Source organism: Meles meles, chromosome 5 (genome assembly GCF_922984935.1).
Source record: "Meles meles chromosome 5, mMelMel3.1 paternal haplotype, whole genome shotgun sequence".
Lineage (NCBI taxonomy): Eukaryota > Metazoa > Chordata > Mammalia > Carnivora > Mustelidae > Meles > Meles meles.
Window position 1 is genome coordinate 11,942,666 of NC_060070.1, and position 1,068,954 is coordinate 13,011,619.

A 1,068,954-nucleotide genomic window follows, 5' to 3' on the forward strand; every position below is an offset into this window, starting at 1 on the left:
AGAAAGAATAAAAAGATTAAGATGCAAAAATCCGTTACAGGGTACCTGGGTTGCTCAGTTGGTTAGGCATCTACTTTTAGCTTGGGTTGTGATCCCGGGGTCTTGGGATAAAGCCCCGCATCAGGCTCCAGTCCCTCATCACTCTCCCTGCTGAGGGGGGAATCTCTCAAATAAATAACCTTTTTTAAAAAGTCACTTACATTTCTATACACTAGCAATGAACTATCCAATAAATAAATATGTAAGTAAACAATCTCTTTGACAATAGCATCAAAAAAAAAAATACTAAGAATAAATTTAACAACAAAGGCCAAAAAGCTGTACACTGAAAACTGGAAAACTTTAATGAAAGAAATTGAAGAAGACACAAATAAATGAAAAAGTTTTCTGTGTTCAGGGACTGGAAGAATTAATATTGCTAAAACATCCATATTATCCAAAGTGATCTACACATTAAATGCAATCTCAATCAAAAGTCTAATGGCTCTTTTCACAGAAATAGAGCAAACAGTCCTAAAATCATATGGAACCATAAGAGATCCTAAGTAGCCAAAAACAATCTTGAGGAAGAACAAAGCTAGAGGCGTCACACTTCCTTACTCCAAAATATACTGCAAAGCTATAGTAAAGAAAACAGCATGGTACTAACGTGAAAACATATAGACCAATGGAACAGAATAGAAAACTCACAGATAAACCCATGCATTTATGTTCAGTTGATCCTCAACAAAGGTGTCAAAAACACATGACAAGGAAATGACAGTTTTTTCAATAAATGATATTGGGAAAACTGATTTTTCATATGCAGAAGAATGAATTGGACCCTGTATCACTCCACATCAAAAAACCAATTCAATGTTTATAGCAGCAATGTCTACAATAGCCAAACTATGGAAAGAACCTAGATGTCCGTCAACAGATGAATGGATAAAGAAGATGTGGTATATATACACAATGGAATACTATGCAGCCATCAAAAGAAATGAAATCTTGCCATTTGTGACGTCGTGGATGGAACTAGAGGGTATCATGCTTAGTGAAATAAGTCAATCGGAGAAAGACAACTATCATATGATCTCCCTGATATGAGGAAGTGGAGATGCAACATGGGGGATTAGGGGAGTAGGAGAAGAATAAATGAAACAAGATGGGATTGGGAGGGAGACAAACCATAAGTGACTCTAAATCTCACAAAACAAACTGAGAGTTGCTGGGGGGAGGGGGTGGGGTTATGGACACTGGGGAGGGTATGTGCTGTGGTGAGCGCTGTGAAGTGTGTAAACCTAGCGATTCACAGACCTGTACCCCTGGGGATAAAATTACATTATATGTTTATTTAAAAAAAAAGTCACAGAAATAAATATCCAAAATTAAATTAAACCAAAAAAAAAAAAAAAACAACAACCAATTCAAAATGGATTAAAGAGTTTAGTGTAAGATCTGAAAACAAAACTATCAGTAGTAATCTTTTCACTATTTAAGTGTATCAAATCATCGTGTTGTAAAAATATGTGCAATTTTTGGGAACGCCTGGGTGGCTCAGTTGGTTAAGTGGATGCCTTTGTCTCAGGTCATGATCCCAGCATCCTGGGATTGAGTCCTACATCAGGCTCCTTGCTTCTCCCTCTGCCTCTACCTGCCACTCTACCTGTGCTCTCTCGCTCTCTCTCTCTCTCTCTCTCTCTCTCAATCTGACACATTAAAAAAAAAAGTATGTACAATTTTTGTTTGAAATATGTAAATAAATTAAGAATGATAAAATTTAAAAGAAGCATAAATGTGAGCAGAAAAATGGGCCTACATGAAAAAAAGTATAAGGAAACTTCTAAAAATAAATTTATGTTTATGGAAGGCCTTATTTAGTAACAAAATCCTCCTTTTCTTTAACAGATTACCTATTCCAAAAGGGAGAACAAAAAAGAAATATCTTGGGTACTCATGTGTCACAAGAAAAGTGGAGACAATGCTTTTTCTTTTCACAAAACATGTAAGAGACAAAATTTCCTAGTGATAAAGGAAATGGACCAGGAGACAAATGATGGAAACCTCATTCTGTCACATCTCAAGACTTGTTGAATTACAGTTGCAATTCACATTGATGGTCACTAGTCTTTTAGCTAGGTGAGCATGCAACTTACCATCCAAACTATGGCACTCTGGAGCATGAAAGGAAGTGCTTAATAATTATGGAGAAGCAGGCATAAACTAGGCTATCCTCAGCAAACTGGAGCATAAGATTATCCTTCCTATGCTCACCCCCACAATGGGAAGTTCTGGGGGGCAGGGGAGGGCACTGGTGCTACAGGGTAGCCAGTTTCTGGGGCTGAGCTAAATAGACAAGGTGTGGGCTCCACATGTTTCAGCAAACTTGAGTCACAGTTCAGGAAAACTTTTGGTATAGGGACCCAAAAAATTGCAAAGTTAAGAGATGGAAAGAAGGGATAAATGTGTATCATTATAGTAGTGAGATTACCCTTGGGATCAGGGATCCTGGCTCTGGCCCAAAACTCAAGAAGTGGAAACATCAGAAAAATGTCTCCAGTCCCATCAGTGGAGTGGGAAATCTCTATCTCTATCTCAGCTTCTCCCTTTCTGTCCATATAGATAGATATAGATATAGATATAGATATAGATATAGATATAGATATAGATATTGGTATTGATATTGATATATAGATATAGATTGGAGAGAGGAACTCCCATTTATTTAAAGTGATGGCTTAGCAGCTCCAGGTCAGCTACCAGCTGACAGATGTCAAGCAAGTCGTCTTCTTTCTTTCTCACCTCTTCAAAGGTGGGAGTCTGATGAGATCATTTGAGGAGAACATTGAGAGACATTCGAGTCATCAGAGCATATTTACAGTGGTTTCTCTGAAAAGCTCAAATGTAAGAGTGTCATACTGTCAGAAATATGGAATTTCATTGCTGAAGGACCTTCAAGACCCTCTGGTCTCATCTGCATGTTTGATAAATGAGAACACTGAGTCTTGGAGGTGGTGACAAGGGTCAGGTTCCACTCTCATTCTTGGGCCTCATCATTTCTGATGTCATCAGAAATCATTCTACAGCACCTCTGCTGAAGCCCATAATAGCTGCAGGAAACCTTACCCCAAAATGAGCTGAGCTTTTTATAAGGTAAAAAAAAAAAAAAATGTCTTTCAGAGCTGTTTCAAAATCACAGAGTGAAATACGGACAGAAGACTGGTGATGAAAGGGGATGATGGATATTTGTAAGGTTTTCCTACTCAGCATCCCTTTTGTCCCCTTTTCTGACAGCAGCATCCTGATTTTTTTTTAAACCATCCCCTCCTACCATTAATCCATGTGGTGCAGATAAAGCTGCCTTGACTTCTTGCCTCAGAGTTTTCACTGCAGAGGCAGACATTATAATGTTAATAGATAAATAGTAGGCAGATTTATTTAGCTTATAATTTGCTTACTTTCATGTCAGTATTTCTTTGTTCATTCAACATTGGTTATCTTTCTATTTCATCAAGAATTCTCTTCATCTGGGGTACCTGGGTGGCTCAGTCAGTTAAGTGTCTGCCGTCAGCTCAGGTATCAGGTCATGATCCTGGGGTCCTGGGATGGAGCCTAGCATGGGGCTCCCTGCTCAGCCTGGAGTCTACTTCTCCCACTTTATCACTCACCCCACTTGTGCTCCCTTTCTCTCTCAAATAAATAAATAAAATCTTAAAGGGAAAAGAATTCTCTTCATCCAAAAAAAGATAAAATAAATATGTTTACCAGGAAGTTGAGGTCCAGATTAAGAGACCAGGAATCATAAGGTAAGGAGGATCTGAACGGCATCTGCCACCTGTTGGCAACCTGCCGTTGATTCTGCTGGACTGGATGGACTAACAGTGCTCTGTTGGACCTCACCACTCTATTTTACTACTCCCATAGTGAGATGTTTAGTCCAGGAGGAAAGGCCTTTTCCAGATAGGGGAAGATCATTCTTCAAGCAAGATTATGGGAAAGAAGCTCAAGGCCTGACAAATTAAAGCTGTCGGCTACTGAAAGAAGTACCAGCTCAATCATGCAATCTCTAAGGGGAACCTTCCGAGAGAAAACTTCCAAGAGAAACTTTTCAAGGGGAAGCTTATGAGAGGAGGCTCTACTGGGTAATCTTCCATGAAGAACCTTCTGTAGGAAACCTTCTGTGGCAGACTTTTTGAGGAGAACCTTCTGGGGAAATCTTTTGAGGTGAACTTTCTGAGGGAGACTTCTGAGGGAATCCTCTGGGGGGATCTTTGAAGGGAAACTTCGAGGTAAACCTTCTGATGGGGGACCTTCTGGGGGAATTTCTTTTGGGAACATTTTTGTGGTAGGTTCTTTGGTAAACTTTTCAGTGGGAATCTTATGTGGGCAACTTTTCAGAATCACAGACAATGAGCTATGGACAAAAGAGTGGTGATGAAAGGGAATGGTGGACATTTTAAGGTTTTCCTGCTCAGCATCCAGTTCCCTTTTCTGATGACAGCATCCCGAAGTTATTTTTTTCCCTTTGGAAACTATCCCTTCTACCTTTGATCTATGTGGTACAGATGAAGCTGTATTGATTTCTTGCCTCTAGGAGTAGACACTGAACTCAGACTTGACCAAGCAGGCGATTCTACCTCACTGGCCAGAGCAATTATTGCAGAGGTAGGCAAGTGAATCTCAGACATGCCAACAAAACTCAATTCTGGGACATTTTTTGAGTTGTTGGCATTAAAAAAAAATCCTTTTTTATTGCACTGACCTTGATGCAGGTAGAATATTGACCTGGAACTGCTGGAGATCACCATATGGAGATATTCAGCCTGGGCTCCAGGTCCATGGAGTCAAAGTAGAGCTGAAAGAGAGAATGAATAAATATCAGGTATTTCTATGTCATGTGTCCACATCCCACCATCTGTGAAATAAATCCCTAAACTAAAAGAATTACATTTTTGTTTCTGTTTGCTTAAGCCAGCTTGAAATGCATTTCTAACTGAAAGAAAACAGCAAAATAAAGAGAACCAAATTGAAAATAGGAGATAAATTGGAAGTTATCAAGACTGAACTTGTCATCTACACTTAATAGAAATCTAGCATACTGTATTCAGGCCAGGGCTGTTAAACATTTTTTTTTTTTAATTTACTTACAGAGAAAGAAGGAGATATGGAAAGTTAACATTTACTAAATGTCTACTGAACAGGGATTTTTTTAAAACCCATGACAACACAGTTGTACAAAGTTAAAAAGTTTATCTTATTTGTAACTGTGATCTTTATGAGCCTCTGTCTACTGAGAAGTAGCGAAAAAATGTAACTAGGGATCCAACTCTGTTTGAACTTAGTGCATCGTGTTAATAATATAAGCTGTCCCTTTTTAAGGAAACACTCTTTCATTTTGAAATGGTCACTTACTCTTGTCTCCCTAAGCAAGCTCTGACTAGAAGGTATGGAGGGTTTATGCACCCTCTCAGTAGTGTGGATTCCTCAGGGGAGGGGACTTCTCTTTTCTCTGGACTGATATTGAAAGTCGAAATACCAAGCTGAAGTGACTTTTGAGGTCGCCACTCTTGGCCTGGTCAGTGAGTGCTCAGTGGCACTCCTGCTGGCTCAGGGCCATCCGGGCTCCCCTGTCACTGTTGGAGCACCTGGGGTCAACATATGTCACCCATTCCCTCCCAGCTCGAGTAGTCTATTTTGGAGCCCTAAGTCACAGTCACTCTGCATCCAGTCTCTGTTGTGGAAACTCACATAGATAAAAGCCGAGGTAGAATTTCAACATGACTTTTGGGTCATGCCCTTGCCCATCCAGAAACAAGGACAGTGTGAGGGCACCAAATACAAGGGCTTTCACTTACCTGACCACATAAAGCTACATTAGTATAAGAGGGTCTATAAGTTACTTTCTGCCGACATCTCAAATGAGTACAAGGAAGAGATTCCTTGCTTATTTTATTTACACCATCTCCCCTCTAGCCCAAAGCTCCAAGAATGGAAATCAAAGAACATGTATCTGACTATTGTACTGTTTTTACTTCTTCCCATAAACCCTAGGGCTGGAAAGAAGGCAGGATTTTTGTTTGTTTAAACTTACTTCTGTCATATCTTCTTTCTAATTTCAGGTGGTTCCTGATGGCAGACAAGGTCTACAGGAGAATGCCAATGAGTCTTCCAGTAAGCTAAAGAAGGAGAAAAAAAAATGTGGGAGAGCAAATCATTTTCTCAAGGCAATAGCTTGCCTGGGAAAATGGCTGCCTTGCCGCATAATCTTCTTTTGATTGGCTTTTCCCTCTGTCTTTGAGCTGTAACAAACCCCTCTGTCACTTAAAGGCAGGTAGAAGCTGAGGTGAGCCAGGGCAAAGGTCTCACCCTCCTTAAGGTACAAAAGGAAAGCACGTTCTATGGTTGAAATGAGGTCTCAAAAAATAAAAATAAAATAAAATAAAATGATGTCTCCATTACACTACAGAGTTTCTATTGTTAAGGTGTTTTCACATACGCTATCTTCACTAGTTCGCTCTATGCTTAAAGTTTTTGAAAATAAGGAACAATAGCCCTACAGGACAGATAGCATTTCTTTTCTGTGAATGGCAAGAGGAATCTAAGAAAAGTTAAGAACTTATTTACATTGTGGGAGGCAGAACCAAATTTGAATTTGAGTTTATTTGAACCAAAGTCCACATGAATAAAGACTGTATGTGACTCAAGGCCAGGAAAAGGAACTAATACGTTTCATGACAAAATCAAATTTACATAGTTTGCAGTAGGAATAGATGTTCCAAGATTTGAATCAAGATTAAATATAATAGGCATACCTGTACAGTGATAGCTTAGATTTAAAAGTAATTTATGTATAAAATATTAAAAGTAAAAGTAATTTATACAATAAAGGAGACCTGGATTAATATCAATTCATGTGAAATGGGGTGGGCAGTAGTGGTTTGTACACTACAAACTTTATATGGATCATCAATCTGATATGGGTGCCAAGATAAAAAAAAAGAGAGAGAGAGAGAGAGAGGAAGAGAGGGGAGACATTGAGAAAATAAAGAAGACATGAGAGCATCTTCTGAATTTTGAAGGCCTGTCCTCAAAGGGGACAGAAAAGATCTAATACAGAAAAGATCTAGGACTGGGTGTTTCAAAAAGGCAAATTCTACTCAATATAAAGAGAACCTCCACATCAAGTATGAAATGGATACTGATAAAGCAGTGAGATTCTCACACAGAAATAGGCCAGGCAGAAGCTTGAGAAACATCTCTATATGTAAAACACCAAGAAATCACTAGAACGAATGCAATCAATCTAGTAGACGAACAGTACTTTGACTGGAGACTTCATTTTGCCCCTCCACATCTATTTTCCACCTCTCCCGTCCTGCCCTGGGCCTGTATGACCACAGAAATAGGCCTTCTGCTACCCTGTTGCTTGCTGGAGTAGGAACAGGGGTCAGGTTCTAATGATGGAATCATCAGTTGGAAAGGAGGGGAGGGTGGAGAAGGAGGGAAGAGAGTTTGTTTCCCCCTCTCCCAACACACACACATCTTCCCTTCTGGGGCTGCCCAAGGCTGTTGCATCCTCCACAGAGGGTCCCATTCCTACCCTGGGTGATCCCTCCCTTCACAGCTTTAGGCCTAAAAGTGTAAGTAGTAACAACAGTATCACTTGCCTGGGATCTTGTCCACACATTTGCAAATGATCCTTTTATCAGAATCTCCTCAAATGGCCCAGGCTGGGTGCCATCTGTCTCCTTCTGGAACCCTGACTGAAGGAGTCAATGACTTAAAGAGGCCCCTCAAGTTCCAGAAAACCCACGAGGCCAGCAGACACATGGAAAGATGCTGAACCGCGTGATGAATCATGAAAGTGACAAATGAAACCAAAGGGATTTCATTTTACACCCCTCGGTTTGGCAAAACTCAATATTTAAGAGTAAAACACTCTGGCAAGAATGGGGAAGAGTGGGAATGTCCCTAAACGAAACTGAGTTGAGACAGCCACTTCAGAAAATAATTTGACACGTTCTAGGAAAGTGAAAAACGTGTATATCCTGTGATCCAACTCTTCTACTTGTAGGCATAGACAAGAACATACATTCTTGCAATGTTTATCATAACAATCTTAAAAAACCCTTGAAATAAACAACCCGAATGTCCATGAACAAAAACATGGATAACTACATCCGCACAAAATGAAGAACTTTCCTGCAATGGAAAAAAAGAACTAATAGTCTAAAGCTACACACATCAACACGATATTGTTGCTCAAAACATGGTATTGAACAATGAAAGCAATTTTCAGAATACCTGCAGCTTGATTCATTCGTATAAAGTACAAAGGAACGTAAAACAGAATGACACCTTGTTTAGAGGATCTACACATAGATAACAAATCTCAAAAGATGAGCAAAAGAGTAATAGACAAAAAAGCAAGATATTGTTTATTTCTGGTCAGTGGGAGATTGTGGAGGTGTGTGTTTGGGGACTGGTCATGACAATCTCTTCAGCTGGGAGGTATTCGATTATTGTTTTACTTTCTATACTTTACATACAATTTAAATATTCATTTATATGGATAAAAATTTTAACAAAAGAGCTAAGAAGAAAGTCAAAAGAGCCCATAATAAAACATTTATGTAAAATAGTTATTAACAGATTATAAGAAAACCATGACACTGTATTCGTTTTATATGGCTGCGTAACAAATTACCACAGTTTACTGGCTTAAAGCAAGACAAATGGGTTATCTCACAGTTTCTATGGTGTAGGAGCCCCGGCATATCTTAGCTGCTCCTTTCTCATGAGGCTGCAGTCAGAAAGAGGACCTCCGTGACCTCCCAGTTTGTATTGGGCTATATCTATTATTATCTGTTGTTATTGCTCATTGTCCTCATGTACCTGTCATTATTTGCCATTACTTATTTGTGAACTTATTAGTTATCTGCATCTTCCCAACCCACTGACTAAAGGCCCCAGGAGGACAGAATTACGGTAGAGAGTTCTGCTCACCAGCCTCCCCGTGAGTTAGTGAGGGACACATGAATGGTCTGGCTAATGGAATGGGAGCAGAAGTGACCTGCGACATTTCTAGATCCAACAGTGAAGAGCCAGGGTGTGTCCTTTGTCCCAAACTTCTCAGCCATCACAACTGTTTGAATACTTACTTTTCAGTTTGCATAACCATGTGTAGAAAGAAGGCTTCTAAACTCACCAGACTTCCATGAGCAATACATAAACTTCTGTTGTGTGATCGACAACTCAGTTGGATTCCATAGTATGCCATATACTAGTCTGACTTTCTTTTTTCTTTTCTTCATCATTGTACCTTCAATATTTGCAAGAATGTCTAGGACATTTAAATCCTCATTAATGCTTGTTTACAGAAAGGGAGGATAAAAGAATAAAGGGATAGAGAGAGGAAGGGAGGAAAGGAAGAAACAAATTATCTTTGAGTAAATTTAACACTCAAGGAGATGCATATGTTTACACAGTGGCTTCCCATTCTCTAGATGCATTGTGATGTATCCCCGCACACACACACACTCTCCTCCCACAGTTTGGAGCCCTTAGACCTAACTACTTACTCTACCACTTATTAGCCATGTGACCTTAGGCAAGTTACTCACCTCTCTGATTTCCCTCTATAAAATGGGCATAATAGCATTTGTCTTACCCTCTTGGCAAATTTGTTGTGGTAATAAATGTGTAAACATTTTCCAAATGCTTTATAAACTATAAAACAATATAAATTGGAAGCATTACTCCAGCTCAGTTTTCATGGGCTTTGCCTTAGGCTGAATCAAGCAAAAAATTACATGATAACATTGTGAGTAAATTTACAAAGGAATGAGAAAAGGTGGAACATTGATAGTGGTCACAACAGGTTCATTTCTATACAAAAATACATATTTGTTCCAATCACAACTCATCAAGACCACTTCTTATGTGCTTAGTAATAATAAAATTATAGTTACCATTATTTATATGTGGCTATGATGTGGAAGGAAGAATCATGTATCTAATAAGAGCTTCTATTTTTCTTCATGTCCCTGTGTTGTCATCCCCAAGAAGGGGTAGTGGAATCAATCAGGCAAAAGAGCAGCAGCCTGTGAACATACCCTTGGTAGAACATGGCTGGCACAATGCCTAGTCATAGCATCTGGCTTCTCCTCATATTATTAGTAATTATTACTACTCCTGAAATAAGTTGATCAATGCACAAACACCCTTTTGTATATTTAATCTAGCTGCCCAGCATGGGCGTAGTAACTGAAGGGTTGACATCTTCCTGAATTCGGAATGATGTGTCCTAAGTTTTGAGGTAATGATAGGTTGAATAATCAAAACTTTTTTATACATATTTGTCAAGTCTTGCTTCATATGTATTTATTCAGTACTCATTGGTGAACAAATCAGACACAAACAGAAATCATAAATTTACATACACTCTCTAAGCTTCCTTATTCATGGAGTGGAATAACTGGCTTGAACAGTTTCTCTTGGCATGAGGTACAAACAGATATCTTTTTTTTTAATTTTTTATTTTTAAAATTTCTTTTCAGTGTACCAGAATTCATTGTTTATGCACCACACCCAGTGCTCCATGCAATACGTGCCCTCCATAATACCCACCACCAGGCTCACCCAACTCCCCACCCCCTGCCCCTCCAAACCCCTCAGATTGTTTTTCAGAGTCCATAGTCTCTCATGGTTCATCTCCCCCTCCAATTTCCCTCAACTCCCTTCTCCTCTCCATTCTTAACAGGATAAGCAAGATCGGTTTTTCTCATTATTTTCATGCACAAACACATTTTGCATTTTTGAGTCACTTGACTTCTGATCGTCATTTTGTAACTATTTCAATAGGGTTCTTGACCAAGCACAGGAGTGCTAGATTTTTTTTTTGACAAAATGCTCTCGTTTTATTTACCTTATTGTTAAATTTATTCATCATTTTATTATGAAGTGCTATAGCATGGTGTGTGTGTGTGTGTGTGTGTGTGTGTGTGTGTGTCTAGTGCTCACAATTCATTTTTAGGATCTGAAATTTTAAGTTGACCCCTGACTCTGGAAATAGGGATGGTAATGTCAGGTGGTTTTGACATCCAGGTATGGACAGTAAATTCTTCCAATTTCTAAGTAGAATCAAGAAGGGTAGTAAACTTGAAAAAAAAAAATGGAATGGACTTCATACCCAAATTACTGTATTTAATTTATTTGATGATAAAACAGGATCTAAATTTATGATGCAAACTCCAACTTGAGAATTAGGTCACATGAGGATTAAGAAACTGTTGCTGATGCATTTGCCATTTGCTGGTCTAAACCAATACCTAGGCCTACTCTCACAGGTGCTTAGGTAACTTGAGTTATCGGTGTTGCTTGCCTGGAGAATGTCTACATTACTTTAGCATCTTCAATAGCCACAAATAGCTCTCTATCATTTCCTGAATTAAAAGTCACGTACTATTTTGTGGCTGCCCACCAGAGTCCAGGGTCTTCCTGAAATGACTCTAGCTGCAGCATTGGCAAACTACAGGTAGATGAAAGGTCAGAGTTCAGCTCATTAAGCCTTTCCAAGTTTAGATGAATTCCTCCCACTTTTCTGGGGTTCCCGTTAATAATTCAACTCTTATGTGCCCCACAGGAAGTGCCTTCCAGAATCCTATTATAGCATTTTTATAACATCAAAAAGTTTTTATATACAAGTATAACTTCTATCAAGGGAGAAAAAGCCATCAAGTTTCTTGGAAATTTTATTGAGAGTTCTAGTTATTATAGCAATAATTTTTAGATATAATAACCTTTATTAACAGATTTTTGTTTTATTTACAGAGCCATCTTAATAGTAATAAAAATGTATTTTAAAATTTAGATTACAGTAAATGAATTCACTTCTCTGAGCTGAGATAATTTGTTTAGCCAAATAGATACTTAGTTGTGTCTTATAATTCATCACTTCTTCACCAGCCTCATTATCCCAGAGCGAATGCTTCCATCAGGGAGGCTCTTAGTGGGCGTACTGGGATGGAGGTGGGGAAGGGAAATAAACCCTATGTGTTAAACAAAGAGTCATACCATCCTCCAACACTTTCAGGAACCTCTTTCAGACCTGAACTGTTGAGTACTGAATAAATACATACAAAACAAAATTTCATATATGCCAACCTGATATATAACGCATTTTTTTTAAAGATTTTATTTATTTATTTGACAGAGAGAGAGATCACAAGTAGGCAGAGAGGCAGGCAGAGAGAGAGGAGGAAGCAGGCTCCCTGCAGAGCAGAGAGCCCGATGCGGGGCTCGATCCCAGGACCCTGAGATCATGACCTGAGCCGAAGACAGCGGCTTAATCCACTGAGCCACCCAGGCGCCCCTATATAACGCATTTTTGAGAAATCGTTTATATTTGCTCTGAAAAGCATGAGTGCATCCAGTTTCTAAAGTAACAAAGCTAGGTCTATCCAACACTAAGTAAGGACCTCGCTGGTGACTATATGCACTATTTGGGCAGTTTAGATTATCAAACTTGACTTCCAGGACCGCAGAAGGAAATGAGATTTGGCTGTCCACACATCTTGAATTAACCAAATCATCTTGTGGACTACTTGACTGAGTGCTTTGCAAAAGCAACATCCAAGAACAATGATAAAGGGCAACATAATGCAGCAGCAAGTGCTTAATCTCTGACCCTAATTTCTATCATCTTAAAACTGGGTTAATACCCATCTTGTCAGGTTATTAAACAATATTTTTGTATCATTTTGGCTTGCAGTAAGCACTCGTTGAATATTTGCCAAATAAATAACCCCATCATACTTCAAAGTACATTCTTGAAGTTCCCCATGGAAACCTGAATGCTGGGGCTCAGGGAGGCCAATATATTAAGTCATTCACACAAGGGTAGCCCATTAAATTGGCTGGGCAAGCCCTGGGTATCCATGTTCTCTCGCAGAATCTCTGAGGTTGCTGAGAAGAGGTATTTGCTCTGAGTAGCCCTTCAACTGGGATAAGTAAAGAGAAGGGATATGGAGAATGGAGAAAGAGCAAGTTTAAAAAGAATTGAGAGGTGGAGCCCAAACTTCGTCCAGATAATTTGTTCTATAGCATGAGCCACACAAAACATTCTCATGATGAGTGTCTTGATTAGAAACATTACAATCCAAGGGAAAACACAGTCTTCCTATGCACAACTGTGAGCCTCGTGAGCTTTAATCTATCCGATAGGAAAATTGCCTTACAATATGTTTTATACCTTTAGAGTTAATAGAGAGTTAATAGATATTAATAGAGAGTTAATAGCTATTGCCTTCTTTAAGTTGTATTAAAATTATTTTAACATCTATTTTATTGTTGTATATAGTGGAAACTTCTGCTTTGTTTAAATACTAAGTTGACTTCTTGTGATTTAGAATAAGAAAAAAAAAATGCCTTTGCTCGTATTCAGTTCTGTACTTTTCCCCTGGACTAACAAGGAGAAGATGGCCGGAAAGTAAGGCTGTGCTAGTTCAATTATTTACTAGGACGCATTTACATCACATGTCAGCGAGAAGTTTATGCTGTCTACATAAATCTCTCTATTTTGTGCTGTGTATCAAAAAATATTAGACCAATTACTTACACTTATGAAGCTGTTCATTTTCCATATCTCCTCAGTTCTGTGGGATGAGAGGGGGCTGCATCTCTAATTCCAGGGTAAGCTTATTGGTATAAATTAGATAAAAATTGGTGGTCGCATGGCAAATTACCTGCCATAAGGAGCAATCCTATCATAGTTCTTTCCATATGTACCATTCTCTTGACTGCCTTTCATATCATGATGTGTTTTATTTAAAAAAGTTTCATAGTTGTATTTGTTTTGTAATTAGGAAAAAAAGAAGGTCTAGTTATCTCGGTCACCTAGGCATCTCCCTAGCCTGACTTTGATTGTGAGTCCAACATGCCCTCTTATGCACTGAAAACCACACCAGGTAATGGAGACAATGTCACCTGCAGTGACTACCAGGAAGCGTCACGTAGCTATAAACAGCCCTTACCGAACCTTTGTTTTTGCACAGCATCTGGAGTCAAGAGCACACGGAGGGTACAGAGCTAATGAGTGTCAACGTCAACAGCCATGAAATAAACTAAACACCTCGTTCTCCCAACAGTGTGGTCTTAGCACAATTGGGCTATATTTTATTCTCCAGAATTTAAAGTTTTGTTTTAAATTCTGCACATCACAGCCATACTAAATATCCCCTTAGACAAGACGCAGCGCTGCTGAGTAAGCCCCCTGCAAATCAGCAATGCTTTTTCATAAGACCAACATCCATAATTTATATCTGCATACAATTAGCCTGTTTACATTTATACATTTTCTGCTTCCTTTTATGTGAAATATTCCACAGGATACTTGGTAATGCATTCAGAATAACCTTTTTAAAATAAAGACTCCAGGACCAAACAGTTTATAAAATCCAATACCTAATAAATACTTTATATGAATAAAAAAGTGTTTTCTTAATCAGAAACAGTATATTTGTATTTGAGCTAGCCTTTCGCCTCCCAGGCCAATGGCCTGGCACCATATGGATCTTTATTTTTTTAATGTATTCAGGAAAAAAAAATACTACTGCACTTCTTGATGGTTTCATTTGCACACAAATATCACATCCTTTCTCTTCTCCATTATTAGATCACTATCAGGATAATTTTTACAACTTTAGCCAAGGTAATCCCTTACACTGACACGATGATAAGAGAAAAAATTCAGCCAGTTATCCAGAAATTTAGTACACATGGTTCCAAATTCTGAATTCCCTCAGTATATTTTGCTTGATAAATGGATTTCACTATTGGAAAATGTATGCAGCAGAGAGGGAATTTCATATAATCGTGTACATTTGGCAGTCTACTTGCAGTGGTCTCGATGGCTTGAAATTTGTCCATGTGGGTGCCCAGTGGGTGGACTAATAAGCAAGACCTTCTAGCAAAAACTTCAATGGTATCATCCCTTCTTTTTGCTGGGCAACTCGTATGGTATGGGCCTGAGATGAAAGGAGCCACCTGAGCAGAGGCCAGGATCTTTAGCAGCTCCCATGCCCTTTTTGGGGTAGAGTGAGACCCTACCAAAGAAAAGCCTGCCCCAGAGTTGACCTTGACAATGTTGAATCTTACCTGAGCCCTGTGATCAGGGAAGGTTAAAGGAATCCCTCCTCTTCTTTGTTCTGGGAAACAGCTTACTGCAAAGAGGTACGCTTCCCCATATGACTTAGATAGTACTCACAAATGCCTGACCCCTTGTTTATCCATAATGAGGCTAGACAGGTACTCAGAATTCCCTTTCTTTACCTCATAAGTGATCAGCTGAACTGTTAATCGTTCTAAACAGAATACTAACTGGCCAACCTTTGGGTAAATGTCTTTCCTTCACCCCAATGCCTGAACTTTAGCCCAGCTGCAGTGGGATCCAGCAGAAAACCCCTCCAAGGAAAGATGGCCTTGGGGTAAAACATTCTCTCTACTGTCCTGTCACATCACCCTATCCCTCACCCACTTGCCATGCTCAATTCTTTCTAGCTTTGTCTATTCCTCTCTGTAAAAGAAAATCCTTTTACCCAGCTCATGAGACACTTGCAGACATTAGATCACAGCATTCTCCCTGATAAAATAATCTCCCTCTCCCTATTGCTATAGTCCTCTTCCCTATGCACTAATCTCCCTCCCTGTTGCAAAGTCACTTTCCTTTACTTGCAATAATCCTTTTGAATAAGTCCCTCCTTACTAGGTTCAGATTTGTGGAGGGTTGTTTGTTTGTTTTTTGACAAGATCCTACTCACCTGAACACTGAACTAGGGAGGATCTTGAAGAAAAATATTGTTTTTGTAAGAAGGAGAGCCTTGGGTTTTCAACTGGTGCATTTACACATATTTAGAGTTTCTTTAAAAATAGATGAGATTCTCAGAACCAAGAGTTGGTGCTAACTTCTTGATGGACTGACTTTGTCAGCCCTTGCCTTTCTCAAACTTCAGCTGTAGTGGCTGGTGTCCTTTCCCTAGAGGTCAGGCTTTGCTGGTCCCTGAACCATCTAGAATCCAGCAGGATGCAGATTGAGACACTCACCTCCTCCATGTGAAGTGCAAAGTTAGTCTTGCCATCTGGAATTAAGCTCAGCATTATAGAGCTGGTGTAGGGCAGACCTTAAATTTCTCCTTGATACCTACGTGTCTCCTTTAAATTGTAGCCTGCTGCTTGACTGTGTCATATTGATCCAGGTAGAAATATAAGTCCCAAGACTGATGACTTGTTATGAGGTCAGCTTTCATCTTGAAACATCCTACCTAGGTCCCAGCCTAGGTAGGGACATAACAATCACCTGTGCAATTTTGAGCATATTGGGTTGCCAAAATTATATCATTCGTTTCTGTTCCTGTCCACATCAAGCCTGAGCTCCCTAAGTGGCTTGGGACAAATCCATTGACTTCTGGTGGCCAGCTCCAGAACCAGGCACATTTCCCAGACCCCTGTCCCTTCCAATTCAGGGTTTTCAGTCATCCTTGAATTATGTAGCATGATTTAAGAACTTCTAGATTAATGGTACAGACTGCACCTTACTTACCAACAACTAACCTTTAATATCAGGTCAGTTCCATTGCTAACAGGTTGTCATTCCATGTCCAAGTGAAACATGAATTTTTACAGAGCTGTTGCACAAAAGCCTTAGTTGACCATGGCCATGACAAAACTGAGGAGAGAAAAAGGGGCTCTCTAATAAAAGAATAATAACAGTATGCAAGTGAGTTTTGAAAACTTGATATCAAGAACATATACACATATACAAATAGACATTAAAGAAGTCATTGGAAGCCTTAACTGGAAATACCTCCTAGAATTTTCATTAATTAACTCATTTACTTATTTATTCAAATAATTACTCTTAACTGATCTGTAGAGACTAGGTATTGTGCCAATAACTTGGAACTCAACAGTGAACAGAGTAGACCAAATACTTGCCCTCGCAGAGTTTGAACAGAAAGGATTTAAAGCGAGTTTTAAATAGGAATCAACATATAGAGATTCAATATGCACAGAGATTATAAGGTGAGTTGCATCTGTCTGTGCAAGGAATAATAGTTACAACCATAATGGGATAGAACGTGTGTTTAGTCAGCAGGCTTCCAACTGCTGAAGAGCTCTCAGGCTTTTTCTTCCTCGTCAGGAAACCCATGCATCTCTGCATTTTCTTCTTTTAATCTAAAATCTGGAACTCTCTTCTTTTTAATTTGAGGAAAGGGGAATTGATGCCAACACTCAATATTAGAAAAACGAATGAGTGGGCATGCATGAGACATCAGTGAAGGAACACAAGCTTTTTTCCTGAACACAGTGTTGGTTTCAGTGTATAATATATGTCAGTAGGAAGGCACTTTACATTCTTTGACATGTATTGGAGAGTTTCCCTTCTGGAAGTTAGAGATCTCATTTTGAGAATGTCAATGAGGTATAAAATTCTGCATAAATAAATATAGTTACAATTGATTACATTTTCCATTGGGAAGAATAAGTTACAGGGAGATGGTTTCACTTATTTTTCAGAATGAAAAATGTGTACATAAAGGAATCAAAAAGAGTCTGTTGCACTACCCAGAAGACAAGGCTACTTTCGTGCTTATTTATTTGTTGTTTGTTTGTTTACATATCCTCAGACTATTCTAGGAAGGATTTAAGGCAGCTGCTTCTCATTTCATAGCTTTCAACATACACATACTTTATTTGTTTTGTGATCAGTAATTAAAATTATTATATTCCAGACTATAGCATATGATTGTGTAGCCATTTTTAGTTCTGCTTTTTGAATTCATCAAAACTTAGACGGAGAATGTGTGTGTGTGATTCTTTATTCATACGCACAGCAACTGTACAAAGTCACTGTGTAAGAGCAGAAAGGAAAATCTGCAGAGATTAGAGAACCCTGAAACAGAAAAAAGAGGCATATTTTCAAGAGAAAACTAGAAATAAAATCTACTTGAAACTCTAAAATACTGCTCCAAACCTAAACGGATCCAAATGTACCAGATGCGATATGAGCATAAATATTGATGCATCCTGATATTGTCAGGATGTCCCTGCGGCAGAGATGTCATTGAAGGTTGGAGTGAAAGGATATCTGGACCATCCTCCTAGATGCTGTAAATAAAAGTTTGCACACTACTTTAGAAGGTACGCAGATTCCTCAAATCTTCCCATGAATCAGAGACTAAGAGAAAATGACTTTGTGTCACTTCTGAACAGACAAGTAAGATGAAAATTGATTTGATTGATATCATCTACCCATTTTAAGATAGTTCTGAAAAGGCCCTATTTTTTTCCCTTGGAAAGAAATACAATTCTAAGTCTCTCAATGGAAGAAAAAGAATTTCAAAGTAGTTACGAATAGAAACTGTATGTTCTCCATATAGGTAGGTAAGTAGGTAGATAGGTAGACGGACAAATACCCTCCTTTTTTATATAGCTTATCATTATCTTCACAACTATCTAATTACAAGGTAAAATTATTTTGCTCATAATATGTTTTCAATTTAAAGTCTTTCTCTACCAGAATATATGCTCCCTGTAAGAGAATTTTTCTTATTTACTACAATGCCTAGAAGATAGTCTACCATAAAGTACATATTTTAATAAATTTTTCTGGAATGAAACAAGTATGTATACTGAAGGGATGACATTGATTGTCTTTGAGTAAATGGGTGACAGATGATATCCCATTTGATATAGTTTATTTTAGTGCTCTTTAAAATATATATATTTAGGGGCGCCTGGGTGGCTCAGTGGGTTAAAGCCTCTGACTTCGGCTCAGGTCATGATCCCTGGGTCCTGGGATTGAGCCCCACATCTCTGCTGAGCAGAGAGCCTGCTTCTCTGCCTACTTGTGATCTCCGTCTGTCAAATAAATAAATAAAATCTTTTAAAAAAATAAAATATATATATTTCTTTGTGTTTTTTTTTATTTTTCATAATGTGTATGTACTTCTTTTTAAAATAAGAAAAAAGGGATGTCAGGGTGATCTGGTGGTGACGTCTGTCATCCCATTGATCGCCAGTGTTGATTTGGCTGATCTGGTTAGCTAGGTACTTGCCGCCTCCCTCCATCACTGTTCCATGTGTGTCCATGCAGAAACTGTTTGTAGGACCAAGAGGATGACCTTCCCAGATAGAGGAGGACCTGTTCTTCAGTCAAGGGGAATGAGTGACTACACTTCCTTCCTAGAACATCAAGACAAGCTCTCAAGGTCCATTTGTAGAAGAATGTCCAATAGTCAAGCTTCTAAGACTCCAGACACATCCAAATGAGGTCCTGCATGTGGCAGTCTGCCTTTCTTTAGAGCAAAAAATAAAGACCTCTGGCAGTGGTCGTTCGAGCAGCCGAAGCAAGATGGGTCAGAGTCAGAGTGGTGGTCATGCCCCTGTAGGTGGCAAGAAGGATGACAAAGACAAGAAAAAGAAATATGAACCTCCTGCACCAACCAGAGTAGGGAAAAAGAAGAAGAAAACAAAGGAACCAGATGCTACCAGCAAGCTGCCACAGGAGACACATCACACTCAGCACCACTTAAAATTATTGAAGTTAGGGAGAATTAAAGACTGTCTTCTCACAGAGGAAGAATTCATTAGAAATCAGGAACAAATGAAGCCTTTAGAAGAAAAGCAAGAGGAGGAAAGATTTATGGTGGATGATCTGAGGGGGAACCCCAAAGTCAATAGGAAACTTGGAAGAGATCCCTGTTTGCAATCATGCTATCCCGTCTACATCTGTAGGCTCAGAACACTGCATAAGCTTGCTTTCCTTTGTAGACAAGGATCTACTGGAACCAGGCTCCTCCATCCTGATTAACTACAAGGTGCATGTCATCATAGGGGTGCTCATGGGTGACACAGATCCCTTGGTCACAGTGATGAAGGTAGAAAAGTCACTCCAAGAAACGTATGCTGATATTGGGGGGGGGGGGCGTGGAGGGGGCTGGACAACCAAATCCAGGAAATTAAGGAATCTGTGGAGCTTCCTTTCACTCATCCTGAATATTATGAAGAGATGGGTATAAAGCCCCCAAATGGGGTTATTCTCTATGGTCCATCTGGCACAGGTAAAACCACTCTTGAGAGTGGTTGACTCTGAACTTATTCAGAAGTTCCTAGGTCACAGGCCCAAACTCGTTCAGAAATTGTTTCCAGTTGTGGAAGAACATGCACCATCCATCGTGTTTATTGATGGAATTCATGCCATTGGAACAAAAAGATACAAGTCAAATTCTGGTGGTGAGAGAGAATTTCAGCAAACAATGTTGGAACTGCTGAACCAATTGGACGGAGTTGATTTGAGGGGTGATATGAAAGTTATCACAGCCACAGACCAAATAGAGACTCTGGATCTGGCCTTTATCAGACCAGGCTGCATCAACAGGAAACCTGAGTTCCCTCGGCCTGACAAAAAGGCTAAGAAGTGCATCTTTCAGATTCACACAAGCAGGGTGACGCTAGCAGATGATGGGACCCCAGACGACTTGATCATGGCTAAAGATGACCTCTTGGGTGCCCACATCAAGGCACTTTGTACAGAAACTGGTGTGATGGCCTTGAGAGAACGTAGAATGAAAGTAACGAATGAAGACTTCAAAAAATCTAAAGAAATTGTTCTTTATAAAAAGCAAGAAGGCACTCCTGAGGAACTGTATCTCTAAGGGACCACAGCTGTCTTCAAGAAAATGGTCGGGATTGTCACAGCACCTTGAAGGGATGAGGTTGGAGAAGTTGCCCAGTGGAACCCATGTTCCAGTTGATTTTTCTTATTAACAAAACCTCCTGTGTACCTTTTTTTAAATAAAGATTTTATTTATTTATTGGACAGAGATCACAAGTAAGCAGAGAGTCAGGCAGAGAGAGAAGGGGGAAGCAGGCTCCCTGCTGAGCAGAGAGCCCAATGCGGGGCTCGATCCCAGGACCCTGAGATCATGACCTGAGCTGAGCCAAAGGCAGAGGTTTTAAACCACTGAGCCACCCAGGAGCCCCCTCCTGTGTACCTTTTTGAGTGCAATGTGGAGGATGCTTCCCAGGTTGCCTTCATCTGTTTGTCACATGCAGTGCTCTGTCCCCAGTAGAGAGTGCTCCATCTCAAAAAACAAAAAACAAAAATAAATAAATAAATAAATAAATAAATAGCAAACAAATTAATCAATTTAATACAAATAATTCAGATCACTTAGAATTCCAAATACTGGGACACCTGCATGGCTCAGTCAGTTAAGCTTCTGCCTTGGGCTCAGGTCATGAACCCAGGGTCCTGGGATCGAGCCCCACATCAGGCTCCTTGCTCAGTGTGGGGCCTGCTTCTCCCTCTCTCTCTGCCTGCTTGTGTTCGCTCTCTCTCTTATTTACTTATTTATAAATAAATAAAATCTTTAAAAAAAAAGAATTCAAATACTATTGAGCTCTGATTTCACCTTTGTGGCACACTGAAAGGAATACTCAACTAACAATACCTCACCCTGGACCAGGAAAAGAAGAAAAAAAAAAACTAACAAACAAACATAACAAAAACTCTCTTGCCATTCATAAATTTTAGAAGTTATTTTCCATTTTTTTCAGTGTTCCTTTTCTCTCATGGGTCTTTTGATGGATGGATAGTGGAAGAAATGCCGAGAGGTGGCATAATCACAGAACTGGGATGATGGGTTAAGAAGCAGAAAACGTGACCCTTTTAGTTTTATTTTTGTAACACAAATCTATGCACAGCACTTTTCGAGAAAATACTTTTTTATATATTATAAGCTTGGGAGGAAAACTTAGAAGAACATGAACAAAAATGTTAATAGTAGTTAAACCCAGATGACTTTTCCCTTTCTCCTGTCTCGCAGTACTTGTCAGGATGTTCCTCCAGGTTTTCTGTGATTTAAAAATAGTACTTTTCAAATAGGAAAAACTATAAAAATTGAATTTAAAAATCAAGTAAAAGTTACAGTTATGAAATAAGATATTAATTTGAAATTTTTAGAAAAAAAATCTGAAAAACACACAAAGAATGGGAAGTGTGAAAATGCCATAATTCTGAGTTAATAGAAAATGTTAGATGAAGATTGGTCAATGAAAAACAAAGAGGAAGTAGAAGGTGTTGAGTAAAAATTTTAATGGAAGGCTAAGAAATGCATTCACATCTCATGGCAGGAGATTATAAGGTGTTAAAAAAGCATTGAGAAGGATTTTCTGGAAATCTTGACGATGGCTTTCTGCCTACTGTGGAATACATTTTATATTTATTTTGGAGATCTCTGTGGTTAAAATGCTCGCTTCTGGAGCTGGGGAAATTGTGAGAAATGTGTTCTTCCCTGATGTCGCAAAAAAGTAAGATCTATAACATGTCACACTATCAAAAACAAAGGCAGTTCAAATGGAAGGGTAGATAGCTTCTTCATTGAGTTTATTCTTTAAACCAGACCGATCAGGAATTGCATCTGAGAAATCAAATACAGTGTTGTCAAATAGCACTGTGTCAATGATAGAGCTTTAGATCTTTAGGAGTCAACCAGAAATAGTTAACTTAAAGGCTCTAGAATGACTGAAACCTTTAATTAACCTAAAAATTACTAACCTAATAATATACAAATGAGCTAACATTAAGTAACCTAATAACATACAAATATTAACTAACCAAAGAATATGCAAATATTATGACCTCACCTCTGCTTAATGTTGACTCCCTTTCTAGGATGCCATGAGAGTTTGGGGATGAAGTGTTCTATTAAATGTGAGTATGGCATTATACCTAGGCTGGATTCTTGCTTTTGTCCTTAGAAGAGGAAGGCATGGTGCCTGCAAGTCAGATGGCAGCAATCTGCACCTGCACAGGTCTGACTGAGGCAGAGAAGCAGCACTTTCTCCATGCAGCAGAATTTCTAGACTGAAGAGCCCTTGGAGCTGTTGCTATGGAATTCAGCCTGTCACCCTGACCAAGAAAAAGAGCACCTCATCCTCTTTTGATGTTTCCTTCCCACGCGGGAAAAGCCACCAGCTTAATGTTCCTGGCCAATCCATGCTTGCCCTCCTCCCCATCTCCAAGGAAAGAGCAAGGAAGGAAAGAGAAGTAAGAAGAATTTAGGGCAAGCTTCTCAGGAAAACCAAGAGAAAAATGAGAAGGGCAGTTCTCCCAGACACCTAGGAAAAACATTTCACTCCCTAATGTCATTCTGTGTTATGCACTCTGGCCGAGAGGAAAAAGAAAAAAGAAAAGAAAAACAAAAAACAAAGATTCACTTGGTACACATAAAAGACCATTTATTACTGAAACAAATTCTGGGATGACCAGAGCCAGTATTTTCTCTAACCTAGTGTGTATTATATTTTATGCATAATCACAGTTGAATTGCTTCCCCTGCCCAATGTCATGCGTCTTATTCCTTTTTATTACTGCCCTATCCAACTCTATGCTCTATTATAGACTATATGTTAATGGCTGAATTCTGAAGGCAAATAGCACTTTGTGAATATGTAAGACTATAGAAGCTGCTGGTGCCTATTCAGTAAATCAGAACTGCTGTGCCAAGCAGCAACCGTGCTTCTCAGCATCATATCAATTCTGTCGCGTAAAGACTAAGCCAAAATGGCCAAGTCATTTAGAGTAAGTAGATATTGAAAGAGTTGACATTTTAATATATTTAATAATGAAATAGTAGCTAATTTTGATATTTAGTATAAAAATAGTAGAGACTACAAGATGTTGAACATTATGGCCATAATCTTATACATCTTTATGCACTCTGCAATGTAGCATACTGACCTGAAAACTCTCTGCAGTCCGTAAGTGTTTATTAAATTCATTTGTAAAGATGTTGGGAGAATTTGATGTGAGATGTTTTATAAAAACGTTATGTTGATATTATAATACTGGACTGTAGCACAATCTACTCTTTTAAAATCACATTCACTGGTATTTCATTTTAATAATCAAAAAAGTAACACCTGCTCAGTTTGTCAAAGTAGGAAATCTATGTTAAAGGGTAATTTTCCAAAAAGGTATGATCACAACTTTCATACAGATATAAAATGAATACTTGTCAGATATTTTATTTAACCTACTAATTAAATGAAAGAACCAGGAAAGATGTTACAATCAGTTCAAAGGAGAAGTTTAAGCTGCCCAAGTTTATATGAAATAAGGGAATGTTTAAATGAATTTACAAAGGAGCACCAAACTTTATTGACAGAAAGAAGGAGTGACAAGGGCAGCTCCACTGGACAGAAGTATTAATGTGCGCGTCTAAAGACAACACAGTGTTTGCATTGCTTTCGGTTACCTGCAAATTATCGAGTCATAATCACAGGCAATGAAAAGCTAAAATCAGATATCATGGAGAATGGTGCTCTAAACAATGCATTGTTTTCCTCTAGAGACACCTAGCAATCTTTTTTTTTTTCCATTTTATTTATTTTTTCAGCGTAACAGTATTCATTCTTTTTGCACAACACCCAGTGCTCCATGCAAAACGTGCCCTCCCCATTACCCACCACCTGTTCCCCCAACCTCCCACCCCTGACCCTTCAAAACCCTCAGGTTGTTTTTCAGAGTCCATAGTCTCTTATGGTTCGCCTCCCCTTCCAAATTTTTTTTTTTAATAAACATATAATGTATTTTTATCCCCAGGGGTACAGTGCTGTGAAGTGTGTAAACCTGGCGAGACACCTAGCAATCTTTTTATTTCCACGTTCCTCATAATAAAAATTAGAAAGGAAGAATAACAAGAAGAGAGGAAAGAAGGTAGGAAGAAAGAAAGAAAAAGAGAGGAAGGAAGGAAGGAAGGAGGAGGTAGGAAGGATGGAAGGAAGGAACGAAGGAGAGAAAGAGAGAGAGAAAAGGAACTACACAGATAAAACCACTGATGACATTTTTGTGTATTTTTTTCCCCAGCAATAGATCTTAATAGGGTTGGACTGCATAACACTGGGTATGTTCTATGGACTCCTTTCACTTAAAAAATATATGTATTTAATTTTTAATAATAATTTTATATTTTATTTAATATTTTTATTTTATTTAATATTTTAATATTAAATATTTATATAACATTTTATAATAATATATAATGTATATTTATATATTATATATATATAAAATAGTGAACATTTTCTCATATCCAGCACTCTAATGCAACATGATTTTTTCATGATGTACCACAGTGTGCTTAACTAATCTACTGTTGTTGCATATTTTTGTGAGTTTTCTTATTGTAAATAACTGCACAAGAAAAAGCCCTGGACAAATTTCTTTATAACATGTCTCTGATACTTTTCTTAAGAATTCCTAGAAGTGGAGTTTCTGGGTCAAAAGATGGGTGCATTTTGATATATTTTGACAGATGTTGCTAAATTGCTGTACAGACATGCTGTACCAGTTCTCAGATCCTGCCAGCTGTGTGTAATTATGCCCATTCCTCCACACCCTTGCCGACACAGAGCATCATCATTCCTCTTAAGCTTTGCCAATTCAATGGGCTAAGACTGGTGTTTCTTCATTGTTTCAAATTTGCATTTTAAAAACTATTGAGGTTAAATTCTTGAATCAATTAAAGTAAACGCTTTATGAGACTTTGTGGGAATGTGGATGGAAGGAATAAAAGATAAAATTATTGCTTCCCTCTCTTTGTCTTCATTTTGGAAGAACTAAGGACTTTTGACAAGCAAATGAACAGGAATTCCTGGTGGTGGGTATTCAGGAGGGCACAGATCGCATGGCGCACTGGGTGTTATACGTAAACAGTGAATCTTGGAACACTACATCAAAAACTAATGATGTATTGTATGGTGACTAACATAACACAAAAATTAAAAAACAAAACAAAAACCCCGGAAATTCTCATTCTGAAAGGAAAGGACCAGACTAAAAGTATAATGCAGAAATTTGTTTTTAAGAAACTTTGAAGAAAAAAAAAATCAGCCATACTCAAAATGCATCCAGGAAAATAATTTCTAAACTGTGGAACTGAGAAGTAGCATCAGCATTTAATTGGGGGAAGAGGTGCATTTGGTTAATAATGAAGCTTTAACACTTCTTATTGAATTCTGATTTAGTGAGATAAAAAGCATCTGTGTACTGAATTATACATAAAGGGAACAGTTTGTAGATTATTCTTGCCTGCGTCTACTTGTGCGTACTGTATAATTTAGGCCTTAATATATTTGGAGTCCTTTTTCTTTTATTGTTCAGAAGTTGAATGAATACCTTCCTCCCCAGTGATATTTGTTCAATTTTATTTAGATGTGAAAACTGAAATATGGAAGGTTAGTTTCCAGTTCCGTGTCCCCAAGAAATATACACGAATGTATTTTGGATCTTCCAATGTTCTGCATAGTTTCAGCAAGATGAAGGAGAGTGATATAAAAATATATGATTTTATTGTCAGAGTGAAAAAATCTCTAAAATGGATCCAAAGGGAACATTGGCATGGATTGAAGGAAACTGACTTTATTTCCATTACTCCTGCTGCTTGTATTTTCCTTTTACTTGGCTGAGTCAAGGGTTGGGATTAGGGACCAAAGCCATAGTCTCAGGTCCTTGGTGAGGGCAGAAGCCAGACTTACAGAGGAAATGAGCAGGGGAAAAAGCAAGGGAGCTAAAAACTCATTCTGCCGCCTAGAATTCCTTCCAGTGATACCCACTGGTGACCTTGTGCAACTCATTTAATGTATCAGAGACACCAATTCTTCTCTGTAAAATGGAGTTTACAACTACCATTTATTTTTAAAGATGTTATTTATTTATTTGTTAGAGGGAGAAAGAGCGCACAAGGAGGGGGAACAGCAGTCAGCAGGCTCCCCGTGAGCAGGAAGCCAGATACAGATGTGGGACTGGATCCCAGGACCCTGGGATCATGACCTGAGCTGAAGGCAGCAGACGTTTAACCCACTGAGCCACCCAGGCAGGCGTTCCCCATAACTACCATTCAATGATGGCTGTGATTGGAGCGCCTGAGTGGTTCAGTCAGTTGAGTGTCAGGCTCTTCTTTTTGGGTCAGGTCATGATTTGGAGGTCATGAGATCGATCCCCACAGTGGCGAGTCTGCTTGAGGATTCTCTCTCTCCCTCTACGCACCCCCACCCCCACTCATGCTCTTTCTTTCTCTAAAATAAAAAAATAAATCTTTAAAAAAGAAATAAAAATGGCTGTGATAGTGGATATAGAGGTCCTTAGCAAATTGACACACTAATGAAACTAAATTATGAGACATCTGTTTGGCACCACTGTATCAGCCAGAAATGGAGCAATTCCTCATTGAGTTTGTTGGAAACACAGAACTTTCTCTGCTCAAATGATGGAAAAATGTAGAGTTCAATGCGTTCTCAACTGGAAAAGAAGAAGTGCTTCTAAGAATTGATCAAAACACAGCTTCTTAAAGCAGTGTTAAAAGATGCTGTGTTTGTTTCAAAAGGCAGTATTAAAACCTTTTGCTAGAAATGAATTCCTGAGAAAAAGAAAAAAATTATGTCAATAGTCTCTTATTTGGAGGGGGCTGAAATCCTCACACTGTACTATTATTAATTTTAGGTTAATAGGGTTTGTTAACTTAAGTTTCTACTATTACATGTGCTTTGTGGATTTTTGAGTTGAGGGATTAGCTCTAGCCTATGGCCCCTAATTGGATATTGTCTAATTATTAATATTCATTTTTCCAGAGAGATTTGCTTCACAGAATTAAAAAAGTTGATGAGTCAACAGTAGCTTCTATTCCCCACTGATTTATAAGCATGAAAGAGTATGTAATTCAAACATGACCCCATAAACAACCCTAGTATCATTATTAGAAAACAAAGCTCAGTGTTCTGCTTACATTCTTACTTTTCAGAATATTGAATGAAATGGGAATTACTGACTCAGTAAATCTCATGAACTCTTTTGGAAAGTGTGTGGCTTACTATGGATTCAATGGTCTATCAGTAGATCTATGTTAAAATTTTTCTATATTAAAATTTGAGTGAGAAGGAAAGGAGCTGTTTTTCTTTGCTTAATGGAAAAGGCAATTTTATTGAAGAAAAATTATCCCTTCATAACCAAAATATAAGTGGCCTATCCTCAGTGAAGAAGAAATACTTCCTCAAAAAAGGCCAGCTCTATGGAAATTCACAGCCTTTTGTCAGAACTTATTAAGAAAAGAACATGAAACAAAAAATTGGTAGTTTGGGCAGAAATCTTCAGAGTAGACAGGACAGAAAGAAATGGGATGAGGAAAATCAACGAGAAGAAAATAAAAATTGTCAAGATGAATGATGAACAAATATTAGTAAGAATTTTATCCATGGATAGGCAAAGGTACATGTCCTTATATATTGATATACCTCATTATCCATGGTCAAATACAGTAAAAAAAACAAAATGTAGGAAGAGAGGTATCTCTCTTGATAGAAATACTGTGCCTGGTTTTTATTTTCACATGGTTTGAGTAAAGGTCTGTGAATTTCTGAGAGAAAGAAAATCGCCTCATAAATTCTAGCTGATAAGATGAAAAGAAGACAGGTCTTTACAAATTTTTTGCAGTCCAGTTTCAATATAATTTTCAAATAACTTTTAAAAAACTAGAAAAAAATCAAATAAATGATGGAGAAAGTGAACTTATAAATTGAAATATAAATATATAGAGGAATTATTGATGAGGCCTTCTATTAAATACATGTTAAAAAATTACCTTTCCCCATCAATTGTTTTACTCTTTATGGGAAAACTAACAGGTGTCATATCCAAATATATCTGCAGCCTTCCTCAAATGTGTACCAACAGCTACCTGCCATCTGTGAGAGACCAAGAGCAAATGACAACAAATCTGGGACTCAGGGTCTGGGATTATGACCTTCTTCCAACAGAAGGACTGAAATTCCCCCAAATATCTGAGAGCGTGATTAAGTCTTTCAACAATGTGTCCATCAACTGTGTAGTGATGCATCTCCAGACTTACACATTTAAAGAGACCATAATCTGGGGCGCCTGGGTGGCTCAGTGGGTTAAAGCCTCTGCCTTTGGCTCAGGTCATGATCCCAGGGTCCTGGGAACGAGCCCCGCATCGGGCTCTCTGCTCAGCAGGGAGCCTGCTTCCCCCTCTCTCTCTCACTCTCTCAGCCTGCCTCTCTGCCTACTTGTGATCTCTGTCTGTCAAATAAATAAATAAAATCTTTTAAAAAGACCAATATAGGTTCTGTTAATCTCTCAGTAATAATCCAGTTTTTCTCACTTATACCGGCACCCCTCATGTCCTAGAAAGGCCTTTTATGATCATCGTGTACTCTACAAAGATCAGTTCAAAAATAATGATCCAAACATTAACATGACAGACAGTAGTGTTTTCTTTTTATTATTAAATGTTTTTTAAAAGCCTATGAGTCTAATAACAGAACAAAACATATGTATATTGTCTCTGGTGACTTGTTTTGAAAATGTGTACAGCAATATGAGATTGTAAAAACAAATATTAACTAATAAAATATTTCTGTTTTACATTTTAAAATTGCAGATAACTCATTTAATTTTTTGAAAACCGAATAACCATGCTGCCTGTAATTAATGCTTTTGATTAATAGGACACTGCAGTACCTGTAAGCTAATTTTGTCTGTAAATGTCTTGAGATACACAAAAAGTCAGGTAAAAATATTTGATTTTTTTAGAGAATTATTTCAAGACTTTGCCCAGATTCAGAGATATTAGATTATGAAAGTCCATGGATTCCAGTTGATTTAATTTGTGTATTAGTTTACTTGTTACAAATCTACCCTCAAGGCTGGTCCATTGAGTTACATTTTTAATCCATGGTTATGTCCCATAGACTCCTCTTTATCACAAATACCTTTTATTTTTTTTTAAAGATTTTATTTATTTATTGGACAGACAGAGATCACAAGTAGGCAGAGAGGCAGGCAGAGAGAGAGGGGGAAGCAGGCTTCCTGCTGAGCAGAGAGCCGGATGCGGGGCTCAGTCCCAGGACCCTGAGATCATGACGTGAACCGAAGGCAGAGGCTTAACCCACTGAACCACCCAGGGGCCCCAAATGCTTTATTCTTGAGGAGATTTAAAAATGTTTAGAATATTGAAGCAAACTTTTTCAGTACAAACTACTTTCTAGCAGGTCTTTCCAGGTGCTTTCTTTTTTTTTTTTTTCCCAGTGTTTCAAGATTCATTGTTTATGCACCATACCCAGTGCTTTTAGAGGGCATCCTTTGTCCCCAAGCGGACAGCTGATACTCTCCCATTGCACTGTGAGAAGTGTTCTGCACGTCTGTCCGCCACCTATTTAGTGCAAGGCTGCATACCAAAGGGATTCAGAGCAAAACCATGGAAACAGTTTGCAGTTTCCTCACTGCCACAATAGGGGTAATAATAGAATCCATCTTGAAGTATTGTTTTGAAGATTAAATGAATTAAAATAATCAGAGCTTTAGAACAGTGTCTGGCAAATAGAAAATACTTTGTAACTCTTTACGATTATCATTATTTTCTAGTAGCAGAGGACCTATTTTCCAGATTCCCTTTACTTAGAAGGTTCACATGTAATGATTAAGAATCAGAACTTTGGGGGGCTCTTGGGGGCTCAGTTGGCTAAGCATCCAACTTTTGGTTTCGGCTCAAGTCCTGATCTCATGGCTCATGAGATGGAGCCCAGTGGCAGACTCTTCACTCAGCGGGAGTCTGCTTGGATATTGTTTCCCTCTGCCCCTTCCCCATTCTTTCTCTCTAAAATAAATAAATCTGAAAAAAAAGGGGGGGGAGAAAAAGAAAAAGAAACTTTGCAGCTAAACTGTGTTGATCCAAATCTACTTCCTCCCTTATGAGCTGTGTGACCTTGGGGAAGTTACTTAGTCTTTCTGAGGAAGTGCCTCAGTTTACCTTTTGTAAAATGACACCAACTACAAGGCTCACCTTACAGAGTTGTTAAGAGAATTAAGTAAATGGTTATATATTTTTTAGTAAATTGTTACATTTGAACAGTGCCCAAAATATATAATAAAATCTGAGTAAATATTACCAGCTACACCAGAAACATTAACATTACTATTATTATTATTATCTTTAATTTTTAACAACTCTGCATCTCTCACTCAAACCCTTCAATGACCAGGTGAGCTCTCTCGAACCTCTGCCTACACTTACCACCGCTCTGTTTTACATTTCTGTCTATAATACTCTGATAAGTCTCTCATGAAGCTCCATGAAGGCAGGAGCCTTAGGGCTGGTCTTCGCACACCATGTTTTCCCCAGACTCTGAGGGAATGGCTTACGGTCAACCCTCAATAAATCTCACAGAATGAATTCTACCGAAAGCTCTGATTTCAGCGATTCGTCTTGCTAACTCAAATACAGAGCTTGTAAAATAAAGGGAGTGGTGCTGAGCAGGGTGTGGGGATTACAAAATCAGAATTTGTCCTTGGGTTGAAGATTGCGCAGCCTTTATTCTCCTAATATGGTTTATCTTTGTACACTACAGGCCCTGAACTAGCCACACCTCATTGTCTTCTGTGCCCAGTTCAAAGAATGGCAGTCTTCTTACTAAGGCGGGACTCACCCTCTCCTCCCTTTCAAAGTCCACACCACCCCATGCGTGGTCCAGCTTCAGTTCTGCTCAGGTACCTCCTGACTCTAATCCCATATCATTTTCCCTCAGGCTACAGGTTGGGTAACTCCAGGGTCCATCTACCGTTTCTCTCTACTCAGCTGTATGAGCTCTTCCGTCTCCAGCGGGCTGCCCTGTTTCTAGGATCTCACTGCAGCCAGCAGGGGCAGACCAACAGATGAGAAAATCCAGCTTAATTGAAATTGTGAAGCTTGTCAAATTCAAATAACAGAGGTAGGCAGAAATGCTAGCTTCTTTCCATCCAGCAAAATAAACCGAGGTTAAGTAATTAAGCTAAAAGGTGTTTTTTTTTTTTTTAATAAAACCACAATAGAGAGAAAGGGAAAGAAAATATTTATTGAAATACTGTTCAGCAGAGGAGCAAGGGGAACAGACACCTCATTTTCATGAGCATCCAATGTGCAGTAGGCATAAAATCATACAGTTAAATTACAGAATACCAACACTTTAAATCATGCATACATACATACAAACAAGATGTTTAAAAAATAAATGTAACCTTATTTCAAATCGTCAGTGCTTCCCTCCAGAATAAATTTAACAATTTAGTCCTTAAAACCTTGGCACAGTTTCTACAAAAGCACAAGCAATTTGAGTCTGGATTTTAGATACTAAATATATAAACGATACTTAAAATGTCTATACAGCTCCTCCTCAACTTATCCGCGGTTACACCCCGATAAACCGGTCCTAAGTGGAAAATATCCTAAGTGGAAAAGGCATTTAATACACCCAGCCTCCCAAACATCACATCACTGCCCCTGCTTTAAGGTGCTCGTGAGGCTTACATTAGCCTGCAGTTGGGCACAACCATCAAACACAAAACCTATTTTACAGTGAAGTGTTGACTCTCTCATGTAACTTACTGAACACTCTACTGAAAGTGAGAAACCGAGTGGAGGTCCCAGTGCAGAATGGCTGTCAGATTGTCCGTTGTTTCCTCCCATGGTTGCCAGCTGACCGGGAGCTGCGGCTGCCCAGCATCAAGAGAGAATCCGACCCCATGTCGCCAGCCTGGGACAAGATCCAAATTCAAAATTCCAAGTACGGTTTCTACCGTACGCGTGTCGTTTTCACACCATCATAAAGTCAAAAGATCATAAGTGAAACCATCCTAAGTGGGGGACGGTCTGTGTTTTAAACATCACAGCATGCTCATTCTCACAAATAAAACAAATGGGACATTATAACTCAACACAGGCTAGTTTGAGTGCATTGGTCGTGCTTGTTTGTTTGGCCACATTTAACACATCTGATACTCCTATAAAACTAAGTCTTTTGGGTTTTTTTTGTTTTTTTTAAAGAGATTTTATTTACTTATTTGACAGAGAGAGAGAGCACAAGCAGGCAGAGAGGCAGGCAGAGAGAGAGGAGGAAGCAGGCTCCCCGCTGAGCCGAGAGCCTGATGTGGGGCTCCATCCCAGGACCCTGAGCTCATGACCGAGCTGAAGGCAGAGGTTTAACCCACTGAGCCAACCAGGTGCCCCCTATAAAACTAAGTTTTAAACAAATATCAGGACAATTTGAAATATCTGCAACAACCTGGCCAACTGAGCAAAGAAACTCACTTTTGCCTGGTAATTCTAAGTTGTTATAGAGATTCTTTCATTGTTTGTTTGTTTTCACAAATGTTTCTTCTTGCTTTCGTCTAAGACATGAGTCTCACCATTGTCCCCCATTCTAGGCTATGGGTGACAATCTTGCCTAACATATCAAGATAAGGAATCTATGACGGGAACTCTATGATGAATAATAGTTAAAGGTAAAAATCAAACCCATTGCAACCCTTCCTCTTAACAATAATTAATTGAAATAGTTTAAACAGATACTGACATAGAAAAGGAAGTAAATTCTGGAGTATGTATTAAAAACGTAGATTACTGGGGGCACCTGGGTGGCTCAGTGGGTTAAGCCGCTGCCTTCGGCTCAGGTCATGATCTCAGGGTCCTGGGATCGAGTCCCACATCGGGCTCTCTGCTCAGCAGGGAGCCTGCTTCCCTCTCTCTCTCTCTCTGCCTGCCTCTCTGCCTACTTGTGATCTCTCTCTCTCAAATAAATAAATAAAATCTTAAAAAAAAAAACATAGATTACTGACTCAGGAGACCATAAGGAGGCCCTTTCATTATCTTGAGGAGTTATTGTATGAAAACACTTTTGGAAAGTTTTTTAAATGAATATTATTGACCTGATAGACCACAATAGTTCCAAAGAGGGCATTAGTATCCATCTTCAAGCAAGTATTTATATTGTTTAAAACCATTATTGGCATTTGTGCAAAAATCTCTTTCAACTCTAGTGCAGAGGCTGCCTGAGAGAGTGGCCCAGTAATATCCATTTAGGAAAAAAAAAGTCAAACTCACTCTTCCTTATCTCTTCAAAGCAATGAAACTATATACTGTAATAGATTTATTTCTCATTAAATTATATCGGATGCTTTGTTTCCTTTGATTTAGATCTCTTCTAATATAATCAAATGCCCAAAATAATGTAGAGTAGGCTTTTTTGGTAAGAAAATTAAATTGACCTGTCCATTAACTTGTTGAGTGGTTAGATTTGGTCTTTGTGGTAGCAGATTACATCTCCCATCAATTACTTAGAGCTAGAGGAGATTGAAAGTTATTTTTAATATCAGCGCTGGCCACTACTATGTGGGCCAAACCATATCTGCTTCATGTTTTACCCGTTGCAAGCCCACTCCCCTGAAGTCGCAGAGCAAGTCAGATATCCACTGCTGGGTTCCTACTGAGTTGTATAAATGGGGACTGTGTGAACTCCTGGTATTTGACAAGTGTAGTGCTGGTGGCTTGAAAAACAGAATGCTGAAAGGGACATGATATCCCCGTCACTCAAACGTAGTCCGATCTTAAGATCTATTACGTGCTTACTAGACTGTGAGCCCCTCAGATTCAGGTTTATGTCTTTATTAGCTTGGATTATTTGACTTCAAGCATCAGCAATGAACTCTGGCTAAAGGAAAGGAAAAAGAGAAGTTACTGGAAGGATAAGAAGGCACTAACAGAGAAGACAAAACAGAAGGCTGAAAGAGCAGGTTGACAACAATCAGGAATCAAGAAATACCAGCAGGTTTCAGAGATGGGACCTACTCAGGGACTGTCCCCTCTTCCCTCCCTGCCACCAACATTGGAATGAAGGACCAGTTCAAACCAATTTGTGATCAAATTGTGATCAAATTCCTTTCCTCAAAGCTTATCACTCCAGGAAAGAGTGTCCAGCTCTCTACCTCTAGGTATGATGTTGACTCATTGCATACTCCAGGATGATGAAAGGGAAGGCCCTCTGCATAGCCTTTGGCTTCTGGAGAGGGATAGAGGGTCTTTAATTTATCACCCAGCCAAGGTTTCCAACAGAGGAGGGAAGTAAATATCCCAAAGGGAAATCAGGGGTCTCTTACAAAGGGGAATGGATCTTCGGTGACTAGAAATGTCCACACATAGTAGACAGTCAATAAATATTTTCTGAATGAATGAACAGGAGAGAGGATGGAAAGTATGAACAGTTGTGAGGGAGACAAAACAACCCTTACTTCCTTCTATTATTGTCAAAAGCAAGTCAGATAATGGTGATCACAATCACAACAGGCGTTCAAATATGCCTCGCAGTGGGCAAGGAGGCATTCCAATAGTTTTCAGCAAAGCAAATTTTGAATGGACCCTATCTTCAAATTTTCTTGCATTATGAAATCAGAGAAAATTGTCAGCTTATAATATTGATTCCTGGATGTATTATATATATTTCTTGTAATGGTAACATGTTTAAAAGAAGGCCGATACGGTTATTTTGTTGAAAATGTTAACCTCATAATATTAGAACTGTGTTTTCCCATCACGTTCATATAAAGTGAGCTAACATTTTTTCTTTCTTTTTTTAATAAATGATAGTAAAATGAAACCTGGCATTTACTGTTACTGTTGTTATTAAAATTATACTTATGGGAGCACCTGGGTGACTCAGTTGGTTATGCGACCGACTCTTGATGTTGGCTCAGGTCGTGAATTCAGGGTCATGAGATCAAGTCCCACATCAGGCTCACGCTCAACATGGAGTGTGCTGGAGATTCTCTTTCTCTTCTATCTCTCAAACAAATAAATAGATCTTTAAAAATAAAAGAAAGTTACACTTATGAAAAAGCACATCTTTCAAAATCTTCATATTTCCTCATTGCTACAATGTCCTTTTCTCATCCTGAGTGTAATATCTGTGTTTAGGAATCACAGAAAGACTGGTGCCTACATCATACAAGGCAGGGACAATGCTCAAACTGCTGCCCAACAACTAGGGTGTGGTGGAACTATTTAGAATGTACAGTAGCAGGCAGAAAATCTGCATCTTCGTATGTAAGGTACTTATGTGCCAGCTTATTTAATAGAATTTCTATGTGCTCAATACTTCTTCAGGAAAACAAGATGTAAGTTAAAACACAAAAGAAAAAGAGAAAGAGAGAGAGAAATTTTAAATATGTGATAGGAAAGCTAGAAAGATCATGGGATAGGAATGAATATAGAGGACATCAGGATTTTACTAACCACCCACCACATCTCCACAGAGGACACCAGGGAAGTGAGGTCTAGCCCCCTAACTCTAAGAAGTTCCTCTTCTGAGATTTTTTTTTTCTTCCCCTTTTCGGGGTGATGAAATTCTATTCCTATTGTAATGTGTTCATTCCGCTCCCATGGAAGGATCTTGGATATCATAGTCCCCTGCACCCGTTCAAGTCCTCCTTGATTCCACTCTGACCTCACTACTTAGCACCCCGTTTCCATTTTGGCTTATTTTTGCATTCTTAGAACATTTCTTTTTCTCATTTCTTCCCCAGCTTGTGCTCTCCAAATCTCACTCTGTACTGCTGCATCCTCTCTCTATCTTCAGTCTCCTTCCCTCACTGTTCCTTGCAAATGCAAGTTTGCTGACGTCACTCTCTTGTTTTAAACATGTCAGTGGGGTTCCAGGGCCCCTACCATCAAGTCCAAGTTGCCAGGATGCCTTCGGCCTATCTCCTGTTGCCCATCCTCACCTACACTCACTCCATACTCAGGGCCCACTGGAGGACTTTCAGAGTTCCCAACATTCGTTCCTGAGCCTGGTGCCTTCTCAGTGTTCCCCTTGAGGATTTTTATGAGATGGGAGTTGGTCAAACAGATGCTGTGACAAGTAAAAGCCATAGTCAAACTCTTTGCACTCAAGGAATCTGTGCACAAGACCATTCTCGTTGACTCCCTTCCATTCTGTTGTTCATCGGGCACCACACTGTTTGCCTTGATTTGAGGATCCTAAAGGCTTGCTGCTGGGTGCTCACGGAGGTGCTCCTGATTCTCTTCAATTCTAGAACCTAAATTAACGTGAGTTCCTAGTAGGAGTAATGTGTCACTTTCTTATGGCATTTTCTTCATATAACAAGTTGAATCAGCAATTGAGCAACAGTGTTAGATGCTGTGGGGGCCAAGGGAGTGGACATGGTAAGATCCCTTATGTTAAAGACTTTAGACCTCACTTACAGGACTACTTTGGAAGCGCAGAGTTATCTAGATTATTTCATTCTATAAATCTTTTGATTCTATCTATAAGCAAACAGGATGTGGGAAATAAAAGAAGTGAAATACCTAGGATCCACCAAGCAGAAGTTCTTAATATTTAGGCAGTTATAAGAAGCACGTCTCCATTTGTGTAAATGGTCATCTGTTTATTCCACGCCCACATGTAGAGAGGTCTTGAGGGTGAACTTTAAGAAAATGATAGTTTAATATCTGGGCACTTGGAACACTTGGGTGTCTCAGTCAGTTAACCGTAGCCTTTGGCTCAGGTCATGATCCTGGAGACCCCAAGATTGAGCTCTGAGTTGGGCTCCCCCTGCTCAGCGGGGAGTCTGCTTCTCCCTCTGCCTTCGTCTCCCCCTGTTTGTGGGTGCACTCTCTCCCTCCGAGAAATAAACAAAATCTTAAAAAATAATAAAATAAAATTTGAGCACTTACTCCTCTGATATAGGACCTGGTTTTTATTTTCTCCTAATTCAACAAGTTTTTCAAAAACAGAGAAAATGTAATTTCTAAGAAATTTTGCTGAACTTTTTGAGTTATATGCAAAGACAAGAACAAAAAACAAAAAAAAAAAAAAAAAAAAAAATCTGACAGATCTATCTGGGTTTAAAAACATAATAGCAGCTTTTTGCTCAGCCAAACTGTTAGAAGACCTTATTGCTAGAAGTCTCTTTCATGCTGAATAAGTACATGCATTTTCACAGATTTTCAGGTTTCTTTCAATAAAACTGTTCGAGAATTGAAAAATAGAGCTTCTTAGTTGTGGTTCAGAATTAATTGTTCACACAAACCTTGGATTAATTTGCATGAATTTCTTTTTACTTGGGGCCCAGTGTAGTTACTGTCCATTTCCAAAAAATAATATTTCCCCATCATGTAAAATACAAAAACAGGTTTAATCAGAAACTTCAATTTTGTAGAATAATAACAATCTTCATTGATTAATTTCCCCCAAACTGACAAAAACAGTTCAGTGTTTTCTGTCAATGCAGCAAAGTGTGGATTTTGATAGGATATGGAGGAAACAGTTCTATTTCAAGAAGATCTCATTAAAAGCCACCTGCTGCCTTAATAATGATGGCATAATTAAAATGCTCTCCCCAAATTTGGTATTGCTTAGACATTATGGACAGAAAGAGAAAGCTGATTGAAACTACCTAATTTGAGACTAAGGTAGCAATTTGTAGGAAGGGTGTCCTGAATGAGTTTGATGAATGCAATAGGAAAATACCAAAGATGCACTGGATTTGGAAAGGAAATGGAAGTAGTTATCCAGCCCATGAGCCCCAGCCCTGGTGTCACCCACCAAAACACTGGTCTATTTGCCCTGCTTCAACCACCCTTTGAACAGGAGGTTTACCTTAATTTTTTTTGTTGTTGTGGTTGTTCTAAAGCTACTAATAAATTTCTAGAAAGGATTTTTCTTAGAAGAACCAAATTGGCAATGTCCCAAGATAATCATTTCAATAACAAAGCTGTGGAGCTGTGGAATGCGAATAAATTCAGAATTAAATAGGGGAATCGTGGGAGAACTTATCCCAAATGAACAACTGCTGAAAACTTCAATGAAGCCAACACTTCCTCTTGTATGAAAGTGACAGACCTGATAAATAACGCAGAAACAATAATCAACAGATTGACAAATCAACGAATGTGATGTTTATTAAGTGCAAGGAACTGTTTGGAAAGCGGTGAGTGTGCAGAGATTACTTTTCCCAACTATCTTGAAGTCTTCCTGCCTTCTCAGGTGACAGCTCTCAACCCATGGATGATTCAAGGCTATAGCTGGGGATCTCTCGGATTTCCTTGGCTCACGTTGTCCTGCCATTTACTCTTTGGTCATTTGGGTTCTTCTGTTTCTGATGATCTTTATGTCCCATAAAGACAAAAATCCACCAAACAACAAAGCAAGCCCTCCCATGTAGCCCACAGTGGGCCTCCACCTGCTCTCTCTCCCTCTCCCTCCCCCACAGTCCCACTCCCTCTTTCTCTTTCTCCTCCTCTGTATTCTTCAAGGAGAACTTGGCCTCCACTCTTCCACACTGGACCACTGTGACGATTTCCATGACTGTCCTTCTAATTGACCACTAACATAGTCTTTATGTTATAAAACCAAATAATGCATGCCAACAATTCCTTTTGCTTCTGAGACATGTCTCTGACCACTCATTCTTGGCTTTCTTTGAGAATTTCTCTTCAGAATGTTGTCTTCCATCCATTGCTCTTCTCCCTACTCACACAACCTAGTCTCATGGCTTTAATTTTTACTTGTAAGTCCCTACCCCAAACAGGATACCTCCCAGAGCTTCTGACCCCTGACATTAGGTCCTGACATTGGGCTGTCCCACAGGTCCACATCCAGTCTCATGTTCAAATTCACATTCTTCCTCCCCACCCTTCCTACTCTCTATTCACCATTCCTTAACAACATTGTCTCCCCAGAAATCAAAACTATGGTGTCATTTAAAACACACCATTCTCTCTATGTCACATTTAATTAATTTCTAAATCAACCAATTTTACCTTTTAAACATATCTCAAATTATAAACTCATCCTTCCCCCACCCCCACACAAACTTTAAATGTTGATGTTGAACAAATTCAGAGGTAGGCTTTATCTCATGCAATACCGTCTTCCTGAGAACATTATCCCAGTCCACAACTGTAAATTTAATGACTTTTTTAAAAAAGATTTTATTTATTTGACAGAGAGAGCAATCACAAGTAGGCAGAGAGGCAGGCGGGCGGGGGGGGGAGGTTGGAGAGTAGGTTCCCTGCTGAGCAGAGAGCCTGATGTGGGGCTTGATCCCAGGACCCTGACCTGAGCTGAAGGCAGAGGCCTAACCCACTGTAAATTTATATACAACTTGGAGATGGCCAGATTTATTTCCTCATCACAATTCTCTTCTTCAGTGTTTCAGATCCAAATTTCAAGCATTTCCAACCTGTTCAAGCTCACTTTTAAAAAGTTAGTTATGGCGAAGACTGACAGCTGTCCCCAAGTACCCTACATCTTCTGCTCTTGCACAATAACTCCCTTGAACCATAACAGGCTACTGGACCACCAGAATTAACACCATATTTCTCAGCCATCCTTACATCTACACAGGCATGTGCCTAACTCAGGTCCCATGGAACAATGGTAGTCAGTGTTTTCCACAAAACAGTTGTGTATATGTGTATGTACATAGATGATAGAAAGAAAGATAGATAGATACATAGATAATTTGAAGATAGAAAGACTGATTTTAAGGCATTGGCTCACATGATTGTGCAGACTGATCACTCTAAAAACTGGCAGGTTGAAAAGCCAAGAAAGAGTTGATGTTACAGTCCAAGTCCAAAAGCAGAATTTCCTTGTCCTTGGGGGGCATTTGTCTTTTTTAAATTAAGGGTTTCAATTGATTGGATGAGGCTCACCTGCATTATGGAGGGTAATCTGCTTTGCTTAAAGTATAGTGACTTAAATGTAAAAAACAAAAAAAATTTCACAGCAACATATAGACAAATGTTTGGCCAAATATCTGGGTATTATGCTCTAACCAAGTTGACACATAAAATAAACCATCATAGGATTATAAGCAGAAGTTATATGTACAACTTAAGGTGTATGTCCTTAAAGGGAAGGATGCTCCTTTCTCCCCTCACTTTTTCCTTCCAGCTGATGGGAGTGTGGATGTAATAGCATAGTTCTAGCCCCCAACTAGTCCATGAGGTGACACTGGGAACAAAAGCCACACATGTGATATAATGAGATAGAAAGAATGTGGTTTCTGTACACTGTGGAGGGCCACACCAGCTCACATCAGCCTGCAAGTGTTTTGAATGTGAAGAATAAACTTATTTCTTGCTAAGAGGGTCTTTTGCTATTTCCAGCCAAAACTAATCCTAATCTATAATTTCCCTAACCTACTTCTCCTCCATTGTCTTTCTTTGGTCAAGTCAAAACATCAACATCTATCCAAGAGGTAGGAGCAAGAAAATATGGACATCCTTAGTACCAATCTCGTCACTCCCTTCGAAGCCACCATTGACTCATGATATTAATAAAATAACCTTCTTATTAGCCCCCCAACAATTACTCTCCTTCCCACTTCATTCTGCATATGTAACCAGAGTTCTCTTTCCAAAACATAATTTGAACCTTTCTAGGTTCAAATTAAAAAAAAAACTTTCTAGGTTTGTTTTTTTTGTTTGTTTGTTTGTTTGTTTTTTGTTTTTTGTTTTTTCCTGGAGCAAATACCCAGTTTTTATTTCTGCATTCCCACAGAATGTCTGAGGCTCTGGCCCCACAGGGCCGGGACATGGGCTCCTACTTCCCCCCCTACTCCAAGCAAGTCTTCCACAGGCTTCCAACAGGGAACCAGAATAGTGCCTCTCCAGGATTGGGGGGATCCTGGCCTGTAAGCACCCCCCCCCCAGACTTTCTTCACTCCTGAAATAACCTTCACCCAGCAACAGGAGGTAAGGACAGGGCTTTGCTGAAGGAAGGAAAACAGGTTGACCACACACACACACACACTCCACCCCAGTCCCTTCCCAGCTGCCAGAGACTTCCCAACTTGACTCTATGATCAAGTCCCTGGCTGGTGAGGGGAATGGGGGAGGGTTCATGGGAATGTCAAAGCAGGGTGGAGAGGAGGTTTGAGTCCTAGGTCCAGGGCCTCCCATTCTTGCTGAGCCCCCCACTGTGCAGTGCTGGAGGCCTCCACCCCTGCCTCCTCACCCCTGGGATAACATTCCTGTCACTGGAGCCTCCCTGCACTGCAGGGGAACAAGCTGAAATCCCCTGGGGGGCGGAGCTGGAGGCTACAGATTCAGAGAACTCAAACACCAGGGATGTAAGGCTATTCCCAGGGTTCCAGCCACAGGGTCCCCGAGTCCTGGCCTGAAAGAGAGGGGCAGAACCTGAGCATGCTGGGGGAGCTGCAACTCACCTACAGGAGGACTCCCAGGGTTCTGGAGCCCTGGAGAATATCCTCTCCCCTTTCCAGCAGCCTCCAGGGCTAGGGCAGAAGCCGAGAGCAGACAGAGCCAAGGCATCTCTTGACAGGCCTGTCTTCCCCCAATAGACTTAGAAAGTTTCTTGCTTGAAACTCCTCAATGGCTTCTCAAGAATTCTAAATCCTTCCAAATCCTTAATTGACAGAGATCTGTGTGATCTACCTGTTTACTTTCATCCTGTAGTTTTGCTCATTTACTAAACTCCAGTAAAGCACAGGTTAGTGGTCCCCTCCTCTTCACATTCTTGCACTTGGTGTGTGCTGTTGCCTCTGAATGACTTCCTTTCCTCCTCCTCCTCCTCTGGACATTAAATTCTTCAAGACTCAACACAAGTTGTCTTCTCCAGGGCCTCCAGTCAGTTTGGAAAAAGTGACTCTCCTGTGTGCTCCCACAGAAGTCTGCGTGCAATCCTGTCATTATGATATTATACTAATAATGCCATCTAATATTCACCAAGTGTTTATTATGTGCGAGGCACTGTTCTAAGTGCTTTATATATGTTTACTCATTTTCAAGAAGAGGAAACTGAGGCATAAAGAGTGTAAGTGACTGCCCAAGTCTACCTAGGCAGCCTGACCCCAGACTCCATCCTGTCAATGGCCAGTCTGTACAAAACACATTACTGGATGCAGACTGACTCTCTACAATTTTGTGGCTCTGTTATTTGCTCTCTCCCTCCATATTACTAGAAACTCCTTTAGGGCAGAGACCATGTCTAATATATCTTTATATCTCTAACACCTGTGGAACAGTGGTAGGTCATAATAGGTACTTAATAAACATTTCTTGAACTAAATGGAAAACCAAGTCCCTTGACTCAAGCAAAGAGCAAGATATCCATTTATGAAAGATGAAAAAGTTATTATGTGCCTAATTCTCAGTACAGCTTTTTCTTTTCTTCTTTATGACAGTCTCATGCATATGTTATCAAAATATGGTCCAAACCTCATCCCAGTGAGGCAGATGCCAAATGACTAGCCTTTGGTATTCCTGGAAGCAGCATTTTGCTTTGATAATCTGCAGTCGTTTTTTCAGGCAACTGATGTTGAGTGGGAATGTGTTGGGGCAGAGGTGGTCTTCGCCATTTCAATCACTGTCAGAAGGGAAATTCAGGGCAACTAACAGATATATATCCCTTGTCTTCTGCTGGTGCTGTGAAAATTGATCTCTGAAATGCTTCGACTCCAGGTGAAAGTAGCTGTATGTCATAAAAGCAGCCTCACAGAGATCTTTGCGTCCAGCTTAAGTGACAATTTTCGATGGGCCAGTAGAAAGAAAACTTATCCTTATTTTACGATCTTTGGGCATTGAGGTAGAAAGCAGGCTGGAGAAATTTTTATTTATGTTGTGATCACGCACTCACCTGGATTACTTCTTTATCTTGTACGTATTTCTATGATTTCAAGCATCATCAATTCACGCATTTTCCTCCTTCACAACTTTAAGGAGCTCCATGGGAACGGGGATGATGCTCAGGAAAGCTCCTGGCATGTTGAAGGTTCTTAATACACACCTGAAAGGAGACGGAAGGATTGGATACATCCAGTTACTCAGAATCAGCCTGAGGGGCTCTGTTTTGTTTTAGATAATAAACAGTTTTCTCAACCACTGAGATTATACAGGGCGGAGGGGAGGCGGGGAGACATTGAATTAGGAATACTGATAACAAATCTGAGTCTTAGAGTAAAATTCATACACCCAGGTTCTAGAATTCATTCTAGACTAAATCTGGAAGTAGATGAAGTAGAATCTGGTGAGCAGCATCTACCCCGGGTAAGACCTTGTGCCAAACTTTAGGTATCAAAAGAGAATAATAAATCATCCTCATGAGTCAAGAAACACACTATGCTTGGGCACAAAATTGAGGGGGGGGGATACCAAAAAATCCTCTGTAATCATGCTAAGTAAGGATTTAATACAGTATTTTAAAAAATCAAAACTCATGTTCAAATCAATGATTAACAAACTACCAACATTTTAAATAAAGATAAGGTCAGTTACAGGGTTGTACCAAGTCGTATTGGTTCCTGAGGCAAAAAGAAAAATCAGTAATGCATATCTTGTGTTTATTTTAAAATGTTGGTGTTTTGCTCATGGATTTTTTGCACTAATTTTTAATTTTTTAAATATTGCATTAATATGTTTCTTTTGATTACGGAGGGGTTTTGGTGTCCCTTAAATGTTGTGCCCGAGATTATTGCCTCACTTTCCTCACCCCAGGCCTCGTCTACCACATGAGACTCTCTAGTGAAGTTGGGACTGGAAGAAATGTGGAGAGTAAATGGAATTATTAAAATTAAATGCTCTTGTGGGGGAGCATTAGAGATGCCACAGGTGCTGAGTCCCTGGCCCATCAGGATTCCAGTTACTGATAACTCTGGGGACTGTTAGAGAATGAGTCGGGGCTAGCTAAGTGTTACATAGCATGGCAGGTGGGAGAGAATGAGCAAAACATGAGAAACTGAGGTGAAACATCTTGGTGTGTCCTGGGAAGCACAGGCACACGGTATCAATAGAAAGGGCTTATGCAACCAGGTGACAAGGAGGGGTGGGACTGGAAGAAAAGGTGAGGCTAACTCCTAGTTGCCTAGTTTTCCATACTGAGGTGCTTAGACCATCCTTTCTCCCATTGTCCCACTTAGGGTCCCACCTGCAAGATCATGGAGCCATAACCCAGTAGGCTCTTTGATCCACATTCGAAGATAGCCAGTTCACCTGACAAAAAGTTCCATACTAAGGGATCCAATATTTTGGCCAGCTACATGCTCTTCCTTTCCACTGCAGAGCATATTTTCTCTGTAGCTTTCTAAAAATAATGCTTTAATCCAGAACTGTGATTCCAGAAGTGGTAAATTTTCTGAATGTAACAAACCTGGGGACAAGTGGGGATTCTTTGTATCCACCACCAGACAATGCCCAGACTGCGTATGCAAAGGACGTGTGGTGGCATCCAGTACTCTAGAGACCAGGACACCTCAGAATTAATTCTTTCAAATCACTATGTGTTGAATAAAGAGCAAATTGTCAGCGTGGTGTCAAGTTCAAGAGAAGAATAGAAAAGAAATATAAAGTACGGAATTTTCTCTTCATTTTGTGGTATGTTAGACATAGTAAAGGGGTGAGACTGTTTAAATGACAATATTACTCCTATGGATAATGAGGACTCTTGTATTGTAGAAAAATAGTGTCATTAGAAAAAAAAATGTCAGTGATGATACATAATTTATCTCTCTAAAACTCAGAGCTGGTCATCCAAAGCCTTTCTTAAGTGGTCCCCAACAATCCCTTACCAACATCATTTCTTAAAATATCCTATAGTGCAGCCTTTCACCAGCTCTTCAGGGGCCTCAGCACTCCCCAGTCCCCACCTGGCTCATCCATGATTCAGCTCACGCTTTTCCTTCTGCCTGGAAAGCCCTTCTCTGTGCCCCTCCGGGGGAATTTCACTCCTCCCCCATACCCATGGTCACTGGCCCTTCCCTGGGAAGTTTTTCAGTCACCTCTCCTCCAATGCAGCCAAACTGTGCTTGAGAATATTATTTTAGTATGATTTTTTATATCAGGAACATAGCACCATTTGTCATCTGTGTAACTCCCGATTTCTGAATGCCTGTGATGACACAGGACTTCATAAAAGTTGTTTGGTTAATCTGTAGAGTTTAGCAAAGGAAATGAAAAATATTTAACGTGCTACCCATTTAAAAGGGTGAGAAGGGGTTAAATCAGTTGGAACGTTTTCATCCAGAGGAGACAAGGCTAACTAATTTACTAATAACTGTTTTCAGAATGTTGAGTGGAAAATCATGATCGGTTTGAAATCTCTCACAAAAACAGCAAACTCTTCATAAATAATGTTTCTCTCAAAGACCCGAGTTAGCTTCATGGAAAATATGTCAATATATATCCTAAAATTTATTTTCAACCATCCAACAAAGTCCTGAGAAAGCTCACAATGGAAAAAAAAAAAAAAAGTTAGAAATGTTATGGTATGAACACAAGTCAGGAAACAAAAAACAAACAGAAAAAAAAGAGTTAACAATCTAAAAACCACATTTTAGGTCATATCTTACTTCTTCTCCCAAACGTCACAAGCCAAGGGCAAAATGTGAGTCTTTACTTGAAATTTTCAGTCATTTGTCACTGTTTTAAATATTAGCATTATTTAAAACACCGATGTATTTTTTTTTTTTTTTTTGGCCATGAAAATGGATGTGTAAGTGCAGAAAGACCGTGCATATGATTAGCATAATAATGGGAAACACGCACAAAGCATTGACTCGTCTTGACCTCTCTGACCTTCAGCACTTTAGCAGGAGTTAGAAATGGCTCTGGGTTTTTAGACTTAGTATGCAAAGGTGGGTGGAGATGGCATAATTTCTTAAAATCATTGCCCTCAGAGAGTGACAAGGTGTAAATTTCCAAAATGTTTGAAATTTCCATCCACTGGTTCTGATGTGTTGCAATGCAGAGAGCCAAGCTCTAGTTAAGGATTTATCTCAGGCTCCGAAGCCCCAGGCCAATGAAAGCCTTGTGCGCTGTGAAGGTGAACCGCACAGTCTCCAAAGCTAAAGAGCCATCCACATCAATTTGCAGCCAGCTAAGTGGCATCAGCAGTGGGAGACCTATTTACACTCCCTTCCCGGCCAAGAATTATGGTTCTGTAACCAGGAGGAAAGCGAGGGGAATTGAAGGGGCTGCTCAGAAATATAATGGTCATTTATGACTAAAGTAGCTCCATAACAGTAGGCCCCTAGCTCTCCTCTGCAGCGTGCTTGAGGAATTTGCAATGAAACACATAGGCACAGAAAACACAGCCCCCCCAGAGACCTGCTGTGACATGCCCATTCATATTGTTAAAAAACAAAATTCAACCAAGTAAATTTTAAAAGTCTTATTGGCTTTATTCAACGATTCGTGAATTGGGCAACATCCCTTCCAGCAGACAGAAGGGAGCTCCCAGGGCCTGTACAAAATGGGAGACCTTTATGGGCAGAAGGCGGCAGGAACAAGCAAAGATTAGATTGTTTCCGGCAAGGTCACCTTTCTTTGGGGAATGGCAGGGATCTATCAGGCAGATTACCTCACTAGTGCTGACCAGAAAATTCCAGACTGACTGAGATTACATTTTTGAGAGACGCTGAAACTGCGATTATCTTAGGTATTAAGCCTTGGCTTGGTGATGTGGGCTTCACACAAGTGACTCCATTTTGACACTGTGGTCTCTTTTTTTAACAGCGTTAAAGCACAAGATGGCATCTGCTTTGCTTATCCAATGGGACAAAGCTAGAACTTCCTGAATTTTATCCTCAGATGCTGGTTGAGAAATCTCAACCCACCAACGCCAACTGAACTCCTATCATCTAATAAGCAAAACAAATGAAGAAGGAGAGGGTCGGGAGAAAAAAATAATTAGACAACATTTATCACGTAATTCGTAAAAGTACCGTATTTTGCAGCCATGTAAATTACAATATTGCATTATCAAGATAATAATTTGTTTTTGTGACAAGAAATCACACCATTATGTGTTGCGTCTGTATTATTTTTTAAATTAGGCTTTTTAATTACAGAAATAAATTATGCATGTAAGAATCCCACTTTGAAAATTTTATACAACATGTCATCTAAGATCCCATTTAATGTTGGAAACTATTCCTCTCACATCTAAATGTTCCATAGTTGTAAGAGTTAACTCTTTCCTAGGGAACAAGGGAGCCCCTTATGCAGCCCGACCGACCTGAATCCAGGTCACCCAGCGGCAGCCCTGTTCAGGTACCTGAACCCTGCTCAGGATTGATGATTCTTGTGGGCCAACCCTGCAGCTCTGGTCCAGGCAGTCATTCAAACTGGGAATAGGTTTGGTAAGGCTGCCCCTTTGGCCTCATTTTGCACGCCCTGGACAAAAGCTGCTTTTCTCTTCCAGTTAAAATTGCCTGAAGGCTCACAGATGCCACAGAGCTCAAAAAACAACAAACAAACAAAAAACAAAAAAGCAAAGAAACAAAACAAAGTCAATGTGAAGTAAAGGTTACCAGTATAAATGGTCCTTGCAGCCATATTTGGGAGCCCATCACATGTTTGAGTCCTGGCAGGGTAAATGACCTCAGTGGGTATCATCTTCTTCATCTGCAGTCAGAAGGACAGCAGTAATTCATGTAAAGAAGGTGAAATATTGAATGAAACAATGTATGTGAAGGACGAGTGCAGGGCCTTGTGCATGATTAGTGCTTATAACATGGACACAATTACTATTAATATCATTTTTTCGAAGCAGTGATTTGGGACTTAATTCAATCAGAAGCTCTTCTTTGGAGTTCTTTGGTTTCCACATGGCTTCTATCAGAATCGTATCACTACTCGATGCTATTTATCAGCAAAGAATGAGATGAGGGCCGCCCAGGTGGCTCAGTGACCAGCTCTCGATTTCCGCTCCTCATGATCTCAGGGTTGTGGGATCAAGCCCCGTGTCGGGCTCTGTGCTGGGCCTGGAGTCTGCTTGGGATTCTCATTCCCTCGTGCTCTGCCCCTTGTCCCCCATCCCACCTCCACTTATTCTCTCTCTTTCGAAAGTAAATGAATAAATCTTCAAAAAAAGAACAAGATGAATATGGCCCTCTTTTTTAAGTCAAGCAAGAGGAAGAGTTAACTTGGGAAAAGTGCAAGCTTAGTGGCCAGTCGGGCATCCTGAGCCATTCCAGTTGCAGGCAAAGGAGACGCCAATTCCATCCCCATTTATCATCCACTATTTGTTTGCCACTGTAGCTGGGTGGTCAGTGTCCTGTCATCAGAAGGAGTGGACCAAAGGAAAGGTATCTCTGGAAAGCAACTGAAGAGGAGAGAGAGAATACCTAAAAAGGGAGGTCGTAGACTTCCCATTTGTTTGCCCAATTTCTCACAGGGTTTCTGGCCAACCCCACCTTTGAAGTCTTCTCTTGAACTTTTCACAATGTATGGTCCACTTTAAGTGGAGAACTAGATAAGTCGTGGCATGATGAAATGTTCTGTATCCCTGCCAAATAGTCCAGCTAACCAAGGAATCTGCATTCTTTCTCCATCATGCTTTTTGTAGTAAATGTAATCCCTCCACATTCATAAAGTACACTTGCATTTCCTCCCCACAAAAGGAGAGGAAAAGGAAAGCAGCACTGAGAAAAAGAATAAGCAGAGGAAGCACACATTTTCTAAAACAGAGAGTGGCTTTGGACCTGCGTATGTGTGTATAAGAGAGGAACGTAGGTCACGAGAACCGACATTCAAACAAAAATGTAATTACACGAAGAAGTGGGTAGGAGGTGAGAGGCAGAATGTACAAAAATCCCCACACTTGGTTTTCCTACAAGAAGAGCAAAACCGGAAATAGTGATTTTGAATGAAGAATGAGAAGAGAACGATGATCTTTGTTTTGCTTCTCATGCTGGAAGTTCATTACTATGGAAGAAGGTAGACAGCAGCATCTTTAATGAGCAGAATTATTCTGAATCAAGAACCAGAGTTAAAATGGAGCTCATGCACCTGGAGAAAAGGCTTGAAGGGCAGGGTCAGATTTTGCCACAGAATTACAAAGAAGAGAGAAAAATTGGCTGAGTGAAGTGAGAAAATAGAGCTAATCGTGTTATGCCTGAGGAGAGTCCCCCGTTCCGGAAGAACCGTTAAGCTAAGAAGAAACTTTGCAATTAAGCTAATTTGCTGTTATAGGCTCAAGGAGAAGACATCAAACAAAATCTGTGTCAGTACAAATTATTGGAGAAAAGACGGGAATCTGATAGCCCTGGTACAGTTTTGTAAACTTCTGCGGTCTGACACGTTTCTGACACGTCTTCCTCCCCATCTCTGCTGAAGTTCTAGAGCTCACAGGTCAAATCTGGCCTGCCACCTGTTTTTGCATTCCTTATGCTTAAAGAAAGGTTTTATATTTTCAGATGGTTGAGAAAAACCCAAAACGAGAATACTACTTTCCTTTGTGACTCATGAAAATTATATGAAATTCAAATTTCAGTGTCCATAAATTTGTTAAATTGGAACACAGCCATGCCCATTTACTGCTGTCTGTGACTGCTTTAGCGCAAAGGCAGCGGAATCAAGTACTGGTGACAGAGACCATATGGCCCACAAAACTTCGGCAACCCCTGACCTAGAAAAAAAAAAAAAAAAACCAAAAACAAACACAGGATTTAGAATCCGGAGCAACAGATCCCATTTCCAGCCCCCTGCCCACCCTACCATTGTCAGATCTTGGGCAAACTCACCTGTCGGTGCCTCGGTGTTCTAGTCTGCATGCAAGAGTGATGACGCCTACTGCTCTGGTCCCAGTCCACAGTGATTCTCACCAAGGCATTCAGTATTCTTTCCTTTCACCCTTTCTCTCTCCAGGTGCCTTTCTTCTTCCCACTGGTAAAATGACTGTTCCCTCAACTTCTACCACAGCATTCTGCTCTAGGATGGCTCCTAGCGCTCTCTCATCGTTTCTCTCCATTGCAGGTCTTCACCAGTACAGACGATTCCTCTGCCTACATTTTAGTCCCTCTTCTCTTAGTTCTGTTTGGAATTTCCCCACTGCCTCTGGGAAATCTCCACCTGGTTATCTGCTGTAGACGGAGTGTGTCCCCAGCCCCATTCTTACGGGAAGTTCTAATGCCCATTGTTGTAGTATCTACAGGTAGGGCCTTGGGAAATGCAGAACCTTCACATTCGGAATCAGTGCCCTTATAAAAGAGACCCCCGAGAGCTCTCTGGCTCCTTCTCCCATGTGGGAACCCAACAGGAAGGAAACTGTCCTTGAAAAAGGAAGTGGGCCCCCACCAGACAGCAAATCACCAAATCTGCTGGTGTGTTGGTCTTACACTTCCAGCCTCTGGAACTATGAGTAATAAATGTATTTTTTACAAGCTGCCCAGTCTATGGCATCTTGTTATAGCAGACTGAATGGACTAAGGCAATGCCCTACGGCCTACTCAACTTCACCTTCTACCAAAGAAAATAAACTTATTCTCCAAAACCAAATAAACATAAAAAGCCAAAATTTTGTCCTACTGATATCATTATTTATTTGTCACAGAATTCTTAGTCATTTGGATACTAGAATCTTGAAGATACGTTTCACTCCTCTCTCTCTTTTGTTCTATGGCATATCTGCCCTCATCTTTCCAGACCTACTCCTTGGAACTCACCCATAGGCTCATGACCCCACTGGCCCCTAGCGTCTATTACCTCGATCCCAGATGCATCTGGCAAAACCCAAGCTGAAGTCATGACCTTCTCCTACTCGAAAACTCTCTAGAGCTCTCTGTTGTGTCTCAAACGAAGCACGAACTCCTTCACCGGGAACCAAAGGCCACCAGTTTCATCCAATCTGCTTTTTCAAACACACCTCCTACTCTCCTTCGTATATACCATACTCCAGCCAAACTTGACTATTCATTCACTTTTCCAAATATGCCTTTCCCTTCCCCCAATGCCTTTTCTTTACCTAAGCTATTCCAACCACCTAGAATGCCTTTTACGCCAAAATAGCTCAAACCTACCTATCCTATAAAATTCTGATTAAATACCACCACTTCAGTGAAATTTCCCTGATGATTTGGAGTCACAAGTAATGTTTCCTTCCTCTGAATTTCTCTTGAGTATTGATTTTCTCTTCTCTTAAGACATTTATTATCTTCTTTCTTGGATTATAACCCTGTGTCTGCATGTTTTATGTATAGACAGGGGAGATATATGACTGTAAGTCAGAGAGACTTCAATCTCATTCCTGCCAATCCCTAGATGTATGACCCCAGGCAAGGCATTTAGCATACCCGCCTGAGTTTCCTTACCCATAAAATGGGGATAGTCATGCCTAGCACATAAACATTGGGGAGATTAATGAGATCATGTTTATAAGACACTTGGCACAGACACTACCATAAGAAGGTTTTTATATTCTACCCTTTTTATTCTGGGTGCACCCGACCCCATTTAAAAGGTAATATGTCTTTACCTCACGGAGTGAAGAATCAAGCAACTGAGGGCAGGCCTATGTTTTAATCAAATGGTGGAATCTTCCCTGAAAATGGCCACAAAAACATTTGTTCTAATCAACTGATATAATAATGAGCTTACAATCAAATAAAAAATGGTGTTTATACAAACTTTGACATATAGGTTGAAAATAAAATTGAATAGCTGTAGATTATAATATTGAAAATTACCCAGGAGTGTTGTGAGCATAAAGGTAATAATATTAATTCTTTCTAATTTCATGAGCTCACTAATTAACAAAGGAAGTTACTAGACAGTAAATTAATGAAATACAATATGACCTTGGCAAAAAATTGACTATTAAATTGATCAAAACAATTCTTCCTTTGTAGGACTCAGAAAAGAGCCACAAGTAGATTGTTGAACTTTAAATGGCCATGTGGCACTTTCAAGATCAATATATGTCTTGGATTCAATGGGGAGGCTTGACAGACACTGTCAGGCACAAAGTGCATCCCTGCCTAGCCTAAAGGGTTTCCTCACACAAAACCGGGCTCATATTGCCTATGTTTTCTTTGGTTTATTCTCCTACTTGCCAGAGAAAGTGAGACTGATTGTATAACTTGACACAGACTGATTAAGAAGCATTGCTTTTTAATTAAAAAGACAGAGTATTATTTATTTACTTATGGTTGCATAAAAGCCTCACATCCAACATTAGCCTGAGGGGCTGTCTAAAGACTGATGCATTAGGCACTCAAAGAGCAAAAAACATAATCCAGAGTTCTAAATATACATTCACTGGTGTAATTGTGCCTTTCTTGTAGTTGACCTTGTAAATTAAAATCTCATACATCCAAGTCAAAATTTTCTGATATTTGGGTTTACAGGAAATATTCCATGGTTCGTGTTTTTAACTATTTGCCAGCTAGTATCCTATTGGTAAGTAAAGATGAAGGAGCCTGAAAAGAATGTCATTATTATCCATAGAAAAATCTGGAATGGACATAAACTTCAAACGGGATCTGTGGTTGCTTAAACCTTTAAGATTTTAGCATTCCACGATGTTTTAATGTCTAGTGGGTAAAAGTAATTGCAAAAAGAATGAATACTGTTACGCTGAAAAAATTAATAAAAGGGGGAAAAAAAAAAAAAACCTCAAAAAAAAAAAAAAAAAAAAAAAAAAAAAAAGACTTCCTTTGTGCCCGATCTTTGTTAGTCTCATGGAAAAGTAGGATTTTTATATGTCTGGCTTTTTCTTGGTGTTACCATGTGAATAAAGGTCTTTCATGTTTTTCTACATTCTAACTTAACATAGAAGTTAGAATCAAACTTTTGAATTTAATAAAATAAAACCATAAAAAAAAAAAAAAAAAAAAAAAGTAATTGTCTTTCAGTTTAGGGAAGGAGAGGAAAGGATGCTGTATTTTGGAAATAGCAAGAGCCAAGTCGGGACACCTGATTAGTAGAGCCAACTCAGACAGATGAAGCAGATGACTGCAAGCAAGTTCCTAAGTCCCAAGGAGACTTTTCAGATCATGTGAGAGAAAATGTCATTATTTTCAGGAATATTTAAAAGTCAAGGGGCGCCTGGGTGGCTCAGTGGGTTAAAGCCTCTGCCTTCAGCTCAGGTCATGATCCCAGGGTCCTGGGATCAAGCCCCGCATTGGGCTCTCTGCTCAGCAGGGAGCCTGTTTCCTTCTCTCTCTCTCTGCCTGCCTCTCTGCCTACTTGTAATTTCTGTCTGTCAAATAAATAAATAAAATCTTTAAAAAAATAAAAGTCAAAGTGTACTTGATTAAGGAAAAAAGAAAATAAAAGAATAACTGGTTTTTTAATTAGTTACAGGTGTAGAATTTAGTGATTCAACAATTCCATACAATACCCAGCACTCATCATAAGTGCCCTCTTTAATCCCTATTAACCCACCTTCCCACCCATCTCCCCTGTGGTAACCCTCAGTTTGTCCTCTATGGTTAGGAGTCTGTTTCTTGGTTTACCTCTCTTTTTTTTTCCTCCCTATGTTCCTTTGTTTTGTTTCTTAAATTCCACATAAAGTGAAATCATATGGTATTTGTCTTTCTCTGACTGACTTATTTCATTTAGCATAATACTCTCTAGTTCCACCCATGTCGTTACAAATGGCAAGATGTCATTTTTAATGCTAAATAACATTCCATGATAGATAGGTAGATAGATAGGTAATAGCTAGCTAGATAGCCTGACCACATCTTCTTTATCTATTCATCAGTTAATGGACACTCGGGCTCTTTCCATAATTTGACTATTGTTGATAATGTTGCTATAAACATCTAGGTGTATGTATCCTTTTGAATTAGTATTTTTATATACTTCGGGTAAATACCTAGTAGTGCAGTTGCTGGATTATAATACACCAAGAGCTCTTTCCACAGAGTTAGAACAAACAATCCTAAAATATGTATGGAACCACCAAGGACCCCAAATAGCCAAAGCAATCTTGAAAAAGAAAAACAAAGATGGAGGCAACATTTCAAGTTCTATTACAAAGCTGTAGTGATCAAGACGGTATGGTACTGGCACGAAAAGAGACATATAGATCAATAGAACAGAATAGAAAACCCAGAAAAGAACCCACAACTATATGGTCAATTAATTTTCAACAAAGCTGGAAAGAATATCTAATGGAAAAAAAGGCAGTATTTTCAACAAACGGTATTGGGAAAACTGGATAGCTACATGCTATCCATATTTTGCTACATGCTATCCATATTTTGCTACATGCAAAAACTGGACCACTTCCTTACACCATATACAAAAACAAATTCAAAAGGAAGAATACCCAACTTTTGTATCAACGTGGATGGGACTGGAAGAGATTATGTTGAGTGAAATAAGTCAAGCAGAGAGAGTCAGTTATCATACGGTTTCATTTATTTGTGGAGCATAAGGAATAACACGGAGGACATTGGGAGATGGAGAGGAGAAGGGGGAAATTGGAGAGGGAGACAAAGCATGAGAGACTGTGGACTCTGAAAAACAAACAGGGTTTTGGAGGGGAGGGGGATGGGGTTGGGTGAACCTGGTGGTGGGTATTATGGAGGGTACAGATTGCATGGAACACTGGATTTGGTGAATAATCAATGAATTTTGGAACACTGAAAATAAATAAATAAATAAATGTATGTATGTATGTATGTATGTATGTTTAGGAAAGGAAAAAAAAAATGGATGAAAGACCTAAACGTGAGGCAGGAAACCATCAATTCCTACAGAAGAACACAGGCAGTAACTCTTTGACATTAGCTGTAGCAACTTCTTACTAGACACCAGAAGCAAGGAAAACAAAAGCAAAAATGAACTATTGGGATTTCATAAATATAAAAAGCTTCTGCATGGCAAAGGAAACAATCAACAAAACTAAAAGACAACCTAAAGGATGTGAGAAGATATTTGCAAATGACATATCTGATTAAAGGTTAGTATCCAAAATATATAAAGAACATATAAAATTCAACACCCACAAAACAAATAATCCCAGTTAAAAAGTGGACAGAAGAGGGGTGCCTGGATGGCTCAGTGGGTTATACCTCTGCCTTCAGCTCAGGTCATGATCTCAGGGTCCTGGAATAGAGTCCCTACATCAGGCTCTCTGCTCAGTGGGGATCCTGCTTCCCTGTCTCTCTCTGCCTGCCTCTCTGCCTACTTGTGATATCTCTGTTAAATAAATAAATTAAATCTTTTAAAAAAATGGACAGAAGATATGAATAGACATTTTTCCAAAGAAGACATCCAGATGAGCAACAGGCACATGAACATATGCTCAACATCATTCTTCGTCAGTGCACGCCTGTCAGAGTAACTGATTTTTTAAAATAAAGCTCTTATTTTCATTCCAGTATAGTTAACATACAGTGCGATATTAGTTTCAGGTGTACGATATACGGATTCAACATTTCCACACACCACCTGGTGCTCATCATGACAAGTGTCCATCACCTATTTCCCCCAGTCCTCCATCCCCCTTCTGTAACTATCAGTTTGTCCTCTATAGTTAAGAGTCTGTTTCTTGGTTTCCTTCTCTCTGTCTCTGTCTCTCTCTTTTTTCCCTTCCCTCATTTGGTTTGTTTCTTAAATAAGAATAACTGATTTCTTTGTATCTTTGAGGAGCTTTCAGTAGTTCACTGTGCCAAGGACCATGCCAATATTAGAGGAAATGAAGGATAAGAAATGTGCTATGATAATAACAAATGAAGTAATTAAGCACTCACTAAGCCTGGCTCCATACTAAGTGTTTTATATATAATGATCATTTAATCTTCAGAGCCTTGACTGCAGCCCCCTTTTACAGATGGAGAAACAGGCTCAGAAGAGTTATTTCCCCAAGGTCACAGTAGCAAAGCATAGATTCAAATCTAGATGTAATGGCCACACAACATTACCTTGTTTTCAATGAATATGTGACATTTGGAAACCCTAAGTTTTATATATATATATATATCTCCAAAGCTATGTCCTGAGACTTTACCAGATGAAAGGGGACTGGAAATAAATGAGAACATCATTTACATCTGAAGGTCTTTCCTGAGTCATAGAAACCCAAATGTGAGGAATTGTTACCAATTTTAGGGACAAAACGTATTTTTGAGATTCAGCTTGCTTTTGTATAACTGAAAATATGATCATTTATTCAGTTGTACCAAAATATAAAATAATAGTATCCTTAAAATCTTTCTCAACCCAAAGGGAAAAAGAGAAGGTCCGTTTCAGGGTAGTCTAAATTGGATTGAAACCCAGTATCATGGTGCTTAACAAACTCTGAAAGTCATCACGCACAGGACTTTCATCTTAATCATGCATCCTTGTGTCTAAAAATACTTGCTGATGATTCTTAGAACTGTTAGAGATGCCTCTCGAAAGAAGACTGAGGATGCTTATTAAGAATTCACGCATCTTAATCAATGCTTACTCCATTAATAAATGAGATTCCTGTTTATCAGAAATGGCCTTATGAGGAGATAGATTCTATCCCTTTTCCTGTTAGAGGCTCTGAAAATATGAACACTTTCTTCCTCGGTATTTAAAAAGCAGACAAGCAAATGTTTTAAATGCAGCTAAAGTGATCTCTCTTTCCACATTCTATGCAGATAACAATACCTTCATAATTAAAGTACTATTATTACTATTTAATTGTCTGCTTCATTGTTTAATGAATAGCATCTAGTTAATTATGGTGATGGGGGAAGACAAAGGACAGTTTTCTAATGGGGGATGCAGAGCTCTAGTTTTTACAATGTGGGCTGCAAATTGCTTTATTTATACTTCTGAACGTCAGAACCTAGACTCACACATCCTTGTCAAATTATGGATCTCTTTCAACATGGTTAGAAAATGTGTTTCACAATTTTTTTTTCTAATTTTGCATAGTTAAATAATCTCACATTTATGTCTTGATGGATGAGAGTGGCTGTTCTGGATTCATTCGTCAAACAATTCTGAGCATCAAGGTCGCACGTCAGGGCCACTGCATCTTTTTAACTATTTCTCAGTAAGGGCCATTTTCAGGTACCTGAGGTCAAGGACTCACAAAATACACTGAAAGGCCCAGGCAGATCTAGCACTGACCCAACTCACCTGGCTGGCTGCCCACACTGGGGCTTAAACCTCGCTGTTGCTTTCTGATAAGATCTGTGTGTACACACACACACACACACACACACACACACATACACTCACCAGGTGTCACAGAATCTCCTGCACGAGTAAATGCCAAAACAGGGTGGGGAAAGAGTTTGGAACAAATCCAGTACTATGACATGTACTTATTAAGCTGGATTTTCTTTAACGAGAGACTCTTGACCATCGTCACTGTCACTAATACAGATTTCTTCATTTCACAGCAATCTCACAAAGAAAATATGTGAAATTTTTGGTCCCCCGTATTGATCTCCACAGGTTTTTCATCTGACATTTTCTTTGGGCTGATACATACTTCTACTTAATATTGATTTTAATATGTTTCTGTGCTGCCAAAAAGTTTGGTATTGTGTTTTTATGTGTAATGGTATTGAACTAAAGGTTTCATATTGATTGTCCTCCACTCCTGCCAAATATTATCTGTAGAAAGTATGTTTCTATCAATTTTTGTTCCCTCTGCAATGACCTCAGCCTATTCAACAGTAGGAATTCAGAGACGGTGTTTTCAGAAATCTCTAAGATAAAACTGAGTTGTATGACTTTCTTGAGAGATTTGAGGATTAAAATATGATTTTGATGACTTATTGGCCAACCATGACACTACTCGAAACCAATTTTAGTGGCACTATTATAAATTTTCTTATGCTGTACAATTTACTGTATTCTGCAAAGAAGTTAGGCAAATAAAATGAGTTAACATAGTAGAGCTACATTAGGCTATGCAAGTGTTGGACATTATTTAATATTTTTGTTTAATGACACCATTTTGTGTCTACAATATAAGCTCCCTAAAAATTTATATTTCTAATTATGCCCTACTTGTAATAGTCATATGACCCATTTCCTGACACATTCTCTTTGTTGCCCAAAGCATAGGGATATGGACTTTATCAACTCAAGGTTTAGAAGCAGAGGTGGAAATTATCTGTCTCCAATTATTGTTAACTGCAGCAACTTGATTTTCTTTTCTTGACTATTCTAAAAGTTTTGGTAACCAACTTGGTGATAATTGGTCTTCAAAAAGCAGCAGCATATATGAATACTCTGGGAATCCCCAAAACAAGTAAAGTCAGATGACAGGTGGATATTCAGGTGTGGAGCAAGCTGTCAGAGGAGAACCAAACTCCTAGCTAAAGGGGAAGGCAAGAAAGATAGACATTAGGGAGAATCAGCAACAGGATACCACATGCACAAAACCCGGCCTAAAAAAATAAGGGCTTCAAGCCATCTGTGTGTTAAGTCAGGGAACACAGTCATGAGAGGAAAGAAAGAAAGAAAATACTGAAGTTGCTTAAATTCACATACAAAACAACATAAAAAAGGTACCGGGTACAAAGGCATTCTTGATGCCATACCAGTGGAATGTAGACGAGAGCTCTGTAAATGTTCACACTCAGGGTTAGTGAGTGTGTAAAGTGTAAAACATTTAGTTGGGAGTGAAATGACACCAGAGGCTGCAGGAGTAGAAAAGCAAGTTATTAGCATTACAGATTGGTGCCTGATTTTATGAAGGCTATTCCTCTTTTCCTTTAATGATTTTCTTTTAAAAGAAAAGCATTAGTTAACCTGTATGATCCCGAGGAAGAGTCAAGAATGATGAAAGTCAGACATTTGAGATGAAAGACATTTCATCTGTGTTTCAGTTAAATTTCATGTTGATTTGTGACCAAGATACTTGCTGCCCCCAAGGATTATTGTTTTCAAAGGGATGAAATTGGAGATAGAGCAGATGAGGGTCAGAAAAATAGGAACTGGAATCAGGAGTGAAGCAGAAGCAGCCTACAGAAAGAAAGACCAAGTTAGCAAGCCAAACCTAAGATCTCTGCAACACAAGGAAATGTTGTTGCAGATACTCGCAGCGTGGTCCAAGGATTGGCAGAGATGGGCCACCTGTCAACTGGCAAATTCTTCCTACATGCTTACTTTATCCAGCATATTGTAAAGATAAGGGATGTACAACTATAAAGACATAGTCTCTGACTTTTGAAAGTTATGCTTTGATTATAAAGAAAGATATGTATGTATATCCTAAAAAAATAAAAATAAAAAACAATAGAAACTCATTAGAATTGGAAGAAGTACATTATTAGCAGTATAATCAATAAGTAGTATTGGCGTTGAAAGAGTATTATATCTGGGATATATATTATAATCTGGGATAATGATGGAGATTTCCAAAAATCGGTGCATGAGAAAAGTAGCCCAAATTATCTTGCTGGGTGCTTTTCTACAATATTGTAATGTTATATTCTCTTAGGGTACAGATTAATTTGGGGAGTGGAAAGAAAGAAGAAATAAAAGAAGATAGAGATGGGAAATTTCTGCACAGCATTATGACAACTGTCTCAGTAAAAAATGAAAATTTGGGATCCCAGTGCTTTTTGCAGATTATTTAGGTATGGCATAGCTAGGGTTTTGATAGAGCTCCAATAGTCTCCTCCTCCAAACCTCTTTATTGCCAGATTGGTTCAGTGACCTCTATAAGGTACTGACCAACCTGAACTGGTTAATGAGATTAAAAAAGAAGAAGAAGAAAAGAAAAGAAAAGACAGAAAGAAAAAACATCTGGAGTTTAAAAGTAGTTTAGGATGGCACAGAGCTGTAGATGCTTCAGGCACTTTGCACCAACAAATATAAAGCTTCTTGGGAGGAATGCTCCCTCCAGCCAAGCCTCAAATAATTCCCATAATGAAGTTCTAATAAAAACAGTTTATTACTTAAAAATTACTGGGGGGGAGTGGCTCAGTGGGTTAAGCCTCTGCCTTCAGCTCAGGTCATGATCTCAGAGTCCTGGGATCGAGCCCCGCATCGGGCTCTCTGCTCAGCAGGGAGCCTGCTTCACCCTCTCTCTCTGCCTGCCTCTCTGCCTACTTGTGATCTCTCTCTGTCAAATAAATAAATAAAATCTTAAAAAAAAATTACTGGGGTGCTTGGGTGGCTCAGTCAGTTAAGCATCTGACTCTTGGCTCAGGTCCTCATCTCAGGGTCATGAGACAGAGCCCTGCATCGGGCTCCATGCTGGGTGTGAAGCCTGCTTAAAACTCTTCCTCTCCCTCTGCCCCTCCCCACCTCCAGGTCCCAGTTGCACACAAACTCTCCTTCTCTCTCTAAAAAAAAAGAATTAAAAATTAAAAAGTACAACGCACGTGAAAGACAAAGCACTTAACCAAGAGCCAGAAGAAAAACCTCAGTAGCAGAATCAAACCTGACGCGACATCGAATGTTGGAATTGTCGGACAAAGAACATAAAACATGTATGTCATATGTTTTAAGAAATATAAGACATAATTTAAAACACAAGAAGAGACTATAAACTTAACCTATGAGATTTGAAAAATAACCAAACAAAATTTTTAGAAATGAAAAAATGAAATGCAAATGAAAATAACATAATAAACTATAAATATTAGTATATAAGTGAAAATACAACATAAAAATAAATGAATATTACAAAATACATAATTTATGTACTATGAATATAAAAATTGAAATTAAACCATCTACTAACTGTTAAACTATGCTAGACCCAACTGAAGAGATAATTAATGAACTCTAAGATAGATCTGAAGGAATTACTTGGGATATTGTGGCTCAGACATCCAAAATGGAAATGCATACATAGAAAAACTTGTGGGATGCGTCTGGCCATCAAGAGACATGTACAAGAGGGGCACCTGGGTGGCTCAGTGGGTTAAAGCCTCTGCCTTCAGCTCATGTCATGATCCCAGGGTCCTGGGATCGAGCCCCGCATCGGGTTCTCTGCTCCACAGGGAGCCTGCTTCCTCCTCTCTCTCTGCCTGCCTCTCTGCCTAGTTGTGATTTCTCTCTGTCAAATAAATAAAATATTTTTAAAAAATTTTTTAAAAAGAGACATGTACAAGAATTTCTTACCAGTTTTATTCATGATACACAAATCCTGGGGAAAAAAAACCCAAAGGCTCATTAACATTAGAAAGGATAAGGTATGTTATATTCATAGCAGGAAAAAATGATGAGTCTCTGATATACACAATAAGGATAAATATCACAAACATGGTTTGGGGCCAATGCAGCTAGACACAAAAGAAAATGCATTGCATTATTCCATAAGAAAGTAAAGAAAGCAAAACGAATCCGTAGCAATAGAAATCATGTAACTAGTTATCTCGGGCTGGCGTGTTACTGACTGGGTTGAGATATGAGGGGACTTTTGAGTGCCTGAAATGCTGCACACCTTGATCTGAGGGTAGTCACGGGTGTATGAGCCTTTAAGTTCTTCTAACTGCAGGCTTAAGATCAGTGCACTTAATTCACTTTCCCACATGCATTTTGATCATCAGTAAAAATGGAAAAAATTTATTGGACATAATATATATATAAGTGTGTGTGTGTGTATACACATATGTATATATACACATAACCCTCAAAAACATTATGTTTAGAAAAGACAAAAGGAAACATTTAATGAGCTAAACCTACTGCATAAGAGGACAGAAAAAAGCAGGTGGAGAAAAGTAGAAAAAATATATTAAAAATCAAAGCAAAACTTAATGAATCAGAAAAAGACAGTATAGAAGAATCAGAATTTTTTTTAAAAAGATGCTTTATAGGATGAGTAAAATCCAGAGTTCTGGCAAGTTTTTTTTTTTTTTAAGATTTTATTTATTTATTTGGCAGAGATTACCAGTAGGCAGAGAGGCAGGCAGAGAGAGATAGGAGGAAGCAGGCTCCCCGCCAAGCAGAGAGCCCGATGCGGGGCTCGATCCCAGGACCCTGGGATCATGACCTGAACCGAAGGCAGAGGCTTTAACCCACTGAGCCACCTTGGTGCCCTGAGTTCTGGCAAGTTTGAACAAGAAAAAGAAGGATGAGATAAATGAATGTCAGAAGGGAAGAATGAGCTAGAATTACAAATAGGACAGACATTTAAAAGGTAATAATAGTAGTGCTAATTAGCTAACACATATTGAATATCTGATGTGTATCAGGCTTATGCTAGGTGTTTTATGTAGTTATTACTTCATTTAATCCTCATGGCAACTCCTTGAGGTAGATATTTTGTTATACCCATCCTTTTTTTTTTTAAAGAATTAATTTATTTATTTGACAGACAGAGATCACAAGTAGGCAGAGAGGCAGGAAGAGAGAGAGGGGGTGAAGCAGGCTCCCTGCTGAGCAGAGAGCCCTATGCGGGCCTCCATCCCAGGACCTTGGAATCATGACCTGAGCAGAAAGCAGAGGCTTTAACCCACTGAGCCACCCAGGTGCCCCCCCATCCTTTGTTTAAATAGATTTACGCCAATACTTCTTAAAACAGAGACAAAATCAGTCAATTGTTAGAAAAACATAATTAGTAAAACTGTCTCAAGAAGCAATTTTAAACAAGATGAAAATAGAGCTACACTGTGACTCATTGTACTACTGGGCACTTAACCCAAAGATACAAATGTAGTGACCCAAAGGTCACAAAGCACCCCAATGTTTACAGCAGCAATGTCCACAATAGCCAAACTATGGAAAGAGCCCAGATGTCCATCCACGCATGAATGGATAAAGAAGATGTGGTTACTACTCAGTCATCAAAAAATGACAAAAAAGTGAAAAAAAAAATGAAAGGAAGGAAGGAAAGGAAAGAAAACAATTTTAAGACTTTATTTATTTATTTGACAGAGAGGGAGAAATCACAAGTAGGCAGAGAGGCAGGCAGAGAGAGAGGGGAAAGCAGGCTCGCCCCTGAGCAGAGAGCCTGATGTGGGGCTCGATCCCAGGACCCCAAGACCATGACCTGAGCGGAAGACAGAGGCTTAACCCACTGAGCCACCCAGGTGCCCAAGAAAGAAAACAATTTTTGAAACCTAAAAAGTTAAGTAACAGATAAGTTGAGTAATTAGCTACAATATATTACCATACAATTAAGAAATGAGGGGCGCCTGGGTGGCTCAGTGGGTTGAAGCCTCTGCCTTCGGCTCGGGTCATGATCCCAGGGTCCTGGGATCGAGCCCCACGTCAGGATCTCTGCTCCGCGGGGAGCCTGCTTCCTCCTCTCTCTCTGCCTGACTTTCTGTCTGGTGTGATTTCTCTCTGTCAAATAAATAAAATAAAACAAAAAGAAATGAGTCATTTCATTTTTAAATAAACTCTCCCATATAGTAGACAAAAATAGAAAACTCACCAATATATTTCAAGTTTTTAAATACCAAAACAGATATACAATATGAGAGAGAAAACCTAGGGGTGAAATGCATTCATAAATTGAGCTACGAAGATTCTAAACAAAATACAAGCAAGCTAAATCTACTAAGGTACGAAAAGATAATTCAGCACACCCAAACTGGATTTATACCAGGAATGAAGGTTGAGTAACTATTGGCAAACCCACTGATTAATGTTAATTCCCCACATTAACAGGTTGAAGGTGAAAACACCATATAATCACCTAAATAAATGTAGGAAATGCATACTATTTATGTGAATAACCCTTCTAAAACCAATGAAACATAGATACTATCCTCACTTTATCAATAAGTAAATCAATAATAATAAAAATAGATGTTTTATTAAGTGCTTTTGTGCTATGTAATTTGCCACTAGTATTTTATTCCTCATCATAATCCTAAAAGCTACGCACTATCATGATATGTATTCTATAGCCCCATTTTTTTTGGTACTGAATTTTTACAAGCTTGGGTGTGAAACACTATTGTTCTTGTATCTTCCCAGCCCAGCGATGGATAATAACTAAATCACTTAATTAAAATAGTTTGCTTTAGTTCTATCTAATACAGAGTTACTAAGGGTATAATTTTTTTCATCGGCTATAGATCCAATTTAAAACTGTTCCTAATTATGAAGAAAGCTGAACGTATGTATTTGTCTGTATGTGTATACTGTGTTACACTTGAAAGTTGGAGGTCTTTTTTTTTTTTAATTTATTTGACAGAGAGAGAGATAACAAGTAGGCAGAGAGGCAGGCAGAGTTGGGGGGGGGAGCAGGCTCCCTGCTAAGCAGAGAGCCGGATGCGAGGCTCGATTCCCGGACCCTGAGATCATGATCTGAGCTGAAGGCAGAGGCTTAACCCACTGAGCCACCCAGGTGCCCCAAGATGAAGGTCTTTTGCTATTCCTGTTAGCCTTTAAGTATTTCTGCACAGTACACTGTTGATTTCCTTTCACAAAAACAAAAAGGGAGACCCTTGAATTATGCACAAATATATGTGTGAATTTCATCTCCTTTACTTGTATCATCCTATTATAATCTTTCAGTCCATAAAGTGAATGCTTTCGAATGCAGAATATAGAAGTATTTCACGTAGATTATTACTTCAACAATGATATATTAATATGAATTACAAAAGCTAAGTAATAAAACTAACATCCATAAAGCTTAGAGAATAGAAGATCTCGAGGAATTTATCTAGGTTTGAAATTTAAGACTTTATTTTAGAGCAAAACCATAAGGACATTTCATATCCATAAAAAGTAATATGAACGGAGAAACAATGATGATACTATATTTTTAGAAGTACAACTCAAATCGCTATTTCCATATCTGATAATATTCCCACGTCACAGAAAAAGCTGGACATTTTACAAAATTCTTTTGAGTGTGCTAGAGCTCACCGACTCTTACAAAAGCAAACCCGAAACCTTTCTGAAATCATTTCCTTTGTGTGTGCACATGTGTGCATGTGTGTGCTTGCACACGTATTTTCCAAAGTGGTGACTAATCTTAACCCATTTACTCTACCTTCTGTGTCAAGTGAATGCGTTTACGCTTTTCTTGCTCCTGGATGTTACCAAGCTTTCAAAATCTCACTCAGGTGATGTGAAGAATTAAAAAAAAAAAAAAAAAAGTTATATATATCCTTTCATGGCTGCCCTCGTAATGTGCAACACAGAACATCACTTAGGATTTAAGGGCCCATAAAATAGAAAGCTTGCTTAACCCCTTGACTGCTCGGTGCCTGCCAGTTCCAGCACCCTGTGAGATTGGAATTTTATGGGAGTTGAAAGCTGAGGTGTTTGAAGGCTCAGTAGCAAATATTCATTCCGTTATGGTCACCCGGCCAAAAGCAGCAGCAGATTTTCTTCACACTATTTTCTGTCTTTGAAACCGTTGGTGGAAATTCCAAATTTGAAAAATCAGAATGCCTGAAAATAAGTGAGTAAATTAGTAATAAGAAATGCAAAGTATATATTTTGCTTCATGGAACAAAAATAAGAAGGGATATATTTCCAAACAAGTCAGAAATGTCAGAAATAGTGTCCTGTTTCTTTCTAAACTGGCAGGAGCAAAGTAAAACGTTTAGAACTGAAAAAGGAACAGAAATCAGTATTCTTGCAAGCATCGTATTGTGGGAATCTAACAAAGCATCCTTGGCCAGAAGAGGACCCGAATAGGGTCATGCCAGGAATGTCAGTGCTTTAGGACCACGTGTGATGTCTTAACAGGGAAAGGGAGCTGAAGTGGGCTGACTGTGTAGACAGGAATTCTAAGGGGGTGGGGGAATGAAGCTGGGAACAGGACCAGCTCCTAAAGCTGGGACTTTCAGAACTCCCCCTTGAAATGTTTTGGCCTCTTCTCTGAACTTAAATTTGATTATACAAGGGCCTTCATGACCCAAATTTGTTTTATTATTATTTAATATAGTATTTAAAAACTACTGCTCTACCCTACACAAACCATAGTGCCAAGTGCATTTTTTGGTGTTTTTCTTTTGTTTTGTTTTTGTTTTTGTGATGAGTAAGAAGTAACAATTATCCCCAACAAATCTGGACATTCTGATAGGAGGTAAATGAAAACTATAGAAACAATATGAGGCAAAACTCAAACATGAAATGTAGTTATAGCTGCATTTGGATTATGCCCGTTTATGGTTTAAGAACTACTCTAACATACATCATTTTATTTGTGCTTCGCAGCAATCCCTTACAGTAGATTAGGCATCTTGGAAAACTGAAGCTCAGTGGGGTGCCTGGGTGGCTCAGTGGTTTAAGCCGCTGCCTTCGGCTCAGGTCATGATCTCGGGGTCCTGGGATTGAGTCCCGCGTCGGGCTCTCTGCTTGGCGGGGAGCCTGCTTCCCTCTCACTCTCTCTGCCTGCCTTTCTGCCTACTTGTGATCTCTCTCTGTCAAATAAATAAATAAAATCTTAAAAAAAAACAAAAAACTGAAGCTCAGAGAGGTTGAGTGAACTTTTCCATAGTCACATAGCTTGTAGGCTGAAGAGCTGGACGTAAATACGATTCTTCTCAAGTCCAGTTTCTGTCCCTCACACTGAGGAGTCTTCCTGCCCTCATTACATTTCTGGCACTCCACTCTCCCTGCATCAAAGCCATGACCAGACTGCAGAATGGGCAAGAGATGACGGAGGAGTGGGGAGAGAAGGCATGAGGATACAGAGGTGGGGAGGAGAAGAAAGAAATCTGAAAATCTGAGTGTAGGACAGGAAAGGAGTTTCTCCCCATAAGCCCCATAAAGCCCCATAAGCTCCACCTACCAAAGTTCCTGGGGCCCCTCCAGTTCTACAAGACTTCTTAATCTGTTTAATTTCATGTTCATTTCCTCCTGGAAAAATTCTTCCCTGGTGCCTGAGATTTCAGAATTTTTAGATGAAGCATTCTTTGTTGTTTGTCTTGGACCAGCTAAGGATTGAATAAGCCTTCCATCTTATCTCCCTCTCTATCTTTCTAAACACAAATGAATTCTTTTTATCCTCCAGAGTTTATGTCCTGTGCTGGAATTAAGTTGCTGAGGGAAAACATATCAACTCCTCCAGGCAGTTAAGAATCCATATCCTTATTTTGAAATTATGAAGTCTCACAGTCTAAATTCCCATGTTTTCGAAGGAAACAATCAATTGTTAAAAAGTTATGATAGTCATGGTTTGTTTATAAGATCAGAAGCTTTGATCACATGAAGTAATTGAGGGTGATGAAAATTGAGTAATTTACTTTTATAAGCCTTTTATTTAATAATCCATGTCTAAAATTAGAAACTATACAATATTAATGCTTGCAACTTCTAAAGATAATAATAAATAAAACAATGAAACCTCATTTTAATTCTTAAACAACTTAATGAAGGGAACACGCATGCCCCAGTTTTTATTAAACAGATAACAACTTGCTATGAAAATTGGAATCCATATTATAGAAAGTAAATTAAATTCCGAGTCGCAAATTCTCTTTCTGGAAAGTGGTTTTTTGGTTTTTTGTTGTTGTTTTTTTTGTTTGTTTGTTTTTTTAGGATGCCACATAGACCACCGAAGATGCCACTTCCGAGTGATATCTTTGGGTTAGGTGTGTGATGCCATGACCTCAAGTCTGAAATCCATCTTTAGGAATAACCTGTCACTGTCTGGTAGGCATCTTCAACTTCTTGAGCTTGTGGAACAGAACAGAAGGGAATTATCCTTGGTTCCTGGATCACCTTTGAATAAGAAGTAGCTAACTTCTTCTGGGAATCAATATCTCAACCAGGGATTCGAGAACAGTTTAATTAGTCTTCATGGTTCTACTTCATGGTTTCATAGAATAGAGCTTCAGAAGTCACATCAGTGTCTCTCAGTTTACTGCCTGGGTCAGCGTTTTTTGACTTCTAGATCACCATTCATCAGTGCCACTCCTTAAGCTGTGTGGCATTCAATACTACTGAGAAGACAATATGACTGGTGTAGTAATGCAAGATTCTGAAGGACAGGCACGTTCACACAGAGGATAGCGATGATAAAACCAGAAGCCTCCTACAATGGTGGGCTCTTGTAGATGGTATTGGTTTGGCTAAGGTTTGCAATCTTTTGCAAATCATCAGCAGGAATGCTCTAAACATGACAGCCAAGTTAGAACATAGAAAGGCAAAGCCTTCCTCATTTGCGCTTGTGAACAGGGCAGTAGGATTTTCCTTTCTGTATTTCCTGTTGCTCTTGCTCAGCTAATACACATGCGAAGTCATTGCTGGAACATAACAGACATCGTTCCACTAGATCGAAAAGTGAACTAAAAAATTGTGAATGATAATTTGTTGTCCCTTGTACCCAAGATAAGGAAGGGTTTACAACTAAGTTTGCATTTTTTCAGTTTTTTCAGGAAATATGTCTGGACCCAACACAAAATCTAGTCCAAGTCTGAATAATGATGTTGCTAGACCAACCAAAGATGTGTCCCTAAACGAGTAAGCATGTTTCTAGAGCAAACCTGTCAACCAATGCTCAGTGGGGGAAAAAAGAGCATAATCTAGGAAATAAGTTCCCTGACGTGATTGTATAAATTGACTTGAAAATAAAACCACACAAATCAGAGGCACGTTGTAAGATAAAGTTAAGTTCTAATTACTATTATTTTTAATTTGCAGAGCAAATTAAAATAAATCAATTGTTATTTCTTAAGATTCTGCCAATATAATTAATATCCCATAAATCTTTTGACAACACACCCAAAACAGACAAACACAAAAGAAAACACTAAAAGTGTCTGAACACTCATCAAGCAGATTTATTAAAAAAATAATAATAATCTGAATAAATGACTGTACTTTTGAGTCTCATGAAATGTTTGACACCCTGTGTTTGAAACCTTTGTTTCTGGCTTATTGCGTGTGCTGCATGCTTCTTTCAAATCATACAGGTTATTTTCTGGATGGGTGACTTGCAGACGAGAATATACATGTACTTTTACCTTTTAATGTTTGACTTGATTACTAACGTTCTCGTGCTGAGACAATGTTACAAACCAGAGAAGTTTAAGTGCATCAGGTAGGTTGTAGCAGAGTAATACAGAACAAAGATCACCAGATCAGTCACTCACTGCATTCTAAGTGACTGTATTATGCTGTACCAGAGTATATTATTGTGCTCTTAGGCTGTTAATAGTCGGCTACCATTTCAGTGACAAAGAAAAGCATGAAAGAAAAAGAAAGCAGCTAATTAAAATATCAATACCATTCTCTTTATGAATTTGTTACATATAACATGGTAGAATACAGCAGACATATCAGACTCGACATCCAGGTATTTTGTCAATACTTTCTGGAAAGCACACCAAAGAATGGGGTATTGTTTGGGTGACTCATTTTTGACTTGATTTACCCAATGTTTTCATTGGCTTGACAAGACTCTCAAATCAAAATTGTCCAGAGAGAGTAACAGTGTGTCTACGGGCTCTACAGTCTTCAGATTTGGATTGTCAGATATCAAAAGGGTCTAGGCAGTCCCTGCTGTTCTATGGGGCTCTTTTCTCCCACTCTGCTCATTCGAAGTGTCTAATTAGCAGCTACACTTATTTCTCATTGCCTTTAGCTCCTCAATCAAGGATTTCTGCTGAAGGAACCCTGCTGCTGGTGCTAGAGTTAAAAAAAAAATCACGAAACTCATATTCATGTAATCAGCCTATAAACACCACCCCTTCATCACCAAGGGGAAAAGTATGATCATCTCTCTTCCCTTCCCCGTGCACTACTAAGAGCATCCTTTATTTATGTTGCTTTCCCCTTTTATGTCTGATCTTGGCAATTCTTGTGTCAGGATAGACATATGGAAGAGGACAGAAGAAAGAAAGAAATGGAAATTCTTTAGGGCCAAGTGTGTTTTCTTTAATGCCTGCAAAGACAGACAAATATCCATCTTGTTGCCAAGGACATTTTCAGTCTGTAAACATATAAAATGTGTCCAAAAGAGTCATCCTGTAGACTTAAAACTCTAAACAAATTTTGATACCAGAAAAATTATATTTGTTGGATAATTAATTGGTTATTTCCGCTACTGCATTTGTAAAACAAGTTAAGATGGATTGGTTCATTCACCAATGGTAGGGTCCAATTTACCTTGTACTTTCTTAGGTGCTGGAGATAAAAGAACAAGTAGGACATGATCTTTGCTTCTAGAAGTTTCTGGAAGAGATGGATATGAAATGGTCAATTGAGAAACACATGTAAAAAGTACAGGTATTCTGGGAGGTATAGGAGAGACACAAACCAAGAAACTTCCTACAGGAATTGACAACAAATGTGTGCCCTGAATGGTAAATAAAACATAGGAAGACAGAAGCAGCAGCACTTGTGGAATGGTGGAGCAAGAAACTCTGAAAACCTACTCCCCCACTAAATCAAAAGGAACACTTGTTTAAAAAAAAAATAGTCAAGGAGCACCTGGGTGGCTCAGTGGGTTAAGCCTCTGCCTTCGGCTCAGGTCGTGATCTCAGGGTCCTGGGATCGAGCCCCGTATCGGGCTCTCTGCTTGGCAGGGAGCCTGCTTCCTCCCCTCTCTGGCTGCTGCTCTGCCTACTTGTAATCTCTCTCTCTCTCTCTCTCTCTCTCAATCTGTAAAAAAGAAAAAAAAATAGTCAAAACTTACTTTTTCAGAACTCTGGAAATGAACCAAAAGCTTGCAACAATCTGAAGAGCACTATACAAGAAAAAAAAAACAGCTGGATCTTGGTATAAACAATAGCTGTTGTGGTGTTTTAACATGGGATACCCCATCCCCTCTCCCCCCACCTCTGGGGCACCCTTGAAAACCAACAGCCTCACAACCATTCTTGCTGGGATAGTCTAGCAGTCATTGGTTAGAGCAGAATGGGTGTGTAGTTCAGAGCTCACTTTGTAAAAACATTTGTGAAAGATAATCATCAGCCATTGTTTAACATCACAGCTTCCTGAGTCAGTGATACCAGTTGGAGCCAACAAGAAGCTGGCCAAAACATTTAAAAGGAGAAAACAGTAATGGGATGTTTCTAGAGGGCTTTTAAAACTTCCAACATATTCTTAGATATTTGGAAGTCCAGGCATCTATGCAGTACTGTACATATACCCAGGAAAGATCTCAGAAGGTCCTGATTTCTCATCTCCGACTGACCATAATGCTTTTTGAAGCTAATTCAGGAGCATCAAAGGTATGCCTTAACACATATGAAGAACTTCTCTGCAAAGTCTGGGAGATTTATTGGTTCTGTTGACTAACTGACAACTAGGCTAACCGAGCAGAAACAACAATAGCCACAAATAACAAAGAATTCAGATTATACAAAATTAGTCCTGGAAAATCACTAAACAAAGAAAGAGACACTAAAGAAACAGACAAAAACCTTGTAGAGGGGTGCCTGGGTGGCTCAGTGGGTTAAAGTCTCTGCCTTCGGCTCAGGTCATGATCCTGGGGTCCTGGGATCGAGCCCCACATCGGGCTCTCTGCTCGGCGGGGAGCCTGCTTCCCCCTCTCTCTCTCTGCCTGCCTCTCTGCCTACTTGTGATCTCTCTGTCAAGTAAATAAATAAAATCTTAAAAAAGAAAACCTTGTAGAATGAAGGATAGAGAGAAATCAGATTTCCAGACTTGCCATATTGTATTATTTAAAATACTGAATTTTCAACAAAAACAATTATGAGAAACAGGAAATTATGACACGTGAGCAGGAAAAACAAAAAAGATCAGTCAAAAAATGTTCCTGAGGAAGTCCAAATTTTGGACTTACTAAACGAAGAGTTTAAAACAGGTATTAAAAATACAGTTAAAGAATCAAAGCAATCCATGTGTAAAAAAAGTAAAGAAAGTATACAAATTATTTCTCACCAAACAGGGGACATCATTAAGTACATGGAAAGTATAAAAATAACCAGTTAAACTTCTGGATTTGAAGATTATAACAACTGAAAAAAATTCACTAGAGATGTTGACAGATTTGAAATGCCAGAAGAAAAAATTAGCCAAGTTGACTATATTTCAATTGAAATTATGAAGTTGGAAGAACATAAAGAATAAAGAATGGGGAAAAATGAACAGAGCTTCATAGAGGTGTGGGACATATCAGACCTACCAACCCATGTATAATGAGAGGTAAAAGAACAACAACAACAACAAAAATTGAAGAAAGACCAGTAACTTCTGAAATATGATGGAAAACTTTAATCTTATCACTTAAAAATCTCAATATATTCTAAGTAGTATAAGCTCAAAAGCTTCCATACTTTATATCTCATTGTTGTCACAATGAGTTGTCACAAGACAAAGAGAGAATCTTGTAAGCAGCAGTGAAAAAAGATTCTTCATGTACAAGAGACTTCTCATCAGAAATAATGGTGGCCAGGAGGAAGTGGGGATACAAAATTAAAAGTGCTGGCTGTTAACCAAGCAAAATTATCCTTCAAAAATAAAGGAGGAATTTAAAAACTACCAAGTAAACAAAAATTAAGAAAATTCATCATTAGTTGACAAAAAATACTAATCAGAATCCTTCAAGCCAAAATGAAAAAACAAACAAAAGACAAAACAAACAAAGAAACAAACAAAATACTAGAATCTACACAAAGAAATGGAGATCACCAATAAAGTAACCACATAGGTGATTATAAAGACAGTAAAAATATATTTTTGTTTATAACTCTTTTCATCTACCCAATTCAAAAGAAAAGTGTATAAAGTAATAATCCATGCCCTGTGTTAATGGACACAAAATGTATAAGTTTGTAATTTGTATGACAATAAAAGCACAAAGAAGCAGGTAGTGAACAGAAGTATATAGCAACAAAGAAAACAGTTTCTGTATACTACGGAAACAAAGAAAACAGAGTTTCTGTATACTATGGAAATAAAGCTTAAATCAATCCAAGTTAGATTGTTTTAATTAAAATATTAATTTTGATCCCTTAAGTACCAACTTATAAAACAACTAAAGACAGTATAATTTTTTCAAAAAAAAGGAAATTAAAATAGTACACTAGAAAATATGTAATTAACACAAAGAGAGTAATAATAAAGATATATCTATTTATATGTTTTACAACCACATTGGAATGACATTAGAAATAAATACCACAATGAATGTTGGGAAATACACAGATAGAAATTAACCAACACACGTAACAGTGAGGGGACAACTGAGAACCCGAAAGGTGGATGATTCCAGAATGCAGACGATTATTCCCAAACCTTGAAATCTTCTGAGTTTGCCTAGCTGTATTTCTAAATTACTTGAGACTGGTGACTTTCTTTCTCTTTCCATTTTCTTCTTTATTGAACCAGAATGTCTATAACTATTATCCCATCCTGTCCCAGCATTGTATCTTGGAAGTAAATAATCCTTATTCTTTGGTTTCACCAGCCCACAGATTGAGAGGAATTGTTTGCAGAGTGGATTTCATGCAGAGTCTCATCTATGCTGAAGGTAAATGGTTTAGATGATAAGATCTGGGACTTTTAAACTGATGATAGTTAGATGAGATTTGGGGCTTGAGTTGATTTTGTAATGGTTTGAGATTTTCAGGAATATTGGGGTGGCATAAATGTATTTTGCGTTTGGGATGAATACCACCTTCGGAGTGGTATGGATGGAGGGACTGGTCGGCAAAATGATGACCCCACATAGTTTTCCATCCCCACAACCTGTGAAAAGAGACTTTGTAGATGTGATTAAGGATACAGTATATGTTCTATTTGCCTTTCCCAGTAAGCTGAGTTTCTATGTAATCAGTATGGATAATATATGTATATCATTTTATAGGACTTTGAGAATAATTTTGCTAATAATTGCTAATAAATTGAGGTCCTTAGTTTTTACCTTTGACCCGTGTTTTTAAAACAAATTTCTATAATTTATTTGAGGCTAAATTCTTGATCAAAAGCACAGTTAACAATAAACTGCTGGGTTTGAGGAAAGTCGGAGGGTTACCTTCTTAGTAAACACAGTATTCTACATGCTGACTCAATCATCAGAGAACGGCAGCTAAAAATTACAGTCAATTTTTAGTACTGTTGCTCATGTAAATGTTTCTACCATATCTTTTTTGAAGTAGATTAACAGATGTTTATTATTAGAGAGGTTACTTGGTCCTAGGAAGATAGAATTCTGGATTTTGTAAAGGAGATGAATATTGCTTAAGTACACAGTCAAGAGAAAGAACTCTACCAATCGTGAATGGGATGTGTGTCTTCACAATTTCCCTTCCTAAAACCATACTATCAGAAACTTCAAAGTTTCTGAGATTTTGTCTTGTTTTCAAGCTAGCAAATTATCCTGCTACAGTCTCATTGATGCTAGCAGAAGACAAAAATCTCCTGGGTCCCAGACAAGCAACCGTATTCCTCATAGCAATAGTAGTAGCCAGAGGGTCAGCCTTTGCATCAGTTCCTGGAGCCCTGACTACCAGAAGGTGATATGGAGATGTCCAAATCATGCCTACGCACACCCTGGGTCACATTACAGAAGATCCCAGAGTCTAACCCATTACAGAAGAACCTAAATCTTCTCTAATGGACAATAAGTATGCTTGCCCTTTATTGCAAGAGAAATATTCTCTCTTCCAAGGTTGTAAATAAGTCTACTTGCTCTAGAGAGAGACACTGGCTCTATCTTCTGAGTCTGTTCACTATACAAGCATCATCTAAATGATAATCGAGAACAAAAGTAACCACTACCTCCTAACATGCTGGTCTCATGACATGCAGGCCATGAGAGACCCATCCTAACACACAGTAAGTGAAATTTGGTCTCTAAATTTACACTTATTGCTTTCACCCTAACATCAAGTATAGAGGTTTCCTGTAAAATCTATCATTATATGGCTTACACTTATAAAATTGTTTAGTAAGTTCTGGTTGCTTCTGAGCCCTGCTTCCAAACATACCATCATTGATCTGAGCATATGTTACTTATGGAGCAGCAATGCTAGTGGTCACTGTAGCCAAAGGTGACTGCTTCAGGCTCTACTTTAAATTTTCCCTCCTATGACAAATAAGGGCTAACTCTTAATTAAAATAGTGTTTTCAAGGACGCCACCCTCAAGATGGACTCTGTTTAAATGTCTCTCTCTTCCTCCTTCTTATCCTCCCACTCATGCTCTCTCTCTCTCTTTCTCAAATAAGTAAGTAAATTTTTATAAAAAAAAAAACAAAACAATATAGTGTTTTATTCCCTCAAAAGACCACCATCTTTTCCGTGTCTCTGAGTGGTCATAGAACAATATTAAGTTGTTGTTACAAATGTATTTGTGTGTATTTCCTCCCCTTTGATGAAGTTATCTTCCCTAGACATGGGTAGTCAGGAAATGATGATCTTCCCAGTGTATTAGTCTCCTGCAGCTGCTGTAACAAATTACCACAGACAATGCTGGCTTAAAACAATAAAAACTTATTCTCGTATTGTTCCCATTTTGAGGAGGTAGAAGTCCCAGGTCATTTTCTCTAGGCTGAAATCAAGGTGCTCACAGGGTCCTGCTCTCTCTGGCATCTCTAAGGGTATCCTTCCTTGCCTCCTCCAGCTTCTTATGGCCACTGGCATTCCTTGGATTGTCAGCACGTCGTAACATTCTTACATCCATAAAGCTTCACAGAACCCCACCCAATACACAGTTTAAAAGAACCTTCAATTTCTTATTCTTTTTTTTTCTTATTCTGTACATACTTAGTGTTTCTGAAATTTGAATCAGGCCATTACATAACCACATTTACCTTGATAGTGGAGTTGTCAACAAAATACACCTGATTTCCATGAATCAATTCCAACAATTAATTAATTAACTGGAAAATAAAAGATGAATAATTATTTTCACATGTAGCATCTTCTACTCTGATATCATAACTTTAGTGACCGTGACTCAACCTGAAAACCCCATGAGCAAAGAGCTTCAGAAAATACTTTAGCAAGATATTTTAATGGCTAGACCACACATCAGCATCAGTAGGAACAGTCATGAAGTGGTTCTCAGAATGTTTTGACCCTAAAAATCACTGAGGCCACAGAGCTTATTAGAATACAAATTCATACACTTCCCAGCAGATAGTCTAACCCAGCAGATAGGGTCAACTATTACGAAGCTGTATTTGAAAGGGTACCACCTGGAAATTCTGATGCAGTTTGTCTGACTATGGTTTGAAAATCAGCAATGAAGTGAGTTTGGATCCTAAGTGAGACTTCCCATTCACTGGAGATGATGTTAGGGGTACAAGAACTCAGGCTACAGCAAGATGAGAATTGCTTAAGTTCGGATAACTTGCAAAGCAAGTTCTTCCTTACCGTGCTCAAGACCCGGCTACAACTTCACTGCATTTCACACGTGGTAGAAGCACAGGAAGATCATGAAGGCTTCATTCTTGTGTTCATCAGTCCTGCAGTATCATTTTATATCATCAGTAGTTTGGGACGTTGGAGCTATTAAGCAAGGTTAGCTTCCTAGAGAAATTCAACAAAGCTACTCTCTGTTGGTAAGGTTGGTTAGGTCAGAGTTTTATGTAGCTCTGCTGAGGACACAAGAACCCCAGCAGCTAGTGAGAAAATTCTGACTACTTTGAGGAACGTCCATGCACGTGGGCTATGAACATCAAGAACCTCTCAGGGTACTGATCGGGATAAATCACAATATAACTGTGAAGTGGCTGGGGGAGGGGAGCTGCACAGTGAGGGTCAGCACTTCGCTCTCTAGGTTTACACCAGTCCTAGTCTGTGCTCACATGGAGCTAGGAGTAGGTAGCACAGTTTGGAGTGTTTTGAAATGTCTTTCCAATGACCACAGGGTCACATGGCTTTGCCACTCTCCCTATGTACTACACCAATAAACAGGGCTCTCTCCTGCTGAAAACCCTTCAGTTATCTTTCCCCTGAAAAGAAGTCTAAACTCTTTTGGCATGGCAGACAAAAATCCATAGGATTTGGTCCCTACTAACCTTATTAATCACATATTTCTCCTACCACTACTCTCCCTGGGCCCCACCTACAGCTCACAGACATAGTCTTCCTAGCACCATAATAAAGCCTTTGGAAGACGGGCCAACACCAGCGTATCTGACAAACCCAGTTTCCCTTACCCCTCTTCAGGTTGAGTAGACTGCACTGAACATCTTCAGAAGCATCATTCACTTATTATGGAATGTGAACAGTGCCCCCTGGAGGTGGGCAGTGTGGCCCCTTGCTGCTCTCCCACTGTGATATAGGAATGTCTCCTCTGCGATCTCTGGCCCATTGTTCTTTTCTCTCTCCCCACCCCCGCAGACTTTATTGTAATCTTCATCTTATTGGTCTGTCTTCCTCTCACATCTGTGACCCTCTTGAATACAAGTACTGCATATCAGACAGTAAAGATTCCCATAGATATTTGATGGGTGGGTAGGTAGGTGAAACAATCAATCACCAGGCTTCTCATTTGCTGAGAACTGAGGCCTCAAGACACTTAAAATTAGTCAAAATGTATTACAAGGGAGCAATAATAGACCCGAAGAAAGCTTATATCATCATGTAATATCATGGCCCAAGGAAACCTTATACTGAGCTAACAACTATCTTCTTTGGCAGTAAGAGTGGGAAAGCTGTCACTGGACCCTGTTCCTGCCAAGAATTAGCAGAACTGAGTTTCCAGCAATTGGCAAGGTTGAGAACTGGATAAACAAGCCCACCGTGTTCTCCAGGAGGCTGGCAGAAAGAGCATGAGTGAGAACGTCAAGCTGAAGAACGAGCTAGTCTTGTGGCCATGTCTTGTCTCCAACACGGCATGGATCCCTAGGTCAGTCGGGCATGTCATACCTGGTTCTAAGACTGGAGCTTTTTAGATGCTCACCATGAAGTCCTAAGCTGGGCCTAAGCCCTTTGTCTTTGAATTTGCACCACCTAGCAGATTTGGGACCTGGTTTTTGCAGGGTGCCTGAATGGGTGGATGTTGAGATGGCTCAGCAAGGCTGAGCTACTCTATGGTTAGGACCTATCATAATATCAGCGCTTGGCTAAAGGCAGGCTGAAAACCACGTACAAGAATTTCCTGGAAGAATACCCCTAGGAAGGGGCCCTCTTTCCAAAGACTTGCAAGTTCTTCTGCACAACGCCACCTTCCGTGCATTCTTTGAAAAAGTAGTAACTCAGAGACACCCTCTTCCTCACCTCCAAGAACCTCTTACTGAAAAATGTAAGAATTGAGTTCAAAAAAAAAATCCAAAAAAACCCTCCCTCTTCCCGACCCTCTCTTTCTTCCATTTGACTTTAAAACGTGAGCCAGAATGTGCTCTGCAGTATTATACGTGAAAATACACAGCTTGAAAACAGCATAGAAATGCACAGTTCAAAGCAAAAGGAGCTAATTAATAAGCTGCCTTCTTTTCTCTTTTCTGTCTTTTCTTCCCACTGAGCAGCTCTAAATACTTGATGTGGAGTTGGATTTTTATTTTTATTTTTTTAAATTACAGCCTATGCATCATGCAGACCTCTCTCTGAGATATATTGGCCTGGTACATAAACAGCTTGTGTGCTTCAGGGGCAGTATATATTTTATTCTGGATGGAACCCATGATAAGAAACTGAATTTAGAAAGCATTTTTGTAGGAAACGAAAGTCAGCTACTGAATAAAATACAAAGAAAGGGCTTTAAAATGTGTTCTTATTCATTAGAATTTAATGCCTCAAAAGTTATTTTATGTCTAAAGTGAGAAGGACAAGAGTAAAAGAATAGGCTTCACAAAACTCAATCCCCTAAAGACATTTATATTTTTCTTCCGGAATAAAGTAAATTCTAAGAGATAAATAATTTCACACGAAGTAAGTGCACTGCATGTTCAAAGAATAAACACGATGTGTTCTCCGTGCCTGTTCCCTCCAACCCACGGTGGCGTCTGTTAGCTTCCTCTTAGAAATATAGCCCTACAAAGTTTTATGTTGGGAAGGAAAATTGAACTTTCACTGATTGGAACTGCCGCTTTATTATACACTTTACCCTGCGGTCCCCTAACAAAGGATACATAGCTACATAAATGTCTAAGTAAATGTTACCTTCCCAGATTTGAACTCCAGAGATCACAGCTTTCCACTTTGCCCAGCACTCTGGGTCTGGGGTGAATTAATACATGAAGGTTAAGAGGAGGTTAATCAATACAGTATAATCCATTAGGAAAATATCTGCATGCTTCTTGTTTATGTGGGAAAGGTGAGCAAGAAAAGGCGATGGTTTCAACCAAGAAGGCCTGTCCCTGTGCCTAACACCAGGTCCATGCAGCGGCAGCACGAGCAGGCTTGGAAGTTGGCTGGAAATGCAGAATCTGGTCCCACCCCCACCCCCGATTTGGAGCAACTGAATCAAAACTCAGACTTAACAAGAGCCCCAGGGGGAGCCTGCACTCATTCGATTTGAAAAGCCTTGATCTATGATTCTGTGTTTCCTAGAGGAACCCAGAGATTCTGGAATGGCAAGGGGCGAGGTGTGTAAGGAGAAAGTTAGAGTGGGAATGTGAGGCCACGTGTTTACTACCTTGAATGGGTGACGAAGATCTTACATGTTTTTGAGATTCAGAAGGAAGAGAGGTCACAGTCAAGGACAAGAAGTTGCAAATACGGACAAAGGTGAGCTTTCATGTGGAAGCTTGAAACGGGGCAGATTTGGCAGCCAGAGGTAAAGAGGAGAGGACATTGCCAGAGAGGATTAAGCCGGCTCTATGTGAGTGCACAACAGAAGCAAAGTCACAGAGGGAACAGGTAAGACCTGTTCGGGGAGCTGTGAGTTTGAGAAAGACCTTTCCCTCATCTGTTACCACTGGAGGTGTCTATTGTAATCTTTTTATGTGCTGAGCTTAGCACAGAGCTTTCCCTCCATACGCTTAGACTTATGCATAGAAATAGTGAGTTATAGACTGAATTGTACTCCTCCTAAATTCCTGTGTTGATGCCATATTGATGAGTAAGTTTGAACTTGAGCCTTTGGTCCATGAATAACGTTTAGAGATAATAACCCAAGCAGGATGGACTGAGATTAGGTTGGAAATAGGTAAGAAAAAAACCTCACCGTCTAGTATTTAGGCATTACCAAACCGGTGAGGCAGGAAGGGAGCATCGAGACCGTGAGGCAGGAGCTGATGCAGAGAAAGCAAGCTGAGAATTACCAAATTTTAGAGCAAAATGGGACGCTACCTACAACAGCACTTAGGTCAACCTGTTTGTTTAGCTGGTAGGCAATCTGTGGCCCAGGAGGATAAAGAGCAAGGCTGGCATCATGGGTTTGTGCCTGGCAAAGCCACACAGAGCCCGTGCTTAGATGTACCCCGCATTTGACTTAACACTTTGCTGTGGCCACCTTTGAAATTCTTAATAACTTTTGGGGAAGGGGCTAAATTTTCATTTTGCACTGGATACCAGAAATTACCTAGCCGTTTCTGATCAATAGTTGGGTCGCAGTCATATCCAAAGTCTTCATCTTCAGAACTCTACCCAGCAAGCCTGACTACTAGTCCAATTCTCTTGCCTTCTTGGGTGGCCTCAGAGGCCTCTCCAGCACGAGGAGAAAGTGGGAGGGAGGAGCCAAACACCACCTCTGTGTGAAGCCTAATAGACTAAGGAATTACCAAGAACAATATCACAAATATGTTAACCTGAAGTGGATAGGCTCGTTTTGAAGGAAGGGTCATAAATTTTGTGGAGGGCTTTGCAGGGTGGGGTTGTTTGCTTTTATTTTGTTTTGCCTTAAGTCTTTGTTTGCTTGTTTGTTTTGTTTTGTTTGCTTCTTGATTTTATTTTTGTTTTGCTTTTTGGACTAAAAACAGGCCCTACCCATAAAATAATCCCAAAAGAAGAAGCGAGTTCAGAAGGAAGGCCAGGAGATACTATGAAAGTATGTATAATAACTTATAATCCATCCTCAGAACGGCTGGTGAATCCTAAAACACAAAACCCTGGAAATGGGGCCGAGATGCTGGGATGAAGAAATTAATAGTACAAGTGGCCGCATGTCAGGGCCCCGAGTAGGAGAAGGGGAGAAGGAAATGCACGGAGTAAGAGCTAAGAGGGAAATCAACATAAAACCATGTGGAACTCAACAGTGAAGAATAAGAAAGACGGTCAGTAGGCGCCACTGCAAAGAAAAGAGGAGTGAGAAAAATATCAGAATTGACCAGTAAGAGGTTGTTGGCAAACTTGGCTGCATCTTCCATATTATCAGACAGTTTAGACTAACTTGTATGGGATTAAAGTCAAAATTGGACAGTTCAAAAAAAAAAGCTTAGGCAGCTTCTGCGGGTCAGCTGAAATAGTCAGAAGAGTCAAGGGAAGATGGAAGAAAAACTGTTTTCTAGATGGGGGCCAGTTTGTAATTTGAAGGAAGAGAAGAAATAGGCAGTAAGAAAGGAGATTCAAACCATTGGAAGGGAAATGTTCCTGCTAGAACATGGGAGCTCAGAAGAGAAAGAACGCCGGACCCAGACTCACAGCACAGTGCTGGCTTTGGAAAGAAGAAATATTTGTTCTTTCTCTGTGAAAAAACTGAGAAGGAGAAAAGGGTAGATATATAAAAAAAATCATTTTGAAGGACAATGAGGAAGTTTATACCTAAAAGTCTTCATCCGAGCAAAATAGAAATGAAAGCCACTTGCTGACATGTTTGGTTGTAATCTACAATTTAATGGTTTTCTACAAATATCGGGGGCTGAATGGGCAGTCTATGAGAGACATGTTATGAAAATGGAATTTTTAATCATCCCACATAAACCCCTTTCCTAGAAACAATGTTATGCAGCATTCTTGCCAGGGGAGCATAAACAAACTGCTTATTCAGCAGTATGAAATATAGCATCTTTTGAATATTTCATGACAAGGCTTCAGGTATAAAATTTCAGGAGTTGAAATCTGTAGAGTAATAAGAAACTGAAAAAAGAAAAGAAAATTATCAGCAAAAAAATATTGTAGAGGGAGACTAAAACTACTGAACTGACCAAATTATGGAAGGAGAATAGAATCATTTATTATGAGCCCTTGGAGTTAGAGGCTCCAAGGACAGACACGTATGGTCACATGGGACTCTCTCTCTCTCTCTGTCTCACACACACACACACACACACACACACACACACACACACCACCCCCTGACATTTCTACTTCTACATAAAGTACCTCATACAGTGTATTTGTTTTGAGAAACACAGATAATCTAGTGTGACTTAAAGTCAATCACTTGCCATTCTCATCGGATACTGAGAATTCAATATATCCTTTCAGAGATGGGTTTTAAGTAAAGAAGTTAAAGTGTTTTCTTAAAATTTCTGATTCATTTATTTAGTCATCTAAGATGTTTACTCTTTAATGTAAAAAAATAAATAAATAAAAAGTTCAGACTGTTCAGCAACGTTCTCTAACCTCACCCTAAAACAGCTACACAGACGTTGAAAATTTCATGATCTCATAGTATCACAGAGCATCAAGCCCTGACGAAAATCTGTTGTCAGAATCTTGGAGGAATTTTCAATGGCTGCGAGGCCAAGAGGGCTAGATTGAGAAAACCGTTCAGTGATCTTCATTCACCATATGAAAGGAAGCAGCCCGCTCAGGAAAAACAAAATGCGGTGTGCCCTCTATGATACTCACTACTCAGATCCCCAGGGTCCGGGTTTGTAGGTTAGCCACATGCCTTCCCCCAGGGGGAGCTCTAAGCTGACTCGTGTCTCATCCACTTTCCTCCCACCTCCCCACCCCCTCCCCAGCCCCCCAGTCTACAACTAACATCTTCACCTCCAAGAAAGGTAATAGGTCTGGTGTGTGTCCGTGGGATTTCAGGTGAAGAATCAAGGTGAGAGGACACAGGGCTTTTAATGGAAGTAGGGTCGAGTTTGAAACTCCTTGCAAGAGATCTTCTTTGGGTTCTTTCTCTGCCTGCTAAATTATTTCACACCTTTTTCCTCCTCTATCCTCTGAAACATGTTAGGGAGCTTTCTAAAAGATCAGTGCCAACCTGGGCAGAGTTCTGCAGAGAGAGGGCATGGAGCAGAGTGCTTAAATCTGCTTTACTTGTAGTGCTTTACCACAAAGGCAAAATGAGGTCTCTATACATCTCAGCTGTACAGTTTATATTTCTAAGAAAGCTGTGGAATTCACTTCCCACTTCCCACATGGCCTTTTCGTGATTCCTCTAAATTCCTATTAGTTTTAATTATTTACATTTAATATGTTAGAGATTTGATAATTAATTTTGAAAGGACACAAATGGAAGCACTTAAATGAATAATAATATATGTTCATAAGATTATAAAAATATATAAGCTAAATTTTAGGAGATAGATATGCTCTACCATTTAAAAAGAGTATCACATGAAACTGTACACTTTAACGGTCTTATTCTTTCTTTTCCGATGTCAAAGTCTGACAATTATTTGGCACTCGTAAAAAAGGATGGGTAGAAAGGGTTAGAACCTCACCGCCTCCACTGCCCCAAACTCGGGAAATTGTGGGAGATAGTGACATGGTTGAACTACCAATTACCAAAATAGTAGAATGCATGTATAACAGTGTGTCAAATTCTTTATGTTCCTCTCTCCTAAAATCTCTCCAATTAAAAAGAAAGAAGAGGGAAGAAGTTGTACAACTTAAGATAGATGTCCGTAGAAAATATGATCTTCTACAATACAGACAGGTCGAAGAAGCATAAACAAAGATGGTTGATTTCATTTGAACGTGGAAGTTCATGAGTATAACTTTGACTATATCCTCAATCAGTGTAATTACAAATGAAGTTCAGGAAAGTCATTCCAGCTGCATAATTTTTAAAAAATTATTCTGGTATGATGGCTAGACTTAGTTCCACAGATTAACCCTACTCCTAGGACTCTAGCAAGGCAGGAGATGGTCCTGGGAGAACCTGGACACTGTAAAGACCATGGACACAAATGTCGGGCAGAGCTGGGTTTGAGGCTTGTGCCGCTTATGAGTTGTGTAATCTTGGAGAAGTGAAATATCTTCTCCAATCCTCTCATGCATCTGACCCTCCTGATATGTCAAATGAAACTCATATCATGCCTGTCTCATCCTATGAGTACGAGAATTAAATAGAAAAATGAATGCTTAGCCAGTACGTGACACAGAGCGGGTTTTTGGTTAGTGTGGACCATGACCTATGGACTCCTCTTTAGAAGCATTCATGATGCAGACTCAGTCACAAATCTCAGGTCAAAGAAGAGCCATACTCACCAGGACATCCACATGGAGTAGAGTCTTGGTGAAAAGACAGGAACTGGACATCACAAAAAGGACAGGCACAGCCCAGAGATTCTGAAGAAATGGCATGGATTGGTGCTGGGCCAGCAAAGAGGGAAATTTCAGCACCCTCCTGATTGCTAAAGCAGTAGCTTTTTTTTTTTTTAATTTTTAATTTATTTATTTGACAGAGAGAGATCACAAGTAGGCAGAGAGGCCGGCAGAGGGAGAGGAGGAAGCAGGCTCCCCTCTGAGCAGAGAGCCCGATGCGGGGCTCGATCCCAGGACCCTGAGATCATGACCTGAGCCGAAGGCAGAGGCTTTAACCCACTGAGCCACCCAGGCGCCCCAGCAGTAGCTTTTTTTGATGTCCAGTTTCTGTAAGAAAAATACCATTGCCCTGCACTGCTGACTGCATAGGTGCTTAGGGATAAAGCTGTAATCAACAATTTAAAATAGTAAATATTTGTGCAGTTATCTTCCTGAAACTCTTCTTATTCCTAACCAGATACTTCAATCATGATCGACAAATATCAACAAAAGGGCACCTATAAATCAGCTATAGAGGGTCATCTTATAGGCCTCAATACTTTTATTGAGTCCCCCTTCCAGCCAACCATAACCATTTTTCTATATCCTTCAGCTACTCCCAGAAACAATATGATAAGTGGGGGTCCTGGAGAGGGGTTAATGATAAGTTACTGTTTCTTGGGATATGTAGACCCCAAAGCATATGGATTGGGTAAGTTGGCAGGGGAATGTGGAGCTAGAAAGAATCCTGTGAGAGGAATATGCAGGCTGGCAGGTTTTTCATAGATTTATTCAACTCAGAAGATTGTAGAGAAACACTGAGCTGTGGAAGGACATGACTGAGGCCCTGGAGCAGAACACAATGAAGAGAGAGGAGATCCAGATAAAAAGGAGGATGAGATTCTAAGGAGAGATTCCAGTGAAACTAATGATGAGCTACAACATGGTAAAACCCCCGTAACTCAATGTCATAAGATGCATATTTATGTAATGTAATGTAATGTAATGTTACATTATGTTACGTTACATTACGTTACGTTATGATGTTATGTTGTTCTGTTATGTTATTACAAGGGGTTCAAAATGCAGAATCCAAATCGACGCCTCTTAGGTGCTGTTTGGTACAACCTGCTTAGACATGGACTGAGATGATTCTAGATCTGGTAGCTGGCTGAATTCCAAAACCCTGGCAGCAATTCCAGGAGTCTCCTGGGTGGGTAGTACTTGTTTTATCTACCCAGTTCAGCAAAATGGAGCTGAGATAATCCTCAGAACAGGAAACTGCCTCTCTTCCTCCGCCCTTCCCAGAAAGCCTGGGATTTTTCCATTGGTCTTGCTTTTCTGTCATCCCAAGAAGAGAAGAACTTGAATTATTCCTACTTGAGAATTTGGCTGTACAAAGGGAAAGTTGAATGTTGTACGAGGATTAGCATTATCATGGATCAAATTGTTGTTGGGTTTGTATTCAAATGAGAGATAGGAAATAGAAAGATCCATCTACAGAAAACTGAATTAGTGATATCGAATAAGGTCCAAAACTCTCCTAGATTTGAAAGCAAGGAAAAGGACAAAAAGACAGGACCAAGGAGGGAAAAACTGGTGGAAAAATTAATAGACAAAATTGCAGAGGTTCAGAAGTAAGTTAGAATTATGGTTGTTTCTGAGGATTACAGAGCAATCAGAACATAAGAGAAAATAGAAGATGTATTTAACATACTTATCTTACTAGCGCAATAAACAATTGTACACAGATTGAAAGAATTCACCATACTTAACACAGAATCAAAGAATCCCAGTCTTGAAGACCAACTAGAAAAAAAATTTTATTCAAAGGAGAAGGTAGAAATACATCCTTCTTGTATTCAGCTAATGAATACAATTTAGAAAGGTGATAAGTTCTGCATGGATTATCTAAAATTAGACACTTTTAAACCATCTCGACAATACTATATTTTAGGAAAAAAATGGAAGAATTACAGAATTTTGAAAAAAAAAATGTGAAAATTCAAGAATGTTATGCCCAGTCAAGGTTTTTCATTTTGTATGTGTGTTCATAAGTGAAAGCAATAGAAATACACTTCAGATATGTATGGCTCATAAAATATGCCACTCATTCATTCCTCTAAAAAAATACTTAAAGATGTTTTCCATCTGACCAACGTTTGATGTACAAAAGTGGGAAAGTTGTTCTATATAAAGACTGTTGGAAAGAAGTTGATAACCAGTTAAATATAGATTTATGTCTAGGAAATTGTAGCAAATTAGGTTATAAAACTGAATTCACATGACAATAATTATACTAGAGGAGAAATAACTTAGTAAAAATACACATTTGTAAAGCTGGGTTTATATATAAAGTAAAACATGCAAAATTTGAGAGAGAGCTTATGGGAGCTTTTGCACGTGTGTGCAAAATTCCTATGCAAAGAAGTTACTCCAAAGACACCCGTTTATTCCTGAATGTCATAAAGAAAAATGGGAGGAGGAAAAATAAGAAGGTAATTCTTAGTAGAATTAAAAGCTAAAAAAAGATAAAAGCATTAAAAATAAAAGTCCATACATCAAAATATAGAAAACAAAGCTAACATTAGAAGCATAAAAAACAGAAAGCAGGAAACAAAGTGACAGATGAACTTAAAATACAAGTTTTGATATGATAAATGATTTAAGCTCCCCATTAAACAGCAAAGACTCAGATTAGGCTATAAAATAGGATCTGACAATATTTTCCATATGAGTAAAATTCAAAAAGCAGGAAAACACATCAGATTAAAAATATGATTGCTAAATATTTGTAAGAGAAATGCAAATATGAGATAAGAGGGCTTGATATTATTGATTTCAGACCAGGTGAAATTCAAAGTTTAAAAAAAGACAAGTGTGTAAAAGAGAATCTCAGATTGACAAATACGAAATCTTTAGTGAAAATACAAAAGTGGATATGTGTGTACTGTATATCATTTCATCAAGCTATTTTTTAAAAGATTTTGTTTTTAAGTAATCTCTACACCCGATGCAGAGTTGAAACTCACAGCCCTGAGATCAAGGATAACACATTCCCTGAACTGAGCCATCCAGGTGCCCCTCATCAAACTATTTGAAGCAAAAGTTTTAGAAATACAGAATTATAAGTATACTTTAAATTGTATTGGTTATATAATAAAATATCAAACTATACTTACTACAAACAGACATAAATTATATAAGTAAATAAATTGTGTGATGCACAGAGGAACAAAGGGAGAAACTCCATAAGCTTTTGATGCGATAAAACGAATTAAAAGGGGCGCCTGGGTGGCTCAGTGGGTTAAGCCTCTGCCTTCGGCTCGGGTCATGATCTCAGGGTCCTGGGATCGAGCCCCACATCAGGTTCTCCACTCAGTGGGGAGCCTGCTTCCCTGCCTCTCTCTCTGCTTGCCTCTCTGCCTGCTTGTGATTTCTCTCTGTCAAATAAATAAATAAAATCTTTAAAAAAAAAAAAAAAAAAAAACGAATTAAAAGATTAACAATAAAAATTTGGGTGTTTCTTTAAATCTCCAAAATAACTCTGTAAATCAGGTGGAAAAAAACAAAACTGTGGTAATAGACTACTTAGAAAATATCTTGGGGTGTCTGGGTGGTTCAGTAGTTTAAGCAGCTGCCTTCAGCCCAGGTCATTATCCCGGGGTCCTGGGACTGAGCGCTGCGTTGGGCTCCTTGCTCCAAGGGGAGCCTGCTTCTCCCTCTACCTGCTGCTCTTCCTGCTTGTGCTCTCGCTCTGTGTCTAATAAATAAATAAAATCTTTAAAAAAAAGTATCTCAAGGATGTATACTTTGTATTTCCTCTCAGTGTATATCTCTAAATATCTACAGCCATATATAGAGAGAGATTAGACAGGGAAAAAAAGATGATAGGTAGTTAGATTTTTAAAAAGCACAGATCTGGGGTTATCCTTACCTCACGCTTATTTTCTGGTTGGAACATAGTAAATGTAGTAATGTAGCAAACTACATTAGTAAGTGAAATGATAAAAAACAAGAGATAATCTGCAAATGACTTTAGATCAAATTAACACTCATTCCTAAATTAAATAAAGAAAAATATACTTCTTAGAAAGTCTTTCTTAACATGGTAAAAAGTAACTATTTTAAGCAACAGCCAACATTGTATGTAATGGGGGGAACACTAGACACATTCTTATTAAAGTGAGAAGAAAGATAAAGACATCTTCAAGCATTGTGATGACTTTCCATCTGTATAGACAACGCGTTTGCACACAGCATAAAAATAGAAGCTATCCCACGAGAAAAAAACACACGTATATAAAATATATAAAACATATATTCTTTATTATGTATTCTTTATTATATAATTTATTGTAATAAAATATAATGTATTTTATATATAAATATATATCTGATTTAGAAAATATACAAGAATCAAATGAAAACTATTATAAACAACATAAAATGAATCTTGGGTGACTGAGAAGAAAACAAATATATTTAAAAATCAATAATTGTCCTATATACTAGCAAGTTCACATGTAAGAAAATGTAATGTTGAAATAGAGCTCGTTTATAATAGTAAGTTCACAGTAAACACACAATGCAATGAGGTGTGTCAACATTACTGATAGACATAAGAAAATGTATGAATAAATGGAAAAATGATCCATATTCCTTTATTGGATAGCTGAATGTTTTAAATCTATTCAAATTGCTTATGGAAATTATGTACTTCTAATTGCTTTCCTGATGGCATATTAGGGGAGGATCTGTAGTTCTAACATTCACCTAAAAAATCTGAATGCCAAGAATAACTGAAGAAAGAAAGAAAAACAGGGAATAATAAGGTGAAACATAACAACATATATTAAAAAGTATATAAAGCAGTGATATTCAAAACAGGACAAGAATAGATAGTAATGTATTGATGCTTGAATAAACAATAAAATGACGATGATAGTACAACCCAGAAAGACCATATCAATAAATTATTCTGGAACAATTGATTAACTGAAAATCAAAGTACATGAACAAAACCAAAATAAACCTCAGAATGTTTATTTATAATAAAAACCTAGAAGACATTACAGGAACACAGCTATCTGATCTTGCTCAAAAGCAAATGGGATAGATAACCTAGGGAGAAAAATCAGTAGATTTTCCTATGGAAAATTTTAAAACTTTTCTATCTCAAAATACTAACACCAGGAGCCTACTTCTAGAATTATCTCTTTTGGCTTGTCTGCTTTTGAGTTTTGCATAAATGGAATGAGGCAGCATGCACCGTCCTACATGAGGCGTCTTTGGTTCGATGTTGTGTCTATGAGATCATGACGTAGTGTCATGGACAGTTGCAGTCCCTTAAGCTTATTGCTGTGTCATATCCCATGGTGACTGGAAGGAGATGCAGGGGGATCCTCTGGAGAGATGGTGATGAATAGTCTCTCCATCCAGTGCTGATAGAGATGTGTTCAATTTGTAAAATTATATCATGCTATACACTTACAACTCGCTCCCTTTTCGTTTATATATTATTCTTCAATAAAAGATACAAAAGTGGAGCATCTGGGTGGCTTAGTCAGTTGAGTGACTGACTCTTGTTTGCAGCTCAGGTCATAATCTCAGAGTTGAGAGACAGACCCACAGGTTGGGCTCTGTGCTGGGCGGAGCCTGCTTAAGATTCTCTTCCTCGCTCTCCCTCTGCCTTCTCCCCATTCCTGCCCCACCCCAAACTCATGCACAATTCTTTCTCTAAAAACAAAACAAAACAAAAAAGATACAAAAGTAAGCTTTAAAAATGATTCTTTGAAAACAAGTTTAAGATGTAATAAAGTAAATAATTAGAAGTGAGAAGTGAATAAGAAAAATTCCACCAGGACCCAAGATGCCCTAGGGAATCTGCCAGTTCCTGTGGCTCACAGCCTGGGTTTTAAAAGGTCACATTAGCAAGGTGGGGCGGGGGGCGGGGGGGGGGGACAAAACCTGGAGGCAGAGCAGGGAATGAGGTGTGGATCAGAAACCTTATAAATCCAACACCACTGCAAAGCGATACCTTCAACCCTGGAAATAGGCTTGGTAATTTCACCCCAGCTCAGAATCAAGGTAAAAAAAGGATGCATGTCCCCCAAGAATTCCTAATTCTAAGCTTGTGTTTGGGGCCAGAATTCACACTACTTTTGCGGCCTGAAAAATCCAAATCAAAAAACTGATTTTAGAGTGGTTTCAAGGCACTAGACAAAGCAAATGTAAAGCATTACTAGTGCAATACTTATTAGAATTCAGTTTTTAAGACATTCTACACATAAAGTTCCAACAACCATAATCTCACAACTAGGGGTACCTGAGTGGCTCAGTGGGTTAAGCCTCTGCCTTTGCTCAGGTCATGATCTCAGGGTCCTGGGACCGAGTCCCATATCGGGCTCTCTGCTCAGCAGGGAGCCTGCTTCCCCTTCTCTCTGCCTGCCTCTCTGACTACTTGTCATCTCTCTCTCTCACTCTCTCTCTCTGTCAAATAAATAAGTAAATAAAAATAATCTCACAACTAAAAAGATAAATAAATGAGGAAACAAATCACCAGGATTAAAAAATCCAGAGAAAAACATCCTACAGAATCGCGGCCACATGGGTAAAAGATACTGGAATTAGCAGAGACAGAACCTGAGTGGATTAACATGTTCAAAGAAATAAGAGAGGCTTGACAGTACAGTTAAGGAAGAAGATACTTGATCGAACTTGACCAGGGGGTATTATAAAGAAATGAGTAGAACACTGAGACATTAAACTATTACTGGAATCAGAAAAATCACTGACTGAAAAAAATAAGCACATTAGACTCAGCAGATGAGAGAATTGATGAACTAGAAGAGAGAGGAATATATAGAATGCAGCACAGAGACAGTCAGAAAGTATAAAAGAAAGCTTAGGGAATATGGAGAGATTAAGAAAGTCAAAAACACTTTATTCTTTCCAAGAAGAAAAAAAAAAAAATTCAAAATTCAAAAATGCAGGTGGTCAAGAATATTCCAGAATTGGTAAAAGATATCTATGAAATTCAGAAATCCCAGTGAAATACAGACAAAATGAATAATACAAAAGCCACCCCTAGAAATATTTCCATGAAATCACAGAACTCCAAAGACAAAGGGAAAAATATTACACCATTACTCATATCAAAAGAATTCAAATTACAATTACTCTGAGATATTATTTCTTATATATCAGATTTTCAAACCCCAAATGTTTGAGAAAGCATTGGGGAAGTTGGGGAAGCTGTGGGGAGACAGACCTTCTCATATATTGCTGGAGAGATACAAAATGATACAGAATGTATGGAGGGAATTTGGCCATATCAAACAAAATTATAAATGCACATGTTATTTCACCTAGCAAATGCAACTGTAAGAAACAGCCCTCGAAGATGCACTTGCAAAAATGATAAAAGGTTTTACACAAAGGTATTCATTAAAAAACTAATAACAGAGACTGAGTAGCTCAGTTGGTTAAACATCTGCCTTCAGCTTGGGTCCTGATCCCAGAGTTCTGGGATCCAGCCCCACGTAGGGCTCCCTGCTCAGGGAGAGGATCCTGCTTCTCCCGCCCTGTCCCCTACTCATGCTGTCTCTCAAATAAATAAACAAAATCTTTTAAAAAATTAATTAGTAGGCAAAAAAATTCAAATATCCATCCATAGGAGACTAGTTAAATAAACTATGATACATACACACAGTGGAAGGTTGTACAGCTGCTTAAAAGAATAAGGGGCATCTGTGTGCTCCTATAGAATGATCTCCAGGATATTTTGTTAAGAAAAAATAGCAAGATGTAGAAAAGTGAATATGGTATGTTATCATTTAGCTAAGAATATAAGAATTTTTTAAAATAGAAAGATAAACTAAAAGGCATATTTGTGGACAGAAGAAGGACATAGATTTCTCCAAATATTCCTTGTTTTGGAGACTAAACTGGACCTAGGTATATGTCTTAAACAATTAAAAATTATAATTAAAATTATAATTAAATTTAAAAAGTAATTCTGCAAAGTTGAAAGTATTATGTGTAGGTGATGAAAAGCCCCCAAGTAGCTCAGATAATGGAATTAATAAGAAACTTTGGTAAATTTGCCAAAACATAAGGTCAATAGACATAAGCAACAAAAAGAAAAGGACATCTAAAAAAATGAGATTTATAGTAGCAACAAAATAAAGCAAGCCATCTAGGAATAAATCTGACCCAGAATTTTATGAGACCTTAAGGCAGAAAACAGGAGACTTAAAGAAAACATAAATGGAAATCAACACATTGTTCATGGGTAAGAAGAGTTACAGTCCATTTTTCCTAAATTGAGCCAAAGGTTCAGCAATTCAAATTAAAATTCCTACAGGGGTGCACCTGGGTGCCTTAATCTGTCGAGCTTCTGCCTTCGGCTCTAGTCGCGATCCCGAGGTCTTGGGATCTTGCCCCATGACAGGCTTGCTTCTCCCTCTCCCTCTCCCTGTCACTCCCCCTCCCTGTGCTTGCTCTCTCATCCTCTCTCTCTCTCTGTCAAATAAATAAATAAATAAAATCTTTTTTTTTTAAATAAATAGAATAAATAAAATTCCTATAGATTTGGGTGTTTTCGTTTTTTGGAAATTTGACAAGACGATTTATAAATTCATATGGAAGAGTAAAAAAAAAAGCCAAGGAAGCGCGAGTTGTCCGACCAAATAGCAAAATGAGTTATAAGGTTGAAACGGTAAACCACGTGGAATTGGAGGGGCTGTGAACGAATAGGCAACAGGAGTGGAACACGGTGCCCGGAAGTAGACATATCCATATATACATATAGAAATCCAAACTATGCTTGAAAAATATGGCAGAAACGTTGATCAGTGGAGAGACTCCTCAGTCAACTGTGTTGGAGCAAATGTTCATCATTGAAAATTTTTTAAATGGATCTCTTCTTCAAACCATACACAAAAATAAGTTCCAGGTGGACTAAAGACTTAACTGTGCAGATCAAAACTATAATATTTTCAGAAGATGATATGGGAAGATATAGTTATAATCTTAGAATAAAGAAAGATATTGTAAGCCAAACACAACCGGCATGAATCCTAACAACTGTAATCACAAGGATGGAGAGACTCAACTATATGAAAATTAAGATTTTCTATTCAGAAAAGACACATAAAAACAAAAAAGACATATAGAAAAAGTAAAAAGAGAAGGCTTAAGCTGGAAGAAGATATTTGCAAAACATGTAACAATTAATTAGTTGTGATTATTCAGAATCAGTAGAAATCTTATAGGAACGGATAAGAAAATGTACACAACAGAAGATACTCAAAGGACATGAACACAGAAGAGGAAACATGGATGTCCAACATCTACAGATTGAAATCATATCAGTAAATCAATAAATAATAAATAAATCAATAAATAAAATAAAAATAAATCAATAAAATATCATTGCAAACCCATTACTCTGACAAAAATGAAATAGTTGGGCCACAGCTCTATAGCAAAGATGCAGAGCAACTTAAATCCTTAGACATTGCTGAAAGGAAGCTAAATCGGTATGATTTGCTTGAAAAACAATGTTTTTCAACTGCTGAATAGAACTGTACGCAAACATATACAGAAGCCCCCACAATAGCCCATGTTTTGTCATATCCCTAGAAAGATGCCTGGGCGTGAACCCCAGAGGAACGGCACAAGGATGGCCTGTGTTGACAGCACTGTTTGTAATAACATAACAATGTAAATATTCCAAATGTGTGTCAATGAAATAATAAGACGCAATGGAAATAAATGAACCTCAGCTCCATGTATTAGCATGGCTGAATCTTAGAAAAAGATAGTGAAAACTAAATTAATAATAAGCCACAGTACATACAGTGTTATCTCATGCATATAAAGCATGAACGCAGGCAAAAGGAAACAATATGATGTTTAACATCCAAATATTTTTAAGTTATCAAAAGGCAAGGGAACAAAGTATATAAATTCCAGGTTAACAGATACCTGTGGGGTGGGGAGAAAGGAAAAGTGATATGGAAAGAACCATAAACAGAGCTTTAAGATACTGGCCACTTACTATATTTTAAGGCTGAGTTTGGGAATCATGATGTTCATTGTATTATTTTTCTTTAAGTGGCATACATGCGCATATATATACTATATATATACAGATATATATACTATATATATACTGTGCTATATATATACAATATATATACTATATATACTATGCTATATATATACAAATATATATACTATACTATATATATACAAATATATATACTATATATATACTGTGCTATATATATACAAATATATATATACTATATGTGTATACTATATACATATATATTACTGTTTTTGAGTATAACACACATAACAAAAACATTTGTAATGTATAAAACAAATAGTTAATATCTTCAACATATTAAATCCTACAGATCATTTGGAGAAACTCTAAATTGTCATTAGAAAAAGGTGAAAATAATTCATCTTTAACACTCCTCTAAAATACAAATTAAAACAAATAACAAGGTGGCATTTTTCATTTGTGAAATCAAAGTTTGTTTGGTATTTATTGTTAACAACACTGCCGATGGTTGTTGGGGGAACTGTGTAATACTTTTCTCTCACTATTCACGAGAAAATAAATTGGTACAAACTTTCCAAAAATAATGTATTTCTATGGTTATACTTATTTATTTCTAGGATTATATTCATATATTCAAGAGTGTTTGTTATTATTCTTACAGCATTATTTATAACATTTATAAGAGCAAAATATTGGAAACAGTGGAAAGTCTAGAATATATTGGGAAGATTAAATAAATTATGATACAGCAATATGATGGCATCACAAATAACACATAAAAGTCATGACTTTGCAGAATAAAGTAATAGGAAATTCTAATGATATATTAAATTAGAAAAGTCAGATGTCAAACTATTTTTACAACAATATACAGTTAAAAAATAATTCTCCAACAGTTAACTGTGTTTGTAGGTATGTATTAAGTATATAGAGGAAAAAATGGCCAAAAGAAGTATCTGTCATAAAATAATCACAGTAGTTTTCTCTGGGTGGTTAAATCGTGAGTCTTTTTATTATTGTCCATTAAAATTTCTGTACTTTCTTTTTCTACAAAAGCAGGTATTATTTTTATAATTGGAATTTTTTTTGTTTTTTTAATATTTTATTTATTTGAGAAAGAGACAGAGCTAGTGAGAGAGAGTACAGGAGGGGAGGAAAGGGAGGAGGAGAAGCAGGCTCCCCGCTGAGCAGGGAGTGTGATGCCAGGCTTGATCCCAGGACCTGACCTGAGCCGAAGGCAGATGCTTAACCAACTGAGCAATGCAGGCGCCCAGAAAAAAATTAATTTACTGAGCTTTAAAGGTTTATGAATGATTCCCATGTGCAAAGGGCCTTTTAAAATGTGATGAGGGACACGAATATGTTTCAGACCATCTCAAGAAGCCCACAGGCGAGTTGAGAACAAGCATAGTTCCAGGCTAAGCACACCACATACCTCAAGAGAGGCAAGTGTGGAAATGTTGGGAAGGGAGAAAGCTCACTTCTGGCTGAGGAGGCTCAAGAAGGGTGAGGAAGACCTGCTCTGTAGACATTTAGGCAGGTAGCATTTATAACTGGGAATTCATGTCCTCTAATACCTCCTGCGATCAAACATGGAGTGAGGTTTCCTGGAAAAAGTAAATAATTATACTGAAAAGCTCCCTTTCCATTAGTGTGGGTCTCACATTTCATCCATCTAGAGTACTTAACTTTAAATTAACCCTTCAATCAGAATCTTGTGTTGTTGTTTTTTTAATTGGTAGCCAAATGAACCATTTTTCCTTGAAAAAACTAAACATTCTACTCTGAGAAACTGCTACTTCAAGTTTAAAACACTATATGCAGTATTTTTGCACATTAACTATAAAAATCATGTCTTAATTAAATGTGCTAATCAGTCCTGGTGGCTCTGAGAAGTCTAACATATCTTCACAATCTATATTATAGGGAAAACCCAACTCTGAGGTGACAACAAATACCCTTAGATTAAACATAGAATCACCTGCCGTCCTTATTTTTAGGAATACAATGGAATACTAAATAAATGGAAGACCGCTCCATCGAATGTCAATGACAACGAACATCAGTATGTTACTTAACCCCTATAAGGTTGGTCCACAGCCAACCTTATACATTGATCTGCTGTGTTAAGCACAGTGTGCTAGCGTCAGGGCAGGGAAGGAGTTGGGGTCAGATGTTTTAGAGATGGGGGTGGGGAAGGTCAGTTTCTCAGAGGAGGACTCTTGAGCAAGTGATTTGCTAAGAAAAAGCTCCCAGAAAAATAACAACAACAGTGAAGGGATAGGACACAGAGAGAGTAAGCAAATGCATATCCTAGTCTTGACACAGAGTGAATGCTGCCTGAGCCTTCAGGGGGGCTCTGGGATGTAAAGAATCATCCCAATCTGAAGCAACAGTGCTGTTCATCTCCTTCCAAGGAGTTCGACTCCCTGGTACTTCTGGCCTTTCCTCCTAGGGCAGAGCTGTTGCAGCAGCTCCAAGCTATGGGTGAAAAATAGCATTCACAGGGAGCTATTGGAAGCCAAAGGGCACTGGTATAGGATCTTGGTGAAGGCCAAGCAGGGTGCACTCCAGAAAACACTTCCTCCAGAAAGGGGAGACAGGAGGAAGAGACAGAGAACTAAATGCACCCTTCTTCCTCAGGTGGATTCCAGTGAGTGGTGACAGGCAGTGAGAGGGAAGGCAGCAGCTAAGACTGGAATGATCCCAGCAACAGCACAAGACAGAGTTCATGCTTCTGGCCCCGAGGTTCCAGCTAGACTGCTCCCTTAAACTTTCTCTCTTCTGCACAACAAGGACTGTAAGGATGCCTACCTGAGAATTTAGACCCGTTTCCAGGTCAATTTGGAAAATAAATCTATCGTGCTAGCTTTCAGTGAGATCTTGTTCTTCATGATTTCGGATCTAAAATCATCTAAAATTATACTAAGTGTGCAACTATTAAACTTATGAAAAGTATCTGTAAACTTAAATATGAAATATGATGACACTTCTCAAATTAAGATAACTTAGATTTAGTGTAACGAGGCATATTTTATGTTTAAGTAGATTGTATATATGACACACACACAACTAAAGCTCATGAGCTGTTTAGGATCCCGAGTAGTGGGTATTACAAAAATGTAAAGAATATTGCACATAAACATTTTCAATTACAAAGTTATTCAGTTATGGAAATAACGGATACTTGCTTATAAGGATGATGAACATTTGATTAGCACCATGCAAAAGACCTATCTCGTGATTTAACCCTCAATACAGTCCTGGAGGTATTTATTACCATAAGGAAACTGACGTGCAGGGCATTCCAATAAAGTGCCCAAGCTTGGGCAGCTAAGTTATGCCAAAGTCAGAACATAAACCAAAATCGTCAGATCCCCCCGTCCACCCTGAGCTTCTCAGACCAGGTCATACTGTGCCATTTATAGAAGTTACTTTCAAATATACATCCATCTCCTAGCAGCTTTGTTGATAGTCCATAACCTAAAACAGGGAAGGCAAAAATCAGACAGAACTCTAGAAAGCTGTAACCCTCATGTCCTGTGCTATGTCGGAAGAGAGACCACTTTCTTCTATGACACCCTTCATCCTTGACTATCTGCCTCAACATTCTTCATTAGGCCAGTCATCTATGTCAGACACAGGCCTGCTCACCTGTGGTCAGCAACCACTCAGACATGCCTCACATCACAGCATGACTCAAGATTGTCAATGATTTACTCATCGCCTATTTGTCTAGAATTTACAAGAACTGAAGTGGAGGTCTCACGACATTTGTTATGCACTATGGCTCTGACACTGCCAAAGTTTCCATCCTGATGCCTGATAAAAGACAGATATGTCCCCTCGTTCTCCACCCTCAAATATGCACAAAGTTAGGGGAGGGGAAGGGGTGAAAAAGCAAATTCAGATAATTATTGGTTACTAATCACCTCTTCTATACCAGTAAATATTTATTAATGGTTTTGCTTATGTTATCTCATTTCAATCATCAAAATAATCCCATGTATTAAATTTCATTATCTTTATTTTACAGGGAGGGAATTTGTAACAAATTTGTGAACCCAGCCCTGTACAAAGCCAATGTTAATAATCTCTCCTCTAGAGTGTGGATTTGGCTTTAAGTTTAAAGTTGTTATGTTTTTCATTTGTCCCTTCCTCTATTCTTCAATAAATATTAGGTATCACTGATAAATGAGGCCAGTACCAAAATCATAATAACTACAGAACAATTTTGAACTCTGAAGATTGAAAAAAATGTATTGGGAAAAAAATAGATAAGGTCTTCTCAAAGAAATAGAATGAATTACCAGATTTGTAAAACTTAATTTAACATGATTAAATAGTTTAACATAAAAAAATGTACCAACCAAAAGGGGAGCTGCTTTGCAAGTCTAGAAAAGTGCTTTCAGTATCCCTGAGTCCTATCCAAGAAGGGGAGTGCTTGGCCAAAACAAATATCTAGTCTCATTCCAACCCTGCTAGCAATCATATTTCTCTTGTGGAAAAGAATATGTTAATCTGCCTAACCTTATGCTATTAAATATTTGAATTGTCTAATTCCTTGTCCTGATTTCTTGTTCAATAAGCAAACTTTTGATTCTTAGGTAGATGTATCAATACAAAGAGAATATGCTGGCCATGCCAATGCACGTGTTTTCATTTCCATGATAGGTGTAGTTGAAGTTCTCAAGCTTTGGCATTCCCATTTAACTCTCAGTCATACGAGATACTGTGAATCTTATTTTGAAAGGCAGACACCTCTCAAAGGGTTAACAAGATCGGGTTCCTAAATCTTATGGGATGAAGACAAAGCCATTGCCTGGGACTGAATTCACCAAGATTGTCTCTTGAAATAGTCTTCAGGCAAACCTCTAGGGGCTTACAATGATGGTTCATTCTACCCATCGACTTAGCTAGGGTGCAATACCTAGATGTTTGATCAAACACCGTCTGCCTGTGGCTAGAAAGGTGTGATTAACATTTGGTGTGTGTGATTAGGTGTGATTAACAGTTCAATCAGTAGACTTTGAAGAAAGCAGATTATCTTTGATAAGACAGCGAGTCAGTGGGTTTCCTTTGACCAGCTGAAGTCCTTAAGAGCAACGATCAAAGGCTCCTGAACAAGGAAGAACTTGGCTTCAAAATTGCAATATCAACTCTTACCCAAATTTCCAGCCTGGCAGCTCTCATATTTGCATGAGCCAATTCACTACACTAATACTCTCTAAATGTGTATTTGTATGTATGCATTATATATAATACAAAATAATATAAATATCTATATTATACATACATAATATGTATACATATATATTTGTATATCATACACATGTAATATTTATATATGATATATATTGGATATAGCTACATAAGATGTAGTCCTAGACATAAAAATTGATTGTTTCTCCGGAGAACCCTACCTGCCACCCTCAGTCTCCCAAAGTAGCCATCTACATTGTCCACTGGAAATGTCTAAGCAAGTTTATTTTTCTCTCGGCTGCTTCATGGAGCCATAGAATTTAGGACAAGCATGTACTTTCAGCCCCAGCAGACAAAGTGCCTTCCTTCAATTTCAATTAAGCGTGAATATAACTCATGTCTCTGGACTCCCCAGTCTAGTGGACTTGTAATGATTTTCTTGTTAATCAGCTATCTCCAGTCATATAATTTTTGTTGTTCTTCAAACCATTAATTCTTAGGCCTAAATAAACAATGGTTTTAATATTAACTTGTCCATTTGGGATCTTGCGGTCACCAGTCTTTTGGTTGTTGATTTGAACATGAAATTTAATGACCCCTTAGGTACATATGCCCTGATGGGGTGTTTTTACTCAATAGTGCATCTTACCTTTAAAAGAAATGCAGGTGGCATTTAAAATATTTTCTTAAATGCCTTTAGGATGCTTCAGGAAGGAATCTACTGCCAGGCCACTGGCTGTGCTCTCTGGTAACTCTCCATTCAGTGTGGAATCTTTTTCAGGCAGTGGGGTTTGCTAACTAATCTGCTAATTGGGCTGGATAAAAAAAGGAGAAAGTTTAAAAGCCTTCAAATTTTAGGAGTGCCCTGTGAGGGGATCCAATAGGGTCAGGATTTTCTCCAGCCTCTGTTGACATATCAATGGTTAGTCACACATCCTTCATTAGGCCGTGATCTTTTCCAGCTGTCTCCATTAAACCAAATCAAATGATGTTTCACCGCCCTCTGTGTTTGCTGCTATGAGGTTGCCACAATCATATGGAGTCCAGACTTATAGACCCTTGAACACAACTTGTGCTTCAAAACTGGATTTTGAAATAATTTAATTGATAATCTTTCTTTGAAAGGGAATCAAAAAGAGAAATAGTGACTCTTCCTAGAACCAGGATCTCACACTTCCTTGCCAAGTCCATGTCCTAACCGCAAATGTTTATTTCAGAAACAAAACATCCTGCAACCTATGTCATGTGACCTGGGCGTCACTTGGCTTTGTTTACTTTCAGGGGCTATGAGCAAGTGACATGGAACTTCTCCCCCTACTCTCATCAAATGTTCATATCAGCAGAAGTAACTTTGGCTTGGAATCTGATAATACTTATAAGGAGATTGGGCACTGTTAATTTATTCACTCACTCACTCATCCGACTTTTGGGGATGATACCAAGCAATCTATGTCCATTGAATAAATGCTAGCTTCTTGGAGCTAAAGGTCTATCTGATGATGTCAATGACATTCTGCCTGAGAGATACAAAGGACCGAAGTTAAAATCCAGACCACCCTGTCAGTCACTAACAACACTTTCATTCGGATGAAGATAAAATTTCTAAAGAAGCAGAGGAAATTTGAATTAGGCTTGTTGTCAAGCATTCATTACTAGTTTGAGACTACATTATGTTTTACCTTTTCAGTAGAAAAATAGTCTCTTGGCTACGTTCAGTGAAGTCTGACCCAAACTCATTTCTCAATGGACAATAGACACTTCATTGAAAACAACTATCCTGTGTTCGGTGAACATTTATAAGTTATTAATAATGTGTTCGATAACATTTACCATGCATGGCTGCATAAAAAATATAACATAACTATATGGTGCTCCCCCAAAGATTTCACAATCAAGATTTCATTCAGACATATAGCACAGGCTCCATTCATGTAAGAGGGGATAAAAGGTTGATTAAATGCATTCCCAGAAGCCATCTCTGAGATATCCTCTGACACAAGACAGTACTTAAAACCACACAATTCCCTAGTCAGTTTCCTAGATTTAGCTGGGGCTGCTCCTATAGTTCACTTGTGTTTACAGGAGAGTTAACCTGAATTCACAATTTCCTGGATGTCTCCTACACTGGGGCAAACTTGAGCATTTGAGAGGTCAAGGCTTACCAATACAATCGGGGCTCATTAGAGCTGTATGAAAAATGTTGGCTTGCACAAGGCTCTTCACTCAGGTTTAATGCTAATCTGTATGTTTAACAGCTGGTGAACCCAGACTGTTTGAGCCTCTTTTTCCCAATACAGGGAAAATCAGCTTCTGGCCATGCACATGTGAGTTGTCTGTAGTATTACAGGCGGATGTAGACAGGATCTTTCACCAAGAAAATTTTAAGAGTTTCACTCAGCAAAAATGTTCCTGGAGATGTTGCTGTAAGTGACTCCGCTTCTCCCTGTAAGGTCTTGATGGCCGGGGGACAGACCTCATCCCATTCGGTGATCCCAGCCAAGGTTTAAGAAATATGTGGTAGTCAGCAAGGTAGAGTAAGAAATCTCATTTTTACTGTATATTAATCTCATTCTCTCTATATATTAATAAGCCAAATTAAAATACAACATTATTTGGAAGATAAAAACAAATACTGCAACTCTTCAAAAATAAAAAATCTCTAGGGCAGCACTTAGTAAAATAACACCACATCTCAAAGTCAAATGGTGTTGTTCAAATCACTTAATATATATTGACCCAGCCACACTGCCTTCAGCGCTACATGGATAAAAGAAAGGCATCCTTACCAATCTTCTATTAAAAAGTCAGTTTCTGTATTCATTGCTTCAAGAAGTCCTACACCACTCCACTTTGTGTCTTGACATAGAAAGGGAATAAAATACCAATATATACGCCATTTCAAGTCATATATATGCCATTTTCAATTCTCATTTTATTTGGAACAAAATGGATGAATACCAACGGGACATCTTTTTCTCTTTTTTGCTTGTATATTATATGGTGTCTAAGAGCCTTATTCTGAGTATAAATGGATAGAAATTTCCTTATACCTTCCAAAGTCTTTTAATCTATCTCTAGAAGATCATATTCTCATAAATGAAAAGGAAATATGTCATCATTTACATTATTTATCTGGAAATAATTTAACTGTGGAATTTCTGATGAGACTATCACAATATTTTTGCTTATGACTGTGCACTGTTATATTTAAAAAAAATAAATAATGATGCAACAGTAGGCATTAAATCCAATACCATTAAAAAACCCTCCAAAGGCTCCTGGAAATAACCCCTTTTCAAATTAGTAGGATATTCTTTCGTGATAGGGAATTAATGAAAAAAGGTAGAGAATTTTAACTCACTAATATTTATCTGGGTAGAACAAATCTTAATGCCTGGTAGTCCCAGCAAACCTTAAAGTGTAAGTCATCAAAACAATGATTCAAATGAAGCCAGGTGCTGAGTTTTTGCACTGCTTGCATATAAATTGCTGTCACTGGGACAATAGCAAAGGTCTCTGGGGCAGGACAATCTTACTATGCCCTTGGAGATCTCTAGAATGTTAACAAGATCACTATTGTCCTCTTTTCAATGAATGTTCTGGTCTTTTGTGTGTCAGGGCCAGAAAATCCCATGACATTTTGTGAAGGTTGCTGGGTGTATGTGTGTGTGTGTGTGTGTGTGCACGCGCGTTCATTTACCACTAACTTTATTTAGACAGGTGACTGCCATTACCTGTAGACACTATTGACATATATAGAAATTTAGGAGAAGCATACCACAAAGAATGAATTTTGCTGTGTATAAATTTAAAGTACATTGATTTAAAAGACCAGGAGAATCAAGTTAACATTTTTATAAACATCTGCATCCTCTTTCAAAGCATTTTCTGAAGTCTATTCCTTGTTGCCTTTCTACACCAGCTTCTCTCTGCCAGTATCTGTTTATTGAGCCTTTATTAGGTGATGATGCGGCTTCCTCCATTCTCTTCCTTTGTCTCCTTGCTCTGTATAACTGCTTTACGCATTGTGTCTTCACTTAAAAATCTCTTCCTCAGCCCACTCCTTGCTTGAGACTTTGATGCTTACCTTCTCACTCTCATTGGGTCTTGTTTGCACTAAATAGGCCCCAAGGTACTTCTTCAAAGGAAAAAAGAAATCTCTATCACAAACATTACAGTGGCCTTGGTTAAAGGAGGGAAAATTAAAATTATGTAAACCTTTCGTTAATGGAGGAAACTGAAATTCTTTGAAATTTTGCTTTTTGTTTAGCATTTGAGTTTGAATTTTTACAAGATCAACAATGAGTTTGTTCCAATTCTGTATCTCATTCTGCCTCTAGCCTGATGTGGAACAGCAACAAGTTTAGAATGCAGCATGAAAGTATTGATATCTAAAGCTTTTATAAACACTTGGAACTTTCTCTGTTGTTAGGGACTTTGATCATCAAAGGCATTGGGAATCTATTTCATGTATTACCTACATTAGGCATAATGTGAGTTTACAGACCATAGGAAATGTGGATTTGTGGCCCTTCAGGAATTAGTAATCTAAAAAGAATATTAGATAACCTGGCAAATATTCATAAAGTAGGTTTGTAAGGATGCTAAACAGAGTATTAAAATCAAGCATTTTTTTAACCATAAGGCTGATAAGACGTGTGTGGAAGAAGGTGTGTGTGTGTGAATGAGCTTAAATTATTGGTTACCAAAATTTCTTTCATTTCATAGTTATGCCGCAGTTACTTGCACACATTTCTAGTTTCATAATTTTGTAGGTATATTATAGTGGAATAACTTCGCATCAAAAAGAATATCAAAAAATCCTGAGTCAACAATGTAAAACATAGGGATTTTACTTTAAATTGGAAGAGAAGAGCACGAAAGCAAATTTGTAAAAATCCTTTGAACTAGAGAAGCTCAGGTACATCTCGTGCATCGGAGAAGCAATAAAATGTGTTCTGTCAATCGGGGCACCTGGGTAGCTCCATGGGTTAAGCTTCTGCCTTCAGCTCAGGTCATGATCTCAGGGTCCTAGGATTGAGTCCCACATCAGGCTCTCTGCTCAGCAGGGAACCTGCTTCCCCCTCTCTCTCTCTGCCTCTCTGCCTACTTGTGGTCTCTGTCTGTCAAATAAATAAATAAAATCTTAAAAAAAAATGTGTTCTGTCAAGAATGTCGAAATTCTGTCTGCTCTTCCCATAACCTCCTACTAAGCCACGGTGCTTTCTGTAGGAGTTTAGTGCTTTAATATGGAGCGTGGTTTTTGAGATTTCACATATCTAAGACCATATGTATGGTACACATAAAAATCAACCTCTGGCCACCTTAGAAAATGAGAGTCATTGCTACTGCATGACAAATGTCAGTGTTACTCTTTTGCAAGATGTTGGCCACTGTGTTCTTCACTTTAGCCATTATTAGTGCTCTAAACATTCACGTTTCAGATGAGGTGAAAAATACCAGCTGCCCTTCTGAATATGTGTGAGTTCTACCAGCTCTCTAATTAGGTGCTAGTAGTCTGGAGTCAAATATATGTTGGCAAGCATATCTCGTCATCCCTCCCCTGCTTTAGACACTGCAACAGCCCTCTAGCCACTTTGCTTGAGAAGGTTTTATAACTGAACAAACACGAGTTTACTCCTTGGTGAATTGTAGATAGGAGCTACACCGCATGGAGTTGTCACAATTTGCAACAAATAAGGAGATTCCAAGGGATAACTTCCAAAACTGTCACTTCCTGAGCAAGGGTGAATGGGTTCCTTTTATTTAGGTTGAGGATGAATATTCAGAAAAGGGAGCCTTGTCATTATAGGTAGAGGCGGGCATAAGGTCACTCATGTACCTTAAGGAAACATGCTTATACATATATTGTATGTAATGTAAATGAGGCTTGTGCTCCTCCTTAGGCAGAGATTTTAGCATTATAATGAGGTAAACTTGTGTCAGTCGCTCCGTGGTCCATCTGCACGGGTGTGAGTTGGAGGTTGAGCTCAAACTGGTCTGGGTAGTTGGTTCGGCCCAGCCAGGACTCTTTATCAGGAGGCTCATTGTCTTTTGGTTTCCATCACAGGACGCTGTGCCTGCTAAAACATAAGCTAGAAAGAAGAGTTTATGGGAAACGTGGGACAAAGACCAGTGGATACAGTGCAGATGGGCTTTCAAGGTCAGGTTTTGGTATCTAGCTGGTGGTAGTTTCATCTAGTGTCACGGCGTTTCCTCCAATATTGGCATGCTTTGCTCTTCTCTTTCTCTCAGATGATGGTTACATGTAGTAATTTACTAATACGTGCTGCAACAACAACAATAATAAAATATTTAGAAATAAATGAAACAGGGGCACCAGGGTGGCTCAGTGGGTTAAGTGCCTGACTCTTGGTTTTGGCTCAGGTCATGATCTTGGGGTCCTGGGATCAAGTCCTGCATTCAGCTCCCTGCTCAGCGGGGAGTCTGCTTCTTCCTCTCCCTCTGTCCCTGTACCCCTCTCATCTCCCTCTCTTTCTCTCTGTCTCTCAAATAAATAAATAAATAATCTTTTTAAAAAGGGTAGTAAAACTATCAAATATTTACCATAACTTTATGACATTACAGTAGAAATTATTTCTTAAGCAAGGCATAAAATGTATCTAATGAAGACCCTTATGTTAAATAAGACTTCACTGAAATTAAAATCTCGAATTTGTAAAATGATAACCAATGAAAAGGAAAGTCTTTTATGAAAAAAAGGTATTTTAACAAGTATAATTAGTGAACCATTTGAATATAGAAGGTAAAAGAATACCACTAATTATTAAGAAAAGTGCTGAGATCTGTAGGAAAATTAACAAGGGAATTGGTAAGCAATGGACAGAACAAGAAATCTGGGTGGAAATTTAAAATGTTAGCAAAATTTGGGACACATGGCTGACTCAGTCAGTAGAGCATGTGACTCTTGATCTCAGGGTTGTTAAGTTTGAGCACCACATTGGGTATAGAGATTACTTAAAAATTAGATCTTTAAAAAAAAGTTAGCAAAATTTAGAGAGACAACATTGGATGCTGGTTAGAGTACAAGATAATGGGAATTGCTGGTGGAAGTATAAACTGATAAAACTTCTTGAGGAAAATTTCACGACATTGAATACATTTTAATTTAGAAATATTCTATTATCAAACAATTTTATCTTAAACAACTTTCTTAGTGAATATCTTTAAATCTGCATTTAAGAGCATAAAAAGGATGTTTATTATCATACAATTCATAAAAACATATTTAGAAACAACCTGTCATGTAGTAAAAAATTCAGTGCTTTAATGATACAACTGAGTAGTGCTACATAGCAGTTTGAATAAACAAACTAGTTCCACGAGTATGAATTGATATACAAAAATTTTTTATATATTATAAAATGCTACATACAAGACAAATCTAAAAATGTTTATATTAAATGAAAAAATTAGACATAATAATATTAACTACATGACAAAATTTTGAAAACTAAAATACAAAATAATAGTACATTTGATTACAGCTACATAAAAGTATTAAAAATACATAGAATGATTCACATCTACCCAAGAGAAAGGTGATAATAAAAGATGAGTTTGCCTTTATCTACTGTTTCAGTTCTTTAAAAATTAAAAGCAAAATGAAAATATGACAAAATTCTGATCTCTCTCTTAGCACTTAAATTTTGTTGTAAGCATATAGATAAACCTATCATTTTCAGTATTTTTCTGGATGTGTAAGCATTTCACATTTTTATAAATTTACACCACAAAAAGAGGATGGCAAAAATATTTATTTAGAACTAAATGACAACGAAAATCTTAAATCTCAGAATCTGTGAGACACTGACTACACAGCATTCAGAGAAAAATGAAGTTGTAATGCACAGACTTAAAAATTGAGTGATAATAAATGAAATAAATATTCAATTAGAGATGACAGAAAGTGAACAATAACTTAAATTCAAAGGAATTAAATAATAATAAAAGCAGAAAAGAATTACATGCAAAGGCGAAGAAAAGCAGACTTTCCTAACAACACTAAAAGTTTTATTTCAAAACTCGAAAGAAAAATACAATAATCCAAACTCTGGCAAATGTAACCAGGAGAAAAAAAGAGTTTAAAAAAGGGAAAAAAAGGGGGCGGGTGCCTGGGTGGGTTAAGCCTCTGCCTTCAGCTTAGGTCATGGTCTCATGGTCCTGGGATCAAGCCCCACATCCGGCTCTCTGCTCAGTGGGGAGCCTGCTTCCCCTGCTTTCTCTGCCTACTTATGATCTCTCTCTCTCTCTCTATCAAATAAGTAAATAAAATCTTAGAAAAAAAAAAGAAGTACACATTCACACAATAAGAGTGAGGAAAGACTGGAAGGATTGGGGAAAACTTTTTTTAATTCAAAATTCAATAAACAACTTTATAAAAATAAGTTGTTAAATAATGCAATTGGATAGAAAGAAGATTGTCACATTCCAGAACATAGAAACATGTACAGTATTCTGCAGATCCTGCAGATCTTGAACTTATTCTGCAGATCCTGAAAAGCATAGAGCATAGCCTAATTACCAGAAGTCAGCAAAGTGAACAATCGCAAATATACACACACCAATTCCACCTTACGTAGTATAGAAACCAAAATCCTAAATAAAATATAAATGAAATATATCCAGCAATGTATTGAAAGAATATTTATTACATCATAGCCAGCACAATTTATCTCAGGACAGAAGGGCATCCATCATTTGCCCATTTGCTCTCAGCTATGTCCTTCCCCTCCCTTGATCTGTTGTACATCCCACACCATCCCTTTCAGCTCTCCCAAAACATTTGTAACCAGTTACCCATTTAAATTCTCACTTTTGAATTCGGAATGCATTTCCCAACTCTAGTCTGATTGATACGAAAAGAAAGTGTAAATCAGATGATCTCTATTATTTTAATTTACTTGTTCATTGACTGTAGGAGTAAATCTTCATGACAATCTTATTAGAGATCTAAAGCATATTTGACAAAACTGAACATTTGCTTCTGATGAAATAAAAGTAAAACCAACACTTAGAAATAAAGTCTAAAGAAGGAAAAAAAAAAACCTGTAAATATTTTTTAAATGATTGAAGTGCTTCTGGCAGGAGTAAAAATTTACACTGAGCAGCTGTGAAAGAGAGGTCTGCTCCTTATAGTCTCAGGACTAGAATATGTTATCAAACATAGGTGTTTAAAGTGCTCTAATAGGAAAAAAAGAAAACAACAGCAATAACACAGTAGTGTAGTTTGATTCCTATTTCCTTATTAAGATTGACACTGAAATCTTGTCATATGTTGATAAGGCTTCTTTGTAAACTGATTCTATGTATTTTCTTTTTTCTCTTGATTCATGAGAGTTTTCTATATCCCTCATTGTTATATAAGCTGAAAATGGGTTTTTCCCTGAGTCATTTGTCTTTTAGCTTTACTTACATTCATTTTTCAGCAATGTACAGTGTCTTTTATTTTTATGCAAGTTTATCAATAGTTTCTGTTTTAGCTCCTAAATTTTGAGTTATAGTTAGGAGAATTTCTCCCACTCCATTTTCAAGGAATTATTCTGGGTTTTCTTCTGGAACTTTTATGTTTTAATTTTTCACATGTAATTATTTCATATATTTTAAAGTTATCCTAATTAAAAATCTGAAATATAGGTTCATTCTCATTTTTTTCCCCCAGATGACCACTCAGTGGTCACAAGTCCTTATGTTGAAAAATATATAAAGTCACTGGTTTGTGACGCCATTCTCTGTTATTTACTGCATACCCTATGTATTTGGTGCCTACGTCTTGACTATTCCATTCTTCTTTCTGTTCTATATGATCTAATTATGGAGGCATTATAATACACTTTTATGCTTTTGTACTGCTGCTCAGGTCTAGAATCAAATATTCTTATGGAAAAATCTGAAACCAGAATGATAATTTTCCCTTAAAATCAGGTTGTACAGAGGTTTCTTTTATCATCTTAAAGATCAACAACTTTAGGCCCTATCTCAGTGTTGACCATTCTGCTGGGATTCTTTCACTTGGCATGGATAATGTCTTTACATATATATAAGACATACACAAGTCTCTTTGAATTATATTTTTAAATATTTGTTCCACTCTGTCATCCTTTTCTTTTTTCAGACTCCAACTATGTATATGTTGCACCTCCTTTGCTTTATATTATATTTAGAGACTTTTTTCCCCAATCTTTTTTTAATTTTCTATTTTATTTTATTTTGGAGCCCTTAGGTAGGTCTCTCTGTACTTAAGTGCAGTGTATGCTCTCCTTTGGTCTCCTTACTATTTCCTGTCTGAACGTCTAGCAGTTTATTTTTATTCTACTGTTTTTGCTCTATGTTCTGCCAGATCATGTTTCAACTCTCCCTTCTCCCCATTTTTCTCACTGTCTTTTCTTTCAGTTATCGTGTTTCTTCTTTGTGGTGAGTGGTTTGTTTTTTTTTCCAGTCCTTTTTTTAAGGTTTTTATGTTATTTTTGTTTTTGTTTGTTTTTTATTTTTTTTATATGGCAAAATCTCAGTATTTTAATCTGGCCCATGACAATACTTTCTAGGGAGTGTTCCTTGGTGGTAAGTGATGCTGTCCTTTTCCACCTGCTTCCTTACAGTATCTGTGGATCCATGCTGTGACAACTCCTTTTCAGAAATCTTGCCCCAGCTTTATCCTAGTATGTTCTTAGACCTGCCATCTCATGATACTGTGAACTTCCTCCCCGGTACACCTTCTGCTCCATCTCCTTGTGATTCTTTTCAGGTTGTGCTCCTTTTTTATATATGCAAATGACATTGTCTTAGGGTTTTAAAGTGATGCGTCTGCTCACTCACAGGAAATATATTTTTTGCGATTGGTTCTTTTTTTCAAGTCTACCATCATTGCAAGATCTCACACTGTACTTCCTCTGGAATGATTTAAGAAGCACTTCACTTCCTGTGATTTCTGTACTAGTTTTGATTACTTTTGGTAACTTAAGATTACTTTTGGTAACCTTTGTGCAGTTTAAAATGATATATTATAGCTTGACATAAAATGTAATAATATAATACTATTCTATCTCTTAGTTTTGATGGAGATAGAATTTACAGATGTGTTTATTATTATTATTACTAACCTTCTGCTTTTGTGTAATACCCATGACAGAAATTGATGCATCGAGCTGTCATACTCGTACAGGAGTTTAATCAGGACTCTAGAGTCAAACTGCATGGTTTGAATCCAAGCTCTGACATTTATTAGATACGTGATCTTCTTTGTTACTGATTCTCTCTTTGCCCTAGTATTTTCCTTTGTAAAGTATCTTTCTTTATAAACTGATGATAATACTACTATTTATCTTGTTAAGGCCTGTAATACTACCATTTGTAGGTAGCTCATTCCACTAGAGCTAGTGTCAGCAGAAATGGGGGTCACTACTGTCACTCCCTTGTACTAATACTGTACATCCACACACTTACCATGGTATCATGGAAGACAGTGTATACTTTCCTACCCCATGACTTTGGTCTTAGCCATTTGATTTGCTTTGGTAAGTAAGAAGTTAGTGACACGACAGAGCAGAGGATTAGATGTAGTGATACCTATGAACGTTCTCCATTTGGCTCTATTGCTTCTATGAAAACATACACCAGACAGTTAATATAATTTCTACATGAGCTTCAACACAAACCATAACCAAACCAGATTTAGAGCATGACACTTCCCTCACCAACTTACAGACCTGCAGTCACCCCAGCCCACTGAGGGAAAGAAAGGAAAATGCGAATTTCTAAATTTCCACTATTTTAGCTTCTTAGCCACAAAAATCCCATGTGGGGTATCAGGACTTGATATATGTAATTTAGCATACCTCTCCCATTATTAAATTTTATGTATTTTATGATAAAATATAAATAGTGATAATGCATTAAAAGAAGGTTCATGTTTCAAGAGTCAGATTCGTGATGGATTTGGAATAATTTGGAAACTTTTGTCAGTTAGTTCTGGTTTGGATTTAGAGATAAGATTAACCCACTTTCATAATTCTTTTGGAAACTAAAAAATGAATTATAATGAAAAAAATCAAGGGATGTCCTCTAAGATATGTGAAAGCTGAGGATGGAATCTCCCCCAAAATGTCTTCAAGTTCTTCGTTCAACCTCTAATTACCACAAAAAGGAGGGGAGGGGTAATATTTGTAAAGGTTTTGATAATTTGAAAATAGGAAGAATGAATAACTTAGAGCTACCTGCTGACCGCTGCTTGCCTTGTCAACTATTTCTGTATCTGAATCTTTGGGAGATTAGAAAAGTATACAGAGCAAAACATTTGTATCCTACAGTGACTTAGTAGAGCTAGTCAAACGAATAAAAATATAAAATAAAAGTATAGCTTTTGTTCAATAAACTAAATTTTATGAGTTGCATCGTTTAAAAAATGGTTTCTTTTCCTTAAGGAAACCATAAAGCAGACCGTGAATCTGAAAGCTTAGAGTTGTAACAACACTTATCTTCAGCGTCCTGTACTATTCTGTCTTTACACATGCACGATGCAGCAAGACTTCTTGACACCCACACAGCATTGTTAACTGTCAGTGTCATCAGCATGGAAGAAAAGAGAAGAGCAATCTGTCTGACCAAGAACCCAAATAGACAAGTATGCTCAAATTTTAAAAAGATTACTACGGTATGAATATACAAGACCTGTGTGCATCTTAACTTGAAAAGAACGGTGATCAGCCATAACTCATAGTCTCTACAAAACGGAGTTGCCTTGTAGCATTTTCATTTCATGTAGGAAAGAGCATGCAAGTGCGAGCTGAGTTAAGGTCAGACCCTGCCTTCACACAGCAACACAAGACCCCATGGGCATCCGATAGAAGTTTCACATTTGGAACAATGGTGGGTTCAAGACAATGCAGGGAGTATAATGCACTTTTCCTGTGGAAAGCACACAACCTCTTACTCTGTCAGTGTTCAGGGCTACACTAAAGGTTGTGTTTGCTGCTGCTCTCTGTTGTCCTTAACCACTGACATTTTAAAAAGTCTAAATGCACTGTGCCTTGGGACTCCTTTGTAAAGGGGGCTTTATAAGTGTAAATGGTTGTTGGTACAACCTCTGTTTGACTTCTGACTATCACCTCCATTTCCAAGCGGAGCCAGTTTTGCTGCCTTTGCAGAGTCCTTCGCAGCCCTCGCATTTCCTTGGGGAGTCTATATTCCATCTGGCAAAACCATCATTGTAATTGGTCAAAGGAAGAATTGTGCCACAAAAGCACGTGTTCTAAAGAAAGAGTATTTTCTGCCTGCCCTCTCTTGCATAAGCACATTCCAAAGCCTTCAGTAAATGAATGATCAGCTGGACACAGATAATGGTTTGGGTTAAATATGAACTTGTTGTATTGTAGGAGGATCCATTAGAACTGGAAACGGACGGGGCTCTTGCCAAGAGACGTGTTTCATGAAGCATCATCCGTGCAGGCAGTGGAGGACTGTCTAACTCAGGATGGGAGTATGTGCTGATAAGGCAAGGGTCAAGGAGCCTCATCTGCAGCACTAATTTGAACCTTTTCTTTATATGAGTCACAATGAAGGAGCAACATAGTCACAGTAACTCAAACTGCTGAAGTGAACAGGGCTCTGTGCATTTCTTTTTTTTTTTTAATATTTTATTTATTTGACAGACAGAGATCACAAGTAGGCAGAGAGGCAGGCAGAGAGAGAGGGAAGCAGGCTCCTTGCTGAGCAGAGAGGCCGATGCAGGGCTCGATCCTAGGACCCTGGGACCGTGACCTGAGCCGAAAGCAGAGGCTTTAACCCACTGAGCCACCCAGGCGCCCCGGTTCTGTGCATTTCTACGCCCTTGATACAATCCAGCAAGTTGATCTGTTTCCAAAGAGATAGAATGTGATCTCTTTTTGCAGTTGAGAATTCTCAATGAATAACCCCAGAGATAATATCTGAGGAAGTTCCAGGTAGCAGCTCTCGGCCACTAACATCACTATGCTGTCAACTTTGGTGACAGATCAGTCCAGATGTTAGTCCTGGTTCTGCTACTTACAGGCTCTCTGGGCCTTGGGTGAACTCTGTATCCTTTCTAAGTCTACATTCTCTCATCTGAAAAATGCCCTCTGTAACACACATCAATATTTAGCCCTTAAACATTTAGAACTTAGTGTGCTTCCAATAAATGCTAGTGGTTACTACATTTATTCACATCCCTTGAGAGAACTGGAGATCCTGTATAATGAAAAAACATACAGGCAACAAAAATAAAAGGATAAATATCTTATAAAGCAGAGGAAGAAATAAGTATACCAGAAATATAGTAAAAAGATAGTTTCTGCCAGCAAGGGCAAAGCAAAGTGGGGTAAGTTATGCAGTTCTCTGCGCCTCTATAAGGCAAGGTGCCTGTCTTGGCCACAGGGACTCCCTGACCTCCCTGCCACTCTACCCCCACTGTCACTCCCATCCCAGCAGCTACTGAAACTTCATGGCGCCTTGCTGTTAACACTTCTCTTGATATCAAAAGACAAATTGATCACCCAGGATCAATATGGCAGCACCAAAATGTAATTTTGCTTTTCTTGGAAAGCTTGAAGGAAAAAATAGTACACTTCGGGGTAAAGAAGAAGATGTTAAGCCTTTTCTTTGCATATACAACCTGAAAAAGAAAAACAGGAATTCTTTCAGGAAAATTTCAATATAATTTTCATGGTAGACTGATACTCTTAACTATAGAAAATTATTAGTCTCTTTTTATACAATTTCTCAAAACTCTAGCTTTAGAGTCTACACTCTTGACTCTGGCTTGTTCTTGCCTTCTGGCCACTGAATCAAGACCTACAGCTCCTGAGTTTAAAATTACATAACTGTCCCCCACAACAACAAATAGGTCTGTTCTGTCTAGACCTATGTGCTGAGCAGGTGGGAGGGCTTTATACACGTCTGGTGGATTGTAGGAGCAACCTTTTATCAAAGTCCTGCTCAGTGATTACTTTCTACATTGCACACACCACTATCCACAGTGAAGAGAATTTTCTGTCATTGAAAATTTATTTATACGATTCTATACAAAGATGATACATTAAACTAACTGGCCATGGAGGGTAACAGATCAGAAGTTTACATCACAGGACAGTCATGTTAGAGTGTGTTCAGGAAGCATAAGACAGACCACAACAAATCATTAAGTTCTAAGTCTAGAAATAATATATTTTTTCTCTCTCTCTCACTATATATATATATATATATATATATATATATATATATCAGTCTGTTTAAGCTGCCATTACAAAATATCATAGAATGGGTGGTTTAAACACAGAAATTTATTTTCTCACAGTTCTAGAAGGTGGGAAGTCTAAGATTAAGGTGCCAGTCCATTTGGTTCCTGGCGAGAACCTTCTTCCTGCCCTGCAGATGGCTGCCTTCTTGCTGTGTCCTCACATGGGGAGGAGTAGGGACATGGAGAGAAGTGACAGAGAGAGAGAGAGAGAGCAGTCTGGTGTCTCTTCTTGTGGGTATCCTAATCCCATTGAATCAGGGTCCTGCCCTTATGCCCAAATTTAATCTTTATCAACTTCTTATAGGCCCCATCTCCATATATAGTCACACTGGGTGTTAGAGTTTCAATATATGAATTTGTTGGGGGGAAGACAAGACTCAGTCCATAGCATTCCCCTGACTCAAAAGAGAAAACTACCCAATTGAGTCTGATCCCCTTTTGTGGCAGGTAAGACCATCAACTGAACTGTAAATTGGCCTAGCGGGTCAGTTTAGCTGTAACAAAGGAAAGTCAGAGGACCCAGAGCTGGGAGTCTCTTATCTGAAGTTAAACTGTCAGCCAGTCCATATCAGATGGCACCCAAAAGGAAATCCTGTCCATCATACTCAGAGAAATCCAAGGACACTGGAACACGTATTTTCAGATAAATTACAATTCAGAATGGAAGTCCAAGCCTCTTGGAAGAGCAAGTGCGTTGAGGGGGGGGGGGGGGCAGGGAAGGTTGTAGGACCAACAGATTAAATAGAAAGTGACCCAGATGGATTCCAAAGACCAGGCAGTTCCCTCAGCTAGAGTTACACACATTTCTCTGTTAGAGCAGCCTCAGGGCACCAGACAGAAGCAGGCACCGAGAGAGATTGCTGTTACTTTCAGGGTTAAAGTCAATTCCAGCACGGAAAGGCAATTCTGTGGAATCCTCCTTAAAACGTCTTAGGTAAATAAGATCATGTGCATTTAAAGCAGAAGAAACCTCCCAACTTTTCTGTTTAAGGGGACAGTGTATTTATGGGGTGAACGTTGCCCTTCACAGAGTTGGTGCAAAATAGTTCTGCACTGCATTAAAGGTAAATAGGGAGCCCAAATGATAGCAGTTGAAAGCAAGAACAAAACACATTTATTTTGGCAAAATAAAATTTCCACAGCACCAACCACATTTTCATAATATAACATTTAACTTTCACCACATTAGAAGAATCCCAAGAGAGGGACTAATTTCTAAGAAAAATAAAAAATTTAAAAACGAGGGGCGCCTGGGTGGCTCAGTGGATTAAGCCGCTGCCTTCGGCTCAGGTCATGATCTCAGGGTCCTGGGATCGAGCCCCGCATCGGGCTCTCTGCTCCGCAGGGAGCCTGCTTCCTCCTCTCTCTCTGCCTGCCTCTCTGCCTACTTGTGGTCTCTCTGTCAAATAAATAAATAAAATCTTTAAAAAAAAAAAAATTAAAAACGAAACATTTCCCATCCTTTTCCAATTCCCCCTTTGCCATCTTAATGGTTTAATAAATGCATATTTATAGGAATAATGAAACCCATTTCAAATTTTGGGAGTAGTACATTCCTTCCCCATTAAGTTTTTTCTTCCCCTCAAGTTTTCTGTATTCATGTTCTACATTGCTCTTTTTTAAATACAAATATCAGTGGAGGACTTTTCTACTAAGACTCGGCCTAGAATTTGTCAGTGTCATCGATGAAAGTTAAAACTGCCACCTTTGGTGATTAATCAAATTTGCTCTAAATGGGATTAATTCGGGTGTACGTATGAAAAAATTGTGAGGGTACATGTCCCTCTACTTGTCTGTCCCCGGGTCTTTTTTTTTCCCTTGCTGAATTGGAAATGAGGCTGAGCTATAATCTTGTGTGGCAGATACTGGATCCCTCCTTTGATAAACATCTAAAATGCTAATGAATGTGGGCTGCATTCTAAAGGAGCAAGCAAACGAATTTGACAAGAATCTGGAGGGTAAAAAAATGAACTTTCTGACTTAAAAGAACTCTTTTTGTTCACATTTGGTATTGTTTCCTGGAGAAAAAAAATTTGCTCCACAGAAAAACAGAAAAAATCCTGCTACATCAAAATGCGGAAGCATGAAAAACTGATGAGCTTTCAGATTGTCCTCTTTTGCATGCAAATCATATCAGAAGTTCTCATTAGCATAAATGCATGAGCAACTCTAAATGCTTTTAATTTCCAATCTCAGCCAGCAGAGGAGTAATTTGTCACTGTCAGGGTGGAAATCTAAAAAGAAAAAAAGAGAGAAAGAAGGACTCCATGCTAAATTGGAATCATATAAATTTTTGATTTGCTAATTGCTTGATGCTACAGTTCAATCAGCTGCCTTGAAGGTGTAAATAATTCAATGTACAGTCAGAAATAAAAGCATAATGTGCCTCTACGGCAGGTATATTAGTATTCAGTGCAGCAGGACATACCTGACCATGTCTTTTTCAGATACCCCCTTTAGTCAAATTAGAAATCTTCTGAAAGCAACTGCACTTGTACAAACCAATAAAAACACCTCTCCTGTCCCCCAAGCATTTCAAGGAAGAGACATTAGGACCCCCGCAACAGAGCTCAGCAATCTTTTAACTGGGAGTATCCCAGCAGGTTACAACCAAGGCTGCATGGACCACTCAGTTGGTAGCTCCCTAATGCAATCATAAAGAGAAAAGAGAAAAAGTGCCAAATAAAAATCTTATCTCTGTTCCTGCTAACTTTCCATCTTTCTTTTCCTTTAATCAACTGCTTTAAATGTCACATGCAAAATGTATTTATTACAAAAATATCTCATTAGTGCTGGTCTGATATGGATATTTTAAAAGCTGCTCTCCGTGTCTTATTTTTATCTTGTAGTTTTCTAATATTAATGTCCCTACCTTGAGATGTTTAAATTTGATCATCCAAAAGTTCGTTTATAAATATTTTAGGAAATATAGCTTAATTTCAAGTCAAAGGGAATAAATTCGATTACAGTTCCAACTTATTGGAACTATATTTTATCTAGTAATCTGTATTTTATTTAGTCATAATCTTAAAACAGGAAGATCAAGGAAATATGCTATAAACATGCTCAGTCACTTTCATTACAAAAAGGAAACCTGATGCTAAAATAAAAATGCCAGAGCCCTGTGAGAATTGCAAGTAGAAATTAACTTCAGACTAATCACCCTGATGAGAAATTACAGAGGGTTATGTACCGACATTCAAGTAAATTAATTCGAACTATTTTTCAGTTTTAGAATACAGATACCAGCCTTAATTAATGTACACACTCAAGGATCTATAACAAATACCAGAGCTATTGGAAAACTGGCCTGTACATCCTGACAAGTATACCTAGAAAGAAAAAAGATACAAAACTAAGTTAAGTCAGCAATTAACTTCTGGCATTAAAAAGAGAGAAAAGACAATCTTCACCTCCTCCCATTTATCTCCAGGCCTCATGTCAGACTCTGCCCCAAATCCTCCCTCAAAAAGCTCGTTCTTCCATAATCCTTTCACACAGACATTCTGGGTTTGTTGGGGAGTCCAGAGAAAACAGCTCAATATGGGATAATGCAATTATCATAAGTCTTACATAATATGCATTATAGGATTTTCTTTCTTCATAAAGAATCTCCTGATTCTTTCTGGTTATCTCTAGAAAGATGGAATAAGGTGAACAAGAGAGTTCGATTCTAAGCTTTTGAATTTAGAGTCTTAAGACCCAGGTGTCAAAATACTTAGCACTTTACATGATAAAACTTCTGTCAGAATCAATAAACTTGAATGAATACATCATCAATTCAAACCAGGATTTTTCTGTCCCCAGACCTGACAGAATAATTAGAGCTTTGAAAGGAAGAGATGACCAAACGAAAAGCAAAATAAGAAACTGATCTGAAGGTACAAAAGGACAACAGCCAGACCACACATAAAAGTAGATCCTGATCTGCAGCTACAGCTACCTGCTCAAGAGATGAGCCCCTTCTCTACAATAAACCACCCAGAAAGCCAGCCTCCTCCAGGCCAGATTTCTAGGAACCCATCCATATTGCTCTCCTTAGGAGCAATTCAAGAAGCTAATCAAAAATGTCTGTAATATTGGCCCAAGATGTCTAGGACTCAATAAATATCGGACAGCTTCTCTAGTATTTGTTCCTGCTTCCAACTTAAGACCAACCATAGAAAGTCAAATATTCACCCCTAAACTAACATATGGAAGTCCCCTTCCAGTCAGCTACCTACAGCTTCCTGTGCCAACAACCTCCATTAGGGGCCACCTGAAGCCTCCCCCGCCTCTACCAGCCTTGGAGCCTTTGCCAAATCAAGTGGTGGTAGCTGACTCCCCTGATAGGCAAGCTCTGAACAAAAAGCCTTTGTTTCTCCCATTTGTTTTGTCTTCATTTATTTCCACAAAAAAGAGCCAGGGTGCCCAAGGGGGTGCAGCTGAGGTTCTAGGTCAGTTCATGAAATCCAAGAGCATAGAAGACTTCGGCCTTTTTTCCTAATGGTTTCTGGAGGTGGGAACTTTACAGAGAGTCTGCCTAGGATGGGAGAAGTACACTATGACACCAACAAAAGCATTTATTGGGCACGTTCTATATACCAGTGAAAGAGCTCCCCAGAGGACTAGATAACTTCTTTCCTGGCCCTCAGGGGACCCCACCCCAGCACCTTCTCCTCCCTCTTGCTTTTGATAAAACCTGAATTGCCCAGCCAACCACTGCCAGTCCAAAAAAGCAACTCCTTCCTCCTCTGAGGACCTCTTTTGAGAACTAGTCTCTGAACTCACTGAACTTCGGCTGACCTCTCTTTGCGAAAGCTCTATAAAAATTCTGCCCCTCTTCCCCAAGGCAGAACGTTCCTTCAGTGCCTCCTCTTGATGTGGCATTTTTGAATAAAGGCTCACTCTTCACAGAGCTCTACTCGATTTTCTTCCACACTGGTCTAAGTGCTTTACATGTTTTATTTAATCTAATTTTCATAACAACTCTCCAGGTAGATGCTATTACTATTCCCATTTTATAGAGAGGGAAACTCTGGCATGAAAAATTTACTTGGCAATTTCCAGGACACATGGTATGCAGAGAAATATGTTGAATATGTAAATACGATGTGGGGCGTTCTTAACCTCAGGACTGTTGACATTTTGGGTGGATAATTCTTTGTTGTGAGGGGGCCAAAAACAAGAAAGGATTAGCATTACCCTTCTCCACCCTTTTAAAATTTTATTTTGGTTTCAGTTTTTAAAACAAGCATTTATTAGTTTTGTAATTTGAAAAGCATCAGGAAGGAAATTTTTCCTTTTTCCAGAGAAAAGAAAGATCAGCTTTGTTTTCAAAGCAGCCACATCACATTACCGGTTTATACTGAGCTCATGATTAATTAAACTCTACAAGCCTTCTTTTACATAAATCGTTTTGTCTCCTCCAACCTGTACTCACAAAATTGATTTTTCAAACAAAATTCAGAGCTTTATATTTAATCTGTGATAAATTCCCCATTCTTTGTTTTGGTCTTTCATGACAAACTGGCAATTATTTAATTTTGATTCCTTCCTCCAGCTTACAAGCTACCTCTCCCAGTTATTTTTCACCTGCAATTTTGGTCTCTGCATTTCAGTGCTAAAACAATGCTGCCAAGGACAGAACCAGGAGCTTCACCAAGACGCTCCTGGCTCATAAATATTATTCTAAATTGCTCCACCAGCCCACTGTCTCTGCACCAAACCATGTAATCTGTGGGGGCCTAGGACTGTGTGACAGGGGCTCTCTGGAGTGGGGTACTCTTCATAAGGCCAAGGGACATGGTGCAGATCACCCAGCTCACAATCCTCTAAGCATATCCCCCAGAATCGATAAATGCCATAAAGCAATTCCATCCAGAGAGAGACAAATTCTGAACCTAGAAACATCCTTACCTAGAACCAAATGTGGAGAAATAAGGAGATGCATGACTGGGAACTCTTCCTTCTTAGTTAGTACCCATCCGGTAAAGAGGCCTCTCTTTTTCACCTAAGTAACATCTGGTATAATGAAGATTAAATCAAATCCATATGGATGAGTAAAACAGTTGAGATTTGGAGCAGTTATATCCTACATGACCCTAATTTTAAAAATCAAGTTTTTATCATCTCCAGCTTCGTGGAACATCTTCCTTTCACCATGGTTTCTCAAAAATTGCCCACAGTGGGGGATGGCCACACCAGGAGATCCCCTCAGGAGCCCATAACATAATTGTTGGCTCTTGAGCATGCACTTTCCTGCTTTTCCAGACCTAGTGTTCTTTTTTCCACCTTGTAAAAACCTCCTCACTGTTCAGGACTCTGAGAAGTCTGGATCCTAAGCCCTCCCCCACCCTGGCTTCTTCACCTCAAGTTAGGTCCTCACTGAATTGCATATGTGGCCCTAACATGGTACATGGAATCCTAGCTGCACACAGTCTGCTGAATTTCATGTAATCCCACTAAAGGATCGAGTCCTTAAATGCAGGAACTGAGAATGACCACTTTTTCCTTGCTCAGCCCAGGGTGTGGCATGTGTTAGACTCCCAGCTAATATTTGACAGATGAACATAGAGATAAAACCATTAAACATTTAAAACAGGTGCTTTGCAGCTTCTTCAACTTCTTGTACTTTGATTTCTTTCAAAATATTTGCTCTAAAATATCTTTCCCTTTGGAACACAATTTTCCTTGATGGAGTAGGCTTAGCAGAATCGAAGCTGAAGAGCTGCACATCCCTCTGTCATCTGTTAGCATGGTACCATCTGCTCCAAGCAGAGGGCCTCTCTGTTTCTTTCTTGCTCCCAACATAGCTTTAAAGGGTCTTTTTGTTGTCTTTGGCATTTTTTTGCAAGCCTCAGCTTATTCTGGGAATCACCCTCCAGAAATCATTTTTATAAATTTGCACCATGCATCATCATTCAGGTTCAATTCCTTCCCATCTTCTGGGTGTTCTTTTCCAACAGGAGCTCATCAGAGAGATCCTGGGCAGTTACACAGTCACATGAAGCTGTGTAGACAATCCCTTTTCCTTGCCATCAGGATCCTTTGCAATCATGTTGTTAGAATTTTGTTAATGGAAAAAAACTGAGCTTTATTTTCTTTTATATGGTCTTTGGCCAAAAAATAATATCCATCTTTCTAGTAAATGTTTAAAATTGATTTCTGACAACCTGTGGTCAATGTTGTTCTAGGCTATTAACAATTTTTTCTCCCAAAGTTTGTGTCACTTCTAGACCCCAAAATGTTTTTATCTGTTTGTCCAATTTTAGAATTATTTGTAAAACCAAGAAGACATGAGTGATGATCCTGCTTTGACTACTTGAATGGTGTCTACCTGAGTAATTTTTTACTGAGTGCCTCAGTTTCTCCATCTGTAAAAGAGATCACAGTTATACCTATTTAAGTGTTGGTTTCTCTCATACATAACAGGTGTTTATAACAGGGATTCTCAACCAGGTCAATTTTGTTCCACAAGGGACATTTGGCTATGTCTGGAGACACTTTTCATTTTCACAACTGGGGGGAGTAGCTACTGACATCTAGTGGATAGAGGCCAGGGATGCGGCTAGCCATCCCACAACAAAGAAATGTCAGTCCAAACTGTCAATAGTACCAAGGTTGAGAACCTCCGGAGATGTAAATCCTACGAAGACAAGAGTCATGTTGATCATAATCACTATTGCCCCCCTGACTATTAACACAGCACCTGGCACATTGTGCGTGTGCAGTAAATGTGAAATGAATATTAGTGCTAAACAAAGGTCTGTAGGTTGCCTGAATTCAAATCTTAGCAAGAGAGTTATAAACGGCAAAAAAAAAAAAAAAAAAGAGGAAGAGGAGGAGGAGGAGGAGAGGGAGGGGGTGGGGGGGGAGAAAGAAGAGGTAGAGGAAGAAGAAAAAGAAGAAGAAGAAGGGGAAGGGAGGAAGAAGAGGAAGAAAAGGAAGGGGAAGGAGAAGGAGAGGGGGGATGAGGAGGAAGAAGAAGACTCATAGATTAAATCATATATTCATCAACCAATCACTGTTCAGTTCCCTGTGCATTAAAAACAGAGAAGCAACAAGGTAACTTCCAACACACTTACCCAGGGTCTGCTGGTAAAGGCTTCATAGTATCTCTTGGACTGGTTGCGGGGGAAGGGTGGAAGAAACCCTGATCTGCAGTGTCTTCCATGTCATCTAGTATAAATACTTCCAACATGGATGTTTTCAAGTTACCAGTGTGATATCACTAAAGTGGGAGTTGGGAAAATTTGCTCACAATGAGCTCATGTGAGCAAGTTCAAGTCATTTCCAGTATCCACTGTATTTATCCGGAGTTTTCCCTCTTCCCTCTTGTCAGCGTCATACCCACATTTACACTATGACTTACATTCTTCCTTCAGATGCCTTCACCACTTCCTTGGGTCCTCTGTAAGTCTGATGTTAATGGTACCAAAATAATTATACTTGACCCACAGGTTTTTTGTGGACACAGAATTCCATGATGTTTTCCCACCTGACTTAAAAGAAAACCATGCATACGCTCTGGGTCCTTTGACATTCTGAAATTTCAAAAGTGTTTTTCAACCAACAAGAATATGTTTAAACCATTCCTTAAAGCCATGTTAAACCTGTAAATATCAACCATTAAAAGTAAAATTATAATAATGGATTAAATAATAAGTCAGTGCATTAAAAGAACCAACATGGTTCATACAGTTCCTCCATTTCCTTTCCATGGTGACTAGTTCAAATCCACACAATAAGAGAATTTGATTTGAGGAGTCAGTGGATGGAAATTCAGGAAAATATGAAATTCACGCCTTGATGAACCACATACATAAACATCTCCTTGTCCTTGACACACACTACAACTTATCAAATAAAACCTCAATTATCGAACACCATGAGAAATAAGCTAAATATCTTTTGTTAAAATAAAGATAAACACAGGGGATTATTTTACTCAAGTATCTCTAAATTTCTAAAAGCTTTTAAGTTTTAGACCTGAAATAATTTCAGAAACTATCAAGTTTGTCTCCTAGATTTTACAAATATCTATGTACATTTCACTAGCCCTTCTCAGGAAATAGAATTTAACCAATAGAACATGGATGTCATGGCTTTGCACCATCTCAGTTGAGTGAAATGACACACAAATCCTTCTCTTCATTGCTTGGAGTAAGGAGTGACCACAAGAGAGATTTTCCTGAGATCTGGAATGCAGAAGACAAGCACCACCATCATTCTGAAGGGAACTGGGCACGGCTGATTTACCCACTTCGTCACTGATCTTCTGCCCTACCTCACTGGCAGGATCCAATGGTTATGCCCAAAGGTCCCTGAACGTTGGCCATCACTCCTTTAGGTTATCTGATCTGGGGCCAGATAGGTGTGCTGCTCTTTGGCAAAGACTGCCAGCTTCTTCCACAGATCGCCTTTGTTGTCGACTTTGGAAGCAGAGTTCCCAATTTGTCCTCATGGATTCCAATGTGTCCTTGACATTTCTGACTTGCCCTTTCTCACCCCCACTTTATGTTTAGATTTTCTTCCTGCTTACCATCCCTGCTAACCTACAGCAAACTCAAGTTCTCCACCACAGAATCTTCCATATTTTTCCCCAGTGTTCCCTTTTCCACACAATGCATAATGGTGTGTCTTCCTGAGTGAGCCATAACCTATACAATAAATTGAGATGATTATTACTTCATAGATGTTATCTCCCTCTAATAATGCATAGCAATCCATACCTGGGGGTGTCTTACCCATATCCCTTCACCTTATGCCAGAGCTAACTCGCACACAGTTCTTGTACATACCATGGCTTTATGCCTCCGTTTACCAGAATGGTTTCTTTGGCCACAGAAGTATGCTTGGATCACAGCTGGGGAAGCGTGGAAGTGTTAGCAAGTCAGCATCACCCACAGGAGTAACTCTCAAACATACAGAGTTGGAACTTGATAGATAATCCTCCAGCTTCCTTGCCCTATCACAGTATAACTCTGAGATGTGTTCCTCGGCTTTTATGAGAGTCCCCACAGAATTTATGCCCCAGCTGCCCACCACAGTGATGTGCTCACTTTGAAGTCCTGCCTCACCTCTCCACTAGTACACAGCACTTTTGCATCACTTCCCAAACTATCCACTCCCAAATCTTTCCTTCAGGGTCTGATTTTGGTGAAACTCAAACTCATACAACATCCAAATTTCTTTGTATTCTGCTTTAAAAGGGGGAATACTCCCTTGTGAAATGAAGAAATGACAGAGCCATCTTTCAGTATCTCAAGGTCATCATTTTATTATAACTCCTTATGGAAAAGGTAAGGCAAAGTTCCCAACATTTTCCAAAGCAGAGCTCCTTTTTTTTTCTCCCAAGGCTCATCGTCAATGCATTTCCCTCTTATGCAGATGCTAGAGTTACAGGGAATGAAGGTGTAGGCACCACACCCTCTTACATGTGTGGAATAATCAAGTTACAAAATCAGCTTGTGGACAAGGTGGTGAAACTCAGCTTCACAACTAAGCCATACATGTCCAGGTCTCCTGCTCCATCAGAACCAAATCGTGAAAAGGCTAAGTAGACAAAAACACCCTGAATTTCTACTTTCCCCATAACACCCTATACAATGATTTTATAAATACATTTACTTGCTTTTCCTACCTTTTTTTTTTTTTTCAAAACAAAACAAAACAAACAAAAAAACACCAGGTATCATGGAAATCTATGTTGCGTCTCCAAGTAGCTGAGGTATTGTTCTAAATATATAACAGAAACCAGAATTATTTTAACTTAGTTATTTCAAATATAAAATATTACCAGGTGCAGGCTAGGTTTGAGAGAAACACTTAACAATAGCCAAGTTAGATACTTAAATTATTGTTATGTATTCTTATTTTCTTCCTGGTTTCTCTTTTCGAGCCCATGATAATCCTAACAATTTTGTTAAGCCAATAAAGGGTGACTGAGAGGAAAGCAGCCAGTGGTAGCCGATGACCCAGAAAATATGCAGGACAAGGCTTTTGGCCCAGCACTGCAGAATCCTCTGTTTCGGTGGACATGTAACATCCTGGCCCAAATAAGACAGACTTTTGAGCCAACACTCAATTATACAAAAAAGATGGAAGTTGTCGTTTAATAACCCATCACACTTCCCAAGTAATTTCTATAGAAGTAAAAGAAAAGTGTTTTTATTTTATTTTAATTTTGTTTTATTTTTTAAAGATCTTATTTACTTAGTGGCAGGCAATGGAAGAGGCAGCCTCCTGATGAGCAAGGAACCCAATGGACTCATTCCCAGGATGCTGGGATCATGACCTGAGCTGAAGGCAGACACTTAACCAAGGTGTCTCAGAAAGTGTTTTTATAATCACATTCCAGCAGACTCAAAGCAAGTTTGGATTGGAAAGTTGAAATTCATAAGAACTATCAATATGTTTGTTTCTCTGTTAAAAAAAAAAAAAAGTGATTGCAAAAATTTTGTTCCACTTCCCAAGAGAGCGTCTAACATTACTTAAGCAAATTCCCCCATGGGTAAATAATTTGACAGAAGAGTTCAGAAAATATAAGTTTTCATTATTGAAGCTGTATATGCCATATTGAACATCTACAAAGACTGAGTAAATATGTGTTAATATTCATGGCCAAGAGTCATCTAAATGTGTTTAGATTAAATGAACTGATACTTTTTTGATAACTATACAGGTGTTTCACACTTCTCTGACTTCTTTTTTAACAAACAATGTAACAATTATATCCTTTCCCTCTATGAAATCCAACTATACTTTCTTACCACAGCAAGAATAGGATAAATGTCATAATGAGTCTAGGGTTAAGTGTATCACTGGAAAGTCATTTGAATGTACAAAAAGAGAGCTGTGTATAATAAAAGAAATTCAGCTTTATTGTATTAGATTGTGTCATATTAGGAATATTCAGATTTCTCTACTTTACAAAGGATTTAGAATCTTAATTCAACAGCCTGTTATAATTATACACATCAAAAATATTTTCCTTAATTTAGACAGTGAAATTTGTTTTGCAAAACAAAAAAGAGAACTTCCAGTATAACTGGAATGCACTGCACACAGACAAATTATTTTGGGATGCCCCCTTGTAATTGCACCAGTTTTAATTTATAGTATCCATTTATTATTTCCACTCTTTTGATTTCTCAGAAAAGTTTTATGCTCTGAAGAATTCCAGTGCAATGAGGCAGGTCTAGTATTATATTCTGTTGTTACTATGTTACATCCAATCTTTTTTATTTATGTTAAACTATTGTTTTAGATGAGTCTTAGTTTTCTTCGATACTATGGCTCACTCTTGCAGAAGTGTATGCAAATTTTTTTTATTTTGTGAAAAATGGAAGGCAAAATTATGCATTGTGCTGCTCTTGCAAAAAAAAAATCATTAGCTCTTGCCAAAAGCAAAGCAGTTGATCTCTTGCCATGCTACTGTGTATGATTACTAATTTTCTATCAAGCACTGTCCTATGATAAACAAAATGATCCTTCAGTGGTGCCAAAAGGCAGACAATGCTTTGATAACTCAGCAAGACTACCTCTAACTACTTCCCAAAAGGGTCTTTTCAAGGAAACCACATCTATGGCTTTCTCAGAAATGCCAAGGATATAAGCATACCTCAGGCAGATTTAATTGTAACATTAATTAAATGATCCTCTCAATCACTAATTAATTATAGAATTGTAGAATGAAAGGGCTGAAAGGGACCTTGAGAGATCAACAGAGTCAGCACATCCAGCCTCTGTAGGGACCACATATAAACTATTCTAGACCCAAGGAAACTATCATTTTTCAAATCTTAGCGAGAAGATTGTGTCTGCAGCCTCCTTTCATGATCTAGTCCAGGGATGAATGCACATGTCATGAGAAAATCCTTCTGGTACATCTTTTAGTTGCCATTTTCAGAGTCGTCTGAGCACACAACTGGGGTCCATCCTCTCGGTCAGCCAGTATTGTTTGCTTCCCCAGGAACTGTCCCCTGTCAGGGCTCACATGCCCATTGACTCTAACTTGTAAGAAGCACATTCTTTGTCAAACTTCTCAATCATCACTGGTTAGTCTAAATTCTCTTAAAATTTTGCATGGTTTTCTTTATTTCTGGAACTTTTACTGGGAAAATGTTAAGATCTGACCAATGCAGGCTGAAAGAACCAAACTTGCTCTAGGCCCAATTTTGCAGCAAAAGGAATTCATTTTAATGGTCCATTCTGCTTACCATGAACAGTGGAGAAGAGTAGCTGTACATGCTACTTTCATCTCAAAAGAAGAGAGGAAAGAAAAAATGCGACAGAAAAAAGTTTTAATTTTAATTTGTCAAACAATTCCCAAAGTGTGTGAATGTTCTGAATTTACAAATTTAGGAAAGTTAAAAAAAAATCCTCCAAAAGGGAAAATTCAGAGAAAATAATATCTACATCATAGAATGTTGGAACAACCATACCAACCACATTCATCTAGTTGACATTTATAAAACACTATATTCTAATAATCCTTTTACTGCAGAATATAATCTTTTCAAGCTTACATGGCATATTTACCAAGATTGGCCATAAAACAATTCTCAATAAATTTTACAGGATGGAGATGATATAGTTGAGGTTTTCTGGACAGAATGGAATTAAATTAGAAATCAATAATAATAAAATCCTAGGAAAACCTCAAATATTTGAAAAGCAAACACCATCTCCTAAATAATTCATGGATTAATAAAGAAATCACAGCCTGCATGGCTCAGTCCATTGAGCATCTGGCCCTTGATCTCAGCTCAGGTCTTGATCTCAGGGTTGTGAGGTCAAGCCCCATGTTGGGCATGGAGCCTATTTAAAAAGAAACCAAAAATAAAATCTTAATCTGTGTTAAACCGAATAACAAAAATATAGCAGACCAAAATATGTGGGTTAGAACTAAAGCAAGGTAGAGAGGGAAACATATTGCTTTAAATGTTTATACTTGAAAAGAAAAAAGACCTACATCAATAACCTAAGATTTTAATAAAAAGTTTAGAAAAAAATAAGGAAAATAAAAGACAAAGTATGTAGAAAGAATAAAATAAAGATAGGATTAAAAGCAGTACAACAGAAAATAGGCAACAGAAGCGGAAAAAAACTAGTTTCTGAAAAAAATAAACAAAATAAACAAAGTCTTGGATTGATCAAGAAGTGAAAGAATACAAACTATTAATATTGGGAACTAAAAATGAATTATCAATACAGATCTTGCAAATATTAAAAAGAATTTTTAATGTGCAGTCAAATGTTCTACCACTGAGATATATTCCCCCAAGAATTTTTTTAATGTGAATAAATTTGACAACTTAGATGAAATGGAAAAATGACTTGGAAAAAATAAATATTTGAATAAATTCAACAACTTAGATGAAATGGAAAAATAACTTGGAAAAAATAAATACTTATAAAATATTAAATGTGTCTTATAGTACTTATTATACTTATAAGACATTTATAAAATGATACTTACAAAAATGACCAAAAAATACAGAAAATCTGAATATCCCTGTGTCAATTAAAGTAATTGAATTCATTACAAGAGCACTTCAACAACCAGAAAAAGAAAGGCAAAAGTTTTTTTACTGGTGAATCCTATCAAACATCAAGGAAGAAAAATAATACCTATCTTACACATTTTCAAAAAACAAGAGGAAAAAAACGCTGACAAACTCATTTTCTGGGGCTATAAACCTAAAATATTGCAGACCAATATCCTCTATGAATAGAGAGACAAATATCCTTTGCAAAATATTAGCAAGTAGAACCCAATAGTATATAAAAATTATAATATATTATTGCAAGTAGGCTTATCTCAGGAATTCAAGGCTGGTTGAATATTTTTTTAAAATGTGACTTACTCTACTGAATAACAAAGGGGAAAATTCATTATCATTCCAGTAAATGCAGAAAAACAATGAACAGAATTCAACGCAATTAAAAGTTTTAGCAAGATGGGAATACAAAGGTATTCTATCAATCTGATTTTTTTAAAAAGCAGACATAGCTAATATCATATTTAACAGCAAAAATACTGAACATTTTCCCCACTCAGATTCACCACTTCTATTCAATATCATAGTTGAAGTCTTAGCCATTGCAGTTAGTCAAGAAACAGATATAGAAGGCATAAAAATTTGAAAGGAAGAAGTGAAATTGTTCCTATTTGCAAAAATCCAAATGAAACTAAGAAAACACTTACAGACCTAAGTGGAAAGATATAACATGTTTATGGATTAGAAAACTCAGTATCACCAAGATGTCAGTTATAACTAAAATCATCTATGAATTTAATACAATTTTGATCAATACTCCATTTTTCTAGAAATTTTCAAGCTAATTCAAAAATATATATGGAAATAAAAGAACCTAGAATAGCCTGGGATATTATTTATAGGAAGAACAAAATTGGGGTGCCTGAGTGGCTCAGTTGGTTAAGCAACTGACTCTTGATTTTGGCCCAGGTTATGAGGTCAGGATCTAACTCCAAGTTGGGCTCTGTGCTCAGCAGGGAGTCTGCCTAGGATTCTCTCTCTTCCTCTGCCTCTCTGTCCACTCACAAGCACTCTTATTCACTCACTCACTCACTCACTCACTCAATCAATCAATAAAATCTTAAAAAAAAAAGAAAGAAAGAAAGAAATGGGGTGCCTGCGTGGCTCAGTCATTGGGCATCTGCTTTCAGCTCAGGTCATGATCCCAGGGTCTTCGAATCCCAGGTCCCTCTCCCACTCCCCTTGCTTGTGTTCTCTCTCTTGCTGTCTCTCTCTCTGTTAAATAAACAAAATCTTTTTAAAAAATTTAAAAATAAAAATAAAATTTTTAAAATGAAAGAGCAAAATTGGAAGACTTACTCAATATGATAAGAAAAGTTTTTTATAAAGCTACAATAATCGAGGCAGTTTGGAATTAGTAAACAGATGAATGTAGAGATGATAAAATATAACAGAGTGTATAGGTATATCCAGAGATATACTGTCATTAATTTTTGTAAAGGTGCCAGGGCAATTCAGCAGAGAAAGGAGAATCTTTTTATTAAATGGTGTTGGAACAACTGGATAATCCATATTTTAAAAACAAACATTGAACTTTGCTTTCCACAATGCATAAAAATCCATTTAAAATGGTTCATAGACTTAAATGTAAAACCTAATAGTATGAAACGTCTACAAAACACATGGGAGAAGATCTTTGTGACCTTAGGAGAGATAAAAATGTCTTAGGTCACAAACTCCACAATCCATAAAAAATTTTTGAAACTTTTTAACTCATCAAACTAAAAGCTTTTGATCTTTGAATGAATGATACTATCAACCAAACAAAAAGGTAAGCCACGGTTTGGGAGAAAATACTTTGAAAACAGATTGAAGACAAGGCACTGTTCTTATGTTTAGAGCACTGTACAGAAAGAACACTTACAATCAATAATAAATCATACAACCCAGTCAAAAAATAAAATGAGAAAAGGATTTGAAAACATTCTCCAAAAATAATATAGGAATGGCCAAGAAGCACATGAAAAGATATATAAAATCATTAGTAATGAGGGAAATTTGAATTAAAATCAAAATGTGAGATATTCTATAACTGAAGAGACTGACAGTGCAAAATGAAGGCAGGTTTGCAGAAAGACTGGAAGTTGCACAATTTAAATATGTAAAGTTCTGTGCACCTGGGTGGCTCAGTCCGTTAAGTGTCTGCCATTGGCTCAGGTCATGATCCTGCCGTCCTAGGATTGAGCCCCACCCCCAACTGTGTTGGGCTCCCAGCTCAGTGGAGAGTCTGCTTCTCCCTCTCTTGCTCCCTCTGCTTGTCCTTTCTCTCTCCATCAAGTAAATAATAAAATCATAAATAAATAAGTAAATAAAGGTCAGAGGCTTCTGGGTGGCTCAGTCGGTTAAGCATCAGACTCTCGATTTCAGCACAGGTCACGATTTCAGGTGAGATGGAACCGTGTCTGGCTTTGTGCTGGGCATGGAGCCTGCTTAAGATTCCCTCCCTCTCCCTCTGCACTCTCACCCCTCTCTTACTCCCTCTGGTGGGGGATATTATATTTATATAGATGTGTGTGTGTGTGTGTGTGTGTGTGTGTGTGTGTGTGTGTGTATGAAGTTCATTGCATGTGAATTATCTTTCAACTAATTGCCATTATCTTTCAATTATCTTAACACCCGTAAGCCACCTTGTCCTGGGCAAATAATAATCCAGTATAACCAAGATTACAAAATATATACTTAGGAGCCTAAAAAAATAACCAAAACAAATCACTGTAAACAGGAAGTATTCTAACTTTACTCGGCTATTCAAACAAAATAAAGCTACAGGGCTGAAACATTCACATCAGTAGTTACACTGTTTTGGCTCAGAAGGTCCATTCCCTTTACATTTCCAATAGGAACACTACAAACCATGACTCATTCTGCTGTCAGGATCCTCAGTGTGACTGTAATAAAGCTGAAGGCCTTGGGATCACTCTCCTGCAGGAAAAGTCTCTGACAAAAACAGCTCTTCTTTTTATTGTACAGATATTAACTTCATTATTCTGAAAACATTCTCCTCCCTCTTCACATTTTGTGAGCAGCACTTTAGCCCTAATAAATGACATATTTGATACTTGCAACCAGACAATTATATGGATCAAAAACCTGTAATAACATAAAAATTATGATGGCGAATTCCAGCTCCCTTTGGTGTTTTTTTTTAAAGAATTCTTAATTTCTCCTCTTTGCCTCACAGATACAAAATTGTTTCATATAAACAAAATACATTCATACAAAATATTTTAACCCATATTAATGAAGATAAAAGGCCTCCTGAGAAAACAGTGGCCAAGGATCAAGCAACTTGGAATTTATTTTAATTTATATTCTTCTGGAAAAGACAGAAGAAAGGTTTTCTCATTTCCGTATCAGTTAAGATTCAGCATTCACTGGTCAGACAAACAAATTACTCTATATTGATATGCTAATTAAGTCCTCAGTACATATTACTCACACCTAGTGTGATATATAAATCTTATTAATGAAGAGGACAGAAAGAGCTTAAAGACTGAGAATAAAGAAAACAAAAATATTTTGACAGTGAGTTTGCCATAGTAAAATACATCATGCGGATCTAAAGCCATTAGCTAGCTGCTTTCCTACCTCTAATGTCATCTACCAATAATCACCATGGTCCTCCCAGATATGGCTTCAAGATGTTTTCATCTGACTTTGTAATTTGAGCAAACGCTGCATTACAGGAACAGTGGGAATGAAATCAGAGCAACAGACATGCCACACAGTGACAGTAGATACGGTCACACAAGCCTGGGGTGGTGGCACAGATATGCAGGAGACAAAATAAGAAAAAACCTATGCCCTTCAAATCAGAGAATCTTTACTCAGGTGTGCGAGTACATGAAAGTGAACAGAAGAAACACCACTAGGTCCTAGTCACTGAGCCTAGACCTCAGCCCTACACAGCCAGCAAAGACTCCTCTTAAAACCCAGTTTTAGTACAGCAATAATTCAGAGCCAAGAAGAAGGCAATTTACAGAAAATGCAGTCTTCCAAAGTGCTTGATATTTGGAATTTCTTTAGCTAGAACATTGTTTTTATTCCACAGTTAGAATTTTAAAGCATTGGACAGAGACTCCTAATTCTCTCCCAATATCTGATTTTCTTTATCTTCTGTTATAATACAAAGTCCCTGGTTTTCGGCAGGCAAACCTCCCTTACAGTTAGGTGTGTCCATTAAACTACGTTCTGGGACAGATGGAAAGTGTGTGTAACTTCAGTAAGCTCCTGGAAGAAATAAGTGTGTTCTTCTCTTCGCCTTTCTTTTTTCCTGCTGGCTGGAATGGACACGTGACAGCTGGACACGGAACAGCGGTCTTGCACAGCACATGCCCTTGGAAATGGCCACATGCAGCCGCAGAGTGAGTACAAGGGAACCTGTGTGCCTGCGGCTTCTGTGGAGCAGAACCATTGAAGCAGCCCTCGTGCCTACATCTAGCCTTACACCTAGCCTCGTGCCTTCATCTAGCCTAGTTCTAAATCTGGGGCGGGAGGGAAGCCCAGAAGGTCAAATTACTCTAATGAGTTAAGAGTGGGAATAAGTTTCAGAAAATAACAGTTGATATGTTTACTCTTTGGGCTGGAAGAGGGCATGAGAAGAAAGAAGGGCACTGGGCATTATAATGAAAATTCGAATGACAAGGAGAGAAAAGGAAGAATATAAAAGGAAAGGTAAAAATTTTCAAGACAAATTTCTGGGCTCTTAAAATATGTTGAGACAAGAAGTAGCTAAGAACCCATGTCCATTCTCGTGCCCCTTCCTTCTTTCCTGAGGGTGCTTTAAACATTTTTCTGACGAGGTTGTGTTCATTCAATTTAGTACCAATGACGACCACAGGTATGAATGACTATGGACGATTGTAAATTCTCATCAACACAGTTGTATATGTTATGGAAGTGGCATGATATTGGAATTAAGTATCTAGATTCTGTGGTCAGACTGGCAAAGTTTGAATCATGGCTCTATCATGCACATCTCTGTGATCCTGGCAAGTTACCTACCCTCTCTGATCCTTGGTTTCCTTACTGTAGATGAGGTTAATAATAGTACCAGCTATTAACTAAATAAGACAAACTGTTATCTATTACATGCTTTAGAAATATCTGGTATAAAGTGTTTTTAAAATGTCTCAACATTATTTGTTGAAAATGGTATAGAGTTACCAGTACATTTCTGAGCTTTCAGGGAAGAATTAAATTCCTAGAACCCAATTTTTCCTCAATTAAATAAAACTTTTCTCCCTTTCACCATACTTCTCTCCCAGCCACAGCCATGTGGCTACAGAGGACCCGGGAAAAGACTCAAGGTCCTATACACTGGGGAAGCCGTAGGATGGGGACAATCTGAATAAATCTGGGTCTCTGACTGTGTGGAAGCCTGTCCACCAAAGTCACTGGATTCTGCATGAACAAGAAACAACCATTCTTTGTGTTTATCTTGAGCTTTGGAAGAATGCTTATTATACCAGATGACCTTACCTGCTTTAACTAATTGCATTAATTTTCTAGGGCTGCTGGCACAAAGTATCCAAGTGGCTTATCAACAAGAATGTATTTGCTTACAGTTCTGGAGGCTGGAAGTCCAAGGTCAAGATGACGGCAGGGCCATGTTTCCTCTGAACTCTCCAGGGAAGGATATGTTCCAGACATGTCTCCCAGTGTCTGATAGTTTTTGGCTTATGGCAACATCACTCCAATCTTCCCACAAACTCTTAGCTTCACAGTGCTAGAACTGTGTGTTCCTGTCTCAAGTTTACATGTTTATAAGGACACCAATCATATTACAGTAGAAGTTACCTTGATAACCTCATTTGTACTTCATTACCTCTTAAGGACCCTATCTCCAAATAAGGTCAGATTCTGAGATACTAAGCGTTATGACTCCAACTTTTCTTTTCTAGGGGACACAATTCAATCCATAAAACTATTATAAATAGCTAATTTTGCATTCTCATCGGTCCCCTACAAATCAGCAGAATTGAGGCACCAGTGGTGAAACCTATCACATTCTTCCCAGGTTATTGTTAAACGAAAGAAAATCTAAAACTAATTGCTCTCCTACCAAAGTCACTATTCAGCTATGTTTTATTCTACACATTGATACATATGCATAGTTTCTCTTCACTCTACAGATATATGTAATGCTATGAGTCTTTCAGTGGTATGGACCAGTCATTTACTGGTCACTCTAAGCTCAAAGAATTATAATAAGGCTCTGAGAAATAGCTCAGGAAGTAGTTTTATAACCATAATTAGAATGTCTTTTAGATCTGTTTCAGGAAAGAAGTCAGACAACTAGCAATTTCTGTATAAAAATAATATCAAATGTGTACAGTCCTAATAAAAATATTTCATGTCATAAGAATAAAAGTAAATTTTCGAATGGATAAAATCTGAGTCAACATAATCACTCAAAATCAAGGAGGCCACAATGATAAGTGGCATTGGCTAACTTTCGTATCCATACCATGTGTCATCTCCAATATACATTGTAAGGAGTGGGGATAAATAGAGTGTCTGGAGAATAGGCACATATGTTTATGTACTTACTCTCTCTTGCTTTCACCAATAACTTTAGAGCCAACTTTCTTCTCCAGGAGCTTGTCTTTCTTACAATCTGCTCATAGTCTTATGATAGTTTACTGTTCGAATGTTCATATTTGAAATATTTAATACTCCCCAGAAAGCTTTATTTTGTCTTTATCTTAACATATAATGAAAATCAAAATAGCTCAAATAACTACTTTACCTACCCGCAAACCAAAGAGGCTGACAGCCAACTTATTCCTATAATTCATTTTAGAAAAGACCAAGTGAAGAAAATTCAGGCCTTAGGCAGGCTATTGCATGGATCCCTCACATTTTAAGTCTAATAACTTTTTCAGAAGCACAATAAAAGAATAGCAAACCGTTTTTATTTGAATAAAATCTACTTCCACAAAACATGGTATTACCAAACTACTTCAAAGGCCATTCACTAAATACCCCAAGGATGGTTTTAAGTTAAGAATTTGAGAAAGACTTGAATCAATGGTTCAGAAAGAAAAGCAAAGAGAATTTTACTTACAATGAGAAACATGTTGAAGAAAGGAAGGAAAAAATAATCATCTTCCCCATTTCCGGAAAGGAGGTCAGAGAACCCGGGGCACCACATAGATGAAAATTTGCTGAATTTACATGTTGAGGAGATAAAGGCACAACACATTTAAAATCCTCTCCTTGTTCCACAGATTTCTTGAGTGTAAATTAACTTTTAATATATTAAGGCAACTACTAATTAGCACCTCTCTTGATCAAAGATCTGGGTTGGTTACCACAATGGTCACTCAGATTGGGTTAGAAGTTTGGAGAGAACAGTGTGATGGGGGGACATCACTGTGTTCAGACACAGAGTGGGCCAGATAAAATGAGAGGAAATATGAAAATGTTGCTAGCTGTGGGAAATCTCCCCCTCTGGGTACAATGACTCATTGTGTCATCCTGCTGCCATATATTTTAGTTCCTAGAACATATAAGAGAAGATATTATTTTGAGAATGAACACAGGATAGCCCTAATATAAATAACAACAAAAGGTTCAAGGATATATCACTTGAAATTTTTCAAGGTCATTTTTTCGTGCAAGAGGGGAAAACATTTCAGAAGCTGAATGGATGCAGAGATAAAAATGAGAATTGTTCAGATATTTACAACTATTTTTCATACAACACAAATAAGGACTTGAAAAAGCAAAACTATTAATACACAGAACTGCTTTTGTTTGTAAGATGTGTCTTTAGATTCTCTCTATATACTTACTGCCTCCTTCCTTTGTACATACAGCCCTCCTAATCTTTTCTATTCTAAACATATCTTCCCTCTTCAATGAGAGTACTTTGGTTTTCATACAAGCTTTCACTCTGTTTATTGCCATTTCCAAATGAGATGGCCACACTTGCTTGATCCACATCCGATTCTGCCTTCATCATTTGTGAGCAAATCTTTGCTACGACTCTAATCTTGGCAACCTCAAAGATAGCCACCATTCCCATCAGTGCTCCTTTGGAGGGGACACCCTCTCCTTGACTCCTTGACTTTGAAGCATTTTACTCAGTAGCTCTATTCCTCTCATCTTCTTCCCCCTTCCTCTCTGCTTTTAAAATTTCCCATTCTCTCAATATAATCTCTGATTATACTCTTTCAGCTTCCCCCACTGGCACATCTTTATCTTCTTATTCTCTTAATGCAGCCATTTCTTCCTGCCCTTTACACGTATCTTCTTCCAGTCTCTCCAAGATGATGACAAGCTTTCCCAGATCTTTATCTCTGGCTTCTAGGATTCAAACTCCTCTTTATCAACTGCTGGCTGCACACGTACCTCCATGTAAATATTCTGCCAACCCTCAAACTTGTTATGAAAGCAGCCGTATCTCATTGAACACCATCTTTGCCAATGCTTCCATAAAATCTTGTAGTTTCTGCAGTTGGTTTTCTTTTCCCCAACCAGTAGGTGCCAGCTTTGGTTTACTAGCTCCCTAGATAGACACTACCTTCCTCAGCAGGTTACTGTGCAGTGTCTACCATGAACCAAGTACTCCAAGCATTGCATTACAATGTGAAAAACACCAGGCATGGTCTTTTTCATGATCTCGTGATTGTTTAAAGTCTGGAAGGAGTTTAAAAATAAGGTTTATAACTGTGATGTTTATAGTAGAGGATATGCTCTGTGATGCTGTTAGAATAATTAAGATATTGATCTCATCCAGAAAGTCAAGGAAGGTATCCCTGAGAGATGACTGAAGGAAAAGCAGATCACGAGGTAGATGCTGAAGAAAGGGGAAGTACAGGTAGACTTGCTGAATTCCTACACCCACAGAAGCCTTAAACATGACTCAGGGGATTTTTGCTCCTCTGATAGTAACATTTAGGGTGAAAAGATTAGAACTGCCTTCATTTTCTCTTTCAGTTCTCTGAAAGTTAACAATCAGTAGGTTATTGTGTGCTGGGCCACATATTTGGTCCAACATTATTCTGGGTGGCTTCTGGAAGGGTATTTTTGGATCAGGCTAACATTTAAATCAGTGGGCTGAGTATAGCAGATTGCCCTTCCTAATGTGGGTTGACCTCATTCAATTAAAGGGCTGAATATAATGAGTAAGGCTGACCCTCTCGAAGAGAATTCTTTCTGACAGACTTTAAACTGGGACACCAGTTTTTCTTGCCTTCAGACTCGAAACATGAGCTCTTCCTGAGTCTCAAGCCAGTTGGCCTTTGGACTGGAACCCTACACCATTAGCTGTCCTGGGTTTCCAACTTGCCAGCTCAGCCTGCAGATCATGGAAATTGCCTGCCCCCATAATCGTGTAAGCCAAATCCTTAGAAGAAATCAAGAGAGCCAATTCCTTATGTATATATGGTTCTGTTTCCATGGAGAACCCTGACTAACACAGTTACAAAGATTTCTAATGAAATTTCCTAATGAAAATTCTCATTCATTTTTATGTTAACCCACTGTGTATAGAATGAGAAAAGTGAATTGCTGTACTGACTTACACTGATTACACTTTCCGGAAGCATTGTTTTTGTTTGGGAAAACACCTTGATGAATTTCCAATGCTAGAAAGCGAGACCCTGTAGGAAAATAGCTAGGTAACAAGTCATTATGGGTAAACTGCTTCACACGAAAAGAGATTATTTTTCCTTCTCAGAAGGAATGGTAGGAAAGAAGCAGAAAAAGGAAGAGGAGGAGAGAAGAATCAATGATGAGGGTAGGGAGGCTAGGCACCATGAGAAATGAAGAGACTAGGAAGAGTCTGGACCAGGAACTGGAGAGATTTTAAGAACCATATGTCCAGGGTTCACTATTAAGTATTTATGTGAATTCATGGCTAACCCTGGGATATTTCCTTCTTTTCCCAATAGAGCCCCATTTTGTTCTTATATCCACTAATAGAGCCCTGCATCTCACGGGCCACTCCCAAGGCTCACACAGGGAACACTGATCAGCCTAAGCCAGTCACTGTAATTATTTCTTTGTTCCTGACGAAGTTAGGCTGGACAGGTGCAAAAGCCAGGGCCCCTGAAAAAGTAGGTTCTTAAAGAGAGGCTTCCCACAGGGCTTTCCCCCTTCTTGCCTCAGTGGAGTTTGGACTTTGACAGCCCTAGCGGAAAATTCACCAATCCTGGAACTACTCTGCCGCAGGCTTCATTATGTGAGAAAAGAATTTCTTCCAGTTTTTCATTTTCATTCAGCTTTCCTGTTATTTGTGCCAAAGAGAACATAACTGAATCAGGTACTTAATGAAAGATAAGTTTAAGAATTTATGAAAATAAACTCATTTACTATATCCTAGACTGAAACTTTTATGACTCATAACACATTTTTACAAACAACTCTCATGTTATCCATCAAGACATAATTTGTTAATCTATTTAAATATCCATTAGATAGTAAAATTCAAGATGCTTATTATGTCTATTTTTTAATGTCCCTAAAAAGTAAATAGCTAATGGTATAAAAACCATCTTATATTGGCAACATATGATATTCTGTATAATGCTAGCTAATAAAATCTGTAGGCCATAAGACCCGTCTAACCCATTTTACTCCTAAAACTGAGTAGTCTGTAAGACTTCCCAGAATTCCCAAAGTACTCAATCATTTTATACCTCTAAATACTATTTCTCATTTTCTTTATTAGGAGCACAGTATTATTCACATTCTATTAACAATGCATATTTTCAAGTTTTATTGGGTCTTATAAAGGTATAATTAGACAAATTATAACATCACTGTGTTGTAGATACTAAGCTAAATAACCTCCTTACACTATTTCATGTCAACCTTGGACCTTCCAGTTTTTCAGATGGAAAACCGAGGTTCAAATTTAGAGTACCTATTCCCAGATTCTGAAAGTACAACCGAGATCTATCTGTGCAGAGTTAGTAGTTATTAAAATGTTAAAAGCCTCATAACACCAGTATCACTCATTTTCTTCCAAATTGTTTTAGGAGGGAAGAAGGCTGGGCACATTATTTTCACTTATTTTAGAAAAATAATAATTTAAAAAATATACCTTTGTAAATCTGTGTTACTAACATTGATATGGTTGTAGAATAAATGTAGAACAAAAATATTTGAAACGTTATTTAATAACACAATTAAGATAGAAAAATACTATTGAACTATGAGGTAAGTTTGTTTTATTTATAGTAACAAAACACTATTTAGTTCCTCTGTATATAAGAAAATTCCATAATGCTCAAATTTGGTATTGGTATATAGAACTTCAGTAAGTGTTTGGTTTACCATTCATTCATAAGTTTTCCACATTTTCTATGAAATCTTTAGAGACTTAACTATGCTCTTCCAAATAAGAAGACTCTTACGTAGAATAAAAAAAGAAAGAAAAAACTCTCAGCCATCATGTGAATTCTTAAGACAACATATTACTGAGCTGTTTTAATGCATGCCACACCTATTGTCTTCTACTGAGATTTTCCTCTAATTATCAAACTGATGATAACAAAATTGAATTCTGCAGGAACATATGTATTACAAAGTCTGTAGCTCTTACATCGATGGGTTCTGAACTATTTGTGTTGATGAAGTATGAATGTTCCATATGTAAGAATTGTCTCTCTCTGCAGTAGCAAAACCTATTCTGTTCATCAAATTCAAAATAGTTTTATAGCAAATGCATAAAATCCAAAGTCAAAATTAAGGAGCCTCTAATTCTTAGTTCAATATTTTTAATAAAAGGAGCAGTGCAATCTTAGTAGAAATAGAAAAAATGTGACCTGTCCAAAAAAAAAGGCTATGAAATTGGTTTGATATGATTTGCATTTAGTATGTGCATGCAGGTTATTAAAGATCACTCTTTCCTTGCTAGGTTCTCATATTTTATGCCTTTACTTACTTTGAATGTAAAATCTTGCCCATATATAACTGCTGATTAAAAAAATTACGAGAAACTATAGCATATAATGTATAAATTAACAAAAAGAAATTTGAAAATGGAGAGAAAATAGAAAGAAAAACTGATGATATCAAAATAATTGACCCAAGACTAGAAAACTAACATCCATATTTTGGAAGAATATCTGGGACTCCACACTTCCAACTCTTCTTCCTCACACAAACTCAGTAATATGACAGTCAAAGGCATAAAAATACTATAAAACTATAAGAACTAAGAGAACAAGAGAAGACACAACAGTAAATAAAACTGCCATTTGGAAAGTGAAAAGCAGATGACTAAGTAAAATCTAGGAATCTGTAACCTAAAAGCTTAAAGAAAAGATGGGGCACCTGGGCAGTTCAGTTGTTTGAGCATCTGGCTCTTGATTTCAGCTCAGGTCATGATCTCAGGCTCTTGAGATGGAGCCCTTTGTCAGCTCTGTTCCCAGTTTGGTATCTGCTTGAGATTCTCTCTCTCCTTCTCCCTCTGCTCCTCCCCTCAATCATGCTCTTGTCCTCTCTTGCTCTTTCTCTCTCTCTAAAATAAATAAATAAAATCCTTTTTTTAAAAATGAACTTACAGGGGTGCCTGGGTGGCTCAGTTGTTAAGTGTCTGCCTTTGGCTCAGGTCATGATTCCAGGGTCCTGGGATGGAGCCACACATCGGGCTCCCTGCTTGGTGGGAAGCCTGCTTCTACCTCTCCCACTCCCCTTGCTTGTGTTCCCTCCCTTGCTGTGTCTCTCTCTATCAAATAAATAAACAGAATCTTTTTTAAAAATGAGCTTATTAAATAGAGTACCAATGACAAGTGTGCCAATATGCCTCATAGGAACCCGGAAAATCTCAGGGTGTGGAAGAACCGGAAATTGTAAAAAGTAAAGATGCCTGTTTATTAAAACAAGAGCATTAGTGAAAAGTGTGTATATAGAACAGTTAGACCCCCACCAGGTATAGCCCCTTTTCTCTACACACACATAGGAACAGAGGAAACTAAAATTAAATTAAGTTTGATGTAGAAAAAAAATTTTGAGGGAAATGATCTCTGTATACCATATAGGCACAGAAAAACAAACAAACAAACAAAAAAAAACAAGAGTGAGGAGTAGAGAGCAAAATAGGAAGATTAAGTAAAATTCAAAACATAAGATGGTAGAAATTTAATCCCTATCTCCCACACTACTCCAGGAAATAAGACAAGAAAGAACACTTGGAAATTAAAAAATATACTGAAAATAAGTTTGATAGAATAAAAAGTAAAGTTTTGAGAATCTTCCATAAAGAAAAACAAAAAGGCATAGCTAAAAATTGGAGGATTAAACCAAAGAGTTAAAACATCTGATCAGTAAATGTTCTAAAAATAAACAGCAGAGAAAATGCAAAGGTTGAAATTATTAAAAAAAAAAAATACAAGAAAGTTTCTTAGGCCCACACAGTTGAAGGAAATAACTGCCTAATATAAAGAAAATTAAGAAGCCTACCCTGAAGACACTTCATAAAATTATATAACACTGAAGTAAAAAAACAAATATCCTAGAAGTTTCCAGAGAGTGAAACAAAGATACAATGAATCAAGAATTTTAAAATGTGCACAAAAATGTTCGTAACATCTATATTCATAACATAACAGCAAAGAAACTACAAACAGTTCTAATGCCCATTATGTCCAACAATAGTATTAAATAGTATTAAATCCAGCAAATAAAAAATTGAGTTACAAACAGTTCTAATGCCCATTATGTCCAACAATAGTATTAAATCTAGCAAATAAAAAATTGAGTTACTGCTACATATAACATAGATGGATCTCAGAGACATAATGAGCTTAGTAGGCCAAATAGAGAAGACTGTGCACTGTATTATTCCATTTATGTGATAGTCAAACAGGCAAAAGTCAGAATAGCAGTTAGGTTTAGGGGTCAAGAATGTTTTACTATTAAAAACACAGACATCCGGGGCACCTGGGTGGCTCAGTGGGTTAAGCCGCTGCCTTTGGCTCAGCTCATGATCTCGGGGTCCTGGGATCAAGTCCCACATCGGGCTCTTTGCTCAGCAGGGAGCCTGCTTCCGTCTCTCTCTCTCTCTCTCTGCCTGGCTCTCTATCTACTTGTGATCTCTCTCTGTCAAATAAATAAATAAAATCTTAAAAAAAAAAACACACACACAGACATCCTTCTGTGGGGGACTAGAAATGTTCTGTGTAAATTTGATCTTTGTAGGTGGTTCTTCTCATATGTAAAAATCCATCAAGTTCTATGTTTAAGTATGTTAGATATAGAATATACCTCCATAAATTTTGTTTTAAAAATGAACAAAACAATAAGAATGGCATTGAACTTCTTGACAACATCACCAAAAACAAGAACATGGACCGATGTAGTCAAAACCCTGAGAGAAAATGATTTCCAACTTAGAATTCTATACTCATCAAGACTATCAATATAAATTAAGGAAAGCCTCAAAGATTACCTCCTATGTATCCTCGCTTAGAAAAATTCAGGAGGATGTGCCTTGGAAAAATTAAGTAATGAACCAAAAAAGAGAAAGACTAAGGATCCAAGAAAGAGGATCAACATAGAAAAAAGTTAAGGGATTTCTCAAAACGAAAGAAAAGTAAAGTATCAAGATGATAGCCATGTTGCAGGTCCAAGTTATGCTATGGCCCTGGTTGGAAGAGGAAAATATGGAACTTTCCAAAGAAAGGAAATTTAAAAAAAAAATTATGGGCATGATGATCACAGTGCATTAGAGAATTAGCAGTAGGTAAACAGAAAATTATGCAAAAAAAATTCATTTCAATGAGGCAATCATTATAATCTCCTTCCCTCTTCACAAGAACCTGAAAAGGAAAAGGGGAAAATAAACTATACAACTGGCTTAGGAGTGAAAAACATTTAAATCATCATAATATAAATATTAAAGAGTGATTTTTTAAAAAAGAGCTATAAATACATTGGTAAGATAAGCAATTAAAGATTAGAGAAAGTCTGAGAGTTAAATCCTCATATACCCATTGACTGCACACAAACTAAATCAATGAGTAAAAGTAGCAGTTTAGACATATTATTTTGAAATATTAGCATAAAATAGAAAAATCAAAAGTAGTCACCTTAGGGAACATGCTTTAAAATTATGTAAAGAATTGCTGTTTTTGGTTATTGGTATTGTTTGACTCTATTAAAATATGTTAATATAATAATTAGAAAATAAAAATAGAAGATGAAAAGTTAAAACCAATTTTTTGAAAGAGATAAAGAGTTTCACTAGATGGTTTTATGGCTGAATCATATATAACTTACTTGGGACAAAACTTTTTTTATTTGAACTATTTCAAATACAGTAAACTTTTTAATTCATCATGATAACAAAACCTCCAAAAGAAAATTATAGAAAATTTCGCTTATTAAGAGATACAAATTTGAAATAAAATATTAACAAATTAAATCCAGAACTATATAACAATAGAAGAAAATAGAATAAAGGATTAATTCCAAGATGATTCAACAACAGCATTTGATGCTGTTTATTACATTCAGAACCGTAAAGAAAAACTAGTATAATTAGAACATGAAGAAAATGTGTTCGATAAAATTTAGCCACCCCTTCTCAATAAAAAACAAGTAAAATAAATATTGAAGAATACTTTCTAAACACAATAAAATATATTCTCCAGAAATAATAATAAATCTATTTTAAAAAAAGCACACGACTGTGAAATCAGAAATCAGAACAGCAAAACCCATTAACCAACATTATGATTTAACATTGACCTAGGAGTGCTAGCTAATTCAATAAGTGAGAAAAAGAAAATCCCCATAAATATAGCTAGAGGAAAGAAATCATTATTTGCAGTGATGACTATATCTAGGAAATCTAAAAACCTCAAAATCTATTAAATTTTTTTAAAGTATTTTTTTTTAATTAATTTTTTTATTTGACAGAGAGATCACAAGTAAGTAGACAGAGAGGCAGGCAGAGGGAGAGAGAGAGGGAAACAGGCTCGCCGCTGAGCAGAGAGCCCGATGCGGGACTCGATCTCAAGACCCTGAGATCATGACCTGAGCTGAAGGCAGCGGCTTAACCCACTGAGCCACCCAGGCGCCCCAAAATCTATTAAATTTTTAAAGATTTACTTATTTGAGAGAAAGAGAGTGGGTGGAAGGACAGAAGGAAAGCATCTCAAGCAGACTCGTTGTAGAATGTGGAGCTCTATATGGATTGATCCCACCACTGACATGAGCTCAAACCAACAATCCGACACTCAACCGACTGAACTACCCAGGTGCCCCGAAAATCTATTACTATTAATGATATGACTAATACAGTGGTCGTGGGAGACATGTCTTCACAGGTCTTATGTTTCTGCATGACTTGCAAACAGAGGTACTGACAGCTTTTGTTCCAGACTAGCTTTTCAAGGATGGGTGAGTCGCAAACAACTTTGGAAGGTGGAAATGGTATCTCTCTCTGGAGCAGATAAGCAAGCAGGTTTGCTTACTCTCCAGTAAAATAAAAATAACATCTCTCTCCAGAGCAAAGGTCAGGCAGGTTTGCTTTCTGCTCATTACAAAAGCTCAGGCTGGCTCAGCTCGGATGCAAACCCACTACGTGCAGCACACACCCGGGCTACTCCAGGTCTCCCCTGGGGCACTTGGGGAGAAAGGAGAACAGATGCGAATGGGAAGTTCATGCTGCTCGCTGTGCTGTGAATGATAAAGTCCTCACCTCTGATCCAGGAGCTAAAGTTGGAGAAATAATTAGTGTCTGCAGTAGTGGTGATACCTGAAACAGGGACCACCCATGACTAGTCATCAAGACCTCCAGGAAGTCACCTTTTTCTCCCTCCTTCTGAAGATGTTTCAGCAAAACTCAATACACTGCCCTGCCAGCCAGCAGTGTGTGAAAAGTGATAGAGCAAAGGTGGCTGGCAGGGACTCTCCAAAAAGATGAGCAAGTAGCAAGATCACCAAACAATTTATAAAAACCAGCTCCATTACAGGAGACATCAATTTCAAGAAAATGAAAAAATATGGCCAGAAAACATTTTGTAAGGCAAACAGAATAGGCCTTTAGAACAAGGGTACTGAAAAGCCTCATATTTGTGAGATTGTTTTTTTAAAAATGAAGTCATGTGAATTAAATTTAAAATTCAATCATGAAGAGATAAAATTCATTTGAGCTCAATAGTTAAACAATCAGTTGAAAAGGAAAAGTATTAAGTTGGGAGACTGGGACAACAAATTATTTAAGGACGCCAAACATAAGGATTAAGGGATTGAAATTATGAAGTAAGAGGCAAGAGACATGGAAAATAGCCCAGAAGGCCTAACTGATAGCTCATAGGACTTCTGAAAGGGAAGGATAGAAAGAGCAGAGAACAAATATTCTAAGAAATAATGAAGAAAATTCCTAGTTCTGAAGGAAAACATAAATCTTCAGATTAAAATAATGCATCCAATCTTGAGTAGAATTTAAGCATACCCACATATGCTCATACCCTAGACACACTGTCATTGAATTCATGGTATTATGCATGAATAGAAAATCTTAAGTGCTCTAAGAAAAACAAAACTTTTTTTTAAAAAATCAGACTGACAACGTCTTCTCATCAGCACTGTAGGAAAATAGTAAAATATCTTCAAACTCTTAAGGAAAAATAACTTAGAAACTAGGAATCTACATCAGACAGGCTAGGAATCGTATGAAGGAAGGGATAAAGATAAAAATTTACAATATAGCCAAAAATAAAAATCGTTCAAGAAAGCTCAAATCTGGATGGAAGATATAGTATTTAGCATAGGTTTGGTTTTTTGTATATCCCCAAATCACCATGAAAACAGAACAAAACCAAAGATGCTTAAAGCTAGGTGGCAAGTTATCCCACAAACCCCCTGAAATTTAAAGTGAAAGGGACAAGACTCTGGCAGCTACAAGACCACAGGTTTATGTGAAAGGAAGCAGTGGGACGATGACTGGGCTTTCTTTTCACAGACCTCAAAAGCCAAAAGACACTTCCTGTGTAGCTCCACAGCAACAACAGAAACAGAAGAGAACAGCAACAGAAAGTAGATGACCTGCTGGACCTAAGGCATGCAAGCAACCATTTTGCAAGAGGTCCAATGGTGCTGGGACCATTTGGACCTTAAAACCAGCAAATAGGAGCTCCATTCCAAGACCAAGCCTTCTGTTGGAGAGAAAGGACTGGGAGTGAGATTCAAATGAGCAAGGCAAGGATAATAGAAACAAAGGAAAATGAGAGTCCATGTAAAAGTTGGGGAGGCAAACACTGACAACACATCTCAAAAAGTGTGAGCCTTTTCTTTCCTTCAGCATTTTTAGAAGACAAAAGATTTCCAGAGCTGCACAGCTAAAGCACACAAAAAACAAAAACAACAACAACAAAAACAAAAATGAATCCTGTCCTGACTCATTTCTCCATTTCCCTTCTATAAGGAAAGGAATACTTAATGTTTGTTTGTTTTGTCTGTTTTGCTTAGTTTTGTTCTAGGAATACTTATGTTTTATAAAAAGTGAGGAACAGAAAATAATCGGTCAAATGCCATATGAAGTTACTATAAGCAAAAAAAGAAAAAAGGAAGGAAAGCACACAGGGTAGTATCTTTATAAGCAATGCAATCATGTCAGAAAGACAACCCCTACAAATAAAACCATAACCTCATAATTTAACACAAGCTACATCAAAAACTAGGAAAGACTATTATAAATCCCAATTAGGGAAAAAAAACTCAGCAGTAAAATATTTAAGAAAATAGCATTGCAAAGAAGTGATATAGTTCATGAGGGAATCTTTTTTTAATTTCTTTAAATTATATCCAAACTGAAGAACAAACTGAAAAGAACATAAGAGCTAGTGAACATAATAGACAAGGCTTAAGAGAAAATAGATGGAAAGAAGGAAATTCTTTAAATCTAAAAGATGTGATGAGAGAGATCAATAGGAGTTGAAAGAAATGAATAGATTTGGACTATGGGTAAAGAAAATGTAACATACACATAGTAAGAATCCCCAGAGATTAAAACTCACACTAAAATGAATTCAGGAAAAGTTTTCTGAAATATAAGAGGACTTGAAACTATACATTAAAGAACCACCACAGGTCTTTGAAGACTGGCCCAGAATGGCCAATATCAAGACATGTTCTAGTAAAACCATCATATTAAAAAAAAAAAGCTGCCCTCAGAGCATCACAGCAAAAAGGCCACATCATTGATATGAAAAGATGTCAGACTTTTCACATTATCTATTTATCTGTAGAACTAAGGCTGAATAATGCTTATAAAGAATATAGTTTAGCACATACTGGCTTTACTTCTTTTAATATACCTTTTTTTAGTTCTGATGTTGAAACCACCTGTTTAAATTTTAACTTCAAAGTATCATTACAAACTTCTAATGAGAATACATTTAAAATTTTGTTTTCTTAGCTTTTTTCGCTGAGAAGGTGTAGAAATAATCACCATCTCAGTAGCAAAGAGCATCCTTAACACCAAACTGACTTCGGTATGCATTTCTCATAAAAACAAAAACAAAACCAAAAACAACAGGATTCCCTGGACAAACGGCTGATTCCAGGTCAGGGGCAGGAAATATACAAGATGAGTGATCCTTGTCATACTGGAGAGAACAGTATCAACGGCCACAAGGGTCATGCCAAGAGGATTTAGACTTTGACCTGCATGAGCTCCCTCCAGCTAAAGGTGGGACAATTAGAGTATTAATAATGACAACTACAATCCACTGAACACAAATATGCTTAAATCTATAAACATAAAATGATATTTTTAAGTGCATTGTTCGCTTTCACAAATTCATTATTTTGAAAACTGATAAAGAGAAAATATCAAATATTTATCTTGCTTTTCCTATGAGATCTAACCTAAGGGCAGTTATATGGCACCACTCATCAGCAACTGGAAAGGACATATAAAGAGAAGAGGCAGGAGCAGCAGAAGAATACACTAATCTAAAGTAGGCTTGCTGAAGCTTTAAAAAAAGGGGAGTGGGGGGTGGAGACAAAACCAGCTTGGTCAATTCAAGCTCCTAGATCTCACTACTACTTATAGGATATAAAAGGGACAGAGAAATGTTAAATGGGAAAGTAATCAAAATCCAAAACATGATAAACAAATCTTTGTAGGCATATAATGGACAAATTGGAGAGAGAGAGAGAGAGAAGCAAAGAATCTGCAGATTAAAGATTTAAGGAATATGTCAAGCAATTGTACTGATGAATTTATTCAGATTCTGTTGAATCAAACTGTGTGTGTGTTTGTGTGTGTGTGCACGCAAGTGTGCATGTACACATACATGGGCATGTGAAATGCTCTAAAAACATGAACACTGTTAGTATTTCTTAGCAATGAATCTTCTTACCAACATTTGGATGTGATAGCATTGTTGCTGTTCATTTTTTAATGTAACTACTATTTAAGAATATAAACTAAAATATTTATATTGAATATTTATATTTGAAATAACAGAATGTCTAAAATTTGCTTAAAATAACCTGGGGAGTATGGTAAGGGGACATGGGTAGATATATGAATTAAATAAGACTGTCCATTTGATAATTTTTGAAGCTGGATGCTGGGTACACTGGATTCATTAACTGTTCTCTCGACATTTATATTATATATTTGAAAATTTTTCCCCAATAAAAAAATTATATAAAATTGCTTTTTGGAAAACCTAGTAAACATAATGAAGAGCACTTTTTTCAAAAACACAAAGAGAACAAATTAAAAATGGAAAATATGTATATAACAGAGACTTTTAAAACTGTAAGAACAAATGAATATTTTAAAAATTTGTAAATAGCTTACATGAAATCAATTTCTCAACAATGGTCAAGAATTAAATCTCGGGCGCCTGGGTGGCTCAGTGGGTTAAAGCCTCTGCCTTCGGCTCAGGTCATGATCCCAGGGTCCTGGGATCGAGCCCCGCATCGGGCTCTCTGCTCAGCAGGGAGCCTGCTTCCTCCTCTCTCTCTCTGCCTGCCTCTCCGCCTACTTGTAATTTCTGTCTTTCAAATAAATAAATAAATAAAAATCTTTAAAAAAAAAAAAAGAATTAAATCTCAAGTGGGCTATTTCTATTGAAGGGATTAAAACCATAGATAAAGATATAATTCCTGGAACATAAATAACTTTATGGTAGAATTCTAACAAATTTTCAAGAAACAGAAGTTCCCCATCTTATAAAATCTCTCCTAAAGCAAAGACACACGTAGACAATTTCTCAAATCAGTACCTTTCCTACCATAAATGTGCTTCATTATAAAACACTGAAACTCAAATTAAATCAAAGATGAGACTTAGTTGTCCCAACATTGCTACTATTTAGCTGCAGGTTGAAGTTTTTGCAAGTAAAAAAAAAAAAAAAAAAAAAACCCTCAAGGCATGAATATCAAAAAGTAGAACAAATGTCACCATTTGACAATGATATGAAAATCTTATCAAATTAACTCTCAATTAGAATAAAACATTCAGAAGTATAGACAACTGAAAATCTGCATGGCAAAATAAACGTCTTCTCACTGTGGGGTAAAATTGGAGAGATGGGGGAAACACCTACTTTCAACAGTTCACATTGAATATTGTTCACAGAGTACGTGTTTTTTACTAATACAAAAAATCTGAATTTTTTATTTAAAGAATAAAGCATCCAGTGATGTCAAAAATGAAAACTAAGAAGTCCAGAGCAGAAGAAGAAGAAAAATAAAAAGAAACTTAGGTGACATTGATAAGATCAATGGTATATATTTATGGCATATGCTCCCACCCGGCGTTGAAAATCAGAGCTATAGTTAACCACAGCTACTTAACTACTTTAAAAATTTCCCCCAAAAAAACAATATAAAGGACCACTGAGATGTGTCACATTAACCCTGTAGCTTTCTGTAACCCATTTGCAAACCCAGGGTGGGAAGCCCTGTTTTTCTTCCTAGAGCTGAACCTCTTTTATCAAACAGCATATCCTGTTTCCTTCCACAGTCTCCCATTTCCAATCTTCTCTCTCTCAATGTTTTTTTAAATTGGTGTTAAATAAATGTTGGGTTTAATTTAGCAGAATTTCTTTTCCTTGCTTTTAGTGCTCCCAACAGCCTAATTATCCCAGCCTGTAAGAAACTGAGAAAGTATATTTAGTCTGATTTTTAATGATTTTTAATTTTTTGATTTAAATTTAAATTTTTGATTAAAATTAAAAATTTTAATTTTTCTGATTTTTAATGTTTTGGGGGAGGGTTACCCCCATCCTTGAAATGGCCTCATTGATCGTTAATTAAATGGTATGCCAAGGCTAGAATCCAGATCTTCTAACTTCCAGTCTAGTACACAGAATGGCCTCCAAAACCATTTTAAAAGGGTCAGAGCATGACTTGGTAGAAAAGAGCAATTTCTTTGAGCACCTCTGGATAAGTCAAGCAAAGAGAATTATTAGAAGGACATTAAGAGCTCACAGAATTGACAGGAAGGATGAGGGTCCATGCTTGAAAATGAGAAGGGTAAGGGAAGCACCTGGGTGTTGGATGTGAGAACCCCAGCCCTAACTCAGGGTGCCAATAGAGTGACAGGTCTTTGCCTGAGTGAACAGGCATGGCAACTGCTTTTGGTCAGCATGCTTCAGAGAGGGAGCACAGCTGGTCTGGCGGTGTCAAATGTTTACTTGCTTAGCCATGGCCAGTGCACCTGATTCAGGGTCATAACTCACAGTATCCGATAGGGAAAAGGGCAATTTCCCACAAAGAAATCAAAGTGCTGGTAACAAGATAGAGACTTGAAAGTGCTGTAAAGAAAAAAAATTTCACCCCGTCTGTCTCACAGAATTACTGTGATGAGGGAGTTAGGTAATGTATGTAAAAATGCCTTGTAAACTAGGACAAGCTCTACAAAGGCATTATGATTAAGTGTTACTTCTTCAAGGTAACATTCTAACAACTCCATTTAATACTTCCTCTCTCAAGGGGAAATTTTCAGGCAGGTGAATGAAAGAAATGTTTTCCTAGGAAGAGGAAAATTCCATTCTGCTCTTCTCAGATCATGCTACATGCATAGTTTAACTTCTGGTCATCTCACTGCGGAGACAGACTTTGAATACCACCCCCTGAAGAGTGTTGCACAAATAGTGAATTACAAATGTGTTCTACAGGTGAGACTTCCATCAAGATAAGGTCTTATCAGTCTTTTAGTTCAGAAGTCTTTCTAAATAGCATTGAAAGTCTACTTGAATTTTAAGCCAAATTTTCTCTATAACAGAGCGTATCAGAGCAAAGCTTGGATGAGTCATCCACAGAGCACCATAAATGTCAGCATGGTGCCTGGAAGGGCCCAACATGAAAGGAGTTAATGTTTCCCCTAGAGAAAAGAAAGATTAAAACAACCCTTGTTTGTCTTTGATATGTGTATTAGTATTCTATTGCCACTGGAAAAATTACCACAAATTGAGCAGCTTAAAATAACACCCATTTATTATTTCTTGGTTCTATGCTCAGGCAGCCAGTTTGCAGTAACTGGTGGGTCCACTCCTGGCTTCACAAGATCAAATCAAGGTGTCAACTGTCCAGAATCTTACCAGGATTCTCTGGAAAGAATCTGCTTCCGCACTGATCCAGGCAGTGGACAGAATCCAGTTCCTTGGGTTGTAGGACTGAAGATCCCGCTTCCTTGTGGATTGTGAGTGGGGAGTCCCTCTTAGCTTCTAGATGTCCATCTCAGAAGCAGAAACAGCAGGTAGAATCCTTCTCCTGCTTGGAATCCTCCAGATTTCCTCTCCTGCCTTATCTCTCTGGCCTTATCTCCCTTCTGCCTTCCTCTTCTAGTTTTAAAAGTGCAGGTGATTACCTTGGGCCCACCTGGGGAATCCAAGATCCTCTTTCCTAAGCTCAGCAGATTTGTAACCTTAATTACACCTAAAAAGGGCCTTCACAAGAGCACCTAGTAAATGATTGAATAGCCAGAGACAGGAATCATGGGGGCACATTTTTAGAATTCTACCCACCACAATGTATCTTCAGGGAGTGAACAGAGAATTTTTTTAAAAATTGGAATGATAAAAGCCATTAAATTTCTGCAAAACATCATGAGCAACTCAGGGTGATGATTTTATGAATCAGAATCAACCAAAGTCGTTTATAACTTTCAAAGGCCATCATGAGACCAATGTCATAATTTAAAGTCCCTAGCTATGTCAAAAATTCGTGTGACCAGTGAGGAAAAGTTCCAAATATTTCTTTATATTTCTAATACATCAGATACTCCTTAAGGATTGCAAATAGACATATCAGACATAACTCATACCTATTTCTTAGATCCTAACTTATATCTAAATTCCCTTCCATCAGGTTTTTTTTTTAAATATTTTATTTATTTGACAGAGAGAAATCACAACTAGGCAGAGAGGCACGCAGAGAGAGAGAGGAGGAAGCAGGCTCACCACAAAACAGAGAGCCTGATGCGGGGCTCTATCCCAGGACCCTGGGATCATGACCTGAGCCGAAGGCAGAGGCTTTAACCCACTGAGCCACCCAGGCGCCCCTCCATCAGGTTTTTTAAGATGTAGTTTCTAAGGGTCTGAGTAGACTCAAAATATTTGTAACACAAATCCAATTACATTTGCATTCTAGTCATAAACAACAATTAGCACATAGGGCAGAGTCTAAACTCCTCACTGTCCCCACGTGGAATCCCCAATACAGTTACAAACACACAGATTAATCACTAAATCACTAAATATTTACTGGAGACCCATAGAGAAACACTATCATTTCTCAGTGCATAGTGCATAGAAACAGAGAAATTATTTCTGCCCTAAAGCAGGAAAACCTATGATCAATATGAATAGTGTGTTCAAATAAGTATCATAATTTCGAAATCAAGTAAGAAGGGTGTTGGGTGTTGAGGAGTGTTACTGTAGGTTGCAAAAGAAAAATGTTTAATAGGAAAAATTTCATTGAGAAGGTTAAGTCCACAAATGCTTCTGAAACAGATGACTTCTGGCATTGTTAATCTGAAGCTGTTTTTGATACGTTGAGGACTTACTAAGAAGAAGAGAACCAGGGAGAGGTAGACAGTCACAGCTGATTTACAGCTCTACAAATGCTGGCCTGGAGAAGGAGCCTTGATGGAAAACTTTCAAGGCTATTATTAGAAGATTGTATTTGATTCAAAAGACAGTAGGACACTCCGACAGAGTTGGAAGAAACAAGGAGTTGTAATCAAGGCAGCAGGCCTGAAATAGAGATTTATCACACAGTGCAAAATAGTTTTAAAAACTGGACTCTGAAAGTGAGCAAGGAGGAAGATAGAATACTCCAGTAATAGTTTATCCGTGGTCGAGAGATTCTGCTATAATGATGGTGGCAAGTAATTTGATGGTTCTATGTGGAAACAGTCAAGGCAAATAGACTTCAAAAGGTAACAATGGAATTTGAATGCAACGCTAGCAAAATGTCTTGATTTTGTGGTTCCAGGGATGTTTATTCCGTAAGACGGTCAACAACTTATACTAACTCTGAGATAAGTTCCATTTGCTTATTTAATAGGTCAGACATATAAAGGGCTTTAGCATCGCATTCCTCCTATGCACAATCCACATTTTCATGTTTAAAAAAAAAAAAAAACACCTCTTTCCACATAGAAGTCACACTTTTATATCCAACCCACAAGGAATCAGACAAATCTCGAAGTTAAGTGATTGCCAATCCGAGACGGAAGCAGAGATAGAAAGCATTGCCTCTTTGAGGAAGGACATAATCAGGTCTGTGTTTTAGAGTAATCCTCTAGACTGAATAGTGGACAGAAATGAAGAAACCCAGATTGGTAGCTGCCTGACCTATTCAGAATAATCAAGAAAAAGAGAGGTAGCAGCTTGGACTATGGTGGCAGCCATGAGAATGGGGAGAGGGCACTGAATTGGGCGATGTTCAGGGGAGAGTAGAATAAATAGAACTCGATGACTGGCTGGAATTGCAGGACGAGTGAGAAGAAGGAACGAACGAGAATAAGCCTCAGGTTTCTCGATTTCGTGACTGAAGTCTGTTTTGTTGAAGAGGAACTTTGGGGGAATTAAAGAATGAGCTTGAGAAATGTTGAATTTGAGAGGCCTGTGAGACATGCAAGTGAAGCTGTCTTAATTGGATATGTGGTGGGCAGTTGGCAGGAATTCCAGAGAGAGGCCCAGAGCCCTGAGCTTAGAGACTATGACTGATGCCAAAGGAGTAGATGCAGTCACGCAGGAGACCATCACAAGCAAGAGGACATGAAAACCCAAGGGACTAGTGCTTACATATGCCAGCTCTGTCTGGACAAGAAGAGCAACAGGATGGATAATGGTTCTCTCAGAGCAGAGTCATTGGCTTCCTCAGACGACTTTCCCTGGAGTTCCCAGCAAATGGAATTAATTAACGAATTCATTCAATATCTACTTTTGTTCCAGATACCATATGAGGCCCTGAGGGACAGGCTCAGAACCCCTAAACTGAAGAGGAGCCTCCAGACAGTTGCCCTCAAGTTCCATTTTATGAAACTATAGGTTAATCACACAGCAATCCTAAATCAGAAGTTCTGTTTGGGACAGATATTCTTCAAAGCCATTCTGAATAATAAAGCACCTCCATTGTGGACATAAATTTGCCATGTACTTCAAGGTATATTTTGTAGCTAATTTATGAGGAGATAGTATCTTTAAAAATTAATTATTCTGCGGAGGATTCTTTGCAGCTGAGGGAAACTACCGGTAAAATTTCATCCTAAAAATGTCCAGGCCACTTTGGCTCTTTTTATTTTAATTTAATTTAATTTTTTAAATTATTTTTTTTAAATTTCAGTATACCAGAATTCATTGTTTATGTTCCACACCCAGTGCTCCATGCAATATGTGCCCTCCTTAATACCCACTACCAGGCTCACCCAACCTCCCACCCCTGCCCCTTCAAAACCCTCAGATTGTTTTTCAGAGTCCATAGTCTCTCATGGTTCATCTTCCCCTCCAATTTCCCTCAATTCCCTTCACCTCTCCATTTCTCCATATCTTCCGTGTTATTTCTTACACTTCACAAATAACTGAAACTATATGATATGATAATTGACTCTCTCTGCTTGACTTATTTCACTCAGCATAATCTTCCAGTCCCATCCATGTTGATACAAAAGTTGGGTATTCATCCTTTCTGATGGAGACATAATACTCCATAGTGTATATGGACCACATCTTCCTTATCCATTCGTCCGTTGAAGGGCATCTTGGTTCTTTCCACAGTTTAGTGGCTGTGTCTGTTGCTGCTATGAACACTGGGGTACAGATGGCCTTTCTTTTCACTCCATCTGTATCTTTGCACCCAGTGGTGCAATTGCAGGGTCATAGGGAAGCTCCATTTTTAATTTCTTAAGGAATCTTCACACTGTTTTCCAAAGTGGCTGTACCAACTTGCATTCCCACCAACAGTGTAAAAGTGTTCTCCTTTATCCACATCCTCTCCAACACATGGTATTTACTGTCTTGTTAATTTTGGCCATTCAAACTGGTATCTCAATGTGGCTTTGATTTGAATCTCTCTGATGGCTAGTGATGATGAACATTTTTTCATGTGTCTGTTAGCCATTTGTATGTCTTCATTGGAGAAGTGTCTGTTCATGTCTTCTGCCCATTTTTTGATGTGGTTATCTGTTTTGTGTGTGTTGAGTTTGAGAAGTTCTTTATAGATCCTGGATATCAGCCTTTTTTTGTGTACCGTCATTTGCAAATATCTTCTCCGAATCCGTGGATTGTCTCTTTGTTTTGTGGACTGTTTCCTTTGCTGTGCAGAAGCTTTTGATCTTGATGAAGTCACTTTGACTCTTTTACGTCCTGTAGCACTGAATTTTGGAGTTTCAGCCAAATATTTACCAATTTTTTGTTGTTGTTGTTAGGACAACTGAACATAGGCACCCCTGCAGTCTGCCTGGGAACAATTCCTTTATGACTACAGTTGAGGGGAAATATGAGTTAACCTCTTCATAATTAAATACCAATTTTATTACCCACGTATTTAATATGACTAACATATGGATGTTGTCTCCCTCATAGTGATATCTCAGATGTTCATAGTGTCTTTACAGAACATGTACATGTACAAAAGTTCTTTTAATCCTCACAGTGACATACTAATATCTACCTCTACTTTACAGTGAGAAAATTGAAACCCTAGAAAGGTGATGGTCAAGGCCCACACAGCTAGTATATGGCAGAGATGGAAACTGACTCTTGGTATTTAGATCTCAAACCAATTATTTTTCTAACTAAATAAATATTTTAGGCACCCAACATATGGCAATCAACAATTTCACTTTCCACCATAACCATACTCTTCTAATTTGGGTTATAGATCTTTTCCTTACCTTTTATGTGTTTCTAATCCTTCTTCCTGGTCTTATTATTAATCTTTTATGTGACTTAATTATGTTTGCTTTAAGTCACTTTTTGAAAAAAGTGGGGTATCATAAATAAATGAATAAATAGATACATAAATAGATTTTAAATCCAAGGCTTGAGGATTCCCCTGGCAATAACACAATTTAGATCATATTTAGGTGACAAGAAAAGAAAGCAAAAATATAGACATGAACCATATTTCCACATATTTCCAATCAGATGCTTGCTAATTTCTACTAAGGAGGATAATTCCCCAGTTACAATTAATCTTACTCAAGAAAACAGTCCCAGGGGGCCTGGGTGGCTCAGCCAGTTAAGTGGCTGCCTTCTGCTGGGGTCATGATCCCAGGGACCTGGGATGAAGCCTCACATCAGGCTCCCTGCTCCATAGGGAGTCTGCTTCTCCCTCTCCCTCTGCCCCCGCGTCCTACTTATGCACCTTCTCTCTCTCTCTTTCTCTCTTTCTCCCTCTCTCTCAAATAAATAAATATAATCTTAAAAAGGAAGAAAGGGAGGAAGGAAGGAAAGGATGGAGGGAGGGAGAGAGGGAGAAAAAAAGAAAGAGGAAGAAAGAAAGAAAAGAAGGAAGGAAGGAAGGAAGGAGGAGGAAAGAAGAAATGATGGAAGGAAGTTAAGAAAGGAAGAAAGAGAGAAAGAGAGAGGGAGGGAGGGAGGGAAGAAGGAGGGAAGGAAGGAAGGAAGGAAGGAAGGAAGGAAGGAAGAAAGAAAGAAAGAAAGAAAGAAAGAAAGAAAGAAAGAAAGAAAGAAAACAGTCCCTAAGGCTCCTGCTTATAACCCCAGGCCCAAAGGATCCATCCATCTACTTTCTCTATTCAGAAACAATTTGGAGAGTCTAGTAAACCTGTAATTTCAAGAGACAAGAAGATGGTATGAAAGCAGAGACAAGATCCCAGTGATAACACCCACCCTCCCATTAATAAAACAAATTATTTTCTTGTCCAGAATCATCTTTCTAAATATACTGTATGTCTTGTTCTATGTCCTTTGCTGTCTCACTTGCTTTCGCTATCTAAAATTCTACCACTTAACAGATATTTGTATTAGTTAAAACCTCTTTATTATAAATGTAAATGTTTCTGGGATTTATTCATTCAATGAATACTGATTGAAATCCACTATATACCAGGGGCTGTGCTATTAACTGGCAATACTGAACAACAACAACAACAATAAAGCCAGACACGTTTGGGGATGATGGTTGTGATAAGTCATTCACAATTAGTAAAAATTAATTCAACTTATCTGTTTTTCTTTGCTGGCATTTATATGAAATTATTTTCACTGAGAAAAAAGACTGTTGTATGGATGGATGAAGTGGCAAATAGGTGGTTTGGGAACATGATTTTCCACCCTAATGATTGGAAGTGAGCTGCTTAGCAATTTACTGCTTCTCAGCTCCAGATTCACCCTGCACTACCCACGTGGTAGTAATAAGCTGGGTTCTAAACATTTCTCCTCTGCAGTGGACATGATGTTAAGCTTTGTCAGTAGACGGCATTGCAGGGATGTTGAAGAATGAGATTCCTGTTCTAATTCAGTGTGCTGTGCTTGCCATTACTATTATTATTGTTGTTTCCACAGTGTTATGGGAATGTGTGTGACAGATGGAGCTGGCCCTGTGCTGATCTCACAGGCCTTCAGTGACCTCCCAGCCCTGACCTGGGGCTAGCAACTATCTTCCTGCAGTCCTTCCAATGCAAACCCCACATACTTCTGGCCCTATGCCTATAACAGCGCTCCACCTACCAGCTTTGGCTCACCTAAACTCAGAGTTACAGAGCCCTGCTTGCCTTTATCCACACAAGGTTGCTTCCTGGCTTTCCAATGAATGCACAGGCTCTGGCCTGGACAATCCAACAAACTTCTCCACCATCCAGCAGCTTCAACCATACCTTTTCTGACAAGATCTAAACCTCAGCCTGGCGGAGGGGACATCTCTTTCCAAGTTTGCGCTTTGCTATTATTCTCCTGCCATCCTGGACACCTTTTAGAGTTTTCTCTACATATTTATCATTACTTTCATATCATAGCTTTATAATATTTTAAATTAAATTTTGCTTTTTAAATGACTGTTGGTTTCTGTGTCCTGGCTGGACCCAGACTGATACAAAGGGCTTTTGAGACAAGACACTAGGAAGAGTGGCCTATGGAAAAAGAAGAAAATAAAAATGCCAACAAAAAGCTTCACTTTACACTGAGCTAAGTTCAACCTCAGGAAATGAAAAAAGAACTCAGTTATTGTCTTCTTTTTTTTCCTTTTCCAGTGGTAGATATTCTATTTTTTAAATTTAATTTAATTTAATTTAATTTTTCTCAGTGTTCCAGAATTCATTGTTTATGCACACACCCAGTGTTCCATGTAATACATGCCCTCCATACTACCCACCACCAGGATCACCCAGCCCCCCAATCTCCTCCCCTCCAAAACCCTCAATTTGTTTCTTAGAGTCCACAGCCTCTCATGGTTCATCTTCCCCTCTGATTTCCCCCAACTCATGTCTCCTCTCCATCTCCCAATGTCCTTTGTGTTATTCCTCATGCTCCACAAGTAAGTGAAACCGTATAATAATTGACTCTCTCTGTTTGACTTATTTCACTCAGCATAATCTCTTCCAGTTCCAGCCACGTTGATACAAAAGTTGGCTATTCATCCTTTCTGATGGAGGCATAATACTCCTTAGTGTATATGGACCACATCTTCCTTATTCATTCGTCCATTGAAGGGCATCTTGGTTCTTTCCACAGTTTGGCGACTGTGGCCATTGCTGCTATGAACATTGGGGTACACATGGCCCTTCTTTTCACCCTATCTGTATCTTTGGGGTAAATACCCAGTAGTGCAATTGCAGGGTCATAGGGAAGCTCTATTTTTAATTTCTTTTTTTTTTTTATTTCTTTTCAGCGTAACAGTGTTCATTGTTTTTGCACCACACCCAGTGCTCCATGCAACACGTGCTCTCACTAATACCCACCACCTTGTTCCCCCAACCTCCCACCCCCCACCCCTTCTAGACCTTCAGGTTGTTTTTCAGAGTCCATAGTCTCTCATGGTTCACCTCCGCTTCCAATTTCCCTCAACTCCCTTCTCCTCTCCATCTCCCCATGTCCTCCATGTTATTTGTTATGCTCCACAAATAAGTGAAACCATATGATACTTGACTCTCTCTGCTTGACTTATTTCACTCAGCATAATCTCTTCCAGTCCCATCCATGTTGCTACAAAAGTTGGGTATTCATCCTTTCTGATAGAGGCATAATACTCCATAGTGTATATGGACCACATCTTCCTTATCCATTCGTCCGTTGAAGGGCATCTTGGTTCTTTCCACAGTTTGGCGACCATGGCCATTGCTGCTATAAACATTGGGGTACAGATGGTCCTTCTTTCCACTACATCTGTATCTTTGGGGTGAATACCCAGTAGTGCAATTGCAGGGTCATAGGGAAGCTCTAGTTTTAATTTCTTGAGGAATCTCCACACTGCTTTCCAAAGTGGCTGCACCAACTTGCATTCCCACCAACAGTGTAAGAGGGTTCCCCTTTCTCCACATCCTCTCCAACACACGTTGTTTACTGTATTGTTGATATTGGCCATTCTAACTGGTGTAAGGTGGTATCTCAATGTGGTTTTGATTTGAATGTCCCTGATGGCTAATGAACTTTTAGAAGGGAAGAGACATTAAAATGTGGACATTCTGTTTCCATGACCACATTTTGAAAATTAAGATGATATATTAAATCCCTAAAAAAATCAAAGCAAAAGAAAATTGACAGGACAGTATTGGCCAGTAAAAAGAACGTGGGTTTTGCAACCAGTCAAAAGTTTTGAATCCCGATTGCACTGCTTACCAGCATTTCCAGCAATTCCTGCACTGACCCCTGGGAATCTCAGTTCCCTCAACTGTAAAAAGGGAAGAATACCATCCATCATATGGGTTTGTCATGGGAATTACATAATATCGTGTATACAAAGTGCATCACACACAGCAGGTGCTACTCAGTAAACATTATTTGCCTTTTCTCTTTTTCTTTCTTTTTTTTTAAATGAAATTCATTGTTTTCGATCCAAAAGAGGATATTTCTTTTCGCTGGGATCTACCAAAACACAGTGGCTGCTTGAGACAGGATTTCCACCTTTGCAAGTCTGCCCTGTGAGGTTCCCTCTTGAGGAGCAGTGAGTTAAAAGAGGAAAGCCGCTTTCATGTGGCCTCTTCAGTCCCATCCTGAGCCAGGAATGCTGCAGGTGCGGGTTCTCTGAGCACCTAAAAGGCTTGTATTAAGGTCCCTCTTCCACAGGGTTTTTGATCTGATATTATTTCAGTGCTCTAATCACAGCATTATATATGTTTTCTTTAATTGTTCTGAGTTTAATAAAATGTTCATTGCATAGGGGATTATGTAAATTATGTAGGTGATAACGAGATTCTGGGCTTTCCTATAGGAAATCTATCTATCTATTTATTTATTTATTTATTTTAAAGATTTTATTTATTTATTTGACAGACAGAGATCACAAGCAGGCAGAGAAAGAAGCAGGCTGAGAGAAAGGAGGAAGCAGGCTCCCTGCTGAGCAGAGAACCCAATGCGAGCCTGGATCCCAGGACCTGAGACCATGACCTGAGCCAAAGGCAGAGGCTTTAACCCACTGAGCCACCTAGGCACCCCAGGAAATCTATTTAAAGGAGAGCTCTTTCTTTTAGGGTAGAAAGAAAAGCAGGGAAAAGTTACAGTGAAGTGGCAATAAAAAATACGTCAGAAATGCTAGTCAAGCAATGCTCAGAGACCTGGCTCAGAGCCCAATTACGATGGAACAAAGATATATGTACAACCTAGTTAAGCTAAAGAATCTTTAATTAAGCTCGTGGAAAGCCAAGTGTTTTAAACTTCAAAGAATATGTAGACTTCTGTCAAATTCCTTTCAGAGAAGGGGACAAGAGAACTTTGTAGTGCTCACAGACAGTGACAGACGTAAATAAAGTTCTGAAGGAAACTTAAACATAACTAGATGAGGGAAAAAAAGAATAGTGTTTTGTAGGATATTCTTCTGTGTTTGCACATTACACTGAAAGAGGCTGCACTAGATATTTCTGCTTTAAAAGCACACAGGGATATTACTTATTAATTGTAATGTTTAGGGACGCCTGTGTGGCTCAGTTGGTTAAGCGTCTGCCTTTGGCTCAAGTCATGATCCCAGGGTCCTGGGATTGAGTCCCAGGTTGGGCTCCCTGCTCAACGGGAAGCTTTCTTCTTCCTCTCCCTCTGCCTGTTGTTCCCCCTGCTTATGTGCTCTGTCTGACAAATAAATAAATAAAATCTCAAAAAAAAATAGTGATGTTTAGGCTTGAGGAGCACTGAATAATTACATTTCTGAATGACAATAGTCCATAATTGATCCAAGCTCTTTCAGAAACTCGGCATCCCTTGGAATACCCAAGCACCAAGACTGTCCTGATATGGTCGAAACTGCTCCTGGTTTCCATTCACAGACTCAAATCCGGTTTGGGCTAAGGCTTTGTGCCTTGCTTATGGGTTTTTGCTTTTTTTACAATAAATAAAAAATAACGGTAATAAAACAAACACTTCCTGTATCTATCTGGTCACCAAGATCTGTAACCGCTGACTTCTCTCCAACCTCGGGTCCATCCCTGCACTTCCACAACCACTGACTGATTTCAGGTTCTCATTCTCCAGCTCCTGGGCTATTTCAAAAGCCTCTGATACTACTTCCTCACTTCCAACCTGCTTAATCTACTAATGTCAGCCTGAGCTTCTGTCCCACCAATGGCTATCCATTGCCTAAAGGATCAAACCTAGACTCTCCAATAGGTGCCTGAGGCCCTTCCCCTGTGACCCTGTCCATCTTCCCATCATCCCCTCCTCCTGCTCTTCTTCCCCCACACTGGCTTGAGCTTCCCAGCCATATCGAGGCTCCTCACTGCCCAGGATAACCATATAAGCCTACTTCAGGGCAAGCTAGCAACTGGCACTGTGTCAAATGATATTAATCTGGGGAAAAGATTGAAAGCTTTGTGGGGTAAGAGTTCATCCAAATAACCATGGAGCCATTACGCAGACATTCTCCTAGGAAGCCACTTAGTGACCATCTGTTGTTACATGAGCATCGCCCATGGGACTCCCTCTCATCCACTCTGATCAGTTTTCATAGCATTCCTTAGAACTACAATCAGTGTTCTCCCTGGGAGGAACTCTAATAAATACAATTGCACCATCTTTTAATTGTCAAGTAATGTTATAGCACCCCATCTAGAGTGGCACCCTCGAAAGTCACCCATCTGATCAACCCCCTTATGTACAATGACAAATCTCCACCCATCCTTCAAGATTCAATTAACACATCACCTCTGGGAAAATCTCCCTACATAACCCCCAACTCCAGCAGAATTAATAAAGCAGACACTTTATTTTTTTTTAAAGATTTTTTATTTATTTATTTGACAGAGAGAGATCACAAGTAGGCAGAGAGGCAGGCAGAGAGAGAGAGAGGGAAGCAGGCTCCCCGCTGAGCAGAGAGCCCGATGCGGGACTCGATCCCAGGACCCCGAGATCATGACCCGAGCCGAAGGCAGCGGCCTAACCCACTGAGCCACAGAGTACCACCAAGGCTTTATGATTTCCATCCTAAGGTGCTTTTTAAATATTATCTCACTTTTTCCTTGCAACAATCCCTCTACAAGTTCTATGCCATTTCTTTGTGCCTTATTTATAGGGTAAATGGCAGGTAAATGGTACCATTATAGGTAAATGATAGGTAAATGGTAGAGCTGAGATTCAGAGCCCAGCAGACTGGCTCCAGAGTCTTTGCACTTAGCCTGGGGCTTAGCTGTATGCTTAGTTATTTTTAAACTCCACTGACAATGTCTCTTGTGATTATCTCTACTATAGCAGGCGTGTAATTGTACATTAAGTATTTGCTTGCATGTCGGTGTTCCCTCTAGATTTTGAGATCCCAACAATTAGGGCTCTTACTCATATATACATCTCTAAGAACTTGCTTAGACTTAGCAAATACTAGGCAGTTTCTGAGTATTTGTCAAATAACTAATCAATCAGTTGTCATAAGCAAAGCCTGTGTTGGATCTCTGTTAAGAGATCCAAGAAATGAGGACGCCTGGGTGGCTCCGTAGGTTAAAGCCTCTGCCTTCAGCTCAGGTCATGATCCCAGGGTCCTGGGATGGAGCCCGGCATGGAGCCTGCTTCCTCCTCTCTCTTTCTCTGCCTGCCTCTCTGCCTGCTTGTGATCTCTGTCTGTCAAATAAATAAACAAAATATTTAAAAAAGAGAGAGAGAGAGAACCCAAGAAATGAAACCCCAAATATTCTAAAAGACTTGCATTTCACACGGGGTACTTGAGAAGAACATAGTATTTGGTCACTTACCTCCTCAAAATCGATGCAAATGGAGAAATTATACTTGCTAATGATAAATTCATTTACCAAGTTGCCTGTGCAATAATAGGACATTTTCAAAAGCAACTTTTATAATGTAGCCTAAAAGCATATTAGTAAAAAATGTTTTGGTGTCATCGATATAATGAAAAAAATTAAGATGATTTTCTGATAATCGCTTCTAAAAGAATTACTATAATGCAAGGATAATTAAGGCCAACCAGGGAGATGAAAACCTTCAGATTCAAGATGTGAAGAAATGTCAGAGGGTGTGAAACAATTGTTCTCATTTTTTCTCATTTGTAAATTCATTTTATGCCTCCGAGTGCAATATAAATTATTTACCAAAATTAGCTGTAATCACTTACAGGGACAAGTACAAGCAGATTCACACATAAACCTGTATAGTTGCTTTATTTGCATGTAAACTGTGCTAATGTCTAATTAGAAAGGTAACTATAGAAGTAAACAATGCTTAATGTTGTAAAAAAAATCTCTACTCCCCCTTCTTCTGATTTAAGGAAGAAATAACAAAGAAAAGAACCAGTGGCACAAGGGAAAAAATATATTCTTGTTTGAAAATCTCTCCGGAAACTGTATTTTGAGATACACTGTCTTTTTATCCAGTTCCTAATTCTCTGCACCAATTATCATACACATTATGAAATGTGCTAGAAATATTCTTTTAACTTTGAATACACACTCTGAAACGTCTGGCCACAGGCACACACACTTTAACTGAGGTTGAGGTCTTCCCTTTTCCTCTGCCTGAACTGTTGGCCCCAAGTCTCCCCTTCAATGTTAGGCATGGTCTCAGACCTTATGTGATGCTCTTGGACAAGGACAACTTGAAAGCTAGCCGATAAGGTACCATGAAAAGCATCTGAAATTAACCAGCTGAGCACACCACTCAGTTATTTGCTAATCATTATCTTTCCTGTTCTATCTGCTTCCAAAGCAGCCTTCCCCTTTTTCTCAACCCAGGGCAGGTAGGAACAGTACCCTGAGGGTACTTCAGCATCCAGATCAGTCCCTATTTAATTGTTAGTGCATGTTGTACATGAACATAAATGCAAGGGACTTAGAGTCATGGAGCATTGTCCATATGGTGTTGGAGGCAGATCTATGACAAGACGGTGCTTTCTGAAATCAAACTGGCATCTGAATGCCTCACTCCATGGCCACATCTATAAATGGCCCTGAGAAACAAGACCCAGGTACTGTGGTCAAACCATGGAAGTCTCCTATTATAACAGAAGCAACTCCTTTGCCTTTTTCTCAGGGCAATGCCCTACCAGAAGGGAATCAGTCGGGATGGCCGGCGTCGGAAATATTTCAGCACACCCACTGCACTTCTGCGGAGGAGAAACTGAAGGTGTCCAATGTAGTCTTGGCAAAGCCTAATTTCTAATCTCAGCTGCAAATACAGAAATCTGACCCTTATCCTACATTATATATGCCTCACACGCTCCAGAATTTGGTAAAGATTGCGTTCAATGAGACAATTAATAGAACTATGGTTATTTTTCATTTGTACCCTTGCATGTTCCTTTTCTGTAGCCATCACATCTTCGTGTGGACGCATGTAGACACACACACATAAACATGTACTTGGGATATATATAAAGGCACAGTTTATGTTGGTGATCTTTTGGTTGTTAAGCTGCTCCTGGTGACTCTCATTCTCTGTATAACCTCAAGTTCAGCAAACCACCTACACGCAAGGAAGGTAGACCCGGCATGCAGCCAGTGTTAAAACCCAAGTCAATTTATAAGCACTGCCATGCCTGCGTCTTTAACTTTGCCTGTAGCTGTAGGCTAGACTGCATTTCAATCAGTTCAAGTTCAGCTGTCTGTTTTATTACACCCAGGCCAGGAACACTGTGGGGATTTTTAGTCCCTTCAATGACAAATGTATATTCAACTACTGCTGTGAGCAGCAGCCCACAATGCAGGTCACCAAAGGACAACCACCTGAGTAGGTATGTCAGAGAAATGTTCAGAAAACGGTCTCCATAGGTGTCTGCAATTGCCTTACCTTCAATCTTTTCAATATTTCAGAAGCATGTAAAGTTGTTTTTCTGAGGCTTATACCAAAAGAGTCTGTGTCTTTTAAAAAAAGAAATATCTAGATTGCCTAAGACATTTCGAGTAAAACTTTATACAAATTTATCTCAGTCAGACGACAGACAAAGACAAGATTTTTATGCTACCTAATGCGGCAGTTGGTTGGGTGTTACTTTTTTTTTTTAATTTCATTTAATTTTATTTTTTTTAATTTTTATTTATTTATTTTTGGGGTGTTACGTTTTTTAATACAAATCAAGAAAGCCCATTCACGCATGCCAATCCGAGACTCTGACTTCACAAAGCTGAGATAAATGTCCTTAAGCGGTACGATGCATCAGCTATGAAGAGTGAGCCACTAAGAGAAATTCTCCTCCACTGTGTTGTCACTTAGCGGGCTCGGTTGGGAGAGAAAAACCCCTTCCTGCGGGAGAAATGGCAGCTGTGCTGATTCAGAGGAGACATCGACGTGGCCCGAATATACTTGTACCTTGATGCCTGCGCCCGCTGTGAAGGCCTGAGCTGTGCCGATGGACCCGAATCATCTTTGTGAAGTTCTTTTCGTATATAAAGGAGGTAGGAAATGTTCATGAAGTCTCATCAATCAACTGAAACTTTCTTTCTGCTGACCCTAGATCTGGCTCCATCTGTTATAAGATTCCAATTAATTTGAGCAAGATGCCAATTGTATTTAACTGGAAGAAACTCTGTGAAATTTTAATTGTTGGGCTTCACTTATGATCCTCCCACCACAGAATTCCACCTACAAATACATCCTTTGAGAGAGTTTAGCCTCGTAATAACTTTTGACTTACTTGTCTTCATTCTTATGCCTATAACACCAGGAGATAATCACTTGACAACTGAGGTCACATCAAAGAATAAATGTTTTTAATGTATGAAGACTTTTTTTTTTAAGTAGTTTGTGACATGCATACTTTTTCTTGCTCTATATTGTCTATGGAGCCTAAGCAATAAAGCAGAGTATTTTCCATATGAGGTTTACCTTTAGGACCACTTGGCCAAAGCCAGGTAACCAGATTTGTCTTAATCAAACCCAGATAAGGATCAGCCTCCTCAGAGAACAATCAAAGATGCTTTGATTTCCTAACATAAAATCCACAATGGGCAGTAAGATCATATCCAAATCAATACTCTTTAATATCACATTTGTTCCCAGCAATAAATATTAAAAGAGGCACTGAGTGCTAATGTCAGAGTCCACAACGAATTTGTGCATACCTGGAGGTGTTATAAATATGTATACTGTTCCTGTTCCTTAGTCCTTCTCTCGCATGTTGTTTTTGCCAAAACTTGGCAACACTTCAAACAATTAGGGAAAGAAAAAAAAAAATACCCTTAGGGAATATCCTTCAATAATGTTGTGTTTGAAGGTGAGGCAATTCTGTTACATGATTTTCCCTTCTTAAAACCTCTGCAGGACACAGTGCTCGAAGCTGTAGAGATGGATCTCCCTGTTCACATAGTGCCCTATCCTTTAAAATATCCCTCTTTCTTGTAAATTGTTCATTGTTTTCTAAAGAAGACTGTGGACCTACGGCCTTAAAAAGCATGATCAAACCTCTGGAAATGCTTTACGGTTTCCATTTTGGGGTGAAAACTACCCCTCCCCCACAACATGTGAATTCTCATAAATAACACATGAAGAGCCTAAATTATACTTTTTTACATCATTGCATTACTCCTGCCCCGTCTCCCCCAAACTACTACCTTAATCCTTAGAAAATACCTCTCTCTCTCTCTCAGCTACATCTTGTGAGGGAAAGAACTTATCTAATAAATTCATTTGTTTCATATGTTAGTTATTAATATGTCACCTCGGACAAGGATGTTTGCCTGGTTCACGCAGGCAATGTTACTGCAAAACCCCTTTTGCGGGGAATCTGGCTGCTCGTGGAAAACACAGCCCTGAGCAAGATACATGAAAGTGACCTTCTACCAAAGCTATACTTACAACCCAAATACTTTGGGTTTTATTTTTCACCTTCTCTTTATTTTCCCTTGATCTTCCTTGACAGGGATTTTTTATGTTGTTAGTCTTTTAAAAGAAACTGTTTTTATTTCCATCCATGCTATCCATTTACTTTTTCTTTCTATTTTATTAATTTTCAAACATCAGACTTTCCTTCCTTCTGCTTTTTTTTTGTGTGTGTGACCTGCTGTTCCTTTCTCTAACTTCTTAGGTTCCCTGGTTGTTTCTTCAATTTTCAGTCTTTCTAAGAGGCTTATTTGGAGCTTGTACATTTCCTTGTAAGAACTGATTGACTTACATTCCGCAAGTTTTGATGTGTAGAATTTTTATTTAATTTTTTGTTTTTTTAAAGTAATTTAGAAGGGCATGTTTAATTATCTAGCCATTCGAGTTCCAACTGTATCAGTCAGAGAATGTGGCCCATATGATACTGATTCTTTGGCATTTGATGGTACTGTTGTGTGGCCCCATGAAGGATGCTCTCATGCAGGTTTCGTGTATGCTTGGAAGTACACTCTGTAACTGTCCACTACAAGGTTCTTCTCACATCCATTACATGAGGCTTGGCTGTTGGTTGGTTTCCTTTTAACTTCTATGGCTTTTTGAAGTTTGGCCTTACATGTTAAAACACCCCACATACATTCATCCCAGTAGGATTGCGGATTTGTACATTTCCCTGGAAATTCTGACAATTCTACTTCATAAAATTTGAGGTTGTGCAGCTAGCAATGCACAGAATCATTATATTTTATACAAGCATCCTCCTCTTGGGGCACCTGGGTAACTCAGTCTGTAGAGTGTCTAACTCCTGATTTCAGCTCAGGTCATGATCTCGGGGTCATGAGATCAAGTCCCAAGTCGGGCTTCACACTCAGCAGAGCGTCTGTTGGATTTTCTTTCTCTTCCCCTCCCTCTGTCCCTCCCACACATGCTCACGAGCTCTCTCTCTCTCTCAATAAATAAATAAATTTTAAAAAAAGAAAAAGAATTTCCCTCTTACCATTCTGGAAGGGTCATCCTCATTCTTAATAAAGTCTTTGCCTTACCATCTGTTTTGATTCAGTATCAGCACAGCCACTCTACCTCTCTTCTGCTTAGTGTTTCCCTGAACATGTTCTCTAGTTGCCTTTAGTCTCATTCATTGCAATGACATGTTTGATGTGCTGCTTACAAACAACCTACCTGTGACTTTTGGAGAGAATCTCTATGTTGCAACCGGCACACAGGGTTTGCGGATGGTTACTGATACAGTAAGGGATATGGGTGGCTGGAGAACTTAAATTTGACAACAGAGAAGTAGCAGAATGAAGGGAGACAACACGAGAAAAGTGCAGGGAAAAAAGTGAAGAGGTGAAACAAGTTTGCTGACCGCCTCATACTGTCCACTCAGAGGGTTTAGGAGGATGGTTGCCACAGCACTGGGAAGTTTCCTTTAAAGTAAGGATTCTCATCTTTAATATAATTCATGACTAAAAGAAACAAGGACCCTTGAGGAAATGGCTGAGTGCAGGTAAGAGTAAAGAGGGTACAGTGTGCGCCTGGAATATCTTGTGCTTGCAAAAAGCAAAAACATTTTCAAGATTAATGGGGTCTGTCAGAAGGACACAGGAGCCAACTTGAAGGGGCTCTTCAGTGGCCAGAATTATGTCAATTGGAGCATCAAAAAGAATAATGAGTGTAGTTGATTGAAGCACTTGGCGTCGATGAAATTCCATGTGTCTATAATAACTCCAAAAAAAAAGAGAAAACCAAAGCTAAAAGCAAAACAAAACAAAAAAACCCATTTGTTACCCATTGAGGCCACTCTTCAAGCAGCTTCTTACTTTGAAAAGCGCTAAATAAAGGGAAGAAACTCAGCATTTACTCTGCCTTTCAAGCAAGAATTTTACTTTAGGCTAACAAAATAGTCTCAACTGATGAAACAAAGAAGACTATTTGAGAGAAGACTGCCAGATAATATATTTAGAAGGAATGAGATGAGGAAATCACCCCTTTACAACTAATTGATTCAAAACAAGATTATCAATTGTTGGTAACATTAAGTAAATAGTTGGTGGGAAAGAGAACATCTTTTTGATCCCAAATTAACACAACAGAGTCGCGAAGAAAAACAACTTTGGATTCTATTGGGGGGGATCAACTCTAAAGGGCCTTTTGTGACAAGTAAGCAAAATGAGTATCAAGAGATATTAAGGAACCATTACTACACGTGATCACTTTATTTGGATATATAAGGGAAAGTTTCCACTTTTTAAGAAGTACAAAACAAAACAAAACAAAATAATGACTGTATAAATGAAATGCAGGATATCCATCATGTCCTTAAATTTCTGTGTGATATCAGTTTGTTCTGTTACAGGAGTAACTTTCAAATCTTTAGGGGAAAAAATGGTTATTTATGCAAATATGTACATGCACATCTATTTCTTTTCTACTATTAGCTCTTAAAATTTTAACATTCATAATAAAATGTGTTAAATAAATAAACATAATAAAGTCTAAAATTAGTTTATCTATACTCCTCACAAACAATGCAAGACCCCAGCAGAAGTTTTAACACTAATTCTATCCCTCTATCTTGTCATTGTTGCTCTGTATTTCTAGTTAAACTTCATGATTAAACCCAGTAAATCAACCATCATCATCGTCATCCCCATATTAGATTTCCCACATGTTTACATTATGCTGGTTTATCAATGCTTCTTGTATCCCACACAAGAGTGAATTTGCCATTCTTTCCACAGTTCATCTTTTGATAATTCTTTCAGTTTTAGTCCATGAGTAGTAGTAAATTTTCCCAATTCTTTTGTCCAAAAATTTCTTTATCTAACGCTCATGCTTAAATCATAACTGAGCTGGGTATAGAAATATAGTGTAATATTATTTCTCAAAACTCTTTGAAATCTTCATTCTTTGTATCCTCCTTACTCTGGTTGAGACTGGAAAGTATGCGGACAACCTAGTTGTTATTAATTTGGAGGTATTATATTTTGGTGTGCTGGCTTTTTCACTAGATATTTCTAGATCTGAAACTTCCTTTATTCTGCCATGAATTCATTGTGGTCATTGAATCTAAAAATGTATGCCTTTCAAAGATTCTGGAAAACCTTCCATGTGGTACCTTTGAGCATTACCTCTCCCCAATTCTTACTAGTTTGTCTTTCCACATCTGCCATTTATTATGTTGAAATTTGCCGTTCTGATCTCCATGTCTCTTCACTTTTCTTCATATTTCCACCTTTTTATCTCTGTGCTGAACATTGTACATTTCCTTCAAATACATCTTTTAGTTCATTAATCCTATGTTCAACTGTTTAACCTGTCTACTATGTTCTTCATTTCAAAGATTGTATTTTTAATTTCATGAGACTCTATTAGTTCCCTTCTCTAGCAGGACCATTCTTCATACCCACTGAACATATTTGCTTTATATTTCATCATATTCCATGTTGCCACCCTATTATTTCAAGTTTTTAATGTTTAATATTCTTGTTTATCTTATATGCTGACTTTCACCCATTGTGGACCATTGGATCTAGAGTTTTGAAATATGGTATGTGAGTTTATTATTTGGCAGATGGGGCCTTTAGCAATAAAAGCTCTCACGATCCACATTATAAAGGTATTCCTAGTGATTTTTTTTTTTTTCTCTGCTAGGAGCCTTTGGGCTCTCACTAGTTTAGAACCATTTTATGTTAATTTCTCAGTTTAAGAATTTCCAGGCAATTCAGGCAAATAAATTCAGTCACCAAGTTAAATTGAGGCAATCTCTGTATTTATCAATTCTCAGAATCTACGCGAAGACACACAACCATTTTGTCATCTTTCCCAACTGGTATGCAGAAATTTTCTAAGCTGTCCTTTCACTGCATTTACGCCTCTGGAAGTCAGCTTTATGAAGCTGTAAGCTGTATAAACCTCCAACTCTTTCTTCTAAGCCCCTCTTTCTCTGAGTGTTTCCATGACAGTCAAAAACTCTGGGATTGTGCAGTTTTAGCTCACACACTTACAACAGTGATTTTCATTTTACTCTTCCTTTTTGTCTCCTGTATCATGCTCCCTTTGCAGTTCAGCTCTACACTTCAGTTAATTTTTTATTATATTTCATCCCACATTCCTATATGTTAGCTGCTGGCAAGTTTTAGATTGCCTAGTTTACCAAACTACCACAAATGGAAGTAGATCTTTTTTTCTTTTAAACTTATGTGATATAAATTGCCTTTTAACATTTTTACTTAAATTCCAACAGAAGAAAAAAATGAATTTATGCATACTAACATTTGAGTCTTCTTTCATGAATGTCTCTCAGGATAAGCTATGTTCCTCTGAAGTTCCTAGTATATGAACCTTCAAATCTTCTACTGTTATTTCATTGACCTACATTTGGCCAATAAATTTATTCCTGAAGAAAGAAATTAGGCAAGGGAAGCACTGTCTTCCATTTGATATGCTCCTGGTTTTCCTATGTTCATCTTTATTATTGTCAGCTTTAATACATTTGATATTGCTGTCTTTTCTGTTCCTGGGGAATTATACTTGACTTGTCTCTTAATTCTCAGAGAGCTTCTCTTATACCTATATGTTCTCCTATTCTTCCCTATCCCACTGAAAGTTAGACCTTCTGCTCTCTTTTTAAATCAATGACCCAGGAAGCTCTTTTCCTCTCCTGATCCTACTGGTGTACCTAAATGATCGGGTCTCTTATTCGAGCTTTTGTTATTGTTCCTAATCCATATCTATTGGACTTACTGCCTCAGACTCAATATTTTTATCTTCTACAGCACGCATTGCACTTTTTGTTCATCACAATATGTTCAAAATCCTACTATTTCTTTCTACAGAATAGGATATGTGCCTCACCTTTCCACTTCATGGTACCAGTGAAGTGTCTTTTGGAGACAAAGACTCTTTTAATACTTGAGGCCCTGATGTCCCTACTCTCTTCTCTTCAATCTCTGCCTCTTGCGTGTACCAGTGTATGTGATTACTACTTTTAGATTAAATTTACAGAATTCTGAATTCAAGGTTTCCCATTAATTACAACTTCTTCCTTTCCTTTTTCCTTTCCCTCAAATTCAGAATTATAGAATACCTTAACACAATGGTTACTTTACTTTGATATTGCCAAAAAAAAAAAAAAAAACCCTAAAGTTGCTTATTGGTACTATATTTAGGAAATATCTCCAGTATCAATCAACACCGTCTCAGAGCTAAATGGGAAGGAATAATATATATATAATAATCGTCTCTTCTTCCGTACACCCTGTCATAATTATAGATCCCTGTACTTCTCATCCCTGCCCTATGTATAAAATTACTTGTGTTACCTTTTTACTTTATCAGATGATCATTGTCTAGAATAAAAGCAATCTTCATTTCCTTAGTTATACCAGGGGTATTTGTGAAAGCCTCAGTAAGAAGAGATCCAGAAGATGAATCAATTAATATATATAAATTATAATTAATGTTTGACCAGCACCATGTTACCAAGGGCATAATTTCTACCCTAAAGGGTCCTACAATTCTTAAGAGAGGAACAAGTGATGAGAGAAAAGAAAATGAATTATTGCAGGTGTGTGGACAATCAGAAACATTTTCAGAAATTTAAAATAAGGAGGTACATAAGACAAACACCATAGGATTCCACTCATATGTGGAATTTAAGAAACGAAACAGATGAACATAGGAGAGAAAGAAGTGAGAGGCAAACCGAAAAACAGATTCTTAACTACAGTGAACAAACTGAGGGTTGCCAGAGGGGAGGTAAGTGGGGTGGATGGGGGATGGGGGATGGGAATTAAGGCGGGTACTTGCTCTGATGAGCACTGGGCGTTACTTGCCACTGATGAATCATAAATTCTACTCCTGCAACTAATATTACACTGTATGTTAACTAACTGGAATTTAAATAAAACCTTGAAAAAGCAAACAAAACAAGGTACAGAAAAAAGCAGTTTTATTTTGATTCAAGAATCCTGAAAACTTTCTGAATACTTTCTCGTATATCCTTTGTCATGATACTTTAAAGAGGTAAAATAGGACATTGGGTAACTGTTTTAATGGTTTATTGTTGTGGAAATGGAGCAAAACAGGAGCCAACTTTCGTTTAGCTCAGTCTCATTGTTACTGAATTCAGGTAGTTGCTCACTCTATCTCAGTCATTCAAGGCTAAAAGATGATTTATTTTTCATAAAATTGATTTTTGTCATGTGGGTATTCTTTGAGGCTCTGCGACTATAATTCATCCTCCCACATTCAAAAGATGTAATTGAAAGGCTATTGTGAGCTTGGCCTCAACCTCACAGCTTACTAAGGAGTAGTCTGGGAGCCTGAACATGTTCCGTTATCCAGAATCCACAAGATGGCAGTAGTGCTCACTTTTTTTTTTCTTTAAGAACCTTAATTTTATGACTCACTTAACTTTTTTTTTAAGAAAAGAATTTTTCTTCTGAGATATTTCTTAACATGACTAATAGTGATTAATCTTATATTTCTGAAAACCCTGCAAGTAACAGAAAATTACGTGCCAACATCTTATTCTTTGCATCATTGTTTTTAAAGTTGATCACCTCCTTCCTCTAACTGCTCTCTCTTCTACGATCAGACTCTGATACCGTGCGATACAGTACAGTAGTCCCTAGTAGCCATATGAGAAATTTAAATTTAGATTAATTAAAATTAAATAAAACTTAAAATCCGTTCTTCAATTGCACCAGCCATATTCTATGTGCTCAAGAGTCACGTGAGCCTAGTGGCTGCCATATTGCACAAGACAGATACCGGGCATTGCCTTCACTACAGGAAGTTCTACTGGACAGCCCTGCCTGAAGGATAATGGCTCAAAAACCCGAATGTATTTTCAGGAACTGATATATACAAATCGTATCCCCTGTCCATGTCTTTCCCTGTGATCCATTCTGAAATAGAAAAGAAGGGGAAGAGAAAATTGAGTTAAAATGAAAGCTTTCACACACAATTGTGTACAGCACAATCTAAGAATATTACCTCATCGTTTGAAATATTCACATGTGGACCATGTGTTTAGAGGGCATAATTGTGGACATCTTCAGAGTACCCATTCGCATCCTTTTCCTTTCAGAAATACAAAAATAAAATAGTTGAGCTGGAAAGGAACCTGGAGATCATCTGATCCAGACTCCTTGTGTGATTTAACAAGACACAGGACCATAGAATGAAGCAAGTTGTTCACAGGCAGTCCCTAGTGCAGGAGACCAGAAACAAATTCTATTCTGGGTAATCTTGGTTGAATTTTTCTTTACCTGACTTGCATTACACGGGAAACGAAGGAAGGACTGGGAAAGGTCATATCCAAGTTTCCCTTCAGTTCTAAATTTCTCTTTAGTAACACACTTAGTATTAAGAATTAAAGGGGTATCAAAGTCACAGGATAAAGATAGTACATCTACATTGAGTATTAATTTTATTCAAAGATTTGAGGAAAAAGTGTTTAATATTTTGGCTGGTAAGTGATTTAAAAATCTTTTTTTCTCTTTAGAAAATGCAGGTATTATGGAAGAGAGAAATCTACAAAGGAATATGATGCCTATAGTGGGCCATTTGAGATACACTCCCAAATCCCTTCGGGCTTCTTATTCATTCTTTCTGCCTTTAAGGACAGTTTTCCCGTCCCCGCAAAGATTTTTTTTTAATTAATTAACCAATTTTCCAGAGAGAGAGCACAAGCAGAGGGAGCAGCAGAGAGAGAGAGAGAGAGAACAGGTTTCCCACTGAGCAGATTCAGGGCTGATCCCAGGACTCTGGGATCATGATCTGAGCCAAAGGCAGATGCTTAACCGTCTGAGCCACCCAGATGTCCTTAAGGACAGGTTTTATACATTTGAGAAATGCGTCATGAGTGAAAGCTTCCTTATGACAAGTTTGGAGACCTGGCCATAGTTTGATAAGGTCTACAAGTCCAGAAATTTCATTTTGTTAAATTCAAGATAAGGTTAAAGTTAGTTCATAATAAAATATGAAGTAAAAATGTAATGCTTAATGGTGGTGATGATGATGGTGATTATGTCAGAAAACAAAAACTAAAAGATTATAAAACATTACAAAAACATAATCTGAGCTTCCTGAAAGCTAAGTAAAAAGTAAATAGAATGAAAGGCGTTATTCTCATTCTATAATAAATGAAGAAAAATATTGTATAAGGAAAGTAGACAAACCAATCCAAATTCAGAAAAATTGGAGGGATGAAATGCAGGCTTTTTAAAATCAGGAACATCTGGATTATATAACAAACATTGTGTTCAATAACAATTTTACAAATGTTGGAAAAGTACTCTTCATAAAGTAATTTCTTAGGTAGGTTGACTTTAAATAAAGGTGAAAAACATGTTATTTTGGAAATTTGTCAACCACTTTTACAGAAGGTTAGACACCAATATGTTTCAGGTAGATCACATTTAAGGGACCTAACTTGATACAAGGTAGATCTTAGAGAATATGGACAGATGAATATCTTTAATTTGTTTTAGTGGCAAATGCTTTATTTTCTTTTTTTTTTTTTAATATTTTATTTATTTGACAGAGAGAAATCACAACTAGGCAGAGAGGCAGGCAGAGAGAGAGGAGGAAGCAGGCTCCCTGCGGAGCAGAGAGCCTGATGTGGGGCTCGATCCCAGGACCCTGGGATCATGACCCGAGCCGAAGGTAGAGGCTTTAACCCACTGAGCCACCCAGGTGCCCCCAAATGCTTTATTTTCTTATCCTGCACAGTATCCATTCATCCACCAATGGATATTTGTGTTGCTTCAACCTCTTGACTATTGTGAATAATATTGTAATAAACATGAGTATGTAAATACATCTCTAAAATCCTGCTTTCAGTTGTTTTGAAAATATACCTACCCAGAAGTGGGATGGCTATGTCATACGGTAATTTTTAATTTACCTATTTATAATTTTTAGAGAAAACTTCATTCTGTTTTTCACAATAACTATACCATCTTACATTCCCACCAACAGTGCACAAGGGTTTCAATTTCTTCACATCTTCATCAACACTTGACATTTTCTTTTGATAGTGGCCTCCTAATAGACAATGGTCACTTACATGTTGCCCCATCAAATATCAACTGTGACAACTGGGTTTTTAACAAGAATATTATATAATAAGCAATTTAAGACAGAGGGTTGTTTGGATGACCTGAGTTACAGAATTGTAAGAGATGCAACAGTCTTCCATCTGTACATTTAGTTAATTTGAAATGTTGTAATAATGGTGAGTAGCCCAGTAGCAGTGCCCATGGTATATACCAATAGTTTTTTGTTTGTTTGTTTTGGTTTTTTTTGTTTTCATTATGTTATGTTAGTCACCATACAGTACATCATAAGTTTTTGATGTAGTGTTCCAAGATTCATTGTTTACATTTAACACCCAGTGCTCCATACAATACGTGACCTCCTTAATCCCCACCACCAGGAATTTCTGTTCATTTGCTTGGGTTCATTGCAAACCCATCCCTCCACCCCCTTCTCCTCTAAAACCCTCAATTTGTTTCTTGGAGTCCACAGTCTCTCATGGTTTTTGCTGATGTAGTATAGTGCTATCACAAGAAGACAACTTGGTTTCCAAGTTCTACTCCTGTCAATAATAGGTTGTGAATCATAGGGAAATAACTACTCTGAGCTCATTTTCCACATCTGTGAATCAGGAATAACAATATCTACCCACTGTCCATTACTGGCATGAGGATTAAATGAAAGGATGTACATAAAGTACTTGGCACATAAATACGTTACCAAGAAATGTTAGCTTCTTTTCCCTTAATCCCCAAATCTATTTCTCATGCAAGTTAATATATGGAGAGATCAAGACCTGAATTTTTTTAAAAGATTTTATTTATCTATTTGACAGAGAGATCACAGTAGGCAGAGAGGCAAGCAGAGAGAGAGGGGGAAGCAGGCTTCCTGCTGAGCAGAGCCTGACGTGGGGCTTGATCCCAGGACCCTGAGACCACGACCCAAGCTGAAGGCAGAGGCTTAACCCACTGAGCCACTCAGGCGCCCCAAGACCTGAATTTTTAACAAAAGTCTCATGGGAAGTTCCAGGAGACATTGAGCAGCTACACTAATTTTTAGGAAGACTTTTTTTACAGTAGTCTGCACCAGACCTTCACCCTGATACTATCCTACCTGAAGAGGAATCTACTATTCAAAATAAAATTTAAGCAATCCTTTCTGGAGAACAGTTTTCTTGTCTTTAACTTTAATAGAAGATGTTAAATCTGAAGAATTATCATGAGTGAATGGTTCTGCAGACTTAAGTAAATAGATCTTAAAATTTATATTCAAAAGCCTAGATGTAAGTGTAGAGGAGGCCTTACACTGATGTCTTTGGTAGTCCATCAAACCATTCCATTTAACAAATGCAATCTCTTTTCAACAGAGCAGCCAGAGGGATATTCCTGAACAATAAGCTAAGTCACATCATACCTCCACTCAAAACCCTCCAATGGTTTCCTACCAAAAGCTGTTAAGCCATAGATGGCAGTTACATTTGTCCACTTTGATCATTGCTATAAACTCAGTACATAGAATAGTGCTAAACAGATAACAAACCCTTACTAACTACCTACTGAATAAATACATAAATGAGTTAAGGAATATGTAAAGTCATCAATTTGAAGAAATTTCCATATGGTATTCTTGGGTTCTGTTTATGGGTCTTACTTATTTTTCTAAAACGTCCTTGACTTCCAACCAATGTCCCTGAAATGGAGTCAGGAGACCAGTCAGTCCCTAGTAATAGAAGTTGTCACTCCCCCTCTGAGATTTGGATCTAGAGTCAGTACAGATGGCCATTCCAATACTTAAACTCTTTTTCCTTTCTCCCCTGGAAAAGACACCTCACTCCAGTTCAGCCTCCATGTCAGTAAAAAAACTCACAACTCATACAATCTTGGACATACTTAGTATTTTCAAACCCATCTAAAGCACCCCTCTCACAAATAGAGGCAAATAAGGATTATCAATAATGTTTTTCTCTTTCTATATAAATAAAGGTTATCCTGAGACTTTTCTTGGGGGTTTCACTTAACTGTTGAGTTTTAGTTGTGAGTTTGATCCAACATTTCTCTCTTTGGATGAGTTATCATTGCAAGAACAATGGCCTGTTAAGAAACAATTTTCCTAAACCAGGTAATCTAGCAATAGAATTTCATTAGAACCACTTCTATTCTTTAAAAAAAATTAAAAATAAATACAAATTAATTAAATTTTTAAAAAAAAAGAACCACTTCTATTCTTCCATTTGGGATCCTAAAATTACAGTGTCATTTAAAGTGTGCCTCAAGCATAATGAATGTTTAACCAGCCTTTTACTTAGAACTAGAAAACTGAGCTTTCCCATGCCCAGTGGCAGGGTGTGTGTGTATGAGTTTGTGTGTGTGTGTGTGTGTGTGTGATAGATAGATAGATAGATAGATAGATAGATAGATAGATAGAGATAGAGAGGGGGGAAGTCATGATTTACCAAATAGTCAACTAAGGATTTAGAAATAGATTCTCATTGGTTTGCATTCAGATATTTTCAACGTGGTCTGACTGGTACTCATTCTAATCAGTGTGACCCAAGAAGTCCCGAACTCAACTAAATGTATGTGGTTAAGTGATATTTTCTCAAAGACTCAGAAAGAAAAAAACATATAAGGAGAGAAGAAACATTACTAAATTAAAGTATCAATGAATGAAATTTAGAATAATAGACTTTATACCTTAAAATATTGTTTAGTAGTACATTCGTATCACCTGAGAATCCTGTTAAAAATGCAAGTTTTGTTCATTAGTCCTGGACTAATGAACTAATCCTCCAAGCCCCTGGACTGGGATTGAGACTCTGCATTTCTAACAAGTCCAAAGTGATGCTGAAGCTGCTGGTCCACAGTTCACACTGAGTAACAGCATTTTCAAACATGCTAACAAAAAACCTGGTTCTTCAAATTGATAAAGAAGCCATCTACCCCATGTAAGTCAATGCCAACAGTGATTTTTAGAAGGTCCTCGAATCATTGTGAGTTCACTGATGGGATCATGATCACATTATGGGAAGGCATCATTATTTCATTAGTCTACTATAATTCAAGCTCCCTTCATCTCACAGTGCGAATCACTGATGCTTACTCTGCGGTTGTTGCCATGAGTCTTTATTGCTTGAATTCAAAAGATACAGGATGAGTCTTGTCTTAGCCACCTTCCACATTTACAGGAAAATGAAACAGAACCATATGCAACAACACTATAAAACTCGGTGATCAGAATGGTTGACATAAAAAGGGAGAAGCTGAGACCCAATAGAAGAATAAAAGCTCTGTTAAAAGACTTTATGGGAGGGCACCTGGGTGTCATTAAGCGTCTGCCTTCAGCTCAGGTCATGATCCTGGAGTCCTGGGATCGAGTCCCACATCGGACTCCCGGCCAACAGGAAGCTGGCTTCTCCCTCTCCCACTGCCCTGCTTGTGCTAGCATGCACTCTCTCTCTCTGTGTCAAATAAATAAAATCTTTAAAAATAAAAAAAAAAAAAAGTTCATCTGTGGACAAGATTTTTCTGCTTAGCTTTGAACTTTAGGAAAAGCCCTGAAGAGTGAGGAGGCACACAGAAAGACCTGGAGATGCTGTGTACCACTCGGAGGCTAGCAGCTTGCTGCTTACTTGTCTCCTCGGGCTCTGTAGTCCCTCTGCCTCCTCCAAGCCCCAGTGCCAAGAACCATCACTGTGAGCATCCCCATCTCTCTGCAGGGCACACTCAGCTTCAGAGGCTATGCATTAACAACACAGAACAAAAGAAAGGAGATATTACATGAAAGAGCCAGAGTGGAAACACCAAATAAAACCATTCAGTATGTGAATAAAGTTCATTTACTTTCGAGCCTTCCCTACAGAGTTCTCTGGCATGCCCTGTTGTGCTGCATCAAGAAACAAAGCAAAATCGGAGTCATTTCCCTAGCTGACCGAACCAAAATATAAGTGGAGTAGATGTGAGCATATCCAAAAACAGCAGATTCATCCACTTACTGCAAAGAGAAGACTCACAGACCTTTGAATTTGGCAGTTTCATGGTTTGACTTATTTGTTTAAATAACAAAACATAACTTACATGCTTTAGAATGTCATAGTTCAAAACAAAATGATTCTGGCTATGACACATCAAATTGAATACTAGGGAGAAAAAACGACTTATTCTTTATTCCACAGTGGTCTAGGTCAGTACGACTCACCTAAATATGGAAGCACATGCTTAGTAAGCAGAGTGGACACACTGTGATAGGTTGAGCTTTATCAATATTGGAGTGAAATGGGTGTGAGATAGAGAGCTTACCTATGTAGTTACGGAAGAAAGTATAAAGAAAGGAAGATAGAGAGCCAATGAGTTCACCGTAGGCAAATTTTACACTTAGAGGCAGGTGGGGAGAGACGAGCCACAAAAGGTCTATCAAAGGAGTCACGGCCAAATGTCTTAGCACAGAAGCCAAAGACAAGTGAACGGTTCAGAAAGAGACAGAGGTATCCAATCACACTAAATATTCAATAAAGTTTAAGAAGTATGAACACTGACAAAAAGCCAACTGGATCTCACAAGTAGCTGACCATTATTTTATCTTGAGTATAACATAGAGTCAATGAAAATGAGATGAGAAAGTGTTAAATTGAAAGGGTAAAGTGTTGGTAGGGAAATGGAGAAGTTTAACCTTGTATGAAAGAAGATTAAGAAGAAATAACAAAATTGGGAGTTTTGAGAGAAGGATGGAGCGAATACATCTATGTCTATGTAACATGGGAGATCTGTGTCTGGCTTCAGTCTCCTACTCATAGTAGATGATGGCAGTATCAATTCTGAGAAGGGCTAGTACAGTCATTCTGAAACAACTGGAGAATTATCATGAGCAGAATACAAATACTGCTGAGAATAACATAAGCACATTTAAAGTGGGTGTAATTTAGTACTACAATGGTCTTAAAACTCACTTTTTAAAACACACTGCCCATTTCTTTAATTACTTTAAGTTCCTCATTTCGGTCCTTGGAATCCATAGGGAAGCCAATTTTGCCCCTCCAAGGTAGGCCTTTTGGGCATATTGACTATTCTAAACTGGGTATTTTTAAGAAATTGCAGACACAGGAGCAGCTCTGAAAATTGAGTAGAAGTTACCCTTTTGTAAGAGATATTTGCATATATAGGGAAATCTCTATTTATAAGGTTGTCTCCCTCAATACCAGGAAAAGGGGGGTGACTCTAAATCTCTAGAAACTGTTCCCAGTGGAAAAGGCCTAAACTTAAGTCTGCATTACCTTTGTTTACCGTACTTTTCCTGGTAACCTCCAATAACTTACTCTATACCGCCAGCTTCTTATTTTTGTCTTTAGCTGGAGATGGTACTTAAGGTGATGGTTTCAGTTATTTTGAGGACTTACCCAGTTTTACTGGGGTGTCGTCCATGGATTCAAGAAGTATATGTACTATTAAACTTGTTTGATTTTGTCCTGTTAATTTGTCTCATGTCAACTTAAAATCTTAGACCAGCTAGAAGAACTTAAAGGGTAGAGTAAATTTTATTTTTCCTCCCCAACACCAGTCAGCAAATTACTGAGTCTCAGCATCCAAGTGATTAGGCCAGCTTTGTTTCCGCTGGTTGGGGGTGCCTGGGTGGCTCAGTGGGTTAAAGCCTCTGCCTTCGGCTCAGGTCATGATCCCAGGGTCCTGGGATCGAGCCCCACGTCCGGCTCTCTAATCCGCAGGGAGCCTGCTTCCTCCTCTCTCTCTGCCTGCCTCTCTGCCTAGTTGTGATTTCTCTCTGTCAAATAAATAAAATATTAAAAAAAAAAAAGTTGAATGTTTCCGCTGGTTGATCACTCAAGGTAAAGCAATGAGGAAACTGCACAGGGAAAAATTAAGACAATAAGAGAGAAGCTTACCTACTTCAAAAGTAGCAAAGGGGAAACTGTTACTGAGATTAAGCTCCACCAGAGCTGGGAAGTTACACCTAGGGAGAGCGTCACTTTGCTGCAAACAAACCACCTTAGAAATGAATGGTTTAAAAAAAAAAAAAAAAAATGAATGGTTTGGGCGCATGGGTGGCTCAGTTGGTTGGACAGTTGCCTTTGGCTCAGGTCATGATCCCGGAGTCCCTGGATTGAGTCCCGCATGGGGCTCCCAGCTCCACAGGGAGTCTGCTTCTCCCTCTGACCTTCTCCCCTCTGGTGCTCTCTCTCACTGTCTCTCAAATAAATAAATAAAAATCTTAAAAAAAAAAAAAGAAATTCATGGCTTAAGGCAATATCCACTTATGTATCATGAGTATGTGGGTTCATTGAGCAGTTATTTCTGATGACCTGAGCCGGGCTCAGTCAATCTTGGCTGAGCTCCCTCTTGCATCTGTGCTCAGCTTGTGTGTTATCTGGTGGGGTGGCTGTTCCTTGGACAGTCTCACCTCAGAAGACTCAGCTCTTCTCCAAATAGGTTATCTTATCTATCCAGGTAGTCTTATCTTGCCAGCATGTTAAGCTGGGCCTGTACTCACCGTGAGATACCAGAAAAGAGGATATGCAAGCAATTTTTCAAGTCTTGGCTCACATTTAGCTGACTATTGTCCCAATGGCCAAAGCAAATCACATGGTTAAGCCCAGAGCCAGTGTGGGAGGGCTCAACCAAAAAAGATGGTGCAAATTGAAACCATTAATATAATCAATATACCACAGAAGAGCTGATATCAAGGCATTGGCAGTTTGGAGCTAAGTGACAAGAACAGGTAAGTGCATATATCTTCTGATAAAGAAAAGCCTATGAACTGAAACATAGAAAGGAAACATTTGGCCTCTAAATACTTGTTCAAAAGTAGTTAAAGAAATAAAAACCATTTAAATCCTGGCTGCACGTTTCTACCTGCTAAGGTTTAAGAATGCAATGTGGGAGCTTTAGGCTAGATATAAAGGAAATCTTGCTGACAAGGAGAGTTGTTAAACACTAGAATGGATTACCAAAGGAAACTATAATTTTCTTTCCTTTTATATACTTAAAATCAGACTAGCTACCTAGTTATCTGGTATGTGTTCTTGGACAGAAGCAGAAAAATGAACTAATTGACCTTTTAGAGTCCCTCCAGACCTATTATTGTCATGCTGAACCCATTCACGCAGTGGAAGAAAGAGTAACAGCCTGTCTTTTATTCCTCCACTTAACACACATTTATTACAGACCCTCTCTGTGCTTGGCGCTCTGCTTGGTGCTAGGGATGTGATCCCAACCTTTAAGGAGATCGTAGTCTTTGGCCAAAAGGTGGAGCAAAAATGTTCTACCTGCAGAATTGTTAACACAAAGGACTGAAGAAGATGCTACTTAAAACAATGCATGTCTTCAAAGGGCAGAGGCTACTGTGAAAGGGAATATCTCTTGCCCTGGGTCTCTGCCTTTCTTTTGATCTGCGGGAGAGAACAGAAGCCTCTTTTATTCAACTGAGCCAATGATGGGCTTAAGAGAAACAAAGAAACTTAGAGCAGAGTTACAGGTTAGGGGCCAGAGACAGCAGAGTTCTCTGCATAAGTAAGTGAGAATTCATGATTCTCTAGTAAACCTAGGTGAGGGGCACCTGGGAGGCTCAGTCGGTTAAGCAGCTCCCTTGGGCTCAGGTCAAGCCCCACCTTGGACTCTCTGCTTAGTGGGGAGTCGGCTTCTCCCTCTCCCTCTGCCTGCTGCTCCACTTGCTTGTGCTGCTTCTATCTCTATCAAATAAATAAAAAAATTTTTTTTAATTGAAAAAAGAAAAAGCCAGATGTAACAAACAATATAATGTTGGGGTATCTTACAACCTACTGCCCAACGCAATAACTGCATTGGCAGTTCAGGCCTGGCCTCTTCCAACCCCCAAAACTAACAACAGAACATGGCCCAGGAGTTATAATAACAATGGAATCTAATGGGAGTTCTGTCCACAGAACTACCACAGGGGATAGATCTGAAGTCCAGGGAAAAATAGGTCATAAGGAGAAACTCTGCTTCTCTGTGGGTCCCAGGACTCCTCTTCTACACAGAGACATGACCTGGTGGGGACCTACAAAGAAGGTTTTACCACAACACGCAAGTGCACAGGAAGAGCTCTCCATCCCACAGCCAGAGACTCCGTCCCCTCACCTACAGGATTACATGAGCCCACGGCCTGGGTACATTCCTCCCAACCCTTCAAGCAGCACCATCAAGGAACTGTTGCAGTCCAGTGACTTACCTTAACAAAAATGGTTAAGGGAAGTTTCTGTTTCACTTCAAACAGAAATGAATTTTTAAAAAAATGTATCCATGCCATGAAGAAGGAAGAAAATAATAGTAAAGAAAGCAATACAATAGACTATCCTTCTCCTCATGAGTTTTTGAAAATACATGTTATGGTAGAAATAAAAATTATAACATCATCTAATACTTAAGACAATGATATTTAAAAGTTGTGGAGGTAAAGGGAAGTGGCGGTGAGGTTTAACTTGAAGTGGTACAATATTGATATCAGCAGTCTGCGATAAAGCAGTATGTACGTTATAATATGCAGAGCAACCATTAGGAAACTACACTGTGATATACTGCAATATACTATACATATATCAGGGTAGAGTCCTTAAAAAAATGTTTAAGCAACCCACAGAAAAGCAAGGAAAGAAAAAGAGAACAAGAAACAGAAGAAATAAACAGAAAAAATAATAATGCAATGTTAGATTTAAGCTCCTACATATCAGTAATTACTTTAAGGGACGGGAATAAATGTGCCAACTGGAAGGCAGAAATTGGCAGACTGAGTTTAAAAAACAAAAAGTGATCCAACTACATACTGCTTACAAGAAATTTACTTCGAATTTAATGGCATAGGTAGGTTGAAAGAGGAAGGATAAAACAGAGATGCGTTATTTTATTTACAAGAAGGAGTTCACATATATACACAATCTTGTATATGTATTAAAATGTTACAGAAGATGACAAAAAAAAAAGTATTAACAGTAGATACTTCTGATGAGGGCAATTGGGGATCTGGTATGAAAATAATTTTTGTTGTATACCCTTCCATGCTGTTTTAAAAATTGAACACATGCACTCATTAGTTTTTTAAGTTTATATAAAAGTAAAATGAGGAAAATAACTTCGGTTATAAAAAGTCAGGACTACCTAAAATGCAATTTTATGTTATTTACTATAATAGTAGGATGACAAGCCCTCTCACCAAGGCAAACCACAAGCCATTAGTAAAAGTCCTACCGTATATGATCAGTCTACATTAATGTTGCTCTAGAGAAGAAGGAAGATCAAGGGAAAGGATTCGTGTTCTCTCTTTGTGTCAACACCAGGACAGAGATGTGGGAATAGCCCTAAGGGAAAGAATGAAGAACAGTAGTTTAGCAGAGGTAAAAATAAAGCCAAAGTTGGACAAAAAATGTGCCCCTCTCACTCTCCTGCCCCCACCCACCAGAGTCAGACATGCTGGTGAAGTTACTGGAATTCTACACAACCTTGTGTGGTTGCTCAAGCTCACTTCATGTGCATCTCAAAGAACATCCTTCCTTACCTGCCCACTGGGCGACAGCAGCATGACCTCCATCTTGGCCTATGCCATTTGTGTCGCAAGGTGAAATGGTTTGGCCAGAAATCACATATCCAGGGTCCTCAACATTTTTAATGATAATGCCTATTGACAAGTTATTATTCTAATTATTTAAGTGCTATTTCTAAATTATAACAAAAGAATCATGTTTCTCAGATAAAAATTGCTTAAAGTACCTATACATGTTTGAAACACAGCTTCAAATTCAGAAAGGGAATGCCACATGAAATGAATCCCCGGTGACAAATTCTGTTCCTTTTCTCATGACAGTAGCAGTGGGTGAGACAGATGACTCAGAGCTTTCATACATTAAGATTTTCCCCATTAGCTATTTATAGGGAAATCTTTTAAAAATGTATATGCTTAAAAGTTTAAAGTGTACTTACTCAGGATGTTACATTGACAAATGGATATGCTGTAGGTTACTCAGTTCTCCCACTCCAGATTTAATTTTATTGCCAAAAGAAACAGAAAATGTAGAATGTTTCAAGTTCCTGATCAAAACTCTAAAGTAAAATAAAAAATTCTAGATAAAATATAATAATGTCCAAAATCTTTAAATAAAAAGACAGATTTCCCCCCCCTCTGGTAATAGTAAAACAGTACAAGAAAATACATGTATAAGGGTGATTCAGACCTTGTAAAAGAGTGGTGTTTGGAGATAAAGGAAGAATATTTACATTAAATGGAAGAAATGACAAGAAAAACTCCAAAAGAAAAGTCTTATGGACCCTGTTACTTATCTTTGTCATCTGGTCTCTTTCTGCCTAGTGGTCTTAGAAATGGCAAAATAGTGAAGAAATACTGTAATATTAGAATTCTATCTGTATCACTATTAAATGAAGTTCATTTGATTCTTGTGAATAAGTAAGATGTGTTGGTCAGCACATGGAGATGGAAAGGGGTTTTCTATACAATCAAATGACCTATTAATTACCAAATCATTATTTTACCCTAGACAAAGTACTTATAGCCTATACATGTCTAACAAGAAAAAAGCAGACCAGACTTTGTACTTTCACCAGAAGCCTTAAGCTTCTTAGGACTGACTCAGTTTTCTTGAAGCCAAGAATGCCATCTTCCACTTGGCTTCTAACCAGAAAAGCCCAAACTCATTGCCTAACGCAACAATTTATTTTAAGTGACAGCCTTCTTCTTATTTCACCTTTAAATTCTTGTACCAAAGTAGAACCAGGAAGCAGTTGGGAATATTTCTACTTCTGTGGGTCATATTACTTAAACCTAAAAAACAAAATATCTTAAGTTAATGCATGCAAAATACACATAAGTATTTGAAAATTCAAATTTTTAAGTCGATTTATTATTTCCTTTTGTTATGCTTCTACTGTAGCAGTACTAAGGAAATCTGGGGAACACCAGTCTAAAAGATTTCAGAAGAGCAGCACATAATAAGACCACCTTTAATCCAAAAGTTATTAGGAAAGTCTAAAGATCTGTTCCAGAAATTTTTATACATCCAAAACCTAATTCAGTCAACTCCCCAAAATATTGTCCCTGTCTTCAAGGAATTTGTAACTGAATAGTGTAACCAGCATAACAAATTGCACAGTAATGCAAAAGATTATAATGAGAAGAAAGGAGGGAAAGAAGAGTAAGGAACAAGAATTACCATTGAAGAAAATGGCAATGATTTATAAGGGATCTTTGGCATGGGAATGTTTTACTTTGTAAGACTGGCCATGAACTAGAAAATCCTTTTAGAAACTGTGGACTATATTATGGAGACTGAGTCTTATGAAAACAAATAGTGGAGTAAGAGTAATAAGACAAAGGTTCTAATGTCAGTTGACACTAAATGTGTGACCTTGGGCAAGTCACTTGCTTTTGGATGTTTTAATTTCCTCATCTCCACAATGAAGGCCTTTGGCTAGAATTATTTCTAAGTTCTACACAATAAGAAATATCTTTTACGTATTAAAAGTCAAAAGATTTTAAGTATACATTTTGGAAGAAGTAGCACATTGACTAAATATTGTTTTCTTTGAAAATATTTTTACCTTGATATTTTGCAAAAATAACCTTTATAAAAAATAAGACATCTATGATTTCTCTTTTGGTAAGATTTTTGCATTATTAAAGTTGGAAAGGCAGGTGAGACTTTTCTGCATAATGACTATCTTTGAGGATTTTTTTTTTATTTTCCAGTCTTCAAACAAGCAGACGATATTTTAAAAGTATCTTGAGATGTAGACATAATACCCATGAAGATCTCTCTTCAACTGTAAAGCAATCCAAAATAAAAACCACACTATTGTTATTATTGTTAGTGCTAGAAAATTTTACACATGCTACCATTGAGTTCTTAGGTTTATGGCTTATTCCTTTTCATTTTAGTGATAACAAAAATCTAGATGTTAAATTGTAAGCAAGTTCTAAGACGAACAATTCATGTGAATGTTCTTTCTTCCTAGCTTTTAGAATATTTGGTAAACCCAGATCCTATTTTTGATTCTCCAACAGTTTTATTCAAATACAGGACTAGTACTGATTTTAACTGAAGAAGCTATCTATTGTCACTCATGTAGCTCTGGATGAATGAGTTTTAATTTGACCCTCAAGAGTCAATCTAGCCAAATAATAACAATGAAAATGCATGAGAACAGCAATTTCAACCTGGCTATTTCACAGACAAGCTTATTTTATGCATCAATAGCAAATAAATCAAGAAATTGGATGGACTTGCTGAATGTCTTTCACTGCTCTAAGTAAATCCATCTAGCTAGCGTAACAAGCAGTTCTGAAGATTGGAGTGTAAGCAGAGAAGAAATATTGATTGATTGCTTTATTTAGAGTAGAACTGTAACACCACCTATGCAAGGAATTCAGCATATATAGCTAGGCAGTACCATCTTGTTGCTATAAACCTAACTGCAAGACAGATTAGACACTGGTGTGTGGAGCCTGGTCCCATAACTTACAGCCATCTCTAATAGCAAAACAGCTCCTACTAAAGGCATTAACTTTTGGAAGATGCAAGTGACTGCGAGCTCGCACATTAGATTTCCATAATGCCACTCTACAGGGTAGCTGAGCGTCTGTGGGAATGTCAAAATTCACGTGTTGGAGCGAGTTGTTTCCAGTCGACCTTGTAGATGGTTTAAAGAGGAGGAAAGCTCTACATCAAGGAACTAAATTCCAAATTCATGCTCCATTTTGGAGGTTCGGATATTGTTATGTACACACCACAAAGCACCCTCTGGAAAATAAACCTCACTTTCCCTACCAGCAACTCTTACTGTTCTTGTAATTATTATTTCAAATAGGAATAATACAGATAAGCCATGGCCCACAGTGTGAGACCTAACAGATGTCCTACTGAGACTAAAAGAACACAAAAGAATTAAAAGAAGAGTAAACCCTTGTGTCAGCAATTACCTGTCCTGGTAGAAAACCGTGCGTATATTTGGTGCATTATCAGCATTTCAGTGACAACACCAGGCCTGAAAACACTGGGGAAATATTAACCAACCACATGAATTTCTAGACTAATCTGCAAGATTATCCAGATCACCCAAGTTCTCCATTTGACATTCCTCTGGGATTTACTGACATTTTTTTTTTGCAGCTTTGTTTGACCAGCTTCCAGCCAGTGATCCACTCAAGGGGTTTTGAAATGCGGCCCACGCCTGTGATTCCAGTGTTCCCGTCATGCTGCAAGCACGGTTTCCTGCATGTGCAGAACTGATGCGGACACTCACACCGCAGAGAACCTCGAATGTAAGGAAACAAACACGAAGAGAAGACCATCTGAAATTCAAACAACTGGTAACTTGATGCCGAAAAACCAAATTGACCTAAGTAATAGAGTGATTCTTGACATTCGGGGAGAGCTAACTCCCAAGATCTGTGTATCTACAAATTAGCATACAGCACTATAGCTTATAAATTCTTCTACGTAATGAAGCGTGTCATACCTGAAAAAAAATTAACTGAAATGAAACCCTCAATCCCTCCAAAGAGAGTTAATTTGAATATGAAAACCAGTAGAGAAGAACATAACTGTTTCAAAGTGGTCAGCTAGACTCCCTCCCAAGCAAGGCCACCTGACTGCAGAGGTAAGAATACATTGGATTCAGCTGCCTTTTTTTTTAGAAAAAATTACAAAAATTGCTATGGATCCCAGGCCTTGTGGAGTGTCACTTATAAATGTGGCTGCTCAAACTTATTTTACTCCTATGTAAAAATCTCTTGAGTGTTTTTATCAGAAGAAAGTTCTCTATTGTCACAAATAACCTGATAAAATCAATTGTAATGTGATTTAGAAGTAGAACCATTCATTACATTTGATATAAAAATCAAGGAAACATGTTCAAGTATGCTTGAACAATAAAGGCTCTTTATTGAACAATAAAGAAACAATAAAGGCTCATGGGTTGGAAGAGTCAATGTTGTTAGAATGTTCATACTACCCAAAGCAAACTGCAGATTCAATGCAATCCCGATCAAAGTTCCAAAAACAGTTTTCAAAGAACAAATAATTCTAAAATTTGTATGGAACCTCAAAAAAGAGCCTTATATAGCCAAAGCAATCTTGAGAAAGAGGAATAAACTTAGAGGCATCACCATCTTGCACCACACACAAAAATTAACCCAAACTTATTAAAGACTTAAATGTACCTGAAGCCATAAAACAAAAAGAAAGCACAGGTAGTAAGCTCCTTGGTATCAGTCTTCGCAGTGATTTTTTAAAATCTGACACCAAAAGCAAAACAACAAAAGCAAAATCAATAAGTGGGACCATATCATACTAAAAAGCTTTTGAACAACAAATGAAACCATCAACAAAATGAAAAAGTAACCTACTGAATGGAAGAAAATATTTGCAACTCATATATCTGATAAGGAGCAAATATCCTAAATGGCAAACTTAATAGAAAAAAAACAAAGCAAACAAACAAACAAACAAAATTCAATTTTTTAAAAGGACAGAAGATCTAAATAGACATTTTTCCAAAGAAGACATTCATTTGGCCAGCAAGTACATGAAAAAATGTTCATCATTAATCATCAGAGAAATGCAGATCAAAACCACAGTGAGATACCACCTCACACCTGTTGGAAAGGCTATGATAGAAAAAAAAAAGATAAAAAATAACAAGCGTTGGTAAAGATGTGGACAAAAGCGAGCCCTTGTGCACTGTTGGTGGGAATGTAAATTGGTGCAGACAGTATGGGGGTTCCTCAAAAATTAAAAATATAATGATGATCCAGCATTATGATCCAGCAATTCCTCTTTTGAGCATTTATCTGGAAAAAAACAAAAACACTCACTTGAAAAGGTCCATTCACCTCCATGTTTATTGCAGCATTATTTACAACAGCCAAAAAATGGAAACAACCTAAGTGCCCATTGATGAATGGATGGATAAAGAAGTTGTGGTATATATACATATATATATATATATATATATATGTATACACACACACACACACAATGACATATTATTCAACAGCAAAAAGAAAGAAATTTTGCCATTTGCCACAGTGTTGATAGAACTCAAGCGTATGATGCTAAGTGAAATAAGTCAGACAGAAATACAAAGACCACATGATCTCTCTTATTTGTGGAATGCAAGAAAAACCACTCATAGATACAGACAACAGACTGGTGGTTGCCAGAGGTTAAAAGATGGGAGGGAGATACAGGTAAAGGGAGTGTAAATTTATTAAGTAGAAACAAAAACATAAAGTCTTGGTTTGTAAATATTTTGCCCAATATCCTTCAGAGACCCTCCCATGAAACTATATTTGTCCACCTTTTTCTCCACGGTAATAGTGCCACAGCAAATCCATCACTGCCCGCCTTCTTTAAACCCCACAAGTCTTTCACTGGAGGCTTGCAGAAATAAGTGATGCATTCTACTTCCGAATTTCACAGCTTTCACCCGGCTTCAGTATCAAAGGATGCAAGAATTCTTTTTATGGATATTGTGGAGCTGTCTGGAGCATCTCCTTGCTCTGTGAGAATGTGCCTCTCCCCATGCTTTTGCCATTCCCTTGACCTGTATCCCAGCACACAGCCCAGTGTACTGGTATTATCTGACTACCAGGTGAATGGAGAATAAGTTCCACAAGAGTAGGAGTTTTCTATTATTCATCTTTGTGTCCCTGACCTCAAGCAATAGTGCATGTCACATAGAAGTTCATACATGTGTTTAACTAGTTAAGCTGAACAGCGACCAAGCATTTGATTATGTTCAATTTCCATTTCCAATGATAGCCTCCCACATTTTTTTCTCATTTTTTCCTCATTTGGTGAGAAGTAACTAACTCCTTGGCAGCAGCTCCAAAGAGTCTTTGGTTCTCCAGTGACAGAAGAGAAAGCCTAAACGGAAGATTTTAGCAGAGAAGCCAGTATAGCTCTACACCACAATGCCTACGGCCAATCTAAGAGCATCTCTGTGAGATGTTGAAATGAGAATAGTTTATCACCTCGTATAAACAGAAAAATGAACACAATTACTCTCATTTCTTACAGTACAGTATGAAAAGAAATTGAATAAATACCCTTGATGCCCAAATCACTAGGTTTCATACTTGAAGTGATTGAGTGAAAAGAGAGAGTCTCAGAAAAGGCTTCCTAAAATGGGCTTGCTTAAGCAGCTTATTTCCTCAAGCAAAACTACAAATTTTGATTTATAAAGTGCAAATCATTGTGAAAGCAACTTTGAAAAAGATACTTATACTCTTCAAGGAAGGAATTCGATTATACCAGTCGGTTATTTTTCCGGAGAAAATGCTATCTCCAACCTGTTGAGCTTGTACTGCCCTGTGGGAAACTACTTCTTTCCCCATCAGTGAGAATCTCTCCGCTGAGTGAAAAGGAAAGAGAATTCAATTTTCTCACACCTTCCTTCTTCTGATTTCAGAGAAGAGATACCTAGAAGGCTGCACAAAGCTGGTCTGCGGAGGATTAAGTTGCAACATTGTGAGAAGACTGGCAACCTCCCCACTCCTCCCTGTGGTCCTGGTGATGTTAACTATTGACAACTATTGACTCCAGAGGCACAGGGTGTCCCATGGCCTGCTGAATCATCCATGGTTTCTGGATGGATGAGATAGAGCAAACCCTCTTATCTGTTCTAGATTTCTCTAGTAGTGATTTTCCTGTCCCTGTGCTATATGGATTGACCTCTTTCTTCACAAAACATGTCACAGGTTCAACATTTTCAAGGCCAAAGAAAAGAGTAAGCTGTTAATATCAAATGATGACCTCGATGGTTCAACGATTTCCCCATTTTATACTCCACTCTGTTTTATGAATTTTCCAGTCCCGATAAAGGACCGAGTGAGCACTTTTGGTTTTTTTAACTACATTTTGTAAATGGAAAAAAAAATGGTTTTAAAATCTCTAAAGTTGGCAAGAACATAGAATTAAAATCCTTTTAAGACAGTAAACCCAAAAATAAATTGAGATTTCAGGAAACTTTTTTCTAGTTCCTTAAACAGTTCCAGATAAGAAAAATACAGATTCAACTTTATTCTCTGAAAATTCTTTCATGAGAAATAATTAAGGTTTGGAGAGTGAAGTTTGGGAAAAGAAGAGAGAGACATTTTCCACTGTGGGGACTAATTTCCAAGGTGGACATCCTTCACTTACATACTTACTTCACTTACACACTTACTAAAAATTTATCTGGACAACTTCTTTTTTTTTAATTTTTTTTAAGATTTATTTATTTATTTATTTGACAGAGAGCGCAAGTAGGCAGAGAGGCAGGCAGAGAGAGAGGAGGAAGCAGGCTCCCTGCTGAGCAGAGAGCCCCGATGCGGGGCTCAATCCCAGGACCCTGGGATTATGACCTGAGCTGAAGGCAGAGGCTTAAACCGCTGAGCCACCCAAGCGCCCCTGGACAACTTCTATATCTACAGAATCAAGAAAGCATCTGCAAATCTTCCATTCATGAAGGATTAACTGCCATGGTAATTGCCAGTTGTTATACACAACTGGAAAATCAGACAAAATATAGAAAGCAAATGTTTCCAGACAGTGAAAAACAGGGGAATGGAATGTCAGGAATTCTTGAGTGAATTGAGGTACATCCTACAATTACCTTAGTTTACCACCTGGGGGCAGTTTCTAGGACCAAAAGCAGTGAGGCAGAAAACAAAAAGAGAAGTTCTCCTTGAGCTGAAAATGGGGTTTGTAGTTGGGAGAAGTCAAAGTGTCTAAAATTTACAAGACAGGATATTAGACAAGGGGGAACTACACAGAAACAGCTCCAGAGATCTGCAGATGTATCCACTTAAACTGTTTCCTGAATACTGATGTGTATATTCATATGGTTAAACTCCAGAATGCCTGGGGAAAAAAAAAAATAGAAAGCAGTAAGATGAAAAATTGGTCTAAGAGAAAGCAGGAAAAAGCAAGAGAAAAAAAAAAGATGAGACAAATAGATAATAATTAGCAAGATGGTAGATTTAACCTAACCCCAAACATATCAATAATTACATTTAATATACGTGGTCTAAAGACTAGTTAAGAAACAAATTGTCAGATTTAATAAAAATGAAAAACGCAGCCATATGTTGTCTCCAGAAAAGAATGTTTAAATATAAACTCTAAGATCAATTAAAGGTAAAAGGATGAGAAAAGATATATTATGAAAAATAATCAGAAGAAAGCTAGAGTGGCTATATTAACACCAGAAAGACTAGATGTCAGAATAAGGAATATTACCAGGGATTGAGAGGGGCATTTCATGATGATAAAGAAGTCAATTTATCACAGTCCTAAAGGTGTATGTACTTGATAAAAACTTTCAAAATATATGAAGCAAATATTGGTGGAACTGAAGGGAGATACAGATAAATCCAAAATTATTGTTAGATATGTCAATAATATTTTTTCAGCAATTGAAAAAATAAGTAGAGAGAAAAATCATTAAAATATTGAAGACCTGAGGAACCACACTATCAATCAACTTGAACAAATTGACATTTATGGCGTGCTCCACCCCAAAACGGAAGAATACATATTCTTTTCAACTCTATATGGAACATTCACCAAGACAGACCATACATCACGTCTCAATAAATTTAAATAGACTGAAATCATACAAAGTATGTTCTTTGACCATGACAGCATTAAACTAAAAATCTTTTAAAAAGATATCCAGAAAAATCCCTAACTTTTTGAAAATTTAATAACACACTTCTAAATAAGCCATAGGTCCAAAAAAATTACAAAGGAAATGAGAAAATATTTTAAACTAAACGATAATGCAAATATAACATATCCATGTTTGTAGGTTGCAGCAAAAATTGTGCTTAGAGGGAAATTTATAGCTTTAAATACTTACATTAAGAAAGAAAAATAATCTAAAAATAATGCTACTAAGAAATTAAACTCAAAGTTAGTGGAAGGAAATAACAAGAAAGGCGACTACAAAATAGAAACTGGATAAACAATAGAGAAAAATCAATATAACCAAAAACTGATTTTCTGGGGGGAAAAAAAAGAGGATAAAAATTACCATTATTAGGAATAAAAGAAGTGACATCACTACTGATTCAAAACACAGTGAAAGACTAGTAAGAAAATATTATAAATATATTTAAAACATTTAATTTGGCAGCTTAAGTAAAATGGAAAAACTCCATGAAAGACAAAAACAAAAAACAAATGAAACAAAAAGTTCACTCAAGAAGAGACAATCTTAAAGACCTAAATCTGCAGAAGAAACTGAATTTATGGCTTAAAAACCATCCCACAAAGAAAATCCCAGGCTTCAGAGGTCTTATTGGTAGATTCAACCAAACATGTAAGGAAATATAACAACAATGCACCCAGAAAATAGAAGAGAAAAACCGGAATTATTCTGATCCCAAGTCAAAAAATATTATAAGAAAACTACAGCTGAAGAGCTTTTATAAACATAGAAGAAAAGTCTTAACAATATTAGCAAATATAATCCAATCATACTTAAAAAGACAATGCATCGTGACGAAGTGGGACTTATCTCAGGAATGCAACATTCAAAAATCAGTGTGGTTCACCATATGAAGAAGAAAAGAGAGAAGAAAAGTTGCATGATCATTGCAATGGATGTAGAAAAGATATTTGAAAAATTTCAACAACCACTCATAATAAAAACTCTCAGTGATCTACCAAAAGAAAAGAAACTTCTTCAAACTTCTTCAACTTGATAAAGGATATACAAAAAAGTCTACAATTACTGTCATAATTAATGGTGAAAAATGGAATGATTTCCTCCTAAGATTGAGAATAAAACAAAGATATCTTCCCCTACCACTCCTACTCGACATTGTACTGGATTCCTAGTTGGTGCAATAAGGCAAGAAAAAGAAAAGAAAAGAAATACAGATAAGAAAGGAAAAAAATAAAATTGTTTTTATTTTCTAACAATGTGATCATCAACGTAGAAAATTCCAAGGAATCTAAGAAAGCTAAGGAACAGTTTTACCAAGGTTAGAAGAGAAAAGGTTAGGATGAAAACATCAATTGTATGTCTATATATGAGCAACAGACAATTGGAAATTGATTTTCCAAAAGAAAAAAAAAATGACACCACTATACTACCATTAAAATTGAAAATCTGAGGATAAACTTAACATAATTTATGTAAGACCTGTACGGTGAAAACTACAAAACATTGCTGACAGAAATTAAAGAAAAATTAGATTACGGAAGGGCACCTCAAGTTAGTGGATTAAAGACTTAATATTATTAAGGTAGATCCATGGATTCAACACAATAAAAATGAGATCCCAAAAGGCTTTTAAGTAGAAATTGGCAAGCTGATTCTAAAATGTATATAGAATTGCAAAATCTTTAGAATAGTAGAGCCGATTTTGAAAAAGAATAACAAACAGAAAACGTACTGATTCCAAAAGGTGATATAAATCTACAGTAATCAAGACAGTGTGGTGTGGGTGTAAGGATAGACATACAGAAATATTGAACAGAATAGACAGTCCATAAATAGACAGTTGCCTTTCATCATAAATAGCAAGGTGATTCAATAAGGAAATGACACACTTTTCAACAAATAGTGCTACAATTAGATATCCATATGCCAAAAAATCTTTCTTTTTACACCATATAAAAAATTAACTCAAAGTGAATTAATTCTATAAGTCTATATGAACTGCAATAAAGCATAGAAGAAAATCTTTGTGACCCTGGGCTAAGCAAAGATTTCTCAGGACCCAAAAAATACACAAACCATAAGAAAAAATATGTAAATTGGATTTCATGATATTTAGGGGGAAAATTGCTCTTCAAAAGATACTGTTAAGAAAATAAAAAGACAAGACATAGACTTGGAGGAAATATTTTCAAAACCTATATCAGATAGAGGACTTCTATCCAAAACATCCAAAGAATTCATAATTTAATACTAACTCAAATAGCTCAAAAAAAAAAAAAAAACCCTAGGCAAAATATGTAGGCACTTGTTTAAAAAAGATATAGAAATGGGGTGCCTTGGGGGGCTCAGTCAGTTAGGCGTCTGCCTTTGGCTCAGGTCCTGATCCCAGAGTCCTGGGATGGAGCCCCACGATGGGCTCCCTGCTCCGTGGAGAGCCTGCTTCTTCTCACTCTTCCTGCCACTCCCTCTGCTTGTGCACACACAAGGGATATCTGGGCAGTATGGTAAATGTACTTTTAGCATTATAGAAACTGGCCAAACTTTTTTGCAAAGTGGCTATGGCAATTTTTAATTTATTTATATATTGAAGCAATGAATGAAAGTCAGTTAATCCATATCTTCTCCAATACTAGGTAGAGTTCCTCTTTTTAATTCTAGCCCATTTAGTGATCTGTCATAGTACTTGCATTTCCTGAATAACTAATGATTTTGAGTAACTATTTATGTGCTTTTGTGCCATTTGTAGACCTTTTTTTAAGATTTTATTTATTTGATAGAGAGAGAGATATCCCATGCCTAGATATTTAATTAAGATAAATGAAAATAAATGTCATGCAAAGACATGAATCTGAAGGTTCATAGCAGTTTTACTCATAATAGCCCCAAACTGAAAACAAACCCAAGGTGCCTCAGGTGGTGAATGAACACACAAATGGGCAGAGCCATATAAGGGAATACTACTCAGTCATGAAAAGAAAAGCACTACATAGACTCAAAGCATAGATGATTCACAAATGAATTTTACAAGTGAAAGAACCCAGACACAGAGAACTACATACTATACCACAAGGATACAACTACAGTAATGGAAAGCTCAGTAGTTGTCAGGGGCCAGGAAAAGGAACAGAAAAACTAAAGGGTCACAGGGGAGTTTTTAGGGCTGATAAAAATATTTCACATTTTGCTTGTGGTGACACTCACTTAGCTGTAGGCATTTGTCAAAATTATACATCAAAATGGATGAATTTTAATGTATAATTAAATATATCAATATTATATAACTATATCAACACATCACTAATGTATAATTAAAAACATCAATAAAGATTATCTTTCAAAAAGATAGGAAATAAATATACAAAAGGAAATTATCATCATTTTTTGGAAATTCTGCACTGGGGCTCCTGGGTGGCTCAGTTGGTTGAGCGGCTGCCTTCAGCTCAGGTCATGATCCCAGAGTCCTGGGATCGAGCCCACATTGGACTCCCTGCTGGGCAGGGAGCCTGCTTTTCCTTCTCCCTCTGCCTGCTGCTCTGCCTACTTGTATTCTTTATCTCTGTCAAATAAATAAATAAAATCTTTTAAAAAAAAAAAGAAATTCTGCATTAAAAAAAATTGTTTTTGCTTCTTATTACTCAGTGTCCTGATGTGTGTTTCATCTTCCACTGAGCAGGGAAAAATCAAGCTATTAAAACTGAGGTTAACTATGTGAAAAGATCATCAAATGATATAAATAAATTTATATTAAACTTAGAGGACTTTATAGTAACTGGTAGGTTTTTAAGATATATTTCGGAATGCAAAGGGTACACATGGACAATTCATTGTGATCTATTAAGTAGTTTGTTGTATCTACACCAAGTCAGTATTTGCTACTTTTCAGTACTTCATTTGAATGATAGTTCCATTTACAGAATTCTAATTTTTACAACAATAAGTCATTGCTTCTTACACACAATTATAATAAAAGAGCATTGGGATAATATCATATTTACCCATTTGCAGTTTTACTTCTGGACTGTTTTGTCAAAATTTGAGAAACAAATTCATTGATGAGAATAGATTCTCTATGAGAATAGATTTTCCCTACTTGGCTTTCAAATTCATTTTAATCTATCCTGTAACATTAAGCACATTTCCTCATCAATATGAAAATTAAACTTCGGGGACTGACCTTATAAATAGATCAGAGAAAGCAGAAGGACATTGAGAATAAGCTAACGACATTTCCAGATAATCAAGCCCAATAAAAATGTTGTGTTTAAATGTGCAATGTGCAGAATAAATCAAATTTAAAGGTACATTCTAAGACTTTAAATAGCCTGTGTGAATGAGAAAAAAAACAACCTGGTAAATCTTGTTCACCTTAAATTGATAACATCTTGAGTGTGCTCTGCTGAAGGTGTAAGTGTTGAATACACACACACTCATACACACAAGTTCATTATCAGAGCAATTAGAATAATATTGAATTAAACAAAATAAAACCAGTTTCCTCATATTGGGACTTCTCAGGACATTTAATATGCTAACCTACATTGGGATTCTCATTGGAGAAAAGTACATATCCCCAAATTATTTGGACATGAGTTATTTTTATTAAGAATGACTACTGGAAACTCTGTTTGAAAAACAAACTTTGGGAAAGCTGTCTTAAAGTGGTATTTATTTTTCCCAGAGAAACCCTTGCTTAAATACGTGAGCACAGTTCTCTAATGGACATTTCAGTTGATCTTTTAATAGGTATGTTGTTTCATTTGTTCTGCTTAGTAAGCGTCAGAAGTAGTTTGTTGCTTTTTTTTTTTAAGTAATCTCTTAAAAAAGTGTTTATTTGTATAGATGTGTGTACTTCTACAACTTATTTTCAATAAGTAAATAATTATAAAGTGTATGTATATAATTTAGATCATTGTAAGTGGTGCTAACTTATTTTCTAAACTTAGGCAAAGCTAGTTTGGTTTATATCAGAAAGGAACACTTATCTGCAAAGGGACCCCTTTTAAACAGGAAGCAGTTGTTAGAAAAATTTCTCCATGGGTCTCTTACATTTTTGCATGCCTTATGACCAGATGCACTGGCAGCTTTTTTCCAGCACTGTCTTTTGAATGACACTTGTAAACAGCCTTAGACATAGTTTCCTTCTGGAGCACAGGGCTCCAGACAAAGGTTGGGCAGCTTTGCTAGCAAAGCTAGCAAGCCCCCTTAAAAGTCGAGTTCCTAAGCTACCTTTAAAAGTTCAGGACTGCTCAGTCATGAGACAAACCCACTCCTCAACATCGCACTCATGGGTCTCAGGATGCAAAGGAAATACTGTAAACATGAAATTCATTCTTCCTGCTATGCCATGAGTAATAACATCCTTTGTCTCTGACCCGAGAGTCTCATATCTTCTGCAAGCATCCATAAAACTGTAACAGGCTAAACTTATTAGCTTGCAAATAGGATAAGATCTCTGACTTTTCATAGTTCTTGGCAGCTGTAACATTTACAGTGAGGTGACATCTTCAGATAAATATCTTCTCGTGTAATAGTCGGAAAGGCTTGAAGATGTCAGTGGAAGACTGAATGACACAAGTGGAGAGGGAATGTGGAGGCTCTGTCTTTTTGAAGGGACCAAATTCACAGCATTGGTTTCCAGAGACTGTCAGTGTGAGACACAATGACAATGTCAGAAAGAATGTGAGAGCAGCAGAATTTCATGGTCCAGCTGCACCCTCTACACAGTTTATCGGGGTTACAAACAGGAAGTGTTGGCAGGGAGCCAGAATCTGGGAGGGTCCAGATAAGTATATTTTAAAGATATGAAAAAAAATTATATATATGTATACGTATGTTTATATATATTCATATATATATCCATATATATATATGAAGCTAAAATAGTTCTACATGTAAACTATAGTTCACCTTTATTTTGGTTGTCCTGGTATGATCAGAATATATATTTCATACTTGCAATCCTAGAATGGAAGAAAGGATTAAAAAGGGACAAACTGGGGCACCTGGATGGCTCTGTGGGTTAAAGCCTCTGCCTTCTGCTCAGGTCATGATCTCAGGGTCCTGGGATCGAGCCCCGCATCGGGCTCTCTGCTCGGCAGGAAGCCTGCTTCCTCCTCTCTCTCTCTACCTGCCTCTCTGCCTACTTGTGATCTCTGTCTGTCAAATAAATAAATAAAATCTTTTAAAAAATAAAAATAATAAAAAGGGACAAACTGCAGAGACAAACTGCAAAGCACTGTATTCCAGAAAAATAAATGCTCTGAAATTAAAAAGATAAGTTGCACTGTCTACACTCATGATTAGCACCTAACAGGGTATTCCTGTACCATTTCGTTCATTTTATTCTTCTAGGACAAAAAAAATTACCAAGGTTTTGGATTATGAGACTCTCTGTCTTGTATTCAATACTATGGTAGGCAGAATAACAGCCCCATAAGATATCCATGCCTTAATCCCCAGAACCTTAAATAAGCTTTAATTCATGGCAAAAGAAACCTTGCAGATACAATCAAGATTTCAAACTTTTAAAGGGGGAGGATTATTTGGGTGGACCTAATTGCACCAGCAGCTAAAAGCAGAGAACATTTTGGAGGCAGGAAAGATGCAGCAGAGCGAAGTCAAGGAGATATGAAGCACGAAAAGGACTCCACCGTTATTGCTGGAAGGGTACCACATGGAATGTACAAGAAGCAATGTGGGCAGCCTCTAGGAGAAAAGACCAGCCAGGAGCAAAGACCCTGGCTGACAGCCAGCAAGAAAATAAAGACCTCAGTCCCACACTACATGGAACCAAATTCAGCCATTAGTGAAATGAATTCAGATGTGGATTCATCTCCAGGACCTCCAGGAAAGAGTACAACCCTGCCTTTATGTTGATATCTGCTTTACAATATTCTAAGCAGAGGACCCAGCTAAACTAAACTGTACTGGGACTTCTGACCTACAGAACTGTGAGACAATAAATAGGTGTCGTTTTCAGTGCTAAATCTGTGGTCATTTGTCACAGGAGAAATAGAAACTAATACAAATAGCAAACTCCCTCTACAACCGTTGATGGATAATTGGTACAAAGCTTCTGTATTTGAGGATTCAAGCAGCGATGACCCAATAAGCAAACCCATGGACATGTTGCCAGTTTTTTTTTAAGATTTTTTATTTATTTATTTGACAGAGAGAGATCACAAGTAGGCAGAGAGGCAGGCAGAAAGAGTGAGAGGGAAGCAGGCTCCCTGCTGAGCAGAGAGCCCGATGCGGGGCTCGATCCCAGGACCCTGAGATCATGACCTGAGCCAAAGGCAGCAGCTTAAACCACTGAGCCACCCAGGTGCCCCCATGTTGCCAGTTTTTAATTCCAGTGTCATTTATTTGCCTACAGACATTTGTATAGTAAATGAAATAACTTGATGAATAATTGAAACTTTGCTATTTGATACCTTTTCAATTATTCAATAACAAAAGAGAGTAAGAGTATCATTGCCAGAGAGTTTAAATAAATACTTCTCTCCTGAATTTATTTAGTTTTTACACTGTGACCACAATGTCAAGGCTACTACACTGGCAGTGAAGATTGGAGACTTCCTTTGAATTACTTTTTAAGGCATTGAACATGAGGTCATCGTAGGTTACTGAAGCCCATAGGTTAGTATTTGCATATTATCCAGTAAATGACCTCATCCTTCCAAAAGGATCTTGTTACTTTGAGCTAAGGAAATTCACTTTCCCTTGAGAAGAATATTCTTTGACAATCTAAATAGCAGCAGGACCCGAGTATTATAATCCGCGCTATGGGGGGATGATAATTTAACTGATCATTAGTTCACTCACAGCAAGACTATCTTTATTAACAAACCCCAACTATAGTATTGAAGATCTGCAAAGAGAGGAGGTGTGTCTCTGGGGTAGAGTGAGTTGTTTGGAAAGATCACATTTATGTATTTTGTCACTGAGTCAATACTCCAGAGGAAGGAATACATTGCAGGATCATTAACAAGGTCTTAGCTCTTTACATGGCTTCTTCCCAGACTTTGATTCAATATGCAGGTAGAGTGGCTAATAATAACAGATTACTAATTCCTTCCTTCCACGTGTAAATATTTCAGAAGCAGGAGAGACTCAGTCCATTTTCAGTCTTTTGATACCAACCTACCAAACTAGAATAGAGAACATTTGGTACTTCCCTAGAGAGCATCTTGGCATGGCAGAACTCATTGGAGAGCATTGCACCTCTGCAATGGAATCCAATAAAGGAATATCAGAGAAATGTAAGGGTAAATTTTCTTACTGAATCAACGTTTTTTTATAAAATTGCATGTGGACATTGGTAAAGGGCGAACTCAAAGTGGAGCTTAAGGACAGGAGCCATGTAATCCTTCTTCCCGATCCTTCTTCCCTTCTTCCCATAACACCAAAACCACCTCAGGCAGATAAAAACTTTCCCGATTTGAAAAAGTCCTCCAGAAAGAGGCATTTCACAGTGTCCTATGATAACTCATATCAATGTAGCATTTTCAGAATATTTATTTTCCTATATACCTCATCCGTTGAAGTCTGCTTCTTTTTGAAAAGTCACGAAATAAATATTTATTAAGTACCCACCATGGCCTCATTCTTTCTTTCTTTTATTTTAAAAATAACTTTATTGAACTATAATTCATACACTAAAAAAAATCACCCATTTGAATGTTTTTAAAGTGGTTTCAGTACATTCAGAGCTGTACAGCCATTACCCACAGTCTGTTTAGAACATCTCATCATTCCAAAAAGAAACACGCTAACAGTCACTCCATCACTCTTCCCTCCCTCCAGCCCCTGACAACAATTAATGTGCTTTCTGTATCTATCGATTTGCTTAATTTGGATATTTGATAGATATATGAAAGCACACAAGATGTGGCCTTTTTTAACTGTTCTTTTCCACTTAGCCTGATGTTTCAAGGTTCATCTGTGTTATGCTACATATCAGTACCACATTCATTTTTTTTTAATTAATTTATTTATTTGACAGACAGAGATCACAAGTAGGCAGAGAGGCAGGCAGAGAGAGAGGAGGAAGCAGGCTCCCACCAGGCAGAGAGCCCGATGTGGGGCTCGATTCCAGGACCCTGAGACCATGACCTGAGCCGAAGGTGGAGGCTTTAACCCACTGAGCCACCCAGGCGCCCCCACATTCGTTTTTATATCCGAATAGCATTCTATTATATGAATATACTACATTTTATTTACCTATTTATCAATTGATAGACATCGGATTAATTTCCTTTCCTGGTCATTATGAATAACACAGCCGTAATCATTCACGTACAAGTTTTTGTGTAGATATATGTTTTCATTTCTCTTAGGTATATACCAGGAGTGGAATAATAGATCATATGGTATGGTCCCCCATGTTGGAGACCATTACACTGCTTACTAAGGGGACTGCATCATGTAACATTCCCACCAGCAATGTCCTACACGTCTTCATCACACCTGGTATTACCTTTTTTATTATAGACATGCTAGTCAATATGAAATGATATCTCATCATGGCTTTAATTTCCATTTTTGCAGTTAATAATTATGTTGATCATCTCTTCATGTGCTAATTGCCTTTCATAGATCTTCCTTGGAGAACTGTCATTCAAATATTTTGCCCACTTATTAATCAGTTTGGCTTTTCCATTATTGAGTCATAATAGTTCTTTATATATTCCGGATATAAATATCTTATCAGATGTATGATTTATCTTGTATTTCCTCCCATTCTGTGAGTTGTCTTTTCACTTTCCTGATGGTGTTGTCTATCAAAAACACTACTATTTCTCTGTTTAGTTGTCTTGACATCTTTGCCAAAAATTAATTCACTAAAAATATATGGGTTTATTTCTGGAGTCTTAATTCTGTTCCATTGATCTATGTTTACATTTTTTACAGTACCAGCCTGTCTTGACCACTGTATCTTTGTAGTAAGTTTCAAAATTAGTAAGTATGAATCCTTTCATTTTTTTTTTTTTTTCAAGACAGTTTCTGCTATTCTGAGTTCCTTGAGATTCCATATGGGTTTTAGGATTACCTTCTCAACTTCTAGAAAATAAAAAGGCAGTTCGGATTTTGATAGAGACTATGTTGAATCAGTAGATCTGTTTGGAGAGTATCACCATTTTAACAATATTAAGTCTTCTGATCCATGAATATGGGATATCTTTTTCATTCATTTAGATCTTCTTTCATTTCTTTCAACAATGTTTTGTGGTCTTCCGTGCACAACTTTTACATTTCTATTGTTAATTCGTCTTACTTTAATTTCCCTAATCATTTTAAAGCTATTTATTATTTTACATAATAACCTTTTAAGTGATTTATGTAATAACCCCATGAGTTAATAGCCACTATGCTGACTAACCAGGCAGTTTGAGTTGTTATATATAAAAGCATATATAAAAGCTCTTTAAAGACATGAATTCTCTTTTCTGTTGACTTTGAATCTCTCTCCCACAGTATCTAAAGTAAAAGGTACTCTACAGGAAGCTAATTTGTAAGAGCTGAATGAATAACTTTTACTGAAGTTTAATTTATTATAAGTTGCGAGGACTGAATGACTTGACTATGAACATGAAAATTCAGATAACATGCCAAGACATACTGGGGAAAGTCACCCCACAAATGGTTGCTGAAGATTTAAAATACGCAGTCTCTGACTTACAAATGACCTTTGGCTGTATAGCAAATTCTTTAGTTTGTGTATCTGTTTTTCTCCTCCAAACATACATGTCCTGTTGCCAGAGGCTTAGGCACAAGGAAGGCCCTTCAGTATACAATAGTGGTCAGCATTTTTTTCCTATAAAGGATCAGATAGCAAATATTTTAGGCATTGTGGCTATCTGTACTCTGTGACAACTTCTCAGCTCTGCCATTGTAGCCCAAAAGCAGCCATAGACAATGAGTGTGGCTGTGTTGTAATAAAACTTTGTTTATAAAAACAGGCAACAGCGCAGATTCGGGCAGCAAGCTGTAATTAGTCAACCCCTGGTCTCTCATGATGTACTTATAACACAATATTGTCCTTACAAACTTGTAGAACTAAATGCCATGTGCAGAGGGTGGCATTTCAGAAAAAAAGTTTCATTCTTACAACATAGAGTATTAGAAGTACATGTCTACCAGGCATTCAGGTGATCCAGAGGGAGACAGATTCTGCCAACTCTAGACCTTTGGTGATGACCAACTCCTAATAGGGGACCAGGGTTCATGCAACTAAAGAATGAGGGGGTACAACTGCCCAAGGCTTCTGGATTAGTCGGCTAAGCCTGTCATAACAAAGTGCCACAGACTAGGGGGCTTAAACAACAAAAATTTGTTTTCTCATGATTTTGGAAGTTCAAGATCAAGGTATTGGCAGTTGCTGGTTTCTTCTGGGGCCTCTTTCCTTGGCTTATAGGTGATCCTGTTTTCTCTGAGACTTCATATGGTTTTCCTTCTGTGCATGTCTGCATCCAAATTTTCTCTTCTTATAAGAACACTAGTCATAACAGGTTAGGGCTGACATTAAGGGCTTCATTTTTACTTAATCACCTTTTTAAAGACCCTGTCTCAAAATATAGTCACATTCAGAGGTACAAGAGGTTAGGACTTCAATACATAAGTTTTGAAGCAGACACAGTTCAGCCTCTAACAACTTTCTTTTAGAGGGAACCCAAAAATGCTTAAGTCTGAAGTCAGCCCCTAAACTCTCCCTTTTTCTTTTGTTTCACCTGTCACTGGACCTATACTGCCCACTTCCCTTTGCATGACCACCACCAGCTGCATAGGATCTAAATTTCTTCCTGCTCTGCTCTACCAAAGACAGATACACCCTCTAGATTCTCCCTGGGCTAGCTTCTCTGGCCCATAAAGCACACTTGAAGCCATCTAAAGATGTATATAGGTTTAAAGTAGCAGGTAATAAATATTCTTTGCCTCTTTCAGAACCTAGGTCTTCTTAGGAGAGACATAATCATACCAAAGAGGTCATTATATATACAATAGACCAAAGAAAGAATTGCTTATTTTACTGTTAATAACACTAATTCACATGAACATAGAACTTTACTACCAAAATGTGTGTGTGTGTGTGTGTGTGTGTGTGTGTGTGTGTGTGTGATCGCTTTTAATCCTCTCAACCTGAAAATTAAAAGCCACAGTGAGAAACAAACAAGCATTTATTTGGGATCCAAACAGTGTCTCACTCGTAGGTGAAAGCAGGGAGTTTTACAACCAAAGGGAGGAGGCAATCACATGAGTTGAAGAAAGGAAAGGAAAAAAGTTCTCTGTGGGTGTTAACAAGTTAAGCTACTTAGTTATACATTGATTGACTGCTGATTTTATCTTCAGAAAGTCCCCAACTATCAGTCCTGTGATCAGAATGTCCATTCTCCTGCTGACTACTCAAGCAATTCCTTAAAACAATTAATTGCCCCTTGGCCCAGTCCAGAGATTTTGGCCCAGTTCAAACAAAGGCAGGGCAGGTTTTCTGCTGTGGCCTCCTGGACTCTACTGTAAAATGTCTCCATGCAGGTCAATTTTTCTCAATTCCCATGGCAGCCAGGAGGAAAGTAGGACTTCCTCAATTACAAATGAAAAATCTGAGCTTTAGAGAATTTCAGTGATTTGCCTGAGGATATACAACTAGGTTAGACAACCGGAAAGATCGAGGGCTCTGACTCAGATTTGCGGTTATTGGCTCCTGCTGTTGCTTTATATTGTAAGCTGCCACCTCCTTCTTATAAATGAAAGTGAAGGGGTGGCTTTTCTAATTGCAGTAAAGGAAGTGAGGATGGAGGGTGAATGTGCCTAAGGAGGGAGGAGCAGATTCAGTCCTAGGAGAAGGGGGAGAGTTAAGGAAAGCAGGCCGCAATATTCAGATAGTGCCAAAGCCCAGCCATGAGAAGGAAACGTGTACTTCCTCTCCCTCCCCATCTGCTAGGCTGATGGTCACCAGACAAAGTCTGAAGTCCTAGCTTAGAGGAAAAGGTGGGAGAGAAAATTTACAGAGCTGCCTGGGTTTCCCCAAAACCATTCCGGAAGAGGAAAGAGGGCAGAAGACTATCCCAAGAGGTAGCTGCCCCCCTACCTACAGGAGAGCAGGCTTGGAGACCCATTTCAGACATTCCCAACTGATGCTTCATAGCAGCCTTCAGAGGCACAAGTAAGCCTGGGTCTGCCTGCAGCCTGTTTACAGAAGACATGGTCTGTCGGGGACAAAACCTAAGGAGAGATCCTCACATCTGAATAAGTTATGTTGAAAAGAAATTGTACAATCCTTCCCTCCCTGTCTTCCAGAAAAGTTTTTTTTTTTTTTTAATTTTCTAAGGGGCATGATGCTTAAATCGTTCCAACCAAGACTGTGCAGAGCTGTTCAAAGGGGTTTCTCTGCCTGCCCTTGGAAGTTGGTGCCAAAACACATTAGATTGTGAAGCTCTAATTTGAAAAAATGTTTGTAATTCAGATCCTACAGTTTCCTTTAGTAAATTTTGTGGTATTATTTCTCATTATACTCCCTCCTGGCACTATATATAATCCTACCCTTCTTCGTACCCTTCAGATGGCAGTCAAGAGTTATTGCCTCTCTCCAACTCATCACTTAGCTAAGACATAGGAAGCATATTGAGCTATTTTAACCACCTTCTTCAGGCTTAAGTCCTTAGTATGATCTTTTTATCATCCCCAGCATTCTTTTGGCAGAAATTTCAAAAATTGGGAGGGATTTAAAGATCACCTTAGTCCAGCCACACAACTAATATCCAAATCCCATTCCAGCTGACCCATAAAAAGAACCCTGAATGGCTATTCAGCCTCGAAATCTTGTGAGTCAACCCTTTCTCTCTTTGGATGGTAGAAATCTATTTTCTTGGGGGTGTTTTTGTTGTCGTCACTTTTGTTCTAGTGGCAGAAACTCTAGCTTCCGACTATTGTCTTGTTTTTGCTCTCCGAGCAAAACAGAAACCTACTTTTCACACATGAAGGCAATGAAATATTGAAAATAACTTTCAAGCCCATTGAAATCCCCAGGACTCCAGCTACACTCAGGTAATAAGGGTGTACATTCGGTTTAACTATGAATTAAACAAGTTGTTTACCTACCTACTCATCAGCTTGACCAGAAAATACAAAGAAAGCATCAGAGTGCTATTCCCCAGAATTTCCATTCTTCCCATGCCTTCTTTTGGTAGCTGACCTGCTTGTTTCTCCAGAAGAGCCTTTACTTTACATATTTCCCCCATTGTTTATGGTATCCAGTGAGTCCCTACTAGGTGACTGGTGAGAAATCTAACATGTAAATTTAGACCCAAAGTGAGTCTTCAGGGAAAGACTTAGCCTTGTCTGGTAACATCGTTATATTTTCTGGAAGCCGTCAGCATTTCACATGAGTAAGTACACGATGTTGCAAACATCAGATGACCTAGCGGTTTGAAAGGAGTGAGACCTTGAGATCTGGAAAGCACTTTGGACCCTTTTAAAAGTCAAATTTCTTTGTATAGCCTAGGGTCCCAGGGCTGGAGAATAAGAGTAATATGTCTCGGAGTCTAGAGTAATCCTACATTTCCGTGTTGAAAGAATTGCTTATGTAATTTGTTTTGGAGAGATGACTCAACACCCCTAGCATAAGCGGCAAATCAGCTCAGCTGAGCTGCATTTCCATCTGGGAAGTAAGACGCCTACCGTACGTGTTCTCCTGTGATTACTCATATATTCAAGGGAAAAAAATTCTTTACCCTCATTTCTAGAAATCCCTTCATTCTATGGACGGAGAGGCCCGTTCGCTCCGCTGTCTACTGTCTATCAAGGCGGAACTCCTAAACCTTGGCTGACTGATGTCTCCCAGGAAGGAAATGCCACTGCTTCCTGTGGTTACTTTGGCCAATGTGACCTTTAAATAAGACTCTCTGTTCCCCTGTCATTCTCACCCTGATTCCAAATTCTCTGAGACTCCCTGCGTTCTTTTGTTCTTCCAATAAGGGCATTTTCACTCTCCTGGATCTGCCAAGCCAGCACTGACCTGTTTAAAGAACTCCAGTGGTCACATCTGCTTCCGAATTAAAGCCAAAATCAAAACAGGAAATCCAGATTCTTTATGAGTCACCTGACTCCTACCTACATTTCTGGGCTGACCTCTCACATTCCTTTCATAAACCCTCTGAGCTATGCAAAGCTAACCATTGCACGCACTCACCTCCACAAAGATACACAAACATTTTCACACCGGCTCTTGCTGTCCTTTCAGCCTAATACTCTTTGCTACTGTTTCTTTCTTTTTTTTTTTTTTTAATATTTTATTTATTTATTTAACAGAGAGAGAGAGATCGCAAGTGGGCAGAGAGGCAGGCAGGCAAAATAGGGGAGAAAGCAGGCTCCCCGCTGAGCAGAGAGCCCGATGCAGGGCTTGATCCCAGGACCCTGAGATCATGACCTGAACTGAAGGCAGAAGCTTAACCCACTGAGCCACCCAGGCGCCCCTCTTTGCTACTGTTTCTGAACAAATATGTTCTACCTTCCTTCAGAACCTAACATGGAAGCTTCCATAGAGTTCTTTGAAACTGCTCATAACGCCCCCTTCTGAACTCTCTGGGAATTGCTCTGATCTCTTTCTTGCGGTATTTATATAGTCTAACAACCTATGTTATCATCTTCCTTCCTGACTCTGATAACCGCCCACTCCAGAGCCTAGTACCGTGTCTGACGCCGGTAGTTCTCACCAGGTGCTTATCAGATGCCATCAAACTTAGGCCAGTCACTTGAGTTTATTCATCAACTCAAATTCTACCAAAAAGGAAACCAAGAGAGAAAAGATATATAAATTAAGGCCCAAGCCAACTTTTTGGAATACTGACCTTGGGTACTTGATCTGTGGTTATCTCACTGAAGATTTTGTGACACACATCTTTTACTATTGGGAGAAAATTTAAAAAAAAAAAAGCTCATAACTTGCTCTTGTCGAGTTTTGGTACTGATGAACCATCCTGGAGGCTATTTTGCATTTCACTCACTGCTGGCAACTTCACAGGGTTTATTCCACTGGCACTCTTGCATTCCTCTTAACATTTCTGTGTTGTTCCCTTAAAGTCTTTGGAGTTGTTGCAGAATATCATTATGTCCTGTAATCACGGAGAAAAATGGAACAATTCAATTTCCTACTAACATAACTGGGTAATCCTCCTTTGCTGCTAATGCTGAAAAGGACCGGAAAACACAAAGAAACCATCAAAGTGCTATTTCCTGAAATAATTTTCTTCTCCCCAATGTCTTCTCAAAAGTGACAGCAGAAGCAGAAGAAACAAGGTGCAGGTTCCAGAAGCTAATGATAGTGCCGCTATCCAGCCAGGACTGCAATAATTGAGTTTTAATGTCCTGAGCTGTTGCTTGTCATAAATCCTCTCTATGTAAAACTCAAGCCTCCGCTAGGCAAGATGAATAGTTAGCAGTGTATATAATATTTATTAAACCTCTTTTTATGTTGCTTGGCAATCTGTGCTACCATCAAACAAGTTGAAATAATTGACATTTAGCACATCAACCTGCTTTTGACTGAGAAGCATGACATTCATGTAGATAGTAAACATTTGGCAATTTGCTGTAAATGTCTCCAAATTTAACGTCATGACCTTTTCTCAGGTAAATGTTTTTGGATAAAATGTAAATAATGCTTCACTGTGTGTCAAATACCACAGTATGTCAAATACTGTGCAATGTCAAGTTTACTGTCTTCTTACCCTCCAGAGGTTCATAGATTGGCTGACCTGTTGCATCTTTCAGTGAGTTCTATATTAGAACTCACTATTATTTATTATAATTCATTGGCTTTCCAAACTTTCTCCTCACAATATTTCTGATTAAGAAGTGTGGTTTGGTTTCATTGTTTAATTAAATGAAAGTTGGCATTTTAAAAATCCATACTGTAGCACGAAAAAATTAATTCTGTACAGAGGCCTCTAAGCTCAAAGATAACATGTATGCATCAGAATCTCTGAAGTTGGGGAGGGCCCGGGTGGCTCAGTGGGTTAAAATCTCTGCCTTCGGGGGCACCTGGGAGGCTCAGTGGGTTAAAGCCTCTGCCTTTGGCTCAGGTCATGATCCCAGGATTCTGGGATCAAGCCCCACATCGGGCTCTCTGCTCAGTGGGGAGCCTGCTTCCTTCTCTCTCTGCCTGCCTGTCTGCCTCCTTGTGATCTCTGTCTGTCGAATAAATAAATAAAATCTTTAAAAAAAAAAAAAGAATCTCTGAAGTTGGGACTTCAAATCATCCAGTAGAAAGTGAGATTAAAGAATTCAAGGGGCCCATCCTTTTACCTCCCAACACCGCTAGGCTCTTCTCCAATCACATAGCAAATGTTAACGTTCTCAAAACATAATGTAACTCTATCTAATTGTACCATTGTATAAAAATTCATCCTCACTCATCAGTGTGGAAAGGATCACTCTAGGGGTACCTGGGTGGTGCAGTAGGTGTTGAGTCTTCTACTCTTGGCTTCAGCTCAGGTTGTGATTGCAGGGTGGTGAGATCCAGCCCTGAGCTGGGCTCCACGCTGAGCAGGGAATCTATTTAAGACTCTTTCTCCCTCTCCCTCTTCCCCACCCTTGCTCACACACTCTCTCTCTTTCTGTCTCTATCTCTCTCTCTCTCTAAAATACATAAATCTTAAAAAAAAAAATAGGATCACTCTATATAATTGTCCAAAAGTTCCTTCCAGTTACACTACTGCATGTATATGGTTTCCCCAGGAGGAACTAGACATTTCCAATGATGTTCACTGGGCATACACCAAGGGCAGATGGAAGTTTCTCAAGCTCTTCCATTCTTTACTTTCACAAAGTACTCTAGACAGAGTATTTTGCTACTGTTGAAGTGGTTCCATTAAAGTATCTTAACCTGACAATAGAAATAGATATGCATTGCTGTGCTAAGAATAAAATTAATTCTATTTACATTTTTTCTGATGCTGAAAGATTACATGGGCATTCGGGCCAGATTTCTAGAGAGGTTCCTACACAGGAACTCAGCTGATCGGTTTAAAAAAAAAATAGGTGTGAAGACCCGCTTTGTGCCTGGTTTTCACACTGCCTTTTGAACTTTCTCTTTAAACATTTTTTTAAATATTTTATTTATTTATTTATTTGAGAGAGAGGAAAGCAAGAGAGATCACAGAGCGAGGGAGAAGCAGACTCACCGCTGACTGAGCAGAATGCCCGATACGGGACTCGATCCCAGGACCTTGAGCCGAAAGCATCCACTTAAGTGACTAAGCCACCTAGATGCCCCTCATTAAACATTTTTTCACAGTTTTATTTAGTTCCTACTCTGAGCAAAAAGGCACACTCTAGACATTGTGGCTCTAGCTCTGAATAAGGCATTGAGATATCTTCCCTCCTAAAGCCTATATGCTAGGGAAACTTTATATTATATATACCTTCTCTTTTTTTCCACAATATTCAGTCACAGTCAAAGCTATTGGAAACTTAGAGACCATTTCTTCCAACATCCTCATTCTATGCATAGAGAACTAAAGTCCCAAGATTTCTTTATGATTTGTCCAAAGCTGTACTCTTCAAAGACAGAGTGAAATAAGACCCGAGTTCTGCCTTCTAGGGGGCTTGTGGTCCTCCCTAGCTCCACTTAATTCATTCTCCAGTTCATTTAAAATTAAATTCCCAATGTCATCTCATACCAAATCTTGAAAAAAATCATCTGATTCTCATGGAATTACCACTGCATGAAAACATAAAAAACTCTGTGTACTCATATCTCTTAGGACTACTGTCAGACTGTGCTTAAAAATAAAAATGATGGTAATAATAATATCAAACTTTTTTATAATGCCTATTAGCTTCCAGACATATTTCTAAAATCTTTATGTATATTAACACCTTTAATCCTCAAGACAACATGATTATGCAAGCACTCTTATCATCCTTCGTTTACAAATGAAAAAAATGGAGGCAAAGAGAAATAAAGAAACTCGCTTGTAAATAAACTGTCCATCAAGTTAATGAGTCATTGCAGCCATTAAAAAGAATGAGCTTCCCATGTGTATTGATGCTATAAACTTTCCAGAGTACGCATATACTGTGAAATGAAAAATATTCATTTATATATGTGTAAGTATATTATATAAATATATATAATATATGCGTATATATTATGTGTGTATATGCATATACATATATATATATATATATACCTGTGTACATATATATGTGCATGTGCATTGCTATTGTTTGCTTTGTTTTAATCACCAGAGAACTTTGTCAAAAAATACTTTCCATGTTCCTAACCCTAAACTACCAAATCAGAATATCTCTGCCTGGGGTCTATGCCATGGGTTACAAATAGATGATTTATGCGAGCACTCTTAAGACTGACTGCCTACAGCACCGGAATTCAGCAAGAAAGTAGAGTTCTAATTAACTGATTAGAATAAGTTATATGAAGTTGGGAAATCCAAAAACCTTACAGTCTCAAGATATTTATATTTTTATAGAGGAACAAATAGATCCCACAACATGAGCTAGCAAAATACATTTGAGCAGGAACGAGAGCCTGCAGCCTTGGCTACCATTAAGCATCTATGAAATCTCTCCCGTCACCAATATGCCAGAAAAACAGGGTTCAGAATTTTAATTGTTAATCCCTGATTTAGACCATTGAAATGCAATGCCCTTTAATAAGGCTAAACCAAATTTTAAATTGAATTCACTTGAAAGAGTTCATTGGTGACCTTTGAGAAATCAATTGGGTAGTATCCCAGGAAAATAGATGATTTAACTTCCCTATAAATTGATGACCTTAAAAGACATGTGTTATCCCTACAAAATGTGGGAAAGTGCTTTTCACGGTTCAAGTTCAATGCAGCCTGTGTTGTCCTAATGGGAAAATTTCAGTCTCCATGAAAAAAGAGGGTGAAGGGACGGACACTTCTGAATTCGGTCATTGGAAGAGAGATTTACTTTGTAATTTTTCTAAGCACTTATTTGGGCCTTACCCACTCATTGTTTTGATTACTTGAATAAAAATTAAAGTCGCCTTTTTGTGTTCTTATTTTAATTCCAGTTAATTAACATACAGTGTAATATTAGTTTCAGGTGTACAATATGGTGATTCGACTCTTCCATTCATCACCTTGTGCTCATTACTTGTGCCCTCCCCAGCCCCCACCACCTATTTCACCCATCCCCCCCACCTGCCTCCCCTCCGATAACTACCAGTTTGTTCCCTATAAAGTCCCTTTTTGATTAAAATCTTTATTTTAAAAGCAATACATTCTCTTTTCTAAGAAAGATGAAAGTTTGTATATAGACTAACTTTTAGAGGTAGTCAGGGAAATGAAATGTTCAGAATATAGATACAAAATATAATAGCTATCACCATGAATTTTCATAACTATCCAGTGAATACATTTCCCATAAGCGGCCCTTACCTGACCCTGTGCTCTCTCTGTCAGGGGCCTAGAATCTCTGAAAATCCAAGTTCAAGGGCGCCTGGGTGGCTCAGTTGGTTAAGCGGCTGACTCGGTTTAGGATCCAGTTGTGATCTCAGGATCCTGGGATCCAGGCCTGGTGGAACCCTGTCTTGGGCTCTGCACTCTCTGGGAAGTCTGCTTCAGGATTCCATCTCTCTCCCTCTGCCCCTACCCACCCCTTGCCGCTTCTCTGCTCTCTAAAATAAATAAATAAATCTTTAGAAAGAAAGAAAGAGAGAGAGAAAGAAAGAAAGAAAGAAAGAAAGAAAGAAAGAAAGAAAAAAGGAAAAAAGGAAGGAAGGAAGAAAATCCAGATTCAAGAGTTGCTTTCATGTGGCTGAACCTTATTTTTGTTATATTTCTCATCGATACCAATGGACCTTCCTAAGTGCTTTAAAACGTATTGCCGAGAACCCCCATCTCTAGAGACACATCCCAAGCCACTCTAGACCCATGGAAACCCAAACCAGGCTCCAGTGTTTTAGCTAGAGGCAGCACAAGTCCTTTCAGTTACCCCGTGATTGACTGCAACCACCGGTTCCTCTTTTTCATGACATTTATTAGTTTAATATATTTACCAATAACTTAACAAGTGAGTACAAAGTATAGACAGAGCAGTGAGATGAGTCATGCTCCGGGAGATCAACAGAATCTTAGAGGCAAACTGAGAACTTGTCCAGAAAACACTGACAAAGGTACTAAGATGTCCCACATTTCCTCTGTTTTCAAGAAGTGTCTGGCAGTTACAGTCTGACTCTCAGTAAACAAAGACTCAGGTCCCAACTCCTATCTGCCTACCCAGCAGAGTTAAGTACTGCTTCTCAGGACAGCCTTATATAAATAAGTTATGGGCAATATATTGCCAGCTTCCACCACCTAATAACATCATGTATTTTTTATGTATAGTTGGGATTGGTGAGTTGGAGGCATATCCATTGAGATGGATAATGGTTGTGTTCTTTTATGCACTTAGCCTTCTTATTGAGAACTGCATTAATCTTGTGTTTTATAATGGTGAATGCCAAAGAGGTGTCTCTCCCCCTCTGTTAAAAAAAAAAAAAAATCCTGTTTTGGCTTCTAAAGTACTTGCTACTTCTGTTTATCCCCTGCTTAGACATTTTTATTAGTATAATTGTTTTTGGAACCATAAACCAAAAGCTGGAATCTAAGGAGACCAAATTCCCGTGGAGCAGATTTATGATCCAATATGGAAAAACTCTTGTACTTTGAAATGCAGTCCCCAAAGTCAAGAAGGATTTGATGTCAGAATGTTTTTAAATCATTTCCTAGAGGAGATCTAATGCAAGTGCCTGGAGATTGCAAGGTTCCAACAAATGGAGTTAAATTTCAGATTAATTTGCATTGATATCAAGGAGTATTAGGTGATTTAACCATCATTAGTTTCAAATTGTTATACAGACTAAGTAGCTGTTTCATTCCAAATGCAAACACAATGACAAAACATGGAACTATTATTTAATTGTTTTAAATAGATTGTAAGTTTGAATAGTTCTAGTATGACAGATGTCCCCCACCCCTCTGAAATAAGCAATGCTGCCAATGTGAGAACAGGCGCCAGTCAGCGTAAATACCCCATTACACCGGAGAAAAGACGAGCAGATACGGGAGTTTTCGCAACTGCAAATCTACATAGACGTTCTAACAAATTTCCCAGCTTACAGAACTTCAGCGGTAGAAGGGACCCTTAAAAATGATCTAGACCAGCAGCTTTATTTTATACCGGACAAGTGCATGGGCAACCGGTTTATCACACAGCTGTTTAGAGGAAGAGATTAGGTAACAACACAGGACTCGGTCTTCTACAGTGTTCCTTCCCCCAGACCATACCAGGTCTATATGACCTTAGAAAACCAAAGCAGGAGTATGTGCATGAAATTATTTGCCATCCTTCAATGACAATTTGAAGGACCCCATGATCACTACTGGGGAATCTGATGTTAATATTTTGTAAAAATGAAACTAGGTAATAAACAGATTTTTTTGTCTGTCACCTACAATACTAACCACTTTTTTCCTATTTTTTGATCTTTCATTTTTATGGATGGTTCTTGCAACTTATTTTTATTGTTTCTCTAACCTGGAAACCATCTTATTTTGTTTAAGTTTTTATTTTCATTCCAGTTAGTTAACATACAGTGTTATATTAGTTTCAGGTGCACGATATAGTGATTCAACACTTCCACACACCACCCGGCGCTCATCCCCTATTTCTCCCCAACCCCCCAACCCTCTCCCCTCTGGTAGCCATCAGTTTGTTCTCCATAATTAAGAGTCTGTTTCCTGGTTTGCCTCTCTCTCTCTTCCTCTTTTTTTCCCCTTGCTCATTTGTTTTGTTTCTTAAATGCCACAAAGAAGTCAAACCATATAGTACTTGTCGTTCTTTAAACCAACTTTGAGAAGTGGTTGTTTTCTGATCTTTGCCCCTTGTTTTCACTTAAGGTGTAGTAATTGTGACTACTGTGTTAAAATTTGAAAAGAAACATCTTCATCATTGTGATGAGGCTATGAAGAGCTGTTACATGTCTACCATCAACTACTCTATTGATGGACACATTTTCATGTTAAGCCTAAGAATGTAACTAAGATCATCAGAATAAAGCTCAGAGAAGACAAAACGGATGTTTATACGCTGGCATGCGTGTATCAGTATTAAAACTGAAATGTTGCACTGTTGGTGGGAATGTGAACTGGTACAGCCACTATGGAAAATGGTATAGTGGCTTCTCAAAATTAAAAAATTAAATTATATTCAAGATCACATTGCTAGCCAAAGACAGAATGAGATTCTGATCTTTACAATCTGATTCCAGAGCCACTTCTAATTGACCGCGCTGATCTAACTGCCGTGGCGTACTTCCTACCTTAGATTCTGCTACTAAGTGGCAACCTAAACTTGATCAAAATAGTGACCTTAGCAAACTTGACTCCAAAAACAGCATACTCAGAAAACAACAACTGCAACAACATGGTTTCACTGTAGGGGTCCAAAGGCAACTCATTCAGGGCTTCCTTGGAGCAGATTTAGGACCTTTCCATCTTTAACTGCGCAGATAACAACTTCACAAGATTTGAAAGCACTTTTTCCAATAGCCTCAATCAAATTGCTTTCAATTCCTCATGCAAATTAATTTACAGACATGTAAATGCCAACTCACAGCCAAAACACAAACCTGATAAATCTGTAATGAATGCAACCCTTATTAACAGTCTATGGTTCCAATGAGAAATCTTGTAATTTACAGCCGCGGCATAATTATTCTATTTCCTGTAAGTAGTTACTGTAGTGATACCCAGTTTGTAGCTTGTCACATGGGTGATAGCACAAGTACATATAGAGCTGTTGGCTTTAATAAGGCAGATACATTGATGGGTGTTCTCCCGCAATAACATTATGGAGTATATTTATGAATGTGCAGGAACATTTACTTAATGGAACAAATTAAAACATTAAATAAGAAGTAAATGTGATAGACAAGGAGCTGCAGCATACAAATAAACGAAATGTTCTGTGTGTTTTATAATATTTACCTTGGTACCTCTATGTTGACCCATTTGTGCCACGCTTTTAGTTAATCTCAGAGTGACCACAATCACGTCTCACGTGAGGAGAAGAAATTGTATCAATGTAGTTACAAAATGATGAACCTAAAATCAATCAGCGTACGTAAGCACATGTAGAAATACTCTGGAGTCCTGTTTCTGAAATACTGCTATTAAATACCAAAGAATGACTTAATTATCTGATGTCACTGCTTTGAGGAAACTTTCCATTATTTTACTTCAAAGTCTAAAATATTGATAATGAGATGATTCATAGAGAGTGATGACAGTAACCTTTTACCTTTGTTATCTCTTGAAAGGTCACTTGGTTTTATGGACTTTCATAGGCACTTGTTTCAAGTAACTTTGTACTATCTATCAGTGAAATCAGATGTATAATGTCAGAAAAGAAAAAGATGCTCCAGCCTATTTTTACTCCACATTTTCTAGACTGAAGGTCACAATGATGCGTTTTCGCATTAACTTAGTCAGCTCAAAGAAATACATCTTGGATAGCTCCAGGACAACAGAAAATGATGTAATGGATCTTAAGTTAGCGATCATCATGCTTTTCCCATAACACCATGTGCTTTGTTCTATCTTCCTCCTCTGTAATTGTCTGTTTACTGGTCTATCCTCTACCCTAAATTATAAACTCCTTGAGATGGAAGATTGTGACTTCTTCTCCACTGAATCTTCATGTTCCTCTTTGGATCCTCCTCAATGCTGGCACAATAGGCATGTGATATCCAGTTTTTGAATTGAGAAAGAAGGGAATTGAGGAGAGAAAACAAGGATGGAGGGAAGGGGAGGGGAGGGGAGGGGAGAGGAGGGGAAGAGGAAGGAAGGGAAGGAAGGAAGGAAGGGAAAGGAGGGAGGATGGAAAGGAATTGGGAGGGCAAAGAAAGGAAAGAAAGGAGGAAGGAAGGTAAGAGAGAGGAAGAAATTCTGCTCCATCCTCTTCATAAACTAAGACTCCACCCCTGTAGTCCTAGCAATGGCATATATGTGAAGAAAAAAGGAATTTCCTGATGAAGATATTCATGCCAATACTAATGATACCAAGAAAAGGCAACAACACAATGCTCTACTGCTTGTAATTTATAGAAAATTCCTCTGGTTACAATGTACTTGGAGTTCCATTCAATTAGGTTAATCAAGCATGAGATCATACTGATCATTGTTTTTTAATAATAATTTAAAAACACTCGAGTAGTGTTTATTAAGTGTCTGGTAAGGGTCCGATATTATGTTCACCACTGAAAGAAAAGCAAAAGAAGTTGTGCAATCATCCATTCATTCAGCATTTATTGAGTATTTAGTAATTTGCCAGATGTGCTGAACACTTTCTCTGCCCTTGAGATAATTACATTCTTTCTGGGAAGCCAAAGCATGCAAGTGTAAAATAGAACACTGTGAGAACACTGAGATAAATATAAGCATTTAATAAAAAAGGTAGTTTTAGCCAACATTTAGAAAGCACTTGCTACATGTCAGTCAAGGTGCTAAGCATTGCACATGTATTATTTTATTTATTGCTCACTGTACTGTATACTCATTGTCATTGAAATCCACATTTTGCAGCTGAGAAAGCTCAGCTCAAATCAGTTAAATAATTTGCCAAAGTCATTGGCTACTCAATTTTCTTTCTGGCTCCCAAGTTCACGTATTCAAAAACCATAGTCTACAACCACTGATCACCTGCCTAAATTTTGGGATGTAGGTAATATATTTTAGGGAATAGAAATTCTGCTTTGGCTAAAATTATTTTTTAATATTTTATTTATTTATTTGAGAAAGAGACAAAGATAGTGACAAAGAGCAGGAACAGAGAGGAGAGGGAAAAGCAGGCTCCCCACTGAGCAGGGAACCCAATGCAGACTAAATCCCAGGATCCCAGGATCATGACCTGAGCCAAAGGCAGATGCTTAACCGACTGAGCCACCCGTGTGCCTCTAAAATTATTTTTCTTAAAAAAGTTTCATGGGGGTGCCTAGGAGGCTCAGTGGACAAGTGGTAGACTCAATTTTGGCTCAGGTCATGATCTCAATGTCCTGAGATCAACCCCCACATGGGACTCTATGCTGAGCATGGAGCCTGCTTGAGATTCTCTATTTCTCTCCCTGTGCCCCTCCCTCGACTCATGCTCTCTTTCGCTCTCAAAAAGAAACAAAAAATTCATGGAAGAGATAAAACTTGAGTGCTTCAAGGATGAAAGCCAAACTGCTTACTCTGGTAGTGGCCTTATAAGCCACTCATTCATTGGTAGATTAATTTAATTTTAAAAATAAGGAAGCCCCTTCTATGTGCCAGAAACTATTCTATATATACAACAACAACAGAGAAAACACACTTCGTGATTCAAAGTCTAGAATTCCAGATGATGTTCTGATATAGAAATCGAGATTTGGGCTCATCATCATTACGGTGAAACCATGGGTATGGCTGAGGTCTCGGTGGAGAATATGAAGAGTGAAAAGGAAAAAAAGGGTCAAGAATAAAACCTTTGAAACCTCCAACAGTTAAGGGACAAAGGAAGAAAAGTCTGTAAAGGAGACTAAGAAGGAGCAATGGGGAGAAATGGAATAGGAACCAGATGAGGCTGTCATTAAAGTCAAGGGAGGAGGAAGTGAGGGAGGGAGTGGTCAACCACAGAGGTAAATAGATCCTGAGCTTAGAAAGCCATCCATAATGTGGATGTACCATAACAAGGGTGGAAACAGAAACCCAACCACAATAGCTTGAAAAGAGAATAGGTAAGAAAAGGAAAGCAGGATTATAGGCTATATTTTTAGGTGCCTTTTGGTAAAGTGAAAACAGTACATCACTCCACTCCCACCCCTGCATCCCCACACAGCCAAGGGCTGAATTTTCTTTAAGGGGGAGATTTCAGCGGCCAATAGTTTTCAACTGTGGCTGCTTATTAGAATTACTTCAAGAAACTTTAAGAAGTAATGAAGTCCAGGACAAATGCAAACCTTCTTACCCAACTGATGTCAAAATAGATATGATATCTATATTGTTTTAAAGTTTCAAAAGTGATTTGAATTTGCAGCCAGCTTTGAGGAGCATTATCATAGGTAACATAGGGAAGAAAAGAAGCACAAGCCTCCTGGGTATCTCACAGAAGAAACTTGTAGATTCCTGTTGCATGAGAGGGACTATCTTAAATAATAACCAACATGATTTATGCATTTATGCTGCACTGTGCCCTGAAATTGATGTATACCTTCCCAATGTATCTTTGCAATTGCCCAGTAAGTAAGTATTACAATCATCTCCCTTGCATGGCTATGCAAACTGAGGGTCAGGAAGATTAGTACTTCAGCAAAAGTCAACTAGCTGGCAAAAGCAAAGACAGGAGTCACAGGAACCCAAATGTGTGCCTTAATCTACTGCCTGCCATGTTTAAATTGCCAGTCCTACCACAAAAATGCCATGGCTAGCAGTACAGAACAACCAGATCATTATCACGGGTACCCACAGGTACATAGACCAAAGGAAAAAGGCAGAAGTGAAACTTTAAGACTAACACAAAATGAAAGATATTGTGGGTTCTACTGGAATATTCAGGAACATCATGTTGTCAGTTTCCAAAATTATCCTTACATCATTTACTTGGCTAACTATATACTGTGCAAATTTAATTAGCAGATCCAGCACAATCCAGAGAAACCACTAGACAGATAATTAATTTTGCTTAAACCTAACACCGAACCTGAATGGCATTTCTATTCTACCTTCCTAAGTGACCCAAAACTGAATGGATACAATGACATACACCTAAATAATGATTAAGTAGAGCAATTACCAAACGTTTAAAAATTTTTCCCTAAATTATCTTCGTGATAAAGAGTACTAAATTTGCACCTAAGTGGAAGTTTGTAAATTACTCAAGACAGGTGAGCAGAAGAGTATCAGCAGCTGCCCTAAGTCGTAACTCATTGCAACTAAAATTCATTTCCGTGCACACGCAAATAAATCACTCCTGTCCTCAAGGAGTAGACATAAATATGTTCACGTGTGTTCATGGGTGCAATATTCACATGTTCCCTAACACGGAAGAGCCTAGATCAATCACAGCATCTGCCGTCTCCCTGACAGCAGCAGCACTGCAGGATTTAAATAAACAATGGATACTTTTTTAATTTGTAAGTGACAGAATGAAGAATATTGTGGTGTTTCCTCACCAGACTGTAACAATATTAAGGTAAATCAAATTTTGCACCTCATTTATTTAACAATGTCGTTTTTCAGTTGCTATAGGGTTTTTTAGCTTCTCAGAATACAAGACTGCACAAATTTCCCAGAACTTATTTTTGAAAAGAAAAAAAAAAAAAACCTGTTAGCTCTTGAACACTTAATTATAATTGGCTACGCTTCTTTTCTTTTATTAAGTGATAATTTATGAAAGACTACTTCAAGATCGTCTAAAATGCCTGCTCTGGAAAGACTGAAGCAGGGGAATATGTAATCACTGTGTAATGTAATCAGAATATTTAATTAACATGTAATCATAAAAGAAGAAAATAGTCTCATAGCATTTGTGCCCCAAAGTCAACAACGGGACTGTATTTAAAGGGCTATATATGCCTTTAAAAATATTTTTAATGGCGATAACATGGTTTTTTAATAAAATATTTGCTCAATAATTCTCTTACTTTAAGCAGAAAATAAAGCACTTGACCAAGGACAGTACTGAAAGGATACTCCCTCTGGTTCTCAAATCAGTTCACACACCCTTTCATAGTCCCCAGGAGACCCAGAGCTCCTGATCGCTCTCCATTGCAAATGCTCCCCTGGTCCCATTCTCCTCCAAACACCCCATGAATTTCTTCTTTCTCTTGAGTCTTGGGTTACTACTTAGGGTTATCCTTCAAAACCAAGGCTTTCTTTGTTTTTTTCATTTCTGGTCAATTTTTTTTCCTATTTCAGGAAACAAAAGAACATAAAAAATGCAATCATAGAAAATCACTAAGGAAGGAGGGGGCTACATAATTTTGTATACCAAATCAATGGCAAAAGACAGGTCAAGAGATGAGTTTGATTAAGAATTATAAAGGTAATACAATTATAGCCCAGAATCAAGTGTCTTTTATACATTCTCCTATTTGTGGACACTAGGTGGTTTAAAACTTATTACTTTTTTGGGAAAGCTGCAACAAATGTTTTGTATACATCTCCTTGGATACGTGTGTGAAAGTTTCTTCAAGGCAGGTACCTAGAAGACTTGCTAGGCGGCAAGGAGTACAAGTATTCAAGACATCTACCTATTACAAAACAGCTTTCCAAAGTGGTTATAACAATTAATACATCCAAACACAGTGTGGAAGATTTCCTTTTCCCTTATCTTCACCAACTCATTAGAGTATGACATTTTAATTTTTGCCAATCAAGGAAGTTAAAAAGGATACTTGATTTCTTCAGTTTGTATACCTCTGATTATTAATAAAGTTAAATTTCCCTTTACATGTAGATTAACCAATTTGATTTCCTCTTCTTACTGAAACTCATTGTCCAGTTTCATTTGCCTGGTTTTCTGGTGAGTCCTCGTTTTTACGGGTTTCAAGTATTTTCTTACATCTTCCTTATATTAAAGATATAAATTCTGTACCAGTTATATATGTTAAAAGATTTTCTTCGTTTTTACATTTCTTTAAGTATATATTTCATCCATTATATCAATTAGAACCTTAATTATGATGTAGTCAAACTTACAAATCTTCTTTAAAGTTGTGGTTTTTGTACCTTGCTTGAGACCTCCTTTTCTGTTCCCAGATAATAAATTTATCTCCTGCATTTTTTTAAATTCACATAGAAGTGATTTGTGTACGATGTGAGAAAAGGGACCAGATGATATCTTTCCTGCATTTAAAATCATTTTATCATCTTATGCATTAACAGTCCATCTCCTGCCCACTTGCAGAGGTCAACCCTCATATAAGTTCTCACATAAGCTGAACCTGCTTCTAGATATTATATTCTGTATCACTCAGCAATTTGTTCTTAAATGTTCTTTTTGCAGAACCTCATCATTTTAATATTGCTCTTGTTAGGTGATACAATAATTGTCTTTTTTTTGCCTATTTCTTCTGTTTATTTTGTTTTCACAATTGTCTTAGATATTTGGGGAACTTATTTTCCATTTTCATTTTTGAATCCATCTCTCAAATTCCAAAAACTTAGTGATGGGATTTTAATTGTAATTACATTGAACTTAAAAACTGATTTTGGAGGAAAATGGCATCTTCATTATTTTGAGTCTTCCCATTCACATTCATGAAAATGGTATATGTTTTTATTACTTCAAGAATCCTTCAATATTTTTCAACAAAGTTCTGTAACTTTCCCCATGAGAATCTAACCTGTCTTCTGTTAAATTTGCTCCTGCCTACCTTAGAAATTGTATTGCCAATGTGAAGAGTATTTTCTAACTGATTATATTTTAGAAATGGGAAATCTATTAATTTGTGTTTGTTAGCCTTATATATATTAATTTTCCTATAATCCTTAAGTAGCTATATTTTGTCAATTGATTCTCTCAGATTATGTCTGTAGATGATCATTTGCAGTCTACTTTTTCTTCACAGTTCTATAAATTGTAGTTCTATTTCTTGTCTTACCTTGTCAGGTTCATGAGAATAAGTTTGCATGATTATAATGAACATCTTTGCCTTATAAAGTGTATTAATGGAAATGCTTTTTAAGTTTTATCAGTAAGCATGAGGTTTATATAACTTTCTGTTAGCTGCCCTTCTTTAGCTTAAAAACTCCTTCCATTCCTAGCTTAATATAAGATTTCATTGAAGAAGAATATTGAAGTTCATAGAATGATTTTTCTCAACCTTTGAGATGATTATACGGATTTTGATCTGAATTTGTCAATATAATGAATTTGTCAATATAATAATATAGTGAATAGCATTTAGAGATTGCCTAATCTTTAAAAAAAAACTTGAATTTCTCAAATAAAACTCTAGTTGGTCCTAACAAGATTTTTTGTATGCCCTTATATTCAATCTGCTGATATTTTACTTATGATTTTACATCCTGTTTCAAAACAAAACTTGGTTATAATTTTCTTATAATTTCCTCTTCTAGTTTGATTATCAAGCCTATATTAGCATATAACTGTTTTTATTGAGATAGAGATCTCTTTTAAATGTTCCATAAAACTTTCTCCTAAAACTTCTTGGACCCATTGTCTTATCACTGCTTTGGGAAAAGACAAGGTAGGATTTACTACTCACTTCTTTGATCATTACTGTTCTACTCAAGTCTTTTATTTTTTCCTTGAGTACATTACATACACTAATTTATGTTTTCTTGAAAACCAAATATTTCATCTATTTTTTTCAAAATTTTACAGTTGTCCATAGTAACTCTGATGTTTAAAAATATATATCTCTTTTGGGGGGGGTTAGTTGCTTCAGTTTTATCTTTGTTATTTTGTTGTGCTTGCTTTTTATCATTTCATCTATTAATGAACTAGAACTCTTTGTTGTGTTACATATCAGAGAGGATAATACTATGAACCCCCCATGCCTCTGTCCCAGAACCAAAATAACAAACTTGGGGCACCTGGGTGGCTCAATCAGTTAAGCGTCTGCCTTCAGCTCAGGTCATAATCCCAGGGTCCTGGGATCGAACTCCTCTGTTGGGCTCCTGCTCAAGAGGGAGTCTGCTTCTCCCTCTCCCTCTGCCTGCCACGTCCCCTGCTTATGCTCTCTCTCAAATAAATAAATAAAATATATAAGCATAGTAATAATAATAATAAACAACTCTTGGCCAGTCATTATGCATTTGTTACCCCAACCCCTCAGTTATTTTGAAACAAATCTCAGATATTACATCATTACATCAATACGCATTTCTTTTTTTATGCACAAATATATTTATTACAGTCATTTATTTTTTCCCTAAATTGACAATAGCAATCCCAATAAGAAAATGGTTAAATAAAATACAGTGTATAAAATGAATACATTTTATATGACCATGAAAAATTCTGAAAAGTTTCAACAATCTGAGAATCTAATCACCTTAATTGAATAATATAAAAGCAAAATAAAAATCACATGTACATAATGATTATATATAGAGAGAGAAAGAGAAAAATCTGTCAGAATATATGCTAAACTAATAATAGTAATTATTCCTGAAGTGGTAATATGTACTCCTTTACATGTTTAAAATTTTCTAAATTTGTAAATATGAACCAATATTGTTTTTATAGGGATTTTAAAAATATGATGCCAGGAAACACTATTCCTTTTAGCTCAAAAACTTTTAAATGTGTCTTACTTCAGCATTCAAGGCCAGTCACAATATGTTACCAAGTATTTTTTTTTATGCAATTCTACTTCCTTTCCACATATTGCAGATAGTTCACACTTCCTTATTTTTATTTTCCAGCCCATATCTTTGTTCTGTTTACCTAAAACACTTCACCTGTTTCTCCCAATTTGTCTCCTTCCTTTTTTTAAAATCCCCTTTGTAGTGCAGATTTTCTCTGACTTATAATGAGGTTACATCCCAATAAATCCATCAAAAGTGGAAAATATCCTAAGTTAAAATGTTTAGCCTAGCCTATCTTAAATGTGTTCAAAGCACTTATGTTAGCCTCCAATTGATAAGATCACTTAACACAAAGCCTATTTTATAATAAAATTTTAAATATCTCATGTAGTTTCCTGAATACTGCACTGAAAATGAAATACATATTTCAATACATCTGTCTAAAGATAAGGATCCTTTTAAAAACATAACCGAAGTAGCACTGCCATACCTGGAGATTGAAATATGTTTGGTATCACCTAATCCACACAGTGTTCAATTCCCCTTAGTGTCTCATCATTTTTTATAATTTTATTTTCCAGTCGGATGCTTATTAAGGTCCATACACTGCAACTGCTTAATGGATCTTAAGTCTCTTTTGATGTACAGATTTCCTCCAACTTTCGCACTGTTGTTTGAAGAAACAAAGTAGATTGTCCTATAGAGCATCTTTGAATCTGGAATTTGCTAAACACATCAAGGTATTACTTTAAATAGTCCTCCCTTTACTCTCCATAATTCCTGAAAATTGGTGGTTATATATAGAAAGGTAATCAAATAAAAGTTTAATATTTTATTTGGTAAATACTTCATAATGTTATGTACCATAAAGAGATTCATAATGTCTGGTTGAATTTCTCTTTTCTTCTTCTTTTTTTTTTAATGTTACCAGCTAGTGGCAAAATTTGCCTAAACCCACTCCAGCTGGAATTAGTATTAGAGTTAGGGAAAGGGTACAAAATGGTAATTTTAAAATTGTATGGTAATTTTAAAATTGTATTATTCCCATTGGAATCAAAAGCTTTCAGTACTCTGAAAAAGAGAATTTTTTTTTCATAAATTATTTGGTTACCCTAAGCAGAGTTCAAACAGAAATATAGGATTAAAGTGTAAGCCTGTTTTATTTTTTTTCCCCCTCTATCAGTTTTCTAATAAACGAACTGGATCCCAACTGTTTCCAAAGGTGATAGAAAGTTGATTCTTTTTTTAGTAACCTTATGAAGCCATGCATTTAAACATACTTGACATATTGTTATTTTTAATTGTCCTCAAATTGTCTCTGGCCACTGGGATCTTTTTCAGTTTGGCTCAACATGTTACTCATGCTACTGGGAGTCTGATAGATAACTCCCTTCCTTTCTGGTAGGACAAGAAATTCCAGGCTCTCATAACTTTCCTCTTCAACAGGAATCAACACTTTCCTGGACTCAACAATTCTCCATGGAATTGTGGTGTCTCTTATTGAAAATGGTATCTAGAAACCACACTCTGAGCCAAGAGATGATCATTGTCCCTTGCCATTTCATTGTTCTGTTTTTTCTCCCCCTAGCCTTTTTTATTAACAAATTAGAAGATAATCTTTTAGATAAATATGTATTATGACTTTATACTAATACCTCTAGTTCAAACCTATAATTACAGAGTTTCTTTTTAGCCTCATTGGTCTCACAGCTGTGTCATTCTTTCCCTAACATGGAAAGCCTTTGTTTTCAATGGTGTCAATATAAACATTCATTTTCTTAATCCTTTAATACACACAACAGTCTCATATTAATAATAATATCATTATATATTATATATTATAATTATAAAAATATAATTAATAATATTATTAACTAATAATATTAGTTAAGTATATATTTCAGTTCGCTTTGTCCTTACAGTATACACCTCAAAATGTAGTCCAATTACCTTTTAAAAATACTTGGAGTAAATCCTCTTTGTGTAGCTATTGTTCTTTCATCGCTAATAATTTAGATGGTAATTATTCCATTTATTGTCTCTGGACTGTCTTGCATTGAACCTAACCTTGTACATATTAAAGTTTCTATAGGTCGTAAGAGAAACTCAATAGTTGAGTCCAAACTTCCATGGGACATTTTCCAGTGCTTCTGCCAAGACCCTAAAACTTTCACTGGCTATGAACTATTTTTACATTGGTTTGTGGCTCCAAGCTTCATTATCTTTTAGTAGAAACTTAAGGTTCCTCCACTCAAGGTGATTCTGTTTCCTTCCACAGCACAGTATGAATGCTTGTCTTTCTGGCTTATGAGCAAAGATTTTTCAGTTCCTGTTGATGGATTAGGGAGTGATTTCACAGCTATTTCCAAAGAACAGGAATGCTGATATCATCTCTCAGATAGGCCTGGGACATCTTCTTTAACCTATAGGTCCAGAGGTGAGTTTTCATACTGGAAATCCCTATCACTTTTACCACTATCGCTTTTCACACCCTCTTTATTTGGTTACCTGGAGTTTTCTGTTTTTGTCACAAATGTAGCTGTCTGTTCCTTAATATTTAAATAGTTTGGCCTATTGCTCGTTACAGCAGCACGTAGTATAAAAATCGTTTACCTGGCATGTCTATGCATTATAAGAAATGACAGGATCCCCAACATCTATTAAGGTCACAGCCTTGACCAGAAGTCTCAGATATTAAAATCATATAGATAGGTTCACATGGTCTATAAAACCCAGGTGACATTTGGAAGATTTCTTCATCCTAGATATTTTGATATTTGTAAACATCTGAATAATTGACTGATTTTTTACCTGAACACTTGAGTTCATGCAGATGCCCAGCCAGTTTAATTTCTGGTATTTATTTCAAAAAGTTTTCAAACATTTAATCTATGTTCTGTAATAGTTTGACCTTGAGCGTGACACTGAAGTGCACAGGAGCTCAGTGGGATGTTCCGTGGCATTCCAGATCACGTGACTTGAACAGAGTTGTGGATGCCCTGAAGATAGCCTAATAGATCCTGCAAGTTTGAAAGCTTCTTCTCTGGGTGTGTATCAAGTGACTTTGCGGGGCATTATCTTTCCCAGTTCATTATTCAGTCAATTGTTGTTCTGAAGGAGACTTCATAGCTCCTCAAATGCATCATTTCCATTTTCGTTATTGGGTTCCTCAAACTTAGCCCCATCTCTTCTTAAAACATTTAATTTTTTAAGGGAGAAAGAGTCATATATTCCAGCACGTTCTTCTGCTGTGTCTTAAACATATCTTAACACGATTTTAAAAAGATATTTAAAAATTAAATTTATCCCTGGGCAATTTGATTTGTGAGCTAAGGAGAGCCAAGTTTTACAAATGGAATACTTTTAAATAAATCATAATTAATTAACTATGCAAATATATCAAATAAATTTGGATACATAGTTAGATGCCTAATTACAGTTCAGAAAGGTTAGAAATTGTAATACTATTTTTTAGCTTGGTTAATGTAATATTATAATTGGGGTTGCTTTGATCATGGGGAATGTCAGAGACAATAATTTTTCAAGCTTGGCTGATTTTTAAATCATATGGTTATGAGTATTAGCAGCTTAATATAAAACGTGGTGCTGTCCACAAAGTTAAAAGAAATTATTTTGTCATAATAAGCTATATTAATTTAATTAGTTGTGTATACAGTTACATTTTTCACTTGAAAATGAAAGCAGAACGTTAGTTGATAGATCTAGTTTCTAAAAGAAATGGGAAATTTTTTATATATTTAGTCCATAGGAGAACATTTCTGCCTCCTCTGGTTTTATATTTCATATGTCCTGGAATTTGTAAATGACCATTAATTCCTGTATTCCTTCAGTGAGCGTTCCCATAGGGCTTGGCAATGCATTAAGGGTTTCCCTCCTTGGTTAAACTTTCAAGCACATTCTCCTGGGCTATTGCAACGGCTTCCTCCTTTGCCTTCTGGTTTCCAGGCTCAGGCCCTCTACTCCATTCTTCGGCCGGATGCCAAAGTCATCTTCAGATACAGCAATCCGGGACCTGTCTCCTCAAAACTTTGGCATGACTCATCGTCCCCTAAGTCCTGTTTTTTGTTTTAATTTAAACTTGTTTCCAAATTTCAGAGTAAGGAGATTTCATATATGATTCTAGAAATCTCAGTTTTCTCCAAAAATTAAAAGATATGGTCATGTCGACCCCATTGCTTCTGGAGCTAGGCAGAGCTACCCATTTCAGATGAGGTAGGCAGGGGCCGACACCTTGAGTCCTGGCCTCACTGACATTAGCGACCCGGAATCCGGTATGTGATCCCTGAATGGAGACTCAGACCCAAGTCCATTATTTTTCCTACAAGGCTGTAGTGGGTTGAATTGTGGCCTCCAAAAGATGTGTCCCCCTGGCATGTCAGAATGCGACTTTACTTGGAATAAATGTCTTTGCGGGTATAATACTGTAAGTAATATAATAAAGGTAAATAATTTCAAGATGAGAACATTCTGGTTTAGGACAGGCCTTAAATATGATGACCAGTGTTCTTATAAGAGACGGAAAAGGAGAAAACTCAGAGACACACAAGGGAAAGGAGGTCCCTGAGGCCGGAGACAGAGGTTGGGATTATGCAGCCCAAAGCTGAGGAATGCCCAGGGTGCCCATAACCACCAGAAGCCATGAGAGAGAGGCACAGAAGGAACCCCCCTTCAGAGCGTCCAGAGAGAACCAACCGTAGGAAACTTATAAGGGCCCTTAGTGATCTGGCCCTGACCTACATCCCCAGTCTCTGCTCTGGCCCGTCCTGTCCTCACCTTTACCTGTGTCTACATGCAATTCCCTCGCATCCATGTGGTCTTGTGACTCTGCTTTACACCTGCTGCCCAACCGCCCCACTCCACCCCTGAAAACTCTTGCGTCTCTTTCTGTCTGGTTAAATTCCAATTTGTTGCTCAAGGCTCATAACACAGGACCGACTCCTTAAGGAACTCCTCCTCCTCATCCCGCACACTGAGCAGACGGCTGTGGCTCCTGGCAGTACTGTACCTGGATCTACAACTCCTCCTTTCAGCACTCACCACAGCTGGCCGAAAACCTTTCCAAGAGAAGAAACCTGCCAGAGGAGGCCAGATTGGAACTAATGACTGAAGGGGGCTAAGGTTATGAAGCTTGTGACAGTTGATTTCATGGGCCAACTTGACTAAGCTATGGCACCCAGCTCCAGTCTAGATGTTGCTGTGAAGGTATTTTTAAAATGCATTTAATATTTAAACCAGGAAACCTGGAGTAAAGCAGATTACTCTCCATCATGCAGTCAGGCCTCATTCAATCAGCTGAAAGCATTAAGAGCAAAGACTGAGGATCCTCACAGGAGAAGGAATTCTCCTCAAAACTACAATGTTTCCAGTGGTAGAAATCTTACTACAGGGGCACCTGGATGGCTCAGTATGTTAAGCCTCTGCCTTCAGCTCAGGTCATGATCCCAAGGTCCTGGGATCAAGCCCCTCATCAGGCTCCCTGCTCAGCAAGGAGTCTGCCTCTTTCTCTCCCTCTGCCCCTCGCCCTAGGCTCATGCTCACTCTCTCGCTCATTCGCTCTCTCACTCTCAAATAAATAAATAAAATATTGAGAGGAAGGAAGGAAGGGAGAAACCCTGCTGCCCTCTGTAACTTGGACTTAAGATTAGACATCAACTCTTGCCTGATTTGCCAGGTTACTCAACAAATTTTAAACTTGTTAGCCCCCATGGTCATGATCCCATGAGATAGTTCCTTAAAATAAATACATGTATGTGTCCACTTGTTCTGTCTCTCTGGGAACCCTGACTCATTGAAGGCAGAAAAGGGAAGGAAGAATGTTCCAGAAAGCACAAGCAAAATACTGGCATCCTCATGAGTTCACATGTGGCTGGCTCATGGGGTGTGTTGAGTAATGAAAGAGTCAAAGCTGGATTGGGGGCTTGGGGCCAGGCTTTCACTGGAGTCATCACGGACACAGATGCACAGTTAGAACATGCTACATACTGGGCTTTAGAAAGGTAAGCACTATGTTGCAGAGACGGGATGAAAGCAAAATGACTCTAGATGGACATTTCAGTCCGTGGGCCGCCGCAGAAGTCCGAGGGAAGTATAAGCAAGCATACAGGGAGGCACTTGGAATACACGGGAGGGGACAGGTTGAGATACAGAGGAAGAGCCAAGGAACACCAAATGATGGCTGGCTTGCTACATGGTAGCATCTGGAAATCAGCCTCTGTTTATTCATCAGGGCACCCCAGGGCCCACCACCCCTGAGACACAGCCCTCCATAATGTTTGTCAAGTGAGGAACAAAGGGAGGTGCATACTGAAGAGATGACAGGGATGAAAGACAGTCTGATGCTGCTCTCCGAATGGCCATGTTTTTCCTTTCTGCAGCCGTTTAAAGCTCTACTTCTCGTTGCCCATCTTCAAACCCTGTGTGGTCTAAAAATAATCAGGAACAGTGGAGATCTAGCTCCCCACAAAACTCATTCTCCCTCGAGCTTTTCCTCCAATTTCATGGTACATCCAGTCTCTTCCCTTTTCCATCTTCCAGTTTTCCTCTGTGTCATGTTGAGCCATGAGTGCCTGAGACATGATGGATGGGCGTCGGGCCATGGCGATCAGCGAGGAGATCTAGCCCAGCAAAGTAAAATCAAGGTTGGTTTGAAAAATTATTAAGTTACCAAACACAAATGGGGGGAGGCAGAAAATAAAGAAGGTGTTAAGAATATCGGGGGGTATTTGGCAGTCATCTGACAAAATCATCTGAACAAAGTTGGGATTTCACCAACGGGTTCTAAGAAAAGCCAAATTGCACATTTTATCACCTTCATCACCTTGACAACACAGCCTCTTTCTTATGATAATAATATCATACCAAGAAAAGCCTTTGGAAATGAGGGAATATTAATTATAAGTGGAATAGGAAGACGCTAAGCTAGCTCTGTCTAGGGAAATATGGGGTGAGGTATCTTCAAGGAGTTTGTACCACTAACACAGAAGGAGACAAGGAGGGAAAATTGAAGTTATGTGAAAAGGGGATAAAATGCAAAGGACAGATGGGTTTATTCACAACTGCTGTCGATCAGTCAAATAATGTGCAGCCATGATTTGGGTTGCGTTGGCCTCACCTGCTGGAAGGGACTTTGAACCGAAAAATAGGTGAGTTGCAGCTGGAGACTATAGCTGTTGGAACTTGCACCCACACCTCCACTGGCGGGGCGGGTGGATGGAGAGGGATGTAGGAGTCGAACCAGCATCAAAAACAAGAGGATAGGGACGCTTGGGTGGCTCAGTGGATTAAGCTGCTGCCTTCGGCTAAGGTCATGATCCTGGGGTCCTGGGATCAAGTCCCGCATCGGGCTCCTTGTGCAGCAGGGAGCCTGCTTCCTCCTCTCTGCCTGCCTCTCTGCCTGCTTGTGTGTACTCTCTCTCTCTGACAAGTAAAATCTTTAAACAAAAAAAACAAGAGGATATACAGATTTTCAACTTACTTACAGGAGGTCACTCTTCTTGAAGAGCCATCTCCCATAAAGCCCTCTAAGGTGGATCCTGTATAATTATTTTCTCTTCATGGGCAAAGATATTAATAAAATATTGCCATTAGGAAAATACATTTTACTGTGAGTTATCTACAGGGCATTCCTTCGGGACAATTGTCCTCTTAAATTGTAGTCTTCCACTGGGAAAATCTATACTTTAAGTATCAACTTTTAAAATTCGACTTAAAATCCAGGGCAGAGTAAGCACTACATGACTGATCCTCTCTCTCTTTTTTTTTTTTAGATTTTATTGATTCATTTGACAGACAGAGATCACAAGCAGGCAGAGAGCCAGGTAGAGAGAGAGGAAGGGAAGCAGGCTCCCCGCTGAGCAGAGAGCCCGATGCGGGGCTCGATCCTAGGACCCTGGGACCATAACCTGAGCCGAAGGCAGAGGCTTTAACCCACTGAGCCACCCAGGCGCCCCGACTGGTCCTCTCTTTACCTTTGGCAGAAACAACAGCGTAATGGCTCCAGTCGTCCTGAATCACATTTTTTTCTTTATTGGTTCAAGTTAATCAGCCCCGCCATCCATCACAAAATGCCTTCTAGCTCTGGACACCCATCAAAGCAGAAGCATTCATACATGTAGGGGAAGTTGTCATTGTTGCTTTGGGAAATGACTCCGTGTGTCTGTCTTCAAAACAACGTGGTCAGACAGACCATGGGACGGAGGAGTGGGCACAGTGGGCTTGCAGCTTAGCTCAGCCAGGATGAGTGCTAACTAGGAGATCTTTGACTAGTTCCCGAGTCTCTGCCTCTCCACATCCTCCTCATCTATAAAATGCATCTTATCATACCTTCCACAGAGGTCTGTGGGGATTATGTATCACCATGTATGAAATGCCTGGCACCTGGGAGGCCCTCTGGAAATATGCATTCCTTAGGCTTCTGGAGAGTGATTAAACCCCCCTTGTTTGCACTTCCAGGCCCCAACTTCTAGGATCCGGCCTTCTGAAGAGAGCTTTTAGGAGATGCTTTTCACTAACTCTTTTAGCGCCCTCCTATAAACTGCAAAGGTGTGAAAACAAGAGATGGAGTCGGGATGTAAGGAAATAGCCAGTGGTCGGGAACATCCCGGGCTCTAGACCTGTTTCTCCACTAAGCAGCAAGATGCCGTTAGACTCGTGCCTAACCTCCCTGTAGACACAGAGTTTTCTTCTTTGTAAAATGAGAATACTGCTCTAAATGAGATTCAAAATATGAGACTCTGCAAACCATCTCTAAAAAATGTCACTCAGCAGAGGCACCTGGGTGGCTCTGTCTGTTGAGAGTCCAACTCTGGATTTCAACTCAGGTTGTGATCTCCTGGGTCATGAGATCGAGCCCCTGCTTCAGCTCTGCACTTAGAAGGATGTCTGCTTGAGGATTCTCTCCCTCTGCTTCCTCCCACTCACTCGTGCTCTCTCTCTGTCTTTCTCTCGTAAATAAATCAATCTTTTTAAAAATAGATCACTTGGGATCCCTGAGTGACTCAGTCATTTCACCATCTGTCTTTGGCTCGGGTCACGATCCAAGGTCCTGGAATCGTGTGCCACATGGACCACATGGTCCTTGCTCAGCAGGGAGTCTTCTTCCCCCTCTGCTTGCTTCTCCCCCTGCTTGTATGCTTTCTCTTTCTCTCTCTCAGATAATAAATAATTTTAAAAATATATATCACTCAGTCTTTGTGTGTGCACGTCCGGTATGTTGGATGATCGTGACGACAAGGATGGTAGACAGGTTTCTCTCGTTGTGTCAGTTTCTTGTTTGGTGCTTATTGAATACCCAGAGAAATTTTGTCATGGTACCAAGCAAACACACCTCCTTTCTTTTTTTTTTTTCAGTTTTCCTTTTTAAAAATTCCTGTTTCTAGCTTAGCCTCCTAATGGTTCTTTATGAACAAAGTGAGTCTTCAAAATTGTAATCACGCAACGATTGACAGGCAAGCAGAATGATAAGAAATGGCGCAGGAGAAGACGAATGAAGAGAAAACCATTTGGGCCCAGCTCAGAGGCACCACTGAACCTTTTGCAGGTCGTTGGCATCCTTCAACGAAAATGTGCAAGGCTTTCTCCAGCTTCATTTTCACATCTGCTGGTTTTATTTTATTTTTTTTTTGAAGTCACCAAACCTTTATTTGATCTCCCCACTCTTTTCTGAACTTGGATCAAACGTGCCCACATTTGGGCCAACTACCTTCTCAAGGACCAGAAGGCTTGAAAGTAAACTTTCCAGCTTATCTAAATGGATCAAGGAAACAGAATATTTCAATAGATGTTCATTTGCTTTCTTATTTGCTACCAGAAAATTCATGGCTGTTACAAGAAATATTTATTTATAGGAAGTTTGTTTTATGTGACTTCCCCCCTTCCCTGCCTATTAAATCAAATGGATGTAATTCATCGTGTGACTCCTCAGAACCTGCCCTGCTGTGCACAACGGATCGGCAAGCATGCGACGCGGGAGAGCAGCGGGGACGTGGTTTGGAAGTGCTCTCCTCATCACAAATATGTGGCTTCAATATTTAGTTGTTGTGGCAGAAAAACGGCAACAAATACATGAACTGTAAACCATCTGCCTTGAAATATGTTCAAAGATGAATGTTCATCTTGAAAAATGAAATCTATGGAATTCTGGCATCCACTTTGACTTCTGAGAGATGAACAGCTTGAATATGCAAAGAACGGATTTCTAGACTAGCCTTCTTAAACTTTAAATTTTCGTGAACTCCAAAGTTAAATGATTCACGGTCGGGACTGGAAAACTTCCTTCTTGCTTTTCAACTCTAAGGAAAAACCCTGACTGCTTGAAAATCCTGGGACTGTAACCGTAGCGGGGTTTGTACAGAAGTCTCTTCCGTGTTAAGAAATAGAGACATGAATGTGACTCCGTGTTGATGCAACATCTGCTCTGTTCCGGTGTATGCTGGCCACATGTGTAAAAAGCATGAGAATTCTGGCTTTCACCAGATTCCTAAAACAGAACGTTAAAACCGGCAAAACTGGAGACTTTGAACTGTGCCTCTTAGTTTGGGGTGAGAAATGAGTCATTCCCTCTGCTCTCTTTTGACCCACAATCCAAAGGCGATACAGCATCCGTGCCCAGTGAGCAGGAGCTCTCCAAATGGCTCTGAGAGGGGTTTCAGGCAACATGATAAATATAAAGAAGAGAGGTGTCATAAATGCACGTGAGCAGTAAGGAAGACGAAGTCAGGAGAATGGAAATCAAGCAAAGCACGGAAGCCCTCTGGGTTTAGCAGACCAGACCAGAAGTGACCACAAGAAGAGGACTGGGGGCAGGAGTATTTTCTGTTTGCTGTTTGAGGTTTGGGGAGCTTATTAGACCGATCTTTTGGTTGACACAGAAACTTAAACTTATTTTCTTCCTTCTCTTCTTCACACCATATACTTTTGACCTTGATCTGCCTCTAGAGAGTGTTCTCTCTAGGATAAATCTTCACCTAGATTTCTCTGGGCTCTCGGGGTCCCCGGGTGTGGAGTCTCTCCCACTCCCAGATGCACCACTTTCAATGGTTCTGCCATTGTTGCACGTGCACCTGCTGCCTTCCCACTACGGTGGAAGCAGCTCAGTAAAGGAATCCAGACCTCTTCTGCCCACTGTGTCCAACATTGTGTGATACGTGCAGTGTCCTCAGTAACTATTCATCTGAAATTATGAAAGTTGCGTAAAGAAAGAATGACGCCATTGGTAGGGGGAAAAGCCTGAACTGGATAAGGTTGACTAAATTTGTGATACAAAGCATTTTATTATTTTTTAATTAATTTTATTTATCAGAGAGAGAGAGAAAGAGAAGGAAAGACAGCAACAGGAAGAGGGAGAAGCAGGCTCCACAGTGAGCAAGGAGCCCTATGAGGGACTTGATCCCAGGACCCCAAGATCACGACCTAAGCCAAAGGCACACGCCCAACTGACTGAGTCACCCAGGTGTCCCACAAGGCATTTTAAAATGGTGCTAAGAGAGCACCAGTGTTTCCCGAAATAAAAATATATGCTTACTGTAGTAAAAGGTAGGGTATTGGTGATATTCTTAATTAAACTTTATTTTAAAATAGATATATTTTAATGTTTGAACTTTCATTTTTCTTTGATTCTGTTTTTCCTTTAAAAAATGGAATTTGTCTCACATGGAATTTGTCTCATATCATTACACAATTATCATAACAAACGTTCCTCAAAACAACCATGTAAGAATTTGAGATGATAGGTGTTTGTCTTTTATTCCTTATTTTGTTCATCTTTTTCACTCTAATACTTACATGTTTACCTTGCTTGAAGGAAGAGGCAAAACATGTTTAGCACTTAGAAGAGGAAAATTTGGCAATGCTATTTTCATACTACAAGTGCTCTGCTATATCTACAGGGAGCTTAGATTTTAGTATCCAACAGCAAAAGTTACTAGATGATCAGTCTTACCCTGGAAGATCAAAGTGGTTTTTTTGTTGGTTGGGTCAACTGTTTAACTAAGAAACTAAGAAGGAATAAAAATATTATAGAGCAAATCCAGTCCTGGACCATAGTGTAGGCAATGTAAAGTTTGTGTCCATACATACAAGCAACTAACCTGCCTTTGTAAACATATTTGCTTTGTTCCCCTCCTACTTTTCCATTAAAAATAGTTTGTTATTGATGATCTTTACAAGAGAAAAAAAACCCACATCATCTTTTGTGGTGAACTAGAAAAGCCAATGAGTGTAGTCATTTCATTAGAGAGACTGTATCTGCCTTGGAAATGAACAATGCAAACTTTACTTTGTTTGTTCTGAGAAGATTCCAAGAAATGAAATGGGCACGACTTATCAGCAATGAAAACAACGAGGTGAAACTAGTTCTGAGCGTTTATATAATTTTAGTAGATTTTGTATCATTCCCTATCTCTTTATATGCAACTTTATTAACTTGGCCTTGATTCTGGGGAAGTGATTCCAATAGTCTTGACTTAAATTCTAATTTGTACAGATTCCTTCATTGAAGTAAAAACTGAAGCAGACTTTTGGGGCATGATCGGTATCCCCAAACTTGCCCCAGGTAAATTAAGAATAATGAGAACAAACACAACAGCTTACTTATCCAAGCTGAGAGCTTCCGGGAAGGAGCCCAGAGGCTGAATGGAACTGGACTTAGGTGTGTGATGTAAGATATCTTGAGTCTTATGAAATCTGATTCCAATATTGTAAACCAACCAGTGGTACCATCAGATTATTCTTAAATGTGAAAATAGAAAAGTTGAGATGAAAAGATATATACATCAGTTGCACAAAAGTGTTGAGCTCTGAATGAATTTGAATATAATTTGAAGTTAACATATTTTTATATGAGTAAACTAAATACCATTGCAAGTTCTAAAAAAATAAAATGTCTGAAGAAAAACACTGAAGTAAAGTTATGAGTTATACCCTTATAATACAACTGTGAACCATTTTTGTGGGCTATAAATGAATAATAGCTACACTTGAACACAACGTGTCTTTACATATTCAAATGAGGAATAAAACACATGGCACTTTACAAATAAGAATGGAGTAGGGAAAGATGTGTTTTTAAACCTAAACCTTTACATTTTATTTTTACTGTGGCACCAGCAACATCCTCAGCAATTAACCAAAAATGTGACTACACATTATTATTCAGCAAAACATGCATCTCATTTGTAATGGTGTGTGAACAGTACAGAAGGCTGGAAGGTTCCAGTCTTCCTCACACTTATTATTGAATCTAAAATAAACAAGATAGTATAAAATTCTAGATGCATTCTCTCTGAATTAATTTTTATAACCCAATTGAATAAGGCCTCTAAGATATGTAAATCCTAAACACTTCAGAAATAACAAATCATTTCATCATGGAAGATTATTGGCTTAAAGAAATCAACATGAAGACTTTACATCTTTATATTGCTCCCTATTAAACAGGCTACTGAAAATATTTCACTAAGTGCACGCTAACCTCAGGTTAATGCTGTCAAAATACCTGTACTTTTATATACTTCTAGAGGGGAAAATTCTTTAAGAATTATGTCTTTTTCTAAAGAGAAGCAAATTTGCTAGATTGTTACAGGTAAATCTAAGACTTCTCCCGGACAGGCATCATCTCCAGGAAGTGTGAGCGTGTTTGTGAGTGTGGGTGTCTAAGTGTCAGTTAGGGGAACTGGAGAGAAGCAACAGGATTAGCTCTATGCGGTAGATATTATAATCAGCCCTAGCTGAAAAATGGAGAAACAGACTTAAAAGACGTAACAGAGTCAGAGCCGGATGACACGTAGAAAATGCGTCCGTTCTTCAAAATCCTTAATCCGTGACTCCAAAGTTCAAGATGCTTAGGAATACAGGTGTTTTAAAATGTACCTGGGATTGGTTACAATCGAGTATCGTAAGCAAGTTGTTTCAATCCAGTATTTGTTTCAATCAATCAAGGCAGACATCTGCCTTGGAAGAAGAGTTTATCACTTCTAGTTCCTGAGTCATACCACGCAGGGCCACAAGGGGAAGAAGCAGGGTAGGTCAGGAGGAGAAGGAGCAAGACAGAGAGTGTGGGCCAGAGCAGCTATTGTACTGTTTTTTCAGGAAGACATGGGCAATGCAGCGTGAGCAAGCTGAACAAGCTTAGGATTGGGTCATCTGAAGAATTTCAATAGGCTCTGAACTGGAGGGGTGGTCCCTAGTTACAGTCCCTTGTCCTGGAATGATGTAGGGCAGAGACAACATCAGGTTGGTATGCAAGAGAGAGTTTGGTAAAGGAGATAATTGGGGGGCATGCCCTCTGGATGGGTTGTTTGCACATCAAAGATGAGTCCCTGTGTAAATTGTTTGCTCTCACTAGGAATTAGCCAAGCGAAGGACAATCCCTTCCCTGCATCTGAAGACCCCAAGATTCCAAAAGCATCTTTTTACAGAGAAGATAAAAAACATGGTTCATACAATAAGATAGCCTATGTATTAATTTTTTTAATCTTTCTTATTGAAGGACAGTTAGCAGACCGTGTTACATTGGTTTCAGGTGCACAACTTAGTGATTTAACAACTGCATTAAATGCTCACCATGGTAAGTATAGTTACTATTTGTCACCATACAAAGTTACTACGATATTATTGACCATATTCCCTATTCCTTACTTTTCATTCCCATGATTTCTTTATTCTATAACTGAAAGTTTGTATCCCTTAATCTCCTTTATCTGTTTCACTCATCCCCTATCCACAGCACCCCTCTAACCACTAGTTTGTTCTGTGTATTTATGAGTCTGTTTTTGTCTGTTGGTTTGTTTTGCTTTTTAGATTTCACATATCCATGAAATTATACATTATTTGTCTTTCTTTGTCTGGCCTATTTCACTTAGCACAATACTCTCTAACCCTATCCATTTGTCACAAAGGGAAGATAACATTCTTTTTTATGACTGACTAATATTCCATTGTGTGTGAGTATATGTATTGGGGGTGTGTACTATATCTTCTTTATCCATGCTTCCACAGACAGACACTTGCATTGCTTCTATATCTTGCCTATTTTAAATAATGTTGCAGTAAACATAGGTGTGCGTATTTCCTTCCAAATTAATGTTCTTATTTTCTTTGAGTAAATACACAGCAATAGGATTACTGGATCATATGGGTCATTTCCATTTTCATAATTCATTATCATTACATTAAAATAGACAAGAAAGTTAATCACATAAAATAACTTATTTATTTGTAATTAACAAATTAAATTAGAGGAATTCCTATAGCTTAGATAGGTCCAATTTATAGGAATGAGATTAATATCTGTACTTAAGTAGGTTTGATGCACAAATCCATATATTAGTATTTAATTAAAAAACACAGTGTAAGGTAGCAGTTAACAATAAAGATGCTCGGGGCGCCTGGGTGGCTCAGTGGATTAAGCCGCTGCCTTCGGCTCAGGTCATGATCTCAGGGTCCTGGGATCGAGCACCGCATCGGGCTCTCTGCTCCGCAGGGAGCCTGCTTCCTCCTCTCTCTCTGCCTGCCTCTCTGCCTACTTGTGATCTCTCTCTCTCTGTCAAATAAATGAATAAAATCTTTAAAAAAAATAAAAAAATTAAAAAATAAAGATGCTCAATTCAGAGAGAACCAAACTCAAGTCCCAGAATCTCCTACTGCAAGTTACTTCATTGGGCCTCTCTCTACATGTGTGTAATGGAGCTTTTAATATGTACCCCATAGCGTTAATGCATGACTTAATTGGACAATATCAAAAAGTTCTTAACCTAGTGCCTTGATTACTTATTTAAAATTTAGGATTAATACTATTATTATTATTATTATTATCATTGCTATCATTATTTAGGTCATTGAATATCAAATTACTGTTCCTATCAACATAAAATATTAAAAAAAAATTCTTGTAGGACCACTAAATGGCTTCACCACATAAAGACACAGAAGCTTAGGCAATTGTTTAAATGGTGCAACTCTCCTCTTATTTCCATCTTAATTATCTGAAATTTTTAAATGAAATACTTGGGTCAGGAGTAACAAGCAAATTGCTTCAACTGGAGCAACTTTGTCTACCAAAATAGTCATAGTTCTTGTAAGGAACACAAAAGCATAAAATGGCTGGACTTATGCACAGCTCATTTTTTCTTTTCTTTTCTTTTTTCTTTTTTTTTTTCTGGATTCACTATGATAATCTTATCTATCTCATGGGTTCACCAAGTTCGAATAGGGGGGGAAATAACATTCATTCCATCAATCCCACAAATATCATCGACTTCAATCTTTAGAGTCATACTCCAAGATCTTTTTCTCTTTTCTTCACCATCTTCTGAAAAACTGTTCAATTCATGTTTATTTACCATCATTCTGTATCTTCTATAAAGGAATTTTTTAAAAAGAGGGGGGGAGTAAAAAAGTGGAGGAAATAAAGTAGAAAAAGTTCAAGTGAAGTATTTTGCTGCACCCGACCTTCATCAGTGAGGTTATTTCTCAAATTTACATAAAGACTTATTATCATCTTGACTGCAATCATGTAGAAAATGAATGGGGTATAAAGTACATGAGGATAATTTAATAAAACGAGCTTTCTTTTCTTATGAAATCTTTGAAGACGAGAATCATTAGACAGAGACTTGCCTTGTATTCACCCAGGTCATGAGGCATGTCAGCCTGGTGATGTGCCTTTGGCAAGAAGTCCTTAATTAGAAATTCCTCGAGAGCTGCTCCCAGTAGGTGCTTCCTAAGACAAAAAGACAAAATAATTTAGGAGGGAAGCCCTTACTAAGGATACAGCAGCCAGGCTCAGGTGAATGAAAGAAATAATTTGCTGACAGCAACAGAGCAAAGCTGTCAGAATGGGGTGCTGGATTTTGAATGAGAGTCTCTCCATCATATTAGTAGTAAGTATCACTTTTGTTATTCAAGTTTAAATATATATATTAGACAGTCTTTGACTTTTAATATGATTTGTACAGGAATGCTAAATAGCTTGAAGTATTACTTTGGTAAAAGACTAAAACTTGTTAGAAAACATTCAGTAGATATATTTAATTTATCCTTACAGAATCATGTAAAGTTGTTTTTCGACTGAGTTCATTTTTAATTATTTTTAAAGTCAAGTAGTTTGTTTTTGCATAATGTATGAATGTTTCTGTAAATCAAATGAAGTCTTTGAATTAGACTATGAAATTGGAAATTTTCTAGAGTACTTTCTGAGTTGTTTTTAAAGATTTCCTCCTTTTGCCATCATTGATTTAAAACACTAGAGTGATGTTGATTAGGAAGGTTTTGTACTTTTCATTAAATTCCTTAAAGTACACCATATGTGTTTAAAACCTTTTTTATAAAGTTAGCAATTTATTAACATTGTAATCACTGTTAAAAACTGATCTACGAGAAATAAGTGTGGAGTAAGTCTGATTAACACAGAGAAGCTCTTCATTTCACTTTAAAAGAAGAACCCCAAGTGATTTTGAACAGAAGAAAAGATTGAAGATAGTATTGATTGGTCTCTTTTCATTCAACACTAGCTCTCATGGCTGGGAGTGAATTTATATCTGTTTATTGACACATTCTGTTGGTATGAAGAGGAAGAATCTTTCCTTTACACGCGCGTTATTCTGGGTGTAAGTAGAGTTGGTGACTACACATTATCATTTCGGAAAACGTTCTATTTTCCCCAGCTTCCTTACTCTCACTGCATCTCTCTCCTGTGTCTTTACATATGGACAGTCAGCGTTGGCTTGGGCACGAGCATCTGCAATGTGTCTGAATTTTAACTGCATGCTGATTCTATTACCAATCTGTCGAAACCTTATTTCATTCATGAGAGGGACAAGTACTGTAAGTACTAAAACATTTGAAATAATTTCCATTGTCTTAATGTCCTAATATAAGCACCAAGGAAGATAAAGATGTATTTTACTGTGAAATTCCTAATCATCCTGTTTGAATTAAAGTTGGTTTCTTTGTAAGAGAGAATTAGTGGCTAAAACTGAAAATCAGGAATCAGTACATCTGGTGTGACTTCTGCTCTTGCCTTTCCCTCCCTGCATGACATTGGAGTCATTGCTCAGCCTTTCCCTGATGCATTTGCTCCTTCAGAAAAAGATGGGCAATAGAATTGACCTGACTCGCAAAGATGGAAGTATTGTAACAGTTTGAACTGTTACCATTTCTAATTGAAAGGAGAAAAATAAGCAGTTGAGCCAAATGCCAGGAAGGACGCATCTTTCTGAGCTCTCTGCCCAGGAAGGCACAATTTCAGTATGTAGATTTCAGTATGTAGACGTTAACCCCTACTAGACATAACAGGACATTTCCTAATTATATTGACTTCAATGTGTTGCGTACCGTGTTTCCTGCTGAAGAGAGTAAGCTGCTATAGAGAAAAATGAGAATGTCAATAACTAGATGAGATAATTTATTATATAATCATCATTTTATGAATATTTAGAGATAGATGAATATAGTGCTATTCTTTGTGTAATAAGGAATACTTTAGAGACTGCTTACACCACATCCATGAGAATGACGGTTCCCATCTTCATTTCCTAAAACTAGTTGGCGCATGGAGATTAGCAGGTTTATTCCAGAATTTAGACTTATAGTCAGGGAACTATACTACCTCATTCACTTTTATTGAGTTGAAATGTCAGCGAGGTCAGTAATAACCATTTGGTTTTACCTCTTGGACGAATTACTGGCCACTCACTTCTGAGCCCCATTGCCGCACCTTCAGGAATATAGACAGAGGGAATGCCTGAGTCCTGCTCTCTTAGCTCTCAGCGTGCTGTCATCCCTGATTCTTCTCCAAACAAGACTTGTATTTTCTGTCAATCCAGTGCTGCAGAGGCCCATGGATGAGGCAATTAGATAAAAATCTCAAATTCCACAAACTGGTCGCCTATGGGATTGCTGTTAATGGAGGTAAGAGCTTCTTACTCATCGCCCAGTGCATTTTAGAAAACCTAATGTTTAACTTCTAAGTTTTGCTTTAGTTCCTCCTCCGCCAAAGGCTCACCCTTAAATAAATCTTTGCCTTCCATTTGACCACATAAACCTTATGCCAATGGATTTTTTAATTTCTAGTTTAAACTCATGCCGTCTTCCCTACCAAGCCTTCAGTTTGTCGGGGAAAAGTTAATGAAGCTCCCTTGTCATTTGTGAATAATTAAGCTTGTTGAGAAGACAACAATAAATACCTATTTGCAAAATGAATACTGTGCTATTCAATATAATTCACATTGGAAATAAAACTGACCTATACTCAATATCTCATTCACAGACGTAGGAAAATGCTATCATAGGCAGCAAAAGAAAAAAGAAAAGGAAGAGCAGGTGAAGAGGGTTTGGGATAATATTGAGCTAGTGGATAATAAAGGACCTTGAAAAGATACAAGGCTTTAGAGCATATACAGTGTTATTGTTGTTTCTTGAATAAGAAGACAAGAGAATTCAAGAAAAATACAATAAAAATTAGCATCCAGGGCCAAGGTTAAACTCTGCTAAGGAAGAAAAGAAACCAAGCAATAACCAACTCATTTGTGGTTTTGTTGGACAACAAATACACAGAAATGAAAGGCTATTTGCACAATAAGGACTTATGGTTCAGGAATGTTTCCCCCAAACTAATTTAACTATAAAATGTTCTCCTCATTTGTTTCTGTCCTCTCATGCATAAAAAACAGCAGAGGAAGAAGAACACTCAAAACAAATGTGGATTTAATTAAGCAACAAGACATGACAGACAGTGCCCGAGTGCCAATTAACACAACTTTGGGTGTGCGGTGAGACATGTGGGGAGATTTCCCCATCGATTGTCCTCAATGCCAGATTAAACCAACCCAGGAAATGCTTGCAAATGGTCTTTGTAGTTTGTTAAGAAATAAGGGTAAAGAGACATCATGTCCCAGAGAAAACCAGGCAAGGGATGGAGGGCAAAGTACAAACTAATGCATCTTAATGTCCAAGGCCACTTGGGCTACCGTCTACAGAGGTGCCGAAAACCTTTGATGTATGAGTTGAACGCATAATGGAATGAAGACTCAGGGAAGCAGATTTCAGCTCAGATATGGAATCATCCAGACCTTAAAATTGGAATGAGGGTCCCTGAGAATACAGAGTTCCCTCTCATGGGTGTTGTCAGGACAAGGTCCAGACCACTCCTTGGAAGGCTCTTCAGAAAAGGAATTTAAGGATTCTCTAGGTTTCCTTTAAAATCTTAAGAATCTTGAATTCCTGTATTAAAAGAGCAGATAAAAGACAGTAAAATGGCAGGAAGGATATTACGACTATGCAATAGGCTTAAGGCAGAACTAAACTCTAAGAGAAAGAGAGAAGGAACCAAAAAAACCCACAGCATTGAAGCACATTATAAAAAGAAGCAAAAAAAAAAAAAAATAAAGGAAAATATGTTCTGTAATAATTTTGTCCTTAAACCCTTGGGTATGTACATTTCTTTCTGTATAATCATATATCAATAGGATAAATGCATCAGTGATGTGTACTGAATGTCCCCCATGTGCAAGATACCCTAAGAGAAGCTATAACCCGAAAGTAGCGTAGGCACTAATAATTTAGCAGGGACAGCAGTTAACTAGAAGCAGGCAACCAAATTATTTTATTCCTCTGCTACTGGTCGGTCCTGTGATCTCAGATAAGTTTTTTTAAAAGTCTTTTCTTCTATGAAATGAAAAGAACAAGAATACCATCTATCCATCTCTAGATGTTCAGACTAGTTGTCAGGTTGTCTCTTGGAAACCGGAGACCAAGAGAGGCCATCGGCTTGCAACTATTGCCAAGAGAATCACCTCCAAGTCTAGCATGGCCAGAGGGTTCCGTTCAGTGAGCGCTGCTCCCTCCTCCACTCTCATCTCTCTCCATACCCCCTTGCTTCCCCCCCCCCCCCCCCCCCCCCGCAAGGCCCAGCCACTGGGTCCCTGAGTAGTGTGTGCTTTTGCTCCTGTTACCCCTACCCCCTTCATGTTAAATGCTCTTCCTTTCCTTCCTCAGTAGATACGGTGTTGCCATATCTGGGACTCCCTGCCTGGCTTGTCTTCCCCTGACCCTCCGGGTCTGAGCTGTCAGGCCACCTCTCCTCCCTGTCATGCCTCCTACTACAGAGTAAAATTTCTCTGGACTCTGATCTCCTCAGGGGCTAAGATGGGCCTTACCTGGCTTGGTTTTTCCAGCCCCTGTCACATACATCCTCAAGAAATTTGGTCAAACCTGAGGATGAGCAGGAGTCAGCCAGCTGGCAAAAAGGATTGGGGGAATTTGCAGGAAAGGTACAAGACCATGCAGAAGTTGTTCAGGGACCCAGAGGCAGCTTGGGGGTGGGGGGCAGGGGAGGAAACAGGATTTAGGCAGGGAAGAGATTCAAAATGATGCTGGTCGTCCAAAATAAATTCACATTCTGCAGCAACAAGAAGCAGCACGCTCTTTCTCCCTCCTTCCCTCACAAATCCCTGGAGAGAATCAAATACCACTCGGGGGTGTCTCTTCTGCTTGAATCTCCACTGCTTTGCAGGGATCCCAAGCATCCCTGGGCTCTAAACAGCCCCCCACACCCCCGCAGGGTCAGACTGCTTCTGAGAGCAAAGCACTTGTCCCCCACCACCTTCCCGCACCACCATGGCAACCAGCAGGGCAGGGCTGTTTCCATTCCCAGCAGAGGCAGGAGGGTGGGGAGGAGAGAGCTCTCTGCTTCTCCGAGCCCTGACATAGCAATTATTACATTTCACACTAACTAAGAAATGCGGCTGGCAACTGCGCTTTTAGAGAAAAAAAAAATGCTATGCCCTGGTTTCATAGATATCCCTTTGCTTTTCACATTTCGTCCTTCTGGTGTATTCACTTGGGAGCCGCTGAAAATGTCCCCGTGCTTATTTTATTAGCATCGCCCATTATGCCGGCTTTTCAAATAGCCGACTGGCTTAATAGAGGTGTGTAACCTTGGAAGAAGAGCATCCACATCGAAGTTTGCGTGCCAGCCCCTAATTTCTCATCCTCTATAAGTTGAACTGCAGGCTTTAATTGGTCAAATCATTAAAGGATGTAATTAGAGCCTGGTGGAAGTAGGCTGGGAAGGAGGAGCGAGAAAAACAATGGTATCTATAATCAAGGGCATCACCGAAAATGCAGTGACAGAAACTCTTCTCCTGGCTTCCTGCCTTCCCACTTGCCTGCCTATGATAAGAGTCGCTGGAGCATTTTTCAACCGCTAATAAATCATTTTCAGGGACCTATAACCCCAGTGGCATAAAAATTCCTGCTTCACAGCCCCTTCGTTCTTATGAATGTGGATCCTTCTGGACTCCGTGGTCCAGAATGGACCTTAAAGATCTTCCAACTGAATAGCAGTTCTGTAAGCAAAATCGTTCTTCAGAGGGAGCTGTGAATAGTGACCCAAATGGCTTACAACTGCTCGGCTGGGGGAGGGACGTGTGGGGGCATAACAACTACCCACAGGCAGCTCCTGATGAGCTGCTAAAATTAGTTTACAAAGCTCAATAAACATGAGAGACAGGTTGATAGCAGTGCGCTCAGAGGAAAGGTACTGAATAGAAAGACTTGGAGACCCCAGGATAGAGGCCCAAATTCTTCAGGACCAGATCTCCAAAGAATTGTTACTAATCCAGTTCCGCAAGAAGCATTGGGGCCTCCAAGGAGGCTGTCTCCCCTGTCCTGTCCAGCATAACTGAACTTGACTTACAAATGAGTGGCGTACAGTAGTCTAGGGTGCCAGAGTCCATGTGCATTCCTGCGGAAATCAGACTGCAGTCTTAAAAGTTGGAGGGCCAGGCTCTGGCTGTAGATACACAGCCAGGATTTGTCCCTGGGTCCTTATTTCTGACGGCTGCTTAATTAGGAGGTGACTAACTCCAAAATGACTGTTATCACTGACAGGCAGGCAGAAAGATAGCAAGAACTGACCGCCCTTCCAAGATTCTCCCTCAATTATGTTTCCTTTGATCTCCTGAAAAATAAAAAGAAGGCAAGAAAGAAGGAAAAGAAACTTTCTCAGGGCAACTGGCTCTAATTGTAGCCTTTATGATTTTTTTTTGTTCACTCTTCAATAAAAGCTCCTTATTTGAACTCAGAAGTTCACACACCAATTAAATGTGCATTTGTGGTTTGTCCAAGACTGCTGCTCTCTTTTAACTGTAAAAGTACTTTGGTGAGAAAATAGGATTGTGAAAAGACCCAGTTATAGCAACTTTTAGCCCTAGCGTTTGGGTGGATTCTGGAGATGTGTATCTCGGACTTTTCTAGGGGCTGGGCAGAAAATCCTCAGGGGCATGGGGAAGACCCCACCGGCATAATTGATGGCATGGGATTTGCCACAAAATTAAAAAGCCTGCTTAAGCCAGTGTTGCTTTTGAAAACATTAAAACAGTGTTCCATATTTGCATCACTTTTCTATTAGTCTCCAGACCCCTTTGGATGATAAATGTCCCTAGTTAATTTCGAAGGAGACACAGGAACCTGAACTGCTGGAAAGGAACCAAGATAGCATCTCATTTCATTCAGTCCACCCATTTTACAGATAAGAAAGATAAGAAAGTGGTCTGAAAGTAAAGAAGTAACTGAGAGGTATCCTTCTCAGTGTCCTTCCGGCTACATTCTAACAACTCTAGTAACAGGATAGGATTCTGATGAGTGAGAGAGAAGAAAGTCCAACCCTATCACCGTTGGATCACAGGCTTGGAGAAAGGGGCACCGTGAGCGTAGATAGCATGGCTAGTCATAGCAAAATTACCGAAGCGGGGTGCCTGGGTGGCTCAGTCGGTTGAGCTCCTGGCTCTCGTTTTTGGCTCAGGTCATGATTTCAGGGGTCATGAGATCGAGCCCCATGTCCAGCTCTCCGCTCAGCAAGAAGTTAGCTCTTTCCTTCTGCCTCTCTCTCAAATAAATGAATCTTTAAAAATAATAAAATAAAATAACTAAAGTGTGCAAAGGGAAGAATGGAACATATAATGTCTGAAAAACAGCAAAATCAGTATCTCCCTGGCCATCTACCAAGTCCCAGCAGCCATGGAGTTGGTGGGAGGGGTACTGTTCATTTGAAACCAAGATCACAATAAAATTAGGGTCCGACATCAGAGGAAATAAAATGTTTAGACAAACCAAATGGGCACAAGTAGTTTTCCTTCTGAGAATTCCTGAGATGAATGAAACAAGATATTCTACTTGTTATCTTATTACCTGTAAAAAAGAAAACAAAATGGAGGCTGTTGGAGCAAAGGAATATTTCAGACATGAATTTTAAAGTAATGAAAAAAAGCTGGGAAGAGTAGTTCTCAACAGATTCCCTCAGGAGCTACCTCCTAAAAATTATCCTGGGTTTTCTTATACTACTTCATTAGCTTCCTCAGCTCTGTTATAGGAGACAGGCAATAAGAATAAACAAATAGTTCAGTATCTTTTCTCATTCAATAAATGTACTTAAATCTAGTTTAACAGTGTCAAATTCTCATGTGGAAATCAATCTAATAGGAAATAGATTGTGATCAACAACTCCTTACATAGGAGGAGAATGCTATGGGATGCAGAATATAAAAGACACAGAATCTGTCCTGTACTTCCTTTCTGGATGTCACAGATTATGGAATCAGTAAATGTCGGCACTTGATTTGGCTTGAAGCTCAGTACCCGCTTCTGTAAAATGGGAACAGCTCCACTCTGTCTGGTGTGCTTTAGTCTGTGGAGGAGAACTGAGGACAGCCACAGGCAGAAGGGTGAGGGTAAAGGGCAGAAAGTGAAAGGAGAGTTTCCACCCACCTGCAAAGAGGACTCCAAGGGTTACAGTCCGTCTTAGGAGCTGTTTGACTCGAAAGACACCAAGTGAGCCATTCAAAGAGTTTTACCAAAGCCACAGGAGAAACTGGTTTTCAATATTTCAATGATTAAAGTGAGAAGAAGCACTGTAACTTAAAGGTCAAAAATGGGGGTCTGGAGGCAGGCAAGCAGGGTTTATCCCACCTTTGCCTTTAGTGAACTACAAGGGCCATAACTTTTTGAATCCTGGTCTGTCAAATGGCAGTAAGACTAATACCTGAATATTAAGTGAGATAATATGCCCAAAGCATTTATAATGGTGTTTAGAGTATAGTAAGTATTCAGTGTCTGTTAGCTATGAGAAATAGGACCTGTTAAAAAAAATTATGCTGATTGTCAGAAAACAGTAATTAGGAATACTGCTGATCATGTTTGCATTCAATTTACCCCATAGTTTTCATTTCATATACAGTATACGAAATGTATATGAATTAATATCGGGAGAGATGAGTCCTAGACAAGTGTTTCTAGCTTTGTGGACACTGAGACTACACAAGGCAGTCCTGCATAGACACCACCACATTAATTGACAAATGGAACATAAGGAAGAAGTACAATGCCTTTTCGGTGCTACTCATACCATACCCATAAGGAGACAGTCAACATCATGGACTCAGAAATACCACCGTGCTTTGCCTTCTTAGCTGAGCTTCAGCAAGGTGCATATTTGAAGTGATTCCCAACGTTAAGCCAGCAAGAAAATGTGCAAAAAAAGGAAAAATTATTAGCAGGGAAAACAGTACTCCAGTAATGTTGCAGCTACAGACAACCTGCTGACCCTTTCTCCCTTCCTGTAAACTCATTGTCACTCAGCAAATTCTTATTCAGTACATACTGGTAGTAAGCAAGCCAAGTGTTAAGGTTACAAGATGAGGACGTCTTGAGGCACGAGAGTCCCTTGGGCAAGATAGATGTAAATAAATACTCATAACAGGAATGTCTAGGAAGTGTTACAATTAAATCATTGCTGTATCATTGGCATCGTTGGTGCTGTGAAATTGAAAGATACTTGATAGAAAACAACTTTTGAGTTGGGTCATAAAGCACAAAAACAACTTTGCAGGTCAGAAAAGGGAATGGCTCTGATCAAAGAAACTCAGGGAACAGAGAGTAAAGCTAAATAGCAGATGGTATTTCTAAATACATCTGCTCTTAGGACCACAGGGACCAAAATGCCACCAGTATTCTCGGAAGTCTCTGCTGTTCCTTTTTCCTCCACTCCCCACACACCTCAACCCACAATGTACAGCCATGGAGGATTCCAGAATTTGCCTACAACGTGTAGTGACTGTATGAAATTAGCAGTCACCACTCTTTTTCATGGTGGGGCGGGGGGAGGTATCAACTGGGAAGTTATCTACACCCTGGGTAATGAATTCTCATTTCACACTTGAATCTGATCCCAATGGCTGGTATCAACGGGTCACCCAACAGGGTTTTCATTTGCAGGAAAAGCATCAGGAGGAAGTCCTTGTCTGGATGTTGTGACTGCTAGCTTCCCCACAGATTTTACAAGACAGAAAAGAGTGGCATTGGGCACAGACTCCTCAGGCTAAATTATGCTGTGTTCCTGAGCATGTTCTCTCCATTTAGAATTTAGACATCACCAATTCTCAGAATTAGAAAGCTGAGTTTTCTTCTTAAGAATATACCGAGAGGATTAGTTCTATAAATACTAACTTATTTCAATCCTCTAGGAATAACACATGCAAAGATAGTGTGTATATGTGTATGTGTCAGAGTGAATATACATATACACTGAAATATATAAAGGAAGAAAAGAAAATATAATGTCTGAAAGAGAACAAAAACTCTTCCCTGGTATCTATCCTATCTGTCAGATGCACAGATGTCCATGGCTATGATACACAGTACTCTAGAATAATGCTCTGTGATTGCTTGGAAAACATATTACATAAGATATGAAATATGGAATCCATAGACATATGTATAAAACAGAATGTGCTCTATATATAATATGGAATTTTATATATAATGGAGCATATATATATATAATTATGTTGTGATATCCCAATACCTATTCCACTTGCAGAATGAGCATATGTTTATAATTAAATTATGGGGAATTGAGATTTACTTTATTTCTTCCTATAATTAAAATGGATGTGGCAAGTCACAGCATCCCTTTAGAACAATTCAATCCACTCTATTCAAGACGCTGGGAAAGACACACAAATAAATCACTCTTTGGAGATGACACAAGCCAGAACAGAGAAACTTGACCACAGAGGCATTGCATTTCTGAGTAGCCACAAAGGAAGAAATCCCGCATGGCACATGTCTGATGTCATCTCCTCAACCGTAGCCATCCACATCGTCGCCCATTTGTGCAACCTACAGCGATACCACTGGAGCCAGTCAGCTCAAGCAGAGGGACTTCCTGCCGCGCTTTCCAAACTTGGCAACGCCCCAAATGAGAGCTACCTCAACCCCATCCGGACCTTCCACACAGTGAGTCCTTGCACGCTACCTAGTTTCTCATCTGAAAAGTCCTTCCTTTTCCCGTGGCATTATCAGAAACACTGTGTTTCAAAAGCTATTAATAAGAGAGCTGGAGAGAAGTTTCTGCCAAATGTTAACATCAACTTCACCATTTTTTAAAAAAGCGATTTTTTTCATAAATGTTGCTAAGAGGTTATGCGCAAGAAGAAAAACTGATGCCACTTTATTAGTTTATAGAAAAACATAATAAATACACCTGAACAGAAAATGCAGTAACCTGTTAAAACCCTGATATTTTAAATTTTAAAGCAGCTCATGATTAGATACTTTTTGTTGGTGGTGGTGGTGGAATCATAAAGAGTGTGAAGTGCCATCTACATCCTGGCATTAAAAACTGGATGTCTCCATCTTCAACTTACAAATTGTGTTTGGATCTCTTCTCCCATACCATATTTTGGCACACATGTGGCTGGCTGACCTGCCGAATCAGATACTGGGCAGAGTAGCTAATTTCATAATCAGACCTGCGTGGCTAGTGACATCATTCATGCTAATTACCTGTGTGCATGGAGTGGCAGCCCATGTGGGAAACAAAACCACAAATGTAGCTCCAGAAATCCACCGGTGGAGATAAAGATATTCCTCTCCTTTCCTCCACTCTTACCCCTTTTGTCCTGGTTGATCGAAATATCGGGTCACGAATTACCCCACTGGACTAGGCATTCAGCGTGTTGAACAGGCTGAAAAAAATCAGTATTGTTCAAGAAGAATCCAAGACAATGCACTCCAGCCGTGGAAATATCTCTTTCATGACCGTTTTGCCTGTGCAGCCTTTTTTGAAGAAGCAAAATTCAGTCTCTTTGGGGGAAAATTCTTCCACGGTATGTCCCTAATTATCCTAAGATGATTTCCAATATCAGGCCATTAATCAAGGAGAACTATATTTTCTTAGCAGACAACAATCAGAAGCCCAAGTTTCAAAGTTATAAGTCGAAAACACAGATGCCGTAAGCCTGTGGGAAGGCATTTGGGGTCCCTCGTTTGAGCCACAGTATTTATGTTGACTCCTACTTGGGTGAACACTTTTCCCCACTAAGTGTTCCGGGGTGGACGCTTTTCCCCACTGGTGCTCATTGTTACAGACAACCAAGAATAAACCTCAGTATTTTGAAAAGATGATACAGTGAATAATATTTATTAGAAGGACTTTGAAAGCAATTTAACAAGATAATTAAGTTATTCCCAATATAGTTTTCTCAAAATTTTAGAAGCAATATACTATGTAAGTGTTAATTAAGTTCAAGAAACCCTCTACTTCAGGGTATTTGGAGAAAGATCAATAATACAAATTGGTACATTTGGAAAAAGTACCCATAACACCAAGTGTGCATTATGAAGTATTTTTAAAGAGATGCAGTGGGATTACTTTAGAGGGTACATGGCTACGCAAACCAGTCTACAAAAATATGTTGCAAGAAAAGGGAAGTGGGGACTTGCCTTAATAAGCAAAGAAGGATGATTTGAAATTAGCATAGCCTATGGTATAAATGGATTTCTAAAATGCTTGAGTACACTTGCAAAAAAAAAAGTCTTTTAAATGTTTTAGACATACCCCTTTCCATTTTATTTCAACTATTTGCTCTATGAAGGAAAAAAATAAATAAACAAGGAGAAGTCCCTACCCAAATTACCTTGAGATCTCAAAGCAGCCCAGATTAATGAGATTTTACTGACAAAAGATACAGTGTGAGTTTATTGAGCTCACGGTTGGTCGTCTCAATGATAGTAACACAACGTATGAATACTAATGACTTGGCAAGGGTATGGAAAACGCACAGTAAATACAAAGTGCTTTGTGATTCATATTCTAGAAGGCTCTTTAACCATCCCTTGCACTCACAGGTCAGAATGCCAGTCTTTTGGCAGTGTCTACCAGATAAGAATAGCTGTATCTTTATTGATCACCTAGGATTTACAAAGCTTTATTCCAAGCCTCCTGAGGTGGCATGAAAGAAATGCAAGTCATGGTCCTTCCAATTAAAAAGCAAGAGCAAGGAATAACTACCAGGGGAACAGAATGTGCAGCTGCTTTATTAGGAATGCCCCTGAGGGATTTCTCCAAAAAAAAGTGTTTATTAATGTTAAAATGCAATTAGGCATAGCAAGCCACATTTTTATTTTAAAGATTCAAAACTTGAGATTTGGATTTATTTTACGGTATTTTATCTTAAAATGCATTTTCATATATTGTCTTCATTTCAATTCAACGTAATATCTTTGACAGAAAGGTTGATTTATACAGATGGAAAACATGTAAATGATTCAATTGCGTTTGATGGAATTAGAGCAAAGCAAATGTCTGCCATCAAACAGGGCAAAGGAAAGGACAAGGAAGCTCCCATCTTAAGTCATATGGGGACCCCCTTTGAGGCTAATATGCTCCTGATATGAACACCTTGAACTACCCCCTGCATGGACTCTCAAGTAATCACCCTAAAATGGAAAGGTAGAACAAAGATGTCAATGTCATGGTGCCTGTTTCTTTTAGAACACCATCACTGAATCGCTAACAACAATCGCGGGTGTTACTGGCCTGATCCTCTCTCTGGCTTTAATCTTGATCATGACCTCTTCCACCGAGTTCATCAGACAGGTCTCCTACGAGTTGTTCTGGTACACACACCATGTGTTCATCATCTTCTTTATCAGTCTGGCATTCCATGGAGCTGGGTAAGTCCATAGTGTGCTCAGAGTATAAGATTTTACGTCTGTGAACCTCAAAATCATCCTAGAAAGCCCTTTGGATGGAGGAACATGACTGGCAGGTACTAAAGGACACACAGAAGGTATGGAAAAGAGCATTCACTGGGGCAAACACCTTTTTTTTTAGTAACTGAAAATAAGCAACGTAGATGATGAAGTAATATCTTTATTTTTCTTGCTAACTCTGTTGGGGAGTCTTGACATGTTTATAAGATGCAGAAATTTTAATGAATGCTGGAGAACAATAAATCTGTGTTTCATTCAGAACGTATTTTTGCAATCCAAATTACATTAGTCAGGATATGTATTTCGGACACCCAGATGTCATTTCTGCTTAACCAAAACCACCTACTGGGAAAACCAGTGCGGGGGAGGGAGCAGCGTGCCAGATGGCAGCCAGACCAAGGCTCTGCCACTAGTCATCAGGGTGGCCATGTACAACTCCTTTCAATTTTATGGACCTCAGTTTCCCCATCTGACTTCTAGGATTCCTTCTTGCCCGAACATCTCATACAATGCCATTCCGGTATTCAATACTTGCCTGGTGCTATTAATCTCTCCATCAAGAAGCTAGAGTAGCAGCTCAAATACAATGTTTCAGTTCTTTCAATAGTCTCAAAATGACTCTGGACCAAAAAACCAACTGATGCCTGCTCACTAGTTTGTCCCCCATTAATTATTTCATAAACTGATGCCTTTTTTTCCATTTCACAATTTTCAGAGCACATTCATGTGCATGATCTGTTTGATCCTAACAACTGTCCTGTCCTGTCCCATAAAGAGGGTGAAATTATCCCTATTTTGTAAGGAGGACGCAGGTCCGGGGATTAAGTGAGTCCCTCCAGGTACCAGGACGAATAAATGCCGCAGTCAGACTCCCAGCACCAGTCTTCAGACAACCCAACCTTCTCTGGCGACAAGCCCTGCAGAACAGCTCTTCACTGGCTCTCTGGGGAAGCATTCCTTACACCTGCAGGAATGTGCACCAGCCCATCTCCTCTTGCACATTTTTCTCCCACCATTGCAGCTGCTGAGCCTGAACTCGGCTTCTGCCCTGACTTGGAAGAGCCTGGCCACGGAGACCTCAGGGCCTGGCCAGGCACACAGGACACAGTGACGGTGGGGCCCACGACAGGGCGGGCGAGGGGTGGGGGGAGGGTGGTGCATAGGGAAGCTCTGTGTGATTCACCTCCACCACCCCCTCCCGCTAACTGCTCCCTCAAGCTCAACCCTCCACTTCTGATGAAGGTCCCTTCTGTTGCCATGGCCTAAGCCTGACTAAGAGCTCCCCACCATCCACCAGCTCGTCTGACCCCCAGACACTGCAGAGGAAGCACTGCCCCCCCTCCCCGCTAGGGTATATGTTACCCTGGGGAAAAACTACCAATTCATCTGTTCATCCTTAGAATCCTAGTCAGTCAACGGTCCTATGTATGCTGCTGCCTGGCTGACAGCTTTCTAGTCTTTAAAATTGGCAGTTGGCTCTCCTGATGCTTGATTCCTCACCCTGACTCTTTGTATTTTGTGGAGCCGGATGGATGGTCCCAAAGTAACCAGCCCAAAAACTGCCAGACCCCCCTTTCTCTGTGAATTCTTCTGCTGATGCTGGGGCATTAACCCTTGTAGCACCATTTGAGAGGCTCTTCATAGTCCACATGGGTCTAGAACTCCTCGTCGCAAAAATCATGCACGTGTCACCCCGGATCCTGCCTCCACGCATTCACACAAGAGGACTTCGATGGGCCAGTGTTGCATTGGAGATATTTTTTAATATCCAAATAACATTTCATAAGATGAAATATTTTAGTCATTTTAACTTAGTTGAAAGGCTTATTTTGGGATAAGGGCTTCATTTAATCTTCTCAGCTTGAAGTATTCCACAGCCACTGTTTACAGCAAAAAGTAATTTGCAAATTCTATACAAAATGCCAAGTAAAGGAGGATTATTGGAATGTGTTAAAGCCCACTAATCTTTCTATTATGGGATAGCATAGATGAAGACATAACTTTTTTTTAAATTTTTAAAAAGATACTGCATTTGTGAAATGTTCTGAAGTTTAGATAATATAGAGAATGTTGCCTAGAGCTTGAGAATGATGGTGTTAAAATGTATAGAATCTTTTCATCTGGTTCCTATCTATTATTTGCCTTTCCCATGTCTGGGCTTCAACTGCTCATGGGAGATTCACAGATAGCTATATTCATCTAACTCAAAGGGATATTTTGGATGCCTTCCACATCACAGACTGGGACAAAGGACAAATTGTCAATTCTCCAGGCTGAGGTCTGAGGTCCCCAGGGTCATTGCCACTCCCTCCCCCAATGCCCAACGATGCAAAAGGGGACATGTTGCTTCATAGGTTACAGGACATGAACCTGGATGATGCTAAAGTTTTTCAGTCTGTGAGTATGTAAGTCAATGTTTTTATTCATAAACACCTAAGAACTGAGCAACTCCCAGACTGCATGACCTCAATTCTTAGGCTTTGCAGCCCGGTGCACCGATGGGTAAACCGAGGAACTTATACCAGAGCAACTTGTCAAAGGTCAGTTAGTGCTGCATTTGTGGCAAATATAATATAGCAGGATTACAGGACTCTTGATCCAGTGCTCCATTCACGAAGGCAGTCTTCTTTTTTGCTCTCAAATTCATCATGTAGTCCTGAAGACATACTTCCCACTGACCTATTTTGACCCTGTCAAACACTACGCCTGCTAGTGGTCACTGGGGAAAAAATATCATTATTCAGGGCACTTCTTCTGACTCCTTCACTTGAAAACTTCGAGGTACTCAGAAACAAACCAAAAAGGGTAGAAGTTAAATAAATCTGCAAAAGACCCAAATAGTACAAAGTTAGCCAATTAGCCCAAATCAGCAATCAGGACGAGATGTAACCTAATTAAATTCAACAGTCTACAAAAGGATGTGTTCAAACAATTTCCCTTCATTATGAATTCTCTAATATAGACACTTTCAATTTAACACAGGATACCGCAGAGGGGCACTTCTTTTCTGGGATCTTCAAAGTTACTTGAAGCTTCTTAAATTCCTATTTTTAAAGATGCTGAGAGAAATGAGTGACAGCCCGAGTTTCAAGACCCTTGAAGTGTTATTCCAGAGCCCATTGTAGAATATATTGTAGAATATATATCTGTGGTATCACCAGACTGCACAAAATCAATTTTAAATATTTAAGGTTTCATTTTGTTTTGTTTTGTTTTAATGGCAAGTCGGATTGTTCGAGGCCAGACTCCCGAGAGTCAACAGCAGCACAACGTCACCTTCTGTAGAGATCACTATGCTCAGTGGCAGAAGGCGGCCCCATGCCCCGTGCCTCAATTTTCTGGCAAGGAGCCCTCGGTAAGAGTGAACCCAAGAGCTTTTAAAAAATAGCTGTCTCCATAGTTAAAAGAACTGGAGCTTTATCTGCTTGAGAGAAAGAACAGCCCATGTCACCACTAGACAAAGCCAACTTTATTAAGTGTGCTAATGGAAAAATCTAGTTATGGATCATTTTAAAAGAGGTTCACTGCCAAAAGTGTTCTGTCCACTTTGAAATGTGCTCCTGCACTCGCATTGAACTGCGGATGTCTGTTATGGCGGAATGCACAGCACCGAAACTGCCAACGACCCCGTCTCTGGCTTGCCACCCTCTGCTCTGCAAGGTCAGCTCCCCATTCCCCTGCAGAACTGCCTCCACCATTCTGGAAATTAATAGCACCACTTCTCCAGCGGACGTTAAGCAACAGCCAAATGAGGAGAAGCCTGCCCTCTTTATTAAGCTTGCCTTCTTGCTTCCGACAACTTTGGGGATCAAACAAATGGGGATATTAAATGCATTTATTTCCTGTTCTCATTAAGCTCCCATGACTGAAATAATGATGGTAGACAAAAGGAGACCTAATTCATTAGAGTGGACGATAGCGTCCACAAGTTCTCAAAAGTAAGATTTCCTGGACCTGCTGTCATCATTACAGTCGGTAGCATAGGTAAATAGAAATAATGACCCTATTTGGTCTCCTCGGGATTCTTCGAGCAATGCAAGCCGTGGGGCAGCTGGGTGATGCATAAAAGCGAATCAATGAAGCTAGCAGATTAAAACTAGAAGGAAACAGTGCTCCCAAAATATGTGTCATTAAAAATGGAATAACAGCATGTAAATGGCGGGGGATTCAGGAAATGAAGTCATCAGCTTACGAGGACTCAAAGGATGGACTTTTTCTAAAATCCTCGAATATATTAAATTAAGCACTGGATTTTAAAAGTGAAAACTGCTAGGAGGAATGTTTAAAACCGAGAGTACTGGAATAGATGTGCCCATTAGACTGTGGTTCTTTTAATGGTCAGTATAGATTGTCTCTGTCTTAAACTCAACTATTGGTAGCCACGACCCAGCCTGCATATTAATGAGGAACACGAATGCCTCTCTAAAATCTTCAGCTACCTCGTCTCCATTAAAAAAAAAAAAAAAAATCAATACTCTCCCACACCTAATGAATACAGACCAGATCCCGCTCCGCAGCGGATGCTGACATTAATTATTATTAAAAGGGGGGAACTTACCCATCTCTCTGTTAACTCTCCCCTGCTACACCTCCTTGCACACCCAAACTCATGTTGTCACTCTTTCTCATTATTTTTAATGGATCCTGATTCAAAGCATGTGTGGGCTGTGTAATTACTGCTTGGCTGAATGTACAATATTCTCTCTGATGTCTTATAGACACTGAATCCAGAAGGCATCCCAAGGACAAGGGCGGGCTCCTGCGCTCCGCTGCACCGCATCTCTCCGTATCTTCCTCTTTGCCTCTCCTGACTTTTCACAGTACTTTCATCGATAGAACATTTATCCGTCCACCTTCGGTGGTGCACTACCGTCCATGTTAGGAGGGAGAATGCTTTTTGTACATCACCGCGGAGATACCGCACTGATCGAGGGAACCAATTGTTCCTTTAACCCCCTTCTGCGTCTGACAAGGCTCCAGAGTCCAGAGCTGTTCATGGAACGTGTTCTCAAAAGAAGCCTGGTCTTCCTTAGTCAAAGAAGCGCCTTATTTTACTTAATTACATCAACAAGTGACAATAATAATAATAATAAGGTTAACGCTTTTTAACTTACCAGGTCATGATGTCAACAGTAGGGGAGGAAGCTTTAACTGAGTAAACGTCAGTGTAGTAAACTTTTTCTAAATGGCTGTCATGTGCTTGGAGTTGCGGTAGACGCAGGATCCACAGACATGACTCTTTCCCCCGGAAATCTTATTGTCTAGAAAAAGAGGCCGTTTATAAATGTAAAATAAAATTAGAGCCAGCGTGTTCTTATTTTCTGGTAGGAATGAAAAACCAGGAGTGAAAGTGGAAGAAACAAGTTTCATTATGGCAGCTTTTAAATCAATGTAACTTTATTTCCATCGTAAAATATTCACTGTACCATGACTCTTTGAGTATTTTTGGAGAAGAAAAACTAAAGCAAAGAAGCCATAGCGTGTTTGAGCATGAAAGAAACCTCGATGCTAAATAGCCCCGCCACCTTACATAACAGGTGGAGAGCCTGTGGCCCAAGTTTTCGTGTCTTCCCTGCGGTCACAAAGGACATTCCCAGGAAAGCCACATCAAGAACCCAGAGCTTCTATGGCCACGAACTTTCATCTCTCCTCTCTTTGGCTTTCATTCTGGAACTCCAGGCTTCTCCCACCCCTCATTTTTTCCACTCTCTGCGGCTCTCCATGAGAACAAGCCCTTGACACTCTATTTATCTCTGTGAATAAAGCTAAAACATGTAAGAGCCTGGAGGAAACCCAACCAATAATGTTCTCCAACTCTCTCATTTTACAAAGCAGAAAATTTGAACATAAAAGACCCAAGATTTTCCACAAGTCATACGTGGAGGGACGGTAACTCCAAGACCAGAAACCAGGTCTTCTGAGACTCAGTTCAGGCGCCCCTCCTGCTCTGCGCTCTGGCCTCCTTCTGTCTTTGCTCACGCTTCCTATCCCAGTCATTGTGCAGGATAACCTAAGACTCACCTCTGGCCACTGCTGTCCCTCACTCCCTAACTCCCAGAGGCTCCAGGATTATCACGGTATACCCAAACTGCGCTTTCTCCTCCTGGAGCAATTTATATACTAGAGCAGACACAGAACCGAGGACTCATAGCTCACATTTTCTTTCCTGACTAACCACACGAAGAAAAATAACCCATCCCATCTTTTTTTTTTAAGATTTTATTTATTTATTTGACAGACAGAGATCACAAGTAGGCAGAGAAGCAGGCAGAGAGAGACAGGAGGAAGCAGGCTCCCTGCTGAGCAGAGGGCCCGATGTGGGGCTTGATCCCAGGACCCCGAGATCATGACCTGAGTGGAAGGCAGAGGCTTTAACCCACTGAGCCACCGAGGCACTCCAATCCATCCCATCTTTATCAATATGGAAGAATCCAAGACCGTGACTGATTTGACACCTTCAAAATGAAGTGATGTCTGAAACTTTCTAAAATGGGCGTGGAATATTATTTATAAAAGCACATAGATACTATGTGAGCGTTTTTGCAAATATCTCTCTAAGCTCTCATAGAAAGAATTGCATTCTTGTTATCCTTTCTGTAAATATCCAAACCAATTCTCAAAACACTTTGTGGTTCATTCAAGCATATGAGACTGAAGAATTCATTCCCGTGGTCTAACCCCATCCTTCGTGTCTACCCCTTCCCGACTTCTCCCATCCTCTGCTCATCACACCGGCTCACCCACCGCATACGTGGACAAAAGGTTTTATTCTCTCTGCTATTCTGAACACGTCGCTGAGCCCCACTGAGGCAGAAAAGAATAAGTGGGTCAAATTGCTTTGTGTTGTACGCATAAATCGAGCCTTTCTCAGGCCAATAAGAGGCCCCCAAGGAAAAAGCAAGGAGGGTTAATGTAGGTGAACAGAGGTGCCAGGCACACAGACCCAGCAGTAAACAGAAGAGAAATACACAAGCGAGATAACAGAAGCAAAAATAACACTGAAGGGCTTGTGACCCATCCCCAGAACAGACAAAACGAGAATGGGTAAGACTAACTAGCATCAAAAATGGTGCGTCAGCTAGAAAGGGTTTAGGGAACATGAGTTCAAAAGGATGAGATAGCCTTCCTGCTCCTAACGTAATGTGCTAGTAGGAAGGTTGAGGTACACTTAGAATCCCAAGCAGAGAATTTGGGGAAGTTATGAAAGGCTTGAGTTCCAGTCCCAGCTCCCTAGGATCGAGTTCTGTCTCCCTACACCATGCCACCCATTCCCACAAAGGAAGGATTTTTTTCTTCTTTAAATGAAGAATTAGATGAGATTTCAGAGAACTCTTAACATTCTAAAATTCAATGAATGACTGAGTCTCTAATGTTTTACAAAACAAGGCTCAGCAGCAATGTCTGCACACGGGACAGAAAGAAGCATGATTCCGTGATAAGTGCACAGGCCAGGCAGTCAGACCCCTCTGGGGTCATGTTTTGCGGGTGCACCTTTGGGACCTGGACAATCTGTTTGATCTAGCTTTGCCTCAGTGTCTTCTTCCGAAAACCAAGAGAATACCATACACCTCATAGGGTCCTTGGTATCAGACCTAGTGTAAGTCTTCAAACATCAGAAGTTCCCAGTCCCTCCCTTCCAGGGGAAGGGGACACCTTACGTTTGTGCACAACACTCGCCCAAGACTAGCCTCCTGGCAAACTGATCATCAGTAATACAGATTAGTCTCATAAAAGCTTAACGTAGGAAAGGATTTACTCAGAATGGAAATGTACGTTGTCACAATCGTCCAGAAGACTGTGGAGGATACTGTTCTGATTCTGGAAACCTGCATTTAAAGTTCTGAGACACAGCCTTTATGTCTTATTCCTGATAACAGTGGATATGCATACTTGTGTGAGTGTGTGTGGGGGGGGGGGGGTATGGGCATGTGGGGGTGGGTGTGGGTGCTTTTTCAGGCAGAGCCCCCAATTGTGACACATTGTTGGCCCAAAAAATTACTGTTGAAAATGTTTTTATTTAATTTTCCATGTCCTACTTTGGCTCAGGAATGTAGCTCTGTAAGCCTTTGACTTTGGCTGAGTTGGGAGCATTTATGACCCTATCATACGTAACATAAACATCAATCTGCTTTCCTATTTCTTTGCAAATTCAATTATTTCTAATTACATAAAGGCAACATTGATCAAGTAAGCATAAAAACCAATACAGAAGAGTTTAATCTCTTAAATAAGCTTGTAGGCTTCAAGGAATAATTGAATCTTATAGTATTTAATACAAGGAGATATCTTTATTGTTGATAACTGGCCCAAAGTTAAAGGAAAATGTCTGAATCCCATCATGTTATGTATTGATTTGGTTCAAATTGAAAATATTTGGTTTCTATTTTCATTTCCTTTTCCCCTCTCTCTCTCTCTGCTGTTCTCTACAGGCTTGGAAATGGGTTTTAGGCCCTGTGGTCCTATATGTGTGTGAAAGAATAATGAGGTTGTGGCGGTTTCAACAAGAAGTTGTCATTACCAAGGTATGCGTGTAGCTTTATGTCTGAATAAAAGCCTGAGTGTAGATGAAAATTTTTTATTAGCCCAAGTTTTTAATTTGCCATTTTTATTGCAGAACTGTCTGTAATTTAGAGGCCCATCTTCTGTTCTAATGATTGCTTGTATCCCGCGCATCTTTTAGTGTGACTAATTTTACTGAAGACAGAGATCAGGGCTCCAGACCGAGACACAGAATTCTGATAAAGGTTATGGAGCCGCCCAGGAATCATCCATTCTGCTTTTAATTTCAGTTTCTCACTGGGGGTTGGGGAGGATGGGCGGGGGGACAGAGTCAACTTGACATTGCCCATGGTCACTTCTAGTACAATCACTTCCTTCGACACGTAAAGATGGTGATTTTGCAAACACACAAATAATAGACAGACATTTTCAAAGGCACACACTTCCACTCGGAAGTACTGAGCAGAGGACAGAGAACAGTCTTCCTCAGGTTCAGAGACAGAGGGAGAGCAAGGGTGGGGGGAGCCTAGTGAGTGAGAGCCCCAGGAAGTGTTTTCCAATTTGCCCCCACCTCCTCACAGCTCTCCAATTTTCACCACATGCTGGAGGAAGATGTGAGTAGCTAGACCAGGAAAAGATGCGTAGGACCCTGAAAAGTACCAAAGACCCTGCCCCCAGTGTTTTAAATGCTCCGCTAACCAAACCTGTATTGCTAATACAATATTAACAGAACCTCTATCTCCTTAACTGTCTCCATGAAAGGAGATGCATAGAAATTGCTTCATATTTCTGTTTTAAGCTGTTTCCGTGTTGCTGCTTTTAAGTTAAGCACCAAAGGATATCAGGCCACGTCAAAAGCCAGACAGTAAAACTTCTGGAAACCCACTAGAGCTGTTACTAGGGAGACAATTTAACAGCAGAATCAGAACAAATATCAGTAGGGAGATGGGAAACAGAACCAATGATTAAAATGCTGTGAGGTTCTCTTCCGAATGGAAAAATACTGTCACAGGATCTAGATATTTGCTTTTGCTCCCTTTCGTCTCCAGCCACAAAAGAAGACATCGGAGCCTAGAGAGATTTCTTTTCAGGAAACAAGACGGAAATCAGTTCCTTCCTTCCCATAAGCAGCACGTGGCCAGTCTCTTTAGCGATGAGAGTCTGCCTGCTGCTTCCTACACCTCAAACTCAGAGCCTGAGCAGGACAGGGGATGAGACCTGACTAAAAACAAAACAAAATGAAACATTTCACCGTGAATTTGGAGACAGTTTTCCACTTAGAATGAGACAACAACAGGCTTAATCAACCAGAGATTGAGAAAAGAAACAGATCGTTGAAAACAGTACCAAACAGGGCCTACGTTTTAAAACCATGGAGACAGCTCAGTAGGTCTTTTAATAACTCTAAGCATCATTAAGTGCAGGATCTGATATGCTGAATCCTATTGTCTTGATCCCGGCTAACGGAGCTAGTGAGAGCTTGGCCCTTGGAGACGTAAAGTCACGTGTCGGACAGCACGTGGCACCTGGGTGCAGCTACCCAAATTTGGGATGGCACTCTAAAGGAGATAAGCTTCATGCTTGCTGGAGCTGCCAAGTCCAATATAAAAGGCATGGCAAAGATCCCTGGAAGGAAATAGCAAATGGCAGATGTAAAAGGATACCTCAAAAAAGCAGATTCTAAAATTTAAAAAACCTCTGGTGGAACAAAAGCCATTGTCTTCGCCCTTCACCTGAGAAAAAAGAGAAAACGACTGTCTTGCTCTGATTTAGGTGGTGAGCCACCCGTCTGGAGTTCTAGAACTTCACATGAAAAAGCGTAACTTTAAAATGGCGCCGGGACAGTACATCCTGATCCAGTGCCCATCCATATCCCGGCTGGAATGGCACCCCTTCACCCTTACCTCGGCTCCTCAGGAGAACTTCTTCAGTGTCCACATCCGGGTAGCGGGAGACTGGACGGAAGCTTTATGTAAGGCCTTTGGGGCAGAGGGACAGGCCTCGAAGGAGCTCTGGAGCCTGCCAAGGTAGGAGCCTGTTTCTTTTTTACATATAACTTAGAATAGTATAACAAATAAGGCATTTTTGTGCATCAACAGGCTTCCCAAATCCAGCAATATCTTTATTCTAGATGGCAAATGTTAATCTATTTTTTTTAATTTAAGGACCTATATAAAGAGGATAATTTAGTGGATTTCCAGTAGAAGCAAGTACATTTCTTAAAAAAAAAAAAAAAAAAAAAAAAACAACACAATATTGGACAAAGGCAGGCAACGATCCAGGAAGAAGGAGTATTGTGCTTTCTCAGCTCCAAAACAACACTTGGCTAGTTATATGCAGCCCGCGGTGATTAAGACAGCCCTGTGAACTTTTTGCTGGTACAGTCTGAGGTCTTTATGTTTGTTATTTTGGTCTTCCTAAGGAGGAGGCTTTCCAGGCAGAGTGAGGCTGGAGAAAGAGCTGAAAAATTGCAGACCGAAGCTCACAGAGTGATAAAATGAGTGGATGGCGAAGGAGGTTGTGCCGTTCGGTCCGTCGGTGCTGCCTGTGTGTATGCCACAAGCACCGGTGACCCACATTAGACGCCAGAAATAGAGATGGCAAAACACTGCCTCCTTTCTCTAGAACTTCGAGAGGCCAAATGCGATCATCAACCTGCAGGCGGAGGATGTAATGTCGCCGTAAGGTCGATGTGCAGAGGGTCGGCCTGGGAGGTGGAGAGGCACGCATGACATCCATATTCATTTCCTAAGGTTGTGGTAACATACTGGGCGGCCAGCAACAACAGAAATGTATTCTCTGCCAGTTCTGGAGCTCTGGGGCTGGATCTAAAGGACCACAGGGCTGTGCTCCATGTGCAACCTCTATGGGAGACGCTTGCCCTCCCTTCTCCCCATTCCCGGGGTTTTGCCAGCAATCCGTGGCATTCCTTGGCTTGCACCTGAAGCAGTGACTATCCTTGTCATCCCATGATATTCTCCCCTCTCATGTCTGTGTGGCCTCTTCTTGGAAATCTGAGTCCTGTTGGATTAAGGGCCCACCTGCCTCCTATATGACCTCATCTTAACACCCCTATTTCCAAAGCAACTCACATTCTGAGGTACTGGGGTTAGGACTTCAACCTGGCAACAGGGGACTTGATTCAGACAAGCCTGGGCTCCAGGGTCGATTACCACTCCTTGCCCGCCTTTGGCAAACAATGTTTGAAGTTGGTTCCCATTCTCCCAGCAGGATAACTCAAGTAGCAGGCCACACCCGTGTTTAAATCCCCAGGAAAATGGACACACATAAAAAGGGTTAAGAAAAACATTTTGAAAAAATTTGATATTTCAAAAGGAGCATCAAGAGACTCCTTCTCCTGCCGTCCTTGGAGGGTGTCAGGAACTACCGAACAGTGGCCACAACCATAAGAAATCAGGTGGTGCACGCTATCAGGACGCACTTAGAAGGAGCTTCCTGGGGCAGGGTACTGCCTGCCCTCCCGTCTATGTTCGGTGCCTGGAACAGTGTTGGACATATATTGCACGTGGAGGAAATATTTAATGAAGAAATTGGTGAATACCTAGACTCCGTGTGGATGTTTTAGCTCATCTTTAACGAATATTTACAGGTGGGAGACTAGGCACTAGAATAAATGTAAGGTGCGGAATCTAGTCAACGTACTGTCCCTCATAGGACACTGAACTCTGACTGTAGAGCTCTGGGCTTGCTTGTGTTTACTGGCTAGGAAGAGTCACATGCCTTCGTTTCAAACGTTGAAACTAAAGAGTGGTATGACAACGAACCAAGTGTAAACATCATCTGGTCAGACCAGAGCTCCAAGTCAGATGGCAACACCCAACTGCTCCTCCATTTAAGACCTTCTCTTTTTAATCATGGAACGGAAGCAATGTCACAACAGTCTAAGATTCAGAATGCAATGCAAATGCTTAAAATCAGGAGTAAAATTAGACACACACACACACACACACACACACACACACACATCCCTGCCCTCCTTTTGGCATTGCCAAGATCAATACTTTCATCCTGTTGCTAGCCTCGTCTCTACTCTTAGTGTATACAGTTATCTGGTCTGTCAACCAACCTAGCCTTTCACAAACTGGCTAGCATTTCAGCCAATACCCCAATGAGAACTTGGAACATGCTTCTCAGGAGTCAATAGGCTTACCATCTGTGAGGAGCCTTGTCAGCTCACAGCCTGACACGGTAGGACCTCTCCCCCTCCCCCAGGCCTCCCTGGGCTCCCCTGCCCCAACTCTTGCTCCCTCCTTGAACTCAGCCATTCTTGCAGCCTTCTTGACTTTCTCCTACACTGAGCACACTCTCCTAAGCACCTTTATCACTGCTGTTCCTTCCACCTGGAACATTCTTCCCCAGATTTCTGCTAGGTTGCTCCCTCACACTCCCCACCCCAGGTATTTGCTCAAATGTCTCCTCGTGAAGTCTTTCCTTCCTGACTCATTTGAGACAATGACCCCCAGTGGACTCTCAGTAATCACTTTGTCTTGAGCCCTACTTTATTCTTCTGCATAGTACTTATCACCACCTGACATACTAAATAAATATCTGCTCATTTATCTGTTTACCGTATATCTTCCCACACTAGAATAGAAGTTCCATAAGACAAAGGACATCATCCATGTGTTTCACTTTGTTGTCTTGTCTTTAGTGCCTAGAATAGGCCCGAACTCTTAGCTGGTGCTCAATAAATATTTATTGAATGAATAAAACTGAGTTGTTGGAAACAGTGCAGTTTCCCTTCGTTTGTTAAATTCATTTGATCTCTGCTTCTATACATGTGTAGGCATAGGTATTAACAGTAGAACCAAAAGAAACCCTACAATTTCTTCAATTCTTCAATATATGAAGAATCAGAACGTTATTGGACTTCCTTGAATGATTTTATCTCTTAGAGTTGATTCAATTTTGAATTGAATCAAACATATGGGAGAGAGCACTATAATTTTTCACTGTTTTGAACCCAGAAGGGATTTAAACCAGCCCCAGGAAAAAGCGGCGCGTGGGTGGCTCAGTTAGTGAAGCGTCTGACTCTTGGTTTCAGTTCAGGGTATGGTCTCAGGTTTGTGGGATCAAGCCCTGTGTGGGCCTCTGCACTCAACAGGGAATCTGCTTGAGGATTCTCTCTCTCCTTTTCCCTCTGCCTCACCCCATTCTCCAATAAATAAATAAATCTTAAAAAAAATTTTTAAACAAAAAAATACAAGATTTTGTCTTCTGAGGTAAAAGGGAGGAATTTCTCAGAAATGATGCTGGAGTTTTCAGTGGTATAAACTGCTGCCTAGAACAAGGACACCAGTATCCAACAGCCTGGGGCAAAAGCCCAGTTTTGGGTGTGATCTTAGAGGGTGTATGTAACTGACAACCTCGGTTTCCTTATCTGTGAAATAAAGATGATAATCCTACCTAAGCCTTTGTTTAGGATTAAATGTGATGGTCTTTAGAAAGCCCTTCACATACTGCATAGTTAAAAAAAAAAAGGTTAGTTGTTATTATGAGCAAACTAAGAAAGAGCACCTGCTGCAGAGAGGTCAACGACAGTGATGATCGACAGGGAGAACATGCAGATGAGCAAAGGCATTGGGTTCAGAGAGTCGGGGTTGGAGGTCGATGAGGTGGGTGGGTGTGCGCCTGACTTTAAGCGAGTAACTGTGCCATGTGGATGCTGGAAAGTCTACTCATTTTCTCAGCTGCATCATTAAGCTCTGTGTGCAAATCAAAGAGGAAGTAGCTGAGTGTCATAAGCAAGAATTTGTGCAAAAGAAGCCAATTCAGGATTGTGAGAGGTCTTGAGAAATGGAGACATCTTTGTCCAAAAAAAAAAAAAAAAAAAAAAAACCAATCGGGGAGTTGTGATAGCCACAATCAACCATTTAAAGTCCTGAGACAAGAAAGGGAAGAGACCTGGTATGTGTTTCTCAGGAAGGCGAATGATGCGAGTCCTCAGAAAACAGATTTCAGTGAGACATGAGAAAAACCATCTCCTGCTTTGAACTCCCCCTGCACAGAACAAGGTGCCCCTCAATTTAACATCAGAATGGGATGAGCTCTAGGGGTAGTGGAAGGAAGGATTACTATATTAGCAGGGAAGTTGGACTAAATATTTTCTCCTGCCTTTTCCAGCTTAGATTCTCAATTCTAATTATCTGCAAATGTGTTTATTATGTATTTCTGTGGATTATATGACACAATTCTTCTTTGGGTTTCATTGTTATCTTTTCAAATCAATGTCAAATAAATCCCAAATACAACTAATTATAAAAACAATTAACAGTAAGACATTTTAATCCTTGGACAGTTCGTTTTTTCTCTCTCGATTCCCCTTATCTAATTATTTATAAACTAATCTACGGTGGGCTGAGATACTAACCCTTTCTGGCTAATGACCTTTTATTTTTATTCTTCCATTTCCATATATCAATATGTAATAAAGCCTTATTAATTAAGATTAACTTGAGGAGAGTTAATTTGAATTATTAGGAGGTCTGGCATATGGAATATTTAAAAATAAAACCCAATTGAACTTTCATGAACACATAGTAAGCCCAAATGGGCCAACCTCGGGTGCCTTCAACAGACACCCCTTAGGGAATGGTTATGAATAACTTAGAAGCCTTTTAATTAGCATATCTTTGTTCGTATGTAAATGTGTGCTTTTGGAATAGTTGAGGTTATTTAATACATTCTGCTGACTGAAATATTTTAAACATTCCCTTTACAATTTATTCAACGAATTGTTATTGAACAGCTCCATGCCAGAGAGCATGCATGGACCTGGGATGTTGAGGGGAGCAAAGACAGACCTGGCTCCTCCCTCCGGAGAACTTGTGGTCCAGTGATCAAGACAGATGCAAATCAAATCATGCACACATGCCCAAAAAACTGTAAAATTATGAATGCGATGAGGACTCCAGAGGATAGGCACATGAGGCTATAAATTATATAAGAGGGGATTTGGCCTAGTCTAAGAGGCCCAGGAAGCTTCCCCAGGGAAATGATGATTCAGATAAGACCTAATGAAATGATAACTGTTAACCAAGTCAGGAGAGCAGGGAGAAATTAGGACAGAGTATTTTCTGGTTACTTGGGTTTTTCCATGCAAAGGCCCCGGGGCAGAAGGCTGGTACTGTGTATTTTAGGAAATGAAAGAAAAGCCAGCGTGGAGAACTGGTGTTGAGAAAGGGAGCAGAATCCAGGGGCTGGTTTATTCTGGACCACATTCAAGATAATCGTATTCATTCAGTAAATATGCTTCACTCTTACAAAGAAAGATTTGCTAAGCAAAGACAAAACATCAGTGCCATTCCAGGCAGAAACCCAGATTTTGAGTTCGCATCATCCGAAATAACAAGTTTTAGAAATTCCATATAACTGACAAGTTATCTCAAAATCACATTTATTCCCAATGAACGGCTTCTAGACTAAAATTATATGGATGAATAAAAAAAGAATAAAAAATAAAACTATATGAATATACTAAGAGGTGGAAATGACTAAAAACAGGAGAAGCACAGTAGCGACAGGATAGATAAGCCTTTAAGGCACTCTCTGCTTCTGCTTTATTCCTCTGATAGCAGCTGCAGAAAAAAAAAAAGGAAAAGAAAAGAAAAAGCCATGGCCTCTTCTACCAGGCTTCATGATGCTTGGATCCAAAACAAGCATCTGAGAATTGTGAGAGCTTGCCACGTGGGAAAGGCATGAGCCCAAGCCAGAGAAGCAGGCTTTGTCCTTCCGTGAATGGCACCTGGATTGGCCCATGTGGTCATCCCCCATCCCTATCCCTAGGAGATAGGCCCCCATTTTCCTCTGCTAAGTCCGTGCTCCCCAAACAGAGCACCCTCAAGCACAGAGCCAACGCCCTGCACACCCTTGCGAACACATCCTATAAAAGGCACCGGTTGAGGATGGCTTTGTTTTCCGGAGCAGAGCGTTCTGAGTGTCACAGGACCACACTTTGTGATTGCAGGTTGGCAGTGGACGGGCCGTTCGGAACCCCACTGACGGATGTGTTCCACTACCCAGTGAGCGTGTGCATCGCCGCGGGAATAGGGGTCACTCCCTTCGCCTCTCTTCTGAAATCTATATGGTATAAATGTGAGTCACAAACCCAGCTGAAGCTGAGCAAGGTATGGAAAAAATCATTAGTTCACACTCACATGGATTAAAAGTTTCACTATCCTTCTATCTATCATCTGCCAGTTCTTGGGGAGGATTTTAATTAACTATGAGGGATAAACTCAAGGATCCTTCACTATACTTATGTTCTTAAAAATCTCCATTTGGTATTACATTTATGAGAAGGGTTGTGTCTAATCTTGTTAAAGATGACAAGACATAAATTTTATTGCTTCATTGCCATTACAAGACACGTAATTGCTCATGTCAGTAAAATATGGACGGGCTGCAAATGGCTTTGTGACCGGGCTACTCTTAGCGATATTAACAGGCGGACTTTTCCTTAGTCTCTTTAGTCTGAGACTATGACACCAAGTGTGCAATTCAGCGTCTTCCTCTCATGGCCTCAGGGTCTTAACAGGAAGCAGAAATGCCTCAGTTGAGATTCATTGGCCTGCTTGCTTGGTGTTGCCAAGCTCCCAATCTTTTTTCTCATTTCTTGAATGTTCTCTGACAAGACACCTCCACAGTTGCCTGCCTTCCTTTGTTCTACCCATAGACAGTCCATACTTTAACCCTCTGAGGAGCCGCAGGAGAAAGGGAGCCATGTTAACACCGAGTGGTGTCCATTCAGGAGGACTCCAGTTGCCAAGCAAGCCTGGTTCTGGGCCTGATTCTGCCACTTCTCTGGTTCACACTTTGGTTCTAATTTCCTCCTCTAGCAAAAGAGTTTGCTTGATTAGATTTGTGTGTCTCTCTAACATGAGTTAGATGTGAACATTAGTCACGTGCTATGGTCCACTAAAGAGAATTCTGTGGTCCAAAGAAGCTACTACCAATCCCATTCTAGAAGAGTAACATCATCTAGTGCCTATTAAATAAGTTCTGTAGGAAAGAACCTCCTTCAGTTTTGCTTCAGCCATCCCTCCCAAGCTTAGTGAGCCACAGAAAATTTCTCCACCCAGAAGTTATTAAGGAAGAGCATTCTTTGAAGCACTGTGGGCAATACCAGATCTCTAAAGTTGGGGCTCTTCCAACGAAGAAATAAGAGAAAAATCAGCTATCACTTCCTGAGTTTCCAAGTGACAGGTGCTTGACATACATTTTCTCATTTGATTGTTATAACTCCCAACAACCTTATATAGTAGACAATAGCAAGCCTGCTTTTCACACACACAAAAAAAACCCCTGAAACTTAACAAACCAAAGTGACTGTCCTAAAAATACATGGGTAATAAAAGGCAGAATAAGGATTCAAACTTAGATCCATCTGGCTCTTTCCATGACATAACAAACATATGGTAGATATGACTGCCACCATTGTATTGTAGGCAGACTGAGGGATCCCTGGCCAGAGAATCCATCCCAGCCTGATTCTACCCTCTCTAGAAGCATCATCCTGAGCGGCTCAGGTCACCTCTCTGAGCTAGGTCTCCTGATCTGCACAACAGAGAAAGAAGAGTCCATATCTAACAAGGAGTTTTAATACCAAAGAGGACAAATCAATAATATGATGTGTAAATAATGTAATGTAAATGTGTATAAAATGATATAAAAGTTCATTATAGCTGCCAAAGATGTAGATAGATCACTAGTACTCCTGCTACTAATAGCTTAGATTCATCAAGTCTTGACTTCCTAGCAGGCAGGATGTTAGGCATTTTATACATACTGTCTCACATCATCTTTTTAAGGAACTCACCATTTTTAGTCCCATTTACAGATGAGAAAACTAAATCTGATCACAAAGCTCATAGGAATGATAGCATCATAGTATCAAATTATCATAATTGTTCTATGGGATAAGTAACATCCTCAGTTTACTACTGAGGAACTCAAAACAGCCAGCCAATAAATCGTAGAACGAGAGAGTTCGAATCCACTCCTTGAATGCTGACTCATCGTATTTCCTCTATACTGCGATAAGGTCAACAAAGTGTATTAGTCTGTTTGGACTGCTTTAGCACAATACCATAGACTTGGGTCACTTACAAACAACAGAAACGGGATTTCTCACAGTTGCAATGCTGGGAAGTCTAAGATCAATGGACTGGCTGACTTGGTGTCTGAGGAGAGCCTGCTTCCTGGTGGACAAGTGACAGTCTTCTGGCTCTAACTTCCCATAGCAGAAAGGGGTGAGGTAGCTCTTGGTAGTTTTGGTTTGGGGGTGGGATTTGTTTTGTTTTGTTTTATTTTTGGTCAGCAAGAGTCAAATTTGTTGACTCGCAGTTTGCAACTCAATGAAGAAAAAGTAGATACATAGGTTTAGAAGTCTGCAGTCTTTTTTTATAAGGGCACTAATCCCATTCATGATGGTTCCTCCTGTATGAACAAATCACCTCCCACATATGCCACTTTCGAATAGTATTGCGTCAGGGATTGAATTTCAAAATAGGAATTTGGGGGGACACAGACATTCAGTCTATGGTACAAAACCAGCACAACAGCTACTCTTTTGTTCACTCGGATCCCCCCTCCTGGCAATGCTTTGTTACAGTTTATGAGGATTTCTCAGTCCCCTAAGCATTTTCTTTCCTCTCACTGTCTGCCACGTAAAACCTACCCACAGAGGCAATTTCTCGTTCATGGTTGTCACAGCACTAAAGGTCACATTACGTTTCACACATGATGGATTGCTGTCTCACTTCCGTTCACTTATTCACTCCGTGAATATCTGCTGAGCACCTACTATGTTCCAGACCTTTTGATACTGACATGACAAGCCTTTCACTCTCCTCACACCAGACTGATACCAACTCATCTTTCTCTCAATAACTGTTATTAGTGTGCTTTTATGTCATTTCCCCTCATAGATTCTAGGCTCCTTGCGTATGACTTCTTTGCATATCTTTATAAGGAGATATACAAACGCACACACACACACATACATATGCACACATTGCAATTTTGGAATAAATCAATGAGTGAATAAATGTCTACGTGCCAAAATGAACAAATGGCTTCTATGTAATTTTTTATAAAAGGCTAGATTACTAAGATTAATTCATCTTTTATTTAACCAAAAAGACTACTTGTTCAATAATTTTGTAATTCAAAGAATAGGTTCCAATTATTTTACTACAAATAGGAAAAATTCTTGTAAGAACCCGCAAAATCATAAAGCCCGTATAGGAACCCACAAGATCCTGATATCACTTCCTCCTTCACTGTTTCATTGTTATTTCTGGGCTCTGTTCATGGGGTTTCTCAAGGCTGTTCCAGTGGGAGGGTTAAGCAGTTACCACAAAACTATAAAACAGGGACATTGATCTCTATCGCCCCTCCGAAAACCCAAAGAATTAGAAATTTAAAAGCCCATGTTTTTATAACTTGCCGAAATCGGGGACAATATTGAGTCAATATTCCACTGAAAATAGAGGTCAGAATAATGCTATATGGAAGAAAGAAAGCTAAAAGCTTAGAATCACAAAATAATTTGAGAGGTCTTAACCTTCCAGCTTTGCATATGACCCTGAACGTCAGCGTCTGTACTTAGACTGCGAAGTGATTTGTCCAAAGTCATCTAGTTGGTTAGCTACTGAGTCACATTGGAAGCATGCGTTTCTAATTTCCACTTTCCAGCCTTTTTATGCGAAAAGTGAGATTTCATGCTATTGAGAGTTTACGCTGAAAATTTCAGTTAAGACCACCTGGTTAGAGTCTGCGTGCGGGAGAAAAAGTTTAAGAAGTTTTTCTGTTTCAAAGCCACATTGTGTTTATTTGACTACAGCTATTATTAGGCTTAGTAACTAATATTTGTCAGGACCACCTACATGTACTTGAGATATAAATACTCTTTCCATGAAACTGTCAGCATCTATATAATTTTTAAAGTCCAGGAGAGCACAGCAATACATATTCATCCAACTAGTCCACACAATTATGGATCTGGGCTATAGTTTCAGATTGTTCTGTTCTGTAACAGACAAAGGGTGGAATGCAGCCTAGGGGTTCAGAGGTGGAAATTTAAGCCTAAAGGGCTAACTGAAATCAGGTGGGATTTTCTCCCTCCATGCTAGACCAGTTCACATAAAGGAATACATTTTTTACATACAAACCCGATGTTGTAAGTCCACAATTTAAAAAAAAAAAAAAAACTGCAAAGATTTCTTGGTTGCTACCATTGCGAGCTACATCTCCTTACCCTTCTCCTCTGCCATGTTTTTCTAGAACACTTCTAAGTAAAATGCAGGAGAATAGCCAATAGGATGCCTGCTGCTTCTCTAGGATCATGTGTAGCACTTTCTATTTGAATCTGGTGTTTAAAATTTCTTCCTAACTATCTTTTATTTTTAAAGATGGCGGGGAGGAGGGGGACAAGTGGTTAGGAGGAAATTTCCCAAGAAGACAAAGTGAAAATAAGTAGAATGATGGCTTATGGGGGGGGGGGGGGAAGTGGGGAAAAGCTGTAATATGTGAAAGGGGTATTTTCAACACAAGAGTATGAGCCAAACTTCACTTACTTGGAGGCAGAGGAGCACCGGTCGCTCACTCCTTCCGGATGAGGGAAGGGGGTATGAGTGGTTGAGGAGTCTCTATGATGCAATTCAAAGGACGCTGATTGCTGGAGGTGCAAATGCCCCATAGCAATGAACAACCTCCAACGCCTGCCTAACGGGATGATTAATTCCACATCACACTCAATTTGTGAAAAGAGCTCTTGAAAAAAAATTAGGACAGTTTGCTTGTGCAAACTGTCAAAATGATGAATGAAATAAGTGTGTGCAAATGGGGAGGGGGGAATGGCAGGCATAAATATATTGGCTTATACATTTTAGATCCCCAAATATCACAGCCGTGTAGATAGGGTGGAGAGAACGGCCAACTAGAAGATTTGGTTCCTTTTCCTAACTGCATATGTAATCTTCAGACTATAATAAGATAGATTATAGAAAAACCAAGATAATCTCATTTCTCCATAAATTGTCTTCCTTCATCACCCCAATAATACATAACCATGATAATGGGTATTTATAGTGTGTCCCATGCAAGATAGCCTTGGGTCCTTAACCTAATATAATAAACAGATAATTCAAATAAAAAGACAGCTCAGGCCAGTGGGAACAAGGCAAAGAGGCCAAGAAAGGCAAAAATCCATACTCTACTTAAATATATTAATAAAACAAAGGAGAGCCTGTTCTCTTTTCTAATGAATGAAAAATGCACTTAATTTAATCTGTTTAGTTTGAGAAATTATTTGTTTTCCCTTTCCCTCACACTGGAGCTCTGGCTACTCCCGGAATTGATCATCTCCGCTAACCACTGACAGTGTTGTAATAAATTGAACTGGGGAACACAAGGCCACGTGTGCCCCTCCAGAAGACACCTGTGCCCCCTCATCTTTCACTAGACACCCTCAAAAGAATTCAGGCCTCACTACTGCCCTGTGGGGAGGTGACCAGTATTAATAGTTTTAATACTTTGGTTTATTAACCACACAAGCCATGCAAGACCATAATGTCCTTGTAAAAGACTCAAATAAAAAATAAAATAGTCAAAGGTCTCCCTTCCTTAGCCTTCCTCCCCAAACTAACTACCGCCACCACTTTGCTCTCCATTAAACATTGGAAGATGTCTCATTCCATTCTTTCTCCATGCATTTACACCCATACGCATATACAGGGTGTTGCTTTATTTGTACCTGGAGATGTGGGCCAGGGAAGAGAGAAAGAGAGAGGCACTTTGTTTTCGTTGCCCTTTGTAATATGGCTTAGAGCACCTTCAGCGTCAATACCCACTGACTGACTCCGTTTTGTTTGGTGTCATCAGAGTATCCCAAAGTATGGCTATCCCCTTCTTGATGTAATGATTTTATTATTAATGAACATTTTGGTTGCTCATGAAGTCTTACTAACTATAATTAGAACAAACTGAGGCACCAACAAGGTCAGTCCTCCCTCATTGGGCCAAGCGGTAATATAGCCATGAAATAATTCACTATAAAAATCTTCTAAAGAAGAAGTCTTAGAGACTAAAAATGACTGACAAAGATTGGTCTCAGTCTTATAGTGGTTTACCAGAAAAATTATTTTATAATTATATTTCCTTAAAATGGGACATGGAAGCCACATTAAAGAAGTTTCTCAATAAGAAGGAAAAGTTGCTTCAAAATTTGTTTGCCATTTTATCCATCCAGGAAGACCTTCGCAATAACAACAAAATAAAAACCAGGATGATAATAGCTACCATTTATTGAGGATAATAAACATTCATTTATGTTTTCTAATCAGTCACAGTCTTTATCTTTTTAGAGAGAAAAATTCCTTTTTTTGGAAAATGGTCACAATCCCCTCAGGGGAAGTCTCCATCACCCTACTTGTTTCTGTCAGTTCCGTGTTGTTTTGTACAGCATGGATATCTTAGCGTACAGCATATAGTTCAAGATGCTATAACAGAAATACTATAGACTGGGTGGTTTACACAACAAATGTTTATTTTTCACAGTTCTTGAGGCTGGAGGTCTGAGATCAGGGAGACAGCATGGTTGGGTTTTGATGAGGCTTCTCTTTCTGGCTTGCAGATGGCCACCTTCTTGCTATGTGCTTCCTCATGTGATAGAGACAGAAAGAGCTCTGGTCTCTTTTTATTCTCAGAAGGACACTAATCCCATCATTGGAGGCCCCGTTCTCATGACCTCATCTAAATCTAACCACCTCTCAAAGGCCCACCTCCCAATGCCATCACATTGGGTTTCAACATATAAATTTGGAGATGATACAAATACTCAGTTCCTAACAGTGGGGAACAGAAGGCGCTGTCCAGAAGAAGGCAAGGTCACAGTGCAACTCCATTGGCCTTCTCTTGGGTGGAGGCATTGGTCAAGGTCAGGGTTAACCTTGGCACCCCATAAATTGCATCTTGTTTAGTACACACATAGCATGGAGTGTGCTTTACTAGTGAAGGGGTTCCTCAGTTGGGACCACATCCTTATCAATGTTAGGGTTCCCAGACTGGTGCTGGGAAAAAAAAAGTTGGGCTTCACCTCTTCTCAGTGATCACCACCTCTATAATTCACAAGTGCCCAGTGGGAACACAGGCCCCCAAGTAAGTCAAAGATTCCCTTTGCTGTCTCTAATATAAACGTGTGTATTCATTCTGTAAGCTCCTCCAAATGACAGTGAGGAGAGCAGCATTCAAAACTAACAGCTCTGAGCACTTAATGCCTGTGTCAGACCTTGGGCCAAATGCTCCCATGAACATACTTTTCATTCTCACTCATAGGTTGCTTGTTCTAGAGGGTTGTTATCTTTGTTTGTTTATATATGTGGTGATCTAGGTTCAAGTTAAAAAAAAACTTCCCCCAGTTACCCAGCTTGTAGATGGTGAAGGTGGGAGTCTAGGACAGTTTAGAGGATTCAAGGGCTCACAATGTCTAATTACTCTGCCACACAGCATCATAAAACTATGTCCTCATGTACAGTTTCCTTCTTTGGAGAGATTCTGGGCCATAAATTAATAGATATATAAATAAATAGTTTTTTGCTTCCATTCCATTCTCAGGAAATGTATTTGGGATCAAAGAAACACAGGTTGTACTGTGTTTGGGGATGCCTATCCAGGCCATGAGACAGGGAACATCTGTGGACTCTGCTAGTAAAATAGATAAGTAGCTTTTCTAACTTCATTTTCTGAAATTATTTCTCAAAAAGTAGCACAGGTCCATTTCCTTCTGGCCTCAGATCTCCTTGACCTTGTCCATGTGCAAGTCTGCAGAATTCTTAGAGCTGTAAGGAACATGGGGAGGTGGTGGCTGTCAGAGAACAGAGCACTGTGCGGGGCTCACACCCAGGCCCTCCGAAGTGGAGGTGGCTGAGTTTGGGATGGGTGGTCCACGCCAGGAAGCATGTGACCCGAAGGCCTGCGACAGGCCACATGCACACAGCACTCCCTAAAACCATTGTCCACTCCTGGAGTCATCTCCTAAAACATCTGGGACTCCATTAGATCTACAGAAACATGTGGGATGAGTCCTGTTAGAAGCAGTAACTTTGTTCCAATGAAAGTTCAGAACTTTCATCTCTTGAAGGAGGATGGCTTTCTGTTAAACAAACCTTATTCAAGTAACCTTAAGTTATTTGGGTCCTCTGATATCAGCTACAGAATTCTGGAAGCCAAGCTTTAAATAGGTAACTGATTTGGGGTTTTTTATTTTTGGACACCGAGGAGGGGCGAGTATTGGGCAGATCACAGAGGTGTAGCCTGTTGTCTGGGGTATTTGTTCTACCAGGGACCAGGTCTTTCCTACTGGACGAAATGCGGAAGTGGAACTGCCCTGTCCCTTCACAGTGAGTGTCCCTCACCGTTAGGATGAAAGAGAGTCAAAGTAAATAGCCTCTTTCTCTGTTCAAAGCCTTTTTTCTTCTTTTTCTGCCTGAAGCACTTCTGAGCCTATTCAGTGTTCCTTCATTGCCTCTTGCACCAAAGCTGCCCAGTGTCACCTCTAAGTCAATTACAGAGGGAAAAACACACAAAGCCATTACAAGGAAGTAAAAAGTATAAAAGGCTTGGCAAACCCTAAGAAGGCTGACACACTGCTAAGCCACAAGAAAGCAAGGACAGGCATGATTTCTATTTGAAAGGATCAGGGTCAATGTGAGCAGGAAGCTAAGATGTGGGCATTTTTCAAGGAAGGATGATTGAGACTAGATCTGAAATTGACAAGTTTTCTAAAAAGTAAGTGGGGTATTGTTCCTGTATGAATGTATCTGAAGCACATCCCTTAAGGAGTGGAAATAAAAGAAAATAAATCAATGATGTTTGTTCTCATCCAAATGCCACCATCAATGTTTCTAGGTAAAACAACTACCACCGAGAGCAGGAAGGAAGGGGAGGTGCATCGGTAAGAATGGTATTAAATTCAGTCAATAGATCTTGTTTCCACCGGGAGCAAAGCAAGTCAAAGGGAGGGCTCAGGTTTTCAAAGAATAATTTAGATTAGGCATGATGCAAAGTGAAAAGCAAGAAGATAGCGGTGATAATCAGCAACATTGGTTATAAGTCAGCCTCCTGGCCTCCAGTCTCCCAGGGACTCTTCCTCCTGATCCTTCCTCAGACCCTGTCGCTCCCCTGCTCAACTCCATGCAGTGCCTTCCCAGCTCACTCAGAGTAGAAGTCAAGATGGCCCCAAACCCCATGTCTGTACCTCCCAGCCTTCCCCTCAGACCTCATCTCTCACTGCCCTCCCCTCCTTCACAACTTCAGCCACAATGGCCCCCTGAGTCTTCCCCCTAGATGTCCCACTCCTTCTGTAAGTCTCCTGCCCCAACCATGATTCCTCTGCTTCCTTTTGTCTTTGCTTAAGTGTTTCCATCCCTTGACCACTTGACTCAGGATTACAACCCTTTCCAGACTGCTCTGTGTTTCTCCATAGTACTTATCACTCTCTGATGTACTCTATGTTTTGCTTATTACCGTCTTCCTTCTCCCTCTACATGCAGCCTCTAGGAGAACAGCAGATTTTTGCCTCTTCTGTTTGCTCTTGAAGTTCCAGAGAGGAGAACAGTCTTGACATAGAGTAAGCACTATGCTTGCTCATAGAGTAAGTGTTTGCTGAGTCAATGAGTGGGTGAACACAATCACTATACTTGTGGGGGCCCATGGAGCCTTCAATGGAAGGAATCATTAGCTCAGATTTATGACTTCGAAGAGAAAGACACTCCTTTTGGGGGTTAACACACTTAGAGATTATAATTTGAGCTGGGCATAGTATTGAAAGTGCCTTCTGAGTCATAGCTGTCCAACAAATATTAGACTCTAATTCTTTTTTTTCCAAATTTTTATTTAAATTCTAGTTAGTTTACATAGAGTGTAATATTGGTTTTGGGAATAGAATTTAGTGATTCATCACTTACTACAACACCAGGTACTCAACACAACCAGGGCCCTCCTTCATGCCCTTCACCTGTTTAGCACATCCACCACTCCCCCACTTCCAGGAAATCTGCTTGTTCTCTGTCGTTAAGAGACTCTTATGGTTTGCTTCCCTCTATTTTCCCCCCTTCTCCTATGTTTATCTGTTTTCTTAAGAGAAAAGGTCTTATTCTCACTTGCTTTTGCTCTTTATGACTGTTAATATTATAAATTCCTATACAAACCTGGAGAAAATAGGCAAGGTGTTTACCTTGAAATATATTCTGTGAATTTTTTCTCCTCATGAACTTGATCTGTTAATTAAATTTCATATATAACTTTCATCATGATTGTGAACTTGCAGGCTGGCTGGTGGAGAGGGGAGGCAGGAGTATTCACCATCTATTGGAGGAGTTATTTCCCATTGGAGGTCAAGGTCAGCCCCCTGGTAAATCTTGTTAAGCAATAGAGAAGTCTCTTTGGGGAAGGGGTGCAGGAAAGAGTAGTGAGCAGAAAGGAATAGGAGTGTGAGAAAAATCAGGAGAATTAATAGATCTTTCTCCTGTGGTTTCTTCTAGATACAATTACCTAAAACTCAAAGCACAAAAACTAAGCCTTTATTTCAGCAAACCCAGACTACTTCTTGTCACATGTCATTTGCTAAACACAGAAAGTTAAAAAAAGATGTTCCTAGACGTAATTTCATTATAGTAGTTGACACACAACCATAACCAACACCCGCCAGCCTTATTGGACACTGATATGTCTGGCTGAGGGAAACTTCTGGCCTGTGTGTCTTGGTTCAGCAATTGCCATAATCTCCACCCTTCAGAAGCCAAAAGTCGTGATGGTGAAGTGGATTAGTGCACAAGCCTTTCAGGTCTCTGGAGAAGAGAGTTCAAATCCCAAGCTTAGGTCATGAGTAAAGATGAAGGGGGTTGGTCTAATGGTTTATCCCCCTTTGGGAGCTGTGAAAGGCACAGCTAGTTATGATTATTAACCTCGTTCAAAAGAAGCACAGCCAGGAATGTGGTGAATTGATCCTCATCCAGTGAAACTGGCAACAGCCCACAGACTCCTGACTCTGAATTCACTCTGGACTTTTTCAAACACAATGTGAAATTTTTCAAAAGAAATCACAGTGTGACTGTTCCCTGGCAGAGAGAAGCATGTCATTTTACAGAAGTGCCCATTTGAGCTCAAATAATTTAATGGAGATAAAGTAGTCTGTGATTATCAGCACATTATGAAAAGAGGGACAAATCCGTTCTCTTGTCTTCTCTCTTGACAGGTGTATTTCTACTGGATTTGCCGGGATCCAAAGGCTTTTGAGTGGTTTGCTGATCTCTTACTCTCACTGGAAACACTTATGAGTGAGCAGGGGAAAGCTCATTTTCTGAGTTATCATATATTTCTTACTGGCTGGGATGAAAATCAGGTATTGATAAAACTCTTAGAATAATCAGTATTATGTAAGTCATCTAATAATGGAGCAAAAAGCAGAGAACAGTGTCAATAATGAGCTATATAGTTATCTGGTGGCATGAAAGAACTGTTTGCATGTTCTTAAAAAGAAAAGAAGAATAAAATAAACCAGGTTAGAAAGAGCTATTCAAATCATAGCAATAAAAAAAATCGACAGTTCACTTGTTGAGGAATAGGAAAGAAGATTGGGAAAGAAATGGTTAATGGAAGGAAGACAATCCTAAGCGTGGAAATCCGAGAAGAATTGGGTCATTTAACGTTGCATTTGTCATTTTAGTAACATCAAGCGAATATTCCCTTCCAGATGTATTGTTTTGTTCGGCTCCTGATTGGTTCTAATTCTACACTTTGAGCTATTCAGAGTTAGCAGAAAAAAATACCCAAGTGTTTACGTTCGACATTTTGTGTTACGAAGTATGTGAGCATCTACAGAAAATAATCATTATGAATACATGAGTTATCTAGAGACTTCTTTCTCTTAAGACATTCTTGAAAGTGTGTGCACATATGTTCATTCACCCAAGATCAAGAGGATCGTCTGTTGTGGCACATGTTCTGCACCATATTGTATCAGTGAAATAGTAAGGTTGCGTTTACCAAAAATAATGTATATCAAAATATTGCACTAGGGTAGAATTTCAGGGTTGACAATATTGAATGATAACGATAACTACCAAGTTTTAAATCTTATTTAACTCCTGGGGCGCCTGGGTGGCTCAGTGGGTTAAAGTCTCTGCCTTCGCCTCAGGTCATGAGTCCTGGGATTGAGCCCCGCATCAGGCTCTCTGCTCAGCGGGGAGCTTGCTTCCTCCTCTCTCTCTCTCTCTTTGCCTGCCTCTCTGCCTACTTGTGATCTCTGTCTGTCAAATAAATAAATAAAATCTTTTAAAAAAATAAATAAATCTTATTTAACTCCTCAAATATGGAAACGAACAATGAAGTGATCACTAGATTTATGAAATGTACGTCGATCCTGTTGATATTTACTTAAGGAAAGTATGTCTGAGCCAAGATTTGCATTAATCACTAAATTCACAAATGAAAGTGTTCCTGAGCATGGTTACTCCTGCTCTCTCCCTGCCTCTCATAAACACACACACACATAGGCCTGTGGGACATAGCTGAAATTTGACTCAGTACCTTTGGGTAAGACTTAGCTTAAAATTCAGTAGCTAAATGAATTTTTAGGGTCTTATTTGCCATTGGTCTTAAATATGTATTCCTTTGGGATAATTTCCTTTGGGAAATACAGATTCCTTGGGAAAGAGGCTTAAAACATCTTAATGAATTAAATAGTGCTAAGTATGTTTTCCAAACAAACATTTCCCTTATTCAAACAGGATTTTTGACTAATGATCCATTGGATGAAGTGCAAATACAGCCTTTGTTTGTTTTTTTGTTTGTTTGTTTTGGGTTTTTTTTGGGGGGGGGGTTGCCTTCAAGTACTGTGCTTGCTCTTCCTTGTGCCCATCTCTGAACTCCCAGTCATTTGGGAGTTTTGAGACCTGAGGCCTTGTTTGATTTCATGACAATACAACTCTGCCCCATCATATCTCTGCCCCTTCACAAAGTATGTTTTAAGATAGACTTCTTTACTGAATAGAAATAAATTAAAATAGACGTGTTCTTAAATTTTTGTCGTGACACGTTGAAACTCTTTAGATGCTCAAATTCCAGGAAAAAATAATTGGTGCGTTCTGTCAGCAAGGAATCAAAAGTCTGTTTTAGAAATAGCCAATTGTTAAACTGAATTCAATAATCTCGACGTGGCAGAATGACAAGAACAGAAGGGACAGATGGAAAAGGTATTATGAAGGGCAAATCAACAGGGTTTGGAGATTAATTGAACACTGGGCTGAGAAATATGGAACGAATATAATTCCAAATGTTTGAATATCACTGATGGGTAGTTCGACAGTACCACTAACATAAGTAGAAAAGGGCCCTTTTTTTCTGTTAAATAATGCCCAAACTTCTCCTCAGGGACTTTAAGGCCCTTCCTGACTGACCGCAACCAACTCATTTGGTTGTGTTCCCTCATGCCCCTCTCGTTCAAGGGCCACCAGACAAGCCTTGTGTTTGCATCCCTCCATGTCTTCCCTCTCTGTTCCCTCTCCCTGACAACCACTTAACATCCTCTGTCCTCCCCACTGTCTAGACAGGGATGGTTCTTCGAAGACCTGGCCATCCCCAATTCCCTTAATCAAAAGTACTTGGGGCTTCTGTGGGGTAATTTGTCTCATTCTCCAAGAGCACTTTCTTTCCCTTTCTAGTCAAGAAGGATTCTGGTCTGACTTATGTCATTGACATCGTGCACATGGGCTTCCTCTCCCTCTGATGACCAGTTCCTCACAAAGCAGAGGCCTTCTCTCTTTCTTTTTGTACTGCTCACCTATAGTACCCTGCCTGCATTTAGGAATTGCTCAATAGTTGTACGTGGAAGGAAGTTGAATCACACGTTACTTGAAGATTCATTTGAACTATGAGGATCAATTTGAAGAAACAGAAAAAAAATATGTAAAAATATGCTCGGGGAGTTCAAGACCCAGGATTCTACTCGGGCAGGAAGATGAGGGCAGGGGGAGAAAGTTGGTAGTCATCTTTGTAGGTGATGCTCATTGGAACCATGAAAATGGGGACTAATAGCCCAAAAGGGACTAGAGACTGGGAAAGCAGCTGCATTGTGAGACAGGAGAAGATCATAGGAAAACAAATCTGACATTTCATCCTTGAATGAGGAGTCAGAGAAAGAAGTAGAAGAAACAGGATTTTATAATGCATCAAAAATTAGGGAGAAGCAATGTTCAGCCATGTGATTGGTGGAGAAACCAAGGAGAATAGGCCTGAGCGGTCATTAGGTTTGGTACTTAGTCAAAAGTAAATTGGCTGCCTCTGCCTTCTTCTTTGCCCACAGCTGAAACCAGCAGACTGTATGGCACCAGTCAATCCTACTGTTAAGCAAGAGGCGTTGTGGGGTTGCAAAAGGGCTGCTCTAATCTGGAGGCTGACACAACGCTGACCTTGACTTCCAGTTCTGATAACAGCTTCTACCACTTTTCAAGGCTCAATCCTCAACTACCACCTCACTTCCTATTCCTGAGCTCTTGTTTCCTACTTCATGCTTCCTTCTCTGTCTTGATAAACCTGCCCAAGAAGAGGATCCTGCCATCCTCTTACTGTTGCTCCCTGTCCTGGAATCCCCTACTCCCAAACTCCATTCCAGTAGGATCCTGACACCTGGGATCAGGCCTGCCTGCTGGCAACTTCCTGCAGCCCAGGCTTCTGCAACTCCACCACTCTCCACCATCACCGACTGGTCTGTTGGGATCTCACCTGGGGTAACGGTTGGCCCAGCAGGGTTATTAGCCAAACTGCTCAGGAGCAGGATGAGTCAGAGGACATGAGCAAAGGGAGCACCAAAGAACGTGAAACACATGAACACAAGAGCTGTGTGGGTGTCAAGGAGATGAACACAGAAGACACAAATCCCAGGAGGTAAGAAGGAAAGTAGCTACCAGGATTCAGCAACTTGAAATATCATCAGTAGGCAGTACTATGCCCCAGGTTCTTATTTATTGGCCACTACTTACCTGATGCCTGTGCACTCTTATATAATTTGATGGCAAATGGTTGGTCATGAAGCTCCAACCTTGCCCCTCTCTTTGCTTGGCCACCAGAGTCTGTCCACCAGACTCCACCTCCTCCCAACGTTAGAACCTGGACAGTACACTTCAAATTGTTTCGGCCCACTAGGCAGAACTGATTATAAGACCCAGCTGCTTCCTGAACATTTCCTATCATTCTAATCTGTCAGTGCCCTTCTCAAATCGCTAAGGTTTAATAGTAAGTGAATGGGGACAGAGGCAGAGATTAATTTCTAAGACGTTTGGCAGAAGAAAAGGTAGTAGCTTAATGCTTGCTTTCCCTTAACCATACTTAGGGTACTATGTTCATCCTTGTCAAGAAAATTCCTCCCAGGTTCACGTTATTGTACCTTACCCAGGCATACATCAAACCCTTTGTTTCAGTAGTGCCCAAGGTGGAATACAAAGATGAATGAGATGGGATGTCTATCCCAAAATGCAAAATCAGTGATTTCTGATACTGATGATAACCATCTCTAGCCTCATGAAGAAATTTTTTTGAGTATTCAATCTACAAATGAACATAAGTACTTGATCTTTTATGGAGAAGGAGTTTCCTGGTGTTTTTTTCTAAATATCACCTGATGTCACAATTTTATTTTAGGCTGTTCACATTGCTTTACACTGGGATGAAAGTACCGATGTGATCACGGGATTAAAGCAGAAAACGTTCTATGGAAGACCTAACTGGAACAACGAGTTCCGACAGATGGCCTATGCTCATCCCGGGTAAGGCACTCTCTTCCCTCTGCCTGTGAGAGCCTCCCTGGAGGTTGGTGCTGAGGTGGAAAAGTCTAGGGCATGAGTTCCTCAGTTTGTAGTAGGCGGCACCTTGTTCAGGGAGAAAATATCAACCTTAGAAAGGGTGGTCATGGGGTTTTCCAAAAACCACAGACCTCTGCTTGACTGGATTTCAACATCTGACAATGAGCAGTTGTGCTAAAATGTTTCACACTTAAATTCAATCGAAGATGGTATCTCCTTTTTTATTTTTTTTAAGATGGTATTTCTTAAACTACCTAGGTCTTGAAGAAATGTTCAGTGAATACAGTTGAGCACAACTTATCCGGTGGAGAATTCACTTATGTCCAACTGTAAATTGTATCTAGCCTGTTCAGCAAAGCACAAGAAAAGTGCTGTAAGACCAAGCAGAGACTTAATGTGGTGGTTAAAGACCCAGGATCTGGAGCCCGAGTGCCTGGGTGTAAATCCTGGTTCTACCATAACTACCTGCTTGCTTTGGACAGGTTATGTTCCCTGCCACTGACTTAGTCTCTTTCTCTGTAAACTGCATTTTAAATAACAGTGCTCCCCTCCCAGGCTTCTGTGAGGATGAACTGTGTGAATACATGGAAAGTGCTTAAAACAGTGTTTTGAATCCGTAAAGGTTAGCTGCTGTCATTATTATTATTATTATTATATCACTTGTTATTATATCATTATCATGATACAATAAACTTTGATGCAGAGGAGGAAGAGCATTTGCTCTGGGACCACAAGACAGGAGTGAAGGCTGTGCTTTCTAATTCTAGAAGTTACTGGCTATGTGACCCAGACAGGGTAGCTTGTTTGAGATTTGGGGCCCTGTTTTAAAACATGAATGATACCTTGTGGCCACAGTGTTGATTTCATAATTCAAAAAATACATAACTTGGTCAAGTGCAAAGCACTAATGCCAATATTTATCACTATTATTCTATGTCTCCTAACTCTGCCTCTGTTTTGATTCCCATCATCTATGGCTCTTAAAAGTCGATAGGTCCTAATACTGTCCTTACTTAAAGAATAGTTTCCATATTTGAGGAAAGACCAAGGAAATGAGGAAGTATGCCACATAGATAACTGGAAAGAGCAGAAGGACAGCATGTGCCAAGATCCTGAGGCAGCAGACACTGTTCCTTGCATGCCAGGAGGCCAGTGAGGTTGGAACAGAGTGGGTAAGAGGAAGAGTGGCAGAAGACATATAGGAGAGATAACTTAGGGGACTGTTACAGACCATTCTAAGGCTTTTGATTTTATTCTAAGAGAGGAATCCACTCAAACTCAAAGGTCTAAGCATAAAGGTGACATGACCTGTCTTATATTTAATAAGATTACCTCTGGCTGTCATGAGAGAATAAATTAAAAGTGCCCTAGGACAGAAATGGAGAGGCCCAGAAGAGGTGAACCGTGTTGTGGCTTGGATCAGGAGCAGCGCAGGTGCTGAGAGGCAGCTGGATGCCAGTGTTTTGTGAAGGTAGAGCTGACATGGCTTGTTGCTGGATTAGATGGGAGACTGGCATGACCCAAGCTAGAATGGACTTATGCTTACTAATTTGGAGATGACTAAGAGGAGCAGATTTGCAGGCACAGGATATCTAGAATTCGGTTTTTTGACATGTTTATTGTGATGCCTATTATACATTCAAGCAGAGGCGTCAAGCAATTGGGTAAATGTGAGTCAGGAGTCAGAGGAGTTCAGGCTGGAGATGCACACCTGGGAGGTGGTAGATGTGAGCTGTATTAGAATGAGGAAACTGGACGAGATAGGCAAAGAAGCCAATTCAGATGGACAGAAGTTCAAAGGACCACCCTATCTGGAGGAGAGGACAACATACTCTCTGTTCCCAGGTCACAGAGTTTAATATAAATTACTTGTAGCTATCAGATTAATCATGTCATTTACATCTTTTCTTCTGACTTTTCTGTCTTTTCTTCTGCCCAACTTAAATCAGTACTGAACCATTACAAGTAAATTAAAATCTACTAGGGTCTTTCTAATTCCCTGTTCCCATCGCTCCCAGAAGTTCTGGTGCTGCTGCTTTGTGGACCCTCATCAGGGTTCTTGCACCCTGAAACCTTCCATCATTCCCTCGCATGCTTTTTGCCCTATGGGATACTCTTCTGGTAAATACTAATCATCTTTTGATCAGTTTGGTTGCCTTTTTCCTCCATTTGTCTAATACTCTTTTTGTGCTATAACTATTCCATTTTCTTTTTTATTAATCGTCACTAAATTTTTGAGACCTCCCTAGACCAGCTGTTCGAAGGAGGTATGGTGAGAGGGACATGTGGAAGGAGTGGACAAGTCCAAGCTTTATAACCTGTGCAGTTCCAGCCCTGTGAGACCCTCAGCCAACCCTGTATGCCCTGTGCTGTGGCAGCCTGCCTGAGAACCCCCAGGCCCAAACCGAGAGCACTCACTGCAGAGGCTCTGGATTCCTGAGCACACCATGCCTGCATCAGCTCAGGAATGAATCTGCTGGAAGCAGTGGAGACCTTCTCTTGACCTTGAATTGTCCTGAGAGTAAAGAATTTCCAGTGAGAGAGGCCACGAAAAGCTTAACCTTTAACTTCAGGGATAAGGGAGGGAGGGAGTGGACCAACTGTGCCGTTACTTCTATCCCCGGGCTCAGCTCAGGCTCGGATGACCTATGAGAGCTGGACCAGCCCATGGCAAGTGGCCTTGGGACTCTCCAAGAGCACCATTTCTGAAACCCACTGACTCCACTTTGTTTCTTGCCTTGTTTCTTACTGATTCTTGGCCTAGAATCCAATTCCAGTGTCCCATCTTCTCCCTAAATGTGGTGCTTTGAACCCATCCAACTACCAGAGCCTCAGAATCTGGTTCCCTTGTGTTGCCTGTTCAACATCCAGTCCCGACTTCTAGAGCCCTAGCCTTCTCTGAACTCTGAAGTCACCAATCTTCATCTCCTACGCATGGGGTACTTATCCAGGGGCAAAGGCTGGATCATTTTATTGGTGAGTTCCTTAAAAAGATGGTGGGTGGAGAACTAACAAAATGTTACAAGCTCATATGTTACAACCATGATTAGGATTTTCTTTGTTTGTATGTTCTTCTTTTGGGGAAAAAAAAAGCTACTCATCTGATTAATATTTTCACACTTGTTTTCAGTTATAGCATGAATGTTCTCACTTGCAGGCTTTTGACAGGGACACATACATCTTTACTTTGAGTTCCTATAGGTAAGACCATTCTTTGTTAAGAATTGCACCTTATTAATGAATCACATTATATTTGTTTATTTCTGTTATACGTGAAGTTTGTGGCCCTGTGGGGAAGGTCTTTTAAGCCAAACCACTTAATGATCTTTTCCTCGGAAAGCTGTGAACCAGAAACAGCACCAGGAGACCAAGAGCAGAGCTGAGTTTGCATTAACATTGCCGGAGCCATTGTTTTGGGTAGTGGCTTGGAAGTGTGTGTCTAAGCATGCCCAGAATGAGGAGTAGGAAACGGTTTGAAGGCAGGAAAACCACAGAGCTGTCACTTTTCTCGTTGCCCTGGTGAAGAGTGTTCTCATTCCTGTTCAGAAGCTGTAATCAAAATTTAGTATGTAAATGGTACTTAAAACCCAATTGAGCTTTTCAGCACATTAACTATGTAAACTCTTCCTGATGGATGACTTCATCTCCCCCAGAGTTAAAGACACCCCCTAAGGTTGTCAACAAATCAAGCCTCTACAGCATGCTTCCTAACCCTTAAATTTTAAAAATAGCTCATTTGTAACAGCCTTAGACACTGGAACATAACTTATTATATAGCTCAACTATCAATGTAATTAATATAAGATACATGTATGCAAAGATCAATGATCATTTCTTCCCTGGAATGCCCAATTTTTGGTAAGACAAGTCACCAGGAGAGCTTAGCACCTCCCCTTCCAAAAGACTTTTAAAATGACCTCCTTAAAATAATTTTGTTTTCTGCTGTGTAAAAGAAGATTTATGTTTAATGAAGCTTTTAATGAAGAAATCTCAGAAAGAGAATGCCAATAAAATCTAATCTTTAAACAAGAAAATCTAATTTTGAGAAGTATTTCAATATCCTGGCCTTTGTCCAGATACAAATGAAACACACAATCCAATTATTGTTCCGCACAAAGGACAAAGTAACATTAATTTTCCTCAAGATGGTTATTAAAGAGATAAACAGTATGTTTTTCCTTAATTATGTCAAGGATATGTTTGTTCCCAAGCCTACTTGGCTATTCTTACAAGACAGGTCTTTCCTGTCATTAGCTCATATCTTTTGGCAAAGATGGGTCAGAAAGAATTGGTGGATTTGTTAGTGGTCTCAGAAAAGGTTCTTTGTTCTTGAGGGCCTTTGAAGTATGCTCTCAACCATTTCTATTCATCAGCACGAAGCCAAGGATTCTTAGGGCTTACTCTTTTAAAAACATTTACCTGTTCACTCAAAGCTGGAGTTTGTTCTTGTTCTAAGAAGAAGGAGTTAAAAGAATAAAGGGAAGAGGGACAAAATATTTTTTTTTTACAGAACATGAAAAATAGCACCAAAAATAAAGCTCGAAGGGAAGCAGATCAAAGAGAATAGTGCAAGCTCCAAAGGAACCAGAAAATTGCAAAAATAACAGTAATAGAGAAACAAATTGATGGGCATCAAAATGAATACAAATAAGAAAGGGGAGGAAAAAATTAAAAAGAGATCAAAGACTGAAAGTAGAAAAATGGGAAAGGGTACTCAATTGTTTTTATTTTGCAATTAATTTTTGTAATTTATCAGCTATATTACAAAACACAAGTCTAGTTTTAAAAGAAGATCACTGAGTAGTGAGTGAATATATAGAAAGTAAGCCTTTGATTGGCCCCAAATCACAGGCATGTGACATTGGCTGTACGTTGCTTATGTTGGACGAGCCCAGAAAAGTACTTCAAACACAAAACAATGAAAACCATTCTCCCAACTAAAATACGGTAGGTTAATTACAGGCACTGACAGTCATGTCTTCCTAATCTATAGAAGTGTGTGTCTTTCCCAAAAATGGAAGCTGTATTTCATTTTTTGTAAAGAGTCTCAACCTGTTAGCAAGCTTTCACAAGATAATCAGAAAATCGGGGATCATTTCCAAGAAGGTACACAGAATGAAAAAATGTGTACCTTTGTAACATCGAGCTACTCTTTGGATGGACACACATCATGCATATACTCAACCAACTGGATCTGTAGATCGGTTATTCTTAATTAATTGAGTAAAATGATTTTCCATAGGACTTCGGTCTTTGATCTTATGTTTCACCACGTATTTATAATTTGCTGCTCTTGACTTATCTGCTAATAACTTCCTTATGCTGTGTAGATCTAAAACTTTATGTAATTAATGACCATAAAAACTTTGAAGAGTTGGCCATTTCTTCACAATTTGGGTAGAAGTGTTTCTCTTATCTCGAAAGAACAACTAAAGACTTCAGAAGAGTACCACCATTTGTTAGAACTGTTTAATCCAACCCAACGATGAAGAAAGGTGCCGACTTACCATATGATTGGGAAATTCTATTCCATATTGCAGGAATGTATTTTAGACCACACATTGTTTTCAGAAATGTAAAAATACCTTTATACTAAATCGAGTAAATGTGTCCATCTGGAACCACATTTGCTTGTGTGCACACTCTCCAATTCTCATTTGTACATGCATATGTGCAAATGTTTTTAAATGATATTTTTGACAAATTCACATTCTGATGATAGCATACAGGGCCTCTCTCTAATAGGATAGTCTTAACATTCATTATAAGACTGAAGTGTTCAGAATACCAAAAGAGACAGACCTAAGTGGAAACCCCACACATGATAAATTATAACTTTAGGAGAAAAATAAAGCCACCATTAAGTTATGACGGAGATATTGTCAGCATATTTCAATAGTGCCTTTCCACCAGAGGACATCCAGCTCTCCATTTAGAGTCAGGTGAAGATTCAGTGAGAATTACTGGCTTTATTCTAATTGTCGGAGGTTGGGTGAGCACAAGTGGATTTGTCTTTATTTTGCTGTGTCTTTGATGGTTTTACCTAGAAAATTATTAGATATGGCAACTGTATTAGCATATTTCTGGATGAAGAAATATGTTTTACCAGAAAGAGGATGGAGAAAAGATGGGCAGAAAAATGGCCCTACCGTTCCCTGGCATCCAATGCTGCAATTCACCTACTTCTCTTTCTCTCTTGTTTCATTTTCTGTTGGACCATGACCATCCTCAAAGGCGGGAACTTTGTCTGTGCCCCATGGAGCTAAGCACCATGGCCAGCATCAGCAAGTGAAGGGACCACGAGACGGATATGGAAGCTGGGACCAGATTCCTAATTCTTCCCAAAGAAAATGGAGTTGGTGGGAATAGCAAGTTAATTCTCAGTGGTGAGCAAGCACTGTTAGGAACGTTTGTAGCTCCTAATGAACCACTGAGTAATTAGGATGCAGAGAAAAGTCACAGAGCAGGCTGCTACAAATCAGCCTGCTGATTTAAAAAAAAAAAAAAAAAAGCTGGCCAACGCAATTATCATCTGTGGTTGTGAGAAGAAGGTGTTGTACAAAATATAATTGTACAATGAATCATTTGGAGGAATTTCTAATGAAAAACATTCGCTAGGAAAGATTAACTGGAAGTTGTGTCTACTGTCTGATACCAAGTTCACAGCCCTCCTTGTCTTCTTTCTAAGCCTCCATAAATCCATGGGAAGCTTCTCTTTATCGATTTTATTTGCAGAATGCACTCAGGGTATAAAGTAATTTGATTTTTTTTAAATGGGGTTTAGGGTCTGCCCCTACAGGGTTATAACTTACCAAGCATAAAAGCCAACACATAAAAACAAACGTACAATTTAAAGAGAGAAGGGCTCAAGGCAGCAGAACCTGGGAATCCAGGAAGATGGTGGAATTACTCTCGGGCACACCCCCTCTCCCATATATCTGCTGAGCAGAAATCTCCTGGTGGGTGACATTTTGGATGCCTTTCATGCATAGCATCGCTGAACTGTTTTGAAAAAAATGCATCAACCCCATAGAAAAGAGGACAATAGTTATTTAGCAAATAAGTAGGGGAACAAGAGGATTCTCTCTATTGTTTATAAGAGTTAAAAATAATACTGTTAATGTTAGAACCATCTTTGCAGTTCACGTAAAATTTGTCCTTTTCTCATCAAAGTCAGCAGCCCAGACTGATCGATGCCGTTAATGTTGTCCTGGATCCAAGTCCTCGTTCATGTGCAAGCTCTGCAGCTTGTAGGCTGTAAACTGGAGAATAATGCCTTGTGTTTTTATACTTCTTTTACAGGGAATCTTTTTTTTTAAATTCTAAGCAATCGTGGGTAATTAAACTTTATAGAAGAATTTTTTTCTCTACCAACCCCATTAGGGTTCTGTTGCACTTGTCCATTGCCTCATAAAAAGAAAAAAAAAATGCTGCCACATCTGTGCCTTACCACTTTGTGCAGAATCTCGGCTCTGTGAGTCACACAGTATGCATTCGTTACAAGAAATCTCCACACTCGAAACCACAACTGCCGAGGAGGGCAAGCAAGGCAAGCGATTGGCTGCCCTGTGCAGGGACAGGAAGGCACAGAGTGCTAGGGAAGGTAGAAAATGAATGGCCTTTGTGAGACTTTTTGGTGCCCGCATAATCGTGACAGTTACATGAATACAGCAAAGTGTGTACTTCGTTGTGCAGCGGAATAGCCACAACTTCAAAAGAGGCAGGGTTGCTGTGAACGGCTGGGAACACCAGTGGTTCACCTGGCCGCTAGCAGTCAGAACCCTTTGAAATGGAGTCTTAAAGGCAGAGCATCAAAAGGTATCCTCAGGACCTGCAAACAGTCACTATGACTGCAAACGAAAGGGCAACTCTAGCCTGTTGGGAATGGGCCAGTGGGCTATCTCTTTGGTGACACCTACGCGAATGGAAAAATAACACCACCCATAAGGGCATCTTTGAACACGGATGCAGGGATACCTCTGGGCCTCAGACACAAAGCCAAGCTGCCGCTCTTCTCTGGGAAGGGTTTTGCCTGACCCATCTATCATTCAAAATGTTTCACTTCAGAATTCCAACAACCCAGTGCTGGGATGCTGGTCCCGGGGAGACTGTTATCATTGTTGTGTTAAGAGCCCACGTCACAGCCTCTGCTCAGCTCTGTGGAGCAGACAGACATCCCGTGGGTCAGCATGTGGGCTGCTACTGAGGCTCACCGTGCACCAAGCACTGGATGGGGGCTGTACCCGCAATGTCCTGGCTAATCCTATCAGAGCTTCTAGGAGCCCTATAATGCACCCCATCATAGACAAGGAAGTGGGGGGCTTTGAGGAGATAATAAACGTACCCAAAACTCCTCAGCAACAGAGTGGTGGAACCCACCACATTCTTAATCAGCACCTTCTGTTTCTATAAACACCTTAAAGTTGCTTCATTAAATCATAAACTCGTATTTTTTCGTGAAAAATACTTTCTAAAAAAGTACTTTCTCAAATTTTGCCATGCGAATAATATCTTCCAAAATAGTACTTATATATTTTAAACCTATTGTCATTTACAAATGAGTCCACTTGATAAGTTCCTTTGAAGCTAGAGTTTGAAATGTAATTGAACCATCAATTTTTACCATGGTTATTATGGGCCTGGAACACATAATTAAAATGTGGATTGGATACATGGCAGAGAACCATGTTAACATATAAGCTAAGAAGAACGAGGCCATAGAAGAATTTCCCAACTACAGTCAGCTATCAGGGAGCAGAGATGCTGGATGGGCCAGTCCTAGAGTCCCAGGAATTTTCCCAAGACAGTGTTTCTCAAAGTATGGCTCATAGCACCATGTGCTTCAGTATCGTCTGGGGGCCTTGCTAACAAATGCAGTCCTTGGATTCAAGCCTGCGAATCTAGGTTTTAACAATCTGCCTAGGTGATTTTATGCACAACGAAGTAGGAGAGCTTGTGCTCTAGACTAGACTAACTAACTCAACTTGTGGCAGAGATTGGAAAAATGCTATAGGAACAGAACATCGCAAGACAAGAGAAGTATGGTCCGTAAGTCCCTATAGAGACTGGCTGCTCCAGACTTCCAGAGACAACCTGCATCCTTGTACCAGTGTCTTGTGCACATACAAGAGCTAGCAGCTGGGGTCCCAGGGGATCTGAGCCGCCGGGGAACAGTCACTATATGCAACAAGACCTCTTCCACACAATTTTCTGAAACCCCCTGACTAGAGAAGACAGCTTTTGGGTGACTCCATTTTCAGTGATGTCTTTCTCTTTCCAATTCTTCTTTTTGGCCTTCTTTGAAAACCAAAGGTATTCCAACAGAAAAAATAAAGCTGCTATCACTTTAGTATAAATTTTATTATCTGTAAAAAGGCAGGGCTTAACAAGATATTAATAATAACTCTTTTTAAACCTCGTTGAGTGCATTATCTCATTTTGCTCCAATAAAACATATAATGTAGTCATGAGTCTCTTGTTGCACATGCGGAGATTGAGATCCGCCCCAAGATCGTGCAGATAATAATCAACGGAACCATTTATTCTTTCCTTCAAAAAATGTGGTTTTTTTGTTGGTTTTTGTTTTGTTTTGTTTTGTTTTTTTGCTGTGTGCCAAGCCCTATTCCAGGGCCTGGAATAGTGATGAGTAAAGCAGAGCAGTGACATTCTAGTCACCAACCCAGGAGGACATGAATCAGGGTCACTGGACCAGAAATCCAAGTGCTATGACCTCTGTCATTGAAACTCCCTCCCCAGTCATCACAATCCTGTCACCCCTGATCTCCTGGGCTCCACCCACCTGTGTGTTTTAGGATCTAACAAAATTCTGGGAGCCTGTGTGGGAGCATGACAGTGAGAGTAGGAGAAAGAATCTAAGGACAAGGAAGTGAGTAGAGAAAAATAAGTCAAGTCACAACTCCAACCACCTCACTAATTTTATGACTCTGTCTTGGTTTCTGGCTAGCCTTGCTCCTGCGTAACACATTCTTTCCTTGTCTTATCCTTCTGCAGCAGCAGCATCGGCGTGTTCTTCTGTGGACCCAAAGCTCTCTCAAAGGTGCTTCAAAGGATGTGCTGCTTATACTCCTCAGCTGACCCCATGGGGGTCCATTTTTACTACAACAAAGAAAGCTTCTAAACCTTGGAGAAAAAATCCCATGTGTTATGTAAGTGGCTACAATCATGTAGGTCAGCAGTCAGGAAACGTTTCCTGTAAAGGGCCACAGAATAATTTTTTTCGGTTCCATGGGCCATATGATCTCAGTCACAACTATTCTACTGTTTTAATGCATCGAAGTAGCCACAAACAATAAATACGTCAAGGTATGGGCATGGCTGTGTGCCAATAAAACTTTATTTATGGACATTGAAATCATACTTCATGTAATTTTGTCATGGAACACTCTTTTGATTTGTTCCTAATGATTTAAAAATGTACAAGTCATTCTTAGCTCATGGGCTATCCAAAAATCAGATGGTGGCCCAGATTTGGCCTGCAGGAAGTACTTTGCTGACCCCTGATAGACGCCATTTTTCTCAAACTTGTTTTCGTGCTCAACATTGCATCCAACATGGAGACTGATATGGCTGCCTGGCTCAGAGTCTCCTTTAGAAGTCATTTCAAATTTCATCACCCTCGTGGCAGAGACATCGGCTTCCTAGCCAAACCTGATCTTTTCTGCTTAAACTTAAGCTCCTTTGTTCTTTCTTTTCATCCTCTATAGACCTGAGAAATCACCAATGGGGGTTATCTTTCACAAAAATCCTTTATATCTTGAAAGTGATAAAATCATCTCTTACCTCTCTCTTTTCTAGTCCAAACAATGCTAGATTCTTAACCTTTCAGCCTAGGGTATATATTCTAGCCCTTCAATCATTCTTGTTGCTCTTCTTCAAATCCATTTCCATTTCTTCACATCCTTTTAAAATGTGTGGACTAAAATGAGACATAATGGGGCGCCTGGGTAGCTCAGTGTGTTAAGCCTCTGTCTTCGGCTCAGGTCATGATCTCAGGGTCCTGGGATCAAGCCCCACATTGGGCTCTCTGCTCAGTGGGGAGCCTTCTTCCCCCTCTCTCTGCCTGCCTCTCTGCTTGCCTCTCTTCCTACTTGTGATCTCGCTCTCTGTCAAATAAATAAATAATAATATTTTTAAAAATAAAATAAGACATAACATTCTCATAGATGCATGGCTAGTATTGGGGAGAAAAGTGATTTTTTAGATATTGTGTGCCATGTTTTTCAATACAGCTAAACTCTGTATTTGCCTCTCTTTCTTTCCTTCCTTCCACATTTTTTTCTTACTCTTTTTTAATGCATACTTCTTATTACTACCACATTTTATTTTCTGTTTCTTTTTTTTAGTAAGCTCCACACCCATTGTGAGACTTGAACTCACAACCCAAGATCAAGAGTCACATGCTCTACCAACTGAGCCAGCCAGGGGGCCCTACAATCACATTTTGATCTATGATCATCTTGACACTTATACCCCAACTCAGCTTGTGCCCCACAAATACAATGGGAATTTTTTTTTAATTTTATACTCCAGTTGACCCCTTTTTTTTTTTTTTTTTTTACCATCAGCTACTCGATCCCCAGAATGTTCCTAAGGTATTTCCTACATCTTACAGTTTTCTCAAATAGTATTGATTAATCTTTTAGAATTCTTCTTTCTATTATTTCAAGATTGTTCTGACGTTTAGCCCCAGATAATAATACTAGTATTTAGCTTCATAATATTCATAGATTTAATGATATCTCAAATCTTTTGTTTAGGTCTTCAACCAAATTATTGAATCCAAAGAGCTCCACCATGAATTCTTGCAACTGCCTGTTAAAATGAGCTCCCAGTCGGGAACAAGTTGATGAAAACTAGCCATTGAGAATCGTACACAACATCATACTCCCTTAGCTGATAACTTACATGACATGTGCAACAGAACAAAAACATTTCTTGAAGTTAAAATAGATTATGTTTTACAAATGCTTCTTATCTTTGTAGACCATAATTATGCCATGAAAGAGAATTAAATTGGTCTGACATGATGTGTTTTTACAAAGTCAGGCAGCCACTTAAGCTCTTTCGGAGATTTCTGAATTATAAATTGATCATTTCTTTTACTTTATCCTCGGATATTGACTTTGATTCTATGATTCCCAGGGTCTGTTTTAAAATACACACTAGGAAAAAAGGTGGGCATATTCCCTCATGTCTCTAAAATTATTTCTACTTTTCTGAATTGGAATTTCTTAGTATCTTTAAGTGTTGTTTGATAGATATCACTCAAGCTCTACTAATTCTAATATATGCAGTCTTTCAGTGTATTCATTTCCCCACTTAAGTTTGATTCAGCTTTTATAAGAACTTTCTGCAATGTATATAACTAATCTTTAGCAGGAAAATTAAATGTATTGAAAAGTTTTCCTCGGTTGTACTCAATTATTAGTTTTAATTCCCTAATTGAAAATAAATGCACTTTTAAGCCATTGGATTTTTGTCTAATAAATTAAAGGATACTTGTTCTTAAAAACAGATTTCCTTTTTTAAAAAGAACAGATTTCAGTCTTTCTACATTTCTCTCAATTTTGTGGAAACCTAAAACTGTTCTTTAAAAAATAAAATCTTTAAAAAAACTGATTTTGCTGCATTTTTAAAAAAAACTACTTAAGAGAGAGAGCTCGAACAGGAAGGAGAGGCCGAAGCAGACCCCTGCTCAGCAGGGAAGTCCTACATGGGGCTCAATTCTGAGACTCCGGGATCATGACCTCATCTGAAGTCAGACCTTAATTGACTGAGCCACCCTTATGCCCCTTGCTGTAGTTTTTAAAAAATTTCTGCTCTTTGCATCCCCTTTTTAGTTTTGACCTTTATGCTACTTCCCTAGATACTGTGTAGAAACTGACATATCTTGACAGGAAAAATTTTTTAAAAATCCGTAGATTTCTTTAATGCAGCAATAACCAACAGAAATGTGGGTTTTGTTTAAAAAGGAAATGATCCATTCAAAATAGAAATAAAAATGTAGCAAACTTATAAATTTATTTAATACAAATTATGCAAGATGATTTGATAAATGATCAAACATTTATAGAGAGACGTTTTCAAATGGGAAGAAATAGCATGTTTCTAAATGGGAATATCAATATCAAAGTGTCAAATAGTTCCAAATTAATTAATATGTTACACAAAATTCCAATCAAAATTTGACTTCTTGTTACGATTTTTTGAAATGCTAGATATTCTAAAGTTCATCTGGAAGAGTATATGAGAAAGACAGAAGCAAAATACATGTGAAAAAGATAAAGGAAGAAAAGAGGAGAGAAAAGAAAGAACACAAAAAAAAGAAAAAGGAAGGGAAGAGAAAGGAAAAGAAAATTCAACATCCAGGGACATCATTGGGAAGAAGACCCTACAATAACTAGAGAGAAAAACGTCAAATTATCTACAAATGAACAATAAATCTGCCAGCTGCCTTCTTAAAAGCATAAACAGAGACCAGATGATAATGAAATAATACCTTCAAAGTGCTAAAGGAACATGACTATCAGTGGAGAATTTTGCACTCAGTGAAATTATTACCCAAAGTGAAGGCAAAATACAGATATTTTCAAACAAAAGAAAACTGAAAATTTATCTCCCTCACTGAAACAACTACAGAAAGATATATTTAAGGAAGGAGGAAATTCAATTAATGGGACACAAGAAGTGTGATGAGCAAAAACATTGAAAGACATTTTGTCAAAATCTTTAAGCATTGACTGTAAAAGAAAATGAATGATTATTTCAGAAGGAATGTTTTTAGAAGTAAAATGGAGATGCTAGAAAACAATGGTATGGAAGATGGGAGCATGACATTGGAATCAAGGTATTCCAATGTCCATCTATGTTCGGGGGATAAAAGAAATATTGATTAAATATTGCCTTTGTAATGCTCTATAAAATAATTTAAAGGGATAACTCAAAATAGATTCCCTGCTCACCATCATTCCTTTGAACCTAACTTCTCCATTCTTGAGTTTTGTCCAGCCTAAACTACTAATTTTTTGGATTTTCAACCAGTATGCTTTAAGAAGGACTCATGAGTGTTATATTCCCTGATTTAATTCATATTTGAGAATGTTGTCTGTTGCTTTTTCACTCACCTGTTAGTTAGCTGGATGTAGTGTTCTTGGACCATATTTTTTTCTTCTCAGAACTTTTTAGAAATTACTCCAATGTTTGCTGTCATTGGGCATTGCTGTGGTGATGTATGAGGCCAAATTCATTATCTCCCCCTTATAAGTAAATCATCTTTTTAATGTTTTTTTCAATGAAAAGTATAATTATTAATATTCAAATTAGGTGGGATAAGCAAAGATTATAAATTACCTCACAGCTGTTCAGAACAGATCATGCTACCACGTTGGTTAACAAGAAACCCTCTAACTTTTCTTGGTTTTTTGGATTTTGGAATTCAGCTTAGGGAGAGATTATGGACTTGAAATTCAGCTGTCAGTAATGTCTCTTTTATTCCTTACTAAGGTTTACAATTTTTTAATTAGTTCTATAAGGATATTGTTTGTCACCCCAACTTTTTACAAAATTATGAAACAATAGAATGAGATCTGCAATATCCTTTTTTATCTCATTCTGTTGTTTCATAATTTTTTTCTTTTTTCTCTGTCTTATTGACTTACTATTCTCATTCAGTTCAGCATTATATGAAGCAATATTGAGAAATTACCTGAGTTATAATTTCTACTAGATTGGGTTTCTTTTTTCCTTATGCTCCATTGGTTATTTTCCCTTTTCTTTTCACCTATAATACTTTTACACTGTTTCTATGCTGTGTGTGTGTGTGTGTGTGTGTGTGTGTTACCTTGCTTATGTTAGCTAACTCTGCCCAGACATTTTAATGATTCTTACATATTGTGAATAATTGTGGAGGGTTTTTCTCTGTGCCTTCTCTAAGACCATGTTCTCACTCTCACTCTTGCTTTCTTTTTTTTACTATATAAAAGCTTTATTGAAGGGCACCTGGGTGGCTCAGTGAGTTAAGCATCTGCCTTTGGCTCAGGTCATGATCCCAGGGTCCTGGGATCTGGCCCTTCATTGGGGCTCAGCGAGGTATTTGCTTCTCTCTCTACCCCTGCCCCTCCCATGCTCATGCTCTCTCTCCCTCTCTCAAATAAATAAATACTATCTTTTAAATATATATACATAATACATATATAAAATCTTTGTTGAGATACAATTTACATACCATAACATTAACTGTTTAAAGTACATTATTCAAAGTTCTTTGTATATTTATAGACCTGGGTAATGTTACCACAATCTATTTCAGAGCATTTCTACATTACCAGAATGGAACCCATACCAATCTAACAGTCATTCTCCCATTTTCCTTCAATCTGCTCCCAGCCCTAGGCAACAAATAATGTATTTTTTGCGTCTATAAATTTGCCTATTCTGAACATAAAAATGGATTCCATTTCATATAAATGGGACCATATAATATGAGGTCTTTTGTGGCTAGCTTCTTCCATTCAGCATAATGTTTTCAAGGTTTATCCACATTGTAGCATGTATCAGTACTTCATTTCACTTATTTATGCCCAATAATGTACTATTGTATACAACATTAGATTGTTTCCACTTTGGGAGGCCATTATAATAATGCTGCTATGAACATTTAAGTGCATGTTTTGGTGTGGATCATGTTTTCTCTTCTAAAGCTTTGTTTGCTCTAGCCTGGATATTTCATGTTTTATCCACTTTTTGTGGTCTGAGAAAACAGCAGCTGGCATGGAGCAGTACGCAAGAGAGAAAGGAAGCTCAGCTTGGGTTGCGTGCAGACTAAGTCAGATTTCCTGGGCTCTATTTTATCTTCTAAGATAATTGACTGTCCCGTATCTTGATTCACTCTAGCTTATGGAAGCAACAGAAAAAGGATATAATGCATTTTATTAAGTAGATACCCCCAGAGTTCAAACTCTATCCCCCAATTAAGTGTGAACTTGGAGCTCTCCCTTTCAACAAGGAATGTCAGCTCTGTTTATTTTTTTTCCGTATTCATTCACAACTTCCCATCAGAAGATTAAAAAGGGGGAGGGGAATGATCTTCCCTCCTTTCCAAAACCAAGAGTATTTAGTGAAATGTCTCGGGAATTTTTTGACTCATGAATGGAACTGCAGATCAGTAGGGTGAGATAGGAGCCAAGTCACACTGTAGGTCTCCATTCTGTTCCAGAATCCTCTGTTCCTTTTCTTGTGCAGAGAAGTTTTGAAAATTTATTAAGTTGGGTTTGTCCTTTGGTCTATTTGTGAATGTGTATGTTTGTTACATCAATCAACTCTCCATAGTTGAATATCCACAACATTCTCTCTTTAACACAATCCAATAAGAATATTATCTCCACAGCTATAACTATCTTCAAGGTTCAACATAACTGCCAAGATGTGAAATCCAACTCCTTTTCATTTTTAGCAGCAACTGAAACAGTTGACCATTTCTTCCTCCTTAAAACACTTCCCTCTTTTTGACTGGGTGACGTAACAAGTCTGTTTTCTTCCCAGCTTCTTCTGTCCAACTTTAAAATGTTGGAATGTCCTAGGACTTGGTCAGAGTCCTTCTTTTTTGTCTACTTTCTTCCCTCGAATAATATCACACATTCCTATGGCTTCAAACACCATCTGTTTGCTGAGGAGTCCCAAAGTTAAAACTCCAGCAAAGACTTGTCTAAATTCCAATCCAATGTATCCAATTACATACACCACTACTGGATGTATAATAGGCATCTCAAATTTTACATATCCAAAACCAAATTTCATTTTTCTCTTCACAATTCTGTTCTTCCTCCATTTTTTCTTGTTTCAGTTAATGGCACCATCATCTACCAAAATGCCTTGACTAAAAACACAAAATACCTCCAAATCATCTTTAATTTTCTCTTGCTTTCAGCATGACTTCCAACACCTATTCCAAACTGCTACATCATCATCTTATTTGTTCCACCTTTTCCTATAAATGTTTCAAGAAAATGTAAGTTGTGCTTTTATGACCTCCAATACATACAATAGAAATTCCAAGTTAATGGCACCATTTATGTATATTCCAACACGGGCATCTGTCCATACTTATTGGCAAAGCTGGTCCACATGACTTGCACAAAAAAGCCCTATGTATCCGGTCAATTAGTCTTTCCCTTCTCTAAGAAGTGGCTGGCATCCTAGTTCTCATCTACATAGGTTGTCTTGTTACCAAATAATCTAAAGGGTCTTCCCAGACATCTACCAGCCATATCATGTTGGACTTTGTTCTCTTCTCTTTTTCTTTTTTTTCTCTTCTTCAATTCTTGAACTGTTCTTCCTTTCAATTTTCAGAAGAAGATCTGCAACCTTCAAAGTTATTTTCCCCCAGTTCTTTCCCTCAGACTGAGCAAAAGAAGAGCTGCTTTAAGAATTCTTTATCAGTTCCAAATGCCTTCAAATTATTATCAAAATTCCTGACTGATCTGGAAGGACAACAGCTTGATAATGATCCAGTCTCAATGTATTGATCCAGTCAAGTAATCCCCTAAGGAAGAACCATCACTATTATCCTATTTGTGTGAAAATTTTGTTCCATGCCCTCCAAATTTCCCCAAAATTTTACCCTCCAACTTACCTCAAAATTAAAATTTACTTTTTAGTAGCTGGCCGGTTAGCTCAGTTGGTTAGAGCGTGGTGCTGATAAAATTTACTTTTTAAAAATGTTTGGAAGTGGATGAAGAGCACCAAACAGTATAAGGTGTCAATAAATAATTCTAACAAGATACATGAAACCTCTACAAAGAAAATTATAAAACTCTACCCATCATAACTACCCTGAACTAACATGAACACTAGTCATTATTCCCTCGCTGCTCCCACCACCACCCCCCACCACACCCTGAGACTGTGGGATGGAGACGTGCCAAACATTCCTGTCTTGCATTCAACAAACATCTAGCAGAGGTTTGGAAAAGGAGAGGGTGTGGCCATTACAGAAAGAAGAGAAGTGTGAATATGAGGTCCTGGGAAAATTCTCCAGAGACCAATGTGTGGAACCAATCTGAATCAACACACCAAATGATTTGAGATTTGGACTCTGGTGAGGACTACTACCCAGGTTGTGGATTGGTCTCCAGGTTACAGCCCCGTGTAGCATCCCTGAAGAGCAACACAAGGTTTTGAAAAACTAAATTCATATTGGAACCACAAACCACAGAAAGTGGGCCAGGATGTATGTTCTAAACCTAAACCTGCTAACTATCAGCTAAAATTAAAGATCTAAATAAGACCCAGAGTGTCATAACATTATACTTAAAATGTACAGGATACAATCCAAAAATTTTGTCATACAAAGAACTAGGAAAATCTCAAATAAGAAAAGAAAATCAACAGATGCCAACAGATGACATGAATGTTGGAATTATCTAACAAGAATTTTAAAGCAGCTCTCATGAAAATGTTCCAAGCAGCAACTGCAGTCACTCGTGAAACAAATGGAAAAAGAGACAGTCTCAGCAAAGGACAGGATATACAAAGAACAAAATGCAAGTTGTAAAACTTAGAAACATAATTACTGAGAGGAAAAAACTCACTAGATGGGCCTGTGGTAAGTAGACTAAAGCCCCACAGATGTCCACATTCCAATCTCTGGAACCCGCGAATATGGGAAGTCTTATAGCAAAGGGGAATGAAGTTTCCAGATGAAATTATGGTTGCTTTGAGATGATTCCCCTGAGATGGGAAGATTTCTCTACATTATCTGGGCGGGCCCAATGGTTATCACGAGGGTCTTTAGAAGTAGCAGTAGAAGAGGGAGGCAAAAGAGCCAGCCATCATCAAAGAAGACATGATGGCCAAAGCAGAGGCTGGAGTGAGGTCATGGATGGTTCTGAAGGTGGAAGGGGCTAGAAGCCCAGAAATGCAGGCAGCCTCTAGAAGCTGGGAAAGACACAGAAACAGTGTCCACTAGAGCCTTTGGAAAAGGCCCCAAACCACCTTGATTTTAGTCTGGTGAGATGCGTACTGGAGTTGGATCTTAAAAAAATAATAATAGGATAATCAATGTGTGTTGCCTCAAGCTGCTGACTTTGAGATAATTTGTATAGTAGCAATAGACAACCAATACAGATGGAAAGGAACAATATCATAAGTGCCTCAGTTCCCTTCAAAACAATCTATAAATTCAGAGTAATTTCATTCAGAATCCTGAAAAGGTTTTTCATGAAATTTGGCAGTCTAATTTTTAAAATGCATTTTAGAAGAATATAGGGATAAGAATAACCCAGACAAAGCTAAAGAACAAAAAATCATCAGACTTTTCCTGTGAAGGGCCAGATAATACATATTGTAGGCGTTGTTGGCCACAGATGGCCTCTGTCATGTCTGCTGCTTTGATTTTGTTTATTATTTAATCCTTTATCAATACAAAAACCAGTCTTAGCTCAAGGAGTATATAAAGACAGAGCACCAGCTGGATTTGGCCTGTGGGCCATAGTTTGCAGATCCCAGAATTAGAACAGTATGAATAAGCCTCATAATCATATTGAGAAAAAAAAGTTGTAGAAGAATATACATAGAGTAGAACTGCTCAAGATTGAGAAATGCAAAATAATACTATTCAAACAAACATACACATCACCGCATGCATGGAAGTAAACACAAATGCACAAAAATTAAGTGATAATCCCCAAATTCAGAACAATGGCTTTTTCTGATGAGAAGATGGAATGGGAATGGGCACAGCACCTTAATAGTCTCCGTAATATTTCTTTCTTATATTGGATTTTTAATTGTGTTACTTAAGGTGTCATTTTGCATGCATCTGATAAATTTCACAGTATTCACACATTCTTCGCAGAGCTTTGCCCTGCTGGACAGGGGATGACTCCTCCAGTTATTTTGGCACGAATGGATTTTCCTTGCTGGATGGAGTGTCCCAAGTTCATCCTTGGGGAGGGTTCTGTACGCATCTTCCAAATTACAGGTGTGATCATGGGACTCTCGGTTTTCTGGAACTGAGGAAAGCTTATGCAGCTCCTCATTGTATCTGTGACAAGGAAACTTGGCTTATCTTCCAATGACAGATGTCTAGAAATTTTCCAGAAGTCTGTGTTTAAAAAAAAAAAGAAAAGAAAAGACCCAGGATCTCCATTGCTACCATCCCTCAACACACAGATCCACTTGTCTCAGTCACTTTAGGTTTCTGGGTTTTAGGAAATATGCCAAATCCTCCAATCCACGAGGAGGTCCCATTCTAGTGCCCAGTGTCTTTGGCCACAGACCCACTATCTGAAGTTCTAGGAACCTCTGCTTCACGTCTATTCATTTGTTTTCTCCAGACTTCGGAGTGAGGAGCAGAGTGTGGTGGAAACACAGAACGGAAAGAAAATATGAAACGGAATCTGGCACAAACATTCCAAACCACAGGAGGTTAGGGGCTGGGAGGCAGATCCAGCCCAGGAGCAGGCATAACAAAGCACAGTGCCCAAAGAAGAGCTGTGGGTCACACAACAGTGGGCATTAAGATTTTCCAGAAGAGACAGGCATATGCCATGAAGGAAAGTAGATCAGGATCGAGCAGAAATCGCAGGTGGGCTGCATATTGGATTGGGGATGGCAAGTCTCATCACCAGGAAGCTTCAGACCCAGGAATCAGGTTACTAGCTGCACGGCTGGGTATCTGCGGCCTTGCTCTAGGCCTGCAGAGTAGCAAGACACAAACCCAGGCTGAGTTCTGAGAATCAGAGCATACAGGAGTCACAGGGTTCTGGGTCTGGGAAGCCGGCACATTAAATTCCCTGGGCTGAAGCGATGGAGCTGCTTAAATACTCCCATCTGTTGTTTGAATCAGTCCAGGAACCAGGGCAGAGCTAAGCCCAGCGGTGAATGGGAAGACTGGCCCAGCTCCTGGGATCGGGGGAAGGTCCTGGAAAGAGAGAGGAGAGGGCAGCGGCTGTTCCTCTTGGCCTTAGGCTCGTCTATTTCCTCCTGCCGCTCCCTCCTGTCACCACCCAGGCATTAATTAATTATTTGTACTAACATCTGCAGCACATTTTTCGGGTTCACTGCTGGCACAAAGAAAGCATCACAAAATAAAGTTACGTTATTGTATTTTTTAAATGGTGCATCTTGGTTTGAAAATTGCTTAAGTTTTGAAATGTCTCCCTATCCAGCATGATTAATGTGATACATAGAACGGAGCGGCAGAGTGAGCGGAGAATTAGTCAGCGCCGGTTCACCTAGAGGCATTTATCTCTGCTTTTTTTCCCTGGTGCCTGCGCTGAGCCTGAGGGTAAGCTGACACTTTTTTTTTCCTTTTTTAACAAATTAAGCCTCATTTTCTTTTTTGCGTGTGTGTTAAGAACCTTGAAGGGAATGAGCAACGTCTGCAGCCTCCAATACCAGCTGCCGTGGCAGGAAAGAACAAGGTGACAATTTCCCGCAGATTCAGAATGATTGTTTTAATGGGGCTGTGGCGGAGGTAACAGGCACAAAGACCTCGCGCAGCTAGGAAAAAGCAGGCTCTCTCCTTCCCCAGCCTGGCGCTTACATGATGTAACATTTAGCTTCTGGCTGAAGGTGCATCTCTTCTCTGCTTTGATTTATTCCCACTTTTGCAAATCACAGAGGTAGGTTACGGGAGATACATTTAGAGCTGCTGTTACAGTTCACGGAGGAGCAAGGCTGTTATTCCCACCAGAGAAAAATCTCATGTGTGCCGGGGTGAGTGACCTAGAATAAAGGGAAAGAAAGGAAAAAAAAAAAAGATAGAAAGAGAGAGAAATGAGAACAGGAATGTAGATGTTACACCGGGATGAAATTGTATTTACCTTGATTGAAAACTCTTTTATTATGAACATAATTTAGATCAGAATGGAAAAATAGAACTTGTGGGCTCCTTGCCTGGCCTGGAGTGCCACTCCTGTAATGTAAGCGCATATGTGATGACTGTGTATTGTGTTTAGATACGAAAGCATTAGGCTCCATCAAAGGAAATGAAAAATATCCTCAAGAGTTTGCTCAGTCAGCTCCTTTAGCAAAAAATGCTTGGAGGTGTGGAATGGTAACAGTGGCCGAAACACAGAGTATCAAAGAACTATGCGGGCTTCTGCAGACGTCATCTATCGATCTGGGGGACTGAAATGCTGACCAGACCCTAGCATTCTCAGAAGAGTTCGTGCAAAAAAAAAAAAAGAAGAGTTCATGCAGGGGCCTGGATTGTGATTCTGGCTTATATACTCCTTGAGCACAGATTATGCCCACAGCCACTGGGTCGAGTAAGATGTTGCATCAGACAGAGCTGCTGTCTGCAAGGACCCACCAGTCCAACTGGACAGGGAAAACCAATGTATCCTGAGAGACTATTAGCAATGCAAGAGCGGGGGGATTTCAGATGAGTAGCTTCAATGATCCAGATTCAAAGGAAAGTGTCCTAGCAATTTAGCCACTCTCTCTGCACAATGTGTATGTGTGTTTACATACCTATATTTATATATACACATTTCTATCAATATGTATGATTATGATGTCTATGTTGACATTTTTTCCTAACACAGTTAGGAAGGCTCGGTTTGCTTCTTTCTAACCTAAGAGTTAGAATGTAAACAAACACAAAATTTAAATCGATGATACAGGTTTATAAAAAAAAAAAAATTCTGATTCTGCTCTTGTAAATTTCTATCAGATGAATGGGGAAAACCCAGATTGGTTCCCTGTCATTTTCTGCTTTTCTCACACGGGTGAGCTCACTGTGGGACTATGTATCACTTATAAAAGGCCAGGCCTCCCTCCCCCCACCCCGAGCTGGGTTAAAAGTACTGCTGACAGGAAGCTGGGTGAGGAAGTGCTCAAGCACATAGAATCTGAGGTCAGATGTTGCAGCCAGATGCCAGTGAAAATGTGCAAAATAACCAGGGTTGTGAGGCTTAGATGATATAATGCAACAGGGGGAGATCAGGCTATCACCCCCTTAGCCAGTAATCAATTTTAGTATCATTAAGTGAGACAACCAGAAATTAATGACCCCCCAATACATTGCAAGAGAAAATGCACAGCAAGGCCTATGAAGTATTCTTGACAAATGTTTAACCTCAATCTAAGCACGACTTTTAAGTACTGGAGATAGAAGAATAGGTTAAATGACACCATAAGGAAACAATTCAATAAATACAGATGAAGGACATTAAAGAGGACAACAGTCCTGGTCCCTTCAACAAGAAAAAAATGAAAAAACAAAAAGGCAATGTTGGACTATTAAAAAAAATGGAAGGGAGGACTATTCTAGATCAAAAGATATTTGAGAGATATAATCAATGTGACAATTTGATTCTGGCTTAAATAAATGAGCTATAAAAGACATTTATGGGGCAAAATTGGGGGAAATTTGAGTAGAGACTGAGTATTAGATGGTATTAGAGAACTATCATTAATTTTGTCAAGGATGCTGTTATGGTTATGTAAAAAAATGTCCTGATTTTTGGAAGTGCATACTGAAATATTTAGAAGTATATTATCGTGATATTTGTGACTTAGTTTAAGTACTTACACTCTCCCCCAAAATAGACACAGATGCAAAAAATATGAATAATTACTAAATGTGGATGATGGGGTTATGGATAGCTCTTATTTACAATATCTGATTTTCTGTGTATACATTTTCATAATAAGAAAATTTTAAATGATGATATAATGTCTGTGAATTATTTAACAAAATTCCTGGCACATAGCAAATGCATATGAATATTAGCTTTTATCATGATTATTGTTTTTATTATTTCTGGGCTACCGCTGCTGCTACTGATGCCTGCCAGTATTACCACAAAGACCGCTGCCTGCCAAAGGCCAGAGCATATGTTCAGTGTGGGCTGCTGTCCCCATTCCCTGCCTAAGCTGCTAACGCCAGTGTTGCTGGGGCCTGTGGTCTCAATAACCAAGGTTTTGTTCTGTTTTGTTTTTGTTTTTAACTTTTGGTCATGCTTAATGCAACCTCCTTCCCGGGACCTGGACCAGAGAAGAGCTTGACTCAGAAATTCAGCTCTGGATATACTGATGAGCAAGCTGTGTTGTAGTAGGGAGAGGGATGGAGAGGGAAGGCTCCTGACCTTGGCTTTTGTAAAGGGACAACAGTGAGAGGACACTCTTAGACATGGTTGACTCCTCACTCATTCTTCTCTAAGGGAGGATTGCTTTATCTCATTGGCAAATTGGGGAGAAGCGCTGGGCATGAACAGCTCAGCCCCTGCTGTGCGGGACATGGGATATGGTACACTTTCCACATGCCAAAGCCCTGTGCTCCAGGATCATCATCAAATTGGCCTTTTATCCTTCATCTCTTTATTCCATTATCTCCTTTGGTTTTGAACTTAGGTGGAAGAAAAGGACAGTATTATGTGTCTGCCTCCTTGGATCTCAACTTCTAGGACTAAACATGTGAGCCTTTAATTTTCCTATTGAAATAAGTTCTTTCTTGGGTCCTTCACCTAATGAGATCCATGTCCTGCCCCCAGAGTCATAGAGAAAAGCCTAGAAATTCCTGGATTTTAGGACAACATGCTTGTTTTGGGATGTCCATTCTCTGCATTTAAATAAACTCAATAGACTAGATATTACTAGATGTCAAACTTAACTTGGCAAAAGGTTTATGTAATTCTTATATTTAGGAAATTTTCAGGTGGGAAAACATTCTGAATGAAGCTAAGTGAAATATGAAATTGCCACCAGCTCTCCTAGCTATTCTAATTTTTCAAATTAAAAAGAGAAAGAGAACAAAGCTCCATATGTTATAAGCGTGGAATTCGTAGGTCCTTTAGTAATTAATTTTTTCCATGGTTTGGACAAATGCTAAAGTCAATCTTGGAGTTGAAATGTCGAAGGCATACTGGAAGCCCTTCCAGTGACCATCTTGACCTCTTCCTTGCCTAATAATTTCAACCCTCAGAAGATGAATTTCCTAGGAGGCTACATCACTAAATTCGCAAGGCACAGTAACGGATACAGTGGATTTTGATGAGGGCACAAAACCTCTGCACATGAGCCAAATAAAGCCAGGTATTTTAAAATGTTTTTCAATTGTAGTAAAACGTGCATAACATTTACCATCTTCACTAATTTTTTTTTAAAGATTTTTTAATTTATTTATTCGACAGCAGTGGGGGGGGCGGGGATCACAAGTAGTCAGAGAGGCAGGCAGAGAGAGAGAGAGGGAAGCAAGCTCCTGGCTGAGCAGAGGGCCCTACGTTGGACTCAATCCAAGGACCCTGAGATCATGACCCGAGCCAAAGGGAGAGACCCAACCCACTGAGCCACCCAGGTGCCCTCCATCTTCACTAATTTTAAGGGCACAACGCAATGGCATTAAGTACAGTGACATTATCATGTGATCATCACCACCATCCAACTCCAGAACTCTTTCATCTTGCAAAACTGAAACTCAGTAGCCACGAAACAGTAATCACCCGCCTTTCTCCTCACCCCAAGCACCTGGCAGCCACTACTCCACATTCTCTCCTTATGAATTTGATTGCTCCTAGGCACCTCCTATAAGGCGAATAGTACAGAATTCGTCTCTTTGCAATTGAAGACAATGATTTTTAAGTGGCTTCTTTCATATCCTCTGCCTGTCACTCAATGTGGGTCTTACCACGGGCCTATTTGCCTGAGAAGCCACCGAAGCAACGGCACCAACATATAAGCCAGGCTGTTTTACATTCAGAAGACATCGTTCCACTTGACTTTTGAATCTAGCAGTCACCACGCACAAGAATCCTCTGTGCCGTAGCCTGTTGGCTTTGTTTGAAGTTAAATTCATAAGGTCAGAACACTTGCAAATTGGCCTGGTGCGAAGAGTTCCCTCTATACCAACCTCTGGGAGTCTCCTACGTGGCATATCTGCCTGGACCAGGGGCAGCAGATGCCAAAAGGAGGGGCCAAAGCTGGACCCAGAGCCAAAATTAGGTGTCAGGAAAATAGAGGCAGGGCCTCCAAAAAAAGATAAATGTCATCACAAAGAAGTCAAAACTAAAATAAGTGCCACTGTGCATTTTCAACAGTGTCACTGGAGCTCAGCAACCTGCCACATAGGCAGCTGCTGACCTCCACCCACAACCAGCAACGTGTGTCCCGTGTATGAGACGTATTGGGAAAATACTTCATATGTTCTACTTTTATTGTTTAATATTAATAAACTATTTAAATCATATTTCCTAATCAATCATCTCATCTCTACCTACAGAGATACCCAATCCAAAATCTGAATGGAGTCTTTCTTAAGGGTTATATTATTTCTTTTACATAAACACCTTATTCTCTTATTTAAAAAACAACAATAACAACAACAACAACAACAACAACAACAAACCTTGGTCTGAGGACCCAGAAGAAAGAGAAATCTTTTATCTTGGATAGTCGTTACTCTTTTTTGAAAAGTGACTTTGGGAAAAAGAAGGCAAAACTAGTTTGAACTTGGGATCTGAAACAGCATACATTGACTATCATGAAACTGTCTTTAGAAATAATATTCAGGAACAGTAATGTATTTCTCAAACTAACACTACTGTATCAGTAGTGTGTGGACTTAATTCTGGAACCCGGCACTTTTTTCCCATTTGGGAAGACTCTGCCTTTCTGTACCTTAGAATCTTCATATACATAGTCAAGCCAGTATTTTTCAAAGTTCTGTGAGGTCCTGACACAGTTATTTCCATCATCACTGAAAAAAAAAACTTATATTAAAGAGTTGAGCAATGAAAACTTACGACTTCACATGGAAGTGTCATGCTCCTGGAAATCATGTCTCCATGTGTCAGTTACCAGGCCACGTGGGTAGTTTTTGTTCCCAGTATGCAATCCACTACAGAGCCTCACTATGTTGGAGATAGAGTCTTGGAGGTCAACTACATCAAATTCTTTGTTTGTCCATTGAGAAAACTGAGGTCCAGACTATTTTAACTCACTTAATTAAGGTTTGTATAACTAGAAGCAAAATTCGAATCTCCTGAACTTATTTCTATGCTATTTTAATCACACCAACTAAAAATATCTAAAGAGTGAAAAAAGAAATTGATCTCTATTTGGAAGTCAACCCTTAGGAGACTTCAGAGTCATCTCACCCTGACTGAACTTCTCTAAGATGAGGGATGGTTGGACAGAGAGAGGCTAGGTTCGTGAGTGGATTTGATGACTGGCTCATAAACAAATCGTGTTGGCCGATGATCCGTGTACTGAACTGCCCGTCATAACATCCCTAGTGACCTTCACGAAACAGTGAATAAATGGTTAACAATCATAAGGACTGAATGTGAATCACATCTGGGTTCAATTTAAGTTATAACAAGCAGCTTCAGTTCAAGCTCCCGAAGTATTGTCAATTCTATCGAGACATTTAGATTTTTTTTTTTTTTTATTTGAGAGAGAGACAGTGAGAGAGAGCATGAGAGGGGAGAAAGTCAGAGGGAGAAGCAGACTCTCCAAGGAGCAGGGAGCCTGATGCGGGACTCGATCCCAGGACTCTGGGATCATGACCTGAGCCGAAGGCAGTCGCTCAACCAACTGAGCCACCCAGGCGCCCCCTATCGAGACATTTAAAGATAAGCAGATTCCCAGAGTCTGAAACGATAGACACGATCATGGGAGAGGAAAGCATGCAGAAAGTCACCCAGAACCAGGATAGCTTTTGGATAAGTAGGGTCTCTCTAGGAAAAACTGTCTGAGGTAAAATAGTCACGGATGACTTTCAAGTTTCAGAAAGTTTAAAATTAAGAAATGGGGAGGGAAACGGATGAATACATACTATCTGAGTTATCCAAGCTTCAAGTAAAGCAATCAGGGAGGAAGTGAAGAACATTATCTGAGAAAAATAAAAAAGATAAAGTAAGGATGCCCTAACTAAGAACTAATGAATGGGAGAAGTGGCGAAAGACCAATCCAGTATGCAAAACTGTTTCAAACATTAAAGACTCACCAGACCAAATGGCCAGATGGGAGTACTTAGCAACAAATGAGGACTCTGATATAATTAGCATGTAAGGAACCAGATAGCCTCTTGCTGCCAAACAAAAACTCTGTATGGGAAGGATATGGTATAGGCACACAGGAGGGGATGTAGCTTTGTATTTTAGGACATCTTAAAGCAAGTTGCAGAACTTTATGGGAAAAGGAAATAAAATAGAATCACCGGGAGTAAAAATGCCATACTTAAATATCTAGATCAGAGGTTGGCAGAGTACAGCCTATTTCTATATAGCCTGCAAACCACATGAAGTTGAAGAAGAAAAGATACTATTTTGAAAGACATCATATTAAAAATAACTGTGCCCAAGTAGAAAAATATAAGGAGTGTCATACATAGCAGAAAAGATGCAAATTTAAAAAAAAAAATGTTAAAGCTAAAAGAGAATTGGGGGACATTTCTGAGGAACCAACCCCAGTATTGAAATCTTTGTTAGAAACATGGGAGGCAGAAAGACAGCAAGAGAATCAATGAGACCAATTGATTGATGATCACAATATAAAAAGACCATGCTGGTCTGAAAAGGAGATAACAGAATGAATCAGTTTATAAAGGAAGGCATTAGTGACGTTCCCACTCCTAAATTCACTTTTGAAGCATATCGGTCACAGATACAAAATCAAATAGCAATAAATAAACTAGATGTTCTTGGCTGAATCAATAATGCATTTTGTCACAATTTTCTTTCCCAAACTTGAGTAATCACTGGAAATAAATGGGCTCTACCCGAGAGTTTAGAAGAAACTCGAGGGTGAAATTTTGGATCCATTGAAACTTGTGTAGACAGGTCAATTTAATGGAGCAGTGCCAAAGTGCTAATGTGACAGGCATTCATGAATAAAGACCAAAGGATATGATTCCCCGTACATTTAAGAGTAAGATCATCTAAGTAAGAAAGGCAAGGTAGCTTCTGAAAGGGAGATTATAACCCCTTCATATTTTTAAGCAAGTATGTGGGAAAGACAAAACAGTAGATGTCCTCTATTTAAATACTTAGTAACACTGGGATAAGATTCCAAGGCAAACCATGCATATTTAATAACATTTCTTATTACAAAAGCTATATATATTCTTTGCAAAAAATGAGGAAAATCCAGAGAACCAAAATGAATAAAATTAAACTCATCTATAATCCAGCTAACCGGGGATGTCCACTGTTACTATTTTGCCATATATTTTTGGGGACCAAACATGGAATTTAATTAACTATTTTATCTTCAAAGAGAACTGACAGTGGCTCCAGAAAGAGGAGAGAAGAGCAAGGATAAATATTTTTAAAACTGTTCCAACTCACAAGTGGATGCTAAGATGTAACAAGAGACTATTTACAATAAAATCCTCGGGTTTGCCCATGACACTAAGTTCTTTTTAATAATGAAATATTATGCCATTTAGGTAGAGGAAACTGTGAAAATTTCACCAGGCTGCCTATGGGAGCAGAAAACTGGCAGATGAAATTCCTTACAGGCAAGTGCAAGAGAATACATTCAGGAGACTGTAAGACCAATTACCATGGAAAAGGATGGATTCCAAAGTTCCAGTCACTATCTAGAACACGGAGCAGGCCATCATTACACACCATACCTTAAAGACAATGTACTGATCTGAGGAAGGATTAAAAATGATGCAGAAACCAATATTCTACTCTCTAAAATAATTGTCTGTCCACCGTGAGAATGCCCTGTGCATTGAGAGGGGCCAGAATATTTCAGAGATCAGAGCTCAAAGAAGCGAAGACACTCACCAATGAGAATCAGTGTTAGTAATTGGCATTCTTAGGTCTGCAAAATCTAATTGTGATATATTGAAATATCAACAAGACAAAGTCTATAAATTAGTGATATTTTGAAATTAGATGATTCTCCTCAACCTGGGGTGCATGCACTTCAGAAGGTCCATAACCTCCTTAAAATGGTATTTACACATATATGAATGTATATATTTACATATCTCTGTACATAAATATATATGAGTTGAAATATATATAATTATAATATATAAATTTCTTCTGTTGTGTGGGTACATAGTTATCAACAGATTCCTAACAGGGTTTTTTTTTGTTTGTTTGTTTGTTTTTAAATATTTTATTTATTTATTTGACAGACAGAGATCACACGCAGGCAGAGAGGCAGGCAGAGGGGGGGGGGAAGCAGGTTCCCACGGAGCAGAGAGCCCGATGCGGGGCTCGATCCCAGGACCCTAGGATCATGACCTGAGCCGAAGGCAGAGGCGTTAACCCACTGAGCCACCCAGGCGCCCCGCTAACAGGGTTTATGACTCAAAATCTCAAGAACTTGTGGTCTAGACGGTAAGGATGCAGATTTGGTCACTAACTCCTGGGAGCGGATCTTGAGGCTTGAACGAGAAAGGCTGAGAACTAATTAAGTTGTCTTTACCCCCATGAAAAACAAACATGAGGAACTCATTTCCTTGAGAAATGCTGTAGAAAAGAAGACATCAAGTTTATGAGAATGTTTTAGGGAGATGTTTGAAGTCGATCTCTAAACCTCTAACACTGAAGCTCCATGAGAGCAAAGACCGAGGTCTGTTTTTTTTTTTTTTTTTTTCATTTTTTTAAAGATTTTATTTATTTATTTGACAGAGAGAGAGAGATCACAAGTAGGCAGAGAGGCAGGCAGAGAGAGAGGAGGAAGCAGGCTCCCTGCGGAGCAGAGAGCCCGATGCGGGGCTCGATCCCAGGACCCTGAGATCATGACCTGAGCCGAAGGCAGCAGCTTAATCCACTGAGCCACCCAGGCGCCCCGACCGAGGTCTGTTTTGTTCACTGTTCCATCCCTCGTGTTCAGAACAGTGCCTGGCACATAGTTGGCACTTGGTGATACTTGTTGCTCACCCCACAGTTAGACTGGTCTTGGCAGGGCTATCAAAGGCAGTGGCTGCATGAATGCGGGGTCTGTCCCTAGCCCCATTTCCAGTGTTTACAGGGTAGGGCCTGTTCCCCTCCTTCTCTTCTTCCCACATCCACATCTCATTTTCTTTCTCGAGGACATTCTCTGTCATTAACTGTGAGAGCCCCTGGACTATGGGGAAGAACATGGCATCATGTCAGAAAAAACTACTCTAATCTGCACTAGAAGAACACAGAAGGAAAGCTAGAAATGAGATATAAAACCAATAAAAGTTTGTAAGCGTTTGTGAACATAAAACATGTATAACTGTTAAATGGAACACTGTCAAGCAGATTAATTTGTTAACATTTGGAAGGTGCATTGAAGATGAAAATTGCCAAATAAGGGTTTGTACATTGAACCAATTTCTCACTATTATAACTGGATGGCCTAAGAAACCAGTCCACTGGTAGCTGAGAAAACTGTCTGCCCAATTTGGGATGTGGAGGGTCTTTGGCCTTTGGGAGGCTGAGCCCAGCATGACCTTTCTCTGGGATTTTTTTTTTTTAAGATTTTTATTTATTTATTTGACAGAGAGAGATCACAAGCAGGCAGAGAGGCAGGCAGAGAGAGAGGAGGAAGCAGGCTCCCCGCCTGAGCAGAGAGCCCGATGTGGGGCTCGATCCCAAGACCCTGAGACAATGACCTGAGCAGAAGGCAGAGGCTCCAACCCACTGAGCCACCCAGGCGCCCCTTTCTCTGGGATTTTGAATAACATGTATTCCCCAAGTATCCAGGGGTTACAGCTGTGGAGTCCCTGTCCCCTGGGGTTCTCTGCTTTTGTCTGCCAATCCTCTGACTCTCTGTAGGCCCACTGCTGGAGACCTTTGAGGGCCAACTGAACACTTTAAAAATAGCCATGTTATTAGATGTTCCCAACTTGAATTTAGATTTGGTAAAAGAGGATTTTAGTCACTATTTCCTGAATAAGTGGTATTCCATTCTTGAACAATATTGAAATATTGAGTTCTCCAGACATTCTTTTTTTTTTTTTTAATAATATTTATTTATTTGACAGAGAGAGAGGTCACAAGTAGGCAGAGAAACAGGCAGAGAGAGAGGGGGAAGCAGGTTCCCTGCTGAGCAGAGAGCCCGACGCGGGGCTCAATCCCAGGACCCCGAGATCATGACCCGAGCCGAAGGCAGAGGCTTTAACCCACTGAGCCACCCAGGCACCCCTCCAGACATTCTTGAAACCCAACCTGACAAGGGCCAGAGCTCAGTAGTCAGGGCTGTCTCTGGCTTGTGCAGTCAGAACAGATACTCTCCCTAGAAGCGGGAGTTAATGAAGGGAGGATCCTGATTCAGAAATCATCTGGGCTGGGTAGGCAATAGCACATGAAGCCAGATTCTACTAGTATGTGTGCAACTGTCTCTGGAAAAAGGAAAAAAAAAAAAAAACCTACCCATTTGATGTAGTTTTACCTGTCCATCTATCTAACATCTTTATTTTGACCAACATGTGTTTCTATTTATTTAAGCTTTAAGATCCCCCCCACTTGCAAAGCTGAATTGGAAAACTGTCTGCCCAGTTTGGGCAGCTGATAGAGTAAAATGAAGTGCAAAAAACTAAAGCATCTAGGGATAAAATAGGACAGATAATGCATTCCTATGCTGGAATTCATAAGATGCAGTATACGCTAGGAGAAAAAGTATTAGAACTGATGTTTAAAAAATCCTGGACTCTAGCCATAACTCTGTCTCTACTGAACTGTGTGGTCTTATGCAATCTTTATTCCACCGGCAAAACAAAGTCTCTGGAAATTTTTCAGCATGATTTTTTTTTAAGTGTTTAAAAAATAGGATTGTGGCCTTCCTGTGTCAGGCCAAACAGAGTGGGTGAAGTTGTAGAGGGAACAGTTAAGAGAATGAAATGTAACCCAGACATGGTGGACGAGGGTAGTAACAGTAGAAATGGAAAGAAAAGGAAGGAAAAAATGCTTTTTAAGGGTAACCTGACAGAACTTGGAAATTGACCAGATACAAGAATGAGCAAGATGACACAAAGATGACCTTGAGTCTTTGCGGCTGGAAGCATGACGTCATTGTGAATAGAAAAAGGAAAAAATGTTTCTGGAAAAGGAGGGAAGAGGAGGGGAGGCCAGGACTGAGGAGGGCAGACTGAGTGTGGTGTTTGCAATGACTGGAAACCACCCAAGTGAAATATCACGTGGTCCTGTCTGGTCAGAGCTCAACCTAAGAAGGAGGTCAAAGCTGTGAAGGCATTAGCATTTCAGTAAAGGAGTAAATGAGGACATGCAGGAGGCTTGAGGGGGAGTGGAGGGCTGAAGGCTGAGGGCTGAGTTAGCAGCCAAAAGTAAGGCCTGAGACCAGGTTGCTCAGGACCAAAGGTTTATCTCTGTCATTAACTAGTATTTGCCCCAACTCTTAAGGTAAACTCAGTGTGTCCCATGTGTTTTATTTACGTTTCCCCAAACCTGCCCCGGGCCATTCCAAGCTTCTGTGCTTCTGAGGGTCATCTTTTGTGCTGTGCTCACATATATATATTGTATTACATTGTATATCATATTATATATTACTTAAAATTATGTAATCATTTATATTACATATAATTACTATTACAATTATATTATTAATATATTATGGTGGAATATCTACCATCATAATGTGTGTTATAACATGTATGTCTTAGTGATTGGAAAACTTGATGTCACTCAGATCTACAACATTTTTAAATAACAGCTATAGATGATCTTATCAATGTAGTATATGCTAACATTTGCTAAACCAACGTTCTTAATGATATTCATTTATGACACAAAGACAACAATAGTAAGACCAGCTGTAGGAAGAAATGAGGTGTATAATACAAAGGAAAGGGGCACCTAAGGATAGAAATTGGCCGTGACTTTGAATTTCATGGAAAACTGTAGATAGCCCTCAGGGTCTATGAATAAGATTCTCCCAATCCTTCCCCTCCGTGGCTCTCAGCTGTTGCTGAAGTAATGCCAGTCTCAGACTGAAGCAAGTGAAGGCTTAGGGATAGCTGAAATACAGACCAGCAATGGAGAGATGGTCTTCCCTCTGCAAAATCAGATGTATCGGTCTAAGGGCAGAAGAGAATGGTACAGAACCTTGTTGATGAGAGAAGAGAAAGAGAAGAGAGAAGAGAAAAAGTGTGTTTGAGATGAAAAAAGAACAAAGTTGTAGAGGTTTCCAATAGGAGATGTTAACCTTCAAAAAAATGAGATCTCTGCATTTCCTACTGCAAAGAATTATTTGTACCAGCTCTGCCCTGATAAATCATCAAATATTTATTTTGAATGTAAGCATAAATTCTGAAGGCATATAGGACAACTGCTAGAATTCGAATCAGAGCGTCATGTTGTCACTACACTTCTTCCTAGCTGTGGGACATTAAGACAACTTATTTAACCTCTCTGAGCCTGTTTTTTTAATCTGAAAAATGGGAATGGTAATTATAATGGTTCCCTTGTGAAGATGTAGGAATTAATAAGATTACATAGCTAAAAAGAGTTTTATAAAATTTTCGTGGTAGGCAAATGCCAGTTATTAGCAATTCTCAAAGCTCAACACCACATATTTATCTATTTGTCATATTGAGGATGAGTTCAGTTCACTTGGGATTGAACAAGCTCAGAAGACACTCAGGCAGTTGTGGGGGTGATCTAAGAAGAGTTCTCCTCAGTGATTGGGGAGGTGAAGTGTGCAGAAGGTAGCGATTTTGACTGCATGAGGCCACCACAGAGGGGATCCATTCTGTCCAAACTGCCTCACTGGGATTCCACGGGCCTTCCAAGAGTTACAGAGTTGTAAGGTTGGTGCCTGTTCCAAATGCACCTGGTGGGTGGCTTCATTGCCAGAGACACAGGGGGAGAAATCTCACTGGTCAAGTTCCAGCTCCTACGCTCAGCCTGGCCCACACCTGGGGCGCAGGGACATTGTGGAACTATGTCCCAGAGAATGACTACCTGAGTTGTTCCCACCCCAGACCTTCAGGGCATTAGCCTCACAGCCCTGGAAGCCCTGAGCACAGCAGTTCTTGGGGAATCATTATCTAGCTCAAAGAGCTTTGGACAATAACAATGGGAACAGTGAGCAAAAGGTCTTAGGTTTAGTTGGTTTACTTCATTCCAACGTCTCAACCCTTCTCTTGCCTTTTATATCATTCCTGTCCCTTTCCCTTTCAATGGTCATAGTAGTAAAGCCAAGACATGTTAATATCCCTTACGTGATGAAGAAGTTGTTAGATTCTCTTTGCTCTTAAAGCATAGAAACTAAAATAATTTACAAATCTTTCTGTGTCAATATAGCAAAACAAAAAAGAAATTCCATTGGCTTATTGAATGTAGCAGTAAACCTTATTTTCTTCCCTCTTGGGGAAGCTTGATAGTAGTCGTGAGTAGTCCACAGCTGTTACCATAATGAGTTTCTGAAAACCTTCATCATAACGTGCCACTGTAAGGCAGATTGTACTTTCCCATAGAAACCAGTTTGTAATTAGGAGTGGTGTTCCTGGTCAAGGACTCAAGTCCAAGAAATCACAGATATGACCAAAAATATGTCATGAAGATGCAATTATAAAATTTGATTCTCATTTAAAATAGTAAAATTAGGCCTCAGGTCTTCTAAAATGAGCAAAAATTGGACACACACAATGATTATGAAAGGGCTCTAACCTACCAGTAAGAACATTGATTGCATAAACATACAACTCTACCTTGTTATGAATTTGCCTAAAATTAATATGTTATCTGCAACAAATATTAAACCTGAGTTCACGATAGCATTATTTGCTGTCCTCAATTTTACAAAAACTTTCTAGAGAAGCTTTGAATGAGTTGAGCCTCCTTTCAAAACCAGCTGGTGAACAGGGACTGGGACAGAAGACAAAGGTCAGCCCCCAAAGGAGTTCTATTATACACTTTTATTATCACTTAGATAAATGAATTGAGAACATGCTAATTAAATTTGGAGAGAACGTTCCACAATTTTTAGATCTTGGTTAAAATGAGTAAGGATCACAAGGTGGAAAATAGAGACAGACATAAACAGAATGAAACTGAACAAGGATTCACAAGAGGGAGTCATTGTCCAAGTGGAAGAGAAACAAACTGTCTACAATTACTCTCAAGAAAGTATTTCCTGAAGACTCCTCAAGCTAGGGGAGCTATATGTATGGTGTGAGAGATTTAAAAGTACAAAAAGGGCTGATCATCATGGAAGATTTAATACGCTACATTAAAAGCAAGAAAAGAGAGACCAGTGTTACAAAATGGGCACATTTTTTAAGTATAACTGCTATGAACTAGCCAATAAAAGCAGAAATTGTAGGGTTTCCAAGGTTCCCCGGTCCTTCCGTCGATTCCAGCAGAGCTCGCAGCACCTGTGGTGTGACCGGGAAGTCACACTCTACTGAGTGGCATGGCTGTCTTCCTATTTGGCATGTGTCCCTTGTGTCTTTCCACCTTTTTTTTTTTTTTTTTAGATTTGATTTATTTATTTGACAGAGAGAGAGAGAGAGAGAACAAGCAGGGAGAGCAGCAGAGGGAGAGGGAGACGCAGGTTCCTTGCTGAGCAGGGAGCCCAACACGAGGCTTAATCCCAGGACCCCGGGATCATGACCTGAGCCAAAGGCAGATGCTTAACCAACTGAGCAACCCAGGCTCCCCGTGTCTTTCCATTTCCTCTCCAATTCATTATAGGCACTCAGTAATGGTTTGTTGAATGAAAAAGCAAATCAATGTTCTATTTTGCAGTGAGAAGCACTTGGATAAAAGTCAAAATTCTTGAGTTTTAACCTTGCCCCAGCCACTTCCAGCATTTGGATCTGGAATAAGTTCTGATGAGGCATCTCTTACCTTTTGAACACAAAGGATCACATTTATTACCTCTTCCCCATGTAGGGCTCACGCTGGGAAAATTTTGGACCATAAAATCCCCTTTATAAGGTTGTTGTTTTTTTCCCTTGAGACAACCAGGGTTAATACACTAAGTTGATATGATTATTACCAAGAGCTGAAATATCACATTTTTTATAGTCTATACAACGTATCACTGGTAAATATTCCCCTTTTTAAAACTGAAAATAGATCATTGCTACCCTTGCATTACTACTGTCATAGTCCAGCCCCCAAGTTGAAAGCAAGTCTTGATCCTCTCTATGGGTCTTTCTCGTTCCAACAGTCTTGAAATCTGTATAATTTGGGGTTATGCCCTAGAGAAGAAAAGGCTGGTACTTGATAACAGTCTACATCCAAAAATATGTGATTATGAATAATTATTTGTGAAATACAGGGAAAGTGAAAACAGGAAAAGAAAATATGAAAGGCATTATCAATTTAAATAGAAGCAAGAGGAGTGTACATTTGCTTTTTAAAGCCATCTTCGCAACCAACATTTCCTCACACAACATAGAGTTACCAGAGACTCTGGTGAATCGCCTGGCCCTCTCTCACCAGCCAGATTCAGGAACCCATTTCACAGCACACGAGACCTAGCGCAACGCCTCCCCAAGCAGATGATGTACAGGTGGAGAACTATGTTATTTATTAACCATGCTCCCAGAGAATGGGGGTTGGGGGGGCAGGAATATACGGAAACACCGCCTTGCCGGGGGACAGATGAGAGCGAATAGTGAGATGCCCATCTGGTATGGAGAGCAGGAAGCCTGGTCCAGCACCAAGTCTATGCCATTGGCAGGTACCGCGTGGCTGCTACAGGGTGCTGAAGATACCCTCATCCTCGCTTTGCCTCAGCTACCCGGTGCCTCCAGTGGAGAAGGTCATCTTGCCGCGTTCAGCGTGCTGGGGGTAAAGTTGGGTTGAGGTACTCTGACAAGTTGAGAAACTTATGAAACTATAGAGTCATTTTGAGTGTTTTTAGGAAAAGAATAAGCAGGGGGATGGAGGGGATAGGGGAAATAGGTGATGGGGATTAAGGAACCCAACACTTGTGATGAGCATGATGTATGATGTATCAAATTACAGAACAGCCGTATCGTACCCCTGAAACTAATAAAACCCCATATGTTAACTAACCGGAATTATAACAAAAGCTCAGAAGAAAGAGATCAAAACCTAAAGCCTAAGAAGAACAAAGATGCCACATTTAAAAAAAAAAAAAAGCAAACTGAGAAAGGACTTGCCTCAACTCCTACTGGAGCGTATAAAAATCTAGTGGTCAAATAAAAGAACGGCAATGGAGAAAACAAGTCTTCTGCTTCATATAAAATGTGCACACCTTCTCTTCTACTTTCTATATTTCCATTAGTGTCTTATTGGTTTATTCCTTTTCTAAGGGAATATTCATCTGTCAGGTGTTACAAACAACATAAAGACATCACTTTTTCTGTCAAACAGTGCATCGGGGCTGAGAGAGGACTCCTGCGTAGAGGCTGAGTGTGGGCTCTCGGCTGCCTCTCCAGCCCCCGATGCTCTGATCACCGGGCTGGGGAGGGCAGGTTCTCAAACTCAGTGCCTCCTGGGTTGTGCTTAGGAGGCAAGCCCCGACGATGTGCCCTTTCCTGACAATAGCTTAAAAAAAAAAGTTTCCAATCTCTTTTCCCTTAAAGTACTAAGTAAGAATAAAAGAACTGGGAAAAGGAAGAAGGAAATCACAAAAGAAAAAAAATGAGGATGTATTGGGAAATCTGAAACGTGAGGGAAGAGAATAAGAAGTGGAGAGAGAAAAAGATCAGAGGGGGTGAAAAAGATTTCTTGAGAAGAAAAAAAAAGAGAAACGGAGAGCGGATACAGGCCAACTTGAAAAGAAATGGTAGAATGTGTAAAAACACTGACTTCACTGAGCACGGGAATGAAAGCGATGCCAAATAAAAGGCAAAAGAAAAAAGCACTAAAATGAAAGAGCTATCAGAAAAAGAAAAATGTCATGTAGAGATAAAAGAGATGAAAAAAAATGGGGTAAAAAATTCTCCAAGCATTTTTATTTAGTTATCTAAGAAAGAATATGAATTCAAGAGGATAGGGGAGCTAGGAATGACAAACAGTCGTCTGAGAACTTACATGATCCTAAAGAATGAGGAAGAAAGGAGACAAATGATTTGGGCAAAGGAAAACTCTTATATAAGAAATTTTCAGCAGCTAAATTAGGTTAAAAGCCTGTTGTAAACATCATCATCAATAAAAAGAGTTTATTGAACTCACTTTGTACCTGGCAAACACAGGTTGTGAGAACAGAGAGCCCTTTTAGAGAAGAACCAGGACAAATTAGAAAACAAACTACCTACCCTGAAGTTAAAGCCCCAGGGCACACAGGTGTCTTTCTTCCCGCCACCTGACACAGTCAAGGCATTCTGAAAATATCTGCGGAATGAATGAACGAATGAATGAATGAACGAACGAACATATGAATAAATCTATGGAGCTTCAGGAGCCTTCCGTATACCTGTGGCCCCCCATGATATAGAAACATTCTCTGTTCCCCAACACGTATTCCCACCTCAGGTGGAAATTCCTTTTCTTCCCTTTGTTCTGCCAGTAAAAAGGAAAAAATTCCTCTGATCCAAGGTCACCCCAGCCTCATTTCCCATAAGCAGGGAAGAAGGGAAATGGTGAGAATTTTCAACTTTTTAAAGCATTCATAAAATACCTCGCTTGATCCCCAGCAAGTTGAGCAAGGCAACATAATTACCTTTAGTTAAAATCAACACGGAGATGTTGAGTAGTCATTTTAATGACCCCAGGAAAGGAGAACAATAGAGGTAGGAATGGCTAAGTAAGAAAGCCCCCTGACACCTGATTCAGAACGATTTTGTAACTGCTCTGGATGGTGTCAACAGAGCTTCATTCAGAATGTCTTTGAAGAAGTGATATGTTAGCTGAGTTTTAAAATTGGAAAATAATATGGCTTGAAGGTATTAGACTAGGGAACTGAACACACACAGATGCACACAGAGATACACACACACGCACGCACACACACACACACACAATTACACTACACTTAAAGCAGTCAAAATCAACACTGAGAATTCCAGTGTTATTTAAGTGGCCCTGACCAAGGACCTGAACACTCTTCCAGTTACCTTGATTGCTTTTAGAATAGAATCTCCTTCCTACCTGTCCAAGCCTATTACTAAATTTTAAGGCATTTTTTCCTTTAAGGGGTATCTCTTTTTAAGGCAACTACTGTGATAAATCTAAGGGGACACTAGGCAATAATTTAAAATAATTAAATGTATGTCAATCTCAGTCTTGAAAGTATACAGCTACAAAGGATAGTTTCAGGATAGAGTTCTTATTATAGAAAGTGATCCTAAGACCTGGGGAATTTTCCTTCAGTTCCCTGTGAGCCAGAGAAGCGAGACTAAGAAGTATGGCCAGGCTTCAGAAGAGCAAATCAGAGTTAGAGAAATATGTGTTCATGTCAGCCCAGAGATTTTCAAGTTGCATATTCAGTATGGCACACTTAAATAAATGTATTTAAAATCATAGCATAGTGAGCCATGTTTCATTTTAAATTGTCAAGAAGCCATTAGATAAACAGCATGGATTTGTCCTTTTAAAAAATACAACATTTAACTGGGGAGTTTATTTTAAACAGTATTTTTAAAGATTTTATTTATTTATTTATTTATTTGAGAGAGAGAGCAAGGGAGAGAGCACAAGTATGGGGGGCAGGCAGAGGGAGAGGGACAAGCAGACGCCCTGCAGTGCGGAGAGCCTGACGTGGGGCGTGGCTTGATCCCAGAACCCTGGGATCATGACCCGAGCCAAAGGTAGACGTTTAACCCACTGAGCCACCCAGGCACCCCTTAAATACTATTTAAAAGAGTCGTACATATTAATGGGATTATCAAAGGTTGTCATGTACACTATGAAGTTTCTTCTGTATTTGAGAACTGACTTTCTTTCATGTCTGCTTTCTTCAGATCTGAAGTAACCCAGGTATTCAGAGAGCTATTACTACACTCAGCTCTAAAAAATCAAAATATTAACGTCCACTTCTAAAGTGAAAACAATTATTTAATTTATGTAATATGACTCATTATTATCTTAGCTTGTGCTACTAGAATTGGGTGTTATTCTCTTCAATCGAGCAGAACTTAAACTCAGACTCATATAAATCAGGGTCACAGAATCAGAAATTAAAATGGTTTACATAAGAAGAGAATAATAGAATTTTCTTGGAATTAGAAGGAACCTTGGCAATCATCGTAGTCACTTAATAAATACATGTCAACTTGAAATTTTTACCAATAATGAAAAGATTGGATCTTGAAAGAAAGTGCCAGTTATATATGAATCCATCCTAATCACTGACTATTTTCAGTAATTTCTATTTAAATGGTTAAGCACTTTTTTTTTTTTGCAGTACAAGACAAAGAGGAACTAAGTAATGACATACCCATGCGTCAGAATAAATTTTTGCTCTTGAGTTCATTGCCAGAAGTCACTTTTTTAGTGGTCATGGTCTCCTTGGGGAGCCTTTTAATGACATGTAGGAAGGAAAAAGATCAGAAGATGACCATAATAAATGATAATGCAAATGGAAAGTAGTTAGGCTGAAATGGACCAGGAACAATGATCCACTGACCCACCTGAAAAGTAAAACATTCCCTAGAACAAAGTGGACCTCTTCTCATCAACTTTTAAAGAGCGCCTGGTGGCACCATTTAATGCCATTTAAAAGGTGTTTGCCCAAGGAACCCTGGTATACTAGAAAGCCATAACTGAAGACCTAATTCTCAGAAGAGATATTGATTACATTGGATCACCATAGGATCAAGTAAGGAATACAGCACAACCTCAGAGCTCTCTCCCTTCTGAAATTAACCCATTCACTCAGTCATTCAGCTGATGTTACAGTACCAATGGCCACAGCAGTGAATTTGGTGAGCAATACTTAGACCTCAATGAGTATTCTTTTTTTTTTTTTTTTAATGGAAACAGAAGTAAGTAAGGTGGAACATTCATTCCACACCAGTAGCCAAACCATTTTTATTTATTTTATTATATTTTTTAACTTTTATTTTTTGGCCTAGGTGACCACGTCTGATTCCTGTTTGGGTAGTGACTGGAACAGACTGACAGATGTGGAAACATGATTCAAAACTCAACCAGGGCAACTTTTCCAAAAAATAATTGAAGACTGCATTCAAGCCTTGCATATACATAGACACCTGCTATATTTGCATAGCCCAAGCTTGCAGAAAGCTTTAATCAATCATTTTCTGTGTGGAATTATCCAACCAGAAAACCATTACTTATTTCACCAGAAAAAAAAATTTTTTTGTTTTTCCTCACTGCTAGATCAGTTGCATCTCATCTTCCACTCACCTCCCTCCAAAGTTTATGCCAAAATATATGGGTCAGTGTCCCAGTTTATAAACAATCTTGGCTTATGTTTAAATCTCCAAAAAGGCATATTTTGTCACTTCGTTTGCCAATAGGCATAAAAATTCTACCTTCTCTCACACACCTCTCCATTTCTATTTATTGAGTGTTCCTTACCATGACAGGTGTTAGGAAACCAGTAAACAAAAGAAGGAGACAAATATTGGTTAAATAATCATAAAAAGTATGCAATTACAAATCATGATGACTGTAGAGCATGCTACATGAAAGGATAAAACAGGGGAATCTGATGTAGTTTTAGGACTGGGGAGGTGGTGGGTCAAGAAAGAAGGAGTTTGTGAGCTGAGATTTGAATAAATAGGGTTGAGAGGGAGGAATCACAAGGGGGAAGAGAACCTTGCAGGCAAGAAAAAAAACAGCATCTGCAAAAGCCCTGGGGCAGAAGGGAGACTGCTTACTGAAGAACTGAAAGGCTTTGGGGAATGTAACAGAAAAAGAATGGGAGGATGGAATGAGATAAGGCTGGAGAGAATGGTCCCAAAGCATGTGAGGCTTTGCAGACCTCACAAGGGGTTCAGTCTTCAAGAGCAATTACAAGCTCTTCAAAGGTTTTCAGATACACATTTTTAAAACCTTGTCCTGGGTACAGTGTAGGAGACATACTTGGGTGAAGAGGCCTTTCGGTGGACCCAGGTTAGATGCCAGTGGTGCCTGCTATAGGGATACATGAGAGTTGGAAGGAAGCACATGCATCCGGGAACTCTTAGGATGAAAAAACCCAAAGGACCTGGCTTTGTTAAACAAACGCATGAAAGTTATTAGGGAATCAGCTCTCAAAATAATTCACACTTATGTTTTCTTCCCATTTACCATACCAAGTGAATTTTAGAAAAATTCTCAGTAACAAATGGCAATTTATAAAAAGAGACAGTATAAAGCTCCATCCAATATTAGTGTTTTACAAAACAAGGCCTGTGAGCCCTTACTTCTTATGGGCCTTATTTCATGTTATAAATGAACAGTCTATAATTCAGTTATTTTTTTCCCCTTTGAAGATTTTTGCAAGAGACTCTTCCGGGTTTCTGATTTATTCTCTACATTTATTAATATGTAGACATTAATAGCCTTCAACTTAGAGCCAAGCCACAGGTCTGTATTTCTTAAAGTGTGTTCCCCAGAAGTAGCCCTTTCAGAGGCAGTAGATATTACTTAAAACAGTATTTTTTAGTAAAGAAACAATGATCAGCAATATTTAACGAGTTTCCTTCCTGAAGGCTTTTCGGAGCCTTTGTTATGTCAATATGTGTTATGAATTTCCAAGGGAGAAATACGTAGCCTAACTCATGTGTCCGAGGAATGCTTTCCACTAAAGCTTCTCAGAGGACTGACATTCCATAGATCCTTTAGATTAGCAGAGCCACAAACATGATGGCTTAGCAGCTTGAACAGGCTTTTGCATAAACAGGTCTTTATAATCTGTTGAATGAATGAAGATACAGATTAAGAAATCTAACCAAAGTCTCATAGATGAGAGAAGGCCGCTGTCAAATAAAAAGGACAGCCACTCACCACTCAGCTTCCAGCCAACTTGTTGACATGAAATACTGCAATTTTTTGAGAAACCAGAAATCTATGTTTCTACATGAAATTTCATCATTTTTTAATAACTGCAGGTCAAACAGAACATTAGGGCTACTGGTTTTCAGCTTTAGGGGCATTCTAATACAGATTATTTTCACCACGTTGAAACAAAATTACAGCGAACCGTGCGGGCAAGTGCTCTAGTAGAAGAGCCAAGAACCCTCCTGTGAAATCCATAAGAGCTTTCCTCCCTTTTAAGGAAACTCACACTGTCCATTTGAGGGAAATTAACTCCTTCGTGGCCTGGAGGCATCATCAGAAGCCTGAAAATAAATACCTTACCAAATAACACTGTCAGGCCTTGAAAGAAATAATTATTTCATTAAGATAAGCACATTTTCTCCTTATTTAGAAAAGATCAGGTCATTCAGGAATAAAGAGCAATAGAAAAGCAATCCCACTTGAACAGGTGCATTATTACACCAGAGGCAACACTTAAGAGTCAGAACACAATCAGACCAGAGTTTAATTACAGATGGGGTTGCTTGTTTTGCTAAAGAGAAGAAATGTCATTGCTTCAAAGACAGTGAACTCTCAGTCATGCAGGATGTGGTCCAACATCTTATTGGCTGTCCGGGTCTACATGATCTCCTTTCTAGCTTAGGATATTTGTCCATTTTAATATGAAAAGGTACAGGGAAATGTGCACTTACAAGTTTACATTTCTTAAATTGAGTCAGAACAACTACTACACACACACACACACACACACACACACAGGGTTAGGCATTCTGCGTTCCGGTTTTCCACTCATGTGTACTATCACTATGAGTGCTTTGTGGCTTCTCCTTTACTTAAAATTCTACTTGTAGAACTTTTTCTTTGTTTTATCATTCCGAAGTCTAGCATGAATAGTGGAGAAAAATTATAGTGGTAGCATGTTTCTATTTTGTAAAAATCAATCGTATTTTTAAATGAAGTGTTAACTTGAAAAAATGAGATTTTTGTACTGCTAAGGGAACCGTATATAGATCTAATAACACCTCTCTAATCTGGAGATAACTTGTTTCACGACCTCGACAATCTAAAACATATCCAAGAAAATATAATTGAACTAATAAGTCTATGAAAGCCAAAATAGATCATAACAACAAAAAATAATACGGCTACTTCATGCTGCCAGGCAGCTTTTCCTTTAAGCCATTTTTCCCCTTTCTTCCCTTTTCTAAATCTTATGTTATTTACATTCAATTAATCGACATACCGCATATCTTTAGTTTCAGAGATAGAGTCAGTGATTCGTCAGTTGCATGTAACACCCAGTGCTCATTACATCACGTGCCCTCCTCAGTGCCCATCACCCAGTTAACCCATCCCCCCTTTAAATCCTTCTAAAACACTTTCCTATACATAATCACATTTGGTCCTCTCACCAACATTATAAGAAAGAAAGGGTTGGCAGTATTATCCCCATTTTTCAAGTGAGAAGTGTAGGTTTACCATATAAGATTTCACCCAAATCAGGACAATAATTGGGGCCCATTCATTACAATGCCAGGACAGCTAATGTAAACTGGGATGATCCCAGGCAAACCAGAGCATACAGTTGCTCTAGAAAAATGATGGCTCAAAGCCGTGCCCTTACCTAAGGAAGCCCTTCTGGTCTTCTCTCAGAGATCATTTGCTTCTTGTATTAGCTGATGTGCTCCTCTGGGAGGCAAGATGGTACCTGTAGCTGGCAGGTGAGGGGCACAGAGTCAGCCTAAAAAGACAGGGTTGAGGGGCGCCTGGGTGGCTCAGTGGGTTAAAGCCTCTGCCTTCGGCTCAGGTCATGATCCCGGGGTCCTGGGATCAAGCCCCACATCGGGCTTTCTGCTTGGTGGGGAGCCTTCTTCCCCCTCTCTCTCTGCATGTCTCTCTGCCTACTTGTGATCTCTCCGTCTGTCAAATAAATAAATAAATAAAGTCTTTAAAAAAAAAAAAAAAAAACAGGGTTGATCCTGATAGTCTCATACAGATGGATTAAGCCAATGGTCAAAATCACAATGATTAGGGCATTTCATGAACTTGTGGCTAATGCCCCATTCCAATGTCAAATCAGTGCTAAGGACACATGCAGTGTCCAGACTCTCTGTCTGCTAATGGAAGAGTCTTGGTCTCAGGGGCTTTGTCCCCTTTGTCCTTGGAAATTCCAAGGAGTACTTGAGCAACGGGATTGGTCAGGATGGGGTAAAACGAGATGAAGGAGCAAAGGACAGCAAAAGGCAAGAAGGTAAGTCTGGGGAAAGGGAGCTAAAACTCAGCGCAGTCCCCAGTTCCATCAGAGGACAGAGCTAGATAGGGGTCACAGCAGTTGGGGCTCTAGACCAGGCATGTGTGTCAGGAGCCTCTAGAGCAGCAGAAGCTCCTGGGGCATTCACACAGGAGGGAACTGAGGACCCAATATCAGATTTAGGGTATCAATACCAAACACAGGAATAAGGCTTCTAATTTCTGCTAGGCTAGTGGCTAGGAGAAGGTCTTCACGGGCGGCAGCTAGGCAGGAAGAAGGGAAGAACAGAGAGTCTCAGGGAACCCCAGTTCTGACAAGCTGCATCATCTGATCATCTCAGTTACCGACTGTGGGTGGGGAGTGGGATACTGCTGGGCATAAGCCCTCTCACAGCCAGAGAACTGATCAGCCCCCAAAAGACACAGATGCCCTTGAATGAGTCAACACGGACCCGCACAGGTGGAGCAGGATTCTGAGTCCCCGTAGTTCCCGAGGGTGCTTGGTTGGATGATACCTTATGGGCTACTTAGCTCTCAAATTGATAATAAATTACAAACATGAGTCTTCTTTTTCACAAAGGTTAAATGAGATGCAGTTTTAAAAGGTGTGGTCAAACTGAAGGGACCTTAGAAAGATGATCCGTCCAAAACAATTAACTTGGAAAGACTTGGTTGCTTTAAGAGTTAAGTCCTCTGAGCTATTCAGAAGCCTCAATGAGCCAGAGTGAAGCATTCAAAAAATGTCTGAGAATCTGAATTTCAGGGCAACTGAGTTTCATTTAGATAAGCGCCCTCTAAAATTAGCATACACCCAAACACTTATTCTCCAATTCATGTTTCCCTCTCCTGAGTTGTGATGTTTGGGGTAGCTGACTGAAATGCTCTGGATCTCCTGTTTGCATCTGGAAATGTGGGGATTCAATTCCTAAGATCAGGCGTCAGTACACTATAACCCACAAGACAAACCCAGCCTGACATCCGTTTTTTGTAAATAAAGGTTTATTGGAACAGACACTCTCATCCATCTTTATACCGTCCATGGCTGTCTCTCCTCTGCAGTAGCAGAACAGAGGCTGCATGGCCCTCAAAGACTGAAATATTTATTACATAACGGACTCTTGAGTACTTTGCGGAAAAAGTTTGCCCTCACATGACTTAGTTATTCTTGATTTTATAAGTATAAAGATACACAAGTACAGAAGTCCATGTATGTATAATAGAAAATCTGTCGCTATTATGAATGATTTCCCTTCATCAGAGCTCAGACTTCTCATTTCTTGGCTCACTCTCTGATTTTCTCTAGTAGGTTTCTCACTGATCACCTTTGTGAAAGATGCTCCCTTCTCCTGGTGCTCCCTTTTTCTCTCCTCTTCTGTCTCTCTCTTCTTAATGTCCACCTTTCAGAAATTTTGTCCTCAATTAAGCCCATATAACTGTCGATGCTTTGAACTGATAATGGTATTTTTCTTTTTAAAAAACAAAGGCATTCCAAAACAGTGCAACATGGTGGTAAAGACGAAAGACTTTTCAAGAAATAAAACTAACAAAAAGAAAATTGAGGTTATCCCCCCACAACCAGTTCTCCTCTGGACTTGCTGCAGAAATGACCATGGAGCCCCTGAATCTCTGCTCACCCCAGCTCAGCATGCAGGAATGCCATGCTTGGCTTCAATATTCTGCTGGCTCTCTGCTGTCCTCTCATGCCCTTGCTTTCAACCTTACATTTTGATGTGAAGTTTTCACCTTTCTCTGTGCACTGCTTACCAAGCCAGTGCCCCTGACTTCCCACACCACTTCCTCTGTTTCCTCTTCTTCACACTGTCATGCTTTTCTGATCATAATGGAAGCATTTTGGCTAAATATCATCTTCTCTCTATGAAAACATCACCCATATCTTTTTCCTCTGTCCTCCTAAATCATCTTAAATCACATCGTAAGTTCCTCTTGTTCACCTCTTTTTTTTAAATATGCTAACCACTGAGCATTAAATGACCCCCATTTCTTTCTCTTGAATATCCCAATACGGAATACTTACTGGGATCAGTAGTCATTTGTACTTTAGCAATCAACATTGGGCTTCCTTTCCAAGTCTGCTCCCATGAACAAAATCAAAACACTAAAACAAACCATAATATGGACTTCTGTCTGCAGTGAATCTGAGAACGAGCAATCAACTTCAACTGATAACCAAGCACCGTGCATCCTGTAATTATAGTTATACCTGCGGAAGTGTGGTGCTTAAGAGAGGAGTTCACTGAAAAAAGCATTTGTACAATTTAGTTGAGCATCACTCTTTAAAGTGCATTATTCACACTGACAATATACATTCAGTACTAATTGAAAAAAGAACTAGGACTGGGGTGAGAGCATTTTTATCCTACAGTGCATCTATTATTGTGTAGGTTTAATAACTAAAAGTAAAAAGCTAACATTTATGACCACTCAGTGTCTGACAGTTCCCACGTACACTAAGTACTTTATAGAATTATCTCTTGTAATCCTGTGGAACCACGGCATTCAGTGGTTTAGGTTGTACACTGCACAAAAGTAGCACATCTAAGGAGACTCTCATCATGTCTTGGCCATTTTACAGTTTTGAGATTTTTTTTTAATTTTTTACTATAAGTTCAAATTTAGCTTCAAAAATGAGCAAGCTACATATTTATTAATATAGTTTTGTGGCAGGTGACTATAAACTGTCTTTTTCAATAGGTTTGATATGTATCCCTTCCCAATCGAACTTACAAAGGAAGAATGTATTTAATTAATAAAGTCGCTTGATGATCCAACAACATTCAGAATAACTTCTGTTTCTAAATAAGAAGCTGCTTTCTTACTGAAGTACTGATTGGTTAGTATCTTAAAACTAAGAAAAAAGGGACGCCTGGGTGGCTCAGTTGGTTGGGCAGCTGCCTTCAGCTCAGGTCATGATCCCAGCGTCCTGGGATCTCGAGTCCCACATCGGGCTCCTTGCTCCGCGGGGAGCCTGCTTCTCCCTCTGCCACTCTGTCTGCCTGTGCTTGCTCTTTTTCTCTCTCTCTCTCTGACAAATAAATAAATAAAATCTTTTTTTAAAAAAATTAAGAAAAAAAAGACAACTCTATCAGTATCACTATGCTGTAATGCATACACTGCTACTTGTTTTCTGTACTGCATGGGATAGTAGAGTTCCCATCTTAAATATACAAGCACTTTCTTTATGAAACAAATAACTAGATAATAACCAATATTAATTTAGCATTAATAATACACAAAGTAAGTATTAAATTGACAAATTAGAGGTTACTATATAACGAGCCGCTAATTATATTAGAGCACTTGTTGATTTGTTGCTATGGAAATTTCATAATTAACTGCTATTAAAATTTTTAGCTTGTTATGTATCTATTATTTTTAAATTTGATTTTCTAATTATTGTGATTAAAAATTCAAATTGGATATTATTTTATGTTTAATAATTTGATTTGTATTATTTATTCAAGATGATTTTATGTTTGTGTAATTGAAATTAATTAAAAATATATCATATATTAACCTCAAAAAGACTTCTTATTTGTGAATAGGAGCCTTTCCCTAATTCATTCAAATGTGTCCTATGAGCAATAGTCCTGATTCTTCCACCAACCCGACAATGGAGAAGATACTATTATAATTCTTTCTTCACAGAGGAGGAACAAGAGGCCTTAAAATGTTAAATAATTTGCCTGATGTCACAGAGACATCTGGGGACAAGATGTGAAACCCTTACACTTTGAGCGCAAGCCTTCCTCCCTAACTGCTGAACAGGACAATTGGTGGAATTACAGGTCTCCTTCCCAGAAGGGACCTCCCTTGTGTTCCTGCCAGGCTGGACATTTCTACTGCTGATGTCACTACAGACTAGACAACAAAGGTGAAGTGCATTTCTTCCAGAAGATCACAGGGATGGTGGTGGAAGCTGATCGCAATTAGCAAACTGGAAGTACAATTCAATACTAGATTTCCAAAACAGGTATGTGGTATGGCGATAGAGTATATTTTGATGAGAAACAAAGCTAGATTCCAATTCTACCTCTGCCCCTTAAGAAATTGCCCCCAACCCTTGGTTCCTCCTGTACAATTCCCAGCCATTCATTTGTCCAAGCCAAACACCTGGAAATCAGCCTTGACACCTGCCTTTTCCTCCTGCACTCCATGTCCTTACGCCTATCACCAAAAACTCTGCAACTGACTTTCCAAATAAGTTCACAACCCAGCATGTTTCTCACCATCTCTGGCTTTTCTTCAATTTATTCTCCCCATGGTATGCAGATTGACTTTTCATCTGATCAAGGCACACATTTATTAAAATCCTTGAATACCTATTGTTTCTAAACATCAAATTCTACCCTAGGCTACAAGGTCCTACAAGAACAGACTCTACCTCCTTCCCCAGTTGTCTTCCCACCTTGCCTCATCTCCCTCCTCTTCTGCACAGCAGACCTGCGTTCAGACACTCAAACACTCCCAGCTCCTTCCTACATTAAGGCCTTCACATGTGCTGTTCACCTTGGTCCATTATTTTTCAAGACTCAGCTTCAGGTACATCGTCTTTGACCTTGACCTTTCCTCCATATTTGTCCCCACCTTGCTAGTCTAGATCAGGTTACCATGTTTGAGCTTCTCCATATTATAACTTTCCCTTTCCCATCATGGACTTCCTTATAGGTTATAATTCTATGTGGATATGTAGTTATTATCTGATTAATGTTTGTCTTTCCCCAGGGCCTCTAAGCTAAAAATAGGGAGTGACCGTGTCTGTCTTGCTCACCATTTGGATCTCTGTGCTTAGCACAAAGCATAGGTCACCAAATTCCTTTTAAATGTCTGAAAGAATGTGGCCTTGCGCAAATTACTTAAACATTCCAGTCCTTCTTTCCTCAACTCTAAAAAGGGTGATACACAGCTGCCTCCAAGTTTGTTGTGAAGCTTAGCCAAGACCAGGATGGCAAAGCACGTGACAGAGCCAGGCAGGCGTACAACGCATGGTGGCTGCTCCTGCCATGATTCCTACAGTAGCCGTGTGCAGCCGGAATCAGCACCTCTTTCCAAACTGCTTCTATTCCCATAAAAAAGGAAGACATCCCAGAAATAATTAAAACATTACAAAATACGAGTTTGTCATATTAGCCAATAGAGGGCCTGGCCTCGGGCAAAAATGTGAAGTAGCCAGCATTCAGGGCACCTTACTCTTATCTCCTCCGCCCGGGGTCTCTAGGAGCCCAACTGCTGGACTCTCAGGCATTGATCACCTCCTCAGGGCCGTCCCTCACAGGGAGACTCTGCTCCTTCCTCCTTCCGCGTCCTCTGCGAGGTTGTGCCCTGGTGTATCTGCTACAAAGGAAAAGTTCCTCAACACAGAAATCATTTGAGAATCGGGTGTTTTTTTTTTTCCCTTTCTACATTCCTGCCCAAATCAGCAACAGTAAGTACTCATTTGAGATTCATAGAATGAATGAATGAATGAATGAATGAATGGAAAGGGAATGAAGTGACACAGAAAAGCCTGGATAGGTAGAAAAGACGATTAGAGTAAGAGGAATGTGGGTGCAGGGGTTGGGGTTGGGGGCGGCTCACGAGTCCAGAACCCAGTTCTGGGCAGAGGGTTTTCAAAAGGCAGATCAAAGGAAATGGAACCTCAGACGGGATGGCTTCCTTCTGCTTAGCCTCAGCAGCTTCACAATTTACCTGCAATCCTCACCCCTGGGTCTGCTTTGACCCAAGATGTTTCAGCGGTGGCGGTGTGCGGAAACTTCTAACTGCTATCCGATTCTTCATCAGCAAAACAGAGCTAAAGACACTGACCTTCCTCATAGAGCTATTGTGCGGGATAATTAATAATTGCGGAATCCTTTGAGAGAATAAAGTGCGACGTAAATGCTAAGCATTATTTCCATACAGTCTCCGGAGCTCTTCTAAAGTACGTCCTGGTCCTGGTGCCTTTGATCTGCTGTTATCACCTGAAATGGAGCAAACAATGCCTTTGTATCATTAAGCAAATGCATAATGAGTGCTATTCATTGTTAAAGGTTACTTAGCAATATAACTTTTTTCTTTTGAATGGGGACATCCTCCTGTGAGAGGATTATGTAAGCTAATAGCTAATGTATCAAAGGGATGGGGAGAAAAGCAGGAGCCATGGCAACCGGAAACCAGAGGCCCACACTTTGGCCTTCAGAAAAACCCGTGCACACCCTCCGAGGGAGGATAAGGAGTAACTGGGAGGAAACTAGAGGGGAAGCGATCAGAGGAATGTGCAGTGGAAAATGGCAGGCTGGAGGCTGGAGCCATCTCCGGCCACGGGCTCTCAGCTTACTGTACAAGACGTGATTTGCAATATTTGGGAGAGCAAAGGCTGCATGCCAGAGTCTAGTTCCCCAGCGTTGCCCTCTTCCTCAAGCCCTTGGGTCTTCCTCTTCATGTTCACTGATGCTTTATTGGGGAGATTATGTTTTTCTTTTGACTATAACCTTTCCTAGAGATAGAGGTGGGCAGCGCTGTGATCAGAAAGCCTTTATCCTCCCCTGCATTCCTGCTGATTCTCGTTTATCTCCACAGAAACGGACCTCGTCTCAAAGCCCTGCAGGGACCAATATAGATCATTAACTCTAGGAGCAAGCATTCCAAAATCCTAAAGGTAAGCTTAATAGCTTGACAGAGACCCAGTTCTCCTATAAAATGTGTAAAAGCTCGAAACTTGTGGATTGGTTCATTCTATTTACTATTAAAATATTGGAACAGGATTACAGTTCCCTTTTGTGTTTCCTTTGGATTTAGACAAAATAAATATGTTTGTTGATTTGGTTTAGATTTTGTAGGTTTAGGCGTTTATACTCCAACAGTTGTAAGGTACTTGGTTATTCTACAAGTTAAATCTTTAAATGTTAGAGTTAACTTTTAAATCATGTTTTGTAAAACTATATAACTTTACAGTGTACTCCTCTCCCTATATCCCTTTAAATAATACCCAAAACACAACTCTCATATACCCCTCTATGTTTTACTGCGTTCACTATCGGGATTTTATGTCTCCTATTTGGCATTGCTATTTATTGTCATTCCACCATAATTCTGGGTTTTTGCTGACCTGATTTTATCTCAGTATCTTTTCGAAAATCTTTCTTCACTATGCTTAGTTAATGCAAACTTTGGCTCTATTGGTAAAAGCTATAAAAATCTTTCTTAAATAGAACAAGATCGCCACCCAGTGGTCAGGCTGGTCTTCCCTCTGTGCATCCTTCCAGATTTCCTGCCCCTATATTTTCATTCCATTGGATTATATATAGCAGAGGTGTCCTTAAGGAATATCTAACCTATCCCCTTCGTTTTTCAGATGAGAAAACTGAAGGTCAAAAAGGTTAACCTATCTGGCCAAGGGCATAGTGTCACAGTGAGACCCATGCCTCGCGACATGCTATGCCCTTAATTTTTCCAATAACAGTATCTCAGAGACAGAAGTGAATTTCAGGGTCAACCAAACCAAGCCTTCTATGATATATGATGAGGGAACTGAGGTACAGAGAAAGGAAATGGCTTCTCAAGGTTCATGGCGTTGATTGAATTTGGACAAGAACCCAGCTTCTTTAGCACAGTCTGGCCTTCATTCTCCTACAAAACCAATCCTATTCTCCAATGTTTTATTTCTCTCCCTTGAATTACCATAATTCCAATCTTCAAATAGGAGACCATCATACTGAGAATAAAGTGGTCAAGTTTTTCTCCTTCCTTAAAATATAAAAGACCACACACCACACAGGAGCCCTTAGAAAGGCAAAATTTATCCTCATGAATGAATGGTTCCTTATTGGTGTATACAAAAATATTTCACCACTTTTCTTTATACCTAGAAGGCAATGAATTTAAGTAAAGAGAATTAGAAATTCTAACTGTCCTCCCTTTGAGCTTAAAGGAAGTACTTATCTCTAGCCCAAAATGTCTTGATTCTGTAATTTAATTACAGGGAATAGAGAACTTTCCTTGGCAAATTGGGATGATTCCACATTGTCTTTCAACCCCTTCTCGTCTAATTTCAGTCATCATAATGAAATAAGAAAGGTCCATAGCGCTGAAGAGTTCTGAAATTCTCAGGTGGAGAAAGGTTCACACAGAGAAGCAGGTGCGACGCATTCTTGCCCTGTCTCTCCCCGTCCTCCTGACTTCACCTGCTGCAGACCTGCAGGTGCACAGACGAAGAGCCTCCCCCTGCCCTCCTGTCTTCCATTCTCAGGGTTTGGGGGTCTCCCCAGCTCCCAGTGGGTGAACTCAGAGTTGGTTTTTACAAAGTTTTCAAAGCGTCTCTGGTGGGATTGGGCCTTCGCTGTTCTAGACCCCTACCATTCATTAAACTTTTTTTTTTTAAGATTTTACTTATTTATTTGAGAGAGAGAGAAAGAAAGAGTGCAAGCAGGAGTAGGGACAAGCAGATTCTGAGCTGAGCACAGAGCCTGACTTAGGACTCTATCTTATGACTCTGAAATCATGACCTGAGCTGAAATCAAGAGTCGGACACTCAACCGACAGAACGACGCAGGCGCCCCTAAACTACTTTTTACCTATACTAATTGGTTTTTCTCCCTTTCCTACCCCGTTGTTTCCCTTATCGTCATCTGTGCTTCCCGGGCTCACATGCCAGATAAACGACCTGCCTGTATCCATGTCCTTGCCCTAGACTCTGACTTGGAGGAGGTAGAAACTATGACGCTCCTATTGTAAAGACGGTCTTGTTTTGCCTTCGGGGCATGATTAGTCCTCCCTAATGGTGTCCCTGGAGGTCATTCAGTCTGGCCCTTATTTCTGCACGCAGCAGATGGACCCTAAAGCTTGGGAAATGTTCCGGCTTTTCACTTGAGCTAGACTATTTCGAGACCCTGGGAAGGCCCTGGAAATGTACTCATGTGGTAGTATATTTTTGTAAAACTTGCAGAAGTAAGACACTTTAACCACAGTTAAAACCATCATCACTTTCTGGGTGGTATTCTGGTGCTAGAACGTCCCTTGAAAATCCAGCAAAAGGGAAAATTGAGTTAGGAAAATACATTTTAATTGAAGTGTGGAATGATATTTTAGAACATCTCAACAAAGCAAATGCAAAATTATAGACACCTGATTTGTGTGAATTTGGAACATGTTTTCTGTTATCTTTAAATTTATGTACTAAAAGAACTGAGAGAAAATTTAGATTAAAAAAAGTAATGGGGTAAGACACAAAAGAAGTAGAATGATAAATAGAGCAATAAAATCAGTAGAAATTATTCCTATATCAAGAAGTGAATTGCAACAAAAAAAATCATCATATCAAATGCAGTAATTTATTAAGAAGAATAAATAAATTAAGGAGAAGAAATGAATAGGCTCCTGGATTGTTTGATAACCCAATTAATAAAGAGGAGTGAATTATATAAATACACTGGAAAAAATTAAATATCTTGATTACTTGACACCAAATACTGACATCAATGAATATAACATAAACTTACATCACTACAGTGAGGATGTTACAGCAAATTGGTTAATGAGTGTCGTTAATTCAAAGTGCTTAAAATTAGACACTGTATAAAAAAATTCAAAATGCTCTAAAAACCTAAAGATCATATATACAAAAAACTTAATAGAAGGTTTTCCAAATTTGACAACAATCCTAACAATTTATATGGCATTGCCAATAATAATTTGTAAAGCTGCAAGAAATATTTCTTAAACATGAAAAACAGAAACCAAATTTTAATAAATCATGATAGAGCAAAAACTAAGTTATCTTTCTATTCCTTTTTTTTTTTTTAATCTTTCTATTCTTTCTATGGAAAATATTCCCTAAACCTCATCATATGAAGAGGTAACCAAAGAATTTGCTTCCAAAAATATAAGGGGAAGATTATCAAAGAAGTATGAGAGTAGTTAATAATAAAAAATAATCTTTAAAAGGGGGGGGCACCTGGGTGGCTCAGTCGTTAAGCATCTGCCTTGGGCTCAGGTCATGATGCCAAGGTCCTGGGATTGATCCCCGCACATGGCTCCCTGCTCAGAGGGGAGTCTGCTTCTCCCTCTCCCACTCCCCCTGCTTGTGGTCCCTCTCTCGCTGTGTCTCTCTCTCTGTCAAATAAATACATACAATCTTTAAAAATAATAATAATTATTATTATTATTATTATGTTACCTTTCTGGACATTGTGATGTTTGTGTTCTTTGTCATTAAATATTTGCTGTGTCTTATGATGTCTTTCCTCATTCCAAACTATTGACTTTCATTTCTAATTGTGGGTTTATACTTTTGTATTCTTTTTCTTAAAGAGAGTCTCCCAAATTGTATAAGCCTCTGAGCCCATCTCTTCCCAAAGCTTCCTCCGTGAAAGTACTCATCAGCTGCATTCCATCTGAAAAGAAGCAAAATGCTCTATGTTCTGCTTATGTTCTAGAAATGGATATATGCCATAAGAACCCCCCTTCAAAAGCAATGAATATAAGAGGGTGAGAAAACGGTATATGATCTCCTGATGTGACATAAGTCACTATACTTTTATAATAAATGCGGAGTGTGTATATTTATTCAAGAAAAAAAATTACCCACCTACTTCACTTACTAATGATCTGCCCTGCTAGCACTTTAAAATTTAAAAAACAAAATAAATATGTCGTATGAAATAAAGAACAGTCATCGCAAACAAATGAAGGAAGAATGGTAGAGATCTTGGCAGGTCATTATCCATCACTGAGTGGTAAAAATTAGTATAATGTATTGTAACAATCATTTTTTAGAGAAAAAAATGATGAAAACAAAATGGAAAAGTTTAGAAAATAGAATGTATCACACATAGTTAGGTTGTTTTATGAAACTTTGTGTATGTGGATGTGAGGCTGTGTACAGGGTTAGAATATAAGTGGTGTTTTTACTCTGAGTCACAGTCTAAAAGTTGGAAAAATACGTGTGAGGAATATAAAGTGGCTACAGACTGAAATGCAGGAGAATAAGAATAACTGGGATAGTTTCCAGAATGCAGTGTGGCAATTTGTAGCAGTTTGCATGTCTGTATGCTTGTTTTAGAGAGGGATGGGGGGGGCACCTGGGTGGCTCAGTGGGTTGAGACGCTGCCTTCGACTCAGGTTATGATCTCGGGGTCCTGGGATTGAGTCCCGTATCGGGGTCTCTGCTCAGCAGGGAGCTTGCTTCCCTCTTTCTCTCTCTCTGCCTGCCTCTCTGTCTACTTGTGATCTCTCTCTGTCAAATAAATAAATAAAATCTTTAAAAAAATAAAAAAAAAACAGAGGGATGGGGGGAGGGGCAGAGGGAGAGAGAGAATCTCAAGGCTCCAGGCTTGATATCATGACCCTGAGATTGTGACCTGAGCCAACATCAAGAGTCAGACTCTTAACTGACCAAGCCACCTAGGCATCCCTGTAGCAGGTTATTTGTAATATTACTGGAATTTGGAAGGCATTTTCCCTAAGGAATTACTAGTTCGTCATGATCAGATATCTAGCTGAAACCACAAAAGCTTATTTAATTCATAGGTAATATACAAATTATACAGTGATACATGGTACAATGGGATAGATAACTAATATAATGACGTGATGTAATACAGTGAACACAATACAATATAAATTCACTATTGTAGTTTCTATACACCTAAGTCAGCACTTCCCTCCCCATAGTCTCCTCTCCCATTCTTATGACTTCTGAGCAAACGGTTTTAAAGCCTAAAATTATAGGATTTCGGTCACGACATCATGAACCTGCATTTCCCAACAAAATTTAAGATTTCGGAATGCTAATTTAATATTTTATGTTTTGTATTGCTACCGAATTTGGTATAACTGTTACCTAAACTTTCCTGCCGAATTAGAACCACTTACCCTTCCTCAGCTTCCCCTCCCAAAAACAACAAGAGAAGTATTGAATAGACTAAAACGATGGTAGTTTTCAAACTAGGTAATAATAAGGTCAAATGATACATTTTTTTAAAGTATAACATTTATAAATCTATCCTTTAGATAATTCTCTATCATTAAAATTTCAGTGTCTCTAAAAAATGAAAAAAAATAAAGAGTTAATATTCAACTGCCATGCTCAATAAAGATCTGCAGAAAGGAAAGTCATCTTTCACGAGAGCCACAGAGTAAGAAATGGGCAGGTAATCGTCTGAGCTTACTTTATCATATGTTACAACAGTCAAGGAAAAATATTCTAATGGTTATTTGATTTAAATCCCATAAGAGCATTAACAATTCGATGTTGATTATATAGAGCTAGATTTATATCTACCTGCTAGACCAGTGTGTTCAGACAGGAAGAGAAAAGGAGAAAAGCATTAACATTTATGAAATATCTTCAGTGTGTTGGCATAGTAATGGTCTCTCATATGCATTATCTTATGAGATATAATGATACATAGCATTTTGTGATATTTTAATATTAAACAATTTTTATAATATGTTATCTGTTACTATTCTCACATTATAGTTGAAGAAACTATGTTAGTTTCCTATGGCTGCTGTAACAAATTACCACCAACTGGCTGGCTGGAAACAACATAAATTTATCTTAGAATCCTATGCTTCAGAATGTGAAGTGGGTCTCGCTGGGCTAAAATCAAGATGTCGGCAGGTCTGTGTTATTTTCTGGAGTCTCTGTGGGAGGATTCATTTCCTTGTCGTTCCATCTTCTAGAAGCTCCCATCTTCTAGAGACTCACACCTTGAAGGTTTTATCCTCTCAGCTCTTGACCCTCTTCTTCCATTTTCAGAGTCATCAACAGTGGGCCTTGTCCTTTTCATGCTGCCATGTCTTTGGGTCTCTTTTGCAATCCTGTCTTCCAGTTTTAGGGACCCTGGTGATTACAATGGGCTCACCCAGATAATCCAGGATAATCTATCTTAAAACCAGACAGTTGGCGAACTGAATTTCATCTGCAACCTTAATTCCCCTTTGTTATGGAATCTAAGATATTCACGGGTTCTGGGAATGAGAATGTGGAAACCTTCAGGAGTTGTTATTTTTTCTACCACAGAAACTGGATTTCAGAAAGCTTAAGTACCTTACCCAAGGTCACATAAGGAGAAGGAGAGTGGAGCCTGGATTCTGACTCAAATTTGCCTGACTTCAGCAACCCTGCTGCTCTATTCGGTGCACCTTTCTGGACAGTTTATTTGTCTAAAATCAAGGGGAAAAAAATCTCCACAATTTGGGTCTGATCAAGACACATACCTTGAGTCCCTGTTGCACTGTGCTAATGTAAAATACACAAAGAAGAATGAAAGCATTGTTCCCTTTGAAAAACTGAGACTCTGACAAAGGAGACTCCACATTGTATGACTATAATGCAATATATTATGATGCGTGTTATATTGAGATACAATATGTACTCTGTTGGCTTTATAAATGCAGTGTTGTAGAAATTCAAAGTGAGAGGGATCAGGACCAAAGCAGGAAGTGCCATGAGGGTAGTCAATATCAAGAAGGTTCTCGGGGCGCCTGGGTGGCTCAGTGGGTTAAGCCGCTGCCTTCGGCTCAGGTCATGATCTCAGGGTCCTGGGATCGAGTCCCACATCGGGCTCTCTGCTCAGCGGAGAGCCTGCTTCCCTTCCTCTCTCTCTGCCTGCCTCTCTTGTGATTTCTCTCTGTCAAATAAATAAATCTTTAAAAAAAAAAAAAAAGAAGGTTCTCTGAGGTGGTCACACTGTGTTGGGTTCAGAAAGATGAATAGAATTTCACTCAGAAGAGGAAGCAAATTAAGTGGCAGGGGCATTCTTGTGGAACAGCAAGTTTCACGATACATTGGAGGGAAAGAAAGAGGATATAACAGAAGTAACAGTAGAGAGGAGTTTGGGACCACACTGTTTTGGACCTTGAATGGGACCAGAAGTTTAAATTATTTTCCTCTAAGTTGGAAATAGGCACCAGGAAAAACTTTAAGCTATAGACAGGGCATGAGCAGATATGGTTTGGAAAGGAAAGTCTGGAGAAAGAGAGACTGTCGGAAAGGCTGATGTGGTCATTTCATTATATGTGCACTTGAGAAAAAATGCCAGGCATTCACAAAAAGTCTATCCATACTTTTAAGGTTTAAGAACAACTTGAATTTTTGGAGTTTCGCATTTCTATAGAAAATAAAGTCTATTCTAATCAGAAGGAGTCATTTTCATTCATTTATTTAGCAAATATGTATTAAAGAATTGACTGTGTTTCAAGCTGTATGCTAGGTGAAAAATCATTTCACATTAGTAAACAAATGGATACTACCCTGTTGTCATGGGTCCCACACTTTAGTAGGGCAGACAGCAAAAAACGAAAACAAAAACAACAAAAAAACAAATCCTAAACAACAAAAATAATAACTAAAATAAAGTGTAGTTGTACCAAAGGAGACAAACAAGGACTAAGATGGAGTCACAGAGGTCATCCCTTGGGTAGAACCAGAATTGACTGATACTTACCCTGAGCACACTGTATTTGTTGAAATATTACAATAGGGTACAGCCACACCTGCTGTATTCTATTTTAATAGATGCTCTCAGGCTCCCTGAGTACCTTCCCTTTGTACTAGAGTCACATTGGATTTGCCCACAAAACTCTCTAGAATTCCTCACTGTCCAGCAACCAAAGAATTGTGCTTGGACTGAGAGGAGCCTCTAGGATTCTGCTCAAGTTCTAAGACCTCTGCCATCCTTTCTGATTGTTAGACACTGACTCCTGGTAGGTGAATTAACAGAAACATAGAAAGGAAAGGGAGCAGTTGCTTACTCTGAGTCTGTTCTACCAAAATGGAACCTTTGGGGGAAATGTGTTTATATGACAGTTATTAAGACGATCCATTAAAAAAAAAAAAAAAACTAGGGCACCTGGGTGGCTCAGTGGGTTAAGCCTCTGCTTTCGGCTCAGGTCATGGTCTCAGGGTCCTGGGATCGAGTCCTGCATTAGGCTCTCTGCTCAGCTGGGAGCCTGCTTTGCCCTCTCCCTCTGCCTGCCTCTCTGCCTACTTGTGATCTCTCTCTCTCTCTCTCTCTGTCTGTCAAATAAATAAATAAAACCTTTAAAAAAAATAACTATTCTAAAGAAGAAGGAGAAGAAGAAGAGGAGGAGGAAGAGGAAGAGGAAGAAGAAAAGAAAAGATTGGAGGTAGCAATGTAAAAGCAAAGTAATCAAAGGTCAAATTAGCCTTGTTTCCTGATAGAATTTAACAAGCAGAGTTCTGAGAAGGTAGCCTCCATGGTAAGACATGGAAAAAGAGAAAGCAACCAAAAAACAGAAAGTGATGATTCCGGGCAGGGAAATCTACACGTGCTGGAAAGGAGAGGAAGCAAGGACCTGGTATGGCTGAGGAGCAGAGAAGACCAGCACGCCTGTAGTTTATTGGAAAGAGGCTGGAGACAGGCAGGGGTCCAATTAGGCTCTTTAAGGCCATAGCGAGCAATTGGATTTTTATCTTAAATGCAATTGGCGTCCCCTGAAGGGTTGAATGCAGATGACTGAAGTGATCCAATTCACATTTTTAAAATCATTTTGCTGCTGCATATAAATGGATTGATTGCAAGAAGATGGAGGTTCTTGTAAGAATGTATGTGAAAAATGTTGGCTTCACAAATGGAGAGCGGAAGTCCTGTGTGAGATCTGTTCTCGGTGTCAGTGATGGTGGGATATGGCGTTCAGGGGAGGGAGAGACAGACTGAAGTTTCTGGAATTACTGTACGGCGAAGTTGGTGGAGAGACAATGTTTCATGGAGAAAAGCAGGCATTCTATTTGAACATACCATGTTTGAGCTATCTGAGACCTCCCAGTGGTGCATACAGCAGGCAGTTAGAGAGGCAGGATTAGAGCTGGAAATATATTTGAGAAGCATCCATATAGAAATGGCATTAAACCCATGAAAGTTAATGAGACCATCTAGGAAGAAGCAGGAGAGAGAAAAACAGAGATCTAGCACTGAGCCCTGAGAAATCATATGCTTGAGAGTTTGGGTAGAAGAGAAGGCAGGATCTGAGAAAGAGAAAGACACAGGCTGCGGTAGAAGTTGAGAGAACAGAGTACTCCAAAGAGAGGTTAACTGCCAGCCGGGGCAAGAGGACTCATGACCCAAAGCTGCAGTCACATTGTCCAAGCTCTCTCAGTAAAGAGTTGGGGGAACTTGGGCACTCAACATCTCTGTGCTCCGTGTGCCTTATTAAATGCAAACGTGTTCTTACTCACAGTTTTATTTATTCTTAAGCTTTTTTCCCAGTTAAACGTTGAGGTTTGGACTAAAAAACGATTAATATAATAAAGGCTAATTATTTTTACAATGCCTTTAGCTTGTGTTGGTTTTTTTCTTCCTTCACAAAAAGATTTCGCTTTATTGTTTAGGAAAAAAAGAAACCCTACCCACAGCTCTCTGAACCATCCTGAGTCGAAGGAGTTGTCTGTCCTCATCACCTCATTAAGATACTTGATAATAATTCACAGATCGTTGGGGATAATCTGCACGTTTTCAAATACTGCCTGGAATAGTAATAAACAGTGTATTTTTTAAAATAGCGTCACTGTTACATGGTTCCCTCAGGCAATTAGCCTGTGTTGCTTGCCACAAGTTGCTCCGCTTCTATCCCCAGAGAGCAAACACTTGGTCTGTCTGTTCAGAATTATCATGTATTTCCTTCTTACCTCTAGGTGGGTCACTAGATTCTTTTGTGAACAGTGGGCATCAAACAACCATTGTTTAAAAATCCTCAATATGTGCAAAATACAGCTGTTACTATTTCTCAAGAGCACTGAGTCATATTGAGTCATATTATGTGAAATTATAAAATACTATCAGAAAAGGGCACTTTACATACCATACAGTCATTTTATAAAGTTCAATTTGGCAATTCCAAGCCACATTTAATTTTCTTTGAAAAGTCCCACACGGCAGAAAGATATTGCTCTTCGTGGCTTTCCAGTCTATTTCAGAGAACTGTAAAATGACAACCTTTCGGAATTAGCCCTTTTTCTATAAACAGACGCTAAATCACTTCACCAAATAAAGTCACATATGCATTTTCATTAAAATAAATACTAAACTAATAAGTAATTTTGCTATATAACCATTCTGGGATCTATGAAAATTAAAAATCTGCATTACAGCACAGTATGAATCATTTGTAGTTCTTCATCTTCACTGATAGGTGGGGCTAGTCATTTCTGTATTAATTATAATATTTTAGCATGTTAAAATCTGTATCTAGATGAAGCAGATACTTCAAAGCTTCAAAACTGATGAAACCGCATACTTCTCTTTTAAGGGATAAAACTCTTTGCATTAATATGTGAAATACACTACTAAAATACCCCCTGCTGATTTCATAGGCTTTGTAGGGAGTTATGCATAATTTTCTGAAAATTAAAGGACTGAGGATCAGTATTTATGATGATAAAAATTAGATCTCAAGAACTATTTTAAAAACTTGGATGATTCTTCTAAAACTTCAGCTCAACAATTATTTAACACATGTCCGAGGTAAAAGACCAGAGCAGACTCAGAAGACCAGAATTTGAGAGCACTTACCAGCACCATAACAGGGCACACCTGATAGCTTTGTAAACCTATATCACAGAATTGAAATGAGAATTAAATGAAGTAGCCTGGGAAACTTTGTAAATAATAGGTTGTAACCTCACAAATGTTGGTTGTTGATGTAGCATGGTATAAGAATAATTCTCCTATTTGATTTAAGGATAAAGTCTCAGGAGTCTCCTTTTAATTTTTTTTTTATTTTGGTGCTAATCTTTTTTTTTTTTTTTAATTTATTTATTTGAGAAAGAGATAGAAAGCCTATGAGCTGGAGGGGAGGGGAAGAGGGAGAGAATTTCAAGCAGACTCCCCACTGAGTGCAGAGCCCCATGGTGGGCTCGATCTCAGGAACCTGAGATCAGGACCAGAGCCAAAACCCAAGAGTTGGATGCTTAACCGACTGAGCCACCCAGGCAACCTGATGATTGTTGCTGCTAATGTTTTAAAAAAGCTTATGTGAGCACATTCTAGATGATCTGACTATCCTCCTTATAACTGCCATGCAACATTTATATTCAGGATAGTACTAGTGCCAAGTAATTCACCTTCATTTGTCTCCAAGTTAATGAATACTGATAGATACAAGCCGACTTTAATAGGTAGCTTCCATGTTCCTCCAAAGGAAAGGCAAGTTACAATGGCAAAAATTCTGAGCAAAGATTTGGTGGTAATTTGGATCCCCAAAATTGATGAGAAAATCATTACATAGCACACTATAACCTTAGTAAGCTGAACTCTAAGAAAACAAAATCCTGTCAGTCTGCATCAAGAGCAGTAATTTAACCCCTTGAATCATTTATGTTGATTGTGTAGTTTTGCATCTATTTATTGTGATTGTTTTAGTAAATAGCCATAGGAAAACTGTAAACTTAAGCTTTATACTCAGATTCATATTCCATTTATTTAAATAAGCTTATAAAATTAACATTCAATAGTTAACTTAAAAATAATTTACCGCGAGGGCTGGTGGCCCATGAGATCAGAACTCAGGAAAGAAAAAACTTAAAATCTTCTTTCTGTACTTTGCTAAGTGATCATAGGGTAAGTAAAATGACCTCCTTCACAGTAAAACAGTAACAATCTCATTCACATAAGAACACTATGAGGAATAAATGAAATAATTAATATAACCATGAATGAACACCTTTCCCAGTATGCTGTGGAATATAAGGACTCTGAATCAAGAGTTTAGACTTTCAAACTACACTTCGATGCTATGTAGGGCAAATCACCTTACCTCTTTGGGAGTCACTTTCCAATTTTCTAAAGCTAGAAGCTATGTCAGATTATCTCACAGTTCTTTTTAATATAGCTATAACAGAAGGTGTTTGGGTTTTCCATTGAGATTTCTATGAAAAATTCATTCATTCTATTTCATTCATATCATATCTGCAGTTATTTGGTTTTCTGTTAGCTTTATTTTAAACTTACTACTCTGAGAAATCAAAAAATGTTATGATTCAGTTGTGATCAAGGCAACAATCTGAAAAAAGAACAGGGACAGAAAAAGCTAAATTCTCCTACATAGCAGAGTAATTTCAATCTTTGTTTTGTTGTTTGTTGTTTCCTCTGTTGTAATAGACAGAATTCATATTTGAGTCTTTGTACTTAGATGTAACCACCCAAGGCAAGTCAAATGACCTCTCAACATAGACTGTACTGCTTAATGCAGGTTCTGGACGCAGGCTTGTGGATTGAAATCCTAATTCCACTACTTTATAGCTATGCAGCCTAGGACAAATTACTGACCCTCTCTGAGCCTTTATCTTTGTAACAATTAATGAGACAATAGCTGTAAATCACTCAACTGTGAAGCCTGGTACTTTGGGAAAAGCTCAATGAATGTTAGCTATTATTAGTATTATCATGTTTATTTCCCTTCCTTTTCATCCTTTCCTTTCCAGGCACTGCAAGAATTGGCTACAACAACTGGAGCATGGAGAGGCAGTAAGAAAACTCTGGGAAGGCCAACAAGAAGTGGCAAATAACACTTCCAGGGCAGGGGACCAGGAAGAGCAGCTACCATACATGTCCAGAAACTTAGATTGGATCTGGGTTCCACAATTTTCTAGCTTTGTGAATACCAATTAATTTATATCACCTCTCTAAGTTTTTGTTTTCTCCATTCTGAGACTAGTAATATTTATATGGTAAAACTGTTAGTGAAAGGCTCAAAAACAAATATTCGCTATATGCGAAAACACTTCCCGAACTCTAAACAAGGCGGTTTTTCTCATTGATTGACTGGATACGTGTAGGGGGGGGGGGGGCAGAAGAACTGGATTTGCTCTGGCCTCCTCACTGCAAACTGTGCGCCTATCCTTTAACCCCACTGGCTGCGTTCATCGGCTAGATCATTACGGTAGTAACAACCACCATTGATTACGAGCCTAATGTGTGCCGTGCATTGCACTGTGTTCTGAGTCTGTACACCAGGCGACTTTTAGCATTTAGTTCCTGCAATTCTACGTTCCTGCAGTAAATATCTCCTTTTTTTTTAAGATTTTATTTATTTATTTACTTGACAGACAGAGATCATAAGTAGGCAGAAAGGCAGGCAGAGAGAGAAGAGGAAGCAGGCTCCCCGCTGAGCAGAGAGCCCGATGTGGGGCTCGATCCCAGGACACTGGGATCATGACCCGAGCCGAAGGCAGAGGCTTTAACCCACTGAGCCACCCAGGTGCCCCTAAATATCTCCTTTTAACAGATGAAAAATTAAGGTTGAAAGAAGGTAGAAACCTGCCATCCGGCACCTACAATGCTAACGTTCTAAAAACATCTATCCTGAGAAAATCGTTAGCAACCAATAGTTTTGCCTCTAATCATTGGCTTTCCCGCAATTATCCACAGAGGGGAATTAGGCACGTCCATCTGCGAGGAGAATTCACCTCCGAGCATTCGGGGGCTCCAAGATCCTCTGACTCGCCCCTCCTCGTTCTGGTCCAGGCCCCGCCTCGTTCCCGCCCACCGGGCCGCTCTGGCCACCGCCCACCCAGGAGAGGCCCCGCCCTCCTCGCGCCTTCACCCCATCAAGGACGAAAAGCCCGCACACCCAGCCTGCACCGCGCTCAGCGAGACTCGACGCATGCGCTCTGTGTGCGCCCAGATTTCCTTTCTGTCCCCAACGCTTCCGGCGAAGTACATCCAACCAATAAGGTGGGCTCGGAGGCGGGCCTTAATGCTCCCCGCTCCCGCCCCCCTTCTTCCTTTTCCGCGGATGATTTAAGAGCAGCGCCAAAAGTCCGTGGTAGGACTGGGGTTGCTGTGTGGGGCCGCATGGCTGGTTCTGGGACGGTGAGCGCCTTCCGTCTCCCGCCGTTGCCCACGATTCGGGAAATCATTAAGCTATTCAGACTGCAAGCAGCGAAGCAGCTATCCCAGAATTTTCTCCTGGACTTGAGGCTGACAGGTGGCTGTCCTCTCAGTGCTCCTCCGCATCCCCGGGGACGTGGGCCGGAAGTTTCGCGCGGACTCTGCGGGCGGGTGTCTGGGGTCATGCAGTGTGCAGGGGGCCTTAGGTCAGGTCCTTCTACCGCTTTGTGCTGAAAGGACCGCAGGAGACGCGTGGAATGTCTTGTTCGCCTACATAATGGCGTGCTCGCGGGCGTTCGCCGTGGGCTAGTGAAGGCGAGTTGTGCAGACGCCGAGCAGACACTAGGGGAGGCAGGGGTCGCGTAGCGTGAAAGACCGTTGTGGAAATTCGAATCTCGGTGTGTTAACACTAATGAAAGAATACTTACTGCAGGTGTGGCTAGTTTGGTTTCTCTTACAATGTAAAGTTATCAGAGCGAGGAGTTTTTCAATAACGTTGAAAAAGTATGACTCGTGGGATTACGTTATTTAAACGTTTACTTGTTGAATCCAAAACCCTCGAGGGCGCAATGTTCAGTAAATATGTCAGAGAAGCTACTGTGTGCTAGTGGTGGAGATGCAGTTTGTAAGTGAACAAGGCAAAAGTCTGTCCTCAGGGAGCTTACATTTGTAGCAAGTTTATATTCCCACCCATATTTTAAGTCACTTTTTATAAGGTAAAATTTGCATGCAATAAAATTAACCAGTTCGAAGTGTAGGGTTTGATGAGCTGTGACAGACGTATACCCCCATTTAACCGCCACCCCCATTTCTTGGTGATACTTTCTTCTGAAACGTGAGGTTGCAAGAATAAATAATATGTGTTACAGGGGGCACTTGGGTGGCTCAGTTGTTAAGTGTTTGCCTTTGGCTCAGGTCATGACCTCCAGGTCCGGGGATCCAGCCCCATGTCAGGCTCACAACTCCGGGGAGCCTGTCAGGCTCACAACTCGGGGGAGCCTGCTTCTCCCTCCCGCTGCTTGTGCTTTCTCTCCCTCTCTCTCTCTAATGAATAAATAAAAATTTAAAAAAAATAAAAATGTGTTAAAAACATGTCCACTAGTTCACTGTTGGAATATTTACCGTATTTGAGGTCTTGGTTCCATTTTGGCACCTCTCGAGACGCTGAAAGATAGGAGAGGTCATACACAAATAGTTCATTTTCAGTTAAGTATAGTCCACAAGCCATCACTAAGATGTCTCATTTCTTGGATGTGGAGTCTTTATTCTGCTAGTAGAAATACAACTTTGGGTAAAATAGCTTAGCGAAGCTTCAGTTTCTCATCTGTTCATTGGAGGAAGGTCCCTACTACAAGATCTTTAAAGGGTTACCCACCTCTAAAATTCTTTAGTTGTAGTAGTAATTAGAACCAGCCTTGTCTGCCAGTCATTAGTCACATTCTGTAGGTATAAAGTACCATTCTGAAGATGGAAAATATAGGTCTTTATATTTTTAATGTAGAAAAAAAAGTCCTTTGTTTACAGATTCTGAAGTCTGGGTACTATTCCCTTTTCTCTGGGAACCAAAGTGAAGGGAGATGAAAGTACTTGGTTTGAGGTGAGAAGCTCAGGTGGGAGCAGATGCTTCCTGAATCGACAGTGCCGCTTTGATATTCATTTGTATATGACTGTGCCTGAAAAGTTTGAGGGCAGAGCTCCTGACCTCTCGACTATACTAGCTCTCCATTTAAGAGAATGAGAATGTTGGGGCACCTGGGTGGCTCAGTGGGTTAAAGCCTCTGCCTTCGGCTCAGGTCATGATTCCAGGGTCCTGGGATTGAACCCCGCGTCAGGCTCTCTGCTCAGCAGGGAGCCTGCTTCCTCCCTCTCTCTCTCTGCCTGCCTCTCTGCCTACTTGTGATCTCTATCAAATAAATAAAATCTTTAAAAAAATAAAAAATAAAAGAATGAGAATGTTAAATTCATAATGCCTGTGCTTAATGTATCAGTTGTGTTCCTTCTAAAAGGCATTGGTCTGTAGTGGAGGAAGGATTGCTTTAGAATTTACACTTGAGCTGGAGTCAGCTCTCTTCCATTTGCTTTCTAGATGACCTTGCACAATGAAACAATAAGAAGGAAATAGAAAAGTTCAGAGAAGTTAAATTGGGATAGTAGTTCTAGTAGTGTTGGAAGGATTGTGAGATGCAAGTGAGAAAGCATGTAAAGCACCTAAGATAAATGGTTGGTGAGCATATGCTAATTCCCTCTGAGCACCAGTTAAAAGACAAAACTATTTTGGGGTGCCTGGGTGGCTCAGTCAGTTTAGTGTTCCTCTCTTGATTTCCACTCAGGTCATGATCTTGAGGTGGTGAGTCTGCTTGAGACCCTCTCCCTCACTCTTTCTCTAAATAAATTAAATAAATCTTAAAAAAAAACAAACCATTTTTACTTTCTATTTTGGGTTTTAAGCCTACAAAAATGGTACTATACAGTCTCAGTGAACACTGCAAGGAAGTGCTGGTATGTTTTCAGTGGCTAAATTTCCACCATCCCAGGAGGCCCAGTTACTTGGATTTCAGTATCTCAGTCAATAAGACCAGCCCATCATCTTTTTTCAGAAGTGATAGTTGGTTGCAGTGAATCCTCAGTAATCTTTTTCATTCATTCTTTCTTTTTTTATAGGTTTTATTTATTTGTCAGACAGAGTTCACAAGTAGGCAGAGAGGCAGTCAGAGGAAGAAGCAGGCTCCCTGCTGAGCAGAGAGCCTGACTCCGGGCTCAATCCCAGGACCCTGGGATCATGACCTGAGCTGAAGGCAGAGGCTTTAACCCACTGAGCCACCCAGGCGCCTCCTTTTTCATTATTTCTTAAGGTCAGCTAAGTTAAAGAGGTTAATTTAAAACGTTAACTTTTCCTTATTAATTTGCATATTTGCAAAGCTTACAACAACTCCACTAAGAAGTTTTAACTTTTTCCTAAAAATGACCAAGAATCTATATTTCTGCTAGTCCAGTGATCTAGGGACTTGTTGCTGTGGCCATATGGACCAGCTAGATGTCTACAGGTAAAAGTGAGACTGCCAGCACTTTTTGCTTGGGGATTTCAAACTGGCAGCATTGGAAATTCTGAATGTAAAACTCGTCTTACTTATTCAAATATTCAGTATTTGGCAACTGTAGAGAGATGGTGCGTGCTTACCTGGTCGGTTCTTAGGAGCTGATTGATTGGTTTGGTGGAGGAAGAGATAGAAAATACAGTATTAACTATACTGAAGTTAGGAAGTTTGTCATGATAATCCTATTTTTGTTAAGGGACTGATAATACAGTTCAACTGTGTTGTGATCGCATAGTGAATGGCCACTATATGTTGGTTTAGGATGAGTTAAATAATCAGACCAGTATGATATAGAGGATTCCTTGAATAAATGTTCATAAGAATCTGTAGAGAGTATTGTTAAATTTTGTACACTGAAATTTATCAAGATAATTAAAACGTTCTTTTTCCTAGATAAAATTGTGAGGAAAGCTGGGAATCTGACAGATGCTTACGTGTATGAAGTGGGCCCTGGGCCAGGGGGAATCACAAGATCCATTCTCAATGCCAATGTTGCTGAACTTTTGGTGGTTGAAAAGGATAGTCGATTTATTCCTGGATTACAGGTAAGATACTTAAAATACCTTTATTAGGAGGCCAAAAAAACCCTGACTTCAGTCTTCAGGCCATGATGCTTAAACCTCAGGATATCCAAGGATCTCCTTGGTTGCTCTTCAAACTGCAGATTTCCAGGCCCCATTCCAGAGATTTTGATTCCATAGTCCCGAGAGGTCTAGGAATTGTGTTTCTAACAATCATCCCAGTGTGTTGGTCAACAGACCACTTCTTGAATAAACCTGCGTTAATGCATCAATACTAGACAAACTGCTTGCTTTGTGTGATCTTTTTTTTTTTAATCTAATAGTGGTACATGTTCTGGCCCATTCCTTCAAAAATAAGTAAATAATGCCAGTAATGACTTAGTTATTGGCATGACTTATGAGAACTTCATTTAGAGTCAGGAAATCATTCTACAAGCAAAAGATGGAGAAAACATATACTTTTTAAAGAGATTAATTGTGAAGCTTAAGCATTTGGTAAGAACTAAGTGAAGAAATGAAGTGCCACGGTACACAGAGATTTAAGATGAAGTTTGAACAAAGTGTTACATGCATCTTTAAAACAGAAGGTGCCATTGTTGTATGAGAAATATTGGAGGGAACTGGGCATGTTTCAGTTGGAGAAGAGGAGCCTTGGGTGCTCATTTTGATTCCTGAAAAAAGACTAATACAAATAGGTGGGAATCGAGGGAGGCAGGTGTGGATTTAAAATAAGGAGGGACTTATATTTTTTAAATGGTGGCAAACAGTGAAACCCATTTTATCAGGGATTTTGTAAAGGGAATTCTTCATAGGGGGCACTTAATGGCTGAAGGGCCTTTGTTTGATTCCTCTGTAATTCTAAAACTTTAGAAGAGCCCTTAGCCTTTGGCTTAGATGAGTAGCAATTTGTTAAGTGACTCCAACAGAATAATAGAGTTATCTGTATTATTACTTTCACACAAGAGACAAATTGGCTTAAAATTGGTACAGTGTAATGCTTGTATGTGCAATAATTGAAAAATGTTTCATTTCTACCAGAACAGTTTGAGGAAATTTGTTTGAAAAATCTAGGGGCTTTGTGTGCACACGACTGACTTTTTTGTTTAGAAACCTAGTGATTTCTTATTATTGCTACATTTTGTTTTATACTTTAAAAATATATTTAGTTTTATCTAACTTTACTACTCTATTGACAATTAGTTTCAGATTTATAACTTTGTTTTGCGATTCTCATATGGTACATATTCCTTGATGTAGAATGTTAATAGCGATTTTTGCTTTGAACTACCTTCTTCTTTGAAGAACTGTAACTCAATTAGAGGTGAAAGTGGGAATATCTTATTTTTGGTGAGATCATGAGGTACTGGAAAGAAGCTGAATAACACTGTGATTCCATTTAGGTTTTAGCATCTAGCCCTTTTTGGACATTGGGAATACTCATCTGACTTTTAGGCACTGGAAGAGACTTCCTAACCCTCAATCTTACCATCTGTTATACGTGATTCTTTCTTATGAGGCAAGGAGGTGAATCAAATTTCTATTCATCCCCACCTTAATTTACATATTCTTCCTTCCTGAGCTCAACTAAAGATCTTTGAAGACAGACTATTTAAAAGGCAACTACATGCTTCTCTTTTCAGCTGCCCCACCAACACCCTGCACTATTAATCCCTGTCTTGTTTTGTCTTATTAAATTGACCGTCTGATACACTATATTTTTTTATTTGTTACCTACCTTACCTTATCCCTCTGGAATGTCAGTACCAAGAGCATGGAGATTTTTGTGTGTTTTGTTCTGTGCTCTACTGCATGTAACCGTGGCCAGCATATAGCAGGTGTTCAGTAATGTCTTATATGGGAAAATAAAAGATCGACTATATGCATAATATATCTAATCAACCAACTAAATGTGTCATTTAATAGTGAAAATAAATAATTGTGCAGCATTGATTATTAAAAAGTTTTGTGCTCTTTTTTTAAATATAAATTTATTTCAAGGTAAATTGCTCTGGAAGAAATATGTATTTGTCTTATCTGTTTCTGTAGTAGAAGCAAAATTAATTCTTAGCGTCTTACATTGCAGGAAAGGACTTTGCCTTAAAAAGAAATGTTGGGTATTAAAATATCAAATAGATTTCTTTTTCCTATAAAGAATGTTTCAATATGTAAAACCACTTTCATCTAGAGGGACTAAATTAATCATAAAACTGAATAAAGGCAGAAGGAGTGATCTATTTTAAGGATTCCATTTTAGTGGTTTCTAAGCTAATAGAATTAGGTTTTAAAGAAATTGTAATAATTTATAAAATGTCTTCTAGCTGAAAATATATCATTTGTATTCTAACCCAATTCTCAAGATATCGTCATGAGGCATCTTAGGGTGTTAGGGCAAAGAACATAGTGCTAACATACGAGTTTCACCATCAGCATGTTGTAAAGTAAAAAAACATGTCTCCTCATATGTGAACATATTGTAGGATAATTTTGTGGTGAAGAACACAGACTTCAGCGTCAGATTGCCTGACTTTGACTTCGGGCTCTATCATTTACTGGTTATATGTCTTGGGGCAGGTAACTATGTCCTCTGTGCCTCAATTTGCTCCTAGGATTGTAATGAGGATTAAATGAATGCCTTATACTTACTTAGTTAAGCACTCAATATAATTTTCAATATAAATAAATTATTGTCCCTCTGCCTTGGAGATCTGTTAATTAAGGATTGGTCAGGAGACTGCTTATCTGGAAAGAGGTATGGGAGAACAGTAAAGTTATTCCTTTGGAACACTATAGAGTATAAATCCCCAGTGCTGTGGGAACACTGGAGCTTTCGCCCAACTCTTCAAGTTACCATTAGACATCTAGGGTTTCTTTCTCTTAATGTTGTAGCATTCTCTTGTGATTGTGCATTTTTAGGGGTTTTTGTTGTTGTTGTTAATTATTTTTTAGTTGCTTATTGTTGTTACATTTTTATGGCTGGGTGGATTCTCTGCTTTGGAGCACAGTGAGATTTTTTTTTGGTACCCCAGGGACTTGAGGTTTCATTAAGTTCTTCCCCCATTTCTGGACTGGAGAGAACAACATAAGTAATCCACTCTCCTTGAAGTAAGCAATCTGGGTTCTTCTTTTTTTTTTTCCTGTCTGTTATAAATGTGTAAACTCTTTAAAACAATCATATTTATGGAGGGCTTATTGCACTAAGTACTTTGTTTCACAGCTTCACCAAGTATTATTGATATGCAGTAAACTGCTCATGTTTAAAGTGTACAGATTACCAAATTTTGACACATGTAGTGTCCTGAAACCATCACCACAGTCAAGATAATGAACATCCGTCACCTTCAGGATTCTTCATTTTCCTTTACAATCCAACCCTTCTTCCTCCCCTTCCCTGTCGTCAGACAGCCGTGCTTCTGTTTTGTCACTATAGGATATTTTCCATTTTTTAGAATTTCATATGAATGGAATCGTACAATGTATGCTCTCTTTCGTCTTCTGTCTTTTACCGAGCATAAGTATTTTGAGATTCATCCATGTTGGGGTGTTTATCGATAGTTCGGTTTATTTATCGCTGACTAGTATTCCATTGTTTGGATATGCCACATTTATAAATCCATTCACTAGTTGATGGACTTTGGGTTGTTTTCATTCTTTGGCAATTATGTAAGAGCTGTCATTAACGCTCACATGCAAGTCTTTGTGTGAATATATTCTTTTATTTCTCTTGGGAAAGAGTTAGATGCAGAGTGTCTGAGTTTATGGTAGGTGTATATTAAACTTTTTATGAAACTATCAAAACATTTTACAAAGTAGCTATACCATTTTAATATTCCCCCCAGCCGTGCATGAGAGTTATCTTTACGTCACATGTTCTCACATTTGGTATGATTAATCTTTTTAATTGTAACATCCAAACGAGCGTATAGTGGTATCTTAATATGATTTTCCTAATCAGCAATATTGCACATATTTTCTTAAGATTTAATTATGTTTATAAAGAGATGTGGGTTGGGGTGGCAGAGGGAGAGGAAAAGAGAAAATCCTCAAGCATACTCCTCCCTGAGTGCAGAGCCCAATGTGGGGCTTGAACCCAGGACCCTGAGATCGAAAGTAAGAGTTAGCTGCTTAACTGACTGAGCTGTCCAGGTGCCTCTGGACATGTTTTCATGTGTTTATTTGCCATCTGTATATCTTCTCTGGAGAATTATGCAAATATTTTGAGCATTTCTTGTTTTGTCTTCATATTATTGTATTATAAGAAATCTGTGTAGATTAGATGCAAGTATTTTGTCAGATACACGTTTTGTAGTGCTTTCTACTCAGATGGGACTTACCTTTCTATTTTTGACATTTAATGGTGTCTTTCAGAGAGTAAAACTTAGTTTTAATGAAGTACAGTTTATCAATTTTTTTCTTTTTGAATTTGATGCTTTTTGCATCTTATATTAAAAAATAATTGTCAAAACCAGAACTAAGAATTCCCACGTTTTCTTTTAGATGTTTTATAGCTTTATTAAGTTTTTCATGTAGGTTTATGATACATTTTTGAGTTATCTTTTGTGTATAGTGTGAGGTGTAGGAGTAGAGGTTCATTATTTTGCACCATTGTTGAAAATTTTATCTTTTCTTCATCGAATTGCCTTGATCCTGTTGTCAAAAATCAACTGATCTTATATATGATGGTCTGTTTCTGTACTTCCAGTTCTTTACTGTTGATATATAGGTCTGTTTTTTTTCACTGTGACTAATCTGTGTTGATTCCCATAGCTTTGTAGTAAGACTGGAGAGCAGGTAATGTAAGTCTTCCAACCTTACCTTTCTTTTCCAATTGTTTTGGCTCTCTATAAGTCCTTAGCATTTCCATATAGTTTTAAAATTAGATCATCAATTTCCTTTTTTTTTAAAAGCCTGATGGGACTTTGATTGGGTTTGGATTAAAACTGCAGTATACTGTGAGAACTAGCATCTTAATGGCATAAGCTTCTGATCTGTAAACATGGTATGTCTCCCTGTAGGTTTCCTTCAGTTTCTCTCAACAGTGTTTTTTAGTTCTAAGTATACAAGTCTTGCACATCTTTTGTCAAATTTACCCCATGTTCTTCTTTTTGATGCCACTGTACTTGGTATTGGTTTTTAATTTCCATTTCCATTTGTTTGTCGCTACTGTGTGGAAACACCATCTGTTTTGGCATGGACTTTGTATCCTGCAGCCTTCTTGTGCTCACTTCTTTGTGGCTATTTTGTAGATTTCTTAGGATTTTCTGCATGTGTTATCATTTCATCTGCAGTAAAGACTGTTTTACCTTCTCCATTTCAGTATCTTTGCCTCTATTTCTTCTTGTCTTGGCTAGAATCTCCAGTACAGTGTGAATAGAACTAGGAGTACACCTCCTTGCCTGTCCCTGACCTCATGGAAAGCATTCAGACTTTCTCCATTGAATATGATGTTAGTTGTAGGTTCTTCCTGGATCTCCTTTTTCAGACTGAGGAAGGTTCCTCTGTTCCTAGTTTGCTGAGAGATCATGGTGCTTTGTTTGGTTTTTGTTTTTGTTTTAAATAATGGATGTTGAGTTTGCAGAAATACTTTTCCTGAGTTTAATGAGATATTGGCTTTTTTTTTTTTTTAGTTAATATGAATATTATTGTTTTTTGGATTTTTTTTCCCTAATGGTAAACCAGCCATCTGTAAAATCTTCAGTGATACCTTTCTCTCTCATTCAATATTGGTAATTTGTTTGTCTCTTTTTTTCCTGATCAGTCTCACTGTATATTGGTGAACTTTATTGATCTCAAAAAAGAACACCAAAAAAGCTCTCGATTTCATTGATAATTTTGGGTTCTGTTTTCTATTTGATTTCTGCCCTGAAATCCTCATGTTATGCTGTTTCCCTGAAGTTTACTTTGTTCTTTCTCTAGTTTTTTAAGGTGGAAGCTGAAGTGGTTTCTTTGAAGCCTTTATTTTCTTATAGGTGTTTAGTGCTGTAAATATCCCTCTCAGTAAAACCTGAGCAGAATCCCACAAATTTTGGTAGGTTGTGTTTTCATTTTCACTCATTCATAATGAATGAAATATACCAATTTACTTAAAATTTTTTTTGCAATATTAGACCTAAAGAAAGACTTCTGAAAGAAGTTAGAATTCCTATATAAACCTTCAGCTCTAATTTCCCTTTCAATTTCTTATTTGACTTGTTGGGTTCCTTTCCTTTTTCAGATTCTGGAGGCCACCTGCATTCATTAGCCCCTGGACTCCTTGCTTTTATATCTACTATTGACTTTAATCCTTCTGCCTCACTCTTATTAAGGCCCTTGTGATTGATTATGTTGGGTCTACCCAGATAATCTGGGATAATCTCCCCATATTGGGATCTTTAATCACATCTGCAAAGTCCTTTTTACCATGTAAGGTAACATAGTCACAGGGATTAAGACACCTTTTGGGGCCAGTAGTCAGCCTGCTGCAATTTTTATCTGTAACTCTGTTTTACTATTTTAGTAATTTATTGATGGTGTATGGTTATACATCTTTAACATATCCCAGTTTATCTTCAAGTAATAAAATACCACTTTACGTATAGCATACAAATCTTAAGATAGTGTGTTTGTATTTATCCTTGTAGGCCTTTGTACTGTTGTCATACGCTTTACTTCTCTGTATCTTTTAAAGTTCACAGTACAATGTTATTTTTGCTTTAAAAGTCAATTCTGTATTAAAAGAGATTTCAATACAGTTGACTTTTGAACAATGTGGGGGCAGGGGTGCTGATCCCCACATAGATGAAAATCCACATATAACTTTGGATCCCCCAGAAACTTAACTATTAAAGTCTGCTGTTAACTAGAAGCCTTACCAATAGCCAGTCAATTAATGCATACTTTGTATGTTACAAGTGTTATGTGCTGTATTCTTAAATTAAGCTAGAGAAAGGAAAACGTTCCTAAGAAAATCATAAGGAAAGGCATCTGGGGGCTCACTCAGGCATCTTAATCTTGGTTTCAGCTCAGGTCCTGATCTCAGGGTCCTGAGATCAAGCCCCACATCAGGCTCCACACTTAGCATGGAGTTTGCTTGTCGCTCTCCTTCTGATTCTTCCCCCGTGTGCGCACACACTCACTCTCTCAAAATCTTTAAAAAAAAAAAAAAAAGAGGGAGAGAATATATTTACAGTACTGTAAGAAATCTGCATGTAAGTGGACCAACCAGTGCTGTTCAAATTCTGTTAAAGGGTCAACTATAATAAGAAACACTGTTACATATTTACACATTTGGTTACTTTTTTTCTTTTCTTTCTTTTTTTTTTTTTTTTTTTTTTTTTGGTATTAAGTAGATTCCATGTGCAGCCTGGAGCCCAGCACAGGGCTTGAACTCAGAACCTTGAGATCAAGAGTTCGACACTAACCAACTGAACCATCCTGGTGCCCCCATATGGTTACTATTTTGAGTGCTCCTCATTCATATTTACTTTTAGTATTATTTTCTTTCTACCTGAAAGATTTTCTTTAGCATTTTTTTGTAGCTGTGTATCTGTTGGTGACAGAACTTTCAGTGTTTGTATGTCTAAAAAAGTGTTTTATTTCGCCTTTGTTTTTGAAAAACATACTCACCGTTTTTTTTTGTTTGTTTTTTCAGTAGTCGAAAAATGTTGCTCAGCCATCTTCTCATTTGCATTGTTTCTCACGGGAAATCTGTTGTCATTCTTATCTTTGCCCCTCTGACTTTTTTCTCTGGCTTCTTCTAAGATGTACTCTCTATCACTGGTTTTGAGCAGTTTCATCATGGTGCACCTTCGTGTCCTTTTCTTCATGTTTCTCTTGTGTGGGGCACCTTGAGCTTTTTGGATCTGCAGGTTTCCCTGCATCTCCTGCTGTCCAGCATCTGAAAACTTGTTTCATCTACGTTGTTCATTTTTTTATCTGTTTAAGCGGGAAGAGACTACCTGGTCTTTTATACTCCATCTTACCCAGAGTAAGCTCTAGGATTCTTCTTAGTTATTATGTGCTGCTTTCATGGAATTTTGGAGACAGTAAGTCATGATTATTGTTAGTATCGCCTCTGGGGTTTGTAACAGGTAAACAGTGATTATTTCTACTTAACAGGCAGGATGGAAAGCTCACAGGATTGAGATCAAATAGGCTGGTGTCAGATCTCAGAAACAGCACATACTAGCTTTGTGATCTTGAGCTTGCTGTTGAAGCAGTTTCAGCTTCAGCTTTCTCATCTGCAGCATGGGAATAACCGCTATTAGTTGTGATCCTTGGAGGAAAGATGGAGATTTATGTGAAGAGATTGGCATCTAAAGAGCCTGGCATACTGCCAGTAGCCAGTAAATGGTTGCTATTATAATGATGCCCCTTCCCTGTCATCTTATAAGGGGTATATAAAGTAATTTAGTCATCCTGGCAAAAGGAACTGTTTTTCAACAGAGACAATAAAACTTTGAAATTCTTTCATCTCTACCAAATTTTACAGAAGAAAAGATGGCCTGACTTTGTGTTGTGACATGATTACATACTTCACACATGTAACTCACTTGATACAGCTACAGTTAATCAAAACTGGACAAATAAGTCGATGGTGGCCTACAGCCAAAGTGATTTCCTAGTCTGCTACAGATTAGAAGTACAGAGATCAGTGCTAGAAGCAGACCCACTGACAACAGCAAGAAAACGGATATTACTGTGGCAGATAAGGTATAACAAGCAAACATAAAAACTAAAAGAAAAACCAAAAAGCAGCTCAGTAATAAGGGATCCTAACCGTTGAAGCCATTACTCTACAGGCAACAGTGACCCTAGTCATCAAGAAAAGGGTGATATAGGGTGTATTGTTCTCAGCTTAAGGAAGACGATTGTGTGATATTGTATGGAAGGATTTCTACCTATAAGTTTTTCATTCTTCTTTTATTTTCACAAGTGTTTTTTATTGACGTATAGTTAACATTCCATGTTGTATTAGCTTCAGGTGAACAATATCATGGTCAACACTTCCGTACATTTCCCAGAGCTCCTCAAGATAAATGTACTCTTAATTCTCTTGATTGTTTTCACCTCTTATTCCACTCAGCTCCCCTCTGCAATGACTACTTAGTTCTCTGTATTTAAGATTCTCTTTTTCTATTTGTCTCTTTTCTGTTTGTTCTGTTCTTTAAATTCCACATATACGTGAAATCATATGGTACTTGTCTTTCTCTGACAGACTGACTTTACTTAGCATTGTATCCTCTAGGTCCATCTGTGTTGCTGCAGATGTGAAGATTTCATTCTTTTTTATGCCGAAGTAATATTTCGTTGTATGTATACACCACATCTTCTGTATCCATTCACCTATCCATGGACACCTGGGCTGCTTCTATACCTTGGCTATCGTAAACAATGCTGCAGTAAACAAGGGGCTCATATATCTTTTCAAATTAGAGTTTTAGTTTTTTGGAGGTAAATACCCAGTAGTGGAATTACTGGATTTTATGGTAATCGTATTTTTAATATTTGAGAAATCTCCATACTGTTTTTCACAGTGGCTATACCAATTTTCTTTCCCACCAATAGTACACAAAGATTCCTTTCTCTCCATATCCTCACCAACACTTGTTATTTCTTGTGTTTTTTATTTTATCCATTCTGATGGGCATAAAGTGATATCTCACTGTGGTTTTGATGCGCATTTCTCTGATTAGTGATGTTGAGAATCGTTTCATGTCTGTTGATCATCTGTATGTCTTACTTAGAAAATGTTTACTCAGGGGGCGCCTGGGTGACTCAGTGGGTTAAGCCGCTGCCTTTGGCTCAGGTCATGATCTCAGGGTCCTGGGATCGAGTCCCGCATCGGGCTCTCTGCTCAGCGGAGAGCCTGCTTCCCTTCCTCTCTCCCTGCCTCTCTCGTGATTTCTCTCTGTCAAATAAATAAAATCTTTAAAAAAAAGAAAATGTTTACTTGGGTCCTCTGCCTGTTTTTTAATAGAATTATTTGGGGGTTTTTGGTGCTGAGTTGTATAAGTTCTTTATATATTTTGGATACTGTTTGGTTGATGTTTTCTTTCACTCTGCAGAAGCTTTTTATTTCGGTTAGTCCCAGTAGTTTAATATTGCCTTGGTTTCCCTTGCCTGACGAGACATATCTAGAAAAAAAATTTTTATGCCCAGTTTCAAAGGAATTACTGCCTGTGTTTTCTCCTAGGAGTTTTGTGGTTTCAGGTCTCACATTTAGATCTTTAATGCATTTTAAGTTTGTTGTTGGTTTGTTTTTTTTTTAATGTTCAATATAAGAAAGTAGTAGAGTTTCATTCTTTTGCATGTAGCTGTCCAGTTTTCCCAACACCATTTGTTGAAGAGACCATCTTTTTCTCCATTATATGTTCTTGTCTCCTTTGTCAAAGATTAATTGACCAAAGAAGCGTGGTTTTATTTCTGGGCTCTCTATGCTCCTCCACTGCTCTATGTACCTGTTTTTTTGCGGGTACCATACTATTTTGATTTCTATAACTTTGCAAGTATATCTGGAAATCTGGGGTTGTGATACCTCCAGCTTTGTTCTTTTTCAAGTTTACCTTAGCTATTTGGGGTCTTTTGTGGTTCCATATAAATTTTAGGGTAATTTATACTAGTTTTGTGGAAATTGTTGGTATTTTGACAGGGATTCCATTGAACCTATAGATTGCTTTGGGTAGTATGGACATTTAGCAGTGTTGGCTCTTCTGGTCCATGAGTATGGAATATCTTTCCACTTGTGTCATTTTCAATTTTTTTCATAAATGTTTCATAGTTTTCAGAGTGTGGGTCCTTTACCTCCTTGGTTAAGTTTATTCCTAGGTATTTTGTTATTTTGGGTGTAATTATAAATGGGATTATTTCCTTAATTTTTCTTTCTGCTACTTCATTGTTATTCATTAAAAAAATCATTCACCATAGTCGAGTGGAATTTATTCCAGGAATGCAGGGGTGGTTCAGTATTTGCTAATCAATCACAGTTAATGTGATATATCACATTAATATGAGAAAGAATAAAAACCATATGATCATCTCAATAGATAAAGAAAAAGCATTTGACAAAGTCCAACATCCATTCATGATAAAAACTCAGTAAAATAGGTTTAGAGAGAACCTACCTCGACATAATACTATGAAAAAAACTCACAGCTAATGTCATACTCAATAGTGGAAAACTAAGAGCTTTTCCTATAAGATCAGGTAGAAGACAAGGGTGTCCACTTTCCCCATTTTTATTCAACATAGTACTGGAAGTCCTAGCCACAGCTACTGGACAAGAAAAAGATAAGACATGATACTATGTAAGTTTCTTTCTAAGAAATGTTAACCACTGGTTAAATAGAAAGTTTACTAAATCAAATCTCCAAATCCATGATGAGGCTGGGTAAATGAATTTCTGTTATACATGTTTGGGTCCTATTTAAAAAACAAAACAATTTGACTTTTTGAAATTATGCCATAATCTTCACCCTAAAGAAAAGTCTATTTTTTTTTAAAGATTTTATTTATTTATTTTGACAGAGAGAAATCACAAGAGAGGCAGGCAGAGAGAGAGGAAGGGAAGCAGGCTCTCTGCTCAGCAGAGAGCCCGATGTGGGACTCCATCCCAGGACCCTGAGATCATGACCTGAGCTAAAGGCAGCGGCTTAACCCACTGAGCCACCCAGGCGCCGAAGAAAAGTCTATTTTAACACTATCTTAAATTCCTTTTGAATAATACCATTAGTCTTTTTTAATGTGTTTTATAGAAGTTTTTCACCTTTCATATTCTATATTATAGATCATTCTCATATAGTTTACCTAACACTTTTGCCCAGCACTTCAAAATGTTTGGGTTCCTGCTATGTAGCAAGTCAGGAAGAAGGTAATATCTCTAGGCTGTGTAATTAATGCTTTAGCTCATTGTACAGTGCTGGTTGCCATAAGCCCTTTATGATGAGAAGGTGGAATGAAACATACAAAATGACCAGTCAGTATAGTTCTTTGTTCTGAAGGAATTTCTGGTTGCTTCTAGTTCCAAGAGTTGCATAAATTATTTCCTCATCAAATTAGACCACCGGGGCGCCTGGGTGGCTCAGTGGGTTAAAGCCTCTGCCTTCGGCTCAGGTTGTGATTCCAGGGTCCTGGGATTGAGCCCTGCGTCGGGCTCTCTGCTCGGCAGGGAGCCTGCTTGCTCCTCTCTCTGCCTGCCTCTCTAACTACTTGTGATCTCTCTCTGTCTGTCAAATAAATAAATAAAATCTTTAAAAAAAAAAAATTAGACCACCAACAAATTACCTAGATGTACCATAGTTACTCGCCTCCTGTAGAAAAGTTATCTCTAAGATCTTGACTTAGAAGAGAGATTTTTTTTTAAGTCACCAAATTAAGAATTCTCCTGCATTGGTTTCTTCATTTTTATTAAAGGCATTCTCCATTATTTTGTTCCCTGTATCCTTTATAAAACTTAATACTAGAAAAAAGCAATTTTCTCTCTAGGGGATTTAGTATAATTATTTCCAGTAGAGACTAAGAATTCTATAATTCGGTACATATATTGTGATTTACATACATGCCTCTCCTTTTCATGGTTTGGCTTTCTGTTTCTTCTTTTACAGCCTTATCTAATGAATGCCTTTTACTCTAAGTGGACTTAAATCTCATTTTGGAAGGATATAAGATTGAAAATGAAAATGAAAATGATAGAACAGTTTAAGAGTATCTGTAAAAATACTCATTTGACTGTAATCAAGTGCTTGCATTCATAGTAGGCTGTGCCTTTGAGCACATTATGAGCTAACACCATCAGGATTTTAAAGTGTGATGTTAGCAGCGTTCTTCCTGAAGAGCTATAATAGTGATCTTTCCCACCTCTCTGCCATCCCCCAAATATTGTCATGGTAATAAAAACATCTTTCTCTATTAGTGGTTGGTTAGAAAGTGTTTGTGTGTCATTGCTGAAAATCATTAGGTATTTAAATAGCCATTTTCTGTAGTCATACTATGATTTCAGTTTGTATAGTGTTCCCCCGCCTCCCATAATTGCTTCAAGGCCTTCATTTAAAACGGTGGTCACCAGTATTCATTCCTTCTACAGTGGCGTGTCTGAGAGGGGAAGATCACGCTACAAAGTGGTCTTAGAAGAGGTACACCTTTTAAAGAATGGGAGTATTTGCTTTCCCGTTGCTGAGACTTAAGTCTGAAGGGGAATCCAAAAGAAATGAGGTAGAAATGCAACTTTAACTAGGAAAGAAAGGTTAATGTGTGTTAATATCAGTTTTCTGGTATGCTGCTGTGTGTGTCATTGTGGGAAAAAAATGAACGTTTCAAACGTGGTTATCAGAGCATGTATATTAATGCCAAAGAGCCAAGTTTACATTGTTTTGTTGTAATCTTAATAATTACTTTATTACTTTCTATATGTTGGTATCCTGAAGCATAAGCTTTCAGTTCTTCTGCCTGTTTCTTTTTGGTATGCTAATTTGTTTTAATTTATGTGAAGCATAATTATAGAAAAAAACTAAAATTCTTCATTGATAGTAAATGCTATCATTAAATACAGTTTTTATTCAGTAAGAGCCTGTCCGACAGAGAGCTAACTGCTTTGTTATTCATAGTGTATTGAAGTTTATGTTTTTGATGATTTATTTTCTAGAACTCATCAGATTAAGTCTTAGCAAATCTTGGTAATTTAAAATAATCCATCAGTACATTAATAGCAGAGGTGTGCAGGTATGTTTACTAAGCTGCCATGACAAAACATAACAAACTAGGTGATTCCCAAATTGAAAATGTTTAGCTTCTTACCAATATAAGCATTTCAGCTCTGTATTTCTGAAATGTTACTTGTATAATTTTACCTGATTTATCAGTGAAATAAATCTTTGCAAGTTTCTTGATCTTACAGATTTTGGAAGCCTCAAATCTCAGTCTGGGAGATTTGAGATTTGAGATTTCCCCTGGGAGGGGAAGTTTCCAGTTTTACAGTTGGTCATTCACCCCAAAATGTGAAGCACCTACTGTGTGCTGTTGTAGCTGCAAGGGACATTAAAGTAGATGAGAAACAGGTACTACCCTTAAGGAGCACGTGTTACTCCATGGGAAAGAAGTATACACAATTGGACAGTACACAATACTACACAAGTATAGTATGTTATAAAATGCTATAAAGAAGTACATATGAGGTATAGCATTAACCCAAACGCAGGAGTAATCTACAAACTGGGTGCCTTGGTCCAGGGTCTCCTCTCTGGCTTCTGTGATGTTTCTTTCATCCTTCTGTCAGTTGCCAGAATTAGGCAAGAAAAGGGTTCAGAGAGAAAATCAGCTTTAACTGAGCTAGAGAAGCAGGACCAAGGGGTGCTCAGGGCCAAAGTTCCCTCATTTGGAGCCAAGGGTGTCTGAGCTTCTTAAGGTGAGACTTGATGTCTAAAGAGGGTCTCCTCTTCCTTGTAATCTACTTGAGCAAGGATGTTTGTTCTCATTGATGCATTCACTCCTGCATTTTAAACTTTGTAAGCATTGGGAACTGTATTGGGGTTGGGTTTTTTGGTTGTTGTTTTTAAACCGAGGACTTCAAGAATCAAGTTTTGTGTTGGGTACAAGGGCCCTTAATGCAATACAAATGTGTAGATGGCTTAGCTTCGAGGCTCTTTTTAACTGGGTGTGAACACTTCAGTACTGTGAGAGCATATCTCGAGGTATGGTGCTAAGGTGGATGAAATGAAGAAAAATGAGAAAGAAAAGGGTACTCCCCCCCTTTTTTTCTTTTTATATTTAGACTAAAGGAAAAGGAAGGAATGCAAATGGTTGGAAAGTAGAAATAGGCTGGGAGGTAGCTATGGGTAAAACACAAAGGATAATTAATACATTGGGTTTCAAGTGCCTGGATCAAGAAATAGTAAGATTAGGAATATAAGGGGAGTATCTCAGGGTGCCGCATGTGGGTTGGCAATGACAAATGACTTTCTACTTGGTTTAAGTCTCCTGGTAGATTGGGTTTTAGCTCTTGGTAGTATGTAAAATTCTTTGTATATATTTAGGTTATTAAGATTTATTGAATTAAGTTCATCTTTATGATTTATTCCTAAATAGTTCTCAACATTATTATGTCCTTAGTCTTTAATTTAAAAACTTGGAGATGGAGGGGGTGCTTTGGTGGCTCAGTCGGTTGAGCATCTGCCTTTGGCTCAGATCGTAATCTCCAGGTCCTGGGACCAAGCTCTGCATTGGGCTCCCTGCTTAGCGGGGAGTCATCTCTCTCTCCCACACACACAAATAAATAAGTAAAGACCTTTAAAAAAAAAAAACAAACTTGCAGATAAAAGTTGAGTTTTTGCTAAATCAGTACAGAAATGCAAGTCATTCTGGGGGGTCAGAATTAAGTTAATATATTATTTGTGAAATTATAAGCTATTGCTCTACTATAATCTGTTACTATCACTGAACATTCATATGTGTTAGAAATGAAACACTATGATTATCTATTGCAGTAGGCATGGTGTACTCTTAGTTCATTTAGTGACCACTCTTAGTCTCTGGCTTTTCAGATTGACTCGATGATGCACAGATCTGAAATAAAATGTATAGGGAGAAAGAGAGAGAAAGAGTATGTGTGTTTCATTATTCTCTGAAGTATGAGCTCATTTTATTGATCTTTTGTAAATTAGATGCTTTCTGATGCAGCACCTGGGAAACTGAGAATTGTCCACGGAGATGTGTTGACCTTTAAGATAGAAAGGGCTTTTCCGGAAAGTCTTAAAAGACAGTGGGAGGATGGTAAGTGATTTTGGATTGTTTTCTTATTTTCTCTTAGAATTATTTATATTACAAATATTTATATTATATATTACAAATATGATATATATTTATATTAAATATTATCAGGACAGAATTAAATAGGTGATATGCATTGTAATTTTTTCTACTTTTCTACTTTTTTCCAAAATAATAAAACTAATTCCTTTTTCTTAATTCTAATTTACTTGGCATGTTTTTCAAATGTTTAGAATTCTCTTCAAATAAACGTGCTCTTTTTATGAAACCATATAAGGATGGGATAAACTATGAAGTGTTAACTTTTTCCAAATGGTGAAAAGAGAAATGTTTTAGTAAACTATGACCCACCTTACTTCCAAGTCTCACCTTCAGTGACCTCTGCAGACTGTTGATTGGGCACCTGCTGTGTGCCAGCTCTTTGGGATACACTGAGAGGCGGGCTGTATTACTTGCCTGTGAAAGCCTTCAGAGCAAATGGAGGCGCTGCTGGGGGGCCTCCATCTAACTGCTTCCTGTCTTCGTCTTCCAACCCGCCATTCTCTTCTAAGCGCACTGCCTCCAGATTTCCAGCCTTGCCCCAGCCAAGCTCTCATTTCCTTTTTGAAACCTTATCTGACTGAGCTCTCAGGCATTTATGTGACTATTACCGACTCTCTTCCAGAAGCTCTCTGTGCTTCTGTCTTCCCTGATACCAGGTTCTCCTGTTCTTCCTTTTACATGGTGTGAGCTTTCTCTAGCTATTCTTTGCTGGTGGTTATTTCCCCCCCCCCCCCCGCACCCCTTAGATGTTGTTTCTGAGGTTTTTATTTTTGGAGCATCTTCTCTTGTGCTGCAGATTGGCCTGGACTCTGCTCCTGTGGTCTCATTGACCACGCATGTACCGTAGACACTTCCATCTTGGTGCGCGGCCTGTATCCCCTTCCTGGGCATCTGACCCTTTTGACAGCTACATCTGGGTGTAGGCACTTCAACCATATCATGTCTAGATCAAATTGCCTTTTCCCTCAAACCAAGTTTTTTTCATATTTTTCTTAAGCCAAAAAACCTGAGGACGTTGAGCACTAATTAAGGTAAACTTTTTTTTTTTCTTAATAATTCAAAGCTAAGGAGCGCCTGGGTGGCTCAGTGGGTTAAAGCCTCTGCCTTTGGCTCAGGTCGTGATCTCAGGGTCCTGGGATCGATACCGCATAGGGCTCTCTGCTCAGCAGGGAGCCTGCTTCCCCCCGCTCTCTCTGCCTGCCTCTCTACCTACTTGTGATCTCTGTCTGTCAAATAAGTAAATAAAAATCTTTTTTTTTTTTTTTTAACATAAAGAGCTCTACACCAAATGTTCCTTTGCTGGGCACCCCCCCCTTTTTTTTTTAAGATTTTTATTTATTTCTTTCACAGAGAGAGATCACAAGTAGCCAGAGAGCAGAGAGAGAGAGGGGGAAGCAGACTCCCTGCTGAACAGAGAGCCCGATGCGGGGCTCGATCCCAGGGCCCTGAAATCATGACCTGAGCCGAAGGCAGAGGCTTAACCCGCTGAGCCACCCAGGCACCCCAAGTAAATAAAAATCTTAAAAAAAAATTCAAAGCTAATAATGAGAAAAACATTACCTTTGAAAAATACTTAGCAGTGTCTTTTCATATATTTTTGTTTATTACTATTAGTATCCAGTTTGATTTAACTTAACTAAAATTGTATTCAGAATCCATTAATAAAATCTTTAAAGTTGTTTTTTCTCCTACTAACCAGATCCTCCAAATGTACACATTATTGGAAATCTGCCTTTTAATGTATCAACTCCACTGATTATCAAGTGGCTTGAAAATGTTTCTTATAGAGATGGACCTTTCATTTATGGCAGAACCCAGATGATGTTGACTTTTCAAAAGGAAGTGGCAGAGGTGAGTTTTAACTTTTTTGGGCTATTTTATCACATGATCGAGTTCTAAAATGGAATAATACTGAATTTTTTTCATAGACTGTGTTTTCTAAGTTAATACTGCCATTAACACACACAAACCAATAAGAGCTCAACCAAAAGTGAAGCATGTATTGATGATGACAGGCAGAAGTGCTCTAAGCTCTCCATGGAGAACATGAAAGCTGTGCTTCCCGCCAAAAAGACAATGTAGTCCATGCAGGGACTCAGTAGGGCCATAGAACAATTAGAAACAGATAAAACCCGTGGGATTGGTGGTGATACAGGAATACGATGATAGTTAAAGATTTATGTGGTAATCGGTTTGGGGAGGGGGAAGGAGGTTGGTGTCTCCTTATGCTGTACATAAGTTTGGCCCAATCCCTTCCTTCAGCTGTGCCTTCTGCACCTGCATTCCCATGGCAGGAATGTTCCAGGTTCACTCTAGCAAATAATCCTACAAGGTAGGCAAGGGCAGTTTGTGAGCTGCAGAGGATTAATGAGGGGATCTGCAGACCGTTAAGTGTTTTTGAAAAAATTTTTCTTATGACCTACAAAAGAGAAGAGGATCTGACATACTTGTGTGGCTTAATAAGAAGAAGCCCGAGTCCGCATCACTGATTATATTCCCAGCATCTTTGACACTCCCTTGTACGCCCATTGTGATGGGATTGTATCTCCTGTTCTCCACCTGCCACTGAGGTAATCATACTGTGAATTCCGGACTTACTGTTCCCTGCTTAGTTTATCCCATAGATTCTTAGCTGTATAATTAATATACGTTAGTTTTCTCCATTTTTGAACTTACGCAGATGGATTCATACAGCATATATATTTTTTTATCCTGATTCACTCAATGCTGCTCATAGCTATAATATACTTGTGTAGCTAGATACTACCCACTCTTCGACTAGCTCATAATTTGTCTGTCCCTTGCCCTGTTTTGGAACCCCGAATTGGTCTCAATGTTTGTTATTACAAAGAAAACAGTCATGAAGATTCTTTTTTTAAAAAGATTTTTATCTATTTATTTGACAGACAGAGATCACAAGTAGGCAGAGAGGCAGGCAGAGAGAGAGGAAGAAGCAGGCTCCCCGCTGAGCGGAGAGCCCGATGCGGCGCTCGATCCCAGGACCCTGGGATCATGACCTGAGCCAAAGGCAGAGGCCCTAACCCACTGAGCCACCCAGGTGCCCCAGGAAGAATCTTTATTTATGTCAGCTGGAGCACACAGGCAAGCTTTCCCTAGAGTATAAATCCAGGAGTAGCAGTGCTGGATCCTAAGTTCTGCGCATCTTCACTTTCACTAGATAGTGCTAACCTGTTCCCTGAAGTCATTATGCCTGTTTATATTCCCACCAAAGATAAGCTCATTTTGCTCCACATCCTTGCCAGTACTTACAGTTGCCAGACTTGTGCATTTCGGTTCATCAGAACTGAGTGTTGTGTCATTGTGGTTTTATTTTGTTGTTTGCTGATTTTTTTAATCCAATTGAGCACCATATGCATGTTTATTGACCTTTTAGATAACCTCTTTTTTATGAAGTGCTTGCCTTGTGTCCGTTTTTCTGTTGGATTGCTTGTCTTTTTCTCATGCTTTGGAGGTGTTCTAACATATTTTTCATACTTGTCTTGTATTAGTTAAATGTATTGCAAATTTCTTCCACTCTTTGGCATGTTATTGTCTTTACAGTGTCTTTTGAAGAGCAGATGTTTGTTTTTTTGTTGTTTTTTGTTGTTTTTTTGTTGTTTTTTAAAGATTTTATTTATCTGTAGAGAGTGTGCAAGCAAGAGCAGTGGGTTGGGGCAGAGGGAGAAGTCGACTCAACCCTTGGGCTGGTTGACCAACTGAGCCACCCAGGCAGCCTGAAGAGCAGATGTTTTTTTTGTTTGTTTGTTTGTTTTTAAAGATTTTATTTATTTATTTGACAGAGAGAAATCACAATTGTAAATTTATGGTTAGTGCTTTTTGTGTCTTATTGAGAAACTCCCTTTATATCCTGTATCATGAAGATATTCTTCTGTGTTATCTTTAGAATTTTTTTTTTTTTTTTTTTTTTTTTTTACCTTTCACATTTACATCTATAATCCACTTGGGATTGATTTTTGTGTGTGGTTGAAAAAGAAGCCAGTTTTACTGTTTTTAATATATGATCCCAATGAATCTAGCACCAGTTACTGGAAAGTCTTTTTCATGGATCTCTGTCAACACCTTTGATATAATGATAAAGCCTATATAAGCACTGGTCTAACTGGAGACACTAAGAAGAAAGATTGTGTGAAAAATAGGAAACAGAAGGCCCAGCACAGAAGATACAGCAGGGAATTCTAAGAGAACATTCAGTTCACATCAGAGCAGAGCAAGAATTTGGTAAAATACTTACGTTTGCATATACTGAGAGAATAGTTACTTAAATTGGAGAGAATGTAGGATTGAATTAGTGATAAATGAACAGAAAAATAAGTACAATAGCGATTGAAGCAAATAAAGTATATCACTATTAGAGGAGTAAAAATATTTTGGGGAAAAAATCAATTGTTTATTTTGGGAACTTAAGGAAAAAAGAGGGACCTATATAAAAATAATCACAAAACTTTACTGAGAATCTCAAAAGACCACTTGAGACAAATCAAGAGAAAAAGAGCCCTGGAAGAAAAAATGAGTATCATAAAGATGCTTCATTTTTTCCAAATTAGGTTTTTTCAATAACATCCTGAAATATAGTGAAGTTCCCGGGATCATCTTGAGGAGCGGACCTGCAAGAATGGATGAGAAATTTTGAAAAAGAACATTAATGAAAGAAGGCTTACCTATCAGATGTTAAAATGTATTTTAAAGCTCTAATAATGAGAAGCACTGTGACAGATGATGAGACAGAGTGGCTACATTCGAAGAACCAGATTGAGGCAAATGATTGGTTCATACATTGGCAGAAACAAAAGGAAGAAAAAGATTATTTAACAAATGCTTAGATATTTGGTTAACTTCCATGAAATCATTTAATAATTCAGCATATATAAAAAATGAATAAAAAATAAAAATAATTCACCATACATAAAAATTCCGGTTACTGGAGCCTGGCAGACGCAGGTCCAGCGTGAGCTAAGCTTCTGCCACACACTAGAAGTTCGAGCAGCTCTGGAGGCACTTGAGGAGGTTGGGGAGGGGGCGGGGGGTGGTGCTGGACACACCAACTGAGAAGGTATTGTGGTAGCCTTACATGAAGAACCAGGAAAACCTAATAGTGCTTTGGACTTTTTAAAGCCTCAGTTAGAAGCTGCTAACTCAGAAAATCCAGAAATGGAGCTGCTTCACCTAGAATTGAGCAGAAAATGGGAGAGAAATATAAAGCTATTAGTAGAAGAAGATAAAAAATTGAACATAAAGCTTGCTCAGTATAAACCACCTAAGGAGGGGAAGCATGCTGAATAGGATTCTTCTCAGTTGAAAAGACACCGAAAAGTGGTTTTGTATGACTTGAATAGTTTGTATAATACATAATCTTTTATGAACAGGTGCCATACAACTCTCTTGATATATTGAATTTACCTGTATCATCACACTTTACTCGAAACACATCTACTGAGAAGCACTGATAACTCAATATTTAAAAAAAAAAAACAAAAACAAAAACAAAAAAAAACCTCCAGTTACTGTGTCTTCAGATTCGTTCTTCTTTTCTGCAGTGTCTAAGCTGTTGTACTTAATTTATTTTTCATTTCAGGTATTTTATTTTTACTTCTAGAAGTTCCATTTGGGTCTTATATTTTCCCTTAACTCATTATGTTCATGCTTTCCTTGGCATCTTTGTGCATATGTCTATATTTATAATAGCTGTCTAAAGGTCTTTGACTATTAATTTCACTGCCTCTGTTATTTCTGTACTATTTTACTGTTTGCTTTTTTCCCCCTCCTCTTTCTATGGGTCCTATTTTTCTGCTTCTTTGTAAGCCTGGAAATTTTTGACAAGATACTAGATTTTGTGAGGTTTTGTTTTGTTTTACCCTTGTTGAGGGCTTGGGTTGAGTGGTGGGTTTTACTCCGGCACATTGCTAAGTCACTTGCAGATTGGCTTGAAGGTTGCTTTTAAGCTTTGTTATGACAGGTTCTTAGCAGCCTAAGAGGCTAATTAAGTCCCAGGACTAAGTTAAAACCTTTCAGAGGAATCCATCTAGTGCCCTGTGTGCTTCAAGAGCTCTTCACTTGGTTGCTGGGAATGCAAACTATTTCTAGCCGTCTGTGAGCTCCATTTTGTCCTACTTTCTGATAGTACTTGCTCCAGCCTCCCACCTCATGCACTTACAGATTAAGCCTCAGCCAAAGACTTGAAAGGATCCCTCTGAAAATCTCAGGAACTCCCTCCTTCCCATTCCCCCATCTCTCTCTCTGTTCTCGTATCCAGTAGTCTGCCTCACAAATTCTGGCTGCCTTGGGCTCCCAGAGCTCTGGCCTCTGTCCTCTCACATCAAGGAGACCTCTGGGCTGTGTTTATGCTCCTGTCCGTGCTGTAGCCAGAGTATAGTTTCCAGACTGCAAGCTAGGCAGTCATAAGGTTCACCTTGTTTTTTATTTGCCTATGTGGTAATGACAATGATAATAGCAACTATTACTTATGGAATACCTACTAATAGCCACTTTACATATGTTTTTATATTTAAGGCTCAAAATCACCTTGTGAAATAGCTATTTTTTTAATTGATGTTGATATACAATGTTACCTTAGTTTCAGGTGTAACATAGTGATTCAACGACTCTGTGCTTTATGCTATTCCCTCCACCCCCACAAATGTAACTACCATCTCTCAGAATACAACACTATTACAGTACCACTGACTGTATTCCCTGTGCTGTACCTTTCATCCTTGTGACTTACTAACTTTTGATAGGAAAGAACACAGAGGTGGCTCAGTTGGTTAAGTGGACTCTGATTTCAGATTATGATCTCAGAGTTGTGAGATTGAGCCCTGCATCCAGTTCCACACTGGGTATGGAACCTGCTTAAGATTCTCACTCTCCCTCTACCCCTCCATCCTCCCACTCCCTCTCTTTAAAAAAACAAAACAAAACAAAACAAAAAAACAGGGATTTTAATTGTCAATTTTGCTCATCTTTTCAAAGAACCAGCTCTTGGTTTCATTGATAATTTCTACTGTTTTATTAGGCTCTGTTTCATTTACTTCTGTTCTGATCTTCATTACTTACTTCCTTCTGTTAGTTCTGGGCTTTGTTCTTTTTCTAGCTCCTTTAAGTGTGAGGTTAAATATGAGATTTTTCATATTTCTTGAGGTAGGTCTGTTTCTCTATAAACTTTTCTTTAGAACTGCTTTTGTTATATCCCAGACATTATGGGATGTTGTATTTCCATTTTCATTTGTCTCAAGGTATTTTTTAAAAATTTCCCTTTGATTTCTTTATTGACCCATTGGGTGTTTAATAGTATGTTTTTTAGCCTCCATAGGTTTACATTTTTTCCAGGTTTTTTTTTTTTTTTTTTTTTTTTTTTTTTTTAAGATTCTATTTATTTGAGATAGCACAAACACAGCAGTGGGAAGGGGCAGAGCTAGAGAGAGAATCTCAAGCAGACTCCTCCCTGAGCATGGAGCCCAATGTGGGGCTTGATCTCAGGACCCTGAGATCATGACCTCAGCCAAAATCAAGAGTCAGACCCTTAACCAACTGAGCCACCCCAGCACCCCTCCAGTTTTATTTTGATTTGTTTTTTTAATTGTAGTTGATTTTTTTTCTCTCATATCAATTGTGGTTAGAAACTGCTTGATAGGATTTCAGTCTTAAATTTATTGAGACTTATTTTGTGGATCAACAGATCTGTCTTGGAGGATGTTCTGTGTGCACTTGAAAAGAATGTGTGTTCTCTTGTTTTTAGATGGAATGTTCTGTGTGTATCTGTTGAAGTCCATTTGGTCTAATGCATCCTCTAAAGCCACTGTTTCCTTGTTGATTTTCTGTCTGGGTGAAATATCAATTGATATAAGAGAGGTATTAGTCTCCTACTATTATTATATTACATTTTGTCCCTTTGTGTCTGTTAATATTTGCTCTATATATTTATATACTTAGGCACTACTATGTTGGGTGCATAGATATTTATAGTTGTTCAGCCTTCCTGGAATGGATCCCTTTATTACTAACATCCTTCTTTTCTTTTGTTAGTCTTTGTTTTAAAGCTCATTTTGTCCAGTGTTAAGTACTGCTACATGACTTTTTTTCTTTCTCTTTCATTTGCATGGAATATCTTCTATCCCTTCACATTAAGTCTGTGTCTTTGGATCCAAAACAGTTCTCTTATAGACAACATAGAAATGGGTCTTCTTATTCTGTCTGCTTGTCACCTGGTGTCTTTTGACTGGAGAATTTAGTCCGTTCACATTTAAAGTAATTATTGAAAGATAAGTACTTACTGTGGTTTTATTCATTGTTTTCTGGTTTTCTTTCTAGTTCTTCTCTTGCCCTCTTCCTTCTGATTTGATGACTTTCCTCAGTGTTGATCTTCTGTTCCTTTTCTCTTGATTTTTTTGTTTTGTGGTTACTAAGAGGTTGATATAAAACAACCTATGTATATAGTCATCTGTTTAAATTGGTGGTTGTGGAGCACCTGGGTGGCTCAGTGGGTTAAGCCTCTGCTTTAGGTTCAGGTCATGGTCTCAGGGTCCTGGGATCAAGCCCTTGCATCTGGCTTTCTGCTCAGTGGGGAGCCTGCTTTCCCCTCTCTCTCTGCCTGCCTCTCTGCCTACTTGTGATCTCTCTTTCTGTGTCAGATAAATAAGTAAAATCCCAAAAAAAAAAAAAAAATTGGTGGTTGCTTAAGTTTGAACATATTCTAAAAGTGTTACTATTTTATCCCCCTGCCCATGTTCTATGTATTTGATGTCATATTTTACATCTTTTTATGTTGTGTATTCCTAATTATTATAGATATAGATTTGATAGATAATCAAATTATTGATTTGACTACCTTTTTTTTTTTTTTTTTTTTTTTTTTTTTTTTTTAAAGATTTTATTTATTTATTTGACAGAGAGAGAGATCACAAGTAGTCAGAGAGGTAGGCAGAGAGAGAGGAGGAAGCAGGCTCCCGGCGGAGCAGAGAGCCCGATGCGGGGCCCGATCCCAGGACCCTGAGATCATGACCTGAGCCGAAGGCAGCGGCCCAATCCACTGAGCCACCCAGGCGCCCCACGTCTTAACCTTCATACTACCTTTATAAGGGATTGATCTACTACCGTCAATGTATAATATTTACTTTACTAGTGAAATTTTTTCTTTTATGATTTTGTTCTAGTTTTGGTATTTTGTTTTCTGCTTAAAGAATTCCCTTTAAGGGGCGCCTGAGTGGCTCAGTGGGTTAAGCCGCTGCCTTCGGCCCAGGTCATGATCTCAGGGTCCTGAGATCAAGCCCCGCATCGGGCTCTCTGCTCAGCAGGGAGCCTGCTTCCCTCTCTCTCTCTCTCTGCCTGCCTCTCTATCTACTTGTGATCTCTCTCTGTCAAATAAATAAATAAAATATTAAAAAAAAAAAAAGAATTCCCTTTAACATTTCTTCAAGGCTGTTTTAGTGGTGATAAACTCCTCTAACTCTTGTTTGTTTGGGAAACTCTTTATCTCACCTTCAATTCTGAAAGATAGTCTTTCTTGCTGGGTGAGATTCTTGCTTATAGGATTATTTGGTTTTGTTCTTTTTTTTTTTTTTTCCTTTTAGCACTTTGAACATATGTCTTCTGGCCTTCAAATTTTCTGCTGAGAAATCAGCTCTTAACAGTTGTTTCCTTGTGCATAACTAGTTGCTTTTCTTTCGCTGCTTTTAAGATTCTCTTTGTCTTCAGTTTTTGAGATTTTAATAATGTGTCTCCATGTGTACCTCTTTGGGTTCATCTTGTTCAAGGATATCTGTGCTTCCTAGACCTGGATATCTGTTTTCTTTCCCAGATTAGGTAATCTTTCAGTTATTATTTCCTAAAATTAACTTTTCTTCCTCTTTTGCTCTTCTTTTTGTAATATCCCTTATGATATGAATGTTAGTATGCTTGATGTTGTCCCAGAGGTCTCTTAACCTGTCCTCATTTTTTTCATTCTTTTTTCTTTTTGCTTTTCAGCTTGAAGGATTTCTATTACCCTGTCCTCCAGATCACTGTTCTGCTCTTTTGCATCCTCTAATCTGCTGTTGATTCCCTCTGTTGTGCTTTTCATTTTGGTTATTGTATTCTTCAGCTCTGATTTGTTCTTTTTTTTATATTTTCTGTCTCTTTGTTGAAATCCCCTCTGAGTTCATCCACTCCTCTCCCATGTTTGATGTGCATCTGTATAACCATTATTTTGTACTCTTAATTTAGGTAGATTGCTTATCTCTTTTTCATTTAGTTCTTTTCTGAGATTTTGTCTTGTCCTTTTGTTTGGAACCTATTCCTCTTTCTGCTCACATCGTCTGTGTTTGTTTCTATATTTATTAGGTAGGTCAGCTATGACTCCTGGCATTGACGGTAGTGGCCTTATATGGAAAGTGTGCTGTGGGGCCTAGCAATGCGGTCACCAGAACCAGGTGCATTAAGGGTGTCCCCTGTGTTGACTGTGTGCACCCTTCTGCTGTGACTGGCCCATGAGTCCAGCAGGTGCACTAGCGTGCAGGAGTGCCCTCCCCCCCCCTTTCCCAGCAGGAGTTTTTAGGGGCAACAGTCTCCACTGAGGCTATCTGCCAGGTGTGCAGACAGGAGCCAAAGAATGCCTGTTAGGAAGGCAGTGTGGCCAGGCAGGTCTGCAGGAGAACTCTGGGTTAGGGCAAGCAGTGCTAGCTAGGTATCTGAATAGTGTCAGACTGGTGCCTGCCAGCATCAGATGTCTAGTCTGAAGGATGGCAAGAAGAATAGTGCCTGCCGGCATTTCTGTTATTGGGTGGAGTTCTTACAGAACCCTGCCCCTTTGGCATGCTCCCTGAAACCACTCTGTAAATTTCCTTTATGTATGGCCCAGGCACTTTTCAAACTGCTGCCTCTGCGGTGGGTCTCGGAGCAAGTAAGATGGTGTGTGGTCCCTTTAAGTGTGGAGTCCAGTTTCCTCTAACTCTCCAGTTCTCTGGAAGTTAAGCCCAGCGATTTTTCAAAAATGGGTTATGGGAGCTTATCTTCCTGTGCAGATCCCCAGGGTGGGGGGCTGTCTGGTGTGGGGCTGTAACCTCTCACTCTTCAGGGAGGACCTTTGCACCTGTGAAATCCCCTCCCACTTAGGGGTCTGAGTTCCAGGGCTTGGTTTCTGACCTGACCACATCTTTGTCCTTTTCTCTTCTTGTTGTGGCTTCGTCTTCATACTTACAGCTTTCTGAGAGCTGTTGTGAAAGTCTCAGGGCATTCTTAGGGAGAGTTCCTCCACATGCAGCTGCAGTTGTGGTGTGTGCGTGGGAGGAGGTATGCTCAGCGTCCTCCTTCTCAGCCATACTCTTACTTGCTGCCTGTCTGGAAATAGTTTTGGTTGTCACAACTGAGGGGTTCTTTTTGGTGTCTAGTGGATAGAGGTTAGGGATGCTGGTAAACATCCTTCAGTCCACAAGATAGCCCCCCAGAGCAGAAAATAACTCCACATTTACCAGCCCAAAATGTCAGTAATGCCAAGGATAAGAAACTTTGCTTTAGAGTATTTAGCCATAAAATCTTCTTCTTAGTAGTCTTAGAATTTTTCATTACATGGGGTGCCTGGGTGGCTCAGTTGTTAGCATCTGCCTTCGGCTCAGATCCCAGGGTACTGGGATGGAGCCCCTCATCGGGCTCCCTGCTCGGCCAGTAGCCTGCTTCTCCCTCTCCCACTCCCCTGCTTGTGTTCCATCTCTTGCTGTGTCTCTCTCTGTCAAGTAAATAAATTTTTTTTTTTTAATGTTTAAAAATTTCCCATCATAAAAATGCAGGACCCTTTTGTGTTTGTTAGGATGCTGCATCACCACCACTCTCCCAGGGTCAGTGTCATTTCCTGCTCGTGAATCTGTTAACTGTTTTCTGTATGTTTGAGTTGAGCCCGTGTTAGTTTTCTTTGTGGTTTTCTCAGCCTTTTGATTTGTCCTTGGACTTTTATTTTCTCAGATTACATAATTATTATGGTATTTCTATTCTTGAGTAACACAATAGAGATGCAAAACACTATGTAGTCTAATTCTTCTGGGGGAAAATGCAAAGGAACAGGCTGAAGAGGTGGAGTAATATTTTCAGTGACTCAGAGTGTCAGTTGTGGTTATTAATAATAGTGTTGCTTTAACTCCACCATATGCAGTTATTGTTCTTTAACGAAAAAAAAATTTTGATTTTAGTTAAATTCTAGTATGAATATTGAGAAGAGTTTATATTGAGTGTATAATTTATGGAATGCTTTAGAAGTTAACACTGGTCCTCCGACCAGTTTTCATATTTTGCAAGTGAAAGTTTCAACAGGATAATATATAGCAGCATTTTCTTCTATAACCTTTGTTTACTCTTGACACTTAACATATTTGTAATTTTACATTCCACAGATAGCATTCTTAAACATTCAGTTTGCTTGGCTTTGTGAGTTCCAGAACAGAAGTAAATGAACGCGGTCTTCTTCCGTTCTCTCTAGGTCTGCAGGGTCTAAGTAGAAGAATTCAGCTCACACACACTAAAGAACATATAGACGGTATAAAGTTACAGCTCATAAAATAGAATCACAGTGTGTAGCAGGAAATGAGACCTTAACAAATCTCATCTAACCTCATTTTATAGATGATGAAACTGAGGCTCAGAGTAGTTTAATGTCTTCCAGAAGGTCATGGAGCTAGTTACAGGGAAAGCTGAACCTGAAAACAGGTCATAGGTTTTCTGCTGAAGTCATGATGTTCAAGTTCTTTACGTGACTGGACCTTTGGTATTTTCTTTCTGGGTCCAGGATTAGCCTGTTTATGTCCTCCCATCTTCAGGGGACCTTGGCTATTTAATGGTCACATCTGTAACGGAGGGGGGGAGAGAGTCACCTTGCCAGTAATTTATATAGTTTTCATTGTCCCTGATACTCGGTTGTGTGGCTTCTCAAGAATCAGCCTAATTTTCTACTTGTAGTTAAAATTATTTTAGAAGAATAAGGATGAAAATAACACTGTCCTTGTGGAGTCTTTGACCCTTTGTTTTTCTTATACTCAGAATGCTTTTAAAATCTCAAGGGTTAGAGGTTTCCTTTTACTGAAAAATTAACCGGTTTGGTTTCCTGGCCTTTTGTTTTTTGTTAAACTCCTCTATCTTGTCCTGGAGTTTGAATTTTCGTAGCTTTACATATAACCTAACTATCACAAATATTAACTCATGTTTGAATGGTTGATTGACCATTTAACTCTTGTGTTAGTTTTTAATGAAGCCTTTTGCAGAGCTTTCTGCTCTGTGGCTTGAATTATTCTACAGTGAGTTCAGGATGGGTATGTGTATGCTGTTCAGTTATATGTTTCATCTAAATTCAGTTATATGATTCACACATTTTCATCTCACAGCCTGGGTGCATTTGCTGCAGTTTGGATGGGTCAGGCTTCCCTGGCAGGAATGGATGCCAGCCTCGAAGTGAAATTGTGTCCAGAGTGTTTACCCTGCATTGCCTCCCTTGTTTGCTTTTGGGTTAAAGTGGTTTTTAAAAATCAGTGAAAACACCTTTGATATGTAAAGTAGAATATTGAAAGAGAATTCAGCATGGAATAATAATTTTCAAGTGCAGACTTTTTTGGTTTTTATTTTAATTTTGTGATTATGTTCATGCGGGTTTTAGTTGTACACAACTGCTTTGAAGTATGCCAGTTGTACAATGCACTTTGAATTTTTTATTTTCATGCCAGTTAAGCTCCAAAAATAATTTATGTAGAGCTAGAAATATTTTTTAGCATTTGATCCATAAGTTTATTCTTTAAATATGTTTCTAGTGTTTGTCTTTGTTTTGATTTTTGTTTGAGAATATGTATGTTTCTTGGTTTTACAGTTTAGTAAAGAAGAATTTATTTTGTCATTTATACTAAAGCAATCACTTGTCCTGAACTCAGCCTCCCAATAATTTTAGATGTCTAAATATAGACAAGAGCCAGGTAATTTGAAAAGAGGGATGAGAAGGAGAGATGGCTTCTGAGTAGCAAAATAAATGTTACAAAATCTACAGCTTTGCCCATAGGAAATTTTCTGAGCATCACAGTTTAAAACCTATCTTTTTAATCTTACTTAAGGCAGAGCTCTTACAAGCCAAATTATGTGGTGTATAATGTTTGTAATGTTGACCCTGTATCATTTACAAGAGGTTTAGAATACCCAGTGAATTCTAAGAACACAAGAGAAGCAGGATACATTTTTTTAAGAACTCAGTGCATCTAATTTTTTAACCCAATTTTAACATATTGCCATATTTTTGTCTTTTTTAAGAAATAAAATACAGTAGATACACGTGGCACCGCCTTTTATCCCATTTCTTTCTCTCCTGTGAGTGTACTCTTAAAATGGATACTCATCAGTCCCATGCATTGATAGATAAATGCACATACGGAGGGAGCCATAAGAAATAATGTTTTGAAGTTTTTATATAAATGAAATCATGGTCTACATATTTTCTGCCACTTCATCATTTTCTATTTGGGTATCTATGTTAGTAATACCATTTACTTATTCCTGTTGATGGCCTTTGTTTTCTACCTTTTTGGAATCTATGCATGCGCAATGTCGTGGTGATTGTTCTTACACAGTATTTTCTTGTGTAGGTGTATAAACTGTTCCGTAGAATATATTCCTAAAGGTAAAGTTATGACGGTGCACTCAACTTCAGCTTTCCTGTATAAATTGCCAAATAGTCCAGAGTGCTTGTACCAGCTGCCCTTCTCACTAGTGGTCAATGGGAGTTCCTCTGGCTCCGTATTATTCTCCAGTTCTAGGTTCTGCCAGGTTCTTTTTTATTGTTTAAATTTTGTTCATTTCGCAGATATGAGATTGTTATCTCATTAGAGTTTAAATTTGCTTGTCCCTAATTTGTAACATAGTGGAGGATAGTTTATGGTTATGGGTCATTTGGGTGCTTTTATCATATTTCTTAATAGATTTTCTATTGTTTATTTTTTGGCAATTAACGTGTAGGGGTTTCTTCCATGTTCTGAACACTAATCCTTTGTCAGATAGGAGTTTCAGATACCTTTTCTCAGTCTGCGACATACGTTTTTACTGTGTTTTTTTTTTATAAGACATTTTAAATTTTAATAGAGCAAAAATATCAGTCTCTTATGGCTTCCACTTTTTCATCTTTTCAGAAATTTTGCCCTACCATGGGGTCATAAATGCTTACTTTATAAAAAATTTTAAAGTTTGGCTTTTTATTTATTGTTAATTCACTTGGAGTTTATTTTTGGTTATGGTATGAGATAGGGAGTTCTTCCTGCTCTAGATAGATCTACTTAATACCAGTATCTCTTACTGAGTGGTCCATCCTTTTCCCATTAGTGTTGTTACATCACATCTGTCACACAGCAAATATCCATATGCGCTTGGGTCTGTTTTTAAGGCTTTTGTTCGGTTGGTGTGTTTGTCTGTGCGCGTAGCAGTACCGTACTGCCTTAATTTTGATACCTCCCATGGTGAGTCTGCCTCAACCCTCCTCGTGTTATTGACGTTCTTCAGGAGCTTCCTGGCTATTCCGGGCCTTTGGCTTTTCCATAGGAAATTTTATGGAATTTAAAGGTCTTAAAAGAAATCCTTTCAAGATTTTGGTTGAAATTGCATTGCATTTATGAGTTAATTTAGATATACATGATTTTAAAATTAAAGTGTTTGTGTTCCTAAAAGAATGAATTCCTGGTTTTTGCAAAAATCAGTTCTCCAGGAGTTCTGAATATTCAAGGTTTTATTACTTTTAAATAAAGAAAAGTGCACCATTGAAAATGTTCCTTCATAGATTTTTGGTAATTCATAAAATGAAATACACATCTTTAGTTCTTAATCGTGCTTGCTAATTTCTTCTCTCATCAAATATATATTGATCACTTGTTTCATATAGGACCTTCTACAGAATATAACAGGGGTTTAAAATCTCCAAATTCCAAGGGTAGGGAAGTTTTCTTATTTGGTTTCTGAGTGCATTATATAGGATATAATTCACACTTCTTAAGTGTACTTCAGTTGATATTGGAGGAAAATGTTCACCGTGCTGTTTATGTATCATGTATCAGAAAGCCTGTGCTTTTAAAGTTTATCTCAAAACTCCACCTAGTGTCCATAGATAATAGAATATTGGGTGCATTCTATCTGATCAGATTGGATTAATTGCCAGAATTCCTTTTGTCCTTCCGTAGAGACTGACAGCCAATCCAGGAAGCAAACAGCGGAGTCGCCTTTCTGTTATGGCGCAGTACCTCTGCAGTGTTCAGCACATCTTGACAATTCCGGGTCAGGCTTTTGTGCCTAAACCAGAGGTGAGTGTCTGTTTATTTGTAAATCTTTGTTCATCTGGTGATGAGTCCTAGGAAATTATCTCTAGAATTTGATTTTCATTTATATGCAAATGATACTTTTTATCTCTCCAGAGCAAGAAAAATCACAATATGTGAATAGTTCTTGTCCTGATTTTTCTCCCCTTAATAGTGACCAAATGTCTAGCTAGGTTTATTCATGTTGCCCTGGTGGTGAAAACATTATCACTTGTACTCTTCAAAGTTTTCCAGTATGGAAGATAAATTATATGGTCACCTAATCCTCAAAAAGAGAAATCGGTATTTGTTCTGTGATTTCTTAATAGACCTCTAAATCAAGTTACATCAGACATTTTTTATTATGAATTTTTTTCTGCCTTTTTAATTGAAGTACAATTTAACATCCAGTGTTATATTAGTTTCAGGTGTGCAGCATACTGATTCAGCAGTTTTATACATTACTCAATGCTCACACCTTCAGTGTGGTCACTATCGTCATACAATATGAATACAGTATTTAATATATAATATTTAATATATAATATATTTAATATATAGTATAATAACACAGTATTTAATATATTCTATATGTAATATATTATATATGTATAATTACAATAGTATATAAATTATATAACATAATATATATACAATTTATTCCCTATATTGTAGTTTTCATCTTTATGACTTATTTTGTAACTAGAAGTTTATACCTCTTAATGTTATTTATTTTACTCATCTTCCCATCCACTTTCCCTCTGGCAACCACTAGTTTGTTCTCTAGTTAAATCTGGTTTTAGGTTTATTCATTTCTTTGTGTCTTGTTTGTTCATTTGTTTTGTTTTTTAGATTCCATTTATAATTGAAATCATGGTTTTTGTCTTTCTCTGTTTGATATATTTCACTTAGCATATACACTCTAGGTCCGTCCATGTTACTGCAGAAGGCAAGATCTCATTCTTTTTTATGGCTGAGTAATATTCCTGTGTGTGTGTGTGTGTGTGTGTGTGTGTGTGTGTGTGTGTGTGTGTGTGAGAGAGAGAGAGAGAGACATACATCCCACGTCTTCTTTATCCATTCATCTATAAATGGACACTTGGATTGCTTCCATATCTTGACTTGTAAATAATGCTGCTATAAATAGGGGTGCATATATCTTTTCAAATTAGTTTTTTTGTGTGTTTTGGGGGTAAATACCCAGTTGTGGGATTACTGAATCATATAGTATTTCTATTTTTAATTTTTTGAGAAACGTCCAAAGTGCTTTCCATAGTCGTTGGTCAATTTACATTTCCACCAACAGTGCACAAGGGTTCCTTATTCTCCACATTCTTATCAATATTTGTTATTTCATGTCTTTTTGATTCTACCCATTTCAGTAGGTTGCCTTTTTGTTTCATTGATGGTTTCCTTGGCTGTGCAAAAGCTTTTTATTTTGGTATAGTCCCAATAGTTTATTTTTGCTTTTGCTTCTCTTTGCCTCTGGAGACATAGCCAGAAACATACTGCTATGGTGATGTCAGAGAGATTACTTGCCTGTGTTATCTTCTAGGAGTTTTTCAGTTTTGGTCTCACATTTAGGTCTTTAATCCATTTTAAGTTTGTATTTGAGTTGTTGAGTTTAATTCTTTAGCATGTAGCTGTCTGGTTTTTCCAGCACCATTTATTGAAGAGACTGTCTTTTCCCCATTGTATGTTCTTGCCTCCTTTGTCAAAGATTAGTTGAGTGTATAATGGTGGGTTTATTTCTGGGTTCTCTGTCCTGTTCTCTTAACCTACGTGTTTGTTTTTGTGCCAGTACCATACTGTTTTGTTGTCGTAGCTTTGTAGTATACCTCGAAATCTAGGATTGTGATACCTCCCACTTTACTCTTCTTTCTCAAGATTGCCCTGGCTATTGGGGTCTTTTGTGGGTGCATACAAATTTTAGTATTATTTTTTCTAGTTCTATGAAATAGTGCTGGTATTTTGATACGGATTGCATTGAATCTGTAGATTGCTTTGGACATTAGAACAATGTTGGTTCTTCCAGTCCATGAACAGAGACTCTTCCTATTTGTGTCCTCATCAATTTCTTTCATCAGTGTTTCATAGTTTTCAGAATACAGGTGTTCACCTCCTTGTTAAGCTCATTCCTAGGTATGTTATTCTCTTGGGTGTTTCTTAATTTCTTTCTGCTACTGTGGTATTAGTATACAGAAATGCAATAGATTTCTATATATTAATTTTGTATCCTGTTACTTTACTGAATTCATTTATCAGTTCTGATAGTTTTTTGGTGGAACCTTTAGGTTTTTCCATATATAATGTCATGTCATCTGCAAATAGTGACAGTTTTACTTCTTCCATACCATTTTGGATGCTTTTTATTTCTTTTACTTGTCTGATTACTGCACCTAGGATTTCCAGTACTATGTTGAATAAAAGAGATGAGAGTGGACATCCTTGTGTTCCTAATCTTAGAGGAAAAGTTCTGTCTTTCACCATGATGTTAGCTGTGAGTTTTTCAAGTATGACCTTTATTATGTTGAGGTATGTTCCCTCTACACCCACTTTGTTGAGAGTTTTTACCATGAATGGATGTATTTTACCAAGTGCTTTTCCTGCATTTATTGATCATATGGCTTTTAACCTATAGCTTATTAATGTGCTGTATTGTACTGACTGACTTGCAAATATTGACCTACCTTTGCCATTTCTGGAATAAGTCATACTTGATTGAGGTGAATTTTTTAAATGTATTGTTGAATTTGGTTTGCTGATACTTTGTAAGGATTTTTGCATCTTTGTTCATCAGAGATATTAGCCTATGGTTTTCTTTTTTTGTAGTGGTATCAGGGTAATGTTGGCCTTGTAAAATGAATGTGGAAGTTTTTCGTTCCTCTTCTGTTTTTTGGAATGATTTAAGAATACTAAGTGTTAACTTTTAAAATGTTTGGTAGGGTTCATTCACTTGTAGTGACATCTGGTCCTGGACTTTTGTTCTTTGTTGAGTTTTTTGATTACTGATTCAATTGTGTTATATCTGTTACATCTGTGTAATGTGTCTGTCCAAAAAAATAGCTTCCTGATTCAGTTTTGGAAGAGTATATGTTCTCTAAGAATTTGTCCACTCCCCCTAAGTTGTCTAAGTTTTTGGCATGTAATTTTTCATAATAATCTCTTGTAACTCTTTGTAGTGTTGTATTTTTTTCTCCATTTCTGATTTTATCTGAGTTTGTTTGGTCTTTGTTGTTGTTTTTTTGGGTGGGCAGGTTTGTTTGTTTGTTTGTTTTTAATGAATCTGGCTAAAGGTTTATCAGTTTGATCTTTTCAGAGTATTAGTTCTTGTTTTTGTGGATCTCTTTTAATTTTTTTTAAGCCTCTGTTTTAATTTCTGCTCTAATTTTTATTCTTTCCTTCCTTCTAGCTCTGGGCTTTGTTCTTCTTCCATTTTAGGTGTATGATTAGTTTGGGTTTTTTGAAATTTTTCTTGTTTCTTAAAGTAGGCCTGCGTTGCTATAAGCCATTCTTAGTACTGCTTTTGTTGCATCCCCAGGATTTTGAACTGTTGGTTGACTCATTGTTTCGTAGCTTGTTGTTTTGCCTCTGTATACTTGGCGTTCTTTCTACATATTTTACTGTAATTGATTTCTAGTTTTATACTGTTGTGGTCAAAAAACATGGTCATTATGATTTCACTCTTAAATTTAATGGGATTTGTTTTGTGGCCCAACATATGATCTGTCTTGAGGAATGTTTTATGTATGCTTGAAAATATTGTGTGTTCTGCTATTTTGGGATGGAATGTTCTTGGATGGAATATATCTATAAGGTTCTCTGGTCTATTGTGTTGTTCAGAGGCACCATTTCCTTGTTGATTTTCTGTCTGGATGATTTATCCATTTATGTACATCAGGTGTTAAAGTCTCCTATTACGTATTAAAGTCAGTTTCTCCCTTTTTGTTTATTAATAATTGTTTGGGTGCTCCTGTATTGGGTGCATAGCTGTTTACAATAGATATATCCTCTTGTTGGATTTTTCCACTTATCATTATGTAGTGCCCTTCTTTGTCATTGGTTACAGTCTGTTTTACAAAGTCTTTTCTGCCTAATGTAAGTATTGCTACCCTGACGCATTTTTCTTTCACTTCCATTTGAATGGTCTATGGTTTTACAGCCCTTTGCCTTCAGTCTGTATATGTCTTTAGATCTGAAGTGAGTCTCTTATAGGCAACATATAGTTGGATCTTGTTTTTTGTTTTTGTTTTTTTAAAGATTTGATTTATTTACTTGACAGAGATCACAGTAGGCAGAGAGGCAGGCAGAGAGAGAGGGGGAAGCGCTCATAAAGTCATAGCTTTATGGGGTTTCCCCGCTGAGCAGAGAGCCCGACGCAGGTCTGGATCCCAAGACCCTGAGATTATGACCTGAGTGGAAGGCAGAGACCTAATCCACTGAGCCACCCAGGCGCCCCTTGTTTTTCTTTTTTGTTTTTTTTTTTTTTTTAATCCATTCAGTCACTCTTTGTCTTTTAACTGGAGGTTTTAGTCCATATACATTTAAAGTAATTATTGATAGGTATGTATTTATTGCCATTTTGTTCATTTTTTTCCAGTTGTTTTTATAGTTCTCTATTCCTTTCTTCTTCTCTTGCTCTCTTCCCTTGTGGTTTGATGGCTTTCTTCAGTGTTGTATTTTGATTTTTTGCTTTATTTTTTTTTGTATATTTATTACAGGTTTTGATTTTTGGTTACTAATAGACTCATATACACCTTATATGTCTAGTGGTCTGTATTAAGTTGATGGTTACTTAAATTTGAACACATTCTAAAAGCGCTAAATTTTTACTCACCCTCTGTATTTTATGTATATGATATCGTATTTTACATCTTTTTATTTTGTAAAAAGCAGAACCCTTGGCTGAGTTTTGTAGATACAATTGATTTAACTACTTTTGTGTTTTAATCTCCATACTGGCTTAATAAGTGATATATTTTTTAAAGATTTTATTAAGTTATTTGACAGAGAGAGAGAGATCATAAATAGGCAGAGAGGCAGGCAGAGAGAGAGGGGGAAGCAGGCTCCTGGCTGAGCAGAGAGCCTAATGTGGGACTCAATCCCAGGACCCTGAGATCATAACCTGAGCCAAAGGCAGAGGCTTAACCCATTGAGCCACCCAGGCACCCCATAAGTGATTTAATCTACTGGATTTATCAGAAGTTTGCTTTCATCTGTGAAGGTTTTTTCTTTCATAATTTTCTTCTAGTTATGACCTTTTCTTTTCACTCAAGTCCCTTTTAACACTTAACACTTCTTTTAAGTCTTTTTCAGTGGTAATGATCTCCCTTAATATTTGTTTATCTAGGAAACTATCTAACCTTCAATTCTGAATAGTAACCCTGCTGAGTAGAGTATTCCTGATTGCCTGGGTTTTTTTGGAGGTTTGGGGTGTTGTTGTTATTGTTGTTTTTCCTTTCAGCACTTCAAAGGTATCACGCCACTCTCTCTGGCCTGCAAAGTTTTTGCTGAAAAATCAGCTGATAGCTTTATGGGGTTTCCCCTGTATGTAACTTTTTTTTTTTATGGTACTTTTAACATTCTCTCTTTATTATTACTTTTTTACATTTTAATTATTTTGTGCCTTGGTGTGAACTTTCTTGGGTTAATCTTGTTAGGGGCTTTCTGTGCTGTCTGATTTAGATACCTCCTTTCCCAGATTAGGGAAGGCTTCAGCTATTATTTCTTCACAAACAAGTTTACTTCCTTTTTATATTTTCTCCTCCTAGGATCTGTGTAATGCAAATGTTACTACATTTGATGTCACTGAGATCCCTTTACCTGTTCTCATTTTTTGTTCTTTTTCTTTCTGCTGTTCAGCTTGATTGCTTCCGTTACTGTCTTCCAGATCACTGATCCACTCTTCTGCCTCCCCTAATCTGCTGCTGATTCCCAGTGTTGGACCTTTTATTTCAGTTACTGAATTCTCCATCTCTGACTGGTTCCATTTTTAATTTTCTCTCTCTTCGATGCGGCTCTAACTGAATTCACCCATTTTTTTTTTCATCAAGTCCAATATCTTTATGACTATTATTCTTATTTTTTATCAGGCATTTTGCTTATCCTCCTTTCATTGAACTCTTTTGTTGTCATCCTGTTCTTTCATTTGGGACATATTCCTGTCTCTTCATTTTTGTCTAGCTTTCCTGTTTTTTGTTTTTTTTTTTTTTTTGGAGTAGGGGAGGTCAGCCAAGTCTCCTGGTCTTGAAAGTAATGGCCTATGTAGGAGAAGTCCTGTGGTGCCCTGGCACACCCTGGTCACAAGAAGCAGGTGCTCCAGGGAGGTCTCCTGTACAGACTGCCTGTGCCCTCCTGTTGTGACTGAGCCACATTTGTCTTCAGCCCAGTCAGCTGCAGTGATCCACTTTGCATGCTCTGGGTGCACTGGACAAGGTTGAGTCCCTGCACTGTCTGAAGACTATGTGGGCTTGTAGGTGGGCAAGGGAGGCAGTCAGACTAGGTGTCTGCAGTCCGCCTCTGCCCCAGCTGTGAACACAGTGAATGGCAGGACTTTGTCCCTGTGTAGCCAGCTAAAATTCTCAACTAGTGGAACTGGTTAGCTCTCCCTCTCCTCACTGCTGTGTGGGGTTAGCTCTCCCTCTCCTCAGGGCAGAAGTCACTCTGGAGGGGTCCCACTCCCTGCCAGGGCTGTTTGCAGTGTATGGCAGGGCAAGAGCCACTCTGGAGGGACGCCTGCCAGAACAGGCAGGTTAGATGGGGCCAGTCCACAGGCGATCATGGGGGAGGGATGTGCAGTGCTAGCTAGACAGGTGGAGAGTGTTAGTGCCGGTTCCCACAAACGTGCAGCTAACCTAGGCTGAGAGAGAGGAAGAGAAATGTTGCCTGCCAGCCCTTTTGTTTTCTGAGAGGTCTTCTAAAGACCCCTGCCCTGTTAGTGCACTTTTGAGATTAGTAAGTAAACGTCCTTCATGTATGTCGCAGTCACTTCTTTTACTGCTGGTTCCGTACTGTGTCTTGGGTGGAGTTTTTAAGGGTGGGGACTCAGTTTCCTGTGCCCTCTTGCTCTCCCGGAATCAATCCCCCTAATTTTTAAAGTACTGTTAAGCCTCCCTGGCTTTCAAAGCCCGTCATAATGGGTACTTGTCTTCCCACTGCCCGTTGTTGGGTCCGATCCTCTCACTTCTCTGTGCTTGTGTTGTCCCTCTCGTTGTGCTTAGTCTCACTGGGGGTTTGGTTCCCAACTGTGTCTCTGAGCCTCCTCCCCTTTCCAGTGTTGCAGCCTCTCTGTGATTGACTGGAGGGTCTGTCCTGCTGGTCTTCTGGTCCTCTGTAGATGTCAGTTTGCACCGATGCAGCTGTTATCTTGGTGTGTGCATGGGAGGAGGTGAGCTCAGGATCCTCCTGCTCCTCCCTCTTCTTGCAGTCTTCCTTTTTCCACTTTTTTGAAAGACCATTTTGGCAGTGTTACTTGTGACTCATCATCTGTGCAAAATAGTTGGGTATTAAACTAGGCTGTTACTCTTATATGCTAATTACAGAAGAGTGTTAATTACAAAGTTTCTCTGCCAAAAATAAAAATCAATACAGTGGTGTCTATCTTAGCATAACTACTACTGAATGACTCACTTCTGGACATACATTATAAGATTTTTGTTTGTTTGTTTGTTTGTTTGTTTGTCAGATGCGTGTTGAGTAGCTATTGCATGTAAAGGCCTGGGCTCAGGTAGACGGAACTAGGGGGATCCAGTCTGACGTGGAGTCTGCCTTCAGGGAGTTTATAGCTGGTGAGGAACAGATGCCTCCTTGCTTGCTGAAACTCTCCAGAATAGAGTCATGTAAAGTTTCCCTTATGTTACTTGAGATTTATTAAGGAAAATAAATAGCATGAAATAAAAACTGTATAATGTGGCTTTTAGATTTAGATAGCTACAGATAATATATTTAGAATGGGATCCCAAACGGTAGTGTTAGACCTACTTGGACGTCTTAAAGCATGGTCTGCGGAGTCCCCATATTCCCTGCTACCGCCTTCCACTTCCTCCGCCATGTTGTCCACTGCAACTAGCCGAGCTCTTGGGTGACTGTAGGAATCCAGGCCATCTTCCACTTACATAACAGTTTTCAGCTCTTTCTGAGTCAGGCTCAGAGAACTCATTCTCAGTACCAGCTCCCTTTAGCATCTCCAGTTTTCAGACATTTTGAATGACTTCTTCCAAAATAATAGACTCTGTTAGATCCTAGACTGAATTCAGTGACAGGAGATGTCTTGGAGGCCATCATCAGATTTAAAAATATTTGTGGTTTCAGGTATTTTCTGTCTTAGAACAGGTGGCCATTGTAATGAAGAAAACTGACCATATTAGCTTGTTTTTTTCTTGTAATGCACATATGTGTGTATATAACATCTTGAATAGTGTCAAACCCAAATATACCAAAATCTTAACTTCCAGGCTTTTATAGTTAGGGTTATTACCATAATCCGGAGTCTTTAAACTATTTAAATTTTACCAAGGGTTTCTTAAGTTGGATTTTTGGAATATTTTTGGTGGAAAGTTTCTCTTTGTTTTCATTACCTACTTGAGATCATTTGATGGTGTTTAGAGATTGTTACCAACCTTATCTTTGATTTGGGGATAAGATACACACGTAGTCAGTTGATTAAATATTCTATCCTCTAGAATTAAGGCCTCATGAAAATACTTGTTATTTGGAAAAAAAGCTAGCTATATTTTTGGTTCACTTTCCTGAGGGATGTTTGATTTTTGGCAAATTAAACATATTCGCAGCAATTTTCTTTACATGCTTTTTATCATGTTTTAAATATTACATGCAGGGGATTTATTTGTAATCTAGGAGCACAGTTATCAGGGAGAGAGAATGTATTATAATAAAGCAAAACAGTAAATCAAATGATTAAATTTTGGTTCTAAAAGAATTCTCTGCTGCTCTGAAGTAGTTTTACCATATTAGAGCAGATCAGGAGTACTCTGAGGAAAGCCAGAGAATATTTGACTGATAATTGTATTGGCCAAGTTTTTAAAGTTTTTATTTTCGTAAGAAAGAGGAAGAATTTTATAGAGAAGATAAAATAACAGTATAAGGCTGTCCCTTTGTCCAAAGCTTTCTGAACACAAGAGGAGAAAGTCATAAACACAAATAACCACAATACAAGTAAAATATGCTTAGAAGTACAAGCAGGTTCATTGGGTAATTGAGAGAGGGAGGTTACTTCTCTATAGATGCTCAAAGAAACTTACTAAAATTCAGGACTTATTCTCAACCAATCCTGAGAATTAGATATGAGCAATGCTTTTGTGGTATTTCAAGAACTTATTTATAATCACCTGGGCTTTTTCCTGTGAAAATCTGTAATCCCCTCTCTTTATTGGTCTTTAGAGTAATTTATAATCAAGCTTTAATGGCAGAACTTTTATTTCCATGGAACTGTAACAATCCTGTCCTGGCTAGTCGACCTAAATTCTTGCTATACTTGTTACTCTCATTAATTTCTGTAGTGCTGTCCCCAGTACTATACCAAAATTTGAACCCCAAATTCTTTTATATCTACAGAAAATACAACCTCTTAGAGTCATAAAATTATTATCTGTTGGCTTACTCTAGTGTGCCTTAATCTCCTAGAGTTTGTAGTATATAGAGTTTAACTTAGAATTTTAAAGTTTTGTATTCCATTTCACTTTTGAGTTATTTTACCAATGACAAGACAAAATACTTCTTTTTTTATATATATATTTTATTTATTTATTTGACAGAGATCACAAGGGCAGAGAGGCAGGCAGAGAGAGAGGGAAGCAGGCTCCCTGCTGAGCAGAGAGTCCGATGAGGGTCTCAATCCCAGAACCCTGGGATCATGACCTGAGCCGAAGGCAGAAACTTAACCCACTGAGCCACCCAGGCGCCCAAGACAAAATACTTCTTTTGCAGTGCAAATTCATGACTAAAAATGCTTCCGTGAGCAAAATAACACTAGTTTCAAGCTGGCATCTCTAGTCTCCTGAGAATCCACATATTTCTGGGGTTCTACGGTAATTTTTTACTGATCTACTGATGAAGCTGTTCTTCATATCACTCAAGTTTGAGGATTACTAAGCTGTTAGCTAGAACCTTAAAATTCTTGTCATTTTTCTCTTTTAAAATTGTGATCATGGGGCTCATAACCTAACATACTTCCAACAGGGGCACCTGAGTGGCACAGTAAGTTAAGCATCTGCCTCTTGGTTTTGACTCAGGTGGTGATCTCAGGAGATGGTGATCTCAGGGTCCTTATCTCAGAGTTGTGAGATCGAGCCCTGGGTCAGGCTCCATGCTGAGCACAGATTCTCCTTGGGAATCTAAATCTCTTATTGTCCCTCTGCCACTCCCTACTGTGTGCTCTCTTTCTCCCTCAAATAAAATAAATCCTTTCTATTTTTATTTCTGTAGGAAATACTTCCAACAGAATGGATAGGCTTTAGGTCTAACCACTACACTGTAGTTGGACCTACTAGGTAAGTCACTATAAAAGGAGAATTGCAACAGGCTCTGTTGGTTGGCATGATGGGAGCAGTGCACTCTAGTGGAAGACGGGCAGTATTTTAAAGGAAGCTAGACCTGCTGGAATTCGAATGTTCCTGATTAGGAGAATTGGTTAGGTTAATAGGCTCAACTTTAATATATCCTGAATTGGGACAGTATTGTCACCCTTGAAGGATTATTTTGAGAAGTAGAGATAATCACTGTGAAGTAATGAGAGTATCTAGCATTTGGAGGCAGTTAGGGGAAGGTAGCCATTATGACTATAAGCAAATATTTATGGACTAAGTTGTTATATTTTGATATAGTTGTATGGATTTTAATTTTTAAGAGCTTCATATAGTTTATATCTAATTTTGCATATTAGGAGCACTGCGTATGGAGCAAGTTATCCCTACACATGGTACAGATTTAAATAGATGCTCAATACAATTTTAGATGAATTAATGATGATATACCCATGACATTATAAAGAAAAGGTCAGGACTTGAGGCATCCACACCTGACCTTTGAGGATCACATTTCAGAAGCTTTCAGCTATCCTTGCTGACAGCCCTCAAGGCCTTGACTTCTTTGTGAAATAATCTCGAGCTTAGTAAAATGGGTGGATTCACGTAAGAAAGCCATTTTCATGCCTTCGTGTTTTTCAGAATCTGATACTGAGGATATTTCTGTTGTATGTTATCCTGCGTTTGAGAATCCTTTGGACATAAGGTCAGAAGACTTAACGTTCTTCTGCTTAAATAATATTCTTCTGTGTTAGGTCTGGTGTTGTGGATTCAGAGATTGTGGTAAGAATTTTTGTGAAAGGGGTGTATTGAGTGCTCTCTGAACAGTGTTCAGAGAGGATAAAGCAAAGGGGGAAAAGCTAAGCCAGGAATATTGTTCTGCCTGGAGACTTCTTCAACCTGATTCCACCGGGTTATAGGGTGGCAGGGAGAAGGGGAGCTCTGGGGCCCAAATTGTCCCACAGAGTCAGTCAGGGAAGGAGCCTGTTGTAGACCTGTGTGGCCAGTCTTTGGTTCTGGCTACCTCCTAGAAGCAGTGGTTCCCTAACCTACCCAGGGAGGCAATTCCAGATCTGTGAGCCGTTAGCACCGTGTGCTCCCAGCAGCTGGGGATGGTTGCGCAGCCTGGCGGGAGCTTGGGGAAAGCCCAGAGCGGCCTCGCTGGGCCCCCACCCCTAGACGGAGCCGTCAGATTTTTTGTGCGGCTTTTTGTGCTTTGGTTGCTTAGAATTGCTTAGAAATATGCTTAGAAGTTCTAGACTGTTTCATGTTTAAATCCTTTGGTAGCCTTTAGTAAGGATTATTTAATAGCACTTTTTCTTTCTTTTCTTTGTAACTTTAGTCTTTCACCTTTATCATGTTCTTTGTACTTACTGTGCCAGAAATATTATTGTAAGTAACCTCAAATTCTTTTTGAAAGTGGGCAAGTCTAAAATAAAAATGTGTGAATGAAAACCAGTTTTATAAGTAGAAAATTACCAGTCTTTTTAAGAAATCAAGTAAGTGTTGAATAGAAACAGAATATTTACTATTACAATTTACCTTAATACTAGTTATATTTTAATAACTACTCAAGAATAAATAAATACTCTAAATCCAAGGAAGGAAGGAACAAAATTGCATTTTGCAGGTGATACTTTATGTATGTACAAAGTGCAGTGAAGTGAAGAAAAAAGTTATTGGAGGTGATGAAGAGACATACAACAGGTTCTGCGTGATTGTAGGCTAGGATCGAAATCCTCAGAAGTCAATAAAGTTAATTTATGGTAAAGCCATGTAGCTAAAAATATGGTAATAAAAGGAATGTAATGAGAAAACACTAACTCCAGAATTGAACGTCTGTCTACGTACCCCAGGCTGCTCCTGCCTGTATGTACGCATGTGTGCTGACTAATGACCTCACCTGCCCACGTCGGGCAGGTATTCCGGAGGGGGTGGGGGGGTATCTCAGGGGACCCCTTTCACCGTTACTCGCATGAATCACTAGTTACCACCTTCTGATATCACTTAGGGTTCTCTTAAATCTATCCATTCCTGTACCCAGTTCTCCTGACTTAACCTGTGTCTACATTTTTGCCGGAACTGTTAGCTGATTTCTTCAGTCAGAGACACACACACACACATATGTCTGGTCCTAGGTAAAACAAGCATGCGATTCTGGGGCTTTCTGGTGTTTTCTTCTTTTGGTTTTGTTTTGGTAACTTATTTAAAAAAAAAGAAAGAAAGAAAGAAATGAATGTTTAAGTATATTCAAATATGTTAGACCAGAGCTTCTCAACCTTATCACTATTGACATTTTTGGCCAGAAAATTCTTTGTTGCCTGGGCTGTCTTGCGCACTGTAGGATATTTAATAGCATTTCTGTCCCCCCCGCCCACTGTATTCCAATACCATTACCCCAGTTGTGACAACCAGAAATGTCTCCAGGTGCTGCCACGTGTCCTATGCAGGCTCGACCCACCCCCAGTTGGAAACCACTGGGTTAGACCAGGAACCACTGGGCAGCGTCCATTGCGTGCTTATCCCCCCACACATGCTGTGTGCATATCGTCTCATTGGATCCTCACAGCCCCTCTGTGAGTAGGTGCTGCTTTATCCTCCTTTTCACATGGGCAAACCCAAGACTTAGATTCAGTAATATGTACTGTGTAGCCGTGTGCCCTGGGTGACCTTGTACTCACCTGCTCTGACTCTAGAGCAGGTTCCCTCAGGTTGAGTGCCGTCTCTCCATTTACTAGCTGAAGACCTTGGGCAAGTTAGGTAGTGATATTTTTCTCTGCATCAGTTCCCCCAGGTACTAAGAATACTACCTGCCACCTAGAGTCTTTGTGGGGTTTAAACCAGTCAGTGTACATACATGAAGGACTGAAATAGGACTGGCCTACCCTTGTAAGCTTTTGCAAGTCACTGAGAATACAATGGTAAAAAACAAAACAAAACAAAACAAAAAAAACCACTTGTCTCCCAGGCTAGTTGGAAATGCAGTCGTGTAAACTAGTAATTTGTGATAGAGCGTTCTGTGAGAGTACAGAGATGGAAACAGCAAACTTCTTCAGGAGTCAGGATTGTGTTCACAAAGGAGACCCCACTGACCCTGAAGGATGTCGGAGCTTAGGCAGGCACGGGGTGAGTGTGGGAGGATCCGTGTGGAGCAGTGCAGCAGGGGGATCCCGTAGGGATGGAGGGATTCCAAGCCACGTTATCACTGATATGTCCGGTCTGGATAGAATTAGGCCTTACTTGTATGAAATGGCTGCTTTTCTGGAGTTCAAGACATTCCTGCATCTCTTTAAGAAAATATTCCAGAGCTAAGTAAAAATTATTTTTTGAAGTATATATTTCATAGAATATATACACTAAACTTTTAGTATAGGACTATACGATACGTAAACTGTGAATGAAGCCGGTCACATTGAGCCAAATGAGAAAGCCATATAGGTGTCATAGCAATCCTGTCACGTTAATTTGCTTAAAACTGTTCTTTTCATCGGGTATTTTTAGTATGACATTTGTTTAGGAAATATTTTGATTCCTAAGGGGATCAAATTTTTTTTAAAGATTTTACTTATTTGTCAGAGAGAGAGCACAAGCAAGAGCAGCAGCAGGCAGAGGGAGAAGCAGGCTCCCCGCTGACCAAGGAGCCTGAGGTGGGACTCGATCCCGGGACCCTGGGATCATGACCTGAGCCAATGGCAGCTGATTAACTGGCTGAGCCACCCACGTGTCTCAGCAATCCATACTTTAAACGATCATTTAAACTTCTGTTTAAATAAGTCTTTTTTCCTAATTCCCATAAGAAATAGTACCTTTTCACTTTAGCTATTCTGTTAACAGCTAATGACATTGTTGCAGAAGAGAAATGTGTGAACTAGGTATAAAATACTTTAGTCTCTACTTGTATAGACACAAATGAAAAATATGTAATCACATAAAAGATATTCTTGCCACTTCCTGAGTTACTAAAGTACAAAGAAATAATCTTTTTCTCCTTTTACCATTATATGGTGAACAATGACTAAGTGTAAATTACCCGAATTACTAGAAACTGTGCATTGTCCCCATTGCACGTTAGAAAACCCAGTTTTTATTTTCTTGTTATTTGAATTACATCTCCTAATTTAACTTATATTTTTAAAAAACATTCTTTATACTTTGTTTTTCTATTAACTTACTGAAGCAATTCATGTATAAGAGAATAGCAATGTTCTGCTAACATGAATCAAACTTGAGAACAAAAATGACAACTTAAAAGTAACTTCTATCATCCAAATAGTAACCAGTGAGAGGGGATTGGAGGGGTCTGAGTTGTTGGAGGATTAATGGACTTTACCTGGAACATCCTCTTGCCTGCAGCGGAAGTGGTGCTGCTTGAGCATTCTCCATCAGACTGTTGTCATTCTCACTTACTTTGGACCTAAGGCTTTCAAGTCCCAGAGATTTCAGTGTGCGTTTAGTTTGGTTTGGTTTTGCTTTGCTATGGTAGCATTTACCAACTTTGAATATCCTATTGTTGGCTCTCACACATGTACATGATGTTTCTAAAATGAAAAAAGAAGCAGGAGGGTCATAGTAGGTGGGAACTTGGGGAGGCTGGTTTGGGCAGCATTGAAGACAGGTGGACATCTTTTTTTTTTTTTTTTTTTTTTTTTTTTTAAGATTTTATTTATTTATTTGACACACAGAGAGAGATCCCAAGTAGGCAGAGAGGCAGGCAGAGAGAGAGAGGAGGAAGCAGGCTCCCTGCCAAGCAGAGAGCCCAATGTGGGACTCGATCCCATGACCCTGGGATCGTGACCCGAGCCGAAGACAGAGGCCTAACCCACAGAGTCACCCAGGTGCCCCGACAGGTGGACATCTCTTCTTTCCCTTAGGTTCCAACAGTGGGGCTTGAAAACAGAAGCAGGTCACTGTGGTGTTGCAGACAGACACCAAAAGCAGATGGTACCCTAGATCAACACCAGAGAAAGGTGCTTTGTATATTTGGCAGTTCAGTCCTTTAATAAGATCCAATTAGTAACAACCCAGAAAATACATCAACGGTTTATCTTAAAAGGGGGAAAAAAGCCATCAGTTAATGGCCTAATACAACAGAACCTCTCTCAATTATAGACCCCTCAATAAAACATGAAAATAGTAATGGAAAAGTAATCTTAAAACAATTATGCACAGTAGTTTGTCGGCATTTTAAGTGACCTCATTTAGATTTTTTTCTCTAGAGCAAAAAGACAGAAGTCACAGCAGGCATCTAAAAAGTCCATGTTCATTACACAGTTATTTACACATAATCTTTCAGGTTGTATGCTGAATTGCCCTCTGGTTGTGTGGTGGAGATGTGCTGCTGCTTGGGTGGATAGAGCCAAGCTTCTGGATTCTTTTCAATGCAGGAAGTGCAGAAAATCATGCCAGAGATCAAGAGTAGTACGGCCGAAATGAATCCAATATAGACGGCTCCTCCAGGTTCCTGTTTGTTGCTTTCTGGAACTGTCAGATCCAGAAAGTCTGCCACAATCTCCTTCGTGTACCACACGGTTGGTATCAAACCAGAGACCCCCGCAGACATGAAACAGACTCCTCCAGCAAAAGAAGCGTGACTCTTTGTTTCTCTGCCCCTTCCTAAGCGAGTGCATTTCATCCCTACTGTAGAAGCGCAGATCCCCAAAGCAGACAGAACACATGCCAGGACCATGGTGGCCCGTGCGGCCTGCACGTGGACGGGGAGGGACAGGATGGAGTACTTCAGGGTGCAGCTGAACATCCCGGTGCTGTACCACGTGCAGTCCATCCACAGCCCTTGCAGCTGCACGATGGCCGTTATGATGTTGGAGCCCGAGTCCACGTTCACCTTCCAGTTAGGCAGCAGGGTGGCTGTGAGTACTCCAGACACTCCGGATAAGGCCAGGACGAAAGCGAGGAGCTGGAGCCCAGCTGACACCATGACGTCCCCTTTATCTTTGCCCACCGTTACCCCGTATTTGATCAAGATTGTAGCTTTCTCCCTGCAGCAGAGAACCAAGTGACAAAGGCTAAGGAAAGAAGACAAAATCAAGATTGAAAGAAAGCATAAGCAAAGGGCTTCCATTTCCACGTCCAGTGGGAGCAAAGAACACATTTGAATAGACCCCACAGTAGGTGAGGACATGGCAGTCCAGGAGAAAAGCTCACACTAGGCTCTCATAGGCTGCCGTTCTCCTGAGTGCCGGTGGATGGGTGGTGCATGATACATGGCATAAGGGAAAGAGCTGTCCACTTGTTCTTTTTAAAACTTAAACTTTGCTGAAGTTGTCTATAACATGGGCAGCGTGCCTTGGGAAATTCTGACATCAGATTCCAGCTGGAGGATCTAATAAGAATTTTAATAGCATTAGAGGTTTTTAAAACTATTTCTTCCTTATTATCTATGGAGTATTTTAATTAGAAACAGTGTTTAAGCCCAGTTCTTAAAAATGATTTATAAATACATAGTGGAAAAGTTTCAAGTATTCAAAAAGATGGTTTTATTAAAAAAAAAAAAAAATTAAGTACCCACCATGTGACCCAAGTGAACTGTTTAAGGAGGAAAGGAAATTCGCAGAAAGAAGGTAAAACCATGGGCATGATTATCCCTGATTTCCAGTTAAGAAACTTTTGCAAAATCCTTATCTAGGTTAACACTCGTTTCACGTCAGGTACAGGATACTCAAAACTGGAACAATTAAGCCTCTTGTCTCCTGCTCATGAGAATGTGTGATCCTGTCTAGTCGGGACCAGAATCATTCCCTGACCCAAATGAAATCGTCTGCTGCGAAACCAGTTATCCTGACGGACTCAGTAGTGACACTGAATCTTGAAATTACACGCCAGAAATAACCACATCATTAGTAGTACATGAAGGGATACCAAAAATAATTTAACTTTCTTTTTCTTTTTTTTCCTTTTTTTCTTTCCTTTCAAGGAGAGAAAAGATAGCCCTGAATTTGTGGCTTGGCTATGCTTTAATCTGGAACGCTTCCTGCCTTGGAAGAAATACAGTGGTTTCTGAAATATAGTAATAACAGCTTTTTTGTGTTTCTGCATTAATTTTTGAATGATGTATTAAGACATCGTGGCTCTACCACAATTCACGTATATTTCACAAAAGGCAGTATGGACTCTGAACCCAAAACACTGGGGTCAACTCTTAGCTTTCCAGAACCTCCCTGTGCCTCAGTATCCTCTTCTGGAAAGGGGGGAGGATTACTGTATGTATATCAAAAAGTTAAATGCATTTTAAGGGCTTAGAACAATATCTAACACATAGAAGTATTCCACAAATTAAAATCGACTGTTATTATAGTATGTTTATTTGTTTTATGTCATGTGACAATTGATATTTAATGGCATTTGAAATTTTTCTCTTCCTTCATTGAGCTGATTTACATAGAATCTTAGAGCTGAAATAAACTGCAGATAAAACTTTCTGCGTCATCATTTTTTCCGATTAGGAAGGACAGCGAGGCAGTAAATCACCCTGTGTCCCACAGGTCTCAGCAGCGGTATCCTGCTCTTCCTGCCTCTCCCCACCTCTCCCCGCCCCTCCCCGGTTACCCCGGTACACCCTGGTGAGAGCCTCTCCGTGTGCTCCCCAGGAGCAGAGAAAAATGCCACATCTGGAGACAGAAAGCACCATTGACTATCAACTGCATTCACTCCCTGTCCCACCTAGAAAGAAAAGCACTTGAGAGAGCAGTCATAGGACACATGGCTCAGCCTCACACTCGCCCAAGAAGGCTGATGCCGGGCTTCTGTGTAATATCTGAAGTAATACTAATCCGCACCGGTATTAAGAGTACATACTTCACAGAGTTAGAATGCTGCTTCTCTAAGAAGTTAAATCCTGGACTGTCGAAATTCCTTTGTTCTATTTTTGTTCGCAGTCTTAAAATGTGACAATTGTAGGGAAGTATTTTCCTGAAATTTTAAATTCTTAAATATCAGACTTAAATACACATCAGAGTAGTTAGGCTTTGTGTGGAACCGTACGGTTCATTTCTTTCTGTTTTCCAAATTTCTTTTCATATCTGAGACCAAAATAGAACAGAAGTTAAAGATTCTAGAAGAAAATGAAACAACATTTATAGTTTTATAATAGCTGTTTTCAGCTCTGGGTTTTAACATCTCAGACTCCAGCCAGTTCGTTAAATTACTGCCTTCCCAGACCATTTTCAGCATAGGGTTTCCTCAGCGTCGAGATTGCTGTTACCATTCTCTAAGAGCAGCTCATTTCTCTCTTTTTACTTTGGTTGAGTAACCTTTATGTGTTGATCCGTCTGTGCTCAGCTTCCCAATTATAACCTTTTTCTTCCCATTAACCAATACATTTCATAAATTTCAGTGTAATTCAGGCTTGCAGACAGCTTGTTCATCTTAATTAACAAGTACCGGCCGTGATGAATTACAGACAGACACAGTCAGTGTCAACAATTTGACACCGCATTCAGTTACCGGAGTGCTCGCTTGCTGTTGAATACTGGATTTTAAATGCTTTCTTCTGCAGAGAACTTTTGCAGAAAGAATTTGTTCTCTACAATGAAGGTCACTATTCTGTTCCTTTGTAAAAATGTACTGGCATGTTAGCCATATTGCTCTGAAGTCTTTTTTCTTTTCTTTCTTTTTTTTTTTTCCTTCTCCAGCCACAAGTATGATACAGTTTGTGGCCTGTTCTCTCAAATTTCTATCTGGTACAGAATAAAAGCACACTTTGTTTCACTGGTGGCAGTGTGGTGAAATGCTGTGAAAGTAAAGAGGAGCAGTGGGGTCGCAGGTACAAACTTAGTTCTAAATAGAGAAGGCTCGCATGGTTCCAGAACGTCCTGCATACAGAACCCACAAATGTTAATTATAAGGCTATTTGCCAGCAGAAAATCTGGAGTGGATTTCATTAAGATGTAAAGTCAGTTTTCCAGACAAGATTTATTCATAACAAAACGAACATTTAAAAAACAGATTTACAACTTAAAATTCAAGCTATATGATACTTAAAGGTCTATGTTTCTGACCATCCCTGAAGCTCCTCATTTTCCATACCTTTTGTCAGGAGCCGTCAGTGTCTTAACTCCACTCTGTCAGTGTCTTCCAGTGAAAGTGTGTGAAGAGGAGAAGCCACACACGGGAGGCTCATCTCCCAGCTTCCGAGTATTAGTGATGAAGCTCCAACAAGTTAACTTGCAGATAAAGGGCAACATGGAAATCTGAGGTGGAAACTGCTGATGGTGCTGGAAGATAAATACCAGGTTCTCTATCTCATTTTTTGAGCTGTGGGAGAATTAAGAAAGGAGAGGCGGGGAAGGGAGGGAGTTGTTGTTACAACAGGATTTGTCGAAACCTGAAAGCTGAAAATGCTTTTGTGTCACTGTATACAGAGGAGGGATTATTTGGGTGCTCACAAAAAAGGCTTTCTTTTCCTTTAATATTATGTTTTAATCCACAGTTATAATTTATTTTTGAATTTTTATCTGTGTTGGAAGATCTCTTTTATTCTTTTATGTCCCCAATTGAAGAATGTGGTCTGAAATATTTTTAACTCGATTGTGCTTTGCAAGTGATAGTTGAGACTGTCTTTTTATTCAAGTGCTTGTGACTTGCTTGAAATCAAGAGTCACAAAATCAGTAACTTTGAAAAAAATTCAGAAGTTTTAAAAAATATATATATGCTTTTTTTTTAAATAAAAGGAAAAAGAAAACTCAACGACAACTGCTGACTACAATCTGACCAGTAAACCTACAAGTACTTTTTAGGGGGGTGGGCGAGTCCTTAAATTTCTTCTGTTATTTATTCCACTGAGAAAGGTTTCTGAAGTGTAACTTAATAAATTAGAACTTCTAGATAACGTTGTGAGGAAATTACCCCAAAATGATGTGAGGGAGCATATTAAGTGAAACAGGGAAATCAGATATTGAGGTCCTAGTGGCATGAATAATGATACAGACATATTTCATGTCCATCTATTTTGAGCTTGCATATTCTTTTTCTTCACTAATTTTAATTCTACAAGCTATAAATTCATAGCTGCTACAAAGAAAGAAGATAATTTTAAATTGGATTTTTTTTTTTGATTTTCCAAATGTTGATATTTCTTTTCTTTTAAAGCAGTGAATAAAATACACATTTGCCCTGAGAACCAACTAGCCCAGTGCCTCAAATGGTACCCAGCACACAGGAAGCAGTTTTATAAACAGTACGTATTATTATTAGGCCAAAACGACAAAAACCCAAGAGTTACAAAATGACTTAAAATTGCAGTCTCCTTTAGAAAGGACAAAATTATACTTTTAAATCATACAAAGTTAATGTATAGTTTCATGTTATTTTATATGCTCAAAATCAGTATCTGAGTGCATTCAACAAGCATCTGTTGTACCCTCCCATGTGCCTGCACCATTCCTGGCCCAGGAGACTCAGTTAACGAACAGGTCATACAGGAGTCCGTGCCCTCACGGGGTTGCTCGGGCCATTTCTCAGCCATTTCTTTTAAAGCAGTGAATAAAATACACATTTCAATTATCTGGATTTTTTTCTAGATTTTTTTTGGTTTGTTTTTGTTGCTTTTTTTTCATCTTTTTTTTTTTCCAAGATTTTATTTATTTCTTTGACAGACAGAGATCACAAGTAGGCAGAGAAGCAGGCAGAGAGAGAGGAGGAAGCAGGCTCCCTGCCGAGCAGAGAGCCCGATGTGGGGCTCGATCCCAGGACCCTGAGATCATCACCTGAGCTGAAGGCAGAGGCTTAACCCACTGAGCCACCCAGGTGCCCCTGTTTTCATCTTTTCTAAGTCTGGCATTTAGCGATGTATTTTCTTCTCTTAGAAATCTAAAGCCTGTGGATTTTTTAGCCATATGTTACGATTTTAATATATAAACTTTTCTTTCATGGACACATATTTAAACAATTCTTTGTGTAAATCCTGGACGAAGTAGAGTTGAATTTCAGGCACTAACAGAAACAGCATTGTTGTTTCTTCCGTAGCAGAAGAAACCCGCCAGATCCCTTTAGCGCCTCGCCTTGCTTTGCTCTCCGTGGCGGTCAGTACAGATTCACCTGTGCCGAGGCTTCCTGATGGCAGGTGGAAGGGCCAGCCTGCTGCCAGCTCTGGCCTCCAGAATAAGGGGGCCTCATGTCTGTTTTCAAAACATTTGTGATCATTCTCCTGCTTGATGGGAACACTCACCCAATAAAATATTAACGCCTCTTCTAGAAGAGCAGACTTCCGAATGCAAATAGCTTCCATAAATTACAGACCTTTAATCAAGGTAGAATGCCTTGTATAGAAAAGGAGATGGAAAAGTAGGGGTTGCTAGAGAAATCTAACTCACTGACCTCATCTGCTTTCACTGTGGACATTAAAGAGAATTAAATCTTTTTTAAGTCTGAAGATTTTTGTAGATAAATCTTAGCTTTACCTTAGTTTCTGCCTCTTCCCAGGCCCTCTGCCCCCGCACACCCGAGTTCTATATCCAGCAGCCAGTGCGGCGTCGCTGATAGACGTGGCAGACCCGTCCTGGACAAGGCGACCTCCTGACCTTCCCCACACCGGTCCTTGTTTTCCCCACGTCCATTCATGGCGAACTCCTCCTTGGATTTGGCAGGTCCCAGATGTTAAAAACCTCCATACCCGATACCTAAATCATCTTGTTCTAAACTTCAAAATAGATCGAGAATCCTACCACCTCTGAGCCCCACTGCTGCTAACTCCCTGGCCGAGCAACCCCGTGAGGGCACGGACTCCTGTATGACCTGTTCGTTAACTGAGTCTCCTGGGCCAGGAATGGTGCAGGCACATGGGAGGGTACAACAGATGCTTGTTGAATGCACTCAGATACTGATTTTGAGCATATAAAATAACATGAAACTATACATTAACTTTGTATGATTTAAAAGTATAATTTTGTCCTTTCTAAAGGAGACTGCAATTTTAAGTCATTTTGTAACTCTTGGGTTTTTGTCGTTTTGGCCTAATAATAATATGTACTGTTTATAAAACTGCTTCCTGTGTGCTGGGTACCATTTGAGGCACTGGGCTAGTTGGTTCTCAGGGCAAGCCTGGGAAATAATAGGGATCCTCATTTTACACGTGAGAAACTGAGCTCCGGAGAAGTGACTGGACTAAGGCTGTGAAATGAGTGAGTAGCAGGAATGGCATCCAGGCCCAGGATATTGTGACTTTTGAAGCCCTTATACACTCATAGTACTTCCCTGCCTCTACTTAGAAAAGATGTATTTCTTTTTCTTTTTCTCTTCTTTAGATAGAGAGCACAAGCAGGGCAGGGAAGGGCAGAAGGAGAGGGAAAGAGAACCTTCATCAGGTTCCATGTGGGGCATGGAGCTGGACGCAGGACTCGATCTCTCGACCCTGAGATAATGACCTGAGCCGACATCAAGAGTCAGACACTTAACTGACGGAGCCACCCCCGTGCCCTGAAAAGAATGTATTTCTAGGTCTTATTATAACGAGTCATTTCTTTCTGTGGTGGTCCGGATAACTGCAAAAAAACATAACCCTAACATCTCTGTGGCTTTACATAAAACACTTCCCATGCAGAGTCCGTGACCAACTCTGCAGAGCAGCTGGCCCATGACTCAGCAGTCCATCTATTTTCTTCAAAATGTTTTCATGTAGCTATTTTAAAGAAAAAATCATGTGTGATTTCCTTAGTGTGTTTTTCTGAGTAATGATAATCTGAAATTCAGACAGGCTTTTCTCTTTTCTCTGAAAGACCTAATAATTTAACTGAAAATTTTAGAAATCATAACAATACATACTTTTGTATGAGCTTGTTCACCAGACATAGGTTCCTCACTCCTGCCCACACATAACATCATCTGGCTTTCAAAAAGCCCGAGGCCCAGGCCGGGCCCCATGGCTCTTACATCATTGGTCTGGGATGATGCCCACTCACGGTATGTTTAAAATGCTGCCCACTTAATGCCAGTGCAAAGCTGAGGTTCTGATTTTTTTAAAAACGTGTCTTCTCTTATTTGCTTTCTCTTTAGCCTTAAAAATAATGAATGTACAGGGACGCCTAGGTGGCTCAGTTGGTTTAAGCATCTGCCTTCAGCTCAGGTCATGATCCCGGAGTCCCAGGATCAAGCCCCGAATAGGGCTGCCTCTCAGCAGGGAGTCTGCTTCTCCCTCTCCCTCTGTTGCTCCCCCTACTTGTGCTCACTTTCCCTCTGTCAAATAATAAATAAATAAAATCTTTAAAAAAATAATAATGAATGTGTAGAGTAAGGTTAAAGTAGTCACCTATTCTAGTCCCACAAATTTAAAGTGATTGACTTAGTCGTAAAATAATGTTCTCTTCTGACCCAGTCTTGGGAAATTTATAGTATCAGCTGTGAGCACGATCAGTTCATTATTTTCCTTCATCTTTATGGTCATTTTAAAGTGATGCTTTAGGCTAGCCTGGAGACAATTAACTATTATAATTAGTAGGTTATAGATTAGTTGGTTATAGTGAGGACTTTGTTAAAAAATGTTAATTCAGGGGACACCTGGGTGGCTCAGTAAGTTAAGCATCCAACTCTTGATTTCGGCTCAGGTCATGATCTCAGGGTCGTGAGATCGAGCCCCACATCAGGCTTCACACTGGCCATGGACCTGCTTAAGATTCTCTCTGCGTCTCCCTCTGCCCTCTCCCCAACCTTGCGTGTGTGTTCACATTCTCTCTGGGAAAAAAAAAAAATGAAGATGAATATTCTTTAGTTGTTCTCAGATGTCTGAGAGGCGATCGTCATTCTGTTGATTTTTATCGGTCTGGAACGTGTTTCTTCAGAGTATTCCCCACCCCTCCACCCTTACCGCAGGGGAGGTGTTCTGAGACCCCCAGTGGATGCCTACAAGTGCAGCTAGGACTGAGCCCTCTATACACCATGCTTTTTTCTATATATACGTACCTTGTTTAATTTATAAGTCGGGCACAGTAGCGAAGAATGACTAATGATAGAGTAGAACACTGAGCCACAGTTACACTGTAATGGAAGTTATGTGTGGTCTCAAATACCTTCCTGTCCTGCACTCACTCTGATGATGATGATGACGACGATGGTGGTGGGAGAAAATGAAATGTATGATGAGCGGAAGGGAGGGGAGAGACATCGGCGCAGTGACACAGCATAAGGCTACTGGGGACCTTCTGACACTGGACCCGGGAGGAGGATCATCTGCCTCCAGACCGTGTGACCGCGGGAAACCGCCGCCACACGAAGCCAGCTCTGGGTAAGGGGGCACTCACGTTCGTTTAGTATCGGTTACCTTAGTTTGAGGCTTGGTTTCTCTTTTTTATGTCTTTCTGAGAAAGGATCTTGGGACTTGTTTTCTGCCTTCCTCACATTATTTTAGAATATTAAGACTCCTCACATAATTTTAGAATATTAAGGTTTTGTGGCGACATTTGCAGATCAGTCTGATTTTGTCAGTCTCACATGTGGTATAAATACGTGTTTGTCGGGCCTCACTGTTGCACCCTCCTTGCACATTACTTCGAAGAGCAGGACATGGTGGGTTCCTTTTTAAACATCCTCATTTAGTAGCAGTATCTGAGACAGTGTGCTGAGGATCCCTGTTTAGGTCTGACCTTCCTCTTTCCTTGTTCCTCTTTGGCTTCCTTGCATGACTCTCTCTCCTACGCAGCTAGGTCTCCTGCCTCCAGCCCCAGCCCATGCTCCAGGGCACTGCGTGCGATGCGTTCCTGAGGACTTTGTGGTCTTGCCAAATTATAAAGCTTGCATCAGTTTTATTTATGTTTCTTATTTATTTTTTTCAGAGGAAGCAACGTTTTATTATTTTTTTATTAACTTATAATGTATTATTTGCCCCAGGGGTACAGGTCTGTGAACGACCAGGCTTACACACTTCACAGCACTCACCATAGCACATACCCTCCCCAGTGTCCATCATCCAGCCACCCCATTCCTCCCTCCCACCCCCAGCAACCCTCCGTTTGTTTCCTGAGATTAAGAGTCTCTTATGGTTTGTCTCCCTCCCGATCCCATCTTGTTTCATTTTTTCCTTCCCTACCCCCCACAGCCTCCCACCCTGCCTCTCTAATTCCTCATATCAGAGAGATGATATGATAATTGTCTTTCTCTGATTGACTTATTTCACTCAGCGTAATACCCTTTAGTTCCATCCACGTCATTGCAAATGGCAAGATTTCGTTTCCTTTGATGGCTGTATAGTATTCCATTGCATATATGTACCGCACCTTCTTTATCCATTCATCTGTTGATGGGCATCTAGGTTCTTTCCATAGTTTGGCTGTTGTAGACATTGCTGCCATAAACATTCAGGTGCACGTGCCCCTTCGGATCACTACATTAATATCTTTAGGGTAAATACCCAGAAGTGCAATTGCTGGGTCGTAGGGTAGCTCTGTTTTCAAGTTTTTGAGGAACCTCCATACTGTTTTCCAGAGTGGCTGCACCAGTTTGTATTACCACCAACAGTGTAGGAGGGTTCCCCTTTTTCTGCATCTTTGCCAACATCTCTCATTTCCTGACTGGTGTGAGGTGGTATCTTCCTGGTGGTTTTGATTTGTATTTCCCTGATGCCGAGTGATGTTGAGCACTTCTTCATGAGTCTGTTGGCCATCTGGATGTCTTCTTTGCAGAACTGTCTGTTCATGTCTTCTGCCCATTTCTTGATTGGATTATTTGTTCTTTGGGTGTTGAGTTTGATAAGTTCTTTCTAGATTTTGGATACTAGCCCTTTATCTGATATGTCGTTGGCAAATATCTTCTCCCATTCTGTCAGTTGTCTTTTGGTTTTGTTAACTGTTTCCTTTGCTGTGCAAAAGCTTTTGATCTTGATGAGGTCCCAGTAGTTCATTTTTGCCCTTGCTTCCCTTGCCTTTAGTGATGTTTCTAGGATGAAGTTGCTGCAGCTGAGGTCAAGGAGGTTGGTGCCTCTGTTTTCCTCAAGGATTTTGATGGATTCCTGTCTTACATTGAGGTCTTTTATCCCTTTTGAGTCTATTTTTCTGTGTGGTGTAAGGAAATGGTCCGGTTTCACTCTTCTGCATGTGGCTGTCCAGTTTTCACAACACCCATCTGTTGAAGAGACTCTTTTTTTCCATTGGACATTCTTTCCTGCTTTGTCGAAGATTAGTTGACCATAGAGTTGAGGGTCCACTTCTGGGCACTCTATTTTGTTCCATTGATCTATGTGTCTGTTTTTCAGCCAGTACCATGCTGTCTTCATGATTGCCGCTCTGTAGCTTGAAGTCTGGAATTGTGATGCCACCACCTTTGATCTTCTTTTTCACCATTCTCTGGCTATTCAGGTCTTTTCTGGTACCATATAAATTTTAGGATTATATGTTCCACTGCTTTGAAAAAAATGTATGGTATTTTGGTAGGGATTGCATTAAATGTGTAGATTGCTTTAGGTAGCATAGACATCTTCACAATATTTTTTCTTCCAATCCATGAGCATGGAATATTTTTCCATTTCTTTGTGTCTTCTTCAATTTCTTTCATGAGTACTTTATAGTTTTATGAGTACAGATTCTTTGCCTCTTTGGTTAGGTTTATTCCTAGGTATCTTATGGTTTGGGGTGCAGTTGTAAATGGAATCTACTCCTTAATTTCTGCTGGTGTATAGAAATGCAACTGATTTCTGTGCATTGATTTTATATGCTGACACTTTATGGAATTTCTGTATGAGTTCTAGCAGTTTTGGAGTGGAGTCTTGGGTTTTCCACATAAAGTATCATATCATCTGCAAAGAGTGAGAGTTTGACTACTTCTTTGCCAATTCAGATGCCTTTTATTTCTTTTGGTTGTCTGATTGCTGAGGCTAGAATTTCTAGTACTATGTTGAATAGGAGTGGTGATAGTGGACATTGCTGCTGTGTTCCTGACTAAGGGGGAAAGCTTTCAGTTTTTTCCCATTGAGAATATTTCCTGTGGGTTTTTCATAGATGGCTTTTATGATATTGAGGTATGTATCCTCTATGCCTACACTGTAAAGAGTTTTGATCAAGAAAGGATGCTGTACTTTGTCAAATGCCTTTTCAGCATCTGTTGAGAATAAGTATATGCTTCTTTTTCTTTCTTTTATTAATGTATTGTATCACGTTGATTGATTTGCGGATGTTGAACCAACCTTGCAGCTCAGGAATAAATCCACTTGGACATGGTGAATAATCCTTTTAATGTACTGTTGGATCCTATTGGCTAGGATTTTGCTGAGAATTTTTGCATCCATGTTCATCAAGGTTATTGATCTGTAATTCTCCTTTTTGATGGGGGTCTTTGTCTGGTTTTGGGATCAGGATTAAGCTGGCCTCATAAAATGAGTTTGGAAGTTTTCCTCTTCTATTTTTTGGAACAGTTTCAGGAGAATGGGTATTAATTCTTCTTCAAATGTTTGGTAGGGTTCCTCTGGGAAGCTGTCTGGCCCTGGCATCTTGTTTGTTGGGAGATCTTTGATGACTGCTTCAATCGCCTTACAGGTTATGGGTCTGTCAGGTTTTCTATTTCTTCCTGGTTCAGTTTTGGTAGTTTATATGCCTCTAGGAATGCATCCATTTCTTACAAATTGTCAAATTTGCTGGCGTATATTTGCTTATATTATGTTCTTATAATTGTTTGTATTGCTTTGGTGTTGGTTGTGATGACTCTCCTCTTTTATTCATGATTTTATTAATTTGGGTCCTTTCTCTTTTCTTTTTAATAAGTCTGTCCAGGGGTTTATCAGTCTTATTAATTCTTTCAAAGAACCAGCTCTTAGTTTTGTTGATTTGTTCTACTCTTCTTTTGGTTTCTATTTCATTGATTTCTGCTCTGATATTTATTATTTCTCTTCTCCTGCTGGGTTTAGGCTTTCTTTGCTGTTCTTTCTCCAGCTCCTTTAGGTGTAAGGTTAGGCTATGTATTTGAGACCTTTCTTGTTTCTTGAGAAAGGCTTGTTATTGCAAAAACTTTCTCTCAGGACCGCCTTTGCTGTGGCCCAAAGATTTTGAACAGTTCTGTTTTTATTTTCATCTGTTTCCTTGAATTTTTTTGATTCGTCTTTAATTTCTTGGTTGACCCATTCATTCTTTAGTAGGATGTTCCTTAGCCTCCACGTATTTGAGTTCTTTCCATCTTTCCTCTTGTGATTGACTTCTAGCTTCAGAGCATTGAAATATTCTGAAAATATGCAGGGAATGATCCCAATCTTTTGGACCAGTTGAGACCTGATTTGTGACCTAGGATGTGACCTATTCTGGAGAATGTTTCATATGCACTAGAGAAGAATGTGTATTCTGTTTTGGGATGGAATGTTCTGAATATATCTGTGATGTCTGTCTACTCCAGTGTGTCATTTAAAGCCTTGATTTCCTTGTTGATCTTTTGCTGATCTTTTGCTGTCCATTTCAGTAAGAGGGGTGTTAAAGTCCCTTACTATCTGTTGTATTATTGTTGATGTGTTTCTTTGATTTTGTTGTTAATTGGTTTATATAATTGGCTGCTCCCATGTTAGGGGCATAGATGTTTAAAATTGTTAGATCTTCTTGTTGGACAGACCCTTATATAGTGTCCTTCCTCATCTGTTATTATAGTCTTTGTCTTCAAATCTAATTGATCTGATATGAGGATTGCCACCCCAGCTTTCTTATGTTCATTAGCATGGTAAATGGTTTTCCACCTCCTCGCTTTAAATCTGGAGGTGTCTTTGGGTCTAAAATGAGTTTCTTGTAGACAGAATATCAGTGGGGTCTTGTTTATCCATTCTGATACCCTGTGTCTTTTGATTGGGGCATTTAGCGCATTAACATTCAGGGTAACTATTGAGAGATACGAATTTAGTGCCATTGTATTGCCTGTAAGGTGACTGTTACTGTATATTGTCTCTGTTCCTTTATGGTCTGTCACCTTTAGGCTCTCTCTTTGCTTAGAGGACCCCTTTCAATATTTCCTGTATGGCTGGTTTGGTGTTTGCAAATTCTTTTAAATTTTGTTTGTCGTGGAAGCTTTTTATCTCTCCTTCTATTTTCAGTGACAGTCGAGCTGGAGATAGTATTCTTGGCTGCATATTTTCCTCATTTAGTACTCTGAATATATTATGCCAGGTGTCTGTGGATAGGCCTGCTGCCAATCTAATATTTCTACCGTTGTATGTTACAGACCTCTTGTTCTGAGCTGCTTTCAGGATTTTCTCTTTGTCACTGAGACTTGTAAGATTTAGTATTAAATGATAGGGTGTGGACCTATTTTTATTGATCTTGAGGGGGATTCTCTGTGCCTCCTGGATTTTGATGCTTGTTCCCGTCACCAAATTAAGGGGAAATTTCTACTGTAATTTACCCCAATATACCTTCTGCCCCTCTCTCTCTTTCTTCTTCTTCTAGGACCCCAATTATTCTAATACTGTTTTGTCATTTTTTTATCTTTGGTGATACATAGGGAAGACCCTGAGGCACCCCCAGACTTCCATGAGTTAAAAAGTAAAATAAGCATGTAGAGGGTTTAATCCCGGAGCTTTAGAATCCACCTTTAAAAGGACAGAATATCTTTCAAGTCAGAAACAAGAAGAGCAGGACAGGGGCACCTGGGCGGCTCAGTGGGTTAAGCCTCTGCCTTCGGCTCAGGTCATGATCTCAGGGTCCTGGGATCAAGCCCCACGTTGGGCTCTGTGCTCAGTGGAAAGCCTGCTTCTCCCTCTCTTTCTGCCTGCCTCTCTGCCTACTTGTGATCTCTGTCTGTCAAATAAATAAAATCTTAAAAAAAAAAAAAAAAAAAGGACAGCATGAGTACATTTAAAGAACAAGTACCTCAGCCCAAGGAATGCCGGTCTGGGTGCTTTATTTGCAGCACGTGGTTGAGAATCCAGCAGTGCCGTGCCAGCGGGTAGTCAGGCCCTCGGGCTGGTGTCCGTGCCCGTTGCGACCGCAGTCTGTGCATGCCTGCTCCCATTCCATGGTGCTGCGCCGCCTTCTAATCCTAATGGAGCTCCCTTTGTAGGTAGTTTGCCTGTAGGAAAGGAAGGGACTGACAAGGCAACTGGAGTTTGCGTCTAGTCTCTTTGGCATTTATGGCTCCTTATGAGTAATATGTTTGCATCCATGTTCATTTATGAGTCTTTAAATATTAGTATCTTTCATAGCAGCAGTATTTATTAAGTGCTTGTGAGTCGGCCGAGATTGAAAGTCTCCCCGGGGACGGACCATTCTGAGGTGCTGCAGTCTCTGGGCCTGCGGAAGCAGAGGCTGGGCCTCCTGATTGTGTGGGGTGCTACCACCTGTGGCCCCAGCAGGAGCAGGACACCTCCACCTGCTGCCCTTTCACAAACACCAAAGTCAGGGCTTCTGGGGAGGGTCATGGTTTTAGTGATCATCCAGGAACTCCAGGTTAAAAAGACCAGAGAACTCTAATCTGACGTTGGATAGTTCTGTCCCTCTTGTGCTTGGTTTAGCATTAAGCATTTACCTCCCTGAAATTGTTTCCTTATCTTGGGACGAAGGGACCCTGACTCACCTTGCTGCTGCTGCTGCTGTTACTAATAGGCACAATTTGTAGCATGTACTTACATGCATACGTTTACATGTGTAATGTACACCATAAAATGCTTTCTCTCTCCTTCTGCTCCCCTCCTGTGGGCCTCTCGGGCTCGTTCCTCATCGTGCTCTCAGCTCGCTGCCATGGTCTAGTCTTTACATACTTAGGCTCGGAGGGGGACGTACTGTGACTATTTTGTGATTCTGAGGAAAGAGAAAAACCATTCAGAAATCTATAGGAGGGAGAAAAGGTGGGGAAGAACTTACGGAGAAATTAATATTGCTATAGGAAATACAAATTCTAAGCTTTAAAGAAAGATGTGTTGGATGAACCATGCTTTAGCCCATGTTGAGTACACACAGGATGCTGTCAAAGTGTTTGCATTTTAAGGTTTTAAAACGGAAATTCTGTCCTTAAGTTGGGTTTAGGACAAAGATTACAGGCAGAATAAAACAGTTATAGGAAATTTGATGTACATTCATATTTGTGATGTTTTTTCTACAAAACATGTAACGCGAGGATCCCAGACATCAGTGACTTGCCGCTGTTACTCGTGTCCGGGGCAGTGGTAACTGGAGGCTGTCATTAGCTTGGTGTTGGCACCTGAAGAGTCAGACTCTGGCGGGTGCAGGACCCCGGCTTCCGCGAGGGCACCCACCTTGCTCTCGTCATTTCACCGGACCCCGAATGTGCTTCTCCCAAGCCTCAGGTGCTCCCGGGCGTCGCAGATGCAGCCACATCCTTCCCAGTCCCATCCAAACGAGTCCGAGACTGTGCCACCTTGAGCTTTGAAAATTCTTCTCTTCCTGCTCCTGAAGGCTTATCGATTATTCTCTGTTGTCCTCCTCCTCACCCTTCTACCTCTCCCAGTTATGATTTCGGTTCAGCTAATTATAAACTGTAGCTTCCTAAGGATTTTTCCTTCCACGGGATTGTCCTTCAGTGGTTGTGAATGCCAGGGGAGGTGTCGAAGACCCTTTCTTAGCGTGTGGCCCCTGTTGTGCCTGTGTCTTTTCACGCGGGTGGTTATTTAGCTCTTGGGCATATTACGGTTCTCTGTCAGGAACTGACTACCCATTCTTCAGCGTTCTCGTTTCTCTCATTGACTCGATCTGAGTTGGCAGTATCTAAGGCTGGAGATTTAACAGCTTCTTATCCCAGGTCTCTTATGAGTCCAAAGTGCTGCTCTGAGCCGCAAGCAGTCATGCCCTTGACACGCTGGCCTGGAAAATGGAACTGCTGCCTGACGCCTTTTGTAGCCACGGCTGCCAGTGTTGGGAAGCATATAATCTCAGCATGGTCCAGTGTTGATATTAGAGTGGATTTGAGGCAAATATTTAAATTCGCTATAAGTCCTTTAATTTGAGGTTTTAGAAGGTCATGTGAGTATACCAGTAGACTTCAGTTTGGAAGGGGGCTGACAACATTAAAATAGAATTTTTAAGTGCATCTGGTGCCTATATCCTGATTTCTCTTTTGGTAAGGGAACCCTTTAAGAGAGTTAAAATTCAGGGAAGCAAAAATAATGGTTGCAAGTTTTAAATAAGCATTCAATTATAAGTAAAAAGCATTTTTTTTTAAATCTGTTACCCTAGTTACCAAGCAGCTTTCCTGTGTTTCAGGAGAAAATGGGCTCCATCATTCAAAAGCACCGAAAAGTGCTTTTGGAGTCAGGAGTAGAGAAGAGTACAGGAGGTTTCCCAGAGAAGCAGGACACACTGTGGGAGTAGTCGTTTTCACACTGAGTTTCTCAGGGTCCTCCACTAAATAGGAACTATATTGGATTGTGAGTGTGAGTGGGTATTTTCTTGGAGCTGGGATATACTGTAGCCAACCTACCTGGGTAACCAAATTACATCCCAACTTCAGGAGGCTGCTGCAGTGAACATAGGGTGCTGCTATATTCGTACAGGGCTTAAAGAACTTTATCTAAAGCAAATGTGAGACAGTTCCTGTGTTTGCAAACACCAACCTTATCTCAAAGGAATAAAATCAGGCAAATAAAGCAGCAGCCAAATTTTTAAATCCAGAAAAGCTGAAGTGGCAGTGTCTGAAGGAGACTGTGTCTCACCCTGTATTTGAGCCTTTATCCGGGACACTATTTGAACAGTAGGTAGTTTTTATATTTCATGGGCTGGGGTGGGTTGGGGTTAGCTGGGGCTCAAATTGTATCCTATTTCGCTAAAAGAGTACTTTCCTTGGAGAATGGGAGGCTTGTTGGATCACACCGGGTGCCTGTGAAGATTCCGTTGTAAAGGGGAAGAATGGGCGGAGAGTTGTCATGGAGGGCGGCAGAGTAGGGGACAGGGACGGGATGCCAGTAGACTGATGGGGGAAGGCATGGAGAGGTGTAGAGTGATGGGGCAGGGCGAGGCCTAGAACCTTCCTGGACAGCTGGGTTCCCGTCTGTGTTCCAGATCAATAGGAGGAAAGGTGGAGATGGATGTTTCAGAGTTTAGCAGAGTCTTTGACATTTAAAGTCATTATCGTTGATCTGGGGCGGCTTCTTCCTCCGTCCTCCATACACACGAGCTCTTTTCCTGTCACAGAAATGCTTTCAGAGGAAGCCGGATTTTCTTCCTGTTCACTGTCGTGCTCCTGTCCACTCCACCGAAACCCCGAGGCCATCTTAGCCTCCTCAGTGCCTCTCCCCGACCCCTGGAGCCTGGTGCCTGGTGGTGGCTTGTGCCAGTCCACAGAAGGTCCTGGCCTGTTAACCGAGCACCTCACTTCCTGTGGGAGTGCTCGTTACTGAATTCGGAGAAACTGATGAAGCAACACACAGAACACAGTTGGAAAAACTGTTAAAATTTAATGAGAACATTTAATGTTCCAGATAGTCACTCTCTGAAGTGTAATAACTACTATTCCACTAAAGCAGCCTGGAGGCTAATGGATATTTCGGGGAGTCGGTGTGGAAGGGCCTCTCTGCTGGCCGTTTTCACTCTGTGGCCGAGGCCGTCCTCAGCACGCCTCCCACGGGCCTCCTCTAGGTAGCCCGCAGGTGCGCCATAGCTAATCCGAGACATTAGGGACTGGATCAGTGATTGTTCGAGGAAAGGGTAAGTCAAGGCAGCAGGAGAAACACCACTGGCTCCTCTTCAAAAAGCCTGTCCAGGCCCCCTGGGGCCGGGCATGTCTTCATTTTCTTTTCTTGTCCACACATCACACACAAGTACTTTTCCAGCACCCTGAAGTCAAGAAACTGAACACACTCCCGTTCTTGTGTATTACAGGCTGATTTGAGGAGTTGGATAGCCCCAGGATTTTTAGAAGCAAGAGAACAAGATAACCCCTGTGGAATTTAAAAAATGGAGTGAATTCCTTGTGAAAAGCAGTGGTGCGACCCCTACTGCACCAGCTGCTGTACGTACTTAGCCTTTGTAGAGTCTGTGTGATGTTCTAAGTAGCAAATTTCACAACTCCTTAGAGACTGAGGCTTTTGTAAATTATGAACAGACTTCCCATTTGGTAGCCCATAGGCTCTGTCCAGCATTTTGTGTATGGTAACTGCTCTGACTCCGTTTCTCCTTTGTCTTTACTTGCAGTACTGTTCCTTTGTTATTCTGAATATAGACTTGTGACTTACCATGAGTCCATTTTTAGACTAAGGGTATATAAATCTCTTAACAGATATGCCTGAAAAGTTTTATTTTCCAGTGATTAAAGAATCTCAACCGCTGGTGCTTGTTCACCACCCACACAGTGACACTGGGGCGAGGGGTCCCCTTTCTGTTTGATCCTGCCTGGGCCTCCCGGGACATTTCAGGTCGCTCCCAGAAAGTGACGTGGCCATGCCGACGACAGGCATGAATTCGGGCCGGCTGATTAATCAGTGTCTCTACCCAAAATAAGTGGTGTCCTAATTGGTTCCCTTTCTGGGGAGTTTAGCACTAAGTGCTCCCTGGGGGGCCATCTGCCGTCCCTTCGGGGTCGGAAGCCCTGCCGTTTAGCCAGAACTGCTGCCGCAGCTTATTTTTTCCGCATTCCAAAGCTAAGCAAAGTACGCGAATGCTCTCCCAGCTGCCTGCTGACTTTAATGATGACTTGGTTTGATCTTAAAGGCCATTGTAAACACATTATAAAATTCAGTGATCAACGAGCACAGGACTATGGAGGTCATTACAGAGCAGACACAACTGGGATGACTGAGTCAGCTCAAGGCCAAGTGCGGCAGCTTACCGGCCCGCAGGGGATGAAGCCAGAGTCCATGTAAGGGTTTATGAGAACCACGCGGTCCACAACCAACTGCCTGTTTGACAAAGACGAATTGTTTAGTCACGTTCTGCCACGCCACAAAGTGATGCATGTTTGTTCGCCACGAAGGTGGACGTGGGCGTGGTGCACTTCATCCCGCTGGTGCGGCCCAGGATCGAGCAGCCCTTCAAGCTGGTGGAGAAGGTCGTTCAGAATGCATTTCAGTTCCGGAGGAAGTACTGCTACCGAGGGCTTGCGTAAGAACACCTTCTCTGCCTTTCTCTGGCACCCTTCCTAAAATCCTTAAGCACTTTTAAAGATTAGAAACCTTGTTTTTAGGATTCTTCACGCTATCTGTAAATGTCGTTTGCCATTCAGATCCTGAGTGAACAAACCTTGAGTGCCCCAGAGGGGAAGGTGATGCCCTGCTTTAAGCTCTGAGGCCGCCGGCAGGTTTCGCTTTAGCATCAGTACAAGCTAAAAACACTCGCGCAGTTGAGAATGACCTTGAGTTCTCAGGGCAGACCATTCGAGCTGTTCTTACGCTCAGCACTTCTGACCCCGTTGTGTGGTGGTTTTTCCGGCACCAACAATTCCTCCAGGTCTTTAGGCACCAACTAGTCCTACAGTTGAAGTCTGGCGTGAACTACCTGGAATGGCACACAGCCCATAGGTTAAGGGCTCAGGGGCCACAAGACTGCTCCCACTTCAGGAGCTAGTCACAACTGTTACTGCTTACGTGTCTGAGCCACGGGTCACGAAATGGGCATTTCTCTGACACCCCATGCCACTTCAGGTTCACTCTTTTGCTAGAATATCTCACAGAACTCAAGAAAACACTTCCATTTATTGAGTTATTATAAAGAATCTAGCTCAGGAACAGCCACATGGAAGAGGTGTAGGGCTTCTGTGCCCTCTCTGGGCTCCTCACCCTCCCAGCACGGAGCTCTCTGAACCCATCATTTAAGGGTCTCTATGGAGGGTCCGTTAGGCAGTTGATTAAATTACTGGCCACTTCCCACCAAGTTGCTGTATGTCTTTCAAGGACACACTTAGAACTAGGAAGCAGGTAGGATGTTGCAACAGCCAGCATGACGTCACGAGGTGTTCCTGCAAGCGTGTTTGTATGTGGCGGGGGCTCCCGCACTCCGCCGCGCTTCCTGCTCCGTGCACAGCCACCGTCCGGAAACCCAGACGGAAGGCGGTGCGTCAGGGCCCACGCACGTCCAGAGGCCCTGAAATGACCTTAGTGATATTTTCAGCCAAGAAAATGTTTAATTAGGCCCAAGTAAGGCAGGAAGCCGTGTGTGATACGTGTTTTTAAAAGGCTGCCTTCTAATAATAGCCAAACTTTAGCTGTTAAAGGCACCTGGCTTCCGAGGCACACGTTTCTCATCTTCTGATCCCACCTCCCCTTTGTACAAAAGCCCCATCTCTTCGCTCTCCCTCTGGTTCCAGGAAGTGTCCTCTTAGCCCGTGGAATGACTTCAGGTTCAGGCGGGCAGCCGCATCCTGAAACCCCCGCAGCCCACACAAGTCACTGGAGGATTTGAGCTGACTGATGTTAAATCCTTGTCTTGCCATTTCCTGGCTCTAATTAGGCCAGGATTTACACTGGAGCAGAGTCCGTGACGGATGCCACCGGCTGTCTGGGTGCCGGCTGGAAGGATGGCATCACGTAACCGCCCCTGGTAAGCTGCAGGCGCCAGCGGGATGTGTGTTACTGGACGAGTAGAACCCGAGCTGGATTTCGGCTCACACTCACCCTGCACGCAGCGTGGGACTTGCACAGCTGTATACGATGGCCCTGATCCGTGGAGGGGGAGAAAGTACATTCTACTTTTGAAAGTCCTGGAATGGGCCTCACAGCTGGCCCCGGTGTTTCCACCTTAAGTGGTGGGCCCCCTAGTCTCATATGCACAGTTCTTTGTGCAGAGGGACCCCAAATAGGGTGCCCTGCTTTGACCTGTTGGTGTCCTTCCGTCACACGCATCCACACAGTGCTCCCCCCTTTTGCCATGAACCTGAACTCCGAGATCACAGCTCACCCGACACCACCGGGAACGTGCAGTGCAGTTACTGAGAGGTCAGCAGCCTGTACGACAAACTCCATCTCCACTGGCCATGACCTGTGCGCCCCGTAGAGCCATCAACTGTTGAGAAAAGAAAGAAAATCCAGGTGTAGCTTTGCAGCCTTTCAGTCATTATTTTGTTATTCGCTTTAAAACCATCATCTGCTTGGTTCGATGAAATTTAAAATATATACTTCAAATCAGTTGCAAAAATGCTGCAAGGTAAATCTAAAAAAGGCAACTGTTTGCATTTTCATGTCACCCGTTTCTAAACTTGGCAGAGAAAAGTCACTCGTAGGGGGTGACCAGTCACAGAAGCTAAGAGAATCAAGAACTAAGACAAGTTTCTTATTAAAATACAAAGCAAATCTAACATTTCTATAAGAATACAACTGAGTAGACGTTTCTTTTAACTTACCTTAAAGGTACTTGAATTGAATGAGCTTTGGAAGATATTTTTCCTCGTGGATACACCTCACAGGTCAGATGAGTTCTGCCTTCAGTGGTCCTTTGTACCCGCTGGCTGGTGCCACGATCAGATTCCTTCTCTGTTGGCTTGGGGCCCCGAGGTCACTCCACCTGCCGCCTCCACTTGTCAGTTGTTGAAACAATGTCATTTTCAAATGAGAGTAGAAGGAAGCATTCTGATTTACAGAATTCCTTAGTAAAATTTTGATTATTTTCTTTCCTCAGAATGTTATTCCCTGAGGTTGAGCGCGTGGAAAGCACTGGAAAACTGTTAGAGTTGGCAGATGTGGACCCTACCCTTCGACCCACCCAGCTCTCGGTTTCACATTTTAAGAGCCTGTGTGACGTTTACCGAAAAATGTGTGATGAAGACCCACTCCTTTTCGCTTATAATTTCAGAGAAGAACTCAAACAAAATAAAAGCAGAAATAAGGAAAAAGAGGATGACAAGGAGAAACACAGACTCTAACCGCAAACCAAATGTTGCTTTCCACAGTGTTGAGCTGCTCAGGTGTGTACTCTCTTGTCTTCTACAGAAGGACAATAAAAATGCAATTACCAGATGTGACTTCCTTCCCTTTTACTGTACAGCTTGGTAGAGAAAATAAATATAATCAAATAAGATACAGTACAAGCTCTCTTTTAATATATATACTGCATAGATATAACATGTTCAGTATAAACAGCATCTGTTACCAGCTTACAAAAATGAAATATCTGCACATTGTGCCCCTCACCCCCATTAAAATAAATATGCTTTAAATAAAGCAAAAACTAACAGTTTAAAGGAAATGCCCAGAGGATTGGAAAAAAACAATGACCTTTTAAAAACTATTAATCACAACTCCCCCATCTTACTTTTTCCACATAAATTAAAATAGATTGCCATTTTAAGGATCCTAAGTCATTTTGATACCTGCTCAAAAGGGATATAAACTAAGTAATTTACAGATTCTTACAGATTCTGATCATTTAATCTAGTTTTCTGATCTACAATAAATTAAAATAACTTAAATCTTTACAACTATTTTGTGGGTAAATATATGCTGCACAAAACCCAATAATGAGTAGTTTTTTTGCAGTTTCCACTTGGCCACCAGTTTAAAAGTGAAACAAGCAGCCGAGCCCACGTCTGGCCGGAGACTGGACTACAACTGTCCGTGGCCCTCTGTCTCATAAAAACACTCCTCGTTGACCACTGAGGTTAAACTCTGGACACTGAACTCTCGCTGCAGCACAGAACCGAAATCAAGGTTGGCATTTTCAGACTGGCTGTCGAGGGACTGATGACGAATCTGTGCCTTCAGCAAAGCTCCCCTGTCCCGTTTGGTGCTGTTGGCTTTCCGTTTAATGGCGCAGAAGTGCCCCCGCACCAGCTTGGGCTGCTCCCCCTTGGGCCGGCCCTCCATGCCGGGCTGGTCGGCTGGCTTGGCGTCCGGAGCGTCGGAGATCCGCAGTCTCTGGAACTGAATTTCAATGTCTTTGGTAGGGCTGCCCTGTTGGAGAGTCTGATGGTAGTCCTCGTCGTCACTCAGAATGTCACTCTCTTTGATGAGACTGTCCGACAGATCAGCCAGACCTGGCTGGGGCTGCTGCAGGGAGTCCTGCCTGCTCCCAGCCGGGGGGCATCCGCTGCTCTGCGTGCCGCTGCTCAGGCTGCCCTCGTCGGAGTCCAGCGAGCTGCTGCCCTTGCCCGGCTCACCGGGCCACTCGCTGCTGGAGGAATTCTTGAGGACTTTTAAGGATCTGGAGGAGGCTGCAATGAGAGAAGGGCGTTTCCCCTCATGATCGAGAAACGGACTCTACAATGCCTAATACTTGCAATGTACATTGTAAGATGTATCACCTTAATTACTTAAGATTTCATCATCATCTCACTTCTGTTACCAATATCCTGGTACTTGGGGGGAAAAAAAAGCCTCGCAGATACTCCAAGTGTGGAAATTTTTTACTTAGGTTTATCTGAAATTTGACGTTGGATGATTTGGAGTTTCTAGATGGCCTTTTACCAGAGCTCAATTGTTTAGATAGGACAACAAGCTATAAGCTATTACAAAGGCTAGGATTCTTAGTTACTAATAAAATCTAGGTCCCTTTCTTTCACTAAAGTACTTTGAAATTGGACAGCAAAGATTATACCGTATTTCTACACCTACCTTCTCACCTTGTCTATTTGCCTTGCTGCTCCATTAAAAGTAGAAAATGCCCTTCATCACTCATAAGAACGGTCTCTGCTAGAATTTCTAGCCAACTTTCAGAGATTTAATAGGAATGATTTAATCATTCATGTGTGTTTAATTCTTTTTCTTGGGTTGAAGGGAAAAGGGGAGCTCTCTGCTGTGGTGTGTGTGTGTAATAACAGTATAGTTTCAATGGCTACAACTTATTTCAGCAAAAGAGAAAAAAATAGAAAATTTACAGTGAATTTGAAGAGGTCACACTGTGACCAATAAAGAGAAAAGAAATAATTTAAAGACTACAAACAAGATCAAAGATTAACAAAACAGTTAATACAGAAAGAGAGTTCAAGCTGAAATTTTAAAAGCAGAAAATTTTAAATTTTAACTGAAATTTTAAAAGCAGGCAGAAAGTTTAAGGCAAGTATGATTTGGTGACTTCATTGGCTGGGTCAGAATGAATATAAGGTTTCTTGATCTTAAGTCATCAAGTATTGGCTTTCTAGATGCCTTGAGCTGTTCCGAGCTCTGGGAGAACTGCGGTAAGCCAAGCGAAGCCCCGGGAGTCCTGCACATCCCAGTGGAAGAAAGAGCTAAGATAGTGAAGAGATTCTGTTGGCTGCTGGTAAGATGAGGACTTGGGGCTGGGAGTGGTTATAGTTTATACAAGGTGTGGGAGCAAGAGGCATTTTAAGTTTCTTTTTTTTTTAAGAGTTTGTTTATTTGTCAGCGAGAGGGGGCAGAGAGCACAAGTAGGGCGAGCAGGAGAGGGAGAAGCAGGCTCCCCACTGAGCAGGGAACCTGACATGGGGCTCAATCCCAGGACCTGGGGATCATGACCTGAGCTGAAGGCAGACACTTAACCAGATGAGCCACCGAGGTGTCCCGTAAGTTTCTTAAATAAAATCGCCACCACCTTCACACACCACTCTGTGGATCTGGGTGTCTGGTTCAGGGCTTACAGAGCCCCCCTGCCCGGTACTCTACAAAGTGATGACTCACTGCTGTGTCACAAGCACATACATCCTTACGGAGCAGCCCATGATTTCCTGCATAAACACGAAGTTCTCACCTAACTTGGCTGAAACAGGAACTCGGTTCTTAAGGGGGACCAGGCGGTCCTTACAGGTCTTCTCCAGCGGTAATTCACACTTGATATGACGCCTGAAGTTTTCCCTCAGAATAGAGCGAATCACCTTGACGATGTTGGTTTTGCTTTCACTGTCACTGGTGAGGAGGGAAGAGAAAACAGCAGTCATGTCCCAAGTCACTGTGCTTCGTGTCCACATTCCACAGTGTGGACCTGACACGTCCCGACAGCGAGTCACCCAGCCTCTGTGACCGTGGTCTCCTCACTTACAAAAGAAGTGATCATTTCTGAAGTGCCTTTGAGCACTAAGATGTGGCTATATATTTGCTCATGTGTTCTACTACAGACATAGCTGCCATTTGGGGGGAAGCTGGATGTGACCCCAAAGTCATCAAAATTCAGGAGAGCACTAAAAATAAACTCGCATTTTTAAGAAAGCGTAATCCTTTTTCCCATTGGCTCTAATTTTGGGAGGCAGTAGTACCTGCAGCACAGCTGGAAGACGGTTTCTGGCCGTCCTTCTATTTCTGATTTCGTATGGATCAGCTCCCATACAGAATTATTTTCTGTCCCTGTGGGAAAGGAAACAAGGGTCTATAATTTTGCCAAAGATGTCAAGTTCAGAAGTCAGATACTCCCCACCCTGAGTCTCATCATTTTCTTCTGTGTCTCATTCTATGTATGACTTTTACAAATAGTTATCAAAATACTTCTTAGTTACTTTCTACATTTCCTGGTAGTTTTCCAGCCATCTCAAGTTTGCTTTCTCCCTAGCCCTGGATTCCAGCTCTCTGGGAAAGAGAGTAAATGGATCCTGTTGGTCAACCCCATTCCATTCACTGCATTCTTTGAAAGGAACAGTAGGATGTGCTCAGGTCCTTGAGGTAAAACAGGCCAGCCCAAAGTCGGTCCCGGTTTAAGGAACGTAAGCACTTCAAACAAAAATGAAACGGACCCAGAACATCACTGCATGCCTTAGACTGTTGGTCCTTTCTTCCACCAGAGGCATCGTCTCCAGAACATGGTTATTCTAGAAGGACCTCTGAACAATTTTCCAAGGTTGAAGTTTTGTTTTCGAATATCACATATAATATTGTTTAATCTTAAGGAATTTTCTGGGGTATCAGAATTTTTTAAATTTAGGTTTATGGTCCTTTGTTTAACAAATTCTAGGGTATCAGGATATTAGGAAGAAAGTGCTGAAAACCATTGATAGCAACAATAAGGACACAAGAGATACTTGGCAAAGGAAAGCCAAATTTGGCATTTACTTTCTCTAAAAGTCTGTTTGGGGGGGGGGGAACCACCTCTCTTCTCCTTTTCTTTGCCTATAAAATAAAACTCAAAAATTATCCCCAAGGTTCTTTCCTAGTTTTTCATTCCACAGTGCAAGTAAGTACCATTATAATGTGTGTTCCTGGGGATGCCTGGGGGGCTCAGTTAAAAGCATCTGCCTTTAGCTCCGGTCATGATCCCAGGGTCCTGGGATCAAGTCCTACATCAGGCTCCATGCTCTGGGGAGCCCGCTTTAAAAAAAGTTTTTTCCTGACATCCTGCCACACGAAACAATTACCTGCTGTATTTCCCAGTCTGACTTGAAGTGCGGATATGGGGATCAACCAGCGAAATTTAAACGGGTCCAAGTCGGCAGAGCTGTGTGCAGGCCGGGAATTCGAGGGCTGTAACAGGAAAGCCCCCAGAGAAAAGTGTTAGAGGAAGCTCACCCAGAGAGATGTGCAGGGAATCAAAACTTGAAGCTCTTTACAGCTGTGTGAGTGGTCAGGGTGCAGGCGTGCTCCTGGTTCTCGGAGAGCTCAGACTGGGGGCGGGGGGGGGGGGGCAGGCAGCAGAGCTGTGGTCTGGGGAGCACAGATGGCTAGACACGAAGCAAGAATGACAACCAACCCTTCTGTGTCCTCATTCCTTCTGAACAGTAATCACTGTTGATGGCTTGTGGTATCCACAGCTAAGCTAAGCTTTTTTTTGGACTAAGGTAAAAGTCGTTTGAAAACAAACCAAAGTTACATAGTCTCTTACATGTATGGCGCAAACATGGGCCATTTTCAGGGATATGGAAGCTGATTTTCTGTGTAGGCCCCAGCGCGGGTATTTGTATAAATCTTTTAAAACGGACATTGTTTGTGGGGAGAATAAGAAATAGCCCGAGGGTCTGGTTTGGTTAGTCACCCCAGGAGTAAGTCCCTTCAGTCCAGTGAAGCCCTGCTGCTGAGCGTGCTTTTCACGTCAATACTGACAGGACAGAGCCATGAAGAGGCAGCTTTCATGAAATACACTTCTTGTCTTACCAATTTCTTTTTCAGTTTGCAGTTTTCTTTATAAACCAGTATGACAGCTCTCTTAAAAACTAAAGAAAGGAAAAGAAAAAGTCTTTCATTATTTGTACAAACTTTCTTCCAAGGTTGAACTAAGACTTAGAATGTTTTAATAGAACAAAGCTCTTCAAACTTATGATGCTCCAAGATCCCCCTGTACCAACACAGGAGGGAATAAATGCTGCTCTCCCTCCGATCAGATTGCCAACGATGCAGAAATATCTACTTATTTAAAAGTGATCATCTGAAGGAGGTCTTGGCAATTTTTTAAAAATCCCTGTTTTGTTTTATTGAAATTTGAAGACATGGTGTTCATCTCAGTGAGCACACATGATCTATAATTGGTCTTAGTGAGAATTAAGACATTTTGAAATGCAGCAAACAATTAAGATAACAGGTTTCAAAACAGCCTTAGGAGATCTGTTTCTGTAACACTTGGCCAGAACCACTAAGCCAAGCAGAAGGGAGAACAAGATAATGAGTATGCAGAGCGACAGCATTTTAAATAGTTGGAGGCTGGCTCTGCTAAGTCAAAAGCCATTACAGCAATGATTCTAACTCCTTCTGAAAACCAAGAGTTAGCTAGACTGGTGGGTCTAGAAAGCTCTTCATTTTCACCAGCCTTTTTTAAGTTTACATTCTTTCAAAATGGGATACTAACCAAACACTGTGAGTTCAAGGTCCTTTCTGGCTTTTCCTAGAGACAGAAACGGATTCAACCAGGAAACTGCAGAGTGCATCAGAAGCTCCCCCATGGAAAGTTCCGTTACCTGTATCATAAAAACGGGAGATGAAGACACAGAGACCCCAGGGTACGCTGTCTCATGTTTGACACTGAATCACATACGTATATATGAGGATTCCAAGTACATTCAATGTGATTTTTATGCCCCCCATAAACATAGGGCCTTTAAATAGTATATAGGTTTTGAAAATATGAGCAAAGCATCGAACTTTGAATAAAATCATAAATAGAACAGCATTTTGGTTCAGTGTACATATTATATGTAAATGGACATTGAGGTCCATCCAAAGTGTCTTCATTAATATTGACCTCAGGCTCTAGCACATTCACTCTCCTGATCCATAGACTATCCTACGCCCACAAAGAAAAAAGGACCAACACTGAAACTGTAACAAAAAATTAAACTCCAGTTCTTTTCTGTTCTTGCCTTCTCTACGGAAACTGTTTCCTTATACGTAGACTTTAAAAGCTTGAGATTCTAGTTTAGTAATCAACCAGAAAAGAAAAATACAGAAATTGTCAAATTCCACTTCAACTAGTTCTGTAAGTAAGGACGTAGCCGCCGATGTTAGATACCAGGTTCTCTCTACCTGCTGGCTCCCACTGCCTCCCCTGTCAGCTCGAGTTCACCATGTATGAGCTCACCTCTGGGATGAGTCCTGCCTCACGCCCCATGGAAAGGGAGGAGGAGGTAGGGATATAAGCTTAGTGATATTTCTTGTTTACTTTCATACAATGTTAGGTGACGTATGGTTACATCTTAAACCAGTACAATGAATTTTATGTTCCACTGATACTTAAATGGTATGGTTTATTGCAGGCACTAAGATTTAAAAAACAGGGTGGGGCATGTTCTGCTGTAGGAGAGCCTGAACACAGTGGCCTAGTTTGGAGACCACCTATAGATGCAGTGAACAAATGCCTCCCAGATTCCAGAAGTCCCACTGACCTCCTTCTCTGTTCCACTCTGCTCTGCCACTAGCTGGTCAAACACGGTCCCATAATCCTCGTAGATCTTTTGCATCTCATTGATGTGGCTCGCTACTTTTTCCATTGCCTTTAGTGCTTCTGAAAAATAGGAAATCATTTTTATAAATTTTGTTTAAGTCCTACCAAAAGCAGTAATGAAAAAGCTCAAGATTCAAGCCAGGATTCAAAACCAGTTCTTACTAACAGAAGCATGACTCAGGGGTGGCTCAAACAGCCCACTGTGAGTAGAATGATCTCCCACCTCAGTTCTCTTTGAAATGAGCACAGGTAAAAATTATCACTAATAGTAACAGCTAATGCTGATCGAGCACCTTCAGTTTGGCAGGTACTGTAACAAGTGGTTGATGTTAATCATCTCATTTCATCCCCACAGCAACTCAGTGGTTGGAGGAGCTATAATTAATCCCACTTCACAGATGAGGAAACTGGGGTGCAGAGGGATTAAGTATTTTCCCAGACTTCTAAAGAGAGAAATGAGGAATAGAGCCAGAACTGAAACCTAAGACTGACTGGCTATGTGCCTCCCCTAAATGCTGCCTCTCCTCCCAGGCCAATGACTGAACTGTGAACTACAACAGTCTGTTAGCAAGAACTTACTCTTGTCTCTCTAAATGCCCCTAATGGCCAGAGCAGCTGTTTGCATTATACACGGTGCTTATTAGTAACTTTCTACTTGGGCATGTGAGGGACAAAAGGACTCTGTCAAAGTCAAAAAGCGAAACTTCAGGTTACCTGTAAATTTAGTATTTTTCATATTTTGTTCTCCTGATTCAGTATTTTAATTCAGTTTGGAGACAAGTTTGGAAGGCAATTTTTAACCACTTAAATAAACATCATCTTGGTGAAAAAGGATCTTTTCACATTATTTGAATACTCTTCATAATTTGTACCATTTACTTGTAGAATTTAACTCGCATGTAAAAAAAAATTTTGTCTTTGTTACTTATGACACAAAAGTATGCTTGTTGGAGAAAAAGAGCCAATTTAACACTCTTTTCAGGGTTTATTATTCAGTACTACTAAGCATCCCTTTAAGGGATACTCTGCGATCAATCTGAAGGGCTCTGTGTATCTGACGAACTGTATCTCGGGGCAGCAGTTTCTGAGGGCGCGGACACAGACACGCCAGCCGCCACTGTCGCTGGGGCCCGGCTGCGGAGCTGGGCTCTGCTCTGAAGTCCCCACAAGGTGGAGCCTCACCTAGCAGATCCCGCAGCGGCACGGGCAGCCGGCAATACAAAACCTTCCGAGGGGGGCAGGAAGATGGGCCCCATTCTGGGCAGCGTTGTTTTGCTAACCAAGAGACCCAAAGCAACGGATTTCACCTCTCTGAGCGCAAATACGTTCTTTGAAAAATGAAAACGGAATCATCCCTCCAGAGGGGAACGGGGCTCCTCTGATGACATAATTTTGCTCAAGTATAATGTCATCTAAAGGCTATTTTCACATAGATTCTACCTAAGCTTAAGAACTGCAGGACAGAGGCGGGTCTGAGGCTGGGAAACGAAGCAGGGAAGAGAAGCCGGGCCTCCCAGGCTCCGCGGTGGCGGTGGCCACAGCCCCCACTCTTACCGGTCAGGTGATAGTGCTCCTCGCTTTCGTGGTCCGTCAGCGACACGAGCTCCTTGAGCAGCAGAGGGTACTTGAGCACCCTCTGCACCGGCTTGATGAGGTAGGACTCCAGGGTGGAGGAATGCTGCTTCGTGGGGTTCCGGGCATCCAGAAAAGCCTTGAAGGCTTTATCAGTTTTAGCTACAAGCAGGGGGATACAAGACCCTTAGGAGAGCACAGCAGGATAAATGAAACCCTACTTCAGTTCGTGTTTAATGGAGTCCTAGCTCGTCCACTTCTGCAGCCCTCCTAATGGCAGTTTTTATAAAAACGCAAATGCTTCAGAGGGTCAGGCGCCCAGCTGTCAGCGCTGATTCAGCATCACAGCTCGGGCGGGGGGGGGGGGGGTAAGTCCCATGGAAAAGGGGAGTTTACCAGGCTCTCTAAATAGCACAGTCTCTACACCAAAGAGGAACACCAAGGTGAAATGTAGGAATGTCTGACTTTCAGGGCATATTCACATGCAAACCCCTGAGAGACTCTTAGAGGAGCCTAAAAAGTGAGTTTCAACCAATTCATAAAACCATAAAACAGTATCATCCAGACCCTACACCTACCCTGCAAAAGAATCCTATAGCAAAATAAACTAGTAATTTGCCCCCACTGTCCTCGCACGGACTGTTAATTTTCTATACGGTAGGGACTATCTTGTTTTCTTTTAAAATAAACTGATAAGCACTGCAGCCTTCTCCGAGGCTTCAGGGCCTCCACAGCTCTGACCGGTCTATTCCACCGGGTGGGACCTTCAGACCGCTACGGGCAGGGAGAGCCAGCCGTGTCCAGCATCTGACATTATGACAGGGACACCTGGGAACCCAACCTCGTTCAGTTTTGAGAATGTCAATGGATGTATCAGTCACTGCTTTGGAGTCCCTGCTGACACTGGTTGACCATCTGCTTGGAATTCAGCCAATTTGAATGAAATTACACCCATATTTGGGGTTTTGTCACAAAGGCAAAATTCTACACCTTCTAGGAGATGTGGTGCCATTTTGAACGTGACCAACAAAGCGGATGGTGGGATGATCCTTCAGAACGGAGCAAAGCGCAGTGTGCCTTAATTCTACTGTCAGTAAGAAGGTGTTTCTTGAGGAAGTGCTGACGGGAGTCAGATCTCTGTCTAAGCAAGTAGGGAGACAGATTTTGGCTGGTACTTGTTCCCCTGAAGCACTGCAAGACTCCATTTCTTAACCTTGAGCCTGTTCTTCTATGATACTGTAAGGATCGTGATTGAAACCAAATGGCAGAGTTGCCTCAGTGGAACCGACTAAACGCTCTGAGTGCTGGGATAAACCTCTACATGCCTTCTGTGATGCTGTGGAGAACCTGCTGCCTGGTTTTGAGACAGAAACACTGAAGGGTGACCTTCAGGTCCTATTCGTGCCACCTGGAACCGTGTAATGACAGAGGAAGGGGTCTGGAATTCAACTCGGCTGCTACCACCCTGCTGATGCAACTAAAAAAGTTCAAGTACAGACCTCTCCCTACACATTGGCCACTGTCACTGTCACAGGAGAGAGCCCGGGTTCCTTGGCTTCCAGAGAGCCGGCAAATCAAAACGGGAGAGGACGCATGAGGCCCGCTGTCATTCTAAAGAAGGCACTCAAGTCCCAGGGGAAGTCCTTTTTATCCCGTGTTTGTGTCCAGGGCCCCGCTGAATGTGGGGGTGGCCAGGAGTGGGCACGCAGACTTCCGTCACTCTGAATGCTTCCGAGAGTTCCAAATGGAATGGCCTCCTTCTGGGTGGCAGGCTGAGACCACGGGTATTCCTCAAGGCTCCCCAGTCCCTGGGGCTTTAGATCTAGGCTCTTGGGGACGGACCCCTCAGAACCCAACCCCAGCTTAGGGTTAAGGACTAGGGGTATGGCAGGCCCCCATCTGCCGGCTTTGATTTGACCTTTATGGAGAGCAGCGTTGAGGGCTTGGATAAGAGTGAGTGCCCGGCTCTGGGTTGTCATCTACGGGGCTGCTGAATGTTGGGGTGGCTTCAAGGGGGCTTCCAGATTCCTCCTACTCTGAATCCTTTCCGGAGTTCCAAAGACCAGGGTTTCCTTCTGGGTGGCAGGCTGCGTCCTCTGCTATTGCTCAAGATCTCCAAACCCGGGGCCTTTGGATCCAGGCTTTTGGGGGCGCACTCCTCAGAACCCAACACAGGGTTAGGGTTAGGGCCTAGGGGCACGGCAGGACCAATGTGAAGGCGCAGTGGAGAGCTGCGGTGGGGGCTGGGGTGCTGGGATAAGGGCGGGGATCCGGGTGAGCATCAGGCTCTGGGTTTCCAGCAGGGGCCGCTGAGTGTGGGGGTGGCCTCGGGTGGGCCTGCGGATTTCTCCTGCTCTGAAACCTTTCCGAAGAGCCAAATGGCGCGGTTTCCTTCCGGCTGGCAGGCTGCGCCACCCAGTATGGCTCAGTGTCCGCAATCCCCGGGGAACTGAAGCAAGGCCCTTGGGAAAAGTCCTCTCAGAACCCAGCCAGGGACTAGGAGCCCGGCAGGACTGATCTGCAGAACCGTATGACATCACCCCGGCGGAGGCTGCGGCAGGCTCGCGTCTGGCTCCCCGCTCCCGTGAGAGAATGAGACAAGGCGGCGGCCCGGTGACCTTCTCCGGGGCCGGGTCAGGCTGACGTAAGGTGCCATCGGGTGTGGAAGCCGCACCCGCGCCAGGGGCCCCGCGCCCCACGGCCCGTGCCGGCACCCCTCACCTTCCCTCCTGTCCCCGCCACCAGAAATGAGAGATGCCGAAGAAGTCGCCAGAAAAGCTCCTGACAGAGCCAGACTGGAGAGCTTTCCTCTCAGGCGTGTGGCTGCCGAAAGCGGACTCAGCCGGAGGACGGCTTCAGGTGAGGCAGCTTTCCTGATCCGGTGCGACAGGAGCACACGGAGCCACTTGAGCAGCGGATGGTGACAATGGTGACAGTGACACAAAGCTCCCTACTGAACAAGGTCACGGCTGTCATCAGATCCTCAAATATACCGCCCGGGCTGGGCCGGCTGACTGGCCCGGACTGAAAGCCCGGGCACTTAGTGCGCTCGCCAACGCACGCCTCCGGCCCTCCTGCTGCAGTCCCGCGCATGCGCAACCTCTCCCACCCACCCCGCAACGTCTCCCGTGGCCTCGCCCGCTGCAGTCCCGCGCATGCGCAGCCTCTCCCGTGCCCTCTCCCTCTGTGGGCTGGCGCATGCGCAGCCTCTCCTGTCCCACAGCCTCTCCCGTGGCCCCCAGAGCGGGGTCAACAGTCCGCATGGAGGCAAGAGGGCTGAGGTCCACCCAACGAGTCTATCTGGGCTTCAAGAAAACGAAAGAAGACGCTGAAAACGTGGAGAGATGAAGGGTGCTTCAGGGACAGGATGTGGGCTGCTAACTGCCTGGTTCCATCAAAAAGGCTTTAACTTTAGCTACCACACTGCTAGGGAGTGCGGTGGTGGCGTCTGCAGTGGTTGCTCGGGCCGAAGACGGTTGAGGAGAAGGAAGAAAACAGCACACGTTCTTTCCTATCCCCATCCAGCAGCTTAGGGTTCCCGGTTTTCAGATCAGGGAATTTGGGGGGGAAAAAAAAAATCCAGAGTGACACATGGCTGAGAAACATCTCTGCGCTTAGGACGTGTGTTCATTGCTACCAATAAACTGAAATAAACCGGCATTTTTTTTCCTCTAATGTCTGTCAATTTAAAGGTCAAGAACAGAGTATGATCCATTAAAACTGCACTTATTTCTACTTATTAAATGCAAATTTACTCTTAATAACTGAAAAAAAAAAGGCACAACTATGAGCAACTTACCTCGCTCCAGAACCTTCTGTACTTTAATATGATTAGCACAGAATCCACTGTAGAGTTTAAAATGGTCCGCGTAATAAAGGAAAGAGCCTCCAAGGGAAAAGAGCAGTTTCTAGAAGGGGAGGGAAAAGTCACATTGGACATGGTTGAATCAGTGTCTGCTGGCTCTGACGCGGCATCTGACTACTTTGGTGCATCCATGGCACCTGTCTCTCAGCAGGGCACTAATGCCACAGAGAAACCACCAAATGAAATAAACTCAGGACTACCCCATTTTCACAGCAGACTGAGGACGGCCTGGCACTCCCCTAGCAGACCTTTAGTTTGACTGAACGCTTTCTGGTAGCAGAGCCTACTGACACCATGGGCACAGGACAAGAAAGTTCTACAAAAAGACATCTGACAAAGTGGGCTATGAATGATCTGGGAGGATCATCAATCCAGCCACCTCTGCATTACTCAGGACAGAGGCTTTTGTCTGCATCCTGCCCTGTCCCCCTTCTCCTGTCTTGCATCTTTCCTTCCCTGGAGGGGCTCCTCACCACTCACTGATGCCCACATTGGAGACAGGGTTTCATCAAAGAACCGCTGACCTATGCTTTTCATCCCAGCATCACATGACCATGAAGATGTGAGATTAGAGGCAGGGTAGGGGCTCCTGCATCGAGCGAACTCCCTACATATGGTTCACTAGATCTGAGCAAACAGTGTGGTGGACATGCTCAGCCACCAGGCCAACTCCGCGTAAGTTGGGCCACCCAGACTTCTGACTACCAGAACCACTCAAGATGACAACGTGGCCTGCTTTTACTCCCTGCCAGAGGAAAACAGCACAATGAAAGCACTAAGTTTACCTTGTCAATGGGCAAGGGACAGCGATTTCTTTTTCAAGGGAGAGTTCTGCACACCACCCATTTATTCCTGCTTTAAACCGAAGTCCAAAATACTTACTCTGAACTGTGAGGGAGTCTCAAGGCTGTTAAAGTCCGAGGATGCTGAAATCCCATCCTCCAGAGTTTCCAGAAACACCTTTTGAAATTCAAGCATCTCTGGCAAACTTCCAAAAAGTGACTCCATCTAATATGAAGGCCGGGATCAGAAAGAGGGTATTAGCAATGAGGATCCAGAGACCACTCTAACCCCGAGACACAGGCAAATCCCAGGCTGTTCACCAAGAAGCAGACAGAAGAAAGTCCTTCAAAGAAGGCAGCATATTCACTCCGTGACCTAGTTTATACACAGAATTTTTACAGCTCTGGTTCTAGTAATTCTAAAATAACCTTGTAAATCAATGTAACAATGGATTCAAATGAATGTAAATGGATTCAAACCAGCAAAAAATGGAAGCCAGTAGAAAAGAACTAATTGCTGAGATTTAACATTAACAAGTCATGAATTAAAGAGCAACTTTTGGCCACACCTTCTTTCCAAAAAGGACACTGGCTGTCCTGCACAGGTAAACTCTTCTCACATGGCAGAGGCTACATAAAAGGCTTTGGAGGAGGCCTGCCTGGGTCCCTCTGATGACCCTTTAGTCCTGGGTGTTCTTTGGGGATCAGCAGACAGAACCTCCGGGGAGGTCCACTAATGGGCAAACAGACTAACCTGTGTGTCAGGGGACCGGGGGAGGGGACTGATTACCTCATCTTGGGTGAGAAAGGTCTCATTTTGAAGTGGCTCCAAGTATAATTCAAAGAGGCAGCTCAGATCCTGAAAGACAGAAGGAGAGAATCTTTATCACACGTGTCTCCGAAAAAACCCAAGAGTTTCCAGCAACCCTGACCACAGCTCCAGACTCCCACCGGCAATGATGGATTTCAAGTCTTGTTGAAATTCATGACCCTAAAGGCGGCTACTATTATTTCTGGCCTAATTCACAGACGCTAGTAGTCAGTGCACTCAGCAGCTGGAACACCCCTCCTGCTTGGTTAGACAGCCTGGTGGCCGAGCCAGGCTCTGTCCGTGACCGAGTGCAGCATCGTTCATCTCCCTGCAGAGAAGGTGAGCTCTGGCAAGGCACCTCTGTCAGGAGTGACCACACCGGCCAGCTCACCCTGCCTCCTCCTCTGTCTCAGGGAGCATGGCAACAGCCCCACCGTTGGGACGGGACAAGATCTGGGAAGCTCTTCAACTTTGGAGTTGACATATTAGCAGAATTTCAAGCTCCCGTATTCAAATGCAAGAAAAAGTTTCCAGAGGTTAAGTGCGGTCATGATGTGTACAGTCTAGGCCATGTTTGAGTCTCCAGTAAACTGGGCTCCAGCAGTACAGAACAGCGGGAGTGGACGGTGTTCACAAAACTCTTTAGATAATAGGTTTATTTAATGATTTGAAGCCAAGACCAGGATAAAATTTTGTAACAGAAAAGATTTTTTTTTCTTATTTCATTTATTCTAAAGAATTGATTACAAAGCCCATGACTTTGCTTCCTCATTTTACAGTGGAGAAATCTAGACCGGAAGAGCTTTGCCAGAGCCCGAAATCTCCAGGACTTTACGACACAGGTCCTGGGAGCAAGTGGACAGGCCTGTGATGCCTTTTCCTATGCAACAATGAGAAGCTCCCTGGCCTTCCCTCCCTCACCATCCTCCACGGTGGCTGCTTCGGAGCAGGGCGATGTGAGGAGTTACTGAACCGTATCTCCGCGAACACACCAGTGCTGCGAATTCCAAGTTGCATGCAGGGACCAAGGTTAGATGAACAGGAAGTAAAATCCCGTGTTCAATGTCAGCCCCAAAGAGAAATGACAAAATAAAAGTGGTGTGTGTGTGTGAATCACAAGAGGCCCCCGGTGCTGGTTATTTGGTCAGAGACAGTGACGGGCTGCCCTCCTTCCTCGTGCCGGCCGGGGCCGCCCCGGAGGACTTACACACCGGGAGCCGGGGGCACGGAGCCGCGGAGCCAGCCAGCTGCAGCCCTACGAAAACAAAGCAGAGCGAAGGGTCCTTTCTGTCCAGCTCGCCCAGAACATCCATCTCAGTCCTCTGCCGGCATCTCGGCGAAATAGCCCTCCCGGTGCGGCGTGGCCGAACGGGGAAGCAGAGGCACGTGGTGGGCGGCAATAGAAACTCTGAATTCCGCCCTCGCCTCTGTGGTGGAAGCTCGTGACCACCGTCCCCGGGGGGCCAGAGGGTCTCGGAAGCCTCAAACCACCCAGCGCAGGCAGCTGCTTTGGAAAGGCTGTCACGTCCACGGCACGACCCAGAATCCGGGTCTGAGCCCCCCACCCCGCGCGCACGTCATCTCCCCACGTGAGACACTGGACAGGACGTAATGGGATAAAGAAAGTAAATGGCCAACTCGACAGCTTTTCTCTCTCCCCGCGGGGCCAGAAGGAGCAGCTCTGGGTAGCTCTACCCGCGCGAGCAGACCTTCTGTTGCGTCCGGATGAAATGACAGTGACAGTGATGAAGGGGAAGCTCAGATTTGCCTTGTGGAGGGAGAAGTGACAGCCGGGCACGGCCCTCTGAGAGCGGCTGGAGGGGACCACCCGAGGCCATGCCGCCACCCCGAGGCAGAGCCTGGGGGGACGGGCAGCCGCTGCCCGGTGCCATGCCGCTTCCAGCACACACAGAAGGCAGCAGACCCTTGTCTTCCCAGGTTCCAGTGTCCTTCAGAAACTGTTTCCCAAACTACTGACTGGGGTTCTCAGAAAAAAAACATGAATTCTTCGGGTACTGAAGATCCTCGGCACCGACCCCTCTGTGCCAGGTTGGGAGTGGCCCCGTGATGACCGCGGCTCTGTCGTGGGACCTGTCCCGCATGGCGGCCACCACCAGGCAGGTCTGGGGGCTGCCCCAACAGCCGCTTGTGAGCAAGTCGTTCCCTAGTTCCTCAGCCCCTGAAGTCATCTCCAGCCCTCTCCCGCCACCAGCACAGATGCTGTTCCCACAGACTGCAGATGACAAGCCAGAACATCTGTTTCCATAGCGAAAGCTACCTTGGTAACGAAACGAGCCGAGAATCTAATTCTCCCAAGTCCTCCCAGCTCGCCGGCCCCTCACCCACCGCTCCGGACAGCGACCCGCTGCTTCCAGGAGCAGGCAGCTCCGTCGGGACTGCTGGGGTCTGGGCACATGTGACCCGGGGACCCCCACCAACAGACAGCCCGCCACCCCGGGGGCTGGTGGGGGGGTGGGGGGACCGAGCAGGGAAGAACACACGGCCCCTTCCGTTACCTTCACGTAGGACTTCTCCGTGTCCATCAGCTCCTGGATGACTTTTCGGAGGCGATCCGCATCGGAGAGGTGACGAGCCAGCGGCCGCGGAGGTGGGTCCCGAGTCCCCTTCGGCCCTTCCATGCCGTTGCTCTGCGCGTCGCTGAAGCTCCTACACAGTGCGGCGATCTGTTCTGCGCTCTGAGAGGGGGCGAGACGGGGACAGTCATGAACGGGACACGCTCCGTGAGGACCGGCTTCCCAGCAAGCACGCGAACAGCATTTATCTCCGCCCGGGGTGCTCTGGGTGACCTCATGAGGGCAAACATCTGGGTCAAGTGGTCTCCATCTCAAATGAGCCTGGCTATCATTTCAGAAAATGGTAGTCAAGATAGGAGTTCAGTGTTGACACATGATGCTTTTTTGTTGTCCTAATAGCTGTCTGACAGATGGCTCTTTTGTACTGAAACTAGCAAACAGGGCACAGGACTAGCCGTCGCTGTAATAGACTTGGACGTGCTCTCAAACCAAGCTGGTGGCTTTCTAAGGACATGGTGGGGAGCCTCCGGAATGGCAAGGACTTTAGGATGGCTTGGCCACAGGACGCCCGCAGCGCTGCCCTCAAATCCAACCGGGAGCCCCGCACTCTCACGCCAAGTAGCAGAATACAAGTCAAAAGGTCAGAGGTGCTGCACGTGCTGGGGACGGGTGTAAGGTAGGGACCGGACCTCCCCTACGCTGCCAGTTGCACAGCCCCCCTCCCCAGAAGGGCCCAGAGGCGTGCACGTGATACAGCAGAACCCAGTGAGTGCCAGAGAAGAGGGACGAACCGGCTTTGCGGGAACCATTCTGGTGATAGTGGGAATGGAATCGTCCAGACGGAGGGACAAGAGGGGTGGCTGTCAGTACCCCCTCCCCCGCGACAGTGTAAGTTCCTACTTGAATTTAAGCACAGTAACGAAAAAGCCTTCTTAAGGGGAGCCCGTCTGTATGGTCCTGCCTGAGGCCGGGGGTTGAGGTCTCAAAAGTGTCTCCTCCCGCGTGTTTCCACGTGCCTGCACTGCCATCGGATTACACTCGGTGTCTTTCTTCTCACCTCTTTCTCCTTGCGTCTCACCCCATCCAAGCTCCAGCCCGTCCTACCACCCACCGGTGTGGAAGCCTGTCCAGGGCAGGGGCCTCTCCCTGGCACTGCCCTGAGCGCCCAGCTCAGTGGCCAGGGCCCGGCCGACACTCCGCTCGCCTCCCTACACTGCCGTTGTTCCGAGACACAAGGCAACGCGCCCAGTACAGTGACTACCCGCCACCCAGCTTGGGCAACCGTCTCCCAGCTGAAACTCTCCCTTCTTCAGTTGAAGTGCCTTCAGGCCTGACCTCTCGCACTCTGGCTGGGGTCAAAAGCTCAACTCGGCACAACCACCTCTTAATGCTCCGTTCCCTTTCTTGGGGACGTTTCGAGCATGAACAGCTCACACGAGCACGAGGGTCGACCACAGCGGCCCGAGGCACCCCTGCTACAAACGCTGACACCTGCCAAATGAGAGTGCTCGACGCAAAACCGGGACGCTCTTGCCCTCCCTCCTTGCCTCCCTCCCTGCCCTACCGTCCACACTGATCTTCTGGCCAGTCTTTTAATTCAGTGGGTCTCAACTGAGGGCCTTCTCTGTCTCCAGAAAGAACACTGGTCCTGCATGAGCAGCCAATATCCTTGCCAAGGTGAGAAGCACCGAAGCACAGCCCAGGGCTCACCGGAAGCCAACCCGGGCTCGTGCGGAACCAACCGGAGAGAAGAGTCCATAAACCAATGGGAGCCACTCCGCTGTGTGTGCGCGGGGGGCTTCGGGAAGAGGAGCGCTGACACGGCCCCGGAAAGCACACGTGTCCCAAGGGAGAACCATGAAATGAGCCAGAAGGACAAGGGGAATGAGCACTGCAACACAGAGCCCGACTCAAGAGAGTGAAAGTGAGCCTCCTCTCCCAGCCAGGTGTCTGGGACCAGAACACCCAGACTCTGGGGCTCTTGAAATATCATCATTTCTCTCGTTTTCACATGAATCTTGGTGCAGAAGTTAGACCAACCATATAACAGGCACTAAGCATCCAACTAGACACAGACCTATATATATACAATACAAAATAATTTACTTCTCAAACAGTTCAAAGCTTGTGTAAGTACTAATAACTCTCCTTTGATATATGCGTTATCCACGGTTTTGTTCATCAACTGTGAACACAAGCATTTTTCTGGTAACGCCCGTCAGAAGACATTCATTCTGGTTAAACTTAAAAAAAAAAAAGAAAAGAAAAGAAAAGAAAACAGATGTGGCTCTTCAGGCACCAATCAAAATGCATCTTGATTTATCAAAATGTCTCGTTTCATGTTTAAGACAACCAAATCTTATGACTCATTACTGAAGGAATTCCAACACTGTTCAGCCATGCCCTAAAAGCCTAATGACGAATAAAAGCCAAACGGAACAGCAGCCAAAAGGCGGCTGTTCTCTCCCCCAAGCCTGTAAGCATCATGAAGGAGCAGCACTAGGGAACACAACCAGACCACTCCAAACCCTGTGCTCCTCCTTTCTAGTGGCTCTTAAACCTGGCTGCATATTACGCACTTCTGGGAGCTTTAAAAAATACCCAAGGCTGGACCGACCGACTCAGACTCTGTGGGGGGCCCAAGCTATGATTATTTTTTAAAAGCATCCCACGTGAGGCTGGCTGCTGCTCCACCCGGCCGTCCAGCGAGCAGCCTCTACTTCGGCTTCCCAGGAGTGGCGCTGCCTTCAGCCTGATCATGCTGTCCCACAGTCTACAGGGAAAGCCACATAAAAGGTACGTGACCAGAGCTCATGGGACAGAGGAAATAGACGGAATCATACCCATGGCCCTGGTAGTCGGGGTCCGGCCCTCTGCGAACTGAGCTAAACCACCCAGATAATACTACCACTGAGACTCCCAAACTCACTTAATGGGAAATCTCTATACTGGTATTTGCACCACAAGCTCAGACAATGTAATTTTGCAATTCTGAAAAATAACAGCTTCCAGGGCTATAGAATCTATATTAAGCTCACATATACAGCACAAAATAAGATCCGACAAAATGCACCATAAGTTAATGGCAGCTGGTGAGCTTACAGCTTTTTCTTGCTGGGATGTCAAAAATCACACCTAACAATGCAGTGTTAAAATAACGAGACTTTAAAAATAAAGTATCTTGCCATTTTAGAAAATCTGAATTCATTTGAAGAACGCTTCTGGTAAGATTAACTGGGGAAAGTGAAGGTTCGTGGAGACTGTGATAGCAAATGCACTTTTTAAGGTGCCATGACGAAGTGCTCAGACGCGACCAAGTCACCTTTCTCAGGCGGAGCAGTTTAGCTACTGTCTGGGGGAGGCGGTGACCATTCCTCGGGATCAGGAGGCAGGAACTCTAAAAGAAGACGAATTCTAAAGGTGTTCTGACATCGTACCCCCAAGATTCGCCTGCGTGGTTACATTTCAGTTTCTCTGTTCGTAGTGACAGTCGTCCGCACCAGCTGTTAAAGGTAGAATTCTGGGGACGCCTGGTTGGCTCAGTGGGTTAAACCTTCAGCTCAGGTCATGATCCCTGGTCCTGGGATCAAGTCCACATCGGGCTCCTTGCTCAGCGGGAAGCCTGCTTCTCTGCCTCTGCCCTTCCCCCTGCTTATGCACTCTCTCTCTCTAGCAAATAAATAAAATCTTTAAAAAAAAAAATAGAATTCTGGGTGTGTCTGATGAACAATTTCTAGTAACAGTGACTACTTTGGTTGGCCCGTTTTCAAACCAACAGTGACGGGGGTGAAAAGCACAGGCCAGGTGCAGAGGACCAGCATTCTATGCCAGCCCTGCCCCCTGTCCTCCACACGATCCTGGGTGAGGCTCATGTTTGAGTCGATTTCCTTATTGCTGGAAGAGAAGCGGCATTACCTATCCCATCAAGTCACCCCTTGAACTGCCAACTTGGTCCTGGAGAAAAGGGAGCTCACATTTGCGGAGTCTCTACTGGATGCCAGACAGACACAGCTGGCAAGGGTCCTCCCCGACCTGCAGACATGCAATCCTTATTGGGACTGAGACGACACACAGGGGTCAAGAGACGAGGGGTGTGGGACTGTGACAGTACAGGACCAGCTCCTGGCTAGCTCTCTGCAGGGCGCCCGCCCCTCCAGGATACCTCCTGGGCTTCTGCCCCTGCCGTTGTGGCTTCCTGGCCCCCGCGGGCTGCCTCTGCTCGGAGAACACCTGCAGCTCCCACCCAGCCACAGACGACCTCCACGTCTTTCAGGCTGATCCCCTGCACTGCGTCCCCCAGCCCCACTGCAGGATAATGCTTATAAAGCAACAGACAGATGTTTACTTGTCAGGGCTAGGGGGCCCATCTGGATTCGGAAGCCCAGTGGCGTGTGCCTCTGCAGGAGAAGGAACGCCCCCCCGCCTCCTCCGACGCACACCGCAGCTTCCTGGCTTCTAGTCTGTGGGCTCAGTGCTGGGAATCGTGGGCTCACTGCAAGCTTCAGTTTTTATAGCCGAGCGCGAAACAAGTGTTTTCTTTATGGCTTCCTTTTAAAACTTAAATGAAGAAACCGTTGTCCCTAAAACTATGGTGGAAGGATACAGCGGTGATACTGACCAAAACACATTTTTGTCAGGTTTTGAGCTTACACCAAGGCTGATCCCAGCTTGGAAATGATTTTATCTTATTTACAGCTGAGGAACTCCCTGAAGACTTGGGCATGGAGGTGCTTACGTGCTCTCGCCACACACACGCACACACACGCATGTAGCCGTGTGAGGTGACGGATGTGTTCATTAACTTGACCGTGATAATGGCGGCTCAGTGTCTGTGTAGAGCAAATCATCAAGTTGTACCCTTTAAAGATCGTTTTATCAACCATACCTTGAAAAAACTGGGAGAGAAAAGGTATCCGAAAGTTACTTTTGGTTTCGGTGTTTTCAATGTGCGGCTAAGGAGGCCTGCTGCTCCCTTAAACCAGGGCTGAAACATGTCTCCGCTCCAGGCGGCCCATCTCTCAGCAGGAGCAACAACATAGCGTAGGACGAAGGATACCCAGCGCCTCGCCCTGGGTCTCTCGGGAGGAACACAGGGGCAGAGCCTCAGTGCCCCTTCCAACCTCGACTCAGTGCAACGCCCTTGCAAAGAAAGGTGTCGTGCCCCCTTCCTCCTGGTTTCAGATTAATAAAATCTCATCCCCTGGGCGTAACAACTTCGACGTGTACTCTGCTCTGATTTGGACACGTGGCTACTGGAGGCTTTTGACCTTACGCTAGGATTTGGATCGTAAAAGAAAAAAATCACGTGGGATGAGTACATCACATTGTCTAGAAGTCACTCCATGGAATATCGGAGCCATCGGGAGCCCGCGGCTCAGCAGCCAAGTGTGGCCTGGGCTTTCCCACCTGTCAGCAGCCCCATGGTCACAGAGGGACGGCAGGCGCCGCGGACTCCTCGTCAGAGGCGGCTGTTTGTAACACTTGGGCTCTGAATACTTCCAGCCCAAGAGAAAGGGCTGAAAAGTGCTGCGTAACTTGGAATCCTATTTCACAGGGAAAAGGTAAATGACAGCATTTGCAGCGTGGGCTCCTTTCAGTCCCTGTTGAGAAGAAACGGTTGTTAACTTGGAGGGAAGAGCCTTACGGACTTAGCTGACAGGCAGACCTCGCAGGAAAGATACCCTTGTCCCACTTGGGTACATGGTCCTACGACAACACAGGGTCCGTTTGGGAGCTCCCTAGCTGCCGCCACGTCCCCCTCCCTCCGCCAGGCACACCAGCTGAGACTGAGCCATCGCTGGGGACCGAGCCCTGTCTGGATCGCGGTCACAGAGTTTCATTACCCCAGCATACGAAGAAGAAGAGCTGGGTTTCCACTACTTCTGTTACCCCTAAAAAGAACGTTAGAAAAAAATTAAAAAACAAGCTTTAGACTCTGGGCAAATGACCAGTTATGCTCAAGGATAGTCCAGCCCTGGGAAGGTGCAGTCTGCACGCTCCGTGTGCTCTTAGCATCTGGAAGCTGCGAGAAGCCTGCAGGACCCAACGATCTGAGTGCAACTACTGTGTCGGCTGTCACATCCTAGCAAGTTGTCAAAAAAGTTCCTCTTAGTTTAAAAAAAAAAAACCAACAAAAAAAGGAATATCTAAAAATTGTACAAAGGACTTTTCAATTTACTCTGCACTACATTAAAGTCACTGACGAACTTACAGAAAGATCTAATATTATCCCCAAATGGCCCCAGCAGCAGGAATCCAGAAGGAGCACGAAGGGCCAAACGACTTCCCGGGAAGGCGAGCGGAGATGGGCTTCATCCCACAGGGAGCAAGGTGGCCCCCCAACCCCGCGCCAGGTCAGACTTCAGCGGCTGCAGGACCCATGGCTGAGGGCATGCCTGCCCCCCGCCCCTCCAGGGGTTCTCGGGAGGGGAGGGGGGAGGAGGGGGCAGTGCTCAGCACCTTGGCAGGCTGGGGTGGGGGTCAAAAAGCATTCAAGGTGATCAATGAAATTCATATTTGGGCAGGGGAGGGAGGGCACTGGTCTTAGTGAAAGAATCCCTGGATGGAAAACTCTAGAGAAACAGGTTTTTAGATTTATCAAAATGGTACCAAAACGATGAGGAAACACTCATGCTCTGTTTTTCAGACCAAAGAGTTCTATTTCCAAAAGCAGAAGAGAAACAGACACCGTAAAAGTGAACATGAGCTGATGTCACAGGAGAGCCCTTATTTTATACTGAAACATAAAGATGAACCCAATAAATTGGGGCACGGAAATGCACTCAGGTGTCAGGACAGTTCTCAGCGACGGGACAGATGCGTGGCTGCTGACCCAAGAAGGCCACGACTTCCCGGAAGGGCAGAAAAGAGGTGTGCGTCTTGTGTGTCTCTAGCACACACGAACATACAGGCACGGATTTTCTAAAAATGGAATGATATATATTACATATGCAGTGTCAACCAAGGTATTTTTATCCTTTGGCTCATTTGAATTTTCTCTTTTACCGTGGTTTAATTTTTAAGTATTTTTAATAAATGCACTCCTTTCCTGTCACTTAAAAAAAAATGATTTGAGGCTGAAAAGGCTCAAAGTGTTCTGTTTCTATGGACACAGAGATGAACAGACTGACACGGTTCCTCCGCTCATGGTGTGTGGCTGGGAAGACACGCTCTGCGCAAGTTAATTCAAGATGATCAGTGCCCGAAGTGTGGGGTCCCGTGGACACAGAACCGAGACCCACCATGGTCTGAGCTGCGAACACGGACGCCAGGCACTCAGGATAAATGAGTTCTTTACACGATGCCAGGTCTGGGGCCAGGAGGGAGCACGGGGTGCGCCTGGACCTAGGGGCCACAGCAGCTGCCGTGGTCAGGGGGTCAGGCAGAGCAGGGAGTGGGTGGGAGACAGAGGCAGGGACCTGGGCTACAGGGGAGAGCAGGGGTGGGTGGCAGAGATGGATGACCCTGATGTGGCACGGCGACAATCCCTGCCAGCTGTCAGGTACACACCTGACAGAGGATGACAAGGCGAGCATCAGGGTGGCATGAAAGACAGGGGCATGTGCATCCCGAGGGGGACAGCGCATCACCTGAGCCCTCTCTCATTACCCTGGTGTCCGTGCAAAGCTCATGCCAAGGGCCTCAGAGCAGGTGCTGGGCCAAGATTTCTGAAACACTTACTTTTCCCAAGACAGGGGACTCACGCACACAGGCTGCTGACCACGGCGGTTCCCTGCTGTGTGGCCTTGACTGATCCCACCCCCCCACCCCCGACTCCATGTGCCCACCTGGAAAGCAGGGATCATGTCTTATAGGGTCCTTGCGATGGGTCAATGAGGTAAAACGTAAAAATGCTTATCACAGTACAAGGGATCGATAAAAGTCAACATTTGTCCAGGGAGTTCAGCTTGCCAAGTTCTGCCATTTTTTTGAAGTATAGAAGAAGAAATTTCCTCCGAATTCCCTGAAGGCTGGGCCAGAAAATCACACTTCACGATTTCGGCATTCCCTCACGGAGCCCCTCCTCTATGCCAGGCTCTGCGCTGGGTGCTGCGGATGAAGCACTGAGCCCCGCATGGAGACCCTGCCCTCCTGGGAGAGTGTGGGGGAGGGCCACGGGGAGGGCCACGGGGAGGGGCGCACAGAGGGCATGGCCGGGGGCTGCAGCCTCCACAGCGGCTGGAAGAGAAGCCAAGTTTGTGCAAACTTGGGAGGGCAGCAGCGCATTCGGGTGGCACCTGTGTGTCCCAACAGTAGAAACTCCCTGCTCAGGAGGCCTCCCCGTGAGGGCAGGGAAGTGCCCACGGGAGGCTCTGGGGCTCCCAGAGCCAGAGTCACTCCCCCCCACCACCCCCCACCCCGGCCCCAGAGGGGAGCAGCGGATCCAGGGCCTGCTGCCTGCCTTCTTTATTTAACTGGAGTTGGGTCAGAACTCAGAAATGAGTCAGACGAGCGGTCTCTGCCAAGGCTGTCTCAAGGGCTCGGGCAGCATTTCTGCACCACCGGGCACTTCCTTTGCAGCAAAGACTGGGTGTTTCGGGATCACGCTTACACAGTTTACACAAAACGGCTCATCCCATCTAATACAGCCCATGCCGGGTCCTGTGTCTTTGCTTTCCCTTTTTCACCCAGAAAGCAAGCTGTGGGTTCCTTCCAATGTCCTCTTAAACCTGCACATCAAGAGAGATGCATGTGGCGCAGAGCCTCCCCTTGACCTCTGACTGCACAAATACGCGGCCCACGGAGTAAGAGAGACTTTAATGACCCCCCCCCTCCCCCGGAAAACAGAGTAGAGGCAAGGGTGCATCCGCAGAACGAGGATCAGCCAACAAAGGCCTTGGGGCCAGTGGAACCCTCCACCTGCTGCCTTAGGTCAAGCTTCATGAGCCCTTGGTGGCCACGTCACTCAGCTGCCCGGAGTCCCTTCCGCCCCGGAAGGCAGAGCTGAAGGCTTGCCGAGAGCCTAAAACATTAACTGTCCCCTCAGAGGAAAAGTGTGCCAACTCCTGGTAACAGAGCGATGACCCCAAATCAATAAAGAGTCTTCTTCTGAAATTAGTCTTAATTAAAAAACCTAACCTATAAACGTTATTCTGAGAATTTCTAGTGAAGTGGAAACTTAAAAGAGGACTTTAACGTTATTTTTCTAGAAACTACAAATGGCATCTTAAGTCACATGAGGCATAAACCCTTTTATGTCCTACGCTTTCAACTGCGTCCACAACAAAACAAAACACCTGCCTGCTCAGCGGGCAGATGCAGGGCTCCGGGACGGGACTCCGAGTCTCGGACTGGGTTGGCCTTTATTTCGTGTTGCTTGTTGATGGCTGAGATGATTCTGTTTGTCCTGCGATCGGGGCATTTAAACCCAAATTTAAATCCTTTCTAAGCTTACTTTATATCACTTAACATTCATACCAAATATGTTTATCTGGCGAAATACGTCTCTAAACCAGTATCTTTCAACTGAATTGTTTTTGTAAAATACGAGCTTAACTCTGACTTTTCCATCAACACTACTCTCAGCCCCTCTTCCATGCAGAGGCGCTGATTTCTGGCCTAAGGTCCACTTCCCTTCTCTTCCTTCAGTAGTCTCTCAGTGCCGACGTTCACTCTGGCAATCAAATAAATGAAACCTGTGTGGTTACGGTAACCCTTCCTCCAGCGGTTAATGTCTTCACTGAACGTTCTAGTCGGTTTCAGTGTTTACTGCCAGTTTTCCCAAACACAGCATTTCTATTTGGTCTCGGGCACCTGGGTGGCTCAGTGGGTTAAGCCTCCGCCTACGGCTCAGGTCATGATCCCAGGGTCCTGGGATCGAGCCCCGCATCAGGCTCTCCGCTCAGCAGGGAACCTGCTTCCTCCTCTCTCTGCCTGCCTCTCTGCCTACTTGTGATCTCTGTCAAATAAACAAATAAAATATTAAAAAAAAAAAAGAGGTTTCTGACTTTATTCCTGGCAACTGATAATAGATTACTGAAGTAGGTCTTGCAGGAAAGGTCTTGAAGTATTACCTGTTCTGAAGATTTAGTAGCCTTTTTTTCCTATCTTTGTCACTGTATTTGAGGGAAAACGATGCATCCGTATCAACGCCAGCTGCAATCATATTCTGGACCAGTGAGAGCTCTGATCAATCTGACAGCCACCAATTTTCGGGGCAAATCAAGTGTGCATGAAAAATAAAAGAGGACAAGACAGCGGATCCCGGAAGGGGGCAATCGCACACACTTGGCTTTAACGGTTCAGGCTGTGTCCACCTTTGCCCGGGACAGCACTGTCCCGTGACCTAAGCCCAGCCTCCCCCACAGCCGAGTCCTCTCCCCTTTCCTGCAGTTCCCTAAGAAGCATATTTTCTTTCTAGTTGTCCTCCATGTGGGCTCCTGATTGCCTTACCTAGAACAAAAAAAAATAGGGTGGCACCCGGTTCCCAGCTGCAGACCACGCACCCAGCTCTGAGAGCGGTTCTACGATGCTCAGAAAACCGTAAGACGGCTGCACCCACTCCAGTCCCTTGATGGGCTCTTAGCCTCCAGACTGCCTAGACTTGCATCCCCTGGTCAGCTTGGTCCATCTTTCCATCCTGGTCTAACAGAAGCCTTGGGTCTGCCTGTCTCACAGAGTCATCTCCGTGAGGGTGTCCACTGCCACACGGACTAACTGAGCCTACGGCAGTCCCCCTCGCCACCCTGGCTTGGTGCCCCTGGCAGTTTCCAAAGCTGTTCCTCACACGTGGCTCTTCTCTGATTTCACCTCCTTGAAACTATGATGGAAATACAGTCCTATTCTTTTTGATAAGGATATAGGGATTCAGAGGATGAGGAGACTCTTCTAAAGCCAACCAGGCAGCGAGAGGCTCCAACACTCGGTCCCATTGTCTTTCCTCTCCCCACCTGCTCTAGCAACAGCAAATTAAGAGACAAACATCTATTTGCTTTTCCCCCGCAGTATAGGAAGGGATGAAATCCTTCTTGTGAATCTTCTCTCTTCTATATCCCACTCTCCAAATATAAACTGCAAATACGCTGTTTGGGATAGCCTGGGCCACAGGGACCATCAGAGTCAAGGCCAGGTGACGGCAGCACACGGCCACCCGTGAGGGAGGCACAGAACAGTCAGCAAGCTTGCAGCGGCCCTCCAACAGTCTCCAGAAGGAACCGAGCCATCGTCTCTCTCTCTGGGACAGAAGGACCAGAGTATACGCTCTGACGTGGGGAGCGAAGGGGGGGCTCTTTCCCTGCCCGAATTTGAGGCAAATTATGAATCCTTTAAAAACTTCCCTGAGCATTTAAACTTCCCCATCTATGATCGCTTGCTGCACAGCAATCCAAGGCGGCTGGCAGCCCTGCCTGACCCCAGTGGAGCTGCAGGAGGACGGGAGCCAGCTCTCCTCACCCCCTCTGGTGCCTCATACCTTTGGGACCCTTTAATAACTACTTTTTATTTTTTATTTGAGAAAGAGCAAGAGAGGAGAGAGAGAGAGAGAGCATGTGAGCATGAGCAGCGGGGTAGAGAGAAACAGAAGTAGACTCTTCACTCCTTGGGAGCCCAAAACAGGTCTCCATCCCAGGACCCTGAGATCATGGCCTGAACCAAAGGCAGACGCTTAATGGACTGAGCCATCCAGATGCCCATAACTACACTGACTTCTACCGATTGCTGTTCCAGTAGGTTGCATGGGTCAAGGATGGCTCTCAGTCACTTAGGAAAAATGGTGCTGGGGTAGGGAGAGAAGGGCTAGGCCCTATAAACTGTCTGAAACCTACCACATCCCCTTTGGACTTAAAAACCCTTAGACTGTTTGTTCTCATGTTTGGCTGAAAATAATACCTGGAATCTGCTATCTAAAAACTGTAGCATTGGAAGAAAAAAAATCACAAAACCATGAAATGTAAATTACTTGTTAATATCCTGACCACCTTTCCTAGGCTTGGATACTGCCAAGTGCTACTGGAGTGAGCACAGATACAACCTGCAGGCCCCTTTACTTCTAGTTGTAGTTAATTTTTTTTTTTTTTTGCTAGATTTAAGCAGTGTTATTTTCTTAAAGATTTATTGGAGAGAGAGAGGGGCAGAGGGAGAGAGAGAATCCCAAGCAGACTTCGTGCTGAGAGCAGAGCCTGACACAGGGCTCGATCTCATGACCCTGAGATCATGACCTGAGCAAGACCAAGAGTCAGATGCTTAACTGACTGAGCCCCCTGGGTGCCCCATTTAAGCAGTGTTACAGTCAAGTCTGTTCCATTACTCTGGATTGTATCTTTTTGGCAGGGCCTCAAACCAGTCACCTCATACAGAACAATGTCTGCCTTCACCCCCAATCTAACAAAGACTCAATAATAGAAATGAGGGCATAAAATTTAAACTAGGACAACAATTATTTTTGATAAAGTGGCAATTTGATCAACCTTCCAGAAAATGCAAGTCGATAAATCCAAAGTAATCAAAGTCACGTTTCCCTGGGAGCGCAGAGCACAGTGGGCAGCTATGGAAACACACGCAGACAGGCAGGAGCTCAAGCAAAACCAAAAGACATCAGAGACCACCATGACCATGACAGAATACCAAAAAAGTTTAAAAAACTTTTTTAAAGCCTCAGACACAGAAAGCTGATTTTAAATCTCACCTGAGATTATTGGTTTGATTTACAGTCTCTCCATCGCAGAAACTCATCTATAAAACCACCGTATTCAAGACCTTGATAGGCAGACACCCTGCCTCATCTTGGTGTCTGGGAACAGCAGGCTGATGCTGCCCAGGCCAGTCTTCTCATCTCATCATCCTTTATGTCATGGCTGAAGAACCATGAAGGTACTAGATTCTAGAACACTGCAAAGCCAACTTGAAGCCAACTCAAAAGTCAACTCAGCCAACTTGAAGCCCCTTGGCAGGACTCCTTGAGTGTTCAACATTTGTGGAGCCCCCAGACTGTGCAATTCCAAGGCAGAAACTTCTAAGCAACTGCACATCTAAGAGCTTCCTCATCTGACAGCTGTTTTCTGAAAAACACAAGAGAACTTAGGCAGCGGCAAAGAATCAGAGAGTGTGAAGGAAGGCAAGTCACAGAGGACGAGGGATGCTTGGAGGCTGAACAAACAAAAGAAGGGATAGGGAGGCATGACAACAAGGAGAAAAGACAGAACTGGGGGTGTTGAAAACCATGCCTTCAGTTTTCCCATATTAGTGACAAATATATTTTGTGTTGCCTGGTCCTCCGTGCTATTATTGAGAACAGCGGGAGAATGAATTATGAAACTAATAATCCAACCTCTACCCTGGGGAGTTAGAAGCTAGTACTGGAAGGAGGTGAAGTGTTCCCTGCGTGGTCCCCAAACCCCTACTCCCTCAGCGCCTGCCACCCCCACCCCCCCGCAGTGGCACAGAGTCGGCTCCGAGCAGACACGACAGAGGAAATTGCAAAATGACTCAGACCAACTTCTCAGAACTTTTTCAGCAAGTGAAAGCAGCTGCCATGTGGGGCTGGGACATTATGAAAAGGTGAGAATCTGCTGGGAGTGACGAGAGGTGTGAAGACAATGCACAGAGGCTCGGATACATCTGTGCTCATGCAGGACAAGCGAAGTCTTCCTGGGGCTGCAATCTCTGGCGTATAGGATCTTCACCGGAGGCATCGACGGACTGTCTCAGGCCTCCTACCAACAGCTAACATCTGGGAATGCCTTTATGGGGGAGGTCCCGATGACTGAAGGAACAAAGATGACCCTACACCACCCCCCACTGTTGGTATATATTGAAGGTGAGACAGATAAGGAGTCAGGGCACCCAAAGAGTGGCCCGCCAAAATGAGATCACAACTGTGGCTGTTATTCCTTCAAAAGACAAGGAGAGGAGCGAGCAGCAGAGCCTTCGCTGGCTTGCTGACGTGACGGGGCCGGGGTGAAGTTCCCTCCTTGGCCCCAGGGGAAGCATGGGATCGTCTGCTGCGTACTCATCCCCTGAACTGGGCACACAACCACCCTCTGGTCCCGCAGACAGCTGCTGATTTTACCGAAGGGAGTTCTACGAAATGTTGGCTTGGGGTCAAGATCAAAATTTATGCCCCGCCTCCCCAGAAACCACCTTTTTTCACTAATTACCAAAAATAAAACTCTGAAAATGCCAGAACACCAGTGCATAACGCTTTAATTGGTGTCAACTAGGCAGGAATTTCTAACCACCACCACCAATATTCTCCTTGGTCTCAACCTAATGGTTTATGCCATCTAGGGTGGAGTTCTTATTACGTAATGTTCCTCAATGTCTCTTAACACATTAAAATAAGACCTTAATCCTGGCAAGCCCACCACACTAATCGGACCTGAAGATAAAGACAAAGTTGAAAACGTCACTTGGCTAAAGGAACATAGGGCTAGGGTGGCCTGGAGGGGAGCTCAGCTGGTTAAGCATCCGACTCTTGATCTCTGCTCAGGTCTTGATCTCAGGGTCCAAAAAGGAAAAGGAAGGAAACATAATGGTTTTCATTCTGTAAGTACCTGATATTGAAGTCTGTAATGTTAATAATACTAAGTCGAGACAGACGCTAGCCTACCGTACTCGATGTTGGAATCATGAACGTACAGCTCACGGACTCCTGAGGAGGAAACCTGCGAGCGAATGTCCTGGGCAGAACTAGAAGTGCGGTGACTTCTCACGTACAGGCGCCGTTTCCTGAGGACGCCTCCCTTTCACCAGATGCTCAACGGTCCGCTCGAATTTTTCTCAAGCAGGTAAGAGTAAGAGGCTGGCGCGGACACGGGAACAGAGCACCTAACCACCCCCCTTCACTTCCCACGGCCCTCAGCCCCCATAAATCCTACAGGTGTCAATGTCAGTAACCATGTGAAGGACAACAACCAGGGCTAATTCTAAATGGTTTCTTCTAGAATTTATTTCCCTTTTCTGCAGCTCTCTGTATTCACAAGGAAAGGCCACATCAGGCAAAAGACGGCTTCAGGTCGGGTGTTGGGGCAGAGAGCGAGGCCGGCCGAGGTGTCAGGGCAGCACAGACAGAGCGAGGACGGGCCCCCGCGACCGGCAGACGCACCCCTCCATGCGCGGATGCACACATCTGAGGACTTCGCCAAGGACAAAGGATTTCGGTGTCAGACTTGGGGCCCACCCCCTCGTGATCTTCCCCAGCGGCCACCCACGTCCAGCGGCTTCCCCCGAGAACATGCGCAAGTGGGGTTTCCTGAAAGGGGGGGGTCTGGCCCGAGACTCCCCACTCAGACTCGCTTCTTTCTCCTCCACCGAAAAGGGAGAGGATTCTGAGATTATTCTGTCTCCAACCCAGGAAGCCTAGAGAGAAAATAAACATGGAGCCCCAGAGGGCCGAACGCCATGGAGGAGGATGACGATGACGGAAGGGGGCAGCCTCGCCTCCACGACCACATCCAGAAGCGCAGGGCCTGCTCAGCAACCAACACAGACCACAGGCAACTTGCCCGCACCCCTGCCGCCCCCCAGCACTTGCCCGCCAGGAGGCAACAGGGGAGGTGTCCCAAGGAGCAAGCTGGGGTCCCTCTTTGCCTCCCACGACCGGACAGGCAGGTGGCTGGCAGGCTGCTCTGAGAGGCAAGCGGGCCTCTGCTTGGCCTCGGAGAGGACAAACGTACCCTCTTCCAGTCTCATCTCGGAGACGCTGGGAGCAAAGTCATGGCCCCGCTGTTTCAAAGGAGAGGATGGGCAGGGAGAGGCCCACACCCGAAATCAATGTGGGAAGAGAGTCCTCGTGTCCAGAGAGCATCTCTGCACCGCGGGGCAAAGCCTTCGTGGGGCCGGGCTCCGGGGCAGCTCACGCACTTTCCGGTGAGTCACGGTCCCCACAGCCTGAGGAGGGGGTCGAATCACCCCCCTCAGCACTGCCGGTGGATTCCAGAGCCCCATCTAGCGACAAGGCCACCCGCCCTCCCGCTGATTCACGCCGCGGTACCAGCCCGGCCTCCTGACGCCCTCCTGCTTCTTCCCTGCTCCCTGAGGGACTCCCAGGACGACTCCCCGTGACAACTCGGTCTTGCTCCCAGGAAAGCAGGGTGAAGGGCAAAGTTCCGAGGAGAATGAGGCAGCAGGGGCCAGAGGGAGGCAGGTCGGAAAGGGCTGCTGGGGCTGGGGGAGGCCAAACAGGAGGAAGGAAGAGGCCAGCAGGGAAACCAGCCCCATGAACAAGAAGGGAAGGGGAAGCAGCCAGGGACTGAGGGGCTCCTGAAGGCGTCCAGCCTCCCTGAGCTGGTACTGTCGCGCCCCGTGCACAGATGAGGGGGGAGAAGAGCGAGCGGGGCCCGGCCGGCATCAGCCAGCGCCCCGGGGACGAACTCCCAACAGCCCGGCTTCCAGACCAGCCTCGTTGGGCTCCACTCACTCTGCTGCCTCAACACACGTACTCGCGGCCACACAGGGCGCACAAGCACGGCTCCCTGCGGCCCCCACACCCCGGCCAAGTCTCACCCGACAGGCAGCCCCAGCCTCTGAGCTTCTAGAGACTCCCTGGCAAAGGCACAGACGGCTGAGCGCTCCTCGGGCACCGCCATGTTGTTGGCAATGGCTGTGTCTCTGGGCTCTGGAGAGCTCACAGCTCGGCCCGTGGCAGCAACCCCCTTCCCACTTTCTAGTTTGCTTGTGCCCAGGGACACACCGGCCCAGCACAAGCCCCTTTAGGACCCAGCCCCATGGCCATGTTGGTAGGGTGGCATCCGGGAGAGAAAGTGAAGAGAAGTCAACCCCAGCAGCATTTCTCCGCGTTGCCAGCTCCATGGTCTGTCCCCCTTCCCTTGGACAGGCTCTCCCTGCCCAAACTGCTTGCCATGTAGCTCCTGGCTCAGAGGGTTCCCCAGTTCTCAATGCCAACCCCCTTGCAGCCAGCCCTGCCCACACCCTGCAAGGAGATTTGCTTCTCCTCCTCTTCCTGCCTGCCTTCCTCCCTCTCTCTCTCTCTCTCTCTCCCTGCTCTCTCCTCTCTCCCCTCTTTTTCTCTCTCTCGCATCTGACACTGTGGGTACCGTCTCTAACCCCGCAGAACAGAGTATGTGAGGGATCCTTGGCGACAGAGAGGATAGGGCTCTGCGTGCTTCATGAAGCAGCGATGTCCGTTCCTGCCACACGCACCAAACAGTCGGCATCTTCCTGACACATCAGCCCTAAAGATCAGGACAGACCACACGCTGGGCCCTAACCCCTGGAGCTAGGAGACTAGTAATTAAAAAAGAAAAAAATTCCAATCAGCTCCGAAGAGATCAAATGGACTTCTAGACTCCCACAGAAACTAAGCACAGCTGCTACCAACAAATCCACAAACTTGCCGCCAAGTCCCTGCCGCATGGGCGTACCACGGTGTTAGCAACGCAGAACATCTGAGAGCGAGGCAGAAACTCAGCTCAGCAGGGTCCATGTTAGCCTGAGCTTGTGGCCCTGAAGAGACGCTGCTCTTGCAAAAGGCGCGAGTCTGTAAGACCTCCTAAGGGGCCACGTCTCAGGCTTCACCAAGCTTCTCAATGTTCACAGCCCACTCCTGCTGAAGGGGAGGGCAGACCGACAGACACTACCCCGTGAATCACTGGAAGCAGCTCTGAAGAAAAGGGTGTCCGTCCACGGCACTCTGCGCAAGACAGACTAGCTCCAAGGGTGGGCGGGTTGGTCTTCGTAACCGTGACCAACACCTAAGAGGACCCAACCGCCAGGGCCTTCATTCCCAATTCTTTTTTGTGTCCCGGGACAGCTCTGCAGGATCTGACCACTGGATTCCCCCTTCAGGAAGACCAGGCAGGCAGCAAAGGCGGGTAAGCCGTGTATTAGGGGTGCGGAAGGAGAAAGAACCCGGAGCGCTGTCCGTGCGGGAGACACATTGGGAAGAAGATCGTCTCTGCCTGACACCTCTCATGGGCGTGTGCGTAACCGTGCACAATCCTCTGAGCAGTACAGGGCTGCTGGCACTGTTATTTTCCCTCACAACTGAGGACAGACGCTTAGGCTGTCTGGGTGCCTTGCCCCGGGGCATGCCATGTAGAGCCCGGTGGGCTGGGATACAGGCTCAGGTTCCCAACCGTGAGGCTGAGACCTCACCTCATTATACAGCTGCCACCTGGATTCATTCACTGAGAAGGAGGATCGTCTCACCCCTGGAGAAGGTCAGACGCCACGACATTCCCTGCTAAGGGGATGCTATGTCTCTGTTCATTCACATGTCAGGGATCCTGTCAATGACATGCATCTACTACAGGTCTGTTTAGCTCTTTAAGACAGATCATGATCATATTAACCTACGGAACAGCAGCCATGCAGAAAGACCACGATTTATAAAGAAATTCTATTTTAATTTCACTTTCTAGCCAGAGTAACTTACGACCGAACAGATCTTGAAACAATGCAGGAGATTCAAAGATAAGGTAGAAAGATGTACAACATGAGCGTGCTGGAAAACAGATCGTATGTCCAATAATCTCTTCCTTTCGCTTCTTAGATAATGCAAGCTCTTAAAAGGAATTCATTTAAAAAACTCAGAATGTTAAGATAAGTGGGTGAGCAGGCATTAAATATTAAATGCAAGTTATGTTCATTATGTGTTCTAAAACCTAACCATTGGTGCATGTCCCTTTTTTCCACCTTGCACAAATGAAAGGGCAACATAGATCTTAAGCATTATTAAATTGCAAAGAGCACAACACACACAGTCGTCATGCTGTGTATCTCCAGACTCCCATGCTCTCTGTTCTAGCAACACAACGCCTACAAACTATAAAAATAATCACTGCCAAAGCTACACTAGGTGATTACATAAAATTCTTCTAAAAAAGCTGAAAAAATATTTAACCAGGAATAACTAAAGTAAAAACTCTGCTTGCCTCACAGAAAACGGTTTCACTTTGGGGGATTTTCTTTTACAGCATGAAGTCTGATACTAGCATGTGCTATGCTCCAGTGAAATGGCACAAAGCTGAAAATTATTTACTGCCTTCGAATTAACCCCTCTTTTCAAGCCGATTTTACAGAGTAAATATCTGTAATTTTCCGGGCTTTCCGATATATTTCAAAAGGACAAAAGTATTGCAGAGAACCACTGAAAAACCCTCGCAAGGTAGGAAGGAGAAAGGAAAAGTAGGCAGTGCTACAGAGAAACTAGAATCCTAAAGAAATTCTCGCATCCTTAGCTGTAGAGAGTGTTTAAAGATTACAGTCAGGATTCCCTCCTGGAAAGAAGGCATATCTTCCCCTCTGCATAACAACCTATAGACATTTCAGAGCAAAATCAACTTTCAGGACAGTGAAAAAGGAAACCATGCAAGCATGCCTACGTTTGGATCAGAATCCGCACCCCTGAGATCAAAGCCCCCGCTTACTTACATGCTGTACATAGAAAGGAAAAGTTCAAAGGAACCTGCTCCCTCTGGGAGAAAGGATTACATCTACGGCCGGCTGTTGGGAAATGAGTAGGATGCACGCTCTCTCGCTCTCATCCCCAGGCAATGAAAAAAATCCCAAACTGGTGTTCCAAGTCACATTCGCGAGGACGTCCTAGCGCCACCAAGCTCTTCCTCCGAGGCAGCGCCAGTGGGTGGGGGAAACGCACCCCCTTCCTCTGGATTTCCACCCCATGCCGAGCCTGCTGGCTCTGGGGAGACACTAGGTCAGGGCACACACAGGGACGACAAAGCCACAGAGTGCCCCAGCTTCGGAGCCAGCTGGGAGACCGGAGAGTGGATTGCAAACCAAATTTCTGCAGAGCCTGCTCAGCCCACCTCAAGTTCCCTGAACAACCCAGAAACTCCTTCAGCCCCCTCACCCAAAGAGAAACTGTTTATTCCTTTCAAAATCTGAACTGTTACAATCGTGCCAGCTAATTGCTAACAACACTGGGGGGGGGGGGGGGGGGGGAGGAAAGAACCGGCACACAGGAGAGGTTGACAGGGGCATACAAAGAGCTGTGACAGTAATAGGCACCCTTGAGGAGCAAGAAGGCAATCAATTATGAGCCATTTGCAGAAATTGCGGGGCTGTCAAAAGCCCCACTTACAGCTGCGCTTCATCAAGCCAGGCTGCATGTGATTTTCAAGGGAAATTATTCCTTATTTCAAAGTCTAGAATATTATTAGTAAAATATCCCAAACAACTCAGGTTCAACCGGGGTCTAATCTGAAAAGAAGTTAATGACCCCTGAGAAGGCCAGATGTGCCAGAGTGAGAAGCCCGGGAGACAGAGGCGGGTCTTCTCTCCGGAGCAGCGACCACCTCCCATGGGCACGGTGGGGCAGCGCCCAGGCGGAGCTCGAAAGATCCATGCCCAGCCCCGCAACACACATCGTCCAACTCTCTAAACCACCATCGGAAAACAGAAAAGGATGGCTTTTAGATACACCCTGATGTTTCCAGGGGGCTGAAAATAATAATACAAGACAAAATATTTTTGTTTTTTTTTAAAGAGCAGAAGAGTGAACAAGCACGAATTAGGGGCGGGGGGGGCGGGGAGAATATCTCAAGCAGGCTCCACACCCAGTGCAGAGCCCAGTGTGGGGCCGGATCTCACCACCCTGAGATCACGACCTGGGCCAAAATCAAGAGTCAGATGCTTAACCATTGGAGCCACCCAGGTGCCCTTGTCTTATAATTCTCAAATTCAAAACTTTGTTTTCACTAACATACTTACCAATTATTACTTCTGATGGTCAGAAGTAATTACTTCTGATTCCCCTTTCCCAAGGAACAAAGAATGTGTGAACTAAGTACCTTCCAGGCATTACACTGGGATTGTTGAGAAATGCCCTGAAGTCTGTTATTACGGACAGACGACCTTCGGGTGTGGAAAACGATGACGGCCAGTCTGGACTTAAGAGGGAATGACAGCAATGTTCACCAGGATGATATTCTCTTTCAATATTTTTGTCTTCTGTGTTCTTCGGTATTTATCTTTTTTAAAAAATTTATTGTTTTGAGAGAGAGTGAGCACACATGAGCAGGCAGTGGGGGAGAAGGAGAGAGACTCGCAAGCAGCCCCCACACCCAGCACAGAGCCCGACGTGGGGCTCGATCTCACAACCCTGAGATCACGACCTGAGCCAAAATCAAGAGTCACATACCCGACTGGTATTTGCTTTCTCCTCTAAGCATTTTAGCAATGAAAACAAAGCTCCAATTTCAAGTCAGCTCCAATTTCAAGCCCAACTGCAGCCTTTCCTCCTTCAATTTCTAACTGATGCTCCAACGTTCATTTGGTAAATGCTTTGTGTCATTATGACAGGAATTGTTAAATGACAGAGTTGAGAATAGCCTCAACACAGTAACTTCTTGCCTATTTATTTTATTGAATGCTATTAAAATAAAACCTGGAAAAAGAATTTCCTTTCCTCCGTAAGAACTTTAAAGTGGAACTCAAACAGATTACAACGGAGAGGAGCTCATCACCCCTAGTGGCTTTTTTTTTTTTTAAGATTTTATTTATTTATTTGAAAGACAGAAATTACAAGTAGGCGGAGAGGCAGGCAGAGAGAGAGGAGGAAGCAGGCTCCCTGCTGAGCAGAGAACCTGATGTGGGGCTCGATCCCAGGACCCTGGGATCATGACCTGAGCCGAAGGCAGAGGCTTTAACCCACTGAGCCACCCAGGTGCCCCACCCTTAGTGGCTTTAAGTGATCTCTCCTGAGCACCGGCACCGTGCAGGAGCCTCTCAGACACGCTGACCTTAAACAGACAGCCGGGCTTCTAAAGTGGGTCAGAAACCGTTACCTTTTTTCCAAAAAGTTAAGACAAAGCAATCAAAACACATCCAGTTGATACTCTAGGACACATTTCTTAAAAAAATAATAATCACTATCAGCTATGATGTCGGGGTCCCAAAAGTAACTAATCCCCCAGAGATCGAACAGAGGCACAAGGCTAAAACTGTGGACAATTTCAGTTCCATAAAAGATGCTGCATCCTGGGGCACAGCCAGACCAAGTGTTTCATCTGAGGAGTCGGAAAGATGAGAGGAGAGACTGTGGAGGAGGTGGATCAGGAATGGGGGAGCAACGCAGGGAGGGGTGAGGAAGAGGAGGAAAGAGGTCAGGGGCCACCAGAACCTGCTCCGCAGCGGGCAGGCTCCAACCCGATCCCCTTCTCACCAGGACCATCACCCACGGCTGTGCCACACGGCTGCTCCCCAAAGCGACTGGCCCCTGGTGGTAGCCTCTAACCCAGCAGACTGTAAGTTGTCTTTTTTTTTTTTTTTTTTTTTAAGATTTCATTAATTTGACAGAGAGACCACAAGCAGGGGGAGCTGCAGAGGTAGATGGAGACGCAGACTCCCCACTGAGCAGGGACTCCCCCCCATTCAAGGCTCAACCCCAGAACCCTAGGATTGTGACTTGAGCCAAAGGCAGATGGTCAACCGAATGAGCCACCCAAGCACCCCTGTAAGCTGCCTTAAAATACTTGTCAGAGCTTATATGTCTCCATTCTTGTATTTAAGACAAAAGCAAGGAATTGAAAACAGTTATAATGTCAAAATCAACTAAAACCTGCATATTAAAACAGGTCAAGTGGGTTAGACCATTTTTGAAAGGATGTTTGATGAGCGATTAAAAATGCAGGCAAGGCACAGACTATCACCAAGAGCGAGGACACGGAGGAATGAGGACCCTCACCCACCCTGATGGGAGCGGACGATGGCGCGAGCCCTGCGGGACACAGGGAAAAAGCTACACGTAGAATGGCCACGTGACCTAGCAGTTCCACTCCCAGATGCGTACCCAACAGAACTGGAAACAAAGATGCACACGGATACTCGCATGCCCGTCTCCACTGCGGCGTCACTCCCAACAATGCGGAAACAAGCCAAGTGCCCGTCAGCAGACGAACGGGTGAGCAAAACGCAGCACACACAACGGGACGGTATCCAGCCTTCCGAAGAAGGGAAGGCCTGACACACGCCTCAACGTGATGAACTCTGAAAACCTTACACCATGAGAAATAAGCCAGACACAAAAGGACAAATATCGGCAGGACCACCCAGGAGGGACGTGAAGCAGGCGAGCCGGGGTCGGGGTGGGTGAGGGGCTGTGAATGGACAGAGACCGTCTATCGGGTACAGAGTTTCTGCTTGGCACGATGAGAAAGTTCTGACACGGGTCGATGGCCGCACGGCATTGTGAATGTCCTTGACACCACTGTGGTGTGCCTTTAAAAATGGTAAAAATACCAAATTTTATGTTTTAGACATTTTTACCACAACAAAGTGACAACATTCCAAAACTAATTTATCTGTGAGCAAAAAAAAAAAAAAAAAAAAGGAAAGCAACAGAGTCATGGAACATGACTTTCAGAACCCCTGAGCATAGACTGTCCTCATCAAATGGTCCTAACACACTTCTCTTCAAGTAAATAAGGGAACTATCTCCATTAAGGGGGGAAAAAAGTCTGTTTCAGCAGACAGACCCAGGGACTGGCTAACCCCATCTCTTTTCCCCACTTCGGGTGAAGCGGGGGGTGGGGTGGGGGGGATTCATGTCAGCCCGGTCCTTCTTTTGGACTTGGGACAGCATCTTACCCCAAATGTCTGCCCCGTTTTCTCCCCGTGGGGGACCTGGGCCAGCGCGCCATCGGTCTGACTCCTTTTCAGGCCAGTGGTGACATCAGGGACGTTGCTGAAATCTGCATAAAAAGTAACAAAAACACACATAAAAGTGAGTTTGGTCCTTTGCCGAGAATCATGATGACTGGTTTAAGCGTTCGGATAAAGAGAGGGAGGGAAAGACAACACGGAACGGCGTGGAGGCAGTTCGCAAGCACAGTCCTTATGGCCACAAAAAGGGTCTCCTCCAACAGACCCCGGCTCTCGCTAACAAAGAAGCCACGTCTCCTGCCGCTCTCAAAGGTGACCAGGGACCAGTCAAGACTGTGACTTCAATGCCTTGTGACTGTGCCTGTTGCTGTGCAAACTATACTTCACTAAGCTCTGATCGTCAAGGATTTATTTGGACCAAGACTCAAACGGCAGTGACCACCGTCGGTACTTCCCGATTTTAGGCAAAAATCAAGGAAATCTTGGACACCCAGGGATGCAACAGCAGGGGCTCTTAGTACAACCCACAACTTGGTCATTTGAAAGCTTAACTTTTCATTTTCTGACATCAACCACAATTTCATCCTAAACTGAAAGTCCCACGAGGAATAGCAAACCTTTAACTTCCAGAGTAAAGGTTAAGAAGTAAGATCAAAGGCAAGTAGAGCTTCTGTCCACCCCCCCCCACCCCACCTACAACCATGCACACCTGCCAAGCCCAGTTCTCCCCAGTGGCTCTCAAATTAACAAATCCAAGAAAGATGGAAAGACTAGCCTGTATCATAATATAATGTAGGTTTACATTCTAACTCTTTATTTATATTCTAACTCTTTATCAACCAGCTGAAACCAGATGGTTTCTGATCCCCTTAGCTACAAGAAGTCATCATTGATCTTGAACCTGTCCAAGTGGATCTAGGCTGACCCAGCAGACATAGAGGTTAATCAAACATGGTGGGGGCCAGGACACTGGTTTCTAGGAGACCTTTAGAAGCTATGGAAGCCCTAGGAAGTTGGTGAAACCCACGTTTAGGAATGCTGGTCCATGATCATTGCTGATATAACCAACCACAACACAGACACTTGATTCTAAGAGAAGACTTAATGAAAATATATGAATGATCTACAGAATTCCGGAGCTCTAATTTCTTCTTCCTTTTGCCTCTTGCAAAACCCTCTCACCCTATCCAAAAAAGGACTGGAAAGTCCAAGTCACACTTGTGGTTGGAGTAAGTTAGCTTGGATAAGGCAGTGCTGATCACAGATGTGTGAGACATCCCTGGGAAAACTTCAGATAGCAGTGACAGGAGGGAATACTTGGGTTCACCTTTCCTAGGCCCCAAACGCTACACCACAGAGGCAGTCCCGGTCACCACCAGGCCAACCGCATGGGAAGCAAGATTAGTTCCTGAGCCAAGATCAATCCACCACTGTGCCTCCATCTCGACCACCTCCTTAGCCTGCTGCGTGGACCTGTGCTTAAGGGAGACCAACCAACAGGATCCACAAAAGAAAACACCCCATGTTCCTACTGTGCTCAGCACAAACTTTTTTCATCAATTTGACATTCACTTTTTGAGCAAAAAAAAAACCAGCTGTTTTCTAGGCGTGATGCTAGGGATACAAAAATGAGTGAGACATGGTTACTGCTCTCAAGGTGAGGTTCTAGTCTTGGAGGAGGAGAAGTGTCCGATATGATATAAGAAAAGTGCACGCAGTAGGGACCGTCAGGAAGGAAGTTAGTTCTGCAAAGGACCTTAAAAGACTTAATAGCAAAGGAAGCATTTGAGCAAAGTTTTAAATCTTGGAGGTATCCATTTGTCTTTAAAGCTAACAATGACTGGTGGGCAGTGGGGAGGGAGGATTCTAGGAGCAGGAGGCAGGAGCCAGGCCACTCAGTGAAGGCAAATCACAGGAAGAGCCCAGCACCTTCTGGAAATGCACTGAGCGTGGCCGTGGCAGTAAAGGGAGGGAAGGTGCCCTGTGTCAGAGGCATCTATTAATAAAGGGCATGACCTTGGGAGAAAAACAAGTCAGAAAGTCACAGCCACACTGCAGGTATGAGGGGGAAAGACCCAAATGAACTCAGTGTAAAAGAGCAAAGAAATGAAGTGAACGCAGAAACGGAGGCAAGTGGACCCTCCAGGCATCCTCTTCGCTGCCTGGTTCGTAGAAGAAGACATGGAAAGGAGGCGTCAAGGCAGAGGACCGAGTTTTACGCCTTGGTGACGGGGCAGATGAGAAACGGGAAGAGCTGGAGGGGAACTCATAAGCTTGGCGGTTCTAGCTTTGGTGTTTCGGAGCCCGGAACACGTATGTGTCCAATGGGAGACGCTCAGGCGTCAGGCCGTCCAGGAAAGTCTATGTGGGAAGGTGGATCTGCAGGGAAGCAGCCTCAGGAAGAACGTGCAGAGTGAGACCACAGAGAGAACCCCAGAAACGCCGACGATGGTGTACGGGAAGAAAAAGAGGTCCTCAGAGGACATACCTGTCTTCACCCAGCATGCCAGAGGAGCAGAAGGAAATCACGAAGGAGCAGGGTCATGGGCGCCCTACAGTGTGGCCGCCCCTCCCCCAGGCAACAGAATAGCTTTGCATTGCTGCTGGTTACCGTCAATAAAGAGCATCCGTATTCCCAGAGAGTTGTATCGAGTACAAGAATTCGGACACAACCATCATATTCATGATGAGGATTTCCACAGCACCTGCCGCATGTCAGATATGCCCGAGTCCTGGGGATACAAAGATGGCAGAGACCTGAAGTCCCCTGAGGCTCTCGGAGAAGGCGCACGGGCATGAGGAGCTCTGGAGCTGGGAAGAGCCAGATGGATGGTGGTGAAAATAACACGGCTGATGTCAAAAGTGGGAGCCAAGTGAGTTCTGAGTCATCTATTCAACATATTCACAAAACTTTGGAAGCGAAACACTGAAAACTCCCCAAACTTTTTAACTCTTACAAAGGCAGAATATTTACCTGGGATGACTCAGACTCTCCTTTCTGGGTCAAAGCCCCGCCCACTCCAGGAAACAAGGCTTTGCTACGCTTCGGGAAGGCCCCATCACCTTTGCTACCCCCTTGAACTTTAGAGAGACTTTGGGTGCAGCTTAGATCATGTCCTGGAGACATGAGCTTGGACAGGATGGCTCTCGGAACCAGCTCCCACTTTGCCGGCCCCAGGGATCTGAGAGGCATAAGTGGTTCTGGACAGTTCCTGAGTTCTGCCAGAAAGGAAATCTCAGAGCTCTTCCGCCACCCAATTTCACAGAGGCGGAATGGTATCTGGGCACAGACAGAGTCTCCACAGCCGAGGACTCCTTGTCCAACCCACTAGCAATGCACAACGCTGTCCTAGACACGACAAAGCACCAGGGAAGCCAAGCTTGAGGGGCCCCAGCTTCTGACCCCAGCTCCGGGAGCCTCAAATTTCACCAGGACCTGTAGCCCCAAAGAAAGGAGTGTGCCTGTAGGATTCTAGAAGAGAAAGGAGAATAAAGTAGGCCCTTGGAGAAGAGCAGATTAGCTCTTCAAAAAAAGAAAGAAAGAAAAAGAAAAAAAAGAGAAGAACGTATAGGCCAGTGAGATTTGAATGCTGACTTACAAAGCGGTTTTAAACAGGGACTGCACGGATGTCCTGTCCCGGGTGTGGAAGCCCACATCAAGCCCCGCTTACACTCTGCCCACATCCTGAGCACCGGCGGCTGACGGGAGTCCATCTGTCCTTCCGCTGCCAACAAAAAAGCTGGCCTCTCACCTTGGGATGGCCTCCCGGAATGGTCATATGCACCAGGACACGAGCCAGGGCACTTTTCCAACTGGGAGAGCCCTAAGCACGCGCTTCCCACCCAGCCGGTGCACGGCGGGCTCTGGTAAGGAAACTGACTCACTCCAGAAACCTTAGGCCAATATGATTGTAAAAGATGAAAAATAAAAGTCCGGGTCAAGGTATCGATTTGCATCGGGTAAATACACCCCCGTGTGTCTCTCATCTCACTCACGGTGGAAATTAACAACTCGGGGTGAGGTGCAGCCCCTGAGACACGGCCCTTGGCCAGCCCGAGCCTCTACTCGGCGGGTGGCCTGACAGAGCTCCCACACGTGGCCTTGCTCACCCTGTCCACACAGCCCCCGGTCAGGCAGGTGCTGAGCGTGGCACACCCACTAGGGACCAGGTACTAGGTCAGGGGCTGCACCTGAGACCAGGCTCAGCCATCTCTCTCCTTCAAAAACAAACCTATTTCAAGAGTGACGGCACACGAGGCAGGTGCTCCTGGAAGGCGATGCCCCCCGCCCTCCCACAGCTCCCCCGCAGATGACCAGGGACACGGGAGGCTCCAGGTAGGAGACGCCTCGTACTTCAGTGTCCTCCTGTCCTAGGCGTCAATACAGGCTGATACCACTGTCAGCCAAGCCACCGCAATCCCCAATCCTTTACGACAAAAGAGATAAACCTGTGTTCAAGTGACATCCTGGGGCTCCACTTAAAAACAGAAACATCAGGAAACACTAACGTTCAGGTTGCCTCGCCCACGCAGCCGGTAGTGTGAATTCAAGTTTACGCTGACGGCGCTCCCGAATCCAACTTAGCACAGCTAATATGCGGCGCCCGGGCTCTGCCATTTATTCGTCCCCATCCCGTAAGAAGCTCCGGGCTACGCGGGTGCTAACGTGGATATGCCGGTGCAGGGGAACCCTCTGGGAATGGGGGGCAACTGGGAAGTCTGGGAAGGGCTTGGGTGCACGTTGGTAACCCTGCCGGTCTGCTGCCTGCCGCTCGTTTGCAGGAGCTCTGGGTCTGCTCAGCGGGTAGCCACAGCGAACACAGAGCTCCCAGAGCGGGGCCTTTACCCAAGCCTGGTTTGGCTGGCCACATCCTCCTCCTCCTCCTCACTCAACCAGGTTCCAAGGAGAAGGCAAGAAGTTCTTCCCAGTCCCTGGCCAGCCACCCAGCTGGCCTCCAGCAGAGCCCAAGACAGCGGGCAGCTGCTGCCTGTGAGGAGGGTAGACAAGGCGCTCTGCCCGTACAGAGGAGAGGCCTCCAGAGAGATCCAGAACCCCCTCGGGCCAAGTCTGGGAAGACCTCCTGCATTCTCAGAAACAGCAACTATCTGAGGGATGGAGTTAAAGCCGCAAGATGGTATCAAACCCCGAGGCCCAGAAGAAGAAACTAGAATGTTTTCCCCTATGAGCTAGCGACCTGAAGACCTTTTTGGGAAATGGATGGTGACAGTCATAGCATTGGGGATAACTGCAGTCTGTGGGTTGGACTCATGCGAAGTACACTAAAAGGAGAGGCAGTGAGAATGGAAATTATTTTCTTTTAAGTTTACTTAAGTAATCTCTACACACAACATGGGGCTCGAATCCACGACCCCAAGATCAAGAGTCGCACGCTGTTCCGACAGAGCCAGCCAGCCCCAGGAGAATGATTTTTAAGCTATGCTTTTCATGCTTCAAAGCAACACTATAGTACAGACTTTCAATATCACCACATCCAAAGCCCCCCTTTTCAACTATTCTGAAACAAAATTCATACACAGTTTCACAAGAAGCAATATAATGCCCTACAAGTAACACAAGGAGAAAAATGAAAGTAATTTGCAACGTTTAAAAATGTGGGTTTCGATATGCAAATGCCTGGCTGCATCTACTGTAGAAGCCCGTTCAACATGTGCACTGCAAAGAATCACACTCAGCGTCTCAGTGTCATCACAGACCCGGGCCAGGGGTCTTGGTGTGGATTCAAATGCATTTGGGGCGCTGCCATCAATGATTCTAAATGGCCAAAATCTTCTGACAAAGCCCTGAGCAAAATAAAGCACAAACTTCCCTTGGTTTACTGGCCTGCTGCTTTCCTAGAAAATTCAAAGTAGCCTGTAGCTATGGGGGGAAAAAATAATTTGTGTTCATTTGCAAAATGAAGCCAGTTCTTGGCTCAGATAATTACACATGTTTTTCACCTAAGTGAAAGTCCAGTGGAACAACCCTGCACTGTGAGAAATGAACTTGGACATGCAGGACATCCAGCAACCATGTCCCGGAACACTAAGTGCTGAATTTCTCCAATTTATTATGAAAACCAAAACAAACACATGAACTTCCAAAACATCACTGGAGGGCAGGCCCCCCCCCACCCCCACCCGGCCCCATGCAGAACCACCCCTGCCTCTCTCTCCGTAGCTGGTCTACAACTCCACCTCCGTGAAGGTTAGTGACATCAGAGGAGGCAAAATGCACCACAAACCCAGAGCCAAGAGCAGGTGCAATGCGAACATTAGCTCCCTCGCTTCCTGAAGAAAAGTGAAATATGCTAATAAAGAGGGCAGTTAAAAAGATAGTGTTCAGATAAATAATGTAGGCTATTTAATTGGGACTCTCATCTTAGGCTCAAAAAAATGTTTTAGTTGATTAATCATTAACCCGCAGGCTCCCCTCTGAGGTGTAAACTATAGAACGATGATTTTCTATGAGGACGACTGAAGAAAAAAATCTAAATGATAATTTCAAAAAATTTACAAGTAAATAATAAATGGTTTCATTAGGTTTTCAACGACATACTCCCCTGTGGCATTAGAGGTGTACATCTTTGACTTTTAATAATTTTTTATCTACTTATATTGAGAGAACATGGTTTGTGGGATTTATATTCTTAATCTACTCGATTTATTCAATTTCTGTTTAATTTCTCAGAATTTCTATTCTGTAATTCCATAAATGAACAGCCTGTAGAGAATCTATAAATTTTAGACCTAAAAAGAGTCTTAGAAATTATCCAACTGAACTCCTTCACCTCATGCATCTTTTGTTCTTTAAAAAAGTGCAATTTTAAGGAAAGATAAAGATTTTAGTAAATCAATGCTGCCAGTGGAAGGACACAGCATTCTGTGGATACTAAATCACATTATTTTTTTCAGTTCTCCAAGCTTCACCCACTGTGGTAAAATTCTGCATTAGTAACCACCACACACGGTTCATCATAGTGCCAAGAGCACGCCGAACACTGAGTTATCTGCACATAAAAGCTTAAAATCTCTCAACTTTTAAGGTTAAATGTGCAGACCTTGTATAGCATTATTTTGAATTAACTCAGATTCCCCTACATCTTGCTCATTCTTTTTGTGTAAGACGCAGTGATTTGACACCTTTCATTAATGGCATTTGCTATACTCTGTGATCTAGGCAAATATTACTCATCATTGGTCACTGAAACAGAATGAAAATAAATAGATGGACTGTTCAACGAGAGATACAGTAACTCTTGAGTTGACCGCATACAAAGACCGGTCAAGTCCTATTACATTAACAAAGACATCACCCACTGATACCACATACTTCTGATAAAAACCGATCAACTTTTCTGAAGATATCCAGGACTCTTCATTTCATTATTGTTACTATTCTTGCATCAAGAAAAATCAAGGCATCTGTCTGAATGTCACCGTTAAGCTTGCTGAGAAGTATATTCTATCACAGCAGAAATACCGTGCCAGAGAAATGTAAATTTCACAAATCTTCCAAATCCGTTTCACTGGAGGTCACATTCCAATTGGTGATGTTCCCGACAATGCAAGCTCTCTGGTGACAAACAGAGAGAAGCAAAGACTGGTAGTAAAGGTTTCTTACCGGCAGGCTGCCATGATTTGAGTCAATTATCTTGTGATAACTATCCTCGGCATCTGAAAGAACCTTCAGAGGAAGAGGAAGATGGCGGGTGTTCTCAGGGGAGGAATGGGCTGCAGGCCACCACTGGGCTGATTACAACATAAAAGAGAAGAGGCCTTCTGAGAAGCAGGGAGAAGGGAATTCTCGTCTTCCAGACGGGCTATGGTTGTGGCAGAGGTGTGCACTTAGCCCAAAGAAAGAAGGCAAAGGGCCTCCCTTACCAGATCCCTGATGAAACAAGTCAATGGTCAAAGGGATCTCCAGCCAAGGTTTCGGACGTAGTAGAAACTGGTCTGCACCAGAGCTGGAAGAAGCCCAGGTAACACACACTTCATTAACATGTGGGGGCACAGAAGAGACAATACTGTATTTCAGACACTTAAGAACTTTAACAAAGTTTCAGAATTGAAGTTCAAAACCCCTACAAAAACTTAGATGATTTATGACCCTGAGAGGAAACCTAAAACAGGAGCACACACAGGTTCTGTGTCAGGGGAGGGGTGCTACAGGAGAAAGCACACCGGGGTAACACTTTCCAGGAAGGCTAATGCTGGGCAGGACTGAAAGAGGGCAGAATGGAGTCTCACGTAGCCATGAAGAGGAGTCCATGACTGATGTCTGCCACAACACGCATGAACCTAGGAAACATGATGCTAACTGGGAGCGGTCAGGCAATAGGCTACATGGCCTATGATTCATGTGCAACATCCAGGACAGGGACATCCACAGAAACGGAGACTAGATTAGCGGCTGTTGGAGACTGGGGGTAGGGGCAGCGGGGAGGTGACAGCTGCTGGGCACACACTATCTTCTAGAGCTGAAGAATACATTCTGGAACCAGACAGTGGTAATGGCTGCACAGCTCCACGAATATACTGAAAACCACTGATTTGAACACTCGAAAGGTAAAGTTTATGGTACATGAATTATATTTATTTCTTAAAACCGAAGGTAAGAATGTTCGTGTGGCTCTTACAGGAAAGACATCAGAGTTCAAGTCCACCATAAGGTGATTCCAAAGAACCAAATCACACAAAATGTACGGTCATGTTACGCAAGGTTAACAAAAATCAGTGTGAAATATCAAAAATATCCAAAAATGGCGTAAGAATGATGACAGTAAAATTATTTCTCAACAACAGATCTTCCCCTGAACTGAGAAAGCCCCAATCAGAAGGTGATCGGCTACCAATCACCATCCCCAGCCTCCAGATAAGAACCCAGGGAAGACAGAGCCCATTATCAATCCAGTTAGATCTAAATTTGTTTTCTTTTGTTTCTTTTTTTAAGACTTATTTGAGAGAGAGCACACATGCATGAGCCGAAGGGTGGGAGGGTGCAGAGGGAGGGAGAGAGAGAATCTCAAGCTGACTCCCCACTGAGCACAAAGCTGGAGGTGGGGATCATGACTTGAACCAAAACCAAGAGTCTGATGCCCAACCGAATGAGCCACCCAGGCACCCCACATCTGAATTCGTTTTACTGCAGAGGCATATCCTCAATGGGTTGCACTCTACAGATGTTAACAAATATTTAAAAGGAAGAAAGTAAGTAAAATCCAGACATTTTCCGTACCTGGAGGAAGAAGCCAGAAGCTACAGTTCTCTCCCTCTCTACCACTGACCATGACCCTGTCCAAGTTACCAGCAATTTAATGTGTCTCTGTGCCTTGATTTACCCAGCTGTGAAAGTAAAATGATAATAACACATCTCTGCTCCATCCTGTGATGTAAGGGGTAATTAATGTCTTTAAGGTTCTTTGTGATCTTTAGATTTGACTCAGCCTATCATTACGAAGCTTTAACAAACACCTTCTCTGCAGCAGTCAAGACCTGATGCTATTTAAAGGGGTAATGAGATTTGTCGCAAAACCAAAAATGAACGCTTCATCCATTACTTTGCTCTTTTCACTTTGCGAACTTTTGTACGAAAGGCACATAGTCCTTACCATTAGTGCTTTAAGCCTATTAAATAACTGAATTTCAGAGGAAAAATAAAAAGCTAAACTGTTTAGTCAGATCCTTCATTTCCAGAGCTGAGGAAACAGGAGTCAGAGTAATGTACCCAAGGTCAGGCACAGCGGGAGCTAGAATCCAGACCCCTTTCTTGCACATCCAGGCCGGTATAAATGTTACCACCCTCAAATTAAACTTCAAACACTTCTCACTATCAGCACTGACCGACAGTGGGTAATACAGACTGTTCCTTTTTAGTTGCGGTTTTGGTTTTTATCTGCCAAAAGCATCCCATGTCGCAGGCACCAATCAGCCCATGGAAGTTACAGAGCAGCACTGACTGGGATGTGAGCTGTTCTAGGATGAGCAGTCACTGGCTGGAGCTGGGCCTATGGTTTGGCAGGCAGCATCCTGGGCCATCCCAGAAGCACCCCTACACACACACGTGTGCAGATGCGCAGTCTTCAGCTCTGAGAAAGTCTCAGCACAAGTCCCCAGTAGTCAGATTTATAAAGAAGAAAATTGGGAAGCTTCTAGGTGTGCTCCAGGATTCTGATCCAACAGTACCTTAAAAAGATTATCCACCGTGGCCAGGTGGGGTTTATCCGTGGGACGCAAGGGTGGCTCAACATTCGCAAATCAGTGTGATAGAACAAATCAATAAGAGGAGAGAGAAGAACCACATGGTCCTCTCAATTGATGCAGAAAAAGCATTTGACAAGATACAGCATCCATTCCTGATTAAAACAATTCAAAGTATAGGGACAGAGGGAACATTCCTCGACTTCATAAAAATCTATCTATGAAAAACCCACAGTGAACATCATCCTCAATGGAAAAAGCTTACAGCCTTCCCGTTGAGATCAGGAACACAACGAGGATGTCTACTCTAGCCACTCTTCTTCAACATAGTACTAGAAGTCCTAGAAACAGCAATCAGACAACAAAGAGAAATAAAAGGTATCCAAATTGGCAAAGAAGAAGTCAAACTCTCTCTCTTCGTAGATGACATGATACTTTATATGGAAAACTCAAAAGACTCCACCCCCAAACTACTAGAACTCCTACAGCAATTCAGTAATGTGGCAGGATACAAAGTCAATGTACAGAAATCAGTTGCTTTCTTATACACTAACAATGAAAATACAGAAAGGGAAATTAGAGAATCGATTCCATTTACTATAGCACCAAGAACGATAGATACCTGGGAATAAACCTAACCAAAGAGGTAAAGGATCTGTACTTGAGAACTACAGAACACTCATGACAGAAACTGAAGAAGACACAAAAAGATGGAAGACCATTCCATGCTCTTGGATCGGAAGAATAAACATTGTTAAAATGTCTATACTGCCTAGAGCAATCTGTACTTTCAATGTCATCCCGATCATCCTGGCATTTTTCAAAGAGCTGGAACAAACAATCCTAAAATTTGTATGGAACCAGAAGAGACCCCGAATTGCCAAGGAAATGTTGAAAAACAAAACCGGGGGTATCACTCTGCCTGATTTCAAGCTTTACTACAAAGCTGTGATCACCAAGACAGCATGGTACTGGCACAAAAACAGACACATAGACCAGTGGAACAGAGTGGAGAGCCCAGATATGGACCCTCAACTGTATGGTCAAATAATCTTTGACAAAGCAGGAAAAAATATACAGTGGAGAAAAGACAGTCTCTTCAATAAATGGTGCTGGGAAAATTGGACAGCTATGCGTAGAAGAATGAAACTCGACCATTCTCTTACACCAGACACAAAGATAAACTCGAAATGGATAAAAGAACTCAACGTGAGGCAGGAATCCATCAGAATCCTAGAGGAGAACACAGGCTGCAACCTCTTCGACATCGGCCACAGCAACTTCTTTCAAGACATGTCCCCAAAGGCAAAGGAAACAAAAGCGAAAATGAACTTTTGGACTTCATCAAGATCAAAAGTTTTTTATCCCCCAGAATCCACTCTCAGGAACACCACCTTAACTTCACATTAAGAGACTCCTATGAACCACCCTTTCACTTAATATGATACTTGAAGGAACACGTGCTATTCCCAAGAACGGCACTAGGCTGCCCAGTCTTAAAAATCTTGGTATTCCTCGGGATGCCTGGGTGGCTCAGTCCATTAAGCATCGGACTCTTCATTTTGGCTCAGCTCATGACCACAGGATCATGGGATCAAGTCCCACATTGGGCTCTGCGTTCAGTGCAGAATCTGCTTGTCCCTCTCCTTCTCCCTCTGCCTCTCCCCACTGTTGTGCTCTCATGCTCTAACAAATAAATCTTAAAAACAAAACAAAACAAAAAAAAACTTAAGTATTCCTCAAGGCCCCTGGTTTTTTGTTAAGATTTTATTTGAGAAAGAGAGAGACAGATAGGCCAAAGAGGGTGGGGAGTGGCAGAGGGCAAGGGAGAAACAGACTCCCCACTGAGCAGGGAGCCGGACATGGGACTTGATCCCAGGACTCGGGAATCATGATCTGAGCCAGAGGCAGACGCTTAACCAACTAAGCCACCCAAGCACCTCAAGGTCTCTTTCCTCAAGAGATCTTTCAGTCTAGTAGGTAAATTATGATAAGTTCACAGTAATACTGCAAGGCAATAAATCTTAACTTCCTTATCAGATTTAGAGGCAAAATGCTTTCAGAGTTCAAAAGACGCAGAGTCCAAGATGCCCTCGAGGTGACATGGAGGCAGCCGTACTTCTCACAGACCATAATCCCAAAGTCTGCAAATTGAGTTTATAAATTCTGTGCAGACTTCTGTTCCCAGGGATCCAAACAAATTATAAAAGGTCTACTTATAGTCACTTGACACATAACCTGAATCTTCTCCCTCTCCTTCCTCACTGAACACATACTGGCCTACTGGAGATCAAAGAACATCCACACGGGGCTACAGGCTCGCTGGCCGGTGCATACATGATGACTGGCATTTTGGGGTCATATGAATTAAGCTTATGAAACCTAGGCTTCTTATCAACATTTCTCAGCCTTTTCTCCTTGACTGTTTTTGGGACATAATAATGACACAATTCAGCAGACATCCAAATAATTCTGCTAACACCACCGTGCAAAGATGCCTCAGCTTCACAGAAGTGTGATGTGGTCATTCATCAACCAAAACATTAAAGTCAGAATCAACTCACAAATGGCAATTTCGGAGTAATTAGTGTTGGGAAGGTAAAGGTAGAAAAGCTGAGAATAGCAAGCTTAGAAGCTTCTAAGGACGTCCCTGGAAATTCCAGATTCTGTAGGAAGACTGTTGGGAGATTTGGGAGGAAGAGGGATTCTGTACACTGTGTCACGTGGGACTGTGCCCATTTTCCAGGGGCAGCCGGCCAGGGATCTGCACAAAAGACACAAACTAATTTTGTGAACAATTTCGTATGTCTCTTTGCAAATGAATTCTCCCAGAGCAATTAGCAAGTAATAAAACTGAATAATTTGAATTTGGTCACAGCTTCCCATAACACGTTAAAGATGTTAATGACAAAAGGAGAGGGAAGGAAAAAAGGATTTATATGGGGCACCTGGGTGGCTCAGTCGTCTTAAGTTTAGGTCAGGACATGATCTCAGGGTCATGAGATCGAGTCCCCCATTGGGCTCTGCTCTGGGAATGGAAGCTGCGTGAGATTTTCTCTCCCTCTGCCTCTTCCTCTCCCCCAGCTTCAGTGCACATGCATGCTCTCTTTCTTTCTCTCTCATTCTCTCAAAAAAAAAAGGGGGGGGGTGGAGTTCATATGGGAATAATTTATAAATAGATCATCAGAGCTGAGAACTGGAGAATCAGAAATAAATGTATAAGATGCAATAAATCATAACTCAATTGACTGAAATGAAAGGAATTAATTTGTTACACTATTTCAAACATCATCATTTTCTCATAAAGATGTTTTTGCCCATATACTGGGAGTGAAAACCTTTCAAGTAGGCAAGTTGTCATTCAAATCTCCTTCCCTTCCCTTTAATTTTTTTTTAAGATTTTATTTATTTACCTGCCAGAGAGAGAGCGAGCACAAGCAGGCAGAGTGGCAGGCAAAGGCAGAGAGAGAAACAGGCTCCCCGCTGAGCAAGGAGCCCGACATGGGACATGATCCCAGGACCCCGGGATCATGACCTGAGCCAAAGGCAGCAGCTTAACCAACTGAGCCACCCAGGGGTCCCTTTGCGTTGTTAATTGTGATGAGTTTTGTGGATTATGTATGGGCTTTCAGTATAAGTAATTTTAAAACCATTTTGGAAGCAGGTGGAATATTCGCTATAAACATAGAGGCTTAACACAAGGTCTTCCAAAGTCAACTCCTGGTCTTCCCGCAAAACTACTCCATCGACAGCTTCCCCATCTCAGATGATGGCAATTCCTTCCTACAGCTCCTCAAAGCCAAACCTCGGAGTCATCCTTGCCTGCTCTCCTTCCCTGACACCCAACACCCGATCTCTGAGCAAGCTCTGTGGGCTGTACACCCCCCAGCTACCACAGAAGGCAAAGGCACCATCGTGCCCCACTTCAGAAGCCTCAACGCACCCTCGGCCTCCTACAGCCTCTTGTCAGCAGTTGGTGATCCTTTGAAAACCGCAGTCAGATCACGTCACTTCTCTGCTCCAAAACATGGGACGGTGCCTCATTTTCTGCAGACCTGGAACTGCCTTATCCAGTCCTCCTGATGCTGCCTCACGTGTCCTCCTGGGCCTCACCTCCCATTGGTCCCCAGCCCCTCGCTCTCCCCCAGGCACGCAGGGCTCTTTGCTGGTCCTGACACACGCCACTTACATCCCCATCTCAGGGCACCTGCGGCTGTTCCCTCTGCCGGGCTGTCCGCAAGGCTCCATGCCTCATCTCCAAGCTTACACCAATGCCTCGGTCTTACCCACAGTGCTGCTGCCCTAGTTACAACGGCCAGCTGCACCCGGCTCCACCCCTGGTCCCTCCTGCCCAGGTGCACTTGTCTTCCGTCACACTTATCACCTGCTGGCATGCTCTATTATTTCCTTATTATGTTTATTGCTTAAATGGATTTCCATGCACTGAAATGTAAGGCCCATGTGTTCAGGGAGTTTTGACCTGTCGTGTTCACTGCTCTATCTCCAGCACTTCTAAAAACAGTGCCTCGTGCGGAACAGGCAGCCACTAAATATTTGTTTAATGAGTAAATTAAAGTAAAAAAAGAGAGAGAAAGAGAGAGATCCCCTAGTCTCTCTGCTTGGCCTCAGGCACTCTTCATGGGTAAGGAGTACTCACCGTCGGGGCTGGGGCAGGGGGCAGGTAAGAACATGGCCTGTCTCACGTCATAGACAACTTCAGGGGTTCAGTTCAGGATTAAGAATCAAAATTAAGCTTCATAGTTCATTTGCCAACTTCATGGAAAAAAGAATTCTCAAAGTCAAATTTCTTTAACGCGCCATAAATTCAGCCTCCTAAACAAAGCCATGATTCCCTTCTTAGCCATAAGCTGTACCTTTTATATTTGAAGCAAACCACATTTTAGATACGAGGTAAGCATTAGCATCTTTTTGAAAAATAAAGTTAATATCGGAAACACAAGACCATGGAGGGTTTTTTTTTTAATTCTTTTTAAAAGCTTAAGCTTGTCATTCCCATATCCTTGATTCATTCATGCCTACATTTGAGCAAATCTTTATTGAATGGCCCCACCGATGTGTCTGGTGACTTACTTGTGATAAAGCAAAAAGAGACCCTATGCTGAGGAAGGACAGTTGCCCTGCCCAACCTCAGGGCTCTGGTGAGAGCTCAGGGATGTGCCCGCACCACAGCACCCCCCCCCCATCCCAGCCTGGCCCACAACTGTATCACTTCGGGGGGGGGGGGTGGATCAGCAGCTTCAGGTCCCCTCCCCCTCGGCTCCTCGCCACCTGGCTTCCCCGCCTGGCACACGAGACCCTTTGTGACCTGGCCCTTGCTCACCAGTCCAGCCTTATCTTCTCCATCTCCCCCGTCTGCACCTTACCTTTCAAAAACCCTGGATTACTCACACACATCTCCCCTCAGCAAGACCCTGACCCTGGACCCTCCACAACTTCTCTGTGCCCAGAAGGCACTCTGCTTTCTTCAGGGTTTAACGCAAGTGAGACTGTCCCTCAGAGGTGGCCCTGAGAACGTGGAACACACATTCTCGCTGACCCTATACCGTCACGGCCCTTCTCAGAGTGCGGTCTGTCGACTTCAGGGGCCACTGGGACCCTCTCAAATGGCCTACAAGTTCAAAAGTATTTTCAATAATAATGCTAGATGTCATGGGCCATTTTCGCTCTGAGGACACCCGCCGTGGTGGTGCAAGGCAGTCATGGGTAGATCCGTTCGTGACGTCGCACACATCAGAGCAGCGGCACCGACCGTCCTAGTCACTGCTGACTCCATCACCGCACAGTGCCATCGAGAACGTGCCGGCATGCACTAACAACGTCCTCGGTGAAGCAGCGAAAACGGCTGACTCTACTAAACTCAGCCCTTGCGAACATGGTTGAGAAGGATCCATACAGCTCTTATGCAATGGTTGTTGCAAGAAAACGCACTTACACCATTGTGTTGCAAGCTAACTTCTTTTTTCCCCACAAAACAATTTTTACTCAAAAAAAATTGACAAAATATTTTCTTTAAAATGGACAAAGTGTGGGGTACTTGGGTGGCTCAGTTGGTAAAGCATGCAACTCTTGATCTCAGGGTCATGAGCTCAAGTCCCACAGTGGGCATAGAGCCTACTTAAATTTTTTTTTTTAAACGAAAACATAAAATGAACGAAGTGAGCCTGTCACTTCCAAGGAAAAAAATGGACAGTATTGTAGATATAATTCAAACTTTCTGGCAAAAATTCAAATCCTAGAAAATGTGTGTGTACCATTGTGAGCTTCATAGCTTCCCAAAACATCAAGACTTTTCCACATGAAACTGGTGAAGATATTAATGAATGTGATTTTAATGTTGCATAATGAAACATCCATATTTGAAAGATTGGCATAACCCAGCAACCTAATATTTTCCAAATAACCACAGCACATTACAAAATCACATGACTAAAAGATCCATTCAAAGTGTACGACAGGCCAATGGACTTTAATCGGAGCAAGTAGGAAGGTCTACAAACAGTGTTTCAGAACCCACATGCAACTCACGTTGAAGGAACTACCACTTGTTGAGTTTTGGTGTAATAGTAAAGAAGGATATCCACAATTATTTGAAAGATCATTAAAATACTCCTCCCTTTGCCAACTATATTATCTGTGTGAGGATGAATTTTCTTCAAATCACTTTCACAAAAACAAGCATTTGCAATAGGCTGAACGCAGATGCTGACATAAAACCCAGCTGTCTTCTACTAAGACACACACTGAAGAGATTACAAAAATGTAAAACAATGCTATTCTCACTGACTTTTTTTTTTTTTTTTTGGAGAACTAGTTCATTAGACTAGTTCATCGTCATTTTTACATTAAAATAAATTTTAATAAATATTTTTTAAATTTTTTGGTTTACATTTTTTTAAAGATTTTATTTACTTACTGTACCCCTGAAGCAAATAATACTTTATGTTAATTTTTTAAAAAGATTTTATTTATTTTAGAGAGAGAGTATGTCTGTGTAAGTGGGGAGAAGGGCCGGGAGAGAGGGAGAGCGACTCTGCGCCAAGCACAGACCCCAACACAGGGCTCCATCTCACGACCCCAAGATCATGACCTGAGCCGAAACCAAGAGCTGGACACCCAACCACCTGGGCCACCCAGGAGCCTCTCAGGTTAAATTTCTAATATAGTAAACCTTGACATATATAACCCACATAACAAAAGCCCTTTGGGGTCCCTGATAATTTTTCACAGTAAAGGACGTGGAGACCCACAAGTTTAGAACTGTGGGACTAGATGAAGGTGAGGCTATGTTTGTTTTTCTTTTTAATTCTGTTTTGGTTTTTTTTCAGTGTTCCAGAATTCATTGTTTATGTACCATACCCAGTGCTCCACGTAATACGTTCCCTCCTTAATACCCACCACCAGGCTCACCCAACCCCCCACCTCCCTCCCGTCCAAAAGCCTCAGTTTGTTTCTCGGAGTCCACAGTCTCTCACGGTTTGTCTCCCCCTCCAATTTGCCCCAACTCACTTCTCTTCTTCATCTCCCCATGTTCTCCGTGTTATTCCTTATGCTCGCAGAGAGAGTCAATGATCATATGGTTTCACTTACTTGGGGCAATGGTTCTTTATTTCTGCAGCTCAGCCATCAAACACAGTGCTTGACACATAAACACAAATTTATTATCTTACACTTCTGCAGGTCAGAAGACTGAAATGGGTCCGCCTGGGCCATGGTCCATCTGGAGGCTCCAGGGGAGAATCTGTTCCCATGTCTCTGCAACTTCTAAAAGCTGCACCCATTACCGCACTCATAGGCCCGCATCACTCCAATCTCCTTACGTCCCTACATCTCTGATTTGGACTCTCCAGTCTCTGTTTTACAGTGGGCCCACTGGATAACCCAGGAGAATCTCTCCATCTCAAGGTCCTTGATCCAATGACATCACTGAAGTTCCTTCTGCCACCTAACTTCTTTTGCCAAATTCACAGATTCTGGGGATTAGCATGTGGACATTCTTGGCTATGGTATGGCATTATCTGCCTACCATAGCCATGGACAAAAACAATTCAATAAAACAGAGCAGAAAATGCCCTACCATTTTCACCACATTTCAGAGTCTCCAGACTGGAATGAGAAAGAAACTAAGAACAATGATTACCTCTGGGTGAGAAAGTGGGTGGCTAAGTACAGAGTGGGAGAAATTCATCTATTTTATTCAGTTAAATGCTTTTGTGGTTTTTGCTATGTGCCACTATCTAGTCTTCCCAAATTATTAGCTCATTAATCCCATAAAAACCCTAGACTAGTTTATGGCTGCAAAAACCAAGCACAAACAGATTAAGAGGCGTGCCCAACCAACGTCCCACAGCTAGTCCAAACCTGGAGCAAGACTGACCCCAAGTTACATGAGCAGTAGCCATGTTCTTAACCACTTCCCTGCACAGCTTTCACTGTTGAACCCTTCGCACCACTGGGATGTCACACCAGGCATGTGTATTACCAATCCACATAATGAAAGACACAGTCACAACATAGCTGTCTCTAGAAGGGGAAGCTCAAGAAGAGATACCCCCACCTGGTCCTTCCGGATGGTCTCAATTGCTTCACAAGGAAGGAGAAAGTCAGCAGTATAATTCATTTCTAAGCCCATTACAAAGAACAAACATGGAGATGCAGACAAGCGCCATTCAGCAATCAGTACTCATGACAGCTGCAGAAGAGTCAGAGGTTTATTTTCTTTCAGGTAAAAGCCTGTAAAGCTTTCTCTTTCAACCATAACTAACAGTTCTAGGCGGTTCACTCAGCCAGCACGGGAGACAAGATTTGACCCAGTCCTCCCAAACTCTCAAAGGGCTAGTAAAAGGGACATCACCCACGGAAATTTCATACAGTGTTCTTCAGAGAAATTCTGTAGATTTTTACCTGACAGATAAATTTCCATTTACTATTGGGAGAGATAATACAGGACTGGTTTTTAACTCAACTGCGGGCCAACTTTATCTACCAGTTTCCCCCTCAGTTCCAACAATGTCTCATCCTCCTTGCTATGGCACCCCCTACCACAAGCCAGCAGGGTCGCCCCCTAACCACCACTGTGAGGACCACACCCTTCCTGGCCATGGCTTCACATTTGGAGGAGCACTTTGGTTTTATAGAACACTTTCAGTAATTCATTTATTCCTTCTTTCCCAAGGTGGAGGGGGGGGATTTATTTGAGTATTTCTTTTTGCAAGGTCTTCTGGTCATTAAAAACAATGACCAAAGATTTGGGTGGCTCATTTGGTTAAGCATCTGCCTTCGGCTCAGGTCATGATCCCAGAGTCCTGGGATGAGCCCCCCATAGGGTGTTGGGGGGGAGGGTCCCTGCTCACCGGAGTCTGCTCCTTCCTCTGCCTCTGCCCCCTACACTCATGTGCACACTCTCTCACACTCTCTAATAAATAAATAAAATCTTAAAAAAAATAAGTGACCAATAAATCCTCTGCATTTTGCACAAGGCAGGAGAATAATGCAATACTCACCAATTTTTCAGGGTTTTGTTTTTTGTTTTCGTTTTTTTAGATACAGGCCAGGACATGTTACAGATTCCTGCAAATGTGGGTTTTCTACAGTCTGGCCCCAACAGGCTTTCCAATTTTATTTCCCATTCACACACTAGCCTGGTGAGCTCTATATGCTGTATGTGAAATGCCCTCCAGACCCCACACTACACACACACCCACAGGTAACTGCCAAGCTGCAGTGCTCAAGGCAAATGCTAATCACCTTTCCCCCATTTCTCACGTCTCTCTTTTGGACCTTTTGCTCAAAATAAACAGAAAAATCAGTGGGAATTCTACCTCTGAGCTGAACTTCTTCTAACTCTCTTTATTGAAAAGGATTTTTTAATAGTGAATTATTGTTTACAAGCGTTTTACTTTTCCCACTCAACGAAAGCTTCTTGAGGACAGAAAACAACGTCGAATTCATCTTTATGTATCTGCAACATTAAGCAGAATGTTATTGCTTGTCTGTTAAATAAACAAGTGAATAAATGAAGGGTGGAGAATGAGAAAAGGGGACAAAATGCTCCAACAACACCAAGCTAGGTAAGAGAGTCTGTGTCCAAGGTCTGTAACTCCCTGTTCAGCTCGAGAAAACCACACACTCACGTGGATGGAAGAGATGAAACGGACAAGGACCTTCAACACCATTATTCGCAATGAAGATTCTAAGACCATCATTCTCTGTGTCCTGGTAAAGCAGTCTATTTCTCACTCTTATTTTCTTTTAATTTTATTAAATTTTTAAGAATGATTTATTTATTAGACAGAGAGAGAGAGCACAAGCAGGAGCAGCAGCAGGCAGAGGGTGAGGGAGAAGCAGGCTCCCCGCTGAGCAGGGAGCCCGTTGCAGGGCTTGATCCCGGGACACTGGGATCATGACCTGAGCTGAACGCAGACGCTCAACCAACTGACCCACCCAGGTGCCCCTTCTTTTAAATTTTTTAATGCACCAGTCAGACTTAGGAACTCCTACATTTTTATATCTGGGCATCTGGGGCATCCGCAGGCCAGCCGCCGTAGCAGCCACCACACCCACAAACGGCACTCCCTGAGCTAACTGCTGTTCGTCATGCTACACCAGGCTGTGGAAGCCAAAATGCCCTCATCCTCACCAACAGGAAACCAGTGGGTTTGCCACAGCAGAGCCAGCTATGCAGTTCCACCCCCGTGCCCCCCGCCCCTGGTGACAAGCTGTATAAGGGATGCGTACAATTCCCAGGAGCAATTCCTTCCAAAGAGCAAATCTGCATCTCAGTGGCTTCTGGTAGCTTCAGGACCTACACTCCTCATACATCCATTCAGAAGGAGAGTGACTCAGCACCGGGCGGGGGAATTAAAAAAAGAACCTCAGGCTGCAATTACCTTCCTCCTCCGGTAAGCACTGCTGGGCTGATGCCGTCTGAGTACGGGCAGGAACCTAAATCCCGTCTCTTCTGTCTGTGGAGCGTAGCCCGACTCGCCCAGCACAGTGTTAATCGCTATTTATCGATGGAGACGACGTTACTGTTACAACAAGCTCCACGCTGACAGAAAGACTTTGTTCAGAAACTCTAGGCCCAACAGGACGCTCTCAAAAATCTGTTGGAATTTCTCAAAAGATGGCATACCCCAGGAAAAGGGATTTTCAATCTAAACCACAAAAAAAAAAAAAAGGCAGGAAGAGGAATCCAGGATCATCAGGGGCCTGGCACACCCAAGCCCTCCCCTGGCGGCCTTGGTGGCTCGAAACCAACACCAGCCTCTTTGCGGGATTCCAGCTGCACCATGACCCTCTCCATAATAAGGCCTTACAGACGGGCTTCCTGCACCCGTCAAATACACTCTTTCCACGGCGGATAACTGGAACAGAAAGCCAGACTCTTAGAGGCAAGAATCAAATGGGTCACTCATGTCCAAGGAAACCCAGGAACTTAACACATCTAGATGGGCTCCCCTCTGCTCCGCTCTTCACAGAGGACCACAGGAAGGTCACAGGGAGCCCATGACTGCTTGGCGAACTCGATCTGCTGAACGGGCCTGTGTCTCCGGAGGGCGGGCTGCGGCGCAAATGAGCTGAGCTCACCGGTCAGCTGGCTGCATTCTGAGCTACTCAGGACAATGGTAGTGGTCTGGGGCACGTAATCCCCCCACCAGGAGAGGAACAACACGCAAACACAACAGCTGTCACTTGCTGAGAACTTCACACAGATGATCTCATGTAATCCTCAAACCCTTGGCCCACAAGGGTTCAAGAAAGGGTAGGTCCTACCTCTCAGGGTCAGACTAATGCCCCTCCCCACCCAGGCCCAGGAGAGAAAGCCCCGGTTAACAACGGAGCCTGCACTACCCCAGACCTCCTGCAGGAGGCTCTCTTATGCCCATTTTCCCAAGCTCAGCGGGAGAGTCTTCAATGGTTCTCAAACCATTTCCCCAGCCAGGGCATGTATCAATGAGTCTCAAATGCCAGTAGCATGCTTCTTTTCTAGAAAGGCAAAGATGCTGAACAGCAAGCTACCATCCTTGCCCGGGCTCCTCAGAACCTGCTACTCTTGCCGGCACTTTTTTTCAGTCAGATACGTAAATAAGGGTGTTTTGTTTTGCTCTAACCTGAGCAAAAGACTAAAGTTAACAAATATAAATGTCTGGATAGCTGACCAAAACCACAAGTAGACCAAAAGCCCTAAGCCCAACGCAGCTTATTCCCAGAGCCTCACACGTTTTAAGCACGAAATGCGGGATCGGGAAATGCTCGTCACAGACAGTCAAGATGTGCCCAAAACTCCCCTGCAGCTTCTTCCTTGACCTTCTCATATTCTTACGTTTCTGTTTAAACAAAACGAAACAAAACACGGGTCTTCCCTTCCAGACCACCAGCTGTTTGGTTTTTATTAACAGACAGAGGACTGGCTTCTCCGGAAAACAAAATGGGAAAACCGTCCTTCTTTCCAAGTCCTGGGCTGGGGCTGCCTCAGGGAATGCAGAGGGAAACACGAAATTGAGGGGAAGGCAGACTCTGAGTATAACTCAAAGTTGAATGAAAACTTGTTTATCAAAGTCATTTAAGTTCTTTCCTTTGTGTAATTTTTAACCTTCTTAGCAAGAAAATGGGACTGCCGTTTTCTGATTCATTGCCAAAGTAAAGCAAGATAATTTTTCATATGACATTAAGCCGCAGAGGAGAGGGAGGAGGAGAATCCCGTTTTCGGAACTCCTGACGCAGAAGGAGCTGGGCCAGACACACAGAGATGTCGGCTCCCTCGGAGGGACCTATTTGGGTGAGGGGCGAAACCATATCTTCCAGATGAGAAATCAAGGCTCAATGTCTTCATATGGGCTCCCACATAAGCAGAGTTCATGCCAAGGACGTGAGTTTACAAGTTTACTGGGAAGGTGATCCCAAGAGGTCCAAGGGAGAGCACAGGGAAGGTGAGACCAAGAAGGGAGGAAGCCCATAAAAGGCACGAAAACGAGGTTGCTACATACATGAGGGGCTCAGTTTTACCACAACCCCTTGCTGAATCATGGTACACACCACAGAACTGTCCCCGCAGTGGGTAAGGAAGCTCGGAGACCCCCCCAACGCCCCTGGTTCCCCGGCTGAGGGCTGCCCTGAGGTCGCACCCATGCAAGCCCAGTCAGGACCCGAATCCAGGTGGGACTCGCCGGCCTGCACGCCGGTCACCTCACCTCGTGTGCCAGCTGGTGCCACCTTCCCTCTTTCACCCACGCAAGGCCCTCGGGCACAGTCTTGATACTGCGCGCAAATGAGGGACTCGCTCCCTTCATCTTTTCCGCCCTGGCCCCTTATTTTCCTTTCCCCCAACCTTAAAGACACATAGACGTCCTTCTGAGACGTTCACTCATAGGTGCTTTCTTCCTTCACAAGCATCACTTCAAAAAGAAAACGAATCCTGTATTTGCAGAGAGTGTGGGGGGAAGCCGCCCATCGTGGCCGTTCCGTTTTCCACGGGAGCACGTTACTAGGGAACAGTGAGGGGGGCAGAGAGCAGAACTGCAGGCAGAAGGGTGGCAGGGCGCTCCTGGGGAGCGCAGTTCAGCCCCACCAGCCCCACCAGCCGCGGGGCCTCGCCAGCTAAGCCATCTGTATCCACAGACAGCAGCAGCTCTCCATAAGTTACAAAGGTTTCCACCATGAGGATGGCTCCCTGGGGTGAGTGAGAGAATGGCTATCTATGTTTATTTTTTTAAGATTTTATTTACTTATTTGAAAGAAAGAGAGGGAGCATGAGAGAGAGAGAGAGACAGAGACAGAGAGCATGCACGAGCAAGGAGGAGGGGGAAAGGGAGAGGGAGAAGCAGACTCCCTGCTCAGCAAGGAGCCCGATGCGGAACTTGATCCCAGGACCCTGAGATCAGAAACTGAGCTGAAGGCAGATGCTTAACCCACTGAGCCACCCAGGTACCCCACAGAATGGCGATGTGACCCGGGGCCTCTTTGAATTGTTTCCGTGGAAAACAAATGAAAAGGGGAGAACGGGCTTAGCTTCATCATTACTATTTAAAAAAAAAGTAAATTTGCCACTTTGGCTGCTTTCTGTAGAAATTCATTCCTGCGGTACCAAAAGTGCTACAGACTCTGCAGGAATCTCTTATTCCGACAAAATACAGAGAGATATAATGGGCAGGGAAGGTATCCCTCATGAATAATGAATCCAGCGAATGGACACACACAGGTATTACGTGGAATGCCCAGGCCCGTACCAGAGCCCAGGGTGAGTGATGGCCCTAATCTAACCAAGTAATTCATTAATTCCATCACGAGTTTTGCTTTACGATATCTGCTTTTAGATGCCAATAGTCAATTTAATGGCTTTTTAAAAATTGGAGTGAAGCCCCAAGAGAGGAAAGCACTATACACCTTATTGAACCACAAATCTTATATCTGATTTTTAATTCCAAAGATGACCTAATAAACTCACTTTATAATGCAATCTGTCCAAACAACTCCTCTTTTCGTGTGTTTCACTCATTTCTAGTAATCATGCAGAGATTTCAATCGGAAATCCATTATCGCTGCAATTAAGTATAAAAGTTCCTTTGCCTGGGGGCTGCCTTGGTGGCTCAGCCCGCTGAGCGTCCAACTCTTGGATTCGGCTCAGGTCGTGATCGCAGGGTGGTGAGATCAAGTCCCGCGTCAGGCTCTGCGCTCAAGTGCAGAAGTCTGCTTGAGACTCTCTCCTTGCCCTCTGTCCCTCCCTCTGCTCGAGCTGGCTAAATTAATTAATTAATTAATTAAAATCTAAATCTTAAAAAAAAATTTCCTGTGTGTCCACATAACATGAAGACCCTATGCTCTGTCTCATGTGGGGGCTTGACCACCACCTTCCAGGGACACGGAGGGAACCTGCAGGCTTGCAGCAGTAGCTGGAGCCTCTGATTTCCACGGCTGCAGCATATGGACTATGCAAGAATTAATAAGCTCGGAAATCCAGACCTTCAGATTATTTCCTCATCTGGAAATTTTACCTCTAGAGAAATAAGCTGGCATACAACTTTTCCTTTTTTTATCTTCTTTTATTTTATTTTGTTGAAGATTTTACTTATTTAGTTGTCAGGGAGAGAGGGAGAGAGCACAAGCAGGGGTAAGGGCAGAGGCAGGGGGAGAAGCAGGCTCCCCGCTGAGCAAGGAGCCCCATGCGGGACTCGATCCCAGGGCCCTGAGATCATGACCTGAGCTGAAGGCAGCGGCTTAACCGACCGAGCCACCCAGGTGTCCCACAACTTTTCATTTTTAAGCCTTGCCAGAATTTTAAAATTTATGAACAACATGAAAAGCTTGCAGTTTATTGAAAGAGTAGGCACTTAACAAAAGAGGTAAAGAATTACGAGACTAAGCGGTACCTAGGTGGCACCGTTGGTTAAGCGTCTGCCTTCAGTTCAGGTCATGATCACGGGGTCCTGGGATGGACTCCTGCTCTGCGGGGAGCCTGCCTCTCCCTCTGCCTGCCGCTCCCTCTGCTTGTGCTCTCTCTCTCTGTCCAGTAAATAACAAATAAATAGAATCTTTTAAAAAAAAATTGTAAGACTGATGCGCTACCTACGGAAGAGGTAAAGAACGAAACTGTACCCAATCTTCTAAGAACCCAAAAGGTTGCTGCAAAATGGTTTTTTGCCTTAGATTCGACTGAATTAAAAAAAAAATCAAACTTTGTCACTTTCGTTGGCCTTCATCTACCTTCAATCACAAAGCAATTACAATACAAAATTATCCTGGATGATTTTTTTTTTTTGAAAGATTCTTTGATTTTAAAGAATATTCTCTTGGGCATTTATTTTCTACGTCCATGGAAGTGTTATAATTTCTACAGTGCATGAAATTTTGATTAAATCTACTTGGTTGGCATCTGTGATCTTCTCCTAATAAATGAGAAAGCATTCCTTGAACAGCCTAAATAATCTAAGTTTGCAAGCAAAAGTACAGCCTAAAAATATCAGCTGTCGACACCAGAAGGAAGAAAGAACACAGCCTTACCATTGGTTGTATTCTTTTTAAAGTTGTCCAGGAACTCCTCCAGAAGCTGGGACTGGTTCGGAGGGGGCAGCAGATGCTTCTGGTCCCTTGAGAACAGGTCACTGTCTGACCAGGACGAGCACAAGGTGCCTTTTGTCTCTGGTGGCCGGGCAATCAGAGTGAGCCCGACACTCTGCTCGGAAAACAAGGCCTCCATCTGCTTCAGGTCAAGATCAGACACAGCTTCCCCATTTAAGGTCATGATTTCATTGCCCTTTCTCAACCCTGAGAACAAGGAAGAGGAAACAAAAGGAAGAGAAGGGAGATGACTGAGGGAAGTTATTTTAACGTGAAGGTGAAGGATGGCTAGGAACTCAAACCATGGATTCACAGGGACCATCCCACAGCTGTCTTCGAAGAAAGGCCAGAACGCACAGATTGGGAGGCCGTGGACAATACATGACAGGTCTCTTCAAGCTGGGATTAAAAGGGACAGTTTGGGGGTTTGGGTTTTTGTTTTAAGTAAGCTTTCTGCCCAACGTGGGGCTTAAACTCACGGCAAGAGTTCTGTGCTCTATGGACTGAGCCAGCCCAGTGCCCCCAGAAGGAACAGTTTAAAAAAGAAAACCAGGAGTGAGTGGGTGGCTCAGACAGTTGAGGGTCCCCCTCTTGATTTCAGCTCAGGTCGCATCTCAGGGACTTGAGCCAAGGGCTCCGAGCTCAGCAGGGCCTCCGCTGCAGTCTTTCCCTCTGCCCCTCCCCCTGATCATGCATGTTCCCTCTAAAGTAAATCAAGAAATCTTAAAAAAAAAAGGGGGGGGGAGGAGGGGATACCTCATTTAAATTCATTGTTCCTCTATTTACCTGATGTTTTGACCCTCATTTGACCCTCATTCAAATTCATTGTTCCTCTATTTACCTGATGTTAAATGCCATGAAAAATAACATTTACCTGTGTCTGTCTGGCTTTCTGTTTCCTTTCTGCCTGTCTGCATACCGCCTGTGTGTATACATGCTCTCCTTCAAAACAGCCCCCCCCCGCAAATTCTCTCTCTCTCTCCACATATATATGCATATATAAAAATATATGCGCATAAGCATTTTCAATTAAACTATCGAGTGCACTTTTTGCTAACTCTAGGAGAAACCATTCTCCGACAGAACTGTAACAAGAGACTCTCCCCAGGCTGACTGCATCCCACAGTGTTGAACTGAGAGAGCAGAGACACTCTGTGCCGCACGGACCTTCTCCATACGCCAAGCCGTCAGGGAGAACGTCGCTTATAAGTATGCGGCTGAGATGCTGATGCTCGTCCACCTGCGCTGTCACTGCAAACCCTGCGAGCGGCAGTAAGAGAAGAAAACAGGTCTACATTCAGCACGCTGGTTAATTTCTCCAACTCCGCCAGCAGCACCCCCCCCCGCCCCACCCCCATCCCCCCCCCCGCCGCCGAGCATCTTTTCTCCTAAGCATGCAGTGTCCGGGAAGTCCCGTTACAGGTCTTGAGAAAGTACAGTGCTCCGGCAGGGGCAGAGAAACAGGAACGTGTCCGATCTAAGGTTCAAGGAGGGCACGACCTTGTTGGAGAGCAGAGATGCTGCAGCCATGTCTTGAGCTGCGTTATTTACAGCAACGGAAGGTGGGAGCAAGCAGACCATCCCCGGACAGATGGACGCATAAACACAAAGCAGTACGCAGACACACAAGGGAACGGCGCCCTCCTAAAAAGGAAAGATCCGACCCATGCTGTCGCACGGACCAACCCTGAGGACGTTACGCTCGGTGACAGAAGCCAGTCTCAACAGAACAAATCCCGTAGGATTCCACTTGTCTCAGAGACTGACAGCCGCCAAACCCAGAGAGGCAGAAAGCAGAATGGTGGTTGGTGAGGGCTGGGAGGAGGAACTGGGAGTGACGGTTTACAAGCTACAGAGTTCTAGTTTGGCAGCGGGAAATAGTTCTGAACATGGACCCTGTTCATGGCTGCACGGCAAAGGAACGTATTTCATGTCCCTGAACTGTCACTTTTAACCATTTTTAATGGTTATGATGGTAAACTCTGTTACAGGTGTCTTACGACAATTTAAATTTTTTTTTGCATTTTTTTTCGAAGTTGAAACCAAAATGTACTCTTATTGAAATAAATTAAATTGGGTTCAATACAAAGTAATTTGTTACAAAACAACTCCGTATGGGGTTAGGCATTTTAAGGAGGTGGAAAACCACTTGGATGCATACCGTAGCTGCTCCTAAATGCGTCTCCCTCACCGGGGTGTGCCCTTCCCTCTGATTCCACAGTTGACGGCACTTGTTCCCCTGCCTTGGTTCCATAATACTGGGAGTTCTTTGACAGAAAGAAGAACAACGTGTCCCCTCACCCTTTTCCTCTGTGCCTCAGGCAGACTCTGATCACCACAAAGCATCTTTGCAAATATCTCCCTTCAGTCCTTCAGGCATTTCAATACAAAGAAGATTCCCAAACACCCATCAAGGAAAGTAGAGTGAAGGTCAACAGAATACAGACAAAATGCTAAGAAGACTTCAGAGGGAAAACCAACATAACACCGGGTCAAAATAGACTAAATTAGGGGCGCCTGGGTGGTTCAGTGGGTTAAAGCCTCTGCCTTCGCCTCAGGTCATTTTCCCAGGGTCCTGGGGTCATTGTCCCGGGGTCCTGGGATCTGCTCAGCAGGGAGCCTGCTTCCTCCTCTCTCTCTGCCTGCCTCTCTGCCTATTTGTGATCTCTGTCTGTCAAATAAATAAATAAAATCATTTTTAAAAAAACTAAATTAAAAAACAAAGAACTTGTCAATTGTATCAATTAAAAAATAAAGACACGAACAACTCCCAAGAAAACTAACATATTACAATAACTGGAATTTGATCAGCTGGATTCATTTTAAGGGGAAAAAAATTACATCGATGTATTCAACAAGATAATAGTCTTTTATGGAGCTATGTATTGATCATTGTCTAATTACTGAGTTCCCATGGTCAAAGACAGAATAAAATACTGAAATGAACTGTAGGACATGAGCACAGTCCAAAAGGAGCTCAAAGTCAAGTTTAAAGACAAATGGAAACGCAAAAATCAAGTATCACAAAGTGATTTGGATAATATTGACCCTTAATTTTTAAATTGAGGGTAAAGCAATTAGATAAGCCCTCTTTAAGAAAGTTAGACCTTTAGTTAGTTCCTGGGGGCCAGGTGGTTTCCACAGAGAGGAGGGAGCGGGGCAGGGGAAGCCATGAACGGCGCCATTCCTGGTGGGTAAAAAGCTGAGAGCAAAGACGCCGAGGAGAATCAGGACTTACTCAGCTGAGAAAAGCACCCAGCACACAGTAAATTCATTGTGTTACTCGCACCACCATACTTGCAAACTCACCAATTTTTATACTTAATTCCTTTTATTTACTTTGGCATTTCCCCCTCATATTAATAAGTATCTTTTGAGCCTAATATAAATACATAGACCTGGACGAAGGGAGAGAAAGTTCAGAAACTACTGTCATGGTTGACACTGAAAATGTAAATGTAAAGAAAAAACATATTAGGTCCAAAGATAATGGAGCAAAGTAGACACGGACGGACAACGCGGCTCTCCGACTGGGTTCCTGTGCTCACCAAAGTCAGACACGCTTCCCGTCTTCGTGAGCTGCACGTCATAAACATTCAGCGGGAAGATTTCTATTTCGTCATAAACCTATAAAAGGAAAAACAACAAAATCAAGACATTTGATGTCATGATATCTTGGAATTTTTTTTTTTTAAGATTTTATTTATTTATTTGACAGAGAGAGATCACAAGTAGGCAGAGAGGCAGGCAGAGTGAGAGGGAAGCAGGCTCCCTGCCGAGCAGAGAGCCCGATGCGGGACTCGATCCCAGGACCCTGAGATCATGACCTGAGCCGAAGGCAGCAGCTTAAACCACTGAGCCACCCAGGCGCCCTCTTGGAAATTTTTTAAAAGATTTTATTTATTTTTTTGAGAGAACAGTCATTTATGAGATAGAGAGAGAGAGGCAGGGAGAGAGCGTGCACGAGTCGGGAGGAGCAGATAGAGAAGGAGAGGCAGACGGCTTGCTGAGCAATGAGCCAGAAACGGGGCTCAATCCCAGGACCCTGAAATCATGACCTGAGCTGAAACCAAGAGTCAGACGCTCAACAGACTAAACCACCCAGGCACCCCTTTGGAAATTTATTTTAATGATGTCCAAACTAGATGCCAAATTAACACAGAATTCCTCCCTCCCCTACAAATTAGATACTTTTTTTTTTTTTTTTTAAGTGGGCCTCCACACCCAGGATGGAGCTCAACGAGGGGCTTGAACTCACAGCCCTGAGATCAAGACCTGAGCCAAGATCGAGTGGGACACATAACCAACTGAGCCCCCCAGGCCTCCCTGCCCCCGACAAATTAGAGTCTTTTAAAATCAAGAGGCCATGGATGTGGTTCAAATCACTTGCCTGTTCTTGCATGAATTCATACAGCCCAGGGACACAGTACTCAATGTTTTCATCCACTACTTTTCGGAGTTGCAGGCCATAGTGGCTGGGTTCCAGCTGCCTCATCTGTAAAGAAAAGATAGCTATTTAGATTTTCAATGTTCTTTCTAAATTCATCATTATCCATTAAAAATCAAAGCAGAAATTTCTGAAGGAAATACTACATATGGTGAGTGGAGTTTAAACCCGAATCTGAGAGCTAAAATTTAAATGTGTAAAATAAAAATAAATAAATAAAAAGAAAGACAGGGCACAAATAATTATTTTTAATTAGGTTTTCTCTAAATGACACTGCTTATCACTAAAAGCAAGAGATGTATTTTTAAGAACTTACGGGAGTATATTATCCAATAGACTAGACTAGATCTTACCATCTCCGCAAATGTCATTTTATACGCTGGTTTTACCGAAGTTGTCTCTCATTAATGAAGAAGAGAAATTGTGTGAAATGGGAACACTCTCCTATTCTACAGACTTTAGAATTAGGAATTTCCTACCCCAGAAATGTTTCAAAAGGAAAATGTCGACACACACACACTCATTCATTCATAGTAACTGGATGTAACTGACCCACTCCGATTTCCGGCATCCTCTATCACTTATAAAACTTATGAACCTCATAACTCGTGCTGTTGGTAGAAAACAAAACTGTTGGTTGTCTGAATAAAAACATTATATAACGGAGTAAAAGGATATGAGATTCATAAGAATGGAAGCTGCATGTATAAATGTCTGGTATCTTAAGGCTTAATTCAAAGTGGGAATACTAAAAGAAAAAAGTAAAGATTATTCATATCTAGTAAGTATACATGGTAAAGAGTTACCAAAGTCCACACGCCTTTTCTCACCATTCCAGGTGTTTGATGGCATTTTTTCTGAAAACTTAAAAAGCGGTCAGCTCTACTGCGCCACCTGGTGGATGAAAAACCTCTGCTCTGATGTTTAGTCTATGACCTCAGCAGGTTCTCTTGAAGACTTCGTAAACGTTCTTCTCAGAAATAAAACCCAGTGTGAATAACGAGTAAAACACCACTAACAATCCCCACAAAGCAACTGTGAAGAGTGTCAAGTTACTCATTTAATCTAGAGAAACCCGATAAAACTGCTCAGGAGTAACCAAACTACTTTGAAGTTTCCGCCACTTTCTTAACAGAGCCCTGTCTCTAAGGAACTTAAACAACAAGCCTTCAGAATTATTCTAGCTATAAAGGTCTACAAAGAATTTCAGTAAAACAGCTCAGGTTCTTCATGAAGGCGAGAGGCCATAACCTAACAACTCCCTCTTCTAAAAGATGGAGGAGACTGCTAATTAAAGTAATACATATGTCCATTAATAAGCATGTTGATTAACAGATGCTCATTTTTTCCCCTAGTACAGAAAGTGAGGTCTTAAGAACCACAGATTTACAAGGCACAGGGAGGCAACATTAATGATTCTTTCTACTGAGACCTATTTCCACAGCAAAATACATTACCTTGCATGCAAGAGTCAAAATATCTTCTACTCTATGTTCTGGCTTGACCATTACAGTAACCCCTTGATTATCCTGAAAATGAACGTAGGTCTGGACCTCCCATGTGCTGTCTCGGGGAACACCATCGGCTGCTGAACCGTATATATGCAGAAGTTCATCCACCTGTTTTCAGACACCACAAGAAAATACAGAGAGTTTTGATACACAAAGCACAGACACTAGGAAGAAAATGTCCCCTTGACTCATGGCATATTTTATAGTAAGCCTTTCCACATTCCTTGCATCTGGCTTCTCACAACCCTCAGGGGCAGACAAGCCAGTGTCTCCTCAACCATTTAGCCCACACGAAACTGAAACCCTCCAGGGAGGCGGACAGAAGGCAACGGACTCCTCGTCCAATGTTCTGGCCACGTGCCATTTGTGGCCTAGCCCAAGTTTGAACACCACACAGTGCTCAGTTTCGACTCTCCCGGCTCCAGAATTGCTGGCTGATAAGCGCCCTGTGAAATCTGCATTCCTGATTGCCATGAACTTGAATATGGGCTCATTTACAGCCACTGATTGCCCGTGGCATCCTAACCCGAATAGCACTGCATCTGAGCAACGCAGTTCTCTTATTTCTACTTGGTTCGTAAAATCAGTCTCTAATCCTAGGAACATTTTTTTTTTCCTTTCAGTCAGCTATTTCATATCTAGACACTCTTAGAAATCACCCCCAAACATACCACCTTTAAAAGGAAGCTCTTCCCAAAGATGTTTAATTCCCTGGACCCCATTATCATAGTAATTCAATGATCTCATCTTAGCATGAACTTCCATGATTTATAAACATAAATAGTTAATATGTATCAAGCAACTCAGAAACGTTATCCCCTGGTTAGACTCTTGCATTGGTCTGGTGGCAAAAGAAAGACAGACCCAGGGATCTGAAATCAAAAAAACCACGTGTTCAAGTTATACACTCTGCCATTTAATCAGCAGGACAGGACGTTCACTTTGCTGAGCCTGGTCTCCTACTCTGTAAAAGGAGATATTAGTAATATAATTACTTAAGTTTATTAATTAATACAGATTTTGCCAGCAAAAAAATAGAGATGTGAAAATACCTTACACACTAGAAAATGGTACTTTGAGTACTATCACATTATTCTATCCTGCTTACCATAAAGTTATCATCAATGGATTTTACTTTGAATTCCATGCATTAAAAAAAAAAAACCCACAAAGCAAAAAATCCTCCCATGCTGGATTTAAAAACTAGAATAGAGGGGCACCTGAGTGGCTCAGTCAGTTAAGCGTCTACCTTGGGCTCAGGTCATGATTCTGGGGTCCTGGGACCAAGACCCAGGTTGTGCTCCCTGCTCAGCTCTGTTTCCCTCTCTCAAATAAATAAACTCTTAAAAGGAAAAAAAGAAAGAAAGAAAAGAAAAAGAACTAAAATATATATTGAAGATTCCAAAAGAACAGGCTCAGGGAAAGCAAGAGAAGAACCCGTTTTTCTGTGCTGTCTTTTTAAAAACGTGGTGCTCATCTTTAAAGGGATGTTTCTGGATCTGTCATGGGTCTGTCACTTTCTGTGCATTTTCCTGGAAGATGATCATAGCCCAGAATGAATATCAACCTCATGTGCCAAACCAAAAGAAAGAAAAGGAATGGACACCTGGAGTGGAGAAGCAAGGGGCCAGCATGAACCCACTTTCTCCCGAAGGACCCTCTCTCATACAGATCACTCTTCTCTGATTCAACCTCCGGGTACTTTTCCTCTGGGGAATTATTTCAACCGGGTGCATTAGCAACAAGCAGGTACTGCCTTAGGAGTACAGAATCCACCGGCCACCACCCCCCCCCCCCACACACACACCGCCACCCCCAACCAGGCTTGCTCAGCATCGAACTAAAACCCCAGCAGAGGTCACTGTGGAGAAAGAAACCACACAGGAAGCAGGCCGAGAGGTCAACGAGTGGGTTACTCCTGCAAAGCAATTTAATCGTGCACTTTCAGAGCAGACCAGGAACAACGGGACTGAAGATGGAAGGTGGGAGAGGGACAGGACAAACATAAGCTCACAACTATCCTTCCCTTTCCTCCTGCTCCCATCCTTTACTCTCCACCATAGAGAGACAGACTTCATGGGGCCAGATGGAAGAGCTCCCCACCCCCCGCCCGCCCCAGGTAGGCTCCACACCCATTCTGGGGCTTGAACTACCACCCTGAGATGAAGAGTGGAACACCCTCCTGGCAGCCAGCCAGGCCGTCAGGTGCCCCTGGATGGAATAAGCTTTCCGCGGGTTGTCCGTTCACTGACTACTAACAACTCGTTATGCACTGTCCTGACCCCATAGGTAATAAGTGAGAAAAATGGGGCTCAGAAAACTCTAGAAATTTGCCCAAGCACACAGAGTGAGCCGTGATGGTGGTACTAAGGGAATTTGAGCCCTAAAAACCCGGCTTCGGCCTATGCTCACCACCACTGCACTACAGAAATATCGAGCGCCAATCACCTCCCCACAAAATGGATACAACCTGACTTTCTCGAATATTTTCTGTTACTCGACAGCACACACCAAGTTCCGGTGGAACAAAACGGCTCACCTGACATTCCCCAGAAAGCAGCAGCTCTCTCATTTCACTTTCCCTTGCCTGCTCTACCTACCTCACAGCTCCAATGCTAAAACCACGTACATCCTCCAACCTTACTTCCATTGCTACCCTCTCCCTCTCTAATGAAGTCTCTCCTGCTCTCTTCCCTCTCACCCCAAATTTGCTCAATTACGTGAGGCTACTGTCCTCTATCCCTGCTGCAGGACTTGATGACGTCCAGCTTACGGGACAGTCATTTTTAGGTGCTCTCACGCACACACACCCCTCCTCCCTCCCTGGGGCTAAGACAAATGAGAGCAGAAGCTCTTTTCTGGCTCTGAGTCTTCTTCGGACCTTGACACAATGCATTTTGCACCCAGAACATAACCAGCACAGGGGCGTGGAATTGGATGCAACCAAAAATTCAGTCATACATAGGCCGGAAAGGTAAAAGCTGCCCTATCCATACAGTGACAAATTCTTAATCTTCCCTAAGTTTTAAGAAGAGAAATCAATAGATTCTTGAAGGAGTAAGAAGTTTTAGACAAGAGAAAAGGATGCAGACAAATGCCAAAGGACAGAATATTCATATTCTACTCAATATTACAAGGCTTTGGCTGCTCTGTGGAATCATTTCCTGAGCCTACCTGTTGACCCAAGATCGAGGATCGGAGAGAAGACGCCTATCAAAGTCAAGGCTATGGAAGACTCAGCGCCTCTCCAGAGATCCTGCAGTGAAAATGTACACGGAAGCTTTTCCTGTGCCTTAACACATCATCTCAGACGTCCGCAATTAAAGAAAGGGAAAACCTGGTTATTCCAAGGAGACATCAAGAATATGGAAAGGACTAATTAATTAGAACAAGAAAAAGAGAAGGCTGTACGTTTATAGATCTCCTAGGTGGTTGTAAGCTTTGCCCACTTGGATCAAAAACTAGACTGATCCCCTCAAGGGTCAATGCTGTCCCTGCTGAGAACACACATATGTGGCTTTATTCTCAATACGCCAGATAAAAGCCATTCTTTTTCATTCGAGGAAAAGAGAATCTTGAAAACAATCAAACAAACTAAGCCATCTGGAAAGCTCTTTTCCCAGCCAGCCCTTTTCTGAGGTGTTTCCTTCATCTTTTTACCACTTACCCAGGAGCCAGCGGTTAGCCACGCCCCCAAGGCTGTGCAAACCCAACCTGCCTCCCACTCTACCTCTCCCCAAGCCCCCCTCCCCCTCCCGCTAAAAACTAGCTTCCAGGGGCACCTGGGTGGCTCAGTCTGTTAATCGCCTGCCTTCAGCTCGGGTCATGATCTTAGGGTCCTGAGATGGAGCCCCAAGTCGGGCTCCCTGTTCAGCGGGGAGCCTGCTTCTCCCTCTTCCTCTGCCCTTCCCCCACTGGTGTGCTTGCTTGTTCACTTCCTCTCTCAAACAAATAAAATCTTTTTAAAAAATTGATAAAAGAACAAACAAATCACAAAACAAAATAAAAAAACCTGGTTTCCAATTAGCCTGCTCAAGGTTCCCAGTTCCTGCAGAAAACGCAGATAAGAGCGAAAATATAACAGACCATCTGGTCAAATCCCAGTCTCAAATCCCAGCCAGGGCTGGTTATCTAATGTCTCTGGGCTTCAGTTTCTTCGCCTTTAAGGGGGGCTGAACCCCACAGCTCCACAGGGCAGTTAGGAGCCCTAAGTGGGAGGAATGGCATCTGAAGGCATTATCCTGTAAAGGGCCCTAACAATGTCCAAGAACTTTTGTGAAGTTCAGTCTGGACTGCAGAATTAAGCCCCGAAATTCAACAATGGCCAGTATAAAGAGGTGTGGGAGGACAGTCCTTGTCTCAAAACCCCGGGGAGCTACAGGTGCCGAGGTCACCGCGTGGTCGGCCGTGACTGGCCATCCGCAGGAACCAGGGGCCTGGCACGCACACCTGGCTCGGGCGTGCCCTCCTCGTGGGCCCCTTCTACAGAGGCATCAATGATTACACTATTCCATCAATGGCCGTGTCACTCACGCTCAGTGTGCCTGCAGGAGAGAAAACTGAAACTCCGCATGTTCTCACAGCAGATGCTTCTGGATCAAATGGCTTCTAATTACTACTTGATCACTGAAGGGAAGTGAGGAGCAAAATCACAATCTGGCTGTCACCAATGGGCCCTCCACCACAGTCGCTGATAAAAGGAAAGTCTATTAGCAAGTGAGATGAGGAGAAAACACAAAAGGACGTACATGCTCTGGGTTTTCTTAATAACAGCAAAATGTCATGGAAGACAAAGTGTTTATCTCCTTCCTGGGCTGCTGCCCAAACATCAGTTGATATGAAGGGAAAACAAAAACCTATCTATGCACCTCTGTGTGTGTGTGTGTGTCTGTGTGTGTCTGTGTGCAGATTACGCAGGGTCCCACTTAAACAGATTACTACGCTATGGTCAAGAGTAAGTGATTTCATTCCTATTTTCCATTTAAAAAACCAACATTAGCATTTTTTTTTCCAGTTTGAAGCTAATGACTCATGGGACAATGCTTCATTCACTCGCAGCCACAGAAAGTTGGGACACCCCAAGCCAATTTTCCAGGAGAAAGAGCCAAGGCCCAGGGGCTCCACAGTTTCTGCAATGAAGCTGCTGGGGGAGCTGCCTTCCAGAGCCTCAGCGGGGGATGTGCTATCACAATCCCAGTAACAAACACCTCCCTTCAAACTCTGCTTGAGACTCATTATTACTCATCAAGAAGCATGCTATGAAAAGCTTTCATTTTGGGCTCGCCAAAATGTCCTTTCAAAAATGCTCAAATAAGACTGGCTTTACTCCAGTCTTAACAGATTTTGAATTAGGATGACTCACTGTTGGGACTGTTACATGGTGCCCCAATTAGAGTGGAATAGTTAAAAGATGCCTGGGGCCCCCTCCCTCCCAACGCTCAGGAATGGCTGCCTTTCTGTATCACGAATGGACGTCATACACTGGTTATACGCGAGAAGATGGTCTGTGCAAATTATCAACCTACTCCAACAATGATCAGCAGAGGAAAACTAGTAATATATGATTCAACCAGCAACAGGCAGAATTTTAAGTCCCAGAGATACAAAAAACAAACACCCTTCATTCCGCCTGCAATTCAATTTAAACCTCGTTTTCTGAGTTCTGCAGTCCAAAAATGACAAACACACAATTAAAGAAGCCCTACATGTCAAAAGAATGTATTCCGTGTCCCTGTATCAGCGACAATTCTTAGTTAAAATAGGAATAAATGTTTAAGTGTATATGCTTTCAAAAACAGATGCAATATTTTCCTCTTACTGATTATAGTGCCGCTGGGACTTGTCAATTAAATCACAAGAAGATCACTTGGCAATTTCAGCACAATTTAAATAAGCACTAAGCTTAATTCTGACCATCAACAGCTTTTTTAGCAAAATTTCTCTCCAAAGCCTGATGTAACTTCAGTTAAAAAAAAAAAAAATGCTTTTGTGAAAGAATCTCTTAACATTCAAAGTAAGAATTTTAAATTATTTAGCGACGGAAGAGATACAACCTTCACACTGTTTTTTATTGCACAACAAACATGACTTCTCAACGCCTATTAAAGGACGGCATCTAATATAGACAACGGGCAGATGTAGTAACTGATACTCTATCCTTGGTGTGCTATGGACTGAGAATACATAATCACAAAATATAAACTAATACAGAGCAAGAGTCCCAGTTACAAGCCTGGCGGGGCGACACAACATCGTTGCCTCACCGAGCGTAAGAGGAAGCAGACCAAAGGAGTAGACGTGTCCCCGCTTTTCTGTAGTTCCCCTTGTGTCACTTTGCTTTCCTGAAAGATCTGTTTGTGCCTGTTACAGCTAAGGGAAAAAAATCCGCAGAAGATTTTCACTTTGATGAAATCAGGTGAAAAGCAAACACATATTCAGCATCTGTTTTGCAGCAGCAAGCCCTTGTAGGGACAGCATGCACACCCCAGCAGCAAGAGGGCACGGCCAAGGTCCTTCCCTGGGGCTACACCTGCATGTGAGATCCAGCCACGGAGCCGGAAACTGGGTCCCTGAGCATCTGAGCTTTGCATCTCGACTTATTCTGTGTATCCTTTCGTGAGATGTGCCCTCAGGTATCAGAAAAACCCAAGAGGTTATTTTTTGGCTCTGGGAATGCTCAAAATTTTTCCAGCTAAATTAATCGTATTTGCCCCTTTGGCTTCTGAAAGGTTTCACAGGAATGCCCTACTTCCGATTCGTGGGGAAACCTGTAATCGTGATACATTTTTTTTAATCAAGTTTTTTTAAAAAGATGGTAATTTGATCTGGATTTTGAAATAGGATCCACATGTGTGTAGAAATAAAGGGGCAGGGGACTGAAATTATTATATTCACTTATAAGTTTGCTGGTATGATTTATAAATAGGGAGGTTTGAGGGGTTTCTGGGTGGCTCAGTCGGTCAAGCATCTGACTCTCAATTTCAGCTCAGGTCATGACCTCAGGGTTGTGAGACTGAGCCCCACATGGGGCTCTCAGTGGGGGAGGGGTGAGTGTCTACTTGAGATTCCCTCTTTCCCTCTACCCTCTCCTGCCCCTGCTCACATTCTAAATAAGTAAATAAAATCTTAAAAAAAAAAAAAAAGGAAGGTTTGGATTTGGATTCCTTGTGGCCCCATGGTTGGTCCGATCTAAGACGAGGAGAGCACCAAGAACAAAGAGGAGCAACACAGCTACATGGTCCCGGCACAAGCCATTCTGTCTCATACCCAAGCTCTTGCAGCCCCGGACCTCTGAGAAGGGAAGGTAAAAGGGGATGGGGTTTTGAGTGGAGATTTTCTACCCCACCTAAGGACACCGTAGGCAGAGCAGCCCACCAGGAGCAGGGTCGACAATAACACAGCATACTGGACAGCTCTGGGGCCCACAGTCTGGGCCAAGCTCACAGGAAGGCAGAAGAGGTAGCTGTCTGTGTTGTATAATTTTAGGATCACCAGAAATTACCTCCCTTACCCTTCTTTCAGGATCTGTCAACAACGTAATACTCAACTGTTCCTCAGTGTTTCCCCAACTAAATTGTCAAGTGGCCAAATTATCCCAATTAATTAAATAATACTGCCTACTTCTGCAAAAGCATATTAAATTTGTCCAGGCCTAATAAAAATCAGGTTTCAACTTCTACAAATAGTTGAGAGGTTTACTGGACATACGACTCAAGACAAAATGATTTGGGGAAGACAGAGAAATCGCTCAGTAACATGAAACAGAGCTGCAGGGGAAGGGGCGGGTTTGAAAAAGAACCCGAAAGGAAAAGCATAGCTACATCCAGATGACCTCTGGCCTACTCTCATCATTCCATGCAGAAACGGTTCTGAGTCGTTTAGTCAGAAAGTTTGGGCGTCTAGACAAGGACCCTGTGCTCCACTCCACTGAGGGCACTTGGTGATGCAAAGGCTACTGACTCACAACCTGGAGGGACTGTCTGTGTGAAGATCCCCAACCGCCCTGAGAGGAAATGCAATTTTGGATTCACCAAACTCTCAAAGGAGGGTAAGTATTGCTGAGCAACAGGGGAAGTATAAACAAAAGTTGCTCTTTTGATCTTAGACTAGCCGTGCCGCTTTTAAGACAGGGTTACCATGAACTTAAGGTATCTTCAAAACTGCTTGGCATTCTGAGAATCTCACTTATTTGCCAACGAGGGACCATATGAATCCTCAATGGGGAAAAGCTCACAGACTTCCCTTTGAGATCAGGAACACAACGAGGATGTCCACTCTCGCCACTCTTGTTCAACATAGTACTAGAAGTCCTAGCAACAGCAATCAGACAACAAAGAGAAATAAAAGGTATCCAAATTGGCAAAGAAGAAGTCAAACTCTCTCTCTTCGCAGATGACATGATACTTTATATGGAAAACCCAAAAGACTCCACCCCCAAACTACTAGAACTCATACGAGCAATTCAGTAATGTGGCAGGATACAAAATCAACACACAGAAATCAGTGGCTTTTTTATACACTAACAATGAATTCTAAATGTAATGTTGTATATTATTCCAGCAATCCTACATCTTCTTGATATTGTTTTTAACCAAGAAGTACAGAAAATCAAGTTCCAGATGTGACCCTCTAACACTGGAAGCCTATTCAGAACAACATGTTAAAAGTACAACCAAGCATTTCTTCAGACTTATCACATTTTTCCTTCCCATTTAAAGGATCAGATAAAAAAAAAAAATCAGATTAACACATGAAGAATTCAACTTTTCAACAGTCTTTGGAAAAACAATAATCCTAAAACATATCAGTCTGCAACATAAAAATCATTATCATTTACTAATGTCATTTACTAATTATCATTTACTAATCATTTAGTAAATTTAGTAAGTTATCATTTACTAATGTCATTAGGAAATACTTCAGATAGAAGTATTCAAAATGTTCTGAAGACAATTCACTATATATGAGCCCCATTTCAGCGATGAGTGCTCAGATTATTTTCAAAATATTAAAACAGGGGCACCTGGGTGGCTCTGTCGGTTAAGCATCTGCCTTTGGCTCAGGTCATGATCCTGGGGTCCTGGGATCCAGCTCTGCATGGGGAAATCCCTGCTCAGCGGGGAGTCTGCCTCTTCCTCTCCCTCTGCCCCTCCCCCTGCTCGTGTTCTCTCTCTTTCAATTAAATAAAATCTTTTTAAAATTAATTACTTAAAATAAAATATTGAAACAGGTGTCCTTCCTCTAGGACAATTAGCGCTGCAACAGCCCAGTGTAGCAGAGCCTTGGGTCCAGGGAAGTCAAAGCCAGCCCCGTCCCATGGGCGCCATGGGAACAAGAGTGAGGAAGGGACGTAACCTCGCCATGTCTCAGGCTTCTCATCTCTAAAATCTGATGACCAAATGCCTCCGGTGAGTCATAAAGTTTAAGTGAGAAAAGTGTCCACCACTATCAATAGAATTTGGTTGCCATTATTCTATTATTAATTTTACATGTTTATTTTAATATCAAATCTTAGGGGAAAAACCATTCTGAAGGCAATGATTCTATGTTTGTGTGCCCAGAGCTGCAGCTGTGAGGAGGGTGTGAATGCATTTTCAGAAGTGCCAACAGGAAGCTGGGCGACCTGTGTGTTCCCCTTTGGGAAAAACCCATGCCAAGACTGCATTCCTTTGAATCAACTTCTATCTCATTCTTAACGGTTGCTGAACATTTGTGATCTGCTGACTGTCCAGGATTTCCCACTAAGTCTGCTGTCCCTCCTGTCCTGAGGAACTTGCCTGAGTTATAGAAGGTCTTTTCTCCTTCCCTTTTCTTGCCAGTGTGTCCAGCCCTTTTAATGAAGAAAATATACCCTTCTTGTTTCTTCCTCGCTGCGTCAGTGAGAGTGTTCTTTTCCGGAGGGCAGAGTCATCTCTAGAACATACCTAATTAAAAACACAGGTTTCAGTATCTTAAAGCATATTATCTGGGTGACAGAATTCATTGTTGCCTGAACAGAAGTCAGTCCTGCTTTCTGCAGTCATCACTTCTGCCCAAAAGCTACTGCGTGTCTGACATACCAGATACGCATGCGCCATATGGCTACCTCTTATCTGGATAACGCCAGCCGAGTTTCAATGTTCTGATCTCTCCAGGGTGAGCAGTGGGGTCAGCAAAATGACCCACAGACCCCCCGGGCTGGAGCTCATGGTCGCCACGGAAGCCAGCCACCCAGGAGCCGCGGTGGAAAACTCAACAGGGCTCTTTGTAATACGGACAAAACCCCTTTCGCTCAGCCTTTCCATTCTTCATACCCTTGTTGCCCCTCTTCAGGGATTTCCACCCTCCCGACGGAAAGAAGTGAAACGGACAGAATAGCAAGTGCAGAGGTGAATATTTAATAACTGCCTATGAGTGGCTGGGTTCCTAGAAGCAGCAGCAGAGAACTAGAAAGTCCTGGAAAAGGGCTGCCTCCCACCCCCCATCCCCGCAGTGTCCAGCCCTGGGGACCCCCTGGGCAGGACTGGGCTAAGTCACAGGATACCTGAGAGGCGACCCGCTGGGAAAAGGGGAGCATCTGCAATCCTTCCTGAATGCCACACACAGCCTTTCCCAGGAACTTACCAGAGCATGGAAAGAAGAAACCGACAAGATGCCCAGCCTGCCGAGGGCCAGCTTGGAGGGGCGGCTGGCGGCGGCCAGGAGGCTCTTGGGGTTTGGCAGCTCCCCGCCTTGTAGGCTGGCCAGATAGCAACGCATCCTAAACAGATCCATGTGAAACTTCTCCAGGTTCTGCTCCCACTGCTGGATCTGTTTAAGAACAAACAGGGATGACTGAAATGAAAATGAGGTTTCATGAGTCCAACCGAAAATATGGTCCCTTTCACAAACTTCAAGGAACAATTTGTTTCAGCCGGTGCTGCATGGTGGAAATGAACCTTCCCTACTCACCCCCTCTCAAGCCCTCCTGCCCAGACACAGTGGGTCAGACAGCACCAGACTTCATCAGGATGGCCCGAAACAGAACAAAGCCGGTGGTCCCAATCCAAACCCAGGCCACAACACCATGACCTCTGGAGAACTCCAGCACGCCAAGCCATGCCAACTGAAGGATAACAACTGTAAGTAGTTGTCTCACTTTGTTTAATTTCCCTTCACACTGCCAGCCTCTGATCTTACACCAGATTTACTAACCTGCACACAGACAGATGCTGGATGACGGACACGGTGTCTTTTACGTGAATGCTGTGCATTCTGGGTAAATGACTCAATAAGAAGCAAATGGACTTCAGGGGTAAAGGCAAATAGAGCGTCTACTCCAATTTTAAGTATATTAGAGAATAATCACCGTCTCTACATCTGAATGAAATTAAAACGCATTTTCACACCAATGAAAAGTCAGTGAGCTGCTTCTTCAGAACTTATCAATTCAGAAAGTTACCAATTGGTAAAGAAAGACGGTCAAATTCTGAGGGCCACTTTCCCTCCTGCCAAGGATCAAAACACGTTTACCTTTATTTAAAGAGAAAGCAGAAGGTGAAAAAGGCTCTAGTAACTTGCCAACACAGGGATTCAGCGGCAGAGCGGAGAGCTGCCCTCTCAAGGGCGGTCCGAGCTCCTCCACGTCCAGGACAGGGTCCGCAGTGAAGGTTTGTCATGAGGGTGCACATGTCACTTCACCCGCACCAGCTGCATCGCTGCTTTGGCCAGGGTTAGCCTCCAGGCAGGTTCTAACTCTTCACAGCAAACTTTCTAGGTCAATCGTTAATTCTGGATAAATGATATTTTGACGGGTCTCCAACATTTAACACTCTGATCACTTCAGTCTCTCCCAAAAGAAAAGCAACACAAACTGGCTACTCTCACACAGCCCCCACTCCAAGTCCTCCGGATCAAGTTCGTCGGAAGGTCACCGTGCACCTTCTCTACATGGAAGAAATACAATGGCTACCAGATCTAAAATGATCTGTTGATTCATCATGGTCTGTCAGCAAAGCTACAAAGTCCCAGATTCTCAATCTCCATAGCAAATTTAACTTTGTGGAAGCTTCTGTACACCCATGTTAGCAACGTGGTAGCCGCCTGGTGTCAGCCTTTCATGAATACTAGAAGGACCTGTTGGGTTTTCTCAATGAACATGCCCAGTCCAGACATGTGAGGAATCTACCCCATAAGTGGAAAGTCTAGGAAACCACCTCTAGCAATTCTGGTTCATAGCCTTAGTGAGGACACAGCTCTGAACTAAGAAGCCAGTCCAAACTGTCTCTTCTTCATCTTGCCACATTAGAGAAGTCTAGATTCTAAAAGGAACAAATGGTTATTACACAACCATAAACTGACACCTACCAGAAGCTGTAAGCCACGGGAAAAACTACACCCCAGTTCTGCCTCTCAAATACCTTCTCTAGCTGATTTTCTGAAAAATCCACAATTACAGACACCTTCTTTTGTCTTCTAATAATATGTAGACATTTCCAGATTGGGCAGTGTATTAAAGTGTATCCCTCCTTTCTACCTTCATGTGAAAACATTTACAAGATAATTTCTAGGGGCTGTGTTGGGGATGGAAGCATCAGAGGACAGAAAACCCATCAGGCGTTAGATAACATAAGAGAAAGAAGCTCATGCCACCCATGGCAGAGTAAAAAGACAAAAAACGTAAAACAAAATCCGGGTCTATGCCAATCACAAGAGAACAAGGAAGATGACACACTTATATTTTCAGTGAATTCTGCAGTTCACAAAGCATTTTTAAAGGCATCACCTAATGTATTTATGTGACTATGCATCAAAACATCACTGGAAAGTGATGACCATTCCCTACCAACGATACACAGGCAGTCTTAAAATCTTGCCAGGAACACTGTGATCATCTTCAGTGTGGCTGAACATCTCCACCCAAAAGTTGGGATAAAATGCAGGTAAATCCATGAGAAGGAAGCAGATTCAAATGCTAACGTCATTTGGAAGGAAGAAGAGCTTAGGGGACCCAGAGAGCCTAAAGCAGACCTTATAGAGATGAATAAGTCCATTAACATATGTGACTATGTTTCAAGAGAACTGGTGTCTCAATCAATATTGTACATGGCAGAGGACATTTTTAAAATTAAATTTCGTGAAAAATGCAAACAAGAAAGGATTTTATGACTTCTCCATTTCAGTGATGCTTCCCATGTTCATCCTGACCCATGGGCGCTTCTATGAGGGTGTTTCTGGAAGACAGTAACATTTAGATGGGTGGGCTGAGTAAAACAGATGACCCTCCCCAGTGCGGGCAGGCCACTTCAACCAGCTGGAGGCCTGAACACAGACCAGAAAGGCCGAGTCTTCCCCCAAGGAAAAGAGAATTCCTCCTGCTTAGTGGCCTTCCAACTGGGACACTGGCTTTTTTTTCTGACTTTGGACTTGGAACTGAAACATCAGCCCGCCCTGGCCCAGAGGCTGCCAGTCTTGGAATGAGAAGGGTTCCATTCTTGAGTCTCGCTGACACTGCCGATCTCGGGACCTACATGTCTCCACAGTCGTGTGACTGTGTTCGTTATAATAAATCTCCTTATGCATATCCTCTCATGTATCCTGTTGGTTCTGTTTCTCTGGAGAAGCCTGACGGACCCAATCTTCACTTCCACAGATTTCTACAGCAGAGCCCGTCATCACCAGCCACACAGCTGTTCTATACTTCAAGACGATTTCTCCCGTTTTGAAGGCCACGGTTCTTTTAGAGAAGATCTGCCATGGAGGGTAAATGAACATTTGTGGTTGGGTAAGAAACAACGAAGTGTCCAATGTTTCTTTCGACAGACTCACTGAAGTTGAGAAAAGGACCGTGGAGAACACCGGGTGAGAGTGCGGTGAAGACACGGATTCAGATGCTTCGGTTACTTGGAGGGAAGGGGGGAAGCAACAAGGCAGATTCATAAGCTCAGACAGACTCGTGACATTGAGAAAGTCTGGGACCATACGCAATGAGCTTGTGGGCAACGGCATTACCACACCTTTGTTTCTCAGCAGAAGAAACGAAGCCCCCAGAAGGGGGATGACTCACCTTCCCAGAGTAGCAAAGGCCTCGAGCAGACCCTAAGGGGAGCAGCTTGGGGGAATCAGCCTCTATCAAGCACTCACAATGCAGCCCCTGAATCGCAGGCCTCCTCGCTCGTAAAGCAGGTGACCGTGCACTTCTGAGACCTACCGCAGCAACTCTCGTGCACATTTTCATCTAACTGCCACCTTCATGTCTCCCCACAAGTCCCCAGGTGTTCAACAGGGAAGGATGTAAGACTATCTACCCTCTCACTTGGGTGCTCTATTCCTACTGAACATTTTGCGTTTCAGCCTTCTACAACCTTGATGTGCAAAGCTCAGCCCAGGTTTTAAGCAATTTTTTTAAAAATTTCATTTGAGAGACGGAGTGTGTGTGCACAGGCATCAGCAGGGGCTAGTGTAGACGGAGAGGGGGAAGCAGGCTCCTCACTGAGCAGGGAGCCCGACGCCGGACTCAATCCCAGGACCCCAAGATTACGACCTGAGCCGAAGGCAGACGCTTAACCAACTGAGCCATCCAGGCACCCCCAAATTTTAAGCATTAACAAAAAAGATAAACATATTTTATAATTATCAAAATTATGAGATAAAATAGGAGATAAAGATACATTTTTACAAATGTAATGGAAGAAACAGAAGACAGCTTTGTAGCTATTACAACTTTACGTTGGGAAATCTCCATCACCATCATCACTAACACAGTAACATTATCTGACATGTTAATCAGGGAATTTCTGGAGATTTTTTTCTGTTATCAAACACTAAAATGCCTAAAATCAATCCCCTTAAACCAAGACTGTTTTTCCCCCTTTGTTTCTAAATTCCTTAAATACTGATCCTTGTCCCTAGACATTTCTTTATTTTCTAAGATAAATATCAGGACACGAAAATAAACATTCAACTTCTATGTAGACTGAGCTTTCATTTCTTCTAACGTCTTGCACAAAACAGAAAAATGACACGAAGAGAACTCACTCTAAGGAACTGCCTTCCACTGCAAAAGAAAAAGGTACTAAGAACAAAATTAAGGAGGAAAACTCCCACTTTTAAGCTCTGTCACAAACACAATGCAAAAGCTCCCCTTCTATTGCTAATACGGCTATAGTCATCTAATGAGGTCAGAGAGGTTATGGTACACTGTAGGCGTGGGGAGCGGGGAGGGGGGGGAGCCTAATGCTAAAAATAACAGATGAATAAGTGATACATAAAAACGATGACAAGTACGTTCCTTCCACACCCAAAACCCCTAGAAAAATATTTTCTATCATTTAGTCATTTGATCATAGTATTTGGTCATTTGTCCCTTACAAGATCTGTCCCAAAAGATCATTAGTTTTTCCCTTTTGGCAAATAGGATGAGAACCTCCCATGCAGTATTTCCCAAGCACTGCAACCTACCGTTCTCAGCAGAATCCATCTAGTGACACGATCACACTGACGTGAACGAGTGGTTAGAACAACCAACTAAGATTTAGAGAATGTGTTCTGTTTTATCCTGAGATAGAATTCACATACCATAAAATTCACTCCATTTTAAAATAAACACACTTCCCATCAAATCGAGCCCAAAAATCCAAGTTATAGAAATCATTTAAAAACGAATTTTGGGGGGCAACTGGGTGGCGCAGTCGGTGAAGCGTGTGACTCTTGGTTCTGGCGCAAGTCGTGATCTCACGTCGTGAGATCGAGCCCCATGTCGGTCTCCAGGCTCAGTGTGGAGTCTGTTTAAGATCCTCCCCCTCTCCCTCTGCTCCTCCCGACCACGCTCTCTCTCACTCTAAAATCAATAAATAAATCTTAAATTTTAAAAAAGCTAATTCTGGGGCACCTGCCTGGCTCAGTCCGTAGGGCATGTGACTCTTGATCTCGGGGTTGCGAGTTTGAGCCCCAAGTTAGATGTAGAGATCACTTAAAAATAAATATATATGCATATACATATTTATATTATACACACACACAACAAAAATAAAAACTAATTTCAATTTTATGCAAAACTATTCATCACATGACTAATCAGCAAGAAAAACACAATCTGATTCCTTACTGAGAGGCAATACAGCCCAGTGGTTAGGAATGCACATCTGTGGTCAAATCCTAGCTCCACCACATGCCAGCCCTGCGACATTAGAAAATGTATTTAACTTCTCTCAGGGTCTATTCAGTCATCCATCAAATGAGTGACGCATACAGCTTTACCTCACGTGGCTGCCATGAAATCACACACGATCATGGCCCGAGATCGGAGCCTTGACAAAGAAGCTCAGGGGCCGTGAGGATGGGGAGTGAGGCCAGAGAGAGGATACCTTAGCCGGGGATGAAAGAGGGAAGGCCTGAGGGAAGGAAGCCCAGAGCGGCGTTGAGCTGAGGCGGGGCCCACAGAGAGGAGACTCAGCGAGTCAGAGTAGAGAGGAGACACACGTCCACTCCCACACTACTTCGGGCAAAGCTCCGGGGATACAGAAATGGAAAAGTTACAGATCCTTTAAGAGCTCAATTTTCAGACCAGGAGCAGCCTTAAACACAAGGGGATAATTAGAAAACAATGAGATGAGGGCAAGGAGAGGGACCCCAAGAATTATGGGGTATAAAAGAAGTCCCTAGAGGAGTGGGCAGGAAGGTGGGAGGAAGTAACCCCTGAACCCTTCCTCACAGATGAGGAGGGATGAGCCCCGTGAAGGCCTATACGGGTCTTCTCTGCCTGAGGAAAAGCCCCCGAAGAAAGGGGCGGAACCTGCAGGAAAGCCGTCACTGCTAGATAAAGGCAGGACAGGCTGGCAAGGGCTTTATCTCACAAGCAGTAGAAGCCACTTAAAGGGTTTTTTAACCCGGCAATCACAGGATCACATCTGCTTTACAGATGCAAACACTCCGGGTCCCTATGGAAGACGCATCCCGCATCCGAGGAAGGGAAACCGGACAGCCTCCACAGCGGTCCAGGGAAGGGAGAAGACAGTCCGACGTACCCTCCATCCCTCACCCACACAGTGCGTGCCTGGGAAATCAAACCACCAGCCTGCACCATGGCGTTACACTCTGCCTTCGCTCACGCTGACTCTTGGCCTGGCATTCCCTTCTCCATTCCTTATTAACTCCTCACTTTTCAAGAAACAATCCAGGCATCCCTCCTGCAGGAAGTCTTCCATGATTCCAGGAAGTCTTCCATGATTAGCCTCCTGATTACACAGGAGGCTAAACTTCTGGTTTGTCTTCCACAACGCTCTGGAATATCATTTGCTCTAGAGCCACCAAATTATGTTGCAATAACATGCTTCGCTGACCGGCACCCCGCTAGATGGAGAGCCCCAGAGGGCAAAACAGCATCTTCTTTGACTGCCCAGTGTGTGCACACTTGCTGGACTCAGAGAGGCACTTAATACACGTTCACGGAGCTAAACGCAATGTCCAGAACCTCCACCATCCGGCCTCGTCTCCTCAGACCTCTTTCACCAACACCTCCCTCTCTGATGTTTTATTCCCCAAATGGCTTCACACACACACACACACACACACACACACACACACACACACACACACACACTCCATACCATATTTTCCTCAAGGCTTCATTCACTTTGTTCCCTCCCCCTCGCCACAGTTTCCAATTGCCTGGATTCCATCCATCCTCTTTACCAGGTTGAAAGTAAATATTTAAAAGGAAGCCCACGTTTCACAAAGCCCAGAGCAGCCCTGAGCCCTCTGCCCCAGCCTCCTGCTCCTGCTGCATCCTCTGCCCCATTCTGACTGCCTCCCGCCATCGGGGCCTCATGAACTGTCGCCGGGGGCAGGGGGATGATGAACACCAGAAATGCATCAGGATGCTGGAAAGTCATCTGAGCGGGGGCGGGGGGGGGGGGAAGACCACCAAAGGGCAGTGAGGTTTTGTCCCTGTTTACTTGTTTAAAATAATGAACGGGAAGGAAAATAAAGTTCTAACTGGACTTAATTTACAGCTCTTCCTCCCTCAGGACTTCAAAAGGAATCCGACATGTGGCTGGCCGCACGGTCTGCTCCACATTGGATATGCTCGAGTGAAAGCTGCGTCACCCTGCCCGCCTCCCAGCATCTCCAAAAGGCCCCGGGACAAGCCCGTGGGATGGTCTCTTTCAAGCAGAGCACGTCACCATGCCACGCTATGAAGCCCAGCCGTTACTACTAGGACAGTGTCGTTTTATCTTTTTATTTGGAAAGGGTGCACGCAACGATCTTCTCCACCCAAACACTGCAGAGAAAATCTGTTCCAGAGACTTTACCGTGCATGATGTAACGTACTCCATAAGTTCTGCTCTTATCAGGCTATAAATGACTCTATCTGAGGTTCTTGGGGTCTCTGGGGCAAAGCACTACATATTTTCTTTTATGTAAAATAAAATATAGGGACGTTGAGAGTTTTAAGTGGTAAGTGGAGAAAGCACTACTGCTCTGTTAAAGATGTTTTTAAAAAGGTCGTTTGGAAAAAAAAGTATAGTCACGGGATATTTGAGAGATCGTGTTCTTACTGCTCTTGATTTGAAAATACCTTTGCCTTTGTAGCTTCGCATAACATTCTCGAGTCAAAGATCATCTCATAAAAATAAATCTAAGCATGTGCCTTTTTATCTCCCTTTACGTTTCATACTCGCTGCGTCAGCAAGTAAAGAGCTAATAACTCTCTTTACAACCATCTGGAAAATGAGCAAAGGACAGTGAGCCCAGCAAACGTAATTCGTGACGGCCACCGCAAAGACCTCTGGGAAAACAGGACTCAAAGACAACCTCAGAAACTGCCACTACGATGGGGAGAATATTTTCAGGTGGAATTCCTAAAGATCCTTCCAGTGGTTTCGTACCAGAAACGTACCAGTACAGTATGAGAGGATAGCTGCGTGCATAGGGGGAAGGGGGTGGGGGGGGGGCATGGAAAACTGACATGGAAACTTAGCCGTGTCAGGACAGTGTGCCTAAAATAACTAGTCATGCTTCTGACAACGGATGTATAACGTGCTGCGAGTCATGACTGAAAGAGCTTCTCTGGGCCGTCCAACCGTCAGAGCCTCTAGGGTGTGAGTCCAGTTTGTGTGAAAGTAATTCCCCTCCCACAGACATCGTAAATTGTTTGCCAACTATAAACTACAGTTAATGAAACTGCATTAATGGAATAAAATTATATTTAATGAAAATGCGTTTTTTTAAGGTTGCTTGAACTTCCTGTGGCTGTAAAAAGGAAAAGGGAAGCAAAAGAGGTGGAGGGAGATGGGGGTGGGCAGGCCAGGAGCCTCTGAATGTTGCCTGATTTCCCGTTTCTCTCCCTGGATCTACATGTTTGAGATTAAATAAGGACCTACAGACTCCAAGGTGGATGTCCCTTCAGAGGAAGAAAGTATGGCTTCAGAGGTGAATTTCAGTGAGCTGAAGTAGAAGTTATAACCACATTTTCCCCATATGGTCATCCCGAGACTGTTTTATTGGGGCACCCTGAACACTCTGAGACATGGAAATCCACAAGTTTCACCTCTGAGGACAGACAGACTATTGTGGCTCCCGGATCCTCGAAATTCAAGACTACACATGAGCTGTGCTACACGGAAAACTGAGATGACCATTTCTCCCCCCCGCAAGCTTTCTGATTTGCCAGGTAACCCTGACGTAGCATCACATCTCTCCACACCACAGAGACTGAAAGCTGGGTGATGGGGACCAGCCTCAGCACCTCCCTCTTCCGCGACAGGTGCAGGCAGAGGGCAGAGGGGACCCAGGGTGAGCTCCTGGAGGCGGCACTTCCTCCGCCGTGGTGCTCCTGCCAAACTCCCCAACCCCTGCCACCTCCCCACCTTCTGCCTGGCAACCCTCTTCTCAGGTCCTGTTGATATAGTTGGACTGTGTTCCTAGGTACTCTTTAGATAAAGGGCATATTCTCAGAACAGTTCAGTTCGGGAGTGTAGGATATGCTCACTGAGGTTCTACAGAATTATAGAAATTACATACTCCGAAATAGGTTTTCCATTTAAACTGTGAAACTTCGGTGGGGTCCCTGTGCACCAGGCCCTGATAGCTACACATCCAGACCAGTGCTATCCCACCAACCAGCGGCTCTCCCCGTGTCCCCCGTGTCCCCCTGTCCTCCAAGCCACTGCCACATTAACCGTCTAAAGAGACAACGCTCATCCTGCATCTAGGAAGAGAGAGATGCGAGAACCTTCATGGCCATGTGTCTGGAGGCTTAGGGTGCATGAGCCAAGGAAAAGAGATATTCAAAAGCTGCTTCTCCTCCTCCAAAGCAAACAACACAAAAACAAGCTATTTAATTCTGATAATGAAAGTGGAACTAGACCAGAGAAAGCATTCTCCTTAACACCTTATGTGTTATAAACAGAAAAAAATATATATATACTGGTGTTTTGGAACCCAAGGACAGAAATAGCTGCGTCACACTAAACCATACTTCCCAAAGCCACCCTGTTAGAATCTTCTCCATCTAATATTCTAGTGGTTTTATTATAAAAATTTTTGATCTGAAAGGGACAATATATGAGAAAATCAGCCAGGCAAGAAGGAACTAAACAGAATTATGAAAAACGACCTGGTTGCAAATATTCCGCTGGATATACACAACAACCAAAGGTTGTAAATAAAGCCTATCACATCACTGATGTCACAAAAGTTGCCGATAAGTTCTTGCAAGAAGAATCCACAGAAACAATCTCCCCCAGAGGGGTAAGGAACATTGCCGCCATTTGCATCCCAACTCCGATTTTTGTGGTGAGTGACATGAGCAAGGAAAGAAAACACAAATAAGTAGTACCTGGTTTTCTATGGCCTTCCTGTTCTTTGGGTCGCTAACAACGGACAGCTGCAATTCTGCCATCTTTTTCATCTTGCTGTCCATATCTATCTTCTGAATGAGGTTTTTGGTCTGGTTCTTGAGTAGCCGAACCGTGTCCTCTTTCCCATGCTTCTTTGCAAAAAGGGATGCACAAGCTGAATGTATGGCAGTGATCCAATTTTCGAGATCTGTCTGGCTAGTGGCCTAAACACAGGGGGAACATTAAAATGGTTGTCTTTCAGCACCGGGAATACACATAAGGGTTCTTCTTTCTCTGATCTTCAGTTAACTTCAGACACAGTGACTGTACGCATTTTTTCACATAAGAAAAACATTTTAGGGCGCCCGGGTGGCTCAGTTGGTTAAGCAACTGCCTTCAGCTCAGGTCATGATCCTGGAGTCCTGGGATCGAGCCCCACATCGGGCTCCCAGCTCCATGGGGAGTCTGCTTCTCCCTCTGACCTCCCCTCTCATGCTCTCTCATTCTCTCTCTCTCTCTCTCTCAAATAAATAAAAATCTGAAAAAAAAAAGAAAAATATTTTAAAAATAAAGCGAGTCTCAATAAAGCAGAATAAGTAAATTACTATGATCCTTAGCAGGCTAAAAACCCCTTCTGCTCCCTCAATGTCCAGAAAAACTACATACATTCAAGCTGTGGGTTGATCATCCAGTGATCTCTGGGATCATACAATAGGACCTACTGGGAAAATTTCTTAGAACTAAGGATATTTTGCCTGAATCACAAAATACTCATCGCATACTTGCCCCTGAGAAGTTCATGCAGATTTTTAAATTTTTTTTTCAAATACTTTATTTATTTGAGGGAGCGAGAGAGAGAGAGAGTGCACACAAGCAGGGGGAGGGCCACAGGGAGAGGGAGAAGCAGACTCCCCACTGAGCCGGAAACCCAATTCAGGGCTCAAACCCAGGACCCTGGGATTATGACCTGAGCCAAAAGTAGATGCTTAACAACTGAGCCACCCAGGCATCCCAGTCCATGCAGATTTATCTTACCTTCCCTACAATTCAGATTAACGGCAATTCCTTACTTGGCTTTAAAACATAAGTGAGGAGAAGGAAAATCAAACCTCAGGCCCTGGATCTTGTAAGTCAAGTTGTGGAGAGCAAGAAGACTAGAGGCCCAGTGAGTTCACCTGGTACCGGCAACAGGAAATCCTGTCTGTGCAGAGAATTCTAGATTCCCAAAGTCAGCAGAGAGAACACTAGGCAATTCTGCAGGGCTCCTGAGACTGTCCAGGACCAATGTCATTGAGACTCCTGAAGCAAGGACCTATGAGGTCTTCCATGAGCTTTTATGGTCAGATAGGACCTGCAGTACTGGGTCTACACGCCGCACTGGATTTAGCCTGGCAATCACTTCAGAAATACACTTCACCTCCTTCACCTCCACCCCTTGTGAGTTCATCAATAACAGCACCAATAGTTAGAATTTCTTGAGTACTTAACACATACACATTATTGATCCTTAACGCGATCCCATAAGCTACTGTTACCCTACCGACTAACAGAACCATAGCTCAGAGAAGTTCAGTAGTTCTCCAAGATGGTGCACACACCCAACGGCAGCACCAGGATCTCGCCCCTAAGGCTGACACCAACACCGCAGGCTTGGCATCCCACCATGCTCATCAACATTGCATCTGCTAGAAAACTGCTAAACATCGTGATGGGAGACAACTCGAAACTTAACATCCTGAGTCCACTTCCACTGAAAAATGAGACCTTACAGCATTTGTCCTTAAGGCTTTCCTGAAAAGCTCCTTTTTCACTTCTCTTGGGATCCTAGGGAAAAATCTAAAGCTCTCCTAGCTGTATTCTGTAGGCTTCCTTGAGAGCCTCCACTCAGAATTTCAGACCTTGCACCACTAGACCGTGAGCTACGCCAGAACGAGGACCATGGTTTTTCTCTCTTCAAATCCTCAAGACCATTCCAGGGGGCACGGCTTGGAACTTGAAGAGCGTTCCAAGAAATGCTTGCTGTATGAATGACTGGATGAACACGGGCCCCATGCCACCTGACGGTAAGCAGGGGCTGGTTCTCTCAAGCCCCAACCCAAAGCCTGACCAGGCGTGTATTCTATTGCATTGGTAAACTATGCCTCTTCATTCTGTTCCTTCTCGTCCTCCTAGCACACAAGCCATCGCCTCGACCCTCCGTCCAGAAAGTTCAGCAGTACCTGGAAAAGGTAGACGTCTCCAAAGGAGTTGCTGAGGCAGAACACATTTTCCTTCTTGGGATGTTCTGGGACCGACTGCACTATGCTGTCTTCTGCAAACAGCGCACACCGAGGGGCGCTGCTCTGGTCCATGGAATTCTTCCCATAGGTCTCATAGAACAGCAGGGTGCAACCTACGAGACAGAGAAGCAAATTACATCTCTGTCACAGTCTTGAGGATCTGGGAAGGCAGGGAGAAGGTAAGGGACACATGAAGGAAAGAAAGGAAGGAAGGAGGGAGGAGGGAGAGAGGTGGGGGGGGGAATAGAATGAGAAAACCAACCATGTCATACAAAAGGAAATTGTGGTATCCAAAGTATGCCTTGCTTTATTAGCATAACTCGGGTGAAAAGGAGAGGTTTTTGTAAACATGATATCATAGTAATAACAATACCAAGCATTTATTGTTGCTTACTCTGTCAGAAACTATTCTAAGTTCTCCAATGCCTCATTTAGTCCCCACAGCAGCCCCAGAAGGCAGGTGTGGTTATTAACCCCATTTTACAAATGAGAAACCCAAGGGCTTATACCACTGTGCAGGTCCCACCGCTGGACTGTGGCAGAGCAGGGACCTGAACCCAGGCACTGGCCCCAGAGCCCTCCTTCTCGACCACAGCCCTGCATTATTTAAGAAATCTGAATGCAGAGAGAACAACAATGTTCATTAAATGAGGGAGCTTCTATACTTACAACTGATGGTAACAAGAAAACGAGTTTACCTGCAGAACTTTGCCATTTATGAGAAAACACCCAGTTAATTCTCCAAATGCCACATAAAATAATTCAACATTAGTGTCTTCTTTTACTGCACAGTAAGAGGAAATAACACCACGAATTTTGCTAGTTTAGATGAAGAGGGGAAAATGAAACTAAATATGCCTTGATTTTAAAACATGACATAAAAATGCGTGCAAATACCTAGCTTTCCCCTATAAGCTAATGAATTATTGTAGGTAGAAGTTATGAAGGATCTACTTTGATAATTAGGAGCGTCTTATAATTATTAGACACAGTTTTCAAGCAAATTCTAAAATGTTCACAAGCACGTTCTCTTGTTGAAAACCTTCATCTGATAAACACTTCTGAGCACTTCTCATGTGCTGAGCCCTGGCATCCAAATACGGCGGATGAGGTCCCCGTCCCCCTGCTTTGCACAGCCCCTCCTGCTGATGTGAAGCAGCAGCAGCTGCTCTCAGCCGCACAGCCAACGAACGAGGTCCAGTGCGTGACTGTTTGCCCCTCTGAGTTAGAACTCCTCACTCATCTAAGTCTAAATGTTAAAAAAACAAAAGAAAACAGGGGCGCCTGGGTGGCTCAGTGGATTAAGCCGCTGCCTTCGGCTCAGGTCATGATCTCAGGGTCCTGGGATCGAGCCCCGCATCGGGCTTTCTGCTCCTCAGGGAGCCTGCTTCCTCCTCTCTCTCTGCCTGCCTCTCTGCCTACTTGTGATCTCTCTCTCTGTCAAATAAATAAATAAAATCTTTAAAAAAAAAAAAGAAAAAGAAAAGAAAACAAAAACCCATTTCTTGCCAGCCAGCGTCACTTCCTCCTTCGAAAACCCACATCTGAATCCGGACACATAAGCTCAGATCGTGGAACCCAGTGCAGCGCAGAAGCAGGAGAAGAAGATGCTGGCAGGTAGCTCTGCCCTCGGAAAGAGCATCGTGACACTTTCCCCCTCCCTGGTGCTTAACGATCTCAAGAAGCTCTAGCAACCTTTCTTCCTGCAAACAAAAGGCACCCACACTAAGGCTAGGAGAGACTTCCAGAAGAACGGAAAGCAGGAGGCAGTCTCCGACCAGGGCTGTTCCTGCAGGGCTAAGCCGGTCTTTTTCCAGCCACTGATGCACTTAGAAACAATGTTCCCAAATCTTTCCATCAGGAAAGGCCTGTCTGACTGCTGCTGTGTATGCAACCTGCCATGACCTGGGCACCCGAGGGCCAGGGTCAAAGTGAGAGACCCACGCCAGTTCTGCCCAGTCCAAATTCTTTCCGATGGGTGAACATTCACTTCCCAGCTTCCCCACCATTGTACGCCCAGCGGCTGTGGTTTGAGTCATGACATCTAGAGGAAATGAACACAACCTTGGGCAGATGCCAACATGCCGCCAACTCGAACGCCCCATCTACCGCGGCAGCGTGAAACCAAAACAGGACGTGTCATGTTAGACCCAGGCCAGGAGGTAAAACAGTATGCGCGATTGCATTGCTATTGAACTTAAAGAACAGGAAATCAGTGGTAAATCTATTACATCAAAGTTAACCTCATCTGTGTCTCCCATGCTGGGGCGATAAGGCTGAGGGAAAGCGGGGCACCCCTGTCTGCGGCATCTCGTGTCCCGGTGGCTCCCACCCAGGGCTGTGGCCAGCAGCCCTGCCCGGTCCCTGCCAGGAGCTGGGGTTGGCCTGGAGGGCTGCCAGGAGGGGTTCTTCTCGCCACTGTAGCAGGAAGAGAAAACAGACCAGAACAGCAGCAGAAGTACGAGAACAGATGAGGTGCCAGCAGAAGTATCGGCAGTGCAAAAAGGGAGTTCGTCTCATCTTCCCTGAAACCCACCTTTTCTCGACACCCTCTCAAGCCTCACTCATCACACCACCCCCTCATACAGGGCAGAACCACCGGGATCCCCGAAGTATGGCAGGAACCCCTCTCCTGACTCACTGGAAGACGTATGGAAAGCAGCATTGCCTTTGTTAAAAATGTTATGACATCGTCCAAGCCCTAGAAAACATTTATGCCCTTAGCACACTAGACACATGACACGGGTATACAACTAGCGCTTACAGCTGCTCTCTCCAGAGCACCATAAATACTTCAAGAATTTGTAATTCTGCTCAAACGTACATGCTTGCATATATACATATATATACACGTGTGTGTGCGTGTGTGTGCGACTAAGATCAAACCAAACAGTTAAGTCCAAACATTACAACTTGGATTCTAAGCCAAGAAAGTTCAACTCAGCCGCGTGAATTCCCAGAGGAAAGAGGTATAGAAAGCCACATGGAAAAGGTTATGCTGGAAAAAAAACATCTTTATCGCATAACGTTCTTTGGCTGCAAAGGGAAGGAAGGAATGTGTGCTTGATAACATTCACACTTACAAAGCACCCTTTCTCCGTGGGTCTTAAAGGGTTTTATGAGCAAGCACCAAGGCATCGGAGTGCAGGCAAGAGCGTAGACCCTGGGGCAGTCAGACAACTCAGGTCAGCAGCAGGAGCCCCCGTGGTAGCCCTCAGGATGGAAAATCCTGAAGGTGGGCTCTTCCAGCTCTAAGAGAAACCTGCCTAAATCTCCTCCCCCAGGAAGCCTCCCATGATCCGGCTCCGCATGAATGTCTGCCGAAGCAGGGAAATCAGGAAGAGAGCCTCCTTCCACTTGCTCATGGCTCTGGTCACTGCTGTACTTCTAATTCAGAATCAGCGTGCCATCCTAACCCCTGGGGAACCAGAATAAATTCAGCGCCCCTTCCACAAGACTGCTGCTCACTGCCCCCCCCCCCCACTCCTGGCCTTCTCCAAGCTAAATGTTCCTAAATATACATCATATAGCATGGCTCTAACCCCCTGCTGTCAACCCCTGCTGGGGTTAGGTCATGGACATACAAACACACACCATCACCAGCCTCCACCACTACTGGAGTGGGAGTTGGGGGAGGGGGGTGTTTCAGAGCCATTAAAACAGGCAGGGAGTGACTTCCCAAAGCATTCATTTTAACAAACAAATTTTACATTAAAAAAATAAATACAATAAATAAATACAATTTTTTATAAAGCAAAACAAAACAGATACCCGTCTCATACGGAGTCAAGTGCATCTCTCTCAAACAACATGCCGGGAGGAGGCAGCTTCAGACTGTGATTCATAATCAATCCCAGATGCTCGCTCTCCTGAGAAGACATTTTCCCTCCCCCTCTCCAATCAGGGATACTTCAGGTCGAACCTATTCAAGAATCCCCATCTTGCTCACTAACAGGGCTCCTGCACTATCGTGCCCCCAAGGACAGCAATGGCCAGCTCCACCCAGGGCAGAGGGAGGAGAGACCGCTGCAGCTATAGAACCCAGCACAGCTGGAAGAAGGTAGCCAAAGATCACATTCACTCTTTTAAATCACATTTCCTTCTATCTTGACTTCATCACATTGGAAACTCATTCAAGGAATGGTCTACAGGGGCACCTGGGTAACTCAGTGGGTTAAGCCTCTGACTTTGGCTCACGCCACGATCTCAGGGTCCTGGGATCGAGCCCTGCATCGGGCTCCCTGCTCAGCAGGAAGCCTGCTTCCTCCTCTCTCTCTGCCTGCCTCTATGCCTACTTGTGATCTCTCTCTCTGTCAAATAAATAAATAAAATCTTTTAAAAAATAAAGAAAAGAAAAAAGAAACGGCCTACAGCTCAACCCCCGCCCCCCAAATCTCCTTGTAATGCTCGACAGCCACAGCTCCCTATCCTGTACTTGGATGGTTATTTGATTATTAAACCTGAGAGCATAACGTATCCCTTCAAACTGTATCTTGGTAGGTTCAGTCCCTTATTCCAACTCTCCAAATCTCACCCGTCATTTGGCGTAAGAACCTGTCTCCCCAGGACACCCAAATGAGAGGTGAGCTCTTGGGCCTTCCTCGGCCACAATGTATCACAAGCTGGAAAAAAAAAGACTGGGACTTGGGTATTAGAAACCATCCAGTTTGCTAGGGAAAAGCATCACTTAAAGGCAAAATGCCTTCCAAGGTGCATCCTTCCCAGACAGGCTTCTGGGTGACTATGAAATGGCACCAGCTCCCCAAGGCTGGGGTGGGGGCATTTCCCAATTTCTACAAGGTGGGAAGGGGGCGGGGGGGTTGCAAGAAAGGAGCCCTGTGGGATGGCTCAGCCCTTCCACACATAGTGTCTGCAGATAGGATTCCCATTTCTGCTTTCCCCCAGGACGGGGAAGGCGGTCGCCCGATAATGAGGTCTGGCTTTGAACACCATACTCAGTGCCTCTGACAGAGTCACAGGATGACTGTGCACACGTGACTGTGAGGCTGCCCTTCCTGCTCGCATCTGTGTAAACCGTCTTCACATCCGTGTAGATCCACACCGTACTGACTCAAAGTCTCGCTCCTCCACAGGACACTAAGATCGCTTCCAGTCTACGCAACCGCAGTGAGCAGGCAATTATCATTCTCAAATGGCAATGCTTCCAAGAAACTTTCATAATCTTAACAAAACCAATCCTTACTCCTATTTCCTTTACACTTAAAAAAAAAAAGGCATTTGTTTGGGATGAGGACAATTAGACTTCCTTAGTTTATAAAGGTCAGAGGACACCCAGATGGTCTGTCGTTTAAGCTGAGGATCCTCGTGAAGAACAGGGTACTCACGATCTGCATTTGGTTACTTTTTTGGAATATTTTTACCCCCAGATGCAGAAAAACTATTAAAGAATGATACGAAAATACCTATAAAATAATAAGCTATAACTATGAAATTCAATCACCATGTATTAGAATCTTACATAAGCCATATTCTCCAGATGTGAGAAAGTGTAGCAAAGCATGCTGGGAGTCATTGTATCAAATCCCTTCACATTGACACAAAGTAACCGTGGACTGACTGGTGCTTCCTGGGAGAGGGCACAGCTGGAAGAAATGATTCCAGTGGCCCCCTTGAGTCAACAATGCACTTACCTTTCAGTGTTACCCAGTACTGTTTCCACTTCCTCCGGGCGACCAACTCCAGCTTCCTTTCCTTCTGCAAAGTGACGAGGGGTTTGAAGAACAGCCATCCAGCTTTTCGGACCACCCCTTGCTCCTTCTCAAAGAGCAGATCAAGTTGCTCCAAAGAGCTGAGGGACCCGCTGCTGGAGTCTGCAGTTTCTGTGGACGTTTCTACATTCTCTGTGTTGGTCCTGCTCATTTCCAGCTCCCGCATGAAATTCTCATAAATGTTCTGTTGGAGGGGATCGCTGCCAATTGCATGAGCGGATTCGCTTCTGTGGGACAGGATCTGAGCTGAGCCCCCAGACCACAGTGAAGCAGACATCTGGAAGGGCCCCTGCACGTCTGCATTCAGTCCATCTGAGCGGCTGTCAAAGTAGTCACTGCCTTCCTTGGACCTCGGCTCCTGTGAGCAATGCAGACGACCACCCATCAGAGGTTACATACATCCAAAGCATCCCTTCCCCAACACCAGAAACAGGTCATACTGCTGTTTTCTAATGGTGCTGCCACAAAGCAAGACGCTTAACAAAAATTCATCTTCGAACATTAAGTCACCAAACCAGAAAGAACTGTAGAAATAATGTTGTCCAACCCAATCCCGAGCCAGTGGAGTCAATGCTTAAAGATAGGAACTGACTAAGGGCTCCTGACTATCCTACCTCTAACCGATGCTGAGCATCAAGAAACTAATTAGTGTATTTGTAACACATCAGTGAAGATTTCTAGGCTGACATTTCTTTGCTGACTGAATTGGTGTCTTCCTGGAAGGAATTCGCACTCCTCATCCAGGTCTTCCTCCTGGATCCTTTTAAAGGTAGAAAATCTCCAGTTCCAGGTTTAGGGAATAAGTACTCAGGTGTTGTCAGGTATTGTTAGACAAACTTCTCTTCCTCTGCCCGAAACAGTCAGTCAGTCCCCAGCTTCTCCCTACCCCTACCCACCTTAAGACTTGAGGATGTCTATCATCTTATTTTCCTTCTTCAGATATTAAAAACCACGCACGTGGGATTCTTCATCTACAAAAAGTATTTCCTCGTAATGCTGTTTTTCATAAACAGCATTTTTTTTTTTTTACTTAATTTGGGAATTTCTTCCATGAAAGAAATATTCACTCACATCCTTTCATTTGAACATCATTTTTTTTATTCGAGCCACTGGGGATACCAAAGACATGATTCTTAACCTCAACATGCACTGCAACATAAAATCAGACACTGGCAGCTCTAAATAGAACTAATATTTATAAAATAATGGCTGCCCCCATGAGACTGCCATGCACTGACAATCAGGGGCCATGCAGAGCTGACAACACGGAATGTTTCCTCGCTTCGAGAAATCCGGTTATTTAAGAAGAATAACTTTCAGACAGGCCATTCACTGGGAAACATCAGTAAGTACATTTTTCAGCAGAAGGTAAGCCTAATTTAAGACTTAACATTCCAAATTTAGAGCCTAGATTAAGTCTGCAGAGCAGTGCTCAGTGTACACATCTACTCAGCCACTAGAAGGCTGTCCATTATATTGCCTTACCCATTAAGATAAAAAGAAAATTAAATAAATAATAAATATATAATAATTCAAAATAAAAATGAGTCAAGGCCACCGACCAAAGGCCTTATTCTGAATATTCCACTGTGTGGAGGGGTTACTCTTTCCGACACTCTATCCGGAAATCCAGTAGCAAGCACATTTTGTAGGAAACTCCTCAGCTGGAGAGTGCTTCCAAATACCCAGGGGCTATAAACAACGGAGCCCTAATCGCAGCTATTACTAACAAAAATATTATTTTCCACTTGTGTTTACACCATGTCCCACAGTCATATTTATTTATACACAGATGCTTATGCAAGAATAGAGCAAGTAAGCCAGCTGCAGTGAGTCACTTAGGGAAGAAACTTTCAAAATAGTTTAAGATTTTTTTTTAATTGTCACTTTGTTGCTGTGCAAAAACTCCTAAGAGGTGAAGGAATACTTCTCATTTAGCTAGCGTTAACATCATGTCAGCTACGAACGTGACTCTGACTCACCGCCCCCAAACACCGGGATGCCTCGGATACCCAGCAAGAGCTCTAATGGGGTGTTTCAAAACAAGCCAAAGTCTGCCAGAGGAAAGACACTCAGGTGCCAAATTGAAATGTGACCCTATAAAACATTGTTGACAGTGTTTTTCGCAAGAGAGTCTTCAGTTGGTAGTTGTAGCCCTCACTTTTAAATGTTCCACCACAGCAAAGCGTGACAAATTTTCCTAAGAAACGGGAAAATATAGCATTTCAGCATTTATAACTGATTCTTAGACATGAACTTTCCCAGTTTCTAACACATTTCTAAAGCTTTCTGTCGAGAATCCTATTAGCCAGTGACTGATTTTCAGGCTAACAGGAACGTATGAGTGGACGTCCGTCCCTAAGTCAGCTCAGCTGCATTTCCCTATCACCGTGCTATGCGTATGAAACCAAGGAGTCGTGTTATACTGTACACAAGGCAGTCTGATTTCCATTTCTCTGCATGCAACTGGATCATCCTAAGCAATGGAAAATGTAACTTCATGACCAGGGCATTACCGAAAAGAGGAGAGAGGGGCTCGACAGAGTTCAGTCTCTCTCGGGAGGTAAAAGAAACCTCCTGATCATCATTCCTCACTTTCTAGGAAAATGTATTCAAATTCACACCTGGTCATTCTTCACATGTCTTTTTCCTTCATCCCACAGTAGAGACCACTAGCTCTCTGTGACTACGCAGCCCTCAAAGGGCTAAAGAGGGCCTAAAGGCCAGGGTCTCTGCCCCCTGAATGTCCGCTGTCACTGCTGCCCACCAAATACGCCTGACCCTCCTCCCAGGGCCCAGGGCAGGGTCATTCCTTCTCCTTCCCCCTCCCTCTGAGTTGGCCATGACCCTGTGACTAGCTTGGGCCAATAAAAGCATACAGAAGTGACACATGGAAACTGCAAAAGCCAACACACAATTTTCTTTCTCCTTCTGCTGTCACGGCTTGCAGTTTTCCAGCTGGAACTACTCTGTGGACCCAGGGTCCCAGAGAGGGACAGTGCAGACCAGAGTGACAGCACGGGAAAGAAAGAAACTTGGCCTGTACTAACCTCGGAGTTCTGAGAGCTTTCTGTTATCTCCGCATAACCCAGCCCACCCTGACTGACAGAACTAAAAGTTCACCCAGGACAGGAACAAGGACCCACAGTACAGCTCCATTGATATGAAGGTTTGTTGGCACCAAACACATACTCCTCTCTAGCACATTCTCTCTGATTGCTGTGGTATTCTTTTCCAGTTGTGGATGCCTTTTCACTAACTCACCCTACTGGTTAAAAACCCTAAGAAAGGGTTCCTCTTTTATACTACTTCTTTAAAAAGTCAAAACAAGTCTCTCCATCATGGTAAGGGTTTCTGGACCTTAGCCCTGCTGGCAGACAGAAGTTTCTGTGATGTGAGAATAGGCATTCATTTGGTGCCATCTGCCACACCGTCAGGAATTTTGCTCCCACGCACTGACTACATTTTTAAGGATCTAAACCTGATCTCTGCCATAAATCATGAAAGGAAAACAAAGGAGGAAAAAAAAAATGACCAACAAAAGCGGCACACTTTCGTCTTGTCGTTAACAAGACAAAAAATTCGGCTTGCTTACCTTCACGGATTATCGATTGTGGGAACATAAGCAAAACTAAAAAGCTGGCTTCACAGGATATTTCTTAAAAATCCAAAGCGGTTTACTTTAACATTCAATAAGCCCAAAGCAACTACCAGTGGCTGTCAACAGTACCTTGGCCATGTGTCTCATCGGAAAGAGCTCTTATATGAGGCTTAGTAGAAATGGCTTTGGCCCTGGCTTCTCCACCAACTTGCCGTGTCTCTTTCAGGGAAGACCCTCAAACTCCTTAAGCCTTGTTTTCTTCATTTTAAAGTGAGGTGGAAGCCCTTTCCAACTTTCAAATTCGGACTTTTTGATTATCTAACCAGTCTGTTCTTAACTCCATTGGCTAACAAACCATTCAGAACGAAATCTCTGGATGACCCAGACTTGAAGGAGGTCACCTCCTGAATGGGACAGAACGTGGTCAGTACACAGTGGCAAGTGGTCGTCCTTTAGCTGAACTAAACCTGAATTAGACTCAGTACAGTGGTGTGTGAGCCAGGCCACACACATGGACAGATGAGAACCATACTCTATGCAAACACGAGATGGGGAGTAACAGGCTCGAGGCCAGGATCAATTAGGGGTCCCAGTAAATGACAGCTAAACCTCAGTCAGCCACAGAACACCTGAATCAAAAAGACACAAAAGTTGCCCGTGCGGGATTACAGCCCCAGAGAAAGCAGGACCTACTTCCCTCATCAGGCTCAACTTCTGTCAGCCGTTCAGGACATGGGACCTGAGAGAAAAGTCTAATCTCTACTAGGCAGTGGTTGAGTGTAAAGAAGTGAGGAGTAAGGCGTTAGCAAATTACTACATTTGGGGATATGAAGAGTTCCGTGGCGGGACGGTGGTCATCTGTTCTTTACCTGTGGGTAAAGGGGGATCTAGGGGCAACAAAGCACAACACAGGAGGGGTGCTGGTGGTGTGCCTCATGCATGAAAAGGAAATAACTAATAGTAAGTTTTACAGATCTGACACCATCTACTCAGGGAAGGCATAGTCTTGGTCACCCATAAGGCTCTGTAAAATTTTATAATTCCGTCTCTATCTAGGATGGATAAAATGCAGTTTTACTAGAGGCAAATTACCCGCTCAAATTCTCTTCAACAATGCGGCTTAGATTGTGTAAGCGAAGAAAAAAAAAAAGAAAAAAGGAAAAGCTTTCTTCCTTCTACAAATAACTAGAAGTAGAAACACACAAAACAGAAAAGTCAAGAGCAAAAGAACTAAAAACCTAGCGGCGCCTGAGTGGCTCAGTCAGTTGGGCATCAGCTTTCGGGTCAGGTCAGGACCCCAGGGGTCCTGGGATCGAGCCCAAGGTCTAGCTCCCCGCTCTGCAGAGGAGTCTGCATCTCTCTTCCCCTCCCTCCCTGCTAGTTCTTTCTCTCTCTCTCACTATGTATCTTAAATAAATAAAATCTTTAAAAGAAAAAAAAGAAGAAGAAGAACTAAAAACCTAGCAGTTACCACTAGTTACCTAAAAAGGCAACCTATTACTTTCCTTCCTGGTGGCTAAGCCACTTTGTTTCCCCGTTACAACTTTATACATCATAATAAGTATTATCATCATCACAATTCTTTTATCAGGCATTATATTTTTGATATTACGTGTTCTTGGGTACAAGATGTTTTCAAAAACTGTTTGCTATCCCCCTTAGAAGGCAGTGAGATTATACAGATAATTTTTTTTATGTATCCCCAAAAATATTAATTTCCCCAAAGTAATGTCAAGTTTAGGAAAGCGACTCATTCCCAAATAACAATGATCTAGCTCTCCTTTTTGTTTCGGCTTCAAGAATGAGCTCTAGCAAAATTCTCAGATGACCAGTTCACTGGGGAATTCTCTGGAATGCTGTACTTTCTAAGGACAGTTTGGCCACGCCTTGGGACGAGGCCTGTGTCCTGTGGCGTTCCCAGCAGAGCACAGGAGACGAGCTTGCGCGGAATCAGAGAGCCTGAGGTTGTGGGTTAAGAGAAAATGCACATATCTGAAGCGAACCCCGGCAAACAAGAGGCGCCCAGTCCCAGACTAAACTCTTCACTTTCCCAAGCTCCGTAAGCCTCAGCCCAGCGCTCTGGGGCAGCTCCTGCAACACTCCTGCTGCTGGAGAAGGGAAGGGAACCTCCCCCTCCACCCTAAAGTGTACTCACCTGAAGCTTCCTTTTCTTTCGGGAGAGGCTTCCCGTCCAGTCGCTGATGCGGCGCATGCGGGCTTTGAGCGTGTCCTTCTTGGAGGCGTCCTCGGTCAAGGCCTTGGACTTGCGGCAGGGGAGGGTGAAGGACGAGTACGGGCCGGGGTCCCTGCGCTCCACCCGGGAGGGCACGTCCATGTCCGAGGCGAAGGACACGCGGTGGCTGAGGCTGGCGTGCGTGCCCACGAACTCATCGGACAGCCGCAGGCCCGAGGGCGCCGGGCTGCGGTCGGGGTAGAGCTCCCGGAGCGAGGACAGGGACGAGCTTTGGTTGAACGGCTTGGGGGCCGCGGGCGGCGGGAAGTCGGCGGCGCAGAGGCGGGGGGCGGGCGTGCTGGGCACCGGGAAGGAGCCCTCGGCCTCGCTGGCCTCGCTGGCCTCGCCCACGGGGCCCCAGGGCGAGTCGTACCAGGACGACTCGGAGCTCAGGGAGCTGCCCTTGCTGGAGCGCGGCCGCGAGTCCGGGGGCGAGTCGGGCCCGGGGCCCAAGGTGGGCGAGTAGCGCAGCAGCCGCACCGGGCCGCCCGCGTCCCCCCGGGGCCCCCTGCCCTGCTGGCCCCCGTTGTGGAACTCGACCCGCAGACAACCGTCCAGCTTCCCCAGCGTCTTGATGAGCACCCGGGGGCTCTTGCGGTCCTCGCCGGGCGGCGTGGCTGCCGCGCTCTCGTTCCGCCCGTAGCAGTTGAGAAGGTGCCCACTGCAGTCCCTCGAGACCGCGAGGTCAGCCGCCCGCTCGTGCCCGACGTGGTGGAAGCCGTTCTCCGCGGAGAAGGCCGCGCTGCCGCTCTGGAGCTCGGTTCCCGAGGCGCTCGTCCTGCGCTTGGGGTAGGCGCTGCTTTTGGGGGCTTTGCATGTGGGTCCGCCCAGTCGGGATGCGTAAGGCTGATTGCTCTTAAAGTGAGAAAGGCAGCTTCGGGCCAGGGACCGGGACTTGTAACCCGCTCCGCTGCCTCCGTGACCCCATCCGTGGGACTTGTCGTCCTTCCCATGAATGCTGCGTATCTTCAGGGAGCAAGGCTTTTGCTCAGCACCAGAGTTCGAACTGCTATGATTTTTAGATCCTTGAAGGGTGTACTGACTCTCAGAGTTCCCCATTTTAACCTAAATTAAGAACGGTAGCAGCAGTAAAAAATATGACCTAAGTTACTGTGACAGAATTTGCTTAAAAAAAAAGTTCCAGGGGCGCCTGGGTGGCTCAGTGGGTTAAAGCCTCTGCCTTCAGCTCAGGTCATGATCCCAGAATCCTGGGATCGAGCCCCGCATCGGGCTCTCTGCTTGGCAGGGAGCGTGCTTCCTCCTCTCTCTCTGTCTGCCTCTCTGCCTACTTGTGATCTCTGTCTGTCGGATGGATAAATAAAATCTTTAGGGAAAAAAAAAAAAAAGCTCCACACATTACAAAACAACAACTCCTTTTCTTTGGTGTCCCACACAAGTCGGAGAAGTAGAGACAAATGTTACCTACTGAATTGATTCTCTCTGTGCCATGCAGGTCATCAACCAAGTAGACAACACTGCACACCCGTGTACTAGTTACTTTAAACACATACATTTTTTGTATGATATTAATTCAGACATCGAATAGGCATAAAAGTCAACTTAAAGCAGAGGCCTCCTTTAGGCGTGGCACTGAGAGGTTCTGCATAAATGACTCTTGAACAGAAACATGAAGGAAAGCATCTTAGCTCAGGCACTCCAGCTCCTCAGTGACCAGAGACACCGACTTCTACCACACGCCAACTGCTAGAAGAGCAACTACCCCCCCAGCAGAAGAGACTACTGCTCCTTTTTAATAACGTGAGTCTGGGGACCACACCCTGCTGGAGCTTTGACAGATCACACAGACTAGGAACACCACAAAAGGAGTCCCCCAAAACTAGGCTGCGATGAAAACAGGGGTGGGGTAAAGAATAAAAGTTCTCATTTGGGGCAGAAAAACACTTTAATAAAAACGAATCGCTAGTGCTTGTCTAAAGCCTTTGAGGGTCCTCACTTCAGAACATGATGAGGAAAAGAAGTCGGAAGCTGACTTATCAGAATATGGATGTCTGAAAAAAATTTAGATTCTTCTCATTCCCTGTAAAACCCCGATGTGTTCGATTCGTCTGTTACTTAAGCCAAACACGCAAGTCGAAATTTGAGCCAAACCTTCCCCTTGGGTTTTTCACGCTAACTGGTATATCACTATTTGAGGCAAGTTAGAAATCATGTTTCCAGTTCCATTTCAAAATATATTTAGTAGGTTTTTACTTTTAATTCTTTTACACCTAAGAATGTACACCTACAAAAGTCAAATGGACTGACTTTTCTTTGGTGGGAGTTAGCAAACACAATTAAAAATAAAATTAACCAGACTGAACGATGAAACTTACTTATTACCTTGATCACAGTCTTGCCACTGGACGTGAACCACAACTCATGCGTGCTGGCTTTACCTGAAGTCTAGTCTGTGCTCTGAGGGAGAGTAAGAGTCAGAAGGCTTTACCGGGTCCTAGAAAAAGGCAGCATGGTTAAGTACGGCAACCGAATCCATGAGACGATCCTGAAAAACAGAAATACAAGAAACCTGTCAAGCGTTTTACACTGAGCTCCCAGAAGGTAAAAGCAAAGGTTTCTTGTAAATTATGTGAAGAAACCACCCAGTGTCCACAATCACTGTCAGAATAAAAAATGGAATGTCTGTGAACTGCTTGATTCATCAGAGGTGTTGGAAGATATAAACGGAGCTAGAACTGCCCCTCCAGTCTTGTAGAAGCCATTAACTCAGCACAGTCTGTAGTCCAATGCGTGCCTTTGTTTCAGGGGAGGGCAGGTGAAAGCAATGGTATGAGTCACGGCTCGTCTGTCACCACCATTAGGAAAACAACTTGCAGACTCTGCGCACCGACGGGACGGCAGGAGCATCACCCTGATCGGACAACAGTGCATTGTTCTCTCTTTGACTCAGTAGTAACAACAAAACCCCAAATGCAGAATCCCAGTGAAGTAACTTCCCCTTTGGAGGTTGACCCCACAAAGGAGATTAAAAGTTGATCTCCAGCGTATTTCGGGTCTTTCCACACAAGAAGCAGGAGCAGGAGGCCCACCTTGGAAGGTAAGATGACAGCCCGGGGGAGCTGCCATCTGGCGGGGCTCACTCCCGGAACACAAAGCCTGAATGTTCTCGAAACACAGAGCAGAGCCGTGTGGGTTCAAGCACAACTTGCTCCCTATTCAAAAAAAAAAAAAATTATTTGTAATTGTGTTAAAATACACATAGAATAAAACTGACCATCTTACCCATTTTCAACTGTACCGTTAGTTGTGTTAAGTGCATTTGTATTCTCATGCGGCCTGTCTCCAGAACTCTCACCTCACAAACCTGAACCTCCCCACCCGGGTCCCCGGAGCCCCGGCTCCCACCATTCTCGACGTATCTCATGGAACTAGAATCACACAGCAGCATTTGTCTCTTCGGGACGGGCCTATCTCCCTTAGCAGAATGGCTTCCAGGTTCCTCCATGTCACAGCTTACGTCAGAATCCCCTTCCTGGATGAAGCTGAGGCACGTTCCGCTGCATGTGTGCACCCCACCTGCCTCACCTACTTCTCCATCAGTGGACACTCGGACCGCCTTCCACCTGCTGGCCCTTGTGAATGATGCTGCCTCAAACGTGGGTAGACAGACTCCTCTCTGAGACCCTGCTTTCAGTCCTTCGGGGTACCTCCCCAGGACAGGAACTGCTGCCTCCTCTGGTAATCCTGTTTAACTTTTTAAGGAACCACCATCCAGTTTCCACAGCAGCGGCACCGCTGCGACACCCCCACCGACCACGTCGGTGGAGTCCAGTTCCTCCACACGCTCACCAGCCCTGCGGTTGTCTGGGTGTTTGACCGGGGCCGCCGGCAGGTATGAGAGGTATTGTAGTGCAGCTCCAGTGTGCGTGGTCTCTAATGACTGGCGATGCTGCCCAGCCTTTTATGTGTTTGCTGGCCCTTCGTACAGCTTCACTGGAGGGCTCCACGGTGACTTTTTTTTTTTTTTTAAGATTTTGTTTATTTGGCAGACAGAGATCACAAGAAGACAGAGAGGCAGGCAGAAAGGGGGGGGGGATGCAGGCTCCCCGCTGAGCAGAGAGACCGATGCGGGCTCTATCCCAGGACCCTGGGATCATGACCTGAGCCAAAGGCAGAGGCTTTAACCCACAGAGCCACCCAGGCGCCCCTCCACAGTAACTTTTAAAGTTAATGAAGCACCAGCCCTAAGTTCCTCCAATAAGGCCAAAGACACAAGTCTGCTGACACTACTGTATAGTCTCACGTGTCCACTTTAAATTGGGGAGCTGGGGGGAATATCAAAAAGATCTTTCGCTTTGGCAGTAGGAGGACCATCTACGAGCATCTCACTCATGTGGTCAGAAACAGCACCTGCTACGCAACTAACCACTCCTCTCTTGAGTGGGCGCTCTCACACATCTGAAAGAGGCAACAGCCGCTGGTTGAGATGCCGCTGAAACACGGCCCCCGTGACCACTTCGCCACCAGAGCTGGATCACAAGAACTCCACCTTTTTTTCTTAGAAGGGGAGAGGGGAGAGCGAGAAGGAGAAAGACAATCCTAAGCAGGCTCCACGCCCAGGGCAGAGCTCGACACGGGGCTCCATCACAACCCTGAGATCACGACCGGAGCCAAAACCAAGAGTCGGGCACTTAACCGACTGAGCCACCCTGGCATCCCAAGAACCCTACCTTTTAAAAGCTCAAAATCTGAGTTGTCAGTATTTTCTCCACTACATCTTAACTCAAGGAACTCGAAGCGGCACAGTCACCCCTGGCTGCCGCCACGGAGACCTCTCCCACGAACTGATTGCAGGGAGCCTCTGAGCTTGTTTACTTTGCTCAAGACCAAGGCCCGGTGATGACCCCAAAGGTGAAGGGCTCCAAGGTCACTCACCCACAGCCGCCTGTTTCGTCAGTCCCTTCTGCTCTGAAGGTCACGTGCCTGAAGACCAGCACACACAGCCCTGGCGTCAAGCCCTCCAACATCAGTGGCACAAAACTGCCGCTGAGAGGCTCCCTTTGTCAGCTGCTCAAGGACACACAGAGGCCAGGAGTCAAAGCCACAGAGCGGCTCCAGGGCGGAAGCTCAGTCCCCAACAGCAGGTTATAACCTCAACGCTTCATATCACTTTTGAAATTAAGTAGCTTAATTTTTATGTCATGTTATGTTTCAAAAACATAGCCCTGGGCCCTGTCCCTTACAGGGACACTGTCCACACGAGGCCTGCCATTTGGGGGACCCATTCAGTACACACCTGTTGAACTAAATGAACCAACTTCACGTGGCGGAAGGTTGAGCAGGAATGAGCAGGAATCATTCGCCAAGGGTCTGGCCAAAAGACTGACACGTATGCCCACGAGGGCATGTTTCCATACTGAACACAACACTCCCTAGAGAAAAGCAAAAGGGGGTTGATGGAGACGGGGAACAACATGCATTGTTGCCTGCGGAAATGCCTACCAGCTGTTCAACATTTTCAGCCAATCCTGGCAGAAGAAAACCAGCCTTCAACTAGAATGAGAAGAATTTATTCAATATTTATGAGGAATTTATTGACAGGAAGGGTCATCTCTGAGGGAAACAATTACCCTGAGGAGTTTGGCAAAATTGAACAGATACTAACGGTCATGCTTCCACTGTGATTTTTGTCTAGAAAAAAGAGAATAAATAGGTCAAATGTTCAGCACCCCTGACTCCTTTACTAAAGGAATTTTGTGGTAGTTAAAAACTTTTTTGTTGGGCGCCTGGCTCAGTTGGTTAAGCCACTGCCTTCGGCTCAGGTAGTGATCCCGGAGTCCCAGAATCGAGTGCCGCATCGGGCTCCCAGCTCTGTGGGAAGTCTGTTTCTCCCTCTGACCTTCCCCCCTCTCATGCTCACTCATGCTCTCTCTGTCTCAAATAAATAAATAAAATCTTAAAAAAAATTTTTTTGTTGATAGAGAGGGGGCTGAAAATACAGAAACAACAGATTCCCCCCCCCCTTTTTTTAAGAGAAGAAACAGTTCAAAGACCCCAGTGTCTCTAAGCAGTAAAAATAGATATTAGGTACACTAACCTGTAATAATCCGTATTGGGAATGCCTCCGTGTAGTAACACGTATTAGGTATGCTAACCTACAACTGATGTTAATGGGTATATAAATGTGCATCCAGGCCCACAGCTGACCGAGAGAGAATTCAGTGAAGTCATTCTGGAATAAATGATATGCTGCAAAGACTGTGTGTACTGAGCAAATACTGTGTGTTGGATAAACACTTTTTTATAATAATTCTTTTATTTATTGTATAATAAAATATCACAATTTTTAAAAATAGACCACAATCTCATGAACCTAAAAGAAAGACAAAAAAGTCCTTGTCTTTTGTTTTTTGCATTCCCTTCCAATCTCCAATTACATAAGTGTGCTTTTCAAGCTAAAATCACAAATAAGAATGATGTTGGTTCTTATTAAAACTGTAATCAATGACCACCTCCCAGAAATGTCCAGCAATGTGAAGGAATTCACAAATACATCACCACAATCCCAACAGCCACTGGGACCTACTGAAATCCACAGAAAACCTCTTTCAGGAGGAAATGCAAGATTTACCTTTTCTTCATTTGCCTTGAACTCATGTGTTAAGATTCCCAAAGACTCCATTTCTAGGCAGTATAGAGTTTACAGCAGAGGAAAGACTGCTTTGTCTCTGGCCTGGGCCAGCTATCAGAAAGAGCAACTAAAGGGGAGTGAGAAGCAACCCCCCGGGGGCCAGATGGCTCTGTGAGGAGGACCGGGGCTGAACGGGGACAGCAAGCACAACAGAGGTGTGGGGACACTGCATAAAAGCAGGTTTATGGCTGGGCAAGGCAGTGAGGGAAACTCAGGTTCTACCACCATGAGACACCAACAAGGCTTCTCATGGAATTCCAGAGAGATTTTCGTACTGAAATAGGAGCTTCATCCTTGTCCAAGGCCAACATTCCAGATGGTGATCAGAACTAAGAAAAAAGATGAGAATACGACTAGCCGTCATTAACCATAACAGTATCTACTTGGTGTCCTTTATTTGGGGGTGGGAGGCTGGAGAGGGGGTACTTCAATTATTAAAAAGACAAATCTCGGGTTCCTACTCTAGTTTGTGTCAGAGAACTTGAGTTTAAAACCTGTTTCCATCTCTTAAATAGCACTAGTCTTTGGGAAAATTACTTACACTCTCTGAATCTCATTTCCCCCACTTACAATTTGAAGATAAAAATATCTACCCTACTTACCTCACAGAGTGAGACTAGTAGAAATATACATGAAACCACCAAAAAAAAAACTGGAAAACAGGGCACACATCCATAGTACTATTACTAGCTTTAGTTTTAAGTCTAATTTTGTGTACTATGATATCAAATCTTAGGATAGTTTGTTGTTCCATTTTATTAACTATCAATTATGTTAATTATTATATATTTATATATTTGTAATCTTCCAAGTTCTGTTAGCACGTTCTGATTTTTTTATCGATTCTCCAAATGTAAAGCATGTAAAACTACTTTGTGGGTCAGAGGTCTGCCAAATGTCAACAAAAACAGTCACATAAGCTACGTACTTATGTTATTAGACAGTTGTGATAAAAAAAAATGAGGGGCGCCTGGGTGGCTCAGTGGGTTAAGCCTCCGCCTTCAGCTCAGGTCATGATCCCAGGGTCCTGGGATCAAGCCCCGCATCGGGCTCTCTGCTCAGCCGGGAGCCTGCTTCCTCCTCTCTCTGCCTGCCTCTCTGCCTACTTGTGATCTCGCTGTCAAATTAATAAATAAAATCTTTTTTAAAAAAATGGACGAAAATAACCTAACCGCTCAATGAACAACTGGTATGACTTTAAAGCAGTCATTCTCAACACCACATCAATTTTGGCCCCATGGGGACAATTGGTAGCATCTGGAGACATTTCCAATTGTCACAACTGAGGTCAGGGCATCTGGTGGGTGGAATTCCGTCCATGGCCAACAGGATGGCTCCCATGTGTTCCCTGACCCAATATGTCAATGGTGTTGAGGCCTGCCTTCAAGTTTTACTGCCTGTCTTATTAAAACGGCTATAACACAAGAATATGCTGAAAAATCGGAAACAAATGCATTCATCACTGCCAGGATCCAAACTTAGTAACAAACGCTATAAATATTGACCAAACCTGCTTCTCTCACTCTGAGTCAGTGAACTAGTCAGAATGCAAGAACTAAATGCCATGACTCAAAGAGGCTCGTTGCTCATCACAAGAGGACTTAAACCCCATTTGTAAAGGAGGCAGGCGAGAGGAGCATCTGGTCTCCCCAGGAATAGTGCTTAGGAAGAGGGATCCTTACCAATCCAGTGCGCAGACAGCAAGCTGCTGCCAGGGCCTCAAAAGCTGAACATGCCCTGCGGAGCCCTATCAGTGCTGCCCGATCCAGCAGGACTCCTTCCAAAGGCATATTCACAGATGAACGGACAAACCAACCCGCACGTCGGAAAGCCCAGGACACGCCGGCTGGGGTCGGGCGGGGAGGGGTAGTAAATTCCACAGGAACCACAGCCCGGCTTTTGCAGCACTCATCACCTGAGGAAACCAATGTATCGCAAGGAGGGTCTCCACACTCACCCCCGTTTCATTACAAATTCCATCTGCAGCACCACTTTGGAAATGCTTGTCCAACCACGGGTTGTGAAACTCGTTTAATGAATCGGTGATCGGTATTTTTCTAAGAACAGAATAGAGTTAGAGCAGAGTACAGAATAAAATCAGACAGAAAGCCGAGAAGGGCCTCCCAGTAAAGGTAAAAACGGTTTTATGAACTGAAATTCTGTGTGTGCTTGTCTGTTTGCCTGGATACTGAGCAATCCTGAAGAACAATCATATCTTCGTGACCAAAAAAAAAGTGTGAAAAACAATGAAACAGTGACTTACAAAACCTCAACGAGCCGTTGCATGGCACATCCGTTTTAGTAAGACCCAAGGACAAACAGAGTCCAGGGAGTCTCAAAAGATTTGCTCGCTCACAGCCCCTGGCAAACGCTTGAGCTAAAGACAGGAAGAGACAAAGTGCCGCCAGGGTCAGAGTGCAATCCCGGCCCGGCAAGCTGGGCACAAGGTCCTCGCTCTCCTTCATTCTACATCTTAAAAGAAACTTTCACTGGATGTTTAAATTCTTCAGAGCAAAGTTAAAAACTATCCCCTAGGGGCATGTGGGTGGCTCAGTCGGTTAAGCATCTGCCTTCAGCTCATGTTGGGATCCCTCCTGGGAGCAAACCCTGTTCAGCGGGGAGTCTGTGTCTCCCTCTCTCTCTGCCGCTCCCCACACTCATGCTCTCTCACACTTTCTCTCAAATAAAGCAATTTTTTTAAGTTTTTTTTAAGATTTTATTTATTTGACAGAGAGAGAGATCACAAGTAGGCAGAGAGGCAGGCAGAGAGAGAGGGGAAAGCAGGCTCCCACCCTCGCAGAGATCCCAAAGCAGGACTCGATCTCAGTACTCCGAGATCATGACCTGAGCCAAAGGCAGAGACTTAACCCACTGAGCCACCCAGGTGGCCCTCAAATAAAGCAATCTTTAAAAAAAAAAAAAATTACTCCCCCAAAAAGTTAACTGAAGACCTGAGTCTTGAAGGATGAGTGGGATCCTGTTAGGTGAAAACAGAAAAGAAGGGCCTTCCAAGGAACAGAAAAGCAGTTTCTGAGACATGGGCACTCTGTGACAGTGTGCGGAGTCCCTGACTGAATGCAGAAAGACCCTGGCTTGTTCAGGAAAAACTCATCAAGGGCAACAGGGCCTGACCACTGGTGTCAGGGACAAAGTTTAGAGAAGGGGGATGTGGGAAAGGAGGAGAGGCTAGGGAGATGTTGACTCTCAGTAACCCATCACCCCTCCCCATCTCCCCGCTGTCCCAGAAGCACCACGGTGTGCCACCTCCCAGGGACACCTGAGCATACCGTCTGGAAAAGGAGCCCACAGTCATCCATACCTCAAAGATCAGTGTGGGGGCCGCACTGGCAAAGGAGGGAAGTGTTCTTAGTGCTGGCAGAACCTTGGAAGTTGAATGGCACGGAGTCCCACTCACCATGAACATGAATGAGGAGACCCTCCTGCTTATCTGGCCCTCTGTCCTGAGACCGTGAGGGAAATAAAAGGGATGCAGGATCTGATCCCGTCCCCAAAAGGGCTTCCCAGATGGCGTGGGGAAGGGCTCATTACCAATATAAACCATTGGTAGAACCAATAAGGGATTTATGACAATTTTAACAGCATGGAGTTCACGAGCAAGGTGGTGAGACCAACAATCCCACAAATATTATCGGTATGTCGCTGGAATGCCAGGGAGCTGAGAGGCCCAGCTTCATCTGCGCCATCACAGAAACTGAAAATAATTCAGGGTTTGGTTTTTGTTGGTTTTTTTAAACCACCTTTTCAAGCAAAACTATAGAATTTAGTTTTAAATAAAATAATCCTAGTGAAAATAATGATTTTCCTTATTTTTCTTTTAGAAATGATCAGAATGCCTTTCATACATTTTCATCCTTGTTTTTCCCAGTTTTCCTTTTTTTTAAATATATCAAATGTTCAGTCCCACCCTTTTCTGCAAAGTCTACTTCAAATCTCGTCCAAAATTTGGCCAACATCCTTGCCTCCACAGACCTTGTGCAGTAAGCACATTCGGTAGCGGCCAAAGATTTACAAGACTCAGGTTTGCTAGCGTGACTTTTTAATAACCTCTCATGTTCAACTTTTAAAAACAGGAACCCTTCCACAAAAATGGGAGTTCAGGCTTGGGTGAGTACTTCCCAAGCTTTGTATGGAAACAGAAGCCCCTGCATGGGGACGTGCGCGGGCTGTGAACCACAGGGCTTCTCACGGACTCGGGCACCAGCAGGTAAGGCATGTGCTTCAGTAAATCAGGAGCAGGCATCGCAGTTCTGAACCTCAATCACATTCAGTGACCAAAATACACCATGGTAACTGTACCTAGTGACCAAAATACACCATGGTAACTGCACCTAGTGACCAAAATACACCTTGGTAACTGTACCTAGTGACCAAAATACACCATGGTAACTGTACCTAGGGATTCCTGGCAAAATCTTGCTTCATTATACACTGTTCAAGTTAAAAAATGAACAGGCTTAAACCACACATTTTCTTTCCCCTCATTTGAGCAGGCGCTTTCCTCGCGCTTGTAAACGTGTGACTCTTCCATCCCAGCCCAGCGTGCAGCCTGATCCAAGAGCTCATTTCTCCAAGCCAAAGGCTTACGGCTACCAACAGAAGTTGTTCTGGGGTCCACAGGTAAAATTAAACCAGTTGTTGCTGAACTTTTCCTTAAATTATATGATTATTCACAACAAACCTAGTCTGATTGTAGCTGGCAAATTTACAGAAATTTTCAGGGGAAAAAATGAATAGATTAGGTATAGCTTAAATTGCATAATTTAGGGGCGCCTGGGTGGCTCAGTGGGTTAAGCATCTGCCTTCAGCTCAGGTCATGATCTCAGCGTCCTGGGACTGAGCCCCGAATCAGGCTCCCTGCTCACTGGGGAGCCTGCTTCTCTCTCTCTCTCTCTCTCCCTCTGCCACTCCCCCTGCTTGTGCTCTCTTGCTTGTGCTCTCTCTCAAATAGGTAAAATCTTTTAAAAAATAATAAAATAAAATAAATTGCATCATCTACAGGAATTTGCAATTTTGGGGTACCTAAAGTAGCGGCACACACAGAGGAAAGGAAAGATCTAATGCGCCCTGAACTGGTGTGTTTCAAGGCCACCTGGGGCACAAGAACCCCAAATGCTTTTAGGATCAGCCCCGTCACCTCCAAGGATTAAATAATGTCACCAAGATCATTAAGGGGTCAAGGCAGGAATCCAACCTGGAAATTTTTTAGTATTGTTTTAACACAGGCATTACATCAAAATAATTGTAAATGTTTCTGTACTTTTCAACCTGAAATTATCCCTTTTTTTTTTTTAAAGATTTTATTTATTTATTTGACAGAGAGAAATCACAAGTAGGCAGAGAGGTAGGCAGAGAGAGACGGGGGAAGCAGGCTCCCCGCTGAGCAGAGAGCCCGATGTGGGGATTGATCCCAGGACCCTGAGATCATGACCTGAGCCAAACAGAGGCATAACCTCTGAGGTTAGGCAGAGGCATAACCCACTGAGCCGCCCAGGTGCCCTTTTTTTTTTTTTTTTAAACAAAGTACAATTTAACTTTCAGGCTTGCCTTCTAGAAGAACATTTGTGATCCATGCCCCTTTCTTAAAGAAAGCACTAAGAAAGTCTGTCTCTGGTAGTATCCTTTTTCCAGGCGGCAAAGGCTTACACAGCTGGGAATGGCCAGAAGAGAGAAATGAAAAACTGAACTTTTAAGTTAATGGAGGAGATTTAAGGTTACAATGTAGTTTGTCCATTTCACTACTTTACAAAAAAACATCACACAAAAGAAAAATCGGTTTTCTTGGTGGCGTACACTTCACGGTCTCTTAAATATCCACTGGAATTTAGAATATACTTCCTGGGGCACCTGGGTGGCTCAATCAGTTAAGCCTCCAGCTGTTGGTTTTGGCTCTGGTCATGATCTTGTGGGTCATGAAACTGAGCCCCACGATAGGCACCACACTCAGGGGGAGTTGGCTTGATGATGCCCCCCCTCTTCCTGTCTCCTTGCTCACATGCATGCACTCTAATAAATAAATAAATCTTTAAAAAAAACAAAAAACCAATATACTTCCCCAAAGCTGTGAGGGTGAGACATGGTGACCAAGACCCCGGTGGTGGAGAGAGGGAAGGGATGCAGAGGGAAAGGGGAACTCAAGACCACAGAACGGCCAAGTGGCATCTTCCCGACGCTTTAATTTCACCGAATGTAAAGTAATTTTAGAATTGCTTCAATAAAGAAATATATCATGAAGGAAAATAGAAAATGTACATGTTTGAGGTGAAATATAGGAGTCTGACAATATTTAGGATTCGTATTGGGCTGCTGTAGGAACCTCATCAGGCATCCTAGGTAAGAAACTCTTTGACTGATTAATACAATATTTGTTTACTGAATAACTACTTTGTGTTGGACACTGTTCCAAGGCCTTGAGGATATAACAATAAATAGACCCCCCCAAAAAAATTCCTGCTTTCATGGAGCTTTTATTATAGAAGGGGAGGGATGAACAACAAATGAGGAAAGTAAGTAAATTACTATAAGGTGACAAGAATTTTAGCGAAAAAGGAGGAGGAAGTGGTGGAGGGATACTGTCACTTTAGAAAGGGTGGAAGGGGAAGGCCTCACCGAATGTGGCATTTAAGTAGACTAGCAGGACAGAAGCCACGTGAATTCTGGGGAAAAGACACTCGAAGCAGAGGGCAGAAAGTACAAATGCTCAAAGAGGTAGAATAGGCAGGCAGGCCAGTGTGGCTGGCACGGAAGGGGTCAAAGAAGGGACAAGGAGCCAGAGAGTGCAGCCCAAAGGGACATTTGCAGGCCACTGGCTTTCGCCTCGAGATTGAATGTCAAGATTAGAGGGTGGTGACTACAGAAGGCTCACCAAGAGGTATATTTCAAGAGGACCACTGTGGCTGCCCTGTGTTGGGCTGTTGGCGGTTTTGTAGAAGCTGGGAGGCAATTAGGCTGCTTCAGGTGAGAGAGGGTGTGGGCTGGACTTGGTTGGTGAGACTGATGAGGAGAGGTCCGAGTCTGGATACGGTGGAAGGGAGGAGAGAGGGCCAAGAGGATTCCCAGATGGACGGGCATGAGTGGTGACAGGTCAAGAAGGCCACCATGATCTTCCTTCTGGAAGAATGGGGAAGGCAACAGCAGAGGCGGCTTAGAAGGAGACAAAGAGTTGGGTTTGAGATGTCTGTTGGACCTGAAAGAGGGAATACTGAGCTCACATGAATGGATGAGCTCTCCAACGGAGTAAATAAACAAAGGGAAGAGAAGAGGCCTGGGGCACTCCCATGTGAAGAGGTCAAGTAAATAAGGAGATGAGCACATGAAGGAAACAGAAGATACAGTCCGTGAATCTAATTAAGAGGAAACCAAGAGAATATGCTCCCCGTAAAGCCAATCAAAAACTGTGTTTCAGGGAGGAGACTGTGAGGAAGTGCCAATGTTTCTGAGAGTCCAAATAACAAGGACTGGGAGGTAACGGAGCACTGAACCCAGCAACCGGGAGGTTTATCCATGAACCTGACCGGAGTGGAGCGGGAGTGGAGAACGCTGGGTTGGAGTGAGCGTGAGACAAGGTCATTAAAACGGAAGACGGTGAAGGGCAAGGACTTGCTCCAGCTGTCCTGTGATGGGGAACAGAGCAACCGACTGGTAGCTAGAAGGACAGAGGAATCCAAAAAAGGGAGGTGGTCCCTAGTGAGTCTATCTCTCTGTCTGTCTGCGTGTCTGTCCTCAGGAGAAATCACAGCATGTGAATGGAAGTGACTGGAGGGAAAATGTGCTGTGTGACAGGAGAGAGGTTACTGCCGAAATGTTGTCCTTTAAGTAGACAAAGCGGAAGGACTCTCACGCACAAGACAGGACTCAGCCCAAGAGCAACCGTCCCATGCCAGGAGAGAAACTCTAGAAAAACACTTGAAAACAGCGATACAGAAGATGTGGTAGGGCGCCAGGACAAAAGGGCATTAACTCCAGGGCAGAACTCTTTGGGAAGCTGCTTATTGCTGTGTGTTCTTGTAATTTCCATTTTTCCCTTAGAAGTCGCGTGGCGGCGGGGGCAAGGGAAGGTCTTTGCTAGGTGACACTTATTTCCAGGGTGTGTTAGTGTTATTTTGTATTTCACTTGTCTGACTGTTTTTGATGCCTTTGTCCTTCCCATCAGTGTTGAACAGAAGACATCTGCACCTACACACCCCTACGCTACCCTCGAGTTTATGTACATTTTCATGAAGATCTTTACTCCCTGTTAACGTTTACTATCCTGAGTCTTCCTGGTTTAGGACTGTGTATAACGAGTCCTTTTACTTGTCCCTCCACCTTCCAGGAGTGGCCGCAGGGCACTTGAAAACAGTTTCGTTCTCTCTGCCCACAGCTCCTTTCCATCCCCTTCAATCACCGGGATGCTCAGCTTCTGTCTCTCCCCGGCCATCGACGCTGCATCCCTTAAGCCCTTCCCCACATCTCCATTTCAGAATGCAGATTCTCACAATTCTGCCACTACAGAGATGTGTCAGGGTCCAGGACAAAAACAGGATAAAGGAGTGTTTTCACTTTCCAATGTTGTCCTAAAGATAGCCAGGATTTGCAAACCTTTATTTAAGTCTTCGGAACGCCCTGGACCAGGTCCTTCCTGACATTATCTGCAGCACCAACTCCATCCCTTTCCTACAGTGAAATGATAACTCAGTCCATCACTTTACTTGTGACGTTTATTTTTCCAAAAGTGCCTTCCATTACCTTGGCACTAAAGTAAAGCCCATCTGCTCTTTGGCTGTTCCCTTCCATGCCTCCTTCTATTGAGACCTCTTTCTAAACAGTCTTCTACTGGAATGGGACTGGGGGAGGGGAGGGAACTCTTCACACCTTCATCCCAGGCTGAACCAGGAAGATTGGCAGGTGAAGTCTAATCATCAGAGGTTAGCACAGCACACGTGCACTTAAAATTCTCTCCGGTGATACGTCAACGGGAAATATGAGCCCCAATTGAGTGTATGGCTTTGGATCTCATTAGGATATAAGACAGACAACTCTTGTCTCCCACCATGGCTTTAAGTCTATCTGGTCTGGCAAGTAGATAGGTAAGTAAATGAAAGAAGGAACAGATAGAGGGAGAGAAATGGACAGGGGTGGGTGTGTAAACATAGATATACATATATGTACATATGTATACACAGACATGTCTCTAATACTTCCAAAGAAAAAGCAGTACATACCAACGCATTTCCCAATTCAAGAAACAGCCAGTCTCCGGAAGGGGCTAACGAGATACCTGGTATCCCATCCCAGCACAGCGACTAACCATCTCATGCACTTTGGACAAGCCACGTCAGTGCTGTGGTTTTCCAGTTTTCCTACTTGAAAGTTGTCTAAGATCCCTTTGCAGCCTGACAATACTATGGGCTTTAAGCAGCTGACAACAGTGTATAACATGTTCCTGGGACACTCACGTTATAGCCTCCCGCCACTTATAAGCCTATTGAGATAGACGGAGTCATAAAGACACCGCCATTATCAGAATTCGAACTATTATGAACACAATGTTGTGTACTTGCAGGTGTCAACAGTCAGAAATTGAGGATTATCTCCTACATCATTAGTGCCTTTCCCCATCTTTAATATTGTTGCTATTATTTTTGATTCCATGCCTTTTTTTTTTTTTTTAGTCCTCCTAAGAAAGCCATTTTTATCTTGGCCTTTACCTAAGGTATACTTAATGTTAAATAAAAAAATGCAGGGTATCACTTAATTTTTTTTAATGTCCAAAAAGATATTGTTCTGAATGTTCCATTAAAAATGAGGTTTTTTTAAATCTCACAGTGGCATTAAGGGGTCTCACTAACCCAGTTTATCATCTCCATGTAAATTAATCTTAAAAAGTGGGCCAAACCGGGGGTATGTGCAGGCATAAAAAAAGTGTCCCATTCGGGGCGCCTGGGTGGCTCAGTTGGCTGAGTGTCTGCCTTCAGCTCAGGTCATGATGCCAGGATCCTGGGATTGAGTCCCACATCCAGCTCCCTGCCCAGGGGGGAGCCGGCTTCTCCCTCTCCCTCTGTCTGCCAGTCCCCCTGATTATGCTCTCTCTTGCTCTGTCAAACAAATAAATAAAATCTTAAGAAGAAAGAGAGAGAGAGAAAGTCCGTCCCATCCAACATTTAAGGAGCACGTGTTTCCTTTTCAGACTTCCCCGTGTTCTTCCCACATCCTCCCCGTATCGATGACAAAAAGAGGTCTTAGCGAGCCTGCACTAACTTTAAGTCTCTAAAAAAGGGAATATGTTTCTCCTCAAACACAAATGTAGACCACCAAGACAGAAATATCTACTCTACTTAGTAGTTAAGTGAAGGACCACTTTGGAAGGATAATCTCTTGGCAAGTGGACCAACCCTTATCTTGCTTTTCCAGGCATCCCTGAAGGGCCTGGTCTGAGGAGAGGCCTTTGCAAGGGACTCCCTCTGCACTGAAATACTGAAGAAAGGTGTTATCTACTTGCATTCAAAACACTAAATTTACAGTCTGGTTGGTCTGGACTGGAGTCCTAAGGTTCTTCAACAGACTTCAGTTTCTGACCACACGCTCTGGTAAAAATCAAAGTGGTTGACAAGTGTTAATCTGACTAGAGGAGAAGACAGTGCCCTGTCAGAGCAGCCCTTTCCAGGTCCAAAGGAGAAGTAATAAATAAAATGTTCCCAATGTTTCTATTAATTCTAACCTACATGAATAGTCCTCACCATGGCCTCATCCCGAAAAGACATTTCAGTAAAGGAAGTGAAGGAATGGACAACGCACCCTATAGCCACAGAGAAGAGACACAGTGAAAGACACGCATTGCCTTTCCTAAAATAACTCATAACCCCATTACACGGAAAGTAAGTAAAAACTGTTGGATCCCTGGGTGTGACAGAGGGCCACAGTGAAATACTTAAAACGTGTGAGGAAAAAACCCTCACGGCTCTTCAGTGGTACCCCTACTTTCCAGAAATTCTATAAATAATCTTCCAAGTTACAATGACTTCAAAAAAGCTTCCTATTTCTGTCTCTCCACCTACCAATTTTCTGAGAATTACATGCTTGCCCAAATGAACTTAAAGCTGAGGAAGTCCTATCCCAAGCCAGGGTTCCTCGACCCCTGCTGATAAGCTCAGGGTCCAGACAAATGCCTAATGAATGAGCAGCTTCTGAGGGAACTATGACATGAAACAGCCATTCTACTTGAACGAGGTACCCCCACCACCAAACACAAAGATTACAAGGGGATTTCATTTCTTTTTCAGAAAATTCAAGACAAAACTTAAGGACAAACAGTAATAAGCAGTGAACATGAAATCATAAACTTGAAAAAGAAACTCTTAAACCAAACAACTCACTCAGCTCAAAAACTAAGCCGTGATGAAGTTATATAATAACCAGGAAACTACAAAACACAATCTCTGCCATATTTTAATTTCCCTTCGTGCCGTAAAAGAAGTAACTGGTAAAGATAAATTAATAGTCATTAAGGCTTTAACATGACCAGACTGAGAAACGGTACTTCCTTGAGCTACCAGGGAAAAATAAACCCAAACCACACAAGCCATTAGCGTCTGGAGAATTAATTAGTAAAACGGGGTGGGCAACTGTATGAAATCACCAGTAGACGTTGGAAAGTATGTACACACTCAGATTTGAGGGTAACCCAGCCTTATACAGCCTAAGTACAAAATAACGTTAAACAAAAGAAATATTCCCAAAAGGAGTGTTTCAGGAAACACTGAAATCTCACATATAAAATTAAGTCTCAACTCCAGAAGGGGGAAAATAAACATTTTTAACCTTACCTTTGCCAAAACTTTGGATGTAGCCAGGGTTCCTCAGGCTCTTTTAATTAGCAGAAAAAGTTTTACCAAGTCAGGGTCTATATACAAATCCACAAACTCTCTCTTCTTTCTGCCCATGGTAAGGCAGGAAACAGCGCTGAACACTTCAAATGCTCGGCCGTTAAGAGCTAAAAACAGATCCTGTGCAAGGCTGGATATATTTTTGTCTGCTAGCTACACACCCTCATCATGTTCAATTTTTTCCATCGGTGGAAGAGTATGATGCACACTTAACCAGAAAGTGGTTTTCCATGGGCTGCCTGGAGCGATTAGGCAGGACAGCCTCGGAGCCGCCAGGCTCACCCATGACTGGGCTGCTGTTGGTCCCACATTCCAGAATTACCACCAAAGTTCCATAGGAACGCGGCCCCAAGTTTGCTGAATAAAGGTTTACTCACTTGAAGGGAGCCTCCGCTGCTTTTTTAAGCCTTTCGGCAGTAAGAACACACACCTACCATCCTTGTGTTTAGAGCAGTAGTAAACATTCTGTCTCCGAAACCACAGCTGGAATGTTACGGTCATAAAAACCCTGCCTCAAGAGCAGCCCTTCAAAATAATTTTGCGATTTGCAAAATATCGGGTGTACACTTACTCCCATGTTCCTTGCCGGAGTTATTTCATTTTTACGTTAGCTGAGCTGTGGTGCTCACTGGGGTTGCCTCTTGTCCCAACTGGTCACTCTTTTATGGGAAATCAGCATGAAACTGCCTTTTTAAAAAAGCGACAGGCCAGACATGCAAGGGTTTGAGGTCTTCCTGGATCTTTTGATGAAAGACCTTCAATTTAAAGTACAACCCCCAGGTGAAGTGACAGTTCCAAATCATTTCATATTAATTCTTGGGAAAGGTGTGCTGAAAGGGAGAACAGGATTAGGTCTGTGTCGTTTCTAAAATTTTGAAATTATATTCTACAGAGGAAAACAGCTTAAGCAGAAGTGTTCGAGTTATCCTGGACAAACGACGACAGCAGCTTTTTGAGGCAGTATTTTCGTTACTTTTCAAATGTGAGTGAATCGATGCATGCAACTGCCAAGATTCTTAATTAATATTCAGACCGGACTGGACTACAGACATAGAAGCTTCCGACTCCCTGTCTTGCGTGAAAACGCATCGCCAACATAACCATACGCACACCTACACACAAGAGAACAAGCGTGAACACGTAACTTTTTCCCCCACATAGGTTCCGTGTAGTTAATACCTGCTTGAAGATACACTTTCTAATCTTTATTAGCAAATAACAAGAGCTATTACATACAGTCATCTGTCTGGTAGTTACTAAAACTACTCTAACCTCTACAGACCTTTACTCATGAACACGAACAACTGTTAGTGCTGGTGGGGCACATCTGGAGAATTTGCCGATTCCAATGCCCTCATTTCACAGATAAGAAATGGAGGTCTTACATGACTTTTCAAGGTCATGGAGCTGGTCAGCAGTAACGCGCAGAGCCAGGACATGCCACTCAAGTAACCACAACCCCCAGGACCGAAGTCAGAAGGTTGCCACGGAAGCCAAGTCACATAACAGAAAACATGGGGATTCCCCAAATGTTAATTTGATGTGTGTGTGTGTGTGCATGCCCATGTGCATGCTTGTGTGTGCACGTGTGTGTGTGTGTGTTTAAAAAATACCCCAGGCTGGGCACTTGGCTGGCTCAGTTGATAAAACATGCAACTCTGAATCCCAGGGTCATGAGTTCAAGCCCCACGTTGGGCACGGAGCCTACCCAGGGGAAAAAAAGAAAAAAACACTCTGGGTAAATACAGAAGAAGAAAGAACGCTAAGTCATCAAGCAGCATCATTTCTGTTACTAAGATAAAAGTAAAATGAAGTTTCAGCCAGTGTAAAAGAAGTAATTTCTTGAGACAGAAGAACTACTCCTGAATATAAAGGGGGAGAGGGGGAATTAGGAAAGATGGAAGAAGGAAATTTAAGAGGCTATGCTTCTCAATGTGAAATATATTAGAAAAACAAAAATTGTGTGGAAATATTTGCAGGACTCTATTCTAGTCCTGCCTCTAGACTTTTTTTTAAAGACTTATTTATTTGAGAGAGAGAGAGTATGAGCAGGGGGAAGACGCAGATGGAGAGGAAGAAGCAGACTTGCTGCTGAATAGGGAGAGCCTGACGCAGGGCTGGATCCCAGGACCCTGAGTTCATGACCTCAGCCAAAGACAGATGCTTAACTGACTGCATCATCCAACATCCCCAGATTTTTTTTTAAGATTTTATTTATTTGAGAGAGAGAGAGCACACAGAGCACACATGGGGTGGGGAGGGACAGAGGAAAAAGAAGAAACAGGCTCCCCGCTAAGCAGGGAACCCCATATGGGGCTCGATCCTAGGACCCCAAGATCATGACCTGAGCCGAAATCAAAAGTCGGATGTTTAACCAACTGAGCTACCCAGGCACCCCCCACCTATAGATTTTAAGACAATTTTGACCCTCTGAGGCATATTACATGTAGATCCACTAATGCCAGAAATGACGGTAAGGCTGAATCATCTCCAGTATCCCGCAGACATTTCCAGTGGGTCTGCACAGTCTCGTTCCATTTTTTAATTATGGAGGTCACCCAAATAACTATAGTTCTATGGGTATAAAAAGTCCCTTAGGGTTTCAAACTAAGATTTTTTAAATTCTTTAAATTCTGCCCAACTACAACAAAACAATCTCAATTTAGTACTCCATCCTAAAATTACAAAAGCCAGCGTATCTCCAAATCATAAAACCAGACTTTATCTTTCTAATGCTTCATTCTGAGATAGTAACGTAACAGAATATACATGTTAACAGGCACCTAAAATTAAGTTCCTTGGCAAAGATCTCTAAGAATTATTTAAATTACACCTTAAGAAGTATTCTATCCTCAAACATACAATGTAGAAGGACACATATAAAAACATATGGAAACATGCTAAAATTATAGAATTCTAGTGGTGGTGGTGTCCACTGCACAATTCTTTCAACAAACAGTATTTTGGCAATTTCTCTTAATAAAAAGTTAGGGGAATGACATATGTACACACACGCATACAAACTCCTATAAATAGAAAATAGAAAAGTGGTTGCCAAGGGCTCAGGGAAAGGAGGAGAGGCTGGTAAAAACTTTTGTTACAGAAGCGCTTGGGGGACTTGGTCAGTTGGGTGCCTGACTCTTGATTCCGACTCAGGTCATGATCTCAGGGTCCTGGGATGGAGCCCTTTGCTGGGCTCCACACTCCGAAGGGAGTCTGCTTCTTTCCCTCTCTGAGCTGTCACTCCCCCTGCTCCCACTCTCTCTCTCTCAAATAAATCTTAAAAAAAAAAAAAAAAAAAAAAAACTTTTGTTACAGATGAGTTATGTCTGAGGATCTAATGTGAAACATAGTGACTACAGCTGCTGACACTGTATTGCACAACCGAAATTTGCTACAAGAAGAACGTAAATCTCACACAGGATAAACAATGAGGGGACAGATGTTCTTAATTAACTGGATGGAGAGAATCCTTTCACACTGTACACATACATCGAATCACAATGTACACTTTAAATAACCTACAATTTTATATGTCAACTAGACCTCAAAAAGGTGAAAAGTTTTAAAAACTATCATGTTTTTAGTAAAATGTAGTCTTAGTCAAGACTAAGCAAAAGTTGTTACTAACCTGCTGATGACCATGGACATGAATATCTTATATTTGACTATCACGTGACGAATCGTAATTCATTAAAAAAAAAAAAAATGGCCACAAAGTAGAGTGGACCTATCTCGGGCTTCAATATCAGTAGATTGTGTTAGCAATTCATCCTAGTGACTTTAGAAGTCTTCTGAATCCCAGTACCTTCATCACAAGATGGGGTTTGGCAATACTAATGCTTATCTCCAATAACAGATAAGGATGAACTAATCTAGAGTTACAAGAAAGACCGACATTAAAATACATTTTTTAAAGTAACCTGAGAGGGGCGCCTGGGTGGCTCAGTGGTTTAAACCTCTGCCTTTGGCTCAGGTCATGATCTCAGGGTCCTGGGATCGAGCCCCGCATCGGGCTCTCTGCTCAGTGAGGAGCCTGTTTCTCCCTCTCTCTCTGCCTGCCTCTCTGCCTACTTGTGACTTCTCTCTCTGTCAAATAAATAAATAAAATATTAAAAAAAATAAAATAAAGTAACCTGAGAGAAATAACACCACTGCTTAAAATTCAAGAAACTCCCCTCCTTCCATATTCTTCACCTTTGAGGAAAAACACACAATGATATGAACAAAAATCCTACCAAGCATTATTCCTTACTAACAATCTTCAGTCAATTCTAAGGATTTCATCTGGTAAAAAAAATTAATGGAGTTTGTTAAATAATTTATTGCTAATAATGATTAAATATGTATATTTATCACTAAATATATTAGTCATTGTTAAATAATGAAAGTTAAAAATATAAATTGCCTCTATCCAAAAGATTCCAAAATATTAAATAACCTCCCACAAATATGAACATCCACCTTCAGTGAAATTAACAAATGAACAAAAGACCTTCACAACACACTCATGTGCCTGAAAAGAACTGTAGTCTGCTGTTTCTGATGGGAAAAGCAATACTTCAAATCATGTGGACTAAAAAACCATGGAACAGAAGTAACGCCATTGCAAAAATGTCCTAGATGAAGGCAGTACTAGAAGAAAAGGAAGCATGTGAAAAATCACAAAATCCATAGAAATATTACTGGGGAGGTGAATTTTCCTCCCAGTTCATCAAAAGCGGATTATTTTACAAGTCTTCCAAACCAAATGCTTCCAAATGAGCCCAGAGAACATGGCGAGTGCCTGTGTAGCCAGCTTTCATATCTAAAACTGCCGTGGTTGGAAGGTTTTACCTCCCGTGTGCCAGACTGAAAACCCACACATGTGAACAACTGGCAGGTGTGATTCTTTCGCCACCTAGCTGTTCCCAGCCCAGGGCCCAGGCTTCCAAGCTCCCCTGCCTTGACCTCGGCCCCTGCTGTGTGATACTGGATCCCTCACTTAGCTTCTCAGCTTCTTAATCTGTAAAATGGGGATAGTATTACCTGCCCCACAGGGTTGTTTTAAGGATTAAGCAAATATAATACATGCAGATTGCTTGACACAAGGCTTGCCTGAGAACGCAAACTCCATAAAGCGGAGATTTTGTAAAAAGTGTTTACTGTTAAGTCTATGACTCTAGGGGCGCCTGGGTGGCTCAGTCAGTTGAGTGTCTGCCTTCCGCTCAGGTCATGATCTCAGGGTCCTGAGATCAGCTCTGCATCAGGCTCCCTGCTAAGCAGGGAGCCGGCTTCTCCTTCTCCCTCTCCCCCTGCTCATACTTACTCTAATAAATAAACAAAATTTAAGAATCTACTACTTTAAAAAGTGCCTGGCACCTGGTGAGTACCCAAAAAAATAATCCAGTGAGTGAGAGCAGGGAAGGAGGAGAGAGGACAGTGACGGCAAATACAAAAGGAGAAAAGTGTCTGCTGCACTTTTTTTTGTCAGAGCCTCTAAAATCCCTTTATCAAAAATCAGCCAGCCCATGTGTCATCAACACCCATCAAGCAAAACTTTCAGAAAGCTTCTGTTTGAAATTCCCCAGCCATTCTCCTGCAGCATTTCACTTTCCAAGCTGTTTTGGCCTCAAGAATATGCCTGAACAGCACGAACCATGCATCCTTAAAATCCAGAGTCAATCTGAAGATAATTCAAATGCTTTCCTAGCACAGTGTATATTGCTTTAAGGCCACAGCCTCACGAGTGTTGATTAACAAGGAAACAGAGGGGTGCCTGGGTGGCTCAGTGAGTGAAGAGTCTGCCTTTGGCCCTGGCTTCTCCCTCTCCTTCTGCCCCTCCCCCTGCTTGCATGGGTACATGCTCTCTCGGGCATGCTCTCCCTCAAATAAATAATATCCTTAAAAAGAAAAAAAGGAAGAAAATAGAGCCCAGTAGGATCAATGAAAAACTTGATATTTACTAAGTAAAAATAAAAAGCAAAATAAAATTTTAACTTTATTAAAAATGATTTCATTTATTTATTTGACAGATAGAGGTCACAAGTAGGCAGAGAGGCAGGCAGATGGAGAGAGAGGAGGAACAGGCTCCCCACTGAGCAAAGAGCCTGATGTGAGGCTCCATCCCAGGACCCTGGGATCATGACCCAAGCGGAAGGCAGAGGCTTTAAGCCACTGAGCCACCCAGGCACCCCTAAAATTTTAACTTTTTTTAAAAGTAAACCAGAGATGCCTATAAAACCAATAGTTGATCTTAAGCTAATTCAAAATGTAATACTAGCATGGTATGTACTGTTTTAAAACGACAGCAAACCTAAATTTCATAATATAAGCTTTTTCTAAGTGTATCAAAGGCACCAACTGTGTAAAAAAAAAAAAATTTAATGGAGTCGATTGTCGTGAAAATGAGAATTTATGGAAAAAGTACTCATAAAGTCCTGGTGGGTACCTTACATTACATAATAAGCAAGTCCCAAGAATTTAACCAAATGACCTGTTAATTAGTGTTTCAAGAATGAGCAAATATGAATTGACATAAAAACTAAGATTTAAAACAAATTCTTAATAAAAGTTTTCCTTTTTTTTTTTTTTTTTGAGAGACAGAGAAAGACAATACTCACCAACATGCCAACATGAGAAGGGGGAGAGGCGGAAGGAGACGAAGAACCTAAAGCAGGTCCCATGCTCAGCAGGGAGCCCAACCCAGGGCTCAAATCTCAGGGCCCTGAGATCACGACCCGAGCCAAAATTAAGAGTCGGATGCTTAACTGACTGAGCCACCTCCGTGCCACAGTAAAGTTTTCCTTTAAATGGACTTTTTTCCTGTAGGTCATTATATCCATAATAAACACACTTTGACTATTGACAATTATTGATAATGTATAAACTCCTGACTTTTGAAATAGATAAGATGTAACATTTCTACATAATGCTACATAAATGATAGAACATAATATATAAACATAACAAACATAAATGATAGAAATTTGTATTTAAAAACCATGCTACCAAAAATAAAACTATAAAATGAGTTTCCACCAAGGTAAAATTAAAATTTTCTGTAGAAAAAAATCATTTCACTGTGGTGAGTGCTGTGAAGTGTGTAAACCTGGCGATTCACAGACCTGTACCCCTGGAACTAAAAATACATTATATGTTTATTAAAAAAATTAAAAAACTTTTTAAAAAATCATTTCAAAAATATAAGTACTAGCTACTAGACACCTCAGTTTACATTTTTTTTTTAAGATTTTACTCATTTATTTGACAGAGAGATAGAGAGCACAAGTAGGCAGAGCAGCAGGCAGGGGGAGAGGGAAAAGCAGGCTCTCCTCTGAGCAGGGAGCCCGATGTGGGGCTGGGATCATGACCTGAGCTGAAGGCAGCTGCTTGACCAACGGAGCCAACCAGGTGCCCCTTACAACATTTTTGAAGGGCTCCTTTGGAACATTTAAGAAAGTGTAAGTAATCTGTCCAGAATTAAATGTAATCAGTTAAAAAGTATTCTATTCAGCCTTCCCATTCCACACCCAATATCTTCTTTTTATGGACTGAAGTGAAATCGTTTAAGCTAAAAGGTTCCTAATCAGTTTAATTCAGAGAATAATTGAATTCGAGTTTTCTAAGAGACGATAGAGGTCATCCAGCTAGCCCTATCTTGCTTCTAATTTGAGAACCTCCTACAGTTTCCTGACAGATGGGCCACTCTCTTCCACCCAAATCCACTGAGTGATGGGAAGTTCACAGCTCCATTAGGGAGCACATTCCGTTGTCTAAAAACCAACTGATGGATGAGAACTCCTTCCAAGGGACTCTAAACCGGTCATCCTCAAAATTCCACTAATTAAATTAGCCTTTCTGTCATTATCAACACACACCCTACTCCCCTCTTCCTCCCTACCACCCGACACACAACAGAAGTCCAGTTTCAGGGCTCTTCCCCTGCTCTCTTTCTTCTAGTTTATCAGCACAATGAAGGAAGAACCACCAGAATAAATAAGCAAAACCAGACGATAGCTTCTCACTGAAAATCAAATGTACAAAGAGCCCTAAGATTTCAGTCTGTGCCTCAGTGGGCCAGGAGTACAATGTTCTTGGTAAACCCCCCCACCCACCTACCCACCCACCCAGAGTCAATGAGTTTATGGGACCTCATCTGTTTGGTTCCACAAAGTCTAGAGGGTATTAGGGGATCCACTGGAGAAGACAGAATGGAACCTTGTTCCACAGCCCACATGTGTGTGCAAATTACAGAGTGCTCCCATTTCACCCATCCAGGAGCCCCAACAACTGATCTTGGAGAAGACGAATGAGTTTCCTGCTGAGAAAGAGGAAATGACCTAAAAGAGAAGCAAAAAGTTTGTGTCTGAACACAGAGGGGAAAATTTACTGCCCAGGTTCAAGATCACACACACGCTGTCAGGGCTGTTGAAAAGCATGAAATGATAGAGGCCAGAGTACTACAGTCTTAAGAAACAGAAGCCATTTGTTTGCAAACTAGTCTTGTACAAATATTCAACACACACGCGAAAAATGTTCTGTTCTATTTTTCTGGAAACATGAAACTCTACAAAAATATCTTCAGTTTTTCCACTATGAATACAGAAGTAGACAGAACTGTTCCAGTGTTCTCCTAATTTTACTATAAGTAAAACAACCTAAGTAAATGAAACATGGTACCTGACACTCAGTGTTGGGGAGACACAAAGGGGTAAATACCGTGGTGGACCAGCCTGTGCCTGCCCCATCTGCTGGGGCCAGCAGCTTCCCAGGCCCCCTGCCCACTGCCACCCGGGAATGCAGAACCCTATCTTGCCAGATGAAATGAACGTGGGGCGCCTGGGTGGCTCAGTGGGTTAAAGCCTCTGCCTTCAGCTCAGGTCATGATCCCAGGGTACTGGGATCAAGCCCCGCAGATCCCAGGGTACTGGGATCGAGCCCCGCATGGGGCTCTCTGCTCCACAGGGAGCCAGCTTTCTCCTCACTCTCTGCCTGCCTCTCTGCCTGCCTCTCTGCCTGCTTGTGATTTCTCTCTGTCAAATTAAAAAAAAAAAAAAGAAGGAATCACTGAACGTGCTGCTTTTATAGAAAATGTTCATTTTTCAAAGGTAGGCAACTAATTTAAATATCCTTAAAAGACTTGTCAAGGACACATTCTGCAGGCCCAACAAAGTTTATCCACAGCCCAGACCCACCAGGGTGCACTGTCTGATTGAAATGGTAAAACACAAACAGGAAGACTGTAAATCCTGAAAAAGTTTTATTTAAAGGCAACCAATCAGCAATCCCAACTCCCTGACTTCAGAAAGCTAAATCCTGGGTCTCTAGGGACATACATCTCCACACAATTTGGCCAAGACAACCAGAGCTGCACACAGGAATTCAGACAGGGGGTTGCTTTTGCAAAAGAGGGGTTGTAACGGGCCACACAGGCCATGGCAGCACCCTTCCTGGGGAGCAGAGAAATCCCTTCTCCAGGAATTTGCATCTGCAGCCCAGCAGCCTCTGGACCTACATCTGTGCAGGGACCCCCCCACCCCACCCCCGTTTCCCCCCAGCTCCTAGGTTTCGTTCTACTCATTGCTCCTCGCATCTCATCACCCCTGCTCCCTGCTTGCAGGACACACTCGCAAGAACAGCATCACGCTCCCCACTAAGCTTTCTACTTTCTACGCTAAATATTCCATCCCCTTCATCATTCCAAATGGGACACTATTTCCAAACACTCCTAACCACGGTCATTGTTGCCCAGACGTTAATATTCTTCTTAGATCTAAGATCTAGAAAGACGGAAACCAAAAATCATGAAGCCCTGTGCCAGGAGTGTTACGTGTATTTTCCTATTTAATTCTCACAGTAACCCTCTTTGATTTGTATTATCAGCACTACTTTGCAGATGGAGAAACTGAGGCTAAGAAAGCCAGATAATGTGCTGATGGTCACAAAACGAGCACACCTAGAAAGTTCAAACCAAGTCCGTCTGACACCAAAGAGACAACAATACTGCCATACATACAGAAAACAGCATATCTGTGTTTTATCACTATGACAGCTAATTAAAATTATTAATAACTATAAGCAAGGCTTTCCTTTGTGGTGACCTTGGGGAATGGCCTGTTTTCATCCATGGAAGGCAAAAGCAAATGCTCAAAATCCTGTCCCCACTTTACAAACAGTATCCAAATATATTACTCTTAAACCTAGCAGATGTATTTAATATATAAAATTCTGAGTATATAATAAATAAAATAGCAGAAGTTTATATAACACGTATACTAACATCCTTGCTCCATGAGGAAAATGATCTCACTACCCTCATTTTACAGAAGAAGAAAATCAGGCACCAAAGCTTAAATAACCCGCCCCAGGTCACAGAGCCAGCAAATGTCAGAGACAGGATTCAAACAACTCAGGCAATCTGACTCCAAAAAAAAAAATCTGAACTTCAGACTTTTCAGATCGGTGTGTTTCGGTCATGGCACCTGAACTTCATTAAAGCATAAATGAAACAGTCACTGAGGCTAATCAGAAATTCCTTTTAAGGGCGCCTGGGTGGCTCAGTGGGTTAAGCCGCTGCCTTCGGCTCAGGTCATGATCTCAGGGTCCTGGGATCGAGTCCCGCATCGGGCTCTCTGCTCAGCAGCGAGCCTGCTTCCCTCTCTCTCTCTCTCTGCCTGCCTGTCTACTTGTGATCTCTCTCTGTCAAATAAATAAATAAAATCTTTAAAAAAAAATTCCTTTTAAATATTCTAATGTAGACGACGTAAAGGTCAACCAACATACAAGTTACCAATTATCATCAGAATTTCTAACTTTAACAAGGGCTCTACTTGCAAATAAACCCAAAATGTTACAAAACTTCCTTTTTACACGGAAGATCATGTGAAACTTGAGAATTCTGTGAGAGAATAATTCACATTTAAACACCGCTACTAAATAGACAAACTGCACCTTCAAAATCTCCTCCAGTGACAACACAGTTCTCACCACGTGCCACGGAGCAACTGAGGCCGGGAGTTACACTTCCCCGCTGAACTCCTATCTACTCAGTCCAAAAATACCCACTGGGCACTAGACACTGCTCTGGGCTGTGGAGCTCTGGGAGGACAGACAGACATTAGAACTTCTGACCGCACAGAACTTCTGCTCCGGGGCCAGTAAGCTGAACAGCAGGCTGATAAATCTACAAGGGAGAAAACGATCAGGTAGGACCAGCACTTGGCAGAGAATTAAAATGGGCAGCCACTTTGGGTTGGGTGGACAGAGACGGTCTCTCAGAGGCAGCACCCTGAACTGAGATCCAGCGGGCGTCAAGCGGCACAGCAAAGATGGGACAAATGGCCACTGGGAAAGCTTACGCTGGTGTCTGCAAGGCTGGGCGTCGCAAGCACGAATTGCAGACACGGCAGATGTTTCCAGAGAGCGACTTGCAACCATTCCAAACACTGCCCAGGAACTCCACCACTCTGCTTTAGTGCTTTAACTGAAACACGGACACACCGACTAGTAGAACACCTCAGTCAGAAGGAAACAGCCTTAACATAATCCGAACCTTACCTTTCCTCGGGGGCTTCTTAATGTCCAAGTCTCCAGAGCTCACCCGATCTTACGACCCCAACTAGAAATGACATACTCTGGATCTGTCCTTCAGCAGGATGTACTGTCTGGACTTCGAGTGTGTGCTATACCAGTACTTGGTACGTAAGAGACGGAAATGAATGCCTGCCAGGCTGTGACTTCCCCAGGTGAGTTCCCAGAGAGGATGGGCGTACCATATCCCACAGAGAGAGAATTACCCAGCACATCAAATTACAGTGCATTTATAATTAGCCACTCAGATTTGGTGCCGAACTGCCCGAAAGGAAATTCAATTTCCAGCCCCAGCCTGAGGAATCCACTTTGGCTTTCTCCGCCCAGGTCTACATACAAAGCGCAGTTAACAGAGTTACACGGGAAACAGACACACAACTGACATACATTAACACCTCTGAGACCTTGAGTGCCTCAAACTTACCCCTAGAGGGAGTGGGAACAACACTTAGTGTTAATAATCATTCATTTATCCAGAATGAGCTGGCTGAAGAGGTAATTCAAGCACACAGCCCTGGAAAGAGAAAACAAAAAGGTGAAAAGAAACCATTTTTTATCACAATTTTGTAATTAAAGCTCAGTTTCTCAACATTGTGCTGTATCTTGAGCTTGATTCGAAAATGGAGCAACTTAAAAAAAAATCAAAGGTTAAGTGATTAACTATAAAGGAAATAGGAGGGTCCTCCCCACATTCTAATCGGAGAAGCAGATTTACTCTAACTCCTCATGGCCAAGCCGATTTATAGATAGATAGAGGAAGGGAGGGAAGAAAGGAAGGAGAAAGAGCAGACAGGGGGAAGAAATAGACAAACAGATGGATGATTAAATAGCCAGACAAAGTCTACTGTGATCAAGCCACAACTCCAGGGTTGCGAGTAGAAGACTAGAGAGAAGGTCTCTACTCCCAATGAAATGAACATCATTCAAGCGGGAGAAAGCAGTCAAAACAACACAAATAAATAAACACACACAAATATCCTAGAGCCATATGTGCAGGGCAGACACCTCCACGGGGATGATGAGACAGTCGGTGACAAGTAGCTACTTTAAATTGGAAGGTCAGGAAATGGCGCTCAGAGATGGCCAACGAGGCTGAGATCCTGGTGCTACTTCAAAGTTAAGGAAACGAACTGCCAGGCAGAGGGACCAGCCAAGACCCTCTTAAGAACCAGAGTCAGAGATAGTTATCACAGACTGTGGGGCAGATTCCAAATGCAAGTGGGTTGAGCCAAAAGAACGAGCTGCATTACTTATGAAGCAGGTGGTTTTTGGGTCCTCTCGTATTCTGGAGAGTAACACCTTCTTCCATTGTGTGACGCGTTGCCCAGTGACATCAAAATTCATGGCCCCATCAGTCAACATACCAGAAAGTACCTCCTTTTTCTTTCATTTTTAAAAATGTTAAACAGATTGCTTTCAGAGAGTGAGACTTGTCTTTTTCTAAGACATTTCACCTCGGCTATGTACATAAAACATTACTTTATGGTAATAATTGTGTACTGTGGGTTATAGCCTTGATAGAGAATACAGCCTTCGGAGCCAAAAGATTGGGGTTCAGCACCCCCCAGCTTCCCCATCACCACCTGAGTGAGCCCAGCCTGGTTATTTAAATTGTCTGAGCCTAAGGTTTCTTCAACTATAAAGTAGAAATAATATCTGCTTTGCAGGAATATTCCAAGTATTTAATGGGATAATGCACATAAAATACTCTATTAGCTGGCTGAAACATGAAATGCTCGATCATAATGGCAATAAAATACTTTCATTGTAAATAGCTGCTATTGGGAAAGGTGTGATGATCACAATGATTCATGCTATAGAAATACACCTATATAACTTGACACAGAAAGATAATAATTTTCATTTATAGGTTCACAGAATATTCTATGGGTGGACCTTTAAAAACCAGCCCAAGCTCTCTCTCTTTAGGTGAGAACTTAAAACTAAAAGAGGTGAGCTGACTTGCCCAAAGTGACATAATTGGTCCAGAGAAAATTTTTAGAATCCTGATATATTTGGTCATGAACACAGGCTTGCCTCATTTGGGCACCTGGGTGGCTCAGTTGGTTAAGTGGCTGACTCTTGATTTTGGCTCAGGTCACGATCCCAGGGTCCTGGGATGGAGCCCTGGGTCAGGCTCTGTGCTCGGCACGGAGCCTGCTCAAGGATTCTCTTCCCTCTCTCCACCCCTGCTTAAAATAAATTTAAGATGTTAAATAAATCTTAAAAAAAAAATTTAAAAAAAAGAATGCCTGTTTCCTTAGATATATTCTATATAGATACAATTTTCTTTAATTTTTATTTTCTTTTTAAGTAATTCCTATGCCCATCGTGAAGCTCAAACTCACAACCCTGAGATCAAGAGTCACACACTCGGGGCGCCTGGGTGGCTCAGTGGGTTAAAGCTCTGCCTTCGGCTCAGGTCATGATCCTGGGGTCCTGGGATCGAGCCCCATGTCAGGCTCCCTTCTCAAAGGACAGTCTGCTTCCCTCTTTCTCTCCCCCTCTGCCTCCCCCCTGCTCATGCTCACTCTTTCAGAACAATAAATAAAATCTTTTTTAAAATGACCCAGCTTAAGTCTATCCTCTTCCATGAAGTCTTCCCCAACCTCCAACCCACTCCCCCCCAGCCTCCACGGAGCCATAAGGCTCCATCCCTCCCTCGTTCAGCTCACCGCTCCATCAAATTTAAGCACCGGCGTGTTGTGATTGCTTTGGCACTTGTCTGTGTCCTTAAACTGATTTTGATTTGCTTTCCGAGTGCAGAGCTCATCTTACCTTTGGTTCCTGACATCGAGCACAATGCCTTACACACGGGTGCTTAATAAATGTATGACATATAGACCAACTAATGCCTCACACTATTAATACAATATGATTTAATGTTTAAACCAGCCTGCTTTTCTACTGCATCGCCTTGACTTCAATTGCAAAAAAGGGGGGGAGTGGCAGCTTAACTACGGTGACAGTGAATGTTCTGTCTGCCTGGCTACAGCGCACAGTCCTGTGTTCAAATGTCAGTCTAGCTATTGCTGTAAAGGCACTGTTTCAGATGTGATTCACATTCAATTGGGAGACTTTGAGTGAAGCAGACTTCCCTCCATGTGCATGGGCCCCATCCGATCAGTTGAAGGTCTACAGAGCCAAGGCTGACGTTTCCTGAGGAAGCAATTCTGCCTCCGGCCTACAACAGAGAAAATTTGCCTGGGTGTCCAGCCTTCCACCACGCAGAATTTAGATTCAAGACCACACTGTTGACTGCAGCCCGAATTTCCACTCTGCAGGCTGGCCCTATGGATTTGGGACCTGCTAACCGCCACAATCACATTCCACAACCTCCACAACAATTCCTTAAAATCTCTCCATGGGGAGGAAGGTGGGTAGGTAGGAAGATAGGCAGGCTCCTATCGATTCTGCTTCTCTGGGGAATCCTGGCTGCTAGAACTCCTAATCATTTTGGATTAAAATAATTTTAGGCAGGGTTACAGAAGGTTTGAGGCACATTGAACTTCAACCTTGTCCGTTCTACAGATGCAGAATGTGAGGCCCACGAGGACAAATGAGAGCTGTCACACAGACAATGGGCAAGAATTAGGACCCAAACTCAGATCACCAAATTCGCTCAGCTGTGTTCCTAGAGCAGATGACACGGTTTTGTCACAGTGACAAATTAGAGGTTGCCAACATTTCTTGGATCCCCCGTGTCTTCTTTGTGGCCTTTTCCACTTTCATATGAATTCCAAGGCCACGTGAACAATTAATTTCCATCTGGTAACATGGACTGCAGGCCACTTTCAACAAGTGGCTGTTTTCTTAATAGTATAGATGGATTTGGGGCACCTAGAGGGCTCAGGCAGCAGAGCATGAGACTCTTAATCACGGGGTCATGGGTTCAAGCCCCATGTTTGGTATAGAGGTTACTTAAATAAAAACTTTAAGAAAAATTAGTGTAAACGGATTTCAGCCACTAACTGATGTCATATTTTAAGGTGAGTTAACAATGGGACAGGTCCCGCAATACCCCACGACTACAGAAGATCTAACAGGGCCCTTTGTGCCGTTAAGTGTACAAGATGCAAGGCAGTGGTAGGTCGCCTACGTGTACAATAAAGCTCTAGCAAGTTGACGTTTTCAGTGACACAAAGTGTGTGTTGTACCTGTAACAGCACACAGGCACCACATGTGGACAGAGGCATCAATCAACTGCTTTTACTCACGAAAGGCAGCCAGTCCTGGAGCCCACGCGCTGCCTGCCGACTTGTCACCACGACATCGTTTTAATTGAACATGAACCGATCTTACATTTTTCTCCCAGGAGATCTGTGATGAAAAGCCTTTTGGTTTTACAATGCTGAAGATGCTATCCCACGCCCTCCTAAAAGCTGAATATCATTGGACCTTCGGCCAGGTCATTGTTAAAAATAAAAGAAGGCCATGCCTCAAGAAAGCTACCACCTTAATTAAAATAAGTCACAACATCCAGTGTTTACAAAACTTTCGCTGCTGAGCTACAGGAGTATGAGAGCCTGCAGCCATCAGCGCAATGACCAACACGGGTCACCCAGAAACTGGTGGGGCAGAGACAGTTACTACTCCTTAACCCATGTCCTGAAAATAGGCTCGCCTACCCAGTTATGTAAAAAGAATGCATTTCTTGCTGAGAAATTTCCACAATTCACACCTTCTTCAAATTAAACCCCCTTTATAACCACCATCTCTCTTAATTTAAAAAAAATGTTTTAAAATTTCTGGGTTTAGGGGCGCCTGGGTAGCTCAGTGGGTTAAGCCTCTGCCTTCGGCTTGGGTCGTGATCCCAGGGTCCTGGGATCGAGCCCCCCCATCGGGCTCTCTGCTCTGCTGAGAGCCTGCTTCCTCCTCTCTCTCTGCCTGCTTCTCTGCCTACTTGTGATCTCTGTCTGTCAAATAAATAAATAAAATCTTAAAAAAAAATTTCTGGGTTTACTTTAGCCTAGCTATTAGCAAGGCAACTTATCAATTCAGAGATTCAATGTTTGTAGTAAAACAAGATCCTGGGAAGAAACTCCATCAGCCCCTCACAGGAGCCGGGTCTGTGCCACCTGACGGAGCCCCCTGCCTCCCGCCCTGGACCTCCCCTCACAGGAGGCTCATTATCGCAGTCGCTCAGCCCACAGAGACTTCTGAGACATAATGGACAAACCCCTCTGTGGCTCTCACTCGGAGGCAGGAGGTAAGATGGGCTTCACGACAGGACGAGTGCACCTGCCTCTCCTGCCGACACACGCACCTTGTTCCTGCACTGAGCCCTCTACTGGAATCAGACGCTGCCCTTAACAAAAAGAGACCGGACAGTCCCCAGGCAGCGGATAGAATGTTACAGAATCCACCACTCATGACAAAGGGATGACTAATTAAAATGAAAATAGAAGTTTCGGTCTATCCTCCCCAAATGGCAGACTTCTATCCACACACAGTATACATTTACCGCTTACCATGAGCCAAACTCCAGCAAGGTCTTTGTTGTTTACAAAGCCAGGTCATGTGAAACACAAGGGGATTAAAAAAAAAAAAACCCAGAAAACAAAAAACCCTCAATGAAGAGCTGGGAGCAGGACAGGGCGTATCCATTTGGGCCACTGTATTCCCTAGGCGGCCTTCTGTTTAGAATAAGCCTTCCCTAGGATTCTCACCAAGTTCATGTATCCAGGGACAAAATTCAAGGGTGCAAAAGTTGACCTGAGCGACAGATATGCAGGACATTTACTAAGTTAATTCAATTCAAGGAGTATTTATTGAATATCTATTATGTTCGAGGCACTAGGCTAAGTGTTGGGAATAGGATACTGACCGAGAGTCTGACATTCTCGCGCAGACTATAAACAAATAAACCAGAGGTCACAGAACATTGTGGGGACAATGGGTTCCAGAGGGGTGAGGTACTGCGGAAGCCCAGAGGAGTGGCCCCGAACCCAGCCATGAAGACAAACCCAAATTCAATAATAATAATGGCCACAGACTCACTGTCCCTGGTACAGCAGAATGGATCTTTCTCCACTGGGATTCCATCAATGTTTTAAAACATGCCCACATATGGACTTTGCTCCCTTGGAGGACGGTGGACCAGTCTATGCCCCCTCCCTTGAACCTGCTTCAACCTATAAGAGGATAGCAGGCTAGACACAACAGGATTTCCATAGGCAGGTCAGAAAAGGCCACAGATTTCCATCTGGTTTGCTCAGAGTCCTTCACCTGAAGCCCTGAGGGATCATACATCTGGCATCGTATTTGGTTTCCTCAATCCCTCTACTGACCTGACACTCATCGCCATGTTTTCCAACACAAGCAAAGACACTAAGGATCCTAGTCCATCCCGTGCCAAGACAAAAGAAACTGATTCAGCCTTGGTATGCTAAAGCCATCACTGAATTTTGGCTTCCACCCTGAGGACGACTCTCCTCCAGCTGATGGACAGAGCCCCATGAATGGTGGGCAGGACCTTCTTCAGTACATTACAGCAGTACGAGAATTCCCAGCTCTTCCAAAACCACAGCATCTACGCACCAAGGTCACACGTGTAGCACTAGGGGAAGCTTGCACCCCCTTTAAAACACAGCGCTAGGCCCACAGAAAACAGATGTGAGTCAGGCAATCTCCCCATACGTAAGACACTTAAAATTACTGTGTGTGACCAGGAGACCACCTATACGATGATGGCGGGAAATACCTGCTTTCCTCCTCTTCTCCCCTGTGAGATGACTGTCCTGCCCATCCCCACCTTCTCCTCCAGCCCTGTCAACACCCAGAACCAGCCCATCAGCATACCTAGCACCTGTTTAAAGAGAGGTGCCCGACTGGGTGGCACAGTCGGTTAAGTGTCAGATTCTTGGTTTCAGCTCAGGTCATGATCTCAGGGCGGTGGGATCCAACGCCATGTTGGGCCCAGAGCTCAGCGTGGAGTTTCTCCCTCTTCCTTGACCCCTTCCCTCTGCACTCTCGTTCTCATTGAAATAAATAAATAAATAAGACTGAACTAACTAACTAACTAAATAAATAAAATTTTAAAAAGGAGAGAAAGAAGGATTCATGGGATTCCTGGTCAGCTCTGTCAGAAGAGCGTGTAACTCTTGATACTGGGGCCCTGAGTTTGAGCCCCACATTGAGTGTAGAGATTCACTTAAATAAAAACTTTAATTAAAAAAAGGAAGATTCATAAACAAACCTAACAGGATTTGGGGGGAGGCGGGGCTTGTTAAAAACGAAGCAGTACCTCCCACAGGTAACTTCTCTCTCTCCACCTATCACATTCTTGGACCTGCTTAGTCTGACCGACACAAGCTCTAAGCAAAACAGGCAAAATGTCCCACATGAACAGCTAAAGAAATTAGTGAAGGAAATTCTATCCATTTATTCGTTCGACAAATAGCTTCCATGGGTGGAATATTATCATTTCCTCTACCCTCACCCTGAGAGTCAGGGCAGTCTTCCTTTTCATTCAGTAACTGAAGCAGCATAGGGATAAAAGAATAAATGCAATCCAAGGAGGTACCACGGAACAACTACTAAACTGCCTCTAAAAATGGCAAGCAGCAGCACACAAGCAGAAGGCACCCTACCTACAATATGGATTCAAGTGCTCCTTTAGCAAAAGGGGGGAAACGGAAAGGGCCTACTGACCCTAAACTAGGAAACATTTGTACACCCTGGAAAGGGCAGGGACCCGAAATGCACCTATAGAACTGCTTCATCAACCACTTGTCTATCAACAAGCGTGCTCAGATCAGTTCCAGGTTCTAAGCCATCCCCAGGGAACCGCTCATCAAACAGCCTTCACCAAATCCCTGTGGAATAAATGCCCCAGGAAAGCCAAAAAGCTCCAGGGCAAGGCTGATGGCAAGGCCTCTCAGGCAGTATGAGTGGACCCCAGGAAATAATGGATCGGGGAGCTCCTACCTTTGCCACAGAGCTCAAATGAGCCAGCACTTTGCCTCATTCCAAGGCCAGACAGAACTGCTGAAAAGGGGCATTTTATACAAAAGATATTTGTGGGGTTTTTTTCCAGAAGATTTGTTTCTAAAGCCAGTGTAACCAATGATCCCTTTCATAGTGCCTGGAAAGTAAATAACTGCTGAATGACTGGGGGAGAAGGAAGGAAGGAAGGAAGGAAGGAAGGAAGGAAGGAAGGACGGACGGACGGATCCAATAATGATCAAGTGATTTCAGCCTTCAGTGGCAGGTGATTCAAAGAATCCTTGCATTTAAGTAAACTTGGAAAGATTCGTTCCCACGTGCGCTCTAACACTCCACACTGCCACATCGGCTCCTGCAGATGACTGAAATATTTCATCCTCCTAAATGTTCCGCAGCTGCCACACTTTTCCTCCCTGGAGAGAGAGCACGGGCTAATGCTTCAGTGGACAAAGAAGTGTTTTCAGACTCGCCCCGTCCCTGTACACCTCCAGGAAACAACGATTTCAAAGTCACGAGCTTCGTGGAGAAAGTTCATTCTACAGAACTCACCAGAAAAAGCATCAAGTTCTCCCCAGGCAAGACTCATTTTGCTTGCTTTAACTGTTACCCCGGTGACAGCTCACAGGTTCCTCCCGAGGCTGGGAGATGTTGGTCGGGGTGTGAAACATTATTTCAGATGCTATTTTTATAGCAACATAATTCACAGCACTTGATGTCACTGTAGCTCAAAGGAAACATACTTGACACTTGAGGAGACCGTGTTGTTTTTACCTAACATTTCTGCTCTAAGTCAAATATTTAGGAAAGAAAACACCGGTGCCTCTACACCCTTGCCTGCAAAGTACATTCTTTTACTTCTGCAAATAATTTGTGGGGTTTGTAGTCAATTCTCCTTTAAACACCCTTCACAGATGTTCTAATGCCTCCCACTGACAAACAATACAAGTGAGATAAAAGGTACCAGCTCACCGAGAAGGCCCCTGTGGTTCCCAAGTCAGTGGTATGGAAATCAGAGATAAGGTTTTGAACAATGCTAACAAATACAAACCTGATAGCCATAGTACAGATAATGATGTCTTTCTGGAAGGTGAAGGAAACACTGGCCAGAACACTGTTTTGGTTTTTGATTCAATTAATTTTACAGAAAGGAGCCCATGTTGGCTTTCCAGTGCTCACATGGCTACCGCTGCCTCGCTTTATGCCGTAGGGCCCACCAAAACGACCCAAGGAACAAACCTGCATCAGGATCTTTTTAAACCAAGCAACCTAGGATCCATAAAAATTCAACCTACAGCTTGACCCGGGGTGCACCTGAACCTTCAGCTGGACGAACTGTAGCTGACAAAGAGCCCATTTGACACTTAGTAACACGTAAGTCCCCGTTAACAGCAAGGTGTTACGCCGGGCACTGGGAACGTATGATGTAAGAATGAATCGGACCCAGCACCACTTCTCAAGGGGCCTCAGGCTAGGAAGAGAAGAAAGATAGCAAAGACATTATAAATTACATAAAGAGGCAAGACAATCAGCCATCTGGGGTGAGAGAAAGATGGTGCTGTGAAAAATGCCAGAAACGTCTCTTGGTTTAAGAAAAAAATGGCTCAGTGGTTTGGGCCACTGCCTTCGGCTCGGGTCGTGGTCTCAGGGTCCTGGGATCGAGTCCCGCATCGGGCTCTCTGCTCGGCGGGGTGCCTGCTTCCCTCTCACTCTCTCTGCTTGCCTCTCTGCCTACTTGTGATCTCTCTCTGTCAAATAAATAAATAAAACCTTTAAAAAAAAATTAAAAAAAAAATAAATAAATAAATAAAAAATTGAATCCATCCAAAACAGACATTTTCAACACCATTGCCACAAGATTATCAACCCAAACTAGAGGAGGATGTAGTTTGTATCCAGCTTAAAAAGAAAACAAAACAAAACATACTTATAAGAGAATATCAATCTCTACAATGAAACAAACTACAGAATTTTTTTTTAATATTTTATTTATTTGGGGCGCCTGGGTGGCTCAGTGGGTTAAGCCTCTGCCTTCAGCTCAGGTGATGATCTCAGGGTCCTGGGATCGAGCCCCACATTGGGGGCTCTCTGCTCAGCAGGGAGGCTGCTTCCCCCTCTCTCTCTCTCTGCCTGCCTCTCTGCCTACTTGTGATCTCTCTCTCTCTCTGTCAAATAAATAAATAAAATCTTTAAAAAATATATATATATATTTTATTTATTTGACAGAGAGAGAGATCACAAGTAGGCAGAGAGGCAGGCAGAGAGAGAGAGAGAAACAGGCTCCTCACTGAGCAGAGAGCCTGATGTGGGGCTCGATCCCAGGACCCTGAGATCATGACCTGAGCCGAAGGCAGAGGCTTAAACCACTGAGCCACCCAGGCGCCCCCAAACTACAGAATTTTTTTAAAGGGTTTGCAGGAGGGGCACCTGGGTGGCTCAGTCAGTTAAGTATCTGCCTTCGGCTTGGGTCATGATCCTGGGATCCTGGGATCCTGGGACGGACCCCCACTTTGAACTCCCTTCTCAGCAGGGGAGCCTGATTCTCTTTCTCCCCATTCATGCTCTCTCTTGCTCTCTCTCAAATAAATAAAAATCTTTAAAACTAAATAAATAAAGGATTTGGAGGGTGCAGGGAATCCATTTCCTGAGATGAAGGCAGATCCTATATCCATAGAGAAGAGCAGACTGGCACCAGGAAGGACCGTCCAGGGCAACAGCCTCCAGAGCGTAGAGAGCACCAGGCAGCGATGGGCTGGGACCTCAGACCAGGACAACATTAACCTGGGGGCAGAGCGGGGGGCTTTGCTGTGGGCCGGGACTTGACGTGAAGGAGCGGGGAGACCATGCATTCTTGTAAGGAGAGGAGGCAGCACAGATGAAGGACAGACCTGAGCCCCAGAGGACACGGACAAGCACGGGGCGTGATGTTGCACCAGGTGAAGGGAGTGCAGACAGAGGAGCAGATTAGGACGGCCCACGACGGACACCCCTCAAGTCTGAGCTGTCACCTAGGCTTTAGTCATTAGAAGACAACTTCGAGAGAAGTCACGTGCCTGCACTGGTGGGACGGACCCTCCTGCTGACACCAGACCAGCACCATCCATCCTCCTGAATGAGCATTCATTGAAAGGAGTTCACGATGATGCAAATAAATTGGAAATCCCAGAACATGCTTGCAAAATAGAAAAGAGCTCAGTCGTCAGAATGCCAGAGTGCCTGGTGAGGTGTTAGGGACAAAGCCAGGACCTACCCTTAGTCATTCACCCACGTCTCTAAACCTCATCTCCCTCCACGCAAAACGGAAAGGATTACATCCACCTTCCAGGCTGTTGGGAAAACAAAACGAGAAAAAAAATCTTTAAATTACCTGACGCAGGGCCTGGTCCAAGTTAATACAGGTTAGATAGTAAATGCTAGTTCTCTATTCTTGTCCTGGTTTCTGTAAAGCAGAACAAATACAGGCTTTCTTCCGCAGTGAGCAGTCCTAATAAAAACTCTGAATTATTTTTAACTAGCACAAGGCTACCAAGATGACTCAGTAATGCCAAGGCCAGGCCTAAATGTCCGTTACTAACAAATACTGTAAAACATTTTTCAAAAAAATATTTCTCTAGGAATGGAGTAGGTAGGTAAATTATAAGCTAAAAGGAAAATGTAAATTGAGAAACCCACACAGTCAGACTCAAAAACTGTTGTTTCCGTATCTATCATAATATTCTAGAAGTATCCTCATAATATTCTAAAATAACAATAATTAGGTCACTGAAGCCTTCTCCAATCACAAATAAGCAAAGGAGACTTCTGAAAGGGCAGGCTATCTAGCACAGGGCTATTTCTGAATTAAGTGTAAGGCTGAGCCTTTAGGATTGTTGTGGGATTTTTTAAAAAATTTTAATGTAATCTCTGCACCCAACCTGGGTCAAACCCATGACGCTGAGATCAAGAGTCACACTGTCTACCAAATGAGCCAGCCAGGCACTCCGGGATTGTTGTTCTTTAAAAATAAATTATCTGTCACTAAGAAAGTTACTCAGCATGCTTTATGAGTTTGTAGAATAAATAGCTTCTTGTTCTTTGAGCCCAATTTAGTATGGGAAATACTGAGAAAAAAAATTATGGCAAATGTATTAAATGTGATCTCTGTGCATGCAAAATTAAAAGAATTGGGGGGGGTGTTTAAATACTCAGTAGCTGGATATAACTGAAGGTGTTGCTATGTTACGTGTTCTGGAGCTTGCTCTCCCCATGGCCGTCCATCCAGCATTCAAGCCCCACCCTCTCTTGGGACCAAACCAGAGCCCACACCAACTAGCCTCAAATTACTTACTGCATCTAACCTTCCTGCACCTCCCTAAACAACTATAACCACAGAATTTCCCCAGATTGAAATTATTCCAGACTTTCATTGTAACGACTTCAGCATGGAATTAGCAACGTATTTCCCAGGGTTATTTTAGTACATACTTCATAAGGATGAAAAAAACCTAAATCTTCAATTGGAAAGTGGCTGGAAAGGGAGAGGAGGTGGGAAAGGACAGTAGCATATGCGTTTCAGGGCCCAAAATTAATGTTCGACTTCCCTCAGCCTCTTCAACCACTGCAGGAATTCAACTCCCCATGCCTCATACCCCAAATCTATTACTGTTAGCGACTGCTGCACCCCACCATCTTCACCCAGAGCTGCTCCAAGACCCAATTCTCTCTCACCACTCTACCAGCATCCCCCTCCTTACTCTCGAATTCCTCAAGGCCCTAGTCATGAGATAAACACTGATGCCATCTCCAGCTCTATGGACAACTGTCTGAGAACCTCATACTTTTTTTTTTTAATTTTATTTATTTGACAGAGAGAAATCACAACTAGGCAGAGAGGCAGGCAGAGAGAAAGGAGGAAGTAGGCTCCCCGCAGAGCAGAGAGCCTGATGTAGGGCTCGATCCCAGGACCCTGGGATCATGACCTGAGCTGAAGGCAGAGGCTTTAACCCACTGAGCCACCCAGGCACCCCTGAGAACCTCATACTATTTTAAATACGTACTGGGATTTGTTCTCAAGACAGAAAGTACATCAGTCATAGTTTAAGCACTAATAGCATCTTCATCCCTTAGGAAGAACTTAATAAACATGTAAGAGAAAGGCTTATTGGTAATAATTTGAAAAGCTCTCATCCTCAAAAGAATAGTTTAAATAATGTTAAATATTAACATAAAATAAAAATAGCATTGCGTTCAATTTATTAGATAAGATTAATAAGATTAGATAAGATTAATATGCTTAAACCATATCCGGACATTTTAAAATCACAGTACAGTCTTTTACCAAGAGACTAACGTTCTAAGTAAATCAGTTCTGATATAGAAAGGAACTCATGACTACATTCGTCGATATTGTCTTTTGGTTGGAACCCCGTACCCACATCAGCAAATCAACAATAATATCAGCTATGCATCAAGCATAGATTACTACAACTTCTGTAGAAGTCGGGACCACAAAAACATCATCGGTATGGTATTATACGTGCTGAATTGGATCACAAACGCAGCATCTCAGTGCTAGGGCTGGTCTACCGCTACACGAACGCTTTGGGAAAAGCACCTTCCGGTCTCCCTCCATCCAGACTCACTCTCCTAGTGTGAATTCTCCACCTCCCAGACTCAAAGAGATTTTGTGGGGATTACTGATGTCTGAAAGATCTTTCATCTTTGGGGATGAAAGGGGCTAATGAGTATTTGTGGGAAAGCCCTCCCACTCTGCCCTATGGGAAGGTTCAGAATTCTCTTCTGAGGCTGTCTGCTGCAGGTAGGAAAATGTTACGTTTGAAGTGGGAACCGTGATAGACTTTTAATTACGGGGAGGTGGGGTAGCTAGCTGCTCCACAGAGACAAGGAGCCCTTCAATACTAATTTTTCCTCGGCTGCGGCAGTGGGCGTGAACTTGAGCCTCAGCCTCTGTAAATCCAGGTTAAGCACACAGAGCCCCCTCTGAGAAGCAGACTTCTAATCAGAGGAAACCAACTAAAGTGGAAACATCTGTAGTACATATTGCAATCCTATAAAGTCCCACTTGGCTATAGTCTCAGGGCCTTCTGTAACAAGACTTAGTCAATAAGAAATTAGAAGAAAAAAAAAAAAACATGGACAACGAAAAATGAATAATCATGCAATCTCCTACAGGGTTTTTATAAAGTCCTGTGATTTTTAAACTTGAACAGCAAACTTTAGGCGTGATAAATACCTACTTACAAGTGGCATCTAGAAGAAAACCAATTTAGGTCCTAATAAGAAACATGGAGTTTAATTCTGTCGACTATCGTTTCTCCAGAAACACTTTTCATTTGTCACAAAAAGCTCAGAAATGCTCCCTGCACAACTTCTTGCTCTTTGCTCTCTACCGGGTTCCTTCCCTTCCCCACCCCTCTCACTCCCCGCCTCCCCTCCCAAGCTCCCCCACACCTCCACGCACCCCCACGATGCTGCTCAGCTGAGCTTGGTCCGCATCTGTCCACATTTAACATCCTCCCTTCTGGGCGGCTTTGTGGCTTCCACCAATGCTCACGACAGATAAGGTTCCATCTCCAGCTTCCATGGCCCTCCCAGACGGACCAGCTGTGCCCCCTCAAAATCAAGAAGACCCAAACTAAAGTTATTATTTCCAACTCTACCCTGCCCCCAAATAACCCACTTCTGGGTACCCAAACCAGGATACTGCCCCTCCCCTCCGGCCACTGTCACGAGACAGAAGCCCATCAGTTACCCCAGGCTGGCGGCCGCCTCACCTTCAAGTTCAGGTGCCAGTAAATCTCTGGGCTCCTTCTTCCTCACTTTCTCCTTCACATGTGCCCCCCTGTCCTGCAGCATCCTGCAGGAGCGGTCCCTAGCCCTGCCTCTCCTGTTCCCTGCTGCCTATTTCGCATCCCTCCTCTGTCCACACGTCTCCCCTCCACACAGCAGCCAGAGGAAAATTCTAAGGCACGAGTCTGATCCTGTTACATGCCAGTTTGAAGCATTTCGATAGGATTACAAGTCCCAGACTTCTTCTCATAGCGTAGGAAACTCCACTGAGCTTTCCAGCTCCTGTCCTGCGGCCCCTGATGCAGCTCCCCGTAGCCCACAGCACACGGTGTATTCCAGTGTCTCCGCGCCTTCCTTCCCCACTAAAACGCCCCCCTCCCCTTCAACAGCAAATGTCTCTTCGCTCTCAAGACCAATTTACACGGCTCTCCCGAGACAGCCTCCCTGACATCACATATGAGGGACAATCAGTCTTAACTTTCAGATGTAATACTGCTCTGGGGTCAAATCTCTATCAGAGCACTTTCCACACTTTGCGGCAACTCTGTGCCCACCTGCTTCACTAGGGCACAGACTCTTCTTCAGTATTCCTAACATGGGGCCTGGAAAAGCCTGCATGTGCAATGACTGCTGGACGAGTGAATGGCGTAATAAACAAATCCGTGTTCTGGAACACAGCAGTTTAATAAAACCATTCTAAAATGCTCCTTCCACTTTCTTCTGGTTCAAGAGTTTCCATATCTTGATGAAGATCGCACAGACATGTGCCCCAAAGTTGTCTGGGAAGCCAAAATGCACCAGTTCGTTTCTAGAATGTGCAAAAACATTTTATATATATATATATATATATATATTTCCTACACATCCAACAACCAAAGCCGAACCAGAGGCTCAGCGGTTAAGACCCACCTAAATAAAGGCACTTTCTTAGGACCGGAGACCACTCCCACCTCAGGGCATCATCGTTCCAACATAAATTGTCCTTTAAAAGACTACGACAATTCACCTCATGTTTTTAAGCCCCTTTTCCCTGGGTTGTTTATCATTTCCCTGTTCAAGTCATCATAAAGAAATTCCTGCAGAACAGCCTTAAAGATGGGAAGAATATACTCGCCAGAAACCTTTCTTGATGAATACAGACCACAGAATAGAAGATTTTTTTTAAAAAATAGCCAAAGTAAACCAAATTTCAACTTTAAAAAGCAATAGCTGTCCAGCGAGCACAGTGCAGTTGAGATGCAGGATGGCCGAATTCATTGCACAGGTGAAAACCAATCTGTGCCTTCAATGTCCCTTTATTTCAATTACCTTTGGTTACATAACAGTGGGAAGCTACATCATTGGCTCCAAACTGTGGGCACAGCAAATCATCTAAACTTATTTTTATTCTTCTTACATATTTCATGATACATCATACACATATCTTACATATTTGAGTTGCGATACACGAGCACTACAACTCAGGGTCTCTCTTCCATGCTGAAAATACTATATACAACCCCACAGCCCGTTGACTTCTTCCAAGCATTTACAACGTAATTCCTTTCGCGCATCTATTTCTTACTTTCTTTTGGCCTCTAACTTCAAACGGGTACAGATGACTCCACGTTACCAAGACCACATGCAAGTACATGCTGCTTTGCTCTGACAGGTGTCCTCAAAGGGGCGCTGTTATTTGCTTCCAGCGAATGGAGCACAAGTCATTCTAGGATTCTCTTGAATCGAACAATGGAAAACCAGGCTGACATGTTTACTAACAGCTCCCAGAGGCCATAAAGGACTATAAGTCACCAGGCAGGTTCTCCTCACCCACAGAACATCCTGAAGAAGGAAACTGAACCAGAATAGAGTAGCTGATAGTTTAGAAGTCAACAGAGCGAGGAAGTGCTCTCTGAGGGAAGGGCAGTCCCGGATGTAAGTCTGCCTCCACTCCTGTCTTCTTTTTTTTTTAAGATTTTTATTTATTTATTTGACAGACAGAGATTACAAATAGGCAGAGGAGAAAGGCAGAGAGAGAGGAGGAAGCAGGCTCCCCGTCGAGCAGAGAGCCTGATGCGGGGCTCAATCCCAAGACCCTGGGACCATGACCTGAGCCGAAGGCAGAGGCTTTAACCCACTGAGCCACCCAGGTGCCCCTGCCTCCACTCCTGTCTTAGGGTTGCTGTGGTCATATGCTTCATGTGTCGTAAAGCGCCCAGCACACATCTCTCTCCTCCACGCACCAGGCTGCCTACCTATTATTTCCACCCGCGGGTCTGAGGGCAATGGAAAGGCAACCTACTCAGCCCAGCCTGCCCCCAACCTCCAACCAAGGCCTGCCGATGGCTCCTCCTCAGTATTTGCCCAGTGCATCCAGCTCTCTCCATCACCTCCGTGGCCACCCAGCCATGCCACCATTGTTCTCCTAGGCTAACACAACAGCACCCCAACTGGCTTCCCTGAATCCCCTTGTAAGACCCCTTTGGGATCTCCCCAGTGCTCTTGGATGAAGACTAAGATCTTAAGAAGACAGACAAAGTCTTACATGGTTAACTCATAACTCTGGCCTCACCTTCTTCACTCTCCTCCTCCCTCCTCACACGACAGCCATATTCTTTCTTGCCACAGGACTTTCGCACACACTATTCCTTTGCTTGAAGTGGAACAATCTTCTCTCTTCCTGCCCTGACTCCAGCCTAATCATTACCTGTCCTGATCCTCAGTGCTAGGTCAGGTCCACTTCTCATAGAAATAGGCACCTCCTCCTTCAAAGAACTTTTCAAGGGGGAGACGGCGTATTTTTACCATGTGACTCATCAATGTCTACCTCTTCTACTTCACTCTAAACTCAAACGATGGCAAGGAACAAAGTCTACTACCATCTTAGTTGGGGTAATTCCTGAAATGGAGCCTGAAATGAGGACATGGGTACAGACGGTTCAGGTGGGAGGAGGAAGGAAGGAGAAAGAACAGGGAGAGTGAAACGGAAGAAGGGAAAGCCAGTCCAAGCGCACGTCACCAATACTGTGCACGATGGCATCAATCCCACCACGATCTCCTGGGAGCCAGGCAGATGCCACTTGGAACCCTTGGGGGAAGTAGGCAGAAGCATGTGTCGACTGGCTTCTGTCCCCTCCTACTTTCAGGCTGTGCCCAGCGGTGTTAACTCTCCCATCTTGATCTGTGTGTGCACCACATGGGCTCCCACAGCACCAGAACGAAGGCAGAGAGCAGGCTGTCAGGTGTACAAGGCTGTCACCACCAAGTGCATCTGAAACCACACGGACATGACCTCAAGGATGTGTCTGAAAATGGAAGTGGGTCACAATGATGTGGCTCAGAGCCTGGGTATCTGCTACACCGTGTGTCCCATGCCCAACACAGAGCCTGATACACCACAGAACGTCATAAGTGGTCCGTCCTAGTGGGGGCGGTTCTCAATGTCCTTATCTTTTTTCACATAAATATAACTTCTCTCCAATAACACTGGTAGAATAGTTTTTAAAAATTGGGAAAAGAAAGTTAATTCCAGGGGTGCCTGCTGGCTTAGAAGAGCATGCGACTTGATCTCAGGGTTTGGAGTCTGACCCCACCTTGAGCACAAAGACTACTGTTACAATGAGAAGAGCAACTACATGTTTCATAATGTATGTTGCTATCCTTAATATCTTGAGCATGGGTCCCCAAGCAACTATTTTTGTCTCTAGAAGACTAATAAAAATATTTGTTAGACACTGTAAGCAAATACTGCATTACATCCAAAATAAGTGGAGACCCTGAGGTGAAAATAACCTCATGACATTACCTAAGTGATACAGAGTATCTTCCTAAAGTATCTTCCTAAAGTATCTATAAACACCCTAAGTATCTTCCTAACGTATCTATAGTATCTATAAATTCTTCCTAAAGTATCTATAAATTCCTAAAGATTATGGATGACTAGCAGAAACCCACAAAGTGTTGCAAAATGGGGCATTTACATACAAAGCTCAGTTCTGTCAAATTTCTTCAATTTAAGGACATTATCTGCTTAAGATTCAAGAATAAAAGATTTGGGGAATGTTTATGGTGCATAAGGACACCACTAATATTACAGGCATTAAAATGGAATGCAGATTCAGTTCTGGTCATCAAACCAGATCTAGTGCAATGTAGGACAGGAAGATGGACCTACATATAAATAAAAATGGCAGAGTGGAAAAAAGCAAAATGTTATTTAAAACCCAAACGAACTGCCACCACTTCTGTCTCCTTAAGAGAAAGCACGATTCGTATGTGTGGAGAGATAGCGCTATTATTTCCTCTTTTCATCTAGAGAGACTAATGAAGGAAGGAGAAAGAAAGAGAAATGGCAAAGCCTCTTCCAGTCTCCGTAAGTTTCAAAGGTGGACAGAGACCTATGCCTTGAGCAGTTATTAATGGGGAAGGGGAGGTCCAGAAATGAAGGAAGTCAGGAGATCCCTGCCAAGTCTCTTCTTCCCTGCCAAGTTTAATGAAGAGAGAGTTCAAGCTACATGGCAAGAGACAGGAAATTTCGGGTGTCCGTGGCAGTGAAACCTCAGCAGTGGGATGGCCGGAGATCTTTCATAACTGAGGGGTGCAACCTCCAATATCCGGGTGCGACCCTGCTGCATGTAAACTCTGTGTCTCGAGCCAGCTCCCCACAACCGGACTGGTCTCCAGAGTCCTGCAAAAGGAGCCCCAAGCTGCTGAAACCTCACTGGAAGAGATTTGCAGGGCCTTGCTGATAACCCTGCAAATCCAGCACGTGGGGAAGACCATAAATAGAAACGCTTGTAAAGAACTAATCAAAAAGTCTTTATGTCCATGTAAGAGACATCAGGAAGGTATCAAAAAAGAATTTCACCAAATATCTTTCAGTTTGTTGTTAAAAGCTGGGCATACTTCCCATTTCTGAAATCAACGTCTATTATGGGGGGGGGGGGGGGGAGCCAGACCAAACAGTAAGACACACCAGAAATATGTTGCAGAACATCCCAGAACACTGACGTCCCCCCACTGCAAGCCTCCCTGCCGGGCCCCGCAGAAAGTCTGAGAGCGCGCACGACCTCGCCCTCCTCGAAGCAGCCCCCACAGGCCGCGACACCGCACCAGCAGAACCACGCAGAACGGACTTCTGCCCACTCTCTTAACCCTTCACGGTCTCGCGCGTGAAGTGATGTAAACAATAAACAACAAATATGAAACGTGATGTAAATAGAACAAGAATCTGACAAGTCTGGGCGTAGAAACAGCGAGGTGTCTTCATGCGGAGGCTGAAAGTGGCGTGTGGGGGCGCGGGCGGGGGCAGCAGACGGCAGGAGGGTGGAGGGGGAAGGCCAGAGCCGCAGTGCAGTGTGGGGCAGCCCAGGACCACTTTGCAGGGCCCATTACTCGGGGAAGGCTACACAGTGCAGCCGGCTTTCCAAAGTCAAATGCTACCCAGTCTGAAGACCAGCATCAGCTCTTTCAGGAATGCATAAATACCCTGTCTCCAGATTACCAGGACTGGGCCGCCTTACAACCAGGGGTTATTAACAGAGATTAGCAGCATGACTGGCTGCCAAACTGGCTTGAGGGCCCAGACCTGCCCAGAGCTGGAATCAGAGTAGCATGCCAAAAAGGCACCATTCCTCCTTTGTATAATGTCATTATTGTCCTTCACATACAAATTCACACTTAAAAAATAACATAAAAAGATAAAAACATAAAAAGAATGCTCTGCTTTTGTACTAAAACACAAAAATTAAAATTTTAATTTAAAAATAAGAAGGTCATTGGAACGCCTGGGTGGCTCAGTAGGCTAAGCATCTACCTTCAGCTCAAGTCATGATCCCAGAGTCCTGGGATCAAGTCCCCCAGCAGGCTCCTTGCTCAGTAGGGAGCCTGCTTCTCCCTCTGCTGCCGCTCACCCTGCTTTGTGTTCTCTCTCCCTCTCTAGCAAATAAATAAATAGAACCTTAAAAAAAAAAAAAGGTCACATAGGGACACGAAGAAAAGAAACACACAGTGATTTCCACAGGCTTATTTATAGAATTCACATTGCTATAATATAAAGCAAAACTAGAAAGAAATGGTTTAGCAGTGTGTTTATATGAACAAAATTAATTTTTCCAATATCCTACTCTGGAGAGGAAGGGGGGAAGGCCGGTGGAAAGGAGAGAGAGAAAAAGGGTGGGGGGAATGAAATGAGACATTTATCTTCACCCCAGTAGTAACTAGAGCTCAGGATAAATGTGAAACCTAAAAGAAGGAGGTCTTGTTTATTTTCAATATGCTTGCACACAAGTTACTAATCACATGGGCCATGGCGTGTAATTATGTAACCCAGTTTTAATGTTCAAACCCTGTCAAGCCTCCACCTGGAATTACTCAAAAGCATTTTGCCCCCATTGAGAAAGAAAGAAACAAAGTCTCCGCCAAGGTAATAAAATTCCGCAGTGAGACGCTCCCCTGGAGCGTCTGCCAGCTCTTAGACTACACTTGGTTCTGGGCCAAACCAAAAGTTCTGAGGAGGTCAAATATTCAAATTCCAGCCCAAAATATAGTCACAATCACAATTAAGGCACAGGCAAGCCAGATACATAAACTTACCAGGGTTTTATGCTTTTAGCAATGTTTATGAGAGCATTCCCTTTTACACAGACTATGAAGTTTGCACATCCCAGCACCTTAAAAGCTGGACTACATGTTTCAGGTTCGGTTCTGAGAAGGAAGGTACTGAACTCCACATTAACTTATTGCAATACTTACCATTAACATCCACATTCGGACGCTGGCAAAGGAACTCTTTTGGGTAATTACCAAATCAGCACAAAGTGAAGGAAGCTTAAAAGAAATTTACAGATAATTTTGTAGATGGTTAACAAAACTCTGCAACTATGACTCTAGGCTACTTACTCATTCATAGTCATCAGGAGAAAACTGTCCATTTTCAAAGGTATGAGGTATATAGTCTTCTGCATGAGGCATACATTGGTCTAGTATTTTTCTTCTAAACTTACATGGGATAATCATAAGGGATTCCGCATAAATATTTTGCCATATGTATTCATCCATTCTTTCTACATAAGTTCTGCTTTCTTCTGTTCATTACTTTTAACCAATGCTTCACCACCTTATATCCACATATACATTGCTTTTTATTCAGGTAGAAAATGCATGCAATAAAGTGCACACATTTTAGCTGCACCGTTCCATAACTTTTTACATATATACATACTTCATACAACTGCCACTCAGATCAAGATAATACCGCAGGAAATGTATGCATAACTGTTCGTGTCCATACACACATGCATACACCCACACACACTCCATCCTTGGGATCACAGTAAGACTGTGGTACAAACAAACAGGAAAGAGATCGACCACAGTATGATCAACCGCTCAAACACTGCTTTTTAGTTGATTGTGGAAAAAATAAAGTATCATTTACAATTTGATGCAGAGATCTTGTTACGGCATTGCTAAGGCTTGAATCATGACCCTTTTATTAAATCATGTTGCCTTGCCACTAAATCTGAACCAGTTATTTTCTTTTTTAAAAAAAAGGTTTAAGTCATACACAGACTGGGAGAAAATATTTGCAAATCACATATCCAATAAAGGACTTGTATCCAAAATATATACTTAAAACTATCGAAACTCAACAATAAGAAAATAACCCAGTTTTTCAAGGAGACAAAGGTCTGAATACACAATCTTCAGATGGCAAATAAGCGCATGAAAGCGGCTCACCATTGGTAGTCATTAGGGAAATGCAAATTAAAACCACAAGGAGGTATCATTACACATGTTAGAATAGCTTAATTCTTTTTTAAAATAAATTGATAACATCAAATGCTGGTGAGGTTATGAAGCAACAGGTGGGAATGCAAGATGAAACAGTTTCACAGTTTCCTACGAAGTTAAATATATACCTATCATATAACCCAGCAATCCCACTCCAAGGTATTTACTGATGAATTAACTTATGTTCAAAACGCTGTATGTTTATCCATGATCTCCAACAACTGGAAACAACCAAAATGTCCATTGAGAATGCAATGATTAAAAAACAGTAGTTCATCCATACCATGGAAAACTACTCAGCAATAAAAAGGAATAATCTGTTGTTGATTCACCCAACAAACCGAATGTATCCTACATGAACTTTGCTAAGTGAAAGAAGCCAGCCCCCTCCCCAAAAGGCTGCATATTTTATAACCTCATTTATAGGACAATCTGGAAAAGGTTAAAAAAAAAAAAAACTCTCAGGAGAAAATCAGTGATTTCCAGGGAGTAGGGGACCACACAGAGAAGGTGAAGATAATGGAACTGTTTGGGATACACTAGGGTGGCAAAGATATGACTCTATGCACTTATCAAAACCCACAGAACTGTACACCACAAGCAGTAAACTAAACTGTTATGTAATGTTTTTAAAAATCAATGAGGTGTCAGGGGATCTCAGGATAAAACAGAGATTACAAAAAAGGAATGCAACGTTATATAAGTGGATGACATCACCTCCCTGCAGTGAGGGGCAGGGGGAAGCTGACCTAAATAACTTTGGAACTCAGAGCTCTAATACTATAAGCTAATGAGAGAAAACAAAAATTATATGAAGACTATGCAGTAGCTGGTAAATCTATTGCTCTCAGGAGTACCCACTGGCAATTCTGAAACTACTTTATATACTAGGATTGAAAATTTTACAAATGAATTATAGATAATGGGATCCAAGATTTCCACAGGAAGAAAAAGGAAAGGACAGAATGAACCATGTCGTTCTGGATAGTTTTCTTTATACGTGTGTGTGTGTGTGTATGTGTAATCAAGTACATCAGTATAAACTATGTATAAGCTTATGTTTAACACATATACAGATACAGAAACATAGACATATACAGTCAGAAACACCAGTATGAACTCATGTTTATTTTAATAGAGATAGAGAAATGCAGATGTGTGTATATGTAGGTCAGTATATATACAAACATTTCCTAGCTCTGTTCACTGAGTGAGCCTAGAAGCCGCAGCAATCCTCCATGAGCAATGAGCACACCCAACTCACGGATCTTGGTTTCTAAATACCATTTCAACTCAAAGGTACCAAAGCTTTTTGCAGAAATGGCTAACTCCAAAGCTGAAGCAGCGATAAACCAAAGATGAACCAGGAATATCCTGTACTTCCACAATGCCCAAAGGACACAGAAGCAAAACTGAAAGAGTTTTCAATAATCAAATCTGGAAAAATGTAAGCCTAATAATGATAACCCAAAAACTAAAATAAATGACCATGAGTCCACACTGATAAAAATAACCAAACAAGTAAGTGGAAGGTACTAATCTTTCTACAAACAACTGCAATTATTAAATGTTGAATGAATGAGGAACATAGGAAATTATCATTAGAACAGCAGTTATATTGCTCTGATAAATACTAACTCAGTGCGCAAAACTACAGAGAAATAGAGTATCTGCAGTGCCTCAAAGTACTTCCCCCCAAATTTGTAAACACCATGCTGGTTTTCAGATATGACTACAGATTACATGATACTCCTCCCTCCAGAAGGTGGAGCTAAATCCCCTCCCACTGAGTGTGAGCTGGGCTTGGCAACTTGTTTCTAAGTACAGATAGTGAAAAATAAGAGTTGTACTATGAAGAAAGCTGGCTGACACCACTTTAAGCAAGTCATCATGGTTAACATCACCAATAATAAGTCATGTTGATACCATGAGCCCCTAATATAGTACAAAGAGAAGGATATATCACCTTTATGATATTCTGCCCAAAATCAGTAACTTCAATCTAATATGAGAAAACATCAGGTAAACACAAAGGGACATTCTACAGAACTCCAAATCATTACTCACCAAAAATGTCAAGATCATAAAAAACAAATGGTCACAGATTGGATACTAAAGAGATGACAACTAAATGCAATGTAGAATCATGAAACAAACTTTGGAACAGAAAACATACATTAGTGGAAAAACTGAGGAAGCCCAAATAAGTCTGTTAACAGTATTAAACCAATTTTAATTTCCTAGCATTGATCCCTAAAATATCTTCTCCATATTGCATAGCCAGCTCCTAATAACCTTTCAAAGCACAGGTCAAATGCCCTCTCTTCCAGGAAGTCTTCCTTGATTACACACTCTCTGATTTGTTAGATACCATTCCTCTGTGCTTCTATCGAAACACTTATCATTCAGTACTGTACTGTTTTTCCCCAGTCAGCATCCTATAAGGGCTTGAGGAAGACAGGACAGTGGGGGATTTTGATCATGGGCTTTGGAGATCTGACAGATCTCAGTTCAAACACCAGCTCCACAACTGTGATCCATGTGATCTTGGGTAAAGAACTTAAATCTTTCATACCTTCAATTTTGCTCATTGGGAAAACGGACCCAAGACAAGGAGTTCTTCAAAGATTTAATGAAGGAACATACGGGGATTAGCTCAGTGTTTACAAATAGTATCCTTTCAATAATGGTAACGAATGTTACCAATCGATTTTTTATTAACATATAATGTATTATTTGTTTCAGGGGTACAGGTCTGTGACTCATCAATCTTACACAATACATAGCACTCACCACAACAAACGCCCTCCCCAATGTCCATCACCCAGCTACCCAATTCCCCACGCCCCTTCTCTCCAGCAACCTTCAGTTTGTTTCCTAAGATTAAGAGTCTCTTATGTTTGTCTCCCTCTCTGGTTTCATCTTGTTTCATTTTTTCCTCTCTTCCCTTATGATCCTCTGCCTTGTTTCTTAAATTTCACATATTAGTGAGATCATATGATAATTATCTTTCTCTGACTGATTATTTTGCTTAGCTTCATACTCTCTAGTTCCATCCACATCACTGCAAATGGCAAGATTTTGTTTCCTTTGATGGCTGCACAGTATTCCATTGTATATATATACACCACATCTTCTTTATCCATTCATCTGTTAATGGACATCTGGGCTCTTTCCATAGTTTGGCTATTGTGGACATTGCTGCTATAAACATTGGGGTGCAGGTGCCCCTTCAGATCACTACATTTGTATCTTTAGGGTAAATACCCAGCAGTGCATGTTACCAATCACTTTTATCATTGTCAAGGGCTAAGTCTTTTCTAGTGATTTGTACAGTACCTGGCAGGTGATGAGGACTCAAAAAATGTTTGCTAAATGAATGAATGAATGACTAATCTTAACACTGACAAATATTTATCTAGTATCTACTTCACATATTAGCAATCTTTATCCTTAAAGGTATAGGACTAGACCTGTTTCTTTGGCTGTACATTAAAATCACCTAGGGAATTTTAACAATCTACTAATGCCCAAATGCCACCCTTAGAAATTCTAACTGGTCTGAGATGGAGCAGGCTGAGCCACTAATCTACTTGGAAGAAAATGAAATATACATATAACAACATCCCAGTAGCAATGAGCACACCTAGCACCCAGTTCTTGGTTTCTAATACAAAGAGCCCTCAGGGAGATTCAAATTAAAACCACATTGAGATACCACCTTACACCAGTTAGAATGGCCAAAATTAGCAAGACAGGAAACAACATGTGTTGGAGAGGATGTGGGGAAAAGGGAACCCTCTTATACTGTTGGTGGGAATGCAAGTTGGTGCAGCCGCTTTGGAGAACAGTGTGGAGATTCCTCAAGAAATTAAAAATAGAGCTTCCCTATGACCCTGCAATTGCACTACTGGGTATTTACCCCAAAGATACAGATGTAGTGAAAAGAAGGGCCATCTGTACCCCAATGTTTATAGCAGCAATGGCCACGGTCGCCAAACTGTGGAAAGAACCAAGATGCCCTTCAATGGATGAATGGATAAGGAAGATGTGGTCCATATACACGATGGAGTATTATGCCTCCATCAGAAAGGATGAATACCCAACTTTTGTAGCAACATGGACGGGACTGGAAGAGATTATGTTGAGTGAAATAAGTCAAGCAGAGAGAGTCAAGTATCATATGGTTTCACTTATTTGTGGAGCATACAAATGACATGGAGGACATTGGGAGATGGAGAGGAGAAGGAAGTTGAGGGAATTTGGAGGCAGAGGTGAACCATGAGAGACTATGCACTCTGAAAAAGAACCTGAGGGTTTTGAAGGGGCGGGGGGTGGGAGGTTGGGGGAGCCAGGTGGTGGGTAATAGGGAGGGCACGTATTGCATGGAGCACTGGGTGTGGTGCAAAAACAATAAATACTGTTACACTGTTACACTAAAAAAAATAAATTAAAAAAAAAAAATAAAAAAAAAAACAAAGAGCCCAAGGCTCCTTGAAGAAGTAGCTGATTCTAGGGCTGGGGCAGGAGAAACCACCTTGATGAAGTACATCAAAGGGAGACAAGAGCCAACTGAAAGAACTCCCAATGGCCAACAATGAAACAATCTGAGCAATAAGGTAATACTGGATTATAGACTGAAGTACAAGATAAATATTATCCATGAATCCATATTGATATAAATGGGTAAATAAGTAAACATGAGAGAGAACAGCTAAATCTCCTGACAGAACTATAAATACTTTATGTAGATCTTTTAACTTCAAGGAGGTAGGGAATAATTCCCATTCTTTAAGCAAGGACTGTGCATAGGACTTTCTTCCAAAGGGTACAAAATGAAAAGAAAGAGAGAAAAAGAGTAGCTTTATAGTAGAAAAACCTGGCAAATACTATCTCAAGTCAGGTAATCAAGGTTAATATCAACAGTGATTGGTCATATCAATAGTATATACCCCTGATATATGATAACGGCTCTTCACTTTCTGAGGTCTTCCTCCTAAAAACATATTGATCCAATCTGATCAGAAAATTCAGGGACACCTACAGAATATCTGACCAATACTCCTCAAACTGTCAAGGTCATCAAAAACAAGAAAAGTCTGAAAAATTGTCAGCTAAGAGGAGGTTAATAATACATGATAACTATAAGCAATGCAGTGTTGGGGTGTTTGGGTGGCTAAGTCGTTTGACCTGCCAAATCTTGATCTCATCTCAAGGTCGTGAGCTCAAGTCCTACAGTGGGCTCCATGCTGGGCGTTGGACCTACTTTAAAACAAAAACAACAACAACAACAACAAAAAGTAATGCACTGTCCTGGCACAGAAAAAGAACACTATGGGGGGGGGAGGGGTGGTGACAAAGAAAATCTGAATAGAAAGGGCTTTAGTTCATAATAATGTATCAATATCAGTGCATTGTAACAAATGTACATAATAATGTAAAATGTTAGAATCAGGGGAAACTGGGTATGGTAAGTTATACAAGACAATTCTCTATATGATCTTTGCAGTAATTCCATAAATCTAAAATTGTTTAACAACAATAAATTTACTGAAAGGTAAAGAAAGTTGTCAAAAAAAGTTAGCAAGACAGGAAACAACGTGTGTTGGAGAGGATGTGGAGAAAGGGGAACCCTCTTACACTGTTGGTGGGAATGCAAGTTAGTGCAGCCACTTTGGAGAACAGTGTAGAGACTCCTGAAGAAATTAAGAATAGAGCTTCCCTATGACCCTGCAATTGCACTGCTGGGTATTTACCCCAAAGAGACAGATGTAGTGAAAAGAAGGGCTATCTGTACCCCAATGTTTATTGCAGCAATGGCCACGGTCGCCAAACTGTGGAAAGAACCAAGATGCCCTTCAATGGATGAATGGATAAGGAAGATGTGGTCCATATACAGGATGGAGTATTATGCCTCCATCAGAAAGGATGAATACCCAACGTTTGTATCAACATGACTGGAACTGGAGGAGATTATGCTGAGTGAAATAAGTCAAGCAGAGAGAGTCAAGTATCATATGGTTTCACTTACTTGTGGAGCATAAGGAATAACACAGAAGACATGGGGAGATGGAGAGGAGGAGGGAGTTGGGGAAATTGGAAGGGGAGATGAACCATGAGAAACTATGCACTCTGAAAAACAATCTGAGGGGCGGGAGGGAGGAGGTTGTGTGAGCCTTGTAGTGGGTATTATGGAGGGCACGTATTGCATGGAGCACTGGGTGTGGAGCATAAACAATGAATTCTGGAGAACATTGAAAAGAAATTTTAAAAAAATAAAAATTAAAAAAAAAAGAAAGAAAGTTGGCCGAGAGATAAATGTGTGGCATCATTACACTGTCGGTCAGAGTAAAAAGAAATTGCTGAAGAGTCATGGAAATTTTCAATAAGGAGAAGACTCAGATATGGGAAGTTAGGAAGTAGGCAAGTGTGGGTAAAAAGTCAGAATTCTCAAGACCCAAGAAAGGAACAACAAGGGGATCCATTAGAACCAGTGAAACAGGAGCACAGAACATGCAGAGAAAAAATAATAATAATAAGTAAATAATAAATGATAATAAAAGCATAATTTGAACTGTGAACCAAAGACACTGAAAGAAAATGGTTAATTTTGATTGATTTTTCAGGCCACAGGAGCTCGTTTCTTCACCACTTTTCTAATGTTTCTTTAACACCCCAAAATCTTCTTTTTCCTTATACAAAATATCTTTTCAAATAATGTATGTGTGTTAAGGGAGAGAGGATTTCATATGATGGATCCCAAACTTTCAGATTTCATATGATGGATCCCAAACTTGAGAAGTCAGTACTTTACTTTGTTTTCATCCCTGAAGATAAAAATACTAAAATATATTAATTCAATCTTCTATCACACCTTGCTTCCTAAAACTGACCCCTCAGGAACTTTACAGGTCACCGGCATGTCCTTGTGAGTTTTCTTTGGAAAACCCTGGCACAGAAATACAGGTCTTCTGAAGATTTCTGAAATGGTACTTTACAGCGTTAGACTGAATCTCAAGTACTTCATTGACCATTACCTCAGCAGATCCTTTCTATCACAATTCCAATATTATATTTTAAAAATTTTGTTGTTATGGAGAATCAAAACCCCTTTTATACCACGAATAATATGACAGCACGCGACTACCAAATAATTTCCCAATTTTCTTTTTCACCCTGACCCCACCCACCTTCCATTCTAAGAATGTTTCTAAGCGTTATTTAGCATGAGCTAACAGTAACAGCTTTTTAAAAAGGCAAAACACAGGAACAATGTACTTTAATTTATGGACTCTTATGGCTGAAAGGGGCTCTGAACACTTCCAGACCAGACCTGGCTCATGTTTAACAGACACTCCCACATCATGTCCAGACAGACATCCACAATCATCATTTTCCCCTACTTTCCAGTATTCTAACTGCTGAGATACAGGAACCTGACAGGAAAACCGACACCCAAACATGAGCTAAATCAGAGTGATTACTCACATTATAGCTGGATTTATTTACTACTTATAGGCAAATTTTCATTGGGTGACATATTTCAAATGATACTTCATTTTAATATTGATTTACAAATATCTTAAAAGCCACATACACCAAATTCACTTAGTGGAGCTAACGTACTTAGTATTCCACAGAAAAAGAATTTGGGAAGTCACTATTTTGAAAATATTTTGACACACTTTTACTTGATTTAAAGCAGAAAAGTGATCAATACCTTTATCTTCCTCTAAACAATACACGGACCTTAAAACCCTTCTGCTCCAGTATCCTCATTCCCGTCTTCAATGTTACTATTGTCTATTGTTTCAGATCTACCTTTATCACCCTAAGAATCCATTATTTTCAATCTGATGCTTGTAAAAATGTGTACATGTTCCCCCAAAGTCTTGTCAAGGCATTCTACATTCCATTTCCTCCTTTTAATTCCATTAAATTTAATCTGATTTGTGTGTGTGTGTGGTAAGCCTGCTCTTTCTCCATGAATCTGAAGATGTCCTGCCCTCCCTCTCAAGTGACAATCTGAGTATAGATATCCATGTGGAAGTTGAAAGTATTATTCCATTAATTTCTCTCCTCTCTTATTGCTAGTGAGAAGCCTACTGTCTAGAACTGCTATCTTTGTAAATATTCTATTTTTTTCTACACGATTCTCTTAAGATATTTCCCTTCAACCCTGGAGTTCCACAGTTTTGTATAACTTTTTGTTCATTTGCTTTGTATTTCCTGCCCATGTTTCAATGCGATTCTCCCAATATTAGAATGTGCCCTTCATCCATTCTGAAAACATTATCTGCTATTATTTTTTTGAATATTGGCTCCTTCCAATTTTATTCTAGTCTTCTAGACTCTTATTAGACATCTTTGGCTATCTCACTCTGTCCGCAAATCTCTCAATCACTTGCATGTTTCCAATCTCCTTCTCACTCTATGCTACATTCTACGTAATTATCTCAGATCTCTCTTCCATTTTGCCTCATCTGCTATTTATGGACTATGGTGGTGTTTTTGTTGTTTTGGTTTTTTGTTTGTTTTGGGGGGTTTGTTTTGTTTTGTTTTGTTTTGAGCAAAGGGAGAGGGAAGGAGAGAGAATCCTAAGCTAATCACATGCTCCATGCTCAGTATGGAGCTCTACACAAGGCTCGATCCCATGACCTTGAGATCATGACCTGAGCCAAAATCAAGTGTCAGACATTCAACCAACTGAGCCATCCAGGCACCCCTGGACTACTGAGTTTTTAATGGCAGTAAGTACATAATATTTCTACAAGTTTTATTTGGTTCCTTTTCAAATATTTCTATTCTCATTTCATAATGTACTTTTTTTTTTTTTTTTTTTTTTTAGAAAGAGAAAGCACATATAGAGGGGGAAAGAGGCAGAGAGAGGGGGAGAGAGGAAATCACAACCCTGCGCCACATTCAGTGCGGAGCCCAACATGGGGCTCGACCTCACAGCCCGAGCCAAATGAGATCATGACCTGGGCCAAAATCAAGAGTCGGATGCCTAACCGACTAAGCCACCACGTGCCTATGATTCTTTTTTTTTTTATGATTTTTATTTTTAACAATTAGTTCTAACTTAATTCATATTTCCTTGAAGACTTTCCTAGTATCTTAAATTCTTAGAGTACAAATACTCCTGATTGTTACGTGTTTTTGTCTCTTCAGAGTGGATTCTTTCTTCACATTGTTTGCAATGTATGACCACATGCTCATCTTCAGAGAAAACCGTTTCTCTGTGTGCATCTCATTGCTTCTGTGTGTACCTGTGATTACACCTGTCCAAGACTGGTCTTAATTTATGAGCTTTCTAATACCCAGAGCTGATGAAAAGAAAGAAATCGGTGGACATGAATACTATCCACATTCATTACTCAGCTTTTAATTCTTCTTTGCTTCTTGAATGTTAAGTCTTGGCTGAAAAAATCGAAAGGAATAAGTGAAAAAAATCAGAGTATCGCTGGGAGAGGCCAAATGGATTTCACTACGAGGCCTCCTTGGACCTGATCATCTTAGTGAATTCCCCACACACCGGAGTATGACTGCGGCTCAGAAGGTGAGAACATCAAATCTCACCAGTACAGAGAAAGTGGGAGTGTCTCCCATAGGAGGAAGCACATAACTGAGCTCAAAAACCAAAAGCCTTTTAACTGACGATGAGGAATTTCTCTTTCCAGCACACCAGGATATCTGGAGCAGCCGGACGGGCACAGCAGATAAGCAGGGGTGATAAATCACAATCAGGAGAGTGTTTGCTGAACATGGACACAAAAGAAGGGGGGTTAGCTGGATAAAGAGAAATTTTAATGCTATCAGGCTACACGGCCGGGCATTTCCAACCTCACAAACAATTCCTGGCCCATGAAACAAATGTCCAAAGATCACCAGACATATTACTAGTGTGAGGTTAATACTCAGATCTTACAGACCTTGCTGTCTCTACCAAGTCATTCTGTACATCTCTGCTCTAATCTACCATAAGCTGTTTTACAGTTAAACGTTAAAAAAGAAATGAATTCTCCTTGTTTCTAAGTCACTGAGCAGGGCAATCATATTTTATCTGTAAATACTGTCAAAGTTGTTCGTGTTCCACTAAAGACAAAATATGTAGTAATATGTTCTTGTAGTAACTATTCTGAAATGGTTTCACATCTACATGAAAGTTTCAAGAATAAAGAACTCCCATCGCCCTCTCATCCAAATATCCAGTTTCCCCCAGTATCGGCAACTCACCATATCTGCTTCCTCTTTCCTCTCTCTCTCTCTCCAGCTCTCCCTTTCTCCCCCACTTTTCTCTCCCCCATTATACACAGAGGCTTTAGAGTAATATCTGTACAACTATACAGTATTCTTGTCATCTGAACTTCCTAAGTGTAAATAACATCTCCTTAACCTTTCAGTAGTTTGGATGCCCCATGTCGTGATAACAACCCATTTTTATTCTATTATGCCATAAAAGATACAGAAGATCAAGATGGATTTGCAATATTAGGATATATTCTGGCTTTTACTTTTCCAAAATAAATTTCTATAACTCATTTATATACATAGATGTTAATAGTTCAACAAATATTAATAACACCCAGTCTGCTAGCTGCTAAATTTACAGGAGTCAATGAAACAAACACTATCCCAACACTTGGAGAACTTATACAGTATCTCCTACAGTTTACTTCCGTCATAGAGTTTATGGTTAATCAGATCATGGAGAACAGAGATTTTCCTAGGTTACGCATCACACTATCAATTCCATGATTCATAAAAACTTTGTTGTTTATTAAGTGCAATCAGGAGATAATTAGAATATTTAAAAGTTCTATGACCAATCAATAGATCAAGTTAACATACATCACTGTAAATGGCATATTAATGTGAAATATTGTCTTGCCATCTGAAATATAAATCACTAGTATTATTTTTTATGGTACAGGTAAAATAATACAAGTAAAAGTCAAATCTCAGCAGACAGATTTAAATTATATTCTACATTTTTTTGGCATCTTAATTTATTCTGAATAGGACCACTAAATAGTTAATCACACATTGTCTCCCATGCCACTCCTCCCCACACAAACCACAGGTAACAAGTTAAAAGAATAAATCTACTTTAAAAAAAAACAAAACAGTAAGTCTACTTTCCACCGTGGCAAGTGCTAAGTGAGGTGTGAGAGGTACATCTTTAACTAGAACAGTACGGCGGAAATTGCTACCTCATTTTAAATCTGTTTGCTGAAGTCTCTGAAAGAGATGACATTTCAGAAATCATTCCATCGAAAAGAATCATAGCTGAAAAAGAGGGCATTTTGGGCCAAAAATATCTTGCCAACAGATTTATAGGAAACACAATGGTTTTGGTAGGAAGAATGCATGCTTTGGAACCAGGTGCACTTGGGTCTGGATTCTGGCTTACTCATTATTAATACTGCATTTTTGCCCTTGGGCGAGATTCTTCCCTTCTCTAAGGAAAACAACTGCGGAGAACAAAAGCTAACTTGAATTGTAAAAAGGATTAGAAAGAACAAAGCGGCACATAGCACGGGCTCCATCACTGGCACGGATGGAGAGTCTAAGTGGGGACTACTTCCTGCAGTACAGGACCCCCCCCAGGGTCCCTCTTTCCACCATGGACCTATAGCTTCACGGGGATCGTCTGCCCAGACACTGTCTTTGGCACCAGACTTTCCAGTCTTCGTATTCTCTACTGGAGACCATTTGCTTCAGAGAAAGTCTAAGCAGTCAGTTGAGAATGTGTTACTGCTAAAACCATCAGTAACTACTTTGCTTTTACCTCCAATAAAACATTCTGGTAGTGCTATTTCCCTTATTGTGACATATTTTTGAAAAAACAGTTTTGGGACACCTGGGTGGCCAGTACAATGAGCATCTGTCTGCCGTGGGCTCAGATCATGATCCCAGGGTCCTGGGATCGAGTCCCACATCAGGCTGCTTGCCCAGCAGGGAGCCTGTTGCTCTCTCTGCCTAAAGCTCTCTCTGCCTAAAGCTCTCCCTGCCTGTGCTATCTCTGACAAATGCAAAAATAAAATCTTTTTAAAAATAAATAAATAATATAAAAAATTTTCCCTATAACTGCCACATTCTTTTCCTGACACACTGGATTTTTTTGTCACTTAAAAAAGAAAGTCTTAAATGAAAGTATCTTGCTTGCCCTTAAGTCAACGGTTCTAATTTCCTTTCCAACCAAACACTTACACCAATTTTTTTAATTAATGCTCTCTGTCTACAGACTGCTATTATTTGAGATTAGAGCTACTCTGATACAAGGTGAACCGATTACAAAACTGGAGGTTCGAACAGCTGTTAAAAATGTACACTCAGGGGCGCCTGGGTGGCTCAGTGGATTAAGCCGCTGCCTTTGGCTCAAGTCATGATCTCAGGGTCCTGGGATCGAGCCCCACATCGGGCTCTCTGCTCCGCAGGGAGCCTGCTTCCTCCTCTCTCTCTGCCTGCCTCTCTGCCTACTTGTGATCTCTCTCTCTGTCAAATAAATAAATAAAATCTTTAAAAAAAAAAAAAAAAAAAAAAAATGTACACTCAGAACAAGGTTAGCTGCTGCTAATGCAACAGACATGCCAAGACTCCACTGTAAGTGAAGTCAGTCGAATTTTCCAGCCCCAGCCAAACCCAACAACAGTCCCAGCACTAATCACTAACAAGCAAGCCTGGCAGCTAAGTAGGCAAAAATTCAGAAGACACAAAGATTAAACCATATTCCATTACCTAATTTTTCTTTTAAGACTTCAACAAAGTCCAGGTATGAGACGAACTAGCTGTAGAAGCCACCCATTGCGAAGAGCACCCCATCCCAGGCCCCCTCCCGCCTCCAGGTGGGAGACTGCCCCACTGCAGATCTCCAGGCCAGCAGAGGACGGGAGCCCCGGCCTGGCGGCACTCCCAGCCAAGAGCCTCCGGAGGTCAAGGCCTTGCCCCGAGTTCACAGATGTGTCTGTGATAGTAGCCAGGATAGTAACGTAGCCTCCAGTTTTGTGCTCAAACAAGGAGCCAAGTTGGATGGAAGATTTCGAGATCTTTCTGTTCAAGCATGCTGAGTTTATGTGTCTGTTGCACCATTTACGGGACTATAAAAACATCCTGCGGCATCTCGGCCAAACTCTCCCACAGTCTTTGCGCACCTTCCCAAAGACACCAGGACCTCCGGAGTCACCCCAACCAGCTCCCTTGCCCCCAGCAATACAAGCCCATTTCTAGCAAAACCGAACCTTGCCTCCCCTCTTACTCCCTTCCTCGCCCTTCACAGCCATGACCATGGCCATGCTATTCCTTTTCTTCTGCCCTTTTCTTTTCTGCGTGTCATCTGCTCCAAATCTCTCACTGCTAAGGACAGCAGTAAGTCTCAAATCGCAATTCTGAAACTACAGCGGCTCAGCCACCCTACCACTGGTGTGAGCGGGAGCCCGACCCAGTGAGTGTTGCCGGCACTGTGCACCGGTCCCTCACTCCTGCCTCGCTGCAACCTAAGTGGGGAAGCTCGGCCTACGTGCTTCTCTGCTTGGCCTCAGTAGGGACAGTGCCCTCTCTAACGCCTCCAAACTCTGCTTCCCATCTCAGGGGCATCTCAGGAGGTCTGTGGACAGACGGACGGAAGAAGGGGACAAGGGCCAGACTGTATGGTGGGGGGACTTCTCCTCCTCCCTGGGCTCAGGTTTGGGGCATGAAGGCCTGTGGGTGCTGGACAGCCTGGATGCTGGATGAGCCCCAGACAAGGAGCTAAGCGGGGACAAGCAGCACCTGCGAAGGTGGCCGGCACAAAAGCAAGAGGTGAAGATGCTGGACACCAGCCCCAGGCCGGATCTGAAACGTGGAGCACCCCCTCTGTACTTCCCCCCACTTCTCCTTGCCCACACAAGCAATGGCCTCACAACGCTGACCGGAAAACATCTCCGCAGACGCGCCCTTGGCATTCCTCCCTCCACGGCCCCTCTCAGCCTGCATCTCCAACAGAAATGGCTCCGTAACAAATCTCAAACCCAGGGGCAGAGGCAAGCCACCCAGGTCAGCAGCTACCACTGAGAAGAGGGGACTGTCCTGCAGGACCCCACCCTGCAGGGGCGCGGGGACATCAAGGGGCCACTTGAGCAGATGCCCTACACTCCGGGCCTCTGCCTGGCTTCCAACTCCAGGGGGCAGGAGGAGCGAAGGCTGCCTCTCTCCAAGTCAGCGCAAGAAAGACAGGAACAAAACTTCTTTTAAAGAAAGCCAGTCCAACAAACAGCAGTGCTGAAAACAGGAAAAGCAGAGATCCATGCTTCTGGAGGTACGCACTATCCTTCCAGGGAGTTCTGGGGAGGAAGCAAAGATAACCGGCAGGCCTGGGCACTGGGTAGGGGAGAGCACATGGAACAGAGAACAGAATGCATTAGGGTTGAATCCTCCACGCCCCCCTGCCATTGCCTTCCCGTTTTCCTTCCCACAAAAATAGACCCTTCAGGGCTGGGAGCCACAGCAGAAGATCGAACCCATTGATTAAAACCAAGAAAATGGGCCCTACGTCTGGGGGAAATCCCAGTGTACATATGGGAGTGGAGTTAAAGGCAGGTTGGAACCTCCACATCAGAAAAGGCAGCCCCCCCACCCTGAGGTTAGACACACTTACAGGCACCACCACCCCCCTTCTCTGACAATTATGGAGGGAAGCAGGGTCTGCCTGCTACTTACAAGAGGCCTGTTTTGAAAACTGTCTCTACACCTGCAGAGAAGATCAAAGCCAACTTCTCAGCTTATCAATGGAGGGTATTCATCAGAACCCACCACCAGCAAGTGAAGATCACAAGTCATCTGAGGAAAAGCCAGGACATGAAAGGAAGGGCTGTAATGAACAAACAGAACTGGCCCCAGAAGAAACCTGATTTGTTGGACAGAAGAAAACTTTTTAAAAATTCAGATCTGAAACAATAACGGGTCCAAAAGCTATGGGAAAGGAGCCATCAGAGGAAAAGAGTTCTCATCAGGAGGATAAAGAAAGAAGTTTAAAACTTCTGAAAAGAAACCTCAATGGATTTGAGAAATAAAATGAACCAAGCTAAATCCCAAGGCCGTGAACCAGAAGAAAATATCGAGAAACATCACGGAACAAAAAGAGCTAGGGAAAATTTATCCCGAGGTCCCACATCCAGTCAAGAGGAGTTTCAGCAGAACATCAGAGAACGAAGACAGCCCCCTGCCTGCAGCTGATAAAGTCCCGAGCCCCCAAGCTGACACGGCCACTTCCAGTCACACTGCCCCGTGTCCTCCTCACACCAAAGGGGGCTCTGCAACACGGCCCCCTCATGCTCTCCCAAACCCGAAGATGAAGTGAGCCTCTCCCGTGTGTTCTGTACCAGCCCCACTATTGTCAGGATCTGGAATGCAAACAGGAAGAGACCAAAGGGCTGCCAGAAGATCTTGGGTCAAGTCCCGGCTTGTAACTAACGAGCTGACTGACCCACTAGGGGTTGCTGGGTTTCATTAAGACTCCCTGAAAGCCGAGGGAGTGCGATGCACCCCCTTCCTCTGGCCTCCCTGGACGGTCCTGCCTTCTGCACAGCAGAATCAGCAGGCCTGGGCCCCACCCCCAGAAGTTCAGAGGAGCCAGCTGAGATGAGACCAAGGAAATCGTGGTCTTAAATTCCCCAGATGACTCGCATATCCAGTGCTGAAAACCAGACAGGAAGATCTCTAAAAGTCCCCGGGCTCTGTGGAAGGCTCAGAGGGCACGGGAAGGCGGGCCCCAGAATCTGTGTGTGAAACCCCGTCCTGCCTCTTCCCATCCACGTGATTCTCTTATCTTGCCAGAGTCTGGCCTTCCTTACCTGTATAATGGAAAGGATGATGCTTCCCCCCAATAAGGCTGAAACAAAATTATGCAAGACTGGCTGGCTCAGTCAGTAGAGCATGCCAGCCTTGATCTCAGGGTGGTGAGTTCAAGCCCCTCACGGGGTGTGGAGGCCACATGAAAAAAAATTACACAAAAACCTGGACACAGCAACCAGCACCCCGTAGGTCATATAACTATTACAACTCTATAATTCAGGTAACGAAGGGATAATGAGCTAAAAAGGTCAGTGACATCCTTCCCTGCTGAATTAGGTTAACCAATGAGCTCCTGCCTGCAGTATAAACATGCCCAGGAGGCCGCAGCTAAGAGGGTCCCAAGTGCAAAGTGTGGCTTGCGCTAGGGTGATGGAGGCCTGAAACAGGATGAGGGGGCAGGAGCCTACACCCTCTGCGAGGTCCCAGGAAAGGCTTTCCTCCCCCAGTGAATAAGCACTGTAGATAGCAGCAATGTCCACAGTAGTCAAACTACGGAAAGAACCTAGATGCCCATCAGAAGATGAGGCATATATATACAATGGACAACTATGCAGCCATCAAAAAATAAACCACAAAATCTTGCCATTTGCAACAACGTGGATGGAACTAGAGGGTATTCTGCTGAGCGATATAAGTCAATCAGAGAAAGACAATTATCGTATGGTCTCCCTGATATGAGGAATTTGAGAGGCTGAGTGGGGGGGTTGGGAGGGGTAGAGAAGGAAAAAATGAAAAAAGATGGGATCAGGAGGGAGACAAACTGTAAGAGACTCCTAATCTCACAAAACAAACTGAGGGTTGCTGGGGGTGGGAAGGGAAGGAGAGGGTGGCTGGGTGATGGACATTGGGGAGGGTATGTGCTATGGTGAGTGCTGTGAAGTGTGTAAGACTGATGATTCACAGACCTGTTCCCCTGAAGCAAATAATACATTATATGTTAATTAAAAAAAAAAAGTCTAGGGAAAAGTAGAAGAAAGCCATAACACTGGCTCCTGGCCAATCTGCCAACAAATTCCAATATAAAATTGTTCCAACCGAGATGATTTATTCATTTGAAAGCTATTTTCCTCTCGTGCTAAAAGTAACAATTTCCAAACTGACCGAATTAGGACTCACATTACACCAACAGCATGAATCTTCAGATGAAGAATGAAAATGTACAGAGCAGTTCATTTTAAAACAAACCTTGTTGTTCATGTTTTAATTGAAGTGGTTTAAGAATTTAAACTAAAGGGTGTCTATCTACCAAGCAGCCCCTGGTAATAAAGTTTAGAACCTTAAGGCGTGGATTTGAAAAGATTTAACGGACCAAATCAAAGCTGTGAAATGAACAGGCAAAGTTTTTTTTTTTTTTAAAGTCTTCCACTGACCAGAAACTCAGAACAATACAAAATTTCTCCTTGTTTTACTCATTCTCAGTATCATTTTTTTCCACCACACCCTTTTTCTTTGGAGTGCAGATCAAGCCAAAAATAATTTGGCTAAATTCAATCCAATGGAAATGGTTACTACATGTAAGAGAACAGATTTTGAACTCTTTTCAATCTCATCTTTCCAGAGTCTAAAATAAGCAGAGGAGACCTCAATTCACCACAAACACAAATGAGTTTTATAAAGTCTCCCCAAAATCTCAGGGGGGGGGAGCTAATTTTTTTCAATCATTTTCTATCATTCAAATAGCCCAATAAAGTGTAAAAATCCCTACATGAGTGATAATAGCGTTTAATTGGCTTAGAAGACCTTGTTCTTCACCTTTAATTTAGGATCCAGATTCTAGTTTTGTCCAAGAAGTGAAAATGAGTTTGGCAAATACACGCCAGTGTCCAACTGGCATCTAAACAATAGGCAATCTGGCTGCTCAAATCTACATTAAAACTAAGGGATTTGGCTGAGTTCAAGTCTGAACAGCAGCTGCCCTGACTCCGTTAGGCATCACAAGGACAGCGTTCCTTCCTCATCATGAACCCTGCTGCAAAAAAAAGAACACGGTCTATTCTTTGATTTTTCCATTTTTGTTAGGAAGTAAATACACGTTTTTTCTGAAAGCTCTATTTTTCATGCAAAAAAAAAAAAGTATGCTATTATTGGAAGTAAAACAAAGCAACAAGAAAACCAGAATTGTACTACTATTGCTTACTCAGCACGTGTCACGGCTCATTAAATGTCTTCCTGCCTGACATTCTGCAAGTTGCTCCCAGTGAGTCCATCTGGTCACTAAGCAATGCTTTCAATGACAAAGGCTCCATAACAGCTCCATCAAAGGCCAGACTGACACTGAGGAATTCCCATAGGTAATGAGATTATTCTAATCTCTGATTGATGAAGTATTTTTCTAAGTAAGGAAATAGATACGAAGGCAAATGGAGGTGGGGGGGGGAGTAATTACCAGACCAAGAAGAGAAGATGACGCATCTTCTTTGACACAAGAATACCTCAAGGTCATAATTATCATGGAAATTTTATACAATTTCTCAGAAGATGCCTCTACAATTTTATAAAGCAACACTCCAGGCGAGAAATTCAAAATTAATTGGTTTGGGTCAAGGTGACTTCTTAATGCTAAATTACAGTACAAATGATTGCCAAATTGAAGTTTGGAAAAAGGGTTAAATTAAACATGGACTAGAGTGAGATTCAACTGCATAAACCATTTTCCATGGCCCTGAGCTTCCCAACTATCTGTCAGTCTTCTGAACGTAACACATTTTTCCAGATCTTTTTGCTTCTGAGAATAAAGCTCAGAGGAAGGAAGCAGTTTGCTACAGGCAGTTCCTTTATTCTGCCTCTCCGTTTGGAACAGAGACAAGATACGTTAAACTAAGGAAGCTTAAGCTTCAGGGATCCTTTGAGGCCCTGAGAAGGGCCCCCAAGTGTGTTCACAACAGGCATAAGATTAGAAATTAGAGAAAAAAGTGTTCTTCTTTTTAAGAGAACCCCAAATTGTATGAGCTTGAGTCCCAACAGAATCTGGATCCTCCTAGACCTACACTCCACTTCTCATATCCTTTACATCACTACCCAACAGCTTCTGGAAATGTCAGGGGAGGCAAAGAAAGTAACGCAATCCTCAAAATGCCACCATGGCCATCAGGATTTTGTCTTCAAAGACATGGCCCAGCAAGACTTCAAGTAGTTTCTTATTTCTCAGGTTGGGGGGGGCGCAGTGCAGGTAGGTAGAGCGACGGTCGGGGAGGCACGTCATTATTGCTAAAGAGGATGGAAACAATTCTGGCAATCAAACTATTTTGGAAGACTGACCAAAACATTACTCTTGAGTTGACAACACATTATATATTAACTCCCCACAATAAAACTGTACAGGAGAAATGGCTCTTTTAAAAAAAAAAAAAAATGTATTTTTCACAGATTTGAGAGAATGAGTGCACCCCACGCACATGAGCAGGGAGGAGAGAAGCTCCGTAAGGTAGGGAGAAACACCTCGAAGCAGGCTCCCCGCTGAGCAGGGAGCCCAACACGGGGCTCCCTCCCAGGACCCCAAGATCATGACCTGAGCAGAAGGCAGATGCTTAACCAACTGAGCCACCTAGGCACCATAAAATTTATATTTTTAATTATGGTAAAATATACGTAACAAAATTTGCCATTTTAACCATTAAGTGCACAACTCAGTAGCATTAAGGACATTCACACCCGTGTACGGTCATCAGCACCATCTGTCTCCAGAACATTTTCATGTCACAAAACTGAAACTCCATGCTCATTAAACACTAACTCTCCCTTCTCCTCCACCCCCAGCCCCAGGCAACTACCATTCTGCTTTCTGTCTCTATGAATTTGACTACTCCAAATATCTCTTAGAAATGGTGTTAAGTGGTAACACACAGTTTTGTGACTGGCTTGTTTCACTTAGCATGAGGTCCTCAAGGTTCATTCATGCTGAAGCATATGTCAGAATCCCTTCCTTTTTAAGGCTGAATAATCTTCCATTGTCTGTACATACCGCCTCCTGTTTACACATTTTATTTACTCATTCATCTGTCCATGGACAGTTGCACAGCTTCCACATTTTGGCCACCGTGAACAATGCTGTTCTAAATATGCTACAAACACCTGTTTGAATCCCTGCTCTCAGTTCTCTTAGAGTATACACCCAGAAGTGGGACTGCTTCCCCACTTCCCTTCCGGAAGTGGTTATCCTATTCTTAATTTTTTGAGAAACCACCATAATGTTTTTCTTAGCGACTGCACCATTCCACAGTACAACCAACAGTGCAGCAGGACAGTTCCAATGTCTCCACATCTTTGCCAACATTTATTATTTCTGGGTTTTTTTTCTGTTTGTTTGGGTAAACTGTTTGAGTAAACTTTTTGGAAATAGCCATTCTGATGAGTGTGAACAGGTACTTCATTATGGTTTTGATTAGCGATACTGAGGATCATTTTACCCGCTTACTGGCCATTTGTATGTTTTCTAGTCCTTTGCCTAGGGGGACAGAAGTCTCTTGCTTAATGTTTTGGGAGTCCCCTGCTTGCTAGTGCATTCCAGCTTGCCGAGTCCACTTACGGTAAACATGCAGCAAGAGAGGGAGAAACACCTAGAAGTGGAGAAGCAGAAACCACCTTGTTTTAAACAGTAACTGGGTTTGACTTTATTCTTAAAGAACAGGTCTTTGGTTCTCTGTGCCAAGAATTAACACATACTGGGGCACCTGGGTGGCTCAGTGGGTTAAAGCCTCTGCCTTCCACTCAGGTCATGATCCCAGGGTCCTGGGATGGAGCCCCGCATAGGGCTCTCTGCTCGGCAGGGAGCCTGCTTCCTCCTCTCTCTCTGCCTGCCTCTCTGCCTACTTGTGATCTCTGTCTGTCCAATACATAAATAAAATCTTTAAAAAAAAAAAAAAAGGAACTAACACATACTGGGATTTCGCTGAGTTCTAAGCATTGTACTCAAGGCTTTACGTACACTCATTTTTTAATTCTTACAATAATGCTATGGACACAATTAGTAGCCCCTGTTTAAGGATGAGAAAACCTGAGATTTGACATAGCTGAAGTACTTGGCGGCAAATCACAGAAATGGGGAACTAATGAGTTGGGATTCACACCACAGTGTAGAATTTAGGGAACCAAGTTCTCAGCCATTACACTCTGCTGTCCTAGTGCATAACCCAAGAACGTGAGTGCTAAGCAAACAGCAACACTTTAGGGTAAAAAGTAGAACTCAAAGGCCCTTGAGGAGCATCTGTTAGGGGCTGAATGTTGGTGTCCCCCTCCCCTCATTTGTATGTTGAAATCTTAACCCCTAATGTGATGGTATTAGGAGGTGGTGTTTGGGTAGGCAGAAAGTATAGGAAGGTGGAGGCCTCATGAATGGGATTAGTGCTCTTTATAAAAGAGGCCCCAGGGAGCTCCCTTTCCCCTCTTGCCGTGTAAGGACACAGCGAGAAGACAGTTGCCTACAAAGCAGGAAGCAGACTCTCCCAGAATCCTCTGGGGCTTTGATCTTGAATTTCCAGCCTCCAGAACTATGAGAAATAAATGTTTGTGCCATGCCTGAACAAAGAATTTAACAAAATTATAAATCATACAGTTTAACAATTGTAACCAAAAATTTACAGTATTTTTGCTACAGCAGCCTGAACAGACTAAGAAACAGATATGGAGACGTGGGGTGCTGCTGTTACAAATACTTTTGGAACTGGGTAACAAGGTAGGGGCTGGAAAAGTTTGGAGGTACATGCTAGAAGAATCCCATACCACCACACTGGACCTTTAAGGATGATTCTGGGGAGGACTCAGAAAAGAGCTATACAGAAAGTGGTGCGGTCTCAATGTTTGTGTCTCCCCAAAATTCATACCCTGAAACCCCAAACTGCCATGATGGTAGTAGTAGGTGGGACTTTGAGAAGGTGATTAGGTCACCAGGGTAGAGCCCTCACGCATGAGCTTAGTGCCCTTACAGACGACAGCACAGAGAGCTCTCTAGGCCCTTCTGCCAAGTAAAGATATAAGAACTTAGCCACCTGGAAGAGGGCCCTCACCTGATCATGCAGGCACCCTAATCCTGGAGGTCCAGCCTCCAGAACTCTGAGAAATAAATTTCCGTTGTTTCTGAGTTACTCGGTCTGTGGTATTCTGTTATAACCAGACTGAAAGGACCACAACAGTAAGTTTCCATTTTCTTCAAGAATACGTAAGTCACCGCGAGCAGAGCGTGTGTAGGACTATGGATGGTAACCGTCATTGGGATGAGGTCTCAGATGGAAATGAAGTGACCGGCAACATGAGGAAAGGCAATCCTTGCCATAGAGTGTCAACGACCTTGGCTGACTTGCGGTAGTGTTCCAGTTCATCCAGTGATGAAACTGGGCAGTTAGCTGAAGTAATTTCTAACAAAGTATTGAAGATGCAGACTGGACCTTGTTTGCTTTCTCAGGTTCAGGGCTGGAGAGAAATTTGCCTCAGGACCAACAATACACCTGAAGTCCCACTCACACTTCATTTAGATAAGGTTCAGATGAGACTCTGGACTTTTAAAGCTGATGTTGGAATGACTTCAGACTTTTGAGGCGGTTCAGATGAATGAATGTGTTTTGCATTTGACAAGGACATGAATTTGGGGGGTGGGGGGACAGGGCAAATGTTATGGACTGAATGCTGGTGGCTCCCCAGATTGCTATGTTGAAATCCCAACCCCCCAGTGGGATGTTATTAGGATGCACGGCCTTTGGGAGGGGACTAGGTGATGCGGGTGGAGCGCTCATGAAAGGCACTAGTCTTTCTGACTGAGAACCACTCACCCTTCGTCCGCGTGCGGATGCGGTGACAAGATGGCCGTCTCCGAATCAGGAAGCAGGCTCTCACCAGACACCACTTTCACCTGGGCTTTGACGTTGGACTTCCAGCCTCCAGAACTAGGAGAAACAGATGTTTGCTGTTTAAGACACACAGTTATAGTAATTCCATTATAGCCGCCAAATGAAGACATTATCTACTATGGCTCCCTTCATCTCGTTCTTTCCAAAAGTTTTTCTTTTTGAACCTGATTGTCCTGAGCGCCACGCTCAGCCTGAACAACCTCTACCTGAGCTCAAAGACCCCGGGAAGATGCCAAGAATCACCATTATCCCCGCTAAGGAGCAGCATTATGTAGTGTTTCTGTAGAAAACAGAAGAAAAACTTCAAAATAATCAAGACAGCTTGGGCACCAAAATCAAGACCTTTTTCATAAAGGGAAAAAACTATACCAACTACAGAAATGCTGATAATGGTGCTTCACTCCAACTCATTACAGTCAAGGGGAAGGGGCACTTCTGATGAGGGCATGCCAGGAGGGCCTCACCTCCAGAACCAAGCCCCAGGAGAGACCGGAAGCTGGTTGCCATGCAAGAGCCAAAAATGTTCCGGTCGCCTCACACAGCACACTCACATCACGCACCAGACTCCTCTAGCATGAGGGCGAGAGGAATTCAGGAGAAGCAAGTGGGATATGTGAGCAGTGTCCCTGGGGGTGTGCAACATAGAGGCCTGGAATTCAAAGATGTGGCGATTCGGAACACATCGCAGCCCTGCTTCTCCTAAATGTCACTAATCCCAGGGCAGTCTGCATCTGTTTTTTTGTTTTGTTTTGTTTTTAAAGATTTTATTTATTTATTTGACAGAGAGAGATCACAAGTAGGCAGAGAGGCAGGCAGAGAGAGAGGGGGGACGGAAGCAGGCTCCCTGCTGAGCAAAGAGCCCGATATGAGGCTCGATCCCAGAACCCTGGGATCATGACCTGAGCCGAAGGCAGAGGCTTTAACCCACTGAGCCACCCAGGCGCCCCTACATCTGTTTTTCTACCCACAACCTGTGGCTGCGAAATACAACCTTCACCAAAGGAATCAGTGCAGTCAAACCTCCAAGCATTTGCTGAGGACGTACTATGAACCTTAACTACACCAGGTACTACCAAGTGTGAAAGTGACTTATGACATCTGCTCCTCATGAGCTTGTATCTCAGACTGGAATATATACATATACACACAGAATAGGAGATTACATATATATATATATATGTATATATATATATATACATACATATATATATACATATATATTGGAGTATATGTGTATATATATATATATAGGTTACATGTTACAGATCTAAAGTATATATGTAACAGAAAATTATATATAAGAGAAATATGTATTATTAAGAGAGATTATATATGTAATTAAATTTTATACAGTCTGTAACAGAGGAGAATATGTATATTCTACACATAATAAAGATTATGCACATTGTTTTTTCTTTTATTTATTTACTTGAGAGAATGAGGGAGGGCATGCACAAGCAGGGGGAAGGGACAGAGGGAGAAGAAGCAGGCTCCCCACTAAGCAGGGATCCCAACACAGTGCTTGATCCCAGGACCCCAGGATCATGACCTGAGTTGAAGGCTGACATTTAACCAACTGAGCCACCCCAGGTGCCCCCAACTTATGCATATTGTAAATAGATTATTTTGCATGTTACATATATAATAGAAGATTGTGTGTGTGTGTGTGTGTATATATATATATATATATATATATATATATATATCTTTGTAAATTAAACTCATAAATAGAGTACGGAACCGTGAAACACCCACAGTAAGTGTCTGAGAGAGAGAAAAACACCCTGTTCCACTTGACTGGCACTGACCAGCTCTCTGGAGAAGTACAGTTTCAGGATCCTTGCTCTATCGATCAAAGTTCACCAATTTTGGGCGCCTGGGTGGCTCAGTCAGTTAAGCATCTGCCTTAGGCTCAGGTCATGATCCCAGAGTCACTGGATGGAGTCCCACGCCAGGCTCCCTACTTAGGGGGAGTCTGCTTCTCCCTTGACCCTCCCCTCCCTCGTGCCTTCTCTCTCAAATAAATAAAATCTTAAAAAAAAAAAAAAAGCTCATATTTTTTTTCAAATATTTAACATAAATGTAAAATGTTTAGGAATTAAGTTAAGCCATACGAAATTCTTCAGTTAAGAAAACGCTCTGGTATCATAGAAGGCTATATGATCACATGACAGTAAGTGGTTGCAAACAAAGCTTTTCTTTCTCATTGGCTTCAGTAAGATCAGAATTCAAATCGTATTTTTAAGTATATCCATAGACCTCAATGAAGATGTTTTTTAAAAAAGCATATCCATCTTTGAGCAAATCCCAGTATTAAACCGCAGACTTACAGAAGATTATAAATTAGTACCCGGTTTATAACAAGATCTCTAAACAGAGACAGATTTCCCGCATCAGGTAAAGCAAGGTTCTAATTGGCAGCAACCCCGTGGGTGAGCTTGGAAGCAGGTCCTCCCGCCGCAACTTCACAGTGACAGCAGCCTGGGGCACAGACCCTGAGTCCCAGGCTCCCAGCTGTGCCGAGCCCAGATTCCTGCCCCACAGAAGCTGTGGGAGAGTAACTGTTGCTGCAAGCCTTTAACTGATGGGGGTAATTGCTTACAGGACAATAGGTAACTCACACAGCTACCCTTCTCAAAATTATCCTAACAATGATGAAGGACAGAGCACGTATCCTTCTTCCAGTTTCTAAATTTCCATTTTAGACTGAAATATTCTCTATTATACAGAATTGATTTTTTTTGGTGTACAGATGTCATAAAAAACTGAACTGAATTTAATAGAATTTGAAGCAGCTTTTTAAAAACAAGAAGAAAAAAGAAGAGATCGGGCCACACAGAGCGACACCAGGGCTGGGCCTATATGGCAGGGTGACAGAGTAAAGGGGCAAGAAGGTGACGTGGCAGGCCACGAAGAGTGGCCTGTGATGAAACCAAACCTTCCAGCACCTTGATCCTGGATCCCAGTCTCCGAAACGGAGAGAATAATTTTACATTGTTAAAGCCAACAACAACAACAAAATAGGATTCTGTTACATGGCACATTTTGAGACACGAGAAGAGATAAGATCATCAAAAACTTATCTGATAAGCTACCTAGGCAGAAGCAACTTGTTCTGGCGACAAGGCAAAGATCCCCACAACTGATACTGCCCAGGGACCAAAGGCCAAAAGAGGCCCAGCAGCACCAGGGTCGGACCTCCTGAAGGTAGCAACCAAGGCAGGATCTCAGGCCCACATCACCACTCCCAATTCAGAGGAGGAAGCAGAATGGAGGTCAACCATCCGCTCCTGGAGCCAGTACAGAGATGAGTATGATCTTGTCCTGTCCTGAGGCAGGGCTCTGGCCATGCAGACAGTGAGAGGCCTGTGGAATTTCTGCCCTTTCTAAGGGGATCAGGATACTGCTTAGTGCAGGAGTAGCAAGGCGCTCAGCCCAACCCAGTGCCCTGCCCCATACCCCCCACCACAGCTGGACTGACTTTGTTTCCCAGTTTTGCCTTTTACCTCCAGCATCCCCTCCTAAATCTGTAGTTTCTCAAAAAGCTTCTTCTCAAATAATGCGAAACCTTCCCACCTTTCAGGATTTCCCCCTTCATCTCAACCAGCATCACCTACCAAGAGAGACAGCACTGAAAACTAGAACAAACAACAGAATACAAACAAGGTAATTCTACCCAATGGCCCCAAGTAACCGAGAGACATGGAGGTCTGGAAGCGAGAGAAGGTAGAGAAGATGTGAGCTCAACACACTAGTAGAAATGCCACGGGAAGTGTAACAGCTTACCCTGGTACATGACATCTCACAATTTATAAAGCCCTTCATATATCTTACCTCCCCCCAACAATCGTCCTCCCGACAATCCTTTATTTGTGGTCCCACAACTACTAAGTAGGAGCACTGCGATGCCTTTGGTCTGAAAAAATTGAGCGTTAGCACTACTCAAAAATCTTATAATTTATACCAGAATGTCTGTATAATCCATCCCTTCCCATTAAATGAATGGCAGTAAAAAAAAAAAACAACAACAAAAAAAAAACCCTGGTATCTTTCATCACATTTAGGAAATTACATAATGATGAAAGAATTGTAATTAAGGCAAGATCAACTCCAACCTCTGACTGTGGCTACTGTAAACACACCACCCCAACTATCCAGGAGATCGATAAGCAACCCATACATTCCAATATTCCAGAGCCCTCTCCAACAGGAAATCACAAGGTAGCCTCCACCCTTCTGCCTCGATTTAAGTCCATTTCCTCCAGACCTCTGCCTGACACACCATAGAAAACTATCCACCATTCATAACACCCTCGCTTACGCCTCATTTTAAAGATGATTTTTTTTAAGATTTTATTAATTTATTTGACAGACAGAGATCACAAGTAGGCAGAGAGGCAGGCAGAGAGAGAGGGGGAAGCAGGCTCCCCGCTCAGCAGAGAGCCCGATGCGGGGCTCGATCCCAGGACCCTGAGATTATGACACGAGCCGAAGGCAGAGGCTTAACCCACTGAGCCACCCAGGCGCCCCACGACTCATTTGAAAAAGTCTAAGTTTAGTTTTTTTTATTCTTAATCATAAACACAGTGTTTTTCACACTAGCTTCTTAAATCAGCACTGTTGGACTCAACATCTCCAACGCTTTGTTGAACAGACCAGAAACAGCAAAGGAAAAAAGGCTGTCAGTTCTCCCTCAGCATTTCCTCTGCATTTCGCATCCCATCTGCAGCTGGCCACAAGGGACGACTGGTTAAGGGAAAGTGGAAGTGCAGCATGCCCTCTTCATGACATCTCCTCGAAGGCAGGAGGCATCAAGAACAAAGCGTCCGTCTCTTTAACCCCACACTTCCCATCTCAGAGAAAAGAGAGGGAGGGCAGGGCAGGTGAAACCCAGTCCACACAAAGCCAGCTAGCAGATGGTGGGTCAGAGGGCACCGGGGGCTGAAATGCTTCCCACAACAGGTGGGTAATCTGAAGGATGACAAGGGCAAGAAAGCTTAATCAAGCTCAGAACACTTAGAGACTTTCCTTAAATTTACTACCATCTTATCACGCAGGTGTGCTCACTTTGGGAAAATTCACCAAGAACCCAACATGATTTGTGCTCTTTATACTTCGGCAAAAAGATTTTTTTTTTTTTTAATACTCCTTACTCAGCAGATCTCAAAAGGGGAAAATGCTCCAAATCAAGCTCTACTTTCTCCTATTACAGGAGAAAAAGAACGCATCTTTACTTCTTAACAGTGGAAATGGAGACAAAGTCTTCCTTATGGTTGGTTAGATAGTACAAAAACAGAATAGAGAACAAAGATCCAGCCAACCACAGCTGCGGACGGGGATAAGGAATGGCAGTGGAGACCGAAAACACTAGGGACTCCGAAACAGACCCTGAAGAACACATGGAAAACTCTTTGTGCTGACCTACAACATCAGGGGAAAAGCATATGGAGTTGTGGGCAATAGGAGTGAGCTGTGACTTTTCTTTTTCTCAGGACAATAAAGAAAGATTTTAATTTTAAAGTCTTAATCACTTGAAAGATAATCGAGCAGCTGTCAGAATAGGGGGAAGGGTGTGGAAATGGTTAACAGTTTAAGACCTGACATATGCCAGGTACGGTGCCAAGCTTTTCACAGCGTTTCAGGCTCACGACTAAATTGGAGGTGGAGATTTTACTGCCCCCAGTTTATACAGGAGAAAGCGGAGGTTCAGAAATTTTACGAAAGAGCATACATACAATAAACAGCTGATGGAGAAAAGATCTGAATCGGATTGAATTCCAACGATGATGCTCCTCCCAGTACACTACCCTGGACCGTCAGGCAGCTTGGAAAAAAAGTTCTCGAATAACAGGACAGAAAAACTCTGCAGTAACAATTAGGTGAAAAGGAATAGAGTTATACAGCGGCTTGCCTAAGGAAGAAGGCAAGTGTCTCAGAATGAAGCCCTGAACCTAACAACTAATAATTTTAGATTTTTTTAAAAGATTTTATTTATTTGACAGACAGAGATCATAAGCAGGCAAAGAGGCAGGCAGAGAGAGAGGGGAAAGCAGGCTCCCCGCTGAGCAGAGAGCCCAATGTGGGGCTGGATCCTATGACCCTGAGATCATGACCTGAGCCGAAGGCAGAGGCTTAACCCACTGAGGCACTCAGGCACTCCATAATTTTAAATTTTTGAACTCTAAGAGCTAATAGAGACCTTGAGGATGCACTCACTTTTCATGGAAAAAAAAACAAAAAGGAATAAATAACATTTCAACACATTTCCCTCCAACCTCTTTCTGTCAAGAAATGGTTGCTGGGTGCCTACTCTGTGTTAGGGCATCTTTAAAATTCTAACCAGTCATGTCCTTTAACTTTCCACCTAAAAGACAAAGAATGCACAGGGGTGCACTGTTATTCTCTCTTCCTTCAATCCGTCCAGATAGATGTACCAAAAAGTGTATCAGCTATTGTTAATGAAGCATCAAATAAAAACTCCAAGTCCTAAGAAAAGTAAAAATTCTATATAAATTTTCACCCTGGGGCACCTGGGTGGCTCGGCTGGAAGAACGTGTGACCAAGATCTCAAGATCAGGAGATTGAGCCCCATCATGGGTGCAGAGACTCCTTAAATAAATAAAACTCAAAAAAAAAAAAAATTTTTTTTTTCAGGGCACCTGGGTGGCTTAGTCAGTTGAATGACTGACTCTTGGTTTTGGCTCAGGTTATGATCTCAGGGTCATGAGACTGAGCCCCATATCGGGCTCCAGGCTTAGCACAGAGTTTGCTTGAGATTCTCATTCTCTCCCTCTCCCTCTGCCCTTCCCACCACTCACACACTCTCTCTCTAAATAATAAAATCTTAAAAATAAAAAATAGAATAAAAGAAATTTTCATAGTAAAAAAAAAAAAAAAAACCCTGTACCACCATAGCCTTTCAAGAGTCTTTTGCTTCAGTCAAGCAAGAACTGGGTGTATGACCCAGTCCCAGAATTAATCACGGTGCACTGATGGTCATTTGTATTAACAAGATTCATAACGTTTTAACATATGATTCTGATGAGAACAAGAATTTCCAGGCTTTTCCAGAGGCCTCCTTAGGGATTAAACCGGGTTTTTAATTTTCTTAATTATGGAAAAAAGGAATTAAATTCAATTCCAAATTGCTTAGACTTTATAGTTCCAGGGAGGATGATCATGTCTCTCTCTCTCTCTCTCTTGCTCACACACACACACACACACCATGATATTTACAAAACTCCAAAATTATTCTGAGTCTCCTGATTTAAAAACAGGAAAATAGGTTTAATGTCCCAACATGAAAAAGTAGCAAAATTAAATTTGCCACTTCCACATCCATCCAGCAAATAAAAAATTAGCACCAACCATCATTAAACTAAGTAACAGGCTCATTTCCTCCAAACCATATCTCGACTATCTTTTTCTCTTCAGTTGTGGAAGCGTCTTTGACCCTGACAATTTCATTGATAATACAAATTTTATATGTCCCTAAATTTATTTAAGGTAGGAATACCTGACTGGCTCAGTCAGTAGAGCATCAAACTCTTGATCTCAGGGTCATGAGTTTAAGCCCCATGTCAGGTGTAGAGATCATTTTTAAAAATTAATAAAACACAGGGTGCCTAGGTGACTCGGTTGGTTAAGCATCCGATTCTTGATTTTGCCTCAGATCATGATCCCAGCGTCATGAGATCAAGCCCAGCATGGTAATCCATGCTCAGTCTGGAGTCTGCTTGAGACTCTCTCTCTCTCCCTCTGCCTTTCTCCCTGCTGGCACACTCTCTCACTCTCTAAAACTAAATTTTAAACTAAACAAACCAAAATCTTTTCAAAGTTTAAGGTGGATTTTTGTGTTTTTTTTTCCAGTAGAAATCCTCTAAACATTAAAAATACTTATAGTTAGCTAATGAAAATGTTTTTAAACTTTATTCTTAAAATCTTCATAATAAAGAGTATCTACAAAAACATTTACAACTAACAATACGCTTACTGGTGAAGATTGAATAATTTCTATCTAAGTCCAGGAACAAGCCAACATTGGCTTAGAGGTACTAGTCAATGTGACAAGGCAAGAAAAATTGATTGGGTAACCTAGCCAATATTCAAACATGGACTCACAGACTGTCATATGCTCTGAGGCAGAAGCTCCATGAAGAAGCAACTGTAAAAAAGGCTTCTTTCATTTTTTCTATTCACTCAGTTGCAGGGTCATAGCAAACATCCAAATGAAAATATCCAGTTGGAAGTTAACAAACTGGACCCACAAGAGAAGTCCCAGATAGAGGTGTATTACTTGGGCAGACATGAAGGTATACAAATGGTAGTTGAAGGCAGGGGCCAAAATATGATCATCCTAAAAGGATAAAAAGGACCAGGGATGGTCCCCTAAGGAGAACATCATCTTATGATAGTGGGAAGAAGATGAAGAATCCAAAGGGCGACAGGAAAGGAATGACAAAGAAGCAAGAAAGCCAAGAGAAAGGGGTTAGGCCTGAAGCCAAAGGCAGCAGATGCTTCAAGGAAGAGAAAAGAGACAAGGGTGTTCAAGGAAACAGAGCTGCTCCAAGAAAGATGTACATGAGAATAATCTCTTGGGCAAAATTTCTTTTTCTGAGTATAACTCATATCTGGCATAGTTCTTTTTTTAAAGAAGCTAAGTCTTTCTATTCTTAACTTCTTTGTTAGCTTTAAACCTGAAACACTTGCTTTGTTTCTACTCTGGATTTCAGAACCAAAGGGCTATACCAATTATGAGATGAGGGAATATCATAAAATAAAACAGATATTTTAAGCCACTGATATTACAGATCACAGATAAAATACAGTCTTACGCTTTTGAGCAACATTATCTTTTTCACTGATGCCCTGGAAGAGAAGCCAGCTGCCCTCCAGGAATTTAGAGTATAAAATCTAGGGACACCTCAGTTGGTTAAGCATCTGACTCTTGATCTCGGGTCAGGTCTTATCTTAGGGTCGTAAGTTCAAGCCTCATGTTGGGCTCCTTGCTGGGAACGGAGCCTACTTAGTAAAAATAATTTTTTTTTAAAGTTTATTTAAAAAAAAAATAAATAAACCATGGCTCCTAAAAGATCATAGAAGTGGCCCAGAGGTAACAACACAATATTTGTTTCTCTGTGGGCTGCCTTCCAACAAGGCTTAGGCACAGCTGCAGAGGTCCTGAGGCCATCACCGCAGCAATGAATAGACATGTACTCAAAATGGGACCAGCTGTATTCGCCTATTCCCAATACCCAGGAAAGGAACCATTAGACCTAGGAACAAGGAAAATCAAAACTGGTTTAACCAGATGTGTTTAATATACAACACAGCAGTCACACATGCAAGGCAGTATCAGGGCAAATACAGAGAGGAAATGCAAATGAGCTATGGCCCTGGAATTTCAAACTACAATAACTTAACACATAGTTGTTTTCTGCGTAAAGCCAGGAAATATTAGACCAAAATTATTTTAGTCTACATACAACACAAATGTTTAAAAAAAAAAAAAAAGTCTCCTGGCTCACTGCTCCTTCCCATCTGACAGACAGCTGCATCTTCCGGTCCAGTGCCAGCCACATCCCCAAGATGTGATCGTGAAGGCTGGAATAAACGATCAGGCTGCTTTCAACTCTGGCAAAGTAGATGTTGTTGCCATCAATGACCCCTTTGTTGACATAGTCTACACGTTCCAGTATGATTCTACCCACAGCAAATTCAACAGCACAGTCAAGGCTAAGAACAGAAAACTTGCCATCAATGGAAAGCCCATCTCCACCTTCCAGAAGCGAGATTCCTGCAACATCAAATGGGGTGATGCTGGTGCTATGTTGTGGAGTCCACTGAGGGCTTCACCACCAGGGAGAAGGCTAAGGCTCACCTGAAGGGTGAGACCAAGAGGGTCATCATCTCTGCCCCTTCTGCTAATGCAGAACCATGAGAAGTATGACAACCCCCTCAAGATTGTCAGCAAGGGCTCCTGCACCACCAAGGGCTTGGTCCCTCTGGCCACAGTCATCTATGACAACTCTGGCACTGCCAAGGGACTCATGACCACAGTCTATGCCATTGCTGCCACCCATAAGACTGTGGACAGCCCTCTGGGAAGCTGCGGCATGATGGCTGAGGGGCTGCCCAGAATATCATCCTTGCTTCTACTGGCACCCCCAAGGCTGTAGACAAGGCCGTCCCTTGAATGGGAAGCTCCCCGGCATGGCCTTCAGTGTCCCCACCAACACGTCAATCATGGAACTGACCTGCCCTTGGGAGAAAGCTGCCAAATACGATGACATCAAGAAGGTGGTGAAGCAGGCACTAGAGGGCCCATTTAAGGGCATCCTGGGCTACAGTGGGGACCACGTTGTCTCCTGCGACTTTAACAGTGATACCCACGCTTCCACCTCTGACGCTGGGGCTGGGGCTGGCACTGCCCTCAATGACCACTTTGTCAAGCTCATTTTCTGGTATGCCAATGAATTTGGCTATAGCAACCCGGTGGTAGACCTTATAATCCACGTAACCTCCAAGGAGTAAAAGTCTCCTAGACCACAAGCCCCAGTGAGAGCAAGAGGAAGAGAAAGGCCCTCCGATGCTGCTAGGGGGTCCTTGCCCCTGCTCATCCCCAACACACTGAGAATCTCCTGACCTCCACCCTGATATCCCAGACCTCCTGAACAGGGAGGGGCTTGGGGAGTCCTACCTTGTCCAGTACCATCAATAAAGTATAAATAAAGTCTCCTGCATCCTCAAGAGATGCAGAGTGCAGAGACGAAGAAAACAAATCCTAACTGCCTCAATTCTCTATTTTTCTTGTGTGTGGACAGGGATTTAATGATTAATACCACACAGGACATAAATCACTATTAGCACCTGTATTTTTCAAATGTAAACCCTCTGAGTGGTCTGTTCCAGGTACACACAGTGAGTGGTGGTGGGGAAAGGGTCACCATGTCATCCTTCTAAACTGTAATTCCTGTTCACAGAATGATAGGCTCACACAGGACTAAGACGTGTACATACAAGGTGAAAACACACAGAAATGAGGAAAACATTCTGGCAAAATGGCTCATACTGTTCAACCTAAACACTTCCCTTCTCTCGGTGTAAGTAAGCTCTGTCACTGAATTACTTATTCTTCCCTACAGATCTTCTATATGTGGTAAAGTGTATTTTATATTTTGAGAGGCTCTTCTATCTTCTCCAGTATTTACAGGAGCAGTGAATTTTCTACCTCAATTAATTGCCCCTGGTTTCACTCTACACACCTTCCAAATATGAAGTTAAAAAGTTAACTTTTCACAGATTCCCTCATATTAAAGATACAATATGATATTAATCCCCAGAAATTTTCTTTACTCCCGATTCCACCCAAAAGTGAGAAAAATTAATAAAGTTACTGAAATTAGTGATATGTTAAATGTTAATCTTTAAGTCTCTAACACAGAAATCTGATACATTCAGTTCCTTTTATTTAAATACAGGCTCTGCAGTCGGTACAGCTTTCAAGGAAAGCCACAAGAATATCCAGATGAACCACCTCTTCATTTTCAAAAGCAAAAAACTCTTGTAGGAGCGCCTGGGTGGCTCAGTGGGTTAAAGCCTCTGCCTTCAGCTCAGGTCATGATCTCAGGGTCCTGGGATCGAGCCCTGCATCGGGCTCTCTGCTCAGCAGTGCCTGCTTCCCCCTCTCTCTCTGCCTGCCTCTCTTCCTTCTTGTGATCTCTGTCTGTCAAATAAATAAATAAAATATTTTAAAAATAAATTAATTAAAATTAAAATTTAAAAAAAAAAACAATTGATAGGAGGCACCTGGGTGACTCAGTGGGTTGACCATCCCACTCTTGATTTCAGCTCAAGTCATGACCCCAGGGTCATGGGACCAAGGCCTACTTTGGCTCCTCTGTTCTCAATGGAAGACTGCTTGAGATTCTCTCTCTCCCTCTGGCCCTCCCCGCCCATTCCCACCCCATGCCCACGGGTGCTCACGCTCTCTCTCTCTCTCTCTCTTTCAAAGTAAATCTTTAAAAAACAACAACAACTGAGAGGACAATTAAGTCATACCTTTAAGCAGCTAATTTAATTAGCAGGGAGAAGTATTTATGAAAGTGCATTTTCACACTGGGATTTTGGGCACACTGTCAAAGGGCTGAATATACTAGGAAGGCATCCTGTGAATACCAGTTGTGTAGCATTTCACGAAAATTCTTAGCCATATATAACAAAGAAATAACCATACTCAGGGAGGACAAAGACCTTGCTGGGAACTCATTCTACCAAAATCATGAACGCATTCTCCAATTTTAAATTTTATGGCTATTAGGCACCATTACCATGCAAGAAATTTCCTGACCTACTATTCCCCAGGTCTTCTAACAAGAGGAAGTAGAGACCTCAGTCCAAACACAAGAAACTCTCTAAAATGAAAGGTTTAATCTCATCTGGAACTCCAGAATCTCCCCTGTTGAGGCATAAACTCAGGGCAGGGCACTTAACAAAAATATATATAGTGAACAACAGAATCCAAAAGTCTAATGTCCACCCTTATAGAACAATAGCTTTCTTCCAAGATTTACTCCATGTAAAGTGAGGGAAATGAGCAAACACAGTCTTCCACAATCACATGAAGGCCAGCTAATTCTTTCTAGCAGCCAGCCATGGTCACAACCTTAGCACAGCCTGCCAGCATTAATCTCCAGGTCACAGCAATAAAATGTAAGCGGCCATCACAAGACACTCAAAATCAAGTTTACCAAAAGGAAGAAGTTCGATTCTAATTTTAACACCCTAAACCACTTCCCTTGTTTCCCAGGGAAAAGGCCCTAAGATTCATCACAACTTGGCCGGGAAATAGCTGAGGCATAAAGTGTTTTCCCTCTTACGTGAAATAATGATATTTCAGAAAGGTCTTGCACCAGGGGTGGGGCGATGTCACTCTCCTCTTACCCCTGGATCATCGTCTCTTCCTGTGCACCCCAGCTATCTTGCCAGCCTCACCTCCCAAGTTTGATCATTCATCCCTCCAGCTGTCAGCCTATCAGCCTACCTTCCTCTGCCTCAAGCACATTAGTTTTAGAAAGCTATCATAAAGAAATATGGAAATCACTTCAAGTCCACTTGCTTCCATGGGTGATAAACTATGAAACTTTCAAAGAACAGCAAATCCTTGTTTCACACAGTTCCCGAGTACAGAAAAAGCTAGACAGCCTACCAATTCATTTCAGAAATCCTAATGCAACAAACAAGAAATGAGGAATGACTATTGCTCATCCTTAAATGGATAGGATATCAACTTATAAAATCAAAGACAGTCAACTAAAAATCCATTAGAATCATTAAGCAAGTTCAATAAGGGCACTATATAATGAATATACAATAATGAGTAAGCGTCTACATATTAGTGATAACCATTTAAAAATTGAGGGGAAAAATCCTTTTCTATTACCCGCAAAAATCACTTAAAAACTAGGAAGAAAATAACAATGTATAATATTTATATTTAAAAACTATAAAACTTTTATTGAAAGGCATAAACCTAAAAAAATTCTGAGATATTCTATGTTCCTTAGTAGGAAGAGTCGAATCAACAGGTCAGTTTTCCTTAAACTGCTACCCGTTCGGGGCAATCCCAAATAGATTTTTAGAACAACGTGACTGGCTGATTCTAAAGTTCATGTAGGAGAATAACTTTTTAGAGTGTCCAAGAGGAAGTATTCTGAGGGGAAAAAAAATTAATAAGGAAGTATTTGTCCCATTACCAAAATATTCTGTAAAGTTACAGCAAGTTTAAGAATCTGCTGCTGAACAGAAATATTCAAAGTCTACGCAGAGATGCAAGTTACGTGGAGATTTAGAATATGATAAAGGTGGCACTCCAGGGGCGCCTGGGTGGCTCAGTGGGTTAAAGCCTCTGCCATCGGCTCAGATCATGATTCCAGGGTCCTGGGATCGAGCCCCGCATCGGGCTCTCTGCTCAGTGGGGAACCTGCTTCCCCCCGACCCTCTCTCTCTCTCTCTGCCTGCCTCTCTACCTACTTGTGATCTCTATGTGTCAAATAAATAAATAAAAATCTTTAAAAAACAAAAAAAAAAAAAGTGGCATTCCAAGCCGGCAGAGGAAAGATCAGCGCTGTCGCAACTGATGTTTGATCAAGACTTCTTCCTTCCCAACCCACCGCTCTGAGGTAGGGCTTCCCAGTGAGTAACAGCAGCAGAACAAGAGTGTCTCCTAACTCAACACAAGCTGCCAAAGCCCAAAAGCGTGCGTGAGCTTCCTAGAGCTTCTCACTAAGTCCCTAACGAAGGGGGAGCCCACACTTGAACCAAGCCAGAGCCAGAGTTCCCATGGGAGAGCCGAGATACCGCCTTCTCTGCGTCCCGAGGTTGGCACCAGGGCCAAGGGGGCCCCACAGGCTGTCCTGTGAGTCACAGATGAGTCAGTTCCTCAGAGCCTGCCAGCCCCTGCTCAAACACATCAACCTCCAGCGTGCATCCTCTTTGTTACAAAAACATTCCCAATCCCCACTCCTATTCCGTGGTGGTCCATTCCCTTCAGAACGCGACCAGTAACCAAAGTGAATCTTGCAAAGAAAAGGAACCACAGAGCATGAAACGTTCTACCCCCACAGTGATGGGGGGGGAGGGGGAGAAGTGAGAAACTCAATTCCTGAGGCAGAAGGATGATTCTTAATGAGAACCTTGGGAAGAACTTGGAGAAAGCATGTCAGAAATGATGGCAAGATCATTTGCATTTACTGAGCGGTAAATGAAGGTTTTTATCATGGGACATTCTGAACATGTCCCCGAGGGGAATACTGTTTAGCGGTTCCTGATGTGACAGCTTACCCAGGTCTTAAATATTCTTCTCATTAGCAGGCCTTTTTTAATCCCGTATCTAGCCAAGGTCATGGAGCACTTCCAGTAGACAGAACAAAATGCCTGGATAGAAGCTGTTTTGTGTTTCCAATCTATCGTTATCAGAGCTCCAGCAGGGTGACAAGACACCTCTGAGCAAGAAAGAACAGTCAAAGAGGACTACTGCATTCTGAGACGGGATTCCTGAGACAGACACAGAGACCAATTAATGCTCGATGCTGGAGTTCTCAGAACCGCCACAAGAGGCTTGCATCCAGCCTCTCCACACCAAAAGATCCAAGTAGGATCTTTTCAGAAGGCTCCCAATGTCTTCCTCCCTTGCTTCTGGGCTTTGGGAATGGGGGGGCGGGGGGGTGGGAAGAGGCAGAGGGGAGGGAAGGTGCTCACAGCAATTGTGTATGTGTATTGAAAATACCTTTTTTAATAGGACTGGCAACACCAGCAGGTCCTAGTCTGACTTCGAGGGTCAAAGGCACATATTTTCAAGTAAACTGATTTCAACTTTGATGAAAAAATATGATGGGTATGAGTACACATGAAATTAAAAAAAAAATAAACTTCGCACAAAACGACACAGGTTCTACGGGATACTAGATACAGAAGACACTGGAAGTATAAGCTGAGTGTCTGAACACTTCACGCTGTCAGAGCTGTCTCTCAGTCCACGGACGACAAGTGCTGAGACCTGCAAACGTCTACAATCCTCACTTGGAGACATCTGCACTCCCCACTGACACCACAGGACACAAAAGCACAAAGAAAGGCAGGGCCATTTGCTTAGTAGAATGAAATCCCATCCTGGCTCTCCTGTGATTTCATTTGCTTTTTATAGCTTGGCTTTCGAACACAGTAATTGCTTTCTTTTTTTAAAGACATGGATTTATACCACATTTGAGTGTCCCTATACATAGGTTTCAGTCTACTATAACAACAACTTCTCAAGATCCACCCTCGAAGACCTAAATATAACAGCAATTTAGGAATAGGGCCTGGTTTTCCTTCCTATAAAGCAAAAATATTAAAATCATCAAAGACAACTTGCCCAACTGCCACCAAAAGACAATTCCTAAAACCAGTTGTTATGACAACCTCAGAAAAAAACGCACAATTTCTTCCAGGAAATTTGTGGTCAGTGAATTCTATAAGATTAAAAAAAAACAAACAAACAAGTTACATCATGTTTCGTTTCTGTTAGCTCTTTTAATCTCAGGATCAAATGCTGGTACGTGAACCTTACAGTTAGAAGAGCAGTTATCCTAGACTGATTCGAATTCTCAGAATGCACTTCTGTTCTTCACTTACTTACGTCCTACGAAAGTGACAATAAGTACTTCACCCCAAACCATGGAGTTCCAGGTAACAATGTGGTACAAAAACACAAGTGCTTTGCAATCAGACCAGGTCAAAACCCAGCTCTAAGGCTTACCTGCTCACCACCCCAAGCCCATGCCCTTCTCTCCAGACTGGGAGGGAATCCCTTTGGCAGCGCTCAGAGTTAAAGGACACTGGGATAGGAGGTACTCGCGAGGAGCCCTGGCATCAGCAGGCTCCTAGTGACGATGTCCCTGACAATGACGCAGGTTTTGGAATACTCTCTTCCCTCTCTTCATCTCTCAGAGGAACACAAGTAAAGGCCAGAGACATTATGTCCAAACCAACAACGCGCCGCTCAGTAAGGGGGGTAGGGAGCAGGCAATGGAGGTTTCTAATACGAGCAGGAGGTCTAGGCGCGAGGAACAAAAGCATAAAAACATTCAGGTCCACCAGGGCCTCGACCTCCAGGGACGGCTGGCTAAGTCTCACGATTGCTGGATGTGGACAGAAATATGAACATTCCCCCTCCAAAAGGCGGCCTCCAAAAGATGATGGGGGTCATCTACTTCAGGCAACTTCCCAGTATCTCCTCATCCTTGCCTGGCCACCAAAGACCATTCACTGAAATGGCTGCCCTCAGGCCGGGACGTCCCCCAACAACCCCCAGTTGCAAAAGCAGCAGAGAACACCCCAACCTGCACTAGATCCCATTCACGAAACATGCAGGAGCAGCTGAACAGGACAGAGGCTGACAGAGGAATGACAGGCTCTTGGCTGTTGGAAGGCAAATTGTCCTAAAAACTCATCTGCTTTGAATCAAAGGGGCCCCTTTGACCAGGACAAGTCCTATGATACATGGTCAAGTCACTTAACCTAGCAGGAAATGTTTCATTATCTATTTAAATGAGACCAACTGAATGGATGATATCAAATGATACTTCTTAGATCCCATAAATTTTTATTAGGTGAAGTCTGCATCTTGACAGGGTTCACACCTCAGATTTCTCTTCAGGCGGAGATGTGGCTTCAAGACTCAGGTGCCGGGGGGCCCCTGGGTGGCTCAGTGGGTTAAGCCGCTGCCTTCGGCTCAGGTCATGATCTCAGGGTCTGGGATCGAGTCCCGCATCGGGCTCTCTGCTCAGCGGGGAGCCTGCTTCCCCTCCTCTCTCTCTGCCTGCCTCTCTGTCTACTTGTGATCTCTCTCTGTCAAATAAATAAATAAAATCTTAAAAAAAAAAAAAAAAAGACTCAGGTGCCGGGCACAGGCAGGCCCTGTCACTGAGATGCCCTCCACCCCCTCACTCCGGGCTCAGATTTTCCTCCACCATCCATTTCCTAAAGTGGCTGGAAGTAAATCCAAGTCAAATTCAGACACCTTGAACAAAGAGGAAAGGATTACAGATTTCAAAATGAAGTAAAATGCATTTGCCAGGAAAAAAAAAAAAAAAAAAAACCCAGAAGGGAACCGGCTTCCTCCTTCTCTCTTGGTGCCCCAGTTTGAAAAACCGCTTCGTCAAAAGAGAAGCCAGAAATGAGGAAACCTAAGATGGATATGAAAAGGAATTCACTCTATACACATCCGCAGCTGCAAAGCCAAAACCAAACCCAGGACACAACGCAAGCAAGCCCGTAACACTGTCCTCAACACCATCATCCGTCCGAACATTCTCTAACGAGAGCCTGCATTTAAGCAGTAACCATACTCCCGACTTCAGTAAGCTTTAGCCTCTTGTAACTCAAGGATTTGACAACAGACATCGTACGGCTTCTGCAACAGCCCAAGCAATGTTCTCTCCAAGGTGGGAGCTGTAGTAACACAACTCAGGCGTCCTGGTTGTTTATGAGTCTCTCATTAGCATTAAATGCCTCCGAGATGATATCAAGGAGCTCTCTGCGAATGAGACAGGCAGGCGTGTATGCACAGCATGCCCAACGCTGTTTAAATACGCTCAGCTTTCTACAGCGGCTGCTAGCGAGCTCAACACCACTGCCCCTGTCCCCTGTATCTCATTTTCTTCTCAAATGATTTTGTGGAAAATTATCAAGTTTTGAGAGCCACACAGATAAAAACAGAGAGGGAGGCAAACCATAAGAGACTCTTAACCACAGGAAACAAACTGAGGGTTGCTGGAGAGGAAGTGAAGTGGGGGATGGGGTACCTGGGTGATGGGCATTAGGAGGGCACGTGATCTGATGAGCACTGGGTGTTGTATATAAGTGATGAGTCAGTGACCTCTACCTCTGAAACTAGTAATACACTACCTGTTAACTAAATTGCATTTAAATAAAATAAATGGTAGAATTTAAAAAAATAAAACAAGACTAGGGAGATCATTTTCATAAGCTCCTCCAGAATGATACAACAACAGGGGAGGAAAGTAAAAGCAAGAGTTATCAGGCATGATTCTGCAGATTCTACTAGCCAGTCATCAAACTGCTGAACAGCTGAACAGTCCTGAGCAGCGCTGGGGGCAGCGGCAGCTGGGCGGGTGCTGAGGGATGCGTCTTCTGCTGAGTCTTCGTCAATTCCTGACACAGTACTGATGTGTTACGTATTAGATAAGGAAATAAGCGAATGACCAGACTGCATCAGTCATGCAAGAATGAGTGTGGAAAGACTTGAATTCCAGTCCTACCTTTGACCAGGACACGTTCTATGACAAGATACATGGTCAAGTCACTTCACCTAGCAAGAAATGTTTCATTATCTATTTAAATGAGATTAACTGAATGGATGATATCAAATGATACTCCTTAGATCCCATAAATTTTTATTATCTGAAGTCTGGTTATATAATCACCGCACACCTATGAGGATCACTAAAAAAAGTGTTGGTGAGGTTGTAAATAAATTGGAACCCTTGCGCACTGCTCGTGAGAATGGAAAATGGCGCAGCCGCTGCGGAAAACAATATGGCAATTCCGCGAAAACTTGAAAACAGAATTACCATATGATGTAGCAATTCCTCTTTTGAGCATATATATGCAAAGAACTAAAGGCAGCATCGCAAAGACCTGGGTACACTCATGTTCATGGCAGCCTTGTTCACAACAGCCAAAAGTTGGAAAAATCCAAGTGTCTATTTACGGATGAGTGGATACACAAGATGTGGTAGAATATTCTCCAACCCTAAAAAGAAAGAAAATTCTGACCCATGCTATACAACACAGATGAATCTTGAGGACATTACACTAAGTGAAAGGAACAAGTCACAAACAGACAAAAGCTGCATTGATTCCACTTATATGAAACACCTACAACCATCAGACTCTGAGACAGAAAAGAGAAGGGTGGCTGCCAGGGGCTGAGGGAGGGGAATGGAGAGTTATCTAACGGGCACAGAGTTTTAATTTAAAATGAAATCAGGAGGCACCTGGGTGGCTCAGTCAGTCAAGTTTCTGACTCTTGATTTTGGCTCAAGTCATGATCTCAGGGTGGTGAGATGGAGTCCCACATTGGGCTCTGTGCTGGGTTTGGAGCCTGCTTTAGATTCTCTCTCTCCCACCGACCCCTACCCCACCCCTGGCTTGCTCTCTCCTGCCCTTAAAAATAAAAAAAATTTTTAAGTTAAAAAAAAAGATAACAATGGCATATAAACTATCCCTCAATGTACCTGATTTTACAACAAAAACATTTTCAAAAGTTCCCCTGACAGCCTCTCATTCTTCACATCAACAAACGTTCAATCACCCACTAATACGCAGACGATTCAGGAGCTTCTCTATCAGGAATAGGAGACACCCTTTTGCTCTCACTCTTGAAAAGTGTCAAAGAAATCGGGGAACACGGGAAGGACCGCAGAGCCGGGAAGTGAGAAAGCCAGCACGGAGAAGCCAGCGAGGTCGTGTGCTACCTACCACCTTGCTGCCTTTTCTGATCTGTCCCCCTTGCTCTGCAAACAAGCTGAGGCTCAGAAAGGTTAGGTGACTTCCCCAAGATCCCGCATCTGGTGGGTAAGCCATGAGCAAGGAATCAGGCCAACCAGTTACCAGTCTCATGTTCTTTCCTGTATCACAGAAAAATGTGTTTGGGGAGAAAAGGAAATTCTGGGGTCTCACTGCTGTCTCCATGGCGGTCCATGCCCACCATTTTCAACCTTCTCCCCAGGAGCAACTTTCATCATTCGTTTCATTTCTTTCCATTCACCTAATTTTTAATTTCATTTAATTCATTTTTCACTTCACCATTCATTCAACGAATCCTTTCTAAGAACTTCATTTTTCTTAAAAATGTCCTCTGGGCACATGTTCTCCCTTACAGCTAGCCTCATTGTTTAATCAGCAGATATTTATTAATTGCCTACTACTATGGATGCCAGTAACATGTGTTTCTTCGAGGACTCTTCTAGCAGAGACGGAGGGAACTATGAATTACTAATTAACTACTAAATAGTGGCAAACACTGTCCCTAGTAAGAATGATCACAAAGCAATATTAAAAATATATATATATCATCAGAACATAAGCAAGGGCCAAAATGCGTAGTACCACCGATGAGTTCTCCAGCAGTCCAGAGGAGAAAGACTCCCCTGTAAATTCACCGTCGGCTTCCATGCAGTCTTAACATTCCAAACAAACTTTCCTACTTGTAAAAGGGACCTGGCAGTTAGTGAACATTTATGGAGCACAACACCAGGGCTTTTCCTCAAGGCAACATTAAGAAGTATCCGTATTTCAATTTCAAACAAGGTCACTAAGGTGCCAAGAATCAAATAACCAGCCCAAGGTCAGAAAGCAAAAATGATCTTTCTAGAACTGAGACCAGTCCTGTTCAAATTTAAATACAATACTTACCCTAAAATTCAATGATGTCTATGAAACTAATAAAAAAAATACAAGTAGTGTTATAGCACTGATATCAAGAGACCAGTGGAAATGTAAATACATTAGCTATTCATTCAAAAACCTTGGAGCTTCTCTTAGGGACAGAGCCCAGGACTACAGATGTTGCCAGAAGCTAAGACAGAACACACCTATTTTATCTGTCCTGCTTTCAAGGGGAGGACTGTCTACTAAAGGCAATGCCAATCTTAGATTCTGATAAGGGAGATAAGAAATGGATGCAAACGGATTTCAAATAAAAATACAAACCAGAAACTCTGGACATTCCCAACAGGAGCTAGGAATAAGTGATAAGAGACAAGACAGTGAGTGTCACAGACAGGGGAAGAGAGACTACCATTGCTCTTGCTGCATGGATAAGAAGCTATGGCCAAGTGGATAGACACTGGGAAGGCATCCAGCAGAGACAAAGGGCACCAAAGGTGTCGAGCAGAGCTACCCAACTGAAATAAAATGGGAGCCACATGATTTAAATTTTCTAGTAACTATGTTTAAAAAGGTAAAAAGAGAGGTGCCTGGGTGGCTCAGTTGGTCAAGTGTCTGCCTTCAGCCCAGGTCACTATCCCTGAGTCCCGAGATCAAGCCCTGCCTCAGGCTCCCTGCTCAGCAGACAGCCTGCTTCTCCCTCTGCCCCTCGCCCTGCTAATGTGCACATGCTCTCTCTCTCTCTGATAAATAAAATCTTAAAAAAATAAAAGAAAAAGATAAAAAGAAACAGTTGAGATTAATTTTAATATTCTTTAGCCATGTATCCAAATTATTATTTTACCACTAAACAGTTATTCATGAGGTAGTTCTGTTTTTTTTCCACGCTGAGTTTTCAGAACCCAGCTCGGGTTTTGCATTTCCAGCACCCTTTGGTGACCCTGGCCACACTTCAAGTGCTCAGCAGGCACACGGGGCTCGTGGCTACCGATGTGGACGTACAACCAAACCAAATGGGATGGGGGGAGAGGTGTTATTTTTGAGGGGCAGTGACTAAACCAACTAAGCCAAAGCCACGACTTTATGAGAAATCCTAAACACAGGGTTTAAAATTCAGCTGAATTTAGACAACAGGAAGTTGGTAACGTTGTAGGACAGATAACATGAGGGATCAATGATCCAACAAGCTACTGTTCTACCCCCAAGACCTCAGACCCCCAGGGACGGCAACCCTCGATTCCATCCCATCGGCCCATCCGTGTCCCTCAGTGGGTCCTGACCCCCTCAGTCCCGAGGGGCCCTCTGACCTGCCTAGCTCCCTCTATCAGTTCCACAATGATGTCATTACCCATCTGAAGCCTCTGACCCCTTCGTTTTCTCCGATAAACAGTATTCATCCCTACTGGAAGTCAGTTCTGAGGGTCTCCTATTTCTACCCTCCACTCCTGGACTAGCCAGTCCCCCTGCAGTTTGCCTTCAAGTGCCACTGGATAGTGGGGGTGGCCGCGAGGCCTTCCGGTTCTCTAACTTGAACCTCTGCCGCTTCCTACTTTTCCCCGCCGTATTCTCAAGTCTCCGTCGTCCACACAGAGACCGCTCCAAATGTCTGTACTTACCCAGGTAACTTCCGCCACCCTAAAGCCCCTAACGGTTGGTTAGCCTACGATTCTGCCTCCCATATTATTTTAAAAGCACATTCCCTCAACTTCTGTCCAAACCTCAAAATCTTTCTGTCCCTTCACTGGCCCACGTGCCCACCTCAGAAGACAAGAGGCTCTCACCTCCCAGGCCACCTGCTGAGGCTCCAGGCCTGGATGAGCCCCACCACCAGGCCAGCCCACCCCACCGCAGGGCATCTGCAGCTCAGCCTCTCCAGCGCCAATGCGCTGCATTGCAGCACCCATTTCCTGCCCGCACCTCCACACTTGCCCTTTTAACCCTGCGCCGAGTAAATCTTGCCTCTGCCCTGTGCCTTTCCCTTTCTCTTTTGCCACTAAAGATACTCCTTCAAAATCTCTTCTCTGCTTTCTTTTACTTTATTTACTTCCTACTTTTCAACTCTCTGCCGCTGTTCCTAACCGTGACAAATGGTCCTTCCATTCCCAAACGCTCTTGGAATGGTTTCCAATGATTTCTAAACTCCAAATCCAATGGCTTCTGCTCACTGATTTGCAACCAACAAAGAAAAGTCATGAGGAAAGAAGTAAAAACTCCGCTATGTCTCCACACCCTGAGACACTGACCCGTACCACCCTTCTGCCGTCTGTCTATATGGACACACAAGTCCTTTTCCATTTTGCAGGCCATCTTTTTTATTATTTATCTCCCGCCCACCTCCTCGCATAGTGCCAACCTCCTCCTTCCAAGCACCATGAACACACATGCAAGCCTGCCTTTTAGGATCTTATATTCCACAAAAACGAGATCCTGTTATACACGGTTCTTTGCCTCTTCACTTCTTGTGGGAAACCTTCCGGGTCAGGAGGGACGGAAATCCGAGGCATGGCCGTGCCACCTTCCACCCAACTGTGCCCCTGCTGAAAGCATCAACTTACTTTCCAGCTCTCTGCCACCACAAACAATGTTGCAATAAATATTATTGTACAAACAAATTACATACCGCTGCTTTTTATTTCTACGGGATAAAGTCCCAGGAGAGGAACCACTCGGTCAAAGGCTATGCGCATTCTAAATTTTCATAGACTATGCCAGAACTCTCTGCAGTGGCTGCTCCTGCCAGCATTGCTGGAAGACTGCCTTTTCCAGGAGATACTGTCCCTTCTTAAATTCTATCTGATGACCAAAGTCTAAAACTCACCCCCACCTCCTCCCTCCACTCCGTGGCATTCAAGAGTTTAACTCCCTCCTCTGTGTCCTAGTCTCATTTTACTTCCGGAAACTGAGCAGACAACAAGGTTGTGCCCTGGTCCCTTTCCCCTCTCCACACCTGCTCTTCTCTGACAAGACCATCCCTTCACAGGGTTTTAGTCATCGTTTCTAGAGGCAGAATCCAAACTGACATATCCAGCCAAAACCCCTCTCGGGAGCTCCAGACTTCTGTTCGTGGGACATTTCTCACAGAGACTGCTGACCCCTCAGACATCGAGAGGCCCACAACCAAATTCCCCTTGACTTGCTCCAAATCCCCCTCACCACCATGTCTGTAACAGGACCCAGGCTCTAACGGCCAGGGTCCCCTTCTACTCTTCCCTACGCACTCCCCACAGGCAGCCAGCTGCCCGGTCTGAGCAGTTCTCCACCCCCTCCTCTGTCCATGACATACGGGTCCCTCCCGCGTCACCAGGACTCCTGCAAGGGCCTGCTCGAGCCCAGCATGCACCCACCCTGTGAGCGTGACCCTCCCACCACCTTCCCAGTGGCCAGTGAATTTGACCCCAGACACCCTCAACCACACTCGTAAGATCTTCCAAGCTCTGTTCCCATCTACCTTCCAGCCTTTTGGTGGGCAACTCCCTCCAACCCCAAACTCCGCACAGGCATGTCTGGTTGCCCGAGCTGCAAGGAGATTCTTTTCTGCTGGGAGAGAAAACTGTGAGAAGGACAGAGAAGGTAAATGGATGCTTCCTGGAATTCCCTCTGCCACTGCAGCCCTGCCAAGGAAATATCTTTCTTAGCTTTAAAGAGGAAAACTGTGAGATAAAAGAAACCGGGTAAGTAAACGAATCATCTAAGATAAAGGGATGAGAAACTACAATAGGGTGTAGTGCATACTCCAAAATGACCAAAATCTGAAGAGGGAAGAACAGAAAGACCGCCCTCCCCAAAATCAACCTCCATTTATACAAACGGCAGAGAGCAGTTTCACGATCACGTCTGTCTCCTGATAGAGTTTCCTGCATCAGACAGTCATAACCGGCTGCCATTAAAACTCAGCAAGAGAGCCCTATCCCATTATAATAGAAAAAAATCACTAGGGTGAAGTGAACAAAACTTACTAAATAAAACTAAAGGAGACAAAGCTTGAAAACCATTTGGCATAATAATTCAAACTCGTCATTTGAAATACAGTGAAAATGACTTAATAAGCATTTACTTGATGCCTGAGTTAAACTTTGTCCTGAGTAATTGAGGAAGGACAAGAAATAAGAGATAAGCTCAGCAAGAGTATACACACAGGGGCACCTGGGTGGCTCAGTCCGTTGAGCTTCTGACTCTTGACTGGGGCTCAAGTCATTCTCTCTCTCCCTCTGCCCCTTTACTCCCTTCCCTGCTCTCCAGAGCATACAAGTGTGTGCTCTCTCGCTCAAAAAAAAAAAAAAAAAAAAAAAGTATACATACCAGCTAGAGAGATGAAACCCACACCCATGAAGGGAGATAAGGATGAAGAAATAGATTTTCGGCTATCAGACACATGAAAAAATGTTCATCATCACTAGCCATCAGGGAGATTCAAATTAAAACAACATTGAGATACCACCTGACACCAGTCAGAATGGCCAAAATTAGCAAGACAGGAAACAACGTGTGTTGGAGAGGATGTGGAGAAAGGGGAACCCTCTTCCACTGTTGGTGGGAATGCAAGTTGGTGCAGCCACTTTGGAGAACAGTGTGGAGACTCCTGAAGAAATTAAGAATAGAGCTTCCCTATGACCCTGCAATTGCACTGCTGGGTATTTACCCCAAAGATACAGATGTAGTGAAAAGAAGGGCCATCTGTACCCCAATGTTTATAGCAGCAATGGCTATGGTCGCCAAACTGTGGAAAGAACCAAGATACCCTTCAACGGATGAATGGATAAGGAAGATGTGGTCCATATACACAATGGAGTATTATGCCTCCATCAGAAAGGATGAATACCCAATTTTTGTAGCAACATGGACGGGACTGGAAGAGATTATGCTGAGCGAAATAAGTCAAGCAGAGAGAGTCAAGTATCATATGGTCTCACTTATTTGTGGAGCATAACAAAGAACATGGAGGACATGGGGAGATGGAGAGGAGAGGGAGTTGAGGGAAACTGGAAGGGGAGATGAACCATGAGAGACTATGGACTCTGAAAAACAACCAGAGGGTTTTGAAGGGGCGGGGGGTGGGAGGTTGAGGAACCAGGTGGTGGGTAATAGGGAGGTCACGTACTGCATGGAGCACTGGGTGGGATGCCAAAACAATGAACACTGTTATGCTGTAAATAAACAAATAAAAAAAATTAAAAAAAAAATAGATTTTCAAGGGCATAAAGTCAATACACATAGAAAATTAATACATAGCATGAGATAATTCAAAATACTTTTTCTGAGCTCTGGTATGTGGAAAAGATCCCTGTATTTTTTTTTGTCAAAACAAACAGAATAATGATCTGCCCTACCTAAGTTGTTAAAAAAAAAAAAAATCCGCCTCACAGTATCTTAAATGTTTTCTAGCCTCACAGTAATGATTTGAATCCAAGTTTCAATCACGCTTCACATTTCGGAAAGACTGTGAGCTCTGCTCCACCAACCTGGGCTCCAGCCTCTTCTGATGGGAACTGTCAACAATCCATCACCCATTCTAATGGCGGGACGCAGTGTCACAGATAATTTAAACAGCTGTCAGAGCTGAGCAGCTCTTCAGAATTCCATCTGGCTTGTAAAACACACACATGCTCTCCACCCTGCCCCCTCTCAAGAAAGAACCAGGAGGAAGGATATGAAATCAGACAAACTGGGATCCAGTCCCAGCTGTATGCCTCACAGTATCCTCAGCTACAATATGGATTCCCAAAATCCTTCTCCCTTAGTGGAGGGGAGCATTCATTTTAAGAGCCATGTGAGAGGACCCAGCCCGGCGCCTGATGCACAAGAGAGATCCGTGAGTCAAACACCCTGCCTTTCCCCTGACTTCCCTTGAGCCCCTCAACCTTTCGCAGCATGTCCTTTCCAAAGTGCAGCTCTGGACAGCACAGTTTCAAAGCAAAAGAGACAAAATTCTATGCCCAACTCTGAACGTGGGGATTTATAGAACATCAAACATGTAACAGGCAGAGACATATTTTGTAGTCGCTTTCCAGATTACCTGCAGCAGGTGCACTTTCTGTGGCCCAGGTATTCGGAACAAGCTGCTGCATCCAAAAGCCCCAGCAGCACTACAGGAGCCATGAGAGCTTCTCTTTATGGTGCAGAAAGCCGGGGGCCTCCAGCCCATCGAGGGGGGAAGAGGAAGTGAGGAGGAGGAAACTCAGGAACCGCAGCCTGATGCCCCCCACTTACCTGGGAGGAGAAGGTGGGCAAGTCATTTCCCTCACCTGTCCTCTAAAGTGAATCTGCAATGACTCTAAGGTCTCTCCTGGTATTTTAAGATTCGAATGATTCAGGGGCTCCAAATGCTGCCCTGTAAGATTTTAAGGTGGGGTGGGGTGCGTGGATATATTATGTATTTCTGTGATAGCTTCACAAACTCTCCTGTGGCTAGTTCTATGAACTACTATCATATATGATAGAATCATGACTTAAAGGGTTTAGTGGATGGGCTTGCTTTTGCTTTTAACAACCCCACCCACGCACTCAGCATAGAGGTAGGAAAAAAAATAGGGTGTTTTGTTTTGCAAAACTACATTCAATCAAAAGCTCAAATGGAGGATAAAACAAGATACGTAAGGGTTATCTTTCTCTTCCTCCTCTGTGAACTCCTTTTTTTTTCTCAGCAAACTCTCATAGCAAAAAAAAAAAAAAAAAAAAGGATGAAAATGTGAAGAGACATACAGAAAATGGACCAGAACAATGGAGGGAGTGGGTAGAGGGAATCAGGACTTCATCATAAAAGGTTTGTAATAAACTGGCCAGAACAGAAGACAGTCTCTTTCAATTTGAGCTCTACTCAAACGCTACATTTTATTAACCACTCCTTTTTTCTTTCTATAAAGAAATTCAGCACAGTATCAGCTTTGATATATTTATAATACTTCTCTTGGAGAAAGTCCAGAGTCTACATTTGGTTTTAAAAGAAGGTTCTTCCTGCATAGAAGCTATCTCAAAAAGCCAAAACACACATTCAGAAAAGCTGAGCCTCTTGTTAACATTTCTCAAGCAGACAGTAGCTATGCACCATTTGGTACCCACCAGAATCCCTCCAAAAGTATCCAAAGGCTGCCAACTTCTCTATGCATTTATAAGAATAATCCTGAAGAAGTGTTTGTTTGCAGAAGAATTCCATTTTGACTGGTATGCCCATCAAAAGTTAACTGTCTCCCCAGGGAGAGCTCACTGGTTTTAGTCACTTGGAAAATACTAAAATAGCTGTAATTTAATGGGTTTTGGAGAGCCAGGTAAGGTATAAAAACTGAGGACAATCCCAAAGGAACTAAAATTGTGTTTTGTGCATGTTTAAATTATATACTACTCATAAGGTCACTGTCAGACCCACTTCTGAGGAGAAAAACCAGATCAAGAGGACTGAAGGAAGTATGGCCTGAGACAGCCCCATTTCATAGTTCAGTACTGAGAATGGCTCAAGTAACTGTGCTGTTGAAAATAAGTATTTCATGCCCAATTATCTTAATATGATAAGAAAAATCTGAGAAGCCAAACAATCTCAATTCAGTTCATCTAAATAAAGGGAGATATTCAGGAAAACTGCAACATGAGGTCAAGACCAAGGGAGAAAGCTTCTAATTTTCAAAAGATCATTACCTTTCCCGAAGTTTCCTTTTGGACAACTCTTTTTGGAATAGAACAGCATCCCTGGCCCATAAAATGACAACTGTGTTTTCAAATTGAGCGGCTACCTACCATATCTGAGAAGTCATTTTGTAACATCACTCTGCGTCATAGAGCGCTCACCCAACGTTAATAAGACCCGAAAAGAACTGTTCTTTCATTTTGTTTTTATCAACTTCCCAGGCTTAAGAAGAGGAGCAGCCTATTAATTTATGTTTCTACCCAGCAATAGCTGCCAGGTCTCCCCAAAACCCTCACCTCCAGGGAAACCAACCAGAATAAAACTGGTAACCTGTGATTCAAAGGGTAGGACTGTCATGTTTTCAAAGATCTGTTGTAATAACACAATTATAAAACTTTAAAGATGGTTCATGCCACAAGTATATGGCACCAGCCGATACACACCGTAGGCATTATTACCACATACACTCTCACTGACCACGAACACTGGCGCCTGGGTGCAGGGCAGAGGGCAGGTAAGGCAACGGTCGTTTCCACATAGTTAAGGAGAAGCAAACACCTGAGTGTCTGTTAGCTTCCAGGAGCCTCAGGTACTGTACCACTACAGGAGCAGGGGGATCTCCTGGGGGCCTCAGCGAGGCTCACTGCCCCCAAGGGCCCATTATCACCCAACTGCTGGCTGATGCCAAAAACCCACCCTCAGAGCTGCGGTCTCCTCCTCTCTTCAGTCCTGCCAAGCTCCACCAGAAAATATTTTGCTACTCTCGGGGCACCTGGGTGGCTCAGTGGGTTAAGCCACTGCCTTTGGCTCAGGTCATGATCTCAGGGTCCTGGGATCGAGCCCCACATCGGGCTCTCTGCTCAGCAGGGAGCCTGCTTCCCCCTCTCTCTCAGCCTGCCTCTCTGTCTACTTGTGATCTCTCTCTCTCTCTAAAAAAAGAAAAAAATATTTTGCTACTTTCTATCCACCTCCCCCTCCCCATTTTAAAACTCATTCTTTTTTTTTTTTTTTTAAGATTTTATTTACTTTTTTGTCAGAGACAGAGAACACAAGCAGGGGGAGCAGCAGGCAGAGCAGGCAGAGGGAGAAGCAGGCACTCAGCAAGGAGCCCTATGCGGGACTTGATTCTAGGACCCTAGGATCATGACCTGAGCTGAAGGCAGCGGCTTAACCGACTGAGCCACCCAAGTATTCCAAAAACTCACTCTTGCGGGAAAGGCACAAAAGTGTAAGGAAGACCTGACCCAGACATACATAGTTCAGAAAAGCTCCCAAGGTGATTAAGTACCCTTTCCCCCAGACTGAGAACTTCTGCTCTAAGACTCTGACATGTTTTGTGAATCCTGCAGAGAGAGTTCATGGTATCTACCTATCTATGGCATTCATTAATATGCATACACACACACACACACATATATGTATACACACATAGCCCTCTGTAAATATATGTTCATATATAACCCTGTATAGAGATATACCCACATATATAAGACCTATTTTGCTTTATACCTTAATATACCTGTATATGATAATTATTTTGTCAACTTAAAGGATGTTTTGGGGATGCGATCACCATTTTAAATCCATGAACTTGGAATAAAACAGGCTGCCCTTCACGTAAGTAGGCCTCATCCAATCAGTGGAAGGCCTGACTAGAACAAAAAGACCTGCCTGAAAAACAGAAGAGAAAGGAAAACTTCCAAATTCATTCCATGAGGCCAGAATTACCCTGATACCAAAATGAGATAAAGACACCACAAAACAAGAGAACTACAAGCCAACATCTCTGGTGAACAGAGACTCAAAAATACTCAACAAAATACTTGCAAAACAAATCCAACAATACGTTTTAAAAAAAATCATTCACCGCAATCCAGTGGGATTTGTTTCTGGCTGCAAGGATGATTCAATATTGGCAAATCAATGTCATACAGCACATCAATAAGAGAAAGGATAAGAATCATATAATCACCTCAAAAGATGCAGAAAAAGCATTTGACAAATACAACATCCTCTCATGATAAAAACCCTCAACAAAGTAGGTTTAGAGGGAACACACCTCAGTATAATAAAGATCATACATGAAAAACCCACAGTGAACATAATCCTCAGTGGTGAAGTACTGAGAGCTTTTCCCTAAGGCCAGTAACAAAACAAGGATGCCCACTCTCATCACTTTTACTCAACGTAGTACTGGAAGTCCCAGCCACAGCAGTCAGATAAGAAAAAGAAATAAAAGACATCCAGATTAGTAAGGAAGAAGTAAAACTTTCCCTATTTGCAGATGACATGATACTATACATAGAAAACATGAAAGACTCCACCAAAAAAACTGCTGAAACTGATAAATGAATTCAGTAAAGTTGCAGAATACAAAATCAATGTACAGAAATCTGTTGCATTTCTAAACACCAATAATGAAGAAAGAGAAATTAAGAAAACAATCCCACTTCCAGTTGCACCAAAAACAGTAAGATATCTAGAAATCAACCTAACAAAAGAGGTGAAAGACCTCTACTCTCACAACTATAAAACACTGGTGAAAGAAAGTGTGGATGACACAAACGGAAAAATATTCAATGCTCACGGATGAGAAGGTCAGATACTCTTAAAATGTCCATACTACCACAGCAGTCTATAGCAATTCCCATCAAAATACCAATAGCATTTTTCACAGAGCTAGAACAAGTCTAAAGTAAGTATAGATCCACAAAAGACCCCAAAGCAATCTTGAGAAAGAGAAAGCTGAGGCATCACAATCCTGGACTTCAAGTATATTACAAAGCTGTACTAATATGGCGTGCACAAATATCATAGAAAAAAAGCACAGACAGTAATTTCTTTGATGTTGGCCACAGCAACTTTTTTTTTTTTTTAAAGATTTTATTTTATTTATTTGACAGAGAGAGATCACAAGTAGATAGAGAGGCAGGCAGATAGAGAGAGAGAGGGAAGCAGGCTCCCCGCTGAGCAGAGAGCCCGATGCGGAACTCGATCCCAGGACCCTGAGATCATGACCTGAGCCGAAGGCAGCGGCATAACCCACTGAGCCACCCAGGCGCCCCCACAGCAACTTTTTTCTAGGCAGATGCCCCGAGGCAAGGAAAACAAAAGTGAAAATAAACTGTTGGGACCACATCAAAATAAAAAGCTTCTGCGTAGCGAAGAAAAAAATCAACAAGCCTAAAAGGCAACTTATGGAATGAGAGAAGATATCTGCAAACGATGTATTCGCTAAACGGTCAGTAACCAAAATATATAATGAACTTATAAAACCCAACACCCAAAAAACATAAAATCCAATTTAAAAATGGGCAAAAGGCATGAACAGACCTTCCTCCACCAACATACAGACATGTGAAAAGATGTTCACCATCACTTATCAAGGAAATGCAAATCAAAATCATAATATCACCTCACACCTCTCAGTGGCTGAAATCCACAACACAAGAAACAACAGTTTTTGGCAAGGATGTGGAGAAAAAGGAACCCTCTTGCAAACTGGTGCAGCCACTGAGGAAAACGGAATGGAGGTTCCCCAAAAAGTTAAAAATAGAACTACCCTACAATCCAACAATTGCACTACTGGGTATTTACCTATAGAATACAAAACAACACTAATTCAAAGAGGTACATGCACCCCTATATTCACAGCAGCATTACTTACAATAGCCAAGACATGGAAGCAACCCAAGTGTCCATCAACTGATGAATGGATAAAGATGATGTGGTATAGATATACAATGGAATATTACTCAGCCATAAAAAAGAATGAAATCTTGCCATTTGCAAAGACATGGATGGAGTTAGAAAGTATCAGGCTAAGAGAAATAAGTCAGTCAGATAAAGAAAAATCCCATATGATTTCACTCATATGTAGAACTTAAGAAACAAAACAAATGAGCAAAAGGGGAAAAAAGAGAGAGAGAAACAAAGCAAAACAGACTCCTAAATACAGAGAACAAACTGACGGTTACAAGGGGAAGTGGGGGGGGGATCAGGAAGCGGGATTAAGGAGTGCACTTAGGATGAGCAACCGGTGATTAAAATAAAAAAACTTAAAAAAAAATTTTTTTTAAAGACCTGACTGAACAAGACTCCCTCAGACTTCATCTGCACCACTGGCTCTCCTAGGTCTCCAGGCTGCCTGCCCACACTGCAGATTCTGGATTTACCAGCCTCCAAAATCATGTGACTCACTTCCATATAATAAAACTCTTTTGATATAGCAACATTATCAACAACAGCCAAATCATGCGAAGAGCCCAAATGTCCATCAACTGATTAATGGATAAAGAAGATGTGGTCCATCGAGCTCCTGGGTGTTCAGTGGGTTAAGCAACTGCCTTGGCTCAGGTCATGATCCCAGGGTCCTGGGATGGAGCCCCATGGCAAGCTCCCTGCTCTATGGGATGCGGAGCCTGCTTCTCCCTTTCCCTCCCTGTCCTTCCACTTACTTGTGCTATCAAATAAATCTTAAAAAAAAAAAAAGATGTAGTACATATATACAATGAAATATTAGTCACCAAAGAATGAAATCTTGATATTTGCAATGACATGGATGGAGCTCGAGTGTATTATGCTAAGCAAAATAAGTCAATCAGAGAAAGCCAAATGCCATATTTCACTCATATTTGGAATTCGAGAAATAAAACAGATGAATATAGGGAAAGGGAAGGAAAAAAGAAGAGAGGGAACCAAACCATAAGCGACTTTTAACAGCAAAGAACAAACTAAGGGTTGACAGAAGGAGGTGAGCCGGGGATGAGCTAGATGGGTGACGGCGATTAAAGATGGCACTTGTCTTTACCTGACTGACTTATTTTTCTTAGCTTTGCAATGAGCACTGGGTGTTATATGGAAGTGATGAATCACTGAATTCCACTCCTGAAAGCAGTATTACACTGTATATTAACTAAAATTTAAATAAAAATTAGAAAAAATAAAATTGTAAAAATCCACAAAAACCAAAACTCTTCTTGGATACTTAGGATACATACAGCACCCTAATATACTCTACAGAACCCTAATATACCATGTACAATACACTTAAGACACATGCACACATCTGTATGTGTATAAATATATTAAACTAAAAAGTTTCAAGTAATAGTTACCCTTACTACATGCAATATACGTAGATGCTTTCTATTCCATATTATGCTTTGTTATTCTACCTCCTGTGTGTTAATATGGGTGCTGGTCAGAAAAAGAAAAGTCAGAAAGCCACTGGAATAAAAAAAAAAAGCCTATCCCTATGATTAAAAAAAATTTAAAGAAAACAACCTGACCCACTAAACTGATGTCCTTGCCTGTGACAGTTTGAAAAATACTCTTTTATTCAAAAGGCTGCATACTGTATAGTGTTCTGTCCCTAAATGTCTTCATGTAACAGACCACAGAAATTATTCCATATTTATGGATAGCTATTTTGTAGGCCTTTCCTTTTTTTTTTTTAAGATTTTATTTATTTATTTGACAGACAGAGATGACAAGTAGGCAGAGAGGCAGGCGAGACAGAGAGGAGGAAGCAGGCTTCTCGCCAAGCAGAAGCCCCAATGCAGGGCTCGATCCCAGGACCCTGGGATCATGACCTGAGCCGAAGGCAGAGGCTTTAACCCACTGAGCCACCCAGGCACCCCTTTGTAGGTCTTTTCTTATAATGACAGTGAGATAAGGAAGAAGAATGAATACAAGGGTTTCCTAAAGCCCCAAGCAGAATCACTGAGTACCAAAATCAAGTTTAACCTAAGTTACAATTTACCTTAAGGCTGATTTTAGGGTTTCCATAAAGTGGACAACAAAAGGAACCGAGAGCAGGAGGTACACATCCTCTCTGGACACTTGTGACCTATGAGATCTTTATTCCTTTTATTGAGACATTAGTACTGCGGCTCTCCCTCTCATCTATTTTCCAGCAAAGACTCCACTCAAGAGTAGGAAATTCAAACTCAGGCTTAACCATCAGATTTGCAAGAACAGGTTAAATTATATGACTTCAATCACACATACTAATACAAAGGCAGGAAGGCACATCCCTGATACTCAAATCATACTCTCTCCCTTGCCCCCGTTTCCTTTCTAATAATTTCCCCATTTGTACCTGAAATGAGCTGGAAATCTTCTGTCACCATGAAAGTCTCAAACTCGCGGCGCCTGGGTGGCTCAGTGGGTTAAAGCCTCTGCCTTCGGCTCAGGTCATGATCCCAGGGTCCTGGGATCGAGCCCCACATCGGGCTCTCTGCTTGGCAGGGAGCCTGCCTCCCCCTCTCTCTGTACCTGTCTCTCTGCCTACTTGTGATTTCTGTCTGTCAAATAAATAAAAATCTTTTAAAAAAAATAAAGTCTCAAACTCATTTACTTCCCACCTATTCACATATCCTAAACACAGTTTCTTATATTAAAACGCACAAATTAGTTTCTTCCAACTTTTTGAGTAGCAGTCTACAGCACCAAGAGCATGCAGAATCAAAGAGAAAAGGTACCGATGCTTGGGGCCGCAGAGAGTCTCCTCCATGGGATTCACGACTACATTCAGTTCTGCGGAGGGGCCCCAGGGACCTTCCCCATCCCCATCTCAGGGGAGTAAGAAAGCCAAAAGGACACATGAATTCTTTTGTCCTCCGCCCCTGCGGTAACTCACATAATTCCACTTCATCTCTTTTGTATTTTGGAGATTCACAAAAGATGTAGTTTGGAACAAAAGATTCCTCTGATTTCAAAGGTGTGAAAAACCAGTAATATTGTACATTTCACAAATAGGAAAACAGAAACCCGGAGAAGCTGAATGCTGTCTATGGATCTACAACCCCATTCAGAGCAGACCAGCGCCGCACCTTCAGAGCGGCAGTCCTCCAGGGGTGGCCAGGATCGACTGAAGCAGCATCTCTGGAAACTTTTCAGAAATGAAAATTCTCAGGCCAATCCCAGATCCTAATCAGATAGGGAGAGGGTGGGAGGGCAGGGTCCAGCCAGTTGTGTTTTAACAGACACTCCAGGTGATTTGGACACCCTGAAGTTGGAGAGCCTCTGTTTTGGAGCAAAGCCCATTCCTTCCATTACTCTCTTCCTCTTTCTCTTCCGATCCCACATCTCCACTAGAAGCACACATGAAGTAAATGTCCCCAAAATACTGAACCAAACTGCGGATTCACCCCCTGGAAAGGTGGAAAACATCACGAGGAGGAATTCAAACAAAGCTATCACACAGTCTGTGATTTTTTTTTTTCTTTTCTCCCAATGGGAACATCCACAACCCAAAGAGTCAAATAAACAAAAGGACCACAGTTCTCAAAGAATAATTCAAGAGGGCAGGATTCACTAATATTTCAGAAATTAAAGCTCGATGGAGCACCTGGGTAGCTCAGCTGGTTAAGGGTTTGACTCTCAGTTTTGGCCCAGGTCACAATCTCTGAGTTGTGGGATCAAGCCCCACACTGGACTCCCCGCTCAGCAGAGAATCTGCTTGAGATTCTCTCCCTCTCCGTCTACCCCTCACCTGCTTGCTCCCGCTCTCAAATAAATAAATAAATCTTAAAGAAAGAAAGAAATTAAACCTCAAAAGGTCATTATCTCAGAGATGTGGGATCAAGTCCCAAATCCAGGCGAGGCATGGAACCTGCCTGGGATTCTCTCTCTCTCCCCATCTTCCTTTGCCCCTCCCCCCACCTTTCTCCCCCTCTTTATAAATAAATACTTTGTGCAGTATTGTTAACAATACTAAGGAACTTATTTTCAGAAAACCAGAATCATGGTACCCTAGACTGCTGTGACCAATAATATCTAAGGAAAGCACCAAAAACAGAGCTAAACGATTTTAAATTAAGGGTAGAATATTAAACTATAAAACAGCTCCTTTTAGAAAAACCTAGTTCAGACACCTGTTAATAAGTAGAAACACAACTCTTTCTTACCCCCAGCCTGAGGTGATTAACTCCGCCAGGACTAACCATTTGTAAGATCTGAGGTAGAAATCCATCATCTACACAGGTGAATTTGCTGACCTTCTGCAGAGTAAACATACAAGAGGCACTATGCAGAGTAGCTGTTGTGAGCCATGTGTCAATTTCATGCTATGCTAACAAATTTCAAGAGCGTCAAATGAGAAATTATAACATAAAGCTTGAACATCTAAAATTAAGGGAAAAAGTGAGAGTCATACTATTCAAACCCTTGATCATCTTGTTCCTTTAGGAAATACAGTCTTTCAAACTACTTCCTATTAAGCACTCGGTGGGTGAACTTTCACCTTGGAAAGTAAATACCGTATATACCAAAGTGGAGAGGCTTGCGGGGAGAAGTGATAAGAGGGAGAAGCTTTTAGCTAATTTCCTGAATTAATGTGAATAGTATGATTGGCTCACAAAGAACATTAATATTAACATAGCCTCTGCTCATTTATTCACTTCAGATTAATTAGTATAAAGGAATGCACTGCAATATTGACGATCTGATAGGTAAAGCTCTCCTCAGCAATGTTCCCGTACCCCGACCCCACACAAACTCCTGTTTGCTGACCTGCAAAAACCTACAAAACACCTCAATAGCAAAGACACAAAATGTGAAAACCAGACTTCAGACCATGATAATTAGCACAGGCTGATAGAATTTAAAGTATCAGTTGTTGCTTTTCAAAACAATTAACAAAAATATCACAGCTATTTATAAACATAAAGGCAAGACAAAACCATGTATCTTCTTACACAAAATAAAGGGGTGAACTAGAGGTACCCCAGCTGGCTTAGTCATGAGAGCATGCAACTTTTGACTTCAGGGTTGTGAATTCAAACCCCACCTTGGGTGTAGAGATTACTTAAAAAAATAAAATCTTTTAAAAGGTCGGGGTGGGGGTGGAGTGAACCAGATTGCTTCTAAAATTCCTTTCCCCTCCAATAATGTATATAGTACCCTCAAATCCCCTACTCACAAATTATTAGAAAAATGTCTATTTCTCCTTGTGCAGATGACACAATCTGCTTGAAACAACATACTAAGCTCCAGCTGTAGGCCGTCCTTTGTAAAGTTGTGCCTTCCTTTGGGCCACCTCTAAAGTACACAAGCTAAGAACCTGTTATTGCCTTTCGCGGATTCAAAAAATCCTATAAAGTCATAGGTTTCATTTCCATTCCCAAAGAAAATCTAAAACATTTCCTGGTTCTTTGATGCAGTCCTTGTAACTGGTCCTCCTCACTGTTAAGCAGAGAAAAAAAAAGTCTCGACAATCCTAGGATCTATGCCTCGCTCTGCTTGCCACTAACTTATGATAGAGAATTAAAGCAGATCATTTAACTTCCCTCAAACATCAAGCCTCTCTTCTGAGAAATGGGTTAAATTATAAGATTTCTAAAAGTTACTCTGTTCTAAAATGCTGACTGAGTGGCACCTAGGTGGCTCAGTCTGTTAAGCAGCCACTCTTGATTTCGGCTGGGGTCATTATCTCAGAGATGTGGGATCAAGTCCCAAATCCAGGCTAGGCATGGAGCCTGCCTGGGATTCTCTCTCTCTCCCCATCTTCCTTTGCCCCTCCCCCCACCTTTCTCCCCCTCTTTATAAATAAATAAATAAATAATAAAATGCTGATACATGACAATTCTTTTTTTTTAAAGATTTTATTTATTTATTTGACAGAGAGAGAAAGATTACAAGTAAGCAGAGAGGCAGGCAGAAAAAGAGGGAGAAGCAGGCTCCCCGCTGAGCAGAGAGCCCGATGTGGGGCTCAATCCCAGAACCCTGGGACCATGACCTGAGCCAAAGGCAGAGGCCCAACCCACTGAGCCACCCAGATGCCCCAATACATGACAATTCTTAAAGTAATACTGCACAGTTTGAAATTTGAGACATTTTTAATGTGTATTTGAATATAAATCCTGTCTTTTAAAGTCTGTCATATCTTCTGCACACAGAAATATAAGTGTACTGAAATTATTCAAGAATTTCTAATGCATTCTAGGAGCAACTGGGTGGCTAAGTCAGTTAGGCATCTGCCTTTGGCTCAGGTCATGATCCTGGAGTCCCAGGATGGAGCCCCATGTCGGGCTCCCTCCTCTGCCCTTATTCCGCTTGTGCTCTGTCTCAATTATTCTGTCCCTTATTCCGCTTGTGCTCTCTCTCTCTCTCAAATAAATAAAATTAAGTTAAAAAAAAAAAGAATTTCTAAAGCATTCTATAAATGTTTAAAAATTTTCCTTTAGACAACACAAAAATTCTGAGGTGTTATTTCACATTGACAATAAAATGGGTATGTGCTCATTTATTTTCAGAACTACTCATTTATTATCTGCTGAAAATTCCCAGTGTTGTCTGCCAACTGTGTATACACCATTCAAGTTTGAGTCAATTCTATAACTAATGAGATTTATCAAGCTATCAAAATGTAGCTCCTGTGACAGACAGCTTCTCGGAAAATGCCATCTTGCAATGACATTCCCATAACGCACACCGAGGCTCCAGAGATGTCAACCATCCTTCTGGACTCAAGTTCCTCACACAGTTAGACTAATGGCCAAGGTGGAACTTATAAAAGTTGGATTTAGTGCCAACCCCCAGTTTCTAGACAGGTAATTTTAAAATCTAAATTACACAGAAACCTGAAATAGAACTAAGCAAAATGCTGCCTGTTAGGGTTTGAATTTCAGGAAATGATCTTGATTGAAGATAGAAATGCTTTTTCATTAAGTTATTACAAAATACATGTTCCTAAATACACTGAAATTGTCTCTACTAGTTTTCACTATTAATATGCTTAGAATTCATATACTTAACAAATCTTTTCTTTAATGACCAAATGTTTAAGATTTTTATTTAGAGAGAGTGCACGCACACCCCCCCCCCATGAGGTGGGGGAAGCAGAATCCCAAACAGACTCCCTGCTGAGCACGGGCTGAAGGGGGGCTCGATCCTTGATCTCAAGACCTAGAGATCATGACCAAAGCTGAAATCAAGAGTCCCACACTCAACCACCTGAGCCACGCAGGCACCACCCACCCAAATGTTTCTTTTTAAAGATAGTGCCAAATCACAGATCAGTCAGAAAATAAAGAAAACTACATTTGTAGGTGGATAACCTCCGAGTCTCTTGTCCCTTTCTGGCAAATTAACTAACATGGTGAGGTCCTCCCAATCCTAGACAAGACACTTCAGACAAGCACCAGGCAGGGGACAGACACAGGAAAGTGTGCATGGATTCCACTGGCACAACCCTACCTCCTCTCCAGGCCGAGTGTCCTAGAGGGCAAACGTCACCCAAAGGGCAGAGTTTCTCAAACTACAGCCACCAGCAACACCTAATGTGCTTGATAAAATGCACCCCAGATCTCCAGAATCATCATCACGGGTAAGTTCCAGAAATCTGCACTTTCATCTGCCGTCAAAGTACTGGGTTATGGGCATGAAGGAGGGCACATGATGTGATGAGCCCTGGGTGTTATACACAACTGGTAAGTTACTGAACACCACATCTGAAACTAATGATGTATTCTATGTTAGCTAATTGAATTTAAATTTAAAAAAATAATAATAATAAAGCTAACTTTAACTTCCAAACTGCTAGGCAAAGTCAAGTTTGAGAACTGCCATCACTGGCCTCGGTTTCTCCACCCGTAAGAGAAGGTAGCAAGACCTGACCACCACCTAAATCCTCCTCTGACTGGTCATCTTCACAGTCCGTCACACTGAGGCTCAACAATGCCATCATCTTACCACATTTTTAGGGCAACTCCATCTGGAACCCACGACAGCTACCTTCTACACGTACTCCACATGGCTACTGTGTTTATACACATTCTGTGCCCGCCCTGCTCTCCAGAAAGCCACCTTCATCACCTCCACGAAGGCACTGATCTAATCTCAGGTTCTTCCCCAGCCCTTCTTCTAGCTCAACACAGAATTCCCCTACACCCAGAGGCCGGCCCCCAAGACCACCGATAACTACCTCCTAGCCATGCCTAATTACTCACTCTGGATTTACCAAGACCCAACATGCTCCCGGCCCTGCCCTCTTTACTAGTGTTGGGTGATGGCGACCAGTCCCCCAGTAATGTTCAAACACCAGTGCGCATAATAATAGAGAACAAATACGCTACTTATAAATTCTCCTAACATTTTTTCTTCTGTTTTCTTGTACTCAATAATGCACAGAACCATTGAGTTTTATAGCTTAAAAGTCATTTAGTCCAATGTGATTAACCTGACCATCAACACTGCAAATTAAGAAATGGAAACACAGGGAGAAGGTCATGTTTTGTTCAAGATCACACACCTATTTCTGGCAAAACTACCCAAAACCCAGGCTCTTAAATCTATCCAAAACCCACAGCTCCAGTCTTCTGTCAGTACAGTATGCTGATTGCCTGGGCAAGGACCAAGAACAATACAATTAAACACATAGAAGTATCTTTGAACTAGTCCATCCTTTGCTGTCCATCAGAGTGGAGAAAAATGAGGGTACTGATAAAAGTCATATGGGTCCCAAAACATCACAAATAGCAGATGATCACTACTGAGCAGCTCATAAGGAATCCAGCTGGGAGAGGGGAAGGACACAGACATACATACAACCTCTATGGGGGCAATACCATCATTTAGCAGATGGACTCTAAGAGTTCAGAGGATAGAGTATACTCTCCGAGAGAAAAGAAGGGGGTAAGAAAGTATGAGAGAGCTTCAGAAGGAGAACTGAGCTGAGAGGGCTGCATGCTCTCCAGATAAAACAAAATTCTGACGCAGGACAAAATGAAAAGGAGTAAGCCACTAGTGGGGTTGGATGTGTATATAATGAGTGCATCCAGAAAGTGTTTCTGATTCAAGTCTTATGGAAAACGAAGTTATCTGCCCACATGACATGCGGTGCCCTTCCCAACAAGAAGATCAGCAGACAGCTGTGAAAGGAGAGTTATTAGAGAGAACTACGGTTTCATGGGGTCATTATGGTTTTTCCAGAGGCAAAGTTCAAAATGGAAGTTAAATGGGAAAATATTTCAGTCTCTGATTTGGCAAATGTTCATCAAGGGTTCATGTCTACATACAGTATTAATCCCAGACGTTTCAAACACCACCAACACAAATGATAACTTAATTCATTTTAATGTACTCCAGATGTGTTCTTCCTCAGTTTCTGTTCCTATGTACAAATGCCTTCTTTTGAAAGAACAAAAATGTCCATTTCAAACCAGCTTCATGGTTATCCAGGGTGGTAAGGGCAAATATGACAATTATCCTGTCAACTACCACCCTAGTGTGAGGCCTGAAGAGGAAAACTGATGAGGACTTGATGCCTCAGCGAACAGAAGGCAGTAGATGAACCGCTTGAACACAATCCCATTTTCTTCCTGAGAAATCCAAGGTCTCCTATGTTTAGGGGAGTTGCCAAATGAGTAAAAGGTGTATTCCAGGCCAAAAGCTAGATATTAATACCCAGTAGAATGACATTGTTACCACCCCCACACTTAGGAAAGATAGAGCAACATCTTTAACCCTTTGTTACTGATAAAGTCCACTTAGAGAGTCAACTACCTGGCAAAGGGACACTCGACTTTATCATCATGGTATCACCTTCGGAAACATTTTCAACGACCACTTCACACACTATCAACACCACCTGGGAGTGTCCGCGGCTTACCATGCTGGACCGGGAAGGGGTACAGAGACTAAGTCCAGCACTCCCTGTGTCTTGGCGATACCCCATGATGAACGCAACGACCCATATGGACCACATGCCCACAAAGTGCCTGGAAACCCAAGAGAGGCAGGAAGGCTCGGCATAGTCTCAACCGTGTGCAAAGAAATGGGAAAACGAAGGAGTCAGCCTGTACTTGGCCATACCACCCCACAGCTCCGTCCCGCAGAACATCCATATTTTACACAACGTGAGACAGCCACACGGCAAGGACGGGGGAATGAACACTTCCGGAACTCTTTCCCTGGGGCAGGCAAGATTCTAATGAGCACATTATGTAAATTCATTCATTCATTTCTCAATTCTCAAGACGATCTTCTACAAGGAATGCACGGCTGTCACCCTCCTTTTGGAGATGAAAATCCTGAGGCATAAAACCTCTTTACTAGACAAAAACCACTTAGAAACCCGATGGTCACCAGGGGGTAAGTGGAAAGGTGGGGTGTGAAATAGATGGTGGGCATTAAAAGTACTCATCGTGACAGCTCCGAGTGCCGCACAGAATTGTTGAATCACTGTAGTGTACACCTGAAACGAGCAACACTGTATGTTAACTATACCAGAATTAAAAAAAATTTTTTTTAAATCTTGAATTTCAAAATAAAAAAATACTGCATCAAACCCATCCGCACACTTTAAAGGCAATGGGAATATGTACCTTTTATCAATTTAGGGGGAGATCTGCAAGCTTATTCACTATGCCGTTTCCCAAACCACTAATGACAAGAGAACCTTCAAAATTCCAGTTTTGCATCTTGTTCCCAGCGCAAAGGAATCCGTAATGGGAACTCCTGAAGAACGACGTCCAAGAGACACAGTCAGAAATCTAACCATGAATTTAAAAGAAACCTTGTAACCCAGCCCCATGAAAACACAATGAAAGCTGCAGTCCAGATTCTGTTACTCAATCTACAAACCTCATAAATGGAAACAAAGCAGACCCACTTCCAGCTGGATGGAATGCCTGGAGAGGATCAGGCTGGATCCCAGGGCGGGCAAAATCCACAACAGGAAACGCACCACACACCCCTGGCGGGGAACCCTGTCCGGCCACCAGCCTGTATCTACCAGCCCTCATCTGTGGGAGGGCTTCAGACTGGGAACGTCTTCATAAAAATAAAAGCTTTCGAATTCTAGGTCGTCATTAAAATCCTTGATTCACTTACAATTACAGACATGCCAACAGCTGACAGGATAAGAGGGGAACGTGGAAGCAGACAGAGGTGGGTCCGATCTCAGCTGTTGTGACTGCATTACTAGATGAACTTGGGTGAGAGCCCCCCACAGGTCCCCAACCTTCTCCTTCCGTGTCACTGAGATCAGTGAACATCCGTAACTGGACACAATCCTCCCTGCCCTCCACACGCTTGTCACTCACCAAGCCCATTTCACCAGCTAGTTCAGGAAATCTTTCCTAGTCAATCCCCAGCCCTATGAACCACACAGCCTTTCAGCCTCCGCCCTATTACAACAGCTCCTCCTCCCACCAACCCCGCCTTCCCAAATCCAAGCAGCGCAAACCTTGAAGGGGGCATGGCCTAAAATGCAAATCTCCTCTGCCTAAAAGGCGATTCGCTAAAGTGATTTGTTCTCCTATCGCAAAGTCACTTGCCTTTCTTCTCTCCTAGAAGTTCTCTTACTTCAAAGATTTAAGGGACTTAAAACAACTTAGGAGCTCAGTAAATGCCTGTTCTGTATTGAGGGGCAGTGCAGGCCTCAGTTTCTTCCTCATTCCACAAACAGAGCCCCTGGTGCTCTCTCTGGAGGCATAAATGGGACCATGCACACAAAGAGCCCAGTACAGTGCCTCATAGGCACTTCCTGCCACAGATTCTCTCCTTTTGTTACTATTCAGTGTTCCAAAGTGTGCGAAGCCTTTTCACACATGCGAGCTCATCTGACCCTTGGAATAACTCTGGGACTTAGTAGGTTATATGAAGAAACTCGAGCTGGTGAGATTTAAGGCCCCGGAATCAAGGCTAGTTTTTGGCCAGATCTACTGATTCCAAATCCTGAGTTTTTCTATGATCCGTTGTCAGGAGTTCTGGCACTCTTTAGAGAAAACCATTCCTGCCCGTATCTTCCACGAAATTTATCCAACAGAAGGTGTTATTTTACTGCACTTAAGGAACACAAACACATGGGCCAAATGCCACTATAATGGACTCAAAGGACTTTGGTTTGTGTTGTATCAAATAATTCAAGTAAACTATCAACTGGCTCATTCATTCACGCCTTCATTCAGCGAATATTTATCACATGCCACTTTGACAACAGGCACCGTGTTTTGTGCTGGGAATCTTCCCTTTCCCTGAGAAATTATAATTACCCTGTACAAGGTTTTCCAACTGAAGCCAACAACGGAAGGGATAGAATGCAGGTACCTGAACAAACATAGCAACAAACAAAGAGCCAGAGAATCTGAGAGTTCATCCCGGCCATGCTCCTACATAAGCTCTGTGACCTTAGATAAGTCCCTAGTACTAGAGTTCCTTACCAATAAAATGGAAACATTGGTCCACATTATCTTTAAAGTTATTCTGTGCTATGAATTCCAGAGATTCCAGGATTCCACACAAGTTCTTTTGACATTTACAAGTACTATTTTATACCACAATTTTATAAAATTGTGTAATTTTTAGGATGACTTAAGTTCTCATATGAAATGGCACTTTGGTTCAGTTTATTAACAGATGTTAATGTAACCAAATCTCTTTATGGCCTTACTTTGAAGATTCTTGCACCCTTCTCTCAGCGAATCACGATTAGACGTGTAAACCTTAGTGCCTTGGAAAGTAGCTAAGGAGGCCCATTACATGTTGGCACACATCTCTGAGGCCCACCTATAAAGTCATACTCCCAGGTTCTTCCCTATAATCAAGCAGAAGACATCTGTTTAAGAATCACCCTGAACAGCCAGACCTAAGATAGAGCGAACCAAAGCACATTCCTACATGCTGACTGATAGGAGAAATCTTCTCCCAAACACTTGCTTCAGAATTGTCTAGAGTCCCATAGAAATAATCCTTTCTTTTGTCACTTATTCCAGGAAACTTAACTGAGCTCCTGCTCTGTCAGCCTCTGGGATGGGTGCAGAGAGGCTGAAGCAGGGTCATCACTGGCCCATACTGTGTTTTTGGATGAATTACAAGGGATGCCCTGTACCAGTGGAGATGAGGGGTTTGGTAAGACGGGTGCAAACTGGATTTCTACCTCTGCTTGTCCACTGGACGGATAACCCTGTGCGTTAACAAGCTGCGCAACTGTACAAGGTAGCATACCAGTAGGGGCACTGCCTACTAAAGAGAAGGAGCTTAAACGCCTAGGGATAACCAGGAAGAAAAGCCTCCTAGAGAAGGTATTTGACTGACACATGAAGGATGTGTGGGTAAACAGCAGATGGAAATCGGAGTGAGAACAGTGTAAGCGGAATGTTCATTCATTCCAGATAGTGGTCTAGAAATGACAACTTGGAAGGAGTATGATGTGTCTGGCAGTGTGTAGTGCATGTGTGTAAGGAGGGGAGGGAGGAGAGACTCTGGGAACAGTCCCTGCACAAGACTGAAAAGGCAGGCAGGAGCCAGATGACAAAGCACCTTATATGGCATGACATGTTAAGGTGTGGAAACCTGATTCTGAGATCACTAGGGGCTTGTTTTGGCACTGAAAACAAACTCTTCCTCGGTTACACCCTGCCATATATTTCACATTTGCCAATCACAAAAATCTCTGAAACCCTAAAGCAACAAGTCTTATAAGCCAAGCAGGCAAAATCCAACGGAAAACAAATTTGCTTTTAGAACTGCACCAATTTTGTTTGGTATTTCATTTTTAGAATTTAAAAACCTTAAGGAATATCAGGAAACATCTTTAAATGTGTATATACACCAGTTCTACTGGTTACGCTCAAATTATTAGCCCAGTAATTGACACTTTTTATTCAGAGCCTCGGCCTGAAATATTTACAGCATGTGGTCTGCACCTGTAAGAACCTTGTAACACTTATTTTAAGAACTTCTAGGGATAACCCAGCTTAAACTATTGGAGAGGGAATTGGAGATAGCCAGGTGCTATCCATTAAAATAATTATGTCAGCAGCCCTTGAGAAACAGGAGGTAGAATGGGTGAGCAACCCTAAGATGAGAACCCCAAGACCTTCACTACGTTGAAATAAACACCTTATCAGGACCCAAAGTTGTCTGGAAGATTTCGAGGGAATCCAGGCTGCCTCTCACAGAGCCAGGGCAGAGGCGACGCAGAAAAACCTCCCCCTGAATAGCATATCTGCAGAGCCAAGCAGCCTCCTCTCTGCCCCCTCCCCAATTAAACAAAGTTACCCCATTTTGCTGTTTTAAAAACAAGGGGGAGAAGCCCATCAATATTAAGTTTCACCGCTTCTTAAAGATAAACTACCCTGTGCAATCTTACTCCATACCTTCGCGGCGGCTGTCAGCCGTCAAGTGTGGGAAGAAAGGGCTCTTTTCTTCCTTAACTGGTTTTGGTAAATATGATCCATTTGGGACACAACGTGTCGGCTTTCCCAGAAACTTGGCACCTCGGCCGCCCCCAGGAGCAGGGCCCGTCGGGGCCAGTCGGCGGGGCGGGCGGGGCGGCCGCGGCGGGACTCGTCCCCCCCGCCACCCCCCGCCTGGTCCTCCCCGTCGCGCCGGGGCTCCCGCAGCCCGAGGGCCCGAGCGCTCCGCGGGGGCCGCGCGCGCCTCTGGAAGCTGAGCCGCCGCGGGCCGCGATCCGCTCTCCAGCCCCCGCCCCGGGCTCCGCTCCCGGCCCCCACGACGGCTCAGCGCGGCGACACGCTGAACGCGAGGTCCGGGCCGGCCGCGGCGGGAGTGACCCCGCGTGCCCGCGCCGCCCGGGCACCTCGTGGAAGCGAGTTCTGGCGAGTGCCGCGGCCGTCGCCCGTCCCGCGGCGCCGAGAGTGGAAGCGCCCAGCGCGCTGCCGCCGTCCGCGGGGTCCGCGTCCGGCCCTGCGCTCCAGGAGCCCCAGCCAGCTCCCAGTCAGCTCCCTCCCGGGGAAGAGGGAGGCCGGCGCCGGGAACAAAGCAGAGGGGAGGTGGGACGGCGGGGCGGGCGCCGGGGCCTCCCGCAGGGGTGGCGGCCGCCGGGAGCCGCGCGCGGGGAAGGGGGCCCCGGGCGCGCCGGCCGCCGCCCGCTCCGCCCGCCCGGCGCCCCTTACCTCAGCTGGAGCGCCCGGCCCCGCGCGCCCGCCGCCCTGCCCGCAGCTCTGCTGCTCCCGCCGCGGGCCCCGTGGGGACGCCGTCTGCGCCGGGCGCGAGAAGTTGTTGGCGGGGGAGGGTCCCTCGGTCCTCCTGCGCGGCCGCGGGCACCGCCGGCCCTCGCCCTGCGCGCAGCGCCTGTGGCGGCGAGAGCGGCCGCACCCCCTCCCCGGCCGCTCGGCCCGCCTCCCTCCCCGCCCGCCGCGCAGCCCTCCCCTCCGCCCCGGCCCCTCCCCAGCCCCGTTCCTCCCTCACCCCGGCCCGCGCAGATCCCCCGCCGCCCGGCCCCGACCGTCGCCTCCGGGACTTTCTTCGGGGCGCGCCCGCTAACGAACACCCAGAACTCACAAAGTCCGAGTGGGCGCCTACCCAGGGCGAGGAGTCCTGCCCGCCTTCGAGGCTCGAGTGAGCTCCGGTTCCTTCGGCAGGAGAGCGGATCGCGGAGAAGGCGGTTCCTCGGGTGCCGCCGAGAACAGTAGCGGGCGGAATCCCGGGTCTCGTGGGGCAGGCGGGAGAGATGGGGGTGACGCCCGCGTGGAGACCCGAGGGTGCAGGAGAATGCGGGCGTTGGAGCTGCAGAAGCTGCGGGCTTCAGGGGAGACACCTGGGTGCTCCCGGGGGCCGGGATGATGGGGGCGGGCGGGCGTGCTCCTGCGATCCCAGTCTTTGCCTTTGCAGAGTCCTTCCCTGAGGAGGACGAGGAAGGGGAGGAAGATGTAGTCCCAGTGGGGTCGTCCAAGAAGAAGGCGGCGACACAGGACCAGCCGTGGAAGAATTTTTTAGGGGGAATGGCTGTGGGGTTACATGGAAGAAGGAGAGAGCTTGCTGTAAGCACACCAGATCCCAGGGAAGGACAGAGGGAAGCAAGCCCCCTGGCCTCCCTGCCCGCAGTCTAAGGAGGACCATCGTGAGTCCCACATTCCGAATTCTTGGGACCCAGCTGCCTCGTAGCCTTTCTACCAGTCACTGGCTACAAAGTGTGGCTTCCGAACAAACCCAGAGGTGAATTTCAGAGTACGAAAGCCAGGGCCTTTGGTCAACTGAGCTCCCAGACAGCTGAAAGAAGGTTCTCACAGTTGCCCACAGTCTAGAAGACAAACAGAATCAGCTCTCCCACACACACCTACACATTTTAGATGAAGCCCCAGGGGTTGGCTGGGATCAGATCAGTTGGCTGTCCCTCCACCTCCCGCTGAGTCAGGCTCTGTTCACTGAACTGGTAACTGACTTCCCCGGGCCCTGTCTCCGCACCTGTGCAGGTGGTTCTACCTAGGAAAATGCCTCCTCACTCCGCTCACCCTGCAATACTCAGTTCAAGCATCACCGCCTCTCAGGAGCTTTTCCCACTTGACACATGACTTAATTCTACCACCGACTTACCACACTGCGGTTGGGATGTTTTGGTTGGTGGGGTTTTTTGTTGTTTTTATATTTTTTACCCTTTATTATATTGCAATTTTTCACACTTTTATAAAAAATTTTTTTCTCAGTTATACAAGTAATACGTTGACTGCACAAACTTGGAAAAATACACACAACCCAAATACCTCCAACTCCCCTAATCTTCTAGGGATGGCTTCCCTTGAGAGCCAATTAATCAGTGTGAACCCCCATTCCATGTGTTATCAGTCTGGGTCCAGTCAGGAGAGCGAAGCCACCCAGCAAAATAGTTTAAAGAATCTTTAACTACAACAGGATTTGGAGCAATGAGGGATGGGCAAGTAAGAAGCAGAGAAAAGAGAAAAGAGGTGTGGCAGATAAAAGGATCTAGGCACAGCCACTTCTGGTAGGGCTGAGACAGAGCACCAAAGGATGAGCCTCCTGCTTCCCCAGACTGAGCCCACACCCTGCTGGGGGAGAGCATGGCCATGGCTCACAGGACAGCAGAGAAGTCACTGTGGTATCGTGCCGGGAAATTTGCTGAAAATCCACCCTCTGCAGTTTGCTAATAATCTACCCCAAGGTTGTGAGGAAAGGTGCTCACAGAGCAGTGTCTCCCGGAAGCGCTTCACTGCAAAATCACCCAGAGAGGAAGGGGCTGGGAGACGCTGCTGGCTGCGTCCACTGCAAGGTCCTGGCGCCAGAGACAATGCCCAAAAGGCGGGAGCCGCCCAAGCAAGGGCATGGCAGCCCTGGGCAGAGCTCTGTCCTCCTGCAATATCTCCCCCACACTGCATAGTGTCAGGCAGAGGAAATTATATAAAAGGTCCTGATCCACTTTTACGGAGAAGGCAAAAAGGATGAGTTTGGAACTGAGGGGCAACCAGAGGAGGTAAACAGCACACTAGGCAACCTCAAAAAGTCCAGGCGTAGTCACTGCCCCTCCCCAAACACACCTGCACGTCCCAGATGAACACTGTTAACGTCTATGAATCTTGTCCCCCAGCTGGCCATTTTGTTCCTGATGACCAGGCCGCCCCTGCAAGCGGCCTCAGCCTTTCCCCCCTACAGCTTTGCCCCACCTGGAGGCAGGGACGCCTCCTCCCCGAGTTCCTCCCAGCACAGCTCTGACCAAGTTGTTAGGCTCAACACGACTGAATAGAAGCCTTGAAGAAACCAAATGGGATTACAGAAAGGAAAAGAAAAAAGTTAAAACCTAACAATTGTCCCCCACATATGAAACCATCCACAGAGCTCCGTGCTGCATGTCTCTCTCCTTAGCCAGAGCCCCCCATAGGCAAGCAGCATGTGCCCCCCACCAGAGTCCAGCCTGCCAGCCTGCAGTGCCAAGAGGGCCTAGTGAGGGAGAGACAACTTTCTCTTCACCTTCATCTAATCCCGCTCCATTAAATACAGGATAATCCACAGAGATGCAACTTGGTCTACAGTAAAGATGAACGTACATGTTATGTTAGGAAGAGAAACTTAGTCCCATAGTACCTAACCTCACTTATTAATCCACCTAACAGAGCATCTCCTCAGCACCTGGCACCGAACTGGGCGGCAGAGATATAATCTGTGTAATTGTTACAATCTGAGGGAGAGCAATAGTAGACAAATCACTTTACAGATAGTTCTTTTTTATATCTCTGCTTAAGATGCAAAGCATATCATAATGAGTTAACCGAGCACTAAGGAATTAGAGAGGGGTCCCTGGAGAAAGCAACATTTAGCTGAGCTCTAAAGGACTGAATTGGAACATTCTAGAAAAGGGGGATGGTGAATTTGAGGCTCTTCGGTGGGGAAGAGCTGGGCGGTTCCGAAGAAAGGGTTTAAGGACAAAGCACCAGGAGATGAGACCAAAAGGACAAATAAGAGGCAGTCATGCATGCTCATGTAGGCATGTTAAGAATTTTGGATTTTATCCGTCCAACAATGAGAACCCACTGGAGGGTTTTAAGCACCAACCAGTCTAGCTAGGGGTGGAGAACAGACTGGAAAGTACATCTGGGAAGGACCTGGGGAGAACGCATGAGATGAGTGCTCAGAGAGAGGTTGGGCCTGGAGATAGAGACTGAGAAGTAACTTGTCGGTAGAAATAAAGCATAGCCCTGGGTGTGGTCGAGGTGGCCCCGGTAAAGACTGTGGACAGAAGAGGCAGAACTCTTTCAAAGTGGGGTTGGGTGAGCAAAGAGAACTGAGAAGGAAGAGCCCATGGGATGGCGGACAATCGGGAAATTACACATCATCTTCATTATGTGGCAAGATCAGCTTCCCTGTAGAAGAACCAAAGGCCCAATCAAACCAAATCTACTCCCAAAGGTAAATTCAAATTTCCAGGCTTGGCAACGACAAGAACAGCATGAAGGATTTAAAAAGGCAGTCCCACTCTCCTCGCCATGCACTCACTTCAGAGCCATCAAAACTGATCAGCCAGTTTCCTATTTTCTGGAAGGTCGAAAATAATAATAGCTACAATCCTACTTCCTAGAAATACCCATTTTGTTATATCCTCTGGCAGAATCTTTACTTAAATTACCCATATCTAAACTCAAAGTAAAAGATCATCCCTAATTCACCTTTTCCCCCGAATTTTCTGGCATCTACAAGGTGCCTAGCTGTGTTTACAGAATTGAATTTTGTGTGTAAATTCTTTCCGGTGTTGTGCAGTATTTCTGATAGAAGGACAGTGAGCTAATGGTGTCAACCAGCAAATCACCCTTCCCGAGTTCAACGTCAGCAAAGGTTTTCTTAAAACACCTTCACTTGGGGAAGATTCTTCTTCTTCTTCTTCTTCTTCTTTTTTTTTTTTTTTTCTTTTTTAAGCTGTGGCTTTTTGCTCCTTTTTCACCCTTTCCTGGCACCTGAGGAAAGAGTCTTCCTGCCGTGTAGAGTCTCTGCTACAGCCCAGACCCTGCAGGTTATAGAACCGACGTCCCACATGCACACACACACCCAACAATGCTCAAGAATGGTTGTATTTAATCCATAGCTCCATGGAGCCCAAAAGCAGTATTACAGCCCGTGGGCAAGAATGAGGGTTCCTGTACTTGCGCTAAGTGCTCTTCTGTTCTTCATGCCCTTAACATGAACGGGCCACCCACACTCTTCCTCCCAGCAACCCCGGGATCTAGTAGGGAGCCAAAGAGCACCGTGCCTCTAGTCCAGCTGTCCCTCCAGCAGAGGCAGGCCACTCCGCCCTGTGTCAGGCTACTTTTGGAAAAGTCGAGAGTTCTAGAAGATAGCCTTTTCAAGGAAGGGCACATCTCTCTTTTCTGAAGATACCTTAGTCCTTCATAAATGGGTCTTTCCTCGGGCTGTTTGGGAACTTGCATGATTTACTTCACTGCCTTTTTCTAACCCCTGAAAGAAAGAAAGCAGAGGCTTGACTACAATTCCAAAAAGTCGTCTTTAACCCCAAACTCCAGATCCATCCTCTAGATCCATCACCTTAAACCATTCGCCTGTGTGTATGGTATGCATTTGAGAGGTAGAGCCCTGCAGTGGGCGCCCCGCACACATGGATGATGGGTCTTCTTTCTCCTGGATCCATTTGACCAGTTTTCCTTCCCACTGCCAAGTTCATTTTTTTTTTTAAAGATTTTATTTATTTATTTGACAGAGATCACAAGTAGGGAGAGAGGCAGGCAGAGAGAGAGAGGAGGAAGCAGGCTCCCTGCCAAGCAGAGAGCCCGATGCGGGGCTCGATCCCAGGACTCTGGGATCATGACCTGAGCCGAAGGCAGAGGCTTTAACCCACTGAGCCACCCAGGCGCCCCCCCAAGTTCATTTTTTAAAATCTTTTTTTTTTTTTATTTGAATCCAGTGTGCCTAACATACTGTTACATTAGAGTGATTCAACCACCCTGTACATTACTCATTGCTCATCGTAAGTGTGCTCTTAATCCCCTTCACCAATTTCACCCATCCCCCGCCCATCTCCCCTCTGGTGACCATCAGTTTGTTCGCTGTAGTTAATAGTCTGTTTTTTATGGGTCTCTTTTTTTGTTTGCTTTTTGATTCTTAAATTCCACATATTAGTGAAATCATACGGTATTTGTTTTTCTCTAGCTTATTCCACTGAGTATTATACCCTCTAGTTCCACCCATGCTGTTGCAAATGGCAAGATCTCAACCTTTTCAGGGTTGAGTAATATTCCTTTGTATACATATACCACATCTTTATCCATTCACCTATCGATGGACACTTGGGCTGCTTTTATATCTTGGCTATTATAAATAATGCTGCAATAAACACAGGGGTACATATATCTTAGCGAATTAGTGTTTTTGTTTTCTTTGCATAAATACCCAGCAGTGGAATTACTGGATCATATGGTAATTCTATTTTTAATTTTTTTAATATTTTTAATTTTTGAGGAACCTCTATACTATTTTACAGAGTGGCTGCACCAGTTTGCATTGCCATGAACAATGTACAGGGGTTCTTTTTCCCACATCTTCATCAACACCAGTTGTTTCCTCTGTTTTTTATTTTCGCCATTCTGACAAGGGGGAGGTGGTATCTCATTCTGGTTTTGATTTGCATTTTCCTGATGATGAGTGTTATAGAACATCTTTTCATGTGTCTGTTGGCCATCTGGATGTCGTCTTTGGAGAACTTCTGTTCATGTCTTCTACCCATTTTCTAATTGGATTATTTGTTTTTTGGGTGTTGAGTTGTAGATGTTCTTTATATATTTTGGATATTAACCTTTTATCAGAGATGTCTTTATAAATATCTTCTCCCATTCAGTAGATTGCCTTTTAGTTTAGTTTTTTAAAAATTTTAAAAATTTTTAGACTTTTATTTTCTAAAACACGGATTACTTTTGTAAACAAGGGAAAAAATTAGAAACAACCCTAAATATCATACTGAGACAAGCTTAACAGCATTTTTTATTCTTTTTTTTTAAATAAAATCTAATAATAAAATAAAATAAAATCTTCAGCAGAGAGCCCGATGTGGGACTCGATCCCAGGACCCTGAGATCATGACCTGAGCTGAAGGCAGCAGCTTAACCCACTGAGCCACCCAGGCTCCCTATTCTTTTATTTTTAAGACTTTTCTTTTTTAAATTTATTTAAAAATTTTTTTAAGATTTTATTTATTTATTTATTTGACAGACAGAGATCACAAGTAGGCAGAGAGGCAGGCAGAGAGAGAGACGGGGAAGAAGGCTCCCTGCTGAGCAGAGAGCCTGATGCAGGGCTTGATTCCAGGACCCCGGGATCTTGACCTGAGCTAAAAGCAGAGGCTTTAACCCACTAAGCCACCCAGGCTCCCCTAAGTTTATTTAAATTTTTGATAGTTAACATACAGTGCAGTATTGGTTTCTGGAGTAGAATTCAGCAATTCATCACTTACATACAACACCCAGTGCTCATCGTAACAAATGCCCTCCTTGATTCCCATTCTCCATATAGCCCATTACCCACCCACCTCCTCCATCAACCCTTGGTGCTCTTATGACTTGTTTCTCTCCTTTTTTAATTTTCCCCCTTCCCATGTGTTCTTTCTTAAGTTCTACATATGAGTGAAATATATGGGATTTGTCTTCCTCTGACTTATTTCACTTAGCATAATACCCTCTAGCTCCAACTATGTCATTGCAAATGACAAGATTTCATTCTTTTTGATAGCTGAGTGATATTCCATTGTGTATATATATATATATATATATATATATATATATATATCTTCTTTATTCATTCTCTGTTAATGGACATTTGGGCTCTCTCCACATTTTGGCTGTTGTAGATAATGCTGCTATAAACTTCAGGGTACATGTACCCCTTTGAATCAGTATTTTTGTAAACTTTGGGTAAATACATGTAGCACAATTGCTGAGTCATAGGGTAGTTCTATTTTTGAGGAACATCCGTACTGTTCTCCAGAGTGGCTATAAGAGGTTGCCTTCCCACCAAGATTATAAGAGCATTCCCCTTTCTCCACATCCTCATCAAAATCTGTTGTCTCTTGTGTTGTTAATTTCAGCCATTCTGACAGATGTGAGTGATATCTCATAGTTTAGTTTGTTGATTCTTTCCCTCACAGTGCAGAAGTTTTTGGGGTTTTTTTTGAATGCCAGTAATTCATTTTTGTTTTGTTTCCCTTGCCTGTGGTGACATGTCTAGTAAGAAGTTGCTAAGGCTGAGGTCACAGAGGTTTCTGCCTGTATTCTCCAGGATGTTGATGGTTTCCTGTCTCACACTAAGGTTTTTCATCCATTTTGAATTTATTTTTGTTTATGGTGTAAGTGGTCTAATTTTCCCAATACCTTTCCTTGAAGAGACTGCTTTTTTTAAATTATTATTATATGTGCTGCAGAAGCAAGCACATGATTGCCTTTTTTTAAAAAAAAGGATTTTATTTATTTGAGAGAGAAAGTGACTGCATGAATGGAAGTGGGAGAGGAGCAGAGGGAGAAGGAGAAGGAGACTCCCCGCTGAGCAGGGAATCCCCACACAGGGGCTTGATACCAGGACCCTGAAATCATGACCTGAGCCAAAGGCACATGCTTAACTAAGTCACCCAGGTACCCAAAGAGATTGTCTTTTTTCCACTGGGTATTCATTCCTGCTTTGTTGAAGATCAGTTGCCATATAGTTGTGGGTGCCTTTTGGTTTTGTTAATTGTTTCCTTTGCTGTGCAGAAGATTTTATTGTGATATAGTCCCACTAGTTTATTTTTGCTTTTGTTTCCCTTGCCTCAGGACACATAGACAGAAAAAAGTTGCTATGGCTGATGCCAGAGACATTACCACCTGTGATTTATTCTAGGATTTTTATGGTTTCAGTTCTCACATTTAGGTCCTTAATCCATTTTAAATTTATTTTTGTTTATGGCATCATAAGAAAGTGGTCCATTTTCCCAAAACCATTTGTTGAAAAGACTTCTTTCCCATTGCATATTCTTTCTACCTTTGTCTAAGATTAATTGACTATATAATCGCAGGTTTATTTCTGGGTTTTCTATTCTGTTCCATTGATCTGTGTATTTATTGTTGTGCCAGTACCATACTATTTTGAATACTACAGTTATATATTATATATCTTTATGTCTGGCATTGTGATACTTCCAATTTTGTTCTTCCTTTCCAAGATTGTTCTGGCTATTCTGGGTCTTTTGTAGTTCCATACAAATTTTAGGATTGTTAATGCTAGTTCTGTGAAAGATGCTATTGGTGTTTTGATGGGGATTGCTACAGACTGCTATCAGTACTATGGACATTTTCACAATATTTATCCTTCCAATCCATGAGCACAAAATGTCTTTCCATTTGTGTCCTCTTCACTTTCTCTCATCAGTGTTTTATAGTTGTCAGAGTACAGGCCTTTCTTTGGTTAGGTTGATTCCTAGGCATTTTATTATTTTTGGTGTAATTATAAATGGGTTTATTTCCTTAGTTTCCCTTTTTGCCATTTCATTGTTAGTGTTTAGAAATGAGATGGATTTCTGTGCATTGATTTTGTATACCATGACCTTATTGAATTCATTTACCAGTTCTAGTAATTTTTTTGGTGGAATCTTTAGGGTTTTCTTTTTTTTTTTTTAAGATTTTATTTATTTATTTGCCAGAGAGAGAGATCACAAGTAGGCAGAGAGGCAGGCAGAGATAGAGGAGGAAGCAGGCGCCCTGCGGAGCAGAGAGCCCGATGTGGGGCTCGATCCCAGGACCCTGAGATCATGACCTGAGCCGAAGGCAGCGGCTTAATCCACTGAGCCACCCAGGCGCCCTATATATAGTACCATGTCATATGCAAATAGTGAAAGTCTTACTTCTTCCTTACCAACTTGGATGCCTTTTGGTTCTTTTTCTTGTCCGATTGCTGTGGCTGGGACTTCCAGTACTATGTTGAATAAAAGTGGTGGGAGTGGGCATCCTTGGCTTGTTCCTGACCTTAGGGAAATGCTCTGGTCTTCACCATTAAGTATGATGATAGCTGTGAGTTTTTCATAAATGGCCTTTATTATGTTGATGTATGTTCCCTTCAAAACTACTGTGTTGAAGGTTTTTATCATGAATGGATGTTGTACTTGGTGAAATACTTTTTCTGCATCTATCAAAATGATCATATGGTTTTTATCCTTTCTCTTATTGATATGGGGTATCACACTGATTGATTTGAAAATATTGAACCATCCATACATCCCAGGAATAAATTCCACTGATCATGGTGAGTGATTTTTTAAATATATTGTTAGAGTCATTTTGCTGAGTTTGTTAAGGATGTTTACATCTATGTTCATCCAAGTTATCGGCCTACAGTTCTCTTTTTTGGTAGTATATTTATCTGGCTTTGATATCAGGGTAGTACTGGCCTCATAAAATAAATTTGGAAGCTTTCCTTCCTCTTCTATTTTTTGGAATAGTTTGAGAAGAGTAGGTATTAAGTCTTCTTTAAACATTTGGTAGAATTCACCTGTGAAGCTGGACTTTTGTTTGTTGGGGAGTTTTTTTATTATTATTACCGATTCAATTTTTTTCCTGGTAATTGGTCTGTTCAAACTTTCTATTTCTTCCTGATTCAGTTTTGGGAGATTATATGTTTCTAGGAATTTATCCTCCTCTTCTACGTTGTCCAATTTGTTGGTACATAACTTTTTCATAATATTCTCTTAAAATCTTTGTATTTCTGTGGTGTTGGTTGTTATGTATCCTCTTTCATTTCTGGTTTTGAGTCTTCTCTCTCTCTTTAAGGAGTCTAGCTAAAGGTGTATCAGTTTTGTTGATCTTTTCTGAGAACCAGCTGGTGGTTTCATTGATCTATTCTTTTTTTTTTTTTTTTAGTTTCTTTTTTATTTCTCTTCCAGTTTTTATTATTTCCTTCCTTCTACTGTTTTTAGGTTTGGGGGTTATTCTTCTTTTTCTAGCTCCTTTAGGTGTAAGGTTGGGTTGTTTGAGATGTTTCTTTATTCTTGAGGTAGGCCTGTATTGCTATAAACCTCCCTCTTAAAACAACTTTTGTTGCATCCCAAAGATTTTTGGACCATTGTGTTTTCATTTTCATTGGTCTTCATGTATTTTAAATTTCCTCTTTGATTTCTTGGTTGACATATTCACTGCTTAGTAGCATGTTATTTAACTTCCATGTATTTGTGTTCTTTCTAAATTTTTTCTTGTGATTGATTTCTAATTTTATAGTGCAGTGATGAGAAAAGATGCATGGTATGACTTTTTTTTTTTTAACTGGCTGAAATATATTTTGTAGCCTAATATGTGATCTATTCTGGAGAATGTCCCACATGCACTTGAAAAGAATATGTATTGTCCTGTTTTAGGATGGAATGTTCTGAACTATCTGTTAGATCCATCTGGTTCAATGTGTCATTCAAAGCCCATATGTCCTTGATTTTCTGTTTGGGTGATCTATCTATGGATATAAGTGAGGAGTTAACATCACTTACCGTTATTATACCACAATTGATTAGTTCCTTTATGTTTGTTATCAACTGCTTTTTGGATTTGGGTGCATAAATATTTACAATTGTTATATCTTCTTGTTGGATTGCCCCCTTATGATTATATAGTGTCCTTCTTTGTCCCTTATTATAATTTGTTTTAAAGTTTATTTTGTCTGATATAAGTATTGCTATTCCAGCTTTCTTTTCACTTCCATTTGCATAATAAATGCTCTTCTATCCCTTCACTTTCAATCTCCATGTGTCTTTAGGTCTAAAATGAATCTCTTGTAGGTAGCACATAGATGGGCCTTCCTTTTTTATCCATTCCATCACCCTGTGTCTTTTGATTAGAGAATTTAATACATTTACATTCAAGGTAGTTATTAATAGATATGTACTTGTTGCCATTTTATTACTTGTTTTATGGTTGTTTTTATAGTTCTTCTCTGTTGCTATCTTCTCTCATAGTTCATTGGCTTTTTCTTTTTAAGATTTATTTATTTATTTATTTATTTATTTATTCATTTTTGGAAAGAGAGTATGAGTCAAGGGGAGGGCAGAGGGATTGGGAGAGGAAGAGGGAGAAGCGGACTCCCTGCTGAGCAGGGAACCTGTGCCAGGGCTTGATCCTAGGCCCCTGAGATCGTGACCTGAGCCAAAAGGCAGATGCTTAACTGGCTGAGCCACCCAGGTGCCCAGGGCCTGCAAAGTTTCTGCTAAAAAATCAGCTAATAGCCTTATGGGGTTTCCCTTGTATGTAACTGTTTTCTTTTCTCTTGGTGCTTTGAAAATTCTCTCCTTATCACTACTTTTTGCCATTTTAATTATTATGTGTATTGGTGTGGACCTCCTTAGCTTGATTTTGTTTGGGGCTCTCTGTATCTCCTGCATCTGGATTTTTGTTTCCTTCTCCAGATTTGGGAAGTTTTCAGCTATTATTACTGCAAATAAATTTTTTACCCCCTTTTCTCTCTCTTCTCTTTCTAGAACCTCTGTAATGCAAATGTCATTATACTTGTTGGTGTCACTGAGCTCCCTAAAACTTGTTTCATTTTTTTTTTTCCTCTCTCCTCTTCAGGTTGATTACTTTCCATTACTATGTCCTCCAGGTCTGATTCATTCTTCTGCTTCTTCTAGTCTACTACTTATTCCATCCAGTGTATTTTTTGTAAAAGATTTATTTAGGGGCACCAGGGTGGCTCAGCTGGTTAAGTGTCTGCCTTGGCTCTGGTTGTGATCCCAGGGTCCTGGATTGGAGCCTCATGTTGGGCTCCCCTTCTCCCTCTCCTGCTCCCCCTGCTTGTGCTTTCTCTCTACCAAATAAATAAATAAAATCTTAAAAAAAACAAAGATTTATTTATTTATTTGAGAGAGAGAAAGCACGCATACAAGCTCGGGGAGGGGCAGAGGGGAGAGAGAAAGAATCTTCAAGCAGACTCCCTGCTGGACATAGAGCCCAACATGGCGCTCGATCCCAGGACCCTAAGATCATGACCTGGGCCAAAATCAAGAGCTGGCCAATCAACTGACTGACCCACCCAGGCACCCCTCCCCAATCCAGTGTATTTTTAATTTCAGTTATTTATCTCTTCATCTCTGATTGGTTCTTTTTTATGTTTAGGTTTTTTATGTTTATGTTCTGTCTCTTTGTTAAGGGTCCCATTGAGGTTCTCCACTGTTTTCTCAAGTCCAGTGAGTATCTTTGTGACCATTACTTTATATTCTCTATTGGGCACATTACTTATCTCCATTTCATTTAGGTCTCTTGCTGTCATTTTGTCTTGTTCTTTCATGTGGGACATATTCCTCTGTCTCATTTTGTCTAACTCTCTGTGCCTGTTTCTATGTGTTGGGAAACTCAGCTACATCTCCTGTTCTTGCAAGTAGTTTTGTAGAAGAGCTTCTGTAGTGCCCTGTGGCACAGTGTCCCCTGTTCACCAGCACCTGGCACATCAGGGGTGACTCTTTTGTGTGTTGTGTGTGCCCTACTGTCGGGTCTTAGCTGCTTTTGCCTTCAGACCAGTTGTCTGCAATGGCTCTCTTTGTCTATTGTGGGCAGAAGTGTGTCCCTGTGGTTGTTAGTGAGCCAGTCTGGGACTATCTTGTGTTTGAATTGAGTCAGACTAGACATTTGCCTGAGATGTGCTAACACTGAACTTCAGGGCTCTTTCTCCATGTTGTGACAAGAAGTGAGTAGGGCCTGCGATCTGACCATATGTCTGCTCCCAGCCCACTGTTGGGACTGGGTGTACATGGTCATCTTTCCCTCTTCTCAGGGTGGGAATCACCTTACAGTGGTGCTGGCCGCTGTCAGGGCTGCCTGCACACTGCTGGGCCTGTGGCCCCACTTTGGATGTGCTCCAGACAAGTGTGTACTGGAGGGGGGTGGGTCCACAGAAGAGTGCAGCAGCTGGGCTTGTAGTGCCAGCAAGGTCCTTTGCTCCCGGAGAAGACCCCCAGCGATCCCTTCTGTGCAGCATACACTCTGAGATTAGTAAACACATCTCCTGCTCGTATACCTCAGGCAACATTTTTCAAACTGTTCTACACTGTATCTCCACGGGGCGATTTGCTGTGCTGTCTCTTTAAGTTAACTATTTTCTGTATCCAATAAAGTGCCTATTATAATGCTATACACCTTAAGGACGTCCAGTCAATTCTTGCTCACCAGATGGTTGTATAGCCAGCATTTCTTTTCACTGGAGCTTTCAGCATAGGAAATGTGTTTGCTGAACCCATAAAATTTCTGTGAAATGCAAAACTTACAAAACACAAGCACAGCTTTTCTCTTGAGTTTCCCTTTATGGCCCCGAGCTCCACTTTCTTAATCCCCTCATCCTGTGACACTTGCTCTTGGACACCATCACAGCTTCTCTGGTTGGACTCTTCCCGAATTCCTTTTACTTCTTCCCAACCCTGTTCACTATGTTCAGACATTTCCACTCTCCCTTGAGCAGCATTTTCTTCCTAACCTTCTATTAGGTTCATACTACTGCTGCTTCTTATCCAAAGCATTTGCACGTGGCATTTGGATGCCACAGTTCTAAGTGGGCCAGAAGAAAGGAGAAATAGATACACTTCTGCTTGCTGGCAAAGATAGCTTATGCCACATGTGGAGTGGAGGGTTGCTGGCATGGAGTCAACTGATTATGGATTGGGATCTTTAGACGGGAAGTGATTTTTTTGAAACTGAACTACCTAGAGAATGGACTTGGCCCGGATATTAGACTAGCAGCTTTCTCTTCATAAGCAGAGGTATGAAATCTGTTCAGGTGCACTGGTATATAGTTGAAGAGGCATGCATGAACTATTTTGTACCTCCTTAGAAAGTTATAATTTGGTGATGATATAGTACTTGGGTTGGGGTGCAAACTAGGGTATTCAAAACAAGGGTATTAAATGAGCTAAAACCTGACCTGGAGCTCAGATTTTTATGCTTGTCAATTTTTTTAAAGTCCAGTATATCTCAAAAGAAAGAAAAAGTCTTAGGGTACCCTATAACTATTATAGTGGACATTCATCAAATGTGTCATATATATCAACTATTTATGTATATATGGGATATATATATTTGCATGTCAGTACATATAGACTTACCTGATTCACTTAATGGCCTTACCCTATTGCATTTTTTAAAAGGAGTTTACAAACATTAGTAATAGGATGAGGAAATGATGTCATACAGAAAAAAATCTGGTTCTTAAACTTCATGTCTCGAATATAACCTAAATACTTATTGAATTAACAGATACAGAATTAATGAATCTTTTTTGTCTTAAGTTAGAGCAATAATACCTTAAATGTGTAGCTATTTTTTCCCTTTTTTAAACCAAACTTTCTAATTATAAGCTTTAAATAAGCCACGATCTTTAAAATCCAAACTTCAGACTTTAAAATTAGATATAGTTTTCGATAGGACTACTTATAACCTTTCTATAAGAGATTAGATTTATATCTTCACACTGTAAGGAATAGGTTTCCATTAAAAAATTAAAAACACATTTGACATTAACAGTTTCTCTTCTAGATTATTTTAAAATTACCATCAGTGTTTGCAGTGATCTCTCAAAGGTACAGGACTGATGACATCTTTCTGCCGTGAATTTTTCTCCAATATTGAATTTTTAAAATACTGGCATTTTACCATTTTTCTAAAAAGAAAAGAAAGAAAGCAAATAGACCTGTTGCCTCTTCTTTATGCCTCTGGAATAGTTTACTTCCTTCTGTATCCCACCCGTTTTACCCCCACTCCCAAGAAAGTATGGGGAACTACATTTGTGTATTTTATTATTCGGTCATTGGAATGAGTCTCTGAAAACATGTTTTCCCTTGTGGAATTCCCTAATAAAAACAGACATTCTGTTTTAAACAAGCAGCCATGAGATCGGAAGATGACACAGAAGCTCAGTGCGGGGGCTGCTGAACTTTCTCCTCTCACCTCCCAGCCTGGCTGTCTCTATCATCTGCAAATCTCTACTCCTTGCCAGCAATGCCACAAGAGAATTTATCAAACAATTTCGGTTCCTTCTACTGAGGTAGACCCAATTTATCACACGTTTTAGAAAACTTCTTTGTTAAAGCACCATCTTCTATCACAAGATCTTGTTAATTTATGCGGAGTCCTAACAACCTGGAATCTAACTGAGAAATGCGCCCCCCTCCAATATTACGATGAGCCCGCAGCGCTCCTGTCCCTACCTGCTCCCACAGAAACCTGAAGGCGGTCCGGGTTTGCCTACTGGAGAAGGAAGTGGCTGAGAAATCTGCCTTTTGTCATCACAATGAGGTCATGAGAAACAAGCTGTTCTGAGAGGAGCACTCTCCTGTCTTCCCAGCACTGTCCCGAGGGCCAGCTGAGCAGCGGGGGTGGGGGGGGGGCACTGACCCCAGGGATGCAGTGCTGACCCTACCCGCGTCCAGCTCCTACGAGGAGTAACTGAACAAGCAGTGCGTCACAGGGTCACCCAGACTGTCTAGGGACCACCGGCCTCATCTTTTCCTCCTAAAAGTTACATTTTACTCCCATTTTATTCCCGTCCAACACAATTTCAGCAGAACAAAGACTTACAAGTGGAGAAGGACAAAAAGAAAGTTCCAGAGAATGATGCCTTGCTACCTAACTCCCAGCCCCTGCCCTGTCCACACCCACCTCGCCCTTCTGCCACCTCCCCAGACTCCCTCCTCCTCTATCTTGCTCCCTACCTCACTCAGTAGTGTCCCTAATTCCCACACAGCTCGGAGCTGCCTCTGACCTTTCCTGACCTTCACGCCCACAACAATTTGGTCCTCCGGCCTTCTCCTGGTCACCTCCTAAAAAGCATCCAAACCTCTCCTCCTCTCCACCATTCCCACTGAAATGGGAATGGGCAGAAGCCCAGACAATCACAAGGTCCTGGTAACTCTCTGATGCTTTGGGACCTGGCAAAGTGGCATCCGTCCGAGAACACCTCCCAGTGTCTGTCTGGGTGGCACCAGCTCTGTCCTTTCACTGCATTTTGAGGATTTGTTCCCCTCCCTAACTGGCCCGTGGACTCTAGGATGGGGGTATACTCCTCCTCTGGGAAGTGGGACAATAACATTACCTGTCGCCTTAGGCGGTGACAAGATACAAATGAAATACGTTATCTGCAGCACCGAGCTCAGTGCTCATCAGAGGAAACATTCAAGAATCTCCTCTCCCTGGGTGAGTAGACAGGGAGGGTTTCGCCGTTCCCAGACCAGGACTCAGAGCATCCTAGGGACTTGAGGGCCGCTTGCCACATGAGCAGGCAGTTCCCTTGATGGAGCTGGTCCGTCTCTTGCTGGACACACGCATGTTGCAAAGTCCCGCTCAGTGACGTGGCCGCCGGCTGCTCAGCCCCCATGGGCGGGAGTCTCTTACTTCTTCCTGGTCCATCACATTAACTGCCTCTACTCATTACCATAACTAGGTTCTGAAAAATCTCTTTTCCTTTTCCCCTTTCATCAGGAGCTGCTCGTGTGTAACTCTTCTCTGCAGGCTCGAGTTCACCTTCTCGGAGAGCGGAGATAAGGAATGTTGTCGGAGCTTTTAGAGATGCCAACTCTCCCCTAACGCTCTCTGCCCCCACAAGTTACATGGTTGGCAGAGGCTCCCCTTTGGTAAAAACCCAGTGTCCTTCCTTTCCTGGGTATATCATGCTGCCTCATGCCAGATGTGATTACATGAGGAGATGTCTGTAAAGCACCGACCGTCCTATGTTTTCAGGGAAAGAATGCGTGTGTGTGTGCACGTGTGCGTGCATGCGTGTGTGTGCGCACGTGTGCACCCATGTGTGTGTTCGTGCACTCTTGTGGCACAGTGTAACAGCGAACGGCCCCTACTGGAGTCAGAATGTCTGGTTGAATCCTGGCTCCGTGTCTTGCACTCGTTTTGTGACCCCTCCAAGCCTGTTTCCTCGTGTGTCGATGGCAATAATAATAGAGTGCGCCCGATGGGATCGGCTGGGGACTAAATGAGTTCCTACCTTGTAAAGCACACAGTAAGCACCATGGGTCGTACAAGCTACAAACAATTACAGAATTCTTTTATGCTGATGCTTGCTTTTCAACATATTTTCAAACACGAAAAATACATAATAGGTGGCACAATGTGGGCTTTGTCCAATGCAGCGAGTCTTTATGGCTCTTTGACAGACTGATATCTGAATTCACATTCACGACACAGTCCTGGATCACTCCGTGGAACAACGCAGATGATTTTAGCACAAAGTCAGTGTTGCGTAAAGAAACTCAACTGTCTACTAGCCTAGGGAGAGGAAATTCAGAGACTGATGATATACTAACATTTATTGAGCGTTTACTCTGTGCCAAGCCCTGAGCTCCGTGATCCAGATAACGTATTTCATTTGCACCTTGTAACTGCCTCAGGAGGTAGGTGACACTATTGTCCCATTTCACAGACAAGGAGATACTGGGTCATAAGAAGGGTAAGCAACTTGCCCGCAGTCATAGAGCTGTCTCCCAGCTGACCCAGAGTGGATGGCTCAGGTCACTAACTGCATGGGGAAGACGGACTCTTCATTTTATTAATGAACTCCTTTCCACTTGGAAAACAAAGTTCCAGATTTCCATGTTAATTATCATTGTTACCACATGGATGTTTATTAAATATTAGCTGTTGATTACAATGACCGAGCCCTAGACCACATTGGGAAGCTGGCCATGGCCTTCTGGTTCCCCTTCCCCAATATCTCCTCTAGGTCCCAGGATAGAAATCACACAAGAAACAATCACTGGCTGTTGCTAAGAGCTCACGCCATGAACGTTCTCAGGGGACATTGGTGTTTAATTGAAAAACTGACGATGCCTTTGAGAATGAAAGGAATGATGAGACATTGTGGACTCTCAGACATTCATATGAGCAATGAGGGCAATTTAATAGAGGAAGCCTCCCTGCAGCCCGTCAATCACTCCGACAGATCAACTCTAATGGTACACATTTATATGAGAAAATATTGAGACGGCATTGAGTACTTTCTGTAATTCCCTTCCTGGTGAGACCTTGGCCCGAGTTATCTCTTATTGCAAAGTTCACATGGTTGTAAACGGTATCTATTTCCTCAATCGGTGTCAGTCCTGACTCAAGCAAGTTTAGGCTAGTCATGAAACAAGAACCAGAAAAGCAAAAGGCCCCTGAGCCTTGCCATGCTGGTGTGCTTAAGGTAGATACAAACTTGAGAGCTCCTACGTGGAGAGAGGCAGATCTGCACACTGAGGACAAGGGGTCACCTGAATCCCCCGCGCAAGGAAAACATGGGCTCAGATACTGAGTTGGATATAAAATGTGGGGACAGGTACAGAAATCTAATTATCTTTCTTCTTCCCTTCTTGAACTCAATTCAGTCCACCAGCCCCCATTTCTAGTTAGTAGTCGTGTTACTTTGCTAGGAGGTGGTAACAAGTCACCGTGCACTGGTGTCTTTAAACAACAGAAATCTATTCTCGCACAGTTCTGGGGAATAGAAATCTGAGATCAAGGTGTCAGCAGGGCCATGATCTCTGTTAAGGTTCTAGGGGACAATCTGTCCCATGCCTTTCTTTTAGCTTCTCGTAGTTGCCTGAAATCCTTGGCATTCCTGGGCTTGTGAACACATCACTCCAACCTCTGCTGTCCCACGGGGTCTCTCTGTCTCTTCTCTTCTAGGGACACCAGTCATACTGAATTGGAGCCCTCTCTAATGACCTTAACTTAACACGGTTGCATCACTAAGACCCTATTTCCAGATAAGGTCACATTCACAAATGCCAAGAGTCAGGACTTGAGCATATCTTCTGAGGAACCATGACTCAAGCCACAACAGGAGAAGGATACTAAATGGCATCACCAAAGAAATTCAGTCCCTTCCAGTGTAGAAATCTGGTCTCTTTCAGACACTTATTTTGTTAATTTCGGATGCCCCCCAACCCCCCCCCCCCCCGCAGTTCTCTGCTCCTTTTCTCCTTTCTGGATATGAAATAAGCTCCAGGAGGAGGCCAGGGGGTGTGGGCAGGTGAGGAAATCCTACGAATGAGAGCAGAGCTGGCCTGGCATGAGGGATGTGTGATTGGCACACGCACACACGCCTCAGGGTTCTGAGTCTATCTAGCCTGGACCTGGCATCACACTTGGCCTTTATGGTAAACAGCACCGCACAAACCCCGCACAGGATCCCAACAGCAGGACTCAGGAGGGTGTGTTCCTGCTTCAACCTGGAGGCCTCCTCCAGTCTGCTGGGCCATTTTTGGCCCAGCTCTGTGCCTTTCATTGGGGAACAGACAGGTTTGGGAAGTCCCCCTCCCACAGCACTTGGGGCCTTTGGGATACGCAGGACTTAAAAGCTGTCCTCTGGCTCTCAGTCTAAAGCTGTTTAGGGTTTTGTTTTGTTTTTTTCAATTCACTGCTCTACTGGATGGGGGCTTCTCAAGAGGCCCCAATTTCCTGGTGGCTGACCCCCAGGGACACTGCTTTGGGATCTCCAGATCTTCTCTAGGTTATTTTATCCCCATCCCCAGGGACAAGGGCACAGCGTCACACAGCAACCAGCTAAACTCTCAGATCGTCTCTGTACCCCAGCTCCCCCGGCCCTGTGCCCCAGCCCAGGACAGGTGTTTCTCTCCAATCTCAGACCACGTTTGCGCATGGGGTCAACGGTCATTGTCCTCAGGATATCACACATGCTTCTCTATTCTACGGTTTTCCTTTGAGATGCCCAAAAGTTCTTAAGTTCATGCTTCTAGAGATGGAAGAAGAGCTTATAATAGACCAACCCTTCGGAAGTGAAAAACTAGCAGTAAATCTGGATAAACCATCAGGCACACAAACTCAGGTTTGGAGACATGAAAGAGCTGCCCAGAAACTGAGGTCTAGGACCAAAATCTCTGAGAAAAGAGAATTTTGGAGAGAGGAGCCCACGATTCAACTTCTTTTTCTCCTAGAGATGTTTGCCGATCACTAAGCTATCAAGACAGCCAAAGAGAATGTATCCGCAAGAATTGGGTCCCATAAAAGTCTAGCATCCAAGTGATGCATATAACTTAGACAAATCAATTAACTAAAAAAAATCAGTCATTGCAATTAAAAATGGGCAAAAGATTGGAAAACTTACTATACAAAAAAGATACCCAAATAGCTCATTAACATGTGAAAAAATATTCTATATCAGTCATCAGGGAACTAAAAACTAAGACAACAAAGAGACCCTAGAGTATGCCTTCTAAATGGCTAAAACTAAAAAGACAATCATCTCAAGTGTCAGCAAAGCTGTGTATAAGGCTCAGAATTCCTGTGCGAGTATAAATTCATACAGTCACTCTGGAAAAACTTTATGACAGCAACTACAGAAATTGAATCGATGCAGAATTTAGGATCCTGAAATTCTACTCCCGTGCATATACCCAACAGAAACACACTTAAATGTGCTCAGTGTAGGTATAAGAACATTTATAGCAACATTACTTGTATGTGATAGTCCAAAGAAGACACAATCCAAGTGTCCCTCGATAGCAGAATGGAGCAAGTGTGACATATTCATATTATGGGATACTGCGCAGTATAGTAAATAAGTCAACTCTTGAATGAATCTTACCAACGTAAGGTTGAGAGAAAGGAGCCAGACATAACTTAATGGGTACTAGGTAGCTCCATTTCTAGAAAGTTAGAAACAGGTGAAACTAATGTCTGGTGTAGGCATTGGATAGCGGTGGCCTCTGGTGACTGGGAAGGGACCACGGAAGGGAGATGCGCTGGTAGTGTTCTATTTGTTGAACCAGGATGTGGTTACACAGGTGTGATCATCGGAGTAGATCTGCCAAGCTGTATCTGAGAATCAATGCCTTTTTCTGTGTTGATGTAATTTTAATTAAAATGTTAGAAAACCAGAGTTCATCACACAGACTCTTGACATCAAACGTCAGAGCTATAGCTTTTAGTGTACTTGGTCTTTATGTAAAAAAGGACAGAAACATCATTAGGACTGGAATGACTTTTTGGATCTCAGCATTAAGCCTGATCGCATTTGCCTGTTGGCCAGGCCTGTTCACGCTCCCACCTTCAAACTCAAGTTCTCGAGGTGAAATACCACTCCACCTTCATGGATGGGCTCACCTCCAGATTTTGCTTGTTTCAGTTGGCTATTGAATCTTCATGAAGTCCCACCAGAGTCCATCAACCCAAGGACTCCTTCTGCCCCCTAAAGCAAACTTGCTCTCAGTGTCCTGCCTCTGGCACAGAGGACACAAAGACAGCAAGCTCCTCGAGACCAAGGACCCCCACTGCCAGACCTGACCTCTCTAGCCACCTTGATCTTCCCTTATTTTCCTTTGTACCACGCTGTCGCTACATAAAACATCCCTGGGGTGGTCAGCTGCCTTCTGATACTGTAGCCCGTCTCAGTGACAGGACTGTAGGGTTCTAAAGGGCAGGACAGTGCTTCACACTCTGTTTTAAATGCCGCAGCTTTGGCGGTTTCTGAGCAAAGCCGCTGCTCAGAAGTCTTTGTTTTTCTCCATCCTGGCCCCCTGAGGGGTGCCGTTGGGGGGGAAGGAAGAGTAGGAACATCCTGAGATCAGCTTAAACCTTTTGATACAAGAACCTGCCACACTCACGTGACTCAAGGCGTCATGGTACAAACGCGTCTGCAGGTCCCACGTGGAGAAGTGGCAGAGTGGGGTGATGCCGTGGAGAAGCTGCCATCCAGAAGCAACGGGGCACCCAGAGAAGGACCTCGGGCTTCAGCAGCGCTGGCAGAGCTGGGCTGCGAGCAGATCCGCAGAGCTCCTCCCTGATGAGGAAAGAGCCAGGGTCAAACCTTGGTTTGACTCAAGAGTATCATTACTGATGACAGAGGGCACTCCTCGGTGGTTACGGCACACCAGGCGTCCCGCTATCCCAGCTCATGTTCAAGTCAACCCAAAAGGGTAGAAACTGTTTTGCAGATGAGGCAACTGAAGCCAAGACAGAAGAAACAACTTGTCCAAGTTTTCGTGGCTTGTAGAAGTCGTAAAGCCGGGGTTCAAATCCAAGGTTCCTGTGCTCCAAAGCAAGGGTAAAGGGAAACATGAACATATGGATTTAGTAACTAGTGAAAGCAGCCCAAGATGTGACACGAGGTGCACACAAATAAATCACTGTCTACCAGACAGACCCAGTGCCACAGGAAGAGAACAAGCGTCATGACCGTTTTTTGGCTGCAGGGGACTCCATCAGGAATACTAAGGTGAGTAGGAAAATTTTATCTCCATGTTACAATATTACGAAAGACTGAATTTTCCAAACTGGAGGCCTTTTCTATAATGACACAGTGGTGCTGAGCTGAGCAGACACTTTCAGAATTCTTCCCTGCAGAGGAAAAATCTTGGATTTAAATATCAGTGGAGTATAATTGAAAAGCTAGAGTGGCCTCGAGGATGTCCCCTCCTGGCCACGCCCCGGCCAGGTCCCTCCCAGCACCACAGGCAAGACCGAAAATACCTTGAGGGCCTCAGTGCTCTCCAAGTGCCCTTCCGGCCATGGAATGTTCGTGAATTTTTATTGCACTATAGACAACCTCTTATCTGTTCGAAAGGACAGCAACATGGGAAACACTGCTTCCATAAAGGATTGCGGGTTCTATTATCTATAGACGACAGTAATTTTCTTTTTTAAAAAAAGTAATGATTTCACTGTCATTGCGTATGTTTACTACAATATACGATTTGTGGAAGCTGCTACAAGCTGCCCCCCAAAACGTCAATATTTGCATTCAGCCATTTATATTCATACTTAGGCACTGTGGTTTACCCCAGAATGGCTCTTGTTTGGAACTTCCCATTTTAGAGGAAGGCCTATAGATTTAGCGCCAGCTTAAAGTACCAAAATTTGGTCATGGGAAGACATGAGGAAGATTCCTATCCAAGCAATATTTACAATTTATTTGTGCAGAGCACTTTTTTCTCAGAAGTCTTTTGAGTTTCCAGTTCTTTTATTGAGGCTTTATTTGAACATCTGGCCCCATGGATTCCCAACCTGGGAGCTGAAACATTCTTCTACTACCACATTTCCACAAAATAAGTGTGATAACAAGAAGCAGAACCCATTGCATTTCCCATTTGCTCAAACAGGGCTCCTTTATTTATGTATTCCTTATCCATCAACTAAGGATGTCCTCTGTGCCAGGCACAGCATGAGGCCCTGAAAATAGAAAGACATGGCTGCCACTCTAGAGGACGTTCGAGAGCATGACAAGTAAGGCTTATCCCACTCCTAGACATTTTGGGGGCCAAGGAAGTGGGGGCAGTGACACCTAATACCTAACATGCTGTCATTCAAGAGGGAAGTGAAGAAGCCCAGCCCAGGGAACGGGAGTCATGTGTCCGTCATCAGCCTGGAGGCTCACGGACAGTTATGGCCTTAGCTTAATGCCCAATGCAGCATCTCTACCTGAAGGCCTGTTGGAGTTGCCATTAGAAAGGACATGGGGATACTTTGCAAAATATGAAAGTCTTACCCCAGAGCCTGAATCAAAGGGAAAATCCAAGATTACGTAGCGTTTCAAAGTTTAGTTCTTCAACACAATCTCCAAGGTAATGCGGTCTTCCTTGTTCTTCCAGTGGTTTTGTTTTCGGTTACTCCCCAAAATACATAGATATTCTTTTCTTTTTAAGATTTATTTATTTATTTGAGCGAGAGAGAAAGAGAGCACACGAGCAGGGGGAGGGGCAGAGGAAGAGGGAGAGACTCCCAAGCAGACTCCACGCTGAGCACGGAGCCTGACGCGGGACTCAATCTCAGGAGCCTGGAAACGTGCCCTGAGGTGAAATCAAGAGTTGGACCCTCAACCAACTGAGCCACCCAGGCGCCCCCTCGACATTATTAAAATGAAAGGGACAATGTGGCTATTGATCCAGTGGCTGTGAAAAATGGTGACAACAAAACTAGACAAAAGGAGTAGAAAATATTCCGGATAATAAGAGAATGAGCGAACAGCCTGCACAGCTTCTCTGCTCACGTCCTTGCTGAGGAAATGAGGAACCGCTGGATATGGTCCCCAGTCAAAATAAACACGTGGGCTCTAACCCTGCTTCCATTAGTTTCTAGCTGCTTGACTTCAGATACATTCCTTCATTTTCCATAGGCTTCTTCAGTTTCCCCATATGTAAAGTGGGGACAGTCCTACATCACTGGGTTGTCGTGATGTAGTTAAGTGTGGTGTTCAGGGCATGGCCCCACCAAGGACTCGCATACGTGTATATTTTAATCCATTAACATCGTTAGTATTTAAATATCAGGTTTTTCAAAATTATAACTGGTATTATATGTAATTTATTATATATATGGAATTTTGAGAATTCTCAGATGTTTTGAAGGAGGTGACTTTTCAATATAAAATTTTTAAAAAGCTGGGCACCTGGGTGGCTCAGTGCATTAAGCGTGGGACTCTTGATTTTGGCTCAGGTCATGGAGATCGAGCCCCCAGAGGGCTCAGTGCAGGGCATGGAGCCTGTTTAAGATTCTCTCTCTGCCCACCTCCCAGCTTCACTTACACTCTGTTTCTCTATCTCTCTCTCATAAAAAAATAAAAAATAAAACAAGCTAGCCTGTACCTGCTTTTAAATATCGCACTGCATGGTCCTGCGTGTTGGAGTCTCTGCATCTCTCCGCGGAAGTGTGAAGCATTCATAAAAAGCAAACGCAGCCGTGCCTCAAATTACCGCCCCACCTCCCACACGCACATATGTTTTTCTACTTTCTCCAGCAGCATGAGTCTAGTTTTAGTCTTTGGAAAAAGCTTCCCCAATTATATGAAATCAGTCATTTACTGCGTAGTAAGAAGGCACCAGAAAAGAGCATTCAGGATTTCTATTTCATGAGCAATGCTGGGAAAGGTCTGGAATCGGAAGCAGGAACCCTGTGTCACCGCGAGTCCCAGAACCACCCGCACCTGTTTCCCACCCAGGGCGGTGCACAGCCCCTCTGATTCCCGCCGTGGCATTTCTTCCTCACCCGCATGACAATTTGCACGATGAAGGAGGCACGAGCTCCCATTTCTGCCAATCTTCTGGGGAAAAAACTTCTGGTCACTTCCCTGCCTCTCATGGTCCCGTGGGAGGGTCAGCTCACCATTGAACTCGACTGCGGAACTTTGGGTATTGCTTTACATACACAATGAAGGAAAAACAATTTTTGGAGTTGTTTTAACTTAGTAATCACAGAGGAGGTTCTCTGTGATGGGGAAATGCACGTTTCTAAACGGAGGCAGAGGGATGGCACAGACTGTTTCATATCTCAGGATGCAGAGGGAGGGAGACTTCTAGGGCTCACTCACCGGCTCTTCCTACAGAACAAGGGCAGAGTCTGTCCATGTCTTGGCGGGGGGGCGGGGAAGGGGGGAGAGTTTGCATAATTTATATGGTGACTTGCCTCTAAACCTTAATCAAAAATCTGCTCAGGTTGTGTGAAATGAACAACAGCTGAGTAAAACAGCTTCATGGTTGAGTTCTCTCCTGAATATAAAATTGATCAGGAAGATAAATCCAAATACCATTTTTCCACCTTGAATGCAAGATATATATAGAAACCTGTAAGTCCAGGCAGTCCCCTTGTTTAAAACACTCAAGTGGTATCAACTAAGCAAGAATAATTTTGGAAACACAGTAGCCCTTTCATGAATTTTGTCATTAAAAACATTCCAATATAATTAAGAGAAAATCAGTTTGAAAAAAAATTTTTTGAGAGAGAATGCGCATGTGTGCTCTTGTGAGGGTGAGGGAGGGGCAGAGGGAGAGAGAATTTTAGTCAAGCTCAGCACCCAGCCACTATCCCTATGCAGTGCTTGATCTCACGACCCTGAGATCATGACCTGAGCCAAAATCAAGAGTCAGGCACTTAACTGACTGAGCTACCCAGGGCCCCAAGATGTTTTTATTTTATTTTTATTTTTCTAAAAAATTTTATTTATTTATTTGATAGAGATCTCAAGTAGGGGCAGAGGCAGGCAGAGAAAGAAGAGGAAGCAAGCTCCCCACTGAGCAGAGAGCCCGATGTGGGGCTGGATCCCAGGACCCTGGGATCATGACCTGAGTCGAAGGCAGAGGCTTTAACTCACTGAGCCACCCAGGCGCCCCAAGGTATTTTTAAAGGAGGGTTCTTAGGGGTTCCTGCAGTAGCTCAGTTGGTTAAGCATCTGACTCTTGATTTTAGCTCAGGTCATGACTTCAGGGCCATGAGATCGAGTCCTGAGTTGGCTCCATGCTGGGCATGGAGCCTGCTTGAGATTCTCTCACCCTCTGCCCTTCCCCAACTTGTCTTTTTTTTTTTTCTTTTGTTGTCTTTATGTTTTAAAAATATTTTCTACACCACTCCTTCAGGAGAAGGAACCTAGGAATGAAAAGGGTGTCGATAGACTATGGCTGAAATATACCAGTGTTAAGAGGGAGAAGACCATATGAGGTCCATCCAACTATTTGTGCATTTCTACATCCTCAACATATGGCCCTGTCCTGGAATATACTGGACACTCTTAAGTGTTCAATAAATGGATTAATACATGAATTAATCCCTTAAAATGATGAACTCAGTCATTAACAGAACAAAGGATGTTGTTCATGAGAAAGAAGAAGACAAGAAAAAATAATTAGAATTAGAGTCTGAAGGCATAATTTACTTAAGACGTGCTTCTGTTGTGCTAATCCTATTCTTTCTCTCTGCCTTAATCTCCTAGTGGCCAATGTTTGTGTCAGATGTGGGAAGGTGGTGTAGACAGGAAGGGATAAAAGTACTGGCCATCATTGCAGGTACCTGCTTCGCGTCTTCATGTGAACAGAGAAGGTGCATACAGATCATTAAGTCCAAGCCTTCACTCTGCAGATAAAGAAAGTGAGAAAGCAAATGACCTGATGCAGGTCCGTCCTTGGCCCAACCAGCTGAACATAAGCAATATTATATCATGATTTATTGCTTTGGGAGGGGAAGGGTTATGTGTTGCCAAAGGAAACTTATCACAGACCTAGCTGATATCAGCTCCCCACCCCAAAGGCTAGGTTGGGTTTGTTTAGTTTGACCCAATTAATGGATTGCTTTTGCATTGATTTTAATGAGAAAAGCTCAAAAATAATACTCTCTCTCTCTCTCTTCTTTTTAGAGAGAGTGTGTGCATGCGTGTGCACAAGCAGGGGGCAAGAACAGAGGGAGAGAGAAAGAGAGAGAGAGAGAATTCCAAGCAGGCTCCGTGCCTGGCACAGAGCCTTACGTGGGGCTCCATCTCACGACGCCAAGATCATGAGCTGAGCCAAAATCAAGGGTGGGACACCTAATGGACTGAGCCACCCAGATGCCCCTCAAAAACAACACTCTTCAATTTTACTCTGAACAATAATGCGTGGGGGCGTTCTTGCTGGAAAGGCGGGTGTCTGATCCTAACGCCCGAGATTCTATTCTGTGGACCTGCATTGAGACCAAAAAAAAAAAAAAAAAATGGGAACTTTTACAAACACACACAGTTGATTTGGATGCAGAAGCTGTATGCTGGGACACTGTCCCGAAGCGCCTTAGCTCAGCCAACAACTGAAGCAACGCTTGCGGGAAGCTGTGCTGACTGATTCACGGAGCTGGAAGTAACATGTGTACATCATGCTTTGCAGGATACTGCTGTCTCATCACTGTTAGAGAGACATGTTCAATGATATGTAATTATATGCTGGTAACAAGTGCTGTATTCAAAACCATTTATTTTTCTTAACTATCTGACAGTTTGTGAAAGTCAAGTTCACTTCCCAAGTGCTGTGCTCTTAACATGATGGAAAGACCAAGAGACACCACCAAGACTTCAGAGAGAAGATCCTTGAGGAAAGCAGCCCAGCTGGTCTAGCTCGGCTCAAAACGGCATCCCTGGCACCCCACATTTGCTGAACACATAGTAGGGGCATGAAAAAAATATGTGTTTGTAAGTTAATGCAATACGAAGGAATATGAAATAGTAGAACATTTGGATAATGCCTCTGTGTATGTAAATACCAAATACTTGTAATCATAAAATCGATTCGTTCTTTGTTAGAAAAATAACGGATACATTTGAGAAGGAATGAACACAGAGTCTGGGAGGAAATGGAAGGCGAGAAATCCAGTGCTGGAGGGGAAATTTGACCTTTCTTCCTGGGATCTGTCTATGTTTCTGATTCCCTAAACTTTCCATTACTCTAAACCACAAGTTTCTGCAAGGCTCAGTGTATTTTAATTAAGCCCCAGTGATGAACAGACTTGCCAGCCTTCATGCTGGTTTGTGGCACAGGGCTTCAAAGCGGGGTCTAAGGTAAACAGTGAGGAAGGGACCCAGGCTCGCCCCCTCATTAGCAGTTTGCATGACCCTCCCACAAAACAGAAGCACAGAATAATGGGGTTAAGAATTACCCTGAGTGGGTATCATGGTACGGAACAGTGATCCTTCCCCTGCCTTCCAGGATCAGCATTCTGCTCTTTATTTGCCTGTTTTGTGTTCACGGACGAAAGGTCTGTCTGTGTGACTCAGGCTACGAAAATGCTTCACTTGGCAGCCAACGTGGGTATTCCCCACTTGGGCCTCTGCACAAGTCCAGGAGAAATAAGAAGGCCGGCACAGCCCCCCTCCCCTGGTGCCATCTGTAATGGTCCAGTGGCCTGTGCCAATAGCCACAGTGGAAGATGGAGGCTGGACGGGAAAGTGTGACCTGAGCTAAACTCTTCTTGGAGAGGCGGCGTTTTAAAAGTGGGTGGGCTTGACTGCAAGACAGGCTTTCTTTTTCTTTTCTTTTCTCTTCTCTTCTCTTTTTTCTTTTTCCCTCCTTTTCCCTTTCCTTTCTCTGTTCCTTTCCTTCCCTTCCCTTCCCTTTCCTTTCATACTCTCTCCATTTCTGTCTTCCTCCCTCCCATCTTCCCCCCCTCCACTTTCCCTTCCTTCCTTTCTTCCTTCTTTTCATTCTCTATCCTTTCTTTTCTTTTTCCATGGATCCCTCCCTCTGCCATCCTCCTTCTTCCCTTCCTTTCCTTCTTTTTGGGTCTCTTGGGAAAATAAAATGTCAAAAATCTCAAAGAAATATTCAACTGGGCCAAAAAAAAAAAAAAATCAACTGGCGGAGATTTCTGTGAACAGTGTTGGCCTTTCCCCAAATCTGCCACTCTCACCAACTCAGCCCTTTCCTGTCAGTGTGAGAGACACATGGGTGGCTACCGTGAAGAAGTACGGAGAAACGAAGAGAAAATTCGATAACTAACCCTTACGGGATTGCTGCACATACACTCTCATCCGCAAAGCGTCACCTGATGGGAACCCACGAGGTCCGGCCATGTCACGCACGTGACCCTTCTATACCGGTTACCATCCTTGGCTGCCACAAAGCACTCAAAGGCATTGGCAAGATAACCTTGGTTCAGGACATTGAACCATATTATGCCTGAAATATACTCTGTGAAATGATTTTTGGACTCTGGACACAATTATGACAGTCGCCAACTCTGCCAAGTTTACCAGGTAAATAAGGAAAAAATAGGTAGTTTAAATATTAAACCCTTCAGGTTTGGGGACAATCACCTCCTAAAATGGGTCCAGAAACTAATTTTCCACTTGCACATATTCATGTCCCAAAGAAGGGTGGGTTTCAGTGACCAGGTCTCCAAGGCCGTCCATCCCGGGACTGACAGTCCCCAGGGAACCTGCAGGGCTGCAGTGCAGCGGGGCGGCCGTAAAGTTCAAGTCCAGGGGGGCGCCTGGGTGGCTCAGTGGGTTAAAGCCTCTGCCTTCGGCTCAGGTCATGATCCCAGGGTCCTAGGATCAAGCCCCACGTCACGCTCTCTGCTTAGCGGCGAGCCTGTTTCCCTTCCTCTCTCTGCCTGCCTCTCTGCCTACTTGTGATCTGTCTGTCAAATAAAATCTTAAAAAAAAAAAAAAAAAGTTCAAGTCCAGGGGGTAAGTTGATGTCTTCATGTTAGTCCAGGTCGGCATTTGCTGATGTGTTTTAAAGGGGAATTCAAGAAGATCTGGAGACAGCTCCAAGCTTGCGTTTCGATTTTTGGAAGTCATTTTGCTCCTGAGTTGGCCGTCGTCTCAAATCATCCTCAGTGTCCCAGCGCTGTCATCTGGGAACAGGTGCGCTGAGTTGTGGCAGGGAAACGCCGAGCACCAGCCCAGAAAACTGTCATCTGAATGATTTACGTGCCCGTCTTGAGCCCCATCAGGCACTAGAGATGGATGCTTTGCTAATACATCTCCCATTTGTCAACACTAATTTAAGGCACTTGGAGTTGGCAGCCAAGAGCTTACTTTTCAAATAAGCAGCCAACTTTTCTTCTATTAAATCTTTAGGAGAATATATTACCAACTTCTGGGAAATACCATGTGCAAGAAGCCGAGCTGGAGTGGGTTGAGGAATTGGGAGTAACACACTGCGGACCTGGGTACACGTGTGACTGGCAAGTCAGATGGTCCCTACAAGGCTTCCATCGTCGTCTCTGCCCAACCACCACCCCTGGGACCGCTCGGGCTGCCCCGTGGATGGTGCCGCTCTGGAAGGAGGACCGAGAAGCACCGCAGCAACAGAGAAAGGTTCAGAGTCTGTGCTCAGAGAAGGATATGAAATGAAGAAGAAATTCCTGGGCCATGAGCTCTTGGAACTCATAATCCAGCTGAAAAACAAGACGGTGCCCATGAGAGTATGAGCAACACGGCTGAGCAGCAGGTAACCATGTACCAAGAGGTGGGACAGAACTTCAAGGAGGGAGGGAGAGCATGTTGGAGGAACAGGCGAGGTGGTGCTGAGGCCAGCTAGAGGCCCACGACCTGCAGAGGAGGGGGAAGGGCCCCAAGTGGGTCATTAAGAAGGACAATGGTCATGGTGGGACACCGAGTGCCCTGAGGGTCAAGCTGGCAATGGGCTTGTCCTCTGGACACCCTGGGGCACCAACATTTTCTGAAGAAGGGAAAAGAAGGAACCAAAGTTTTATAAAGATTACTACAGAGGCTGGGCTGTATCAGAAGGCAAGCAGACAGAGCCGTCAGGACGTTGTCGTCATCACCACGGCCCACGGGGTCGAGTGACAGGCGTGCACACCGACGTGCACTCAAGGCGATCCACTAAGAGAGTGGGAAGAAAATATTGGCCTTCTTATTTGCATTTACCTTTAAAAGCCCCATGTGTTTTAGTGTATATTTTATGTATTTTAAATAGTTTAATAGAACCTGCGTAGGTTACCAACAGACATGTGTCCCTGCCGAATTCATGTACGGAAGTTCCGACCTCTAACGTGACTGTATTTGAAGACAGGAGGTCGGATCTCTCCTCTTTCCCCTGCACTCCAGCCTCCCCTGCCCCCCGTGCACGCATAGAGAAGAGCCCATGTGAGGACACAGTGAGAAGGAAGCTGTCTATAAGCCGGGAAGAGAGCTCTCACCAGACACCAGCCCTGAAGATGCTTTGATCTCAGACTTCTGGCCTCTAGAACTGTGCAAAAACAAATGTCTGTTCCTTAAGCCATGCTGTCTGTGGCCATGCCAGCAAACTAATACGCTAGATAACACGTAAACAATTTAAATCTGGGAGAGTGAGTTATATCTCAATCAAAAAAAACTTTTAAAATCTGAGGTCCATATATGAATATATTTTGCTAATGTGCATGACCTGAAAGTTCGGTGGAAAAATGCTCTAGAGGCAAGGGGCCCGGGTTGAGATGGCCCTGAGTGCTGAGAGCTACTTCGGAGGGAAAATAGAATCTCAGTAAAGCACCGGCTGTAGGAAATGAAGGGAAAGGAAGTGCGAATAGAAGCTCTCAGTTTTCAGTCCAGGAGACAGGGAGAGCTTCTGTATCCCTGTCAGAGGGGGGAGGGCAAGACTTGATCCCACAGGAGGGTCGGAGAATTCGACCACAAGGACCACAAGGGCTCATGGAATTCATTGTGGAATGCCCTCCGAATGAGAAAGAGAAATCACCAGAAGGGTCAAAGGAAAGTGAGAGTTTCAGGGCCACAGAACTCAAAGGAAGAGAGACTCTCAAGGAGGAGGACAGTTTGGACAACGGCATCAGGGAGGTCAAGCAGAATGACCTGAGAAATACCTTTCGGAATTGCACAGAGTCACTGAAGACTTTCGGAAAGGGAATTCGTTGGAGGGGAGAGAGGGGACATTGGATGGTAGGGGATTAAGAAGGGACAAATGGAGAGGAAATTAAGGCAGCAAGTAGTGTTTGGATTTCAGCCATGAAGATGTCGGTATCAGAGTCAGAAGTGTGTGGGGAGGTTGGAATGTGTGAGTTTTCCCCTTTATCTCAGACCCCAGAGGCATTCCCCGTGGCTACTGAAACAGTGCTAATGGGATGGGAAGAGGAATAGGAGGTCAGGCTGGCGAGGCAACAGCAAAGTGTTCCATCCTGACCCAGAACCTTCCAGACGGCTCTGGTTTTGTGTGTGAGTTTGTGTATGTGCCAGAATATAAGGCAGTTCCAATTTTGTAAAGCCAGAAGGGAAACACAGTTCTTAAATCTACACACTGATTGGAAATCTGGAAATAGCTCCCAGACTTCACATCCTCCTTGAGAGTTTAATGTCAGAGGAAGATCTGACGGAAATGGCGGGAAGAGCTTGGAGTTCATCTGGGTGTGAGTACCAGGTCTCATCCACCAGCACTCACACACCCAGGAGACCATCCATTTCAGTATTCTGGCTTTGCCTGGGTGGAAAAATATTTACCACCTATTTCACGAGTGTGCAAAAGAATTCGAAGTGACACGTGAGAACTAAATGATATTTATAAAATTCTTTGAGATCCACAGATGAAAGTTGCCATTAAGTACAGAGTGTTAGCAGCCAATGACCGGGTACCCTGAGCAAATCAGGTTCTCCCAGAAGATAAACATGTCCTGGGAATAAATTCAGTAATTCTGGGACCTGTATTAAACATTTTAGCTGAAAAGCAATAATAACTGATAGTGCTTCAGTAGCCAATCTTTCCGACGCTACAATTATCTTCATCATTCACATTCTTGGACATTTGTGGACCTCTTAGAGAACATTGACATCTGTCTGCTAGAATCATCGACTGCCAGGGCTACAGCGATCTCCTAGTCCGGCCCCCCCTTTGCTCATTTAATCCCCTCTGTGATCCCCATTCTCAGCCTCGTCTGTCTAAAGATAGTTTGGAAGTCCTTTTAACCATCCTTTGCATCTTTGCAAGCCAAGGCTCACTTACGGTTTCTCCTGCCTTAAATCTCTTATTTATCCCTGCTTATTTATTCTTCTCTTTCTGTGTTTTTTGCTCATTCTTTAAAATCAGATCCCACTGGCGGGGCCCCAGATTTCTTGCAATAATGGTTTTTTGTGCACAGCAACTTGCCTGAACTTGACCAATAAAACCTGACACGACCCCAGGGTCGTGGGGCTTGTATATATCCTCAGAGAGCGGTTCAGCCCGCCACTGGGTGTTAGGTGATGCGGTCCTCTTTAGCTCTGTGAGCTCTTCTATTACAAGATCAGTCCCTGGCTGAGGCTCCTCCTGAACTACCAGTGTCGGAGCACGACTGGTTAGAACAAACTGACGATGGGGCTCAGGGCTGGCTCCCCGTCCTGGGCTTAGCCCGCTCTTGCCCAGATGGTTCAATGGACTTGCCAGTGGCCTTGGTTAGAAGAGGGAGGGGCAGAGTGTGGATGGCTCAGGATAATCACCGGAAAAACAGATCGCAGCAGCACCCCCATGACGGACAGCTCAGGCTGGAGCCTTACCAGGAAAAGAAGACAGTGACAGGAGAGACAGGAGCCTCGAGAGAGAAGGTCTCGCGGAAACATGTCTTGGTGAAGGGAAGCGTGGAAGGGTGACGTGCAAAGAGAAAAGAGGGGAATTCAGAGATTACTCAAGCTGTGCCTCTAGCCGATCTCCTTCCATACTTGGATTCTGCATGCAGATCTCCCATGCGTGTTCGACAGGACCTTTTAGAAACCCTGAAGTATGTGAGTGCAAGCTTGGGGGCAGAGGGTGGCAGGCAAGTGCGTACATGTTGCTTGTGGGCGTGCATGTGTGTATGTGTTTGTAAGGTAGGGCTGCCCATAGGGCAGGGTGGGTGGCCCTTGCCTGTTTCTTCTCCCCTGGCTCAGACATTCAGGTGAGAAGAAAGAGCAGGCGGGGCTGGAATGGGGAACGGGCCCAACGCAAAGACAGGGATCTGCCCCTCCTTGCGCACCCTTGAAATCTCAAGAAGTTCAAAGAGGTAACAAAAGGCGTGTGTGCCCAGTGTGAGTTTGATACACGTGAAAATATACACACAACTGTTTACCTTCCAGAATTTTACAGCGCAAATGAGGAAGCTGGTCCTAACACCGTGACAACAGAGAATGTCAAAAGGTTGAGCTCCGGTCCCTCCGCGGGCATGGGAAAATGGTTTATCTTGGAGCCCTGGGCAGCCATTAATGCAATGAGGAAGTCATAGAGGAGGAGTCATCCAAAACAAAAGTTTCAAGGTCACAGAGAATTTTTCTCCTCATCCAAGCACAACAGAATCTCATGAATGTCAGACCATGAGCGCAGGCTGGAAAATTCCACAGAAATGGAATTTTCTTGATGTGAGATCGTCGTTCCAGAGCTTCAGTTTCCAGAGGTTTTCACCTCAAATTTATCTGTGAGGATCGCACAAGCTGCTGAGGGGCGCTCTTAAAATTAGAGTACTTCACAGAAAGAGAACACAATTGACTGTCAATCGCACCTTACCTGAAACCAGCCTTTTTTTATGCATTTGGTGGGGGGGGGAGGAAGCTAATCTCCAAGAAGACCATTTTCATTTCAGCCCAGTATTTGACTTTGATATTCATATAAAAAATTCAGTAGCAATACGTGTTAAAAGAACTTATTCAAAAATAGAAATTCAGGCAAAGGGTAGCCCCACAAATTAGTGACAAGGAGGCATACCCTTCTCAATCTACCTTAAAAATGATGCTTATGGGGGCGCCTGGGTGGCTCAGTGGGTTAAAGCCTCTGGCTTTGGCTCAGGTCATGATCCCGGGGTCCTGGGATGGAGCCTCACGTCAGGCTCTCTGCTCAGCGGGGAGCCTGCTTCCCTCTCTCTTCCCTCTCTCTTCCCTCTCTCTGCCAGTCTCTCTGCCTACTTGTGATCTCTGTCTGTCAAATAAATAAATAAAATCTTTAAAAAAAAATTACCCTTATGTTTTTTCTATAGGAGCGGGAGGTGCTTTGGTCTGAATGTTTGTATCTCCCCTCCCCAAAGTCATATATTAAAATCCTAACTTCAAGATATTAGGAGAAGAAGCCACTGGGAGGTGACTGGGTTATGTGGGTGGCGCCCTCCTGATTAGGATTAGTGGCCTTACAAAAGAGACCCTGGAGAGCTAGCTTGCCTCTTGCACCACGCGGGGAACGCTGGGAAGGCAATGTTGCGAGGAAGCAGGCTCTCACCAGATGCCAAATCTGTGCGGCCATGACCTGGGACTTCTCAGCCTCTAGAATTGTGAGAAATAAGTGTATTGCTCGTAAGCCATTGAGTTTAAGCATTTTTGTTAGAGCAGCCCGAACAAACGTACACAGGCTTTAAAGGAACCTAAAATGGACTTCAGAGACCTCTAAAGGGCCTATACACTTAGAAGCATCTAGAATCAAAGCAGTGGGGATGCCTTCCCAGCCTGCGATCCTACTACTTAATGAAGAGTGACGGAGGAAACCCCTAACATTTCACAAAATACTATATTTCCATTTAGCTTCCTTCCTTCAGCCAAACGTTCTAAAATTTCCAGAAAAGACCCACTACCTACAGATCACTGTTGTATTTGCCTGGCACTCATCTTCAAGGCAAAACACCCAGTTTCATTGAACTTAGTCTTTCGTGAGCACTAGTAATAGATAGAACGTACACGGCTCGTACCATTACCTGCTTCTGTCTCTGGTACTTAACATACCTTACTGCTCTTGACACACACAAACCCTGCCATGTATGAAATTTTATGACCCTCATTTTATAGAGGAGGGAAGTAAGATGGGAGGTGGTCTAACCCAGTCAGAAGCGATAGAACTGAGATCCTGGGTAGGGAGGCCCCAGGGCCTGTGCCCTTGACCACTATGCTCTACCACCTCAAGAGTAAGGGAGTCCTTGACTAGATGAGCACCCAGTCCGGCAGGAGGACGAGAAAAGTAAAAGGGCAACATGGCCGTGATGTGGTGAGTGTAGGACGGAGGTGTGTGCAAGGGCTTCGGGCACACATGGGAGGCAGCACCCTGGTATGGTGGGTTCCAGAAAGGCTGCCCAGAGGCACTGTCACGTGAGGGCATCTTGCGAGGTAGGGGGAAGAAGGGGCTGGAGATCACGCCAGATAAAGACGGGTAAGAGCAAAGACACGGAGGGACCCAACGCATGACGGATCCAAGGGTGAGAAAGGGATGTGAGCGATGAGGCTGAGGAGGGCTGGGGACGGGGTCACAGAGCCCTTGAAAGTCAGGTTGGGAAGCTGGGTTTAATCTTGGGGGAGATGGGAGCCATTCAGGGCCATTCTCAGGGGAGGGCCGTGGTGGGACAAGCATCTGTTTTACAGGAAAGGTAAAGCAGGCCACGGAAACTGATCAGAATGTCAACGCAATGGGCGAGAGGAGCCCGGGAGAAATGAGCTAGGAGAGGACCACTGCTGATGTCACCTTCTTTTGTTTTCTACACCAGCACCCACGTGACAGCCCCTGAATTGTATGGAAGCTGAATACATGTTCATTTTGAAAACAACGAAGGTAAGGGAGTCCTTTCTGACATTTGCGGGGGAGGGGAGAGCTTAGCTTTCAAGCTGAACCACTGATTATCTGATTTTCTTCTCCATCAGAATCTCTGTAGGGGGCAAAGCCTGGAGAGAGCATGCAAGAAGCTTCTGATATCCTCTCCACACCAAGCATTTGACTTTTCCTACACATCGGAAAAAATTGCAAATTTAATGCCAAGGCAGGTCAGATGTTCTCTATCACCGGCTAACTTCAGGACAGTCTGCACACTAGGAACTGGTGGCCAATGGAATTCACTACTGACCTTCTTAAACTTCATCCAGACAGCCAGAGGGGAGACACTTCATATCCTGCGAGGCTTTGAAGCTCCATGATCCTCTGAGCCACTCTGTCCTGGAAAGAAACAAGTCGGTTCGTTAAATCACCTGCATGTGAATTATAAATTCACACCACATGAAATCAACGGCTCACATTTCGTGGGCAAGATGAAGTACAATTCCAAAACAAATTACTGTGACGATTCATGCAAAAACTTGATTTCTGAGGCTTCACTGATATCACTCACAACCTGACTTGTTGGCCCTCAGGCCAGTGAAACACTGGTTAAGAGCTTCTACATGAGAGTAGCAAGAAACTGTTAGAGAAAAGGGTTCAGGCACCGAACTTGATTCAGACTCTGCAAATGCAATAGGTTTTCATTGGAATGTTACCTCTTCAATGGCCAATGCATTCCTGGGAGTAAAATGAAGGACTCCAAGGTTCGTGTTTGGGATCACAGAATTTTGAGGACGGGTGAGATTCTCCTTTTCATGGATGAAGAAATGATACCCTCAGAGGCTGCCCCGCCCCCAGTTACTACTGGAATCAGAGGTTCACCAACCAGTGTCCTTCTGCTGCGATAGAATTTAGTACCTCTGAAGTGAGAGCTCTCATAAGGACTTTTGAGTCACAAAGCCATCCATGTTCACGTTAAGTTTAAACTTACTTTATAATCTTTTTAAAACATGGAAGTAATTTTCATTTTAGAAATTTTAATAAGCTCAAGTCTTTACTTTTCATGGAGAAATGAGTCCCAGGCCAGGGTAGGACAAAAAGCATTCTCCCCTGTGACCTTCCCATAGTTTCAACCTGTTCCTGGAGGGCACTTTGTCCCTGGCTCCATGGCAACTCAGAAAACCTTAAAGTACTCGGGCTGGCTGAGGCCTTAGGCTAATGGACTTCAAACCCTCATTACCTTTAAAACACACACACACACACACACACACAAACACACCCCAAAAAACTGCAGCGCAATCAGATGGTGAATTAAAGGGATAGCTAGTCTAGAAAGTCCTAAACAAACAGATGTTAGTTGAACATCTGTTGGAGCTCAGCCCTGTGTTCCCTCCCCTAAATACATGATCTCACTCAGTTCTTACAATTGCCAGGCAAGGTAGATAGACCTGGGCGTAAAGACTCAGGCTGAGTTCTTCCCCCCAACAAATATTTCCCTGAGCATCTGCTCCACGCCAGGCACCAAAGTATACAAAGGAGATATAGACATACATTGTTTCCTGCCTGCAGTGAGGTCACCGTCTAACAGGGATGGGGGAGAGGGAGTCAGGTGCATTAACTAGCATTGTGTTGTTCAAACAGCAGCTTGCGACTTGTTAGACGATCATGAAATCAATGTAGTGGGTCTTGATCAGCATAAAAAGAACAAATGAATGAACCAATAAATAAAATAGAACAGAAGAGCACAGAGTAAGGAATGTCAGCACGCACGAGGTAAGGAAGCTCACGTAGATGGACATCGTGTATCTGTATCGATTGTGTATGTGTCTGTGTGCACTGGTTTGCAATGTAAGACAGATTTCCTGTTGTGGGTCATGGTGAGAAAAAGTGTGAAAGCTCTCCGGTTACAGAACAAAGTGACAAGTGCTCTATGAGAAGTTCATGGGCAAAGAGGAGTCAGCAAGTGTCCTGTCGGTGGGTAGAGTTATTAGCACCTGGCTAAGGGAGAACTTCTCCTAAAAGAGAAGTTCTTTTAAGGATGGGATGTCCAAACCTAACAATACACAGCATTAGGTCATGCTCGGCAAAGACTGGTATGAAGCTTCAGGGACCTTCTTCCGCAACCCTGGAAAGAAGGTGGTACCTCTGAAGCCAAGAGGAGGCACAATATTAGTTCTGTGTTTGCACCATGCAGCCAGGCTCAAGAAGAGGGAATTAATCCTCAAGAAGATGGAGCCCATATCTAGCCCTGATTGCTGGATGTGTGCGAGCTGCTGAAGGTCCACCAGCACCAGCTAGGTCGGGAATGAATCCCCATCAGCCCACTGTGGAGAGAGAGCAGGAGAGAGCCTCTGGAGTCTGGAAGGAGATGCGAAGTCCGTGGTGAGGCCCTTTATGTGATCTTACACTCAAGAGCAGTGCCCCCTTTGGGATGCCAGCTTACTGCAATCTCCCTTATCAGGATAGAATCATTAAGTTTTCTCTTCTTTTAATAAAGCTACCTTCAGATATTCTAGGTACCATGTTATTGTTTGAGGATCGGTGCCAGTCCATTAGGCTGCCATGCAGAGATAGCTTCACCAGGTTCCGAGCGAGGATTCGGGGCAAGAGAACTAAAGACCTTCCTGTAGAATATGATGAGTCACTTGTGTTGGGAGGCTCTCTGACATGGGAGTTAAGTGACTGCAACAAGCTCGGGGGCTACCCTACGACTCAGCAATCACACTACTGGGTATTTATCCTAGCGATCTGAAGGGGCACGTGCATCCGAACGTTTATAGCAGTAATGTCCACAATAGCCAAACTATGGAAAGAGCCTAGATCTCCATCAACAGATGAATGGATAAAGAAGAAGTGGGAGAGAGATATATATATATATTTATATATGATGGAATACTATGCAGCCATCAAAAAAGAAATCTTGTCATTTGCAATGACATGGGTGGAACTAGAGGGTACTCTGCTGAGTGAAATAAGTCAATCAGAGAAAGACAATTATCGTATGATCTCACTGATATGAGGAATTTGAGAAACAAGACAGAGGATCATAGGGGAAGGGAGGAGTAAATGAAACAAGATGAAACCAGAGAGCGAGACAAACCATAAGAGACTTGTAATCTCTAGAAACAAACTGAGGGTTGCTGGAGGGGAGGGGGATAGGAGGGATGGGGTAGTGGGTTATGGACATTGGCGAGGGTGTGTGCTATGGTGAGTGCTGTGAATTGTGTAAGACTGATGAATCACAGACCTGTACCCCTGAAACAAACAATTATTATATGTTAATTTTTTAAAAAAGTAGCTCAAATCTACTAAAAAGTAGCAGTCAAATCCATTATTTATTTTGATGATTTGGTTTTTGCATATTTATCATTCCATAAGCAATGACGTGGGTTGATGTCAAGATTAATTATTATGTATATTATCTAATCCACATTTCCCTTGTACAGTCTTGTGATAATAAAGATGATAAAGTGGTTTTTTTTTTAATAATCTCTCTACCCAGCATGGGGCTCGAACTTACAACCCCCAGATCAAAAAGTCACATTCTCTACCAACATTCCCTACCAGCCAGATGTCCCCAGACTTACAGCAAGAACTGGGTACTACAGAAAATAAGCAGCCCCCCAAAATATATAGAAAAATAACAACTAGATGTCTATGTTTTTGTTTCCTCACCATGTGTGACAGAACCATATAAAAACAAGGTATTTCCTAAGCCCCCCTTTGCTATAGGTGATGGTTAAAAAAAGAACACTAGCATATATTGAAAGCAGAATAAATAATTAGGGTATGAAGATTTATTCTATTAAAAGCAAATTAAATAGTTGATGTCAAAGTGCTTCATGAATTACATGGTATTCTGCAAGTCCTAACCATTTTCAGTTATTAGCAATGCCAATAAATTAATGCCACATAAAACATTAAAAGCATTAGTGCCCACAAGTAAGTAAAATTGTATTTGATGCTTCCCAAGTACGTTGTTTTCATACATCTTTAGTTTTAAACCAAGGACTCAGGTGTCACTAACATTTTCAAGGGTTAACAATAAAAAGGCGGAAAGTTTAATAAATAATTGTTCCTCTTTAAGAGAAGTACAGATCGACTTTGATTAGTAACAATGATCTTCATTGTACAGATGGAGAAGTAGAGTGATTTGTCTGGCATCACACAGAATCAGAATAAAAGTCAGACCCCTGGGAGACTGCTTCCTCCTCTCTCTCTGCCTGCCTCTCTGCCTACTTGTGATCTCTCTCTCTGTCAAATAAATAAATAAAATCTTAAAAAAAAAAAAAAGTCAGACCCCTGTGCCACCAGAGTCCTTGCATCTTTTTTTTAAAGATTTTATTTATTTATTTGACAGAGATCACAAGTAGGCAGAGAGAGGCAGGTAGAGAGAAGGGGAAGCAGGCTCCCTGCTGAGCAGAGAGCCTGATGCGGGGCTTGATCCCAGGACCCCGAGATCACAACCTGAGCCAAAGGCAGAGGCTTAACCCACTGAGCCACCCAGGTGCCCCCAGAGTCCTTGCATCTTAACTTCTAACCTCGCTCATGATCTTGGTTGTTGGTTTCCTTTTTCATACACAGCTAGGAGCTGTTTTCTATTCTTTGTCCAGAATATAGACGATCACATGTAATGTAACAATTATACGTCATAATCACACACATCACAGAATCAACAGTATCATAGAATGAAAAGCTCTCCCTGAACATCAGCAAGACAAATTCATCTTTTCTGTTGCTAAGTCTAGATTAAAAAGTTTTGGGCTCCTTAGCTTTTTAAATTTTGTTTGGTTTTGGTTTTGGTTTTGCCATGTTTCAACTAAAATTAGGTGTCACAACCTTGTGTTTGGGGGGGAAGTCTCAAAATAGTATCTCACACAAGAAAGGTAACTAAAATGGGTGTGTTGCTGGTATTATTTAACTTAAATATGTTAAGTTCTACTTAAAGGTTGTTCAACAGATAAGTTATATGGGGATGGAGGAAGTATCTACAGTTTTAAAAAGTAAAAGATATATTCAATGATTTTAAATGTGTGAGATTGAACTTTCTAATCTAGAGATGTACATTTGGGTGGTAAAACTATTAAAAGTTAAATCGGGGCACCTGGGTGGCTCAGTTGGTTAAGCAGCTGCCTTCAGCTCAGGTCATGATCCCAGGGTCCTGGGATTGAGCCCCGCATCAGGCTCCCTGCCCAGTGGAGAGCCTGCTTCCTCCCTCTGCCTCTGCCTACTTGTGCTCTCTCTGTATCTCTCTGTCAAATAAATAAATAAAGTCTTTAAAAAAAAAAAGAAAAAAAGCTAAGCCCAAGGAAATATTACCATAGAAGTTCAGCCAAAGAATTACTTATAGGAGAGGAGGGGGCCTGTGATTGGGGTGGAATACACAGAAGGGACTTGCAGGGTAGTAGCAAAGTTCTATTTCTTGACTTGGGTGGTGTACCCTTACAGTAATTCATAAACCCACGCACTTGATCTGTGGGGTTTTCTGTATTGGCAGGGTTTTTTGTTTTTGTTTATTTATTTTTTTTCTTTCTAAACCAAAGGGATTTCCATAAATAAAGCATTTGTTTTAAAATTTGGAACTAACAATTCATTGATCAATTACTTGTTTTCAGGTCTGGTAGGACAGAGAGAAAGTGAAAGCACATGTTCCCTTTTAGGTTTTAATCAAGTTCGGAGCAGCTCAGAACTTCCTCTCTCAGTGGGCATGGTCAAGATAAACCCCAGGCAAATTCTACGGAACAACAAACCAGGGCCGGCAGTCCATTTACAGCAGAATACCTAGGTCTGGGCTCGCAGCCAGCGCGGCAAAGGCCTCTGTGGTACCTCCTGGCCTGCGTCCATGGACAAGAAAAGCAAGCACATTACAGAGGACGCAAGCCGTGGTATTGCGATTCTAGTCCTCTGGAGTCTAACTTCGCTCCTGTTTTTGTGGCTGAATAAAATGCTTCTCCCTCTTCTGTTTATTTGCACAGAGGGCTGTTCAACAGAGGGGCACAAAGGGTGGGGGAAAGACATAGCCATGCGGAGGAGAACGACTTCCAATCACAATAAACACGCCCAAAGAGGGAGGAAGATGGCAAGTGATATATTTCCTTTCTAACATTCTTTAAAATAAATGCAGGGCCCTGGAGGGGGCAGCCTGACATGTTTCCACTAGATGAGTTAAGCGCGGAGAAGCACGACGCTTGGTGCTCCATCTGCGCTATGCCCAGGCCCCTTTCCAGACCCCAGGATGGCAACTGGCTCCCAAGGGCCTGAGTATCTGGACCCCGTCTACAATGCCAAGCCGCCTGGGCTGCTGGGAAATTCACAAGGCTCCCATCTCCCCCATCGGCCCTTGGCAGTTTGACATCAGGGGAGATGCTCCTCTCTGACACATTCTGCCAAACCTCCCTCATCTGCCAATGGAGTCGCAGGCCACTGAGCAGTGCTGTGATGGCTTCGACGCCCCAGCCACGCCAGGCCACAGCTGGGACCGAGCCAAACCTACATTCTGGTCCGTGGTCACATTTTGAAGCAATTTCCCCAGAAACATGTGAGCAAAATCCACACAAATTTTAAGTAATATATAATTGTTGGGAAAGAATATAGGGGATTATCTTTTCTTCGTCGGCTTCTATGAATTTCTCCCCTCGAATGGCTAAGTCCATGTGTCATTCCACATTACTCACTTTGAACAACACGCGGAAACGCAGAGCACCAAGGCACAGGACACATTACGTGCTGTGAAGCCATAAAACATAAACACCAACAGGAAGCTGAATTCTCCCATTGCTGTTGGAACAGAGTATAAGAGCATAATCCCTTAAGTCCCATAAAAAGAGAAAAACTTCTCTCATTTTTAACATGAAAAGACACTCTCCCCCACCCACCTACCACATATCCAATACTAATGACCTGGCCATGGAAGGGCAAGTCTATCAAATTCCCATCTTAGACAGCTTATTTATTTGTTGTTCAAAGCAACTCTATCAATATGTTGTGCTGAAGCGTAAGAGGGATACAATAGCTTTACACAGTGGCCTATTGTTATTATTAATGTCCCCTAGAGTTGTGCAGTGCACAACCTGTGAGACTACATATGGCAGCCCTGATTATTCTTACAGCATCAGAATATAGTCTTTACTTGTATATTTGCAAATTATGTGTACTATAACAGTAATATTTATAGTTCTTATGCTATATAAATCTGTTGTATAAATCCATGTATAAATCCATGTAAATCCTATTTGTTTATCAACTCTTATACACTAAGTTTCATTATTCTAAACCAACAATAATAAGCTAATTATGTTTAGAGCCTAAGTGTGAGGTTCTTTCTCTTTTTAATCTTTGAATTATAAATCTCCTTGAAAGTCAGACTTAATTTCACCTGAGTTCACTGTGATCATGATTTTTCCCTCCTTCCCATTCCATTGGTCACCCAAATTGGAGCTGGATTTTAATTCTACCTTATAAATTTCTCTCAAGTCTCTCCCCTCTCAAGCCTTCTTGTATCTCCTCTAGACCATTATAGTATATATATATATATATATAACTGGTCTTCCAACTTCCAGTCTCTTGCAAATCAGTCTGTTGCATTATAGCAATAATTTCTTTCTCAAACACAGATAGTTTTAGGTCACTCCTCTGCTCTAGAACATTCAAGGGCTCTATGTTCCCTAAGAGATGAAGTCCAAACAAGTCTCTGTAGTATATGACCAGTCAAAAGTCCAATCAGCTCCTCAGTCTGGGTTACGATGACTTCCAAAAGCAACCAACATCCAATCATGCATTCATTCAGTGGAAATCCATTCGGTCCTCTAAACAACTCAGCGGGATGCAGATGTTACTAGTGTCACATTTGTGATCATTTCACAATATACGAAGGTATCAAAGCAAAACACCTTAAACTTACAGGATGTTATGTATCAATTATCTCAACAAAGTTGGAAAACAAAGTTATAAATAAAGATGTCTTAAACACACCCACACACACAGTGGGACTCAGAAGAACTGAAGAAAAGTGATAAGACCCATTCCCAGACCTCGGGGTGTAAATACTTTGGTCGGAGAGACCAACATGTAAATAAGCAATTCTAATCGACCACCGTGAGTGCAGTGTGGCCCCAAGCTGCCGTGCCAGTCTCAGATCCAGCGATGTTCCTGGCCATAAGTATTTGCTTGTTTTTTAGGGTTGCTTGTTTTTGACTTTTACCCCTACTCTAGCAGATTCTTACACTTTGCTGCAATCATTTGTTTTAGTGTCTCTGCTCCCCGCTACACTGAGGGCAACGCCTCTATTTTAAGGAGCTGTGACTTCTCCAGCTCCTCTCCTAGGACTTGGCCCACAATGCAGAATGGTCCATTTCAGCAAGGGAAAACCCGGCCCCCAGGGCTGGAGCCACTTCCCATCCAAAGCAGGCACTCATTTGGTCGTGCCTCAGCCCCTGTTTCACTCCTATAAGCCTGTCTACTCCTCAGTGTGGGGGAAGATGTTCTCTGGGTGGCTGAGCCCAGCTCAGGCCCCAGAGGGCTGCAGTCTCAGTGATGCAGAGGTGGCGGGAAGCACCAGGAAGGGACGCCAAACTCCTCACAAAGTGGGTTCGGTGGGCTGCCCTGCACAGCAAAAGATCGCCGGCCGCTAACTCCAGTATCTCTTGCTTCTTGAGGTTGGTAACTAAGGATCTGGGTTCCATGGTTTCTAGAGGTGGTTACCTTTGCCCGAGGCCAATATGTTAAGGCAACTGGCATAAATATGAAAGAAGAAATGAGGAATCATACCTGAAATTAAGTACAAATGATTTCCTTCTTTCCTTCCTAAAGATGGAGAAACTAACTTGCATGACTGATAGATGTCATTTTTTTATACCTGAATATATTATTAAACAGTCCATTTAAAAAGCCATTTCAACTAAGTGAAATTAATTTGTCATCCATTTCATCTTGTTTATCCCACAAAGAGGGTAAGATATGGAAGCTGCCCTCAAGAAATTCATAATCTAGGGTGCCTGGGTGGCTCAGTGGGTTAAGCCTCTGCCTTCCGCTCAGGTCATGATCTCAGGATCCTGGGATGAGTTCCCCCACCGGGCTCTCTGCTCAGCAGGGAAGCTGCTTCCTCCTCTCTCTCTCTGCCTGCCTCTGTCTACTTGTGATCTCTCTCTCTGTCAAATGAATAAATAAATAAAATTTTTTAAAAAAGAAAGAAAGAAATTCATAATCTAGTGGCGACATTAAGTTCATTGATGGTTCTGTCATTTCCCCCAAAGTGAGACACTTCAATCCACAGACGTTTATTCCGGGGGCACGTGTGGGCGGGGAACGCAACTCCCCCGAGGCTTAAACTGGTGACTTCTTCAAGAAAAATGACTGAACCAAAGCCCAAGCAACTGAAAGACAGACTGGAGTGTGTGTGTTTGCAGAACAGTGTCTGCACATAAATATCTACAAATACAAAGAGAAGTGGGCAAACACAGATGGAGACGCTTGCCCTTGAGATTCGTGTGGAGGGCGGGGCGGGGTGGGGCGGGGGTGGAGGGCTTTGGGGCGAGGCGGTCATCCCTGGTGCTTGCCCCGGCCAAGGGGGCAGCAGTGGGAGGTATGGTTTCTTGCCCAACAGCTGGGATTCCGAGGCTCATCGCTACATGACTGTGAAAGCTCCCAGTGTGCTCAGCTGCCTTCCCATGGAAAGGGGTTGAAGAACCTTACATGCCGGGTTGGCCTCTGCCTGCTCCTCGAGGCGTGTACTCCCTGAGACACCGATCTCACTGGCAAAGGAAGGATTAGGAGTCTGCTCCTTCCTTGAAAGATCTGATGTGCTCCTAAGACAGGATTCCTCCTTACTACCCCAGCTCTGTCTCTTCTCCTGCAGGGGTTGGGGCGTGGGGGTGTCAGGCTGCCTCTGCCTGCAGGGCCTGGGATTGGCCAGGTCCGAGTCCTAAGAATCCAGGGAAACCTCACTAAGTCAGGATCTTCATCTCAGAAAAGAGAAAACTGGGATTCAGAGTGGCTTACCCAAAAGATGTTCAGTAAGTAAAAGCCATAATGGTAAGTTATGGAGAAAACCAAAAGAAATGCTGTTCCAGTCTGAGAAAGGCACATTTCAGAACCGTGGTTTCCCCTCTGCCTAGCCGAGGCCCATCCGAAGCAAAACTGGCTTTCCGTTCCTTTTCTTAAATGAAGTAAACAGCCTCTCTTTTAAACTCATTACGTAAAATCAGCTCCAGAGAAACAAGGAGCAGGGCCTACTAAAGTCTGGGGGAGGGAGGGAGTTTCCAATCTACCAATCTGGCATCTCTAAAACCCACAGCCTTTCAAAAAATTCAAGGCGATGTGTGCCCAGAGAGCAATTTCATCTTGGAGAGAAAACCCTGTAGTTGGGCAGGAAGAATGTAACAAGGTGCAAGGATCAGCATAAATTTTAACTTCAAAAGGAGAATCATCCCCATTTCTGTAAACGCTCCCCTTCCAGATAAACAACTGGGTACCCCAGATTGGAGATGAGTCATGTCCATCCCCAGAGCTCTCCCCTGCCCCCAAACCACACATTCCTCTTCTGTCCTCCGCGGTCATTTGCATACATCCTAACCTAAACCAGGGCCACTTACAAAAGGGCTTGTGTTTAACTTTATTCTATTTAATTCCAGTGCTTTCTTCCAGCTACCCAATCTGTATTTAATTAAAATCATATGGCAGCAAACGTTGAATGGTATGAAAAGTTTTACCATATGTATACAATTGACTAGCTGTAGCATTTGGCATGTCTGCAGTGATCCCATTAAGTGGGGCGAGCCGGGCTTATTTTGGAGTATACGGTATATGTTTTGGATCAGTTCTGTTTTTCGCTTCTACTCATGCTGTCTGTGATGCTTAACCCTTTGTCAACAGGTTTGTCAGCTTGGTTCCTGCCTCTCCACAATGAGGGTCACTGCCCCCTAGCTCTAGAACGATTTGCTTCCTTGGAGGAAGGCTCCTTTGAAAATTTTCCATTTTCAGAAGCAAAATTAGCTTTCTCTGTCTTGACAAAGGCCGAGCAGATACCATCAAAGCCTCCGGGATCAAGTGGAACTGAATAGAGAAATTGCAGATGGAATCATTGCTTCCAAATCCTAAAGGCACACTCCTTGAAACTTGAAAGAAGTAATTTTAAGACAAAAAGAGGAAATGCTGGACTACTGTAGATAATAAAAATATGAAACTTATGTCCCAAGAGGTAGCAGATACAATATAAAGGATTGAAGCAGGAGTTAGCAAAGGGCATGCTGACCGTTCCATTCTTGACATTCTGAGACTGACACGAGGGAGGGAAACCATATCTTTCCAAACTGATCACACGCTTCCCCCTCTACCCCCCTTCCCTGCCCAACAAAACAGCCTGGATGCCTTTATCAAAAGAAGAATTCTAGGTTAGATGGGCCTCCAACCTGACTCTCTTGGTCACTCTGCTGTGACTTGATAGAATTTATAGTTAATATAGCTACACAGTTTTAATTTTGCTTTAAGACATTCTTCAAAATAGATTTCAGAATGAGTTGAAGTCTCTTTTAACATGTGACATCAAGAGAGAGACACATGTTCTTAATCTGTGCATTTAAAATTGTTTTAGAATTACATCAATGAAACATGGCCTCATAAGAAAAGCTGGGCCACCAATCCTCAACTGTGAGAGCGTAAGAGGAACGCAGAAGAAGAGCTCCCAGGTTGGCGACTATGTGGAGATGTGGGGACAGTGGCATGGCCTGGAACCTTGGTACCTCTCCCCATATGTCACCTTCTGCATCTCTGCCTCTGGCTGGGGCCTCGTGCTTCCAAGAGCAAAGCCTCTATTCCTGAGGCCACTCCTGCTTTGGGGACCTGCCCAGATGCAACAGAAGAAGCTGCAAACCCAAGTGGCCTCACCTCGGAGCCATTTTCATAAGATACAACGATGGACTGGGTAGTGATTGATGACTGGATGAGATTTAGTCACGCGCCGGGACCTTTTGACTTTTATGACTGTTCTGCTACAAGGGATCCATGTTCAAAGACCAGGGGGTGGACTGTAATACTGTGATTTGTAAGTGTGAAAAAGAAAACCACAGGCTAAAATGGTGTCACTTAGGATCTGTCACCAAACTGGGGCTTCATACGTAATCTAATGCAGTTTCAGTATTCCCCGGAAATGAAGAATTGACTGACCACTCAGGAAGTTTCTGGTCAACATCAGTGAGGGCATTTGTCCAATGGGCCCTCTCCATCCCTCAAAGGAAGATGAGGTCATCCGCATGAAAAGACCTGTTGCTCTTCTCCCTCAGGGAAGGTGACCTTGCCTGAAAGGATCTTTTCTTTTACTAATAACTTCCTTGCCCCACCCTTCTTCCTATAAAAACCTTCCATTTTTTGTAGCATTCTCAGAATTCTCCTCTACTTGCTAGATGAAATGTTGCCCAATTGGTGAATCATTTAATAAAGCCAATTAGATCTTTGAACTAAAAAATTTTAAAAAGACAATGTGGGATAAAACACTTTCTAGCTGAATGTCTTACAACAAATCAGTTGTTAAAAAATCTTTAAAAAGGGACTTTTATCTGGAGCTAAAAAAAAAATGCAAGAAAAAAGAAAAAAAAGAATAGAAAAAAAAAAAGGAGCATTGGAAAACATGAGTTTGTGGCTAGAGGTGGGAGTCCTGCTAAGCGGCTGTAAGGAGAGGAAGAAGGCAAAGGTGCCCAGCATTCTGGGAAAGGGAGTCACAGACAAAAATGTCCTCGATTCTTTCATCAGATCAAGTTCCCCAACCAGAACTCAAATCCTGGGGCTCAGCATAGAATACGAAGGTACAGACCTCTGAGATTAGAAAAATAAACCTGAAGAATTAATCCCTTAAAACGTGAAAGTATTTCACGTTTTAGTGAAAGATCGTTTTGGAGGGGTGCCTGGGTGACTCAGTCATTAAGCGTCTGCATTCGGCTCAGGTCATGATCCCAGGGGCCTGGAATCAAGCCTCCCATCGGGCTCTCCACTCAGCAGGAAGCCTGCTTCTCCCTCTCCCACTCCTCCTGCTTGTGTTCCCTCTCTTGCTGTGTCTCTCTGCGTCAAATAAATAAAATTAGGAAGAAAAAAAAGGATTGTTTTGGAGACAGAAATGTCATATTTGCAGCTTTGGGCTCCTGGTAAATAATGAAAAACATGAGAGTTGACCAGTGGAGTGAAAGAGCAAATAGAAAAAAGAAAAGTAGGAAGACGTTACAGTGGGAATAATGGCCTGAGCTTAGGGAAAGGAAAAATGGGTAATGAGAAGGCCTCACTAGCTGGAGAGAGGAGCTCCAGATGGTAATGAAGACTGGTCAGTGGGACTTCCTGACAAGTACGTCGTGTCCATGAAGACCATCACCTGCGTGCGCCTCTTGCCTACAGCATGGCCCTCTCACGCACGTACGAGATGCAGGGAGGAAAGGGCTGAACTTCTCAATCTACAGATGAAGAAACCGAGGCTCAGAGGAGCCCCAAAGTCACCACATTAGTAAGGGACCTCTTTGACTTGAGTCTTGTGCTCTTTTTCCAGCAAAGTGCCATGATTTGTGTTTGTGTGTGTGTGTGTGTGTGTTTTTGTTTTGTTTTGTTTTTGAGAGAGAAAGAGAGCATGAGTTGGGGAAAAGGGGAGACGGAGAAGGAGAGAGAGAATCTCAAACAGACTCTCCACTGAGCCTGGGCTCCATCTCACGACCCTGACATGATGACCTGAGCTGAAACTGAGAGTCAGACATTTAATCAACAGAGCCACGCAGGCACCCCCAGTGCCATGATTCTTGACACATTAAACAATTTGAAGAAAAAAAGTTTAAAAAATGTTTTTTCACCATTTTCTCCTTTCTTACATCCATTACAGAAAAATAAATGGGCTCCAAATGTCTTTCTCTACTTTGGAAGATGTAATTAAATCATTAGAATAGAAGTAACTAATTTAGGTGATTGATCAGATTATTTCTGAAATGATACCATCATCTCCCCCACCCCATCCCTCATTCATTATCTCGGTAGTACTAAAAGTTTGGGGGAGATGGTAGTGTCTTTCAGGAGGCTAGAGTGAAAAGTCTTTCTTTCATGTTCTATTTCTTTCACTGAAGGCAAAATGGGGAAATGTCATATTCCATCTGGGGACTCACCACTGGGATCAGTAAGGATTTAAGGGGCACACAAAGGCTTTCTTTGGCATCAGGTAGAGTTACGAACCTATCTGAGGAAACCAGATGGAAAGAACAGTAGATGCCAAATGTACTGTACAAAAGAAACAAATACTGCATTTATCACAATCTCGATTCTAAAAATAAAAGAATCAACTTGGGCACCCAAGTGTCTCAGGGCAGGGTAGGTGAAATGATCCCATAGATTAGCCTGAGTACTTAGTCTTATCTCTTCTCCATGGATTAGTCCCTAATGTTTTTCTGACTTTCTCCTGCTCTCACTGTTACTGTAGTATGTGTTAGTGGTCTACAGATGAGAAAGCCCATTACAAATCAGTTCCCTGTTAATTCAATATATTTTAGGACTTTTTTCCCTCGCCTAATAAAATATAGTATTTTGATCTTGAATATTTCCTCCCAAATAACCAAATAGGTGCAATTTCTTCCATAACTTCTTAGTTCAACTTGAGCTTGTGTGCCCTTATTTCCACCGATTCCAAAGAGTTGAATAATAGGAGATCTTGCATTTTCCAGCTCCCTTTAAGTTAGAACATAAGAAAACAAGGCTTAAATTGAACTAAGAAAGTATTAATTCAGAAATAAGAATTATTTCCAGACCATTCCAAATGGTTCAGTCTCCATGACCACGAGTGCCTTAACTGATACAGAAGCATAAGATGCTTTAACCTAAATAACTACTCTGTATTATCCTGAGAGAGTATCTAACATTTTTGAATCCATAATCTCTGCAGGCTGGGAAAAATGTTCCGCCGATCACTACCGGTGACGGCTAAACTGAGCATGGGTATGACCCGCGAGGGGCAGCAGAATCTGCCTGAAGCCACAAGCGTGAGGCTGTTCTTTGTGTGTGGTAATCCCATTAAGCAGCTCCTCCAACAACAGTCTAGTCTTGAAGTGAGTGGCTGAAAGATGGTCGGTGATCCTAAGTGTCACTTCACTATATAAGTAAAACTCCCGTCTCAACTCAAGGGCTCATTCGCATAGTCAAACATTGAGCATGGAGGGCCCTCCAAGGAGCCCACTTTCCTGACAGCCTGGATTCGAGTAGTTACAGAGTGCTCCTCAGAGAAAGGGCGCTTGGCCTTATTTGGGCAGAAGCAATTTACTCTGGTCACTAGAAACTCCCTCTGTCTAGACTACGGGGTTGATCCCAAGTGTGGGGATGAAGAGGAAATCTTCTGCGACTTGCTTGCTAAGGTAAAGACCTCAGGTTCACTCTCATAGCAATTATAATCAGTCCCAAGACATCTTTTGCATAACAGGGGATGCTGAGACAGCTGCTACTTCATTAGTCAAGAAAATGGAACAGAAACCTCTTGTGAGTAGAGCATCCCGTGGCTGACACTGACTCAGTCCCCCAGTGGAGGGCCCATTTAGATGAATGGAAATGCTTTTTTGTCCAGTTATTCTAGCAATTACTGTCAGAAAGATGTTCAAATCCCCAACTACAGTTGTAGGCTTTTCACTCCCTTAAATTCTGTCAGTGCTTTCTTCATGTATTTTAAGCTCTATTCCTAGATACAGACTTATGATTGCGATGGGTTCCTGGAAAATTGTCCCTTTTATCCCTGATAATATTTACCATTCTGAAGTCTATTATCTTGTATTAGCATGGCCACTCCAGTTTTCTAAACTATAACATTTGTAGGATGTACTTACTCCATCTTTTCCCCTTTAACCTACCTGTATTTATATTTAAAAGACAGCATATCTTTGGATCTTTTTTCCCCCCAATCTGACAATCTCTGCCTTTAAATTGGAGTATTTAGTCCACTTACATTTAATGTTGATTATTGATGTGATTGGATTTAAATCTGCTATTCTGATTTGTTTTCTATTTGTCCCAACTGTTATTTTTTTTTTTTAAATTCCTCTGCTCCTCTTTTCATACATTTTTCTGGAATAATTAATTTTTTTTTTCTTAGAATTCCATTCTCATGTCTCTCCTGCTTTTTTAGCTGTGCCTCTGCATTTTCTTCAGAAGAGCTAATGTGATTTTTATAAAGCACAAAAACAAATGCCCTCACACCCCCTGCCTTGGGATACCTAATCAGTATATATATATATATATATATATATATATATATATATATATATTTATATTTTTTTATTTATTTCACAGAGAGAAATCACAACTAGGCAGAGAGGCAGGCAGAGAGAGAGGAGGAAGCAGGCTCCCCGCAGAGCAGAGAACCCGATGTGGGGCTCGATCCCAGGACCCCAGGATCATGACCTGAGCCGAAGGCAGAGGCTTTAACCCACTGAGCCACCCAGGCGCCCCCCTAATCAGTATATTAAACTATGTGTACTGTTCCTGAGGAGAGCTGAGAATCCTGCCTCCCACCTCCCTGCTGTATCCTCCCCAAAGTACTTAACAATACAGAAATGTGTGGGGATTCTCCTTGCCTTCCTGGGAGGTTGTCTAGTACTGTGACTCTACATGCTAAAAGAATTACAGAAGTTTTTTCTTCAAGTTGTTTTTATAGTAATTTTATAGATTTTAAATCCCTGGATCTTCATGGCCTCCATCCTAAGAATTCAAATTCTTGGACTTCTATTTTGTTTCCTCATGCCTCTTCCACGAACTTCCTACAGGATTGAAATCCAGTCGCTTAAAAAAAATTTCTTTTAATTGATAAATAATTGACACACAATATTCTGTTTCGTGTGTATTACATAATGAATCGATATTTATATACATTGCAAACTGATCACCACAATAGTCTAGTCACCATCTGTCACTATACAAAGTTAATACAATGTTACTGATTGTAGCATTGCCCAGGCTGTACATTACACCCCCAAGACTTATTTATTTTATAACTGGGAGCTTACACTTCTTGATCCTCTTCGCCCATTTTGGCCCCCTCTCAATCCTTCTGGCAAACAGTACCCTGTTCTCTCTCTCTAAGTCTGAAAATATGTTTAAAACCAAGTTTCAGGCCTGAGAAAACCAAATACATCTCAGGCTTGCAAGGAGCGCCCTCTTGAGGTAGCTTTCAGAAAGATGTTGAAAGCTGCCTTCTTAGGACTTGGCTGTAGCCTTGGGCAGCTTTCAGGAACTAACAAAATTAACCCAGAAGATATCCTGGCTAAATTATAGATGTAAATATCTCCTTATCAGAAATAATTCTAACTGCTAAGAGACAAGATAACCTCTAGCAGAAAAATAAACACAGGGCCTCACTAAATGCATTCCCTAAATATAAAATAACAAAAACGCTGGAAATACACTACCAACCACAAAGAGAAACGTGATTCCAGAGTTCTGGCACCCTTGTTAGTTTTAGATACTGTTTCTTATCGTGAAGAAAAGCAAGCTTTCTGCAGAGAAAGAAGTGGGTGTGGGTTCAGTGGGGCTTCTGAGTCAGAGGCACCAGGATTTGGATATTAACTCCACTGCTTTGAAGCAAAGTGATTTTGGGGACTTTTTAAGTCCCCTTAAGCCATCTGTAAAATGGGGGTGGGGGTCCTAAGAATTTACTTCAGAAGGTGTAAGGAGTACTAAGTATGTAGGCGGACCCTTAGCACAGGGCCCAATGGTTACAGGAAGTGTTTGTGAGTGCTTAGTACTCCCACTACTGTCTACATTTATAAGACTCTTACACGACAGGCAGGACACCATTTTTTTTTTTAAAGTCACCAAGATGCTTCTTGCATCCCTGATTACTGCACATTTTCTACTTTAGCTAAGAAGAGTTTCTTCCCTACATTTTTCACATCATCTGCTAAATCACAACATTAGCAACCACAGGCTCCTTTAAGAGTCTGCGCATCCACGACTTGAACAAAGCCAGTTTCGGAAGAGTCGGTTAAATCATGGGTATCAGGCCTCATCTCCTCCATGAGCCCGTGGAGGCTGCCTTCCAGGCCTGCTGCCGGAGAGGCAGAAGGAACAATGTCTATGTGGGGTTGATGCTGTTGTTCTGAATTCCCTCTAGCTCCAGCCGGGTCTGGGAACAGAGGTGACGTCTGCTCCTTTAGAAATGTAGCCACGGAAATGCCCTGTTTGTGTTTGTTTGTTGACTTGTTTGTTTTAGGTCCCCAGTTCTGCCCACACATTCAAACAGCAGACAAAGCTGGGAAACTGGCAGGAAAGTCTGCCAGATCTGACCAGTCTTGGAGAAACAAGAAGGAAAAAGGGGCAGAGAGATAAGGATCTCACTTTCCCATAGACTCAGCAGTGGGAGCTGGGGAAACACCCAGGTAGTTGAGGCGAGCTCATTGCAGAATGATAAGGTGGGAGGAAGCCAGACTGGGGGTGGCCCAAGAGCGAGGAGTCTGGAGGGCCCAGGGTACAGTGTGCAAACAACGCTGCGAGCTGCCAGGGGCCCTTATGCTGTGGGGAGGGGGTCAGATGCAGCCAGGGAGGGCTCAGGGCCACCCGGGTACACCAAGAGCCCTTCCAACGAACACTGAACACGCTTCCAGAGCCTCAGGAGAGGAACGGCAGGCAGGGGGTTCCGCGGTTTGACAGAGCCCAAACTAGGACTGGTGGATGGAAACAGAGCTGTCGGAAGGGAGCGCCTTTGCCCATGTTCTGACCATCTTGCTGGAATTTTGTGATAAAACAGCTATTTCAGGGCTTGTGACTAACCCCTGCTGTGCCCTCAGCCCCTAGAGGGCAGCAATTTATTTTGCTTCTTTGCCATCGAGGGTCCCTGGTGGGGAACCAGTGAGCTGTCCTACCCTAAGAGTGTTAGGAAAAGGCCCCCAGCCCAGGGAAGATTTTGTGAAACCTCCCTCAGGCTCACCCTGTCGGCCACGTGGAGTGCGCCTCTAATGAACAAGTCTTGACATGGGAAATGGGTGCGCAGGAAGGAAGCACAGAACCTTCAGGAAGGCTCCAGATGTCACCCTCCTAGGGCAGAGTGTGACGCCCCTGATGTCCCTCCTCCTGCCCAGCCTGGTTCCCCGGGCTTTAAAGGGAGGAGAATTCAGGGAGGGGCGGGAGGCGTGGGCCGCGGACTCAGGCACAGGCGACTCTTGCCTTCCCAGGATGAGCACGAGAGGGGGCAAGCTCGGTGCTTTCCCACCTTTCTCTTGGGGCCTGGGAAGACCTGGGAAGGTCCCAAACATGAGAACAGAAGCCACGCTTCGTATTTCCCAGAGGCTTCTCCATGAGATCTTCTCAGATCTTGCTACGCCCGAGATGACAAACTGAAAATGGAAGGTGATAGGGAGAACACCTTACTTAACGCTTGCAACATGGGCCTTTATTTCTGTGACATCCCGCCCCCATCAGCCATTTTCGTCAGGATGGTGAGGGAACCTTGTGGAAATATTTGCGGTCTCATGAGAAGGGGTGATGGCGTGCCTATGCACGCGTGTGTCTGCGTGTGTTAGGAGGGGTCAATCGCCTGTAGCTAGAAAGCACCCACAGAAATGCACACTGGTGAGAACGTTATGGAGGTTCCTCAGAAACTTAAAGAGAACTACCCTATCGTACAGTAATTTTACTACTAGGCATTTACCCAGACAACACAAAATGCGGATTCGAAGGAGCACACGCACCCCAAAGTTTATAGCAACACTATCAGCAATGCCCAAGTATGGAAAGAGCCCAAAAGCCCTTCAACATATGAGCGGATAAAGAAGATGTGCTGTATATATTTATACACACAATGGAATATTACTCAGCCGTCAAAAAACAAAGTCCTGCCATTTGCAATGCCATGGATGGAGCTGGGATATATTATGCTGTGAGAAATAAGTCAGTCAGAGAAAAACAAATACCATATGATCTCACTCATGTGGAACGTAAGAAACCAAACAAATGAACATATGGGAAGGGAGAAAAAAGAGAAGGAAAAAACTATCAGAGACTCTTAACAACAGAGAAAAACAGGTTGATGGAAGTAGGTGGGGGATGGGCTGGATGGGGGATGGGGATCAGGGAGGGCAACTAGTGATGAGCACGGGGTGTTGAATTCACTGAAACCAATATCGCACTGTATGTTAACTAAAATTTAAATAAAAAATTAAAATTAAAAAGTACCCACTGGGAAAACTCAAGTCCTGTTTTTTAAAAACATTGGCTTTCAGGGGCGCCTGCGTGGTTCTGTTGTTAAGCATCTGCCTTCGGCTCAGGTCGTGATCCAGGGTCCTGGGATTGAGCCCCACTTGGGGCTCCCTGCTCAGCAGGAAGCCTGCTTCTCCCCCTCCCACTCTCCCTGCTTGTGCTCCCTCTCTTGCTGTCTTTCTGTCAAATACATAAATTAAATCTAAAAAAAAAAAAGTTAGCTTTCAATAATTACAGCTTGCCCATTCTATGAAATGAATAACTGTGATTGTCCCCATTTTCTGGTAAGAAGACAGGTGCTCCTGATGACTAATACCAGCTCCTCATGATGATGTCTGACTGCACTGGGCTTATTCAGGTCAAATACCTGTTTAAAGTCAGCGAAAATCTACTTTGAGACTAAAGATTTCAGCTCAAGTTCCACGTTCAATTTAGAAGCTTTAAAAAGCACATGTTTTAAAAGAAGTGTGTATTTTGCTACAGAAAGAATTTGGGATCACAGAGGAACATCTGGGCCCCAGCTGTCATTTGTTTATCATCTCACTGCTGTGTCCTCACCACGCTGTGTCTGTGTGGACCGGCGGAACTGGGCAGCGCAGAGGGGCTGGGGACCCAGCAGGGCGCAGAGCCCCAGGAGCCACTGGAGGCTGGTGACCTCCTCTCCCCCAGGGACTGGAGAGCAGACACGGTGCAGTGTGAGGGCAACTGCCCTCTGAGGGCGTCGGAGCCAGGCTAGGCGCCGTGTTTGAATGCTGCTGCAGTCAAGAGTCAGAGATCTAGAAGCTTCCAGCCCATGCCCGGAGCCTGGAGGGCAACATGAACCTCTGAGGATAGACTGACAGCTCATCTGTGTCTCACCAGCAGGTTGTCAGAGATGGAAACCCTGTCCTTCCTTACACTGCTTTCAAGTTTTCCTCTGGTGACCCCAAGGGACATCCAGCATTTATAGGGCCCTCCAGCCTTGCCCTGCAGGCCTCACCTGTCCTTTCCTGTTCTGTCTGTCCTCTTCTGGCTCTTAGAAGGGACCTGGCCTGTTCCTAATGCAATAACAGCTCCCGTTCAGGAGTCATCACGGTGCTCCCAGCATCGTGCCAAGGGCTTTATCTCACACCCTCATCTGATTAATTCTTACAAGAACTCCCACCTCTGCTTTTCCCCCACATCGCCCCTGACCAGTGGACCCGCCAGCGTTCCCTGCTCTCTCTTCCCCTGGCTCTTTAGGACCCATACAAGCACCACAGAGCCCCTTTGCTTTGACACCTACTTTCTCCATCTAGAAAATGTCCGTCCGGTCAGAAATCCCTGAGTGGTCACTGACTCTGTCCTCCCACCTTCTCGTACCCAGCCCCCCACAACATCCTGCTAAGCCTCTCTCCATAAACATACACACTCTTCTCTCATTTCCACTTCTCCCATCTTTGTGCAGCAACCTCGACCTAGGAAGGATCGCCTCCGAGCTGGGCTTCCCGCCACCACACACGGTCCACTTCAGTCTTTCCAGAAGTCGTGTCATAGAACGGTGACATCCTCTCGCCTGCCATGCCTCACACCCACGGCGCATGCAGCCTTCGGTCTCAGCCAGAACGTCCCGTCTCTAGGGAGAGGTCTTCCTTGGCAACACGTTTCTTTCTCTCCCACTCCCCCCAAATTCTCTCTTTCAGACTCTCGCCCTCATCCTTGCACTTATCACAGCTGAAACGCTGGAACCCCTTTGCTGTGGCTTTGTGTCTTAGGACATCTAGATCATGCCTGTCACCAGCGCATCAGAACATAGTCCTACGCAGACGCTGGCATCGCAGAGCCGCAGTAAGGATTTGTTGAAGGCTGAATAAATGACCCATCTGGCAATTGGATTTTTTCCTTTCCCTTCACTCAACCCTACCTACCTCGTTCCGCTCTCAACTTTTCAGCCCTCTTGGTCTTGGGGGCATAAACGCTCACGGATGGCCTCCCAGACAGAGGCATGAGATCAGACATCCCACAGGGGAATTTAGTTCCTGGCTTCCCTCCCCCCCCCCCCCCCCCAGGGCCCTGCAGGAACGGCAGCATCGAGAGCCTGAGCTGGAGTGTATGGGCTACATTTTGTCCAGCCAGAGTCAGCTTCGAGATGCAGGACAAGCTATCAGCAGTCCTGAAGCTGGGGGCCCCAGAATGATAAAGGACTTCCAATGATTCGTTAGCTTTGACCTTTTCTGTCTCTCTTTCTTTTTCATTCATCACTTTCTTTCGCAGGCTGCCAAACGCTATGGCATCTCAGGAAAGACAAGAGAGTTAATCCTGACTGCGAGCTTGCCCGCACACGTGGCGGCCCTGCTTGCTTTCACCCAACTCCGGGCTCTGGGCAGGGAACCTGAAACCTTCATGCGTTTGCCCGTCCTTCTCTCAGTCTCCGTCTGGGGGATCCTGGTAGGTGGCTAGCTAGGTAGGTAGGTCAGTGTCCTACCTTTCTAAATCCCATCACACAGATGAGAGAGAACCCTTGGTAGATCCGTTGTGAGGATTAAGTGGGTGCTGCCCGGCCCATAGAAAGTACCCCACAAAGAAGGTCTGTTCCTTGTGTGTGTGTGTGGGTGGGTATGTGTGTGTCCCTAGTTGGGTGTGCATGAGGGATGGAGCAGGAGAGGGGTGCATCCTTTCACAGGAAAGCCTCAGTACTAGGATTTCTACCCTTGAATCGAGTTCTGCAAGGGGCTGGTCTCTGTTGAGGCCACTTACCCTAAGTGGTCCCACAGCCGCTTCTAGCTGGCTTGTGCTCCATTCTCTCACTTGGGATGGTAGCAGGGGGGACTGTTTCCAAGCGACTGACTACCCGGCATCTGCCCCAAGGAACTCATTCTGGTTTTGTGGGAACACTTGATAAGTTGAGGCCATTTAGATTTTTACTGAGGTCTCGAGTACGGAGGATCAGTGGTCTCACGGAGCTGGGGTCCTGTGAACCAGATGAGCACACCTCACTTGCCCCCTCCAGAGGTCCCTGGTAAAGATACGGAAAAGAACATGGACAAAGCAGGTTTGACGAGGGTGACCTCTCTGGGCAGTTTGGCTCCACAAGAATAATAGCATTAAGGCGTGTCTGAGTGGCTCGGTTGGTTAAGGGACTGCCTTTGGCTTGGGTCATGATCCTGGAGTCCTGGGATAGAGCCCGGTGTCAGGCTCCCTGCTCAGCAGGGAGTCGGCTTCTCCCTTTGACCCGCCCTCTCTCATGGTCTCTCTCTCTCTCTGTCTCAAAAGAAAAAAAAAAAAAAAGAATAATAGCATTAAATTGCCCCGACCAGCATGTTGGTTCTCTAAAGATGGTGGAACTTTTTTTTTTTTTTAAGATTTTATTTATTCATTTGAGGGTGGGGGTGTGGAAGGAGCGGAGGGAGAGGGACAGCAGACTCTGCCCTGAGCATGGAGCCCAAGGTGAGGTTCAGTCTCCCCACCCTGAGATCATGACCTAAAATCAAGAGCCAGATGCTTAATGGACTGAGCCACCCCAGCGCCCCCAAGATGGGGGAACTTCTTAAAGCAGTCAGGAGGCCAATGCATGAAAAGAAAACACTGCACTCCGACTGCCACCATGTGGCTGACTGTGACGATTCCGACAACCACGAAGGAGGGCCATTTACATCCCCTCTCCTCCCACTTCCAATTCCCCAACATCTCTGCAAACCAGGATGACTGGATCCAAAAAGAAAATGTGAAATTCAATCCGCATTTTTCCTTGATGTTGACTAAAAGCCAGCTTTGCCACCTGCTGGAAGGAGTCTAAATCCCCGTGTTCTCCTCAGCTCCCTGATACACTAACAGGCTTTGCTCAGTGAAAGGGGAAGGACGGCCCACGGCCTTTCTGGGAAAGGGGAGCCGCCGCGTGCACACATCCCACGCGTGCACTCGTCCCATGCGTGCACTCATGGGCTAACTGGCGCGTGCAAACCACAAGTGCACTGCAGGAAGGATGATGGCAAAACAGAGCGTGCCGCCTTCACTCAGCATCTTGTATAAACGTTCTGATGGTTCAGAAGTGAGCTGCAGCTCTCTCACCATAAGTCAGAGCCCTGTCAGAGTTGTGGTTCACATACGACTGTGATCAGTCTGGCTCCGGGGAAAAGATCATGATGGCCCTTTGGCTGGTGAGATCCTAGGATATTCAGCCACTGGCTTGAAACAGCCCCTCGGATTCCCTAGAGGCTGCCCTCCAGAGGCAGTCATGGCACCTGGCATGTCTGTGCAATCAGGTCCCCCTCCCACTGTTTCCAGCTGGGGTCTGTGGGCCCCGAGGCAGCCTCTGTCCCCTTTGGGTCACTGCCCTTGCGCTGGACTCGGGGTTTACAATCATAACCATAGGGTACCTTGAGCTCCCATGCCCCCCTCACCTCAGAGCTCCTTGTATGTAAGGGGGAACTGTAAAACCCTCCAAGGGGAGACAGGTTCATGGTCCTGCCCCACATCTCCTCACTCAGGCCAGGGACAGGTGGCGTGGCAGACTGGAGGCTGTCAGTTGGAAAGAGGCACTTTGTCCCTGGCCTCCCCAATTCTGCCACATTGCATATTTTGGTTAAATACACTAGACCCTACAAGCGAGGCACATTTCACTCCTGAAACCCAGAGCTACACATTTAAAAAAAAAAAAAATTGATTATCCTTGATCTCTGTAATGCTGCTATGATTATTACAAGAATGGGATTTAGAAGCAATGATGAAGAATTTCATGAAACAGATTGGACAAAAAGAAACTCATTTCCTGAGACTTGATGAGACATTTTCCTCTACTGGACAACTCGCTTCACTCCAGTCCCTTCCAGTGGGATTACAGTTCAGGATTCAGTTCGCCATCAAATACCAGGGAGCCTTACTATGGATGGAGCCAGCATCCGCCTCCTATTTTGTCCTCGTGAGTACCTCGGGCTGGTCCAGGAAAGAGGCCCTAGAGCGCCAGGGAGGGGGGACGGGGCGGGGCCCAGTCACAGGGTCCCGGGACCCAAACTAGGACCGCACATCCTCCGCTCACCGCTCCCACTGGGCGACCACAGGGGCTACTGGCCATGGGCACCGCCAACGTGGTTTGCGGGAGGCGCTGTGCGGGGGGCGGGGGGGGGGCTTCCTGCGGGTCCACCTGGCTGAGCTCCCCATCAGCGCCAAGAAAATGCACCCAGCGAGGTCCCCTCCTTGAGCAGCGTCCCAGGGCTCATGGAGGTGGCGGTGGAGCAGAGACCACAACTGGATGACCCCGAAGTCGGGCCCCCCACCTGCTTACTCACAGGCGCACACGCCGGCGGGCGGCCCCGCTCCCAGACAGGCCCGCGTCCTGGGCCGGCCGCTCGGCCCCCTCAGCGCAGCCTCCAGCAGAGCTGGACTCCGAGGGCTGTAATTATGACATTCTCGGGGCGCGGGGAGAGACGGCCCGCACACCGTAAACCACGGAAACAGACGCACTGGGGGCCGACAGCAAACGTCACTCATTTCCCCTTAACGTTTTCTTTCTTCTTAAGATTTTACTTTTAAGGAATCTGGACACTCAACCTGGGCCTCGAGCCACGGCCTCCCCATTCCTTCCCTACCTGCTCCACTCTCTTTGTAGCACCCAGAGCCACCGGGAGATCACAACAGTGGGTCTCTTGCCACTAGATTAAAAGCTCTATGAAGTCAAGACTTTGTTCTGCACATAGTTGCATTTCTGGTGCCAGACGGTGCCTGATCTATATTAAATATGATTTTCCTATTTTAAGATTGAGAGAGAGAGCACGTGCCTGCGCAAGCGGGGGGAGGGGCCGAGGGAGAGAGAGAGAGAGAGAGAGAGAATCTGAAGCAGACTCCACCCTGAGCCCGACTTAGGGCTCCATCACGCTCTGAGCAGAAACCAAGAGGGCGATGCTTAACCGACTGAGCCACCCGGGCCCCCCTCGATATGACCTTTTAAATGAATCAAAACCTTTGCTGAAAACTTAAGATGAACAAAATGCTGTCCTCCAGGTCGGGGGAGAAGACAGAAGGTATAGAGCATCATCCTCCTCAGGATGCGCTCAGACCACCAGCCCTCTGACTCCACGGGTGGAGTGGAGTGGACTCCGCCCTCTCACCCGGGGCTCCTTACGGCTCCCTGCTCTGCCTGCCCCCCTCTCCCTGCTTTTGCTCTGGTGTTTCCTTACCTGGGGACCCTATTCTACCTCTAGCCACCTGCAAAGCTCAGCTCAAATGGCAACTCTTCCACAAAACCCGCTCCATCCCTCTCCTTTGCCTTTGAAATACTGACTCTCCTCTGCGTGGACTTTCCTGTTCCCCACTGACTTCGTCTTCCCTTGTAGAAGTTGGTCCTCCCAACCATCTCCAGGCCTCTTAGTAGGAACTTAACAAATGTTTCTAGAATGAGCGAGATGCAGAGAGCACGTGACACCAGCTTCTGCAGGGGAGGACCAGCAAGCCGAACTTAGAGGAATGCGCAGAATGCTCTTACAGTGGGACCTTCAAAGTCCGATAATGGTTACCTAACCAAATCACTTTTAAGTCTTGTCTTTTTCCTAGAAACAGTCAAAATGATCAATTTGGCCTATGCCTGAACATTATTTTTTTATGGGGCCCGAGTCCAGATTACAAATCAAAAGCTGAACAGGCATTCTGAGCTCCCATCATTTATCTGAGCAACACAGACCCTGAGGTAGCAAGTGACATGAGTAATGAGTATATTTGGGAATAATATCAGGTACTCTTGGACTATACCAGTATTCCCACAGTCTCAGTACTAACTGCCCGACAGCTACGAGATCTGAAAACAATGCAGTGTCCTCAAGATATGAAAAAAAGAACCCTACAAAGTTAAAATTACTGTTTAATAAAAGACAAACAAAACAAAACACCCTGTCACCTTTTGGGTTAGAATCTAGTGGTCATAAATATTTTACTGCATTTTCTTAAATAAGCGCAAGTTAAGATGATATCCCTTCGTAAGACTTCTCAAGCACACAGAGGTTGTCCTCTTCAAGGATTCACTCACAGTCAAATAATTTCAAAAGCTGAAATAAGAAAACCTTTTAAATATCTTTGCACCAAAAAAATATTTAATGAGGCTGGTGAATGCCTTCTAATATGTTTGATATGCTATGAACTGAGAGCCTTCAAAATAAAACTAGGGGATTCCAAAGCTTGGAAACAGCCCTTGGGGCAGGGCATCTCCACTGGACCCAGAGCTCACCAATGGCTTGAGGTCTGAGAGCCAGGGGTTGTATGGAAGGGAAGGTGGACAAGGTGGACAGAACCAGATCACCACAGGCCTGTATGGGTTTCCTTGGGGATCTGGGTTCGATTCTCAAGCACAATGGGAACAGGTGTGTGGGTATCGCCCTATGTACTTGCACACTGAGATTCACATTCTGGAATGCTCCCTTTGTGGTGTGGAAAGGAGACTGAAGGAGGCCTATGAGGAAGGTATTGGAATAATTAAGGAAAGAAAGGATGGTCGTTTGGATTAGGAAACATGATGAAAGTAAAGAGGAAAGCACAGATTAAAGGATCTTTGGGTCTTTCCTGAGTACATGTCTTGGGCATGAGCTTGGACCCTTTTATGGAATTCTGTTTCACAGTCAACCGTATCACAACATTGTTCGTGTGATATTTCAGGGTGTTTCATAGTCTACTCAGGGCGGCCATGAAGGCACTGGCGGAGACCCCAAGGAGAAAAGATAAAATTCCATTAGGACACAATTCAGGCTCAGCATTATGGCGTGTCGTGGGTTGAATGGTGGTGCCCAAAAGATATGTTCATGTCCTCACCTCTGAAATCTGTGAACGGGATCTTACTTGGAAAAGGGGTCTTTGCGGATATACTTTATGATTTCTGGATGGGATCATCCTGGATTATCCATGTGGGTTCTAAACCTAACGGCAAGTGTCCTAGTAAGAGACAGAAGGGGGGACGATGCGGAGAGAAGAAGGGGTGGCATAAGGGGACAGAGGCAGCCCTGGGAAACTAACACCTGGGGCCTAGAGAGCAAGACACGGACAGGGGTGCTCCGAGAGACCCCAAACTCCCTTCCTCGGCTGCATTCATTCCTCACATACCAGAGGCCCCCCCAACATGAGGCTGGGAGCCTGTGCCCTGAGATTTGGTGTTCCCCTGTGCCAGGCTCTACACGAGCCTCTTCCAACCCCACCCACAGAGAGGTCACTCTGTGGCCCTTGGAAGCGATGTCACTCACACTTGTAGCGGTTAGGGTAGGAAGGGCAAGTTAAAGGCCTTTGAATGAGGAAGTGAACAGATCCTGTCTTGGGGAAGACTTTGAAAGAACAAAACCCTGGATAAGCGTGAAGGAGATGCTTTCCATGACTTGAAAAGGAAATGTCCTTAATCTCTCCGTCTCCCCAGTATCCTCTCCTCCATCTCCTTATGTGTCCAAAACCTGGGCCTAAGTGAGCAGGATCCTGGCTTTTTGGTCTCATCCTTGTTCTTCCTGGCTAGGGTGGAATGGCTGAACACCCAGGTCTATCCTGGGGTTGCCGAGTACAGCTGTACAAATTGCATACTGCCCAAGTGCACCTGTGAGGGGGTGAGCAGGAGCTGAAACCCAGCTGTGCTGCTCCTCTTACCATGCCGTGCACACTAGGAGCAAAGAGGGCCCCCTCTGTAATTAGCCAAAAGGCATAGACTGTACTAGCAGAGGCCTGCCCTCTCTGGGGTCAGCCTGGCCTTAGTCCCCACTGCCATACCCTCAACAGCCCATTGGTGTCCAGCAACAGCAGCACCAAATTCTCTGCCTTCCTAATGAAACTCTGTCCCCAGAATAGTCTCTATCTCCCCTCTCCTTCCTTCTACGTCTTTTCCTGCCAGAGTCAGTCTCTTGTGCCCAACGCTGCTGGAGCAGCAAGGATACTTTCTGAAGGAGAAGACACCTCTGTCGAAATGCTGTTCCTCGAGTGCAACATTCCTCAAACCCTCGTCACAAGGAAACCCGGATGTTAGGCCAATAGGCAGGTGAAACCCACAATTGCATATCAAAGACATTTTCTAGGCTTTGCCACATGCGGGCTCTGCCAGAGCAGCTTACCTAGAAGGGTTATTAGCAGCTGTTTTAGAAAAACATGGACACGTTACCTTTTACTCTCTAAACTTCTGTGCTTCTTAGGATCGTTTAGAACAAGATTGGATTCCTTCCTTACTCAAGTAATTAAAAAACGAACAAATCGAGAAAAGCTGAAGGTCAGCCATAGGACACAGCAGCCGATGTGGAAGGTAAAGAAAAGGCAATCATTCCAGATCTTTTGTTTTCATCCGAGACACAGGACTTGAACGATCAGGCCTGATGCCCTCCTTCCCGAGGACATTAACTGCAATTTAAAGTGACATGATTTCACGATGCCGAATGCATTCAACACGGCACAGGTGGGATCCATTAGACCCAGAAACCACTTTCAATTATTTTCTCATTTTGTCCTCAAACAATCCCACTAAGGAGGCACAGCTGTCCCCATTTTATGGCGGCGGGGGAGGGGGGGATCTAAGGCTCAAGGAGGCCAAGGTTCGATACCAGCTCAAGGCAGAGCAGGCTCGTTGATTCGGGAGACCCAGCTGCTTGGCACTAGCTCGTACCCTCTCCTGGGGAGGCCGGAGGGGCGTGTTTTGCCCCTCCAAGCCTCCCGCATACAGTGCTCTCAGTGCACCCCACGATCTCCCCCCTCCTCCAGCTTAACCACAACAAGCGAGCCCTGCATGGTTATGTTTTCTCTCTCATTGTTAAGGTGGTCCGGTTGGTGTCAGGGTTTAAGAGAGACAGTTGTCAAAACCTTTCAGCCTGCCAGACCTCTCTCTGGCCCAATGAGCCCATGCGGAAAACTAAATCATGTAAAACAAAGACAAAGATAAACCATCCTTCTTCCTCTAGGCCTTTGCTTAAGGCTCTACACAGTGTTTGTGTTCCCCTCCTCCCCCACCAAATTCATAAATTGAAAACCAAATCCCCCATCCTTTGGGAGGTGGTCAGGAGGGCAGGGCAGGGCAGGGCCCTGGGGAATGCGATTAGCGTCTTTGTAACAGAGACCCCAAGAGCTGCCTGCAGTCTCCCTGCCCCCGAGGGAGGAGGTCGCAGCGAGAAGTTGGCCCTTACCAGACCCCAGATCTGCCAGCGCCTTGATTTTGGACTTTCCAGGCTCCAGAACGGAGAAGACATCCACTTCTGGGGTTCATAAGCCGCCCCCCTATGCCCCCGTTGATGGTGTTCTGCTGCAGCCGCCAGAACGAAGGCACCTACTTTCCACAGTGAGTGGCCAAAATGCCTTTGGGCCCGCCCAGATCCCTGCTAGGACCCGGAGCCAGATTGGTTCTTCCTTGCGGGACAAAATAATTTTCCGCAGCTACAACACTTCCCCCTTCCTCCTCGTGCTTTCAGGGGACATGGCATCCTCAGGGAAAGGGAGAGGGGCGCTGCCGTCCACACACGCTCAGCACCCCGGGACTCAGGCTGGGATCCGGGTGGGATGAGTGGAGCCGGTGGTTCCAACAGTCCCTCCCGCCGATGGAGCTGGGGGCTGGGGGCGCAGCCCAGGAACTCTCCCCACGGGGCTCTTAGCTGCCATGTGGCTTTCAAGCTTCCTTCATCCAGGTCCCCTTACTAATAAATTCAGTCTTTAATCCTGGGGGTTACCAAGCTCTGTGCCCTCGTTAATACACCTATGAGCTTGCATTTAATTTCCACGTGTTCATTGTTCGGAACCTCTGGGATTCAGGTGACTGATCAGGTTGCTTTTAGCTCCGACGCTCCACCTTGCCAGGATTCTATGCTGAGGGAATGAAGGCCACTACCCTCCCCTCTCCTCCGCCACAAAGGACGCTTCCCCGGGTCACAAGGCAAGATGAGATGGGCTTCCTCTCCTCCCCCAAAGTCAGAGTGCAGGAACTGCCTTCATCCCAACAGGCATGGTGTTCGTGGTTATTTTTTAAATGGAGTTAATTTTTGCTGGGGCGCCTGGGTGGCTCAGTCGGTTAAATGTTTGCCTTCGGCTCAGGTCACGATCTCGGGGTCTTGGGATCGGGCTCCCCGCTTAGTGGGGAGCCTGCTTCTCCCTCTGCACCCCCTTCATGCTCTTGCAATTTCTGTCTCTCAAATAAATAAAATCTTTTAAAAACAGAATAAATGAAGTTAATTTTGGCTTATTTCAAAATACAAAGCAGTAAGTAAGAAGGACTGGAGGAGAGGAGACTTACGAGGTTAAAAATACAATCAAGTGGCAGAACCCTAATGGACGAGAGCCTAGGACAGGGGAGGAGCGGGGAGCCCATCCCGGCCCCCTCCCACTTCCCTTCACATCTGTCCCCGTGGATGTGCCTCGGGCTGTGGCCAGGCGCCATCAGCAAATATGCCACTGACTCATGGAGTCAAGCTGGCCTTTCAAAGGTGTCCACTTCCCTGATTTTCTCTGATCTGCCAGGCAGATCCTGTTCCCAAAGCCCTGGGCAGACTCACCCCATCCTGGGAAAACAGATGAACACAAGAGCCTTATCTCTGAGTATAAGGTTCTATCATTCTTTCCAGCAGGCTCGCAATAGATGAACAATTCAATTGTCGGTGGCTGGCGGTGGGGGGCGGGGGGGAAAGTGTCCCCTGTGGCAGCTTGAGCCTGGCTGTCATCCTACCCGTTTTCACTTTCATTAAGCTGACATCACTTCATCATCCACGGTGTGTGTCCAAGTCTTGGGAAAGGATGAAACTTGATTCTGCCCTCGGGATAAATAATGCCAGCCACCATTTCCTGTGCCAAGTGCATGACACGGACTGTCACTAATCAGTTCACGTAAACGGTGTTTTCCCTATGCAGCCGAGGAAACCGCCAGCATGATTATCTCCACTCTGCAGATGAGAAAACCAGGGCTCAGCCAGGTTAAGTAACTTGCCCCCCGTCGCACAACTAACGGGAGAGGACTGGGATTACCAAGTCTTTCCTTTCTTTCCTCGAGCCCGGCAGTCCCCAAACTCGTCTGCGCCTTAGAATCCTCCCAGGGATCTTCTAAAACTCCCAACACGCAGGACACCCCCAGAAATCACAATCTTTAGGGAAGGGACATACACGTCTGATCTGTATTTTTCAGCTGGCCAAGGGGATTCTAATGTGCGGACCAGTTTGGGAAACTCTGTGAAGGGCCTGGACACATGTTCAACTGCAAGCACTTAGCAAATAACCCAAGTGCAAATCAAGAGAAGGGAATGAAAAAGAAGCAAACCGAAGACTGGGCTACGAGTGGCTAGAGATGCACGCGAGGGAAAGACTCTGCTTTCTCTATGGGCCATGAAAGAAGTCGGATGAGAAGTAGCTTCCCGGAGGTGCATGCAGACAACTGAAATGGGGTGCTGGTACTTAGCAACTCCGTGTTTACGGGGTGAACTGAGATCCCCTGAGCACGGTGCTTCTATTAAATGGGGTTCCTCTCTGCCCTGCTCTTGGGGAGAGAGTGGCTGTTCGTCCGTGTCTATACTAGCTAGAAGCTGGTTCAGTAGGCACGGGGCTCCACAGCTGGCACTGCCCTCTGCCCCTAGACCAGCCTGGGGAGCCTTCCGAGGGCCTTTTGCAACAGCAAAGACTGGGGGGCTTACAGCCAGTAGAACACTTGCTTTTGAGCCTTTAAGAGATATATTCAAATTCCTTAAAAACCAGAAGTTGGTTGAAGAAGCCTCAATCCTCCGCTATGCCAGAAATAAGAGTTTATTGTGATGTTACCTTGTGGAAACTGGATTTGAAAATTTTGATGGTCAAGGATGCTGAGGAATTACTGCTTTAATTGGAGCGCAGATAGAATTTTGGCTGAAAGGAACATGACTGCTATGTCTTGGCTGAAGTCCAAGAAAGGATAATTAGCAAATGACTTAGTGGTAGCGCACTTGCTTTAGTTAACACTTTGCTTTATTTTAAGTAACACGAGTCGTCTGCATGGGCCTAGTGTTCATCCCTGAATGGAAACACTTAAATTTCCAAAGCAAATCCACATGTCACGAGTCTAATATCCCAGGTAAATTCCTGTACTTCGAGCTAATGGCTCTTTCTGCTTCAGATAAAGATACAAGCCAATGACGCATGACATCCATAATTCACTGGTGTTCTCTCAGCTTTGTTTTCCTCTTTTATGTTTCATGGTACTATATCTAAGCATCATATAACTGGACCAGAAACACCGAGTCAACCCTCCCGCTAGAGTTCATCTCTTTACTGTTATAAGAATCTAGGGAAACCTACCTTGTTGTTTGGGAACGGCTAAGATGAACCCAGAAAATTCAAACTCACTTCGGAAAAAATGTGGACCAAGAATAACTTTCTAGTTATTCCTTCCCACTCTCACTATAGCCTATCCTTGTTCCATTAACTGTCATTTTTTAAATACAAGAAACTCACATGAAACTCTGAATTCTATTGGTTCGATAGTAGAAATAGCGTCTGGTGTTCTATTTATAATTTCCCAAAGACTGCGAGAGAGCTAGGGTGTGCTTGAGGGTAGTCTGAGGTTTTCTTTCCGCTCACTACATTTGAGGCTTGTCACCTCTCATGCTGATTTCACTGCAGGATTCACGGATGGTGGTGCTTGCTTCCTCGATCTTGTTTACAGATTTAGAAAAAGAGGGGTCCTGCTTAGAATCTGCTGGGAGAAATGCTCACTGAGAACATATTTGTGAAATCTTGCCCCAAGGTTGCTGCTAGGCTGCTGAAAATCAGGTGAGTCCTTGGAAATACTATCCTTTTGCATAGGAGTGGCCCATGGCTGTACGTAAATATAATCCTAAAATTCTGAAAACCAAATAAGTAATAAACTTGTTACTGGCTAGAAAATGGCAGAAAAGAGAAACAGAACTGTTTTCTTTTTTTCTGTAGTGGAAATTTGAGCTAAAGAACTAGTCCTTTTTAGGGAAACATGTGGTTTCTATCTGCCTGTGGGAGCTCCTCTGCGTTCCCCCTCTGTTTAATGTATGACACACATCTGTCTTCCCTTTCAGCATGCAGATCGTGCTGATATACACAGGCATCATTTAACTCCCGGCCCCGCCCGTGATCTCCACACAGCACCCAGCATTTACAAAGGATCCAATAAGTATGTGTTGGATGCACAAAGGAATATTGGTATTTGAAGACAAAAGCACAACATTCTAATAAAAAGCCAGACTCGTGGGCTGGGGTCAGAGGGCGTGAAAGAGACGGGGCCTTGGCTGTGGCCAGGCCTCTCACACAAAGAAGAGATGGTCTTGACCTGGGGCTGCTGGTCCCCTTTTGGGCGGGAGCTCCCCGGGCTCTTGCAGCCGAAGCCCAGGCTGGCCTCTCCTTCCCCACGGTCTCCCCGGCTGGCCACGTCCTTGGAAGTTATGCTTCTCCGCGACCTGAGTGGATTTTGGTCGCCCTTCTACGGGGGCTACGAGGGCCTCCAGTCCCACGAAGTGTGCGCACGTCTGTGTGCTTATGTCTACACAGACAAAACGGAACTCTTATAACGTGGACATTTCTGGCAAAAATGGCTTCCTCTTCTTCATCACTCTTTTTCCTTTGTCAGTAATAAAAGGATGGGAATGATGTCATGAGAGAGGTTAGTGCCCATGGGTATGTTAGCCGTGGCCCTTTACTCAACTTGCTTGACATGGAGGGCACGGACTTTTACATATGAATGTAACTCTTCAGGAAGCGCCCTTTAAGAGCATATAAATAAGAATTTGGCTCAGTCTTCGTAAGAACTTTTTTATCTTAAAAATCTTCTGAATAGCAATTACTTCCATTCACTAACAGGCCTGCCCTCATCCATGATCACCCAGGCAAAATTTACAAAAGGTGCCTTCAAGTTCCTTCTCAGCTGGGTATACTGAGAGTCTCCGCCATCTGAAAGCCACAGGTATTTCTAGAACTATGGATCCTTTGGTGGGTTTTAAAATTTGTATTAATATTGTATCTAATATCCTTTTAGAAAATATATTTGAGCACAGTGTCCGAGCTTGTATATAAAAAAGTTTAGTTAATATCATGTGTCTGTATTTTCTGTTACTTTATAATCTTCTTTCCCAAGTGGTCTCTATTAAGAGTTATTTGATGTTTGTATATTTTTGGATTAAAAAATAATTTATTTTTGCAGTCACACAAGAATGTGTGAAAATGCGCTTTATTTCCTTATAGCCCACAGATAAAGTCTTTGTTTATGAGATTAAAAAAAAAAAAAAAACGCTTTGGGGAGGGCGGGTGCCTGGGTGGCTCATTCGGTTCAGTGTCTGCCTTTAGCTCAGGTCATGATCTCAGGGTCCTGGGATCGAGCCCCGAGTTGGGCTTCCTGCTCAGTGGGGAGTCTGCTCCCTCTCCCTCTGCTCTCTCTCTCAAATAAATACATAAAACTTTAAAAAAAATGCTTTGAAAGAGATTTGTGTCTCAGAGAAGAAATAAGAGAAATCAACCTAGGGTTTCTCACAGATACTAAAAGGTACAGTGAGTATCTATAAAACAATAAGTATGACACGGCCTAAACAGAGAGGAGGCTCCTTTCCCCGTAATCCTTGAGCAGAGCCTCTGAAAGCAGCCGCAAAAATCATGTGACCAATGCCAGCCACTATAGAGTGGAATATTCCCCAATTTAAAAAAATTGGATCAAGAAACAGTGGATTTCGGAAAATTACTAATAATGAGTGGAAAGAGGCTTTCTTCTAAAGCATCAAACTCGACCACTTTCTTAACTGTTTGTATGCTTAAATCATCTAACACACAAATTGCTTTTGATGAAAGGAATCATCTATGTGCGATTCCTGAGCAGAGAGCGTCCTGAAGCAGATGTTTCGGGGTTTTTTTTTTTCCTCTCTGAAGAATTTATTAACTGCGAAGGAATTGCTTGAGATCATCTCATTTGAATGAGCTCTCGGTATTAGAATTCAAGGGAGAGGCTGGCATTTACTTATAAACCAAACAACCCACACCGACCGATTCTTTCTAATTGTGTAAACACCAAATCGTTTGTCAAGTCACCTAATACTATTTAAAAATCGAGCTCGATACAGACATACATATGTATATGAAAGCGTTCCTTTGCTGCAGACAGAAGGGAGGGAGGGAGAGTGGACTATTAAATATTCACGCTCATTCACCAAGAGAGCTTTGCCCAGATGCTCAGGCAGAGGGTGATAGAGAGACTTTAGAAAAGGGAATTCATCCAGGGAACACAACCATAGCCTCTGCCCTTATTAAGGTGCCTCCTGGGACTTGAGAAGGATTGGCTTGGTCGGACGGACACCTCCAGCTGAGAGCGGGGACTGCGCATGACCTCAGTTCTGAAGGAATGATCCTAATCTTAAGTTTGTTCACTCTTCTACTTTTTCTTCTCCTGCCCCATCCACACAGAAGACCCCCAGAATCTTCTGTCGGCTGGCCTTTTTTCTCTAATTTAAGAATTCCAAAATCATTTGCTTATAGATGCACAGATTCATTCCAAAATCATTTGCTTATAGATGCACAGATTTACTTGGCCAAAGGAAATCCCAAATCCATGCTGTTCCTTTGGTTGGGGGGGGGGGTCGGGGGGTAGGAGCAGGGAGCGAGCTGAACGGCACATCTACCACTTACAGCTTAACTTACAAAAGAAGAGAAGGAAAGGGACCTTCTCTTATTTCCCTATCAAATTTAGTGCCAAGCAAGGTCTAAGTTTTCCGAATAGGCTCACAGGTTTATATTTCTTTGGAGTTTTAAAGTTTCATACTAGAATATTGTGGAATACACAAAAATAGACTCCAAAACCCCGGCAGGGAGTCAAACAAAAAAGCGTGTAGCTGTGGCTAAGTTACCCACAGCCTTCTCCAATTTACAACTTATGTACTAGAAAATAGAATCAAAATATGTTCTAATTCTATGATAATCCATTTAACAGGAAATACAGTATAGTCAGAAACCGGAGAGCGCAAAGATGTAATATTTCTGGGGAGGAAACCATCTTTGATCCACGTGGTAGAATGCATAATCGAAAGGACCTTGGCCCTCGTAAAGAGCTCAGCCTTTCAACAAACAACAAAGGCTGGTTGTGCAGATCCAGACATCGGCAGCCATTCAGGGCAAGAGACGGAAAGACCCAAACCACGTATGCGGCTCTGTCTAGATCCAGGGCCACAGAAACGGCTTGGCCACGAGGCAGAGACGAAACACGGAAGACACGCTGAGCTCCAAGACCAAGTAAATGACTAACAACCCAAATTAGTTTCAGTTTTTATTATGAATTCCAAAGTGACAGCATTCTGTGAAAGTGTCAGGTTCTCACTGATTCGATTTCGAGAGACCACAGACTACCGCATTCCAAGTACTTTAATCTGGGACAGAGCCAAAACAAAGAATGATAAGAAATATTCTTTTAGGTGTCAAGAGTGCTCTTATTTGCGTTTCTGCCATTATTTTGTTCTGTTTTCCCTTCAGGTCTCGTGAACACTGATAATTTCCAAAACACAAAATCCTGGTCTGGATACTTGCAGCAAACTTGTTATACTCTCTGCCTGAACAGGAAGCTAATAAGAAATGTACTTATAAAGTATGTGTACAATACAATGGAATATGCCCGTCCATTGTCATTTCCTTCCTCTCCCACTAGGCTTCTCACCTACCACCTGGGTACCTGCTGTTTTTAATTAACAGGACACTGAAGGCTGGAACGAAATACCCAGAAGGCTATCTTGAACCCTGGATTTTCTCAAAGCTGCATTGTCTTTTCAACAAAAGCTCAAGACTTTCAATGTCTGAGAGGTCCAAGGAGATGACTCATGATGGATCAAAGTCACCAGTCAAGAACTACAGTCTATGCGTGATGTGTTCGAGAAAAAAGCCGTAGTTTACTAAAGCTATGGTTCTAATAATCTGTAGTTCCAACACAATGTGACTTTTTCCCCCTCCGCAGGGTTTCCTCGCCATCTGCCCTTTCCATCACTGGTACTGGATGATGGAGTTTGTCGCCATTTATATTCCAATCAGCTCGGGTCCTGCGGAAGTGCATATCTCTTACAGATGGGATACTGTTCCTCTGAGTGCATCCTCAAAAAGAACAATTATGAACTGGAAACTCATAGAGTTTGTGTTTAAAATTTATAAAATTAAACCTGCTCCAACAGGTAATACAGGGAGGCATGCTTGCAACCTCTGGATTCAATCAGAGACAATGCCTGAGAGCACAGAGCCTTCTTAATAGGTAACGGCGGGTTCCTTTTAATGCTTCCTTAAACAAGATCCGATGTGCTGCACATTAGAACTTTGAAGCACGTCTCATTTATTTCTACAAGGCTTGGGACACAGGAAGCTGCCAGACCTTCATTCGTCACCTTGCCTGTTGACAAAAGGAACAATAACTGGTCATCACCGGTCAACGGAATAAGTTTTCCTAGTTTTTTTTTTTTTTTCCCCAAGATAATTCCTAAAGAAGGGATGGTGTCCATGCAACAGCAAATGTTTCAATGTTTGATCCATTTCTGTGCTCTAAAATCCCGTGTCTTCTTCCAGGACAGCGGGAAGAACCAGAGTATGCAGTGTTCATCTCTCTCCTGGGGCTGGAATTATTCAGGAGAGACCCCTGTCTTGGAAGTCAGCATGCCCAGGCTCCAGATGTGATCCCACCAGGAATTAACAACATCACCTAACCCTTCTGGTTCTTCATCCCTTCACCTACAGACTGAGAAGCCCTCAGTGGATGAGTTCTAAAATGAAGCCCAATCCAACTACCTGCATGGCTCCATGGGGATGCCTGCACGCATCTACACAGAGCACAGCCAGGTGTAACCATTCCAGTCCTGGGCAATGGTGAGGCTTCCAAAATACCCAAACCTGGGCTGCTCTGGTCCTAACGTCTGCTTGGAGTTTTGAACTAGTTGAACGTTCAGAGAAGCAGCAAAATATCTGTTAGTATAGGAAGTCAATTAAAATCTCGAGTGACGATGTGATTAAGCTATATGGGTGCAAACTTCTGAAAATACACATTTCCACATCTTCTGCTGTCTTAAGATCTAAGAAGTGTCTTTGGTGGGGGAGGGGGAGGTACATGCTGGTTTTCTTAAATTAAGGATTAATTATGGGGCGCCTGAGTGGCTCAGTGGGTTAAAGCCTCTGCCTTCAGCTCAGGTCATGATCCCGGGGTCCTGGGATCGAGCCTCCCATTGGGCTCTCTGCTCAGTGCGGAGCCTGCTTCCCCCTCTCTGCCTGCCTCTCTGCCTACTTGTGATTTCTGTCAAATAAATAAATAAAATCTAAAAAAAAAATCATATCAGAGTTGGAGAACACATTAAAAAAGGAGAGGAGCATGGAAGCCTTCTATAAGAACATACTACATGGCCATGACTTTCTTTAAACTAGCTGGATGCGGGCAAGTAATGATAACTAGTAACTTTGCCACGGTACACGTGGTAGAGGTGAGGTCTGGACTCTGGAAGTCTGGCCCTAAACCCATGCTTTCAACCATGATGCCAAATTACCTCACCACCCTCATTCAAACGATAATGAACTGAAAAGTTTAATGGCACTTTCACAGATGCCACAGGTACAACCAGGAATTAGGTTGAATATTTGGAAATTTCGGGCAACCGGTTCGCATTAGTAACAAAATGATCAGTTTCAGCAACTGAAAAACTATATGTAGTCTTTTGACTTGATCTTTATGCCTCTGTGGCTGGTAAAACCTAGATATGCCAAAACAACTGTTTATTTATAGAATATATTATTTATTTCTGAGGGCATCCCAGCTGTGACGTGTGGTAAGAAAAATGCGGACTAAGGTTTTCATCTTTCTACCGTGTGGGTGGTGTAAGGAGACACACAGCTCTGAACTGTGTGAACGAGCCACATAAAACAAAACGGGCACCAAATGTCATCTGCGACTTAGGATTACTCTAAGCGTCTTCCTAATGTGTTTATCCTTCAAACGCTGACTTACACTCTATTCAAGAGAAAACAACAATGAAAATAAGCTTATCTTCAGGATCGGCAGCTGCAACCCAAAAGTAACAAAGAGCCGTTTCCCTAAATCTGGATGAGATTGCTAGGTTGTAAGAGGACAGGGTTGATGTCCAGAGCAAATCAGCATCTGTGTGGTAAAAGGCACCAAGACCACACTGGGGAACAAAACAAAAAGACACAAATTTACTTGAAGTGTAAGGTGGGGACATCTGAGCGTGATCTAACACACACACACCAACGCAGACTCCGTTTCTGTGGGTTTTGTTGCCAAGTAAGAGAATAGTTCTGCCTTGGCAAATAAACTTGAAATAAGCAAACAGTACATCTTTTATGGAATCCTGGCAAGTATTTTTATGCCTGTGCGTTTTGGGGAGGCGGACACCTGAAGCACCCAGCGGAGTGCTATCAGAGCATGGAAAATGACCCACCATTGAAAAAGGTGGGCATTCAAAAGGGACCGTCCGGTACTCGGGCAGGAACAATTCAGAGGTGGGGGCAATGGTCCCAGAGCTTCTGCTTGGAGACTGCCTTCCTTAGCAAAGTGCCTCACATCTCTGAACGCTCTGGCTCTGATAAGGGGGCCCAGCCTGCAAGTGGAGATGTGAGCCTGCCGCGGAGATGTGAGCGCTCAGGCGACCTGCCCCATGTCACCTGGAATGCAAGTGGCCGAGCCAACAAGCGGGAACGAGAACCAGGTCCCGAGTCCCTGGCCAGGGTTGGCTCTTCTCCATGCAGTGTCTCTGGCTAATAACACTGAGTATCAATGAATTCATTATTGGTTACGACGATTCGGCTCTTCTGCCCAGTTTCGGTGCTACCATCACGCCTCACCGATTAAGGGGCTTGTGAAGCCCGTCTCGCAGAACAGATCCAGCCGTCTCCACGACGAAACTGAGGTTTGGACAAATGTCTTGCCCTGTGTCACATGGCAAAGAGCCATGCGGGGGGTCCCGAGCCATGCCGGCGTGGATGCCACAGCTCCTGCTCTTTTCACGCGCCGCAGGGGCCGTTCCGGTGTGTTCTGGACCACGCGGCCCGAGTGTCTGGACAGGCCACGGAGCTCTGTCTTCAGGTGCAGAGCCCAACACAAGCTGCTCTATCTGAAGCCTCGTCACTAACAAAGGACACCCAGCGGTTCTGCAGTCCCCGGCTGAGCAGACATTCCTCACGGGGAGCCTGCTCCCAACTCCTTCCAGAGCCGGCTCAGTCTGTTTGCAGCTACCAGTGGGCTTCACTCTCCTCCTTAATAATGGCTATAGGGGCGCCTGGGTGGCTCAGTGGGTTAAAGCCTCTGTCTTCGGCTCAGGTCATGATCACGGGGTCCTGGGATCGAGCCCCGCATCAGGCTCTCTGCTCAGCCGGGAGCCTGCCTCCCCCCAATCCCGTCTGCCTCTCTGCCTACTTGTGATCTCTCTTTCTCTGTGTCAAATAAATAAATAAAATCTTTTTTAAAAAAATGGCTATAATTTCATAGTAAAGAGCAGGAGGCCAAAACCCCCACCTGTCAACGACAACATGGCACAAAATACGACTTTTCTTTTAAATAAACTGAGACATGTAGTGTCTGGAGGTGAGTAATAGTGGAAGGCAATTGGTAGAGTTCTAAAACGAGTTTTCTGCAGCTCAAGTTGCCATTAATGATGTATTTGCTGCAACTTAATTTTGAACTGCAGTCATTCTTTAAAAAATTTTTTAAAAAATTTTAAATTTAAAAAAAAAATTCTTTAAATTAAGGCAAATGGACAAGGAGGTGTCCTTCTCCAGCTGTAACTGACTGGTGGGGGGCAGCGGCTGCTGGTTCCTGGTAACTTACAGACATGCCTCCCTGACGACTCAAACAGCCCTACAAAGCAGAGTTTCATTTATCCCACGTTGCAAACCAGAAAACAGGTTCAAAGAGGTTAAGTGACCAAAGTGACACTAGGTGGCAGAGATGCACTTCAAGCAAAATGTGCCTGATCCCAAGCGTCCTGTGCCTTTCCTGTGACAGGCTGCTTCCCCCCAGATGTCTGGGCTACAAGACATGCGAATGGCCACCCCATATTGTGACCCACATCTGGGACCGCTGAGAAGGGGCAGTCGGTGACCGGGACAGCAGGGGAGGCCACCTGTTCCCAGAACAGCTGTACCCTTTCTTACTTGCAGAAACCCTGCTCTAGACAGAGTGGTCAGGCCTCCAGGTCTATTATAAGGTGGCAAAAGAGGGAAGGAGTAAGGACGAGGCAGAGGGTCTCCTCAGAGAACCCACCACAGGCAGGCGAGCTGCATGCAGAAACGGAAATGAACTTAACTTCAATCACATCGTAAAGGCTTTGTGGTCTATTTTGCACTTTACCCCCTTCGAGTAAATGCCTTCTGATTTCCAAATGACCCATCAGCTGGCTGGAAACTGCCGAAAGCCTCAAGAATCGTTCCTAAATTACAGTTAAGAAAGAGAATCTAGGGAGAGGCTCTGACCCCTTTTTAATTAATTGCCTTCATTTCTTCTGCAGCAAAACCCTCATCAGAGCTGTGAGGAATCAGCAAAGCTGACCGACCAGAATTCACTGCCCTCGTCTGTCTCTCTGGTTCCCCCCAAAAGGAGGAGGCGTGAGATTACCAAGCCAGCCACAGAAAACCTACCCAGAGAGTGATCTGTTCCTGCACGAATCCACTGGATTCATCACCAATGGGCTAACCGAAGGGGGATGGAGCAACACCAAGAAAACCATGCCCTTGCAAACAGACTTTCAGATCCTCGCCTCAACCGGTCTGCCCTGCCACATCGGAAGGAAAGTGCCAGAGTTATTCATGGATGCCAGACCCCAATCTGCCCGTCCAGCTGATCCGTCTGGCCAGCCCATATGGGAGCAGGATGGCTGGCACAGATCTCAAAGTATCAGTGTGTGCAGACATGTTCTAACATCGCTGGCTAATGTTTCATTGTTCTGTAGTTAAAAACCTATTTAAAATGTGTGGAGTGACGTCCCATTAAGTTAGAGCAGTATGAAGTCAACTCTTTCCAAGTACCAAGTGTTAGAATAATTAAAATAAAATAAAAGCAATTATTCCCTATTAGGGAAGTTTATCTCTATGATGAGGGACTCAGGGCTCCTTCATTAAACTGAGATCACGTTTTCTTTCGTATATCATATCCACACATATATTGTGCACAAAATCCTTGTGCATACATAATCCCAACATAACAGAATGGTCATATTAGTGCTAAAGCAGACCTAAGGAATCGCGGGGCACAAAATTCTCATTCTAAACTTTAAAACAAATGGAAGCTCAGATGTGTGCCATTTGCCCAAGGGCACACAAAGACTGGAAATCTAGATGACATTCTGATCTCTTGTCCAACAAAACACTGTATGTCCTAGAATGTTCCTTTTTCATTTAATTCTAATATCTCAGATATTATATCCTGGAAAATTATGCCATTTGGCATGAATGAGCCAAATAGAACACTGACTTTTGAATGACGCAAAGATAACAGACTTCCGGACCATCACAGACTGGGCTGTTTCCGTAAGCGGTGAAGTCCGGTCTCCTGTGAACCAGTGGACGGGTGTAGACACGGGGTGTGGCAGAACACTCCCGGGGAGCTTGTCTATGGGAGACACAGTTCAGCACGCTGGTTAAAGGGTGTACCCCAGAACTGACTCGGCAGGCAATTCTTGGGTGACTGTAAAATGGGGATCAGTATCCACCATGAGGCTAACTGTAGGGATTAAGTTAGGCGCCGTGTGCAGAGTGTCCATCACACAGGATGCACGAAGGATATGGATTCTTCCTTGTCACCCAGGTTCTCAGGGAGCCCTGGCAATAGAAGGCAGAGCACTAATGCTCACCCACTCTTCGGTTATAGGAGGGAGGCTGAAGGTTTCTATTCCCCCGGCCCGGCATGCTAGTCCCTCTCTTGTCTACCTTGAGATTGCTCAGTCCGCCACCAAGACACTGTACACAACAGCTGCCTCGTCTGCGAGGCCTTCTCAAGGGGCGAGGGCCCAGTCACTGGCCTCCCTTGGTCTGTACGCCTGGGAGAGCTTGGCTCCCATCAGCATCTTCTCCCTCCTATCCTTGACTCTGAGCTCCTCTGTGATCGACGGAGCCTCTCACCTCCCAGGGATCAGGCATCACCATTTATGGGGCCAGGATCCTTCCCTTCACCCCACCCCAACAGCCAGCCTGCCCTCCTCCTTCCTTCCCAGTATTCTCTCTCTGGGCCATTCCTATTTACAGGAGAGAATCACCGCAAGTCACTAGGAATCCGTGTGCATTTTTCTTTTTTTTTTTTTAAAGGCTTCACACCCATTGTGGAGCCCAACACAGGGCTTGAAATTACAACCCTGAGTACGCCTATATGAAAAAAAAAAAAATCAATGTATGCCCTTGTTGAGCTAAAAGGAAAACAAAGGATCTCTGTTAACAATTCACATATGACCTGTAAGTCTTCACCTTGACACCCTGAAGCTTTGAACTTGGGTGGAGGCTGGGGAGACAGCAGAAGCAGAAAGCAAGAGGAAAAGAGCAAGTTATCAAAGGCACCATTCTATGCCCTTAAGACAGGCTCCCACGTTTGCAGGATGGGAAAGCAGACAGCAGGCTCCATGCGATCCAAGGCAAGGTCTGTCTCTGCTGTTGTCGGAGCCACACTCCTTGGCACGGGGCTTCTCAACGGCTACTCAGTGGAAGGGCAGAAGGAATGGGAGTGAAATGAGCTGAGTGCTGTCCCGGAAGTCTAACAGTCTACTCGCTGCACCTCCAATCGCCCAGACCTTCTGGAGTAAGAAACAGGCCTGTGACACTTGTTCCCTTGGCAGGAGACTCATCTCAACTGCACAGAGGCTCTAGGCTCCGGGCTGTTGCTAAGTGCGAATGAATTTTCCGTGGGAGCTTGCTTTAGGCAGCTCTCCTTCTAGCTTAAAGGTTAACACGTTTGACTTTGGGTTTCCAAGAACAGACACTGTAAGATCAATGAGGGGCAGGTCCCAGGATCTACTGCCCTTGGTTTTAATTTGGCACATGCAAATGGTCACGGGTAAGATGTACTTTTTCCTCCACTAGTAGGCGGGAGCAAAAACTATTAATACTTATTTAGTAAACTTGAAGCCATCAGATAACAAATTTTTAACACATTTCAAAGTTAGGGACTCCTGGGTGGCTCGGTGGTTAAGCGTCTGCCTTTGGGTCAGGTCAGGATCCCACAGTCTGGGATCGAGTCCTGCCTTGGGATCCCTGCTCAGCAGGAAGCCTGCTTCTCCCTCCCCCTGCTTGTGCACTCTCTCGCTCTCTCTTTTTTGGACAAATAAATAAAATCCTAAAAAAAAAAAAGAAAAAGAAACCAACTTAAAAGTTAACTTATAAGACCTTTAATATTTTTTATAGACATGCCACCTTCCTGCATAAAGTAAACTCCGAAACCCAGGACAGTGATTCAATTTCATTTTTAGAGTACTAGAAAAACTTGGTATTTAAAGAAATTGTATTGTGGGGGTGGCTCAGTTAATCATCTGCCTTCGGCTCAGGTCATGATCCCGGGGTCCTGGGATCGCGTCCCACAAGGACTCCCTGCTTAGTAAAAAGTCTGCTTCTCTCTCTCTGTTTCCCTCTGTCCCTCCCCACTGCTCATTCTCTCTCTTAAACAAATAAATAAAATCTTTTTTAAAAGAAATCCTATTATAATCTTTTTAATAAGACAAAGGAACCTTTCGAAAAGTGAACAATCATCCTTTTTTTTAAATTTCAATTTTCATATATCAGTTTGCTTAAAGCAAATTCAATCTGGTGTCCTCAGCTGTCATCACAACTGAACTGGAGAGACTATATGGCTACCCAGTTGAGCAGATGCTTTTTTCTTTTCTTTCTTTTTTTTTTAATAGCTGCAGAAACTAATTTGCAAACTGAATTAGTGGCAAGGAATTGACATGAATTAGTCAAGGAAATGACAAGCCACTCACGTTTCTTGGATGCCAGAAAATGCAACCCCAGGAAAGGGGACCACTGGAGTTTCTCCAGACACCGAGCCCTGAAGGGCGGGAGGGACAGGTGGCAGGAAAGTAAGTGCAGAGACCCCACTTGCCACATCCACGGGCTGTCCCTTGGAGTGGACTCAGCTATGGCTGCATCCGATCTCTTCCTTCCATGTCTACACTTTACCTCCTTATCTAGAATAAATAGTTAAAATCAGGAATTTGCTATTTAAAGGAACCCCCAGAAGGCTGCCTGAGTGAAACTGAAAGGAAAGAGAAGGGAAAGAGACTAGGATCCTTCATGTGCATCTGGAAAGGCATAACCAGGAAATGCATTCATGCCTGTTTGGTAAATTACTGGAGTCCAGTGCGTTTGTCTTCATATCCCGGTCTTTCTCTTGTGTGCACATAAGACAACTAGGATGGGCACAGGGGCGCCTGGCGGGGGGGGGTCAGTCAGCTCGGCATCTGGCTCTTGGTTTCAGCTCGGGTAGCAATCTCGCAGTCGTGAGATCGAACCCTGCCTCCGGATCTGCGCTGGAAAATCTGCTGGAGATTCCTTCTCCCCTCCCCCTTTGCCCCTTCTAGCAAATGCAACAAGTGGGGTCGTCTTTACACCTAGACCATAGCGCAGAGAGGACCAGCTTTTCCACAGAAAACGTCCGCCATCAGCCTGGGCTTTAACCGAGGCCCCCAGGGCACCCTGAGTAGTAACTCTGACATCAGGGAGAAACACTACACCTGAATTGCATGTCTTTTTAAACAGAAGAATGGCTTTCAGGAAGGCACAGTGTCTTACTTAACAAGCTCACAGAGAACTCCAAACACGACCCAAGTGAACGGACCACCAGGAGACACTCTTTTTCTACAAGCAGCACAGTTTCAGGCACGTGTATCTTGGACAAATGTGAAAGCACAGAATAGAATGGGCTATGACTTTTTAAAAAAAAATATGGATTGCGACTGCTTTCTGCTGTCCTGTTTCTCAGGAGCACTGACCAGGAATTGGGATAAGAAAATCTCTTCATCTGCACTATTTGAGAGCTGACATGTACCGAGCCTGTTTCCTGCCCAGAACTCCCTCACGGGCTCACAAGGTGATAGGGCATGGAACATCCCAGAACACATCTCATACCTCGCTTGGCCTACGGCACCTGCATCCCATCCAGCGTCCAGGCTCCTGAGACTTTTCACAGAAGACTTCAACATCAGAGAAGGGTCCTTCTCAGATGTTACCAGACCTCCAAATTACAAATCCCATGACAGTATGCAATTTGCCCCTAAAACAGGTCTGTGATAATGAGTAGAAAAAGGCCAGGTGGAGACCCAGATGTGGAGGGGCTCACCTGAGCCACAGCTCACCTGCAAAGTGACACGTGGCTGCCCACTTGCTCTGCAGTGAAGTTTAATTCATATCTGTGCCTTAGCAGAATTACAGATTATCACATGCCATGAGTCAGCTTGGAATTGCTAACGTCATACGTGTTAGGGCCAGGAACACTAAAAGGTATAAGCATTAGTTCATCATCAGTTTCCTAGTTCCAAGCCGTGAGCGCTCAGCGTGTCAGACACACAAATGCCAAGCAGCTTGGGCAGAAGCCGGCCACCAGTCCCCTGGAGGGGTCACAGACCCTGGCATACGGTTTGAAAGCCACTGATCTAACATACATATAACTTCTGTCTGGACAGATTTGTCCTACAGTGATTTTAAGCAGTCATGATGAATCAGGTCCAGTGAGGGGCCACCAAGGCAGCCTCTCTCGGACCCATGCAGGCACTCCTGGGCAGTCCCTGCACTTAAACTCCTTACTTAGGAAATCAGGGGCTATTTTCTTCATTGCTATCTAGTGCTCTTCGTTTGGGATCATATTTTGGAAAACAGAACCCCTCTCTGAAATTATCATGTGTACGGGAAAGCTTGATCCACTTTATAAATACTAATTCAAGAGGAAACCACCTCTTCCATCTGGCGTTGGGGTTCTAAAAATGTCAGGAACAAAAGTGATTCTAAATAGTTTCTTCCTCTTCCCCCCCATCAAATATATACTGAGAAATAGGACCCCCCCCAAAACCCTCTCAGTTGTTTGTACATTATCACTTGTATAGGATTGGTAAGTTAGCTGTTAAAGTAGACAGACTTCTTGGGGTCCAGCAGAAGGATGGGCCAGCAGAGTCTACACCCAAGGCTAGGAAGCAGGGTGAATCTGGATTGAAGGCAAGGACAGGGGTAGGTACTCTTGGCATGAGTGGCTTGGCTGGGAGACAGGGGGAGCTAAGGAAACAAAATTCCAAAAGGTCCTAGAAGAAATTGAGCATAGCCCTGCCTGTAAACTATTTATGACAAAGTATTGCACAACAAGAAAAAATATATCCATTTTGAGACACGGACAATTGATTAAAAGTTGGCAATTCAGTTGTCTTGTTAAAAAAAAAAATTTTTTTTTTAAAGTAACCTCTGTGCCCAAACGGGGCTCAAACTCATGACCCTAACATCAAGAGTTGCATGCTGTATGGACTGGGCCAGCGGGGAGTCCCTCGGGTGTCTTTTTATAACTTCAAAAAAACCTGTTCCTTACTTTTCCAACCACCTGCCACTAAACACAGTCAAAAGCTTGTGTCCTTTTTGGCTATTGCGAAGAAAATACTCCTGCTTCTTCAGACAACCTTGCTCTTAACTCTCTATCCTTTTCCTTAAATGACTGCCTGAACTGAGCCAGCCTTGGCAAATCCTGGCAAGGGGCCCACCAGGAGACTGAAGACCTTTCACTGCAGTGTGGCGGTGCGGGGAGGGATGAGGACCTCAGCCCCCTTCCTGACCTTCATGCGGGCATCACAGATGAGCACACCAGCTCCTTGAGGGTAGGACCCTCTCGACTCCTACTGCTCCTGCAAAGTAAGGCCTACATTGGAACCCCAAGTCTGTCCTCATTTTGGTGATGTTTCCTCAACTCAGGAAACATTTCATCCCCCAACGAGGGTCTCTGGTGCGGTGCAGGTGGGGGGACAGGAAATGCCTGCGAGGCCGTAAGAGAAACTCAGTCTGACAAAAGCCCCTCTGCCTCCAGAACCCACGGTTGGGTTTGGCCATGCGCACGTGAGCGGATCATCTCTGGAGAATCTGGTTGCCAAGAATATGGTCAAAATTTCTGGCTTGCTTTCTCTCTGGAATGATGACAAGTTGCACATCTATTTACTTGCTCTAGCTTCCTCCTTGGAACATCTCCCAGGGTGCTCAACAGGGTGCCACTCGGGAGGAGCTGTCCCAAGTTTACATAGCATCGCTGGACTTACAGCAACATACCCTGCAGCAGCGAGGGCCCAGGGCACCTAGTCCCAACACAGGAGAGAAGGCAACCCATGGCTGTTAGTTCTAATACATTCCCCAGGAGGTCCCAGGTGAAAGCAAGATGGGCGTTCATGTCCCTCTTCCATTTGCATTATACTCCACTCAACCATGCATCAGGGACGTCAGACGTGTGGACAACAGATCCCTGACTACCACCAAAGGAGTCGAGGAAATCGTATGTCTCTTCATTTATTTCGTAGGTAGGGAAAAGAAATGAAAACTCAAGCTATAATTTAGATGTGGTAGTATGTTAGAGTTTCTCTTAAAAATTTTTTTTGTATCAGGGTGCCCTGGGTGGCTCGGTCGGTTGAGCGACTGGCTCTTGATTTTGGCTCAGGCCATGATCTCAGGGTCATGAGATCAAGCCCCATGTCGGGTTCTGCACTGGGTGTGGAGCCTGCTTGGGATTCTCTCTCTCTCTCTCTCTTAAAAAAAAAAAATTATATCAATCCTCAATTACATTTCAAAGTAATAATCTAAAAATTATCTCTGTAGAGGGGCCCTCGGCTGGCTCAGTTGGTAGAACATACAACTCTTGATCTTTGGGTTGTGAGTTTGAGCCCCATGTTGGGTGTAGAGCTTAAAAAATAGTGTAAAAAAAGTATTTCAGTGGATATTGGTTTATTCCGATTGTGATTTAGTCCACTGACGTATCTCTGATATTTCTTGTATCTCTGATATTTCTTAAAATGCCTAGGCCATTTTTATAGTTAAATAACTAGACATATGGTGGGGGATATTCTGGTATACCTCACTCTCTTGCTCTCCGAAGATCCTGCGTTCTGTACAAAACGAAGGTCTGGGGCAACCAAGGGTCAAGCCATTCTACTGGTGCAAATTTTCCAACAGCAGTTCCTCACTTCCTGTCTTTGTGCCTTATTTCAGTAATCCTCACGATATTTCAAATTTTTTCATTATTATTATATTTGTTCCTGTGACCCATGATCAGTGATTATGACTTGCTTAGAGCTCGGATAGTGGTTAGCATTTTTTAGCAATAAAGTATTTAAAAATTAGGTATACGCTATTTTTTTAAACGGATGCTATTTTGCATACGTGATACACTACAGTATAGCAATAACGTAACTTTTATATGCATGAGGAGACAAAAGCCTGAATGTGACTCACTTTATTGTGGTATCTGCTTTACCGTGGTGGTCTAGAGCTGAGCCCACAACACTTGCGAGATGTGCCTGTACTCATTTCTCACTAATACAGTTCTTTGTATTCTCAAAAAGCTTTTAACTACAACTATTTAAATGACCCTGTCAGTGGGGTTCAATTTTGTTTTGTTATGTGCAAAAATGAAACTGTCAACTGACTATTAACAATGTCTGTGCTTGGGGGGGGTGTTTCTAGTAGGGAGGTAAGCTTCTCACTCTGCTGTCTCTTTAGAAAGGCCTTCTTGGGTCTAAGACACCTTTTCTCTTGCAAACAAAGCAATACATCTCTGGAGTGAAATAAAACCCATAATTCTCATGTTTTACCACTAAATTCGAGCCATTCACCCACAATCTCAAAGTCCATCTGCAGTTTGCTGAGAGGTGACTCAAGTCATTTCTAGGGTTAGTGACACTAGTAAAGGACAAATCTGAAAACTATTTATTTTAAATAATAAGTCAAAAGGATTCAAGGTTATTCCTAAAATTGTCCCTAGCATTTAGAGTCAACGTTTCCTTGAGTAGGAGAAATGGAGAAGGAGTTAAGGGGGATTCATACGTAAACCTCGTTCATCATACGTATTTCATTTCAAGGAAGGTTCTGAATGAACCATGGCTCTACTCAGCGGTGCCATATTTGGGGGGAAAGGCTGACATCAGAGCTGATTTCTTTTGGGAACACTGTAGAGAACACGGACACATCCCAAAAGATGACAATTCAATATATATCAGGGAACTTGAGGTAGGGGTTGCCAAATATAGCAAATGAAAATACACAAGAAGTAATTTTTAGCATAAGTATGTCCCCAAAATTACACGGGACATACTTGTACTAAAAAGTATTTGTTGTGTGTCTGAAATTTAATTTAATTGGCCATCTTCCATTTTATTTAGCACCCGACTAGGGAGTCAGAAGTGTGGGTACCTCAGGAACACGGAGCTAACAGAACAGGTTGTGTTCATTTCCACAGAAACATGGTTAATCTAGAACCAAAGATGTTTTTCAGAATACGTGTCCTTTATTACTTATTCCTGACGATAAGAATGCTCCCTTTCCAAGTTTGCTCCTTCTTCTCCTCCAAAGAATTACTATGAGCTCACCACATGCCCGGGATGTTCTAAGAGCTGGACACAAAGAGGTGAATAAAGCACAGACTCTGTCCTCCGGCAGCCGAAACACCCGGAGAGAGAGAATGAGAGCAAGTGGACGGAGTACGTGAGAGACCGTCACAGAGGCTGGAGATGCGCACTGCTTTAGACAAGGTGCTCCTCAAAGCTTTCTCTAAATAAACACAGAGAGAATGTGTGGGAGTGTGAGGAGTGTGGAAAAGTGAGAGGGTACGTGGGTCTGTGACAGAGAGCGAAATTAAGAGAGACAGAAAGAGAGAGAAAGGAAAAGAGACTAGGGGAGGGAAGGACTGGTCGCTTGACATTCTCAAAGCAAATCCTCGGGAGCCACTTAGCGTCAACAACAACGAGTCTTTTGGGGCCAACCCCGCAGCACAGGAAACCAGCATCCTCAGCAATGAAGCCTCGTGTAGGAACTGGGCCCAACTACAGTGTATTTGGGGGAAGCCTGTAGTTAACACCGTTTACACGCTGTGTTTAGAAGGTACACCTGTGACCAGGAAAACCGCTCTCTCAGTACCTGCCAGCAAGCCCGCCCGGAGCCAGGAGGAGTATGGACCCCCACAGCAACCCCCTCTCGGAGCAGCCAGGGGACTGTGGTCTCCACATGGGCACACAGTGCAAATAAAGTTCCCAGGATTCTTGAATCCCTTCGCCTGTTCAAAAGGACAAGGGCAAGTATCTGATCTTAGGTCATGGCCATGGCAGAACGGACCAGAACCAGGAAACTTGCCATCCCTTGTCAGTGGTAGTCAATGACATTGTGCCTTTGTCTGGCACTAGGGTTCTAAGGAAGGACGAGGCAGCCCGACTCTTACCCCTCTGGTGTCACCCGAGAGAAGCCCAATCTTGGGGGCCAGAAGACCTGCACAAATGTTCTCCAGGGTGAGCACACTCATCCTCGTCTGACTTGCACAGACTCCCCCAAATCTGGACCATTCTTCTATGGACACATTTGAAACATGTCCTTTAATGTATGCAAACTGGGGCGCCTGGGTGGCTCAGTAGGTTAAGCCTCTGACTTTGGCTCAGGTCATGATCTCAGGGTCCTGGGATCGAGTCCCGCATCGGGCTCTCTGCTTAGAGGGGAGCCTGCTTCCCCTCTCTCTGCCTGCTGCTCTGCCTACTTGTGATCTCTCTGTCAAATAAATAAATAAATAAATAAATAAATAAATAAATAAAATCTCTAATGTATGCAAACTGGAACCGAATTAAAAACTTCAGCTGTGGGCTGATCTGTGTGGAGCAGGTCCGCGCCATCAAGGATCACCACCCATCTTGGCTTGAACCACATTCTGCCGCTGCAGGCATCCGAGCATCTCTTGTGTCTGACCCTAAACCTCTGCTTCCTCCCCATGGTTTTTTGTTTTTGTTTTTAGTTTTCTTGTTTTATATATATATATTTTATATATTTTAGCAATCTCTACATCCAATGTAGGGCTTGAACTCATGACGCTGAGGTCCAGGGTCGAGCGCTCCCCAGACTGAGCCAGCCACGTGACCCCTCCGGGGTTCCTCCTAAGCAGGATCACTTTATCTCACACTCGTGACAGCTGAGTTTTCTGAAAGCAGGTACAGAACTCATACAACAGTGTAGTTCTCTCTTCCACCGTCACATAACCTATTGGTTTAACTCAACGAACATACATGATATCCATTCCCTCATTCAAGTCAGTAATAAATCAGTGCACAAGGGCAAATTTGAGGTTAGAAATCTGTTTCCCGGGGGCACCTGGGTGGCTCAGTCGGTTAAGCATCTGCCTTTGGCTCGGGTCATGGTCCCAGGCTCCTGGGATGGAGCCCTGCATAGTTGGGCTCGCTGCTCAGCGGGGAGCCTGCTTCTCCCTGTCCCTCTGCTCCTCCCCCTGCGTGCCCTTTCTGTCTCTCTCTCAAATTAATGAATAAAATCGTAAAAAAAAAAAAAAATCTGTCTTCCACTTTGGACTCTTTCAATGGGCCAGCGCCAGTCTGTGAGCGCGCCCCGCGAATGAAGACGTCGCTGCCATGGCAAGGATACCTCCTTGGAGACCCTCTACGGCCGCCCCGCTCCTCCTCGTTCCCAGGTATCCTTGTCCCTTGCTCCCCTCATTTTGGTCCTGGTGCTTCTTTCTGCATCCAGTTGGGTTTGCTTTCCTCCCTCTGCGCCAAGATGTGGCTTCTGATCTCTGCTCCACGCTGCTCGGCAACGGCAAGGAGAGGGTTTCCCTCCCCAACCCCACCCAGAGCTCTAACGTGAGATCGGGGGCCACCATCAAGCAGGCCCACCCCCAGGGTTGACGCCAGTCCAGGAGCCAGTGCTCTGAGTCGGGCGGTATGAGCCAGCCAGGCTGCTCTCCACCCTGGCCATAAATAGATTTTTACTGACTTTCTCAGACACCTCACTCACTTCCTGACACAGATCATCCAGAACATTTTCCACCTGCCAATCAGACGACCCTCTTTAAAAGCCGCGATCTTATTTCTGGCAGGAATTATTCTTAGTGAACCTACGCCAGTGCCTTTGGGACACAGAATCCGCCCCCCACCCCCTTTTTTTAACAGCTGACAAACCTTTTAATGATTTCTTTTCGGCATGATGCTGGGAATGATACAAGTTCACTGGCCTGTAGATCTAGGAAAACTTCCTTTCTTCTGCTTGAAAATCAAAACATTTGCCTCGTTCTGAGCACAGGAATCCCTTCCTGTCCCCCACAATTTCTGGGTCTTGCAGCAATTTTGAGGTCAACCTTTAAATTCTTCTTGTTCCCAGGGATGCAATTTTTCAAGGGCAGGGCGACTCTGAGAAGAACTAGGGCCTTCTCGTTGTCCTCTGACCTTCCTTAGAACTTCCCTCTGGCGTCGACACTGAGCTTTGTCTAGCAAGACACCACCTGCGCTGTGCGCCGGCCTCTCCCTTCCTCACTGTTTCCACTCTGAGCCACACTGAAGACACAACGTGGCTGTCTGCAGTGTTTGACAAAAGCCACATCTCAAGCCAACCGGCAGCCTCCTGCCTGGCTTTCTGGAGTGTTGTCCTACCCTTTCATGGTCACCAGGGACCCTGCGTCTTCTCCTCCAAAGTGTCCTCTGCACAAAGACCTTGATTCTTTTTCATCGGGAAGAGGCTCAGTCTGCGAACATGAGCAGGATCCCATTGTTGACTTTATTGTCCCTCCCATGCCAGCCTCCCTCTCTGAGAGTCTAGCCACTGAACTGACCTCCGAACCCTTTGAAAGCTTTTCCCGAAACTGTCACAGTGTGAGCGGCAGGCCTGCCACGCGGGCTCGGGGCCAGTGTCGTGCCTGCCCACACACTTCAGAACAATGACAGCTGCCCACTAACGTCCCACGGTGCCTCCAGCATAAACCGCCATCGGCGCCCTGGACACACCGCATCCGCATCCCCGTGTCTGCGGCGAGACTCAGGGAGATGCTGCGCGTGGCCCAAAGAAACCCAGCGAGTGCTGGCAAGATCCAGAGCGCGCCGCTTGGGGGGGGCGGGGGCCGCCAGGGCTCGGATGCTTCCTCCAGCCAACACGGTCTTATGCTCGCTAAAAAGTTTATCTTTTTAAAAATGTTTTACATTTATTATTTTCTTAAAAGATTTATTTATTTTCAGAGCGAGAACACAGGTGGGTGGGGCAGAGGGAGCGGGAGAGAATCTCAAGCAGATTCTGCCCAACGAGGGGCTGGACGCGGGGCTCGATCCCACCACCCGGAGACCACGACCCCAGCTGAAATCAAGAGTTGGATGCCTAACCGTCTGTACCACTCAGGTGCGCCTTTTCTTTCTTTCTCTTTTTTTTTATTAAGAGGATAATTTAACAACTGCTTTTCCAATATTTATACATTATTTCATCCTTTTCTCCAATTACACTTTTCAAGTTGACCTCTCTCTCTGTATATATTTTTGAGGTACAGTTCACATAAGATTTTATTAGTTTCAGGGGAAAACCTTTTTCTTTTTGCAGGGGTTTGTTCTATACATTCCTGTATTCTATATGGCAAACAAACATCTATACTTTCAGGAATAAAAAAATATGCCCAGATTCAGGACTACAGGTGATTTTATTTTTTTCCATACTTGCCTCTACTTTATACTTGTTTCTACCATATGCATTACTTGTACGATTTTTAAAGTATTTTAAGACAGAATCTGCATATTCTGAGACCCAATTTTATCTATAATTACCTACACAGTGGAACAGATACTCTTTTAATATTTAGCAAAAGTTTAAAAATTACAAAAGGGAAGTTTTGCAACATTATGAGGTCCATGATTAGAATTTATTATAAAAAATTTTATTATAAAAATAGGAGAAAGATACATTTGCTTATTTTTTAGAGAGGCCCCTGGTCAGCTGGATTGAGTGCGGGGGTGGGGGGTGGGAGGATGGCAGGTGTGTCTTACCTCAGGCCGCCCAACTCTCCACCACCGCCGGTACAGGGAGTAAATGTGAATGTCTCCCCTTGAGCTCCCATTTTGGGTTGCCCGGCAGCAGTATATGGAAGTGGAGTCTGGCTCCTGAAGGCCTTCTCTGTGCTTCCCCTACCCTATTTAACTCTACATGGGAGCAAATATGGTTCATGTAAGTGGGCGTAGAGTGGGCCTGGCCCCATATGCCTCGATAAATTCATGAATTAACTGATGTGACTAGTTGGGGAGTTTTCCTCAATATTCTGACAACATATGGATGATATGTTCATGGTACAAATCTCAAGCTCAGGCTGGAGGCAGGCCCTTACCGGAACCTGGGCATTTCTGAGGCAGGCTAAGGAACCCGCCCAAGGTCACACAGGTAGTTAATGACTGAAGAAGTCAAGGACTAAAATTTAAATGCTGGTTTTTAAAAAACTTGCTGTAAATTGCTTTTAGATAAACTCCTGACTTAATTTAAATAGCTAAATTCTAGTCAAAGCCAAGCTCAGCTTGGAAATCAGATGTTTACGGTAGATAGTACGGAGAGGAACACTTTTCCTCAGTCGGACAGTTATGTAGATTTGTACGCATATTTCCTAGTTTTAAAAAGTTACATGGATCAATGGTTTGGTAGCTGGCTGAAATAATTCCATATTTTAAAAATCTGTAGGAGGCATCTGTTAGCAGTTTTGAGTTTCTACCGCGGACTAACAAGTTGGTGATAGCAAGCTGTCTTCCAATTAATGTTCCAGAAAACATTTTATTTCAAGATTTTCAGAACCAGAGCCAAGATTTTCTGGGATATCATTGTAGTTTTTTCCTCTTATAAATCTTTCACAGCTAGAGTTAATAAGCAGTATGTCTTGGAAAGTTTTCTGATTTCCTAAGAAAACGTAACTGAGACTCATAGATGACCTGCCTTTAATCTTTCCTAACCTAATGGATGAAGTCAAACAAACATGGAGCACCGCCCTTGCGTTATAGTTACATCATTCCTTTCTCAAAATTACGCAATTTCCCTTGTGTTGTCCCCCCTCCCCCTTAGCAAACTTGGAAGCAAACTTAACAACGGTTCACCCTCCCAAAGAGGTTCATTTGGTTTTCTGAGGCTTGCGTCCCTGCCCCCACCGCCTTCTTTCTGTGAAATCACACCCCCGCCCCGTCTTCCAAAACTGTGAGACTAACCTTCCTTACGAAGCCTTTCAGAGGACTTCCTGTTAGCCGCCAGAGCCGGAGCCCACGGAGTCACATGCAACACACCGGGCACACATGGTTTCCATGCTTTCCTGCCTTCTGTTACTATTACGCTCAGAGCTTCTAAATGGATGGCGGCCTTTGACTTCTCTAGCACCCAACACAGTGCCTGGCCACTCACTTATCTGTTGGGTGAACAAATAAAACAAAACCTAAAGCCAAACTGATGACCAATGTGTGCTTATTCTTTATAGCTACAACTTTTCCTGTACTTTTTCTTTTTCTCAAGATTTTACTTATTCATTTCATTGACAGAGAGAGAGAGAACGTGTGTACAGGCATGAGTTGGGGGAGGGGCAGAGGGAGAGGAACAGACTCTGCTGAGCTCGGAGAAAGCCCAACGTGGGGCAAGACAAGGATTAAGGCAGCCTCGTGAATGAGACACGGGCTCAGGTGTGATAATGGTGTAAGGCAGGTGGTGGGACCAGGACTTGAACCCCAGTCTTCCAATGCTCTTCCCACTCTCCCCCAGCTACCTGTGAAAATCTAGGCCCTGGGTGTGACGTCTATTATAGGAGACGGCCACTTCCCACCTTAGGTTTCTGGGAAACTGTTTTTGTTTTTTTTTTGAAGATTTTATTTATTCATTTGACACAGAGAGAGAGAGCACACAAGCAGGGGGGAGAGGGAGAGGGAGAGGAAGAAGCAGGCTCCCCGCTGAGCAGGGAGCCTGATGCGGGACTTGATTCCAGGACCCCGGGATCATGACCTGAGCCGAAGGCTTATGTTTAACCGACTGAGCCACCCAGGTGCCCCTGGTTGTTAGGAAACTATTAATGAAAATAACACACTACCTCCTTGCCCCAAACTAGAGAGATCATAGCTAAAATGCTAATATTTGGAAAGCATGGGAGAGAGTAATACGAATTTCCACAGACAACTCACCACTCCTTGCCTTCCCTGAGGGGCTGTTTCCCTCTAGAAGCATACGAAGAGAAGACCGCCACACGCGCATCTGCCAGCCGACACGCAACAAAGCCACAGCCCGCGCCCTGCTCATCCTCCAGCGCTCAGCTTCAGGGCTGTATCATACCGTGTTTACTCTCTACCAGTGAGTCCTCCCGAGGACCGGCCCTTCCGTCCACAGGGGGCTCTTGGCCCCGCCTGCCCCCTGCGGGGACGGGGAGCTCCTGGCAGAGGCTTCCTGGCCTCCCCCACCAACACCTGCCCCTTGTTCTGCTCCCTCCTTGTCTCCAACCTGGCTCCCTGCCCCTCTGGGCCCTGGTTCTGCATTCCACAAGGAAGGCACAACAGCATTTAAAAAAAAATAGAAAGAGAGAAAGAACGAGAGAGAAGAAAAATGCCCACCACAAACATGATGCACAATCCTACCACTGATTCCACAGCTGAGTGGTTCTTCCTGGAGGGGGAGGAGGACGTTTACTTAGTGCTCCCTTACGCTTCATAAATACAGCCACGGCTAAGTTTTAATGTATATATAAATAATCAGCCTAATTGAGCACTTATGAGGCTATGTGATGAATATTTTTAGCTAAGTATAATAAAGAGTGGAAATTTTAAATAGAATTTCCTTGGAGAGTAAAAGGAATGTTCAGGGCTTTCCAAAAATGACTTTCATCAACTGCTTGCTGCCAAGTGTGGGCCTCCCCCCTCCCCCGCCCCGTGCAGGGACGCCGCTCAGCTGGACTGGAGAGCAACGGGGATCACCAATGGCCCGTGGGGCTTCGGCAGTAAGTCTGAATGCGACTCACTTAGCTTGCAATCCAGTTCCCACTTAGACTCTGGAAGAGCAGATCCAATATATTTAAGATGCCTTCTGTTCGCTCCTCAGATACGAACATATAAACATAAACACACGAACTACAGGCTGACACAAAATGAAAAGTGAAATATCCACCCAAGTAATTGTCATCTAGAGCAATGCAGAGACCTAAGGGGGTGGGGGAGGGGGGAGCGATTGCTTCCAGACAGGGTTACTGAAGGTCAGCAGTGATCTTTTAAGGGAAAATTCAAGTTTGCTATGGTATTTTTCATCTTTTGAAGTGAAAGCCAGGCTCTTTCCCTTTAAGAGGTCATGTAGAATGTACGTTTTCTCTGTCAGCCGTTGACCTCTCCTGAATATTCCACGGCTTTCCCTAGGGGCCCAAGGGCCCCCGAATGATTCTCTGTCTCCTGTCCTCCCTCAAGTCAAGGCCAGGTCTGGCTCGGCGGCTCGGCAGGTGTGGTCAGGCGCACAGTGAGCAGGGGCCTGGGAGGGAGGAAGGGGGGCTCCAGAATGTTCCTCACAGAGACTGAAGTCTATAGCATGGAGGAGCCCTTGAAGAAACAGTCTGGTTCCCTCTCCCCGAATGCTGTTCCGTGGGAGACACTGGATTTGAATGCCGTCGGCCTCAAAGGCTCATGCTCTTCCTGGGACCTAATAACCTCCTGTTTGACACGAAACCATCTTTGCACTTCCTTTCAAGGAAAACAGGCTTGCGACTCTTTTTGTTCAACAAAAATAAACTTTCTTCATTACACTGGAAGATTTTCAAAGTGTTTTCAAATGAAAAACACAATTAAGCAGTGCCCATTCAGAAAGCCCCTTGGTGTTGAGAGGGCAAATAATGGTACTCAATGTTCTATGTATGCAAGCAGCCGCCAAGGCCAAAGCCAACATCCCTCTTCTGCCTCAACTTAGAAAGTTGGTCTCTTGAAAATCAACCAGGAAAGAAAAGAAAAAAGAAATGAAAAGAAAAAGAAAAGAACAGGCTTCAGAGTTAAATCCGAATTTCTGGCTGCTTGAAGTAACTTGTAAAGAGCACAGATGACTTCTAGCCTACGACAAACATTAAATCTCAGCTATCTACAGTGTTGAGAAATGGGCTGCTCTACAGAAGTAAGGGCTCAGAGCTACAAATGTCCACACAGAACATAAACCCTACTCAGTCTAAGAGGCGTATCTGGACACTACACAATGCACCGCCGCTGGCTGGTTTCTGCGCTTCCTAACCACATTTCAGAGCTCCCGGCAGGTATGGCTCGCAGCTGTCGCCAGGAATCACTAGGTGCGGGCTGGTCTAGCTGCTGGTCTAGATGGGCGAGATCTCCTGCCCCACCAGGACAGCTCACAGCTTCACCTCTGTACTAACTGTGGACCCGAAGATCAAGGATCTCAGAGCAGCATCTGATACGAACATGAATTCATTCTCTGAGGCACACACGGGCTTCAGAAGAGCCCTGTCTGCCTTCATGTAGACCAGGAGGAAGCTGGACCCATAGGCCTTGTCCTGCAATCTGCCTTAAAACACACACATACTCTCCACCAGCTCCCAGGTGCCCTGACACCCCCTAACAACAAGACCCCGGCCCATATCCACCTTGACCGATTGTCCTGGCCACGACCTCCTGGCCTGCCCAAACCTGTCCTACTGGGCCTAGGCCCCCCCAGCCCCATGTGCCTCTCTAAAGCAGACCTTGTGGCAGCTTCTTTGGCCATTCAGGAGCCTCTGGAACCTACTTCCTGGTTTTTACTGGCTGAGTGTCAGAACCACGGGTCATCCTGGGCAGGTGCCTTTAAATCACTCAGGATTTCTGTTCATTTTTTTTTTAATTTAAAAAAATTCTTGGGGCGCCTGGGTGGCTCAGTGGGTTAAAGCCTCTGCCTTCGGCTCAGGTCATGATCCCAGGGTCCTGGGATCAAGCCCCTGCATCGGGCTCTCTGCTCAGCTGGGAGCCTGCTTCCCCTGCCTCTGCCTGCCTCTCTGCCTACTTGTGACCTCTGTCTGTCAAATAAATAAATAAAATCTTAAAAAAAAATTCTTAAATGAAAGCCTTTTTAAAATGATACAGGTAATGCGTTACAATTGTGCAAATACTACCGCGGGAGAGGAAAGTCCCTCTGTTCCCTCCCGCCATTTAGCTCCTGAGACTTTCTCATATACACATGCAAACGCACCCTTTCTGCTGGTTTTTCAAAAATCTACATACAGGATAACACTGTCCTGTAATTTGCTTTTTTTCCACTCAGTGTATGAACCTTCGGGTTCAGCATCTACAGACCTATCTCATGTTTAGCACCTGGAGAGAGCATCCCGATTCAGGTGCTGTATATAAAATGCGAATAATGCATATTACGATGCATTTGCTTGCACTTTGCAAGTATTTCCTTGGGCTTGATTCCTGGATAAAACGGAGAGCAGTACCCTTCCAGCCTTTTCTACAGAACCAAATCAGTCAGGATTTCTTATAAGTACTTGACCATTCAAATGGTTTGGGATGTGAACCAGCTTGTTTCTGTTCTCAGGTGTTCATCACAGCGGCCACTCCGACAGCCCCTGGGCAGGGACTGCGTGGTGGCCACACAGCAGGTACCGGGCATGCCAGACGCGTAACTGATTTTGTGAGGTTCAAGTTCTTCCAGGTGTTTCCTCACCGAGTTTATGATCCAATAAAGCAGCATGCTAAGGCTATGAGGTTAGCGTGCAAACTACAAACTGCCAGCCCTTCGCTTCACCAAGTAAGGTTTTACCGTGACCTGTTCACCAGGTTGGACAGGGCCAGATGGGACGACTCCCGTCAGCACCTTGAGGGCAAGGCCAGCTCCTCCATGCTCCCTGCGGCATCACCGTCGCCGCCAGCCCTGACACCGGGCGGACGGCAGGCACTCCTCAATCGTTTGTTGAGATAAATGTCCACCTCCAGGTTCAAAGCCATTCCGGGGCCTCGGCTATCTGCCGTCAATCCTCCCAGACACCAGCCGGCTGCTATTTCTGCCTTTCCCTTCACAGTCGGGAGATTAACCTGCCGCGTTCTGACAACTTCCATTCTCCTAAGTCATTCAAACTTCATGTGTTGTTGTCTGCCTTGTGACTACTGCAGCCATCGGATTTCACAGTTCAAAGTACGAGGACCATAAAATCCACTGCGCGTGGAAGAGCATTTCAAGATGGAAAAGAAGAACGGGGACGTACCGGTCATCCTCACTTTAAGTAGGGTGATAAAGGACCTCGGCTTAGCCAAAGTGAATTCCAATATGACATGCCCTGGACCAAAATCGAAGAAGGCTGCGGCAGTTCCGAGAAGTTAGGTGGGCCCTGTTCTATTTCGGTTTTGCCACCAGAGGCACAAATGCTAAAGGTACCGAGATTGGCAGATTCTAAGGGAAGTGCGACAAGACTGCTTAAAAAATAAGACTGTTTGCATCGACTGGATGTATAAAATTGTTTTTAGAGAATTAAGTTACAAGAGCCCCTCCTCCCCTAAACTGTAACTTGAGACTTCTCTCAGTAACCAAGCGAGATTCCTGCGCCTGAACCTTTCAGCCACAAAATTCCCCGTACAGTCCCCTCCCTGTAGTTAAATTAATAGGAGGATTTAAAAGTCCGCAGAACTGGACTCATCATTGTTAGTTACAATTTAACTAACTTTGGGGTAGAAATACCTTTTCCAAACTGCTTTTCTATTTCTACTCGTGGGTCTATTCTTTTTACCAGTCGTATCGCTCTGTAGGCAGGATTTTTACTTAAGGGAAGAAATTCCAGCAAAACCCATTACACCTCAAATTCTTATTTATTCTTCATCACTGATTTCAGTGACAAAGGTGAGATTTCTCCTACTGGAAAAATACTGTTCTCCTCGTGGGACAAGGGGAATCTAGTGGATGGTTCTTTGCCAGATGATTTTTATCTATTATTTATTTGGATGAACACCGTTTTATTGTTACGTCACTGGGCACAGGATATAACTTGTGTCTGTAACCCAGGATAGAGATGTTCACTGTTATCAATAATAACGCCTGCAGAGAAGTTTGAATACAAAGTCAATGCTATTCTGTAACACCTACTCTTAAGAGCGAATTTTTAATGATAGGAAGTTTTGACTTCTGGGGAGGATACTTATCATTCTATTGTTAAAAAAACTATCTAGAGAATGCTACCATACTTGGTTTGGAAAACCAGAGCATCGGGGAAAAAACAGGTAAATGATGTAAAAGATGCTGATAAAAATATACATACGTATTTTATGAATAAAGAATACAATACATGCTAACTTCATACGTCTATTGTACCAGCATCTCTTGCATTGCTTTCTCATTTTCTGGGTGTCTGTGTGTGAAGAAGTATAGTTATGGGCTTCTTGAGAAAAAGCCTCTTATAAAGGATTTTATTAGTATGTCTAAAATGTTATCTATCTTTGTTGTTCCCTGAAATAGTTTAGAACCTCAAATTTTCTATTCCTACATTCCTTGACAATCAGGGGAGCATGTCAACTGAAATGGAGAAAAGATCTTTTTATTTCTCTGTTAGAGATAATAAATACAAAACCCACCAGCCAGGACATGTCATTTCAATTCAACAAATATTTACTGAGAACTAGGCATGGCCTGGCACTTTGCTAAGCACACAGAGATAGAAAGTTGCATACCAGCAATATCTAAAAATTAGCTCATGGATATCGACAGCCATGTGCATTATCACTATTGACATATACATGCGCAGAACTCCCACACTTGCCTACTAGCATTAGTGTGCAGAATCTCTCTCCCGATCACTTCTGTCTTGAATGATTATCAATTCTACTTAAGAACCCCCATATTCAGAGTTTCCGCAGAAGATGATATCAAATATGTATCTTAACTAGATTTCGAAATGCAAATGTATGGCTATGCATGGCTGTAGTATCAGCTTATACTGGTGAACCGTATGGAATCGCATTTGAGGATTTCCTATGCCCCTTAGCCCAAAATGTTCTCGAAAGATACTTAAAACTGGGACTGTTTTGTCGCTGTTCGTTCATTTTATTCCTTATTTAAGAGATACTGAATGCAAATGCCTTCGGCTTAAAATTTTAAGAGATGTAGTTTTCGTATGTATTTAAATCAGCTACTAAAATCCAAATGCAATTTTGAAAGCAATTTCCCAAATGTCACATACAGCTGTCAAACGCAGCTTAAGGAGATGAGGAAGACGACAAAGACAGGGCTTTGCAGGACACAGCCCGCACGGAAGCTCTCAGAGGCTTTTAACTGGGTTGAAGGGACAAAATGATCTGAGAAGTGAGCACACAGAGGAAGCTGGTCAGGGTACACAGCCATTTTAAATTCCTGTAACTAAAATCGCCCCACAAGTTCAATTAGGCCAAAACTTAATCTTTAATCACTAGAGAACTGGAACACTTTCTAGACTGGAAGAACTTACTGGGTAGGTACTAATCCCAGAAACGAATAGAACACGACATTCCTTTAATCTGTCAAACTTAAATCAATGATCCTGCATAAAAATAGATCCTCCGTTTCATAGTCGACCACCTGTCATCTTTCTAAAATCCTTGCAGCTAAGAACACAGCAGAAGTGAAATCAGATGGAGAAGATGGTTGTGTGTCATGGGGGCTGAAAGAAAATAAAAATAACTTCAAACATAATTTGGTTGGTAAAATATTTTTCAACAATGGAGTCCATTCTTTCTCCACGCAGCTCATTTTACAAGCCGTGTGTCGTGACTAGATCAATGGTGAGCGCAGACCCGCTTCTGGGGACCCCTGCACGTCTTTCTCCAAGTTGTCACATGTGTGAGGCGGACATGAGCTCATTTATCTCATGCTGAGATCTACAGATGTGAGGAGGGGACCTAAACATTTCTGAAGGGATCAAAGTGTGCTATTTTAATTAGCAAGATCAAATGTTGTTTTAGGCAAACAAAGCGAACAAAGGCTAAATCCGAAAAGAAAAGTGACAGGGTATGCACTCTGAGGAGCTCTGGGTTCTGAAGAGCGATTCCTGTCACGGACAGTGAAGGAAGAGGAGACGAGCTCTCAGGGACTTTCTGGCATGGTGTTGGTCACAAGCCATCCACATCCAAGACATAGAGAGTGGACGTTACAAACACAGGATTTATCATCAGACACTCTTGAGTCAGAACCCATCTTTCACCCAAATGAGCTGTATAACTTGGGCTAGAGTGGATGTTTCATCTGTGAAGGGAGATCAGTAATAGGATAAATAATTGATGTAAAAGGTCTAGTATATCAGGTGGTCAGAACAGAATAATCATCACTGTTATTCGATGATTACAGTGACAATCACACAATGCTCTATTATGCCAAAACTCCACGATTCTGAGAGTAAGCAGGAAGGAGAAAGAAAAGTGCAACAACATTTCCAGGTTATCTAAAATAGTCCAAGGAGACCAAGGCCACTGGTGAAACCCCTACACCTTCTAGGACATCAAGCCATCATCAGTCAATGTCTTTGGCTCTACCACAATTCTGGGTCTCTAACCCATTAGGGATGCGGGATAAAACACAGGATGCCCAGGTGAGTCTGAATTTCAGACATACTTACACTAAAAAATCACTCATTGTTTCTCTGAAATTCAAAGTCAACCAGGTGTCTCGTCCTTTACTTGGCAAAACCTGGCAACTCCGTCTCTACTGCCTTTCCCCTTTGCTTAATTCACATTCATGGGGCCCGAGGAAGTTCTCTTTTGTTTTCAATTTCCAGACACGGAGAATGGGGTTTCTAGAAGTGCGAAAAACGGCACCATTCGTTTACGGAACTTCTTCACGCTTCCCCAAACTTCCAAGGAATTTTACTGTAGGGTCACCTGATGCTCATTCTAAGCAGCTGAGACCCGCACTCCCGCCTTACAGACTTGCAGACGGAGAAACCGAGGCAGAGGTGGGCGCCGTCACCTGGTACGTGCAGCTGCCGCAACCTACTAGACTCTTCTGCCCATAATCAGACTCCACATATCTCCCCTCTACCCGGAGGACACGAGACAGCTTGAATTTGGCAACCTAAGAGTCCACAGATGAGTGAACGGAGAAAGATGTGGTACACACACAAGGGGGTATTACTCAGCCATAGGGAAAAAAAAGAAACCTTACCATTTGCAACAACATGGATGGACCTAGAGGGGGTTATGCTAAGTGAAAACAAGTCAGACAAAGACAAATATCTTAGGATTTCATTTGGATGTGGGATCTAAACAGCAAACAAACAAAACACTACAGAAACAGACTCAGAGGTACAGGAGACACACTGTTGGTTATCAGAATGGGCTGTGGTTGGGAGGGAAGGCAAAAAGGGGATTAAGAGGTACAGATTTCCAATTATAAAACAAGCCATGGGATGTATGGACAGCACAAGGAATATAGTCAGTAACTTTATAATAACTGTAGGGTGAGAGGCGGTAACTAGACCTCCTGTGGGGATCATCTCATAATAATGAAAATACAGAATCACTATGACGTACACCTGAAACAGGACAGGTTGTGTCAATACACTTCCAGAAAAGAAAGCTTTACTCTGCATTCTGGAACAAAGTACACTAACCATGCTTTTCAAATTCCCTCCTTCTCTACAGTTTGACACACTGGAGTTCTTACTCACGGACTAGACAATCTGTCCAAGGCCTTCCAGCTCTAATTTTCTTTGATTGATGACCCATAAAGGTTGCTACGTCCCAAGGCCAATTTTTTCAAGAATCTCCAACAGAACCCGTACTCCAAACTCAGCCTCACGGCCTGCTCTCCCTCACACTTCATCGTGCAGGACACACTCTACCAATTTAGGGCTGCAGAGCCCCGTGCCCCTGGTCAGTGGTGTTGCAACAACCGTGGGGTTGGTCCCTGCAAGACCACAGCGCGTTCGGCCTCAGACTCCAGGTCACCCGGGGACGGCGGAGAGCTGGCTCCGCTCACTGAACGCCCCCGGCCACTCCCCACCAGAACCAGATCTTCGAAGGGCCTCCCGGCTTCCCTCTGCACAAAGCAGCCTCCCTTTCCTCCAGAGCCTTGTCTCTGCTGCGGACGCTTCAGACAGACTGAGAATGCATGAACCGTGAGCCGCGATGCCCTCAAAGAATGTTCTTGCCCCTATGTCCTTCGGGTCCCTGATGCTGCATTATTTCTTGAATGGCTGCCTTTTTGCTCTATACTTTCCTACAGGTTTATGTACAATAATAAGACAATAAGAAGGCAGAAGGGGAGTTGGGCAAAATGCGTGAAGAGGAAAGAGGGACACAGGCCCCCAGTTACGGAATAAGGAAGTCATGGGAATAAAAGGCAGGGGTAGGAATACAATGATATTGTCATAGCCATGCAGTAGGACACATGAGAGCTATACTGTGCTGAACATAGTTTAGCATATAAACTTGCCAAATCACTAGTTACGCACCTGAAATGAATGTAACTTTGTGTGTCAGCTAGACTCAAATTAAATAAACAGCTATCATTGCAGAGGCAGTAGCTTTTCCTGGCTTTAACTCCTAGCCAGCACATTATCTTAGACGTATCTTGGAAAATGTATGCTTTTCTGAAAGTCAAGTCCTGCTAAAAAGAGACTTTAGGGGCGCCTGGGTGGCTCAAAGCCTCTGCCTTCGGCTCAGGTCACGATCCCAGGGTCCTGGGATCAAGCCTCACATTGGGTTCTCTGCTTAGCAGGAAGCCTGCTTCCTTCTCTCTCTGCCTACTTGCTATCTCTGTCAAATAAATAAATAAATTAAAATCTTAAAAAAAAAAAAGAACTCTCAGATTTAAAGAAAAAAATCCAAAGATACCTCCCCATTCCATTTCCCTCGATATTTTAGGTCACTTTCTCTGAAGAATGAATATTAACAAGTAGGACCAGGGGCTCCTGATGTCTATGGTCCTAACATCTTTTTCTCTAGAATCGAGATAATCATGGAAATAATAATCACTAGCACATGCTAGTCTGATTCTAAACGTCAGGTCACACTATCAAGTGCCGTTAAAAATCCTCTTAAACAGATGAAGAGTAACTAAGTGACATGCCCAAGGTCTCACGACTAGGGACTTGCCAATGTCAGAAGAAACAGGGCAACCGAGGAACTTGTCCAATGTCCTTGATGAGCCTGGTTTCAAAGCTATTCTCTTCACCTACACATTATTCTCATGCCCTAATTTAGAATAAAACTCTTTAAAGTCTTACATGAAGTATATACATCTGGACAGAAGGGAGAGGGTATAACGGGAAAAAAAAGTGCTCACTAGTGATCTAACTAATAGTCTCAGCTATTTCTTAAGCATCCAGAACAGAATTATCAACAAAACCTGTCTTGATACAGTGTCATTCTGGAAAACTAAAATAAGCTAGGAAACTAATGTTTCATCTCTGAGAGTCTTATTTATTAAACTTGTAAAATGCATAGAACACACTGAAAAGTCATGAAAATTGTATTACATAAAAAGAAAACCCTGTAACTTAAGACTTACAAAATAGACTGTGTATTCCAGCAAATGTTTCCTGTCTCCTAGCCATTGGGCCACGTGGACAAATTTGTTTATTTATTTTTTATATTTTATATATTTTTAAAGATTTTAATTATTTGTGAGAGAGAGAGAGAGCAAGAGAGAGCACAAGCAGGGGGAGCAGCAAAGGGAGAAGCAGGTTCCCTGCTGAGCAAGGAGCCCGATGTGGGACTCGATCCCAGGACCCTGGAATCATGACCTGAGCTGAAGGCAGAGGCTTAACCCACTGAGCCACCCAGGTGTCCTGACAAATTGATTTAATTCAATGTTCTGAATTCACCACTCATAATAGATTTTGATATAACAGAGAGATGCACAGAACGAAGGCCTGCCTCCTTCTCTGATGGCTGGCTCACTGAACAGTTAAAATACAGTTGTTTGGGAGAAATATCTAGCATCGTACTGTACCATGTGACGTTCTGTATCAGGACGGGGGTGTGTGTGTGTGTGTGTGTGTGTGTGTGTGTGTGTGTGTGTGTGTGTAGGGAGGAGTATTCACATACAGGACTAGTTTAAAACTGCGAGTGCAGATATCTGGTCATTAATAAAGCATGTTCTTTCAAGAATACCTCAGTAAACACTGCATTTAACACCCTTGACTCGAGAAATACACGGCTCTCTAGTTAATGGCCTTTTACCTTTCTACAGAATCTCTCCACCCCTCCCCTAAAGAAATGCCAGATGTTAGACAACACACTGGATAATAATTCCCAGCCCTCCAAGTTCACATATCTGTAACACATTGTGGCAAGCTGGTGCCAAAATGTCTTATTATAATTGATTTATCCCATCTACTAAGAGACAATGAATATCTGGATAATTGCTTAGGGGCATAGAATAAAAGTATATAATGAAAATAAAATTTTCAAATATTTATGTGGTCTTACTTTTCAACACCAAATCCATACCTATAAAAAAGTCTACGTATTTATGTGTCAGATATTGTTTCTCTCACTCAGAATTGGTATGTGGGTAATAAATTTGTACTATATAGAATTTGAAAGTTAATAGAGAGCTCTTTTACATAAATGACCAGGTGATTGCTTTAAATTTTTTAACTGGGTTGAATTTAAATGCCTTAGAAATGACCTAATAGATTTTTGAATGAAACGCTATAATAAATTAGAATGTTATAGAGAAATTCTGTTTTTTAAAAAAAAACACATTATGTCTTGTGATTTTCACTAAAACTAGGTCATTTAAGTGCAAAAAAAAAAGGTGTCAATATGAGTCATTAAAAACAGCAACTGAAATACGATTATATACTCCACAGGAAAAATTCCAGAGCAAAGTATTACATCAAAAGAAGGAAACTCATTGAATTAATATGAGAACTTCAAAGAAAAAAATGAAGAAAGCTTAGATCGTTAAAAATGATACACATATCTGGTTTCTTGATAGAGATGTCTGTAAGTGAGGGTTAGAGAAAAGACAGAATAAACCACTCTGATCCTCAGAGAACAGTCAAGAACAGAATAAAGTCTAAGAAGTCAGCTACCACAGCCCAGCATGGGTTCTAGAAAAACGAGTGTGTGTAGTAACAGCAGCCTGAGAACTGACCATGTTCCAGGTTCTGTTCTAGGTATTTCACACGTGCTAACGTAATTACTGCATCCTGCCCGTGCTGTTCTCAACCCAATCCTACAGAAGAAGCGTGGGTAACTGTAAGGTAACCTCAAAATTAGCATGTGGCAGAACCAGGACTCCAATCCAGGCCACCTCCCTGCAGGATCCGGGTGGTTGGGCAGCAGCCCGCGCTGAGAGCCAAGGACTAAGAATGCTGGCCCCGCGTGCAATATTCTCCTTCTACAACCGGAGGTCCAGGCACGCTGTCTACGGAAGAGTTCCTGGAGTCCTAGCGGCTGGCTCCGTTTACAACATTCCTCATCGCCGTTTACAACCACCTTCCAAGTACCCTGCACCATGGGGCAAGGCCAGCTAAAGGTGCACAGATGGGCTCGGGCTCTGCGGCCGCGGCGCCAAGACAGTTTTAAGACAGACATGCATTCGTTCGGCTCGCAAACCCCCCCATTGTCATTAGCAGGCACAACCACAGTGGTCACTTCATGAAACAATGTTCTCCTATGAAATATTTTGTTGAGATGCTCAGAGAAGGAAACACTTGGAAATACGGACACCACAGTGTTAGGGCAGAAGCCATTTTAACAAGTTAAACTTCCTCTGGGACTATTTTGGGGTAGTAAATTAAGAGTTAAAATAATGTTGAATCTAATGAATCTTAAAGTTCCTTCAAACACCGAGAGTCTGTGATTGTGTGTGTGTGTGTGTGTGTGTATGAAAACAGAATTTCTGGTGCTTTAGCTGGTGTGTGTCCTATGGGAAGTGTCCTAAGTGTCCTATGGGAAGTGTCCTAAGTGTCCTATGGGAAGGGGTGCCATGACACTACTAAATACCGGGGTATCTTCCACTAGTGCAAAAACGGCAAGTGAGTATCTCTTAGATGATGACAGGCAGGCAACTTGTTAAGGCAGGGGAAGGAATGTGGTTCAATTCCCAGAAATACCAATAATGAATACTAGCTCTAGGACAACCTGAGGATCATCAGGAACACTAGTTTCTTTTCATAGGTGCACAGCGCCCTCTACTGGTATACAGGTAGCATCCCAAACGCAAAAATTTTCTCTGTAAGTGAATTTTCAGAGGCGCGACTAAGAATATCTACTCTTTTGGAGCCTTAAAAAAATCTTTAATTGAAAAAATTCCTTCCTCTGCTAGTATTAAATATTCCAATTAAAATGGTCCACATATAAGGGTTCCTGGGTGGCTCAGTCGGTTAAGCGTCTGCCTTGGGCTCAGATCATAATCACAGGGTCCTGGGATGGAGCCCCGCATCGGGCTCCTGCTCAGTGGGGAGCCTGCTTCTCCCTCTCTCTGCCTGCCTCTCTGCCTACTTGTGATCTCTGTCTTTGAAATAAATAAATAAAATCTTAAAAAATAAAAGTAATAGTGGTCTAAATATATATTATCATAGAGTAGAACTGAACTGAGCAGTACTTTAATTAAAAAAATTAATCCCACTGGTGATAGCAAGAATAAAAGTATCAGGGCATTAAAGCTATTATTAAAACAAACCAAAAACAGGGGCGCCTGGGTGGCTCAGTGGGTAAAGCCGCTGCCTTCGGCTCAGGTCATGATCTCGGGGTCCTGGGATCGAGTCCTGCATCGGGCTCTCTGCTCAGCAGGGAGCCTGCTTCCCTCTCTCTTTCTCTCTGCCTACCTCTCTATCTACTTGTGATCTCGCTCTGTCAAATAAATAAAATCTTAAAAAAAAAAAACAAAAAACAAAACCAAAACCAACCTTTTTGGGAATACCTCTAATATGCTCAGAAAGTTACCAAAGGCACCAATTATAGAACAATAATTATATATTTAAAATTCTCGAATGCTTTGAAACTTTCAGTTGTCAAATATCACATGGCCCATTTTCTCATGAATATTTTGCTTTCTCGTTTTCAAAGTAATACTTAAAGCTTTTTTTTCCTTTTAAGTCTCAAAGGTTATCAGAATTAAAATTAGTCGTAAGTACATTTATTAAACTTTCAGTGGATGAATTCTGCCTACATGCGAAGAAATGGCAAAGACGGCCTCACAGGCTTCATTATGTAACAGGCATGCACACAACAGTATGACTGGAATACTGAGCATGACTTCAAAGGAAAGCATGAGTTTTAAAAAAAAAAACAACAGGAATATTTTTGATTCTTGTAAGCTGAAATAATTCCTTTGAAATTTCATTTTCATAACTTTCCACTGCAGAAAATGAAGTTAAGAATGAACCCAAAATGATACCCCGGATTTTATTACAATGGCGGGGAAATAAGAGCCTCTCTTCTTCTTGTTCATATTCTTTCTTTTTATGTATTAGATTTTAAAATTTATTTGAGAGAGAGAGGGAATACAAGCAGAGGGAGAGAGAGAAGCAGGCTCCCCAATGGGCAAGTAGCCCACTGTGGGACTCAATCCCAGGACACTGGGATCATGACCCGAGCCGAAGGCAGATGCTTAACCAACAGAGCCACCCAGGTGCCCCCATATTCTATCTTTTTAAACAAGCACAATAAAAATATCTGAGGATTAGTGAGTTAGTTGGGTTTTGCACAGAATATATACACAGATTAAATGCAGATTTGGAGAAATATTTTATTGCCTGAATAAGAGTGGATTGGGAGGGGGCACCTGGGTGGCTCAGTCAATAAAACCACCAATTCTGGCTCAGGTCATGAGACCCAAAGGTCATGAGCTTGAGCCCTGTGTCCGCTTCTGTGCTGGCTGTGCAGCCTGCTTGAGACTCTCTCCCTCTCCCTCTGCCCCTCCCCCCACTTCCTCTCTTAAAAGAGTGACGGATTAGGAAAAATGAAGACATTTCTATTTAACTCTGATAACTAGGATACAAATGTTTCTACACTTTTTTTGAAGAGAATTTGAAAGTTATGATTTATTCATTAAATCAGTAATTATTTATTGCCCTTCTACAAGGTACAAGAAATAAAATTAATAATAGGCCACTCACATTTAATTAAGATCTTGTACATGCTAGACACTCTATCACTCACTTTACATGTCTCATTTCATTTAATCCCTACAGTGACCCTCTGAGGTAGTTTCTACACTTTCTTTTCATTATTTTCTTTTATTAATTTATCAGTTGATATGTTACACTACCTGTAGGCACCACCAGGAATGAAAGGGTGAATAAGGCATTATATCCTTGCTCCTGAGGAATTAAACACCTGGAATGGGAAATACAAATGATTTGCTATACAAATAATTATAAGGACATATCGTAAATAACTTTGATACGCAGCTTTCACTAAAAAGCTACTTCTCTACTTTCATCCCCCACAACCCTATCTGCAGCCCCTGGGAGGGCCTTGTGTCTGCAGACCTGCACATTTCTTCTCTCTCCCCACCCTTCTGCAGGGCGGGGGGAGCGGGGAAAGTGCCACTTCTGGCTCAAGGCCTATCCATATTGTCATTAAAGCGACTATCATCACAGAGCTCTCCTATCCAACAGTCATACCCACAATCGCATAGTGACCAGACATGCAGCTTTTAATAAGGAAAGACGAAGTAGAAAGTGAAAGCCCACCGAGTCTACCACAGTCCCGCCTGCATGTTCAGACCCCCTCCCCTGGCCTACAGGATGAGGCTTGACTCATGTCAGGATAACATGCCATTATAAAGGCAAGAGCCACAAGAACTAATAGCTTTTAAATGATAAAGATTAAGTCAAGAAATTCTGTGTAAATACTGAATGTAATACTGAATAATAATAATACTGAATACTGAATTCAGTATTATGTATATAGCAATGTACATAATATGTATCATATATATACTGAATACTACTGAATAATAGTAATGCTGAATAAATACTGAATGTAAAATGTGTAAATACTGAAGCCTTGACCATACTCAAAAATAACATGTCCAAAAAGGCAATAACATCATTTAAAACACTGCCAGGACTGTGTGTAAGAGAGAGAAACAGGAAACACCTGAAATATTCTTCAGTAGAAGATTAGTTAACTACACTGTCGTTCACCAACCACTGGAATATTATGCAAGCATGAAAAGAAATGATAGGCTTATACACACTGGAGGTCTCTAGAAGGTCACATGGGGACATATCAGGGGTTGCCTCTGCACAAGAACTGGCTGGCTGGCTAATTTTGAATTTTTTACTTTATAACCTTCAGAGCTTGTTGAATTTTTCATGATGAACATGTACTATCTAAAAAATAAAACAGAAAAAAATCATAAAAAATACTATTTTTTAAAAGATTTGAGAGAGAGAGAGACAGAGAGTACGCACACGTGTGAGTGTGAGTGGCGGGGAGGGGCAGAGGGAGAAGGAGAGAAAGATTCTCAAGCAGAATCCATGCTGGGCGTGGAGCCCAAATGTGGGGCTCAATCCCAGGACCCCAGCATCATGACCTGAGCCAACATCAAGAGTCGGGTGCTTAACTGACTGAGCCACCCAGGTGCCCCGAAATAAATACTATTTTGAATGACAAAAAACCCAGCTGCTCTGTGGAGAAGAGAAAGAAAACAGGGATATTGCTAGGTCAGTGTGAGAGTTTTTCACAACAACAAAAAATAAACAGGATAGAGTATAGAGTACCTAACTTTTCTTTTTTGGCCAAATGAGTATTTTGACAAATTCATTTGTCAAAATAAACTAAATGGATTTTTAAAAATAAGCAATGACTGAACTGGGCTAAGTGACAGTATTCCTAAAAGGAAATAAACCTTTACACAAGAGTTATTTGCTGTGGGAGTGCTACAACAGTTTATAAAATATTTTCTATCTCCACAGTAATCCTCACAAATTCCTATTTGTTTTATTTAGTGCTTTGCTCTAAATGTTAACACTCCAAGAATTATTTCTGAGTAACATTCTGCTCTCCTCCACCCGTGGAATCTTCTGTTGTATAAACAATGTGATAACAGAGGATGAACTATCCACACACGTCCTCAAGACCCTCAGAGGACAAAGTCTGTGCTTAGGACAGAATTCGCCATGGGACTAAGAATGCAGTAAAAACAATTCTGAAAACAACCTCAGTTCAGAAACACAGACTTTTTTTTTTTTATTTATTTTTTCAGCGTAACAGTATTCATTGTCTTTGCACAGAAACACAGCTTTTTAAAGCAGATCAAATCTTAAGGCCCCACAATGCTATAACTGACAGGTGCTTTTTTTTTTTTTTTTAAATAATCGCGACACCTGATGTGGGGCTCAAACTCACGACCCTGAGATCAAGATTCATATGCTCTACCAACAGAGCCAGGCAGGCACCCCAGCTTTTCTTTTTTTTACTTTTTGAAAGTATTATAGGAAAAAAAAAATCCAAAACGGCAAAAGCAACTATATGATCTAAGATGAAGTTCTGCAATATAAAATTTCAATTTTGTAACTAGTATAGGTAGAGATCAACCGGAACAGAGCAAAAGGCAGAGAAAACAAAACCAAGGTGGAGTTGTGGCTGAAGACCGCGTACTGCTCAGCTGTCCGAAGGGGGAAAGTAGAGAGTGAAGGTCTGGAAGATCAGGAATTCAGTGGGCACTTGTGAACTGATCATTTTTTAGTCGTGCATTTCAGTTAAAGGCAGATTTTGTTCTGTATAAAAACGTATGTGCTGGAGAGTGATGGTGCACGTGGGGGGTGTTTAACCTTGAATCTGAAATGTGCTGGGGTAGATGAATTTTAAAATGGGCAGAGAAAGGCAGAAAAGAAAGCTAGGCAAAGGGAAACACTTATTTTACAGTATCACATGAGGTGACAATGTATTTTCAGATTCAGACTGTGCTCCCAAAGTACCTGTGTATGTGTGTGTGTGTGTGTGAATATACCTTATAAATCATATAAAAACCTGTGCATGTAAAGAAAGCAAAAACAACCTTCCACTGAGTCTGACTGACCTTCATGTGTAATTAAGCAGTGAGAATAATTTTACAGTGCAGATGTTTTTGTGGCTGTAATTATGATCGACTCCATTCATCTGTCCATTTTCAAAGACTTATCATTTTAGGACACCCCAACAATAACATTCCTCCACCGTCATCAAATGATTAGTAAAGAATTTGCCCCTCATCACTATTCATCAGAGTCAAAATCCTGCACCAGTGAAGCCACTTAGCAGTGGCAAAATCCTGGTGGAGATCACCAAATGAGAAGAATGCGGTAACTCTCCACACCTAAGTCCCTTACAAAACTTTGAATGAAAAATTACAGAATACTCCAAAGGGGATGCATCTAGCACCACACAGGTGGAAAAATGAACTGACAATCCTGAAGACATCAGGATTAGCCTTTAAAAGAGTTAAAAATGTTTTATATTCAGGTAAAAGCTTTCGTACTATTAGGTCCAGATTTAAATGGTGACATCTTCTTTTCTGAGCTCCACAGCAGAAACTGTAGGTCTTCTGGGCTTTTTTTTTTTTTTTTAATTTTTAATTTTATTTGTCAGAGAGTGAGAGCCAGCGAGCAACTAGCAGGGGGAGCAGCAGGCAGAGGGAGAAGCAGGCTCCCCGCTGAGCAAGGAGCTCAATGTGGGACTCGATCCCAACACCTGAGGATCACAACCCGAGCCGAAGGCAGACGCTTAACTGACTGAGACACCCAGGCATCCCCAGATCCTCTGTTTTAATAACGAAAAGCACAGTGCAACTTTACGGTAGATTTGAAATGATCTTTGGAAAACTGAGAACTAGAACAACGGAGGGTTACTTTCTTGCTATGGCTAAGAACGATTTACTTTGTTTTTTTTTTGTTTGTTTTTTTTTTTTTTAAAGATTTTTTATTTATTTATTTATTTGACAGAGAGAGAGATCACAAGTAGGCAGAGAGGCAGGCAGAGAGAGAGGAGGAAGCAGGCTCCCCGCGGAGCAGAGAACCCGATGCGGGGCTCGATCCCAGGACCCTGAGATCATGACCTGAGCCGAAGGCAGCGGCTTAATCCACTGAGCCACCCAGGCGCCCCAAGAACGATTTACTTTGTAGTAATGCTGTATCATGAGCATTTTATTTTTGACAATGAAAATTTCAAAATCTTACTTTCTCCTTAGAAACTTACCAATTAAGCCTTTACCAAGAGTCTCTAACACCACCTTGATGGGATCTAATTAGCTACTTAATCCCTCATTTAAATACACAACTAAATTAAATTGCACACTAAAATGCTATACGGTCCCCATCACTGTACTGTACTGTATAGTTTCTTGAATAATGAGTCTGTTATGATGGGAGTCTTGAAACACCATTAAGTACAAAATTATTTTCCTTTTGAAAAACATACGTTTTTGGGTCATTAGAAAACAACCCGAATTAGAAAAAAAAGTAAAAATCAGAAACAAATCTGCCTTGTTAAATGCTTTTCTTAGGAAAGAAGACAGAATGCACATTTGCATCTTAGGTGGAGAACTAATCCACCTAAAAAGCGAAGTGCACTATTGCTACTTATATGTATCTCCTTAAACAATTACAACTCTTGGGTTTTACAGGTTAACGAGAATATGGATAAATAAACTGCTTCCTTCCTACTGTTGCTCTTCTCATATCATAAACAAGAGGTCCTAATTTTAATACGATTATCAGCATGGGCACATGAAAAAGGAATATTTTGGGGGCGCCTGGGTGGCTCAGCTGGTAGAGCGTCTGCCTCTTGATATCGGCTCAGGTCATGATCTCAGGTCTTGAGATCAAGCCCTGCATCAGGCTCTGCTCTGGGCAAGGAGACTGCTTGAGATTTTCTCTCTCTCCCTGTGCCTCTGCCCTCCCCGCCCCCCCACCCCATCTCTAAGAAAGAAAGGAAGGGAAGGAAGAAAAGAAAGAACAGAAAAAAGGAAAGGAAAGAAAAAAAAAAGGAAAGGAAAAGAAAGGAAAGGAAGATAGATTTCAAGGTTAACCAGGAAGCTAGAACAAAAAGTAGCATGCTACATGCTATAGTTGTAAGAAGTAAATACTTCTGAATTCCATTGCTAACTCCACCTAATATGAATATAAAGAAATCCTTTATCTGTTCAGTATTTAATATTCTTATCAGTCAAGTGAGTAATAAAACAGTAATATTAACCAAAGGTCAGTAAAACTAAAGGAGAGCCAGGTGCAGTAAAAGAAAGGGAAACCACAAGGTCAGCAAGAAGTAAACTATACATAATAATATCCCCCTTACTCCCCTCAACAGTAGCCTACTTTCACTTACTTGTCTAGCTTCTGAGTGTTCTAGAATTCCTGTTTTAACTTTTTTTTTCAAAGTTTACTAGAATTAAAAAATATAGGTTCAGTGTTCATTATAACATTCTCTAAGGACAAGCCTAATAATTACAAGAGTTTGAAATAAGCAGTCCAACAGCAGAACAGGAATCATTCAACTCCAGACATTGGTAATACTGACATTTTTATAGAAAAGGAATTTAATTTAATGAGATTTGACAGATTAAACACAAACAACACAGGATGGGCTGCTGATGTTGACAGTATTCAACACTTTGAGGGGGAAACTGTTGACTTTATCACACAACAAGAAGTCAATTTCATTATAAGAAAAAGGGCAGGGGTGCCTGAGTGGCTCAGTTGGTTAAGCATCTGCCTTCAGCCTGTCATGATCCCAGGGTCCTGGGATGGAGTCCCACATCTGGCTCATTGCTCAGTGGGGAGTCTGCTTCTCCCTCTCTCTATACCTACCCCCCTGCCCCCTTCCTGCTCACTCTCTCTCTCTAATAAATAAAATCTTAAAAGAGAGAAAGAGAGAGACAAAGGAAGGAAGAAAGGAAGGAGGAAGGAAGGAAGGGAGGGACAGAGGGAGGGAGAGAGGGAGGAAGATGGCAACACTAGGGAAAAAAATATATCAGTAGATTATGTAGTATTCCTCGTTTCCACCTGAGAATGTTACCTCTAATACCCTGCAAGGAAAAGACATAATACACAGGAAATGGAATCTGAGAAGACCACTTGCTAGAATAATTCCATAGAAAATGACAATGCCTTAATCAGTGGTTCTCAAAATTCGGTATGTGTGTAAGTGACCTGATGCAGGTTCAAAGAGGCAGGTTTCCTCAACTACTCCAGAGCTTTTAGCGTCACTTGGTCTTGAGAAGGGCTCAGCTGGCATTTGAACAAAACTTCTGGGTACTCTAATTCAGGTTACCCATGGCCCACACTTTGAGAGACACTTAATCTTACAAAGGGAGATACCCTTATCGGTGGTCCCACCCACAGAGCGATCCCACCAAGCAGTATGTCCTGCCAAAAACTTTGAATTCCCTGCCATTTCATCATTAACCTCTAATGAAAAGCCAACATGAAAAGCTCTGTTTACAAAAATCACTTATTAAAGTGAGTTTTCACAAAAAGGGACTGTATCTAAAATCACAAACTCAGTAAGAGGTAACTGCCTAGCATCTATTACGAGGCAATGAAGAAAAAACAGGAGAGGAAAAAGTGAAAAAAAAAATGAACAGAAGGAAGGTAACAACTTACTTAGAGTAACTCTGCTTAGGGCTGGTCTTATATGTCACAAAAAACATAGGCTACCAAAAGGGGACTACAAGCAAACCCACCTGTCTCTCCCTTGCACTCTCCTAGCCTACACAGAACTGCCAGATCAATCTCTCCGGAAAAACCAATCCATCAAATCACAGCCTCCCCCACTGCCTAACTGGCAAAATGTGAACTTCTCAGCTCCTGATGCTCAAGGTTCTGTGGAATCCAGTTTCAACCCAACCAACCCGACCACATGTCACGTTACTCCTAACGGAGGTCCCGAGGATGGGTCTTAGATCCCATCAGCCTCTGAATGGCTGACGCTCAGGCTTAAACCTTTGTCCTAGCTGCGTCAGTAGTCTTACCTGGAATACCATTCACCCTTTCTTCGTCTAATGGCAGTCCTTCTAGGCCTGCCCTAAATATCATTTCCACCATAACTGCCAACACCACTTTCTCATTTCATTCATAGCTTCACCCAAAACTGAAGCATGGGACTATATTCTACCTTGTTCTATTACACCATCCGTCATCGTGCTCCATACCCTCTCCTCCCTCCATGACCCTCCCCGTTCCTGGAAGGCAATCACATTTAGAGAATTTCTTGGTATCTCCACTCAAACTAAAAGCCAGTCATACTGAATCGACTTGATAATGGCTACCACAATTTATTAACAAATCATATCCCAGTAAACATTTATAAATTAACACACTGAATGAATATTTGAGTAAACATTTTACGTTACACATCCCGTGTGATCAGCAGCCGTTGAAGCTATACTTAGTAACTGTCTTTGTCCTCAACTATTTCTCATGTCTTAAGTACCCTTGAAACGAGCCAATCATTTTCTGCTACCAGCATTACACGAAGCTGTATAGTACCTCTTTATTGCAGATTCTGAAACTCAGAGTTTCCTATTTGTGTGCGTTACTGACACTGATATTATAGCTGAGATGAGAAGCTGATGCATCACTTTCTCCCCAAGACAAAATCGCTGAATCTTTTACTATACTGACATCTTAAGACAAATTTCAGGCACGGAATTTATTTCCTGTGTGCCCTGTTTAGCACCTGGTATATATGAATGTGAAATATTAACCGTTATGATTTAAAAGCTCCAAACTGAATATATATCAATCTGCCACAGAGATGTTTATCTCTGTGATTATCTGAATTAACTAAAAAAAAAAAACCAAGACTGTAACATGGCAAATAGCTCAGGATAAACAACTTTCTTTAGACTTAGTATTTAATTATCATCTTTTAAATTGTGGCAAAATATACACAACATAATATTTACCATTTGAATGGCACGTATTTTTACATTAAGAAAACCGTTGAAAGGATATTGCAAAACTGACTAAAACATGGGATTCTTTCCTGCAAAAAGACTGCTACAGTTAACATCTGAATTTGGAAACTCGTGTTGGCAAATATCTTTTTTACATCGTAAACACTGCGACTGATGACAAAAATAATAAAATTAAAGCTATTGGTGTTTAAACCACCTGTAAGGATTTCAGGCAGAGAAATAAAATACAAAATATCACACTTCCTAGATTTTTATTTTCTTAAAATTCATAAATGGGCCTCTGTAGCAGGAGCAGCTAATCTTTACAGAGAGCTAATTACGTGCTGGATAACTGCTTAGGGGTTGATATGCATTACCGGCTTTTGTTTTCTCATTGAGGATTAACTGACATACCATAACATTCACCCTTCTGAGTGTACAATTCAGTAGTTTTAAGTATTTTCACAAAGTTGCACAATCATCACCACTACCTAATTTCAGAGCATTATCATCGTCTGAGAAGAAACTGTTCCCATTAGCAGCCTGCCTCCATCTCCCTCTCCCCTCAGCCCCTGGCAGTCACTCATCTACTTTCTGACTCTACTGATTTGCCTATTCTGGACATTTCATATAAATAAGGCAACAATATATGTGGTCTTTTGTGTTTGGCTTCTTTCCTTTAGTATAATACTTTCCAAGTTCCACCATATTGTAGCATTTCTGAGCACCTTACGTTACTTTTTTAAAAAGATTTTATTTATTCCTTTGAGAGAGAGAGAGAGAGACAGACAGAGCACACAAGTAGCGGGGAGAGGCAGAAGGAGAGGGAGAAGCAGTCTCCCGGGTGAGCAGGGAGCCCAACATGGGGCTCAATCCCAGGATCCCGAGATCATGACCGAAGGCAGAACCGCAACCAAGTCACCCAGGATTTGAATCATAAAACTGCTAATATGGTAAACAGTCACTTCTTGGGTCTTACACTATCAGCAACCAATGTTCTACAGCAGTGCTAGAAAGTAGAACTTTCGACTTTCTAACTTTCTGCATCTACACCATCCAATTTGTAAGCTACAAGCCACATGTGGCTGAGCATTTAAAAGTGTACGTAGTGTGACTAAGGGCATTTTTTTTTTTTTTAAGTAAATGCTATGCCTAACGGAGGGCTTGAACTCACAACTCTGAGATCAAGAGCTGAATGCTCTCCTGACTGAGCCAGCCAAGTGCCCCAAGAAAATGAATTTTTGGTTTCTTTAAAAATTTACTTATTTAAGTAATCTCTATACCCCACGTGGGACTCATACTCACGACTGTGAGATCAAGAGTCCATGCTCTTCTGACTGAGCTCGTCAGACGCCCCCTGAATTTTTAATTTTTAATAGAGTGAAATAGTCACAGGTGACTAAGGGGGTCCTTACAGGACAATGCAGGTGTTGAATGATGAGAGGCAACATCCTATAACAGAACCACACCATGTTCTGGAAACTTTCAAAAGAAGAGAGAGACTTGGGTTATTGATACTGAGAGGGGAGCAATAAGAGAAAATAAACTTCCAAAGAAGTCTAGATTTGACCTCCAAAATTTGAGAGCCTCCTTCAAATCCATGTCCTAGGGCTAGGAATATAAAAAGGAAAAAGAAGGGAGGCAGAAAGCACTACACTTGAAGTAAGGGTTCGCCAGTTACATGGTCACGTCTCTGAGCGGCCGCTAACATTTATGAATCAGTCTGGGTATTGTACATAGCACTGTACGTTTTTCATTTAATCCTCGAATAAGCCTTCCAGATAGATGTATTTATCTCCGTTTTATAATAGGGATATTGAGACTTGGGGAATTAATTTGCTGAAATAAAAATGCAACTTTTGGGGTGTCTGGGTGGGTTAGATCATGATCTCAGGATCGTAGGACAGAGCCCTGAGCTGGGCTCAGCGCTGGGCTTCAATGAAGCCTGCTTGAGATTCTCTTTTTCCTTCAGCCCCTGCCCCACCCCACAGTCTCTCTCTTTAAAAAAAAAAAAAAAAAAGCAACTTCTAACTGAAATCTAACAACTAGTGCCCTTTCTCTATGTTCCAGGGGACCCTGCATATGCTTCTGCTGCGACCATCAACACATTACATTGACAGAGTTTGGCTCCCATTTGAAGGGTGAACTCCTTGACGTCAAGGACTGTGCTCTCTCAGTCCCCTGCTATCTTTCCCCATCACCTGCTACTACCAACTTTCACCTATCGAAGTACTAAAGAGACACATTCTTCAGTATTTGCTGAGTTTGCTGTGGATTTGTTTCTCTATTTCAATGATAAACCCATGAGGTAACATGCCTTCTCCAACTCTCACCCCTGAAGCATTTATATTTGAGTTTAAAGTTTAGCATTTAAAATAAACTTCTCAGGGTGCCTGGGTGGCTCAGTTGGTTAAGCATCTGACTTCATCTGCCCCTCCCCCTGCTTGTGCTCTCTCTCCCTCTCTGTCAAATAAAGAAAATTTTAAAAAAACAAAATAAAATAATAATAATAATATAAAGTAAAATAAAATAATATAAAATTAAATAATTTAAAATAAAACTAACTTCTCTGGGGCACCTGGCTGACTCAGTCAGTAAAGCAGTAAAACATGCAACTCCTGATCTCGGGGTCGTGAGTTTGAGTCCCATGTTGAGTATGTAGAGATTATTTAAAAATAAAAAATTCAGGGGTGCCTGACTGGCACAGTGGGTTAAGCATCTGACTCTTGCTCTCAGTTCATGTCTTGATCTCAGGGTTGTGAGTTCAGGCCCTGTGTTGGGCTCCACAGTGGTCACAGAGCCTACTCTGAACGAATGAATGAATGAATGAATGAATGAGTAAATTATACTTATTTTCTTTAAAGATTTTATTTATTTGACAGACAGAGATCACAGGTAGGCAGAGAGGCAGGCAGAGAGAGGAGGAAGAAGCAGGCTCCCTGCTGAGCAGAGAGCCCAATGCGGGGCTCGTAATCCCAGGATTATGACCTGAGCCGAAGGCAGAGGCTCTAACCCACTGAGCCACCCAGGTGCCCCTGAATTATATTTCTTTAAACTGTTTCAAAAAATTTGCCAAGAAACTCAGAACATTAAATGTCTGATCAAAACATCTTTGAGCTGTCATTTTTTCAAAATCATTAATAAAAAAAAAATCAGATTTCCTGTATCTTTAGAAATTACGCTATAGAAATTTTAATAGTACAACTGAAACCCTACATTTATACACAAATGCCGTGCCATGTAACAGCATTCACCATGTTCATCTTACAAAGCTTCGACAGTTTCCAACTTTTACATCTCATTTTTCAATGACTTTTTTTAAGTTTTTCATACTTTATTAAATTATATTCAGTCCATACAGGCACAAGGCCAGTATCTCCAGGTAAAGGAGGACCTACCTCTGCCTCCAAATCATAAAGGACTAAAAGAAGTCACACACATTTATCTCCTTAATCTAAACTCATAACACCTATTCCAAGATTTAACGAAATTTAATCTAGAGACAAAATAATATTCACATGAGAAGTACACTCAAAGCTCATTACAAACATTAGCAGGGGTATCAAATAAAACTCTTAAATATACCAAAAAGCACTTCTAGTTAAAAAATGATCTCCCCTTCCTTGTTAGAAATAAGTATCCTATAGGGCTTCTGCTAACTGCAGATCAGAAATATGATTATGAAAGTACTAACTGTACTGATCTTTACAAACACCACAAATATTGTATGCATTCCTTTTGAACATATGGAAAACCCACATTTATTGGGGAAAGAAAAATGAACTGGATCCCTGTTTCTCAAATATTATCATTCCTACAAATTACCAGAGGAACTTTTTTAAAAAATGCAGATCTTGATTCAGTAGGTCTGAGATGGAGCCTGAGACTCTGATGTTCTAACAAGTTTCTAAGTGTGATGCTAAACTTCTGTGTAGTCTAAGGCTTTGAATTGCTAAGGACAGATTTTTCCAGGTCTCAGTGATCTTTCTGGCCTCTTCTGATTTCTTTTTAACGTTTATTTACTCTTTAAAAATTTTTAAAAATTTTTGGGGTGAGCGGGTGGCTCAGTTGGTTAAGCATCTGACTTGGTTTCGGCTCATATCTTGATCTCAGGATTTTGAGTTCAAGCCCTCTACTGGGCTCTGTGCTAGGCATGAGCCTGCTGAAGATTTTCTTTCTCCCTCTCCCTATGCCCCTCCCCCTGCTCCCATTCATACAAGTTCTCTAAAAATAATAATAATAATAATAATAATTTATTAAAACTTGGAGCTAGTAGGTGGTGCAGTTTGTTGGGCAACCAAATCTTGGTTTCAGCTTGGGTCATGTTCTCAGGGTCATGAGACAGCCCCAAGTTGGGGTCTGAGCTCAGCATGGAGTTGGTTTGGTATATGTGCTGCTGAAGCGAGCACATGGAGTTGGTTTGGGATTTTCTCTTTCCCTCTGCCCCTCCTCCTACCATGGGCATGCACATATGTACTCTCTCTCAAATAAATAAATCTTAAAAAAAATTTTTTTTTAATTCTTTTAATGAATTTTAGTACTAAGTGTGTACTGATTCAGACATTTCAGCAGGAGCATAAATAAGATCTGATCTGGGCCTTGGAAGAGCAATTATGTCAAGAAGTAATTACATTATAACCACAGAACACTGTAATAAAGACACGCAGTGATTAGAGGTTGGCTACTTTTCCAGGGGAGAGCAGCGAAGGTTAAGATGCAGCTCTTGACCTGAGTATTGAAGATGAACAGGAGTCCGCACAGCAGAGAAGAGGAAGACCCCTCCTCAGGCGGAAGAAACGCAAGACAAGCAGCAGCGACCCACTCTGGACTGCAGATTCTATCAAATTGCTGCAACACGCTGTGGATGGTAGAGATCAACAGGGGACCAGGAAGAGGTAAACAGATCGGAGTCCAGCATGTCTGTGAGGACTTCAGAAAGAACAAGGGCAGTGGATTGGTGAGGTCAAAAGCAGACGACAGCGCACTGGAGAATGAAAGGAAGAAGAAACTGAGACACAGGGGGTGGTGGGGTGGCTCAATAGGTTGAGCATCCAACTCTTGGTTTCAGCTCAGGTCCTAATCTCAGGGTCCTGAGATCCAGCTGGTGTCTGGCTCCATAGTCCGTGCAGGGTCTGCTGGAGATTCTCTCTTTCCCTCCTCCTGTCCCTCCCCGACACGCGTGCACGCTCTCTCATAAATCTTAAAAAATAAATAAATAAATAGAGACAAACGATACACTCTTTCCAAAGATCTTCCTATAAAGGAATAAGGAGAACAACAACTAGAAAAGAACAAAAGGTCAAGGGCACACTTACTTTTTTTAAGTGTGAGAGACAAGCGCATTAACAGGAGAGCTTGGGGTAAGTGAAGAGGGAAAGGTTAAGAATACAGGAAAGAGGTCAGGAGTGACCCCTGCTCCTAAGACTACAGTAAGGTTTCTAGCCCCAGCACTTTTACCATTTGGAGAGAATTATCGGGTACTCACTGGCTACAGTAGTACAGTAGTACTCCCAACCCCATCCCAGTTATGAACCAAAAGTGTCTCCAGACATTGCGAAATGTCTCCTGGGAGGAAAAGGAGGGCAAAACCTTCCACGTTGAGAACGAATGTTCTAGAGGCAAAGACCAGATAATTTTAAGTAAGCTTAGAGAAGGCCGACTGGAACAGAGAGACTCCCATCTACCAGTTATACCACTGGAAGAGGAAGGTCCTCTGCTGAGTGGAAATAGGTACGTTTTATGGGGAGTGGAAAAGTTTGGGGATGATTCCGTGGCGAAATGGGAGAGACATGTAACCAGAGAAAGCAAATTTAAGAAATTGGATCAGCTTAAAAAGTGTTCTGACTCTTAAAAGAACCTTCTTCTTGTTTGCCAGAACAAAAATTTAGGGGTAAAAACTTATCTTCTCCACCCCCCGAATATGCAATTTTTTAAATTTTTTTTTTAAGATTTTATTTATTTGACAGACAGAGATCACAAGTAGGCAGAGAGGCAGACAGAGAGGAGGAAGCAGGCACCCCACCGAGCAGAGAGCCCGCCGATGTGGGGCTCGATCCCCGGACCCTGAGACCATGACCCAAGCCTAAGGCAGAGGCTTTAACCCACTGAGCCGCCCAGGCGCCCCAAGAAGACTTTTTAAAATAATCTTTAGACCCAAAGTGGAACTTGAACCCGCAAACCTAAGATCAAGAGTTGTATCCTCTATGGACCGAGCCAGTCAGACATCCCCCGGAATAATGCAATTTTATCATAATTTTGTGAAGTCTTTAGTAGGAAAGTTTCTATATTTTATTTGCCCCAAGTCCTACCCATTAAAATCAACACATTTTTGTTATAAGACACAAAAGTAAAACAATATAATCTGGGATTTTAAATTAGTCATCACATTTGAAAGAGTGTCGTATTAGTTGTCATATGCTTCTGGATATTAGTCCACATTATAGTTATCTTAGTGTAGAGAAAAAATTAGTATTTATATCGGGGTCCCAAAAGCTTCACTGCTGCATACTGTCAGAAGTGACTGGTCAGAAGACGCTGGAACTAGCCACCTCACCTAAATTTTATCTTCTAAATACAGTCTTCACAACTTGAAAATCTGGTTTATATCTTTTTTTTTTTTTTTAAGATTTTATTTATTTATTTGACAGAGAGAGGGCCATAGAACACAAGTGGGGGAAACAGTACAGGGAGAGGGAGAAGCACGCTTCCCACTGAGCAAGGAGCCTGATGCGGGGCTTGTTCCCAGGACCCTGGGTTCATGACCTGAGCCGAAGGCAGCCGTTTAACCGACTGAGCCACCAGGTGCCCCGAAAATCTGGTTTATATCTTAATAACCTTGTAATTTCCTGAAATGTCAAAAGTGTACTTGTTCACAATATAAACAGCTGACCTCATACCAAGGAAAAGAGACCATATGTACAATACATCCAATGTTTGTCAACATTACTGAAGCACCTTCATGTGTAGCTAACAAAACTGGACTTGCATTAAGCAAGATCTTCCTCAACAGACCAAACACATCTCAACACAAACATCTCACACTAAAATATATTAAAACAATAATCCTAGATATAGTAGGCAAAGATTCTTGTCTGTACTAAATAAACCTCAACATAAACACATATTCAAGTGTATGAGAGAAACTGCTAGAGAGAAACCACAGTGTTGGTTATAATCTGGCTATGATTATCTAAACGGGACTCCTTTAGGCTCTGCAACCATCTGATATTGATATTAATATTGAATAAGTACGTTGGATCTGTTATCCATTCTCTTCCAAAGAAAGAAAATTCAAGTTAGATTCACTTTCGGATCTGCTATATAGACTGATCAAAGGATGAAAAATTAAGCTGAAATTCCATGTTCTAAAGACCAAAGTGAATGTCATTCAAGTGTATCTCTAAATGCAGTTTTATCTCTACACTTGAAGCCTGTGATATGATGATTTTTGATAGTGGGAATGTTAGGAAAATCCCATGCACTTTATCCAAAATCTACCTACAGAATGGTATCTAGGATTATAACCAAGCAAGTAAAAGAATTTACTTAAGGAAAACTTGTTCATACAGCAATCAGGGTTATCCCTAAGGCTGTTAGATTATCTCTATTCCTCCCAAAAGACATGGAAATTCCATGTGCTTTGGAAACATGCTAAGAAGCATAAGAATTAAGAAAGAGAATATAAGTATAGTTAAAGAGCAGACTAGACATAATTTAATTCAATTATAGTTATTAGCAAACCTAAGGATTTCAGTATCTGGCTCAAGTCTTAAGCTACACTCATAGAAAAACAACTCTTTATCTATGTATGGTTGCACGTTACTAAATCGAATGACTTCACAGCTAATATTAGGCAAATCAGATTACTAGACACTTCAATCAATGCAGAGTACAGAGTCTGGCCAAGTACCAAAGCAGACAAATTTCTGAAACTACTTTTATTTTTCTTGATATAAACAAAATAGCTCATTTCTGAGGGTACTCAGCATTAAAAAGTCAACAAGGCCATATGCACTGATTTCCATGATCACCCATAATCTTAAAATATTTTATTCTAACATATTTGGATTACCTAAACATGAAAACTTGATGTAAAATTTCACATTTTCATTTCAGAAAGAAATCTGGGTTAGCGAGGTGCAAAATGATTCCTGCCCCTTTCTTAAACAATCTTTGTACTGGACTCTCACTAGCTTTACATTCTCTGGGAAATAATGCAATAATATACTAATCCCAATTCCATTCTGAGTTCTTTTCAATTCGGTTTCCTTATAAAACTTCTTCCTCTAATGTAATTAAAGAACTGTCTCCTTAACATTTTTAAAAAATAAAACTTAATATCTGAAACAAAAATTAACTGGGTCCAAAGGTTCAAAAAAGTCTTAGCCTGTTTCTAGTAACAACTGAAAAAGTTTTATTGACAAGGTTCAAGTCAACCTAAATCAAATGGCAAAAGATAGAATTATTCCATTTAACATTTTCACTGAGGATTCTCTTTCCTATAAAGAGTTCAAATAAGGCCAAAATATAATTAGGGCATTATGATGTCTGTAAAATTAAAAGCTAATAAATAATTTTATCTTACTCCTGTTTTTGTTTTAAAAATACTTTAAGAATTCACAACAAAATATTTACTAACTTATGCAAAATGAGACTGCATCTCAAGGCCAGTGAGAGGGTAGAGGCAGAGACAGGGTAATATCCCTACAGTGTTCATGTAAAATAACACAGAATATCCCCTTAAGAAGTGAAAAACTGTACACTGCCAAGTCAGAGGAAGACATTAGAACCACTGCTTAAGAAAGGCATACAATTTTAAATGGTCAAATCCTTCAGGACCAGGACGAAGAGGTTTCAGGTCTAATGTTAACAACTGGCTGTCTGGAGAAATGTGGAAAATCTGGGACATAGCCAGGGTCTGGGATAGTTTAATTACGTATCTGTCATGGTTGTGGTAAAAGTATACGTCTCTCTCAGGGGGAGGGAAATGTTGGTACACCCTCTACATTTTTACCTTGCTCTAGATAGAAAACAGACAAATAACTAGAGTAATGTGGGATAAGAAGAAAACAAATGCCATTACTATGGGTATTACAATGTTAATTCTTCTTAGGCTCCAGGTTCTTTCTATTGTGCAAGTTATAGTTAAAAAGGCATCCTAAAATATGTGAGTCCCTCTCCTATGGCTTCAAAGACTTTTAATTACAGATGAAAGCTGTAAGATCAAAAAGATAAGAGAAAACTGGAAGCAACGGTGCTAAGGCTTCAACAATTCTGTTACAGAAGTAAATTCCAGATTATATTATGCTTAGCCAGCAAGGCTGTAGGAATAATTACGGTGGCACAGAGGCATTGGGAATGCTACTAATTCTCATTTACTAGAAGGCTCAAGGGTGCACATCAGGCTGTCTGAGCAGAAGTACCTGAGGGGTTTTCTTTCCTGGGCTAAATTCCAAAACCAGATAAATGTCTGCATTTTTGTTTGTTTTTTTGATCATCATCCCAAGAGGTCTACTGCTTGGCATTTCAAAGATGTACTCTTAGCGCATGATGAGACAAACATTCTATCTTTATTCCCATGAATCAATCCCAGGCACTTTGGCTCAATGAAATAAAGTACTTCACTTTGAATTTATCAATTTGATAAGAAGATTAGAATAGTGGTTCATAAATTAGAACCGTCAAGAGTACGCCCGTAAGGGAGAAAGAGAAAACAGAAGAACAAAGGTCTCTGAACTTGAACAGAAAGCATCTGGTCAAAGGCCAGCAGGGCCACCCACCTGCCCTCCCTACTGCACTCTCACCATTCACACCTCTGGCTCCTCCCTCAAGTCCTACTCAGCCTTAACTGACTTTTGGCAGCTTTGGACTCACCTGGTCCAAGAAAGCAGCTGAAGCAAATTCACAAGGTGAATCATAATACTGATGACACTAAGAGCACTGGTGGTAAATGAGTACTTTTAGGCTGTAATAAATCAGAAGATGAATCAGAAATGATTTAGTGCTAGTACTTTTTTTATTGTTTTTTAGCCAGCTGTCAAGCTGTCAGAAATACTATTGCTTTTTTTTTTTTTTTTAATAGTAATCTCTACACCCAACGATGGGGCTCAAACTGACGACCCCAAGATCAAGAGTCACATGCTCACCCAACTGAGCCAGCCAGGTGCCCTAATACTATTGCTTTAAAACCTATATAGGTGGCTCTGTTGCTTGCTCTCATTCTGAGAATTTATTTAGTACTGAATATACATTCAGTATTAGTTCCTGGCTACTGGAGAATTTAAAGAAGTCATATTTCTAATGAAGACTGAGTAGGCCCTGATAAGAAAACGTCAGGCATCAAAGATCTAATTCCTAAAGAAACACAAGTTTGGTAAACAGATGTGACTCAAAGCAGAGAAAGAAAAGATGGTTTTAAGTTGTCTGATTCCTGGGACGCCTGTGGGGCTTAGTCAGTTAAACACTGGCCTTCGGCTCAGGTCATGATCCCAGGATCCTGGAATGGAGTCCCACATTGAGCAGGGAGCCTGCTTCTCCCCTGCCTACCATTCCCCCTGCTTGTGCTTGCTCGCTCTCCCTCTCTCGCTCACTGTGTCAGATAAATAAAAAATCTTAAAAAAAAAAGTTCTGATTCCTGAGAGGATAGTCAAATGTGATCACAAAAGATCAAAAGAAAAACTACATTTGCTGAAGGTTCTTTGAGAAGGTATCTGATATATATGTGTGTGCGTGTGTCTAATACGTAAGTGCATACACACATGATGTATTTCCAATTATGAGCTGTATTAGGTTAGAAACGATTCAAAATATCAAATTAAAAAGGTAAACAGCCGAGAGAGAAACAAAAGTAAAGTCAGACTACTCACTGAACAACAAAAATATTTATGAAGAAAAGTCCTGCCCAAGTAAGTGCTCTGTTTAAGGTGCCTGAGTAGAATACTTGATGACAAACCCAACAAAAGACACTGCTCTACAGTCACTTTGTTTTCCCATCAGACAAAAAGACACTTAGAGGTACAGAAAGAAATGGAGGGAAAAGTAGCAAAGAATTCCTTTGGAAAAACAAAATTATACCTCAAAGGACTTAATGGCTCATCACAAATTATCAGCCTCATTTAATTCTCTGAACCTAGATTATCACGACTGTTTTCAGGATCTAGTTACACTATTCCTATAACTCTTAAAAATCTTTCCATCTGATGTTTAGTGGTTTAGAAAGAGTCAAGGCCATAACCTTTTCTATAACACTTACATAGCTAGAGGCTCATGAGATCTAAATGCTAGTGCCTTTAGTTTCTCAGGTGAACCCTCCATCAACATTTTTCCTTCATGCATGACCATTTCCAGATTCCCTACTTTTACTCTCAGGTAAATAGAATTGCTTTTGGAGTTGAGGGAAGCTGTTTTTTCACCCTCTGAAAACTAATACTAATTTAGAAATTAATCTTAGCTTCCAACTCATTAAAACAAACTACTGATTTCACCTGCCCATAGTATAAAAGTCGTATCATGAAGAAAAGTTCAAATACACAGCTTCAATAAAACAAAGACTCTGAATTGTGAATTTAGGGGCAGGTATATTATGTACTTAGATCCTTCCATGTCAAGTCCTACATCATAGCTTTGGTCCAACAAATAAAATAACCAAGGTGGCAAAGAAATATCAGAGCTATGACATTTTAAGGGATTGCCCCATTCCAAAATCAGCTTTCTGGATCAAGGTAACAATTAAATTTTACATTATCCCCTAAAGGGTCCAGCTGTTATTTTTTAAAGCTCTAATTAAAAAAAATTACTGTTTCACATTTGAAAGAACAGATAATCACAGTTACTGTGGCATTTTGTGATTGCCAATGGAACCAAGATCCTTACTGTATCTTCTTGAATTGGCTACTATGGGTGACTGGAGGTTCCAGAATTGGCAATAGTTAAATAACTTTACTTCTCTCCCCAATAGGTAATTTCCTGGATCTCAAATTTTATTTGACAGACTTAATTTGGGATAAAATGTTTTCAAGTTCTGTCATATAGGGAGATCTAGTAACAAATTTGAAAATTGTTTATCTAAATGTGGTTTCCCAAACAATGGATTGAGGCAGACACAATTTTAAGGAAGTATTTAGTTTATTTTCAATGATTAACAACATTTTTAGATGAATATATTCATGGGAAAAAGTGTAGATTTTTTTTTTTTTTCATTTCAAACGAGTCAGCATTTCTCAAGTCCCATGGAAAAAAATCTACTCTTAAAATGTGAATTCCTACTTGATTGAATTTAAAAAATCAGGAATACGATTTTTAACCACTAAATTATTACTATCTGGACATATTTAAACAATGAACTGAAGGTAGGAAGCTTTCTGATTGTTCTTCCTGAAACTAGATCACAGCCTTCTCTCCACGACTGGCAAGCCACTTGGGCCAGCAGGACACTTGCCACTAGCCTAATGCATCAGACAAATACAAGTGGAGGAGAGTTTAAAAAAAAAAAAAAGCCTATATAGCTCTAAAACCACACAAACTCCATTCCCTGTCCTATCCTCTCCTCCCCCATTTTGAATAGCCATATCTGTACAAAGAGTCTCTTACTTGCAACTGACACATGTCCCAAAGTCTCTACTGGCCATTACTGACAATTTTAACAGTGAACACCTGTGTAGTGTGACATACCAGGCAGTGTTTTAAGTGTTTTGGTGTTTTTCAAATAAAAATCAAGAGAACTGCCCAAATTTCTGAGAAGTTACAGGGGCCTTTGTTAAGACATCTGTTTGGTAAAGATCTATATGTTCCTATGATTTGGAGGTCAGTCAATACAAAGTTGATTTTACATGATCAAATACAAAGTCGGCTGGCTAATTCTATGAAAAAATAGAGAAATGTATTAAGGTTGTAATACTATATAAATAAAAATAGTGACCAAACTGGTCATTTATTTAGCAAATAAAAACCTAATCTCTAAAAAACTCACCGAAATGGCAAAGAGTTAGTCATATCACTTAAGGGAAAATATTAATGAGTACACAAAGCAGAAAATGCTAATACTATTTTTAAAAAGATATAAATAGTAAAAGTGAAATGGAAAGAAATAGCAATTTTCAGGGTAGCTGTATATAATAAAGTTTTTTAAAAACCTCCAATTTTTAAAGTCAATTTCTTTAATGCAAGGATAATTCGCAGTAAATAGATTCTTTGCTATCTAACAGTATTGGATTTTCTTTGCAAATTCTTTTAGTTCAATATTACTAAAGAAATTAACTTTTATATTACAGGCATTACAAATTCATCTAAAAAGCTAGGCAGTGCTGTGTTTAGTGGCTTGCAAAACTTGTATTAGGGATTTATATATGACTGTTATGACTACCAAATAATGTAAAAGTGGAATTCTATGAAGAATTCTATCTATAAAGAATTCTATGAAGACTTTCTCACTCTAAAATGTGACTACCTTTCCTATTGTGTGTATTCTAAAATTTCCAAGGTTTATTTAGATCTTAGATAGTTACAGAATTCAGTCATAGGCTGTTGTATGAATTGTGTCCTCCAAAAATACATGCTGAAGTATGTAACTTCATACTTCATACTTCATACTTAACTCCTACCTAACTCCCAATACCTCAGAATGTGACCTTATTTGGGAACAGGGTCACTGCAGACGTATTAGTTAAGAAGACACACTGAAGTAGGGTGGGTTCCTAGTCCAATATAACTGATGTCCCTTTGAGAGGAAAATTGAGACACACACAGAGAGATGATATGAAGACACATGATGGAAGACCACTCGTCATTTGACAATAGAGGCAGAGACTGAAGTGATGCACCTACAAGTTAAGAACACCAAGGACTGCTGAGAACTGCCAAAAATTTGGAGGAGGAAAGGAAGGATTCTCCTCTAGAGCCTTGAGAGAGACAGCATGACTCTGCCGACACCTTGATTTGGACTTCTAGCCTCTGGAACTGTGAGAGGTTAAGTTTCTGCTGTCCTAAGCCCCATGATTTTCAGTAATGTTGTTACAGCAGGACACTAATTACACCAATCATGAACTAAAATCTACCTTTCCAAAACAGCATCTTTTAAAGTAAAGCATAGCTTCAGAGTCAGCAAAACCTGAGGTCAAACACCTGTGCAAATAAAACCTGTGTAACCATGGACTTGAGTTTGCTTCTTCATTTGTTTAAAAAAAAAAGAGGGAACAAATCCCACTAAACAGTATATTTCTGAATATAAATTATGTACGATGTCCACAACACACAAGTCAAAAATGTTAAGTCTCACCACCCCAAGCCCTTCTCTCCCTGTAATGAAAATGCATTTTAATCTGTGGTCATTTGGCTAACAACTCGGAATATAGTATGATAAAAACAGAGGGTTATAATTAAAATATCATTAAGTAAATTTATCAAAAACACTGTCCTAAATTAAGTCCTGATGGTTTAACTACTTAGAAATCTCTAAATCCTTATCCTGGGTAAGACCACAATATCTAAGATGTCATGCTTTTCAGAACTTCTTGATATGGTTCAAAGTAATTTCAATTACCACAGAAAGATCAATTCTTAACAGTTTATCCTTTATACTTTCAAAGGTTAATTTCATTCAACACAGGTCTTCTGACTTACTAATATTCTTATTAATATGCAAACTGACCCAAGTTCAGTAATAAACACAAGACTCCTGTTATTAAAAAGTCATTGTTCAAATACAGTAATTTTTTATTTCATATAACATAAGCAAAATAATAATTACCTTTGACAAGATTAGTAGAAATTGAAGTATAACTCAATATTAATAAGCATGTTCTCCTGACATGTGAATTAGCTAGTAATATGGCCAGAATGTTTAGAGTCATCTGAGGCCAGCACCATGACATGCTACGGATTAAACCTTATATGAACCTAAGTTTAATGATATGAACAGAAGACTTTGAAGAGAAAGAAAACCTAGAATCAGATAATATGGTCAAGTAAAGTAAAATCACTGCAAATTATCTACTGCCACCAAAGACAACAGAGCTAGGCTCTCAAAACTACTTGAATTCAAGTGGTTAATAAAGACTAACACTGAATGCTTACTATGTTTTAAAGACAATTTTGCATATTTAACTTCATTCAAGCCATGGAATATTCCTAATGTGGGAGTTTTATACACAAGAAAACTGAGTACTGAGTTTGGGCTAATACATACAGTGTATAAATGCCAAATTTTAGAAAAGAGCTGCCAAAGCCACAACCTAAAATAAAAATTTGCAAGCAATCACTGACTCTGCTTTACATGTATGAAAACATTATAAAAAATAAGTTTTGATATTTTATTTGTGGGGAAAGCTGTAATCAAAAACAAAACTTATTTATCAATGCAAACCTGCCTCCAAAATAGCATGTTATTAGGAAAGTTAACAATGATTATCATGGTATAACCGTAAGAAAAACCTAAATCCTGAAAAACAGAATCTAAGAAAATGAAGCTGATTGTTTAGTTCTAGGAAAAGAAGACAGCCGCATATACTCTTACAATAGTGAAAACACAAGTTCAGTTTAGTGTTTACATGCAGCCTTACCCTACAAGGATAAGACTGACTGGCTGTTCAAGTTTATGTTTCTCTGCACAAATTTATTTGCCTTTTAAAAAGAAGAGGAATTAATAGCTTCTGAGCCGCTGCCATGTAGGTAGTACACACTAATTTTTCAAAGTAATAAACCTGGGTTTCAATCTTTGCTCAAGTATTTACAAGCTGTGTGACCTTGGGAAGTGGCTTAAATCTGTGACAGGTTTCTTGTTAGTAAAATAGGTATTAAAAAAGTAATACTACAAGATTGTCATGAGGCTTATACAGATAATATAATTATCCCAGTTCTTGTCACATAGCACGTTATTAAATATTAGCTAATATTATCAGTAATTTAAAAAGTGTAACCCTGCACATTAGTTATTAAGATTGGACAAATAGTAACATGTCTAGATATATCCAGGAAATGTCAAAGATAGTTTTGAAAACCTAATGATAATGAAATCTGTGGTCTCTTTTAAAGCTCCAATGTTTTTAGACTTTCCCTTTCCTGCTTCCTCAACTGGTCTTTTACAGAGAAGAAAATCTGTTTCATAGACTCAAGGTGTTTAAATGTTAAAAATGACCTTAGAAATCACTAATCCAAGGGCCAGCAAACTGCTTTCAACAAAGTTCTATCCAACTGATAGTCCTCGCCTGAAATGAAGAGTCAAAAAAGGAGGCTGGAGTGCTATGATGAGAAGGATTTGAGAATTCTGAGAAAGGCAGAAAAATAAGACAAAATAGCGATAGCTGCCCATGGAGGTTAGAGAGGGACAAACAACACAGGTCAACCAAACACTACACATCTGCCACTGCCACACAAATGCAACAGACTCATTAAACTCAACTAGTTCTCATTAATCCTGGGCTCAAAGACACAAGTTCCAAGTTTACTTTCTACCATCTAGTGAGCTCTGTGCGTAAGAGCTCCCTCCATTTACGTCACTATAGGTCTTTCTACTATCCGAAGCACCTAACACTTCTACCACATAAAGTTAGCCCGTTAGCACAATTCTACGCCTTGACTTACTATGTATGGTTCACAAATTACTTAGAATATTCGTTCTATAGTGTGACCAGAACAAGTCTGAGTAATTCAAGTGTACATACAGAATGAGAAGACCACCCTGAAAGAGGGGACATTTAAGCAGAGGGGAAGAAAAATGTCTGAGCAAAGCTCACGCAAAATAAACCACTGATCAGCTTTAGTTTTTGATGTGCAACCCACACCTAAGTCATCCTACTAGTAACATTACTAGTCCTCGATAAATTTAATGCTCACAATTTTGTCCCAAAAGGGCCCTTTCTATAATCAAAGCACTTAATTCCATGATATCGAGTCAATTTTTCTTTAAGGTATCCTATAACAAAGTTTCACTTGAGTCAAAAATACTTCCTATAAAACCATCTCATATGCTTCCTTCCATCCCTTTGCTTTCATTTTTAGATTTATGCTAAATGCCTTAATGAGTTTAAAACATCTGTGGTAATGACTTCCCTATTTTTTTTTCATACTCCAACACCAATTGCCACAAATTAAGTATATACACTTTATTGAAACACTAAACGTAATTTTTGGATCACCAAAGTATTTTACTTAAAAATTTCTTTAAAGACTCTTAGTACACGGTGTATTAAGCATTTACACGTTTTAAATTATCTGAAGTGGTGGTATGTGGGGATCTAAAAAGTATGTGTACACCCAAGGAGGGGTGTGTGTATGGATGTACATGTGTATAAAAATATGTATCTCCCCAGGGGATTCTGTCTTCATCTGTAGTGACATTCCCCCACCTCCTGATACTTTCAAATCGCTCCAACAGGTGATTCTGTTATACATTTCTTGGTTGAGAATCACAGACATAGAGTATTTAAAATTGCTTTCAATATGTATGCCCCTTTAAAGTAATCCCTCCCCAAGAAAACAATCTGGGCCATTAATTTTGAATTCTATTTCCAGAAAGCTTTGCTAAACCAAGGTTTAGCAAGTTTTTAAATCTCCCATTAAAAAGTAATAGTCTTTTTTACTTCAGTAGTGGAAAACAAAAATTATAGTGCCTAAAACTTATAGTTTAAAAGATGTTTTATATAAAACCACAGCATCCTCAATTAAGGAAACATTTATAATTCTCTGCCACACTGCAGTATTTATGACTATTTACAAATATTTAGTTTTTAATTTTGCCTATCTTAAAAATGAATATAAAGGTACTTTGCTTCTCCTCTTCTACATCATGTAAAATATTTAAAGAGAAAAATGTTAATGCTTTCTTTCGCTGAAAGAGTTAAAAGCCCTTAGACATTTTATTAATATAGCACCCAATAAAGTAACAATAATAAAGGCACATAAGGTATAGCAAAATTATTTTTAATTGAATACTAAAATTTTTTCTGTAAAGTTGTGCCCATCTAAAATATATACAATGACAAAAAAACACCAAAATGTTCTTTAAACTTACTGAATAAGGAATTATGTATATAAAATTCATAATGAATACCGTATTTCTTTGATTCTAAGACACTTTACATTTTGACATTTCTGAATTAGAATGGGTCTTAAAATCATTGGCATGTCATGCTGGAAACATTTTTTATTCCTGAATGGTGCTTCTCACAATCAATGGCACCTTAGACCTAATGAACTACGGTGTTTATAAAAAAATACTTTTCCAAATTAAAAGAGGTAACTTTTTCTTTTTAAATGTAGTAAAACTGACCCACCCCCCCAAAAAACCTTAAATGTGTATCTCCATAAACTATAATCTTTTATATGTCTGAAAATGGCCAATAAATTTAATGAAGCAACTAAATTATCAGGACAAAAAAACTCTATTAAGAATATAGGAGCTTAAATAATGAACAAATTTTATCAATTAAATATTATATGAGGTCATTTTCAGAGTTTAAAAGCGAGTAATTTTTACTATTCCACTTTCCAATTTTAAGCATTTGTCCATCCCATATATTGAAATAAACCTGGCATACCACCTATACATTGCTACAAATACTGATTGCTGTGCTGTAAAATAAATTTCTAACTGCAATATAAACGATCAAAGTGCATATTTATGCTATAAAGCCAATGTTTAATGAAATGTTTAAAGACAAAAAAAATTTAAAAAGTAGTATCTACTAAAACTATACGAATATCTCAGAGAGTCGTATCGTTCTCTAACATATCACAAATCAAAACATTATTAATTTGGTGGCTAATGGAGATACTGCCTGCAGCACGTTGAACAATTTTATTGAAGTGGTTAGGTTACTCCTTGCATATTTCTAATGGCTAGCATTCTAGTGACTGTACTGGGATCAAAAGCATTAAAAACATGATCGGTCTTGTGTAGAACTTTAAATAAGATAATTAACTTCTCTCCGTTATTTTAAAGAATGGGGAATGTAAATATCAACTTTGGAAATTCAGTATGAGGATGAATAATATCCTTTCACTTAAATACTATACTACAAAATAAGAACTAAGTGAGAAAAAGTAATGTAAATTTTTTCAACTATTTTCAGTGTCACACACTCCCAAAATGGGATTCTACAGTACTGACAACTGATTAGGTTAACTTTTACCACCAGAATCTTCAAAGCAGTGCAATACTTGGATATATTTTGTTTTCAAGTTTGCACATGAAGGCCCAACAGTGATAAAAAACTTGGGATCAAAGGTCATTAAAAAGTCTTACATTTTTATTGCTACTTAATCCAAGTGAATGTCAAGTGAATGTCACTTAATTTTAATAATGGTAAATGCAACTAAAGTAGTTTGAAATCCCAGTCAATACAAGCTCCTTAAGGACAAAGCTAATCATTCCTGAACATTAATACTTTGTACCAACATCACAGTTTTTCCCGTTTTCCTAAGGAAAAGACTGAAACCAATTCAAATTACTGGACTGAATTACCATAGAAATAAACACCCAATTTCCACTCGTACCCACTTTTTCATGTAACAAAACAAATAATGTACTATTTCTGTTCAGAACCTATAAGAAGAAATGACTTGATTTTTTGGCCAGGAACCATCCATAAAGCTCTCACAGCTCTTTACATCAAGAGGTAAGCAAAAGCAATCCAATTTTAAATAGCTGGTGTGTTCTATCATTACTCTGGGCAGGCTTGACAAACGTAGCTTAGGAATTTTAGAGAAACAGAGCAAAAGATGAATAGTTGGGAATGCATAGGGAACAAAAATGTCTATTCGTAGGACCAAATAAAAGTCTTCATTAGGAACCAAAAAAATACCAATGGTTTTACATATATAAATATATATGTAAAACCCAAAGGAAAAACAAACAGCAAATAAATGAAAATTAAAAGCAAAAATAAATAAATAAATAGAAAACCAATCCCCAATTTTTCTGCTACTCAGTTTACCTTGGAGGCTAATCTTAACAGTATTACCCAGAGCCCACAAAACACATGGTGGACTCTGCTCCTGATATATATAATATTTTTAAATCCACCAACACCTGTATACATTCTTTGCAATTAAGAAATTCACTTCAGGCAAGTGACCAGTAAGTACTTTAGTACTAGCACTATCTATGCAGAATAGCAAATATAATGTGAAACAAAGCAATGCAAGCATTCATGTGAATATTGGCTCCATGCTAACTCTGGCTTCATGCCTAACTACATTAAAACTACTCCATTGCCAAACGGCCAATGCATTTCTTTACAATCATTCTTATTTTACCTTCATAAAGGCTAAGAGTTTTGACTACAAGCATTGGCAACTAGCCAAATTTCTCTAATTTTCTATCTGATTTTGAAGAATATTTTATTATCTAAACTATCAACTGTTTTTCTCTGTATGTACATGAAGACACACAGAGAAACAGAAAAATCTACGTATGACTTACACAATAAATATATACAGATATTACATACATACTAATGAGACTGCATGATTTTTGTATCAAAGTACATGTTTTTCCACCACACAGTTCTTCATTGTTGTTATTAAGAGTAATAAAAAACTTCTGCAACTACTAAGCACATGCTGCTAATGATCCAGGGTTTTAAGAATTTGTAGATTAAAAAAATACAATTCCTAGAACACTGTTATCAAACAAGTAAGTTTTATTGGCATCTAAAAACAAAATTCACCCAACAATGAAACGTACTTTAATATTTATGTTGTTTTCTTTTTTTTTTTTCTTTTTTCTTTTTTACTCACTGCAGTATGAGGAACAAATCACAAACACTTACTTTGGAGAAACAGAGACCATAGTGTAGATTTTACAAAATCACTTTTTAAAATCTCTGTATTGTGCTCCTCAAATACCTAGAGCCAGTCTTTGCATAAAATATCACAGCTTTGTCTATTACCTTAAAATTCTGCAGCAGCCTAAAGATATGGATAAGATATACCACCACTTGCTATTTTGAAATATATCTATTACCATATCCAACCTAATGGTAGTATCTAAAAAATTCTTTCTTCCATAGGAAGTCTCTGACAAGCTGTTATTCATTTCCTTGAAGTTAAAAGAATCTGGGGGGCAACATTTATATTTTATCAGAAAAATAAAAAAATGTTTACCTACCATGTTCATATTAAGAACAATGTCTATACAAGTCAGTTGTACAATTATTTAAGAGAAAGGTGAACATGAACATCAGATTAACTTAATTCTGGCAGACAAAAGTGAACAACTATGGTCCAGTCAGCCATTAATCTATTACAGAGAGATGACAACTTTACAAAAGGTATCTTTTACCTACTGAGTGATGATTATGTCCCCTCAGTTTCTGTGCTTTCTACCACTGGTTCACTTTCTATATCAGCAACTGTGTCACTCTTCTCCTTGTTTATTTCACTTGAAGATGTCAGTTTTTCATAAAGTTCAGGATCATTCTGTACTGGTAAAGGTGGTGGCTGGGCATGTCTCTCAGTATTTTCACCATTAACCTGAGGCACGTTATCACCTTTTCGTTGAGAAGTGGCCCCTTCAAAAAAATCAAAAACCCGAGGATGAGGAGGGGGGACCCAGGTATTTTGAATTCTATCTCGTCCAAGACGGTTTCCATTAATTTCTCTGCAGAAATCAAAATCTCTGTCATCCCTATCCCTTTGCCTCTCCCAGGGTCTTCTGCGGTCATCAAAATCTCTGTGAACTTCTTGTCCAAATCCTCTGTTCCAAGGACCACTTCTAGGATCAAATCGATAGCTTCCAGACCGAAATCTACCTCTTTCTTCATGTAAGCCTTTTGGACCACCATAGACAGGTAGAACCCGATGTTCTCTCTCATCAAAATCTCTATGCCCCCAGGGCTTCTCTGGATTAAAGCCAAAGTGGTCTCTTCGACCAAGATGATCTATGCCTGGCCTCACAAGATTCTCTCTAATATCGACTGGAGGTCTTCCAAAATGATCCCTACCATCTAATGGAGGCCTTCCAGGACCTTCTCTTGGATCTATAGGCCGTCCAACAACTTCCCTAACATCCACCGGGGGAGGTCTACTAATGCTTTCCCTGGCTTCAATGGGAGGAAACCGGTAATCTCTATCTCCTTCCTGTTGAATGTTATCATTCCCAAGTGGTATCCTTTTTTCTGGATTAGTAACATTGTCTACACTTTGTCTTCCAGGAACTAGAAAAGGTCTTTCTGGCTGACTAAAAATATCTCCTGGAGGAAAAGGACCACGGGGTGGTGGATGAAGAGGTGAATCCAGTACCGATGGGGGAGGGATTCCCCGTTGGGGTGGAATTCCAGGCTGTATTAAAGGGAATCTTGGTCCAGGTGTCTGTGGTATTAGTCCTGGACGAATGTCTAACATTGGCATTGCAGGCATCCTTTGACTAGAGAGATTTAAAGGGGGTAAGTTTTGAGGCCCAGCTGGTGGTTGTGCTCCCAAAAGTCCAGCGGCATTTGGAACATTTGGTGGCTGTACTCCTATAAGTCCAGAATTATTAGGGATATTCGGGGGGAGCACTCCCAAAAGTCCAGAACTATTTGACACAGTTGGTGGCTGTAGTCCCAAAATTCCAGAGTTATTTAGAATATTTGGTGGCTGGGCTCCAATAATCCCAGAACTACTGGAAACATTAGATGGCCGGATTCCAATAATTTCAGAATTACTCGATACATTTGGTCTTTGGACTCCCAGAATTCCAGAATTGCTTGTCACATTTGGTGGCTGTCCTCCTAACATTGCAGGGCTACTTGGAATATCATTTGGAATCACTAAAACAGAAAAAGAAAAAATAACACACAAAAAATCATTCTGGTATAAAAGGAAACTATATTTGTAGTTACTAATGCTATAATTAGTTAGCCTAGAGTTAATCAACGACTTGTATCCCAGAAGAATCAAGACACATTAGATATTAAACTAAAGTTAAAATTATTAATACCATGCATTATAAAATTTAAATATTAAAACATAAGTGGGATGTTACCTAAAAATCTTTACATGGAACATTTAAAGTTAAGGAAAAATGTCAGATATTACAGTAATTCTCCACCTTTCACAAAGATATTTCTAAAGCACAAACAAATTTTAATATACTAACAGTGGTGCCATGAAGGAGGACACGCTACTTTCAAATACATTTATCTTTTAGACCTAGTTGGAGAACATCGGGTAGAAGTTATTCAGATTTCATTCTTATCTTTCATTCTTATCTTTAAGCATACATATTTCTTGTACTTGTATTTTCATACCAAAACATTAAAGCAGTCACAATAGATGCAAAAAGGAAGGGGTACAGGTAAAAGAAAGGTGCCAAAATCTATTGCTATTCTGAACAAAATGCCAACTTTTTTTGAGGACAAATTCTAGGAAATAGTGAGTGATCTCTTTTTAAACACTGCAACATTTCAATACTGGTGCAGTGGTTATAGTTCATCTCAGAATTAAACACCAATATAAAGAGGCAGTGCTTATGATTTAACTATGTATTTCTGGGGAATTTATTTGTTTTACCTGATCTGGTATTTTCCCCAGAAGGAATCTGGTGCTCTATAAGATGAGGTACTTTTTCTTCAGGCTCTCCTTGTTTAGTTGGAGGATTAAAAACATTTCCAGCTGGCAGAGTGGAAGCAGCAAGATTGCTGGCAACAGAACCACCTGGTAAAACAAGACCACCAAATGCAACATCTTTCACAGCTTCTGGAGTCATGGATAATGGCGGCTGCACTAAAGCTGTTTAAAGAGGGAGAAAATATATTTCAGATTTAATTAGGCAAGCAATTCATGTACTAAGTTAAAAATATTAACCAGGACCAACAATGGCCTTGCCAAAGTTTTAATGCCTTCCTGTCCTCTCTCTCCAATTGTCTGGTAAGACTACTCAGTTAACCTGACATGCATGAATTCTCTCTGGTATCTCTATTTTATTTATAATGAAAACTAACTTCTTACAGTTTGTTTCATTTACTGGCATCTATTACCTAGCACAGTATATAATAAATGATGCTCAAAATGACAAGTCATCAGAAGAGGCTAAAGTACATCTAGAGAGCTTTATTTTTTAGCTTTATTTTTTTTAAATAAGGGAAAACAGTAATTTTGGAAATATTTTCATAAAAAACGTTTGGTAAAATAAAGACCACAAATATTTATTCCACAAATAAAGACCACAAATTTATTTTGGTAAAATAAAGAACAAAAATTCCAATAATACAAAAAAATCATAATTTACAAAAATGTCAGTACATGAAATTCTGAATATACAGAAATGATTCATGCAGACTGACAAACACATACAATAATACAAATCTACTCAAATCCCCTGAAATTATAATGTACTAGGATCCTTACATTCACTACTTGTGAAATGAGGTTAGAAACCCATCACATTAAGAAGAAGAGGTAAAGTGGACTACAAATAAAGAAGTATAACCCTTCCATTTTAAAGAAATGAGCAGAAAACCCAGTTGTTAAAAAAATAACCAGAGGAATATAAAATCACAATTAAACCATCAGAATTTTTAGTTCAGTTTATGTCACAATACAGTCACATCATGTACTTGGGAATTTTAAGAACTGTTTTATCCTCATATTTAACTCCAACTTACCTGAACACAGTTAGCACATGACAGAGCTATAAAATAGGAGTAAAGCCATCTGAGATCATGCATGGGAATTATGAGAATTAAACAAGACCGTGGAAGCACCTAGGAGAGTACCTGACACATGGCTGCATTTCTCTTTCTCCATTCAACTGATCCCAGATTTTCTAAAATGAATAAACTAAAGAAATAATTGGGAGGTAAATTCTAGGATGAATCTCTGTGAATGCTGAATTCAGAAATGGCGTCTGAAATTTTTTCTGATTTTTAGGAAGAATAAAGAATTCTTCCTAATGAACCAAAAACAACAAAGGAGAAGGTTCCTAATCCCATCTGAACGAGAAAGTAGAGAAGAATTTACAAGGAACATGGATTACACTGTCAAGAGGTAAGTTCTCTGTTACACACACTGTCCTTACAATAAAGTCCTTTGAACCAATATTGGGACAGAAAGCTACTAAGTTCTCCAAAAACTGATGTAGTCATCTCAAAAGGATAGAGAAGCAACTATGAAAGGTCTTGCTGTCTAGAGATAAAACAACCAACTTCAAAAAGAAAAGTGAATGCAACTGCTCTAAAGTGAAACTCTATTACTCCATAAACACTAAAGAAAACAAAGGAGAAAGAGATGAAGAAGAAAGGACGAGAAAGAGGAAGAGAAATAAGAAAAAGCCTCTTCTCCTTGGGTCACCAGATATCACTGGAAATACCTACAGAATTAAACTCATTATGCTAAAAAATGGCAGAGACAAGAACTTAGCATCTACCATGGTTCTCCTGTACAAAAGTACCTCAAGATAACTAAATACTACTAGTTGGTAAGAGAAAGTTTTTTCTTAACAGAAAAATTCTAGGTAAGAAATGTGGAAAAATCAAAAACCAAAAAGTGAAAAATCAAAAATCAAATAGACAGCAATCAGAAGACTGGCACTTTGCAACTAAAGGAAAGTAGATTAAAAAGCAACAACGATCAATGGATGGAACCATCAGATGAAAATTTGAAGGGAAACTTTTTTAATGACCAGGTTCTGTTAACTGAATGCTCTGATCCATCTTAACACCATTGTTGCTAAAAATGTTGAAGCACATTCTAAGCAAACCTTTGATACGAAAGAACTTACTCTGTACAGAAAAATCAGAAGACAGAGGAACAAATCTGATGCCACAAAGGAAAAAACCAAATTGACTGTTTGGAATCTTGCATACAGAAGTGACTGTTTCTTCACAAATCAAAGACATAAAAGATGAAAAAAGAAAGGGACGTTTCAGCAACACTGCTCTACACTATGACATTTAATACACAAAACAAACCAACCACACAGCTCTTTGGGGACTCTGAATTCTGACTAAAACCAATTGTAAATGCCATTTTGAGACAACATAGCAAATCTGAATACAGAATGACTGTCTTATAATAAGGTTAATTTTTTCGAAATCCCTTAATAAAAAAAGTATTTGTCTAAAATCTTCATAATACAAAAAGTAATAATTCATAAGAATGAGGGTCAATAGGTTACCACTACCACGAATAAAGAAAATTCCCCAAGTAGAGACTCACATGTTGGTACTACTGGTGGAATGGTGGGTGGTGGTACAACAGGTGGTGGAACTGGAGGTGGCATGAAACCTACGTGGGGAAAAGAAAGACCAAAAATAAAATAGCAGGAGTTACTTCTTTCAACTCAAAGATTTCAACAGCTATAAATGAAATTCTACATTCTTAAAAAGTCTTCCATTACTATGACCTTACATTTGTGAATGTATTTTCCATCTAAAAAATCACTTTTAGGGGTGCCTGGGTGGCTCAGCTGGTTTGGGCAGCTGACTTGATTTTGGCTGGGGTCATGTTCTTGGGGTGGAGGGATCAAGCCCTGCATCTGGCTCTGTGCTCAGCAGCAAGTCTGCTTAAGATTCTCTCACCCTCTCCTTCTGCCCCACACTCATGCGCACACTTCTCTCTAAAATAAATCAATCTTTTTTAAAAAGTCACTTTTACAAACACTACCTTATATTTGACCCTAAGTAAGCCAAGTGAAGCACAGAGATCCTTATCATGATCATGTCCTATTTATCTACTTCTGTGTGTAAGTCCTGTCACACACACTATGATGCTATTAAGTCAAAGTTTAGTATGAGTCAGGCAACTTGTTTTGTATGTTAGGCACAATGATTGCAGGGGGAGTTAAATACTATATGTCATGCTGTTGATAACACTATATGCAATAATGTCATCTGTAAAACGTGCTATTGTATTTCTTTGATTTATATGCTATCTACTAGATCAAAATATTTTCATTAACCTTGGATGTTACTATATTATTTTTTGAGCACTGAAATAAACCTTCAATTTAATACTGTTTAATAATTTTAAATGTCAAATGATGAAACTATAAACCTGTTTCCTTGCATTTTTAAGATACAGAGCTACCATTAAATTTAATTTAAAAACAGTGGCTAAAGGGGCACCTGCGTGGCTCAGTCAGTTAAGCATCTGACTTCTGGTCTTGGTGCAAGTCATGTTCTCATGGGTTTTATAAGACCAAGCCCCATGTCAGGCTCCACGCTCTGCAGGGAGTCTGCAGTCTGCTTGAATATTCTCTCCCTCTGCTTGAATATTCTCCCCTCCCCTGGGCTCACTCCTCCCCCACCAAATAAAACTTTGAAGAAAAATAACAACAACAAAAAAAACCCCACAACCAACCAGTGACTAAAAATAACAGAAAAATAAAGATAATTCAACAAATGAATGCTAGGCGATGACTTTACAAAGTCCATGTGGTATGGTTTTTGAAATAATCCTTTAAAAATGATCTTCTGAACGAGTGCCTGGGTGGTGGAGTTAGTTAAGCACCTGACCCCTGGTTCTGGCTCAGATCATGATCTCAAGGTTATAAGATCACCACATCCAGTTTTGCACTCCATGCGCAGTATCCTTGAGTCTTTCTCCCCCACTCCCTCTACCCCTCCCCCAGCTCTCTTTCTGAAATTAATCTTAAAAATTATCTTCTGAAAATTTTAATTCAGATCCCACATTTTAATTGATTCCATATCTGACAAGAGTAAGTTTCCAATCTTTAACATATAAGATAAAATAAGTTCTGCATCAATTTCAAGTTATGTATTTAATTACAATGTGAAAATTTTGTTGTAAGACAAATAAATTACAACCATTCTGAGATAATGTTGACAGTCTTTAGGAATTCTGTTTAATTGGTAAGAACTTAAATTACAGAAATCAAAGTACTTCTTTTCTTACAATATGTGACGAGTTCATGAAGTTCAAAGAAAGATAAATATAGCTTTGGAAAAACAATGTCTATTATTTGATCCCTGTGCCTCTCCCTCATTCTTCTAAACTCCCATGGTCTAAAACCATCCCTAAGTTAGAGTTCCATCCCTAAGTTATATAAGCTATTATTTATATTTAATTGATGTGTGTTGAGTAATCTATAGCTTCTAAACTAGAAATGCTGACTCAATTAACTTTTATCAAAAATTTATAAGGTCAGAAAAGGTATTACAAATTCAATCAGCATTTTTAGATAGATTATAATTTCTTATGTCAAAATGAAAACATGATTTTTAGGAGGAACAGTCTATATATAAATTTAATGCGTACTTCCTGATGAATGGGTGATAACCACAGAGAATTCCGATAAGAAAAATTCAACATAAATTTTAAATTATTTTAAAAATATTTCAATGCTTATACAGGATTCCATTTTTTTCTCTGTCAGTGCTGATCCTTCAACCATCTGCATCACCTGGGAACTCGTCAGAAATACAACTGTCTTGCCCCACCTCAGGTCAGTGAAGCAAAAGGAGGCCAGGCCCAGCACACTTTGTTTTTATACTATGCCCTCCAAGTCATCCCTATGCATATTAAGATTTGAGAATTGATGATCTATAGCATCTTAACCTGGAAACATAACAATTTGGATGACATTGTGGAGCACCTGGCTGGCTCAGTCGACAGAACATGTGACTTGATCTTGTGGTTATGAGTTCAAGCCCCACACTGGGTGTAAGGTTTACTTAAGGAAAATAAATTTAAAAATTTTTTTTTCTAAATGAATGAATGAATGATATTCTAAGTAGAGCACACATAAGATGAAAATTCCTGGGGTGTCTAGGTGGCCCAGTCAGTTAAGCATCTGCCTTCAGCTCAGGCCAACATCTCAGAGGCCTGGGATCGAGCCCCATGTTGGGTTCCCCGATCAGTGGGGAGTCTGCTTCTCTCCGTTTTCACTGCTCCCACCCCCACTGCTCATGTTTTTTCTCTCTCTCAAGTAAATAAAATAAAATAAAAAGATGAAAATTCCTTACCAGGAGGTGGCTGTGAAGGGTTGAAACTCGCTCGCAGAAAAGGTGGTGGAGGGATTGGACTAAATCCAGGAGGAGGAACCGGCATTGAGACAGGAAATGCTGGTGGGACTAGACTAACCGCAGGCACGGCTGGTGCTACTGGGATCTTTTATGGATAGAAAATTCAAAGTCCATAATCACTTTATCCATCGGCAATGATTACATCTTGGAACAACTAAAGATAAACAATTTCTATTCCTTTCTAAGAGAGATAACAAATACCATTATATTAAGTTGTTTTGTTATTTTCTTTCTTGCATACTTATAAGTGACTCTAACATGGGGTAGAAGCAAGGCAGTATTCTTCAACAGACAGTATACATGGAGACTGAACTCTATCTTATATTAAAATGATGTAAAGTAATGGGCATCTGCCTGAATAGTGAGTATCATGATCAATTTAAACTGTCACTTCCCACTAAGTTTATAATGCCCAGCTATGGTATGTAACCTAACCATTAGGAAACATGTCAGTAACAGTTTTAAAATGATGGGAATTTCTCCTAAGTTTATTTTCTACTCCTAGCAAAGGTATTTTCTACTCATCCTAGGGACAATAATTCCTAAATATTTACTTTTACTATGGGTGTACCTCTTCCTTAAATTTCATATTATCAATGGTCTATTCAACTTCATTGTCTGAAAAACACTCCAAACGTCACTTATACAAAACTGAACTCCCAAATGTCTTTCCCATTCTCAGGTAAGGATAGCTTTATCTTTCCAATTTCTCAAACCAAAAACCTTACCTCTTCTCTTTCTCACAAAAGTCTCACCATGCCACAAAATCAACACACCATCACATAACCCCTAATTATCTGACCATTTCCCATTCTCTCCAATGCCATCAGTCTACGGATCGGTCCACCAACAGCTCTCATCTGGACTGCTGCAACTGTCTCTTCACTGGTCTCCCTACTTTTATTAATGCCCACTAGTCTACTCTCAAAATAGCAGCCAGTGCAATCCTTTAAAACCAGATCTTTTAAAACCTTTAAAGCCAGATCAAGTCACTCCTTTCCTTGAATTCCTCCAAAAATGCTCCATCTCAGAGTGAAAACCAAAGTCCTTCTAGAATTCTCCCTCCCACTAAGCTGCCTCTCATTCACTACACTTCTAGCCTACTTGCTATTCCTGGAACACACCAAATACCCTCCTGGCCTAGGGCCACCTTTGCACTGGCTGTTCCCTCTGCACAGAGCACTCTTCCGCAGGCAGCCACATGGTTAATTCCCTCAGCAACTTTGAGTCGTCACCCAAATGTCACATTCTCGAGTCTGCTCTGACCATTTTATTCACAATCATAAGCACTTATCCAGGAACTCCTAATAACCCTCATAGTCTCTTTTCCTTCCACAGTATCTCACAAAATTACTTCTTTTACATTTTCTATCTCCCCTATTGAAAACAAAAGCTGCATAAGGACAGAGGTTTGCATGGTTTTATTTCCACTAATGTAGCCTTATCCCAGGTGCCTCGAACAGTGAATGCCATAGAAGATGACCATGGATAAATACTTGTACAATAAATAAACATTTACATATAAATGACACCATTTAAAAAAAAATTTTCCCCAAAATTATTTGACAAAACTAATTTATTCTATTTTGGACAACGTCCTTCAAGTTTTATAAAGTAAATACAGGAGTAAAAACAGAAATGTAAGACAACACATTAATAATAACAAAACACCCAGCACTAACCTGTAACATAGCAACAGGAGGAGGAAAAACCTCTGCCTGGGTTGTGACCACTGTCTCCTTTTCAACTGGAGTTGGGCTCTGAGTTGTCTGGACCGTCTCTTTAACGGATTCTGAGCTTTTCACAGTTTCCCACTCTAAACAAAATATTTGGAAATTGATTTCCTCTGGATAGGTGCAAAGTGCAAAATTTTCATTTTATTTCTACATATACATTTATTTCATCTCCACATCCTTCATCTACCTTGGCATATCTTTAAGATGTGTCCACAACTATAGGTGCCAGGTAAGTCTGATGAGAATACTAAGGAGTCCAAAGAAGCACGACACAAGATACAAATGAAAGATACTAAAATAATTAGAAGATATCATAGATATTATCTCAAAGGGAGACCAAATCTTACTCTATATTGTGTCACAAGGTACAAGGGGAGACCGACAAGGAAAAGTATTAACCCAATAAAGAAAAATCTTTCTGAAAACACAACTATGCAAAAATAGAACAAAGAAGCTCATGGTTCTTCCAATGGTTCTCCACTGCCCTCAGAATAAAGATAGAAGTCATTATAATGACCAATAAGAGTTTAATAAGACTGCCTTCTGTACACCTGACTTTATCTCCTACTCCTCATTCCTCGCTAACTTCGCTCAAATCATACTGGTCTCATAAATTTTGAACAGACTTTGCACATACTCTTCCCTCTCTACAGAATGCTTTCTCCAGAGAGCTGTACGTCTCACTCCTTCAAATATCACTCTCTTCATTACATCTTCTTCACGTAAAACTGCAACAGCTCCACACCCATACTACCCTCTTTTCCCTGATTCTTCTTCTTAGAACTTAGCAACCTAGAGTTTATCTATTTTGTTTATTGTCTGTTTCTTTCCACTGGAAACAAAGGTTGGCAAATTTTCCCTATACTAAGTATTTTAGCTTTCCGGGCACATGTTCTCTGTTGCAACTATTCAACTGCTGTTGGAAAAAAAAGTCATATAAAATATAAACACAACTGAGTATGGTTTCAATGAAATTCTACAGAAGAGCATGCAGGCAGGATTTGGCCCATGGGCTATTGACTGTCAACCTCTGTACTACAATGTGCATTCCAGGAGAGGAGGAATTTTTGTCTGTCTCACTGATATAATCCCAGTTCCTAAGATCATGGCTGGCAAACAATAGGAACTAAAATATTTACTGAATGAGTAAGTGTTTAAGAGAAATACCCATCAAAAAAAAAAAAAAAAAAAGACTGACAAGAAGAAAAGCACTGAGGGGCGCCTGGGTGGCTCAGTGGGTTAAAGCCTCTGCCTTCAGCTCAGGTCATGATCCCAGGGTCCTGGGATCGAGCCCCGCATCGGGCTCTCTGCTTGGCAGGGAGCCTGCTTCCTCCTCTCTCTCTCTCTCTGCCTGCCTCTCTCCCTACTTGTGATCTCTATCTGTCAAATAAATAAATAAAATCTTGGAAAAAAAAAAAAAAAAAAGAAAAGCACTGAAAAAATGTTTGAAAATATTTGTACACGGGGCACCTGGGTGGCTCAGTGGATTAAAGCCCCTGCCTTCGGCTCAGGTCACGATCCCAGGGTCCTGGGATCAAGCCACACGTCTGGCTCTCTGCTCAGCAGGGAACCTGCTTCCCTTCCTCTCTCTCTGCCTGCCTCTCTGACTACTTGTGATCTCTGTCTGTCAAATAAATAAATAAAATCTAAAAAAAAAAAAAAAAAATATTTGTACTGGCCTAAGAATGAAAATATACTGAAAATTAGCTAGCTTACTTTGGTAAAAGAGCTAAGATGTGAAGAAAGAAGCTATATACCACCTTTCAATTATTTCCAAGTATCCATTTTAAGATTTCTTACTGGTTATAAATGCTAACTATTTTGTCAATTTATAACTGGTATTTTTATTTTATTTTTTTTGTCAGAAAGAGTGAGCACAGGCAGACAGAGTGGCAGGCAGAGGCAGAGGGAGAAGCAGGCTCCCCGTGGAGCAAGGAGCCTGATGTGGGACTCGATCCCAGGACGCCGGGATCATGACCCGAGCCGAAGGCAGCCGCTCAACCAAGTGAGCCACCCAGGCGTCCCTATAACTGGTATTTTTAAAAATAAAAACACAAATTTAAAAAAATAGGCCAGATGATCATTTGGTTCTAAGCATTCTAGAACTGCATGAACCGGAAGTACAGCCCTCTAAACTAATATTCTATTCCTGCCATTCACAACATGGATACTAACCAAAATAATCTAGAAGTCCTTCAAAGAAACTTCTTACGTTCCCAGTTATTTAAACTCAAGTAACTGAAATATTTAATTTAAAAGTCTCCACAGGAGCGCCTGAGTGGCTCAGTCATTAAGCATGAGCCCAGAGTCCTGGGACTGAGCCTGTATCCGGCTCCCTGCTTAGCAGGAAGCCTGCTTCTCCCTCTCCCACTCCCCCTGCTTGTGTTCCCTCTCTTGCTCTCTCTGTCAAATTAAAAAAAAAAGTCTCATGTTACATAAGTCTTTCTCTGAAACAGCAGAACTTTTTAAAAGACATACAGGAAAAATGCTACATTTATAGACTTCTAAAACACTATACTTTGACATTTAGGAAATAAGACACATTAAGCATATATACTGGAAATGGCAGTGTTTTGTTTTTCTTTTCCTCCTTTTGGGGCATAGAATCCAGGAAATAAAATAAGCACAGTTCACCTTATCATGCACAACTCTTATCAATTACAACTTTTTAAGCATAGTTTTTTTAAACAATAAACTACCCTTAGTGTTCTTACCAGTATTTACAGTTTCCTGGTCAATCATGCCTCCTTCTGCAAAACCTTCCAAGTCATCCACTTTAACTTTCTCCCATGGTATATATGTAACTCCAAGATCCACATCCCAGAATTGTTTATATTCTGTTTTTACACCTTTGTTTAAAGCCCAAGCAATCTATAAGGAATGAAGAGAAGAAAACAGAAAGTTCAGGTATACAGTAAAAGCCAGATAAAATGTTCAAAATTATATGCAAACAATGTAAATACAAATAAAATTATTTGGACAGGGATGCCTGGGTGGCTCATCGGTTAAGCGGCTGCCTTTGCTTTGGGTCATGATCCTAGTGTCCCAGGATCGAGCTCCACATCAGGCTCCTTGCTCAGCAGGGAGCCTGCTTCTCCCTCTCCCTCTGCCTCTGCCTGCCACTTTGCCTGCCTGTGCACTCTCTCTCTGACAAATAAATAAATAAAATCTTTAAAAAAATAAAAAAGTAATTAGCTAGACAAGCAAAGCATTACTTGATGCTAGAAAAATAAGAGTAGCCAAGTTTTTCCATGTATCTCCTGTTTTTGTTTTTAAAATAAAGCCTGCATTAGAAAGCAACACCATTTATAACATGGGATTTATTTCCACTTTTTACTAAAACTAAAAAACACACTTCCAGAACAATCCAAATCTACTTTTCACCATAAAAATGTCAACCTATATTAGCAATAATTAGAGTAGTTATCATAATTTAAACAGTATCTTGGTAATCTAGGAAAGGAGATACTTCACAGACAGGAAACTCTCTGCCATGAAATGACAAAACACTGTCTACCTTGGAAGTATTTTTTTTTTTAAGTTTTTAACTCAGTTGCAGAAACTGACGGAATAAATTATCTTCAAATGCAGAAATAAAATGTAAATTAGTCACAAGAAGTAAAAATAAACAATAAATATACAATATACAAATAAACATATATAGTATGTTTGAAATGTTTGAAAAATACAATAATATATTTATATACAATAATATGTTTGAAATATACAATAAACATTCAGTTTAAAGATTAAGAGGAAAAAATATATACTTATTACTAAACCCTTCACAGTGGCCTGGGTTGTACAACATAAGATATTAAAGAGGAGGAAATAATAATATACGTAAGAGGTATAAATTAGGAAGCATTAGGAGAAAGTAGTGAATAAAAGATAAGCTTATTGGGGTGTCTGGCTGGCTCAGCTGGTGGAGCATGCAACTCTTGATCTCAGGGTTATAGGTTTGCCATACATTGGGTGTGGAGGTCACTTAAAAATGAAAGAAAGAAAGGAAAAGAAAAGAGAGAAGGAAGGAAAGAGAAAGAAGAGAAAAGAAAAAAAGAAAAGGAAAAAGAATTTGTAAAGAAAATTCCACTCATAAAATGGTGCCCTGGTTGAACAAGAGAACTGTAAGTGTGATTTCAAAGAATCATCTGCTAAAGTTTTAGTTACTATTTTACCTATTTCTAATTCTATAACTCAACAATATTGAAATAATAAGCTTTTCTAGAGGTTTTTCCTTAACATTAAAAAAGAAGATGTATCAAATACAGGAACATTCTAATAATCCAATGCAAGAAGAGCATGGGTCCTTCCCCTCCAATCTCACCTTAATGACCTTGGACCCAATTTTGTATGATCCGGAACTAAGTTTCTGAAGAGCCCGAAAAGCATCTTGTCGATGAACCATGCAGACGTAAGCACAGCCCCTGGGAGGAATCATCTATTAAAAAAATTTTTTTCTTTAGAAACAGTAAACATGAAGGCATTCATTCTGACATTATTTTATGGTTTTAATGAAACAGATCACTTAGACGATTAAGACTCAATGGTTTTTCCCTTTTCCTTTTTTGGCTGTTTATTGGTATTATCCAAGTACAACTAATTACTTAGTTTAAAAAGAATTCAAAATTTGGTTGGGTCTCATTCTACGTCCTAACATAAGCAAAATCATGAATATCATATGTCAATCAAAGTTTGTCTGATACACAATAAATACTAAAACAAAAAATGTAAAAAAGACATGTATACAATACAATCAGATAAAAAGAAACCAATACTGCATGGCCAACATATTTGAAAGCATGTAAATTTATTCAAATAATTGAAAGCATTACAATTTTGCCAAGTGTCATACTGAGTAACGTGAGAAAGATTTTTGTTTGGGGGAAGTATCTTATCCTTAATATAAAATCTATAATCTACAAGGAATGGTGACACTAAAGCTTCACTATAAAAACTTAATTTTGCCCAAGTGCTTCTGGACAAAGCTTTTAACACAAATAGGAAAACAGCCTTAGTGTTTTCACTTTCACTCAGAGTTCACTTCAAGCTAGTTTCCAAAATTTGAATACCAAACTTCTCAAAAAAGAAGTCTAACCCCCTACACATTTCTTTCTCTTCTGCAATACAGACCCAACTCTTTATCAATGCACTGAAAAATTGTCTTCCAGCTTACTAATGACCCCTTAAGTGCTAAATCGAATGGACTTTTTACTCAGTCCTCAAACTCTCCCCAAACCAAGTGAAAGGTTTATACATTTTCCATCAAATTTTCAAATTCTGGATTTTATCATTAGCCATTCAACACATTTCAGTTCACAAAATAACTCAGTACCTACTATGCTCTTAAAAGGTAATACAGAAGAGGCAAACTAAACTAATGCCCAAATGACTACAGAACAAAGGCCAAAAATGTCACAAGTAATAGGACAATCCAAATGCTGCTTGGATTCAGGATCCATCCTGAGCAGTGATTCCTGATTTTGCATTAGAATCACCTTGTAAATTGTGGCACTTTCATAAGAATCTAAAGACACTGATCTTGGGCATCCCTATTCTTTCAACTGTCAACACATTTCTGACGTCTCAGGTAGGGGAAAATAAAAAAAATTCAGAGGTTATATGATCAATCAAGGACTCTGGCAAATAGTTTATGTTTTGACAGATGAAATTTTAAAAGACGAGTAAGAAAAGCCCACAGCATACTCATAGTGTAGGGAGAGGAATATAAAACTCCCAAGTTGAAACACTCAACCAATCAACTATTTATTGTCTATGCAACTCAGGCAAATCACTGAGTTTCCTCACTGGTAAAAAAGCAATGGGAATTACTTAAGCAGCTTCTTGTGAGGTTCCAATGAGATCATGTATGGTTGAAGGTAGTATACAAAATGGTCAAACAATTCAATGAAGAGGGGCGCCTGGGTGGCTCAGTGGTTTAAGTCTCTGCCTTCGGCTCAGGTCATGATCTCAGGGTCCTGGGATCGAGCCCCGCATCAGGCTCTCTGCTCAGTGGGGAGCCTGTTTCTCCTTCTCTCTCTGCCTGCCTCTCTGCCTACTTGTGACCTCTCTGTCAAATAAATAAATAAAATATTAAAAAAAAAAAAAAACAATTCAATGAAGAGTGCTCTTATTAATAAGGAAAAGTCAAGTTTGGTCATGTAAGGATCTAAGATTAGAAAGGAAAAGCAGCCAATTTCCTGGTAAAAAATAATGAAAGTCCAACAGACAGTAAAGTATAACAACAGTGAATAAAATCATAGGGTTAATGAATTAGGCTTCTGAAACAAATTTCTATAAAACATTCCACGGGGGGGGGGGGGGGGGGGGGGGGGGGAACAGACCTTCAGGAAGAAGAAAATGCTCAAAGGAGATTGGATGGAGCAAAAGTGCTGAAAAAAATCAAGCTGAGGAGTGAAAAGAGTTGCGCTCAAGTTCAAAGTCAAAAGTCAAAGACAGATTTTCTTGTCACAGTTTTTCTCTCTCCTCTTTACAGAGGGAGAGATGGCGAGAGGAGCAAGGGGACTGATAAAAAGACTGGGACCCCAAGTCCTCTTGTGTTTCCACTACTATCTACATACTCATGTGTAGGTGATTACAATTCTCTGGGACTCAGTTTCCTCATTTTCATTACGAAAAAAGGGAGGGGGGTGTAATTAAAATAGGTCACAGATAGGGTTTCTGCTAACCCGAACACTAGATGCCTTTAGGAACCAAGTGCTAGCTATACTGCTATAACACCCCTGAGAACATTTCGTTAGAATTCCACTAAAAAAGAAAAATTAAGGAGAATAACAGGAGCAGAAATAAACATAGGAATGATTAAAGTCAAAAATCCTTATAAGGATGTGCATTATTAAAGGCAGATACTCTACTGGGCTCATTAGGAACCAAAATGACTCTCTGACTGATAATCCTCTGTATGTGTATTTTTAACCTTAAACTATCGTGTAAGAGGTGATACTTACATTAATGGATTCAATTTGTCCAAACTCTTCAAACAGATTGGTTAAATCTTGCTGGGTCGCCTTCTTATCCACCTGACCAACCCACAAAGTAGTACTACATACTGTCAAGACATTAAAGAGACAAATGACCTAAATCACACAGACACAGCTATTTCTTTGAAGCAGTTGAAGAAAAAGCACTAATAAATAAGATTCAAGCTGGATATTTAAAACAGGTGACATTTTTATCTGTTATGCTAAAAATGAACTAAAATCTCAGATGTTCATCTACACCGACTGCAAATCAACCTCTTGTGTGTTACCTGATCTCAAACTTGGCTGCATACTTTAATCACCTATGGATACCTGGGTCTTACCCTAAAAGATGAAGGGCTATGGGGTACAACAGGTTGGAAATTGGGAATTTAAAATTCTGTAGGTAATTCTAATACGCAACAAAGTCACAAAAACACTTTTCACTACAATCCTATCTCTGCAACTTTAATACTCTGTGATGGAATGATTAAGTGGATGTTTCTTCCTAATCAACAGTTAAATCTGAAAACAGCACCTTATCCTTAGATAATGTGCACAGAGATACACGGGGGAAAAGGCTAAATTTGAACTCCTTAACTTGTTTTCATGAAAAACTTAAAAGATATTTTAATTGCAGGAAGTACTTCCCTTTAACAAACAGACCTACACACAAGACCTGTCGCCTACTTTAAGCTGTACAGTTCATGACTCCATGAACATTTTCTTTTCCCGAAAACACTTGCAAAATATTAACAACAGCAGATACATTTGTGGAGTTTAATAAGTCTAGATTTACATCAATGTCATTTTTAAAGACAAAGTTTCCATCCTTTTGATGATTTTTTATCTATTATGGGGCAGGCCTCCAGCAGGTTTTTTTCTAGAGCTAATTTAACCCCACACTAGTGACTACTGCAAGATCTCTACAGAACGAAGGTTTTTTCAACCAGGTTTCTCTACTCCAGCTGGTTTTAACTCAAAGGTCTTCCAGACCTGTGTTAGTTTTAAGAATCATTCAACCGGGGCGCCTGGGTGGCTCAGTGGGTTAAAGCCTCTGCCTTTGGCTTGGGCCATGATTCCAGGGTCCTGGGATCCAGCCCCACATGAGGCTCTCTGCTCAGTAGGGAGCCTGCTTCCTCCTCTCTCTCTCTGCCTACTTGTGATCTCTGTCTGCCAAGTAAATAAATAAAATCTTAAAAAAAAAAAAATCATTCAACCAACAGAGTCGCTGGTAATGTTCTTACCCTATTTGTCTTTGCCTCACACAGTCTCACCCTATGTACATATAATTTAATATTCAACCAAAGTCTCAAGGCACAATATATTAGTTTTACTCTATTGCTGTAACAAAATACCACAAACTTAGTAGCTTAGAACAAAAAAACATTCTCTTACAGTTAGGGAGGTCTAAAATGGACCAACAAGCTTGCATTCTTTCTGGACACTGTTAGGGGAGAATTTGTTTCCTTGGCAAACTGCCTACATTCCTTGGCTCATGACCCCAACTTCAATCTTCAAAGCCAACAGTGGAGCATTTACCTATCTTCGTCTTTCTTCCATCTTCACATCACCTTTTCCCTCTGACCCTCTTGCTTCCCTCTTATAAGGAAGGACCCCTGGATTACACTGAGCTGTTCTGGATAACCCAAGTTAATCTTCCCACACCAAAATCCTGATTAATCACACCATGTGATGTAACATATTTACAAGTTCCAATAATTTGGCTATGAACATCTTTGGTCCTGAGGACCACTATTCAACCTACCACAAACCCTCAGCACATTTTTAGACCTCTTTCACAATAGGTCCCACCACTTCATTATTCTTTCTACCACATCACAGCTGCTTTAATTTTCCTGAAATATGTTCCCTGTTTCCTCTACTGTTTCAAGGTAGTCTCTCCACAGTTTTTCTCACAGAGAACTTTTTTTTTTTTTTAAACTCAGAAAGTAATAATGAATCTCCCCCATTCCACGGCCGGTGGTGGGGGGAGGGGAGGTGCACACGACGATGATGACAGGCGGACACTGATTCCTAGAATATTACTGCTTGTTGATGTTTCACACCCACTGCACTATTCATGTATACTCTTGTGTTCAAAGGACCAATGGTAGGGAAATACTACCTTATGTGTTTAAAATGCACTGGGGCCACATGAAATTGCTTTGGAGTAAGGAGAGTTTTGAGGCAAATACTGAGGGATATACTTTCACTGTATTTTCTTACGTGCTTTCTGAATTTTCTTTTTATGGTGTTTGACTCATGAAAGAAAACACAGCAACAGGAAATTAACTCCATGGTGGGTAACTATGGTGGCAGCTATAATATGGTAAGTAAAGTGAGGAACTAAATGGAAGAGACTCCACATAAAAGCCCTATCCTAAAACGGGTGAATCTGATTGTCCTAATGGTATCATGAGAAGGGAGGCACAGCATAGATTTTATGGTCAGATCTTTGATATTACTTCTTTATCAGATAGCACTACAATGTTTGAATTTGGTCTCTCACCCTAAGGAGATAAACAAATTTTCAGACTTAGGAATATCAACATTATCAAATTAGCACTTGCTCTCACAATCAGGTAAGATTCTGGCAAGACAGCCACAGCTTGCTGAAAATGCCAGAACGTAGGAAGAGGCTGGATGTTGCCTTTAATTATAAGCCTGGGTTTCCAGGATGATTCAGTAGTATAAATTATAACAATTATTTATCTATCTCCACAGCAGAAAGAGTTTATTAAGAGACTTTCAGAAATTAGACAACCCCATCAGTGTTCAGCTCTTGGCAAAGAATGACATTTCACCCCATTTTACACATTGTGCTCATCTGCAGTATGTCTGTTCACCTTAGAAATCATAACTCACTAGGAATCCTTCAGAAATAATCTGGTACTACTTACATTCCTGCAGAGTAAACTCTCCTTCAAACTCTCACTATTAAGAAATTCGTTCTAATTATGCATTATGAATTAACATATAAAGGAGGGAAAGTTTGTACAATGGGAATCTCTCCCTTGGTGCCAATCCAGTAAATTTACAATTAGCTTTAAAATCTATATGCTTCCTTCAATAATTATTCCCCAGACCTGGTGCTTAAACTTGGCTATGACACTCTGAATAGAAACCACAGTGTCTATGTAAGAGACAGTAGGCCTAGTCCACTTAATATGTTATGAGTCAAGTTCTATATTTTCCAATTTGCGTTTAAAAAAAAAATCAACTCTCAATGATCTTAGTGTTTCATAAGAACCTGTTCTTCCTTTTTCTTTTCTCCTCTGTCACTTAACAAAAACCAAGGATAAAATTATTCATTTACTAAAGTACTTTTCAATTTCTTGGTCTAAAAATACAGTTGACTTTAGCAGTTAATCATTTTAACATCTGTTGAAACCAAAGCTTTGTAAAATTATGTCACTTACCACTTAATGTTTTAGATCTAATTGGAGGTAATCCCTTCTTCTGTCGTTCTTTCTCCCTTTCTCTCGCTCTCCTTTCACTTGAGTATGAACGTGATGACTTCCTCTTTCTTTCTCTTGAGCGTGAGCGTGATCGCTTTCTGTGTTTACGTTTTCGAGAACCAGACCGTGACCGAGACCTTCGTTTTCTGGGTGATCTACAAAAAAAAAATCTTACTTTACTTCTAATGACAATATTATTCTTCTGTCAAACTTCTCACTTATAGGTAAGGGCGGAGGGGGGCCACACACATACACACACACACAAAAGGTTGTTTTATATTTAACTACCTCTTAAAAAATGTTTAAGTAGAATGAAATATCAAACATGCATTTTCTCAAACCTATGTATTGCTCAAGCCCATACTGTAATAGATGTTTGTTTGCAATGATTCGTACTAATACCAGGAAGAAGAGAATCAGATTCTATCCACTAAGAATCCAGTAAGATTCTATCCAATAATCCTTACTTTCTTTTCTTCAGTGTCCTCCAACTCATTTTTCAAGAAAGAGTCAAGAATAAGAATGAAAGACTAAAGAAAATTTTAAAATCCTTAGGTGATAAAATTATATTCTTAAAATTAGGAAACAGAGAATATTTCCAACAGGGCATTAGGTCACTAAAGAATTCTACTTGTAAGTTTTCAGCTTCTAAAATTTCAAAGTGCTTGACTTTAAATACAGGTGTTACTGAAAGTTTCTTCTTTTCCTGTCAACCACACATCACTGTACTGCTTCAAAATGCTTAATAAGGAGGTTTGTTAAGACAAAGAAGCTGTTAAGATTTTAGCTCTAACACTGCATTTGCTTTGGTTAGATTACTCACTGAGCTGAGATGGGTTTACAGAGAGTAGAACTCACAGGCTCTCATTTACGAGACGTAAATACAAATAACTTCTTGAAACAAGTAAGAAATGACTAATAAGTCATCAAAGATACTGCCCTTCTTCCAGCATATATTGCTCAGATTTTCAGGGATATTCACGTGCAGAAAATAGGTTATATTCATATTAAAGACTAATGACTTAAAGTTTTAAGACAATTTGTAGCAAAAACAATATATATAAACTACATGAGAATTACCAGGTTAAGGAAATCTCAAATCAAATTTGAATAAGCACGTACATTAATGAGATTTAGCCATGTTGAAAAGTTAATAAAGAAAACCGTTAGATATACTTTATAATAATCTGATACTATGCTTAATATTTATAAAAATAATTCTTGTAGTTTGTTTTATGATTACTTTTGGTATTATTATAAGATGAAATAAAATCCAAGAAATACAATAGAATTTCTAACACTGTTCCTCTACAGCTTGACTGAACAGTACTGAATAGTACCCTAAGCTGCATATAATCATAATATTATTAACTAAAATCAGGTATAATCCCAAATTCAAGTCTTATGATATGGCTAATTGGCTACAATTAATGTATATTATTCAAATAATGGCCACAGATATGCCCAATTAAAAGAGGACAAAGAATTCTTCTGTTTTTGAAATTCTGAATTACTTCTTTCTGGACAGTATGTCACCTTAAGAAAAACATTCCTTTAATCTTGATACAAAGAAAAAGAGCCCACTTTTAAAAGTTCACACACAGCTACTCTTAAATATTATTGTAGAACCTTGAACGAGATCGTGAATGTGTTCTTGATCTTGAGCGAACAGCCACTTTCTTTGCTTCTTGTTCGATGATCTCCTCTTCCACTCCATCTTGCCCTTCATCAATATCCATATCCTTGAAAGTCAAAAGAACAGCAAACAAAATGGCTTATTGAGATGCAATATATACTTAAAATTGTGCCTTAAAAATATTCACCATAGCAGCATTAATGCCTAATATTAAGTAACATGGTTAGTATAGAGCTTAAGTGTGAGGAAAAATTTAGGACATTACCATTATTTTGCATAAAAATAAAGTATTTTACATAAAATAAAAACATTTACCATATTTTATAATAATATTTTCCTCTAATTAATTTAGAAATTTATGACCTAGAAAAACATTAACTTTTTACCTGTTGCTGAATATCTATAGAATCATCCAAATTCGCTTCAGGTTCAAGGAAGTGCTGCTGACTGCTCCCTTGTGATGGTGAGGCGGAATGCTCTGATCCAAATGTTCCCTCCTGACTATCCTGAGGGGTTGCCTATTGAGAATGTATACAGACGCACAAACATTAAGAAACCATGCACATTATTACAACAGAATTTAAACATGCAAACGTCACAATTAAAGTTTTAAAAAGGAGCCCAACACACATAGAAATCCCACATTAAATCATCTATAGTCAATCTAAAATCACACTTTTGTACAACTCTAAGTTTACTTAAGAGCATGGGACACCTCTATAAGAGGGAGAAGACTCTATTAGAATGGTAAGATCAAATAGCTCTTCAAATAAATTTTTTTAATTGTGGAAAATATAATCATTATACTTCTAAGAATAAAGGTATTACATCATAAAAATATGTAACAGCACTAAGTTGAATAAATCTAGAATTTCAACGGCAATTAGCATTTTTTATATTAGCATTTTTATAAAGGCTGACCTTCCTAGTACTAGAACTGAAGAAAAATCACCATGCTTGAGAAAAACCACTTTATAGAAAGTAGATAGCAATAACTCTGTAAATGCTATAAATTAAAATGCTGTACTACTTTTAATGTGAAAGTACTTTACATTAAAGAACTAAGTCACATATTAATGTGTAGAGGCAAAACAAAGCTCAAGTATCATCATCAAATTAACTGATCTAGTAAAACAGTTCTCAATTTGGGCTTTCTCAACCTATATTAGGATGTACTTTGAAATATGTAATATATTTCAGAAACTAATAAGAGGTAGGCAATGAAGACTAATTAAAGGAACATTTAAAATTTGAATCTCCCCCCTTTTTTTTTGCTGGGACTAGATGTATAGCAACTTAATATAGTCATACTACTTATTGATACTTAATAGTATGAATCCAATTTAGCAACTGCATATACTACGGTGTTAACTAAAAGTAAGAATACTAATTATGAAAACATCTTTCCACATAAACTTTTCTAAAACATCTTTGCAGGTGTTCAAGATTAATAAAAATAATTACTGGTAGTACACAAGCTGGGAGATATTAAAATAATTAACAAAGAAGAGTAACTCAAAAATACTAGTCCCTCATTACAAACTCTGTGATTGTGAACAAGTTACTTGAACTGTGAAATTCAGTCTCTTTATCTGTAAAGCACAGTGACTACGGACAACAGTATTATAAACTTCAAAGTTGTTAAGAGACTAGATCTAACTGTTCCCACCACAAAAAAAACTATAGTTTTAGGACATGAGAGAAGTGTTAGCTTATTGCAATATATAAATGTATCAAATCACAATGTTGTACACATTAGTTACGTATCTCAGTAAGATTTTTAAATTCTTATTCTAATGACATCTATCTGAAAGAAAAAGCATAAAAATTTAGAGCCAAAAAGGACATTTAAAGAACTGTTCCAAGTTTCTCACTTTATAAAGGAACAGGTTCTCTAAGAACAAGTAACATTTTCAAGGTTTAGAAATAAATGAAAGCTAAAGTAGAAGAGACTTCTGTGAAACACCTATTACATGCCACAGTACCGGCCAAAACATCAATAAGCAACCACTCTTCCCAAACAAACCAAACACATTTTAAGCAAAGTCCTGGCTTACCTCTTTAAAAGTATAGTAACAACAGAATTCTTAACACAGAAAGGGAATTTTCAGCTCCATCCGAAATCTAACTGGTCCTCAATTTAGTATGCATATATTCTTCACATCATTTATCTTACTTCTCCATTTATCTTAAGCTTCATATTCCCCCCACCCTTGTTTTTTACCCTTATTTTCCTATTTAATGGTTACTTACCATTTTCTTACTTCTCCATTTATCTTAAGCTTCATATTCCCCCCACCCTTGTTTTTTACCCTTATTTTCCTATTTAATGGTTAATTCTTGGTATAACCAACCAAGATCCACTGCAATTAACTTTAGTATTTGAGTTTTACCCATTTGGAAAGACTGTAATTTCATGACCTTTATCCTTCGTCCTTTTTTTTTATATTTATTCTTTCTTAGAGATCTTCTGAAGAACAAAGAGAAAATGTACTTCAAAATTCAACTAAGAGATGCCGGGGCGGCACACTTAGTTAAGCAACCAACTCCTGATTTCTGCTTAGGTCATGATCTCAGGGTTTTGAGGTAAGCCCCCACTTTGGGCTCTGCACAAGTGCAAAGTCTGCTTAGGAGTTTCTCCCGCTCTCCCTCTGTGCAGTCACGTGCATGGGCGCTCTCTCAAAAAAATAACTATTAAAATAAAAATAAAAATTCAACTAAAAATTATCCTAGTAACTTGGAATTAGCATTAGGTCCATTGGACCCTTTGCTGTATCTAAGACACGTTGTGGGATTTTAGATATTGAAACATTTTGCTATTTCATCATCCCAAGAATTATTCTATTATCCATCTATTATTCCCAATTATTTCAAGAAAGACTAAAATAATACAAAAAAGAAAAAGCAATGTAATTGCCAAGAAGGGTGATTCAATAGTGAAGTAAAATCATAATCACCCAGTTGTACTGCATTACCAAAAATACTGTTTATTTCAAGAAGATAAAAATAAGGCCAGAGACACTATCTTTGTAGTCTGCTTTATGCTTTCCTGGAAATAGAGTTGAATAGATTTTTCCATTTCTGTACGTAATGGTAAGGAGAAGAAAACTGATAGAGGAATATATTTCATAATTAGTAAACAAAATAGTAGAACATGATACAAAAAGGAACAGCATTCTAGATTCTAGTGATTAGGTATTAGTTTAATACCTAAGTGAACTATGAGTTTTCAGATGGTCATAACCTAAATGTATTTCTCAAACTCCCAAAACTGATGGCAGAAAAATGTGTCTCTAGGGACAAAAACAGGGTCTTTCCATCCACTTAGTTAGTTAATAGGAAGGACTTTACTTGCAGTATTTTGCAATAAGAACCTGGACTGTTCTATTTTGCTAAAAGAATGTGTGACATTTGAATTTAATGGACACAAAAATGTGGACTACATTTCAATTATGTAAACTAAAACTGCTCATCAAGTATTTCCCCCTATCCCTTTTAGTCTCACTTCTGTAAACTATCTGTGAGATAACTTCACATATATTTTAAAAGGATCCATTGGACCCAGGTGGCAAGTGACAGCTTTACTGATACACTGATATACATCCTTAGTATATATCCTGGGATACACTTCTAGTTTCTTCAATGATGTCCTCATGTAAAGCATCAATACTGAAAAAATAGAAGATAGAATACTAAATACTGAAAAAATAGAAGGGTAACAGCAGCTAGCAGAGACTTCAAAGCTGGATTAATACTCATGAAGTGTCACGTTTTGATCAGTTATAGACACATGTTCCTCCATTTTTTTCTGTATAAGTGACAAGAATCACTGTTGAAAGCCTTACTGAAATCCACACATGCTAGGCTTAATCCTACAATTGCAGTACCATGAAATGCAATTTATGTGAGCCGAGACATCACATCACTTAAAGCAACTCAAGACTCTTAATATTATCACCCATCTTAGGTTTTATCATGTTCAATTCTACTCTTTCCATTACATACTCCTATATATAAAAAAAAAAAAATCGAATCAAAGTAAGTTACATATGATAGCTCTTCATTATTAAGTGACTGTACCTTCCACAATCTTTCTATTCCTAACATTCTTTCAAAAGCCCTTTTCATCAGTCCTACCATTTTCACTATAAGTATTTTGAGCTATAGCTTTCCTGACATCTTTTGAATATCCTGATAAAACAATTATCAATATCATGAACTAGAACTTACTTCAGAAAAGGGCAATCATTCTCCTTCCAATAGGACTATTACTCCCTTCATAATTCAGCCACTCCTTGAAGTGCTCCATTTTCAGTGGTTTTCTATTGTTAGGGATACTAGGTATCAACTCACATGCAGGTGTGGTCAGGGCTCCAATGAGTAGGGTGCCACTGGCAATCCCATTCCTATCTTTAAGACACCCTAAGAACTTTTAGGTGGCCATAAGGAGCTCACTGGTAAACAAAAATGTTTCATTTTTCTGCATTATTTCACCTTATCTTCATCATATGAAAGCAATCAATAAATTACACAATTTATTAAATTTAATGGTTACCCTGCTGATACACTACTTTCCAATTGGAAATTTGTCACAGGTTTTGAACACCATCTACCTGATTCATTAGGAAAGTTGCTTTTCTTTCACCACTCCCTTTCTTCAACACTCACTTTTGAACAACAAAAGCTTTTAACAACATCTAATTCTTTGAAAAGGATCTAATTTTCTTAAAATTTTGAGATTATGTATTAACTAAGCCCAGAGCTCTGTTTTTCTTTGGTTGGTGAGATTCTTAAGACAGAATAGCCCTGAAAAATGGAATGGGAAGAAATGAGAGATCCAAACAAACCATGAGCAATTCCTAATTATGGAAAAGAAACTGAGGGTTGCTGGAGGGGGGATGGGTGAAGGGATGGGGTAACTGAGTGACAGGCATTAAGGAGGGCACATGATGAGATGAGCAATGGGTGCTAGGTGTAACTGACAAATTCCTGAACTCTACATCTGAAACTAATACTGTATTATATCTTGGCTAACTGATTTTAAAGAACAAAAAAGAACAAAAAGAAAAATGTTCTCTCAAGTTCCTAGGAATTTTCACTTCAATAATTTGGTGTTAATTTTAAGAATACTACTTTGATTTTACTGCTTCTTCTACAACTCTTGAAGAGAAACTGGAACTAAGACAATTAACACTGCCACACTTACAGATAGACAAATCTGCCGTTGGGTAACCTCTTCCATCACAACTGCCCCTTGCCCCTCTAACAGCTCTGTGGTGTTTTAATTACATGACTGACAACTTGTTTCTTTTCATTGATTTACAATTTGTGTTTTTCTTTAAACAACATCCAAATGTTCTACATTGTGCTCTACCTTTAAAGTTCCTGAATTCTCAGGCAGATATATCTGCCTGACATGAAATAGTGTAGTAGATGTATCTACTCCAACCATTTCTATCAAAATTATTCCTTCAAAACAAGATGCAGAATTCCATTCTCATAATCCAAGTATATGTTCCAACCTCAGCAAATACCATTAATATCATTTTAGGCTTACTATTTGATTTAAAAGGGTAAGTTCAGACCCCAGCAGCGTCCAAGGTTTGTTATCCCTTTAAACTAAAATAACTTTCTCTCTCCTTTACTTCCACTGTTCTTCACCTGTACCTCTATTACAGAAACTAGAATTCTGCCCTGTGTTCATACAGATGTACATGCTCCAGCAGAGAAGAGATTATTTGAGGCCAGATGCTTTTTTGTTCACCTGTGTTCATCTGTGTATGTATCATTTGCCTAACAACGCATTGCTCATATTTTAAAAAATGTTTGGAGTATGACTTAGTAAAGTTGTGGATATTAGGAAGAAGTGTGATTGGGTGGAATTTGAAAACACTCATGTTCTAAACAGCTTATATATGCAAGTATTTCTCAAATGGAGGAAAAACAGGCTTTGTAATGGATTAACCCTGCCTTTGAAGTTTGACAAATTTTATCAATTCTAAAGTATGATTCTTCTTCACACATTATCATCCCTGTAATTTATTAAGGTTCTTTTAACTCTGTAAGATGTACTTTTGAAGTGATTAAAAATTCTTAGCTGTACATAAAATAACAGTGTGTCTTGGGGCACCTGGGTGGCTCAGTGGGTTAAGCCTCTGCCTTCGGCTCAGGTCATGATCTCAGGGTCCTGGGATCAAGCCCTGCATCGGGCTCTCTGCTCAGGAGGGAGCCTGCTTTCCCACCTACTTGTGATCTCTCTCTCTCTCTCTGTCAAATAAATAAATCTTTAAAAAAAAAATTATAAAAAAAATAAATAACAGTGTGTCTTAAGACTAATGATACATCTGATTATCTATACAGTTTTGCAATGGATGTTTAATTTCACTACAGTACAATGGAAGTCAAAATGCTATCTCATAGCATTAAATGTAATGCATGCCTCCTAAACTTCCTGCACACAGCAGTAGCCTAATTAAAGGAGTAATCTATTTTGCCATCATCACTCTCAAGAAAAGCAAAATCGTCATGACCTTGCTTGACAGGGAACTGAGTAGAGAAAAACACATGGAGTTTTAAGTTGTATATACCGAAACACCACCTCTGTTTTCTGTTCTCCACTGCTAGCGTACCAAGCACATGTATATATCCAGAACACATTCTGGTAACAGAAAGACTATAAATGTTCTGAAAAGGCTGACCTTCCTAGTACTAGAACTGAAGAAAAATCACCATGCTTGAGAAACACCACTTTATAGAATGTAGATAGCAATAACTCTAAAGACCACAAGATGGAGTTATAAACCTTTTGAGGCTGTTGCTGTTCTAGGAGCTGCTGTCTGAGATGTTCAAGGTTTTGCTGCTGTAGTTGTTCAGCTATCTGATGAAAAATGGAATTGTTCACAGATTCTGAAACATGAGAACTAGAAAGAAAAACAAGTAGAAATATATTTTAAAACACAGTAAAGATAATACAAAAATAACTGATTTTTAACCTCCCCCATGCCAATTAAACAAAACAGACTCCACTACAATGTTTACTTTTGAAATATTAACAGAAAATGGAATACCTCAGAACATTAATATGTTAAAAGAGAAAGATACTCTCCAATAATCTTTCAACAGGTGGATAACATGTTAAAGATACTCTGATGGAAGATCTGTTATTATGGTCTCACACTATTAAATACATATAAATTAGTATTTTTTACATTAGAGCACTTTAAGAAAATTTCAATGAAACATAAAAACAGTTAAAAGTATTTAAACATTGTCACTTTAACTCCTTCTCTAACTATAAGATAGTGGGAGAAATGGTCTATCATCAGTACATGTGAAATCAACAATTGTAATTGACCATAAACTTTACAAAACTAATCTGCTTTCTTTAGAAAAGCATTCACATTATTAGGTATGTTAACAGAAACAGTACTTAGATAAGAGGAAATAATAATTTAACTATACTCTGGGAAATTCACACCTGGAATACACCTGGAATTCTGGGTGCCACAAGGTAAGACATGAACAAAAAAGAGGGCATCCCAAAAGGGGCAATCAGGATGGTGAGAAGTCTTGAAACAGTTGAAAAAAAGTGTACTTCATCTGGAGCAAATAAACCTAAGGGGAAGAATGATACCTAACTTCAAATATTGTAAAGGCTAGGTCTCAAAAGATAATGGAGCAAATTTGTTTCCTTGCTTCAGAATGCAAAACGGATCAGTGTGTATAAAGTAAATCAAACAGGATTCAGTAACAAAGATTATTTAACTTGTCATCAAGAAGGCATTAAAACATTATAAAAATTCCCTATCAGAACCATTAAAGAAGATTCTTACGTTGTTCAGGACACTGATCTACACAATCTCAAATGTTTCTCCTCTAACTTCGTAATTCATAATCTAAAGTATTAGATTTTAAGTTTTCAAGTAAAATCTCTTTACCAAAAGGACATATGTATTTTTTGTATTATATAAATATATTTTAAGACATATTATCCCAATATATAAAATTAATGGGCTCTGCTTGAAACAAGATTCCCAGAGGCATTCCCTCCATTCATCATCCTCCATCCTCCCTCCTGCCACGCCCCCACTCTCCAACATCCTCTCCCCCACTGGTCCTTTCTCAAACCTGCAAGAACCTAAGGCTAGACAGAATTGCTTGAGAAAAGAAAATCACTGATCTAAATAAAAATGTACAATCCATTATCTTTAAAAAAAAAAAACAAAATCCCTATAGTCCCAATCCTTATTTCTGATTAGTAAGATTCACTCCCAGAATTCGGGAGAATTCCTAGAAGTGGACACTAACACTAGAAGCAAGCCTCTTTGCTATTATTTCAAAAATTCTTACAATTGAATAAAATGCCTAATACAGATATAGAAAATATCACAACTATATCAACTTCTATCAATTCTCCTATAAAAAATGTTGACATATCCCAAATATTTGCAAAGATCTGAGAAAGGAGGCAAAATAAATAGGGAGGCAACAAGACAGCAACTCTACCATCTTTCTGTAATGTTAGAACTCAACAGCCTGAAATTTTATCCCAACTTATTCAAAGTATACTTGGTAGTTCAGACAGCAATGTCCCATCCAATGTTTATAATAACAATGGAAAAAATTATGGAAATAAAGAAAAAAAACAATTCTTACAGTTGAGAGGCTGAAATTTCCTTTTTGGGTTCTTCACTATGCTCAGAATCTTCTCCAAAATCAAACCTATCCATCAACTTCTAAGTCGGGGGGGGGGGGACAGGGGGCGCGGTGGGAGAGGGGAGGAGAAAAAGACAAATTAAAAGGGGCTTCACACAAAAATAAGTAACAAACGCTATTCTGAATGTCAATGTCATCCCATTAATTTACCCCTATCACATTAATACATAAATGTTTTATGTAATTTTATGCTATGCTATAATAAAGCATTTGAGTGAATCTTTAAAGTACTTTGATGTACACTGCCTTATATAACAAAACAAATCACAATACAGGATTAAATACTAATGCTCTACAGAAGATAAGATGGGATTAAAATAATTAAATGGCTTGCCAATAGTAATAAAGCTTGATTTAAAAAAAACATCTAGGTCTGTAATCAGTGGATCTATTCCTAGTATATTTCTCTTCTTAGGATGGTCAACTGTCTTCCCAAGGATCAATTTGAAGGTTTTTTATGTGGTTTAGCTAATTTTTTTTAAGTAGGCTCCATGCCCAGTGGGGAGCCCAATGTAAGGTTTGAACTCATAACCCTGAGATCAAGACCTGAGCTGAGATCAAAAGTCTGAGGCTTAACTGACTGAGTCACCCAGGTGACCCCTATGTGGTTTAGCTATTAAATTTTCAATTAAGCTAACAGATAAAAATGTCTAAGTAGTATAATAAATCAGTATTTATTTTCCTAAAAAAATATAGTAGCAGAAACAAAAATAATGTGTAACACTTCCAAGGTATTTTAATGTTCTCCTAATTAATAAGAACATCGAGATAATCCTACTACAAATTATACATGAAAGATTTTCAACTTTAAAACCACTATCCTTTATAGTTAGGCCTAACTTATAAAGCACAGTGGTTTTAAAGTTAAAAATATATATATTATACAGTATAGTGCATACTGTGATAGTTCTATAATAAAATATAATGTACAGAATTAGAATCCACATGATAGCATATAGACTTTAATACTTCTTATAGAACAAATCTGGTAACTTAATTTCTACCTTGTTGAAAGCCACTCCCTGTTCCAAGGGGTTCAGGGTGTTGGCTGCAGCAGCTGCAGCCGTGAGCTGTGCCGTGAGAGCCTGCAATTGCACAACCAGACCAGCATCCAGGGCCTGCAGAATTGAAGGCTGAGGCTTCTGCTGCTGTAGCTGTAAAGTTTGTATTAACTGCTGAAGCTGAAGGAGAAGAAAGGAAAATTATTACAAACAGATGCTGGGTTTTATCTGTAAGAATGCCAATCTTAGTCAAAAAGATTCACTGTTACACAGTCTTTGGAGATCAAGAGAAAACAGATACTAATTCAAAATAAGGTAGTTTTTTAAAAAAAAATTTCGTTGTGTGTGCCATCTTTAACAGTCCTTAATAAGTTTGTCTTCCATCTGGAAAGCCAGAGAACTTTAAGCCAAAAAAAATGGTCATACAATGACCAAGAATTCACTACATACAAACTGATTTTTTTTCACTAAGCTTTTCTTTTAAAGATTTTATTTATTTATTTAGAGTGCGGGCGCAAGCCGGGAGTGGGCCAATGGAAGAGAGAATCCCAAGCAGAATGCATGCTGAGCATGGAACCCAAAGCAGGGCTCCTGAAGGGGGCTTCCACATAGGGCTTGAACCCCTGACCCTGAGATCACAAGCTGAGCCAAAATCAAGGGCTGGAAGCTCAACTGACTGAGGCACCCAGGTGCTCCGTCACTAAGCTTTCATTCCTTCTTCAATTAACTCCTTAATCTCTGTAAAAAACAAAACAAAACAATAACAACAACAAAAAAAGCACCGACAACAATTGCTTTTGCTAGCTTTCAGATTTACCATCAGATAACACATTTCCTGAAAGCAGGAAAGGCAAATAAGAAATTTGCCTCTTGGAGTACTCTGAAACTAAGGAAATTAAAAGTGAATAGTGCCAGTAAGAGTTGAAATCAAATCCCTGTTCCTTCTATTCATCCACTCTCTTAAAAACCAGAAACAACAGTAAGATCCTGAAGATATTTCACAGTTAAGTAAACCCTATATACATCTTAGAAGTAATTAATACTTTCCTAATCAAGATCTAAATCTGACTTGAATCTGAAAATGATCAATTTACAATAGTAATAAGATATGTGTACTGTTTAGGTGAAGATTAACTTACAGTGGGAGAAGGTACAAAAGCCATCCCAGATGAAAGTAATTTCCTGCCCTCTAAAACAGCTACATTAAGAAACAAACTAGAGTCATTTGGCTACCAAATAAACTGTAACTACAAACTACTAATATGATAGCAAAGAAAATAATACCAAAATATATGATAGCTTAGTTACTGCACTGAAGAAGCTCCAGAACAGACAGGATGGTGAGAGGGAGGAGGAAAAGGAGGAAAAAAGGGAGGGAGAGGAAGAAGGAGCGGAGGGGCAAAGAGAGAAGAGGGTTACTGCCATATTTTCTCCTTTACACATTTTAACTACTCCTTTTGACATCAGCATTTTTCCAGACAGCACTGTTACTGTTTCAGTCAGGTTCAAACCAGTGCGGCATCCTACTTTCCTTCTACTCTTGACATAATAGTAGTCTATCAATTACTAGGTCTTCTTAACTCTCTCTGCACCATTTCTTCTGGAAAAGTCACTTCTCCTGCCAAAAGTATTTATTTTAATAAGTATCTTTTAAAATGAGAACATTTGCTTTATGAATTATTTTCAAAATATCATTAATCACAAGATTAAAATTAATAATTTGATAATTTAATCTAATATCCAATTCAGTTTCCCAATTGACCCCCAAAATGGATCTAACCTAAGACAATAACTAAATTAGGTTTTACATTTAAAACTCTAGAATGGTCCCTTTTTTCTGAAGAGTGTACTTTTAAGAGGGTCTGCTACCCTACTATTTCTCACATACCTATTACTTCCCTTTTATCATTCTTACCAAAATAAAAATACTTCCTATCCCTAGGCTTCTTGCCTCTCCCACCCACTAAAGTACTGTTCAGATCGATGACTTCAATATGAAAAAGTTCCTCACTGCTTAGCGTATGAACTCCTTGTTTTTCAGCCCATCATTTCCATCTTTTGAAATCAGATCCACATTTAGGTCTACCATGTCAACTTTGTCATCATTAACTTACATGCACAGGCCCTCTAACCTTCCAAACATATCAACTCTGAAACAGCTTTGCATATCCAACACTGTTATGCCTCCATACATCATTCACTCATTCTACAAAAATGTACCAAACATCTGCTACAATCTAAACACTGGACAAAACAAATGAAAAAAATTCTCATCCTTGTAGAGTATATATTCTAGTGGGAAGAGATAGAGAATAAATTAAAAAGTTGCATAATGTAACAGAAAGAAAGTAGGTGATATAAAAAAGGAGCATAGGGGATGAAAAAATGTGCAGTTTTAAGTCACTTTTTGAAGGCTTTACTTAAGGTGACACAAACAAAAACTCGAAGTAGCTGAAACCTCATGAATATCTGGGAAAAGAGTTCGGGGGAAAGAGGGGTCTTATTGCACAGATCACAATTAATTTGGTTTTTAAAGGACAGGTAAAGAAAAGAGATGCGAAGAATGGGCTATCCTCAAACCCTACCATGAGAGTTCCATTTTAAGTCTCACTTCAAATGGCACTTCCTCAAAAACACCTTCTCTTGGCAAACCTCTCTAATTCTGACACCTTTTCCCAAACCCAGTCACTTTAAATAAAAATTCTCCTGTTTTAAGTCATGTATCACCATCTAAACAAAGTTTTATACTTTATTTTTTCTCCCCTAACATAGAAAGACATCTTTCCTAGGAGAGAGGACATCCCTGTCTAATTACTGGAGTAACACCTAATAATTTTTGCACAAATTATGTACTGAGTCAGTATTTTGGTATGAAATGAAGTTTTTATAAAACAGCACATAGGAGCGCCTGGGTGGCTCAGTGGGTTAAGCCTCTGCCTTTGGCTCAGGTCATGATCTCAGGGTCCTGGGGTCGAGCCCCGTGTCGGGCTCTCTGCTCAGCAGGGAGTCTGCTTCCCCCGCCCTCCGCCTGCCTACTTGTGATGTCTCTGTGAAATAAATAAATAAAATCTTAAAAAAAAAAAAAAAGTGCATAGAACAATGCCTTACTAAACGAAAAAGCAAGTTACAGAGTAGTATCCATAGTGTGATCTCCTTTTTACAGAAATAACATACTCTTAAGGTGGTACAGTATAAAAAAATATATTAAGAAAATAATGAGTTCTAAATCACTGTTGATTTAACCAAAAAAACTGCTCACCTGTTGGCCTTGAGGACTTTGTAAGATCTGAGCTACTGCTGCAAGTGTATCTGTGTTTGTTATCTGAGACACCCACGGATCCGGCAGACCTTGGACCACATTGGCTGGAGTAACAGGTGTCACAGGAGTTCCTTTTAATAAGACATCACACCCACCCAAATAAATATTTAAGTAAATAAAAGTAAGACTTGGAAAGGTAGAGATATTTGCTTTGACACTTTCATCAAATATATACAAATTTAGATGTTTTTATTTTATTGTCTAATTACAGAATTAGGCAGATTGGGGGGGGGGGGGGACCAAAAGGATCTGTCCACACTTGTCTCATTAACTAAACTACTACTTTAAAGAAGGCTACAATACTTAGAAATCTTTAAAAATCTTATTACAGAATAAAATTCAAGGACATGAGGAAATGTTAAAAATATAATCAAAACATTAGAAAACAATATGTATAATATAAAACTCTTTTTCTTTAAAAATGGATGTGTATATGTACAGACACAGACTAACACAACAAAAACTAAATATATACCAAATGTTAATTCCTGAACTATGGTAACAAATTCTAAAATGTCATTTAAATACACTTTAAAAAACAAGATTTTGAGATTATTACTAAAGCATTCTTGGCTCCATTGATAATTTTTTTCAGGGTTCCTTATAAATATTAAGTTTCACTACTATACTACAACTTGATTTACATGCAAGTTTATGGACAGCCTAAACCAGGAAAAAACTTAAGTGACATACCATTTTCCCAAAGGTCACTAGATTTATGCTTCTAGGATTTCAAATATTCAGCTTTTTAATTTTTAGAAAAGAACTATACACAAATATAAATTCTCAGTTTATTTTTCCTTCAAATTACATTTCCTTTCAATTACTTAGTGCTAGATAAATTCTCCTACACTGTCAAATTGTTACTTTATAAATGAATAATCACCGGGGGGGGGGGAATATTTAAAAAACAAATCTCTATCAAGGTAACATACCTGGGGTGTTGCTCATAGCAGCAGTAGTACTGGCCAAAACAGGTGTGACAACCGGGGGAGGAATCCCTGCTGCCATGTCCAAAAGAGGCTGAATAATCTCACTCTTAAACACGTTATTCTTCTGCCATAAGTTTAATACTCTCACTATTTTACTCTAGAAGAAAAAAGAAAAATGACACTTTGATTTTTTACTTGCAAAACAGCACAGTCATTTCACACAGACTACTCAAACAGTGGATGGAAAGGCTAAATTAAAATACTTCTGTAGTACTTCCCGCCTCTGAAATCATGTTTCTGTAATTGTGATTTGCTAATCTTAATACACTTGAAAGAAAAATGTTCATTTTAATAAATACACAAGGTAAATGAGAGCTACATTTTGTAGAAGAAAGGAACGGCAACTAGGTTCAGCTTCTATGTGAGGTCTAATGAGATCGATGGAGAGGTTCGCCTGCAGACTATATAAGTTGCTGAGGTGATCAGGATTTACCTCAGCACCAAAGCTATACTGTCAGGTGATTTTAACTTCATGTTTTAAACAAATAACAAACTTCAAGACAAAGTCTTTATCTAATATGACCTTTTTTTTTTAAGATTTTATTTTATTTATTTGACAGAGAGAGAGATCACAAGTAGGCAGAGAGGCAGGCAGAGAGAGAGGAGGAAGCAGGCCCCCCGCAGAGCAGAGAGCCCGACGCGGGGCTCGATCCCAGGACCCTGAGACCATGACCCGAGCCGAAGGCAGCGGCTTAATCCACTGAGCCACCCAGGTGCCCCGATTTTATTTATTTATTAGAGAGATAGAGAGCCCAAGTAGGCAGAGCACCAGGCAGAGGGAGAGGGAGAAAAGAGGCTCTCCACTGAGAAGGGAACCTGATGCAGGGCTCGATGCCAGGACCCGGGGATCAAAACTGAACTAAATGAAGGCAGCTGCTTCAGTTTAGCTGACTGAGCCACCCAGGCGGCCCCTAACATGACTTTTTAAAACTTTATTACTGCAATCAATCCTATGAGAAAAATAAACTAAATTTCCAAATCAGTATCCCAAAATATATAAACTTCGAATACCCTTGAGCATATATAAAGAACCCTTTTTTATTCTCTCTCAGGGTCCAGAGTCTTTTTACATGGTACAGAATATTTATTCATTCAGATCTAGAAGACTTACTAGTGTGGGTACCCTCACTACTAAAACTCTACCACAATAAAAGAATTTTAAAATGCAGAAACTCATTTTAGACCCAAAGGCACCTCCAGATTTAAAGTGAGGGGGTGGAAAACAATTTACCATGCTAATGGACATCAAAAGAAAGCTGAGGTGGCAATCCTTGTATCAGATAAATTGGATTTTAAGCCAAAGCCTATAATAAGAGATGAGGAAGGACACTATATCTCCTTTAAAGTCTGTCCAAAAAGAAGTTCTAACAATTTTAAATATCTATGCCCCTAACATGATAGCAGCCTATTATATAAACCAATTAATAACAAAAATCAAAGAAACACATTAACAATAATACAATAATAGTAGGGGACTTTAACCCCCTCCCTCACTGAAATGGACAGATCATTTAAGAAAAGATAAACAAGGAAATAAAGGCTTTAAATGACACACTGGACCAGATGGACATCAGAGATATATTCAGAATATTCCATCCCAAACCAACAGAATACACATTCTTCTCTAGTGTACATGGAACATTCTCCAAACAGATCACATCCTGGGTCACAAATCAGGTCTCAAACGGTACCAGAAGACTGGGATCATTCCCTGCATATTTTCAGACCACAATGCTTTAAAACTAGAACTCAACCACAAGAGGAAAGTTGGAAAGAACTCAAATACATAGAGGCTAAAGAGCATCCTAGTAAAGAATGAATGGATCAACCAGGAAATTAAAGAAGAATTTAAAATATTCATGGAAACAAATGAAAATGAGAACACAACTGTTCAAAATCTTTGGGATACAGCAAAGACGGTCCTGAGAGAATAGTATATAGCAATACAAGCCTTTCTCAAGAAACAAGAAAGGTCTCAAATACATAATCTAACCCTACACCTAAAGGAGCTAGAGAAAGAACAGCAAATAAAACCTAAATGCAGCAGAAGAAGAAAAACATTAAGTATCAGAGCAGAAATCAATGAAACAGAAATAAAAAGAATAGTAGAACAGATCAACAAAACTAGGAGCTGGTTCTCTAAAAGAATTAGTAAGACTGATAACCCCCTGGCCAGACTTACCAAAAAGAAAAGAGAAAGGACCTAAATTAACAAAATCATGAATGAAAGAGGAGAGATCACAACCAACACCAAAGAAATACCAACAATTATAAGAACATATGACAAGCCAACTATACACCAGCAAATTTGACAATCTGGAAGGAATGGATGCATTCCTAGAGACATATAAACTACCAAAACTGAACCAGGAAGAAATAAAAAACCTGAACAGACCCATAACCAGTAAGGAGATTGAAGCAGTCATCAAAAATCTCCCAACAAACAAGAGACCAGGGCCAGATGGGCTTCCCAGAGGAATTTTTAAAGAAGAATTAATACCTATTCTCCTGAAACTATTCCAAAAAAGTTAAAATGGAAGGAAAACTTCCAAACTTATTTTATGAGGCCAGGATTACCTTGATCCCAAAGCCAGACAAAGACCCCATCAAAAAGGAGAATTACAGAGCAATATCCTTGATGAACGTGGATGCAAAAATTCTCACCAAAATGCTAGCCAAGAGGATCCAACAGTACATTAAAAGGATTATGCACCACGACCAAGAAGGATTTATTCCTGGGCTGCAAGGTTGGTTCAACATCCACAAATCAATCAATGTGATACTATACAAAGGAAAGAACAAAAACCATATGATACTCTCAATAGATGCTGAAAAGCATCTGACAAAGTACAGCATCCTTTCTTGATCAGAACTCTTCAAAGTGCAGGGATAGATACATTCCTCAATATCAACAAAGCCATCTATGAAAAATCCACAGTGAATATCACTATCAATGGGGAAAAACTGAGAGCTTTTCCCCTAAGGTCAGGAACATGGCAGGGATGTCCACTATCACCACTGCTATTCAACACAATATTAGAAGTCCTAGCCTCAGCAATCAGACAACAAAAAGAAATAAAAGGCATCTGAATTGGCAACAAAGAAGCCAAACTCTCACTTTGCAGATGATATGATAATCTGTGTGGAAAACCCAGAAGACTCCACTCCAAAACTGCTAAAACTCTTACAGAAATTCAGTAAAGTGTAAGGATATAAAATCAATGCACAGAAATCAGTTATATTTCTGTATACCAACAGCAAGAGAGAAGATAGAGAAATTAAGGAGTCAGTCCCATTTATAACTGCACTCCAAACCATAAGATACCTAGGGATAAACTTAACCAAAGAGGCAAAGACTCTGTACTCAGAAAACTGTAAAGTACTCATGAAAGAAATTGAGGAAGACACAAAGAAATGGAAAAATGTTCCATGCTCATGGCTTAGAAGAAAAAATATTGTGAAAATGTCTATGCTTACCCAGAGCAATCTACACATTTAATGCAATCCCTATCAAAATACCATCAACTTTTTTCAAGGAAATGGAACAAATAATCCTAAAATTTATATGGAACCAGAAGAGACCCCAAGTAGCCAGAGGAATGTTGAAAGAGAAAGCCAAAGTTGGTGGCATCACAGTTCCAGACTTCAAGCTCTATTACAAAGCTACAATCACCAAGACAGTATGATATTGGCAGAAAAACAGACACATGGATCAACGGATCAGAACAGAGCCCAAAAATATACCTTCAATTCTATGGTCAACTAATCTTCGACAAAGCAGGAAATAATGTCCAATGGAAAAAAACAACAACAACAACAAAAAAACAGTCTCTTCAACAAATGGTGTTGGGAAAACTGGACAGCCACATGCAGAAGAGTGAAACTGGACCATTTCCTTACACCACATGCAAATACAGACTGAAAATGATGCAAGACCTCAATGTAAGACAGGAATCTATCAAAAACCTTGAGAAGAACAGGGGCGGCAATCTCTTTGACCTCAGCCGCAGCAACTTCTTCCTAGAAACATCGCCAAAGGCAAGGGAAGCAAGGGCAAAAATAACTATTGGGACTTCATCAAGAGCAAAAGCTTTTGCACATCAAAGCAAACTGTCAACAAAACCAAGACAACTGACAGAATGGGAAAAAGTATTTGCAAATGACATATCAGATAAAGGGCCAGTATCCAAAATCGATAAAGAACTTATCAGACTCAATACCCAAAGAACAAATAATCCAATCAAGAAATGGGCAGAAGACATGAACAGACATTTCTGCAAAGAACACATCCAAATGGCCAACAGACACATGAAAAAGTGCTCAACATCACTCGACATCAGGGAAACACAAATCAAAAAACCAGAGTGAGATACCACTTCACACCAGTCAGAATGGCTAAAATTAACCAGTCAGGAAATGACAAGTGTTGGCAAGGATACAGAGAAAGGGGTACCCTCCTACATTGTTGGGTGGGATGCAAGCTGGTGCAGCCACTCTAGTAAACAGCATGGAGGTTCCTCAAAAACTTGAAAATAGAGCTACCCTATGACCCAGCAATTGCATTACTGGGTATTTACCCTAAAGATACAAATGTAGTGATCCAAAGGGGCACATGCACCTGAATGTTTATAGCTGCAATGTTTACAATAGCCAAACTATGGAAAGAACCTAGATGTCTATCAACAGATGAATGGATAAAGCAGATATTGTGTGTATATATGTGTGTGTGCGCACAGGCACACACACACACACACACATACAGGAAAACTATGCAGCCATCAAAACCCCCAAATCTTACCGTTTGCTATAATGTGGATGGAACTAGAGGGTATTATGCTAAGCGAAATAAGTCAATCAGTGAAAGACAATTATCATGATCTTTCTTATATGAGGAATTTGAGAGGCAGGATGGGGGTCAATGGGAAGAAGGGAAGGAAAAATGAAACAAGATGGGACCGGGGAGGGAGACAAACCATAAGAGACTCTTAATCTCAGGAAACAAACTAAGGGTTGCCTAGGATGGCTGGGTGATGGACACTGGTGAGGGTATATGGTGAGTGCTGTGAATTGTGTAAGACCGATGATTCACAGACCTATGACCCTGTAACATTATATGTTAATTAAAAAAAAAATTTACTGTGTGACTATGAATTCCTTTAAAGAATGCCTATTATACAGAAGGAGTTCACTAAATGCATGTTGTAAAAAAAAATGAAATAAAGGTTAGAATTTAAAAAATTAAAAAATGAAATAAAATGCAGTTATTTTCTGCTAACTGCTTAGCAAATCCATTTTCCATAGACACTAAACAGGTAAATATCAGTTCAAATAATCAAAACACGAAATTAGTTGCATGTGAGAATAAATAAGCTTTCAGTCTAATTCCAAAAGCTTATTTATAGCCAATTTCTTTATCACCAATTGCTTCAATAAATTAAAAAAATAGCCAAACCAACTACATCTCTCCATTTTTTGTTTAAGATGCTAAGAATCTCAGAATGTGGATAGTGTAATAACTAAATATTCAAATTCAGAATTACTAGGAGGAAAGAGTAACATAAAATCAGAGTTAAGATAAACTAGTCTTATTAAGAGCAAAGGGTAATATATCGACTTAAGAAAAAAAAAAAAAGCCAGCATACCTTGTCATCCCCAGGGCAACGATATAAATTCTGGAAAGTGCTAATGATGTTATTACTAAATCTGGGTGCAAAGACATCCTTTTCTTGACCAAACTGATGTCGAGATTGTCGTACAATGGAGTCAATAACATAAAGTCCAGGTACCTTGTATTCTGGTTTACACTGATGGAAAAAAGAATAGGAAGGGAAGGAATGAGAAGGCAGCATTTATTATAAATCCTATACAAATACAAAAACAATGATTATGTAGACGTAATGAATGTTCAGACATAGACTATTCCACACCATCTGTCTCTGGAATGGCATTTTTTTTTTATTTTTTTTTTTTAAAGATTTTTTTTTTTTTTTTTTTTTTTTTTTTTATTTATTTGACAGAGAGAGAGATTTCAAGTAGGCACAGAGGCAGGCAGAGAGAGTGAGAGGGAAGCAGGCTCCCTGCCGAGCAGAGAGCCCGATGCGGGACTCGATCCCAGGACCCTGAGATCATGACCTGAGCCGAAGGCAGCGGCTTAAACCACTGAGCCACCCAGGCGCCCTGGAATGGCATTTTAATCTACTTTGGCTATTCCATTCACCCAATTCAACTGCCAATCACCTACGTTCCAAAACAGTATTGCATAACTGGCTTGTGTGACAAAAGCCAAAAGGATAATTAAGTACTGTTTATAACCACCCCCTCCCCCAAAAAACTGTTTAATGACTTTGAAAAGCCACACACAAGGAAAACAACAAATTCAGGAAAGAGCTCTAGAAAAAGCATTGCCAACATACTCATTAGAAATCATCTGAAAACCTTTTACAAAAAGTTTTCTGTACTAATGAAGAACACTATAACATTCTAAATACACCGAGCTCAAAGTTTCAAAAGTTTCCTCAAATACCACATCTATAAGAAAGGTAAGACACAGGGCACCTGGGTGGCTCAGTGGGTTAAAGCCTCTGCCTTCGGCTCAGGTCATGATCCCAGAGTCCTGGGATCGAGCCCCACATCAGGCTCTCTGCTCAGCAGGGAGCCTGCTTCCCTTCCTTTCTCTCTGTCTGCCTCTCTGCCTACTTGTGATCTCTGTCTGTCAAATAAATAAAATGAAAAAAAAAACACAAAACTTTAAAAAAGTCAATTTAAAAAAAAAAAGATAAGGCAAAACCAATATGATTCCAGGAATCTATCCTATTTTTTTGGCTACTCCACTGACAAATGTTTCTCAACCTTCTTATCCACCACTCAAACTGAGGAAAATACCTCCTACTTTCTTGCCACAAGTTTTTCTTCTAGCCTATCTGGTTAGGAAGCACAATGAAGAATCTTTTTAGTATCAAGGTTACTGCTCCTGGTTTGTCACCATATCCAGAAGTGTAAGAAAACCTGCTTTCCAAGCTTATGTTAATTAACATGAATTATAGCTGCAAAAAGCAGCTTCAATTTTGGGGTGTAATTAGCTAAGTATCTCACCCAAAGTAATTTCCTAGAAATCACATATGGCACTAAAGCACAATTATATTCTTGAAAAATCCTTGGAAATCCGAGTACCAGTGAGAACACAATCCTCAACCCACCCCTAACACACACATACATGTTTCTCATGGCATTTTTGGCTGAGACAATGAGTGATTTCATTCTGCAAAAAGACAAGATGATGTTCATCTACTATACTTCATCTTTTCTTCAAATACTTAAGAACCTTATCCTTAGATTCTTACTTAAATCAAGAAAATAAGGGGCGCCTGGGTGGCTCAGTGGATTAAGCCGCTGCCTTCGGCTCAGGTCATGATCTCAGGGTCCTGGGATCAAGCCCCGCATCAGGCTCTCTGCTCCACAGGGAGCCTGCTTCCTCCTCTCTCTCTGCCTGCCTCTCTGCCTGCTTGTGATCTCTCTCTCCGTCAAATAAATAAATAAAATCTTTAAAAAAAAAAAGAAAGAAAGAAAATAAAAAGACCTTTAGCATCAATTCACAAGTATCTATTATAACACTCTGACTGTTAAAAACCTGAAATATTTCGTAAGAGGGCAGTTTGGATACTGAAGTTTTAAGTTTAACCTACCTAAAGGTTAAAAATATCTGCTCTAAGTTATGGTTTTTGAATGCCTGAAATAGTTTTCCCTCATGTTCCTAAAACATCTAGCATATTCGTCCTTCAGTTCATGTATCTGGGCAAGGCTATTTTCCTTTGACTACCATACATTCAAAGAAATATCAACCTAACTGAGCAAATAATTTATCTCAGTAAAGAAAACTTAAAATTTGGGGCGCCTGGGTGGCTCTGTGGGTTAGGTCTCTGCCTTCCGCTGCAGGTCATGATCTCAGGGTCCTGGGATCGAGTCCCGCATCAGGCTCTCTGCTCTGCAGGGAGCCTGCTTCCCCCTCTCTCTCTGCCTGCCTCTCTGCCTACTTGTGATCTCTGTCTGTCAAATAAATAAATAAAATCTTTAAAAAAAAAAAAAAAAACCAAAATTTAATGAAAAGCAGGACATCAACTTTGTTAAAATTTATCTAGTCCCTGATGCCACAAATATAGATAAGTGATTAATATTTATTGATTGACCTGATTTACTGGCATCTTAATTTTGCTGAGGACAAAAAAATTTGACATAAATTATTTCATATACATGATTACCTTGAGAGTGAGATTCAACAGAATATTTAAGTTGCTTGTAAGAGCTTTCAAAATTAATACTGAGGGGCGCCTGGGTGGCACAGTCAATTAAGTGTCCAACTCTTGATTTCAGCTGAGGTTGTGACCTAGGGTTCTGATATTAAGCTCTGGGTGGGGCTCTGCACTCAGCAGGGTGTCTGCCTGAGGTTCTCTCTCCCTTTCCCTCTGCCCACCCCCCCCCCCATGCTTTCTCACTTTCAAATCTTTTGAAAAATACTGAATGGTAAGTAATGAATGTACTAAATTTTTTAAAAATACATCTTTTTCACTGATTTATAACAGAAACTCAGGCTACAACTCACAACACAGAAGAATCATGAATGCACAAGATAATAAATGGAACTTTTGGGGCCTACTGTGAAGATTCTGAAAGCTTCAAACATATATTAGCAGTTTAGTGATAAACTCTAAGGCCTAAGGGGAAAAAAAAACATTTCTTCATCCACAGTATCTTTAGATATACCTATATTAAGATGTGTAGAACGATTTTCCCTCACTTGCAGAGTAGGCATTTTTGCCACATAAAATGGGGGGAAAAATCTTAAGTATGACTTGATGTTTTAAAATAACTTAGTAATTGGTAAACTTAGCTGAGTCACCAACTAGAAACCTAAGGAAAAATTAAGACCAAGAACCTGAAATTTCTTTAATTTCCTCTTCAAGTTCTATCAGTACTGAATATACAAGAATCCCTAAGACTCTGCACTGGTATGAGGAATTTTTACTCTTTAAATAATAATAATAAAGTCATGTGATGTTAAGTTTTCAGTTATATCATCTTGAAACTCATCCTAGTAATTTTTAATTTCTTCTGCTGCAGAAATAGTTTTGTAGAAAGTCAATAACATAGGGAGAATCCACTTTTAAACACATTATGTGATTTCCATTCTAAGGTTATTCAAGCTGTTACATGAACACCATTAGAAGTCAAGAGTTTTTTTCCAAAAATCCTCTCTAGGTGACATGGACCACATACTTTGCAATATATAAACACACCTTATATAATGATTTTATTAGAATTTTTGCTGCCACTTTCTGCTCTGAAAGTTAACATTAGGGACACCTGGGTGGCTCAGTTGGTTGGGCATCCAACTCTTGATTTCAGCTCAAGTCATGATCTCAGGGTTGTGAGATCGAGGCGCTCGGCACTGGGCACAGAGCCTGCTTAAGATTCTCTTTCTCCCTCTCCTTCTGTCCCTACACCCCTGCTCGTGCATTCTGGAGTGCTTGTTCTTGCTCCCTCTCTCTCTCAAAAAATAAAAAAGTTAACATTAAAGAAAGTAGAGCTACAATGGTAAATACAGGAGCATGTGGCTGTACTTGCAAAGCAGTGAATGATACTGACAATAGCTTTTAAGTAAGGGCTATTCCCAGGACACAGTCATACCTAATACTATATGAGTTCTCAAAGTGAATACTGGAGAAGCATCTTCTCCTGTTTCGGGGAGGAGGTAGAGAAAAGGAACCATTGTGAGACAGCCAGCAGCATTCTGTTCTTAACAAGGTATGACCTTAGGAGAACTACTTAACCAAAGCCTAAACTGCAGGGGTTTAACCAGAGCCTCACTGACCTAGTGTAAAGAAAATACAGCCATCCTGTCCTGCCTAAGAAGGATTAAGAAAAACTGAGAAGCATGTGTTAAGGCCATGGTCCAGAGGTACAGGCTCTATAAAAAACCTAACTCATACTCACTGATGACAAACTTAAAGTTTTCCCACTAAGTATGGGTGACAACCAGGAACGGATACCCCCCTAACCACTGCTTTTCAACATCATACTGTAAGTCCTAGATAATGCAACAAGACAAGAAAAGGAAATAAAGGTATACAGATCAGGAAGGAAGGTTCAACAAGAACTAAACACATAAAATACTCTTAATTGAGCCTTCGAGAACTTCCCTGCTAACTCTGAACCTGTATCTACGTGTTACTTAAGGAAATAACATTTAACTATAGAACTTAGAGATACAAAATAAGTGGAAAGACTAAGTGGTATTTCTCTTTTAAGATGGCAAACATACTGTTTTTGTGTTGTTTTCAAGACTTCTGATGATTCAAGTTTTCCTAAAAGTGTGAAGCTGGACGGGATGATAGGGAATCACTAATTCCTTCCCTCTTTATACTTAGAGGGCACCCAAGCAAGGAAGCAAGAGGTGGACAGGGCTTTGATACCTCACTGACATAAAGTATAATCATATAACTACAGGAGAAGGGAGATGACAAGGAAGAAAAAAAAGTATTATCCCAGTTCCTAATGAAACAAATCTAAACAAATCCACATTTAATGTACAGCTTAGTAAAATATTTCAGATTAACCTTGATGTGATAATACTGAAACTGAAGAAAAGTAGTAACAGTTTATAACTAATAATAACCTATTATTTTTCGGTTTGATAAAAGGACATTTTGCTCTTTGACTATAGAAATTCATTCTATTTGATGAGTCCTTAAGAATCTAAAAAACATTCTGACAAAGAAGATATAAAGCTGGCTGGAATTTAACTCCTTAAGTAAAGGTGAAATGAGGGTAGTATTTTTTAAAAATAATCTTTAAGACTTACTAGATTAGAAGAATTTAAGTCTAACAATACTAAGTGTGGGTAAAGATGGGAGCAACACAAACACACATGAGTGAGAGTGGGAGTATGATTAGTACAACCATTATGAAATTTATTTGGAATTATCTAGCCAAGTTAAAGAAATACATATCCTACTACCCAGCAATTCCACTCCACAGAAATAGAAACCACACCAGGACAAATACGAAAGTGTATTCTTAGCACTATATTGTTCATAACTCCAAAAACTGGAAAACATACAAAAAGACACACACACACACACAATGTCCATCAACAGAACAGATAAGCAGCAGTCATTCACATAACAGAATATATAACAATGAAAAGAAACAAATACTTTTATAATCAACAAGAATGAATCCTAAACATACAGTACTGAGTAAAAACAACTGTACACTAAAGAATATGTAACACAGGATTCCATTTATGCAAAACTGAAAAGCAGGTTGAACTGCTTTAAGAATGCAGACTTAAAGAGTAATACTATGTCAAACAAGAATGCAACTAACATAAAACTCAGACTGTGTATTACTTGGGGAGGGGTATGATCAAGAAGAGGTACTTGCAGACTTCAGTCAAAGTTCCATGTCTTGCACTGAGTGGTGGTTATACAGGTAACTTTAAAAAATTAAGCTATGCATATTATGTCTTCTGCACTTTTCTGTATATGTGTACAAACATTTCATATAAAAAGAAACATTTATATAAACTTCCTTGAGTTCTTAAAACACAACAGACAAAACCTTCTCTTAATGCCTAACAATGATAAGCTCAAGATATATTTAAAATGCCAGTTTAAGGTGTATGGGATGAAGAACTGATCAAAAATACCTCAGAGCAGAGTTTAGTAAGAAGAACATAAGGCAAGTGAGAATCTGAAAATTTACTGTTTTTAAACTATCTATGGCCAACTGCCCAAATCTTTGCATACCCCACACCAGAGGAAAGAAGCCAGAGTAACCTTTCAAGCAATTTTCCTGGCCAATGGGAAATCATCTTCCACTATTAATTTACCTTTTCATTTATTACTCTCATTCATTCCTCTATAAATCTCTCATGCTAAACACAGACTCACAAATAACACAGTAACAAAGTGCTGCAATATTTCTCCTCTTTTTGCACTATTTGTCTATGATGGGTGAAGGAAAAGTATAGACAAGCTAATATATGGTGTTCTGGGACTAGAGGATACCAAAAATTATAAGCCAACACCATTAAATAATCCTTCACATTTTTTCTTAGATCTTTCAATTGACTACATATTATGTACACGACAAACAGACTTTTTCATAAACTTGTTAAAACAGTATTTCCTACTTTAAACAATACTCTAATTCAGGGGTTTTACAAATTAGGTTCCACAGAAACAAAGCCTCTATGCAAGGGTGTCAAGGGCTATGGGGCAGAAAACAAAATAGGTGGAGTGGGCTTCTGGCTCCCTACCATCATTAGTACTGCAGCATTTTTACTGGTGTTTTATCTGTCTCCCCTCCCCCCCCCCCCCCCCCCCCCCCCGCCAATAGTAAAGTTCCAATGAGACTAGGAAAGAGGGAAAAAAAGGTTTCCTCTTGTATTAAAAAAACTATATACAATCTGGAACTTCATCAAAACTAAAATAAAATCTTCGTTCTGCAAAAGACCTTGGATCTTGTGTTAAGAGAATGAAAGGACAAGCTACCAACTAAGAAAAAAATATTTACAAACCATCTCTCTGACAAAGGACTTACATCTAGAATATTATTCAGAACTCTGAAAACTTGACAGTAAAAAACCACCCAATTAGAAAATGAACAAAAATATGAAGAGATATTTCACTGAAAATGCCAAAGAAGCATGTGAAAACATGTTCAGCATCATCAGCCATTAGGTTAATGAAAATTAAAACCAATGAGACACTAATATACGTTTATCAGAATAGCTAAAGTGGTAACACCAAATGATGGCAAAGAATGTGGAAACTGGATCAATCATATACTGTTGGTGGCAATGTAAAATGGTACAACCATTCTAGGAAAGAGTGGCAGTTTCTTATGAAACAACACGCCCTTACTTTCCCAGAGAAATGGAAACTTATATTCACACAAAAATCCACAGACAAATGTTCCTAGCAGCTTTATTAATAAAAGCCCCCCAAATGGAAATGATTTAGATGGCTTTCAATGGGTGAATGGCTAACCAAACTGTGGTACATCCGTACCAATGGAATGTCACTTAAAAAAGAAGGAGCCATTAGACACATACACAATTTGGATGGATCTAAATAAAATTATACTGAGCAAAACAAGCCAATTTCAAAAGTCTATATTTACATAACACTCTTGAAACGGCAAATTAGAGAACAGACTAATGCCCTCAGGAGTTGGTGGGGGGGTGGGTAGAGTAGAGGGTCGCTCTATAAAAAGGAGAAGGAACATGATGGCTCCTTGGGGCGACGAACTATGTTATATCCTGACTACAGTGCTGGTTTTATGAATCAATACACGTGATTAAATTGCACAGAACTAAATATACATACACACAAATGAGTGCATGTAAAACTGGTAAAATCTGAGTTTGGTGGACTGTATGAATGTCCTGGTTGTAGTACTTATGTTATCAAGACATTACCATTGGGGGAACCTGGGTGAAGAGTATAAGGGATCTCTCTTTCCTATAATCTAATGCAAGCATCATCTATTGATTAAATGACACATGAATCTGTAATTTTCACAAAATAGCTTAAAAATGCACTCACGCAACTCAATTTACCATTAACTAACCCACTGCTGAACTTCTGTTTTAAATAGGGTAGGGCTAAAGTATTCAAATTCCTGCCCAGACACTGACTGGCAATGTCATTCTTCTTTGGTTCTAAGTCAGGCTGTAAGATAAAAAAAGTCTCATGCTCTACTGACTGAGCCAGCAAGGTATCCCTCTAAGGCAGATTTTAAGGTGCAACAGTAAGCTGCGGGACTATGACCAACTGTTCAAGTGATGGAAGAGTTGTACACATCGTTTACCTCATTCACTATGACATAACAGAAATGCGGACGAACCTCTTAACTATGAAAGATACCATTTCAAACCTCTTTCAGGTGTATGGGATGTTCTAACTAGGTGGACAAACTAGGTGAAGCTTAGAACTCAGTATATTAATGACCGAAGAATGTGGAAGGCTAGACAAAACTGAAGCTCCATAAAAGCATGAAAACGAGACTCTATACAAAGCTTCTCTAAACCTGACTGAGAAGTATTTCTCTTAAGAGAAAGACCAAAATATTGTGTCAGAAATTACCTCTGAAGGTTATACATTCTAAATGGAGGACGGCATGTCTAGGACTTTCAGACTGCATGGGTGAAGCATAAAGTTGTTCATACTATGTTAGGTTTAAGTTTGTCCTACTGTCTCTACTAAGAACTCTTTTTAAAATGTGGCCACTGGAGCACTTCGTATAACGACTGTATTTGAACAGTTCCAAACTGTACATACTGTATGAGGCTTCTCCTCTCAATAGGTTTCTTATTTCTATGTGGAATGTTATACCTTGGAATGTCTTATAAAGAGAGAAGAAATTCCACCTTTTTTTTTTTTTAACTTCATCCCCTGATCCCCGCAATACTGATTTGCTTTTCCAGACTGATTCTATAATTATCTCACAATGGAGACAATTCTGCTCACCCAAGGTTTAAGATTCTGAAATATCTTATTAAAAGTACCCCTGCTCTAAATAAAAATCAGTAAAAGACATTTATTGGTAAATTCATGTTTATCCCTTAAACCCTTACTATTCAAATTGTGGTTTCTAAACTAACAGCTGAAGTATCCTCTAAGAACAGGTAGAAATGCAGACTCTCAGCCCCTTGCCACACTTAGTGAATTCAGAATCTGAGTTTTAACAAGATCCCTAGGTAACTCCAATGCACAAAAAGTTTAAGATGCACTGCTTTAGACATTCGAAACTTTTAAAAATAACTTTTAAAAGTTTTAGAACAATGAAAATTTCCAATCACCAACATTTCTATTGTACTGTGATTTACTAGAACAGCATACTTATTGTTTTTACTTTACTTTGCATCTCAGCCTCAGTTCACTAGTTATTCAACTCAAAGTATGTTTTAACTAATACTCTAAGTACTGAGAAACCAAGACTTCACAAAAAAGCTGAATCACAGAAAGATTTACAAAACTGATTTACTCAAGGTTATCGACATGACACAGTCAACTGACTGATTCACATACCCTTCTCCTTGTCAACATTTTTTTTAAAGATTTTATTTATTTGTTTGATAGAGATCACAAGTAGTCAGGCAGAGAGAGAGGAGGAAGCAAGTTCCCCGCTGAGCAGAGAGCCCGATGCGGGGCTCGATCCTAGGACCCTGAGACCATGACCTGAGCACCCGGGCACCCCCCCCTTTCAACTATTTTTAAGAAACACTGCAATCTTCCTGAATCCTTAAATGCCATATACCACTGATTCTCAAACCGGTACTGGTTACATCCAGGAACATGAACATGGTCAGAGTCCAAAACCTAAATTCAATTACAATAAAGTACAAATATAGTATCATTTTCTAAGTTTTAAGACATGTGCACTCCTGCCAAAAACTGTGGCATGAATAGGGCACTGATCACCAGGAGAGCAAGAAACTATAATCTAGTCACCTTGGACTCTGCTTACAAAAAGTATTATAAAATGTGTATGAGACAGCTAGCTGTTTTCAACTTCATTACCCTCTGCTTACCCTAGACAATGGAACTTCAGGTCTATAAAATAAGATGCTGAGATATATAATGTCTTAATGGATGAGACAAAATGAATCAGCAGAAGAGAGGTAGCGGGTAGGCAATGTCTTATCCACACTTTATCTAAAAGAAGAGCTGCTCTCTAGGCATTCTGCTTGAAATGACAAGTGAGAATTAACATACTTTAAAAATCATATGTACACCATTTTTTCCAGGGGACAGATGCTCACTATGGCACTACAAATTAACAAGAACATCTACCTGAATGAAAGCTATTGTTTTTAGAATTATCCAAAAAGCACTATCACTTTGTTTATTTACTTATTTATTTATTTATTTAAGTAGGTTCCACACTGGTGGAGCCTAGTGTGAGAGGCCTAAGCCCTGACATCAAGACCTGAGCTAAGATCAAGAGTTAGACCCTTAACCGACCGAGTGACCCAGGCCCTCTTATTTCTTAATTAGAAAATAAAATAAATGGAATCACTTTTGAACAGTCCATCAAAAACAAAACCTGAGTAGCTGATTTAAAAGAACAGAGCACAAGGCATTTATCTATAATTATAGTACATTTAGTGTACATATTGAAAATTATACTTACTTTCTGAATGAATTTCTCAACGCTCTGTACCACATGTTTATAGAACTAAAAAAAAAAACAAACATGAAGTGTAGTTTTAAAATCTGTTCAATTAGGTCTAAATTTTTCCGTTAAGCATAGGTTTAACATAGTTTCAAAGGTCTATCAAAACAATGAATTTAATCATGAATTTTGAGACCAACAGGTCACTCACCTTCATAAGCAATTAACTATGATACTAATTAGTAAAGGTTTCTTGAAGTGCATACACAGTCAGTACAACTGAGCACTGAACACAGGTTTGAACCGTGTGGGTCCACTGACATGCTGACTTTTTTCAATAAACACAGTACAATACTGTAAATGTATTTTCTCTTCCTTATGATATTCTTAATAACATTATTTTCTCTGACTCACTTGATTATAAGAATGCCGTATATATTACAAAAACATACAAACTAGGTGTTAATCAACTGTTTATGTTATTGGTAAGGTTTCTGGACAACAGTAGGCTATCAGTAGTTAAGTTTTAGGGGAGTCCAAAGTTATACAGACTCCTGACTGCACAGAGATCAGCACCCCAAACAACACGATGTTCAAGGGCAAACTGTATATCCAAAGTGTGTTAGGAGATACAAAAGAATTTTATCACAGTCCTTGTAAAACCATACTTTCACATACTATTAGGCTGACAGCAAAGTACCTGTAATAAGCACTCTGGCAGATGTACATTCTTCCTTTCATAGAAGGAAAAGATTTCCAATGGTATCATTAAATTAGGGTAATACTAGAAACATCAAATAACTCAAAAAATCGCATTAATAAACACATGCAAGGGAGTTGTTTTGAACTTCATTATCTCGTTTCTGCTGGAAAGTGGAACAAGAATATAAAGTAAGATACTGAGATGTATAAAGTTCTCATGGATTAGCTAAAACAAATCAACAGAAGTGAAGTGAATATACAGATTAAAAATGAGTAACAGGCTGTTATCGATTATAAGAAAACAGGTGTAAGTTTTAGAAACAACAGGATGAATAAACCTAAAAAGGGACAAATCAGAAATTACAGAATAAAAAAATTATAGATTAAACAAAAGATATCTAAAATTTGTGCTTAATATATTTTAATATCTTAATGGCAACTGCATAATTAGCATATTTGTTTAAAGAACTTAAATTGTGCTTCTACTTATACTTTTGATCCCAGGAATTATACTTTTTAAGGGATATCCCCTTAGACTGAAGTGAAGAGACACATGAACATTCTTTGAACTGCATCAAGAAATCCAAAAATCAAAAAGAAAGGAAAATCTCATTACTCATAGTCATCAAGTCAAAATGTACAAGTTTAAGCTTGGGTATAATTTTCATACTATAAAAGAACAGTTTACTCAACAGTGTAAGTCACTTAAATAAAAAAGCCACAACAACTACTTAAAAGTAAGCATTACCTTAAACATTTGAAAGCAACATACAAAATATTAATTACACCTTGAGTGATTGTACTAAATAATAAATTCTTCTGGAAAACATTTTGACAGTGCTCTTTGCTTCTAGCTACTTTACTATACGTAATTCTGAGTAAAACTGCTTACTAAACTTTAATTCAAAGTTTACCAATTCACATAGGCCTTCTTCCCCAACAGCTATTTTGTGAGATTTTGCTGACAGTGTGCACTGTTAACAAGCACCCATTAAAATAAGCATGTCTCTAATCACTGATAAAAAAAATTAGTGACTTACCTCAATATAAAACAGTATCACTTAAAACTGATTTTAAAAAGCAGCTCAAATCTCAATTTACACATGTGCTAAATGAAGTTTAAAATAACACAATACTGCAAAAACAATTGGTATGAACTCTTCAAAAATATCAATGGTATGAGAAACAAAACAAAGGCTGAGTATGGCTGCGTGACAAGACAAATAAATGTATTATATGATCCTACTGGATCCTGAAATTTCTTGCATGTGGTCAGTGTACAATATAGTTACTTAGGAAATGTCTTTGTTCTTAAGAGATTCAAATTCAAGTATCTAGGGATTAAGAGCTATTATGAATGAAATCTGAAACTATCAAATGATTCAGACAAAAAGTGTGTGTGTGTGTGTGTGTGTGTGTGTGTGTGTTTGTAGAAATAAACCAAATTGTAGCAAAATGTTAACTGGCAAACCTGAGGAAGACTATGTGTTGTTATTGTAATATTTTGCAACACGTCTAAATTTTCAAAATTAAAAAATGTAAAGCAGTAACAAATCAAAATAGTACAGTATATCATAATGTTCAGGCTCTTGATTGAAGCTTGGATTCAAATTTAGCTGTATTTATTCTGACAACTGCAAATTACTTATTTTCTCTTAGACCCTTCCCACATCTGAAAAATAGGAGTAATGTTGCTGCTAACTTTACAGAGCATTTTAATTAGAAAATATTCTGCTCAGAGGGAAAGGGGGCAGTGGAGAGATGGGGAAAATAGGTTAAGGGGAGGAGTTACAGGCTTCCACTTATGAAATGAATAGTCATGGGAACAAAAGGTACAGCACTGGGAATATAATCAATGATACTGTAATAGCAACGTATGGTGACAGATGACAGCTACCCTCGCGGTGTGCACAGCATAACGAATAGAGACGCTGAATCACTAATATTGTACACTTAAATCTAGAACACCGTGTATCAACTATAATAAAAAAAAAATTCTTAGAAATATTCTCAAGTTATATAAAATGCATCAATTATTTTCACAGACTAAAAATGGTAATACACATGTTTGCACACTCTCAGAATCACGATCAATAAAAATCAGATCACAATGTAAAATAGGATAAAGAAAGCACAAAAGACTAAATAAACATTCTATACTAAGCCTATCAGACACCCGAAATTCACTTTTTTAAAGAATTCTCTTGCTTGAATGCTTACTGGTCACTGTACTTTTCACTTACCACCTCTTTGATTTTCTGATAAATACAGGAATTTTAACTATAATGCTGTAAGAAATTAACTACATGTCTGACAAATAAGCTTTGGCCACTACAACACTGAAAAATCAACTATCGGAATTTTCTCCTAGTGGCAATTCTTTCCGTGAGTAAGAATTTGTTAAATCTAATAGATAATGTTATTATTTAAGGACCATTTATTTAAATAATTGGTGCTTCTGGTTATGGCTGATGCTCTTATTTACAGTAGGGAAACATATTACCAAATATCCACAGGTTAAAATCTATTTAATATAAGCACTCATTCATTCTTGATTCCAACAGCCCTACTAAAGCAGGGAGCCTTAGCTTTAGAGACAAGGACCACTTAGAAAGAGGTATCTATGGTTGAACTTCAAAAAAGATCCTTAAAGTCAAGAAATTTTAGGCAAAACTGTGCATGTGTATTTCTCTACAGAAAAGTCCAAGCTTTCTCTGAGATTTTCGGAAGGATCAGAGTCAACATAGATTAGTTCAAAACCTCTGTATCAAAGCAATGGCTAAAGACCTATGGCCTCTACCCACAGCTTCAATGTCCTATATACAATGAGATTCAATTGTTTTTCATAATGGCTCATTTTTAAATCTATCATAGAATCAATAAGGAAAAAAACTATTAATTTTTATTTAGAAACATTTACCAAGATTCTGTAAAGTCAGTGTGACAACACATTCTCTACAACGTGGCTCTATCTAAAACCTTGCCTAAGTAAAGAAAAATGATAGCTTCAAAGCTTATGGAAGTATATTTACCAAAAGTGTTAAATGTTTAGAGTGCTGTGAAGTGTGTAAACCTGGCAATTCACAGACCTGTACCCTTGGGGATAAAAATACATTATATGTTTATAAAAAAAATAAGAAATAAATAAAAAATTTTAAAAAAATGTTTATCTCGGGGCGCCTGGGTGGCTCAGTGGATTAAGCCGCTGCCTTCGGCTCAGGTCATGATCTCAGGGTCCTGGGATCGAGCCCCGCATCAGGCTCTCTGCTCCGCCGGGAGCCTGCTTCCTCCTCTCTGCCTGCCTCTCTGCCTACTTGTGACCTCTCTCTCTGTCAAATAAATAAATAAAATCTTTAAAAAGAAAAAAAAATGTTTATCTCTAGATGAGAGAGTTCACAGGTGATAATTAATTTTCATTTTTGTTTTTCCCCATAAATATGTATTAACTTTGCAAAGAGGAAGAGAATACACAGTTTACCCTTAAACAACCAATTCCCTGCACAGTTGAAAATCCACATTTAACTTCTGACAATCCCCCAAAAATCAGCCACTATTGACTGGAAGCCATACTGATAAGTTAATTAACACATATTTTCTATGTTATTTGTATTAAATACTGCATTCCTACAACAAAGTAAGCTAGAGACAATAATACATTAAGAAAATCATAAGGAAGAAAAAATATATTCACAGTAATGCACTGAATTTATCCAAAAAAATTCATGTGTAAGTGGACCCATGCAGACCAAATCTGGAATGTTCAATGGTCAACTGTATAGCCTGTAATAATCATCCTTCTTCTAAAATATTAATATAGTATTTTCTTCTGAAAACAAGTGTAAAATGTATTACTCACCTTAATAGCTTTGATGGCTGCCTTAGTAATTTGGGTCATTTTCGCTTTAGAAATGGGAGGTTTGTAGTCGTTCAGGGAATACAACTGATAAAAAGAAGAACAAATTTTAAATACAGCAAAACTAATGGTCTCTAAGCAAGTGCATGAAATTACCAAACATTTCCATTTTTATATTCTCAATAAAATCAAAGTGCTGCTTTCTTTTAAAAATCAAGTTCAACATCATTAGCCCTCAGGGAAATGCAAATCAAAACCACAACGAGTTACAATTTCACACTTAGTTGTTTATAATCAAGAAGATAGATAGTAACAAGTGTGAACAAGAATGTGGAGAAACTGGAAACCCTTATATATTGCTAGTGGGAATACAAAATGGTACAGCAACTTAGGAAAATGGCTTGGCAATTCCTCAAAAAGTGAAACACAATAATATGTAATATGACCCAGCAATTCCACTCCCAGGTATATACTTAGATGAACTGAAAATACATATTCACATTAAAACCTGTACACAAATGGTCACTGCAACATTATTTATAAAAGTCCTTTAAGAAGTGGAAACCACCCAAATGTTCATCAAATGAATGGATAAGGGGTGCCTGGGTGGCTCAGTGGGTTAAAGCCTCTGCCTTCCGCTCAGGTCACGATCCCAGAGTCCTGGGATTGAGCCCCGCATCGGGCTCTCTGCTGGGCAGGGAGCCTGCTTCCTCCTCTCTCTCTCTCTCTCTCTCTGCCTACTTGTGATCTCTGTCAAATAAATAAAATCTTTTTTTTTTTAAAGATTTTATTTATTTATTTGACAGAGAGAGGTCACAAGTAGGCAGAGAGGCAAGCAGAGAGAGAGAGAGAGAGGAGGAAGCAGGCTCCACGCCAAGCAAAGAGCCTGATATGGGACTCGATCCCAGGACCCTGGAATCATGACCTGAGTCGAAGGCAGAGGCTTAAACCACTGAGCCACCCAGGCGCCCCATAAATAAAATCTTTAAAAAAAAAAAAATGAATGGTTAAACAAAATGTGTTATAATCATTCAAAATATTAGCCATAAAAAGGAATGAAGTACTGATACATGCTACAAAACAGATGAACCTTGAAACCATTATGCTGAGTTTTAAAAGCCATATTAAAAAGGACCAGATATTATAAGATTCCATTTATATGATATGTTCAAAAAAGGCAAATCTATTTGTGACTGCCTACAACTGGGGGAATTGGGAAGAAACGATGAATAACTACTTATGAGTACATTTCTTTTGGGGGGGGTGATAAAAATATTCTAAAATCAGACAAGTAAACACCACTGAATTATACACTTCAAATTGGTTAATTGTATGGTATATGAATTATATCTCAAAACTTTTTAGAAATGAAGGGATTCAGGTTTAACAGTAATCTCCACCAAAAAATAATTTTGTTTTGAAATTTCTCATATAAGTAAAGGATAATAAAACTGCTTAAAGAGAAAACAGTTAAGGGGGGAGAATCAGGCAATGAACAAATAAAGCTTAAATGAATACTAATTAAAACATGCACTGTACTCAGAGATGACAAGTTTTACCTATAATGCTGTAAGATATTAACTTCAAGTCTGGAAACTAAGCTTTGGCCATTACAACACTGCAAAACACCTGAACAGACTTAAAAGTAACTAAAGCAGAATGCGTTGGTTAGTCAACTAGCAACTTAGGGAGTCCTCCCTCTATAACTTTTGCTCTGGCACCCCTTATAACCTATCAATGAATTCTACTGATTCTATCCAGTTTTCCCCATATTTTCTCCTCTTTCTCCTTTAACCACCACCACAACCAAAGCCCCAAACACTTTCATCTCTCACCCAGAGGACAATCCAAATGGATGTGCATGTCTATCTTTTCAAAAACTAATCTAATCAAGTGACTAATATCCCCTTAAAAAGGTCAATTCACTTCCCATGCTTTGGATAAACACGTATGGAAACTCCTCTCCACCTTTCCAGCTCGTCGTACTCTATGCTTCCCTGCTGAGCCCTTTGCTCCAGGCACAATGATCTTTTTTCAGTTTCCTGCCACCGAGGATTGAAAATGGGCTTGTTCCCTCTACTTGGAATGCTCTTCACCAGGGTCTCCTCACTAGTTAATGTGTACTCATTCATCTCAGTTGGAGCAACACTTAATGAGGAAACCTTCCCTACCTTCCCAGCCAGATCACTGTACTGTCATTGACCTTTGAAGCTCTCATCATAGTACTTTGACATTTACTTGTCTGATCATTTAACTAATACTTGATTTTTAAACCGACTGTCACAAAGAGTGACAGTATCATCAAAGGTCAAAGGATATAAGTTCCTTTAATACAGTTAAGATGCTAATGCTACAAGAGCTGTTCAAGCTGAAATCATTTGTGGAAGAAGTACAAATGTCCTTTCCTTTAAGTTCCCAAAGAAGTGCCCACCTGTTGATACTGCCAACCATTAGGTCAAGATGCCATCAGATCATTTAAGAAGCTACGTCTGCTAAAGTCACAGGAAATTTTAATACACTTGTGGCTTCAATTACTACCTGTATGCCAGTCCACTCACCAGGTACAAAATAACATCAACACATTCTATAGTGCTTACAACAAGCTGTATGTATAAAATAATGATCAATTTCTCAAAATTTCTCACTAGGCCTTGGCTGCTGCCCATGTGAAATCCGCTCCTGCTCTCTCCTACAAGAGATTAAGCTCTAAGGATAGACACCATGTCTTTTTTGTTTAGATTTTTTTCCCTTTTCTCCAAACTGTATCTTCAGTATCTGGGAGAAAACAGGTATTTGTTAGGAATAAGTTAAAATGAACCCAGAGAAGACAAAGCACTGCACAAGCTCTGCACAGAAGACACGGGTATGAGTTCAACTACATCATCTTATCACAAGCTGCTAAACCTCTGAATCTTAGCTTTCTCATTCACAGAACAGACTCATTTCACAGAAACATCACATAAAAATAAAGCTTTTAGAACACATTAAAGTTGTTCAACAGGGTTAGCCATTATTAAAATTAAAATCCTACTCGGTAGGCGTTCTCCATTTAAATGAATAACATTAAAGGATCCATCAAGCACTTATTCACTCAGCAACTTGCAAGTCCATTCTATAATAATTTATATTATTAGGGCAATGAGGATACATCATCTTTTTCCCACAGGTGACTACATATACTTTCATTTTGTATAGTAAAAGCCTTTTTTTTGTATAGTAAAAGCCTTTTTTTTGTATAGTAAAGCCTTTTAGTTTCGGTCAAGCATTAGTTCACAGTCTAGCAGACCAAAGCTCTGTTTATTGTATGTGTGTATGTGATGGGGGTAGGGGATGAGGTAGGGGAAATACAATTAAGATTCATTAAACATTTTCAACAGTCTGAAAAGTCAGCTTTTACCTGAGATACCCCGAATTTTTAAATGCACATACTGCAGAAATTTAAGGTAAATTAAGTATTTAGCTACCAAGTAGCTAAATACTCTTCCCAAGGCTCACTTTATATGCTTCCAACTAACCATTACTCTAGATTCTCTAAAATCTCATTTCTTTATTAAATCTGATCATCAGAAAATAGGCACAGATCATTTCATCTAACTCTTCAATGAATGCCTTAACTAAGTCCTCAGCTTACAAAGACTGATGAAGGACTTGCTCTAGAAACATTGTGTTTTACCCATCTGTTAAAGAAATAATTATCTTTAACAAAAAAAAAAAAAAAAAACCTCTTATGCAATAATTCCCGAAGTATATTCTCCTTGAGTGCAGAACAGAAGAATGACTCAGCCAGTTTCCATGTGCTTACTTTTTTAATCAAGAAAAGATGATTTAATATGTTTCTCCCATCTAGTACTTTGGCTTCCACGTGAGCTTGCTCAAGTTTATTTTACTTGTCAGAACATAAATCTCAAATGTCTGTTGACATCTACTTCTCTGCTGTATTTAACTATTAGTTTTACTGTATCCAAATATAAAATATATTTTCACCAGTGTCTAACTTTGATACAAGGTTCTCTTTGAAGTAGGTGGAATATAAATTTATACATTTAACGAACTAATGTGAACCCAGCACCTGACTGCAGAGACAGCTTATCATCATCTAGCTTCTATTTCTCTTTCTTTGGGCAGGGGAGGCAGCGGGCTGTGAGGGAGAGGGAAAATCCCAAGCAGGCCCCACACAACCCTGAAATCATGACTCCAGCCGAAATCACAGTCAGACTCTTAATCCAGGTACCCCTTTTTTCTCCCATTCAATTTTATCTCTAAATTTAAGTGTTCTTATACTTTCCCCTGTTGTCAACCCTCAACATCAAACTCTGTCCTTTAGGACCTCCCTCAAAGACCATTTGTTGAGACGGGTATGATATCACTATAACAGTCAAGATTTTAGAAAAAGAAAACAGTGCTGAAATATCAGACCATTCAAAGCTTTTTAAGAACTTCTATAAGTAATCCAATGTATATCAGGAGAGAATATTTAATCTTTAGATCTATAGGATAAGACAGTGTCTGATATACAGTAATACACCTGTCTTACCCAGCTGATAACAATTCTGCTACAACACTGCCATTAGGAAGTGCCAAGTTTCGTTCCGACCCTCATTCTAATTAGATGTATCAACTCCTCACCAAAAATTGGGAACGTAATTCTCCCAGTATTCTCAAAATCTGATCTGGTTTTACACTGGAAAATGTTGGAGAAGAATCAAAATTTATCCTGTGACCTCCTTTTCCATTTCCCTAATGATTCCCATCTCTATACTTGGGTCAGAAGATCAGGGCTGCATGCACTCTAAATTTGGGCTCTCTAGATACCAAGTTTTCTCATGTTTAGGCTTTTTTTTTTTTAAAGATTATTAATTTGACAGAGTGCGCAGGCGTGTGCAGGGAGGGGCAAAGGAGAGAGAATCTCAAGCAGACTCCCCACTGAATTTGGAATCGCTGAGCAGGGAGTCATCATGGAGCTTGATCCCATGACCCTGAGGTCATGACCTGAGCCAAAGTCAAGAGACAGGTGTTTACCTGACTGAGCCACCCAGGCACCCCTCATATATAGGTTTTGATCCCACCAATCCATTTCTTGGGCCTGGCTCCCTCCTACCTCGTTTTCTAAAGTTTAAATGGCTGCTGATTCCTGTCAGTCTGTTCCATCAAATTATTCCCTCACTTAAGATAGTTTTCACTTTTCTAGATCTACTGAAAACTGCTAGGTCTGAACTCCTCTTCCCAAATCTAAGCTTCTTCCCCTCAAATGCTCTGTTCTAATGTTATCTACTCTCATCTGACAACGCTTTATTTATACAAACTCTCCAGGTCCCTCTGACCTCAGTGATTGAAATGAAGTCCCAGTCTTGACCTGCCCCTTCCTATGGCTACTCAAGACTTACCAATATAAAACAAAGCCACTGAACAATAGCCTGGCTTTCAGTCAAACTCCTTTATGTTTCAGCTCCCCTCAGGAACTTGCATTCTTTTGACATCTGAAAACAACTTCTAATGAATCATTTTCTAGAGACTTTAATCAAGGTTTGAGGATTTTTTTTTTAATCTAAACTGAAATATCTTAGTTCCTGCTGACTATTCCAACAAAAAACTCATTTTTGATAAAATTCTGCTATTGACTGGGCCAAGGACCAGTCAACACAGCCAAGTACTTTAAGCTCTAGAAGCCACATGGTCTCTGTGCTCGCTTCGGCAGCACATATACTAGAAGCCACATGGTCTCTATCACACTACTTAGCTCTACTCCTGCAGCAAGAAAGTAATCAAGGACCAAGGATCAATTCACACATGAATGGGCAGGGTATGTTCCAACAGAACTTACTTACAAAAGCAAGTCAACCTTGAATTTGGGAAGTATTTCTCAGTCCTAGAAATGTACACTTCTTTTTTGCATTTAGAGAAACATATTCATGACCTCCCTCATCTGCCCTCTTCCACACACTGTGACTCATTACCCAAAACTTAACAAAATGTTGTGCTTCATGCTCTTATTTTAAGCAAACTCACTTCAAAAATGTTAATGTGGGGCGCAGGTCATGATCCCAGGGTCCTGGAATTGAGCCCCCCCCACCCCCGCATCCGGCTCCCTGCTCAGCTTCCCCCCTCTCTTCCTGCCTCTCTGCCTACTTGTGATTTCTTTCTCCATCAAAAATGTTAATGCCTTTCCCAATTTGAGCACAGTTATTATATGAATTCTATCATTACCTTGGAAGAGCCCAATGAAAAACTCATTATCTGACATTCCCCCAAAGAACATCCAAATGTTGGTAAAATCTTGCTCATTTACAGATTAATGTTAGCCTTCAAGTTTGTGGTTCTATGATCAATGGAAATAACCCAGTATATGAACCTAAGATAACTAAAACAGCCATCAACCCAATCTATCTTTCCTAACAACAGTCCTCTACTGCCTTTAAAGTGCTAGTTAGGGGACACATGGGGGGGCTCAGTCAGTTAAGCCTTTATTTAGCTCAGGTCATAATCTCAGCATCCTGGGATCCAGCCCCATGTTGGGCTCCCTTCTTCCTCTCCCTCTGCTTGTGCTCTAATAAATTAAAAAAAAAATAAAAATAAAAAATAAGAAAGGAAGAAAGAACAAACGGACTAGTTAGGATCCCTCAAATCTCAAAAATCAGAAATTAAAAAAGATACTGGAACAAACACCATCTTGATACCTTCAATTTAAGATAGCATGCTGACTACAGACATTTTTCTTCTCTTCCTCCTACTGGAAGAATAAAGGAATAAAATTTTAAAAAGGTAAAAAGAACTCAAAATCTAAGCAGAATAGGGAAGGGAGTAAATCAGCAGACAAGATGTCACAAATTAAAAAAAAACCAAATATGATTAAGAGGATTAGTAAATGATGTCACAAAGAGGAAATCACAAGCCACAGTAAACACAGAAGATACAGCCAGAGGAAAATAATTTGGCCTATCTAATTCCAGAGTCCCACCACTCAAAATTAAGGTATTAAAGACAGCAAGGGCAGCACAAGTGAACTAACGTCTCATCAATTCTTGCAAAAAGTCAATAAATATCTAAAACAGACAATTCAAGAAACAGTGTTACAAAAATACTGCTTAGATATATGAAATTAATATCATCATCAGAACTGAAGTGTTAAGAACTTAACATTTTCTTCTTTGGGGGAATCCAGCATGGTGTGAGAAGGAAGAACTTCCAATAAAATCTCTTTTGCACTTAAAAAAAATTGCATGCATAGGTTACTCTGAAAAATACAGTAACTGTATTCCAATACAATGTTGCTCTACTTGCCACAATGGTCCTCCACAGTAACTCCTTCCAAAATTCATACACTAAATCCCCAATCCCTAATGCGACTATCTTTGGAAATAGAGACTTCATGCAGGTAATTAAAGTTAAATGAGATTGTAAGAATGCAGTTCTGACTCAACAGGATTAGTGTCCTTATCAGAAGAGACACCAAAGAGCTAGGTCTCTCTCATTGCCACAGGACTACTAAGACCTGAAGTGGTTGTAGGAACTGAGAGCAACCCCCGGACCATAGCCAGCAAACTAAACAGGGCCCTCAGCCCTGTAATAGCAAGGAACTGTATTCAGTCAACAACCTACAGAAGAGAAATTCATGTCTCAAATAAGAGCACACAGCATGGCTGACACCTTGATTTCCGCCTGGTGAGCCCATCTGCAAAGGAAGCCAACTAGTGCTTAGGTTGTGACCCATGGAATTTATAAAATAAATCTGTGGTGCTTTAAATCATAAGCTAAGTTTGTGGCAATGTGATGCAAAGCAACAGAAAACTAATACAATAGGAAAAGCTGTAAATGATTGTATAGATTTAATTTTTGCAAATATTTTTTGAAAATTATTTTTATAATTCAAAGTCAAAATTAAAATTTTTCTAAATTTCTATTTTTCCTAAATAACTTAAAAAAAGAAAGTCAGTATTTTGCATATAGGAATAAAAAGTAAATAAGATAATTGTTTCACTGATAGTCATTTTAAAGAGATTATTCTCCAACTCTAATTCCCAAAAACCAATATACTTTATTACAAATTTTACTTCAACAACTCAAAACCTAAGTATTCCCTTATCTAAAATTTGTCACTCTCTAATATACAAGTTCTCCTTTTCTGTATAGCAAGACCTTTCCTGATATTTTGGGGTTGGGATACAATACACAATATTAAATACTGTAACATAAAATCAGATACACTTGACAGAATGTGACCAGAGAACAGTAACAGAGTTAACAGTAGCAGATTCAACACTAAAAGCAACATTAAGAAAAAGCATGTTCTAAAAGAATAATATGACCAACAGTGACTTTATATTAAAGTAAATTTTTTTGTTAAAAAATGTTTGAATTAATAAATATATAAGTGTGGGTTACTTCTACTGAAGTAGCCGTATTCTCGAACACACGGAATTTTTTAAAAAGCAAAAGCCAAAAAGATATGTTACCGATATTCTGCCAGGACTCCCAGATCACACTCTTAAAGAAGGCACAGCTCCTGACTTTACACTAAATAATGTGAGAGTATAAAAACTTGAAAACAAAGTTTCAAATGCATCTTTGAAATAAACCATATGTAACTGGGAACACTAAAGCACATAAAATCTGAAATGCTGTAACACCTAAAAATCAGTGAGCAAAATTAAGTTTTTTTTAAACTTTTTAAAATATCCTTAAAACCTTTTTAAAATATCCTTAAAAACTTTTCCTGTGTTACAGTTTAGTACAGAAAAATTGGAAAACACTAAAAAAGCACCCAAAAAAAGCCAAAAATGACACAAAATGTAAATTATCTATAATCTAATAATTCATCACTCATTCCAAATATACTCATTAGTACCAGGCACCATGGATCTAATAGAAGAGGCAAACAACTCTGCCTTCATGGAACTGTGTGCTTTTGCAGATAGGGAATATTCTAATAAACAGTTTGCAGAGTATAGTTAAGTACAATGAAAGTACATATTATTTGGTGAAGGTTAACGCAAAACTGGCATCTTTCTCAAGATCTCAAATCCCAAACCCTTTTAAAAAAAAAGTTGGCCACCTGCGTGGCTTAGTCAGGAAAGTGTTTGCCTTCAGCTCAGGTCATGATCGCAGGGTCCTGGGATCCAGCCCCACTTTGGGCTCGCTGCTCAACGAGGAGTCTGCTTCTCCCTCTTCCCCTACCCCAATTGTGCATGCCCGCTCTCTCTCTCTCAAATAAACAAAATCTTAAAAAAAAAAAAAAAAGTATAAGATATTACCAGGAAAAATGATGCCCATTTCCTTAATTATAAATCTAAGTAATAATCACCTGTCTAGTAAGATCAAACCTATACACTAAACTTTTGGTGGGTCAGGCGGGATGGGGTAGGATCCTCTAGTTTAAAAAGAAAGAAAAGAAAGCCAGAATTTGATATATAAAAGTGCTAACAAAATTGTTATGACAAATATAAATATTTACATGGTTTTGTTTTTTTTTTTTTTACTATTCACTCCTATGGGCTAAAGTATTTTCACATAAATAGTCTTTTATATTACTAAGCAAAACATTCTATTTCTCAACTGTGACAAGTGTCTAAGCTTAATATTGCAGTTTTGGTTAAACTTATAAAAAGGAACCCATTTACTTTAGAATCTAACTTACTGTTAGTAACAAAAGAAACTTTAAAACTGTTAGTAACAAAGAAAAACTACCATCAGCTCTCCCTCAAGAATTAAATTTAGGCTACAAAAACTTATTTACATGGTCTTTAATTCAATACAAAAATTTATGTATCCCTTCCAAATTCTTGGAATAAAGTGGATAAAAAAGTACTCTTAAAACAGTATATAGGAGTTACAGTGAGCCAAGATGGAGTAAGCCAACTACAGCCTCTCTCCCCGCACTGATTACAACTAAAAGCACCAGACTACAAAAAAAGCTGCAGACTGTGAAAAGAAAAACAGAAGCCAACAGGAAACAAGTAGAGTAACTAAGCAGTGATGGGGGGGTGAGGAGTACTGTGTGCAGGTACTGAGGTAAATTTCATAGTGTTTTGTGCTCTTCTATGATAGGTTTTGATTTCAGAGAATGCAGAATCAAACTCTGCAGCCAGTGCTAGAAGCAAAAACACTAGAGGAAACAAACCCCTTTTGTCTAGCCAGAAGACTAAGTAAAAGGACTCCTCCATGCTACTGTGGTAGGCACCAGGAAGAATCTCCTTTTCTTCCTCCTCTCCCATTTCTCCCACGCCCTGCTTAGGGTTGGAGGGCAAACCACTGCCAGCACCTAAAAAGCCCCCCAAAACAGCAATTTCCAGACAGAGGAACTAGGAAAAGAGGTCCCTGCTATCCAAAAAGTATGGTGAGGATTCCCCATTTTTTCCCCACTTCAACTCTAAAAGGTTAAAAATGGAGAGAAACCTGACTTTTTGTCCACAACAGAGAAAAGGATGCCATGGGATCTAGAAAAATTATGGGAATCCCACAGAGAGCTGAGAGGAGGATCTCCTAATTCTGTGTAAGAACTAACTTAAGTCTTGGGCTCATTCTGGAATTGTGCCCACGTGAAACAGACCCAAAGAAATCCAGCAAAGAGACTTTGAGAACTAAAATTTATGTAAACCACTAGTTCCTGATTGGCACATGTGCTGGGCACATATAAAACAGCAAAACAACAATGAATACTGTTACGCTGAAAAGAAATTAAAAAAAAAAAAAAAAAAAAAACCGGCAAAACAAACGCTTGTAAAAGTGAACTGCCATTGGAACCAACACAAAAAGGAAAGACAGAACTTGCATCCTGAACCCAACCAAGATGAATGTCTGCTAAATAAATCAACATTCTTAATAAGATTTTAATGAAATCCTACAATACTGAAAAACTCCAATATACAAGCTAAACTTACTTGACATACCAAAACACACGCGCACACGCGCACACACACACACACACACACACACACACACACACCCCCTCCCAAACCAGGAAGATCTACCCACACTGCTCAAGTAAAAGGAGAATCAACAGATGCCAGCCCCAAGATAATGCTGATATTGGAATTATCACAAACTTCTAAGGAAATCATAATGATCCTCAATAAGGTAAAGGAACAAATTCTTGTAATAAATGCAAAAAATAGAAGTTTTCATCAGAGAAAGGAAAACTACAAAAAAAAACAACTAGAAATTTTAGAACTGAAAAATACAGTATCTGGAAGGAAAAGGTAGCATGTTACTCAAGACAAGAGCTATTAAATTATTATGAGTGACTTTTATATATTTTAAGAAGCAAAAAGCCATAATCATGGAATTTTTACAACATTTCATGCAACAGTTAAAAAAAAGTCCAAGAAGAGAGATTTAGTAAGGTATACTAAGAGAAAGAAACTTAATCTGATACATATATTACTAATGTAGAACTATGGAAATCTCTAATATGTTACATGACAAATATAAAATATTTACAATAATACGATTTATAAATATAAGAATTAAATGCAAAGACCAAGAAAAATGTTCAGAAAAACATCTGTTGTAACAACTTAATGTAATCAGGCACAGATAACTTTCTTATAATTAAAAAAAGTTCTACCCATTTCTCTATTTCATGCAATATTTTTTCAAACCATAATCTAATTAGTCAACTGAAAAATTTTCAAGGCAATCCTAGTCCAATTAAAATAGAAAAAAATAGAAAATAATGAAGCATATACTGACTAATCTTGAGTGGAGCTTTTGTTCCTGTTATATTTACATCGGTAACTACTAGATCATGACACAAATCATTTTTTTTAAAAGGACTTTTTTTTTAAGATTTTATTTGTCAGAGAGAGAGAGAGACAGAGCGCGCACAAGCAGAGGGAAGGGCAGACAGAGCAGGCAGAGCAGAGGGAGAAGCAGGCTCCCCACTGAGCAAGGAGTCCAATATGGAACTTGATTCCAAGACCCTGGGATCATCACCCAAGCTGAAGGTGGATAGTTGACCCAACTGACCCACCCAGGCGTCCACAAAAATTATATTTCTTACTGTGGGTTGCAAAGTTTTTCTGAGACACTGCTGTAGCCTACAGTCTTAAGAAGATAATACTAAAATTAATTATAAGGAAAATAAAACATGATTAAATTTTCTCTGGATAATTCTTGTCAAAGGCTGAGTCTAAAGGGCAATCTTTGCTTTGTTCATTTTTTTAAAGACAATTAGCAAATATCTAGAAATATAAAAGACATAGTGTTATAAAACTCGAGATTTTTTTCCCAGTTGCAATCAGAAAAATGGGAAAAGGGAATGAACTGCCACATCTGAAATCACATCCTGCCCCTACTGATATACACCTACATCCTCCTGCAACTTCATAGCAGTCTTACCACAAGGTAAAATTATGTCATAATTTGTTTTCTATGCTGTCTATTTCTCTACCTACCTACCTACCTAGCTATCCATTGCTCCATCCACCCACCCACTTTGGAAAACACTGTCCTCACATACTGTGAACCCTCAGTAAGTACCATATCAGTATCCTTTTATTTATATCGTCCACAATGCCCAAAACAGTTCCCTGCACGTTATGTATTCGAATAAATGCTGATTCAAACTTTGATAAAGTAGCCAAATTCAACCAATTAATAGGTCACAGTTAAACAATCATTTAAATCTAATCAAACCAACATTCACTGACTACCTACAGTAGATATGCACAGTATTAAGCCCTTCAGAAAGCAAACAAAAAATCATGAAGAACTTCATCTAGATATTTAACAATCTACTGAGGTAGAAGGGGAGGGTAGTGACATACCATTATTATAATATAGTAGATTCTTAGCATTCTGAGATTTACCATTGTCAGCTTTGACAATTCACTAATGATCCCAAAGGTCTCACAGGTAATTCTGCAGAGACACTAATTTGAGGTGTGTATTTGTTTCTCTTCTCTCATATTCTCCTTTGCATTTAACAGAGGAATGATATACTAACATGGTATTTAAAATCTGGGGGATCCATAAGAACCTGAAGATTCTGCCTCATGAAAACAAAAACGCATGGCACAATTTAGTGCCAGAATAAAAAATGCTACATTCAAACAAATGAAATGTACATCCAGTTGGTAACAGAGAAAAGGTTTAATAAAGAAAACAGAAGTGAAATGGGCTGACTGAAAAAAGAGCATTCCTGTTACAGCTGTGATTCTACTTCCACACTACTTACACTCGTAACACACTCGTCAATGAATCTCTCTTTACAAAACCAGCAATTTTTTTTTTTTAAGATTTTATTTATTTATTTGACAGAGAGAGAGATCACAAGTAGGCAGAGAGGCAGGCAGAGAGAGAGGAGGAAGCAGGCTCCCTGCAGAGCAGAGAGCCCTATGCGGGACTCGATCCCAGAACCCTGAGATCATGACCCGAGCCGAAGGCAGCGGCTTAATCCACTGAGGCCTGGAGAAGAGGGTTATTTCCTAATGGGAATACATTAGAATCTCAAAAGAATGCTGTGCTTTCCTACTGGAGAATCACTGAGTACCAAAAAATACACACAAACACACACACACAAGCCAAGATCCATAGATGAGAATATGTAATACATAGTTTCATGTATATAGTAAATGTTCCCATTTCATACGTTGTACAGACACAATGTACACGACAAGCACACTTTTATATTTACTTCTAAACACAAATAACTTTATTTCTAACACAGTCTTGTATTAAAAGGTTTAAGTTCATAGCTAAGAAATCTGCAGTTGAAGAAAAAGATAATCTAAAATGTTTTTCAAAGTATAAAGTGGTTCAAGTAAAACACTTGTTTGAAGAGACTGAGTAAAAACTAGCAATCTAAAAGACTTAGTTCTACTGTATAAACTTGAGAGAACAGAGAATAGTAAAATAAAAGCCAAGTCAAAACTAACTATAACAAACCAAGAAGGAAGTGATGAGGACCTGGACTAAAGTCTCAATACTTTATTTTTATTATTTAATACTGAGAATAAAAGAGAAGGGAAGGATGCAAAACACATTAAAAAAAAAAAAACCAACAACCAAAAACCCTCACTGGATTTCATGACTGAAAAGATGTAAATGAAAGAAGACCCAGGAAAATTCTAAGTTTTCAAGTCTGAGGGTTTGGGAGTATGATTTTACTGTTGATATAAAGAGGAAGTCTAGGTTTGGGCTACAGCATCCAAGAAAGACCAAAGATTAGACCGGAGAAAAAGCAAGTTTCGAAAACCTGGATTACATGTTTCCATCATTTTGTAAGACTGAGTCTGAAATAGCTAGCAGCTTGGCTGTTGAGAGATCTCTGAATCGTGTGTTACTGGGTCAGGACCCCCATCATGAGACTGGTGGAAGGGAAAAACCCTGTCACAGTACTTTCTCTAGCAATGAATGAAAGTGAAAATGTACCAAATGGGTGATGTCAGTCGAAAAACAACATACAGAATATTAGTATTCCGACCAGGCCTCAGAGATGTGGCACACCAGTAAGTGAAAAAGGGGTCCTGGATTTATGTGAAGGGAAAGCAGACTACGGTGAATACACACAAAATAATGTGAGGCGAAAAGAAAAAAGAATCATAGCTGATAACATTATATTTCTGGTGACCAGACCAAAGACCAGACATAGAGTGGATGATTCTTCTTTGGCCATTATTTGGCACGGTCTCATTTCTAAATCCTAAATAGTCTGTATAGTCTCTAAGGACGAGAATTAAAATATCCTTTTATATAAAATGAGGGGGGGGGGAGAGTCTAAAAGAAGTTTGTGGAAGAAAGACAAGTTAGATTCCGGTGACAATATAATTTCATATGGACACAAAGTACCTAAAAACTTAGAAGACTGAGTCCCAGAAGAGAAAACCAAAAATACATATCATTCCTGAAGAGATAGTTGAAGAGATAAAGAATAAATACTGAAGACTAAGTATCAGAGAATAAAAAGAACAAAAGCCTACCAGACTTTGGGGTAAAACCATTCCAGAAATAAGAGCAACAAACAGATTTTTTTAAAAAAGGGAAAAAGAGTAACATGATAAAGGAGAAGGATTACTTTCATCTCTTTGTCAATTATTAAGTACTATCGTAAGTGCTGTATCACTTTTGTCTTCAGAATGGCCCAATAATATTAAAATTCACTATACTCATTTTATAGATGTATAAACTTAGGGCAAGTGAACTAACTAAATTCAAACTACAGAACCATGTCTCAAACCCAGTTCTGCCACCTACCCAGCCACTGTTTCCAAAAACAAATCAAAAAAGCCCACCAGCTAGCAACCATATATACAACTGAGTCAGAGTAAGATGGCAGATGATTGTGGAAACATAGCCTTTAACAGCATCAACCTAACTAATAACCAAGAAGAAGACTTTAATCAAAAGAAAAAACATTATCAAGCTTATACATCCACTGACCAAATAAGAGCTAAAAATTCTTTTAAAAATTAATTTTAAGCGGGATGCCTGGATGGCTCAGTTGGTTGAGCGGCTGCCTTCGGCTCAGGTCGTGATCCTAGTGTCCTGGGATCGAGTCCCACATCGGGCTCCTTGCTCGGCATGGAACCTGCTTTGCCCTCTGCCTCTGCCTGCCACTCTGTCTGCCTGTGCTCTCTCTCTCTCTCTCTCTCTAATAAAATCTTTAAAAAAAAATTAATTTTAAGCAATCCTCAATGAGGTTTAAGAGCCTCCCAAACTTTAACAAGGAAGCTCACTTTCTCTAAAAATATTTAATTCAAATACTATTAAAATAGACCAGCTCCATCTTTCTCCCAAAGCTAAGAAACACAGTTATTTCAGTGTGAAGGAAATGACCCAAAAAATTTAAAAAAAAAAGGTAATAAATGTGAAAAATTCCAAATACTGAAAGCTCTCATTCACTGCACACTATCCACCTATGGCTTTCTTAAGAAATGACCACTGTTAGGGGCGCCTGGGTGGCTCAGTGGGTTAAAGCCTCTGCCTTCCGCTCAGGTCATGATCCCAGAGTCCTGGGATGGAGCCCCCGCATCGGGCTCTCTGCTCAGCGGGGAGTCTCCTTCCTCCTCTCTCTCTGCCTGCTTCTCTGCCTACTTGTGATCTCTGTCTGTCAGATGAATAAATAAAAAAAAAATCTTAAAAAAAAAAAGAAATGACCACTGTTAGACTGGGAGGCTGCCTTCCAGAATTTTCTATACACACCTATGTATGCATATGTAAAATAAACTATTTTTTAAAAAGTATTATAAGTATATATATCTATGTAAAATAAATACTTAACACATTTCAGTGTAAAATTATACTCCTAATAACTGTTTAAAATTTATTTTCTTGCTAGATTCAGTGAAACACTGAAATTCTTACATGGAGCAATAATGATACTGGTCCAAAATCTATCAAATATATCATGGTATTTTGTTACCATATATTCAAAAGTTTTGTTCAACAATTTCTCCAACTTAGGGAATATTCTCCAGCGGAGAATATATCTAGTACTTTCTTTATAATTCAAAATCTCCTTTTTATCCATTATTGAAGTATATAATATGAATGTACTTTCCCAGGGGGATAGAGAGGATCCACAATGACACTAAGTGTTCTCAGCCGCAGCTTTTTTTCTTTTAAACGACCTTTCTTGGGTGGCTCAGTTGGTTAAGCGTCTGCCTTGGACTCAGGTCATGATCTTGGGGTCCTAGGATGGAGCCCATGTTGGGATCCCCCAACAGCGGGGATCTGCTTCTCCCTCTCCCTGGCCCTCCCTCTTCTCCTGCTCTCTCTCAAATAAAATCTTAAAAAAAAAAAAATTAGAAAACTTGTTCATTAAGGTTAATATTTAAGAGACCCTGAAGGTTACCTTGTGTAATCCCATTTTACAAATGATAAAACTATTTCCTTGTCACCTATAATCTCTCACATCTTACTTCAGCAGCAACTATATTGATTTTGCAGCCCTGCCATGCTTTAAAATATATGAACCAGAAGCCGTGTAAAGAGCAGTCTGAGACAATCAAAAGGAAGTAGTTACAAAGCAGCCATTATTACTAAAATGTGAAAATTAGAAACATGCTAAGGATACAGGCTAGCAGAGTAACTGCACTCCTCTCCCACAAAGAAGGGGCAAGATATGTGAACTTTGTACTTAATGGCTTTTTTCACTTTTCTGAGGAGGGCTGAATTGCTAGAAAACTGCCAGCTAAGTGCGGGGGTGGGGGGGGGGGGTGCTGCTGTACAATACTTCTTTGCCAAGGGGTGCACATTTTCCCATGGTACCTTATTTTATGGGCAGGGGAACAGGAGTATATATAGTAACTTGCTCCTATCCTGACCCAGGTATAGCATGAAATGATAATAATCAACTAAGAATCACCTATTTCCATTCCCCCTCTACCTCCAACACACATACTACCAAAATCTCACTGAAAACATAAAAACAACATTAAACTGAGACACAAAGGGCAGAATTTTCTTTTCTTTTTTAGATTTTATTTATTTATTTGACAGAGAGAGATCACAAGTACACAGAGAGGCAGGCAGAGAGAGAGAGAGGGAAGCAGGCTCCCTGCTGCGCTGAGAGCCGGACGCGGATCCCAGGACCCTGAGATCATGACCTGAGCCGAAGGCAGCGAGCGTCTCAACCCACTGAGCCACCCAGGCTGGTTGCTATGTGACTTTGATACTAACCAAGTTTCATCACCTCTCAGTCTTAATTCCTCATCCATAAAAATCAGTCTGTTAAATGATATACTACACAGGTCTTATAGGTCTAAAATTTGTAATTTCTGGAAATCGAGTTTAAGCATGAAAGCTAACAAGAAACCCAATCACAGAACCATACACTTTAGTTATGCCTATAGCTACAAATGTATAACATGACTGTAACACTCTTATTCTGAAGAGAAAAGAAATGATTCTCCAACCAAGAAAACAAAATCTATAAACAAACATACATATATATAAAAATAACTCTTCGGTTTAAATTTTCCCTGGGATCCAAACAATCCAACTTCTTTTAATTTCAGTTCTTCCCTATGTCTTCTGTAAAACATTAAAATTAAATATGAATTTTACATACTTTTAACTTCAGAAGTATTATTAATAATGAAATGGCCAAAATGAAAATAAGGAACAACAATTCATTTCTAAGTCCTCTCTATAACAAATCCCCGTATATCACATTAGCTGAAATTTCTCAAATAGAGTTTCTAATTCTAAATGATATAGTCTTTACATTCACAATTCCATGTTCACAATAAGTTGTTTATTATAGGCAAAATTATGGTAAAAAATTACGTGACTAGGAGGAGCCAATAAAATGTTGAAACATATGTGTAGGCTTAACGTTAAATTCTAAAATCTCAAACAACATTTAAATCTTTAATTTTATCCATAGATCATTCCATTTACAACTTAAATTTTAATTGCACAGAACAGTAATTGTATAAGCAGAATTTATCAAGAATATTCCATGCAGAGCTGTTTTTTAAATGTCCTCAAATTCACAAAACAGAAAGCGTCAAAGCTTTATCCTTCCACATACACACAAAATGAGGAACATAAGTATTCTACAAGGTTTTGTCCTAAGCCTGCTTCTCTTCTTTCTCTATATCATCTCCCTAGACAACTATATCCTATCCTAAATCTTCATCTTTTATCTATTCTCCTTAGGTGCCTATATATCCAGTTGGGTATTTCCCACCTTGATGTTCCACAGACACTAAAGCCTCAAGATGTACAAAATCACTACTGTATTCAGCAAAACAGTAAAAGTAAGTATCTTTGGGTAGTTGAGATATGGGTACTTCAGTTCTTCCATACTAATGAACTTTCCTTTATACCAGGTTATTAAAAATGATCCCACTCCAACCAACCCACCAAATTATCTTTCTAAAGTTTTTAGCTCTTTTGGATTTGCCCACCTTAGTAATTAATACCATACCATTTAATTTACCTCATCACTTAACCAAAGCCCTGGCACCACCCTCAACTTCATATCCAGCTCCCTATTACTAATAAATTTCTCTTGCATTCATCCCTTCTCCCTATTATTACACTAGCTGAACCCCTCATCTTCTCTGTGCTAATTTAACTCCCCTTCCCCCAATCTCATCCCCTCATTGCCCTGCCCTGCTCCAAAGATACTACTCATTTTCCTAAAACACAATTTTAAAACCCTTCAGAATCTTCATTCTCTTCTGACTAAAAATGAGGTCTTACACATAGTGTATAAAGGCCTTTCATCAAAAGATCCTTGGCCAATTCTCCATCATCCCTCCCAACCTCATTCCCTTCCCAAAGTTACCATTTCCTCTAAATGACCTTTACTCTCTGCCTCACATAACATCTCCCTCCCCATTCTGTGTACATCATGATATATATGAAGAGCTTACATGTAGTATACACAGCTGTATCACTACTTCTTGTATCATACTACTCATCACTCTATCTTCTAACTCTTGTAGTAAAACATTCCCATTCCCACCCCTATTAAGAGTATGAGGGAAGAAAACAATACAGGTATCTAATTAACGCCAGTAACCATTCTGCAGAATATAATGCCTGATAGATGGCAAATATGCATAAAAAATAAAGCACAAACAACCAGCAACTACTTCCCAGCAGCATTCTTTCCAACCACTAGTTGCTATTACATGAAAACCTTCAGGGACTATCATTACACTCTAGGAACTGGAAAATTGTTGTAAAATTGAGTAAGTTATCTAACAATCCTGAAAGACTAGCAACATAAAGGAAGCCCTCCCAGAATTATCAGGAATCTTCAACTATTACAGCTCTAAGAGGCTTAAAACATCTTAATCCTCTGGTTTTGTAAATGAATAAAAGCACTGATTGGTGAATTTTCTATAAAGAATGATAATGCAGGCCTCTGGCCAACTCCTTTAAAATGTCAATACCTTTCAGTTAAGTTGGTTACAACCCTTGTTCTTATAATTGCCACCAAAGCAGACAGGCCTCTAAAAAAAAGTTGTGAGTTCTCTGACAGAATAGAGACAAGAATCTGGGGAAACTCTGCTCATTAAGAGGAGTTTCTATATAAATAAAAACCATTTTTCTTGGATGTAAAAAAATTCAAAGATGTTAATCCTTACAAAAGTAGTTAGTCATATCTCAATAAATTTTTTTAAAAAGGCACTTACTGGTTTATTAAAAGCTTGCAGAAAAACTACTCATAGAAGTCCTTTCTTTCTGCAACAAACATAACATAATAGAAACTCATTCCGATGATTTTTATTCAATATTTAGCCAGGGACATTACTGAATAAAAATCAAAATAGATAACCTGTATACCGTTCTGGAGCTTTTATTAAATAAATAGTAGCCCTATCAGGAGACATTCCCTCCCCACTTTTTTTTTTAAGATTTTATTCATTTATTTAACAGAGAGAAAGACAGCACACATGCAAAAGCAAAGGGAGCTGCAGGCAGAGGGAGAGGGAAAAGCAGGCTCCCCCGCCCCCCCCCAGAAAAGGGAACCCAATGTGGGGCTTGACCCCAGGACTTTGGGATCATGACCTGAGCTGAAGGCAGACACGTAATCAACTGAGCCACCCAGGTGCCCCAACTTTTTCCCTGTTTCAGGAAAACTACATTAAGAACTGCTTTCACCACAGTCCTCAACTTTGTGGAGAGTATTGTAAGAATCACTCTCCTTCTATTATTCATTAAAGCCTTAAAGAAAAAACTAGCTCAATCACTGTTATGTATCTGAATAACATTTTTTTTAAAGATTCTGTAACATACATGTATTTTCCACCAAATTAAGTCTAGGTTCTCTGTCCCAATAATGAAGTTTAACTTGTCATCATCTAGTGAGTTAGTTGAAAGCATCATGATTAAGAATTATTTTCAAATAAAAATCACACTTGACAAAAAAGAGATGGGAAGCAATGAGTCAAACTTTTTAAAATTTGCCCCTTTGCTGCATTTTTTTACCAAGTCTTCAAGAAAACGTTTGTTTTGCAATAACATGAAAACAATTTTTAAATAGTTAAAATGTCACTAAATGAGGAAAAACAAGAAATATGAATTTCCCATACACATCCATACACAAAAATTGAATGTAAACTCCATGAGGGCAGAGGTTGTTTTTGGTGGGATTGTATTTTCTTTTGGAATCTATTTTGTACAGTTAAATTTCTAGCGCCTAGAATAATGTCTTAACTTGGTGGTTAAGTGCTCAAAATTTTGAATAAATTATTTTCACTAAGGCAGGTTTTAAATAGTTTCTGTTTTGGACATTCAGGTAAGCTTATTATAAAGCCTGTAAGGAATATATTTCCTTGCTCAATTATAATTTTGACTTATAAGCAGCATGTTATTAATCAAATTCTCAGGTTTCAAAGTATGCAGCAGGAGCCAGCAAAAAATGGCCCATGGCCTATTTTCATAAGTTCTCAAGCCAAGAACATTTTTTATATTTTAAAAGAACTGTGAAAGGCCAACAAGAATATGTGAAAGAGACCTTAAGTAGCTAACAAAACCTATAATATTCACTATCTGATCCTCTACAGAAACAGATTACTGCCCCCTGTGAATGGAGATTCCATTCACAAGAGAATAAAAGTTTTGCACACTTCCTTTCACCTATGAATTGAATATACGCTATTAGAAACAGATCTTTCACCTAAAACCCTCTCCATAGCTAAATTTCTGAATTCTGGCTTGTTATCAGATTTGAACAATGTTAAGAAAAAAAATTTAGCATAAGTGGTTATGAATGCTAAAGCTAATAAAAAGGGAAGATTAAAGTTATGCTTAATGTTTTACATAACAAAAATGAAGAAAAAAACAAAATGGAATACAAACAGAAAAAAAACCTGAATCTAATTATATTTCAAAGAAATAGCAGAACTATGTTGAGGGGGAAAAACTCACCAAGCCATGTTTGAACACAGCATTTCGACTATATACACTGTCAGGTCAAAAACAAAAACAAAAACAAAAACGAACTATAAACAGATATTAAATTCTAGTTAATAGGTTTGTTTTCAGAGACATCGGGTTTAGCAATTCCGAAACTACTTTCTGTGTGTTTTAGGTTTGAGCAAGTAATATGCAAACACACTGTTGGTAACAAAAACTAGTTTTCTCACTATCAGAGAAAAGAATTACATACAGAATTGGAAAGAGGAAAGGCTAGAATGAAACCTACAGTTGTTGAAATGGAATTGGGAGACATCAGGGCGAACCCATGGTTTTTAAGATTGGCAGACAGTTAAAAAACAAAAATTACATGTATATATATGTGTATACATATATAAATTCTACTTCAATCCATTAATAAATATCCACAAGAAGAAACCAGATCAGAGCTCCTTGAAGAAATGATTGATTCCAAGGCTAGGGTGGGAATGTCTTACCACATAAGAGAATATTCAAAAGATAAAGAACACATATCAAAAGGACACAAAAGACAGCGTGAAGTAGCTCTGACTGGTCAAAACTGAGACACTCTGCATCAAAAACCTCCAATGAATAAAAAAGAATCCATGACTTCATACTGATATGCATGCATACATACATACATAAAAGGGAAGAAGGAAAAGCTCTTACAGAACGCCAATAATAAATGACAAAGAACATCACCTTTTGGCAATCATCCTAGTACTAATTCAGGCAAGAACTAAATGGATACTTAAACTGGTGAAAGTTTGATAAGCAACAAGGTACCTGCTTAGTTTCAAAATACCTCCCCGAATTATACTTGTTACAAAGGGAAAAGTAGTACTTTACAATGGAGAAACCTAGCAAAAAAATAGTTAACATCCCTACTAATGGGATTAATAGACATCATGTGCATCCTGGGAACACAGTATTACTTCTGGAGTATTCCTGCCAAAAACACATAACCTGAATCTAATCATGAAGCAACAGCAGGCAAATCCATACTGAAAGAATTCTAAAAATAACTGACCTATTATCATGAAACATAATCAAAGGTCATAAAAGGTAAAGAAAGAGTTATAACCAACTATTTCAGATTAAAGGATACTAAAGAGAGAAGAATGAATGTGAGATGTGGTGTAAGATCTACTCTATTAAAGGACATTAATGATGTAATTAATGAAATCTGAATAAGATCTGCAGACAATTGCATTATACCAATGTTAATTTCCTGATTTTGATCACTGTACCATAACTAGGTATAAGAGTATCACTGTAGAAAAGTCATTTAAAAGTAAAAATAGGGGCACCTGGGTGGCTCAGTGGATTAAGCCGCTGCCTTCGGCTCAGGTCATGATCTCAGGGTCCTGGGATCGAGCCCCGCATCGGGCTCTCTGCTCCGCAGGGAGCCTGCGTCCTCCTCTCTCTCTGCCTGCCTCTCTGCCTACTTGTGATCTCTGTCTGTCAAATAAATAAATAAAATCTTTAAAAAATAAAAAAAATAAAAGTAAAAATAAAAGGCATCATGAATGTATTTCCCATCATAATGCCAGAAAAAGTTTTCATGTGTTCATGTTTAGGTGGAGTGAACAAGCAAAAAAACAAAAATGGCTAATCAACATAATTAGGTAGAGAAATCAGGATGAAGTGTACATAAAATTCTTTATCATTCTCCTAACCTCTATAAATCTGAAGTTTTAAAGTTCAAAAGTGTGAAAAAATAAAGCTAATTTATAATTAAGACACTATGCCAGTAAAAAGGATTTGTGAAAAATGAGTGATAGTTCTCCTTTACACAGAAGAGTAAGAAAAACAACCAGAGGTTGAGACCTGGAGTCCCTTCGAGTCTCAACTCTGATACTTAAAAGTAGAATTTTATTGGTAAAATCAAAGTGGTGGCCTGTTTTCTAGTCAGGAAAGAGAGGGTAGCACCTATCCTATCTTTCTCACAAGCTTATCCTAAAATTCTACCGAAACATGATGAGTGGGGAAAAGAGGGTCAGAATATAAAACACTATATTATAAAGTGGCTCACTTTTAACAGTGTTTGGTATTTCAAAAATATAAGCCAGACATTTTTCATCACAGAAAGCTATTACAGAAAGTAGACATCCATTATATGTTTTAGTTTGTAGAAATTTTAACTTATTCAACATTTTTTTACTTCAAATATTTCAATAAATTCAAATACCCCATCTATTTTTTTACTGTAAAATTTTATAGTGTAAGAATCTTACTAAATTTTAAAAAGCCATTAACTAGGGCTTGGTCAACTTATTTTTTATTTTTTTAATTAAAATATAACTGACAGAGCAGTGTATCAGTTTCAGGTGTACCAGTAAACCTTTTAGGTGCTGTGATCCAGTATAAAAAGATCATTAAACCATTTCCCAAATTCTACACACTAATATAAGATACATGATCCAAAGTGTTTCATCTTTCACTCACAAGCTACTCAAATTAGCCCTCAGGAGTCCAGTCAAATTTATAAAGTGTTTATAAGAAAGAAACCAAATTTATAATGCGCTTTAGCAAAAGTTCATTTTAAAAATAAAAATATTTATATTCTTTCAAATTCATAAAGGCTTGGTCACCACTTAAGAAAAGCTTTTTTAAAATCATTTGCACCTGGAGACTAATTAGTATCTCACTGACAAAAGGAAACATTCTTAAAGCTGTTACCTTTTAGTAACAGTTATGATACCAAAATAAATAGGATTTTTTTAAAAATACAGGACAAAAAATTTGGTTTAAAGTAAAACTTTATGTAGCTCATCTTATTTTGCCATATTTGAAAACATAAGATCACATTCTTGCTTAAATAAGTCTACTTGCTCAATCTCTATTTTGGGTAGTAGAGAGCTTCCAGACTCTAAGGCAGAATGCTGAGAGAAGAGCAGGCAGAACTGCTCCTGTAGAGAAGGGCTGCAAGCAGCCCAAACCCTAGCAAAGCAACTCCAGTCAGTAATGCCCGCACAGCCTGGCAGCAAGGTCACTCCCTGCACACAAAGCTGATAAAGTGGAAAAAAGAAAAAAAAAAAGAAAAGAAAAAGATTACAAGAGCATTAGCTCCAAGAGAGTATGCTTCCGTCTTGTCTTGTTTCCCACTGTATACCAGCAGAAAGAAAAATTTCTGGTATATGGTAAGCACTGCAGTATTGGTGAAATGAATAAAGAAATGAATGAAAGAATGAAATCCTGGGTCTTTCAAATCAACCTATATAAATTATAATGAGTTGCAGAAGTATTTTAAAAACAAATTTGGCATACAATAACTTCACAGCCATAACTACCTTTAAAAAACATTAATATTTTTTATTTCCCATTCTGACTAAATGTAGTGATGTCAAAGTTACTAAGGTAATTCCTGACCCACAGCAGATACCAGAATGCATTTACATATCCTTCCCTGAGTTTCAAATATGGTGTATCAGAAATTCTTGTAAAGCAGATTTAGAAGACCAAATAAATGCATAAAATTAAAATCAAAGCACAAATGTATCATTTACCATCAAACTTGAGATAGCATTAACTCAGGTAAGAAATCACAGGCTATAGTAACAGTTCTCATTGGCACTTATTTCTCCTAACAGTAGCACTATCAAAATCTGCTCCTCTATAATTAGAAAACCAAAAATTTGATTTAGTCTTTTTTTGTTTCTCCATCCCTACAACGTATCTGTCAATGATCTGTCATCTTATAGTTTGAAGAACTTCCTCAAAATATAAGATGTATTTTCTTTCCAACCATAAATTAATAGGCTTGCAATTTATTCACATTAAATAGGTAATGTTATATTCCTTCCACAACAGAGGAAAATTATGTGGAGCAGAACGCAAGTAAACGCAACAAGAGTATATGACTAACGTTCAGTATTAAGCACAGTAACTTTTGGTTAACCTATTTTTTATGAAAAATTCAACTATTCCCTACATGTTCTCTATAAGATTACTAATATATTCGAAGTGACAAACTTTAGTCTGCTTCCCAATTACTATCCATATAATCAAGACATCATTTCACTACCAGTTTAAACCTATTATTTTCCAAAGGGCCTGCCTTATGTGCGTTATAATCATCTTACTATGCTTCTTGTGTCCATGCTGCTGGAAAAGCAGTCTGTACAAGCAGGAGTAGAGGCACAATCCTGAGAGAGAGGAGTAGAGAAAGATGTTGAGAAAACAAACCAGATAAAATGAGCTCACTCAAGTTCGGGAGCTCAGCCAGTGTTCAAGGTCAAGGTTGATTACATTCTCTCATACCATTCTGAGTTAGAAGTTGTCCAATAACAGGAAAACTGGCCCTAGAAAGAGATATCTGAAATTCCATGTACAAGAAGTAATATCATCACTAATTCTAAGCCAACTACACTTCTAAAAAAAGAAGTGATCATAAAATATGACTATTTAGGAAAGTGGGGAATACAGATGTCCCCTAAATGTCAATCAAAATTACTCAACGCTAGCCTAGAATAAAATGATAGAGCTATTTCAGTCTTGCCAAAAAATTTTTTGTATTTATCTTGAATGATTAAGACTATAACACTCTCAGAGTCTAAAAAATCATTATCATCAATCTCAACTATCCTTATTTTCTAAATTTTTAAAATACTGTAAGAAAAAAAACCATAACTTTTGGTTTTAAACTGAAAAACAGTAAATAAAAAAAATCTGAGAATAGCATAATTACAAAATGCAGCTTAGGATGGATTTAATCTAACTGGAACCTTTAAATGCAATACTTCCCTCCCAACTCTCCCTCCTTAGTAAGTGAAAATTACAAAAAGAACAGAGTTTTGATTTAAAAATTTCCACCTGAGGGGCGCCTGGGTGGCTCAGTGGGTTAAAGCCTCTGCCTTCGGCTCGGGTCATGATCCCAGAGTCCTGGGATAGAGCCCCGCATCGGGCTCTCTGCTCTGCGGGGAGCCTGCTTCCTCCTCTCTCTCTGCCTGCCTCTCTGCCTAGTTGTGATTTCTCTCTGTCAAATAAATAAAAAATAAAAAAAAAATAAAAAAAAAAATTTCCACCTGATCTCCTAGATTCCTATAGTGCCATAAAATGACTTTCAAAAAAAAAAAATCCTTATATGTACTAAGTCCTCCCCAAAATTAATTTTATATTTAATCAAAGAATCTCCTAACAGGGAACCTAAATATAAACTCAAATCAATCATCTGCTTTACATAGAGGAAGCCAAATGTCCAGATATGTTAACTACTTTGGTCCAAGTCACTCAATCCCAAGTACATCATCCATTTATTTGTTCAAGAAATCTTTGGGGCACCTGGGTGGCTCAGTGGGGTAAGCCTCTGCCTTCAGCTCAAGTCACGATCTCAGGGTCCTGGGATCGAGCCCCGCATCAGGCTCTCTGCTCGGCAGCAAGCCTGCTTCCCCCTCTGCCTCTCTGCCTACTTGTAATTTCTGTCAAATAAATAAAATCTTTAAAATAAAAAAGAAATCTTTATTTGACTCATAGTATATATTAAGGTACTGAGCTATGCACTGAGGATATGAAGCAATGAAAATATATAGTCACTATCCTCATGAAACTAACAGTCTGGTGGGAAAAACTATTACTATATTACTTCCAGTAATCACTAGAAGAGAAAGTACAATTTTTTTAAAGACCATGTAATGGGAACTAAATTAGTGATTCTAAACCAAGGTCTATTTTGTTCCCCACAGGACATCTGATAGTCTGAAGACATTTCTGGTTGTCACAATAGTGGCACCTTGTGGGTAGAGGCCAGGATTACTGCTAAACATCATATAATGCACAGGACAGCTCCTCACAGCAAACAATTATCCAGACCAAAATATCAATATACTGAGGTTGAGAAATTCTCACCTTAATCACTGGCACAGGGAGGGGTTAGTGAAGGGTTCCTTCCTTTACAACACTAAGTATGCTTTATCTTTAAGGAAGTTTCACAAGGTAGAAACAAAAAAAGGTAGTTTGATGGATACAATTAACCAAAACACCCACTAGAAAGTTAAAACAGGAAAGGCTAAGGAAAGGAAAAGGAGACAGATTCCCTGATGGATGAAAATGAAACAAACAACAAAAAAATGCAATGTTTTATAGCTGCTTCACATAAAATCCCTTTCCTGAACCAGAAACAAAAGGAAAACATACAAATAAAAAAACAAATTTCACAGACTTTTATTATGCCCTCTACCTTTTCTACTGTTCACCATCCCATGTCTACAAGACACTTTCGGGAAGATCATAAAAAGCCCTGTAGTTAGACAAATATACATTCTGGAAACAAGAGTGGAAATGGAGTAAAGAAGAGATGGGATTTCACTTTTAACGAGAGGCAAGACACGGGAGGAAAATGTCCTGGGTGTTAAAGGGACTTTGGAAAGTATGCATCCTGGAACAGTTTAAAGACTAAGCTATCTGACTGACTGAGAAGTCCTAAGGACAACCCCTCTCCCCCGCCAAAAAACCACACACTAAGAATTTAGGCATCCTAAAGATGATAAAAGGTACTAGAATCATCTCAGAATTTATGAACCAAGGTAAATCCAAAATTTAAATTGTGATAATCTTCCTGACACATCTCACACCTACATATCTGATCGTTTAGCTACCCACTCTGCCTTTTCTGAGCAGCGAAAGAAATGGATCATGATGGGGGGAAAAAAACATAGTAATGCGACAAGTTATACAAAGAACTTGGGGTGGGGGAGAAATCTGATCACTAATATTTGATTATTTATTTGATTATCTGAAAGTGTTAATTTGTTGAGGTATAGTAATGGTACTGACACTATTTTTTACAGTCCTTAAAAATTAAAAGAATCCAATATACATGTAAAATTCATCTCCTCCAGTTACTTTGCCTAAGCATAACCAATGCGTAACAGTCCTCTATTCGCCATGTATTAAGAGTTCATATATTATCAAAGTGCCCCCTCCAATTAAATTATAATTTTCTAAGGAGTCATGCATTGCTATTCTTTTCCCTCTTTTCAAAAACAAAAACAATACCCTTACCATAATGACCACCATACAGTGGCATTCTTAAGGACAGAGCACAGATATGCAGCTCACATAATACTGCTGCATTCAGCTGGGGTCCTAAAAACATAATTTAAGCAGACCAATATGAAACCCTTTGCACTGAAGTGAGAACATAACAAGGATATGCCACCATCTTAAAACAGCAACAACTATGGCACTTGTAATGATAATAATTATTTTTAGAGTTAACTGCTCAGGTCAAGCATAGACTCTTAGGGAGTCTTATATTCCAATTTGGACAAATCTTCTTTCATCATTTCAGAAATGACATTATTACTCATGGGATTAACTCATCACAATGATGATGCTTAACTGTAAATTATGGCTTTCTCACAAAACTAGCACAGTGGGCACTTAAATATCAATTCTCAGACCTCAATCTCATTGAACTCATGGTAAGAGAAATTTATCACATAAAGGATCTTCTGACAACGACTTTGAATACAGGGAAGGACAGGCCACAGTCATCTTTGAGATTATAATAGGTGGGAGTGGGGCAGCTGCATATGTTGACCATGACTCATAAATATCCTACAGAAGGTCATGGATTATCAGACTGAAACTGTGCTTTGCAAATTAAAAATCTATATTCTTAACTTAGGGTGCTTGACTGGCTCAGTTGGTAGAGCATGCAACTCCAGATTCGTTGGGTGTTAAGATAACTTTAAAATAAAATCTTAAAATTTTAATTTAATTTAATTTAAAATTTAATTTAATTTAAATTTAATTTAATTTAAAAAAAATCTTAAAAAATAACAACTATATCCTCAACATTAACATCTCTGGCATGTTCCTATTTTCAAACCAACGCTAGAAGCAGGGATGGTCTTTAAAAACCTGAGAATTAGCAAGCCATACAACCTAAGCATTTCATATTTTAAACAGGCCTTTAAAAGCCAAATTCACTCTAAGTAAACATTCTAATTGTTCCTAATATTCTAATTCAAAATTCCTTTATTTTTGCATTTTGCAATACATGATTTAATGGAAAATATTCATTACTGAATTATTCCCTATTATATGCTTACTTGCAACAACATTTGTGTATCAGCAAGCATTACATTCACAGAAACTATATTCAAAAATCAGGAAAAAAATTATGTATTTTATGTTTAAAACAAAAAGACTATTCTTCTGAATCTTCTTTGAATACCTTTCCCCAACTCTGTGATTATATTGCTACTATTATTAAGCTAATTCCACATTCAAACATGATGAAGTTTGGGCCTGCTAATAAATAAAGGAGTTAAAAGATTTTCTAAGTTCTCTGAAATCCATAGGGAGAAAGAAGAGAGTGCTACGTACACTAAAATGGGACTGCTACTGCCAATCTTAAATTCCTGTAAAGTTTAGATGTGAAAAGAGGTGAAATATCTAGCTAGCCATGTAGATGCTACACCCCCTACTCTTAATGGAAATACTAAAGGGAAAACCAATATATCATTTCTACTCCACTGTGCTCTATTGTGACAACCACCGTGTAGTAACATCTTTTTCCTATCCACCACATGAGAGATCCTATTCAGAATTTCATGGCAGGAGTTTGGGGGGGGGGGGGGGGTTGTGCTGGGATTAAGGGAGGATACATATTAGGAACCGCCTAGACAAACAGGAGAGACAATTAAAAGGTGTGGGGTGGGGAACCTGGGTGGCTCAGTGGTATAGAACCTCTGCCTTTGGCTCAGGTCATGATCCCAGGGTTCTGGGATTGAGCCCCATGTCAGGCTCTCTGCTCAGAGGGGAGCCTGCATCCTTTTCTCTCTGCCTGCCTACTTGTGATCGCTATCCAATAAATAAGCAAAATCTTAAAAAAAAAAAAAAGAAAGAAAAAAGTGTGGGGTAGGAGCACCTGGCTGCTCATTAGGAAGGGCATGCAACTCCTGATCTCCAGGTCATGAGTTCCAGGCCCATGGTAGGTACAGAGATTACTAAAAAAGTAAATAAATTTTAAAAAAACAAGGGGTGGGGGGATATAAAATCAAAGAACTGCAATGGAAATAAGAGAAAGAAATTTTTTATATAAAATTTTTAAAAGTTTAACATTCTATAGTGCTGTACCACTACATGTAGCAAATAAAAGGTTAGAGAGAGCTGTTTTCTTTCCTGCAGTTGTGAAACTATTAACAATAAACTGGAACATAGAGTACTGTTAAAAACGTTTTCTTCTAGAATTTAAGCACCATCAAGTATTGCTGGGAGAACCAAACTTTCTAATTATCATCTACAAATTCATAAATAAAATGAAAAAAAGATTCCCAAGTCTATTGCACTATATATCAAGAAGGGGTTAAAAAAGAGAAAGAAAATCCAATATCAGAAAAGAAAACCCTTTACAAAGTGTTTGCTTTCATGTAACTGTGTCACTACTATGTACTCTAATATGGAGAGTCCAACTCATATGAATGTTATTTTACTCTCAGCCCTTTCCTAGCCTTCCCAAATGCCAATTCTTTAAAAAAAGAAAAGAAGAAATAAAAGAAAATTGCAAAACAGCTTCTAAAAGTACTGTCCTGTTCGGATTATCATAGCAGTATGTCTGGTATTTTAAGAGATGAGTATTTAAGATTTTGTTAATCATACTATCGAATACAGCATGAGCACTTCACACCAAAAGTTCATAAAATTGCGACTTTGGTTAATATCACATTAATAATTTTTCCTCAAGGCATACAGATAAAATAATTCTGGTTGTGTAGATAGGTACTTGTTATGTTTAATGTCTGCACTACGGTCTACTTAAGAGTTTTAGAAAATTAACATACTTAATCGAAACCTGTCTCTTTTCAGACTAGTAAATTCAATTAAGTAGTGAAAACTGGACACCTGCTTCTTTTCTAGTGTTAGATTCTACATATGCTGAGCCCGTGGGAAATGCTTCCCCAGCATCTTTCCCTCTCGAAGCACAGACTCCTTTCCCTACCATTTGTCTGTATGTCCTATGATGAGAGAAGGGGGAAGTAAGGTATAATAAACCGCAGAAAAACCTTGCCTCCCACTCGGCCATTCTCTTAGCATTAGGTCCCTAGTTGGCACGTTACCTAGCCGACAGTGTATCAAATACAAACAGTATGTACAACGTGACCACAGAGCATCACCCCTGTAGGTTCCCTTCCTTTCTGTCCCCATCGGTCCCTGCCTCATTAAGGACCAAGGAGAGGTCTGTGCAGTGACGTCCGGTGAGCAGTTAAAATCCCGCAGGCCCAGGAAAGAGGTGGGCGGGCCAGGCCTCGGCGGAACTGACCCCCAGAGACCCGCCCGGAGCCTCCGGGGGAGGGCCCAAAAGGGCCTTCCCTCCAAACCCTCAGCCACTCAACAGGGCGCTGAAGACACCGGAACCTCCCTCCGCCCCGGGGCGGCCCTCCCCCAGTCCTCCCCTCGGACCCGGGGGAGGGGCGCGGGGCAGAGAAACACCCCTCCCCCTCCCCCCGACACAGCTAGGCCGCCTCTCGCCCCACCCTGGGAAACCCTGCAGGCCCGCACCCACCCTGCTCGCGTGGGCCTCAGTCCGGGTGGGAGACGTGGGTAGGAGGGGAGGCTAGACTGCAATACCAACCTCGCTATTGAAGGTTTTCACAGCCTCCATGTTGTCGATGCGGAGGCCCCGAGCCCGGCGGCGGAAGAGGCGGCGGCCACTGCACTGGGTGGGGAGAGCGAGACGGGGGCGGCGGCACGGCCGCGAGGAGGGGCGCCGGCGGGAGACCCGGCCGCTGCGACCCGGGACGGGAGTGGAAGGGCAAGCACTGGCAGGGAAGGACTCCCTCAGGGGCAGCGAGGCCCCGGCATGGCCGCTAGGGCGGGCGGAGCGCCGGTCTGGGGAACACAGGCGCTGCCGGGGCGGGTCGGCAGCGGGCGGGGGAGGGGCTGGGCCGCGGCGCCTTCTCTTCTCCGCCCCGCTCGGTCTCGGTCCTCCGCCCTCTAGCCCAGTCCCCTACACTCTCCACCCCCTCCTTCTTCTTCCTTCGTCAGACTCCTGTTTCACCTCCCCGCCGCTCGGGCCGCAGGAACCAGCAGCGCACAGCGAAGACGGAGGAGGAAGCGCTGGCAGCAGCGGCTGCGGCATCCAATATGGCGGACGCTAGTCGGGCCGCGCAGCTCGGAGATCCGCGGCGCCGGCCAGCGCGCCCCCTGGTGACTGGACCGCGCGGGCTCGCGCGGAAACCATCGAGCGAGCGCGGGCCAGAGCGTCGTCGCCTGGAGGTCCCGCTCCGCTCGGCCCGGGGCAGCCCGCGCCTTGCCCCCTCCCCGCGCCTTGCAGACGCGGGAGCGAGCGCTGCGGCCCGCCCTTGAAAGCCCCTCCGAAGCGTTACTCTGAGGAATGCCTAAGTGTCCCCGTAACGCGACAAGTTTGGGAAATAATGCCCACGTTTCCGTTGTTTCCGAGTAGATTGGTCTCTTTACGTGAGCTCTTGCGTTCAGTTGCCTTTGAGAACTTTGCTGGACAGTGGCCTAAAGGTTAACAGCCGAAAGAAAAGTTCCTAGTCGTTCCTCTATTTAGGAACGATGTGTCCATGCACGTTAATAGCGTCTGCAGGAGATGTGAGAAACAAAAGCTTCCAATCCGGGTGGGGGCAGGGGGACGGGAGAAGCACGCACACAGCCAGCCAGCCGCTCAGAGCAGGAAATGCACGCTGCATAGAATCCGTGGGGACTGGTGCGCAGACAATGAGCGCGTTTGTCTGTGCGGCGGGAATCGAGTCCCCGGCCACAAGATTTGGATAGGTGAAAGGGAACTCATGTTTAATGGGAGATGAATTATTCTAGAGGAATTTTGCCCTGGGTTGTTTAGAGTTAAGACGGTGAATACAGTATTCCTAGATGGAATAAGAGATGCTGCTCGCAAAATGCCTCTCTCACTTCGTGCCGTGTAAAATAACCAATAACCAAATTAAAAGCAAACGTTAATTGAAATGAAAAGTTAGGGTGTACCACTGAACTGCAAAGGCCGCTGTCCTCTTGCTGAGAGTCTGTCTTTCAGCGGTTCACTCAAAGGGAAGGGAGGAAAATGGCAGAATCTTATGCTGGGGGATTGTTGGATCCAAGGTACTTTGGTAAAAACTGAGCCCCGAGCCTATGACACCGAGAAAGGGAGGCCCTTCTTGACTTCTTGGGGTCCAGTCTACTTCATTAACAACTTTAATATAGGGGCTGACTTAAAAAGGATAACTTCTTCATCAATAAGAGCTTATATTTCCACCTTCAGTATCTCAAATGTAGTCATTAAGTTTGCCATCACCATTGGCCTCCTCATAGGCCAAGCTGTTACCATCTCTGGCCAACAATTGCTGTAGCCTCCTCATCATTCTCCTGCTTGTCTTCCTATAATTCATTCTCCAGACTCGCCAGAGGGACTTCTTTTTTTTTTTTTTTTTTTTTTTAAGACACTAGTCAGATGATTTAAATCCCTTTAGGATTTTCCCATTGCTCAGATAATGTCCTAACCTCCTACTAGGGCCTGAAGACCCTGTCTACCATGACTCACCGTACCCTGCTTTACTCTTTTCCTTCCTGTCATGCTGGCCTCCTTTCTGTTGGCAACACAAAGGATTTTCCCACTTAGAACACTTGTATGTGCCCCTTCCCTCTGGGATGCTGATGCTAGTGTTCTTGTCTTGGCTGACTCTTCATCCTGTCCTCCTCCCACAAGAGGTCTCCTCCAGTCAGTCCATCTAAAGGAACATGCCATCACTTGCATAAGCACCCCACTCAGTACGATTCATGCCAGATTCTAAAACTCAACATTCACTGCTTTGGCCTGTCAGGGATTATTTATTCAGTCATTCATTAATGAATGTTGACTGAATCATTTAGGCCTGAGAGAGTAAAATGCAATACAAGCTGAAGAATCATTTGTTAATATGTTACATGATTTGATTTTATAAAAACTTCCACACCCAGAAATATAGCAGATGGCACTCTTTGATCAAGGGAAGGAAAAGAGAGGGGGAAAGGGGAGACAAAGAGGACAGCCTAAGCCCTTAAGATGAGAAGGCAGTAAAGCAAGAGGAAAAGTAGGGATAGATCAGAGAGGCTACAAGGAGTCTGGAGGCCCAGTACAATGACTAAGTACAAAGTTTATGAACAACCACACATACCACAATGTGAAAATCTCAATACCCGTATCTATAATATATGTATGTATGTATATTAGTTAGAATTCCAATTCCCAATATACCAAACCATTCAAGCTAGCTTATGCATACAAGAATTCACTATTAGGATGAGGTAGGTTTTATTCGATTCCAAAGTCAAGAGTGCCAATGGGCCTAAGAAACCAGAGTATAGAAAGCCTGAAAGGCAGACTAATTTCTGCTTACCTGTATTAGTTTCCTTTCTGTTGCTATATCCAACTCTGTTTTGCTAGTGAGATTGACTTGTGCTCTGGTTTTTTAATCCTAGATACCTAGAAGACTTGACTGAAAATTTCACCTTCTTGCTTCCAAATTCCTAAGGGAAGAAGAAGGAATTTGGCTGACCCAGCTTGAATTAGGTAACCATTACCAAAAAAACCTGAAGAACACTAATTCATAGTTTGAGGAAGAATTATATGGGAAATAGCATGCAGTATTCCTGTCCCTGGAAGAGATATGCCCAATTATAAATTATGAAATTCATATTTTAGAGCTTATGACATTCTCTTCTGAATGTGGTTATCATTGGCCTGTCCTCTAGGACTAAATCATTTCTGGAAATAACTCATAAGCTGTAATTCAGCCACAGCCTAAAGGTCAGAATCAAAAACAGAGTCTGGAGCAGCACTCACCATAGAACCTTCTGGGATCATGGAAATGTCCTGTATCTGTGCTACCCAATTCAGTCGTACCAGCTTTGTGTGGTTATTGTGTTCTCAAAATACGGCTAGTGCAACAGAGGGAATGAACTTTTTATTTTTATTTCACTCTCGTTGACTCAAGTTTGAATATGTGCTAGTGACAACCTGATTGGAAAGCAGAGGGCTAGCTAGAGAGGACTTATTCCTGTGGATAGGTCACTTCTTAGATATTGGGAAGTAATTATAAGGTGTACTGACCAAAAATCAAGTTGATTATTAGCCAGCAAAAGTAACAATGTATGTATATGAGTTTCTTTAAACTGGGGCAAAAACCTGAAGCATTGTCTAACCTCAAACTAAGTCCCATCCAGCAGAGGAAAAAAAAAAAAAAAAAAAAAAAAAAAAACTTGAGCATCTTTAGGGAACATTCTAGAGTGGTTTAGGAAATTGGAGCAAAGACACAAATGGAATATTATACAGCCAATAAAAATGATTAGGCTGTGGGAGAGGGTATAGTGGTTTCTCAAAAATTAAATGCAGAATTACCATATGATCTAGCAATTCTACTTCAGGGTATATGTCCAAAAGAACTGAAAGAAAGGACTTGAGCAGATATTTGTACACCCATGTTCATAGCAGCACCATTCACAATAACTAAAATGTGGCAATTACCCAAGTATCCATTGATTGATGAATGGGTAAACAAAATGTGGTATATTCACATATAATGGAATATTATTCATCTTTAAAATGGGAGGAAATTGACACATACCGCAACACGCATGAACCTTGAAGACATTATGCTAAGTGAAATAAACCAGACATAAACAGACAAATACATGATTCCATTCCATAAGATACCTAGAATAGTTGGATTCATGGAGACAGCGAGCAGATGACAGTTGCCAGGAGAGGGTGGGGATGGGGGGAGTTAATGAGTATAGAGTTTAATGAGTATAGAGTTCATTTGGGGAAGATGAAAACATCTAGAGACAAATGGTGATGGTAGTTTCACAACAATGTGAATGTTCTTTATGCTACAGAAATGTACATTTTAAAATAGATTGGTAAATTTTATGTCAGGTATATGTAATCACAATAATTTTTTTAATGGTTAGAATAAGACTAGAAATATGGGAAATGCATTTGAGAGACTATAAAGTACATAGGAGTAAGATAAACTGTTAATGTATTTTAGCTCTTAAAGTATATATGCAAAAAGTGAAAAATTGTATTCAAAAAACATATTAGTACAACAGGATTGTGAGGGCTTTTTTTTTTTTTTTAAGATTTTACTTTTAAGTAATCTCTACACCCAACATTGGGCTTGAATTCAACAATCCTGAGATCAAGAGTCACATGCCCTACCAAGTTATCCTGGCAGGCACCCCTGTGGATTGGTTTTTTTTTTTTCTTTTTCTTTTTTTTTTTTAATTTATTTATTTATTTTCAGTGTAACAGTACTCATTGTTTTTGCACCACACCCAGTGCTCCATGTAATACGTGCCCTCTCTATTACCCTCCACCTGGTTCTCCAACCTCCCACCCCCTGCCCCGTCAAAACCCTCAGGTTGTTTTTCAGAGTCCATAGTCTCTCATGGTTCATCTCCCCTTCCAGTTTCCCTCAACTTCCTTCTCCTCTCCATCTCCCCATGTCCACCATTTTCTTTGATATGCTCCTGTGGATTGTTTTTAATAAGAATTTTGCCTCTTTTCAGTAAGTTAGTATTTTAAAAATTTTTTTTTTTTAAGATTTATTTATTTCGGGGTATCTGGGTGATTCAGTGCATTAAGCCTCTGCCTTCGGCTCAGGTCATGATCCCAGGGTCCTGGTATCGAGCCCCACATCGGGCTCTATGCTCAGCAGGGAGCCTGCTTCCTCCTCTCTCTCTCTCTCTCTCTCTCTCTGTGATCTCTGTCAAATAAATAAATTTTTTTAAAGATTTTATTTATTTATTTGACAGATAGAGATCACAAGTAGGTAGAGAGGCAGGCAGAGAGAGAGGAGGAAGCAGGCTCCCCGCGGAGCATAGAGCCCGATGTGGGGCTCGATCCCAGGACCCTGAGATCATGACCTGAGCCGAAGGCAGAGGTTTTAACCCACTGAGCCACCCAGGTGCCCAAATAAATAAATTTTTTTAAAAAGATTTATTTATTTTGTGTCCCTTCTTTCGTAGTATTATTATATGCACATACATATGGAAGGGGAGAGGCAGAGGGACAGGGAGAGAGAATCTTAAGCAGACCCCACACAGAACACGGAGCCCCATGCAGGAAGGACACCATGACCCCAAGATCACGAGCTGAGCCAAAATCAAGAGTCAGACGTCCAACAGACTACACCACCCAGGTGCCCGTCTCACTTCTTTAAATGGGCACACTATAATTCACCAAACTTGGTACTGAACCTAAGTTTTATTCCCTGAGAGAATCATTAGATACTGAAGATACAATGTAAATATTTTGCTTTTACTAGCTTAAATTAAGTAAGAATTTTGAATTTGGTAGGTGCGTTCTATTTTCTGTTAAAGAAGTATTTCTTTAGGGTGCACCTGGGTGGCTCAGTGGGTTAAAGCCTCTGCCTTCGGCTCAGGTCATGATCTCAGGGTCCTGGGATTGAGCCCCGCATCAGGCTCTCTGCTCAGCAGAGCGCCTGTTTCCTTCTTTCTCTCTCTGCCTGCCTCTCTGCCTGCTTGTGATCTCTCCCTCTGCCAAATAAATGAATAAAATCTTAAAAAAAAAAAAAAGAAATATTTCTTTAAATGGCTAAAGGTAAAACAGAAGGCATCGTCATTAGTAGTAGTACAAATAAATAGTAGTGCTGGGAGTCAAAAATCAAGAAAAATTTCTAAATGTCTAGGCTCCATCATCAAAATATTGATTTAAGCTCAGCATTTGCACCCCCCACCCCTGTAATGAATAAGCCAGCAGATTCATGTTTTCCCCTTCACAATGAAACTTTCCTTACTTCTAACACACACACTCCTGATCCAAATTATTTGCCCAGCCCATAGACACAACCTTCACTTGTTCCCCCAGACTTTCCAAAAGAACACTGCTACAAGTTGCCTATGAGAAGGGGCTGTTTTGCCTTCCTTAAAGTTTTATTTCACTGCTTTGAAATGATAGAGTTTGTGCTGACTACACAAATTTCTGTTCATTTCAGATCACTGAAGAAATCACCAAATTATTTTGCTGTTATAGAGTGAGAGAAGGCTCAGATTGTGATAAAAGAGATTAAATTGCCCCAAAACCCTATTCTTATATCTCTAGACTTTGTCCGACTTTCTGCTACAAACACTTGTTATAAGAGGGCACAATGATGACTGGCCTCACAAGGTTACAATAAATTGTGATCATTGTGTTCCTCCTATGTTGGCAGATTAGTAAGTTAATGTGCCCAGAGTAGTTTCATGCCTTGTAGACAAACTAAAAATAATCAAATGGGGGCCTGGCTGGCTCAGTCAAAGACCATGCAACTCTTAATCTCAGGGTTGTGAGTTCAAGCCCCACACTGGGCACAGAGCTTACTTAAAAAACAAAAATAAATAAAAATAACTAAACATACTGGAGTCTGATATATACCCCCAGAATGCAAGTCTGTTAATTTACTATATCACTTTTAAGTGACTGAAATTCCCCTGTCTACTATTCATGATAAAGTTTTTTGTATCAAGATAACTGGAGAACTAATAATCTGAAGGTTGTTTTGAATTATTAAATGGTAAAAAGGAACTTTAGTTAGTAGAACTTTTATATCCCTCCCCACAACATAGACCCAAGCTTTAGTGTTCCTTCTCCCTAGACAATACTGAATAGTACAGTATCTCTTTTGTTTTTAGGCTGACATCTCTTGGCTGAATTTAATGCCTATAGTAAGACTAGCTGAATCATGATCTTCTGAAGAACTATCTTTATCCATTATGTCTTAATTTGTATGGATTTAATCTAAATGTGAAAGTTCTCAAGGTAGTTTTTTGGTTTTTGTTTTTTGTTTTTAACCAGCTTTGAGTGATGTTATGGGGTAAATTGTGTCTCCCAAAATGTATAAGCAGAAGTCCAAATACTAAAGTACTTCAGAATGTGACTGCATTTGGAGATTAGAGTATTTCCCTCTGCCAGCTTTACTGAGGCACAATTGACAAAGAAAAGTTGTATATATTTAAGTAACAAAATGTGATGTTTAGATATATGTATACATTGTGAAATGATTACCACAATCAAGCTAAGGAAAATATCCATTATCTCACATAGTTACCACTTTTGTGTGTGTGTGGCAAGAACACTTGAAATTCACTCCCTTAGCAAATTTCTTTCTTTTTTTTAAAGTTTGTTTGTTTAAGTAATCTCTACACCCAACATTGGACTCGAACTCATAACCCTGAGACTGAGAATCACATGCTCTTCTGACCAAGCCAGCCAGGCACCCCTCTTAGCAAATTTGAAGTGTACTTTATAGTATTGTTAACTGTACTCATCATGTTGTACTTAGACCTCTAGAACTTATTCCTCTCATAACTGAAAGTTTATACCCTTTGATTAATACCTATACCCCCTTGCTCCCCAGTTTCTAGAAACCACCATTCTCTCTGTACTATGAGATCAACTAACTTTTATTTATTTATAAAGTTTGATTTATTTACGTAATCTCTACACTCCAATGGGTGTAGCTCATGGGTGAGCTTATGACCCCAAGATCAAGAGTTGCACACTCCTCCAACTGAGCCAGTCAGGTGCCCCTGCTATGAGTTCAACTTTCTTTTAGATTCCACATGTAAGTGAGATCATGCCATATCTATCTTTCTGTGTCTGGCTCATTTCACTTAGCATAATGTCCTCTAGGTCCATCCATGTTGTTAAAAAGGCAAGGTTTCCTTCTTTCTTATGGCTGAAAAAAATTTCATTATGATAAATCATATATATATATATCATCTTATTCATCCATTTTGGCAACACTTAGGTTGTTTCCCTATCTTGGCTCCTGTGATTAATGCTGTAAAGAACATAGCAGTACAGATATTTCTTCTAGATGGTGATCTTATTTCCTTTGGACATATACCCAGAAGTGAAATTCCTAGATCATATGGTAATTCTTTCTTAGCTTTTTTGAGGAAGCTCCATACTGTCTTCCATAGTGGCTGCACCAACAGAGCACGAGCCTTCCTTCTTCTCTACATCCTCACCAACACTTCTTATTTGTTGTCTTTTTGGTAGTAGCCAATCTGACCAGGGTGAGGGGCTATCTCACTGTGGTTTTGATTCGCATTTCCTGGATGATTAATGATATTGTGCTTCTTCTCATGTGTTTGTTGGCCAGCTATATGTCTTCTTTGGAAAAATGCCTATTCAAGTCCTCTGCCCATTTTTAAATTAAATTACTTGTTTGTTTGTTTTTTTCAAATTAAGTTGTATAAATTCCTTACATATTTTCAATATTAACCTTTTATGAAATGATTCGCAAGTATCTTCTTCCATTCAGTGGGTTGCCTTTTTGTTTTGTTGATGGTTTCCTTTGCTGTGCAAAAGCTTTTTAGTTTAATGTAATCTCACTTGTTTATTTTAGCTTTTGTTGCCCTTTCTTGAGGACACTGGTGCAAAAAAAAATATTGTTAAGACCAATGTCTATGTTTTCTTCTAGGAATTTGACAGTTTCAGGTCTTACATTCAAGTTTTTAATCCATTTTGAATTTAAATGGATTAAAAGGTAAACTTAACTGTGGGGTCAGGGAGGGCTTCCTGGAGGCAGGACACATTGGTGCATAGTTTAGGAACCCCAGCCTTAGCCCCTTTGCCCTTTAGCCCCTTAAATTCCTTCAGCAGTTGACACTTTAAAATGATGAATTTCAGTAGAATGGCACACCAGATTCCCTAAACATTTTTGTTGCATAACAGCTACTAATGATGGTTAAAATACTTAAATTTTCTTTGCAACTGCATTGCTGAGATGATATAAAGTAAAGCAGTTGATATAGAGTAAGCAGTCCTCAGAAGCTAAAACAAGTAGAAAAAGGAATGCCAAGAAATAAGATAGCACTGAAATGCCAGTCCCTAATTTTACGAAGCTTTGACTTTGGTGGCTATACAAGATACGTACACAGGACATCAGATGACCACATTATGGAGTCTTATAAGAGAACCTTGAATAACGCCAAATGTCAAGGGCAACATCATCAGTGAAGTGGTTGAAGATGTAAAGAAAGGAAAAAACACAAACAAACACAAACTTTTCCAAAGATGGGGGTGGAGTGCGGGAGGAGGGAGTTGCAGGGATATTTACCTGGATCAACATTGGAGCAGAGGGAAGAGAGGGAAAATCTTCCCTGAGAATTTACAGCCATATGTCAGACTTCATGCATGTTTGTGGTCCAATTCATAATACCCAGGTGATATACAAAACTTCAAGCAAATTATTTTAAATTGGTTCTAGGGTGACATTCTCCCAGGCAATGGAGAAAGTAACTGCAAGTTCTTTCTGGAGGAAAGCGACTTTAGCCTAACCAAAAGAAGTTTGACAAATAAAGGTTTGTTGAAAATAAAATTATAATTGAACAAATAAACAAAACAGGAAAACAAAGGATCAAGAGTGGGAGCCAACAGAAACACAAGACAGCAGGATCAGACCAACATGAAGTTTAGATTATTACTAGATTATTCAGACCAGTCCCATTATTGAAAATCACAACAAATACTGTCTAAAAGAAAAAATAATAATAAAAGAAGCTTTAAAGCACTGAAAACAAGGCAAAACATAAATAGAGAACCAGGGAGGACCTTGAAATGGCTTTTGCTTTGAGGACATCTGCTTTCCTGACAAACTTGAACTTTGGGTTTTGACAACCTCCTGGTGTAAGGGGGACAGAAGTCAAAGCCTAGGGCCACCTAGGTTGAGAAGTCATCACATTATAGTGGACCCCCAAAGGTTAGGGGGAGCCAGGATTAGGGGGAGATTGAAGTAACCTCACTTCTCTTCCTCACCCCAGGGGACTATGAGAAAATTGTCCTTGTTTAACAGAGCAAGTTGGGAGGGGACAGTAAAAAGCACACACGTCCTACCTTAACATGGATTTGTACTTCAAGAGTCCACTACCTGCGGCCCCTAAGTAACCCTAGGCTAACTGTGCCCCTAGACAACTAGGAGAATTAAATATGATTTCTCTCTAGAAGATTGCTCCTTCATCTAAGGTTTTAAGGAGATCCTACAAGTAAATTCTCAAGAATAATGAGAGTATTCATTTTCCATTGCGGCTGTGACAAGTTACTACAGACTTAGTGGCTTAAAACAACACAAATTTATTACCTTATAGTTCCGAGAGTCAGGAGTTGACAAGGGGTCCCCCTGGGCTAAAATCGAGATGTCAGCAGGGCTGTATTTCTTTTGGCAGGAGACTCTCGGGGCAGGGAAATGTATACATTTCCTCATCCTTCTCCAGTTTCTAGATGCTGTCTCCATTCTCTGGCTGGTGGGTCCTTCTTTCATCTCCAAAGCCAGCAAGGACAAATCCAGTCCTTCTCACATCAAACCACTGACGCTGCTTCCCTTGGTACACATTCCCTTGCATCTCCTGCCCCCTTCCATCACTGCTAAGGCTTCCAGTGATCACATGACAGGATAATCTCCCTCTCTCCAGACCCTTAATTTAACTATATCTTTAAAGTCCCTTTGGGCACAGAAGGGTATATATCCATGCAGATGTAGTTAAATATCCATTGGGTGGGGACATTATTCAGCCTCCCAAAATAAGTATCACACAATCAAAAAACAGTTCAAGTCACAAGGAAATAATATACCATGAATGAGAGTCAACAGGAAGGGCAGATGAAACATACATAACACATCAGGAACAAGCTGGGTTTGTCTCAGGAATGTAGGCTTACTTTGGGGCACCTGGGTGGCTCAGTCATTCAGCTTCTGCCTTTGGCTCAGGTCAAGATCCCAGGATCCTGTGATCCAGCCCCACATTGGGCTCCCTGCTTTGTGAGAAGCCTGCTTCTCCTTCTCCCTCTGCCTGCTTCTCCCCCTGCTTGGTTCTCTCTCTCTCTCTAATAAATAAATAAATAAATAAATAAAATGTTTTTTAAAAAAAGGGAATGTAGGGTTACTTTAAAATTTAAAAATTCATTAATATAATCCAGTTATTAAGAGAGTAAAAGAGAAAAACTATATGATTACTTCAGGAAATATGAAAACACATCTGATAGTATTTAGCATCATCTTAAAAAATAGAAATAATATACATTTCCTGTTGCTGCTGTAACAATTTACCATAAAGTTGGCAGCTTAAAACAACAGAAATTTATTCTCTTACCATTCTGAAGGCTAGATGTTAAAAAAAAAAAAAAAATCAAGGACTTGCAGAGCCAGGACCACCTTGAAGGCAGTAATGGAGAATCTGTTCCTGTCTTCTCCCAGCTTTTGCCAGAGTTCCCTGACGGGTAGCCATGCCCCTCCAGTCTCTGTCCCTGTCTTCGCGCAGCCATCCCCCACGTCTGTGTGAAATCTCCCTCTGCCTCTCTCATAAGAAACCATATAACTCTACTTAGAGCCCACCCTGAACAGGACAGACTCCTCTCAATGTCCTTACCTTAATCACATCTTTTGCCATCTAAACTAATTTTCACTCTTGAATTGTATACAGTAGTAGGTACCACTTCCAGAGATTAAGAAGTAAATACAACTTTTGGGAGGGGATACTTTTTTCAATTTGCCATAAAAACAATCCACAAAGTATAAAAGACAATTTCCTTAACTTGTATTTCTTTTTTTTTAAGATTTATTTATTTATTTAAGATTTTATTTATTTATTTGACACAGAGAGAGAGAGCCCAAACACGGGGAGCAGCAGGCAGAGGGAGAGGAAGAAGCAGGCTCCTTGCTAAGCTGGGAGCCTCATGTGGGACTAGATCCCAGCACCCCATGATCATGACCTGAGCTAAAGGCAGATGCTTAACCAACTGAACCATCCAGCCTCCCCTTATTTGTTTATTTTAGAGAGTGAGAGAGCACACACAGATGCACACACATGAACCAGGGTGAAGGGAGGGAGAGGGAGAGAGAGAATCCTCAAGTCAACTCCCCACTGAACACAGAGCCCCACACAAGACTATCTCACGACCCTGAGATCGTGATCTGAGCCAAAATCAAGAGTCGGATGCTTAACTGACTGAGTCATCCAGGACTCCCCTCTCCCTTAACTTGTATTTCTTTTTTTTTTTTTTTTAAAGATTTTATTTATTTATTTGACAGATAGAGATCACAAGTAGGGAGAGAGGCAGGCAGAGAGAGAGAGAGAGGAGGAAGCAGGCTCCCTGCCAAGCAGAGAGCCCGATGCGGGACTCGATCCCAGGACCCTGAGATCATGACCTGAGCCGAAGGCAGCGGCTTAAACCACTGAGCCACCCAGGCGCCCCCTTAACTTGTATTTCAATCAGGCTCTAAAAAACTAGTGTTAACTAGACTTATTGTGGTGATCATTTCACAAATATACAATATACAAATACTGAATCATTATGTTGTACACCTGAAAGTAAAATAATGTTATATGTCACTTATATCTCAATAGACAAATAAAAAATAAACAGCTATAGCAAATATCAAACACTCCTTTCAAAATAAGGGATAAGAATGGATGTCAGTTATTACCACTTCTATTCTACATTATCTTGAAAGCTCAAACCAATGCAGCAGAAGAAAGAAACAAAGATTCCAAGAATTGAAAAGAAAAATGCAGAAAATATTATTTTAATTGACATTATTATCTATATAGAAAACTTAAAAAACATCCAGAGATAAATTACGGAATTGATAACAGTTGAAGACATCCTATATCCCCATATATGGAAATTATATTAGAAAACCCTAATGAACTATAAAAATATATGCCATGTAAAGTAACAACCAAAACAATAAAGAGTATTGAACTTCTTGCTATGATGAAATACTGGTGCCACTCTTGATCTTTTAATATTAACCACCAGAAAATGTGCAAAGTATATGAACAACTGTTTTCAGACATTGGACAACAGACCCAGAAGGATATAAAAATGTTCTCCTGGGGTACCAGGGTGGCTCAGTCGGTTGGGCTTCCAACTCTTGGCTTTGGCTCAGGTCATGATCTTGGGGTGATGAGATGGAGCCCTTCATTGGACTTCCTGCTCAGCAGGGAGTCTGCTTCCCCTCTCCCTTTCCTTCTGCCCCTACCCCCTGCTCAGGCAGGCACATGCTCTCTCTCTCTCTCTCAAATAAATAAGTAAATCATTAAAAAAAAAGTTCTTCCGGGTGCCTGGGTGGCTCAGCAGGTTAAAGCCTCTGCCTTTGGCTCAGGTCATGATCTCAGGGTCCTGGGATCAAGTCCCGCATCAGGCTTTCTGCTCAGCAGGGAGCCTGCTTCCCTCCCCCCCACCGGCCGCCTGCCTCTCTGCCTACTTATAAAATAAATAAAATATTTAAAAAAAAAAAATTCTCCCAATAATACCTCTACTTTCTGGCTGGCAGCTCTTTCAGGACCACAATTCAGGGAGGGAAACTCTAACTGAGCATGGAAATTTTGCTGAGTTGAAGAGACAGAGGTCAGAGTTTTGGGAAGATGGTGGCATTTGCAGAACAGCGTATTATGCAGATAGGAGGAATCTATGTGAAGAAAGGACTCTAGAAATTGGCAGAGAGGTCAGCTTAAGTTTTGGCTAGACCCAAAGCAGCACATGCACAGAGTAAAACAACACAAGGCCAGGCAAAGAAAAGCACTTGGGGGTGGGGAGGACACGCCTCGGTGGCTCAGTCAGTTCAGAGTCTGCTTCGGCTCAGGTCATGATCCCAGGATCCTGGAATGGAGCCCAGCACAGGGCTCCCTGCTTGGCAGGGAGCCTGCTTCTCTCTCTCCCTTTGCCTGCCACTCCCCCTGCTTGTGCTCACGGTCTCTCTTTCTCTGTCGAATAAATAAATAACTAAAAACCTTAAAAAGAAAGAAAGAGAGAGAGAGAAAGGAAGGAAGGAAGGAAGGAAAAAAAAGAGGAAGGAAGGCAGTCAGGCAGGCAAGCACTTAGGAGCTGAAAACTGAACAATTCTCAGAACTGGGGGATATTCAATTTCTCCTCAGCCAGAGTGGGAGAACGTTACTGATGACCTGGAAAGTGACGCACATACACACCCATGCACAGATGTGCATCGATGTGTAAGCCAAAGCAACCCAAGAACCAGATGAAAGAGTTCCTAGTGGTCAAAGCAGAAACAGTGTGTAGAAAATAAACTACTATCGAATTATAATCCAAACAAAAATGATATGTACATTCAGGGAAGGAAGACTCAATATTGCTAAGATGACAATTCTTCTCAAAATGAGTTAAAGGCTCAATGCAAGTTTTAAAAAGTAGATTTCCCTGGAAATGTACAGACTGATTCCACATTTTCTATGAAGATGAAAAAGATTTAGAATACCTAAAATAATTTTAAACAATCAGGAGAGTGGCACCTGGGTGGCTTAGTCACTAAGTGTCCACCTCCAGCTCGGGCCATGATCCCAGGGTCCTGGGACCAAGCCCCTCATCACCAGCAGAATCTGTGCTCAGCGGGAAGTCTGCTTCTTCCTCTCCCACTCCCCCTGCTTGTGTTCCCTCTCTTCTGTGTCTCTCTCTGTCAAATAAATAAATAAAATCTTAAAAAAATAAAAAAACAAAATCAGGAGAACTTACACTGACTGATCTAAAACATTATTATAAAACTACAACTTGAGGACAATGTAGTGGTAGGGTATCAATAAGCCCATAGATGAAAAAAGGAGAATAGAAAATCCACAAATGCATAAACACATACATGAGATACATTCATACCTACTTGCACACTGATATAGGTTAGTAATTTTCAACTAAGGCACCAAGGTAATTCATAGTCTTTTCAGTAAAGGGTAATTGAGAAAAATGGCAATCCATATAGAAAAATAAGCACATGCCTCAATCCCTGCTGTGCACCCTAGAGGAAAATTAAGAGAAGAAGGAGCAGTACATGGAGGCAGATGGGATTGGGGGTAATGAAGACCACAGGGATCACAACCATCGCTCCTCCTGATTAATTCTCCAGTTTCACTGTTTCCTCTAATTCTCCTGTCCATAGTTTCAGTTTCATGAATGGAATATTCTATGGTTCGATGCTAGACATTGCCATGCTATTTCATTTTACTGGTATACCTTTTACACATCTTTATTTGGGTAACTCTTATTCATTTCTCCTTTCCTCTTCCTTTTGATGAACTGGTAAATACATACAATTTAAATAACACATGAAAGATACAGAAATTTTAAAATGAACACCTACACAACCCACTCTGGAAAGGAATTCCTAAGGCCAATGAACTCAAGATTCGATATTATTCAGGAACACTCACAGATTCAAAACCTAGTAAACTTCACGGTATGATTTATTACAATGAAAGGATACAAAGCAAAATCAGTAAAGGGAAAAGGCATAAGGAAACCAGTTTCAAGCTTCCAAGAATCCTCTCCAGGGGGAGGCACATGAGATGTGTTTAATTCTTCCAGCAAAGCGATAACACGTGTTGTTGCCTATCATGAAATACTGCCTATCAGGGAAGCTCATTAGATACTCAGAGCCCAGAGTTTTTACTGGAGGCTGGACACATAGGCTCTACAGCTTGTGAAAGAAAAGCAGGTGTTTGGTATAAATCACATTGTTTGCAGTTAGGCACAGTGAGCCACTCTTATCAGGCAATGGTGGGAACTCTCCCAAGATGAAATCCAAGCTCCCAGACACCAGCCAAGGTCTAAACTTGCAAGCAGATTTTTCTAAGGATAGTAGTCTCAGACCTGCTGTTAATGTATCCTGCCACCCACTTCCTGTTTATCCCTATCCCAAAACCCATCACACTTCATCCCAAACACTCCCCTTCATTCACCAAGTAACTACCACATTAAATGTGTATTTATTCTCTGGCCTTTTTCTACAGATTTGTTAAATATGTACACATACCTATACAATTTGTTTATTTTGAAAAGTTTTGAACTTCATAAAAGTGCGATAATATACTTTTCAAGTTTTCATTAATATAATGCTTGTGCATTTTATCCATGTTTATACTAGTGTATCTAGTGTGTGTATGTATATATACTTTGTTTAAACTTTATTATATGAATGATTCTATGTTTCTGTATATACATATATATATACATATATATACATACATTTGTTGAAGGTAGAATATAATTTTCAACTTGATAAAGTATTATTTTAAAATTTGTTTATTGATATATTATTTATATTAATGGAAACTCAAATTCCATTAATAAAGTAAAGAATGATTAACTGATAAGGCAGAAGATAATTTAAAGATGTTCCTTTACTCAATTGAACATTGTATTTTATCTTCGACAAACATGAGTAGAGAATACATTAATTTCTTGGAAGGGATGAACATGAATGCAGATACACTTGCCTTCATGTGCCATAATTTTTAGTTACCCTAGATTTATATCATGTTAATATCTGATAATGTCAGTTCCCCTAATTAATAGTCTTACTTTTCCAAATTTCTTGGCAATTCTAACTCATCTAATTTCCTATTTGGAATTTAGAAACATATTTCATAGTGGTAACCATCAAAATTGCTTTTAGGGATTCTCATTAAATTTACATATTGCTTTGGAGTTGACATCATTTTTTTTCCCAGATGGCCACTAAATTGTCCCAAATCATTTACTGAAAAGTTCATGGTTTTCCCAGTGATTTGAGAACCAATCTTTCTTGTATTGAAGTTCTCGTATATTGCCCTATTCTTTTCTCTATTTTGTTCATTAAAATGCCTACTATGGTTTTAATATTTTAGCCTTTTATAACATATTTTATTACATGGTATGGTTGGTTCCTCCTTTTTCTTTTATTTCAGGGATTTCCTGTCTATCATTCCTTGATTCTTTTCCCATATGAAACTTTAGAATCCACTTGCCTACTACCATACATATCCCTAGGTATTTTTATTGGTATCCTACTAATCTACAGATGAATTCGGGAGAACTGACATCTTTGTGAAGTTGAGTCTTCTGTGGAAAGATAGACAATAACCAAAATAAACAAGCCAGATATATGATATGTTATGTGATGATAAGTGCTAAATAAAGCAGGGAAGGAGCCTAGAAGGTGGGGTTAGAGGTTGCTATTTTGAACAGAGAGACTTACTGATAATTTAGTATAGACCCCAACAAGCTAAAGGAGGGAGTCATGCTCCAGACAGAGGGAGTGGCAAGTTCAAAGGCCCTCAAAGGTTGACCTTTGCTAGGAGCACAAACAGCTCATCCACAGTAACAGGAGAACATGCAGAGCCTCCAAGCTGAGATGCAGTTTGATGGGCAGACGTGGTGGCTGGCTGGTACAGAAAGGCTCCTGTTTTCTTTGTGAAATAGGAAGCTGTGTAGAGTGAGGATTTGGAAGGCTGTGTAAGAGGAGAAGGGGACCATGGTATTAAGGGCAGGAAGCATTAAGGGGCTATTCAAGAATAGTGACTGCAAATTCCAAGTGGGAACTGACAATGGGGTTGTGCATCTTTCCCTAAACACATTCAGCCATGTGGGTAGACGCACAGTAAAAGCAAGAGTTGGACTTATGTGGGTTGTGACTTAACCAAGCAGGAACCACAAAGAAAGAGAAGGAAAAGGTAATGGAGGATGACAGATTCAGGGATGACGATGGTGACCATGAAATTTCAGCTGGATACAGAGAGAAATGTGGACAGGAGGGGGCACGTTGCCCCTCCAGCTTCCATAAAACTTGCACAAGTCACTTCATTCTGTTAAGGATGAAATGTCTATATCTTGAGTATATCAAAAGAAATAAAGGTAAAAGTATTAATAAAAAAATTAATTCATGTAACAAAAAAGAAACACTTAACATTTTTTGTGAAATATATCCCAGGGTCTTTTAAACTAGAATATCAGAATTATTTTATAAAATTTATTATAAAACTAGCCTTCAAACTATCAAGCAGCAAAGAAACCACTTAATTGTTTTAATTAATTAAAAGAAACTAATTACTAGTATTCTTATAAACCCGAACATTTTTATATCCCTAGAAGTTATCATGAAGCCAAAAATGCTGCAATGGTTAAAGACTCTTATTAAATTTCAACATCAATCATAAAAGAAGTTCAGCCCTTGTAGCATTCAAATAATTCTTGATAATCTGTGATGTTAAAGACAGGAATGGCATGAATAATTGAAATTCACAGAAAATGGAGAAAGTTTAGCTAACAGTTAAGATAATTGTTCCATCAGAAGCCCAAGACTCTTCAGTTTTTGTTATCCCAGAATAGCAAATCTTATTAATCACCATTTTATATTCTCTTTCTTCCCATGCAAAGGATATGAGAAGTAAAATGGTAGGCTATAAGACATATCCTAGGCCTTGTTGAAATCAAAGCCACAATTTTTAGAGCCCTGATTAGTTCTCTGGAAATAGAAAGTTGACTTTTTTTTTTCATTTATAACTTAATAAAACATCAAACACATATTTCCTTTTAAAATCTCAAAGTTAAAAAGACTATAAACCTATTAACATAGGTTAATATAACATAGGTTCATTAACAAGTGAATTTTTGACAAGGGGCCATTTAGTTTTCTGTTTTGGGGATGCAAGTGATGGGGAAGTCCAACTTCTTATTCAATTTGTTCTAGCTCTGTTTGCCATAGAGTTGTATCTCGAACTGAGCACTAATCTGTTTCTATATTATTTTTACCAGCTTATCTCAGTCCTGTAGCCCAGAGTCGCTCTGCATAGGTTTGGCTTCTCTTTCATGGTATCATCTTTAAAGAACATTTTTAAAAACTGTCTTGTTTTTTCTCAACATAAACAACTACACTTTCTTCCATTTCTTTTAGCATCTCACCAACTAAACCACTGTCTTCAGATCTCCTTCGAGGGATAATTTTCCTCCTAAATAGTGGCTCCCCAAACTGAACACAACACTACGAATAAGGACTGCCCGATACAAGGAGAACCAGGCCTAAGAAGAGCACTATTTTACATCTATTGGGATGACTTAAAATTCCATTTGTTATTTTTAGCATCTATATTACATCACACTTGTGCTTGTAAGCAATGCTCCTGTGTGCTTCGTTTCTGGGACAAAGTCCTGGATGTTACCGTTGCCCATGTATTTTTTTAAATGATTTTATTTATTTATCTGAGAGAGAGAGGGGGGCAGACAGGGAGGAAGACGCAGGCTCCCTGCTGATCCCAGGACCCTAACACCATGACCTGAGCCACTCAGGTGCCCAACACTTGCCCATATTCAACTTTGTTCATTTAGGTTAAATGCATCATTCCAACCTACTACTACCTTTTTAAAAATTCTGTCTCTGTCAAGTCTATTGGTCTTCTAGTTTTACCTCATTTGAAGAGGTGAAATTTGTCATTATATCAATTGCTGTAAAAACAGTCTGATTACTAAGGACTCTGTTCTTCACCTCCCCCAGCTTGAATCAAAGAGCACTATTTCAGCCTTTTCTGATTACTCCATTGAATACAAATCCACCCACGTGGCATCATCTTGTCTATAAAAGCATAATGTAATGCTGATACATTTGTTTGAAATGCTAGTATTCCTTTCATGAATCATCTTTAGGTGATGGGACTCCATGGTGGTGTCACAGCTCTAAGACTTCAGCTAAAGACCAGCCCTTTGTGATTTAAATATAGTCCCACAAAATGCCTGGAAGGCCTCTGAGAAGAGAATGGACCCAGCACATACATTTGCCTCCTGTCCTTTCCAAGACTCCACTGATATGATACTATGGAAATGTACCAAATTGTATAAACACTGAAGAGGGAAGATCAGAGGACTCATCAGCAGGTAAGAAAGTTCAATCAAATTCTGAGAGAAAAACTGGGTGCCACAGAGCTCAACCTATGGTACAGTGGGGGTAGCAGAATAGTTGGAAGACCAGCAGAACCTACAAATTAGGAGCAATGGTGTGCGAAGTGGGAATGAAAATACAGAAGGGCTGTGCCAGTTAACTCCCTACTTTCCTACCTTACCCCCTGGAGAGGCTGCATCACACAAAAAAAAGAAAAAAATCCAGTTCCTAAGGAAGATATGCAAAGGTGTAAGTTTTCCAAGGGGAGACCTGAGTTTGACTCCTTGGGTAACAATGAAATACAGCATGCTCCCTCACATGTTCTTCTGACATACAATGACTTCCCATTTAGGGGAAAAGGCTCATCATTATTTTTTTTTTAAGTATTTATTTATTTATTTATTTTAGAGAGAACGAGCTGGGGAGGGACAGAGGTAGCAAGAGAGAGAATCCTGAGCAGATACCTCACTGACTGTGGAGCTGGTTTGGGATGGGAAGCTGGATCCCATGACCTGGAGATCATGACCTGAGCCAAAACCAAGAGCTGGGTGCTCAACCAACTGAGCCACCCTGGTGCCCCCACTTATCACTCTTATGTCGCAGGAGGAAAAACCCATAGCAACTATATGAAACAACCCTCACATCTTTTATACTTAAATATAAGGAAACTATCAAGGATCAACAGAAGTATGAGGAAGAAAAAGGCAACATAAAAGAGCTAGACCAAGATACCACCACCCCCCCCCCAAAAAAAAACCTGGAGGAAAGAGATAATTCATGAAACAGAGAGAGCTTCAAATAAAACTAACTAGTTTCAAGAAAATATTATATACATAAAACAGAATAAAATACCTTGAAAAATGAATGGTACAAGAAAGGGCTACCAGAAACAAACAAAGAAAGAAATATGAATGCCACAGTTAAAATATTTCAATAGAAATGGAGGGTAACAGTGAAAAAACAAACCCACAATACCTCTCAAACTTAAATGTGCATAAGAAACACCTGGGGATCTCATTAAACTGCAGAGACTAATTCAATGGTTTTGAGGTGGGACCCGAAGTTCTACATTTCTAATGAGCTCCCAGGTGAGGCCAGTACTGTTGGGTTATGCACACACTTTGAGTAGAAAAATCAGAAAAAAAAAAAAAAAAAAAGGAAAAAAGAGAGTCTAAAATTATAAAACAAAAAATAGCAGAGAAAGACAATCAAGGAGGGCCAACATATGCAAACTAACTGGAGTCTCAATAAGAGAAAATATTGTCAAAGAAATAATAGAAGAAAACTTCTAGAATTGGAAAGGGATTATTCAAGTCTTTGGATTAAAAGGGCTCAATGAGTGCTGAGTAAGTGAATTTTAAACAGATCCACTCCTACGGGCTCCTGGGTGACTCAGTTGGTTAGGCATTCAGCTCTTGATCTCTGCCCAGGTCTTGATCTCAGGGTTGTGAGTTCAAGGCCCACCTTGTACTCCATGCAGGGATGGAGTCTACTTAAAAACAAAACAAAACAAAACAAAACAAAAACCCTCTCCTAGGTTCATTTCACATATAATTTCAGAACATTATAATAGAACCAAATATAAAGATCCTAAAAACCTTTAGAAAATAATAATTAGAATACAAAGAAACTTGGAAGAGACAGCTGTAAAATCTTAGATGCATTAGATGCCAGCCGGCAATGCCTTTGACATTCTGACCAAAAAACTTGGGACTTGAATTTTTTAGCGGTTGCTCTTGATCATTCAAGTTAGGGCAGAATAACGATGCAACCAAGATATGGTAAATACTGAAGGTTGACTGATCCATTTCTATTCCCAACATCCTTCACCCCTACCTGCCTCTCCAATAGAGGCTGATGAACCCAAACACTTGTTTACAAGCTTTGTGCATCTAACAGGGGCCATGAAACATAGGTCTAGAGAGCAAGAGGCAGGCAAAAGTCTGCAGAGGGTGTTTTGGGGAATTTTTGTCCAGTTTCCATGTATGGAAAATCAAAAATATATTTGTTGGTTATCTAGCTATTTACATGAATTTATGAATCCCGTTACTTAGAGCATCTGTAATTCACTATTTTTAATATGCTTTATCAACAAATTTCAGTGACCATCTTTTAAAGGCTACATTTGTCCACTTAACTATCTGATTCTTCTGGAATTCTACTAGTTGCTGTTTCTCTCTCTGAAGGCATTAGAAATTGTATCTTGATTACTTTATTAGTCTTAATGCTCCATTTTTTCTTTAGAGTTGAAGACAAAAAGTATTATCAGTGTGGGAGTGCAGATGGCTGTGTGCCAGAGGGCACGGAACTAGAGTTCTATCTGAGGCAACTCAAAGTCTGGAAAAGCAAATAAATCTTCCTTCCTCCTATCTTCAGTCATGTAGTAAAGGTGTTTATTGTTTAAAAAAAATTATACTTTGCCACGTTGAATTAATCTCCTGGGTTTGTTTAATTAACATCTAATACATATCTGCATCCACCCCTTCATCTGCAAACTTCTTGCATATTTTTTTCTTAGAGACAGTTTGTTGTACTTTGATTTTTATCCAGTTTTTAGAATCTTTTGTCTTTTTAATTTATTTACATTAGTTAAATGTAATATTATATTGGGACCTTATACCATCTTATTTTCCATATTTTCTATTATTTCTCTTTTTCTGTTTTTTACTGAAGAGATCCAGAATTTGAGAGGAGACATCAGATTGAAAGATATGTGATATGATATTCTAAATTTTTAGGTGGCTGTCACTAAATCATCAAGATCAATACTTGTTTATTTTTCTCCATCAATTTCTTTTTTTTTTAAGGATTTTTTTTTCTTTTTTAATTCAAGTAACTACAAAAAGGAAACCAGATTGGAGGGAGCAGGCTGGGACAAATAACGGCTACTTCCTCCCCAGCAGAACAGGGGGAGAGGGTGGCCCCTACACCCTCCATGGCCAGCACAGGCCCCCTTCCTCACTCTGCCACAGCATCCTAAGGGCAGGGCCCACTTTCCCTGGGACTGGGGTGGTTGGTAACCTGGATTACCTTGTATCAGGCATCTTGGAGGAGGGGCACGTACAGGAGGAGACAACGAGGATGAACATTTGGAGTCGGTTACAGTAGCAGTAACAGATGTCAGAATAGAAACACCGAGTAAAACCAACACAACTGTCCAGAGGTAATTTGTGAACGGAGAAAAGAAGGAACCAGACCCTTGGCCGACCTCACCTGGATAAAGGCTGGACTACATTTTCATTACTGGAACAGCTTCCAGGATGGGAGTTCATTCAGAGAGGGGAGTGGGCTCCAACTCCTCCTGCCTGCCTTCCTGAGCCCTCAAGGCAGCTGTCCAAACTAAAGCAAGGACTAGACAATGTGGGAAGAAAGACAAGTGTGTGAGAGCAGCATCTGGTGAAGCACAGGTTAGTCGGAGGCATCTTGGGGCCCGCGTCCCTCCCCACTGACCATACACCTGCCGCCGCCAATGCTGCGGAGTGAGCGGAACAGATCAGAATGAGATGGAGTCCGGGCCTCTTGGAAGGCTGGGGAGCCCCTACCCCAGCCCCACAAGGCCTCTTAGTGGGAAGCCAGAGGGAAGAGTGAGGAAGCAGAAGGGACCCCTAAACCCAGGCAGACACGTCCTCACCAGGAGCAGGGTATGGCGAGGTGGGAGGTCAGCTTTGTCTGGGAGGGCAAGTGCGTGGGTGAGAGGGTCGCTGGAAACTCAGACCAAAGGACAACGGCTCCGCATTCGGCTCAGCGCCCTGCAGCAGCTGGGTGGCCGTGGTGTGTGGGCAGCGGGGTGGGGTCGGAGGGACAGTGGCCGCGAGTGGAGCTGGAGCTGTGCCGTCCCAGAAGGAAACTGCTCCTTCGGGAAGCAGCAGGCAACTGGACAATCACTGCTCCTCCTCTGAGGACTCCTGCAAGGTGCCCTCTTCCTCCTCCTCCTCCAGTGTTTTGGGGGGGTCTTCCCCTTGGTTTCCTCCCTGGAGCCGTGGTAGTTTTCCAGGTCCTGGCAGCATCTTGTTTTTGCTCCCCTTTGGTCTGCATGAGGTCTCTTTGGTGTTGGCATTCCCCTGGGTTCCCTGCTCCTGACCAGCTCCATGCGGGGGGGAGACCAGGGACCGAAGCTGCTGGAGCCGTCTGCCCCAGCCCTGCTTCTCGGTGCTTCGGGGGCCAAGGGCTGGCTGGACTTCAGCTCCGCTCGCTCATCCTCCCTTCTTTCCGGAGCAGGTGGTGGAGCCATGGCTGGGATGGGGGCGCAGGGCGGGCGGTGGCTGGTAGCCGCACCAGCGCGGGAAACAGCCCAAGCTCAGAGTCCCAACTGCGGGACTCTGTCCATTTCTCGGACTTACCAACATCTGTCTTCCCGCAGACTTTCATCTCTTTTATCATTCCAGTTCCTCCCACATCACGCCACCCCTGCCCTCACTACGTTGATATTTACAATTTATTTCTCGATTATTATAGATGCACTTTTTCGTTCCTCTTTTAGACCATAGAATAGGTCACTAAGTCACTTCCGTATATCCTATGCTATTCTCATTTTGTTCCCTTGCTGAACTACTTCCTCCAAGAGTGCTTTCTGAGGGACCCTCTATATCCTGTACATGCTTATAGATGCACGACAGTTTAGCTGAATGCAAAATTCTGTTTGAAGTTCATCTCTTCCAATACCTTCAAAATGTTTGCCATCGTCCTTTCTATATCCAACGTTACTTTTGAGAAGTTTCGTTATTAATCTGATGCTTGTTCTTTTGTGGGTATTTTGCTCTTTTTCTGTGTGCTCTTATAATTTTCTCTCTTTGGTGTTTAACATAAACATGTCATCCCCTTTGACAGTTTAGAACCCTTTGGATCTTAGGTTTTTCAGCTTGAATTCCAGAAAATTTCTCAGTTATTATTTCTTTATAATTAAAGAATTGTAATTCCTTCAGGATCTCCTATTACTTGAACATTGACAGTTTTACTTGATAATGGTTAAAACTTTTTCAAACGTATTTCTACATGAAGTCTTTTAAAGGACTGTCGTTTTCTAAAGATGGGACCAAGCCCTAGTTGGCTCAGGCATTTTCTGGTTTTAGTTCGGACAGTGAAACTTTTCAGTGCTTGGTAAAACAGGATGGTTGGTCACTCGGCTTCCAGATAAGATGGGTTGAACCCATTTTTGTGACTTAATGACGCATACTGAGCTCCTTTTTTCAACTATTCTTTTTCATTTTTATCCTATACTTTTACTCTTTTATTTATACTGTTCTTCCTCACTTCTGTTCTCACTACATGTTGCTAAAATCCTTTGCTCTTTCTCTGAGAGAGGCTTATTTTGAAATAGTAATCTATATATTCCATGAATTCTACTTCAAGCCATAAGGTTTTCTTAAATTGCTGTTGTGTCTTCCTCTCCTATGTTTGGTGTAGTCCTGAGAACATCAGCTACTTTGGGAATGTGGTCCAGTGTAAGGAGCAGAAGCCCTAGTTTTGCTTCCTACTCATCTAGGTTAGTTAAAGATACAACGGTATGTGTGTGTGTGTGTGTGTGTGTGTGTGTGTGTGTGTGTGTCTCTGTGGGTGTGCATGTGTGTGACTATATCTTGGGATGAGGAGCCGCTGGGGTCATAGTCTACGCCTGACCACTCCCTCCCCTCCTCTTCTCCCCCCAGCTAGGGCAAGCATGTCTCAAGAACCCTCCTTTGATCTCTGCCCAGGCACTGCTCTTTTCAGGAGTACTTCCCACCTGGATCATAACCCTCTACACCAAACACACCTGAGAGTACTACCTCATGGTTAGGGGGAAGGAGGAGAGGAACTCAAGGGCCACAGGTTGGTCAACACTGTTTGAACTTTTCCCTGAACTCAAATGACTGCCCCTCCCATGTCTTCTACCAACCTGGCCAGTGTGACGTTTCCATTCCTTCCTTGCCTTGTAGAGTGAGGATGTGAGCAGGAGAGTTCTAGGGCAATGTAGTGGAGAGAACAGAGTTCAGGTCAAATTCTCCCCCAGTTATTCTCTGAGCCTCACACTCCTGCTTGCAGCCTGTATCTGCCCTAAATTGTTGTTTCTTCTCAAACTGTATCCCTAACTGCTTTCTGCCTCTCCAAGGGTTTCTCCAGTTTTTCAGACCAATACAATTCTTTCCTCCTTCCAAAGCATCTTCTGGATTGGGCTGGGGAAAATAAACTAGTATGCCATTGTTCTCTGGCTCTGGAAGCTTGGCCTATACAGTGAGAGTCTCTTTATGGTCTAATATAAAAAATCTTATAAATTTTTAAAAATTTCATTTTAGGTAGTTAACATATAATGCAATATTGGTTTCAGGAGTAGAATTCAATGATTCATCACTTACATACAACACCCAGTGTTTATCATACAAAGTGCCCTCCTTAATGCCCATCACCCATCTAGCCCATCCCCCAGCCACATACCTCCATCAACCCTCAGTTTGTTCTTATTAAGATTTTTTTGTTTTGTTTTGTTTTTTAAGTAGGCTCCGTGCTGAGCATGGAGCCCAGTGACGTTCTTGAATGCATGACCCTGAGATCAAGAACTGAGCTTAGATCAAGAGTCGATGCTTAACACACTGAGCTCCCCAGGCACCCCCATAAATATTTCAAAGATACTTAAAATTTGCTGTTAAAGGATACTTCTTTTTTTTTTTCTTAATTAATCTATAGGCCTTTTCCAGGTCTCCTTAATTACTGATTCCCTTGTCTATTTTTCATCCATCACATATCAGGGAGGAAGGCAGTTAAATTCTCCCAACACTACTGTGTGTGTTAGACTTTCCAGTATTTCTAACCATTTTGCTGTGCAGGTAGGTAGACACTGTGCCTGTCAGTTCAATGCTCTTTAGCAAAGCTTCATGGAAGTTCCAATTTATTGTGAAATATAACTTTGTTGGCATAAATTTTTTTTCTTTAAGTTGATTTTCATAATACATTAAATAAATAGTATAATTTGATAATATGTCAATTTAGGGAAAAATGCTCGCGTTTGGATGCCCTGTTTTGGGAGCACCATGTTTGGTATTAATGTAGTGGGAACAGCTTTTTCTCTTCACTTGACTAATGTTTTTTCCATATCCTGTGACTTTTAATCATTTTCTGTCATTTCATCTTTGGTATTTATCAATAAATAGCATAGAGTTAAAATCCATCTTTCAGCCCTATATGACTTTTTTATTTTAACATGGCCATTTTACCCAAATACACTTATTAAAATAAGTGATTTACCATACCTTCTTTTTGTCATTCTTTTCCATTCCCTGTAACTTTGCATGCAAACTATACTTTCTCTGTTGTATCTTGTCTAATGTTTTGGGAAGCCGTAGGATATAGCTTGGGTAATAATGAGCTCATGTTCTAGAATCAGGCAGATCTGGCTTCTAATTCCTGTTCTACAAATAATATACTGCATTGACTTCATGAGTATCACATACACTAAGGTGTAATTTCCTCATCTGTTAAATGGGATAACAGCAGTTCCTAGTTCATAAAGCAATTATGGGGACTTTATTTTTTTTTTTAAGATTTTTTAAATTTATTTATTTGACAGAGAGAGATCACAAGTAGATAGAGAGGCAGGCAGAGAGAGAGAGAGAGAGGGAAGCAGGCTCCCTGCTGAGCAGAGAGCCCAATGCGGGACTCGATCCCAGGACCCCGAGATCATGACCTGAGCCGAAGGCAGCGGCTTAACCCACTGAGCCACCCAGGCGCCCAATTATGGGGACTTTAAAAATGATGCATGTCAGGTTACTTTGTTGCTTTGTAAACCATTCACGATCAATTTTTAGCAGTTATTATTGAAATATCTGTATTATGTTTTGAAATTTGTAGTGTTGACCATTAATTTTTTCAAAGCTGTCTTTAGTCCAGACTTCTTGTAATAGCATCAACAGTGACACAAAATCTTTAATTACTCTCATTTTTGCAAAGAGTTTTAGTATGTTATTCTATCTTGTCTCCCTTCCCTCCTTCCTTTTTTTTTTTTTTTCTTTTTCTAACCTGATCTTAAATGAATTCAGATACAATGTAAGTTAATTTTAAGATTATCTGATCTTGGGGCGCCTGGGTGGCTCAGTGGGTTAAAGCCTCTACCTTACCCTCTGGTCATGATCCCAGGGTCCTGGGATTGAGCCCTGTGTCCTCTCATCATCCCATCACTGGGCTCTCTGCTCACCAGGGAGCCTGTTTCCCTCTCTCTCTACCTGCCTCTCTGCATACCTGTGACCTCTGTCTGTCAAATAAATAAATAAAATCTTTAAAAAAAAAGATTATCTGATCTCATTTTGAGAGCAATCTTTAACGTTTGCTTTGTTTTATAATTAATGTAAAGTCTGTATTTTTGTGTATTTTAACTTGTTTCAGCTCTCACCACTCATTACTGAACTCTTAAATCAGCCTCATCTGGGCACGAGGCAAAAAAAACTGCTTTAAGCCTTACTGAAATATGAGGGCAGGTATGGCTATAGGCTATGAAAAGAGGGATTTGGTACAGGTTTGTGTGTTACATGTGCATTCTCTTTGACCCCAATTAATGAAGAGCAAAATCAGGAAAATCCTTTTGCCTGCCCTGGGCTACTTTTATACCCTTCCCATAGAAGAGTAGAGTTCGCTGGCTACAGTGCTGATTTTATTTCTGATCTTTGGCAAAGGATTCCAAGTAATTTCAGTTATAGATGCTATAATTTCTTACTAGCCATACCTGAAATCTTGGGGGTGAAGTTCTTGAGGTCCAACCCCACGTCCAGTGTAATGATCTCCATGGTCCTAGCATTGAAAAACTATTAATGAGACACATGGACCCCCACCTCATTTAATGCAAAATATGCCCCCCAACCTATAAAGTAGGTATTAGAAAATTCAGTACAAGTCTGGTATTTCTAACAGTCACTTCGATGTTTTAAAAGCATGAAGATTTCGAAACTAAGTCTCACGTTTTGATGGCCTTGTTTTCAGAACAGCCTCAATACAGGCTTCATTAGCCTATTGGGTTATTAGCACGGGTCACATTTCCCCCTCAAAACCCAGTGGGCAAATCAAATGCCTCGGGGGCAGGAGGTAACACAAAGTGACTGAAGCCATTGTGTGTATGATCAAAAGGGTTGGTTGGGGATTGTGGCAACTAAGAGTAGATACTCTTCCTAAGAGCGCCAGGGGCTGTTTGGCTCCAGACAATTGTTGCCAAGAATTAAGGTAGACTAAATAGTGCTGATTTTGTAATAGAAGCTTGAGATGTGAATTTTACATGAATGCCTAAACAATTTCTTAGTTTAGTTTAGTAGCTGCGCATTTTATTTATTTGTCATATACAAATTGTTTAGTAGTTGCGCATTTTATTTATTTGTAATATACACTTTGTGGGTCAATAAGACACAGCAACAAGCTCAATCCAGGCCGATGGCTACCACTTTGTGACCTCTCACGTCCATGGCCTTAATGTCTTCTGACACGTAACAGGGAGGATAATTCAGAATATGTTTCCCATCATTTGGTGGGAGGGGGTTTGTCAAAAGAGATTTCAGCTGATTTAAAGAAGATGGAGTGGGTCGCTAATCTCTTACAGGCTGGAATGTGTGATACAATAACTGAGAACATAAATAATGGTTTGGAGTCTGACGGTGCCTCTTCTTCCTCAGAGTTCAAAACTTCCGTGGTGAAGTAGATGACAATAGATCCATCACTGCCCCAGAGACCAAGCCTGCGATCAGGATATAATAAAGCATACTTCTAAATTTAAGTCTTTTCCGTAATCATTATTATGTGTACTGATTGATTCCTCTCTGTTGGGATAAACGCATTCCCATTAAGCCAGTTTCCTTAACTCTTCTCTGTATTTCCAGCCCTGGCTACCTATCCATAGGACTTAAATTTTTTACCCCCTCTTAGAGTCTGAAGTATATTTTGGAGGGAGCAAAATTGTTTTTCATCTCACAGAGTAGTTTTTCTAACAACCACGGAGAACATTTTAATTGCAAATGCAGTGACTCCAAATAGCTAGGCAAATTAGCGTAAATACAGAACTGAAAGCTGTTAGGAGAGTCCTGAATTAAGTCAGGCTACAAGAGGAAATTTTAGTGAACAGAAAAGCTTAAACAGAGACGACTCACAGACTCGGTACTGTCGTTCTAGCTGTTGGTACTTACAGCTGTGCGTTTTTCCTCCTTCACACAGGGCATTCACTTAATTTGGGTGTTCCATGTATACTTGCTCAGTGAATGAATGTATGCGTAGGTTACGGCTCCTGGCTTTCACTGCACATTTATCCTAAATGTCTCTGCCGGATTAATAGTGCTAAAAAGCTGATTTCATCATGTGATTCTTCAGCTCAAAATACCGTAGCATTGTCTACAAAGCAAACATATTCTTGGCCAGAATAACATCTTGTTTTACTTTTCAATCTTGCTACTTCTAAAATAAGACTTCTTGCCTCAGCCAAACACATCATTTAGCACACTCCTTTTTTTTTTTTAACAGATTTTATTTATTTATTTGACCGAGAGACACAGCAAGAAAGGGAACACAAGCAAGGGGAGTGAGAGAGGGAGAAGCAGGCTGCGTGCCGAGCAGAGAGCCTGATACCGGGCTCGATCCGAGGACCCCAGGATCATGACCCGAGCCAAAGGCAGACGTTTAACAACTGAGCCACCCTGGTGCCCCTAGCACACTTCTTAAAATACGCACATACAACCTTCCTCTGTCTCTGCATCCTAATGATATCCTCTCCATCCTGTTAGGTTTAGCTGGGTGCTCATTTCCTTAATGACATACTCCTTGGGCACACCAGCTTACTTTGCTTTTATTTTAATAATAATCAACATCTGGCCCTTGTAAATTCCTAGTCCTTTGGCTGTTCCCCAGACCTAATCAATAAACTCTCAAGGAGGAGGCTGGGAATCTCTTCCAGGGTACTTTTTGCTGTTGTTGTTAAGATTTATTTATCTTAGAGAGAGGTGTGCCTGAGCAGGGAGAGGGGCAGAGAGAGAGGGCAGGAGAATCAGAAGCAGGCACCCTGCTAAGCTGGGAGCTGGAGTGAGGCTCGATCTCACAACCCTAAGATCCTGACCAGAACTGAAATCAAGAGTTCATCACTTAACTGACTGAGCCACCCAGGCGCCCCAACCTCCAGGGTTACTTTTGGTAGAAAAGTATAGGAGAGATGATGGCCATATTGCACACTTTTTGGTCATGTAATAGTTGTAGCCTTTTGTCGCTACCTTTTCCTCTGTATTTCTCCGGGGTAAAATGATGCGCTCCTGATGTATGGGGACTGTATTTATAGCTACTCTGTGCCTAATGTCATTCCGAGAGTAAATGATTTAAAAATTCCATCTACATAAATGGATTCTCTGCTAAGAATTTTGCTCAGGCAAACCTTTTTTTAAAAAAATGTGATTTGCAATCTTGGTGCCTAGTAGAAGTATTTGTGAAGAACAAATGTTTCCAGTTTATAATGTTCCTTTTTATTTGGTTAGGGAAGGCATACAAAAATATATCACACAGCTTCAATGTTAAAAGGGAAAGGGGCATATGGGATTGTTTAGGAGTAAATTCTGGTTAAGTGCTTACTCATCAGAGATTCTATATTTAAATGCTAATATTGGAACGCATGCAAGAATAGACAATTCTCCATTAATATTTAAATAAGTCAGAAATGTGAAATGAAAAAATGAGACATATGAAACTGGAACCAAACATCTTAAATTCCATAATCAATTTTGATTTTTTTAAAAACGGTTGGTGGATGGAACATTTATTTGCTACTAACGTGTCTTCTTCAATTTGAGTTCTAAGGTGAGTAATCCATTTTATTTTGAAAGCTTTTCCTATTGGGTGTCTTTTAGTGAATTTGTTAACCTTCAAAATCCATACAGGTAATGAGAAAATAGAAGCAACTTCTGGTTTCTTAAACTGTGAAAGGAGCATTTTCCAACTTGAAACTCCTGTTTTTCCAAGTTGAAATAGGATAAATGAAGTTTTCTGTTCAAATACTCTCTATTCCATTGATCTAACTGAAATGATAAAATAAATGGCTGTTTAGAGATTTACAGGAACATATCCTTGACTGTCTGATACAGGATGGGTGTATGAGAAGTTCATTTTCCTTTCAATGTGTGTTCTTGGGGAAGAAGAAAATGCCATTTCTGGAGGAAGAAACCCTGACCTGACCAGAGTAGTCTGTTAGAAGAAACTAAGAGATAACCTAACAAGATTTTAAAGAAGCTGAAATAGGGGTTTGGCTTAAAAGGAAATGCCACAGTTTCTGTACTATTTTCAAAGTATTTTTGCACATTTGATAACAACCTTCTTTTTTTTTTTAAGATTTTATTTATTTGACAGACAGAGATCACAAGTAGGCAGAGAGGCAGGCAGAGAGAGAGAGGAGGAAGCAGGCTGTCCGCAGAGCAGAGAGACCGATGCGGGGCTCGATCCCAGAACCCTGGGATCATGACCTGAGCCGAAGGCAGAGACTTTAACCCACTGAGCCACCCAGGCGCCCCGAAGGTTGTATAAAGAACAACCTTCTTTATACCTTCGTGACCGCAGCGGTCTATGTCACGCTGATTTGCATCTGCTCTAAGTAGTGCCGGCTTAAGAGATCTTCTCTTATTACACTTCATGCTCCGGAAATATCAAAACACTTGTTGGTCTCTGGGTGTACCATGCTCTCTGAACACTTTGTGTTTCTCAAATGCTGTTTGGAATGTCCTTCCCAGCTCACGCATTGCAAACTCCTGATTTCCTAAGTATGGGCTAAAACATCATTGTTTCCATGGTAATTACCCTGTCTCAAGATAAACTTAGAAGTTCCTTCCTCTTTGGTCCCATGGTGTCTCACGGGTCCCCTGTGTCTCTTTATCTCTCCATTTTACCATGAGATTGTAAACAATTTGAGGTTCAGCATGTGAGGGTTTTGGAATTTTGTTTTTTTTTTTTTTTTTTTTTTTGGTCTCATTCTTTTCAGTGCCCAGAGCAGTTGTTCTTGCCCTATAGTAAGAAGTCACCTATAAATATATCACAAATGAAAAAAAATTACAAATGAGTGGAAATTAGACAATGAGTAGTGATCAATAAATCTGCTAGTAACTGAGGGCATCTATAGTATTTTTCATATCAAAAAGAGCCCCTCCCAAATCTTGTAAAACTGATTTTTCCTCAGTGTGTCCTCATAACAGGATTGAAAACTGGTGAGGCCAAATTTAAGGAGTTGTTGGACAATTTGTCTTTTCTTCCCAACCTTCATTTTCTGAGCAGTTCCCCAGTGTCTTTGTGGGCTCCTCTCCTTAAGGCACTATTCTCCTTTCATTTTTAAATATTATTCTCCACAAAAAGTCAGAAGAAGTTTAGATACTATTCATTTGTGCTTGTTAAATGATAGATTATAATTTAGCAAGGTCCAATACTTTACCTTAATTATGTGTAAGTAATGTAGTCTAATTCATTTGTTTGGGGTACAAAGTTCCTTTCAATATTCAAGTTGATTGTGAGACTTCTGGTTCATAGTAGTGAATAGACCTCATGCTTTTTTGCCTTTCCCTCCTGAGTCCCTACAAATACTTAAAACGAAAAAATATATATAATCATCACAACAAAGAAATGGAAGATGGGCAAGGATTTTAACTTGTTTGGAAAAGATGGAAAAATAGATGAAACAATAACTAAAAAAGCAGAATAGGTGCTCTATTGCCTAGAAATAATGCGTAGCAGATGCTGCTGAAGAGAGAACCCTCCATGGGCTCCACTGGGTGGCCCAGTAGGCTAAGCACCCAACTCTTGATCTGGCTCAGGTTGTGAGCTTAGGGTCAAGAGATCAATTGGGCTCTGTGCACAGCACAGAGTCTGCTTAAGACTCTCTCTCCTTCTGCCTGCCTCTAAAATCAATCAATCAATCAATATTTTTTTAAAAAAAGAGAGAGCACTCTGCTGTGCAACACCTGGGGACACTCAAAATTTGCAGATACCAGGCACAGGGCATGGTGCTTAAAAACACTGAAATTAATCATGAAAGTTCCTTTTTTCTTTTTTCTTCTAAGCAAATTAAATAAAGGGGACAGAATCTGGAGGTTAGGATGAAATCTGGGCAAAACCTGGGCAGCTTTGTCCTCTGTCATATGGCAGGCTACTCTCGGACATGTGTCCTAAAAGAATGCCTGCTAATTGAAAAACTCACCCCATAGACACAGAACTTCCAATCTGCCTTTCCAATTCTTCAGTCACAAATATGAAGAACAAAAATCATAGAAATGACTGAGGAAGAACAAAATAGAAGGAGGAAACTGACCTGAGAGGGAACAGATGACTTAGGTAACAGAAGAGAACCTAGATTTGTTTTTCTCTGAATATTTGCCTCTTTAAAACTCTATGTGTGTAATACAAAGGGTATTTCAAAGATACCCTGAAAAGAGAACACTCAGATAAGAAGAGATTTTCCTAACCAAAATGCTATGGAATATTTGGGGGGTGAGGTGGGGAGGGGGATTGAAAAGAGATCTCAGGAAGTTGAGCAAAAAAAGATGGCAAAATAAGGCCAGAATCAGAAAGGTTCATTTCAGCGGGTCCAACAACAGGTAAGTTGTTTGTCATTATGGGGTAGTGCAATTCACAGTTTGTAAAAGCTGAACAAAACTGGTCTGGAGAGAGATATTAGAAATAACAGAGAAGAGGAAATGAGAATTTTCTAGAGTTGAAAGATATGCATCTTCAGATGTGAATACCAGAACCTGGAAGCTAAAGAGATTATTTTCTGCTACTGCCCCTCTGAACAATTTGTTGCTTAAACTATAGCCCCTGGAGGATTTTACTAGTTGCCAAGCACATTTAGATATGGCCTTAAGAAAAACATGTATTGGCAACAGGTCTTTGGGGAGAAGGACGATATATGACCGTGAAGCTGGGTGGCTGGGGATGCCCGGCTCGCTCAGGGCCCAAGGCCGCTCCTTCACAGAAGCCGGGCACCCGGGAACGCCCAGTCAGCTCAGGGTGGACCAATTTATCCTCCTCCTTGCTTGTTGTCCACAAGACGTGTGACTAGCGTTTGACCTTCATCGATTCTTCTGTTGGCTATTGTTTCCATCTAATAAAAGTGAGACTGTGGAGTTGTTTGTGGCCACAGTCTTTTCAACTGTTGCCCCCTGCTCCCAATCTCTTGAAGCTGACTTGTTTGTGCCTAATTCTTCTCCCCTCGTCACAGACGGAAGTGGCAAGTGGCGCCCAACATGGGGCACGAACCCACGACCCTGGGATTAAGAGTCTCATGCTCTATCGACTGAGCGAGCCGGGCATCCCCAGCTGCCCAGCTTCACGGTCTTATATCGTCCTTCTCCCCAAAGACCTGTTGCCAATACATGTTTTTCTTAAGGCCATATCTAAATGTGCTTGACAACTAGTAAAATCCTCCAGGGGCTATAGTTTAAGCAAGAAATTGTTCAGAGGGGCAGTAGCAATTTTCGTTTCCATTGTTCAGTTAATGGGTTTTGCCTCCCAAATGTGAAAGTCTAAAGATACAAGTGAGCATGTGAAGAAATGGGAACCACAATACACTACGCTGTTGGTGGAAGTGTAAACTGGGATGATTGCTTTGAAGAGCGTTTTATCCGTGTTAAGCTGAAGCACAGGAATTGTGACGAAAATTCGACTTATGGATCTATTCTCTGGAGAAACTGGGACCTTTCCTTAAAGAAACATAAGTAAGATTCTTTGCAACACTGTTTGCAATAGAAAAAACAGATTGTTGTATAATAGTTAAAATTACTATGTATCAACATAGGTAAGTCTCAAAACCATTATGTTGAGGGGAAAAAAAAGAAAAGAAAAAGCAGGTTGCAAAATGATACATTCAGAAGATACTATTTAAGCATATTTAACAATCCAACATATGATACTATATATTTTTTAATAATGAAAATAGGAAAAATTCCAGAGATTCAAAGAAGCAAAGAAACAATCTAGGTCATTCAGAAAGAACATGAATCAGGGGCACCTGGGTGGCTCAGTGGGTTACGTGTCTGCCTTCAGCTCAGGTCATGATTTCAGGGTCCTGGGATGGAGCTCCTGCATGGGGCTCCCTGCTCAGTGGGAAGCCTGCTTCTTCTTCTTCTCCCTTGGCCCCTCCCACTGCTTGTGCAGGCAAATGCTCTCTCTCTCTCTTTTGCTCATTTCCTTTCTCACTCATTCTCAAATAATACAGCAAGTTTTAAAATAAAAAGAGTATGAATCACACCAGCATAAACTTCTAACAGCAATATTGAGTATTAGAAAATATAGAGTGATACATTAAAAATTCGGAAGCTTTATGAAATTATTGCTTTATTGAACTTTATTGAGGTGGAATTTCCATACCATAAAACTCATCCATATTAAGGGCAAATATCAATAATCTTTAGTAAATCTATTAAGTTGTGAAGCTATGCTCAAAATCTAGTTCTAGAACATTTCCATCACTTCAAAAAAAAAAAAATTCCCCATAACCATAGTCAATTCTCAGTCACACCCCAGCTCCAGGTAACCACTAATTGGCTTCTCTTCCCATACATTTGCCTTTTCTATACATTTTATATAAATGAAGTCATACAATAAATAATCTTTTGCATCTGGTTTCTTTCACTTAGCTTAATGTGTTTGGGGGTTATCCATATTGTAACAAGTTTCAGGAACAAGTTGCTGTTTCTGTTTATACTTAAGTTTTAAAGAAACTTTCAAACTTTTAAACAAGTTTTCCAAAGTTGCTGTATTATTTAACATTTTCACCAGCAAGGTACAAGAGTTTCAGCTTTTCCACATCCTCACCAACACTTGTTATTGTCTTTTTTATGACAGTCATGAAAATTAGTATCTCATTGTGGTTTTAATTGTATTTACCTAGTGATTAATAAAGTTGAGTATCTTCAGGTGTGTATTAGCCAATTGTATAGCTTCTTTGATAAAATATCTAATAAAATATTTGGTCCATTTGAAAAAAATTAGGTTGTTTATCTTTTTATTATTGAGTTGTGTCCTGTATATTATAGATACTAGTCCTTTAGCAGATGTATGGTTTGAAAACATGTTCTTCTAAGCTGTGGCTTATTTTACCATCTTCTTAAGGGTATCTTTTGAGGTACAAAAGTTTTTAATTCTGATGAAGTTCACTTTATCAATCTTATCTTTAAAGATCATATTTTTGTTATCATACTTAAGAACTCTCCGTCTAACCAAGGGGATCCTTGGTTGCTCATTGAGTTGAGTGTCCAACTCTTGACTGAGGCTTGGGTCATGATCTTGGGGCTGTGGGATCAAGCCCTGCATCAGGCTCTCCTCTCAGTGGGGAGTTGGCTTAAGATTCTTCCCTTCTGCCCCTTCTCATACTCTCTCTCTCTCTAAAACAAATGAATAAATATTAAAAAAAAAAAAAAAGAACCCTGTGTTGCCAAGTCATAAAGGTTTTCTCCTGTGTACTCCTCCTAAGTTTTTATAGTTGTAGCTGTTACACTTAGGTGTTTGATCTATTTAGAGTTAATTTTTGTGTATGCTATGAGCTAAGAGTCTAAATTAGTCCCTTTGAACCTGGCAATTATTCCAGGATAATTTGTTAATAAGTCCGTGTTATGGGTTAAATTGTACTCCCTGCTCCCTACCCACCCATTTCATGCATTGCCATCTTAACCTGAGTACCTCGGAATGCGGCTATATTTGATATAGGGTCATGGAAGATGTCATTAGTTAAGATGAGGTCATCCCGGAATAGAGTGAACCCTTGACCCAGTGCAACTGGTTTCCTTATAACAAGAGGAAATTTGGACACAAACATGCACACAGGAAGAATACCATATGTAGATGAAGGCAAATATTGGAGTGATGGTTCCACAAGCCAAAGAACACAAACCTTGTCATTAAAGTCCTAGAAGCTAAGCTAGAGGCATGGAACAATTCCTCCTTCACGGCCTCAGAAGAAGCTACCCCTGCTGATACCTGGAGTTCAGACTGTGAGCCTCCAGAACGCTGAGAAAATGAATATCTGGGGAAGCTACCCATTTTGCTCTATTTTGTGACAGCAGCCCTAGCAAACAGATGCAGACTGGCTGTATGATGTTTAACCTAAAATTCTAATCTTTGCTCCAACCAGTAACCAAGGAAGAAGGCTGCATGACGGCAATTCTTTCTGACATGCAAGGACTCAGAAAGTTTATGTCCAGTACGCCATTTCCTAGGAAGTTGCTTTAGGATATGCTGTAGTAAAAGGAGGGAGAAACGAGGAAGAAGAAGAAATGGGATCTGGAAAGTGTGGAGCTAAGAGAGGAAGAAAAGAAGTCCCCGATGACAGCTGGGTAGCAGGTCTTTAGAGCAATTGCTCTGGATTACGGTGGGAATATGGAGAGTCTTAGGGGGGATTCCATAGTTTTGCTTATGCTTTTGATGTTGGAAAAATGTAGCTTTATGATAAAAATGGGGAAAAAATGCACAAGAATCTTTTATTCATTTTCTAGGGCTGTCATAACAATGTACCACAGACTGAATGGCTTAAATAACAGAAATTTATTTTCTCACAGTTCTGGAGGCTAGAAGCCTGAGATCAAGGTATCTGTTGAGTTGATTTCTTTTGAAAGTCTCTCTCTCCTTAGCTTGGAAATAGATGGTCTTTTCTGTGTGTCTGTACCCTAATCACTTCTTTTTATAAGGACATTGGTCATATTGGGTGAAAGCCCACCCACTGGACCTCATTTTATCATAATTACCTCTTTAAAGGCCTATCTTTAAATACAGTCACATTCTTAAGTAGGGAAGGTTAGGACTTGAACAAATTTTGGGATGGGAGTGGAGGACACAACTCAACCCATAACCAAACTGAAGAAAACAATACAGATCCTGTGGTCTAGTTTTTCAGCTTTCTTCGCAGCAAGAAACACTGTGAAATTTTCCTTCTCTCCCCGAGTATGCAGTGACTCTTTACATTGCGGGGGAGCTAGTGGGTAGAAAACTCTCTCCCAGATTTCTTTCCCAGAGGCACTCCACCTTACCAGAGTAGGTGTGGGTTCCCCATGTTATAGTTAATTGGGAATACAACCCTTTCAGTTCACCTCATATGTCTGCTGATGTTCTCCCCGTTATAGTAGTGGAGGCATCAATGCAACTCAGTTGGGAGAGACTAAATCAGTTGATCTGAGTATCAGGGAAACAACAGGAAAGTGAGGGCCATGTAGAATGGGAGATGTGTGCTGTCTAGAGGAATAGCCTCCTCTCATGTCAGCCAACTTTTGCAACATGAGTGTGTTTCCCCATCGGTGCTGTATCTATTTTCAGTGGAAAGCTGGAAATCTGAACTTTTATGTAGTATTTTCCAAATTCTAAATGTGATCAACAGATTCAAAGTTGAAACACTGTGTATCCAATGCCTTCTCAGCCAAACTAAACATTTCTACGGGTGAAATTTGGCTAGTTTGTAATCTTGGTGCTGACTTTACCTCGTCCTCTCCTAAACACCGTGTAAATATTTCATCATTGCCAGTTCTGTTCTACAAAGGCCATCAGGCATGAGGCCACAGTTTGATTGAAGCACCGTGGGAGGGCAGGTTTGGCTAAGGTCCCGATACTGGTTAAGGTCACAAAGCTAGTTAGTAAGAAAGCCTGGTCTAGAAGACAGGTCTCCTGACTCCTTGGTCACTGATCTTGCCTACACATTCTCTCATTTTCCAGTTGATTTCTGATAAATTGAGCTATGGTTATTCCCTAAAGTTTTCTTTCTCTTTTAATCATTCAATTTGTACCACCATCTGCTCTTTTTAATGAGTTTATAGTTTCCTCTGAGACTGGGTATAGTCAGTCTAGTGGGGAGTCATATATGACCCTGAAATGGAAACTTCTTGATTTTCAGCCTGATAAATCACAGAGATTTTGTGAAACTTTTGGTCTCTGACAACTTCGCTAACTGGTGGAAAGATTATAGTGACTGACTAAGAAATGGTTATTCAAAATGTTACTGTATTATTAGGCTATTAAAATGTGATTATTTAAAAAGAAAATTTCTTGATTGAAATCTGAGAAAAATAAAGTCACCTAAATGCATTAGATTTCCTTTTTGAAACATGAAATATTTTGTTTAAGTAAAATTTCATCTCTTGCCATGAGAAGAAAATAAAGGTATTTCAGATGACACCTAAAAATTTTTTTTAAAGATTTTATTTATTTATTTGACAGACAGAGATCACAAGTAGTCAGAGAGGCAGGCAGAGAGAGAGAGAGAGAGAGAGAGAGGAGGAGGAAGCAGGCTCCCTGCAGAGCAGAGAGCCCGATGCGGGACTCGATCCCAGGACCCTGAGATCATGACCTGAGCCGAAGGCAGAGGCTTAACCCACTGAGCCACCCAGGCACCCAGATGACACCTAAAAATTTGAAGATTGTTATAAATCTACAGCTTGCATTTATTAAGTACGATGTGGACTTAATATTATATAAGTACATTCTTATTCTTCTTCCCTAAAAGGAAGTAAAACAGATTCTGCCTCACTTTGATCCCCAAACATTAAATTACAGTAATTCAAATTATTTTCAGTAAGCCATGCCCCACAAATATCGTTGGTCAACATTTTCGGCAAGTTGATCTTAAAGTTGTAACCGCTGTTTCAGGCTGCTCATTTGGCAAGAATTTCTGGGGTCATTTTAAATCAACCTTTGCACGTACCCTCACCTTCACGGCCCTCAGTCTGTCATGGCTTTGACGATTTAAACCTTATCTACAAGCTCATAGCATTATCTTTAGGACCAGTGCTCTCCCTAACTATGATATATTAAAGCATGTTAGGCAGTCTTTCTAGAATTCAGCAGAACCTTCCTTATCTTGCTAATGATCCAGCTTTGACCTTATCTCCAGGTCTAATATTTAGGCATTTATCTTTTCTCTCAGACATTTTTTTTTTTTTTTTTTTGGTATCACACACAGAGGATGATATTCATGAAAAAGAGTGCACCAATCATAAGTGCTCAATTATCTCGAAGTGAATACAATTACCACCACCTGGGTAAGGACTAGAACATGAACAGCACCCCCTAAGCCCCGTGTTCCCTGCCAATCACTCTCTGCTACCCTCTTCCCGAAGTTTATACTAGTCTTCCTTCCAATGTCTGATTTTGAACTTTATGTACAGAGAATGATGTGGTAGATATTCACTCGTGACCGGCTTCTTCACACCCCACACTGTGTTTGAGAGATCCGGCCAAGTTACAAATAGCAGTAGTTTATTCTTTCTCACTGTTGTATAAAATTCCATTGTATAAATGACTGTAATTTGTTTAGCTTATCTACTAATGTTGCACATCCTCCCCACCCCTCAGATTTTTGCTCCTGTGAGTAATGCTGTTCTGGAAATTCTCAGATGTATCTTCTGGATACATAAGCATGGATATCTGTGGAGTATACACGTAGAAGTCAGACTGTGGGGTCACAGAGTATTCGCAGAATATTAGATTTGCTGATGTTTTCCAACGCAGTTGTGCTCATTCATACTCATTTACAGTGTAGGAGATTTATCATTTGTTCCTAGCCTCACCAAAGATCTCTCTTTTAAATTTTATCTCCTGGGAATGTTGTGTTACCTCATTGCCATTATAATTTGCATTGCTCTGGTACCTGATGAATTGGGCTCCTTTTCAAATGTGTGTTGGCCATTAAATTATTATCTCCCTTTTTTCAAGATTTCATTTATTCACTTGAGAAAGAGAGAGCTCAAGAGAGAACACGAGGGGCAGAAGGAGAGAGAGAAGCAGGCTCCTCACTGACCAGGGAGCCCAAGGGAGGCCTCCATCCCAGGACTCTGAGATCATGACCTGAGCTGAAAGCAGATGCTCAACTGACTGAGCCACCCAGGTGCCCCCCACTAAGTTATTCTCTTATGAAGTGTTGGTTCAAGTCTCTTGTCTGCTTTCCTATTAAGTTGTGTATTTTTACTCATGTGTAGGTTCTATATATATAATGGATAGAAATCTTGAGTCAATTATATTGGTTAAAAATATCCTTTCCTACTCTTTGGTTTGCCTTTTCACAGTCTTAATGGTGTTTTGTTGAAAAGCAGAAAGCTGGGGCACCTGGGTGGCTCAGTGGGTTAAGCCTCTGCCTTTGGCTCAGGTCATGATCTCAGGGTCCTGGGATGGAGTCCCGCATTGGGCTCTCTGCTCGACAGGGACCCTGCTTCCTCCTCTCTCTCTCTGCCTGCCTCTCTGCCTACTTGTGATCTCTCTCTGTCAAATAAATAAATAAAAATCTAAAAAAAAAAAAAGAAAGAAAGGCAGAAAGCTAATGAAGTTTAATCTTCCTAACACTTCCTTTATTGAGACTGCTTTTTGTATCCTTTTAAAGAAAAATGTCTGTATCCCAAAATTTGAAACTTTTCCTGTGCTATCTTCTAGAAGCTTTTTTGCTTTGTTTTTCATAATTAGATCTATAATCAACCTGGAATTAATTTTTGTGAATGGCGTGAGGTATGGAAAAGTTATATATTTTTTCTGTGTGGCTACCTAATGACCTAGCACCATTTATTGGAAAGACTGAACTTTCCCCCTTTGCTGCCCGTGTGTATGTTTGTGTATGTGTTTAAAGACTACTATTACAAGTGGAAATCCTTTTTCATAAGATTCTCTAAGACTTTATCATTATTAATGGTCACAAGTAGATGCAAACACATTTGAAATTTTATTTGTAAATTACAATGTGTCATCTCTCATAAGAAATGTCGAGGAAAAGAAGAGGCAGGTAGGGTTCAAGAAATCAGGAACGACAGATTCTACAATGAGGAGGTGAGTCAGAGCCCCTGCAGATCTGTTCTCAGAAAATTAAAAAGGAAGATATGTGGTCTACATGAGCGCCTATGTCATGGTAGCAAGGGGAATTTTCCAAGTTTGCACACACCCATATCTCAAGATTAGTGAGGTGCATGGCAGGAATTTAAGTACAATTTAAACTTGAGACTGATGAAGAATCCATAGGTATCTAGAGGAGACAAGAGGGAGGCTTCCTCTAGTTGTAAGTTACTGAAGAAGTGAGAACAACAATGGGCAATGAGGGTGGTTTAGGTTTGAACAAAATGCTTCATTTCTGAGTAACTGTATTATGTTGCCTTAATCTTAACTGTGGAGGGGCGCCTGGGTGGCTCAGTGGGTTAAAGCCTCTGCCTTTGGCTCAGGTCATGGTCTCAGGGTCCTGGGATCGAGCCCTGCATTGGGCTCTCTGCTCAGCGGGGAGCCTGCTTCCACCTCTCTCTCTGCCTGCCTCTCTGCCTACTTGTGATCTCTGTCCGTCAAATGGATAAATAAAATCTTTAAAAAAATTTTTCTTAACTGTGGAATTCCTCCCCATAATGACTGAAGAGAAGTTGTGCCATCAGAGATTTAGAGATTCCAGAAGCTTACACTTGGGAAGGAAACAGAAAGACGTTGAAGAATGAGAGTATCATGAGTTTCACTGGCTGCTTTTCACTTTCAAAAAGGGAAGTTTCAAGTTTCTGCCTGTGGCCGGTGATTGTGTAGTGAGAATGAAGAGGTACGCAAAAAGGCACCCACAAGAATGGGCCGGGGAGGTGGCTGGTACATGTCTCAGGGTGGAGAGTGAAGGAGCTTTGGCTTTTATTCCATTACGGACAATAGCCGTTATCTAGTTCTGTTTATTAAGTATAATCATTCACTCAGTTCATTTACAGTCATCTGATTTATCCATGAAGATCACTTGGTGGGCATATATATGGCTGGTTGTTAGTAGAACTTGGACTAATGTGAGGGGGAAGAAAAAACAACTATGGCCTTTGGTGTCCCTACTGGAAATGTGTTTCCGGGCCCATAATACATGGTATTTGATTTGAGATGTTCTAAAATACCCTCAGTGTCAAGCCAAAGAAACTGCAGTGTAAGCACAAAGTACCGAATGCATTATCTCAGCTTCCTCAAGCTCTGGTTAATAGTTGAACCAGTTTGTATTTGAATTATTGGAATTATGAACCACTTGAGAGCTTGTATCATGTATGTGATGCAATCTCTGAAGCATCTAGTACAGTGCTTGAGTATATAGGACTTAATAAATGCTTTTTGATTGATTGCAACAAAAATCTTCAGCAGAATTCTTTAACACTCCCTGAAACTGAGCTATATAGAATTGAGGATAGTCAGGTGAAAGAACTCTGAAAAATGGCAAAGTGTTTGAAAATGTTGTCTCCTCAGTGGTTACAATAATCACTGGAAAGCAGACGTACAAAGAAGAGGACCTAACAATAGCTTCTCACTCCAACAGTCCAGATCTGTATCTTTTCGGTTTGCACAATTCCTAGCACCGAGCCTTTCTGAAGTAACGTAAAAATTCCCCTGCGATCCCATATAGTTTTAAAAATATTTTATTTATTTATTTGACAGAGAGAGAGGTCACAAGCAGGCAGAGAGGCAGGCAGAGAGAGAGGGAGAAACAGGCTCGCCACTGAGCAGAGAGCCCGATGCGGGGCTCGATCCCAGGACCCTGAGATCATGACCTGAGCCGAAGGCAGAGGCTTAAACCACTGAGCCACCCAGGCGCCCCAGATCCCATATAGTTTTAACAACCTCTAAATTCCTGAGAGAAAACTCCAGCTTACTTCGTTTTCAGGTCCTGAAATCCCTATCCTTTGTCTTTCCATTATCTCTCATGGTTCAGCATTATCCTGTCAAACTAGTTCAGTGTTATTAGCCACAGTGCATCTCGCTACAGTATGTTCTGCTTCTTTGGAGCGCTGCCAATCCTGGTACGAGAAGCAGGAAATGATGAGTAAATGGTTTTGTTTAAGACTGGACAGTGCTCTTTAATACGTTGAAGATATTTTCTTGATCCTTCCCTATGAGGGCTTAACTTCACTTTACTGTTGTTGATATTCTATCCCTATGAATTCTGGGTCTCCGTGAAAAACTTTGCTGCTGACCCAAGTTTTTCTACCATCTCTTATTCCCCAAATGTCCTTGATGTACTCTGGTAAGCCTTCAGCTCCTGGGTACGGGTGTGTAATCTTGGGAATTAGCTATACCTAAAACCATCTTTAGATCTTACGAAGTGCTTTGAAGATTTGCTTTGATTTTATGTCCTGCTGGATCTTCTCACATCAGTTCAGTTCAACAAATATAATTAAATTCTCCCATATGTTAGCCCAAATTATAAGGATACAAAGATGAATATTTACTTTGTCAAAGGGGTGAAAATCTAACGCAATGATCCTCAACACTCGAGCAGTCGCCTCCCTTGGGAAGCCTTGAAACATATTAATATATGGGGAGAAACACCAGAATCTTCTAAAATAGGTCTTGGGTGGGTCTTGGCGTCAGAATTAAAAAAAAAAATCTCCCAGATGATCGTAACATATAGTGAAGAGCAATCAATCTAATAAGGCTAGTTAATAAAACTTAACATTTATTAAGAACTGCTTTATGCCAATTGTTTTTCTTTTCTCATATTTTATATTATCTAATTCTTCTAATAACCCAATAAGATAAATGTATTGTTACCTCCATTTTTTTTTTAAAGAGAATGGCTTGGGGCGCCTGGGTAGCTCAGTGGGTTAAAGCCTCTGCCTTTGGCTCAGGTCATAATCTCAGGTCCTGGGATCGAGACTTGCATTGGACTCTCTGCTCAGCGGGGAACCTGTTTCCTCCTCTCTCTCTGCCTGCCTCTCTGCCTACTTGTGATCTCTGTCTCTCAAATAAATAAAATCTTAAAAAAAAAAGAGAGAGAGAATGGCTCTATTTGTTTATTTTTTGTATTTTTTGAAGGCTCAATGCCCAGCATGGGCTTTGGCCTCCTGACCCTGAGATCAAGAGTCACATGCTTGAGACTGAGCCAGCCAGACATCCCTCTTACCTCCATTTTATGGATGATGAAACTAGCCAGGGTAAAGTTTAATGACATATCTAAGGCCACACAGTTAGTACCTGGGAGAAAGAAGAGTCAATGTCACAATCTGCAGGAGCCTGGGTTCCTCACCACTACCTAGATTGCCTCAGGTTCGCTGCCTGAGTGATTTAACCCGATAAGCTCCTCAATGGTGGCGCTTTGTAAAATGTCCTGAGGGAAGAGAGTTTGGAACTGTTGCTGCCGACCATGATTAAGGAGGCTGGGGAATATCTTATAAGAAGGAACTATTTGGACATAACCTTAAGTGATGAATAGGATCTATAGGGAGAGAAGACAGTTCAAACAGAAAAGATGTCCTCTGCGAAGGCACTCAAAAGTTATGCGTGGAAAATTCCAGAAATGTCTTTTGCCTTTTGAGTTGAGTTCTCTGGTCATTTTTCAACCTTTTGTCTGTGAATGATCTCTCCTCAGTATCCCAGCCTGCCTACAAAGCATACTTCTTCTCAGTGCTTTTAACACTTTCATTGGATATTTCAAGATATAAAGATAACTTTTAATACAGATTTAGACATTTTAAGCTGAAATGGATAAAAGTACAAGTGGGAGTCATGTCATTCAAGCACGTGACAGTTGTTCTCAGCACGTGGGTCTTCTGAGCAGGTACCACTTAGCACTCTCTATAGCCTTGATAAAGCGGGGTAGGCTTTACCATAGGTAAATAGAATTTTCCTAACTGGAACTACGAGTTTTTACTTATTTCAGCCGAGTCATAATGATGAAAATGTTTCTAAAAATGTTCATGTTTATCTCTTTACTTATTAGAGAGCCTTTTGCCCTGGGAGCGTGGTATTTATGACGTAGGCAGGAAGCAGAATTGGATGCCACACACCAGACTTGGAGGGTCGTTGATGAGAGGACTCCATGGATGTCTCATAGAGCCCGCATCTGTCTGTAAAGTGCTAAATTAATGCAGCTTTCTTGATAAATCAAGCAACGTCCTGGAGCTAAGGTGTGGGGGTGGGGTCGCTGTACCTAGGCTGAGAGCACAGGAACTAGAGCTCGGGAGGGAGGCTCAGCAGCAAGGTCACTGTAAGGTAATAGGGTGGACCCTCAGGGTTTGACAGGGCCTCCAGGGCCTAACATGGGATAAAAGGCCGTGAGCCTGTGGTCCAGGTTCCTCTGACGTAGCCATGTCCTCATGTCACGCTGTATGGACCCCCTCTATTGACCATTAAACTTGATGCTGTGGACTGACTTGTCTGCCTTCCCCTGCCCCCCCAATTCAAATATGGAAGCCCCAACCCCTAGCGTGGTGGTATTTGGAGAGAGGGCCCCTTGGAGATAACTAGGTTTAGGTGAGGTAAGAGGGTGGAGACTTCTTGATGGGATTGAAGCCCTTGTAAGAAGCCACTCCAGAGAGCTGGTTTCCTCTCTTCCGTCCTGTGAGAATACACTGAGAAGGTGGCTCTCCATAGGCCCAAAAGAGAGCCCTCACCGGGGAACCAGTTGACCTGCACCTTGATCTTGGACTCCCAGCTCCCAGAACTGTGAGAATATAAACTCTGCTGTTTAAAAAGGCCCCCGGTCTTTGGCATTTGGCTATGGCAGCCTGGGTGGACTAAGACCCTTGGGAGCACCTTGACAAGGAACAATGGAAGCCCTGGAAGTGACGGGCACTCATTTGTGTCCCTGACCTTAGGCGCAGTATGGCTTTTGGTGAAAGCTGTTGTGAAAACTACATCAAACCCAGTCTGAGTTACCATTCCTGTCAATCGACCCTCTGTTTTTCTTCAGTTACCCTGTTATTTCAAGCAAGCTATTTTGTTTCGTTTTCTTTGCCCAGAAGTTGAGTGAACTGTGTGTGTTTTAAGGGACTATCTTGACAACCAAATAGCTTTGTATGTTAAATTTTATTAAAATAAACTTAGCATAACCTGCATTGACAGAGTGAGATGCTTGTATTAGTGAGTCGTAGCTGGTTAGCTAAGAAGCAACTGGAGGATCCATGGGATTCTAGTGACATCTGCTGGACACATGAATGGCAGCCATCATCCGTTGCCTAGTTCTGCCCTCTTGCCTGGTAAGAAAAGACCAACCAGGCGGCACAGTTAGGAGAGTGACCTCTAGCGAACAAGTCTTAGAAAGTTCCTTTTTATTTGAAATTTTTATAAAAACTTAGAATGCCATCTCGACAATTGGTAATTAAGGGGAAGAAAGGTTAGAGTGTAAGTGTTGAGCATATTCAAACTTGATGATGTTCAATTCTTTTCCCTACGAAGGGAGATGGTCTATATGAAGCAGAATTAAATTTTGATGACTATCGCCTGTTTTATGGATTTACCATTTTGCATTTAGGTGTCATTTTATACTGAAAGGTTTTCTAATTTAGTAGTTTAGAGCACAGGCTTTGGAGTCAGAGCCAGGATCAAAGTGCAGGCTTTGCCACTCAGAAAATTTTTGCCTGGAGCAGGTTACCCACCTTTCTTTCCTGTGCCTCATTTTCCTTGGCTTAAAATGGGGATAACAGTGCTTATGTCATAGAGAGTAGAACAGTATCTGATACAAAGTGAAACACAAGGTTGGCTATTTTTATTAAAAGAAAATTAATAAAATCCTTGTTATTTCTACCACTCTGGGATAAGATTAATCTCTTGGTCATTTTTTTGTTGGTAGTAAGCTGCAGACCAATAACTCATCCCAAGGATAGGGGAGAGATTCTACAGTAGAGAGGATACAAATTTGTGCCCGTGGCCTCATAAAGAGATTCCACGAAGACAAAGATATTCTAGTGGTGTGAATGGGGTGGTTGTGGTTCCTGCAGGAAGTATCATTTTTGTGAGTGGATATATAGTCGAGAGGATGGCATTGGATTAACGCCACGGGGTAGTGGCGGGGAGGTAGGAATCTCAGTGATAAAAGGCTATGTAGGGGCACCTGGGTGGCTCAGTGGGTTAAGCCGCTGCCTTCGGCTCAGGTCATGATCTCAGGGTCCTGGGATCGAGCCCCACATTGGGTTCTCTACTCAGCAGGGAGCCTGCATCCTCCTCTCTCTCTGCCTGCCTCTCTACTTGTGATCTCTCTCTCTCTCTCTCTCTGTCAAATAAATAAATAAAACCTTAAAAAAAAAAAAAGGCTATGTAGTCGGGGCACCTGGGTGGCTCAGTGGTTAAAGCCTCTGCCTTCAGCTCGGGTCATGATCCCAGGGTCGTGGGATCGAGCCCCACATCGGGATCTCTGCTCCGCAGGGAGCCTGCTTCCTCCTCTCTCTCTGCCTGCCTACTTGTGATCTCTGTCTGTCAAATAAATAAATAAGATCTTTAAAAAAAAAAAAAAAGGCCATGTAGTCATTGGATATTGGAGGGGGGCTGGGGACGTCTTCAGGCTGCTGAGCTTGGTCCTTGGATTGGGCACACACTCTCCAGATCCTCAGACATTGCCCTTGTTCCTCCAGCAAGAATTCTACTCAGCGTATGCACAGAGAATAAGATCTCAGGCAAGCTCGTGTGGGAGAGGAAGGTATAGATACACGAGCTGGGCACAGAGCTCGGTGAACCCTTGCAGAGTGAACATTTCTGCAAAGCAGTAGCAAGCACTAGTGGAATCAGTTGCTTAATTTTTCTGAAGAAAATATATTTTCCAGCCAGGGAAGTCAAATCAGAGCTGGGATTTTGTCAAGGGATTTTAAAATTCCTTCTTATTTAAAATTTTTTTTATCAACGTAATACAGGCAAAACATTTAAAAACCAAAATAGTATAGATTAATGTTATTCTAAGGACAGTTTAGAACCCCCTCCCTGCCCTGGGGGTTTTAACCCATTTAGCTTTTTTATTTCCTTAGTTACCTTCTTAGGTCTAGAGCATGCACTAAAGTCACTATTCATAAATATATCCACTTAAGAAACAATTTACTGACTTTCTCCTCGGATCCATGAGGTTTCAGTTCTTTCTTTTTAGTGTCTTGCGAGGGGTTATGGACCAGCAGTCTGTATTTGGCCTACACAGTGTTTAAAGAAAAGTTTGAGCCAAAATGTAAGGGATCAGGTAAAATGATAACATAAAAGCACAGATTTTTCTGCTTCTCTTGAAGCAGAAAAAGTTCAAAACTGGGCTTCCTTGTTTTATGGAAACATAAAACAACGGCCTGAGCTGAGTCATGACTGTCAGTCACTCAGATTTCCAGTGTTCCCTCAGATTTTAGCATTCCTCATTGGTCTTTAGTACTGAGGCAGAATAGATATTGCCATTAGCATCATTTGGCTCTATTTTTTTTTCTTATAGTAGTAAAATATTTCTTCATGCCTGTGTGGGACAATTAAAAATTGACAAAGCAGGCCAAATAATCTTTCTTAACTCAAGCCCGTTTTTTTTGCTTTAGCTGTCTGCCCCATATGCACCTGTATTTGTGATCATTGACTGCTCTATTGACCATCCTTATAATGTTAAACGGTGTAGTAGAAACAGTACATGAAAATGGGATGTGTCTTGTCTTCATTCGGACCAAAGTTCTAATAGGATATATACTGTAATAGATGTGAAACAAACTCTGTTAGGCAGAACTATGAAGGGGCAGTGGTCGAGAGCCAGCTTATAGACTCTAGAGCTTTTCTTTACCTACCACGGCTTCAAGCACATAAAAAAGCTGACATGCAGATGGAGAGAGAGCATTGTATGAGGAAGATTTTTTTTTTTTAAGAAGATTCTGCTGTGAGCCTCAGACACATATCCCAGCAAGGGGTTGGGTCAGAGATTGCCTATCTCACTGCCTCAAAACAAGCATGAGGGGGCTTTATGTGGACCAAATGGGGTGTCCAATATGGATGTCTGAGATTTGGGATACAGAGTGGACTGGTGTCTAATTTTCATTCTAGGAAACCTGGAGGACAAAAAATGTGAGATTGTTGGCCACAGAGCAGCCTATATGATACAATACAAGGAGCTGCTGTTACAACTGGGGAATTACCAGACTCCTGCCTGGTGGCCAGTCCAAAGGGGCATGAGTGTTTCCAATGGACCAGATGGGGACCACATCTGGATGGTGTGAGAGGCTCTGGAGCTGTTGGAAGTCCTGCAGAAAGGTGGTAGGAGGCAGTCAGCCAGCCAGCATCCTTTTCAGTGGATTCCTGGAGAACCAATGGGGATGGGGGAGAGGCCAACTAGAAGGGCTGCATAACCTATAAAACAAGTACTTCAGGGGCGCCTGGGTGGCTCAGTGGGTTAAAGCCTCTGCCTTCAGCTCAGGTCATAATCCCGGAGTCCTGGGATCGAGCCCCATATCGGGCTCTCTGTTCCGCGGGGAGCCTGCTTCCTCCTCTCTCTCTGCCTGCCTCTCTGCCTACTTGTGATCTCTGTCTGTCAAATAAATAAATAAAAATCTTTAAAACAAACAAACAAACACAAAACCAGGTACTTCAGCCAGAGTGACCCAGTAGGTAAGCCTCTGCCAGTGCTCACAAGAGAGACAGTTCTTGACATCTAGGACAGAAGAGTGTGAGCCTCCCTCTCAGTTTAAGTAAGCAATCTCCCTGTCTCCATTCCCCTCCTTCCTGTGCTCCAACCTTGGAGAGGCAAGAAGCCCTTGCTCCCGCAAAAAGCTGCAAGACCCTCTCCTTCCGCAGCACTCAGCCCACAGTGGGACTGGCAAATGGGGAGAGGAAGATCTGATGTTAAGTCACTGGAAAATTTTGATTGTTGTGGAGGACTGGATTTTAGATTTCTGATTTAAGACTGCGACTTGAAGTGGCAGGGTACCCCTATTACCTGGCAGTTGGCAGAAATGTCATGGGATCTGGCCAAGATTTTAGAAGAGGGAGAGAAAGGTGAGCATCACTGGCCACATCGGTGAGCACCAATGGAAAACTAAAGTAAAGCTGCATTTTGATCCTAGGCCGTGAGCTGGGCTGGTTAGCATATCGGTATTTATACCTTTATTTCTGGAACCATCACAACCGCTTCATAAGATAGGGCTGTTAGTGCTTTTATCCCTCCCGTCAATACTCTTCTCACCCTCTCAACTGCTGTCATCTCTATTTAACTCCTGAAATGCCAATGTTCAAAACACAACTCTCAGGGTTCCTTAGGTGCCTCTCTGGGTTGATGATCCGATTCTTGTTTGCTGCTCAGGTCGTGATCTCAGGCTGGGGCTCTGTGCTGAGTGTGGAGCCTGCTTGGGATTGTCTCTCTCCCCCGGCCCCTCCCTCCCAAGAACACTTGGAAAAGTTCAATGCCGAAAACCTGTTTGAAGGCATCTGAGGTAGTATGGACTTGAGGTACCCATATATTGGAAAGAAAGACACGTTACTGAAGAGGAGCCCTCATTCTGCCTACAGTTTGATCCCTCAGGGCACTTGCCAGTTCCGGGTGTGGGGAGAGAAATTGGGTAGAAGGTAAAGGCTGAGAAGAATCAGGACTGGCAGAAATTTCTGCAATCTTGCAAGTCTGAGGAGGTGAGTATTGGAGCGTGGGGATCGCCAAGACAGCAAGGCTTGAGGGAAGAAAATCCTGGAAAGAGAAAGGGAGTGCAGAGAAGTAAACCCAATGCGTGGCTACAGTTTTCTCCTTGGGACACTGACTATTCTTTTTTTTTTTTTTAAAGATTTTATTTATTTATTTGACAGAGAGAGATCACAAGTAGGCAGAGAGGCAAGCAGAGAGAGTGAGAGGGAAGCAGGCTCCCTGCCGAGCAGAGAGCCCGACGCGGGACTCGATCCCAGGACCCTGAGATCATGACCTGAGCCGAAGGCAGTGGCCTAAACCACTGAGCCACCCAGGCGCCCCGACACTGACTATTCTTAAGCTGAAAAGAGACATTGAGCCAAAAGTGGTTGAAAAGCCAAGTGGGAATCTTTGGCAGCTTCACTGTGCCAGGTAAGGAGATAAAAATTGGAGCCCTAGGAGAAGGTACTCTAGTAAACGTCCCAGGCTTTGTTTGGAGACCTGAAGTCTAGCAGTGGGCACAACTGAGAAAAGTCAGACCCCGAAAAGATTGTAACACAGCCTCAAATCAAAACACGCTGAGTGCACTGAGGTGGTCTATGTCCGTATCTGCTGTCTGCCGGAGACTATGGTGAATCCTCCGGGCGAAGGTAATGTGACCCACGGCCTCTGCGGGTTTTCATACACAATGCCTAGTATTCATTAAAAAGTCCCTACTTGTATCAAGAACAGGATTAAGAGAGAGAATAGACCAGCAAACGACTCAGATGTCAGAATTACCAGTAACAGACTATAAATTAATTATTCAGACATCCCCCATTTCTAAGAACTAATTTTGGCAAGGCTTCTTTTGCTGGAATTTCATCCATTTTTATTGAAATCCTCAACTTTATGGGCATGAAGTTGTTCATAACATCCTCTGATTTTTTTTTTTAAGATTTATTTATTTATTTGACAGAGAGAAAGTGAGAGAGCACAAGCAGGGGGAGCAGCCTGCAGAAGGAGAAGCAGTTTCTCTGCTGAGCAGGAAGCCTGATCTGGGGCTCGATCCTTGGACCCTGGGATTATGACCTGAGCTGAAGGCAGAAGCTTAACTAACTGAGCCACCCAGGTGCCCCTGATAGTTACATTTTTCTTGCAATCTTTGCATTGATTTGTGCCTTCTTTGTATTCCCCCTTATCAGTTTCCACAAGTGTTTCTCAATTTTCTTAATCTTTCCTGAGAACAATCTCTTGATTCTCTATTACATATTATTTATTAGTCTTTTATATTTATTATTAACTTTCTTTTATTTTTTAAAGACTTTTTTCCTGTTCTTTTTCCAGTTTCTTGCGACTGGTGGTCAGTTTGTTGCTTTTCAACTTAATTCCTTTCTAAGAATAAAGATCATACGTGTCCCTTTAAATACTAAACATTTTATATGTATTTGATATGCTTTTTTAAAGAAAGATTTTATTTATTTATTTGACAGAGAGAGAGCGAGAGAGAGCGAGAGCAGGAACAGAAGCAGGGGGAGTGGGAGAGGGAGAAGCAGGCTTCCCACCAGGCAGGGAGTCTGATGCAGGGCTTGATCCCAGGACCTGGGATTATGACCTGAGCCGAGGGCAGGCACTTAACAACTGAGGCATCCAGGTGCCCCTGATATGCTTTTATTATCACAGTTAAAAATACTAATTTCCCTTGCAATTTCTTTTTTGAGTCATATGTTATTTTGAAACATATTTCTTAATTTTAAATAGACGGTAAACTTTCACATAAGGCTTGTTACTAATTTTCATCTTAATTCCATTTTGGTCAGAGGATGTAGTCTGGATGGTTTCAGTCTTTTGAAATTTGGACTTGCTATAAGGCTAGATATATGATCCTTCTCTATTTTTTTGATTAAATATTTTCTATATGCTATGTGATTTGTTGATTAAACCCCCTCCCCCCTGCCAGCACTACCACTTTTCGTGGGTTTCATTGACGTAGTCAGTTTCATTGATAGGCTTTGCTATGAAGAACTTGTAAGTCTTGGAAGTGTTGTGTCATCCCTCTGTGACTTGCTTCCTTGTCAGTATAGTATGGTAGCCTGACTCCATAATCCACGTCGGGATCCTTGCTATATTGTTCTAATTTTACATGAACTTACATGGGCCCAGGAGCGGGGCAAATTCCGTTTTGTTATAAGGCGCTAGTCCTCCTGACATCAGTCATTCAGTATGGCCTCATTGCAACTAGATTACATCTGCAAAGACCCTATTTCTAAATAACGTTGCCTATTTCTAACTAAAGTACTTTGGGTTAGAGTTTCAATGTATCTTTTCGGGGGGACGAAATTCAATCCATAACAGGGACAATGATATTCTCTGTTCACACGGGGGAGTCCAAACTGAGGGCAAGATTTCCTTATTGAAAAATTTGCCCTTCCCCATTATTACTCACTTAAAATTCTCCACGTTGTAAAAGGAATTCAAAACTACTTTTAAAGATACACACAATTTAGCAAGATCAACTAAAAATAAATACAGTATAGACAAAGTTGATATCCAGGATCTATAAAGAACTCCTCAAACTCAACACACACAAAACAGATAATCATATCAAAAAATGGGCAGAAGATATGAACAGACATTTCTCCAATGAGGACATACAAATGGCTATCAGACACATGAAAAAATGCTCATCATCACTAGCCATCAGGGAGATTCAAATTAAAACCACATTGAGATACCACCTGACACCAGTTAGAATGACCAAAATTAGCAAGACAGGAAACAACGTGTGTTGGAGAGGTTGTGGAGAAAGGGGAACCCTCTTACACTGTTGGTGGGAATGCAAGTTGGTGCAGCCACTCTGGAGAACAGTGTGGAGATTCCTCAAGAAATTAAGAATAGAGCTTCCCTATGACCCTGCAATTGCACTGCTGGGTATTTACCCCAAAGATACAGATGTAGTGAAAAGAAGGGCCATCTGTACCCCAATGTTTATAGCAGCAATGGCCACGGTCGTCAAACTGTGGAAAGAACCAAGATGCCCTTCAACGGACGAATGGATAAGGAAGATGTGGTCCATATACACGATGGAGTATTATGCCTCCATCAGAAAGGATGAATACCCAACTTTTGTAGCAACATGGACGGGACTGGAAGAGATTGTGTTGAGTGAAATAAGCCAAGCAGAGAGAGTCAAGTATCATATGGTTTCACTTATTTGTGGAGCATAACAAAGAACATGGAGGACATGGGGTGATGGAGAGGAGAGGGAGTTGAGGGAAACTGGATGGGAGATGAACCATGAGAGACTATGGTCTCTGAAAAACAACCTGAGGGTTTTGAAGGGGCGGGGGGGGGGGGTGGGAGGTTGAGGAACCAGGTGGTGGGTAATAGAGAGGGCACATATTGCATGGAGCACTGGGTGTGGTGCAAAAGCAATGAGTACTGTTATGCTGAAAATAAATAAATTAATTAAAAAAATAAATACGGAAAATGGGGCAAATGGAAAACGTGGGCAGAAAAGTAAGGCAGGGCCAGGGGTGTCTACCCACGGTGTCCAGGCCACGTCCATGCGTGACGCATACCCTATGTCACCATGACAGACATGGGTCCCAAACCTGGCCCAAGTGTTTTGATTGAAAAAGAAACATGACTTTGAAAAAGAAACATGACCACTAATAAGATTTTCAGTGAACTAGAATCTCAGAGGATAAGACTCATGTGTGTTTAAAAATAGCTCTTCATGTTGTTCTAATGTGTGTTCTTCATTTAAACTCAGGTTCTTAAAGGCTTATATTTTCTCTTTCCTCTACGCTCTCTCATCAATGTCTTGCCTGCCAGTCATTCCTACATAGTGCGGTTTAGAGGCAACGTCATGATGTACATTCCAGGTAAAGGACAGGAAAAGCATTTTGAATAGAATAAAATGTTTAGGAAATTGCTTTCTTTGAGAGCAATCAGGTGGTTCATGTTATATAAGGGGAAAAAAGTTTTGAGAATACAGGATAGAATATTATTATTTCCCCTACTTCTAAGAGTTAAATAATTTAAAATTAAAAGCTTAACATATATAATAGAGGGGCCTATGAATTTTAATGGTCAAGTAATAAAGTAATTCTTTCATATGGTGAAGTTCTCAGCTCTTAAGGAAAAAGTGTTTGATTTGTTAATTATTTAGGACAAATCTCAGTGAGGTCATTCTGACTCGCATGATTTAAGAACGCTAACTTGGTGACTCAAATTTCATAATTGCTTAATGAAGCCTGCTGTTTCCTTCTCTAGACTATATGCATTTGCTGGTGTTCTCAAAATGTAGCATTTTTAAAGAAAATGAGATAAGGCTTGTCTATTCTTCCTCTTTGTGTGTGCCTGTGCATATGATTTCCGACTGTGTCCGAATGTGAGGTATGCACTGATTTTCATGCATTGATTCACATGAATCATGAAGACATTCCTATTCCTATGAATAGGAATACACTTGAATTTATAGTAAATGCTCTTGGCTGCTGTCTCTGATGTTACTGTAACTGAAGTAACTCAAAAGCACAAAAGGTCATGTCAGGCTTTATGTAAAATTTACTAGAGCTGTTTATAAAGGCACCTTGTGTATTGTTGCTTTGTTCACGCACTTCACAGGAAATCCTGTCATCCCGTTGCTTCCTTCCATGTTTCAACTGTTTCTCATTATAAATAAGAGCGTTTATTGCTAATGTCCCCTGAGCCACATGGGGAAAGTGGCATGGACTTCTGTTAAGTCTCACTCGCTCTTCAAAGTGATAGCTTCACACAGTCATGAGTATGACAAGTCCGGGTAGAATTTTATTGTCTGGTCATGTCCAAAATGTAAGGCATCGTCCATAGACAATCTTCCAAAGGAAATATTTTATATACTGAGTCACAAGTATACCCACTCACCCACTGTTAGTCTGAATTTTCCTTAGTTACCAAATATAATTCTATCTCTTAGATGATAATGGCCATTTGTACAGAAATTTCTTAGATAGACCTTTAACAGAGGACTCACTTAGGAAATTGTTCAAAAACCTCCTTCTTGTTGGCAGAGTTACCTTTATCCCCACTTCCCCTCAGCAACCTGTAGATATACCAGTCATATTTGAGACTTGTCTGTCTCATGGGTCTGCTTCACGTGCAAGATCTGAGCTCTAACTCCTCTCTCTGATCATCACTTGACTGATAAAACCCAAGTGGGTAGGATGCAGGACTGGATAGACTGCACTATGGAGTCAAATAAACTCTGAAATCTGGAGACTTCAATGCAACAAAAGTTTATTTCTCACCTGTGGGCCTACTCTGCTGCTGGTTACACAACTCTCTTCCAAGGCGTGAATCAGATGTACATATTCTAGACACGTGAATGGTTGCAGGGTGTTCCACAACCACCACAAACAGTTCTGCATTTTCCAGAAGGAGAAGGGGCAATAGGAGAGGAGGAAGACAATGCAAGTCAAATGTTCCTGGGTAATTATTTGAAACCACAGCTGGCAGTCTTTGAAGAGTTTGGGAATGGTTTGCCCCAGAGATGGTCTATTCCTCAAAGCTTTTTAAAAATAAACAAAGAGCAGTGCCTGGGTGGCTCAGTCAGTTAAGCCTCTGACTCTTGATTTTGGGTTAGGTCATGATCTCAAGGTCGTGACCTTGAGCCCTAAGTCAGGCTCTGCAGTGGGCATAGAGCCTGCTTTGAGATTCTCTCTCTCCCTCTGCCTCTCCCCTAACGCCCCCCTCACTCTTGCTCTCTAAAACCAACCAACAAACAAAACAAACAAACCTGGGAAATAAGCTTACTCTTGTTTTATCTATCTCAGGCAAACACGAATTGGAACATGAATTGCCTCTTGTTGGCTAATAAACAAAACAGCAATGAGTTTGAGTGTTCCAAAGCACTTTCAAACTTCAGTTTCCATCTTCACAACAACCCTGTGAAGTAAGTAGCAGGTGCTTTTTCATCTTTGTTTTACAGGTAAGATAACTGAGGCTCCAAGAGGTAAGTGAGTTATATAAAGGTAACAGTTTATAAGTGGAAGCTTTGGGATTAGAGTTTACATCTTCAATTTCTACAACTTGATCTCTTTACCTACATTCATTTCAGTACATGGATTCACTGCTGGGGCAGAGATAGAACTTGGGAAATGGGGCGTATCCTTTTGTTAGCATACACAATCAGAGGAATGGCAGGGTTAATAACCTCCCCTTTTTTTAAAAAATAAGAATTAGGTCTTCCAGGGATGGGATTGAAGGAAGCAGGTAATTCATCCTGTCTTTGTCATTCATTTTCAGGTAGGTATGCATTCCAAACCCTCCGTGCTCTCAAACACTTGCAAAATTGTCATATTTCTTGCATCTCTTTAATCTAAGAGAGAATTACATGTGTGTGTGTGTGTGTGTGTGTGTGTGTATGTGTGTGTGTGAGAGAGAGAGAGAGAGAGAGATATTGAGTCTTCCTACCCGTGAACATGGTCTGCCTTTCTGATTTCAATCTTTCTTTTAATCTCTTATAGTATTTTAAGATTTCTTCATATAGGTCTTGCACACATCATCATTGATTCCTAAATACTTTATTTTTTGTTTGTTATTTTAATGGAACCATTTATTCCATTATAGCTTCTAAAGGGTTGTTTGTATATAAAAGGACTATTGATTTCTGCATATTAATTTTTGTATCTAGTCAACCTATTGCCTTCACTTAAATAGCTTTATAGTTGATACACGCAGGTTTTATGGGTCAAGAATCATATAGTCTTCAAATAACAATTTTATATTTGTCTTTCAAGGTTTTATGATGTTTTCCTCTTGTCTAATTGGACTGTTTAGTACCTCCAGTACTGTGTTAAATAATTATTGTGATAAAGGACACCCTTGTCCTTTTCCTGTTTTTAATGGAAATGTTTTTAGTGTTTTTCTATTAAGGTAAATCTTGGCTTTGGGGTTGAGCTAGAAATAGTATCATGCTAGGGAAGCATCCATATTGTTACATGTATCTCCTACTTTATTATAGTTATGTGTTTCGATCGGATGGCATTTGTCTGTGCATGAGCTCATCAGATTACTTTGACCAGGAATCTGGACGTGGTCTATGTAATGGAGTACAGTTTTTTGAAAAAATCTAGAGCTGCTCTAATATGGTAGTTGGTAAACATGTGAAGCTATTGAACATTTAATGTGGTTGGCTGGTCTGAATTGAGATGTGCTATAAGTATAAAACATACATTAGATTCTGAAGACATCATATGAAAAATAATGTAAAAGATCTCAATAATTTTTTATTGATTATATGTTGAAATACTAATACATTGGAAATCTGTATTAAATAAGTTATTAAAATCAATTCTACCATTTTCTTTTTACTTATTCAAACATGGCTACTAGAAAATTTGAAATTACATGCAGGGTTTCATTTGTGGCTTGCATTATGGTTCATGTATATTTGCAGTATTGTATATATATTAGCTAGTGCTTGTCTAGGGTATCTACCGACTATGCTCTATACATTCAGGAAGAAAAGGCCCTTATGAGAACTTTTCTGTCCTTTGGTCTTGGATAGGTCCTCATATCGTTGCCTTTGTAACACTACAGTTAGACCATAGTGTGTCATTAGGCACATTTCAATATTCTATTGGGGCTTAGCAAAGCCTGCCTTTCCTCTTGGTGTGTAGTTCTCTGGGGAGCAGTTAGAATTATTTGCTTAAAGAGTTCAGAGACTCCCCACCCACCCAACCTGCTTCCTAAAATTTAAACTTAAGAGGAGACTATGGATGAACGAGGGTCAGGGTAGGGCAAGAAGGTGACTGAAATAAAATGATTTTGAGGACAGTGGTGATCTGCACTCGTGACCCATTCTCAAGAGAGAATCTAGGAGTTCAGAGAGAGAAAGCTGGTGTTTGGCACAGAGCGTGGCTAGTGCTAAGTCCTCTAGGCTCACCTACAGTGGTGCAGTGATTCTGTTGCGGGATTTAATGTCTGAGTATAGGAGTCACTGTTACAAATAAAATGAGGTGCTAGCACTCGGTGTCAGGCACAAGGCAGCCCGTATTGGTGCCTGGCCCAGTGCAGGTACTTAGGGGCGGTGGGTAAGTTCATGAAGCCTGAGACAGACCCTTCATACCCTCTTCAGGTACTCATGCCAGTTCCCACGGAGGTCGTATTTGCATTAAAGTAAGTCAGGGCGCCTGGATGGCTCAGTTGGTTGGGCGTCTGCCTTCAGCTCAGGTCATGATCCCAGGATGCTGGGATCCAGTGCCTCGGCTGGCTCTGCTCAGCGGGGAGTCTGCTTCTCCCTCTGCCCCTCCCTCCCTGCCCATGCTCACTCTCTCTCTTGCAAAAATAAAGAAAGAAATAAAGTCAGACCTGATAGATACTTAGTGTAGTTAAGATATTGAAAAATAGGTGTAACAACCTTCCTAAAAGCAGCAGAGAAACAGCTGCAAAAATTGCCAAAGCCATTTTTACAAAAGGTGGTTTTCTACTCCTTTTCCACAGGATCACTGTTATAACCACCACCAGCAGCAGCAGGCAGCAGCTAGCTGTAATTTACCTGTGCTTGTCAGGGAGGAGTAATTTATCTATTCTCTAAAGCAGTAGCAGTTCTGATCCTAGATAGAGTTAAAAGGTAGGCAAAAAATGGTTTGTTTCGGGTGCCTGGGAGGCTCAGTTGGTTAAGTGCCTGCCTTAGGCTCAGGTAAGATCCCTGGGTCCTGGGACTGAGTCCATCGGCGTCATCTGGCTCCGTGCTCAGTGTGGAGTCTGCTTCTCCCTCTACTGCCCCCCACCGATGGTGATCTCTCTCATTCTCTCTCTCTCTCAAATAAACAAATAACATCTTAAAACAACAACAACAAAAAGATGGTTTGTTTTGTTCTGAGGCTCTCTCACCTTCCTAGTCCTGCGTATGTTCTACTTCTAGCCAACATTGCCTTCCTCTTCCCTTCTCCCTAGAAAATTTTTCATTTATTCCTTCAGGCATCAGACAACTATAGAGCACCTTTTATACCATGCATCAGGAATAGAAAAATGAATAAGATGTAGTTCTTGCTGTCCAGGATGGTCTAGCAAAATGGGAAGATTAGGAGAATAAGGGCAAAAATCACAAGAGAGAAATCTTTGCCAAAGGCATTCCATCTTTGAGCGGTTATAGTACCAATATTCTGGATAACAGCTGAAGGTGGTAATTAATTTCCCCAGAGAGGCAATCAACTTCCGGATCATAAGAATTTAGGTGTTACTCAACTTTATAGTACTTACACCACTACATTTTTTTTTAAAGATTTTATTTATTTGACAGACAGAGATCACAAGTAGGCAGAGAGGCAGGCAGAGAGAGAGAAGGAAAGAGGCTGCTTGCGGAGCAGAGAGCCTGATGCGGGGCTCGATCCCAGGACTCTGGGACCATGACCTGAGCCAAAGGCAGAGGCTTTAACCAACTGAGCCACCCAGGCGCCCCACACCACTACATTTTGAAAAGAAAGTAAGGAAATAATATGTACCAAGTTCCTATTACCTCACTGCTTTCACGGATATTATTCCCATTTAAAGAACGTGGAATTAAGGGTTCACAAAACAAGTGACTTGCTTAAGGTCCGAAGTTTGCAGAGGAGCTGAGACTTGAACTCCGGTCTTCCTGACATACAAGTCCAAGCTCTGTCTATTTTCTCATACTGTCTACACAGGAAAAATTCTCCAATTATAGAAACTCAGATTCCGTAACAAGCGAGGGGCCTATATTTTTGGATATGGAGCTCTCTGACATCCATTTTGTCATCTAAGCAGGTCAATGCATGTAAGGCTGGTCTTGGGTAGTTGACAGCTGAAGTACATTCATGCCCTTCTTTGCCTGGAAAGCAAACCAGAGGATCAGCAGACACAGTGGACAGGTTCAGGGGGTCTGGCTTCTGATAGCCTTTGTCATTCCATGGAGGCTGAAAAGAGAAAGTTAGATCCAGGGCCTTTCCTTATGGTTCTCTGCCCAATGGCCACACCACCACTCTCAGATCCCACACTTACCAGAAGATCATCCAAAAGCTCTTTCAGGGCAGTAGACATGCACTGTACTAATTTGTACCCCCTTCAGTACCTAACACACTGCATTTGTATAATAGGTACCACAGATTAATAAGTGGCTTTGTTTTGATAAAGTGAATCATTCGAATATCAAAATTTAAAACCTCTTCAAAAATCTTTCGGTCAACTCTGTACATGGTAATCTCCCAGAACGTTGCTTGACTGCATTAAAGAGTTGAAAACTGGTATTTCATGACTAAGACAGGTTTTCTCACGAACTCCACCCTGAATGCACTCTTGACTCCGACAGGAAGCGCTGTTGTGATCACGGAGAAACACATGACTCACGGGAAAGCCTGCCTTGATCCCTGCTCTGCCTCTGTGTGTTTTGAGATGCTTGAACATTTAGGGGAGTTTCCATTCTTGTTTTGATTCCTCTTCCGTGAATCTCCCTCCTATCTCAGGCTCTCCTCCCTGAAAATGTCACGTTTTCCACGTAGTTAAAAAACAAAACCAGAAAATGACAACAAGACAACCCATCCCCAAACCGGAAACTCTTCAGTAGCTCATAGTGATCTTTGTGTCCGTGTGCACGTGTTCAATTCAGATTTTACTCTTAAACTGAGAACACATTGAATCTTCTTAGCCTATGCTTTCAAACTCGAGTTCCTGCAAGGGCCCGCCGCCCGCCCGCCGCCCACATGGCCTTGTCTCCTTGACAGCTGCGTCCCCAGGGCTCCCGGGCAGAGCATGAAGGTGCCACACAGTCGGTGCGATCTCCTGCACCATCGGCCTCAATTCTCGGTCCATAAGTTCATTCTGCAGCTCTGGAGCCCCGAAGCCCACGTCGCCCCTTTGCGGCACGATGATGTCACGGTCCGTGAGCTTCTCCCCGTTCCTGGGGTCCAGCATGTCCTTCCAAGTCCGTTTCTCCACGCCCTCGAGCGTGATTCCGGCTCCAGACGGCTGCAGCACAGAGCAAGACGCGTCGCGGGACAAGCTGCGGTGGCTCGCCGTGCCGCTCCCTCTGTGCCGGAAGTGCCGCGCGGTCCCAGAGCCCGGCGGAGGCGTGAGGCCTTGCGCGTCGGGTCCGACATGCGCAGTGGCTGGTCTGACATGCGCAGTGGCTTCTCCGACGGGCAGCAGGTCTGCGTGCGCGACGGCTTCTACACTTTGGGGACGTCAGCCTCGAGGGTCGGGCACGGGATCCAGAAGCGGGGCAGCGCCTTGTCCTTGTCCTAGTCCTTGCTTGCGGGGCCTGCAGGGATCCTGGGTCGGGCATCCTCCGGGCCGTTCCCTGAGGCGGCCTTGGGCAAGAAGGGCTGGAGGGGGCTGCCTCACGGTGACTACCTCCTCTCCAGGAAGCCCGGCCCCGGCTGCTGCCCCGCGGCCGCCGCAGCTCTTTCTGCTGCTCACGCCCAGGGAACTATTCTGCTTCTCAGGTGCCTTCGTCTGCGGAGCCATCTCCTTCTCCTGGCACGAGGAGTATCCAGGATTGCCTCACGCTCATACAGTAGCCAATGGGGAGACGATGGGGCTGCGGCCGGGCTGCAGACAGAGGCAGCAGCCGTCGGAGCCCTTGACATCATCCCTGGCTCAGCTGGATGTTCTGGGTCCTGTAGCCTGAGGTCTTGCCGTATCTTCTCGCGGTAAGTATAGGCTCCCTGCCTTGCAATTCTTGCGGAAGTGTGTCATCCTCGCAAACGCCTCATTTCTTTGTCGCCTCTTCAGCTGTGCTCCAGCGGGGATCCTTTAACTATCAAACACAAGTGCGCACCTGCCCCCTGGTTGCGTTCCTTTCACTGCCTTGGACAGGTTGAAGCTCAAGGCTACCAACATGAATTTCAAAGTTACCTTTGGTAGGCAGACATTAAACGTATATTTTCCAGCCCTTACAGAAAAAACAAACATTTTTTTTTTCTTTGCTGAGAGTTGTTGGGGTTATTCTTTCGTTTTCACCTGTAATCACTGCAGAATTTTTTTTCTCAGCCCTGGTTCCCGGACAGGTTCTGTCTTTGGTCCTCAGTTATGGTACATGAAGGCAGTGGTTTGCAGAATGTGATTCAAATTTGTTTGCTTTTCCCAAAATACCGTTCTCCCTTTTTATCTGTTCAAAAACCTGTACTAACCAGAATTCTGGTTAGTCACGTCGGAGACAGAAAGCCACCATGACGGCGGCAATATAGGCCCTTAATTCGTGCCCACATGCGATTGACTGGCAAGTTGGCTAATACAAAAAGCTATATCCTAAGGTGTAAAGATAACGGATAGTAGTGGAAGAAACAACAAATTGCACGTGACTGCAGGTGCCTGAAATTGAATCAAAGGAAAGGAAGGCATCCAGAGGAAGAGGAAATTGCGGTTGAGTGGAAGAAGCTTACAACTTTGTTTTGGCTTTTCCTATTTTGTGGCATGAACTTGAGCCTCTGGTTCTGTAAATGGAGATGAGAAAAATTAGAAAGAGGAAATAAAAACCAGAAACCATAGAGCAATGTCAAAAATAATTTATCTAAAAATGTTATGAGAAGGCAGTGAATCAGTGTTGATTCGTAAATATGCATAAACAGATTTTCCTTCCAATAATGGAACTCAGCTGTTGAATTCTTTTTAGATGTCATGTTTCTTTAGAACTGACAAGCCTCAGAGAGGCAAGGCCACTATTATTCTCATTTTGCAGGTGAAGAAACAGGCTGACAGAGGTTAGCTACTTGCTCGGTCATATGGCTGGTTGGTGACAGAGGTGTGACTTGAACATGGAGGGTTTTTTGTTTGTTTGTTTGTTTTTTAAAAGATTTTATTTATTTATTTGACAGACAGATCACAAGTAGGCAGAGAGGCAGGCAGAGAGAGAGAGATGGGGAAGCAGGCTCCCCGCTGAGCAAGGAGCCGGATCCGGGGCTCAATCCTAGGACCCAGGGATCATGACCTGAGCTGAAGATAGAGGCCCTAACCCACTGAGCCACCCAGGCGCCCCGAACACAGAAGTTTTAAGTTCAGTTCCCATGCACTGAATCAACTGCCTCCTGTGCCTGAGAGAGGCTTTTGGGAATAGCTCAGAGTAGATCTTTTGCTTTCTACTGGGGTGAAAATATCATAGTCACTTGGGAGGAAAATAAAACAGTATGAGAACATATTTGAACACTACTCCTTTATGAAATATAGATGGGTTTGGGAAGAATTGATTATATCAGAATAATTCTCCATTGACTTAAAGTGAAATTAAAGAAAAATTGGAAGAATAACTGGTTTGGCCAGTCTCACCAGCTATCACCTTGAGAGGCGAGTTCTCAAGGTGGAAAATTCCAAGTCAAGGTAGAAGAGAACTGTTTTCTGTTTTTTGCCCCTTGAGCAGACCAACATGGCACCTAATGGCAAAGTCTCCTTTTTGAAATTTCAAAGGCTGAAATTCCCTTTTCAAACTACAGGAATAGGTAGGACCAACTTGTCTTTTGAGGGGAATTTATTAATAGAGAACTTGCTGTAGTTTTTATATTCAGGTTGGATTTCCTGTGATATACAAAAACTTAATAGCCAAAACTTTGAGTTATGGCTTGTTGGGTTTTGAGTGGAATTTCGGTTATTCCTCAAAACATCATTTGGGACAAATCAGATCATGACCGGGTAGCGACCAACCCCCAAATCTCAGTGGTTTAAAACAACAAAGATTTATTTCTTTGTCATGCTCTGTATCCTAGCAGGTTGGCAGAGGGACTTTGGTCTTAGTGGTCATTCAGATATTCAGGTTGACTGGGAACCTGTCAGGCTAGAGGAGGAAAAAGGAGAACCGTGGAAGATCTCACACTAAATCAAATGCTCCAGAAAAGAAGTGACATTGCCCCAACTCCACTGGCTGGCTTAGTCATATGCCTGCCCCCCCTTACTAGGAAGTATAGTCCTACCTTATGCTCAGAAGACAGAGAACTGGAAGTATTTGGTAAATTACACCAAAGGCTACCAAAATTAATATATAAATAGAGGAGACACTGGTAAATAAAATCCTGTAAATCAAATTTTTTTCTAGTAATGTTGATGATATAATTTAAAGGATGAAGCATTCCAAAATGCCTATTCACAGGAATAGTCACAAAATGAGAAGTGTGGTTCAAAGTTGAGAGAAAACCAGAATTTTAATGTAGTCATTATTATATTGGTCATGAATATAGGGATAAAGAAGCTCTTCTTTTTGACCAGGAGTATAGTAAATCAAGTATTTTTTGTCCATTGTTTGTCTGTTTTGCGTGGAAGATGCAGTATATTAGAGAAATTCTAGAATAGTGATAGCAATCAGATTTTATCTCCTATCACAATTCCAATTTTTTGTAAAATAGTGGACTCTAACCTTCTTTGATTGGTTAAATTGGTAGAACATACAATTTATTTGCTTTTATCTCCATTTATATATATTTATTTGGTTATCAATTACTATCATAATTTATTGCATATACTGGAAAACTTATACAAACATAGAAATTAGAACTGCAAATAAGCAGTCTGTACTTTCTTCCCACCCCACAAAGAACTGTCTTATTTGTCCCGTTTGGAGATGAATATCCTTGAGCACTTGTTGAACTGGATTTTCAGGTGAGGTCAAGCCTCAGTTCTTAGTGAGTAACAATGTCATCCAAGCAAAGAGAGAAGGATGTCATATGTCCCGGATGGTTAAAGTCTCTGATTCAAGTTGGCAAGGGTTGGATACTCTACATCCACTCTTGCTTCTTTTCTATTGCTACAAGACATCCTGTCTGAGGTTTCCTTTTTTAGATCATGGGACGTTATAGCTCTGACAAGTCTTCCAGTAACTCTTTCAAATGAGTCCTTCCTAAGCTGAATTAAGTGGATAATTGAACAGAGGAAACTACAGTGCATCTGAAAGTTCACAACCGCAAGTAGTTAGCAGTGGTTGGCAAGCTGGATCCAGAAACTGCATAGCATTTCAGAAGGCTTTCATATGGTATGCTCCTTTAATATGAAAGATGCCAGCTTCTTTGTGGTGTATGAACTATGACGCTCCTACAAGATTTTTTTTCAAAACTAATTATCAATTCAGTACTCATAAATTCGAAAGATAGGAGTTACTAGTTTTGAAAGTGCTACATGCTAGACATATTTTAAAAAATACCTTGTTCTGGGCGCCTGGGTGGCTCAGTGGGTTAAGCTGCTGCCTTCCGCTCAGGTCATGATCTCAGGGTCCTGGGATCGAGTCCCGCATCGGGCTCTCTGCTCGGCAGAGAGCCTGCTTCCCCCCCCCCCCCCCGCCTGCCTCTCTGTCTGCTTGTGATCTCTCTGTCAAATAAATAAATAAAATCTTTAAAAAAAAATAAAATAAAAAATACCTTGTTTTGAATGGTAGATGCTATCTTCCAAGGAAAGACTGGAGAACTTTCTGTGCCCATAAAAATGCATGTTTTATCTGTGTTAGCACAGAAAATGATTTTAGATGTATTGAGTTTTTAGGAAACTTGAAAAGTTGAGGAAGAATACATTATACCTATTGACTTTAGTAGGAGTACCAGATATTCTAATACTTTGATGTTTATGCATTGTAATCCGCTAAGAATTTTACTCAGAACACAAAATAAATATAACATCTTTTCCAAGGATTAGTATTACAATGGGGTTGTCTACTTATTTATGTTTTATTTGTTTTGGATAGGGGATTTTAATATACTGTATAAAATCTATAGACCTGGTAATGGTCTGTTGGAGTATAATAATTGCCAAGATCAGAAACTTGCAGGAATTCATGAGAACAGATTCTGTGTGGCTATGTGTCATTGTTTCAGAGGTTAGAGTAGTGGCAGGAAGGTGGTGACATTTGAATGGTATCTATAGGGCTGCAAACATTAATGCAGATTTTTGTATTTTGTGTTTAACGTATGTCTATGAAATCATATAAATTTCTTGTGTGTGTGTATAAAACAGCCCAACCCCCAAAAAACCTGTGGAGATAACGATGAATAAACACAATTTGGTACTTGTTCCAGTGATCTTGCAGCTTCTAATTCTAACAAGATTCCTTATCAAGCACTTTGGAAAGACTTAAATATTTTTTTCTTGTATCAAAAATGTTTTATTGGTGATTGACATTTCTTCTTTCCAACAGATGGTGCTATCTTACTGCCGACTATCCCATGGCAAACCCTCTAGATAGGTCCCTTTCTCCAGTTATCAACTACTGGTTTTGGTGTATCCGTCCTGTGAGCCAGCTGGGTATCATAATATTGTAAAAACAAAGCCCTAAAAATTCTAATAATAAATGTGTTTAATTTCTCAGTAATTTTTCTTCCTTAACCGCTTTTTATTAAAAGCTAGACATAAAATTAATTAATTAATATAATTAATGCATAACTTATTTCTGGCTTCTTAATATTCTTTGTTTTACTTGGCCATCAACCTATCGAAGGAAGATGTTCATTAAAACAGATTGTGTTGGGGAGCCTGGGTGGCTCAGTGGGTTAAGCCGCTGCCTTCGGCTCGGGTCATGATCTCAGGGTCTGGGATCGAGTCCCACATCGGGCTCTCTGCTCGGCGGGGAGCCTGCTTCCCTCTCTCTTTCTCTCTGCCTGCTTCTCTGCCTACTTGTGATCTCTCTCTCTCGCTGTCAAATAAATAAATAAAATCTTAAAAACAAACAAACAAAACAGATTGTGTTGACCTAAAATACCAAAGGGATTTTGATTAACTCTACCATGTACATCTGTAAATATTTGAAAAGGAAAAGATAGCTTTATTGAGTGAGACCCTTTCAGAAGCAGAGGTCATCTGGTGACCTAAGTTTCTTTTAGCTATATGACTTCTTGATACCATGATTTTTGAGTTGTTAGGCCTATTAAAGTTGTTGGACGTAACATGTAAATACAGATATAGATAACACGGCCGTTATTTGCATCTTCTTGGCCAGTTTTCCGTTGAATACTGCCACATTTAATGTAATGGCTTAAAAATGAAATGTAGATATAACAATTGAGTTATATCAAAGACTTAGTGAGTGTGGCTTCATAAAACTATTTTAATATCTCATTACCTTATTAAAACTTTTTATGTGAAAAATTTCAAACATACATAAAAGTAGAAGAAATGGTGTAAGGAAATTGCATTATCCATCATCTACCTTTAATAATTATCAGTATATTGTCAAACCTGTATCTGTATATCCCCAGCTGATCCCATGTTGGGGTATTTTTTTTTTAAGTTTTATTGAGGTATAATTTTTACATGCCATAAAAGCCACCCTTGTAATTGAATGCACCCTTCTACTGATTTGTAATTTAGTGATATTAAGTTAATTTATAGAGTTGTGAAACTATCATGGTCTACTTTTAGAATATTTCTCTCATCTCAGGTTTCCCTGTGCCTGTTTGCAGTAAGTTCTCACTCTCACACTTGTCCCCAGGTAATTGCTATTCTACAAATCTATAGATTTCTACTTTCTGGACATTTCATATAAATAGATTCATATAATGTATAATCTTTCACATCTCACTTTCTTTCGTAGTGTTTTTGATACAATGTTCACCAATACAGTATCATGTTGTTGTATTTCATTCCTTTTTTTTGTTATATTGTATTTCATTGTGTGGACCTATTACAATTTTCATTATCATTCATCAGTTGATCAACATTAAGATTGTTTCCAATTTTGGGCTATTATGTATAATGCTGTTATGAACATTCATGTGACAGTCATGTGAACATGTGTTTTGATCTCTCCTGGGTAGGTATCTAGTTGTGGAATTACTGGCTTGATTAATATTTATCTTTTTAAAAAAATTGCCAAGCTGTTCCCCAAATGGCTGTACAATTTGATGTTCCCAGCAGCAATTTGAGGGCTCCCTGATTCTCCACATCCTCATCAACACTTGGTATTATCTGTCTTTTTTAATGATAGCCATTGAAATGGGCGCATAGTGGTATCTTATTGTCCTTTTTTTTTTTAAGATTTTATTTATTTTTTCGAGAGAGTGTGATTGCACGAGTGCATGAAGGGGGTGGGGTGAGGCTGGGGGAGGGACAGAAGAAGAGGGAGAGAGAGAGAATGAATCCTCCAGCAGGTTCCATCCTAGGATCCTGAGATCATGACCCGAGCCGAAACCATGAGTTGGCCACTTAACTAACTGAGCTGCCCAGGTGCCCCTCATTGTCCTTTTTAATTATCTTATAAATCTGTTATGTTTATTGAATGTGATGAGTTCTTTCTCTGCCCCAGATGACTTTTCCAGTTGTTCTTAGGTGTTACAAAGAATCTTGATTTAATCAAAATGTCCTAACTGATTTAAAGATGAGGCACCTAGTTCCCATCCTCCCCTAAAGCCTAAGGTGAGGTGATGGTAGGGGGAGGCCAGTAGTTGGCTTTCCTCTTTTGCCTTCTTACTTTCTGAGCTTTCCCCCTTATTTTGCTGCCAAGGAACAAGGATGGGGGAGAGAGGGGGAGCAGAGAAGTCTTTTCTGGTACCGTAGTGAGGGAGCCCAACGTTTTCTTGGCCTGCAGGTGTTTGAGGCTGCCTTTTGACTTTCTGGGAGAGCACTTGATACACCTGCCTTGCTTGCTCCCTCACATGCAGTGAATACCTTTTCAATATAGCTGGTTGCTTCCCTGAACATCTAGAACTTGAATGATTAACTTCTACTTTTCTTTGCTGAGGTCTTTTTACCCCTATAGGTTGCTGCTTTTCTAAGGACCTAAAATAACCTCTTCTTTACAAGGCCCTTTTCTGGTCCTTAGGCAATATTAACTCATCTCTGTCCCCATAAATTTTGCAATTGCTTATAGCCTAACCCTGCCATCACTCTTCTGGTTCATCTGTTGATAGCTAGCCATCCCTTCTCTTTCATTTGAGGTTTCTCTACTTAGAACCAGAGAGCAAAGAGTTCACTGTCACCCCAAACTGAGAGATTCCACTGGGCCCCTCTTCGTAGACTTGAAGACAGGGTCAGGCATCTCCAAGGCCTCCATGTGGCAGAGGAGACACAGAACACTAACATCTAAAAATCTTCGATTCTGCTCTCTTCCTACCCTTTCATGTCCTCAGTGAGGTGAGGAATTCAAGAGTTGTATGCCTGTTTATTTGTGAGATCCTTTGAAAATTTGCATCTTGTTTGATACTCCACTCTGGGATATTGATTATATGTTGAGACAGTTCTGGGTGATAGGTCTGGATCACAGATAGTTCTTTATGATATATTTATATATTCCTCTACCGAGAAAAAAAATTTTTTTCAGTTAAGTAAAGGGCAAGTGACTGAAGGCATAGTAATTGTTTTACAACCCTAGGAAGGCAGAAGAACGAAGCAGCAGCGTTCATGATGTCTAGTTCTATATGACATATATCATATTTCCTCCCTTCCTCCCTCCCTCCCTGTTTCCTTCCTTCCATCCTTCTTTTCTTTTCTCTTTCTTTCTTTCTTTTATTTTTAGGTAATTTCTCCACCTAACACAGGGCTTGGACTTAAAACCCTGAGGTCAAGAGTTGCATGCTGTACTGACTTGAGCCAGTCAGGCACCCTGGCTTAGGTACATTTCTTGATCTCTTAGGGTCTGTTTTTATCCTGTGTAAAATTGAGGCAATACTACCTGTCTTTTTGGACATTATGAAGAATAAAAGAAATGATGTATGAAAACAAATTAAGCCAGTGCCTGGCATATAATGCATGCTTCTATATAACTGTATGACTGAGTTGTGAAGCATTATTTGCATTTGTTTTCTAGGACTGCAAAATAGCACAGACTGGTATCTTAAACAACGCATATTTATTTCCTTAAATTTCTGGAGGTTAGAAGTCCAAGATCAAAGTGTCAGCAGGATTGGTTTCTTGCCTTGTCTTATAGATGGCCATCTTCTTTCTGTGTCTTCACATAATTTTCCCTCTGTGTGACCTTGTGTCCTAATCTTTTCTCATAAGTAGTCATACTAGATTAGGGTCCACCCTAATGACTTCACTTTCACTTAATTACCTTTGTTTTTGTTTTTTGAAGATTTTATTCATGTATTTGACACAGGGAGAGGTAGAGTACAGAGGGAGCAGCAGGCAAAGAGAGAGGGAGGAGCAGACTCCCCGCTGAGCAGGGAGCCCAATGAGGGACTCAATCCCAGGACCCTGGGATTATGACCTGAGCCAAAGGCAGAGGCTTAACCAACTGAGTCACTCTCGCGCCCACTTAATTACCTTTTTAAAGGCTCTGTTTCCAAATATGGTCACATTCTGAGGTTGAGGTTAGGACTTTAAGATATGAATTTTGGAAGGACACAACTCAGCTCATAACAATGATTTAAAAGGAAGAAGCAAAACTCTTGCTTTTATGGTTGATGTGCTTGCTTACATAACAGATTAAAAGACTCTATGGCTGAACTATTGGAATTAATAAATGAATTTATTAGGTTGCCAGATCTAAGGTCAATACACAAAAATCATGTTTCTGTAGAATGGTAAAAAATAATTAGAAAATAAAAATGAAAAATACGACTTGCATTTAGTATCAAAACCACCAAATGCCTGGTAACAAATCTAATATGTGATGTACAAGATCTTCTCACCAAAAGAAAAAATAAAGGTTACAAAATGTTATTTAGAAAATTGAAAGAAATGAAAGAAGACCCAAGTATACCATGTGAATGATTAGAGGGCTAAATATCGTAGAAACATCAGTTTTCTCGAATGGATTTATAGACCAAATAAAATGCTGGTAGAATTCAACTGCAGATTGAATTTTGTGAACATTGAGTAAATCTTAAGACATATGAAAGTTTATGCAGTAAAAACTAGGATAATCTTAAGGAATAACAAATTTGGCAAACTTCTGTTACCAGATAGCATGACTATAATGTTATAGTAATTAAGACAATATGGTATTGGTACTATATTAAGGGTCCCCATGACTATCCTTAGGCTTGATGAGCTCTTAGGACATTAGGACTCCCAGGACTCAGGGTATAGTCATATTCATGGATATTATTTATTACAGTGAAATGATACAAAGCAAAATGAGAGAATAGAAGAGACACATGAGGCGAACTCTGGAGGAAATCAAGTGCAAACCTCCAAAAGTCTCCAAGTGGAGACACATTTAATTTCCCCAGCAAGTTATAACAATGCATGTGAAATGTTGTCTGTCAGAGAAGCTCATTAGAGACTTGGTGCCCAGCGTTTTTACTGGGGGCTTGTCATGTACACATACTCTGTCAAGTACACAAAACTTCCAAACTCTAGAAGGAAAACAAGTGTCCAGCATAATTTTCACTGTTTGTACAAAGAGTTTAGGCACAGTGAGAAATTCCGATCGGTTCTGGGAATGGTAGAAACCCTCTACAGATCTAGGTTTCCACATTCGAGCCAAGGACTAACCTTATATGCAAGCCTGTCAAAGGATAACAAAACAATCCTGTTTTGTTAACTCTTTTCTGAACAAGTGCAAAGATGGATAAATAGAGCAATAGAATAGAAACAAGTCCAGAAGTAAATCTACATATATATAGTTACCTGATATATGACAAAAACATCATTCCAATATAATGGGGGAAAGATGGCATTTTTAATAAATGATGATGGATCACTTGGTTATCTAAGTGGGACAAAGTAGACCTTGCTGCCTACTTTACACAATAGCCAAATATCAATTCCAGCTGGGTCAAAATCATAAAATTTATAGAAGGTAACTTGGAGAGTGTCTTCATGATCTTGGAGGCAAGACATTCTCAAAAGCTCACAAAAAGCACCAACTGGCTGGGGCGCCTGGGTGGCTCAGTGGGTTAAAGCCTCTGCCTTCGGCTCAGGTCATGGTTCCAGGGTCCTGGGATCGAGCCCCACATCGGGCTTTCTGCTCAGCAGGGAGCCTGCTTCCTCCCCCCTCTCTCTCTGCCTCTCTGCCTACTTGTGATCTCTGTCAAATAAATACATAAAATCTAAAAAAAAAAAAAAAAAAAAAAGCACCAACTGGAAAGGCAAAGATAGATACATTGGACAAGATTAAAGTTGGGAACTTTGTCAAAAGGTGGCTCCGTCAGTTAAGCGTCTGCCTTCGGCTCAGGTCATGATCCTAGGTTCCTGGGATGGAGCCCAGCATCTGCTCAGCACGCAGTCTGCCTCTCCCTCTCTCTCTGCCCCTCCCCCCACTTGTATGTATGCTCGCTCTCTCAAATAAATAAAACTTTTAAAAAAGGGATAACACTGAGTAAAATAAATTAAGCCATGGAGTGAGAGAATGCATGCTAAATATTATCTACCAAGGACTTGAGTGCAGAGGATATGAGGAAATCCACTCCCAGCCCTGAAAACAATGTAATATTAAAAGTGTACAAAAGACTTAAACAAACAGGCACTTCACGAAAAAGGATATCCATATGACCAATAAACATATAAAAAGGGGAAAGGGTGATTATATGAGTTTCCTATTGCTGCTGTAAGAAGTTGCCGCAAACTTAGTGACCTATGACTGACTCCTTGGAAGATACTCAGCAGAAACGTGTACCAGTACTCACCAAGAGGCATATTATTAGAATTCACACAGTCATACTTTTCATCATAGTTCCAAGCTGGAAACTACTGCGGATTTCCAACAGCAGTAAAATGAGTAAGTAAATTGTGGTGTATTCATGCAGTGGAATACTGAGCAGCAGTAAGGATGAAGAAACCACCACTATTACCGTGTGTAATGGCATGGGTGAAACTCCCAAATGTCAGCAGAGCAAAAGCATCCAGGCACACAGAAGTACATACGGTGTGATTGTACTTATATAAAGCTCGGAGCCAGTGCATGGTGTTAGAAGCCAGAATAGTGATCCCTTTGGGGATGATAATGCAGAGAAGGGGGCAATGGGAAGTTTTGTCAGTGTTGGCGATGTTCTGTATCCTGATTTGGGGCTGGCTCTGCAGATGTTTTCATTCTAAAATGATTCATCAAGACCTTACTCACAATTTATGCACTTTCCTACGTATGCTAAATTTAGTAAAAAGTTAACTTCTAAAATAAGTAAATAATATGCATGAAGTCTTTTTGAGAAATCTTTGAAAAATTATTATCTTGTAAACTTTTCCCTTTCCCACCCCACCCTGAAGTCTTTTACTTCAAAACATTTGTTTCCTTTTTGGGATCTTCACACTCTCCAGTTGAAGGCTGGGTCCGATTTTAAGTTAGCCGAGTCTCTGGAAAGTTGAGAATATCCTTTCAGGAAATGGGTCCATAATTGTGTGGATGTGTTTCACAGATGACAAAAACAGGCTTGGTGGGAATTTTAGCTTCAGCATTTCATCCAGTGCCAACTACACTTGACATAGAAACTCCAGTGACTCGTCATCTCAGGTTGTGACAGTGAGATCAGGAGGAGTTTGGAAGTTCAGGCCCAAAAGAGATCCGTTACTAGTAAGCCAGTTTCTGTGTTTTGTCTTTACAATAATGCACATATTCTTTGTGGGTTTCAACTCTGTGTGTGACTGAAGATGTTTTCCACGTGTGCGATTTCATACAGTCCTCTAAAAGTTCCTTTTATCTCACTGAACTTATTTGGTTGCTTGTTTATTTATTTATAAACTTGCTTTAAGAAATCCTGTAGTGATATTATGCCTCCATCAGAAAGGATGAATACCCAACTTTTGTATCACCACGGACAGGACTAGAGGAGATTATGCTGAGTGAAGTAAGTCAAGCAGAGAGAACAAATTATCATATGGTCTCACTTGTGGAGCATAAAGAATAACATGGAGGACATGGGGAGATGGAGAGGAGAAGTGCGTTGGGGGAAATCAGAGGGGGAGACGAACCATGAGAGACCGTGGACTCTGAGAAACAAACTGAGGGTTTTGGAGGGGAGGGGAGTGGGGGGTTGGGTGAGTCTGGTGGTGGGTATTAGGGAGGGCAGGTATTGCATGGAGCACTGGGTGTGGTGCATAATCAATGAATCTTGGAACACTGAAAAAATAAATTTAAAAAATTAAAAAAACAAAACCCTTTAGTGAAAGATACAGAAGAAATGGAAAGAAATTCCTTTTCTGGAATTACAGAATCTGGATTTATGGAACCCTTAAGGATATTCAGTCAACCATGTATCCAGAGTGTTGGGGAAGACCATATTTCTGAATCCTCATGTTTGCTCAAAAGGAGCCTTCCACTCAAGTTCCTTAGGGGAGAGTTGTCACCCTTTTCTCATCTCCCTCTGCTTGGTGACTTATTTACTTTGTGAGATTAGTAGAGAACACCTGAGCATTCAGTGGCTTGATTCCCTATCTTTCTTAAAGCAGTGGGTCCTGAAGCTGTAGGCCTTTATTTGTCGAGTAGTTTTTGAAGAGGGTGCTGTCTCTGCAGTGATTGGGTTTTTGGATCTATATGCTGAACTCATGGTCATAGGTAATAGAAGGTTGAGTGTACCTACAGATCTAAGCTGCCTTCTTCAGTATGCCTTTATCAGTAATCAGGCTTTTATTTTTATTTCTTATCTCTGTGTGTGTCTCTCTCTTTTTTAAGATTTTATTATTTTATTTGAGAGAGAGCGAGAGAGCATGAGCAGAGGAAGGGGCAGAAGCAGACTACCTGCTGAGCAGGGAGCCCCACACAGTGCTTGATCTCAGGACCCAGGGATCATGATCTGAGCCGAAGGCAGACACAGCCTACTAAGCCACTGAGGTGCCCCTTTGTGTCTCTTTCTTGATAGGCTCATTCCACTTTGATTTCAGTTGGCCACATGTCTTAGTCTGTTCAGGCTGCTGTAATATACCATAGACTGGGTGACTTATAAACAACAAAAATTTATTTCTCACAGTTCTGGAGGCTGGGAAATCCAAGGTCAAGTTTTGGGCAGATTCACTGTCTGGTTAGGACTGTCTTTTCATGTGGGAGAAAGGGCACGGTGACTTTCCAGGGTCTCTGTTACGAGGGCACTAATTTCATTCATGAAGGTTCTACCCTCATGACCTAATTACCTCCCAAAGTCCCCACCTCCAAATGCTATTATGTTGGGCATTAGAATTTAACAGATGAATTTCAGAGGACATGGTCTGTAGCACCACACATGCCTGGGAGTATGCCATTCTTCTTATGAGGCTCAGATAATGTGGACATACAACTGTCTTGCACAGTTGGACAGATTAAACTGTTAGAAGGAAAAGAAAGCTTTGCTAAGTTTTAAGGAGAAAAGAAAAGGAAAGCAAGAAATATACAGAGGGGTACCTGGGTGGCTCAGTGGGTTAAAGCCTCTGCCTTTAGCTCAGGTCATGATCCCAGGGTCCTGGGATCGAGCCCCACATCGGGCTCTCCGCTCAGCAGGGAGCCTGCTTCCTCCTCTCTCTCTGCCTGCTTCTCTGCCTACTTGTGATCTCTGTCAAATAAATAAATAAAATCTTAAAAAAAAAAATCTCTTACAGAGAAAAACAAGAACAGTAAGAAACATTGAAAGCTACCTAAATGCCCAAATCAGGAGTTTGGGTACCTCCAGTCCCTTTCCTTGAGATCAGCTCATTAGCACTTCTGCTGCTTAATAGGTCAACAAGGAAAATGACATTCTTATTTTTCTGACTATATATGGAAAACTAATGTAGAAAACTCTAGCAATAAAATGGTATAAAGAAGAATCACCTAAAATCTCTCCAGTAGGGTACCCAGTGAATATTTTAGGAACGATTCTTCACAGAATGTGCGTGTGAGAACCTTTGGAGTCCTGGAACTGTCTTATATATTTATGTAGTTGGTAGTCACATGGATGTATACAAAGTAAAAATTCAGGTTTTACAAGATTTATGCATTCTACTATATGTATATTGTGTATCAGTTTAAAAATCTAGATGTTTATTTCTCTCTACAGTTTCACAGAAACAATCTTATTATCCATGCGGTTTTGATACGTCTTCCCTCCAGGGGTCATATATTTTAAACTTTTTCCATAACAATACACTTACCTATATATCGCTGTCTTAGGGCACGTTGTGGCAAGATTTAGAATCTTATGGAAGCTGGTTTAGGGAAAACAGAAGTTATAGGCATTCTCACGGCATCTTAGACCAATTATATTTCTTTTTTTTTTTAAGATTTTATTTATTTATTTGACAGATAGAGATCACAAGTAGGCAGAGAGGCAGGCAGAGAGGCAGGCAGAGAGAGAGAGAGAGGAGGAAGCAGGCTCCCTGCGAGCAGAGAGCCTCCGGTGTGGGGTTCGATCCCAGGACCCTGAGATCATGACCTGAGGTGAAGGCAGAGGCTTTAAGCCACTCAGCCACCCAGGCACCCTAGACCAATTATATTTCTTATTTTTTAATTTATTCCTTATCTTTGAGCCAATCTTCTGATCCTTCTCTAATTTATCTTACTTTCTCTATATTTGGTCATCTTAAAATTTTATCACAGTCTTAGGGAGTAGCTTCGTAGTTTCCATCAGACAGTTTTCTCACATAAAGGGCCATTTCATGAGGTCCATGTCTTAGGACATAGATGATCCATGGAGTTCACTGTGTGAATATTCTGTTCTACCTGATGTAGCTATGCCTGCAAAGCAGGAAAGTAAGTATCAGAGAAGCTAGTCTGCATCTTGTCAACAAATCAAAATTGTTTAACTGTATGGGAAGATGGGCAGAAATAGCTTTAATTACCATTTTAGGAACTCATTCAGTAGACATTTGTCATTCAGAACTCTAATGTGTGTGACATCGTATTGGATGCTGGGGGTACAGCAGTGGATATGACATATGTACTGGACTTCAGTGAACACAGCCCAGTGGAAAGTGGAGCCTGGAGGGTCCCTGTTGAAGCAAGTTTCTAAGACAGATGTTTCCTGACTCTGAGCTTGCCCAAGGGTGAGAGCTGCACTGGGGCAATCTCCTCAGGCACAGTGACGGATGCTAAACATGAAGAATTTGTATCGTTAGAGTAAAAAAAGAACCAGAGGTCTGAAAACCTGGAGAAACATTTGGAGGTTGGCAAAAGGTAAGGAAAGCCAGTAGAAGATATTGAAACCAAGGTTTGAAGCCAGAAATCTGAGGCCTGACTTGCAAAAAGAAGAGAATCTGGAGTTGAAGGTGATGGGTGAATTAAAATCATGAAAGAGTAAAGAAGGTTAAGTGAAGCACAGGTGACCGCAGGCCCTGAGGTGAGTGCATTGGGCTCAGTGGCCCGCTGGAGAAAACAGAGAGCAGACACTCAGGATGAGAAGAACACACACAATAAATGTGATGTAACTTTGGAACCTGCAAGAACCTGTGATTAGGTTTAGATTTGTTGTGATAGCAGACTGAAAGTCTGTTTTAAGTGCCAGATAGATTGACATGATTATAAATGGTTTGCCTGCTCTGGATGCATAAACAAGCTTAGTGATCTTTTCCGAAGAGCATACATCTATCTTCTGGTATTCCCACCCCTGTCTACTTGGGTACATATTGAATAGAAACAGCTACAAGAATCTTTTCATTAACAGGATATAAATGTTTCTGAAGATGGATTGAGAACACAACATAAAATACAACAGAATATGCCATTTGGCAGCTGGTGGGTGGTCTGGTTTGTTAGTTGTTCTAGAATAAGCCTCTTACTGTCAAACTGGAAAAATGTGAAAACCAAACAACAGGCACGGTCCAAGATAGGATACTTAATATGATCATTAAGAAGGAGAAAGGACATTCGAAGGAGTAAAACACAAGTTAATGACTCTTTGGTGAATGTTCCTGTTTAATATAATGGCTAATGGAGTCCCCTCTCCTAACCCCAAACCTGACGTCTGAGCCAAATATTTAGCATAAAAGAAATGCCAATCAGCTGTGTTGAATTTGATCCCAGTGGAAATTTCATTTCTGTTGTTTCTTAGAATAAGTGGATTTATGTTGGCTTCCATTGTTTAAGGAAATACTTTGATTCCTTTGTACTTTCCAGCCAAAGACACAGGGAAGACGTCCAGAGTAGGAAGCAAGCTGTGTGTGTGTGTGTGTCTCTGTTGCAAACTTGGGTAATTATCAAGAATTTTCAAATCAGAACTGATGTGGGAAAGTGGAGGGAACTTTGTGATGAAAGAAGCAAGTAAAACCCAGAGGTTTCCTGCTGTAATCTGCTGAAATTTTAATTCTGTCATTTTCACTGTTCCATATATAAAATACATGCATTTTAATTAAATTTCTTGTTTATCATAGCTTATCAGAGAGAGATAAAGATAGGTAGAAAGCTCCTATTACATATCTATGGCATGGAGGTAATTTTGGTATTATTAAATATTGGTATTTCCTTATATTCGCTTTGTAACCAACTTGTTATTATATATATGTGTGTGTATATATATGCATATATACACACACACACACACACAGAGTAGTTGGCCATATCCAGTGCTTTAGGTCTATAAGGATGATATCATGCTCATTGGATAAGTACTTGATCAAAACAAAGGAAAAGGGTACATTCTATACCTGGGAATGTACTGGCAAGATCACTGGAAGTTGGTGTCAATGCCTCTCATTAAAGTGCTTGAAAGATCCATGGTCATGAAATGTGAGTGGTAAGATCCCCATTTTCAAATAGGAGGAGAAGGAAGAAGGGGAGGAGAAAGCAGCAGTAGCAGCAGCAGCAGAAGGGAAAAAACAGGGGTCGGTGTGTGGAGAGGGAAAGAGAGAGAGAGAAAAAGAGAAAGAAAGAAAAGGAAGGAAGGAAGAGGAAAAAAGAACAGTTGACTCCTACTAATCCGATTCCTGGAACAGGCAGGCTGGCCCCCACACCTTCGTACTCTCACTTCTGGGTGGAATATTGGCTCACAAGCCAGCTCAGAAGTTGTGTTTCTGTTCTGTCTCCAAAAGTTTCACTCTACTTGTGTTGTTCCCCATTTACCCAATTCCCCTCTTTATCTTTATTTTTTAAAAGGATTTATTTATTTATTTGAGAGAGAGAGAGCGAGCTTGTGTATGCAGATGTGCCTTTGAGTAAGTGGGGTTAGGGAAGGGCAGAGAGAGAATCTCATGCAGATTCCCCACTGAACATAGAGACCTACGTGGGGCGATCTCATGACCCTAAGATCATGAGCGGAGCAGAAACCAAGAATAGGATGCTCAACTGACAGAGCTGTCCACATGTACCCCAGTTATTACCCTCTTTAGAGGGTAGTTTCTTGATGTCTTACCAGTTTCTTGAATGTCTTTCATGAGATAATCTCTGCATATTCAAGTGATTACGTGTATGGTTCCCCTGTCCCCATTTTTACCCAAATGATGTTCTGCATTTTGCTTTTTATAAACTTGAAAATATATCTTGATTTTTGTTGCACAGCAGAACACAAGGAACTTCCTCATCCTTTCTCTAGAAAGCTTTTTAGCATTCTATTCCAATGTATGGAGTGTCATAATTTTTTAAATCAGCTAACTCTTGATGACTTTTAAGCTACTCTTGTTATTTTGCTGCTTTGAATTTTAACATAGTTAATGAATAGACTTAAGAATATGTCATTTCACAGAGTTGTGAATATGTATATAGGATGTGTTTGTGTGTGTGTCTATGTGTGTGTGTAATTGGCTAGGTTAAAGATATGTATATTTTAAATGTTGGTAGTTATTACCAAATTCCCTCCCTAGAGGCATCAACTGTATTCCAATCAGTAATGTATGAGAATGCACAAACATGTCACCTCATTAAATTTTTCATTTTTACAAATCTGACCTTTGAAAAAAAGTATCTCGGTAAAATTTGAACTAGCATTTCCTTTATTTCAAGTGGAGTAGAATATCTTTTCATATCTTAAAAAGCTATTTGTATTTCCCTTTCTCTGATCTGTCTGTTAATATCCTTTACCCATTTTTTCTACTTATTTTGTTCCTTTCGTTATTGATTCTAGAAGATCTTTATATATGAGGGAAATGAGCCCTTTGTCAGTGTTCAGAATTGCAGGTATTTCCCAGTTTAATATTGCTTTTCTGTGACTAAGTCCAGATATTCTTTATTTCATTATTTCTATATTTTGAGTTGTATTTTAATTTTTTTATTTTTTATTTTTTATTTATTTGACAGAGAGAGAGATCACAAGTAGGCAGAGAGGCAGGCAGAGAGAGAGGAGGAAGCAGGTCCCCTGCGGAGCAGAGGGCCCGACGCGGGGCTCGATCTCAGGACCCTGAGATCATGACCCGAGCCGAAGGCAGCGGCCTAATCCACTGAGCCACCCAGGCGCCCCTTGAGTTGTATTTTAAAAGTCTTTCTGTACTGAGTTTGTTTTTTTTTTTTAAGCCTTTCTCTGTTCCTTCTCTTCATTGTCTTTTAACTCTATTCCACCTAGAATTTATTTTGGTATAATATGTGAGATCTTTTAATATAAATATGTTGCAGTATTGGAATTGCTGTGCATTGTCATAAAGTTATTTACCCTATAAATGATGTGTGTAGAAGCAACAATGTCTGTTAAAAGGAACAAAACTTCTATCTAATAACAAAAATAAATCAGGGTGCCAAAACAGGGCATTAAACCCTTAAAGTACTACCTAAGAGATTATTAACTGTATAAACATTGTTTTACATAGTGTAAGATCTCCATTATATCATTAAAAGAAATCTTAATATTGCCACTTAAAATACTAATTTTCCATAATTTGAGTCTGAATTTAATTACACCTCTTAAAATTTTTTTTTTTTTTTTTTTTGGGCAAAAGACTCTGTTTGATATATTGGGTGATTCTTATTGATATATTTCAGGATTTTTTTTCCATGTGAAAGAGGTCATTTTGTAAGTTCAGACCATACAGGAGCTTTCTGTAAATTTTACCTTCGCCAGCATGAGAACACTGAAAGGATGCCCCAGAGGGAAGATAGGGAGCCTCAACGTGCCGATTTCGGGGCCAAAGGCAGAAGGAAAACTAACTTTACCTGTTTGGCAACTTCTACTGAACCTAATTAAGGAATTTGAAGTGAAAACAGATAATTCAACTGAGTAAAACATTTTGGACTTATGTCCACTTACAAGTGAGGACAATGTTGACCATGTTTCTGTGGAAGCATTGAGCAAGACTCAAGTGGAGACCATACTGGGACATTTCACCCAAAATTCAGCTTAATCGTAGGAAGTTATTTTAGAGATCATCTCTATCCAGTCTTCTCATTTTGCTGATTAAGTAATAAGGATCAGTAAGACCCGATAGCATGTCTGTAGATTTAATATTCATAGCGAATATCTTTAAAACAAAGACTAGTTGACCTTTGAATAACATGGGTTTGAAGTGCACAGGTCCCCTTAGATGTGGCTTTCTTATAATACAGTACTGTGATTGTATTTTTTCTTATGATTTTCTTTAACAACATCTTTTCTGTAGTTTATCTTATTGTAGGAATACAGTATATAATACATCTACCATACAGAATATATGTTAATCGACTAGTTATATTTTCACAATGATTCCAATCAATAGTAAGCTATTGGTAGTTATGTTTTTGGGGAGTTAAAATTATATGTGAATTTATAGCTGGACAGGGGGTTGGCGCCCCTAACCCCCATGTTATTCAAAGGTCAACTGTATTTGATAGGATACATAAAAATAGAGAATGTAGGGAGAGAACATAAAAATCATTTAATCCATCGTTCTTCCTAACAGAAGGTAAAAAGGTGTTCCTTATAAAGAAAATATTTGAAATAAATTTTTAAATATCAGAAAGATTTAGAGGCAGCTTTGAATGCTCAACAAACTTATTTTGGAACAAACAAGAATGACTTTACTAGGTGAGGAGTAAGTACACATTTCCTCAGAAAGTTCCCTCTGTTAAACTACGAAGAGATTGAGTTTACGATTGATTGTAATTATTAAGAAAAACTAAGGTTTTTCTTTTTTCTTTTAAACTATTTATTTTTTTTAAAAGATTTTATTTATTTATTTGACAGACTGAGATTGAGAGAGAGCACAAGTAGGCAGAGAGGCATGCAGAGGGAGAGGGAGAAGCAGGCTTCCTGCTGAGAAAAGAGTCTGATGCAGGACTCCATCCCAGGACCCTGAGATCATGACCTGAGCCGAAGGCAGCCACTTAACCGACTGAGTCACCCAGGCGCCCAAAGCTAAAGTTTTTCTGAGTACATTTTTGATATTTTGAGTTTAACTTCATGAAAAGTGATCATGGCTTTCCAGAATATATCCCTGTCAGGGACAGAATAATAGGCTGATTTAATTTAGTATGAAGTTTTCTTAATGAAAGTCAGTTTAAATAGGAATAACATTGTGTCTCTTCCAGTCACCAAAAACTTCCTTTCAGAGTATTTATCCTTACAAATGAAAAACAAGTGTTAGGAACAGTCAGAGATGAATGAGATTCCTTTGCCCTAAGTGCCCATGTTATTAGAAAAACAATAAAGTCGGTTGCCCATTTTGGCTATTGGAAAGCTGTCAAGAAGCAAATTTAGGAATTATTAAAGAAATAATATTTTGAGAGTCAGAGTCCCATAGTGAAAACTAAAACCAGTAGAAATGTTTAAATGCAGAAGGGTTTATGTTTAGAATTAGCTACAAATTCTTATCATTCATACGGTTGTGTGAAGAAAGGAAACAGGAACTTCTCGAAGTCATTGACTTCAGGCTTTAAATCCAAATGGCCTTTAGAGCTAACTGCAGGGTTTAAAAACAAATCAAATGAAGATTGTTGTGCCACTGATTTCATGGCTTGAGCTTTCTTTATCATTTGTTTATTAAATGGAGAGTGGTGACATTTCAGGAAATTGAGGATAGATTGTGTGCAAAATATGAAAAAGGAAATACGAGAGCAGAATTTGTCTCTGAGGTGTTTTATTCTCTTGTTCCTAACTTAGCTGAGCCAGCTCCTGCGGCACATGTCCTTTAAAATTTCACATTCTGAATTCTACCAGGCCAGAGTTTTCTTCTGAAGCAAAAATATTTATATAGTTCAGATCCTTGGTTACATGCTTCTGTCAAGGAAGATACTAGAGTTTCCTTCAAAATTTTGTTCTTAGGATTTAAAGTCGACAGCGAATAGAAAAGGGCTGTTTCTAAGGAGTTTAAAATTTCGCTTTAACCCGCTTTTGTTTCCATCTCTGCAAAATACATCAGCCTTGTATCTATTGTAGTGGTTATTGGATATTGGTTACACAAATCCAAGAGGTAATTTGGCAGTAGCACAATTTCTTTTTCTCTGTATTTGGGAGCAAAAGAATAAATTCTAGTCACTCTTCCCCTAGAGTGGATCATCGTGAACATTATACAATAGGGTTTTCTCTGTACTACACTTGGAGTATAAGCTGAGATAAGACCATATATTCAGAGCAGAGTGCTAAGAGAAGATACAAAGATGGGTCTGGGCACAACTAGTTATTTATATCCCTTAGAAAGAAAGATGGCCTCAACTTGGCTAGCTTAATTTTGCATCCTTAAAATGGTCATATTTTTCCTTCCACTCCATGTCCAGACCTCTTATGTTTTGGTTTGATTTGGTTTTCCTTTTTTTATGTTTAATAAAACCCCCTCTGAGTTCAGGCTTGAGTATATGATTTCTGGGAAATCACATAGAAATTGAGAAGTAGGATGAAATAAGGACACTTTTATCTCCACTGATCTGAGGACTGACATTAGACAAGCTATCTTATCAGAGTGGTCTTGGCATAATTTAAAGAGAGCAAAAGGGAAAATACAAATGCTTGACCTTAATTTGTCTTCCCATAAACTATAAGAAAATATTGAGTTTTTCCTAAGCTGAAACAAACATTCAGAATATGGCTGAATATAGGAAGTTATACCCTGAGTGTAATTAGAATGTTTCTTCCCAAGTTTTGATCTTGCACTTGTTTTATTTCTTTCCTGTCTTTCTTTGTAGTCTTTGAAATGGAATTTGTAAATTTTTCCTTGCCAGGTCTGAACTCTCTTCTCATGTTAGAGAATTGCCATATGAGAGTTTGGGAAGCCAAAAAGGTCATATATTTGCTTTTCCTGATGGTTAGGATCTAGGCCATTGGCTCAGGAACTCAGAGGCTCCTACCTCGACTTTGAGAGGCAGATAATGTGGTAGAGCTGGGTTGCTCCGGTGTGCCAGTCCCTTACGTACCAGCTCTATAACCTTAGGCCCCGACTCAGTCTCTGTGAGCCTCGGTACTTTTACCTGTGAAGTGGGACAATTACTTTCTCTAGGGTTTTATCCTGAGGATTAAATGAGATAGAGTTAACGTGCTTAGAACGGGGCCTCACAGGTAGTGAACTCTCAGTAGATGTGAGCAAGGGACCATCAGTGCAATAAAATGACAATTCAGGACTCATCTGGCAGGAACTGTGTCTTATACCTGGAGTGTGGTGGTGGCTTCGCAGTCAAGAAATTCCTTTTATGTGACCCTGGTTGTGGATTCCTTTGATTTTCCCAGTTTCTAATCTTTGAGTCAGTTTTGTGAGCCACTGAATAACTGTCGAGAAAATTCTTTTTCAGCTTTGGCTTTGCCCGTAAGAGTTTATACCCAAAGATATAGTCTGTGACAATCAAGCGACTGCCTGACTGTTGTGTCAGACTGTTTTACTTTGATTTCATTTATATAGGCCTTTTCTCAGTAAAGAGGGAGTTAGTGTCCTAACTACAAAGACCTTCCCTTCTGTTCTGTTTGTATCAGCCGCAGAGACTTGCATGGTAGTGGGCCCAGGACCAGCATGTGCCACTCTCTCCAGCGCATGTGCCGGTACAGAGGAGGCCAGTGGAACGTATCAAGGCGCGTTGAAGAGAAGAGTTAACAGACGGAGGACTCAGCAGGTGTTACTGACTCAGAGTTCTGACCTGATTGAGCTGTGCCATCAGCGCTTTAACAGGCTTCTGGTTTAAGCGAAATAGAAATTCTTATCTGTTATTTCTGATTTTTGATCTGGTATTCTGTAATTGTAGCCAAATACATCCTAACATTAAGATTGATTTTTTTTTTTTCTCCTAGATGCTACCTTTTTTTGTTGTTATCCATCCGCTACCAAAGAAGTACTTCTTGCCACTTTTCTGGAGAAGTACTAAGTAGGCTGTACAAAGTTCTGCTGGAAACAAATTTTACTTTGGAAAGATTCTGTATGGCTCATCAAACCAACACTGTTTCTTTCTCTAATTCAGGAGACTGTCTTTGGTAGAACATCAGAACAGAAGGGATGCGAGGAGACGAAATTCAAGATGGAGGCAAATGCTGTTATTTCAAAATGAAGTTTTTTATAAGGTTTTTGCATTGAGTTTGGTAGAATTTGCGTTGTCATTAAGGCATAATGAAGTTATTTGGATTATCCATGTTCAGAAAATGAAAAACAAATGAAATGATTATTTTTGTGTTTAGTTCTGAACTGCCTCAATGGCCTGTCCTTACAGAGGTATTTTATAAAACAGCTTGAGTCAACATAGAACAAAGAATTTGAGCCTGCACAACAAATCCTTGGAAAGAGTTCTGTCAGAGCTTTCATCTGACCACCAACCTGAAATGCTGATGACCAGCCAGAAAATCTCTCCACATTGTCTGTCTTCAAGAGGTGTTAAATTGCAGTGCAGTCAGGATGAAAAAAAAAAAATAGTCAGATTTTTAATAATATCCAGTCTTAGATGTCATCAGCAAGAAGACATTTCCTGGAAAGAACTATGTTATTACAGTATTATTATTTGTAATGATTTGCTTGATATGATCAACAAAGAAAAAGTAAATGATCCAAATGGGACTTCTGGCAGGGAACTGCATTCTCATTAAAAGAAATATTAGTGGGCCAAACACATTTGAGTAAACACTGAAGATGAACTTGATTTAGAAAGAAGGAGCTGTCTGTGGAGACCACAAGAATTTGTAAGGCCAAGGAATTCCAGTTTCACCCACCAACAGAGAATGAAACCAGGCTGACCTTTGCCAAACCTCTTGGCAGCCGTAGCCACGATTTATATTTAAGGAAAACTTAAAAGTCAAAATAACATAGTTTACATGATGTCATGTGCTTTATCATTCCCATCTTTTGGATACTCAGACAATGGCATAAACCTTGGAGCTCTGGCATCTCAGAAAAATACCAGGAAGAGTGGGGGTGGTGGAGAAGACTTCAGATTCATTGCTACAAGGTCACCAGATTGAAAGATAATCAGTATATCAGGCGAGTGGCTGTGAAAATGTTGCCAGCTCAGTTTGCCAGTGAGAAAAACGCAATACAAAAATGTATCAACAATGATGTTGATGGTGTAGTTATGAAAGAGACTAGAGATAATTCAACCAAACATACTCATTTCTGCATTTTGGACAATTGCTTTTTTAAGAATATGAACTGGAAGCTCCTAGGTGGCTCAGTTGGTTGGGCGTCTGCCTCTTGCTTTTTGGCTCAGGTCATGATCTCATGGTTGTGCAATCGAGCCCCATGTTGGCCTCCGTGCTCAGTGGGGAGTCTGCTTGAGATTCTCTCTCTCCCTCTGCCCCTCCCCGCCTCGTGTGTGCGCTCTCTCTCTCAAATAAATAATTAAATCTTTAAAAATATATAAGATGAAAAAACAAGGAAATTTTGAGTTGGGTAAATGATGTCTGGAGATAGTCTGATAGTCCCTTCCAATTCCTGCCATAACCTATACCAATCTTAGTTTCTAAAAATCCTTGTATAAATGTAACATTTTCAGTTTTCTGATGTTCAGCAATCTCATTCAAATCGTAAATGGAAGACATTAAACAATTTAGAATTACTTGTAATAGGGTATGAGCAATATTATTATTAAATAACTATGAAAGTACTAAAATATAACTTGACTGTTAATTGTTCTCTTAAGAAATTATTTTTTTAATGGATAAAAATAGGATATGTTCTTTCCTGCCTTAATTTTAAATATAAGGATAAATTCTGCTGTAGGAGATGAGTCAGACTTCATTGGTACTCTGTTCATCTGCAGAAAAGCAGTAGGTTCACTCAGAGGCTTGCACCAATGGTTAAACTTTATGCAACAATGCTTCCAAATCAGTTGAGGAGATGGATTCAAAAGTCATTTTCTTATATAGGAAGTATGGTATGGATTTGCAAATTAGATCCATAGGCTGGTGGAGTGGAGAGGGTGTGAGATGCAACAAAACTTAGGACCACTTTTATAGTGTCTTTAAAGTTGATGATTGATGGATTACAGTGGATTACCAGAAGGTGGGCTTATCTACATTTTTGTGCAAATTTATTTTTAGGGAAGTCCAAGACACTCAGAATATTTTACAGATATAAACTTCCTTCCTCTCTCTCTCCCACCTCTCCCTCCCAGTTCATATTCCCTTCATGCGCTGCACAGAATGGAGTGGATGCCAAATTTTATTTATTTATTTATTTATTTTTTCAGCGTAACAGTATTCATTGTTTTTGCACAACACCCAGTGCTCCATGCAAAATGTGCCCTCCCTATTACCCACCACCTGTTCCCCTAACCTCCCACCCCCGACCTTTCAAAACCCTCAGGTTGTTTTTCAGAGTCCATAGTCTCTTATGGTTTGCCTCCCTGGCCAATTTTTTTTTTTTTTTTATAAACATATAATGTATTTTTATCCCCGGGGTACAGGTCTGTGAATCGCCAGGTTTACACACTTCACAGCACTCACGATAGCACATACCCTCCCCAGTGTCCATAACCCCCTCCCCCTCTCCCAACCCCACCTCCCCCCATCAGCCCCCGGTTTGTTTTGTGAGATTAAGAGTCATTTATGGTTTGGTGGATGCCAAATTTGAGTATCTTTCTCATCCTTGAGAGCTAAACACGATGCACCTGGTCCCATTTTAAACAATACCTTGCACCTAGTCCAGATCCTTTGACTAATATTTGCTGAATTGGAATATAAATTACAAAGGGGATCTCAGCCTTGGAGGCCTACTGACCCATTTTTATTTATTAATGCTATTTGCAGAGTATTTTGGCTCTGGTACTGTTAGAGGAAGACCAGCTGGCCCAGGTGAGGGTAATTATGGTTGCCGTCCAAACCTGGAGCTACCAGAAACCCATAAGGCAACTTGGAAAGAGAAGTTTGGGAGTTCATCCCTCTTGGGTGGTTGTTTCACTTTTGACGGGAACAGTGTACTCTTTCCACAGATGGAAAAATACTTCTGAATTTCAGAATTCACTTGGGTAGTTTTTTAACACCTGCATTAGGAACTCAAAACTTTCCACATTCTTCTGCATTTTCCTCACCTCATATAAAACATGGTCTTCTCTCAGGGGCTTTCCCCTTCTCACTCTGCCAGACTCAAAGCTCATTTGTCACCTTTGTCACACAGCATCTTGGGAAGGTTTCCCTTTTCAGTGTTGGGACTCCGCCTAGAAGAGGACAGCTAGATGTCCCCTTAGAAACGCCACATTTCATTGATTCTTAGGCACACATTTTTTTCAATTAGTGTCTCTCAAACAGATGCATGTTTCAATCTGTGGTATTTTATATTCAACAAAATACAACATAACAGCCAGCACTTTCTGGTAACAGTAATAACACTATGTCTTTGGAGGTTCCTAGAATTACTTTGGGATCTATCGTTATGGTACTCTAAAAATGCCTCTCAAGGATTATCTGTGTCCTGTGTATTCAGAGCCCTGTCAATCACTGTATGGCTTTTGATCCTTTTAAGGTTCTTTGATTTAGATTAGGAGAGTATAGTGGCTGAATCAGTAAAGGGCTATTTTTTGTTTTGTTTTGTTTTGAAGGCTAGCTCCTTATTCTTTGCCTATTATAGCCACCACACAAAATAATTATAGCTAATATTTATTTAGTGTTGATGATGCAACAAGTGCTGTTCTAAGAACTGGAAAGGTGTTACTTAATCTGCACAACAACCAAATGAGGAAGGTACAGTTAGTCTATTTAGCAGAAGATGATGTTGAAGCCCTGAGAGGTTATTAACTAGCCTTAATATGAAGTATTGGAACAGGGACTTGAACTCAAGCAGCCTGGCTTTGAGGCCCATGCTCTTATCATTCATCACTGCCACAGAAATATTTTTGGTAATGTAACTGATGAGCAGATAGGCTACAAGGGGTCCATCTTCAAGCCAATGCCACTGAGAGATTACTGCTGAGAATATTGTTAATATATGATTCAACTTATGTCCTGAGATCTGAACTTCAGGATTATAAGAAAAGCTCCACAGATTTTGGTGTCCACCGGAAAAACTCACCGTGGTGACTGCCATCCAGAGATAGACACCTGGGGCAGGACGTGGAAGACCAGAATGAATATAGCAGCCGCCTTCATTTTGACTTCTTTAATGCTTCTGTGTTCTTGTCAACTACCACACATCTGTAATTGCCTTAACAGTCCAACTTATTATTCAGTTTTCCTTAGCTTGTCTTAAAATATGTGCTGGCTGTTTTGAAAGATCAAATCTAACTTCAAAGGGCAAAGATTTTTCACCACTGAAAAATTTCAAAAGAATATGCTATATTCTCTGAAGGTAATTCTAAAAGAAGCGCCCCAGAATTGTTTAAACAACAACAACCTTGCTAGAAAAAATACGTATTCTCTTAGACTGATCATTTAAACGTAGACATGCTCTTCAGATGTTCAAGTCATGGATAATTATTTTAAAATACGATTCGCTTTATGGTTGGAGCTCTTGGAGCTCTGAAAGTAGAATTAACCTCTTTATATATTATAGACATGATTAAACTACATTTCTATCATTTGCTTGAGTTCTTCACAGAAAGTATGTAGTGTAGTTTCCTTTTGGTCTTCAGCATTATGACTCTGAAGCCACCATTGGTAAGGATATAGCTTGTTTTTATATCTTAAAATTCTGTTTGCATGTAATTCTTCTGGGTCAAGATCATAACTATAAAACAGATTCTCCTGAACAAAGGGAAATTCCAACTTACCCTATGAATTACAGATACTTTCTATTTGAATAATTGACCAGTTTGCCAGTTTTTTCTCTTTATTTTTTGTTTCACTTTATTACTCTATTAGCCTATCAGCTAAGATTTCAAAAAGCTCCATTACAACATTAATACATTTCTTGGTGTATTTTTATTATTATTTCATAGAGCTGTTTGTCCTGCCTTCCAGGTGCATTCAGAGGTACAAAGGATTCTTTTGGGACCCACAGGCTCCACCCTTTCCTCTGGGCCATGGGACAGGGTAATGGAGTCAAGATCGCGTTGGAATTTGCAACAGCTGCTTGAACATTGGCGCGTGGCCCAAACTCCCTTTTTCTATCCCCCAAATCTGTATAGTTACCTCTATATGTTAAGCGGGTCTTCTGGGATCCCACCCTAAAATTACATTAAAGTCTTAAGAACATTTTTATAAATGCGCAGTTGTCAAATTCATCCTTGAATTGGGCATTATTTCCAATCAAGTAAATACTGGCAAAAAATTCTTCAGTTGTCAGCTGTGTGTTAAGCACTCACCACAGACTTTGCACTGGGACAAGGAACCTGCTTAACATTCTCTTTCTCCCTCCCCTGCCCTTCCCCTTCCATGCAGGCATACTCTCTTTCTCCCAAACAACAACAGCAAAACCCCACCGCATATGCGGCACATAATAAGTGCATTTTATTCTGATTTCTGTGCCTCAGAGCTTTGGATCTTGCTGTTTATCTGAATGTCAGTTTGGATTTCATCCTACCTGAATATGGGTAGTGGTGAGCTGGTTGTTTCTTTGTATTAATTAGTAAGTTTTAAAAAATGTAGGTCTCACTCTACTAGAAACTGTATAATATTTATATGAAATCATTATATAAGTTGTGTAAATTTATATATCAGCTATAAATGTATTTATAATTATATAAATATTCCTTATTAGAGTCTACCAAAACACTGTTTTAGGTCTGAAATGAGAATGATTTTCTTATCTAGTATAAATAGCTTACTAAGAGGAACTAAGAAAATGGCAAGAAAATCTGGCAAAGACATGGCTTTCAGTGGAGCCTAAGCGTAGCTCTGGAGTGTGAATGGTACTCCAGGATTATCTCACCTTGCAGCAAGAGAACTTGGCTTTTTCAGCTCAGCTAGTGGCTGTGCCCTGCCCCATGAGGAGTGGGAGGAGAAACTGAACCCTTAGGCAATTCTTGGTGAGGACAGTTCTTCAGCGAAGGGGGCAGCTGTGAGACACCAACAGCCAACATTCAATCACTGGGGACATCTGCCTTGTAAAGGGATAAGATGGGTACCAACACTGTCCACTACAGGCTTCCAAGGAAGCTCTATAGGGAGCAATCAACAGTAATCTCAGAAAAATGAGAAACTTTGATTTGGCTGCCCTTTGATATGTGGAATTATTTTTCAGCTTACTCAGTCATTAATTGGCTCTTGATCAGAGAAAGTGAATCTGCACATACTCACAGCTATAAATCAAAAGAAAAGAGGGAACTGAATCGTCTTACCATCAGACTTTTGAGAGAATTTGAAATTTTTTGCTAATTTAGTAAATCTGAGCTCAAACTGTCCCCACATCTCCTAAACTGTTTTGGTTTTTGGGAAGTAAAGGCTATTTGGGAATGAAAATAACAACAACCGACACTCATTTTATTAAAAACTAAAAGGCATACATTAAAAAAAGGAATTATTTTCTTTATTTTATAAAATGGAGAAACAGCTATGTACTCATTGGTACAATTGGAAGTATGAGAGGTATTCAGAGAATGAGACAGTCATCTCACCTCTGCCCATTGCTGAACCCAGCCTTCTGAGATTCCCATTGTGAAAGGCTTAGTATTATTCCACTCATTTAACTGTGTGAATATAAACACAGAAAACATGGAGCATACTTAGGGCTTCCTTTCCTTTCCTGTTTAATAATAAAAAGGAGTCCTTTTTTTAAAAAGTAGATATATGACATACTCTGACTCTGGTTCAGTGAGCAGGCTCTGTGCTTAACTTTGCTTTGGAATGATAAAAAGTTGAATTCCATGCATAAGGGCCCAGAGGTAAGGGTTATAGGGTGTCATACCTGGTCAGGAAGGAAGTGTGGCCTTTGGACAGGGTAAGAGGACAAAAATAGCTGCACTGGGAGGTTGATGCCCTTGACCATAAGGTCAGGCTTTAGAGTTTTGAACTCTTCAAGAATATTTTGAAGTCATTTTGGCAGAGAGCTGAAGTTTTTAATTTTTATGTTTTGGACTAGATCTTTGGAAAGCTATCTCTTGTTTTTCCTTTGGACTCTATGCAGAAGCAGCATAAATGTTTCCCTTCTTGAAAACCAGCTGGTGTTTTTAGTAGACGTCACCCCAGATCCCAGAAGGAAGGAACTGTTTAGAGCTGAGAGCGGGCCATACAGATATGGCCTATCCTCTCTAGGCCATGCGGCATAGGGCGATTGTCCTTATCCACACAGCAGGCTGTGGTAGGGGTTGATTTTCTCGATGGCTGGTCCAACCTTCTGGCACTCCGCTGGACCCCACTTACGTTTAGTCCTATTTTACTGATGGGGAAATTGAGCCTCAGAGAGTTCTATAAATTGCCCAAGGTCAAAAAGAGTGTGGTAGAACCCTATGAGTCGAGTTTAGCTCCACATGCCATGTTTTCCATTGTGTCACACCGACTCTCATAACCCTGTGCCAGGACTTTACCAGCTGGTGGGAATTTTAAGTCTTTATCCCACATGAAGAAACTAACTGGATAGAGTGACTCAGAGCAGAATAAGGTGAGTAAATATTGAAGTGGGAATGGTGTAAAGGGGTAGGATTACAAATCCAAGCAGCTCAGATTCTGGGGCGGCTGTTTGGTCTTAGATAAGTCACCTAACCTAATTAGCCTCAGTAACCCCGCCCTCCACCCCCCATTTGTTAATTAAGGCTGTGATCAATAGAAATAGAGTATACTAACATTTTCTGATTCTTACCAAGAAAATTTGGAGGGAATAATCACATGAACTTGAAGGAGGAAGTGATAGAATGGGGGAAGAGCATTTCAGATTAGGGGAATAACTTCAGCTCAGAGATGAGTTCAGATAAGCTGCATTCTGGGGGCAGTAATAGACCACCACACATTCACTCATAAAGCGAGGCACAGTGCTTGGACAGCAGGTGAGAGAAATGCTGATGTAAAAAGTATTTGGAGACCACACTTAGCCCACTCACTGTTCTAGGTCACATCTCATCTTTTTGTCCAGTTAAAAGCTTCCTTATTATCAGTTTGAGAAGATGAAGTGGAAGTTTAATAATTCTTTTTTTTTTAATATTTTATTCATTTACTTGACAGACAGAGATCACAAGTAGACAGAGAGGCAGGCAGAGAGAGAGAAAGGGAAGCAGGCTCCATGCTGAGCAGAGAGCCCGATGCGGGGCTCGATCCCAGGACCCTGAGATCATGACCTGAGCCGAAGGCAGAAGCCTTAACCCACCGAGCTACCCAGGCGCCCCGGAAGTTTAATAATTCTTAAGGTATAATGACATATTTGGGAATACGTGCCTAATGCTACAGAGAAGGCTTTTCTTACTGACAAGAGATCAAATGTGTGCTAGGAATTTGGGGAAACTCCTGCACACGAGCTGAGTTATGAGGTTTGAGGTTCTCTCTCCTAGTATCTTTGTTGCACATTCAGTTCTATTCAAGCAACAATTATGAAGGGCTGATTATACATCTGATATTACGGATAAAAGCAGCCCACAGCCTCATGACTCATGGAGTAAAGGAGACGCAACTCCTAGAGAAGCAGTATGGATAGAGAAACGTGTAGAGAAACATGGATGGGCCTATGGAAAGTGAGTGATTATGGAAGGCTGGAGGGACTGGGGAAGACTTCCTACCAAATGGGATAGTTGAACTCTACCTTGAAAGAAAAGAAGAGGAGGGAGGGAACGTAGCAAGCCAGATGAAGCAAACAGAATGAGGAAAAGCACAGAAGCATGACATATACAAGGTGATCCGGGAATGACAAGACCCACTGGACAAGGCAGAGCAGTCCATGGAGAGTTGCAGAAGAACATCGCTGAACATGAAATCAGGTCTCATAATGGCTCTGCATGTTCTGAGAAAAAAAAGTGTCTGAATTTAAAAAACATGTTAATTACTATACCATCTCCTGAGACTTAGTGTGGGATTCTGGGAATGTGTCTGGGTTTGTTGGAACAGTTACAGGTCAGAAAAAATGGAATGAAGTGGCTGATTGAAATCAAATGGATAACTGTATTCATTTATTGAAGTGAATGGGCTGAAAACTTTGAAATAAAATTATATTTTAAAAAATGAGTTTAGGTTCAGTCAGAATGATCAGAGACTGATTTGGTAGTTCAGGAAATAAGTTAGCTTTTATCTTGTTCTGTGTTGAAATCTTGTTAATTAGACTTAAATTAAAACTAATTAAATGGACATGCCCTACTTAAAGAAAGGCACACTTAAGTGATGGGTGTTTCTTAGAATAAAGTTGGGTTAGTACTATTGTTCTTGGACTTGCAAGGTTGAAGTCTGTCCCCTTAGAAAAATAATTCAATAAACATCTAAAAGGTGATTCATTGTTTAAGAGTTGACATTTGCATTTTTATGTTTATCTGAGGGCTCAGAAAATTATTTACTTGACTCAGTTAATTCACTCAATGACTCTTCATTCATCAAGCATTTATACCGAGTCCTTAGTAGGTACTGTTGGTAAGAGGAAGAAATTCATAGAATCTCTATAGTTAGAATGTCATGAATTTGCTTAGAAATCTCAATAGAAAGATAAAAAAAATTACGGGACACTTGGAAAGAGTTACTCATGGTATAGTTGACATACAGTATTACATTAGTTTCAGGTATACAATATAGTGATTCAACATTCATATATGTCACAAAATAACATGGTAACTGTAGTTAACCATCTGTCGCCGTATAGATTCCCTAGGCTGTACTTTTCATCCCTGTAACTTATTTTATAACTGGAAGTTTATACCTCTTAAACCAAAATTAAGGGACACTTTTAAATATATGTGAGTGTATACAAATTTTATTTTATCAACCACATATATAAATGTGAGAGGGATTGGGAGAAAGAATCACCATCCCACATCATATTCCAAGATAAAAATCTGAATCATTCTTAGGTTTTTTTTCTCCATTTGCCCCCAAACTACCATATTCAACCCAGCACTCATTCAGTCTGTCACCGAGATATCCTTAGTCTACTGCTGAAGTATAATCTGTGTGTGTATGTGTGTGTGTGTTTTCTTTCCTGTCATCTCTGCCTTTGGCTTCTTACCCAGATCAGTGGTTCTCAAAGTATGTTCTTGAGATCCCTGGGGTCCCTGAAACCATTTTGGGGGGGGTGGTCTGTGAGATCAAAATATTTTCATTGTAATAGTGAAACTTTATTTTCTTTATACACTCTTTTTCTTAATGTTTTCTTAACATTTCTTTCTTCCGTTCTTTTTTTTTTTTTTTTGGATTTTATTTATTTGTTTGTCAGAGAGAGAGCACAAGAAGGGGTAGAGGCAGGGCAGAGGGAGAAGCAGGCTCTTTGCTGAGCAAGGAGCCCAATGTGAGACTCAATCCCAGGACCCTGAGATCATGACCTGAGCTAAAGGCAGATGTTTAACTGTCTGGGCCATCCAGGCATCCCATACACTCTTACTCTTTAAGGAGTACAAAGTAGTGTTTTTCAGAAGCTACAGAAACTACGATGATGCCACATCTTTGATGGCTAATGGAATATATGCTTATGTGTTCCTGTGTTTTAGAATTCCTCAGTTTAATTTGTACCATAGTAAAAATAGATACGTATAACCCATGTAAATGAAAGCTCCATACTGTCCTCAGTAATCTTTAAGAGGGTCACAGGGTCTTGAGACCAGTAATGTGAGAATCACTGGCTTGATGAATGCCTCACCTAACAGATCTTCCCACTTCCCATGCTTCTCTAGTCTCATCCCTTCCCCTGAACATCTCACTGGGTCCTCCGTGCAGACCTTTCTGAAACATAGGTCTTATACTTGCCTTGAACTCAGAAACTTCCAAAGGCTTCACATTCGACACCACAGACTAGCAGTAGAAGGCTGTCACAATCTGGGCTAAATCTTCCTTGCCACCTTAAACCATACCACCATTCCTTCCCACCATATACCATACCACCTGCACACTCGCCATTTAGCTCTGAAGATGGCTAAAGACAACAATTCAATGAGAATGCCGTTTTAATTTTTTGTTTATTTATTTTTTAAGCAGGCTCCACACACAGCATGGAGCCCAGTGCGGGGCTCAGTCTCACAATCAAAGGAGTCAGATACTTAACTGTGTGAACCATCCAGGCACCCCGAGAATGCTTTTTCTTTCTTTCTTTTTTTTTTTTTTTTTAAAGATTTCATTCATTTGTTTGACAGAGATCACAAGTAAACAGAGAGGCAGGCAGAGAGAGAGAGAGAGGAAGCAGGCTCCCTATCAAGCAGAGAGCCTGATGCGGGACTCGATCCCAGGACTCTGAGATCATGACCTGAGACGAAGGCAGAGGCCCAACCCACTGAGCCACCCAGGTGCCCCCCGAGAATGCTTTTTAAATACCTTCTCAAACAAAATGAGACATCTTGTTTATTACTGCTCTACTCACAATAGCCAAGATGTGGCAACAGCCTAAATGTCCATCGACAGATGAATGGATAAAGAAAATTTGGTATAAATACAATGTTATATTATTCATCCTTAAAAAGGAAAAATCCTTCAATATGTGATAATATGGATGAACTTTTTGTAAATGAAATATTAATTCTATAAAGATTTTATTTTTAAGTAATTTCTATACCCAGCATGGTGTTTGAGCTTACAATCCTGAGATCAAGAGCTGCATACTCTACCGACTGAGCCCGCCAGGCGCCCCAACATGGTTGAACTTAGAAGACATTGTGCTAAATGAAAGAAGCCAATCAGAGAAGGGTAAATACTGCATGATTTCACTTATATGAGTTATCTGAAATCAAATGTATGGAATCACAGAATGGAATGGGACTTGTCATAGGTGGAGGGAGAGGGAAATGGGGAGTTACTAATCGACACGCATACATTTCAGTTAAGCAAGATGAGTAAGTCCTAGCGATCTTCGGTACAACTTTAAACCTGTAGTCAACAATATCTTAGTGTACACTTAAAAAATGTGTTAAGAGGTTTTGGATCTCATGTTAAGTATTCTTACCACAACAAAATAAAATAATAAAATCTTAAGTTATTACCAAATAAAAAAAGGCCAGCTTCAGAATCTGTGTTCCCAAAGTATAGTGATTACACTTTTCTCATTTATCATAGTTTGACTTGTCTAATGACAGGGTAGACATGTCCTCACAGATGCTTAGTACATTTTCTTGAAAGCACTTTGAATAATGAAGGGATAAATCCTTGCAGTAACTAGATTCTGTTATCTGCTTATGAAAGCATTTTGTAGTAGGCACAGATTCAGTGATAAGGTTATTAAGACTGATTATTGAACCTATTTACCTTATGAGACACAGAAGGACATTAATCTCATTATTTATAAACATGTCTTTGTTTAAAACGGCATTACTCAGTCTGATTACTCACTTTGTTTATCAAATTAGGTCCTAAACGTCTTTGATCTTTTTTCAGTACATTCATCCTGAAAGCATTAAGATTTGCCACCACTAAGGTTGTTAAAAGGAGTTGTGTCATATGGCTCTGGACTTAATTACAGCTCTGTTCCGTTCCATTCAGTAGGCGCTTATTGAGTTAGCAGCTCTGTAGGTAGCTGCAGAAGGACACCAGTGAAACAAGACTCCTGCCTGTGAGAAGCTCACAGGCTAATGTGGAAAACATAGATAAACACATAAACACCACTCATTATGATAAGGGCAATAATAAGGGGAAGCGGTAGGACCCCCTCTAAATGATTAATTCTCTCTTGGGTTGCGAGTGACGAGATGATAAGGAAAAGTTTTCAGGGAATGTGTTCCTCAAGCTAGGCTGTTGGGGATTTGGAACTTTTTCAGTGGATGGGTGAAGGTTTCAGGGAGGAGGACACTTGTCTTAAGGGAAGTGGTTTAGAAGAAATTGTTGGAAGGGAATGAATAGCAATGAGTGTTGAGAGCTTGGCAGGGCTTGGATCGTGAAGGTCTCATTATTCATGATTGGACTTGATTCTGTGAGTGCTAAAGGATTCCAAGTGAAGAATTCTAAAATTATTTGGAATAATAACAGCAGGATTGAATTAAGTGTGTGCCTGCCAAGGGTACTACTTTGGAGCGCCCACACTCATTCAAATATTTAAGTTTTGGTATATTTATTTTGAAAAATCAGCTACAGCACTTTAGATCTTATTTCATATAATACATGTTATTAAATAGGGTAGTTTCTTACCCTAAGGCTTTCATTCATTTTGCAAATATTTGTTGAGCTCTTACCATGTATCAGACACTCTTCCATGAACTTGGGAAACATCAGTGAACAAAACAAAGACGCCTGTCCTCATGCATTACGTATTCTAGTTTTCTTAATCCATAGTCTGTCTTGAGGATTTGTGTGAACACAGTATGCAAATATTTGGGTGGGAAGGGGATGGTGTCCCTTTCCCTAAGGAACTCCTTCCTGAGAGTATGCTTTCAGGTGGGTGATGGGTAAAAAAAACAGTGTGGCAAGCCAGGAGGTCAATGGGCTACAACAGGCATTTGCTTTTTCTCCTAATCCCCTCATCAGTGATTTCAAAAATAAAAAATAGTTCTTATTGTTGTTAGAACAGTTTGAGATTTGCAGAATAATTGAGAAGATAGTATAGAGAATTCTCATTTAACCTTACCCAGCTTCCCCTATTATTAACACTTTACATTATGAGTATGGTGTATTTTACAATTAATGAACCAATATCAATACTATTATTATTGATTTAAGTTCTTTATTCAGATCTCATTAGTTTTTATGTAATGTCTTTTTTCCTGTCCTAGGATTCCACCCAGAATGCCTCATTAAATTTAGGGGGCACCGGGGGGGCTCAGTTAGTTAAGCATCTGCCTTCGGCCCAGATCATGATCTCAGGGTCCTGGAATGGAGATCTGAATCCAGGCTCCCTGATTGGGGGCAATCTGCTTGTCCCCCTCTCTCTGCTGCTCCCCATGCTTGTGCTCTCTCTCTCTCTCTCAAGTAAATAAATAAAATCTTAAAAGAAAAAAAAAATGTATGCCTCATTTCATTTAGTAGCCGTCTCTTAGGCTCCCCATGACTGGACAGTTTTCCTAGTTTTGGAGAGTTTTGAGGCGTACTAGTGAGGTATTTTGTAGAATGTCCCTCCGTTGGGATTTGCTTTATGTTTTTCTCATGATTAGATTGGGTTATAGTTTTTTGGAAGGACGACCACAGATGTGAAGTACTGTTCTTACGACATTATATTGAGGGTACGTGCTGCCATCATGACTTACCACTGTTGGTGTTGACCTTGGCCATCTTGCTGAGCTCGTGTTTGTCAGCGTCTTCGCGGTGGAGGTACTCTTGCTCCTCCAGCTGTCTACGCTGTCCTCTGTGGAAGGGAAATCACTGTGAGCAGCCCACACTTACGGAGTAGAGAGTTACGCTTCACCTTCTTGAGGGCAGGGTATGTACATAAATTACTTGGAATTCCTCACAGGAGATTTGTCTCTTCTCCCCCATTTGTTTATTTATCATCAGTGATTTTTTTTTTTTAACAATTATCATAAATCACGTACTCAGCAAACAGATACTTACTGGATGCCTACTATATGCAAGGCATTACTACATTTTTTAAAAAGATTTATTTAAGAGAGAAAGTGCATGGGCATGTGCATGCATGAGTGGTGGGGAGAGGCAGAGAGAGAGGGGGAAGGAAAGAATCTTAAGGACTCCCTGCTGAGCACAGAGCCCCCACTAAGGGGTTGATCCCACAACCCTGAGATCACTACTTGACCATGATCATGCTCTTGGTCAAAATCAAGAGTCAGTCACTTGGGCACCTGGGTGGCTCAGTTGGCTAAGTGCCAGACTTTGACTCAAGTCATGATCCCAGGGTCTTGGGATTGAGCCCCCCTATCAGGCTCCCTACAGGGAGCCTGCTTCTCCCTCTCCCTCTGCCTGTCACTCCCCCTGTTTGTACTCTCTGTCAAATGAATAAGTAAAATTAAAAAAAAAAAAAGGTTTGGTCACTTAACCGACTGGGCCATCCAGGCGCCCATAATAACATATTTTTACTAAACAATATTTATTTTGGTTTTCTTAGAAACAACTCCTTAGACATGGAGAAATCTGATTTCCGGCTTTGCCTCTGACATTCCCTTCCTAGGAGGCTTCATGCAAGTCATTTCACATCCAAGCCTCAGTGTCTTCTTTTGGAAAATTAGATGGTTAAAAAGGATTAATTCGAACATTTTTTTTTTCCAGGTTAAAAATTGTAGGATTATATAATATACTCATAGAAACAGGCTTCAAATTGTCTACAAAAGGGAATTATTAATATCTGTAGTGGGCTGGCCCACCTCAAATGAAATCTCTGTGTAAAATCTTCCTTGTCTCTTGCCTCAGGAAATGTATCTTTTGTCTGGTATCTTATTTTCTTATGACTCAGAGTTAAAATATATTTACACAATGAAAATATCAAATGGATGAAGTTAACTTTGTTACTAGTATATTTTATGACCAAAAAAAAGACCATTAGCAAGTGACTGATTTATGGATTTAATAGAAACCACTGCCTATGGAAAAAGTAACATGGAATAAAAACAAAGCAAAGGAGTTTGGAATTTATTCTAATCCCAGATTGAGGTTGTACAGTCAAGGAAAGGCTCATGTGGACTCTTCCTCACTATAATCTCTGTTGGGAATAAGATATACAGAAAAAAGAAAAAAGTGAGAAAAACTGATGAAACTTGAGGATGGGAAGCCCTGTTTAGGTTTGAGAGAAAAATATAAACATGCATTTCTTGCTTCTTACAATGTTCCTCTTTGGCTGAAAGAAAGGAGGCTCTAGGGGGAAGTCTCAGTAGAGAGTGCCAGTTGGCAATTGGCTTCGTTTTAGGAAAAAGGGGAAGTCACTTTTTTTCTACTCCTGCCCTTTGCAAACTTAATCAGGCATTTCTGGGCAGCTGGAGCCTTTCTTTTCACTGACTAATGTCTTAGTGCATTTCTTGCAAATGCTATTATGGATGTTCTTTCCAGTGTTTTCTGGGAGAGTTTATTCTTGTAAATTCAATAGTTGTCAAGGTAAATTGTAGTTTAATGTAATTTGAAGGCCCAAGGACCCCAGGCCAGGCCTTGCCCCATGCTCCCTTCCTATTGCTGCAACACAAGGAACGTTGTACCTGCCTATTCCTGAATGACAGAAATGTCCTCTCGAGGTCTCTTCCAAGCCTGCATTTCCTGCAGTGTCAAGTTTTCCAAGCGCGTAGGATATGCAAAGTGCTGTACTGAGCATTACGGAGGAGAGCTGAGGAAACTAGAGTCCCCAGGCACTTAACAGTTTTGTACAGGAAGCAGACATTTAGAACAAGTCTCATTCAAAGCAGCCTAGGTGAAGGCTCAATGGGAGGAAGGATTCTGCCCTCTTCCCTGCAGACTCAGCGGCTCTCCTGTGCCTGGAAGCAGGGAGGGAAAGAGGTGGGGAAGGGAGAGGAGGAGATATTGAAAGGAGCGCTGACTGATGCACGTTTTTCCATTTGGCCATAGTTGTGGGGACACGGAAAGGTGACTCCAACCCCTTAACACCAGCACAGGCCTTTTTCAGCTTTGTTTTTCTGTCCTGTGGCCTCCAGGCTCAGAACCAGCAGCGGCTGGAGGAGGACGAAGATAAGGGGCTGCCACCGTCAGACCAGGGAAAGTCCCTGGCAGGTCTGTGCAAGACGCACGTCAGTGTCTTTCTAGACAGAGTCGGCAACGGGGTGGTGCCCCCGTTTGGGCCTGTGAAGAAGAGGCCTTCTGCGCTGATGAGCAGTAAATTGGCCCCTGACTTTGCACGGGAGGGGTGGGTGTGAATGATTGGGAGAAGACTGGCTGTCAGCTAAGGGCTCTGAGGCGGGGCCCCTGGTTTTTTTTTTTTTTTTTTTTTTTTTAAGGGAGCCTGGGTGAGGGGAAGGGGCTGGCATCAGGCTCAGGGCTAGGTGATTTGCATGACAACTAATGTATCAATCTGCACGAGATTGGTTTAATATTCCCATTGTACTGATGTAAAAACAGGGGTTTCTGAGGCCTTAAATAAGTTACCTTAGTTCCCAGAGTTAAAGACAAAGACTGGATTAAGAGCAGAACCTGTCAGAAGCGGTAACCCAGCTTTTTCTGTTGCCTGCATTGCCTTCGGTGCTGACTGTTCTGTACTATTCAAGTGTTGCTTCAACAGCCCTCTCAGTCCTGGAACGGGAAGGCCAGTGGGGGAGTTTCTTCCATTCATCTACCTGATGTGCAGTAGCAGTTTGTTGATGGGAAATTCATTTTTTGAAGGTTCATAGGAATGATCTCTCTTCAGCTCGTCCCCTAAAGAAATGCCATGTGGATATGATCACTCACTTCATTTGAATATCAGCATGTCCTCCCACCCTGCCCTTATTTAACTAGTGTCAAGAACTGTGATGCTCTGAAGTTTATCCTCCTTCCAAGTTAATGTTAGCCTGTTAGGGTTTTGTGGCTAATGGCCGAAGACATGAAGCCCCATTACAATTCCTGCAAGGGAGTTTAGACTGACCTATTGATCTTTAGTATCATTGACAATAGTTGCAGATGGCAATAGAGGGGTTAAGAAGCAAGCCATATTCTCAGTGAAGGGGTATCCTGTGATGTCAGGCCCCGTAGAATAGTTCAGGAACAGCCATGTCCACATGAGTCTTTCTGTTTCTATAGCCCATGGCTGGGTGGAAGTCAAGGTCTGACATAGTCAATTTGCCAAGAGCAGAGGGCAGTAATACTAACACAGTACGGCTTCTTCTACTATAAGACAAATGGACCACTTATGGAGGAGTTACAAATCACAGTGTTAGCTTCTGCATTATTTTTTTGTTGTTGTTGCATGGGTGGTGCATTTTGTTGTACGAATGTGGATGCTTGGCCATGGCCAGTGTAGTGATAGTTCCAAGTGGCCATGGTGGCAATCCGAAGGGTGTAGCCTTGATCAGCAGCTTGATTCTAGTTGGTCTCATCAGAAAATGAGCCTCTATGGCTATTGTAAATAATGCTGCAATAAATATAGGGGTCCATATATCTTTTCAAATTAGTGTGTTCATTTTCTTTGGATAAATACCCAATAGATTAACTGGATCATATGGTAATTCTATTTTTAATATTTTGAGGAGCCTTTATACTGTTTTCCACAGTTGCACCAATTTGCATTCTCACCAATAATGCACAAGGTTCCTTTTTCTCCACATCTTCACCAGCACTTGTATGTCTTATCTTTTTGATTTTAGCTATTCTGACAGGTATAAAATTATATCTCATTGTGATTTGCATTTCCTTGATTATTAGTATATGTTGTGATGTTGGGCATCTCTTTCCATCTGTATGTCTTCTTTAGAAAAATGTCTATTCAGATGCTCTGCACATTTTTAGTCAGGTTTTTTTTTTTTTTTTTTTTTTTTTTTTCTTTTTTGGTGTTGAGTTGAAAGTTCTTTATGCATTTTGGGTATTAACCCATTATTGGATGAATGATTTGCAAATGTTTTCTCCCATTCAGTAGATTGCCTTTTTGTTTTGGTGATGGTTTCCTTTGCTGTGAAAAAGCTTTTATATGTTGATATAGTCTCAATAGTTTATTTTTGCTTTTCCCCCCTTACCTTGGGAAGCACCTAGAAAAATGTTGCTATGCCAATGTCAGAGAAATTACTGCCTGTGTTCTTTTCTAGATTTTTATGGTTTCAGGTCTCACATTTAGATCTTTAGTCCATTTTGTGTTTATTTTGTGTTAGAAAGTGGTCCAGTTTCATTCTGCATGTGGCTGTCCAGTTTCCCCAGCACCATTTACTGAAGACTGTCTTTCCCCCATTGTATAGTTTTGCCTCCTTTGTCATAGATTAATTGACCATGTAATCATGGCTTATTTTGGGTTTTCTATTCTGTTCTGTTGATCTATGTGTCTCTTTTTTATGGCAGTACCATATGGTTTTGACTACTATAGCTTTTTAGTATATTCTTGAAATCTGAAATTATAATACCTTCAACTTTGTTCTTCTTTCTCAAGATTACTTTGGGTATTCACTCTTTTGTGATTTTATACTTATTTTAGTATTCTCTGTTCTAGTTCTGCGAAACATACTGCTGTTATTTTGATGGGAATTGTACTGATCTGTAGATTGCTTTGGGTAGTATGGACATTATAACAATGTTGATTATTCTAACCTATGAACACAGAATATTTTTCCATTTGTTGGTGTCATCTTTTATATCTTTCATCAGTGTTTTATAGTTTTCAGATGCCTTTTCTTTTCATTTTTAGAGTTATACCAGCTGGCTGCCTAGTACAGATGGTGATGATGCACTTGGGAAATGGCATGAGTAAGCCCTAACTTCCCTTTCCCCTTGTAGAATTTTATAGTGTTTCTACTGGACCACCCAAAGCAGTTTGTTGTGGCGGGGCGTGGGGGTGATGTTCCACTTGCACCTTTCTGTGTATCCCACACCCTGAATAGGAGAATCGCTCTGATACTTACGGAGCAGGGGAATGCAAATGTGTAACACACCAGCAACAAACACATTCAGATGTGGAAGCTATAACAATACACTGAATCGGTCCAGAGGTTGTCATCCACAAAATCTTCTAATTTCACTTCCCCGGTGTCCAAAATCCATAAGTTGAAATCGGAACTGCTTCCCATTCTAGAAGTGTGGACAAAAGCGTCTAAGGTGTGTGTGAGTTAGGGGCTCTGGCAACAGCAGCCCGGAGATCACTGCTATCCCCCTGAGAATACAAGGATTAGAGAATGGATGGGAGGCCAGCGTGTGGGCAAAGTGGGGTGGCTTTTTCCTCCCATGACTCTTGCTCCAACGTCAGTACTTGGGCCCTGGTGCTGCCTCCTTCCTCAGGCACCTCCTGGCAGTGGGTGGGTGTCTGGGCCCATAGGCCCCATTTGTTGTGTGCCTGTGCCTGTGCATGTTGCCATGTGGGTCCGTGGTACCTTTGGCTACCATCACACCCGGTACTCCATTCTTGCCGGGGGCCACCTGGGGCTGAGCAGGGTCTGGGCATCTGAGCCTGGCTAGCTTTGCTCTGCGGCGCAAAGATCTGTATCCACTTCTGGTTTTGAGCAGCTGCTTGCTTCTGGCTAAGAAAGAACAAACTTCTGATGTTTTGATTCACCCAAAACTATATGATGAATGGCCAGGTCCTCATTGCTACCATCATTTTTTATAGTTTGGGGATTCCTTCACTCAGAAGCCACAACCATATTTCGTCTCAGCCATGGGTTTGCTGCCTCATTGTCATCGTGTATCTCTTCCTCGATTTGCTTGGAGAAGAGTGAGTGGACAACAACCAAGGGGGCATTTGGGTGGCTTGGGTCAATTCTGCTTCTCACTGCTTAGCCTCGTTAGCATGTAGGATATTTGGGAAACCTTACTTCCTCGCTTGCCTATGCTTGGGAGCATTGACTGACTATTTTGAAGAGTGTTCTAATATCCCAAACCCAGCCCACAGGGCCTTTGTTCTCTTCTTCTGGCAAGTCATGTTCCCATTAGCACCCCATCCTCCTCACCAACCACCGTCACTGGGCCAGTGGGTCAATGCAGAGTACTGATGGGGAAACTACAGAGAAGAAAGGCCCTCAGGAAGGTCAGGTACTTTAGAGGTGGTATGACGGTCAGCCCTGCTTTGAGCTGTGCAAAGACACTGATATAAGGGCATAGGACTGACACATTGCACAGGGAGGTGAGAATCAGGACTAGTCATGCATCATAATTTTGTCCTGGCACCATTCTCTTTCATCCTTCCTTGATCAAAACTGACGTTTTTCCTGGCAGAGGGGTTCCTTAAAATATGTTAATAACTGATAACTTTTTGGCAAACACAGCAGGTGGTAGAAGAACTATTTGGGGATGATTGTTTGGGAATCATTTATTTCACAAAAAATGCCAGTATCCTCGTAGGTACTAGTACTATGGCAGATGTTGGGGATACAGGGGTGAGCAAGGGGTGGACCTTGCCCTCAAAGAGCTTAGAGCCCATGAGGGGAGATTCTTTTTTTTTTTTTTTTGCTTTTTTTTTTTTATTTGTTTATTTTCAGCATAGCAGTGTTCATTGTTTTGGCATCACACCCAGTGCTCCATGCAGTACGTGCCCTCCCTATTACCCATCACCTGGTTCCTCAACCTCCCACCCCCCCCGCCCCTTCAAAACCCTCTGGTTGTTTTTAGAGTCCATAGTCTCTCATGGTTCATCTCCCCTTCCAGTTTCCCTCATCTCCCTCTCCTCTCCATCTCCCCATGTTCTCCGTGTTCTCTGTTATGCTCCACAAATTAGTGAGACCATATGATACTTGACTCTCTCTGCTTGACTTATTTCGCTCAGCATAATCTCTTCCAGTCCCGTCCATGTTGCTACAAAAGTTGGGTATTCATCCTTTCTGATGGAGGCATAATACTCCATCGTGTATATGGACCACATCTTCCTTATCCATTCATCCGTTGAAGGGCATCTTGGTTCTTTCCACAGTTTGGCGACCGTGGCCATTGCTGTTATAAACATTGGGGTACAGATGGCCCTTCTTTTCACTACATCTGTATCTTTGGGGTAAATACCCAGCAGTGCAATTGCAGGGTCATAGGGAAGCTCTATTCTTAATTTCTTGAGGAATCTCCACACTGTTCTCCAAAGTGGCTGCACTAACTTGCATTCCCACCAACAGTGGAAGAGGGTTCCCCTTTCTCCACATCCTCTCCAACACACGTTGTTTCCTGTCTTGCTAATTTTGGCCATTCTAACTGGTGTCAGGTGGTATCTCAATGTGGTTTTAATTTGAATCTCCCTGATGGCTAGTGATGATGAACATTTTTTCATATGTCTGATAGCATGAGGGGAGATTCTGGTGAAGATGGAGAGTTGACTCAGGCTGTCAGAGGCTCTACCTATACCCAGTCTGTGTTCCCCAAAATAGCCAGAGACAGACCAGTCCCTGGGATGGAATTGGAGTGTCAGGCACATCGTCATTCTCTCAGTCACATCTTACTTCATGGAGATGTATTGTACAGTGTTTACAACAACCTCAAAAATGTCGTCCATTATGATGAAACGGGTAAAAGTCATTACTATTTATCTTCTTATTCGGGAAGTCCAGGAAGTCAAAGGAAGTGTTTACTGTTTGAATGGAAAAACAGGGAGGTATCCTCAACGACAGCCAAGACGAGAAGCAATTATAGAAGTCCTGTGCCCATGAAATAAAAACATTCCACCACTGCCTTGTTTCTCTTCCACACTGAGAAATTAAGTTTGAAAACTGACATAAATATTGGTAATGCCGCTTTGATGAACCTGAATTCCTCACAGTGAGGTTAATGAGGCAGTGATGAAAAACAAACATTCTCTAAGCTGCCGGCAAAGGGAGGGTGATGGGATTCCTTCATCTGGCAGTGTCCCCATGTTCGCAGACTCGGACTGGTCACGGAGGAGGTGGTATATTTGGTCCAGAATGAAAACTTCCAAAAGAAACCAGGAAGTGATCCAGATGACACGCAGTCTCTTACCTTATCCTTTGTCCAGCTGCACTGGCCTCCTTGCTGGTCCTTCTGCACCTTCCTCCGAGGAGTCTCCATATACGCTGTTCCTACTGCTCCGGATGCCCTCTTACCCACTCCCTAGTTCTGCCTGGTAAATGTCTTTTCAGCTTTCAGTATTTAAGGAAAGTTTCATCTCTTCACTGAAGCCATGCCCTCATACTCCAGGTAACAGACTCGTGAGTCAAAGGCAACTCGATTAAAATCCTGGTTCTGCTGCTTGCTAGCATGAAAGCAGAACAGGTCACAGTGGGAACAAATACTTAAATTCCTCAAGTTTCTTTTTTAAAACTTGGAAAGCAGATATAACACCTCCTGCAGAGGGCTGTTGTAAGAATTAGTGAGATGCCTTCTGAAAAGCTCCTCACACAGAGCAGGCGCTCAGTAAAAGAAGGCTCCTGGCCGTGTGTGACGTGGGATCGTAACAGCTTCCTGACGACTCTGTGTTAGCACAGGTCTCATTCCACAGTGATGCTGACTGTCTCTTTTCCCCAACTGAGGGCAGTATCCTTGAAGATACGCAATGTGTCTTATTAATGTCTTTGAATTTTCTGCAATATGTAGGAAAATATTTGCAGGAGTGGGGACTCCATAAATGTTTAATGAGTGAAGAAAGAGTAAGTTAATAATTTAATAAATGAGTAATTAACCAATATCCCTTAATTCGGTAGTCTTTAAGCTGTTGTTTTCCAGGGAAGTATGAAACTCTTGCCCTTAGGAGCCACATGGTGGTATGTGTATGTGTGTGTGTACACGTGTGTGTGTGGACATAAGTATACATGCACATGTATGGGTCCTGAGGATTGCACCTTTAGAAAATGAGGATAAAGGCTGTTGGTAGATTGGACAGTTAACACTTACTAGTGATACAGATGTAAGAAAAGGCACATGTGTTTTTATGGTTGGGCTGGGGGTGCTTGAGGGTGGGTATTGGTTTTCAATCTGATTCTTATGACATGTGTTTATTATTAGGAGAGGTATTTGGTTCTCACAGATATTGGGGGAGTGAGCCATGACAATGAGCCCCGCCTTTCCATGAGAAAATTTAATTGCCTTGTAAATCGAGTAGCAATACATTAGACTGTTGATGTCTACAATGGGTTGGCGACTCGTGGTCTCTTATTTGTTTACTGCACTAGATCTAGATTAGCTGGAGCAGATAGTCTAGGATGATTTAATGGTTATTTCATACTCAGCATTTAATGAAGTATCCCCATCCTTCCCATACTCACTTGACAGTGAATAAAATATATCACAATAATTTAATTCCTTTAACCTACTAGAGGGAAAACTCAGGTTCTTCAACACCTAGAGAGGGTCTGGCCTATTGGCAAGCATCCACTCACCAGTCCATTCATTCCCATTAATTCAGTAAGCATTGATTGAGTCCACTGTGTGTCAGTCACTTATTAAGGTAGTCAGCATATAACTGAACAAAGCAGCTAAGTTCAGAGTTAAAGATATTATTACTGAGAACATACTGGGTTCCAAGCATTATGCTACACTCTGGAGATCTACCAAGAGAAAATGAGAAAGTCCTGGCTGCACAGAGTATACATGACTGAAGAAATATATCCACAGGCGGATGGAATGTGAGTTTTGTAGAAGAGGGTGTTCTAGTTCCTAAGTGTTATACTTAAAAATCATTGTCCAGCCTTGTTTGGTTGCTTTAAGTTTCCACTTTCATCCCTAAGTCATGCACTAGGCGCCACATAAAAGAGTTTTCCATCTGCTTACAACTTTAATTTTCAAACAGTTGCCTTGAACTCTTCCATACATTGCCTTCTTTTGTCCCTTTGGATTGCCATTTTTTAGATTACCTTTGAATTTTGAACTTGGTGTTCTGACTGTGGGTTCTTCTGGACCACAGTCAGAGTTTTTCTCTCATCTGCCCTTGTCCAGACTGTCCCTGTTCAGCCAGACCCAAGACTGGGATGCCCCAGTTGACAGCCATTTTATGGGGCCACCCCAAATCCAAGAGCAGGATTCAAACAACCCACTTTATTTCAAATCTTGTTTCTCAAAATCTTTCTCAAATGTATGTATCCATTTCAGCCTTATGTATACGCAATATATTGAGTTGAATCTTTCTTTAATACTAAAGGGTCTCATATTGCTTTGGAGCTTATCAGTGGGATGCTGATATCAGAGCTCCAGGGAGACTAAATAGAATGAGAAAGTTGACTTCATAGGAAGTCAGCAACATCACGTAATACATGACAGATGCCAAAGTAGTGACTTGGGTAGTAAGCACTGTCAGAATTCAGAGCTGTGAGAAAGATCACTGCCCAATGGGGAGGAATTTGAGCTGGGCCTTGAAGAAAAGTTGGGATTTCAGTGGGAAGCCAGGAGGGGCAAAGCCACAGGGCAGGGTTGACCGTCTGAATAAAGACCCAGTGGTGAGAGGCACTTGCATCTGGATAAGATCAAAGAGCTTCAGTTGTATCAGGTGGTCATTGTGTTACAGTAAAATTTGAGTTCCCAGATAAGAATAATCGGCAGCTTTCTGAAGACCTAAGTTGAAAAGCAGAAAAAGAAATAATGGTTCTTGCAGGCAGTTTGTTTAACTCTGTAAAGCTTGAATCAGTTTTTGTACTGCTAAGAAGAGGTGTGCCCTTCGTTAGAGATTGGATATTTTTTGGTTAGCTTCTCTTCCAGGAAAAAGAATTCTCTTTGATTGCTTTACTCAGGTCCCATGAGGCCTTCTCTGGAGAATGAGTCTTTGTGGATAATTTCACTCACTGCCTGGTCAGATTAAGACCTTTCACTGCACATAATGACATTTTCCCTGGACTGTTGCTTCTGTGAACTCCATTGTGACAGCTTATATTTAAAAGGTGAATTTATGTAAACTGTGTGTCTGATGGGATTTTGAAGTTTGGTGTGAAACGTGTTCAGTCCAGCTGTGACTCACAGGGTTTTGATTCTCTACAGTTTTGCGGTAATTAATTTATTATATTAATGCCAAATGATTTCCAGTTTTCTGCCTATGGAAGTGTGAAGTCTGGTGGTTGGTACCTGCTTTCTGGTCTGCAGGGTATACTTCTACCGTGGAGGGACAGGAAAGGATCACAACTGAGATGGGGGTTTGCCTAGGGTGTTCAGAGGAGAGTAGGTGATGTGAACCCCAAATATGGATATTGAGAGGCCAAGGATGTGTCCAGGAGGATAGTGCTTGGTGTTAAAGTCCAAGTGCTGAAACAGGGCGTACATCAAAGGGATAGAAGTTTGCAGGGGGAGGAATGGTTGCTATGGGCAGTTCTTCCAGAAGTGGCTAATGCCATGGTGCTTGATGCCTGGTATATGATGTAGCGAGGCCCAAAGGAACCACACTAGGACTGGACTCTGTTCTCTCTCAGGGTGGTCTGGTATGGGTGCAAGGGGGAGCTCTGTGTAAGAAACTCAGTGTAGAGGTGTAGAAGATGTTTCAGGGAAAGTCAGAGTTGGAAGGTAGGTGACTCAGCCATCCTCTGAACAAGGAGCATGGGGCCGGAGGTCCTCAGGGGAATGTGCAGTTCATGATCCCGCATGGTTGTGGAACCTGGGTGACAGATGTCAGGCATATTTATTTGTGTGAATGGGGTCTTAAAGAGTGATCTTGAACTGCAAGATCTTGAACTTCACTCAAGTTTCTTTTGGCTTCATGCTAGACAGAGGCAAGTGGGCTCAAGTGACATCAGGTATTTTTTCTTGTTTTTGTCTTCATACTGTATTTAAGGTAACAGAAATCCCATTGGCCCCTTGTGCAGGAAGAAAATTTAATTTCAGTGAAAGTTATTGCCGCCACATTGAAGCCTGGAGAGCCACAAGGAACCCGAAACCGCTCCCCCAGTCTCTCAGGGGACACCCGGTCTCTCGCTTCTGTTTCTGTGTATCAGATACATTCTTCTCGTCAGTGGATTCTCTGCTTTTTCATCTTGTAACCAGCCAACTTGGCTGCCAGCCCTGATGCTGTATCAGGTCATCATTGGCTGGGGCTGCCTGTTAGTTCACATTTTTCCAAGGGAGAAATCACTTGGCTGCTGGGAAGCCATTGAATTGGCTGGCTTGGGATCAAGTGCCCAGCCTCAATCCAGTCATACATGGGGTGACATAGATGTAGCCCTGTCCCTCCCAGAGGCTAGAATCCATGTGAAGCTGTGTAGTCCCAGAGCCTGCGTCTGGTATGCTGTGGAGGGTTAGGCTTAGATTGTGATTGTCCCCCTGGAAAACTGACAGAGGCTGGTGCTAGCATGGTAGGTCTGACTGAGAAAAGTACAGTGTCTTAGCCGTAGGATGAGGAAGGGACTCAGGTGGAAATCTGTGGTTTCAGGATCCCTGGCAGAAGCAACGCTGCTGTCCCCTCATGTTGTCCCACCCCGTCTTTGGTCCTGGTGAGTGCCCTTCCCATTTCCTTATACTCTGAGGTAACTCTCGTGTTGTGGATGGCACTCCCAGAGCCTGACAGGAGGTAGAGTTGGTTGCACCCTATCCCAGTTAGCTGAGGCGTGGGGTGGCTCAGTCCCTGTGGTTTTTCAGTTCCGAGTGGGGCTGATGATCTCTAAGTTCTGTGTTGAGGAAGCTCTGAAAGGCCACGTGATATAGATAATGACATAGATGATCTTGCTTTGAGGGCAGGTGATGGCCTGGCTGTCTTGACTTTTGAGTAGGCGAAGAAGACAGACAGGGACAAGGACAAGGTAGCGTCCCTCTACCACCCCTCTTCTTCTCTTCCCACCCTGATTCTGTCCTTCCCTGTAGGGTCCTCACAAATCAGTGCACATCTTCCAGCCCCCACGTTCCAGTCACATGTGTGTTCCTCTCAAAGAGTCACCCGTTGGCCGTCCTTCAGTGCTGAGCGCGTGCACCCAATGGTGAGTGTTTCCTTCCTTGGCAAAAAACTTGCATTGGCCCTAGAAGTGGTCATTTGGGTGGGTCATTCTGAGTCCTGGATGCACAGAGCATAGTCTAGAAGGGGTGAATGGTGTGTGCCCAGAGTGGGGACATCAGGTGAGCCTGAGTGGTCCCTCCATCACCTCACCTGAAGAGGAGAGGTGTGGCCAGATCGGGGCAGAATGGACCCTGTAAAGCAGAGACACCTGTACTTGGGCTTCTGGGTAATACTATTTATGGTAAACAGCATGGAATTACTCCTGTGAAAGAATGGCCTCACTGAATTTGGCGTTGCTGTTTTGAGTGGCTCCAGGGAGGCAAACAGATCGCACAATTATGCGGTATCAAGCTTTACGGAAATCCTGTTTCTAAGCCCAAGTCCTCTTCCTCCTGTCCTATGGCACGATCGTTCTTGGCAACGTCCGCTGAAATAAATTTGTGTACCAAATTTATTGGTTTTTGGTGGCTCTTCCCAACCCTTACCCCTTCCTTTTCCTCCCAACACCTGCCTGGATCTGTTTGGGGGGAATTCCCCCAATTTAGCGGGATCTGCTTCTCATTACAGCAGTAAAAGGTAAAAATTGGTATTTGTTTTCCTAGCCTCCTGCAGCTGGGGAGTATAACCTACGCTGTGTCAGCGAAGTAGACACAAGTGCCCTGGGCGGGGCCTCCCAACCAGTGTGCTGTGACGCAGCAGTTGACCAGGCCTAGGTCATAGGCATGTTGAGATATGGCACTCTTCAGTCCTTGGGAATGGCTGGTAGGGATTGGAGTAGGCAAAGCTCCTGGACATGCGACCCCTGACTTTTAGCATCCCCCTGTACCTCAGCGTAGTCTCAAACCCCTCATTTTCTGTAGTACCGGGGCATGCAGAAGGCGGGGAAACACAGGATGGGGAAACTGAACTGGGAGCTGGTGACACAGTGATGGAGACCTTGGCGGCTTTCTTCTCTCTGGCATAACGGTGGTGGCCGCAAGATGCCGTGCCACGAGCTGCCCTAGGCTCAGCGGTTTCTCCTCGGACCACGTCTGTGACATCGTTCTTTATTCTTCCAGCTGATGTTTTTTGATTTTTAATGAGGTTATTTTCTGGTTGAGTCCGTCAAAGTTATATAGTAGCTATACAACCCTCGCTAGTCTAACAGCCACAGCAGAGGAGTGCTATGGAGGGGGAGCTGGTTTTTCTCTTCGTTCCACCGGGGTGAATGTGAACCACTTGGACCCTTTGTTGGACACGAATATTCCTGGGAAGGTCACGCAGTATTAAAATTTAGAGCTTAAAGGGGCTTTGAAGATGCTTTGTCATGCCATGAGAAGCCGAAGTGAAATGACTTGAAGGCTCCTGTGGTTACTTAATGGAAGATTCTAGGAACTGTGCTTTTCCAAAGTTTCCCGTCATTAAAAGGAAAAGGTCGGTTGTTTGCTTTCTTCCCCCAGAGCCAATGCAATCCAAACCAAGGGTAAACTTTGAGCATTTTTTTTTTTTTTTCAAAGTTAGAGTTACCAGTCAGTTAGATCAAGTATTGATGGGGGTTCCTCAATAATTGACAGCTTTGTGGAAACGAGGCATTCCACTTGGAGATAGTTTGATTTATTTCTATTATCTGAGTGGGTCTTTCCTTTAGCGATGCCATGTCTCACTTTTTAATAAAAACTTGGACCATTTCAGTGTCTAGCTGTTCCTGGCATTCACTTTTCCATAGGAAAGAATGCTTTTAATGGCCTTAAACTAAAGCAAATGCTTCTTTTCCTTATGCTTGTTAAACAGGCCAAATATGTTCTTTGCTCTCTTGGAATTTTCTTGTATTTTATTTATTTATTTTTTAATGTGAAAAGTGTGCCAGACAGCTAAGCAGATTGCTGTGTACGTTTCACATGGATTAGCAAGAAACCTGAGCGCTTCAGGCCTTTTAAATTAAGCAATTAAAAAAAAAATACTTGAGAAGGATCACTTCTTAAAAGTTTTCCTTGTTTGTTTCTTCTGTTTTGTTTTAAACCGCATGAAAAATGCCTGGGGATGGGAGTTGTGGAGCTGGAGGGGCTGACGGGAGGAATTACCAGGGGTGGGGGCAGGGGGGATCTTTTGGGGGTCATGGGTATGTTCATTTTCGTGATAGGAGCCAAAGGACGTGAAAACTGATTAAAACGTACACTTGAAGCTTGTGCAGTTTATTCTGTGTTAATACTTCAACAGAGTTGTTTCTTCAAGATAAAACAAATGCAGCAGCAGTTCAGAATCCTCTGTAAAAGACCCAGAGCTGGGGAAGGCGGGGAGCCAGGGGTCAGAAGCTCTGCGGAGTGTGCTGTTCACTGGCCGGCAGGGATGAGGGAGGCGTTATTCAGAGGAGGCCGCCCAGTCGCTGAGCAAACACCCTGTTCTCCCGAAAGGGGGTTTCCGGCCCCTCCAGGTTCTGCTCTCAGGAAGCTCTTAGCCCTGCATTTCCCGCATGCCTTCACCATCTCCACTTGAGGTTGTAGAGGGGCCTTCCTTATGTTTTTTAAAAATTAATTATGTTCCAGAGCCATGCAGCCGGGATTTATGTTTCTTAAATGTAATCCTGGAATTTTTCTGAGGGTTCCTGGAACGTGTACATTTTAGCTCCAACTCGTACCTCTGATTTCGAAGACGCTGCTCAAATTGTTATGTTTCACAGGAATTCACTGGAATTCCACAGGATCAGCTGCTTGTGCGGAGTCAATGGAAGAGGCTCAGAAGCAGACATTGAATTCCTGCTCCAACCGGTTGGAGGTAGGGTGACCGTATAATTTATTATCTAAACAGAGACATTTTTTAGAGTGAAAAAAGCCACTATTGGTTTTCGGGTTGACAGCACAGACATAAACAAGGATTGTGCCTGGTAAAGCAGGATATCTGGTCACCCAGTTGTAAGACTCCTTGACCTTTATTTTTACTTTTTTTTTTTAAAGATTTTATTTATTTACTTGACAGACAGAAATCACAAGTAGGCAGAGAGGCAGGCAGAGAGAGAGAGAGGAGGAAGCAGGCTCCCCACAGAGCAGAGAGCCTGATGTGGGGCTCGATCCCAGAACCCTGGGATCATGACCTGAGCTGAAGGCAGAGGCTTTAACCCACTGAGCCACCCAGGCAACCCTATTTTTACTTTTTTTAAAAAGATTTTTCTTTTTGAGAGAGATAGAGAGAAAATGAGAGTGCATGCAGGCAGGGCAGGGGCAGAGGTTAGAGGAAGAGAGAGAATTTTAAGCAGGCTCCATGCCCTGCGGGGTACCCCAAAGATTTTTTTTATTCTTAAGTAATCTCCACAAACAGCGTGGGGCTCGAACTCACAAACCCAAGATCAAGAGTCGCATACTCCACTGACTGAGCCGACTGAGCCAGGTGTCCCAGACCCCTTGACCTTTATAAAAGTAGACATCAGTGCGTGTTAGGGAGCATAAGCCATGTTCCCAGGGACAAAGGGGCCAAATGAGAGTTTGGCCATTGGACTCAACTCACTTGGAGCTGGAGAGAGAATTGGGGGTGGGGATTACTCACTCCCAAGGGTTCTGAGAATGTGGTTTGGCTCCTGGTGACTCTGACCTGTTGCTCCTCATGAGCTCTTTCTATTTTTCTTTGACTCTAGAAGCATCTGAGTGATACATGGGCCAGTCTCTGCACAATGGCAACATATCAGCCCCTTGTCTTTGAAGAAAATATTGGTTAAGACAAGCAACTTTTTTTCAGTTTAGCTTACTGCATCTGTCATGATCTTTGCAGCTCAGAAAGCAACAGTTAAGCAGACTCTTTTGATTATTTGGGTTTTTTAAATGACTTTTTAAATAGTTTGCACTTCCTTTTTCTGCTCTCTTAAAGAATTGCCATTAGACCTAAATAGCTAGAATTTGAAAATGAAAGCATAGACCATGGTATCAGAGATGGGAGAATTAGTGGAAGGTTCTCAGTATGAAAATATCTTTAATATCCTGCCTGGGTATTCAGGTGACTGGATGTTTCATGGATAAGCTCTCATGAGTCTACAATAATTAGTTGTTTGTTTTTTTTTACATCATATTGAACCTAGCAGCCTTTTCCCAACATGGTGGTGTGCAAGACTCTGTATGAGTTTAGTCTTGCTGGTCTCATTAGCCTCATCTGTCATTCCTTGCTTAATTTACGCCTTATGTTTCAGAATATTAAACTCCTTGTAGTATGTCCAGCACTCCACACAGAAGACTTCAAAGATTTTAAGAAGAGTTCTTTATCTCCAAGTCCTTTTTATTGCTCTGTTCTCTCTGGAGAATGTATTTCCTTCTCCTTCCTCACTCAGTGGTCACTGCTTCCAGGAAGCCTCCTGTGACTCCTTACTCCTCGCCATGCATTAGGATTCCTTTTCTTTTGTTCCTTAATATGGTTGCAACTCCCTTTCATATTATTTCATAACGATAAGTTTACGTATTGGTGTCTGACATACAGTGAACAAGCACATACAAAAAAACTGAACCTGGTGTATAATATTCTCTCTCTCTCTTTGTCCCCTTCTAATGGCCAGCACAGTTGACACAGTGAAGGTGTTTCCAGGGCCTAATGAAATTGTACATGAACCTGAGAAAACAACCAGCTGAAACAGTTCCAAGAAAGACAGGTGTGCAAACGATTCCTGCTGAGCGTAGGTACGATGCTGTTTACATTACTGCTCTTGGGTGAGCTTCGCTTTCCCGGTTCCTCAGAGTCAATATGTGTGCATACGAGATAGAGACAGATGCACAGAATTTAATGCGGTGGTGCTATCATCAGATCAGAATAATACAGGCTCTGTTGACCCCACCATATTGGATCTATTTTTAACTCTCTGTTTATGTCAGCTTGGGTTTTCTTGGAACTGAGAAATACTACATATTTAACTGAATATTTTTAAGGAAAATAGTGGTAATATAATGAGTAGGAAATGTTACTTCCAAACTCCTGTTAATGAGTGTGCAAGATCATTTTTTCCAATATCCTTTTTAATTGAGCAAACATGGAACACTTCGGGATAGCGTTTTTATTCCTGAAGGAGTAACTCACTGCCGTTAGCAAGAGTCTGAAAAGACTGAGGGAGAAAATAATTAGGAAGGTTTAAATATATTTTGTTTTTATTCTTTCTGGAATTTTGGTGATTATTATTTGTTCAGATGGTAAATTTAAAATCATTATGATTCCAAAAGCTGAGAGTCAGGACTTGAAGTTTGTAGAATCTGTTCCCTAAATTAATGTCACTAGAAAGTTAGCAAAAACTGAATAATCTACCCCTCGAATTTCTGAATGGAAGAGACAATGTTGAGCAGTCTAATCTATTTGTTAAATGCTCATGAATATAATTATTTTTTAACCAACGGAATTTGAGATGGCTAGAGCATTTAACCCAAAATTCCTGGTGAATTGTTCAAAACACAAATGAGTAACTGGACAATTGAAGGTGGCCCTGGATATATGATTCAAAGCAAAACAGAGTCGAGTTTTGCCAAAGTTCTGTAAAAGCCCAAAGCTTAGGAATTACCAGTTCAGTGTGCAAAAAGGAGAAAGCATTGGGCTTCTGTGAGATCTTTTCTTAGCTAAGCAAGAGGCACATGTACCTTCTGATTATGCATGTATTGGGCAGTTTAATTAGGGTACCTACACCATGAGTTTTTGTTTTATTTTAGTTTTTAGTAGCAGAAGCCACCCCAGCCAGTGCTTGGTGAAGTAGTATCTTACTGTATCTGTGCAGGGCCACCTGCGATGGGTTCAACATTAAGCACCCAACCCAAGCCAGATGTGAAGGACTTTGCCCTATAGTAGGAGAACAATTAGTGAAGCCAACCAGACTAGTTCCCTCCAAAATTATTTCTAGGGAATGCAGAGTAAATTCACAAAAAGATGGAGTAGACCCATAGATGGAAGCAGTGGCACTTTGCAAGAAAGACCACATGAGCTATGAGAGAGGTGGAGAGGACAGTTGCCTCCAGACCCACCTAATGGTTGGATAGCTTTTTAGATCTGGCACTCACCTATCTTTTTATGTTCCCACTTTTCTCAACGTGGCCTGAGCAAATCTCTGTTCCTGATAATCAAGGGTCTAATGAGCCCACTCAAGGTATAAAAGATAGCTGCATAAAGTCTTATGGCTAATGAAGAGAGAGCAGTTGCTAACCAGAGACTTCAACAGAGTGGAGAGAGAAGACGCAAGCTGAAAATGCCAACTCATTCATTCATTCATTCATTCATTTAAACTTTCCATAACCCAGCCACCCTATCCCTCCCTTCCCCCACCTCTGCCCCAGCAACCCTCAGTTTGTTTCCTGAGATTAAGAGTCCTTTATGGTTTGTCTCCTTCCCTGGTCCCAATAGAAAGTTGAAAATAGAGCTACCCTATGACCCAGCAATTGCACTACTGGGTATTTACCCTAAAGTTACAAATATAGTGATCTGAAGGGGCACCTGCACCTGAACGTTTATAGCAGCAATGTCCACAAAAGCCAAACTATGGAAAGAGCCTGGATGTCCATTAACAGATGAGTGGATAAAGAAGGTGCGGTACATATATGCAATGGAATATTATGCAGCCATCAAGAATGATTGATGGAACTAGAGGGTATTATGCTAAGGAAATAAGTTATTCAGAGAAAGACAATTATCATAGGAGCTCTCTGATATGAGGAATTTGAGAGGCAGGGTGGGGGTCATGGGGGTAAGGGAGGGAAAAATGCCAAGTTCTTAAAAGCCCCACAAACAAATGCCAGAGACTTCTCCCCAGCCAATTCTTGATGGCCCCATGAGACAATGATCATGTCAAGATTGACTGAAATTATTGAAGAGCGTGTGCCTAAGATAAAGACATAGAAGTTCTAGAAATTATTTGATTCTGTTACATTGTTAAGAAGTCAGCTTTTGGCCAGCAGATAGGAAATCCTTTCCCCATGTTACACATGTGGTCAAAAAGCTCTGGGCTTCTTGGAACTGCTATTTAAAATTTGAAGTACTGTATCTGGGTATAAATTAGAGGCATTAAAGATTTGGCTAATGTTGACAAGTTCAGGCAGATAATAAATATATATTCCACTTAAGGTATTATTTTCTGGATGGAAGTAAATATGCATTTGTGAAGTCTTTTTTTATGGAATGAACAGAGAACTATTTAATCAGTCCTTTCCTTTATATTGGCGGTGGTGGTAACTGAGCATCACAATGAGAGTGCGGGTAATTATGAAGAAGAAGGTAATTTCTCTCTTTTAAGTAGAGAACCAATTTGGCTGTCTTAACTGGAGCTATTGCCTAATCAGTCAAACCAAGAGCCAGATTGGCAAGGGATGGATATTTTATTAAGGGTGTCAGAGATGTGTACTAATCTCACAAATGCCCTTAGTAATAGGCTTTTGGATTTCACATAACTTAGAGAAGTATAGCATTAGAAAAAGAGATCAAAAAGATCACACAAAACTAATTGTGCCCAGATTTGTAAATTAAATAGTAACCCCATGCATTTCAATTACATTGGCAAAGTCAATTACATATAATTACAATTCTAGCTCATGTGCTTGCATAATGCAAATTTTATTAAAGCTTTACTATATGGAGCAAGTTTCAGCACATGGAAATGCTTTTAAAGTAAATCTCTAATCATATCATGCAAAAGAAGTTTTTAAACTGCTTTTACATTTTGGTACAACTTTATCTGCCTCCAAAGTAGGAAGCATGTTCAACTGTCTTTATAATGAACAAATGTGGTGAATGTTCCCTGAAAACAGCCAGAAATGTATACTGTTTAATCACCAGTGACTTATAGATCAAGATGAAATACTTGCTTGGTTTTTCTAACCTTTTTCTTAAATTTTAATTTAGATTTCAGTTAACATAGAGTGTAATGTTAGTTTCAGGTGTAGAATGTAGTGATTCAGCACTTTTGTACCCCACCAGGTGCACATCACGACAAATGCACTCCTTAGTCCCCATCACTATTTAATGCATCCCTCCACCTGTATTCCCTCTGTAGCCATCAGTTTGTTTTCTGTAATTAAGTCTGTTTCTTGGTTTGCCCCTCTCTCTTTCCCCCACTCCTTTGCTCATTTGTTTTGCTTCTTAAATTCCACATATAAGTAAAATCATAGGATATTTGTCTTTCTTTGATTGATTTATTTCACTTCGTGTAATATTCTGTAGCTCCATCTACATTTGCAATGGCAAGATTTCATTCTTTTTTTGTGGCTGAGTAATATTCCATTGCATATATACACCACATCTTCTTCATCGATTTATCAATGAATGGACACTTAGGTTCTTTCCATAATTTGGCTGTTGTAGATAATGCTGCTATAAACATCTGGATGCATGTATCCCTTTGAATTAGTAATTTTGTATTCTTTGGGTTAATACCTAGGAATGTGATTGCTGCATTGTAGGGAAGTTCTATTTTTAACTTTTCAAGGACCCTCCATATTGTTTTCCGCATTGGCTGCACCAGTTTGCATTTCCATCAAGAGTGCAAGAGGGTTGCTCTTTCTTCACATCCTTGCCAACACCTGTTGTTTCTTGTGTTGTTGATTTTAGCCATTCTGACAGGTGATATCTCATTGTGGTTTTGATTTGCACTTTCCTGATGATCAATGATATTGAGCATCTTTTCATGGCCATGTGTCAGTTGGCCATCTCTGTGTCTTCTTTGGAAAAAATGTCTTTTTTTTTTTTTTAATTTTGGAAAAATGTCTTTTCATGTCTTCTGACCATTTTTTAGTTCAGTTATTCATTTTTTGGGTGTTGAGTTTTGTGAGTTTTTTATATATTTTGGATACTAATCCTTTATCAGATATGTCATTTGCAAAGAGCTTCTCCCATTCTGTAGGTTGCCTTTTAGTTTTGTTGATTGTTTCCTTTGCTGTGCAGAAGCTTTTTATTTTGATGTAGTCCCAGTAGTTAATTTTTTATTTTGTTTTCCTTGCCTCAGGAGACATAGCTAGGAAGAAATTACTATAGCTGAGGTCAAAGAAGTTACTGCCTATGTTCTCTTCTAGGATTTTTATGGTTTCGGGATTCACATTTAGGTCTTTCATACATTTCGAATTTATTTTTGTGTATGGTGTAAGGAAGTGGTCCAGCTTCATTCTTTTGCATGTTGTTGTCCAGTTTTCCCAACACAATTTGTTGAAGAGACTGTCTTTTTCCCATTGGATATTCCTTCTTGCATTGTTGAAGATTAATTGTTTCATTTCTGGGTTTTCTATTCTTCCCTATTGACCCATGTGTCTATTTTTGTGTCAGTACCATACTGTTTTGATCACCACAGCTTTGTAATATAACTTGAAGTCCAGAATTTTGATGTCTCCAGCTTTTTCTTTTTAAGATTTCTTTGGATATTTGGGGTCTTTTGTGGTTCCATACAAATTTTAGGATTGTTCGTTATAACTCTGTGAAAAATGCTGGTGGTATTTTGATAGGGTTTGCATCAAGTGTATATATTGATTTGGGTAGTGTAAACATTTTAACAATATTTGTTCTTTCAGTCCTTGAGCATGAATATCTTTCCATTTCTTTGTGTCATCTTCAGTTTCTTTCATCAAACCTTTGGGCAGGTTTGAAGTTTTGAATCCTTTAGACCTGGGCCCTGCTAAATCTGGAATCCTGTGGATCTCAGTCATCACAGATTCTGTTCTAGTGGGTTCACCACTCACCAGCTGTGTGCCTTGGGCGGCAATCTGTGTCTCTTTGGGTCTCAGTTCCTTACCTGTAAGTTGAGCGGTTGGGTACATCATTAGTTTTCCAGTTGTTCTCTATAAAACCTTGGTGTGACTGCAGCTACTCCTCGGGACTGCTGGGTAGGGTGGAGGCAGTGGGCACAAGCTGCTGGGGGTCTGGCCTCCCACACTACCTGCTCCAAGGGAGCAGTTTTCCTTATGCCTACTGAACTTATTGGACTTGCGTGTGAGATTTCATTCGATGAAAGAGCTCTAAGGCCAGAAAAGAAAAAGAAAAAAGAAAAGATTTGCAAATCACTAAACTAGATAAAAATTAAGGTTGTTGTTTTGTTCAAGAATTAAATTATTCCACCTGAATGGGTCTGGCATGAAATGGCTATCAGTAATTACCCTTTGAATGAATAAACAGAGTTCTCGGCCTTAAGGGATGTATAATCAAATGAAAAATCTTCATCTTCCAAAACACTGCAGTTAAAAATGCTTCTTTTTAACCTCTTGCCATTTTAATTGTTTCCTAATCCTTGAATTTTGTAAGCAGAAAAAGAGAATGTCTGTTCTCCATGTTTGAATGTGCCCACACTAAAATTATCTCATTTAGATGAATATCAGATAATAAATTGCAGGCCACAGGATTGTTAATAGTTTCATTATTAATTTGTGTAGCACCTATAATAGAGGTAGGCTAGAAATACTGACCTTACTCTATAAACATGGACTATTTTTGGTGGGATTAATGTAAATCTTTCCATTCAGATGGAAAGCTCTTCCGATGGTGTTGGCACGAGTATCAGTGAACGTATCTTAGATATTTTCTAAAAACTTCTGCAAAGCTTTCTATGAGTTGGCATCAGAACAAGTGTAGAAAACCCATGGGGTTGAACAGTGTTGCAGTTAATGAAAGAAAGGGGCTCCCTGGTCAGTAGGTGATTGTCCCCTTGTTAACTGTGTACATCTGTGAGTTCTAGTTATTCAGAACATAGCATTTTTCCAAGTTTTATGGTAGTTCATTGCTACACCTGTTGCAAAGACGTAGAATGCGCTTCCCACTTTCTTTGTCCATTTTTTGTCCATTATTTAAACTTCATATTGTTCTACATGGGAAATGAAGATGGAATATTGCCTACTCCACCCTCATTTCCCATGTCTACCATTTTTATTTAGATATTTCTTCTCCATGCCCTAGATGCTACACATATTTCTAATTTAACATGTATCCAATGGCTGCCACCATTTATTTATTTTTCTCTCTTGCTGACCATGCTAAGATCTCTTTTAGGGTAGGGATCAGATCTTATTTATTTGACTCGTGTTTCCAGTGCTTAACAAAAGTGCCTGGCATTTTGTAATTGTCCAATGAATGATTTTTTTTTCCCTGAAAAACTGTTGGTTTTGAGAATATTGTCCAGAAGTCACTATATCAGTCAGTCTAAACAGAAAAGCAGAGACCATTCTAGATTTTTCAAATAGAGCAAATTTTAATACAGAAAGTTGGTCTCAAATGTATTGGAAGATGTGGTGCTTGTGTGGCTCAGTCAGTTGGGTGTCCAGCTCTTGATTTCAGCTTGGGTTGTGACCTCAGGTCATGGGATGGAGCCCCACATGGGGCTCTGTGCTGGGCATGGAGACTGCTTGGGATTCTCTCTCTCCCTCTCCCACTGCCCCTCCATTCATTCACATGCACTCTCTCTCTCTCTGTCTTTAAAAAATAAAATAAAATATATTGGAAGAGCAGAAGAATGACAAGGAATAAGGGGTGATAGTCACAGATCAAAAGTAGAAAATATCCCTGGGCTGAACTAAGCCTATAATCTTGAGAGAGCTTCTGGATTTACTGGAGAGGTCTTCACTACCAGAAAGTGGTCACTTTCTGGGCTGTTGCAGTACTCTCCACCTTATTTCCACCGTAACAATGGTCAAAAACCACCAGCAGCTGTCATCAAACTAAAGGATTCTCTCTGCCTCAGATTAGTGCTTCTTTCTGACAGATGTAGCAAGAGGAGAGCTGACAAGAGTTTGGAGAATGTGGTTTCTAGACTTCCAGCCTCAGTGGTACAGGAAGTTGGGCACAGAGCTGAGAGTCAACAGTCACTGAGACTTCCAGGAGTCTCCGTGTTGGAATCCATAGTGCTAAATATATTGGAGCTTTTCAGCAAAATAGTACTCCTTGATTCAAAAGTGTGAATGTGAATATGTCAAAGACATCTTACCTCCTGCTTAAAGGCATCCTATCAAATGTACCCCTGCCATAAAAATGGGGGCTAGGAGGCAACTTTATGAAGCGCATCAGAATTAATATTCAAAATTTTCTCAGTAGACTAGAACTAGGATTCACAAGTCAATGAGATAAAATCTAACAGGAATATGTAAATGCAAGGTTTTCATTTGCATTAAAAAAACTCCCAAGTCTTTTCATTCATTTTACAGATGGGAAGCTTATGAACCATAAATGTGATATGAACCATATGATGAGGCTTCTAAAAAAAATTACCTACAGCTGTTGGCCGCATTAATAAGAATATGATTTCCACATCTAGGAGGGTAATAACACCACTGTACTCGATTTTGTTTAGAGTATTTGTCAGTAGTATTCATAATTCCTTTTCAACTGTGACTTTACAACATACAAAATACAAATTTATAGAGCTGTACCTGAGTATATCATTTTGGCAAGAGGAAGCAACTGTAGACTGTATATATGAGACATTCCTCTTCACTGCTGTTTTTCTTCAGACTACTGGTGAAGACAAGAGGAGCAGCAATACTTTCTCATTTTCACTCCAGATGGATGATTCTATATTCCATTATGCCAGGTGCCACTTTCAATAACTTCTTTGTAATACTTGTTTATCTGTCATGAATGAAATTTATTGATAACTTACACAGATAATTTCATGCAATTCAGGGATACCTTATAAATAATATAAAAGAAAAATAAAAAGCGGCTCAGTTGCTATAAGACATAAGTAGTTAAATGTTTGCTTCTTGTTACAATGAATACAATCAGATTTATAAATAAAAATAGTATTCAACTGAATATTTTCCATACTTTGTCTTTATATTTATATTTTGAAATAAGGGCTAAATAAGGTTTTTATATTTATATTTGTTTTATGGCCCAGAATATAATTTAACTTTGTGAATGCTCTATGGTTGTTTGGAGTGTTCTGTAAATGATAATTAGTCAACTTTGTTTATACTGTTGTTCAAATCTTTTTTTTTTTTTGCTGACTTCCTGTTTACTTGTCCTATTAATTACTGAGAAAATAGTTTTGAAATCTCAAATTATTTTACCTCTTTTAGTTATATCAGTTATCATTTATTATGATGCTCTGTTATTAGAAGTATAAACATTTAAGTTTTTACAGTTTTTACATTATCTCGATGAATTGACATCTTTGTCACTCAGAAATGTACCCTTTTTATTTCTGGCAATATTTTTTGTCCTGAAGTTTACTTTGATATTAATATAGCCCCTTCAACTTTCTTTTGCTTAATGTTTTCATAGTATATCTTTTTTCTATCCTTTTTCTTTTAATTCATTGGTTTCTTTATATTTAAGGTGCTTTTCTCATAAACAGCACTGTAGTTAGGTTTTGCCTTTTTTTATTGGATAGTCTCTGTCTTATAAATGAAGTGTTTAGTTTATTTGCACTTAATGTAAATATTGATATGGTTGGGGTTAAATATACTATCTTGCTATTTGTTTTCTATTTGTTCAGTTTAATTTTTGTTACTCTTTTTTTCTTGCTTCCTGCTTTTCTTTTGGATTTATCAGTTATTGTTTTTTATGATTTTATTTTTCTTCACTGTTGGCAGATCTGTGATGTTTTATGTTTTTTTTTTATGTTTTATTTTTTGAGGGTTGCTTTGAGGTTTACAGTATACATTTTTAACTTATCACAGTCTACCTTCAAATACTATTACACTCCACATTGAATGTAAGCATCTTAAAACAGAGTGCTTCTGTTTTCCTCCTGTCTTTTGCACTGTTATTTTGTACACAGTATCATCATACTGTACGTGCCCTACAATACATACTGTTACTGTGACTTCAGATCATCAATTCCATTTTAAAAGACTTAAAATGAGGAAAAGAAAAGGTCTTTTGATATGTTCCCACGTATTTATTGTTTCCATGCTCTTCATTCCTTTGTGTAGATCCAGATTGTCATTTGGCATTGTTTTCCTTCTGTCTAAATGACTTCCTTTCATGTTGCTTGTAGTACATTCTTCTGCTGATTAATCTTTTCAACTTCAGTATGCCTGAAAAAGTCTTATCTTGCTCTCATTTTTGATGGCTATTTTCTCTGGGTATAGAATTCTAGATAGAAATTTTTGTCTTCAGTACAGAAAGATGTTACTCTATTGCCCTCTGGCCTGCAAAGTTTCCGATGAGAAGTCTGCTGTAATTTTATCTTTGTTCCTCTGTATGTAGCGTGTCCTTCCATTTGTCCTCCAGAGCTTTTGAGATTTTCTGTTTATACCTGATTTTATGATGTTTCTTAGTTTGGTTTCTTTATGTTTACTCTTCTTTGGGCTCCTTGAGAATCCTAAACTTGAGAGTTTAATAGATTTCATCAGATTTTGACTGTTCCAGCCATTATTTCTTTAAATATTTTCTGTTTCTCCCACCAAGTCTATTTGGTACTATAGTTATACGTGCTTTAGACTGCTTGATGTTGCTCCATAGGTCACTGATGCTCTCTTTATTTTTTTTTTCTAGTTTTTCTTCTTTTTGTGCTTCATTTTGTTGTTCAAGTTGATGGATCTTTTTTCTGCAATGTCTATCTAATGTCAATCCCATCTAGTGTTTTATTTTCCTATAAATAATCATATTTATCATCGGTATTTAGTCAAAGATTTGAGACAGCTCTTTTGCAGATCTTGGAAGTTATCTCTCTTCTACCTCCTTGCCAGCCCTATACCTCACAAATTATAGCCACCCAGGCCTCCTTGACCTTGATCTCTGTTTCCTTAACTCATTATGACTGTCAGGTTCTGTGCTGTGGCCTGGAAATAGCTCCAGGTAGTGAGTTGGGGCAACTATAACCCTAACTTCATTTGATCTCCCCTTTCAGGAATCACAGTCTGACCTGTACTGCCAGTTGTCCAATGCATGAAAACAGTTATTTCATATAGTTTGTTTAATTTTCAATTTGTTCATGGTGGGAAGAGAATTACTGTAGCCACTAATATTTTTCACAGTGGAAGTGAAAGTCTAAATAAGTAAGTTTGAATATTAATTTAGTATCACTGCTAATGCAACAGTTACAAGAACATACTGATATAGGTAGTCTCTTATTGGGGCCTCCAATACTAGAAGCATTTGTTGATGTGGATTTTCTTCAGTAGTTGGTGACTTTTGGTACATTTCCAAAGTCTCAGTTTTCCCTCAAGTCACATGATTTTTGCATTCCTAGAGACTCCCATATATGTTAAGCTGGAGAAAAATACTATGTGTTTAAATGTGAAATGGAGTTAGGTTCTGGGCTCAGATAATATAAACAGGTTTTCCCTTTTCAGAAGAGCCACATAGGGTATGAGCCAACAATCCCTTGTGTAGACCTGTGGTGTTGCATCCTTGACCCTTATTGGAAACCATTCCCTATGTAATGAGTACCTTTCACACTTCACATATTTTATCTGTTGTATGCATGACCATGTAGTAATTTTGAGACCTACATGCTATTAGAAAAGCAGTAAATACATTCTATCTTGGCAGTAGTTCCTGTTATCAGGAAAGGGGGAGATACTTAATGTTGTTTTACCAAAGTAATCATGGTACTTTATAATGAGGGAGTCTTCTTCTGGTTCTCCTTCCAAACACATGACTCTTTCTCCAAAATGCAATGTAAAATGCTCCACATCATCCCAATTCATTCATTAATTCATTCAGCAACTATTTATTGAGCTTCCAATATGCGCCAGCATTGAGGCTATGTAACTGATCCAAATAGACGAGAACCCCTGCCCTCCTGGAGCTTACATGTTTGTTAAGATTCATGGCAGAGAAACTGTGGCTACCAAAGGGAATACTTCACATTTCTCACAGACTGTAGTGACAGAGTTTCCCCATCACACATTTCCATCAGCTAGTAAAACAAGTCATAGGAATGTTAGAATTTACAAAATGGGAGCAAAAGCCTTCGTTTAAATTGTTTGATCAAGATTCCATACTTAAAGACTTTACTCAGAAGAATGCATAACCAAAGTTGGAGACCAGACCTTCAGGCAATGTTTGGATGATTTGCTTCGATTCTATTAATAGGTTCAAAGAGATTCTCAAATTATACTGTTCAACCCACACCTTAGGCTTTACTGAGGGAGAGGAAGAAGCCTGCTCTTTCATTGAGTTCATTTGCCAGGGTCACCTTGGCTTTTGAGAAACTACTGGTTTGGCTGAGATCTTACTTTCAGAACACATTTCCTTAGACCTGGCCACTAGAGTTCTGGATTGATGACCAGTTGGCTCATTTGGATTGATTCTCTGGGCTACCTGCTCTCTGGTGTGGCCTCATCCAGAGCCATTGATAAAAATGCGTGCTATTCCACTGCCCCCAGTCCACTGTAATGCCACTGTGGGACCACACTGGGAAATTAGGGATCTAAAACTCCATGGAATGTGCAGCCACAAAGATAAAACTTGGTATCCGGTGCCCCAGGTTCAAATCCCTGACTCCACATCCAGTTCATATGAGTCCTGGGTTGAACCAGTTAATGTTTTTCTGTGATCAGTGACTCCAACTCTAAAACAAAGACAATAATAACCATTTCATGGCGTTGCTGTCAGGATTATAATGAAATCATGTGTATCAGAATGCTCTGAAAGCCACACAGTATGATATACTGCATATATACACTGCTGTTATGGTAAGTGAGTCTAAATGTGATTAAGTTTGGAGCCCAAGAGACGGTGAAGAATTTGCACCCAGCACCCAGCTTCCCTTCATTAGTGGGGGAGCTGCTGCCTGGGGCCGACTTCCTCTGGGTTGGGGGAGGTCCCTGTATCGCTGTCTCAAACTGACCATCCTCAACTAGACCCAGGCACAGCTGTGAATTACTTACCTTGCAGGATGGTGCCTGTCCTGGGGCTAACAGGGCATGCTTGCTCCTGTGATCTTTGCAGCCCAGTAAAGCATGATTATGGCTCTGCTTGCTGTGTGGGAGTCAGTGATATGATTATAGGCTCCCTGACAGATGGCAGGCATGTGTTCCTGCATTCACGAGAAGTTCTTGCTGGATCATCAAAATGCGTTTCTCGTTTGGAGTTTGGACCTTGTAGAATCTCATTCCTAGGCTTGAGGCCCCAGCATCTGTGTCTCATTGTCAGTCTGACCTCTCTTTAAATGAGATCTGGAAAGACACTTTTCCAGGAAGTCACCCATATGCTGTTGACTTTTACTTTCTACCGGATCTCCTTCTCATTGCCCCAGCTGTCACTTGCAAATACTATCTACCTTGTCTTGTGCTAATTGGCCCAAACTGGTTTATCAGCTCTCTTGACAAACTCCTTTCACTTGTTTACTTAGCTTCAACTCTGCGTGTGCTGTTTTAATACTTTATGTAGTTTAGACAGAAACATGTAAATCATACTGTTTCCATCATAGGATCGATATAATAATAGTAATCTATTTCTCAGGCTCTGTTATGAATCCGACGCTTTGTATACATGATCTGATTTCATCCCCATTTTGCTCAGAGTAGGCTTTATTATTCTCCTTTTTTATGTGAGGCTTAGAGGATATAATGACTTGTTTAAAGCTACAGAGTAAGTGATCATTAGAGCTGGAACTGGAACCTAGGTAAGTTTGAATCCTGGTCTATGTTCTTTTCACCAAACCACGCTGGCTCTTGAATCTTCCGTCAGTCTTTGGCATGCCATTGGAAATCAGTTCTATCTCTGAGTTTCAGGTTAGGTTCCCTTTAGCTTTTCCACTCAGGGATGGGGGATAGGGTGCAGGTGGTTCTGATTTTCACAAACCAAGATGTTTCTAAAAAGCAAACTATGGAGAAGAGAGTCATGGAGCATACGAAGCTTCCAGAGCTGTGTTCAGTTTATAGATGGTGAGAAGTAAAGCATAATGCAATAAATGGTCCTTAGATGGACCCTAAGCCCTGACCCCCTTCAGTCTTTGTTATGGTAGCCAAACTAATCATTTGAAAACACAAATCCAATTTTGTGTTTACCACAATGTATCCATTTGTATTGTGTGATTGTTTTTCAAGTTAATAGTAGTTTCTGATAGACTCTTCGCTCGACACAGTAAGGCACATCTCTCTCACTATTGGCACTGGATTCCTTGTGTAACACAGCACCTGCCTGTGGTCCCGTAAACACCAGCGTAGTTCCTGGTTCTAGACCTTTGTGCCGACCATTTCCCGGGATGCCTGCAGGCCACTCTCACTTCATGTAAGGTTTGCTCAGACCATCCCTCATCCAAGAGCAACTTCCTGACCACCATTCTAAATAATAACTCCCTGCCCCTACCCTGGGTCCATCACCTCCCAGTCCTTTGCCTTTTTAATTGAAATAAAAAAAAAACTTTTTGCACGAATCACTGACTGACATTATACTATCAGCTCTAAAAATAATCTGTCTTCCTCCACTACATTATAAGCTTACTGAGGACCAGGACTTTATTTTATTTACTGCTGCATCCTCAGCCTTAAAACAGTGCCTGGAAATCGTAGGTGCCTTGTCAATATTTGAGGATCTAATCAGTTTATAATAATAATGGAGTAAAGATTTATGGAATTAATGAGCAGTTCTCAAAGAATGTCCCTCAGTCCTGTCCATGGCAGGTGCCACGAGGGCACTGGGCCACACCCCTCGGTCCATCTCTGTCTGCAGCTGTGTCCGCATGGCCCCACAGCCCCACAGCCTGGAAATGCTGGGGGGTTATCCTCTCCAGGGGCAGCCTTCCACCTCCAGAAGAAGGGAGTCAGTGGATAAACGCTCAGGATGTACTTCTTTAGAGGGATGATTCTGTGTCTTTTACAGAGTTAGTGTCCGGGGCCTGTGGCCACCGTAGTCCACAGCCTGCAGACCCTCTTCAGGATGCTCTGTCCTTCCCCCTCACTTTGCCTCCTGCTTTGCTCTCTGGCGTCCTTGGGTCCCTTTGTAAGCCATCTGCCTCCGCATCTTTGCCCCTGGGGGATCTGAGTGTCCTCTTTAGCACGGTATCAGTGATCCAGATGTGAGTACTGAGCATTATTTGTCAGCTTTGCATGAAAATACCACTCAGGGCGCCTGGGTGGCTCAGTGGTTTAAGCCGCTGCCTTCGGCTCAGGTCATGATCTCAGGGTCCTGGGATCGAGTCCCGCGTCGGGCTCTCTGCTCGGCAGGGAGCCTGCTTCCCTCTCACTCTCTCTGCCTGCCTCTCTGCCTACTTGTATCTCTCTCTGTCAAATAAATAAATAAAATCTTTAAAAAAAAAAAAAAGAAAATACCACTCATATTTTGTATTTCTATGGGGTTTTATAGTTACAAGTGCTTTTACTCAGGTCAAGCAACAAATTCCCTAAAAGAATCATGATCCAAATAAAATAAAGTATTTTGAAAAATTGGTTAAATTCAAGACATAAAATCAAATAGGAAAAACTGGAAGAGACAAGCCTTAGGTTCAAAAAAAAAAAAAAAAATCCCCCCAAATCACATATATAAAAGGGAAAGGAAGGGGGTGCCTGGGTGGCTCAGTGGGTTAGGCCTCTGCCTTCAGCTCAGGTCATGATTCCAGAGACCTGGGATCAAGCCCACATCGGGCTCTCTGCTCAGCGGGGAGCCTGCTTCCTCCTCTCTCTCTGCCTGCCTCTCTGCCTACTTGGGATCTCTGTCTGTCAAATAAATAAATAAAATCTTAAAAAAAAAAAAAAGAGGGAAAGGAAGAACCCACCCCTCACTGTGGTGGTTTTTCTTCAGCAAACAGTTTTGATATTCCAACACAAAGGTGTTGGTTGCCGAATGTTTAGTGCCCTCGGTTCTTTGCCCATCACCTTGTGGCAGCCCTCTAGGCAGCCTCGTTGAGGTCAACGTACCTCCCATGGCTTCAGCTTCACAAAGGAGGCCTAGAACAAGGCTGTGTCTGTAATGCTCAACACCCAGCTATGTAGAGGAATAGCGGCATACGCCTAATTTCCATGGTGTAAATACTTTCCCAATAACTGATTTCGGGCTCCCAGTGTGCAGGCACCGAAGTGGAGCTGGAGCCAGAGGCACACACGTGATCTCACGAGCAGGCGGGGCCAGGGGCGCTCTCCACTGCTAGCAGCTCTTCTAAAAGGAGAGAGGGTCACTTTCTAATTGAGTGTAGCTCCAGGGAGTTGGGTGGTAACACTGGGAACTTTTCATCAATCCATTCAGTGAAAAACAGCATATATGGATATACAAAATCCCGAGTGAGTATTGGTCTATATTTGCTTTCTAGCTTTAGGAGCTTTGTAGTTTTATGGATCCCCCCCCTAAATTCCTTTGCTTCTGTGAGATACAATAGATCTTAAAAAATAAGAGGATTTCACTTGTTAGTCCAGCGTGGGAAGGCCAGATCAACACAAACAAAACAGAACAAAACAGAGACCCTCACTTTACTTCTCATACAAGTGTTCCAAGGAAGAGGGATGTCATCAGGAAGTTAATGCTAATTAATTGGAATTTCCCAAAGTGCACATCCCTCAAAGGGCTGAAGTTCACTTTAACAAGAGCCCCCAGTGTGACATCGATGAAGTACTAAAGGCTCTGTCCTAGCAATAGGCTAGCTGCTTGTTACTCTCAGACACTTTCCCTGGAACCTCTGGGGACATTTCCGCTCGGACCACACCTCTGTATGTTCTCTGCTCGTGACACAAGTGTTCCCCCGAGGATCTGGCCGTGGATGTCACTGGACACGTGTGCACGGACCCGTCCCTGCTGGGGAGCTGTGTGCACCCAGGCATGCCATGCCCTGGCAGTAAACCACCTGTCAGTGATGAAAACCCCAAAGACAGATGTTTCCTCCTGAACACAGCATGCCACAGAAAGTTCCACGAGAAATGTAAATAAACAGATTTTGAAACAATATTCCGTGTATGAAAGGTTTCTCCAGAATAATAACGTCTCATTATTAAAATCAGAACACAAAAGGACAACTGTTGTGGCACATGTTCTAATTTGGAAGTTTCCCCCACTTATTCCAGATTGAAAACAAGAGATTGTATAAAACAACAAAAGTGGCCAATGGAAAGACCACCCAAATATTGAGTCAATGATTAAAAGGAGCCTTAGGAAGAAGCCCGTGAATATTCTTAATTATTATCAGGTCTCTAGGACTTTGTGTACTTTCATTGAACTTGACAATGAACAAGAAGCTGATTGTTTGCAATACAGAGCTCTCTTGACAAAGCTAATGTTGATGCCCCTCTTCTTTTAATAAAGCACTTTTCTTCACATTTGGAACGATAATGCTTCTCTAACACCCTGTTTGATTATTTTCCTGAAAAATAATCCCCCAATACAAAGCCCATTAATAAGTTCGAGAACAATAACTCCTAAGACATACCGAGCACTTGCCTTTAGGTTGTGATTTATTAATGTACATACACTCATAGCCCTCTAAGATGGGTACTACTACTTGCACACTCCTGTTTATGGGTGAGAAAACTGACCTGTGCACCATCAGCTGGATAATAACTGGAATGAGGAAGGTGGGGGTCAAATTCACGCAGTTTTTTCTTTACTAGAACGTGTCTTCCTAAGAGGGTCAAAAGAACTACCCTCCCACTTTCCACCTCCCCAGCTCAGTAGCACTGTGTGGGAGATCCCTTGTCCATCTCTGACATTTTTCTCCCCGCAAAGATTGTTCAAATCAAAGGTAGCAATCGTGGGGGAAGGCAGCAGAGAGAAAGGGATGGGAGGCTGAGTTGTTAAAAGAAAAAGGGAGAGCTAGAGTTTGTGTGCAGACCGTTCTACTTGTTATTAATACTTTGCTACATTGATTTTGTTACCTCCTGATCTCCTTTCCCCAACCCAAGGTGAGCTATGGCTTCAGCGGCTGGCCTTTCCCTGGAGGGCATGGGTCCTTTAATTCAGGGGGGCCACTGGGGTTCCCCCTGAGTTTCTAACCATCTGGAATGGGACTAACTCACACATGACTCCAGCAGCCGACACAGACTATAACAATGCCTTTATTTCTTTCTTCTTTTCCTAAAGAATGTTCCCAAGGGGACAGTTTACTCAATGAAATAATTCCGCCATTGTGGAAGGTATCACGTTTTAGTCCTCAAAAGCCAAAGAGCATTAAATGTAATTCTTCCTTGACTATGACTGTCTTTGATAAAGCAGATCTTTTCTGTGTTTCTGTAAAATTTGAGTTCTGTTTTCTAGTGCCTGATTCAAAACTGCATAGCCGTGTCTCCTTGCCTGTGTAGGCCCTCACCTGATACCCTGCCTACCACGTCTGTTGTTCCTCTAGCAGTCTTCGCTCATGTGAGTCAGGAACCTAAAGCGTCTGCAGATGCAAATCACCTCAGTGGGGCTCAGTCGTTAAGCGTCTGTCTTCGGCTCAGGTCATGATCCCAAGGTTCTGGGATGGAGCCCCACATCGGGCTCCCTGCTCAGCAGGAAGCCTGCTTCTCCCTCTCCCACTCCCCCTGCTTGTGTTCCCTCTCTCGCTGTGTCTCTCTCTGTGTCAAGTAAATAAATAAAATCTTTTGAAAAAAATAGAAAATGAAAATCACCTCAGTTCCTCACATGCCCGTGAAGGTGCTGCATAGGTCGAGTCAGGCAATTCAGACCTGGGCAAATATGATTACGTTCTGTCGTGTTTTCCGTAAGCTGACTTGCTTGTTGTGGCCATGGTTGAGTTCTCTCCAGATATCAGCAGGTGCTTTTTTGTGGGCTATGAGGCAGCCTGCATTCAGGAAACCATTTCAGTGCATCTGAAACAGAGTGGGAGAGTCACTGTGGACCGGTAATTAGTATGGAAACCAGCCATCAAGAGAGTTTCCCTGGTGGACACTCTGCAAGGATCTCTTTTATCTTAAAATTGTTTGAATTGGAGGTGAGACTTTCCTTTGTTGGCCAGGGTCCACGTCTTATTTCTTCTTCTTCTTTTTTTTTTCTCCTATATCTTTCTGTCTACTTAAGATGATAATTCATATTGCCAGTGCTTTGTATTTGAGAGACGACATTCACATGCATGATCCTGTTGTTCCTCGGCCTCATTCTGTGATTCAGAGTGGCATAATTATACCCATTTAATAAGTGAGGAAACTAAAGGTCAGAGGTCTGGTGACCACACGAAGTTCACATGATGTAGTGTATGTGCCCCCAGCTGGAGGCAGGTCATGTGAGTCTCCCTTAGCTTGCTTTCTGCTAGCCTCAGGGCCAGCTGGTCTGCCCAGTGCTGGGTTTGGGAGTTTTTTGTTTTGTTTCTTGGGGAGTGAGGTTTTGACCCACAACGTAAGAACATAGTTATTAGCTAGTCATAAAAACACGAACTAAAGAATAAATATCACTTTCCACAGTGTTAGGAGAGCAAATGTTCCATGCCACACAATACAATACTGTGTCCAACCTTATTTGGTATTTCAATGGAAATGTATTTTTAAATGATGGTATCATCATTCTCATGACATTTAACTGACCAGGTTTGGAGTAATAACGTGTTTGACAAATCCAGATGTTATTCTTCTGATGGGTCATTTCCCCTCATTGTATCCACAGAGTGGTTACTGAAACACAAAGCTATCCCTGTAGATTTCTGGTACCTGATTGAAATTTTCCTGGACGCTTTTCTGCTTCCTGGCAGCAATTTAATTGATGGAGAAATATGAACTGAATATGCCTTCTGGTTTTGACATGTCCTCAAGTAACTAGATGCTTTCCCCCCAAACCTAACAGCTGGCATATACAGAAAGATCCGAAAATATCATTCAATAAAGTCTGTTTGAAAAAGTGTTCGCCACAAAATGCTATTTTGACAGCCGTTTAAGATATAAGCAGCCAAAATGAACCTACTCCAGCACCTTAAATTTTATATTTTTGAATCAATGGATTGTATGAAATTGCCTCACCTGATTTCATTCATTGTTTGTGAGTTCACATTTTCAAACCGAAATATTTATCTTGTATCACAATCACAAAGGTCTATAGATATGCTTAGTCATGCTTTTCTTGGGAGTTGTGATGGATGGTAGAAGAGATGCTGAATTATAATTCTCTTTTTGCTGATTCATTAAGCTGGCCACTCATCTCTGACCCATGTTTGAGCTTGGTATATAGAGCTCCACTCCTATCGTTAAGGATTTCGGCTCCATGGGCAATAGTTGTTTTTTTAAAATATGTAATGGGGCGCCTGGGTGGCTCAGTGGGTTAAAGCCTCTGCCTTTGGCTCAGGTCATGGTCTCAGGGTCCTGGGATCAAGTCCCGCATCGGGCTCTCTGCTCAGCGGACAGCCTGCTTCCCTTCCTCTTTCTCTGCCTGCCTCTCTTGTGATTTCTCTCTGTCAAATAAATAAATAAAATCTTTAAAAAAATATGTAATAACTTTATTGATATATAATTTAAATATCATACAGTTCACCTCTTTAAAGTGTAGCATTCAGTAGTGTTTAGTAAGTTCCCAGAACTGTGCAACCATAAACACAATCAATTTTAGAATATTTCATCGCCCCCTGAAGAAACCACACACCTATTAGTAGCCCATAGGCAGTCTTTTGCATATGATGATTATAACCCTGGAAATTCTGCTTAAATCCAGTAGATTAATACATGTATTTATCTCTGAAAAAAAGCCAAAACAAAACCATAAAACCCAAAGACAAACACAAGAAGAGGGGAGATGGCAGCACGTGATTGAAAGTGATTTAGGAAGCTGTACAGTAAATGGATGAAGTGTTACTGACTTAGATTAGGGGATGTTGAAAACTAACCAGTTCACAACAAGCTAACTTGTACCGCAGAACCCCAGAAAGGCTCAGAAATTGGAGGCATCCGAAGAACCTGAATGTAGGGGAATTAAATGGGCTGCCGAGTAGACTCTAACTTGGGGGGAGTTGGTGAAAAACTTCAGAGGAGGAAGTCACATTTCAGGTTCAGTTTGAAAGCAGGAAAAGACCCAGTGTTCTTGCTGAAAAGCATTTAGGTAGGATAAATCCCTCTTATTCAGGAGAGAACCGGCAGTTTTGCTCAATTTGGGTCTTCATCTGATTGGTTGAGGCCGACTCACATGCGGGAGAATGATCTGCTTTACTTTTTAAATTTACTATTTAAATGTTAACATTATCTAAAAACACCCTCACAGAAACATCCAGAATAATGTTTGACCAAATATTTGGGTACGCCATGACCCAGTCAAGCTGATGTAAGGAACTAATCACCACCTCACCACCGTCACCTTATGAAGTTTTCTTCTTTGCATTAACACTGCCTTTGAATGGAGGGAATGTATTTTATTTTTCCAGTCCTTTATAGAATTGTTACGTAGTGGTAAAATATAGAAAGCATTTTAATGAGAGCAGTAATTATAACTTTTTTTTACTTTGATTTGCTAACCTTATATGTGGTCAGAATATGTGCAGAGCATTTTTTGCCAATGTGAAACAAAGACCAAAAAAAAAAAAACACCCTTTCTCTTTCCCAGAAAAAAAAAATAGTGATAACTGTAGAAACAGTGGTCAATTTAAACTCTAGAAGAAATTTTGTAAGGATACCCAGCTCCTCTCTTCTCCCAGAAAAGCACTTTTGGTGTAGTGCCAAGCCTAGGGATAGAAAGGGTTTTCCAGAGCGTTCCAGCTGTAGCTGAAGAATTCAGGAGTGTTAGATACTCTGAGTTGCCAAAACACAAAGCCTATAGGCAAAACCTGTGCTTTGGAATTTCTCCCTGACCCATCTGACTTCTCTCCCCCACAGTAGCAAAACAAAGTTCAGGCTTGCCATGGATAGTCTAGCCCTTCAGGATTACACGTTAATCCATACAACATAGTTACCTTGCTACAACTGAGTTCCCTTAATTGTGCTGAAGCATCTGAGGAATTTGACAGTGCTGGTGGTAAGGCTGGCGTTTGTTTATACCAACCACATACATCATTAAGAAGCTTAACTTAGCAAAAGCCCTAATGCTGTAGAAATGTCATGGTAAAGATGAAATCATATCACCAGGCATATCCTAACCCAGGTAGAAAGCGATGACTTTTTTAATGAGTCAGGGAGTCATTCCCCTGGGGCTAGGGCATGGTTGAGTTGAATGCAGAAATGACATCATCCTGACTGTGTTTGGGCATTTGACCACATGTGCTCTGTACGTTGCATCCTTCATAATGGTGAGAGTGATTTTGTGTCTCTCACCATAAGAAGGAAAAGACATCAGGTTTAAATTGAATTAAGTGCCGATCATTTTCAAAGCCTTAAAAAATTGGGGCTTCTAGAATTGAACTCAAAGAAGTAACAGCCTGTATCTGAACAGGCTTGGGGAAGATTGGAAGTTGTCCACATTCTTGCATTCTCTGCCTGCATGTGATGCTCTTAACACCACAAAATGTGGGGGTTCTGGGGCGCCTGGGTGGCTCAGTGGGTTAAGCCTCTGTCTTCGGCTCAGGTCTTGATCCCTGGGTCCTGGGATCGAGCCCTGCATTTGGCTCCCTGCTCGGTGGGGAGCCTGCTTCTCCCTCTCCCTCTGCCTCTCCCCACTGCTTGTGCTGTCTCTCAAATAAATAAAATATTAAGAAAAAAAAAGCTTTAAAAAATGGGGATCCTGTAACACAGAGGGATTCTGACACCCAGAAACCCAGAGTCTCTGCAGACAGTTGGCATGGTGATACGGTGTTAGTGGAAGAGGTTAGAGATATATTTATGGCTGTAAGGGTAAAATGTTGAGCCTCCATGGGTGACAGAGAAAACGCAGTTTCAATTTTTTCTGATCAGGCACTTTTGCTCAGGGAGGGAAAGGCATGGGATGTGGAAAGAAACTTGATGATGAGGCAGAACCCCAGATCTAATCCTGGCTCACTATTCACTGGCTCTATGACTTTACACATAAAATGGAAGAATTTTGGAAGTTGTCAAACATAGACAAACTTGCAGGTTTTAAAAATAAATTGCGTTCTTTTCAGAGAGATCCAGGATAGTAGGAAGATAAGTGATTTTGGCAACAGAGAGTTCAGGATCTGATTCTTGGCTCTGCGATTGAATTTCAGAATTGTCCAGACAAGTTACTTATCTCTTAGGGATTCCATCACCTCACTCTTAAATAATAACAGCTATCTCACAGAGTTAGGTGTGAAATAATGATTGATATTTGTAGTGCAGCTAGATTGTTGCCTAAAAGATGGAAGGTAAACAGTAAGGATTCTTATCTGTAAAACGAGCAGCTTGACCAACATGATCTCTAAGGTCTTATATAACTTAGAAAAATTCTAAGTAATATTATCAGCAACTCCTCTGCCCCATAGTACTGTCTTTCTTACTTCAAACTTTGCAAGAACATCAGTCTTTCCCCCACTACTTTGGAAACTCCTTCTAATCTCTGTGAATTGGCACCACATTTTACCAAGCTGTCCAATCAAATATAAAGTCCTTCTTCTATGCAGAGATATGCAGAGATAGGAATCCCGCAAACCCATTCCCATTTCTGCATTTCTCTGCATATCCACTGCTGGGCACTTTTTAGACAGTTACTGTCTCTTCTATGAATTATTGCGGTTGCCTTTTACTTGGCTTCCTGCCTTCCAGATTCCCACTGTATCAGTGGCTCAATGGACTCCAGGTATGTGTATCCCCTCAGTCCTCAATGCAGCTGGGCAAGACCTGGGGCCACCACTTCCTGTTCCCTTGTTATGCTTTATAGTATTACCATTTTCCATGGAGGTTGTGGATGAAGAGTCTGGGAAGCACCGTTGTTTAATCCACTGTCTACACAGCAGCCAGGTTGATTTTTCTTTCTTTCTTTCTTTCTTTTTTTTTTTTTTTAAGAGAGGGAGAGGAAGTGTGTAGGGGCAGAGGGAGAGGGAGAGAGAGAATCTGAAGACGCCTCCATGCCCAGTGTGAGGCTGATGTAGGGCTCAGTCTCAAAACCCTGAAATCATGACTTGAGCCAAAATCAAGTGTCACACACTTGGGGCACCCGGGTGGCTCAGCTGGTTAAGCATCTGACTCTTGATCTCATCTCAGGGTTGTAGATGGAGCCTGCGTCAGGCTCTATGGTGGGCATGGAGCCTGCTTCACATTCTCTCTCCCTCTCACTCTTCCACTCTTCCCCGCTCCCCACCTCCATTTGCCCACTTGTGCTCTTTCTCAAAAAAGAAGTCAGATGCTTAACCAACTGAGCCACCTGAGTGCCCCCAAATTGATCTTTGAAAGAAAACATGTAATCATGTTTATATTCATCAGTGGTTCCTCATGTTGCCCTTAGGATGGATTAAAATTCCTTAGCCCGCCAGATAAAGGTCACTTCACCAGGTTTAATTTATATCAGACTTGCCAGAAGTTATCTTGAGAAAATATTATCCAGATTCTTTTAATTCCTTTTTTGGCATACCGACAAGTTAGCTTGGAGAAGTGAGCTTATAGAATTCTCTCACAGTAGAGAGGAGAGACTCCTGCCCCAAATTGTAGATGGAGTCAGAAGGGAAGAGGACGGGATGTGCAGGAGGAAGGAAAGGCCACCCATTTCTGACGCTAGCGGGGATGGGGAAGAGAAGGGAGACAGTGTGCGAGAAGGAGGGGGTTAAGTATAGAGAGCCACTGGTCAGTCCAAGTCTCGGAGAGGGTGAGGGCCCATTCAGTCAGTGGGTTATACCAAGAGTAAGGAAGGGAGATACTGCCCAGCCATTATAGAGTGTGGCCTCAGAAAACAATGGCTGTGTGGGTACTTTCTGAGGTTCAGCCTCAGTTCCTGTGTGGAAATGAAGCTAATGCTGAGGTATGGCAGGGTAACCTGTGCATGGCTCAATGGAACCCCAAGCACCATGGCTCAGGGAAGGCAGCTGGTGGGAGCCCAAGTGAGGTGGAAGGAGCCACAGAGACCTTCTGGTCCAGACCAGGCCGAGAGGACCCCATCAGAGGTTCCGCCCACACCTATGATGACAAGGAACTCTGGAATCATGCTGTGAACCGCAGTGTCTCCCCCAGGCCTCAAAGACATATCTGTCTCATAACTTTGTTCTTATACACCTGGATAGCATTTCAAGAAAGAAGCAGAAGACAGGGAAGCTTCTTGAGAGACTAGGTATTTTTTCCCAAGAAAGACTTGGCATTCCCTAAATGGTCTATTTAAATTATTAGGTTGAACTATGTTTTTATTATTGTTGTTATTATTTTTGAGAGAGCACACAGGTGAATGGGCAGTAGGAGTGCATCAGAGGCAGAGGGAGAGAGACAGAATCTTACGAAGGCTCCCTACCCGGCATAGAGCTTGACGCATGACCCTGAGGTCATGACCTGAGCTGAAATCAAGAGTTGGACCCTTAACCGACTGAGCCACTGGATCAGGCTGTGTTTTAATTTGTTTTTCTATTTACTAGACTTAGGAAAAAGACAGACTAACGAAAGTACATATGTTCTGCACATGGCACTTGGAGTCTGTGAAGTCTTTTGCACACCTGGTCAAAGAAGAGTGGTGGGAATAAGTCAGAACGGAAAACCCTCAGTCCCTCTTTCCCAGTTTTCCCCTCTCCTCCTGTTCCTCATGGTTTACAGAGTCAGCAGAGGATTGAAGGCATTGCTTTGAGGTTCTAGTTTGGGCAGCTGATTGATGTTGTTGTTAACACACGCAAGGTGAGTGGATTTAGATCCAGGAACAGGATTGTGAACTGTCCTTGCGACAAGTTTAACTTGATGTAATTATGCATTATCAATGTCAAAATATATTTTGGAAGTTGATGGGGGGATGGAAGGGGATTGGGACAGGGGGGTATGGACTGGAGAGCTGCCAATCTAGGAGTGATAAGAGAAGTTATTGGGATGGATGAGATCTCCCTGGGACACCCTAGGAAGAACATACATTGATGGCGGAGGAAAGGGTCAATGCAGGAAACCGAGAAAGTCAACTTGTGAGGAAAATGGTCGATTGGGAGAAGCAAGACGTTTTGAAACACTAAAGAGGAGAGACTTTCCAGAAAGACTTTGTGATAAGTTGGGTTAAATGACTTAATTATTGATTCATTCAACAGATACTAAGTGCTTATCATGTGCCTGGTATGGTATCAGGCTCTGGGGAGGCAAAGAGGAAAAGACAAGACGACAGGTGCAAGCTGGTTGGGTGGGATGTGAACCTGGAAGGAGGGCAGGGATGCTTCACTTCATTTTTCATTTCATTTCATTAATTTTTATTTTTTCAGTTTCTATTGAGGTATAATTGGCAAGTGACAGAGAAAATTGTAAGATATTTGAAGTGGACAAATGGTGATTTGATATATACACACTGTAAAGGGCTCCCCCAGGTTGAGTCACTTAATAGATTATATCCATCACCTCACATGTTTACTTTTTTTTTTCTGACGAGAACATTTAAGTTCTATTTTCTTAGCAGACTTCAATGATACATCACAGTGTCATCAACTCTGGGAAGCTTCTTTTTAGACATAGAAGGCAGATATATAAATGAAGACATGTTCTGTGATGCTGGTAAATTTCAGAACCTCTTTGAGCCATTATTGTAAAACAGAGAATTACTGTTGGGATTAAAGCAGCTCCTATTGCCAAAGGCCTCAAGGCAGCTGAAGGGATTCCCTCCAAGTAGAGTAGTGGAGAAGTAATGGAGAAAATTCTCTGAGAGTGAGGTCCTGGGCTGGAAGAAGAGAGGGGACATTTGGAAGCTGCTGCTAAGGAGGCCGAGAGGAGTTGGGGACCACGACTTCTAAGGTCCTCACTAACTCCGTGGTTCAATGGTATTTCTTCCCCTTGAAGTATTTTTTTAAGCCAACAGTTTCATCCAAAACTGAAGTCTCTTTGTACTCTGCCCAAGAACAACAGAAGTCCTAGTATAATTATAAGTCTTGACAGGAAAACAGTACCCAAGGGAACCTTCCCCGGGATGGGAGGAGGCTTTCTTTAGCGGTGTCGTCCCTTCCCTGACACCCCCCAAACTGGTCCAGCCTGAAGATCCTGGACTGAACTTACCTTGGGAAGAGATGCCACTGGGCGGTAGAGGTGGGGAGATCGTGCTGATGCCAGTTTACTTCCAGGTCCAATCCATATGTGGGTTTCCTTTACAGCGGACATGGGATTTGGTCACATCCAGTAAGAGGGACTAAGGGATGGGCATGATATATGTATATTTTGATATACAGTGTATATATATGTATTTTTAGGGTGGGATAGGAGGAGGGAGAGAGTGACTTCCAATGCGGGACTTCATCTCACAACCCTGAGATCTTGACCTGAACTGAGATCGAGTCAGACGCTTAACCAGCTGAGCCACCCAGGCACCCCCCAGTTAGGGTATATTTTAATGGATATTTAAATAAGTACCCAGTTCGTTCCCTTGTTTTTCCATTTAAGAAACATATTTCAAAAGCATATAATATACATATAATATTCCCATCCTAAAATATTCCTTACTTAAATTTTCTGCCATTTTCTTTCTAGTTAGTTTTCTTTGCTTAACTAATATATGTAATGTCACCATTAAAATATTGTGCTTTTATTTCCTTAATGTCCACTGTCTTTGGATGAAGTCACTAAGCGAATTAAGCCCCTTTTGTACTTCTTGTTTTCTTTCTTTATAGAAAATAAAATGTAGAAGTAGTTTCATGTGGTTATTAACAAAAGAAGTTAATTTAATCCTTAGTGATACTGATTTCACAGTTTTTCTTCTCTATAAATTGCTATAGCTTGTTTTAATGAAACAACTTGTGAAATTTCCTGAAGTAATGTTATTTTTTCTTCTCTTCCTTTTTCTCACATACTTTCAAATTTAATTTAGGAGCTCAAAACATCTCTATTTCTGTGTCTAACTGTTAAGGTTCTTATCCTTAAAAAAAGCATTCTTCCACAGAAATTAAAAATCCAGAATGAGTGTATGACTTTAGACTCATGTCGAAGTTAGGAGACAATGACTTGCTGATGGGTAGAAAGAAGATCTTCATAAGGCTGCTCTCTTTGGTCTTTTCTTGGAAAATGCCCTTTTCCTATAAAATAGAAATTATTAGGAGAATCCTAAGAAGACATGGAAAGGCAGTGTGTGGGATTTATTAATGATGCTGTCTCCTTGATATGAAGTCCAAGAAATACACGAGCCCTCCAGATGTCAATGCCCTACACAGAGTCTTGGTTTGAAAGTATGATCAGATCTTGATGTAACTGCAGTCTGGGACCACATTACTCTCCTTCACTGGTGCTGTGACTTTTTGGCAGTCTTGGTGGGTTCACCTTCTGGACTGTTCCACTTCAATTTCAGTGAAGTTGCAAACTGTTTTGTATAGGTGTATAGTGGCATTGATGTCTTAAAAGCCATGTCTTATAAACATATGACGTCTCACAAGCAAACTGAAAAGTAACTGCCTTGCCAAGTTTAAACCTATGGTTTTTTTGTTTGTTTGTTTGTTTTTTAATTTGACAGAGAGAGAGATAGCAAGTAGGCAGAGAAGCAGGCAGAGAGGGGGAAGCAGGCTCCCTGCTGAGCGGAGAGCCCGATGTGGGGCTCGATCCCAGGACCCTGAGATCATAACCTGAGCCACCCAGGCGCCCCTAACCTATGATATGATACCTTTCACTTTAAGTATTTAAAAAAATATTCTTGCTATTTTTGAACTATGGCCAATTCACAAAGTAAACTATGCAAATATTAATACAGACAGAACTTCTGTGCATGTTAAGTTTCCTATTCTTGGGACAGTTAAAATATCCAGTGTTGTTGGTCAGTCTTTTTCTTTTGTTTGGTTTTATGATTCTTTCTTTAAATTCTGCTTTGATGACCACAACAAAATCGTAGTTTGGCGTTTGAGCAATGGTAGCACATTAGCTATTTTAAAGAACCTAAGTCTGACTTAGGATGGAGGAACAGTGAAAACAAGCGTTGGGAATTTGGATTTTCTGATCAGTCACCGGAGAATGGATTTTTTCCATCTGGCATGGTGACAATGAGAACACTTATTTAGAAGGCATGGTCAGAGGATTGCCTGGCTGGCGTGGGAATCTTGATCATAGGGTTGTGAGTTCAAGCCCCATATTGGGTATAGAGGTAAATTTTTAAAAAAGGAGGACAAAACAAAACTCATGGTCAGAGCATCTTGAAATTTCTGAGCTATAGAGGATCTTAAATTCTTGTACAATTTTATACAGGTAACTGTCTTATTTTTATAGAGATGCAAGCAGAAGAAAAGGGAAGTGATTCGTCTAAGGGCACTTAGCTGTTACTGGTAGAAACAACTAGACCTGAATTCTCCAGTGTCCCAGTTCAGTACTCTGTTTACTATACAACAAATTATGAAAGCTGAGGTATGGAGGAAGTTGAGGTATGAATACAGGGAATTGAGGTGGGACTTTGAAAGCAATTATCACAGGGTTCCATTTCCTAAACCAGCTTTGTTTGGAATCTGTTAACTAGATTCAGCTAACCATGTAGTGTTAAGGGCGAAAGGAGCTGAGATTTGCCTTGATGGGTTTCATGCTTTGAAGTCTGCAAGAGATTTGGAATCTAATTCTAATTTTGACACTTAACAGTTTTAGGCTTAGGTGCCTCAATTATAAAATCAACGGCTTGGAGGGAATCTGTAGTTATCAAACTTTAGCCTGGATGAGAATTACCTGGAGGACTTGTTACAACTAATTGTTTGGGCTCAACCCTCAGGTTTCTGGTTCAATAGATCCAGGTGGGGATTTGCATTTCTAATAAATTTGCAGGTTGTTGGAGGACCACATTTTGAGAACTCATGGGCTGGAGATCACCTTAAAGGTCTTTTACTGTGCAAAAAATTCTTAACTGTCTTATCTTAACCTCCTTGGCAAACTAAAGTTAATACTTTGTTCTCCAACTGGCTCTTGGAAGGAATGGGACAGGGAGGTGCTGTACTAATGAAACCAAGATTTGTGAGATCCTCAAATGAAAGATACAAGTTCTTTCCAGAATGATTTTAAAAGAGTATTATGTTGAAAGTCACAGATGTTGGAACAAGAAGGTGAGATCCTCGGACAAAAACTGGGAGAACTCTGCTGTACTCAGTGGATTACAGGCATCTCAGCAGTGCCTTCCCATGGCAGCCATCTCAAAACAAACCTTATTTATTTAAATTGGAGTCAGTGGGAGTTCCCAATGAGAGAAAATAGAAGATCAAAGCAGTAAGTGAAAAACCATGCAACGAGAATTTTATAAAACTACTATCTAAAGAATTTTTCAGGTAAGAACTTTTCGGTTATATCTGCTTCCTGTTCTTTCGTAGTTAAAATGGCGTGACGCCATGGTTTTAATCCAACTTTACTCCTTTCTTAATTTTTAATACAAATATGCTTGGTTTTTTTTTTCCCCCTAGGTAAAGGCAGTTATTTAATCGCAACAAAGAAAAATGGGGAAGTCCACATGCATAGTGGATTCCTTGTTCCTAGGCAGATCCCTGGTTTTGCCTGTGGCAGTGTTTAGGAATGGGTATTGGCTGAGGCGGCTATGCTGGGGTTTGCTACAGTTAACATTTTGTTCTGTATGTAACCTGATTGCTGCAGTGACGCACCATTTACTTTTTACACAGTGTATTTGTTTTAGGCCGTGCTTTAAAAAGAAATATTCATAAGATTTGGAATATGTCTTTTAAAAAGTAAAAATCGCATTTAAGATGTAAAAATATACCCCCAATGGAAAAAAGAAATTATTTTACATTTAATTTAAAAATGACCCCCAAAATGATTTAAGTCACTTAAGGAGAAGGAACGTTTGTTTTTTTCTGGTAAAGATCTAATACGCTGGTGATCTACTTTTGTCTTAATGAGATATGACCCTTGTTAAGTGTAAATTTGGAGAAAAGAAAGAAAATAAACACATACCTCTCAGTTGGTTTTCTGTTGACTGCATGACAGTTAGTGTTTTACCTGTGTTTTCACGGACACAGCAGGGAGGAAGATATGTGTCTTGCAATGAAAAGAAGTCTGACTGATCACTGAGAGACCATCTGGGAAACTTCCTCCAGATAGCTGGAGGTTGTCCTGGACACTGAGGGCCCGGGCAGCCATTGTCCCCATGGAGCCACAGAGGAGCTCTGCTGCTGGTGTCGAAATTAATTGGGGCCGCCCTTCCTCCCTCCCTTCCCTCCCTCCCTTCCTTCCTTCCTTCCTTCCTTCCTCTTTCTTTCCTTCTCTTTTTTTCTTCCTTCCTTCCCCCTCCTTCCCTCCTTCCTTCTTCTCTCTTTCCTTCCTTCCTCCCTTCCTTCATCTCTTTCTTTCTTTCCTTCTTTCAAGATTTTATTTATTTATTAATTTGAGAGGGAGAGAGAGTGCACACAAGCATTGGGTGGGGGGTGGTGGTGAGCAGACCTCCCCACTGATCAGGGAGCCAGATGCAGAGCTCCATCTCAGGACTCTGGGATCATGACCTGGGCCAAAGGTAGACGCTTAACCCACTGAGCCACCCAGGTGCCCCTCTTTTTTACTTCATCTGGTTGATTTGTGATGTCATCCCAAAGTTGTTTTTTTTAGAAGCTAATTATGTCAGAAACAGAAATTGAAGCTCATCATAGCTATAATAAAAACAAAAGTCAGATGGTAACCATTGTGGAGGATGCAGAGAAACTGGAACCCACTTACTGTGGTAGATTGCGGAATGGTCCAGCTGCTTTGGAAAACGGTGGCATTTCCTGAAGCTGTTACACCTAGAGTTAAGGAGTGAGCAGGCATTCCTCTCCTCTTTTTCTTTCTCCTTCTCTCCTTACCCCTTCTCCACGTATACTTTCAGACTTGCCGCAGAGGAATGTAAGCCCTATGAGAGCCCAGGCCTGGTTCATCTGGTTGCTGCTGTATCTCCAAAATCTGGAATGGGGTCTGGCACCCAGCTGGTGCTCAACATACTCTTAATTGAACAAACCAGTAAGACACAGGCATGTAGTAAAGTTAGTAAGAATACCGGCTCCGGAGTTATCCTGCCTATGTGTGAATTCTGGCTCAACTCTTACTATGGAATCTTGCACTAGTTACTCAGCTTCTTTGGGCCTCAGTTTCCCTATCTGTGAAATGGGATAGTGATAGCACAGAAGATTTTTGAAGACAAGCACTCAAAACAACTTATTAAAAATAAACAAAATTCATTTAGCAAAGTTTTTTGTTTTTTTGGTTTTTTTTTTGAATCATGTAACACTTTGCACCATGTAATATGGCCATCATCTCTGTAGATGCATAAGATGTGGCCCCTGGCTTCCGGATCATAAGGGACCTTTCCCCTATTAGGGAAGAGATCTGTCTGGAAGAATACAGCAAGGTGATTGTACAACATCAGGCAAACGCTGTAGGAATCACGGATTAGCCAAATTTTATTCGCAGTTCTAAATATTAAGGAGACATAGTAATTTTGAGATGAATTGATTTCTCTAAAATACTGTGATATGTGTGAGAATATTAATTTTTATATATTTCAAGTGGATGACATTTAGTCATCGTGAGAAAATTGTATTTCATGTCTGGCCCATTTACTTCATTTAAAAACAATGAAAATTCGTACACTGAACACAGAATATATGAAAAATGCCACTTTATTTGTGTCTCCCATACTCCCATACTTCCCATACTCCCATACATTCCTTTAAAATGTTTTTCAATGGGAGTATTTTTCTCCTGCCCCTGGATCTTAGCTTAGGCAGGTCCTGTGACTTTGGGGCTCTCTTAGATCTCTTAGACATTGGATCTCTCTTAGGTAGATCATTGGGGCTCTCAAGATCTGTTAGGTTTTGATCACAAGAGCAGGTTGTGCTGCCTTTGACCTAAAGTTCCTTCTAGACCTAAGTTCCAGAAAATCTAGAATTTTAGAAATCTAGAAATTTAGAAATTTCTTTTTTTTTTTAAGATTTTATTTATACATTTGACAGACAGAGATCACAAGTAGGCAGAGAGGTGGGCAGAGAGAGAGAGAGAGGAGGAAGCAGGCTCCCTGCCAAGCAGAGAGCCTGATGCGGGGCTCGATCCCAGGACCCTGGGATCATGACCTGAGTGAAAGGCAGGGGCTTTAACCCACTGAGCCACCCAGGCGCCCCAGAAATTTAGAAATTTCTAATCTAGAAATTTAGAAAATCTAAAATTCTAGAGTAAAGAATTCTCAGTTAAGAAATTTCGGAGCACCTGGGTGGCTCAGTTGGTTAAGCATCTGCCTTCAGCTCAGGTCATGATCCCAAGGTCCTGGGATCGAACCTGCATAGGACTCTCTGCTCAGCAGGGAGCCTACTTCTTCTTCTCCATCTGCTGCTCCCCCTGCTTGCACTCTCACTCTCTCTCTCTCTGTCAGATAAATAAATAAAATCTTAAAGAAAGAAAGAAACTTAACACCTTATAGGAAAACAAAATAGACATGGGAGACTGGGAACATGATTCAATATATTCTGTCCCTAGAACCGTACATTTCATGAACTCTAGCTAGTGACCATCAGATTAGAAGGATGAATGAGCGCAAAAACAACGCAAACTTCTGCAAGAATTATACGGTTACGGTAGTTGGATAACTACCGTTAGGACAATTGGCAAAGTTTCTCAGGAGGTTATGATGCTATCGAGAGGCTTCCAAAGGAGGTGGCAAACTGAATCACCGCAAGATCTGCTAGTCTGGGTGCTCCCGAGCTCGCTGGCAAACAACATAAGTATATCACCAACATTCTTAGAAGAGAGGAGATTCCCCTGGGAAGAAAGAGGGGCAGCCCGGAGGGTGGTATATTCTGCTTCTTACAAGAGTGGTATTAGGAGCTTTTGTAAGGAAATCATAGGTGTGTTTTTACGGACATATTTTTTTAGTGTATTGTGGGAAAAAGGTAGAACAAGAGTTGGCTGTTGTTAAGATTGCTGTAACTGGAGAATGTTTAGATAATGGTTTCCTGTATGTATATGCATATATGTATGTGTATATAGAAGTGTGTGTGTGTGTGTGTGTGTGTGTGTGTAGCCAAGTATCAACATTCTGCTTTCAACTTAGGTAGTGGAGACAAGGTCACGACTATCTGTTAAAACTGGAATATCTGGGCTTGCCATCCCTATAGGAGAGGCCTGAAGTGGCTTTTCTGTATAAAGCAAGACTAATTCTCTACAAAGCAGGTCCAACCTTTGTGTGACAAAAAAAAAAAAAAAAAAAAAAAAGATGTCTTTAGCCTTGACAAAGTCCTTTATGCATATTTTGCATTGAATACATAAAAGAGCTTATTAGATAAAAAATGTTTTCGGTGACATCTTATATGTGTTAAACTAATAATAATGAGTAATTACTCATTCCTTGGCAAATACTGTAGCCAGAAACTATCTTTCCTCCTCTTCTAGCTTAAATAAATTCATTTTACTTTTAAGAAAAGAGATCCCAAGAGTGGTTTGTTTTCCCCTCTCTGTTCCTTCATCCACATGCTCAGTGTCTCTCTGGCTCATCACCCAGACCTGTTGACACTGGTCCCTTAGGTGCCAGGATGGCCCTACCAGGTGCAGGCCTCGATGCTCACCATGGGAAAGTTCAGAGAAACCTTCACTTAAGATGTTTGATGGAGGAACGCCTGGGTGGCTAAGTCATTAAGCATCTGCCTTTGGTTCAGGTCATGATCCCAGAGTCCTGGGATTGAGTCCCACACTGGGCTCCCTGCTCAGCAGAGAGCCAGCTTCTCCCTCTGCCTGCCCTGCTTGTGCTCTCTCTCTGAAAAATAAATAGATAAGATCTTTAAAAAGAAAAAAAGTTAAAAAAGATGTTTGATAGAATCAAGCGCATCTCAGTTTCCCAAACCTCCACCTCACTGCTACCAGCACACGACGTTGCATAGTCTCAGCTCTGTCCCTAGTAACTGCTTGTGAGTGTGTCTGCATCTCCATGGCCCTCCCAGCACGCAGCTGCTGTACTGGTCTGTGTTCCCAAATGCTGTCACATTACTTTCATGATCTGTACAAAGCTTTATTACAAAAACCCCAGCCGCTGCTTCACCTCGTTTTTCCTATTGTTAACTCACAGTATCTACTTTTCTAATTATTTCCGAAAGAATGTTCTGTAATTCACGTGTACTGCGCTGATTTATTGCTGTCATCTAAATGTCATATAAAAGTAAATCCACTGTACCAGAAAATGGCATCAAGAAACTTATGGCTGAGAAAAGAATTTAGTATTTCAAAACTAAAAACACATTAGCAAATAGATGCACACAATGAAGCAAAAAGTCTTGTTTCGCAGATAAACTTCTTAATATAGGATTTGCTCGTTACCAAATGATCATTGGGGATGCCTGGGTGGCTCAGTCATTAAGCTTCTGCCTTCTGTTCAGGTCATAATTCCGGGGTCCTGGAACTGAGCCCCACGTGGGCCTCCCTGCTCGGCAGGGGTTGGGGGGAAGCCTGCTTCTCCCTCTGCCCTTCCCCCTGCTTGTGTCTCTGTTAAATAAATAAATAAAATCTTAATAATAATCAATGATCTTTTTTTTAACTCTGTTCAGTAAATTCTGATAACATAGTGTATTATAAGCATACCTTGCCTTCCTCTTCCGCTTTTTAACCTAAAACCTTAATGAAAATATAAAACACAAAACTTTTTGCTCTGCAGCTTCTCCTAGTGCGTTGTTACGTAGGCAAAGACCACACATCTCCTTATGTCACAGTACAGTGCCCACGGCTGCCTAACCCTTGTCCTATGTTGTAATGCCTTTGAAATCAGGCCTGGGTTTTATTTATTTTTGTATTTCCCCCTTGTTCTTAACTTGTCACATAAATTACTAGGGGGAAAACCTTTCTCCTCACTGCCCCCCCCCGGAAGATGATTTACAAAAAGTAATAAAGTCATTGTCAGCACGTACCCTCCAAAAAGAAAGAAAGTTTAACTTGTGCCAATTAGTCATTTCTTTCAATAACATGAAAGACTGGGAAAAAATAAGAGATTAGTATCGGGACAGCCTCTCTGGATTCCTTTTTAGCTAAAAATTACACAAGGAGCTTTTTGTTTGAATGTCTTAGTTTGCTGCTGTCATTAAAATAACTCTTAAATCGTGACTTTCGACCCAGTTGCTGTGAGCACGTTTTCAAGACTCACCAACCTTTGCTCTTTAAAACAAAGCAGGTCAATTAAGGGAGAGATGGAAGGCACAGAGAGGGTGAACGCATACACACACACAAACACACACAGACACACACAAGTTAAAAGGGGCTCCGTCTGGGGCCGCTCTGCAGGCTCAGCTGGTGTTTTATGGCCTTTGTGGGTCTCGTTCTGGACAGGGAATTGATGACCATGTCTCATGGTAACTCCTGAACACCAGAGCAGCTGTGTGCGGTATTGTCAAAGAAAACAATAAAGGTGAGCGCACACAGCCAGCATATAAACAATTGTCACAGAGGAGCATCGTAATTAAGCCTAAATATTTAGCATTTTACAGAAACTGCTTTAATTATTATTGCATTTTTACAGAAAGACAGGCTTTTGATTTCTCGCTTCAGTGTACTTGTAATCAGTCCAGAATGTTCCCTGTAAAGCCCGTCATTTCTTTCTGTCATCATCATTACCAAATCTAACTGCATTTACTCACCAAGTATTTGGGATTCCTTTGCCTTCTATGGCATTCGCCTGTATCCTCAAGCCAAAATCTTGCTTATGTGTTTGGACCCACACCCTGTCTCCTCCATCCTCCCCCACGTGCTCTGGCCCTGGGGACCAAGGTGACAAGCATGAGGTTGGAGGGCTATACATTCCAATGGATGGTGGTTAAGAAACAATCCAATGTTGTAAAAGGGAATGGAGGCCAAACTTCAGAGACAGTCATGTAAGAATAAGAGGATCCACTGATGTTAAGGGCTGGTTCCCCTTAATCCTGAGTTGTGATCAGGTGTGTTGAAGGAGAGGCAAGAGGAAGAAGGGAGAGGAGGTCTGTTGCAGGCACAATATTAATCCACCTGCTGACCCAAAGCTATGGACTTCTAATGTGGCTCACTTTCAGGACACACAGGGTATCAGGGCCATTTCTAACACCCCCATCTAGTCTGGGGAATGTCTACTATCAATATTCTACACTGATGGGACTTTTAGGGGGTTAATAATATGCCCACTTTGTTAGAACTGTATGATTTATGAAGAGGGTTATACCTAATAACCCTGTGTGGTAGGCATTATCATCATCCCCATTTTTAAATAAATAATTTTTTAAAGATCTCAGCTTAACTGGGGTATAATCGACATCTAAGATTGTAAGATAGCTGAAGTGCACGTCATGGTATTTTGATATATGTGTGCTTTGTGAAAGGATCTGGTGAATTCACACAACCACCACTTCATATATGGATCCTTTTTCCCCTTGGTGAGAACATTCAAGTTCTTCTCTCTTATCACATTTTAGTTATACTCGTTTTTAACAGGGTAGACTGAAGCTCAGAGAGGAGATGACCCACAACCTCCTGGTGGTCAAGCCAGAGCCCTGATTCATGTCAAGAAAGCGGAGAGCACTGAGAGAGCGGTGAGGTGAACTCTGGGTAGAAAGGAAAAGGAGAGGAGGAAGGTGGTGAAGGTAGAGGAAAAGAGGGGAAGATGGGAGCCCAAGAAGACAAACTCGTGTCCTCCCTGTTTTGTGGTGCTGGCTTCAGTTCATCTCTTGTCCTCGTGCAGTCAGTTGAATACCGGTGCACAAATTTGTTCACCAACCCGACCCTTCGAGTGTGTCCTTCATTTCAGCAAGAATTCATCGCTGCAGTTTTGAAAACCTGAAAAAAAAATCCATCTTATTTTTGGAAATCATTTCCTACAGTTTTCATTCTTATCGTATTATCGAATTCTGTTTATAATAAATTTGAAGAGACTGTAAAAATCCTTCCGCTGTGCTGACATCTGGCATCAAATGTTGCTTCTCTGAGAAACCTTTGGAGGCTTTCTCTCCTCGGGATAGCTGAGTTCTGTGGTTTTATCTCTGTGTCCCCTATAAAATATTTTACCAGAGATTGTTAAATACTGAATGCCTTCCTTGCTAACCCTATTACTTTCTAATTTTAAAATAAGAAAACAATGTTCATTTAGTTTTTAAGTGTCTTAAAAAATCCATTTTTAGATGACAATATATTCTTGGCCCACTCTTAGCAGTTAGGGGACTGTGTTTGCTCTTACAACTTCCCTCTTGCTTTTTACTTTTGCCTTGTAACTTCTGTCTTCAGATCATTTTTCTATAAGTAGAGTCAGGTTTGTATGTTATTTATAAGATACGAAGCAGGTCTCTAAATTACCAAACCAATGGCTCTTAAAGTTAGGGTCTCTTTATACTCTTAAAAAGTATCGAAAGCCCCCGAAAATTCTTATGTGGGTTTATGTTTGATATATCTACCAGCATTTACCCCAAATAGAAATTAAAACTAAGAAACTTGTCAAATGGGGCTCCTGGTTGGCTCAGTTGGTTAAATGTCTGCCTTTGGCTCAGGTCATGATCCTGGGGTCCTGAGATCAAGCCCCACTTTGGGCTCTGTGCTCCATGGGAGCCTGCTGCTCCCTCTCCTCTCTGCTTGTGTTGTTTCTCGCTATCTCCTTCACTATCTGTTGTGCTTTCTCAAATGAATAAATAAAAATAAAACCTTAAAAAAAAGAAGCTTGTGAAATATTTACTTACAATTCATTAAAAGTAGCAATAATGTTAACTTAAATAATGTTTCTGGAATAAAAACAACTACACCAAACAAACAGAGTGGATAAAAACAATGGCATTGTTTTACGTTTTTGCAAATGTCTTCAATATCTGGTTTAACAGAAGACAGCAGAGTCCTCGCATCTACTTCCACATTCAGAGTGTTGCAGTATCACACATCACACAGTCTCTGGAAAACTCCAATGTGAAAAAGGCAGATAACATCTCAGTTTTATTATGAACATAATTTTGACCTTGTAGCACGCCTGAGAAAGTCTTAGGGACCATAATGGGTCCCCCAATCGCACTTTGATAACTACTACACTGAATCATCATGATAAGGCTTAAAGGAACCAAAGAGATCATTGTTAACAAGCATGGCCATACTTAACCCATTCCAAAATGTTGGTTATCTTGTAGACTACCTTTTCTTGACAATGTTCTTTACATGTGTTTTGTTTGTTTGTTTTGCAGGGAGAGGAAGGTAAATTCATTCAGCTACTTATCATCAGAAGAGCTTAACATTTGGAAATAAGCAATATAGTGTAGTGGTAAAGAAAAATATCTTTATGAGGTACAGAATATTTTGTGCTTGGTGCTGCCATTTAGAAATAAATGAAGTGGGATTAGAAATAAAAAGAGTGAGCAAAGGTTGCCGTATGGACTTTCTAGAAGAATATATAAAAAACGATACTAGTACTCTGAAGCGAGAACTGGGGAGAAAACAGCGCGCACCCATTTATAGCTCATGAGTTCTTTTTTATAGGTGTATGTATTAGTTTCGCAAAATATGTAGTTAATGGGGCGCCTGGGTGGCTCAGTGGGTTAAGCCTCTGACTTTGGCTCAGGTTATGATCTCAGGGTCCTGGGATCGAGTCCCACATCGGGTTCTCTGCTTGGCAGGGAGCTGCTCTCCCCCGCCCCTGCCGCCTGTGTCTCTGCCTGCTTTTGATCTCTCTCTGTCAAATAAATAAAATCTAAAAAAAAAAAAAATTGTGGTTAATGACAAAAGGAGAAAACAACAAACCTGTAGAGTCAGAAAGATGTAGGTTAGAACCTTTGTCTGCTGCTTATTACAAATACTCCAGAACCTTGGCCTAATTTCTGGACCTGTTTAATACCCATTTTTTTTAACCTGTAAACTGGAGTTATTGATAGTTCCTACCTTATAAGATTATATGAGGGCTAAGTGAGAAAATAAAATAATGTCTTGTTCCCGAAGAAAGATATTTTTACTTATTATTCTTACTACTCGTGATTACCATCACTTTATAAATCAAAAGCTTATTTTGAAAGTCAATCTTTAATTTTCCTGATTCTGAAGCTTCATTTGATGAATATGGTAATGCAATTACGATCATGATCTGCTCATTAGGGGTCCTTAAAAAGTCTAGGTTATTTGATCTTTTTTTTTTTTTTTTTCCATTTTATTTATTTTTTCAGCGTAACAAAAGAGCAGCTTTTTTTTTTTTTTTAATTTATCTGACAGAGAGAGAGAGATCACAGGTAGGCAGAGAGAGAGGAGGAAGCAGGCTCCCCGCCGAGCAGAGAGCCTGGTGTGGGGCTCGATCCCAGGACCCTGGGGTCACGACCTGAGCCGAAGGCAGAGGCTTAACCCACTGAGCCACCCAGGTGCCCCTATTTGATCATTTTTGACTGCATCTTCTTATCTTTTTTGCTCAAAATCATTTGTGCTGGACTTCTTCCATGATCACATTTCTATGCCTCTCACCTGTGCTTGGCAACCTTTTTTTTTTTTAAAGATTTTATTTGTTTATTTGACATACAGAGATCACAAATAGGCAGAGAGGCAGACAGGGAGAGAGGGGGAAGCTGGCTCCCTGCCAAGCAGAGAGCCCAATGTGGGGCTCGATCTCAGGATCTCGAGATAATGACCGAGCCAAAGGCAGAGGATTAACCCACTGAGCCACCCAGGCACCCCTCTGCTCGGCAACCTTAACTGGGGCCTGGTGCCTAAGTCCATGGTTCTTTTACTCCAGGCCGGAATCCCTGGCTCCAGACCAGCCAGTCTGAGTCGGTGTCTTGCTCTTTTTATTCTTGAATGTGCTTCATTCTGCCCTGTCATTTCTATATTGGATTTGGAATCATCTATTTTTAGTAACCTTTTAATTTCGTGGTTATTCTGCTCAGCTAGGATGAATTTATAAGTTCCGTCTCCTCTGGTTTTGCTTCTGTGTGTTCCTGTACAAAATGCATTACTCACTTCCTACTTAACTTAATACTCATATGATTATTTCCTGCGTGCTTTTCATCCCACCCCATTGGGGTCTGATCCTTGATGGTCACTTCACAAGTGTTTGTCTGAGCTTCAACTGCTAATTCTTGGTGCCTGATAAATCTAAAGACTCCTATATCAATAATATATAGGTTGATATGAGAAGTAAATTACTTAGCTTGATGAACGATGGAAGACACAGAAATATCATTCTCTAATGCCTATTACATAGTGTACTCTAGCAGAGACGGGGCTGGGTGAGACAGCATTCCATAAGGGGTGCTGTTTATTAGATTTTGCCAGAATCTTGAGAGCAATTGTCATAAATTCACTTAGACCAGATATTGGTACAAAATAATGGCTACAAAATTATCTGTTAGGAAGATAGAAGGATCTATTGAGTATGAAATGGGAAATATATGCATTTTTTTTCTGTAGGCCTATTGTAAATAAATTGTAATGGATTTACAGTGGGTTCAGATATCAGTCCTCAGGTCCTTTGTAATAAAGAATCGGTGATAAATTTAAGGAGCATAGCCAAGAAAATAACCTCTATTCTAGTCTAGTTCAGTTTCTCAGCCTGGACGCTGTTGGCATTTTGAGTGGATAACTGTGCTCAGGGCTGTCCTGTGAATTGTAGGGTGTTGAGTCCCATGTCTGGCCTAGCCTCCTACGTGCCTGTAGCATCCCCTTAGTCATGACAATCACAGATGTCTCCAGACTTTGCACATGCCCTCCAGTGGTGGGGGTGTGGTCTAGTCTTTAAAGTTTGTAACAGTGCATCTAACTTTTGATTTATTAGTAAAACAAGTGGAAGACTATTGGACTTTGCTTCATTTTGGTGAATATATTTTATTATTGTAACTTTCTGTTTTCATTCTTGATGGTTTTGTTCCCCTTGACCAGAATATTAAATTATATTATGTTTTCCACGTATTCTTGTGAAATTGTTTTATTATCATTAGTACTGCTATGATTAGTAATCGTTATCCATTTTCCCTAGTAGGGTTTAAGTACCCATGAGGAAAAAACTTTTTCTGGACCGGTGTATATTCCTGTCTATATTAATGACTGCCACTTGGTACATGTTTAATAAATATTTGTGGAGTGAGTGAATGAATGAGTTCTTGACTTGAATTGAGAAGCATATATTCTTGGAGGACTAGAAAAAGAGTCAAAAGATCTGCCTTCTGCTCTTGGTTGCTCTGCGGTATCTTTGGCCAATCTTTTTATTTCACTAGCTTTTGATTTCCTCATAGGGTAAACGACCCATGAAAGATCCTGTGCTAGTTTCCTAGGGCTGCCATCGCAAAGTTCCAAGCACTGGGTGGCTTAACACACAGAAATTTATTGACTTAGCCTGGAAGTCCGAAATCAAAGTGTCTGCAGGGCTGTGCTGTCTCTGAAACCTGTAGGGGAGAATCCTTCTTGGCCTCTCTTCTAAATTCTGATGTTTGCCGGCAGTCCTTGTCATTCTTCACTTCTGGACACATCCATCACTCCAATCTCTGCCTTTGTTGTCACATGGTCTTCTTCCCCATGTGCGTCTCTGCCTCCGTGTCTCTTCTTGTCTTATAAGGACACTAGTCATATTGAATTAGGACCCAACCATGACCTCGTGGTAACTTGATTTCAGCTGTAGAGACCCTATTCCCAAATAACGTCACATTCACAGGTAGCAGGAGGGGAGAGCGGTTAGGATGTCAGTGTATCTTCTGGGGGGATACAAGTGAACCCATAAAAGACTCCCTTTAATCCGTATGTTGTTGTAATTTCTGACTTTGCCTGTTGCTCTTAAGTTATAGATCACAATCCAGGATGAGAACAGAATTATACTTTGAATCCAATTGAGAATTTAGACTCTTTCAAAAGAAATGGCTGAAATGTAATAGTGCTAGAGGAATCTCTGGGGATTGGTTTTGTTGAACTGTAACCTACACTATAATGCTGAGCCCACCACACTGCTTTGCCTCTGTGTTTACGCAACACCAAACCATGACCATCAATAAAACCTCATCTAACAGTGACAATGGCCAGTGGTAATTCTATGCTCATTGCCTGACTGCACTATAGTCTGCAATAAGTTCACCTAAAAATTAATTATAGAAGAGTATATATTTTAAAAACCCCAGAGAAGTGTATAATAGAATATTATTGGACATGGTTAAGAACTGTAAACATAACGATAGATATATTTTTTTTAATGGAGAGCTATCATGGTGATTAAGAGGTCAAACTTTGTAAACAGATTGCCTGGATATGAATTCCAACTCCATCATTTACCTAGTGGCCTTGGGCAAATTATTTAACAGCACTAAATACACTTGTAAAATGGGGATAATAAATACTATCTACATCATAGAATTGCTTTGAGGATTAAATGACATGGACATGATGTCAAAAAGACTCACTGAGCCCATTTGAAAATTTCTCTGATCAAAGGTAGAAAAATTTGGGTTTCAATGAGGATAAGAACAGAAATGGATTGAAACCTATCAAATAGATTAAAGTCTATGGTTTTGAAAATGGATATGATTAAAAGAAATAAATCAGTCATCTTCTAAAGCGGACCAAAACTAAACAAAATAGCACCTTTATCTTGAAAACTGCTTAAGAAGAAAAAAAAAATCATGGATTTATCCTGCCTTACCCATACGAACTATACCACTAGGTAACTATATAATCAATGAGTAGAAGAATCATCTTATAGATTATTTCATTTAATAAGTAAAAAATAACAAAAGAATAAAAAGTAAACTGCCACTATTTTGTAATTCCAATTTTTGAACAGATCTAGGCGTTGAGCTTCAGTAGCTGCTAACAAAAAAGAATGAAAACTGGATAATCTCCCTGATGAAAAAAAGGCATAAGAACACTTACTAGACTTTCCAAAAATGTCACACCTGAATCTGAGTTTAATAAAGTTTCTGCATCCAGCTGTCAATGTGTAGGAAATGGGGAGGACAGAGAAATGTATTAAAGTGTACCATGAAAATGCAACCACCAACATTGAGACTGTGGGAAACTCCATTGTCCAATAAGCTGGAAAGTTGAACAGATACATTGTAAAGAAAAGGAATAGAAAGAAGAGAAAACTAGATTGGAGATCAAAAGATTTATCAGGTTCAAAACATAGAGTATCTAGCGATGAATGCTTGGGTGACAAAACCAACAAAGGAAATCATTATTCTATAAGTCAAGATAGTGCTTACTCTGGGGGGTGGGCATGATTAGGGTAGGGCACAAAGAAGGGGCTTCTGGGACTGCTGGCAAAGTTCTTTTCTTGGATAGTTTCAAAGTTTTTGTCTTAGAAAAATTGACTGTCCTTCACGCTTGTTTAGAGTGGTTTCCGGTTGCTGTTTTATTGTAAAAAGTTAAATACCTCCCCAACACTGAAATATCATTCTAACAACCTGGGAGACCGGGTTTGGATGTAGAAGTCCTTGACTCCCCAGAGTTCCACCCTGGCACAGAGGGGTCCTGGAGGGTTTGCGCTAGCTTCCGACTGAGCTCACTCCTCTCCCACTCCAAGTCCCATCCCATACTTGGAGAGATTTCATGCAAACCTGTGCACGCAAGCTTCATCTACACCTCCCTACAAATGGTGACACCTTAAAACCGGGGAGGGCACTCTGGTGGCCCATAAAGACATGGGTAGATGGACTTGAGAGAGAACCCTGCACAGACGCTGACCAAGGTTTGGGGCTATGTGGCTAGAGTACTCGTTTCTCAAACTAAGGGCTACCATAGCAAAGTACCACAACCGTGCGGCTTAAACACCACAGATTTATTGTCTCATAGTTCTGGCAGCTAGAAGTCCAACTCAGGATGTCAACGGGGTCATTCCTTCTGAGGAAACTGAGGTCTCTCCTTTTGGCTTATAGCTGTCTATCTCCTCCTTGTATCTCTTTACATCATCTTCCTTCCACCTGCCTTGTGTCCAGACTTTCCTTTTTATAAGGATACTAGTCATAGCAGAATAGAGCCAACTCTAATGACATCATTTCAACTGGGTATCTACGTAAAGAACTAGTTTCTAAATAAGGTCCCATTCTGAGGTACTGAGGGTTAGGACTACAATGTATTTTTAGTTTGGGGATACAGTTCTACTCTTAAAGCAGGAATTCTGGGATACAATGGAGCATGGTCTAGAAGGGGTTCCATGGGTTCCAAATGGTCATGTCCCCTTAACTCCATGGACACCTTCCTCTGTAGGGAGGTCCATAGGCAGAGGAGAGCCATAGGGACCCAGTTGGTAGTGTGCCTGTTAGTAATGTGTTCTATAATGTAGCACATATAATTATAAACTGTAGCAAACTCTGCTCCACCCTTTTCTTTCAGCCTTACCATTTCAGAGCAAGCTGCACCTATGACCTACTACCGGCATCCACATCCCTTTGCCTGAAGGTTTTCTCTGGCCCAGGGAGCCTGCTCTGTGCCAAGAAATTAACACTGCCCTGGAAGCAGACCTTAACCCATGACTGAAAAGAGCTGGGACGTGGTCCACCTCCCTGGCTCCTTGGGAAGGATAAATCTGAGGAAAGGGCAAATATCAATGTCAAAGACTTTCCCCATCATTAAAAAATTTCATGAAAAGATATTAACATCAAATTGTCATATATATGTATATTTTTCCTTGTGTATTTTATTTATTGTTTGAATCCTCCACATTAAAGGGCAAACTCCAAGAAGATGGGGTTCTTTATCTGTTTGGTTGGCTGCTGTATGCCCAAGCCAGCACAGGGTCTGGCGCATGCGCATGTGGGGAATGCCCTTGGGGATGTGGATCCTGGGAGAGTGCAGAATGGTGGTACTCATGGAGTGGCGAAGGGAGATCAGGAGGCAAAGTTGAGAGCACTTATGATACTGCATTTTGTCATCTTGTTTTATTTTTACCACAATTTTCTTCCCTCTTCCCCAATATTATGATTATTTGAGAGCTATTTGTACTGGGCTCATGATGTTTATCTGTATTTAAATTTTCAAAATAATCGATCAAAGGAGAAATGTGGTTGGTGCCTGACTGGGCCATCACAGTAACCCAGTCTGGCTAGAAATACACCCCTCAGTCTCCTCCCTGATGTTTCCTCTTCCAAACATTTCTTTCATTTTTTTTTTTTTTTAATGGAGATAGAGTTAGCTTCAGGTCTACAAAATAATGATTCAATATTTGTATATATCGCAAAGTGATCACCACAATGTCTAGTGAACACCTGTCACCATACATAATTAGAAAACTTCTTTTTTCTTGTGATGAGCTCTTTTAAAATTTACTTTCAGCAACTTTCAAGCATGTAACAAAGTATTCTTAGCTCTGGCCACCCTGCTGAATGTTCTATCCCTAATCCTTATTTCTTTTATAACTGGAAATTCATACTTTTTGTGTATCTTCTGACCCCCTTCTTCCATTTTGCCCACCCCTCCCCCCTACTGGCAATCACCGGTCTGTTCTTTGTATCAGTGAGCTTCTTGTTGTTGTTGTTTTTAATTCCACATATAAGTGAGATCACATAGTATTTGTCTTTCTCTGTTTGACTTACTTAGCTTAGCATAATGCCTTCAGGGTCCATTCATGTTCTTGCAAATGGCAAGATTTCATTCTTTTTTAAAAAAGATTTATTTATTTGTGAGAAAGAGGGGGAGGGGCAGAGGGAGAGGAGAAGGAGGATCCCAATCAGATGAACCGCTGCACACAGAGCCTAACACCAGGCTCAATCCCACAACCCTGAGCTGAAACCAAGAGATAGTTGCTTGACTGACTGAGCCACCCAGGTACCCTAAGATGTCATTCTTTTTTTTTTTTTTTTTTTAAAGATTTTATTTATTTGAGAGAGAGAGAGAGAGAGTGCACACACATGTGTGGGGAGGAGGTTGGACAGGTAGAGGGGGAGAGAGAGAAGCAGACTCTCAGCTGAGTAGGGAGACAGATGCAAGCTGATCCCAGGACGCTGAGATCACAGCCTGAGCTGAAGGCAGATGTTTAACTGACTGAGCCACCCAGGTGCCCTAAGATTTCATTCTTTTTAATGGCTGAATAATATTCCTCTGTGTGTGTATGTGTGTGTGTGCATGTGCACGTTTGGTTTTCTTTATCTATTCACCCACTGATGGACACTTAGGTTGTGTTTCCATATCTTGGCTATTATAAATAATGCTGCAATGACCATGACAATGCATATATGTTTTTGAGTTAGTGTTTAAATTTTTGTGGATAAATGCTGAGAAGTGGAATTGCTGGATCATATGGTAGTTCTATTTTTAGTTTTTTGAGGAACTTCCATCCTGTTTCCCATTGTGGCTGCATCAATTTACATTCCTAACAACAGTGCACAAGGGGTTTCCTTTTCTCTACATCCTTTTCAAGTCTTATTATTTCTTGTCTTTTTGATAATAGCCATTTTAACGGGTGTGAGGAGATATTTCATTGTGGTTTTAATTTGCATTTCTCTAATGAGTAGGGATGTTGAGCATCTTTTCATGTACCTATTGGCCATCTGTCTGTTTTCTTTGCAAAAATGTCTTTTTAGCTCTTCTGGCCATTTTAAAATCAGATTGTTTTTTGCTATTGGGTTGTATGAGTTCTTTATGTATTTTGTATATTAACCCCTTATCAGATAACGTGATTTGCAATGTTTCTTTTTTTCCCATTCAGTAGGCTATTCTCAATTTGATGATGGTTTCATTTGCTTTGCAGAAGTGTTTTAGTTTGATGTAGTTCCACTAACTCATTATGCTTTTGTGGCCTTTGCTTTTTATGTCAGATCCTAAGTATCATTGTTAAGACCACTACAAGGAGCTTACTGCCTATGTTTTCTTCTAGGAGTTCTACCATTTCAGGTCTTATATCCAAGTCTTTAATCCATTTTGAATTAATTTTTGTGTATGGTGTAAGGTAGTGGTCCAGCTTCGTTTTTTTGCACGTGGGCTGCCCAGTTTTCCCAACATCATTTATTGAAGAGGCTGTCCTTTCCTCACTGTGTATTGTTGGCTTCTTTGTCATAAGTGACCTATATGCACTGACTTATTTCTGGCTCTTTATTCTGTTACATTGATTGATGCATTTGTTTTAATGCCAATACCATACATACTGTTTTGATCACTATAGCTTTGTAGTATAGTTTGAAATCAGGAAGCCTGATGCCTCTAGCTTGGTTCTTTTCTCTTCTGATTGCTTTGATGATCTTTCAGCAATTCTGATTCTTTCCCAAAGCAGCAATGACTCATAAAGAATCAATTGTTATTTTTCTATGGAAGGCAGAACTTCATTATTAAGTCAGGTTTTGTGTCTGGTTTATTTATGCATTATCACTTCTTCTGTTCATCCTTTTTCTCTGTTTATTTTCTAGGGTTGTTTGCTTCAGGACAGATGTAAGCCACACAACCGTACAAGAACTTTTCTTGTAGCTCACACAACCCATACAAGAACTTTTCTCCTTCTAAATGTTTACCTATTTCTGATTTCACTGACCTTGTATAGCTTCCATCTCCATGACACAACTTAGCCAGGAGGTTGAATTATTCTGTTATTCCTCCAGTTGCCTAACACAAGACTAGTGTGGTGATATTGTCTACTGCTGTGATGTTTTTTGGGTGTGGATTATATTATCTTTTAGAAAACATTATCTAATTTTTAAAAATATTTTATTTATAGACCTAGAGCAGTAGGAGCTGATGGTAGATACTCAACTCCTTAATGAACTGATAATAAGATACTCATAGTCTTTTTAAAGTTGTCTTAGTCTGAATGGTTAAAATGCAGGATAGTTACCATTTCTCTTATGTCCAGTGAGTACAAAGAAAGTAAAAGGACACAGTGACTACCAGGGAAGAGCACAGAGGAATTGTATAACTTGAATGAATAATCAACTTAGTAAAGAAGGATTTAGTGGGACACAGGGGAAAAATAATTACTTGAGTAGATGGGTCTTTAGATGCAAATAGGAAAGCTGCTGGAAACAAAACCAACAGGCCTATCTGGCTCTGTAGTATACACAGGAAAGCAACAGCTTAGCAAGTGTTGAAAATGACCACTCTATTATTTATTTTGGCTCTTAGACGACTGACCACATTGTACTCATGTTACTGTCTCTCAGCATTTTCAAGTTATCAATAGAGTTCATAACATCCATTCTCCCACACTTGATTCAGGGGTGGTGTGTGTGTGTGTGTGTGTGTGTGTGTGTGTGTGGTGTGTGTGTGTGTGTACACGTGTGTTTGGTTATTGTTTTGATTTTTGTTTTTCTTTCATTCTTCCTTTCTTTTTTTTCTTTTGCTTGTTTTTCTATAGAACTCTTTCTTTTCATATTGTTCATTGGTTAGCACTATGTGGAGAGATTATAGAATTTTATCTCCAGTTCAGTCTTTTCCTTTTGTCAACAAATAGTTTCACAGATACTCTATGTAATAAAATATCTTAATGTTAGAAAAGTCATCCCACCTTTACTATAAATATTATTATCATTTAACCACTTTGCTGAAGTTTAGCTTACTACTGATGAAATACTTGTTTTTTTAATCCTCCACTCTTTATCTGATAGAGATTATGATGAATTCCTCACATGATTTATACATTCAAGAAATATTTATTGTGCACCTACTCAGTGCCATGCATTGTTTTTCACTGTAACTGCACAGCACTAAACAAAAAAGGGGAAGTTTTTTGCTTTCACACAGTGTACATTCTAAAGGGATGGGACCAACAGTGGAGACATCAATAATTTGAGATAGTAACATACCGTTTATCTATGTTATTGAAATCTTATGGTAGAAATGGTTCAGATATTCTATATTAGTTATCTATTGTCACATAACTTACCACAAAACTTAGCAGCATAAATATGAGACAGGAATCCATCAAAATCCTTGAGGAGAACACAGGCAGCAACCTCTGTGACCTCAGTCGCAACAATTTCTTCCTAGAAATATCGCCAAAGGCAAGGGAAGCAAGAGCAAAAATGAACTGTTGGGACTTCATCAAAATCAAAAGGTTTCGCACAGCAAAGCCAAAAGACAATGGACAGAATGGGAGAAGATATTCACAAATGACATATCTGGTAAAGGGCTAGTATCCAAAATCTATAGAAAACTTAAATACTCAAACTCAACACCGAAAGAACAAATAATCCAAACAAGAACTGGGCAGAAGACATGAAGAGACATTTCTGTAAAGAAGACATCCAAATGGCCAACGACACATGAAAAAGTGCTCAACATCATTTGGCATCAGAGAAATACAAATCAAAACCACAATGGAATACTACCTCACACCAGTCAGAATGGTTAAAATTAATGTTAGGAAAGGACAGATGCTGGCGAGGATGCGGCGATAGGGGAACCCTCCTACACTGTTGGTGGGAATGCAAGCTGGTGCAGCCACTCTGGAAAACAGTATGGAGGTTCCTCAAAAAGTTGGAAATAGAGCTACCTATGACCCAGCAATTGCACTACTGTGTATTTACCCTGAAGATACAAATGTAGTGATCCGAAGGGACACGTGCACCCCAATGTTTATAGCAGCAATGTCCACAATAGCCAAACTATGAGAAGAGCCCAGATGTCCATCAACAGATGAATGGATAAAGAAGATGAGGTACATATATGCAATGGAATAATATGCAGCCATCAAAAGAAAAAGAATCTTGCCATTTGCAATGATGTGGGTAGAACTAGCTATTATGCTAAACAAAATAAGTCAATCAGAGAAAGACAAGTATCATATGATCTCACTGATATGAGGAATTTGAGAAACAAGACAGAGGATCATAGGGGAAGGGAGGAAAAAAAATGAAACAAGATGAAACCAGAGAGGGAGACAAACCATAAGAAACTCTTAATCTCAGGAAACAAACTGAGGGTTGCCGGGGGGAGGGGAGTAGGGATAGGGTGGCTGGGTGATGGACATTGGGCAGGGTATGTGGTATGGTGAGTGCTGTGAAATGTGTAAACCTGATGATTCACAGACCTGTACCCCTGAAACAAACAATATATTATATGTTAATAATAAAAAAACTTAGCAGCAATAAACGTTCATTGTCTCACTTACTTTCCATGAGTCAGTCATCCGGAGTTGGCTTAGCTAGGGGTTCTGCTTAGGGCCTCTCAATCAAGATCTTGACCAAGGCTGCAGATATTTGAAGGTTCAGCTGGGGTTGAAGGATTACTTCCGAGGTAGCTGACTTCCACTGCTGACAGGTTAATGCTGGTCGTGGCAGGAAGCCCCAGTTTTGGGCCACAAGGACCTTTCTGCAGGGCCTCTCAGGGTTTCTCACAGCATGGAAGCTGGCTTCTCCCACAGGGACTGGTCCAAAAGACTGAAAGGCAGAAGCCACATGTTCTTTAAGACGTAGTCTCCAAGTCACTGTCTTCACTTCTGCCATGTTCTATAGGAAGCAAGTGACTCACTCAAGAGGAAGGAAATTAACCTCTTCCTCTTGAAAAGGAGATGTCAAAGAATTTGCAAATGTATTTTGAAACCTGCAGAATTAGTTTGATACTATTTCAAAATTAATTTTGCTTTATTTTATATATGGAATAAAGTATGTTAGTATATTATACCTTATTCTACAGCTGTTGTTTTTTTTATTGTTTATTATTCATTTTGGACAAAGCATCATTTGGCTTGAGCTTCATTCTTTTCTTACCCTTTTGGGTTGTTTTGCCACTATGTCAACGGTGTTTAGGGTTTCATTATTGCTAATATTTGATATTTCTTTTTTCAACTATGGGATTAGCTAATGGATTTAAGGTCACTTATTATCCATTCAGTGATAATTGATATCAATTATATCAAATATAATTGATATATATGGAACAGGATTATCTAAATGACTGGATACTGGACTTTCTTGGCCCAGGGTCCAAATAAAAAGCCCCTCTGGTTCTCAAGTAAGTTACTTCTGATGGAACTTCTTTTGTCTATAGAAATGGAGCTTCTGTGTGGAAACCTTAGGCTTGTCTGTACATAAATGCTATACCAGGGGAGGAACATTTAAAATTGTGGTCAGCTACCCTTTAGTTCAGAAGCCTGGTGAGAGATTGTGTATCCCTACTCAGAGGCTATAAATAGCATATAGAGAAATGAAGGCAAAGGAATAAATCTTGGGCCATTTCTCTATAATATCTTGCATATTTGGTTGGAGCAGATGAGAGAGACTCCCCTTTGTGGCCCGTGTCTGATGATGGTTCCTCTTAAGGACTGAAATGTCAAATTTGGAATTCATCAGGCTCAACTTTTCTCCATGACCAGACTTCCCCTTTGGGCAGTCTTCCATGGGAAGCCTTTAGGGAGTCTTTAATGGCAGCTCTCCTAGAGATCGACAGTGATTTAGCCTCTGCACTTTTGCGCATAAAGGACTCTTGTCAACTTTATAAGACCCCCTTTTCCCAGAAGGGAATGCTTTTAAGTTTCTTCGTGGATTAATTAGTAACTGAAGATAACACCATTCTTTGAATTGTTCCCATTTTTTACAACAAGTAACCACAGAGACAAGTGCTATCAGAAGAAATAGGAAAAAAAAATTGTATAAAAGATAATCAGTCAGACTTCAGACCTTGTCAGTTATGTGAAGATTTCATTTCTATTCCTAGATCCTGCCCTAAATAGAAGAAGCTGGTGACGGAGTCAGATGTTAAAAGAAAAGGGGAAGTAGGAGAGACATTTTTTTCTCTCATTGCATTGGTGGAGAAGTTTAGTGTCTTGAATATCTCAGACTTTCCTTGTTGTACAGAGACACGGACCGAGGAAAATGGAAGCTCATTGTGTCAGAAAGACATAATATTTTACACAATGAATGTGGAATGAAAAAAAAAAATCAAGTGCTGATTAAAGCCATACTTGTATCTGGAATTCCTTTGGGTAGGAAGGGGCAAAACTCAGATGTATTTATGTGGATTTTTAAACAATGGTAGGGAGTGCAACGTGGTTAAAAATATGACGATGTATCTATAGCTATATCTATAAATCTATAAATCTATAGAGCTGAGAGATTTATAGATGGGTTGATTCTCTCTGGCCTCTGACTCCAGAGAGATCAGAGAGATGAAATGATTTAGTGAATCATGACTTGTTGAAAGGATATGGGCACCGCTCATATCAGAACATTCTGGTACATGGTTTTGTTTTGTTTTCTAGAAAAACAAAATGGCTGAATTTTGGTTTTCACTCTTTATAAAATAGTAATTAGAGATCTTTTTATGGATATGTTTTCATCTGAAGGGGGAGAAAGGAAAAAGCCACAGAACTAAATAAAATTTAAATTGTTAAAACAAACAAACTAGTGAAATTAAACAGTGTGTGTCCTTAAGATCTCCTGAATAGGGGGGGACCCAAAGTAAAGGGGGCTGGAAATGCAAAAGCCGTTTGGGTCCTAAATGAAATTGGGGCACCTCACTTCACACCAGGTAACATTTCTTTCCTGGGCAACCAGACTGTCAAGGAGGAGCCAGAGTTGGCACCGATGCCTAGTCATAGTAATAAGTGTTTTTCTGTGCATTTCGTATTTTTACTTATTTTAATACTGGCAGAAACGAAACCCTTAGCTTGACAACCCAAGTATGATCTGCTATGATTATAGTATTGACAGCTTTTGGCAAACTGTATAAGTTCATTTTGACAAATTGCTTATGTTCATTCTATGGTTAAAATCTATAAATAATATGAGCCTCCTCCTTTTTCTCCCCTTATCACTATTCTATTTCCTATTTTCAAAGGCAGTGTCACCAACTGATTTTACACAGCCCCGTGGACTCCCAGCAGACAGGAAGGCATCGGTGCCGTCTCGAGGCAAAACTGCCTTCCTCTCATTCGCCCCCAACAACTGACACTTCGTTATTTGAACAAGAGAAATTCGAAGTTAGAAGGATTCTTAAAGTCCCTGTAGACCGAAATCCTCCATATATAGTCCCAAAGAGGCTGGCTTGCTTAAGGTTATATACAGCTGGCTGTAGACTCATTAAGAGATTGAGATAATAAAGTTAGTTGGGACCTCAAAGAGTTTCCTTTCAAAAGGTGAATTATCTGAGAAAGGACATTCGTTTTAGGCCAGTGTTGCAGCCCAGCCTCTTGGTGTTGTCTGGGGCCCAGCCAGTGAGGCCAGCATCAGAATTATTCTGACACCCTGTTCCCTTGGCTGGCCACTGTGTAGCATCCGCTGGGGTCATTCTAATGGTCAGGACAGAAGTGAGGCCTGCTGGTTACATCTGTGGGATTATGCAGGTAACCCCCCTTGGTTTGGTTCTACCCAGCAACAGGGGATTTCCTGGGACTCAAGTACCTGGAGTATAACCACCAAAGGGCTTTCTGTTGACCTCTAAACAGGGTTCCTCCAGTTCTTGGAATCTCTTCTACCCCCACCCCACAGCTGTTTCTCTGGGAGAAAGCTCAGGAGAAGGAGGAAAAAGTAGAAAAGGAATGAATTTAACTCCATTCCTCTGTAACTAAAAGCAAAACTTCAGGGGAGCTCAGATGGAAAAAGGAGATTTGATCTGGAAGGTTTTTTATCTGGGGGCAGTGCATATTTTATTTTTTTTTTAAAGATGTTATTTATTTACTTGACAGAGAGAGATCACAAGTAGGCAGAGAGAGAAAAGGAAGCAGGCTCCCTGCTGAGCAGAAAGCCCCATGTGGGGCTCGATCCCAGGACCTTGGGATCATGACCTGAGCTGAAGGCAGAGGCTTTAACCCACTGAGCCACCCAGGTGCCCTGGGGGCAGTGCATATTTTAAAACAGTTACTGTTGCTATCACTTGTGAGCTGGTTGTGGGTTTCAGGAACCATTTTGCTGACTTTTTGGCAGCAGGTGTGAGTTTTCGTGTTCAATTAGACCTTTGGGAGTGTTCTTAAAATCCTATGGAATCATTTGACTCTCTACAGGAAAACACTGATTGGTATTAATTTTCATCCTTTTCTTTTTGATGTTGAAGTATACTGAAGCACTTCCTGCTTTTCTGCTGTGTTCCTTTTCTTCCCACCTTTCCCCCATCCCAAATAATTATAGTATTTCCAAATACAGGAGGGTAGAAAATTAAGGAATAGTGTCCTGTTCCAGGCTCCAATGACTAAGGATCCAAGTAGGAGGAATAAAGGTGCTGTTAGTGAATATCCGGTTGTGTTCTTTAGTGATGGCTGCAGAATTTACATACCTTTGGTGCGTCAAAACCATGAAGAAATGGCCCTCCTCTGAACACAATTGTGACTCCGTAATAAAAGCAAACATCCTATAGATGTTTTCAGATGTAGACTGAACTTCAAGTTCATTAAAGTTGCCTAATTAGAGTCTGGAGCATTTGGATATGTATTTCAATTTGATTTGAAATGTCATTATGAGTATTTTTGTTAGACAAAACTCACACTATAAAAATAGAAAATACTAAATAAACAATTATTTTTATGTTCTTATTGACCTCTTAAGGAATTTGGTAAAATGTTGGGTTAGAATGTTGGGTTGCGTTTACGAAACTCAGATCTGTGTTTTATTTCTAATGTTAAAAACTCAGTTGGCCCGTTTAAATTATAGTTTTATTTTTAGGTTTAGGATGACTTAAAAAAATTAGTCTTTTTTTTTTTAATACCCCAAATTTTTGTCTGTCATTATCAACATGGAGTTTATATTTGAAACAAAAATCAGGTTTCAGCGTGTAATGGTTAGCACTCTGGACTCTGAAACAAAAATCATTGAGTCTGAAACTCTTGGTAGTGTATGTACTGGCTTGGAGATTATGAATCCTACGAAGTTAAAACGAAACTATTAGAACAACTGGGGCAAATGGCATTCTGTTCTTTCTGGACACTCTGCAACTTGATAGCCGGAATGAAAAGGAGCATAAATCCACGGGGGAAATGCAGGATTGATGGTTCCTTCTTTGTGTACAGCATACTGCTTTGTTAGCCGCGTTAGCCCTTGTGGGTCAGGAAGCTCAACTCGTCTGTGGGTATTTCTTCATATAACAACTCCTCAAAACTACAGCTACAAATCCTGGAAAACAGTATTTAACAGTGTCACTGCTTCTCTTTTGTGTTAGAAAAGTCTAATCAGCATCTCCAAGTCTGATTTAAAATAGGTGAGGTTTTTGAACATTTATCCAATTGACGTTGATCTCGGAGTTAAAGATGGGGCTCAGGAAAAGAAAGCCAACTATTGGCTTTCCTCCTGCAGGATGGCTTAATTAATGTAACTGAATGATCAAAAGAATTCCAGTAAGTAGGGCAGCACTTGCGAGACTTAAGAACAACAACAACAACAAAAAACAACACAGTAAAAAAGTTTGAGGACTTGACTACCTGAATTTTCTGATGGGGCACCTGGTATTTAGGAAGATAACTATTACCGTGGTGTGAAGAATTCAGACCAAATGGAATTGAGTGAAAGACAACATCAGCGGCAGCCTGGATAATTTAGTTAACCGCTGGTTTTGCAGTGAGGTAATGTGGTAGATAAGAATGCATCGCTCTAACTGCGGGAAGCCTCACAGGCAGCATTTTGCAGAATTGTGTGGGATTGCTCAAGATAAAAGATAACTCAAGAGACCTACACGAGACAATTATATGTGAAGAAAACATTAAATAGTCTGGAATGTTCTGAAAATAGGAAAGGCAACGTGATGGGAAGAAAAGGATAATTACGAGGACCTCAGATTGTATGATAAAGCTGAATTTTTGGAGTAGCTTGCCTTATTTATTTTTTTCTTTCATTCCAGAAAAAAGCCATGAAACAGTGCTTTGGAGTGGGGAAGGAGACTGGGTCTTTACAGATTAATAATCTGCTTAAAAGTTTCCTTATTTTGCTACTCCGATGTTTGTCAAATAAATTATACTAATAACCACTAATCCAAAATGTTCCATCCTTAGTTCTCCAATTAAAAAATTAATAAAATACGGACTGGTTCAAAATGTTAATATCACATTGACCCTTAAAACTTACTGGGCCTACCAGGGTACTGTTCTCTGATAAGGACTATGGATAAAATCCACCCCTCAGAAAATCACATAAATGGCTTTGACCTATAAATGGCTTTGACCCTTAAAACTTACTGGGCCTACCAGGGTACTGTTCTCTGATAAGGACTATGGATAAAATCCACCCCTCAGAAAATCACATAAATGGCTTTGACCTATAAATATTACTGGCATTAGGGGCACCTGGGTGACTCAGTCGGTTAAGTGTCGTACTCCTGATCTGAGGGTCATGAGTTCAAGCCCTGTTTGGGCTACTACATTTTATATATATATATATATATATATATATACACACATATATATGTGTATATATATATAAAATTGTATATATATATAATTGTATATATATTTTATATATAACATATATATATACATATACTACATTATATATATATAAAATTGTATATATATATAATTGTATATATATTTTATATATATAACTGTATATATATTTTATATACAGTATATTTCTATATATATAACTGTGTGTGTGTATATATATATATATATATATATATATATATACGCATACACATACACTGGCATTTGTTTCTGAATCTTCCTTGGGCCTCGTTAAATGCCTTACAAGTACTGAATGAATTATTTCATTGGTTGAATAAATGACCTCTATATTCAAGGAGACCCAAAGTCAGGAAAATGAAGGAGCTGGAGGAGAAATCTAGATGTGAGTTCTAGTATCAGTTCTACAAATTTAGTTCCGTGTAGAAGAGGATTTCTTCAGCTTCTTGCTATGGATCATGAATTGTGGTAGACATCAAGGTCCAAATGAGGAATTCTGCTTCTGAAGAAGACGGCACCGCTGTGTTTGGGTTCTGTGCATGCACACCTGTACCGTGTAATAGAGCTACAGATTACAGTTACCAGAGAGGAAAACTTAGCAAATTTACAAATGATCTTTTTGTATATACAATTTCATTTCCAAAACTATTTACCTAAGATTCTGCCTTTATTATGTGCCTTTATTATGTGACTCGGGTGTCTTCAGGTTTGCCTTTCAGACAGGAAGGGAGGCCTCCCTAAAACTTTCACATGCTAACAACTGTAATTAAAGTAGAAGGCCTTATTTAAATAGTAATTAGCCTTCAGGACTTGAAGTGTAAACAGAACGCTAATTCATTTAGATGGTTAATTGGTCTTCTGGGTTAGAGATCTTAGCATGGCCTTCCTCTTCAGCTATGATGTATTTATGTACTGAGTAGACAGTGTGTTGACTCAGTGGGATGAAATTTTGCAAAATCTTGCTTGACTCTCAGAATTTTAGCTTTTAACTTCCCAGGAATGACTAATGCAAGTGAATTTTAAGGTATTGTGAAAAACTTCAAGTAAAATTCTATGGCAAAATTATTAGCACTTCATTTTTCTTCATAATCACAGGGACCATATGGCCCAATTTATTCATGCTATTCCCCTGCCTTACATTAGATATTCAGGAATATCTTGGTTTGGAGATAAATTGTGTGGTCATCCTCAGCATAATTAAAAATGACAATGTACAGTGATTGCTGTAACAAAAGGTGTGGTTATATTTTCTAGTGAACCCAATGACAAATGTCAGAGTCCTTTTCCCTACTCTCTGCCATAAAGATGGCTAGCAAGTGACATTATTAAGTTTGAAAGGTCATCTTTTTTGAAGGTCATTTACTCTACCCGGAAGTTTGGCATTGCCTCTGCCAAGTTTGCTAGTCTGCCAATAACTCTTGCTCCAAAAAAACAAAAAGTATTTGATAACTGCGTATCTGTGATGTGTTTGCTCAGTCCTAGAGATAAGTTGCATGGAAGGTGGGTCTGATGTTGTTTCACTTTTTAAAGTGTTTTTTCTTCTTACTTCAGCTCCTCAGAGTGTACAACAGATGCTTCGGCCTGCTACTAGCCATCTTCTCAGCATAAACCTCCCAACAGACTGGTATAAATAGTGCCTATCACACGAATTCAACAAATACTTAGTGACTGTAGTGGCTGGCACATAGGAGGCATTCACAGGTATAAATTGAATGAATAAATACTACCACACCTTTGGCTTGGTGTGAGGCGAGACCAGCGAGGAGGTAGAAGAGGGAAGGGAGAGAAATCTCCGCATAATATCAGGTAGGCTCTACCTTCAAGTCTCCAAGGGGAAGGTGTGAATAAGTAATCGTAGTTGAAGGTAAGAATCGTTCAGTGCCAGAAGAATCTGTGAGTGGGTGTTCGAGCTCACTCTGGCTGGGGCGGGTGTTCAGCGGAGGCTTTGAAGGTGGAGAGGTATTCAAATTTAGGATTTTTCCCTCTGTTCAGGGTTCATTTTGGCCCCAGATTGAGTCCCATGAAATGTGGAAGGGCCCTCCTGCCGTCGGTTTCTGCAATTACGTACTTGATTTTTGCTGTTTTGCTGTTTTTTGTTTTGGCTGGCTAGCAAATTTCCAGATTGATGACTAATCCAAATGAGCCTCAGCTCACTTGGCAAATATGACTATTACAATACAGCAATAAATAATGCTAAAAGCTACCAATTTATTGTGATTCACTTTAGCTACCAAGTTGAAATGTCATTGCAGTAGCATGACTAAAAGAAGGGAGCTGAGTCCTGCAGGGTAACCATCACCAAACTAACTGCAGCCTGCCAAGCACCTCCTACTCAGTAAGCGGAGGACAGCCTTTCCCAGGGCCTGTCAGAAAGCGATTGCTTTCCATTAGTGCAGTGGTGGAGTGTGAGCTGGTCTTCAACCCCTGGGTGCTTGCTGTGAAGCCTCCCTTCCCTGACTGCCACCCAAGACCTAAGTAGGAAAACAGGAGGGGATGGGAGTAGATACACAGGGGGCCAAAGTTTTTCATTTAAGTTGAGAGTGGGATAGAGCTGAGAATGAAGTGAATGGCTTCATTTCCCCGTACGCCAGAAGTCAGACTATTTCCTTCCCAACTCCTCTGGCTTTGCCTACCTGCCAACATTCTGTGTTGGGCACCTTCAGATGCTTTGGGCCTTTTGTTGCCAAGGTCCATCTCAAAGGCAAGATTCGTGGGACTGTGTGGCCCAAACCATCCCAGAGTCAAGAGAACTTGGCGCGTATCCAGAGTTAAAATGAGAGAGAATTGCTCTTACACACTGGCCTTGAAGATTCAGCAGGGAAGGCTTAGTTTGAAAATGAGTAAAAGGATGAAAATATATACGTGGACGGCCAGTTTTTCACTGCAGATTAGAATGGGTGAAGCCGAGAGTGAAGTGACTAGCAGTTTCCTGGTAAGCTTGCTGTCTTTTGGAGAACAAAATAACATCGGGCTGGTGTTTAGGGCATTTACAAAAAAAAAGTGAGTTACATTGTCACAATGTGACCTAAAATATGAAGCAAAATAATTTTGCCCTGAGATATTTAAAAGGAGGAAGGCTTCATCTCCGAGCAATGCTGATGCAAAGCACTGAAAATGAACAGAACG

At 41.1% G+C, this 1,068,954-nt stretch overlaps 5 protein-coding genes and 3 pseudogenes across 13 annotated transcripts; 4 read left to right on the forward strand and 4 right to left on the reverse strand.

Moving 5' to 3' along the window:
- The first annotated feature begins 19,379 nt into the window (after positions 1-19,379).
- Positions 19,380-20,696, forward strand: LOC123942462 (annotated as a pseudogene).
- A 225,889-nt stretch (positions 20,697-246,585) lies between these two features.
- On the forward strand, positions 246,586-302,320 carry NOX3 (NADPH oxidase 3). The gene is made up of 13 exons (XM_046006516.1): positions 246,586-246,630; positions 247,261-247,356; positions 247,463-247,573; positions 248,575-248,659; positions 256,899-257,044; positions 259,584-259,765; positions 263,030-263,159; positions 268,234-268,326; positions 270,077-270,330; positions 276,291-276,450; positions 287,580-287,726; positions 292,022-292,146; positions 302,194-302,320. Exons 1-13 carry the CDS (start codon positions 246,586-246,588, stop codon positions 302,318-302,320), a joined length of 1,701 nt encoding a protein of 566 aa, XP_045862472.1.
- Positions 302,321-359,018: 56,698 nt separating this feature from the next.
- On the forward strand, positions 359,019-433,130 carry TFB1M (transcription factor B1, mitochondrial). The gene is made up of 7 exons (XM_046004860.1): positions 359,019-359,210; positions 362,602-362,753; positions 378,359-378,467; positions 380,206-380,357; positions 394,679-394,798; positions 430,157-430,284; positions 432,793-433,130. Exons 1-7 carry the CDS (start codon positions 359,078-359,080, stop codon positions 433,034-433,036), a joined length of 1,038 nt encoding a protein of 345 aa, XP_045860816.1. The 5' UTR covers positions 359,019-359,077; the 3' UTR covers positions 433,037-433,130.
- On the reverse strand, positions 410,069-432,786 carry CLDN20 (claudin 20). 4 transcript variants are annotated; one of them, XM_046004863.1, is made up of 6 exons: positions 432,518-432,786; positions 432,076-432,180; positions 425,863-426,033; positions 425,107-425,323; positions 414,376-414,563; positions 410,069-411,329 (listed from the first exon to the last, which is right to left on the reverse strand). In XM_046004863.1, exon 6 carries the CDS (start codon positions 411,266-411,268, stop codon positions 410,609-410,611), a length of 660 nt encoding a protein of 219 aa, XP_045860819.1. In that variant the 5' UTR covers positions 411,269-411,329; positions 414,376-414,563; positions 425,107-425,323; positions 425,863-426,033; positions 432,076-432,180; positions 432,518-432,786; the 3' UTR covers positions 410,069-410,608. The 4 variants fall into 4 exon arrangements, with proteins under 4 accessions (XP_045860819.1, XP_045860818.1, XP_045860817.1 ...); XM_046004862.1 differs by lacking the exon at positions 432,076-432,180 and having other exon boundaries at positions 425,107-426,033; XM_046004861.1 differs by lacking the exons at positions 432,076-432,180; positions 432,518-432,786 and having other exon boundaries at positions 425,107-429,059.
- A 144-nt stretch (positions 433,131-433,274) lies between the features above and the next one.
- Positions 433,275-542,358, reverse strand: TIAM2 (TIAM Rac1 associated GEF 2). 4 transcript variants are annotated; one of them, XM_046004853.1, is made up of 25 exons: positions 542,207-542,358; positions 539,796-540,938; positions 533,962-534,397; positions 528,251-528,423; positions 526,031-526,255; positions 515,836-516,021; positions 515,010-515,156; positions 505,180-505,341; positions 503,666-503,770; positions 502,824-502,902; positions 500,443-500,535; positions 499,219-499,482; positions 472,990-473,093; positions 449,467-449,646; positions 446,930-446,998; positions 446,240-446,365; positions 445,292-445,400; positions 441,475-441,654; positions 439,862-439,980; positions 438,829-438,937; positions 438,141-438,199; positions 437,408-437,513; positions 436,319-436,406; positions 435,817-435,971; positions 433,275-434,323 (listed from the first exon to the last, which is right to left on the reverse strand). In XM_046004853.1, exons 2-25 carry the CDS (start codon positions 540,930-540,932, stop codon positions 433,716-433,718), a joined length of 5,019 nt encoding a protein of 1,672 aa, XP_045860809.1. In that variant the 5' UTR covers positions 540,933-540,938; positions 542,207-542,358; the 3' UTR covers positions 433,275-433,715. The 4 variants fall into 4 exon arrangements, with proteins under 4 accessions (XP_045860809.1, XP_045860808.1, XP_045860810.1 ...); XM_046004852.1 differs by having other exon boundaries at positions 542,214-542,344; XM_046004854.1 differs by lacking the exons at positions 499,219-499,482; positions 500,443-500,535; positions 502,824-502,902; ... (7 more) ...; positions 539,796-540,938; positions 542,207-542,358 and adding an exon at positions 475,616-475,634.
- A 561-nt stretch (positions 542,359-542,919) lies between these two features.
- SCAF8 (SR-related CTD associated factor 8) lies at positions 542,920-890,750 on the reverse strand. 3 transcript variants are annotated; one of them, XM_046004859.1, is made up of 27 exons: positions 890,378-890,750; positions 883,881-883,943; positions 857,962-858,045; positions 853,422-853,466; positions 842,867-843,028; positions 837,168-837,321; positions 836,173-836,303; positions 832,917-833,093; positions 831,853-831,932; positions 830,000-830,117; positions 823,584-823,715; positions 823,191-823,303; positions 821,523-821,716; positions 818,089-818,189; positions 815,448-815,561; positions 813,835-813,991; positions 811,067-811,200; positions 809,325-809,469; positions 806,557-806,625; positions 803,911-804,129; positions 801,701-803,168; positions 699,911-699,999; positions 689,687-689,749; positions 684,517-684,692; positions 615,074-615,187; positions 570,400-570,489; positions 542,920-543,043 (listed from the first exon to the last, which is right to left on the reverse strand). In XM_046004859.1, exons 1-21 carry the CDS (start codon positions 890,405-890,407, stop codon positions 801,715-801,717), a joined length of 3,876 nt encoding a protein of 1,291 aa, XP_045860815.1. In that variant the 5' UTR covers positions 890,408-890,750; the 3' UTR covers positions 542,920-543,043; positions 570,400-570,489; positions 615,074-615,187; positions 684,517-684,692; positions 689,687-689,749; positions 699,911-699,999; positions 801,701-801,714. The 3 variants fall into 3 exon arrangements, with proteins under 3 accessions (XP_045860815.1, XP_045860814.1, XP_045860812.1); XM_046004858.1 differs by lacking the exons at positions 542,920-543,043; positions 570,400-570,489; positions 615,074-615,187; ... (1 more) ...; positions 689,687-689,749; positions 699,911-699,999 and adding an exon at positions 736,928-738,052 and having other exon boundaries at positions 890,378-890,547; XM_046004856.1 differs by lacking the exons at positions 542,920-543,043; positions 570,400-570,489; positions 615,074-615,187; ... (1 more) ...; positions 689,687-689,749; positions 699,911-699,999 and having other exon boundaries at positions 801,042-803,168; positions 890,378-890,547.
- LOC123942078 lies at positions 623,458-625,684 on the forward strand (annotated as a pseudogene).
- Positions 890,751-953,310: 62,560 nt separating the features above from the next.
- Positions 953,311-993,840, reverse strand: LOC123942079 (annotated as a pseudogene).
- Positions 993,841-1,068,954: the final 75,114 nt, after the last annotated feature.

Excerpts from the sequence above, each read along its gene's own strand:
- NOX3 (XM_046006516.1), top strand. The coding sequence starts at position 246,586 with ATGGGGTGCTGGATTTTGAATGAGAGTCTCTCCATCATATTAGTA. Across the intron at positions 247,357-247,462 it reads ACACGCGCGTTATTCTGGGT|TCAGCGTTGGCTTGGGCACG; the intron begins GTAAGTAGAGTT and ends ACATATGGACAG. Across the intron at positions 257,045-259,583 it reads CCATCCGGACCTTCCACACA|AACACCATCACTGAATCGCT; the intron begins GTGAGTCCTTGC and ends TGTTTCTTTTAG.
- TFB1M (XM_046004860.1), top strand. The coding sequence starts at position 359,078 with ATGGCTGGTTCTGGGACGGTGAGCGCCTTCCGTCTCCCGCCGTTGCCC. Across the intron at positions 359,211-362,601 it reads CCTGGACTTGAGGCTGACAG|ATAAAATTGTGAGGAAAGCT; the intron begins GTGGCTGTCCTC and ends TCTTTTTCCTAG. Across the intron at positions 362,754-378,358 it reads GATTTATTCCTGGATTACAG|ATGCTTTCTGATGCAGCACC; the intron begins GTAAGATACTTA and ends TTTGTAAATTAG.
- CLDN20 (XM_046004862.1), bottom strand. The coding sequence starts at position 411,268 with ATGGTGTCAGCTGGGCTCCAGCTCCTCGCTTTCGTCCTGGCCTTATCC.
- TIAM2 (XM_046004853.1), bottom strand. The coding sequence starts at position 540,932 with ATGGGGAACTCTGAGAGTCAGTACACCCTTCAAGGATCTAAAAATCAT. Across the intron at positions 445,401-446,239 it reads AGACTCCCTCACAGTTCAGA|AAACTGCTCTTTTCCCTTGG; the intron begins GTAAGTATTTTG and ends CTCCCCTTCTAG. Across the intron at positions 437,514-438,140 it reads GCAAACTGAAAAAGAAATTG|CCCTCGAATTCCCGGCCTGC; the intron begins GTAAGACAAGAA and ends TTCCTGTTACAG.
- SCAF8 (XM_046004859.1), bottom strand. The coding sequence starts at position 890,407 with ATGGAGGCTGTGAAAACCTTCAATAGCGAG. Across the intron at positions 858,046-883,880 it reads GCATGGACACAAGAAGCATA|TTGTATTCCCTGAACGACTA; the intron begins GTAAGATGATTA and ends TCTTTTTATCAG. Across the intron at positions 813,992-815,447 it reads TTGGGTCCAAGGTCATTAAG|ATTGCTTGGGCTTTAAACAA; the intron begins GTGAGATTGGAG and ends CATTCCTTATAG.